Here is a 1018952-nt window from a genome sequence, read left to right as displayed (position 1 = left end):
GAAAAAAATAAAATGATAGTATGAATGATGTTTCTTGTTTGGTAACTTAAAAATAAACCTGAAAATAAATTTAAATTGCAAACTGAAATGATATCATTCAGAATGTAGTCCTGAATACTTAAAGAGAGCACTAGCTGGTTTTATTGCCCTTTGCTTGTTTTTTATTTTAAGAAGTATGATTTTGTATTATATGCTTTCTAGCTAAAACCATTTGTAAATCTAGATTTTGTTTACTAAATACAGTCTTACCTGAGGTAATGTGTATAGCTTTGATGAGGAGGAAATGGTCTGGCTGTAGACATTATAATATCAGAATAAAGGATGTTTTCTTTTTATTTCTTAGCACTCAAGACCTTTGAGTATCTTTACAGAATAAAGCATTCCTAACAAATGCTATGATTTTTATCACCTAACAACTTCATTTTCTGCAACCGTTTTCCATTGATAATACTGGTTTGTTCACAGCACTATTGCTGTGATTTTTTTTTTTTTTTACTATTATTATTTTTGGGGGGAAAATGCCTTGGTATGGAATTTTGGGGGCCCTATTTGTAATAACTTTGGAGTCTGTTAAACTAAAAGTGATTTTATCATAATTTTTTTAAGGGTTGCCTTAGAATGAATGCTGTGTCTGTCTTTGCATTGCCAAATACCGCATTATGTTTGCTAATTTAAATGTAGTAAATATCTTGCAGTAGTTTTGCACTTTAAAAGTATTCTGTGTTTAATGTGCTTTTCACAAAGAACAATGTTAATCACCTTAAGTTCAAGAATTTATGGTGTCTGTCCTATGCACATTTATGTTGTACTGCTCTAAATTGGTTGGCACATGGCTTTTTATTTGTTTATGTTTTTTTACTTTTTATCTAGGTGACAAAGAGGTTCAGGATCCCCAAAGCAGGGATTCTTTCCAGATCTTTAAACACACTGCACGCAGTAAGGTGAAGAGGACTTGGGCACAGCTGCTCAAAATATTTGTCATCATAATAAAATTGAGTTGTTCTGTGAATTTGGATGGGGTTTTTGTTTGTGAGTACTCTGGTGAAGAGGTATTGTAGCAATGTGGCCTTGTCACTTTCATTTCATCTCCAGTCTGTTCACTGGGGCAGAATGGGGGCCTACGTCATGTGCAGCTGTAGCCAGTTCACAGAACGTCTTGGCTGGACACCTGCTTCCTTTCATCTCAGAGAAGCTCCAGCTTTGATCCTAAAGATCACATCATTTCAGCCATGGGAAGTGTGGGTCTTTGTTTGTTTTAGAGAAGAGTGTTTGTTTTAGTGGACTGTTCCCTTCCACAGTAAGAACAAAACAAATCCAAACAAAAGACTGGGAAAAAACTTGTATGGATCTTTGTGTGTGCATTTGGCTATACTTAGCATTTAGCTGAGTTTGCTCTTTCCTTTTGTAGAGTCTGCTTTGTGAAAGGGCCCAGAAGGCAGCAGTGAGGAGAGTGGGTTGAGAAAAACCTGGCCACGATGCCAATGCTAGCAGTAGAAACTGGCATCTTGGAACAACCTTCAGCTTCTAAAATTACCTTGATGATCTTTCAGCATTGAGTGGTTCTGTGTTTTCCTTCTGAGGGGATAGTGCAGTAGAAAAGCTCTACGCTGCCCATACAGTGTGTGTGCCGCCCTGCAGGCAGGAGTGGTGGCTTTATCCTAGGTTTGTTTCTTGCTAGGTGTGCTACTCTTCAGTTAATTTCTGTTTGGCTGGGTAGAGATATTTCATTTCATACAGAAAGTTTTCCTGGATGTAACTGAAGACATCGTTCCAGTTGCACAGCAGTTTGTGTCCCCTAGATGGCAGGAAAGGATCAGTTTTACAGTGCCTTACCTGCTTTAGCTTGTGTTCTGTATCTATCTGAAAGACTTCTGAAATGCCTTGATAAATGAAGAATCTGTGTAGCATTACCTGAACCATGGGGATCATGCTTAGATAAAATGGAGACAGCATAAGGGAGAAGCAGCTTGAATCACGTCTCTGGTGGGAAGAAAGCTTACAGTGAGGTTTTAAAAGATTTGAAACTGTTCTATAGCTTAAAGGCATTTTGTCTTAATTCTTTATGGTTAGAGTTATATTCCAAACCTTCTATTGTTGTTGCAACTGAAAATGTAGACAACAAAAAGAATTAATACAATTCCCAGCATGTTTCATTTTAATAATAACATCTGTCTGTTGCCTGTGACAGGCTTGATTTTTTTTTGAACTTTGGTTGGTGACAGTTGCTCCTGTAATGCTCTGTTGCACTACTACTCCTCAGAAATTGCAAGGATCTGGAACATTTGAGCTGTCATCTTGCGGTGTGTTTAGCTATGATGATGATTTGTAGTCTTTACTATATACTACTGCATATGAAAGCTAAATTCAAGTAAAATAGTAGTTCTGTTGCAAGATTTAGATCATTTTTAGTGTAAGTGGTGGTCAAAATAGCAGCCCTTGCCAAGGGCAGTACCACCAGCAGGTTTTCATTGCCCATGTTTCTTGTGCAGTGATAAAATATATCACATTTCTCATATTTGTGTATTTCTCTTTATGCAGTCTTTTTAAAAGTTATTATAACTACAACTATTCACAAGAATATTGCCTTATAATTCGCACTTCATTTTTATGTCCACATTGAAAGTTACTCCTGGCCAATCTCCATTGCAGGTGGAAATGACTTGTATGGTCTCAAAGGGCTCATCTTCCATACTGAGCAAGAAAAGAAGTGGTGAAAAGTGTTGGGCCATCTCAGGAGGGAGTGAAGTATATAAGATCATAATTTCATGTATTTTCTAAGCATTATTCTGTATTGAAGCAATGAACAAGAACTTCTTGAAACTCACTATCTGTTTTGGCAGCTCAACATTGACAACTTGAAGCAAAAGTTAACCTGTATGTACAAGTTGTACCTAAGAGTTTAGTTGAAAAGTCTTTAGACATCTGGTGGGCCAGGTGGGAGCAGTCATGACCTAGCTTAGCTGTGCTCCAAGTCTGTAGGCTGAGATCCCATTCATGTCTCCAAAGCCACTCAGATGTACTGGCACAGCATTCAGGATTTAAGCATGTTTTCCAAGAAAACTGACCTGCAGATGCCCACACTCTGAATGTGTGGGTACACCTTGTGTGTGGGTTTTTCAGCCCACAGAAGCCATGTCCAGAGCCCTATGCAGAGGCTTCTGTGCTCTGCAGTGCATCCACAAAGAATGAGGTGGATCTGCCTCCAGAGATGAATTCGGTTTCACTTCACTCCTCTCCTGAAATGGCCATGAAGTCTCTGGAAGTTGAAATGAAGTGTACCAAGATGAACTTCAGTGAAAATATTAATTGAAATTTTCAGATATAAATTTCAGATTCACTGACATTTTAGAATTAGATTTATTAAAAAGTACTCTTGGTTGGGAAAATACCTGCTGAATTCTTTCAAAAAATTTCAGAAAGCCTATTTCAAAAATAGGGCTCCTAAGACTGACTTAAAATTTTGGTAATTGGCTAAAATTGGTCATAATCTTTTAGAGTTTTAAGAAAATATAACTCTCTTCTCAACGAAACTGGGGTTTGGCCCCTCATTTTTCAAGACTCCACTTTCAAAGCAGTGTTTTCACTGAATCATTTGAGTGCTTTTCATTTTTCCATTAGCTTCTCCCATATTCCTTTTGAGATTTTGTTCCATTTTGTTGACTAGTTCACTAGCTTAGGCTTGGATCTTTGCTATTCTAATCTCATGTTGGAAAAAGGACTTTTTGGTCAACCTGAAAGTTTGACAAGACATCTTCAACCTCCACTGTCGGGAAAAACTTTAAATGCATTTTTCAAAAGTAGTGTTGCTAGATGCTTGGTGTTGATTTCAGTTGAGTGCACAACAATTAGAATCTGAAGAAGCCAACTGAAAGGTTAATGTTCAAACTTGTGGGAAAATAGGAATGACTTGATTTGTTTTGAAAGATATAGGTATATATATGTGTGTATGTAAATTTCTCATATGTAATGGAAATTGATGCACATAAGTATTGTACTCTGTCCAGTGAGTATTGAACAAGATCCCTGTTGATCCTACAGAGGCCTAAGCTGTCAGTTCTTAGCCTTTTCCATCCAACAGTTGCTTTGGATTCAGCACCTTTCAAAGATAAATACAACCTCTTAAAATATTTTTCCTTCACTCTTTTATCAGTAAGTTGCAAGATAGCAGCTACTTGATAGATTCCATTTTCAATTTAGTAGGAAACGTAATGTACTTCTGTTCTGGAGGAAAATTGGTAAGTAATTACTGTAGAATTAAATCCTATTGCTTCTGTGAAAATAAACAATACAGGAGGTGTCTGGGGACTTGCAGTAGGATGCATAATCACACAGTACTCATTCTTCTTTATAGAACTATCTAATTAGGAGTTAATGAAAAAATATTGGACTGCTTGCAATTCTGTACACTCCTCTGCAAGTGTAAAAAGTTTCTTCTCCTTCTAAATCTCTTTATGCTGTTGCTTCTGTTTTTTAGCTGTGGTGAAAATGGGATCTTGCATTAACGCGAATTGTTTATATTTTGGTAATAAGCAATTAAGTTCAGTACCTTTTTAATTCAGTTGCTGGTTTGATTGTCTCTTCTGTTCAGTCAAGACTTTCTTCTAGCCTAAGTATGAATTTCCCATTTTTTGCCAAATTAAGAAAAAAAGAAAAAAGGAAAGAGAAAGTAAAAAGGGTTAACTACATAGGAGTTGAAATAAAGATTGAGAAAAAGTACGTTATTCTGAAGTCAAACCATGTGAATCTATTTGCCTTGTTCTGTGTTTCTTTTGTAGAAAAAAGAGTTTTGAGCTTTTTAATTGTGCCAAACAAGTGCTAAACAGGCACCATGTGTGAGCCATGGGCTTTATATTCCAAATACTCTCTTCCAGTTCTATTGATGAAGTGTCATCTGGGATCTCTCAGCACTGAATGCAAACTTTCTAAGATTTCTGGGCAGGGACCATATTGGTGACAGTGTTATAAACCACAGCATATTTCTGTGCCCTGTTTGTATTCTGCCAGGAATTTAGATTTAAACCAAAGACTCTCCCCACCAATTATGAAGTGTAAAGACAATTTGTCCAGTACTCTTACAATGCAGGAGGTGAAAAGCAGCTATTGGTCCTATAATGTACATAGCAATGAATTCAGGGTTATGGACAAAAGTACTTGCAAGATTCATAAATATTTGATTGCTCTGAAACACAGATGTCAGTGGCTTTGTTTTCAAAGTCTAGTGCTAGAATTTGATAGAATTTTAGTATTGCTAAAATGCTTTTGGAACTTCAGGCAAAATAGATCTAACTTGGGTAGTAAATCTAGTTCATTTCAAAGGGACAGAGCAATAAAACCCCTGAAGCAGGCAATACCTAAAGGTAATTGACTGCATCCATGAGTTAAATGTTCCAAGGAATACTGCTTTTAGCTGACAAGGTCAATTATCCCCTCACTGTGTCCTCTTACGGTGGTGCTGGCATTCCAAACACATCCAAAGTTTTTTAATAAAAATCTTGAGAGCAAAATAACATCTCTATAAATAAAATATGTTTAAAAACTGAGATATTAAAGATATCAGTGCACTGAAATGGTATTTATCCAATGGATATATGTACTTCACTTTCAAGTGGTAGTTATCCATTGTCACTACTGGTTAGATGGAATCCTGATAATGGAATTTTTGTGGTTTGTTTAAAAAACATAGACTGTAAAATGGCATTGTGTGATAAATGGAGTAGGTAAAAGCTTGTACCATCTTTGTATTTGAGCATGCCTGCCAGCCCTGTTTCATGGTGGATGGAATCCTGATGAAGTAGAGACAAGTCCTGTGGGCTGAAACAGGCAGTGCTGAATCACATGGGGAATTGATAAAAGGTCAGTACAGTTGTTCAGATGGCAGTAGCAATATTTCTTCCTTGGTTTAGTTTCAGATGTCTCAAGTTCAGCTGGCACATCCCACACAATAAAACCTTACGTGCTCTCTGTGCCTGAGGAACATGAAGTAGATGCTCTGTCAGGATGTTCCCTGAGGAACAACCTCAAACTCTTCACATAGCTGTTTTGGGCTCCCCAGTGAAGAAACACAGATCATGACAAATCTTTTACTCTATGTGAGATATTTGTCCTTCTCTTTGGTAATGCTGTATATAAATTGTACCTTTCCCCTTGTTTTAGTTTACTGTTCATTTATTTCATAAATGGCTTTGGTTGGAAACAAAAGCTTTATTATAGCTTTTGAATTTCATCTGTTTTCCTGCAGTTTTTCTCTCAAAAGTAACAATTACCGTGTCCTGATAACACCAGATTGTTCATCTGTGTCCAATTTGAAGTTAACATTCTCCCTTCTTTAAAATTGATAGCCCATTCACTTTCTGGTGCTGTTTTGTTCATTCCTTCCAGTAAGGTAATAATGCTGTTTCCAGTCCTGCTCACACTGTTTATATTCTGCTAATGTTTGCGTTTGCTTGGGAAATTGCAGAGCCTCTTTATTATTTATCTTTTAGTTATGTGCATATTCTTGTTTTGTGAATCTACCATATAATTTAATGTTCTGTGCAGCTTTTTGTCTTGTTTTAACTCCAGTTCTAACCTCTGCAAGCTTCTTTCTTGCTCTGAGATTTTGTCATGTTTGCCATAGTATAGGTTGCTCTATACATCATAAACTTCATCTCTCGTGATACTTAAGTGGGAAATATATTATTTCCATAAAGATTAATTTTGTCCCATACACTCTTTTTTTATCAGATTCTTTCTAGATTAAGTTTAAGCCCCATGTTTATCTTTTCAGTCTTTAGTTGTATGTTCCTTCTACCTTCAATTACTCTTCCTAGTGTCTATTTAAAAGTGTGCTGTAGCTGTTTCAGAACTAGTTGATTGTGATAGCAATGTTCTGTGGCTGTCTTCCTTTCTCCCTTGAACCTACTTCTAGTGGCCAGAAATGGAAGTCATGCTTTAAACCTTCTTTGTTGTCTTTCACATTTTTGGAACATTTCAGCTATTAACAGGTACTCTGAGTAGCTTTTTAGCTTCATGTGCCCTGATTCCTTATTCAGAGATTGTTCAAAAGCAGATGCTGGCTGTCTTACAGCGTGCCTGAGTAGGAGGGTGGAACAAGGCTCCATGTGTGGTGAAATGAGTAAGGGAAAAAGAGAAATGCGGGGTGAAAGGAGAAGGGAAAAGGCATCAGAGGTGGAAATGCCTTGAGTCTGCCCAGGTGAGCAAACATCCAAGTCTGCATGAGTCAGAGGGCACTGCCCTGCCCTGGGAGCTGGAAGATATATTTGGAGCTCACTAACGTCAGTGCTTGACTGGAAGCAGGGCCAACTTTAAATTTAGGCTTTGAGCCTTGTCCCATTGTCTTGGCCTGCACTTACTGGGACACTGAGCTTTCCCACATTGTCCCCTTCATCTGCAATCCCATCTCTGTGCTCAGGGCATTGGTTTGAGCATTCATGTGACCACACTGAGAGTCAGGAACCTTACTTGGCTAAGAATCAACCATTGACTGGCTTCAAAATAAGATAATGTTGGTATTAACAACGTCTCCTGGATTTTCCTGAAGGAAGCAAGGTGATGAGATGTAGGAAAGAAGAAATCCCTTTGCAAACCAAAAATTGTACTTTTATCCTTCCCCCCACAATACACACACATGGGAAGCCTCTTGCACGAGTGAGAAGTTTCATCAATGTAAATTGCGCTTTGGATGAGTGGGCAACAATCAGAAGCTACTGAATACCTTTTACTTCCCAAAACAGCCCCCAAAAATACTTAAGCACCTTTCTTGACAATGTCTCAAATTTAGGCATCAACCAAAAATCTGCTGTAATTTTTGAAAGCTCACTGAAAACTACAGTTCAATTCAAATTCTGGATTTAATGTGAAAAATATAGGCAAAATATAAATCCCGGTGTTTAGTAACAAACAAAAACCTCACAAAACCATTCTGTCACAGATCTTACTCAGCTTTTCCATAGCCTAGTATTAAGCTCAGTGACAGCCAAAGTATTTGCTGAGGTTTATTCTTTGGTATAGAAAACCTTTAATTTACCCTCTGGGATATCTGAACTTGCAATGGAGAGCTGTCACATTCACTCTGATTCTATGTGTCAATCTGCTAACTCTCACTGTTCAGTGCTTTATACTGTTTATAAATAAAGTGATTTCTGCTGCTCTGCATCAGGTTTCTGAAGCACATACCGTGACAATAGGACAATCAAATGTCATTGGGATGAAATTTTACCTATACTACTTTGAATTCAACAACCAGTTGACAGATCCTGTGTTTTTGTTATTTAAATCTTTAGGTTTTTTCATCCCAACAAAAACACTGTAATCAAATGAAATCAGTGTGGGATTGGAGCTGAGCAAGTGTGTGGTGAAAGGGGAAGGTTTAAGTGCAGTCTAGCACTTCATGCAAGATGGTATTTTATAGATAATGTGCAGAAATGGAACTGGACACAGCTCCAATTTTTGTTCTGTTTTTTGTTGCTCCCAGAATGTTTGGCTTTTTCCTGTGCTTTCTTGTTTCTCTTCTTCCCTTCCCAAGCTTCTAAGTGAAGCATCAACTTGGAAGATTTTCAGTTTCTCTTTCAAGATTTGCATATTCCAGTGGTGCAATAGATAAGCTTAATAAATTGGGCTATCTCAATAGCATCAAGTGTTATAACTATAAATGGCATTATGAGATAACCAGTATTGTCTTTTAATTCCATGCATTTTTTATGTGAACAGTTTCCTCAATATAAAATAGTGTTTAGTATCTTGACCCCTGTGCAAATACAGAAAATATGTCTAAAATTCTTCCCACCTGCACCAGTCCTACCTTCTGTTCTTCCCCCATCATATACTGGATGAAGTCTAAAGGAGATAGACTTGTGATGAAAAATGTATTTTTCTGAAGATTTAAACTACTTTTTACACTAGTATTATTAATAATTTTATTTGATCTTGGTTTTTTTCCTCTAGAGAGTTCATTTTTACAATTTTTTTTATCCAGTGTTCCATACTATGTAATGACACCCAGCTTCATTGGGGTTTTAAAATTTAAAGTGTTAAAGATGTTTGGTAAATTTAACAAAATCTTAGTTCAGCTTATTTTTTCAACTCAACTTTCCTATCAAAACTATCAAAATATAGTGTCAACATCAATTATAAAATATTTCCCTGAAAGAAGAGGCCTCTGTACTGTCATAGAACAATTGGCCTCTTGGGCTGATTAGTTCAAACCATATTCTGTACATAAATGTCTGGTTTCAAATTACTGCAGTAAATAGATATTTTCATTTCAGACTTGTGAATTGTTATATTAATGAAAATAATTATATGGTTGAAACCCTGCAATTTCTATTCTCATTCATGATTTTAAGATAAAAAATATCAATGCCTTTGAAGATAACATTAGATGCATGTACTTATGACAGCAAAATGTGCTTTAAAAACAAGACACAACTTTGCTTTTACGAAAGTGTTAAAGAAAGACGCTTCTAATGGAGAGAGATTTAGATGCAATACATGACTTCAACTGCAGATTGGAAGCTCGCAAGGTTTGGGATTGAGTATTGAGAAGAACAACATATTACAAACCAAGAAAATTACAGGTGTCAAGCATCACAAGTGTGAAACACTTCTGAAACTTTCACACCGTCGTAGAGCAAGGATTGCAGGCGAGATTGGCACGCTGAGTCAGGTGCTCCTTCGGTTGCAAATAAATTCATCATTCAGCAGATACCTTGATAGATCTGCACTCATGTAATGAGATTTCTGACAAAGTTTGCAGTTTATTCTGTGTGCATGTAACGTTTCAAATAATAATCTAATATTCTTCAATTCTGACAACCCTTCCACTGAAGTTGTAGATTCTTACCTGTCTTACTGATCAGTAATCTTCCACGATAATTGGTGAATTACTGTGGCTGCTGATCATGTTCTGTGCTCTATACTGGATTATTCAAACTGCAGAAGTCTCACATAAGATGATCTGCGTATCACCATCAATTTAAAGCAATGAGAATGAACAGGAAACAATAAAATGCAATCAGATTCATTAAGTGCAATGTAGTTTTCTATGACTTGCCGAAAAACTTAGATCATGTTGGTGATATAAATAACTTGTGAAAATTTAATGTGCTGCAGTGCTTCCAGTATCTTAAATATGCTTTGCTGTGCTAGAGATTAAGTTTATCAGCAGCTATCCACTCTATTAAAGCTCTCAAGGTTCTGCTAAACACAGACAACTGCCGAACAACATTTCTTTTGGTTTGACTTTGAGAGTCACCAAAAGTACTGCATGTGACTTAGTGCGTGAAGGCTGAGTGCCATTTAAACTGTCCAAACATAAAGCATGCATTTTTAAACACTAAGTAGATGTTAAATAATAAAACCTGTTTTATTTTCCTTGTATACACCACCTAATGTATAATTAATAGATTGAAGGGCTGTTCTCCAGTGAGTTTGCCTAATGGGGCTGCATTCTGTATAGAGAGCTTCATCTGAAATGTGTCCTGGCTTGAGCTATGTGCAGCTGTGCTGAGCTTCTTGGGATTGCAGTATTTGCTATCTGTTGGGAAAATATCTTCTTAAAAATACATAATGCATAGTATTTAAATTGTGTTTAAATATGAACAAAATTATGAGCAGACACAGCTGTGTTTGAATATGCATTCTTTGTCACTATCTCACCCTGTAGGTTTATGTCTGTCTTCACTCCCATAAGAAAAGAGGAGTAGGATACATTTGCAAAGATAAAATTTTGGTTGCTTATTTAAAACACATTAACAGTTCTGCTAATTTCTGTGAGCAAATTAAAACTTTCTGTCTTTTTCAACCCCAGCAAAAAACCTGTGACCTAGCCCAAAAAGTTTAAAATAAGACAAAAGAAAGATAGTAGGTCTGGTGATGATGAAACTATTGCACTGAAATGCACTGCTTGGATAGTTCCTTGTATGTTTACATTGGAGCCAACTATTAGTACAGTTATTGCTAATTATATCTTTAGTCTGCACAGGGATATTGGAGGTATATTTCATTAAGACATTAACAGATAATTGCTACTCTGAGGAGAGAGCCACCTTAATGTAACTGGTACCTGCCAAGTGACAGCTAACACAGGTGTAGTAGACTAGACTAGTAATGTCATTCTCCCTAAGTGACTGTCGATGGCTCAGTTCATTTCTCTTTTCCCACTTTGGCTGCTTACTCTCCCACTCATTTCACAGTGAAATGTTTATTCAACCATTTCCTTATACTGGGGAATCTTACATGAAAGGATGTGAAGAAAATGTCATGTGAAAGGTCTGGAGATATCTTACACAGCAGAAAGCTTTAGAGCAGTTAGGAGTTATTGCAGGCACAGCTGAGGCTTAGAAGACAAGACCTCACTGATCCGGCTGAAATTAGCTGCTCTGAGGAGATTGGGGTGGAATGAGGAGCTCTCCCAGCTCAGCTCAGCTCAGGTTCCAGCTTGAATTCAAATCTGGTGTGGGGTCACAAGTTAAAATGAATTTGCACCCTTGTCCCCAGGGGACATTTATCTATACACTGAGGCCATCTTGCAGTTTGGCACATTAGTACTGTTAAAAAGCTTTCTTAGAGACTGCCTGCCCTGTGTGTCCTTCTCCTGTTATGAAATCAGTTCTGAGTAAATCAGTCTCATTCATCAGGATGAAAAATTAAAAACAAACAGAAAACCCCAGCTAAAACCAAGCAGCCAAACAAAGAAAACTAACAAACAAAAAAGGAAATAAATAAAAGATAAGTGTTGCCAAACAAGAACTGTAGTTTTTTTTGTACACAGTGATTCAGTGATTTCAATACATAAGTAATGTTATTTTTTTCTTCTTGTCTTCATTAAGCACATCAGTCAAGAAGGAACATTTAAATAAAAAATTTTTATCTATTCATTGTATCTTATCTTATTTTTGTCTTTAAATCACCTTTAAAATGTCCTGCAAGCTTAGGAAGTAACAATCAAATTCCTCCCAAGAGTAAACTTTTTTTTCAGATACAATCCAAAAACAACTGGTTAATGGATTTCCTTCCATACCTACTACAGGTATAATTTAAAATGTCTCTTTAACTATCTATACAGTTTGTAGATTCTTCAAATATGATTTAGATTGTTATCTTTGCCAAATAGATGATTTCAGGAGCAAAATACCATGATAGAAAATAGCAGCAGCTGGAGCTGTATTACATAGGAGGAGCTGCTGTGGCTGGGATATGTCCCATGTCCAATGCTCAGGTGAGGGACGGATCCTTACATTTCTTCTGAGTGATGTATCTGCATCCTGTCACAATGCAGTTCTTCCTTCACTGAACCAAGTGGGGTTAGAGATCAGGGATATCTCTCCCTGAGAGATTCAGGCATGCTGGCATGTCCACAACATGCTCATGAAAACTGTGTAATTCAGTACTTCACTCCCAATCTTTCATCGCAACTCTGCTGCCGGCTCCAGACTCCTCTCTGAGGTGCTCAGGTCTCCCTTGCTCATGGAACAGCCACCACCTCTCTGTGCAGGAGGGCCAGGAAGCAGCAAATGCAGCCAGGGGTGAAGATAGGGTGCCAAGGTCATCACCTGAGCACTGGTCAGCCAAGGGAGAGACGAGGCAATTACAGGTGCAGCAGAGCAGAACACTTGTAGTGAAGTTTCAACAAAACAAATTTTGATTATCCTCAATCCTCCCACAGCTGAAACATGCACATTTGTCTCCTAGAGTGCAAGTGTAGCAGGCCTTTTCCCCAGATTATCCAGTTTTTCTTGATTCCCCACAACTTCAAACTGTTTTTTTTTCAGTGTTCCCACGCTGTCTCATTCCAAAAATTATAACAACTCCTAGCCCAGAGTCCAGCTGTTTCCATGTTAATGAGGGTTGTGTGATTTTGGGGGAGGTTTTATATATATATATATATGTATGTATTTGATTTTTTTTTTACATTTACCATGAGTGATGGATTTCACCAAGATTTTTTAATTTGCCTTTATTACTACTTCAGATTCATTATCTGAGAATGCTTTCTTACTCTATTTTCATTTCTTTCCTAAATGTTACTTGCTATACAGGTAATCCTTATGTGTCAGGGGATATCCCACTATTTTTTAACTATTACTTGGCTTAGGGTACAGAGTTGCCACAAAAAAAAAGTATGTAACCAAGAGCAGACTAATTTACCTCTCAGAAGACTGAGATTTCTGAAAATAAGGTGTATGAGATTGGTAAAAGAAAATATAAGTATATGGAGAACTGAGAATGGGGAAAAAAAGGAAAAATTAATTATTGAAGTCTTTTTAAAAAGAAAAGTAGAAAAGTACAACAGTTTAAAGGGGAAAAAGACCAGTTAATTGGATTTGACAAAATTTAAAATGGAATTATTAAATAATACAGCCTTTCTGATACTTACATTTCCCTGAAACTGTATGATGAAAACTTTAAGGGAAAAAAGTTACTGCATTCATATATCTTGTCTTCCCCAAGCTACAATTTCTTCTTTTCTTCTCAGAATCAATTGCTCAAACCCCTACATTGCTGCTGCTGTTAACAAAAATTAGTCACCTGTACAGGAATTCCTCATTGATCAGGGGCATAGGTAGCTCCTAGAGGGCTGGGACAGCCCAGCCTTAACCTAACAAGGGACTGATGTCCTTGGGGTCACCTTGAAGGCCCAGGAAGAGGCCAGGTTGTGATGTTGCAAGAACCAAGCTGGATGTTAGAGTGGATGCTTTAACCACAAAAAGGGCTATGCCCGATCGTGTGGTGCCATGACACTCACCAATGAAAGAGAGCAGCAGACGCGTGATCGAGGTGTGCTACCTACGGTAGATAGCTGGCTGCCACGTGCACAAGGGAAATGTGTACAGAAAGAGCCTTATTCAGGCAATAAAGGGAGAATGACATGTAACCACATCTGTGGCGGTACCAATTGTGGGTTTCTCTGGGTCTGGACTGAAGGCACTTGAGACAGTAGTTCATGTTTGGACTCAAGTGTTTATTATTTTTTATTAGTGAAACAGTCTCACTACTGTGAGTTCAGCAGCTTTTCATTAGAAGGCACATAATGGCTAACTATCTCTTGTTACAAGGTCTTTTAAGACTAAACTATCCAATTAAGCACTGGCTCCTAGATTATTTTCCCTTTTAACCCAATAACTGATCCCAAAGAGCCTACAATGGGGACTTTTCTGCTCAATTACAAAATGCCACCCAAACCCAGGAAGAAGAAGCACGAAGAAGAAACCCAGGACAACACTCTGTGCTCTCCATCTTGCTTCCATCCACAACATACTAAAAATCCCAAAACCTAACCTTCTCACCAAGTGATACACCTACACTACTCTCTATAATCTATTTCACACTTTTGTGGATTCTAGTCTATCTTGAAGTCTAGGAAACTTCCTCCATGAATGAGAATCGAAGTCAGTGCTCCCCTGGGGGTCAGGGCACCCCAGAGCAAATAGAGAAATATTCCTGATGCCGTGGGTTTTCACATGTATTGATGTGATTGTTGTTACTTGGCTGGTTCTCCACAGGACCTTCTTCAGTCATCATTTAAGTGGCAGTGAAGAGGCTTTTGATTTCCATTATGTTTAATTTTATAAATAAATTTATAAACAAATTAATTGTAAATTCTGCTCTTTGCAGTTAAAAATGCAATACTGGCCAAATCTCAAACAGTTTATGTATGTACTTGTCCCCCTATCTAATGCAGGGAGTCCTCCATGCAGGGAATGATTGGTATCTGACTCCATGATTCAGAAGGCTGAACAATTGCTTTATTAACACTATACTATATTATAACTATACTATATTAAAAAGATACTATACCAAAGAGATACTAAAGAATACTAAAGAAAAACCCGTGACTGTCTCCAGACAGTCAGGCACAGCTTTGAGTGATTGGTTCATTAATATAAGCAACCATCACCAGAATCTAATTACCAAATCCCTTCAGGTAAACAGTCTTCCTAACACATTCCACACGTGCAGAAACAACAGGAGTAGCAAGTAGAGATATAAGAGTTGTTTTCTCTTCTTCTCTGCGGTTTCTCACTGTGTTTCCCAGGAGAAGTCATTGGGAAGTCATGCCTGCTTCTCTATGTGAAGAGAGATGTGGCCACATTCCCTCCAAAAGAGGTCCCCAAAGTTTAGAGTGGGAGCTTCTACAGTCTTAGGAGGAAGCTTGTCCCCAGACTTTCCTGGACATTTCAGAGAAGAAAGAAAAAATCCTTTGAAGCACTTTATTTCTTTCCCCCCTCTGCCTTGATATGGACAGTACAGGTTTGTTTTATTGCAGAGTGAGCCTCTTGATCAGCAATAAAATTATAAACTCTATTCTCTGCCTTCCCTCTCATGCCAGCTGTCATGCCAGCTTAGCCCTCCACCTTCCCACCTGAACCTGCCTGGGAAGCAGTGAGAGGTCTGACCTGTTCCCTTCAGCATCCAAATCCTGCCTGTGTTTAGGCAGCAGCAACCCAAAGGAGCCAGACAAAAGCACTGAGTGTGCATCCTTCTCCCTGCAGAGCCAGAAGTGACACAACAGGAACGTCCCTCATCTTTGCAGGCCAGATGCTATCGTGGTCCTCAAGTGTTCAGAGCAACCGGGAAAATAATTCAGTAGCACAACATTTCTCTCTCTTCAGTCTTCAGATCATGACACAAAGTCAATGTGTGGATTGATCACAAGGCTGCTGCTGTTAAAAGTTACTTTTGTTTATTTATTTTCCTCATGCAGAGAGGTGTCCATGAGTGTTCTTATTGGCTCAATGAACTGCAGAAAATTTTCAAGCATCATGGCATGAAAACTACTTTTTCTTTGCCACAGGAGTTAAAATTTTTAATACCATGCCTTGTTATAATTGCTTGTATCTTGAGCTTACACTGTCTGGATTTTTCCAAAAATAGCATCAGCCATGTAGGAGTAAAAGAGAAACCCAAGGTGGCTTAATGAATCAAGTTTCCTGTACTCATCAAGTTTCAGCTTTCTTGTCTATTTTTAATAATCACTGTTGCATTAGATTAGTCACAGGCACCCCAGGAAGGCACAAAGAACTGTAACATTTCACCATCTAAGGAGGATCTTTGTGGTAGCTGAATTTTCATGTATTGATATTAGACAATGATACAGGTTTTATACGCTCAACTCTGTAACAAGGAAAGAGAAAGATGAAAGCTTTATACCCTTCTGAAAACACAGGAGGAAGAAAGACATAAAGGCTATTTTTTAAATATATTAACAGCAAATATTAATGTATGTTGCATAAATTACAAGGAATGTCAACAAAAATTAATTAGAGTGGATATTTTCTTCCATTATGTGGATTCAGTTGAATTGATAATTTTTGTTTCATCACTTAGTAAAACAGTTACTGTGAACAAAATATTAATTGAAATAATATTACTCAGGAAATGAAGGTTAGCCACTGCTCTTTGACTAAGAGTTACTGTGTTATTTCTTACAGTAATAGATTACAGAAAAAGAAATGTTTGCTTCATGTCTTACAGACCAACTCACCTCTCTTATTTGAATCAAAATGTCTCTTTCAGAAACAATGAAATTGGGACATACACTATGTAAAGAAATACAATTTTATGTATTTCTCCAGAGGTCTGCTTAGATCACACGTGCCTTCAGCTAGAGAGTTTTAGCCTTACCCTATTTGTATTACACAGTAGGGAGTGTCAGGCAATTTTTTTTTGCTGTGAGAATCAATTTGCAGATCTTATCTTGATGAACCTTAATCTATCAGAACATTCTGAAAAATTCTTTTTTGCTGGTTCAAATAGAAAGTATTTTATCTTTCCTTGGAATGAACACATTTCTTATGCATGTGACTGCATTGCCTCATTGGGCTGGAACAATCCTTTGAGTGGGAGCAGCCCTGTTTGGAAGAGGAGGTTGGAGTGAGTTTAGAGGGGCTCAATCCCCTTTCTGAGAAAACAACTTCAGTTTTGGTAGTCATGAACTATATAACTACCAAAACTAATTTAATTCATAAATTTGAACTTTTTTTTTTTTTCTCAAAGAACTACCCCAAACCTCTTGCACAGTTCTAGTAGTGGCAGCACTATCTGCAGCATGCTGATGAGCCACCACTGGAAAACTGGTGCTCACACAATGGCTGGGCATTCATTGTCCCTGAGAGTGTTTAAAAAAACTGAAAACCCACACAATTAAATTTGTTACTTCACCCAGAAGCTTGAAAAATGAGAAAGAATACAGTATTTTTGCATAAGTTTTTGCTATTGTTTGTTTCAGCCTGGTTTTAGTAGATTTAGGAACATGATTAAGACAACTGTTTCATCAGACTAACAATTATCTCACACACGCAAATCAAAGTATCATCATTATTGAAAATTTGACAGCTAAAAAAGCAATTGGACAGTTTCTGTTGATACAACTGTGTCCTTTCTGGTAACTGATTTTTTTCTCTGTATTTTTCCTATTTGAAGTTTTTCCTTGATTGGTAATGGTAATATAAACTGAAGTTTCATTGAAAGCAATTAAATTGATCTCATAGGAAGGACTAATACTTATGGAAATACCTAAGATTACTTTTGTCCTTTTATGGTTTTGTTCACTGCTTTCTAATAGATATAACTTGAAGCAAATCCCAGTTCTAAAAAGATCTCCAGAGTGCTATGATTCAAAAAATAGTTTAAACATCTATTTCAGCAAAACACAAAGTTCTTGCTGCAGGTAATGCTTATGTGCTCTCTGAAATCCAGAGGGCAACATCTCTGCAGTTTTATCTGTCTTTCAGCTCACATTTTTAACTTACAGACCTAGGCATGAGGGGGTAGCAAACTTCCACAGAAATGGGAACTGTCAAGCACTGATGATCTATGGCAAGCACAAGATTTAGAACAGCTGGAATTTTTACACTCATTCCATCAGTTTTACAGCCAGACTCTTTGGGCATTAGCAATTCTGCAACAGAAAGTGGTAAAACTAATCCAAACAAACAGAAAATTACATGGTAGACACTTTGGATGAGAGACATCAATCCTTAAATTAAGACAGTTAAATATTTTTGTTGTAAATGGTTAAGATATTTACACTATGCTCCTTCTGCACTAAAAGCACATGGTTCCCTTGTTCTGTGTTAGATGTCAGCATCAGGATGACAGAACTCTTGCCCTGCCCTCCTCTAACTACATCCACGAGTTGTTGCTTGAAGGTGATTGTGTGTAGATTTGTAGCTACTGTAGCTCCAGTGTAGATTTGATACTAAATCAGATTAATCCCATACTATGCCATCATTTTATTTAAAAATCAATAGCCTGTTGAAAGGAGTGCATTTTTTATTCTGTTTTAGTTTATCAGTAAATAAGCTTAAAACCACTGAGGATTTGTGTACAATTTATAAGTATTTGAAAAAAAAAGCCAAAATAATGATGTTTTAATATGGAATGATACTTCCCTAAAGTAGGTGAGGGTTTCTTGGGCATTTTGAAGTGCTTGTACCACACTAATGCATGTTACAGAATACTGGACAAAGAAAACAATTATACTAAAAGTTCATTATTTTAAATGGAAATCATACAGTCTGATGGCTTGCTTGAATATTACACCAAAGGGCTTGTAAATCCAGTCTAGCAAATCTTCAATGATAAGAATAAAAAAGTGAAAAGATGAGTAAAAGGTTTGAACCAGGGGTGGTGTAAATCATCATCAGTATGGTGTAAGTATCATACTGCTTGCTGCACTGGGCTGGCTTTGTCTTCAGTGTGTGACTGGGAATGAAGTTATAAACATTCATGGATGCATGTCTAAAGCTGAATTAAGCCCTTGATATTGCCTCCACCTGTCAGTGTGCGGTCACTAGCTATCTCAAAAGCCACAGTGCCATGGAAATCTGGTGGTGCTCATCAGTGCAGGAGGGACCCTGTCATTTGTCCTCTGAGGACTGATGTGAGGCTCTGAAGAGAGACAATTTGCTGCTCACTACATCATCCATAAAGGCAAATGAAGGGCCTGTGAAGACACTTGAATAAAATAATACCTGCTGCAACTTCTGATAAGATGATCAGCAATAAATGATCAACTCCTGAAAATAATATAAAAAAAATTAATATCTGGTATATTGTTGGCTAAAAGACTTCCTCCAGTTCTAGATTGCTAATTGCAATGTTGAGGTTTGCCTGGTATAATTATCTTTTAGTTTTGTAATTTTCTTCTGCAGCAATTTGCTTACTATTCTTTTTCACTCTTATTCTCACTGTTTCTTACTCATAAGTGATTTTCCTGCATTTTGCTGTAGATGAGAAAAGTTCGTAATTTTTTTTTCTTACATTAAGCAGTAGCATAATACCTCTGATTCTTTTTACTCATGGAGGCTTCCTTTGCAGGAAATTTTAATAATCCGTTTGAAGCCACTGAACTTCCATGTTCTATAAAGTCTAGTTAATTTTTTATTTCACACCATCATGCTTAATCTTTTTACTGCTAAAAATTGTTCCACTTTGGTAATGGGCATGTCAGTCTTCATCACACCAATACATATTAGCTCTCATCTCCTGTGCTCATGATTGACTTATCATAGTTCCTTCTTTTTATCTTATAAGCAGTCTGCCTTTTCCACTTTCTATCAAATATAAAGCCATTTGGCTACTTTTATCTTGAAGTACATCAGTGGATAGCTGGCAGATAATGATAGCTGAGTTTTTCATTTGATAATGTTGCATTTTAGAGCACAGAAGAACAAAAAACAGCAGTTGTTGTCCTCCACAGAATTGTACCCATCTAAAAAAGAGAAAGTGAGCTGAAATTTAGATACAGAAGTGTTTGGTATCTGGAAATGCATCCAGAAATGTAAAACGATTTTGTAATAATATAAAATATAGATTGTCATGTTATTTTTTCAATATAAAAAAATTTGAAATTTGATAGACCATACAAGAAAAAAGCCACCATTTTCCACACCTAAAGTATTGAACATTCCCATTTGGCTTCAAGCTGCAACTGCAGCAGGGAATGGAGTCCAATAGGGTCTGGGTCAAGTTTGGTGTGGGTATTGTGGGTGTTCAAGGGGTAACTATGGCACTCAACACTAGTATTTAAAGAGGTGAGTCCCTTGCCTTTTCTTGTGTCATTCTTGCCTGACAACTTCAGAGTCTGGTTTTTTTCCCACAATTTGGCAGAGTGATGAAAATCCAACAGGTACCACCTTTTGTATAATTTTAGTGAAAATTGTCATCCCTGTAGAGCAGAGACCCCTTGGCAAAGGCAAAGCAAACCTTGAGGGGCAGCTTTGGTCAGCAGGGAGGGATGGCATGGCCTGAGAGCACCCAGCTGCTCACTGGCTCGAGCCCATGGGTGGTGGGGACATGGGCAGGACTTGGAGGGCACTTGCAAGGCTTCGCATCAAATCCTTCCTCTGGAGTCAGTGGGAGATCAGTGCAGCTCAGAAAATCCTCCTGAATTCAAGGACTTTGTCTGAGGATGAATAAGGTTGCTCTTAAAGAACTCTTCGCTGAGCTACATGGTTAGAATTGATTTACCACATTTAAATCTCTTTCTTCCACTTCAAACATTGTATGAAAGGGTAACTGCAGCAGACAAAACATGTCCAAATATCAACTTAAATTGTAGTCTGATCACGCTATATGCATCCACATTTTCCTTTTCATACATTGTCTTTGTAGATTTGTACTTCTTATTTGCTTTTATTGGAATTTCTTTTAATGATTTTTCTCTAGTACATTTTCTGTAGTGTGAGCATCAGCTTTTTATTTTTCTTTCTAAATGGAATGCCTAAATCTGCTTGCTGTAATTTACACAATACTCCAAGGCACCAAAGCATTATTTGGTCAGCTTTGCTTTGTGTTTTTCCTGCACTCTCTTCTGGTACTGCTATCAGTTTCTATTAAGGGTCTTATTGTGACATACTCTACCACCTAGGGTTCAGGTAGCACACAAGAAAATTTTTTCCCCCTTCTTGACAATTTCAGTGTTTTCAGACTTACACTCAATGTTATACTGATGATAATATGGAAAACTTGCAATTAATCTCTATATGAAAAATATTTCTTGTGTAACAATTTGCGATCATTTCGGGTTACTGTACCTTTATTATGCATTCCACAGCTTGAGGTTTTGAAGGATCTTAACATTTTTTATGAAAAAAAAATAAATCAACAGATAAATTTGCATCTTTGATCCCACTGGTCAGTATGCTGTCAATATTTATCTGAACAGCTTGTTGTCTTTACAGAACAGTGGAAAATTCATCAGTGAGACCACCTGTTTTGTCTTCCACTTTACTTGTCTATGAATTGTGTTTCATTGGCTGCTAACAAACCTGAAGCTTGGTTTTGGGCACTTGCAAGATTTTATAGATTTAAAATTCTTGAATATAGGTTTTAAAATTTTGTAACAGAATCTTGAAATATTTTCATTGAATTTAAGGGTAATTTGGCAATATTTCAATTGCACCCATTTAGTAATTTCTTAAGTAATTTCACTCTAACAATAAATATACCCTATGTCTAAAAAAATATGGGAACTAATGCACAAACAAAACACCTTTCTGTATGATAGTTTTTCTACTGATACTAAATATGTACAAGGGCAATATAGAGAGACCAGTCTGATCAGCCAGCTAAGACTTCTTGCATTCTTTCCTAGAAGTCAAAGTGTTATGGGACAATGACTGGGTGGATTAATTTGGCCTGCACTTCTTGGATTATTTGTAAATTTACTGCAGACTTTTGTCCTTTACAAAAAATGAGGTACTGGTAGATATTTAGGTTATGAGCAAAATTCTTATAAAGAAGGATGCAACAAAACCCCACAGATTTATATTTTCAGCTTTTGGCAGACTTTTATGTTTCAGTTCTGAAGTTATTGGATGTAAAGCTTTTTCCTAACTAGAAAATGAGGCAATAAATTATTTGTTTGTGCATTTTTTTGGAGAATAATGGTAGCATTCTGCCACTAATCCTTTTTGCATATTGCTCTGCCTGTCTGCATTTGGACCAAGGTCTTTCAACAGTCTCAGGATACGATCTTCAGCAGAAGAGATAAAGCAGAAAGTTCAAAGGGGTCTAAAGGCATTTTATGGGTTTCTATGCCAGAGTTTATACTTTGAAATAAAAATAGAGTTTTGTTCTAATAAAATTCCTTGCTTTCTTGCTAAAAATATTTTTTGCTTAAAAGAAAGTTTATCATGCAGAGAAAATTAATAAATGTCTGTTGTTTGACAAGTGGCTTGCAGCCAGTTAGGCCTTAGGGAAATACTTGGGCGCAGAATGACAATCAAGTGGCTTTATTCCTGCCATAAAATTTTTTTACAAAAATAAAATATTTTCTACCAGTTTTTATGTCTCTAGTATCTTCATTTATTGCAATCTGGACTATCATACAGTACTACAGGGTCTTGCCTGTAGCTCCTTACACAAATTTTTGCACAGCCCTCATATATGCTTTGTTTCTGTATTTGATGCCAAAAGTACACTTGCTTTTAAAGAAAGAAAAGGAGAGTAGACTTCAAGTACTTTAGCTAAAGAGGATATTTCTTTTGCTGTGCAGCTGTATCTCCTGATGTGGTGGATGGAGTTTCTGATAATCATTTATACCAATGCTTTCAATTTAAAAACATCCTATCCATATGACAAGCAGGTTGGAATGCAGTTTCTGACTTTGAAGCCGCTTATTACAGCAGGGTCTGAATTCAGTGTTGACACTGCTCAAAAGAGTAGGCTGCATTAGATGAGAAGCCTATTGTCTCACCCTGTAAGAGGATCTACTGCTCATTTATGCTCTCCTTTCCCTCAGACTTTGGTAGTGATGGGGTAATTTTCTTGTATGAAGCTGTCAGCCCTGCTAACTTCACTTTGCATTTTATAAGTCAATCTTTAGCATATTATTTCTTTGTCTTCATTCACTGTACTTTAGTAGAAACATTTTTTTTCAACTTCTGTTATTATAGGAGATCTTTCTTTAGAAATGAAGGAGTAAGGAATTTCCTCCTAGCACTGCCATGATGTGCCTACTTTGCAAATAGCTAAATTCCTCTCATGGGCATTACATCAAATTAGTGAGAACATTTTTAGTACATCCTTGCTAGAATACTGTCGGTCATAGCATTGTCCACCCACTAATTAAAAGGATGTGTGATAATGACCAGACAAATCTCAAAGGTAATTTTCAAACTAGGAGAGGTTAAGACCCCAAAATGTGTTCTTTTTAATTAAAGCCAAAGTCTTTATGAATATTTAACAAGATATTTAATGGAGACCTTGTTAAGACTCTATCTTTTCTTAAAGGGAGGAGAGGAGCAGTCTGCCTCAAAAGAATGGAGGCTGCTCTTGAGTTTTTCAAATTCTTCTAAGACATTTTAAAAATACCATCTACAACACAAAAGTGGTAAAGGTCAGTAAAGAGAAAATGAAGCTGGAAATGGAACAAAAATATCCTGGTTTTGTGATCAACAATTTTGTTTAAGTTCATTAGTGCAAGAATTCAAAGAGTCATTTTTTAAAAATATATTTTTCCCAAATTAGCTAAATCATCTTCAGACAGGTGGATTTTATTTTCCACACTCTTGCTTAGTGGGTATTCTATTTATACCATTAACCTATGCCCTGATTTTCAAATTGTGTTCCCAACCTGAGCATGAGCACCTACAAGTCAGCATGAGTGGCTTGAGGTTTAAAAGAAAAAGATGCACTTAATAAAGGATATAATTGTGTTTGCCAACAAAGTTTTGATCCTTTTCAACTGATTCAATTTTGTCACCTTTAATATAGGAACAGAAATTTATTCTTTTTCTTTTCAAAATAAATTCAGTGCAATTCATGCTTGTGTCATGGTTTGACCAGGAAGAAGTGGGAATTCTGGGAAGCTGTGGTCAAACCAATGAAGGTTTTGGGTTTCATACTGACACCTGGTGTAGCCAGTGGGGTTTGGACACACCTCCGAGAATACACAGGGGTTAAAAGCAAGGCACTGCCCTGGCACTTCCTCTTTGGACCTCGTCGGGCGAGGAGTTCAGATCTCCCTCCCCCGCCCGGCCCGCTGCTGCTGGGCGGGGGAGGGGCCAGCCATGCGGTAAGGCCTGGGGCCTGGACAGAGGGGGCTTCGGGGGGGGCTCCAAGGATTGGAAGGGTGGAGGAGCCCAGGAGCCCCAAGAGACATCGAGCCCTCAGGCAGCCCCCCCCCCCCCCCCCCCCCCCCCCCCCCCCCCCAGGAGAGCAGCCAGCGAGAAGGGGGAGGAAGACTGCCCGGCCGGAGCGGCAGCGTGTGGGCAGCATGCGTGGGAGTCGCTCCGGGACCGACAGACAGAGACTGAAAACTTTTAACCCTTTCTTGCATGATTGGGGCCTTGCAAAAATGCTAATCCTCCTCGAAGCTGAATAAGAAGGGAGATGAGAGATGAGATGAGATAAAGACCTTGGCCCGGAGATTGTGGAGATGATTGGATGGGGAGAGATGATTTGGAGTGGCCTTTTGGCTGGACTTTTTCTTGTAGCCATGGACTCAGTTGTTCCTGTGACACAGACTGCATTTAGGGGGAGGCAGTGCCTCAAAACCAGGAGGGTTCATTTGTGAGGACCCCCGGCCCCAGGGGGTTGGAAAAATATGGGGGGGACAGTTGTCCCAAAAGCAGAGACTGTGCCTTTTTGGAGTGAGACAAGGCATCCTTGAAAGACCACCCTAAAAGCAGCTCTGATCCATGTCTCGGTGGTGAGAGCACTGAGCATGGAAAGAACATGTCACAAGCAGCAAATGGACTTTCCGGGCGGTGCCGAAGTGACAAAGAAGCATCCGAGATTTCAGTGTGTTTCCAGAAGCCTATGGAACAAGAAAGACTCCTTTTCCTCTTCATGAACTGCAGTTTGAGTATACTAAAGTGTCGTGCCGGGCTGGGCAGTTGGTATTTTTGAGAGAATGTATTAGATTGAGAAAGTCAGAGAGTGGGGAGGAAGAAAAGTGGTTTTGTAAAGTTTTCAATTTTTTTTTTTTTTCCTTTCTTTTCTTTATAGTCTCTCCCTATTTTCCTGTAGTTTAAGTAATAAAGTAGTCTTTATGTTTAAGTTAGAACCTGTTTTGCTTATTCCTAGTCACATCTCACAGCAGACACCAAAGTGAGGCATTTTCATGAGAGCACTAACTCTGTGCCAGGCTCAAACCATGACAGCTTGATTCCCTAACTCTTTAAGGGTTGCCATAGTTATGACAAAATTTGGAAGTGGATGGGGTAAAAATATTTTGTTTTGTTTTGTTTGGGTTTTTTGTCTATTTGTTTGTTTTTCATTCCAAGAAGCCTTAAGGAAAAAGAAAATCTTTCAGGAGTCAATTCCTGGACCATTGATATCCTCTTAAGTTTGACAAGGGTATGGGATAATGGTTTCTGAAACCACTGTGCTTTTGAACAAAAAGTTTTAGAAAATAAATGATGAAAACCTTTTTAAGGACTCTTTCTATAAGAACATATAAGCTTATGATTCTTTCATTGCTTATATGTAAAATTATCTTTATGAAATAGCATTGTAGCATCAAATTAATCCTAAATGTTGAGTCAGGAAGTGTCTTGAGAAAGAAGAATTTTGTATAGTGTTGAGCACAGCACCTGCTAGGATGTTACTTCTGAGAACCGACTTTTCCACCATGACTTTTACATATTCCACTCATTCAAGTATGAAGTTTGGAAGTGCATAAAAGCATGCTTTTCTAATTGGGAACAGATGAGGAACTGATTAAGAGCAACTTGTATTTTCTCCTTTGTATTGCTGCAGAACTGTAGGAGTACAAAAATACTCCTTTGCCTCATGACAACTGGTGCTGCTGATTCTCAACGGTGTGCTATCATTTTGCATGGACTTGTCTTGATCATTAATGAGAACTGAAAGGGAAAAGAACGAATCCAACAGAAAGAAAATATGGCCAACCAGTGGAACACAGGTACTGAACCTCTGTTCCCTTTATTTCCAAGTGAAAACAAGGGATGTGGCAGGGTCCAGGCTCAGCACAGCTGCTGTAGCTTGGCCTGCATTGGTTCCTTCTGAATACAGCAATAGCTGGTTCACTCCTGCCATTCAGGGCTGCACAGTTCTCTGAGTGCTCATGAAAGCATTCAGAAATCAAAAAACGAATAGATTAGCTGGTATGGGACTCATTTAGCATCAGATACAAGAGAAGAGATAGCCAAGGAAACTGATAAGAAACGTGTAAGTTGGGCCCATTGCAGAAGTATCTGTGCATTTCATTTTAATCTCTCTCCCTTTCTTAATTTTGTATTTTCCTTCATCCTACCTAAATTTGGCTGAATGGAATTTGACCAAAAATTGCTCCCAAGTATCCTCTTTATCATTAGAAAATGTAGTAGATACCAGGGAAGGAGACAGAGGCCTGAACAAATATTAAGTGGCTTTTCCTTCCTATACTCCTCCAGCTTCCACAGCCTTCAGGTCTTATAAAGTTATCCCGCTTTCCAGAGTGTTTCCACCAAGTTTATTAAAGTGTCCATGAAATAACCTATGAAGAGCAGATGATGACCACCAATGTTTGACTCTCTGGATTTCACTCTTAAAACTCTTGAAGACAGTGCCTACTCCCCTCCTTTTCTACGGTCCTGAGTGTCTTTGATGCTTCTTCGTTACAGCTCTCCCCAGCAGCAGAGCTGGGACGAGCTTCAGGCCCCACACTGGGCTGAAGAAACCCAGAAGGCACATAAAGTACAGACAGTTCTTGGATACACAGGAGAGAGAAAAGCTTGCTGGAAGAAGAAGCTGCAGGAAGGTCACAGAGATGGTGGGATAAAAATTCCCATGTCCTGTGTTATGTGGTGTATCTTGTACAACCATTTAAAATAAAGTAGGTCAGATTAGAGATTTAAGTGAAGTTTGAGAAAGGATAAAGACTTATGGGTACTGGAGATAATAAAAAAAATTGTTCTGTCTTGGGTCAAATACTACAATTATTATAATAAGATAAGCAGTTTAGTATCAAATTCATAGTTATTAATCATTCTATATTAGCATATGAAAACCAATAATCCATCTCTCATCTATCCATTTCTACTCAAACTCACACTGCATTCTCTTCCTTACCTCTTTACTAATTTTAATAATCTTAGTTCACAAAAATGACTCAGGAAATGCTGACATGCTTCACTTCTCGGATGATTTTTTTGGGTGGAAAGATAGAATTCTGACTAGCACAGAGAGCTTTCTGCTGTCAAACATCATATTAAATAGCTTAGTCTTGATTTTAAACTTCTTTAAATCACATTAAATTGACTTTTTAGAAAGGTCTTAATCTAAAATTGTTTTCCCAAACAAAGACTAGTTTTCTGATTGTTCTCCCATTTGTCAAAGTCTATGCTAAAACACCAGCAGAAACTGATGGGATCACCATTCAATAATGGTTCAGATAATAAGCTAAACTTCCTCCTCCTTCTGTTGTTTCAATATTAAATACTCTATAAAATCAGAAATTCAATATTTTTAATCAAAATGGTTTGTACAACTAGACAGCAAAATATATCAGCAAAATATATAGTCAATTAGTGTACTAGAACTAATTTTTTGGGTAATGGACAGCTTTCAGTGAAGCAATACCTTGGAATCCCTTTTCTCTCTGGATTTTTGAGAAATCCCAGAATGTTTTAAAGAGGAATGTCCAATAGAAATGTAGCTTATATTACCTCTACAAAGGTGATACAACACTTATGTAGCCAGATTAGCATTTTTCATTAATACATCCACCAGCCAGCTGTCCTGAGTACCTCAATTTCACATCTGTCTTAGCTGATCCTTCAAATGGAAAGATCAAGAAAACAATTTGTTTTTTTATTTCCTTCTAGGAGTTACTTTATTCCACGATGTAAAAGAAAATTATTTCCCTCTGACTCCTCTCTGTATTCATATTTTATGCTATTTTTCATTGTTCTCTGCTGTATAAATCGTTACATGTATTGTCTCCAATGGGAAGTCTCCAGATAACGCCCCAGAGGGTGACGTGTCTGTCACACTTTGAGCAGAGCAATGTCTCTGGGATGTGGGTGTTGGTGGGGAGGTTTCGGCATATGTAGAGAACTTTGTGAAGTCCAGAGACAGTAACTTATCCAAATTAAAAATATCCATAGTAATTTGATGTTTATGGCACCTATGGCATTGCAGATTATGAACAGAGAATAAATTGCTGCACCTACACTGACACATGATGTGCTTCAGGGCTGTAAACATCAGCTGTTGAGTAAGGGAGCATGAAGTGAAAAACACCATATCTAATTAACACAGGAAGGGGCATTCAGTTAGTCAGAATGTAATTTGAAGCTGTTTTAATTTTGTTTCTGTTAAGTTAAAAAATGTGCTGTCTGTAGAAGCAAGATCATAGCAGATAAAATAGTGATGATGGATTGCTTACATTACTGAAAATATTTCTGTGGTTATCTTTAAACAGATTTTATCAGAAAGAGTCATATTTAATTCTCTGTTTAATAATATTTGCCTGTATGGTCTGATCCTGATGATTTTAAAACCTAATAAGGTAAACATTCTTCCTTGAGGTCTAGAAATGTTCTTTTTTTCTAATTCTAAATTAGTTTCTCCCACCCCACTCCATCTCAGGAATCTTTTACATAAGCAGAGCCCTGATTTTCTGGGAGACAACTGATTTTAAGGCTCTTTCAGTTATTTGTCTTCTTGGGTTTTGTTTTCTTCATAGGCTTTTGTAAGTCTGACAGCTGAGGCTAAGGCATTTACTAATGACTTGGAGATAAATGATTGGTTATTAACCAATTTTTTTTTTTTTTACTCATTGTCTCCTAGAATAGTATTAAATGGCAAAAATATATTGATTATTAAAATTCACTAAAATTGCTTACCACAAGGGCAATAATGTGTTAAGGTGATCATACTGGCTGCAATGTTTTGACTAAATAGTGATTTGTATATTACTTTATAGTTTTATCCAAGTATTTGATGACTGAGAGTCTTTAATCACAAACAAGTAATAGAGCATTCTCCTTGTCTCTGTTATAAATGTCCTTGTGTTTCCTGGCATAAATATAGTGTTAAAAATGAAACTGGCTCTTGGTGGACATTCTAACAATTTTTAATCAATGTTTCAGGGCCCATTCTGGGGATCAAGCAAGTTCTAAAACCACTGAAGACTGTGCATATCAGAAAACAGCTCTTGAATCTCACTGTTTTTCTGGGACTCAGAGAGCACAGAGAGGTGTAAATCTGGAGTATTCATGGTCCCCTCTGACACTTAGTAAACAACTACAGTATTTAGGACTGGCTGCTATTTTTGGACTTTCTCAGCTATGATGTTTGTAGCTGAAGAACATGAGTGGCTGAAAGGCAACTGTATGTCCCTAAAAAACCCAGCTTTCTACCCAGGGGCAGATGACCACAGCTATAGTGGGAATACAAGGTAGTAAAGATTTACGAGGACTCCTAAGTTTGAAGTTGCCCCTTGAGTGATATTGGAGAAAAAAAGAAAAAATGTTTTTCTTTCTGCCTGTTAGTTTTGATCCTTCTTCTTTTATCAAAAGTTAAGCAGCAATGCTTGGGGTGGGAATGGTCTGGGATATGCTGTCCCTCAAATTTAAAGCAGCAAGACATTTGGATGACTTCCATGTGCTTTTCTGTTGACTTACCTTTCCTTAAGGAAGATCTTGAAAGTCTAAGTAGTGAAGCTTTGGTTCAGTTTGCAATGACCATTCACCAATTCCTTTTACCTCTAAATCATTTAACCAATTGTCTGCTACAAGCAGCAGTGGTGAATTCTGGCTGTGTTCCACCACGGGTAAGGGAGAGGTGATGTGTGAGTACAGCCCCTGTGCCTCTCATGTGATCTGAGTCTGGCAGCATTGTTCAGGAAAATGGATGTCCAGATCATGTAGCAGACTTTTTATAAATTCCTCAATTTGGTATTATTCTGAAGATCTGTGTTGTAAGAAGTTAACTAGTGGCATCAATATTGTGGTGGCTTCTTTAGCATTGTTTGCCAGCACATGGGTATTTAATAATAGTAAATATCCCTTTGAAACATGGATGTTTTCTCTGATAAAGCTCCTAACTGTGCTTAGAGGCAGAGGCCGAAGGCTTACAAGCATGCAGGCTACCTTTAAGCTCCCTTTTTCCACTTTGCTCAGGATTGAACAGGGATGTTGGAGCAGATAACCTACTGTGATCCCTTCCAACCTGATCAATTCTGTGATTCCATCTAATCTGAAAAATTATAGTTCCTTTCCATGGAAAGGAGTGTTTGGAGGAGGGGCCAGTGTTTGTTAATTTTACCCTGATATGGAGTCAGTATGGCACTGGAGCACTCTACAGAGAACCTAAAATATGCTCCAGGCTGATGAAGCAGGGGAGGCCCCAATACCATAGAAGTGTTCTTATGTGTTCCCACAATAAATACCGTGGACATAAATTATTTTTGTTGTTACTACCTGTGGTATCTCCTAAAGCTCTTTGTGGAGTTGCAACAAAAGTTCTGGAAGGAAATTTATGATTCCTTAGGCAACTAAGAGATTATAGCAACCTGGACCTACAAACAACATTATCTCTTTTAGCCTTTAAGAGTATAACCTCCATATATGAAATAGTTTCACGATAGTAGTTTTCTACTGTTGATTTTTCTCAGGACTTTTCAGAACTGTCACTGTCTGCTCATATGGTTGTCAGGAAAAGAATAATTTGGTGCCATGTTCCCAATATTAAACTGAACTGCTGTTAGTTGACTTTGACTTTCTGTTTACTTGACTTGATTCAGTATTATAATTTTATATTGATATGATCCAACTAATTTCAAGGGCTTCTAGCTACTTGACAGTGCTGGTTTTGCAAATGAACCAGAGAATGGTTTGGTGATTGATTTTACTTATGTGTGGATCAGAGGTTAGATAAATAAGTGTATTTCTGGAGAATTAAGGTGGCAACACACGTTCTTTTCTTGGAACGTAGATTTTACTTTGGAAGGCTACAATATTTTGTGTATATATTAGAATATTTGATCAATGCTTACAGATCTGTAACACACAAGAATTCAAATTAACTCATGCTGTTATTCTATTTTGCTGTACTTTCTATGAAATCTGTGAAGAAATTATACCACAAAACAATGTACTGAGTTTTTATATTCCAGGAATTCTATTTTATTGCTAATTTGATTGTGTTTTTGCTTGTTACGGAATTTGGTGTTTTGGGGTTTTTTTTGTTTGTTTGTTTTTTTGTTTTTGTTTCTGGGTGGTGGTGGTGGTGGTTTGGGGATTGGGTTTTATTCAGTAGGGGGAAGTTTTACTGCAAATTAAGGATTTCAAACTGCAATTGCTTTCTACCACCACACATATATGTGCAGATATTTCTACTCCAATTCTAGGGAAAGGTGTCTATTTTTATATTTTTAACTTTAACAGAATTATATAACAGTCTTAATGATTATATACAGTCGTGGTTTTGTGAGTGTATTTTTGTCTGCAGGGAACATAATGATCAGCCACAAGATGGAGTATTAACTCTGGATTTTACATATTCTTATTTACCCTTCAGTAACTGGAGACACAGCACACATATCTGAAAGGTGAAAGTGACAAGGCACAATCCAAACTATTTACTTCTATGCTTAACTAGTTAGTGCTTAACCAGTGCTTAACTAGTTAGGCAACATGGGAGACTAGGGAGTGAAGTTAACCAGAGGTGATATTGCTTTATATTGGAACCATTTATTTATTTGTTCTATTCATTTTATGGTTAGTTTTAAGCAAAAATGTGTAGCTGAAAATGTCTTTATTCATTCCTTATGGACTCCAATGCAGAAAAGAACATTTAGGAACAGCAATTACAGAGTTGAGGCTCTAGTGCAGCTCATGTTTTCAGCTGTGTTGACTTCACAGGCTTCATAGGAAAATCAGCAGGAACAGTGGCTCCTCAAACTGGTTCTTCTCAGCAAAAGCCTGCTGAACCCCTCAGTCTCCCAGATCTGCATGTTGTACCATTGCTGCAGATGATTCCATGGCTTTTGATCTGTTTCTCCTTTGCAAAGTGAATGTGTTGGCTTTGCAAGGCATCTTCCTAGAGTCTGCCACGTCCCAGCCCCCTCACTGGGGCTCACATTGAGCTGCCTCCCACAGTGCTGCCCTGGCTGCCCACCTCTGCAGCAGCAAAGAGGAACTGTAATGGTCAGGGTGCACCAAGGCAGACTTCAGCTAGGAATGGAAGCAATGGAAGCAGCCATGGGAACAAACAGAGCTGTCTGGGGCTGCACAGGCAGCAGCTGAAGCTCCCCACATCTGTAGATCCTTGGCTCTTTGAAGCTTTCTCTTTGCTGCTCCCAGCCTCTGATGTCAAAAGAGTGGATCAGAAACCACACAAGAGAAACTAAAACAAATTTACAAATTTCTCTTCTGATGGTCATTTCTATATGAGAAGAAAGGGCACAGGCCACAAACTGTGCATGGCATGATTGGCATTCAATGACAAACCTAGTCTTCATAAATGGATTATAAGGTCCATAATGCCAAACATTCAACACCTCCCTTTCTCACCATCTCACCAGCAGTGATGTGCTGGAGTTTTGAGAGCAATGGTTGGAGGCTTTGCCTTTTACTCTGCATTGGTCTTGATGGGAAAAGGGCCCTTAGAGAGACCTGCTTGTCCCCATGGCCCTCCAGCACCACTGACTGAGTGCTGGTCTTCCTAAGAGTCACTCATGTTCACAGGGCTTCTTCTGCCACAAATTAGTAGTAGCTCCTCCTGGGTGAAGTTCAGCCCTGTAGGATGGATCTGGTGAGATTTGTATAATCCCAACAAAAGGGCAAATGCTTAAGCTACATTTTAAAAGTCTAATTTTATAAGAGAGCATTGACTGAAGTGGAGGTAAAGGGAACAACAGAGAAAAAAAACTCCCTGGTATGGTGTCCTAGTAGCCCCATTTAAACAGCTTCAGTATGCAAATAGAGTTTTCATTCACTTCTGTTATTTTACATGAATTTAAGACTTTTTTTCCTGTAATATGTACAGGGTTTTTTTGCTTTTTTTAAAATGCATGTTTACCTTTGCTGCCACTGTTTTGTTTATGTTGCTGGCAAACAACTATTCAAGACTGGAGTAGTTTGGTCTCTTTGATGATTAATATATTACAGAATCTTTCATGACTTTTGATATGGAAAACATAGAAATTCCTTACATTTATCATTCAGCTTTGTTTGAGGTGTTCTGCTTAGTAAATCATCAACATCCCTGAGATGTCTCACAGGTATGTGAGGTATATCTGCCATTTCATAAAACTCAGGTGTGACTTTTATGTAGCTCATCCGTAAAACATAAACAATTCAACATGATAATGTAAAGATGGAAGCATCTGATGTGTTTATTTTGTTTTCTTGTTTATCCTAGTAGCACAGATGCAAATCTTGTAAAGTGTCAGAAGAGTTGTTAGATGAACACTATATTACTCAGAGCTTTCCACTCCATGTAATTTCAATTTTAAAAGTGCTGAGTGAGATGTAGTGCAATAATTAAAAACACATAATTTGTAATTATGGAGAAGCTGATAAATCTAGCACAATAGCATTAGCATCATAAAACTTGTCTGTTCTGTTCATGCATTTTTTTTTCCTGTGACATCACACCTTCACGTTTTCCATGTTCCAGTGTTTTCTGGAATCTAAAAAGGAGCAAGTCAGATAATTCAACCTCTGAGGCACAGACATAATTGTTTATTCCAAATTGGTTAAAAGCTTGTTGCAGAAGTTAGCAGTTTCCTTTGGCTGGGGTTGTGCTTGACATAATTTTTATGTCTATTTTTCATCTCAGCAGTCACAGCTTGAGACCTGAGTCTCTTTTTTAACTTTTTTTTTGTATAGAAAAAAAAATAATGGAAGATGATAGAAAATGGTTTCAACTTTTTGCTACAGTATAAAATTGTGTTAGGATTTAATGCCTCAAGTTACACAACAACTTTTTCAAAGAACTGGACACAATTTGGATAGCTTTCAAAGCTTTAGGGCACCCAGGATGCATATTAGTTTCAATTAAAACTCCAGGTACTCATCGCTTTGTTTGATTGTACTTTTGAAAGCTGTATTCAGGCTTTCAAAAATCTCACAGTCCAGTTCTGTCTTCTTTTGTTGTCCGAGGGGGAAGGTTCCCTACAAATGGCCTGTGGAATTTACAAAGCAGTAGGGAGCAAAATTCCACTTCTGGTCTTTTTTTGGGGGGTAGTGTGTTTGTTTGGCTTTTCTTTTTCTTTTTCTTTTTCTTTTTCTTTTTCTTTTTCTTTTTCTTTTTCTTTTTCTTTTTCTTTTTCTTTTTCTTTTTCTTTTTCTTTTTCTTTTTCTTTTTCTTTCTTTTTCTTTTTTTTTTCTTTTTCATGGTTTTGTTTTAGGTTTTTTTTTGCCCTGCAAATTGCTAATTTAATCTGAGTTATAGCACCAGTAGGAAAAATGAAAATGCAATAGAGCAATCCATCTAGGGCAGAAGAACATCTGCATCTCTTAGTTCCAGAAGTGGCATACATCATTTCTTTCTGCTGTGCATGTGATTGCTTCTGATACCATGAGGAATGGTAACATTGATAAAAAATACAAAAGAGCATTAATTTTTAATATTTTTTGTTTATAATATATAAGGTGTTTATATAGAATAGTCCCTTACTAAAAAGGAGACACTGTATTATTATGTTTTGTGATTAGACTGAGATAAGTGAGGAATGTATTCTCTTCCTTCGTACGATTTGTGTGTCAGCTAGCAGGACTAAAAGGTCTAGTTTACGGGGAGAGCTGAATGCAGAATTTCTGTTTCCCTCTAGTATATTGAAGGATAATGTATAAGTCATGAGAACTGAAAACTCTAATTACATTCAGGGTATTTTATAAAAACAAAATTAACTTCAGTGAATGCAGTGATAGTGTGTAAAAACTAGAAACTCCTCCCCTTTTTTTTTTTAAGATCCAATATTAAGCCACAATGATAATATGATATTCTAACTAACATATTCTTTTTACTATCTATTTAATGGGCTTCCTTTAAAGTTGTACATGAACAACTGCTAATGTGCAGTACAGACTGGTGAACTTTAAAAGGTTTAAGCTTTTAATGAAGAGCCACAGAGTTTGATTCTGTTCTGAAGCTTCTGCAGCATCCCTGCCTGTGTAAACCAGCAAAAGCAAATTTAATGAAGAGAAGCTTGATGTATGACTTGGAAGAGGAACAAAAGTATTCCCATCTAGAACTAATTAGTTATGGCTCCTGCAATACCTGCTCTGCCCACAGTCCTCAGGGGAAAGAATGATCATAAAATGCACATACAGAGAGGCAGTGTGCATGTGCACATGATGTGCCAGCAATCTTCTCTAGCCTCTGTTGAAAATTCCATGTATTATAAAAATCCATACATTAACTGCCAGGCTACAAAACAAAGCAATCAATGATCAAAAGGAGCACGTTGTAGCAATGTGCACAGTTGCTCCTGTCTGTAAATACAGCTCAAAAAATTAGGCAAAAGATTCAGCTCTAGTAAATTTGTTTGCTATAGTAAATTTTTGGAACATCATTTAGCACCAGTTATAGTTTGAACCCAACAAGTCGAGACATTTCTGCAGTGAAAGGAATTTTCAGCAAAGAATTAAAAACAATGCACTAAGTCAAGTGGAAATTTTATATTATAACTTTTGCATGCTTCCAATGCTGAAATCTCCTTATTCAAAGGATTAGTATTCCCAAATCTTTTATTTGTGTCAGAGTGATAGAGGGTTATTTGATTGATTGCTTACAGACTAATCTTAGGAACTGTAAATAACAGCTTTTTAAAAACAGAACAAAACTATCCTAGAGGCTTGAAAAGCAGTTTAGGAAAATGCTCATTCTCATATCAGTGTCTCTTTCAGTTTTATACATTGAATTTTTTTATTCTTTTACATGTCTCAAACAAAGTTTTTATTTAGATAAGCAATATATACCTGTCCAAAACAGATCAAGAGTATTTTCCATTTTATTCAGTCTGTTCTTCTATGTGTATGGAACAAAAATCTATACTCCACTATCTATGTTGTTCTGCTGAGAAATTTGCAGGAAGTTCAGTAGCTTTGATATTTTTCTGCCTGTAAAGCCAATCCCTCTTTCCTGCACTCTATCTCTGACAGTCCTGACAGTTGTTGTAAACTTCAGAATTTTGCTGCCTTGACAGAAGTGTACCATACTTTGGTGAAAAACTTTGGTTTCCAGTGTCTGTGTGGGTATTACTCTGATATGCTGATAAGCATTTAGTGGTATTTGATATAAACACTTTTAAAATTTTGCTAGTGAAAACATCACTTGCCATACAAAATAAAAACTCAGAAAAGAGTTTCTTCAAATAAACATCTCAGAAACAAATTGCTTATTGCTATGCTGTAAAGAAGATGGATTGTCTGTTCATGGAGCTGGAAGCCCTACTGGAAGGGATGTTCTGGAGAAACACCAGCCTGAAGGTAATCAGACTTCCATGCCTGTTTAACTTAGTATGGCTGCATGCTATGAAAAATGGAAGGGTCACCATTCTCCTAAAAAAGTTTTACTTCAATTTCTGTTCACTTTTCATGCAAACAGAAAGCTGTTCATGGAAGTGCTGCTGTGAGTAATGGTGAACAGGTGTAGTGTACAGCCTTTAATAGTGGGGCTGATGTGGAGAAAACTGGCTCAGAATGTTTAAATTTTTGACAAAAAAATCCTCAAACATACAAAGATTGAGCAAATGAGTAAATAAGTGAAAGGATATTGAATAGATTAAATTAATCTGAATTCTGCCCTCCTGTCTCCCCTTTCCCTCCTCCCACTTTTATTAGCCAGATACAAAGTGCACCAATGACTTTTCCATGGCAATTTTAATTGGCACAACATATTTTGCCATGCCCGGGACATCCACACTAAGGAAATTTTGCAGTAGAAGTGTATTTAGTTTGAACATTGTAGCTTTCAAGAGACATTTGACGAACCTTCCATTCCAATATCAACATAAGTGAGTTTGAACCTTTCTTACTCTGAAAGAAATTATGTAAAAATTTCAGAATTTTTCGGCTTCTTGGCATGAAGATATAAAGCACTGAAAGTTTGCTCTAAGATAAGCTCAGCATAATTTACTGGGAATTAATTAAGCTGTATCTGCAAGAAATATCCGCCTGACAGCTGCAGAGTAAAAAATCAGTACAATGTCTACAGAAAGCAGTGAAGATTTTTCTAAAACTGGATATTCAGGTCATTGTTGCCAAATGAAAGTTGCATTGCATAACAAGATAATTTGTCAAAGGACATCAAACTTGTCTAGGTGTGCATCTTGATTTGATAGAAGGATAATTGGACTCACCAGTACTTGAATAAAGAACTTAATAGACTTAATTCAGAAAGATTATAATTAGTACTATACAAATCTCAGGGTATTCATTAGTTGTTATGATAGACTGATCAAAGTACAGGCACCTACTGCTGAAATCACCTCCATGAACCTCATAGAAGAACTGGAAAACTTTCAATGAATAAATGTAGAAGGATTTTATGCAATTTTAACCTGTTATGACAATCATGCACAGAGCAAAAGCACTCCTGTCTGAGCTCTTCCTGTGGAAGAAACCTTAATTTGTGTTTTCTGCAGTATTAATAGAAGATGTTCTGAGACCTTCACCATAAATGATGCAGAGAAGGTGTCAAAGGTAACCTGAACAGCTTCTTTGAATTTTCCCAGTTTTGTTCTCTGTTTGTTTGGCTTTCAGTTTGAGAAACTTTGGCTCCTGTTCTCCTGAAGAAAATGGGAATTGATACTATTCCCTAATTATTTCTGCTGAATGCTTTAGGGGAAAATCATACCTTTAGCCTCAAAAATTTACTATGTGACCTAATATTCCAACCTTCCCTGGCCTTTCATCAGCCATTTTTTGCCTTGTTCTGCTTTTCTATCTTTTATGGACTCTCCTAGATTCACTGACTTTTTGGTTGTATGGCTCCAGACTCACAGCTGAGGCTGAATTTTGTCATCTATCTGAAACTATCAATTCACAATGCTCCATCCTTCAAACGAGTACAATAATTCTCATCATTAATTTTGTGGTTCAATCAATTATGTTTCAAGGTGGTTCAATCAATTATGTTTCAAAGATGTGCAGATTTCTCTTCTGGGCTGTTAAGTCATATTACTGAGCTTGTAGTTTCAATTTTACTGCATCATTTTGTACAGCATTGCTTTTTTATTTTTCCACTTTTAGCCGATAGTTTCCTATGTTCAGTTTTGAATACTTTTTTTGATGGGGAAGGTGGAATCATTGAACTGCAGGTATCTGCATTCAGTGGCTCTTTTGCAGCTCTGCTCTTTGTCATGTGTATAAGATTAGTGCTAATGAAGAAAAGAAACCCAAAAACCTCCTTGGCGCACCTGCTGCCTCTAAAATAGCATTTGGTCTCAGCTAACTTCCATGCTAGCATTGTTTGATGCCATCCAAAAACAGAAGTCCACTGGGGCTGCAAAAATTGCTATTGAGATGGGTCCAAGAACTGAATACAAGCTAGAAAAGTGTAAGGTTCATTTTGTACAGGTTGCTATAGATCACACAGATTACATTGCCCCACACTGAAGGAGGATGAAAGAATGTTGAGTGATTACATTTTACAAGGAAAAATAATCTGGTATTTCTCATTAAAAAGTCACTCCTTGAAACTGCATCATAAAGTCTGGCTGCACTTCTCAACATTACTGCGTGTGCAATTGTGAGTAAGCAAATAAAATCAGTGTGAATGTACATTTTATGTCTCTGAGGCTATAGATTGATTTGTATGAGATTCTACTGTTTTAGTCACATCCTCATGGGACTAAAAGTAGTCAGTTTCTGACTTGTTTGAAATATCCTTTCTTATCAGCTTTCCCATCTGTACAAAAAGCATTATTTCCATGGTTAAAAATGTAATGTGTAGTATTTCTATTTATTAAATATAATTCTGCTTTTATCAGTAGCCTTTCTCATAGGGTTTTTTTTTTTTTTTCAGCATGCTGTAACTGATGGTAACACACACTCTATTACCCAGCCCTGGCCTTTTTCTAATTCAGGTCATGTTTTCCTTAACTGCATTTTCTCTCATTAATAGTCTGGACTTTTAAGACCTGTAGCAGCAGGAATAAGTCACTCCACTAATACCAGTATGTCAGAATTTATAAGAGCTTTGTTCAAACTATTCATAAATGTCAATAATGACATAAAGTCTCCTTGAATGTAGGAGTGCTTAGATGGAGTTAATATATTTTCTGAAATCCCCCATTCACTTGTGAAACCTCCTTTGCAATCATATTTAATCTTTTGTTAAACAAAGAAGCCTGTGATGTCCTCCCCATCCCAATGCCCTCAAAAAGCCAAAGTCACACTGGCACACATGCATGAAACACCAGATTACCTGAAACTCATTAAAGTGAACAGCTCAAACTCAATGTGAACCTCCCACCACCCACTTGTTCCACCAGCTGGCACTTTTAGTCAATGTACTTTAAAGTTTTCGGCTTTCTTTTATTTTCTTTCCTTTTTAACAATATATTAATTTCATTGAATAAAAGTACACATACACTTGCAGATAAACTGCATCTGTTACTTACTCTGGGACATAGACCGAAATGAAGTTTTACTGCATCAGAATCTTCCTGACTTAATCAAGGGCTACCCATTCAAATAGGTCTTTGATGCTAATTTAGCAACAAAAATCTTTGTTAATATTTGGGTAACTATAAGTGTTTAAGCATAATTGATTCATCTCTAATAATCATTATAATTTAGATTCAATATTTAACCCCGAAGCACACCAACACGTTATAAAACTACATATAGGCAAGAGCTCTTTCATACTTGCATTGGAAGAGCAGTGTAGTCACCTTATGAAGATGATTGATGTGAAGGTGTATTTTGGTTCAGTCATCCTTTCAAGTTACTAAGAAGCCCTGACTCCTTCAGAAACAGGCCTGAATATTCTGAGCCTGGAATAAACTGCTGACCTGGAGAAAAGTCACTTGGCACATGATGTTCTGGCTTTCATGGTTTCTGATGTTATAATTTCACAACAGTAGCTTGAAGTCTTTCTAATAACCCCACTGCATATATAATTTTTAATGGGCTGCATTGGTATAAACTACTTTGCTTCCTGGATTAGCACAGAAGCTCTAGACTTGCTTAAGACAGAATTTGGGAATAGCTGCTGAGATGCAAAGAAAATTGTTTGAGAGAAATTAAGTTAATGAAGGTAAATACATTAATTCACTTGGAATTTTTTTTCTTTTTAAAGTTTTACATTTGTCTTCACTGCTGTATTGACTTCTTTTTGTGTGTGTGTAGGACTGGTTTCATTTTCAGTGTTACTCTGTTATAATTAAATGTTTGAAAAGCTTTTATCTCTGGTATGAATTATTTTTCAATTATAAAAATAATTATTTCTAAATACTAGGAAGAAAAGAGGAAATTGGCTGATAGGAAGTGGCAAGAACCTAAAAATCTCTATAAAAGTGATGGAATTTCTTAGCTTTTTATCAGTTGTAAGTAGTACTTTTCTCAGAATCCACAGAGCCTTGCCAAATACCCAACCACAAATTCAGCACATCAGAAGGCCAAAATTAAATAGCTATTTAATGAAAACATAAATTATTTGGTAGCATCTTGTTCCAAAGACAGATTTTATTGCTGAAGGAAGAACAGCTTGTTTATTTGAAACTGTTACATTGCAAAGAAAAGCAATATTTTTCTCTGTGTAATAGCCACATTCTCCTCTCTTCATTTAACTTTTTTTCCCTCCCTGAAAAAGCACTGCTATGGAAACACAAAGGAAGTATTTTTCTTAACAGAGTAATTTAAAAATCAATTTAATTAAAGCAATCCAAAAGGATGATTGCATATTAATTTGAGGAGTAAGCATACAAGTTAGCCCAACACGCATCTGTTGGACCATGATAATTACTCATTCATGCAGTCAGGACAAGTCACAAGTTAAATCTGCTTAAGTCTCAGCTAAACAAAATTAAAGTGCCATTGCTTCATTTTGCTACAGGTTTGGGGTAGACAGGGTGCCACAGCCTAGTTTTGAACTTGTGGCCTCTTGAACAATGTCAGTTTGACCAGGTGTCTGAGTCAAATTTAAACTAAACCTAAATGCCCTTTGTATACACTTGGACCTAAAATAGAGTCCTTAATGGCACTTGTACTGCTTTAAGCTAATGGGGGCTTAACCAAATTAAAATGAAAGCTTTGTAAGAAGACCTAGATAAGCCATGTAGAATGAGGGTAAGCTCAGTCCTCTGGTGTGTGCAGTTTACAGTTCTAGTGATACACAATTTCAAGGGGAAATGCTGCACACACTTCAGGTTTCAGAAGAGTGGAGTAGACCTCCATGACCTTAACATAGCCTGAAGTTGATTTAGTGAGACAGTTCTTTAACTTGAGACTTGATGGTCCCTTTGAAGAACACCACTTTGTTATAATAGCAGGATTTATAGACACCAGGTCTTACATTAAAAATTATTTTATTTGTCAAGATGCAAATGTATTCCAAGTGTTCTGAGTATTCCTGCAATGACATTTCTTTAATATATATTTTAATACCTTTTTGTAAAGTGATATATTGGGAAAAAACCCAACTTGTATCTTTTGCTTTTTTAGCAGCTACACGTTAGTGTTGTAGGAAATGAGTATCCTGATTCAATGAAATGAAGAGGAAGTTTCCTTTCAAAGGCTCAGAGTGATAAATACTTTTTACTAGTTGAGATAACAACAAACTTTGAGTCATAAAATTGGGGAAGTTAACTAAATAAAATAATAACTAAAATGGAAAGTTAATAATCATCAATTTAATCAGAGGCAGTCATTTCATGAATGAGCAACCATCGCTGCTTATAGCTTGAAAATGTTGCTGTGGGTTTATTTGGCAAGGTTTTGGTGTCAGCAGCGCTGCAGAGGCAGCTTCTGTGAGATGACACCAGGAGCTTCCCCCATGTCAGCCAGAGGCAATGCCAATGTCTGCAGGAGGGATCACAGCTGGCCACAGCAGAGCCCACTGGTGATATTGGTGTGACAGCATCTTTCAGAAGGGGTTTAGAAGTGCTGCACAAGAGCACTTGAGGAAGAGGAGTGAAAAATGAGAACAAGAGCAGACACCAAGCTCAGTGATGTGTGAGGGGCAGGAGGTGCTCCAGGTGTCAGAGCAGAGATTCCCCTGCAATCTGTGGCTAAGGCACGGTAAGACAGGCTGTCCCCCTGCAGTCCATGGAAGGCCATTTTGGAGCAGAGGTCCAGGTGCAGCCCTTGGAGGATCCCATCCTGGATAAGCTGGATGCCTGAAGGCTGCTCCTCCATGGAGAGCTCACCCCAGGGCAGGACCTGTGTCCCTGTGGAGAGAGGAGTCCTTGCTGGAGATGGTTTGCTGGTACAACTTCTGACCCTGAGGGGAATTCATGCTGGAGCAGCCTGGTTCTGAGGGACGGGACCTTGTGAAGGGGCCGGCACTGGAGCAGTTTGTGGAGAACTGCAGCCTGTGGGAATGACCCATGTTGGGGAAGTTCATGAAGGACTTTGTTCAATGGGAGGGACTCCATCCTGGAGCAGGATGAAGTGCAGAGACCACAGTACACCCACCCATGAGACTTTTGTCATATTTTCCTCCTCCTGGCCTGTTGAGAAGCAGGAGTGATAGAGCAGATTGGTGTGCACCTGGCATCTAGGCAAGATCAACCCATTACAAATATAATTGTCAATTTGCAATGCACAAAGGAGTTAGAGCACAGTTGTAATAGGATAAATGTTCACACCAACCTTTATTAAAAAGGGTCTCCAATGGTCTTTAAGTGGTTAAAGTGAATTTGTTGTGCAGCCTCAGAATTTACTAAGGCAAATTAATTCTCAGTTGCAAAGGCTATAACTAGAAAGTGTTTGCACAAGCAGTAAGAGAGGTATTCAGGAGGGCCATGCCCAGGGGTGATGGGTCAGATGTGCCTTTTTGCCTCACTGAACACTCTAAAGACACAGACATGCTTAAGAAGATTTGTCTGAAACTAGTTAATTTACCTCATTCTAATTTTCTCATTGACCAAGTCCATTTTTCATTCTGTTTAATCAAATCAACAAGAACCTGCTAATTTATTTCTTAATTAATATAGCCTTTTTTAAAATATTGATGAACATTCTATTTAGGAAATTCAATCATTGATGCTAAAAGAAACCTGAAGTGACTGCAGAAAATAGCATTTTTTTCCCCATCCAGTAAATGCCTTGTAACATTTATAGCTTCTGTTATGCAAATTTTTATACTAAATAATCCTTACAACCCATTTTGTACAAAAAACCTATGGAATAATAAATATTCTTGTCTGAACCTGGCAAATAAGCTTTTAATACAACCTCATACATTCTTTTCATCAATCTTAGCAGTATTTTTATCTTTTAAAACATGTTCTTGTTTGTATCATCCAACTATTGCTTCATACACAGTCACTACAATTCTTATTTATATTCCTGCACACATGTGTAGAGGGGGTTGTGTGTGTGTTTATTGATTAAAAAGGTAATATATTAAAAAAAAAAGAGAAGTGGAAAAGGAAATATCTGAGCACAAAGACACTCCTCAGAGGTTTTCCTTGGGCAGTAAACTCTGAGTCCATGGCCTTGAGCATTGTTTGGTGGACTTTCAGCATCCATCTCAGGTCACATGGAAACAGGGAAATGTCTGTGATTGGCCCAGCAGCTCCACACTTGGAAATATCACTTAGATTTCAGGGGGTGGTATCTTGGAGAAAAGCATGCAAATTTACTTCCAACAGTTTTAATAATGTACCAGTAATATTACTGTAGTTGAATAGATATTAGCAATGAGTCATTTCCAGATTTTTCTTCAAAAAGAGGAATCTACATTTGCAGTGATTCATTCTGAATTCACCCTTTGTGCTTACAGTTGGTCTAAACAATAAATTACCCTCCCTTTCCTATGCTGTGCTTCTCCTGCTGTCATCTCCAGCTTTTGAATGGAAACTGATGTCCCTGCATGACTGAGCAAACTGGTGTAAGAAGTTCTTTAAGCTTAAACTTTGTTGTGGATGCGGCTGCATTTTCACTGCCTGGGGTCCCCAGACATGAAGATCAGTATCAGCTGCTGCCTCCAGGGCAACCACTGCCTCATGCTTCTCCTTTTTTTTTTTTCCCCCCATGGCAATATAACAGGCATTAATAATTTATTCCAAAAGAAATACCTCAGAAAAGTACTTCCCAGTGGTAAGAGACAGATCCCTCAACTACTAATTCAGTGCTGTATTTATTATAACATACTCAAAATTTCTTACTATATAACGGCATGGTGTATCACCATCATGACAGAGGATGGAGGAGTTCCCATTCTGCCTCAGCCTGCAGGTCTGAAACAGGTCTCATTTTTGCCTTTAGCAACTTCAAACCTTCAGTTTTTTCCAGCCACAGCTCATTATTGTCCACTGTGCTGATGCAGTTACTGAGTACCAACTATATTTAGTTTTCTAACCTTCAAACAAAATGGGGCAGAAACATTAATCAAAGCTCCAGAGTAATCAGCAGGTAAGTTTCCAGTCAAAGAAAAAAAATCTATCCTTTTACATCATTGTAAGTGGCTCATAATTTATGTCAAGGGAGAAGTAATAGGAGCACCAGGCAGCAATTTCCTTCTAGTGGCCCATGCAAAGGGAAGACACATTATTTGTTTAGTGCTCTAGTGACAGGTGCTGGTGCCTCTCTTCCCATCCCTACAAACAGCAACAAACCAAAAAGGGATTGTGAAGAGCTAAAAACCATGAAACAGTGTTTTTAGGTCTTCAGTATTGTTTTATGCTTTGTAATTTCTGGAATCAACTCTATTAGATTATTCATTTATATTCTGGTTCACTATGCAAAGAAAACATTTTCAATCCTTTTTTTTTGTTTTCTTTATCCTTCACTTTTTAGCTATACCGCTGAAGCAGTCTGCCTAGGCAACTTATAACATTTTTTAATTTACCTGTAAAGGCCAGGCTTGCAAGCACAAAAGTAAAATATTTTCTCCATATCAGCTCTCTACATCATTCTTGCAGATGCATGTATTGTTTTAGACTGTTCTTTCAAATCATATTCTGTAGATATTTTAATTTAATTCCATAGACCTTGTTGGTAATATTCAGTGATACCATTTTTTTTCAGCATCCCTGTTACTTAAAGAATGAATCCAGGAAGGGCTTTGCAAACTCTTGCTTTATTTTAAGCTCTTGGTTGTCAAAGAAATGGAACTAAAGGAAAAAAAAAAAAAAAGCATGTTTAAATGTTTAAATGCATGGAGATCTGTGTTAGGTAAACAAAGCAGGTTATTTTAAAACAGTATTCATTTTGCTTCCAGCATCCAGAACAGACTTGTTAAAATATTTGTGAAAGTTTAAAATTTGCATTCTTCTGAAGCAAATCAGATCCCCAGGAATCTTGAGTTCTGAATCTAACTCTTGGAAAAAAAAAAAAAGGCATCTTTAAATCCCTACTCAGACAGACAGTGATGTGAAGGAATATAGGTTTTTTCCTTGCTCATTTTGATCAGACATTTCTCCCTATTGACTGAAGTGCCACTTCCAGTGAAAAGTTGTGTGCCTGACCAATCAAATTTTTACAAAGGAAAAATGTTCTCATAGTAAATTGTTCCTTAGTCATTGTTCTTGCTTGTCATTTGGATTGAGGGACAGATTCTCTGCTGTTTTTTACTTTCAGCCTTGGTGTCAGGAAGACAAAAGTCTTCAGCTGTGATACACCTGCTTGTACGACCTCTGAGCAGCAGAATTTCTGTGACAGCTGCACTTAGCCTTGGTGAAAGACCTAAGCCTGGAGAAGTGACATGTCTAGTGAGAGGCAGACCTCATTCCTCTCACGCAGTACCTGCTCCAATGAATGCACAGTTAGAGAGGTAACTTTCCTGACTTCTTCCCTAGTTCCCTCTTTGTTCCTCTTCATGCCAGAGTTATGCTGAAATAGGAACCTTAGCCCTTGGGTATAATAGCATTGATTTGTCTGTTTGAACTTGAGAGAGAGGGTCACTTCTCTACCTCATGCACAGCAAAATTTTCTGTAGGAGATGTCTGTGCCTGTTTGTTTTAGCATGGTATCAGCAATGCTGGAACGACAGTACTGGAGTTCTGCATGACTTTTGCATTCTGTAGCCTTTGTCAATAGATCAGCATTTCATTGCCTGACCTTTTTGTTTGTCTCTTGTTTAGCCTCATTAACCTTTGAGGAATGAGGTGCACTGGACAGTAGGCAATCAAAACACAGAACACCTGAGAAGGTCAGTGTGATGTGGAGTGCAGCAGGGCTTCACATAACAAAAAAGGTCCATATTTCCTTTTCCTGCTGTCACACTGCAATATTTCTTAAGGGAAGTATCACAACAGGTGAGTTAGGTCTGTGCTGGTCCCCCAGAAGCATTGCTCATCTCCTGAGTATGTGGAGATCTTCCCTGTGATATTTATTACACTATATCTTCTTTTCTAGAATGATTTTTAAAGTGTAGCATTTGTGAAAAACATCAGTTTGGTAGTAAGAAAAGGAGCTTCTCCAAAGCAAGAATAAGTTAAACTGGAGCATTCAGTTCTGTCTCATGGGAACTTTGGTTTTAAAAGTGAAAAAAACCCCAATTTCCGTGCCAATTTAACTGTTTTATTATAAGAACATTAAATATATTGGCACAAGTTTCTTACTGGGGTGGGGAGAGAACTTTGCAATCATCTTTGCTGGTGGAAGATGGGTGCCCTCTGTTCCTTGCACATTGCTGGGGATACTGCTCACCTGACAGAAGGGCCTGTATGGACAATTGTCCCCACAAATCCCCAGGCAAAGGCAGGCTTCAGCAGGTTACTGGGGGGCCACTGCACTTGCACTCCCCTCCACATGCAAGAGAAATGTCAGTGACAGCTGGCTGAGAATAGCAAATTCTTCACTGCATATGCAGATCTGAAAAGGATACCTGTCCCATGTTTAGGCAACAAGCAAATGAGTGTAAATAAAAGCCCTGATAATGTAGACATTTGCAGCTGCTTGGCCTAATGGATAGTCTAAGTGATCACATTTAATTGGCAATATTGAGCCATCTAAAATTGTCCCTTTCAACTTCTTCCTGGGCATGATTAGTGAGCATCTACACTATATCTAATTTTAATTATACATAGGGCAGATGTAGTTCAGTGTTATTTAAGAAGTCTAGAAGCTAATTTATCATACTCTACAGACAAGGAGCTACTAGAGTCAACCAAAGGGCTCCAAAATGATGGAGGGACTGGAGCCTTTTAAGGTTTTTTTTTTGTAATGAAGATCAAAAAAGTCTCAGCAAAAACAAGGGTTGATTTTTATTGTGATATTTATATCATGTAAAGAGGAAACCGATTGATATTAATGTTACTTACACAGTGTTTGTATAAACTGTGAGGATGCATAAAGCTGTACTATTTATACAGCAAATATATATGCCAGTTTGGAAAGATAATCCATGAAAGGGCTGCTCAGCTCTCTGAATTGCACATTTTCACTGACATGAGTGACATTGCTTCCACGTACAGCATTAGCAGGATTTGGTTCTCTGAAGCAATGCTCTATTATACTGTAGATTGCAGCACCTCAGGTTTGCTGCTAAGAGAAGTGTGTAGCAGGGTAAAATGTACCACAGTGATGTCAGTCAGAGCCTGAGAACTAAGTGGCATTACCCTTGTGCTTTGAGTTAAGCAAATGCTTTATGGGATTCAGAGTGGAAATTGTGAGTCTCATGGTGAGACAAAATCATTCTAACTGAAAGTCCTCTTTTCTTTCTTTCTTAAAAAACAAAAAAACAGCAACAACAAAAAAATACAACTCTACACCTTTAATCAATAAATGAAAAAAAAACCCTGAGAAACACCAAGAGCAAAGCCAAGCATGGCGGAGCTTTATAGAGCCAGAATTTGGATTTTTATGGAGTATGTGATTTATTACCACTGAGATTGAAACAGGCAAAAGATGAAGCAAGCCTGGGCTCCTGATTCCTGTTCCTGCAGCAGCTCTGTCATAACCAATGGCAGCATCTGTTCTATCAGCACTAAAATAAAGATGTAAATAAGGAAGTGACCTAAGCAAATTTAGACATTTCTGCCCCAGGAAAGATACAGTAGTATAAGTGATGGTAACAAAGCAAAGAAAATAGTGGGGTTTTTCATTCCTTCATTTTCTAGTTTCCTTTTTTTTTCTTTTAATAGGTATATATATATAGCATGTCTGATAGAGCTCTAAGCTTTAGGAAGGATCACAACAGATTTCTCCACATAAGAAAGAACAGGAGGTGAGAGAGGAAGCAGAAAAGCCTGCTCTAACTACACTTAGACTTTACTGAATGGTTAAGATTTGAGTACTAAAGAGAGTACTTGTGTTTCACTTTATAGCTCCTCCCTTCTATTGTAATTTTTGTCCAGTCATGGTACCCTGTGGCTTCTCTCAAAAGACTTTTGTGCTCCTTGTGTCCATCCTGGAGATGAATAATTTCCCAGTTTGAATCTCTCACAATGTAAATCATCTCTGACCACGAGCTGCTGTGCCTGTGCAGCCCCCACCAGTGGCAGGACTGTGACCATCCCTGTGAGTGCCCCTGCTGCACAGAGAATGGGGTCCAGTCCCCCTAGGTCTCCTGGTAAGGTTATGCCTTGAACATTTAATGACACTCCGGTTTTCACACTTGCACAGAGACCACACTATCCTGGAATATCAGCATTCCTCCAAGCATTGCAATGATGGCACTTTAAAACTTGAAAGCTAACACTGGGGGAAGGAGATAGTCAGTGGCCAATTCTTTCAGCCTCAGACAGGAAGACAAATTCTTTGTTTTCTCAGTAAAAAAGGCAGCAATAATAAAATCACCCTATTGAGGAGATGATTTCCTTTTTAGGAGCTCAGAGCAAGGTGGAAATTCAACCAGCTGAACCTATGCCTTTCATTGCAAAGGTCTGTTCATTTCATCTGGCTTGAGGCCTCTAATTAAAGAAATAAAATTTTTTTTGACTCCTAAAAATCACTTAATATAAGAGGATAAAAAGCTCCCTCGGAAGGAGCCAATCTCTACTGTAACTCCCTGTTACGTAAAGGGAATTTCCCTGATGTCAATTAAATCAGATTTTGTGTAAATAAGGTAGTAAATGATGCAAAATGAGAGGATTGTGGATATGGAGGTATTTAAAGTTACAAAATATTGTGTATTTTGCTAGGCTAGTCCAAAGAAAATAAATATGGCAACAGGCTTATTTTGTGCTATTTTCTACAAAATATAAATACTTTACCTTAAAAATTTACAGAAACATTTTTCAGATCTACAGATAGTCTATGACTCAGCGAGGAACATTATTCAAATGCATGGAACATTTATGTACAGTTGTCTGTTCCTGAGGGTACCATAACTCTAGAGCAATGTCTGATTATAGTGCTTTCTGAACAGACAGGGCAAACACGATTTTGTACAGCTTTGTGAAAGTTTAAGATATGAGGGGGGCAAAAAAAGGGGTAGGTCTAAAAATTCTTTTTGCTTTCATCTTTAGATATTATTAATGCATATTTAGTTCCCTTTAATTATCAGGTCAGACAAATTTGAGACTTTAATTTATAAAAATAATTTTCCATTCCATGCTTTTCGGGGGTAATCTCTTTCAACACAGGATGTTTTTAACTGAAGCACAATGGCTCATAGCACACAGCCAAGAGGAAATATCAGAACATGGTTAGGAACAAGGCACATAGCTCCCAAATGTAATGTCCCAGCTTCCAACAACCTATGGCTCAGAGATTAATTTTGATCTCATTACTTTGTGTTTAGTAGTCCTTGTTGCATTTCTGCTCAATTAAGGTGTCTGGTTACTTCTGAAACCAAGTAAACTTTCAGCATTCTCAGCACCTTGGGACAATGAATTGCCCAATTTACCTCTAATTTCTGTGGAAAAAGCATTCTGCTTTTTAAATTTGCCACTTGCATTTGATAACTTCTGATTTTTGTATCATGAGAAATGATGAATTGCTGTTCCTTATTTCCCTTTACTCATGTTCTTACAAAGTTTTATTAGATTTCCTTGCAGGCAATTATTTTCCAGGCCTCAGAGCCTAAATCTATTGAGTTATATTTTCAGTGTGCACTATTTTATACTTGTCTTGTCTTTCTTTGCAGCTATTCCAGTTCTACTTAGGTGTTTCAGTGACAGAAGTAAATGGAACACCCATTTACATGTCATATGGATTTATTCCATAGTGTAAGGGCAATTTTTGCTATAGTCAATGTTCCTTTTCTAGAAAATATTAATATCATAGTTGCTTTTCTGAAAGCATCCTATTTTACATATTATAAGGAATATTAGCTAGTTAAGAATGCATCAGTGGATATACATCTAGTCAGTGTTAGTTTTCCCAGGTGCATTACCTTATCTTTATCAGTAATTTACTTCCCAGTGCACTGTTCAATGACTTACCTCCAGCATGTTCTTTCTCAGCCATTTTCTTCAGGCTGTTGTACTTACTGATCTAAATTCATAATAATGATAAGATATTGCTATCTTCCTTTTTTTTTACCTTCTCCAAATTTGTGTATGCTTGCCATAGTTAACCATTTGTACATATTTTGAAAAATACCAGATTTAACTAAGCTTTCTCTAACATGCAAATGATTCTCTCACCTTTTGAGCTTATTCTGCTTCCTATTTTGCAGCTAAGAGTCCACATGACAACTTTCTTTCTTTCTTATCTTATGACACCAATATTCTATACCCTTTAATTGACAAGGATTTATTTAGTTAAAAAACAACAACAACAGAAAAAAAGAAAACAAACAAAAAACCCCACAGAAACCCACAAGTAAATGATGTATTAACTGAATAACTCTGGTCTATAAACTTATTTTGGTTAATTCCGGGTTATTACTTATTTTGGTTAACTCTACTAATATGTAGTCATGACCCCCTTCTACAGAAACTGCATTGGTTGCTCCTCAAAATTCCCATTTTCTTAATGTACCTACTCATCCATTTTCTTCTTTGGTTGCAAACATCAGGCAGACCAATATAGGATACTGTGGTGGACATCTGCTACACACTGCCTGAGCGAGAGGGAAGAAATAGATGTGGCCTTTCCAGACAGCTAGAAGAAACCTTTTATATTTGTAGAATTTGATCCTCATGGGAGGCTTTAAAATCTGCCTTTTAGGATCACTGCAGATGTGAAGGTCATAGCTTATATGGGATAGCTTTGGTTGTAGTGATGGTGGAGTTCAGGGTCCTGAGAGCAGAGTACAAGGCAAAAAGCAGGATCACCTTAACCTTTGGAGAGCTGTTTTTTGCCTGTGCAGGGATTCTCTTGGAAGTATCTTTAGGATATGTTCCTGGAGGGGAGTGCAGGAGAGCTGCCTGATTTTCAAGAATCAGCCTCTTCCAGGCCCAACATTAACCCACAGCAATGTGCTATGAATGAAAGTCAGAAAAAGGCAGCAGAATGTCTAAAAGGATGAACAAAGACTGAAATTCTGACTAAAATCAGAGGGGAGAAGGAAGGCACAGGTGTCCTGGGAAGAGTACAGAGATGCTGTCTGAGCAGGGAGGAATCGGGTCAGGGAGGGCATGAAGGACAAGAAAAACTCCTGCAGGTATTTTATCTGCGAGAGAGAGACCAGGAAAATGTTGTCTTGCTGTTGAATGTTTCAGCGGAGCTGATGACAAAGGACACAGAGAAGGCTCACCTCCTTCACCTCTGTCTTTAATAATAAGGCTTTCAGGCATCCCAGGCCCCTACAATTATTGTGAAAGTTCAGAGAAAGAAAGTTTTTTCCTTGCTAGAGAATGATTGGTTAGAAACTTTTTAAATGAACTGAACAGGCTACAGCCCATGGGAAGATGTTGGGATGCACCTCCAAGTTCTGAGGGAATTGGTTGATGGCGTCTTGAGAATGCTATTGAAAATTTTTGAAAGGTCATATTGACTGGAGAAGTTTTCTGAGAACTGGAAAAAAACACTCTCAGAAGGCTTGTTGATGATTGAAAATTGGAAGGGGACATTGGTACACCAGAATGTTGCAGCAGTATTTAAAGGGACCTTTAGAGGCTGGAGAAACAGGAAAAACAAACAGGAAAACCATCAAGAAAAGAAGAAACTTGTGAAGCTCATCAAATGGAAATGCCTCTTCCTTGCACCTGGAGAGGAATAAGCCCATGCATCAGTACAGGCTGGGCCCAACCATCTGGAAAACAACTCTGTAGGTAAGTCCCTAGGGATGCTGGTGGACAAGGGGTAAAGCGTGAGTCAGCAAGGTACCCTCACAGCAAAGAAGGCCCCTGGTTTGCTGGGCTGTGCTAGGCTGTGTTAGAGCATTGCTGACAGCTCAAAGGAGGAGATCCTTCTCTTCTCCTCAGCCCTGGTCAGGCACAGCTGGAGTGCTCTGTCTGCTCCTGGGCTCCCCCGGCTAACAAGTCTTGGGCACGTGGGAATTCACATACAAAATGTAAAACTGTTTTACTGTGAGGGTGTTTGAACAAGGAACAGGTTGCCCAGAGGGTTTTGGAGTCTCATCCTTGGAGACATTCAAAGTTTGCCTGGGTATGTCTGTAAGCAGCTGACTTCTCTTTTCTGGCTTTGATCAGGGATTCGATTACCTCAGACAATCTCCAGAGATTTCCTCCAACCTCACTGATTCTGCATTTCCATGTTTTTGTGATTGTTACAGCTTCTACCAGTTTTCCCAGTGCAGATGTCAGAAACAGTTGTCAATATTTTACCTTCAGAGCTTTCAAAGATTTTTTGCGCTAGGTTCTATTCCCCTGGCATAGTAAAACTTTAAGGAATTTAGTTTAGCAGCACAGTTTATAATCTTGAGATTTTATTTTCCTTTTTTTCTCAGAATTTTTCTGATATTAACATCTGTCATTTCATTTTATATATTTTTCTAAAGCCTCTTCTTCTAACACTTTTATCAGAGTCAGATTCTTCAGTCTATTTCAAGTAAAGAAATTTCAGTCATCACAACTTTTCTAATATCTCTATAGTGAGTATAGGTATAAAGGATTTGGAAACTTCTCTTCTTTAAGAACTTTTTTTACACTTTCATTTTATGGCCCCACAGTCTAGCCATCTCTGATTCTGGAATACTTCCTGAACAGTTACTATTGTTCCTTATGTAATAAGGTCTGAAGTGTTCAGTTAGGTAGTACAGTCCAGAGATTCCCCAGTGTTTCAAAGGATACACCAGATGTGCATTTATTGGTACCTGGGACAAAATACTCTTTATCCAAAACTGTGTTTTAGATATATCAAAAAAGTTGTACTATTTTTTTCCTTCTCTCTGGTGTTCAGAATTTACAGATAATGACTTTGACCTCAACAGGACCTTTTCAGGTAATAGATAACCAGAAGGATGTGTATGACTGGAGAAGACTGTGTGGGGTCAAGAAGTTCAATTTCCAAAAGATCTTTAGGGGATAAAGCTAAAGATTTTAAAGGACATTGCTAGACACAAGTGCAGTGATATTGAATTTTAATGAATACAGCTGCATCTGTAGAATAGTCCCTGTCCTAGCTTACAGCTATGAATTATGGTCTAAATATTTGCTTTGTCTTCTTTAGGTCATAACAACTTCTTTGTGCACATTGCTATTTTTTGTAGCTCTTCAATGTCACTTTTTCAGATTGTCATTCTCCAAAAAGTGCTCTCTCATTTTGTATTCATGTGCATATGTTTGTGGATACATTTGTTTGCATTGTTGGATGCATTTATAGTTCTATATTAATAGACATTATTTATTGTAACCATCATGATATCCATACATCAAAATTGAGAACCCTTACTCAATATTTCATCAAATATGAAATTATTTTGAATAGAATGTTGAGATTTTAAAGAATGTATTTTCCCTTCAATACAGTGACCAATAAAGGAATAGAAAAACATGAGATACTAAAAATATAGCACATTTTGAGTCAGTATTGAACCAAATTATAAAAACAACTGTGCCAAAAATTTCCTAAAAGGAAAATGTTTTAATACTTCATATTAATTTCTGTGAGACCAAAATGAAGAAGCATTTTATTAAGGTCTATAAGAAGCATAGTTGCAGATGAGACATACTATCAACATCATTTCTTGGATAGGGTTTGCCAGAAATTCACCTGTTCATAAACACTGGTGTATTTTTTTTCCCATCATTTCAAAGATGGGATGTAAATTGCAGTTAGATATTATCTGATTTAAATGACCAAATTTTACCTTGCCTAGTTTTGTGTGGAATGTAGATAATGCACTGTGTGAATTCAGACTGATTGTTTATATTAATGTCCATAAGATAAATCTGCCACTGTGAAAGTGTTTTTATCTTCAAGACACAGATTTTTTTCTCCACACTGCTGCCAATTTTGCCACAGAAGAGTTTATGGATCAATACTCAGATGTAGCTCCACCTTTTCATCAGACAGCAAGAAATTTGTAGTTGGGTAAAGCAGCATATTGTCTGAGGGAAATAGGCCAATTTCACACTATGCTACATTGTTGATAGGGCATTTTGACCAAAATAATGTTTTATGGTAAAATCTCAAATCCCAATATTTCATTCCTAGGAATTAATATGAGCCTTTAAATAAGAAGCTGTTCAGAGGATGGCTAATTTTCCCCCCAACCTTAATATATGGGAAATTACTTCCATGAAACATGGCTCTTAAATGGACAGACCTTTACAGGTTACAACCACTACACTGAATCCTAAAGGAAAGATACCAGAAGTAACTGCAGAGGTGAAGAACAGCTGAAATATGTTCACAGCAATGTATCACACACTCTGGAGTGTGTATTATGAAGGTTTTCCTTCTCATTGCTTTGGGACTATGGACCCCTCCATAAAACAGGCTTGAGATCACCACTTGAGATCACACACTGCAACTCAAATCTGGGTTAATTTCAATAGGTATATGGACAGCAGTCTTGTTTATAAACCAGTAGAAGCTGTTAGAGTTAAATAATCCAATAAAAAGAGAAGTACTCCAACTGAGCAGAACTGAAAAGGGCTATACAAATTTTCTGATATACATGAAATTCTGGGATTATAGAAAACAAAAAAATTAGTAGAGATAATTTGTCCCTTTACCATTGACTGGAAATGACTGATGCATATTTTTTGAGGATGTAGAGAGTATTTTGTGCTTGTCAAGCAGGCTGTTCTCAGAACAGAATTTAATCCGTAATAAACCAGCTTTTTATTTCCCCCCACTTCAATCAAATTTGTGTTTGTCTTTACACAGAAACTGCTGATTAAATTAATTATGAATGCTTTAAAAAATCCAGACTGAATTTCACCAATGCTTAGTTAGTTCTATGTGTAAAAATTTAATCTTTCTAATGAGGTCAGGTTTGGTCACAGTGATTTGTTAGAAGCAACAGACTATATTCCAGTTTGTCAAAACTTCATTATATTCCAGTTCCTAAAAGTGCCAAGAAAAAATAATATTGTAATCTAAGGTGTCAAGGAAATAATGTATCCAAACAGTTTATGTGCTTAAAGCCCTAGTGAGGTGGTGCTGTGCTGTGCTGCATCTTCTTTTTTATTACATCTGGCAATACATTAGATCAAAGTTCTGCAGCAGGAATAATCCACAGTTAAAACATGGTCATGTTATTCTTATCAGAGGTACTGAAAGTTATCTTATAATTGAGAGCTTCCTTAGGTTCTTGGGGCTGTGTGGAGGCCTCTGCCTCCTTCATGGCAGATGTTGAGGAAGGATGAAGAGCCCTTGACAAGAGTTTGCAAGGTTGCAGTGTGATCTGCTGCCAGGTCTACACAATACAAGTGGGTGATGTGCACTGCACTGTTGCCCTGATTTTTTAAGATTCTCTAAGCCTTCTGGTGTTTACATTCTTGTAATGAAATTTCTCACACACTTTCTGTAAATAACTTACTGTTTTGCATTCTTTTATGGAGGAGGAGAAATTTGACAGACTGTTGGTTTGCCCAGCGTCATTGGAGAGGTGGCACTGTCACTTTCTGATCCACTGTCACTTTTGGAAATCTATTAATGTTGGAGTCAGAAAACAAACTTCCCTTTTTCTCACCTTGAGAACAACAGTGTGTGTGCATGATGTTGTTTCGTGTCCTACAGTGACACTGCCCAGCTCGTGCCCCCTGGGTGTGCCCAGGACCCTGCGGGGTTTTGGCTCTTTGCTGAGATCAGCCATGAGCATTTCAGCCTTGCACTCTCAGCTTTGTTTCATGGCTAAACTCTGCCTGTGCCCCCTTGGCATGTCAGGGCTCTTTTAGGTCTGTTGCTCAGATATTGTAATGATGATCACTGGGAGGGTGGGAATGCCTCAAAAGTGGCACACTGGGTTTCTGTGTGCAAATAGGAGAGGCAGGAACACTGAAATCTCTCTGTGCCCTACACCCTGGATTCTGCGAGTGCATTTTTATACCTGAGTCCTGCTTTTCCACTTCAAAGCAGGCTCTAAAGTGATCATTAACGTTCCCTTGGGATAACCTTATCATTCTGATGAAATTCCACCTCAGATAATTGCGTTCTGCCTTCCCAAATTCCCTGTGCCATTTCAGCTGGATATGAGATTCTTTTCTCACTATCTGTTCCTAGCTGTTGTGAGCAATTGCTGTCTAGAGGCAATGCTGCAGTGGGTGAGCATTCTGCTTACATTGTCTCTCCTTTATTTATTTCCTGAGGGAATGTTGAGTCTTAATTTAATATTTTTGAAATACTTCAGGAAAAATTGTAGTAAGTATTGGCAAAACATTGCTTTCTTTGCTGTTTCAATGGGTCTGATACTTTGATAAAATGTGCATAAAATAGCACCAAATTTTAAATAATACGTCTACTATGTATGGTAATTTTATGAAGCTTGTAACTCAGATGTAAATCAGTCCTATTTCTTCTGTTTCCTGGTGGTAGAAGACTTGCCATGCTCCATGAGGCAGAAATAGGGGATGATGAAGTGAATGTACATGATAGCAGGAAGGAAGAGGAAATGAGGGTTGTACATAATGCAAGAAAACTAAACTAAATACCATGTCCTTTCCTTTCTTAGATGTGCTGGGAAAAACAGTTACATGACAGAATGACAACTTTGCTGCTATTATGCCTCATGACTGTATTTATTAACTTGTACAATCAAAATAAAGCTGTTTTCTTTGGATTCCATATAGAATTTGGTTCATTGAAACGCTAATCAAATAGAACATCAAGGGAATGATTTATTTCTGGCTTAGTTATGAACTACCCTGGGGTTTGACAAAGGACAGTAAAAATCTTTGGACATGTCCCTCATAATAGCATAACTTCTTTATTGAGAGCAACTTCATTAATAATACCATTAACTATAAGAAGGGGAATTTGGCTCTGAGTGTTGGACTAGTACACATAATTCCTTGCTACAGTTCTGTGCAGAATGATCTTTGCTATAATTATCCTCACTGAGGGTAAAGGGAGAAGTCTGTTGAATTCAAATCTTAACACATAATGCTCTCTATTCATATTGTGCTTGTTTCTGCAGCTATTGAAATAACCTTGGCAGTTTCAGGGTAATGGGAAGCTTAATTAATGCCCTGTGTGCTGTCACCTACAACTGGAAAGCACTGTTAGTGGCAGGAAGGGCAACTCTTGTCACACCCCTGAAAATTTATGCTAAAATGGATTACTACACCATAGTGGACCACCCAGTCAGACCTCCTACGTATTACATATGAAATTGCATTTTCTCCAGAAATTAAATTAGAAAGAATCAAAAACTGACCTGCAGTCTGTTATTGTCTTGAAGAAATCCCATCCAGTGGTTAATCACTCTAAATATGAAATGAAATCATTATTGTTTCTCTTGTTTTGGCTGCAGTTGCCAACTTCTTTCTATAACTTAAGTGTCCCCTTATTATATTCCTTTCATCTTAGGTGCTATGTGCTTGAATAATTTCATAGAGCTTTATTTTTATTATGTGAAAAATTTACAAGTAAAAAAATATTCTAAACCACCAGATATAGTTGAAACATTTAAATAGTAAAATGCTAATTTTTGCAAAATGGAAACTTTCTAAAAATCCATTTCTGAATCTAATGTATCAAATCTTGCAGAAAAATCAATATGATGGCTGATAGACTTCTGACTTGAGCTTCAGATACCGTCTGTTGTGTGCATACCAGCTGAGAAGTTGTTTTGCCATATTTTTATTTTGTTTTCTCTTTGTGTGAGATTGGTGTTGAAATGTCATTTTTTGAAGTAGTTATTTTCATCTAATTCAATTTAAAAATATTGATATTTTAGCTGAGAAAGAGTTTTTCTTCCTGGGTAGGTTATTTTCAGAATATTCCAGTCTTGATCTTATTAAACAGAAGTAAAATCATCTTAGTTCCCTTTTTCCTAGTCTCTGTTTTTGCAACAATTGTATTAATGTGTTATTTTTACTTCATGGTGGCTCCTTGGGACCTGACTCTTTATAGCTCTCACAAAATTTCTGTAGTTTTTTTCCCCAAGAGAGGCTTGCATTCCTTGTTTCTTCCTGCAAATGTTTACATTTAGTTGCATTGAATCAAGATTTTGAAAAGTAATCTTTAACCAAGAAATCTATTTTATTTTCTATGTCATTTTATGAGCAAGGCCTTTATATTCTGATCTAAGCACTGATTGTTGAATACTATTAAATCTAGATGTTATTAGAAAAAATTATGAGTCTCAAAGACACTCCTTTCAAGCTTGGATAATGAGCCAAATTGCAATCTTCTCATTATGCACTAGAAGTGCTAATTCAAATGCCATTATTAGTCCTTTAGTCATATACTTCTACAGTAAGAACACTGAAACAAATTTGCCATTTCATCCAATGATTAAGTTCCTTTTGCTTGACAAGATCAATTTCCTGTAAGACAATTACAAAATAAATTGTTTAATTTTATAACAGGTTTTCCAAGAGTTTTTCTTGCTTTATATAAGTGGTTATTCTTGTCATCCTCTTTGCCTTTTGTGACTCTGGCAGAACACTCTAGCAATATTTTAGCATTGGGGTTCCAGATTTATTTGAAGGAATATGGAAACTCCAGAGACTGTCCACTAGTTTTAAAATTTACTATCGCTACTAAGTGTTGATTAACAGCTTATTTAGCTATTATTGTGAAGTTTTCCACATTTGTCAACTTGTGCATTATCCTGCATGTCCTCAAAATTAAAACAGAAATATTTATTAAACACCTCAGTCTGCATATTGGTTGTTTCTGTTATTATTATAATTATCATTATCTTTTCCACCTGATAGTAATAAAAGATTTATCTTTTCAATATGCTTAAAACACTTGAGGTTTTGTGGTTTTGTTATGCCAATAATTCGTTTTTCCTAATGGACTTATTATCTTTCCCCACTTTTTATACCTCATAATTTCTAATTTGCTTTGACTTCTATTATCTCTTTTCCTCACTATTTTATTATTGACATGTCTTGTTACTTGAAGAAGACATCCAGGATAAATTTCTGAGACTTTCCCTATTTCCTGAAGAAATGGCATCAGAAATGGTTGGTGAAGAGGTACAGGGAGATAATTTGGGAAGCATTGTTATTACACTTTATTTTATTGCAAAAATTATGGACACATTTTTGCCTTGATCTCAGTTTATTAAGATTTTTTTCGAATTTGTCCCATGATGGAAATGGTGCATTTCTGCATACAGCTGGGAGAGAAGCAATCAAATTCCCTTCTGCCATCTCACTCCCAGGGGAGCGGTCTGTAAACACTGCCTTTCCTCCACCAAAAAATAGTCCGTGCCCTTGAAAGAAAGGAAAAAGAACTGGTGAAAATGGCCAGCCCTGGCTGACAATTTCTGTAGGCAGTGATGCAAAATGCCTCATGTGATTAATCTTGTTTCAGCCACCTCTACCTGCTCAGGTTCCCTATTTGGAGTGAGATACAGATAAGGTTTAATTCCTGTAGCTGTAGTGGGGTGCTTTTTCATCACTGTGTCCTGCCTGATAAAGAAGACAGCATGTGAATATGCAAGGGAATGACTTTAAAGTTGATTTCCATAATAAGGTATTTAAATAAAATTTTGCCTGGAGAATATCTGCACTAATCTAATCAAAACAGTTGAAAGAAGTTTATTCTCTAATGTGACTGCTGTGATTGTTATTTTCCCTAACCTACCAGTTTCAATTAACTAGTTTGTTCCATTTAGTGTAAGACAAATAACAGAAGTAAGTTATTCCTATATAAGACTTATGTTGTACAGATTAAAACAATGAAATTTAGTAATGTTGCTGCCATCTACATTATTGAGCTAGTTCCCACCAGACCTGTACAAACCCTGCTGAGCATTTGAAGCTCGCAGCAGTGGGAGGCAGAAATGCCTATCATTCCATCATTCTATCATTCCATCATTCCATCATTCCATCATTCCATCATTCCATCATTCCATCATTCCATTGCTTGGGCATCCACCTTTAGTGAACCAGCACTACTTAAGTTACACCTTTGTCTTCAGCATGGGACAACAGCCAAACTTCATACAGACATAAACACAAGCCTTTTTTTCACTGGCAGATTTTTTCTGTGGTTTGATTTAAAAATTTTTTTTTCTCCAGAAATATGATGCATTATAACAAGTTGCAAACACTTTTTGGTTTAGTCTATAGGCTTTGATAAAGACTTCCATAACCTCTTGTGATATTATTTTTAAAAGATAAACCACCCAAGCAGTTGCTAAATATCTTACATCAAATACTGCCAATAGAATATATAGCTCAGGATTAAAGTTTTTTTCTTATCCTTTGCATCTGGAATATTTTGTAACATCTTGGATTGATTTCTAGCTCCAGAGTGCAGCATATTTCAAATGAGACCTTTCCTAAAATTGTTTTGAAAAATATTTGTTAATCATAATAACATAAATAATGCTATCTAATAGTGCACCTTGGTATTAAAAATTGAAGACAAGGAATGTCAATTCAAAGAGCATGTGCATTATTGCTCTCATGTCAAGTAATTGGATCTACTGAAAAAATTGGTATGCTGCTCTAAAGTGTAATCAAGAATGTGCAATTCAGTCAGGCAATGCTCTCCTCAGGCTGATTCCATCTATAGTATCCTACCACTCATCAAAAAGAAATTTTTCCAAAGTGGTACTAATTGCTGTACACTTTGAGCTCTTTTGGAAGCTATGTAAGAGTGTGTCAGGCTAAAATTACTTAGTCTTCATTTGTCATGATAATTAAGTGGTGGAACATTGCTTTAAATTTGCCTCATCTTAGATGCACATTGTATAATGATAATATATCCTGATAGGCACTATTCCTCATACAATCAAGTTGCTATTTCAATGATTATTTGATTGAAAAATATGAAGACATATCTTCATAATGATATTATGTGATGAAGCCAAATGTCATTAGTTTTAGGTGAAGCAGGTGAAGGAAGGAAAATCAAGTTGTAATTTGTTTTTGTAAAAACAAAATAAATGGGTTTAGTTCATGAGAAATATTTTACAGAAAATGTCTGTGTCTTGATGAACATGGACTTGAAAGTGATCTGAGGATATTTAAGTTTTAGAATTATTCCATGTGATGAAAATAAATCTGCACCTTCACTCTCACTATTTCATTGTGAGTAGGGAGGGCAAAAATATTTAGACTCCATGCTGCAATTAATTGTGGAAGAAGCTCTTGCTGGGCAAAAATTTATTATTCTTAGTCTACCATTTTTTATAGAGACAAATCTTTTTACTGTTGTCTGATGTCTTATGTTAACTAGTGTTTGGATTTGTCTTAGTGTTGGTTGAAACTTGAATTTTTCATAAGAAACCATGTCAATGGATTAATTAACAGCTTTTACAAGCATTTAAAAAGCCCCAAACTCCTCTACCTTCTACCTACTTCAAATGCACTTGTGTCTTACACCAGAAAACTCTCTGATGTTAGTATTTTCCTGATTTACTTGGTCTCAGATATAAAGAAAAGGAAAAGAGTATGGATCTCAGCTTCTTTATTTCCCAGACAGCATATAGTTTTATTTTTGATATCTAAAAAATTTAAAGTCTAAGTTATGACTGGACAGTCATTTTTTGCGTGCTTCCTGCATGTGCTTGTTGCATGTCCTGCATACATAACACACAAAGATGTGATTATTTTATGAATATTCACCAAGAATAGTTTATATGCAGGTGCATATATGGAAATAGCCAAGCACAGACACATATACAAATATTTATATATTTGTATACAAATATTTATATGTACAGAGGTACAGACACACACACCTTTGCCTTGTAGGCCACGGCTGCTCACTCTGACTTTCATTAGGAGGTCAGGCAAACACCTTGGCCTTTCACTGAGTGGGACACAACAAATGCTAGCAAGTGAAAACCAGGCAATTCAAAACCAATTCATGCTTTAACCCCACATTCAATTATGCTATTTTATTTAATCTGCTCCAGTGATACTATCATCCCTATAAAAATCAGTCTTTATACCATGGAATATGAGGAAGAGTACTGTCCTGAATAGCACCAAGATGATTCTACCACCAGCCTAAAGGAAGCAATTATTTCTAAACAAAAAGCTGTTCTGTCATTCCTTGGCTGACCATACACCCTTTGAAATACGTATTGAAAAGAATATATTGCTGGAGGGAAAGTGAACCATTAAATAATTTAAATATATATTAGCAAAGTGCCTCTGTGTTTTATGTTCATATAAAGTGTGAGGGTCCGACTGAAGAGTGTTTAGATTTTGAAAAAGTGACAGCACTGCAGACACTTGGACACTCCTGGGTTTTCACTTATACTGTAATAAATCACCTTCCCCATTAAAAAGAAGTCTTTAGAACTGCCACACCTGTAAATTAATTGTAGGCAGTAAAATCAAATCATTTCTCTTCCCACAGAGATAAAAAATCCAATTAAGACCAATCAGACTGTGTTGCCACATTAAAAATGCTGCAATTTTACCCTGGATCATCACAAATGAGTATGTATTTAAGATGCCAGGAAGCAACAAGGAGACATTAAACAGCAACCATTGGAAGTACACCACCTACACTAAAATTACAAGGTATATTTTGACTTTATGTTTATTTCCTCCTCTCATTATCACTGTGGCCTGCCCTTATTTAATATGATTATTTTTCCTGTTTCTCTTTTCTTGGGAAGATAAATAAGTCTATTAAAAAGTAGTACAGAGGATTCTTAAGGTGGTCTTTGCTTGTCCTCTGAAGTACCAGCTTGTTTTCCCCCTAGGAAAGAAACATCTCTGAAAGAAATATGAAATTACTTTTATCTAGCTCTTTTGCCTTTTCCACATGCATAACTGGATTAATTTCTAACCTGAAATTTGAAAATTAACCATAAAATGCACTTTTTTTTTTTTTTTAAATTGGAAGTACATTATGCAATACAAGCATGTAAGTATGAATAGTGGAAAATCATTATCTATTCACTAGTTTTCATATATTTGTAGACTTTAGGAATGTTAGACATTTCTTTGGACTGTTTTCTTTTTCTGTACATTCAGTATTTGGATTTGTGCTATATATGTAAGCATCACAATATGCAATACTGTATTTTTTAGTTTTATCTTTCACTAATGTGATTTTTAACCAAGTAACTTTCCCTCATTACGTGGCTAGAAACCTTGGAAACTCTTCACTTTCAAATTCTCCACTTGCACCCTGCAAAATGGAATGCAAAGTGACCCTTTGGCCTGCTGACATCCAGTCCCCTGTGATTTCAGACAACCGTGCACCACAACATCTTTCTTTAGTGGATTAAAAGTGAAATTTTGGCCCCAGTTTGTTTTCTAAAACTACACTGCTTGTTAGAGACTTAAGCATAGATACTTTCTGTCTGATTATTTTTCTCCCAACACCCTTTTATTTCAAGTAAGTCCTTTTGATGTGCTTACCCTCCTGTCTGCTTGCCTTGGTTTGCTTCTTCAGATTATTTTAGTCTCTTTTTGTATAGTGATCTCTTAAGGTCTTTGAGTCTAGGCAGCTTATATTTATTGCCATAATGAAACTTTTCTTGTAAATGAAGGACTAATGCTCTGCAGAATATTTGTTGTGCATTGTCACTACAACTTTGGGTGATGGGGTTATGGTTCCTTTGCTCTGCTCATTACACAGCTTCTTGTGTGGCTACATGACAGTGTCAGCTGTAATCTGGTGAGACTATCTCGTCTTCTGTCAGCTCCACTAAACTTGTATTTTAGACATCAGTGAGACTCCTGTGACCCTGTGCTTTGCACAGTCATTTTACCATATCCTAATGCAGCTTTTTCAGAGTCTCTTGTGCTTGTTATTTTCTGGAATGGGAAGTTAAAAATGGGTTTTGCTAGGACATTAGCCTAGGTGTTAACACAGGTCAGTCCTTCTGGCAGAGTGTTTATGTATTTTAGCTGTATCTTCCTCTATCCTTTTGAAACATGTGACATCTGTTGTTAAATTCTGCAGAGAGCCATATGAGAAGACATTCCCATTGCATTTCAGTAGGTAAGACGTGTCAGAGACCATGATTAGGGTTATGGACTATAATCAACTAATCAGGCTGTTTCACACTGCCAGCTCTAGGGTACTTCTGAGGGAGTACTGTGTCTTTGGAACAGGAAACATTAATATTTGTGAATAAAGCACACAGTGCTTTTAGGGGTCTCCAGAAACAGGCAGTGAATGATCTCTGTTTGAAGGGTTTCAGATTTTGAACTATGTGCCTCTATTCTGCTTAATTTTCACTGTAGATATTTTGATATAGTCTGTTTTGCATTTCTGCCTTACAATTCTGTGTCTCAGTTCTTGATTCTTAAGAGACTGACAACTCTCCTGTACATAAAAAAGTGGTTATGGAGATAAATTAATTCCTGGCTATGTGATACTTAAAATTATAAAAGATGTAGAAAACCCTTCATAGCCAAAAGAAAACAGGAAGCATGTGATTGTTCTTCTCCCCGTTGTTTCTGAACTTTAAGTCTGTCAGGCATTTTCCCAGCAGCGTGTTTGGATCTCCATTTCCCACGTACTTCAGGCAAGGCCAGGATAATTTTGATTTGTGTTTAATGGCTCATTGCTTACTAATCTAAATTCTTATCTGACATTTCATTTTTTATGGTAACTTGACACAGCTACAAAGAAGTTAGGGAAGAGAAAAGGGTGTATTTGGGCCCCACTCCTAGTACAAGTAGGAGGTAGATGCCTCACATGCTTTTCAGTATGCCTGGAAACACACCACCAGGTTTATTCTCAACAACTGGTGAGATTCTTTTCTCATGACAAGTTAAGAAATGGCCTTGTAATGCAGTAAGAATATTGCTTCTTGATACTCAATCTCAAACATCAGCACAGACCCCTCTTCAATGAAAATTATGTAAGCATGAAATAAAGTCAGCATTTTAATGCTGTACTGATACACAGCCCTTCCCAGAATCTGCACCATACTGAGATCTGTTGCTATATGTAGTGCTTTACAAACTTCAAATTCAAGCCAATCACAGTCATGTTGGTGTTGTTTGTTATATTTCTAAGAATATCATTTAGCTACCATTTAGCATGTGATATTAATTTTATTAAATATGCAGGTATATTAATATTTCATGGCATCATTTAGTTGAATATTTTAAAAAAGATTTTATGAATCTATTATTTAAATGAGATAAAGGATTATGTGGTTCTTTATGCAGAAAATATATCTCATCTCTCTTACTTTATTATCTCATTTGGTTTTAGATGAAGTATGTCAGATTGCATAATGAGGGAACGAGATCTCATTTTCACCAAGGCTGCTCAAACTTAATGCAAGAGTTTCAAGCTCCACTGTTCTTCTAAGTAATAAGACTCTATATGTCATACTTTTTTGCTTGTGAAATGTGGAGAAGCACATTGTGAAGCTTCTATTTCCAAGGTGCTCAACTGCCTGTGACATTATTAATTGAAAATACTACAGTAAATAATGGCTTCCTGGGTTATAGTTTCTTCTTCTTTTTAATATGCACAGGATTGTTTCTTCAGGGCTTTTGGAAGAGAGAAAACTGTGGTCCAATGTCTAGCAATGGTGCATCAGTGATATTCTCCTTCATACAAGATGTACTGTTTTATTGCTTTCTAAAAACCTAACTTCAAATTAGGATGGACTCCAGAGGTAAAACAGAGTCCAAACAATTTTTAACATATTATTTGATTTAAATCTTCTGCATACCATCTGTCTCTGGTGATCACCTTACATTAGAATTGCCATCCTTGGTTTTTCAGGATTTTTCTTGGAGCACCTATTTTGTTGGCAAGCATATGTGGCTTGCTTTGAAATGCTCCCACTGTGTCTGATGGTTCATAAACCAGCCGTGGCTGGGTTCATTTGGGTGTCTAAGTCTAATGAAATTATATGAAATTATTTAAGCCTAATGAAGCATAGGCCATCAGCCCAAATCTGGAATAGAGCCAAGACAGAGGTTCTGATTTTCTTGCTTTACTTGCTGGGTCAGGGCTGACAAGGTCAAACCTCATATGCACAGCTAAGTGAAAATTAAAACAGTGCTGTTTACGATAATTTCTGGTGACATGTTTAAGAATTTTAAGTTGCCCTAGGAACATGATGCCAGATATTTAAAGACTATTCAGCCACAATTTATGGAATTTTAATTGGTATAATAGTCACAGTTGGTCATAGACATAGAAAAATAATTTCTGAAATGCAAGATCAGTTGAACAGCACATATGTAATACTTATAGGAAAGTCAGTCTTTCATTTTTATTCCTTCCCCCAACCTGAGGGTGAAGAAAAGCCAGTAAGGGCTTCCACAGGCATTATGGAATTTTGGGACCCTCAGGAAGTAGATAATATTCAGAACTCTGGTGCTGTTCAGGATTAATGTGAGAGCAGAAATGCTGGGAGGTTGAGCTCACAGGATAAACAGAGGTATATCAAGAAATTACAATTTGTTGCTTAACAGACAAATTGGCTGTGTTTGGCCCAAGAAATCAGCAGAAAATATTCCTTAATTTTTCACTGTAAGGTAAGGTGTTCTTGATATTCAGGTGACTGACCATACACAATTAAGCATGGAATTTCTGAGTTACTTTATTTTGCTGATTGCAGATAAAATTTCATTTATCTTTTAGAAGGTTTGAGAGTTCTTCTTATTCTCTCAATTCATCATTTTGACTATTGCACTGCCATTTTTACATGTTTTAATGTGAAGATACCAAGCAACAACAACTTGTCCTGACTAGGGCACTGCTCACTTTGTAAACGAACTCGAGTCACTGACCTCCTATTCAGAAAAGTCCAGGACCTAGAGTCAGATCTCCAGCAAAAATTGTAATAAAATAAAATTATATGTAAAAACTAGTAGCAGGCTTTAAATCTGAATTTACTGAAATTAGGTAACAAATTATATTAGTTCTGATGGCAATCAAACAGAAGATATAAATAATCTAAAGCCTTATCACCATTGCATATCATATTTGTTGGGCTATTCTGCCTACAACAGATTCTCAGATGGTTCCCATACTTACATTTAATAGCTAACTTAAATGTCTGATAGAAACTTCAAAATAACCTGGTGGAATTACTCAAGCAAAAATCTGGCTAATTGATGCATACAGCATTTGCCATTCAAATATAGGCCTTTATTGCTACTGATGTATTACTTTCAAATATTGGATTTTTAATGGCATGTAAATAAACTTCAGTAAACACTACTCAATGATTGAAGACTAATTATTTCATCAGTGGTTTCTGTGAAGAGGGGATTATTTTCTTAGTGATTCTAGGATTGAAATATGAGTGATTTTACTCTCATGAAAGTAATGTGATGCATACTCCAGAATTATATGATCCAAGCTTTCTGCAAGTGTCTGTTCAATGCCTTTGTGCACATTCCTGAGATAGAACAAAACTACATCTGGAGATATTATCCCAACATTTTGGTATACATACATAAATAAAATGATCTTTGGAAAACAAAATTAATAACTGGAGAATAGGATTTTGATTTACTACTAACAGTTTAATTGTCATTAATACTGCTAATGAAATACCAGAATTCTTTATTGAACCCTTAGCTAATAGCTGTCTTTGAACCCAGAGATCTGATGTTCTATATGGTCTATTATTTCATTAGCAGAGGATGACCCTGGGTACCCTTTGTGTTCCTGGCCGCAAGGAGCAGCTCATGGACGCCTTATTTTCTACCAGAATCCCCAGGTCCTCCTCTTCAGAGCTGTTTTTAGGCAGCTCAGCCCCCAGCCCGTGCTGGTGCATGGGGTTTTTCTGCCTTTGCTGAATTTCAGACGGTTCCTCTCTGCCCACCCCTCGAGGTCCCCCTGAGGGGCTGCAGAGCCCCCTGGGCCATTGGCCACTTCTCCCAGCCTGGCTTCCTCAGGAACCTGCTGAGGAGGCACCTGCTCCTTCATCCAAGCACCTGATGAGCAAATCCAACAATTCTGAGCCCAGGATGGGACCTTGGGGGCACCACCACTGAGAGGCCTCCAACTGTATCTTCATGCAAAAGACCCTCAGGCAGATTTTTTATTATTCTTAGTTTTAGATTCTGGTGATCTGTATAAAACTCATATAAACAAGATTGATACAGAGGATTGAGTTAAAACTTGATTAGTATTAGGTGAATAAATTTTATTTATGCTGTTGATCTCAACAAGTCTACTCGTTATGTAAGCAGCATATGCACAAGACTAGCTTCCAATAGTGTTTAGATTTCTGGGATGAAATACTGTGCCCCTGCAGCATGATAATATCCAGATTTTTCTCCTTAAGCTTGCCTGAATTATACTTGTGCATTCATTGATAGAGGACATAGGGGATACAAGGCAGCTGTGAAAATGACTGAATTGAAATGGCTTTGACCACTACCAAAATCTAAGAAAATAGAAAATTGGAATAGAGCACATGCAGTGTAAAGAGTCGTAAGTCTGTAGTAAGTCTCTACTGAAATAATATGGTACAAGAATCTTTTTGAGATCCTCTTATTTTCCTTAAAATTATCTGTTTATATTTTATATTCTTAATCCTCTTTCTATTTGGTCTACATTCTAAGCATTATCAACACTGCTTAGAATTTCATGCCATTTATTGCAGTAGGAATTTGACATCTATTTTCATAGGATAAAGATAGGCATTCAAATGTCTTTTAAAATTCAAGCTGATCAGCTGGGCTGGATAAAATTAAGTCCAGATAGGTTTGGATTATTTCCTGCTGCCATTTCTTGATATGATTTGACCAGAACACATGAAAAAAATCTGTCACAGAAAGAGAACAAACCCATCTTTTGAGTGCTTACATATAAACTTTGTGTTCAACTTTCAGCCATAAAACAAAACTATATTTTGTATAAGTAGCATTATTCTTTCCTTGTTTCAAGCTTTTATGTCCACATAATTTTAAAATTTTCTGTATGAACTTCCTACTTACTTTTCCACCATCAAATTGACCAAGATGTTTTTCTGTCTACTCAACCCTCCTAAAATAGAAAAGTTCTTTCAAGAAATTTAAGGCAATTTACTTTCTCTAACTCTCTCTTTCTTGCTCTGTCTTTCCTACCTTTAGTAAATGAATAATGTAATACCAGCATATCAGTATTCATGCACATCCTCATCATTTAGTGATGACAGTAAATCAAAGCTGAAAACACATCTGTTTACAGAGAAATTTCCATATTTCATATACTGTATGCAAATGCTATGCAACTTTTGTTATTTCCTTGAAGGCAAAATGCTCATTCTTCTGACACAGCTAATTACTTCTGTATCCAAGTTTGACTTGCTGATGAGATATATTTATGGCTTTCAATACTGCATTTGTAGTCCTCTCCAAACCATGCAGTTCATGAACTTAACATACTGAATTCAAGCTCCTGTTGATGGCATCATCTTTAAAGACCCCCGCACTTTGAGCACAGTAAGTTAGCACAAAAGAAAAAGAGCACTACTGTAAGAAGAATGACAATGGTAAAAAGTTAAACAAAAATATCTGATCTATATCTCATTGTAACTTGGTTAAATTATTTCAAGTTCTTTGGCTTGTGCTTTTAAATTAATTATTTTTACACGCATGCAAAAAGAAAATGTTCTTTCATTGAACATTCAAATGAAAACCTACTTTCTAGGGCTGAACAATAAAATGTAATGCCAGTAGTATTTTCTTTGCTAATGAAAGAATTTTCATTTCTTCATAGCTTAATTGAATAGACTTCCACCATATTTAAAAAAAAAGTATATCTGTAACATGTGATGACTATTTGAAATTTGTTCTGTGCCTTATAGTTTATGTACTTTTGAAGAGTGGCTGCTTACACCAACCTACAACCTAAGAAACATGCTGTTTTACCTGGGCACTTCTGTGTTAAGAAGTTTTCTCTTTCACAGATTTTGCCGATATTCTGATATCACATAAAGAAATCATAACTGAGCGCCTGACAAAGATACATTGGTTGAAAGATACACATTTCCAACAATATTGGCTATCTACCAAAATATAGCAATAAAAGCAGCAATAAGCTCCCCAGAAGAACTTTAATGGTTTTAATGTCTTATAATATTTGCATGCTGTGGACTATTGGGAAATGCTTCCATAATTGACTGTTTTAGAGACCAAGGCTGCAAATACAGTTTTAATTAGAAAAGTGAGTCAGTTCAAAAAAGAGTTCCAACAAACCTCCTAATAATATCTGGCTGCTTCTTGATTTAAACAATGCTATCAAGGCCATCTGCAGAGTTGCTGATGATGATAATTATGTTAATAGTTTAGCAAGTGCATGACTTGATATTAATGGTTCCTTCCTTCAGTGCCGCAAATTCTGCAAATCTACTTACTTATTGGGGTGAAAGTAGAACACAATTTTTGCTCCCGATAAAGAAGTGGAAAAATGCATTCTTCTCCACTATATTTCCTAAATAAATATCCATATTTTTTTAAGGTCAGTTCCAAGTTTGTCACATAATATAACAAATTAGTAAATCTAATTTACTAATTAATGAATTTTCAAGAAAGTGATGAGCAGCAGAGTTATGGTCATTCCTTCAAAATCGTGATGGCATCATATTTGTCTTGCTATACTGTCTGCCTTTCCTTAGCTTCATTGTAAATCAGGCTGTTTGATCTCCTCCCTTTTATACATATTGGAATTCCTGGAGGAACATTCATAGCTGGAGCAGGTACATCTATTAGAGAAGCTTCTCTTTAGAAGCTGATGTTTTTGAGGACATGGTATTGTTTTGACTGTAGGTTTAATGCTTATTCTTTAATGTTTATGGTCTAATGTTTATGGTTATGGAAGGTCTAAATTATGATTTGTCAGCATAATTAGATATCCATCCATTAAAATAATTACCTCATTCAATTGTTGTTGTTCTTTTTTAAAACCAGCTCCCTTGCCCATAATTTTCTCATTGCTATTATGAAGCGTAAGGCTGCAACCATGCATCAGAAAAAAATTCCCTTTGGGCACATGTGCTCCTGCACTTCTGGAAATGAAGACATCAAGTGAACGTGAGGAAACTTGGTATGCTCTTGATAGCAGTAAAATCACTAACCAAAAAGTATGAACATTGTGAATTGCTAAGTGAATTATTCTTCTTCATGTCTTTTAGAAAATTTAAGCATTTTCAGAAACAAAATCCAGATCCATTCCTGCACCTTAGCTTTTCCTCAGTAATCTTCTGGCATGGAACAAAGCCATTCATTGAAACAGAGCACCAAGAAGCTAACAGCCACTTTTTCTTGCTATGTTCATCCTGAATCAAGCACATATTTATTCTTGGTAAAAAAAATCATATGCCGATGCTATAAAAATATCCATACAACTGACAGTCTATCTCATCTCATACCCCTCTCCCACAACTGTTTCCACCATTGTTATGTTTCATTAAAGAAAACAATATATGAAGTAAAAAACCTTTGAAAAAATAAAGAAAATAATATCATACATACAACATATTTGACAAAAGGAAGTTATAAAAATTAAGATATAATAAAGGATCTTTTTTGACAGAAACAGATGTCGAGGTAAAATGTCAGTTTGAATAACTAAGAGATAAAAGCTTTTCTGCAATTCAAAGTATAGCACTATGTTATTCAAAGTTTAAGGAGATGAATGAAGACTTTATTTTATTTTGAAAATAATTATATTTGTGCCAAAATCCAAATAATAGTCAGTGTACTCAGGAACTCCTTAAAAATCCTAAATCACCTGCATTGTATCTACAATCACCTAGTTATGTGTATCATGCCTGAAAAGGAGACAATTACATAAGCCATACTTAAGGCAATTAAGCTCTATCACCATCACTGCTAGTCAAAGCAGGTGAGCAGAGCTATTTAAAACCAGTTGGGCCTTCTACTTGGATGAATATTGAGTTTTAAGTGTTGAGTTAAAACTTGTTCACACTGTTAATGAAACAGCTCTTCATTACAGTAAATTAAACATTAGCTATTTTGTGTTACCAGCTAAACCAAAAAACCATCATCTAAAGTGCTGGTACTTGGCACTCACTACCCAAAGCTCAGACAAAATAAATTACATTTACCCCAACAAGGCTGTCCCCTGCTTGATGGATGACTCCATGTGGAGTACTGCATCCAGCCCCGGGGTCCCCAGGATGGGCAGGGTGTGGATGTGTTCCAGCAGGTCCAGAAGAGCAGCACAGGGATAATCAGAGGTGGGACACCTCTCCAGTGGAGAGAGGCTGGGACAGCTCGGATTCAGCTGGAGGGAGACCCTAGAGCAGCCTTTCTCTACCTGAAGGGGGCCTGGAAGAAAGCTGGAGAGGGAGTTTGTATGAAAGCCTGTAGTGATAGGACAAAAGGGAATGTCTCAATGGAAGAAAGCAGGTTTAGATTAGGTATTATGAAGAAATGTTTGGTGTAAGGGATGCCCCATTTCTGTAAGAGTAGGATGAAGCTTTGAGCAATCTGGAATGTTTTCCTGCCCATAGAAGGGATATTGGAATTAGAAGATCTTTAAGGCCCTTTGCAAAGCAAACCATTATATAACTCTATGAGTGTTTGTGTATCTGGTTGAAAAACTGGAGATATGACAGTGAAAATCAAAACTGCAGGAAAAAATACTTTGGGAACCAAGTGGGAACACAGACCCAGAAACTGGTAGAAAGGTTTTAAATGAAGTCCTGGATTAAGGAGTATTACATCGGCTGCTAACAAACCTTTCTTTCTGTACTTGACTTGTGGTGCAACCAGAGAATAAAGGTTTCTTGTTTTTTTTAGAAATATTAAGGAATGGATCAAAAATTATGGTTATCAATACCATCTTAGTGGTATGTTTTGGGCCCCATAAAGCAACCCATCAGACATTAATTATCTTTTAAATTTTATTTGAAAAGTCTGGAATTAAGAAACAGAACCAAGATAAACTAAAAAAAACCAAACCAAAACAAAACAAAAAAAAAATCAAGCACCAAAAAACCCTAGACACATGAAGTTGGGCTACCCAATCCATACTGATTTCATAATATTTCAGGAAACATTGTTCTCTGACATAATTTTCATTTTTGCCTTTGAATCTTTATCTGTCTTCCAGGTTCATCTGGTATTTCCATGAATAGAAAATCTGAGGATGGTGGTAACGGAATAGTAATTTTTAGCATGATAAAAGTGAGTTTTGCACAAACTTAAGGAGTATTAACTATCTTCATTGATCTAATAAAAATATCGTTTATCTTAAGCATGTCAATCTGAAAACATTATCAGTTGTTGCAGCAAAAATTTTTGCAGACTGGTGGGAGAAATTTCAGACTAATGTTCCTGCCATAGTTAGACAGTTATATTTACATATAAGAAGAAAACAACTGTGACAGATACTCAGTGGAAAAGGAATGGTTTCATTTATATAAACTTAGATGAAAATATTGGAATTTCATACCTGAAAGAAAAAGATGAACAAATACAAAAAAATGGAAAAATACAATGTTTGTTAGCCCAGTTAATTATTTTACTAAGAAAGTATGGGTTGATGCTCCCCATGGCAAAAGCAGGTTTAGGCTTTGCAGCCAGGATCAGAATTATACCCTAGCTTAACAAGACAGTCAAGCATTGGAATACACAGTAACACTATACTTTTGAATAGTCCTGGTGACTTCTGAAGGTCTGAATTCAAAGTTTTTTTTTGAAATGGTTGATAAAATTTCCTTTGGCTACATGAGATTTAACTCTTAAGTATTGACTGAGATAGAGGATGCCACCTGCATTCTGCCACAAGTATTTACTCTGCCTTTTCTGTTCCTCTTAAAAAAACTTTTAAATTTTATAGAAAGATAAAATTGAGCATGTTCTTATCATCAGATCAACCAGGGTTTAATTTCTTTTTTCTTGTTTATACTTTCACTTCATTTATCAGTAAAATACACGAAGTTATTTGACACTTAAAACAAATCTTCTGTATATGGAAATTAATCATCCTGGGAGAAATGATTATTATACTGTTGGATAGATTATTTTGGCAATGAAATACGTAATTTTTAGTACTTCTGGCAAGGAAATGGATTTCATATTTTTAAATGCTTAGAAAGTTTAAGAAATGAAATGCAAATGTGTTTCTCTATTAAGCCAGTACATTTTCATCTAAACTGAAGTAAAAAACCCTCAGTATAGTGGGGTCTCTTCAGATTCCCACAAGACATAATATGAAAAACAGCATTCCCAGCACATTTGTTCTTTCTTTCTTTTCCAGCTCATTTACTTTTCATCTATAAGCCTATTTGGAGCTTCTATTACACAGTGAATGATTTTCCAATTTATGCCACATTCACTCATATTATATTTACTGTCAGTAATTAAAAGAACACTTCTTTTGTCTTTGAGGTTAATTTTTATTGTCATAATTAAGGTTATGTCTTAATCCTGCTTAATTTTATAGGAATCTTATTTCTGTGAATGGGATGGGAGTTTGTTCAGCCTTCTTGGCAATCTTCTTGGGACAGTGAAATGGAAGACCTTCATTTACTAAAAGACTGATAGAAAGATTATTTAACTGTGTGTACGCCATCAACATATTCTCTTTTGGTGTGAAAGCCTGTCCATATGGTACACCTTGTTCCACTAGCTGCCTTAACTTTGAATAAAATTTGCATTCAGGAGCAAATCTGGTAATCCAAGAGATCCCAATGTTACTCTGTGTGAGTGTGCATAGACACAATTGCTGGTAAACACCTGCTCCATCCTCCATGAGCCTCATGTTGGCCAAAGCTTCTATCCTGAGCATAAATTTATGTACTTACATATATGTGGTATTCCTGTTGATAGCCCTGTGTGTATTTAAAGTGGCATAGCAGCTGTTGCTGTGAGTTACGTAGTTAGTTTTTCATGTTTTCCATTGCATTCTCTTTTTTTTTGTTGTTCTAGGACCAGACCTGGACAAAAACATGGAGTTAATATAGGCTTTAAAGTGGCTGATTGCCTGTGCAAAGCTGAAATCCTAGAGGCTCTCTTCATTTCCAATGGATGAAAAAGGAATATTGCACTTCCTCTGCCACCGTTTTTCATACAAATTTAAGGTACCAAGAATAAAGGATTGGTTTTTTTCCAGAAGAGGTAACTGTGCCACAGTCTGCTGGCCCTGTTTTTCTACCTCCCATCCCCAATGGGATTTAAGTTTAGGATAGTCCAGCTCAAGAAAAATCCCAGTTACAGAAATGAGCCAAATCAAAGATCAACTAGTGTTGTGGGGCTAGAAAACTCTTTGGATAAGGGCCTATTTCTCTTGTTTTGGAGATGTGTATACTTCTGTGAGGATGACAGATTTATTTTCATTTTGCTGCACAGTGCTTTCATTTTGTAAGCACTTTTAGCTGTGAGTGACTGTGGGAGGCATGTAACAGTATTATTTAAAATTTCAGAAAGCAATTCTGCTAACAAATTAAATTAACTGCAGATTGTTGCACTGAGAATTCTGACATTGTGCCCTTTATTTGTGGAACTGCTAGCAGGGATGTGTTGCCTAAGTAACCAGTTTTAATTTACTTGTTTGGACACTTGTATGGAACTTAGATGTAGCAACCCTGACACAATCCATCTCGTACATTCTGGCACATTTATGATCTGTTCTTTTTTTTTTTCTTTTTTCTTTTTTCTTTTTTTTTTTGTTTTTGTTTTTGTCTAATGAGATTTTTTTTTGTTGTTCTGAGGCTGATTTTCCAGTCTTAGCACTTTTTTTCTGTGACTTTTCAGTTTCAGCTTTATTTTCTGTTGCACTTTGATTTTTAAAATCCCTTTTCCCTTTGTTTTTAAAAAAATTTATTTTTCTAAATAATTTCCACTCTTTTATCATTGAGTCTCCCGGAAATACGGCCACTTGTCATGAGAAATACACAGTCATTTGTTCTTTGTTAAATAAAAAAGTCATAGCTCAAATGGGCATTAATAATATCTTTCCAAGACTTTAAAATATGCATCTAAACTTTAATAAATCCCATCTTTCTGATAGCATTAGCAGGCCAGAATTTAAGAGAAAAGCAAATTGTTCTCATCATCAGGTTTGACTGTCCACAACAATTTAAACTGGAAGTTGTTCATCCTTTTGCATATAGGAGTAACAAAGATTGCAGTTTCTTAAAAGACACAAGTTAGAAGTCAGAAATGGTTTCCAGCCTCCTTATCTTAACCAACAGAGTGTATTTTCTCTCAAAAATCCTTGTGTCTATTAAGCCCTGGGAAACGAGTTCCATCGTACAAAACTAACTACAAAATTGAACTCTAAATTGGGGCCTGGTTGATGTTACCAGCAGGTTTTGACCTTGTTTTATTCTCAAGAATTCCAGAGAAAATTTATTTCTCCAGCTGTTGATTATACTTTCAGAAGGTAATTTATCACCAGAAGAAAAAGGAAAGTTTTCATTTAAATTCCCATCTTCAAAATCTCCTAAGAGTTCATATGCTGGAATAGAAGCTATCATACTGCATTTGATGCAAACCACCACAGATTTTACCTTCCTTCAAAATGAATAGGTTTTTTGTTAATTGTTTTCTATTGTGTTAGAACCTTTAATTTCAAAATAAAGTTTGAGCCATTAACTGAACACCCAATGTCTTTTTCACCTAGGCTTTTGCTCCATGTTCCTGTCTTTTCCCTGAACATCTCTGGATAAACATCAACCATTATCATGATGTCTCTGAGCTTTCTTTAGAAAAAACTTACTTTGCCACCATGTCACATGCAAAAAGACAATGAGAAAAAAAAATTACTGCTTGCCATAACTGCCCTTTTCCAGTCTAATAATGTTTAGAGCACACGTTTTGCACACTATGCTGGATGAAAGGAGATGTCAGAACAGAGGACCTGTGGGTACAGTGTTCTGGGCAGAGGGTGTTTCTTTGTCTGCCTCCAAGCTGTCTATCTGTCTTGGCTTTGGTAGGTATTACTGCCTCAGCCTGGCCTGGTTTTCCTCTGGAGAAGGGTTTTATCACAGACAGTGTAGTTGTCTTGTCAGTAATCCATTTGCTAGAAGTTTTGAGTGCAAGGAGCAAGGTAACAAATCTCTGTCAATGCTTCCTGCACCTGCATCCAGCCAGCTGCAGGACCTGCCTGCAGTTAGACTTCATTCTCTTTTCCTGCTGATCATTCTGCATTAGGTGTTGAGTTGACCTCTGATTTGGAGCTATTTATTCAAAACTTCTTGGTGTTTCAATTAGAAAGGAAGTCCCTAATTTTTCCTAAGTTGTTGGTTGATGTAATCACATATTTTCCATCCAGGCATGCTGCAGATATGCACTGGTAGATTTGTACCACAAACTTGTACGCTGCCTGCTTTCTTGGTACACTTCTTCAGCCATTGCAGTGAACATTTCTTTTGTGCCACCAGGGCTGAAACTCATTAGTATCTGTCAGGTGCTGTTTGCTTGTCTCCCATGGAAAGAGCCAGCTCTGTCAAAGCTGTCCATGGTTTATGTCACAGAAGTTACTAAGTGAGGACTGGCACCTTGCAGGCAGCAGCCTCAGCAGAAGAACAAAGGGGCTGAGGAGAGATAAAGTCTGAAGAGCATTGAAATAAATCTAAAGGAGCTCTGACATTTTAAATCTCTTGAGGATCTGTTTCAGGGATATTGCTAACTTCTGGTTCACAGGTGTGAAATGGCAATAGGTAAGGTGAATGCTCACCATCATATTTGGTATATTCCATTTAATTGGACAGGAGATGATACTTTTTCTAACTTTGTTAGCAGAAAACTTCTGCGTTTAAAACTTAATTTTAAGGTAAGTTTTCTAGGTACATATGTACAGAGAAATCTGAATTTATTAGTAATTTCATCTCAAATTTTGGGTTTCTCTTTCTATGATCTAGTCAAAATGTTTTTTTAAAATGAATTGCCACCCCCCCTAATATTACTAGAATATTGAATATGGACTCCAGTGTATGGTTTCTATTTACCAGATATAAAAAAAACATTAACTGCTTCTTATAAAGTAATTTTATCTGCTTGTGAAATATTACACTGGGTTTCTACCTCTTACACAACTGTAAATCTACCTGATATTAAGTTATGAAACTGTTCTTTGATAAGTTACTCCATTTCTACATAATTCATGCTAAAATTTTAATTTTCTTGCAGTAATGTATGTCCAGTCATTTATTTATTGTCTTGAGAATTTTCTTTCCAAAATAGAACACTAATAGGCAGTAAATCAATTAATATCCATTTACCAGTCTTTGAAGATTAACTGTTTAGAGTAGAGCTCTGGCTACCTTTGATTATTATTTGATTTCTGTGTTTTTATCCTATGAAGGTTATGCTCAAATTGCTTCAGTATGTTCTGAAATCTTCAGATATCCTTGGTTGCAGTCAGTGAGGCTTTTGACCTTATAAAGACAAGCAGAAGGCCCATTAATCAGTAGGTCTTTATTGGGAATAGGAACATGCTGGGTCTCAGTGATAGGAATTGCACCTTGAAGGTTTTGAAACAGTAGAGTTGAAATTATGTGCCACTGGTGGAGAGCGCCACTCACTTTTTACTGAAAGGGCTCAGATGACATATATGGAAGAAATAGGTCCAGATGGCATATATGGAAATGGCCAAAGATAAAAAAGTTAAAATATTAAATAGTTTTCCATCCTTTTTCATAATCCAGTATATAAGATAATTGATATATAGTAACGGGCTGTAGACTTCATGTCAGTTTGAAAGCATAGATCTCAGAGCTGTCAGGGCTTGTCTTGCCCTGTTAGAGCTTGTTTAAACAATTTTATACTGGCCAATTCATTGCAGCCTCATTCAGCATAAGCAGTGTGATAATTGCTCTGCAGCAAATGTCTGAAAAATGTATGCATTCCCTGAACAAAGAACAGCCATTTATTTCAGCTGAGGATGAAGGAGGCTGAAGGATAACTCTCATACTTCACTTGGGAACCAAGGAGAAGGAAGAAAGTGTGCTAAATTGGACCCAAATGAATCCTAGACCAAAGACGAAGACTTTCCAAATTATGCCCCTAAAAGAGAACAGTTGTCCTGCTGGTGAAGACTTCAGGTTATTGATGGCTTGACTCAATACTCCCCCATTCTCCTTGAGGGAGATTGAAGTTGCTGATGGTAGAACCAGAGGACCATTGTAGAGATGAAGACAACAGGAAGAAAAGAGTTAGACACTTGGAATATCATGTTCATCAACTGGATTAATGAGGATTTTCTTAGATAACTTGGACTATTAAAACAGAAATTGTGCTGTTTAAAATTCCTAGGTCTATTTCTGTGTGTTACCCTATTACTCATAGAAAAATTTGAGCGTAACAGTTTTATATATTTCAGATTAAACTAGTTTTATCCTGAAATGTGGCCACTGGAGTTGGTGAAACAATTCTGCTGCTTTTTAGTGGGGTGGACATCTAAGCATTTATCCTTGGGGGCAATCTTTTTGGCCTAACTTAGAAATTCTCAAAACTCAAATTTTTCTTGAATGTTTTGATAACATTTAGTTACAATCTTCATTGAAATTGTTTATTTGAACTGCTGCTTATATATTTGAAAAAAGTGCAGATAGTAATTTGTTAACTCAGGTGAGCTGCCTTTTTGATGTGGTAAATACCTAGCTCACAGCAGCTGTCGAGAATTTTAAATTGGAAAGGAAAAGCAATAAAAGTTTATTGCCATACTTGAAATAACCTGTCATTATCTATAAAAACCACATTCATTTTAGACTTTGTAATTCAACAAAAACATTCAATAAGTATGATAAGGAATGAAAACTATTGCTGTTGATGCTAGATGATACCTAGCTGTGAAAAAACAGCAACCATGTAAACTTTGAAAATAAACAGTGGGTATTTGAAAATAAACATTGGAGATTTTGAATAGAAGATCTCAAAAACAACTTTGCCAGCTGAATATGTGTGGTGCATTTCACTGAGCAGGGGATGAGATGAGAAAATATGTCTCTTTATCTCAAACTTTAATATGCTCAACTGCACTCAAAGCAACTCTGGAAGTAGTTTTGCTTGCTGCAGAAGGACATGCCCTGTGGTGGTGGACCCATGGCATGGCAGCTTCTCTGGCATTGGTACTCCAAGACCACAAATGTTTTCAAGAAAATAAATTTATCAAGTTCCTAGGAAGTTTATAGATAAAACCATACTGGGTTTTTTTCTAAGAGAGCAGCTGAAAGATCTTCACTTCAATGCAGGTGTAGAGGATCACTACCTGGTGAATCATGTAGGGATAAGCAGCAGTCTGGGTAGAACTGTAGAGGAAAAATAGGAAACTGGGAAGATTTTGAGTCTGCATGGTAGACTAAGGTATTTAGGAGTTTGGGGTTGTGAAAGGGAATTACCAATTTTATTTGTTTCTTAAAATTTTTTTTCCCCCGTGACTGGGGAGAATAATGTTCTTACTTCAATCACCTGGGACTTGTCTTGCCTGCCAGCTACACCCCCTTTCCCAGATGAGGTTGGGAGGTCTAGGGTTATTTTGTGTGACTGGGAGGTGGAAATAGTGGTATGGGGTGTTTCTGACTCATTTCCTATCTGTGGTGGTTCTAGAAATATCATTTGGAGCAGCTTCAGTGTCCCTCTGGGCTATATTTACAGCTGCTGCTTTATGAGAGTTTTTACAGTACTGAAAAATGTCCATGTCTTAGTGGCTGCCAGCTTAGGAAGGTCATTAGAAGGTTTGTTTGTTTGTATGTTCTATTTGTTCATTTCTTTGCTTATCTCATTGATCTCTCACTGTAAACAAAGTCACTCAAAGTACAAAGAACGTTAACAAGTTGTTAAAACCTGCAAGGAAAGTTCTAACATTCTGGAGATCTATGAGAATATAGTACATTTCACATTAACATGACAATGCATCTAGACTGACCTTCATATTCATTTATGTTAGATGCAAGGATTAAATTAATCTCTAGATCTAAACAATTTTTTTATAATGATAGAAGGAAAAATAGTCAAGAAATTAATAAGTGATAGAATATTTCCTACAGTTCATTGAAGTGTGAAACTGCTCTAAGTAACACAAAACTCCGATTGAAAACTGATTAACTAAAATTTTTTAATATATCTGGGTTAATTTAAAAAATATTACCAGGCACTTTACACTTAGGCTAGAGCTGTTTTATTGAGGCAGCACACAGTTATCCCATGGTTTTGGTTTTTTTCCCAAGTAAAGCATGTACTCTGAAGTTTTACACAACTTCATTATAAGTGCTAAGCTTCTACCATAAGCTCCTGAGTGCTTTAATTCCAAGGACTTTTCCCAATGTCTGTGCCTTAATTGCATAAAGTTGAACTGCATAATAATTGCACTGAAAGTATGTTTCAAATGAGCTATTGTCTGTTCAGAATGTCATCCTTTCACCTAACAACTCTGAAAATCAGGGCTGAAAAGTATCCCTCTCTTATCTGAGTGGAATTTTATTTCTTTTTATATCAAGATATTGCCCTTATATTTAAGGCTGACTTAAAATTGGTGGAGAAATTAGTTACTCAGCATTATTAGTTTTATGGTCTAGGGGTATCAGGAGGTGTCAGAGAAAGTCAGAAATTTTCAGACCTCTTATTTGTTTATGGATGAGGAAATTAGGATAAAGGGGAGTTTTGACCAAGAAAGATTTTTAATACATAGCTCCTGTATCTTTTTCAGGAATAATTTCTAGAAATACGTAGAGTGAGCATGACTGCTTGGAAATCCTCAGGAGCAGTATCATTGCAGAGATGTCCTAAGGATAAAATCAATAATATGGGAAAACTCAGTGGATAAGTTTTTTTTTTATTTTTAGCCTGGTTACTAAGCCATATATTTTGGTGAGACTCCCTCTAGATCTTAGGAGCCTATTTTTCAGCTCTTGGGTGTGTGGTCATGTTTCAGGACTAAAGATTAATATTGCTGGAGACACAAACCTGGGCTGTGCTGATTTAGCTGCAGTTGTGGGACGTGAGCCCAGGGATATTGCTTTTTTCTAGATTTGTCCCTTATCTTTTTCTAACTAATGTTATGTATGACAGAAGCAGACAGACCATTGGAAGGATTTATTTGCCCTCACTTGCATACTTAGAAGAGATACTGAAGGGTGAATTTTTTTTTTTCTGTTAAAAACCACCTCTAAAGGACTTGTTTCACTCAGAGATAAGAGTTTTTTGGGTGGTTTGCCCGGCGAGGGTGTTTGTCTGCCTCTGCTACCTGTAATGCCTTTGGTTGCTATACAGTCTCTGGCAACAAAGGTCAGGATAGAGGAGTTGAGATGGACAGAAGAACTGTTTCATTTGGTTCAGGTTTAATTTTTACAATACCCATTTTTTCTCCAAATTTGAAAGAAAGCTAGTTCTATTTATGTGGTAGCAGCTCTCTGGCCACAGAGAATGATAGGTACAACTTTCCCAGGCATTGTCCTGGAGAAGGCTGTGAGAAGATCAGAGAAAAGAATGATGAACAATTTTTATCTTCACTTACTGTACTTGATGTTGTGAACATGTAGAATGCATTATAGAGATTTGTTTACTAAAGGGTGATTTCTTAATTAGTTAATGGTGATGGTGTTTTAATTATTTGACTAAGCTGGTCTGGCTGTATCAGACTGTCTGTAAGGGTGCTGAGTTTCTTAATAACTATAGTGTAATAAAGTGATTGATCAGCCTTCTAGAATCATAGACTCAATGCCAATTATTTACCCAGCAGGGATGCATGCTGCAACATATTTATGTTCCTTGAGGATGAAGGGAAGGCCAGCTTTTGTTCCAAGTGTTGCTAAGCATGCTTAATATGTTTAAATTTTGGTTCCAATGAGGGCTGCACTATTGAAGGAAATGTTCCAACAACGCCTGCACACTGTGTGACCTGGAGCAGGGCAGAGGATGAGCTCTGGGAGCACACCCTGACCTTGGCCACTGGTGGGTGTTTCTTCCATGGGACCAGTCTGGAGCTATTTTGAGTTAAACACAAAACACATCGAGCCATGGGATGTAACAGCTCACACCAATAATGCATCAGGCCTCTGCCTCGTGGGTTTCACTCTCCTGTGAGATGATGCCACTTGCTCTTCCCTTGCAGGGACCAGGGAGCTGCTCATAGGAGAGGACAGAACAAAAGTGCTTGGTAGAATGATGTGATAGAAGAAAAGGAGCAGGATGTGCTGAAACCTGTTGGAAGTCTTCAGTCTGCTGAGACCAAAGCAAAGGCTGAGAAAATCTTTATTCCATTCTTATTTCTCTGAAGAAGTACATAGCAGGCAGGAGGTAGAAATGCTTCTAGCTGATCAGAGTTTATGCCAATTAATAATTTTGCTTTCTAATAGGAAAATTATAGGACTAAGAGCCACTTTTGGAAATTTTTTCCCCCTTTCTTACATTGCAGTGTAGAGAAAGAAGCTCTCAACAGCTCTTGACAGTTCAGAATTGAAATACATTTTTTTTTCCAAACTCTAGTGCAGAGATAATCTGCAGTATGTGGTACACATAGGGATTATTTTATCTTCTACTGAATATTTTCTCTCCTTTCTCTTTATCACCACCTGTGATTTTCTCTTGAATTTTATCCATTAAAAAGATAGAAAAGATGCTCCCAAATTGTTTCCCAAAATGTAGTATTTTTTCAGTCTGTAACAATCTAGGACTTCAACCTGATAATATCCAGTTCACACCTTAATAAAATATTCAATATCACACCTTTTCCTAACACTGGATTTTTTTACTTTATTAGTTGTAACTATGGTGCTCATAATGCACACTGATCAATGCATTAAGTTTGATTTTGACCTCTCAATTGCTTTCACTGATTTCTTTTAGCAAATGGACGTGAGTGGTAAGAACACTTGCCCAGAATATTTTTATTCAAATATATGAATATCTTAGTCCTCAATAGTTATTCTATCAGATAACTATTGAATTAGTGCCACTTAACTGAAAACAGATGCTGTGCAATTATCGCCTTTCACATCAAAGTAAAGAATTCTGTCAATTCTTGTTAAAAATGGATCAGTTTGGGGTAATAGTGATTGCTTGATTTTCTGCTTCTGTACAGAAGTCTTTCAGTTACAATTTCACAATTTTAAATTTCACAATTTAAAATTAGAATTGTGATATGATAATATGAGTAGTGTATTTTTAGTAAGAGTCTCTCAAAACGAAGGCTTGTCTGAATTTTTGGGAATTATTTAAAAAATACAGCTTTGGTGATTTTATTAAAAGTCAGCTAAAATTGCTTTTGCATAAAAGATTTTGGAGGATTTTGCTAAAATTAACAATTTTTACTAAAACTTTGAATTAGTAGAAAAGGAGAGATATGTTAAAGATTCATACACTGGCACAGTACTGCTCCCCAGTCTGATCAAATTAAAGAAAAAAAAAAAAGCAGAAGATCATAAGTTTGCCATTTTAAAGTTATAGTAAACCTAATGAAATTTGGATTACTCTGAAAGGGTGACTTTATTCTACTCTAGAAGACTTTTCCCTGAAAGAATGTTAGTATTTGAGGCAAAATTTGAACATGTTTTCAGATGGTGAAGCTCATATCCCAGCTTTTTAGTTCTTTCCTCTGTTTCATTGCTGATAATAACCAGCTCTACAAAAACCTAAAGGAGAACTGCTAACTGCAATCCATTTTATGCTTGAGCAAATAACTTTCTGTTCACACGAAAAATGGTCTCAAAAACGCAAAATCTTTCTGGTCCTGTTTCAGAGCGTGTTTGGGCTTCTTTTTAGGACTTACCTTTTCCAACCTAGATTTCGTATCTGAAACTTTTTAAATGGATTTACTTGAGTTGAAGGCTGAGCAGGCAATCTTTTTCACTTAAGTGAAATGTGTTTTGTCTTGCCTTAAATTAATTGAATTAGGGTAAGCCAGAAAAATCCAGCTTTGATATAAATTCAAGCAGTTTTCTATTTTAACTTTCCTTTCAAAAAAATACATAAAATAATTTACTAAAATAATTTTGTCTGGCTTTGCTTGCTTTCCTTTCAGTCTTCATTTTCTCTGCAATATTTCTCTAGTGCTTTAAAAAATACCCTTTGATTAGTGCCCGTCTTCTTCTTTTCTTGACATCCTGCCTATTTTTTGCTAGTTTATACTTTTCCCTCTCTGCCTCCTTTATGTTTTTCAGGGTGCTTCCAGTTCAGTACTTAAAGTATTTGTCCTTTTGCAGTTCCTGAAAGTCCTTTGCTTCTAAGTCATCTTTTTGTTCATTTCTATATGATGCTCAGAAATATAAAAACCTTTGTTGTTCTTATTCTTAGTTGACAAGAGGGCTGAACTGTTGCACTCATCAAGAAACTCTCCCTATATGTACAAACACTTCCCAAAAAAGTAAAAGAGACACCTTTTCTTTGGTTTTGTACTTTCTGTTAGACCTTCACTGAAATATTTGTCCCTTATTCACTAAAGATCCATGGATTACACCCCAAATATTTCTGAAATTTGATATATTTTTCATTTATTTCCACTTATAACAGATTTTATTGTGGTTTTGACTTGTTTGGGCTATGCAAATTTGCTTGTTGTGAATGTTCTAGAGCATATTAAGCTGGAAATGGAAACCAGTTCCTGTAAAAATTACCCTTTGACTCAGAATACTTGTATACAGATTTATACCACAGGCATAGCAGTACAAGTGTTAGGAAAAATGCAGTAGGAGTTTTTATAAAATGAAAGAAAGCTGAAAGACAGGGAAATCCTGGTATTGTGATGCTTATCAGTGTGAGGGGAGTTTAGGAAGATATAAAGGAAAAAAGAAATAAGATAAAATATTGTATGTTGGCTAAAATTAGTTGAAAGCAGCTGAATAGCAGAAAAATTTAAGCTTTTACAAAGTTAGTAATGTGAAAATATATGGCATAGGGTGTTCTGGTTTCTGATGTTTGTTTTTTTTTTTAGTATAAGCTTCTAGTCTAATCTGGACTTACAGACTGGAAAAAAACAATTCAATGATATGCATTCTTGAGGAATATATATATATATATATATATAAATGAATTCTTAATTAATTTAATCACAGCTCTGCTTTTTATCAGGAAGTTTTCCAAACAGCTCTATGGCCTGAGGACAAAGCATTAAAATAAAACAGCTAAAACAATGTGCACAGAAATAATGATGAAAAGGGTGGAGTTGAACCAAATGAGCTGGAAAATGCTTTCTAGGCAGAACAGGAACCTTTGTCACAATAAATATGTGCCTGCCTCTGGTGTTGGAGATAATAGGAAGTTGCATCAGACTTTGCACTTCTTGCCTTCAGGTGATGTCGGAGCAGTAGTCTTTGTTTCCTGACAAGAGATTTCTTACATTAGGAAAATACAGTTCGGCAGAACATACAAATGATTTGTTCCCCTGCAGGCAGAGTTTGCATATTTCTCTTTACAGATACTGTGGCACTTGTGCATTCCAATCAGCATACTTTAGTTACAGAGATATATCTTGTCTTATTTCTGCTCACCAGGGCTAACAGGCAGATCAGAGTTATGCCTGGTGGGATGTGCAGTCCCCTGACTTGATTTTGTGAATTTGTAGGTGACAGAATCTCCAGACCTGCTGGCATCAGTTACTTGTTACAAGCTGCCACTTGGGAATTCTTTTTCATCCCACTATTCCTATTAAAGGAGTGCCATACTTACCTGAGTGCCAGATTTATTTTGTCTAGTTCTCACCATAATTTGCCTTGCAAATTTTGCAATTTTCCTACTGGCACTCCATCCCTGGGTTTGGGGCATCTAAAGTGTTTTAGCTACTTCACTAAAAAATTTCCCTGATTTCATGTGATGCTAGGCTGAATGAAAAAGTTTGATTCAATATTCTCTCACAAGGCTGGCTCTTTTGATTGTTTGGATCTCTATGTCCACTTCTGCATTTGAAGGTTCTTGAGTCATTGGTCTAAAGGTGTGGCCAGCACCACTGTGATTTGGTGAACCATTGAAACACTGTGAAAGCTGACACTAAAACATCCTCCTACAAGAGACAGAAATCAGTGCACTAATTTGCAATCTCTTTAATGCAAAATCAATTGAAATTTGAATTTCTCAACTGTTTTTACATTTGATGTACAAACTTTTCATACATTTTGTAAACATTTGTCAACTCCTTCTGAGCAAATAGAGATCTTTGTAGATGTCGGTCACTTAGTAATTCTACCCTGTTTTCCTGTTGTTTTCTTATCTAATATATTTTCAAACCACTGAGCAATAAATCCAATCAGTAAGTTAATGATACACAGTTGACTTCCATAGCATGTGCCAATATTTTTTAGTCATAAGATGATATATCCAGTTAAATATTATCCTAAGACACACCAGGTTGAAAGTCGCTTCTTTGCAGAACCAGTGACTTCCTGTAAGCTGCAGATTAAGAAAAAGGTTCTAAAAGCATCTTCCAGAGAGATGTGTGTAAACACAGCTTGGGAAAAGGCACTTCATGACCAGTACTAGGCAGTTTCAGTGATTATTTTCCAAGTGAAGGCTCGGATGGTAGCACAGCCCATGAACAGACTCCTATCTGTCTGTGTGCTGTGTTGCTTTGCTCCAGTGGACACTCAGCCATCCGCAGCAGGTGGGTGCCAGCGTGGGGATGGCTCTTCTGCTGCACCTGGAGAAGTGTGCATCTCCACCAGCTGCTGTGGGGACAGCAGGGATGACAAACAAGGTGAGTCTGGTGGGCTTAGCAGAAGTGTGATAGTTTGGTAACCGAATGTGACAGAAGAGAGAACTAGGGGGCATGTTTTTATGTTGAAAAATGTTTAGTAATTTTTTTTGTTTGTTTGTTTGTTTTTTTACCCTCTTCATTTTTTAAAGAAAAGTTTATTCTAGCTTCAGTTTGGTTTTTCATGCTTTTCTTCTTTTTCAACATTTGTGAAATGCAAGACTCTCATGAGTCTTCATATGGATGCTACATTACAAAACAAGTGTTTCCTCATCCAAATTCAATGAAGATTCAGCAAGTAATACTTTTTTCCTTAATTTGTGGGAAACTTGTTTGATAGAATTCAGATTTAATATAAAATACCTACACCAAGGTATAAGCTGCAACTTTTTTTTTTTTTTTTGTCTAGACAATGGTGGCAATTTCCTTGAATTCATGAACTGATTAGCAACTGATTATCCTAGCTTAATCTTTGTCACATGCTTTGGTTACAAATATAATTGGTGCTATTTCCTGTAAGGCATTGACCTAAGTGGTGAGAGTGAATTTAACTGCTATTCTCTGAGTAAATTTGCATCAGAATTCTAGTATTCTGGAATACTGTACTATAAAATGCTGTTGCAAATAATTTCACGTTGTTTTAAGAATAATCTTTTCATATAAACTATAGTAGCTTGGAGATTTTTCTACAAAAAGGTAACTACACACATATTTGTAATGAAAAGAACATACAGTAAAAAAATATAAATGGATGAGTTTGGATTTCATTCGATGAAGGAAGGACTTGTTTGTTTGAGGCTTTTTTCCCAGTGTTCGCTCTCAGTTGTCTCTCTTCCACTGCACTGTTTCTCTTTGTCCATGATTTAAACATTCTGGTGTTTCTCAATTTTTCCCCAGAAACACTGTTCAGAGTGTTTCTGTATGTCAACTAAACAGCAAGTGATGGTGAAAAAAAAAATCCCTTTGCTTCTGTTTTTAAGCTTTCAAATTTTTGTTTGTTTGCTTCAATCCAGGTTCCTCCTGGAACAAGTGTGATTTTGAAGCCAATCTATGCAAATTTCTTCCTGAATTCAACTTACAGCCTGGCTGGATAAGAAGAAATGGTCGATCTGGGATGGGACCCCCATACTCTGACCACAATGGGAATGAGAGTGGTAGGATTTCTCATGGTCTTTGGGGAAACCATGGCTTCTTACACATTATGTAGTTTTCTACTTAATTTGCTAAATTTTGTTAATTTCTTGATTGGTCAATTATATTCTGTCACGTTTCCTGAGCACTTGTTTCTTTTGAGGTGTCTTTAAGGTGATTGCAATTAAAATAACCCAGAATTCCAGGGGGAAAAGGGAGGAGAAAGACAGTATTTCAGTAAGCAATTCTTGTTATTATAGAGGAGCAAGTAATCAGTTTTAAAAGATGTGTTTACCTACCAGAGTGATCTTTACTTGTTTTGGAGATATTAGGTGATTAATTCAGTCTTGATGATTGCAAAGTTTATAAAATTTGAGACATATTTTCAGGTTTTCTTGGACTGGAAAATGCCTGAAGTGTGTGTATCTATCACCTGTGGCTAATATTACTACTCCAAATATTTTGAAAGAGGACTTTGTATTTGGAGACAGGATAAGCTTTGATAGCCTGTTTTTTGAGGCAGCTTCTTCCTAAATCTTCTTACAATTCTACTTTACCTTGAAGAGTGTCTCTCAATTAAGTAATTCATTCAATTTCTCTGTCTTCAGACAAAATAAACCCTTTATATTTGTCCTATGGCCAAATTACCCTGCTTTTTCTTCTGTGATATATACTGTAATACAGTATCTGTTTATTTCTCTTATTTTCGGTTAATCTCTTTCCCTTCATTTCCACCCACACCCTCTCATCCCTGCTGGGCACAAGCGGTGCTTTGGAAGCCCTCATGGTGAGCACATGAATGCAGGCATGCCTTGGAGGACATACAAGAGAATCCTACGTGGGATGCAGGTGTTGCTGTGATTAGCCCAGGTGCTTTGCACCCCATTCCCAAACTATGTTGATCTGGGAGTGTGGAAATCTGCACTGTTCTAAAGCAGCATCTCCTACACATTGCATGAGCCACCAAACAGGTAGAAGTTCCCAATAAGAATGAGTATTAATTGGTGGTTTCTAGGGGAATGTATGGAAAACTTGCTTCAAAATCAGCAGATGCAAATGAAACCCAAATTTAAATTTTTTTATTGAAGAAAACCGAAACCAAAACCCCATTCTAGGTTTTACTGCAATTTCTCATTTCACGGTGGACAATTCTCATGGTACTCTGCAATTAGGAAATTTTTTGTATGTGATGTGCTTTTAGTAACTTCAGTTTTTGCTTGTGTGTATCTCAGAGGCACATCCTGCTGTGTGTATTCCTCTTCCAAAAATAAGGTTCCTGTTAAATAAATGTTGATTTAAACCAATGTTGGCACAAAAATGTGAGCAGCTACCAAACCTTTTTCATAAACACAAGCTTTTTCTCGAGTATGCAAGTTTTGAAATAGCTTAAAATAATAAAGCTTTTCTCATTGCAAAACACATTAAAAAAACCCCATAAGTACCATGGAATACAAATACGGTAAACTCTTGGCTAGAATCAAGATAGGTTAGCCAGGCAACAGTCTTGCCATAAAGTTTCTAGAATTTGTGGATGATTGGTAGTACACACCACATCAGGATGTAGCAAACACCAGAAAGATACACTAATAATCAATAAAAACTTGTGGGGAAGGGAAAATGTAACTTGTACAGACAGCCAAAGCCAGCAAAACATTGAAAATCCTGACCTGAAGTGTTTGCTTGTTGCAGCAAACTGTTCAGTCACCCTTATTGTTCACATTTACTTGTTTTGGCCCTTCAGTCACTGTTGTATCTGCCAGGTCTGAATTGTGCAGTGGTCATGTTAATCTAAATTATTTTATTCGGGTAGCAGGAAGCTCAAATGCTTGTAGCTATTCAGCTTTCTGAGAGGCTACATTCTCACACTGGTGAACTGAATAGCTAAGGAGATTTAAATGCATTGTATTAATTTGCTTCTATTTTTCTACCTGGAGAATGGCTAAACTGCACTTTCATTTTCTAAATGCTGATTCTAATTGCCTAGGAAATATTTATCTTTTTATGGCAGTGAGTTGAGTTTTCCCACTGCTGGTGACTCAACAGACTATGTAATCAGCTTTATGTTGGTTCCTGCTTAAAACTCAGAAATTATTCTTTATCATGACAACTGAGCAGAGTATGCCCTATGGTAGAGTGTTAAAAGGAAGACTTCCTGCCATCAGGATAAAACACACACATTATCAGGAAAGCAAAGTAAATTTAACTCCTTTGAAGATTTATGCAACCATTTACTAGAACACAAAATATTTCTTTAGGTCTGTCTCTCATAGATCCTTTTTCTTTCACTGAAAAAGTAATTGAACAAAACAGTGACAACCACTTTAAAAGAACACCCCAAAACCCCACAACCTGATTTTACTAGATGAAACTATTTATGCAGAGGTGTAATGTGAAATGTCTGTTCAAAGGATTTCTTAAAATTAGTATTTCTTCCCTATCTGTGTAAAACTTTAAATTCCAGTGGCAGGTGAAAAATAAATTTTTTACTCTTAGACACATCCATCTTTAGAGAACTAAAAGAAAAAATTTCAAATTTTCATGGAAGCTAGCATCCAGTGGAACAGATTGGAGTCAGGGACAGGGCTCTGCAGAGACACCAAGCCATCTGCTGTGGGCAGGAGCAATGCCCTTGCAGCTGGCAACTCTGAAAGCGCTGCCTGAGCAGTCAGGAAAGGTCCAAAACCTGGGGGCAGCAAGGCCATTGCCCTGTAGCAGGCTGCAAAATGCTCCTCTGTGGGGGATTGCTCAGCTGGCTCCAGCCCTGAGCTGGGCTGGTGCAGCTTCATCAGGGGCTCTCCAGTTCCACACAAGGAAGAAAGGTCAAGGTGGGTGGTTTAATAAATTCAGGAGTTAGATGTTTTGGTCTATCCTCTGGTATTTGGTGAATGTATTAATCTTTATTCTTAGGACTTTTTTTTTTCCTTTAGTCCTGCTTGGCCTTTTTCTCCTTCATCTTCCTCCTTTCGTGTAAATGTCAGAGGACAAGTTACTTGGCATTGTTTGGAGTTTGGAAAGGGGAAGAGAAGAGAAAGGAACAAAAAGGATTAAAAATAGTTCCAGTCTTTTTCTATGCTTTATTTTTCATCTTGCATCCTTAGCATCTAACATCTATGGAATCTTTGTGTTCAGGAAGGGCAAAATTTTGACTTACAGTATTTGATATCCTGAAATAGAGTGGTTGCCTTCCATCTGTCATGGTATCTGAAACAATATTGTCAGGAAGAGACACAATCAGTCAAAGGGCATGGCAACAACCATAGTTCACTGGCTTCTATTGAGCTGTTACGCTTTCAAGGACTTGTTTTGTAAATGGATAATAATGGCATCTCTAATGGTAGCTTTGAAATTACTTAGATAGCTTTTTTTATTGGGAATATACAGGGATGCCTCATCTTTCTCTCACGGCAATTTTCTGAGCAGCCAGAACCCAGACACCACCAGTTTTCAACTTATAAAACACCACAGTTTTCTCTCCCATGTTCCACCACCTCCTCAAAGACCTGAAATGCTATGATAAATGTATCTTGTTGTTTACATTTGGGCATTAAATATATTATGACTAGGTACTCAATCATTGGAGCTTAAAGTCTTTGGATCAGCTTTCTGAGTTAGTCTCACTTTGTCCCAAAATGCTGACTATTCAAGATATCGCCGCATGAAATGTTTTGGAATCCCGCTTAAAATTTTAGCTGGAACATGGCGTAACACCGTGACAATATTGAATACCGAAAAAAGCTTGTATCACAATGGCTACAAGTGCTATTAATCTTTTCTGGGGAAACAATTCCAGTTGGCTTTTTGGTTAGTAATTTATACCTGTGCATATTGCTCTCCTTGTTTTATTGTTGTTTTTTTTCCATGCTTCTAAGTTTTCTATTTTTATTCCTTTTAATAGCTTATTTCCTCTCATTGTCCTCTGAAATGCAGTCCTCTTCTGCAGCTTTAAGGACAAGTGTTTTCCTTCCAACTGATGAAGAACACCTTTGCCAGGTATTTTGATGCACATTCTTTGTATTACACTATTTGCCATAGTATTTCCCTGGAATAATCAGACCTTCTTCTTTTTCCTAGATTAGATTCCATTATTGGGTCGGTCAAATGAGCAGAACATTAATGGTGGGGCTTCAAAAGCTCTCTGAAGATACTGTTACAAACATTTGGCAAGTTTCAGGAGAGCTACGAAACCAGTGGAACGTAAATACCATTACAGTCAATAGCACTGAAAAGTTTGAGGTTAGTAAATTGAGGTTACTCTGAAGGACACTTCTTAAATGGTTTATAAATGGTGGGGTTTTTTAATAGGTCAGCATTAAATATTTTGTAATTGAAAAGAAGGCACTATCATGAGGTAAATAGAAAAAAGCCATTTTGGAGATCACAGTTTGCATTAACAAATACAGCTTGTTCTTAACTCTTAATGATGTTGACACTGACACCAAAATTTGCATAAACTGTGCATGTGTCTTAAATAAAACAGTCTCACTGAGCCATAAATTATCTACTAGCCCATAGAAGTGAGATACTTCTGATCTTAACTTTCAGTACAGTATTCTCTTAGCCTCAGTCTAACTGGACTGACAAGCTCAAGGTTTCATTTATATAGGAACCTGCATTTTATACTATGAGATACTGTTTTATAGTGGTATTGCAGATGACAAACTCTGTACTTAACTATTAATTGCAGCTTTGAGCCTTTGTCACAGAACACATGCAAATGGTTTAATTTTGCTCAAAGCTAGTGAAAAGCAATGCAAATGTCATAGGCTATTTAAATGTTTTTGCATGTGCATTTACAAGAAACATTAGCACAGTAAATGTAACTTAGGGCTATAATATTGTGGGTGATGTACACTCACTGCTATGCTACACTCACTGCTATGCCCAATACTGGAGAGAAAGTGGGGAACAGAGAAGAAAATGAGAGGCCTTTCCTGCTACAGCAGTTACTGTGAAGTTGCTTAGCATGCAAACCTGAAGGCATTGCAGCTCAACCTCGTTTCCATAAACCAAATGAGTACCATAATTACTTGGCTTCCATATTGTGCTAAAGCATCCAACAGGATCTTGATTTTTGAAGTAATACTGGCCTGCTCAACTCTTCTGAGAATGTATATTGCAAAATACCTGTACCCAACTCACACAAATATATACATTGTTATTGATCAGTAACTTGCCTCTACCTGATAAGAGTGTATGCACAGCAATCTGAGGTTGTATTGGAAGGGCTTCCTTCTAGATTTATTTTTTCATCATTTGCATTACTTGGAAAGCTGAATTAGTCTGGGAATGGCTAATATAATATGGCATCTACTTCCTCTGAATTGCTAGGTCCAATCCTAATTAGATTACTGCTTGCAAACCTGGTTATCCTTTGGCCTCTATCAAGCGAACTGATGGGCAGAGTACAGAAGCTGGTGTCAAACTTACTGCAGTAATCATTACTATTGACTTAAGAAACACAGCTCAGAACCTCTCAAAACCTACAGTCTGAAGCTGAGCAAATTTTCTTCTGTTTGCACATTTTGCTCCAGTGACAACTTGCAAGATATCACTGTCATACAAGTGAATGCAATTCACTTGCCCTTTTGCACTTGTTTTATATGAGAAGCTTACAGGGATAGCTGTGGCATTTTTCAAGATAAAGTTTTGATTATTAATGTTTCTATGGGGCAAAAAATGATGGGAGAAGAATAATTTTTATTTGGATGTACAAATCACTTTGAAATACGGTGCTTTAGCAATTTTTTCAATTTTAAAAATACATTTGAAGTGAGATTTTAGTTAAAATCTACCTCTTAATCTCCACTGCTTATTTTCTTCACTCATTTTGATGTCGACTGTTTAACACTTATGTCTCTTCCTACTAAGAGTCTAGATTATATTTATGGAAGACAGAACTTAGTTTGGCATTTAAAAATCTCCATTTTATGGAGTTCTGAGATGCAGAGATTGCCAGTGGTTTAACTACTGAACAAGCAGAAAGCTCAGTATGCCTGTTTTGGCTGAGTTTTGGAGAACTCTATAATGGTATTCTCTCCAAGCTACTTTTGCTCTGATTTACTGAGGACAAATATCTGTCTCCGAGACTTCATTAAGGCAAAGGGTTCTAGGTTTGGGGTTAATTTCTGTCTTTATGCTTGATTCCTGTTTCACCTCATGCTTTGAGCTGTGCTGCAATCTGCTCCTGTGGCTGCGCTGTGGGGCCAGCCCAGCTCGTGTTTGATCCCATGCAGTCCCACGGCACCTTCCATGCCACCAGTGGAGCTGCAATGTTCATTTGATCTGGTGCTCACAGATATTGCATAGATAAATATCATTGCAGCTATGAGCAAATAGTGCCACAAAGGCTTTTTTTTTGTTACCAAATTGTGAGCTTAAAGAGCTCTAGACTTTGTGTGAGAAGGAAAACGGAATGGCTCCTTTCTGGAGTTAATTTGGGTGTGAGTCACTTTGGTTATTATTGGAATGAACTTAGGGAAGGTTAGCTGGGTGTCTGCGCCAGACAATGCCTGGATAATCTTTTTTAAACACAAGAGCATCTGGAGGCATCCAGTAATATTATCTTCTGGAAGTGGGGAAGTTGAGAGACTGTTAATGAGTTTTGAGGAAACAGGTTCACAGAGATTTGTGTGCTCTGATGGAATATGAACTTGAAGCAGCCTCTGATTTTGCTCCAGCAAAGTAAACTAGTCCCTCTTTAGTGATTGTCTAAACCACTTTTTCTCACTATATAATAAAATCTGACTATGAAACCCCAAATGCAAGCTATAAGTAGATATATATTTTAAATGAAGTTAATTATAAATAAAATTTGAATTCAAAATGAAGCATCACTGTGCAAAGGTAAAATATCTGTCAAATCCTTGATGTCAAATAATATTTCTGGTGTTACTAATTATAAAATAGTGCATTATATTGTTTTAGGAACTTATTTTTCCTTGTGGTGATGTCATGAAAGTACACCTAACCTGCCTATATTGCAGCAGAATTCAAGAATTCAAAATACTGTTTTCTGAAACAAATCAAATGAGCAAATTTCAAAGAAGCTGCATTTCCTTCACATTAACATATTTTTGAATGTGGTATGGCTACCATTCTTGTGCAAGCCAACTGCAGATTCAGTAAAAGAAACAAAAGACAAAAGATTACACCTCTCAAAAAAAATCCAATTTATGACATAAAGGTCATATCATTGGATAAGCTGTGTCATCTTGTACAGTGGAAAACTCAGTTCTTGGTAATTTATGTGTTTTCTGCATCAATCTGTTAAAATAGGCACAATATTGTTGCTGAACTCTCAAGGTAATGCTTGAAAAATTATTGCTAACACTGTGAATTCCTTAATGAGAGCTAGAATGTACCTCTAGGTAGATTCTGCCTCTAGGACTCTGGAAAATCCTGGAACTGCTTCATCCCAAGATGTGGCTAGGGAATATTTTAAGGAACATAATTCATAAGATTGATTTTGTTGGGTTGTTTTGATTGGTATGTTTTTGTTGTGCTTTCCCAAGGACTGCTATTGATCAGTCAGTTCCCTTGTACACCACTGCAGAAAATGTGTAATAGTCTGTGCATTTACAAATGTGGATTGAAATCTGCCCTTAAGATGGAAAAGTAAAATATTTGTAACTTTTTGTGTACAGAAAACTTTGATGGGGGTAAAAAAACCCCCATTGTTGTAATATTAGAGCAGAATAGCTGTCAACCAAGTACTTCTCAAGATTTCTTTTACTAAAATGTGATGAAAGGCTTCTGAATAATGGGGTTTATAGCTCTGACTTTTTTCCAGGTTTTTGAGAAACGCTGAAATCATCAAGAAAATATTCATATTTTCAGTCTCTGGTGGAATAATGGCTTGACAAAACAAAAAATCCTTTGTGCTCTATTCTTTAGCTGTCATGATCCTTGCTTAGATTTTAAGGCATTTTATTGTGATTTTCAGATCCTTCCTGTTAAATTCTACCTTAATCTTGAGTTAAATGATTGGACTACTTACTTGTGCTCAGGTGAAAAAGCCACAGATATGTCAAAAAGCCAGGATGATAACCCTCCAAAATTGTTAAATGTGTGATTAGATTTGTCGTATTTCCAATAGATACTCCATGGACTTGACTGGCATATATTGTGTGGTTTTTCTGTTTTGTCTGTGACACTGATAAACTCTGTCTCTTGTTGATCTGCTGTTAATCCCTTTAGGTTATCTTTTCGGCGATGGTGGAGACCCAGAGACAAGGCGAAAGTGTTGCCATTGATGATATCACCTTCAGTGAAGGATGTTCTATAGCACATGGTAAGAATACCTGTTTTTAAGGAGCCAGGTCATTTTACATTTAATCTTTTCCTTGGATTAGAAGAGATATGACAATGGAATTGTTTTGCTATTCAAAGGCTTTTTAACTCTGTAAGTGGTTTCATTTGGCTCATTTTCATTTCCCTAAACAATCATCTGCCTTTTCACATGTAAACACAATTGCAAAAAAAGACAATACTTTAATAAATCTGATACATTATAAATGTAGGGCTCAGTGGGTAAAAAAGATCTTCTGGCTTTGGCTGAAGAATTGATGTGTTCAGCCAGCTCAGGCAAAGCTTTGGAGCTGACTAGGAAGATTCCCAAGGTACTCGTGTATTTCTAAATGCAAGGAGGTCCTGATCCTCAGCTCTGCAGTGGGGTTATGCTGTTCTGCTCTGCTACATCCAAGAGCTGTAATGTCAGGCTGGTCACCTCTGCAGTCAGACCATCCCTGCGTGTCAGGATTCTGCAGCAAAACATTTCCTATTTCCCTTTTCAACCCAATGTATTTTCATGGAAAAGAAGTGCTACCCATCCTAGCATAAATTAAGTTGCTTGCTGCCCTGTGTTACACTAGAGTATTGCCCTCTGGCACCTCTGCCACATCCTCAGGTGAGTGCAGCTCTGATTCAAAGCACCTCCTTCGTTTTTCTTTCTTTTACTCTTGGCCTGGGCACAGAGTGTTAAGACTTTAAACTTAACTTGAGATATTAAAAGCAGTGTTTGACACAAACTAAGCTAGGTTACATGGTTGGTTTTGTGTGTACCATAATCCTAAATAATGCTCTCTAGATTTCCCTGTAGGAAAATACTATTGAAAAGAGATGCACGTGGGTATCAATCTGTAAGAGTGCTAAGCAATTTCAAGCAGATCACATTAAGAGCAAGATACAGACCCTAATTTAATGATGCCAGCAGGCATATTTAGATTTCTATAATTCTACATAGGTACTTGTTTAACCAGTTGCTGTGGGAGTTCTGTTTGTAAAAATACATTGAGTTTTTAACAAAGTTCTTCTAAAAAAAAAATCCAACCAAATTAACTCAGCCATGAGATGAAACACTGTCTCAAAGAGATGGAAGAGGAAAAAAAGGAAACTGATATATGTTTTCACCATATCTTATAAATCCAGGTGTTAAACTTACCTTACATGGCAGCTGTTGAACTCCATGCTGTGCCTCACAGATTGAGCTGCTGCGCTGTTCAATGCCTCAGGTATATTCTAATAAGAGCCAGTTCTTATCCTGTGTTTCCTCATTAGGAGAAGTCAACTTCATTAGGTGACATCTAAATGGCTCACAGCAGCCAAAAAACAGGGTCAAAGAATCTTAATTTTCTCCCTGAAAGAGAAATGTTACTACTGAACATTTTCCAATAATTAAAACAAAAGGTCAGACTAATGGTTGGTCGAATTTGAAATAATTTTTTCTCTAGTCCTTATGGAACGTCTGGAAAAGTAGACTTTTAATGAAGACCACTTTAATTTCATGAAACCCCTAGTTAAAACTTGAATTTTAAATGTATTCCTCATGATTTTTATTCCCAGTACAAATACACAAAAGAGATTACCTAGGCATTTGTATTCATTAGCATGGCTATGATTTTAGAGTTGTGAGTAAAATATCTTAAATTTTTGTGCTTTCAGGAGTTTCTTGATGCAAACTGTGCTGCTTAAATATAAAAGTAATCTCATTATGCATTAGGTTCTTTCTTCACTTCTATCTCTCCCCTGTCTCCCAAACTGCCCCACTTCAGTCTGTTGTCCGGTTCTGCTACAGACTAAACTTCATGCATTGAAAAAAAATGTAACTAAAACCCTATCATCAGTATAGCAATTTAAGATACTCTACAGTTTGTAGTTTCCCCAACAGCTGCCATATAGTTTGTTATCACTCAAAACACCCACAGCTCTTTATCATACGCTTGAGTATGAGCTAAAGAAAAAAAACTTTGGCTGTGAAATAGAAAATATGAAGTTATTTTCTGAAACACACATAATGCAAAATCTCCTTTAATTATGCCTTTAGTAGACCTTCTGTTCAAAGGCTTCATATTCTTATCCAAGCGTCTGCTCTGCAGAATTCTCTCTCAATGTCCAAAAAATTATGTATGTGAAGAACTCCACTATGTGTCCTTCTGATCTCTATATAGAGATGAAAGCAAAGAGCTCCAAGGCATGAAAGTGGAATTCTGTAAGGGAGAATGAGGCTTTTGTCCTCCTTAAGTCACTTGTAATGCAGAAGTGACAAAGCCTCACTGCAAATATATGGGTTTTTTTTCAGGAAAACTGAAGTAATCATTTATGTATTACTTATAATGTATAAATTTTGACAAAAATACAATATGAATACTTCAACTGACAAAATCTTAAACTTAATTCCTTAGTTAATTCTAATCCTGCAGAGATGTAGCCTTTAATATTGCAGAAGCAGGTATTTGAGATGAACTGCTACAGGGATGGGAGTCAGAAAATCCAAAATACTAATCTTACTATTGTCTGACATGCTGTGGCATTAAGAGCTAGAAAATGAGTATTTTGATGAAACAAAAACCCCCTCAAAATATATAAACTAAATTAAAGAAAAAACCCACAGACTGACTCAAAATGTTTTGTGTCAATACTTCAAAAGTGTTAAATGAAGATCTTGATTCCTTTTGAAAGAATTTGCAAATGTTGAAATTTGACAAGATCCATCCTTTTCCAGACCCTTGTGGAGTTTTGCATTTTCTGTGGGATACAAGGTTTTGACAAGCTCTTTCTCACACAATACATGTGGTCTGAAAACAGCACACATTTATTCAGCACTAGAACGAGGAAGAAATGAAAGGTTTGCAGCACTGCCTGGACAGCCCATTTCACTGAAGTGTCAGTAATGAAAATAATACAATGCCTCTCAGATGAAGGAGACAGTAACATCTATGTGAACTAACCTGAAACTGTTTTTTCCATACATTTAGGAATCTCTGTGTTTTCTCTGAGATATCCTGACTGCTATTTAATAATATGACTTAACCAGGAGATTACCTTTCCCCTGCAATAACATTAAGAAGTGGAACTTCCATTGTCACAGTGCAATCCTGCTTAAAATCCTGAGGCAGATAGATTAGTCAGGCATACTGTTAAAAGCCCTCTAAAATATGTGGTGATGCATTCAGAACCTTTCTGTCTCTAAAAAGAAGTATTCTCTTACAAGTATTGTGGAGATGCTGCTGAGTTTAACCTGTTAAAAGTGATTTTTCTGTATCTATCACCTAGAAAAGTAAATAGGTATTTCTTATTATTACATGGCAGTTTTTATGTTACCTGGCAACTCTCTCTGCAGAATTGAATTCATGAAGGTTGTGATGACTGGCTAACATAAATAGCACTCCATTGCTTTCAAAGAAGCATCTGTCTTGAGGGAATGATTTCTTAGAATATTTGAAGGTGGCAGGCTGAAGTGAAGGGCAGCAATCAGAGATACACAGGGCTTTTGAAGCAACCTTTTGAAGAAGCAGAAATGTTGCTAAGGAGTTTAATAAGCATAGATTTCTAATTGGGAATAGTCTCATAAAGAATGACTTCTTAAGAAGTGATTGTTTGTCTTTTAGTACCGCAGATTTCCATTTTTGAGCTTGGCTTGTGTGAGTGGCACTCAGACCAGGCAGCTGAGCCTGCTCAGGGGGCACGGCTTCAAGCTGGGCACACGATTGTCTCCTGTTCCTTCCTGGAGGATTCCAGCAACAATACTGAAGGTGGGCATTTAATCTGACTCAAAATTACTAGCTCTCATGAAGAATATAGCACTTTTTATGGCAAGATGGTGCCTCAATGCCAAAACAGAAGGAAACTACGAAAAGTACTTGTATATATTTTGTATGTAAATTAGGTTTTGTTCTGGCTGTTTAATAAGGACATCATGAACACTCCTTCTGGGTAAGACATAAATATTTTATTTTAAGAATTAATGATTTTTTTTCAGGTATTCATGAAATATATTAACACAAGAATTCTATTACAAACTACTAGCTAATTTATTTTCCAGTTTATTGTTTTTTATGAGATCTGTGCAAGAATTTGGTGAAATTAAATTAAATCAAATAAAATTCATCTATGCCCCAGCCCTTTTGTGTGTGTTTTTCTGTTTTGTTTTGATTTTGATGCTTGGCAATTTGACTTGTGCAGCACTATTCTGCTTGAGCATACAGACTGGAACTTCATTTTAAACCTTTTATTAGGGCAAATGTAAATAAACAATTATTCTGGAAAATTGTGTCCTACCTTTAAAATGAATAAGTTAGTCCAGATGCAATTTTAAGAAGCAAAGAGCATCACTTGTTTTTGAAGTCACTATGTATTATGTCTCTATGGGTGTATGGGAAAGGTTTTTGAAAGCTTAATGATGTAAATCTCTGAGTGTTCAATTGTGAGATGGAATTGTCTTGCCTGCTAAGTGTTTGCCTTGTGTACTGAGGCTGCCTTCAGAGGGGTCAAGTGCTGCTAGTTGTAATAGTACAGTTTGTGGTGCAGCTTTGAAGAACTGATATTGTGGGGATTACTGCTTGAACTTTGAACCCACAGAAATGGAGCACATCTCACTGGTAGAAGCTGAATGAATATTAGATATTGTTTTATTAAAAAAATTAGTATGCATTTCAATAAATTCTAGTAGCCATAAGTCAAATTATTATTGAATAGCAAGGAAAAGTACCTGAGTGTATACACTCTGTTGAAACTAATTTTTGCAGGTATGCATAATGAAAAGCACAGAGTAAAGCAGATTTTTTTTCCCCCTTAAATGTGAAGAGAAGACTCATATAATCTTCCAGTTTCCCCTCTTTTTTCCACAAAAAAAGAGACTTTTAATTTGATTTTATTTGAAAAACCTCCCTGAAAGTCATTGTATCTGTGCCACACCTTAACATGACACCTTAAGGGCTGGTAATTGGTATGGATTTTCCTTTTAGGGCAATCTTGAGAACACAAAAGATATTGAAATTCTGTAAGGGCTTTTACAGGAATGTATTACTGCACTGTCTATGGAAAGAGAATATATTTGGAAATATTTCCTGCAGAGGTGCTTGGGCATTTTTGTATGGATATGCACAGGCAGCTGAGTAGGCTGAACTTCGCCCACTGCTTAGGAGAACTCCCTGTGCTTCTAAGTCATAGAGAAAAACAACTACAGAATTCAATTCATCATTAGCATTGAAAGGTATTGAAAAGGTATTGAAAAATCTGAACTGTGATTGCTGACTTCTCAATACATTCAGTATTTTCTATTCATGCAGATGTGTTGAGACATAAATGAAGAGGTTGAATATAAAAAAAGTTCTATAAACTAAAGACATGGTATGCAAACTGCAAAAATACCATGCTTGAGGGCTCAAACTTGCAATGCAAATAGAGCTTGACTTAGTTTTATATTATGATTTTGATCAAAGCTTTTACTTCTATAAATAGAAGAGAGTTAAGAAATAAAATTATAAAGACTATAACTACTATAGGAAGACTATGACTATAAACAATTCTATTTATAAAGAAAATATTTCTTACAGCCTTTGAATAATCCTCCCTTGCTGGTATCCCTAAATTAAATAAAATACTTTCTGTCCTTGGAAGACCTTTTTTCTTTGTTTCTTTATTGCTTTGCTCCTCTAGTTTTGTATTGTAGGCAATTTATCTATAATTTTTCCTCTTAATTTCTCTGGTCTCAAAAGTTCTTACAGAGGTTTCATATTCCCCTGTAGTAGTGTTCAGAAAGTACTTTTTTGTTGCTTTTATTTTTTCATGTATGCTTCATATAGGCCATCATATTTTCCAGAGTTTATGTTTTTTACATTGGATTAAGCAGAAGCAATCACAATACTTTCACAAAATGCATTCCTAAAGTAGAGTAAGCCTGTTATTTTGGATACAGGCTCATTCTGGATGCTCCATAGGACTTTGGTCTATCTAGAGCACAGCACTTGCTTTTTTGTCAAAACATCATGTCAACTCCTCTTTACCCTGCTTTTAAAGATTCAAGTTCTTGAAAGGAAAGAGAGGAAATAATGTTAATTATCACTGGGCTCAGATAATAATATTGGTTGGTTTTATAATGGCATCAGAGAACTCTGAAGTTAGATAAACAACTGGTAGAATACCTTCAAGTGTTGCATATTTCTCTTCAGCACAAGATAGCAGTCATAAAATTGTAGATGCCTTGTTCATGTCTGTGAAAGAGAAATCTGGGTTTAATCTACAATATTTTCCTATATAAAAGTTAGTTGCTGTGGCATGAAGTTGTAAGCTCAACTCCAAGGAAATTTCAAGAATATATGACAGTGTAAATATTGCCTAACACAAGAGTAAACAAGCAACAAAAGGAAAAGAATGTTTATAGAAGTTTTTTATTAAAATGAGCTTTTTTTTTGGTGAAATGACACTTTCTTCCTTCACCCTGAGATTGTGTAACATTTGCATTTGAGTTAAGTTTTATTTAAAGAAATAAACATAGAAACTGCAGACTTAAAACCTTTAATCAGACCTTGTTTATTATTTTAATAGTTGCTGCAGAAGGCAGCAAAATATTCAGTGACTCAGGAAGCAGGAGAAAGAGCTGATATATTTAGTAAAAAATATTTAGCCTTTTTATTTCTGAAAACTAATAGATGCTGTTGAGGGGATGGAGAACTCCTTTGATCTCTGTAGGAATGCTTTTATAAGGGCCAGTAGGTCAAGCAGAGCATAAATTGCTTTTCTGCTTCACATGGAAAGACAATATGCTTCCAATGTTTTGTTGCAGAAGTTCTGTCTGAGGAGTAAAGACCTTGATTACATGGTGGAGATGTGACTGCTTCTTGCAGCAGTGGTGCAGATGACCTTTATTTCTTTGGCTGTTTTTTAAGCATTGCTGTGAAAAGCATATTTCCTGAAAACCACAGTGGGAAGAAAGCCCAGTTTGCACATATATTTGTCATTACATATTGAATGGTTGTAAATGTAAGGAGGCTGAGCTGGGACTTCTTGCAGGTTTAAGCATGCCAATTAAAACTTGAGATACTATCAACTGATGTAATTCATGGTTGCTGGGGCTATCTGTGAATAAAATGAATATATATATATTTATCTATTTAATAGGAAATAGATGATATCCATGTCACATCATCAGCATGATGATCAGATTTAATTCTTGCTGGAATGGGTCTTTGGTGGAATTACATGAGACTAGTCCTTATTTTTAACAACTGGGGAAAAAAAGCTTTGTGAAGAAGTGACCTTTATGTCCTTTTCTTTTTATTTCAGGCCATTTTGAGTGGTTAGAAGCTAATGACAAGGCATTATATGAAAGGGCCCATCTAAACAGCTCCATGTGTCATTGCTCCAGCAAGAATTGCCATTTTCACTTTCATTACTCCATGGCAGATAGCAGTGTTCTCAAGGCAGTACTGATTATGAACCAGGTAAGCAGAAAAGTGTTCATTTCCAAAAGGTAAAGGTGTGGCAGTCCAGGTGTCACCAGACAAAATGCAGGACACACCTGCTGCTGCATGCCTGTCCCCGAGTCTGTTTGTGCACTAACTCACTTGGTTACTGGTTTTCCAGTAATTCCACTGGTCTGTGCAATTGCAAAGCCTGAGTGTTCACCATCTCAGCAATGAACTGATTTGATGGGTGAATGTTCTGCAATAAGACTTCAAGGACAAACCCAGCTATTACAGAATTAAATCAATTGCAGATTTCAGGGGGGAAATCTATAGTTACAGCTTTTCAAGCCTTCTTCCTGTTATGGAATTAAGAAAATAGGTGCTTTTGTCTATGGAGAAATATTAAAAAACAGGATAGCTGTAAAGTTCTTAATTAAACACCTGCTTTGCTTAGCCCAAGTGTTAGATCAGTATTTTTCCTATTCTTCTACCTATTAGTCAATAAAAGAGCCCTGCCAGAATGAAGCACACATGTCAGTTGAGCATTGGTAGCTATTTCCATCTTTATTACCTCCCCTACCTTGTGAGACTTGCTACTACTAGGATGTTCTCTTTTGGAAGTCTGGTTTGATAGGTTAGTATTGATGCTTTGCACTGGTACTTCATGAAAGCAAGATCAGTAGAGCTGCTCTCACTCAGTTAATGGCTCTCATATCTTGGTGCTGGAGGTGAATTCTTATCACCCAACAATATACATATTTAAATACTGGATCCATTTCATTCACAAAGATTAAAAGCAAAAAACCCCTAAGTATAACATAATCAAAAGGTCTTAAAATTAGGACAGGTAATGGAAACAATTTATTTCTTTCTGGTTATGTCTTTGAATATTCATGAAAACAACTCCAGGCTTTTGCTCATGTTTCATTTATAAAAGCCAATAGTTGTATTTTTCTATGACTGTGTCAGGGAATTGTAACATAATCAGTGTCCTGGTCAGAATGCATGGATTTTTGTGCCTTAGAACTTGCCAAAAAATCCCCAGGTATGACACTCTCAGCAACCTTGAGACAGAATAGGAATATTGATTTCAGTAGTTCACCTAAGTAGCATCAATGGACCCAATCCAAGAGTTGTTTTTCCCTGAAAACAGAGCAAATTATGTAAGTGAAAACCATAAGAGAACTGACATATGAGTTCCCATAGAACTGAGAACCTAAATTGAATTAATTGATAAAGTGGTCCTTACATGCTCATTAGAAGAACATTTTCCAGCATTTATTACATCAGTCCCCTCTGTTTCCACAGATTCTCTTTGCCCTTCTATGTTTTAGTCATTGAATTTCTCCTTCAGAAATCAGAAATTCAGAAATCAGAGGTGTATTTATTGCACACAGACTTATTTAAAGATGGTGTGAGTCACTCATACTGAAAACTTTGCCAGAAAAATCTTCAGGAACATAAGCTTCTGCTGGTAGTTTCAGGAAAAATAAAACAACATACAGACTCATGTTTAAGACTTCTTTAACTGAAATGAAGGGAGAGTTGGCTTTTTCACATTTTGCTACTGAATAATTAGGTTGTTTATGAAAGACAAATGAATTGTCAAAACTAGCCAATATTAAGAACCAGAAGTGAGGGCTGAGTGCTTATTCTGACCCTGGAAGAAAACAGAGCCACTGTCCTGGAAGCTGCCATTCAAAACAGCCTCTCAACTGTGTGCACCTCGCAGTTTCCTGCACATCCTATCACTATATTTATTGATCAAAACCTCTTGTCTTTGAATAACTCTTTTAAATCCCAGCACTGACAGGCCCAACGCTCTGGGACTGGATTATACCCAATGTACAGTTTCAGAACTGTTCTTAGAGGCAAGTGATGAAGATGTTGTAAATTTATCCCTGGCCTTCCTCACTCTTTCAAGAGAGAGAGCAAAGATGAGTGAACATATTTTCTGATATAGATATTGTGGTATCAAGTGTAAGACAGGGAATTTAAATTGCTCTAGGGTATGAAGAAGGATAAGGAAAACAGACTATTTTGTCAACAGTAACCTGTTGTTTACTCACATTTACTTTGCAGTCCATGATAATCTGCAGCTTTTCCTCTTTTCTTGCTGGCTTGCCAAACTGTTCTTCATTAAAAACTACTGCATTTAACTATTTGATTTTTCTTTCATTATTGTGACTCCTATATATTTGAACTTTGCCTTATTGGTTTGGAAACTGGTTTCTGTATGCTGAGATGATTTTAAATGCAAATGTTGTCCTTCACAGTGCTTGCAATTCCTCCCAGTACAGTATTTTCTATGTTATTTTAAAATTTACTTTTCATCTGACTCTCCAATCAGTTAGTCAGCACTATAATTATATCAGGTTCTGGAACAGACCTATGCAGAACTTTATTATAATTTTCTTTTAGTTTAATAGAAAACTATTGATATCTCCTCTTTGAAATAAGCTCACATTTCTATTTGCACACACATTTTACAGTAATTTCATTACACCTAATCACCACATTTTTTTAAGCATGTGGTTTATCAGATTGTTTAAAAACCTTAATAAAGTGAAGTAACTAAATTTTCAAGTCTATTTATGATGAAAAAAAATATTACACTGCAAAACACAACTTGCTCCTCATCAGAAGCAGCACATATGGGTTTCTCAGTTTCTAATTCTCTAGGTGCTTACAAGGTTGCTAGCAATTTGTTCCAAAGTCTTAAGAGTTGTTCTGCATCTTGGCTATAATTGCATACTCTACTTATCCCTTAGCTGCCATAGATGTCCTTTGTTCTCCCAGTTGTCTGGTTTCCCACACATTCTTCTCAGGTTCTCAGAGCTTGCTGTTGATAATAAAATATTCCTTCCAGTATGCAACCTTTAGTTAAAAGCTTGTGATTCCATTCATTTTAGGGCTTATATGTATTTTTAACATTATTTGTCTATTCTGGTCTATATTTCAATTCCCATTTAGCAGTATTAACTGTTCAACTAACATAAAATGTTCACAGAATCACAGAATGTCCTAAGTTGGAAGGTACACACTATCATCATTGAAGTCCAGCTCCTGGCCCTGCACAAGACACCCCAAGTGTCACACCTGTACCTGAGAGCATTATCTAAATTCTTCTTGAGCTCTGTCAGGTTTGGAGCTGTGACCACTTCCCTGGGGAGCTGTTCCAGTGCCCAACCCCACTCAGGGTGAAGAACATTTATCTAATATGCAACCTAAACCTCCCCTGACACAACCTCAGGCCATTCCCTCAGGTCCTGTCACTGGTCACCACAAAGAGACCAGTGTCTGATCCTTCTCCTCCCCTCATGAGGAAGTTGTAGACTCCAATGATGTTTTCCCTTAGTCTCCCCCAAGGTGAACAACCCAAGAGACCTCTGCTGCTCCTCACACGGCTTCCCCTCAATGTCCTTCACCATCCTCATGGCCCTCCTTTGGACACTCTGACAGTTTAATGTCTTTTTTGTATTGTGGCATCCAAAACTGCCCCCAGCACTTGAGATGAGGCTGCCCCAGAGCAGAGCAGAGCAGAGCAGGACAATCCCTCCCTTGCCCTGCTGGCCATGCTGTGCCTGATGCCCCCCAGAACAGGGCTGGCCCTCCTGGCTCAGGTTCAACTTGCCATGGACCAGGACCCCCAGGTCCATTTCCATGGCTCTGCTCTCCAGCAACTCATTCCTCAGTCTGTACATTCAATTAGCAAAATTAACTGTCTATTAGCTGACAGATAAATTTTAATATTTTCAGTAGAAATGGAAACCAAATAATATCATGTGGAGTCTATCACTTGCTGTTCATTACTTGTTTGTTGCTCCCTTTAAGTAATGGGCTTATTTATCTTCCTTTTATTGCCTTAATCTTTTCATCTTTTATGGCTTTGAAAAATCCAGAAATTAAGCAAGAAAAGATAATTTCAACTAATGCTAATACATGCAAGTATACCTATATCCTAATGCACTAAAATTTTTCTGTGTGTTCAACATGACTTGCAAAAGTCATGTGAGTACACTCCTCTGCAGAAGGTAAAGTTGATTAATCATTGTGGGGGTAAAAATAAGCTTTTGTTGCAAATTACTCTCTGAGAAGAGAAGTAGGGACAAAATAACGGATGCAGTTGCACAGCACTGCAGGTATTGATAGAGAAATGTCAAAAAAAAAAGATAAAAATATTTTATAGATGGAGACCTTTATAAAAAGTTGGAATTTCTCTTCCATCCTTCAAATCTGAGCAGCATTATGTCAGAAAAAAAAAACATTGTGGGGAAAAGTAGCAATTCTTGCCCATTTTAGCTTTACAAAAGGTTGTTTATTGATAGTAATAAATCACAGTAAGGGGGAATAGAGAAAAGTTGTCTTGAGCAACCGCTTCCCTGCATCACCAAAATAAATCTTGAAGGAAAGTACTGGAAAAGAAACACCTTCCATATTTTGAAAGAAGACTAGTGACACAAGGAATGTGCTCAAGGAGTTAACCCATTTGTAGCAAAGAGGTGAAAGAATAGAACGAGCAGGGCGAATACTACAAGTACTTGTAGTATTTGTACTACAAATACTACAAGTGCGGAAGGGAAAAGATATTGTTGACATTTTAGAGCTGTATAAAATCACAGGGTAAAATCTGCTTAAAATACTCTTTCATCTGAGGAGATTTACAGCTTTCAGTGTAAATAAAATCTCAGAAGGTCTGGCTACTGAACAGAAAACTCAAGTTTACTGCTACAAGCTATTTACTCCTGCTGTAGTAAAATTAGCTTGGGAGAAAAATGGTCATGGGGCTGGGTTTCCAAGCTGTTACCTGAATGTGAGCAAAATTGTAGTATCAAGGTGCATCCAGTCAAATACTCAGCAAATACAGTGCTTCCCAAAAGATATACAAATGTGTTTGAAGGGTTTGTACATGCAGGTGGGGAGGGAGCATGTTAAATAAAAGCAGAAATTTAACCACAGGCTATGGTTTTAACCTTCCATGCAGTATGGTTCTTAGTATATCCTTTTCTGTATCTCATATGTGCCTAAGATATGATTAGGCTGAAAGATTTCCTTTAGAAGCTGAATTATTTAGTAAAATGAAGCAAGTTTTACACAGAATGATGTGTCCTCAATATTGAAAGACTTTTACTGAATATGTCATGTAAAGAACTGAACAAATACATCCTATAGTAATGTAGAAACTCACAGCTGACTTTTATTTCTAAAATCAAGTATGCCATGTGTGTTATCCAATTTGATCTCTTCTGTCATTGAGTGTTTGAAATTAGTGTGTTGCCTTGGCCTTGGCTTGCAGTTATCCAAAATTCCTTTTCTTTTTTTTTTTTTTTTGTGATCTTTGAACACATGTTCAATGGGGATTTAATCTTCCAGCTTTGCTAATATATCAGAATGGCCTTGGTAAGAAAAGAGCACTAATTGTCTGTACATCACAAATAATTCCAATGTCCTTCTGCTGGCTCACAGCCTATCAAGCAGTAGGCAGCACATTTCTCCTCTCTTTATATTATAAAACAGGAAAAAAGATAACTGTCCTTGTCTATAGTACTGATAACATTTCACATGCCTATCATAACTCCTTTTATTAATCTCCTGTAAGATAAATTGTTTTTATACTTTCAATTTCTCGTCATACAAGAGACTCTCCATTTCTCTTATCCTGCTTTGCATCTTTTTCTGAACTGCCACTAATTCTGTAATATCCTTGGTGGAAAAGGTATGACCCATACTTTGCAGCTTCCTAAAAGGAGTCTCAATATTTGATATTTTAAATACTGAGTGTGTTTGTATGTATAGTCTAAACTTTTCCTGCAGGTTTTTTCTGTCTTTTTGGTTTTGCTCTATTTTGAAACTGCTTCTTGAAAAGATTTTGTGTGGGTATATAAAGTTCAAATTTCTGCCTTCTCTCCCTTATGCATCAGTATGTTGCAAGCAGGACAATGACCAGAAGCAAAATGAGTGTGAGATACTTTTACCAGATTATTGAATCAAAAAGGCTGCATAAAGGGAGCCTTACCAAATGTAGCACTCTTCCTGTTACCCTTAAGAGGTGGAATTAAAATGGGAGGATTAAGGTAATTCAGTTCATGAGTAAAAGTTGTTAGGTGTTACTCTGTGTGCTTGCTTTACAGATTTTTTTAAAAAAAATTAGCTTAATTGATTGGGTAATTCTGGCAGACCCAAACTTCAGTTCCAAGAGAACGAAATATAATTAATTACACAACATAATATAAGCAGTTATTTATGAAAAGGAAGCTTATGTAGAGAACACCATGGAAACATATTGTTAAATTCAGCAATAACATGGCTTAATTTACATATTAATTAATGTTAATTCCACCAACTCAACTCCTGATAATTATATTATTAGTCTGTTTAGTCACAAAAAACATGTGTTATTTCCCCTCTCTTCATTTGACCTCAGTGCAAAGATTGCAAATGAGTATGAGAAACTATTTTTTCACACAGAGCAACTTTGTATATGGTGGTTGTTTGGCTGGGAGATGAAAAGATGGAGGACGAAAAATGGCCTCAATAACTTCTGGAGGAACAAAAATTATCTTTATAACATTGTTTTCTACATTTTACAGGAGGAGCATGTCTTGTGGGAAAGCAACACCATGACTAAGAAGGAATGGGTCAAAGTGAATATACAGCTACCAACAGGGCTACAAAATATAAAGGTATGAATGAAAAAGGCATGTGCTCAATTTTTGAAGATGGTTTACTTTGCTGTTTGTAAATCATCTAGAAAGCCTAAAAAATTGTTTAAATGGTGTGTATATTGAATGTCTTGCTATTTTTCCATTGCTTCAATATGAGTAAATCTCTGGCTGTATCTCAATAAAATATCTACACAAACATGACATACAGAAGCTGCTGCATTTGAATAACATGCAAGAAAATCAATAAAAATCTCATCTGATTCTAATTAGTCATCTGAGGCCAACTCAGGAATTACCAACTCATTTAAATGTATTTATACTGTTAAGTGAGATGATGTAAATGATCTTTGTGGAACTTCAGTGAAATTATGTAAACCACTATTTGGGAAGATAGCTTTTCCTTGAAAATTCAGACAAAAAAGATAAATGCTAAATTGCAGCTACTTAATTTTTATGTTAATTTACGCGTTTCCATTTTAAGTAACTTTCCATTTACAATTTTTTGTACTTCTGTAAGTAACCATCATATTGTACTGCTTCAGCAGTCAGCTGAAAATATAATCTCTATGAAAGGACAAAAACTAAACCCACTGCAGGAATTGATGTTTTGACAGATGTTAGAATGAATGCATTTCATTAAGCTAGTAGGTTCTAAGGGTGTGTTGTTGCCTGTCTCTCCTTTTCCCACGAGGATAATTTTGAATAAACAAGCAGATGTGTAATTAACTTATCTGTAGTATCTAAAAATAAACATCTGCTTAGGTTGTATGTATATAAGTAGGAAGCCAAAACTGTGTATTTTTGTACAAAAACTGCAAGGATCCCTTGCACTTAGGGAAGGAAACATACTATTTTAATATTTGTGCTTATTTTATATTTTCAGCACAGCATTCTGTTTTTTGAACTGATAGAGAGAGCATGGAAGCATTAGATGACTTTTGTCATTTTGAAGAAATTTTCTCTAGTGGAAGACAATGACATACATAACTCATGTTTTAGAAAGAAAAATCCCTCTTGAGATTTCACTCCAACCTAATTGCCAGGCTTTGGGGAGTGTGCTAGACCCTTCTGCTTATGCCCCAAATCAGATCTGTTCCAGTTTCTTTCTGTTTAGTCAGATACTTCAACACAGTGCTTTCTGACCCTTGCACAAAACTACTTTCTGACTCACACTTTGGTCATGTCCCAGTCTGAGAAAACCCACAAATCCATTTTTATTTATTCTTCCAACTCCTGCTCTTTTTTTCTCAGTGTTTTCTTTTATTGCTCTCCTAATCTTTGGTTAATCCAAGCTTTCTTCCTCCTGCTCACTGCCCTAACTCAGGTAAAAGAAACCTTGAGAGCACAAATGGGATAATTTCATTGCTCTGAGAGCCAGCAGAGCTGGGCTGCACCGTGCCCAGGAGCAACAGATGCTCTTCTGGAATTTCATTGCTATAAATCAGCTTGTGCTAAATCTGCTCAGAGCAAGGGAAGAGAGAAATGCTCCTTGAATCTCTGTGTCCATGTCAATAGCAGTAAAATAAGCAGGGTGAAGGCACAGGCTCAGGATTGGCATGTGATTGTCCAAATAATTAAAACATTGGCATGGTTCCTAGAAAGGTTTGACCTAAGCAAATCAGCCACCTCCAATCCTGTGCGCAGAACAGTTCCAGGATTGCAAGCAGGCAGGGACCAATCCCCCAGCAGAGGCTGAGTGCATCCATTTTGTTTTATGTGATGAAACAGTTATCAATTGTTAAACTCTGCTATGCCAACTGGTGTCTGAGGAGAGTCCCCAGCCCAATTTACACACCTAAAAACGGAAATGTTCTCTTGGGGATCTGCAAAATGAGCTTTCGAAGACACTTCAGGAAGGGAGATGGAGTCTTTAGGATATTAAATGTCAGGACACGTTTCTAAAATACAGGGGCATTATTAATTTTTAGCTAAAGGTTTATGAGAGTAGAAGTTTTTCTTTAAAATAGACTTTTTTTCTTTTAAACTTAATTCTTGCATATTATTCAAATTCTTTCTTCAAAGTTCAACTTAAAATTTTCCATAATTTCAACCTGAGATAGCCATACAAAACTTCCAATTCTGGTTTGAAATTTATGACAGTTTTGCAATGGAAATGATGAAGCACTTTTTACACCTAGAACTTTTTTTTGTGTAAATAAAAATCAGTTTCACTCCATTCTCTGTTAACACAAATATTTTGTTGACAGCTTGTGTTTAAAGGAGCACTGCAGAGCAGGGCAGGTTTCATCTGCCTGAGTGGCATCCAGCTCCTGGATGCTGCACCCTCAGAGCCAGCAGGTTTGTGCTCCCGGGAGGAACGCCCCTGCAGGGATGGGCAGCCTGTGGCCCCTGGAGCAGCCTGTGACTCCCACCAGAACTGCCCTGGTGGCAGCGATGAGGACCCAGCCAGCTGCTGTGAGTGAACCCCATTGCTTTAGGGGGGCAGCCTGCTGAGCAGTGCTGTGGAAGCTAAACATTCCCTTCAACAAATCCCTCGAAAAATATTTTAAATTTCTACGGCTTCTTTTCCCCAGAATATTTAATGGCATACAGGTTAAAAAAAAGCATTTTCTTCTTTCCATTGCTATGTGTTCCTCTGTCTCGCCTCATCATTTTAGATACAGCTGGTAATTTATTTAATAACCGGCTAAAATACAACATTTACTGTGTTTTTGCTTAAATATATTCCCTGTATACCACTTTTATAACCCTTATTTGCAAGGGAATGAAATCTGCCTTGGGATTTGTTTTCTGAACAGTTTTCTAATTTAGACTCTTTGTGAATTACTGTCAGAAAATGCATTAAGTGACATTATATTTGCACTATGATACAAATCACCACAGAAATGTAGTTCAGAAGCTGCATCTCCATTATATTTGCAGCTGAATGTAAGTTTGTTTAGAAGCCACAGTTTCTACTGTACAATCAAGAGTAAAAAGAAAATAATTAAAATTACTGAAAAATGTCTATAATAATTCTAAGTAATTTTAGATGTCCAAGTGAAAATATCTTTAGGGACCCTATCGCTTCTAAAATTTATACTATAGGGCATGCATAAGTATGTATGTTTGCCTGTGGTAGTAACACTTAAATATGTGTTTAACCTAAAACATGTGCACATATTTAAGATACCAGTGATGAAATATATTGCTGCTGGGAGGTGCCAATTAAAATTTTGTGTACAGCTCAAGGTAGCAGGATTAAAAACACTGATAATATTTTATTTTCTAATTCCTCGATGAGACTTCAGAAAATAATTGTGACTGCATGTCATTTTTTTAACTCACAATCAGAATCCTTAATTTTTTTCAATTACTTAAATAACCATATGGGAACTATCTCTGAAACAAGTAATATGTGCAAATGCTGAAATAACATTTTAAATAGGAAGGTATATTCTGTTTTATGTGTGGGTAGAATCTAAGCAAACATTAAAGTCTGTAAGGGCTCCCTCTCTGAGAGCTCTTTTTGATTTTTACAAGGCTTGACCCCTATGCTGTGTCTATGTCTCTGTGTCTGTCCTACCTCCACAGGTAGGAGTGTGGAGAGTCCTTGTAAGTTCTTTGGGAGGAATGGAATGGAAGTGAATTGTATTTTCAAAGCTGGACTTTATTTCTCAGCAATTTAGCGATCCCACTTCATAACAATGAAAAAGAATTTTCTTCATTGCGGTGAAGAGCAACTGGAAATAAAAAAAAAAAAAAAGATTTCAAAGGATCATGAAAAATAATTGTTGCAGTTGAAGGGAGCTTCTAATCATAGTACACAAGATGAAAATTAAGATAACTCCAAACACTTACAGGCCTGTGCCTCAGACACTGGACATTTAAGTTAGGTAAACAAAAGATTAAAAATTACCTAGATCTGGTCAATCTTTTAAAGATCACAGTAGAATCTTTGGGACTATTTCCTCTGTCGTGGTGATGTTGGTGGGTCAGAAAAACGGAGATTTGGCAAAGAAGAAAAAGTCAGAATGACCCGATGGTCTCAACACAGTCCTTTGTGGAATCTCCAGAGTTATGGTGCTGGAACAGGGAATGATGAGAGCCACAATCAGTGCAAAATGTTCTTCAAAATCTCTGCCTAGTGCTCCATTCTCTGCTGCTGCTTCTGCAATTAACTTTGGTTTTTCTACTGGCACTGGTTCTCCACTAACTCTCTTCAAATTAAAGAAAATATGACACTCAGTTGAAACTGAGGAATGGGTGTTTCTTGCTTAACTATGTGTTGAGATATTCACAGTTTGAAGAGGTATCATTTCATTGAAGCAGTGCACAAAAGTATATTCATCCCCCAAAAAGAGGGTGGAAACAGGTTATTTTCTGGAGTATAAGTGCCAATAGTAGTTGCTTATTTCTCTGACTACTGGCTGAGAAAGAGGACACAAAAATGTGCCATCTTTAAAATAACAATAGCTATTGTTAAAGTTTGCCCATTTTAATGGATAATATGGTCTTGCATGCTTCCCACACTACTTTTCAGGAAAGATGGCCCTAATGGAATATAGCTACTCGGGAGTTTAGTCAGCTTAGAGGATTCATCTTTTAGACACTTTCCACAGTATTGAGAAAAAAAGGTGTAAAGAAAAAAGTTCTTATTTATTTTTGTCTTTTGTTCTTTTATTCCCATTATATCAATTTTCCACAAGACCTTGATATTGTCCTCCATGATGTTTAGAGTTCACTATATTCATTCATATTGATTTTCAGTAAAATTTCCTATCTGGTACAGAGATGCATGTTTTAGCCTTTATTAGGCCTTTTAGCATCTATCCTTGGGCACATCCTCAGTAGTTTCCTTTGTTGAAGTGTTCTCAGGTACTGAAAGAGCTGACAGATCTCCTATTGAGCAAAAACAATGGCAGAGAGCTGATACTTAATGTGAAGGATTCCCCTCCTTTAAGAATTTCTTTTTTTCTTAATAATAAGGAATTTAAAAATAATGTTTCTTTTTGATCATGTTGACTTGACATGGGTAGTGTTATAATAACACAATTTACTACAAGAACAAACACATAAATATTTTGTAACTCTTCCTAATCTTTCTGTTTAATCTCTGCTCATTAATATAAAGATATATTTAAGTCTAGGAGACTTAAAAGTCTCAAAAATCAGGAAATTGTCTAGGAAACATATGCATATGAGTAACCATCTTTATGTGAGTTGTTAAAATCTATGAATCTAATGGAGTGATAAGTTATGAAAGTACAGATTTTATTATTAAATTCTGCATTTTCATTATGTCTTTTCTGACAGCTCTTGTTTGTGATCACTTCTAAATTTTTTATTTCAGTGAGTGATAAAAAATTATGAAAACCTAGTTAATATATTTGAACAGAAAGTGAGAAGCAGGACTTGGATAATTTAAAGGACTATAAAGATCTCTTTCATGGTGGTGCCTTTTCTTTATTTCCCACCCAATATAAACGAAGTAAATACTGTGTCAAAAAACTAATATTTCAAACACTATACTTATTATTATTTTACATTATTTATACATAACCTTCACAATACTTATAAACCCATAAATACAAATGAATGAGTTGCTAGCAGTCCTAGCAGCTTGGAAACAACTCTAGGGAGCACTTGCTATTTTCAGGTAATATCACACTTTGATGCAGTAGTGTTTCTGGAAATTACCTGCTCATCAGCATCCCTGTAAATTCAAAATCATTGTGGGATGGGGTCATCCTACAGGTATTTCTGAAAGAGGATCACTTCCATTTAGCTTAATTAGAAGCTTTCCTAAAACAGCCATCTTTACTGCTTCTGCTTTTAATTTAACACCTCTGATATTACCTTAAATATTCTCAGCTTTTCATAGAATTTGTGTGATTTATGAATATGGAATATGTAGAATAAAGAAAACCTGTATAATTTTAAACACATGTAGCTTTTACAGCATTTCATTTACAGTATAGCAATTTACAATTGCAAATTCTTGCAACCTTCCACAGCAGGTGAGCACAGACGCAAATATTTTTATTACCATTCGACACTGAAGTGGAAAGACAACTTTTTCGTCTGAAACATTAGTTTTACTAAACATTTGTGCATTTCCTGTGACACTGAATTTGCCTGAAATTGTGAGTCTCTGCTCATTGATCCCGTATGCGCATGTGGAGAACAGGAAGCTACACCCATGCTATTTTCACAGATTTTGCTGCTGACCAGCACTCTCCAGCCCTTTGTGTTTCACCAGAGCAGCTCCAAGCAAACCTGACCTCTGCATAGCAAGGGTGGACATGAGATTCTCTTAAACCCTCTCAACCCTAAGCCAGGGAACTGAGTCATTTCAGAAGGATGTGAGGCCTCCTCACCTATGAGAGTTATGAGTCATCTGTCTAATGACTTATGACATGAGGAAGTTCAGGCTGGATGATCTGTGGCCATCTGGGATATTTCTGTATGAATCCTTTAAAAAATTCTAGGGAAATAAAATTAATCACAAAATGGTAGGGAAAGTGCACAGGCACTCAAAAAAAGGTATATGTGTAACCCTTCACTTTCACAAAATGACGTTAAATGTTAGCCAGAAATGACAAAATATTAATGGTAAAGAGATTCTTTGGTTTTTGTTCATAATAATAGTTATTACCCCAAATTCCAAACACACTTAGGTGCTGCCATACTGAATGAGAGGAGCAGCCCTCCTCATTCTCTACTGTTGTTCAAGGAAACACCAACCTGATGGATATACCAGCTGAGCGTTCCCATTTGTGTTCATTTACTTGAGCTCTCAGAGCAGGATTGAAAACTTTCATGCTCTTGCAGCCTAGCAAAGCTGAAGCAATATGACTTGGCTGATAACCCAGCCTAGTTAACAGAACTGCTTTGTTATTGCCCTGGGAGGAGCATGAGAAGATGGGATAGATAAAGCTAGTCAAAGAAAAAGTATTTCCATTTCAACTCCTAGTACTCTTGAAATATGTGCTTTGTTGGTTTTGGTTTTGTTGTTGGGTTTTTTTTCTTTTGAATAGGTTGAAAACTGATTGTATTCATTGAAAAATCTTTTCAGTGTATTTTATGGCTTTAGTAACCAACGCTTATTATTGAAACTCAAAACGTTTTTGGGGAACAAGTTTTTTTTTCCTGGCTGCATCATTGGATTTTGTAGAAATGGTGTAATAATTTACTCCTTCACTAATTAAGTCATACTGATATATTCACATGAATTAAAAAAAAACCAAATTTGACTTAGTGTTGTTTCCTTTCTATTTCCATTTCTGTTTTGCTGAATTATAAAGGTCTAAAATAGAGAACTGACTCATTTTCCACTGAAAATGTCGAAAACCTATCTGCAGTTAGAATCCATTGAAATCTTCCTAGTGATATATAAAACATAAGCTCTGGTGTTGAGAATTCCAGTAGGAAGGGACAAAATATATCAGAAAAGAGTTTTATCTCAAACTTAACTGCAGCATGACTGCTCAAAAACTATAGGCTGTGCAGTCACTCATTTTTGTACTATGGATAGTGAAAGATTATCTATAATCCCTTGAAGGTTCAGATAAAAATGCTGAATGTTTGATAGGAAAGGCACATTTCTCAAGGTTTATTAATGTTTGAGGAATGAAAAAACACACTGAAAAACTCTCTTACTTGGATTTGGGTTTTAGCCAAAGTGCTGAACTTTTCTTTCAAGCTTGATTAAATATTTACAAGTACCCTTTAATTTTTTAGAATTAAATAGGGATAAAGTTTAAGTTTGACTGTTTATTTGGACAAGTGCATTTCACTCAAGTTGAAGGGTAGCTGTTCTACAACATATTTACACTTTTAAATTGCAGTATTGCTTCCAGATACTATATAGGGGCAACACTTGGGTTTGGTTATTGGCTCTGGTCAGTGTTTCTTCGTTACTGGGTGCTTGTTTAGAGCTTTAAATTTCAAGTGAAAGGTGCATTAAAAAAAACCATTTAGCCTATAAAGTGTGGTGAGCATTGCCATATTCTATTTCCTCTCCACTACCCAAAAGAAAAAAACCCAAACCAACAAGCATCATCAACAAAAACCAAACCCAACCATGAACATCAACCAAAAAAACACCCCAAAGTGCACCATCATGAATTGTCTTGCTACCTTTATAATTGTGTTCAGACTTGAATAAAGTTTGTAAAAATGACTGGACAAAACCAATTTCATTTGGGATCATGTTTTGATATGTACACATGTCTTGTTTTCCCCCACTGCTTATATATTCAGCCTAAAAAGACTGAATACATTTATACATTTCTTTCTATATCTATAGGGTTAGAAGGAATTGTACTACAGGCTACCAATGTGAGAAATGCTGATTTCACCACACCTCTCTTCCTGTTGAACAGCAAGGGCAGTGATGGGCTTCGATCGTGCAAAAGCTGGTCCCAAATGCCTCCAGTTAAAAGACAACATTAATTTAAAAAATGTTTCCATGCTAAATAACTTTTAGAGCTGTAATATAATAGTTATTAGTACTCTCTTGATCTTAGTTTCATATTTAAACAATTATTTTAACTCATTTTCTTTGGTGCCTACAGGGTCATATATGGATGTCTTTTTGGATATTCCTGTGCAGGCACTGCAGTCAGCTGTTTATGCAGAAGACCTTTTGTGGGGTTTAGGGAGGCCAGGAGACAGAGACATTTAAGCAAAGAATGTTTGTCTTTTTGTGTCACATTGGTTCTCTCAAGACTGCTTAGCTAAGGAAAGCAAAATGTCTAGATATAGTATTAATCACCAAAACAGCTTAGTCTTGGATATCAATTTGCATGTTCAACCTTAATGTACTAGCAATTGAAGTCTAATTAAAAAGATACCTTGTGAAAAGCATGAATATTTAATCAAATAAGTTTGCCAAGTTTCATTTTAAACTAAATGTGCTGCACTAAACAGAAAACTATGCACCATCAAATTTTAATGTATATGGTGAAGCCAGATAAGAGACACTCATATTTGTGGTTTATTTTCTACCTTAAGATTTAGCTGCTTAAATAACCTCTATATTTCTGGGAAACTTTTACTATTTAGCTTTGCTACAATGATGCTTAAGGAAAGATGCATTTCATTTTGGTTTTGTACAATCTGAAAATTGGAGTAATATGTATGATCTTTTCTGAGGCTGATATGACCAGATAAATGTGCTGTGGGAGCAGAAAGTGACAAATACAGTTCTAAAATAATGGTTGCAATTGCAATAAGTGACCCCAGGAGTTAAGTGTAGCACCTTGGGAAGCTGTTCTGGACCAGGAAAGAAAACTCTGGGTATAAAACTTTTCTATCAAAATAATTATTTGTACTCAATCAATGTAGGAGTGTGTGAAATTTTTATACAATTTAAATTGGTCTAATCCATACCAACTGAGAAAGTCGTCTTTCACTTTGCAATAAAAATTTCCAGGCAACCTGAATAATTGATAAATTTAAATCTCATTTTCAAAAATAAATTAAATGAAAGCTTGATTCATCTTTGCTTTCCATATATTTTAAGCCCTAAATGCATTTGATTTTTCTCACATGTTCATAACTAAATTACTGGTGCAATTCTTCTTTAAAAATATTTAATATTATTTTATAATACATCAGCAATCTATGCACTGGTCTTTACTATGTGTATTCTCTTATAGGCAGTTTGTTTCATGGTTCTGAGTTTGATTAAGAAAGGAAGGGCCTGCCCAACCTCTTACCTGTACTCCAGAACTAATTATCCCTCTGAATAACCTGCACCATATTTTTGCTTCTTCAACACTCTAAATACATCTAAGTACAAAACAGTCAGAGTTGTGGCATTAAACTGTTGCATCCAGTTTAACTTATTGATCCTCTGCTGTTGTTCTTACCACAGATAATTACACCTTATGTGATTTTGAGACTGACCTCTGTGGATGGAAGCCACTGAGCAAAAGTGATGCTGACTGGAGCAGAATGAAAGGACAGGCTCCCTGGGACAGAGCACTCCCTGGCAGAGGTCATGCAACCAATATGGGCCATGGTGAGAGTTATCATGATTTTTCTCCTTCTGCCATGAAAATTCCTACTTGTAAATGGTCACAGAGTGGAAATAAAAGCTGGTTTGAAATGGATGCCATACTGTATGTAAATAACACAGGTAATGTGCTACAGAAAGCCAGTCTGTTGGAGATAATATTTTTTAGCTGTGATCTAGTTACTCTGTCTTTGTAACCTTTATATTTGGCTGGCACAATCAGTGAGGTATGAGACTCAATGCAGTTTTTTTGAGATACTGACCTTTGAACTGACAGCTGACTTTGTTTGTGCATATCATAACCATTGTTTACCCAATATTCACATAGGGGCCACTCTTGGAAGCATTATTTGGACAAATAGCTTTTTGTAGAGTGCAGTTAAATTAATCCATATTGTCTGAGAAAAATAGAGGGAGTATAATTTCCTTTAAAGAGTTGTCCTTCCTTCAGCCTATATTTGCCATACAATGTATTCAGCTGGAAAACCATTTCAGAAGAGGGCTGTTAATTTTTCAAAGTGAAAATGTTATTATAGCACACTCCATAAAAATAAAACTACCAAGCATGTTTTTCATTGTCAAATAATATTGACAAGTATCCTGTGACTTTAATTTTATTAAAATGTATCTATTGCGCTGCTTCCAGTGGAGAGAAGATTAAGATCTGGGTCCAGAGCCCCTTTAATTTAGATTTAATTAATTATGTATATTATCTGCAGCCAGATCTCCATGCTTCTCTTCCATGCTCATGTTAAAGAAATGTGGCATTTAAGTATTCCTCCTTAGGTATAGGACCCTCAGGATTAAAAGTCTCCTGAGCGACAGTAGTGGGTAAAGTAGGTGTGTGCCTGCTATAAAATGATTCTAAATGAACACTCATATTTTATCCACTGCTCCTCATGTGATGAAGTGCACCAAAGTTGCTACTCACTTTTCCCAGCCCCTGTTTGATATTTCATTTTATTTTCTCTGTAGAGTGGGACTGGGTCTGCATTAGTGCACTTTAAGTTAACACTGCTGTGTTGGAGGTTTCCAGCTCAAAGCTCCAGAAGGGTGCACTGATCTGCCTGTGTCCTTCTCTGCTCTAGGTGCTGATGAGGTCTGAGGGGTAATGTGGTGAGAAGGAAGGCTGCTGGCAGCCTCAGGATCACATTAACATCACCCATGTGGAGCTATGTGCTGCTTCACTTCACTTGCTTTGACACCTGAATTTTTACAAGCTTGTTTCAGTGTTGCTGCAGGTTGAAGCCTCAAGCAGATTTGGAGGTTACTCTGCCCCACCTCTCAAGCCCAGTAATATTGCATTCTCTGTATAAATTAGCTGAAAAGGTATTTCTAAGGTGGTTTTGTACCAATCTATCATTGTGCCTGCTACAGCCACGACTTCAGAATTAGGATTCCAGAATCTGAGCAAGTTTTTGCCAACATTAAATCACCATCATTCAGGTTGCAACTGCTCCTTTAGTACCGCAGAGTGGTCATCTCCCTTCTCTCCTGGGGAGGGCAGTAGCAAATTTTGATTAATGAAGATCTTAACAAGGCTACAGCAGAGGCTCAGCTGCAAATTAAAGAGGGTCCTTTGAAGTACCCTTGCATTCCAATGAGGGGAGCTTCCCTCATTCTGTGGAATGCAGCATTCCTGTTTGTACAGGGAGCTGGAATGGTCCCCTCTTTGTGCCAACCTTGCTAAAGCAATGCCATTATTCACGTGGGGCTGGACCTAACCCTCGGCTTCATTTCAGATCCATGGGAAATAAGTGGCTAAGGAGTATGACTGTGGCAGCACAATAGCTGATTTTCCAAGATGTAAGGCAATATGTGTAATATAAATGCTCAAAAAAGACTGAGCCTTTAGTGTTGTTTTGCATAGACTTTCATGAAAAAGTCTCAGTATTCAGCAAAGGCAGCACTGACGGCATTCAAAATATGCTGCTTTAGGGCCCCTTGAAAATGTTTATCCTTCCCTACCTTTGTCTGAAGCACATCTGCTGTAGTTCAAATCCAAATGCAGTGCATTTGCCAGAGTTCAGATTAGATCTTTAATTAAGCTTTCATCCCCACTAGCACAGACAACAATGTCAAGTCTGTGGACCCCATGAGAAAATACAGCTTATTCCATTGGCTCCTGTGGTCTGCAACATTGTTAGCATGCTTAAAAGTGGCTGGGCTGTGCTGAGAGTGAATACTGTACCCTAAAGGAAATAATTTCTGGTTTAAATTCTGTTTGAAACAATATTTAAGCCAATTAAAATGTGTCCTTTAGGGATCTTGGCTGAGGTCTCTGTTGCTTGATCTCCAGGCTGCTCAGTGTCTCAGTTCCCCTGCTCTCCCCAGTCTGTGCAGAGAGTTGATGGGCAATGTGTGAAGGTGATGGGTAATACTTGTAGTGTTTTCAGGTTGGAGATCCTAAAGCTTTTGCTTGAAGAAAGCACATAAAAAATACATCCAGTGGATCTGCACAGTAATGCTCTCAGCACCTGAACTGCCTTCAAGGGGCTCTGCAGCCACTTCCTTGGATTTATGTGTTCGCAGGCACCATGACACAGTAGTCTCAGCAATGGCTGCCCAAAAAGTTTTATTTCCTTCTCCCTCTCTCCTCGTCTTTGGAATCAGTCATGACAATTTTACAAGAGGGAAGAGCCAGGACCATTTGGCAATTCTGTTTTGTCTTTACTCACATAGACATTGCTCATCACAGCCTGTTATGACACTCTCCTCATTATCCACAGAGACTGAACTGATGGCAAAGCAGTCTAGATTGTTTTAATCTATGAATAAGCTTTATGTGTCTCATGAAGCATGTAGTTACCTCTCTGAGGTAGCTATTTGCCATTGGAGCATGACATATTTCTCCTACTTTAAAATAAAATTTGTTTACAGGATCGTTTATTTACTTCAGTGGATCACACCAGAGGAGCACAAAGACAGCCACGTCTCACCTGGGAAGCCCTTTCCTTGTCAGGCTTACCCCTGGGCTCTCCTGCTGCCAGGTAACAGTTTGATATGAACTGTCCCTGTTTTTGTGACCTATCCATCAGCTGGTGCAGGTCAGGTATTTCTCATGCTCTAAGTGCAGCTGCTGAGGGCTCTATTTCAATACCAGTGGAAGCAGTTACAGACTAATGCTTTGAGAGGACAGAGAAGGCAACTTTTACTGTTTTGCTGCCAAATTTTTATATCTGATTATTACTATTTTTTCTTAAAGCACCCGGCAGGTGACTCAGATTTCAGGACATGCTCCAGGTTTTTGTGTACTTTGGCAAAGGTATCTGGACAATGATAACAGGGCTCTATCAAACAGCCATTCTGTTCTCTGCAGGCAGAAAAGTCACATAACCAGGGGTCCATAATGGGCCATCTATGGCTTGAAGGCACTGTGTACATAGGCTGTGTTGGTGTGACCAACACCATATCCCATATATAGCTTCCGTACCCCAGACATGCACTAAAGTTTAATTCAAGGTTTGAGGAGGATGCTTTTTAAGCTGATCAGTGCAGTACTTGGGAGCTACTCTGAAATAAGTGTTTTTGTCAGATGTCTTGTGGCTCTACAGATGATCTCAAAAGAAACCAGCCAGGATAGTGGTTGAGCTGAAAAACTAGAAAGGTACCAGGAAAAAATGAATCAGGAGGGACAAAAAAATAGAAAAGTATTAGATGAAAAATGAAAATACAGTTTTATAACTAGACAGTTTTAATTTTCAACAATATTCTGTATTTTTAAAACAAAACTTGAAGAAATATATTAAATATGAACAGCAACTATTCATTACATTCACAGCTGTATTTTTATTCGTGCTTTTGGCCACTGAATAAAATTAATGGACACTGTTCAGTTTTATAACTTTTTTCTTTATTTTCTTCTTTCATGAGGCTTTTTTATTTTCTATTCTGTAACTTTTCAATGCTTATGCTGTATTTGGGAGAAGTTAAGTTGTGTAGTTATGATGTGGTTTTCTTCTGATACTGTATAATCCCTTCTCATTTAAAAAGTCAGAGAGAAGAAAAGGAAAAGACAGAGAAAGCTTGCCAAAATAATTTTATTATGTTCTGTGAAAAAAAAGAGGCTCTAAAGAAACAAAATGAAGTTTAGACTGGTTGCTTAACTTTTAAGGCTCAATGTAGAACAGAAACTGCTAATTCCACTTGAGAAAACTTTTTTCAAAAAAAAGAGAAAAAGTCAGAAAAGAAGGAGATGCACTTAGAAGCCCCAACAAGTAGCAGAATTTTATTCCAGCAGGATCTAGGCTTCTTAGGTTTTATCTCATCGAAGGGACCAGAGACAAGTGCTAGCTTAGCTGAATCTGTTTTACTTGAAACTGCAGCTCACTTGGACTACACACATCAGTGAGTTACCAGATCTCAGCTGAATGGCTGCCACTTGCAGCTGAGGAGCAGAAACCTCTGAAACAATTCAAGAACGGTTCCTTGCAATCCCTTAAGGCAATCTCACAGTTCTTAATCTTCACGTGATTTCTTAGTGTTGTAGAAGGTCAGAAATAAAATAGATGCAGGATAAACTCAAGCAGAATGCTGCTGCAGGGAACTCAGAAGCCCTGAACCATCCCACAGAAGCCCTGTGTGTGTGCACAACTCCTGGGACACCCAACAGCCTTTGTACTCACAGCACATTTGTTTAGACAGCTCCATCTCACTTTTGTTGACTTTGATGCTGAGGAGATAAGCACCTTTCAGATTCAGATTAATTTATCGTAGAAACCCTTAAGGCAAACTGGGCACCACTGATATTGAATCAATGAATTATTCTAGTAAGATCTATTGCAGAGTTTGGTCTGCATTCAAAATAAACACAGATGCAGTGGGGATGCACATATTTTTCTCGACTTCAAAGTCAGAAAAGAAGAAAGTTTTGTTATAAGTATGCATGTATTGAATGAATTTAAAAGTCTTAGATCCAACAAAAGCTACAGCAAGTTCTTACCTAACGGTACATGCCTGTCAGAGAGTGTTTTTGAGGACTGGAAATTTGGCTTTCTGCCACATTATCCCTGCAGACTTTTATTTCTGGGAAAGAGCAACGAGCAGGGGTTGCTCACTAGGATGTGTTATGCTCTCTGCCTATTAATGTGAGATGATGCCCTCTGTTGGATATCCCACTGAGAGGATAAAAGGATCTGCACAAAGAGATCTATGTTTATTGCTAGCTTTACAAGTTCTTTAGCTCTGGTTGATAAAAAAAAAATATTTGAGTTGAAGGGTAACAGATTTATATTGTTCCTTTCTGGTTAATTGAAGCTTAGAAGTAACTCCTTTCTGCAGCTTCTTTTTGTAGATGTATGCTAAGAAACATCTTCATTTAGCTCAAGGTTTTGCACTTGTAGAAGCAAATTTCTAGTTCCAGCTCTGTGTTTATGGCTCATTAAAGGGCACAATAGTCATTGTATAGTAGGACATGTAGACATAAAGAAGGAAGGCAACATTTAATGAAAACATAGATTTGTTTGAAAAGCTGTTTGAAGGACAAAAGCCATCTAAGTTGTTTAGAGTGTAATTCTTCAAACACCTCACTTTGGAAAGTGCTTGCATACCTGCTACTTTCTATTTCTTAAGCTTTTTTTGCTGGGGGAATGAGTTACATGAAAGTATTTCGATTTATTAATAAGGATAAACACTCTTTTATATAAGACATGATTTTCATGAGAGGTGGTAAAATTAAATGTTGAGAGGCTGAGTCTGCCAGACCTGATGCTAGATGATATTAAAAAGTAGCAGTGTGTTTTAACAGGAATATTTCTGCATGACTGATCCAGCTCTTGTTTTACTTTCATGAAGAGACAAGTATTATCAATATCAAGGCTTTTGCAGGGAAATAAGGACACTGCAGTTGAAGAAATTTTGATCTTTGTGTAGAGAAGCAGGAAGGACTCAGGGGGAAAGAAAAAAATTAGACTTTGAAAATCTTATTTCTTTCCCTCAGTTCTCAGCTGAATTTTTGCCTGGGTATTATTAAAAAAATAATGTATCAGTACGAAAAATAAATTAAATTTATTAAATTACTCTGTATTGCAAGGGAGTGAACTGTGATTCTCACTGTTTTCTTATCTTTTCTGCCTCACAAGCAGTCTCACCCACATACAGTTTTTGTATTTTCCTCCCATATATTGGTCAATCTGCTTGTTCCAGGAGATTAATAGATTTTAAAAATCTGTCTTCTGTATTCATTTATGTTGATTTTGGAAATAACAGATCATAAGGTTTCCTTCATACAAGAATCTCAGTGATGGCTCTTCTGAGATTAACATGCCTACGAAACGGTCATATATTCAGCATTTGTAAAGAAAAATAATCTTTGAGAAGTCTCTAAGTGCTTACTATGATAAAGAGGTTAAGGGAAGTAATATCACTCAGTGTGCATCAGTTGATACATAGAAGTTAAAAGTAAATTGTAAAAATGAGCTTTAGTTTTAAATATAGTTTTGTCTTATAACATGGTACTGCTCCTCAACATTCTGTGATTTCAAACATCCCCATCTTTTGTGCCAAGTCAGTGCTTAAAACCATCATGTCTTCCTTTGTTGTGATGTACATATATTACTTGTTACTGAATTTATTGCAGATTGATTATATATATTTTTTAAAGCTTTTAATTAAAAAATCTTTTAACAGGTAAGATTTTGGTACTGGTTATCTCAAGATTCCCAGCTTTCTGTCTTTAAGAGGACTGCATTAAATGGAAGTTTGGAAAAGTTACATGACATTTCAGGATTGCCTGAGATGAACTGGAAAAAAATTTATATACCTTTAGGAAGTGTGGCTGAGAAATTACCTTTTCAGGTAACTATATATCACATTTACTTTGCTTTCAAAAAGATATTTTACTTTGGCCTTTAGGATTAACTTACTTTTAATGATGAAATATAAAAAGAAACTTTCTATTCTTTAATGGTCATATGAAAAAAATTTAATTCCACTTTTTCCACAGATCCATGTATTAAAAAGCATAGCCATTGTTTCAGTATTCTAAGCATTAGAATAACTTTTAGTAACAAACATCAAGGGACCCTAAAGATTATTTAGTTCCAACCCCCATTGGCAAGGACATCTTTCTTTTGACCAAGTTGGTCAAAGTTCCATCCAGCCTGGCCTTGAACACTTCCAGGGATGGGGCATCCACAAATTTCCTGGGCAACTTTCCAGTGCCTCACCACCCTCAAAGTAACAGATTTCTTCCCAATATCCAAACCCATTCTTTTAAAGTTTGAATCCATTCCCCTTGTGCTGTTACTACATGACATTGTAAGTAGTCCCTCTCCATCTTTCTTGTGGGCTCCCTTCATGTGCTGAAGGCTGCAATTAGGTCATTCTGGAGCCTTCTCATTTTGAGGCTGAATAAACCCAATTCTCTTAGCCTTTCCTCACAGGAGAGATGCTGCTTCCCTCTGATCAGCTTGGTGACCTCTTCTACACTCAGTCCAATAGGTGCTGGGGACCCCAGAGCCTGACACAATACTCTGGGCTCTCACAAGGCCAGATTGGAGGGGCAGAATCCCCTCCCTGCCCTGCTGCTGACACTGCTTTTGGGGCAGCCCAGGGCACATTTGGCTCTCTGGGCTGTGAGTGCCCTGGCTGGGTCACGTCCAGCCTCTCACCCAGAGCACCCCCAGGTCCCCCTGGGCAGGGCTGCTCTCCATCCCTTCATCCCCAGCCTGGATGGACACTGGGGGTTACCCCAGCTCAGGGGCAGCCCCTTGCACTTGATCTTGTGGAACACTATGAGATTCCCATGGGCCACTTCTCAAGCTTGTCCAGATCCCTCTGGATGGCATCCTGTCCTTCAGGCATGTCAGCTGCACCACTCAGCTTGCTGCACCACTGCAAACTTGTTGAGGGTGCACTCGATCACATTAATGAAGATATTAAATTACACTGGTCCAAATATGGACCCCTGAGGGGCATCACTTCTCACTGATGTTTGTCAGGACTCTGAGCAGTTGACCACCACCCTCTGGATGTGACCATACAACCAATTCTTCTTCCATCTAACAGTCCGTCCATTAAATCCATCTCTCTCCAATTTAAGAGCAGGATGTTGTAGGGGCCGTGTCAAAGGCTTTACAGAAGTCCAGATATGGGAGCCATAACTCTTCACTGATGCAGTCACTTAATCATAGAAGCCCTCTGTGTTGGTCAGGCAGGACTTGCCCTTGTTGAAGCTGTGCTGGCTGTCTCAAGCAACCTCCCTGTCCTCCATGTGCCTTAGCATAATTTATAGGAGGATCTGTTCCATGATCTGCCCAGACAGAGAGGTGAAGTTGACAGTGCAAGTACTTCCACCAATCCCTACATTTATCCCTACAATCTATCCCCACATTGCTAACTTCATCAGGCACAGTATAGATGAACACAATTAAATATTGGTGTAAATCATCATATTTGAATAACTAATTTAAGATATAATTTTTATGTGTTCCACCAGGAAGACCATTCATTCAATAGTGATGACTTTAAACAGTTTTGATTGAAGCAAGGTTATTTGGGTTGCATAACTTTCCCTAGGCAAAAATAGTTATGGCTTTGACAGTGGAGGAGCAAATTGCTGACCTGACCAAATCTCAGTTGTAGTTTTTCCTGGCTGATGTTCAGAGTTGATTGTAGAAGCTATTTAGTTCCTGTGAAGAGGTCAGAAATTATAAATGAATATATAAATAAATGTGTGTGTATGTTTGTATCTTTTTATCATTTTATGATAAAAAATATATATTTTTGAATATATAATGAATATATATATGATTCATATATTCATTATATATTTTTTGAATATATAGTGAATATATATATATGATTTATATATTTATTATATATTCATATTATCATTCACCTTTAATGAATTAACTTTTTTTCTGTTTTTACAGATTATCTTGCGAGGCACTATTCTAACAACAAATGCTACTGTTGCTATTGATGATATCAGTATAACAAGGGAATGTGTAATTGTGAATAGATCACTCCCAGGAGTCAGCCAGGAAAGTGAAGGCAAGTTTCATGGTTTTCAATACCTCTTCCCCAATGTCTACTATATATAACTGTGATTTACTGACAACTTGAAGTTACTTTTTATAAAGTAGAGGATAATCTGAGAAAAAAGGTATACTGTAATCAGACATCTCCCTGGAAGTGTTCCAGGCTGTGTTGGATGGGTCTTTGCCCATGGCATACTAGATGATCTTTAAGTCCTTCCCAATCCACACCATTCTATAGCTCTATAATGAAGGCTTTCATCCTTGTGTTACACATTAGCAGCTGTGAGAAGTTTGCACTAATTCTGCAAAGTGAGCTCTGGTGGGAATTTCCTGGTACACTTACTATGTAATACCTGGTCACATTCATGTTTGGATGCAGAGGCAGAAGCATGGCATCCTAAATTTTGCACTAAAGAGCAAATTCTGCTGCTTTACCTTTAGGGCAAAAGGTTTCTCCCATCATTACTGCTAAATATCTGGCATATAATAAATGTCCACCAAAGTCTTTTTTGTACCCACACTCTGTAGTCTTGAAGAGCCAATGGATGGAAATATAAAACAACATAACCTGTCAGACTGCTGCTTGTGGTCCTCTTGATGCTTTTCAAAAATGGCATGGGCACATATGCAGTCAGGGGTGATGTTGATGAGTTAGAGCCATTAGGTATCTGAATTTAATATCCAAAAATTTAAAGGCATAATAGAGAACTTCAGTGTTGTGTTTTTAAGGCTTCTCTGATCCCTATATACAGTGGGGTTGTGGTATTTAGAGAAACATTTTTTTGCTTCAATTATTTTCCTTACAACTCCTTCGTTTATCCATTAATCACAAAGATATTGTCTTTAGAAAGGAGGTTTTTTTTAATCCCTGTCTGGATAGAAATATGAGTATTTAAAAAGTTAAGTTAAAGAATATGAAAAGCTGCTCATCATTCCTCTCACTTACTCACTTTCCAGAAATCTACTAAGAAAAACCAGTAGACCCTGGCTTTTTTCTTCCCCATTCATTGAAATTTGGGGTTTTCTCTAGTGTCTAAATTGAGGTACAGGCTAGTAATGGTGCAGCACCCAATTTTGGCTTCTTGCAGCTTTCATTGTGACCTGAGCACAGAGAGAGCATGGCTACAGCAGAAAGGTTTGGTGCAAAACCTGCACCTGGCTCCCAGGGAAAGAGCAGGGAGCTGTGCCAGCCTCTGCCTCTGAGCAGGAGCCTGGCTCTGTAGCACCAAGGTGTATTTGATAACTTTTCACATGAAAGTATGAATATTGTGGAGAGTAAGATTTAGTTTAAGGCCATCAGACATTGAGATCAGCTGTGCTTCTTATCAGCTGCAATATAATCCAGTACACTGCACAGGGACTGATCTGTTCCTTGTGCTGAGAATGTTGCTATATTAAGAGGAGATAAAAAGCACTTCTTATAATTTATATACTTTTGGGTTTACTTACATGTCTTTTTCTGATTTTTAAAGGGGAAAGAGAATCTGCAGATGCTAATGTTTCATCTTTTTACTGTCCAGAGGGATTTTTTTCATGTGGGAATGGGCAATGTATTTCGCCTGATAAATTTTGTGATTTTAAGCCTGACTGCCCAAATAACCACGATGAAACCAAGTGCCGTAAGTGAAAAGTTTGAAATCTATGTTGTTAAGCTCCTGTGACTATGTTCCTTTGTCCTATTTGCAATGCTTTCATGACCTCATAAATCTTGAAATTTAATTAAAAGTAAAAGCTCTCGAGAAATAGTTACTTCACTTTGATTCTGTTCTGTGATTTTTCCCCTTTTAGTTTCTGTAGCAACTACTTCACTCTTAGCATTAAAATCAGAAGAAAAGGTTTTGATTAATTATTTATTAGAAGACAGTCCTTAAAAAATAGTATTTTATTTTATAATTCTAAAGCACTGGTCACAGATTTGCATTCAAATTGTATGCTTTATATACTTTAGATGGGAAGATGCCACGGTGGTACTACAGCTGTACCACGAGCCTGGTCACAGACACAATTTAAGCAGAGTCAGCGTCTTCAGTTTGGATGAGCTGTGACTCCTGTCAGGGCCACATGCCTGGGCTTTCCCTGCATGGAAACAAACACGTGGGAAAGCAGAGGGAGGTGATGCATCTCAGAATCCCTCTCCACTGTACAGTCAGCAGGGAGCTTGGAAATGTTTCGGGGTCTCTAATATGCAGCTTCAAAAGTCTTTTTGATTCATTCAGTTTCCTGCTTTGCATAAGAAATCACAGTTATACTTTGCACTTTTCAAAATGAGTCTCTTGCTTTGAATCACCAGCTTTTCTGTAGAACTTGTGATGCATTTTCGAAAGAGCTGCCATGAACCTTATTTAATACAAGTTTTCTTTTTAAAAATAGAGCATGATGCTTTCTAGCACAAATGACAGAAATATTGTAGACAAGGTCCTCAAATTATTTTCTATGCCCTGTTATGCATCTAAAAACATAAACTTCTTTAGAGGCACTAATATAATCCAATTTCACTGTTCATATTTTATGATTTTTATTTGGAGATTTGAGAGTTGTTGCTCAGATAAACAAAGATCTATTTGACTATTAGCAGGTAAATGAAATAATTACAGCTTCTATGTAATTTCTCTTCAATTTTAGCATTGAATCTTCTTCAGCTAGAGCACTAATATTGAGGATTTTAAGTGTTTAGAAAGACTACTATCCAAAATATACAGAAGCTTGACATATAGAACTGCATTTTGTTTTAGTAGATAACAGTTTGCCTAGTTAAAATCAGAAATTACTATTGAGTGTTCACTAAGCAGAATATCTTTCCTCTTGTGGGCCAGAGTTAAGAAAATTTGGATGTTATTGTAGCACAGCTGAGGCTGGAAGTCATATTTGAAGATTACTTGGTGGTTAAACACCACCCTGCTTGAAGCAGGACCACCAGAGCTGAATGCCCTGAGCTTGACAGAGTTAGGTTGTGAATACCTATGAGAATGGAGACTACCCAGCCTGCCTGGACACCCTGTCCCAGTGTTTGATCAACCTTGCAGTAAAACAAGTGTCTGTTACTTCTCATTTCACTGGGCACAACTCTGAAGTGTTTTTATTTATTTACTCCTTCTCTGTTCATATTATTAATATTAAAACACTCAGTTTTTAATTCACTTTATGTTTTTTCTACTTTAGTTATGATTACATACCTTATACAGCATTGGGTTATGATAGTCTGGATTTTTCTCACATTACCCTTTTTAAATTCAGGTAAAGGTTATTTGTTCTCTGACAAAATAATAACACTTCCAAATCAATAGTTTAATTAAAAATGTTCTAAATAGATTTAGCTGCATGCAACTTTCGCTGCACTGGGATAGCAGTGAAGTGGTAGCTTATAATCAACAAAATTAAGATCCGGTTTTTGTGGCCATTTATATTTCCTTTTAACTATTCAGCCTTTTTTTCCATTTCAACATTGTACCTTTGGTTGAAGACAAATATCCAGCTAGGTGTTCCTAGACCAGCCTTAATTACAAGTAGCCTATATGGCAACTGATTTTTTTTCTTTTTCCTCTAATTATATGATTGAAGACTCTGTTATTATACCCAAGTCACATTTGTCAAGACAATACATTAACAATGCCATGCTAAAGGTTAAACTTTGGAACCATTATATTTATGGTGATCTTTGCTCTAAGTATATTGCTGACTTATAAATCATTGTTACTGCTGAGCTGGCTCAATGTGTGCTAGCAGTACAGCTTGTAATGTGGGAAGCAGAATGTAGGTACACAAAGGACACAGCAAGCAGTTTGGCAAGTTGACTGTTTCTAAGCAATAAACTTGCCTTTCAGCACATTAATCTGGTAGTCTGCAGCACTAGAATAGCTCTTGTAATTCTTTTCAAATAGTATTTCATCATCTTCCTGCTTATGTAGTGCATCGTTATTTTCTATATTTTCTTTGCATGCTCCTGCTCTTGGATGCAAGCATTTCATATTTCTCCATTTTCCTTGTTTCTGAACTTGGCTATGCACAGGTTTTTGTTCACCTCTTCCAACTACATTGTTGTTTTCACCAAGATTAAGATTTTTTTCCCATGGTGTTCCATCTAATAGTGATTGCATGCACCTTGACCTTGTTAATGTTTCTCTCTTTGTATGAGAAGCAGGCAAGGATATTGCATGGGCTTAAAATGTCTTTCCAATTATGCTCCATTTAAATCTTATAATCTTAAATTCCAGCAAGATGATTTAGTTAGATGCTTGGGTCTACTACACCCACTGAATAAGCCAGATCTCCATACAATTTTTTTAACTCTCATTATCAATCCTTGAGATATCTCTTGATTTTCACTTCCACTCAAATGAGTACCCTTTTTTTCTGTCAGGCCTGCAAGAATTCAGTCGCAGATTACCCCTTCTGGGATTGACAAAGTATTTTCTCTCTTGAGTGCTGCTGACTATTAGATCACAGCTTTTCTTCTACAGATGAAGAATTTACTATGGCCATAAAGCTTTTATACTTTTTATACTTGACTTCCACGCATTAAAGCAGAGGAGAAATGGGACAGCCTTTTTCAAACTGCAGATTTACAGCAGTGACCTAACACACCTATCACATTGTGTGCTTGTGCTCTGGAAGATGGATGTGCAGCATGACTTCTGTGGTCTACATCCTATGCATTTGGTGTAGTCTAAATGCTCACTTTTGCACCCTAAGAATTATATTGATGGAATAAGATCAGATTGAAAAGAAATCTGTTAACATAAATATATTCTTGATATTCTGTCTGCCCTTTGTCTATTTCTCCCTTATGCTCTGTCTTATGTGTTTGCTCCTTTTTTTTTTTTTTCTGTCTAATTATGGTGTGGATCATCAGGAATAATTATGTGGGTTTCTATATAAAATAAATAAGAAATAATTTACATTTATATGAAATATAGCATATTTTTAGAGGTTTATCCATGGTCACATGCTTTGAGGTCCTGACCTCGTTCAGAGTCACTGATGTATTGAGGCATACCTGCTGCAGCACTGACTCACCCACAGCCATAGATCCTTTGAGGTGTACTTTCTCCAGCATGGACTTAGCCTTCAGAGTTACACCTGCTGCCACACAGACATAACCATGGCCACAAGATGTACCTGCTCTGGCATGGGCTGTTCTCAGGCACAGACAGCCCAGGGAGTCCCAGTCCCACGTGGCCTCATCCGCAGGTCACAGTCCCCTTGACTCACGTCCCCACTGGAGTCCCAGAAGCAGCAGTGACCTGGCCATGTGCCAGCAGGCTCATCACCTGTGTTCTTATCAAAATGCTCCAGGCACAGCAGAGTAAGGAGATAAGCAGTCAGCAAGCAGTAAAAGCAAGAAGCAGCCAATGGTGAGCCTCAGGCTCTAATGAACAGTCAGGAAAGCAGGCCCCATGACGAACACAGGAGTGTGCCAATTAATGTCTAAACATCAATACAAGCTATAAATTTGATCCAACACATTCCAATCACACTTTTCATTATCTCAAACCCATCAAGCCACATGTGCCAGAAAAGACTGCCATGGCTGATCCCCCAGCTCAGCCCCACGTAGCTGCTGACTCACTGCCCTGGTGGGATGGGAGAGAGAAGCAGATGAGTAAAGGTGAGAAAACTTATGGGTCAAGATAAAGACAGTTTAATAGGGAAAGCAAAAGCCATGCACACAAGCAAAGCAGAACAAGGATTTCATTCATCCTGTGGGCAGGCAGGTGTTCAGCCATCCCCAGGGGAGCAGGGCCCCATTACACATTGCAGTGACTTGGGAAGATCAACATCATCACTTGGGATATATCCCCTGATCTATTTCTGAGCATGACACCACAGGATGTAGGCTATCCCTTTGTTCAGTTGGGATCAGCCTTCCTGGATGTGTCTCCTCACAGCTTTTTGTGCATTCCCTCCCTTGCTGGTGGGGCAGTGTGAGGAACAGGAGAGGCCTTGGCTCCATATAAACATTGCTCAGCAATAATTAAAATATCCCTGAATAATCCACACTGTTTCCAGCACAAATCCAAAATATAGCCCTTTATCAGCTACTGTGAAGAAAATTAACTACACCTCAGCCCATACCAGCACACATAGACACATGGTATTGTTTTGTGTTTTGTTTCATTTATGTCTAAATGAAAGATGCATTTAATAGTTATTATTCTATGGTGTACAATTTAGGGCAGCACAAGCATGCTAAGGCTAGCCTTAAATGAAGTAATTCATAAACTGGACATAATCTATGTGTTTGTACACAGTTTTATGTACCTTAATTTGAGTTAGAAGGCAAGTAAAGAGAAGGATGCACTTATTGGTTCTTAAAACCTACTTTAGTGGCATAATTGTTTAAAGATAAATATTATTTGGTTTCTAGTGGTTACCTTCATATGAGTAATAAAAATCTCCTCAGTATTATAAGAAACATTCCGTATATTTCCCACTTCTGCTCTAATTATACAGTAACTCTTCCTAAATCTCATTTTTAGAGTCAAAACTTGCATACCAAAATGTCTGTCTCATATGCTTGCTACTCTATTTCTGCCAGGCAAATCAGTAATTCTTAAAGGTGAAAAGGCAGCCAGATCAGAGAGATGGGCTTAAGTTCGAGTGAAAAGATTGCAGGTTGTAAATTAGAGAAGGTACCTAATGCTGGAAGTGCCTAGATTACTGCATAAGAATCAGCTCATGAAAGTTAAATGGGGAAGGAATGGGACTGAAATCCCATCTACAGAGGAAGGAAAATACCTTTGACAGTGGATAAGAAATGGGCTGCAAAGGCTGCATTCCTTGAGCTTGCTGGTGTAGGAGAGAAGATACCAGGGGCTGGAAGAAGCCAGGGCAGGAGGGACCTTGGCTGCTCTGGGGGGAAAACTGGGAGCAGCTGATCAGTGTCAGGAGAGAGAAAAATAATGGAAGACTAAATGTCTGGTAAGAGAGAATAAAACAAGGAGAGAATGAGAAAGAAGAATACAAATGTGGAACAGTGATATTTTGGGAGGGATCAGTATAGTATCTGGCTATTCAGTGTCAGAGAGCTGAGACTACATGAGAGGACCTGGATCAGGGAGCTGCTTGGGGAATTGAGGTAAGAGAATAAGGATTTCCAGATTTTCAGTGATAATTCGACTGAAATAAGGGGTCACATAAGAAAAGTTGTGTAATAGGTAAAATAGGAAATAAGCTATGGAAAAGAAGAGCATTGAGGAAAGAGCAAGAACATTTTTCCAACAGAGACCACACACACTTTCAGAATTTCTATAGAACCCAGAAGTCATGAATCTAACTTGTCTACTTCTTTCAGCAAATATCTACATAGTATTTTGGGGGCAAAATCTGTGTCTCATTTAATAGTTACTCATTTGGTTTCTAGCAAATTATGCACTTTGGTAAAAAATATTGAATGGGCTTTGGTGGCAGAGAAAACAGGGTGAATAACAAGAAGACCTGAATAGTGACCACTGCATCTTATTTTTGCATAGTTCAGTAAAAAGAAGAACTTTCCCTTCAGTTTTATAGAATTTATTTTAGAATTTTTTTCTCTCTGTAAAAATCTCAATCTTTCTAAGTCCTACAGCTAAGTTAGGAGATATTTAGTGCAGTTAGCTGTTAAAAATGTTGGTGCACAGTGATATCACAGGATTTATTTATAACAAAACCTTTTTAATCTGCATGTTTTGCCTTCCTTACAGGCAAAGCTATTTCTCATTTCACAAGTGATGTACACTTTTGTGTTATGTACAAATCATGTCTGTCTAGTACTAAAAAGCCCACATGACTGAAATCACAAAGAAGTCTATTGCAATTTCATGGCTATTGAAATGGATTTCCCAACAGAATTTAGCAAAAGAAAATGTTCTTGAGTACTTGGTTCCTTTAGCCATCTGTAGAGAAAACTACCACATCTATTTGTTTTAAACCTTTATGTTTAAGTGTGAATTTTTTGGTTCTGTTTTTTCAAAATAGTAGCAAATAATATTTGGAGATGGAAATTGAGGGAAGGGGGAGTTTTGCCTTGGATTTTGTAAAGATCAGATATGTTTGATCTTCAAGTAGTGACTTGCTTTTCGTCTTTTGTTTTTTTGTTTGTTTGTTCAGTTAGCAGTTCTTCTTGCTGTTGCTGTTATTTTTTTAACTGTTCTCTATTCAGTTTGTCGCTGTAGAAATTAGGCCACAGCACCAGCAAATTATGGTGTTGCTTGATAGAGTGTATACAATGGAATTAGTAGATAGTAGCTGGGATAGAAAATATAAAAATAGGAAGGCAGGTGTCTTTGTACTATAAAGAGAGTCATAATTGTCTAAGATGACTGTGTCCAGAGTTAAACTGGTTCCGAGAACTGATGATAATTATATTTTTGCCATTTATTGCAAATTTTGTCAATTTGCAATAAATTCCTAAATTTATCTTATAATTACTGTTTGAAAATTTATTTAAAGTTTATTGGGATATTTGACGGTTTAGAAACATTTTTAAATAAAGGAAGATAATATAAACCAGTAATGATGATGTTATCTCTTCACCTGCATTTTTTATTTGCATTCTGTATAAACTTACATGAGCTGAAAGACAAGTAGAGATTTTGGGGGTTGTAGAGATTTAGGAACTTCCATTCTTTAAGAAATGCTGATATCTTAAACAATTGTTTTTAAAATACTGTTTTGAGCAAGACTCTTTATTAAGTTCATGTTAGACATCACTCAGCTAACAGAGAAACTGCACGTCTGATTTGTGAAGGCCTTAGAATAAAACTTCTCAAAACAGGAAGGGGAAAAGTACTCTGCATAAGAGCCCAAAAGAAATCTAGTGTTTTGTGGTAACAAGTCAGCTCAGAGGAAACTGAATGTGTTGAAGGTTTAAAGGCAGCTTGCTCAAAGCATCCACAAAGCAAACCACTCTGAAATGTGATGCTCAAGGATCTCTGATTCCATCTTGACTAGGGAGGAAGAAACGCTAGAAATGCTAGAAACGGTGGTGAAAGGGGCAGCAAAGAAAAATGTATTCATACATTTGGATACCACTAGGGGTTAAACAGCATCAAACAAATGGTTGAAGTATTTTCTAATTTAAAAATATAGAAGAAATGACAAATTTTGCTAGGTTAATTGTAAAAACATAATAAGGATGACAAAACAAGTTTAAGAAACACTAGCAATAAATTCATCAGCATATGAAGAGCAGTCAGCCTGGCAGAGTGCATAGGCTCATGTGAGATTAGAGTATATACACAGTATGTGAGAACAAAAAACAAAAAAGGAAGAAAAGCAAATAGGAGCAAAGAGGAGAAAAGCTAAAGCAAAAGTCTTAAGAGAGAAGGCAGATTAGACTGTGGTGTTCACTGTGAGAGAAAAAACAAAAGTACCCAATCTAGAGATTTTTTGCTGAATAATCTGTCTGAAATTAAACTGCCAGTCAAAGAAGTTACGGGACAAGACAATTAGATAATTGAAGTGTTATCAAGCATCAAGATCCAAGTGCATTTCACCCAGGCTCTACCAGCTTTCTGTATGCTTGTATTTTTCCTAGGTGTTAAATAGCTGGTTTGAGATTTAGTTGAAGGTTTCAGGGTTATTTTATCTCTCTGTACTCATCCATGCTTAAGCTAAATGGTCTAGTGAATCCTTTCTTCTCTGTTTTGTCTGTGTTACAAGTTACAGATGCAAGAAGTCTGGGCTCAGACTTAACAGTTTTATCTTGTTTATTTGCCTCATTTGGTGTAACCATCTGTGTCCAAGGTCTGTCATATACTTTGTGGCTGTTCTCCTGGGAATATGTGATGGTTTCTTCAATTGACTAAAAAGCAAATCAAAAATAGCAGTCCATATTCCCTTCTCATGATATTCTCTCTGGGAATTTTCAGTAATTTCTCTCATGCTTAGGTCCTTGAATATTTGCAGATATATTTTGTCTTCATTTTATTCTATCAAAACTTTCTGTCAAAAAATTCCTTCCTTCTGTTTTTTAGTCACATTTGATTTGTATCATTTTATCATAGGCATTTCTGTCCCACATACACCATATGCAGAGAAAACATATATTTTATTGGATCTCTTAAACATTATTTGTTCTTCCAGATTTGTAGATTGTTTTTTAAGCTAACTGTGGACTTTCAACTGTCAATAATTTACAAACCCTTTTCTTTTTAGAAGATATAGCTATCAATATTACTAATATGCCTCATTAGTAATTTTTCATTATTTCTAAAAAGTATGTATAACCAGTGTAACATAGTTTCTAAAGAGGAAAACAAACAAAATCAAACACAACAAATGGAAAAAACCTCCCATGCTTTCCATAACTAAACACTAATGTAATCTTATTCTTCAGGGGACTTCATATGATTCTGATATGTGTATATTTTACATACCATACTATGCCATAGCATAATATGATGACTGAAAGCTGTGATAAGAATTATAAAATAATTCTGGCAGTCATGCCTGAATATTTGCTTTATTTATTCTATGTATATGATTAATAAATTATTTCTTAAAAGTCTTTAATTCCCTTAATATTTTCCCTTTAAAGCCTGTTGTATTTGCAGGAATAAAAAAATTATAATTTTGTGATTTAATGAAAATTTTTATAAAATACCAGACAGAAAAAACTGATGAAAAGGAATTCCTTACTGAGGGAGTTGTGAGTCACTGGAACAGGTTGCCCAGAAAAGCTGTGAACAGCCCATCCCTGGAGGTGTTCCAGGCCAGGCTGGATGGGGCTCTGGGCAGCCTGGTCTAGGGGTAGCTGTCCCTGTCTATGGCAAGGGGTCTGTAACTAAAAGATCTTTAAGGTCCCTTCCAATCCAGACCATTCCATGATCCTGTGTTTATTTACATTCATTCATAAATTACACTCTTCCACTCTTTTTCCCCCCCTGTATTTGTAATATACACATTATCTAAAATATCACTGCTTTTTAAATTGAAGAATTGAAGAATGCAGCTGTATATGCTTTTTTAGATCTTTTTCACTTCAGTAGTTTGTGTTGCAGAGATTACCAATATCATAGTTTCTCACTCATGCCTGATATTTAACTCCATTCCAGTTATGAACAGAGGGAGGATTTTGTTATTATTAACATAGTTGCTGGCATTTAGGAAAAGAGGGATTTAATTTCTGCCTCCCACAACAAAGCAGATCTTGCAGAAGGTTTGTGGCTGCTTTGTGTGCCCAATGCTCTTGCTCCATACCAGGAGGACTGTGAGGTTTGTTTTCAGCACCTCCTTGCCTGCTCTGAATGCTTTGGCTGGAGCACCCCAAGAGAGAAGGATGTGTTTCACTGAGAACAGAGCACATGGCCATGGCTTGGCTGCTCCTCTGAGGCTGCTCTTTTACTCAGCTGTTACTAAGCAAGTTCCTCATGTCTGGTACAAAGCGACTCTGCCTCTCCACACCCCTTTCCTAGACTTACTCCTAGAATATTCATGACATATTCGAAACATTTTATTTACGTTTCATGCTGCAAAGCTTTTTTGGTGATGTTGTATATAGAAATGAAATGTCTCTTTCCTTACTCCAGCTGCTGTGTGTGACTTTGAAAGAGAGAGCTGTGGCTGGTTTGAAGCTATAGATGCAGATGAATTTGACTGGGTAAGAAGCTCCAGCAGCGCTCTTCCACCTGCATTTCAGAAGCAAGCTCCTCCATGGGATCACACCTATAACAAATCTGAAGGTAAGACAAGCCAGGCCTAGAAACAGAGAAGTGGAATAAATAAACCTGCTTCATAGCCAGATTTTAAGTGATGGCCATGAATGCTGTAAAAACCTTTATAAACCCTTTATTTCTTGAGCTGAAGAGTTGCTTTTTTGTTTTATTTTAACAGGTCATTTTATGTTCATTCTGAAGACCAGCAACAGTATTTCACAAATAGCTCGGCTACAAAGCCCAAAATTCAGGCAAACAGGATCAAATTGCACACTGTCCTTTTGGTATGAAATACTTTACATTTAAAATTCCTGGATTATCTCACATTGCTTCTCTTGGACTGAAATTGAAGTTATAGTTTGAAATAGATACATCTTTCTCTGAAGTATTTATTTCATTTTATTATGTCAGCATATAGTCTTCATTGTGAACAATACAGATGTCAGATGAAACACTTGCAGAAAAGTGAAACAGGACGTGACATTGTCAGGCTCTGAGCAAAGTTATAGTAAAGGATTGTGCCTGTATATACATGGGCAAATACTACAGTCCTTTTGCTAACAATTCTTTGGTTAATTCTTTGTTCTTTGGTAAATAATTTGAAAATGTGATTTTTTTTTGAGAAAAGAAAGGCATTGTGAAAAATCTAATAGGTTCTTGAGTCACCTTGAGTATTCAAAATTAGATTATCCAATTTATTATTATTAAGTAGAAGTTCCAGTGTGAGAATTGGTTCTTTGCTTCCACTTATTTTTTCATATACACAGAAAAAACCAAACCAAACCAACAAAACCCCACAACTAAAATCAACAATCAAACCCAAACAAACATTTTCAGTAATTGTTTTGTCTCAGTCTTTGTGCAAACTTGTCAAAGATAGACAGAAAAAATATAGCTTTGATAATTTACTATAGCTTTGATAGTTTACTAAGGCCAAACTGGTGTCACTGTTTAAATAAAGGTTTGGCCTGACCTTAATAACAATTAAGTGCAGTTTATCTCAGTGATGTCAAATACATCTGCCATAGGACGTGGAACTGTCTTTTTATCCAAGATTCATGTCTTGAAGTTGGATATTACAAGTTGTTGGTTGTATATGTGCTTCTGCTCCGAGTTTTGTTGTACAATTGCCAACCTAAGTATTTGTCAGTTTTAAATGCTGAAGGCTTAGAAGGCAGTATGTTAACAAAAACTAACATAGATAGAGAGCATACTTATGCATTCAGTAGGTGTTCTGTTTTTCCTTCTTGAAACTTTATAATCATGTACTGAATTAAATTTATAAAAAGAAATTATGCATCTGAGTGAGCAGTGTTTGTTGCTGAATATAAAAGCAAATGTGACTCTTCAGTTCTGGGTTTCAATTTAATGAAGTATGCTTCTTCTTTCAAAATATTCAATTCTTGAGACCAGGCCTAGACTGATATAGCAGCCTATCCTACCATCATTCAGAAAATGGATTGGCTTACAGGCCCTGTGGACTTCCTATATATTGCAGAGATACAACAGAAACGATAGAGGTCATTGTAACATTTTCATCATTTGCCCACTTAACATTCTTATTTTTATCATTTTAGGTATTACAATTACGGAGAGTCAGTTGGGGCAGCAGAGCTGCGATTGCTTGTGGATGGGCTGAAAAAGCCTACAGTCCTTTGGAGGACATACTACAGCGAGGGAAATCAGTGGCTGAAGGCAGTCATTCAGCTTGGACGCCTTCCACATCCTTTCCAATTTTCTCTTGATAAAATCAGTCTGGGTGTTTATGAGGGTGTCTCAGCGATTGATGATATTAGATTTGAAAACTGTGCTCTCCCGCCTCCAGCATTAAGTTGTGAAGGTCCAAATCACTTCTGGTGCAGAGACACAAAAGCTTGTATTGACAGTTTGTTGGTCTGCGATCTCATTGATGACTGTGGGGATGGGTCAGATGAAGAGAGCTGTGGTGAGTACTCTCCACTCTTGCTTACTAACACCACACAAAATTTGACCTGCCAATTCACCCCTGGGCTGAAAGAGCACAGGATTGCTACAGCCAGTAATGATTCCATTCAGTATAGTTAGATATAGACCAGAATGATAATTTTAATCTTAAGTGCTTATGATGAGTTAAACTGAGGGTAAATGGAATTCTATCTCCTTTATCCAAAGCCACTCTATTTCTTAATCTTGTGTAAAACATGAACATTGGTCACAAGTTTATTTTAAAAGGGAGGATGTAAAGTCAAGATGCCATCTTTGATTTTACTGACACAAGTACTGATGTACTGACGGACTGAGAGGAGTGTCCTAACTCTTCTTAGGACCTACATTCTTCCTATCAAAAAAAAAGTTAAAACATCTATACTAAAGATATAGGAGCCATGCTGAACCTGTTTGTCCCTTTCAAAGGAAGCACTTGAAAGTACTGAGGGAGGCTGTGAGTTGTTCCCATTTTTGACATTCACCTTGAGTGCTTGAAGGGTGCTGTTGATGGTTTTTTCCCTGAAGCATGCATTCATCAATTTTAAGAACTCAAGAACATTAATATAAAACAAAATTAACTAGCATTTGCTTTATCACTTCCTGAGGTAACTGAATTATGCAAATCACAATCAGTTTGAGAATGGGGGGCACCTTACATGCTCGAGGTGATATCAGTCTGCGGCAATAATTGCTGAATATCAACTTAAAACTGCTGTAAATTTAAAAGAAAGTGAAGGCTTTCCAGCTTATCTTAGTTTTTCTACTTGGCAGAAATGCCTAGCTTATTTATAACCCATTTTGAGGTCTGTGATGAGGTTTGAGTTGCAGTTTTAAACACCATTAAATGAAACAGCTTTATTTTTAAAAAAATGCTGTAATGTCAGTTACTGCTTATTAAAAGCAGATACAAAGTTGGAATGCAAGTTCACCACTTCTGACACATTTTTTTGTTTTATATTAGAAGTAATCAATACATTTTACCTTGGTGTCAAATAAAAAAATGCAGTTGTGTTATAAAGTCTTTGATTTAGCCTTGGTAAAATTATCATGTTAATATTATTGAGGATAATAAAGATCTAAACCCCAATGTGTTTTTAGGACTACATCTGCCAAGCAAAAATACATTAGATCATTTATCACACGTACCTACAATACAGTACAGTGTGGTTTATTTCATTCAATTAACCTCAATTTTAACTCCTTTGATCTGTTCACTTTCAGTTAAAGAAGTTTACAGTCTTTAATTTTAATAATACATAAAATTAATAACACGGATACTTTTACTCACAGTTATGTTTATTCAATAAATTAAGTACAATTTGACAGGTATAAATTGGAAATAAATATTTGCAAGGGTAAGAAAAAAAAATTAAACCCCCATCCCCTTTTGATACTGCTTTTTTATTTTTGACGGTCTGTTCTCTTTACGTTTCAGACCCTGACCTTCAGTGTGACTTTGAAAATGGGCTGTGCAATTGGGAGCAGGATGTGGAGGATGACTTTGACTGGATCAGAATACAGGGTCCAACGCCCACAGTCAACACAGGCCCATTGAAGGACCACACGACAGGCACAGCCAGAGGACACTACCTGTACCTGGAGTCCTCTGAGCCACGCCAGTTCCAGGATAAAGCAGTTCTGCTCAGTCCTCTCTTCAACCCTTCTGCCCATGGAACCTGTGCTTTCCGCTTCCATTATCATATGTTTGGAAAAGAAGTTTATAAGCTGTCAGTCTTCCAAAGAACTGTGAGCAATGCTAAGGGATGGCTCTTGTGGTACAAGTTTGGAAATCAAGAAAACAGATGGATCAGGCAGACACTCTTCATCAGCAGTTCTAAGCCATTTCAGGTATGATCCTTCTAAGTTCTGAAGTGTTTATTTCCTGCGTCATAAAGCACTGAGAGTATATAAATAACTGCACAATCTCAAAGCTATTTGTAACTGTTTGATCACTTTTGCTTCAAAATATGTTTGTAGGGTTTTTTGAGGAAATATGTAAAATATTTTTGTTCTTGTGGTTATATTGACTTTTCCCACTTTATACCACTTAATTTTAATATTTTGAATATGTGTTTTTAAAATGGATACTAGTTTGTTTTTTCAAGGATTTGGTGAAAAAAATCTTATCCAAATCTACTACGAAATAGTTTGATTGTTAATTCTGTTCAAAAAAATATCCTCTGCTTCACCTAACTTTGAAAGGGCTACAATTAACTTTTAATTATATAATACCTGAAATTACATCAATACAAAACGTTTGGCTGCCAGGTTAGACTAAGAGTCAAAAATTTTTTAGAGAAATATACGATTGAAATAAGTTACAGCTATAAATCTTTACTTATATTTTCCTCTTTTAAATATTGTATATATTATTTAACTGTGTGCGGTCTTTTTATTCCAGTTGGGATATTCTGCAGCGTTATTAGAGGAGACATTGGTCCACTCGATTGTCAACTGGTCCTAAAATTACCATTCTCCTTTCCTCCCATGCCATATTATAAAAAAGAAACCTCTTCCACCTTCCTTTTAAATCTGATACCGTGCATTTTTTTCTTTAGATTGTTCATTATTATTTCCCAAACACTAATTTTAAGTAAAGAGAAATTATATCCTCTTTGGAGGAAAAGGCATTAATAATACTGTGGATGCAAAGAGGCACATGGAAGGAGTGTGTTCATTTTCTGCCAAGACCTTTTGTAAAAATATAAAGGCATATAAACATAATGCTATCAAAGCCTCCTTCCCTTCCCTTCCCTTCCCTTCCCTTCCCTTCCCTTCCCTTCCCTTCCCTTCCCTTCCCTTCCCTTCCCCTTCCCTCCCTTCCCTTCCCTTCCCTTCCCTTCCCTTCCCTTCCCTTCCCTTCCCTTCCCTTCCCTTCCCTTCCCTTCCCTTCCCTTCCTTCCTTCCCTTCCCTTCCTTCCCTTCCCTTCCCTTCCCTTCCCTTCCCTTCCCTTCCCTTCCCTTCCCTTCCCTTCCTTCCCTCCCTTCCCTTCCCTTCCCTTCCCTTCCCTTCCCTGTTTAGTGGTTTATCTGAACAGCTGTAAACCTCCCTGTCCTGTATTTGACCTCCTGAGAGTTAGGAAGGTCTATTCAGTAATTGAAATGTTTTTCACATGTTATTGTTATAGGGTTTTCTGTTATACTTTCATAGTTCTGTGCAGGGAATTTCAAAGATATTATTTTGATCTATTTTGATTTCTCATAGTCATTTTTGAGGGGTGTGAGGTATAAGTTTGATTGTTCTGAAGAAAGAGATCAAGATCTGATGTTCATTGCGTATTGTGTATCTTATAATGGAGTTTGCTCAGGAGTATTGAAGAGAGCAAGTTGCGCTCTGTTTCTACTGTGTTGCCAAGTGCTGATTGCTTTCCAATCTGTCTTTCTCTTTCCAAACGTTCTTTTAAGTGTATAGTACTTAAATACACTATATTTGAAGTATTTCTGCTGAGATGTGCACTAGAACTGCCTCTCAGTTGGTTTTAGGCTGTCTCCAGGCTGTGTAAAAGTATTAAAGCTGTACCTTCTACATTTACTATACTGTGTTCCCAATATCCCATAAATTTAGGGTTTCACTGCTTTCACACCACATGCTTAAATCTTGTAGTTCACCTCAATGCTTCAAATGAAGTGTTTAGATTCACTTGAGAATGGATTTTTTTCATTAAAGCCTAAAAACTAACTAGTCTAAATAAAGATAGAACTTTTAAATATTTTTTTGATCAAAATACAAATCTTGGCTTCATAATCTTCTCTGTCTCTAACCAGAGCATCTTGTCAGCTCTTACAGGATTTTCAGAGATTCCTAGTGAATAGAAAATGTTAGACCCTAGGACCAAAGATTGTCCAAGTCTTTGTCAGTCAGACCTTCATTTTGTATTTTCTCTTCTAAATGTGTGAGATAACCACATATCTGAGATGTGTCCTCTTCCTCTTTCTGCCCTATGTAAATAGATCGTTTGTTGACCCCAGTAAGAGAAATAATCACTATAAATAATAAATCCCTCCAACTCACATTTTCAGTTTATTTGCTAAGCATGAGAAGCCAGCTTTGGGAGTATATGAACAATTGTGCCAACTGCTAGGAAAAGGAGGAACTGTCAGCCAAAAATTCAAAGCAGCAAAAAAAGGCATTTGAGGCCCTCTTGAAAGTCAAATTCTTTTTTGAAAGTTTTGAACTCTATAGGTATGAAACTCTAGGCCCTTTAATTGAATGCCCTGGCAGAAACCCAAAGGCAAGAGCAGAGTCCCTTGGCTCATTCCCACTCCCAATAAGCCTCAGAATCTTAATTTTGTCAAGAAAGCTTTGTTGTGGCTGCCATTAAACCATGATGACATTTGTTGCTATTCCATCAGATGTTTTACAACAAAGTGTTAGATGTGACACCATTGAGAACAATGGGAGTAGCTAGAGGAGGAAAAGGTAAATTCAGAGCTAAACTACTTAAACAAAAGGAATGCAGTTTTCTAAGACAAAATTAAGCACCTCTGTCAACTACTACTATTGAGAAGTATAAAAAATAGTCCCAAATACACATGCTTATAAAATTTTTGCAGCTTTATTGATCTAGAGTTTCTCTTCCTCTGCAAATGATATTATCTGCAAGAAGTTATACAAAAATTTTAATTGGAAAAATTCAAGTTAAAATGAATTTCTTATAAACTATTCATTTTAATTCTACAGGATACTTGTTTCAGCATGAAAAAAACCCCACTGTTGAGTGTCCTTGTCTCTTTACTTGTTCTGCATTTATTTTCATCCTGAGAAGTTTACTTACATGTCTTTCCTAGATAAATACTTGAAACGGTAGAAAAACAAAATTCTGTCTATGATAGCCTACTCATATTGATGATGAATAGTGTTTGCTTTTATCTTCTTTGGAATAATCATATCTGAAATAGTTTTTGCTCAGAAAAAGGTGCAAAGGTTCTATTTTAACATTTTTAAAAAATTTACTCTCTTAGCTTGCTCTATTTTTTCATATTTCTGATGATACAGAAAAGGAAATGATGATATGTGAAAAATGGCAAAATTCTATATCTCAATCCTTTTGGGTACTGTAGTCTCCTTTTTGTCATGATAGAAATCACATACCTATCATGCCTGTCTTAAGAGACCTAGGGCAACTTTACAATATTGCAGAACATATTAAAAAAAGAATCATTATCTTTATCCCAGTACAGTTATTCCCTTTTTTTCTCATGCAGATTATACATTTATCTCTGTAAACAAAGATGGTTATACATCTTTGATACTGCCAAGTGTAAGTAGTACATTAGGGAGTCTATCATCATTTTGTGATGATTTTATAAAGGTCAGTTTTGCATTTTTCTTCATAGACTCTTATGAAATTTAAAAATGCAAGTACAATGTTTAAGTCCATGGTTAACTATTACTGCTATATTTGATTTCATTACTAAAAATTTTAGTATTCGAAGTATCATATGTAAAACCTTACTTGTCCCTTCAAATATAAAAGTTTCTCCATTTAAGTGTGAAAAATAAGGACCAAAATCAGAAGAAAATAAATAATGCAAAATAACGTTGCAATTAAGTAGATATAAAATGCATTTGACAATTTCCTATTTTACAAGTGGTTAAGAAAAGTAAACAAAAAATAAACTATAATAATTTTAATCTTTTTATCAATTAAGTATTAACTTAGGAAGTAATGGAATATTGATTGAAAATTAGAATGATGCAGTTTCTATGAATATAGAATAGGACTATGTCCTGTGAACACAAATATAAAACAACATTCTTTCTCCAACTATTCTTTTATATCTGTTGTGCTAATTAATTTTTTTTAATATACGGGTACTTGTATTATGTTTTTGTTATGAGTGACATATCAGTTTCATATCAAATACATATGTAGTGAGCATACATCTTTTACATCCAAGCTCTTGCCATTCGTCTTCTCAAGAGAGATAGGAAGTGCTGAAAGTCGTACTTAGGGTACGGAGCTGGTTGGGATATGTCACATAGGCTGTTCTGCTTTTTCACCCTCTACTCTTCCCTCTCACTCCTCAGTGAGATGAGATTGCAGCTGTTCTTTGGGGCTTCTGATGATCTGCTCTGCAATAAGTGAAATGGCATCACAAAAATCACCCTTCAGTTATTTCTGCCATTCTTGCTGTTTCTTGCAATTACTTTTCTGAGGGAAGGGAGGACTGATCAACACCCTCACCCCACCAGCTATTTCTGTAATGAAAAACTCAGAATTCTAAAGGTAAATAGAAATTTTGGTGTAATTCCAGTTTAAAAACTATTTTTATAGTGGTTTGGGGTTCTGCTTCAAACAAAAAGTGTCTGCTGGGGCAAATTTTGAGGTTTCAGAATGTAGTGTTTTTCTTTCATGCACTTCTAGTGGTGATAATTAATTATATTTCATAAATTATTAGTAGAGGGAAACTTATAGTAAACTAAATACCCCTTTTGCCAATTTAAGACAAGATAATGACTCACTAGTCTTCTTTGTTAGCTATAATATCTTTTATGTAAGAATACAATTTCATTTCCTACATAACAAGCTTTAGAATTATGGAAATTAAAAATTTTAGATTTTGTATTCAATTTTACAGCCCCTCAGAGAGAATATTTTAATAGGGTTTGTAACAATGATAGTTTTGTGGACTTATGTGAATTTTCAGTCTTGTCTAGTTATTAATTGATAAGCATCAGGTTAAAATTCTGGACTTATACGGGTGAATTCCAGAACATGTAGCTAATCAAACTTAACCAAACTTCTTTGCCTGCAACTTCTCAGGAAGAGTGTGCGTTACTCTATATTGTCCCAAGGAGAAGTATTATTTCCTAGTGTGGAAAGAACAGGAAGAAAAAAACCAAATCAAAGTAATTGTGTATTTACCCTTACTTTTGGAACATTAAACTGGGAAAAAAAAATATTGAAAAGTTTAACCCTTTCTAGAGCACTGGATAAACTGTGTTCCTTTCAGAGAGTTGCTTGAGATTTAGCAGAGAAACATCTAATCAACAGTGTTAAAAAAGCTTCATAGAGAAAGATCATTAGTGATTTTTCTGAATGGAGACAAGAGAGGTATTCTATGAAATCGTAATGTAACACAATTCAAGAAAAAGGAAATAGTATTTTAGGATGGCCTGTATCGTATTTGCGTTGCCCCCAGATGAAGGAAGGAATGATGAATCTGACTTCATGTTCTCAGAAGGCCAATTTATTACTTTATGATACTATTTTATATTAAAAATACTATACTAAACTATACTAAAGAATACAGAAAGGATACTTACTCAATGCTAAAAAGATAATAATGAAAACTCATTGCTCTTTCCAGAGTCTCAACACAAAGACCCTGATTGGCCAAGAGTCAAAGCAACTCACACCAGAATCCAATGAAACACTCACCTCTGGGTAAACAATCTCCAAACACATTCCACATGAGCAAAACAGAGGAGAAGCAAATGAGATAAGGATTATTTTCCTTTTCTCTGAGGCTTCTCAGCTTCCCAGGAGAAAAATCCTGTGCGAGGGAACTTTTTCAGAGAATGTGAATGCCACAGGCCTGTTTTATAGTTCATTGGTGATAAATGAGTTTTGTATACATGTTTTGTGCATACACAAGTCTTGTACACATGTTTTGTGTATACACAAGTCTTGTACACATGTTTTGTGTGCAAGAAACTGCAAATGAAGTCAATAAGTAACTTGGAAAATTATCAGAAGCAAAGTCAGTTAAGGCCTAGAAGCACAATAATGAGGCTGCAACCTCGCACCTGCCATACACTGCTAAGAGCCTGGGTGGAAGCACAGTGTGCCAGGATGTGGCATTGCTGGGGTGATGCCACCCGTGGTGACTCACACTGAGCTGTGGACAGCCAACCTTGCCACTGCACATCTGTGCTCACACTGTGAGGCACTCTGCTGCACTGAGCTCTTGGTGCCTTGGGAGGCTCACTCTTTTTGATATTCTAGCTGTGATTTCAGATTTTCTGCAGTCGCTTTCGCCCTTGTTGAACCAGGTTTGTTATTGTCAAGTGTTGTTAGCCTTCTGCCTTGATTTGATTGTCTACCTGCTTCCTTCTTCAGGGCCTCATTTCAGCGTGTTTTGACATACCAGTAGGAGTTTGTTAATGTTTAGTTGGTCAGATACATATTTTTCATTAAAATCTGATGCTGAAGCCGCTCTGAACTTATCAAGGACTTCTCTAAGACATTTATTACGTGTCTAATACCTACTTGTGATCATTTTTATGTTATTGCTTTTGACCTATTCCCTGCTAGTAATTTCCACACAAAGATTTAGAGAGCATGGATTTCCACTCAAAAAAGAGCTTCAGTTTCAATTTTCAATTTATCACTCCTCATCTTCCTTCTCCTACTCTTCTCCTTTGAACTTCCCCAAATAATCTGCTGAGATTAGTATTCAGGAATTCTCCTTTTTTTAAATTTTTTTCCCTGTCCTTTAAATGTTGCCATTTGCTTTTGTTCCACCTTGCTCCTCCAATAGTACTTCAAATAAATGAATATCTAGACACATTTGCTGCATCTCAGTAGGTCTTTTTCTGACTATTCTTCTTTGTTTCTGATCTGTATGTTGCCTTCTTTCATCCCTGATACCTCTTTGCATATTGCACAATACTCTGTGTTTTTTACATTGTGCTGTTGGTTTCTGGTCTGCTTACAGTAATTATTCTCATTTTGTTTTCACTGTGGCATTGTACAGCCTGTAGTTTCAGGCAGACCTACACAAGCAAGTTTTTATTAATTGGCTAATATGGACCTTTAAATATCCAAATGCACTGGAATGGGAAGAGACATCTTGTACCAGATAAAAAGTTGCTTAAATTCTCATCCAACCTGACCAGCACACTTCTCACCATCATTGTAAAAAATGTACTTCTTCATGTCCAATCTAAATCTCTTCTCCTTCAATTTAAAATCATTGCCCCTTGTCCTGTCAGTATAAGTCTTGGAAAAAAGTCTCTCTTCATCTCTCTTATGAGCCAGCTTTAAGTATTGAAATGCTGCCGTAAGGTCTCCACATATCCTTCCTTTCTCTAAATTGAAATCTTTCATAATGTCTTCATAGCAGAAGTGTTCCATTGCTCTGACCAGTTTTTGTGGCCCTCCCCTAGACCTACTCTTACAGGTCCATGGTGTTCTCATGCTGGGGAATCCAGAGCTGGATGTGGTACTCCAGGTGTGGGCTCACCATGGTGGACAGAGTGGCAGAATCACCCCCTTGTCTGGCTGGCCACACTTTTTATATTAAGCCCAGGGCAAAGCCTACACAATCTTTCAAGTTATTTAAAGAAAAAAGGAAAAAGACCAACCAACCAACTGACCAAAAACAATAACCACATACTCAAACCCAAAAAAAGTGTTATCATATCTGTACTTAACACTCATGCCTTTTTAGAATGTGTCCTGGCAGGTATGATGTGCAGAGACAGTTTCAGGGTATCTAAACTGTGCCAGAGATTGCTCTGTCAGGCCGAATTGTGTGGATTAGTCCAAGTCTGTCCTGTTGAAGTGACAATGCCTTTTGGTAGGGCAGCTCTACTTCTCGCACTTGTAGGTCCTAAACTCTCCACCATGCCCCATCCTCAAGGGACTGCCTCAAGGGGCTGTAGAGGGCCAGGAGCAAAAGATGACATATCTCATCTCAACCTCATGTTCATATTTCATGCAGAGCTTGTATAGGCTCTAGCTTGGGGAGTTCATGCTCTGGTTTCCTAACTAGTCCACAGTCTAGGTCAGAAACAATATACACATAAATTGGACAACATGGGAACCAAGGCACTTGTGAGAAGGGGTGGAAAAACAACCTTAAGATTTGATGGTTGGTGGTGAACTTTGCGTTGATAGCGAAGACCATTCAATACCTACAGTGTGAAGTGAAATACAGACAATTTTCATGCTGAAAATGTGTGTGGTACAATGCTGTGTATTTGAAAAATAAGTAGTGTGAGTTTTTTTAAAAGTCCATCCTAAACAATGGTTTTGCCATTTTTGATAAATGGATTTCTCAACATAGAAAACTGTGAAAACAAGATGATCACATGAGGAATCAGGAAAATACATTGGATAAACCTTCAGAGAAAATTTTGTGGGCTTAGTTCAGGTCTTAGGGAAAGATAGTGGCCCTTTGTCCAGTGCTATCAGAATACTAAAGATATAATCCACTCTAAAAATACAAACAATTTATTCTTTGTGCTGTTGTTTTATTGATATGCTGTGGAAAACCTGTCATGATGTCATCAAGTCACAACATGTGCACATAGGGGACCAGGAATGAGAATTTCTAATCTACCTTTAATAATACCTTTTCCAGTGACAATTATATTCTTAATTTCATGTCTGTCATTTCCTTGCAATTTTTCTTGAGAGGGGAGAAAAGAAGGGGGCTGGGGTGAGAACTTTTTACCTTTTTTGTCCATATTTACATGCAGGCTGCTCAATGGAAATCACATAAAGTAAAAATACTCTTTCTATTCTCTACTGAACTGTCAAGTTCTGCTCGTTTTAAATATGGAAAACCTGAAGTAATGAAAAGTTTTCACCATCTTTCAGAACCCACAGCCCACTGAGAGACTGTTGGGCCATTTGCATTCAAGGGGCATCATGTAAGAGAGGAGTTATGTTTCCCTGAAAATTAAGAGTATTGTTTCACATTTCCTATTGATATTACTATATTACTTATCAGCAACTGCTCAACAGGAAAATAAAACTTGGATGACTTTACAAGGAGAAGGAAAATGGTAGTGATGTTTATCTCATGGCTTAATTGGATCTAGAAAATATAACTGGATCTAGGAATATCAATATCTTTGAAAATATAACAGGAAGATCACAGGAAAGCTGTACTTTGTTGAAGATTTAATTAAATTTTCTTCCACAGAGGAAAGAAATTGCCTTATATAAAGCAGAGAGTTTTAAAAATATTTTTTTGCAATCTGTTTTTTCAAAAATTTCTATTTATTAAGTATGCTTATATCAGAATTAAGGAACAATGTAGAAATCTACTCCCACTGAAGTATATGTCAAAACTCTCATTAACTGTAATGAGGACAGGATTTCATGTCAACCCACATGTTCTGGTGATATCTCTATGTTATTGTTTCCTTACTTTGGGAGGTTAAGGCCATATGCATGGATGTAGGAGCAGCAACTCCATATTACTAAGTCAGGAAAAATCATTTGGGTCAGAAAAGGTTCACATCATTAGGCAGAAGGTCTAATAGTGATCCCTTTGCTCATTAGCATTTGCTGCTGAACAGATAATTGACTGTTTATTACCACAAGTGCTTTCACAAGCATTGAGAAGAAACCAGTGAGCGCCTCCTCTTAGGATGCTCCTTATCTCAGCATGGAAGAATTGCCTTTGCAGCAAGCACTGCATGGATCAGATAAAGTCTATTTGTTCAGCCCAGTGCAGACTTCCCTATACAGACATGTGAAGATGTCTTTGTGCAGCCCTTTATATCTTGGTATGCTCGACTGTACAAAAGGGAGGGACAGAAATACTCAGGTCATAACAAGTCATCCTGGTCAATGTGGGACACTTCTTTTAGAACCATAAGTCCCAGGTATTTGATATAGTAACTCAGCCAGAATCCTGGGGTTTGTTTGTTTGCTTGTTTGTTTGTTTTATTTTTTACATATAAAATCTGAGGAAAGCTGTGTTTGGGAGAAAAGAAAGCAGACGTTGTATATCCTTGTAGATTAAGTCAAAATTAACGATGAACTTAAGGTATTTTAAATATAGTTTTATAATTGCAATTGCTATATAGATGTTTCTCAAATGGGCAGGCTAAACATGTTGTTTTAAAAACCTAGAATCTCAGAAATTTTTAGGCACTGACAATATAGTACTTCTGCAATAATTCTTCCAGTGCTAATATTACAGAGTGACAACAGGATCTTTTCTCTTGAATGAAGTTTTGTGACCTTAATACAGGAAAGTAAAGACTCCTAGAATATGAAGTCATTAATTCCTCCAATATTATTGAATAGTCTAAAACAGGATAGAAATGTGATTCATCCCTGCACTTTAGAGAAATGCTGTGAAAAACATCATAAATCAGCAGGAGGGTTCACAAGCTTATAGCAAAGTGTGATAAAGTGCTTTACTGAACTAGAACTAGTGTTTCTCAGTATCTTGTAAAACCAAGCACTGTAAAACATCAAATATTTGACAGAAGATTTTTCATATTTGATGTGTGTAACCTTAAGAATGCTGGTAACAATTCATTTGGACACCTGTGTGAAAGGACTTTATTTCAACTTTTGAAGTCTGGAGGCATTAATTTCCAAATCATTTTCAATGGTCATGAAAAAAAGGGGCTGATGAGCTTTGAAGAAGGGCAGTGTGATCTTGAGCTTTTCAGTGGGTATGATTTAAGTGATGTGCTGACCCACCCAATGTTGATAATCTCTCCAGAAGCTGATGGCAGGTCTCCACTTGTGATTGGGTTCCGTGCAGCACATAATGGCTCTGATTGCCTAAATCATTCCCCCAAGAGAGGGAAAGCTGAAACAGACTGTGACAACCCAGGCATCCTTTATTTTTTCCCTAAGACAAACTGTTTTGCAGAAGGTTCAGTGGAACAGGTCAGTGCCATGTAAACAGAATGCAACTGGTGGACACCTAAATGAGAGATTGAGGGAATAATCTCAAATCCACAGTGCCTACTCCTGTAATGACAACTGAGGAAGCAGAGAAACAGAGCCAAGGAGGAATAAATCAACATGCTGGGACTCAGCAAAGCCGTCAATATCTTATTTGATGTGAATTAAAACCTACTCAAAAATTCAAGATCAATTCTAAGTTTCTCTTTTTTTGAATTAAACCTTTTCTGAAAGAATTGTGTTTTCTTGGAAATAGTTTCGATTTTAATGTACTTCTTGAGAAATTATTATAGGAATATGTTCATGCGTTCTTGAAAAAATTATTCTACAGTGAAGACTTATGACATGACTTTGATCATTGGATGAAAATATTTTAACAAAGAAGATGCTTTGAAGCTTCATTCTCTGGCTTGACCTTTGTCTGTAATTACAAAAGTTCCATCACCTCATAAGGAATTTATTGCTTTTGTGATGCAAAGTTATTATACAATTTTCTTTATTCATCCCTAGCATTAAAAAATAGGGGTAGTTTACATCAGAGATATGCAGTGAAATGTGGAGGACTTTACTTTTAGTAAGTTACAACAAAATTTTTTATGGAAAAATGTTTTGTCAGTTATTTGTGTGGCTTTTTTTTTCCTATTCAAACCAAATAAAATGCTTTCTTGCCAGAAATCATCATAGAAACCTAATCTAAATTACCATGCTCTAACTAGAAATAAAAATCACTAAATACCCTGTTCACATCTCCTGTAACAAAACTGAGTTACTGTTTATCTAAATTACAAGTTGAATACATTGGAAGTAATATCACTATTTTCTAGACATTTGAAAATCTTCAGAATTTTGAATGCACCACAGTATTTGAAATTATTCCATTCTATCTTAAACTATGCTTGTATAGAAATTAAGATTTTACTTTGGTAACCTTCAGTGGGAATTGGCTATTGACAGAAATGAGCATCACTGTAAAAATTGAGCATTTGTACAGAACAATATTATCCATTGTAATTCCTCTATTAAGACTTGTCCTGACATCACTTCACTATTCAAAAGCCTATTTTGTTCAAAATCTTAAGGGAGCATTCTTTTTATGTATACAGAATGTCATTCTAATGCAGTTTGCTTTCATGGAATTGGGTTTTTTCCCCTCTTTTCTTTATGTCAAGTACTTTTGATACCTTTATAGATTTCATTGAGTCCGTTCTTAGGCTTCTAAAAACATGAAATTGGGAACTATTTATTCTTATTCAAGTAACAAATGCGATGTGCACTGAGTTTCACAGCAGATGAATTTCTGAGATTGCTTTATAATATCTTATGAAGTTTGCAGAATTACATCTGTCAAATTAATTAAAGTGGTCAAAGTTTAACCACAGCTGCAGAGAGACTATGCATTGAGGCTCTAAACTCAGAAATTTGTCTTATTTTCAGTTTTAAGTGTATACCTATGCCACTATTACACTTTTTGTGTTGTTAATGAGTTCATGCTATATTTCAAAGTATCAGGCTTCCCTGGTGCATAGATAAATGTAAAAAAAAAAAAAAGTGGGTGGGGAGATTTTAAACAACACAATCATAATGATAATCAGTATAAGGGTATTCTGAATTAAATTCCTCCTAGAGAACTGTGTCCTGTCACTTCTAACTTTGAATATTTTTAATCCTTTTAAAAACATATTCTTGCTTAAGGTGCAAGACTGCAGCTCTCTTAAAGGAAACATGGGTGGATGATGTTGGATAAGGATGTCCTCAGCCCGTGTGTCTGTCAGGACTGGGACATGGGCACAGGTAGATTTGGAGACTGAAGCTCCTTGCACATCCTGCAGTGACATCCAGAAGTGCCCAAACCAATCCTATGGAAAGTTACTGTAGTTGTAAGGGTATTTGGGTTTATCTTAGTAGTAGCAGTGTAATTAAGCTAACTCACTGCCTCTTTTTCTAAATTTGAGTTAATCAATAAGTAAGTAATTAATTGCAGGTAGATAATCGTTCATACTTTGAAAACAAATTGAAAATTATATTTAAACTGCTGTGTGTTTGCCAGTCAACATTACCATGGAAGGAGATTTGTAATTTTGGAAATTTCCTTGCGTGGCTTTTCCAAATAGTAGATGTTTTTGTTTGTCCTGTTTCCCATTCATAACTATTTTATTGCTATTGGTACCAGTACTGTAGCATTGTCCCTTTTAATCTAAAATACCCAAAAGCCTGGGGTAATATTGTAAGGAATATTTGTGGGTATCCTGAGGGGAAAATAAGAATCCCATACTGCTGTAGGAGCAATAAAAAGCAATGCTGTCATTTATTGTTGTCGTTCACATGAAATATATTTTGTGCTAAAATGGCCCATCTGGAGCATATCCATAGTAGGGGACATTTACCTGTCTTCTTTTAGCATACTCATTTATTTTGTTTAATGGACATAATTTATAAATGAAGTGTAATCATTTTTATTTACTCTGGTGATGTCAGCATCAGTAATAAATCCACAATTCACATGCAACTTCAAAACAGCAGAAACAAATTTGTCAGTGTTAACATATTTAGACTGATATTATTCTTTTACTTTTATGGGGTTAAGACCATTCCTTGCATCATTTAAGTATTTTTCCCTCCTGTTACAGGATAATAAATTTCAAGTGTAATGTTTAAAAGGTCTCTGTACATATCATATGAAAAATGGTTTTTGTTCAAAATAACCTTTCTTTATAAATAAATTACAACAAAAATAGTAGAACTAACAGTACTCTGAAGCAGAACCATCATATATTTGCCACTATTTATCCTTCATTAATGTGTAGGAATTTTTTACTTAAGTGAGGAAAAATCTGAAAAAAAAACATTAGAAATTTTATACAGCATTTCTGAAACTGAATGTGTATGTAGCATATAAAATAAGGATTTAAAACAATGGCAAAGAAATAACAGTTTTTGAACTCTGTTGGATCAGCAAAAACATCTTTTTTCAAAAAGTGTGTGATTTGAGAAGGCGTTATTATTTTTATACATTGGGGTTTATTATTTAGTTGAACTAAGAGTACTCTTATCAAATCTCTCACTAATCACCTGCTAGACATTTATCACTCAGCAACAGACAGAAGAGAGGAGGTTTATTTAGTCTTCCAGAGAGTATTTCACAAACACCAACTTCTCCTATTCTCTGGCAGTAAAAAATAATGAAACAAATACAGCATTGACAGGTCTAATGAAGCAGTAGAATATTTTTCTTTAAAAGGTTCCATAGCTCATTTCTTACCTGCCTAATTGTTTTCATCATACTGAAATTTGTATGAGTCTATAATTTTTTTACATGAATGGTACTATATTTAGCATGATTAATGTTATTGCAATAAGTACCAAAGGAGGTAATCATAATATGCCACTTACGATAATGTCTTGCCATCATTTTATATCACAGTGATATTTCAGTGAATTTACACCACTGTGAAGCCAATCATTCTGTTATGGTTCTCTGTGATTAATGTGACCACCAGTGAAACCTGATAATCGCTTTCATAAATTGTCATTGAATAGACTGTATCCCCCAGAATAAATTTAATTTCATTTTAAGTGAGAAACATGGCACATGACTCTTCTATCAATTAATAGGAAATATTTAATGAGAAGTGGAAGTCTACTATACACTGAAAAATGCTTTTGTAATCCTTGTTTTTCTAGATTTTGGTGAAAGGTATCGTAGGAGATGGTTTCACCGGAGACATTGGACTTGATGATGTGTCTTTTCTGGGCTGTACTCTTTACAATGGTAAGAATTGAAATGCACATCTCCAAGCTGTGAGCTGATTCATTGCTGTTGTTTGTTAATATTGTTACTAGAAAAGCAAAAATGAAGTTAAAAAATGTGAGTCAGGAAATCCAGACTTATTTCCCTGCTCCTCAGACTCTCATATCCAGGCATCAGGACAAAATACGTTCTGGTGTGCATTTAAGGTCCAAAAGAGGTCCTTAGGAAGAAAAATGCAGCTTCCATAGTATTTTAGATCTTGACTCCTAGAAGGTAGAAGAAGCTTAGCTGTGTGTGAAGGAACTGAACTTCATTCTGCCAATTCAGTTTGATACAGCTTTCCACCTCCCCATAATAATTCTTAATGTACTTACTGTGCCAATTGCTCTCATGTGACAGCACACAAATAGTTCAGGTGATAGAGAAGCCTACTGTCAAAAGTGATTGTTACCAAGGGTAGAATAATCTCTACAGAATTGTAAAATATTATATCCCAAACGTGTATTCAAGGCACCAGACTCAGGATGTGGAGCTCACCACAGAACAGATTTTAAGTGGGCTACTGTTGGCTGCAGCAGGCAGTGCAGGTTATATATGGTGGGACAGTTGCTCCAAAGTCATGACAGGGCTGTAGAGCAGCAAACAACTTAAAACAATGCCTGAATATTAGTATCCTAGCACTTACTCTAAAACATCCTAGTGCAGATGCATTTTGTTCTGCTGCTCCAAAAATGTCATAGATATAATTAGTTCTATGAGGAATATCAACTGTGTATGGTGTTTCTTTTGCAGATAATTATCTAGTGTTTTACCATATTTATACAGGGTGAAGCAGTTATTATAATATTTTGGATGTGAAGGCTTTTTGTAAATAGTTAATGGATTGTGCCTTATATTCAGGGAATAAAATCTTAAAATAACTAATCAGAAAATCCATAAATAATTTCAAATTAGTTATGAAGAAAACTTTAATACTAAATAAGAAATTGGAAAATATAGAGGGTCAGAATTTCAAAGTTCATAACTAAGAAAAAATCTTCATTGTGTGTGGAAAGATAAATTGAAAATACTGAAGTATAATGGTGGACAAGAATCAGGTTTTGTGTTCTGTATAATTTTAAAATTGAGAGCAATTTTTGAAACAGCCTAGGGTCTTGTTCTTGTTTTATCTCCTCCATGCCATAAAAATATTCCAACAGCAAAAAAAGCAGTTAAAGAGACTGTGGGAATAGCCTGCAAAATAGACAACTATGGCATGTTCCACCAAATTTAACACCGGTAGGATCAGGTTGAAAAAGCAGAGTTCCCCTGTCCCTGCACACTGGAATCAAGCACTGCCCAATTGCTCTAGGTCCACTTTAAGTGACCAAACACTGACAGGGAGAGGTGGGCTTGGCAGCTTGGTGGCAAAGTCTCTAATAAGAAACATGAAAGATGTTGAATCTTTTGAATCATGAATGTACTGCTTCAGCACAGTATTTAAATGCCCTGACCAAAGGCTATTCAGTGACGCTTGCTCTGGACAAAATGGTATTCAATAAAGTATAGAAACTAAATTGTTTCAAAATAGAAGAAGTATCAGATCCTCCTTTCTTTTCAGGTGTTGTGAAGGCTCTGGTTATTCAAAAGTTCTTCCTCCATTTCAGTGTATCAGGCAGAGCCCAAAATGTGCCATTTGTACTTAAAAATTTCTGACCAATAATGTCCTTGCTGTTATTCTGAGTTGTGGATAAATTTATCAATTCATATAATTCTTACTTCAAAACATTCCTTCTCGTAAATTTTTTCCTTGAGTGTTAGGACATTTTGAGAGTATCATTCATTTGACTGGAAAAGAATTTATTTAATTTCATATATTTGCTTTCTACCCTTCAAAATAAAAATGGATAATTTATTATCAGTATTAGTGCTCCAGCTGTCAGGGATTAAAAACAAAAATCCTTGCTATCCCAGACACATTTAATAGGAAAAGTCTTCACACACACTTTTTAATTAACTCAGGTGTATTGCTCAGCTGCATTGTGCGCTACAGCTAATAATTTCATAAATTATTAAATTTTAAAAAGGAGTTTTATAATGGAAATTCCTTTTTTAGACAAGAATAGCAAAGGTTTTCAAGAAAAGAGAGTAGGCTTGAAGAAAGGTGCATAGTAAAGAATAGGAGGACAAAAAAAGACAATTGATTTGCAAGAAGTGGTAATGAGTTTGAATGAAATATAAAGGAGGTGGTGGAACAAGGTGGTGACCTCAGAATCATTTCTCTAATGAGAAAATAATTTTTTTCAGCAATAAATTTACAAGGTAAGAAGGTTACATAGTAATTTCCACAGTCCCTTGTAGTAATCAACATGTTGAAGAACCCATTATCATCTGAATAATCTGTTAGCCTTGGTGCACAGGCAAAATCAGTTTCTGTGATTGCTGTGTGAGTGTTGGCACCTGTTTTTTGAAATTACTCACTGGGTTAATTCAAATTTGAAAGACTGGAAAGAGGTGTAAATCCTGCAAGTGTCAAAGATTGTATGGATAGTGTGACAAAACCAGTGCTTTCCACTGGGGAAAGCTCCAATTCAGCTTCTGCTGAACAGCATTTCAGTCATTCAACTGTCCAGGCACGATTCCAGTAAAGCCATATCCTGGAAAAGGGGGGCAGTGGCAAAGGGAGAAATCATTATGAAGCTGGAATGCCTCAGTCCAGGTGCTCAACATCCCTTTGGCTCCTTTTTCAAAGGAGACTTGCCCACTATTTCTACAACTACATCAGGAACTTCAGTTCCTGCCACGCTCCCCATGAACAACTGCACAGAGAAAGAGTTTGTGTGTCGAGCCTCTGGCCACTGCATCCAGATGATCCAGAAGTGCGATTTCAGACCTGACTGCTCTGATGAGTCTGATGAATCAGCTTGTGGTGAGTGGATCAAATCATGTTCTTTGTTACCTTGCTACTTTGTGGGTCTTAAACACATTGCACGATTTGGTATTAGCACCTAGATTCTATTTTAATGTGTTTTTCCCCAGGAATGTAGCAACATTTTACTCATCATGTGTGATATAATGCACTTTCTGCCTTCTGATTCAGACTCAACATTTCAAGTTACTACTGAAATGTGGTAGGGGAAGGAATCCTCAGTTCCCTAATGATTGGTAACCATACATGACAATTTTAAGTGAGCATATTTTCTTGAAATGCTCACTAGTCCAGACTGGAAGAGAGAAAAACTTTAGAGTTTCATCTTTGTGGTGGACATCTGTGAGAACAGTATCCACTTCTTAACTACTTCAATGAGTATGGGTTTTGTTTGGTTGGGTGGCTGTTGGGATTTTTTATATAAAAATTGTTTCAGCATCAGCAATAATTGTGAAATTCAGCCTACTCCACACAGAAGTGAGTTCCAGCCTGCAAAGCTCTGATAGTCTAAAGGAAAACTGTAAGGGGGGACAATGTACAAGGTCCACACATGACACCCATGAACATCTAAGACAATTGTTGATTGCTTCTGAGTTGCAGCAGTTCACACTGTAGCATTTTAGAAGCTGTTAATTACTTCCTTTTGCGTCAAAGAACAGTGCTCGAAATTGCCAAAGCCAGTTAATGAGGAGGACAGACATCTAGAGACAGTGACCTCTCCAGCCTTTGCAAGCAAAACCATTGTCACTGAAAATAAAACTCTGAATTCATTACACATTGTGAAGGGAAATCAGTCACCTCTCTCAGGGCTGAGGGCTCAGTGAAAATAAGTATCATTCCCTCCCTGTGTCTATTTCCTACGTGGAAATAACTGGAAGAAGTGAATCTGATGTTTAAGTGCCACAGTATTTTCCTATAGTGTGAAAAAACACCAGCCACTGAAATCTTGCCCTGAAACATAAATGCAGAGCCCTCTGAATATTTCTCCCTTCTGAACATTATCTTACAATACATCTTTTTATTCTAAGCAAGATAAATACTGTGGAGGTTACACCTTTACATATTTGCTCGATCTGAGGTCTCCTATCACTTAGATGGGAATTTATCACTTAAATGACAATGCTGAACTAGGACTTAAAAACGTCCAGGCTGAAACAGAAATATGATCACAGGAAGGTGATATCTTTCTCAGAGGCACTTTAAGTATAATGTTTAGAGAGCATGTTAAAAAGAGGAATAAGCATTTAATGCAACTCATCATTCTCAGGAAACATCATAAATCTTCATATGGGCAACCCATGAGATCACACTGGCAGCACTTTGCTTCTTAGTGAGGATATACAGCCTATAAATCAAAACTCACTCTCTCTTTACCATTTTTAGCCTTCAAGGAAGGAAATATCAGGCACATTCTACCAACAAACCATGGTTTCTTGATGCAGCATTTTTATGGGTTTATGGGTTAAAATAAATTCTTGTTTCCCTTGCATACGTCTCATTGCAGTCACTTAAACTTAAGTGTAATAATCTGTTACAAAGTTCTGGAGAGTGACTAGACTCAACTTGGACCATGTGCTGGAGAATAAATATTCACAGCAGAAATGGAAAATAAAAAAGGTTTCTTTACCCTAAGTAGGGTCAGTAGTGAGCTCACTTTGATACTTAGGAAGCAAAAACTCTTTGGAAGGCAACTGCATGGTTTTTTAGTAAGACAACAATAGAGTATATGATACCAATACTAAATATATACATTTTTATGTAACTTTCAAGTTTTGTGAGGACTGCTTGAAATCTGTTTTGGTGGGTTTTTTTGTTTTTTGGTTTTTGGTGGGTTTTTTTGTTTGTTTGTTTGTTTGTTTTGGGGGGGGGTTAAAGTTATAGTCATGGACTTTGTAGACAATTTACAATGATTTCCTTATGTTATCAGTCAACAGGACTGGAGACAGAGCCATACAGCAGTTCACAGATCTTGGCTGATTAATTTTACAGGAAATTCCATGTATTTTACATGACAGATTATTAGAATTACCTGAAAGCTGGTCACAACTCACATGAAGGTAGATACTGAGGTGCAAAGGAATTGGTATATTCCCAGAATTGGAATCTGTCTTATAGAGGAGAAAATATAAAATTCATGTTTTGTCTGAAAGGAAAAAACTTTGCATGTTAGTAATGTGTTAGTATCCACAGATACTATAAATTGAATCTTTTTTATTTCCATGGTGCTTTTTGGGTTGTAACATGAGTCAAAGATTTTCAATTTTTGTATAAACATGAGTAATCACTGTTGATCTCTAAAGTTACGGAAGTCTGTGACTTTGAAGATAAAGAGCTGTGTGGATGGTATCAACCAGCCTTGGAACAGATGTCAGGAAATTATTCCATACTTATCACAAAGACATTCAAGTGGCAACTTGGAAGAGGAGCAAATCTCTACCCAGAGGAAGAGCAGCACTGCCCATTAACCGATCATACTACGTGAGTACAGTTTTTCAGGTGCTTGAGTCTCTTCTACAATGTGTGATCTTAATGTGTAGATTGTTTAGAATGCGTAGGTTGTCAAGGGGAAAAGCTGCTGCATTTACAATACTGAAGCAGTTTACTGATTTATTAATGACATGTAATTGACTGACAATAGGTGAAGTAGGTATGTAGGATCAATACTACAGATTAATCAAAATTAAAGAAACCATTAATAAGCAGGTTAAAATTTCTGAACATCTTTCTATAAGTAACTCCCAAAAGTTTGAGTATCTCCCCATCCAGAGAAACGCACACGAGGATATATGGAGTACAAGCATGTTGCCCCTTATGGGAAAGCAAGTTTGGAATCCATGGCTGGTCCTGCCTTGTCCGCCGTCCAGCACCCCAAAATGCCAGCCCAGCAGTTGGCTGCAGTCTGCTGGCAGCTCCCAGGGGAATTGGTGCCCTCTCTGGTCTCTGCAGTGGTTGTGGCTCCAGCAAGATGATCTCTGGCTTGTCAAAACCTGGTGTTGGCCACTGCTCTTTGCACTGCATTAGCAATTCCTGCTATTACAAATTTTCATCCTACTGTTACACTTCTTTTCAAGCTGAGCTCCCTTTTGAAAGCTGGCTTTGTAATTAATTTGGCACTGCTTAATTTAGTTAATTGTGGTTATCCTCTTCATCAGTTTGAGGTGAATACCTTCTCAGTCTTTGTTCACACAGAAAATTTATAGTCACTTTTCTACCTTACTAGCTATTGCTAGTTGTTAGCTGTTGCTTCCAATTTTGTTATTGCTATTGTTAGCTATTGCTCTTATCCCAGCAGTTTTGCCCAAGGGTGGGCTGTACAAGTTAACACAAAAAGTCCAGTGAATTCTGCCCTCATTTAATATTCAACTAACACAATTCAAAACTACTGTCGTTAGAGCCAACTTCAGTTTAGCTGGTATTTTTTTTACCAACTTTTTTTATTTTACCATTTCTCTGGGTAATAAGTTCATATTAAAATGTAAAGTATTTCTACTCTCTCAGTGAAGATTTGTAAATTAATGTTGCATTCTGGGTAGATTCATTAAGATAGTTACTAGCTCCACTGAAGATACTCCTTTGATTTATCTCAAGGAGCAAAAATAAGTTTCTCTGCATGAACATTTGGTTCTAAATGTTTTGGAGGTTTTTTTGATTTTTTAAAATTAAGTAAGAAGTGTGTTTTAAAAAAATGCATTAATCCAATGTATTCCAGTTAAAAGTAACAGTAAGAATTATTGAAAAAGAAATCCCTACAGGTAACTAGAAAGTATATTGAGTACAATCAATTTTAAATGCTATACAACTTCACTAATAAGAAAATTTTTTTACAGTGTAATTACTCTGAACAGAAAAATACTTGCCTGGTTTTAGTGACATGCATGTTTAGTTTCTGTGACAATAGACCATAGACTGCAAAGATGGTCTCTAAATTAAGGCCACTTCAACAAAATATTTGCTAATTGCTATTAGTTTAAAATGACATTGTTTTGCATTTAATCAGCCTGAATTTCTATTGCTATTAAAAGAGTGAGTTCAATATGTTAGTGTCACTGTGTACTTCATTAAAATTACTGTATTTTTACCAAAATCCCAAAACAGCAATACCAAACTCAAAAAGTCATTCAACAATAGCAAAGAATTACAAGGCTGTCATGCTGTTTCTAGGTCTCTACATTAGATATGAAAGGGAATTTTATCCCATAAAAAAGACTAACTGTTTAGAATAAATTAGCTGTCAAATCTTTCATTGACTGCTCTTTATTTGTTATTTATTAGCCAACACCAACCCTGTATTTGTACTTAGTAAATCCTCCCACAACCTTTCCAGCATAGGTTTACCTTGGCACAGTGATACATGGAATTGTATTACTGGTTTTCAACATATTTTCAAGGTTTAATGCAACTAACAATATATTGAAAAGGACTGATGAAAAGAGAAAGTAAATGATCCATAGAGACTGCAGTTTTCAGGCAATTCTGTAATGTATTGCTCCTGTGATGTTTCACATGAGATGCAGTTTGGTTCTGTGGTTTTCCCCTTCCCTTTGTTTATTGGCCTATAGAGAAGTACAGAAGATAGATGCTTCCAAATTACCACAGGAGAAGCAGAGCAGCACTTTTGTTGAATTAAAACCCTGCAACATTTAGTTTATTTTCTCATCCATTTTCCCCAAATTTCCACTGGTTAGATGAGGCAAGCTGTGTTACTGTAATCCTGTATGCTTGCAAATTAAAATAAAATATGCAGGATTATGTATAGAAATGTTTGGATTCATTCTGATTCAAGAGTAGTTGGCAGTGCAGCTTACAGTGAGTTCTTTCAGCAAAAATACCTGTGAACACTTGTAGTCAAACCATCTGCTTCCCCAGAATAAGTACCTGGGCTAGCCACAGGTAGGCTGCTGAATTGTGAGATGAAGGCGTGAGTCTTTGAAGCTATAATTACATTAATTAAGTGAAAGTAATTACTTTGGAAATGGAGGGAACAGCTTGTATGTGTATATAGAAACCAAAGGCTGTTAGAATGGAAGCCATTATGGGAGTCTGCCATTGGAGCCTGGCTTGAGCAATTCAGTCTCTGGCTTGAGCTAGAAAAAGTCTGTCATGTGTTGTGTAAAGGGCTGGGTGGCATTGGCAGTGTGCACTCAAAAGGCCACTATTCATACTCCAATGTGAGCTCCTGTGATGTGTTTCTATACTTAGCAAATGGAATTCTCTATTGCAGTTGCGTTTCTAAAAGCTGCAACAGTAAAAGTATCAGTTTGTGTAGGGTTAAACAAGTATTAAATTGACAGCAGCAAATGGATGTCTACTAGTTTATTTCCTTTTTAAACATCTGGTTAGTGATGTTGCAAATTCTCTGACATTATTAATGATATTTGGGTACCACTGTTAATTTAGAACTTTGTAGTCACTTAATTGATATGATAATTCAGGCATCAAATCTAATAAATCAAAACAAAAATGGATGCAGAGGAAAAATGAAGCTGACATGATAATTATTGCTGTGTAAATAGTTCCCCTGATAAACATATTTTAATACATCTGTCGTTCTTTTGTGTCTTCTTTTCAGACAATCATTACCAGAATTCAGGAAATTTAGGAAAATTAAAAGTTTTAAGTAATATGTTTAAGCCCAGCAGTCAAGACATGTTTTAAATTTGAGAGTCTATAAACTTCAAGAGGAGAAAAAGTTATAAAGTATTTTGAGGGTGGTTTTTCTTTTTTTCTTGGGTTTTTTGGTTTGTTGGGTTGTTTTTCTTTGTGTGTCCAACATAAATACCAACTACTTTTAAGAATAAGCTAATGGCAGGAAATGATTTGCAAGATAATGTCAAATTATTTCATTGCAAGCAATCGTAATTTAATCAAACTTAATTTTACACTAAGAAAGAGAATATACCCAAAGTGGTTTTCACCTCTTATGTTAGGATGCCAGAGATTAAACTCCTAATGAAAATAAATTAAACTATGAATAATTTAATCATTTTGTGTAGGTAAAACTTTGCCTACATTTGCCTCATTTTCTTCCTGGAATTCATATTTATTATGTAAAACAAAGCATCAAAGTTTTCTGTGATACACTTGAAGCGTGGTCATGCTTCATTTGGACAGAAATCTTCATTTGGAATTTTGACTTTTAGGATCCAATAATAAATATACTGCAGCTTTATTTAATGCAAGAATTCCTTCTCATACTGGAGAAGGAATCACTTCTCTGGTGATTTTCTTTTGAGCGACTTTGTGATGTCACTGTCCAATTACAGCTCCCAGTATGACTTGGGTTTTGGTGTGGTAAACACCATTGGTTCCATTCAGTTTGAAATAAATATTGAACCTCAATCATGTGAAAAAGTTTAGATGCTCAAGGTAGAATTTTTTTTTCTCTAGCACTGTGCAAAGAACTTGGTCAGTTGGCGTCCAGCATTTTACAGGCTGTGAACAGAAGCAGAGGTTGTCTTCTGCAATAGGAAATAGTTCTATGGCATTCTTTCAGAAAGCTGTCTTCAAAAAATTTATGTCTGTTTTATTATGACACGAAAATCATACTACATTTTTTGTTTCTGAATTTATTAAGCTTTAATATTAGGTGTTAATGGATGTGGGAGGTCACTAGGAAAAAAAAGTTTCAAATCATAACAAGAGAATTTAGTCTTTTTTTGGAATAACCAGTTGGAAATTAATATGACACATATGGCTGTAGCTTAAAATCTGCATTCCTAATGACTGTTTGCTCTCAATTCTCTTTTAATTTTTTAATCTATACAGAAATGCTGAAATTTAATTCAAGGAAAGCCTTTCTTTCTTTTTTTTTCTTATAGTTGTTAGATACTGATTTCAGTTACTGACTCTTTAAGATCTACTAGAATTTAAGTTGGAAGGTTGGTTGGAAGTGTTCAGCAGAGAAAATCTTTGTCTGATACACAGAATTAATTAAGTTGAGTTCTTACCTTTCTTTAATAATATTGGAAATTACACATTTTATAACATTTTAATTTTGAATATATTCCTTTTTCTGAAACAATATCCCCACAGATGCAATAATCTTTATTCAGGGAAGAATTTTTTGAAGCCTATGAATATATTATATGCCAAATTGCAAGAGGACTCTGAAGGTTTTGTTCACATGTTATGACCTATAATATCCCATCCAGTGTTATCTACAGAAGGATAGAAGGATAAGTAGTCAAAGAATTTCTAGTGCAGACATTGAATATCTAACAAGTACAGATACAAAAGAAACAAGGTAGTTTTTTCTCGTTCTCCTTCTCTCTCATCATAAATCTTCTCATGCTTCCTGAAGATATCTGCTCCACCACATTTCTTTCACGTTCACAGTCACTGCACACCTTAACCAAAACCTTGGCCCTGCCCATCTCTAGTCCCTCTCCTTCCTACACCACCTGTGGCCTTCTGGCTGAGCTGGCCAGCACAATGGGCAGAGCATTGAGAATCTCTTATCTAGCCCAAAAAAGAGGTGATAAATTTCTTCTTGAATGAGTGCTTGAATATTAAATTGTCTTTCACTTTTGTAGCATTTTTTGTGATTTCTCCAGGCAGATACAATGTTGAGGGAAATATTAGGGTTTGCTTTTTCATTTTTTTAACAGAGGGCCTGTTCTTTATAAATATATATATATCTGTAACACTTTCTGTAATATTTTGTAATATTTCTAAGTTTTTTCAACCCACCTTTCAGCAGTTTCCCACCTTACAGGCACATTTCAAGTAAAAGGTACAATATGTACGTGGCTTCCCCATTTTACACTTAATATTGAGGTTGCCTTGGGCTCTATATCAATATATGAACATTAACTTGTCATCGTGTCTTTGCCTCTTTCCTTTGGAATATTATAATGAATTTTGTATGCTAAATCTTTGTATTGCAACTTTTGTTGCTAGAAAATATAACAAGTTTTCTTTATATACCTTCTTACATTTTACCAGAACTGTCATATCATCTGGTTTTGACACTAAAAAGCAAGAATTAATAGGAATCAACAGAAAATGAAGTTAGCATGATGCAAAGGTTGAAGTATCACAGTTTGCCACCACTTTGTGTCAAGTATATAAGGCACTAAAATATCAATGCTGTATTCTGGAAGTACAAGAAAAAAATGGAAAAAAAAACATTAATATTTTCTCATAAATATGTTTTTTAGGAATTAAAAGTTAGAATATAGAACCTTATTGACTATTTTTTTCTCAGAAATCTGATGAAAGGTTTTTAGCTAGGAAATCGTGGCCAATTTAAAACAAAAAACTGCAAATTCATTAACTTTAGGAAAACTTCTGCCTTCTGGTTACTCATGCTTTGGGGGAAAGAAGCTAGAGAAGGCAGTGATCTCCCACAGCCCCAGTACCCTGATAAAGGATGCAGAGGATGTGGGAAATGCAAACTGAAGCCACTGTCATGACTGATTCAAACCAGCAGCTTGAGCTTTGATGGCCCACATTTTCCTGATGAGTCCAGTATTTCACAATCCATTCCCTTTGGTCCAGAGAGTGCTTCTTTTCAAGGTCATCCAGTGCCCTACTGGCTTTTCTTGACCACTATTTTGTTTTTTTCTCTATACAGAAACCCATCTGCTCTAATAGCAGGTCACTCACCTGGGCAGATCCCAGACAGATGGTGTTGCAAAACTGAAGAATAATACTTTCAGTGCATAATAGGTGCAATAAGTGTAGAGCTCTGGTTTGCTATATAGATAGTGTACAGTGTTTATGGACATATATAATGAGGAAAAATAGAAATTTTTCCTGCGTGTGAAGGCTGCTACTTTCTGAATTTTGAAATAGCTGATCATTGGGATACTTACAACTCTAAGGAACTAAAATATCTCTCTCCAGTTTACGCCTTCTCTTCTTTTTTTTGTTTCTTGTTATTGCTGAAATTTGGAAGGAAATCAGAACTTTTTAGTGAAAGGGAGTTGTTTTTTTTCTAATCAGTTTTAGTTTTCAGTCCTAAAAAAAAGAATGAGTAATGGGTATTTTAAAAGTCCAGTTAAATGATTCTCAAACAATTATTGGAAGATACACAGATGAATTTCCACTTTGAAAACAGACATGTCCAAAAATTCATTAAATAAGAGCTTGAACTTGCTGTACAAGAAAGTAAATCTGAATAAGTTTTGATCCCCTTTCAGACATTGCAACAATAGACAATTAGAACTGTGAAATGTGTAATTCACAGCATGAGACTGATTTGATAACTCTGCCAGATTTAAGATGGGACTAATTTTTTGATAGGTCTTCAACTTTTCTTAGCCCACCTAATCTTTCCCTAGTTATTATATTCAGTTCACTGTGTTCTTTGGATTGCCTTGAAGGGGAAAATAGCAGGAAGATTCTTCTATAAATGTCCATTCTTTGCCAACTATAGTTCAAAAGACATTTGGAATATTAAGCTATTAACTGAGACAAGTATGCCAATATAGGTCAGTTGCTTATGTTGAAAATTTTATATCCATTAAAATGTTGTGAATTTCCCTCTGAAATTAATTAGGATTTTTGGACTGGCACGGGAATGTCTTTGTGTAGGGAATGCTTGTAGTACAGAGGTAAAATTAATTATTTTCAGAGGGTAAATATCAAGATTTTAATGACACTTACTGTAGCTGCCAACTAAGAGGTTTTCCATGGGTTAGTTTTCTAAATTGGCCTGAGTTCTTCCAGCTACTGCCAGGGGAGTCTGCCTGCATTCTGGTGAATTTCAGCACTTACATAAGATCTATGCTGAAAGCTAGATTTATTCACTATTATATATGTTGAAAAATACCATGTTTTAAACTTGTTATCATCAACTTCTTGATGTCTCACTTAAAATAACCAAACCAAAACAAAAAACAACTCAAGGGAGTCTTTATGGAATAGGAAAGAAATTAATTTAAGGATGGGTCTGATTAACTCTCAGAATGAAGAAAGTTGTCTTCTCCAAAGATCACTTAAGAAATAGAGGTTGGGGTGAAGACAAGAATACCATCTGGCAGAGTAAGAGATGCTGTTAATTGACATTTATTTATTATTTTACATTTATGGAAGCTTTGGAATACCTTGTCACTGTATATTTTTTACTAGGTTAAAATAAAAGTGGGCCAGCTAAGAAATCCTTTATTTTCAAAGTCAGAGCTTGACACACCAAGCAGATGTTTGCAAGTACATTAATTGGCTCTGCTAAAAAATTTGCATCCACAGAAGGTATGGACCCTCGAGCTAGTTTGAACTCTGCAAGCAGAATGATTACTTATTTTTTCAAACTCTTCCCCCTGCAGATCATGCACCTCCCTAGTGCATGCAGGCTTCTATACCAGGCAGCTTAAGAACTCGAGACAGAGAAATTACTTTGTTCTGTGAGCAAACATAATGCAGGTTAATTTCCACCGGAATGTAGCTTTCCTTTTAAACATAGATGGGTCACAAGTACATTAGTCTTGTAGTCCTCAGTGTAAAAATGTCCATGATAGGAGTGAAAGTCAACAAGGATGCTCTACACATACTCACCCATTCCCTTCTGATCCCTCCATTTGCCATTACTTGCCCACATAACCTTAATCTTCTTGTAATCACATGCCACCACTGTGTTTAATGGCTAGCACTGTGAAGTGTTTCATACAGGGGACTTTCATCTGGTGTTCTAGTTTTAAATGTGATACTATAGCAAACACTGAAACAAGGTCAAAGAAGTTGCAAGGACACTTGTCTTAGGCTGCACTATGGGAAAATGGTATTTGGGCATAGATGTGATCTTTGGCCTGCCTATGTCTGACAGAACACACTAACAAGAGATAGATGACTGAATTTCATCACAGAACTGATTGTACCCTGCCACTGTTTCAGACTAATCTCACTGAGAGGCATGGATGTAATACTGAATACTCTGGGAACTTTGAGATCTGTAAGTGCTTTTGCTCTTCAGAGCTTTTTGTCATTCTGTTTCTCACAAGTCCTTTTGAATTCTGTTGTAAATACAGTGCCAACACCCTTGGGTCATTGAAGGCAACAGTTCCCAGAAGCAGAGTAAATTCTGAATTTTTCAAAATTTTTTCAAATGTTGAGAGAACTCGACCCTCTTTTACCTCCAAGCGAGACTCTGGTAGAATACTCAGCACCAAGGCAAAAAAAGAAAAATCGCTACCTTGAAATAACAGCTTTCTTTAGCAGAAAAGAGGGAAATAAATGAGTTGTCCAAATGCATATTTCTTGAAAGATCTGTAATTATGAGTTTTCAAAGTTTTCAGCTATTAGTTATAGTAGAGTCAGTTTATTTGGAGAATGTTTTAATACTTAGACTAAAGGATTAAGCAAATGCATGGAGTAATTATAAAAGTGTCTGAGTTGCCAGGACTCAGTGATAAAAGAAAAGCATCAGCAGCAATTCTCTTATCTGCCTTTTCATGAAAAGGAAAAAAAGATTGTGGAGAAGATCCCGATTTCCAAAAATCCTAACTCTTCCTTCCCCCTAGGATTTTGCCCAGATGAACTTTGGTCCCTGCTATGTTTATGAGCAGTTTTCAGTGATCTCACATGTAACGTATCTGATCTATGCAAAATGAAGATCTGTCCCATTAAAATGTTGCCTTTTTGATTATTTAGTTGGTTGGTTGGTTTTTGTTGTTTGTTTGTTTGTTGCTGGTGTGACACATGGGGAGGTAGAAGCAATAGTCTTGCTCAAAAACTCTCTGATTTGTGAAGAGTTTTGAAGGCCTGTTTCTGACCCTGTACCAGCAAATTCTTTATTCTTCTCTTTAGGCAGGACTTTCAGTCTGTGAAGAGTGTGATGTCATGAGGTCTTTGAGCATCTTGTGTTTCTCTTGTCTGTGCTTGCTGGCGAGGGTCATTGTCTTCTCACAGCTGTAGCGATTCAACTTTGCAGAGTGGTTGCTCAGAACTTGTTCAGTCTGGAAAACCAAAAGGAAAGGAAAACCAAATAGCAGCACCTATATAAAAATGTTAGTTCCATTGTCAGGTTTTTAAGCACTTGTTGGGAAAGATCCTTTTGAGAAGTACTGAGCGCGAAGCACTTCTGCTGGAGAGAAGAGAAATTTATCTTTGGTCAACAGCTGCATTTTATTTTGGAAAGTAAGGTTTTTAGGGGCTAAACCTTAAATACCCAAAACACTAAAACTGCACTCCTGGTATCTCTGTACACTCAGAATCTGACGCTTACTTCAAAGAGACCTCATCTTTCCTGGTAGCATAGGAGATAAAATTTCATCCAATATCTTGGGTTTTCCTGACATTAAGCCAGGATCAAACCCTCTAAATTCCCCCAGGAAAGAAGGTAGCAGGAAAAGCCAGAGAACCTCTGGCCCACATCTGCATGATTCAGTGGGTTCACTTCAGATCTTTTTTTTCTTTTTGCCAATCTCTGATGTAAAAATACTATCTGCATTTGCAAGGGTTTTTTTTGAATTCTGGCTACATACTAAGATGCATCCAGATACCCAGACAGCAAATGCTATCTAAGGAAATGATATATTAAATTAATTATGATGAAATGTTTTGTTTTAATAAGTTATAACCCTTTTTCTCTGAGCAGGTGCTCTCAAGAAGGCTGGTATCTCTTTGCAGACAGCTCAAATGGAGAATTTGGTGACACGGCTGACATTGCTACCCCAGTCATCTCTCTTACAGGGCCCAGATGCAAAATCATATTCTGGAACCACATGAATGGTTCAACAATAGGATCTCTGGAGGTATGGAGGTGCTCTTTATTTTGTTTTGTTTTGTTTTTCTGCATGAAATTGCTGTGAGGAAATTTATGAGTTCTCTTTTCGTTTTGTTAAAGCCCAGACTGCTAATAAATGAAAATTAACAATCGCTGGCATTCTACTGCTCTCAATATGTTATGATATGAAGGAAGAATTATTTCAAATACTGGAGAAATTATAAATTAGAAATTCCTACAACAAGAAAAAATTGCGACTGTTATAGACATGCCATGGTTGGAAATTCAGTACAAGAAAAAGTTTTGTATCACACAGTACCATTTGACACTGAAAAGCAGCAATAGATATTTGGTCATCAAGGTCTTTGGCCAATGTGGGAGCATGGGTAAAAGAAGTAATTGCATCAAAATTCAACATAAAATCTTGTAGAAAGCATTTATTCCTTGGAAAGCTGAACATATCACTTTCAGAGATTATTTATATTCATGTAAGCAGCATTGAACTATTTCTGTGGCATATAAGCAACAAATTTGCTTTCCCATACCCTTTTCCCTTATTCTGTAAAGGAAATTTAACTCCTTAGCAGCTTGTAGATCAAATAAGTCACTGCAGACAGAAATGAATAACACAACAACATTGTTCTAAACAATTATTTTTACCACACAGCTGTGTGCTTATAATGGGATTTCCCAGGAATGTTATAGAATACCTACAGCATCAGGAATGGATTGAAAAAAATGCTCATATAAGTTACCCAGTCACCTGTCAGTATCATATTGGATGTGGGCAGTGCATGAGGATTTAAATATTCAAATTATAAAAAAAGCTGACATAATTCAGTGTTTTGAAAACAAAATTAATATTTGTGTTGACATTAGAAATGTGATGTGGGATGTGGTGAACTACACACCATGTGACTGGCTAGATGTTTTGTGGCAGCATGTTCCATGTTTTCTTGAATATTTTTCTAAACAATTTTTTTTGAAGTATTGGTAAATTTCCCCCAACTGGGTAAAGATCTTGCTATGCTGCTTGGAAAGTGGCCAAATATTAATTAATCAGAATCAGTGTGAAATCAGAGGATAAAGATGGTTCATCCTCAGTTTTAAGGCTTGGGACCAATTAATGTACTTTTGGACTTTGCATACTCCAGGGTCCAGGCTCCTTTGCAGTGTAAGAACCCATGTTAGCTGGAATCATGTTCAAAGAATATTTTGTAGAAAATAACAGCAATTCTAAGAAGCCATGCCCAGTATTACCAGCACAAAAGGCAAATGTGTATAGTACAGATTTTTTCTTTTCTCAGTTTCAACCCCCATTACAATTTCCCTCTGTTCTTTAACTGATCCTCCCTCACCTCAAACTAACTTCATTTTAACATGTACCACAGGAAAATCATGAAACCTTTGCACACTGTTAATAATTGCTTATAACTGCTTGATTATTCATTTAATAATGGGTATAAGAATAACAGAATAATCACAGAATCACACAGAAATTCTAGGTTGGAAGAGACCTAATAAAAATCATTTAGGTGATTTCTCATTTTTTATACTAAGAATGCTCTAAGTATTGTAGGAATGGGAATATTTCTGTTCTTAAAAGATCTCTTATCCATATCTTTCCCCAAGACTACCACATTTTTTTCTGCACCCATGCCATCAAATATCATGTAAGATTGCTGAAGATTTTCCTTCCATTTGCATGAATGGTCACCTTCCTGTGTTTCCATTACTTTCTTTCATATTGATTTGCTGTAACTTTCCTGAGCAACCTCAATTTGATTATTTGTTGGAACCTTTCTTGTTCAGTTTCTATACTTTGACTCGACATGGGTAATTCTACCAAAGTGTTAGATGTGCTTTTTTGCAATGAAATTGAAATGCATTAAGGTTCAAAGTGCATTAAGGTACAGAGAAGCATTGAGTTTTAATAGCACACAAATTAATGGCCACGTTTTACTCTAAAGTTTTAACCTGTTTTCATGATATGATTGAAAATATGAATTTATGATGCAAGAATTAGATATATAATAGAGTAGATAATTTACAGTCTGTAAAAACACGTACATGTGTGTCTACAGTCACACACATACCTTCATTTAACTATATTATTTGCATTTGTCTGCAATCCCTTTCCCACTAATTTATTTATTTTCATTTTAAATTCATGTCTTCTAGGGCAGATCTTCCTGTCTATAAAGTCAGAAGTCACTTGTTTTTCTATCCAATTTAATATATTATCTGCTCCTTTTCCCCTCCTAAAATGAAAGCTCTTTAGTGTGAGGATTTCCTGTTTGCTTGGCAGAACTTACCTGTTATGCAATATCATATACACTCGTGGGACTGCATAAATTTAAAACAAAATAAAGGTTTTTTCATCATGATAAGAAATGCCTGGGCTGCCCTAACAAGATTACACAGCATATCAGTAAGTCCTTGAAAGCAGAACTAGTTCAGGCAAGTGGTGAATGGATGGTTAGCTCTGCTAGTACTGGCTGGAGACACAGCCTGACACACTTCATCAAACACCCATCTTGTTATTGCCAGCTCAGTTGAATTTGGATGCCCAAGAGATTGGACCAAAGAATATTTAGGACTCTCTGCTCATGTTGAAGTGTGTCATCCTTCCCCACTTTGCTGTTTACAAGGGTATGGGCTTTTACAAGTCTTTCATTGCTCTAAAGATTAAATTTTGTCTTTATAACAAAAAAAAAAAAATATTTTTAGAAGAAACAAAATGTTTCATAAGAATCAGGATAAGAAAATCCATTCTGGGAGAGCAGTTAATTGTATGCATGAACAAATATATTTTTCAGCAAGTCTTTATAACTCTGTTTCTGTGTTGTACAACTGAGTCACAACCCACTGATGAACAATTTTGATTCACTGGTAGCCACTCTGGATAAATTAATGAGATTCATTAGTCCAGTTAAGGCTGTGGGCTGCATATGTTTATGAGGAGGTCAGAAAATCTTAAAACATTATTTTCTTAGTGTAGTCATTTAATGTGACATATCCATGTGCATCAGGTTGGACATTAGGAAAAGGTTCTGCACCCGGAGGGTGGCTGGGCACTGCAGCAGGATCCCCAGGGCAGGGGGATCCACCAAGGCTGGCACAGTGCAAGGAGCTCCTCAGCAGTCCCAGGTGTGTGATTCAGCTTCGGGTTGTCTGCAAGGGGTAGGGACCTGGATTTAATGGCCCCTTCCAATTCCAGATATTCTATGATTCTGTGAATTTTAGTGGTGGAATAGGGATTAGATGTACAAGATAATATTGTATTCTTGTATACGATTATAGGACTCTTAAGTGAGTTGGCAATGGAAACATTTTTTTGTAATCTAAAGTTATTTTCTTTTTTAGGTACTCTATAAAAGCAGTAACAAGACTTCTAAACTGTGGAGTCAAACTGGCAGCCAAGGTCCCCAGTGGAACAGAGCAGAAGTGTTCTTAGGAATTCGTTCAAATTTTCAGGTGTGTCTTCCAATGTGATGTGCTCCTAGACAGCTGGCTATTTAGTACATCTATATTAAGCATTCTTCACCTTCTCATTTTCCTTTTCACACCATGCATGTACCTCTTCTGCCACACAGAGGAAATCATCTCTTTGGCTGTCTGATTAATTATCTCAGCTGGACTCATGTTTTTGGAGATTTCCCATTCCTCTTTTTTCTCAGACTGATTTCCATTTTTAAGACTGAGAATCCCATCTATCCTTGAATCCTCAACTTAAAATATTCTACTTCTTTCTCTTTAGTGTGCAGTAAGTAAAAATATCTGGATTTTGGGAAAAAAATCTTGAGCATGATGTTTGCTTTGAAATCAGAGCAGATTCCCAAACCTCTTAGAGATACTTGCTGTGTTGCAGACTTATGGAAATAAACTAAAATCCCCAAGGATAGTCAGTAACAGATTTTTTTAAAAAGTTACATTTCCTGATACTTCTGTCTTGGAATTTTAATGAAATTTTAAAATTCTTTTTAATTCATGGGAATTAAATGATGAATGGCAGACTAGTCTTTTTCAGACTTTCTTTGCAGAAGTAGGAAGAACCCTTGCCATTAGTTCAGGATGAGTGAGGACTAGTATCTCTTTGAGTGGCATGATTAATTTCCTTTTGTTTTTGGTATGCTTGGTAATGTTAGCAGATGGTCCTTCAGTAACTACAGAGACAGATCTGTACCAACTCTGGTACAAGATTTTGTAGAATTATGCTTTGACAGTAAGAACTGACCACTTCATATTAAAAAATTTGTGAAGACCATCAGTCTCTGTTCTTTTCATGTTGTGTGTATAAGCTTTTCTCTATCTTATCAGTGGCTTACTGTAATAGCTCTGTAATTTTTATTAGGTTATTTTCAGGGCAAAACGTGGTGTCAGTTACATGGGAGACGTGGCAGTGGATGATATTACCTTTGAAGATTGTTCCCCTCTGCTAATCTCAGACAAACCTTGCACATCAGAGGAATTCATGTGTGCCAACAAATACTGCATCCCAAAGAGTAATCTGTGTGATTTTGTAAATGACTGTGAAGATAACTCAGATGAAAGCCCTAGTATTTGCAGTAAGTATGGTAGTTTTTTAATAAAATTATCATAAATAACTCTGCCTGCTGTGAATTTTTTATACTCAAATATTCCTGACAACTCATCAGCTAAGAAAGCAAACAAGAAGGTAATAATCTAATTCTATTCCTTGGCTTTTAAGGATTTTTAATTATTATTATTTAATTTAAAACCCACGATACAAAATACAAAGAGCTGCTAATGGATGTCTTAAAATAACTCAGAAAGCAGCTGTCTTTAAAAGCAGAATAAAATTATCCTGCTTTCCATATGAAAAGAATGTATTAAAGCTGAAAAAAAATTCAAGCATAATACCTTTGGGAGACGAGCAGCCTACCTCCTTAGATATTTCAAGGGTTGTCAGGTCTCAGAAAATTATTTTAATCTGAATATTGTGCAATTTTGGTTTTACAAGACATATCAAGAAGCAGCATATGTAGTATCTGATTCAAAGAATGATGTTTCATATCAAACGGCTCCTTCTGAATCACAATATATGGCATTAACACTTCCTTCTTTTACACTACAAATGTGGGAAATGCTCGCACAATCAAGTCTCCATTGATTGGTACCGTATTAACAGTTACCTCATTTTTACCGAGAATATTAATTCAGTTTATCAAATTTTCAGTGAATACGATTCTTTGAAGCACAGGTATGCTGATATTCTATGAAAGCTAAGGTACATGGCAAAGAAACCATGTTTTGCAAATTATTTTCACACTATTAAGCTACTCAATGATTTCCAATCCAGGAATAGTACATCACTAACCTACACAGGGAGCAGCTCAGATTTTCTGCAACTAAAAACTAAGAGTATTTCAAGTTGCAAATACTCTGTTAAAAAAATATTCTCAAACTTTGACTTTTGTTTTCTGAATTTTTTTTAAATCTTAATGGGATTTTTTGTTTGTTTATTTGTTTGTTTGGGGTTTTTTGGGGGGGTTCTGCATTGTCTGTGTTTCTCATGAAATATCATCAGACAAATATAAAATGAAGCATTAAGGGCAAAATAGTTCAAATAAACTGATGTGATTTCATTTTGCAACCACTATAATAAAGATTTTATTCCAATTTCCCACTAGAAGAGATTAATTGAAACAGTCCCATACAGTGAATACTTTCCTCTAATATGTTTTTTATTATTACTTTTAAGTAATGAAAAAAAATGCACAAGAATTTTAAAAAGTTTTCCTAACTGCATTTTAATTGTAAGCTTTACAGTGAATCCTTATAGTGCTTTACAAGCACAGGAGTAATTTAATGTGCAAGTGCACAATCATCTGCAGTAACTTGAGCTTCTAAGCAGGCTGCCTGAATTTTCTTTTTCATCAGTGGAGGAACTTGTTTTCAGGCTGAAGTTCATGCAGCTTAAAATCAGTTGTTTGAGTTAGATCAAAGAAGTTGTCCTTTAGATATGAATATTTGTCTTTGTTGACAATGGAGATCCTACAAGGACGTCTAAACTTATATTAGGCAATACCCAATATGTACAGCATTAGTAGGGATATCAGTGCTCATGCCTTAAGGTCTTGATTCTTGAAAACATGTCTTTAAAATGAAAGGGTCAGTTGTAAGCATTCTATTGACTCAAGATGGAATTCTTAAATAATGGAAGGAATTTCTTTAAGAATGGTCTTGAAATATTAAGTAGCTAAATGAGTTGGAAAACAGAATTAGAAAAAATTTTATGGGCAGTTTGCATTCAATTGAGTTAATCTACAGTCTGTGATTTTCATAAGAGATTATCATGTAATTTCACAAATCAAGTCTGGGTTGGTTTTAATTGTTACTTCAGATGGCCCTATATTTGCAGACAGAGGTAAAAAGGGAAGCTAGTTTTGCTAAGCAGCTCATACTTTTGAGAAAATGTTTCTAACATTTTTACTTTATGACATTCAGAGATTAAAATTCAAAGAAAAAATATTTTATCTGATTTCATCCTGAAATTTTTGTGGTAGCTGTCTTTCCTGTTTTGGTCCATGTGTAGATTCCATGAAATTTAGATCCTTAGCCTGGATGCTGATGCTTCTGAGTACCTTTCAGTTAAATAAAACTTCTTCCAAGTGTCTGAACTTTATCAGGCCTCAGAAGAGGCTCAGATTTTGATTACTTGTTGGAAGATATATTTTGTAATTTCTGATATTGTCCTACAAAATAATACATACAGATTCCAAATTTCTCTTCAAGGCACTTTCCTTTTTAGCAATAATAGCAAGAATATTCAGGGCACAGTCAAAAGGTTCTTGAATTCTCTGCTGAAATTCCACCTTATTTCAGCAATTTTACTCTTACTTGGTAATCATTATAATGAACTTATAGATGTATAGAGAGAAAAATATAGACAAATTAAGCTTCTGGAATGATGAAATTGACTTAATTTATGTGGACAGTTTACTCACTATGCTGGCTGTTTTGACATTCAAGATGCAAAAATTTATAAAGAATATGCATGATGTTTCATATAAAAATCAACAAAAATAATGACAGCTTTCTTCTTTTCTAGGCCTTAAGTACAACTCAAGGAGATATGTAGATAATCATAGAATCATTTATGTTGGAAAAGACCTTTAGGACCATTAAATCCCACTATTAGCATTACCAATTTCACCACCAAACCATGTCCCTAAGTGCCACATTTATGTGGCTTCTAAAGACCTCCAGGGATGGTGACTCAACCACTTCCCTGGGCAGCCTGTTCCAATGCTTAACAATCCTTTCCATGAAAATTTTTTCCTAGTATCTAGTCTCAACCTCTGCTGGTGCAACTTGAGGTCCTTTTTGCTTCTCCTATCACTCATTACTTGAGAACAGACACTGAGCCCCACCTTGCTATAACATCCCTTCCAGTAGCTGTCAGGAGCAATACCGTCACCCCAACCCTCCTTTTCTCCAAACACCCCCAGCCCCCTCAGCTGCTCCTCTTCAGACCTGTGCCCCAGGCCCTTACTTTCTTTGGAGACAATCTACCACCAACATAATTTATCTATGCTTCTGTATTGGCTAAGGAAATACAAGTGAATCGAGGGTTTGTGCAAAAGTAGCTTTGGGTGCGATGTGGCTCGAGATTATCACACCCACATTTATGTTTTGTCTGTATCTGTCTATACAGAAGCTGTGTTTTTATGGTGCTCAATACTTTCATTTGGATGTGTCTGTTTGCTAGATAGAGGCATTTCTTCCTGTTCTCACCTGATCTTAACATATTTCTTCAGAAGGAGGCTGGTTTTCTGCACGTCTTGAATGCTCTATGGGGGGCCAGTTAAGATCCTAAGGAGCTAAAATTGTTAATCAAATTTACATTTATACCAAGAATCCTGTTGACTGTAATAAAATGCGCTGGACCCACCTCATATATATGCAAGTAGGTTTATCCTATTATAGTCCAGAGTATTCAAATGCTCTTTTTAATGAGATACATGGATATTATTTTTTATAGTGAATTTTTTTCCCCACAGATTGGAGTACTAGGTTGTACTATATATACTTAATTAACTACTTGAAAATAAATTTCTTTTCATGTGTGGCAAATATATTTCAGGTACATCTATTGGGCATTGCAATTTTGAGTTTGACCTTTGTGGATGGAAGCAAGATGAAAATGATCATTTCAACTGGCACCTCAGAACTAGCAGTACTGCAAAACTGGGCACTGGACCAGCTACTGATCATACACTGCAAGAACCATCTGGTCATTATATTTTTATAAAGAGTTCATTTTTTCAGCTATCAGGACAGAAAGCTAGGATTTCTAGTCCTGTCTTAAGCAGAAAGAATAAAAACTGCAAGGTATGTGAGGCTGTGGTAGTAGCAGGAATGAAGAATTTGATTTCTAGATTGCACCATGAATGTACTCATAAAATGATTAAAGATGATTACTGAAATAATTATTGAGAAAAAAAAAACCCTATCCTTTTGTAGAGATGTCAGGATCAGATCTTATTTCATTTTAACCATAAGAAAAATCTTGCTGCAGGAGAAGAGTTATTCTGGAAGTAAATGAGTACTCCGTGAGATTCAGATGAAGCTGCCAGTAAATGCAGTGTCTGATTTACAATGTCTTATGCAACTCATCCAAAGTAATAAACAACTATTTAATGGTTTCTGATTTTATGGAGGAAGTGTCTATAAGTGCAGTAAGAATTGCTTTTAAAAGAATAAAACTGCAAAAGGAAGGATGTGTAACAGAAGGCTTTGTTACCAGCTCTTCTCTAGAAAATGGAGAAGGGTAAGCCTTGATCTTCCAAAATATTTCAGCACATTCTGGTTACTTCAACTTGAATATTTCTTTGCAAACCTGGTTTTGATACATCTTCCTGGTTTTGATACATCTTTTATAGTCTTTGCTAAAAATATAATGCCCCAGAAACTTTAGCTATGCCTTATTTTGAAACTACAAAATTTACCTTTATACATCTAATAAGTAGGCCTCTCAAGAGGATATTTTTATGAGGCCATTTTTTCTAAAAGCTTTTGAAATTAACTGTTTGTGTGATCACAGACCTATGCTCATCAAATGAAGGTGGTCTTAGACTGAAATAGTTGTAAACAGTTTATTGGCTATGCAGGTGACCTCTCTGGGCAAAATGCCCAGTCATGAGCCTCTAGTTTCATTTACCTCATACTATTCCTGAGGAATATTCCTGAGCAGTTTATCTGTAACTTGGAAAGAGTTCTGCTTATGTTTGAGATTTCTAACCAATTCATTTTACTGAAACACTTCTCTCTGAAAAGTATGTAAATTCTTTATCTTTCCTGACTTAAGATCAGGAAGTATTAAACATAAAGGACTTGATTTATGATTCAAAAGAAAACTTGAATAATTATGATATTAAGTAGCAAAATTTAACCTAACCATTATAAAATTATCTTCAAAATTGGAAACATGTTAATTTTTCTATTGCCTAAAATACATATACTAAAAATATTCTGCTTGCACAAACATGGAGATCTTGACCTTTTGCTTCTAGCATCGTATTTATGAGTATCTCTTTCTCTGCATTACCTGGTTTTATGCTCTAAAAATAGCTTTTCCACTTTTTGACTTTTTTTTATGAAGCATAAAACATACGTAAAGAAATGCAAATAACTGAGAATGACTTGTTGACATCTGTACTGTTACATATCACACATTAAATGCAATTACGTGCTTGAAATATAACTATGGGAAACTGTTGTTTTTATCACATAGAAAATTATTTACAAAAGCAAACATGTTTACACACGTTGCACAGACCAAACTCTTGACATTGATCATATTTATGATATTTTACTTTTTGCAAGTTTTGAGCTGTTCTGAAATGTACTCATAGACAAATACCAAAGGAAGAGAAATAATTGGTATAGGAAATTGTATGAATGGAAAAAAAAAAGTCAAGATCTGAAACCTCATCTCATGAGATCAGAGAGTCCCCTGAAATATTTCACTCCTTCCTATGGGTTATTTGAGAAGAAAATGCTTCATCATATTACAACAGATTTAGTATGGCACCTTAGACCACTTCAAATCATTGAAAAATGAACATTTACATCAACTGGACTCGTTTTATGCATACAAAACAAATAAAGAGCAGTAACTATAAAGGGACATTAATGAATAAAAATATTTTGTCTATATACAAGACTTTCAGAAACAAAGCTGCACCTTCAAAATGAATAGAAATCTAAGACGGAATTGGAAAGAATTGAGAGTGCAGTTAAATGTGATGAATTTTCACAATGATCTTTTTATGTATGTATTTGGTTTTTTTATTTAAAAATTCCTGCATTTTTAATTAAAATAGATAAATAACTGTTTTGTAATCCAAGTACCTCTTATATATTTTAGTTTTCTTTGGTGTTATTTTTGCATATATCCATGTAAAAGTTTTCTTCCACTATAGATTGAATTTTCTAATTGCATATTCTATAGCCTAAATAAACACATTTTTAACCAGAAAATTGTTCAGTAAATGGAAGTTGCTTCCTATATTGTAAATGATGCTACTACATTCCTCTGTTTCCTTAAAAAATATTTTAGTTCTTTCACATTTAAATGCAAGAGTTATTCAAAGGGATGCAAGATCTGCTGCTGAATATTTTAATGCTGGTTTTGAAGTTTGGCTTATGGAATAGTTAAAGAATTGTAAATAGTAAGTTGTTCTGTTGCCTTTTGATTAAATTATTTTTCAATCAGTAAAATTAATGACTACTCTGGATGCTATTAGTAATGCTCAGTTTAAGAATTAGAGTCAATACAATAGCAGAATTTGACTGAAGTCACCTATTGCATACTTTATGCTCTTGTTTTTGCCTACAGATAATTTTCCATTATCATATGTTTGGAGCTCACATTGGATCGTTGATTATCTACCAGAGAACTACATTGAAACATGAAAAAATTCTCCTTAATCTTACTGGAAACCAGGGAAATTTCTGGCAGCGCAAGGCACTGACCCTGTCTGGAGATGGAGATGAAGATTTTCAAGTTGTCTTTGAAGGGGTCGCTGGAGAAGGTCCCAAAGATGGCATAGCACTTGATGACCTCACATTTTCCAGGGAGTGCTTACCATCCCAGGAATTTTTACCAGCAGAACCCACAAAGGTACCTCCAACAGGTATGTTCCAGCTATGGACAGTCTATATGTGTTTGGAAAGAAGGAATAGCAGCATTATTTCCATTTCTTTATCTCTCCTTCAAAAGAGAAATAGTATACATATCTTGCTAAAGAAATTCAGAAATTTTAACACTTTTAGGCAGCCCATGAAATTCTAATAAAATCATTTTATGAAATAGTTGTTTAGGTATTGAGTCAACTGTTGTGAATCTGCAAAGCTTCATGTCCAGCCATGTACACTTAGCCAATATCCTGCTTAATTCAGGAGGATTTGTTTATCAAAAGTTGTAAAATAGAGTTGTTGTAGAATAAAGAACTGAGTGGGACAGTTTGCAATAAGGCCAGCAGGCTTAAATGGTTTTTGGCTAGTAGGAATTGCCACTAATACTGGTTAGGCACCATATCCATCTTCTGCCTGTGTAGTACGGTGTCAACATCAGTGCAATTTTTTGCACCATCCTCACTTACTGCACTAGGGAAATAAAACTCAGGAAGCATTTACCAGAAATTATACAGTTTGGATGGGGATGGATCCAAATAACCCCAAGGTAAGAGCTACTCATGAAAGCACTGCTGCTGTAGGTTAGCAGTATTTGCTTGGACACAAATGATGAAGGAGAGACTCTTTTTGATGGAACAGGACTAATCTTTTTCCTCCTTCCACATTTATCACAGAGCTACTGAAATGTAACCCCCTGAAGTGGAATTTAGGAGATGCATTTTGTTCCTGGGTCTACTACAAATTTCCTGCATGGCTGCAGAAAGTCATTTTATCTCACGTCTCTGTCTTTCTGATCAATAAAACAAAGTTAATATTTCCCAGTGTCAAGGATTACCACGAGAATGGATCATTAATTTATGTGAGCAACTTTGCTTTGTTACTGCTGCTAATGAATAGCCTTCTCCTTTAGGATGTCAATATGCACTGCCCAGGCTTTGGGAAATAACACTGATGAGACTACACCAAACCTAAGAAATTGCACTGAACTTTGAGCACAGCATAAACAGGAAAGATATGGGCAAAATTTTCCAGACATCTCTCTGATAAGGTGCCAGTTCTAGTACTATTGGTTTCCTACTTCTGCCAAGCCAGTCATGGAAATTTATTGCAAATGAGATTTGTATTTTGAAGTTCAGCTTTATATGAACGTTACCCCAGGAGGAACACTAGCCAAGCTTTCTGATTCTTTATTTTTGTTGTATTCAGACTCTATCCTCTTAATGGGAGATGCAAGTCCCTGTGGCAATGTTAGAAGCTTTAAAAGCTTTGGCTTTGATGGTAAAGGATGTTCCAAAACACTTTTATGTTTTATAATAAAAAAGATACTAAAATCTCAGGAAAGAGCCTCCAGAGACTGATTTCTTGTGTAGCTCATATAAGATGTACTTTGTGAACTTCAGAGGTTCACAACACTTTAAGGTAATGGTTTAAATTCATCCTTACAACAAACCATATTTTTTATATTGACAAATTTTATTTGTTCAGGATAAGAATTTACATCACCCACTGAGGGGTTCAACTTACAGCTGCTACTTAGCAGTGGTATCTGTTTGTATCACTACTTGTAAGTGGGTCTGCTTCTGCCTGTAGAAATGTTCTGAACTGTGGCAAAATGCATGCTGGATGTTGTGAAAAGTGCTCTGTAATGCAACTTTTTAAAATAGAACTAGCTAAAATGGCCATGTTGATCAGCTGCAAAAATAGCTGTCCTAGACTTATCTGCTTATATGTAGAAACAACAGAAAGTTTAACCAAAAGTAAAACACTTCTATCCATTGATCAATTTTTTGGAAGTTTCTGAGGATAAAGAAGATCATGCAGCAAAGATCTGTCTCCTTCTTGTCTTCAGCTAGGGAATATATTTGCTAAGAAAATAAAAATACTTTTTCTTTAAGAGATAAACGCATAGTTTTTGAGATCTACTCTAATACAATTCCTTTTCAATTTTTTATTTGTTTTAGATAATATTTGTAATGCCCATATCAAAGGAGATTCTTCTGAGTCTTATTGAGCCATATCACTGTGTGAGACAAGTATACTAAGGAGTCTCTGCTTGTTATTTCTGTGCATGGAGTCATAGGGCAATGAATGCAGCGTAAAGATGAAATTGAACAGAACCACTAAATGTTCCCATCTGTGACACTGACTCACCTTTCAGAAGAATGTTTCCCTAATTCTGTAGAAACACCTTGAAATTCTACACATTAACAAAAAATATATTCTAAGGTGGCTGTTTATTTCAGCCAAACATGCAGTAATGTTTAAAAGCAGGAAGTAAACACTGGACTTCTAGAAAAATAATTTTGAAAGCTTGCATTGTAATTTCCTGTAAACTACAGGATACTGTAGATTTTTCTCAATATGCTGCTTAGCAACAACAATGCTGAACTGCAAAGCCACTGAGAGCCTCTTAAATTGCTGGGCCTGAGAAACAATAAACATCATTTTAGGCTGGCCCTTATCAAATTTTCATTGTATGAACATCAGTTTTTTGCTCTGTGTCACAATGGTATTGTGTGGAGGAAAATGCAAAGACAATTTTGTTTGAGAAATGTTATTTGTGCTTGTTGCTGTGCCTCTGCAGTGTGGTAAGATTTCTGAGTTAGGTTCTGCCTTGTGTAAAAGCCTGCCTGTATACACATCAGCCCAAGAAGAGACCCTGGCCATGCTGAACCTCGTGAAAGTTGCAGTTGTTTCTGTGTTTGGTTTGTCTGGCAAGGTTTTGGTGGCAGGGAGCTACAGGGGTGACTTTGTGAGAAGGTTCCAGAAGTTTCTCTCGTGTCAGACAGAACCAGCTCCAGGATGGATGCGCTGCAGGCCAGGGCTGAGCCCACCAGTGATGGTGGCAGCATTCCTGTGATGACAGATTAAAGAAAGGGAAAAGTTGCTGCACAAAAGCATTTGCAGCCAGAGAGAGGAGTGAGAATATGCAGGAGAAGGTGCCTTTGCTGGCACCAAGGTAAGGGAAGAAGGAGCAGGAGATTCCCCTGCAGCCTGTGGTAAATACCACAGTGAGTTGGGCTGTCTCATTGCAGCCATGGAGGTTAATGGTGGAATAATTATCCATGAATAATATTTTATACTTACTGTTGTTTACAAAAGAGACAGCATGGATTTGACAGTAATTTCCATGATCCCTAAACTTATTTTTCCTATCTTCTTTCTCTCCCTTCCCTCCTGCAGTGTTGTCACTGACTATAAAAATTGCAGATCCCTCCATCAGAGTTTCTGCTCATGTCTCCTTCCATTCACCTGGGAATACAACAGCTGCCAAGGGCTGCCTGATCAGATTAGCAGGCTACAATAAAGAGAAGTCATTCCAGAGACTAGGGAACTGCTATCTGCTGACTTCAGTTTTGTAGAGGAGACAGACAGTTATTTTCAGCAAATTAAAAGCAATTCACCAAAGTGTGGAACATGTTTTTGAGAACTTTGAGAACATAGGAATATTAACTGAGGATCACATCAAGGTCCATTTCACTTGATATCCTCTCTACTGCTGTCAGTGTGAGGATGAACACATATGATACTTCCTCTCAATGTTCCTAATATTTCCTTTTGAGGAGACCTTACGAACCAAATGTGGTTTTGGATATGTAGCATACCTTAATGTATTTGCCTTCTGTATAGAGCCTAGTTTCCCTAGAAGCACATTCACAAGTATAGCCCCCTTCTCATTTTTTGCAGCAACTTGTGCAGTTCTGCCACTTGCAGAGAAAGCAACCCTGTTTTTACCCTCTTTTTACTGAAAATGTGAACAGCCAAACACACCTACTCCATATTGTTCTCTATGCAATCATCCCTAAGCAACATCATACACTGAAGGAGTTTCAACTTATTTCTTACATGGAAACTATTCTTTATGTTTTCCTTTCTCTGACTTTAAAAAAATCCACTATACTCTTTTGGGACTGTAGAATCAGGTCTGTGCAGAGCATTTAGGAAATGAGTGACCAGTGGAATGATACTGTAACAAAATCGTTCCTTTTTCTCTCTTTCCTGATGAATCCTAAAACCTTGATTGTTTTGTCCTTTTTGAACATTAGGCTTTTATATTCCTGGAACTGTTTCTGTACTGTGCTGTGTCACTCTTTTAGAGTGGTAGTGATAGGATTCCAGAACCTGTGAAAGATGGACTATGTTATTCTCTGTATCTCAATAACATGACATTTCATTGCCAGTCACTCAAGGTTCAAATAATTTGGTAAATTGTGACAGTTTATCTCCATTACAGTTATAGAAAATAACTGGTGGACCTGTAGGGGTTGGATGTTCCAGGGATTATAATAATGTCCTGCAAAGGCAGCTGATGTCAGAAAGGTTTTTTAGTTCATATCTAGCACTGGGTACAGTCCCATTAAGCACGTTCATTTTCTCAAAAAACTTGTCCTATTATTCATAGTTTTCCCTAGCTTATATCACCCTGAATACCTTCAAATCACTGGAAAATTTTCTTAACTCATAACTCATGCACTTCCCTTGTCTTTTAAAAGTAAACAATAAAGATTACAGTCTTGCTGTTACTTTGCTCTTTCTTTAGGATTTTTTTTGTTTTAGTTGATGGGGGTTTTTTTGTTAGTTTTGTTTTGGGGTGTTTTTTGTTTTTTGGTTTTTTTGTTCCATACCAATTTTTAAATCATTTTAGTACAAATTTTTCCTTAACAAAAAACATTTAAAATACATAGGTTTTGGTCAGCAACATAATTAAAATAAAGATATACAAAGTAATGCAATGATCAGGAAACCAGATTTGACAAAAATATTTTTATTTGAAATATAGCTCAAAATTCTAGAGTATACTCTAAAGACCAAAGGATATTGCTGATATCACTCTTTCGCTGTTATAATTTTATCTATAAAAGTTTACAGACACATAAATAGAAATAACTTTGGCAGTTTTTGTAACTTATATATAATTACAAGAATAATAAAATTTTATGCTTCAGTGCATAATGTGACTGAAAAGAGGAAAAAAATCTCTTTATGCAGAACTAATCAAATAACAAAGCATTTATTGCTTCATTTAAAACAGCCAGCATTGACAATTGACTGAGAGAACAGGATGTGAAATGAATAAAGTAGTATTTCCAAAGCATTTTAAAACCAGTTCTGGGAAGAGAAAGAAATAAAAACAAACCTGAAATCAAACAAAAATAAACAATTAGCCCCAAAATGGCAACAAAAGCTTAACAAAAGCCAATCAACCAACTAAACAAGGACCCTCAACAAAAAACCCCAAACAAAACCAAACCTGTAAAGAGGAGTCAACATTTCTTTCAGAGATTGAATCTGACTTTGTAGTTGCCTTAATTACATACAGGAGATTGTGAAGTTTCTTTTATTCATTGGTACCTGAACATATTCTCAGATATATCTAGAATGAAGTTCCACACAGGAGGCAATTTTCATTTTCATTATACAATAATACAAAAGGTTTATCATTATGGTATTTTAAAACCAAGAAATCTACATGTTTAATTTCTTCTCTCTCGTTTCTGGTACAGTATACAATTCCTTCCATATTTTTCAGAAAAATGGTGGAAATACTGTAGATTATGTAGATTGGTTTAGGAGCTTGGTATAAAACTACTATATTTGAACATGAAGTAGTCATGACTACAGGTTACTTGAATTCAATTTCTACATTAATTGTCCACCTGTTATTATAAAAATGATCCTTTTTGTTGACTGTGAAGGAGAAAATATATAGCCCAGATTTTGGTAGTGTATTTTCTAATTATTTTGAGCTTTCTCCAACTAAATTCCAAATGTGTGTAACTTTACACAGATTGTACTTTATCACTGTACTTTATCAATTCAACTGGAAATATCTTGCACCAACTTTTTAATTGCACAGTTTCTTCTGCTTCTTTTTCTTGTACCGCGGACTTTATCTCCTTTTATTATGAGCTCTAAACTTACCATATTGTATAAAGGTTTGAAAGCAATGTCCACAATTGCTAAACTAAAAATGAAAATCACATATATTTTTACTGGTCTAATTTGGAAAATAATGACAAAAATTTAGAATGGGTTGCAATTTTAAGGGAAAAATATTTTTTCCACTATTCTATAGGGACTTAGGATACATTTCAGTCCATAACCAACTATGGCATTTGAACTTACAGTAAAGTACAGATAATTTGAAGGCATTTCCCATACTTTATTATAATTTTATGTCAAAAAACCAAAAATTTTTCCCTAGTTATTCTCAGACAGTGACATTAAAGCCCACAAATTCTTTGGATCAGTAGTCAGATGTGAGGACAGCCTGAATTGGGCCCATAACTGATTACAACTCTAGAAACAGGCAGACAGAATGTGATTAATGTCATCTCAGAACATGATTAATATCATCTAAGGTCCTTGGAGGTAGGGCATTGTCAGCCCTTGTTTTTCTGTTTCACAAAACTGTTTAACATCTTCAAAACTTTTTTTAGCTCTTGGGTCTCCACGGACTTGTTTCTGAGAAAGGTGTCCCAGAACAGGCATCCAAATACGTACAAGGTCAGGAGAAAAGAATTTCAGTGCTGGCAGTTTGATGAGAGTCTCTGAGCAGCAGGTGAGGGCAGGTATTTATATCTACATTCATAGTATGAGCTGGTAATTCCTTTTGGCAATGAGTAGCTGGGCTTTGGGAATTGCTTTTATAACCAAATTGCTCAAAAAATTGTAAGAGGAATTTCTGGCACTATATTTATAAAGGAGAACCCTCTTGAAGAGCCCTTCTCCTTCATCTTCTCTCTACTGGGAGAACTAAGTAAAATCTGAGCTTTCTCAGGACCACCAGTGCTACTGTCATTATTAGCTCTCATTATGAGACATTTCTCTATGTGTTACATGTTCCAGATTGAGAGCTGGCCTTCCCTTGGGTGAGCTGAGAGCATGAAAGCTCTTAATTCTGCTCTGCATACCAAGAACTAGATAAAAAGTTGCTCTTGTCTGTAATGACTTTTCTTTTTCTCACATATCTAAAAGTAGAGAAATGATGTAGTAGTGCAGAGGAGCCTTAGAAATACAGGATATTTCTACTATCAAGTCTTGCAGCAGCAAAAGCAATCTGAAAAAAAATTTATATTTCACAGAATCTAGTCCTATTTTATCTTCATGCAGTACACCTTTGCTGGGCATTTGAATTTTCTAGACATCCTGGAACAAAATTTCTATATGTGGTTAAGACTGAGGACAAGTGTGGTTGTTTATTCTCCTTCTCTAACTGTAGAAAACAAGATCTGACTCAAATGTTTTTTAAGTACATGCTTATCAATAGTCACTTTGGACTGCATTTTACATTACTAGCTAGGAATTTGCATTTTCAATATGATGTACTGTAGACAAAGGAAAACATTATTTTGAACAAGATGTTTGTAAACTTTATTTGAAAGTTCAGTTTATTTTTCATTGTTTATGTCATGGTTAAAGCCTGGCACAGAGCCAGTGCCCCCATGAAAATGCCCTCACCCTGGTGTCTGCTGTGAGATGTGACCAGGAATAAGCAAAACAGGCTTTAGCTTAAACATAAAGAACACTTTATTACCTAAACTACAGGAAAATAGGGAAAGACCATAAGGAAAAGAAAAAAAATTGAAAACCTTACAAAAACCACTTTCCTCCTCCCCACTACCTGACTTTCCCAATCCGATACATTCTCCCAAATCACCAACTGCCCAGCCTTGGCACCACACTTTAGTATACTCAAACTGCAGTTCATGAAGAGGAAAGGAGTCCTTCTTGTTCCATAGGCTTCCCCTGGAAACACACTGAAACCTCGTGTGCTTCCCTGTCACTTCGGCACCGCCCGGAAAAAAGTCCTTTTGCCGCTTGTGACATCTTCCTTCCATGCCCAGTGCTCTCACCACTGACGCATGGACCAGAGCTGCTTTTAGGGTTGTCTTTCAAGGATGCCTTGTCTCACTCCAAAAAGGCACAGTCTCTGCTTTGGGACATCTGTCCCCCCCATATTTTTCCAACCCCCTGGGGCCGGGGGGTCCTCACGATGAACCCTCCTGGTTCTGAGCCACTGCTTCCCCCTAAGTGCAGTCTCTGTGTCACAGGAACAACTGAGTCCATGGCCACAAGAAAAGTCCAGCCAAAAGGCCACTCCAAATCATCTCTCCCCATTCAATCATCTCCACGTTCTTCGGGCCAGGTCCTTGTCTCATCTCATCTCTCATCTCCCTTCTTATTCAGCTTCGAGGAGGATTAGCATTTTTTGCAAGGCCCCAATCATGAAAGAAAGGGGTTAAAACTTTCAGTCTCTGTCTGTCCCGGAGCGGCACTCCCACACACGCTGCCGCTCCGGCCGGGCACTCTTCCCCCCCCTTCTCCTCCTGGGCCGGCTGCTATCACATTCGGTGTCGCCGGCTCTCTCTCTCTCCCTCCTGGGGGGGGGGAATGGCTGCCCGAGGGCTGACTCCCTGGGATCTTCCACCCTTCCATCCTCGAAGCCTCCTCACCTCCCATCTCTGTCCAGGCCCAGGGCCTACCACGTGGCTGCCCCTCCCCCGCCCAGCAGCAGCGACTGGACAGGGGAGGGTGATCTGACCTCTTCGCCGCGACGTCCCAAGAGAGCCTGCCAGGGGCAGACCTCTGCTTTTTAACCCCTGTGTATTCTCGGAGGTGTGTCCAAACCCCACTGGCTACACCAGCTGCCAGTCTCAAACTCAAAACCTTCATTGGTTTGACCACAGCTTCCCAGAATTCCCACTTCCCAGAATTCCCACTTCTTCCTGGTCAAACCACCACAGTTTACATCATGAAAGATTTCAGGCAACTCACTGCACAGCTTCATTTTCATTATCTGATTTTTTTTTATTCTCAAATTTTTCAACAGAATATGACTTCCAAGTAAAATGCTATTTTAGCTTTCACAAGGTACCTCACTATCCCAAGATGTGCCTGGATGTTGTTTAGTGTTAGGATACGCAAAGTTAATACACAAATAAGATGTATAAAACTGTTAACTGTCAAAATTTATTAAGCATTCTTGTCTGTGGAAGGACCACAATAATTTTTTGCTTAAAATCAGATCAGCCCCTTGGCCCATCATCCATGTTGAAGACAGAGGCAATGAATGTGTTAAACACCTCTGCCTTGTCCCTGTCCCTGTTTGTGAGGAGCCCATCCTTGTCCTGTAGTGGGTCAATTGTCATTATTATGTTTGAAGAAACTCTTCTTATTTTCCATCCACAGCTCTGCTCAACTGAGCCTTTGCCACATATTTTTTTCCCCTACAGTGGAAAGCAGCATCTCTGTACTTTTCCCACGTCACCTGCCTTTGCTGCTGCTGGCCATACACCTTCTTTTTGCCCTTTTTTCCAAGGGAAGATTCCTGTCCAACCAAGATGGCTTTCTGCTTCACCTGCTTGAGTTCTGACACTTGGGAATTGCCTGCTTCTGTGCCATTATTAGGAGATGATGTTTAGAAAGTGACCAGCACAGATGGACCCCAGGACTTGCAAAAACAGTTTCTCAGGAAACCCTAATAACTAATTCCCTGAGCAGTCTGAGGTCAGCTCTCCTCAGGTCCAGAGTTGAGGCTTTGGCAGTTCTCCTGTCAACAATAATCCACTCTGCTCATGAGATCCACTCTGATGACAAGCAGTAGATCAAGGAATTTGTCAAAGCTTCAAAAGAAGATTGCGTAAGAAATTACTCAGCATCAATTGGACTTAGAGATGAAGGTTTGGGCTAGGTAAATATGAGGGGTTTAGGTAGTGTCATTTTCTGGGTTTCAGGACTGTTGGTACTTTTCTCTGTATTTCCCTTGGCTTCCTTTCCAAGCAGAGGAAAGCTGAATGGCAGAACTTACATGGTAAGCTCTGTGGAAATCCTGTGGAGTGGCATCAAGCAATTTCATCAGGGCTGTGTTTCTAACCATGAGCTGTTCTGTTCTTTTCATGTTCAGTCACTTGCTAAGCACACGTGCTACTCCTTCTCACCTCAAAGTGTGCTGGTAAACGTGAACATGTGCTGAATGACGGTGCAGATAATAAAGTTATTAATGCTTTCAGGAATAAATGACTGTAATGGATTGGATTAATGACTGGAAAAAAGATAAGGAAACAAATTCCTTAATGGCACTAGGAGACAGTGTAACAATATTTTGGCATAACAGTGCCAATAGTAATTCTTTCAGAGTTATTTCAGAACCACACCTCAAAGCACTTTTGCTGACTTTATAGGTAAAATTTTAGTCTTTTTCTTTCAGTGTCTGAGAACAAACATGTGACTCAAAGGAAGGAAAAAGCTAATTATAATTGAAGCTACATTTCTACAAGATACTGTGTGATTAAGGAGTTTGTTGATATCTTTCTCCTCCATCAAGCATAAGGCATTTTTCATTTTCCCGTTGACCTCTTCAGTGGAGGCTTAAATGGGTGCAGAAGGCTGTTCAAGACATCAATGAAATCTTTTAATCATCACATACTCTTCAGAGGAAGGTGGTAAATACAGTAATCCTGAAATTTATTCCTGAGTAATGACAGATGAGGATTCATAGGGGTCATGGCATTTAATTTAATCAGTTTGGGGCAGTTTTCGTTTCTCCTACACCTGACCCTTACTCACATATGTCTGAAAAGTTTTAATATAGCTATGTTTAAATGTAATTTTCCATAGAAACTCTGAGCAGATTATGTTTCTTTCAGCTCTTTCTCTCTTTAATCCCATCTGTATGCAAGTGGGAATTCTCCAGAACAATTTCCTTTGTACTTTACATTTGTATTATTGAATATTACTACTGATTCAAGGGAAGAGGTAGACGTTCATAAATAGTATAGAACCCCAGCTGATAATAGATGTATTTTTTGTTATCTTTCCCTTTGAATATTGAACAGTTATATGCCAAATTAAGGATGTGACTGAACCACCTCATAGTGTCTAACATGTTGATGAAAATGCCATTTTCTGGAGAACATCTGAGGTCTTCTGGATGTATAATAGGAAGACTTTTTACTTCTTATTCTATGTGTTTTACATGCCTTTTTTTTTTTGCCAGAGAAAGGTTTCTCAACATAGTTTTGTTCATACTTTCAGTTCTGGAACCAGTGTTTCTCAGGTTCTGGAACTCCGTGTTAACTATCCTCTCTCACCAAGGTTGAATCTTGCCAGAACAGTGTCCTCTGGTCTCAGAGTCGGGGCTCTGAATCTAAATTAGAGCTCGTTGGTCAGGCTTTGAGCAGGATTTGAGGGAAGTGCTTTCCACCTGTCACATTTACTGAGCAGCTCTGGCAAGTTGTACAAAGGTGATTTATCACTGCACTGCAGCTTCACCTCCCACTGTAGGCTTTGGTCAACAGCTTGGGGTATGGTGGAGAATATGAAACAGTCACATATTCCAGTGCAGCCAGTGAAGATCTCCCCCACTTCAGAATCAGTTATAACATAATAAAATGCTTTTAGTTCACTGTTTAACCAACTTTTCATTGATCTCCTTGTAGAAATTCCTTCTAACATATCTCAGCTATCCAGTTTGTGCAACTCATTTCTCATGCTCAAACTGTTCTCATCTATGCGTTTCTGCTTTACTTCAAGCCGTACTTGAGATTCAATCTCCAGGCTTTTCTCCCATCAGAAATGCAGCCAGTGACACCACTGACCAGCTCTCAGCACCAGGAAATGCAGATACCATGCCTTCTTCCACTGTCCAAACAATCAGATGGCAGTTGGACCATTAAACCAGAGATCACAACTGAATATTTTGGTCTCTAAGGTAGAGATGTTATGCACCAGTCCAGGCTCTCATAAAAGCAGTGTTACGTTGATCTGCTTCAGGCAAAATGTCAGTCAATAGTTGTATAGCATTTCACATGAGCTTCAAGTTGTACTTCTAAAGGGCATGAGGCAAATTTTTGACATATTTTAAAGACTGTGGATCTGATATCTAAGGAATATTTATTTTTCTGTGTCTTTACTAAGGAATTCAGGCAGTAAATAGATTGAGATTTCATTTATTTGAGCCAGAACATGGCAACCCAAAATTTTGTTCAATATAATTTTATTTTGGATTTTCACTAAGATTAAACTCAGGAGTGAGTTAAGCTTTTCACTTTAGCTGGTATTTAGTCTTTCTCACTGTAGTAGATGCTATGAATATAATGAATATTATATGATTAATATGATTGTTTTTGGAAAAGCTTTGCCTAAAAACTAGATGTAAATTATTTTTCTCTTAGCATTTCTAAGTCCATCCTCAAGAAGATAGGTTATAAATTTCAACATGGCTTTGGAAAGGGAAGACTGTATAAAAGAACTGATGTATCACAGTTCTCATTAAGTGTGTGTCCTGTTACAACAATTTTCCTGGTTTGTCCTTTTCTTTATGTTGGAGACATGGAGCAGCTGATTAGCACTGGAATAACAATATTAACATGTACTGCATCTCTTGTTTCACTTTGCTGGCAAGGAGCAAACCAGTCTATGCTATTGCAATGTATCTTTCATGAATCCAGGCCTAGGTCTCTTATTCTCCAGTATGGGGATTTAACACCTGAAGAAAGTAACTAAAAATTTCCTTTTAAGTTGCCCAACTAGCATGTTTTACAGAATATATAGGTGTAGAATTACTCAAGCAACATGGAAAGTATCCACCATTTCTGTTACTGAAGATATTGGTATGCCAGCACTGTAAGAGTGGGGGAGTTAAAAAGACCCTGTGCCTCCTTCTCTAATCAAAATCTGTTCTTTTCATTTCTTGTGAATGCACATTCACACGCGTCTAAGCAGTTGAAACTGAATCTTTTGATCTTTATAATTGTTTCTAGCATTGTCCTGCTTATGGTATATGCAGTAAACTCAGTATGAAGAGGCACTGAGTAGCCCCTCTTGCCTTCAGGTCAAAATTTCTGGTAATCTTAAATAAAGCAAAGCACCAGGTTATGACCCATCGAATGTGTCACAGATTGGGTATGTCTTAAAGAGTATTGAGTGACTGATAAAAATCAATACTTTTCTAATAACAAAGTTCCAACAAACAAAACAAAGAAGTTTCTTCAGTGCTCTGTCATGGACTATTGTATTGAACAGCAATATCCTACCTTGCTGTTTATGTTTTTGTTTCTTTTTGGTAATTACTGCAAAAGATTTCTCTTGTGTTTGTGTGTGGGAATGGTCAAGATAAGAAATTGATTGAGAAAGTTTTGGTTGTTGGAGCTTTCGTCTGCTCTTTGTTGTGGCAGTAACTTTGACAGTTAACAGTTTCTTCTAAAATTCCCTTGTGCAAAGGAACTCAAGCTGTTGTTTTTCTAACTTTCAGTTGTTCGGAATGCAAATCAATATGTCAAAGTACTTGCAATGCTTACAAAACCAAATGTTTGCACTCAATTTGAGAAAATAAAGCCTTTTCCCTTAAAAAAAACACCAAAACACTGATATACTCTAATACTTTTTAAGTCTTTTTTTTCCCTGACACCCCAACCTGAAAGTCTTTCAAAATTATTTTAATTTCTAAAGTTTTGCTTTTGCAATGAGATGCATTTTTCACATTCCTGCATTGACAAGTCAATATTACTATGCATCATCAACAGTGATGAAAGCACTTTTATCTGTGTCCTTGGGCTATAGTAGTGAGATACTAGAGGAAAGATGTTCTTGTTAACAAATTATTTTTTTAAGGACACATAGATTTCAGTCATACAGTAATGTCAACTCAGAGCAAGAAGGATAATGGAGTAATTTTTACAGGGAAAAACTCAGAGATCTAAATTATCCAGGGAGCTCCTCTCCCTGGGATGTCACACTCAGTCTGCTGATTAATTACTCTGGCCTCTGTACCAGACTATGGTTCTACAGGAGCTCTAGCTTTGATTTCTAGCCATGTGAATGTAAATAAAATCTTCTGAAAATATTTTGAAGCAGCTCTAGATTTTCACACCTATTGATGGATTATTCCAATAATTGTAAACTATCTCATTCATTTGATTTGGTTTTGGTTTGGAAAACATCAATGCTGATGCTATTAAATAGATTGAGTTTAAGAAGATTAACAACTTTTTAAATTTAACAACTTTATAATAATCCTAATTAGAACACATTCTGGCCACTTCTAGAAAGGATAACAGAAGTATTTTTATGAATACATTAATAGCAAAAGGAGTGGCAAGGAAAACCTCCATTCTTTATTGGATGCAGGGGGGAATACGAGAAAAATTGAGGAAAAGGCTGAGTATTTGACACCCTCTTTGCCTCAGGTTTCAATAATAAGACAGGTTGTCCTCAAGAAAAATTTATTTTCTCTCTTGATGTTGGCAGGTAAATTTAATTGTTTTTTCAAAATACATTTAAGAAAAACACCCTTTTAAAATAAGGAGATTAATCCTTCTCCTAAAACATGATTAAAAATATAAATGTTTTACTTGTTGATTTTGCTCAGGGTATATGAACAAGGGGATTATTAAGTGGTGCAGCTGTTTTCTTCTGTTGTATAAATCCTCCTCAATTCAAAGATTATTTATCTGAAGGATGCATATAACGATAAGATAAAAGATATTTATCTGAAAGGGGCTCTAACAGCCCCTAAGGCTCTACTGCAGCCTAGTGTGTCTATGCAGCTACCACAAAGGACAAAAATCTACCCACAAATAATCTTCAAGAAATACTGATTGGAGGAAATATTTACTGAACCTTGCTACGGAGAAATTTCTCTCAATTAAATACCTCTCTCATACCCACAGGAATCTATAGAACAGAGTGTTTGAACAACTAACATTAAGAAAAAGTAGGGAAGAAAGAAAGACAGCTCTAAAAAATTCTTTTTCCTGTCGTTTGGTTTTTTTTTGGGGAGGAGGGAAGGTTGTTTGTTTGTTTGGTGAAGTTTTTTTTTCCCGACAGTTTTAAAGCCTTAGAAATGACATTTAAAGAGAAGCTAAACTATGGAAGGACATCCAGAAGCAAGTCACGTTACAGACTCAGGCAGTGTAATATCATTCATTACACATGCTTGGAAAGTTTCATTCATGCCAGGATTCAAGACGGATTTTTTTGTTTTTCCTCAGGAAACAAAGACTTCCACTTTTCAACTCTGCTTTTTTTTTTAAACCTGAAATGGAAAACAATGCTACAAAGGAACCTCAAAATTCTATAGTTATTGAAATTATTGATCATTGAACTGCAAGGGAAAATATTTTAAGGCATGAATTGCATCCTGAAATTTAAATTCCTAGTTTGTTGACAAAATAAATATTTTGCTAAATTCTTACTGCAATCACTTAAAAGAAAGGTGATTATAATAACTAGCTCCTAAAAACAAATGCCATTTAAATTAGGCAGCAATTTTATAATAAATCTCTGTCAGTCACACAACAGAGATGACTGAAATTCTGAAGAAGATTGATAAGAGTTTCTGATGGCCACTGACTGAATCATTGATGGTATTGCACCATTCTTTTGACCAGGACCATTTTCAGAGATTGCGTAATAATAAAATTCTCACCTATGCTTTTGTAAACTTTTAGCTTTGAATTTCAAACAAGTCTTTTTCTTCTGGTCAGAGATCACCCATTTTTCTTGTCTCTAGATCTGGAGATCTTTGCCTGATATTATTACCAACCTGATACATATTTTTATGTTGCTAAGAAATCAGGAATTAAAATTTAATAATTTCCCTGCAAATCTTGCTAGATATTGCTATCATATTCCAGTATGTTTGTATTTTAAATTTCTTTTAATAAGAATTGCATTAGAAGGATTTTAACTTGAAGAGGAGAGGTTAATGCTTGTTTTCTTTAGTTGATATCTAGAAATCAAGTGACTTGTTTTCACTTTACCGAAAACAAGGGTTCTAACAACATTTTTTCAATTTGGAGTATTTGTAATTTAGAGTCTGGCTGAAACAAATGCCGTGGGATGGAGGTTGCCAACATGACAACTGAATACCCCATTTCTTATCCTCTTTCTACTAATAAATCTGTTTTTCAGACCTCTTGATAAAATCCAGCCTTATGTCAATGTCATTTAGATCCTTTAAATTAATACAGTTTTACAATTAATTAATTAAAAACTAAATTAATGCAATTAATACAATTTTAGCACTATGTGATTTTCAGTATCAATTAACTCAGATTCTCCCTGTACTTCTGTAACTTTTAGACACGTACATATTCTAATTTTGTCTGTTGAGCTCATATATTCCTACTCCTATTTTTAAGTAAAATTATTCTTGTTCATTTTTTTCTGGCACAGCAGAATGTACAAAGTAAATGGGAAGGGGTCAGTTTTAGAATGTTGTGTTTCACCTCTTGATTACAGAATCTACTGAAGTTATTCGGAGTCCTGCAGAAACTGATCTAAAATGAAAACATGAAACTTGGAAATAGATCCTGTGTCTGAGTCCTGCAATCTTTAGGCTGTACAATAGTAGAATTATCTCTCAATAATGGCAGGAAGACTGCACAAAAAGGACACCATCAACCTACTGAACTCATAAAAAAAATCCATTAAAAGGCAAACCTCTGTAGTTAAAAGAAAAGTTTCTTCTTCCAAATTAGGGCTCCTAAGTAGGCTCAACTTTGCAGCTAAGATAAAATGATTCAATCCAACACCACATGAAAGGAGAATGCCAGCAATTAAGTCAGACTAGAAAGCTTTGTTAGTGATGGAATGCCTGGCTGGAGCTTGCCCTCTGAGGCTTTACAAGGGAAACAGTCATTTATTTAGGCAATCACTTGACAAAATACAAAAGAAATAAACTGATAATGGATTGGTACTTCAGGGGAACCAAAGGCTTTTAATAAAACTGCTCTGGACCACCCTCCTCCTCCTAAATATTAAGCTCTCTGAAATGTAACCTTCCAGTAACCTTGCTGGGATGCACGGCGCTGTGATTCACCAGGACACCCTCATTCTTCTCTTTTCAGGCTCCTGCTCACATGGCCATAGGCAGTGCCAGAATGGCAAGTGTTACAGAGCAGAACAAAGCTGTGATTTTGAAGACAACTGTGGGGATAATACAGACGAGAGTGAATGTGGAACTTCCTGCACCTTTGAGAACGGCAGATGTGGCTGGCAAAATTCCCTGGCTGACAATTTTCGCTGGGTGCTGGGGGTCAGCTCGCCTCAAAGCCTCAGACCTCCCGGGGACCACACGCTTGGAAACAGAACTGGTATGGTGTTAGCTCACAAGTAAGGGATAATTGTCTTCATGAAATGTCTCATGTCTCCACAGGCAGCAGGGGAGTTCTAAAATCTCTAATCAGGGTGTCATTTTTAATGAACAAGATGTATTACAATAGAAAAATATGAATTACCATTGTACAATAATTTTAATGTAGGAAAATTGAATCTTAGTTGTTTTTTATATGAGTCAGGCAAGATAATTTGATATCTGTCTAGAGAGAGGCATTTGGTCTGGCTGCAATTTGCAAAGGTGAGTTAGCTCAGCTCTGAGATCCACTGGGTCCCACTCCTCCGGAGCCTGAGGTCATTTTCAGGAACATCTACAGTTTCCCATAGTGACTATTCATACTTTAATTTTAGATAATGTTAAATAAGTAAATTTAAGGAAACAAATCTCCTTTGTTAGTGCATGTCCTGGTTTGTTTTGGCCAAAGCACTCAGTTATCTGCTCTTGTTCTTGCTACAAGCTCTGTGTGTTCATACTTTGCTTTTGAAGGTCCTATAGCTCAGACAAAGATGTCACCAAAGCTGAGCTCAGAACTGACTTTGAATTGAAATACTCACAGCAGAGTTGCACAAAGACATGATAGCAGTCAATGAATGTTTACACAAACTGCTGAAGGACAAAACCCAATGAACTTCAAAATACGTAGGAAAAAAAGTCATTTGCATTGTCAGTAATATATATTTTTAAGGTATTATCACAAATACACCACTACACTAGTTAAATACATGCTTGACCTCAGATTTTGGATCCCATAGCACCATGGCAAACATCTATGGTCGTATCTGAGCCAGGGAACTGTCAAAATTAGAATGAACCCATTTGTTTCTGCATTATCTAGTCAACTAAATTTTTTTTTCCTAATTCATATACAAACATTAGTAGATGTGCAATTAAAATTTTTGTGTTATTTATAATGCATTTTGTTTATGTCAAATACACATTTCTTATTTGTACAAAGGAAAAAAATGAATTTGAAAACTTGGGAGAATTTTTTATGCTTCTGATTAAAAATAAAGATGGAAGACTCAAGGAACATATCAGTGTTGAAAAATACTAACTCTAGGCATCTAATTTTGCAATTTCATCTGACTAAATAATTTATATGTTCATTAATATTCCAAGAGAGTAAAAATGACCAAAGGAAATATGAACCATTAGGGATACCTAGTGATTTATACACGCATAATTTTTTTTTTCCTGTTCCACAAGTTTTTATATAGTGTGACTCGCTGTTTTGAAGATTACCTTTCAGGAGACTTTATCCTGAAATTTATCATGATGTGGCTATTTTTTGATGTATTGTCAGAATTGCAGCTACTGCAGTTCAGCAGGGATATGTAATCCAAGTAGCCAGAAAAACATAGAAGTGTTCCCAGTCTTCTACACAGGTCCACCCAAAACTTAAGCTGCTACCACCAGTTTATTCCTTTTATTCCTATTATAAGAAGTGCACAAGGAATGGGAACTGGTCATTTTGTCTCCTGAGTTGGTCATTTTTTCTCCTGAGCTGAGGTTCACTAGTATGAGACTTATGAGGGAAGGATTCTTCATACATCCCTGCCTTTACTTTGCTGAGTTTTGAAATCTAATTTGAAAATGTAAAACATTTTTTCAGTAATACATCATTTAATTTCAGGACATTTCCTATATCTTGAGGCCACTGCAATAAGCCTAATAAATGAAAAAGCCCATGTGAAGAGTTCCATATGGAAAGAATCAAGTGGGAGTTGTGTGATGAGCTTCTGGTACTTCAAGTCATCAAAAGCCATGGGACACCTTCAGGTTCTGATTAAGGTAACAAAAACCCCCTTTTCTTTTGAATATATTATACCTGTAAGGGTGTTTGTGCTCAGCGCTGTGACATTCTCTTGTTTAGCTGACAGACTGGAGAGCTCCCACGCACCTCCTGGTTTTGTGCTGGTTTTTATTACTCCAGTCTCTTAATGCTTTTAGCATTTCTCTTCCAAGAAAAGCCATCTGAAAAGCCAAAGAAAATCTTTTCAAATCCTATTTTTATTTTCCCCTCTTCACATATAGTACCTTTCCCTTTGATTTTTTTCATGTGAGGCTCTTTTCATATTTTGCTGACATCCTTATTGGTATTTATTAGTGTACTGCTCTATTGTTCTTATGGGATGACACACAAAAGAAATTATCAACATGTACAAAGTGAGAATAAAATGCAAAAATATGACTGCAATAAATATTTTTATATAAATGGGTACAGAGTATAATCAATTTTATTTAGAAATATTTTTTCTTCACTCAATGTGAGAAAACAAAAAATTGCTTAAAAATAATGTCTGGTTATTAATTTGCAAGTGAAAACTCAGACATTTGTAAAAAATTGGCTGTTCATTTGCTGTTCATTAAAAAGGATTAACTGCTTGTAAGAACCTTTTTTAAATCATAATATGGTTCAGACTAGAAAGTAATTCTTATGTAGAAATTAATAATCAACGTTCTTCAGACACAGTGACCAAATATGTGTCTGTGCTTACTTGTATCTGTGCATCTCTTCTGGTTATTCAATTATAAATCATGGTGCAATTTATTTGCCACGTGTCTGTTAACTTCCCTTCCTACAATATCTCTAACAATGTCTTGGTGAACTGCATTAAAATTTCTGCTTTATTTCCAATGCATATGTTGGCTGACTTACCTTTAAATGATAAATTATATTTTTTCCCTGAAAACAAATTACTAAAGATTTTTTCTCTGGATTATTCTGGATAATATAAAAATAATTTAAAAGCCTGAAGGATAAAAGACTTCAATAGATTTGGTACCCAGAGATACAACTTAGGACATGACTGCCTGAAATATAAAAACAATAGATTCATTGACAATGGGTTCATTGCCTTTGACAGGCATCAGGAGATTTCTTTCATTAATTAGTCCAAACATCTACAAATAACAACAGACCACTTATCAAGTAACTCTATATTTATTGAGATGTTTTATACAGCTCTTTTCCCCAGAGAGGTTCAAATTTGTAAAGGAGGCAAAATTATTCCATCATTGTACCTGGGATTTTTTGCAGATCAACTTAACTTCACCTGTTATGCTGTTATAAGGACCCATAAGTCCATATTTTAATTGGAGTTTCTATTCAGCAGTGTCTGAAGGAATATAATCTAATTAAACAACACATAGTCATGGGAAGTCATACTGGAGCTTCTCCTGCTGGTTCAAACTGCAAGACCTCGATATTTCCATCCAGATTGAGTATCCCTTGATTTAAAGTAAAGTTAATGCCAGTGAAATCAGATCTCTAGGTAGTGATTACCTGAAAATAAAAAATGTTAAGATGATCTGGGAAGGTAATTACCATCTCAAGTTTAAAAACTTAGCAAACTGTCTCTGGCTGAAGTCATTCCATCCATTCAAAGTTTAACTGAGTGAAGACTGTATAAGCAATGGAAAAGTGATGTACAATATCAAAGTTTCTCTTCTTCCAGAATTATCACAGTGACACAAAAATGGTAAGAAAAGGTAAAAAGCCATTTTTAGAAAAATCATAGTTCATGGTATGCATCAGTGTCATTTCTTAATATATGCATTGCTTGTCCACTTTCAGGAAGTCAAAGTATGTTATCTATCATACTACTAAAGAGATATTTCAGATTATGAGATAAACAACGGCCAGAAATAAAACTAAAAGATCATAAAAGGGTACTATAGCCAAGCATGAACCTCCTTTGTTAAAGTTTGCAGCTGGAGAAAATCAATACATTTTTCTAATGGAATTTCTCTGGTTACTGTTGTTTTGATTTTTTTCTCTTTGTTTTGATTTTTTTTCTCTTGAAATTGTACTACATATTCTTTGAAGAAAACCATCTGTATATGGAATAATAATAATCCAGTCAAAGTGATGGGCTCTTGAACTAGCTGCAAATGTATAGTATTCTTCAAATTGACCCCTTCAACAGTTACGTAAACAAAAGATATTGACAGTGCAGCTATTCAGTGCAGCTGAAATATCAACTCACCACCCATCTGAATTCAAATTACAAGGTTTTTGATAGCAGTGCAAAAGCAAACAGAATATTCCCCAAAGAGATCTAGATATAACTAATCAAAACTTTTTCCAGTGAGATTTTGAGACATTCTAGTTTTGACTGTGCCAGTTATAAGAGAATAGCATCCATTGCAGGAGACATTTCAAAGTTCAGGTGCAGCATTTTCACTGTGTCTGTTTTAGTGTTGGTGGTGGGGCACCTCGTCAGCATTCAGTTTATTTTATGAGTCAGAAGAAACTGTGCATTTTTAAACATGTTTATAGAGAGCCAAGCAAGAACTATTAGGTGAAAGGGATAATGCATTTCATTATTCTGTTGATCTAAAATTAGCTTTCTACCACCACCTAAGCTGTCCCTGCAATTAACAAAAAAAAGAAGCAGAAGGAAATCAGCAGCAAAGGATAAAGCCATTTGTTGAAAATAACTTTTGTGGTATTGATGTCAATTGCTTTTGCATATAGACATTTTAATTTAAGAAGATAATTGAGGATCTAGTACAGTTAGGGGAAGATTCTCTCAAAGACTTGAAATAAGCCTCAAAAAACAAATATGCAGATGAATAAGGAAGGTGAAACCTGTCATTAGTAACTCCCTCTGCTGACAATAACAAGGCTAATACACACAGGATCTCATTAGGAAGTTCCAGCGGACCTTACCCAGGCATTTAATTACCTCCATCCAGTTAAAAATGAGCAAAGACACAAGGACATTCAGGAAAGCAAGAAGTCCTGACCAGGGCATGGCAAGTAAAGCCAGGGCTCATTTATTCTGTGGCAGCAACAGCCTAACCTGGCCAGGGCAGCAGGCAGCTGGAGCCAGCATCCAGCCTCCTGCATCCAGCTGCTCAGGGATGCTGCAGCACAGACCCTTTCCCTGGCTGCTGCAGCACAGATGAAAAATAATAATATATAATAATTATACCTGGCTGCTGCAGCACAGACCCTTTCCCTGGCTGCTGCTCCTCAGCAAATCTGGGAGCCCCCCCAGTTGTTCCCCTGGCATTGTTATTGCTTTTAACCAGCCCAGTGTAGAGAGGAGAGAGTTGTCCTGTAGAAATGTGTGGCTTAGCAGGTGCCACAGCACAGGTAGAGATGAGTCACAGTGGATTTTCTAATTCCCTGGTTAGTTTTAATGGAACTAAATCTTACCATCCCAGGCTGTGGATGTGAAAATCTGCAGCAGAAGTTCTGCAGATGCCAGCTGGTATATTCTGGACATTTGTATTTGTTGGATCAAGTAGCTTAAAATCACATTTTCACAAATCAATATAATTGACCCTACTTCTATGGGAAGTCAGTCAAGAGTAAGGCTTAAGGAAACTGCTTATTCTACCTCACAGCATAAAATAGAATGTGTATTTCTACATTGATTCTTCTCACTGACTGCATGAAAAACAATCAATCCCTCACATTAATGCAGAAGTTAGAGACTGCATTGGGTTCAGGTAACCTCAAAGCAGATTACTTGACCTCCATAAAACTAGAGGAAAAAAATAAGTTTTCAAAGATTTGCTTGTATGCTTTATTTAAGAGTTTGCTAAAAATCATGCTCCAAAAAAATGTAGACTATCTGTAGATTTAATAAACATAGATATAAGGTTTATTTTGCAGACAAAGTTAAGATATTAGCAAAATTCCTTAAAGCAAATAGCAAAGAGTAAATTTTCCTAGTATTTAGTTCCATATAGCTGCATAGTGGTAATGGCCTTTATTTAATTAGTATGTACAACTCGGAAAAGGATGCAGTGTTAAACTATCTACTCCCATTACTGACCTTTGAACTGTTATTAAAACTTGTAGTTGAGTCAATGAAATGTCATCTGACTAATGAGAGAATAACAGAATATTAGTCCCAAGAGTTCTGAAGGAAATCAGTGGAGATACAGTAACATACAGTATTACTTGGCAAGAGTAACTTTTACGGCGTTTTTAATTCCCAGGGCGAGAAAATTTTTTATTTGTATTTTCTGAATCTCAAACAGCACTTTTAATCTTTTTTAGACATTGTTTCAAACAGTGTGGCTTTAGGCCTGATTCTGATTTTGACCAATGACACAAGAATATTTCCAAGCAAATTGAGAATGAGAGACTGATTAAATAGAAATAAATCAGTTTTCATTTAAAGCTTTATTTTTCAAAAAGAGTTTACATAGAAGGTACAAACAATTATGCACAACTGTAGGTGAATGCAGATACCATTCAGTGTGTTTCATTTTCCCAGATGAGCACATTAGGAAGTTATTTCAATCTTATTGTCAGTTACTGGAAGAATATAATTCATTGTATTCCTATTCTGCAACCAGATGGAAGCATTCATTCCAAAGAGTTGATGAGAGAGAATAATATATTTGAACATCCTTTAAAGGAAGAAATTATTTCAAAAAAGAGTTAAAGAATCACCCTTGTATTTTGGCATCTTTAATGTGAAGATGAGAGGTTTATCAGAGCATTTGTAACCTACAATCATTGTTTTCCTAGAAACAGATATAAGTGAAATTGTTTGCATGTGAATTTTTAGGATTTTTTTCCTAAAATCTTTTGAGAACTTGGCTTTTTCCTCACTCAGGAGGTGAGGATGATAAAGGCTACAGGGTTAGTGTGACTAGGGCACGTCCCTGCCATGCAGGGTAGTGCCTGCTTATAAACCAGGCAGTCTGACAGATTTAGGCAGGGTGATGCGCTCAGAGTCATTGGAGCAACTCAGCAATAGCCTGACACATTCCACCTGGAGTCACAAGCCATGTGTCCCAGAGCTAGTGCCACCCTCCTGATTTCTACCCCAGGCTGGCACCAAGTAGCATAATGTGAAATAGATAACAAAAGCACTTTCAGTCTCCTCCAGAGTGCACAGCTCCCCAGTGTTGTTTCACTGAACCCACTCCTCAAGTCAGACATCTCTGGGAGTGATTTACTTTATTGATTTGTCATCTTATAATCTCATAGAGTGCTATCACATTGCTGCTTTTTAGCACATGAGAATTTGAAGTGACTCTGGGATCTTTGCTGGGCAGACATGTTTTGCATTTTTCTAGGACATTTCAGGGCGCGCATTCAGCAGTGAAAGTTGTGATTTAAATGGGTCTCAGGGCAGAGTTCTTTGAAGGATCATAGAGCTGCTGTTTAATGATTTTTACTGCAGCAACAGACATCAAAATCAAATCTTTTTATAATAACTGTGAAACAGGCCTAGGACTTTGTCTGAACAATAGCCTCTGAGGTATAGCCTTGGGCTTTGAGCATTTTCCACACCTTTTCTTCTAAAGAACTCAGAAATTTAATTAACCTTTTTTTGAGATAATAAATAATGCAAGATGTAACCTTGTGCCTGCTGATACCTTTTACAAAGCATAAAATATTGATCAGATGTAAAATTACAAGACAGTATCTAATTTTCCTGATCAACAGTCCCACTTAGAAAAAACTCTCCAAATTTCCTAGAAATGTTCTAAGAAAAAACCTGAATATTTATAAGAGTTCCATTTGACCTCAGCAAAAGTGGAAGATCTTTTTTGTTTTTTTTCTCTTTCCTTTCTCATTGCTTTTTACATCCCAAACCCTCTTTGGTCTTCCACTGAGAAAAGCATCTTTCTTTTTTTTCAAATAAATCCTGAACTGAGCAGATGTTATATTGTGAAATTTCATCAAGATCAGATGTAGCACTAGCACTCATGGTGCAGAACATTAATCTTTTACAGGTTTTGTATTCCTTTAATGCAACTTTTATTTTTTAATTCACAGATAAGTTTTAGTGTCGTGAAGATCAAGATAGTCCTTGATCTTTGGCAGGCTTGCAGTACCAAGTTGTAGTGTGCTTAAAATTACTTTGATTAATCAATAAGGGTCATTAACACAAGAGTCTAATTTTTATCCTTGTAGATTTTTTTTTTGTGACCTTCAGCTTCAAATTCTCATTAGCTTCAGGAAGAAAAATCAAATGAAACCAATGAACCAAAAAAAACTCCACAACAACAACAAAAAGAAAAACAACAACAACAACAACAAAAGCCCTAAAAACCACCCAAAACAAAACAAAAAACCAAAAACAAAAAACCAAAAACAAAACCATAAACAAACAAAAAAAAAAACCCAAAAAGAAACCCAAACAAACAAAAAACCTCAAAACCACCCCAAACCAGTTGTGTTTCTGTATTTGCCATAATTTATTTCACAATTATGGGAGGATCTGATTCTGGTAATTTCCTGTGAGAGTTGGACTAGGAATTTTTAAGTACACATATTTACAATTGCAATAATCTCTAAATGCATTTGTTTTTAGGTTGACCCCATACCATTAGGTAGAATTGTCTTATCATTGCACACACTAACATGCAAGGACATTGTAGAGAGCAGGTATTATTTGCAGCAGAGAATAGCAGTGTCAATGCAGGGGGAGCTTTGAGACACCAGTTTCTTCCCACCATCTTACTATGCAAACAAAACCTTCCACAACTCAGTAACTTCATGGTGCTTGCTGCTGAAAGGGTCGTTGCAGCTCAGAGATTAATTTCCTGCCCACTTGTGGAAATCCCATAGTCCATTCACAGCAGTTTCTCCTTTTTGTAGACTCAAATTCTTCCAATAGGTCTTTCTTTTCAGTTGTACTCCTCAGGTTTCCAGTTTCCCTCAGCACTTCCCCATGTCCTCATTCTTTTGTAACTTGTTTCTGCAAGATTTACCAGGCCCTATCTACAATTAAAAAATATCAGAGAGCTCAAATAAGGAATTTTAAACTGATTTTAAAACTGAAGAAACCACGTTAACTTGATTTTCTGTTTAAATTAATGCAGTTGCAAGAGATGACACAGTAATTCTACTAAAATTGGGAGTTACAGACTATTTGCATTAAGTGTGGAATATGTGGGTGTAACTGTGTGGTCTGCAGGGTATATTTGATTTTGCCTACAGAAGAAGCACCACAAGTAGAAGATGAACACTAAAAATTGCATTTCTTAGCTCCCATATATCAGATTTGTAGAGACCCTTAATCTATCTGTGATCCTTGGTTTTTCCTTGGTTCCAAGTTGTTTAGATGCTGTGGAAAGTTGGTGGGTTTTTTGTTTGTGTGTTTGTTCTTAATAAATAAATCTTAATTAAAAGTACAGATCTTATGGAATTAAAAAATAAGGAGAATTGTTTGACATTTAGCTGCAATGCTGGCCTGTAATGTGAACCAGGAATAAGTGGGTGTCATCACAATATGAGCACTTTCTTAGTAGAATTGGGGTCTTGTTTTCTAAAGAGACTGAGCATACCACAAAACCCCACAACCTACCAAACAAACAAGAAACACGAAGCCTTTAAGACTGTATCTAACCAAACATGATGGGGATGCTTCCCAGATTTTCATACTAAATGAAAACTACGAGCCAAACCTTTTTGCTTAATTTTCAAATTCATACAAGAGAGAAAAAAAAATTGTATAATGGAAAGCATTCTTGTTTGTTGGATAGCAGTCCTTGAATATAAATACAATTACATATTTTAAACTTGTTTTAATTCTAACTTAAGAAAACAATTGAAAGATGGTGAATAAAAAAGTGCAAGTAATATTATTTTTATTTCCTTTCAAAATCATCTCTTTTCTCTAAACCATTATATGTCACCCCACCTTTCTTATCATAATGCTAACATAAGGTTCTATACCATGGGGGCTGTTTTATTATTAATAATTTAAGTTATTATTTGACATCCAATTTTATGAATGTCAGTTTCTCTTTCACTGAAATGAAAGAGGCAGAGGTTGTGGAAAAGTCATATGAAACCACAGTGGAAAATTAGGATAATGCATTTGTATAACTTTATTTTATTTCCTTAACTTCTGAGTTTATTAGAATCTGTGTTTTGTTTGAAATTACAGTGGACCAGGCATTCAATCTATATTTGGCTGAATCAATAAATCAAGGCACAAATGTGAATCATCTTTCAGCTTTTAAATAGTTTGCTTACACTTGTTTTCTGTACATTTATACCATCTCATTTAGGCATCTGAATAAAGTGCTTCTTCTTTTAAGTGACAGGATGATAAAGTTACTCTGCCATTCATGCCTTTAAAACCTTCAGCCTATATTTAGATGTTATTTGGTCTTCCCCTCAGAACCTCACTGCTGCCTTTCATGCTTTCCACTGAATAGCACACCTCTAGTATATTACTGCTTTCCAGTTTAATTTAGTTTGATCTGCATGGAAGAAAAACTTCTTTAAATCACAATTTCCAGTGTGATCCAGAAGAGGTGCTATTTAAATTTTGATACATGAGGCGTCTAATTCATTTCATTGATCAGCGAACACTAGAAGACTCTTCTTATTTATGACATGGAAATATCATTAGACATGAAGGATTCTGCAGTGCACAACATTATTCTGAGCATTTTGACAGTGTGAGTCAGTTCAGAATTGTGTTCAATGGGAGCTTAGAATGAGTATGTTATCAAAGAGTTTATTAGCAGTCAAAAATTATTTAAGTTGATTTTCATCTCTTTAACACTTTATGCGCCAGCTCTATTCTTCAAGAGTTACTAAAAGAGTGAGAATTCTCCTTTTTGTCTTTTCCCAGTCTAGCTGCTTTAGGAGTATGTGGGCTATGGAAAGGAATTAGGAACTCATGAAAATCTTCCTCTGACTCACTAGCTGCACATTAATTAATCTTAGACTTTTCCATAGTTAAAAGTGTAGTTTGTTAAAGTCAGTTTCTCTGGAATTTAATCTCTATAAAATTGCAGTCCTCTCCTTCCAAGTTGTACCAAGATTTGTGACACAGAGAAATGAGGTGTTTATTCAGGTTAGATCTGAGATTTTTTGACAAAAATGGTGCAGTAAGATCCTTTTAAAAACACCACATGTCTAGAAAAGACCAATATTAAAGAGTTTGACAAGAGAATTTTCACTGTATGTAGTTGAAAACATGAGTGGTTTTATAAATATATCCACAAAAGATGTGGTCATATGAGAAAAAAAGGTACAGATTATGATGTGGCAGGACCAAAGTAGGAATATCATGGTAAATGATAACAAAATATCTTATAGCATATCGTTTTTATTTCTGAATATGCCAATTTAACTGCTACAGACTTTATGCAGAAGATGCCATTGCTATAGAAACTTTTTAGACATCATCTTGAAATATCCCTTTCCAAGCTGACATGATGAGATTGAATTTCTACTATAGAAGTCTTAGGGAAAGTACATTCTTCCACAAATCCCTTGAAGTTTTCTTTTTCTTCGGTTGCTTTGTCACTTAGTGGCTATATTTTTCTTGATTTGCCTTTTTAAATGCTGCAATATTTCCTCAGTTCACACTAAAAGGTTTATACTCTTCTGATAATTAGCTCTTTGCTTATTTGCTTCAGGGAATAAATCCATTTAGAAAACACAGACAAAACTTCTGCACTGTCTGCAAGATCTAAGAAAAAAGTGAAGTGGAACCAGAGAATTGAGGTTTCCACAGCTACTGAAACTATAAACCAGAAATGGGTAATGTAATAGTTGCTGTACTGGGAAAAAAATTTGAAGGAGCTCTGAGAGATTTTGATTGAAAACAAAAAAATAAATTAATGGAAGAGAAAGAAGTGCCGGAGAATTTCCTGTTCTACCTTAGTTTTATTTGTATTTGTTTTAAAAGATACTACAAATTCTCTTATATATATTGTAGTGCGGCTGATGTGTTCCCATATTTGTTTTTAGATCAATCATTTTGCCTTTTCTGGAAAATTATGTCTGCTACCACAGGAAAGACTTCTTAGAAAGAGATCTCTGTGCTTTCTACAGCAGGGAGATTTTTTCCTAAGAAATATGTTAAGGTCACAGGACTTGCTTTTAAAATGCAATTTGTCCCACTCTGGGTGAGATTCCCACAGAGCAACCACTGCTGCAATCACTTTGTCTCTCTTCATTTTGCTCCCCATGTCAAAGGGAATTTTAAGTATGATTTGTCTTATGGTAGAGCAAACATCTCTGGGAGGAAAGGTGGCTGTTACTTTCCCTACTGCTTCCTGTAGATTTGTAAGTCTATATAATACTTTTCAGTAAGCACTATTGGGTACTGTCAGGAATGTTGGATAAATATTTGAATTTGGAATATTTCAGTAAATGTTGCCATTTACTTAAATTTTTAGCACTGCTGCTGGCAATGCAAATACCAAGATCTTGTGAATCTGTCTGCAAATTTTGTCTTGTAGTCTTGTACATCCCTACCATGCTATGTATATTTATATATCTCTAACTTCATTTTTCCTTCAACATACCTGGTGGTGGCCATTGGATAGAAAGGTGTTTTATTACTGGACTATCTGTCAGTTATAAGAGCTCTCAATTTTTTAGGGAATGTATTTCCTAACTGCAGATTAAAAAATTAAATCAAATATCTGGTTCCTTGGCATTCTCTGAGATAAATAGTTGTATCCATTAGATGTTATAGAGACAGGACTTAAAAAATTTCTCTTAAAGATGTCTCATTTATCCAGGATCAATACAGTGAAGCTTAAAATACGTAATTGAATTTTGACTATATAAAGGACTTACTATTTTTTTCAGCCTCAGTGTTTTGGGTCCCCTGAGGCTGTCCAGTTAATCTAATATCCCAGAGGATCTGTTCTATATTTCTACAAGCCCAAGAACTACAATTGAATTGAAAACATTGCAATAGAATACAAATAGGCTGTATAGTAGATGACACAAAGAAAGAAATACAGTTATATCCCAGAGAACATCCCACTGCATCAAAGTAGGAATGACACCTGATTGACATTAATCACTCTCTCATAAATCTGAAAAAGCATATGATGCACTTTGATGATTAATAGGGAATATTCATGCCAATCCTTGTCCTGCAGATTTATTGCTTTGAAGAAGTGGCAGATTAAATATTTATTAAAACCTTATAGGTTTTTATGTCAGAGTACAGGAATTAAAAATTAATATTATCAGTCTTAAAATTATTACTAATCTTTTAATTATATTGTCCTATATGAAAGAACCTTACTTTTCCTAACTAAATTTTGTTTACGTCAGAGATATGTACTTCTTTTTCCTTTATTTTATCAAATTTTATTTTCTTTTTCTCTAACCAGAATTTCTGTAAATATATGTTTTCCTCCTTCTTCCACTCAGTGTTGTGAAGAGAATCAAAATTATTAGAGGTGAATTGCCAAATTGAAAAATTGATTAAAACAAACAAAATCTCTGGAACGTTCCAGATACTTTGCTCAGGTGAATTGGGTTTGCCTTGGGGCTTTTATTTTACAAGGCTGCTATAGTGATAATTCTTTAATACTTCATGCACAAATCTTCACATTTTGAAGAGTGGAGAGGACTTTCACACAAGTTGATTCCATAATTCCCACTTTGTGGAGCTGATCATGTAAACACTGGGACTCAGTGAATGGAATGTTTCTGACCTTAGCAAGCACCTGTCAAAGTGTCAGAGCAGAGAAGCTGTCCTGCCAGCCCAGCTTGTGTCCTGCCTGCCCACTGTGTCACTCAAACTGTGCTTTGATCCATGACGTGTGAAAGGAAGGGTCCTCCATCATCCTTTTTCTCCCAAAGGCATCCTGGACAAGCTCTCCCTGGCAGTCTGGTTTGCTCTGCAGAGCTGAGGTGTGAGTTTTACCCAGTCCCAGTTTCACTGTGCCTGGCTGTAAGCACAGTGAAACATCCAGGGGCTGTGCCCTGCCGTCCTCCTCCTGTCAAGGATGTCACCCCTGGTTCTAGAGTTAGTAGGGGTATGCACTTCCTACTCAGACACTTGTATTCCTTCTCTCAGTCCTTATCCAAATTGAGAAAGAAAAAAATGAATGAAAAAAGAAAAAAAATAATTAAAAAAAGGGAAAAAAGAGAAGGTGAGTTGAAGATGCATAAAAAGCACTGAAATTTAGAAAGTGACTTTTGCCTCCCGTCTTTCAGTATGGAATTCAAAGTATTCCCTATAGGAGGAAAAACATGACAGATTTGAGGTTTCCTCATGTCTGCAAAATACTTTTTCATGATCTTGATTCATAAACTGTTCTGTTACATCTGTTACTCTGTATGCTCTGCATTTGTGCTGGTAGTACATAGAAGTAAGGGGGTTATTTTTTTTTTAATCCATGGAATCTATCATTGCACAGCATTTAGCCCCCTGGCCCTGTTTGGCACTATGGAGGGTTGTAATAGCTGTCCAGAATCTTAGAAATTTTGTAACTGTGATTATTTCTCAAGCTTGAAAGCTTTGCTTTTCCACAAAATTTCAGTTGTCTCAACTCTGAGATGTGGACATTGCAAAGAGATCTGTAAAATGTGATTAAAACAAAGGTGTAACAAGGTTTGAGATAAAACAGAACTAAGTTGCTTGAAATGCTAATGGTCTTATGAAGTGGCTTTGATGCTTACTATTACTTAGCCTTAGCAACAGAACTGAGAGAAAAAAATCTAATCCAAGCAATCAAAATTATATCCCTTAAGCTGTCTAAAACCCAAAATGAAACAAAGGTGGGTTATGACAGGAAATTAAGAAGAAATATATGCACTTGAGGAGAAAGAAAGGCTGGCAGGGCTAGGAAATGAGGAGAGGATGAAGTAGAACAAAGTACCTAATGAATCCTCTTTTACAGAGTGTTGTGTTATTTCTCTCTTCTAATTGGTAAGGATAACATATGAAATGAAGATTATTTTTTAAGACCCTAAGCACATAAGAGTATATTTGATGGAAATACTACCATGGGAATGTAAAGGGATGTAAATGTCAGAAAAGTTTCCTTGGCTATAAATGAAAGCTGGCTATAATGTTATCTATTAGATTTAATAGTTGTGACAGGATAAATCAAAGTTATAAGAAAGTGAAATACACAGACTAGTTTAAGGAAAAACAAAAAATTATTCTTGCCTTCCCATTATAGATTTCCAAAATAAGTGGGTTTGAAGTGTAACTTGTCCTGTTTTAATGAGCAATTTAATTGTCATTCCTTGCAATGTGTACCTGCTTGAAACTAACTGCTGTGTCCAGGTGAATTACCAATCACTTTTTATCAAAACATCTTTTAAATTGTTTTCTCTCAACTCAGCACTTTGAGCAATTAAAAAGGAAGAGTCTTACTATTTCAGAATTCTACCTCTAGAAATATTGCAAATCCTGGCACCCATGGCAGGGTGAGGTGTTGATGCCTTTTGATGCTCTGGAGGAATTCACTGAGATTCGAGATTTCCAAACAAAACAGGTGCATTTTTTAAAAAGTAATTTTATCTGTGGTACACTTATTTATCTAGCTATTTCATTGGAATGCATGGGGGTTTTTTGCCGAAATGTGTAGTCCTTTATTATAGTGATGGTAATTTAGGAAATGAAAATTGGGGAAAAGATATTTCAGAGAATGAAAATAATCTTAAAACTTTACACAAAGGAGGAAATTAAAGGGTTGGCTGGATGGGTTTTGTCATTAACTCTTATTATGAAAACCTACTGAGACTAATACACACAGACTCTAATAAAAGGCTTGAAAGCTGAAATATCATGTTTCAGCTTTGAATGCTGTTTTCCTTCTTTCTATAAGGCATTGTGAAAATTCAATTTTTTGTGTGATTTTTGTTAAGTTGTCCTTAAAAGTGGAACCAAATTTTCATGCGTGCTGATGTGCCTAGGTAGCATAGGTATATGTTCCCTGGATAAAATAATTTCTCCAACATGTCATTTGATCAGCTTCATGTTTCGTCTTCAGTTTTTATTGAAGACAGAGACATGCTAAATAGATTGCCTGGTTCCTACTACAATATAACACTGAAAATTTTGGATTTTTAATGAATTCTTTTCATTGCTGAGCATCAAGAATTCTCATTTAAGTCACTGGAGCTTGAGTAAGCTCATCAGTATTATATTCCTAAAGTAAAAATCATCCTGTTACAGACTTGTCCCTAACTTGTCCCTGCCTTTTGGAAACATTACTTTGTAGATTCTTGCCTGCTTTTCTGATGCTATTTCTTCATTTCTGCTGCCTCAATTTGCTGAAAAATTCAGAATCCCGTAGTGAGCATCTTGCAGCATTCTTCAGTTTAGTGATGGAAGATAAATTTTGAGTTTAAAATCTCTTCCTACATTGAAATATTTTGTTTGTCTCAGAGCTATTCTAGGAAGACTCAGTAATTTTGGAATTATGTGTTTAATGCAGAGCTTCAACGTTCAGATAATTAGCAGCAATTTTCTAAATGTAATGGCAATACTAACCACAAGAATTATTTAATAGGAGCGGCACATTTTCAAAACATTAGCTGAGGGCAGAGTAATAAATAACTACTACTGTGCCCAGATTTTCCTATATTATTAAAAACAACATGAACAAATGTTTTGTTTGGTTTGTTTGCATATCAACCTTGCCCATAAAATGCCAAGTATGTGCCTTTCTCCAAAATAAGGTAGCTGTGTTATTTGAACCAGTGCTGTTTAAGGGAGGTGTTTGTATGGAATTGTTATCAGATTGGTGACTGACAGCTGTGCCAGAGGACACCGTGCTCGCTCATAACTCCCATCGTCAGGGCCTTGGTGGCTGCTCTCATTTTTCTTTGTGTCATTGTGAAGGAAAGATAGAAGAGAGAATAGAAGAAAAAAGGAAACAAAGAAAATAAGGAAGAGGATCAGAAGGAAAACATTAGCTTGAATTTTAAGTCTTGGATGAACAAATATCGACTTCAGTGCATTTTTTGACTCATTTAAATAAGTCTGATGATTTGATACTCCTGACCATTTAGCTCATGTAGAATGAGCATTTAGCTCATTGCTTGAATGAAATATAAGATCAAACTCTGTATGGTTAATTTACTGTTTTCAAGTAGAACAGTGTTTTAAAAAATTTTAAGAGAAAATCAGTGAGAAACTAAAAAAAATAGAATCTTTCATACTGTTAGTATGACATCAGATGAAGGAGACACAATAATATTTTCCTTTATTTAAGGAGATTTTGCTATACAGCATCAGTTTTCAATTTTATTGTACTTTAATGCACTTTTTTTCAAGCTACTTATGAGAGAATAAAGCTTAGGAAGTGGGATCTTTACATTAAGCAATGATGCTACCTCTGTGTGCAGAGGTAGCGTCAGCCCAAATCTATAAAGGAAGGTGCTCAGAACCTTCTCCAAATAGGACTCACGCTCAAGCAATGAAACTGAAATAAGTATGTAGATGATTTTAGAAGTGTCAGCAGAGATATTAATTGTCCTGTGACTTGGGGAAATACAAATTCATGGACAAGGTCTTCAAATTATGGACAAATAAGGAGAAGTGTGAGTTTTCTTTCTACCACCACCTGTTCCTTTGATGTGCATGTAGCACTCAGGACTGCTCTCCACTCCTTGCAGACAAAAGGAACAAGCAGGGAAGAAATGCAGCTCATCATGGAGTACTTAATTTTTAAACTATTTGGTCAGCCATGAAAAGACTTTAATAATGTTATCACACCAAGGAAAATAAAACTGCATTAAAACCAGGTTTATTAATTAACTTCATTTGTACACCATGAAAATACATTTTATCCTAAACAAAGGATAAATGCCTGAAATACTCTTGTAAAACAGAGGGATAAGAGTGCATCCAAAACCAGAGAAAATAGCAGTGACAGTTAAAGTCACATTATGCTCATTCTATACCATTTTTCTGTGCTTTGGATAACATATATCATGTTTAAAAGGTTCTGGATAATCAAAGCTTTTCAGTAAGACACTGTTTTCAAAGTAAACTGAAAGCAGAGATGTTTTTCCTAATTTTTTATAGAAGTAGGTAAAAAGTGTTTTACTTCTCTTAAAAGTCTGAAAGGTGATGTAGAAAGGGGAGTCTTTTAATACAGTTAATCTGGAAAGTATTTTTAAGGTATTAATAACAAACATTTATTTTTTTTATGAATCATTTGAAAATATTCTGTCTCTGATTAAAAAGCCCTCAAGTATATTTGGTTTGAAGAGTCCAGGAATATTTAAGAAATGTTTTCATTGCCTCCATCCATTTGGTAAGCTCCGCTTCATTTCCTGTTGCTCTGCTAAAATAAATATCTGATGGGAATGAACCAGGAAAATATTTTGAACCCAGCTTGGAATATGAATAGAAGGAGAGGTGCAGATCAAGAACAAAATCTGTGTTTCATTGCTGTTTCATTGCAGATGCAACTAGGAAGGTTGCCTCATAGAGAAATCTTTATAATTGCATCTGGAATATTTGCTGTATTGCTCAGAAAGAAAGTGTATTCACAGGAAGTTTCTTTGCAACATCTTGTAATGGAAAATCACATACTCCTTGTGCATGCTTTGGAGTCAGTTCCTAATAATGTTCTGACTCGGTTAGAAATGTAGCCTTGAGACTAATGGTGGTCTCTGATGGATAGAAAAAATATTAAACTCAGCTACAAAATAAAAGGAATTCTAAGATAAAAATAAATCCTTCCTCTCCTTTATTTTTACTATCCCCAGGTGAATTAAGGAGGATATTGAGCCAAGTAAGTTGTACCTTCCCCTTGAAATGCTCAAAAGAGAGGCTATAAACACTTTAGATTGTCCTTCAAATGAAGACAAGCATGAGAAAGATTCTGAAATGCACTGGAAGAAATAATTAAAAACTAATTCCCCTCAGACCATCAGAAAGCCAATAAAAATCCTCTGAATATGAATATTAATTTTCCAATAGGGCTGGGCATACAGACCTGCAGATCTAATCAGATTTTGGCCTTCTTAGAAGTAATTCTGCCGTTTTCTGAGTGTTTATTACTCGGCATAATGTGCCATAGTGGAAGTCTAGGACCCACTGCTGCAAATCAATGCCCCTTACTGTCAAGTTTTCCTTAATGATGGCTCCTCACCTGAGCCTGACCCTTCACTATGTTCAACCCACAGAGGGCACTGATGTGCAATTAATAATAACTTTCCAGAGCCTTAAATGAAAACACCATCTGTTTTTAGCAGTCTTAGTGTGTATTTTTGGAAGTCACAATTTTTTTACTTGATCTGGAAATAACATTGAACTCTTTGAATTTCTCAGGTTGAGTTTAGGGAATTAAAAAGTGCAGAATTACAAAATAGGTTGTAAAGATTATGTTCTGGGGAAATTTCTGGAGCTTTTTTGTAGTGGTATTGCCTGGCAATAGTCTGCACTAATAAATAGTAAACCATATACTGGGAAGCAGTAAGTCTGAAGCAGAGATACTCATGCAAATCTAGGATGTGTTCCATTGCATCCTGTGGTCCAGTCATCCTGTAAAACTTACATTATGACCAACAAATAATTCTCTTTAACCATTTCTGTCTGCATGAAGCCGGCATGCAGCTAAACTCTTGAGGAGTAGCAGGAAAATGCAATTCCTGCCCTGACCTACAGCCAGCAGAGCCAGCCACAGATCTGAGCCACTTTTTCTCAGCCAGTTGGAGCACAGAGAGCAGCTGGGCCTTTTGTCACCAACCAGCCCAGGCTAGAGAGAAATCTACACTCAATATGAGTAGGTCTCAGCAAAAGAATAACCTTTTAAAAGCAGAAAAGGGTGACATTGTGACCTCCAGCCTCCTCTACACTAAGTGTATTTCTACTTGTCATATATCTCTTTCATGTATCTCTCCTTTACATTAATATATGTGTACAAGAGGGAAAGAGATCGAAGGATTTCTGGATGCAATGGGCAGGTCAAAGCACAGGATAATTTTTCTATCCACCAGAGGCCATATTTGTGTTTGTTTTAGAAGCGAACACATTCCAAAGATATGAAAGAAAAAGCCAAAGCACAGGACAGATTAAAAGGTTGGAGAATGCAGAAAACAAGACAATAATTCATGAAATGGAATCTGCAAAGCTGCAAAGCGATGATCCTGTCATGCCAAGCGTGTATCCAGAAATGTATAGCTCACAGCCCTGAGCCAAGCCAGCTTCACTCCCTGGGCCTGGGGAGAGGAGGAAAGCCAAGTTTTCTGCTTCTCTCTTCCTTTCCCACCTTCCCTCAGATGTTTGATGCAGAAAATGTGCAGGGCTTATGACTTTGAAGGGACTTTGCACTCTGCAATAAAACAGCCTTCATACAGTTATTCAGGGGGTGAGGATGCTTTTCATTTTGGTATGTAGAGCTGTAGCTAAGCAAGTGAAAAATCAGCCTGTCATGCTTTATGAAGTTCTACTGTGATGTAGGAACTCCTTTTGTCTGTGGAACCCAGACAAGAAGAGAGATGTCTCTTCTGCATTTTATTTGTGTACTCCTATTCAATAGCTTGTGAAGTGCAAAAAGAAGCTGCCATAAAGTTTCCATCCAGAAAAATTCTTCTTAACAAAAAATATTTCAGTGTCTCACTGTATAAAAAATGCCCCAGTGCCTATAACTGCGTAAAGATTCAATGTGTGATGGCTATGATACCATATACAGATTGATTGCTACAACATTTTTATGCAGTTATTTCTAAAGAAATATGTGATCCCCATCACTTGTTGCTTGTAGCATCCTTTACTAAAAATCAATGTGATAAACACAATGTTAGTCTGAACAGAATGTCATGTAATTAAATATAATGTGAAATCAATAAAAATCTAGCTAGTAGCAGATATGAGGCTCATACTCTGGATAACTGTGTAACGTTTCGTTTATATAAATTCTCATGTCTGTGTATCTTAAAAAGATTCTGCTATCTCCATACATTCAATCTTAGATACATCTAATTTTGTAATAGATTTGGGGTTTAATATTCAGAGAGAAAAAAGTTTTGAATTTTTCTATCATGCTCAAATGCATGAATGTAAGGCAAGTCCCTTATCATTCAGCATTATTTTAATCTACTTCATTTTAAGTTTCCTAAATTCACCACTAATACTGAGCTAATTTTTTTAAATTAATCAGTGATTTATTATGAAAAATATTAATGAAAATTATTTGTATTCCAAACAGTTGTAAAGTGCAGACAGAAGAGAGTCCATATACAACAAATGGATAAAATGTTTAAAACTGCATCTTTTCTAAGGTTTGGGGCTGTATTCTATGTTGGACAATACAACAGGCCAAATGTAACTCATCATAACCATCCATTTTATTCATGTCATGAATAGGTGAAAGGTGTTAGCAGACTGAACAAACTACCCCATAATAAGAAATACTCTCCTGGAGGCTGTTCAAAAATATCAGAATCAATGGAATAGATAGAGCTGAGCTATTGGAATAAGTTAAGATATTTATGAACAGAAATAATAAGTTTAAAATAGACAAGAAGTTGGATTTGAAAATCATCATGGGTCCCCCTCAACCTGAGATGATCTGTGGTGCTCTGCCTGTTAAAAGAACGGACTGCTGATGTGATGGCACATAGAGTTAGGAGTCTCACTGGGAGGAATTCATTAAGAACATCATTAAAAATTGTCGTCAACTCTGGAATTAGTGGTGCAAAGCACTCCTAAGGTCTTGTTATATTATTTTCACTTTAATGGACTGTGTCATTGGCTTTAAACAAATGAGACATAACTGATGAAGCAATGCCTAAACTTGCATCTGTATGTGCTTGTGTGCTCAGATATCATGACTTAGAAAGGGCTGCTATCACCATGGGTCAAACATCATTAGTTATGTGCAGAAATAGAGTTATTCAGCTGGATATCTATGGCTTTACATGAAGTTATGGAAATTCATCCCTCTTTTTTTCTTTCCTGTTTAACGTTTTAAAGTAAAGTTGCCATTGTTTTCAAAAGTTCCTCTACTGTTCATTATGATTTTCAAGAACAGCCTTGCCAAGCAGCACTTCAAGTGTCTCTATGCTTTGTTAGGTCTAAGGACCTCCTTCTAAAAGAAATCAACAATTCTGTGAGTTTCCTGATTCACAAACGAATGTAATATTTGTGTGCATGCTTGTCTGCACTTTCTTATTCAGAAGACAATATCTACAGCACCAAGATTCATTTTCTCATCATAAATATGCATAAGACATTAACATAAATCTGATCTAACAGGTTCACCATGGATAAAGAAATGTAATTAATTTTCTTCCCTGTCTATTTTACTGCTGTCTCTATTTTCCTTAGATTTTGCTTGTTCATGTACAACAGTCTTAGAACCTTTGTTATGCATTATATTTAGCTGCTTGACGCATCTCACAGTGTTTTTCTTAACCCCAGCTGGAGTGCTAATGGCTTTTGCTAGGAAAAGAGTAGAAAAAAAATTCTTATTTACAGTTTGGATGGTTATTCAGACAGTCACAAAGAAAAATAGATTTAGATGTATACAAAACTTATGCAAATATTTCCTTTTGATGTCATCGTATATATGCATCAATCCTTTATGGCAAGGAAAATTGGTGCATCTGCATTCTAACACTACTATTATAAAATTAAGCATGTTTGCTGCTGACTTGCCAGATAGGTAGTATGATAAGAGGTCTAAAGAAAAGCTTTAAAATACATTTGTGTACTTGTGAGTCAGAGTATTCTTATTTACCTTCAAATAAGCTATTCTAAATCTATGGTTATCACATATTTGTTTGGTTTTACTCCCCTTTATCACCGTTGTCACAACTTTTGAAAGATAGATGGATACAATTTATAATGGTACAGTAACCTTGCATCCAGTAATATATTCTAAAAACAAAAACCAGCTCTGTATAAAGTTAAATACAACTGTAACAAAACAGATTGTTTTGCAGTTCAATCACACAAAAAGTAATTTCTCTACTGAGATTTTACTTGCTGCTGATGGTCGTTATTTGCACAGTACTCATCTAATTTCATTACCTTTCCTATTATCCTAGCAAAGAATCTGTTTGCTGATTCTCAACACAACTGCATGGGTGTCTTCAAGTCTTCTTCTTGTTTCATTTGGTTTGAGTTTTTTCCCCAAAACTTTTGATAATCCATATGTACGTGTATCTTACTATATATAATTTATTCAAATTTCAGACTGTTGATGGTATTGTGAAAATATGGAGTGAATCAGGAACTCATGGTGATGAGTGGAAGAAAATCAGGTTACACTTGGGGAAGCTGAGGAATTTTGAAATTATCTTTGAAGGCGTTCGTACCGGAGACCTGGGAGGAGGAGCAGCAATAGATGACATAGAGTTCCACAACTGCACCACAAGTAAGTTCAAGAGGAAAATTCTTTGAGGGATGCTACATGAGATGTAGGAACTTCTTGTTAATTTTTAAATACATCATAATTTTACTGTTATCATCATAATTTTATTGCTCATAAAATCAGTTATGAGTAAATTGTTTCTGCGCTTCTAACTTTAATACTCTTTTCTGCACATACATTCGTGCAGTGTTCTCACACTGAATTATGGCAGATAAATCCAAGAAATTACTAAGATTTTGTTTCCTTTATTTATTTTGTTTTGAGTAATTTTCACTTTCCTTCTTTAATCTCATGGTAAATTATTGAGTCTGTGATGTTATATATAACAATTTTGTATAAATTGTGTCAGATTATAGTATATGAAACCTGTGGCCTCTGTGTTTTATAATAAAGTCTCTTGCCATAAGAATAAGTGAAGATTACAAATGAACCTTTATCCATATTATTTTTCCCAGTTCAGTTTTGTGTTAAGGTCAACAAAATAAAACCTTTGACTCCTTCACTAAACATTCTATTTAATTTGTATCTCTGTGGACATAGGCTAAAATAAGAACAGTTTGCCCTTATTAAAAACAACAAAAGAAACAGCAACAACTGCAACAACAACAACTACCAAAAAAAAGACAACCCACCTACCAAAAAATCCCCAACAGACCCCCAAACAAAAAGTAACAAAAGAAACCCCTAAAACCAAGATAAATACTGAGTATATAGATCATGGGTTCTGTTAGGAAAGTATGTGGTTTTTATCTTGTAGGAAACAGTGTGACACAACATAAGTGATTTTGTTAAACGAGGTGCTGATGCCACATATCAACACTGTATGAGTTTTGTGGTAGTTGTTTGGGCAAGCTTTAATCTCCTGCCATAGACTAGATACCCATCATAAACTGAAGTATGAAAAATGAACTTCTTGTTCTAGTTTCATCTAAAAAATGAAAGGTTTGCATCCAGAAATTGTTGTATAATTCAAAGGATGGAAATGTGATACAGTCTGGAGCATTCTTCAGGAATGCACTTTAATAAAACTCTAAGGCAGATGTACTCTTAAAAGCTCTACAAAGCACACTAGCATTACTGAGCCCCTTGTCTTTTTTCCAAGTGTTTAATTGTCCTCATTGCTGTGCGTGTGATTGTTCTCCAAAAAACAAAGGTAGATAGCTAAGCATGCCCTGGTTGGAGATGGTAAGTCAATATCTATCATCTTGAATGACAAAGTGAATGTTGGTCTCTCTTGCAATTTGTTGTCAGTTGTGTTCACATGTATTAATTCATACCAGTGGGGTCTAGTTAAACCACATTTCTGGGATTCTGTTCTGTTTTGGAGCTACAACAAATTAGACACTTCATTTCACAGTCAGATTCATGAAGATATTCAGCAAATGAAAATAGTTAAGTTTGTTTTCTTAAGGAAGAAGTAATATCTCTGTTAAATTCATAAAGATGGCATCAAAATCTCTTAATATAGTGTAAAAATATTTTTTCTTACTCTTATGTCCACATATTATATAACAACCTGAAAAATGACATTATATAAGCATAACTGGAAATATTCCAGAGTTGTCATTGCAAGGAAGGAAATTGTTTCAATAAGGATTTGGAAAGCTGTCAGGTGAAGGATCCTTAATCTCTTAAAATGTTAAGATTGCTGAAATTTACATTGGTTTTAGTCTATGACCCCACAAATCTGAATGTTAACAATGTTTTATAACAAGTCTTGCATTAAAATACCTTTGCAGTGAAACAGTTCAGGAAGTAACTTGGTTTATTACTTTATAGCAACTATTTGTTTTACAGCACTGCTTCAGGAAGAAGCTCTGTTGGGAAAGCAGTTGCACCAAGTGCTCCAACTGCTTTCCCTTACAGCTTCAGCACAGTCATATTCCTGCGTATTTTGCAGAAAATTATGGTTTATGAAGACAGATGATTCAGAGGAGGCTTTTCTCATAGAAGTTTGATATGTACAATTGAAGCATAGTTTGCAATAAAAAATTTTTAAAGATTGATTTAGGAAAGCTGGAGACCCAAGATGCTGATCCTTTATAGAATTATAACTTGCATGGTCATAGCTTTTGCACTCTAATAGGGTACAGTCTCTACACTCAGGAATCATTTCCTTACAGCATCTCTGGTAGTGTATGCTAGGTACAGCAGGGTTATCAGTAAAGTTTAGGATTATGTATCCTATGGGAATGTGTTTAGGCTTATGACTTTGCTTCCCAGCAGGATCAGAGGGCTATCATTTGTTCTCTTTTCAGCTGCATCTGTGTGCATCTGTGAACATGCATGCCTGTAAAATAAGCACAACAAACAAAACCTAAAAGAATCAACCAACACCCCACCACATCTCACTCCACCTCTACCCCCTGGTTTTCTTAGCTGTATGAGGACAATGAGCCTCAAACCAGCATTAAAAGGGAATCATTTAGTGCCTTTCACATCAGCTCTGCACTCTGCTTATGATGTTTTGCCAACTCCACAAGCTGATACCTGCTTGCTTAATTTTCTCAAGGCTTTCGGTATGCTGACCTTCCTGTTGGCATGATGACATGAAGGAGCCTGGTCTGACCTTTCTCATTCTTGTGGTTATTGATTCTTTACCTGTGTAGAACAAACAAGCAAAATACATTTTGCCAGTTTCTCAAAAATAACATTTCCCACCTCTGACCCAAGCCTGGGGCATCCTGGATAGAGAAAGCATGTCATGTACAGATTGTACTTTTTGCAGCACAGAGTTCACAGTTTTATTGTGTCTGTTGTAAAAAAGCTAAAAGTCAGCAAACACAATCTTACTGTGGCCAAACTCAAAAAGAAGAGCAGCATACAAAGCAAATAGGGAACAGGGGTTTCTGATCAACAAAATGACTTGATTTACAGCACTTACCCATGCTCTGTGTTTGGAGCTGTAGAATTGCTGGGCTAGACATATGACAAGGGTCCTCTAGGGCAGCTGAAGCCTCATTTGTATTTTCTACTTGGTCTTATTTTGTTAAACTAAAATCTTACATATTATAGGTATTCTGGATGTGTTAATTACATAAACTATGGAATATACCATGCACAGAAAAAACTAGGAGATTGAAAATAATTAAATCTTAAAAAACAGGTTTAAAATAGAATAGAGTTGAAATGAGAATGCCTTAAATTGCATGGGGGAAAAATTCTAATATTTAGCTGCTTCTCAGCAGACAGCATTTAGTGGTGAAAACCGGAGTAAAGGCAATTCTGGAGTTTTCTAATATTTTGGGATAGCTTCCTCCTCACAGACTGTCCTTTTGGAAGCTGCTGAATGATATTCCTGGAACATGGTTTGCAGTCAACACAACAAAATAATTGCTTCTTTGCCAAAATTATGTACTCAAATTGAGACAGTGAAAAAGGAAGAGAGAGGCAGCCCATGTGATATTTTACATGTGAATATTAGGTCTGTTTTCCGCAGTATGGTAATATTCAACAGTTATACCATTGTTTAATATATCTAAATACTTATTTTATTTTACGTGTATTTTCCTTCAGCTTGCTTTCATACAGTATGTTATAAGCTGTATACATCATAAGGGTATCTGCACTGAGGTGCATTCTTTGCTCTTCACTTACATAGCTGTGATTTACATAGCTCATTTTACATGAGGATTTTCAACTGATTGCAGAGAATCTTTTCACTATTTTCTTTTAAAAATTAATTTGTCAACAGCTTTTTTATCAGTAGAATACTACAAATGACTTTATTATGATCTGAGCTTCTGAAGCTCTTTCCTTCAAGGTTCATTTTCATCAGGTTTCACTAATTTCTATGGAAGTGAAGGACAAGAAGAAGCTGTGGGTTTATTGGAAATATGAGCTCTAGGATATATTGTCAAGAACAGAATGAAAAAAAGATATAAAAGAGTTGGTTTTGAGAGGGTAAGAATGTTCTGGTAACAAAAATAGGTTAAATTCCAAATCTGATACATTTTGCCTTACAGATTAAATTTAAAAATATCGAAAATTGTGAAATTTCATTACAGATAGAAAGAAGTTATTCTTAAGTTAGCTGATGTACTGTTTTGTTTTGGTTTTTTTTCACTTGTACAATAATTCTTTATACAACTTTATTGAGACTGTGTGACCTGAATGGACTTTACTGTCATCATTTCTTGTGCTTTTTAATAATTGACTTTGACCATGCATGAGGTTATTTACAGGCTGGAAAAAAGTCTCTCCATTTTTGCATCAATAAAAGATAAAATATCTATGAGGGTCATGCAGAATAATCCCTAATGATAAATTTATTTTTTACACTTATGACATTTAACTTCATGATAATGCAGTCTGCTATCATTAAGGAGCACTTCAAACACTATTGATCTGCTTTGCCAGCTGATGGCTCACTGTCAAATAACAGTGAATCAAGAGCACAATTTCTCAGCCATGCTGTTACCAGAAGTCTGATTTTTGTGCATCTGTAATGTAAAGAAAAGGAATTTTGTAGTGTCAGAAACACAAGAGCAAATATAAGCATGGACATACACATGACTCAGCCACATCATACAGACTGATTTTGGTGTTCCAGGGCACCACTTGAAAAACTAACAAGGGAAGACAAATGAAAATAAGAGAATCATAATCTGAATTAAAATTTGAAAGAATTTTCTAGAACATTTTGGTATTCAGTTGATTTATATATTTTTCCATAGTCTGGGAATTCAGTGTTATAGAAATCCAGGAACAAGACAGAACCATTACAGGTACAGTAATCTTTGTCAGTTGACTGTTTGGAATCAGATTCCACAACCTTTTGTTCTAATGTTACAATTATATTCCCTTTTTAGAAGGCAGAAAAGTAAAAATTCTGCTATCTATTAATAGGGAATTGCTCCACCAAATTGAGCTGAACAGAAATTTTCATTAAAATATAATAAAGCTGGTTTACCTAGTGGCAAACTTTTTCTTTCCTTTTCTCCTCATATATTTGTATTCCTCCTCACATATTTGTATTCCTTCTCACCTACTGTTTATGGCAAAGACCATAGGTGAAGGCACTGAAATCCTTTGAACAACTTTACTTCCATGCTCTTATAAACAAGAAGCTTTGAAAGTCTCGGTAGAAAAATACTTTCTTATTAGAATTCCATCCTAGCTTTGCAGATCAGAGAGACAATAACTAAAACATCCTAGTGTTTGTGTATGTAGGCCAGCTTTTTTTGTTTTTAAAACAAGCCAGTGTTTCCTTTGAATCCTCAGCTATGTATCATGCAAAGCTTTATGTTTAGTGGAGAATTTAGTTCCTTCTTCTCAAATACTTGAGAGAAGTTCAAATTCTGATAATAGAAGTATTCAGTACAAATCTGGCCCTGAAGTGAGAGGGAAAGGAATTCAGACAGAGAAAGCTGCCAGACCTAAATTAGTCACTAAGGATATTCACTGATGTTCAGAGAGAATTTATGCCCAGTTTTTTTAATTTTCTTCTTTTCCCCCCTTCAAATATTTTAATGATTCATTATGACTTTCTCCTGTTTTTATAAATAGGTCAGTGTCAGGTTATTTGAAGTGGGGCACTGGAATCACATGACCTGGCTAAAACTTCTCTGTAAATGTGCTGAAATCAATGATGAATTTTTTTGTAAGCCTAATATTTGGATTTTGCCTTTACGAGGAAATTATTCTCTGATTTCATTGTGAGCTATCAATTTAAAATTTTTTGCAAGATACTGAATCTTCTTCATTAGAGAGAAAGCAAGCTCATTTTGAGAAGTCTAGAAATTTTGGTATCATTAACTTAAGCACTTGGCTTAGTGCAACGTACATTAACATGAGTGTACTTTATCACTTGAGGGAAAATTTACTGAACTCAGACCTCATTACACTCAGCAGAGGGTACAGGTATGCACAATTTGGTTCTAGAGAAGGAAAAATCTCCCTTTTGGCAATGTGAAGGTCAGCCACAGATGCCTTTCAGAGGATTCCCTTGTAGGGAAGGACTCAGTGAGGAAGGCAGCATGCTAAGGAGAGATGTGGAGGAAATTCCCCCAGCCCAGCTTACCAGGGCTGCCAGTTACACTGGGGAAAGATGGGAATTCCTGCATGAATTCCTGCACAAGTCCTGTTATGCAAAAATGCTTAAACTGCATTGAATATTAAGACTTTCTAAAAATGTTTGAAAAATATAAATTAATTTTTACAAAGTTAGTTTTTAGAAAAATTAATTTTTACAGTCTGGGTTTGGGGAAAGATTTACATTTGACAACCTTCTTTGAAAAAAAAAATTAAAATGGAATAAAGGGAAATATGGCACCAGCTTGAAAACCACAGAATTGTCTTGGTTTTATTACACTGTTCAGAAGTCATCGGCATATCTGTAAACTAGGATTTCTGTTTGTGCTTATGTAAAAGAAAACATGAGATTAACCAAAAGGTTTGTTCACCACCTTTTTGCAGCTCTCAGAGATTTATAAGTAATGACACAGATTTTGAATATGAGAAACAAGAAATAACTTTTACCTCATTTTTCACGAAGAGACCTCAGTGGCATTTTAGTTTTTTTGTTTATCTCATGGGAAACTTTTGAAGAAGAGTTGCTGACTCCAAAGATAATTTGGTTTGCTAGCACATGGCTGTAAACTAGGACTTTCAGCCTAAAATTAAAATCCCATCATTTTGACATTTACTTCACATATTGCTTATTCTTCATATCTGGAGGCAGATTTTTTTGACTCCACCTATTTCAAACAGGTCAAAAGAGAAGGATTTTTTTGGCTACTAAAATATCTAAGGTTGAGGTGAATGGGCTTTCTATCTTTTTTTTTTAATATACAATCTTTTTCTGTAAAGGTGGTACTAGGAGAATGACCCTTGTTCCAGACTGAGCTCATTTTCATGTAAAATGTCTCTAGAATGTAGGCACCCTTCCAGTACAGCCAAACTGCATATAACCTATCTTACACCTCCGTGCAAGGTGACACCTAAGATGAATTTCACATCTCAGGGCAATGCTGCAGAGACAGAGAGAGCACTCAGCTGAGGAAGAGTCTCCTATTTGCAGATAATTGCAGCTTGCTATGTGCTCTACTCCATTGGTCTGTCACAACAGCCCCTGTGGACAACATTAGGACAAGTCCATGATAAAAAAATAAAATATTTGTATCAAATGCTTTTAGGATATCTGTGATAACTGGAGAGCGCTGTGATTGAGTTGTTTTGATTGATTCTATATTGCAGTGGAAAAAATAGTTTGACAATCACTTTCAGTGTAGATATTATGGAAGAGCTCTAAAAATAATTTATTAATCTCAACTTTCTGAGGTGCAGTGTAACTCTACACTGGAATTAGGATATGGGACAGACAGGGAGGGGGGAAAGGACCAAGAAGTAGACATCTCATGTCAGATTGTTTCAGGAGATACTTTTATCTGGTTGAACATGTTAATAATTTCTGGGAAACGGGGTTTTCTGCTGAAGCATCTCATGATTTTTTGCCTTATTTCCACTTCTCCCTTTCTTTTACCACTTACAGATTCCAAAGAGATAAAGCCTAGAACAGCCAGACCCTCATTGCTCAGTCCTCAGTGCTTCTCCCTTGTGTGTCCTTTGGTATTAAGCAAAGTATGGTAGATCCCTATATAAGAGTACCATGAGTCTGAGATCCTTATCCTGCTCACACAGTGTATGCCAAAGCTGGTCTTTCAGTCTTTATCCAATATAAAAGCGTCTGTCCTTGTCTCCTGTGGATTTATATACTCCATGATATCAGCACTAGAAGTTAAAGAGAATTTTCTTATCTTTTGTATTGCTTGAGCCAGAGGCAGCTCTGAATTTCCAGTACTGTGAATAAATTTTTTATTCTTCCAGGTTATCAGGGGCCTTAGGCACACCACTGCTTGCTTTGAACAGCTTTGGGAAGTCCTTTGGCTGAATTTTGTGTCTACAGGTCAGAGTCTTTCCTAAGAGTCGATATAATTTGTTAGATCTGCTGTTTATGTTGGAGTCAAAACATATCTTTGAATTAAATCTGACCTTTTGTGTGATCTGTTCCATGAGAACACTTCTCTGTGGTTTTAAAATGATAAAAGGACCTTATTTGAAATTACATGTAGCTTGCTTGAGCAGAAGCATCTGCATCTAGTTTTCCTTGCAATGGATTTACAAGGTCATCCATGGAAAGAAACATTATTGATGAGTTTGCCAATACAATTCTAATATTCTGTAAAAAATCAGGCATGAAGAGTACTGAGCAATTGAGGCAGCAAATGAAAAAACTTGATGAAAATTGCATTTCATAATTTCTGAATCTCAGACTACAGTTGAGTAATGAAACCTTCTGGGACTGTGTATTTCATAAATTCCACTTTAAACAAAGGGTGAAACTTGTAAATTAAATTTCCTTTAATTGAATAATATTTTCAACAAGATGTTTGATTATTCCTACATCTCAAGTGTTGTGAAAGAGGGGCGAGAAGTGGTTTAAGTACTCCCACTAAACAATACAATTTAAACAACAAAAATAGAAGGAGGTGAATTTTCAACTTAAATCTGAAAGCATTTCTACTCAGGAAGGACCATAACTTCTAAAAAGACAAATAGTGGGAGAAAAGACTAATTTCAATTGAATATACATTGTATGTTATGTTTCATTTCATACTGCTGACATGGTGGTGTTGTAGTGTTGAGTGAGTGCATGTGTTTCTCTTGGAGAGCAGAATGAGACTCTTGTTAAACAGCAGCTTGGTGCACTTGAACTTGAGGCACACCCTGCTTTCCAAAACAGCTTGAGGTCATATTCACTGCTGCCTTTAGGAACCATAATAATTTGGAATTCACCCAATGCCTTTCAAAAGCACAAAGCATTGGCCAAACACAACTTCCTATAACCTATGTCTTTAGTGTTGTTATACTAGAGCATCTCTTCCTGTGTGATGAATCACTTCTTTCATGTTAAGTCTTTTAAAAATTTACTCTGTGTTTACAAATCTATGATATTAAGTGCTATCTACTAAGCTTAAATATTTTTGGCCTTATCCATTTTGTTTCAAACAATAAAGATCTGTACCCTATTTGACTGATAATCGACCTGTCTGGCTCTTTCTGTGATTTTAGATGAAATGGATATCATAGGAATGTTTACATCTTACAAAACATTGGTACAAGCAAGCTCTTGCGCTCAGAGAGTCAGAGAAATATCACTGACCCGTTGCTGTCTTCTAGTTGCAAACTTAAAGGAAAAAATGGTTTTGTGAGTTCTTTCCTAGCCAGGCCTTTCCTGGTAATTGGGGGAGAAAAGTCTCAGTTAATAATACTTTATTTATCAGCTATCTCCAAATGAATCTTGTCATGTCTATAAATTCTGTGTCCATTAGATGGGTTAGTCTTCCATAGATACCATATACTGAAAATGGTATAAATAAGATAAAGATAGCTGCCAGCTTATGACAATTTATTTGTGGTATGCATGATGTGCACTTGTGTGCTTTCTAGGTGTATACAAACACACACAGGCATCTTACCACGGAAGATCTCTGCTGGTATTCTGAGAATTGCACTGTCCAGAAGAAAAAATGCAGAAAGGGAAGCAAGTGTATGTAAATGCAAGTACTGTGGTAACCATCATTAATATGCTTATTTTGTAGGGTTTAGTGATCCAGAAGCCAAGCTAGCTCTATTGGCCTCTTAAAAACTACTTAGAAGATTATGTGGCTCTTTGCTGCATCAATAGAAAATTGTATTTAACTGGAAAGTGATATCCTGTATATGCTTTTTCCTTTTCAAGTACTGCCATTTCATTTGGTGAAGGATTTGCATAACATGCAGTCATTAGCTACATCTAAAATATGTCTTGTGTTAGCTTCTTGTGGTGTCCTGGCTTTTTGGAAAGGCTGAAATTCTGAGGGGATGTCCGGTTTATCTCAGCTGTTTGGGGGCCTGGAGAGGCCCGGAGGTGGCCTTGGGGCAGCCCGCGTATCGAAAGACGAGAAGAGGCTTCAGTTCTTCCTTCTGGTTTTATGTTTATTAATTGTTTATCTAAAAGATGTTCTTTCAGCCACCAGAGATCCGCACAGCAGTCAGCCATGGGCACACTCCGTCCTGCCCTCCGGGCAGCCACGTATCTTTATACCCTTTGCTACGTGTACAATATTTATCATTTTTCCCCAATACCATCTATTGTTATAACTCGGTGTACTCTTAGTAATAACCAATAGAAAGGTGCCACCGTGGCCAAAGAAGATGGAGGAGAAGAGGAAGAAGAAGAAGGACAGGACACACCCCAATTCCTCCATCTTACTCCTCTAAACCCCCCTGTACATAAATCCTAAACCTTGTGTCTCACTCTCTAATTAACTAATCCCTTCACCATTCACCCGGTGAAGCCCTCATCCTTGTCGTCTCCTGTGTAGGGTTAAAGTCCAGCTACCAGACACTTCTGGCAACATTCCAGGAGTCCCGAGCCCCCCAGGGTCTCGGAGGCTCAGCATCTCAGGACTGAGATCTTGAGATCCGACAAGGGGAAAGCCAAATAAATGGGCACAATAAAACTTTTTAATTTTTCCATACCATAGCAATAGATTGGTTTTGTTGTTATTTGGTTTTGGGGTTTGGTTTTTGTTTTTTGGGTTTTTTTTAAATTAATAAAAATCTAATCAGTAAGTATTTAATGTAAGGGAAAAAAAGTTATTTATAAGGGTATATATGCTACTCCCCAATAACTTTGAGCTATGAGAAAATAACTGGTTTAATTACTCCACTGATTCTTGTTAATATAGTTATTTCTATGCTTCTCTAAAGATTGATTGTTACCACAAGCTATTCAATTCTTATCTGTGCTTGTGTTTTATAGTCTATATTATTTTATTTTGGTTGGGGGTGATTTTTTGCTGCCTATAATGTTTTAAGTTTTTTTTTTCTGGGACAGGGATGGATTGTGGTCTATACACTTGCAACATATCTTATACAGTATTCAGACAGATTTTTGGACAGAGCAACTGGAGAAGACCAAAACATAATGCAAAACAAAAGTAATTATTCCAAGAAATGTCCAAGAGTGCTGGAAATCAGTAAATTTAGTTGGAGCTTCTGTTCTCATTAAAAAGCCAAAACCAAAACCAGCTTAAAAATAAAGCTGTTCATTAGGAGACATTGTTTTGCTTTATACTAAATCTCTCTGGAGTGATGTTAGGTTACTGCTCTCCAAATTCAGTACTGATAGATACAAACTCAGATTTTGGCAACCTTCTAATTTTGAGGGCAAAAATGGGCCAGATAATATTTTAGATGTCTCTCATTTTCTTTGTTCACAATAGTTTCTAACATATTTTCCCATATGCTCTTCAGTGTATTTTTTCTCATAAAATTGACTTTTCTTATATTCCATATGAAAAATATCTTGTAAAAATGAAAATTCTGAGCTATGGCTTCTGTGTGAACTTGTCTTTGGCTGTGGGTTTGCTGACACTGAAGTTGCATTTTATGGTCAAGTTGCACTGTATTTCTTGTTTTGATTTAATTCTTAGCTGGTGTAGGAGTTTTGGCCAGAATGAGTGTACTATGGAAAGTTGATTTTTCATGCCATAATTCCAAGTGGAGTTTAAAATATTTGGTTACACTGTGCAATGCTAATGCCAATATGTTGATTTAAAGAGGGATTTTATTTCTCTCTGCCAATTAATGTAGCAGAAAAACCATCATTATCATAAATGTAACCTGATAACCCTAGAAATATAACAATGTCTTACTCCAAAAGGATAAAATTCATAGATGTGTAGATTTGTGTTCATGACATTCACACCTATTGAGAAAAAAATTTTCATTATGTCTCTGTTGGCATCACACATTTTATTTTAGAATAACATTATTAAATGCTGGTTTATGGTATGTTTGAAGTACTATACAGTTGCTTGTTTAAAAAAAAAAGAACTGTAATTTAGTGCTAAATATAAATGATGGAGTAATATAACATAACATCACATAAGGTAATGCTGTGGAATATGATCAGTCACAATATGATGGTGGTAATGTAACCCTTTCATATGCAGTGAAAATCACTGTATGCTAATGGGCCTGCAATTACCTAATTTCTGTCATTATTTAAGCCATTGAATGACTTAAGGAATTAGTTTAATTTTTCAGTGCATCATTTCCAGTGCAGAGGCAGGGAGTGGAGATAAGGGTTTTAGAATCTTCTCCGAAGTGCCAACTGACAGAAGGCAATGAGCACAAATTCAAAAACCAGGAAATTTCATGTGAACACAATAAACCACTTTATTGTGAGGATCACCCAGCACAAGTAATTGTCCACAGAGGTTGTAGAGGCTCCATCTATTGCTATTATCCAAAACCCAACTGCACATGGTCCCTCCCAACCTGCTGTACTAGAGGTGGCTGAAGCAGTGGGTTGGACTAGAGAGGTCTTGTGAGATCTCTGCCTACCTCAACTATTATGAGTCTTTCCAGAATTTAGGATGAGCCATACTAATGAATTCTTGGTGGTACCTTCAATCAGGTTTTATCACATCATTTTGGAGAGGTGTGAAAACTGCCTTAACCATCACAAATGCCTCAGTCAGTTTTTTTTCTCGGGAGTCTGCTCCTCTGCTAATGTCTCTCTGCAATGTGGACTGTCTGTAAAAAGCAGCAATAGATTTTCATGTATTTAAGGCATTCATGACAATTTGTTTGTGGTAACTAATCAGATCAAACTGACAGTGAAAAATTAAAAGACAAAATAAGGAGACAGATATCAATTTGGAAAGATTTTTTCTTTTTTTTTTTTCGTGTGTCATTGCACATGGGCTTCTGTATTTCTAAACTGAAAATGTAACTATTGAGGTTCTGCAAGTAACCAACATTAGCGGTGATTTTTTTCTTCTTTTTTCTACTATCCATTTAAAATGTATGGATTGCATTTTATTGCTGTATTGTCACTCTGTTTAATATTACTTTGAGTACATGTTGAAACTAAACCAAAAGTTTAGTTCTCTTTTCCTATTCTGCTTCAATGAGAATGCAGTTCCTCAGTCTGTAAAATTCAGTAAGCACCACTATTTGAGGGGATTAATACCCTGACAACAACAACTGCTCCTCTGGAAATATGGGCTTGCATAAAGACAAATATCATGGTGTTCTGATCAGACTGTGTTTAACAATATGTCACATTTTAGTCACGTTTGAAGGAAAAAATGAAACACATTACAATGAATACCATCAAAACAAATTCTCCTAAATGTCTTTTTGCAGAACTTGAAGCTATACACTAAAAGGCAATCTAAGGTTATCAGAGTGTTTTTGAAGTGTTGCATTTAGGATGATCAGAAATGTTTCAATTACTGTTGGCTGAAATTATGCATATTGTGCAGTGAACTAAAAAATAACTTAGGTAAGTTCCTTTTTAGGCTTAGAGTCTAGGGATGGCTGATTCTCAGTACTCTGGATTTGAACCCAATGTTTTTTGTGCGAGCTACTAAGTTACACTCTTTTTATGAGATGATTTTTACTCACCTTCAGAGATGAGCATGAATTTTTGTAAAAGGGATTTGCATATTACATACCCTAAGAGAAATGTCTCAGCAGTTCACACAATCATAGCAGCAGTTTGTCGAAACTCTACAGAAAAAAGGGGTAAATGTCTTATAAAGGCTCTAAAAGTTTTTTTTATTATGCAAATGTGTATAACAGTGATTTTTCTCATTTAAAATGTCATTTTCAAAAAAAATAATTATGAGAAGAATAAAGCCTTTTGCCTGTCTACTTTTCAACAGCTCACGGAAACGTTTTTTTATAGAATGTCCACAACAAATATACCAGGGAAACAGTTATGTTGATGCTGAATTGAATTTTCTTCCAGCCAAAACATCCTATTTTTTAAGCTTTGGGCAAGGCAAATGCAGTAGTCTAGAAATATATAATGCAACATTAAAAGAGTGAGACCAAATAACATCTGTTGGAAGCAGTAAAACCCTGAAGCCATGATGTATAATAGTTAAAAAATTAAAAAGAACATCCTTTGATCTAATTGCAATATTGATTTAAATGTCCTGTTGGTTTCAGTTGGAGAGAATCCCAGGGAATGCCCTGCTCACACTGATTTTGTGTGTGGGAATAAGAAGTGCATAGAGTCTCAGTACATCTGTGACTATAAACCAGACTGTGAAGACCGATCAGATGAAGCTGACTGCAGTAAGTATCTCTGTGTGTTAATCTAATCTTCAATTAAAATTATACATTTAAATTCTGTAGCATAGTTAAGGTGAGTTTATAAAGATGATTCACTTAGAAGACGATCACAAGCAGGTTGCCTTTGTCCCCAGGTCAAAAGGGCTGATGCCTTTTCACATCCTTAGAGATTTTTGCTGCAAAAGTATTCAAGAAGGGTTTAGTTGCAAAAGTATAACTAACTAGAACCAAAGGTTAAATACTCAAAAAAAACACCCCTGATACCAAGGCCAAAACCAGCTTAGAGATTAAAAACATACTTGAGGAATTAAATCAATGAGTTACAATAAAAATTGACTCTGAGGAAAAAAAGTAAGCTTGTTTATTAATGTAAAAAGGTGTTGAAAGGAAATATCAATGTTGAATGGAAAAGCTAAGCAAGCAAAACTTATATATAATAACATTTAGGCATGATTCTGCCATAAAAAGGTGAATACTTCAAAATAAACTTGACTTTCCTGTCAAATGAATTTTGCCTTTGTCATCTGAGTAGTGTGAGTACAGTTTCATTGTTTGATCTTGCTTCTACCTCAGAGCTATGAAAATATTTTACTGTCATTTCTCTATTACAGAACAGTTGGAAAAAAATTGAGTCTGTTTATCTTTGCCTAAGTCCTAACGAATACTGAGACACAATTTGTCTGAAGGCATTCTTTGCTGAGGCTGATTGAGATGGAAAGACACAGCTCCATTTGAAAATCTGAATCAAGTTAATGGGCTTTCCAATTCAGGCCTGAAACTCAGAAGCAGTAAAGCATTGTGCCTTTGTTCCTGCTCCATATCTTTGTTTATTTACAATTACAGTCTGGACTGGATATTTGGAGCAGGAAGATTAAGTAGTCCATATATGCAGCTCAGTAATCAGTCTAAATGTTAATCTTTGAGCTGGAGGGTCAAATTCTGCCATAATGCAGGTATGCTCAAAAGTAAACTTGCTAGATAGAGTAAATGAATCCACACATCAATTCAATGTTCATCCTTTTTGGAAGTAAAAGTATTTCACTGAAATAAGTCAATATTTTGTGATCCTTTGAAAATCAAGGGCCTTTTTTCTTGCATGGGGTTGCTACATGCTCGAGTGAACAGGATTACAAAAGTAATGACCCTTTATTGGACAATGCACATTATAATGTTTTTACCAGGCTACAGACTTACAGAAAAAGATGCTAAAAAGTCTACATCTCACTATAGGAGATTCTAGGAGTCTGAATCTCACTATAGCAGATTTAACTTAGAGTTTCTCCCTTTCATAAAATTAAATAGCAGTTCTGAAGTATAACAGCTGAAGATAGTGTCACTATTTCTGATCCCAACCTCTTGTAGTACTTTGTGTTGCAGTGAACTTTGTGAATCATATTCATGGAAATGAATTTACATTGAAGGATAATTTAAAATTACTAGGTTTTTATAGATTCCAAGATAGATTTTAAACAGCTAATCTGTATTTTTTGTATAAAGCTTTAGTACTTTTTCAGGAGTTAGGCAAAGTAAGTACAGCAACACTGTAAACTCACCCTTGTAACATTTTCCAGATCTAACAGATACACACAAAATTGAATTACTATCCAAAGTGAACTGTTCAGTAAAGATATTCAGAAAACTATGGAGACACTTGATTTATTCTCTAAATATTTTTAGAAAATATAGTAGCTTCCTTGGAGGAGGGTGTTGTTCTGTGTTTTCTGGAAGGACTCTTTTCTTAGTCAGATAATAGATTGGAACATTTCAGGCCATAAATTATCTTGAATCGCAGTAAAGCAACTCAGTCTTTGCTATACTGAAGAAAAGCTTTTCCAAGAGAAGAAAAAAATAATTGTTGATATTCACTTCAAAAAAATAGACTGAAATATCTTTTTGTTGTTGATGGAAAGGCTGTAGATACATCAAAATGTTTTCATCAGTCTTTAGTCTTGCTGTCTCTACTGAAGTGTAATGCAGAGATACAGTAATCTGGCATTCAGAAAACTCAGATAAGCCCCAGGTATATTTCCCTGTCTGCTCTTCTTTAGTCCCAACAAATGATGCCTTTTATTTAGATAAGCATACTTTTTCCCTGAGCATATATCTTATGGATGGGAATACACAACATTAAAGGGCACATAATGCCTGCTAGATACGGAAACCTGATGTTTTAAATGAAAAGACAACAGGAGCTGCTTAATCAGAAAAAAAAGTATAACAGGCACAGAGAAATGTCTTCATAGCCTAACCTGTCCCATCACAGGTGGTTATGGCCACATTTGTCTGCAGTTTTCTCCTTTGCACTGAGCTCAAGGTCTGAGCTTATTTCACATTCTACTATAGTTTTATACAAGTGTAATTCCAAAGAAGTAAATGGACCATAATCTACTCAGCAGCAATTCCTGTATGCAGGATTTACAACAGAACCTGTACGAAATGAACTGCATCCACGTAGGCTGGTGGACTTTTTTTTTAATAAACTCATGGTAATTACTTACTCTATGTTTCATTCAGTCCAGTCAGGCAATATTGCAAAATTCTGATTCTCTTTCAGTATGCTGCTGGAAGTACCGAGGTGAAAAAAAACACACATGAAAGCAGTTTCAATTTTCATGAATTGCAGCCAACTATACAGACAGATTTGATTAATAGCAAACCTCAGTGTTGATGAACCAACTAGAGGAGTGCTTGAATTATTGAAATAAAAGCAATTTTTCCAATAAATGGAGCAATTTTCTTTTACTGGCTTCTAAATAGGGTGTATGCTTACCCATAAAAAAAGCAGCCAACAGGTGCAGATGGGTCATGTGACTTTGTCAACCCAGTGAGTACTGTTCATAAATATTTATTGATAATTGCCTTCTGAATGCGCTGCTAATATATTAGGGTAAAAAAATGGTCAGGTATTCTATTGTGACCAGTGTAAATCCTAAATGGATTTGGACTTTGATTTTGTTAGAGATATACAAGAAAATGTACTTTCTTTTTTTAAATAATGGGTTCCCTTTGTTCTTCCTGTGTGTGAGGTTGTTGTTGGAGTTAGGACTTTATTAGGCTTACATGATGTTTGTAATGCACTGCCAATGCAGATCTGTGCTTAGGAGAGACACTTCAGTCCTTGCAGGACAGTAACTACATTTTAGTGCAAATTCTCCCCCTAGCATGCAGGATTTTGATCCAGTGAATAACCTATATTGGTTCAAAATTATACATCTCTTAAGATAATTGCTTTATGCATTTAACTAAGGTGACACTTTTTTTATAGAGAAAAAAAGTCCACAGGGTTACAGGGTGTGTGCAGACCTTGGTCATAAGCAGTTTTATGATAATGATATTTTCATAAAGAATTGCCTCAGTTTTTCTTTTAGCATCAAAATAGAAAATAGGAAAAAACAAAACAGATTAAAAGGAGGAAATAAAATATATAATTTTTATCTATATCCTTTATACACAAACAATGATATATAAATAGTTGTATTTGAATATTGCAGAATATTTCTGGATAAAGGAACATAGTCTAGATCCTCAAACCCATTCTGATCAGTCACAGTCAGACCTGTATCTAAAATGCAAGGCTGATTGTGATGTTTAATAGTTTGTAACACTTTTCTGAAGTCTCCTGAGAGGTGTTGTCCACAGTCACACTCAGCAACTGTGTAGCTGCCTCTGCTTTATAACTAAGGAAAAGATGTTTTGGAGCCAACAGAAGAGATTGTGCTGCTATTTGATTCATCTGTACCACAGCATTTATATCATTTTGTTGATTAATTACTTTTCCAAAGTAACCTGTAGCAGCAGAGTTAGAATTGAGCAGTTTAATTCAGACCTCCTGAATTTAGTCAGTGTCCTAATCACTAGAACATATCCCTCATCAGAAAGCTGCCATCAGACATAATGTTCACAAGGCCAACACGTTCTTATGAAAAATGCCACTGTGGAAGGGCGTCCAGTTTTTCTAGCTCATTGTCTGGAAATAATTCTTTCCATTTACCTTGGATAAGAAATAAATATGGTGAAGTCATTGGTTTGCCATGGGCATTCATCTGTAATAAAGTGAAGAATGATTTTTTCCTTTCCTCATTAACTATCACATATTATTTATGTCCATGCATGAAATTCAGGGAATCACAATGTTAGCCATACAGAGTCCTTTTCATTTTTAGTGTGCACACTATAGCAACTTTATGTAGAGCTGGGATGATAATTGACTTTGCTGTATTTTCAGGTTACTACACAAGTATTCCTGGAAGCTGTAACTTTGAAACACAAGATCAAGAGTGGACAACTGTATGTGGATTAACACAAGACACTACTGATGATTTTGACTGGAATATTAGCAACAATGCTGTCACAGAGCAAACACATCCTCATACTGACCACACACCAGGTATTGCCATATGTATTACATCACTTCTGGGAAAATGAAATATTCACAGAATTTTAAATAAAACCTACAAAAATGTACATCAGTGCCAAGATAGTAGCATATCTCAGTGTGATCAGCTGATTCATGGGAATGGTTCGAAGCTGTGCCAGGAAAGGCTCAGACTGGACATAAGGAAGCATTTCTTTACCAGTAGGGAGGCCAAACACCAGAACAGGCTTCCTAGAGGAGTTGAGTGCCCCCAGACTTTCAGTGTTTAGAAGGGATTTGGACAATGCCCTTAACAAAATGCTTTATCTTGGGCAGCCCTGAACTGATAAGCCAATTGGACTAGATGGTCATTTTAGGTGTCATCCAACTGAAATGATACTATTCCTTTCTGTTCAACTCCAATAACAAATTTCAGATACATAATGTCAGCTTCTGACGTTAAAAGATGAATTTTCTCATGAAATTTAACTGGCTATAGTAATACTCTTCTCCTTGTCAATATTTTAAATATTCAACTTTTCCTGAAGTGTGCTCCCATCCTAATGAATTTTATAAAAAGATTCAACCATATGCAGGATGAGTAGCAAAGTGTGGGGCTGTGTGTGAAATGCCTGAGGCTCCTGCCTTGATTTAACTTACCCCCCAGACACTGGCTTGCCAGAAATGTTATTTTAGAAGTTCTTCTCAAGATATTTCTGACAAACTGCTACCACGATGCCTGCTGATTTTCAGGAGAATGAAATATATTGATAGGCAATTACAGTAATCTGTGTTATATAGTAAACATAATTATATATTATATTACATAAATATTAAATAATATAATCTTTATATTATACCATATATATGGGTGGGATATTAATTTCTATCACAAATGTACCAATCTCTATTTAAGAAGTCATTGACTTTCTTTTCAGAAGCCTTAATGGCTGGAATTCCTATCTTAATTTCCATCTAATCAGCAAAGTATAGTTAATATCCAATCTAGAAGTATCAATATTTTTACTGTTTTTCTCTTGGGTTTGTGAGCAACACCATCTCCAGGTTTTGACTATTTTTTTTTGTTTTATGTTTTCAAAATCAATGGAGACACCTTATGGCTGTAGCCACTTCTGTCCAACTTGTTTATCCTCTCCTTTTCCTTTATTCTGCACCTGCTGCAGGAACTGCTCACCTGATCATGAGGGAAATGCTTATCTACCACAAATCACAGTTTCTGCAGACATTCCTACCACTTTATGTCGCAGGCTGTAAATCTGGAATTTACATTCCTCCTGGAAAGGGACAGAACAGACAAGGTAGAGGTAGAAACTACTGCAGCTGTTCCAGGCCAGCTGTTTCTTGCAAATAAGTAGTTTGACTTGCTTCCTTGCTGTTACTTTGATGCAATGAGATAAGAAAACAACTACTAGCCCCTGGCTTTTTAAGGAGATTTTGTGTGTTTTTCTATTTCAGCTTCTCTCATTTAATTAGTTCTTTGTTTCTGTGAAATTACCCAGCAATTGTAAGAAAAACACAGTTAATAAGCAAAAGGAAAACAAAATTAGAGCAAAGTGTTTTCAAAATTATCCAGATTTGTAATTTGCTTTTAAATTACCCAGGCAAGATATATTCACATTAGCTACAGAGGAACTGCTTGACAGAATTTCCAACAGCCTGTAATACTTAGAAATATCCATCAGTCCATCAGGTTTAGGTTGGATATTAGGAAAAGCTTCTTTGCCCAGAGGGTGGTTGGGCACTGGAACAGTTCCCCAGGGAAGTGGTCACAGCACCAGCCTGACAGAGCTCAAGATGCATTGGGACACATTGGGGTGACACTTGGGATGTCCTCTGCAGGGCCAGGAGTTGGGCTTTGATGATCCTTGTGCATCTCCTCCAAGTCAGGGTATTCTATGATTCTGGTTAGCGCAAGGGACATCTAGGACAAGTAACATCTTTTTATACTGAAAGAGGAGAGACTTAGATTAGAAATTAGGAAATTAGAAAGAAATTCTTTACTCAGAAGGAAGTGAGACACTGGAAAAAATATGTGCAGAAGCTGTGGATGCCCCATCCTTGGAAGTGTTCAAGGCCAGCCTGGATGTGTTCTGAGAAGCCTGATGCAGGGGTGGCATCCCTGCCCATGGCATGGGGTTGGAACTAGATAACTTTTAAGGGTCCTTCCAACCCAAGCTATTCTGAAATTCTGCCAAAGCATTAGCAAGGAAGATCGCCATGCAGGTGTGGTATAGTATACATGTATGTATAGTATACATGTATACATGTATGTGACAAAAAGAAAAAAATAGTAGCATCTGTGTTTATAAAAACACTTATAAACTAAAGCAAAGCATAAAATATTATTGAAAAACCCTAAATGGTTTTTTTTTCGGTTTTTTTTTTTTTTTTTAAGGTAAAGGACAGAGATTTTTGTATGTCAACTCATCCGCCCAGAAGGAAGGAAACAGAGCAAGGGTAACCACCACAAAATTCTTCCCACCTAGTCTTGGGGTCTGCAGAGTTCGCTTCTGGTTCTGGATGTTTCCCTCTAGACAAACAGGAGTCTTAAAGGTAAAAGTCCTCCTACTACATTATGGCATAATAATACTTGCTTTAGCACTATTTGCATTTTCGTGTCCAGGATTAGCAAAATCTCAGGAATTTATATTAACAAAACTTCATCACAAGTTACTGCCATTACACAAATCTTCTCCTCACAAGATCAAGTCACAGTTCTGCTTAAGTTTTCATTCCACTTGAAGTCCTTTTACTACATGTGTCAGAATAAACACTCCATTTTTGACTAGCATACTAAAACCTACCCAGTACCAGCACTGTTCTCTGCAGAATTCACTCTAACATAAAATGGAGATAATTTCTAATGTTTAGTGGTTAAAATTATATGGCTTTAAAATATTAATGCAACTGTGTGTGAAACGTGTTCTATTAAAGCAATTGGAAATAAGGTATTTAACTGTATTAACAATTGGAAATAAGGTACATAACTGTATTCACAATTATAGCCCAAGTTTCCATGAAACTGTCATCTTGCTGTTTCCCAAGCATCCTTAACAAGTACACTTTTGCTTGTTAAGTAATCCAGTAACAGTCCAAGCAGGGATGTGACCCCTTGGCAAACAGCTCACTTCATGTGACTCACTTTATAAATATGCTGCACAGTTCCTTTTTAAGTGACCTGAGGAAGACTCCTGTCTGTGGGGTTTGTTAAATTTTGAAAATACAGGTAATTTTAATTTTTTTAGTCAGTACAGAGTGTAAGTTAGTCTATGTTAAAAGTGAACAAGAATATTTTTGTATGCTTGGACATTGAATTAAGTCAGAAAGTTTTTACCACTGTTTTCTCCATTGGAAAAGATAACCATAGCACTGTTCCATGGGATTGTAGTGCAATTAGGCTGGAAGGGCCTCAGGTGGTCTCTAGTCCAACCCCTTGCTCCAAGCAGAGTCAGCTACAAGATGATGCTGGATGGCTCAGGAATTTAGCCAGTCTTGAAAATGTCCATAAATGGAGACTACTCAGCCTCTAGGGGCAACTTGTGCCACGGGTAAACTTTCCACTATCTTCTCCTTACATCCAGCCCAAGGATATTGTTATCCTTCATTCCACCATTTTTTAGTAATTTTTTTCAGGATGGGATTTGCATATCAATTTTATCTCTAGCACCTAGTTTATTACTCTAAGTATTGCTGTAAATTTACTTATTGATAAAAAAAAGCTGTATTTCATGAAGGTTGTATAAGCAGGAGCAAAAAGCAAACATACATTCTTTTTTTGACTTGTTGATAGCTGAAATACTGTGAGATTATCTATGATTAACTATCTGTTTAAATTCAAGTATCCTGGACCATACAGCATGCAAGATTGATGATGAGATCCTTTGAAGGAGCTTTTGAATGTTTTCAAGCATCACAGAACACTTAGCATTTGTGAATAAGTAGATGTGTGTGGCCTATGTGTGAGTTAGCAGGCAGACAGCCAGAGCCTGCTTTTTAATTGGACTTTTTCTTTTTTAAGAAGACTAGTTTAATTTCCTCTAATTGCCTCAATTTCATAAAGAATTGTCTTACTCCCACACACAAATAAAGTTCCCTGTTTATGGGTTTGCTACATGTACTCTTACATAGAAATGTACTCACAACAGACTGAGGCACTCAGCAAGGAATATCACCTCATCACAGAATCAATTTACCTCTGTGGACATTTTGCACTATTCTATCCAACTAATAAGCTATTCAGTATCAACTGTTGCTGTTATTAAATCAAGAATATAAATTACCTGTACCCATTCAAATGAAAAAGGAAAAAAACTAAAAAGAACAAAAAAGAAAAGCAATAAAATCAACAGCCCAAAACTTCAGAAACAACAGCTCTGTGAAGATTTTTTTTTCATTTTTCACTGGAGGTGAAAGAAGTCAAACTGTAATAGGAAGTTTGAATAATGTGCCAGAATATTATAGCACCAGTACAAAAGCTGATATAATTCTTATCTGAAAGACAGCTATCTGGTTGAGTCTGAATTTAAAAAAAAAATACAAGGACTGCAAATATAGGACATACTAAGATGTGTGATTAAAATAGCATACAAGGAATCAGTAAAAGAAAGATTAAAATGAACATTGTAATGCTATAGGAAATAGACGTGGTAGAACTACACAAAATAGTGGGAAGTTACAGGAACAATCCTATTCTTACTCAGAAAAGGAACCAGTCACTGAGAAAAGGGGAAAAGGAACTTGAAATGCTTCTATTCTGTGTTCACATGGCACATTTCAGTTGCACAATTCCATTGTCATAAACTCTGTAATTTTTTCATAGGGAAACCAAAAGCCTGGGCTATTATTATTATTTTTAGAAAGATACAATGTTTACACAAACTCTTGCATTAACATAGAATGGATGCTATTTAAAAGAAATCTGAATACTCCTGCTTCAGGACTTCAATCTATCATTAATCAACAGGAGAAGAAAATTACTTTGTAATGACTAAGAACAAACCCACTAGCTTTCCTTAGAAGCATTTGGTAAGAGTCTTTGAAAAGGGAGTTATCCAGCACTAAATACAAGCCTGGTCTAATATATCAATCAATATCTTCTGGACAAAAATGCCTCTTAATACAAACAAATGTGTCTGCATTATGCTGCAAATGTAAATTTAAAAAACCTCGCATTTCTCTTTGCATTCTTATGACTACTTTGTTGAATTTAATGGTGTAGGAGAGCAGTTTCAGCAAAAAATGAATGTGGTTTTCACATCTGTTTCTTCCCAATGGAAATTCTATTGATCATCTGTCAGTTAGACTGAAAACACTCAGTGTTTATTATGCTTCTCTGCCCATTTACCTTAGGAGACTGCCATACTCATACAGTGGAGAATTAAAACTGAAATTAATTCCTGGTGTGATAGCATAGCTAATATATCAGTTTTCTGCCTTTGTATTTGTTCATACTAAAAGAACTGATTTATAATAAATTTTGGTATAAGGCAGGTCACTTTTACTTAAAAACCTAAATATTGTATTACTTTAAACTAATGTTTCGGCAAAACTTTTATTACTTCAAACAGAGGTTATGAGGAGTAAAGAGAAAAGAGGTAAGTAATTTTTTAAGTGCTTCTCTATTGGGACAATGAAATATGATACAACTTTGTAATCTGATTTGTGGACTTAAAAACAATTTCATTCTGTCTCTGGTGAGATGTTGGTCCAAGGAAGAGATGTGATGATGTCTGCTGAGAAACATGAAGAGTTCAAAAGCATGATCTTAAAGATGTAAAGCAGAAAACCTAGCATCATTATTCACTGGAGTCAATGGAAATTTTCCTCAGCTGACACAAGTCTCTGGTGCCTAATGAAGTGAAAATACAGGTTATCTTTTACAGGATTTTCCTGTTTCCTCGGCTGGCAATTAAAGACTCTAAGTTGTCAGTGGTGGGAGAGAATATATCTCTTATTATGCACCCTTCAGACCTGCATTGGTTTCTTATTTATTAGGCAATTCAGGTGGAATGTACCACCTTTCAGCATTCCAACTGCTAGATTCAGGCAAGATAATAAATCATATTGAAAAGTCAGGATGATGGTACAGGATAGCCATAAGTTGTAACTGCTGATTAACAAATAGAAAATAGTTTATATTTTATGACCTTAAAAAGTACTTTCCATATTCTTAAAATGAAACAGAAGCTGAGAAATAATTCAGAAGCTTCTAACACAAAGGATATTCTGTGGAGAAGTCATGACTTTAAGGCAGTAAATAGGATTTTCTAAAGAATGTTGTTGTCTGTGGATCAGCTAGATCAGTATTAGGCTGCAGAACAATCTTATCAGACTTATAAATACAGAGTTGTTCAATGGGGTTTTGTGGCAACTTGTTGTTTGGCTGTTTTGAGGGTTTTGTGGTTTTGGTTTTTTTTTTTTAAACTTGGTTGGTTTTTGTTTGGGGGTTGCTTTTCTTCCCTTACATACCATATAGTGGGATTCATCTTGCCAGCTTTTTTTTCCTGCACATCTTAAGTTGTTTTCACTACCAGGCTAGCTTGTACACTTTAGATAGGATGCTGTGCAGAAAGATGGTGCTGGAGGTATTAAGCACCACAGAGTTGTGCCCTTCCAGGGCTCTAGGGAAATCTTATCCATGAAAATTTGCTCAACATTTCATGTGCTGTGTGTGTTTACACAGGCCAGCAAAAGTGTTGTATACACTTGATTTACTTCCTGATCCAGAAGATGCTCAAACACTGAGTGACATGGGTCATTCCAGGAGAGAAGATATATTATTATTTTTTCACTTTCATCAGGCACAACCTCAGAGAAATTTATCCCCTGCTAAAGGAAAAGAATCCTTGTGCTTCCCATTTTTCTGCACTCTCCTTTAATCTCATTTGACTTAGCATGCATTTTCAGTTATGTGTTATTCTTTTAGAAATTTCATCTAACTTCTTTTAGAAGACATTTAAGAAAACACACCCTTTCCTGGCATAGTTGTGGATAGAAAAAGGTTTGGAGAACTCAGGTATTCAGGAGTACTTTGGCAAGTAGCGAGATTGCAGCATCATCCCAGGAAGGTACATGACAAATGAAACAGAACTGTTCTCAGCTCAACCGAGATTTCCAATGTACCAGTTTGGAGATTTACACTAAATGATGTCTGTTTCCTCAATTACCTATCTGATTGTTATACACCAGGTTTAAACTTTAGTCTAACTGAGGACAGAGTCACATAAATTGCCATAACATGTTAATTAATACATTAGTAATTACATATCTGCATGCCCTTGCTCTATGGTAAATGTAGTTAAATTTCAAAGAAAAGAAAGACAAGGCATGTAAGATGACTTTGCATCCATGTGAACAGGAGCTGATGTCATCAAAATGTCACACTTAGGACCCAGTTTGACCCGCTGCCATTCCAGACCCACTGGCCAGTGAGCACACAGCAGGATTCCTGACTGGTTCATTGTTGGTACTGAGCTTGAGCTGCAGGGTTGATCTGAATGTGCGCAGAATGGGTCCTTGCTGCACCTGAGACCAGACTTTGTATGGACACAATGAGATTTCTCTGTACAAAGACAGACCTGTTCAAACAGATATTGTGCCTTGAAACATTTAGTATGAGAAAATTTGCCTATGAATCTGACTAAAACTGGAAAAAAAAAGGCTTTAAACAATGTGACCATCTTTAAGTATCCTGTAAGAAAGATGCTAGCATTGTCTTTAAATGTTTTGGAATCTTCCCACTTCCCCAATAGCTATTTGTGCAGCTGTGAGACTCAACAATGAGATATACTGAAAGGGATATTACCTCAATATTTACCTTCCAAAAGGTAAATATCACTGCTTATAGCTAAAGCCATGCTAACATTGTTATAGACTATAAAATTTCAGATTATCAAGGTTGTCATATTTTCCAGATCATCAAAATTGTCAGGAATTCTGCTGTGTTGGTGAAATAGTAAATGGTTCCAGAGAAACACACAGGTGTTTACCACTGTCCTAACCTCACATGAAGGGTTTCTGTAATCAAGAGTTTCAACTTATTAAGACCTCAGAGCCCTATAATGTGAAAAACTCTTGCACACAGTTTTAAATTTTATTTATGGGTTGAACCATCTATTTCTTCTCAACACTTGTCCTTTTAGCCCTGCAAGAGGTGTGCTTTTAGGAGCTCAGTGAAAAGATATTGCTGTTACACAGTCCTGTAACCAAAGATCAGGCTTGACAAAATTTGGTCCTGATTTGAGTTACTCTATGTCAGTATCAGTATATCTTGCTCCCTTACTCCAAAATTAAAATAACTTGCAAGAGTTTTCAGGCATCATAGATATTTTAATCAATACACCAAGTTCTACAAATTATGTGGGATTTAGGGTTCCATTTGGGTTTTTAGCTTATTTGTCCCACCAGGTGGACTGGGAGAATCAAACTTACTGAATTATACAGATAATTAGCATGGGTTCAAGTTCATAACTTTCTTGGGCCTTAGGGTTTCTGTTCCCTTATTAAACTGGGCCATTCAGTTTAATAAGGGAACAGAACCTAAAGGTCACTGGAAAATTAGTTTAAGACAACTATATTTCTGAAAATGGTGAGAAGAGGATGGATATTGATTATAATATTCAGTCCCTTAAAGAAATAGTTATCATCTGGAATGGTCAGAATATGCTAACGTTCTTTTCTCCAGTTCTTTTTCATTTTTTTTTAACCTGGTCAGATTGTATAAGGATTTTACAACACCTGAGTGGGAAAACAAATACCTCTGTATTTTCCAGCTTCATGTTCCTGGCATAAATTCACTAGCTGTTGGTTAATTGGGACTTCATTCATTGCTATACTTATTGCTTTCAGTATTTAAATATTTATGTACTTTTATTAATATCTTTGCTAAATATGTTTAAAATAACTTTCTGTGACTGTCTCAAACTCCATACTATAAATTGCTAGTACCAGATGACAGACTCAAATCCCTAGTTGCCAAGTGTTTTATTCATACCTCTAAAATCTTCACTCGGTCTAACCATAAGGAGGTCACCATTTAGAGATGAAAGAATAGCTCAAGATCCTACTCAGTCTTTCTTCAATTTCTAAATGAATTTGGGGTTAAGTCTTTACTCATTATTTTCTCTGTGTCAGGTTGAGATTATTTGTATATTTTGCAATTACTGATTGGGTTAGCTGGTCTTTTTTGGTTTTGGTTTTTTTTTCTTTCCACAGTAGCTTTATATTTGAAGCTGAACTAGCGTTAGCAAAAGTATTCAGTAACATTTGGTCATCACCAATATGAAGTGGATCTGAACCATATCAAGGAGGGTCAGTGCTGGCCAAACAGGGAGGTGCACTGCTGCACTTGGGCTGTGTTACTCCCCCAAGCTGCCCTCCTGTTCCTTAATGCTGATTGATTTCTGTCATCAACAGGTCTACACAGTTGAAGAACATGGCATGGAAATCCTTATGTGGTCTTCTAGCAGAAATGAAGAAAACAAATGGATGTATGGAAGTGTAGTTCTCTCCAGTAACAGCCTTTTCAGAGTTGCCTTTGAAGCTGAAGTGGGGTGGAGCCAACCCACAGAATTTGCTCTTGATGATATTTCTTTCACCCCAGAGTGCATTGATGGAGGTATGCTATTACACAACTATATATCATGCATGTTCTCTTTTCAGAGGGCAAGGAAAATTGTGGCATTTCATATTTCAATGTATATCACAGTCACAAAATCTGACATATTTTCTTTTTTCTCATAGTTTATAGACAACACTTCTGTGTTTTAGCTAGAAGTTGAACGTATAAATAATTATAGCAACTCAGAATATTACTGGCATTGAGGAGCTGAACCACTGTTGAGAGGAATTCTACTGCCATTCCACTATATTGGTTTTCTCCTGTATGAAAAATTCAAAGAAGACATTAGTTTGGGACCAAAGATTTTATGAGTATCAAAGTAGTTCACAATCATTTTCAAAGAAAGTCGTTATTTTTTTTATCTTTGAGCTCTTCATAAAACACAAATGTGTATCATATTTCCCTCACTAATATTTTCTTTGAGTACTTACAAACTCACTTCTGCTACACAAGTATTTGATCTATGTAGGAAAAGAATTTTAATGTCTTAAAATGCCCTGTATTTTTTTCTGTGAGAAAAGCAGTTTTTTCTGTAAGAAAAGCATTACTCTGAAAATTAAATGTACCATATGATACCATATTGGAAGAAAAGGAACAGTATGCATGCAAATATAGATTCTGATAGAAATTTCAGCAGAACTTAATGACTAAGGGACAACTAGGAATTATTATTGTTAAATAAATGCCAATATGAAGGTTAGAAAAATCTTCTTTGATAACTTTTTTTTTTATTAATACAGCTCTTGTTGTTCAGATAGGACAGCCTGTGTATGACCTGGTTGTCATGCTGTTCAAGAAACTATTTCTATTATTATTTTCATTGTGATAAGCACCTTCTGGAGGAATTAAACACATGCTGATTAAAGCTTCAAGTGAAATAATATGTTCACATGGGTGACATTTGTTCAGTCTTGAGCTGAATGAGAGTTTTGTTTATTTTCTCTAAATAGGCTCAGGCAAATAATATTTTGGAATGTAATTCAATGAGCTGCAGACTATGTGCATAAACAGGCATTTGTTCTACCCGTATTACGTTAATCACCTTTTTTAGCCTTGTCTTAAGGATTACATAGGCAGTTCATGCATAGTATAGCATAATAGGAAAATTTTCAAATTATATATTTGAAGTATCTGTACTTCTGAAATAATCATAACTATAGAAATAAATTAATTTTAATAGAACTATCTTTTCTAATTACATTATTTTTCTCCAGAGATTTTCCAGTTGTAGAATACTTTGAAGTATCTAACTTGTATCACAATGTGTTGCTCTTACAAATGTGACATATCAGAAATTTGGCCTAAGGAAAATTTGTTGGATTTATATTGGTTACGTACAGTTTGTTGAATAAGTAAAAAATTCATGCCTTATCTACATGCATAAATTGCAACTTGATAGATAATCTTCTCTTCAGACAAAAAACTATATCTAGATGCTATTGCTTAAGATTGGCTTCATACTGTCCTTGGAAGAATTCTATCTTAATAATCCTTGCTTGCCTAGAGCTTGTGAAGAGGCAAGAGAATTACATAAAATCCGTGTAATACAATAAACCACAGCAATTTAGGGAAAAAAAAAGAACCTACCACTGAATTTTTGTACTGTTCCTGACAAAGAGCTACTTAGGAGGAGGTGCTGCTTTTTACTAACTGTTGTTGCTAGAGAGATGCTTAAATATTCAGATGGTAAAATTTGAAGATATTGCCTTCCAATAGTATAAAAGCACTGTCCTGTAGATATTTGAGCAAGAACATTTTTCTGTAACAGAATCAGTGGGAAAGTTTACCTAATCCACTGTCAGTCCTGCTTTGATTGTTGCTCATTATGTTTTTTCAAAGACCTAACTCAAAGAAAAGTGTATTACCTGCAGTACAGGTTTTGTGCAGTGTTCTTCCTTTCAGAAGATACTTGTACTACTGCAGATCTTTTTTCCTCTCTCTATATTACTATATTTCACCTTGCCTTTAATTACTTTGAGTTTCCAGAGGCAACATGTTCTAAATGGAGGCAATGACAATTCAGCAGGTTGGGAGCTCTAAGTAATAAAGCATTGCCAGCAGCTCTAATTCAGTTGTGGTTTTTATGTTTTTAAGTAGTCAGTCCATATTAGCCATGACAGTTCCTAGATACCCAGGAATATTTCTGAACACTTAAGCAAGGTGTTGTCAAGGTGGTGCTAGGTCAAGCTAGGACCACTGCAGAAGTAGCTTCCAACTGATGCTAATGCAGGGGAAGCTGCCAGTGGCACTGGATGTAATTCAGAATTAGCTGCTAAATGAGATATATTCATACCACTTTTCAAGGTTCATAACTTTCTGCTGATAAAGTTGTGTGAAGATCTTATTTTACATCCTAGGGACCAAAGAATTTAATTGTTAATTAGTTGTAACTATCTTCTTCAAATTTGTAAATAACAGCTTGATTAAAAAAAAAAAAACCCACAAAACTTTATTTCTATTACGTCTTAATTTTTTCAAAATATAAGTTACAAAACATTTCTATTTCTAGTTTCAGATGGAAAAAAACTTTCGAAGTATTGAGTCAGATTTTATGCTCATTAATGTCTTTCTCATAGTATTTTCTAGTTGAGCTGAAATAGGAGGCATTACAGAAATTCTAAAAATTATTGCTACACCTAATTTAAATTGTAGCATTAACCCAAAGATGCCTAATAACCAAAATTTATTCTGCTTATAAAAATCAGAATACTATATTTTCCCACTCATTCAGTACTAGGGAAATAAACCAGATGGACAAATTTGGTGTAATTCAGTTAAATAGCACTTCTACATATTGGAGCAGGATTCTCAAGAAACAAATAAATAGTAAATATATTTTGTTATGTCTTCAAGAGATCACCCAAGTGAAATATTTGTGCTTGTGGAGATCTAGTGGAAGAAGGTAAATCTCAGTACAAAGTCAGCACTGAATGATGCTCCAGCTCTTTTATGCAGTCAAGTTACCTGCTAGGCCATATTTAGCTGCAACTCTTTGGGAATTTATACCTCTAAATTATACTGCTTTAACTAATTGCTAAAGTCATTTTGGTTTATTCAAAAAGAATAGTGTTGACACTTTGAAATGAATATTTGGGATGAATTTTGGGTATAAAGACAAGTGCAAATATCATGTGGTGCTTGAGGCTCCAGTGTATTTGAGAAAATAGTATTTGCTTTTTCACCATCAGTCATGCTTATCACCAGTTCAGTATTAATATTGCTTACTGAAATTATTAATTTGAATAAAATTAATTCTGTGTCTATTCTCCTACTTCACCTTTCCTTATCATTCTCTCTTTTTTAATTACTGTTTTTAGTCTATGTTTGCTGCATAGCTTAATTCCCATAGCTGGTCACAGTGTCTGAAGTATTTTCTTTCTTTTCTTCTGTTTTGTGAACCACTTCCTATCAACTTTGATAATTTTATTTTGAAGTCTTTTATACTTCTGATTTTTTTTTCATTTATTCCTTTTTTTATAAAATATTTTTCAAAAAATGTCTCTTTAGCCCATAAACTCAGCATATGAGAAAGGACTTTCATTGTTAACAAATTTCCCGCCACATCCCCCTGCAGCTTTCCTTTCATCTGAAAGATTTGTCTCCAGCAGAACATATTATTATGTAAGGATACACTGGAGATAAAAGGGAAATTCAAATAGTGCAAAACATTCAGCACAGACAGGACATGGCATCTCTAGCACTGTGTCATCTGACCGTGGTGGAATTGCGAATTTAGGAAGTGCAATTTCCCAGATGCGATGGGTCGGGGCTTTTTTCTGATATTGTCATAATTCTTGACTTCACCACACAGGTTACCAACAAAAGGGTCAGATTTACCTCTTAGGACCTGAAGTACAGTAAAATTTTCAGTGATTTTGGCAGCTTTCACTTAGGTGAAACATTTGCTTTGAAATATCATAATTCTTCCAAGTCTCCCCATTGCTGTGTAGCAAAGCACAAACTAAACCTTCTGTAAAGGTTGTGCATAATCCTTATACTGAGCAAGATTTCACTTGCTGTGAAAAAACAAATAGAAGAAACAAATCAGAATCTGTGCATTATAGAACTGGTTTTAGCTTTACATTCAAGCCCAAGGGTATTTTTAAAATGTATACAAAGTTATCCCAGTACCCTAAAACCTAACCTCCAAGAACTGTATTTTCAATTTATTTGAACCATCATAAGAAAATCATGAGATATAACAACATCCATCCATTTAGATCATCTTTCCTTAGTTTTCTAGAAGAAATGATATTCCAAAAACTGTGTGACAAAGGAAATTATATTCAATCAAATTTAAGATAGATATACTCAGAATTTCTGGTCAGCCACAGTAAGTAAGAAAAAAGTTCATCTAGAAATATAAACTGTCTCCAACAGTTCTGGATGTCAGGGAAAGAGTATAAGAAATTGGGAACTATACATACTGTTTTACCCCCAATACATTTCCCATTGGCAGCCATTTGTAATTCAGTCTTCCTGAGCCATATGTAGTCTTGGAATAATGAGCCTCAAATTTTTTTATTTCCCTCTGAACTTATCTGTTCTCGTTTTAACATCAGGGAATTTTTAATATTCAGAAATTAAATTACATGCTGCTGCTGCTTATATGAATTTAGGTTTATATTCATGAATAGAAAAGCTTTAGTGCTTTCTCATTTAGGCCTTGAAATGTATGAAATCTTTATTTCAACCTTGATGATTCACCCTTTTGTGTGGTGGGCAGGATTTTCTTAAGATATCTCCATAAAACAGTTTCAAATCTCACAGTAGATGCATGCTATAGACCAAATCCCAAAGTTCCTTCAGAATGAAATAATTTGCATTGACTTCCAAACAATAGCAGAATTTATGTGATATCATACCAAAAGTTTGTGATAGGTGCAGGTTCAACCATCAAGATGAGAAGGAAGGTGTCCCAAAGGAGCTATAGTCCATTCTCTTTGTTAAAGGTGGAAGGAAATGAACATTATAGCTGGCATCTAATTTAAGCTCTGTTTATGACTGTTTATAATTTGCAGAGTTTATAACAGCAGAGTGAAGATAGAATCTAATACTTTTTCATTTAATAACTTAGTAAAAGAATTTGAACATTGCAGAATGAAGATATAATCTAATACTTTTTCATTTAATAAAAGTAGTAAGGAATAGCAACTTTGAAAACAATTTCTGAATATCTAGAGAGTGGAAAGAAAGAAAGAAAGTGGTAAAGTAAAAAGCTATGTAGATAATCACCTGATAAGCAGTCATGGTTTTCAAAATCAGTATTAGTCTAAAATACTACCATTTTAGATGATATGTGGTATCTTGAAGGTATCTAATTTTCAGAAAAATAAATGGGAACAGCATTTCTTTAGAAGTGAATCCCCTTGTGATTTTAGATAAGAAACCATAGAGCAAAAGTATATATGTGTGGAAATACTCATGTCATAATGTCTTGCCTAGTTATAATTTGTTTCTCACAACATATATTCATGGAATGACAGAATATCCTGAGTAGGAAGGGACCCAAAAGGATTATTGAGTTCAATTCCTTGTTCTGCACAGAACCATCCCCAAGAGTCACATCATGTGCCCGACAGCACTGTCCAAATGTTCCTTGGGCTCTGTCAGGCTGGTGCGGTCACCACTGCCCCAGGGAGCTGTTCCACTGCTCAACCACATATTGAGACTTTTTCCTCCCTATTTTATCCCTGCTTCATGAAACACACTCTTAAAATCCTGATTGTTTATAAACCTCTGCTGCTTTTCCTGCCACAGATTTCCATTTGCTTCAAATCAGGGTCTGTGTGTTTATATGTAAAGACATAATCTTTAACCACATTATTGAATACTATTTTTCTCAGTTATCTTTTCTTTTTCCAACACAGAGATGAGAAATAATTGAATATTTTTGGTTCTCTGTGTACATTTTTCAGATATATCTTTGACTGCAGAATTTCTTATCTTGATGAAGAGTTTTTCTAAACAACATATAGCTATGGTGTCCAAATATTTGAAAAGTATTTGATAACAACCTTCATAACTACTTCTTATTGCATAATCTATCTATTTCATTATCTACCTGACAAGTAAAAAGATGGGATAAAGAAAAAAAATCTTCTGCAGTTTTGAGTAGTAGTTTGGAAATGTCCAAACCATTATTGTTTTCAGACTCATAAAAGTAAAACATCCCGAATTGACCAAAAATGCAAAATATGAATCGGCCAAAATTCTTCTCCTGTGCAGACCCTAAAATGACAGACTAGCGATAAACTGTCTTGAATTAGGAGAATTTAAATAGGAGACTCTAAAATGAGTTATATCTCCTTGATCTTAACCAATCCCTTTCCACCAATAAGGAATGAACACTAGTAGATATACATGAAAAAATACCATTTACCTACAAGTGGAACATCAAAAAGTAAAAAAAAAAAAACCAAAATAAACCAATAAACAACCACTAGATACAAAATTGCTAAATCTCAGGAACACCACAGGAGCAAAGAGAGACTCAAAATTCCAGAAATACCCTTCTCAAGGTGGTTCCCATGTATCTTGAAAGACAGAGGGAAAATGGTGCAAGCTCACTCCCCAAGATGGTGCTCTCCAGGTGGCCCGTGGTCTGGGAGGCCAAGGGAGAAATGATGGGTGCCCAAAAAGAGCCCTCCTGGGAAGGTGGCAGCTCATGGATCTGCCCTAGTGGCAGATAAAGAACTGCCAGCATGTGTGGGGTCAGCTCCGCGGCCCCTGCTGCTTCTTCCTGCTGCCCACTGCACTCTGCTGGTGCTGGCGCTCGTGTCCTGACCCACTGCTGTGTCCACTCTGTCAGTGCTGACACGGGGTGAGCCAGCCCCATGGGACCAGCTCAAGATTCACTACCCATGGAATTTGCAAGATTCACTCTAACGATGGTTTCTAATTGCAAAATGCTGCTCTTCCAAGTTGCTGCAGTGGCAAGCCCAGAAACCAAAGCAGCCCTTTCAAAAGGGCAACATCCACCTTTAGCAAACTCCACCAGGCAAAGGGAGTCAGGTTGGGTGCCCTGGCTTTCTGAAGGGACCAGCATGTCCCAACTGCCCCACAATTCTGGTTCTGGATGTGCTGGGATTTAAAGAGACAATAAGAGATCAATATGAAGTACAATGACAGTCTGGGTTACCCATGACAGAAGGGAGACAGTCAAATTAAACAGCTCAGAAGCCAGCCATTTGCAGTTAATTTTATATGCTCTCCAGAAGTATTAGTAGATCCCATTTCACAATAAGAAAAGCATAAATTACATTTTTATCTAATTTTATCTAAATTAGAGTGGGTGTTTTTTTGAGCTTTGTGCAAAAAAATAGCTGCGTAGTGCAGAGAGAATCTTGTTGAGGGGCGAGCAGGTGTATGTGTCCATGTGTCCATCTGTATGTCCAGGTGTGTGAGTCTGTGTGTCCCCGTGTGTGCAAGTGTGTCCATGTGTGCCCATGCATGAAGCAACACAGAAAATTCTGCAGAGGAACAGGACTCATCTGACAAAACCTTGGACAGTTTGTGATCCTTCTCTGAAACTCCCAGAGCCCAAGTGCTGGAAATGCTGGAAGGGTTAGCGGCCTGAACTGCTAACATTACAGTGTTAGATCATGGGGAAAAACACTGTAGAGGAGGTAACTTCTGATTTCTTCAAGTTGCAGAGCCAGGGGAATCACTGTTAACTTGTCTGCTCATGCTTGCAGTGAAGCAGAAATCTCTCTCACATGGAGTTTCTTTCACAGGGAAAGAGAAAGAAAAAACTCATGGAGTTTCTTTCCTCAAGGGCAGGAGATGATTCATGAGAGTTGTAGGGGGAGACTGCTCACAGAAACAAAGGAGGGGAAGAGGGAAGCAGAATGAGTAGTAATAGAGGACTGGAGATATCAGGGAAATTTGTGAATAGATTCTTTAGTCAATTAGCATTTCCCTGAAACCAATCAATATATGCTTTAGATCCGTGTTTCTTGGCAGAGATAAGGCATTTATGCATTTTTAAAGACTAAAAATTGTGATCCAAACATAGTACCTTAGAGAGCTCCTTCAGCCTGTTCTTGTACCTTCCAGTGCACAGACCCAGCCAGTGTCAAAAGCCAAAACTTTTTGTGGATTTCACAGAAAAGGAACTGGGAATAATTTTAGGATAAGATAATTGCACTGTATAACTAGGATAATTATTGGCAATCCCTAAATGCAATTATGTTGTGTGTTTAAATTAACAATTATACTATCTTTGTCCAAAACTTTCAGTTACTATCTGCTTTCTTATAACTTGTCCAGAATACTGAAATCTTCTGAAGCAAGCTCATGCCTTTTGGGAAATTAAAATTCCTCAGATTTATTAATAGTGTATTAAAATACTTTCATTAATATTGAACCTCCAAACCCCATCTGTTTACAGCAGAAAACTTTCAAATCACACAGATTATACTTTTCCTTGCTAACTTCATTCATATAAATCAACATATTTCCTTGGAGGGAAGGAGAGAAATAATATTTGGAATGAAATGGTTTCATGATGCTATCTTAAAAAGCAGAAAATTCTCAGACTCTTCCTTGTGTAAAACCTACTCATCTCCTCAATAGCAATTCTTCAGCTCACATTTATCTCAGAAATTATATCCATTTCATTTTGTCAAAGACTAAAGTTTCACAGCTTCTCCAGTTTGTCATTGCTCCTAATAAATAAACAAACCAACAAATCCATGACATTAGCAGGCATAGCTAACAGTCCTCAGAATATTGTTAGCAGAAATATAGCAAATATTGCCATATTCCTGTCACAGGTAGTGTGTTCCTGCCAGAATCAGTAGTTCTCTGAGTGAAGACTAAATCTTAGCTTGACTTTACTGGCAGTAAACCTGTCTGTTTTCCATTATGTTTGTATGTTAGCAAACTATGATAATCTAAAATAAATTCTGCAGAGTCATATAGAAATCATTGGACCATATTATGGTTTTTTTAATTCTGGCTTTGTCATGGGGTCTCTGAGACCCTTTCCAGCACCCTGTCCCAAAACTCTGTCTTCTCATGAAGGGAAGAGGACTTGAAGACTTGAAGATTCAATTGGCCAGACTAATTTCCCCCTTATTTTGTTTTTTTTTTAATTTTAATCTTTTTACAAGCTTGGAAATGAACAGCAGGAGCTTTATTGTAATGGATAAAAACGCATGGAAAGGTTGTTTAAGTATCTGTATAGTTTTAGTCCTATTAATTTTTGTAACAAGTTTGTTTCCTTGCAGCCACCTTGAATGGGTTGGTTTCATGCCCTGATCCAATATTTACTGAACTGAAATTGAGGACTGACATCTATTTCAAATTAATTAATGGACTGGATTGGGCCCGTAATTAATTTATACTCTTGTCTAATGAAATCTATGGGAGGGAGTTATTTTTGACCTCTTTTAGCTGCAGTTAATAGGTCCACTGTTTTTATTACATTCACTAGGCAAATTACTTATGCAAATATATCAGACAGGTTGTTGGTTTTCAGGGGTCTGATGCAAGGCCCATTAAAATCAATATGAGTTATCCCATTTACTTAAATGGACTATAGAGCAAGCTCTGATACACCTGAGGTGGTGCTGCCTAACAGCATTTGTGGTCACTTTATTTCATGCTCCCTGGGGTTGACTCTAATGGCAATGTCCACTAGGCTTAACTAAAACTCACTGTTACAGGTGATATATAAATATAAATGGGGACCTACTCTGCACCAGAGATCTTTGTATTTGAAGAGGAAAGGCAGAAAAAAGGAGGATAGCCTGGAGCTGTTGCTTCATTCAAATTAAGCATGTTTGTGTGCTGCTTGCTGTGGTAATGACTGTGTAATACAAACATTTATTTTATATTAGCATTTGGGTAATAGCAGTTCTGTGGTTTTCTCTGACTGAATGCCTGTGATTCATGAGCAAAATATTTGCAGTGCCAACCTGTGAAGCTTGCTTTACAGTCAGGAAACAGGATCATATGCTCCATAGATGTCAAAGACAATAACAGCAAATCATAAGTGTACAGAAAATGTTCATCAATGAGCAGTAAGCCTTTAACAAATCCCTATCCCACAAATATATAATTGTGTCCTTGACAATGAGCACTTATTGACTTAACACTTCATATTGTAAAGGCTCTTTTTTCCAAAATCATCAGCTCATGATCTCTATTTACTGTAAACATGGTTTGATGGTAGCACATTGCAATGAAAATGTATTTAAAAGTGCCTATTTGATCTGACAACAATGAAATACAGATATATCCAGCTGTAGTTATTGCAGTTCACAGAACAGTATGTAACAAATTTTATTTGCTTTAAACACTGGTCTGATTTTTATGATTTTTTTTATATCTACCTCAGCTACTTAACTTCTCATAAAAGTGTGAAGGTGCATGTGAGGTAGCACTTCTGGTCCATAGATTATGACTCATCCAGCACAGCTGTGTAAGTTTCAAAAGACAGAGGACCAAATTAAAATGTCAGTTTTTAGGACCTAATTAAAATGTCTTTTTTATGATACACAAGTAGATGTTAAACCCTTTCTTTAATTTTGGTTACTTGCCATATGCAAGGTAAAAATAAGTGCAAAATAAAACACTGAGTGCAAAGTAAAGTAAATAAGGACATGTACTCAGCTTTCTACTTGGAAAGTCATGATTTCTTAGGTATAATGGAACATCAACAATTTACTGCTGCTTTTCATGTGAATCCAAATTCAGACTCAGTGCTTTGCAGTGCAGAGGTTATTTTTGCTGAATTTTTTTGTTTAGTTTGCTTTTCATCTGTGCGCAAATACTGAATTCTTGAGGATTTTTAGTCGTGCTTTTCAGTAAGCATGCAGGCTGGATACAAAAAGCTAAAGCTTTTATACTGTCTTCCTTAGAACTCATCATTTTCAGTAGATTTATCTCCAAATCCTTAAACAGTTTCAAACAGATAATGCTTTTGAAAAAAGTAACCTGTACAATGTCTCCTGCACTCCTGAATGTGGTCTGAAAACGAGAGTCACACGGCGCTCAGGAGATGAGTGCTGCCTTGGGAACATCTTTTCTGCATTTGAGAAAAGGTGAGGGAAACATTTTCTTGGCATGCCAGTGTTAGGCAATTGTTGAATCAAAAAATATTAAGTGACAGAAGGGATGTGTGGGCCACAAATGGTCCAATTTGCATTGAAAAGGCTTCACTTCAGATTATGCTGTTTACATGACTTTCATATATTCGTACAAGAGGAAAATATTAGGTTCACAGATATGCTAAGTTTAAAGTTAGTTTTCATTGCTAAATTGTGTGAGTGTACTACTGTGTGAGTCAGGTGTTTCTGACAATCTCTCATTAGTGCCAGCTTGTTTTTCACTGCAAACCACATTGTAGTGTTAACACCTTAGTTAAATTCTTCACAGTGGCAAGAAAACAGAATGAATATTCCCAGTTTTTAGAAGGAAATGTGTCAGTAGCAGATACTGCAATGATCAGCTTAAAATGAATAATTACATAGACAGTAGTTTTGAATACAAGTAATTAGTTTTGCATTAATGTTGCTGGAGATTTCAGTTGGAACTAGTTAATTATTTTCTACATTTGCATATTCTTAATTAGCTTTTTTTAGTTGTTAGCTTTGTACAAATTATTGTTTTGATAAATCTCCAAAATTTTTACCAGGCACATTTAAATTATAAATGGGAAAAAATTTGTAACCTACTTTATGTAAAGAAAATAGATTGAATTTTGGGGTAGAGTTTTGGCAGACCATGGCAATAACAACCTCTTATAGAATGGCAACCAGAGCACAATTTTTCTATTGTATCTGAAACCAAACACATGTGAACTAATTAACATATCACGTGAGTTAATAAGCAAGAGATACTCCTATGAGCTTTGATGTACATTCCCATCTCATGCACTGTTCTGATCTGAAAGGATTTTGCTTATTTCAGGATATGACTTTAGTTTTTTTTTAATGTAGTGCAAATATAAAACAGACCTCAATAAGACCCCTGGTTAACCTTACACCTAACTCAACCTGGACATATCTTTGCTGCCCTTGGTGAATATTGCACACTCTAACATATTTGCTATGCAAGTCAGGAAGAACTTCATCCTAAAAATTATTTTCTGACAATCAGAGGGAATAATGATATAAAATAGTAATAGAAAATAATAATAGAAAATAATATTAATAATAATAATAGAAAAATAATCAATCATCCCCATTCAAAAAGAGAATTCAAGCATTTCTCTGAATACTGCATTTGGCACAGGATTATTTACATGCATAAGCTCATTATATGATTGGGCTCATAAGGCTAAACTGATCAGGGTTACAAAAGTCTGAAAATAATTTTAAACTCAAGGCCAGATTCATAACAAGCAACACATTCAAGAAATGTTGAGTTTAAGAGGGGATTTTAGTTTACAGAACAAATTTGAGTAGAAGCATGTGAATAAACATATCAAGAACAGGAAATGAAACTGGGTCAGAAATGCTCACAAATGTATTATAAATGCAATCTCTCCTGCAACATAAACAGGCAACCACAGCAAAGTCAAATATATTGTATCTGTGAGAGGTTAATTTCCAGAGCATCAGAACAAATACAGAAAAGCTAACACAGGACTATGCAAGGACAAAAGAATGTGTATAAGCAGAACTGACTGCAGCTTAAGTCATTTTCGCTGGTTAAAAGCCCCCTAGGCACTGTGAGGAAAGGATCAGAAATAGCAGAAATAAAAAAAGTACTTTCAAATATAATCATACTTTTTTTATTTTTTCCCAAAGCAAATGTAAACTAAAAATAAAAAATATATCTTTTTTTATTCCACTGTGCATGATTTGACAGCACTAGTTCTGTATCAATGGAGAGAGAATTATGTTCTCCCAATGACATTTCTTCAGTATCTTGGCAGGATCATGGCCTTATATAGAGTTTCTATATGACAAACAAAATTCAGCATTTTCATGGGTTACTATTATTATCTGGTAAAGTATAGGACCAAAGTAGAAAAAAAGGCAGAATCTAGAATACTTTTAATCTACCAAATCAATCCACTATGTGATCTGAATGTCTATTATCAAGTACCTAAAACAAACTTCCATAAGCCTTTTAAAGTAGATTATTCTTAGACTAACACATTTATAAAACACATATGAAATCACAATCTTTTCAATCCCATGTAAAAGTTCACATCTTTGAGATATGCATGGCATAATTCTGAATATAAACAGTACAGAAGATCACCAGGTTATTATTTTCACTGAGTCAATAATAATTTTTGTTATTTTATGTTTACACTATATCCAGTGAATCAAATTAATTTCTCTAGTAGAAAGATTTAATTTAATTAGGGGTGTGAAATATTGTTAGGCATCTTCTATTGTATGAAGCTTTTCAATTATGATTTTCTGATATAAAGTCAACTTGAAAATCAAAAATTTCTAACCTATAGAGGGTCTGTATTAAATAGAACTTTGAGCTCTTTCTCCTTACAGCTGCTTCACAAGCAACTGGATGGTGAAATAATGCTGGTATTCTGTTCACCTGAATGCATTAACAGTTCATTTATTTGTACAAAAAGCTATTGTTATTTATGATGGTGGTATCCTTGAAACTGAGCATGTTTTAACAAAGCCCTCACGCTGTAAAACCCCAGCCTGGTATTGTAGAATACACAAACATACTGATATGACCAGAGGATTAAAAGTCATAAAATCACGCCAAAATCCATGTGCTCCCTTACAGAGTGTCATGCCTTAATGCAGCAGTAACATTGGACATCTCATTGGACTCACCCATGACTTTTTGTGCTTGTCTACTTTGCCTCAGCCCAAGTCAACAGCAAAATTCCTCCTGTCTTTTATGGAGGAAGTGCCATTAATTTGTCTTACCTTGTCTCTAATGATTATATTATATTTTTTACTCAGCTGCTGCAAATTGACCTTAAAAGAAAGATTAAAAGTATGGAGCTGAATTCTGGGGATTTTTCTCTTTTCTCTGCACATAAAAAATACAGGATTCCATCACATTGCTTCCCTGGGAGATACTGATGCCATAAAGAACAAAACATTAGCACAGCCAGCTCCTTAGAAATTAGTTTCCACAAATAGATCTTATGCTTCTGCTGATAAAATTCACTTGCAATGGTTTTCATAGGAAAAAAGAAAGACTTAGATGTCTGGGACAATTTATTTATATACATGATGCCAAAAAGCTTTCCCCAGTATCTTCTTCTTTCAACAATGCTAGTAAGCATGGAATATTTTATTTATTTATTTATATTTTTTTATTTTATTCATTTCCTTTTTGCCAGCTGTCTGAATTTGTTAAAGTTCAAAAACAAAACAAAACAAAAAAAAAACCCACATTTTTCTTTACTTGCATCCTGGAAGCCTATCTAGTATTTTTTTTATTTAATTCCCTATCATCAAGCTACACTAAAGAGTCAGAGTAATAAAAAACTAGATCAGTAAAAGTTTTTATTGTTACTTTATGAAAATATTTTTCTTAATTTAACTTAAAATTTTGACTTGAGGGCTATTTTAAGGCTTTCCAGACAAGATTTATCAATGTTTTGGTATTAACCCTTCTATGTGTACGTGCCAAAAGATGTAATAGGATCAAAATAAATGGTGAACTTGAGATTTAGAAGCAAAATGCTGCAACAACAACAATTCAGTTAATATTAGACAAAACGTTTTTAATACTGTGTTTTGCACTTAGGAGCTGTTTTTTCATAAAAGTTGGGTTCCTTTTTTCTAAAGTGTTTAGTGATCAAAACCAGCTGCATTCCCAGCAGTTCCTGAGTTCCTGTCCATCTCAAAGGCAGTGTGAATGACTACTGAAAGAACAGAACCCCTAACCATTCCTTTGCAAATGACTACTGAAAGAACAGAGCCCCTAACCATTCCTTTGTGAATGACTACTGAAAGAACAGAATCCATAACCATTCCTTTCCCTCCCGTAGGGTCAGCTGGTCCCCACCCTCCCACCTGCAGCGGTGATGGGTTCCCGTGCGCGTACATGCCGCAGTGTTTGCCCCTCACTGCGCGGTGCGATGGGGTCGAAGATTGCACCGATGGAAGTGATGAGATGAGCTGCCCCGTGGAGATGCCCACCAGCACAGCCCCGGGCTCCTGCAAGGCAGCAGAGTTCCTGTGTCCTTCCCAGGGCTGTGTCCCGTCCCTCCTGCTCTGTGATGGGGTGCGCGACTGCCCCCTCAGCGAGGATGAAGCTGGCTGCCGTAAGTTACATCCACGGTTCTCAGGTTTTGGCTGTTAATTGCTGCCCCGAGATGTGTGGAATGTCTCTGTTTCGGCCCACGCATCTGAAGAACGAGTCAGAGCTCTTCAGTTCTTGGTCTTGAAGTTGTTTATTAATTCTTATCTATAAAATTTTCTTTCTGCCCAGCTGAGTTCTGCTCAGCAAGGCAGCCAAAGGCACTCTGACCACCCCCGAGGCGGTGTTGTCTTTTTATACTACAAACTACATATAACATATTTACAATTACTTTCCAATACCTATCACCTATCTTAGACAGTGCACTTCTATTCTAAACCAGTCCCCAAGTGCCAACATCACAGCAGAAGATGGAGACCAAGAAGAAGAAGAAGAAGAAAGGCTAGACACGCCCAAGTCCCTCCATCCTGTACCCATAACCCCCATACCAAAAATCCTAAAACCTACATTTTCACCCTGTGATAATTTTATTATTATACTATTTAAATGTCTGTGACTTTCAGGTCCTCATACAAAGCTGGTAACTTGCTCCAGGGGTCATAATCAAATCCACAGGTGTTCTGGGCTGTGTGCCAGGGTCTCCAAGCCCCCCGGTGGGGTCCTCGGCAACTCTGGACACCCGGAGGGATTTGCTGAGTTCCAACACATGGTGGTGGTTACGGCTATGGTAACTTACCCGCCCAAACTTTCTTTCCTGAGTTTTAGAAAAGAAAAGTTCAACACAGTGAAGTTCAGTGTAAAATTCATCATTCCCTTGTCAAATAAACCCCTATTTGTGTCATATATAATGCATTAATTGCAGAGATGCTTTACATTTCTAAATAATTTTGCTCATGCTTATTAATTTTCTTGCTATAATTTAGTAAGTGTTTTAAAAAACTGCAAGCGTGTTTCTGTTAATATTTACAAGCATTTCCACATTTTTTCCTTAAATCAGTCAGCTGTATTTGCATTGCCTCTGTAACCTCTGATCGTGATATGACAGAAAGATAGGCTTCTGCAGTTCTGTTATTCAGTAACATTTAAGGCAGTCCTGACCTTTCAAGGATTTTGAAATCAAGTCTGTTCATGAAATAGCAGCAATCTCCGCCCCAAGCAAGGAAAAGGGCTCACAAACAAAACACAAGGTCAATAGGCTTTGAAATGTAACCGCAATGAGATGCCACGGAGAAGCATCTGAAACAAACAGACAAAAAAGTGAGTGTCTGCCATTTAAAAATATTTCATTATTAGCAGGTGAACTGAGACCAAATGTTTCATTCCAAGAATTTCAAAATAATTAGCTACACAGAAAAAAAAAAGAAAAAAAGACTTTTTACATATAAATTCTTTTCTTCCTAAACCGGTCATGCTCGAAAACTTTAACATTTTTCTCATCCTTATCAGAATGAAAAAAAAATTGGTAAAAAATATCAGTTTCCAGTGGATTAGAAATTAATGTTCTTTAATATTTTCTATCCAATCTACAAAATATAAATGCAGGCTATTGTGCATGCCATTTAATTTAGCAAAGTGGTTAACCAAACTGGGATGGATTTGACAGACTATCTGTGTCTTGTTTTGAAGTGAACTCTGTGGTTTTGTTGGGAGTAGACATAGTTTTGAAGATAAAGTTGATGTTAAATTCTATGTACCCTGAAGACATGTAGAAATTTTGCATGTTCCTTTCTTCAAATAAACCCTCATGGGTAATCTTCATTTGACCTTGTTTCCTCCTCAATCTGTCCTCTGCTAGACATCCATGCTGTGTTCTATTATAGGTGCATCCCAACACCACACCACAGAAGCTGATGTGGAACCTCAAAATCTGAAAGTCAAAAGATCTCCATGATTTTGTGTATTACCTAAACAACTGAGATACTCCTTTGCTTTGTTTATTTTACTGCTTTGACTTCAAAACAAAACCCAGGGGTTAAGAAGAAATTAAATCTTGGTCTATTCAACGAACAAATATTCTCCATAGATATTTCAGAACTTTGGGTATCTCAGTCTGAAGGAAAATTAGTCAAGTCTGTACTTGTTACTCCAAAATTTGGTTCATAGTAAATAAACATGCAAGTCTTGATTGTATAAGATAGAAATACAGAAGCAGTAATTCTTGTTTCTTCACTGAAGAAGATAATTCAGAGAAGCAAAGCAAAGCAGAGAAGAATGCAAAGCAAAAAGAAAATGATTTGTGCTAGTTTGGAATTAAATCAGTGGAAAGCTGATTAGTGTCACAGCTGGTGCTGAGTTCCAGCTGTGTGTGCCATGAGAGCACAGTGTTTAATCTTTAGCTTCCTACTTTTAACTGGTGAAAACCCATAGAAGTTTGTTAACTGGGGAAGGTCAGAGAGAAAAAGTAAAAATCTCAGAAATTTCATTCTTTTAATGAAATTTATGCATGATCTATAAAATTGATTGTTGTGCTAGTAACTCCAACCGATCTGTACTATAATAATAGTACAGATTGAAAGTGGGGATTTATTCTTTTAGATTTTAGATGTATATTTTTTTTCTTTGGTGCAGATCAAATCTACCTCCTCATTTTAGAAAACTTCAGTTTAGGAAGTACTGACACTTTCCATTTTGTGTCCCATAGCAATTTTATTCATTTAAGTGCAAAACAAAACACTTAACACTATTTAAGCATAGAACAAAAGTGTTCTGGGTTCTGAATTCAGGAATTCATATGGGAAAGTTTTCTTTTGTGATAAAGATTATTTGTCAAAATGTATCTTGCAGAGATTAAGGATAAAGCCCTAAAGGAGGCCAGGACAAAAAAAAACCAACTAAACAAAAAAACATTGGTCAAGTCCCTACTAAAAACACAGTTTCTACCATAGAAATGCTTTTCTTCATGACTTAAGAATTCATGCAGACAGAATGTCCTGTAGAGTTCACATAGCAGATAGGTTGTACAACATTATGATAATACTGTTTTATACGTACTAATGAAGTGGATTTTGTTACTTGCTGCATTTAACAAAAATTCTGGAGCTGTTTTCCAGTTAAAAATGTTCTACTTGGCTGGCTCTCTTCTTGCTGACAGTTTTAGTGGAGGGTATATTACCTCACCTATTTAGTCTTTTATTTCCCTGACTACAATACTAAGGTTGTAAACCAAACATATTAACACCAGTGGGATGTATACATTAGTTTTTGACAGACCAACATCCTTTTCATCTGATTGAAATGCTAATAGCAATGAATAAAAAAAAAATTTTCAGTTTTCTGTAGTGTACCAAAATGTACATCTTGTAGTTTTGGTAAGTGTTAAATACCTATGAAATATCAAAAATTTTATACTTTCGAAGTGGCTGTGATATCATTATACCTTCTATTGGTTTAGTTTGCACCTGGAAAATTAAATATAGATGAAAATTGGATATTTTTATGTTCATATCTTTACTGTTTTTAGTGCCTTCATGTGGTCTTTATATTCTTTACCTCAGCACCAATAACTTGGTGTTATTGTCCTTAACTGCAAAATTTTCAGCCATTAGGTCTGTTGCTACGACTGTTCCCTCTATAATGTGTTAAAATAATGTGTAAAGAAATTGATTCCATAATTTTGAAACTAGTTTCTGAATGAGAGTTAATTATGTTTGCTGATACCTTTTTTATGGGTTTTCTTTGGGATTTTGCAGTATACACTCTCAACATTGTGAGTGAATATGCACTCCTTCACAAATATTGCATGGGAAAAATTAGTTTCTGTACCATCTGTGCTCTGTATTTGTTTACTTATTTAGCATCTCAGTAGTAAAGTTGCATGTCTTTGAAGATGAAAGCTTGGAGAGGTCACACAGATGCAAGTTTGTATCCTACAGTATGAATCAATTTTTCTGCTAGTTTTTGAACAGAGAGAAAAAAAATACAGCTGATTATAGCAACTATGTTACTTGTCATTTCAGCCATTAAAGATTGTTCCAATGGTTCCTTGTTATGTGCTTCAACTAATCAATGCGTACCACTCTCCCAGCGTTGTGATGGAATTGTAGACTGCATTGATTCCAGCCTCGATGAGTCTGGCTGCTCAGGTATTTAGTTTTGCATTAAAATATCATTTGAAACAAAGAAAGTATAGTTATTTCCTACTGAATGCTTTGGCAGTCCTCAAACTTGACTGAGGTTCCTCTGCTAAAACTGTGTCAAATTATATTAGGCATGAATTTTCCTGATGAAAGTATGACAGATATGAAAGTGAGAAAAATATTTACAATATGCTTAAAATCTTAACATCTTCATAAGAGGTGTTTCTTACCATATAAACACATTGCTCAAAAAAACCCAACCCTTTGTAGGATACTTTTAAGACTTCCCTTGATTTAGCCAGTTGAGTTAACCCATATTGTTGAGTAAAAGGCTTGCTTATTTGTGGGTTTTTTGTTTTTTTTTTTTTTTTTGAGTGTATTACAAATCCAGGTTGGAAAATAAACTAAATAGCATTTGTTTTAACACAGTGCATTTGAAAAAATATTCAGGATTGATTTTTAGTAGTTAAATGGTGGAGAAAAATAAGTAGAGGACAATAATACACATTCAAGGTGAATTAGATTTTTATTAACAAAATCTAATAAGTACATAGATGATGGTGATATAAATAATTTATTCTAGATTCAAAATGTCCCCTTCAATTACAGAAAGGTACTGCAGCTCTTCCCCAAGACAGATATAAACTCTTGACCAGTTCTGTGCAGACAGCACTCTGCCAGCTTTGTTCAAGTTGCATTAGCTGAGAATTTAACTCTCTTTTTTAATAATTTTTATGATTTTTGTGATAAAATTCACAACACATATGCATATGATATAATTCATTATAAAATATTAAATGTCTATTTAAAAACGAGAGTTTTTACAAATACTTATTGGTAGGAGGCATCCACAAGTTTCTTTAGGAGTGAAATTTGACCACAAGTATTGTGTTCACTATCTCTCATAGTATCATGAAATGGTTTGGGTTGGAAGGGACCTTAAAGATCACAAATTTGCATTCCCCTGACTTGGGCAGGGACACCTTCACAAGCCCAGGTTGCTCATGTGAGAGAAGGAATCATACTTCAACATTAAAAACTTCAACATAAAAAATCAAACTTTAAAATCTTCCACTATTTTTTCCAGAAAGCAGACCTTTTAAGTAAGTAATGCACTTTTCAAAATTTAATCCTGACACTGGAGGTGTCTACACTGAATAGCACTGTTATATGGTGCAATAAAAATTTCATTTTGCATATATTCAAAATTCTTTAGGTCTAATTTGGATATTACGTGTTCTTTTCATACTGAAGAAGATTTTTCTTGTTTTGATTTTGAGTTTTTTCTTGCTAAAGCAATGTAAAACTAACCTTCAGTAAAACTAAATGTGATGATATGGAAATCCAAGTTAAGGGACATCAAGAGGTTTTAAAAGAATATCACTAAGTACTTAAACACCTTTTGTCTTTTAAAGCCTGATTTCCCTCGTTCTTATGAGAATGTGATTCTAAGTGTTAAAATTCTGAATACCTTTAATAAAAGGGTTGGTCATAAAGGAGTGTCTGTTCACCAGCCCTATATAAAACCCATTACTAATAATGTAGACAGGTACTAATTAAATATTAGATCAATTCTTTTGGGTCTTACTTTATATATTCCCGTTGTTTGAAAATCAAGTAAGTGGCAAAAATTCTATTTCTGGAGTCAGATGAAAATCTCATTTGAGAAAAATTTGAAGCTTGTTCAAGTGCAGCTCAGCATTTCAGTAAGCTCAAGACCACTCCATTGCTTGTAATATTCTTATGACTTCACATTTGTATTACCAAGTCCATATCTAAAAAAAAAAGAAGTTTTGGAAGTGCTAAGCTCTCAAAAGGACAGGTCTGAATATTTTGACATTTTGAAAATCAGATAATGACAAATGTAATAAAAAAGAGGGGGAAATCACAATTTTTACCTTTATGTTTGCAGCTTGTCCTGAGGAATACTGCAAAAATGGAGGAAAATGCATCCTCAAAGATGACATTCCATTATGCCAGTAAGTTTCATTGGCAATTGACTTGTGCTTGAGTTTGGAGAAAGCTGCTGTTGAAACAGGTGGTTTGCTCCCCAGGGATTGAAATTGTATTTGGTAGAAGTGTATTTTTAAAAATCTCTGTGTGTCTACACTATTTTTATTTACACTCAGTGAGTTAAACCACATTTTGAGAAGAATGTTATTTATCAGATAGAATTTTCTGTAACTTTTATCTTTCATTTCATGAGATAACCTTTTGGCCTGACTCCCTAAGTTTTCTGTCTCATGTTTCACTGCAACATCTCAAAACATATATTTCTGTGCCTTATTTGCAGCAGGGTGTTGTATACCTTGGATGAGATTTTACAGCAGGCCACATACTCATCTTCATCTTCCTGTTAGGCATTTGGAAAAAAAAGGTTTTTTCCACTTATTCTCCCCCCAAAAAAGGGGTTTAAAATATGCTTTCTTTTTTCTGGAAATACTCTCTGATAAAAAAAATAATGTATGCAATTCTGGTGTAGAATGTACAAGCCATTAGAAAGAGTCTCAGGATATCTGAAGCAACTCATTTACACAAGATATCACTGTTTCCCTTTGGGAAATTAGAGGAGACTTTCTAAGTGCAAAGAAAGTGATGGTATGTGTTATCGTGCTTTTGTCCTTCACATGCTTCAGCGGAGCTTGCCAGAGTTTGCCAAATTACTAAAGAAGTAACTGTTTTATCACAGTAGCTACCTTAGTCAAGATTAGATACTAAGCTTTGTCTCCTGGTTGCCAGGAGATGCGCATTAATAAGCCTGCTTTGTCTTTCAACACATGTTTATTCTTGATTGGATGAAGAAATGTAATATATAACATAGAAAATATGGGGACATTCATATAGGGTATTCAGATTTTGGTTTTAGAAAAAACTGTTAACTACCTGCAGATTTCCCCCAAAAATGTCCACTATAATAGAACAGAGAATAGTCTCTTGCCAGAGAATCCAAGAATCTTGGAATTTCAAGGTGGTGCTTCAAATCTTGGAATTATCAAGGTGGTGCTTCAAAAATTTTTTGAACACATAGAGAGAAAGGGAACAAAAAATCATAGGTTAAGATTGCAGAATGAAAAGTCAGCAGAAAATAAAGGCATTTGCAATAGGAGGTTTGTAATTTGTAGATTAAATCATTGATCAAAAATAAAATTGCTTGTAGGGACAAAGGGCCGGGGGAGTAATTGAGATTTTAAGTCTACAACAGAATTATGAGAATTGAATTTCTGTTCAGACTTGCAAGAGAAAGTAACCCAAACTAGCAAATATTTTTTACCCACAGAAAGAAAAGACAGTTGGAATAAAAGCAGTAAATAAAACTAGTAAGTAGGGTAGTTTACCTCAGCATTCAGTAAGAAACATATTTAATTCTGATGTAATGCACAGGCAACCAGAGCAAAGGCATGGGAAAAAAAATTCCTTAACTGGGAGGTTGACATAACTTCAAAAGCTGTACTTGCTTGTGTTGGGGAAATTGGTCATCTGTACACAAGAATGCCAGAACACCAGGGCATGTTGCAATAAGCTTTCTGAAAACTGCCTGTAGGGGAAGTGGCTGGAGAACTACAAATGACAAGAGTCTGATATCAATACCTTTCAAGGCTTTATAATATTTTTAAGGAATTATATATATATAAGGGGAGTTAATCATTACTAAAATAAACTTCTGCTTGACTTTTTGAAATTCCACATCAAGACCATAAAAATACCAAAAAGCACCCCAAAAATACACCAAAAATAATTAAAAATGTAAAGGTATATCAGTTTTCAATACCCAGGGGAAAACAATGAAACACCAAAAACAAAAACAAACAAACAACCCCCTAAGACTCCAAAACAACTGAACAAAAATAGAAATTATTATAATGAAAAAAAAAGCTATTTTTTTACCTTTTAGCTCTCAGTTCTTACTGTAAGTTTCCTGAAAAATAAATTATAAATTTAGCTAGAAATATCTTCCTCCCTTGACAGCAACTGTTTTTCTAGACTGCAGGATAGGTCAGAAGAAAAAGCAGAGTGTGTAAGAGTGCAGAAAGCCTGTTCCACAGCAAAGAGACTCTTGAAAAGAACAGAGTCCAGATACTGCCCTGCCACAGAAGTGACAGAGTCTTCCTCAACACCCAGAGGCAATTGTGTGGGGATCAAAGTGCTCTTAGAAGTCCCTGGGTTTGACTAATACTATTCAGTGACACAGCGGAAAAGGAGAAAATTTGTTGCATACTCTTTCCTCACTATTTTATCCAGCAAAATGGATTCTGATCTTCCCCCAAGTGAGATGATTGTGCTGTATTTTGTATAAAACAAAACCCTAGTCTGGAGTTTAAAAGTAATTCTCAGGCCTCCCTGAGAATGTTGGTTTAACAAAAAATTGGAGTGCACAGCTCTCAAAGCTTCATTTGTTCCGTCAAGTTCCTATAAGAATTGAAATTGCTGCTCATTTTAGGTTAGTTTGAGGTACACTGATAGAAAGGAATAGACTTTCTGGAAAACATTTTTTCTGGTGATAACAGCTGAGTTTTTCTGTGGATTTAATGCAGTGGGGTTGAAGTAGTTGTCTGTACATCCTTCTTCCAGTAGTTTAACCTGCAGGAATGGGAACAGTGGATTTGCAGTAGCTACTTAGGCAAAAGAAAGCCCTAGCATCTGAACTATTTGAAGAGACTGAAAGCAGACAGTAGATTTTTTACATTTAGTGCTTCTCCAGTTCCTTTGATGCTGTATGTTTTTACATGTGTGAGCTTGTGTAGCTCAGATATATATATAAAGTTAATATTTAGGGCACTACCCTGTCTTTCAAGAAGATGTAACTAAGAGGGATCAGTAGCAGTGGAAGGCGAGCTCTGACATCCCTTTGTGAATAGATGTCTGTAGGCCTGGTGAAGACAAAAGCAGTGGTTACAAGTCTAGATAAAATTTCAGTATATATTGGAGTGGGTAAGAAAGCTGATGTATCAGATTGCTGTAATTTTTGTTCATGATACTGAAAACAGCTTCTCTAGGCTGGTGCATAATGACTGCAATAACATCAGTGGGATGCCCAGTGTTTGAGAATGTGACTGCTTAGTTCTGGTGGATGCTCTCGGTGAGAGCATGTGGGTAAATGCAGGGCACTGGTGCTTGGGTGATGGTTCTCTTCCTACTTGAACCAAACACAGCTTGATGGTTGTCCTGCTCCTGCTTGGTATCTGTGTTTTGAGTTAGCTTTGAAAGTCACTTGCACTTGTTTCTGCTATTTGCTCAGGAGAGTAATTGGGGTGCATATTGAACACATTTGTCTTGTACTTTCCATTTCATGGGTATTTTCTTTGTCTGCCAAACTAGATGGAGCTTTAATCTGAAATTCTATGGCCACTCTCATTTGACAAAATGTGACTTTCATTTGACAAAATGTGACTCCTATTTGTCCTGACTGAAGTCTCTTCTGCAGTCTATGTGTAGCCAAGTGGCTGGTGCTGGCAATCAGCTACTATGATTGCACCAGCAAATCACGATAATTTGAGCAATAATGACTGGATGGATTTTTGCAATTTCCATCCTCCGATTTCAAAATCATTCCTTTGATTATATGTATGCTTTCCCCGACTGCTTGTCCAATGTTTCTTTGTGTTTGTTTTATTTTTGCTTTAAAGTGAGACCACAGGCTCCTGGAAACGTGGTAGAGGAATATAGAGGAGAGCAAGCAAGCTGGGAAAAGTGTGTTTCTAACACACTAAAGTGGAAGGGTGAGGCATCAGAGATTGTACTAGTATTGAAAGAGAAATAAAACCACTGAGAACAGAAAAAAAACCCACAAAAAACCACCAAACCAGACTCTTCATACATGCTTTTCATTCTTATCCAAGTAGACAAGAGCGATATTAAACATGCACATTCAATGTGCTAAACTTCACATATAATAAATATTAAATCATCATCAAATCATCAAATGGTTTGAGTTGGAAGGAACCTGTAAAGTTCACCTAATCCAACCCCTCTGCAATGAGTAGTTTCATCTTCAATTAGATCAGGTTGCTCAGAACCCCATCCAACTTGACTGTGAATCTACCACATCTCTGGGCAATATATTTCAGCATTTCACAAAGTTAGTTTCAAAAATTTCTTTCTTATATCTAGTCTGAATCTCCTCTTCTTCACTTTAAAACCAGTATTCCTGGTCCTGTTCTTGCAGGCCCAACTAAAAATAGAATTGTTTAAGTTGGAAAGGACATAATACAATGCTTGACTTTCCCTTTATTTTACACAAATATTTTCAGCATAATATACCAAATTTCAGAGTAGTTACACTGAGTAGTACTAAAGAGCATATGAGAGCACTTTTATTCTTGTCTGAACTGTAAGAAGGTTCTATCCTTTAGCAAAAAGAAAAAGTAATTGCATTCACTTAATTAAACAATCATATTACAGATTAGAACTAAATCTTCATTAAACAGTTTTTAAATTCACTGAAAATGTAACATCTATCTAACTGGGCTGTGGAGATTGAAATTGCAAGGAGTCATTATAAATAGAAAATTAAATATTATTGTCTTTGTAGTTGTGTATCTAAAATGCTGATATGGCCCAAAATACAGAAACAGAATTATTTTGTTTTTTCTTTTATGTGATAAAAGTAAAGAAGATTGCTTTCTCTTTTGTTTCTTTTAGAAAAAGAATTGGTTTCACAGGGTAACCATTCATTCAGAGAAGTGGAATTCTTGTCTATTCTTTTTAGAAGAGCTACAGGTTAATTGGTCCTCTATTTTTTACTTCTTTCCTTCTCATTTTTAAAACAAGCTTATTATTGTAACACTAATTGTTTGTTTTACATTGCAAACAATTTAATCTTGAGTAGTACAGTAGCAAATAGTATTTCACAAAATTCAAAAAAAAAAGGAGTGTTTTTGGTAGTTGAAACATAGTTAAACCATTCTAGTAAGCATGATAAATTTTTGAGGAGCTCTGCAAGTGGCATGCAGCATCACATAATGTCTTAGTAGACGTTTGATACCTTTCCCAGTTAAGTATCATATAAGGCAAAGGAGGTGAATCCTACATCCTCACTGGACAATATTTTTCAGTGACTAACATAAGGTTCTTCTTGGTTTTTCCTAAATATGTTTGACCTTGGATCTACTCTTGCTTGTTCTGCGTTGGATTTTGAGGACTGAGGGTGGTAGTTATCTTTAAAAACTAAAAGTGGGAGGATTGTTTTTATATCACACTGGGTGTCAGGAAAATGGAGTGATAATAGTATTCCAGCCTAAGAAAATAAAATGTTTGGAACCATCTGGAATGTGATTTGATGGAAATATGAAGTTTAACACTGATGATATAGAAACACCAATTCATGAGTAAAGAGAGTTTACAGAAAGAGAAGAGAGCCATTTCCATTTCAGCTACATTTTCTCCCGCTCCTCTCAGAAATTCCCACCTCAGAGGGAGGATTGCTGGCATAGCAGCTACTGATTCACTGCAGATTGTTAATGGCCCAAACAAAGCAAATTGGTACTGATTTCACTTCTTCCCTAAGAATTTTCTTTTAGGTTTACTGAACAAGTGGGACATGGGTAAATTGTTAATGCTAAATTGAGCATATACACATAGTCAGGGAAGTTGTAGTCATGAAAACCAATTGTACTTAGAGGAGCAATGAAATAAGGATGTAGCCATAGATAAAAACAAAAGCCTTAATGAGTACTCAAAAATATAAGAACTGAAAATAAATGTCATGTTAACATTTGGATTTTGGGAAGCAAAGACACATCTACAAACATATATAGCTGGTAAAGAGAAGGGTTTTTTTAATATCTTTCCTTTACCCAAGTCTCATTTGAAAAGTGATGCTGGTGCAAATTAAGTAACAAATTCAGGTTACCTGAGTTGGGTATAATTTGGAATAGGAAGACAAGTTAATATATCTATTCCTCAGAAAAAATTTGACACAGTTTTTCATGAAAGAAAATATACAATATGATGATGGAAATGCATTTTAAATGTTTGCTTACAGAAAACTGTTTCCTAAAGATTTTGCTCAGTCTTGATCCTTTCTTATTTGGAAACTTTTCATGAAATCAAGATGCTTGATACAACAATACCCTTGCCTTTTAGTTTTTCACGTTTCTAACTTCATGGCCTTTTCCAAAGGAAAATCCTAGGGGGATTATGGTGCTGTGCGACAGAAACTCAGCTGCAAAAATCTTAGCATTTGATCTCTTTTGCAATAGTTGGGATGAAACAGCTTTTGCTTCTCATGCTGATTGCCTGCTCACAGGATGTTCAGTGATCATTTCTCAACACAAAAAAAAAGTAAAATCTTTTGAATCCTTCATATATCAGAATTTATAAAATACTATTCCTTCATTTGGAAAAATATATGACAAATTTGTTTAATGAGTTGGGATTTTTTTCATTTAGTTGTACGAAGTGACTTCAAAGTAAATACATTTGGCGAAATATTTTTTATCTAGTGAGAAACTTGCCATTGAGCAGTAATCAATGGCATACACTGGCTATCTTTTGTATTTAGAAGGAGTTTACTTCAAGTGTTGCTCTTCTTCTTCCTCTACAGATAATAGTATGCTCCTGAGGTCAGCTCTTTATCACACTGAAGCCAGCTGCTTCATGCTTTTGCAACTTCTAGAATCGAGGAAAAAAACCCCTGATATTTATCTTAGTTAAACCTAATTGAGTACACAAGGCTGTTTGCCATCTTCTGCAATGAGGCAGGGATATGCCATGAAGTTCTCTTGTGAGTGGTCTGAATCAGGTGATTGCTTAATCCAATGATTTCAGAAAGAATCTTTTTTTGGTTTTCTTATTATAGAACTAAACCAAGGTTGTCCCTGTGTAACTGCTAAAGTTTGACTGCACATAATTGAAAATGAGATGTTAGAGTCAAATAAATAAATACAACAGAATAGACACAAAGGATGGTCTCACAACAGATTTCTGATCATATCTTTTAGAAATCTCTAACATTTGATTCAAATGTAAGTCAGACTTCCTCATTTAACTCTTCAGTTTTGGTCTTTTTTTTACAGAAAAACAAATTTCAAGATATCTTTAAAACTGGAAACAAACTAAGTAGCTTGTAGTCTTTCTGTATTTTCCTGAGGTGAAATATGACTGTGACAAATGAAAAAAGTTTTACTTGAATGACCCATTGATAGAATCAGAAGAGCATTCATAGTGGAAGTGCTTATTTTAAATATGGCCCACAGGCCAGTTTGGAAAACAAACTGTGAACTATGTATTTTCAAATTGCCTCTTCATGATATGTTTGCTGAGTGGGAAGATTTTTACTTGTAAAGAAAATCAGCAAGGAATTTCTGGGACAATTTTAAGTTAAAGAACTTGATGAACACTTTGTACAACCTTTTCTTGCAAAACTTTGGAGTTGAAAGGTGCTAACACAGCTTCGGGAATAAAAGTAACTGCATGTTTTATTAAAAGGTGATTTTCCTACATTATCAATGTCATTGCAACTCTCAAGATCAGAGAGAGAATTATATTTAGTAGCTGAACAAAATAATTGATGTTTTAATTTGAAGATACTATAATCTAATTGAGAAGGGTGTAATTTAGTAGCTACAGTGAAAATTACTTGGACATAATAATGATTAAGCGAAAAAATTTCTCCTCAGAAATCAGCAGTGGTTGGATCAGCAAAGCTAATGTTGCTGAAAGGATTCAACTTTTCTGATAAATATCCCACATTTCTCATTTGATTTTAAATTTGTTCTTTTAAGAGGTTCAAAGCAAAATGAGAAAATTGCAAGGTGTAGGAAACCACAGCTGGATTTTTATTATTACTAAGTGCAATGAATCTTTACCTCAGAATGACTTGTACACAAAACTCTAGACTTTATTACATTTAAAATTCAGGAGATAGGTTTGTCTTCAGTAAGGAAAAGCTTAGGATGTGGGAAGTGTATGTGTAGGAGAGGATGTATTTTGAGTAATGAGAGATTTTTATATGGGAGAATGTTAATTAATGTTGGATATTGGATGTTTGCCAATGTATGGAGGGTCCCCTGAAGGGTTACTCCTACTAATACCAGATGCTCAAGAATAGAAAACATGGATAGAAAACTTTAAATCAAAACAATTTTTGTTCTATTTTGTTCAAAACAGGAAAGAATAGCAGTAGAATAATAAATACTTTTCTAAAGAGAGTAAAAAGGGAACAATTGAGGAAGTATAAACAAGGATTGCAAAGATTCTTGTTCTCCAGCCACTCCTACTTCACATTCATGTAGCTGTCTTTTGTTGACAGAAATTTAAAAACATCTGGGTATATCTATTTGTAGGGACATAAATGGCTCTAAATTTTTGGATTGTATTAAGTCAAACAATAATTTAGAAGTCTGGGTTCAGATAGTCTTAGACTGAGTTACGATCTTTTTTCAAATTCAGTCTTCCTGGATTTAAGTGCAAGTAAGAAGCAATACTTGGAATGAAAACCAGTATTTTCACTCCCTAAGATTACACCTGCATGTGTGCATATCAGACTTTGTTGTCCAGAATGACAATCAGCTCAGTGTTAGAGGCCTCTCTGTAGGAGGCACCTGGAGGCTGCCAGTTGGATACACCCAATCCAATAGAGAATGTGCCATAAAAGCTGTAAGGGACACTTCTGGAAAACAGGTATATCATGAAGCATGTTGACAAGAATTTTAATTGTGACTAAAATGAGCACTCTGATACAGATGGGTCTGGGCTGAGGATGCCAGGAAAGATGGCAATGGTGGAGGTCTGTATTTGAGGATCTGTGCTATTGTGTAAATCGTGTAGAAAAGACATTCATCTTGTATTCTGTACCAGCCACAGCCTGACATTTGGCCTACTCAGTCTGACCCACTGGACACACTGGTGTCACAATGTCATCAAGCTATCTTGCACGTTTGCAATTTTCCCTCTTGTTCAGTCAGTGAGAATTGATGTCTCAGTATTATACCCTTTGTGCGGTTGCTAGGTGGCCAAGGGATTTCCAAAAAGCAGAAAATTCTTCTAAATTAAGAACTTTTGAACTTTTCTTGCCAGCGTTGACTGATCTGGAAAGCTCCATGCACTTTAATTTTCAACACATACAAACACTGAGGATTTTTCCCAATGCTTGGAAGGAGCTTTTCGTGTTTGCTATGGCTCTAATCAGCTACTAGGCTACATCTCTAAGCAGGAAGCAGTAACTATGTGCTGTTCCCACACAGAGACTTGTGTGTCCTTTGGATAAAAAAGTACACACACCTTTAAGCTAAAATAATTTTGTCTGCATCCAGTGCAAAAGTCATATTTTCAATGTACAGAAACATTTTTCATTAAAAGTATGTATTGGATTGTAAGACATAAATGAACTTTGAAATGTCCTCTGGAGTATATCAAGATGATGTAGCTCATGCAAGAATTACACTGTGGATCTCTACACCAGAGTTGCTGCAGGAATAAACGTCTGTGGTGGGCTGACCCTGGCTGGGTGCCAGATGCCCACCCAAGCCACTCTGTCACTCCCTTCCTCAGCTGGACAGGGGAGAAAAAATATAATGAGAAGTTTGTGCATTGAGATAAGGACCAGGAGAGGTCACTGAGCAATTACCATAACAGGCAAACCAGAATTGACTTAGGGAAATTATTTTAATTTATTGCCAATCAAATCTGAGTAGGGCAATGAGAAATAAAAACTAGATTTTAAAATGCCTACTCCCCGCCCCTCCCCTATTCCCAGACTGGACTCCATGATAACTAGGTTAACTCTGCAATAGGACAAGAGACCACAGTCTTATGCTGTTCTAGGGGAGATTTAGGCTGGACATTAGAAAGAAATTCTTCACAGAAGGAGTGATTTGATATTGGGATGGCCTGCCCAGGGAGGTGGTGGAGCCAGAGCCCCTCTAGATGTTTAAGGAATTACTGCATTTAGCACTTAGTGCCATGGTCTAGTCGAAATGGTGGTGTTGGCTTATAGGTCAAACAATGATCTCAGAGGTCTTTTCCAATCTAATTGATTTTGTGATTCCTCATTTTCCCTTCCTCCTCCCCTCTGTCAGAGCAGGAGGATGAGGAATGAGGGTTGCAGTACGTTCATCCCAGGGGCAGCCACCATTGTTTATGTGCTCAGCCTTGGTCAGTGCCAGGTCCATCTTGCAGCCAGCTGGCATTGGCTCTGTTGAACATGGGGGAAGCTTCTGGCAGCTTTTTACAGAAGCCACCCCTGTAGCCCCATTCAGCAGATACCAAAACCTTGCCATGAAAACCCACTAAAACATCAATCATCAAACTAGGTTTCAGAATTCAGTAAACTGCAGGAGGCTGAGCTTTTGTTTGTTAGATTTTAAACGATGGAGGTGAGAAAGGTTTCTTTGTAAATTGTGTTAAATTGAGTTTGTGCAACCAGATTTTGGTAGCTGGGAGGGACACTACAGGTGGGGCTTCAGTGAAAAGCTGCTGGAAGATTCCCCCATGTCTGACAGAGCTGATGCCAGCCAGCTCCAACACAAATCCACCATTGGCCAAAGCTGAGCCAATCAGAGAAGATGGTAACACCTCTGTGATAACATATCTAAAAGGAATAAAAATTGTTACACAGATGTAATTGCATGAAGAGAAGAGAGGAATGAGAATATGTGAGAGCAACAATTCTACAGACACCCAGGTCAGTGGAGAAGGAAGGGCAACTCTCCAGACCAGAGCTGAGATTGCCCTGCAGCCCATGGTGAAGACCATGGTGAGGCAGCTGCGCTCCTGCAGCCCAGGGAGATCCATGGGGATGCAGAGATCCATCTGCAGCCTATGTAGGAAACCCACACCAGAGCAGATGAAAGCCTGAAAGAAGACTGTGACCCCATGGTCACATCTACACTGGAGCAGGCTCCTGCCAGGGACCTGCAGACCCATGGAAAGAGGAGCCCATTCTGGAGCAGATTTTTTTTTGTCAGTACTTGTGATCCCATGGGGGAGCCACTCTGGAGCAGTCTGTTCTTGAAGGACTTCATCCCATAGAAAGGGACCCATGTTGGAGCAGTTCCTGAAGAGCTGTAGCCCATGGGAACCCTGGCTGGAGAAGGTCATGGAGAATTGTCTCCAATGGGAAGGACCCTTCAGTGGAGCAGAGGAAGGGCTTCTCTCCCTGAGCAATGTCAGAAACAACCTGTGATGAGCTGATAATATGGTCATTCCTCATCTCCCTGCACCGCTATAAGGAGAGGAGAAAGAGCCTGGCAAGAAGGGCGGAGTTTGGGAAGGATATTTTTAAGATTTCTTTTACGTCCTACTGTCTTGCTCTGATTTTGATTGGTAATAAACTCAACTAATTCCCCCAAGATAAGTCTGTTTTGCCCTTGATTGTAACCGGTGAGTAGTCTCTTCCTGCTCTTACCTCAGCTTGTGAACCTTTTTGTTCTATTTTCTCTCCCTGTCCAGTTGTGGAGGGGAGTGATAGAGTGGCTTTGGTGTGTACCTGCACATGCATTGCACCTAGGCTAACCTCAACAAGTGCCTTTGTTGGAAGAGAAAACAGTATTGGAGCCAACAATATGTGACAATGGCTTCTTTAATGTAAGTGCTAGGTGAGATTATACAGTAAGGATTGTCTAAATTCTAAGATTAAGTGTGTTTGAGTTCTGGGTCATTAACTTACTATATTAGAAAATTAATTTTATTGCTTCATGAGTTTCTTGCTTCCACTTAGAACTTTCCAATTTCTTACTTTAATCTTATTGCCATTCATCCTTATTAACTATTGCATTTTCCACGGATGAAATGTCTGCTCAACTGAATTTGGTAGCAAAAGTTGTGCACATTGAAGAAAATTCCTTAGGGTTGCAAAATGGAGCTAACAAGATGACTGCCTAGAAAATGGAGCCTGTGTTATGCAGTCCTTGCATGCTTGGGTTTCCTATGCAAGCAACTGATAGTGTAGCTTTGTGTGACTAGGAGCTGAACAAAACATTTTTTAAGCAGTGATACATAGAGCCAAATATCCCAATGTTCGCTTTTCACAGAGCAGAATTCCAGTCTAAAAATAGTTATTTCTTCTCTGGTTGCTTCATTTTCAGATTTTAAGTACTCTTTTGCAATCAACCATTTTTAATTGATTTTCAGGTAAATTAAAGTGCGTGGTTTGATTTATATTGTAGTCTATAAAAAAAAATTTAAAATTTAAAAGTCAGGAGTTACTAAGAAACTTCAACAGATGAGGGAAAAAAGCTTTTATTTGCCTTGTTTTTGTTTATCCTTTATTCTTTATCTTTTGCAAATCAATATTTCATTAATGTGAACTTTTTGGGGAACTTAGTAAAATGGAAGAAAGGTCTACTAAAACTCGTTAATATTTCAGTGTGTAGAAAATAGAGTATGTTTACATAGTCATAAAAATTCACAAATATTTTCTCCCTGCCTCTCTGGATTTTAGAATTTAAAGTGAGATGATTTGGCAGAATGCATTTTAAGAGGCTACACAGCAGCTACTCGTTGTTATAGTTCTGGTGTTGTAATAGGTGTCATCAAAATTTTCTTCATTTATAAACTTCCCTTATGGTATCAGTAAAGCTACATTCTTTGCTACTAATAAGATCAGCACCTTATCAAAACCTTACATACTGAGAGTGTTGTACTTAATGGAAGTAGCTGAGAACTTTTTTTCTGAGATCATAGGATAGTAGAAGAAAGATAAAAATGAAAATACAGCTTTGTAGCCAATACCACAAACTAGATTATACCAGTATAGCAAGTATAGCAAGTATTCTTCATTTAGCTTTTAAATATATACACACACATATATAATGCTTCTACAGCTACCTTTCTAAAACTTACTGCCCTTAAAATTCTTTTCAGTATGCTGGGGCTACAGACAGCAGGATACAAGTATCTGTAAGCCCAGGAGTTGGTGCTATACCTATTGCTTTGTTCTGATCTACAAAAATCAAACTGCCACAGAAGTACGACACCTCATTTCAAGATGGGACCATACAACACAATCGTGCATTTAAATATAATATAGAAGTTGGAATATTATCAAATTACTCTTTGTTAACTTTTTTAAATTGTATATTTATTTGTATTTTCATTGAAACCTATCAGAGAATAAGGTCAAAGTAAGATTTTAATAAGTGTGAGAATGCAACCAAGACAATGGAACTTATCATATTTTATTTCTGTCTGCTCAACATTTTATATGGTAAAACCATTATGTATTTGAACAAAAGATGGTGAAACACTATCAGCTTTCTCTGTGCAGTCTTATATCTACTAGTAGGTCAATGTCACTTGAATTTTAGTCTTGTAAAAAATCTTCCAGAAACCCTTTTCTTTAATCATTCAGAACTCTCTGCAGTTCTACACTCTGAATTTCTAATGGTACAAATTGCATTTGTACTTTGCACATTCTTTCCAGTTTTTTCATTTTAAGATGCATTCTTACCCGAAATATCTCACTAAATTTTTTGCCCAAATTGTCATCATCATGCATCTCAGTTAATGCAGCATTGACCCTTCTCACTTGGATGACTACAAAGCTTTTAGGCCAATGGTCTTCAAAAGCAGCTCCAGAGAGGATCCTTTTTTTTTTGTCTCTGCTCCCTTTTCTGTACTGCATCAAATGTTAAATATTGACCCTGCTTTCCTAGCCTTCATAATTTATTCCAGCTCCATCTGTAATTTCTTGTTTAGCAAGTACAGTTGGAATATGTTTGGATACTGCTTGCTCAAACAGTGTATAACCTGTCCCCTACCCAGTGCAGAACAATAGCAATAGATTGTTTGAACAGGTCTGCACTCTTCACAGAGTGTAGAGTACAATTAAAAAATACTGTTTGTACTAACTGAACAGAAGTCAGGTTTCTCTTCCAAAATAACTTCATTACAAATGTTCATGAAACAAGGACTGAGCTCAGGAAGGAATTAGGCATATGCTTTCCTCATAAATCCAGAGAATCAAAGCGTACGACAAAAATCCTTCCTTTGACATTTGATCTTCTTTTACTTTTTTTTTTCTTCAGTCTCTAGCCTTATTTTTTAATTACTTACTTTGTTCCAGTAGTATGAAGTCCTCACAGCTGATATTGGCATGCAAAAGATGGAACAAATTATTTGGCAAATGTTCAAGATTATCTTTATTTGAACATATCTTCTTACACCTATGAGGAATTGCACAAGTAGTCACAAAAAATGCACAGCAGTGAACTGTACAATTCACTTCTTAAGGCAGCCTAGACTGCAAGATTCAAAGTTATGTTGATGTTTCAGAAGTACACATGTGCTGCAATATTAATCAAAATTGAGCTTTCCTCCTTTTAGCAGGCTCAAGAAAGTACTTTATAATTCACAAACTCTTTGGGAAAGAAGAAAACAAACAAACAAAACTGCAAACAAAACTACAAACAAACAAACAAACAAACCCCACCACCACCCCAACCAAAAGCTTAGTGAATACCATGGGATCGTCTCATTCACTTATAGTTTCTTCTTTTTCCTTGGAAGTAGGAGAAGAAAAATTTGCATTCACTTTAAATTATATTAATTATATTTCTTAAAAAGACAGGCAGATTTTGCCCATGTTCTACAAATTCAAATTTGCTTAGACTTTGCTAAATATTATGTGATGGAATTAAAGTTTAGTTAGAAGGTTGATCACTTTTTCTCCTTTCATCCTTTCCTCTCAAGGACATATTAATGAAAATGAGAGTAGAATCACAGAATCAAAGAAATGTTAAGATTACAAAAGACCTCCAGTGCCACCATGTTTCTACACAACCATATCCCTAAATGCCCCATCCATAGGATTTTTTTGAACATTTCTAGAAGTAGTGACTTCACCACTTTCCTGAGCAACCTATTGCAATGTCTGACCGCTCTTTCAGTGAAAAATGTTTTCCTAATATGCAACCTAAGCCTCCCCTGGTGCAACTTGAGGCCATTTCTTCTTGTTCTATCACATTTTACTTGGGAGAAGAGCCTGACCCTCACCTGGCTACAATCTCCCTTCAGGCAGTTGTAGAGAGTGATAAGGACTCTCCTGAGCCTCCTTTTCTCCAGGCTGAACACACTCAGCTCCTTCCATCTCTCCTCATCAGACTTGTGCTCTTTCAACAGCTTCATTGCCCCTCTCTGGATGTGCTCCAATACTCCACTGTCTTTATTAGTGTTACTGTGGTATTATTCTTGCTCATAGTGTTATTCTTGCTTAAATTGTCAAGGTAAAGAATCCTTTTTTAACTAGAATAAAACCATTTTAAAGTTTTCTGGTGAATAGTAGAAATTTTATAAAATATTCAAGAAAATGCTATCTCGTCAGAGAGGTGTTTACATTGTTATTTCTGACAAAAATTATCTGAACTGACCAAGCTAAAACGACTGGAATATTTAGAAAATAAGAATATTTGTCTTGGCTCTTTACCTGTTTCTTTCCATACAAGCCTGGGCTGTCACTGTACAGATACATCAGGGACACCTATCTGTTACATGATGGAAGGGAGAGGTTCAAAATATGAATCAACAACTTTTCTTCTTGTGAATTTAGTGTGTCCTCAATGCAAAGTATTTCCATCCAATATCCCATAACAGTGTCCTCCCTGATGTTACCAAAACACAAAAGGTGCCAGAAGACTCTTATCTGTGGCTCATATCATGGTGTAGCGCAGTGAGCTGACCCTGGCTGGGTGCCAGATGCCCACCAAAGCCTCTCTATCACTCTCCTTCTCAGCTGGACAGGGGAGAGAAAAAGCAATGAAAGGCTCATGGGTTGAGATGAGGACAGGGAGACATCACTCACCAGCCACCATCACAGGCAAAACAGACCTTGACTTTGGGAAAATCGCTGATGGGCTCAGCTTTGCCAGCAGCCGGTCCGTCTTGGAGCCAGCTGGCATTTTCTGTCACACACAGGGGAAGCTTCTGGCAGCTCCTCACAGAAGCCACCCCTGTAGCCCCCCCACACGTCCAAAATATTGCTGCACAAAACCAAAACATCTAGCATTAGTGAGACTGGAAGCAAGAGAAACTGTAAACCACTTTTTCTTTTTTTCTTTTTTAGTTTAAAAAATTATTGAAGCTAAGTATTCAAAGCAGTGCCAAGTGCGTGCATTCCTTATGACCAATTTCACTCTTCTTCAACAAAGAACCCACATGGAAATATTTTTTTGCTGTTGTTATTTTTAGGACAGTTCAAGCAGCAATTTCAGACACAGATTTATGAAGCCTGGCAGTCCTGAGAATAATTGTGCAAGTCTGGAATTGAGGATTTCTGAGCTTAAGATGTGCAGCTTCCCTAACATAAAGTCTTCCAAAACATACAAGCAATTTTAAAACCCATATCCCAACTACTTTCAAGAGGCTTTTTGATGAAATATCATTTAAATATTAATAAAGTTCACCCTTTTCATCTATGACTTCATCAGCAACAGGCTTATAACAGTGCTAGCACTCCTCCAGTACTGTTAGTGCTTGTTTCAAGCTCTTCATAAGAGGCACTCTTTGGATTTTTGTTTGCCTTGATGAAATCAGACCCAGATATAATAACAAACACAGGAACTGCAGTAGTAAATTTAAAGTACCTAAATAGATGTTAAATTTCTATATACTTAGAGATTTCTGATTCTCAAACAGTTTTTGCTAAAAAACCCCTTTTGTATAACTATGAAAACATAATACATTCTTTGCAGAACACTTGGATTTTCCTGCGTACTTAGATTAAAAAATTGAAAACCAAATTAATTATCAGTACACTTTTTTGCTTTTTATTTTTTAATGTTACTGAAGCTCCTGGAAGTCTAGTGTCAGAATAAAGCAATGATAAATGTACATAATAGTTTGATGAATAGATTCTGCAGGACTTTATTTGTGAATCACTCTAGTTTGTGAGTAGACTCTAGTTAAGAATATTCAGCCAATATTATTTTTAGTCACGTATTAAAGCAAAACTGGAATGATTTATTCTGCCTGGAAACAGTGCTCAACTTTCAATAAGGCTTTTACTGTTTTGCTCATAATGTCTCGTATTATATGCAGGAATAAATTAGATATCCTAAACAGAAATCAATATCTTTCTGTCTTTAATTTCTACTCACTTTTATGTAAATGCTGGTTTATGTGTTCATTTCTGCTTCCTTAGACATGACTGTAAACTAAATTCCTTGTAGGAAAATATCAATGATATTAATAGAAATGCCACATCTTGATCTAGGATAGATTTTACATATCTGTTATCAATGAATGTGTCGAAATTCATCTGTATTTTCCAAAGAAAGTAAGGGTAAGTTAGGAATTGATGCAGATAGGTTAGCTCTCTAAACTCCAGTCTTTCCAAATACTCTGAGCTTTCAGCCAGTTCAGGCAAACCACAATTATATGCAGATCATAAGGAATGGAAGGATTATTTGCCTTTCCATCCACATTCACTTTGAAACCCTATGTTTATAAAATGTCATGAGAAAAACACTGCATTTACTGACCTTCCTTATGATTAGCTAAGCTGGAGTTTAGGGGCCAGAGAACGACTTTCTTCCACTGCATGGTTACCACAAAATAAGTACATTTGCTGTAACTTTAAAAGTGTGGATCCAGTAATGCCTTCCTGACCACCACAGATATGGCACACAGGACATTTCTCCAATTCCTGGCTCTGGGTTCCCAGTGAAGTCACCACCCACAAAGTATTGTCTGTGCAAGTCAGACTTTGGCAGCAGGCTCAGGAGCAAAGGCTCAGACCCAAACCATAAGAGATATGTCAGCAAACAGTTTAACTTCCTTTTTGCTGTGTGGGTGACCAGAGCAACAGGAAGGCTGCTTTTATTGAATCCTCATGGAAAGTAAGTTCTCAAAGTCTCTTTCTTGAGGAAGAAATAAAAGAAGAGTTGGAACGGAACTGCTTAGGGACAAGCTCAGGAAAAAATAATTAACCTCAAAAATAAATAAAATCACATAAAGGTTTATTCACAAGACCGCCAAGTGCATGAACACCAAGTGTAGGTCTCAAGTTAACCCTTAACCTTCAAGAAAAGAATGATAGTCTGAGGTACTAGCAAAGTTCCAGTGGTGAAATTTAAAAAAATACTCCCAATATTCAGTTCTCAGTTTATAAAACTGAGAGGATCCTTCAGTTTGCACTGATGTTCATACAGGTTCTACTCTATATATCTGCCTGCAACAAATCCTGTTTTCACTCTTGCCAATATGTTGGCCCCACAGGATTTTTATTTTTCTATTCATTCTTAAACATTAAAAAAAGTTTGTAGTATTAAGTAATGTGAAAACAATAAAAGAACCAATTCTTCAGCTGATGTAAATATTCTTCTCCCCATCTGTAAATGTAAAGTGAAAAAGCCAGTTGGCCTTACAGCAGTGTTGACTTCATAAATTAGGCAGCTTTTTGCTCATGTCTTACCAAAAGCAAATATTTTGAAATAGAACGCTTTTCAATTGGTTTGCGTTAGGCTTGAAGAGTTTTTAATAATACCCTGAATCTAATTTTTCCTTTTACTTTTGAATTTGTTTCTAAACAGTCCTTCACAGAGTTAGACATTTATTGACCTGTATAAACTACAACACTTGACCTTGACTTTTTTTGAGCTCTGCTTCAAATTTGTGACAACTCCCCCAGTCCTTCAAGTACATGTTCTGTGTTTGAATGGCAGTTGCCATTTTTGAGTGTTCAAAGAATCATTGCTATAATCTTCATGAAAGGATTTGACATATTTAAAATTGTTGGATTTTTCTTGTGACACTTAACATAGCTGATTCAGTTTTATTCTTTGTTACAATCTTGTTTTGCTGTAGTTTTAATATTTTGATATTTAGGTTGTGTGAAACCAGTGATATGGGTGTTCTTTTTCATGTGTATTTAGAGCAACTCAGTATTTTGGCATTTGGTTGATAAATTGGCCTTTCTTCCTCACTTACTTTTTTTCATAAGATCTTCTGTAAAAATATCCTACAAAGTAGTCATGTGGTATTTATCTTCTGTCCTAAATATAAAATATTAAGGAAAATACTTTTTTATTGGAATTCCAATTGAAATCAAATGAAGAGGCTCAGAAAATATTGTAATCTGTAAACTCTTATGGATGAACAGCACTTTTACTCCTCCATCTTCAGAAATTCTAACTGCTCCAGTGTTTGGGATTATATACCCATCTAACTGTTGGCCTTCAAAGTAATCTTGGAACATAAAATAGGATTATAAATTTTTCTTTTGCTCCTAGATATTTGAGAAAAAGAACACAAATTGAATTCCTTATAATGTAAGTCTGCCATAACTAACTGCTTAAAGCAGAAAATCTATATATCCATAAATTGTTAAAAATATATATATATGTAAATCAATATTTGAGAATTGCTGTACAGTATCCCAAAAGGTACTTTATGTACTGCCGCTTAGAAACCTCACTTGTTATAAGCAGCTGAAAACCAAATAATTATATTTTATTTAATTAATTGTTTGTTTGTTTATTTTAATGCATTTAAGATTAGAGTTCAGTTTTTGGCTTTCTATTCTGCCAAAGCATTTCAGAGTTTATTAAAAAGCCAGGGGAGATGGGGTGGCAGGGGCATGTGTATGCTTGAGACCTGAGCCAACATTTGTTCTCTGAACCATTTCAAATAGCTTTTACTCTCAAATGGAAATTATTCACTGTCCTTCAAGTCAATTAATTTAACTTTTCATGAGGTCAGCCTGAGCAAAGAGCTGAGTTTTCTGTACTTATTTGGCTTAGTTAAGCTCAGGAGAAGGGCATGCAAGGATCAGGCAGTGTAGCAGAGAAATCTCTCTGGTGGTGAACTGTAGGTGCGTTTCTAAACTGGTGGAACTCAGGATTTTAAAACTTTCCTAAGACCTTGTGCCAAAGTAATAGAGAAAATACTCTCAGTCAGGCACAAGAAATATGATCCTGATTATGTGAATGATTATGGTTACATTTATTGCTAATACAGACTCTAAACACTGCCTATGCAGTGTGTAACACAAGCAAGTCTGAAGGGTCATGCTGGAAGCAGGTCCATGTGGGAACAGACAGGTTTGGCTCTGGCTGTAAAGCAAGCACAGCTAAAAGGCAACAGAGCACCTACGTTGTTTCTTTAGAATTTTATCTCTGCATTTGACTGGATCTTAGTGCTTTTACTCTGTTCAAAAGTGAGTCCCTGCCACCATGGGATCCACCTGGAGATGCCTGGGGGCTCCTCAGCCCAGCTGGCCCAGTCTCCAGCAGCATTTTGCACACTGGCAGGCTGATGTGCCCCAAAGTCAGCCACAACCATCACAGCCTGACCATGCTGGAATCATTCATTGTGGGAGCACCTGACAGATCCCCCTGCAACACTCACCTGGTGTCCTTATCTTGGGGCAAATCACATTGTCCATCAGAGATGTGAGGGAGGAAGGGCACAAACACCTGACTATAGACCTGACTATCTCTCATGGCTTCCACAGACCTTTGAAATAACCAAGGGATGTGTATAGTTAATAATGGAAATAAAGCCATTGTATGAATGGGTGGGGGCACATTAAAAACTAGACATTATTAAATCCAGTGTTGGCAAAATATAGTTTTATTACATTTGCTAAGAATCACAATATCTACTCAAATAATTAAAAATATTAAATTCTTAAATCTAGATATAATTTAGAAAATAATGAAAATGCAGGTTTTTTAACTCTTGTGCTGTATATTAAAAATATATTTTAAAAATTCAGTCCCAAACATTGGCTCACAACCAAAGTCCATCATGCAGGATGTTTTCCTCTGCTTTCCACCTTTTTAGACAAGCAGAGGCAGACTCAGACTCCTGCTGCTTCATAGCAGCTGCATGTCTCCTCTTGTACTTGTGCTTGGCAAAACACCTGCAGACACAGCTGCTACCATAGCCAATCATTTTTACTGGATGTTTTACCTGTGAAAAAATTCTTCTAGTAAAAAAATAAACCATAGCAAATCAACTTAAAAAGATCAATGACTAATTTCACTCAAAATATAGTAAACTATCATATGCAAATAAGTTCAGTCTCCTTTTACACATTAGAGGGTTGATTACCTCAGGTCATATTTGAGAACATATATGTAACAATATAATATATTATTAATTTATTTACTCCAAAAGAAAAAAGGAACTGATGTGAATCAATATGATACATTTCTTATTCTCATTCTTTGAAGGTATTTGTGAAAGTAAGTTATCTTGTCATGGTTTTCAGCTATTTCATGTTGAAGGATAAAGTTAGGGCATTGTACCACCTTTGTAACAGACTGTTTCAAGAGCAGTAAAAAAATATTATCTGCCAGGAACTCTGTAAAAAAAATACACACTTATTATTCTGAATAGATGAAAAATTGCAATGTCCTTAGATGACAAGAAGTGGGTTAATGAAATCTCTTTTTCAGCTATATAAAAGCTGACTTCAGCTTATATAAACACCTCAGTCCTGTGGCTTTACAAAATGTAAATCTGCCCCTTATTGACACAGAATGTTTGTTATGGCTCCCTGCCACCTTGTCCCAACTGCTAACATAAAATCATCAGTAGAAAAACAGAACATAGCAAGGATTCTTTGATCTCAAAGGTTTTTGGATACTGCCTCTGTCTGTTAGGGATGTTGACCAGCAATGCAGGCTAACTAGGCTTTTGTTCTGCCTGGCAGTGCATGCTAAAGGAGCATAAAGGCTGCTCTGAATTGTTTTATGTACAGTGATTCGTTGCACAGTAGTGCGAACATCAGGGGAATAGTTCTCATTTCTTCATCTGTACTGCATATTCCATGGCTGTCACCAAGAAGAGACTTTGTTGAATGGATGCTGGAATGCTGTTAGAAATTTTTCTATTATTGGCTGTAGCTCAACATATGTTATTACAAATATGTGACACGTGAATCACAGGGAAGATTTTGCTTCATCAAAGTTCCAGGTTGAAATTAACAATTAACAGTTGAAATTAACTCTTCTATTAAATTAGTTGAAATGAGCCACATTTAGACCTATCTGTTCTCCTCAATAATTGTTTCAAGAATGCACTTGGAGTTCAAATTTCTCTTCATAGCAACAAATAGAATAGTATTAAGTGCTGAAGTTTGAATGTTTAAATACTAAGAACAGAAGTGATGATTTAGCTACTTGAAGTTTGTAATACTTTGTGTACTTGTAATAACAATTCCTGTTTTGTTTGATTTTTTTAAATTGGGTATTGTGAATCACCTCTGCAGTATCCCCTGATTATAATCATGTTGCAATACTAAACACTGAAAATCAGAATTAAAGCTTTAAATCTGGGAGGGAGGTGCATGACAAGTTTGTGGTCTTCCAATTAAATATGTGCTTGAACAGGCATACCTGAGGGTTTGCATTGAAATTGCAAGGGAATCCTCAGTTCCAGCTTCTCCTAAATTCTCAAGTCTTGACTCTGTAACCATAACAACGCTAAGAGAATGTGGAGCTGGAAGGAAGGTTGTGATGAAATTATTTTTATTGCATCTAAAGTGTCTTAGGTTCTCATAAATTGTTTAAAGGTCATTCCTCTGAAGATTTCATGAATTTAACTTGATAACAAGAAACTAGAGAGAGAATTCCCTAAGCATCTGTGAAATTCATCTCTAATACCTGCAAATTATGCAGACACAACAGCCCTGCATTATTTTCTGTGAGCCACCCTGGCATGTGCAGAACTCATTGCAGAAGTTTTTTCTGAGTTGTATGCAATTCAGAGAGTAAATCACTGTCTTTCTGGTACATGGATGATAAGAAAAAGAGAAGTTTTGTGTCTTTTGTTTTGTTTTGTTTTGCTTTTTTGTATAAGCATATATTTAAAATAGAAGCAAAACATTTTAAAGAATGTATTCTTGTTGATGTAATTTTAGCCTGTTCTTGTGCACCTCCTTTGTACAGCAGTGAGAAGCAGAATTAGATGTTATTGTACAGTGTTGTCCCCCGTGCAAGCAGATACATTTATGACTGTCTCAGAATGACAAAATGATTTATAATCTCCAATATATACAACAATCCACCTGCCAGGAGCAATGCCTGGTGTTGGCAGGCTCTGGTAAAAGCCAACCATTTCAGCTGATAAAATGACTGAACCAGTGCTGAAAAGGGGCAGCAGAAAAAGAAAGAAAATAACTTTTAAACTTTTTTTATCTTATTTGTGCCAAGCGTGTATTTTAATATTGACAAAACACTTCCATGGCATAAGCTTTTAAAATAACTATTTAATTTCACCTGGACATTGCAGATTCATTCACATGAAAACCATTCAGAGGGTAAACTGCAGTGAAAAGCAGACACATGAGCTGACTCAAATAAATATCTATTATTTCTTACTTAGCTATAAATCAGATAATAATGTAGTTACTGTTATTTAGTATTATTGATTAAAAGCAATAAGACCAAACATTAAAAAACAAAGCAAACAGAAAAAAACAAACACCCCCAAAAAACCTCAAAAGAAACAAACAACAAAAAATTAACTAACAAAACAAAATCAATAATAATAACAATAACCTAACAAAAAAACCCAACCAAACAGAAAGTTTTAAAAAACCCAAAACACCCCAAAAATCCCAACCCATAATCTAGCAAAAATCAGGTAATAAAAGGATGGTCTCTGTGCTAAACTTCAGCCACTGTAAATATATTCAGATCTTTTATCACATTTTCTACTTATAGGGAACCCTATCTGTTCTAGCACAGCATTTTAATTTAAGCAAAAAACTTTTTTCTGTGAAATGAAAAGGTCTCTTCTATAATTTATTGCATTATTTCCTTATCTTGCTTAAATGTGAAATCAGTGCTGATTTTGAAAGAAACATAATTTTGCTACCAGCTGTCAACACAGCTGCACAGCCAGACTTTCTGTCAGGTCATTCCTTAATCTCCATTCAGCCCTCTAAAAGTTGCAGCTAAGGTCTATATTTGAGACACAGACACGTAGAACGTGTTTCCTAGAAGTTTTGTTTCTCTACCTCTTTATCTTCTTGCCCTCTTTCTTTCTATATTCTTCCCTTACTTGAAGTGTTCTTCAAGAGCAAATCAAAGGTCAGCTCCAAATGTATGTTCCACAAAGAGCAAAAGGGAAGGAGGGAAAGAATAGAAGAGAAACATTAGAGGGTCAAAGAAAGAAAAGCATGGAAGATTGGACAAGAAGAAAAAAAGGAGGAAGAAAAAACTGGAAACAAGATGGATAGACAGGCTGGCATGAAGGACTGCTTCTTTTCTGTCTGCTAATTTAAGCTAAGGTGTATCTCTGGAGTGAACTTTTTCACTTTTCATGTGCTGCTGCACTGATACAGACACCTTGGGCAGCTCCTCTTCATATGGCAATGGTAATGTGCAATGTTTCAGTCTCCAAGGTTCCTTAGAGCAAGAGAAGGTGCAGATTAGTCCCTTTTCTCATTGGCGATGTGCTCCACATGCTAAGCACATCGCTTGCAGTGCTTGCACCCAACTTCCCTCAGCAGACAAGGTGCCAGCCCCGTGCCCACAGTGTGCCACAATTTGATTCTAATTCACAACACGACTAAGCCTGGTTCATCCAGGCTTAAAATGATAAGACTATTTTGTGGACAAAGTGATTCTGAGGGTCACTTTTTGCAAAGCACAGCTCTGGAAGCAGTGGGCTGAAACTCAGGACTCAGCTGTGGTTTGGGCTCTTACCTCCAGCCATTAGTGATCAGTGCTTCTACTACACTGTTTCAGGTTGCTTTTTTCTCTGTTGTGTGGATGCCCCATATCAGCATCAGTCAGAATTAAACCACACGATTGCTGGTGGTTTGAACTTTAAGTAGGTTGAAATACTGGTTTTGTCCTAGAGAAAATTTAATTTCAAAAAGCACTTTTTTTTCTATTTTAAGAAATCTTAAAACTTTTATTTTGTTTATTATCTAGCTAAGTGAATAGTCATTTGCCTGCTGAATTTAGCACCAATTTATTTCTTCAGTGCCAGGAGTAGCTTCACAATTTTTCCCATGGGAGCTTTTAACTCAGTGATATAGTAATGAAAAATCTGTTATCAGAAAGCTATTATTTGAGAAGGTGAGAAAAGCTAGCATGAAAAGGAGTGTAATTGTTTAAATGGTGGATTTCAGGTCTGACCATCTGCTCTGAACATGTACTTCTGCTTCTTTGGTGTGGCTGAATAAATCTGTGCCATAAACCACAGTGCATGTCACATACCAACCTTCAGTGAATTCTGCTGGGGCCTATTTCATCAAACACTAAAGGCACAAAAGCAAATGACACAGCAAATAATTTCCATATAAGCCTGCATTTACTTATGATAGGATTAAACACCCTGAAAAAAACTCTGTCATGCAAGATTATCAGGAGCTGGTCTGAAACAGAAAGAATTTATGGAAACAATAAAGTAATTTGTTTCTCAGATTGGTGTAATTCTCATCAGAATAACTTCAAAATTTTACTTTGTTCTGAAGTGTTTACATTAAGAGCCAGAAAGAAATCAGGCAGATCAGGCAAGTTTCAAGTTCTGACAGAATTTGTTTAATATTTAGATTCAAATTCTCCATTAAATATAAGCCTTTTCATGTATTAACTAATTTCAGTAAAGAATGTTTGCTTTGAAATTTTCCAGCCTCTCTGTTCAAAATGACAGGCATTAGAGGAAGAATTTATCCTTCCCCATGTAATAAAGGGTTTGCCTGCACCTAACAGGAAGTCATCCACAAGCTGTCCACGATAAAAATCTCACCTTCATGCTCTCATTCTAAAACCAGAAGTTGCTTATTTTCTGTTTCAACATTTCACAGTAAACATTAAGATTTTGTTCCTCTTGCCTGGCTGTGAAAAAGCTAGGCAAGAGGAACAAAACCCATTTAGTCAGAATTATAAAATGTACCCATTTAGTCAGAATTATTCATTGTGACACAGTTACAGACACAGGTAAAGGACCCAGTGAGAACTGGTCTCTTTATTTCACCTAGTCTAAGTTTGTCCAAACTGTCTCTAGGTCCCTTCCTTTTCAGGTGCTTAATACTTGAAGAATTAAGTGCCACTCTAAACCTTTAAACTGGTTACCATAGTTTCATTGTGTATCTCTATGAAAAACGATTAGATACAGTGACCTCCTCCTTCCTTACAACAATTCTACTATTCAACTCAGGCTGTAATTAAAACCTCTCATTGTGGCTATAAGAGCAATGAGTAATCAGTGTGTCATGCTAGGAACCTGAGAGAGCTCCCAGCAAACACTGAAGAAAAGATACATATAAAAGATAATGATGCCAAGATATGAATTTTCTTCCAAATTGCCATCAGTTATCACACTGGACTCTGTAATCTCTAAAGAGTTTCATTCTCTGATTAAAGGAGCTCTCTCTACTACAGATCATTAAGTTCTTGGCTTTTAAGACTTGCTGTGGGACAAGGACTCCCTCAGGTCAGCTAACAACTGTGTGACAAATAGATCCCTTATTATTAGTTTAAGATGTATTTCCTTTCAGTTTGATTGAATGTTCTAGAAGATAGACAGCAACACATGATTTTTCTTCCATTTACCATATATCATTTTGTTTACCTTCAGCATATCTGCTCCCACTCATCTTCTGTGTAAATTAAATCTGATCTTTTCAGACTCTGCCATATGACTTTAATCACTGTAATCTCGAAAGTCTTCTATCTTACTCATTATGCATACTGCAGATTTTATGATACAAAGTGAGCCATTACTTTCCTTGAAAATCTATGAGGATGCATAGATCTTTTCACAGAGTACTTGCAGTTCTTTTAGAATCTGTTTATACCTTATATTGCTCTCCTTCATGTTGATTCATTTATATTTGCCACTTATGAATTTTAACAGTGTTCAGAATAGAAGCCATATCTATATCCTCAAATTCCAGACCTCTGTTAGCATACAGATCCACGCCACTTAATTCTGTTCAGAAGTTTAGTCAGCTTTCTTTTATGGCCATTTGTGGGGAGCTCCTGTTCCTCACTTGTTACTTGATGTGCTAGTGGGAGTTTACAGCATTTGAGGATCTTTCATGTGTGTGTGCAAAAGGATAACTACTTTGCTGCAGTAGAGTTTGCTTCTTCCTTCATAATGGAATGAAGAGTTGCTGTTTTCATCCAGAATCTAATGAAGCTTCATTTGCACTATATTAGTTGCAAAGCCTAGTGAACAGAGAAACTTCTACACTGCTATAGCAGAAAGATGTAAATTCTGTTCCCACAAGAAGCTAGAGTTGTGGTTTGGGTGGGTTTTTCCCCCTGTATCATCCAACACCACTCCTGGAGCAGCCTGCACTGCTACACAGCAGCTGTCCAGCATGCAGGCATACATGGCACAGCTCCCAGACAATGTGAGTTTATAATATATTACATGTTCCCCATGTAATGTATTATAAACATGGCCAATCTGAGCTCACACAGAAGGTACTGTCTTGGAGTACTCACTGCATTGGAGCAGATTCATAAGAACATTCTCTAAAGGACATTGCAAAGTGTACAGTCATGTTCAGGGGAATATATAGCTACAATCATCCACACATTACTTCCCTAATCTACATACTATTAATACCAACACTGAATAGTTGGCTGAATAACTTTTGGTCATTCTGAACATGCACAAGGCATAACAGATTAGATTTTCTGTATAACCATTTTTTCAGATAAATATAGGGAAAGAAGGTGTGCTTTGGTATTCTGAAATGAAGCAGTGTATTAGCCAGACATGTTCTTGTAAATTAAAAATGCCCTGACTGAACATGGAAAACAACAGACACCTTGTCTGGTTTTTATTTTTCATTCTGAGTGAGATGAGCCCCAGCTGCAGGCACAGGATGGAGCAACCCAGGCAATGCTAAGTTCTTTCCTCTGCATTACCAGTATGTATATGGGGAATAATGAGGGGAAATCCTGGAAGCAAATCTTAAGGGTTAACATTCTGCCTTCCAGGGTGACTTTTCTATAAGAACTCACTAATAGGAGAAGACGTTTTGTCAGGCAGGATAGATTAGGATGTGCACTGGGATGGAAGTATTCAAGTGCTATTTCATCTGTCTTTCTCTGTTGCTCCTCCTGTTTCAACTAGGAGGAGTTTCCTGTCTAAAAGGATTGCAATAGCTATATCTGTATTTCAGATAAGCTTAAGACTTGTATAAAATGTGGTGCTGCTAATTAGTCAAGATGTCATTAGTCCACGGAAATTAATCGTACATAAATAATGTGGAATTTTGGCTTCATGGCTCAAGAGATAAATTCAGTCTTTTCAGAATTGTCTGTCTTTAAAATAAAATAGCAGAAGAGGATTATTAAGGAAGCTCTTCAAAATTCCCATTACCCTGCTAATGAAGATTTAACACATAGTCCAGAAGACATGGTTGATCTGTAATCCTTAAGGTCCTTACACCACAATAGCATTGGCGTATCCCTAGCTGTTCTCATCAGAGAGAAGAGTAATTGTGACTTTGAAGAAGCAACTTATCAGCCTCCCAGAAGTACAGTCCATGCTCAGCAGTGGATGGGTAGCTAAGAGTGTTCTCCTTCATTATCTGGACTTAAGGGAGTCATCTCTTGGGTGCATGCAAAGGCTGCTCTGACCTGGTGCTGTTGACCAAAGTTCACTTCAGGACTGATTGTCCCAAGGGTTGCACAGTACTAAGGTGAAGTTCGACTTGGTTTCCTATAAAGATGTCTGCTATTATTACTGTTATTCACTGATACAGTTTTTCAGTAACAGTCAAAAGAAGTCTGAGGGCTGAGACTATTATTTTGTGATTGCAAAAGCACAGGATTGTGTATTCTGTACCCCCAGTACAAACACCTAGGGAAACCTCATCCATCTCCTCAAAATCACTGCAAACTTATACCATGATTGTCCTTGCCACCTTTTTTCCCCAATATTTTTATTTTATTCCTCAATGAAAAGAGGAACTCCTCCAGTTTTTTATCAACTGCCTAGCACTTCATGCTTTGGACAGAGTGTGAGGCCTACAGGAAATGTCACTAGATGAGATCTTTTCAACACCCACACAACAACACAGCTGCAAAGGACTGCACAGGCAGGAGGCCATGGAGAGTCAGAATCAGAGAATGGGGTACATGTATCTCATTTCTTAAGGATTATAAGTTCTGTGTTTTGTCATGTAAGTTTTTCATAGCTTCTAACCAACTAGTCTGATTGGTTGTTTTTTTGTCTGCAATAGTTTCTGGATTTTGTTAAATATAAAATAATATATAGGGGTATAGCATTTTTAAACCTGTAAAAGATTTTCATTCTGCATTTCTTAGCAAAACTTCCAGCTGTCCTAAAGAAGACCATGCCTTAAAAATTTGTTTTGTTTGAAAGTGCATCTCAGGTTTCTAATACAGAGAAATCACTGGAGTAGTTTGATTAAAACTATTTATATTTTATTTTCTTTCATGGTCTAGAACTGTTCTCTTCTTCTCTGATCTAAGTTATTGGCAGATATTGGTGACAGAAATCTCATTCTATCCTTTCCTCTCAAGTTACAGAGTGAGTTCTCCATCAGCTATCACTGTAGTCAGCTGGAGTTTCTAGAGATGACAGATATAGAAGGAACAAAATCTTGCAAGACATTTATGAAACGAGATTGTTTTGAATATTTAAGAGAAGTTTCCCTCTATTCTGGGAACAGAAAAGCTTGGCTTCATTAAAAGCCAGAGGCAATGTTTGTATCAGCTGAGAGCTATTAATGAGCAATTTTCCCAAGTTTTTCTTGGCGACTCACTGAAAGTTGCAGGCATCTAAACTAGCTGTAACTCTTACTTTCCCTTGTCTTTTTTTTTTTTTTTTACTTGGAAAGATGGAATTTTGTTAGTGATGAAAAAAAAATCTGATAAATGGTTGAATGAATTTCCAAATTATAAATTTATAAATGAGATTTTTCTGACAGTCAAATGTTTTACCTCACTGGCAGAGATGATGGCTAAGATTCCCTATCACCGTTAAAAAATAACAAATAAATTAATGTGTGAACATACATGTGGGAGCACTTAACCAATTTATTTACTCTTTTTGTTGTTGTTGTTTAGCACTCCTTTTCCATCCTGGCCTTTAAGGATTAGCTATGATGTTTTTACTATCCTCATCTTTTTTTGCCTTCACTCTTCCCTCTCCCTATAAAATAGTCCCCATGCTTCATGCTTTATAACAATTTTCCCATCAATTTGCTTTTTGAATTTTTCCTTATAAATTACCAAGTTCCAGAGATACTATCTTTGCTCTACCTTTATCCATTTTTACACTTTTCTTTATTCCCCAGCCAATGTCAGTGATACTTGCAGTAACAACCTAGATGGACACAGTGGAAAATCATTTCACTGGCTAAAATTACACCTTGATAGTCTGACATCAGATTCCTAAGTGGTATGTGTCATGTAGCATTCAGAGATTTGAAGAGGAATGAATGGCCAAGCCAAGGGAGTTAATAGTTGATCACAAAACCTGTGTTTATAGGAAGATAAACTAAAAGATGCTTAACTTTTTTACCCACAATTCAAACATAGCATGAATACGTGGAAATACTCCATCAATGAATGGAAGCACAGCATATGAAGGAATATTTAGATATTTCTGTATAGTAGAACTTTCCTACAGTCCTACCAGTACCACACCAGCTCTATGAACTGCCTCTTTGCAGCTCTGAGGTGAGTTATGGCCTGGTGCCTCCAAACCAGCAAATGGCACCTCTCCTTGCCACTCTGAGCAGTGCTTGGGCACAGCTGCAAATCTGTGTTCTTATTCTTTCTTTTACAGCCAAGTAAGTCCTGCAGTGACAAGAAAGAGGCCAATTTTGGTTAAAAGCATATCTAGTTCAACAGAATATCTGGCAAACAGGGAGAAAGGAAATTATACAATTGAGAGCAATCAGAAAATTCTTTTGATGGGTGATTACCAGCAGATTGCAATGTTTCTACATGGATCCATAGAGCTTGGTGTCAGCCCAGCTGCAATTTGACATTTTTATAAGATCATCAGTCTGCATAAAAGAGCAGCTCATGAATAACACGATTTTTTGTAGTATGCTGAAGAAGGAGGATTGAAGAGACCAGGTATTTTCAGTCACTGAATACAATGGGGCTCCAGCTCAGCCAGAGCTGTCAGCTGAAATACCATTTTTTCTTTAGACTTAGCATGTAAGAATATACCACTGACTCTAATTTCTAAAGCTAGGATTCATTAGTTTAGCAATTAGTAACCTTGAATAAGGTAACCCTTTAACCACAGAAAATCCATCTGTGTTGTAAATGGGTTAAATAAAATCTCCCTCTGCCCACTATATTTGAGTAGAGCTGGTACTTCCCTTCTGGCATAGTCTCTGCCCAGAATTTTTTAACCATAGACTGAATTGCAATAAATTGTGCATCAGTCTCTTTTGGTCTTTGGTGAAGTCACCTTCCTGTCATGTCTGAAACTGGGATATCAATCTGGTTTCTGACATGCCTTGATCCTTTAAGGATTCTAGTTATCATTGCACCTACAGATTCTTGCTGCTCCTGTCACCTCACCCTTCCTCTTCCTACATCCAGCACTCCTAAGTCATTTTCTGGGAAAATGAAGCACTCCTGTCCCTCTGAAATGCCTTCCTGTCCCTCTGAAATGCCTCAGTGTGCCGCTGCTAGGGTAAGGCATGTGGGCAGTACCTTGTGCTAAACTATGGCAAATAGCATGAAGTCCTCTCTCACATGTTCAAATTACAGAAGCTTAATAAAAAGATTTAATTGTGTATATGTAAGGTTTCATGCTATATATTTAAGGAGAGGCAACTAAAATTTCAAAATTACATTTTAAAAAGTGGTGACTATGGAAAAAAAAGTGATGTTAGAGTTAGCAAGCATCTCAATGTGCATTCCAGCCCACATTAATAGTTTATGAAACTGTAAAGAAAGAATAATAGGTGAAAGGAATTTTCCATGCATTTGACATTAGTAGGACTGAAAGTGGACTACTACCATCACTTCTTCCTGATACACATTTCTAAAAAATGTTTAAAATTTATGAAGCTCATAAATCAACAGCCATGCATATAATTGGAAAGCTGGTAGAAGTCATTCCATCAATACACTCAGGATGGGGTTCAAACACAATGTGGGGTGCCTGAAATTAGGATGTCAGAGTGTGGCCATCCCCCTAACAACCCTTTATGCTGCAGCTATTTTGAAATTCCCCAAACTGCATATTTCTCAGCAAAGGCAGCTGACCCTCACCTAGGTGTGCAGGGTCCCTTCATTCTCATGGAGACAGAAGGCCACAATAAAAGCAAGTAGACAAAAGCTTAATTGAGGCAAATTAAAGTGACAAATGATATAGGCCTTTTTATTGAATTTGATTAACCATTAAGCAGCAAGTGTAAATCAAAACAGCAAATCTTGTGTCAGATATTTTATATTTTGGTCACTTCAAATCAAGAAACAGAAACATTGGAATAATTTTACATGGCTGCATTCAAATGAAGCTTTGGTTTTGATAAGGCATTTGTTGGAGAGGTACCATTTTTACAAAAAAAAATAGAAAAACAAGAGAAAAAATTAGATGACAGGAGAAAAAGATTTTTCTCATATTCTAATTGTGTATCTTTCTCCATATTAGGGTCCCAGTGTCTCAACTTAGATATGTATTTAACCCTCACATGGGGGATACATGGAAACTAGTCACATTTCTTTTGCTGTGAGAGAACAATATCATGGCATTATGGAAAAGGAAGCCAATTCTAATCTTTGAACTTAATTTTATTTTTTTCTCTCTTAGTTTTCTTTGTGTATTTCTCACTTAGATTCCATTATATTAACTTTGATGCTGCTCTTTGTGATTCCTGGATAAGCTTTAGTCACTGGAAAAAGTGCTGAAAACTTTGGCCTTTCCTGCGTGCTCATCACTGTTTATGATCCTTTCTCCTCCTTTCTTCAAAATTCTTGTTTTATTACAGATGTGGAAAAGGATGGAAAGGAAATCGTTGCCACATAAGTGCTAAGCCTCTTCAGCCTCCAACTTCAAGTCCCCTCCAAAATGGTAGGTCTGTAAAGAGAAAGTAATGTCTTTCAATTCATCCTTTGAGTCTTTCATTTTAGTTATTTCTGTCTTTGATTGCTCTGATTTTGCAGATATTTGGATTGGATTTGGTATCGGTTTCTTACTGATTAAAATTACAGCTGCTGCCTTGTATTTTCTTTCGAAGAAGAAAGCACCAGAAATGTAAGTAAAACTTTTATTTTGCATATAGCAGATACAAATGTGGTACAGAGCAATGGCCAGCTGCCCAGGCTCATTGGTTTCAGTTTTGAATCTCCCCACAGTCTGTCTTCATATGAAACACTAAGCAGAGAACATAACTTTGCAGTAAAAGCTGACCTTAGTGGGCCCCAGTCTGGAAACAATGAGCAATGGTTTGATTGCCTAGAATGTTTTGATTGTGGCATTGTATGAGTATTCTTAAATTATAAAATTCAGAGGTTTTTAGGATATGCCTTCAACTAACAATTCATTATTTCACAGATATATTTACAAGCCCTTCCTGTCATCCCTCTGATAATCTCTGCTTTTTTCTCTCCTTCAATAATCTCTGCTTTTTCTCTCCTCCTTGTTTATTTTACTCAAACCTCTGTATTGCTTCTCTGCCTATCTCTCAACTTATTCTGCTAGATCCTTCTCTGTCAGCAAGTACCCAGCATTGTCCCTTCCTCCCTTTCAGCAATTCCTGTTGCACATTTCCTTGTCCATTTTTGTGCTGTTAGATTTTCCTCACCCTTCATTTTCTTCTCCAGAATTCATCTTCAAAGCTGTCTCTTTTCCTTTAAACTTGTTCTCTGCTATAGACTTCCCTCTCTTTGGGGATGTTGTTATCTCCCAAAGTATCTACTAAACTGTGCAGACTGCTGTCCTGACATTATTGCTGCTGACACGTCTCCTATCTGCATGCTCCCCTGACAGGTAGAGCTGTCTGTGGACACAGAACAAAATGTTGAAGCAGAAACCTTTATTGGTTGTGCTTCTGTTAATTGAGTGCATAGCTTCACCTGATTTCCTTACATCTTCCTCTTCTTGAAAGCAGGAATAACATTTCCTTATCTGATTTCACAGGGCTTTAAGATTTAATTCATTCACATTAATACAACCTGCCAAGGCACACATATGGAAAAGCACTTCAGAAGTGCAAGATTACTTCTATTGTAAGAGCTGCTGCATTTTTATTTTTGTCATTTCAATATTTATCTTTGAAAAAAGAGTTTAATTTCTCAAAACATGTTTGATAGTGTTTTAGTTCAAAAAATATTCTTGTTTCCTCCACTACTTCTTCTGTGCTCTCATTCAACACTCCCTCTATGTTTTTCTTTCATAAATGTCTACTCAAAGGTTACTGCACTGCCATTCACATCTCTTTTACCCATCAGTCTATATTTAAGGAATAATTTTTTCTTTTCTTATAATTACTTATTCTACCAAAAAAATTAGTCTTTTTTCTACCCTGTTGCAATATGATGCTAAGCAATATGGTCCTATTAGGTATAAAACAGGGATGAATGAGCATCTTCTTAGTATGGCTCTAAGAATATCCCACAGCCCTGATATGTAGAGAACCAGAGCTGTGAAAGAGAGGATTAGACAAGCTTACAAAACAAAGCTTATTCTGGTCTTGATTGTTTTCATGAAAGCTTCCAGAAAGGTAAGTTATGATGATGGAAATTTTTCTGACTACCAATTTTATCTATTATAAACTGAGATTGTCAAATAATTTTGCCCACATTAATAATTATTAAAAAAATATTTTTTATTTTCCTTGTTTTCAGTCACAGTCTACTTAACATGTAAGTCAAAATGCTTTTTTAGGCATCTTCCTAAGGAAAAATTTAGCTAATAAATGGCAATTTGTTTAAAATTGTGAAAACAATGAAATCTGAAATTTTGAATTCGAGAAGATAAGTTCATCCAGGTTCTTCCTCTTCAACTACCTAGTGCCTACCATGATTTGGTATACAAAAATCACAGCTGGAAACATAGAAGTAACTTAAGGCAAGTTATTCCTGAACTGCTTAATCAGTAATCAGAAGTGACAAGTCAAAATGCAGCCAATGTTAATGTACTGAAGTTTGGATCTTTAGGATAAGGCTTTATAATAAGAAGTGACTTGTGTTTGTATAAGTCTGTAAAATGTACAATGTGACAGCACCACACAGAGGCATGAGATTTTACTCCTGATTTTTTTCAAGGGATTTGATGAATGAGAGGATTTTACTGGCACATAAATTATAGTTACCTACAGTTAGTTTTCACTTCTGTCTGCTTTTAGCCCTCCTGAGCCATGTTGTTTTCATAAAGTCATTAGGCACTGACTTTATGAAAACATAGGAGTGACTTCCCTAGGAGTCACTCTAGGGAAGCTTTCACAGGCTTGAGGCCACATTTACTACCTTTTGATAAATTCTTTTGCTTGCTATTTTTATGTAATTTCTGTTAGTGTCGCGTTGCTTTACTGCATAGACCCACCCATTCAGGCACTGGCAGATGGTTCTCCAAAGGAGATCATTAGGAGTTGTAGGTGTTAGCTCCCATGACATCTTAAAATGTTGTGTAGGTCCATCTAAGTCTCAGGGAATATAGTACAGGAATGTGCACAAGAGCTGGAGAAGCTTAAGAGTCCAATACAATTCATTTTTTTTCATCAGAAAACCAGGTAGGAGGCAGTAGGGATAGGCTGAGTACCCCTCAGGTGATTGCCAGCTAAAAATTTGTCACTAACAGCAGTGAGATCCTAAGTCACATTTGTCCCTCTTCTTCTCTGGAAACAATAATAGTGCTTTTACCCTTTCCTTCAAACCAGAATGGATACTCTGCTTCCCCTTTTCTATCTCCTTTTCCTTTGCAGAATTTAGTTTCTGATCTGCAGGCTTTAATCACTCCTGTTACTGAGTGGGATTTACTGGAAGTCATCATGTAAGTTTACTTCCTAATGGACAAAAGCAGCTTTCCATGGCTTGGCAGCAGCATACTTCATTACCATGACAGCATTCAGATATGTCAGATACTTCCCAGCCCCAGCTGGGGATATGTGAAACCTTTGTATAGAAGCTCCAAATCAGAGAAGCTTGTGAGTTTCTCTCATTCCTGTTTGCACTACAGACATGATGTTCCCTAATCCAGAAGGGAAGGCTGCCAGTTGCTCCACTCCATCAGTGACATCTGTCCTTGTTGACCAAATAGACGCAAAGCTTCGTTTTAGCTTCCATTTTTTTGCAGCTGCCTTCTAATGCTTCATTGTAATTTGAAATGTGAGAATATGAAAAGTAAGTGACTTTCTGTCCAGCCAAGTTATGCCTCTTTACTACTGCCTCCAAATCAGTCAACATCCCTGGATCATTTCAGTTTGTTTCTTTCCTGTTCCTGAACTGTGCCATCCGCTGCAAGGCCAATGCACCACAGCTATTATCACTTCTGTCAATCTTAATGCACACAGAACATTAAATTTTCCAAAGCATATAACAGTGTATCTTGCCACACAAGGAAAAGAGTGAAAAACTGGGATCTTATGAGAAAGCATTTTAAAATTATAGAAAATCATGGAAAGAAAGGGCCCGCAGAGGCCATTTTTCATCCTGCCACATCACAGACTCAAATGTATCACTCCTGAGTTCACATTTAAAAACCTCTAGCAACATGAATTTGATGGCATCCTCGGGCTATATTGGTACCTTGGGTAGAAAGAAGTTTGCTGTTAGAAAGTTATATTCCAACTGCTGATATGTCTGTTTATCATTTAAGTTCATTTCTATTCACCATGGGCAATAACAGATCATTCCCTTCCTCCTTGCAGGAAGCTTTTTCTGTTCTTGAAGGCAGTTGTCATGCCTCCTTACAGGCTGCTTTCTTCAGGGTAAACAAGCTCAGTGCTTTAGTCTTTCTCCATAGTTAAGGCTTACTTACAATTATGATGATTCCCAGTTTCTGTTGCCAGACTTTCTGCAGTCAGACCATACCCTCCTGGAGGTCTGGTGTGAAGGAATGGGTGGTATATTCCAGGGAATCTCTCCAAACAGATCTGAGGGGCTGCCAGAGGTCATTGCTGCCTGTGCCTCTGTTCCTATATCCCAAAGAGATAAACAGAATGACAGCATAATGACATTTAGTGAATGGTTTTCAGCTTGTGAACTGGAACAGAGACAGATACAGTTCATGTATAATGGGAGAAAAATGCGCAGTTTTATGGGAAAAAGTAAACCAAAATTTGGAAGCATTAGCCATAAATGTTGGTTGGGAATTGTTGTACTAGTCCAATGCTGCTATCCAAATCCATTGACTCCTCTGTAGGGTAAACTTCTGTTCTCAGAAGTTTTCAGCTTTTCTGAAATGTTACATCTGATGATCACCACGCACAGGAAGGACTGCACAGAAACAGGAGGAAACACACTGAGGTGCAGCTAGACTCTGTAGTCTGCAGCCTTCAGGATCACTGCAAAAGAGTGATTTAATTAAAAAAACATTACTCAAAAGATACAAAGTACAGACTTAGGAAACCTATACAGCATATTAACAGTCAAATCAAACATCCAAGAGGCCTGTACATTATTTTAGATGCAGACTTCTGGAAAGTCTTCTCTCCTTGCATTATGCCTATTTTTATGGGATGTGCAAAATACAGCTTACTTCAGCAAACCTAAATTTACTGAAAAGATTTTAAACATGCTTTGGAAATTAAGATCTTGAGTTTTAGTTTCTCTTAAGAACTGCAGCTTTAGCACACCTATAAAAATTCTTTTAAGGGATTATTTTAATTAGTAGCTTAATTGTAATTAAATCTTTGGTCAACTAGGACTTTGTCATTGTTGTTATGGATCAGATGATAAGCATTCCTCCAGCACTGTATTTCCTAAGAATATGTGTTCGGTATGAAAGATTTGGTCTTTTACTTTAGTTTTTTTTTTTTAATTTTGGTTTTTTGTACTTTCAAAGGAATATTGAAAAGTACAAAATTATGAGCTCTTGCATCCAAAAAATGAAATCTAGGTACTTTAATTTTCCATTAGCAAGGATGATGTTACTCAGCAGACTATTTATACGCTGGTGGGTATTTGGTGGAGCATAAAACTTCCTTCCTTTGTGAAATTGCAGTGGAGAAACCTCTGACAAATCAGTAGTTTTTGCTACTAAAGAATGCAGATGAGCTTAGCAAAGCTATGCCTAATGTTACCTCAACCTAAGATGATTAATTCTCTCCGTTCCTATTGTGGTATTTCTGGTTATGTTAGAAAACCCAGTTCTCTCTAAACTACTTTACACACACATTTGAGTACTTTTTACTTTTTTTTAACTTTTTTTTTTACTTTCTTACTGCAGTTGCTACCTCATCCAATTGATAGATTACAGCACTTGTGTAAACATGTCATTAAATTTTCTCTTACAAATTCTCTAAGGCTTTTTAAGTCATTTGAAAATATTTTAGAAATTTTAAGGCCATCTATTGATATCCTTTAGAAAGTATTGCTTGCTACATTCACAAACAGGGATAACCATATATATAAGTTTGTATGAATGAACACATATCTATGTATGAATCTATATGTATCTACATATATCATATGTATGAATCTGTGTTTATATATGGTGTATATATCTGTAGCATAAGTTACATAAGGTAGTATATTCAAGGTGACTTTTGCGTTCTGACAAAAATGTTTGTAAGAACAGGAGTGAAATTTAGAAAGTTCATTTTCCACCTAAGTTTCTGGTGCATAAATTCAAGCAGTGCTCATATTTTAGGCCATAAAATTCCCATTATCCCTAAGATTCAATGACCAATACATATGCTTTTCACGATTCAGATCTAGGGTGGGAGGACACCTGAAATCTGCTGGACTCAATTTTATTGTTTGAGACATAGAGAGGACCGATTTCAGCACAGTAACCAACACTGTGTTGTTGAAGAACTTGGCCAGCACTCTGCTAGGTGCCCACAGTTTGGCACAGTGTCCTGCTGGTTAGTTCTCCTCCTGGCAGAGGAAGCTGTAGATCTGTGTTCAGCACCCTCCTGCCCTCAGGACAGACCCAAGTACTCAGCATGCTCTTGCCCCAGTAAGCTGTGTATGTGTCCTGCACAAACTGCTCGAGTTTAAAGGAGTGACAAAAGAGAATCAGACCAATCCCTGTCCTTACCATTTGCTACTGGCACAGTAAGGGTGGTTCACACTGAGAACTGTGTGACCTGTGTTGCCCTCTGGAAGTGTCTCAACTGACTCTAAAGAGAAGTGATTTCTTTAATTCCATATCATGCTTTTAGGCCATAGAGATGGTTTGTGATGTCTCAATGAGGAACTAAAATTAAGGCATGCAAGTCTGGCCCTTTGGGCACTAGTTAGAAGCAGAGCCAAACTCCTTAAAAACTCATCTAATTTTGTTCTGGCCTTAGATTTTGTGAGCCATCCTCTCATATTAGAGTAAAAAATAAATTTTGTACACATTTTCTGGACTTCATTCAGGAAGACTGGGACGCAAATATACACTTAGTAGGCATATAAATAATTTTTCACTGCTTCACTAAGCAAACTAAATGAGTCAGAATATCATTATTTATTACAGTTAAGATTAGATCAAATGAAAAAATTAACAGGTTCAAATATTCAGCTCTCCCCATTGTTGTGTCAGGTAATCAAAATAAATTATGAGACTGGCATTAGAAGCAATTATTTTCTGACAGTATTGTTATGAAAAATTTTAGGGAGACACGTCTGGTTTAGTATAAAATTCAAACTTAGTTTCTTGCACTGATTTAATTCTATAAGGTAGAATATGTCTCTGCCTTAACTTGTGTCTTCCTCCCAAGCAGCCATTCTGGTTTATCTATTTGCAACAGAAATAATTCAATGTGTCTCCCCTGTGGTTCCCACTGAGGAACAGCTTCCCTTCCCAACATCTCTGTAGGCTGTGCTCCTGTGGCTGCTCTTGTCCCCTCAGTCCTGCCTACCCCAGTAACACAGAGCCTGTCTATCAGATTCTAGGGAGACATGGCTTCAACCACCTGCAGGAGCAGCTTTGGAACAAAAACACACAGAGAAACACACAACAAAATTTATTTCTCCATCATCAACACTGATGGGAAGCTTTAGGGAAAATTTTTGTCTTAGAATACTGTCCATGCAGATTTTTATGTACACAAGGCATAAAGACCGTGGATAAAACCCAAAAAGAAATACATGCATCACTTCAGAAGCAAAGATAAGTTTCTACTTCATTCTTCAGTAATTTTAACTAATACATCTGTTGCTTTTTATGTGGTATTGGAACAGCTTTGATGATTCTGGGCATCTCACTATAACAAAGACATTGAGGTGCTGGAGAGAGTCCAGAGCAACAAAGCTGGTGAAGGGTGTAGAAATCAATTCCTATGAGGAGCAACTGAGGGAGCAGGAAGTGTTTTGCCTGAAAAAAGTAAAGGGTTGGGGGAGACCTTAATGCTCTCTATAACTGCCTGAGGCAGGAGATTGTGGCCAGGTAGGGGTGAGTCACTTCTCATAGGAATGAGTGTGAGGACAAGAGGACATGGCCTCAAGCTGTGCTAGGGAACTTCAGGCTGGACATCAGGAAGAATTTCTTCACCAAAAGGGTTGTTAAGCATTGGAACAGAGTGTCAATGGAGGTGGAAGGGTCTGGACATGCCAGCCATAGTCCAGCTGAAGAGGTGCTGATCAGTCAAACTTTGGACTCAGTGATCTTACAGTTCTCTTCCAACATTAATGAGTCCATGATTCTGTGATTTCAAGCAATGTGGAATATTAACAACTAGTCATCTACTAGGGAAAAAAATGTAGATCTAGGTAGCATGTTCCATGCCCATTCTGCTTTTGCAGAATAAATGTGATTAACTGCACAGGTCATAAGTGCTTCCAGAAAGAAATGGGGCATGTGAACTATCAACTATCTATCTATCAACTTTAAATCTCCAGATGAGGTAATGGACATGAGATTCATAAAGAGCAAAATTTGTCCTAATAATCTATTATAAATTAAGGCATTGTGTTAATTAATGAAAAATTTTCATTTCAATACCTCAAGTGATTATTTATTCCTGCCTTTATAGAAAAAGATATGGATAGAAAAATCTTGTATAGCTTTAAAACGGATGCTGATGATTTTGACCCAAAATGCATGTTCTTTCCCAATTCATTGGAAAAGTGGAGTACTTATAATAATGAAATAACTAAGGTGCTCTTGAACTTGGAGCCTAAGACCATGTTAATTACTGAATTGTCAGTGTGATAGCAAAACACAGGAAGAACATGATCTCATTCCATGCAAAGAAATTACAGGAATGCAACTTTTAAGGTAATCTCATGTTATATTTAATGTATAGCAGTAAACCTGCATTTTATAAATACTAAATAGTTCTATGCACATCCAGAAGCATATATATTTTTTGAAGCAACATATGAAAAATTATTATTTTAACCTAGACATTATTTATCCAGAATATTGGTAAATTTCACTAATTTCAGTAGAGTTCAGTTGTAAATATATATAGCCTCCTATTTTTTTGGACTCAAGTCTTTTGAACTTTAATCTGTTTGGTTCTTTGATGACCTGTGTGATATGGTGTCTTTTGTTCCTTTTTTTTCTTGTTTGACTTCCCAAGGAAAGCGCAGAAAAGTGCTATTTCTTCATTTGCCAATCCATTGTACAAAAACCTTAGATCATCTGGGAAAGTAAAGGTAAGCTGTTCATAAAAATGTATTTGAGGAAGTCCTCAAATAGTATTGCATTAAAAGAATGTAATCCCTGAGAGAATGCTATTTAATAAGTGGCAATTAGAAATTAACTCAATACTCAGATCAGTTCCAGTGCATTTTCAAAACACAGTAATAGTTGAAATCAGCTCAGTTTTGACAGCCTCTCAGTGTTTATATTTATCACGACTATAGGCTGAAGATTTGGAGGAAAAAAAAGTATTTTGGATTAAATATTTAACCACACATAGATAAGAATCAACTCGCTGGGACTCGTCTCCTTTTGTACCTGGAAAATAAACAAACAAACAAAACCAAGAAAAACCATCCAACAAAGCAAACACACAACTAAAGAAACACATCAGAAACAATAAAAACACAAAATGCATGATTTGGCAACCAAGTTGCCTTTGCACACTCACTTAACTTTAATAAAGGAGTTTTTAGTCCTCCCCAGTACCTTAAACATACATCACAATTTCTGTCACTGTAGAATTCACCTTGACACTAAAGAAGCAATTGGCCACACATTGCCCTAGTACCCTTTGCTGATCCGAATTAAGAAACTGATAGAGTAACAAAGAAATTTTTGCATAAAATATGTATTTTAAAGTGAACATATTTAGCAAAAGAATTAAAGGCAAGATCTAATTCTCAAATTAGAATGATAAGTAAAAATCATGTTTTAAATTTAACAAGAAATAAATTATTGAATTAAATGAAGGTATCTCTGATATTTTGTTTATAATTTAAATTAAAAAAGACTAAGAACCTTGGGAAAAAAAAATTTAGATATCCTTCCTGCCCTCATTTTGATACTACCCTTATTAGCATTGAAAGAGCTAGGCTTGATTTGAAATAGAAAATAAGGATTGTCCTTTGCACAGTCAATAATATAAGATTCCACTGCAGCTTTGAATAGGATTAACTCTGACATGCCATTTACTTTCTGTAAAAAGGTCCTTACACCTGATTTTAGAGACATTAGATCAAATGAATTCACTTATAGGTTGGAGTTTGTGAGAGCTCCAAGTTGGAAATATTCCCATCACAATCATGTCCAATTCATCAGGACATTTTTATTTTAGTTAAAATAGATTCCTGACAGGCTTCATTTAAGAGCAAGTTGAAAAACAGAAGCACAGAGTCAGGAGAGACATTTTCATGGAAGACAGCCCCAGGCATCGTGATTGAAGTCCAGCCATGTACCAGAACTTCCTCTATTTTCTCTAAAACTGGGAAAATACATGTTTACGTTAATTCCTCTTTTTAAAAGAAAACAGGCATTATGAGTTTTCTCCAACTCTGATGAGACTTAAATCTGAATGGTGTATCATCAATCAAGAGAGATGACAGAATGTGAGCAAAAGCTGTTGTCTCCAGCTGAATACTCACAAGTTATGCCCTTGTGGGAGTCTCTGAGCTTCATAAAGAACAGTTCTCCTGAACCTTCCTGAACACTGAAATCATGTGGGCTTAGCATAGCTCCACTCTTGCTCATAATTCTGCTTCATAATTTTGGATCCATAGAGTGTGTTACACAGGCACCACATGGCAGAATATATTCTTTTCAGCTCACTAAAAATATTCTGAAGCAGTTTTTTTCTTTTTATAGTCACCTAGGTATGCCATCTCATCTGCTGTTCAAATCAGTGTTTCTCCATGGCATGAGGTATGTAATAATATATTTCTAGGATGTGGGTTGGACTAGAAAAGGAAATTCATTTGCAGAGGAAAGGGGAAAATGTCACTTAAAGTCAATGGCTTACTCCTACTTGTACTGTTAGCACCTCTGGAAATCTGAGAAAGATGACTGGGGCTGAATTGGTTGGCAAGGACCTCATTATAACAATTCTAGAAGTGTTGCTCTTCATAGCTACTTGGTATACCATACATTAAAGCAGTGAGGTTCAGTCTGGGCAGATGTTGAAGAAAATGTTTAGAATTACTGAAATCCTTTCCTGAAGGAAAGGTTAATATTATCTATTTTTTCATAATTTTTCAATCAAGGAAATTATAACCATTTCTTTGAAATAAAGGAAATTACAATGTTGTGTACAAAAAGTAGTGACCCATTGCAACTACACTATTGTACACAGATTGCCTAAAATAATGCTAAATGTATACTGGAGCAAGGGTTCTGGAGACAAGGGAAAAAATGTGGAAACAGATGCAGAAGTAGGTTAAACTACTTGATCAGGGGTATGTGGTAGGTAATTGTTTTGGTGGATCTATGCTAACTTTATTCAGCTGAAAGTCTGGTCTAAAAATATTTCAAGATTTTATAGTTTTCTTTAATATGTTACTTCTATAATGAATCTATAGCCATTTGTTTGTGTGTTTAAAAAAATAATTGAATCACTTGGATTTAAAATTTGATTCTATCTTTTTTTTTTTAGTATCCATTTAATGAAAATGTGAATGCCACTTCTTTTCCAAATCCTCTCTATGGTGCAGCAGCAGAAGACATGGAAAAATTATGTAGCTCCTTGAAAACTTAAACACAACGCAGGATCAATAGTGATTGTAACTCTTTGCCTAAAGATTTGCTATAAAATCTGGAAGTGTGTCATGATACTGTAGTATTTGCAATATGAATTAACAACTCATCACAGAATAACTCTTATTAAAACAATTACATTTAGAAAGTAAATTTACTTTGAAACTGCAATCCATACATAAGTAAACCATATATAAATATTGTCTTCTGTCATTTCTGTTGGTGTAGAAAGAGAACTATGAATTCATTTTACATTTATACAGTTTAAATTCTAGTATGCTAATAAAATGTTTAATCCAATCCAGATTCTTTATGTTTGGGAATCATAATTTTATGTCCATTATTTGAGAAACGATGACTTCAATATTTCTGTAATTTTGCATTAGAAAGGGATTTTAACTGACTCTATTAGTGTTCCAAGATGCAGAAGCAAAATAAAAGTCATTATAAAATTGGAAACATATCAAACTAAATCAAGAGTGGTCATGAATCATAGATTTGAATATTGGCTCAGCATGTGATTCATCTATGTGATGCACCAGTATATGCATTTACTTTTAAAACATATTTTTAATATTAACTGTTATAGTTATATCTGACCAAATTTCGCTCCGGTCAGCTCCACAGTTCTATAGTTCTGACCACAGTGCTCCTGATAAATTTAGCTTAGTGGTTGTCAGAGGGTGGAAACTGGCATGTTCAGGAAACCATATTTCTGCTGAATAGGTTGGCCTCCCACACAGCTAAAACTTATGTCAGCCCATGCCTCCATGAGAAAGATATTGGGGAAGAATTCTGGAGTGCCTTGTGATTTCGATTGTCATCCTCTGTGGTACCAGGCATAGCTCGTAACAGTGTTTACACTTTAAATAACCTGACAAAATGTCATCTTCCATAATACCCACTTGCATTACATGATCATCATTTTTAGCTTGAAGGCTTAAGTGTTCCTGCTGTGCTTGTGTTTTCTCCCTTACTGTATTTCTACAGCCTGCTTAATTTTAAACCCATTGGCAAGTCTGAAAGTTACTAAACTCCTACAAATTGCATAAAAACAGACATCTGCGCTGTAGATGGTGTCTCTGTTAATACCTTTACTCAAGGAAATCAGAATTGCTTGACATTTATTAGTCTTTTGGGACTCCAGACAGAAAAGCATACTGATGCCTGCCTTCATTCCATCATACACAGGGTTTCTTGGTTTGGGTTTTCTTTGTAGAATAACCATAACCTATATATCTTTCTATATATGTATATATCTTTCTACATATCTACGTATTTTTTTACCTGGGGACACAGAACTATTTTTTTACTTTTTTTTTGTCTGACTGGCATGTTGTTTCATGGGTAGTAGGAATAGCAAGGTATGATGTTTGACCATCATTCTGCCCATACCTTTCCAGCAATATGCTCATAAGTGCCTCTCTGCTGCATTCATACACACACTTGACTTAATGTCATCCAGATGAAAGTTACCAAACATTACTCATTAAGGTTTTAAATAAGAAAATGTGCTCACACATGCTGTTTTCTTTCTGAAACAAGTTTAGTGTGACTGAAGCATATAATTTGTTTATTAAACTTGTACCTGTTAGGTTGAGACACAGAGAACACCTTTGATCCTGGAAAGTGCCAAGTGTCTCTAGCTCCAGAACTCTGATATTTTGATAAATCTGTGTGAGATGATTGATCTCCGTGTTACAAACAGGCATTGAACATCCTTACATGTCAAGCTCGTGTACTCAAATTCTCTGTTTATTCTGCAATGGACTAGCTCTCCTTGCAGAATTCCACTAAACACTAAAATTCTGGTTATGCTATAGTTCTTAAATCTCCATTCATTGTGTCATGCTGTGTGTATCTGTAAAAGATTTCAGTAATGAAAAGAATAAAATTAACAATGGTTAATTTGATCACATTCTTCCTTATGAAAAGAAAACCATTTATTTTACTGTTTATGGTATTCATCTTTTAATGTCCCAAATAAAAGTAGATGATTATAAAGAATTGTTGTAAAATAACTCAGGGAACAACATATTACTCTTCAGTAATGATGAGTTATCTTCTGAGAGAACTGTGACTCTTCTGGATAATCTCTGAAACAAGCTAGGCCTTTTATCAAAATAATTTTCAATTTTTATTAATGACAGAATGTTTAAAAAAAAAGTGCTGAAATTCAGACTTTTAATCTTCCTGAACTTCAATAATTTTTTTCTCTTCTTATTTAATGAAAAATAAGAGATTTAATTATAGTCAATATAAGGTTATTTTTTTCAGCCTCAGACTGAAATATTTAAGACAAAAAACTAACTTTTTATTTAATTTTCTATAATTTTTCAATACTGTTAACCAAATTAATAGAATTTGTATTTTCAGTCATCCTTTCCACAGTTTTAATTCCAAAATCTAAAGAACAAATCTAAAGACAATATACCCGATATAAATATACAGGAAAAGATATTGTTAAATTTTTTACAGAGATTTCTTCTTCCTATTTATAATATCCCCTGACAAAATACCCTCTGTAAGGCTATGCTGACATTGTCATAAACTTTATGAAATGAAAATTATTTGTTTCCAAGTGACCTGTTTTCTGGGAATAAATTAGAAGATGGCAATGATAAAACTGATCAACCACATGATCTAATTTTGAAGGTATTATGGTTTTTTATCTAGAAGATGGGTTAGGTGGCATCCAGAAGTCCTTTTTGACCTAAATCTACTTGTAGTCTTACTTTTCCAAAGTGTTGGTGTCATCCAACTCCTCTTGACATCTTTACCCTCTTTAAGTTGTCTCCAGCCTGTGCCATGCATAAGTCTGCTTGAGATCATTCTGAAACCAAAGGTGTCCTCAGCTCCCCCTTACTGTTCCTGCATTATTTGCTCAGCTGTGGCTGAGGTCTCAGGCACAGCTTTTGACTTTTCATTACCTGTTTCTGCATCTCACACAGCTGGAGATAGGCTCTTGGATTTCTTAGAGCTTTGATCTGATCCCCTTCATTTTGATCAGACAAGCTGCCATGTATAAACACTGAAGCTACAGAAACATCCACTTTTTGTAGCTGTCAAGTTGGCAGGGGTTAAATTAATCTTGTTCTCAGGTAGATGCCTACCCTACAATGCAGTACATTGAATTCTAGCAGCTCATAATTTAATTCTTTCTGTTGTCTGTAAAGACATCTAGACATTAAGCCTGCAATGGAGATGTCCAGACTTAATAATATGAATCCCACTGTTTTAATTAACACCAAATTTCATTAATGTATGTATGTAATAGGAAGATTTTCATTGGATAATCTTCCTTACAAGTGTGCCCAGAAATGCTATCTAATACACAATCATTTTCCAGACCTCTCTGTTTGTATAAATTAGACATAAAGAGCTTAATAAATACATATAACTTGCAGTAAAGCATCTGTCAAAACCCGACATCTTCTGTTTTTCATTTTCAGTTTGTGTGTGGGAAGTGAGGGAGAAGGGGTGGGAAGAATTCGTATGAGAACAAAAATGGAAATTCCTAAGCATCTAAGCAGAAAAATCTACTGTGGGCTGTATTGCTTCACGTAGATTAGAGCATGTGAGAACTCTGGCACCTGACAAGGAACAGTATTCCTCCTCTGCTGGGAGCTTAAAGACGGAAATTTATTCTTCGAGGTACCAGTCAGTTACTAAGACAGCTGAACAGGAAATTGCTCTCCACTTGTGTGAGGATGAAGTACAAAGCACAGCAAAGGAAGGAAACACAATACTAAGAACGTAGTAACATCATTCTAAACTGTTCCTTGAGTGTTGCCACTTCATCAGCTGCAGCTCTTATATTGTAGCCCCTTTTTATTTGAAAGCAGGGATGCAGCTGACCAGAAGGGTGGTCCTAATGTGCATGCTCCTGCAGCAGGCATCCATAGACCTTCACAAACGTCAGGCAAGGTAATATTCATATCTGGATTTTAATTTACCATCTGCAGCTAAAATCATTCTTAGGGATATATTTCATGCTTTAAAAAAAAGGCTCAAAAAGAAGAGGTGCACTTTTCTACAGGATAATTGTACGTGACTTGTAAGATAGGATAAACTGTAGAGTGTTAGTCTTGGTGGGCTTGCATTTTATTTTTATTAAAATGCACAAGGTGCATCTCAAAGAGGGACAGGGGAATAGATCAGAACATAACCTTAAACACACCAGGAATTTACAATGTATTTACTGCTTTATTTAAAATCACTGTTTTGCCCTCATCTTAATGCAGCCAAAAAGTAATATAGTGTTCAGCCTAGATACAGGAACATAAAACTTAGTGTTCAGGTGGTGAAAATTGGGGGTAGAAGGTAAACTAGAGTAACTTGTGATGTGACAATGAATTTCTTTCAGTCCTCTGGGACTTTTCCACCACAAGCTAAAATCCATCTCCCAGCACTGATTCCAACTGGAAGGAATTTTCCATTCTGATAACTCAATGAATTTTTAAAGATTTACCTTTTCTTTCACCATGCCATCATAAAAGGAGTTAATTTTTACTTTTATAATTTATTTATGAACAGTGCCAAATTGTTCATGGAAATGTTTAGGCAACAAGATAAGCTAGAAAAAGTTATCAGCTGCAGGGGAGGGTGAATATTCTACTTTTCCAATGAAAATGTGAGTCTCTGAAGCAAGTCAGCAAGGCACGCTCAACTGGGTTAAATGGGTTTAACAGGGAGAAATGAGCACAAATTATTCATGGGAATTCTTTAATCTTCTGTGTAATTATGTGATCATTCTCAGAACAAAGACTTTGGTTGCTCATAGCAGGAGGAAAAAGTCAGTTCACACTCAGCCCAATGATTAGCATAGAGCTGTGGAGAACAAAAAACCCCTGATAATCTAGTGCTTTAATTTTTTCTGCATATTTTGAAAGTTTGGGATGTTAAGCCTAAATAATTCAGAAGTAATAATAAGTAACTTTTTTTCTTAAAATAAAGCTGTTTTCATTTTGTTCTTTATCTTAGTCTTTAGAGTCCTACTTCTTCAAGTGACTAACTTTTATTTTTCTCAACCACTTTATTCAGATAATAAAACAGTATCACTGTGTGACAAGTATTTTAAAATACATATGGTATGTGAATTTGTAAAAGTTTAGGTGATGTTATTATGTTTTTGATATCCAAAGCTTAGAATACAACTGAGCACCAACATACAGCTATGTCAGAAACATGCTATGTCTAGAGCTTTAGCATTAGTAATCTATTTGGTATTCACTTGGACATGTTGGCCAGAAATGGACATTATATGACTATATTACACTTTACATTATATTACGATATTACAATTGGTCTCCAACACAACTGTGCATTACAGCTACTTTAGAAGTTGAAGTATTCAATGTGATTCATGTGAAGTGTTGTCATGGAATTAATAATGATTTACATCTTTTTGTAAAAAGGGTCTGTATTCATTGTAACAATGTGATTACTCAAGTAACAAATTGAAGAGGCAAGTAAGACTCTCAGGACTCTTATGCGCTGCCTTGAGCTTATATGCAAAATTCCTACTGACACAAAGCCAAACAAAAGGATAAAAGAATGTACTCCTAGGTGTATTCTCCTAGATATATACTCCTATACCAATTTAGAATATCCAGAAGATGAGGATTAAATTACTTTGCAGTTCCTGTTTATCTGTCTTAGCCTGCAGGAGGTTTCTCTGGACATCTTGAGAAAATGCAGTGGCCAAAGGATGGACGCTCAGGCTGAAATTACTGGGAACACATGTAACTTCCTTTTCATATGTTAACCAATCAAGGCAATCCTAAGAAGTGTTGTTTCCGCAGTTTAGCAACCCATTAAATGCTACTTTAAATTACTCTAAAATCTGCCTAATTTACTAGCTGTGTGAACTTTCTCTTGAAGATCGGTTTCTCATAGTCAAAAGATTTGAAAGGAAGCATTGAAAAGAACATTTGGATTCAGTCTCAGTTTATTTTCCTGTTTGTATGACTATGTTTAACTTTTCTACTAAGAAGTAGATACAAAAAATCCTATCCTGTTCAACTTCAACAAAATGTTTTCAATCATGTATGGGGTAGAATTATGAGAATCAAGAGAGATAATTAACATCAGTAAATATTCAACATATTAGGAATCTAGGATATTTTCATATTTCTATTCTATTAATGACCCTTTTCCTACTTACAGATACAAGTCAAAGAGTAAGCTAACATACTCCTCTAAGTTCACTTCAAATAACCCTAAGAAAATTCTTCAGGCATTTACCTGAAAAAAAAAAAATATTGACCAAAACTTTTGTTTTGCAATACCAGTGGGAATTCTAGAAAAAAATCACCAAGAGGAAGTAATTTCACAAAATATTGCCTATAAGTAGACATGTGGGCTCACTCCTTATATTTAGCTTGTCATCCTCCTATACACAACAATTAAACTCACTACCTCATACACTCCTGCAAAGCTCTCTGGAAATGAAAGTAAAATGTCAGGGCATGCCCAGTGCATACCATTCATGGATCTCAGGTCGTTGTGCAGTTTTTTATCTCAAAGTAAAAAAGATAAAATCATAGAATCACAGAATGGTTTGATTTTACAGGGACCTTTAAAGATCATCTATTCCAATCCCACTGTAAAGAGCAGGGACAACTAAATCACATTGCTCAGAGCTCCATCCAACCTGGCCTTGAATGTTTCCAGGATTGGGGTATTGCCCGTCCCCCTGGACAACCAAAAAACTTTCTTCTTTTCCTTCTTTCTAACAAAAAAATTCTTCCTTATGTCCAATCTAACTCTATCCTCTTTTCATTTAAAACCATTATCCCTTGTCCTATTGCTACAGAGGTCGCTGAAAGGTTTGTCCTCATCTTTTCATAAGTTCCTTTACGTACTGAACAGCTCAAAAGGTCTCCACACAGCCTGCTCTTCTCTAGGTTGAACAACCCCAACTCTTTCAGCTTTTCTCATAGGAGAGGCATAACATCACTCTGTTCATTTTTGTGGCACTCCTCTGGACTGTCTCCAGCAAGTCCACGTCTTTCCTCTGCTGAGCACTCTACAAATATGGTTATTTAGAGTCTTACAAGAGAAAATATAAAATCTCTCACAGAAAAGGTTGCATGGATAGCTTTGATTTCTTTTAGCATAGAACTGATTAGTCAAGTTGCACATATTTGTTATTTAAAACTAAGTTAAGCTTGCATTATATATTTTAACCGGACACAAATTAATCATACATCCATATACAAACACACAAAATAGCTGCCAAGAGGAAAGGCAAGCAAAACCTCTGAACCCCTGCACCTTCAGACAATAGTCTTTGCTTTTGGCTGAACTTTTCTATTCTTGTGCCAGTGGGCTCCTTATTTCAGCTTTCAATCTTGCCATCTTTTTCAGTTTTTCAATACTTATATATGCTTTTTTATCTTCTGTCTTATACTCTCTCATTCATGGTCATTCAATCCTTCACTTATTCACTTTTCTACACGAAAGGGAAAGGCAGTTTTGATCAAATAACAAACTTGTTTCAATCATGCTGCTTAAATTACACTTACCTTCTATACTGTCATTGTCTTATATATTGCATTGCAAATTCCTCAAGGCTTTCTTGGTCCTTAGGTACTACTACAACGATTATCATGAATAATGTCACCAGATTTTCAAGAGTTTCGATTGCCTATAAATCTTATTGAGGTCAATGGGAATTGCAGTTTTGGGACCTCAAGAAATTACAGGCACACTCAGAAACTCTTATTTAACAGCCAAAATATCTATTGAAACTCTTAACTTTGGGGATATTAATTTCAGTGTTTTAAGTAATTAGCTTTATCTTTGTTTCATTGTCATTTCTCATGGAACTTTCTTGCATCATAAGATCAAATAATTTTCAGATAGTTCCAAACTGTGGTGAAAGATCTGTACCTAAATCAAACTGTCACAGACATTTGAAGGTTTGCTGTTTTCCTCCATCACCCTATGCCACCTGCTGTAGTAAGTGCTGTGCCCCGCCTGTTGCTTGAGTAAATACTCCCCTGGGAAGCAACACAACGCACATGGTGGAAAGGGGCAGTTCATTGCAGACAATTAATGCTCCTCCATTTGATACACAACAAAGTAACCATATAACAATAAGAGAGACAAGTTTGGTGTTGAATTTTTGCTGTTTCAGTATGAATTTGCAATAAGAGCTATATACTTCTTTTCTGATTTAAGTGGCATGGTTCAGGAGCTCATCTATCGCTTTGATTGTCAACTGGTTACCCTAAAATTTTATAACAGCACAGAGACTGCTCCAGTTGCCAGTAAAACAGCCATGCTTAGATAACAGGATTAGACATTACTTTTAATTCTTCTAGTCAGAAAATCTTAGGCTTCAAAGTCACTGTTGTGGTTTGACACTGGCCAAACACCAGGCACCCATGAAAGCCACTCGCTTACCCTCCCCTGCCACAGCTGGGCAGAGACGGGAGAAAAATGTAATGAAGACTTCATGAACTGAGCTAAGAACTGGGAGAAAACACTGCAAGGGCAAAACAGGCTCATCTTAAAGGTACGAAGTGAATTTATTACTAACAGAATTAGAGGAGGATAATGAGAAGTAAAATAAGCCCTTAAAACACCTTTTCTTCTCCCAACCCTTCCCTCCTTCCCACCAACAGTGTAGGGAGACTGGGCATGGGGGTTTTGGTTAGTTCATCACCTAGGGTTTTCCTCTGCTACTCAGGGAGAAGAATGCTTCCCCTGTGAGGCCATGGGCTCCCTCCCATGGGAGACAGTTCCCTGTGAACTTCTCCAGCATGGTTCCAATCTCATGAGCAGCAGTGCTCCCAAAACTGCTGCAGTGTGAGTTCCTCCCATGGGCACACAGCCCTCCCAAAACTGCTGTGGTATGGGTCACTCTTTCCACAGGGTGCAGTCCTCCAAGGACAGGGTGCTCCAACCTGGAAGCAAGGGCCTTCTCTCTCCACCAGGTCTTCCACTGGATCACATCCTCCTCCAGGTTTCCACCTGCTCCAGCATGGGCACCTCCCCTATGGGTGTATCCTCATGGATCCCCAGGGGCTGCAGGGGCACAGCTGCTTCACCATGGTCACACCAGGGCCTGCAGAGGAATCCTGGCTCCAGCACCTGAAGCTCCTCCTCCACTGACCTTGGTGTCTCCATGTTGTTTCCCTCACATGTTCTCACTTCCTCCTCCTCTTCTCTGGCTAGGAAAAAATTGTACCTCCTTTGTTTTAATTTTCTTCTTAAATATGTTATCACAGAGGCATTTTCAACATCTCTAATTGACCCAGCCTTGGCCAGCAGCCTTCAGAGCCATCAGGGATTGGCTCTGCTAGGCATGGTGGAAGCTTCCAGTAACTTTTCACTGAAGCCACCTCTGTGGCCCCCTGCTAGCAAAAACCAGGCAGTGCAAAACCAGCACAGTCACCTCAATGAAGCTTAAAGACTTTGAGTCCCACTGAAAGACCCTTGGTAGCACCAGCAGTGTAGGCTGTTCACTTAGGAGTTGGACTCAATGAACCTTGTGAGTCTCTTTCAACTCCAAACATCCTCTGTGGTCTGTGAATCTGTGTGGGAATCTGGAGAATGGGGGGAAAAAAACCCAGTTTTGGAAGCTGGATGCATACTTGGTGTGCAGGTACCAGAATTATTGAATATAGAACTTCTGTTTCTCCAACGGCAAGAACCTAACAGAATGAAATATTTATAATTCTGAATAATTTTCACAGACATGTTAATAGTATGTCAATATGGCTTATGAAAGGGGTAGCTTCTTCAGAATCACAAAATATGTGGAATTTTGTTTGTCTGTTTGCTTGGGTTTTTTTTTAACTGGGTACACTCAAATTCCCTGTAAGTTTTAATTTAGAAAGACAAGTTGTACACTGTCTGAAATGGAATTCTTGTTAGCAGATTCTTCTTTCCTGAATAAAAAGGCCATAGTTCACATGAAGGAAAATTACTCTGTATTTTGTGGATTACTCATCATAAATGCCCCAATTCCCTCTTTTTTGGGTGTACACCTCAAATGGGGTTGTCATTAGAAAGGCCCAGGTGACTTGGTGGACAAATGCAGGCAGTAAAATAAAAGATTGATTGGTTGCTTCTTACTTTTGGGAGAAACATGGTTTGTAGACACAGGAATGGGGACAGATGGTTCTGGTTTTGGCTTCAATCTATTAAAATGGCCTAATCTGTTTGAAACTATGCCCAAAGGACCACCAGTGTTCCAGAGACTGACAATACCATGCAATGTAAAAATTTGCTTAATGAGTGCTTTAAGTAGTGAATTAAAATTCCTCCAGAAACATTTGAGGGAAGAAAAGGAATAGCCCACTAAGGAGAAATTCTTTTTCATTTAACCATTTTTTTTACACAGCTTCAAGTTTCAGACACATCCTGTTCTTAATAATATGTGAATAGTGAGTACATATTGCTATGACTTTTTTATTTTAGGAAATTATTAACTACAGATTTAAAGTGCACTGCAAAAGTACTTCACACCATGTTTCCATTTATATTATGCTAAAAAAGTAAATACGTTAAGGAGGACCCAAGAACAGACTTACAGGAGGAGCCTGTTAAACAGAAGCTATTTTGTACTTCTCTGACACCCACATGACACATTTAATACACTGCCAGCAATATAAATCACACAGACAGCCTTTTCAAGATAACAGAGAAGTATTACTATTCTCTTAAAGCTGTACTTTTTTGGGGGGATAGCACTTGCCGCTTTATGCAGCAGTCAACAGAACCCTGGATCAAAATAGATTATTGTGTAAGCAGAAAACAAACATGCAAGTTTTCAATTGCAAAATTGCTTCAGCTGCAGTACAGATACAACAATACTTGCTTTCAATAGCTAAGGGGAAAAAAAAAAGATTAAAAGACATACCAGTCAAATTGCTGTAACTTCCAATCCAATAGAACAATGGCAAACTGCCCAAAGGAAATGCCCAAAATATTTGATCTGAGCCATGTTGAAGGACAGTGTGTTGCACATTGGGAACTCTTGACCTTAACAATCATGAATAAGTTTAAAAAGAATTAGAAAGCCATAGCTACTGCTAAAGATATCTAGAAGAAAAACTTAGGCACTAATTTTTTTAGGATATATTTTATCTCTATAAATTTAACAACTCCCTGTGAATTCATTGCTTTAACAATATCCTCACAATCTAAATTGTAAATAAATTTTGATTGTTATACATGCATAATATATTACTATCTTCTATTCTTGTTTATATATTAAATGCACTATATATAAATGTTATATAAAATATTATATTGCTATATAATATTTATATTGTATCTTGGGGTGCATGTTAAAGTGAATTCTAAGCGTAGTCTAGTTTAAAAAAATCAGTTTGACTAGTAGTTCTTTAAAGTAATTAAAGTAATCTTTAAATAAATTTAAATAAAATTACTCTTTTTTTATTATATAATTTTTTTACATTATTTTTCAATGGAAAATAAAGTTGTGCATTGTTGCTGTTAAACATTAATAGCAATCCTTAAAAAACAGTAAACATAGACCTTGAAGTTATGTAAGACATATAATTACACATTCAGTAGTCCAGTTTCTAGTGTACTTTTGTACAACATGATTGTGATTGATCAAAAAAAAGCAGGTATACTGGTTCTAAAGCTAACACAAAGACGCCAGTAAAATGCCTTAGCAGGTCTTCCTCTGATCACATTATAGCAAAATATATAAATTTTGCTTCATTTTAGTCATGTCTGTCATTCCAGGGTAGTGCCACCAAAATCAAGATAATACAAACTATGTAAGACAAGCCATAGCCACAGTTGTTTGGTTATTTTTTGTGTGATTAGTGACACCATAAATTATCAGAAAATGCATCATGTACTAATTGGTGATTAAAGAATGTGAATGAGCATAGATACTCTTAGATGGGATTAATTTTGCATCAAAAGACATTATATAATCAGATTACTAAAATATTATATCCATTCTCAAAAACACAAAATTCTGTTCTTATATGTAACTAGTTTTTCCTAAGCAGTAATAGATGTTAGTTGGTCTTACTAAATCCCCTAAAAGCTGGAGTGCCTATCAGCTTCTCTTTAATTGCCATGAAATGGTGAGAAGCACAAGTTAAGTTTTACATGTGAAGCCAGAAATGGAACTACAGTAAATGACACATTTCAGACTGTGTGTTCAAGAGGAAAATTCAGTGATGTTTTTAAGCACACATATAACTTTTAAGCATCTGCTGAAGGTATTTGCTTGAGCTTTACCGGAATACATCCTTAAATTTCATTGCTGTGATTTACTTCTTAACTGCCTTAAGCACTGAAGGTCTGAGTGGGTAAAGCAGCTGTTCTTAACTGTTTAATGACTGAACAGTTTTTTTCCTTTGTCACAGCAGTTTCCCTCACCTTCATCCAGCTCACACCCCTAAACCTCTTCATTTCATCCAGCAGCCCCCATCACTTGTTGTGCACCTTGTGTGCACCCTGCATGTTGGAATGGACTACCTGGGTCCTTGTGTCCTTGCATGCCTTGTGGAACCCAACAACACAAATGCTGCTCTCCAGCTTCTCCAAAGGACTCCTCTTGCCCAGTCACTGGTCTCAAAAACACCCTTCCTTCCTCTCCTTCCTTTCCTTGCCCTCCAGCCCCTGTGCACACAAATCTCTTGCCTTAACACAGCTCCAAAGCTGCACCTGCAAACCCCTGAGTCTCTGCTCCCACCAGAGGAAGAAGCAAGGTGCTTACCAGGGGCTGCTGTTCACAGCAAGACCAGCATAGAGGGAACAGAGCAAGGGAAATGAGAACAGCTACAGCCCCAGCATGATCCATTATTTCCTCCTTTTCCCCTCCCTAAAAGAAAATGTGATACTATTCAACCAGCAAAAAAGAGAAACACCCAGCTACAAAAGAAGTTAAATCTTCTTCATTTGTGAAAACAATACTACTTTTGTGCTAAGCCTTTTTTTATTTTTATAGGTGGAAATAAGACTTAATAATTACTGGAACTGACAGATATCCATATAGATATTCTCCCTGGATAACATACTGTGATCTCTGCACTCTGTCAGGTAGTTTGGTGAAAAAATTAGATATTTGATCCTAATTTTTAGGTTTATCATAATGATTTAAAGAACGTAAAGGCTTCTAACATTAGGATATCCTTACTAGATGGTTGATCCATAATGAAACTATTGGGTGGGCAGTCAGTAGTTGAGGTTCCGTTTAAATGTGGGCTGAGGCAGAGTACAAGTCAGGATCTCCCTCCCTTCTCCAGCTGTAAGGATTTAGTTTTATGCAGTGCAACATAATAATTTAGACCACTTCATCCAAGCATGTAAAGCCAAATATTCTGCCTGAGAACTGTGAAAACTTCAGTCTCCCTGCACCCATCTGGTGACCAGCTCATGCTGAACTTCCCTTCATAGAAGGATGAAACATTGCCAACATGTGTGTTCACAAATAGGGGCAGGAAAATTACCTGCTGGTTCATGCATTTGTCTCAGAATGGTGAGATGTGGATTCCTAGACTACTTCCTATTCCTTCTGGTGGGAAGGAGTGAGAGGTAAAACAAAACAGCTGTTAACCCCATATCTACACATTTTCCAGAAAAGTGCATAGGCAAAGGCAAGCTATATACACTCTCCACAAATTCTCTTGAAAACACATTTTTAGAGTAAATGTGAGGTTCCCTGCCAGACAAGAGGCAAGAAATTGCTGCATAGGAATGTCAATTTCTGGGTCTTATCCATCATGTAAATTTCATGACTAACCCCTTGAAAGAAAATACCTTCTTCATCATCTGAAAAAATGTCTTTTAGGAGCAAGAATCAGACATCAAGACACAGTCCCCATCAGAGATTTCACGGAAGTTATTTTATTATCCAAAATCAGCTGTAGGAAGGGACTTCCATGCTATGAACTCAAATTGAACAATTTGGCTAGGGCTAGAAGGCTCTGGGAAGGCAGATGCTCCTTTTCCCTCAGGACTTCTCACCACAAGGCTTGCTTGCTTCTCCTGAGTGTGCTGCCTGGTGGAATGAATCTTCCTGGAACTAGTTTACTTTATTTACTTTTATAGGGAGACTTGGTTGGTGAATTCCCCCACACCTCCCCAGAGCAGTGCTTCACTCATTGCATGTCCTGCTCCCCTGGGACACTGCCTGTGAGTCCACAGGGATTTGCTCCAGCCCACTGCTTCCAGGTTTGGGATTGACAAGCTTTGCCTCCCATTTTCAAGTGGTTGCAGGTCCTGATGGAGCTGACCATGTGTGGGGACCAAACGTGCCACTGGGTGAGCAGTGAACACTTTGATTTGCTTTGGCTCCTTTGAGTCCAGTGCCTGCTGAAGACCACAAACCAGTAAGAGAGCACTTCCCTGGGTTCTCATGGTTAATCAAACTGATGTCCTCAGTTAACGCCATCATCAGGAGGTGCAGCTGAATAAAGATTTAGCTTAGTAGCAATAAATGACAAAGAATTTACTTTTCCTCTCAAAGCCTTGAAACTTAAAGATGCAAGTGTTGCTTGAAAAAATAACAAGGAGCCTGTGAGAACATGCTGCCATCTGGAAATAAGAGCCCAGACAATGCAAAGTATACTTATCTGTGCCTTTCCCATTGTCAGAGACTGGATATGCAGAGTGCCACACAATGCAGGATTAATGGAATATATTGTAGAAAATCCACCATATTCTGGAGTTTTTATTTGTGTCTGAAGAGATTCAAGATCTGTCTATCCTCACAGCAGACAAAACTGTATTTGGCATCTAGATATTAAAAATTCAATTTAAGGTAAATTTTCAGGAGTATTTCTAATAAATTATTTTATTGCAGTATCTAAAAGTTGACTTTATTTACTTTCAGTCCTAAGTATTCAGACTTTTATTTTTATAATTATTGTGCTGCACATTATTTAATAAAGGGAAAGGAGAGAATTGGAATATAGTTTCATGTTATTGTATGAGGAACAATGCTCAGCACAGGTTTTCTACTGCATAGGTCCCCTCAAATGTTATATTTTGGGTCCTACATGTACCCAGAATAAAGATGGTTTGTTAATTGAAACGTATTTTCTTCTCGTTCTATTTCTAAACTTGGAATACAGACACATAAGAACTAATGCAGATAATCACAAATTTGCACATGCTTTATACGTCTTAAAATACAATTACTTCCCTGACAGCTATTTTAATACATGATCAATGCACAGCCAAGATCTGAGGAAATTGTTTGGTTTTTCATAACCACAGCAATCAATCAAAAAGTAGAATGAGATCTTTTAGCACTGATATTTCTGAGCAATGGTAAAAAAAATATATACTTCAGGTTTTCTTAGATATTTTTACCACACCATTCTCTCCAAACCTCAAACACACTTCTTTCTGAGCTGCAAATGTAGGAAGATTTGATTTCAAGAAATGACTGCTGAGACCAGTACCAATGCAGATGAGCCACATCATGCCACTTTAAACTCTCTGTTCCTGCTAACTTAACAGTTTTGGGCACAGGCTGATCTTTATGCAGAATATGGAGGAGCTGATAAAACTTTTCAGACAGCTTCTATCTGACAATTAGCAACTTCTTCCCCCAGGTCACACCAGCTGGAACTACCAAAGACTGATGAAGCATGTACATTTCACAGTGCAGCAGTGAACACGTTAATAACACCTGCCCACTCCTGCTTTTCCTCTACCAAGCAGCTAATGAGGGGCAGATGCTATAAAAACCAAAAACCAGCTTTTGCAAAGGTGATGGATGTTGATATCTCAGCTGCCTCTAAAGATGCTGGAGCAGCTAGGTGTGGAGACTGCTCAGGGCAAGAGGCATTGGCAGAGTAACACAGCTTACAGCCTGCAAGAGAGGCTGAACTGGTGTCTGGATTTCCCTGCAAAAGGAGGAATAGTGGCTCTGAGATTAAGGGATTGATAAAACAGGACTAATCTATGCCTGGTTTTAAATTACTTGGAGGTGGGTGATACATGCAGTGTGTAGAAGAAGTGAGAAGTTTCTGTGCAGACACTATAGGACATGACTTAGGCATAGAGGTTGGCTTTTGGTACTCTGTCCTGAGATTTTAAGAACATTTGTGATTAGATTGAAATGGGGCTTAAAATTATATTAATTTAATAATAAATTTTTCAATTAATTTCTTCTTCTATTTCATCTCAGAACTCTCCCCTCCACTTCTCCTTTTCCAAGAGAAAGCTTGTTCTGTATTGTCACACTGCATTGGTCCCCAGGCCCAGGCCAAGTCCTGCCATCAGTGGCAGCAATAAAGCAATTAGGGAATCACAGCCCTAGGGAGGAATCATCTGAAATAAAAGGAAGTGAATCTTGCCTGCTGTGTCTGTGGTGATATTTGGTTTTACTTGACTAGCTTTTATGGCAGGGTTTTTTTTTTTTTTTTGGCTGATGTATAATACACTTTTACTGTGGTGGGTTTAATTTTCAAAGCTTTAAAAAAATCAATTTTTTCCTTTGCACTCAGTATATTGGAGCTGATAACCATAATGTGCTATTACTTTGGGGTCACTGCTTAACTTCTGTTGACCCTCTTGCCCATGAATATTTCCTGGAGTTTATTGCTACAATCTATTTCTTAGACTATTTATATATAAACTTACTTTCCTTGTTCTTTTCTTCCAAGTCTTTAAGAGCAATGACTAATTTTAGGGCAAAAGCAATTAGCTAAATGCAGAAACACAAAATCCATGAAAAAAACTGTTATGAATTTCTGGGTTCTTCACTTTGTACTAAAGAGATATTGAGAGGGTTGTGAGTGATGTGGATGTTTCAGACTCCACAATGTTCAACAGGGAAAGAAAAAAAAATCATAGAGTATAGAGTGCATAGACCTATTAGGATGAATTGACTAATGTTATTCTGTCCTTTGGGCCAATTGAGTTAAACACTTTCTACTGTATTTCACAGTTTCTTTAACCAGGAGAAGGAAGACAAAGATGGTACCAAAATCCTTTTTAAGCTTTTGGCAAAGTCTTTGAAAAATTACTAGGTTGTTTTTTTGTTTGATTGATTGTTTGTTTGTTTATTTTAATGGGGATGTTTTTACAAGATACTTAAAGTACTGTGAGTCCATTTGTGTTGTAACTGTTGTAACTGTCCAGGAAATGGCTGACCAGTGGAATCACACCTTTACAGCCAGGAATCAGCAGAGCTGAGGTCAGCCCATTACCCTGAGTACCTCTGTTGTTAAATGCTGGTATCTACATTCTTTGACAGAGGTACATATTATTATAGTGTCTGCAAGACAACCAAGTAATAAGGTTTCTGTTTCAGTATGTCTATATTAATCAAATTAATCTCATGCTAAAAACATCTAACTCCTCATGGACAAGAAGCTGTTTTGTATAAAGACTTCTATTACCCCACTCCAGCTAGAAAAATCAATTTTTTGTATCAATGCAATATATGTAATGGATTAGATGCCAGTGTTTCCTTCACTGTTGATAACCACTTTGGATGCTCTGTAGCAGTATTTCTTATGATCCTGGTATCTCTGTGTTTTACAGGTTATAGCAATATAATGGTGCAACATTAGTCACACCAACAACTCTCACTCTACTTATCAAAGCAGCCTTTAGATAACTTCAGATGAGACACGACAGTGGGTAATCCATTATCCTCTTTGCTGGTTCTTTTGTCTCCTGAACAAAGGATTTGATACAAATAGTTAAGCTGATTCTGACACGTAGCAGTTAGGACTAGCATTTTGAAAATGTATTTTCCATACTTGAATGGAATGAATGAGTTTCTAATGCTTTAGGGAGAGAGGGCAATGTGTGGAAACAGATGAATAATGACCTGATTTAGTAGAGGAGAACTGCTGTAGGGAGAGATAATAGTAGGTAACAAATAAAAACCCCAAAGCAAGGAAGTTGAATACTACTAGGAAAATGGGGGGAAATGTTTTAATAATCTTGGTTTTTTGTGAGAATATCATAGAAGGAAACAAAAAATAAAGTCAAGACTTTCTCAGCACATGACTTGTAGATGAAAGACCACGGACACCCTTATTGTGAAGTGTGGGAATAGCACCATCTATTGCAGGGCTGTCCTTGCCTTCTATCAGACCTCATAGCTGCCACTGCCCGGCACTCACAACAGCTTGGTAAGGAAAGGACAGGGTATTTTCCTGAATTAGGAGGGAGCAATCTGCTTTCCTAGTGACTTGGGAAAAACCAATGATAAGGCAGGAACTGAGCCCAGTTCTCCTGAATGACAAGCTCATGCAATACCTGCTGGCTCTGTTTCCTCCCCTACTATGAAGTGTCAGCAGCTTGAGAACCTTGATAAATCAGGCTAATGAGACCACCTATAACTACGTCTCTTTTTTTTTAATCCTAGGCAATGTATTTACCCTTGCCTTCCCAGTTTTTGAGCTATGCTCTCTTTCAACTACAATTGCATCACATTTTGCAGGCATTAGAAAAACTGTGAACGTTTGTATTAGGAAAACATGTCTTCTAGAGTTGCATGTAGAAAGCAAGACAAAAGAAATTTATGTGGAGTAGTGGAAAGTAAGGGAAGGTATACAGACTAAAATTTAATGAAATCCAACTGTAAAGCTTGAAAAATAGCTGCCATTCTAGAAGGGAATATAAAATGTCAACAATTTTTTTTCTTATTTTGTCATAACATGATAAATTCAAGCACTTCTCATGTTTTGAAAATGCAGTTCAGCAGACGAGAAAAGCAGGAAAAGGCAGCATGTTAGAACATCTTCCTCTTTGAAAATCAGTATCTGTCCACAAACCACAACTGTCAAAAAGTAGGCAAGGGACTTAGAAACATCACATCCATGCATTCGTGTGTCATTTATATGGGCTGCTTTTCATTTTCTTGCCTTTTCTTATGTGACCGCCAAAATAAAAGTGGGATTTCAGTGGGTGTGTCCAGATAGACACTACACACAACCCAAGAGGGTGCTAATTAAAACTTGGACCAAGTTCAAACGAGAAAAACTTAGCTCACAACTCTTTTGTTACCAGAGAAACCTGGTCTCACATTTTCCAGCAGGCAGAGGTGTATGTACATGACACACACACCTTGTAAGCCCCTACCCTCCCTTTCCCCTCACAAATCAGTTTTGTAAAACCCTCCAAGTAACACCAGCTGATTTAATTATTTTTATTTGATTGTTTTCAACAAAAGCAAGGGTAGTGTAACATGTTAGACTGTGCTCACTTTCATGAAAATATGAATGACAGGTTTTTAAATGTTGGGTATTATTAAGAAAACAGCTATTATTATTATTATTAAAACAGCTATTATATTATTATTATTATTATTATTAACTGCTATTATTCCCTGCATAATCATTTCACCTGCTGAAAGACTCCAGGCAACTCTCACAGGGGTGTTCTGGAGAAGGGCTTGAAATCCAGCCCTATGCTGCCACTGTATTCCAGATCCTCAAATGTTTTGAACAGACACAACACTCCTGGACATCCCAGTACTTCAATTCACAAAATCCAAAGACTGTGCTCAGATATCTTAACTAGATAAAACTGCTTTGCCTGGTATCAGGGTGGACTTCTAAAATTGATTTCCGGGAGGAATTTTTTCTTCAATCATACAAGCTAAAATATTCTACAATTGTTGTATTGAATCAGTATAGACAATTAAAAAATCAGGAGGCCCAAGTCAGTTGCATATGTTTGGGGTTTTTTTCTCCCTAGACTGCAACTTGCCCTTATTTTATACACCCTGGCTTAGTTTTCTAATTTTGTGGCAAAATTTCTTAGAAGTGCTGAACCCAGAGTATAATGTGACCGACTAGCCAAGGACCTCTCCCTGTAGTCCTGCATATTTAACTCCCATTCAGACCAATTTACCTGAACTTACAAGGAATGTAGACAAAAGGGGAAGGTAAGACTTTCTATTAGTGTTTCAATGACTGAAAGAAACAGTATTAATCTACATAAATTGGAACGAGTCACAGTTAGTGTTGGACAAAATTCTGAATTTAGAAAAATATGCTGTTCTGTTGTTATCTTTCCAAAGGAAAAAAAAAAAGAAAAAAAAGGAGATGTATCAAAAATCTCAAATTATAATTAAGAAACAAAAAAAAAAAAAGCAGAAAGTCTTCTTTTAATCCTGGTTTTGGCTGGGACAGGGTTAATTTTCTTCTTAGTAGCTGGTACAAGGCAGTGCATTTTTGAATTTTGTATAAGAATAATGTAGATCACAAACTAATATTTTAGCTGTTGTTAAGTATTGCTTACCCTTAATCAAGAACTTTTCAGTGTCTCATTGATGGTAGCTGGGAGGGGCACAAAAAGCTGTGAGGGAGCACAGCCATGACAGCTGCCCTGGACTCACCAAAGGGATGTTCCACACTACAAATATCATGCCCAGTATATAAACTGGGGGAGTTGTCTGGGAGGAGCTGGTCACTGTTCAGGGATGAGCTGGGTATAGATGAGCAATTGTATTGTGCTTCACTTGTTTCTCCTGGATTCTATTATTCTATTATTCTCGCTTCCTCTCCTTATCATTATTATTGTTATTGTTTTTGTTGAGGTTATTATTATTGCCACTGTTGTTACTATTATCTTCACATTATCATTATTGTTTCAATTATTAAAGTGTGCTTATATCAACCCACGAGGTTTACCTTTTCTTTCTGATTCTTCTCCCCTTCAGGAATGTGTTAGGGGCAGTCAGTAAGTGGCTGTGTGGCACTTAATTCCCAACTGGGATTAAAACACAACACCTTGAAAAACATTTGGAAAAAACAATTACTGTCAAACCTCAAAAAACAATTCACTTGAATGATAAAGAGAGAGTAAGCCTCTGAAGTATATTTGACATAAACTTATTTACACAGCCTACAGTTTATAACTTTCTTGCTTCAAAGCACCATTCTTCATGAGCACAAAGAAAAAGAAACAAGGGAAATGCAAAAAAAAAAAAGGCAGGAAGAAATGGATGATGGATTATAAAAAATAAGTTTATTTTTCAACACATATTTAGACTTGTGACACTGATTGACCTGCATCTTTTAGATACATTCTACTACATGTGGAAATTTATAGCTGCAAAAATACCTAATAAGATTACCATAAAACCCTGAGACTGTGTGCAAAGGTATTAGCTTTATAGACTGCTTATTTTATTACTGAAAGGAACATAAGGGAATTGTTTCTTTTGCATCATCTGCTTATTTGATATTGCTAAAGAGCTGCTTGTTGCCAGCACAGCAGCACGGTTTGAGGAGAAACTGAGTTATGACTTCATGAGTTAAACAGATTTCAGTTAACATTATCAAGTGTCATCTGTCCTTAAAAGTTCACTGAGTTCTTCCAAATTTAAAATTTATCCTCTTTATTTCCTTTTGTTTCCTAGGAGTCAAACATTGCCAGCTTTAGATGCTCTTTTCATTTTCATTTTCATTCCAATCTTCATATACACAGTATGACTTCTGTATGTAGGATTCATTTTGCACTGGAAATAAAGTAAAATATATTATTGGTGTTAGCAAAGCAACTTTGACAGCTGCAGTTGGGAAACTCAGATCAGGCTTAATGGTGAAGCATAAAACTGAAATCTCACAAAAAATCTTATATTTACTGAGTAGATAGATAGATCTAACTTGTATGGTTTTACTACCTACTTATTTTTGAAATCCAGTCTGAACTGGTGACACGACCATGCTGGAAATATCTTTGCAGACTTATTTCTTCATTATTATGTAAATGAAATAGATGCAACGAACTGAAATTGTAACCAAGCCTTAAAATACATACAGAAAATTACCCTCAAAAATAAGAACTCCTGTTGATTTGGTGACATTTCACTTAGTGGCATCTTAGAAACACTACTGGGAAACTGATTTTTCAGATCACAGGAAATAAGACTGTTCAAAATGAATGTTAGAAGACAGAGAATTTGACAAAGTAGTACACAAAACTTTCCTGAATCAAGCTTAAAATCACAATTTGACAATATTAACCTCAACTTTCCACATAAGCAGGTATTCTGGCCTGGACAATTGACTACAAAAACAAAGAAGAATACCATGGTATGGGCTTTTCTGAAGGTATCAAAAGCTTGCCATTGACAAAGGTTTAATATATTTACAATTTATATTTACTTTAACCTTTGTCAAAAATTTTGTATTGAACTAGATAAATTTTCTGAGATTCATTAACTTTTCTGAGTTCTTTAGCATCCAAAGAGTTTGTTCTGGGATTCTGTGTTGGCAATTGCATCTTGTTAGGCTTCCCAGAGAGAAAAAGTACTTCTGATTTATCAGAAGCACCTGAGATAACTTTAAACTCCACAACAGATTAACAAGAAAATCAGAAGTTTTGCTCAACCAAAATGAAAAGTTTTAGGCTCCTAATTACAAAACTGGAAAGCACCTAATACAGTCCTGAATCACATTACCAGAAATTTTTTCCATACCTGCTTCAGTGACATGGTTGATGAGAGGCAGACTTGGCACATTAAAATCTCCAGTTTCCATGGCTGGCTTTGAGGATGCTGACTAAGGTGAAATCTCCTTCCCTTCTCTTTTCAGATCTCTTCTAAGTCTATTGTCTTGTAAGACTAAGATAGCTCTTCATCCATTATGATTATGGTAACTCAGTTTTCTCATCCCCTGTTCAATACATGGCATGAAGTAAATCAGCAATGTTGGACATTTCTCAGCCTTGTTTCTGGGATTTAAAGTGTTCTTCAGGGAGCATTAATTAAATAGGCTTTCTCTAAGTGTTAACATTTTCAAGACTCTTAAATGATAAGTATTAGCTGCAAATGCATGTTATCAAACTCCTTAATCTCTAAGTCAATGCTAAAGTCTGTATAAGGACCATATGTGACCTAGTACATCTGTTAGATTTATTACTCTTTAGGAAAGCAGGTTTTTATCCTGACCACCTTATCATCCTGCATCTTTCAAAAGTATTAGATACTTGCAGTGTCATGAAACAAAGCAGTGTAAATAGGTTCATCCTGAAGTAAACATGGTAAGCGTGTTGAATTGTTGCAGTTGAGTTTAAGAGAGGATGTAATCATCTCTTTCCACTGTCTAGACATTTGAAAGGGTTGTCAGGACTACAGCTACAGCTTACCAAGCATCTGCTTTTGCTCTGCAGGGAGAGCTAAATCTTTGAGATCAAAGTCTCACAATAAACACTTATCTGGGGTGGATTTCTGACATGAAAAATCATCAAATAAGTGCTACCCTTCACTGGACAGTTGCTTACTATTTCTCATTAGGCACACAGCCAAGCTCCATGGTGCATGTGGAACCCAGGAAAAATCATATCTTAATGTTTATATAGAGGTTAAGGTGTTCAAGGGTAGTTTGGAGCAACATACAGGGGCAAATTACAGGGAAGTCTTACTGGAGAGAAGGGTGGCAGCTCTCAGAGAGCAGAACTTCCTGACTGGGGGAAGCCTGTTGGCTGGCAGATGGGTATGCCTGTCTTTGACTAAATAATTCTTGTGTTTCTTGCAGACAGGAATCACTACAGAAACCTTTTCAACCTGTGATAACCAAGAAAGGACCACTTCAAAACCAAATCACGGACCAAATCAAAAGATAAAAGGAGACATTTATCTGCTTTAGCAGCCAACTGCTCCTGGAGAGTTCTTCCCTTCTTAAAGATTTCCCTGGCAAAGGAAGTATTGCCACAGTGGCTGAATTGAAGTAAACTTGCTAGGTCATGCTTTTCTTTGAAGATATATCCATTCCTTAAGCCTGCATTCAGTACAAGTAACAGTGGCATTTTGCACATCAGTTGTGCATTCCTACACACTTAATGTTGACAGTAACTTTTAAGATCCATCACAACACACAGGAAATATGCTAAGGTGAACCTAAGACAACACAGTAATTGAATTTCTTATTTCTTCATATCCAGATCAGCTCTGTACTGAATGTGATTCAGCTCAGGTCAATGGAACCACTGTTAAAAAGAATGTTTCTGACACACTCCATTCCCTGCCTGCACAGGCTGTGGCCTCTGTGGCCAGTTTTACTGGCCAGTTCCCTGCTTGCCCCCCTCAGTGTGGTGAATCTCTGGAATCTCTGTGCTGGGGATGCCGGCACTCTTCTGAAGCAGGTCTCAGGGTTTGATCATTAAATACGACAGCTGTGCCTAGAGATATCAGCCCCTATAGCAGGGAGGAAGCCAAAGTTCTGTGCTCATTAGTCCTCACATTTAAGGGAGACATTTCTTTCAAGCACTGAATTGAAGAAAAAGAATCATCTCTGAGCTCCATTTTAGACATATTGCACAGTCTTGATGCCCATAATGTACCCAGCTGTGGCAATCCTAGCAACAGGGTCTTCCTGAGCACAAACTGCTAGAGAAATCTGTGTCGTGGTTTCATGTGCAATCAAGTCTGGAAAGACAAACGGGCAACAAGCTGCTGGATGTGCAGCAGATTGTACTGCTGCTGGGGCCACTGCACAAAACTGGGGTAGATGTTTTCGATACTTAACTCCCAAACTTTGGCTACTTGTTGCAGCTGTCCCTCTCCCCCACCCCCACAACCATCATTAACACCAGGCATTGACCCTCTACAGGTCAGTGTCACAGCTACTCCTGGGTCAGTTGTCTCAGCTAAGCACTTGTTAAGATCATTCTAGCTTTAAAGTTTGCCTAGGCTTCCTGACCTAAAACCTAATCCCAAGCCAATTACTTTTCTAACACCAGTCCTAAACCCAGTCTGCCTTCCCCTGCTGTGCTCAGCAGCAGATTTCTTTCTTTGGTCTCAAATGATTAAAAACGTTAACTCTACTCACAGCTGTATGGGCCATAGTAATTGCTCAGGCCCTCCTACCAGCTCCAGATCATGAGTAAGAAAGGGCTTAGTGAAGAATAGCTTGGCATGCTTCTGCAGATTCTAGTAAAGATTGCTTTCTTGGAAAATGTGGCCACTGAAAAGCTATGTTTGAGGTTGATTTGGTTTTAATTGTAGCTGAAAATCTTTGTTCTTAGTTTTATTGACTGCTTCAGTGACTGCTGGTACCAGCATGCCCACAAAGAATGTGTCCATTCTGAATATTATCCCGTGCTGAGCCCCAGTACCTTGGCTAAATGAGAACTAATTATTTGCTCTGCCACCATCCCCACTTTCCCTGTAGCCATCCATGAAAAAAGGATTGGGTCCTGCGCACGTAAGGTTCATCACACAAAAGTCTGCATCCATATATAAATAAGGTTCTCATCACAGCAAAAGAGAAATGTCACTGACAAAATTGTTTTTTTCTTCTCTCACTTTGATTTCCATGCTTGCTTTCTCTTCTGTGTCACCCTTTAGCCTCTTTCAGTTCTCCTGTGGGTTTACTTTGGCCTGCTGACCAGTGCTATACTGAAATATTAACTTCTCTGTTAAACTTGGCCCTGCCAGAAGTGTTCAGGAAACCTTCTAGTTCCTCCAGTCCTGGGTCCATAGCTTGGAACTGGAACTGTACTGGGCATAAGTAGAGTAAGGGCCACAAGCACAGCCTTTTCCAGGGTTGCAGGGATGGGGTGTGTGACTGGGAACTCCTAGGCCCTGTTTTGGGGCTTGCTGCCTTGTGCCTTTCAAAGTTGAGTAACATCCTCACATCTCTCGATCACAAGCAGGCAAAGGCATTGCTTGGTGCAGCATTTCCCTGAGTCAGTGTTGCTGCAAAGGCAGACTCATTGAAAGAATAACTTTGAAGCATTTTGACTTCAAACAATTGATCTTTAACTGGAACTTTTTGGTTTCTCATTCTGGAAGTATGTTCCATTTAAAAACCGATTCCATTCTTTTAAAATTGTTTCAGAGCTCAAATAAATATCAAAACTGTTTTGGATTAAACTTTTTGTTTAACCTCAAACTATTATTTTTTTCATGCTGCCTTGCTCACTGAACTGTTCCTCTTTAATTTTTCCCCTCCTCATATTTCCAGTGAACCAGTTTATCAGTGTGAGATAATGAGACTGAGTTCTGCTTTCCACATCACAAAGTATCTACCACTCCATGAATCTGAACTCTCTTTACCCCAAAAGAAACTCTCCCTAACCATGCATCGTGGCACAGGCCAAAGGCAGTGCATGTGGGAGGTTTGCAGTCCTGCTGTCCTAGAGATAAGCAGAAAGCTCTGCTGAACAAAGCTGAACTGGCATCAACCACACAGCTCTTAGAGCCCCTCTATGGACAGATTCTAATTAGGCACAATTATGCAAACTCATCTATTTGCCTATAGCACCTCGCAGAGAGTTACAGGGGATCTAGCAGAAGCCTACTGGATGTGATTTAACCAGAAAGGGAACCTCTGGGTTTTTCCTAGAAAATAAGGCTGAGTGATGAGACTCGAGGCTCCCCCAGCCAGAGGAAAAGGGAAAGAAGCAAAGGTTTGTTTAAAAGTGAAGCTTCTCTGGAAAGTTGCTGTATTTCTCTGTTTAACAAGGAAGCTGCCTCTCTGCCTCATGCTTAACATCTGAGTTTTGCAGTGCCCTTTAGTGATTCAACTAAAATGTTGTGCTCCTCCTTTGAACTGGCAAAATCAAAGGCGGCTGCCAGCTGGGCAGCACTCGAAGTTCACAGCTCTAACACCTCCTTTTGACAATACTAAACCTAATGCCTCAGCCAAATTCCCAATAGCTACACAAATCACCTCCTTGAGCCCTGACCAGCACAGAGCTCCAAAGGGAGGGAGGTGAATCTCAGTGGCAAACTCACCCCCAGGGATTAAAGGCCATGTGCAGCTTCAATGTGTGATACTCATAACATCAAGCTGTGGACTATCTGCTCCATAAGGGTCCCATAATCCGTTTTGTCCCTGTGGGGACTACTATGGCAGATCAAGTATTATTTATGGCTCCAAAATTAATTACCTAGATCTTTTTCTCTCTGCAGTTGGGAAAGTAGGTTATTTGATAGACATCACTCAGTTACAGCAGAAAATACTGGTGGTTGTAGTCTGTCTATTAATATGCCGACACAATCTTTGCAGAATAACAGCAAGTGCAAGTTCACCAAACAGGAAAACTCTGTTTTTTCTTCTTGGGAGAGAACACAGATATATTCTCCTCTCTCTCAGGAATGCTGCACCTATTTCTACCAGGTTCTTTTTTCCCGAATTAAGCAGACATATCCTCCCCTGACTCCTCAAATGCAAAAGCAGTTATTGATCCAGGCTAGCACTGGAGTGCAGTTGAGAAGCGCCTCTCTTATATCTATCAAAGCAGAATAGCTAGGAACATGTCAAAAAAGACAAAGAAATGTTAAAAACTCTTGTTTTTTTCAGATTCAGTAATGCAATAAGGATGTGAGAGCAGGCATTTGCAAGCAGTATGACAGTAGAACACCATGAACAGAGAGAATGTTCCCACCCTTTTTTCCTGCGTGATTTATGTTATAAACAGGGATGGATTACACGGGAAGAGAAATTATAATGCCATATTCTTGTCTGGTGAAAGTGGAAGTGTTCTCATTGATTTCTATGGAACGACTGCTGTTTATGCCACTGTAAGATATATACCATTGAGAGGTGAGATAATGTGCAACCATGGTGATGGTAAAAGCACATAAGAGAAATGAAAACTTATCACAGGCACTGTGTTCCAAGTAAAAACAGCTCATCACTTCAGATAGCCTTCAAGAAGTTGTTCTTTCAGTTTTACTCATGCTTTATAAGTAACAACAAATGCATAAACTTTTGTGTTATGAATGCCTTTCTAGCAATGACATGTTGTCATTAATCACTATAAGACTGATTATTAACTTTTATCTCAGGCTTTTTCTCAGTGCAATAAAAAGTCTTGCCTGTACTCTTACACAAATTATACCAAGATAAGCTATGTTCTACTTCTGATTTGTAGCACAAGAAGCACAATGGATACAGTCTTCTTTGGAGGATGCAGTTTGTTTTTTTTCTTTGGAGAAAAAGACATATTGAATGCTGTGACTGTGCTAACCTTGCAGCAGGCACAATGCAAAACTGTCCCACAACTACACAGAACACAGAAAATTAGGACTGTGGGACCTAGTATATTGCTAACACTTTTATCTGCATCTGCACTCTTCAGCTGTCTCTTGCTAATCCTTCCCTTTCTTCAGCATGCAGTTTTTGTAGTGTATCTATGAAGAATTTAAATCTGAAACTATAGGACTGAGAAGGAAAGAACAAAGAAAAAAAATATTTGTCCTCATTTAGGCTTTTCTATGCTATACCACAAGGGCCTTGACAAATTGTTACTTATTTAGCAACATGTAAACTTTTTTCTCAAATCATTTAAATCTTTTGCATTTTAAGATTTACTATAACTTTACAATAATCTCATCTTTATTATTATTTTAAAAAAAGGATAAAAGAAGATGAGAACAGACCTTATTGTTCTTATTCTCAGCTAATAGTTTTGCTGGAGAACAGCAGAAAGAGTGGTCAGCCCTTCTTTAAGACTATCTCCTTACCCCTTCCAGTAAAGGCCAAAAGCTCAACAATCCTCTCAGCAATTTCAGCAATACTTTGGATAAACTGAGCAACCTGACCAACTGTCAAGGAAAAATGTATTCCGGTAGCATGAAGAAACCTCTGTCTTACATTTTAAGAAGCAGCAATAGCTTTAATACTAACTTGACCAAATCTGCACAAAAATCCGTGGCATAATCCAGATCACCTGGTATACAAGGTAGTAATAGTAACACCCCCTGAATCCCCACGGATTTCAGCAAGGCCAAGCTTTCATTCCTGATGCATAAAATCTCCAGTATTATTTTCTCTTATACAGAGAATATAGAATATATTTTCTGCAGTTATTTTTAGCAATACTTGGATGGCTTTTGTTTTATTTAAGGGTATGTGCAAGAAACTTGAAACTAGAAAGGCTCACTATAAACTCAAATATAAACCTTATTGATAATACCCTCCAGTATCATATTTTAATAAACATTGAAAAGACTTAGAAAATTTCTGCTTATACTTCAAAATACTTCTTAAACCCACGGGTGTTATGTTTTGATTTACACATAAACACATCAATGATTAAAGAGCAAGACACTTACAATGGACCTGATGAATTCTTAATCTCAGGAGCAGCAGTAAATTAAAGAAAAACACGGTCTTGTTACTGGTTGTTCTTTTGTGATTAAGTATTAGTTATCTGCTATGTTTGACATTCCTTAGACCTATTTATTTGATTAATTTAATTGTCGCCCTAATTAATTTAATTATTTGGTAGCAAGTGCTGAGAGGCTGGTGCATTCATGGTTCTCTACATGTTGCTCAGCTGATTACCAGCTCCACAGTTTGCTGAACTGGTAAAAAGCCGCCGCCCGGTCCCGGGTGCCCCTTTCGCTTGTCTGGGTTTGATTGATGCGCCCTCTGCTCGCTTCTGTCTCCGTGCCGGCGTTCACAGATTAATGGAGGGGATGGGATTATTCACGGTGCGTTTAATCAAGCATGAAGATAATTTTTTGGAAGGGGAGAACCCTCCCAGTCATTGCACTTTTGAAGTGATGAGTGTACATAAACAACTCCTTGGTTTGCGGAAAAAACCAGAAAATAAAAGGGAGGGGGTGGAGGGGCGTCTGTGTGTGTGTGTGTGAGTGTGAGTGAGTAAAGAGGCTGCTTTACCCGAAAACACAGGGAAAGTGGGGGGGAGAGGGGCAGTGGGGAACGGGATTCAGGGGGATTGGGCGCTATTGCAGTTGTCGTCCGCGACACTGACGCACGTTTACACGGCAACTTTCGAACAAGCGGGCGGCGCTGGGCCGGGCTCGCCCCGTCCCACGGAGCGCGGGGCTCCGGCCGGGCCCGGGGGTCTCCGCGCCGCCCGCCGTCCTCCCCCCGCCCTCGCCGTGCAGCGCAGGCTGTCTCAGTCCGGGCAGCGACCCGCCCCGCTCGGAGCCGTGCTGGGGCCAGGTGCCCGGCCCGGCAGCGCCTCCCGGGATCGCCGTGCGGAGCGCGGCCCCGCCGGCAGCGGCGGGAGAGCCGGGGAAGCCCCGGCGCCTGCGCCCCACCGCGCTCCGCGGAGGGGGCGGGGGGCAGAGCGAGGCGGCGGCCGGGACCGGCCTCAGGCGAGCCCCCTGCCCGCACTTGCGCGGCGGGGCGGCAGCAGCGCTGCGGGCCGGGGGAGCGCCCGCCCCACGCCGCTGCCCTCGGCCCCGCACCAGCGCCGCCGGCCGCGGAAACCGCCCCGAAAGAGAGAGAGAGAGAGAGAGAGAAAGAACTTGTTCGTCCGTCCCCGCCTGCCTCCCCGCCGCCCGCGCATCCTCTCCCGCGGCGGATCCGCCCGCCCTCCGGGTCCTGCTCCCCCCGTACTCGGGGCCGGTCCGCTGGCTCCGGCTGCAACGTTTCCCCGCTGGTTTCCCTCGGAGCGGTTTAGTCGGTAGCGGTACACCGAGGAGAGGCTCCGTCCCTCAGGCATCCTGTCTCACCCTGCGGGGGAAGGGAGCTGGGTGGGAGCAAGCCAGGAAGGGAGGATCTCAGTGGCTCTCCTAAAATCTATCAGCAGGCTGCGAGGAGGGAAGAGTTTGGCACTTCGCAGCGAGGCTGGGCTTGTTTTCCCTAGCGGTGATGCCGCTGGACTGAGAGCGGCGCGGCCGCGCGAGTTCGGGGGACGGAGCCCCCCCCCGCCTCCTTCCAGCGCTCCCCAGACCCGGTGCAGCGCCCTCAGCCCCGCGGCTCGTCCCTGCCGCCCCCCTGTATGAGCGCTGCTCCGAGCGCAGGGCGGCTCGGCGCCTGCTAGGGCTGCTCTCCGCCGCCCCCCGGACTTCCCCAGCACCGACGAGGAGCGGCGCGCACCCCGCACCCGGAGAGTTGTCTCGGCAGGCTCCGTGCTATGGCGAAGCTGCGGAGGAGCAAACTAGCCGCCGGATTTCTATTACTTTTCCAGTGCCTGAGCGAGCGCTGCCAGCTCGCCGGCGGGGAGACGCCGAGGCAGAGCCGCGGTAAGCGAGGCCGGTACCTGCCGGGCGGGGCCGGCCCGGGTTCTCCGCCGAGCCCGGGGCAGTCCGGCCGGGGCGGGGTCGGGCCGGGGCTGGGGTCGGGGGCCGGGCCGGCTCCGCAGCCCCCCGGTGTGGGCTCTGCCGGCCGCTCCACGGGCCCGTACCCGGGGAGAGCAAACGCCGTTCGGGGCTGGCTCCCCCTCCACCCGCGAGAGGCCCGGGGTCCCGGTCTCATCCTTTCCTACCCTGGCTTCTCCGGAAAGAGCTCTCTGTGACTTCATTCCTTATTTTAACGAGAATTCGGGACTTTCCTCCTTTAATGAATCTGCCCCGCGATCACTGGGAGCCGGTGCTGTTCCCCAGCCCCTCCGCGGGGTCCCCGAGCCTCCTTCCCAGCCGGGTACGAGACGTGGGGGGCTCACCTCGAGAAGCGGGAAGGGAGGGACGGAGCCCCCCGAGTCCCCGACAGCCTCCCTCCCTCCGCCCGCCCTCCCTGCCGCGCCGGGGGCCCCCAGCTCTGCCGGCAGCGAGCCGTGGAGGGATGGCAAAGTTTCCCTGCAGATCCTGCCTGGGAGAGCTAGCGGGCACTCTCCTCCCCCGCGGAAGTCGGTAGCTTGCAGCCTTCCCTGGAAACTGGGCGCTGGGAGAAGGAGAAAGATAAAGGAAGAAGCCCCAGGCGCTGTGGGACCTGTTCCTTAGGAGCGAGAGGCTCTGTTGACTAACTCTGCTGTGAAGTGTCAGGGTGCTCCTACCAGTCCTTCTCGGAGACACCTGTTAATGCGTGACACACAGCACCTGTAGTGCTTGCTCTTGGGCCACTGTTTGCCACAGCACGGGGTTCCCTTTGGATCACTAAAGCCTCCTGTATCCTGCATTCCTGTGCTGTGGAGGGGAAAGCTGTTAAAGGAAACCTTGGCACATTTGCGGATAGTGGAAAAGGTCGTGGGGTTTGTGTGTCAGGGGACCTTCCTGCAGCAGATTCTGGCTTACAGGTATTTTCAAAAGCTGTGCCTGTGTAGCTGTGGCTGTAGAAATACCAGCTAGATTATTAATAGATGGAACACGCCTATTGGCTTCCCTGGTGCAACAGAACTGCCCCTTTCTCCTTTCCTTAAAGGTTTGATACAAGTGTGAAAAGTTTTGTGGTCACTGTGTAACTGACCCAAACAAGAGAGACTGGGTAGGTTTTTTAATGTCCAGAGAGATTATGCACTAGACAGAGCGGGAGTTTCCCGGGCAGGGGCCCACCACTGAGCTTTGGAATTGCTGAACGACGGGGTAGCTCAGCAGGTTGCTGGGGCTCACATGTCACTTGGGGCCGAAGGGAAAAGCCGGGAGGGAGTTTTCATGTACTGCTGCAAAGCCCATGCTGCTACACTCGGGGCTGTAGGCAACAAATGTTGGTGTTAATGTTAGTTATAAGGGGAGGGGGGAAGTGTAGTGTTGATATTAGAAAAGGAGACTTGCAATCTTCTGTGGTAGTGGACTGAACTCACGAAGTTTATCATCTTTCAGCCAATGTATGAAGCCAATAAGACTGACTAAATGAAGTATAATATATCAGTGGGCAAATAAACACCACACAACCCTGATTTAGGCTATTAAGTTGTAGTAGTCATCAATTTCTGTACCAGGAGGTGCTAAATAGAAGGTTTACCAGTGGATTGCTTATTCATAAATCATTTAATAATGTCTTGTGTCTTCCTGAATGTGTTATGATGTAGGAAGGAGTTTATAATCAGGCAAATATAATTTTGATATTTAATACATTCTAAAGAAAATATAGTAGTTGTTTTCTTTAAGTAGCAAGATGTGCAATCTGAAGTCAGTTTTGACATCTAGATGTTTATAACTTTGGCATCTTTTCCATACTTCTTGATTTAAAAAAAAAATCTATGTCATTACAATAATAATGAAATGTTGTTTTCAAAATCTGAGTTTTATTTCCTTTTTGCTATTTGGGGAAAGAAAAAAAAAAAGGTGTGTTCAATCACACTCACTGTGTTCAATCAGTGAGAAGAGAAAAAAAATCTGTAAAGCCAGAAATTCAACTTCAGGTTTTGTGAGTCAAAATGAAAAAAGGTGCTGTTTCAAGGTTTTACTTTATTTAGCACCTACTGTATCCCTTTGGATCAGCTCAGATAAAGCCTTTAAAGAATTAAATAATAAATATTTGAGGTAGCTGCAAATTCTTAAGGGGATGCTGTTTTTACCTTTTTGTCAAATAGTCACTAACAAACCCCCTTATTGAAAATGAATGGAATACCAGTATCAAGAAATGGAGACATATAGTAAGCCCCGGCAGAGCTGGAGCCGGGGAGGGTTTCTGAGGATGCTCCCAAAGGGATACGCGCTCATTTCAGCAGACGTGGGAAAAAAAAATGCAAAGGCGTTTTTTGCCAGCTCATTAGAATTATCTTACCGCAGAAAATCAAGTCGGACCAATCCAAGTGCAATAATTTTCTAGGCATGCCGGAACTTACCTGGCTGCCCCGGGGGGTTTGCGAGCCCGGGATCGTGCCCGGCTGAGGCTGCGCCGGCCGGAGCGGGGCTGTGCCCGCCAGGGGGCGCAGCGGCGGCCGCGCACCGCCCGGCTCCCTTCCAGCACCGACCGGCCATCCGTCCATCCGTCCATCCATCCATCCATCCATCCATCCATCCATCCATCCATCCATCCATCCATCCATCCATCCATCCATCCATCCATCCGCCCGCCCGCCCGCCCGCCCCCGGGCCCGCACAGAAAGTCCCATTTGATGACAAAAATGCTAAAAATCCAGGATGGATGTTCTTAAACATGAAGTTTGTGTGTATGTGTGTTTTACAGTGGCCAATCAGAATATGACATTAAGTGAAGTGAAGCAGACAGTCTCTTGAAAGCTCACAAAACAATTAAGGCATCCAGTTGTGTGAGTGAGGGCTCGCTGTTGAAGTGCTGCCACAAAGTCTTGAAAGTGTTACATTCTTTTGCAAATGTCATCAGTCAGAATTGGGAGGCTGTTATTGTAATTTTTATTACAATATGTCAAAGTATGTTCCAGAATCCTGATATAATTTATAATCATTGGACTTCTGCTGTCTCCAGACATCAGCATTCACAGGAGGGGTAAAATTATTTTTATAGGATAAATTGCTATTAAGGAGTACCTATCTATCATTTATCTACTGCTGAAATAGTAACATTTCGATATTGCCTGAATTTTACTCTGTTAAAAAAAAATCTGTAATTGAGACTAAACTTCCATCATTGTACTTTAGGACCTTTGGCTTTTATCTTAGAAGTAGCAAAAGAAATACAAGATGAGAAGATGAGATAACATGCATATCAGGTATATTTTCTCTGCATTTAGGTTGTTTTTTTTTTTTTAATACTTGATATGTAAACAAGGACTACTGGGGTAGAGAATCCTAGTGACATTTGAGAGCAAATCCTATTTGCATATCATATGTATTTCACTAAGATTTCTCCCTAAAGTTGTAATCTCTTTTTCTCAACTTTCATACTGCTTCTTCCCCTTTTTTTTGGTCATTTTTGTCTTTGTCATTTCCTCTGAAAAAGTGGTTTGAAATACTGCTCGTAAATAGTGGATAAATTAAGACTATAGTGAGGTTGACTTAGGTCTTAAATTCAGCTTTACAGAAACTCATTTTCACAGTAAGATCAATACTCATAGTTCATTGACAGTTTAAAAATCCCTTGGGAAAAAGTGTTTTTGTTTGGCTCTGAATATTCCTGTTCAGAGTTTATATCCTCATACAGGCACCTAAACTCCAGCAAATACTTGACTCAGATGTTAGGTTTTGTCTGACATGTAACTTGGAGCTGATGATAAATAACAGGGGTACTATCTCTCTACACTGTAAACAAATGTAGTTGAATGAAGAGAAAGTCTTTATAATTTGGAATAGTTTTTTGTCTGGTGAAAAATTTATTAGCAGCACATACAGGCCATTTAAAGCAAAATCTTGTGACATCTACTGCCTTACTGAATACCAGATTCCTCTAAAAATGCAGTTTAGGAGGGCTGTTTCCTTTCAAGGAAGAGACTCCTGAGACCATGAAGGAGGTAGATGAAGAAATGCATAATGTCAGGTGATGAGAGACTTCCTGAGGAGAAGTCACAGACCTTAGTATTTTTCATTAAGGACTTTCTGGCAGATTTTGGTGGAGCAGTGCTGCAGGTCCCCAAACCTGCACAGACCTCAGGAGATGGAGCTTTGGACCTGAAAGTTGTGTTTCCTGCAGGACTGCTATGCAGTGGTGCCTGGACAGTTGGTTTGCTTTGAAGTACACCGAATACAGCTGTCACATGCTCTGTTGAATGCTACTGGTTTTTCTCCATAAAGGAGATAAAAATTTCATATTAAGATAAATAAAAGTATCATTTGACGCTGCTTTTTATAAAAGTCACCGTGGTTTCATTGGACTCTGTGAATTACTGCACAGTTCTGCTGCTTGTAACTCTAAAAGCCCTGGAAAAAAGAAATCTCTGTAACATCCCCAGTTTCAAAACTTACCAAGGCTGCAGTCAGTCTGAGAACACAGCTGGGGTCACTGGCATTTTGCATTCCCAGTGTGGTTCATGCTTCCTAAGGAAAGTGAATACCAATGGAATTTAAGGCAGCTTTGGTTAAGGCAATCTCTCCTGAGGACTCTCTGCAGAGGGAACAAAGGTAATTTGATGGGAGCATTTAGGATCCAGTACAAGGAAATACTGCAAGCCTGCCAGCAGTGTGGAATTATATCCAACTTTTAGGTTTGATGAGGGCTGAGCTGGGAGTGTTAATGCGGTGCAATTGGCAGATGCTGTATTTACTAAACTGGAGAATTGCATAATCACAGCAGGAACAAGAAGAACCTATGAGTTTGCTTTCTATGGAGAAGTATGCAGAGAGGCCATGCTAAGTACACATGAGGATTGTTTTTGGTTGTGGCTTCTCACAAATGAGCACAGAACATTGCCCTAAAGTAACATCTGTGAGTGCTGGGTGCTGTGTCTCATCATGGAACACTTCCTCCGCTTTCTCCTCTTCTTTTTTTTTCATCCAACCAATAAACTTAACTTCAGTTAGCACTCCTTGCAGTCAACATTGAGCAATCAGTTGTGCTAAATGTTTGGGTTTGAAAGAGCTTGTGTGACCTGTTCCTGTCCCTCAACCGAGGGGCAGTGTGTTAGAGTGTGTTTCTGGGCTGGATTTGACCCAACCTTCTGAAACAGACAAATGGAGCAGGTTCTGAGGCCAGATCCAGGGTCAGGCATGGTGCTTGAGCTGAACACACAGATTCAAAAGTAGCATCTAGATGGGATGATCCATCAAAAGAAATGTAAGGATTGATATGATGGCATCAACCATGATAAGATCCCAAGAGTTATATTTTCTTCAGTTTCAAGCACTGCACTTTAAGAAATGTATGGACTAATTGAGGGCTGTCATGTGAAGAAAAAAGGAAAGAACACTGCTATAGAGAAAAAAAGTAAGAGGTGACATGGTAACAATCTTAACTTGTGTAAAAGGCTTCCACAGAGAAGGAACTTGTCTTCAGCAGCAGCTAATGACTGAAATTGCAGTAAAGCAGATTCCTGTATGATAAGGCTAGAGGAACAGCTTATCTATGAGTATTCTTCATCACCGAAACAGGTTAGATAAACATATGTCCAAAATGTCATTCCATCAAAAAAGGCAGCTGTTCCTGCCTTGGAGCAAATAGCTGGACAGTGTGACCTTTCTAGATGTCACCCAGCTATCTGGAATCATTCTGTGTGGATAGCTTTAAGTACACAGGGGCTCGCCTTGAACTCTGCAGCTAGATAAAATACAAGCATGATTCCAGTGCTCCCTTAGCTTGAGGCCTGTGTCTCTCATTTCCTATGATATACATGGCTTTAATATGATTTTAACATACACTTTCTGTGGCTGTAGACGAGTTAAGGACATTTAAAATTCTGCTGTAGTTAGTGTTCTTATGTCATGAAATAAAGCTTTTAAAATCAGATTTTGTTCTTACTTTTTTAGAACTTTTACTTTTTAATATGAAACATTGTCTAGGTTCCATTCTCAGCAGATAATTTTTTTTTTAAGATATTCTCATGGTGACTTTTTTGGTCTTTAGGCAGAATCACTTATCTCATGCCATTTTGTTCAGTGAACAATCCTTGACATGAATAGGAAGAGTTCCACAAAGGGAATATATAAACCTTTCCATTTAACCTTTCTCTGGCAGTGTTTCAAATATATGTTGTGTCAGAGTTGATGCTAGCATCTCCATTCCCTTGCTTTACAGATGTAATTGAACTGTGTCAAAGGGCTGCTTATGTTTCAGGGATGCAATGCCATTTATAGTATTTACTGCAGCTTTCCTTAACTGCTGTCATAGGGCACATTCTCTTGGAAGTTTCAGCTGCATTTAGTAGCAGAATAGGATGCAGTGGTTACCCAGTAATAAGCACTTGAGTTGTATTTAATTTTTTCTTCTATTCATGCATTACCCTTTTTTTCCCCCTTTAGTTGTAATTTACAAACTGCATCTCTGCTGAATAATTGCATCTTCTCACAGGAGTTGCTGCTAGGCTGGTTGTAAAAGGCGAGTATCATCCACTGTAAATTCAGTGTTTTCTTAAGGGTTAAGGTTTGTTCATCACTATGCAGATTCTTCTTTTATGAGTCAGCAGCTGAACCAAAAATCCATTGGAAAATGTAGTTGGCCTCCATAGAGAACTGGAGCTGGCATGAGTCTTTCTTGTGGTAGTTGCTCCATGATATTCTCCAGCTGCATGTTTCTGCTTTCCTGTGTGGGTTAAAAGGGCTCTCCATATGAATTTGCAAGCAAAACAGTGTGCATGTGCAATTCATCCTCAGTCCCCTGGGACAGAAACCCAAGGCCCTCTGTAAGGAACCTCTTTGTGGCAAAACAGGTTTCAGAGTTCCTGGCTCCATCCTCTTTTGTCCCATCCTGCATCTCCTCCTTGCCCTTTCTTGTTTCAGAGATTGTTTCAGAGATTGTTTCCTCCTCACTTGCACTGTTTCAGCAGCTGATGTGGCCAGCCTCTAGGTCAGATGGATCTGATCTGCTCTTGTTAGTCAAGAGGGATTTAAAAGAGAGAGAAACAGAAAAGACTACATTTCAGAAGAGGTAGTGGAGCTGAAAATAAAATTATAAGGAGGATGAGTGTAGTATTTTGAAACCTGTGAGCATTATAAATCCTCTTAGAACAAAATAATAACTCTGGAAAAGTAGAATAGCTGAATTCTGTTCAATACTACCAGGTGTTATGTAGGTTTAGTCAAAAAATGCTCAAAGAAAAAACTAGTTGAAATTGGAAAATTATGTTAAAGCTGGCGTTCTCTTGTCAAGTATTTCACTTGTAAGTGACAAAACAAGTAGTTGTGAGATTGTTGTTTTGATGATGATAAAATATTTCATTTCACATTTTGCATTTGGACCTTTAACTTAGAATTTTTGTATTATATATAAACACAATTAAAAAGCACTTTAATTCAAAGTTTATGTGTTTGTGTACTTACATGTTTTAATTTAATTTCCTACAGCAAGCATTGACTATTCACTTTTAATCTGAATAAGATTAAAATTTGGATGAGGGTGGAAAATTAACTTTCTAGTCATCTCTAATTGAGACTTATTGCTGTTGAGAATTTGTCTATGTAAGCCCTGTAAGAGCAGGCCATTTTATCTTGTAAAAAACTTTCTTTTATTTGATGGCAGGAAAGGTGAGAGTGGCTGAAAAGGACAGTTGTCTTGATCATCCAGTTAGGGTTTGAGGGTTTTGTTTTTTATCATATATTTCTCATTGAGGTTGCTTCTAGGTTAATAAGATATACATGAGGCAACAAAATTAAAAGAGCATATTTTTCAGATTGCAGCTGCTGTAAAGATAATAGATTTATGTTTTACTTGCAGTGAAGATATTTATGGACTAGAAGTTTAGCATTTGGTGTATTGCAGAAACCTGACCTCAATATCAACAAAATTTATCAGTGATTCCTATTTAAACTTATATATACACTGATCTAAATTGTAGTCTCAAACATGAATCACCATTATAGATTGTCATCAATTCTGGTTTCCATTTACTTTTTATTACGTCTGTTATTCATGTTCTTTTTTAAAAAGTATTTATGGATTAAGAATGTGTAATACAATGCTTTTTTAGTTTATTATGCAAACTCTACAAGACTTAATAACTGAAATGTACTGTTGTACACTGTAGGAGTACACAGCTTTTCATGTTTACATTCAGCCACAGAAACCTAAAGAGTTCTTTCCCTATCAAATATCATGCTAAGCAATAGCATAATTGCTTTCAGTTTTCCTAATGTTGATGAATTTTATCCTTCTCAAACCTTTCCTGTAAGCTGTTGAAGACATTTCTATCCTTCCAATGCACAAATGATACAATAACACTAGTAAGTTGTCCTAACAATTTCTTACCTAGGACAGCATAGGTAAGAAGGGATGACAGGTCAGCAAGTATTTCCTTGAAAGGAGCAGCAGTTGTGTCATGGAAGTCTGTTCCACATGCCCCCATGCACCACAGGCCATCAGTAATGTGCTCCACTTTAACAAGCTTTGGCCACATGGTACAATTGCAGCAGACCCAAGTAAAATGTGCCACAGCACGTAACAAGGTCATTGAGTTTGAGTTACTACAGTAGCAAAAATAAAATTCAAGCATGCTTTGTTTGAAGGCTTGTTGGTCTTTATCTGGTTTTGCTTAGCCTGGTTTTTTTTCCATTTATTTTTTGACTTAATATACTTGGCTCTTTCAGTCCCTGGTTTTTTCAGGCAGAATTACATGGACAATGATTGCAGAGTTGGTAACACTGGTTTTGATTCAATTCAGAGCCGTTTTCTAGAATAACATTAATGACCTGCAAAATTATTCTTCTTAGAGAAAACTCGTCAATTTGAATGGAGGAAAGAAACTACCACTGTATTTTGTCAGCCTCTTGAGCTCACCCCACACACCCCAAAGTACCCTGAAAAAGTGCTCAAAAGGAGGAGGCATTATGCTCCACCTCAGCTGAGATGCCTGAGGATTGGCAGTTCTGCCTTTTCATATTGTGTTGTAATTCAAGCTTGGATCCAGTTTGTGTTCTTGATTTTGTTTAATCAAGAACACTGGTGTTGAACCCCTGAGTTTTGATTCCCATCACTTGTCAGCAAGCAGTTTGTATGTTCTACTTCTCCACTGCTGGTTTCAGACCTTACTTGTCTTACAGCTTGCATGCTTGTTCCCAGTATTATAGATATTTATTTTATATTCATAGTTTTCTTATTCTTGGAAATATATTACCTTGTAAAAGTCAGGTAATATCCTAGTTTTATGAGTAAGAAGGTGGTTTTAAAAAGTGACAGCTTTGCCAGAATTAAAGATTCCTTGTTTGTGTATCAAAGTATGAGTTGAATTTTTATGCAACAGCAGATCTTTTGAGTTTCCCCTTGTTTCTTCAAATTCAGGGGTGTAGTTTCTCTCTGCATTCTTATCCTTCAATTCCCTAATCTCAGATTTTAAATCCCAGTCAGACCTCTGATCAAGTAACCTGTCTGTCTGAAAAAAATCCAGATTAGAGTTGACTGAAGGTTCTGATTAGTGCAGAGACCACGAGGCTTAGTCTTGGACCGCTGCAGATTTTGCCCTTTCTGATACTCGCTCTTCAGGGTTTGCATCAGGGTAGGGTTTTTCTCTCAGCTCTTTATACAACACATCCCAAACTGCAGCATTTTATAAACTAGTGTGATAAGTTCTTTTCCTAAACACAAGCATGCCTGAAGGATGGACAAATACTGGGTCAAATTTCTGCCTGTTGGCACTTTGACAACTTGAAAAGACTGTCCAAATCTTTTTGGTTTTGTCATTGAGTTCTTGGAGAGAAGAGAATGATGGTGCTCTACAAACTGTAAAATTATTTTTCCTGTAATTAAACTTTAAAAATAAGAATCCAGATTCAGAAATTGCTAGTTAGAAGAAAGAATTCCAAAGCACTTGGGTTAAAACCCTGCTGACCAAAATACTTTGATTGCTCCAAGAGTTTATCATCCTAAAAAAACAATCGTTGTAAGATGTAAATTATTATTTTGCTTGATAAATATGATAGCAGCCTTTACTGGGACTGTATCTTCATGACCTTTTAAGGAAAAAGATTATTGGCAAAAGATCTATAAGACATGTGTGTATACACCATCCATGTATAATGCTGTGCCTCTGATGCTATAAATCATGCTGAAGTTTCCTGTAGAGTGAGTATCTTGCTGAAAACAGAACTGATAGATCAGCAGACTGGTGCTTTTCAGCATGTGCTGTTTTATCACTGATGTGGGTTTTGTTTGTTCTGCAGAAATAGTGATAAGTTTAAAAAAGCTGTATTTTAAAAAGCTGTTATTCTTATTTTACAAAGTATATGTGTTTCCCTCCTCCCACCTAAGTTTGGAAAGAAATTTACATCATTTAGGTAATAGATCTAGTAGAGCCATCAGTTGGGGGTAAAACCCCAACCAACCAAAAAAAAGCAACAAGAATAATAAAACCAAAGGCGGGGGGGGGGGGGCAGCAGGAATGAGGGGAGGAAGGGGGAGGAGGAGCAAACCACCTGAAAAATAACAAACCAAACCTCAAACAGATTGCACACTTTGGAGCATTTGGAGTTGCATATCTAGGCTTTAGCTATGGAAAACTTCCCTTATTTAGAACTGTGCTTATATGCTTGCTCAACAGTATCATTCTATACAAATGGTGTCCTACAGATGAGTGAACTGAAAAAGATGTAGATGTTTAAGGTTTTCATCTGATCTTGGACTTTGGAATGTAGCTGACCCAGAAGTCCCAGTACATTAGCAACAGAGGCAATAATTTTTGCAGCCTTGTTGCAGATCCTGAAATGTTTTGAGGGGAAAAGGGTCTTTCAGCAGGCAGAAGAGACTGACCTCCCTGTGTAGTTGTAGTGGATAACAGCAGTGAGTAATCTCTTCTAATGCATGTTGCATTGTTCTTTAAGAGCTGGACACTGGGATTTATTTTTTTTTTCCTAATGTGATGTGGAAGACACATTTAGGAGATGCACAAACTAAATATTCACTTAGATTTTATGATTTCTCTCCAAGGGACTGAAATGTGGCCTGAGCTTGAGAAGCAATAGGCACACATGGCTCACATCAAATTTAAGTGTAAACACTTATTCCATGCTGCTTCTTGAATGCAAATTTATGGTTTATTGTCCTGCTTTTTTACACAAAGACATTGCTGTTAGCTTAAAGTCATGACCCAGAGATGTTAGTGAATCACATTTTTATCCCTAAGCTTATATAGATAATAAACTGAAGGTGAAGACTTCAGGATAGGAAGTTATATCCAGCTTTATCTTCAGAAGTTTTCTCTAGTTAGAGCACGTTGTAAAATAAAATTAGTCCTTTCAGGTTTAGCTTTGACCCTCCCATGCCTGTATTTGAATTTTATTATTTTATCCTATTTTGCTGTTTTATGGCACGGCCTAGTGGGGGTGCATACCAAGCCAGCATTCCTTGTGAAACTTAAAAACTCTGTGGCCAGAGAGATTGTCCAGTGTTTGGTTATATTTTCTGCTATCATAATTATTTTTATTGATCATCATAAATCCACTGTAGTTTTAACTTCATCTCTCCCCCTGAGAGTCTGAGACAATTGCTAGTACAGTTGTAGAGCCAGCCAGTTGTCCCTCTCTTTCCAATAATCTTTTTTTGGAGATGTAAGGAAATTTTTAGGTAGAATTCAAATTTGTTTTGAGGTTGGCCATAAAGCAGGAGAAGGCAAAGAGAAAAAAGGTTTAAAATATTTAAATTCAATACAAAAAGAAAAGTAGTTGCTACCCTTGCAAGCCTCAATTTGGCACAGAACCTGAAAATGTGACTGAAGCATGTGCTTGAAGAGAAGTGCATATGTAAAGCCTTCACCAAACAACTTGTGCTAGAACATGCTGGTAGGTGTTGCTAAAATGTTTATAGGGCCTTTTATATGTAGAATTTAATTTAGGGAAAAAGAGGTTATATTCTACCCTTACATGCTTCAACACAGCCACAGTTTACTCCTAAAAGAGCAGCTTGAGCCAATTTGAAATGAGTCTTCAGCCCACAAAGCCTTGCCTCTAATTCTGTAGAGTGCTCAGCAGTGCTCAGTGCATGTCAAGTGTTGCAGTGTGGGATTTTGGTCACAGGACAGCTTGATGCCACTTTCCCACAGGCAGCAAGCATGGCTTGTGTGCTCCCAGGAAGAGAATGAATGAATGGGGGGATTTTTTACCTCATTACTGAAAAGCTACTCTATACCTCAAAGTTGTTCATTATACTCTTTGAAGGCATTTGCGATTTGGAGGCTGAAGGGTTCTGGATGCTTGTTTCTTCATTGATGCTTTTATTTGTATTACTTATTTATAATACATGATAATTTGGTTTGCTTATATCTAAGGGTAAAGCGCATTTGGTTTTAGATATAAAATTGTGATATAAAATTAATGCTTGTGATATAAAATTAATGCTTGAGACTATTGAAATGGTAAAAAAGAGAAGCAAGAAGAGGAGTCCATGAGTTGACTGTGAGAGCTATAAGACTATTTGCTGGGCAGGAATGAAAGACCTGATTCAATTCTCTCTATACATTTTAGCAGCTGTATTAATTCTGTGGGGCTATTCAGCCTGGAAGTCTAGGGAGAGAGATCAAAACATCCACGTGAATTAAAAAAATAGGTTACTTTGAGGACAAATATTCTGCTTCTGTAATTTAAATCTGTAGGGAGCCAGAGAGTGAAGATAGGAAAAGATATATTCAGAAGCTCTGTAGAACTCTATAGAGAAGCTGTGTCCATTTAGATGAAAACGCTGCATTTGCTATTCTAATTTGGTTTCTTTTTCAGTATGAAAAAGTAATTATTAAAAAAATAAAATTTAAATAAAAAGGTACCTTCTCTGATTCTGTTCTCCTGAAAATCACAGAAAGGAAGAAGGAAGTGTCTGTTGCACAGTTTTAGGAATGTTACAAACTTCTAAATTATATAGGACAGGTAAACTAGGAAGGAAAGCTTCCCAACTTTTATCTCCCTGCTATCATCAATGGCTGCCTTGTAAAAAAAATATATGAGGAATGAAAAGACTTTTTGTCTGGGTTTGCTGGGCTATGCTTCTGGGCATTCAGGAGCTTCCTTTTTCATCACAGAACACCTGTTTCAGCCAGGCATCACAGGATGGGGGGAGCAAAGGCCAGGAAGGCAGAGTGGGACCCTTCTGGTCTGTGCCATTTCTTCAAAGGTCCAGTTGTTTCCATGTTTGGTGAACATGTTTTCTGATGGGAAATGAGGGAAAAAAAATGAATAATAGTGATAAAGAAAACTACAGGCTGTTTGCTTGGCCCTGTGGTAATTTCCTGTATCCTTCCAGCTGTACTGTGGCAATAGTGGTTTTAGCTTGTAACTTGGCAGAGTAGCCTCTGACCATCCTTGAAGCAGTCAATCACAGCAGAAAGCACTAAGTTATAACACAAAATATTGCTTCATTGAACATGGCATGGTGAACTTAAAACATGATCTGCTCTCCTTGCACATCCCTCTGCAGCTGTGGGTTGTATTTCCTTTACTTGTTAGCTGACATGGTAGATCACTTACCTGTGTTTGCTGAGTCAAATTGCTCCAGTCTTCAACATTCCCAGGAATCCTAAAACATGTTTCTGATCAGAGGTGCCCATCTTCCTCAAGTTGCTCTTTTTATCAGTACCAAGGCATCTCTGCTGTTACTCACTTTGGGATTTTGATACCCACCTTCCAAGGGAAGTTCATTGACCTATACCCATTCCTGCTGTTTATATTCATCCAGCCAGCTGGCATCTGATGGCCATCCATTCTACATGCTCAATGAAAGCTTCCATGTACATTTCATAATTTAAAATCCTGTCATGTGCTTTTTCTCCCTCATCTCTCTTGGTATTTATGCTGTAATATATTTTACTTACCATTTATGGATTTAAAGTGGATGGATTTGAATTTTGAAATAACTATTTATAATGTTTTCCATAGGTTTCATCACCACCTTTTTTTTTAAAGACTGATGAATTTAGCAATAAAACTGCCACATCTAATATCTATTATTATTTCTTTTCATTTTACCAAAGGAGCACCTGAGTATTGAATGACTTGCCAAGATCACACACAACAAATTTAGTGTAGAAACAAAAAAAAAAATCCCACAGTTTTAGTTTGTGTTTTCATGTTTAACCTTCAAAGCAGACACCATATGCTTTTTAGTGATGGAACTATGAACTTAAAATTGAGTATACAAGAGCTACTCACTAAAACACAAGCCAGTAGCATCTTTACAATTTCTGTCAGAACTCCACCATCCGCCAAGAGCTCTTGAACTTCCATTTAAATATTTGGCAGTCCAAGACTGGTTTTTTACTCTCCCTGTTGCTGCAAGATGGCATTCAAGCTTACTGCAGAGTAGAGCTGCAGTCTCTTAAATTAGGGAATCTGTTTTGCTTCCATGAGAATTCTAACATATGCTTTAAAGGAAAAAAAAAAAACCCCAAACAAATCAACTACAAAATCAAAAACAACACCAAAAAATCCACAAAAAGAATTTCACCAAAATAAAAAGCCTTCCACTCTGGCTGAAGTTATTAATTTAGTTATGGATTGTATTTGCTTGCCATTGTAGATTTTTAAACACTTTTCTGCAATTCTCTTCTCCTTTTTCTCTTCCTTTGACTTTTTAATTTTTCCTTCAGTACTGTGAGCAAGAAGTAGAAATGGAAGTTATATGAGGCCAAAGGAGCAGGCAGAGACCCCCACTGTCCTGGAGTAAAGGTTTGGCAGGGAAGTGGAGGCCTGGAAGGGTCTAGGTTTTCATTCAGCATCTCTTACATCGTTGTGAAGAATATAATGAGGGTTCTAAAAATCTTAGAAGAAAAGAAATCTGGAGAAATGCCATAGCCCTGGGATAGTTACATATACCAAGACCTTTTTACAAATGCTGCCTTCAGATGTTGCTGTTCAGTAAGAGGTCCTTTGCCTCAGTGTGCAAAGGGAAAAGAAAAATTATGTGACTCCCTAATATTTCTTCTGGCCTACATATAAAACATACCTGGTCTTTCTCTAAATTGCACTACATAGTCACAGGCAGCAAAAATTATTAATATTGTAACTGAGCTTGCATTTGGGACCTACCAGCAGCAGAAGTACTCAAAAATTTAAGCTCTGGTATTAGAAGAGTCCTGTATTCTTTAAGATGTGGAATCCAGCACAACAATCTTTGAGATTCTTTCCTTGATGGAAAGATTTTAGAGAGAGTAGTTTATAAATAGAATCACAGAATCCTTCATCACCTCATTTTACCTTGAAAAAGATATGCCAAGTCACCAAAGAGCTGTTCCCAAATAAATAATGGCTAAGAAAAGGCAGCCAAATGTGACCTGTTAATTTTCTTCTGCAATAAATTTATCTGAGCATTTAATCTAATATGAAGACCTCTTGTGATATAAAATTAATGACCTGCATGATTTATTTTTTAAGGTCTGCTATAAATTAGATGCATCAGTTGGATGTTTTGGATTTTTTTTTCTAAAGAACCATTATCTGGTTTGGGAGTTTGATCAAGCCATTGAGTTTAATTATTGTCTCATTTCTGAAAGATATACAATTGCACTAATATTTAGAGCAGATTTCTAGGAAAAAATATGTTAAAAATTTACTAATCCTTTACTTAATAACTTCCATGAGACATATGCTCCATTTAGCTTGGAATGTCTGGTTTTACAACAACCACAATACATTTGGAATGCTCTCCACAAAACTGAGAATATGAAACTTTAATGAATAAGATGAATATAGCTTACAGTTATGCCATGCAATTCTGCAACTGTTATTGTACAGTTCCCTAAGTGCTTAATCTTGGGCATTTACCACTGACGTCAGTGGGAACTAAGTGCCCAAAATCCCCTTAAGCACTTCTAGATGTGTGGTATGTGAGGTTATATTTTGCATTTAGTTTATTTTTGCATGCATTTATTTTCTATTCAGTTTCAAAATAATGCCAGGTAATGTGGGAGTTTTTGCAGCTTAGCAAGCAATCCACTTGGGAGCAAATTGAATTTCTGCCATTTAGTCTTTGAAATCAAAATAGTAAAGATAATAGTCAGTCTTGGGACCGATAGTTTCTGATCAGCAGTCTGTTGTACTCAACAGGACTTCTCAATATGTGTTTCTTGAAGAGCATTTCCCATTGGTTCCTGAAGAGCTCAGCTCTGCTGGTCTGGGAAGCACAGAGCTCTATGTACAAGAGGTTGCCAGGTCTTATGATCCCCTTCAGCTGCTAAATAATTTTTAAAGAAATGTAAACTGTCCCAGCTGTGTAGGAAGGATGCAAAATAAATTAGAAATATTTAGAAGGAGCTGTGGGACATTGTGAATTTACATATTGAAAATACTTGTGAACCCATTTTGACATTCAGTATGTAACCTCTTATAAAAATAGAAAGATAGGAGGGTGTTTGTAGGTACTTGTATCACAGAATCACAGAATATTCTGAGTTGCAAGGGGCCCACAGAGATCACCAAGTCCAGCTCTTAAGTGAACAGCCCATACAGGGGTTGAATCCACAGCCTTGGCATTCTTAGCACCAGGCTCTGACCAACTGAGCTATATATGCATATGTGTAAATGTTGTCATATTTAAAGATACGGCTGCACATCAGTTATACAGTAAATTTTGTTTTCATTCCTTATTTGGGTATCCCTACATTGATAATCACAGTCTTTATAATAAGGATATTACTTTGAATATTTGCTGTGCTTACTTCCCAGAGGTACCATTCCTTTTACTATTCTCAAAGCATATTCCACTCCCAAGTTTTGCTTTCATTTAGTGATGGAATGTCATGTATTAAGGCAATGCAATCTTCTTTATCCTAGTTTAATTACCGTTTTCAGTATTTTGTCATCTTTTTAATACTCAGTACTAATCAAAATCAAAATTCAATAAACTGCAAAGAGCATCTAGTTATTATCTTTTCTCAATATTTACTGTTACCTTTCCACTTTTGACTTCCATTAACAGCTCATACAGTTTCTATTAGTACCTCATAGTGCACTCAAATATAGTGACTATCTAGAGATATCAGGGTTCTTCTGACTGTTTTTTGCTAGTCTTTATACAAGAAACTTCACATGTTGATGATCATTGTGCACAGCTATATCTATGGATGTTAGTCTAAATTTGCTTTCTTTGCTCTGGCAAAAATCCTAGTGGCTTGCGTGGTAATTTGCCTGTTAAGGTTTCACCTGTCCCTGATGGAGAAGCCTGGAGTCCCAGGGGAAGAAGGCAGGTGAAGCTCACAGAGCTCTCCAGGCTGCGAGGATGATGAGCCTGCTCACACAGTGAGTGACCCAGCTCTCGGAGGGGGGGTGACATCTTCTCCCCAAGTCTGTGGCACAATGAAGTAGGGCCTTCCAAGGCTGTTAAACCTGGGGGCTAAAACTCATGTTGAAACAACAGCCAAATCATGTGGTATCAATACTGTAGTAGGTATTTACTGCTTCAAAACTCTCCACAGGCTGCAGGATCAAGTTTCAAGGGGGAAAATCCCCTACTTGCTTATACGTCTAATTAGTTTCTCTGTAGCAGGTGGATACTTTTTGTGTTTGGCATGAGTTATATGCTTATCATATAAAAGAAAATTGAGGAATAAGCTTAAATTGAAACAAGATGATTGGGGTTTACTACTCTTAAAATACTGTTCTTTTATTTGGGGAAGCAGGAACTGAAGAGATTGGGAAAGCCTAATGACTTTTCATGTATAGACCTCATTGGCAGATATGCCTATGTAATTTCCTGCTCTTGAGAGTTTTATGACCTCTTCAGCCCTGAGTTGCTGTCTTTTACTGCAGCCCTCCATCTGCTGAAGAGAATGAATCTTGCAAGAAATAGTTGTAAGAAGAGAAGGAGCTTTGTTGCTCCCCCTTAGCAAACTATTACCAGCTTCTTCAGGATTCTTCATTAGGACACCTGAAGTGATACGTTTTTTAAGAGGGTTTAATTATAGGTCTAGTGAAATGTGAATAAAGAAAGAACTCAGCAGGCCAACAGATGTTGAAGCAAATTATACAAAGTGTTGTTGAAAGAGGAGCCTTTGAAAGCATACATACTCAAAGATCTATTATAATTTATCCAACAGTTAGAGCAAAGACATTCCCTATTGTTTTTACCTCATAATGATAATAGAAATCAAAAACATTCTCAACTGAATATGAGTCCAGGCTGAAACTGTATTTTAATAGGTGGGTTGCTTGTTTTGCAGATGGTTTTGTAAGAAACATGTTTTATTGGTTTTTGTTTTGTTTTTAAAGATGACTGAATCATGAAAATATATTCCTTCTAGGGAAGAAAAAGAAGCTTTTACCTTTTTATCCTTTGATTTTCAGTGTTTCTTCCTAGCAAAAAAAACAAAAAAACAAAAAAACTGTTTTTTTAGATTTGATAGTACGTGACATTTTGCCATGTATTTAATTTGTCAAAATGAGAAAAACAGTGATGCAGGCAATTATACCCATGCTTTAAGGATTTTAAAACAATTATTTTAAAATTTCAGTTACATACTGACTGTGATTTTTCCTTTTTTTTAAATATCTAGGTGACTTTAAAAAGAGAAGGTTATTTCTTTACTGTTTAGTGAAAAGGATTTGTGGTAGATCTTCTTTTACTTTTCTTCCCAAAGTCATTTGTTATGTATCCCATAGAAATTGTCAGTTCAAATAGGGAAAATAGTTACTAACTGAAGAACTGTAATGGACATGGCAAGGCTCTGTGAAGAAGAAAGGAGAAGCAACTTCTCTCCAAGCAAACACAGATTCTCCTAAATTGGCTTTGGGAACTGGTCTTCTTTAGTATTTGGATAATAAAATTGGCATTAAAATGGGAGTATGCTAGTAAATTCTGCTCTTGTGCTGATGATTCTTTTTAGTCTGTGTCAGAGGAGGACTAGTAATTCCTGTAAAAATATAATAAGGAGATGGCAAAGTATGAAAAAGACATGAAATATAGTCAAAATTCTCACATTTGTTAATTGAAACTGAAACCAAAAAACCCTTAACATCTGCCTCCTTAATGGAGAAAACACTGGACCATAAAAATGTGTGATAGATGTGGGAAAAGTGTCTGTGCTACTAAAAGACATGAGAACCATCTTTTTCAGCAATGGGAAACACTTATATAACTGAGCATAAAATATTTCATATAGTTCTGATCATTCATTTGCTACAAAAATTTATTCGAATTGCAAAAGGTGCAGAGGAAGCCCATTTGGGATGAATAGGACAAACAATTCTCTGTGTGGTAGGATAAATTTCTTTAGTCTCTCAAAATAAATCTGGAAGAAGTTGTAATACCTTTCTGTAAATATATTTCAGGAATAAAAAACAGAGAAGAGAAGAGATTTGAGGTAAAGATCAAATAGATATATATTGACCATTAATAAATTTATGCAAATACCAAGATCTATAACCAGTAGAGAATGTGTGTTCTGAATGTGGTTCCCTTTCAAAGTCAAAGAGATTTCTAGTGAGTGCACACCTAAATTTTATGGAATATTAACCTAAATTTTATGAAATATTATATAGGGGATACACATCTGCAGTGTACTAGTGTCATTTATCTGGTGTTACTGCTGCCTAACTTCACCTGCTCCTTTTGAGTCCTGTGCAGTACTGCAGAGGAAAGTGTTTTGTCCCTCTTGGGAGGTAACAAATGAGTCCTTCGACACTGCTCAGTCAGTCTTCCACAGATAACCACCCTTGGGAGCAGTACAAGGGAAGAGTGTTGCCCAAAGTCTGTGGTTGGAGATGTAAGAGAAGTAGACATGTTCCCAGGCAATCCACTTTTCTTGCATGTTCTGGCCTTGCAATTTCCTTTTTGCTGTAACCTGAAAAGACACTTAAATTGTGTGTGCTAGACTCTAAAGCAAGTGCCACAGTTCTGCTGCCTGGAGAGCATCCCAGTGGGCCTTTGTCCAGGAGACTTGGCTTGCAGTTTCACCGACAGTGCTGTCTGTGATCATGGGTTATATCATAACTTTGCTGTTTCTGCTCCAGATCTCCCAGAGAGAGTGGTTTCTTAGCATCACAGTTGTGTGTCTAACCTGCTGGCTTCTGCTCAGCCTTTGTGGCACGATTGTTTTTCTACAGATTTCACTCAAGGTTTTCCCATAATGTTATTATTATAGGTGCTTACATAACCCTGCTGTACTGCCTTGCAGTCTGTCCAAACCTTGCAGCATGAATATCAAGAGGGTGACTGGTCATTGGGTTTTAAAACCACTGTGGCCCCTGTGTAGTGGAGGATTGAAAATGAAGCATCATAGTGCTGTGTTTGAGTCTTTCAAGCATTCCTCTGAAGGGATACAGGTATGCCACACACATCAGAAAACCTGTTCCCTAATCCTGTAATTAATTTGTGCTCAAGCACCATGTTTAGATTATGTTGGCTCCTGGAGATGATGTAATTTCAGTTATGAGACTAATGCAAAGTGTCATGGCAAAGTTGGTGTGATAACAAATAGTAAAATTTTATCATTATTTATTAGTCTTTTAACAAGGAAAACAGCTAAAAGCTAATCCAGTGGGGGACGGGACAGGGACATCACATCTGTGTGTCCCAGCACTCACTGACAGGAGAAGAAGAACCACCTTTGAAAGGACAAATGAGCAGTGCTCTGACATTTGAACTTGAGAAACATAGTGAGAGGTTTCCAGCTCCTTACTCTGTGCCATTCCTCCCTTTTCTGAAATGTCATTTAAGCAAAAGAAAGCAGAAAGACTCCAAATGAGGTTCAGTAGCAAAAAGAATCTTGACAAAGTGGTGGAATTGGTGGCCCAAGTTGCTGCTTCAGAGAGACCAAGAAAGCAAGCTGGTCAGTCTGACAAAGTAGCTGTAACTGGAGATGCTGGGAGGGTACTTTCTTGCTTTTGTCTTCTTGGAGCTTATTTCAGTTTTATGAAATCTGTTTACAGGGGACAAAGAGCACTAAACACCTCTTCCAGAGTCCAGTGTCTCAATGTATTTTTAGTATCCAAGGGATAATACAGCTATACAGGCTAATTAAAAAACTGGAAGACAGATTTAGGAATGTATATATAGCATCATCAAACTAACTCAAGTGTCTGTGGTGGGCAGCTAAGTAAAAGAGTGTCCACTCCTAGGGTTCACTGGGAGTTTGTAACTTCAGTTTTCTGTTGTTAAAACATGAGTATACCTGTATCTTACAAAAAATATGGCTTAAAGACTTCAAGTAATGAAAACTACAACATATAATTTCATCCTACAGTTTTAGGATAGTGGCCAAACCAGTTTTCAGGACTTTAACTTTCAATCCTATTTCTTTCTAGTAGTGTCTTTGTCAAAGAACCTAACAAAAAAAAATGAAATTGTGTGCTTAGTCTCCAACAGATTTTAGAACAGTGTTTCTTTCTTTATGGCTCTTGTCTTCGAGGGTTGTAACAATTTTTAATACATTTGCATGATTTCTATAGCAAGGAAACTTCCAGCCTGCTTTGAATCACAGGGGGAGTGAAATCACAGTTGTGTTGTTTGAGCTCCAGGATTCAGAGAAACTGTTATTTATGTTGCCTGTGTTTCTCCTCACACAAATAAAGACATATGTCCAAAGAGTTTAACAAGAAAGAGAAGGATGGCTAAGGGAGCTTTTTACCCTGACTCATCAGTACCAATTGTACACATTTCTGCATCATGCAAAGAGAAACTGTAAGAGCTCCTCTGCCCTAAGCGCTCCCAGAAAAGGCAAGGTTGCAGCAGTTGTTTTAAATACAATTGTGGTTTAGGAATTGATTTTTGGTAGTCTCTCATTATTATAAATACAATTTCTTTACTGCATATCAAAAAATGTCAGGTCATGGGAACACCTGAGAGAAAACCAAAATTGCCATTCTGTGTGAGTTTGCTATTGAATTCTTTCTTTTGCTTCTGACTTGGTTTTTTTCATTGGTTCACTGAAGCACTGATTAGATGTACAGTATCATATCCCATGCAGCTATTAGCATCCAAGCACTGATTATAGGGCAGCAGATGTCACAAAAAACCATTATGGTAATAAGGACATGCATTTAGCAGCCAAATTTTACTATGGCTGGAAACTTCCTCTTTGTGAGGAGCAAGTGCTGCACTGGCATTAGTTTAATGTACTCTTCAAAGTGATTTTTATCAGTAATTGGAGAAAATAGGAGTGTAAACTTTTAGATTTTCTTTGGTGATGTTGGAATATATATCTCTTGCTCCAGTGTAAAGATTGAGTAAGCAATAAATTCACTCTGGTACAATGTTCAGGCTTTTTCAATGTAGCTGATAACAGCCTTGTATCCCTGCCTTCATGAACCAAGCTTTACCATGCAACTGACTCCAAAATTAAATGCCACAAGGCTCAAGAAATCATGGGATTTGTTAAGAAATAATAATACTGGCTCTCTTTATTTGCTTATATAATTTCCAAGTTGTCCAGGCTAATTTCTTTTCTCCCTGAGAAACCACAGTAAAAGCCACAATCTTTATTCAGTGGCAGGAGTTCTGTAATTGGTCTTTTAAAAAATGAAGTATGTGGGAACTAATGGCACTTATCTGTGAGTGCCCAGTAGTATATTAAACCTATTTAATTTCTTGCCATTGTTTGGCCTCCTTTGCTCTCTAGGTCTTGGAATGGTTTGTATTGCTTCCTTCCTTTAAGGTCTCCCCACAGACTTGTTAGCTCATAAATTAGACTGTGCCAGTTTATGTGCTATACCCTAGGCTGATAATCCTTTCTCCAACCCTTCCTTGCTGGTGCTTCACCTTACTGCAGAGGGAGCTGGTTTTTTCCTGTATGGTGTATGGTGTGCATTCTGTATAGCTTGGAACTGAAGAATGGCTGAAATTTCTTTCCCTGAGGAAAAAAATTGCATCAGCTCCTCTGGCTGCAGGACTTAGGATGATGGAATTTTCACTGAGTATTCATCCAGCTTTGGTAGGTGCAGTGGTTATGTGTAGCACTAACAAGTGCTGGAAACACAGCTCTGTCTCTGCTGTCCTCTGACCACAACTTCAGAGCAGTGGTGACTGAGTTCTTTGGTGGTGAGGGAACTTCAAAGGCAAATAATAAGGTTAGCACACATTATTTGGTGCCATGTGGGAGAGAAGCACAGAGTGGGATCTGGTCCTCATATAAGGAGTATGAGACTCTTCTAATAATTTGATTTGTCACTGGATGTCCTTGAGAAATGGTTGTAGGGCTGAGAAGACTACAGATTTAATTTCAGTACTGACCTAGGAAGAAAACAGTTGTTATATTTTCTTCTCTCTCCAGTTCTGTGGTATCACAGGATTTATGAAATGATTTTTTAAATCAATAAGATCTAGTTTTTCCCCTCTATAACTTCCATAAAAATATTTCTTGATTTTAGAGAGACCATTGCAATGTGTGCTTATTCAGAGTGGCTTCCATTTAAATCTTCATCATTTTAGACCAGAGACTGGGGCTCTTCACACAGCATTGCTGTGACATCTGTGGCCTTCCTACATGTCAAGTCCATCTTTTTCAGTGTTCCTTTTAGCAAATCTGCTTGAGTGTGATCTTGAAAACTGTGCTTGAGTTCTGAAAACTGTGGCTATTGAAAGGCTCTTAAAACACTGCTAAGGTGTGTGAAATTTCTGGACAGTACTTTCAAAAGGGAACTAGGACTTTTTAAAATGTTATTTTTTTCAGGCATATGGTTTATATAGCAAAGTTCAATTTGTGTGTATACATATGCAAATGCTCACCCATAATTTTCTCCAAAGATTTTTTTAGGCATTTTATTTTCTTTTTCTTTATTTACATCTCACTGACTATAACCTTTATGTTTCTGCATTGGATGTTCTTGTCTGATGGATTCTTTTAAGGTAACCTGGGGATGAGTGTTTAAGAAAATCACTTCTATGATTCTAGGGCTTCAATTATCTCCTGGGGCTCTGCTTTAGGAAGCATACTTTCACAGTTTCTGCCTTCATGAGAATCTTCTGATTGAATAATAGCCTTGAATTCCATTAGGAACTGTGTGGTTTTTTTCTGAGCAAAATAAGGAGAAGGTGGTTATTTTCCCATAAGCAACATGTTTAATTTTCTTGTAGTCTATCTGCACATTACACATGTGCTGCTCCTGTTGTCATTCATTAATTTTCCTTTTGAGATCCTTGTTCAGTCATTATTTTCTGCCAAGTCCTGAAGAATGTATTTATATAGGGTTTTTTTCAACTCCTCCTTCTTTCTCTGAATTAATTATAAATTGAATCGTTTACTATCTGCTTGTCTGGGTTCCAAGCAAATGATAGTTGTGTGTGCATTTGATTGCCTTGGTTATTATTTTATGTATTTCAATTTCTGAAGTAATCATAGTTTGACAAGTGCTGTCCATTCTTCTGCATGTCAAAGACTCCATGCTGAAAGGGAAATTACAGAGAAAACATGTTCCACAGATGGAAGTGCTACGTGATTATCCATTTAAGGAGCCAGTATAGCTTCTTCCCTTGGCATGCAGCTATAACAGAGTTTTAGTTAAACTAAAACAAGTCTCTATAAATAAAGTAGATATTTCCCTGATACAGATTAGGCAAAGTGATGAATATGACTTAATGTAATGTATTGGTTGTTTTGCACCTGTGATTAAACTATAACTAATTTTGCAGGGCATTTGTAGTATAGGAAGCATTTTCTTTTATGTTACAAAGAGTCTTTAATACTTATGGTTGACAGCCAAATCAGAGAATCATAAATTCAGATGGTTACAAAAGAGTCTGAGCTATGGTACAGTAAACTGTGGTGTTTTTCTCTAGTCTGCCAGGTTGCCATGTGGGATTTGCCTTCTGCACCTTTGTTCTGTCATTGGCCTCTTCACTAAGGCTCACAGCAAACAGAGTAGTTAAGAGCATAGAGGGTGGTTTTGACTCATATCTTTGAAGATATTTAAGGATTACAGCATCCATGGGATTTTGGTATTTAATAATTTTGGTATCTAAGCACCATTCAGGATCTAGGTCTTCCTCTTTTTTCTTTTTTTCCCTCAATACATGTTTATACAGAGAAGTTCATCAAGAGAGATTTAGTGCTGATCACTTTGGTCCCAGTCCAACATAACCTTCAAACTTGTAGTCAATTGTCAAGCTCTCGGGTAATCCCATTGAAATACCTGTGTGAGTCCTTGGCTGGAACAGAATAGACTTGGCATCCTCTGGCCTGCCACAGTAGAGAACCACTTGTCTAGCCAGAAATGGCTCATCACAAGCACAAAAAAAAGCACTGTGATTGCCAACTCTTCTTGTGTCCTCTGAGTCACTGAATAGTTACTGAACAGTAATGATATTTTATATCTGATGACCCAGAATCCAGGGGTTATGTCACCATTACTAAACAATTTCTCTAGTGGGGGAGCATTGAGTGCTCACCACTGCGTGCTGATTTTCTTTTTGGGTCAATGATTCTGGGTAAGTTCTTTCAGATTCATTGAAATGTTGGCAGTTCAGTCTCTTTTATGTAAAACAGTTTTGTGCCTCTCCTACAAATGAACCATTGGGAGGTCATTGATTTCACAGCCTGTTCATTTTAGTGAACCTGATGGTGGATGAACAGAAGGAATGCTCTAGGTAAACTTTTTTATCCAAGGTCTCAGTAAGCATTTCACATAGCTTTGTGAACAGCAGACAGTGTGCTCTGCCCAGTCTGGACATGTTGCCTGTTTGGGCATTGTAGGTGTCAGAGCTTTGGCATCTTGTCACTCTTGAACAGATTACTTTAGTTGTAAAGCTGTGTTATATTTTATTGTGTTTTAATTATCTTGTGCCACACTGCGGGGATTTTTCTCTTCTCAATCTTGAGCCACAGAATAGAAGTGGAGACAGAACTCTATTTTCTGGTATGCTTGGTGGGGCCTGGAAAAGGACGTTTATTGGTGCACATAAATAAATAAGGGAGGGAATGTTTTAACTCCCTACATTATCATGAATATAAAATGAAAATGCTGTGTTCTGTAGCAAGTATTTTTGGGTTGAGTGCGCTCATACTCACAGGACTGTGTTAATTATTTCATGTTTTGAATTCCCCCATTTATGGAAAAAAAGCAGTAGGTTTGCCTTCTGATGATAATGGGCTTTTTGCATGGCACCCAGAGGAAGCACTGCTTCAGTTTTCATGTCTGGTTTTGTAGATGTCTTCCATGCTGTTGGGGAAAAGAAGGGACAGATAGGAGAAAATGCCAGCAGATGTCTGCCAATTGCGACCCAAATTCTGTGATTATGAAGGCCAAGCCAGGTGTGGCAGTGCGAGACAAGAGATGCTTTGTGGCAAAAAGTTTAAGAAAGCAATGGACACTGTTTACCTGAGACCCAGTTAGAAAAATTACGTGTAATTCCAAATAACCATAGTTGGGTTGCGCTTGCTTCTTGCTGTTTTTCCCTTTTAAATGGGTTCAATTAATGGTTTTATTATTCACTTTCAGATTGTGGCCATGCACCATGAAAGTAAGTGGGCTTTTTTTCCAGTGACTTAAATGTGACCTGCTCTACAATTAGCTTTAAATTAGCAGCTCAAATAAGGCAATGAAACCAGCACTGGTGACTGAAGTTATGCTGCCTTCAAGAGAGATCTAAAGGTTTTTGTTAAGGGATGATTTGTACCTCACAAACCAGCCACCCAACTCTTCCATCTTTCCAGGTGCATATGGATGCTGAAATGCATCCAAATAAACCAGATAACAATTTACAGATTCATCTCTATTCAGCCTTCTGTTCTTACCATCACATATGCATTTGGTCCAGTTTGTATGAGAGCATTTTTAAGGAAAGGACTCTGTAAACTCTACAACAGTCTCTCTTTATATCTATAGGTGATACTTCATACACAGTAATTGCTTTGACACTACTAAATTAGTATTACCCAAGACTAGAAATGTTCATCAGGCCTCTTAGAGCCTTAGCTGCAGTAGTTATAAGGAAAAAGAAAAGACTACTGGAGGTGAAGGCAAGTTGAATATTTGATTTCTTTCTTCTGTGTTGCTCCAAGTCATCCTGATTATTAGAGAAGGATAACGTGATTTGATTGTGTGCTATGTATTGAAGTGGTAGGGGACAGGATAATGACTTTTTTTGCAATAATGTTTAATTGGGCAATTATCAGGCTTGTTCTGTCTCTGGATGATGTAGTGCCACGTTCATGCTCTATTCTGGATCCTTTTCCCCCTCTAAATCTGTACAGAATTCCTGTATGCTTTTCATTTATAGAATTTAATTTGCCACTCAGATAGTCAATGGAGAAAAGAAATTCAAATCAGACTTTGCATTTGAGGGTTTGAGGGGCGCAAAGCAATGAATAAGTTGATTTTTCTGTAATTAGTGTGACTTGAAATCAGTCATAGATTTTAAAAGTTTGGACAAGAAAACATGTTCATGTAAATATTCTGATTAGTTATTGATATTTTTGTGTTTACCATGAGGATGATCAAAGACTGGAATAGGATTTATGGAGAAGTTGTGGTACCTCTGTCCTTGGAGGGACTCAGCATTCACTTGGACATGGGCTTGCGCAGCCTGTTCTAAACAGACCTGTTTTGTGCCAGGGTTTGGACCAATTGTTCCTGAAATCCTAAATGACTTCAGTTGCTGCAGTTCTGTGATTCCATTCACAATTTTGAAGAAACTCACTGGTAACCATGCTTTCCATGAGAAGGAGTTCTTTCCCTCTTCCCTCACCATGTGGTGAGATTACAGAGGTTTCTAGTAGAAGCTGTGTTAGCGCACGTTTATGAAGAGCTACTGTCTCATAAGACCTGAGAAATTATGTCCTTCTTACTGAATAATTAAAAAGGTTACTCAGGAATTTATCTAAAACAGTAAAAGAAGAAGAAAAACATTGCAACCCTAGTGATTGTTACTGAACAACTATTATATCATGAATCAAATTGATCCAATGCTTCAGAATTTTGTTTGCAAAATGTGTTTTCCTGGGCTGTCAGTTAACATGGAAAGAAGGAATAAAAAAGACACTTTTTCTTCTTTTTTTTTTTTTGGTGGAAAAAAGGACAACAGAAATAACAGCTGCAGTTACAGCTGGTGAATGCAGTAGGTAGCCATAACATTCTCCAAAATGAGTGAGCAATTCAGGACAGAATGGGGCAGGTGCCAATCAGGCTAGAATGAAATCAAGTCAGAGGAGACCCTTCAGCTTCATAAATTTGGTGATTATTTCTGTGATGCATCCTGTTCAAGGATACCATTCCTCCAGATCTAGTCATATGTTCACAGATTAATGGCTGGGTTATGATAGTGCACTTTAACTCTATCTGGGAGCAAGACCAAGGATCAATGGAATCACCTTTGCAGTCACTCTTTGGTCTGTTTTTGGCCATATGCATGCCTAAATAATCTCTGTAACATTGCTGATCAAATACAATGAAGCAATTACAGGGTGCAGTCCCAGGTACAAATTACTTTCTATAGACCACTTGTGTTAAGTTCCTCTGAAAATGGTCCAATTGCTTGGTCCTGCTCCAGCTGGCCTGGCTCAGGACTATTCAGTATTCTGGTTTTCACTTGTATCTCACTTGCAGCATCCTTTGGAAATGAGGAGCAGATGCCCATTTTGATGGTGCAGGTCCTCTGATCATTGAGCACATATGCTCCTTTGTCATTCTGTCTCAATAATTGAAAGTACTGTCAGATGAGGAAGCAAAACAAAACCCTGCTAGGATCCTAAGGAAAAATTGTTTCTGCCTAATCTGCTGGATGATTTTTCAGTTTACAAACAGTTCCTCTGCACATTTATCATCTTCTGTCTAGGGGAAGTCTGTCAGTACTGGTAGCTCTTAGAATTGCTCCCTCAACCCACTCACCATTTCTTCCTTTTCTCTTGTATTATATTTTATGTAGAGGATTTTTCAGTTAGTAATCTAACTTCTTGGTAATGAAGAATGTTTTCCTCACCTGCTTGATGATTTAGTTCTGTGCTATTGATTGAGGAAAATGGTGTTAGTGGAATAAGAAAGGTGTTTTGGAGCTCTCTTTACCAAAATTTATGGTTGGCATCTTTGTCAATTGCTGACCATATATTTCCACTTGGATGCACTGAAATGGAAACTCAAGTTCTATAATGATGTATATTTACATATGTTTTACCTCAGTATAAAGATCTATTTAATTTAAGATTATTTCAGCTTTATCTTTCAAAAGCACCAGAATGAAGTCCTCAACCCATTTGGATGTGTGCAATCAAGAAAAAAAGCAAGACATGGTGCAAGTTATTAAAAGGTTGCTTATATCTGCTTTCATCATACAACATGAAAAATTCCTTGCAGCTTCTATCAAAAAATATTTCACAGCTGGTTTTCCATGGCATGTCATACCATGTTGTTAGTGGAATATCTTGTGTCACTATAAGGCAGCACAGGATGCAAAGGAGTGGTTTTTACAGAGAAAGCAGAAACTTTCTAAAATCATTTAACATTTTAGGAACTGAGCAGTTTCTGTTCCTGATTCAGTGGCAGATAATGCAGAGCACAGTGAAACATGGATTAATAAATGTTAATTTTCAAAGTTTTGACTTGGGGGATTTAACTCTTCTATCAAAGATATTTGGAGAAGTTACTAGTTAATGAGAAGTGATGGGACTTGAAGTGGTGTTTGAAAGAGCTGTGGGAACAAAGAGACACAAACTCCAGTTGCAGAGTTCATAGCAGTTTGGGGAGATGAGTTATGGGAATACGAAAGGATTGATGTTTGAGGATATGAGATGAATATTTTTCTGGTAAAGTTAATTGACTCTGAAAGATTAGATAAATGAGATCTATTAGAGCTTTCTTAAATCTGAAGAGAGCTGTTATCTACATGGAAAAATGTATGGTGATGATGGCTATTAGAAATGCTATTTTTACAGTTAATTTTTAAAAACAGTTTAACAAAAAGAAGCAAACTGTGTGCTCATAACTTTTTTGTCATGAACTATACATCCTTTTGTGATATATAAATGTAATGGATAGGCTTGAAAGCATCCCTGTTCCTTTTTTTAAGCACATTCTGATCAATTCTGGGTTGGATGTAGGAAGACACTTATTTTCAACTTCAAAAATAGATGTAGAGAGAAGGCAAGGACCGTATCAGCTGGGATCTGTTCTTATTTTACGTCTACTGATTCAACTGTCCTCAGGCTTTTAAGAGATTTATAACTAGACACTTGAGAAATGCTATCAAAATATGCAGTGAAACAAGAATAATAATTACCATGAGAGCAACAGTGAAAAGGCTTGTTGCCAGTTCCATAGACATCAACTAATCAGAGTAATTTAAGTCTTGGACACATTTCAAAAAGGTCATTTATATAATGACTCCAAGTGAACTGTCTAGCTTAGGAGCTCTTCCCTCTGTTGCTAATTTATCAGCTTTCATTCTGAGAAAAACAGAAGATGCTGCTAATAGTTTTAAAGAATTCTGTAGTAAAGGCTACAAATGAAATGTAGAGCTTTTGTTAGCCAGAGCTGTGATTTTCTAAGTAATGGAGGAATAGTTTTGGTGGTTTTTTTCACCTGCGTGTCATACTTGACAGTAATAATAGCTGTGTTCCACATTCCTCTTGTTCAGAAAGTCCTTTCTGCAAAGTTCAGTGAATGGGCTCAAACAGAGGAGATGATGTTGATGAAAAACACCCTTTCAATCACTCTGAGACATTCCCTAATTACATGCCTTATTTCACAGAACCTCCCATCTGAAATGTCTTTAGGCCCTCTCCAGACTTCAATTAAGAACATTCACACCAGAGTAGGATATGTTAATGAAATTACTGACCCATCCTTCAGGCCTTTGCTACAAGAAAGATCATTTGAAGCAATCAGTTTTGTTTGCATTAAGGTTGGGTCCCACAAACACGGTGATACCAGGCAGTGCAGCCCAACAGACCAGGGACTTTGAGCAAGAAACATGCATAGCTTTGCCCCAAAAATATGTCATGACTAGTTTTGTGCTATGCCTGTGTTAACTTCATGACCAAACAAATATTAGGTTTTTTTGAAATCTGTTGTGTAACTCCTAAAAACAGCTGCATTGATATCAAGCGGATTAACCGCAACAAGGAACAGCTACAATGCTGCGCTTATACAACATTAGAAACATTTTAGGCTTTTAGAGGCAAATATTACCTTCAGTTACACAATAACAAAGGTAGTAGAGGCAAACTGTCATAACATTCCTTCTGCAATGAGAGGTTTCATGCTTATTGTGTAACACAGTTATAAAAACCAGGAACATTACTTGGGTGACAGTATGTCTGGTGGGAGGGGGAGTGTTCAGGGTAAGATGGAAGGGAAATAGGTATATTTTGTTCCAGAGCTATGGATTCTATAACACTGAAAAGAAACTAGTAGAAAAGAGCAATTCCATGATATCAGCTGAGAAATACTGAATTTAGAGATGAAGCAAAGGTGAGAGGCTTAAAAGTACAATGGAGTGTTGTATTTGGGATGATCATGACAAATGAGAGCAGCATTCTGAAAGAAATAGAAGCCAATTCTATGTGAAACTTTGTGAGAGTATCTTTCTCAGAATAGTGACTGAAGCATTACAGGATTGAGAAAGATGGGTGAGGAAGAGGATTCATATTTGAAATTGTAAAGGCTAAAATGGATGTTAAAAAGAGAAAAAAAAAAAAAAAGAAGATAAGGCTGTCTATTCTCTTCTGAGCTCACACATTCTCAACGGGAATCATGCATCCAGGCTTGCACACTGTATCCTTCAGGAAGGACATAAGCCATCTAACCAGACCAAAGGAGAAAGCAAATATGTAGCAAATGGGATCTTACATGTCTGGAAAGTGGTGAGAAATGTGAAAGGGGCTTGGTTACTAAAATGGTATCAGACTGGAGTTATTTTTCAGGTGCTTAAAATGCATTTGCAAAGGGAAAAGCAGTAGTTTTCTCTTCCTGTCCATTGTAGATTGGATAAGCATTGCAGGAGTTAGTTGGCAGTGAGGTAAATCAGACTAGAGGGTTAGGGAAACCCTTGTGGCTGAGTGAGCAGTTTAAGCTCTACAGCAAATTACTTAATGACATGGAAAGTCTCCACTGGTAGAGATACTTGAGAATGTATTAAACAAATATCTGGCAAGAATATCTGAGGTTTAATTGAATCTTCTTTCATGCAGAAGGATGTCATATATCTCTGCTTCTTCAATTTTCTAAACATTCTGTGAGATACATGCAAAGATAATCACTTTTAGGTTTCTCGAATCCTTTTAGTTTGATGCATTTTGGTTGACTTTAGTGCTGAATAAATACTGTTGACCAAATCTTGACTGTTGCTGCTTAAATGGACCTTGTGACCGAGGCAGAGGAATCCATGACATCATCTCAGTAGACCCAGAGCAAAGATTAGTTGGAACAGTTGCATCTGAGTTGATATCCCAACAGCTGGGCAACATTTTTTATGTGTTTGTCTTTCCACTTTAAAATGTCAGCTATGACAGGCTGAGTCCATTGGGGCCTTAGGGTGAAGTTAGGGTTCCTCCGAGTCAAGAAACCTTGCTAAGATCTCGCAGGAGGTCAAGGCTTTGTACTCCACTCTTTATCTCCTTGTATAATAGGGGACCTTTCTTCCTTTGTATTCTTGCCTTCAGTGCTGTAGATGGAAATCCTGGGACTTTATAAAACCTAAGACTCATGGGAATTTTTCTTAAAAATAAAAGCATATCAATCAGAACTGGAGCACTGTTGTATGAATGGGCCCCTGAGAGCTTATTTGTGATACAATCTGGCTCTGGAACTCAGATGTTCAAAGGTGCCAGACCTGTTCATGCCTTTTCCTCAGAATAGTAAATAATGGGTATGTTTGTGAGTGTCCTTCAGATGTTCTGAATTCCAGGTTGTGTAACCACCCTGAGTTTCAAATTTGAGAATTAGAGCACATATTGCAATTACTCCTCTGGGATAACTGTTGTTTTGTTGAACAAGAATTTTGTTGCTTTTGTTGCTCAGCCAATCCTGAAGTACTAATTCTTTAAATAACAAATAAAATAATTGAATTCATATTTTATTTAGCAAGTGTGGTACCTTGTATAACCCAAAATAGTTTTGGTTGGACTCACATTCTGTGCTGTATTATTCAGTACCACTCTGGCTCTGACTTCAGACAGCTGCCTTGGTTCTCAACTTTTATCTGGCAAACATCCTCCCTCAGAAAGCCAGTGGAGGCTGGAAAGAGTACCTGCAGATTATTGCATAATATATATTCTAGACCAGTTTTGTTTGATTACACGAGAATTTAAGAAAAGCCTAGTCTCCCATGAATTCGTAGAAAATAAACAAATTTGTAAAATTTGTTTATTGTTGAGAGTCTGACTGATTCAGCATTTGATAGGTCTGTCCCAAAGCTGAGAGAGATGGAGCAAACATCTTTCTTTACAGATGTATTTAACTTATTTTCTTAATTACTATTTCTTCTACAAATAGTGCAGGGGTTTTTTTTGTTTGCACTTCAATGGTACTAAAAAACTTCAGTTAAATCTTTTCCAAGTCCTTTCTAAATGAATTATTTTATTTTCTCATCTTTAATCATCCCTTGAACTTCTTCTGTCTCTATGATTTATTGAGGCCTTCTCAAGACAAAGGAAACCAAATCAAACAAAAAACCAAAACAAACCCATTTTTCCTCCCTCAGACACTGGTGGTTGATTATGTAAGTATGTTCATCTCTCAAAAATGAATCTGAATTTGAAACCTTTTCAAGAAAAACGATAAGATTTTTTTTTTCCTCTATACTATTCAAGCCATCAGGAGCCATGCACAGAGTATGCACTGTGGTTATATCTGGCAATGTTGTGTAAAGCATCCAGGGAGTGTCTTGTATAGTAGTTAATGGGACAATAATGAAGATATTAAGATATTATTTGCCTTTGGAAGAGAACTTGGAATAAACTCTTTTTTGAAGGAGCTTGAATGAGACATAGATTCTGAAAGCCTGATCTGGTAAACCTACCCCCCCATGCCTAGCTGCACTTCATCTTCACTCTTCAATGTCTTCTCTTGTGGATCTCAGCACCTCAGGACTGAGGTGCCGAGCCACCGAGACCACCCTTGGGGGCTCGGGAGTCCTGGAATGTTGCCAGAAGTGTCTGGTGGCTGGACTTTGATCCTACACGGGAGACGACACCTGTATGAGGATAGGAGGACTTCACCGGGGTGAATGGTGAAGGGATTAGTTAATTAGAGGGTGAGACACAGGGTTTAGGATTTATGTACAGGGGGGTTTAGAGAAGTAAGATGGAGGAATTGGGGCGTGTCCTGTCCTTCTTCTTCTTCTCCTCCATCTTCTGTGATGATGGTGGCACTTTGGGATTGGTCATTACTAAAAGTGCACCCGGGCAATAAGAATAAATGGTATTGGGGAAAAATGATAAATATTGTACACGTAACAATGGGTATAAAGATAGGTGACTGTCCGGAGGGCAGCTCAGTGTGCTCATGGCTGGCTGCTGAGCAGACCTCTGTCGGGCCGAAGAAAATCTTTTAGATAAACATTTAATAAACATAAAAACTGAAAGAAGAACTGAAGCCTCTTCTCGTCCTTTGATACGCGGGCTGCCCCAAGGCCACTCCGGGCCTTTCCAGGCCCTTCAAACAGCCGAAAATCGGACATTCTCCTTTCCATTATGCTATTCATTAAAATAATTTCTGCAGACCAGACAGGGAGCATGTACTGAAGTGTATTGCACTAATAGAGGTATTTTGGGTTTTTTTTTAGTTACTAACCAGTATTAATGGTTTGATATATTAAAAACCTGCCTGTATCTTCTTAGGCCATTCCAGCTCAGGGGTGATTTCAGCCAAAAGCATACGATTATTTTACCTTTTTTTGTTATTTTCTAATGGTGGTATGAAGTTTTTTCAAAATTTTTGAAAGGCATTTTGTGGTTTTAGGAGTAGTCTTGACAATAATGTCTATCTAAACCAATCAGATGTAAAAGAAGCCTATTTACATCCCCTATAGTGTATGGCAGTTTAATGAAAAATCTATATAAAACTGTGCTGTAATTTGTCAGGCCAAATTGCTCCATTGCTTTCAGGCAGGAAAGGTGGCAATCTGGGAGCATCCTTTCAGATTTCAGTTTTGCCAGGTATATGATTATGAGGAGGCATGATGCTTCTGGGTGGAGAAAAATCAGTTTTCCACCAGAACTGTATTTAAATATAGTATTTAGGTATCAAATCATTCAGTCCTCTCAGAATCACCTTTGAAAGGAAGATGCCTCCTAGTAATAGAAACCAAGCTTTGCATACATACACAATTTATCTACTTTGTCCATGAAAAGGGAAGTCTGTCTGTATAAAAGCTGAAGTCTGAAATTCCCCTCTGTTTGTATCTTGCTCTTCCTAGAATATCTAATATATACTCAGAAATTATATGGCATAAATTGGGAAAAAACCATACTCTTTTGCATACAGAAAATAAAAAGTCTTTCACAAATTTTCATTTACTGAAAAATCTTTTTAAGGTTTGGAGAAGAAGGAAGAGTTATTTTATTTTACTCTTTCATCACCATTTCTGTGCAATTGATAAATGACGGTCATTCTTTGCTACTTCCCATGAATTATTACTTCTGCCCACAAGAGTGGATATAACATAAAAAAAAAGAAAAAATAATTTTCTTACCTGTAATTTTGCTTTTTCTCAGTATTGATTTAGTACTTAGCAAAGGCTTTTTTTTAGTAAAATGGTAATCTGTCTTTCACTTCATTTGGCATAGAATTCCATGGAGTTTTTGTATTTGTCTGAGTGAGAACAAGAGTGAGGATCCCATAAGGTTAAACTTTCTCATATTGGCAGCCTGTTGTGTTTCTTTTGTTTGGTTCAAAGCTGCTATTTGTGCCTAAGCTTTGTTGTGTCTTCTGCTGTGGAATTCTGCTTCTAGGCAAGATCCAATTGTCAATCAGAGTATTGAAACTCAAATAACAGGTTTTGAAAAAGAGATAGGAGAATTGCACAACCCACCCTCTCATCTAGGTCATTATTATAATGCTGGAATATGCAAGCAGCAAAACCATCACAAGAGAAAACAAAAGATCAAAAAAAGAGAGAACCAATTTAGATTTTTCCAATATGAATATGCTATGAAGAAAATTATGCATCTCAACATTAGACATCTGAAGGATTTAGCTAGTATTAATGCCAACCTCATTACATGCCAAACTTGATACTATTTCAATTTCATTGTTTGAAAGCAATCTTCATAGGGAGAATAAAATTACAGCTCATAGCAGTGAGATTGTAGACAGTAAAATAAAAGAATGCAGTCAAATAATCTTATTTTTTAACTGAAAAATCTTTCTGCCATTCTATTTGGATTTCATTTAATCAATGCTTTTTCACATGTGGGCTTTGGATACTAATGAAGTTTTGAACCATGTTGAATAACTGATGCCTGTACCAGCTGCTAAGGCTTCCTGTTTAACCTGTATTGCTGTTTGGTTTCGTTTATTTGAACCTATGAAAGCTTCTAATCTGCTCCCTCTTTCAGGCATAGAGAACATTTTAGATGTGGAAGATTCTCCCTGGTTACCCATAAAGTCTGGCAGGAAAAGCTCTAGCTAAAATTGTTTAAGCTGATGAGTAGCTCCAGCCATATAAATGTTAAATTTTGATTTTGAATAGCTTCTGAGGAAAAAAAATGGGCGAAAAAAAGGGAATTTTTGGGTTTTGGGCTTTTTTTCCTTGTCTTTCCATTCATTGTCTCAGGGGAAAACTTAAATTATTTATTTTGAAGGCTCTTGCTTCATCCCCCATTAGATGTTTGTTCTAAAGTTGTATTGACACAAACATTTGCATGAATCCTTGTTCAAAAGAATACTTAATTGGAGGAGTTAGAGAAACAGCTGCCAGGTGACATCCTGTCTCTGCAAGGCTGGAGAGGCTGGCACACACCACCTCACATTTTTCCTTTCTGCCTGTTTTGTACAGACAGCAGATTTGGCCAGGAATTGCACTTTGTGTAGTAGAGAATGAAAGACTGGGCCAGATATTCTAGTCAGCATGTGTGTTACTGACTCCTCATTAATTTAGCATGATTTTGCTCACTCACTGTGATCATTCTTCATCCAAAAAAATCAGGAAGCTGTACAAATCTTGCTGATGCATAGAAGCACCATAACATCCCTTTGCATATAAGCAAGGAGAGGGGGAAAATAAAGTTAATACAGTAACTTTCCAATGTTAGTGCAGGTTCTGTCTTATCAAAGTCTATTACGAAGCATAGTCAGAAGTATACTGATCACTGATATGTTGTTTCATCTCCAATTAAAAGAATTAAATTAAAGTTGCTTTGTATTTTTTTTAAGGAACAGCATTTCATTTCAATTTTTTCTTCATGTCTCCTTACTCTTAATTTCAAAAAGCATGTGAGGGGATACCAGAGGAGCTATAGGTTTTGGGGGGGGGTAAAGAAATAGGGATTTCTCCTCTCTTCTCAATTGAAAAAGATTAAGAAGCAGTATGTTTGGATTTTGTGCATGTCTTCTAGGGCCAGGAGAACATTCTGTTTCCACTGATGTAATAGTGGGACCTGTCAGGGATAGACATCAGGCATTTCTTCTCTATACAGTGGTTAAATCCAGGAATATGATGGAACAAAAAACACTGCACTTCTTTCATTAGGTTTCACATTTTATAATATATTATTGTTGTGTTCTGCAGACAATGCCGTCTTTGCCTAATACATGAAGCAATGGGAAAGAATTTAGTATAGACCAAGATGATAATTGCCCAATAAAAATTTCATTTACAACTAAGGCAATCATTAATGCTTGACAGATGAAACAGTGGAAACAAAAGAAAGAGAGTGTGTCCATCAATGCCTTTTAAAGGATAACAAGCCAATATGTTTGTTTTTTCAGTTTTCAACGCTCAGGATGATGGGAGGAGATACACAGCTGCTAAGTAGTAATGTATTTGTGGGTTATGTATGTCTTTGTCATGAATTACATTGTAAAAGCCATATATTAAATCTTTGGATGTACTTTTGATGAAAAAATGATAAATCATGTATCATTCTGTCAAGATTATTTATACTTGCCCATTTATTCAAGGTAGGGTAAAAGATCTGGTTCTTAAACGCATAGTTAAGCATCTAAATTCATGCCTCACTTTTGGTTTGCTTTTTTTAGCTTTTGCGAATCATGTTATGTATCTGAATTTGACAATGTATGGACAATGTGAGAGATATCTATAGGATATATATGTCTTACAGGCAATGTGCTTGAAAACTAAAAAATTATCTTTTAAAAATGTAGCTAAAGTAGGGAATAATTATTATGATAATGTTTGATAATGAAATGTTGTAATATCTCTACATCAAAGCCTTCACAGTGGTCTTAGCTCACTGAATTAGTTGCTGGCTTCTTGGTTATTTTAAAGCAAAGTAATGACCAGCAAAATGCTGAGCATTGCTATCTTTTGACACAGTAAGAGCACTTGCTGACAAAATCATCCAGGTTCCATTTGGGATTACACTTTAGTCACTCCAGAGCTTTCTCACAGCTGTCCCCTCTAGATATCAGTGCTCCAACAGCTGTACTTCCGCATGGGTGGCATGATGCAGAGCTTGGAAGGAACCTTGTCAGTAAAATGACAGCAGTGTTCAGAGGCAAGGGAAAGAGTCATTATCTAGAGAAAAAACACTGTGATGTTAATTACTCTCTGTGAAGCAGGCTTTCTCCAAATGCAAGCTCAGCAGACTCTTGCTGTTCTTAACAACCCTTAGGCCAGTAGGAGCCATGAGTCAAGGTTTTGATTCCCACCTTCCATCTCTCAGAATGAATGTAACAGCCCTGATGTGCATTGCTGGCCACCATTCACTTCCCAGGGGTAGGCAGTTTAGGACTTTTTCAGTCTCCTATTATTTTATTTGTTTATTTATTTAGCATATTATTTACACTAGAACGGTGCCAGTTGGAAGGGACTGTCAATGATTACCTAGTCCAACTGCCTGACAAATTCAGGGCTGGACAAGTATGTTATTAAGGGCAATATTCAAATGCCTCTTAAATGTTGACAGGCATGGGACATTGGCCACCTCTCTAAGAATTCTGTTTCAGTGTTCAACCACTCTCAGTAAAGAAATGCTTCCTAATATCTAGTTTCACTCAAAGAAAAAATAAAAGCTTTATGCCAGCCATCTAAACCAAGCAATATTCTAGTAGTAACAGTTGCCAGAAAAGAAATCTCTTTGTCTCAGTTACAAGAAGGTATTTAACAACTGAAGCAACATTAAGTTGTGCTACCACTTACCTTAGAAATTGATCTAGATTTTGGCACTACTTAAAAAAGATAAGAATATATAGCAATAGATAAAAAGTAAAATAGAATAACTTTTATAAAAAAGTTTTGAATGGGTAAGAAAACTATTGTGAGGGCCGTAAAGACTTCATTTCTCAGAAATTTCATCTAGGAGCTCTGAGATATTTGTGCTGAGAGGATTGTTTGGAGCAGCAGGCATTAGCAAGAGCTAATGAAAGGGAAAGGCAAAAGGAGCTGACAAGGAAAGGAAATTATTCTTCTTGAAGTGTCCCTTGATTTTCATTAGAAGAAAATAATTAGAAATGAGGCTAGTAGAAATGATGGGAGTGAGCAGGCCAGATAATTGCGTGTTCAGGTAAGGATTTTTGAGGCTCATTGACTAGAGTACCTTCTTTAGTGAATACTGCCTTGGTGAAATCTAGGGAATATAAATTCACCAACTCTTAGTGTTTATGCACAACTCCAAAAGAGAAGGTGTGGGTATTATTTTTGCTCTTAAAGACCTGGACACTTTGCCTTAATTTAGCAAATCCTAGCTAGCATCCCTTCTATTTTATGAACCATCTATTAGTTTTCCTTAATTTGAGTACTCCACCACACAGAGTTTTTTATTGTCTTATTTCTTAGTGGTAGGTGTTTGGTGTTGCCCTTACCTGACCTGTGGTATGACTGGGACAAAAACAGGGGGTTCTGAGTTATTTGGAGTGTCCATAATAATCAGTTGCACATCTGTGCAAAACTCATAACCCTTTTATCTGGAATATGATACCTCTGTAGGTCCAGCTCATGGAGAGATTTGTCTGCTTAAAAAAATAGTCATTCAAAATGCCAATCTCTTTGGCATTAACATCTTGAATTCTCTGAAGCTATGAGCAGGTTTGTCCAGGAAAAAAGGCAGAATCAAACTGGAGAGTCACCTTCTGTCCTTGACTTTTGTTGTTGAGTATCTTTTCATATTAATGATGGTGTCAACTGGGGCCATCGCAGAGAGTCCCAAGCTGTGAAAAGTACCCTACTCAACTAAAATTTAATTATGTTTTCCTATTGAAGTAGGTAAGGAGATGATCAATATGCATTGGAGAGTATATAACACAGTACAATATTACTTTCTGAAAGGTCAATGTTTTACATTTTTGCCATATTTTCAAGTTCTTCACAAATCAACATAACTGTTGACAGTCAGACCTGATCATCAAAAAAATTCTAGTGCAGAGGAAAAAAAATTAGGTGATCTCATTTAGAGGCATGTGAATTTTTTTCTGAAAATAAGGAAACTAATGAGAAAATATCTTTTTGTCCTCCTTTTTTATGTATGCACTGGGTAATTATTACCTTACTAAAAGCTTTTTTCTTTCAACTAGAAAGGTTTTAGAAATCACATTTCACATAAGAAATGGCAGCTGCTCTGGCATATCTTGGAATGCCCTTTGGGTATTTTCTAGTTCAGGCATTGTGCCTTAAGCTTACAGTTAAGCTTATTTTTCAGAAGGATTGATGGTTGGGAACTGATGGGAAATTGCTTCTTCTTTATCAGTATAAGGTACAGAATCACCTGCTGTTTAGAATAATTTCTCATAAAGTACCTTTGGAAATCTAGATGAATAATGGGCAGGGAAGAGAAGTGAGGATTTTACATTGTGCATATATCAATGTTTTTTCTGTCTTAATAAAATCATAAATATATTGGGTCATTTCCATAGCATGTGAACTTGAGGCCTGACTGCTAGGTCTATTTGTACATCTCAGTCAAAGACTTTGTACTCTTCAGGATCTTTATTTTATTATGTGTCACTTACAGTAATAAATACCATTAATAAAACCCATTCAGATTATAAAGAAAGGATTTTTTGAAACTTCAGAAGGAGGTGTAATTGTTCCTGTTAGTGTATTCTGAGGAGCCAGCCACAGAGCAGCAGTAAAATGGCATTCTGTAGCTTTTCAGCCTAAGCTATAAAGCTCCTCTCTTGTACCTGGGGAGCCTGAACACTGTGCTACAAATCTAATTAGGTTTTTGGTTCTTTATATTTTTAAGTAACATAATGCCTTCTGGGAGGTCCAGGTATTATTTAAATCTTGGCCCAGTTTCCACAAAGTTCTGTGCAGGGAACTTTCTCCCCCCTTTTGTGGGATTCTCTTCACACGGGTGCCAGCATCAGCGAGTACCCCGAGGCTTCCGTCTCTCCCTGAGCTCTTGGAGCAGGGCAAACCTGTCTGTAGTTCATGTCTGTGCTTTTTAGAAAATGGGATGTAAGCCATTTAGAAAATGGTGTTCTCTACTCTTCTGTTTTTAGATATTTTGGTAGAGAAAGCAAAAAGCAAAACTGAAGCTAGGCTGCTTAGAAGCCTTTGCTATAGGGAGCGTTGTTGGTTAGTGCAGTGAAAGTGAGGTTTGGTGGATACTATTATTTAACTCAGATATGTGTTTAACTGAGAAAGTAAGCATAAGCAGTTTATTATTATTTGGCTAATAAGGCAAATACATTCCTGTGCTAAACTGATGGGTAGGAGTATATTTAAACTGAATAGTAAGGCTATTTTGATAATGTGAGAAACTCATGAGGTTAGTCTGTTCTGACACCAGTGATTTTGATTGATATTTCTGTAGCTACTGTGGTATGATTTATGTGGAAGTAATGTAGAGGACATTCTACTTCTCTTTGACAATAGAGTCGCAAGTACATTGTAGAGAAGGCAAAGACTTCTAGAGTATGTGAAAATAAGTATAAAGAAATTGTTTAGGAATGTCCTTCAACATGCTATCTGTTAGCTCAATTTGCCAAGCCAAAGAACTCTTCCGGATATGAAGAGGATAAATAAGGACTTCTAGCAATTATTTTATTTTATAATAAGGTAAAAAGATGATCTTTTTTAATATTTGCTGGGAAAACAAAAACCACGTTGTTTCATAAACATGTTAGTGACACTGGTCAGAGACAGAATTGTCATCTGCACCTTGATTAAAGAAAAATTTGGCCATCAGTAGTAGATAAACAACTGAGTTGTAGAAGGTAGTGTTTATTCCAACTGGTAAATTACAAGCTTTGGTAGACCTGTGGTACAGCATTATAGAAAAAAGCATATACACTGAGAAAGGCATAAATGCATAGTTCATGTGTTTCCAAGGCAACAAATAATTCTTTTTGCTGCATTTGGACTTACAGCTAGTTAAAAAGGTAGGAATTGTGAACACAAGCTAAATAAGTCAGCATTTCTGCCAAGTTTAGTTATTCAGTAGGCTGACAAATCTACCAAGGGAAAGATGAAACAAAAGATAATTTCTTTTAGAGTTTTTATATATGCATTTTCCACTTCTATATGTGGTATGGAAAGTGTTAGAAAAGGTAGAATTTGTTGCTGTCATTGATTTCTTGATCAACGGCTGCCAGCATGTGGTAGCTAAGAAAGAATGAAATTTGAAGGACAGAAATATCTTACCCACAGGTTTCTTTCCAGCGGTGAGGTAGAGTTCTCAAAACAAGATTAAAAGTAGAAATATCAAGATGCTGTGGAAAATAATAGAAATGTCAACTGTTGCATCAGATAGATTTTGAATACCTTTGTTTTTTAAAATTTCATTTTCACTGAACTCACCTCACCTATAGTTACAAAAAACCCTCTAAAAACCTAACCACTGAAAAAAATGAATTCTACCAATAACACTTCAAACAATATATCCTGTCACATTTATGGGACTGTTGGGATGTTTAGAAGAAAAAAATCACAGTCTTCTGTTGCAGAGATTTGAGAAAGGAGAGGTGCTATATTGTGCTTTTCTTTTGAAGAGTAATTTTGACTAGAATCTGATTCCTAGTTTATTTGGTTTAGGTGAAGTCCTGACAAGTTTGGAGAGAGATGGTGAAGAAGGATAAATACCTGTAAATTTTTTTTCTCAGACCAACAGGTTGAACAAGTTGTGAGTGTGGAAGAGTCCGGAAGGATGTGCTGTCTGAACAGACTGCCCCGATTCATGGAAAGCCAAACTGGTTCCCTCAGGCATTCTTGGTTGCACAGTGCAGCAGTAAGCAAAAGTTCTTCTGAAATAATAGCAGGGCATCATTAAAGCAGTTTTTAAGTCTGGCTAACTTCTGCCTCCAGTGCTTTCCACTGAGAGCAGTGGCAGGAACCACCAGGTCAGAGATTGCCCTTCTTGGGTGAGTTCTGACATCACCCTGAGCAGTAACACTGCTTGCATGTGCATCCATGTGCCAGCCAGGGAGCTTCCAGGTCTCTCTGACATCTGCTCTGCTGCACAGGGGTCACAGGCTCTCTCAGAACCTTGCAGAAGTTTTAAGAGAAAGAACATGGAGCAGAGTTAACAACAAGAATAGGAAACTGCAGGGAGCAAGTGTGAACCTTCTAAATAACAAAATGGTTGCTAGCCTTTCTTTTTCTCTGAATAAACTTGCTCACAAACATGTATATGCCTTTTGGGAATGCAGCTAACTCCATCACTGCAAAATTAATATCTGAAAATTTCAACACGAAGATACTTGCTTTCTTTGTTCTACAATTTGTGAGGAAAAATCTGGGACTGTAGTACAAGACACCACAAAATTGGCCCTTTTTATAAGAAGTGGACTGGAAGAATACAGGCTTTCTAAAGTTGATGACTAAATATTGAAGACAGAGCATATTTAGGGCCACAGAAACTTGTCTTGAATCTGTTGTCATCCTGGAGTATGTGTTTTTCTCTTCCATCCTCAGTGGATCTTGAAAGAAGATGAAAAAATGCAGCCACATTGTTGTGTGGAATATAGTAGAAGGCTTTAAGTCTGTAAAACCCTGAAATAATTGTAGATGAACTGTGCAAGCAATGCTGCAGATGGAATTCAGATAGATGGTGAGAGGTCTCAAGAAAGTGCACTTTTTGATGCTTTTGGAAGGAACGTGGAAAATGCACAAGAACAGTGTCTGTTTGGGTTTTTGCAGCTGTGATTTGCAATTTAAAGTGTTTGGCCACTTCTTGGCCAAACTAAATAGTGGAAATGAAATTAAATGAACACAGTAGAAACAATCAATAAACTCAGTAACTGCAGAGAGGGAAACACATAATTAGTGTATATCCACCATGTGAACTTGACTCTGCATGGACAGCTGAAGCTGACACAAGAGATTTTGGGGAGCACTCTGGTGTCAGGCATCCTGTTAATTCCCTTAGATTAATTTTTTCACCTTCTGTACCTTCATTGACCATATCATTTGCTCCATCTGGCAAAGCCTTCACTGCTGATTGTAGAGACTCTGAACATGCTTTTGTTTTGCTTTTTCCTTTGTACTTCACAGTTTAATGGCTTACTGCCAAATACTACACCTAGAGGCAGAAAAATATGGATATTAATATGGCATAGACTATGAAAATGAAAATCCATGACTGCTGTGTGGAATCTACATTAACATATTCAGAAGAATATAATAAATATTCTATGATTTTGTGAAATGATTTTTTTTTTCAATTTACGCTTCTATATGTACTTTGTTCTCATTGACATCAATTGTAATTGTTCCTGTGGATTGGAATAGGTATCCCAATATAACCAGTTAGATGGGGCCTAGGCCAGTTCTGACCTTCGCTGCTTGGCCACAGGCAGCACTGTGGTGTTTAACCCCAGAGATACCTTGGCTGGCGGCAGAGTGCAGCGGGGCACAAGACAGGACTCCGTTCTCCTCAGGAGAGAGCTTCTGGCGATGGCGGAGAGAAAGGGAATGGATTCTGCTAGAAGGTAGCCAGATGTTTATTCCATGAGTACAGATACGTCTGCACTGGGCCACTGCTGGTAACAGAATAAAAGCCGCATGGTCTCATTCACATTTTAAGCTCAGGACAGGGGAAGGGGAGGGACAGGTGAGTCACCAACCAGGTGAAGGGGCAGGGTCTCCAGGTACTAGGGTCACCTATCACACGACGCCTTGCTGGTATGTTAGCCTGATTGACAGGGCACACTCAGCGAGGGGCGAGGGGGAAGGGAGAAGGTAAAACAGGATATTGCAACACACCACAACACCTGTGGATCTGGCAAAGACTATACCAGAACTTTACTGGCTAAATTATGCTACTGATCATCTTGTTGAAGGCATCTTGTTTCAAACTTAACACTCATCACCCATCCTGAGTAGTAGACCAAGACATATGTGTCCATGAGTGAAAGTTTAATGTTAAAAGAGCTTTACAGAAATGTCATTTCTCGATCCCAGTGTTAGGTATATTTCAGATTGCTTCTGGCCCTACAATACCCAAGGAAACCTTTATGTGGCCACAAGTTGCACAGCATTTGGTTCAGAAAGCAAGAGGAGGATAAAGCCTGTGTGTAGCCCAAAGGCATCAAGCATTTTCGTGGCTGATGCTGCATCATGGTGTGCTGGGGACTGAGCTGGTTTGGGGGAGCTGCTGTGCTTTGTGTAACCCTGCAAACCCGGTCTCAGCAGCTCCCCCTTGGTATTCTCAGTTGGTTTTGTGACTGATTGTTTATGTTAACAACCATACACCAGGAAGGTACCTGCTTTGTAATCAGCACAAGAGAACTCTGGTTTGGAAGCCACAAGTCTTTGCTGAGTGCTCTGTTAAAGCACTTGTTGAAATAGCAGTGAGTAATAGGATTGAAGCATTGCAGTATTAATTCTTATTTCCAGTACTGCAAAATGCAAAAGGACATAGTTGTTATAATGCCATGGCATATCTTGGTTTTGTGACTCATTTCTTGTTATTGTGTATTATAAAATGAAAAAAAGTTATTTTAAAATATATTGTCACATTTTGCAATCAGATCATTTCAATGTGAAAAGGACATAAAATTTTGTGTTATTATTGTGTAATTTACTACAGTGTTTGGTAGAAATTCCTAAATTTTTCAGGGAGTGTTGTCCACCTACTTCTTAGCTAGGTCATGAATATTTCTTGCACAACGCAGCCCAAAATATCATCAAGGAAACACCTGACCTAACACTAAAACTTAACTTTCCTGCTTCAGGCCTATGTCACTATTTTTGAAAGCAGAGAATAGGCCAGACTTCTTTTGATTTTTTTTAGCTTCTCATTTGAAGCAGAATCTTTCTCTGTCATTAGTTGTGAGCATCTTAGTAGACCCGTTGTTCTCATTAGGCTTTCTTATCTGAATAGCAATTATTTCTGTGAATAAGCATTTGTGGTAGTGAGCTCTTAATCAGTTGGGCATTTGCAAAATGTTAATAATGCACAGAATGTTCTGCATGCAGGAGCACTGACATTTGCCCTCAGTGTCACTGTGAAACTCCTCCACCACAAGTAGGAGAGACAAAGTCCTGGCTTCTGTAATTTCATTTACCCATTTTATATTTCAGAGATTTCTAAAGTGATTTGCAATCAAAGCAAACATTTGTTGAAGCCCTCCCTATATTGAAAGGATTGCTTTGAGATATTAATCAATGAAAAAAGAAAAACTGGCCTTTGGGTTTCTCCAGCATCATGTAGGAGTCATGTCACTGCATCCTTTTTTTTTTTATCAATTCTCTGATTGCCTTGGCTGTATAGAAGCTTTGAATGGGTGGTAATCCATGGAAAATAACAAGTCTAGATGCAAATTGAAAGTTTCTGGTTTGCACTCATGTCTGGCCTGCTGTCTGCTCAGCTTCTTCTTTCAATATTGCTCTCTGTGGAATTGTGTTGCTCACAGTTCATTGGTAAATATATGGGATGATCAATGGTCTTGTTGCTGTTATAATTACATGACAATTCATTTAGGAGTACAGATAGTTCAGACCTCTCAAACTGATGTATTTGAGCTATGAGAATACTACCAGTCAGTTATAAGTTAAAGGCATTAGGAGAATATTTAATTAAAGAATCAAGTACCTCTGAATTTTCAGATTATAATTAAGAATATCCAATGTGTGATTGTTCACAGTATGAAATTTTATTTGCTCCAGTTGTGATAAGTGCAGGGAAATCTGACCTATTAATAAAAGAAGATTATGTTTCTGTCTACTCTAGAAGACAGGAGTGCTTGTTTCCTCCATTCTAACTCCAGGACTCTCTGTGTACTTACATTGCCAGCAGACTGACATGGCTCTGGTTTACCCCAAAAAGAAATTGCTAGAATTTAATAATTTTCCTTTGATTTTACCCCGTCTGTATTTGTAATAGTGCTAATTTTTATGGTTTTTATTTGAAGAAGAGTCAAGTTCTCAGAAGGTGGTGAGAGGAAAGGTGAGCAAAAATGCTGCTGTGTGGATGTCCTCAAGTTCTTGCATGAGATCCTCTTCTGCATTGTGGCAAATACCAAAAGTTGGTCACAGTGAGGCAGTGAGGGGGATATCAGGATGTCTTCGAAAGCAATGCTGTAAAGAGGTGAATTGCATTTCTCTCCTTGGATTTTTTTTTTTTTTTAATAATTCTACTCATCTACCTGATGCACTGGACAATGAAGGCCCAGTAATTAACACCATAAATTTATGGGCTACTATGTTTTTTCTAATGACTGCTGACTGATTGTGCAACTAATCTTATTTTACTAGTTTTCTTTTTTAATTACCTATTGAGAGCGACTTGGATGGAGTTCATAGAGCTTCAACCCACAAACCACAAATTGCAAACTAAATTCAGTTAATTAGCTGAGCCAGAACTACCATAAAGTATCTACATGGAGCTGGATTCTCAATACTTTTTTATGAGAAATAGAAAAAAAACCTGGTGTAAATTCATAACATAATAGTAAATCTTATATTTTCTCTAGAATATTTTAAGAACACCTAAGAGTGTGTTTTTGTATCCAGTCTACCTCTATTTGTGTAGTTATCTTAGCAGACTAATCAGCATTCTCGTGTTCTCAGAGAGTCATCCTTTATTACAAGGTGAAATTACACAAATCTCAAATATTCTATTGCAGTGATTTGGGTCTAAAGACAAACATTTGATTTGTGGAGAAGTCAATATCTGGCATAAAGATGTCATATTTCTCTTAACACACTGGTAATCTCTCGGGTTTTCAAAAATGCAAGGTTTATATTTTCATTCTGAGCTTCCATTGTCTTACAGTTAGGAGAAAACTCCTTTTGCTGCTAACATTTAGTGTGGCAGGAGGAGCTCAGCTGTGCTTTTCATCTGGGATTGTTGAGTTAGTTGCCTTATACGTAACTTAAAGATTAAAATCTCACCCTAATGTCTGTCCAGTTCTGCCTTTTAAATAAAAAGGAGGCATTTAATAAATGCTATTAAAAAGAAATTGCTAAAAAATTGCTAAAGTAATCAATGCAGGTAAGGATGAGCACTTCTGTAATAGACTTGATGGTAGAATTCCTATGCTCTTTGTGTATGTCAGTGCAACTTGGTTCATAGCAGGTATCACTACTTGTTTACTGAGAAGCACATGCTTTTTTTTGTCTTCTGCCTAAGATAAGCAATGAGTTTATGCAAAAGCATTTAAAGTTTGGAGCAGGACCCTTCTCTGTTTTATACTGTTTATAGGCTTCTCAGAATGAGAGTACATTTCAGGGACTGTCATAGAGCAGCACAAATGGATCCTATCACTTTCACCAAAACATATAATGTGTGATAAAATGTGTATGAAATACCATTTAGTACTAAGAAAGAAGTGTTTAAGAGAGATAAAATGGTGAAGGTCATTGTATCTTTCATACTAAAGAAAGAAAACCTAAGCAGTTTGTTACACCAGGGCCTGCTTTGGTCACAGACTGCACCAGGGCAGCTAAATGGCAGCAGCGCCTAAAAAGCATGGCTGTGCTCTCTTCTTGGCCATCCCACAGGCAAGGAGGACCTGGAGATCTGCTGCACCACACAACAGGCAGTGGGGGGACAAAGCCCAGCTCCCTCTGGTTGTTGCCCTTTCTCCCAGTCATCCAAGCTGAGCACTTAGACTCCAGCAAGAGGGTTTTTATTGCTGATATGGCAAAACTGAGTTTTGGTTACTTGAACACCTCTTAAAATAATGTATGACTTTATGACATTTTACTTTTCCCTTGCTTCTACAAATTACATGCTGAGTTTTAAGGTAGGGAAGAATGGGTGGCTTTGAGCATACCTGGGAGTCTGATCACCTCTGGAGATGTGCTTTGTCATGTGTGCAGGCAAACGGGTACCACCTGGGGGGAAGGGAGAGGTTTCTCCTTCTCTAGCCAAGGTTGTGGCTGTGGCAGTTCGTGCTCTCACACATTCTTGTCCTTCATTCTCTGCCTAAAGCATAGGCTGTACAGGATTCTGGCAAACAGAATGCACTTCTTGTGCACCCTTTTACTAGAGATCCATAGTAGACAGGATTATATATGGTCTGCTAATTTTATATGCAAGACAATCTCTCCAGTCAAAACAGGAATTGGGGGTTTCTTCTTGGGAGGAATTTTTTATTTTTTTGAGGTTTTTTGGTGTTTTGTTGGGATTTTTTTAATGTGCAGAGAGCAGTAATGACATTCTGTATGTCCAGTGTATCAGACTGTGCTTTTGAGAAATTCTGATGTCTAGATTTTTTACATGATGTTAAAATCTTGCAGTGATAGGTTCTGAGGCTGAAGTTAGTCAACAAAAGTGACCAGAAGGAAGAGAGAGAGGAGGGGCCCTGGTGACAGTGACCTGAAAATTCTGTTCAGTGGTCTTGTCAGGTCAGGCTCTGGGCCATTGAAATATCTGCTTCCTGAGCTCTGCCTGTCACCTACCTCTGGAAACTGCATCAGAGAGGTCCTGCATTAAATAATGTATGAGCTCTGTGCACTAATTTCGATGAGTTGTCTCTCATAAGTAGTTTAACTATGTATTCAGAAATGAAGCATACTCAGGAATTAGGTAAGTTTGCATTGGCTTTTCCTACTTTCAAGAGCCATTCTTTGTGAAGGTTTATTCATAAAGAGCTTATTTTGGAAGAAAAAAAAGGAAAAGGTGAAAGGAGGATGATGGGAGTGGGATTGTTGAATTCTGAGAAAAAAGGATGAGGAAGGACCTCACATCTGTCTGCAGATAAAAATGAAAGGTGATAGGACAAGTAGAAATGGACTCAAGTCACAACCAAAGAAATCTAGTTAGACTTTAGGGAAAAGAGGAATCACAAGATCAGTCGTGGTCTGACCTATGGATTCGACCACAAGACCCTCAGAGGTAACAAATCTCTGAATAACAATTCTAGGGGTTTTTAATATGTTATGTCATGTACTGATGACCTGTTATATCTCTGTGAAAAATCACACTGGCACCCATTTTTTTTGCTTATAAGACATAATTCTTTTTAGTCTCTTATTCTTTCTGCTGCTTCTGGGACTAATATTTGTCTTTTTAAAATAAAGGGAAAAAAATAAAGTTTGCTTTATCCTGCTGTACTGATCCCACAATTGTGTCTTCTCACACTATAAACAAATCATGATTAGGCACAGATAAATTCTTCAGTACAGCAAGTCCACCAACTTCAATGTTACATAATATTCATCTGCCAGGATTATTAGATTGCACACATGTGGCTGACTGAGTTATGGTTGTTGATGGAGTTTGTCTGACAAATGTCCTGGCCACTATCCACATTCCTCCTGTTCTGAAAAACAGAGGACATGAGTCTGCAAGTCTGGTGAGCCAAGTGCTTTCGTAACCTTTACATTTATTTTCATGTCTTTATTTTGGAAAGATATCTTCAAACTGAACTTTGTGGTTTTGCTGACAGACTTATTTATGCTGAAATCCAAATATAAAATATTTAATACTTCCTTCCCATCCCCCAAAATTACTTGGAAGAAACATGACAAAAATTTTGGAGGAAATAAACAAAATTGAATTTGAGAGCTCAAATGGGTACATTACTATTCTCAATACCAGCCTGAAAACTCAGCTGTGTTAAATCTTCATCTCAAATGTGATTTTAATTTTAAAAGGAAGAACAGAAAACATGGAGAGAGGAAAACAAATTTTTGGCAGGAACATGACATGACTGGGGTAGAAAAAAATGGGAGTTCACTGTCTCTAAAGTATGTCATGATCTCACAAATGTCTAATACTGATACTAATTTCCTCACTGTGGAGTTTACTCTGCACAGAGGTTAGAGCTGCTCTGGAAGACTCCCCACAGAATAATGAATAACCTGTTTGAAGAAGTTTGTGTGTGTGTGTGGGCTACAAAAAAGGGTAAAAAGGTTCAGGTTCATGTGCTTTTCCTGACAGTTGCTTTGTTGGGAACTAAGTTCTGTCTTGGAGCCTGCACAGACATTTTTCCTGCTGTGCAGAGAGGAGAGACGGTTTTGATACCTCACAAGCCCTGTTTGCTTTTGCTGTCACGAGCTCCCTGTGTTGTCTGAGTGTGGAGGAAGGTCTCGTACTGCCTCTGTCATAAGTAAATGCTGAAAACCAGGAGACAGCCTCATACAGTAAAATCTGTGGCATTGAATCAGGCCAGTGTTCAGTTTTTCTAGATTTTCACTCTTTTGGTGTTTTGAAGAAGCTGCTTCAGATGTGAAGCCTCTTACGATGCACCTTACAGACCTGTGTTTTTCTAATTTTAAAATCTGTTGAGGTTGATTGGTTTGGAATTTTTTCCCTATATCACATCTCATTCATTACTTTTTAAGTCTTAAGTGTCTGTTTTAATATGTTGTTTTAATTCCAGAAATACCCACTCTCTGCTTGAAAAAAGGGAGAATAAAAAAAAAAAACAAAACATCTGCAGATCTATATTTTGTTTTGTATATATTATGTATATGTTTTGTTCTGTTGGATAATAAAAGTGGAAGTGTACCATGCTGATTAGTAGTTGTTCTGAAATAATATTTTTTACAATATATACCTGCCTGTTTCTGCCAAAAAAAATTTGATTTAGGATACAACATAGGATCCTAAAAATAAGTTAATACACAAATTAAAATGTGAAAGCTAATGTTTCAAGATCCCACTGTGGCAGGTTGTTCTAAACTCTGTAGGATTTTTGGGCGTTTGTTTTCAAATTCTCAGCTGTGAAGTCCTGTGCTGTAAGACTCCTGTATTGATCTGTCCTTTCTTTTACTAAAATGTATTCCCCTGTTCACTTTGCTGCTGCCTACAGGTTAGACTTCATCACTGACTCTTTGTGAGACCTGGATTTTTTTATAGCAGGAAATTATTGGAAAAACTGTAAAAATGAGATATAATCATAACTACTCCTTATAGTTTAGTTTACCTTATCATGTCTTTGTTTATGTCCTTTATCAAAGTTCCATATTTATCCATTTTGCATGCTGATCTGAGAGGTGCAGAGAATCTGTCTCTTCCAATGAGGTTTTACAATTACCTGCAGTCCTAATTAAAATAATTTTTCATGTTGGCACCCTTTTTAGGCTATACTAAAACTATTCTGGGGGCTAAATTATTATTTATTTTCATGCTAAATAAAGCTTCCTATCTTTGCCCTTTATTTCCTGCCTCTTAGCCATCATCACACTTTTTGGAAGGCAGCTTCCATGAGCAGCAAATGTGTTAACAGGAATTGAAAGGATTTATACAAGGGTGCAAGAACAAAATGCTTTGAATTGCCTTTTGGTAGGAAAGAAAAAGAGGTGGCTTTTTATAACCACAGTTAGACAGCTCTGACAGGGCATATGTCATTTTGAAATAGAGTTAAAGCTGAAACTGCTATAGGCATAAAACAAACAAGGCATTTGGGGGTCTAACATTATTTCAGCTCAGCCTATGCTCTTTTATGTCTAATTGCTTAATTAAAGTTTACTGTACATTTTAATGACATAGACTCTGAATCACTCAAGCTAAAGCAATGTATGATGCTGTGGTGCTCCCTGCATTCTTCCAGTCTAAGTGGAATTCATTAATGTGCCTAGTCAAGCAAATGAAATGATCTTTTGTGCCATTTGCTCTTATTCCTTCCTGGTTTTCTCAACTCACTAGCATCTTTGTGGGGGTTAACAGCTTTGCAAGGGAAGGGATAACAAGTGAATAATGAGTTACTTTTTTTCTGTGGTATTGAAAACAAGAATAATATTGATTCACAATACAGATTATTTCAGCATTTAGCAGAAAACAGCAGATTTCCATTTTTCAAATACAGATCCCTGATTTGTTGATTTATCTTGGTCACTGAAGCGTGTTATAGCCTTAAATCACTATTGAACATCCAGATAGTCCTTCAGGGCAGCATTAAAACCTTGTTGATGTTCAACAAATTATTTCACCATTCATTAAACTGTAAATTGGTAAGTCAGTTCCTACCATCTTTCACTTTATTTCATTTTCCTTTTTTTTCTTTTTCCTTTTCATTTTTCCTCTTTCCTCTCTTTACTTTTTCCCCTCTTTCATGAAAGAGAACTCAAAAGCTACACAGCTGTTTTGAAATTTGCATGCTTTTGTTTGTAGTGAACCCATGATTTCAATATAGATTATTTATTACTACAACCAAGTAGCTCCATGAGTGGTGAGGAAGTATTTCTACAGCCTGCCAATGAACTCACCAGTTTTTGGTATACTGTGATACATTATGATGCCTCCATGGCAAATTAAAAATGAGAGTTACAATCAGATTTCTCTTTTTCTGAGTTCTAGTGATTTTTTAAGTGCTTTGTTTGAAGTCATCATAGACAGAGTTCAAATTAAAGCTTGGCTGTAGTCAGAGTGATAAATATTTTGTTGACATTCATTAAAAGTATCAGCAGCTGTTTTGGATGATACACTTCAAAGAGAAACAGTAGCAGATTCTTTCTTCTTCATTAGTCCATCAGATGTACCCTAACCAAGGGAGGAAGGGAGCATAAAAAACAACAACCTCATTGAAATCAGGCATGGAAGTAAAATGTTTCTAACAAATCAGTAGTAAAACTATATTTGACATCTACAGGACCCATCTGATACCTGTAAAAGCAAAATTCCCTTCCTGAGTTTTCTTGAGAGACGATGGATTGTTTGTTGCAGTGGAGCCAGTTCCAGAGAAGATGATGTTCCTTGCTCTTCCCTGGGAATTGCCCAAGACTCGTGTGCAACAGCTGTCTCCATTGGCTGCTTCTTCCTCCAAACCAGTAGCTGGAGGGCTGGGACTCTGCTCCAGTCCCAGAGCAAAGTAGAAGGGTGGAGCCTGAAGAACAGAGCAGTGAGTGTGGCAAGGCTGGCACATGAACCTGGGCCTAGTCATGGAGCAATGTGCCACCACAGCACTTCTGGTAATGGTAGTGGTTAGGTTAGTTTTGTGCACATTACTTTGTGCACTTGTGTATGGCTTTTCTGTGCTCCACAGTCTCTTACCCATTGCTATCAGGCCATGGGAAACAGAATATGGGTTTGCACAGTGCAAAACTCATCTATCATTATCCCCTCACCTTCCTCCAAGGGGTGGTGAGGGAAGGTACCCACGTGACTGCAGTGCCCTGCCTTGTTTTCACAGGGATATTTGCCATGGAGATTTCATGGTGATAATGTCCTGCCTCACTACACAGATTATACAGCCCTGTGAGGAGAAGGGGGAAAGCAGCAGAGAAATGGCCTGTGCATGGAGAGGTAAGGCTGGAGGTGGTGGTCATTGTCATGACCATTCATGCTGCTTTGGACCAGGCTTGCAGAGAGTTTCTCACCTGGAGACCACATTTACAGCAGAGATGTGAGATCTGCAGTCTTGTGACACCGAGCCTGCTTCTTGCCTGTTTATTTTATTTCCTTAGGAGCAGGACATAGGTTATAAAAAGAGAGACAGAAAACAGAGACTTAAGTTGGTGCCACAGGTGCATATGAGAATCTTTGCCTGTTGCCAACCTTAAATTGTTGGGAGAAATCAGTTGCTGTTAGACAAATTTGTAAAAAGATATTTTCTGCCTTACCTAGACAAATCTTTATTTTTGCAGCTTCATCACCACAAGACTAATTTTTTAGTGCTGTCCCCATTTTTCTCCAGTCCAATTTTCAAGTACCAAAATGAACAATTTTTCACTTTGAAAAGTATGCAAACTTTTGGAACTGGAGAGGAAAATGAGTGCCTCTGATCCCTGGCACCTCCTTGCATCCCCCTGTCACTGGCTTTGCCAGAGGAGCCCAGGTTTGTGCTTTCCTTTGCTTGTGATGTGCTCCCAGCTCCAGCCTAGGGCGTGCCTATCCAGGCCTCTCCGTTTCTTATAAACAGAAATAACTCTGATATAACATGATAAGTCAGGACTTTTCATTTCTATTTAAACTTCTAGACACTCACACAAACAAAAGTGAATCAGGATAATCATTCTCAATTTCCATTTTTAGGTATAATGGTCATGTACTTTGTATATCAGTGAAAGAGAGTAGGATTTCCAGCATGCAGTACAAATGAAATTTAAAAGCCTAAGTCCCATTAGTGCAATTGGTGTAGCTGGCTTTCTCCACACTGAAAATAGATCTATTGCATGCATCTCAGATCCACTTAATTGCTGCTTACAATTGAATTTTTCTCATGGGTCAAACTCAGTTTTGCCCACCACAGTGCAATGCTGGCTGTTACTAGACATCAGCAAGAGCAAGATTCCTTCAAAATGAAGGTTAATTTACAGGAAATCCAAGCTTGTACTTAGGTATATTGAAGCATTTTTACTGGCAGCTGTAAGATACTCTGGTTTTAAATCCCAGTATGAAATTCTCTGCTGTTAAAATCATTCAATAAGTGAATGTGAAGTCTTTTTATATGTTCTTTGTGTAGTTTTGAATTTACACGTGCTCAGTTTTTTTTCAATCATGAAAGACACCTCCCAGCAGCTAAGAGGAAGTTATGATATTGCAAATTTCTATTTCTGAATGCCAGTGTGGCCAAAGGGCCCCTTGGCTTTGTCTGTGTCTCGTGTCAGGATTGTTCTGTGTAGTTGTTTTGAAGTTGCTCCTCTGGTTTATCTTCTGCCCTAAGGAACTGGTCTTTAATGTCTTCTCTATGGAAAATCCTGTTTTTGGTGTGACTGACAAATGCAATCATATCTTGCTAGTGACACTGATACAGGCTTTCAAGGGGTTTGGCAGGGAGGATTGATTTAGCACAGTGTTTGTGGAAGTGTTTTTTGCTACAAGTATAGATTTTTGCAGGAGCCCAGGTGTTCCTGTAGCTTAAAATTAGGGCTGAATTCATGCTCGTCCTTATCCTTACACTGTTCCATCTAGAGGAGGATTATGTGCTCCTTCAAGGGCGGGCACGCATTAAAAGAAAGTGTTTGATCTTGAATAGACCTTCTGCAATGGAAACCAAAATAATCATCATGGCTCTGCTGCCAAAGCCCAGCTAAACTTTCCAAGGCATTATGGTAGCAGTGTCCTGGAACCCCTTTCTTAGGGAAAGCTTGTTTTGGCCAAAGAGAGCGTGCATGGCAGCAAGTAAAATAGCAGCCTGTGTCATTTAATTCTCCTGTATGACTTTGTTTTGGATTTCACTATGTCTTTATTGACTCATCTGGATAGCAATTATGTCATGTGCCAAATTGGTATTGTGTACATAAGAATCATTCTCAAATACAATTCCGAGCCCACAGACTTGTTCCAAAGATCTGAGCATGTTACTGAATACATTAATGCAATCAAATTGCAGAATGCATTAACAAATCTATAGTTTCTTTTAACTTTAAGCCCTCTAGGACTGTGAAAATCTGTAACAGTGAAATAGTTGTGGCAGCATTCCCATCCACATGTTAGCAAAGTCTCACTAACAGCAAAAACCTAAAGAAGCAGTGCTTACACTAATGTACCATAACTATTAAAAAGAGAAAGGGAAAACTAGCAATAATTGAGAGGCCAGAGAGAGAAAATTCATTAGTCAGAGCAGAATAAATGTTCAGTTAATATCAGTCTGCCAGGATAGGAAAAGCTCTAAACCTAAATCCACATAATTCTCTTGGATCTCATCTACAAATTCACATTAGTCATGAATACCAAATACACTGATTTAAAAAGTACATATCTAAGCTAAGTAGGCTAAAATATTAAAAACAACAGTAGAAAGACCATCTACTGGTATTTGTGATTACATGGTTTCTGTACCAAGCAACGGAAGTAAAACAGGTGAAAGAAGTGAAAACTGCAGAAATTGTGTCTTGTGTACAGCCTCTTAATTGCCAGCAGGCATTTTTTACATGGCTCTTTAGAGAACAGATGGCATCCCTGTTATTTGTAAATTGGTTGCAGTACTGCAGAAATTAATATAACTCTGCAAGTTATTACCTTTTAAGCTGCACTCTTCCTTAGCATCAGATTTGTGCATTGTAACATCCATAGCCAGATATTTTCTGTTTTATTTATTTTTAATGGATTATTTGTTTTCCTTAGTTTTTTGGGTTTTTTAATGGTTTGGCTTTTGGGTTTTGGTTTTTTTTTTCCCTAAGGTAGGGAATGCTTAGAACTTCCAGAACTGGTGATATATAATGAAAGTAAGTTCCAGATTAATCTTCATTCTTCTGGATTTTTTTTTCCAGCAATATTTAGAAATTCCACTTCAAACTTATACTGGAAACAAAAAGGGAATATTTTTAGAAGCATTTTAAAAAAATTACATGGCCAGAGTTGCAGACTACATTATGTTATTTTAAAATAGGGATAATGGTCTAATACACACCAGTACATAAGGGAAACTATAATGGCACTTCCTGGAAATTCAGAAAGTATTTCTGCCTATAAGTCTTTCCCTTTTTTTTTTTTTTTTTAATAAGGTCGACAATATTGACAAGGTGATGCTTCTTGCAGTGAGAAATTTGATCTGCTTCCCTTATTAATGAAAAAGCAAAAGGGTGACATTTGTATTTCAAGGAAATCCGGGTGAAAGTATTTATTCTAGAAGAGAGACACCTAATTTAGCAGAAAGACATAAAGGGTCCTAATGACCCTTTATGACTGAAGGCTTCAATCTTATATATTTAGACTTGAAATGAGACTTGATTTTAAAATCATTAGAACAGAAGAGAAAAAGATAGTATCTTGCTCAGGTATTTGGCAGATTCTCCTTCATGCAGAATATCTAGAGTGGTTAGCCTGTCTTTCTGATTGCTATAGGCATTCAGCTGACTGGAGGTTGTAGGCTTGATCCAGAGATGGAGTTGTGTGTCTGCACACTGAGCTAACCCTGGTCCTCTGCCAGTTCTCCCAGCATCCAGAACATCCATTCCTGGACCTGCACAACTTTTGTAGTTTGAAATCTTATGGAGAATTTAGGGTCAGGTCAAGTCAAAGGCTCAAGTTAAAGTTCTCTGTTTTAAGGACAGCATGAAGGCAAACCATGCTGAAATTTGGTGACAGCAGGAAACTACCCACTGAAAAGCAGTCCAGAGCAGCTTTTTAACTTGTGTGGCCGGTTCTGGATGTATGTAAGTGTGAATCTGAGCAGGTTATATTCAGCCAAAAAAAACTGAGAGACTGCACCTGCATGGTGAGTGATCCCTCATGAGGATCCCTATGAGGGGTGATATATGGATCCTCACCTCTCATTGCTGTCTTCCAGTCCCTGGCTGGCTGTGGGGATCTCTGAGGGCTTTAGCTCCATGTGGAAACCGTGGTCCTGTTTTGTGCACTCTCCTGCAGGGCTGTGCAGTGTCCTGTCCCAGGGCTGGGCAGGGGATGCCATTGCAGGTGAGGGGTGGCTGAGGCTGCCCTGCCATCCTGCCACCAGTCTGGCTCTCCCAGACTGCTGAATGCGGCAGGAGGACCCAGCTCACACAGCACCTGAGCAGGTGTTTGTTTGTGTAACCCCCTCCTTTGCTTTTTTGTTCTTTTCATCCATCCACACCAAAGCTGCACTTTGCCTGAGAAGGTGATTTGTGGCACTTTTTATTCTCTTTTGCCTCATCAAATACTGTGAAGGAATACATATCCTAATTGTTTGAGAATATCAGTGAATGAATGAATGAAAGACAGTGCTGTTATCATTTTAATTGCATTTTGTTCAAGGCATCAAATGATGTTTTGTTCCTCACTCACCCATAAGGGGTATTTTGCTGTTGTCTGTGTGCAGGGCACTCGATTGTAAATGCTGCTGTAGAAACTTGCATGAAACATGGAGGGAGGGAGGGATGGCTGGCTGTGGAGAGAGAGAAGCTTGGAAATGTGTGCACTTGTCTTGAAAGCACATTGTAAATGTAACTCTTAAGGTGAATTTCTGCCTTAACAAGGCAGAAATGGTTGGGGTTTCTTTCTTCAGTAGAGTTTTTCCTTGTACCTTTCCAGCATTTACTGCAGGAAACTTAATTCCCCCTCCTGGAATCATGAGAAGTGACGTCAAAAATCACTCTGGTCTGTAACTCTTTTGAAGTAATAGCATGTAATTTTGAGTTATTTAGTTGTTTCCTTTGTTAATAAAAGGAGTGGTGGGATAACTGCACCTAGATATTACCAAGCAGTGAACATGCCAAGAAGTTCTGAGAATGAATGAAATGTGACAGTAACCCAAACCAGTCTGATCTTGTACTTCACTCAAGTACATGGCAACTGCCAGCTGCAATGATCCTGGATGGTTGCCATCATAAACCAAAGTACTGTACCTGTTACTTGAATGTGTAAATCTGCATATTCACTGGCTGTCACAGCAACATGCAGCTTAATTCACCTTAAAATTATCATCTTCATACATGGTCTGGGAGGATCTCTATAAAGCATTTTATACTGTCCATTCTCTTCCCGTGCAGTGATCTGGGAGGAAATGCCATTCTCTGAGGCTGCTAATTCTACACCAGACATGAATGCAGAGATGTTTTTGGGTTAAAAGGTAGTGTCAACATCAAAATATTTATTCTGGAGTCAGAGTGGAAGCAATAGGGAGGAGAGTCTCAAAGAAATCAGTAATTGAATTATTAAAACTATAATAAGAGGAAAGAAGTATGTATCTTGGTTCTGATTGATTTTCACCACATCCCTTTCAGTCACAGAAAATATAATGTTCCAGTTCTGCAAATATTGTCAAGATCATTAATTTCCTGCTTTTAACTTACTACAAGGCTATCATGCAGTGGATTTTTAATTAAAAAATAAAAGGCCAGACAGCTTTTTTTCAATTGGACCACTCAGTTTGCATTTCAATCTGTTTTATGGATTCCTTGTTGAGCCCTTAGTTGTATGTCTCTTACACCCTCTGCATCTGCCCTTTGGTGTGGTTTGAAATGAGAGAGCAGAACTGTCTCATTCAAATTCAGCAGACTTTTCTATCTAAAAATTCCCACACACCTTGTTTTGCAATCCAGTTATACAGGAGCGGAGAAACAAAGCTTGCAACAACAGAGGGAGCATTCATGAAAAAATGAAACTAGGCACCGATTGCCGGAGATAGAGCCTCCTACAAGCCACTTTAAGTTATATGGTTCTCACTGATTTAGCTCCCAAAGGAGGAAAGAACTCACAATTAAACTGCATGAAAATTGGAGGTTCTGTGTCGTATGCGGTCTCAGAGTTATGTAGCAACATTTACCTCCCTGCTGAGTTTTCACTTTCAAGCAGTTTAGCTGTACGTGTGTGTCTAGTTTATTGCTTATTTTATTCTTTTTCTTGCCTGTTTTTCTTTCCCCAACCCTATTCCCCAGGATGTTATTTCTGGTAGCGGGATGCAGGGTTTGTATGAATGACTCCACAGGGGTTCTCCTGCTCTGTATTCTGCAGGGGTTCTCCTTGAAACCCCTTAAAGCCTGCTGGCAGCAAGCAGACACAGCTGACATGTGACCTCACAACAGCTTTCCTCCGGCGCTGCACAACACCCTCTGGAATATTGTTACTAATTCTTGTTTGTTAAACCCTGACACTGTGCCAGACAGAAATACCAAGCCAGTTCTGGTTTCAGAGATCTGCAGTCCGGAGAGACATAGGAGGGTAAATGCATGGGGAGGCTGAAGCAAAGAAATTCATATGTAAGTGTGATGTGTCTGGTGACTACATAAAACACTGTCAGAGTCCCCTGACCACAAAAGCAAACTTCCAAACAGATTTATAGCATGTGACTTGCAGTAGGTTTAGCAGCAGTGCATTTGTACCTGAATAAGAATGTTAATAATCCAGAGGAAGGTGCTGGATGAGAAGGAGCTTAACAGCAATAAGACCACACTTTGATGAGCTGGCAAGTGCTCTCCTAGTAAGTTCAAATCAACTGACTACAACAGGACAGTTTTCATCTTGTTTAAATGGGGGTGACCTACCTGTGTCTGCTGGGGCTAATTTGATTTACACCAAAAGCTGACGTCTTGGGATTTTTCAAATCTTTCTTTTTGAATTTTAATAAGCCAGCATTACCTTATTTCCTTTCAGAAATGACTGTTTATAAGCCTGAAATATATATTTATTACTTTCCATGCAAACTATTTACAGGTACCAATGTAATGAGCACTATTAATCCTTTAGAAAAATAGAAATGTTTGCCACATTTTCTTGTAAATAATTTATCCTGTCCAGTTGTCTACTCACTCTACATCTCCTTTGCTTATATGCTTCCCACTCCCATTATCAGGGAATTTCTCACTGCCTTGCAGAAATGTGGTAAGTAGCTTGACAAATGTTTGTCATATGCAGCTCATTCTTTCTCTCCCTTCTCCAGGTGGGAGATTGTTTATCCAACAGTGTTGTACTTTTAAGATGGTTTTGTAAATTATGTGTGCACCACATATATGCTATAAAATACTGTGTTAACAAAATCAACTAGTGTCTACAGCACTTAGAAAAAAACAAGACAGGGAGGCTTTTTAGCTCCCACCTGAAAATTTTCTTCTGCACAGCTGAGCTTCATTCAGTTGTGATAAACTCTGTCTGTAGCTACAGCAGCCTTGTTATAGAAGGAGGTCATTAGATTTCTTGGCTGAAAGAAATAGCACAGGGAAGCTGAGATGGCATTTTAAAGTTTGTCACTGTAGAAGCAAAGATCACTATCACTCTTGGCTTAGAGTTCCTTGCCAGTTGATTGCTTCAATTGCTCCTTCATAGGCCAGCTGGCAAGAAACAAAGTCGGGTCATCATTTGGGAAGGAAAGAAGACATCAATACATGTGACTTTTTTATCTATCCCTAATAATGGTAAATACCTAAACATGATTCATTCATTGTTCATTACTTTGTAGTTCTGTATGCTCTTAGGAGATTATTATTTGTGTATCACTTCTATTTTCCTAATACTGAGAATATTTGTTTGATGTATATAAGATTTGTAGTTTTATGTCCTGTTCCTCATGGGACATAAAAAACAGCTTTAGGAAAGCTGCAAAATTTCAATTCTATAGTATAAAAATTTCTGTCATTCTTCTCATGCTCTTGTAAACTATATGTGATTTTCTTTTCCTGTGCTACAAGAAGTACTGATTTTAATCATTATACCATTTTTCCCCATGTTTGTTCATTATGAATGCATTCAAGACCCTGTGAAGTATAAGAAGAAAAGTCAGTTTACATTAACAAGCAGAAGAGAATTTATGTTAACTCGTTTCTACATTATAATTTTTTCAGTAATTTTTACATTTGTTTGAGATTACCTTTTAATCTGTAGGGCAGGGACCACAGTAAGTCTGTTACACTTGATGCCAGTAGTTCATGCAGAATGAATAGACTGTGATAGATTGCTTCCTTTAAACAAGTCAAGTAAACAGATGGAAAATTTTACCTTGAGACCTAATAAGAGATAATGAATGAGAACTTCTGTGGAAATGGAAGTAAGGTGTACTTTCCTAGGGCATAGCAAAGTGCTGAGAGATCCCTGGGAATATGATGAAAAGCAGGTAAGCAGCTCGATGGAAATTCATGTTTTTCCAAGTAGAGAAAGTGGGGCACTCAGTGAAGCATGACTTCATGGAATCCTAAAATATCCTTGGTTGAATGGGACCCACAAGGATCATTGAGTGCGTTGGTCTACAAAGTGACGACAACTGGGCTAAAAGAAATTTCTCTTTAATCCGAGTTTTTCTCTTTTACTCTCTTTATAAGATTAAAAAGAAAGCAGCTCTTTCAAATTTCAAAATTAATTTATATAGAAAGATGTGGTGGCATTCTTAGGCTTTAAGACACTTTCTCTTCTGTGAGGAAATTATAATCTAAAATGCAGTTTCAGTCATTGAATTTCTTCTAGTTCCAAGCTGGGACTCCATGACATTTTAATTTTAGGCTCTGATAACCAATATGTTCCAGTTCTCATATCCGTTGAATTATTTGTTCGATTTGGGGTCTGGCCTAGGTTTGACAAATTGTTCCCAATTACTATGTCACAACCACAAAACAAGATGACCAGCATGGTCAAGCCGTCTCCTTGCTAAGGGCACCTGACCATCTTTTGCTGCTTATTAGAACTGAGTCTTCTATCCCTGTGCTGGAAGCCTGTTAATGGAGGTTACAAGAATTTGCACACATTCAATACTCCCACTACAGATGCTATTAAATTAACTTAAATAAACACTTGTTAATGACAGCTAAAGATGAAACACAGAGAAATTCACCAAATTTCTTGGAGTGATATAAAAGGCTTAGTGCATTCCTGAAATGTCCCAGTATAGATGGAATTTACTCAGTTAAATCAATAGCCTGCAGTCTATGTTTACAAAAATGGCAATCTCCATTTAATGAATCAAATTGTCTTTGTTTTACTCAGCAACAGTCAGACACACTGTGCGCAATTAAATTACTTCTTTAGAGTTGTCTCTGTCTTTTTTCCTTCCTTCTACTCCTGCCCCTTTTTCTTATTTTCCTATAAACTCAATGAAAGGAATTCTGACTCCTTGCAGCATATGCTCAGTAAGAATGGTGATGCTCTCAGTCCCTCTTGGAATGCACTGCAAAAACTGTAGAAGAGAACTTTCACTTCTCCCCTTGGTTATGTTTGATTGCCTGTGCTTTACCCCAAAACACAGTAAAAAACACTGCTGATGGATAGACTGCATTCATTTGCACATATGACATTTGTAACAGCATTTTAAGCAGATGTATTCAGCATGAAGCTCCCTCAATTAATGTGTCTGAAACCACCAGTTTTACTGCAGCATTCAGAACATGTATTTATTTAAAAATGTAATAACTTGATGATATAGGTCTAACTGCATGAGTGGTTTAGGCATGTACACATGCCTGCCTCCAGAAGGTCAAACCTGGGACCCTTTCAGGTGTTCATAGTGATCTGTCCTGCATCTTTTTTCTCTATTGTTGAATCCAAGGGTGCTGGATTTTTTAAATCAGTGTTTTTACAACCAGTTTTAAGCCATAGAGTTAATGAAAATGGGATTTGTCTGAACTGTTTTGCTGAATAATGAGAGGTAGATGGGAGAGATGGGTAGGAAGAAGGCTTTCTATTTAAAATCATCTGTGCTCCATCTCAGGATGCACAGCTGACTGTCTTGCTGCTATGGTGGATCTCTAGCAAGGTAGTTTTTGTACAGGTTTAACCAAAGTCAAAAATCAAAATAGACTATTATGATGGACCAGGAGCACAGATGGTGATTTCCTCAATCCTTCCAGTAACAAGGAATAATATTGATAGTAACAGCCAGCCAGATCAATGCACGCTCTAAGGTTGGTGTAATCAAAGAAAATTTAGGGTTTTCACCATGGGATGATCTACTCAACACCTGGTCTACTGACACCTGACAGGATGCACCAATATCAGAGGGGAAAAAGAGCTCTAGCACAGGAGCTGGCTACTGACAGAGGTTTAAACCAGCCTGCAAGGGGGAAAGGGACAAAGCCAGGTTGCCCAGTGATGAGTGATGGGATGGGGTGTCAGTACTTGGGGAAAGGAACACCAACAGGATCCCTCAATCTGCCTCAGGAGGTGTTGGTACAATGCACCACACCTGAAATGTGTCCACACTAAAGCACCCAGCAAGAGGGACAAACAAGGGAATCCAGGCTTTGGCTCAGTCCCAGAGATTTGACATCTCTGGCAGAAGTGAAACCTGGTGGGACCGATCCTGTGCCTGGAGTGCCCTGTTGGATGGTTCCAGGCTCTCCAGGAGGGACAGGCAGGGCAGGAGAGCTGCAGGGGTGGCACTCTATGGAATAGAAGGGGCAGAATGTATGGAGCTCTGAGCTGCCAATGGCACAGCTGAGAGCCTCTGGATAAGAATCAAGGGACAAACAAATAATGCAGATGCCATTGTGGGAGTCCACTACAGACCTCCTGCACAGGACAATGATGAATTATTCCTTGAGGAATTAAGGGACTCTTCAAAGTCAACTGCCCTTGTCCTTATGGGAGACTTCAACTTGCCAGAAATTAACTGGGAACATCACACAGCTGGTACAACCCAGGCCAGAAGATTCCTAAAAACCTGAATGACAACTTTATGGAACGGGCTTGGAAAGATGTTCTCCTTGATCTCCTGATTGTCAGCAGAGTGGATCTTGTGAGCAAGTGGAGATTGGAAGCCATTTTGGCACAGTGACCACAAAGAGATCAAGTTTAAAGTCTCTGTTAACAGAAGGAAAAATGCAAAAACCTCGACTCTGGACCTGAGGAGATCAGACCTCAGACTACTCAGGGAATTAGTGAGTAAGATCCCTTGGGAAAATGTTTTGTGCAGTTGCTGGTGTCTGTCAGTGTTGGTCACTTTTTAATCACCTCCTGAGGGCACAAGAGCAGGCAATTCCCAAATGGTGGAAGTCAAGCAGGTGGTAAGGCATCTTGGCAGAACAGGAATATTCTCTTAAGGAGGAAAAGGAAGATGTATGCCCAGTGGAAGCAAGGTCAGGTGACATGGGAAAAACACAGAGCCACTGTTGGCCACTGTAGGGAGAAAATTCATGTGGCCAAAACTCAGCAGAGCAGAGCTGTGGGGGACAATAAAAAGAGTTTTTTCAAATATATTGATATTAGGCAACATTGTCCCATTACAGGATGAAGATGGTCTCCTCACAAATAGGGACAGAGACAAGGCAGAGGTGTTTAACACATTCTTTGCCTCTGTCTTCAACAAGGATGATGGACCAAGGGTGCGCTGAGCTGGAGAGGCATGACTGGGAGAATAATTAATTCCCACCTGATCCTGAAATTATTTGGGATCTGCTGCTCCTTCTGGATCCCTATGGGATCTAATGAGATTCATACAGGAATCATCAAAGAGTTGGAAAATGTTATTGCAAAACCTCAATGATTTTTTAGCAGCCTTGGGAATCCAGAGAGGTCCCAACTGACTGGAAGCTGACAAATATTATTGAAATTTTCCAAAAAGGCAAGAAGGAGGACCTCATAAACTACAGGCCTGTCAGTCTCACTTCTGTGCCTGGTAAAGGTATGGAGAAGATTAGTCTGGGAGGTATGGAAAAACACTTTAAAGCCAACACACTCACTAGTCACAGCCAGCACAGCTTCATGAGAGGAAAGTCCTGCTTATCCAACCTGATTTCCTTTTGTGACAAGGTAACCCATGGGGCTGATCAAGGGGAACCAGTTGTAACCAGTTGATTTTTGGATTTCAGAAAAGCTTTCAGTGCTGTCTCTCACAGAGCCCTTCTGCACAAGATGTCCAGCTCACAGCTGGATAAACTGTGATGGGTGAGCAGCTGGCTCATGGCTCAGGCACAAAGGGTTACAGAGCATGGAGTGGCATCAGACTGGTGACCTGTCACTAGTGGGGTTCCACAGGGCTCCATCCTCGGCCCTGTGCTCTTCAACAGCTTCATCAGTGACTTGGACCAGGACTGGAAGGGACACTAAGCAAGTTCACAAATGATACAAAACGGGCAGGAGCGGTTCACTCCCTCGAAGGCAGAAGGGCCCTGCAGAGACCTCAGCAAATCAGAGGGCTGGGCAATCACCAACCATTGAAGCTCAGCAAGGGAAAGTGCTGGATTCTGCACCTGGGATGGGGCAGCCCTGGGTGTACAGACAGACTGGGGAATGAGAGGCTGGAGAGCAGAGCTGTGGGAAGGGACCTGGGGGTTCTGGTCCATGGCAAGGTGAACCTGAGCCAGCAGTGCCCTGGGGCCAGGAGGGCCAACCCTGTCCTGGGGGACATCAGGCACAGCATGGCCAGCAGAGCAAGGGAGGGATTGTCCTGCTCTGCTCTGGGGCTGCCTTGCTTGGAGTGCTGGGTGCCACAATGTAAGAAAAATATTAAACTGTTATAAAGTGTCCAAAGGAGGGTCACAAGGATGGTGAAGGGCCTTGAGGGGAAGCTGTGTGAGGAGTGGGTGAGGTCACTTGGTCTGTTCAGCCTGGGGGAGATTGAGGGGAGCCCTCATGGCAATCTACAACTTCCTTTTGAGGGGAAGAGGAGGGTCAGGCACTGATCTCTTCTCTGTAGTGACCAGTGACAGGACCCAAGGGAATGGCCTGAGGTTCTGTCAGGGGAGGTTTAGGTTGGATATTAGGAAAAGGTTCTTCACCCTGAGGGTGATTGAGCACTGGAACAGCTCCCCAGGGAAGTGGTCACAGCATCAAGCATAATCGCATTCCATAAGCATTGGGACAATGCTGTCAGACACATGATGTGATTGATTCTAGAGGCTGTCACCTGTGCAGGACTAAGAGCTGGACTCTTTGAACAGTGGTTCACTTCCAACTCAGCATATTCTGTGAAAGTAATACTTGATCTTGTGCTAAATGAGATTACAGAACCTTGATTTATGTGACATGCAGGTGAAGATGGTTGATAGTAATAACATAATCTTGTTTCCTGAACATCTCTGCATATCTTCAAAGCATGTTATTATCCTGTTTTTACTTTTATTCTGGCTATAGACATATGCCACGTTTTTACTACATAAAGAAAGAAGAACCCAATTTCAGGTGTCAAAATTGCTTTCATTAATAATAAAGAAAAAAGAAAGGAGAAAAAGGTGGAGTTAACCTTCCTGAGCAGAGCCAATTTGTTATTTCACTACTTTCCACTTTGATGGAAAGTCAGGTAAGCAGCTGTACTTCTACTGAATAAACACCTTGTAGTCCTGTGAAAATAAGGAGGTTTAAAATTAAAATTATTTAAAAATGTGTGCAACTCCAAGGGCGAGGATGATCCATTGAGTGAAATACTAGACGAGGGCTTGGCTTAACTGTGTCATTTGCTCTGTTCCTTTTTCACTGTCTGATGTTTTCCAGATTATTGTAGTCAAAATCAGAACATCTATATAACTTGGGCGCATAAATTTATTGCTAGGTATTAGTCTGACTTACTTTTTGGGAATCATGAACTGTAGCTGCCTATGGAGCTGAGTTAGCCTAATTGGTTAATTACTTAGGATGCCCTTGTAACCAGTGGAGAAAGATTTGAGTCAGCCCAGTCTAAAGAAGGTGCGTGAAATGCTGGAACAAATGAACTTCTGGATCTGGTGGGGTGTTGTCTTTCAATGTTGTAGGAACCAAAGCATCTAATTTGGACTATGTATAACTACTAACTTTGAGTTACAGAAGTGAAGTGAGGTAAATCCATCTGATTTCATTTTTCTCTGTGATCAGGACAGTAGATGGATACTGTCCTGGCCACGGAGAAGAAATACCTGGATACTGCGAAAATAAAAGCACTAGGAACTGTTCAGTGCTTATATCAGTGACTGAGACGTAATACTGGTTTTGTCATTCACACCGCTGTGAAGTATGAACACCTGTATGTCTTTTTAACCTAATGTAATGCATGCAATTCAGTAAGCTTGATTTTCAAGAACATATTTTAAAAACATTTTTATTTTGGTGTGGGTTTTTTTGTTTTGTTTTGTCATTTTGGTTTTGTGGTTTTAGGGGGTTTTTGTGTGTCCGTATTTGGGTTTGGTTTGGGGTTTTTTTTGTATTAGGTAATTCTAAGTAGGATATCCTATAGGGAAATGCTAGATAACTGCCTCAGGCTGTATGTCATTATCTGAAACCAGGGAATGTTTTGGAAGGCTCAATCAAAGAAAATTCAGTTATTATATTTCTCTTCAAATTTTACTTTTTTTTTTTTGTAGTCATACCTTCTAATTAATTTAATTTGCTTTCAGAGGAGTATTATAGCTTACAGGATTTTCCTTCATGGTTGTCTGTCACTGTTAAGACATTTATCCTAAGTTCTGGGTTCTTTCTTGTCTTCAGATTTTTGTTTTGTGCAGGAGGCTGGCAGAGTAGATTAACTGTACAAGAGTGAGGTCTTTAGTACGTACACTATTTATTATTGGATGCTTCATTTAAAATTACATTGGTAATTCTGGCTTTGGGAAGTATAAAATATTCCCATCACAGTTACGTTACATTACTTAGATCTAAATTGCAATGTCTTCCATTGCTCTTAGAATCCTAGAATGTCTTGGTTGGAAGGGACCTTAAATCTAATTCTACCCTCCTGTCATGGGCAGAGATGCCTTCCACTGGACCAGGTTGCTCAGAGCCCCATCCAATCTGGCTTGAACACTTCCAGGGATATCCACAACTTGCCTGGACAATCTGTTCCAGAGCCTCACCATCCTCACAGTAAAGAATTTCTTCCTAGTATCCAGTCTAAACCTACTCTCTTTCAGGTCAAAGCCATTACCCTCATCCTGTCACTACATGCCCTTGTAAACTCGTATTTAAGCCATGGCTTGATTTTTGTTTTTACTTTTATTTCTATCTTCTTTGAAAGGGTAGGATCCAGTGAAACACTGCCACTTTTAAGGGCAGTGTTGCTGGTTGTGATTGTTGATGCTCAGAGCGTGACTGATGATGCTTCGCACCACGCAGAATCAGCTCCCCTGCAGGTGCTAAATCTCCTCATGGACTATTTAATCTGCAAACAGAGCTGTTATCTTTCAGTGGGAGTTTTTTCTAGGTTCCATTTCTAAAAGCAACTGCAAGAACAGATAAGAAATGATATCAGAGTGAAATAAGAAATGGAAAAAGAAAAAAATGAGAATAGAAAATGGGATATGCTATAGAAGAGGCGATAAATATTTCAAAGAGAACAGTCATAAAATATTTAAAATTACATTCTTATTCTTCTAAGTGTTACAATCACAAGAAATCTTTTACATTTCTGTTATTTTAATACATCAGTTAATACATGCAGGGGCTTCAAATGAGCTGACAATCTTGCTTCTGCAGTAAGTGTGCAAGCATGTGAGATGTGGTATTTTTGTTGAAGAGCATGCAAGCTAGACAATAATCTGTCAGAGAAAGTAGTATTTCAAAAATCAGTTTGTTCTGGTGTATTTTATTTTGTTTTACTTTAAAATGGAATGACAATTACTATTTCCATCTGTGGGTTTCCTTTTTTTTTGTCAGTATCCCTGATGTTATACCTTTGTGGTTTTTTGAGTTGGAAAGATCAGAAATAAGAGGTTTAATACTAGATAATGTCCGATATAAGATCAGCATAGGTCTTTCATGTCCTTGGTTGGTGCTTTCATTCTTATCTTCCTATCTGTCTTGACCAAGAGCCAAGAATCTGTGACCTTGAATCTAAATGCAGATTGCCTGCAGCTTCATTTCATTGGCCTGTGGTACTAAGGTGTGAATTAACATGACACTCATCAAACCAGTTTCTGTTTTGTTTTGCTTTATTTACATTTTTAACTGTTTTACACTGAAAAATTTCTTTTTCTGCACAAGGAAAAGTTACCCATGTGAGGCTCTTAGGAATGATGACATAGCTCCTCTGTTTCACAGAATATTCTGAGTAGAAGGAAAGTACAAGGATTATCAAGTCCAACTCTTACGTGCCCATGCTTTCCTGATTTCCCACCTGATGTTGTGATTCCTCCCTTTAGTATGCAAGGACAGGGTGAATTGGTACACTAATTTGTTGTGATGTCATAAAATTTGGTCATGATCATTCCCAAGGATCTTTACTAAAGTCAATGTGGAAGGAAACCTCACACTGATTTTGCCTTTTAATTTTACAGAAAAATATTAACTCCTAGGAGTATAAACAGTATTTCTGGAATCAGGGAATTAAAATGCTGCCATATTTGCACGTCTTATGGCGTAGGTCAGTTTGGCACTACAAAATTACTGAAGAGTTGTATTAATTTCAGTGGAACAAGACTGAAGTGCTAAAGAGCAGATATTCCTACTGGCAAATTGCTACCAAGAGAGGCATTTTTGAACACTGAAATGACACTGAACTGAGTTACTGATTTATTGATTTACATGTCTTTAGCTCTGAACTCTCCTTACTTCCAAGACAAGATACGTGATTTAGAAAGTACTCTACTATACTTAATCTTCTCTTGATCCTGGATTGGAAGGAATCATGCAAGCCACTAAAAATAAATTTGGTAAGGTATAGCCCTACTTCAGCATCAGATCTGCTCCGTGTCATAATGGGTGAATAATGGGAAAGATCAAGGCAGCATTTAAAATATTTATGCAGACAGCAAAGACATTTGGCAAAATTAATCTGCAGGGGAAAAAATGGAAAGTACATGAGAAGACTCTGGAAGAGGAAATTAGTATTATATTATAAGTACAAAAATGTGCAATATTTCTGCACTTTAAAGAACTATGTAAATGTTTATATGGTTCTTGTACGTGAATGTCAATTTTATAGAAATGTGTCTCTGTGTTCCCTTCATAACACAGAATAAAATTCAAAATTTCCAAAATTTTACCTGATTTAAAGCATTTTTACTTAAGTAAAATGTTCTTATGAGAGCCAAGGTCTCATGCTTTAGCTTTTGTAGAATGGTTGATTGTGAACACAAATCTGCTGCTTTCTCTTTTGCCAAGTTCAGTGCTGGAGGCACAGGGATATCTAGTGGTAGATGCTGCTGTTCTTATGTCAGTCCTGTCCATTGCATAAATTAAAACAATATCTCATTGTGAGCAGATGCTTGTTGGAGGGAATGAGAACTCCTGAATCAAGTTGCCATTGCTCAGACTGATGAGGAGCCTATTGCAAAAGGGACAATGCCCAAATTAAGGAATTGAACAATTTGCTCAGAAAAAGTTTCCTGACACTTTCCAGTCTTGGGGAAAAAATGATGTCTTATTTTATTGCCAGCCTTGTATATCTGCAGTGCCATCCTGAGGTGGAGACATAATAGGAGAATTGTTTACTTTCTGGATGAAAGCTTCATGCTTCAGATCATGAAGTACAGATGCAAGCTTTGTATTGTTTTACTAGAAAAAATAGTTTTTGATTGGTTCTACGCCTTGTTATTTCTTTATTTTTATATGTAATTTGTGGCTTTTTGTGAAGTGTTGGAGAACACAAAGTAGCTGTGTTTTTAAGTCTTTTGTGTAGTGTTTCTTGTTTGCAATCTGCCATAGTTTTTGCTACCACTTACTTTGCATTGTAAGCAAAAATCTATTCTTCATAAAACTGCAGCCTAGTTAGATATTTTGATAGATGATGGTTTGCATCATGGCAGAAGACGCAAAGCGGCTGACCCGCTGGGCATTGTTCTCAGCACTTTGTCAACACAGTCCCTCATGATGTCCGTGTTCTGCTCAGAATCTGTTTTCTGATTTAATAATAGAAGAATTTTGTTAATATGTACTCTGTTCCCTGAGGAAGTGAACTATACAATGATTAATAGCCTCAAACATCTATAAATGTTTCCTCTGAGTATTTTGCATTGCTTTGCAAATCGTAAGTTGCACAATTTTCTTCTAACATACTTTAAGTATTTTCTACTTATCTTTTGTATTTGAATACTTGCTGCTATGTTTACATGTGGCTAAAATGAATCACCTAACATTATGTGCCACTGAAACCCCCTGAAATAGGCTTTGAATATGTCCTCAGAAAAGAAGATGGTGACAGCCTTTGCATGGGCGTGCACAATTTCAGTTTAATCTCATTAGCTCCCATGCCCGCAGAAGTGCAAGTGCAGCAAATGCTCTGTGATCCAAGAATGCATTGATCCCAAGCACACCTCTGGAGCTTGTCTTTGGCAACCTGTCTGGCTTAGATTAAATCTATCACATTGCACAACTGTGGAAAAAAAAATTTATGCTCAGAATATTTTTTTTGGGTGGACATTTTGCCTACCATGTCAGTCCACATGAACCATGAACCCATACAAAGGAAAAGTCCTTCAGACATTAATATTTTCCTAACTTTACTATTACTGTTACTAGTTTTTTTTACAAAAAACTCCAACCAACCTTGTGGTGGTTTTAATACACCTGGCTCACAAGCCTTTTTGAACATCAAATAGGTTTTCATCCTTAATGCCATTTATATAACAGTGTGAAAATATTCGAATCAGTGCCAGAAACACAGATTTTAGTCTTTTGGAGGATAGACCTAAAAATGAAGGCTATTGCCCAGAATCTTGAACAAAATACTTTTGAACAGATGTGTAAGTGAAACCAGAGGTTATCCACCAGCAACAAAAATGTGATTCTAGATTTTAAATTCAAGTTTAGTGAAATTTGAACCATAAAAATATGTCTGGGGTTTTTTTTTAAACACCTTGGACCATGCTATTACCTGACATATCTCAAAGTAATATTCCTGATAATAGATTTTTTTGTAGTACACAATCTGAAAAAAACATAGCTTGCAAGAAAAAGGAGCAAGGGTGCCACATCTATATAAACATTACCTTTGTATCATAAAACTCTATGCTGAGATGTGTGTGGCAGATAATCCATTTGTATGTTACCTTTGGCAGTGCCCAGGAATGCCTAACAAGTATATTAACAGTTAAGAAACTTTCTCTTGCCTTACACTATGATTTTTTTGTTTGTTTGTTGATTTGTTAGTGTCAAACACAGAAGTATTATTTTTGTGTTTGTGTTTCAAACTGGGAAGAAGTGTGACTCCAAGACAGGGAAATAGATATTCTAGATGTTTAATGCTTGTGTCCTGTATATGCCGTGGAGATCAGACCTTTAGATGTTCATAGTGCTGGATCAGAGCACCTGTAAATCTTTAAAAAAGGAAAAGGCCTGGCAATGTTCATTATCTTAGCTAATCTTAGGTAGTTAGAAATTCAGTACAATTAATTGTAAAGTAGTGCTTATGGGGAAAAACAAAAAACTAACTACACAAATGGCCCTTGGCATGCTGACCATTACTGCTGAAAGTTTACAGTGGGTAGTCCTGTGAAAAATTCAGTTAAATCTAAGAAGTAGTCCTGTCAAATAAGAAATTTAAGCTTCTTAGGAAAGTAATAGAAAACTAAACACAACAGCATGAGTCTGTGATTGCAACATTCCACAAGGCCCTTTTACACTGAGTACTGTGTGCTGCCCTGCTCTCCTTCTCCCAGGAACTCTGTAGTAGAACTACAGAGAAAGGCACCAGGGGGTAATCCAAGGATGTTAAGCCTGTTAATTTATTTTAATTATCTAATGTTACCATAGTGTCTACAATAGGATAATAGATCAAAAATGGACTACCTCAGACCTAGGAAGAAGGTTATTTTCTAACTGGTGTTGTGACACATAAATTTTATTATAGGAATCCCTTTTCATGTGTTGCCTAGATGGAGCCAATAAATGTGTTCTGCAGTAGTTCCTCAACTGAAGTATTTGCAATTTCAGGTACTGTGCATCAACTGCTTTATCATAAGCATGTTATCACAGCCCTATCCTGATCACACAGCATGCTTCTTTTCATCTTTTTCAGAAAGAAAGATACATTCCTCCTTTAAGATGTTTGTGTATGAGTAGAAGACGTCTAAGAATATTGCATATTTCACCAATAAAGCTTCATTTTATTAACTGGGCTTACAGAAAAGGTTTCCTATGAGATTGTGAGTTTTTAAATGTCTTTGCACAATTCAGAGGCAGAGTGGTCTCAGCTGAGTAGTGGTGGTGGTGTGTGCTTTTAATAAGTCTGGTTTTACTTTTAGCTGTAAATTGCTGTGAAAAGAAAAAGCATCCAAAAAGCACATTGTTAGCAGAATGCCTCAGGGGCAGGGAAGATGTAATTTTCTACTTAATAGGAGAACCAGCAGGCCAAATTCTCCATCTCTTTTGTTTTGGGCTTTTTTTCTGTTGTTTGTATATTTGTTTTTTCTGTTCCTGTATTTTCATTAGACATAAGAAATATAATAAGCAATAACTAAAAAACCCTACTAAAATTTTCTACTATAATGTTTTGAAATAGAAGTGAAAGATATGCTTTACATTTTTTCTTTCTTTCTTTGAGAAGACTACAAGAAATCTACATAATTTTTGTAATTTTTATTTGTCTTTCCTGCTTTTGTCCACAAGAAATGTACAAATTTAAATAAATATGTGTTATAGTGAAGGTTGCAAAATGCTTATTTTAACTCTGACTTATATTCTCATAATGACAAACCATAAAATTATAATGATCTGATATGGTCCTGAGCACAAGCACTTTCTGAATATTCATTTTGCTGAGAGCCAAGTCCTAGCAGAAAAGGAAAAAAAACCAAAACCAGCACCAAAGCCATATTAAGGTATACTGTGTTTGAAGTTGATGTTTTTTAGAAAGGTGTGTGGGTGAACCACTGGAAATTTTTGGCCAGTTGAAACCTGACCACCTGAAACATAGGTTTGCTGAAGTGTAAAATCAGTTTCTGACAGAAATATCCGAATCTTCACAGGATGCAATTTTTTCAGTTTATTCATTATGTTCTATTCTGTGATTTGTTCCCTAAAAGTTAAGAAATGGTCTGAAATTATAAAAGCCTGAAAGTTGGTCATATTTTTCATTTTCATTCTTTGGCTAAAACACAGGAGAAATACTACTTATTAGTTTTAAAATTTTAAGGACTGGGCTGACCAAAATCAATGTATTTAAATTGCAAAATGGACCCAATTGCATTTGCAATATTTTTTTTTATCTAATACTGTACATTTAGGTAGATTTTTAAAAATATCTCTAATGCACTCAGGTCTTTAGATTAAATAATATGAGTAAGAATCTACCTAGCATTAGTTGTTGAATTGTAAGCAAAAAGTTTGTCTTCCCTTTTCAGTCAGAGGGACAAGATAGCCATTACAGATGGCAAATAATTTCAGCATTAGAATAAGGAATCACATGCTGAAGTTGCCTCTTACCCCTGCTGAGTGCAAACCAAGCCTAGGTTACCTGCTGGGATGAGGTGCTTAGCTTTTAGATCGGTGAAGTCAAGTGAGATTGCTCCCTGATTAAATTGGTTTAATACTTCCTTTTTCTGTGTAGCTTTAACTGAGATAAAATTTTCCATCTGTATGTATAGATTACCATTAAGATTACCATTATCTCATTAGTAAGAAATACTCCATTCACTATTTTCACACTTAATCCAAAGTAGAAATTAGGGATTTGAATAACTTTTATAAAGTAACAAGGCTTTGTTAGTCATTATTTGTGGGTATCTTTGGCATAATGTTCCCTAATAATTGCAGGAAAAGAGAAAAAATTATACTACCTATAAAGACTCAACTTTTCACTAGAGAAAAAAACCCCTAAAAATTGAAAACAAGATTAAATTTGAAGATCTAAGTCATGCTGACTCATTTAACTCCTGATTAAATTTGGTAATTCCAATCATTTTGATTTAGGTCTGTGCACTCTTACATACAATGAATTGTGCCATTAATTTTAATGAGTCTGTTTTATGTGCTAAACAAAGCACCTGCTTATGTCTTTGCAGAAGGTAAACCTTGGAGCATAAGGTTTCCATTTTAATTGTTAGCTAGTCTTGGTTTTGCTATTAATTTATAGTTTTGTATTTTCTTTAAAAAGATAGCACATGTATTAACCACTTCATCTACAAGTTTTATGTCACCAGTGGGTTTGTTGAAGACTTTATTCTCTAAGTGACTGAAGTGAGTCACAGGAATATTTTGCCATGTTCCTTCAACAGATGGTCTGTGAAACAGGCAGAACTTACAGAAAGACAAGAGTAAAGTAGAGTATCTGTGGTTTTATAAAACCACTTTTTTGACTTTCGAAGCCTGTTAAGAGGGAGAGATTTTTTTTTTTTTTTTAACTTTTGTTCAGTACAGAAGGTGCCAGTACAAATTGGCTGTGGAAATTTAAGTTTATGCTAGGACTGGAAGCCAGATTAATTGACAGTTTATTTGTATTGTATTTCTGATTCAAATAAATTCAGTAATGTAGTGCATTTTGCAAGATTTTCCAGCAGGAAAGGTCAAAGGACCAAATGGATGACAGCTGACAGAATTACTCATATTGTCAATGTACTTGCTAGTACTCCTAGCAAACCTGCTAAACTTGGCAGTTAAAATTAATCTGCTGATAATGTCAACCTTTTAAAGATGCCTTCAACAAATGCATTCACTTGTGGCATTGTCCTGAAATATTTAAAGTTAGCCTTTTCATGCTGGCAGTGAATAGTCTATCACACTAATTTAATGTTCCTCTGAAAATAGCAGCTATGCAGGAGTAGCAGAGAGATGACTTTAGCAGAGGTCCAGACATCCGGTAGGCAAATGTGTAATAGTATTCCCAAAACCTCATGTTCAAAAAGTAGGTCAGGAAAGGAGAAATAAGAATTCAGAAGAAAAGCCATCAGTGGTTTACTGCACATGAAAAAAGTAAATGAAAAGCATCAGCTAAGGCTTGATAGGCTTCCATGATTAGACTCAGAAAAACTGCAGGATGTGTGCATTCAGTACATCAGCATGACTTTATCTTGAAAAAGCAAAAGCACCTTTATCTCTTAAACTGATACAAAAGGAATGTTTTATACTAAAGACAAACAGGACTCTACAAACTTGCTGATATCTTGGTGTGGCACCTGGCATTCTAAAACTTAGAAAAAGTAGCTTGAACTGTCAGGACTTTGAAGAGAATTCTTTTTTTAATGTAGTGGAGATTTGATTTGATCTGTTTTATGAAACTGCCATTTTTTTCTGATGCATCATGAGCAGCCATTCTGAAAACAGCTTTAAGAGAAGTACATAATGTTTCATTTTCAGCCCACGCATGTGAATGAATAGGTCTTACTCAGCTCTTGGTTCCAAAGGCAGCAGCAGCAGCAGCTGAGGCAAGGAGCTATATTTTTGACATCCAGCTCTGGTTTGTGTTTGCTGCAGGAAGCAGTTATTCCCCTGCCTTGCCATGCCTTGCAGAGTTCCGGTCCTGCAGCAGTGTTCTGCCCTTCTTATCTTCTCTTAGTGACAGCACTTCAAGTGATTGAAAGAAAGAGGGGAGGAAAATGGTCCTCTTATTTATTTTCATATAAATACCTGTCAGTAAAAAGTGTGATGTTTAGATGACATGTGCTGTTGAAGTGTGGGAGGAACTTTAATTACTAATGCTGTGGAGTAAAACAAAATGCATCCTGCAAAAGCACTCCTGCACAGGAGCAACATCCCTGCTCCTGTGTGTTAATAATGGTTGTGATTTCATGAGACAGTTCTGTTCATCTTTATGCCTATTTTGCAACCTTCTAAGCCTTGTTAAAGAACATAAGAATTTCATGCTAGTTAATCTCCAGCAGTTACAATCTGAGTGTATGTTATGTATTTGTGTACGTGCCTTTGAATTGCAAATCTATTCCGTGGTTTTTAGAGTCATGGGGTTACTTTATGTGACCAGCATTTAATCACTGTCATGCTTGAGCCTCACTGAAGTTGGCAGCGTTACAGATGTTATTTTATGTGACCTGCATTTAATCACAGATGATCTGTGAGTCTTGTTAAACCTGGTAGGATCACAGAGATCCTATTTTAACATTCTCTAATGTAGTTACAAGAAAGCTTTTTGCTGGTGGGATGTGTACTTATGTTTCCTCATTTCCTTCATCTAACTAATTAGTATCCTGGAAATTTTGAGGAAATTTCAAGGATTCCCTGTCAAAGTCCTCCTATTTCAAAAATAATAAAAAATTTTTCATTCTTATTTTTGAAGTGAACTTTCAGAATTGATCTAGATGTAAACATTTTCTCCTTGCCTTTCTACATCTCCCTTTCATCTCCCCTTTTCCCTATATCTTCTTTCTCCACTTATATATGGCTGATACCTAAAAATATTCTGTCACAGAAAATGTTTCTACATCTGACATTTCTAAAAAAAACTCACTTTTTTTGAGCCCTTCAGAAAATGTGTATTTTATTTTAGTTAATGATAGCAGAAAAAACAGCATTTCCTCTTAAAACAAGCCATATTACCACCCTGTTCTTAAGTGATCTGAGGGTGGCAATTGAATTTCATTATATTTATGTATTACACTGTACTGCTGAAGCAGTTGACACATCACTTTTATTTTTTTTTTGTGATTCTCTGTCGCAAGTCGAGTTCACTATTATCTCTGTAATTATCATTCTCCAAAGGTTTACACCAAGGCTACACTCCATGGACAAAGTCATTGAGTCATTTACTAAGTTCAGCAGATCCTGGGGCCATGCTTACACTTGAGGAGAAGCCTGAATTCTTGGTGGCAGTCACATTTGGGTGTGTGGAGCAGGACCTTTCACAGGGTGGGCTCCTAAGTACCTCATTTAGCAGTGGTGAGCATGTGTCAGCAACAAGTTTTGGTGAAGTTAACCCATCTTTCTCAGCTCAATAATAAGTTGCCTTGTTGCTTGCTCCTCAAGCCAAATGTTTTTAGAGTTATTACATGATGTGGATCAACAACACCATAATGCAAAATCAGAAAGTGTTGCTTATCTGTACTTGCTATCTGCATAGTACTTAATCAGGTCTGTGCCATGGTTTATACATGGCTTTATACTTGTGAAACAAGATTGGAACACTTAATATTTCTGTTCCAAGTATGCAGTGTATAAATATTTTATTGACCATATACTGCAAAGGTTTTAACATCAGTGCTCTGCATTTTTAGCACAAAGAAAGCACACTAGAATTTCTGAATGTATTTCACGTTCCTTCACTTTACACATTTTTAAATCTGATAAGAAAAAAGAAGGATTGTTTTTTAAGGGCATAATGATGACCACAGCTTTAATCTCTGGTCATGGAGTGGTCTCTGCAGACAGTAAATGGCTTCTTTTTCCCCACAGACATTTTTTTCACTCTTGGGGGACACCAGGGGAGGGAATTAGATCAAGGTTTCCTGTTTCCAGAACGTGTTGTAATAATTAATTGCATTTATTCTTTTCAGTGTTTTTCTCCATGTTCATTATTTGACTTTACACACTTTACAGCAAATAAAATCTTGTTAATAAAAGCTTCACCCAAGGTGTGTGCAGGGTACATTCTCACATGGTGTTGTTGAGAGTGGGAGTGTTCATCACCTCTCCTCAGCCTGAGGTTCTCTGCAGTGTCTGTGCAGGGGAATGTGTCTGCTGCATACCCAATATCTGACAATCATATGGACCCTCCTAAAGTGAGCACAAGTGTTTAAATTAGGAAAGGTCTTTTCTTTCAAGAATTCTCTTGTCTCTGTTAAGATATAAACTCCTTCAGAGTGGATAAGAGCCTGGAGATAAAGTTGCTTAGTTCCTATGTAGTCCTGTTTCACATTGCTCCATTGCCTCTTTTTGTCTTATTAGCATTATTGTCAGAACTTACACCTGTGCTCTCCTTTAGTAGTGACTTTTTATTCCAGCTGGACACAAAAAACATTCTTGGTTTTGTGGAAAATATAGAGAAGAAACAAGGCCAGCACTTCTTTCTTTGAGCTTCTTGGCTATTTTTCCATGAGGAACATTCAGGTTTAAGTTCCAAAAATGTTTTCAAGGATCCTGGAAGCATTTTTGCTACTTAGTGAATAATATGAAGCAGAGGAATACAAACACTACAAAAAATAATTGTGAGAAGGAGTGACAAGGAGTAAAGGAGAAGAAACAGAAAATAAAGATTAGGCTGCAAAAGAGGGAGGAAGGTGGATGAAAGGAAAACATGGCTGGAGTTGTAAGTAAATGGTGAGGATTGGCATCTGTCTATCCATCTGCCATGGTCAGAGGCTTCACTGGAGCATGAGACTAGCTTAGGTGTTTACATCTGAGGATGAATGAATTCAAATTATACTGAAACCAACTTCCTCATCGAGAGGAAAGGCTGACTATCTTTGTCCTTTGTGCACATCTGTGTTTCCACAATTCAGTCAGATGGATGTACATATATCCTGGATCTACAGTTTGATGTAATAACACAGAATGGTTATTTTTAATGATGATTTTTATTAACTTAAATTTATCCAAAAGAAGCATTCAAAAATCGGTTATACTTCTGTGTAGCAATTCAGCAATGGAATAATCAGCATAGACATGTTGACTCTCAGTAAATGAAGTGGCAGAAGGACAGTGACATCAATCCTGCCAAGAATAAAAAGTAATTGTTTCTATCTTAATTTTATATCAAAATGGGGACTCTACTTTTAATATATTCTTCTGTTTTTATATTTGGTACACTGCCATCTTTCTCAGCTCTACCCTCACGGAAGACAGTGTTCACCTTTGCTTTTTGCTTTAAGCTTTACTTTATTGTGAATTAAATAAAACATATACTTTCTTTTCTGTTGTAGTATCAGTGCTAGTTAGTGTTACTTTATCTGCTTGATATTATTCAGCAGGAAAAGTTGGAGCTGCAGAAAAAGCTGTTAGGAAGAAAACAGGAAAGACATAGAACAGTTTCAAAGATGAAATGTCTCCAAGAGAAATGTGAGGCCCTGTGAGAGTAGAGAGAATGCTAATAATGGGGAAATGTCAGCCTCAGTCCAGGTGGGCTAACAAGATCATAAGGTTTAGGACTAAAAGACAGAGAAGCTTTAAAGTGTTTAAAAAGTAGCCCAGGAGAAAAGAGCATCAGCCAAAACTTCTGGAAATGTTTTTCTGATTAATTGCTAAGAGCTGTTGCAGCAGGGTTATAATTCTTTGACTCTGACTTTACATCAGCTTCAATTGCAATGAAAGGACAATATTTAAATAAGAATTTACAGCCTGAATTATTAAATGCATTCTTTGTTTCAGTGGGAGTTAGTGATGCTAAGTACTGAATATTCTAAATATTTCTGAAGTTCTGGATCAAGCTGTATAGGCCAATTACTATTTTAATCCTCATTAACTAATACATTATTTTTTTGGAACACTTTCAGTATCATTAAAAATATTTGTGTTCTGGAGAGAAGGGGATTTTTTTTCAAATAGAGTAGCTGAGGGATTTTCTTTTCAGTACAGGAATTTCAGTATTCAGAAATTCAGTGTTCAGAAATTCAGTACAGGAACTGTACAGGAATTTTTCCCAACCCAAGCCAAGAAGGACTAGATCATAATGGATCTTTCCTCAGGTTGAGGTGGAAGAGTCCAAGCCTGTCAGGTGGTAGGGAGAGAGTGAAGGGACCTAAATTAAAATAGTCACATATTGAACAAGGGGTGTTTTGATTTACAGTGAGTAAACTGTGGAAGGGCCCTGCTGATCATATCTTGAGAGACATGGGCAGCATTTATAGAGAGAGGTCATGTCTTGAGACAGAGGTGACAAAAATGGCAAGATTTACTAGAACTCATCCCCTGAGTACTCTTTGACTTCAGTTGTTCAATGTGTAGCCAACCCCTTCATGAATATTGAAAATCTTCTGTGTCCCAAATGGTTTTTAGTTTAATAGCTTAAGCATGGTGTTCAGCAGCCATCACAAAAACAGAGCCCTGCACTTTGTTCAGGAAATATTTGGTAAGACAAACCTGTCAGCTTGGTCAGTCCTGCTTGTCTAATTGTGCTTTTGAACACTGGAAGCACAATTTGTGTTTGCTTTGCTTTGGCTTAGTTCCAGTCATCTGAGAAATGTAGTGCTGTGCTCTTTTAAGTGTATTAAACTATCCTTGTAGAGTGAATTATGCTGATAGCTTGTTTTCTTGGAGGAGAAGACAGCAATAAAAATGATTTGTGACATTTTTAAAAAAAGATGGACTTCAGACATCCAAGAAATCAAGATTTGTCCAACATGAGGCCCTTTCACTTGCTCAAGTAGACTATTAGCTCTTACCACTGGGGTTTTTTTGTTTGTTTTGACATACATTGTCCCCTTTTTACAGCCATTCTGAAGGTGGTCTTTTAAAAAAAAAAGCCTTAAAATATCATAGAGACTGAATCACTTCACATTCTTATAAACTGATCTTTGGGACTGGTGAGAAGGAGAGAAAAGCTGATAATATATGTAGAATTAATTCAGATGAATTATTTAACATGCAGGAATTTAGTGTATAATCCCTTTGAATAATCCTCCCATCTTAAAGTCTTCAGTTCTTTTGGGATTTAACAATGCTGGCTGATAGTACTAAGGGTTGTAATACATTCTGATATGTCCTGTCTCATTTCAGTACAGGTAAATTAAAAGCAAATTTAATTCTAATTAGCCAGATGGATTGCTCAAAGGACTAGGTCTGTGAGGTAATGTTCAAGCTTTTAATTTCTTGTGATCTGAAATTGAGGTTATATATGATTGATTATTTGAATATCTGAGAAATAGGGAAAGTTTTAAGCAAATGAAAAGGACAGTCTGAGAAGTAGTGGTAGCTTCCATCCAGAGATTTTTTAAGGCAGTTCTTCACTGTCTTACAGTATATCATGGCAATGAAACAAAGATGTGGTATTTCTTATCCCTTCTGAGCAAAAAGTCAGTAAGTAGCAGAGCTTTTCAAGCCTGATGTATGGGTTTCTTGGAAAAATCTATGATGTATTTTACCTCAGTTGTTTGACTTTTTTTTTTTTTATTTCACTTGACTTGCAAACCTGGCAATGCCATCTCAGTAGGATGCAAAGTCCAGTTTCTTTCTGAATAATCCAGAAAGTTCAGAACAGAAACATAATAGGATATGTTAGGCTTTGGCTTCACTTAATCTGTCACCATTCTTGAAGAAAATTTCAGCAGGGTCACAGCAATAAATATGCTCCAATGGTGCTGTGACCATAAAGTGCATTATTGAAACACTTCTGGTCAATGAAAACTCATTATGTTGTGCAGAGAACAACAGGTAAGGCTTTATTTTTTTGCCCTACAGGCTGCATTTGGTCTTCTGTCTTCTGGAGGGATTAACTAAAACTGGAATAGGCACTGAAGGAGGAGAAAAATTAAGATATATAGCAAAACCACTAAGAGGCCTTGGCTTGTTTAGCTTTTTAAAATGGAGGCTGAGTTGGCTGATTTGCATGCATGATTAGGTGGGTAAATAACAGAAGAGAAGATCTATTTAAGGTATAGAATTATACTGGCTCAAGAACAAATACATGTATATAACTTATGAATACAGGTAAGTCAGAGTTTAGAAGAAATATATAAAACATTCTTGGATAGCTTTCTGCTAGGTTAGTAATACCAAACTACTGTTTGACTACCAATATTCTCAATTTTTGAAGGATCTTGTGAATTATGGAGATATTAAGTTTTCTACATGAGTGAACAAGATAAAGAGACAGAATTATACCTTTGGATTATCTAAACTTTTTATTCTGCATTCAACTGGATATATGAGGCTTGAGGTGTTTTCTGTAGGAGTTCCCTGGTCTATCAAAATTACCACAGGTTTACTTTACTTGAGCACTGAATCCTTACTTTCATGCTGTGAGTGTGTTGAACACTTTGAAGCCACCGTTCCTATTCCATGCTTCTTTTTATGGTATCCAAGTGCCTTTCAGAAACCTGTTGATTAGTATAACTATAATGCATCATAAAAATTTTTTCATTCACTCTTTCTCATCATCTTCAGTGGAAAGTGTGTCACTCATACACATATAGAGAGGCACATGAAAATATTTGGGAAGGCATGCTGGAAGAAATAGATTTCATCATAGCCTGTGTGGGTGAGGTGCTGGGATTAAACAGATTTTCATACAGTGTTCTTTTATAGAGATCCACATTCTGTCAAGTTAAAGGAGAAAGGAATATAGAATGTCCTGCCTGCATTCCTTAAACCAATGTCTGAACAAACGTTTCAGATACTCCAGAAATCGTTAAGGATCATGTTTTCAAAGGAGGTGAGAGGAGGTGAAAGCAGGCATACTGGGACTTTCAGAAGCATTTTTGTAAGCCTGTCATTTTGATCAGTTGGAATTGAGCACTGAAAATGGAGTCAGTGATATGCCTCATTCAACCTAACTAGGCAATTTTGTTACTGAGATAAAGACAAACAATAAAATCAGTTGGACATGATATTTTAAAAAGAATCAGCATCATGAAAGGATTAATCTTCATAAACTTCTGAATGGTTGGGTGTTTTTAAATTATATGTTTACATATAGTTTAGCTTGATATTGCCTGCTGATGTAACTGTGGTCTAAAGGAAGATGTTTGCAGGAACCCATATAGTGGAGAAAATGCAATGTTTACATTGACAATGACTGTGATCTCTCATGAGTGCGTAGTTCCATATTTCTGCAGGCTTCTGTTCTATAAAGATGGAGTAATAAATGCATGTGTTGCTAAGTCCAAAGGATTGTTTATCAAGATGGAGAACAGTGTCCTAGACAGCACTAGTGCTAGGACATGGGGCTTCCAGAAGGTGGTAAAGAAAACCATGGTACATTAAGAGTCAAGTGTTTGTTTAAATTCTACTCCAACTTAACTGTTTGGATAAGTATGGATAATACTAATGGATATGAATAACATAGTAATGGATAGTAACAGCACCAAAAAACAAATGTCAGAAGAGAAAACTGATTGTGAGCCCCCTGTTTCAGATTATCACAACTGGAAATGTCAATCCTGCTTTCTGTAAATTTTGGGCATGCATTCCACAGTCATGTGTAGTTAGGAGAACATCCTTAGAATTAATTTTCTAAAAGGCAGGTTGAAACAAGCTGATGTAGTCACAGGTAAAATCAAGGTACTAGTCTACTACAATAAAGGCATTCTGACAAAGATTTAATAATCTACAGGGCTTGATGGAGGATGCTAACTCTCCTGTAATGTTCCAAGTAACTACTACAGCTGGCAGCAACTTCACCATGAGCTCAAAAACATCTGCTTGCCTAACTGCAGTGGCATCTGCATATCTTCTGGGAGCCTGCAAGGTTAGGCTTAGAGAGAGAGAGAGGAAGTGCTGGTACTTAAAGCAGAAATTTGGATAGCACAAGGGAGATATAATACTCATTGAATGAAAGCAGCTGAGGGGCAGTGTGTCAAAAAATGCAAGCTCTTTCTAAAATATGGATATTTCTGTCTAAATCTGCCCAGTGACAGCATAAATTGTAGATATGGTGTTTCATTAATTGTATATTAATTGGTTTTATATCTGATGTATGATCTTTATAAATGCAATTGTTTTGACTGGGCTTGGCAAAACTCAGACAACTACCAATACTCGTTGTCACCCCTCTTTAGGTCACTCTGTTAGGATGCCAAAAATCAAATGGATGTAACTTGAATTATATTCCACTTCTAAATCTATTGTTCTACAAATAGTGTTTAAATATCATTACGAGCCTGAATCAAGACATGAAATAAGTGAAAGAATTCTTTTTTTAAATTAAAAAATAAAGAAAAAAATGTAACAAAGCCAACGAATCAAAACAAAAAACCCCAAAACTTATGCTATTCAACTCAGCTTAACATCTTTGAAACAAGAGCAATTACATGATTTTCCCAAAGTGATACATAGTATTCACAAATTAGTTCCAAAAATGTCTGTCCATCCTCATCTTCCAAAGACATTTAATAGGTAATGCCTTGGGACTGTCAGGTAGTTAATGTATTTTCTTCATTAGGTTAGAGCAACACATGGAAGACAAAATCAGCCTTCATTAAATTAATTGAAAATTCTCATTAACAAAATCAGTGTATGGCACTTCAGAGTAAATTGTCAATAGAGCACCAGCTGTAGATTCAAATTTGTCCCTGTAGATTGCACACAGATTTCAATCTATTTCTAAATTTAAAGAATCCCTGTAAAACCCAAGGGGATGGATATATTCAGTATAGCAGCCTCTATTCTGGTTAATCTGAAGATGCAGCAAAGCCTCCTACACTCTAATCTTGAAAGGCAGCATCATGTAGCTAAAATACTTCACACTAAACTAAATCATCTGTGTATGTAATAATTTGGTAATGCTGTTATCTTATTCCCTTTATGCCTGTTATACACTAACTAGTCAATCATCCCAAGAAAAAATGCCCCACCAGTGCAATAAATATGTCTTCAAATAATTTATCTTCCACTTTGGTCAGCAGCTATTTTGAGGCTTAAAATGAGCTTTTGTCCTCAGTTTTGTGTCCACTAGCATCAATAACAAAATTATTGCTGACCTCATAGAAAGTAAAACATAGTCCTTAATACTTCCTAAAACCTAGATTTTTTGTTCCAGCAGATGTTATTTTATCTCTATTTTATTATGTTACATAATTGACAACAGATAAGTGCTAAGACAGATGTCACTGCATGGTGCAGTTACACATGTGCTTCCAAATTCTTTCCAGTATGTGCTGGGAAGTACCTGCTGCAGCATTTGCCATCTGTTTCATTAAACTTGGCAGAAATAATGGTATTTGGAGAGAAATTTGTATGACCAGTGCTAGAGCCAGCTTTTGGCATTGGTCTTTCATCAGAGCCTGATTTAGAAGGAGAATTTCTCCTGAAGAATGATCTACTTCTGTTGAGATGAAAGACAAAATCATACTGTGTCCCTTTGGTTTCAGTCAGATGCACTTAGAATATTTTTAAGGAGTAGCAGCTGTTCACAGCAGAGTTAATCTGGCAAATTAGTGCCTGGGTTAGACCAGTCTAGGTATGAAATTCCTGTATAAAAAGCTGTTTAAGAGGTGTTTTGTTCAAATGGGCATTGTATTCTCTCCTGTGCACCAGTGAGGTGTCTAAGGGAATATGTCACATGATTCTCAGAGCTGCATTTGATTGCACCCCTTTGGTTTAATTACTTCCTAATATAAAGTGAGAGAAATATTCCATTCTTTCTATACCCTAGCAGATGTGAGTTTAACACATGAGTGCAGGCATGCCATTTCCTTCACTGTGCAATGCTCTAGATTTCTGTCTTGCAGCCTGTCTTCCCACCATTAAAGTGAATATCTATATTGACTGCTATTTTGGGTAACACTGCCTATTATCTTCTGCTTCCTACAAATACTGTGACTTGCTCTCTGAAAAGTTGTAATCATATGTGTACAACTTACAGTTTGATGGCAGAATCATAAGCTTGGTGTGTGGAAGCCAAAAAGCCTGTATGACACCAGCAGTTACTGTCATTTCTGGGGTCACAGCCTGCTGAGATGATAAAAGAAAATAAAATACAAAAATAACCAGAAAGTGCAACTTTGTTTACTCAGGCACATCCAGAAGATTTGGAAATAAGCTGCGTTCCTGTATCTTTAGTGTGAAAAAACCTGGTCTGAGCATGTAGTTGTGACCATGGATATGGAGCACAGCCCTGGTGTGCTGGATGGGTTTTCATTTGAGAAAAGCAGTTTTATATGTTCTTTTTTTGACACTTTATTAAACCCTTCACATTTGTTTTTTTTTAATTCTCTTTCAAACAGAGACACTGAGTAGAAAAAATCTGTATTAGTAGCCAAAGTTATAGACAGCTCAGAGAATACACAGCCTGTAGTGTGACAGTAAGTGACCTGGTGCTGGCTTATGTACTGGTGCTGTGCACTCAATACAGACCACAGCAGAACAGGGCTGGGTGTTGTCCCAGCTGTCTGTGCCTGAGCCACAATGATCCTGGGGCTGCAAGGATGGTTGGTAGCAAAGGCAGCCATCCTGGTATTGACCAGGAGAAGCATCAGGAGTGCTGTGTTCCACTCCTGGCTGACAAATGCCAACAGCTCCCTGCAGGCTTTCCAATGGCAGTGAGGCTCCTCTCACCCACTCCAGCTCAGGGAGTCTGTTAAGACCTTTCCTTTCTGTTCTAATTATGATTTGTGTTGTAGCCTCTGGTGGTTTTCATTTGCAAAGTCCTTCAACTCCTCAAACCACCTTTATTTCTGTATAAACAGAAGAAATATTTGCCCTGTTCTTATATGTTATTTTTCTGCATGATAAGAGAGGAGAGGAAGCAAGAGAGAAATGTCTCCTCTCTGACTTGCTCAAAAGGAAACTTTTTACCCATCACTCATCAATTCCATCACTTTCTCCAGCTCTGCTCCTCTTTCTGCTCAGATTTTTAGTCAGTAAAAGTATACTATATGATTTATACTAAAGAAAAAAATAAAACTTAAAGATGCGATATTAGGTATTTTGATATATAGCCTGAAGAAGTCAAGGTCTTCTATAATTTGTGGTTGTGTTGGCAAGAGAAAATAGGAACTTGTTGGAAAATCCTGGAGTAAAGACTGCACTAGTAAGTCATCTGCCAATGCCATGTTCTTCATCTGGTGTACACAATTACCAGGATTGAGCAGAAGGGGCTCTTGAGCTGAAAGGAGAAAATGGAAAACCTGATTTGCCTGGAAATTTGGCTTCACGTTCCAAGTTCCTGCTTCATCAGATAATCTCTTGCATCATTACCCAGCAATGAGCTAAAATTAAGGCCAGGATAAACAGGATGTTAAAATAAAATGCTGCAGCATACCAGCATTACAGATGTCTGCACAGCCCACACCCCTCATGTCTTCCAGCAGCTGGACACAGGATCTTTAGGGCCAAGAGTATTCTGAACATCAAACTGCCTCAGTGGCCGTAGTGCCTGATGTCTGCAATGCTTCTGGTGGTGACCAGCAGCTGATAGCAGAGGACAGGGGAGGCTGCTGCCCCTTGTGTGTGTCCCAGCAGTCCTGCACAGCACCAGCCCCTGCCAGCCTGCACGCAGGAGTGAGTGCTGAAAGGAGGCTCTGCTTGCACTTGTACCCCTGTACCTCTGGATCAGAGCTGGGTGCAGGATTGGGAGCAGGAGAAATGCAGGGACAAAGGCGGCAAAAGGTCTTCTAATCTCCAGTGAAGTGGAACATTACAAATTTCTGGATTACACGGTTGAAATCATTCTTAGAGATGGTTTTAGTGAATGTGCAAAATTTCTGTGTCCACACTAGATTATATTTCTGCCTGATCCAGAAATTGCTCTAAGACAAGTTTCTATTTAATGAGCCAATATTACTGGTTCATGCCGTTGGTAATAGACTATATTTTTTCCAAAGGGCTCCATTACTTCTGAATTAGTATAATTATTTTCTTTTAATTTCTTGAATGACTTGCTATACTTCATGCATTTCCTTTTAAAGTAAAAAGCTAAAATAGATTGCCTCAAAGTTTATTTGTTAGAAGATGCCCTCAGGTTGAGCAATAATACAATCTCCTCTCAAGAAGAAAAAATTGTTATGGTCAAGTTAGACTCTTTTGTGGGTAGACGATAGGAAAAATTGCTTTCTAAGGTACAGAAATGCAAGCAAGACAATCATGTGAAAAATAAAATATTAACAATAGGGCTTTAAGATTGTGTTATTTTGATAATATTTTCTAGGTGAATCTAGAAAAATACTGCTTCTCTTTAAAAATGTATTACAATTAATCATTTGGCAAGCAGGATAACAGGATACTTTCCTGATCTTATAAATACCAAGAGACATTTGTATCATTTCCATTTCAAATTTTAGAATGATTTTCATCCTGATAAAACTTCTTACAGGGCATTAATAATGTGAAGATCTCCAGATATTTGCAACTAGAAGTGTTTATATCACTGGTCAGTGTCCACAGGGAGTGTGATGCACTGACTGGGGTGATGTATAAGGCAGTGTGAAAGTTCCCCCTTCTATTCCAGCTGGTATAAAACCACTGATATTTTTTGAGAACTTTTCCTGACAAGAAATTTTCTGTGAATCACTCACTCCATTGGTCCCTAGTTTCTTTGATATTTCTTCATGAAAAGGCAATTTATGCTGCCAGTGCAGCTGAGCTGAGCCTTCCCATGTTCTTAACATATCCTTTGGGCATGAATAAAAGAGGCAGCAATCTACTTGCAAGGCTGGATTCTTGTTTTGAGAACATAGCACAGTCTCTTTCAGGGTGAAAAATTTACCTAATTTGTCCTTCTAGAGGTATTTTGAAGATATAGGGAAATGTCTGTAAAATGTTGCCTCACATCCAAATCACACCAGGGATTTTCTTGATTCAGAATCTAGGGCATAAAGACACCATTATTTCTGCAATCAGAGGAACTAAGAGGCATTAGAAAATACTGGTGCTATTAAACCATCAGTGATAAGTAGTTTATTAACACCAACTCACTGTGTTGGATGTCACAGTGTATATTCAGCCTTTGGTGAGTTGCATTTAGAAATTAAGGTTTGCAGTGCTTTGCAGAGCTCTGTGAATCACCCTTGACAGCGCTGCCAGCCTACCTGTAGAACTGAACTTCACAGAGGGACTTGGTTTGGTAACACTCCACAAAATGCTGTGTCGAGGTAAAACTGGGAAGAAAAATTCAGCACTTACATTTTGGAAAAAACACCAAAATCCAGGTTATAAATCCTGGAGAATATATTATGTGACCACTGAAGTGCTAAGGAAGCTGCAATGTATTTGTGAGAACTTTGTATTCAGGTTGTATTTGCTTTTGCAGAAGTGCTGATTGTTTTGGAGGGGATTTATCCAATCAGTTGATTGCTACTTGCTACCCTTGGGCAAGTTGGCCCAGTTTTTTGACACCTTTTGTGTTCTTGTTGTAGCTGTGTGAAATGCAGCACATGTGAGCACGTGTAGAGCTGATGAATTTTCAGAGATCAGAGATTTGCTATGTGTTTTTTTTATTATTCAGACTTGTGGATGTGTCATGGGAAGGTAAAAGTCAGGCCCTTAATGCTTTGCCTATCTGCATTTTCTAATGCTGAAGTACAAACTTATTATGAAAGCTAGAAAATGACAGGATGTAGATAAAACACTTCCCTTATATTACCTAAAGTAATTTTTCTTTTTTTTTCCCCAACTAATGTGAGGATTAATTACTGTTCATTGTAGATGCCATTAGTCTCAGTGCATGTCTAAGAATCCTCACCCTCATTACAGTGCACTCATACATAGGCTGCTGCTGGCTCAAATTCATGTTTTGTGAAACAAGGTGGAAATATCTTAGTGGAGATACTTTTACTGTCCTTCATTCTTCATATTCACACCCTTATTCTTCAGGTCCATAAATGCCTTCTAAAATGTACACCAGGCCAAGAAGCAATTGCCCATACCAGGAGACTTTTTTCCACACAAATTCTAGACAAGGAAAATAGATAGTAACTTGTCTGTCTCTGCAGAGTAAATGACTGAGAACAGATAGAAAATCGGTTGAGAATAATTGTAGGATTATATACAACTGTCTGTTAGAACAACAATTTCCTTGAGAATGGGTAATGGCAGCAAAGTGCTTGCTGGATTTCATGGAGTTTCGCTGACTCTGCTTTTAAGATTAAAAAAATCTCCATATTAATTTGCCCATTTTTTGGTCTGTTACTCCTAATGGACTGACTGAATGTTGAATACAATTGAGCTTCAATACTGTGATAGCAGTTGTCATGTTAAATCCCCTCTTCTACCTCTGGAAATCCAGAGAGTAAATAATATGTTGAAACCCTGCATGGACTGAGTTTCCCTTCAGCTGAACAAGATCTGTGTTTCTACATCAGTATTTTACAACATTAAAGAGACTAATATTTAATGTATGATTATACTTTTTGACACTTGTAGAAATCACAAAATCACTGAAATCACACTGAAGATTAAGAACATAATTACTGGTAAAACTTGCTTAGCTTGCTGAAGAGGTTTTGCACCCTAAAGAATATTGTTTGCAACATTTTCCAGAAAACAGATGAGCAACTAGATATTAACCTGAAGGATTTTCCCATGCATTCTTGAGTTAATTTAAGAGGCAGTCAATTTACACTAATCTAGATTAATTGCTTTACCAAAATAGGGAGAAAATGTTTTAAAATAGGTAAAATGTTACTTGATAAAATTTCAGCTAACAGACATGAATGATGATGAGAGTCCTTATTCTCAATATTTGTTTAAAAGGCATGCAAACTCCTGCCTTTGAAAAGGAAGAAAATATACATGAAGAACAGTTAAATATAATTTAGAGATTTACCAAAATCTGTGTTTATGTTGCCCTAATATATCACTCCAACATGTTTGTAGCTTCCTTATATTGAATAAAACCTTACACTTAAGTTCTTTATTTGTTTTTCTTTCCAGTCACAAGCTTTCCATTTAGAACTTACATGTACATCATGTACATATATCCTGGTCTCCTGAAGAGGCTGAAGTTGGATACTTGTTATTTTTTTCAAGTGATTTATTTGTTGAAATCTATGTTTAAAGGAATAATATGAGGTTAATACATTATATAAATTTTGTATGAAAGGTAGGTATATGAAAGGAATTAGCCTTCCAGCTGTTTGTACCTTTCCTTTCTTTTGAAGCAGAGCAAGTACACAGCTGTGCTGTGAAAGCCTCTGTCAGAGTCATTGGCCTTGTCCTGCAGGCGTCTGCAGTGCAAATAAATAAATAAATCTCCCTCTGAATTAGGGAAGGCCAACTGAAGTTAGTGACTGTATTCATTAATTTAATCTTTCATGGTAGACTGAACTATACTCTTTTCTGTGTGGTCACCTTTTCACATTCTGAGAGCAAGCATTAGAGCTCACACATAATTCATGCTTTTAAACGATGTCTGTAACTGTCCAGCTGTGTTTTAAATCTTAATTGTTTTTTAAAACCCTTTTTATTTTTTTCATGTGATACTACTCAGCCAATGAAAATAAGCAAGTTATCCATGTATCTGCTTCATCCCTTTTCACTTATCTGTGTTTTTCTAACCCAGAGCTTCAAGGTGGAAGTGCATAACTGTGTAAATCCTAACAAAAAAATCCCCAACATTTCTGACACCTGATTAAAAAGTAGGGCTTTCTGAACTCTATTTGACAAAACTTATCCAAGCAGTAGAAAACAGGGAGAACTATAGATAAAACCACCTTAAAGACTTAGACAACATCAGGAGTCAACCTTTGGAGAAGTCAGTAATGCAGAACTCTGCAAGCAGTTTTATAACTTAGAACTGATTTAAAATTCAGATATAGAGCTGGTGATGAGACATTTACCTGAGCTCTTTCTCCCCCCCCCCAGAGGGTGCTAGCTGATGCTCTGACAAAAATTTAATCTTTCATCCTGCTGTCTGACATTGTCCAAATCACTTTTTAAATTTGGTTGTTCAGTCCGGCTCCTGAGTTTTCTAATCTTGACTCTGTTAAACTGTTATCAACATTTGTATTCACCTTCAGGGACAGAGGAAGATCCCTCAGTTTATCAGAAACACATGTGCACCTTTATAGACTAGAGAAGCAAAGGAATGAAATTATTTTCATCAAAACAGAAGAGTATGTTCGTGATTTAAAATAAATAAATAAATAGGCAGAATCTATGTTCAAAGAAGAGAATAAACCAGTACAATTCTAGATGATGCACTCACTACATGCAGGTTCTTCCTGAGCTGGTCCAAATTTTTGCTTTTTAATAGAGTCAGCAAACTAGTTTTGTTCACCCCAAGTTAACCCAGGCTGGTACATGCAAAACTGCAGGTCAAAAAAGGGATTTGGGCACATTGGAATGGATTAGGAGTTCTTTGCTGGCTCTGAGTGGGATGCTTAGCTTGCTTGCTTCTGCAGTAGCTTCACTACTTAGCATGGAAGTCCTAACTTGGGAAAGGGAGTTCTGAGGAAGAGTAGACAGAGCTTTGGTTTTAAAATTTTGAACTATAATGTATGTGTCCTTTTTTTTAAGCCAAGGAAAAGGAAGGGGGAGGGAGACAGGTCTGCAAAACTTCAGTTATGATAGCAAAATTGTGCATGTATGTCTGCACTTCCACTGCAATTTTTAGCCTTTTTCTCTCCTAGAGAAAAAAGAAAGAGTGGGTGATGCTTTTGGTTTTACATGTTGAATAAAATGAAAAATCAAACTAAAATAATTGGCATGTAGGATAATACAAGAGGGAATAGTTAGACTGGTCTGATGAGAATGTTGCTCCCACATTTAAGCATGTTTGTGTATTTTTGTAGTTTAGAACACGTGTGAGAAGATAATGCAGTGAATACATGAGTCTCTCTTCTTGGGTATTATGCTTGGCTCTGTTTCCATTTCTAACCCTCCAGCATACCCAGCATCCCAGGTGGAGAGTCCTGAAATGGATGGGTGTGGGATCTGGAGCACGGCAGAGGTGGGTGCAGGCAGCCCCTGTGAGCTGCAGCCTCTCCTCAGCCCAGTTTGGTGCTCCAGAGTCGCTGCTCAGGCTCCTGCTGATGGCGCAGGAGAGGCCCTGTGGCTTCCCTCTGAAGGGTCAGAGAACTTGCAGGGGATGCAGATAAGCAGGAACCCTGGTGAAAGTGATGCTTTATTTGCTTTATTGAGCACTGGCCCAGAGCCCACCAAAGTCAGCAGAAGTGCAAATATTGGATCTGTTTTTGAATCTGTGTGGGTGTCTCCTTAGCTGAAAGCTTGGCTATCATATCAATGTACTTTATTTAGCCAAATTCCAGAAACAAAAGTAAATGCAAAGATTTCTCTTGTTCTGGCAGGGATTTTCTTTTTTCCTTTTTCCCTTTTTTCCTTTTTTCCTTTTTTCCCTTTTTTTTTTTTTTGGTGTATGTGGAGGAGGTTTTTTTGTTTCTAATTAACATGTTTAGTCTTCAGAAAGTCCCTTATTTGCATTCTACAATTATACTGCTGAGTAGGAAGCAGGGGGTCTTTGCAAAGAACGAAGTGAATTAGTTTTAGCTAACTGCATCTAAAAAGGAGAGCACGTGGTCCTTTGGCCTTGCTCTGAGAGTAACTCAGCTAGTGTTTTGGACAGCAAACTCTCTGAACATTAGACCCAGGAAAAATGTCACAGATTATTAGAAATTGGATGGATGGGAGCAGGCTTTATTGGAAACATTGGCTAAGCTTACGTCGTAATTGGTGTGCTGAAGCAGTAAACAGCTGCTGATCCTGTGATCTTTCTAGTGAAAAACAAGCATTTGTTGCAGTTATTTTTTAGATGTATGTTGTTGTTTGCACAGTATTTCAAGTATCCTACTTGGTATTTATATTATTAGCTCAGTGTTCTACATTACAATAAATGTGTTTACTTATTACAGAAGTACTGACCCTTAAAACATCTGCTTCTCAGCTGAACATCCACAGCTCAGTGGGTGTGGGTAGCTTCTGTTAGCCATTCTTTCATAATATTTTGCAGTCTTTGGCAAGCAGATTGAGTCAGATTCTGACCTCAGATGCACTCCTGTACAATGGCAATAGCTGTGCTCCAGTCAACAGCATTCTTCTAGTTTTATGTCAGTGTTAACTGAGGTCAGAGGACATTGCAGCGAGTGGGCCACAATCCTGCCTAATTTTTGCCTGGCAGAGTTCTTTAAGCAAAATACATAAAAACTCTAGTGGCTCCAAAGTGATGCCAAAGTCTCCTTCACTCTTCTAGAGACTGAGCAATAGCAAACAGTATGGCAGAAGGTGAACCAAATGGTTATGAGGAGTAAAGGGTTCTGTGTCTCTCACCATCAGCACAAGGGCTGGAACTGCAGTCTGACAGGCTTGGAAGAGCTGTGGCTGTCTGGAAAGTGCTTTTGGATCTTGTGCTGTCTCTTGTCTCACCAATACTCGACCCCAGGGGAATGCTCAGAAACTTCTTTTGGAGACAATGGTTTCAATTGCCTCATGAACAAGGGAAAGGACTGGGGAACCTGTCATTTCCTGCAGTGGGGAGAAGATTGAGAGAACCTCTGTGGTTGGTGTTGAAGTAGGGAAATAATTGTTTTCATTTTAGTGTCTTAGCAAAAAGTGATCCTTCCCTCCACCCTAGCATGCCCACAGTCTGTGACCCAGGCCCACTCTGCTGTTCATGTCTGAGTTCTGCCTTTCCACCTCTGACAGCCCACGCCACTGCTGTGGAAACAATACCCATCCCAGAGCCCCTCCTCCTCCTCCTCTCCCAAAGCCCTGCAGCTTCCTCTGGTCCTGGGCTACCAGGAGCTCACACCTCATAGCACAGCCTAATTTAGCACATGCTTAACTCTTTGTGCAGAAGTGGAAAGGATTTTATCCTGCAGTTTTTATTCTGCATTCGCAGTGCATCTTCCACCCTGGACCTTGTCAACAGCAAAGGAACTTACCCACTGTGGTCATACAAGCAAGAAATAATATCACCCAACCTCAAGCCATCTGGGCTAGTATCAGTTGGGACTTCTATACTGGGAAGAATTCTAAAGTTAAAATGTAGTGTAAATTTAATATACACAGCATCCCCTAGAGGTTCATGCCACAAGTTACAGATAGGATAACTGCTCCTTTTCCATAACTGGTTTCTCTTAAAAGTACCATCTAGTAATCATTATAATGAGAATGCATTTTGGAATCAGCTTATAGATGACTCATGGCTAAAACAGTGTTGGTAGTACATCTTGTAGAATAAATCTCATCTAAAATAGAAAGAAAAGTTTTGCAAAACTACTTAGCAATATAACCTTAGCAGACTAGTGAAAAAAAGGCAATTTTGTATTTCTGATCATTGCTTATCACCAAGAATCCCAGTTTAGTTCCCAAACGTTTATTACTGCACCTTTTAACTAAATAAAGTATTGTATTTTCTAGTACATAGATTTAATGTTGACAGCAATGTTTCCATAAATAAAATGGGCTCTCTTAAAGAACTTCAGGCTATACAAAATGTTTATGCTTGATAATTAATATCCAAATAAAAATACAGTGAAGCTTGGCATGAACAATTAATGGAACCGTCTTGATATAGTTAATTTGACATGCAAATAAACCATATTCACACCTTGAATTAAACAACTTATTAATGAAAAGTAGTCATTGCTTCATCTACAGCTTCTTTTTAATGTGAAAGACAGTTTTGATTCTTCCATGTTACAATATTTTAGATGCCTCCTTGTAATAAAGGAGAAAACTTCCTGATAGAACTATTTTGATGTTGTTGATGTCTTGTGGAAACTGAGCCTGGAGAATACAACAGCAGATGGTATAGACCCACACCAGGTCAGTAAGCTGTGGAAATACAAAACTGCCAATCCCGAAATTGAAAACAGGTGGCAAAACTTTCACTTGGAGATTTGACATCTGTAAGTAATCAGTTAGTGCAAGAGCTTTGGTCTGACACAAATTAACTTCATTGCTGATTGCATTTTCAATAAGTAAAGGAGAGAAAGCAGCTGCAGTTGGTTAGAATCACAATAAACAAAATACATAGAAAGTGTTTAGAAGAACTTCATATTTGTTTGTTTGTTTTGGGTTTTTTTGTTAGCTTGGGTAGTTAGTTATGCACTTCATAGCATTTAGGTTTAGAAAACAAAATGTTTTACAACAGTTCTAACAGTGCTTTTCTCTGAGATCAAAGCTTCTTCTCAGAGCTTCAAACTGTTTCTCACCATTCCTACACCACTTTCTGCTTCTAAAAAATGTAAATAAATAAATAAACACAGAACATCTGGATTTGATTGGGGGAAGGGATTAATTTCAAATAAAGACATTAGAAAGTTATTTTGACTAGAACTGAACTATGCTAATGGGGGATGTTGTGTTCTTGAACTTTGTGCTTTCTGGCAAGCCTTGCTTCTCCCCACAAGTAGTAGTTACTGATCTGAAAATGCAGATGTCTAGCACTGACCCAGTGCTGACTTTCCTAGCAATGACAGGGAATTTCAGAGCAGGCAATGTGTTAGTGGGTGCTATTTGAAGAAAAAATAAGGTTATTTGTATGCCAAATTGAATATTTTAAAAACATCTAAATAGAAGTCATTATTGTCAGGCAGCCAGACTGCTTGAATAGCTTCAATAGATAATGGTATTGATCACCCAGAATATTTCAGGTTTAAAAGATTTCAAGTTAGTCAGGGCAGAAAAGGTTTTTCCCATGGAATAAAACTAACCCTGTAACACCAGAGCCAGAGCAACCCTCACTGTTGCAGTAAATAGCTGGGGAGATGACCTCCTCCACCTTGTGTTGTATGAGGCACAAAGATTTATGAGAATGCAGTACTACCAGTTTCCAGAAATTCATGATCTGTTGCAGTTTATTTCAATTCAGTTTTCCACAGTTGGGTGTTTCAGAAGGGTCACCAGTCAGACCTCCAGTCAGACACCACCAGAGCAGCTTGACATCAAAGGTGCTCTGAGCATCCACAGCTGCACTGGGTCATGAGATCTTCAGGAGGTTGCACACTTGCATTTACACATCCCAAAGTGATTAGAATTCTGAATCTTGAACTATGTGAGGACAGTGTAATGTGAGGAAGTAACTGAGCTTACTAAAGAGAAGAACCAGAAGGTCAAGGGCTGGAGAATGTCTGTGGGGATATGTTCTAGATAGAATGATGTTCAGAAAGGGTCAAAAGATCACCCTGCAAAAATTATGCCTCTTTAAGATGCTGCAGTCAGGCATCTGCAAAATGTGAAATTCTCAGTCATGTTGAGCAATCCTGGCCAAAGGGTTCACAAATTCATATTTCAACTCAGATGTTGCCTCATGGGCTTACTTCCCAATCTATTTGCCATTGCATCCTCTTTCTGGCAACAGCACAGTATTCCTGTGACATTTGCAGCAATTACTTACGTGGAACAAGAAATATCAGATAAATATTTAATATGAGTTTAACTTTTTAAGTGTTGTTTAATAGCTGAAAACCAGAGGAAACTGTGTGCTGTGACTAATCAGCTCTCTGCAGAGCACCAGCAAGTGCTCCTATTAACTATAATGTCAAATGGCTTCTAGATCACTTTGTGAGACTTAAAGATGCCAGTTTATTGGCTATATGACATATCTTGCAGTAGAATAATATTAGAATTCTTTTTCTGAATTTTCTAATGTCTGATTTTTCTAAGAGAAGCAAGAGGAGCCCATGCCTAGCAGTTTTAGGGTGCTGCTGTATATTAAATATCAGTAAATTACCTTTTCCTTTTTTCTTGGGATTTAAAAATCCCACTGGACTCAACATGCACAGTCATTTCATTCCTTCCCTATATGCATGTAAACCACTTTGCTATTTTGTCACTGCCTTGACTAAGTGATTTTCTTTATGATTTGTGTCCCATATATTCATGGAACAGTAAGTAACAGATCATAGGATGTTTATAGACTGTTCTGTAAATTAAAACATGCAAGTTCTATGTCCACAGCCTTGAATAGTGTGAAGTAAGCCCAGTGTTGTTTCTATGCACTTATAATGTGACAAATTTCTGATATTAATTTCAGATAAGAAACGTCTCAATTTTAAAACATTTAAACAAGAAAAACATTCCTTCTTGTGACACGGAGAAAATATATGATAGCAAAATAGAGTTCAGGCTTGTCACATTGCTTTTCAGAGAAGTGATTTTCTGACTGCAGAACTCCATGCAATTTACTCTCCCCTCTGCTGTTTTATCTTCCTCTGACAGGTCACTGGAGAGGATAACATCTGATTTCAGACAATGAGGTTGGGAAGAGGTAGCAGGCAAGTGAGGCCAAATTCTATGGCCAAGGCTGTGAGACAGTCTCTGCATGCAACATCACCTTTTCCTCCCTGCTCTGCTCCTCCTTCCTGAAACAGGGCTAAACAAAAGTGGTGCAACACAGGGAGAGCACAGGCTGATCTGGAGAGACCAGGCAGCTGTGGAAAAGGAGATGATCAGAATAAGGCTGGAAGGTGATGAATAATTGGACTGGTGGCAGAATAAAACCCAAGTTATAAAAGGAGGAATTCCCAGTCTAGACTGATTCCTGGTGGGATTGACCTGTCAGGGCACTGGATGGTAAACACTCTATTAAAGCCTGTCATTCAAGCTATGGGAACCACAACTTTGGTTGTATGGGGAGAGACTTGATTTGGAGTCAGAGGACATAAGAAGGAATGTCAGTCTGGGGTTTGTACCCTGCAGGGAGGAGAGAGGAAGGCACACAGTGAGGAATGGGGTCACATGCACATGTAGGGGAAAAAAAAAAAAAATTTTTTTTTTTAAAGCAAGATTCAGTTTGCCCCTGGTTGAGTGCATTACAGATCTAAAAGAAATTAGATTCTATGAGCTGGTATATGTGAAATCACTCATATTTAAAGCTGAAGGTGAAAAACAATATATTGATGAGCCTGTGTCTATATAATGACACAGAAAGTTTTCTCCCACAGCTTTCAGTCTCCTTACTTCAGCAAAACTGATGGGAGTAATAAAGTAAGTTGTTGCTTTTCCCTTCTTACTGCATTTATATGAGAGGAGGAGGCTGAATGTGCTGTCTTTTATTACTTTTCTCCTCCAGGAGCAGGTAAAAAGTGATATATGCTTCATACTTTTTTACAAACAGATTATACTGGACAGATGCTTGGAAACAGCTTAACTAAATCATGTGAAGGGATGCCTACATTATGCAGTGTGGAAAATCTGCTGCATTTGGTATAACCAGGCAGAAATGGAGATTCATTTGGGGCACAAGAAGTTGTGAGATTATGGTTTACCATTAAGAGAAAAGAGGAAAAATGTCCACTGTGAGTTATGCAGTAAAGTTCAGTTAAATAACAAATCTTTGGAAGTCCCTGGTTCATGGAAGTGTCAGTGGGTTTGTGGGCTCATTTAGAGCCAAACAATGTGCCCAAATGCACCAAAGTATGAGAAAATTCCACGTGATTGGCAAGCATGTGATTCAGGGGCTGAAAAACTGGTTTTAGTCTTTGAAGCAAGTGGGCATTTGCTGTCAACACTGGTTAGTGTTTAACAAACCCTTCCTCCCAAATTTGTTTAAGGTTGTGAATGTGATGAAGGACTTCAGCACTTACAAACTGTGTTTTCATGGCCAATCTGTAGTTTTGTAATTCTAAAGTGGAATTACAGCCTTGTGTGAGCTGCTTGCTGTTATCACTTAGTTTGCAATCCCAAACACTCAGCTGTGGATCTGGGAGTGGCCTGAAAATTAAAACAAAAATCAGCAATGCCCATTGTGTGTCTGAAATCCTGCTTCTAGGGATCCACTTAACTGCTCTCAAGGTTTGCAAAAAGAGACCTGCCTGACTTGGGCTCCAGCATGTGCAATGCACTTGTGAGAGTGCAGCTGGTCTCTGTCAGTGAGAGAAGCTCTCAACTTGTTTTCTGAGCCCAAGTGCTGGTGTCTTGTGTTTTCATGGTATGCTGGTGGTTATGCCCTCTCCAGGGAAGTGAGGCAGAGAGCTCAAGGTTACCTTTACCCTCAGGGAGGTTTTCCATCTCCTAGCAAGGTGTCCTGCTTTTGGAGTTATTCTGGGCAATAGTGAAGACTCATTCAAACAAAGGAGAGAGAGCAGGACAGACAGTTTATAAAATCTATGAGGAATGTAACTAGGCCCGATTTAAGAAAAGCCTACTGTGAATTTCAAGAGACAATTCTGTCACAGTGGGAATATGCTTTCCAAAACTGGAAAGTGGGATCAAGTGAGCAGCTCAGGCAGGTAAGAAAGGTGACCCAGCCAGCTTTTTGGTAGTTGGGGATGCCAGTCCTTACTGACTGAGCCTGACTGCATCCTTTAGCACTAGATAGCCTCGTCCTTACAGTTATCTGAAGAGAAAATACTGTAAGCCAGGCCTGTTAATGGTAGTGGGTTGGAAATGCTGGGTCTGTAGGATGTACTGCAAAAGGACAGCCAGCCTGTGCAAGCTCAGCAGCTGGTTGGCCAAGACACCTAGATATCCAGGAACTGATAATTTATGCCTCTATAATTCAGACATGGAATGATACATCTTTAGTGACTGAGCTGTTTCTCTGTTTGAATAAATGAGATGTATGTGTTGTGGAAGGCAGTCATCACTCAGCAAGACAGATTAATTTAAAATTAACTCCTCATTGGAGTGGAACTGACAGGCCTGTAGAAGACGGGTAGTTTTAGGGGTTGTTAAAGTCCCATTAAACTTCAACAACTTGGGACTTGCATGAGTTGCAAGTGCTTTGACAGTGTAAATACATGTACTACAGAGTGAAAGTTTGTGCCCTAAATTAGCATTGAGCTAACTGGAAACAAAACCAATTTTTTCTTGAGAAATTTCAGTTCTTCTAGGGTTATATTAATTACTGAAGTATGATTTCTAGGGTTATATTTATTTCCAGGAACCAGGCAAATCTTTTACTCTTCCAACACTGAATGTAGTTGAGCTGGTTTTGAATCTGTTCCCTGCTGCAAGATGTGAAGAGCTGGTTTGCAAACCTTACTGTGGCTGCTCTGGCTCTGGATGGGCTGTCAGCCAGGATGTGGGTTAAAACCTTGGCAGCAAGATGATGTGACAAAGAAATATAAGACTGCTCTAAAAGATGCCTTTTTGTGCATCTGGCTAGTGCTTTTCTGTCATTGAATTTCAAGGGCAGGGCATGGGGAATCATAGCTGACTGTTGGCACTATTCTTCCTTTGGAAAGACAAAAGAAATAGCACATTGAGACAGCATTATTATGTGCTTCTTAGGAATAAGATCTGTGGTGAATAGAATAAGAAAAAAACACAGGTGATTTTTCAAACATATTTTACAGATATGTCAATCTGTGTCTAATAAAATAGGCCAAATTTTGACTTTTTTACCATCTCATTCTGTACATGGATATTCTTGTCTTTGTTTAGTAATTAAACACTAAAATGTCTTTTTATCTAAAAAAACTTCTAAAACACTCTGTTTTCTCTCTTAAAGATATTTTTCTCTTTTCTCCTTTGAATCTGCCTTCTAGTGAAAATAAAGAACCTGAGCAACATTTTGAGTGGGTGGCTGCATAAAGTATAAATGCTTGGGTGATTACCAGGGCAGAAAACCAACCATTTTGTGAAGAAGGTCTTTTCTTCATAGAGAGTCATTCCTTCAGCTCTCTCGGGGCACTAGGCAGTGTTTACATGCATCCTATCACTGAGTCTATCAGGTCTGAGTTCTTATAAGCTCAGCTTCATTTTGAAAATAAGCTCTTCCTAAACATTTAAGTACATTTGTATTTTTAAGGAATATAGTGAACTCTCTTGTTCCATGTGTCATGTCTATTTTCTTACCCTCTGCAAAGTAAAATAACATATTCTTTATATGATGATGAATGTGTAATGATCTTCACACATTACATAATGTCCCATCTTCCACTGGCACAGCAGAGAGTTGCAAATCTGTCCCTTCATAAAGTGGAGACTGATGTCATTTAAGCTGGCTCATCCCTGCACAGCTTCCAAAACACCATGTGCTTTGCAACAGTAATGGCAGTATCCATTTCTTTCTCCTTTTAAAAAAATAAAAGCACAGATGAAATGTATGTTCACAGCATGCTAACAAACCCAACCCAGCAGGAGTGCTGCAAAACTGATAATATTTTTTTTTCCTGGAAATGCTGTGGTTGGATTGGAAGGTGTTTAATATAGAAGGAAAAAAACACATTTATTCAATCTTCTCCCAGAATATGTCCATCCAAATGCCTTAGTTCCTCATAACTACTGTATATTAAAATGGATGCCAGCAATGCAGTTCCCTAATTTTACTTTGGTATGGTGGGAATGCATGTAAACAGTGTCAAATGTTACATACATTAAAAAAAAAAACCAAAAACAAAAAAACAGGTTTTATCTGTAAATTCTAAAATGCCTTTATAGGAGTAGAGTCGTTCCAGTCCTGTTCATCAGCTAAAAACTGTGAAAACTTGTCCTTCCTGCTCTTCACTTCCCAGAGCTGCACAACCCACAGCACCAGCTCGGCTGCCTTTTGGGAGAAGACAAAGGCCACATTCAATGCTCCATGTATCAGGCAGTCCAAGTCAACATTTTCTGGATAATTTCATTGCTTTGACAAGTTTCAAGATCGATGCAGTATTTTATCTTCTGTTTCTCCAGTATCTCTGCCAGTTTTCAAAGGGTTTATTTCTTTTCTCCCAAACAAAGAATGTCTTTCTATCATTCATATCTCAAACGGACTTAATTTGTATTTTTCTGCCTCCAATTTCTGATGGTTTTAATACAGCTGTTCTTTGACTCTAAATGCATTTCTATAACAATTCCTCCTTAATCTATGATTTTTTTTTTGGTCTCACATCACGTCTAGCAAGACACATTTTGTGCCAGAGTTTAAAAACAATCTCTGCTCTAATTTCCTCCCATTAGCGTGCTAGAAACATGATGTTTTTCTTCAGCAGATATCCTGAAATAGGATTTTAGCTGATTTTAGCTGAAGCTAAAATGATAATTTCTCCTGAAAATAAACTAAAAAAAAAAAAAAAGCTGAAGACATTTAGACCCATTGTGATTTCAGTGACAAATTTAATCTTCATTAGACAAGACAGAAAATACTTTGCCAAGAAAGACTGGAAGAAATAAGCAATGGCCTTTTAGTAATAAAATAGTACATAGCTATTATTTAGTGCTTGTCATTAGTAACACAGACCATGTTTAAGAGAGAAAGTTTCTTTCATTATCTGCATCTTACAGATGCAAAAGAGAGGCATTCATTGAGCTATTATGAAAAAATACTAAAAAATATAAGAAACTGCTCCTTTAGAGCATATATTTAGTTTTAGAGAATCCATCTCTACACTATATATACTACTATAATTACTTAGGTTTCTCTTATGCTTCTTCAAAAATTGAAAAGTTCTGACTTCTTTAGTGACTGCTCTTACAGAGGTCCATATCTATGGTACTGCAAGGGGCCAGATTGGACCCCTTGTTATTTAGAATCCCTACTATGTTGTCAGAAGTCCTTAGAACACTTACTTCATGCATGTGAGTGAAAATAGAAGAGAATAGATCTTCTTTTTTAAAGTTTTTTCAATATTTTTGGAAGAAAATATGCAGAAAGGAAGGAACTGGGTAAATATAGAGAGAAATGTAAGCTGAACAGCAATTTCAAGCTGAGGGTGAAGAGACCTTGAAATAAGATTCTATGTCTTTTTTAAAAAAAAATACTATTTTAATTTCTTGACCATCCCATCTCCACAAAAAAAAAAAAAAAGGCATCACAGATAGAACCTCATAAGCATAATTCAGTGTATCTATAAAGGCATGAAAATCAGGTAAAGATATCTTAAAAATTCTAAAGTACTAGCATTTAATGTATTTTTCAGTCATTGCTAACCTAAACATGTAACCATACCATATAAACCCAGTGAGACCACCTTTAATTCTCCTGACCCTTGGAGCAACTCTGTGGTTGAACATGACAATTTGCTTCTTTTCCTTTTTGCAGAAAATTTCATGAAAAACATCTTGACACCACAGTGTAGTAAGTTCTGGCGCTAAGCCTTTACTGTTTATTAAATTAATTCATTAATTCTACAAATGATCAATCTGCTTACTTGTAGCTGGATTAATCTTTCTTAATCCTGAATCATTGTTTGTCTAGGAAGATTTTGTGAGCAGAAAATGAAAGAAGATATTTAGTTTCCTTGTTTGATCCATAATGAAAGTGAAGGGGTTTGAATTTATGGCTCTGATGGAAATCAATTTGTGATCTTGAGCTGAAAAGAAGTCCAAGTTATGTCTCCATAAACTGCTGTAAATTTTAATTTTCCCATCTTCAAAAAATTCTCTTTTGCCACTCTACTGAAAGAAAAATAATGGAGTTTTTTTCTTCAGCTTTTATAACATCAGATTATTATTATATTCTCTGCTGCACATTTCTGGCTTGTTCATTTTCCAGTTTTCCAAATCCTGACCTCTGTGAAACATCTACTACTGCAAACCACTTCCTTTCCCCTCCTGTGATGGGGGCAGAGGGGATTGAGGATGCAGAGGGAGAAATGTGCCATATTTAAGTCATGCTGGGGTTACATTGCATGATCTGCATTTCTTTGAAGTGTCCAGGACATGTTGAGCTCTCAGAAGTGTCACTCTGTGTTTTGGCACACTGCCACAAACTCATTAATAAGTCTGTTTGGAGATAGTAAGAGGCTTAGGAGTTTGCCCTTGTTTGAGACAAACTTACCAAGGGTGGTTTCAGTCTGTTGGGCACCACTGACTGGGGAGGAGAGGAAATCCATCATCGGTGTGCCATCAGTGCTTGTTGTACCTGATGAGGCATTATGTCATTGTGCCAACTTTCTTCTTTTTTTCCCTGTGTGCCAGGTTGCTCAGACTGTAGCCTGTGCCCCTGAGGTGACATTGCCTGTGCCTGTATGTGTGGGCAGCTCCATGTGCTGGTGTGTGAGCCCTGTTGTCCATCTGTCTGTCTTTGCTTGATCCCCCCAATCCTGCATGGCTGCCTTTGGGGTGAATGACTGACCCTTGTGCCTGGTTCAGTCAGCCTGACAGGGCTGCCCAGGGAGCCAGTTACCCTCTGGTGCTGCTCCAGCCCCAGGGAGTGACAGCCCGTGGCGTCTTGGCCTGTCCCCGCAGTGTCCCTGCAGTCGCTGCTCTTTTCCTCTGCACGCTGCTGTGCGAGACACCGTGTGTGCTGTCTGTGCTAACCCATTTTTGGAGCAATGGGCTTCCCTCTGCCTTAGCCTTTGGCTTCTCCTCAGGATAAAACTGAAGATAACCTTTCTACCAAAGCTGCATTTGGCACTGTCTGCTCAGAAGGGCATAATTAGCCAAGCTAGCACAGGTTCTTACATCCCAGTTATTTACGGTCTTCTTTCTCAACAAGTCATGCAAAATGAGTTCCAGACATATGCTGCAGCTCAACGTATGAATACCTAGTTCACTTTTTGTATGCTTTTCTCTCATATCCTCAGGTTTTTCTAGTGCCTAGGTTTACTAGAGCCTTCAGGAAAAAGAAAGATGCCTTCAAGTTGAAACAGTGAAGTGAAGTGAATGCATAAGAGACAGCTCTAATGCTACTGTCCAATACCAGCAATCATACTGTAACCCAGTTACTGACCAGAAAAAAAAGCAAAAAAACTTCTTCACAATGTGTTTAAATAAGGTACAGTTGGTATTAGTATTCTCTGGCAAACCTTTGAATTGAGTTTGGAAAAGCAAGAATTTGCATATAAATAGAATATTATAGAGAGATCTCCATTTCTCTTGGCAGGGCATTTTTTTGTTGAATTCTTTACTTTTTACTGCTTTTTAAATAAATAATTCTGTAGTTTAGCAAGGGTTTGTGTTATAGGGAGATTTGTACAGAAAGTACATAAATTACACCTGAATTAACATTTTGACATTATTGCTACAAATTAATCAGAAAACATCAAATTATTTTAAATTTGTTAACTACTTCCTTTTCTATGCTGTCGATGATAATGCACAGGAACATAAAATTATTAAAAGTGTGAGTTCTGCTCCAGGTACATAAGAATATTATAGATATACTTTGTTTTAGAAGCTCAGTATGGGGTAATATTCATCTATATCCAGCTGGGGGTCTGCATTACTGATAATTATTGCAAATGCTACTGGAGAGGTGAATAGAGAACATATTAGTATAGGGTGCAAAGATTAAGTGAATAGTACTCAAATTGAATTTGCCATGGCTGGACATCCAAGTCTATTAGACTTTCTTTTCTTTTTTTTTTTTTTCTTTTATTTTGTAAGGAAAGACTAAACCAGAATCAATTCCAACTTCATTATCTTTCTTTTCAAAGTGATTTTGTCTTCCTGTCTCCAAAAGGGGAGAGCTGAAATAAAGGATTGCACTCCACATTGTTAGCTTAATCATAATTGTGTTTTTATCGTTCCAAAAATAATACAAAAAAGGTCTGCCAGGGTGGGATGCAGATGTGCATAAGATTTGTAAGCACCTAGTAGGTGTTAAATGTTTTATGCCTTCCACTTGTTACAATCAGCCTTCTCTAGACTCTTGTTCTAACCTCAGATGTGAAAGTAACTTAAATCCTTCTAGAATATGTGTGCAAAAAATGAACGACATTTTTTCCTTTTTAAATCTTCTTTATACTAAAGTAGCTTCAAAATCTTGATACTGGCTAGGTTTTTAGTGATGACTGATATCACTGTGTACTGACCAAAATTCTCTCCCTTGTCTTACTATCCAGCATCTTCAAGACTGCAAGCCTTCCTTGAGACATAAGTTGTATTTTTTTGGTTCTGTATATATCCAGTTAGCAATAAATTTAAATCTTGGTCCCCAGTTGGAACTGACAAAAAGAACAGAAAAACAAATCTATAAGAAGTTATAAAGCCATAATCAGATTGCTTGTAAATTTAATGTGCAAATTATTGTGTTTATGTAGCTGGAGAGTATGAGTGAAGCTGGAATTCAACAATATTTCCTCAGTGTTGATTTAGGTTAATCAAAGTAACAGTATTGTTACCAGTGGACTCAGATCTTGACTTTACTTATAACATTTTAATTTATCTGTGTGATTACATAAATATTTACAAAGTGAAAGTAAATCAGGCAATTAAAACAAGCAAACAAAAATTTTAAATAAAAACAAAACCAAAACACACCACTACATTACAAAAACTCTGCCTGCAGTAATTCTAGTTGTGACAAAGATAAAGTTCTAGAAGTGTGGTAATATGCTCTTTGGGGCCACTTGTAGTGGTGAAAAATAATTATTGAATAGAAAGGAGTTGCAAAGGGGAAGGTCTGAGTTCATATTGTTGATAAAATGGATGTGGAGGGAAATTGCCAGTTATGTTATTTCCCCACCATAATACCTATTATTATTGATACTGATTCTGTATTTGACATGAGTCTTAGTTGCTACTTATTATGTAATTGCAAGGAAAATGTACTTGGAGCTAGTGTTATTATTTTGGACATTATTTTTTTGTTCTGAGCAAACAATTCAACAGCAGCACAGTGATCATCATCTTCCATCATTCAGAGTTTTATCATCATTCACCTCTGATTCCCTGTGCAGGCCTCATAAATTCTCATCCCTAGTTGGGAAAAATAGGATCATGCTATGTATTATTTCCCCACATATTGTTAGAATTCTGTTAGCAGTTTCACACAAGCTTTAAAAAGAAACTGTGAGGATCTGGGCTTTTGTTGGTTTACCCAAATCATGACCCAAACTGACACAGCTATTTGTGTGCTAATTATCAATGTGGGATACATTTTACAAATAGTGTTATTTTTTAATTTATTAAGAAATGTATTTTATCATTATCAAAGACATATTGTAAGTCAAGCTTATCTATCTTTCCTAAATTAAGGTCAGAAAGGTGGAATTGGTCCTAGGCCCATGAATCAGGTACAGATGAAGAAAAAAGTCTCTATTTTGTTGAGATGTTCATAGGAAGAGTTCATTTAAAGCAGAAATTTTCCTTTCTTTGAGGCATATGACTGATATCTACTGTGAAAATCATCATTTAATATATAAGTCCTGTACCTGGAGAATCCTTTAAAGGCATGTTTCTGTTTGGAAAGAACCTATAACTTCATGGGACTAGTATTCATATCTTTCATCAACATTTTTTTTGCTCTCTCACCCTTACTGAAAGGGTCATAATAGAAATAAAAACTCATAAGACAGGCTATAGAAAGTTACTTAAGCAAAAGTAGTAACATGACATTTTCTGTCCCTTGATGAAAAAATTTGTGTATTTGATAGTTGATTTTGCTGGCATTTGGGCTGTGGCATATTTAGAAAATTGATCATGTATCTCACAAGCAATCTTCTGAATACAGGTTTCAATGTGTGAGTATTTCTAGTCTTTCAAAAAAAATCTTGCTGATTATGATGCATTTATGAAATTAGTCAAATTGCAGAGTTGGTTTAAATATGTGCAATCATGAAATAACGCACACATTTCAGAAATGCAAATCCAAAATTCTGATGTGCTGAAACACTCCACAAAATTTTGTTTCAACTTTTAGAAAAGGGAGGGGAAGCCCAAAACTAGTTGAATGAATGGAAGAAGATTTATGTATTTGCCTTTTTTTTTCCCAAAGAAGGTTTCTTTCTCCTTTGTTTGCATTGCCACCCATTAAAAAGAAAAAGTTTCTTCTTTGTTGTTTCTTCCTTATAAATAAAGCTTTATGTACCCCCCACTTCCTTGCAAAATCAGAGCTGTCTTACTTGTCAGGTTCAGCTGTTGCATTTTGGGCCTATTTGGTTAGAATTTCTCTCTTTTTCTTTGAGGGCAGGCTTAGTAAAACAGAGAACCCATGTCCCCACCACATTTAGGTGTCTTCTTCCCTTTCAGCAAATCTTTCTTGTATATCCCAGCATTTCTGATCTGTTAGAGCCCAGTTTTGCATCTCTGTTCATACAATTCAAACAAGTTGCTACCCATCTGTGCTTGCCAATATTGTGATTTTATTCTGAATCAGACATTACAGCATTTGGCTTCTTTTCAATTGATTTGAATGACTTGTTCTCCTTCAGCGTTAATTAAAGCAAGAGCTCCAAGATCTAAAAGATAAGACCATAATACTATAATACATTTCCTCTAAAATGCCTTTTATGTGATTTTTTTTTTTAATCTACACAGAGATTTCAACCAGAAACATCAAACAGTTCTAAATTGCAGTGTTGGAATTTTAGGTCTCTGAATGTCCTTTCTTATGGGATGCCCCCTTTTAGAACTTAAAGATAGTTTATCTATCAATTACCTGAAAATTTATATAAGTTTTATTTACATAAAAGTAAAATATTCTGTTCAGCTTATTTCAAAAATGTTTGTCATTTTCTCAGCATTAGAGATCTGCTGGGATGAACAGAGAGAGCACTCTGGAGGAGAGCTGGTCCATCCAAGCTCATCACTCCTCTCTATCCCCTGTAGTTTAAGGAAAAGGTTTAATGAAGGAGGACTCTCACAGTATGTTTCTTTATTTATTCCTTGAAATCACATCCAGATTTTATCTCACATTGTAGCTCAGTATCCTCACATTGCCAGCCCAGGACAGTTAACTAGTCTATTGATAGCTGTGTTTTACAGATTTTACAGTGAAAGAAACTCCAAAGATTAGTTTTAAATTCAATAGTTATAACTTCCTGAATTTAATTCTTGCTACTATTCAGTTTAGAAGGATATCATGCAGCCTGAATACACTTAGATTATTCTAAACCTTCCTTATGTCAGTATAGCTTGTACCTGTAAAAAAATGTTTTATCAGTGTAATGGTAGAAAGAGTCTTTTTTAGAACATTTTCTATGTTTCAGTGAGAAAAATCGTGTACTTTTCTAATTGAAAAAGTTCAAAAGGGGGTCAAAATTGTGCACTAATGGCATCGAAAATCTCTGTAATGGGGAATGGGTAAGCCAAATTTTGCAGATGCCATGATGCAATTATACCATAAAATATGGAGAAAATTGTGTAGAATTTCCAAGCCAGTGGAAATACCCCAGCACATTTGTTTCCTTCTCATCATCATTATATTATTATAAGTTTAAAAAACAGTTTATGTTGTGAACACCTTAAAGGTTAGAAACTTCCTTAGATTAATTTCTATTCAGGATGTGGGAGAACAAGGTGTAATTGATTTTCTTTACAAATGGGTCTCAACTTGAGGTGAATGGGATTTTAAACCCTCCCCTAACTTTCACTTATTCTATTTGCCAATTTAGGTGATTGCCTCAACACGTCAAGCATGTATGATAGCCATGAAAAGAGTAGGCTGAAGTGGGGCTGCAAAATGGGGGTGAAATGCTTTTTTTGGGTCGCTCTGAGAGTGGGTTTTGAGCCCCCAAGGCCAGGCAGGACAGGTGTTTCAGGGGAAGGGGAAAGGGGTGGTGCAGAGGCAGCTGAGGTGCTGTGCCCTGTGTGCCCTGTCTGTAGGTGTGTGGGGCTCCCCAGGGCTTGCAGAAGGTGCCGCGGTGTCGCTGTGCCCCAGCCTCGGTGGCAGAGGGGACAAACTCTGCCTCCCTGAGCCAGCCCCGGCACAGGCTGGGAGCCCTGCCTGCCCACGGCCCTGAGCAGTTTGCCATGTCCCACAGCTTCCCGATCCCCAGCACAGGGAAGGCTGCAAGCCGAAGCAGGGAGGGCTGCTTTGAATAAATTCTGATAAGGAATGTGGAGGAATAAGTTAGTTCACCCGCTGAGCTGTCCCTCTGCATCGGGCTGCTGACTGTCTGATAAAATAGGGAGCACGGTAGCAATTTGTTGAAGTCAATGTTCTAAGGCTTTTAAGAAATGCAAGGAAACAGGCTTCAAAAAGCCATCTATTAAAAGAAAAGAAGTCTGATTCCTTGGGGTCTGAGGAAAGATATGGCCTGAGATTTCTTGTTTTGCATGTCAATTAAATTCTCATTTATCTAGCTGACCAAACACCTTCATCAGACATAATTTCAGCTTGGCTGAAACTGATCAAATAACTTAGGAAATGAGTTTAGTAGATTTGGGAGAGTTTGATAGAAAAATGGAACCACATAGAGCCTAAAGTTTATTAGATATTGTTTCTGTATAGTAAGACTTTCTGGTCTGCCAAGAACAATGTCAGACAGATTTTTCTATATCCATGGCTTCTACACCTGTACTTGCTGTGATGCAGAAAACCTTACATTTTTGAACCTTTAATAGCTAATTTTTCATTTGTCCATCTCTTCTGTACTTTGACAATATGTGTTGCTCATTAAGGACCTCAGAAGTTGTACCATCTTTTGGTCAGAAGATTCTGTTTAAAAAAGCAATGGAAGTATTTCTGCAGATAATTGTTTACTGGTCTATCCTTTCAGCATTTTCCTTTACCACTCCTTTTGAGAGGTCTGTTTTTTTCCGGATTTTGGACCAAATCACCTTCTTCCTGGCCCATCAAAAGCACAGAGCACCCCTTTACTTGTCCTTTTAGACACTAAGACAATGTGAAAAGCATATCTGACTTTTAGTGCAAAATATGCAAACTTACTTCCTTCTCTCTTGATGGTGGTAACCAAAACAAATTACCAGAAAAATACTTTGATAGGGTTTTGGATTGGGCAAAATGAAAACTTCTGAAGAATTAATGGTTTTGTATGTTTGTTTTGCTGATAGTTCTACTAGTATGAAAAAGTTGCAAATGAGCATGAAAATGTCCAAAAGTAATATGTTAAACACACCACCCAACTGCTCATCCCTTGCAGAAGATATAGTGGGTGTCTGCAGACTTCACACATCATTCATGTTTATCACGTATACAGCAGGACAGATTTATTTATGAACTGGAACAGCTGTTTATGAGAATTTCACATCTTTCATAATGTTTATTTGCCTTTCACCATGGCTTCCAAGCTCTTTCAACATAAAATCAGGAAGAAAACCTAAGTCTGTACAAGAGTTTCTCTGTCTCTTCTACATTTGTTTTCTTAGGTGATGAAAATATTTTTTTTAGACTTATTCTATTTTGAAAAGTGTCAGCTATGGGTAAACATGTATTAAAGTTAAAAATGTTACAGGAAAAGCTTTTCCCAGACAGAAAACAAGCAGAAAAATAAAACAGTTAGGATGTTTAGATGAGTCTACAAAACTTAGTCCAAAATTCCTGAATTTTGTGAAAGTATAATAGTTCTTTTAAACACTTACATTGCCATAAAATCTTTATAACGGATACAAATGGCTAATTTATGGAGTGTTCAAAACCTTTATAAAAATTATTTTAATTTCAATTAAAATTTATTTTCGTGTATAATTTACTTTCAATTGTGATTAGCAAACCAGTGTTCTGTTCACTTACTACATTTCTTTGTTTTGCCTTTCTTTTCTTGTCAAACAGGTGTGTTTTATGAAGTTGTTCAGAGCTTCCCTCGAGTGGAGGAGAATGTGGAGGTGGATTCATTTGTGAGCAGCCACAGGTGGAGAAGGCACTCAGAGTCCCTCAAATCCGTGGACACCAACAGAGCCAGCATGGGGCAGGATTCCTTGGAGCCAGGGGGTTTCACAGACCTGCTGCTTGAGGAGGGACATGACAACACTACACAGATTGAGGTAGACACTCATTTCATCTATTTCATTTTATTGCCTTTGACTGGGGCTAAGTAAAAATTATGACATTTCCTTCAGGGTATTCAAACACTTTTGGGGAGCAGTAGCTCTGGTCTTTGCCCTTGTGAACCTATCAGCACATGGAAGCTGGAGTTTTCTCTTGTCCTGAGGCTGGAGCCTGTCCTTTATGACTTTTGAAGACAGTCTCTCGAGGATATTTGCTATTTTGATGGAAAACAGTTAAGGGAAGTCCCATGTTTTAGCAGTTATTGCTGAAAAACTGGAAAAGGAAGTAGTATTAAAACAGAATAAAATTGAATTATTTTTTGAAGTTGATGTAAACACCTCAATTTGCAAGACTTTGGATATCTTTGGATACCTGGATATCTTTCTGGAGAGTAATATCCAGGCACAAAGGGGAAAACACCCTAGAGAAATGAAAACTTGTAAAAAAATTCAGGTTGGTGATTGAAAAAAATGGCTTCCTTTGGATATTTGGTCTTCCAAAGAATAAGATGGATTGAGTCCATCTTTGTGAAGCACTGGGACATTCTCCCTCTCCTTTGTAGTGTCATTCAACCTCTAATTTCTTATTTAGCTGCCAGATAGCTCTCTGTCTTGTTTTCTTTGGTTCTTTTGTTGTTGTGGTGGTGGTGTTTTTTAAGTATTGAACTTGAAGGTTTCCTGTTAATAAAATCTGCATCCTGTTTTTCAATAAAATACAATTTGGAATAAACTACACTTAACATCTTCAGTCATTATAATCTGCTTCCAAAACAACAGTGTTAGGGTTTTTTTCAGTTCCAAGAAGCTCACTCTCAGAGAAAAAAAATGCAGTTTTCAGATTTTGGGTTGTTACTCGCACAATAAAAAAACACAATGCAATATAAAATCCGTCTGTAGAGACAATGTAGAGCAAAAAACCAGTGCTTTCAGAGAGGTGTGTTTTGTGCTTGTCGTTTTAAGGTTTCCAGTTTGCACAGGACTAATTACACTTCCTCTTGTTCCAACATGGAAGTCACTGGTTGGTAAATTATAGTTTTGAATTTCATGTTGATTTTTTAACTTCCTTTTTGCTTTGTGTAATCCCCATCTGCCCATACTTGTGGCAATTATTTTGGGCTACAACACAGATCAGTCTTGCTTCTAGTTATTTTAGCAGGAAAAGAGCAAGCTGTCTCACGTACAGGGAAGTTTTAGTAGCTGATCTTTCCATGGCTTACCCCATAGATCCCTATGCAGTGTTTCCATTCAGATGGGTTCCAAGCTCCTATGAAGCAAAATGGTCAGAAGTCCCCCTCTAACACTTATGTATAGCAAGACTTGGGGAACAGAAATGAATGCTTGCAAATGGATATACATAGATTGGTATTTTTCCAGGAACATCTTTCCTGACAGATTAATGTCTTTAGAGTGTCTTAACCTGAAAAGTTTATTGAATTCAGGTTTTGTGTTCTGTTGCAAACCTCTTTTTTCTAAGGTCTTTTCAGCACAGTAAGATAACGGAGTTGTGGTTTTACACATTATCGGATTCCATTGAAAATCCCCACTACAACGCAGAGGCATCTCACAAAAACCCCTTGATGCCTGGCCTTTTGGAGGAGGTAGAGTATACAAGAAATCCACGGAGGAAGAATCCATATGTTGCAGTCTTCTGCAGCTTGGCAGCTTATCAGCAGGGCTGGAGAGCTTATTGATTATTTTAAATCCTTGTTCTGTGCACATTGCAGTGCTTGCTAAAGAAAATCCAGAGAATAAGTATTAGCTGCCACTTACATTTAGTGATGCTACAGGATGACGACATCCCTCCTTTACAGATACTGTTTTTCACAGATACAGTTTTCTCTAAGTGTTTTTTAGGCTTACCATGCAAATGCGGACTTCTTTAATATGAAGACTGACAGTAATGAGCATGTTTTCAATTGATAGTATTTGCTGTCCTTCTTTATAATGAGTTTTTCTCTCCAGCTTTATAAACCCAAATCCTTTCTCTCTCACCTCTATCCATCTTTTCTTTTTTTTGGCAAAAAAACCAAACCAAAACCCCAAACCAACAACAAAACCAAAACGAAAATAAATAATTCAAACAAACAAACAAAACTCACAACAAAAACCAAAACGACCAAGGAAAAAGGGGAAGGCAGTAGGCAGAAATTTCTAGACACTGTTTAAAATTAAATATTACTTGAGTTATCAGTCCATAGTCATAAAGTAAAAAGTGATAAAAATCAAACCTGTGTGAAGCACATCTTAGTTCCACTGCATTGCTGTTTATTTTAAGATAATGACACTTTTAATTAATTTTTTCCCATTGGAGTTACTGGAATTGTTCACTGGTTCAGCCATCAGCCCTGATCTGGAGGTAATTTTAACATCAGCTTGAGTGAGAGCATGAAGTGCAAATCTTCTAAAGCTCTTCATGCAAGTGCATTGTAGATTGGTTCATCAACACAACTTTCCAGTAGTCAGGGTGGGCCTCCTTCTGTGCATGGGAAATATAATGGTGAGATTCTCTTTAGAGTGCAGCCTCTCTGGTCCAAAAAATGGGGCAGTGTAGGCACCAGGGAGCCCTGGTGTATCTCTTTACATCTCTGTTTTGTCTCCTGCATTTGCTTGGCACTGTGATTCAGGAAAGAACTCATACAAAATGATATACACATTCATGTGCCTTTTTTAAGGTAAGCTGTTCTCTTGAACTGGTCTTTAATTAAACTACAGAGCCTAGAAGAAGCAGTGATTATAACCATTTGATGTGCTGGGCCTTCAGAAAAAAACAGGGTCTGGGGAAGAAGAAGAAAAGACCTCCAAGTCCCATTGTGTTGCTGGAGAATAGCAATGTTGTGGTGCCACAAACCCACAAAGATGGATGTTGCCAAAAGAAAAGCAAAGAACATCAACAAGTTTTTGCTGCATGCCAGAAGGAACCCTGATAGCTAACTATAAATTATAGGATAAAATTAATATATAACACTCTTAAAGCAATACTACTATCTTGAAAGTACTCCTCGTACTTTAGAAGGATTATTGTGTGTGCCAATTAGGAGTTATAATGCTGCAAATCCAAAAAGCCTCCCAAGGATGGAGGTTAGTCCCATTTGCTCTATTTGGAATTGGTACTCTAGAGCTCAAAGGCAGAGTAGGGTCATATTCTATAAGAGACTTATTATGTTTTCATTCTCATTATATCAAATGGCTAAAAAAGAGAGTGAGAGAAAGCTCTTAGGCATAAAATAGTGACATAAAAAGAGTGAAATCTTATACAGATGGGTACAAATGTTACAGTCTGAGAGAAATTCCCAAAGCAGATAGCCTTGGACAGGTAAAGCAATGTGCTGTCAGACATCTAACCCAACTGTAAGGGACAGCCCCAAAATACAGTGTTCTGGTGATGCACTGCACCAGTTTGTCTACTTGGCTTCATGGCAAATGAGAGTTTCAGGTCTCCGCTGAAGATAGGAGCATCCATGGCTAAGCCATATATCTTCCAAGGGTTACAAAGCCAAAAATTAAAGCCCTCTGCCTGGAATATAAAGAATTCTTCTTTCTAGAAATTTTGCTTCTCAAATTCCTGGGGTTTCACAATATCATGATTTCAAGACTAGCTTTCCTTTTTTTTTTCCTCCCATCTATCTTAAGAGTCTTCTCTCCTGTTTTAAGGGTCAGGGTTGTTTTGGGTTTTTGCTTGTTGTGTCATCTACTGCTTTTGTTTATTGGGCTCAGGGCATTTAGAAGTGCCTTTTACTTATGATAAATAGAGCTTAGGAAATGCAATGTGTCGGGTGGAATTTGTTGCTGCAAACACTGTAAGCCCTTGTAAAAGCAGTGAGTGTGAAAATACATCTTCCTGAATATGTGTAGTTTGGCATGTTTTCTTTCAAGTGGGGAGAAAAATAAGATAAATATACTACATTTCTTCATATATTCTTGTAAAATAAAATTATGCTCCATAGTCACTCACTTTTACTAAGTAGATTAGTATTAATATTGTTAAAATGAACTCAGCTTCATGGTGATGATGTGACCAGTTGTTCTGTTAATCCCCAGAGGCCTGTGGCCATTCAAATAATGAAGGTGGATATCAGAGGTTCTTTCTGCCTGTTTGTTTTTTGCATTACTGAAAAAGAAGTTGATCCCTGAAATGAATCTCCTATGGATCCTGGTTGCCCAGTATTCACCACTAAAGGATCCCCAAATGCATTCCTGTTTTGTCATAGTACTTGCTAATGTAGGTCTGGCTACTGAGAACTGGAAAAGGCTTAATAATTCCGTTATATACAACTAATGCATTTGTGCATTGCACAAATGTTGCATGATAATTTTTCCATAGATTAAAATGTGCATAATTTTTCAAGTGATTTCTGATGATTTCTGGCTATGTGTAGCTCCATTCAGAACAGAATCTCTCTCTGTATGTATAGCTTTGGTCTCTTTATCACAGATCTTCCTTGTGACTGCAGTCATACCAGTACAGGGTAAAACACTGGCAAGAAAAATACAGAGAAATTGAATGGAGAAGTGTCTGATATATAGCTTGCATTCTCATGAGCAGAAGGTGAAAAACTTTGCAGAATAACTTTAGATCATGTGAATTACTTTCAAATTTGTTGCCTCTGTATAGAGATACTACATCAAAACAATAGTCTTTCACAAACTTCAAATACCAAAAATAAATCCAGCAATAAAATAATAGATTAAATCATAGTCAAGCTTGAGCTGAGTGCAGTAAAGTTATATTGCTTTGCACCAGCAAAAATGTGAGGAAAAACATAATTTTTCATATAAAGTCTTAGAACAGAAAGAATGATTGCTGCTGTATGACAGAAGATTCAGTTCTGAGCAAGGACTAGCATGCTAAATCAAACCAAATTCAACTGTATTTTATTTTGTCCGCCCCATGTAACATACTACTTGCAAGCATAGAAAATTGAGGTTGTTTCAGTGCAATTTTTTTTCTATTAAAGTAATTAATTTATTCCTTTGGAAGTCACTGATATTTCCTGCTGTGTATTGCTTTTAACTAAAATAGAGTTGTTGCCAACTGAAGTCACCCTTTGTTTTTTTTGTCCTTTCTTTACCTTCTCTAGATGTTGTTTGAAATGTAGATTTTAGCAGCACCTGTAGTTTATACCTAAAAAGCATCTTGCCCCTATTGAAACAATGCTTGTGGATTTCCTACTGATAAAAAACCAGTCTTTTGCTGGATTTTGCATTTTGATCCAGAGTTTCTGCCCAAAAGAACACTTCTCCCTTATCAGTCCCAGTCACTCATGGAAGTGAAGATGTCTGATTCTGACTGGCAAAAACAACAGAAGGGATTGAGTTTTACAGCCCCTGGGATTTGAGAGCAATTACTCTCAGCTACTGACAGCAGTGTCAGCATGCCCATTGCTGTGTCCCCACTGCAAGTCTGAGCAAGGAAGAAAATAAATGGTTGAGATTAAATTTCCCTCAGCTGGACAAATGATAAGGCAATTCTGCGATTACTACGCTAATGCACTGTATTAAAAGTAGAAAAACTTGTCCATATGAGAGAACCTTAAAACTAAAGAGTATTATAGTCTCATAGTGAGCTGTCAGTTTGGCCAAGCATGCCTCTGTTTTGTTCCTGCTACTTTTTTTTTCTTTTCTTCATATCCCCATGCTTTAATGCCAGTTGCATTTGAAGGACTTAGAAAGAGCAGTGTTAATAACACTGTATTCTGAAACCATGATCCTTCCAAGTTAATGGAAACCATATTCTGTATTTAAAAAAAAAATCCTTATTCTCACAATCTATTGAGTACTTCTGTTCTTTTTCCTCATCCCAAGCTAAGAGTGTCCCCCTTTACTTCAAAAACCTGTTTTCTGACTTGGTATTTTTAGAGCCTTTAATTGCCTGTGTAAAGTTGCCTCCTTACTTACCTTTTAAACTTATAGCTCAAATATTTATATTAAATAGTATTTGTATCTTCTTTCCCCTGTCAGGGATCCTCAACAAGTTAATATTCCATGGACAACATTTCTTGTACAGCCATTTAGTTTAATAATATCAGGGATGCTATTGATCCCTCCACCACTAGGACAGAATTCTTTTCTCAGTGCATAGTCACATGTTAATAGAGATTATGAAATATCAAAGTAATGCATGTCCAGTACAAAGGTTTAACCAGATTTTTAAAGTTTCAGTTGAAGCATTTAACTTATAAGTGAGGAGGAATGAAGCTTTGCACAACAGGAATTGGCTGTTTCTTTAGACAGCAAAAGAACAATACTTTGTTATGAAATTTGTATTTAAAAAGTTGTGGGGAAAAAACTAGCTAAAAACCTAAAGCAACAATCAGTTTTATTTTTCATACCTATTTTCTGATTTGGCTTCATTTTAGGAACAGATTCTAGACTATATTATCAATCTCAAATAATATTTAGCTCTTGACTGAAATAAGAGAAACATTTGATTTTTGTTAAGGTTAATTTAAAGTTCTAAGTCAAGAAATACACTTTAATTGATTTAATTACATGGCTGAAGCTTTTCAGGTCTACTTGCAAAGTCATTATCATCACAAAAGTTATATTCACTCTTATTTTCACTTTTAGGCATGTATAATTATTTCGTGATCAAGGTTAATAATTACTACATCACTTGATTTTTGGTGTATGTGTGATTTCTGGTGTATGACTCATTCAAGAGAAGGAGGAAAAATTTGGGCTTTTCCAGTAGGCCTGCAAATATTTTTCACAATTTTTGTTCTAACTTCAGTTACCTAGTGTAGCCCTGGAACTTCCAGGGCTAAAACAACTGTGACTAAAATACATGGTTTTACAGTTGAAGGTGGCAGTGGATCAGATTTTCAGCCATTCCAGGCCCTAACTTGTGTTGCCTTGGGCTGTGTCAGTTGTACCTCTAACAGAGATGTCTTGCAGCCTTTAAGCCAATGTAACTTATGTCCAGAGGTCTCTGTTGGAACATGTGATGTTCACATCTCTGGTGTTTCCATAATGTTCTAGAGGGTTAAACAAATTGTCCTGGGTTGACTATATGATGCTTTTATCCCCAATCGTCTCATTCTGTTTATGTTGAATAATAATAAGTTTTGTACCTTTAAGAGTGTTACAGAGAGTGAAGGGGGAGAGAGAAGAAGCGCGCAGTTTTGTTTTTCAGACACTGCACTCCTCCACATTCCTGCTCCTGACTGTGTTGTCTGCGGACAGACAGCGGGACAGAGAGCTCTTCTTTTGCTTTTTAGTTAGTGTTAGCTAGCTGAGGCAAAGAAGTTCCCTGGACTGTTTTTTCCCTTTTTCTTTGGACCTCTTGGAACTGCTCTGGACTGAACACCCAGGAGAGCACCGGCAGCTCCACCTGAGGCCCACCAGGCCGGGCCTGGCCTGCGACAATTCCAGCACTGAGAGACTGATCAGAGACTGAGTGAGCTGCTGCTTGAACCCGGGGTTTTTCTCAGTTTGTCATCTCTTTTAGAGTGGCAAGGGGTCTCATTGTTTTGATACTGTTTTGGTCTTATTGTTTAATAAACAGGGGGTTTTTTTCCACCTTTCTCCAAGGAGGTATTTTTCTTTCCTCCCGGACCAGTTGGGGGGAGGGGCCGATTGGATCTGCTTTTCCCACCGGAGCTCCTTTGGGGGAATTCTTCCCCAAATTTGCTCTAAACCTGGACAAATACATGAATTGGCGCCCAACGTGGGGCTCGAACCCACGACCCTGAGATTAAGAGTCTCATGCTCTACCGACTGAGCTAGGGGTGGAAGCACAGCCCACCATCTGCCATGGACTGATCCAGGCTGCACTGGAAAAGGGTGAGGCTCCAGAACATCTGCAATATATTGATGACATCATTGTGTGGGGGAAGACAGCAGCAGAGGTGTTCGAGAAAGGGGAAAAATTATCCAGATTCTCCTAAAAGCTGGCTTAGCCATCAAGAAGAACAAAGTCAAGGGACCTGCTCAAGAGATCCAGTTTCTGGGAGTGAAGTGGCAAGACGGACGGCGTCAGATTCCCACCGATGTCATCAACAAGATCACAGCAATGTCTCCACCCACCAATAAGAAAGAGACACAAGCTTTCCTAGGCGCCATAGGTTTTTGGAGGATGCATATTCCCGAATACAGTCAGATCGTGAGCCCTCTCTACCTGGTCACCCGTAAGAAGAACACTTTCCACTGGGGCCCAGAGCAGCAACAAGCCTTTGCACAGATCAAGCAGGAGATTGCTCATGCAGTAGCCCTTGGCCCAGTCAGGACAGGACCAGAGGTGAAGAATGTGCTCTACTCTGCAGCCGGGAACCATGGCTTGTCCTGGAGCCTTTGGCAGAAGGTGCCTGAGGAGACTCGGGGTCGACCACTGGGATTTTGGAGTCGAAGCTACAGAGGGTCTGAAGCCAACTATACTCCAACAGAGAAAGAAATCCTGGCTGCCTATGAAGGAGTCCAGGCTGCTTCGGAGGTAATAGGCACTGAAGCACAACTCCTCCTGGCACCCCGACTACCCGTGCTGGGGTGGATGTTCAAAGGCAAGGTTCCTTCCACTCACCATGCCACCAGTGCTACATGGAGCAAGTGGATTGCTCTCATCACTCAGCGCGCCCATATAGGTAAACTGAATCGCCCTGGGATTTTGGAGGTCATTACAAATTGGCCCGAAGGTGAAAACTTTGGTCTCTCTGATGAAGGGGAACAAGAAGAGACACGAGCTGAAGAAGCTCCACCATACAACCAACTGCCAGCAGAAGATACACAATACGCTCTCTTTACTGATGGGTCGTGCCGCATTGTGGGAATGAACCGGAAGTGGAAAGCAGCTGTATGGAGCCCCACACGGCAGGTGGCAGAGGCCACTGAAGGAGAAGGTGGATCAAGCCAACTTGCTGAACTCAAAGCTGTTCAACTGGCCCTGGACATTGCTGAGAGAGAGAAGTGGCCAAAGCTCTACCTTTATACTGATTCATGGATGGTAGCCAATGCTCTGTGGGGATGGCTGGAGAGATGGAAAAAGGCTAACTGGCAACGTAGAGGAAAGCCAATTTGGGCTGCTGAAGAGTGGAAAGACATTGCTACCAGGGTAGGGAAGCTGCCTGTGAAGGTACGCCATGTAGATGCCCATGTACCCAAGAGTAGAGCTAATGAGGAGCACCAAAACAATGATCAGGTAGACCAAGCCGCAAAGATAGGGGTGTCCAAAATAGACCTAGATTGGGAACATAAAGGAGAGTTATTCTTAGCTCGGTGGGCCCATGATGCCTCAGGCCACCAGGGCAGAGATGCCACCTATAAGTGGGCACGAGACCGAGGGGTGGATCTAACCATGGACAGTATCTCTCAGGTTATCCATGACTGTGAGACGTGTGCCGCCATCAAGCAGGCCAAGCGACTGAAGCCCCTCTGGTACGGTGGGCGGTGGTCCAAGTACAAGTATGGGGAGGCCTGGCAGATTGACTACATCACACTGCCCCAGACACGCCAGGGCAAGCGCTACGTGCTGACCATGGTGGAGGCCACCACTGGATGGCTGGAAACCTACCCTGTGCCTCATGCTACAGCCCGGAACACCATCCTGGGCCTGGAAAAGCAAGTTCTGTGGAGACATGGCACCCCTGAGAGGATTGAGTCAGACAATGGGACTCATTTCAAGAACAGCCTTGTCAACACCTGGGCTAGGGAACATGGCATTGAGTGGGTGTACCATATCCCCTACCATGCACCAGCTGCAGGCAAAGTGGAGAGGTACAATGGACTGTTAAAAACCACATTGAAAGCATTAGGTGGGGGATCTTTCAAGAACTGGGATCAGCATCTGGCAAAGGCCACCTGGTTAGTTAACACCCGAGGCTCTACTAACCGAGTCGGCCCTGCCCAATCTGAGCCTTTGCAGAGAGTAGATGGAGACAAAGTCCCAGTGGTACATGTCAGAGGTTTGTTAGGGAAGACTGTGTGGATCAATTCTGCCTCGAGTACAGACAAACCCATTCGTGGGGTTGTCTTTGCTCAGGGACCAGGTTGCACGTGGTGGATAATGCAAAAAGATGGAAGGACACGATGTGTACCTCAGGGAGACCTGATTGTTGGATAAAACCTGTATAAATATCACTGTTTCCTGAATGTTATTACCATTGTCTGTGTATAGTTGTATAATGGATGTATCATGTATGTACTTGTAGAGTTAGAATTTATATTAGTTTTAGTAGTAAGCAGACGATATGGGGATAAGGGGTGGAATGTCCTGGGTTGACTATATGATGCTTTTATCCCCAATCGTCTCATTCTGTTTATGTTGAATAATAATAAGTTTTGTACCTTTAAGAGTGTTACAGAGAGTGAAGGGGGAGAGAGAAGAAGCGCGCAGTTTTGTTTTTCAGACACTGCACTCCTCCACATTCCTGCTCCTGACTGTGTTGTCTGCGGACAGACAGCGGGACAGAGAGCTCTTCTTTTGCTTTTTAGTTAGTGTTAGCTAGCTGAGGCAAAGAAGTTCCCTGGACTGTTTTTTCCCTTTTTCTTTGGACCTCTTGGAACTGCTCTGGACTGAACACCCAGGAGAGCACCGGCAGCTCCACCTGAGGCCCACCAGGCCGGGCCTGGCCTGCGACAATTCCAGCACTGAGAGACTGATCAGAGACTGAGTGAGCTGCTGCTTGAACCCGGGGTTTTTCTCAGTTTGTCATCTCTTTTAGAGTGGCAAGGGGTCTCATTGTTTTGATACTGTTTTGGTCTTATTGTTTAATAAACAGGGGGTTTTTTTCCACCTTTCTCCAAGGAGGTATTTTTCTTTCCTCCCGGACCAGTTGGGGGAGGGGCCGATTGGATCTGCTTTTCCCACCGGAGCTCCTTTGGGGAATTCTTCCCCAAATTTGCTCTAAACCTGGAAACAAATGTCCCATATGATTCCTTTCTACTGCACATCACGAAACTGCAAAAGCTCTGAAGGTCCTTGGCACTCAATGTTGTGGATGTCAAAATTTACAGAATGAAGCAAATTCTTGAAATACAAATTTGTCATGGGTTATTAAACACAAAGGGAGTTTCTGAAGAGTAGATTACTAGACCCTAGGGAAAATGGGGAATTGCCATTGTTTGCTCTGGGTCCCCTGTGCTTACTGGGCATCATCACACACAGAATCATAGAATATCCTGGGTTGGGGGGGACCCACAAGTATCATTGAGTCCAGTTCTCTTTCCCAGTCAGTTCTGAGGACATCTGAAGATGTTTGACTTAAGAGACTCCAGCTGTTCTTGTGCTTTATTTGGTATTCATTTACTAGAGTAAGTTAAATATCATGTTATTATTTTCATATTTGGGAGATTAAGGATGTATTGGAGGAAGGATCTTGGGATGTGCTGAAACAGTGCTGCTGCACTGAAATCATTGTGGATATATCTTTTGTTTTCCATTTAGGAGAATGTTTAGTTGTCTTTTTTGTTGTTGTTGCAGGAGAGATAAAATTTTGTTTTAAATTATGTAGCTGATATAGTAATTGAAAGCTAAATTGTATAGAATTTTCTTGCTTTTTTTTTTTTTTGCAAAGGTTGCTACTGTTATTTTGAAATGTTTTTATTCACAGTTATCAAGAATTTCTTTTAGAAAGTTAGCTAGTTAATTTGGAGATGGAGAATGTAATTTATTTTCACAAAAATGCATTTTTCAAACTGAGTCAAGGGAAAATTATGTTTCCTTTTCATGTGATCTTAGGGGAATTTTTTGAACTTTCTCTTCATGTGACATCATAAGACAAACTAAAATGTTTGGAAATTACTGCTAAAATTTTTATTTAGCTGATAATTTTTTATACATTATAAAGAAGAGCCAGAAAGTGAATTAGTCCAGAAAGCAGCACAGATCATACATGAAATGTCCTAATTCTATGATATTGCTAAATTACACCAAAAAGTATGTCACCTGCAATTAGAAACAGAATCCGGAATAATCATGAATTTACTCACTGTTTTCTGCTGAGTTTTTTACCATGATGTCACTCTTTCTAGCCAGCCAGCAGACTGAAATATCACTGTCTTGTTTTTTCCAGCCTTTCGTTTCAAAATGGTAAAGAAGGCAAACGCCTAATATATCTTTTTCTTTTGGATATACTGATTGCTTATTTATATCAGGGTCATCTTAACACTTTTACTGGGTCTTGCTGCAATGTTCAGCTGCACTGAATGCATTGCCAACTCTGTAAGAAGTGTTGTAGCAATAAGCCTGTCAACGTTTCCAATATTCTCAATCTAAACTCAGGTGATGGTTTTGCTAATAACTCTGGTATAGCTGGAAAGGGAAAAGGCTGGAGAAAAGATGCATTCTCTATTTCCTTTAAGCTTGGGAGAAGAGGAGGGAAGGAAAGAAATTAAAAACTAGCTTCCTCATTCCTAAATAAGATAACTTCATTGTAATCCTGAGATCATTTCCCCATGCTTAGCTACATAGGCACAAAAGGCATTTAATATAACACATTGAGGAGAATGAATCTTTATAGCAAGGAAGGAGACAGGAAATTCAGAGTTTAACAGCATCTGCCTTTGAATTTTCTTAATGATAATAAGATAATGATAGTAAGAAAATGTGAATGTCACATCAATATTTTACTTTTCCATATCCTTCATCTCCAGCTTCCATATTCCAGAATGGTAGAACTCATGACTGAAAAGAGCTATGAGCAGAATCAACAGACCTTGTACTTTCTGAATTAATTATTTCAGTCATGCATGCCTCAGCACTTGCTTGCAGGGGTATGCTGAAAATAGATTCAACTTGTGAAGCTGAATATTGGTGTGGCTGTGAAGACTGGGAAGGTCTTTCCTTTCCCTTCTTCTGACCCTTTTCACCATGTTCTTTCTGGCTTCTTTCTGACCCTTTTCACCATGTTCACCTGGGGTGTTCTCAAGAGAGGAGACTTGCATCAATTTGGTCATGCAAAATGCAGAAGATTATGTTCATTTCTACCCCTGCAAAGCAGACACCCTTAGCTAATTTAACAGCACTCAGCAAATTGTGCATAGTTGGAGCAGGGAGTGAGGGTGAATACATTATCAAGTTGTTTGTGCAGAGGAATTTAAGTAAAAAGTTGTCACACTGAGCCACACAATTCTAGTTTGGATAGTACCAGTCCTTAGGGATAGATTTTCAAAGCTGTAGGAATTCTGCTGACATTGATGGATTACTCAGTGTCTCTCCAAATCTTTCACATTTCTTTAATATGGGAAAGTCAATTATCTGTTATCCCAAAACAGTAACAACATAACATGTAAACAGATGGGTCCATTGTTTCAGATTTGGTCAGACACTTCCTATGACTCTCTGTAAATTTAGTATTTATGCCAGAGTCAATGATCTATCCTCATTGTGACTGTATGAGTTATACAGATTTTGCAAAGAGAATAATAAATGGGGCCAATGCTCAAATTCATATCAAGACAGGGATCAGAGTCAAGAAAGTTCCATTTGTAAAATGTACATTTGTTCTTCCAAAAATGCCAGTTAAATGTTTTCAACTGCTGAAGAAAATGCTGATCAAACACTTCTAGGAGCTGTAATATTTCATACACGGAAAATACCAGGGATTTATTTGGTTTTTTTCTTTCTTCTGTAACACTGGCATGCATTCATGTGCAGCATTTCTAAGTGTTCACAGACCATCAGTAAAGAAACAGTATACTTATTTCTGGAAAAATTGGCAATAGGAGATCTTGGAGAGTGTGCATCAAATTGCAGTGTGAGTAATGAGGGGGAAAAGACAAAAAAAAAATAGCAAGCATGGCACAAGAGTTAACAAAAGTTAGAGAGATGTGACATGGCTGCTGGAGGTTTGCTTCATGCATTTCTAGTAAGCTGCATAATTCTTCACAATTTCCTACTACAATTTTTAAATAAAACATCATTTTCTAAGCATTCTTTCCATAACCTTAGCAACACAAGTAGGAAGAGGGAGAAATTGCAGATGGAAATCCTGTCTGTCTGATCTCATCTAGGTGGAGCAGTAAATGTCTTGAGGGATAAAGTGCCAAGATCTCTCAGAGGTTTTCTGCTCCAGTACAGATAACGAAGCAAGCTGCTTCTCAGGTTCTTCCTGCTCCAGGCAAAGTATGGATGCATCTCTTCTGGTGTATGAAAAGTGTCTTGCAGTGCTAGAACAGACATAATCTGGCTCCAAAGTGCTACTGCTTAGATCTGGCTTACATAGGTCAACAACCTGGTGAGTGCTCATTTTGAGGGTATAACTTTGGGAATATTATATTGGCTGGCACAGTGGATTATAGCAAGTTGGGTGAGGATGTTTGGAACATCTTCATTCCATAGTCATAAGCTAATGCCCCCAATGTCCCTATTTGCCTAGAAAAAAAAAAAAAACAAACCCAACTCTTTGTTGAGTCAAAATTACTGACTATGAAGTTGAGAGAAACAGCAATTCATTCCTGAGAATTTTTTTTCCAATAAACCTGGAAATTGAATTTTTATTCAATCATTTAGTCTCTAGCAGTTTATAAAGTTGATTTTTCTTATATCAGGCATATTATTCCACCACCTTGTAAATCAAGGTAATTTAAATACACTGCAGAGCTTTTGTTTCTAATATAAACATTCAGTAAAGGGTAGTACACATCTGTATACTGCTCCAATAATGAACATAAATTTATATGAAATATTAGGTGACTGTGATTGCTAAAAAGACACTGGAGTCTGTACAGGTAGTGATTTTCTTTTTTAGTTGTAGCTAATATTGAAATTGGAAGTGAAATTCAACTCTTCAGTTTGGTAACGTAAGTATAGATGCATGTGACATAGACAAGGAATGTGCAAGTTTTACCAGGGCATGTAGTGGTAGGAGAATGGGAAATGGCTTCAAGAAGATAGGTTTAGATGAGATATTAGCAAAAAGTTCTTTGCCATGAGGATGGTAGGGCACTTGAACAGGTTGTCCAGAACAATTTGAATGACTCACCCCAGGAAGATTTCAAGGCCAGGTTGGATGGGCTCTGAGCAACCTGGTCTAGTGGAAAGTGTCCCTGCCCGTGGCTGGGGAATTGGAACAAGATGATCTGTAAGGTCTCTTCCAATACAAACTATTCTTTGATCAAAGTTGGTGGAAATTTAAGGTGAAAAGTGCCTAGCTATGGTTGTCTGATATAATTTTAGGCTGTGGTTATACTGAATGGCCCACTGCTCCTCCTGTAGGATAAAGGTCAGCTGCAGGTCCTGAATCATATCTGCAATTTTCAGATGGCCCTGGGTTCCTCCAGTGCTTAGTAATTAGATCTCATCCATGGTCAGTACAGGCAGTGCAGTTAAAATGTGTATTTGGATTGTTCTAAAGTGGAGCTGAAGGAGCTGGCAAATCTTCGCTGACAGCATTAATAGATCTGTGGTTCTGATAATGAGTGCTTACAAACCCAGCTCCCAGGTAGACAGCTGCACTGAAGTATCCAACCTGCACACCAAATAACATGCTGCTTATCTACCTATTTTTTTATCTGAGTCTGAAGGGAAAAAATATAGGATTTTTGCTTTGTTTTTTCTGTTTGTTTGGTTGGTTTTTTGTGATTATTTTTTTTTTGTTGTTGTTGTTTGTTTTGGTTTTTTGTTTTTTTTTTTTTTTTTTTTACAGATATAGCAATAAATGGTATCAAGGTCAAAATATTGAGATTCCTCCTTTCTTTTCCCCTCTCCCCTAATCTTACTTGCCATGCCACCAACCCCATACCAGTAAAAAATATTGATTTGAAACACAAGTAAAATCTTTTGTCTTTCACTGGTTTTCAGTGCTTAGATGTTTGCATCCCTTCTGTTGCTTGAATTTGTCAAAAGACACCTTTCAAGTCAAAAGTAATTCTGTAGTGCCTTGTGATTTATCATCTTAGTGTCCTGTATTTAGATGAAAGATGAAAAAGAAAATACAAGTTTATGCAACATTCCACTTTGGATCAATCTATTCTGGAAGAGCAATGTAGATTTAGACACAAGAAAAAATAACATCAAAATCAAAACAATGTGTTAGTATAATTTTGAAATATTTGAGTATATTGGTTCAGCAGCACTCTGGGTTAATTTGAAGGGAGTACTTTTCAGAGACAACAGAGGGAAGATATTATTTAGCATCCTGATCTTGTCTGGGTAATTGTGAAGTATTCCTCTTAAAAAAACCCAGTGCATATTCTGCAGAAATCTTGTTTGGAGCCTGATGTCAGGCAAAGGCAGCAACTTGGACATGCCTGTCTAGACAACATGTAACTCATCAAGCATCTCAATTAAATATGATGTCTTAGACTTGTGGCACAAGAGCTCTCAAGGGATTTATTTATTTTATTGAGCGTGACTGCAAGATCTGATAAATAAGCATGTCTGTGACAAGTCCTTGAGAAATGTGGCTGGTGATAACAGTTTGGTAAAACTGTATATAGCATTTTTTTAATATTCCTGTGTATCCAATCCAGACTGAAATGCTCTTACAGATGTATACAGAAAAAGACATGTGAATAAAGAAAAATGCATGCTTTTTTCCAAACAAAAGAGGAGTAGAAATTTCTAACCACTTTCATAATCACTGTCTTTGTAAGCCATGAATGGTGATTTTGAAATTTTGCGTATTGATTGCTAATTTCAGCCAGTCCCAGGTTTTAGTAACTAAAGATTCATGTGTGTTGTACATGAGAGCTAAACTAGAAAGTTCTGTGGCTAAATAAATTACCAGTTTGTTTGCAAACTGTTTAAAACCAGTGTTCCCCGGGAAAGCCATGGTGATGCAGTTTGTCCTGTGTTGCTCAGGTTCTCTGATGGGCATGGTCTGTCTATATGCCCACCAGCATGCAGCTGGACTGAACAGCATGACTCTGGCAAAGGCTGGTGCTGAGTGAGGTCTATGTGGGACACCTTTAAAAGCTTCAGAATAAGGTTTATCCCTACAGGTAAAATGCTACTGCTTTAATTAACCCATGCTCCTGCCTGTATCAGCTTTGTATTGGTCATACATGTTCCTACAACTGATTGCTCTGCAATTTTGGCTCCAGACTCTGATGGATCCCTGAAACACAATATGTACAGCTCAGGAACTGCAATTCATACCAGTGAGCATAGAGGCAGCATCCTGCACTGTCCTATGGAAAGCCCTGATCAACTACAAACTATACCTGCTAATAGCAACTTAATGCTTCAAATCTGTAACATTTTCCATACCAATTTATATTTGCCATTTTCCCTCCTGATGTGGTCTCAGGGCTCTTGGTTGGGTCTTGATTGCTGTTTTCCTCGCATGTCTTCCAACAGAGAATTGCCAAAGAACAGGAAATAAGGATGACTTGCATCTCCTGGCATTTGAATATACAGTGGAGGAATACAAAGGCTACAGAGAGTTTAAAGTTACTCTAATACTTGGATAAAAAAAAACAAGAAGAGGGTGTGTAATACTAAATTGAACACATTTAAGGGATGGAAAAACCCAAGTGTGGCTGTAAGTAGGTCAAAGTACATATGCTCAGAAACACAGTTTGTCATGCTCCACACAGGAAGTGGATCTTTAAAAGACTAAATCTTTAAAATCTAACTTGGCAAAAATGTAGTTAGTTATGGTATTATCTGGAGCCATAAGCCCCCAAGAATGGAGCTGGTAACAGATGTGGTGTCATAACCACTAAGGCTCTCTAGTCTAGTCCTGGCAGATTGGTTTTCATGTTTACAAAAAGTCATTTTTAGAGTTTCAGTTTCACAAACCTTTCAGTCATTTATACATATCTGAAAATGAGAATATAAACTCTAAAACCTGTGTCATAATTGCCTCAAAATAAAAGTTCTGCTAGACATTTTTTGGGTATTGTATTGAAATAGTTATTTTTATTTTCTTTTAGTGGAGAGGATGCTACACAGAGCAGTTAATAAAGATGCATTTTCAGAATGTCATTTCTCAGACTTCTGCTCCAGCAAATCAGGAACAAAACTGCATAATAAATATTTCCCTACTGTAATTGGGTTTTGAGTGACTGGTGATTTGGCTTTTTTTCCTTTCTTAAGTAAGGCATTGCAGAGATTTTTGCTCTTTTGAAGCTTGTCTCATATGACAAGACAGTCCAAAGGGTTTTATAAGCCTGCTGTAATGACCCCTAAATAGGCTGACAGTTTTATAGCAGTCCCCAAGAGGGAAGCTTCCTTTCAAAAGCAGCTGAATATCATGGAAAAGGCAGTGACTCCACATTGACTTTTCACTAAGCTGCAAAGACTAAATGGCTTTCTGGATTAATAACAGTTTTATGGCATCCTTCTCTTACAGAATGTCTGTCAGCATGTGTGACTCTCCATTATAGGTGCTATAAGGAGCTCAGAAAAGTGCAGTTTAAAACCTGTGAACTTAAATTGTTACAGAGCTGCATAAAGCCTTGTGTCTGCATGGTGGGGGAGAGATGTGAGATAAATCTTTTATTTCATCCCAGCTGATGACAGCGTTTAATGTTTACTATAACAGCCTCTGGGTGTAAATCTGTGAGATGCTGGGCAAAGTGACTTCTGTACTGCTCCTGTTGAAAACCTGAGTGTGAGGACTATTGCACACACAGACAATAGGCTTTCAGCACTCTGCAGAGTACTCATGTAGCCTCTTCTTGGAGAATATAGTGTGAGAGGACATTTTTAATACCAAAGCATTCAGATACAGAATCTCCTCTTCCATTAGTTTGGCTTCCTCTCATTCATTAGTAATTAAATTAGCTGTTCAAAATGGATTTTGCTAGGGTTTTTGTCATCAACAGTGATATTCACAAGTCGGTGGCTGATGTCAACTATGCCCATATTGCTATATATATATGTATATTCCCTTAGTTTGTCCCATATCAGACATTAAAAGAAAAGAAAAAGAAAACCCAGCAGATTGCAGCTCTGTCACTGTGAAAGCAGCAAGTCACTGAAAAAGCACCTCTCTAAATTGCATGTTTCCTCGGTAGATTAGTACAGAACAAAGACTTTTTTAAAGAAATTGAACAGCAGAGAGTTCATCCTTGATGCAAAGTGCTTATGAAATTGGTAATTCTGAGCACCTCAGAGCAATCAAGGTTCCTAAGCAGCAGCCCCAATATATATCCTCTGTAAGACTATGCTGCAATCCACATGTACCTTACCACTGAAATTAGAGCTCTCATGTTTTGAGAGGCCAGTTCAAGTTAAGTATTCCTCAGGGTTCTTTGATTATCAGATTCTATAAACCTGCAAATCATAGCATTGCTATGTTATGATTGTATTTACAGTATTCTATTAGAATGAGCTATGTGGCAGCAGCATGCATAGTGTCTCTAACCCCATTTCCCCTGGCCTTAATCTTCCCTCTAGGACCCCATCTCAGGATAGGTGATCCTCTCTTGTACTGTCTCATCTCCTGTGCTAATGGCTATTATAATAGGAATATTCTCCATGTGTCCTTGCCACCTGCCCCTGTCTCAGTCAGTGTCTGCCTAAAGAAAATGTGAATAAATGAGGAAAATCAGTTGCAGCACCATACACACATGCTTCTCCTGCTCAGGTAATGCAGAGTGTGACCATGCATCTCTCTTGCCCTTTCTCAGGGCCCAGAAGCGTGCTGTCAAGAAGAGGCTTTCCATCACTCTGCAATGCAGAGCTAGCTCAAGTCCTATCCAAGCTGTCACCTCTGTTCTCCCTCTTGGGCTGCTTTTAGCTGGTGGGGATTAATAGTGCTCAGAAATCTAAAAGCAATTTTCTAGCAAAAGTCTGAAACAATTCAGAAGTCACTTTTGGCTGTATTTTACTGATGTGATAAGCAGAGATACCATAAGAGAGTAGCCAGCATTACATGTGATTGGGTAAAAGTACAAATAGTTTTGAGGAAGCTGTTTTGGATGTATGTGTACAGGGGCCCATTGTTGTTGTGTCATTTAAACAGAAAGGGTTTTTTGGTTCTGCAAAATGGATTGCCAGAACGGCTTTATTCCTTAGGAACTAATTGTAATTGCTAGCTTATTTCCTTTATCTAAGTATCCAAAGAAGTATTGATACCTTTGGGTTTTTTCTGAAAAGTAGTCTGTTTTAAAATATAGAATTGCATATTTTCTTCTTTCAGTGTTTTCATTTCAGTCTACAAATGCACCTTATGGAAAACACAATTCTCTGATTAATTTCATAGGCTATTAATGTAGAAATGTTTGTATTTAGAAGTAATGACAATGAAATTAGTAATTAGTGATAAATTTTCTTGGAACTAATTTTTTGGGGCCAATATTAGCAGAAATTTCATTTAATTTAAAAATAAACCTAATATGTGAGTTGAGCAATATTTGAGCAATTTGTTAATGTATTTTGTTAGAAATCACATACCAGACCTTCCATTCACAGTGATAAAAATTAAGTATCTATAAAGTCTACCACCATATCCTTGAGGGCTTCAGACTTTTTACATTATGTTGTCTTCTCAGTTGAAGACGGAAATGCACTTTCAATAAAGTAGCATATTTAAAGGGACAAGAGTTATCAAATTAAATGTAGTTTTCCTGTCTTCTATTGCATCTGGCAATAACTCATGGCACTTGATAAGGAAGATCTGATGATGAGGATCCTTGGATGGGATGATTGATTGATCAATCAATTGATTTTTCATTGATAATGTCACAAAGAATGCTCCAGTACTGGGGCAAGGCAGCCAGAACTATCTGCTGGAATGTAATGACCATCTGCTTAGCTGATCCATGACAATTTGCCTTGTGGATGTCTTCCTTTCCTTTCTCAGGAAAGCAGGACATTTTCTACAACATACTATTGTGCAACAGCAGAGCTCATTCCTGATTGCTTTTCCTCTGGTTGAAGTTATTAGTTTTCTTCAATTACAATCTTACACAGAGAGAGCTTGAGAGATGGCAGAACTTCTTGTTCAGTAATGTCTGTGGTTTGGGTCAAATTGAATCCAGTATTTAAAAACAAAATATTCATGCAGTTGGATTCAACAGCAACTCTTACTCCTAAATCTTGTTTGATAATATCCTGTGTCTCCTAGAGTTTTATATTACTTTTCAATATCTGTTAAAGAAAAATGTGGCAGGAAAAGAATTAAATCTAAAAAGTCACATGTTTACTTATGTGATTCTATCATGGAATCATGGTGTCCTCATAGTGTCTTGGTTTGAAAAGACAGCTGTCTGGTAAGGAAGGCAGGAGCCTCTCTTGAAATGGAAAATATAAACCCCCTCACTACAAATTATTAGAATTTTGAAATTAAGCAGCTCTCAGGCAAAGATATGGGAGTAGGAACAACAGTTCTTTATTAGGGAAGAAAAAAAAGAAATAAAGTAAACAATGCAGTAATACAAAACAACAGAGTCAAAATACGACCTGACATTCTGTGGGTCAGGGTGTTGGTAGCAGTCTAATCAAAATGGTGGCTGCAGTCCTCCTGGAGTGACAGGTGTGGTTCTGTTGGAGCAGTGATCCTGTAGAAGGATGTAGCTTTCCTCTGAAGGTTCAATGGTGGTATAAATGGCCTGGTCTTCCTCTGGGAATCCAGTGGGAAAAGGCTACTGGGGCATTCCAAACCTCTCAGATTATATCCAGGTAGGAATGCTTGGCTCCTCCCACTGGGTGGAGCATTTCACAATGGATGATGTAATTTTTGTCAGTCGTGCACTGAGACTCAGTGGCCCATTAACAGAAGATATTTCCCAGAGGGAGGATGTGTCATGAAAGAGATAAAGAAAACTGCCCAATTAACACAAGATAACGGCCCCACCTCTAACAGATGGGAATAGAATACACACCCCTACCCACATTTTGCAACTCAGGAACATTGAGAAGAAGCTTTATTGTTTCATGTTAGTTTTGGTACTATTTTCATGCCTATTTTTGGCCAGAATCCCAGATAATAATTTGAACAAATGTCAGAGGCATAATGTAGTTGTTAGTTTTAAATATCACATATAGTTACTTTATGTTATCTTGATTGTGAAAGATCACATCACACATTGGAAGCCTTAATCTGTTAAGCGACAGCAGTTACTGATGAAATGAATATGTGACATTTAGACTGTATTTGGGATTATCTGAATATCTAATGTATGGAATGGATGTTAAGTCTTTGAATTTTACACACCAAGTATTTAAAGAAGGCTTAATCTTCAGTTGTGCTGAGCTTTTGTGAGTAGTGCATATATTCAGCTTTCCTGAAAAATTCAGTTGTATTTGGAAAAGTATGGGAATATATTCAAAGTGTCATCACTTGTGAAAGTGTCATCACTTAGCTTGTGAAAGCTAAGAAATTAATTTCTACAATCAACAAATAAGATGGCAACTCAGCATCAAGGATTGCCTGAGGTTAAAAATAACTTATCTCCCCAAAAGAAAAGTGTTATGAGAGATATTCTAATAAATATTCCCTTTATAGTCACAAGGGTTGCCAACAGTAATCCTCATAGCTGGTGCAAAGAATATCTGGGAAAATCCATTGCTTTAATGCTGTACTGTTCAATAGAAGAAAGCTGCTATGTACTTCATATATAAACAGAATTCGGACAGAATTACACATTTAGAGATCCAGTGGGAGATAATGCTCATATCCCCCAAATACCTAAAAAAGAAAAAAGAAAGCTTTCTTGAAGTAGTAAAGGGTATGTTCTCTGCTTTTTTTGCTTTCCTTTCAGTAACGTGTTTCTATGTCACTAATAGATACTTAAGAAGTTTGTCCCTCATCATAATTGTATCTTTATAGAATTCTAATTATCAGTAAAACTCTAAATCTGTCTCATATAACTATTAAAATTATTTTCTTCATTGAGTAGTTTACATCCAAATTCAGTAACATTTCTTAAACATTTTTCCATCTTCTTGTATGTATCTACCTGTAGGGAATGGAATGTATTATGAAGCAGGTGCAATCAGTCAAAGAATATAAACAGGTCTGACAGAATGAAGAGTTGTAGGTATCTAATGATACCAATGAAATAATATTTATTAAAGATTCCAAGAATTTCATTTCCATGGTAATGCAAATTAGGAACTATGAAAGCAGTGACTTGGAACAGAAGCTTGGATCCTAACCTTATTTGGAGCTCCCAAGCTGCTCACATCAACTTTAGTTGTTAGCTGCCTGTGCCCTTTTGTTTCAGATTGTAAATTTACAGATGGGATTAAGAAAATTTAGGATGTGGAGAGAAAGAATTAATAATATATTCATAAAATACATCTGCATGAAGGCTATGAAGAGGAATTCTGCCTTCCTTCTATCGTTTAAGTAGAAGCAAAGAATCTAAGATTATTTAACTTGGATTAAAATACTAAATGCGACCTTTTATATACAAAATTTGTTAGACATAAACAATTCCTCACACAGTGCCAAAATCTTGAGATGAAGGCTGTAATTTAAGTGTTTGATTTACAATCTGTATGGTGAATCTGCTTTAGGCATGAGTCAAGATACCATTTAAAACATTCTTATAGAGTTACCAACTAGGCTCAGTGCTAGAGCCTTCTAGTTGTGGAAGTGGGGGTTTAGGTACTAGAAATTAACTGGGGTAGCTTTATTAGCTATAAAAAAAATTGAAATGCAAAAAACTTTGCACAGTTTTGACTATAGTTTAAATATTGCATGTTTATCTGAAACAAACTGTAATTACTTGTTATTTGTCTCTGGATCTCTTTCTTTGAGATTTTGTATGCCTTAAATGTGGCCAATATTTACTAAGGAATTTTTATTCAGAGTGGTAAATTGGACTGGGAATATACATATTTGTTTTCAAAACCTTTGAATTTACAGTACCTCTATTGTATACATGACAGCAATAACTGTTTCTGTTGACTATTAAAGGAGGAAAGAATTTGGTTAGATGTCTGGCTTTTGTCATCTTCCTGACAGTATAGTTTTAATTATGTTTACTTGTGTGACTAACCTAGAGTTAGTGAATCTGTTGGAAGTTGCTTCAGAATTGTTACTGAGATTTACTGGAAATATAAAGTACATCCTGGCATGCAAAATACAGCAGAAGACACAGAAATTGTCAAGGAGAAAATAACCTGACTATATCTGCAACAGCTAAAGTAAGATGCATCAGTAATGATGTTAATGTAGGGTCAAATCCAGCTGAAACAGGATTTATGGTCAATATATTTACTCTGGACATGAATGATGTCATTAGAATATAAGTCCTTGCCACGTGTGTCTCCAGCTCAGGATCATGTCAGTAGGAATGGGTTGGGTACGATCTGGGGTTGTGGGGAGGGGATGTCAGCTCTGCAGGGCAGCACAGCCTGATTTGAGGGTACTCCCGTGTGGCTGACTGGATACAGGAGGCACAGCAAGAGGGGAACGTCTTCATCACCAGGGTGATTCCAAATTCTGCGTCCTCCTCTTTAGTTTTCTATTGTACTTTTTATTTTCTGAGTTTATTTTCAAACTCTATCATCAAGGCTTTTGGGGGCTTTTTACTTTGTCTTAGAAGGGGAGGAACTGAGGAAGGAACTAAGAAATACTACCATGTGCTACTTTTATAGGATTACTTGTAGCTATTCAGCAGAGAGCTGGCAATGATGTTGATTTAAATATTTTGTGGTTGTAAAAGCTTGGTTTGAGTAAAGGAAGATTGGGAATCTGAGATGAGTTTCATTTCTTGCCTCAGACCACACACTTTTTTCTTTTTTTTTCTTCTGTCTTAGATAGGAAGGCAGAGACCTTCACAGTAATTAGCAAAAATTTGCCGTGATGGGAGCATTACAGCAACTACTTTATTTTTTAAAACCATGAGAATTAGGAAAATTTCTTCCACAAATATGTATATGTTTGTCTGTCTTGGAAGGGCAAATCTACAGTAAACCAGACTTTTGGAGATTTAAAATAACATAGTATTGTTAGCCTACAGCTATTAGGAATGTTTTGGATGTTCTTAAATAGAATAGTCTAGTGACCTATGTTCAGAAATGTTAAAAACTACAATTTTTTTAAGGTGCTATCCATTAATAGTTCTCATGGCTTCATTAGAGTGTGTCCATTGTTACAAGAATTGTCCATTTTGCCTCAAAAGACATCAAACATTTTGCCATAGATTTCAGTGATGTGGTTAGTACACAACATGTATGATTGGTACTTGGGATAGTGAACATTATAATCATAATATGAGTGCATGAGGTAACTGCCTTGTCAACTGCTAGTGGTTAGGAGCAGAGCTATCTCTGCAACATATTTACAATTCTTACTCTCATTGCTGAGGTTCTTCAAGGAGCAACAGGACTCAGTATTTCAAAGGTGAGTTTTATATAAAACTAAGATGCATCTTCCATTATAATCTTGGGTTTTTTCTGTGTTTTTTCTCTATTTCAGGAGGATACAGATCATAATTATTATACATCAAGGACGTATGGCCCCTATGATTCTACCAGCCGGGATTTGTGGGTCAATATAGACCAAATGGAGAAGGACAAAGTAAAGATTCATGGGATCCTTTCCAATACCCATCGTCAAGCAGCAGTAAGTTATTTTATCCTTTTCTTTTTCACCAACCTGGATATTTTTCCCCAGAGATCCACATAGTAGTATTACTAGGAACCATGACTACTGTTCATAGAACTATGTCTTTGAACTCTAGTTAAGCTGTGAAAGTCTTTACACTATTGCTATCAAAGGATTCCTTGAACTTTTGAACCTTCTGTAACAGTCCTTCAGAGATGCCTTTAAACATACGTTTAAAATTTTCCTCTGTCCCTAAGAATCACAAACTATCAAAAGGTAAACCACTTGCGTTGCTGAAATCAGAGGGAATTTTACTGTTGAGTTGAATAGTAAAAGATCTCTGTTGAAGATGAAGTTGATGAAGTTTTAAGTTTCTCATGGAATGTTTGTGGTATGTTTGCACTTCTATTTTATATGAGGGTTCATTCTTATATTTCCGTTTGGAACAACTGATAAAGCTCATGAGAATGTAATTTAGTAACAGAAATTATGTTTTTAGGTTATCAGCAAATAAATTTTTGGTTGTCAGCAAATATATAAATTGGAGTGTAAATAGCACTCATATTCAACTTATTGTAGTCATGCTCCTGGTAAGGTGGGTATAAAAATAATGGGCTTACACACCTAGAAATGGAATTAAATACTGTATGATTTAGTGATTGTATTCTTGGTTCTCACCTGTGGCTAGAATCTGCATACATAGAAGAGCCAATATTAGCAAAAATTGAATACAGAAAATTACAGCTCAGAACTAGGTTTGAAGACACTCTCGTTTCATCCATTCAGCAACTTAGCTCCAAAATAAAGTCCTTGGGTTTTGCCAGTTTAAAACAAAATCTAGTGAATGCCCTACTTAAAAGTTGTACAGTTTTTAAAGATGCAGATGTCTTTAACAGTTTTAAAGCTGAGAGAAAGCACAAGTTTAATTCATCTTTACTTAATCTGTTTTCCCTGGCACAAGCCAGGTGACTGCTCAGACGAATGCAAGAGGCAGCAGAAAGAAATACTGTGGTATTTAAATCAGAATATAGAAAGCAGAGTGAGGTGATAAATCCAGCACATGTAACTGACACAGAGTCCAATTCAAAAAATATATCCTTCAAAGATAAAAGAGTGTAGGCAGTCAGGGATAATGCAAATGCAGAGCATTCACACAGTTATAGATCCTTGGGGTAGATTTAATAAAACAGTATATCAGCTATTTTCTTAAGACAATTTGATTCTAATGAGGAAAAAAAGACCCTCAAGGGTACCTTGAGGTAGTGAGGACCTCTGTTGTCTGTCTTGTCTACTTTATGTGGGATCCTGCATTGAGGGAAAGAATGGAAATATGCCGAAAGAAAAGCTAATAAATAAATTTTAAATTTTAACCCATGTTTAATGATCAGTAAAGGTGACACCCTTCCATGTCTTTGTTTCACCTTTGTTTCCAATTGGATCCCTGAGATTATGCAGCTAAAAGGGGAACATTTTGCGAAGTTATTAAACTAGAGGCTAGAACAAGGCTATATTTTTGGTCTGGTGTGGGGTCAGTGTAGAGGACCATTCAGCATGGCAAATGGAAACTTGAGGGCTTCAACTGTTTCTCCCCAAAGCAAGTGGTTTAAGACCTTTCTTCTGAATGGCAGGTGTCCCCTCTGCCTTTCTTCCAGCTCCAGCAGACAAAGCTCTGGTCCCTGTTTAGCACACTGATATGGATCTCTTTTCATGCTTACCCAAATGTCTTGGACTATGAACTTGAGTGGCTGCAGCCATTTCTACATAGAGTTTTAAAGACCCCTTTTTCAGGTCTGTTTTATGTCCCCCCCAAAGGATTAAAAAGTATCAGAGAGTCATCCTCTAAGGTTTTATTCCTTATTTATGCATCTATAATTGATTTTTTGTATGTTTGTGTCCAAGTAAACAACATCCACATGCACTACACAACAAAGGTGTTTAACAGGGAGATGTGATTTTTATAGCTGTACAACTGCAGAGTTGTATATTTTGAGCTCATACCTACCTCAGCAGCAATCTCTTACCTTCTCTCCCATAAACTTTGCCATTACTCTTTTTAAAAGGCCATTTTGCACATCTTGCACTCAATGATTTACATGATATTTTCTAAACATTATTCTCCAATTTGACAATAGAACCAGGAGTTAAATTATCACATGCTAAATATTAAGGAATTAATTTACAATGTCAGGGATTCTTTGAATGCTGACAATTTTACACTCAATTTGTGTGTTTTCCTTCATTTGGAAGTAAATAATCCTGAGAGTTCCCAGAAGCTGTCAGTTTGTTTTGCTTCTACAAGAAAAGTCTTAAGGACTGGAGAGAATCCTGGAGAGGATCCATTTGATAGTTTGATTTTATAAACAGCATATAGTAATTTTTTGTGGAAAGTAGCAAACATATATTAATGGAACAATTAAAATGTCTAACACTACAGGATTTATAACACTAGTAGTAAAAGTGTTTTCTCAATATATTGCCACCATCTTCTTAACCATATAATACAATTTTAGAGGTGACTTTGATATTCAGTGGGTTTAAATTAGATATCTAAGAGTTGATTAGTCAAACACTGAACTAGAATACAGGATATGTCATACTTGGGAACTCAGCTCCCTTTGCTCCCAGTCCATTCTATCACTTATGCATGGAGAGAACATTTTTATTTCAGTGAATTGAAAATTCTGATATTCTTTCTTAAAAATGAAGTATGCTTTCTAGCATGGAAGTAAAAGCAAAATTTTAGTGGTTGTTAGAATATTGTGTTTCAAAATGATACTTAAATCATGTTCGTTATTACAGTATTATGCTAAAAAACAGGCTATGTTAAGCATTTTTACATTGTCAGAATTTAGGGTATCACATTTTGACTTAAGTCAGTGAGAGATCTTTATTGGGCTTGAGTGTAAATGGGATCAAGTTTTTGTTGCAAATATATTTATACTAATGTTTATATTATAGCCACCTAGAAGACAGATTGGGGAGCAGAGTTTTCATTTGAAGTAGTTCAATGGCTACTATGATTCAAAGTGAATAGGTAAAATGGAGGATGGCATATAAAGGAAAGAGAGAAACTTTTGGTCAGACTATTGGTAGTTTCAACAGAGTTCTTCAAATTATGTTTGCTAGAGCAAGAACATAATTTAAATGGAGTGCATTCATAGATGTAGCATACACTTCAGCAGTAAAAGCTGTAGAGCATGGTAAGAGAATATTTGTGTGAGTTAATTCATGTCCTGTCTTTTGCATATGCCATTTTTGATTAGAAATTTTCAGTTGTACATCCATATTTATGTATATACAGAAAAGGTCATTAGAACCTACTCAGTCCAATTAACACATTGCAAATGGATTTTGCATTCTAATTAAAAACAAACAAAAAATGTGCTAATAAATCCTGTCATAATTCTGTCTTCCATTTAAATGGAAAGCAAATCTTTCCATCCCTTTCCAAACACTTAAAGTTACTGTAAGTCTTCAACTGCTAATTTCATGCTAAATAATTCTTTAAACATTTCTGGTTGATGTAAATATAATTCTTCCTGAGAGAAGAAGTACTCAGATACAATCTGAAAATAACAAATACAAGACAGAAATAATGGGAGGAAAAACAAAGACATGAGTACTTTTCTTTTTCCTTCCCCTCCACTTTTTTAAAATGTGTCGGCTGTTGCCCTTTCTTCAGTGGAGTCATCAAAAATTATGGTTGAGGGACAGTCACCAACAACTCATCTTCACACCAGCTTTTACTGTAGTAAATCCTCCAAAAGAAGGAATAATGGACTGCATGCTTATTTCATATTTACTATTTGGACCACTGTGGAAGAGAGATGTGTTTTTCACAGGATATTATATTTAAACAGTGAAAAGACCATGCTGAGATTTCAGCACTCCTTTCTCCCATGACCACTAATTTATTCAGGGTTTTACCAGGTAGCACACAAGGTGATAATTATGAGTGGCCACAATAATCACTGAGCTTTGGGAATGGAATGGGAATGGAATAGATGGAAAAAGATAAAGCCATAGGCAGAGAGGCAAAGTGAGTTTTGAATGTTGCTTTATGGTGAGCTTAGTTGAGGAGAAGAGTTCATTCCCCAAATTACAATTCTGTGCTATGAATTCAGCTGATAGAGGATAGTCACCCGTAGGTAGATGAAGAAAAAAAAGGTTCTTTTCAAAATTTTATTTATTTCCTTTATTTTTCAATACGTAGCTTAAGTAGAGTTTGTTATTGCTTCTGTTGAATACTTCTTTTTACACCATTCCATCTACTAGCTGGCAGTGTAGAGAATTTTAGGGAATGGCGTCATATGGGTTTGATGGAGGAATTGCCTTCCAGTGACCAGCCTTCCTCAGACAAGCTCCCAGGCAGCAGCAGGATGTCAGGGACAGCACATGAAAGTTCATGTGGCAGAGCAGCAGAAAGCCAGCAGCCAAAGCAGCAGATGTCCTGTAAAGCATAGGTATTGCTAAGGATTTTGATATTGATGGGTCCTTTTATGAAAGCAGTTAAAGTGACAGTTTTTTAAGGGGAAACTCTACAAATCTTTAATTAATTTTATTTTTCTGATTGAGTTACAATATCTATTCATGTCTTTTCTTTTATGAAGTTTTCTGTTATAATGTTCCACTGCTTTAAGTGTTTAAGTGCTTCTCAGAGTTCTTTCCTGTTAGCTACTGGCAATTCCAAATTAAGAATAACAAGGCTCCAGTGAGAAAAAAAGGCAATGAAAGAGATATTTGAAGTGGATGACTGTTCATCTTTTTTTCTCTTAATGTTCTGCTCAATATTGATTTTATTTTCTGCTGTTATTCCTTTCAGAGAGTAAATCTGTCCTTTGATTTTCCATTTTACGGACATTTTCTACGTGAAATTACTGTGGCAACTGGAGGTAAGTGGCTTTCTAACCATTTACTTTGAGTAAGATGAGAAGAGTTTCTTGCAGCTATTTAAAATATTTTTCCCCTGCCTGTATATGTCAAGAGATAAACTGCAGCTTTCATTTAGGAAATTTTCCTGCCCACAAAAAGAAAATCACAAAATATCAATATGATGAAAAACCTCCAGCATTTAAGTTGAACTGTTATAAACCCATCTCATTGTAAGACTTTACAGCATTAATCCTTTTCTGTTTAGATATTTCCCCCAGAACTCAGGTGTGTGTGTGTTTAGCAGTTGCCCTGGAGGTGAGTGCTGGAGCCAGAGCCAGGAGGGAGACAGGCTTTGCCTGCACGAGGATTTCCTGCCCAAAGATGAGCAGTGCTGCTAGAAGTGGGGCATGTGTCACCTGTAAGGCAAACCCATCACAGTGCATTGCCATGGTGTGGTACAGCCTCAGAAAATGTACCATGGCCTTCCTCTTCTCTTTCCATGAGAGGAGTGGGGTGAGAAGGAAGGTAGGGCAGCTCAAGCTCCCAGCCCGGCAGCTCTGGGCAGCACTGATGGCTTATGGCTGGGGTTCTCCCTCTCACTGCTGCTGCCTGCTGCCTGCACCAATCTCCTGTGCTGGGAGCTGCCATCAGCTCCTTCTGCTCCCTTCCCAACTCCAGCTCCTTGAAAGACAATTTCATTTTAATGAGACAAGGAAAAGGAGATTACGTGGAAGACAACAAATGAGAAAAAGAAGGAAGAGTAATAGTAAAAAAATAAAAACAAGGAGGCAAAAGGCAGCATCATGGAGGGCAGACCCAGAGGATCCTCTGGTCCTTGAACATATCCAGCAAGTTCATGGACCCTGGCTGGTGGTGCTCAGCCTAGAGATGGGTCAGGACAAGCAGGCAGAAATAGGAGCCGCCATCATTAGGAGCAATTCTACCCTGTCCCTGATCAAAGTTTCTCCTTCTCTTGCTCTGGGGTCCAGATGGACATGATCAGGGGATATCCATGTCCCACTGAACTCCTAAATGGGGAGGTTATGACTAAAAGATAGGGGTAGAATTGCAGACAGTGTCTCAACAAGAGTGTGAACCGTAACAGATTTCTGTCATGTTCCACATCAGGATCTACATTTTGCTACCAAAGCAGAATACAAGTGTTGGACAAAGGTGAATAAAGGCTGATATTAAAGTGATTTGCAGTAGAATGATAAAAAAAAAGGATGCAGAATCATGAAGTGACTTCTTGAGTATCAGTTTTCCCTTCTTGATCAGCAATAACATTTTGATGCTGATTTGGATAAGATGAGTCAAGAACCACTGATTTTGAGATTTGTCTGATTTCCATTCTGCTATGCTGTTAGTTTCATTTTGGTGCTTGATCTTTCATTTTGGTGCTTGATCATCAATGCCCAGTTTTGTATTCCTTTTTAGAGGAGTTGCTTTTGACGGGTTGCCAAAATCAGCATGTGATTTGTGTAGCACAAAAGGATGGGATAGATCCTGCAAAGCTAAAACAGCAGTGGTGGGGACAGGGTTCATCCTCTAAATGTCCCTTTATTCTTACTGCTGCCCTTGGTTCCTTAAAATTTCACAAAGTTTACTCTCTTCAAGTAATTTTTTGGTGTGGTCATTCTGCTGAGCCTTCTCATTTAATGGAATTTAAAATATCTGAATTTTTACTAATTTTACCCCTTTCACTAATATACTGCTCTGACAAGTTTCTCCATCAGACCCAAAAGTCTTAGAAGGGAAATTAATCTCATGAGGTGAACTGTGTAGGAGCAATTTGTGAGGTACATATTTTCTTCCGTTTGATACCAAGTAAACGAGGAATTTAAGTGGTTTTGTCATTTGTTTTCTTAAAAAAAAAAAAAAAAAAATCAGAATATAGAAATTACCGTGGCTCTGCAGGATTCTTTTCTCTTGCTATGTATGGAACACTGGCTCATAATTATGCTTTTCTTTTTGCTCCATTTGGACTAAATGAAATATTATTGCTGTAAATAGATTTTTGGATTGTTGTCAAGCTAAGTATGACTTTAAAATCAGTCATTTTAATGTACAGCATTGACATTATCACAGAGATATTTCTGTCTTTCATTGACATTTTCATGATTTTTCCACCTCAAAATTAAGCATGAAAAAAAATCTATTTATTAATAGATTTTAAAATGTTATCTTGATAAAGCTCAGTAACTGTAAGTCATTCTGTCAGTCCAGGATCCAACCTTCACTACAACTATAAGGCTTCTAAACTCATCTAGCAGGAAAAGAAAGGTTTATTTCTGTACTAACTCTCTAAAAGTGTTTTAATTCAGATATATTTGCAAATTTTGTTGCTAGGCTAAGCATCACACTTCACCACCACTGATTTATGATAACAGAATATAAATATATGTTCCATGTGCCTCATTTACTCTATGGTCTGCTATTCCTTAGTAACCAAGATTTTACAATGGCATTACTATTATTAGAGACCTGGAATACCTCCAGAGGTTATTCTGACATCAAAAGAATGACAAACTTTGTGTGTACAGAACTCCCACATGACAGATGTCCACTTCCTGGAGAGCGGGATATTATTAATTATGCCAAGGGCAACACTAAAAACTGGGTTTTGCATACAAATCATAAATTAAATAGCCTTCTTAAAAGGGAAGTCGAGAACAATGGCACAACAAATCCTTGTCACAATAAAAGCATCAACGCCAATGGTTTCTACCATTCTTCATGGAGTGTGCACTGTGGCATAGTAGGGCTCCCAAATTGCTTAGGATGATTTTGGAATCACTGTGGTTTAAAACTAACCTTTTTTTTCTCTTTAGCTAATATTTATTTCCTCTTCTGAATAGTTTTGATGACCTCGTGTTCAACTAAGAAAAGGAAGAATGGGTAGTGAAAAAAATAGTTTGAGGGTTTTATTCACTGTTGTCTTAGCTGGTATTTGAAAAGGCTATATATTATTATATAAATTATATATTAGAATTGAAATAATTATTGACAAAATTACTAATTGGTTCTTGGCTATACAGACATGTCTCAGCCCACATTCCTATGGATAGTCCTCAACCAAACTGAATTTTGGTTTTTGTGAAGCTTTCTAAAGTTTGTAGCCTACAGGCCAAAAATGGGTTATTTTTGTAAAAAGAAAAAACTTGTGAGATAGTGAGTCAGGTTGTGCATGCCAGGAGCTGAGTGTATGAAGTCTGCTTGTTGCCAGTCGCTGACATCCCTCACAGAGCTCAGTGGAGCTGGGAAAACCCTCCCTTGTGATCTCTCCATGCGGTACCGTAATCCTGCTCAAGGGCATCCTTGGAGCTCTGTGCCCCACATCCTACTCAACATGCTGCAAACTTCATCGCTGGCTGTATTCATTTTCCATGTTCATTGTAGTAAGCCCCTCTTGCTTATTTTCTCTGAGGGTTTTTTTTTTGTTTGTTTCGTTTATCAGTCTCTATTTTTAGTGCAATTTTATATCAGATACTGTAAGTTATTTTGGCAGGGTTTTTTATGGCATTTTTTGTTGACATTCAATTTCTCTGAGGCATTGCAGGGAGAAGGAAAGGCCTTGCTGTGCAAGCACTGCCCAGCATTAAGGAAACATAACAATAACAGTAGAAATTGAAGTGACTAGGTGGTTACATTTTTAGATTTATAATGCTGAATATTGAGACATTTTGCCAGCTAGCATGAAGAAGGCTCCAGAAATGTCCACTTACCCTGTATAATAGCAAACTGCTGAAGTTGAAGCAAGCAGCTGAATTTTTAAATACTGTATTAAATTTTTGTGAGATATCTTTCACTAGAGGAATATTCCATATGGAGGAATTGTCTGAAATAATTCTGAGGATGCTGCCTGAGCATTTCTACCACTGTCAATCAAAGGAGTACCAAGCAAAGAAGTAAAAAGCCATCCTAGCAGTAAATTCCAGTGTAATCAAATCAGAGTTGATAATTTTCCAAAACAGAAATCAAAAACTCTTTGTATGATTATTACTTCCTAAGACCAGATCACATGCTTAAAAATACTTGTATTTATGGAAGAAAGATTTTTGTGCATTCAGTATTCACACAGCTTTTCATCAAAACTACAGCAGTCCTGTGCTCTATTGACACAAGATAAGAACACAAGAATTGAAAATACTGAACTAATTTTTCTGCTGAAACCTGATGTTATTGGATCTTGCTCTGAGGAACAGCTGTGAGGTACATGAGCATGGTTCCTAAATCCTGACTAGTCGGGACAACTGATTCAAAGTAATCTTTCATTCTCATGAGGAGTCACATTTCAGTATCAAATTCTTTTTAAATGTACATATGGCTTGTGGGAAAGTACCAAAGGCAAAATATCTCTGGTTAGCAAGCTAGTTGATTAGCTACTTAAAAGCTGAAGCTCTCTACAGAGATAACACTTTAAGATTTCTTTTGGACATTGAATCTGTATATATCGTTATTTTACTGTTTTCAACGTAGCAAGGAGGGATATGAAAAATAAGTGCCAAAGTGTGGAGAATTCTAATACAATTTCCATCACATTTTGCAGTACTTTCAAGGAAAAGGGATCAATGATAGAGAGAGAGTATGCCGTGGGGAGGGAATAAAGCCTGTTGCTGCCCTGTCTCAGCCCTATCTTTCTGTGTTGGCAATACCTCTGGGCAATACCTCTGAGCAGGAGGGAAATTTATCCATCTAGGTGGTGGTGCTACAGAAAGAGAAGGGACCACGGGGTCAGGACCTGAGCTTGTTCAGGGTGAGGATGGCTGTGCATGTGCAGCCTGCAGAAATTCTATGCTAATTAATATTTTCCCCTGCATCTCGTGTATTTATTTTCTTAAATTTCCAAACCAGTGGGTAGGTAGAGTGAAATTTACCTGCCTCTTTGAATGATCAGTGTCCTGAGTGGAATGTTTTATTGTAGTCTGTCAGAAATTTCAGCAAGGTTTTTCTGGCTGTTCCTGCTTCTCTGAACCTTTCAGCGCAGGAGCCAGCAGGAGATGTGTTCATCACTTAATGAAGAGCTCTTTGACAACACAAATTGCCCTGTGGGCAACATCTGTTGAATGGCAAAGGTGATACAAAGCAGAGTGAAACACAGTGTTTCTAGCCAAAATCAGTGCCTCAGATTAGTTTGTGTCTGTTGCAGGGGATTACACTTGTCATCACCAGTGGGCAGGTCACTCTGAAGGGACTGTGGGGGTCTGGCTGTTGACTAGCTCACAAAATTGCCTTCATTTACCACATCTTTTTCTGATGTCTTATATTGCCAACCAGTTGTACCAAAAAAAATACCTCCCTGTAAAACTTCCTGTGTCAAATGTCTTGGGAATATCCCTCCTGTCTTTGTAAGGGACTATCCCCTCCCTGGAAACTCTGCTTTTCCTAACTTTTCTTGGTGAACCCTTATGACCCTTTTCATTCCCACACTTATGCCTTATCTTTACAAATTGGATCAGAAGCATTTAGGGCAAAAAGAATGATAAGCTTTAGAGGGAAAAAAGCATTCCATATGCCTTGACATTTCTCTGATCATCACATATTAAGGCATTTGCCAGTTTTGTGATGATTATGGGCAGTAGTGGTAGTGAAGTAGTAAAGGCTTAAAATGACCATATTTGTGGTTTTTTAAGATTCTCTTTTATAGAATAACAGATAACTAGCCAAAGCATTTGTCCACATGTAATACCAAATAAGCATTAAATAAAACTGAATAATTTTACAGAAAATAATAATAAATCAAATGACTTTATGTTAAGGCAAAGAGCCTTCAGGGTAGCCAAAAACCATTCCACTGACCATTGGGAAGTTGTTAGGTATAGGCTATGTCCAAAATGGATCCATAACTTTTTATAGTATAATTTTTTATTAAGCTTTTACAGTAGCATTCAATGTCTCAATAAATTATGCTATTACATCATAGTAAAGATTTCTAATGTTTGACAAATCTTTATTTTCTCCAGGTACTAAAAAATATAATGTTTCTTTGGTTTGGTGCATGCTTGTAAGTTAAAAATAAAAAAGCTTCAATACATTTCTGCCTATATCTTCTAATTAAAAGAAGAAATTCCTGATGAAAAGTGGGAAACACCCCTTTTGATGCTGTAAGGCAGCAGTGCATAAAAATTATGTCTAACTATGGAATTCCTACACCAAAAGAAATGTGATCAGTTTATAAATCTTCTAAGATTTGTAAAACAGTACTTGGATATGTCTGTTTCCTAAAGCCAGAATTAAGATCATGATAACATTTGTTTACAAAATTTTTCAAAATCTAAATATTTCCAAGCATAGAGTATTTACAAACTGTTTAGGTTTGCAATTGCATTAAAAATTCAGCTCAGAGTTAATACTAATTATTAAACATAAGGACTCCTATAGGTTACAATATTTCTAATAAGAAGTGTGTCTTAGTTTAAATTCTGTCCAAATATTAGGAAAAGTTTTCCTTTCTGAAAAAGTTTATTTCTGACTTTGGCAAAAGTTCTTTTTCCTGGTTTTCTCAGTGTTTGGGTTTAGGGTTTTTTAATGTGTTGAATTCCTACTAATAACAATATTATTGCCAAGGGGTAGTAAAATCTTTTCAGTCACTTGGTCCCATGTGCATCTTAATGAAGGCTCTTCTCCTTGAACTTTGAAGGGAAACCTATTTTACATCTCAAATCAGGCAGCTGTAAATGCAGTTTTATAACTTTGAATTATAAAAATTTAAATCCCTTGTATTGTGTGATGCTATTGCTACCTAGCACCCCATAGCACCAGGTACCATTGATGATTATTTGCAATAGCCAGGGAAACTCTGGCTTCATTCTCCTTAGTGTGTTATCGTCCATATCTGTAAATGCCATACATTTGTGTTCTTGTTCATATAATACTTACAAAATTCATATTGTTCCTCATATTTCTGCTGAAATCTAGGCACCTACACTGACTGATAATTTGACATCCTTAAGAAATGACTGTTGAGTGTTCCCAGAAATTATATCACAATCCTATTGCTGTCAAAATGAGCTGTAAAATAAAGCACCTTAGATTGCCACAGGGTGCTTCCCTAATTGGCTGTACCTCATATCATGGCAGCTCTGTTTCCATGAGCAGCGGGTGATTAAAAGAGCGCTGAGCAGGTTGGTTCCTCATTCTCATTAGCCACGCAGGATGGGGCTTTCCTCTGGCAGGCAGCAGGTGATTAAAAGAGGGCTCTGGGGAGCAGGGCAAGCAGGAGTGGGCAAAGAGGGGCGTGGCACATCTCTGAGGGCGTGGCACATCTCTGAGGGTGTGGCACATCTCTGAGGACATGGCACATCTCTGCAGGCGTGGCAGGGCTGTTTGCGTGGCAGTTCGCCCAGGCAGGGTTGAAGGTTTCCTCCTGCTAGAGGGGTTTTTAGTTTGTTGTGTTTCTGTTGGTTGGTTTGGGGGATTTTTGTTAGTAATGGTTTTTACATGATCAAAAGCTGCAGTTAGTAAAAGTGTATTTAGCCAAATAGAACCCTCCATAAAAGGATCCAGGATCTGTCCAGACCCCTTTCTGCGCAGAGTGTTTGAGCTTATGAGTGGTTCTAGGGGCATTGCAGAAGAAGCTTGCCTGTGGTGTGAACAGGTGAATGATCTGCCTTTGCTGGTGGCCAAGCTTAGGGAGGAAGTGGAAAGACTAAGGAATATTAGGGAAAGTGAAAGGGAAATAGATTGGTGGGGTTCTGCCCTTCTGTCCTCAAAGGGCAGCCCACCAGGAGTCAGAGGACTCCCACACTTCCCATTGTCAGGCAATAGGAGGACGCCTGGTGGATGAAGGGGAATTGAAATGGGTCCCTACTGAGGGAGGTATTAAAAATTCCTCCTGGCCCCCTTCACCTACCCAGGTGCCACTTCAGAATAGTTATGAGCCCCTGAATCCAGAGGTCAGCCAGAGGATGTAGAAGAAAATCATGTGCCCGGTGAGCCTCCCAGTTACGCTTCTTCTGTCAGAGGGATCTCCACCTCTGACATTAAAAAGAAAAGAAGGGTAGTCATAGTGGGTGACTCCCTTCTGAGGGAACAGAGGGTCTCACATGTGGACTGGACCCACCCCATAGTCTGCTGCCTCCCTGGGGCCCAGGTATGGGATATCACTGAGAGACTCCCTGGGCTGATTCAGCCATCAGATTACTACCCACTGCTGATACTCCAGGTTGGCAGTGATGAGATTGAAAAGAGAAACATCAGGGCAATTAAAAGGGACTTGAGGGCACTGGGTAAAGTGGTTTATAGGGCAGGAGCTCAGGTAGTGTTCTGCTTAGTGTCTTTGGTGGCAGAGAAAAATGATGACATGAATAGGAGAGCTCACATCATCAACAAGTGGCTCAAGGGTTGGCATCATCGGCAGAATTTTGGACTCTGATCATGGGGCAAATTTTACAGCATCTGGCCTGCTGGAACCGGATGGGCTCCATCTCTCTGCTAAGGGCAGAAGGATTTTAGCTCATGAGCTGGCAGTACTCATTGACAGGGCTTTAAAATAGGTTTTAAGAAGTAAAGGATGCAGCTGAACTGTTAGGAAGCAGGCCCAAAGGTAGTAAACCAGAGTTAGGGGTGAAATCAGCAGCCCAGCTGAGGTGCATGTATGCCAATGCACGCAGCATGGGTAACAAACAAGAAGAGCTGGAAGTTGTGGTACAGCAGCAAAGCTATGATGTGGTCACCATCATGGAAATGTGGTGGGATGAGTCACATAGCTGGAGTGCTGCACTGGATGGCTAGATGTTCAGAAGAGACAGGAAATGGAGAAGAGTGGAGGGGTGGCCCTTTATATTAGGAAGGCATTTGATGCCATGAGTATTGAAACTAATGACGATGAAGTTGAATGCCTGTGGATAAGAATTAAAGGGAAGGCCAACTTACCTGACATCCTACTGGGAGTCTATTATCCTTCACCCAGCCAGGAAGGAGAGGTGGACAGCTCATTTTATTAGCAGCTGGAGAGTGTTTCAGGATCAGCAGCTCTTGTTCTTCTAGATTCTTGTTCTTCTCAGACATCTGCTGGGAAATTAATACAGCAGAAAAGAGGCAGTACAGGAAGTTCTTAGCATGGAGGACAACTTTTTCTCACAGCTGGTGGCTGAGCCCACCAGGGGCTGGTGGGAGATGTTAGACCTGTTTGCAAATAGAGATGGGCTGGTGGGTGATGTGGTTGTTGGAGGCTGCTTGGGGCATAGTGATCATGAAGTTATAGAATTCTCGATATTTTAGGAAATTAGGAGGAACATCAGTAAGATTTTTTCATTGGACTTCCAAAGGGCAGACTTTGGCCTATTTAGGAGACTTATTCAAAGAGTTCCTTGGAAAGAAGCACTTATAAAAAATGGAGTCCAGAAAAGCCCTTATAAACAAGAGTCCAGGAAAGGTGGGCGTGCTCCAAAACAGAGATCTCGAGGGCAACTTTTCTGAAGGATAATAAAAAATGTTTTTACAATTATATTAATGGCAAAAGGAAGAGTAAGACCAACCTTCACTCTCTACTGAATGCAGGACGGAACTTAGTAACTGCAGGTGAGGAGAAGGTAGAAATGGTTAATGTCTTTTTTCCTTCAGCCTCTAGTCTCTAGAAGACAGCTCCTTCTCAGTATAGCTGTCCTCCTAGGTTGACAGATGGTGTCAGGGAACAGAATAGTCCCCCTGTTTTCCAGGAGGAGGCAGTCAGAGAACTGCTGAGCCATTTGAATGTTCATAAATCTATGGTCCCAGATGGGATCCATCCTGTAAAGTTGTTCTCCATCATTTACCAACAGTTCTGGCTCACTGGTGAGGTTCCAGAGGACTGGAAGCTGGCCAATGTGATGCCCATTCACAAAATTGGTGGGAAGGAGGGTCCTGGTAATTATAGGGCAGTTAGCCAGACTTCAGTACCCAGTAAGGTAATGGAGCAGTTTATATTAAGTGTCATCAAGCAGCACTTACAGGATGGCCAGGGTATCAGACCCAGCCAGCAGGGGTTTAGGATGAGTAGGTCGTGTTTGACCAACCTGATCTCCTTTTATGACCAGGTGACCTGCCTGGTGGATGCAGGAAAGACTGTGGATATTGTGTACCTGGATTTCAGCAAGGCCTTGGCACTGTCTCTCACAGCACACTCCTGGAAAAGCTGGCAGCCCATGGCTTGGACAGGAGCACTCTGTGCTGGGCTGGGAACTGGCTGGATGGCCGGGCTCAGAGAGTGGTGGTAAACAGAGCTGCATCCAGCTGGCAGCCAGGCACCAGTGCTGTCCTCAGGGGTCTCTGCTGGGGCCAGTCCTGTTTGATATTTTTACTGATGACATGGATTGAGGATTGAGTCTCTCATTGTAAATTTGTGAATGACACTAATCTGGAAGCATGTGTCAATCTGTCAGAAGGTAGGAGGGCTCTGCAGAAAGACCTGGAATGGTTGGGTGGATGGGCAGAGTCCAATAAGATGAAGTTTAATAAATCCAAATGCCAGGTCCTGCATTTTGGCCACAATAACCCCCTGTAACGTTATAGGCTGGGGACGGTGTGGCTGGACAGTGCCCAGGCAGAAAAGGACCTGGGGGTGCTGGTGACTGAACATGAGCCAGCAGTGTGCCCTGGTGGCCGTACAAGCCAGTGGCATCCTGGCCTGTGTCAGGAACAGTGTGGCCAGCAAGAGCAGGGAGGTCGTCCTTCCCCTGTGCTTGGCACTGGTGAGGCCACACCGTGAGTGCTGTGTCCAGTTCTGGGCCCTCAGTTTGGGGAGGATGTTGAGATGCACGAGCGTGTCCAGAGGAGGTAATGAGGCTGGGGAGAGGCTTGGAACACAAGCCCTGTGAGGAACGACTGAGGGAACTGAGGGTGTTAAGCCTGGAGAAAAGGAGACACAGCAGTGACCTTATCACTCTGTACACCTTCCTGAAAGGTGGTTGTGGTCAGGTGGGGTTGGTCTCTTTCTCCAGGCAGCAACTGACAGAACAAAAGGACACAGTCTTAAGCTGTACCAAGGGAAATATAGGTTGGATATTAGGAAAAAGATTTTTACAGAAAGGGTGATAAAGTTCTGGAATGGTGTGCCTGGGGAGGTGGTGGAGTCACCATCCCTGGATGTGCTTTAAAAAAGACTGGATGTGGCACTTGGTGCTATGGTTTAGTTGAGGTGTTAAGGCATGGGTTGGACTCAATGATTTTGAGGGTCTCTTCCAACCTAGTGATTCTGTGCTCTGTTAAAGCATGCTCTGCAATAGCAGGAATCAGCAACACTCACCACTGCTCCTCTCTGAAGCAGTGGAGAATGTTTATGAGTTGTAGCAGAGCAGCACTCAAAGGGAAAGGTGTCAAAGTCTGTTTAGTTGGGTTTTTCCCCTCTGCATTGGTAGCATTAGGTGCAAGAAGAGAGTGATACAGGCAAGGGTTTTGCCTAAGTACCTTTAATTCTGTCAGGAAAATATATTAGAAATATTATATTTGGAAGTACTTATCAGCTAAAATATCAGTTCACCTAAGTGATGGTTTTAAAGCTATAGGTAAGAGTCCCATTCAGTCAATAATTTTTTGTTCTATCAGTGAAGGGATCTCACTCCATTTTTATGCTGTGCATTTTATTACCTTAAACATTATTCCAGCAGTTCACAGGATGATATATATTAAGGTGCTTAGTGCAATGTTAGTACACCAGTCAGGCATTTATTCTCTATTACCTTTGTTATTTAATCTGTGTTGCATTAGCTCTAGTATCTTTAATGTAATGTATCAATATGTGGTATAGTGTCATCATCCAAAAAATTAATTGATTACAAAAACAAGTTGCAAGAAAAATAGAAATCTAAAGTCTCAAAACAATGTTCTAATTTGCAACTTGTCATATTTTGGAAAACAAGATTTCTTGCCCCTCTATTTTGCTTCAGACTTACCCATTTTTTTGGCCGCTTCCAGCATGTCCAAAGCAATTATAGCAAGTGACAGAACATTTGATTTCCAGCTGCATTAGTAAGTGTGGAATTTCTGGTTGTTGTGCTATAAGCAGCTTGTTGTTATCTAAAAGAAAAGTTTGGAAGCTTACACAGGATTAATTAAAATCAATGAAGGATTTAAAAGTGAACACTGAAATTATTGCTGGAGAAATATAATTAACAAAGTAAATTGCATCCTAAAATGGCCCCAGATCATCCCACAGAGACCCAGTGCAAGCCCTCACTGATGAGGAAGCCAGAAATGTTTTGTGGGAGCTAAAAAAAGGCAGCAACAGAGAATCGTTGTACTGGAACCATCCTACTGATGACACAGGCTCACATTAAGAGGCTATTTTTTCACTTAGTTTTACATGTCACCAGCAGCATTGTTTAAAAAGTAAATATTTTAAAAGTAAACATTTAAAAGTAAATATATTCTTGCTATTGAGTTTCTGCATTATTGTATCCAATCACCCATAATTGCCATTTCCTGTAACTGTTGAAGAATGAAAAGCACGTGAATAAATCTATGTAAGGCTTTTTGTATTCATTACTTCAGATAAAGTATTCTAATTTCACTACTTGGGATCTGTCATGTAAAATCTGCACATGGAATTTCTTTTGCATCTCTGACAGTACAGGGAGCACAGATTTTCCTATATCTTTACTGTACTGCAATTTCATATGATGACTGTCCATGTCTATCCATCCCTGACTCCTGAAGAGTCTTTAGAAAAGCAAATGCTGCTACGTGTTTTGCATGGTCAACAGTTGGAAAATAGAATGCATGCAAGTGTTGTCTGAGCCACATTATGAAAAATCAGTTGCCCGTTGCCAGCCTCTTCATTATGTCATCATTCCTTCCTTGGCAACCTCCCTGTCTCAAGCCAGTCCTTGCTAAATTCATTACCCTTGCAAATTGCTCAGATTCATATCTGTCTGTTTTCTGCAACCAAAGCCATTGAAATAAATAGATTCCCATGGATCTTTGTCAGTTTTCAATTGAGACTTTAATTTTTTCACTTGCTTCTTGCTCCTCCTTACAGTCTTGGCCTTGGCTGCATTCACACCCTTTCCCCTTCCTTCTGTCAATGTTCTCACTGGGCTGTGACATCCCCAGTCTTCAAGCTTTTTCATGCATATGCCTGTTGCTGAGGAGATGGTTCCAGGTGAGAGCAGCAGAAAGAAGCATTTATGCCTAAATTTCTTCTAAAATCATAGGAAAGAGTTCGCCAGAGGTTTATGGAGGTTTTCTTTGCCATGGCTTAAAGTGATAATTTTGTTCACAAAAAAGTGATAACTTTTGTTCACATAAATTTAATGACAAGACATGTCAGGAAAAACTATAAAAATGAAAAAGAGGTTTTTGTTGCTTTTATGGAAAGCAAAACTACATTTGTTTTCATGTGTTTTAGTTCCATTTACTTTTAGGAGCTTCTTCGTGCTCCAATCCCTTGCAGTAACTATTCTAGACAGGACTTTTATTTTAGAACTACTAGCACTAGGCCACAATATTGTAACAATTTCACGTGTTATTTGTGTCATTTTGTCTGTGATGCTACATCCACCTGAAAAAGCAGCTTGTTGATGTGTCTCTCTAGTGTGTTTCCAGGAAATTATAAGGTAGCCAGAATCACTAGCATGGGATTCTTACCCTGCCTCACTCACCAGTGCAGGTCTCAAGTCTTAAGAAGGGGATAAACAGGGCATAGACATCTCTATAAAGGGCCATCGGAGCAAATCCTGCCTCTCCTTCAAGTGTTTGTGGGTTCAACGTGGCCTTGTCTTGCCAGAGACAACACTGATATAACTCTCAGTCAGGGACTGCCCTGCAATTCGTGTTAGAAGTGTTTTATCTTCACCCATTACTGTACTGCAAAACCTGTGCATGAAGAAGTGTAGCCTGTAACTCTGCTTTTAAACATCCTGAAAAAAGGAAAGCCAGACTCCATAACCTACATCGTGACCCCTGATGCCTGGGGCTGCTTACCTAGAAAAACTTTTTGTAGCTATTTGCTCAAGTAGAAATGGTGACTTTTTGATTTCGAGCTGCCACACGTGGCAGTCTGGTACGTGCCTGCACATCTGAGAGCAGAGAGAGTCTGAAGGCTGTTGAAGAAAGTGCGACTGGTGACTGTTTTAAGATTCCAAGGGCTTAACAGGCTTGCTAAAAATTACCATTTGTCAAAGAAATAAATGCTTATTAATTTAATAACTTGTTAATTGAAGGATGCTAGCTGCAATATTGTTAAACCCTGAGCTGAATGACAGCAGATGTGTGATTTCATATATCTCACTTGTTAGATGCAAGTGACGCCAAATAAAATAAGGGGTTATTTGGCAATGACTTAATAGGGCAATAAAAGTCTTTTTTACTGCAGTTTATGTTCTGCTTTGATTTTCTACTTAATGTGGAGGAGACATGAAATATAATGGAATAAAAAGATCTATGGAGCATTGAGTAAGAGTTTTAAGCTCCATCTCTCTCAATCCTATACACTAAAATAAATGTTTTCCTTCTTTCAAGTAGATTTCTATGTAGTGTCATTGGATGGCCATACAGATATGAGTGAATTTTACTTTAGGATCCCTACCCCCTGATTTCTACCTCTCTTACAATTGCACCAGAACCAATATTTTAGGGGAAAATTCTGTTTCTTAGTTGGCAACCTGAATTTATCTCTTAAGAAGGACACTGTAAGCCATTAGACCCAGAGCCTTTTGAGCCTCCTTCATGATCAACTCAGAGCAATTGCTGTGTGAATTTTATACCATTTCCTATCTGAATAATGCTCACCTACCTGTGCCTACTGCTGCCTTCTGTCCACCTTAACAGCTCTGAGCTGGACCTGTTTTCAAATGTCTGAGCAAGGTGTCACAGCAATGGTATTGCTTACCTCAACGATAAAAATAATGTCCACATTTTCAGAAAAAAAAAAAAAACTTCAGGCCTGTTTTGAAGCAAGTCAAAACAAAAAGCTTAGTCATCATGCTAATTTATTGGTTTCTTTTAAATAGTGATGTTAAAGATTAACTATTTTTTGCTTTGGAAGACACATGCCTGCACTGCCCATAAGCATCCAGCCAGCAGATTGATTCAGTACGTGAACATTTCTCTTTAAGAAGAGTTTCTGAATTTTTACAAATACTTTCTCTTTTTTTTTGTGCTTCTTCAGCTGTAGCATTTATAACGATTTTATTCGTTAATTCCAACTCCTAGTATGAACATGGACTTCTGATAACACAGAGACGGGAAAGTTGTGCATTCAGCTGTGAAAATGTCCGAGGAATAATATTTTACATTACTTCATATGTATTCACTCAAAAAATAGTGAAAAAAATTTGATGGGCCAGCTTGCATCCTCTGGTACTTCTCAGAATTCATGGCACTTTAAAATCTAGCTCTAGATTGCCAATTGCAAAATACATTTATTCCAGTTTTTATAAGTACAATTTTTTATCTATTTCATTGTGGGGGGAGGGAACAGAACAGATTTTTATGAGGCATTTAGCTGGTTTTACACTACATGAAGAGGAACTCAACCAATTCTAAGCAAATGTGCTCTGGGCATTTTGGCATTTGGAAGGCATTGTTGGGGTCATTTAAATGCTGTTTTCACTGCTAGCTGTGTTTGGTTTATTCTGTCATCACTGGCATTTATTGAGAAAACACAATTTTGCTTAAAACACAAATGGAGCACAAATAATATTGATCCATAATACACATCTTAAAAGAGTGAGACTGATGCTGCAATTTTCAATTATTCCACTAGGTTTAATTACATTATATGCAGACCAGAAAAGAATGGTAAAATGTACATTATCTCTAAATTTTATGTATTTGTAAATTTTATGTATGTGCTTTACTGTGAAATAATAATAATTTTTAAAAGTATTCAAATATTAGTTTAGTGTCCTTTATCCACAAAAGAAAATATATCTTTTAAAATCCATGCAAGAGGAGTCTGTGGTTTGGAGACTTTCCTGTATATATTCAGAAACTTAACCTATTTCTATTATATATGCTTGTTAAGACTAGGGAGAGAGGAAGAATATGAACTATCAAAAATCTCATATGATGTTTTCACAGGTATTGAAAATCCTTATCATCCAAGCAAAAATTAAGTACTTGCTAGGACGTCAAGAATATTCTTAAATATTTCTGAGGTTGAAATATAATTGTTTTGAAGTATAGCACTGTTGACATTTTGTTTTCTTTTAAATGTAGTCATTTTGGCAGTCACTATTATAGATATTAAAGGTCAGTTCCACTCACAAAAGCACTTTAAACTTATCAAATATTTGAAAATTAATCAGGCATGTTTTTTACTCAGTGGTTCATATTTAGATGTCTGGGGTTTTTTCTGGTATATTTACAGTTTTGTATTTTTACCTTGTAGTCAAATTATCATGCCACAGTCATGTAGGTTTTTCCTAGTTCTGTTTCTGGATGTTTCCTTGTGAAATGAAATCTAAGCACCATTATGAACTTGCAGTTCTTCTTGGATCACTCAGATTCTGCGGTTTGCCTCTTCTAGAAAACTGTTCCATGAGAAAGGCTGTTTCAGCCTTTCTCCTTTAGATGAAGACCACTGAAATTGGGGATGAGTCGTAGCTTCTGTCCCTTTCATAGAGGCTTGGGAAATGTGGTCTTGTTAACATGGTCACATGAATTAGTCTTCTAATAGAGACACTTCTTGGTCTTTCACAGCTAATAACCATAGATGACTGTCAGCTGTATTAAAACCATTCTTCATCTTTTTCGCAGTCCAAAAAGAGGTTTGTTTTCTATTTGTTTTCTTTCTTTTTTTTTTTTTCAGAAAAGCTAGTGCAGTGGTTTAGATACAGGAGGAAGGACTGAGGGCTCCAGCTTTAAAATGCAGAGCTACTGTCTTTTGCTACCAAAGGCCTAGAATTATCAAGGCTTTGTCCAACTTTGAGAAATTAGTAGAATGAGTTCTGTCCTATTGATGATGCCATCTGTGTGACAGATAGTTGGATGGTCAGGAGGCTCTGTAGGCTCCATAGGTGTATTTTTGCTGGTGCATACTGACTTCTCTGTGTTCCTCAGCCCTGCTGTATCTTTACCCTCAGCAGGAGTTGACTCTCCTGGACAAGTCAGCAGCTCTGCTCACTGCAGAGCAAGCACAGCACAGTGTTGGTGGACAGCTCATTGGAGCACTTTAATGCATTACTGTCTGATTAATGTGCCCGTTAATTGCACCGCTCCAGAGCGGCCGCTGTGAAGGAGAGCAGTGGTCGTGTCACAACAATTAACCTGTGCATTCTGGTGTTATGGCAAAAAAATTTGTCATCTCAATGCATTAATGTAAAACTGGGACAGCGTGGAAAGACACTGTTCAGCAGGCAGTCGGCTTGTTCTGTAAGCCAGCAGGCACTGAAAATGTATTTATTGGACAGCAGTGTGAAGCAGGTGGGCTCACAAGATAACGATGTACTAGAAGAAGCTGCTATGTAAGGAGCAGCAGAAAGGAGAGTGCATTTTGAACAGGTATACAGAGATCTTGTCATCTCATCACTATTTTCTGTGGCAAACTAGCACTGCTATTAACATTTTGACTTTAAATAATCTAATGTCATTCCTTCATTATGCTTCGGAATTTTTCTTTTCTTTTCTTTTCTTTTCTTTTCTTTTCTTTTCTTTTCTTTTCTTTTCTTTTCTTTTCTTTTCTTTTCTTTTCTTTTCTTTTCTTTTCTTTTCTTTTCTTTTCTTTTCTTTTCTTTTCTTTTCTTTTCTATTTTTCTGTTATTTTTATTTCTTTTGGGCTTGTTTTTTTCTTTCATTTTGGATTTGTATTTGTTTTGGGGTTGTTTTTGAGGCAGGGAGACTATCTTTAAACTAATGTCTGTAGCTTCCAAATGACTGCAACTGTGCACTTAAAAATATGACTTTTAGTTATGACTCAAGAGGTCAATCAAAAGACAAATGTTTTGGCCTCACATTTTTCTATGCATAGGGTCCTTCTTTGGTCTCATGTTTTGGAGTAGTGAGATAAATCCTGGCATGACAGAAATTTGCCTAACTTTTTAACTTGGTGCAACCCCATTCTCATGGGCAAGCCAGTATGAAACCCTCAGCCAGTTCAGCTAGGATCTCCTGTGGGTTGGTACAAAAAAAAAAAAAAAAAGTTTCATTTTCTTCCTAAAAGTGATGACCTGTGTGGGTTCAGTGTGTCCTGAGAAGTCTGTCCAGCCTTAACACTGAATGACCATCCTGTGTGGAAAAAGGCAATAACTGATTCAAACAGATAGCCTGTGTCCGGACATAGCTTACAGGAATTCCTATGTTCAGCACAGTATTGAAGTGCTGTAGTGTGACCTGTGGCCATGATAAAATTCAAAAATCATTTTATTGATCTGGTTAATTTTTACCAGAGGGAAAGAAAAAGGAAAAAATAAATCATAAAATGTAACAATTTCTGGGAATATGGGGAAATGTGTCTAATCATGCATATCCTTGTATGTATCTGTTTATGTGACATCAGGATAATGAAAAATGCAAATTACTTGTTTAAAGTGCTCCAAAGTCACGGTAATCTGATGTATAAATCCATTTTTAAGAGATTTATAATGGTTCTTTTATGACTAGACAGAAAATCATGTTACAGGATTGCTACAAGTCATAAAACTTGTGATGGAAATTTTCTGAGTTTTATATTGAAATATTATTTTGTCTTCTATGGCATTTCCAATAATAATTTTGAATTTAAGTTGCATCTTTTAGTCTGTTTGTGTTCTTTGAGGAAATTTCTTGTAGATTTTCTTCTGTGTGATCATGAGTGTCTAGTTGGTTTTGCTGTCTGGAAGTAGGAGCAAAGGCGGTGATCAATTCAACAGCTTTTCAAAAACTGTTGTTTTCTCTTTTGAATTTAAACATGGGTATCTCTGGCTTCTACTTGCTTTTTATACTTTAATTTTTTACATTAAATTTTAATTTTATACAGATGAATCAATGAATACATTCTTGATCTTATTCCATTAATCTCTAACATCTTGTCCCGTTGATAGTCTCAGAGCTTCAACCTGATTTGCCTCTTCCTGTCTCTGTTCAGTTTGTTGTCTTCTTGCCGTTACTTTGGCTTCTTCTGTATATCGCTTCTATGAAGAATGCTCCCACTCAGGAGCCACTTTCTGCCTATATTTCAGCATATTCTCAAACTTTAAGACAGAGGTTGAAACAACCTTTTAGCTGAAACTCAACATCGTGCCCTCAAAATCTTTAGGAGAGTCACTATTGACTTTGGCAAGAGGGGGGAATCAATGTGTGGTGCAGTTTAGCCTTATCCTCTTGCGTATCTCATCACTAATTGACCCTGAAAGCTGCTGGATGGTGCAGTAATTCTGTTTATGGTATGCTTCAGGGAAAAAAAAAAAAAAACTGGACTGCTGATTGTGAACTCTGCGCAGGACAACCATATAAATAAGCACAGAGGTTTTGAACATATCAGATAGACAAGGACCTTCAGAGATCACTGCATCCAACCATATGCTTCAAGCAGGGAACTAATAAATTAGTCTTGCCTAAAATAATTATTCCTTTGGTGTATTTGAAATATATAATCTAGGTGGACAGCTATTGAGACCAATATGAGTTGCAATAAAATTTGCAATTAGGTACTTAAGCTTTCAGTAATTCCAGTAATATTAGGGAGGTAGTACACAGAATTTACTTAAAATAGGGACCAAGGAAAATTCATTAGTATGTTTCAATGGTATGTGATAAAGAATTTTGTAATGTGAATTCAGCAAACTGTGGGCTGCCTGTAGGCACCCCTGCTTCATAAATATTCATCTGACCTTCCGGTTCAGCTGTAGTCAGAGGGTAGAAGCCCTTGTAGATTCAGTGAAGCAAGTCAGATCTTGGTCATGGGAGACATGGACCTATTACATTCCTCTTTCCCTTTGTTCCACCTAATTTCTATAGGGAGGAACTCCTTTAACCACTAAAATCATCTTCATGTTATCAGCCTAATCCTTGTTTTTTAATCATATCTTATGCGATAATTGGAAAAAATATCAGAACTGAGGACAGCTGAATGAAACTGTCTTCATAAACACAGGAGTTTTCAGGTGATTTGTTTTAACTTATCTAAAATATACCAGACTTCTTTCATTCATTACAGTTATTCTAGGCGTATGTTGACTGGTCCTTACCATAAAGATCTAAAGCCTGACTGCTTCCCTGACTGACTTCATGAAAGCCAACATGCATGAAGTGTTTTTCCTTTCACCTCATCAAGAAATTATTTAAAAGCACCAGCCTATAAAACCATTTTGTATCACAACCCTTAAGTAGGTTATAGCCCAGTGGTTTTGCAGCAATAAATCTGAAGAAGAAACAAATAAAAGGCTGCCTCTGTAATGAGTGAGTGGAAGAAACTTTAGGAGACATTGAGTAGAAGAATCTCATTTATAGGAGTTGATTGATATCCATGGAAAACTTCTCAACCTTGCAAGAAGGTTGAGAAAAAAATAGCCATAAGAAAAATTACTGACTAGGACTCAGTACACTGATATCAGTTAACTAGATGATTAAAATGAAGGAGCATTTAGATTTGGCTCCTCCTTTAACCCATCAACAAATTGAAAACACTGTATAAATTTGTAATGCAATGTGCATTTTTTGTGGGAAAAGTTTCCATGGTAACACAGCAGAAAATCAATAAAAGCATTGTGGTGTGATCTAAACACTGCCTCACCTCCAGGTAAAGTTTGAAGCAGAACAAAAACAGTATAGTTATCAGCAAACTGCAGATATTTTGTCTAATTCAGCCAGTCGCTTAATGTTTTTCAAGGATGACTCTAACTTCATTCTGTAACACTGGCCTATTCTAGAACTATAGTTTCTCCAACAGTTAATTAAAGAATTAAATTGTTTTGCCCCACAGGGCAGGTGATAGCAACTTAAGTAGCCAGGCAATAAACACAAAGGACCATGACTGGACCAGTTTAGCAGGTCTCCTAGTGTTTTAATAACTTTGATCCTCATTAAATATTCTGTTTCCTAGTATATCAATTTGGTCTCATTACACTGCTGAGGTTGGAAAGGAAATTTATAAAATCCTCATTTATGCTTTTTGAGGCAGAAAAAGCTTTTTTCTTATTAGTCTGGAAATTAATGGGTATGTCACAAAATATACATGTAACCGTCTTTAAAGCATTTGCCTTCAGTCAGTCATAGAAAAGGTTATTTTTACGCCTATTAGGTATCACAATATACAGAGAAATGGAGGTTGGAAGGGACCTCTAGGGGTTATTGAGTCCAGCCCCTTTCCCAGGCAGGGCCGCATGCAGCCAATTGCCTACAGCAGTGGCCACAGAGCTTTTGAATGTCTCCACGGATGAACAGTCCACAAAGTCTCTGGAAAACCCCAAGCCCTGTGTTCTGTAGGCTAAACAGCCCCCTAATCATCTTTGGAATGTCCTCACTGGAGCATCCTTCACTGAACTCTCACCAGTAATTCCATATCTCTGTGGTGCTGGGGAATCCTTTTTGTCAGTTTTTAATGATACTGCCAAAAATTCTGTGAAGTATGCAGGCTGCATAACACAGATTGTTGTTTAGATCAAGAGTTATTCTGTTAGGTACTGAATCCCTTGCCCTAATATTTTCACCAAAAATCTCTCCGTTAGAAATACTTAAAGCTCAGCAATGAAATTCAGAAGAACCATTAAAATTCCTGCAGAGAGTCAGTTGCAGAAGGGTATTCCAACCTGGCCAACAGAAGTCCTGGTTAATGGGTAAAGACACAAAGTATTGGAAACACGCAGCCCTGAGAAAGCAGGGAGGACTTGATTGCAAAGACCAGTGCAAGTGCCTCAGGAAAGAACTGCTCAGATTAAGGATGGGGGAAAAAAGGCTTTGAATTGTGATGTGCTGAGAACTGATGGTAAAGGGAAAATGTATCTCTGAGCAGAAGCAGATCAGTAGCAGTAAAAAGTCAAGATGAAATATTCAATATATGCAACTGAGTAGTGAGCAGTACCAAAGGACATAATCTGCAACATTGGTATCCTAAATTCCTTGCTTCATCAGCAGTAAGAGGAAGAGAAAGCAGGAAGAACTTTGGTAAATCCTGCCAACTTTTATTAAGGTATCAAAAATCAGCTGAATACTTTTCCTCTGGCATCTCATTCAGAAAACATTTGACTGACTATGCGTAAGATTAAAGGGCCTAGATCCAGTAGAGGGTTGTGCCCAAGAATTAGATAAGCCAAATATTTTGTGCCATGATCTTTCTGTGTAGTCAATTTTTCTTAATTTTACTGTCTACAACGAATGTGGAGATTTTGCCAAGGACTCCCTATGAACACAATATGAACAATTCAGCTTTCCATATAAAATTTATACATAATTGTGTCTTATGAAAATAAAGCACTAGTTTAGACCAAAATATGTCATTTACCGGTGGTAACAGCTAGCAAAATTTGAGCTCTCTTTTTTTCTTGGGGGTGGGGGCATGGTTAGGGGTTTTGTTTGTTTGTTTGTTTTTGTTGCTTTGTTTTTGTTTTGTTTTCATTGGTTGATATTTTTTGAACGAAGGGTTGGGTTTGTTGGAGTTTTTTGGGGTTTCTTTGGGGGCAGGGGTGAGGGGAGGTGGGTTTTCCTGTTTCATGCTTAATTACTGTTAGGAGACCTGGAAAAACTGTGCTTGAGTTATACCCAAATGTTTCACCAATTAAAATAGATTTCTTTAGAACTTTCTCCCTAACATGTTGTCATGGTTTGACCAGGAAGGAGTGGGAATTCTGGGAAGCTGTGGTCAAACCAATGAAGGTTTTGGGTTTCATACTGACACCTGGTGTAGCCAGTGGGGTTTGGACACACCTCCGAGAATACACAGGGGTTAAAAGCAAGGCACTGCCCTGGCACTTGCTCTTTTGGACATCGTCGGGCGAAGAGTTCAGATCTCTCTCCCCCGCCCAGCCTGTTGCTGCTGGGCGGGGGAGGGGCCAGCCATGCGGTAGGCCTGGGGCCTGGACAGAGGTGGGGGTTGAGGGGGCTTTCAAGGATGGAAGGGTGGGGGAGCCCCAAGAGACATCGAGACATCGGGCAGCCCGCCCCCCCCCCCCCCCCCCCCCCCCTCCCCCCAGGAGAGCAGCCAGCCAGGAGGAGAAGGAGGGAGACTGCCCGGCCGGAGCGGCAGCGTGTGGGCAGCGTGCGTGGGAGTCGCTCCGGGACCGACAGCAGAGACTGAAAACTTTTAACCCTTTCTTGCATGATTGGGGCCTTGCAAAAATGCTAATCCTCCTCGAAGCTGAATAAGAAGGGAGATGAGAGATGAGATGAGATAAGGACTTTGGCCCGGAGATTGTGGAGATGATTGGATGGGGAGAGATGATTTGGAGTGGCCTTTTGGCTGGACTTTTTCTTGTAGCCATGGACTCAGTTGTTCCTGTGACACAGACTGCATTTAGGGGGAGGCAGTGCCTCAAAACCAGGAGGGTTCATTCGTGAGGACCCCCCGGCCCCAGGGGGTTGGAAAAATATGGGGGGGACAGTTGTCCCAAAAGCAGAGACTGTGCCTTTTTGGAGTGAGACAAGGCATCCTTGAAAGACCACCCTAAAAGCAGCTCTGGCCATGTCTCGGTGGTGAGAGCACTGGGCATGGAAGGAACATGTCACAAGCGGCAAAAGGACTTTTTTTTTTCCCCCCGGGCGGTGCCGAAGTGACAAAGAAGCACACGAGGTTTTCAGTGTGTTTCCAGGAGAAGCCTATGGAACGAGAAGGACTCCTTTCCTCTTCATGAACTGCAGTTTGAGTATACTAAAGTGTCGTGCCGGGCTGGGCAGTTGGTGTTTTTGAGAGAATGTATTGGATTGGGAAAGTCAGGTGGTGGGGAGGAGGAAAAGTGGTTTTTGTAAGGTTTTCAATTTTTTTTCCTTTTCCTTATAGTCTTTCCCTATTTTTTCCTGTAGTTTTAGGTAATAAAGTGTTCTTTATGTTTAAGTTGGAGCCTGTTTTGCTTATTCCTGGTCACATCTCACAGCAGACACCAGGGTGAGGCATTTTCATGGGGGCACTGGCTCTGTGCCAGGCTCAAACCATGACACATGTGCAAGGACAATTTGTGAATTATGTTTCACATTACTAACTCAATGGAAGCTCAGCAATATCAGAGTGGGATTTGTGTGTACTCTGTCAAGAGAGATGCTGTTCTAAAGATCACATCCATCATGTCTAAAGCTGTTCCTGAGTTTGGATGATTCACGTTATGTGGTAGTTACATTTTGTCCTCTGCACTTATAAAAATAAAATTGTCACACAGCAGTTCAATTTGGACTTCACCCAAGAGCTCCTACTACCTGATGCTGGTACTTATTCTACAGTGTATGAGTTTTCTCCGTTTACTAATTTGCAGGTTAAGTGAAATGGTACAACGTGCACATCTTATAAAAAAATTAAATGTGCAAAACCATGCCAATGACACATTCCCAAATAAAGACTTAAGTGTAGCTGAAATTAAATTGTCACTACAGAAATGTGTTTGACTGCACATCTCTACTTTGGAAGTGAGAAGTATCGTACTGCAGAGAAAATGTGTAAACAAATAATGTTTTAGTAGAAATGGTATGCCACTGTTTACTCTCTGTGTGAAGTTCCAGCATCCCAATCTACCCAAAAATCACCCATGTTTTAATACAATTAATAAAGGGAACCAGAAGAAGAAAGTAAAGCAATGGTAGTAGATGTAAATGGACAAACCTGTAAGACCTACATAGGGAGTGATTAATGCCATCTGTACAAAAAAACCTAAAAATAGACAACTTGAGAAAGTGAGATGAAGTAAGGAAAAAAATTGTCATCTTTGTTCTAGAAAGAGAGGTAGCACCATCCCGCTGCCCAAAATAGCCTGCCACCTTTTACCAGATTTTCTGTACTGATTCTTTTAAATATATTCTCTGCTTGCTTATTTCAATAAATACTAAGAAATAAAAAACATATCAGTGGCATTATAGAGTTGTTTTCCCGCTAGCAGTAATATATACATGACAGAAAAGAGATTTTTACAATACATATTTTCTACCAAAAATGTAGCTGCATGATCTGAGCATTATAAATAATTAAATGTACCAGACAAAATATTATTATTGTTATTGTGATTTTTAAAGAAGCAATAGCCTTTGTGCAATGAAATCTTTCCTCTTTCTAAATGTAGAAGGGAAGATGGAACAGGAAACAGGGCAAGAGAAATGGAACTCACTTTCAATTAAGGCATATATTTACTTATGTAGTCAATGAAATGAAAAAGGTAATTCAGAGTGCCTAATTTAGCCTTCTTGGATGAAAGCCTGTTAGCCTCTGCAATAGGATTCCCTCCTCAGAGCTGGCCTCTTCCACCTCTGCAATCTGGAAACATGCTAAGAGCAGCCAGTGCCAAGCATGCCAAGATTTCCTCTCTGTGCCTAAGTGAATGTATGATTTCCATTTGCCAGAGGTGTAAATACAATTTTCTCTTGAGGTTGGATGGAAGGTCTGGAAGCAGCCTGAGGCAGAGAGGTCCCTAGGCCTGGCTGGGTTCTGTTTTTCTATGAGTCTGTTCAGCAAAATGGGAAACACTGTCCGTGGCATTCGGCCACTTGTGCTGCAAGGCATACTTGACTGCCAAGGGGACTGTGTGTGAATGTCTCATTAGGGCTGAAGATCCTGACTTGGTGTTCCCAGATATTTACACCATCTTTTAAGGTAATAAATGTGTAGAAGTTTGAACTTGGATTCCATGTATGACCGAATGGTAGCTGAGATTCTACTTCAGTGCTATGATAATATTTGTAGGAGATAGAGATGGGCATTCCCTTTGTTAGAAAAAATTCCTAAGTGGAAAACAGAACTTGTTTGTCAAAACCACCAGCCCTTTTGTCCACTGTGAGCACTCTAAATATTGACTGAACTGAACAGGTACTGAGGGACCTTGAGCCTTTGCAGACACAGGCCCTTAGATACTTTTATAATTTGCTAAATGAGAAAACCCATCTCTGCAACTGGTAGAGTATTCAGCCCTTTAGGGCTTTTCATTTGTTTATGTTTCCAGCTTTTGCAGAATAACTGAGGCATTACATACTGTCATGAAATGACTGGATTTTGTATAGCTTTGACTCTAAATAACTTGCATGTATTTTATGAGAAATGTTTTTCCTAAGTGTTTTAAAAACTACATTAAAATTTAGGTTTTATATTTAACATAAATTGAATAGTTGAGTTCTCTCTTTGTGATTCCATCTTGTGAATTCATCACTCTTATTTCAATTGTATTTTTAATGGCATTTGGTCCTTCTACTCTTTCTATAGTTTATGTTAAGTGATAAGAATTAGAGACATGTCTGCTTTTTTTTCTATTGAGAAATGGCTTGGCATTCATTTAAATCAAATTTATAAGCCATTGTGTTCAACCTAGTAAGGCTTAAGGAGTTTTCAGAAGCTGAAAGAAAGTGTCAGGTTATGGTTTCTTAAGAACCAATGTTTTCTGCAATAGAGAAGCTTTTCTGGTTGAGTGGTTTTAAGTATCTTGTTATAATAATATTTTAATTTCTTTTTACTGGCTTAGTTTGAAGCTGAACACGAATGTTGAACATGTTGATCTTGAATGACCTTGAATGTTAGACATTGAAGCTCAGAATTTTTATGCCATGTGATTTCCTTCTCATGCCTCATCACAGAATCTGTGTATTTGCAAATGAGAAAGGCTGTGTCTCTCCTGTTTTCAGAAGCATTTTCAGTCATTGTTGAAAAGGCTTTTCAGCTGTCTTAGACGTGTAGGCATGTGATTTCACTTCAGGAGGAGGAGAATAGGTCATCTTCCTAGAACTGACGAAGAGGAAGTGAAATCTATCAGATTTGCTCTTACTTTCCACTTTCAGCAATTAAAAAGTTTGCTAGATGTAGCTTAGGCCAAAAATTTTAGAAGGTTGGGAGGGAGTAGGCTGGCCCAATGAGAGTCTTAAGTGGAAATTGAAAGCTTGAGAGATATTCAAAGTCACATGGATCACAACAAGTTGTGGGAATTCATGAAGACTTTGAATTCATAACAAGGCTGGGAATTCATGAAGACTTTGAATTGACATAAGCCTTCACAGTAAAGAAAAGAAACAGTTTCCCTCCTGCTGAGCTTGCCTGCTATCTATCCTGGGATAGCAGAAGGGCTTACACTGCAGTTCAGTAAAGTGGGGTGATGAAGCATTTTTTGGTATTATTGCTGGCTTAATCTTCTGTTCCTTGATAGGAGGTATGTGAAAGCAGGTAAAGTGGTTGGGGACCACTTTGGTTGGATGTGACATTGTATGAGGATGTGAGTTTACATCACCTTGATGGGTTTATTAAACAAGGTAAAGAACTGGAAGTTGAATTTCCATTGGAAAGTGTGAGTCTAGCTTGGAGACAAGACTGGCATGAAGATCATTAGTGGCAGATTGGTGACAACCACTTTCAAGGTTATAAACTCATGCTGGGTTTTTATTTTGGTGCCAGCCCTCTGTACTGTACACAAAGGGAAGGCAGTCCTGTTCTGTGATGGAGATTTCAAGGCAGTTTCCCCAAAAAGGTAGGAAGGGGAAAGTTTTCACTTCTGATACCAGCCATCATTTTAACAGATTCAGAGAAAGCAGCTAGACATGGCTCTTTGGTGACTGCTTCTTGAGTTTGGGCAGTACCAGAGCAGTCCTCTTTTCATCTTTTGCCTGCTGCAGAAGGAAAAGCAGCAGTGCCTACATGGATCTGTATGTTATTACATTCATCCTGTGGTAGGTACACCTGTACCAAGTTTTCTTGTGCTAGGAGCTTTGCTGGTCTTAGTTGACATAATACATTATTTATTTGAGCACACACAGATAAAATCAATGTTAGTTACATCAGTCACATTGGCAGAAATCCTCAGCCATGATACTTTTGAGATGTTGTCTATTCTGCATGACTGAGTTTGTGCAGAGAGTAAGAAGTTCTAGTTTAGGTTTATCTCCAAATAAAAGAGGATGAGTAGTGAATAGAGAAATTAGGGACAGAAATGTGTTCTTTAAATTCCATGTTGAACTTGCATCTTATGCAGTGCTTTAGAAAAGAGCTGACAGAAGAAAAGAGCTGATGTGACCAATTGGAAACTGACCTCTGCTCCAGACAGCTTAGTGCAAAAGAGGCAACAAGCACCAGTACAGTTCAGGGGAGGATACCCCTCGGCTTTCTAGTCCAGTATTGTCAGTGAGTAATAGATGTGAGGGTGATCACAGTGGCTTTGATTTGATGGCTTTCTCAATGTATCAGTCCTGTTGATCAGATATGTCCCAATCTTTACTTCCTCCATCAATTACGCATATTATTCTATCACATTGTATGCCAGTGGATCTCACATTCAGTCTTCCTTCTGTCATTTTGCTTGATGTAGGAAGTTGTAAGATATTCTATTTTTCAAAACCCCTCTCTGTCAGATACCATACAAAGAAATCAGGATACACATGATAGTAGGTCTGTTAATGCAACAAAGTCACTCTGCTGCTCTTGGTCATTTGTGGTCTTGCCTTCCTCACCAGCAGTCACTGAGCTCAAGAAGCTGTGCTCTAACTGTGTCAGGAATCACTACAACTTCTCTACTCACTGTTGTAGTGATTGACCCCTTACCAAGTTCCTGGTTTTCTGAAATGTCTCATAAAATGCTTGTGTGACTAAAAGGGTTGCACTTCCCTTTGTACTAGCTATCCCTTCTTTAAATTTCCAGATTGATTCCAGATGAATCAAACTTTCAGGAGGCCTTTAGTTGGACTCAGTAACAAAATCTTGGTTACTGCTAGCCATGACTTGCTGTCCATGTACTCAGAACAATTGGTAATAGAGGGTAAAAAGCTGGTTCTTCCTTGCTTACAAAATAAATCTCTGTGTTTTGTAACAAATTATGATTGCTTTTATGTGTTTTCCTGTCTATAGTGAATTTTAAAATATTTTAATCATCACTGAGGACTGGCCATTGCAACTGTGTCCCCAAATCAGAGGACAGATCTGCAGTTTTGTGAGAAGACTGTCAAAGCATAAATAATACTGATGTTAACCTTTGAAAATTTTCTTTGTTGTCTTAGTGCCTCAAAGTGTATACTCAGGGTGGACATTTGAAATCTTTTCTTCCTGCCTTTGTTGTAGTTTCTTGACAAAGGTCATCAAATCCTGTAGCGAAAAAATATTTTTTCCCCTCTATTAAGACGTGCACCTTACCTAATGAGATCATATACTCTGAACAAGTAATTATGTTCCTCAAAAATGGGATGTGAGTTGCCATACTGATGGCAACTTGTGAAAGTAGCAGCTTCTGGGGTATAAAGTTTGTGCAAGAGTGAAAGTAATAATTATTTCCCTAATGGAGTCATGACAGCAGAGAGAAGGATGACAAGCCATATGTCTACACTCTCCCAGGGGAAATAAGTAGAACTTGCATTATTTTGTTCAAACTGAGTGAAGTAAAAAAATTCATAGGTTCTCCATTTTCCCTCTGCTGCCATTCATGACCTGCAACAATGAAAACAACTCTGGGTGCAGGTGGTAGCTGAAAGCAGTTTTGTTTCTGCACCTGCCTGTGCATGCTTCCTGAATTTAATCTTTCAGGAACTTTATTTCTTAAAACAATAACAGAATGTGATTCCTTAAAACAATAACAAATAACATCACTATTTTTTTTTCCTGGGATTTCATGGGAGGCAAAATTTTCTTCTTGCATCTTGGTGGTTTAATCCATACTCTCCATTTTGTTATTCATTCAAAAGGAAGTGGTTAAAATGCTCATGGAAAGAACTGTCACCACTTTTCTGTAGCTGTCATCTGATGTGAAGAGCAGCCTATTGTGTCTTATGCCAGAGACAGATGTTTCCCACCAAAGCATGATGAAACAGCCTTATCCTCATTACAGCTAAAGTCTGTCTAAGGCTTTCTGCCTTAGATTAAGACTAGACTTCTAGCTTTCCTGATACAACTTTTATCTTTTGGGTGGGTGATGAGACATGGGGCTACAGTCATGCTTTACCAGCTTGCAATTTTGAAAGGAATGAACATGTTTTCTCTGGGCAGACCCTAAATAGCTGTTCCTTGGCAAATACAATCCAGCCACATCTGATGATTACTTTTACTAAGTCTAAACATAATTATGTTGTAAGCTGCACTTTGGCTTGGGAGGCAGGGATCACTGTTTATGTACCCTGCGATTATATGGCATTTACCACAGATATCCTATTGCTGCTTGTAACTTACCATGTGATTAAATGACCAACATTTATCATCAGAGTGAAGTGTGCATTGTATCATATATCTTCCATAATGTAGAACAACATTGTAACTTAAGTCCTCTACTTTTTAGAAATTAATTTTTGGTCTAGTTTAGTCTAAAGACCTTTTCTGTTTAGTTCTTATGCCTCTTCTTCCCATAGTCATATTTTAGCTCATCATGTGATGGTCAAAACAGTTACACAAAACATTTTCAACCTCAGTCATTTAGAATTTCTTTCAGATCAGATACCAATGCATACTGAATTTATAAAAGATTACCCTTCCTGCCTTTTGCAAATGTCTAAAAGACATGAACCATGTGTTTTCATATGTATTTTTACTGAGGCACAGAAACATAAACCCAGTTTGATGTTTCTGTTAGTACATGCTGCCCAGTGCTGTAAGGCAGCCCCCTGGTAGGGCTGATGTTGTACAATAAAGTGCCCAGACAATCCATCACAACATGTGCAGTATTCTGCTGATAAATACACTTCAACCTGTTAGAACCAGCCATGAGACTCGGCAGAACTATATTTACTAGACGGCTTTGCAGAGATTTTACACAAATCAGCTTCCTCCTGATGGCTTTCTAGGCCTATGAGAAGCTGAACTATGAGCAGCACAGCTACATGCCACCCAAGCCTAGCCATGGCTCATTTCTCACTCTGACTACATGGAAAAGATGGTTTATCACAGACCTGAGATCTTCAGATGGAAGGATCAATTCCTTTGTGCTCATAAACCTCTGCATGCACGACTCCAAAACAGGCTCACCATTGCTTCTTCTTAAAGGAGCACCGCCACATTTTGAGAACTTCTGGAAATAGTACCAAAGACTTTTCTTTATTTTTTTATGTCCATAAGTGAAATCATTTCACTCACCCCTTTAGAGTGCTTATTCATTCAAAAAAACCCCACAATTTTAAAATAAAAACCATAAAGATGTTAATTTTATTTAAGTCTTTTTGTTCAAAATTGAAGCTAGTACACTTCCCATGACAGACTTGTAATGGTTTAGTTCAAACTGGTATTGAATTTTTTTTTGTCCTTTATTCTTTTTGGTCAGATAATTAAAACCTTGGACTTGGAACTGTGATACAGACAAGGTCCTGTTCTAATAGGAAGATAAGGGAAAGCTTTTTCTTTAATTAAAAGAATTAATTTGAAATGAGAGTATAATTACCAAATTTGACAGTGCAGATTTTCCTGACATCATTATGGGACTTTTGTTAAGTTACTTGCTTAGAGAGAATGCTTCATCTTTTTGGATCTGGGTAAATATCTTCCTTTATTAACTGCACTGAGGAAGACATTTTGGTCTTCCCATTTCCATCATGTACTACAAAGTTGTGCATGACCATGAAGGTAGAAACCATGAAGGTCTTTAGTACTGAAATTTTATAAAATTGAAATATACACAAACATTTTATACAGGCGGTATTTCTCTTTATGGGAGGGAAATTTGTCTATTTCCCTACCTGTTTGAAGAAGTTTTTGTGTGTACTTTCATGTAAGGTAATTTGCTTTAATGTAAACTGATGTAGCAAAAGAGAGGAACCACTAGCTGTTTGATGATACCAAAGCTAATGTGATTTAATTCTCAAATTCTAGTCACTGAGGCTAATATATTCTAGTTTTCTCCCACTTTGATTTTTGCCTTTTCTTTGTTTAGTTCTGCTCATGTTGCTCTAGGCCAGATGTTTTCATAGATTAGCTGCACAACTGAAGACAGTAGCCCAAAATGTTTGTAAGGTAATGAGTGGACAAAGGAGGCAAAGAATGTACAAAGCCAAAATTGTCTCAGCTTCAGGATACAGTGTGTCTGCTACAAATCTGGTTGAATATTGCTGTTCTTTCTTGCTGTCTGCTCCTCACCACACCAGCCTGCCACCTTCACTGCCTACACAACATTTGTCCCCTGCACAGAGAGCTAGACCAGCAAACTGATCTTAATCAAAAAGGTTTGGTGTGGGGTTTGTTTAATTTTGACACAGGGTTGGAGTTCTTCATTCAAATTATTGTTTGCCGTTAATTCCACTAAGATGAGAAATAAATTGTTGGTGAAATTTGATGAGTGGTGTATCCAGTCCTGTGGATCAGGCTGAAGTGACAGAAAGGGGCAGAGCTAGCTGCTTTTTCCTTACAATGGCTGCATTGAGTCCCCTTGGGAGGGATGCAGAGTTCAACAAGAGAAAAGGATAATATGCTTATATGGACATAACCTTTAATTGAGCAACACATATGAGCAAAAACCTCTTTCAGAACACAAAACCACAGCTTGCCTCCCCTGAAGCCCAAGTTGTACATGGACATTTACCTGCTTCTATCTCACTGTTCTGAGCTGCACCTTCACTGCTGGATAGTTCTGCTTGAAGCAAACCCACACTGCCTCGCCTCTCGGAACTCTGTGTGCAACACCAAAAAATGTGGTGGGAGAGCAAGGCATCAGACAGCCCGTACTTGTGGGGGAATGTTGACGGTAGAGCAAGACAGAGCTAAATTCCCCTCTGAAAAATTCCCAGTAGAATAAAAACCAAGTTCACTATATGCTATTTCAGTATTATTTTTTATGTATACATGTGAAATGTAATTTAGTGGTGCCTGAAACTTCTCTAATGTTGCATGTTAGCCCCTGCAGTCTTCCCTGACATGCTGTGTGCTCTTGTTTTACATGAATGTGAATATTATATACATGGGATTTGTTTAAGTAGTTTATGAAGGATTAACAGAGGCAATGAAATAGTATTATACAATGGGTGTGGAATTGATGCCTACATAAAACCCCCAAAGTTATGTTTCAAATAACATTGATTTCCTGCAGTAAAACCCCAGATATTCACCAAACTGTCTTTCTGTTATGCGTAAATTTAAAGCAGGTTTTTTAAAGTCTGAAAAATTTTATTTTTGTCTTCTGCAACCTTGTTGCTTCAAACTTCTATAGAATGAATGACAACCCAGTTTGATGGCATTCAGCATTTTTCTAAACTCTAATATTCTTTTCCTTACTGAAATTTTTGAAACATTGGAGAATAATGATTTCATCATAACCTGAAAGCTTTTATTCTTTTAATTCCTGTGTATCATGTGATTCAAGTTGTCTGTGGTTTATCATGTAAGAAATAACTGTGAAAGCTAGCTGGAACAAAGAGGAGAATAAACAGAGCAAGGGCAAAAGCTTATGACAGTTCTTTTTATTAGACTCTGTGGCAGTATAAGAGACAGACAGCAACAAAAGTAAAAAAAATCTGTATTGATATTACAACAGTTTGATTCAAATATGAACCCACCCCCCACGATTATATTAAATGTCTCCAAACATTAAAATACTATCCAAAAATCATCCAGTACCATCCAAATTTTTTTATTGGTGACAAGATCTGTTCAGGCATGAAGATGTTTTACCCAACCAGTAAACAGCAGAAATAGACTGCAAAAAGAGACTGCAAAATTAGATTTTCCTCTAACAGCTCTATTCAAGCTTCTTCCAAGGATTCAGCAGCGCCAAAGTTACTACAATGCCACAGCTGCTAAGATATTCATCCCAAGTGAGATAATCCTCCTGTCAAGCTCTTTTCTCTGGTTCCAGTCTGTCTAGGAGCTGTGATGGCCTTTGTTTGGCTGAAGCTGAGAGGCTCTTGGGAGCTATCACACGGTGGTGTCTCACCAAGTAGATAAAGTGTTTTATGCCTCTTTCCAAGAATTTTCTCTAAGGAAGTATGATCAGAGAGGAATAGATGCAGGCCATTAAACTCTAAATAACATTGTGGTTTCTTTCCCCTGAAGTTGAGAGCATTGCAAGTTACAGTCATTAAAAGTATATGAAGAGATACTTCAGTTACAATTATATTTGCAAGTTCCTTGCATTCCATCATTGTCCTTTCTTAAAAGTTCTCTTGCTCCTGTGTTCTACCTAGTGGTATCTAACATTCTCCTGACAAGGTATGTCTTGTGGCATTGTTTTTCAGAAGAAAAACATCTTCTGGAAGAGTTTCATGATACATTATCCTCTAAATTCCTTGATTGAGCTGAATAGGATATTAATCAGAGTGGATTATATTCCACTGGATCACATACTTTGCAAAAAAAGAGTGAATAGCAGGGAAACTACAATAAACTGGAAAACTTACTGGCATTTACTCAATATCATACATTGCACGTTCCCAAATATTCCAGATAATGCTTGCTTTAAGTATTAACAAAGCAGCAGGAAAAATAATGGTGAAAAACTAATTTTCTGGCCTTTAAATATCTACATAAGATAACACAGAAGTACAGAGAAGAATACGAGAATTGTGGGTAGCTTTTCTTTTTACCTTCATGCATGGACTCACAAGAAAGCCTTGCAAAGTTATGCAATTAAGAAAAACAGTTATGCTCGTGCCTTCTGGGGTTTAGCTTTCAGATAGCCCACTTTTTCAGGCCAGAAGAAATGGGTTAGACATTCAATCTATTCAAGCAAAAGCAAAGCAAAAAAAATATGTATAATCTCTCTCTAATTCATTTTTCCCAGAAGGCTAGAAAAAAAAATTGTAAAATAGTATGAGAGATTGGTTCATTTTACACTGATCTTGAAAGCTCATTAAGGTATTTAACTTTCATGGATTGTCTGAGGGATCTGGAGTTTCTGTTATCCTTTTGTTTAATTACACTGTAATCTTCATGCAATTACAGTGATGATAAAATTTTTCTACTGATATAACAATAAATTAGCCATCTGGGGATAAATGACATTACTTAAAGCTTACTTCACTGAAATATCAAAGAGAAATTAATATGGCTATATAGGACAAGGCGTGAAAGTAAATTGCATTATCTGTTTCTAGAATTCAGCATTCCAATGTATTTTAGGGGCTCAATAGTATAACATATCCTTGAATTTGCTTCATAAAGAAATAACTGGTGGAGAAATATAGGAAAAGCACAAGCAAAGCACAGGCAAAGCATAGTTGAAAAAGATATGGTGCAAAATTTTGTGAGCTGTGCTTTATACACCTATGCAATACTTTTCAGCTTCACCAAATAAATACATGAGGAACACTACTTCTGATGTTTTATTTCCCCATATCTTGCCGTCTTTCCATGTAAATGTCTCTTGTGTAATTTATTTCCAGAAACAAAAATAGGTTCATCAGATTTTTACTATTACTGCTGAAGAGAAGAAAGGATCTAAGATAAAAATGTGGTATGTCAGAAACAGTGATATGAAAAATAAGGAACATCCTGAAAATTAATGCAAGTCAAAATTCTCAGCAACATTAATCAAAACAATTGCAAAAAAACAGTCCTACATCCCCCTGGACTTAAAACAAAAGAGAAGACTTGCAACTCTGGATCAATCAATCAATCATAAATTTTTGTGCTCTTTATGATAGCAATGATATGGCTTTTTGAAGTTATAATTTCACATCAACTTATTTCACTGCTGTTTTTTAGCACCAGCAGACACAATGGTTCTTTTTCTCTCTCATTTCTTTTTACCAGAACATTTTTTCCTTTTTAGAAGACAAAAGATTTTATATAGTGTGAGTAACCTGACCTGGGCAAGAGCTAACAATTACTGGGGGTAAGACTGGTACATTAAGTGCTGTTTCAGCTGCAACTTTCCACCTATCTTCTACTAGAAAATAACTAAACTGAAAATAAAGAAATTTTAAAAACTCTTAACAAGAAACAAGAAATTCCAGTAATTCAGGTAAATAATGTTGGTTTTGCATATTAGGTAAAATAGTTCATATACAAAATAAAATATGATGTATATTAAAAAAATCAAAATACTAAGTTAAATTGTATTCAGGATTGTGGTAATGTTTAGGTAGCAGAGTGACTGTCTCTATGGAAGGAGGTGGGGGACTGGCCATTACCAGATAGAGACACATCTATTGCAGGGGACAGCTGAGCCCTGGTGAAGCCTCTAGGGGAGCTCATTTTAAAAATTGTAAAGTATGTTGCACTTCAGTGTCAGGAGTGAGGCAAAAAGCATGAGAAAAAACGCTGTGAACACCAAAGAGAGAAAAGGAGAGGGAGGCACCAAAGCATCTGTAAAGGAAGCCAGGCTGGAGCAGGTATTTCCTCACAGACCATGGGAGGGCCACGCTGAAGCAGATATCCACTGCAGCCTGGGGAGGGGCCCACACTGGAGAGCTCCTGCAGGAACCATGGGTTATGGAGTTCTCACAGTGGAGCAGGTTTATCCTAAAGGACTGCAAGACCATGGGAAAGATCTGTGATGGAATAGGAAAAAAATGAGAGGAACAAGGACTAACACAGATGAAGTGTTTTGAACTGACCACAAGTCACATTCCCCATCCCGCTGCACTGCTCAGTGGGGAGGAGGAGGTAGAGGAGTTGGGAATAAAGGAGTGACACTAACTAAGCCTGGGAAAAAGGGAGGGGTGGAGGGAAGGTGTTTTAATCTGTCTTTCTCACTATGCAAACCTATTTTATCTGGCAGCAAATTAAATTAACTTTCCCCAAGTCAGTTCTTTCTTGTCCATGACAGTAATTGGCAAGTATTCTCTCTGTTTGTGTCTAGACACACACATTTTTTTCCTTCTATTTAGTCCCCTTATCCTGTTGAGGAAGGGCTGTGAGAGAGCAGCTGGGTGGACAGGGGGCAGATGGCAAAAGTCAACCCACCACAGAGAGAGACAAGGGTTTATCTTACAAGTCAGTTGTTAGGCAGCTTAGAAGATGGTTATCTACCAAGATAATTCTTTTGTTGTTGTTGTTGTCTGTATATCCCATATCCTACCATCTCTTTAGACACACTTCAGAGAGCTCATTGCCTGTGCTACCCTATATTTTGTCATTCTGTTGGCAAGCATTGTCAAAAAACTTTCTAAGAGATACTGAATTTGTGCACAGCTAAGAATATAAAAAAGGAAATCACAGAAATCTGATGTGCAGTGTTTTAACCTTGTACATTAAATTTTCTTTGTAAACTTGATATGTTAGCATGCAACAGATAAGCATATTTTGGAATGGGTAAATTCAGGCATAAAATGCATTTTTAAATCAAGTCAGGGTTCTACATCAAGTGAGACTGTGCTTTCATGCTTAAGAGGTAATTTTTTTTTTCTTGTTTGTGTGAGTGTAAATTTGTACACTGTGAGAACTAGAAGTATACTCTTCTTGATTTACAAGTGGTTTTAGTATTAGTTCAGCCTTAGTTTTAGTTAAATTTATATGTACATATTAGACTTAAAAAATGCTGAGCACTTTTCCCTATTTGTCTTCATTTCAGTATTTAGGAGCATATTATACTTCTAGGTAAAGTGCTTGTGGAGAGTCTTGGAAAAGAGCTCTACCAGTGCCTCCCACAAAGGAGAGATTAAGTGGTTCAGGAAATTGCAGGTCTGAAAAATTCTTCCTTGACTAAATGAGTCAACCACAAGCATTAAGCATTGTCAGAAAATTAGGTCATGGATAGCATAAGCCAATTTTCTGTGGAATTGCATTCCAGAATAAGGTAATTATACTTTTGCTGCTCTTTTTAAGTCATAGTTGCAATGGTAAAATGTCCATGGTCAATGGTGGCTTCATCTTGTGAATCTCTGGGATGATTTGAAATGACTTTGTGTTCCTTTTCAAGTTGTTCTGATGCATGACTGGAGTTCTCATTAGAATGATCTTCATGCAAGGCCTGCCTGCTTCCCAGCTATCATCCACCTCCTGCTTTCCATTTCATCTATAGTAGAGCTGCATCCGGCAAATACTTGGAAATACGCTTTGTGGTTACTAATTACTTGGGCTGATTTACTTAGTTAAGTGTTCCAGCACAACTGAGTCCTTTATTTTCCTATTGTATCTGCCTCATTATTAGTTATAAGGGTGTCATTTATACTGTAAATGGGATGAAAGCATGAAAGGGAAACTGTGTAAGTGTAGGATGAGTGTGTAAGGGATGAATGAGTACTGAACTCTTCAGGCTAATTCTAATGTACAAATATGGATTCAAAGGTTTTGTTTGTATTGTATTCAAAATATTTTAGAGGAATGGTTTCAAGGTTATGGACTTACCCACAACTGTGTTAAAATATGTGTGCAGATGTCCACAGGGATAATAAGCAGCACATAGTATGAAATAGAATTCTATGTAATAATACTTTCTGAAAATGTCTAAATAAGCATAAGAGATTATTAATCAAGAAAATGACATTTTAGAAGCAAACACTAATAAGCAGGAAATAGTGAAAATGCCTTTCAGGGACTATACTTTGGCAAGGTAGTTGGCTATCCTAAAATAAGTAATAGCATAAAATCAGCCACACTTGTGTATTCTGAAAGCTCGCATTTATAAATGACTTGTAAATATGTGTGGGCAGATTCTTTTTCTAAACTGGCATTTCTCTCTCCCTAGTACCAAAAGAGAAAAGTGGTATTTAGACCTTCAATGGGAAGAATCTGCCCCCCAGTCTTCCCCTCTGCCTGCTACAAAAAAAAAAAAAAAAAAAAAAAAAAAAAAAAAGTTTTAGTTTAATCCTAAGAATAAATTTAGTAGTTAGGGGGTGCCCAGATATTAAAATACTTTGAGTACACAGATATGTTTTAAATGAAAAAAAATCTCAGTTCCTAGGTCACCCCTTTGCCAGATACCAAATCTTTGCAACTGAAACTTTTGTTGTATTTTCCTGTGGTGGTTTGACCAGGAAGAAGTGGGAATTCTGGGATGCTGTGGTCAAACCAATGGATGTTCTGAGTTTGAGACTGGCACCTGGTGTAGCCAGTGGGGTTTGGACACACCTCCGAGAATACACAGGGGTTAAAAAAGGGGCTCTGGGCCTGCGAGGCTCTCTTGGGACGTCGAGGAGAAGAGGTCAGATCTCCCTCCCCTGTCCAGCCGCTGCTGCTGGGCGGGGGAGGGGCAGCCACGTGGTAGGCCCTGGGCCTGGACAGAGATGGGAGGTGAGGAGGCCCTCGAGGATGGAAGGGTGGAAGATCCCAGGGAGTCAGCCCTCGGGCAGCCATCGCCCCCCCCACCCAGGAGGGAGAGAGAGAGAGCCGGCGACACCGAATGTGATAGCAGCTGGCCCAGGAGGAGAAGGGGGGGGGAAGAGTGCCTGGCCGGAGCGGCAGCGTGTGTGGGAGTGCCGCAGCTCCGGGACAGACAGAGACTGAAAGTTTTAACCCCTTTCTTTCATGATTGGGGCCTTGCAAAAATGCTAATCCTCCTCGAAGCTGAATAAGAAGGGAGATAGGAGATGAGATGAGATGAGACAAGGACCTGGCCTGAAGGACGTAGAGAAGACTGGCTGAGTGAAGAGAGAGATGCTTGGAGTGGCCTTGTGGCTGGACTTTTCTTGTGGCCATGGACTCAGTTTGTTCCTGTGACACAGAGACTGCACTTAGGGGGAGGCAGTGCCTCAGAACCAGGAGGGTTCATCGTGGGGACCCCCCGGCCCCAGGGGGTTGGAAAAATATGGGGGGGACAGATGTCCCAAAGCAGAGACTGTGCCTTTTTGGAGTGAGACAAGGCATCCTTAAAGGACAACCCTAAAAGCAGCTCTGATCCATGCACGGTGGTGAGAGCACCGGGCATGGAAGGAAGATGTCACAAGCGGCAAAAGGACTTTTTTCCGGGCGGTGCTGAGTGACATGGAAGCACACGAGGTTTCAGCGTGTTTCCAGGGGAAGCCTATGGAACAAGAAGGACTCCTCTCCTCTTCATGAACTGAAGTTTGAGTATACTAAAGTGTGGTGCCAGGCTGGGCAGTTGGTGATTTGGGAGAATGTATCGGATTGGGAAATTCAGGTAGTGGGGAGGAGGAAAGTGGTTTTTTTGTAAGGTTTTCAATTTCGTTTTTCCTTTTCCTTATAGTTTTTCCCTATTTTCCTGTAGTTTAGGTAATAAAGTGTTCTTTATGTTTAAGCTGGAGCCTGTTTTGCTTATTCCTGGTCACATGTCACAGCAGACACCAGGGTGAGGGCATTTTCATGGGGGCACTGGCTCTGTGCCAGGCTCAAACCATGACATTTTTCCCCACACTTGACTTTTTCTTAGGGCCCCTATCACCACCACAAGAGCTGACTTCACAGAACAAGATATTACCTATAAGTAGCCATGCAGGAGAATTACTCCAGAGAACCACCTTGTTTGTTTATAGCATCTTATGACTTCTAGAACAAGTTCCATAAGCAGTTGGCAAGCATTTAACTTGTGTATTTCAGAAGAGTACAGGAGTAGAAGGATGCCTAAAGCACTCCAGAAACTTATTTTTTCATGCACTCAGATATTTTCTATATCATATTGAACAAATCTGTTAAGGAACCCTCCCGTCTTACACTGGTTAGGATGGAGATATTGTTAAGAAAGTGAGGTTGCACACTAAGAATTTTTAGTAGTATACATTAATAGCAGTTTTGATCAGGTTCATATTTGGTTCTGGAATTTCACAATTGTGTTTTAGAGTTAGATTTATAGGCTACTTCATCACATGTTGTATTGCCATGGTACTAAAGGTAAGAAGAAAGGAACTCTTGGTCTTGGCAGTGGAGGCTTTTGTAGAGGAGGAGAGATTCTCAATATGGTTGAAAATAGGAAAGGAAACATAACCAGCCTAATTAGTGTTGAAAATAATGCTGTAATTTTCCAGTAAAGAATTATATTTCTTCTACATATTTTTCTAATAATATTTTTCATATTAGAAAATTTTCAGCTCTTTATATTGTTTTGTTGAGATGTTTGCTGTTGTAATATACTTCATTAAATCAATAGAAGTAGAAAAAGCAAAAACATCAAAAGACAGCCTCTGCTAAACACTAGGAGGAGAGGTAATATGCAAACATCACTTTTGAAGATCTGTCTACAGCTCAAATCAACTTAAAGGCAAGGGGTAACAAAATGACTCATTCTGGGGCAATGGGAGTTTTTAAATCAAGCTTTCATCTGGGCACTTAAAATAATTAGTTCCATTAGCCAGTTGAAGTGGATTTGGCAAACCTAAACAACACAAGTTTATTTGTAGACCTTTTATTGTTTAAAATAGAAGGAGGTTCTTGCCATTAAAATACATTGATGTTTGCTTTGAAGAAAACTGCAGATTTACTGTATTCACCACAGATGACTGGTCTTCTTTCAAAGGAAGGGCTCCAATTCCAATCCAGTAAGAGGTTTTGGATGAGCACTTCAGATGAAAGAAGCCCACTATTGATCTGAGGAGTACTGTCAATTCAGGGATGAATAGGACAGACTAGTGAGACCTGACACAGCAGAGAATGTCGTAGAAATGCTGCTTGCCTTATAAACCTGAAAAAGTCCTATCTGTTCCACTTTTCATCTGACTCTTCTTTTTAAAGGTTGTCGCTTCTAGTCTGAAATAGTCCCTTACTCTGTGTCTCTAGAAATATGAAAAAGGGTTAGACTAACTTTAAAAGAGGTCACAAATTGCATGAGCAAAACAAACTGCAGATTTTTGGAAAGTATGGAAGAAAGCACTATGGAATATGCCTGGTGGTAAATGGCTTATTTTCATAGTGCCATATCCTTGCATTTGGCTCTTAACTGGAGTTATTCTTCCTTGAGTTTTCATTGTTTCTTATTTCTGTAAAAACCTTCTTGAACTATTTGTTCCATTAATAATTTTGGATCTTGTTTTCTGGTAGCTATCAGAGATGTTTTTCTGAAATTTTAACTCTTATTTAATTCAGAAGAAAATTTGTGGTGGAATTAATTTCTCTCGGATGACCCTTTAATGCTCTGGCAATGCCTAATTCAACCTGCCATTCTATTAAAATATTCTCAGAATTTACTGAAATGGTCTCAATTTTTTTTTTATTGTAGGTTTCATATATACTGGAGAAGTTGTGCATCGAATGTTAACAGCTACCCAATATATTGCACCATTAATGGCAAATTTTGACCCCAGTGTGTCAAGAAATTCAACAGTCAGATACTTTGATAATGGTATGTAGCAGTCCTTGTCTGTATCCCTTGGCTCTTCTTATTTTCCTAAATAATTATTTCAGAAGGAAGCATTGAGGATTTAAAAATATTTTTTTGCTTTTTGTTTTTAGAGGCTATGTAGAGCATGTGACTTGAGATCTATAAGCAATTATTAATTTAGAACACAATAAAGAATCATGAATGCCTTTTCTTAATTGAGCCGATATCATCTGGGTGTTGAAGTGCATAAACTCAAACTAGCTGCATTTTATCAGTTTTAGAAGGGAAAATCTGTCTTATATAACATTGCAAATTCAAAGTGTTACTTCAAAGTATTTATAGTGGACACCATCTGTCCACTACCTAAAATGAAAATAGCGTTTGTGGAGTGCAGTAGCAAAAATACACAGAAGCAGGGCAGGGATAAGGTTAATAAACCTGTCAATGACTAAGTGTTCATGGAGTCCCAGAATTGGAATCCAATACACTCATCTACACCAGGAGTTCTCAACAGTTCCTTGTAAAAAAGATTGAAAGAGGAAAAGGCAAGCTGCAGTGTTGTACTTGAAACTCTGTGAGAACTTTCAAAGCCCTTGAATGTGTGGGTATTTTTCTCTTGAAGTCAGTTGTAATCAGTATTTTAGAAACATTCCCTATGTTGTTAAAAGGCACCTGGTGCTTTACCTCAGGCCTTTAGTGATCAGCTACAGTAACAGATAAAACTTGGAGAGTTTAGTATTGTGAATTAATATCTTGTAAATTATCCTGGATACATCTATGCTATTTTTAATATGCTTATTTATAGTGAGTTTAAACAAAAATTGCCAGCAGGTTCAAAAATGTTTCATATTTCCAATATTTTTTTAATTATTACCAAAATGTATTCTGTATTCTCTTAGTCATAAGCTTTCCTTACAATCTAGTCATTGCAATGTTTGTTTGTTAAAAATCCAATAAAATGCTTACATGAGAAAGTCCTACTCCTTCCATGAAGAATTTTGAAAGAGAAAAATATACGATTTTCACATTCTAAATTATCTAACATTTTGGCCAGATATTTGTCCTCTTTACTTAAAGAACCTGAGGATTCTGGAGAAGATGTGGCTAATTCTCATTATAGTCCTGACTTCCAGTCTTCCCACCAGGTGTACCAGGCTGTATCACATAGCTTTCATTATGAGGTTGAACAGTTCTTTGAGATTTTGGATTCTTCTTCATGTGTAATGCATCATCTTTTTAGCTCCATGGTTTTTAGGACAAAGAATTTTTTATCTTAACACAAGTAAAAAGGAACTGAGCAGATTGTGTCTTCAGCACCTTATTTCTTACTCATCTGTGCTTTGTCCCCGTGAATGAGTGCTCTGCCATAAAGCAGCATCTGTAGTGGGAAAGCACAGAGTGTGGGGATTCATCAAAGTCTCACTGGTGGAGCTAACTCCAGGGAACTTAGGTACACACAAATCTACATAAAAGCCTCTGGAATGAAAGGACAGTTTGGGTGGCAGATGATTTCCATTTTAGCTTGGGGTTCTGACATGCACATAGAGCTGAAGTGCTCAGTGACTGACTAGAAGAAATTTTGACTAATTGTGCTCTAATAACTTTACAAGTTATAAATTTACATTTAAAATAAATGTAATAACTTTTCATTTAAAATTAAATGTAATGCAATAAAATAAATATTCAAAAAGTAGTTAATTAATGTGGTCACAAAGGAAAAAAATGCCCTGTATGCACAATTAATGCCTACTATACAGAAAAACACAAGGAACAATAAAGTGTTGGACTTGGTGCAGTGTGGACCCAAAATTTGCACACTCATAGTTTCATGACAGCCCCTGTCAAGATGTGATTATGACAGTTGCAGCACAGATCTGTAGCAAAAGATTTTTCAAGCACATATCGAAAATATATTGAGCTGAATATGTACTGACCCATCATGAACATTCTAGAAAGAAAGGAAATTAAAGTCTGAATCAAAGCACATAACTCCCATTACTGCCAAAAAAGAGAAGTTTTTGAGGAAGGCATGTAAAGATGAAAATGTTGTTTTCAGTAAACATAGTTTTGGTGATAAGTGTCTCAACATCTGTAAAACATGCTCACAGGGATGCAAGTTGCTTGAGAAATATTTATAGTGTGGTAAGTGCATCTTCAGCCAGTGAACTCCTGTGAATATTAACAAGGCTCTTGCAACTGAATCTCTGCATACCAGACTCAATATTTACCTTGTCTATGACTTCTCAGTGAGTTTGATTTAAACTACATTTATTTATTGCCAACGCCTAACATTTCTCAATTTGCACAACCTCAGCAAGGGCCTGTACCATGCAGAAAAAATATTTAATTAATGCATAGTTAATGGAAGAATCTGAATTCTTGAAATAATAACTTTTACTAAGCAGGGAATTCTATTAGCCGTTCACATTTCAAAGCCATCAGGATTTATGTATAGAGTGTAAAGAATGCCACTGCAGAGAAGTGGTAATGGCAGCACGCCTGAACCACTGGATCCTACCTTTAGCTGATTTCTTGTGCAATTTCAAACAAGTTTTTTGTCTCGCTTTAGCAGTAGTTGTGCTGCTTTTGTAGCACTGTGGTGTCTACATTTCAGAGAACTTCAGTTTCAACTTGTGTTTGTAATATCTTTGGCATTTCAAGGTGTGGAGCTGGAAGTTGCTAGAAAGAGACAAATCACTGTTCTTGTTTCAAGTAACTGCAGTGAAGTGCTTTTCCTACAATCAGTTAATATATTTCTCACATTTTTTCTTCCTTTTGCCTCTCTACCCCCACTCTGGGGTTCACAGGCACAGCACTAGTTGTCCAGTGGGATCATGTACATCTGCAGGATAATTACAACCTGGGGAGTTTCACTTTTCAGGCCACCCTTCTCAATGATGGGCGTATCATTTTCGGCTACAAAGAAGTAAGTTTGGTCTGAGAATTGTCATTTAAGTGGACAAATTACTTTATACATGTCAGGAATTTCCCTACATTTTTGTGGGGGAGGGAAAATTTTTGAAAGATCTGTTATATAAGATCATTTCATTATACTGCTTATAAGATCACTATGTTGATGAAAATGGTATATTATTATTAAAGTGATGTTCAGAAAATTGATTTTAAAAGCATCAACATGACACAAATGTACTAATCCTGCATTTCAACCAGGCTTTTTTGGATGTTTCTGTTAAATTCCTGGGGTTTTAGTAAATTCTCCATGGGTTTTGAAAGATAGGATCTTATTTTTTTAATTAGTTTACCCAATCTTGCCCATTTCAAAATACTCTAGAATCAATAGTTATTGCTGAAAGATCACCTATTTCCTGCAGCTGTAGTTTTTTGGCAACTCCCATATTACAAAGTTCATATATTTGAAACAAGAAATAACTGGTTTGTATTGCTAGCTCTGAGGTTTTCCATCTGTTTGGTGATAAAATTGCTTAGATTGAGGCCATTTGGTTTGCCTTCATAGCACCAATATGTTGTCTTAAATGGGCTCTTTTGCATTGTCCAAGTGTTTCAGAATTCCGTTGTTGCTTTGAGTGATTTTTTTTTTTTTCTAGAGTTGCTGGAGCTCTGGAAACTATAACTTATTTGAATTTTAGTGCTTTTGCTAAGAAGGGTTGGAGCAGGTCATCCTTGAGTTCCCCTTTCAGTCTGGTATTCTATGATTCTCTGATTCATGCAAATAAGAATCAAAAGTAGACAAGCTTAAATCTCTAGTAGTAAAATGATGTCTTCTTTTTTGTTCATTTTTTGATTTTGCTTGGTTTGGGTTTTTTGTTCTGCTTTTAATCTGTTTGGCATGTACACTGTGACTTTCTTGTGAAAATGCAACTCTCAGTTATGCTCCTTATAGTAAGAAACTAATGAGTGATACAACCAATTGTCCAGACTTGGATAAATCTCTTTTCTCTTCTGTTCTCTCTCTGCTATAAAACACTTGTGAGCCTTCAGGCTCATTTTTTGTGCCTGCTATAGTTATGCACCTTTAATGAAGCAGAAATAATAACATTCCTCTGCCATTCACTAGCAAGCTAGACAGGATCTGGGTTTTTCTGCTAGCAGCAATCATACCTTCACCTAAGACAGATGTCTTGGAAAAGGATTGCTGCAAGATTTCTTACTGGATCAGTATTGTAGAAACAAGAAACTTCTGGTATGCCCATGTACATGGCTTTCCTTTTCTTATAAAAGACGTGCTGATGCAAGGTCTGCTCGGGGTTTTTTCTGAATGTTAGGTGCAGGTTGCAGTCTTCATTTATGAAAATGCAGTTTATTTGCATTTTGAATCCAAGTTCATGTAAGGTTTTCAACTCCCTTTTTTTGGAATTCCACTCTGCTTAGGACAATGGAGCTCAATTGTACTTGATCAAAACAGTGTGCACTATAAGCTTTGGTTATCTCCTGTAGTTGAAAACTTTTTAAAGAAAAGGAAATACTTCTCATGACTGTACAAAATTTTCTGCCTTCAAGACCTAGAGTGGTGGAGATGGATACTAGTTATATATGCATTCTGGCATTAAAATGGTGACATTTTCAGGAGACTTCTATTCCTGCTTATGAGATGCACTGCACACCCTGTTATTATCTAGCCCTGTGCGAATTTGATCTAATGTGGGTCATAGAAGTTACTGCTCTAATTTGAAAGTATCTGGCATGCATTCTGCACAAAAGAAAATGGTGATGCAGAGTGTCAGGTAGTTGAAAACATTATTCATTTATGAAAAGGGGAGTAAATGGGCCACTCCTTTACAAGTGGTTCCTAGAATTGCAGGAAAGTATGACATCTAATCCATGGATAAACAATTTCTGAGCTACAATGCAAAGGCTGCTTTCTCTCATTACACTACTGAAAGCTTCCCCCAAAACCACACTGCTTTTGTGGTAGGAGTTATTAATGTTCTGTTCATTTATCTTGAGACAGAAAACTGGAATTGGAAATGGAATAATGTGCTTTTTTCTACTGGTGAATCTTCGAACTCATCCCCTCTCATGAGTTATTCCTGTCCTGAATGGAATTTCCAAACATTACTTTAAAGCTATTGCACATGACTAAGGAAAGAGATTTTTTTTAAGTGGTAATAGTAATGTATTAATGATCTGTAAATCTTTTGACAAAAGATTTTTCTAAACATTTTAGAAAGTTGCAACTAATATATTCCGTCAGAATTACTTGGGGAATGAGTTTTGAGATTGAGATTTCGAGACAACTACACTCTTTATTTGCAGCCTTTACTCCATTATCACTATCTTAGCTTTTCATCTAAATGAGCAAAATTAAATAAAATTGCCAATCACTGATCAGACACAAGTTGTCTGAAAAGAGCAAACATGTCATTTATCATTTTAGACTTGGTCCTAGTTCTTATAAGGCCTGCTAGGAATTTATTTTCTTTGCAGTGCTGAATCCACTGCTTTCTGAGGAAGTCCTTCTATCTGGAGCCATTTCTCTTGCTGCTGAGCCACGTTGTCAGGTGCCCCATTAACTCCAGTAAGATTACTTGTGGAAGTGCTCACTAGCATGACTAAAAGTTGCACAAGATTTCTACTGTCTTTTTGGTGCCATTTTATTTTAGCATCACAGTTCATCAAAAATGACAGTGATGTATGGCAAATCCAAGGGGTCTTCATGGCATTGCCGTTGGAAGTCCCCAAGGTGGAGCACCATGTAAGAAATACAGCAAACAGGTTGCTGCCAGTAGCTTCATCAAGCATCCCACGGGGGCTCTGTCTTGGCTTTTGTCTTTATCTAGAAGGCTCTTGTCTTTATCTATCTTTATTTAAAATAACTGTGATTATACATTTAATCACAAACTAGGGACTTTTATGTCTAATGCACTTAAGGTAAATTTTACCTTTTATTTCTTATTCATTCAAACAGTTTGAGAGTCCCTTTTTCCCATTCTTCCTGCTCCCAGATTAGGTTTGCTACCTCATAAACCTGGTGTTGACCACCAAGACAGGATGTGAGGGAGATTTGCTCAATACCAAAGAAGCTGCTCTGCCCAATCTTCTGCATTTTGTTGTTTTCCCCAATAGAAAGCAACCTGAAATTTAAAAGTTTTATCAAAAAAAAAAAAAAAAAAAAGATAAGGAGCAGAACCATCAGAAAAGACAAATATGTCAGAATATCTTTCAGAAGAGTTAATTGTTAGAAGGAGCTGTATGGTCAAGTTTTCAAAATGTGAAAACAATTTGAAATATAACAAGGTCCTATAGCAAGTAAATTATTTACTTATTCAGCAATTTACTTCTTTTACAGTGCATGCATCTTCCATTTTAAATGTCGCTTTGCTTACACCAACACTATTCTAGCAAATGGCCAATATGTCAGGAAACATCAGCTGGCATGAAAATTTTACTGGTGTACCTTGATTACATATGAAATTCATTACAGTGCAAACAAGCCAGCAGAAAAAGGAATAAAGAAGAATTTGGGGAAAGGCATTATGTATTAGTAGTGAATTTCTTGTGTTCTAAATTTCACTGAAGTTCAATTCTCATGAGTTTTACTTCTTATTAAACAAAATAACTATTCTATAAAGTCTTTTCCCATTAATGTTTAGAGCTAATGTTCCTTAGTGTAATATTTGGTTTCTTTTTTTATCCATGATTAATACAGAACAAATTAGGCAATGGTTCCATAGGTCTTGTTAATTGTTTAGGATATTTTTCTTAATATCATTGGAGAAGGCTCACTTTGTTCATTTAAATCGTAATGACTCTCTATTTATGTAGCCATCCAGAAACCATTATTAAAGTTATAATATTTGCTCAAAATTGCCCAACATGTGAGGTTGGAAAATAATTGTAAAAGAGGCTTGTAGTAGAATGAATTTCTATTCTAAGAAGGAGACAGAATTAAATTAAAATGATTAAGTGCTAGCACTTAAATAAAACTGATGCCCCTGCTAGGCATGAAAGAAAATACTCTGTTTTCAGTAACAAGAATTCAAACCTTGCTGTTGTTTCCTGAAAACTAAAAAAAATTTAAATGAAATAAATAAAAGCCAAAAAATCACCCAAAGAAACAATTACAAAAAACCCCCACAAAAACACAAAACCACAAAAAACTAAATTAAAAAAAATCCCATAATGCTATTCTTGCCTTTTTATTGTTATCAAAAAAATGGACGTGGAAATGATTTTTGATTTTTGAGGTGCTCAATTTACACAAATTAAAACTCCTGATTTTCATGCAGTTTATCCTGTGGGCTAATTAATTACTACTTAGGAAACTGGAAATGAAAACCCTATATAAGCACCATTATTGTGTTCCTAATTATTATTTTGCAACATACTTTGGTTCTTATCTTTGACTTGATTTTGAAGTGGGGCAATAATTGCAACTTGCTTACCGCCTCCTTCAGAATAAGTTTAGAGACTGTGATTTTATCATTTTATGAAGAATAGGATTCTCATGTGACCTTACAGTTGAAAAGGATAAAATTTGAGAAGTCCCATGAAAAATGCTGTCTAGATTACAGATCCCAATGATACATAGAACTCAGCATAAATTGTAAATTCCCTTCTCCTTACTTTTGAAGTATATAATCCAAAATATAGACATTAATGGCCTCAGTGCTAGTGTGGGAAGTTTATTCATAAACTGCTGATTTGTACAACACAAAAGATAACATTTCTGTGGTAGAGCTAACAGATGGCTTAGAATTATCCTAGCTGAAAGCCATTCTAAGAAGGTAATGCTGTAAAATCCTTGCCAACCATTAGCAATCACTTGCAGGTTCCTAGCTCTCTGCTCAGCCATTTAACATGTCAGCCTGTTATGACTTATCTTGCCATTCAGGTGAGAAATCCAGAACAGCATCTCTCTGCTTGCTGTCTATGTTTTGCTGTAATATTCCATAAGTTACTTTAATATTTACTACAAGCTTTCTGTCAAAAGGGAATGTTTCCTAATCAAGTAGCATATGGTAAAAGCTCATTTTATCTTGACATCTCATGCAAAAGATTTCACCTGTAATATGGCACTCAGTACACACATTACCAATTTCTTTTTCCGCCCTTTAAAAATTAATATATGTTTTTGTGAACACAGGTATAATGGCACTCTAGTTTTTCAAGAGAATAAGAGTGTTCCTGGGTTGTGGATTGCCTTCTACTTTGGCTGCATTTCTGACTGCAAGATTGTTTCACACAGGCTGGCCTTCAGTTTGAAGATCTGACTATACTAATTTAATTTTTCTTTTTTGATCTTACAGAAGCTTTTGCTTCTAAGCCTTGTTTCTAAAACATGTATCCAAACTGTTTGCTGCTGCTTCTGTTAGACTGGACCCTACTACTTTCTTATTTGTTTTAGAAATTATTTTGAAAGTTCCTTGCTCTCAGAAGAATGCTCAACACTGGAGTATTGACACCTGCAGGGATTTTGACAAAATCCATTGTTATTTCTGCTTCAATTTTTTCTAATTTCTCTTGAAGTTTTTCTATATATTTTCTGTTCAACTTGGCTACTGCATCCTGCTTTAATGTCACATATCACTGAGTCATTCATAATTTTATTAACTTTCAAGTCTGAACCAGGCTGTAATAAAATAAAATAAAATAAAATAAAATAAAATAAAATAAAATAAAATAAAATAAAATAAAATAAAATAAAATACCCAAAATCCTGACTTGTGGCGTAAGTACTGCAAGAACTCACCACTTCTTCCCAGAAGCAAAAAAAAAAAACCAAACCAAAAAAAACCCCAATAAATGTAATAGCTTGCTTTCTTCATAATTTTTGAGGGAAAGATGCAAATTGTTCAGTAATTCAAAAATTCACAATAAACATGTAAAAAGGCACTAGACTAAAAAGAAAGGAGTCTCATTCGAGAAGGCCAGAGTGAAACTTCTCCTGATTTACATTCACCCGTTACAAATGAGTACAATCCTTTTCATGTGTCAGACACAATTTATGCATTAAGATAACAATTTTGCCACCATCTTTTGTCACAAACCTACTAATTCCAATTCCAAATACACTCTGTGTCCTTTCTTCAACTGCTGTGTTGCCTCTCTAACTTTGAAGAGAAAGTCATTGCATCCTCTTCATCAGTGCTTTTCCTAACTTACCTTTCAATAGGTTGCCTTCAGTATCCTCCTCAAAATCCTTCAGGACAGTTTCTTTGATAGTTAATGTAAGCTTTTCTTTCCAGTGTTCTGAGACTATGAATAATTCCCTTATTTGTGTAAGCTTTCATGCTGCAGAAAATTTATAGACTTAGTTCTGAACTTAGTGAGTCTTTTATTTTGAAGAATTTGAAAATATGGCTTTTGGCATTCTTCTGTCATATTATCCAATAACTGCATCTGAGCCCAGCTGATATAAGCCAAATTTAAGCTGATGTATTTCTAGCAGTATTTTCAAGCCAGTTTTCTTTTTCCTGTCATTTTGACAACATGCCACAAGCCTTTTTTATACCACACCAGATCATGTGTGCAAGAACCCCAAAAAAACAGTCACTAAATTAAGTAAAAGGAATGGAAATTCATGACAATGCTTAATTCACCAGAACTTACCAGTGTAATTGGGAAAAGCAAAACCAAAAGGTATTTTGGGTACAAGGAGAACTACTGATGCTTAACTCAAATGCTAGAAATCATGCTATTAATTATCATGTAGACAGAACTGAATCCTCAGTCACTTTATGAATAACCAGGTTTTTACTTCAGCATTTTTCTGCTATGTGAAAAATACTGGCCAACTATATAATTTTTGTGGTTTCACACAATTAAAGCCATAGCAAGCTATTGGGTTATCTAAACTAATACCTTGTATCTCAGTTTTTTACACTTGATCCAGTTCTACCAGTCTTCAACCTAGAAATTTCTGGTTAACTGAAGGGCAGTTTTGAAAAGTAAGATATCCAAATATAAGATATCTGAAAGCAGCAACTGGCAGAAAGTCATAGTTGCTCATAGAAAGCTGTGGCTTATTCTACTCCTAAGGTACCTGCCTGAAGTTTCCAACTGTTGGTTTTATCTTTCTGTGCTAGAATAAAAGACTCTTTAGTCCCTGAGTAATTTCTGCCTTTTGTAGTACTTGTTTATGGTAATCTAACCAGCTTTTCAGTATTTCATCCAGAAGTCAAATGGATAAAACATCTATAACACTTCTGTTGATAGCATTTGAGAACTGGAGAAATACACAAAATATTTTTATGACACTTTTAAGCTTCCTTCTCTTAATTTTTGGCATCTCTTTAAAGAAATATATCCTTTCAAAATCTGTGTGGTATATCAGCAATGACCTAATTTTCAGGTGCAAGTAAAATGGTCACCCCCACATCTAGGCTATATTTCACTGTTTGTGTAACCAAATATCATATCAATTACGTTTTTTTGCTCAGATGTCCCCTCTGACAGCAGGAGTTGCTCATCCACTACAGGACTGAGATTCCTTCTAGAGCTGCTGCTTCCTACACCATGGTCCCCAAACTCTACCCTGCACGCTTTTTTGTCTGTATTATATCTTTGCATTTTTTGCAATGTCTAACCTTGCTAATTGATCCAGGCATTTCATTACTTTTACTCTGCTACTGCCATCTGGAGAACTGCTAGGCAGTCTTGGGTAGAACTTTTGAATGCTGTAAAGGCACACTGTCAGTTTGAGCTGCTCCTTTAGTGATGGCTGCTTTTTGTGACCAGTCAATCTATTTAACTATATTAATATTGAAAAAATGCTGCATGTCACTAAATCAAACATCTCAAAATATTTCAGTCCTATTATATCTATATAGAAGTATCAGCCAAAGCTGCAATCTTGTTCCAAGAATGGAATCAAACCTGCCCTTTGTTTTCATGCAGCCTTGCTACCTGTAAATCTGTAACATAAAGCTGGAATGGTCTTTGACTATCTACATATTTTTATTTCTTCCTCTAGGTATTGGCAGTTGAGCATCTGGAATTTTCCATGTTTACCACAACACTGTTTTCCTGATATGCGAGAACATAATAAATATTATTATTATTCTGTCAGAACTCTTTACAGATAAAAATTCACAGAATTTTCAGTGCAAGTTAACTAAGCCATAAGTTTTAAAATGTTCATCCCAAGCTGAATTTTCACAGTTTTTGTGTTCAACAGTAAACAGGAGACATTGCCTCCTCATCCTTGAGTGTACTGGCACATCATCTCACTTTTTCTTCAGTTGAGGGAAATAAATTACTGGAAATTACTATGCTTTTCTGCTTTGTCACTGACAATTTTTCTACCTCTAAGGGTTCATGTGAAAACAATGCAAAGAAAATTGAGATAAAATACAAAGGAAAACCAGTAATTTCTATCTTCAAATACTTCTTGGTTCTACTGTGCTATGTTGTATAAAATATTTATTTCGGACTTTTAAGTTACACTGGTTAAATGTTCATTTTGGCAGTGCTTTTTATTTTTAATCTTTTTTTCTAGTTCAATATTTCAATAATATCTTCCTGTTTTGTCTTTTAGATTCCTGTTGCTGTGACACAGATAAGTTCAACCAACCACCCAGTGAAAGTGGGACTTTCAGATGCATTTGTGGTTGTGCACAGGATCCAGCAAATTCCCAGTATGTAGAATTGTAGTGGTGCTAATGGTTTGGAGGCTGAGAAATTAGTATAAGCTGATCCCATCAAGCTTGTGATTAGCTGCACAACAAATCACTTAGCTAATTTCAGCTTGTTAATTCAAGTGTAATTTTATTTGCTTGATAATTCCCAATATGGCTTTTCCTGTCATTGTTTCTTTTGAGCTGATAAATTAAGTAAATAAAATTAAATGGCCAGTCAAATAATGTCAAGTTCAACTCTCAACTGGCTCAATTTGGTTTTCCATGAGATTCTTTATCTGGAACATGCTTTCATATCCATAGTAAAGAAGAAGCAATCTGTTCAGAAAAAAAGTCTGTATCCAAAAATATCCAAGCTAGAAGCTCTTGACACCTTATTCTGTATTTCAAATTCATGTACACATTTTAGTGACAGGAAAAAAGAGGAGATGTAGTTATTAAATAACATCTTGAGCTCACATATTCGTGGCAGCCGTATTGCAGGTGGAATTTAGTTTTGTCTGGCTTGAGTTGTACTTTGCATGGCTTCACTGAAAACAAATAGTAGGAAATAAGTGTGACTTTCTTGATGCTCTAATGTACTGTGTACAGAACCCTTTGAGGCTGTTTAGCCATTAGAGAATATGCTCACTTTTCGAGTCTACTAGGTTTACTTCTATATTTAGAGAAAATTTACTAAGATCAGTTTTTGATGAAGCCCTGATTGCAGGGCACAGATGGAAGGAGCTGTGCTTGAACCAGGCTCCTAGGGCTGACTCCAGGCATACTCTCCCAGAGTGAGCTCTGGCAGACCTGTGGTGCTCACAAGGACTGACCTGATCCAGCCCAGCTTTCAGACAGACAGCAACACTGAAAAATCCAGCGCTATTGACCCCTCTCAGCTCATCCCATCTCCTCATCACATATAAACAGTCTTTAGCACCAGGGAGCATCAATCCCATGTCTTGCATGTCCTGTCCTGGGGAATATGGAAAATTTCAGTGCTGTTTGTGACTTGTGAGCTCAGAGTAGTGTGAAGCACGTAGCATGCCACAATTTCACTTAAGAGACAAGAAATTTCTTTCTGAAGTATGATAGGTAGCTGTGCCTATGTTTGCATGAACATAGGTTTTGAGTGTTTAAGAGCAAATGAAACTAGGCAACAAATTTCAGTAATTTGAGTGATATTTGCAAGTAAATCATCTGAATATTTCTGAATCTTCCATTTCTAAATATGGATTCAGGAGGAAATTAGGTTAATTGACTATGCAAACAGTTTATGAGACTAGTCACAAAGAAATTCTATACAAGAGATGCAACAGGATGATATTTTTTGACAACATGCCTCTATAACAAAGCAACACTAAAGCACTTTTATTAGATTTATGTATTTTGTATGGAAAATATATAGTAGATGTGAGTCTTTATTCAAGTCTGAATGTTTCTTTTTGCAGAAATATTTCAGACAAGCACTTGTTTTACTACCAGTAAATACTATTGGTTTTGCTGAATGCAGAGTGTCTTACTAGGCTTCTGGTTTCAGTATATCTATATTTTTTTTTCCACATGACACTTTCTGCTAACAGAAGTGAGACTATAGTGTGGATAAGGAGTATAAAATGTGCCACTGCTAAAGTAGTTTTGAGAGCATTATTAATGTATTGCTGTTTACAATGCATCACTCTTGCCCCTAACTACCACTTCTGTGGACGGTGGTAATTCATGATTATTTTTGCTAGATTGCAGCTTACACTAGAGCTAATATTAATCAAGGGAACCGTCATTTCACTGTAGATTTTCCTGAAGCTGAATTGTGTGCTCAATGAAATAGGTTTATATTGATGTGTCCAGGCAATATAATAGCACCTTGACAGAGCTGGTGAATAATGTTGGCCCATAGAAAGCCAGTATCAGATGCTCCTAAAATATGCATGTTCTTGAATTCTTGTTTTTCAGAGGTATTAAATCAACTATGGCTCTAGTCAGTTACTGAAAAAATGATATGGTAGGATTGTTATTTTACTGTATTTGTTGGCTTCTTAAGACAATGGAAGAATATAAATTGTTGCTTGTCCCAAGAGAAGGCAAAGTATAACTACTAGTTCTACCTTGCCACTTTATCAAAGATTTTTCCATCAAAAGAACCCAGTCTCCTTTCATGTCCATGGCTAGTTATTAAAAAGAGAAAAAAAGCCAAAAATCTTCCCCCTCAAATAATGCAAATAAACCACCCCAAACTCTACTGGTCCTTGTTTGAGCTCTGTCAGTTGTTTTTGTATATATTGTGATTTGAAAAGGAAAGAGACACTAAGAGCAACGCAAGCCTGTTTGAGCAAATATATCCCCTCAATTTTTAAAAATGCTGAAAATCTTTGGTGCCTTCTGTATGCTCAGTATTCTAAAATGTCAGTATAATGGACCTAGTTTATTAAAATAATTCCAGAAGATTTAAAGCTATCTATTTATCAGATTTTTTTTTCAGATATACTGTCCAAAATGTTGGTAATAACTTTTTTAATACTTCTGAAAGATGAGTTCAAAAGCCAGGCAAACCTATTTCATTCTGGGAAGAGAAAACATGCTTTTTGATCAGCCATTTCATTTCAAAAGTGCATTTTAATCAGTTCTGTAAAGTCTTGAAGAGCCAAGGGCTAAAAGGAAAGATTTTTCTGAACTTTTTTTAGAAGGAGGAACTTGAAAATATTATACCTATTTTTGTTAATATACTTCTTCATAGAAAGTCTTTGCAGTAATACCCCTTTTATCTGCCCCTAAAAGCACACAGGCACATACACTTGTTCACCTTATCTTTTAAGAGTTAAAACATGGAGATAGGAGATTTTTGGCAAGTGGCTTTATATCTGTTTGGTTTTTTGTTGTGTTTTTTTTTTTTTTAATAAATATTTCCTTGATCTGCTACTACCTCTTGCTTATAGACCATGTCTTTATATTCCACCTATAATTATATTATTGCAGATTAGCAACTATTTTATATCTAGATATAGATATGCCTGTATATACTCTAGAGGTGTTTAGTTAAGGGAAGTAAATTTCTGTTTGACACCAAGGTTAACCTGATGATTCTGAGATTTTTATGACAAAATGGCAAACTAGGTCCTTTGATTAATTTCAGAGGAAAAGTTTTAGCTCTTTCCAGGTAATTCAAATGAAGTTCCAGGCTCTGGAACTCTGGTTCTGATGTGTAAGTAAGAGTGACCATCCTGATTTCTTCTTCTTCAGATGTGTTGAACACTTGCACACCAACTATTTTTCCTCTTGTAACAAACACAGTGAGAGTTTCATGGATGTCTTCCAGCTAGAAACATGACTGGTGATGACAAAGCTGGGAGCTTTACATTTTCCTCCAGCAAGACTTTTTTAAACATCTTCACTACTTCAGGACCTTTGTTCCTTGCCCACCTTCTCCAAACAGCTCCCCTTCATTTCTTGTTTATTTCTCTGCCATCCTTGTTATTCTGTTCTTGGTCCTTCTTTCGCTTGCCTGTGGTGTCCTTTGCTCTCCCTTCTGCAGACTCCGAAGAGATCCCTTTACCTTGATGACCGTCTTTCTTTCCCTCTGTTTTTTCTCTCATTCAGGGTTAGTGTGTTTCTCTCCCTTGTTTCAGAGCTCTTCCCTATTGTCTTTCAATTAGCTTTTTGTTGTGCAAGAAGAAGAAATGAAAAAGCATTTCCTGCAACCCACTTTTGTATTTTAGTAATGAAAACCCCACCAGAGAGCCTTCCCATATTGTGTTTGTTTTCCACAAAATCATGAAATACACTGGGAAATGAGAGAGTGCCAGATTCAGGGGATCTACACAAGTGAATTACAGTCTTGCACAAAGAGAAAATGGGTTGTAGGTCTGTCTCCACAATGAGACATACTTCTCTGTGATTTTGGCATCTACTGTATTAGATGCAGCTCTTTTAGGAAATCCATGCCTTGACAACTTAACATTTAATCACATTGAAATTATTCAACAACACTGTGTACAGAAATGAAATTGTAGCTGAGCTGTGTGTTAGTAATATTCCAGTTTCAGTGCAATTAGTGTCACTCAATATGTAGTGTAACTCAAGCATATAATTGAGTGACAACTCTGCATGTTGTAAATGTTTGCTCAGGATGTCTCACCACTTTGTTTACAGCAGTGAAGCCCCTGAAAGAACATGAAGGGTAAAAGACCACTAGCCATTTATGCTCTGATATCTATTATATAAAAGTGCAGCACCACTTGGGAAATCAAGTCTGATTTCCTGCTGCCTTACTGGCAGTGTTATCATTTACCTCTGTGCAAAATGGGCCCCAAAGTTATCACTCTAAAATCATAGTATTTATTCTCCTTTTCACTAGTGTAACTAATCCCACAGAGCCAGCTGCTCCAGCCATGAATGTTTGTCTGCTGGTCCAGAAAGGTTTATCCAGGTAGCTGGGTTCCTTGCACTAGATATCTGATTCAGGAGCATGCTGTTGATCTTTTGTAGCATGACAATACTGCCAGGACTGGTACAAGTTGGTCAAAATTTAAAATATTCTCATAACGGCCACTGACAGATCTCAGAGTGAGGCGGTTTGATGCGGGGTGGGATTAGGAAATAAAGCAAGTTTTTCACACCTAGATCCTGTACTAAGGGTTTTTAGCTGGCAACAGGTATTGGGGCAAACCTGGAAGGACATGGAGAGTTTCAAAGTAAATCATCTGTGGTAGGTGCAGAGCATTGCGGCAGAACATCTCTTAGTACATTGTTCATAAAGATGTTTTCAGAGCCTACTTCAATGGTTTGCTTGTTCACAGATTTGAGGTGCAGCTCCCAGGTTTAAAAGGATATTTTTAGTAATTTTTGTGAGAATGATAAAATTAATACAATTAGAGAATCTGAATTGTTATCTAGATTTAGATGTGTGTTATATTCAGAGGAGCAATTGCAGAGGGGTTTGGATTACAGGCATTAGTTTTTAGTCCCAGTGTCAGTGCCTCAAAAATTAATTAGTAAATATTGATAAGTTTAGCAATATAAAGCTGTTAAAGAACAGACACTTTGACATCCTAATTCCTTTACCTTTTGTGGTGACAGCAATCAGATATACCAGGCTGACAGGTTTTATTCAGCTAGTAATGTCAAACAACGTCTCTGTCAAGCAAAGTCAGTAGCTGTATAATACAGCAGCTGTGCCCCTCCCTTCTCTATGCCTTATATTTTCCACAGATTGCTTGCAGCTTGTTGGATATGTGTCATAAATTGTTTACTTCAAATTGACTTCTGCATAATCAAATGAACCCTCTTACCATTTGTGTTTTCTCTATCAGCAAGACTTAAAAGTGAAAGTACAGCTGCATGAATACATATGGTCTTGTTTAGCAGTTATTTCTGGGTATATGGCCAATCCAAATTCCCTTGAAATCTTCCACTGGAAAAAGTCTTTATTTGTGTGAACATATAATTTCCAAACTCAGAATGACTTCTCCAGTATTTTCACCTTTCACTGTATTGCAGTTTTTAACTGAGGAATGGTGTATGAGGAAAAGCAGTGATTATGTAATGGAAAAGATACAGAGAGATTATGCATTTGTCAGCCACATATTTTGAATAGTTTGTTATGAACTACTGACCCTTCAGACATGTTAAGAAATCATTGGTGCTCTCCTGGTACTGCTCCCTCCCCAGAGTACTCTCCCTATTGAGTACCTTTAGTCAACTCTTCCAGTTCTGTTTCAAAGAATACTTATATATAGAATTATTAAATTTAATACTACTGTGATAAAACTATATAGAATTATTTTGTCACAGCAGAGTCTTGCACATCTATAATTTACCAATTTGTTGCTTAATCCCCTGAAAGAATTCTTTCAAATGGCCTTCTGACCCCCATGTTATCTTTCTCAGTCAATGAGGAATGTGTTCTCACCTCAGGTAGCTGGTGTTTTCTTCAGGTTTTTCTGCTGGGACTGTACCTTTGGCCTGTGTTCAAAGATAGCACAAGTACATGCCATGAAAACAAACCAAAAAACAATCTGAATCATACTGTGAATTAAACTAAGTGTAAAAAAATATAGTCAGTTATTAAAGAATATATTAAACTTTATAGCATTTCGTAAAAAGTGTTTTTGAGAAACCCAGACTTGTGGAAATGTAAAATATTTTCATGACTAGGAAAAGAACATACACATATTTACTGAAATTCAGAACCAGAAATGGTATTTCAAAAGCATAGAAAAGTCCTTTTCCTTTCTTCTTTTTCCTGCTAGACCTGATGTAACATTTCTTTGTAGCAAAATACCTGCACATGATGCTTGAATATTGATCTGTTACTGCATCAAATTATTTAACTAGTTCTTGTCATGTTAAGGTCTGCACTGAGGCATACATGAGCTCATAAGCTCTTTGTGATTGTGCACTAGTTCTTTTTTGTTAAAGAGATAAATAGACAGCATAAGACAAAGAACAAATTCCACCTGAGGGAAATTGCAATGTCTGTGCTGGGTTGAAGCAGGAGTGTGTGAAGAGGTCAGGGGGAAAGCATGAGGGAAGAGTATTCATTTTCCTGTTCATCCTGTTGAGTTTAGGGTTTTTTAGCCAACTTTGTTAAGAGAAACCAGCTCACAATTCAAAATAGGGAGAGAAAAGTGCATTTTGAAGATCTAAGCATGGTAAGTTTCTGTCATACTTTCAAAATAATCAAGCCCTGCATGTTTTTCTAGCCTGGTCAGGCAGATAAATTTGAATGCTCACGATTCCAGCCACCTGTCTGCAAGAATATACAAAGATGTTAGAAGGTGACTATGCAAATACCTCTCTGTGCTTAGTTTCTTACATTAGATAGATGCCTCATATGCAAACTTACCACCTGTGGTTGACACAGTTATCTTTGTGAAGAAAAAGATCAAATTTGAGTCTCTCAGGCAATGGGATTTAATGGAATAAACAGTCATGCTGAAATATGCATGATTAGATTTTTTTTTAATACAACATGCTTAATTCTCTTAAAAGTAGTGTTTTTCAGAAATTTCATGCACTGGGTGAGGTAAAAGTATCTATGCCCTGAATCTCTGATTCTTACTGAGTCTTTGGAAAGCCAGAAGCTCCTTATTTCTTGTAAGCCCTGTGAGGAATCTGTAAGGAGAGATTCAGCATTAACAGGATTATAGTGTACTAGTCTGTACCAGTACAAATGAGATGCAGTTCAAATAAAGTGTTGACACCCAGAATTTTAATTTATGTATTCACATTCACCTGGTTTTTTTTGGTTTTTTTTTTTTTTTTGACAGAATGTTAAAGATTTCTGTGGAAACAAATTAAATTACAGCCTTCAGCATTGGCAGGAGCTCATTTTAAAGGCATTTTACAATCTCTTTGATTGGGCTTTTAGGAGACTGACCATCCTGTGAGCATAAACCTCTTGCAGCTGGCAAGAGATTGTCCCCATCCCCACAGATAATTAGCTTGGTCTTGAAAACATTTTCTCTCCAGTAGATCTGAAGGACAGAGTTAAGGCATTTATTGGGGTAAACTTTGGCACGTGCCCATATCTGTCTTTTAGCTAGTCAGAATGACTTTGTAGGTAGCACATAAAACTAGCTCAATATAGGTTCATTTCATACTGAAAGAGAATTCTGCTACCAGGAGGGGTGAACTCATAGCAAAACTTCAAATAAATTGCAAGAAGTGGTTGGAAATGGTGCTGATTTGGAGCTAAACAGAAATATTACTATCTGAAAGTGAGATACTGCCTACTTGTCCCTGAGATGAGGTAAGAGAAGGCAGAGAAGCTGCTTCCTCAAGCAACAAGGTGTGCTCTAATCCATACGGGGCTGGCAGCATAGAAGACATCCAAAGTCTGAGTTTGTGACTGTCAACAAGTCCCTTTTCTTCTGTTACATGTAGACTAAGACTGGTCCTTGGCATGGATAATCTGTTAGTCCTTTGTATGTAACCTTTAATTCCTCTCTGGAATGACTGCAGAGGGTCAGTGATTGTGTTTAGCTCTGATTTCAGTTAGTTTAACAGACCTTCAAAAAGAACATAAATATTAAACCAGCGCCCCAGAAAGCTGTCATTTTTATGTCAGATTGGAATATAGGTTGTTCTTTTGATTTTCAAATATACAAGCTTGCCAGTCTATATTTCAACTGTATATATAGAATCTGGAATTTTCAGAGCACATTACAGGATATTGTTCTGGCAAGTAGTGTGTGATTTTTTAATGTTTATCTTGTGCTTGGGTCTTACAGTTGCTTGTGAGTTCAAAGCCCTTCAGAACAGTACATTGACTATATTGAATTTCTGCTTTGAGAAACAGGTGCAGTCAGCCTGTGTAAAGATTATGCACTATGGCTGTTTAGGAAGATTGTCTTCTCTAATATGCTACAATATCAAAATATACTCTAGTACCACTTAGATGTGAGCCATCTTGTAGCTAACAAATTTGATTAAGCAATTAAGTTTTGTTTGCCCATTTTGGCAAGAACTGACAAAGTGAGCATATAAAGCATTTCTCTCAAATCTATAAGGTGAGAAAAATGTCTTAGGAAAGCAAGGGTGTATTTGAAATTCACCTTAAAATGTCTGACAGTATACTCTCTAGAATTTCTGCCCAGATCATTGACTAAGATGCTTGAGAGCACACTCAGGATTTTCATCATTCTTTTCCAGGAGAAGTTCCTTTTCTGTCAGTTCTGAGGGTTTCTCCACTGAAAAATTCTCCATCTATCTTTACTTGTTATTTTGTGATATTCAAAGTTAAAAATATATTCTTGAGAAAAATAGTTGCCATATGTGTATCTAAGGAACAGTGTGCATTTAGTACATCCACTATTTTTCACAATCTGAAGACTGCAAAATAAGAAAATATTTTTCTTATTTTTTTCTTTCCTGTCAGATGTCCGCAGAAGAACAATTTATGAATACCACAGGGTGGAGCTACAGATGTCAAAGATTACCAATCTCTCAGCTGTTGAAATGATACCACTTCCAAGTAAGTAAAACATTACATAAGCAGGAGCCAGATCTTGAAATCATCTATCTCCCTCTCCCTCCCAGCAACACATATACAATTTCAAATATTTTGTTTTATCTGTGGACTTGGAATCACAAACAGATTCATTTATCCTCTCCTAGATTCCCGAATGGATGATGCATTATCCAGTCCATTCTCGTGTGTCTCAAGTTAGTTTATAGATACATAGCTCCCAGTAGGTTTTGAATGAAATTTGTACCAAATAATTTTTTCAGAAGAATGATTATATTGCCTTTAAATACATTTCCTCAAGAAAAAAAGAAAGAACAGTTTTCATGCTTGCAATGCAAACATGAATTCTTCTGTGTACTGTGCATCACATCACGAAGGCATATCCCCAAACAAATGGCTTCAAATATTTTGCAGTTCATCAGGCTCTTTTTTCAAAGGTAAAACTACATTGCTTAGAAATCTTGGGGTTTAAAATGCCAGCTGTACTATTGTAAAAATAGTAGAAACATCTATTTTTCCTTTTCTTAAATTCAGGTTTAGTTCTTGCACGTTTATATGTCAGTCTCATTATCTGCTTATGTCTGAGTGTTAGCAGCACCAAAGAACAGCCAGAGAAGAAAGAGATTTAAGGAAATACTTAATATTGAGCAAAAAGATAAAAATTTAGGAACAAAGCTGAATGAACAGGTGTGGAAGTAGGAATGCATTTACAAATGGAATACAAATGGAATACCACAGATCAAATGTACTTTTGTGTACACAATTGTGCAAAGCATTATAACAGGCTGGGTTCAGGGTCTTATTTTAGATATGGTTGAACCTGTTGACTTCCTAAATATGTATTATCAGAAAATATATTCTTCTTTTGTGTTTTTTATGTGAAACATATATGAGACTAAAGAAATAATTTATGTTTATCTACATCCCAGCTTGTCTCCAGTTTACCAGCTGTGGTCCCTGTGTCACTGCCCAGATTGGTTTCAACTGCAGCTGGTGCAGTAAACTCCAAAGGTAGAGAAAATAATTTCTTTCCTTTTTATGTGTGTGGATATGGAGCTGTGCTCAAAGGCTATCCAAAACCATTGCCTGCAGGTTATTCAGCATTAAAAGTTGTTACATTTGTGTTTATATATATGCATTCACATGAACATAAATCTCAAGTGTGATCACTGGCAGCTCATCATTGTCTCATTTCACTTCAACAATTAGGCAAGAATAGTCAAAATAGTTGACTCAGGAGTTAAGCCCTTGTTCTTTTTTCTTCAGTCATACTTTAAAATCCTTTTGAAGTAGAAAAAGAAGGAGATGTCATAATAAAAATCATATTTTCTCCCTACATCATTGGCTTCATCAAAAATAATTTAACCCCATGCAGATGCAAGGTGTTAATATAGCTGTAAAAACTTCCTTGTTAGCAGCAGGGAGACCAACACCTCCAAAAAGTCAAGAGTCCTTTCCTTTTTAACCTGTCATTGCACTTGGTGGGTGCATTGGGTCTCCTCAGGCTCTCAGTGACACAAGGGACCAGGACAGCCAAGTCCATGGCAGGAGTGATTCAGACTGTGGAGCAGCTGAAGCACAGCCAGCAAAATGGAAACTCTGCAACTGCAGCTTCTCAAAAAGTTTTTCACTCACTGACCTTCACTGACCATAATGATGAATTTCATGCCACTTCTCTGAAACAAAATGCAGTATCATAATGGACATTCATTGTTGCTGTGCTCTCCAGCTCTAGTGACTGGGTTTAGAAATACTTTGTATGAAACTGATGTACACTGAAACAAGAAAAAGTAATTAACATTCTAAAATAGTGCAATATTTTGACACCATGTTGAAGAACTGGTAAATAGCTGAAGAACAAAGCACAGAATTAGAAATTTTGGGTCATTTTTTATAATGTTTTCTTAAGCTGCAACTCCTGTAGTAAGTCACTTAAACATAGAAAACATATTGAAGAGTAGCATTACTTCTAGAAAACTGTTCCAAGCAAGCATGAACAGTTCTTGGTTGCTTTAGCCAAATCCTTTCTTTCAGCATTGCTTCATTCTCCTTCCATCAATAGATGCTGTAGCACTGAATTTCTGTTGGCTTTGGTTTGAGCTGGGTCTGTTGCTTTGTGGCCAGTGTTCTCCTTTTTGTTTGGATAAACTCCCTTACATTGTAAAATCCAGACTTCGTGTAAAGAGCAGGTGCAGAAACTTTCAGATCCTTTTTGTTTTCCTCTAGTTTGCAAACACCTGAGTTTCCTGAGTTCTGACATTGCTGAGAAATATATTTTGCTCACTGAGGAACAAATTCACTGTGGAGAACTGTTTTATCCTTCTGCAGAAGCAGAACCAGTCATGTAGCCACACTGTGTTTCCTTCTGCTCATTTGGGAGCATTTGTGGCTGTTCCCTCACAGCTGGCAAGGTGTAATTTACTGCTGAAAAACAAACAGTCTGAACACATTTATTTCTATTCAATTAAAGTTTGAATGAAGAAAAAGTTGATTTTTTTTTGCATGTGGAGATCAAAGATGAGCCTGCTGTGAAGTAGTCCTGTACTGTTTCCCAAAAACAGCTGTCTCCACTCTGCAGCATGGCTGTGCTTTTGAGAAGATGCAGCAGGTACATTGAGTAGCTTTATTGCTATTAATTAGGCCATTACTGACAGTAGTGAGACTGTCACTTCATACAGGTTGTCTTTGGGCATTGTTTGACCACCAGCAAAAGCAGGAACTGGAGAAGATTCAATAGAAAAAGAATGGATACTGAAAAGGGAACTAAGAATACACTTCTACTTAGGAATTTCAGTAGTATTAAAAAAGTCATACCATACAATTTTTATATGTCAGAATGAACAGTATTCATTCAGGTTTTAGAAAATGGAGAATTTTGTATAGAGTCATAAAATAGCTCAAAATGGAAAATCCAGACTTACCTCCCACTCAAAGCAAGGCCAGCTGTTAGATCAGGCTGGTTTTTTTCAGGACTCTCTTCATCTAGGACTTGACCACAGAGGCTGTGGTCCAGTCCCCCAGAACACCTTTTACAGGATTTTACACCTAATCTGCTAGTTTCCTGTTTCCTCTGGAAACATGGCTTTGGTGGGTGTCTTCTTCAGGCCTCTTTGTCTTTCTTGGCCACTCATCTCTAGTTTCTGAAATGAGCAGCTTCAACTATTTCATCTCTGTGGAGAAAGAGATCTGAAATAATAAATGGTTAAATATTTTGTGAAAAGAGGCAACTTGCTTTCCAAAATGTGAAAACTGAATATTTATTTGCTTACACTGCAGATTATTGGGATGAGGAATCATTCTGTCTCAGCTTTGAAAATTTTCTGCCAGTTTTGCATACACTCTCAGGACTTGTAGTCTAGTGCCTCTCTTCCTTTACCCTTCACTTTCTCAGCATGACTAATCATTTTCAAGAAATAAAAAATTAAAAAATCTTATTCCATTCTCAGTGGCAATGTCTAGTTCAAAGAAGAGTGCTCAGAATCATTTGCTTCAGTACCCCACTATGGGTTTTTTCCCCTCAGAAATAAATTTGCTCTGTTAAAATGTTCTTTTTGCATGTGATTAGGAAGCATTTCCTCAACAAGAAAATCTAATAGCCTGGCTAAAAATCATAAAGGATGGAAAGTTGTTGATTCCTACCTCACAGTCCTTCAGCTTTTTCTGTATGTCACTGCTCTTCACTCACCAGTCTTGTAAATCAGTGGAGACTTTTATCTCCTGTTATGATATACATTGCTCTGCTTCCCTAGGATAAAATCAGACTAAAAAACCAAGGGCAAAGAATTCCATGAAGTATTAACTTAGACATTTCAGAAGTGCCTAAAGGATAAAGAAATTAATATTTACAGTCCACTTTCAAATGTGTGCTCATAGGGTTTTTTGAAGTAGGAGGAATGCTTAGGAACAATGCCTGAGTAATGCTTCTCAGTTGCAAATCTGACTGGACACACTGGTCCAAGAAATGAAGAGCCAAGACTGCCTCTCCTGTCTGTTGGCAAATCCCAGAGTGGGGAAGCCAATTAGCCTTTGTTGCAAAAGCCTGAAGAAGGCTTGAACTGGCAGTGGTGGATTTTCAATGTACCAATAATCTCCCAACAAACCTAGCGCTCAGATTTGTGCAGAGGGAGGATTTTTGTTTGCTTCTGAGGGCACTGGTGGGTAGTGAGGCTCAGATATGCCTGGAACACACAGAGATGTTTTTCTGTGGTGCCACAGTAGTACTGTGGTGCTCTAAAGTGAGATATTCTCAAGCAGACAGATTTCCATGTGGTTAACAAGCCTATACATATCCATTGGAAAACACAACTTTTTTTCTCAGGTACTTATTACCCCATTTAGCCAGAGAAATGTTACTACCAGGAGCACCATCTTGCATCTAATTTCTTTCCTTGCATTAGATTTAATCCATATATTGAATCATTCACACAGCAAAGTGCAGTTTTGGGGGAAAACCTCCAAAACTTTATGTAAAACCTTTAACTGCACAAAGAAAACTGACCAGTGTGACCATTGCAGAAAACTTTACTCCCCCCTGTGGGCAATCTCTGTTGGAATGAAAATTGCTTTATCCTACAGCAGTAGGTTGTTTCCTACCTGTAACCTCAACCCAGCTGCTGTGGAAGCTGTGCAATGGTTGGAGAGGCAGGTTCATTTTGGATGTGACTGAGGGCCAAATCTTCCATTCCTGCACTCTCTACAAGCTTAAATCACCATTAGCTCCTTCATAGGGGGTCATAAAACCATCCTGTCTGAAATCCAATATGATGTGTGTCACACTACTTTACCATGACTGAAGCATCATTTTCCTTTGACTTCAGCAGATGGAGGATCCCCCTAGGAGCTAATTTCTGTTGGAACTATGTATATTTCATAACTGTTTCATGAGTAAAACTCTTCAAAGGAGATTAACTATAAATATGTAAGCTGAGATGGTATTCTAACTTTCTCCAGCACAAGTATCCATGCCTATAGAATGCCTAAAACACTTTAGCATCTGTCCCATGGAGGTCTCCAGTGGCTGAAACGTGGATCATTTGCCTTTCATTATCTCTAACTTCCTGACATGTAAAAACTGGGAGAATTCATTAGTGTTAGATTTGTTTACATCATCTTCTTATGCATCTGAAAATGTTTATATACTCTAGGCACTTGGTATAGCCTGCACATTAGAGATGTCATTTTCTAGAAAAGTTTTTGACAGTTTTAAGACCACCTTGCTGTTATTCTATAGCTTCAGTTTGTAAAACCTGCTTGCATATACTGAAATAGTGGGTTCCCTTGAAAATATTTGAAGTTGATTGTCCAATAATTAAAGATTCCTTAGATACTGATGCTTTTATTTTTATTAACTTCAGGAAAATCTCACATTTGGGCAGTGAAATGAAACTGATATTTCAGAGCACATTCTTTCAGTCTGTGCATCCTGAGACTTGGGCTATCAATGTCTCGTGCTTCACTTCATCAATACAGGACAAAAGCAGCTCCCAGTACCTGCAACATCAGTCAGGCTTGGTGTGGTACCATCACTCCTACATTGAAGATAAGGGAACTGGAGGGCTGCAGTACTAAGGGCAGGAGCTGTAAACAGTTTAGATTATAGCTTTACTCGGCTGTCACTGTTGGAACATATATTCCAATTTTTAATCCTCAAAACTGTCTGCCTTATGCCAAGGGTACCCAAAAGGCTAACAGCTGGATCCACAAGGATGCTTTGCTGGCAGACTCACTTGGGTTTTCAAGGGAAGTTACGCAGAATAGGAGAGAAGTACTAAAAGTAGCTTTTTACCAAATTCTCTACATAAGTGTCCAGAACCACAAAATTTTTAAGACTCCCAACACTTTGTATGAGAAAAAAATCTTCAGATGAGTCTAAACAGGGCTGAGCAGTGAAATGCCCCATGGGAGCCCCACGAAGCTTCTCTACTCAGTAAGGGTGACACTGCCCTGACAGAGAACCCCCAGAGGCGCAGGACATAAGTGAACATTGATCCTCTGAAAACATGTCAAGAAGAATGGCCCATTAGTTGTGGAGGTGTGTGAGCCTGGGCACTTTCTTGCATGTCTCCAGCTCAGACCAGCTCCATTCCCCTCAGCCACTGGCTGCCTGGAGACCCAGGATTAGCTCCTGGCACTGCTCTCCAGACAGCCCTGCTGGGGACTTCCCTTGGTCTGAAAAAATAAGTGACATTTTGCACTCTTATCCTTAAAAGTCTCTGTTTTCCAGAGTATGTTTTGAGTAATGTGGTTTGAAATCATACCAGTTTATGAGTGCCGTGATGAGGCAGGGCACTCCATGGGCTTTAGGGAGTCATACTGCCCTTGTGTGTATGCACAGCTCCCAAAGCGTCTTATACTCTTAAAGCAATTCTGAGGTAAAAAAAATTGAAATAATCCCATTTGTGGTGTATTTCACTTCAATGCATAGTCCTGTGTGCCAGCAATAGCTCTAGTTATAGCTGGGGTTTATGGAATGTGTTCTGCGCAAAGTGAAAAATCAGAAATGTGTCTGGGAATAGCAGCAATAATGTGATTTAAGGCTTGATACTTCTAATCTTTTATTATGATAATCACTATTCCCATCTAAGCTCGTAATAAAGAAACAATTTGTTTTGCATTCCATGCTGATTAGCTGGAAAGCAGGGAAGGAAGACTCTTTAGGCACCTGCATTTTTTAAGAAAACATGTTATATTTGAAATATGAAGTGACAGTTTTCCATGGTGCCCTTATAGTAACTGAGAAAAAAGAATTCCTATTACTTGTGGTCTGAACTTCTGGAAAAGTTTGAAATGTCTTGTTCATTCTTCTTCCTTTAGAAGGAAATTGGTTAATTTTCGTTTGGTTAATTTTCAAATGTGAGTTCATGTCTGGAAATTTTTAGAATCAGGTAGAAGAAAAGGATAATGTTTTTTGTTTGTTGATGTTTATATCCCAATTGGCAAGACCTGATCTCATTTTAAAAAGTGTTTACTCAAACATTATAGTATTTATAAGTAACATTTTTATGTAACCTAAAATATTTATCAGCTGAGCAAAACTCCTTCCCTACAGAATTTATAAAACCATAAACATAATTACTATGCTATCTGACTAGAGAAGCCTCTGGATTTATGAAAGCAAATAATTAAATCCAAATAAGAAACACATAGCTTATTGTTTGATATCTACATTTTCCTCAGCTTTTACACCACAACAAGGGTTGTAGATTCCACTAAAGAGCAGGGAAAGGCAAACCACACTATCCCTCAGCTTGGTGTCATCTGCAAACCTGCTGAGGGTGCCCTCAGTCCCATTATCTGTGCCATTGATGAAGACATTGAGCAGCGCTGGTCCCAGCACAGTCCCTTGAGGAATCTCTTGTCACCAATCTCTGCTGTGACATTGATCCTTTGGCCACTACTTTATGGATGCAAACATCTCACCAGTTCCTCATCCACCACACCATCCAACCACCAAATCTGAATGTCTCCAGTTTAGAGAGGGGTGTTGTGAGCAACTGTGCCAGAGGCCTTACAGAATTCCAGATAGGCGACATCCACTGAGCTTGCCTTCTCCACTGATGTTAGCACTCCATCATAAAGGTTGGTTCAAAGTGCTCACTTTTAAATACTTCCTTATTTTAACTACTTGAAGTTTTAAGGATTGTGGGTTTAGTTTTGGTTTTGGATTTTTTGGTTGCTTTAGGAATATTTCATAGTTCAGTCACAAATTAAAAGATGGGAGGAGGACTGGCTGGTTTATACTCAGGCTTTTTTTATCCAAACACTATTTAACTGACAGTAGTGTGCTGTTATTATTAAATTGGTTGCAGTACCTTAGCTATTGAAATACAAACACAAAAAAAAGGCATTTCTATGCATTAAGTAAACCACCAGAGGGAGCATATATAATCCAATCAATGTAATAGTTTCATATACAAATTACAAGGAAAATCTCCTTTTAGGTGCTTTTGAAGGGCTAGAGGTTTAATACATAGTGTGTTCTGTTAAATATATTTCATTCTACCAATGTGTCTGACTTCATGAATTTTCTGATCATACCCCTGCTTCAGACAAAGCAAAAGAAATGTGCCCAGATTCTGGATGTTTGTGTGATGCCACTACAGCTGGAGGGGTTTTCTGTGAAAATATAGCTGAGTCCTAACACACAGGTCTTAACAATCAGATTGTTCAATTAGGTCACATTTATTCTAAGATAACTGAAAAGTAATGGAAGTAATGGTTTTCTAACTTTCATACAGTTTCTTTTCCAATTATGAAGCAGCATATAGCAGAGAATCAGAAAGTATGGCCCTTTGTCAGAGTTTGTTCTAAAATGCAGCATATTTTTCTTTTATTTCAAAAGCTGTATTGAGAGAGCAATTGATCTTTCTATTCAAGTGCAACAAATGTATCAGGAATGAATGTGTAAATTTGTCAGCCCTGATGCATTACTGATACGAGCAATACAATAAGTAGATCTGTACTTTCTTGAGCAGAAAATTGCTCCACACCCAACTTCTTCAAATATTTTCCAAGGTCTTGCTTTTAATTTGACAAGCTAATTTGCCCTCATGCACTGCAAGAAACTGTTAGGAAATTAGCATTCAATAATTAAGAATTTTGTATGCATGGTAAGCCTGATGGGACTAAAGCAAGAAAAGACAGTGGCACAAAAGTGTTTAATGAACAAAGCATTTTCTCAAATCAGAATGAGCTCAGTGAGGGTATTGTTTGATGAAAAAAGCCTCACAAGATTGTAGTAATAGATATTCTCAAGTGGGATGACAGTTCTGTAAGAAGAGAGCATTAACCTCAGTGATGCTGTAGGTACACTTAAAAGTAATGGTAAATAGTAATGGTACACTTTAAAAATTGTAATAATGGTACATACCACTAAAATGTACATAACAGTACATTGGAAAGTACTGTTAAGGAATGTAGGTGATCCTGAGCTCACAAAATGTTTTTGTTGAAGGTTAGCCTGCAGCCAGAGGAATTTGCAATTCACTGAGAATCTCACATGGATAAATAGCAGATTACTAGCCTTTCTACATTTTTTTGTAAATTGGTGGAATTTGATAGTAGCTGGAGTCAGTCAAATTGTTGTGGAATTTCTGTAATTCCCTCCAGCACAAATTGTCTTGAATAATTCCTATGATAATCCTAATAAACCTAAAAAGCTCAGTCTCTGAGCAGAAACCCAGTGAACATGCACCAGCCTTCAGGGGCTTCATACAAGTCAGTGCAAGACCAGCCCATTCATTCCCCAAGCTTCTTTTCTCCCCACATTGTTCTGCAGCAGCTCCATAAAATTCTCAGCAGCTCCATAAAATTACCCTGATCCTAACATTAATAGATTTGATATCTAACTAAGGGAATTTGAATCTTGCTTTCACACAAGAAATAGCCAGTCTTCTTGCAGTCCCATCATTAGTCACATACATGCATACCTTGCTTTGTTTTTCTGCATAACTCAGAACAGCATGAGGACAGCAGTTATGCTTATAATTGATGCAAATTTTTAAGTTCAAGACTGGGTCATAGAACTTTAAATTATTTCTAGAAAAGGAGCAGAAGATTGCTACAATTCTCATTAATATGAAATTCTAGTATTTGTTACAATATGTTCTATTATATCCTGAACCTGAAGATGGGGAAACATTTTGAAGATTTTTAATCTAGGTGTAAACACAGTGATCAATTTAAGACACCTCACTCACACTGTTAATATTCTAGATAAGTGTTTCTTACCATATCATTTGCTTTTCCAAATTTGAGATTGTTTTCACTAACTAGATGTTCACAATAACATCCTTTGCCAGAGTTGTTGCTGTGTCTTCTGGAGCTGAGAAACTCTGTTCATTAATCACTGTGCAGGTTTCTGTGATATCCAATTTTGCAACACAGCTTGGACAAGACATCACAGTTAATATGGAAAGGATCACTGCCTGGACTGTTCTAAGACCTTCCTGTGAAGTCTCTCTCTTGTACTGTTTATTACCAGATATATGAAATTCCTAAGGTGTTTTCTGTAAATTCAGGATGTAGCTACCAAAGATACAGAGGACAATTAAACACTTAAATCTCATTGAGGGGAGGGATAGAAGACATACATCTGTTATATATACCTTAGGTAATACTTAATTTTGCTGAATAATTTGGAAAGAAGATGACAACATCTGTATTTCATTTCCATGTTTAAATTCACAGATGCACCTAAGACACCAAAATGACAGTAGGTGTAATATAATAGCTTGAAAAATAGGTATAATATCTTGAAAATTAGTTTCTTTTCTTTAGAAACTTTTGCCACAATTCTTTTAAATACTAGTAATATTTTATTCTTCATTTATTGCATTAGAACAATAAGAAAAAGCCCACCTCAGTCTTTAATGAACCATTTATATCTAGAACTGCACTTTCTGTGCCAGTCATAAGTCTTTCAAATCACAAGAGAGCTTAGTACAGATTTAATTCCTCATTGTTTGTTTATCCTGAGGGTGATAGCCATTCCAGTGGGTAGAGAGGTATTTACTCTGGGATTAAACTTCAGGTTTTTTCTGACAGAAGTATGGCACATTCAGTCCCATTGCAGCCCAAAATTCTTTTCAGTTTGGTTTCCTTTTCATCTGTTCATAGCCACGTTTGAATTCAGAAAAATTCCTATTTGATTGCAGACAGGTGACACTCACCCTTGAAAGGGTTCCACAGATGCTTTATGATGTTATTTATACATACACTAGACATTTCAAGAAACTTGACTCAGGCTTGTAGTCATCATTTTGTGTGTGATAGGCTGTCTCTCTCTCTTGTGGGTTCCTACACAAGACATTATAGACTTTCTGATTCCCAAATAAATGCCTCAAATGGTCATCTTCCATAATTATTGGAATTTAATTGTATAATACAAAGAATGCAAGGAACATTCAAATTCAAATTTCAAATAAAACAGACTTTTCTGATAACAAATTAAAATGCATAGCAACACTGTATTAAATAAATTCTAATACAAAGTGGTTAGTAAGATAACTTTCATAATACATGATGTGAAATGTGAAATACAGGTAGATTATGAATAGATGAATACATAACACAAATGAGAAAAATTAGAAAAACTTTGGTTTGTTACTTGGACACAAGACTGCTTAAAAAAAGCTGAGAGGGAGGTTACCACATAAGGCAAAAACTTTACCTGCTTTACCTGCATTCAGAGAAAGAGCTTCAAGAAGGTTTTGACATCTTCAGATAGGAACATTGCTGTATGAACCCATGTTCAAAGACAGAGGAATGCAGTCAGGGTCACAAACTTCTCATTGGTTGCCTCACTATAATGTGTTGTACCAAAAAACAATGAGATAATTTAACATCATGTCTACAGCATCATTTCTGCTCTACTTAGGTTATCTTCTTGATGCTCAGGCTGTTTCTTCCATTTCCTGTTGTGTGTAAAGTCCCAAATTATATCTTTTCCACACCTCTGAAATTTGCCACCTTTTCCTTAACTAGCATTAATTTGCAAGTGTTATCTTTATTTGCTAAACTACTGATATTTTTATCCAGTTCTTTCTTTGTTGACTATTATGTATAGTTCTTTATACTATTTCGTGCTAACTACTATTCCTGTGCTACTGAAAGAGTCCTAAGTGAGCTGACCATCTTCCACTAATGGAAACAGTGGATTCTAAATTAGCTCAGGGTCGCTTCTCTAACCATGTATGGCAGGATATATATTTTGACTTTGGACATATTAGAACTTCAAAGTTCTAATATGAAAGTTAAAGGGAATAAAACCCAAACATAATTTGGTTCTTAGTTTCTCAAGAGCTCTTAGGCCCCACAACAGCAGTTTCTGAGCCAAATATGTAAGTGAACTTCCCCTGATGAAACTAACTAGTTTTTCTAGTTAGATTTCTGAATGAATTTGTAATCAAAAAAGGAGAGGATAGTACTATAACAGGATAGTTCCATTATCCAGCATTGCTCATTTGGTAATGCTTTTATGCATTGCTACACATGGAACAGTGATGCTGCTATTTTGCACTGTATCTTATCTTCTCTTTCAATGGCCTGAAATAAATCAACTGTACTGCTTACAACAGATGAACAAATTGGACATTTTTTTCTGTCCCAAAAATGGTGTATTAGAAGTTGCACAAATTTGGCCAACCCCAGTTTTATGAGTTTAGGATAATTTTTTTTTATAGAAAAGATCTATAAACGGATTAGTAAAAATAATGATTGTGTAGTAGGTTCATTCTGTCTCATAGACCCTCTCAGTAGAATAATTTAGTGAGGAACAAGGTACTAGATTTCTTTACTTTCATGTCTGAGATAAACTTAATTTATAGTTCCAAACTACAAATTACCAGAGAATGGTAAGAAATTACTTGCTGGGTGACTTTTATCAAATATTTGAATGTTCATGAATCTATATTTCAGAAGCCATATACCACCTACCCATTGTAGCCTAAATTGTTGACCTAGATAAAATTTTCTTAACCGATCTCCTTCTTTCCTTATTTCAAGTATTAAAAAAAAAAATGTGAAATAACAGAAACTGAGACCAAAGCATTTCAGGAATGTCAAAACTCAGGACACATCTGTGGAAACAGGCAGCCCAGATTATCACACCTGACTCTAGGATAATTTTTAGGATGAACATTAATCTCCTATTTTGGAAGTATTAGATTTTTTCCTTTCATATAAGCTTCCAACCCACTGCATTACCATGGAGGAATCTATCTTCCACCATTTTTTTATGATCACTCTTAATTTCCTTTGTTCTCATTACAAGGGAAATAAATAAAACAAGGAATAAATAAATAAAATAAGTCAAGTGTTTTTTAATGGAATCAACCAAGATTTTTAAATGAAGGTGTTTTTCACTTTATCAAATTTTCTTTTTCTCATTTTTTGTTGAAATATAATGCAGAATGGTAGCCCCAGTCACTTTTACAAGCATAGTTCATCTTCTCATACAAAGTATCTTTTTACGTAGTATCACAAATTAAACGCATCCTGGGAAGCTTCCTGGGCATTGTAAAACAATTGTGTGTGTCCCTAAAACAGTTGTGATGTTTCCTGGTGTGATTTCAGTCCATGCCCAGGAGCACTGTCCAGAACAGTTCCCAGGCATGATGCAGGAATTGGACTGTTCCAAGAGTTATTCCCAGCTGGCTATTAATGCACAGCCTCCTCCTTTTCAACGTTGAGAGAGTTTGCTCCTTCAGGCCCAGGCCATTGTGTGCCAGCAGTCTTCAGTGCCAAAGAACATTTCTGGGCATGGTTATTGTACTAGTGTGGACAGAATGGTCACAATTGCCTTAATTGCTTTCAAGAAGTGCTAACCTCTTATGGGGTTACTCCTCAGTATAAACTGAGCATCACTGAGATCATATTTGCCTCACAGCCTCCTAGATACCATTCTATAATGAAGTACTATGAATGAAAAGTCTCCTTTTTTAGCATATTTTAAATTTTACATATTCTAAACACAAAACACTTGTCAAAAGTTTTTATTTAAAGAAATCTGAAATTCATATGTCTATTAAGAAATTTTGGATTAGGTGAGATTAGGATGACCTCAAGGAAACTGCTCCATTTCCCATCATAGTCTTCAGATTTTTTATAGTATATACATTTCTTAGTCTTTCCAGTCCTGTAAACTCAGGAATTCTCTAACATGTTCTTGTAGAGGATATTCTTAGCTTAGGGAAATAAATGAAATTTTATGAATACACTTCCTTAAATGTCATCTTTAGTTCCCTCTCTATTCAAATCTATTAACTCTTCCAATATCTGCATTATCATAATGCATTAATGAAATCACTGGATATCACAACAAATATCAATATGTACCATTAATTAGGAAACTGAGGAGCTCCTTCTGTTCTGCAATTCTTTTGTGATCTCTTTTGATGACAGGTCCTGCTCAATGCTGACTTCAGAATTGGGCTCGCTTTTAGAATAAAAAATGAGACACAATTAAGATACTATTTTGGGAAACAAATAGCTTTCTAAACTTTAAGTTGCTTTGAACATAACCAGTAATAGGATGATTCATGTCCTTCCTTGTTTTGCCCTCTCTCTGAAGAGTTCACTGACTTTTAACAGAGGATGTTTTTCTTAGCCCTAATTCACATACTTTTATAAGCATATAAGCATTGGATTATGCAGAGTGAGTTTAGCACTCTGTGCCTCCTTTGCCTGTCATAGCTCCTGCTTCCTTTCAGTTCTTGCTCTTTTTAGAGCTGTGAATGAGACACAGCAGGGGCAGTAACCCAGCACTAACCACACCATTGCTGCAATTCTCCTTCTTGCAGCTCAGATGCTGCTGCCCACTAGTACTGAGCCAGCCATGGTGCACACTGTATGATTACTGGGGTTCCTGTGTGATAACAGGAACAGTCCTTTTCATACAGTCCTTTTCATACAGTCTCCAGGCACCAGGTCATTTTTATCCTGTCACAAGGACTCTACTAGTTGTTATCTACTGTTATCAGTGTGAGTTTTTTAAGAGGAGGAATATCCCAGTAATAAACCAGAATAAAAAAGAGCATGGCAGTGTGTGAATGAGATCTGTGCCTTGATACACATCACCTGAGACTTGATGTTTTTCAATTTAATTCCCAATTCTACCATTCATATGTCTGTGAGTACTATGGGAAACACAGAAGCTGTGAAATAGTGCATGCTCATCTGGTTTTCAGAAAATCTGGGCTTAATTCTAGGTTCTGTTACAAATTATGTGTTATCTCAGCTGATCATTCCATGTCTCCTATGTTCTGTTTCCTTATCTCTAAAGTGGAAAAAAGAAACATTTTCTCCAAAGACAGCTTTCATGTTTTTATTTTTAAAATGAGACTAAATCAATGGATATGCAACAATAACTGTAATTCTGAGACAGTGTCAGCTGCATGTCCAAAGATAGAAAATAGTTCAGACAATCATGTTAGAAAGAAGAGCTAAATTGTGGTTTTTAGGATCACTAAACAGAATGTAAAGTACATCCAGTAGTACTTCAGAGCTGTTTGCATCAAACCCTGAGAAATTACTTGTGTGGCAAACATGCAGCAATGCCAACGGATCAGAATTCTCAGCTAACTTCTGTTACTATTAGCTCTTTATACTCACTTTGTGCAGGTACAAATGCACAAAGTCAAAGCAGTGGCAACTGTAATCTAGTATGAGGGACTAATCTCAGAGTGGTTCCTTCCCAGACAACACATTTGATGTAAATTTCTGCTGATTCTGTTGGAAATGCCAGTACCATAATCTCATAAATTTGACTCTAGGGTCCTCCTCTTACACTATCTTTTTCTTTCTAACTGTTCAAAACAGAGCCTTTAGCAAAAGCATATTTTTTATTCTTTATCTGCTTTTCAGCATGTTTCCTTTATTGTTGTAACTGACGTTAAATTTATAGAAAATATCCTCCTATTCTTCTTTAATCAGAAGTCTGCCAAGTCTCACTTTAACCACAATTTGATCTTTTTCTTTCTAGTGAAATTGAAAATAAAACTTACTTCTTTTATCCCACTTTTATTCTTAACCTCTTTCAGCAGAAGGAATTCCCTGTGGGAGTCTTTATTTTCTACTGCCTATTCAAATGTTGTGTCAGAGTTACAAAAATTGAGGCTTATGCATGTTCAGTTGTTTTCTGAAAAATAACAGCTTGGATTTTTACATCTTTTCCTCCTATGTTTATTTGATATTTCAGGAGTATTTTACACAACAGGTAGCTATATTTTTCCAAGCTTTCCATCCCATAAAGTTGTGGAACCATTGTCAGGCTGAAGACTGACTGCTGAACTTTGTTCCACTCTGATCATCCTTATCGTTAACTGAATGTTTTAAATTTTGAGCAGAGAATGATGTTTAAACAATGGTGGAATTCAGTGTTGCATCAACTATTAGTTAGACCTTTGTAACATCCAAATTTTTCCTAAACATTAGAGTAGTACAGGCTGATTTTAGTTTCAAATTCTTGTATTCAGCTAGTCAGATATTTTTATTTTACAAGAGCAAGATGGGAGCAAGTCCTCTTCCAACTAATCAAATTGTCCTCCTACTCTGAAGTGCAGTTTAATTAAGCAATATTTAAGTAAAATATAAGTACAGGGAACATATTTATGCTAGAATTCAGATATATGATTAGGAGTACTGAGCTAAGTGATAAGCACCAATGCTACTCAAATACCTCAAAAATGCATACCATAGTCACTTACAGTGACACTTCACATGAACTCCATAAGCATTTTGAGATGTGATTAAGTTCTGCATTTCAAAGTGGAAAATAACAAAGGAAGGAAAATTCAGTCTTTCCCCAAACAGCACAGTGTGGCAAGAAAGTGATATTTGAAGGGTGAAGGAACCAAATTGGAGCCTGCTCTGTGGTAAAGGGAGGCAAAACCAGACCAAGCACAAAGATAAACATTTTTTCCTCCAAAAATCACTCTATGATTAGAGTTATTTTTCAGTTGGACAAACACAAAGTTCCAGTATTTTTTTATTATTATATTTATATTTATTTTTTACTTTCTATCTCACCTTGGAAAGAAATTTCACTTTAAAATGTTCTAATTCTTCTTTTAATAATTCAAACATCCTAGCGACTGTCTTAATCCTTTCATAATGTGATGGTCCTTCCTTAATAGTTGAATTCAGGAAAGAGTTCTGCCTCTTCAATTTTCTATCTAATTTTCCAGATTAACCTTTTATTTAGCTGAGTTAATAAACCTTTTAAATGAACTAAATCATTACATGGTATTTACAAAATCATTTCAGATTTCTGGAATGCCTTTCATTTCCAAAAATCTGCTCTTTACATACTCTTACAGAGCAAAAAAATACTAGGAAATTATTGGTTTAAATTATATGAGCTATGCATTTCAATGCTTTTGATTGTCATACTCCAGCTCAACCTAATGAAAAGGTTTTCCATCCAGACTTTGCCCCTTTTCTTCCTAATAATTTTCCATTAAGTTTCTATATTTAACACATTAAACCTTGATTAATTTTCTGCATTCAGGTTATCTTATTTATTATTAGTGTTATTATCATCATCATCAACATCATCATCTTTAATCCTCATTGAACTCTTTTTAAGAAAAGTAGCAGAGCATTTCATGTCCTGCACTGAGTGGAAACTTCAAGTCTTCTCTGCCAAATAAAGGTAAAGGACCTTTGGTAAATAGGATGGCATCTTCAGCTCCTTTCTGGCTACATACAGTTCCCTGAATGGATTCTGACAGCTTTCTTCTTACTCAGACTGAGCTGCATTAGTTGTGCCATTAGTCGAGTTGCATTAGTAGCTATATGTGTAGAGACATTCATTTTCCATTTCCTCCATGAACCAGTACTCCAGAGTTCCACACAAACCCTGAAATTCCTTGCATTTCATAAATGTCCCTATTTTCATTTCCTAGAACATCTTTATTATTGCTTTCCTAGGAGCTGAATTTGGGCATCACTTGAAAATGAAGTTGCTATGAAATAGCCGTGTTGACAGATGGCATAAACAGCGCAGCAAATCAAATCTGCTCCAGTGTTTTAATGGCAACAGGGAATTATCACCATGCCACTAAATTAAGGTCTTAAAAATGCAGTCAGTAACGCGGGTGCTGCACTGAAATGACAGTTTCCAGAGCTCTAACTCAACGAGGCAGCAACAACAGTAGCTTCTACTGCTGACATGCAGTGATTTATGCCTCAAAGGAAGTTCACAAACAGGCTTGCCAGGAGACTATCTCATTCCTGATAAAGCTGCTTTCTGATAATATTGTTTGGACTCACTATGCATCAGTGGAAAACGTTAAATAAGCAGTGCCCAGGGTTTAATGTATTTTTTTCAAGGCAGAGTCTTCTCAAGACTACCTCACATGTTTGAAAGAGCCATTCCAAGTCCTTGAGTGTTACATGCAATTTTTGGTGGTTGGTTAATTTCTGGTGAAAAAACATTAACCCCAAAAATGTTACTCACCCCTGTAATTCATTAGTTTGTAACAAAAGACTTAAGAACTGTAAATGAGTGCACCTGGGATACATTTTTATTCATTTAATCTTTGGAGTCTTAAATTTCACACCATTTAGATACAAGATAAAATCTAGGTTTGTTTAATCCCTACTAGCTCTAAGTACACTGGGTTGAATTAGCATAGATATGCAACAGCAGTAACTGCCTCAAGTGGAGGAATTGATGGAGTGGCTTGATTTCATGTCTAAATATTTGATTTGGTTTTCTCAGGTACTGAATATCCTCAAAACCATTTGAGCCAGAGCAGTATGAATAAAATGTGATGGATTTATGTTTTCAGTACATGTGAAAAATCAGTCTAGTCCTGTTTATAGGCAGAGAAGTTGCTGATGAAGATCTTCAGATTTTAAAGAAATGTAGGGGAGACTGAAAAAAAAAGTTCTATTCATACCTGGAATACCATGTTATCATTTCCTTCTGCTTAGTAAAGTTCTTCTGGTTCATTCAAACATTCACAGAGACAGAACCCCACAGAGATGGAGAAGCAGCACTGAGCTCCCAACATAGCACTGATTCACTCACAGATCAGCAAGAAAACACTTTTCAAGTGGTCTTTATTCATAGAATTGTTTGGGTTTGAAGGGACCTTTAAAGATTATTCTGAGCAGCCCCACTGGCATGGGCAGGAACATCTTGCAGTAGATGCAAGGATGCACAAAGCCCCATCCAAGCAGACCTTGAACACTTCCAATGATGGGACATTCACAGTTTCTCTTGACAGTCTATTCTAGTGACTCACCAGCATCACTGTGAAAATCTTCTTCCTTATATCCAATATTAATCTATTCTCTTTCATTTAAAACTATTACTCATGTTCTGTCACTACTTTGATAAAAGGTCTCCCTCCATCTTTCTTATAAGCTCCCTTTAAGTGTGGAAAGCCTGTAGAGGGTTTTCCTGAAGCCTTTCCTCTTCAGGCTGAGCAGCCCCAATTCCCTCAGCCTGTCTTTATAAGAGAGGTGCTCCAGCCCTGTGACCAACTTTGTGGCTCTCTGGACTGCTCCAGCACGCCAATGTCCTTCCTATGTTAGAGTCCTCATGCATTGGGAAGTAGATATAATAAACTTATTTCTCTGAAATACATTTCTGGTTTGAACATTTCTCTCTTAACAGCAATGGGTTTTTGGAGAAGCCAGTTGCTATAGAGTGTGTGAAAATTGGCACCAGTTAGTGTTGGGGTATTTCTTTTAGTAATATTGCAATCGATGGAATGTGGTATGCAATGCAGGTGTAACAAGAAAGTGAACATTTTTCTCAAAATCTTTTCTCAAAGACATTGTAGATTCTGCTCAGAATAATTATATGGAGATTTTTCTTACCCAAGTGTGTTGTTAACGTTGTTTACATCTTCTTGTAACATCCTCTCCTCCTGCTCCCTTGCTTGAAGTAGGTAGTACTTGACATGTCTTGTCATCTTTCAATTCTTTGTAAACAAAAAAAAGGACCCTGAAATACAGCTAACCATAACCATGGCCTTATTTGTTTGCCTAGTCTTATTAAAAGACAGCAAAAAGCTGGTTTTTATACATTCAGGTAAGTTATGACCATGACTGCCAAATGACATCTGCCTGTCTCATAACAAAAAACTGCAGGAAATGAATGCAGAAACCAAAAACAAACTCTCCAAAATAAAAAACATCCTAGCTGGCAAGAATCTCCTTCAAAGCTGGACACTATGTTTTAGTTAATTGCTTGCCATTTTAAAAATGCTTTCTGTTTGTGATGCTACCTGTTGTCTAGGAAACACAAACTTACTCTACAGTCACTGATAATACTCTTGAGAGATGGAGATTTCCAGGGGAATCATTACATTAAAGTGTTACAAGTTTTTAAAAATTTGTTTGTTACATACAGCAAAAGACAAGGGATATTGCAAACAGGTTATTAAACTCACCTAATTTGATAAGAAATATGCATGCAATTTAAGTTTTCTCAATCTAGAGGGGAGGGAGAAGCAGCTGTACAGTGTTATCTATTTGTCACAGTGACTGTTCAGAGGAGCTGTGAACATTGATCAAATAGCTGTATGTGTATCTTGATGTCTGTGAGCACTTTGCCTGATAAACCCAGTGACTGGTTCACTACATCCTTTGTGGGATTAAATTTTCCTGACTAAGAATTCTGCACAATAATAACTAAACTAATTTACATCAATATGTAAATTAAACATCAAACTTAAAAATCCTATGCATCAGTGACATCTTAAGAATAATTATCCAGTGGAAGGTAGATATTCCTATCTAAAAATGATAAATAGATTTTAAAAACTAAAAGTCTCACTCATTGAAACACCTTTCACTAAAGTGGATTAATGGAGTTTCTCATATTGTAAGCAAAAGCATCTTGAATAAAAATGATACCATATAAAACATATGGATTTTAAATCACATCATTTACTTATTCTTTCTGTCACTCTATTCTGTTCCTCTCCCTTCCTTTATTCTTTTTGTTTTCCTCCTATTTCCATCTGGACAACTTCTATCTATTTCATCATTTAAAGATGCTCCAGTGGATTTGATCGTCACCGGCAAGATTGGGTAGACAGTGGCTGCCCAGAAGAGGTATGTGAGTAGTTTACATCCTCAGCCCATCAGAGACAATTCATGTAGTTGTGGTGTTTTTGTTTAAATTATTCAGATCATAAAGCATGGTTTCAAGGCCAAAGAAATACTATATTTATCTTTCAGGGGAAATCCCATAAGGCATAACAAAGAAGAACAATCTGAGCAGTTTCACTCCCCATTTGAGGGAATATAATGGACAAAAATTAAAATTTTATCTTTGGGAAAATACTTTAATTAAACAATACCCAAAAAAACCCAGAAAGCCTCCTCCAAAACAATGTCCCTGTGCCAATTTTCTTTTAGATCTCTGACTTTTGCCAGAAATAGGGAAGATATAGAGATTTTCCTTATTTCAGAAAACCCTTTGCAAGAGTAGCCTCAAGTGAAAAACAGACATTTCATTTTGGTTTTGAAATCTGGCCAAATAATTTAATAAAGAAGAAATTACACAGATGAATTCAAAGACATAAAATAAAAGTAGTAATTGAAATAAAAATTTTAAAGTCCTCATACAACCAGCCTACATGGCATTTTGATTTCTTCTCATGGAGATGCAGTGAGAGGATGGAAAAGATATCAGACAGTGCTGGGCTGTCAAACAGGGACTATAACCCTCCTCTGAAAGATAGCTGGGGTACTCCTAGACCAAAGAAGTTGCTTTCCAATAAACATTTATAAATATCATGATGATTGTTGATAATGATGGTGATGATTATTGATGATGATAATGATGATGATGACTTTACAGTTTAAAAGCCCCTTTACAAATGTTTTTGGTTTGAGGTTTGGGGGGTTTTTTAATTTTCCTTTTTTATTTTTTTCTATGTTGGGACTGTGGTAATAGGAACAAATTAATTTATGGCACTTTTAACCTTCATTAAAAAAGAAGGTTGCCATTAAAAAAGCAGTTCTTTTTCCATTTTGCTGAACAGGCTAAATATCCTGATGCTGAATGAGTTTCAACAACATAGGCCTTCTGAAATATCAGGTGAAGCCCAGGGCAAAACATAGCCCCAGGTGTCTAGTAAGAAAAGCACATTCTGTTTTATTTTCAGTAGAAGCAAAGAGAAGTAATGCTATAAATCCATATTAGTGGAAGAAATTTTTTCTTTTTAGAACTGTAATTGCAAAATAACTGCAATCTGCCTTATTACATGGCCTTGAAGCTTCAGCTTTGCAGTTTGTCACCAGCTGATTTGAAAGCAACATTTTTGAGATGTTTATTATCTGTGGAGGGCAACATTTTCAAGAACACAGGATAAAAGTTACTGGGAGCATGTGTTATTATAGGGCACAACCCCTGTATTGCTTTAATCCTGATTATAATTAGCTAGGATTCAATTGTGCTTGCAAACTAAGATATCAAAAAACTTCTCTCTGCAGGGCATTAACATTCCCTTCTGCTTCTCCTTTATTGTTCCAGTCCAGCATGTGCTCCAAGATTTAGTACATGATCTGAGAGGAAATTATCAATATACTAAGTGTATCTGAGAAATTAATAGTTTAATTTGCACAGTTTTGGGCTACTTGGTTGCAATTGACTGTCCAGCTTTTAGGCTCTGTGGAGTAGAAGCAACAGCTTGCTTGGCATACTCCAGAATTATGCCTGAGCCTGACTGCTAGAGTTCCAGGAAGGATCAAAATTTAGCACACAATGGTTAATTTTAGATGCTTCACTCAAAAGGATAAATAATGATGATTCTCATCGTAAGGTTTCTTTATTTTTAATATTAATTTTGAGCTAAATTTTGACATAATTACATCAGTGAAATTAACAGTATTTTTAAAGAAAAATACGAAGAAATGTAAAGAATAACTATCCTGCATGTACTGATACAATTCTGTAATGTAATATATAGTTTAAAGTAAAAAAAACTAATTATAAAATGTCTGTGAATATTAAAAGAAAAACAGTGTCCACTGGGTTTTGACAGCCAGATCTCAATAAAATGAAATAAAGGTTTGCATGACTCCACTTCTCATTAAAATGAATGGGGACAGCAGGAGTAAAATGCTGAAAGATAATTGGATGTATTTTCCTGTAAAACTGTGTGAACCATAAAAGAAATTATTCATTGCATCTTCAGACTTTTAAAAATGTCCAGAACTTGGGAGAAAAAAAAAGCAAGCGGACTCTGTATCAAAATATTTGCCCATGCAAATAAATATTTATCATTTGATAGTGAATTTTATTTATAGTTTGCAAATCTAGTATAAAAATTTTATTATTTTTGATGTTTATATTTTACAATAATAGGTTTTTCTATTTATATATTATGTTTTTATTTATACAAAAATACATTACACTTTAATATTATTTGAATTAATAGGCATATAGTGAATGGATTGATTTATTGTAGTGAATAAATATTCTATAGGCTGAATACATGCACACATTTCAGGCATCTGTGATAATTCCATGTAAAGCCTAATTAATTGCTCCAGTAAACTACACATTGGGCACTTCGAAGAGCTACTATTTAATTCCCACATATCTTTTTTAACATGTTTTATGTCACCTGGATTGATGGCAGTTTTACTCTTTTACAGATTAGTAAAAGTCTGAATTATAAACTTAGATGTTAAACCTTGATTGAGGGAAATAAGTGTGACAATCTGGGCTGACTTTGTAATTAACAATGAAGAGCTGTAAATTTTGCAGATAAATGAAAAAATATATGTTGCTGAAGTCTTCATAGATACTTGAAAGTGGAAAAGGAAAAAAAAAATTAAAAGACAAAGCTCTTGAATTTTCTTTATCTAGTGTCTGTTTTCACTCTTTTTATCACAGCAACTTGTCCATGATTAAATTCTTCATTCTTGACGGTTTCCACTGAGAATTAATTTGCTCTTCCTTGTTTCTGTTGTTTCCCAACAGTCAAAGGATAAGATTTGTGAGAGGAATATAGACACAACTGAAACACCTCTGTACTCCACCACCACCCTTCTGCCAACCACCACAAGGTTCAGAGTTTTAACAACCACCAGAGGATCCACCACTTCCCACCTTCCAACCAGCCTGCCCACAGAAGGTGACACGTATACACGGCATTTTTACACTTGAAAAAAAGCAATTTACAACTCAGAAAGAAATTTATTTCCTTTAAATATGTGTTGATGACAGCCTTTTCCCTCTGGGACAGCAGAAGGAGTTGGGAATTGCCTTCAAGGCTCTTGCTTTTAAATTGCTCACTCTTGCACCAGTAAGGTGAGAAGGGAATGAAGGCTCAAGGAGAGAATGCTGATGGAGAAGTAAGGACAAGTTAGGAAGACTTCAGGTTACAATGAAAACTTAGGTTACAATGACTTTTTTCCCGCTCCTTTACATTCAGGCAGTAGTCCAAAACCTGCTGATATAGTATTAGTAAAGGTCCCTGCTAAATCTAGAAGAAATTCCCGTCACAGACTTAATGTATTTGTAATTCTTTTATGGATTCTGTTTAGCCAAGTGAAAATTATAGATAATCCAAAATAAAAACCTCTTTGAAATATGCCTGTTTACCTTTTTTCAGTCAATTGGCATTGTTCTTTTCATGTAGTGCTTACTGTTGTGAAGTAATTTCTCTAGGCTTCTGAACTGAATTAACTGGGTAAGCAATGGTGGGTCAGTTATAATCCTCGTCCCAATGGCTGCTTAAATCTTACCTTTTTGAACTTGGGACATTCTGCTCTCCTGCCTTTGGAGGAAATTCATCTGGGCAAGAAAGCTAATTCAGATTAATCAAAGATCATCTATAAAATGTGTGTGTGTGTGTGTGTGTGTATGTGTGTGTTTGTTGAAATTGTATGTTAACACAAGAAAAAGAACAAAGTAGAGATTTTCCAAGTAGCCTGTGACAGGAAAATCTGAGCTGAAGGCATTTCAAGGTGGGAATCTACTGATAAGAAAGACCGGTTCATTTTACGCAATAGTTTAGAAACTGTCAGTGCAGCATTTGGGCTGCATTAAAAGGAATATTTTCTGGAATTCTGTTCATTAAAATTCACAAGAAAAAGAGGAATAAGCAAATAGGGTTTAATAAAAGGAAGTAAATAGGGTTTGGTATTAGTAGACTTTTCCAAGATTCTTCAAAAAGAAATGAAGTCATTGTCTTACTTTGTTGACATATGTTGGTTCATATAGTCCTTCATATGATAGAATGCTCAAGCTATGTGTGAATATGTAATATATACGAATTCTTGAAAAACATTATGACACAAGCTCTCATACCCTTATTTGCTAGTGTTTTGAATGCTCCTGAATGCTTTAACACTCTTGTAGGTAGGGGGTTTTTTTAATGGTAAGAAAGTGTCGTGTTCAGTGTAAGGAAAACCACAATCTAGCTCTCATCAAGTTGAGGACTAAATAATTTTCTTGTTGTGGAATGTATTTATCATTAGAAACCTATTGCTAAAGTGAATCATGACCTAAAAAAATGCTTTTTCCTTCAACTAACTTTGAATTTCCTTTATAGACGACACCAAGATAGCACTGCACCTAAAAGATAATGGAGGTAAGATTTTTTTTTTGTCTATAAATAGTGTCAGTATTTTGTCAAATTATACTTCACTGAACTTTATTAATCAAAATCCGATTGTAGAAATAATTTTTACTAGACTCTCAAGGGACTCCAGCATCCCACATCTGTGTGGAAGATAAGTAGGGCAAATAAACTTAGGAACTGCTTAGGAAACTAAATATTTACAATTCTCTTTAGCATTCTGTAATTAAAGAGCTTGTTCAATTATGGACATATTAAACAAACTTTAATTGTATTAATATAATTATTGACTAGTAATGCAGTATTAATACAGTTATTAACTATAATAATGCAGTTTTATTTAACTGTCTTAAGAGTATATGGTGCTAGTTCTAAATAATAATATTGTGCTATAAAGTCATTCACAGTAGTGAATCATGACATGACATTTTGTTAATAAGCATACCCATTTTATATCTATGTCTGTACTAGCAGAGATCCTGCACATTCTCCAAGCACATTCCCTGTGCAAGTTAATAAGATCACCTTTGCCATAAAGGCCCCTGTTAAATTAGGCTCTGCAGGGGACTACTTTTGTAATCTTCTTTGTGAGTTCAAGGACTGAGACCTGAGATTTTTCCTTCTGCCTTTGAAGTGGATGAGCATTTCCCTAATAGAATAGGACTGAGTTGTCAGACGTCACCCGCACCTGTGCTCATTGCCAAAGGAGGGCTAGCTGAAGTGAAAAGGAAGATTTGGGTTAATTTCTGAAGGCTTCAGAATGGTCTATCAAAGCAGAGGAAGATTTGCTGAGCAAATTTAAATAAATCACATTTCCACTGATATTAAGGGGAATATTATTGGCTCTGATTGCCTTTCCAAGCAGGGAACATGAAGTTTCTCTCATGGGTCAAGGGAACAGGCATCCAAGTGTGGCAGCAGACACAGGCAAGGCACAGGGCAATCCCAGCAGCTCAGGGAAGCTACAGGGGTCAACCCTGGTCTAGTGACCATCAGCTGAGTCTGCAGCAATGAGGCAGACCCACGGACAAGGCAGGAAACCAGGCTGGCAAAGAAGGGAGCAAAGGGGCACAGATGCCAACAGACAGTTCAGGATAGGACCAGAGAGAGCATCTCCCATCAGTGGTCCTAGAGAAGGGGAGATTATAAACCACGTCTACACAGGAATTCTGCAAGAGCAAAGGAATAAACAGCTCCAAGGCCAATCCAAGGCAGCACAGTCCATGGACAGGACTGGAGAGAAGCTATCTTTAGTGCTGGTCCAGGCCACAAGATCAGAGATGGGATTGAATATAGGTTCATCTGCAACATAGCTTGGGTTTGGACCTGAGCTTGCATGGGGACCCCAACATCATGGGCAGAGAGATTGCATACAGCACTTCAGAACAGCTGAGATATAGCAGTTTCTCAGGACCCTCACAGAGAATTATTCAAGTTTTGAAAAAACATAGAGTGCAGATGCCACTTAGCTTGTTGGTCTCTTTCCCTGCCATTTGTTTTTTAGTCATAGTCAGCCATTATTTTCTCCTTCACTCAAACTAGAGATCTCTTCACTCCACGGGGGCAGTTCTCATCGTCTTCCTTGCCAGTCTCCCCTCTGTTATTTTGCTGTCACCAACCCCAGCAGGGCTGGTCACATGCTGTATTGGGCACTGAATTTTCCAGTTTTTGGCAGTGGTGTTTTTTGACATTGCTTTGAGGCATAAGTGAACCCTTGGAATAAAGTGATCTGTAAACTCAGTGTGGTACTTTTAAGCATTTTGTCCATGGAAATGTCCCTGAAACTTTCTCTCTCTCTCTTGAAACCAAATTGCTTCTTATTTTATTGTGAAAAGTGCTTCAGTGCTCTTAGAGGTCAATAGTCAGCACTTCATTCTCTCTCCTGTTCCACGTGTGCTCTGTACTGGAGGTGTGATCCTGGCTGAAAAGTGCCCACACTGCCCTGTGAGCCAACGCTCTGTGGCAGGTGGCTGACCCAGGAACAGGCAGCTCTTCATCATGAGCATCTCATACAAAGCTAAAACTATGCTGTTATATAAAAAATTATTCCAAAAGTGGGGTTTAGAAAACACATTCATATTTCTTTCAGTTTGGGAATTGCAGCGGGATTGTTTTCTCACTTGTTTGTTTTGTGCCCAAGATCTGAAAAGAAAAACTATGTAAAAGTGTTGAATCCTGGAGCAAATTGTAGATGGCTGTGGCCTACTTGGTAGGTGAGGTGTAGGGTTTGAAGCATTGGCTATATATAGAAAGTTCATTTCCACAGAGAAAGCTGCTGCATTTTAGGAGGACAAACCAACACCTGATGAGATTATTCATTTTACTTGAGCTTTCCTTTTATTCTTGAAATTAAAAAAAAAATAAAATTACTTCAAACAACACAAAAGCAAAGCAACACTCCAGGATTTCTCATTCACACAGTAAATGTATCTTTGAATCTAAGAAGCTCTTTTTGATGAATCTTCAATTATACATTGAATTTTCTAGTGTCCCCTAGATTAGACTCAGATAAAACCTCTGTAGCCGCAGGCACATTCTTTGATTCTCTGTGGTTTGTCAGCCTTTCATAAAGAGTAGATTATTCCAGGTCATGAATACAGGGTCTTTACTTTCTCACACTAAATCTTTTAAAACTCTAATGAAAGGGAGCCCTTTATAATGGAAAACCAAAGCCATATTGGATCAATGATTGCCTATAGTTTGATGTGTCCTTGGGTGATAGCAGTCGATATCTGGTTAGGTAGAACAAAAGGATTGCATAGAAATTCTACATCTCACCTCTGTCTAGAACTTTTGAAACCAAATATTATAAATTTATAAATTGTTATAAATTTAATTTTTTGTTCTGTTCATACTGCTTTGACCTTTTAATTGTATGAGAAAATCTTTTGCAACTTTACAGTAATCCAGCCACTGTTTTGTGGCATATCTTAATGTACATTTCAAATTTGCTTGGTTTTGTTTCTTCTGCCTTTCTCTTTCTTTACAGACATGACAAATGCATGCCTAGACTGTTTTAAAATACAAGTGGCATGCCATCACAATTTTTGTTATATCTTGGTTGTCCTTAAGATGATAAGCATTTTATACGTTCTAAGAGAGGTCCAGCACTAAAAATGTACCATTTTTTGTTATTAATTTCAGATTCAGTTGCTTTTTCATTTTCTTAAAATTTAACACAACTGACTGAACATTTTAAAAGCCTAATTTTTCATAAAAACTGTGAACAATTGGCCATGGCTATCCTGTAATGCAATATTTTCTTGTTGAGAACTCTCTGGTGGATGATTTAGATGACTGACCAGCACATCTAGAGATTTTATTTGACATTTTTAGACACTTTGTTTTGATGATTAGATTGCCATGAGTCCTTTACAGTCCTTCAGCTTTAAAACTCAAAAGAAAAGCCTATATCTTTTGGACAGCAGGTATCAGGCAAATGCCACACTTTTCATTCCTCAAGGTGAATCAATTTCATACAGAAAATTCTGTTTCAAAAAAAGGAAAGCTGTGAAAAAAAGGAAAACTAAAAAAACAAACTATTGAAGGAAAAAAAGCTGTTTAATTTATTTGTTAACAAGCTCATCCCAGCATATGTAGTTCTAGGAAATGTCAGTATCATGTTATTTTCACTTTCGTCTGGACATTTTCAAAGATGATCTAGATACACCTAACAGGAATGTACTAACAGATTTAATGTTCATGCTACAGAGAGCTTAATTTGATTTTGAGAGATTAGGAAACTCAGTTAGAAATTACCAAAATGTAGACAAAGTTTTGGAAAAAGAGTACTTTTATATACTTTATATAGTGATAAACTTACTCAAGACTATTTTGTCCATTTGTGTCCTATGTCTGAAAACTAGCTTCCATAAGTCATCCGCCTTCCTAATTTCAATTATAGAGAAAATGTAGTCCTTTTTTTTTCTTCTGTACCCTGAACTCCAGCTGCAAGACATAAAACACCATCTAATACCTGATACGAGTCATATAACTTTTTTCTTCCTAATATGTTAAGTTGCTAAATTATTTAGAAAATTAGATATATTTCACCAAAGAAATAAGCCAGCTTTTCAGGCAAAACAAATATTTTTTTCATAGAGGAAGTTATTGTGACCACACAATCCAAAACCAAGTGACTCAGCTTAATAAGTCACTATGAATTAGCTGAGTCTTCCCCAATTTTAAAGTAAAACACAATAAATCAAAAAATTATAAACATAACCTTTTGTGGGAGCTTAAAACTGTTTTAAAGTGGACTTTGTATAAGATAAGATTGACAAGATATGGCTTGTTTTTTACTGCAAGAACTTAGCCTAGCCACAGGAAATGACCTTCCAGATGCTTCATCTCATCTGGTGTTAGCCAGGAATCCACAAGCTGTTCTTTTAGACCTTTCTCCTAGCCAATGGCAAGAGAAAGTAATTAAATGTCATGCTAAAAGAAGCACCCAGGCTGGCATATGTTACTATATGGGGTGCCTAACTCTACAAGATGCAGAGTAAAATCTAAATTACAGACTAAGAGTGGCATCTTGTAGGTACCTAAGGTTTCCTTCAATTATCTTCAGGTTGTCCTAGCTCATGTGTTTTTTTCCATTCCTGTTCAGAAACCTGCAGGCCAAGAGTTAGAACTTTTTTCCCAGTCTTTTGTCATGAAAGGAAAGAGGATTTAAGGTTTATATCATTATTGCAAAAATCTTGTGAGATTAGTTAGTGGATTATGTAATTATATGTTTACTTCTGTGTGTTCCACTGACTCAAAAATGCTGGTGTTCCCCTAAATTTGCAGGGTTCACACAATTACCGAAGCAAGGATTTCCGTGAAGAAAACTGGTCATAAAGTTTACTTTATCTGTGCTATGCCATGTGCTGTATTTGTATAAATAAAATCTTACCAAAGAGAAGTTTTGAAATGGTTTCTATGAAGTCTTGCAAATAGAAGAAAAAAAAAGTGTCAGACCAGAGTGAAGTGGAATAGGTGGTGATGGATAGAAATGTACTCAGAGGATAAAAATATGAAGATATATGGATTCAAGAAAAATTAATCACCTTCATTATCAGATAAACCAGAAAGAGCCCTGTAAACAGAGGTTATCTGATTTTTTTTACCTTTTTTCTTTTATTAATGTAGGAAAGATAGTCCAGAAGGAACAAATAAAATATAACTCAAATAAGTCAGGGATTGTTCCTGTATTTGATTTCACACTTCAGATTATAGGTTAAGAAATGCTGATACATTTCCTCATTTTATTCTCTATTTCTCTCTGAACTCTTTCCAAGCTGTTTCTCCTCTCTCATTTCTCAGCAGCCTCTTCTCAGCTCACATTAGTGACAGGTTTTGATAAAAATTAGAACTCTCTTGTCTTTGGTATGATCAAAGTTGAAATTTAGACCCAACTAATTTCCCTAAATGCTGGCCTATGTTTCCTGCAAATTCAGCTGTAACACTCAGAATAGGAAGCAGTGCTTTTAGCAAAAAGTGTGGGATCTACCATAGGATGTTACTGTATGAAACACGAAATGATGGGCAAGTGTAATTCAAGTTCTTTCTTCCCAGTAAAACCTGGGATTTAAGGAAAGCCTATACAGCCTTGCTGGGGTTCAGTATGGTATAATTGGGCCAAAGCCAAGAACACAAGCTTGGAAAAGCAACAGCCTCTTTTATAAATATTCCCAACTTCCAACTTCCTCATGCATCAGACACAGGAAGAAATATATCTTACATATTACTTGCAGTGGCCAGTAGGCTACAAGCATGTTTTTTAAAGCAAGTACAGATGAAAAGTGCTGAATTCATCCATTCTGGTTGAAAAAAATAGAATATTACATCAATAATATTTATTCTTATTAGTTGCATAAATAAGCTATTATTTTCCACTTGCTTCATGTTACTTTGAATTGTACTTAAAGGTTTCTTATAAAAAGAGAGTTGTGCCCTCTCCAGAATTTTTGCATCTCCACTACATCCCAGTTTTGTTGCCAAATAACCCCTAGAAAGAAACTATCACTTTCTCCTTGAGCAAAAGAGGGCATTTTTTATCATATTAAGTGTTATATATCACATTGAAGAAGCATGATGTCAAAAAAACAGAGGAGCTGTGTGTAGACACTTCAACATATATTGAAATCTAGCATACTAATTTTGTTTCTCTTTAGTTTTTTAAGACAGATATAAAATGGTGTATGGTATTCTACTCTTACAGTTGTCATGACTTTGTTGTAAAGGGACACAGCTGACTTTGTTGGTCACAAATTTACATTTTGCTGACTTTGTACCAGATCAAAGGGTTAATGGGAAAACATCACATAGCTCCAAGTGCAGATCTTAAGGAGGACTTCATGGAAAAAACTGGATATACTTTTAAGAAAAGGCTGCTTTCTTTAGTTTTATCATTTGCTCCTGTTGCTGTCACAGTGCTATGGCAATGTGACAGCTGGGGCACACAAAGGTCCTGTGATTTTCTGTCTCTAACTTCCTATTCTACATGGAGTTAAGCCAGTTCTGCAGTTAGTAGCCTTCTCCAATCTTCTCTACACTGCTCACTCATCTTTGACATCTGTGTGCATGGTCACTGTAAAGAATGGCAAAAATTATGGTCAGGTGAAGGAAAGCTCATATAGTTGTGCATTTTGAATTGAAGTTGAAATATCTGAAGTTGTTCTGTGTCCCAAAGATGTGGTGGGCACTGTGGTGAGTAACTCTACAAGCATTAGACGCAGCATTAGAGAGGAACAGCCTGCTTTACCTTATTGTCTTGTGTTTGCTTTCAGTAGGGTTGAGTCAATGGGGTGACAGAATTGGAATTCTTATAAATAGCTAACTTTTTTTTTCATCTGAACTTGAATCAGCTGCTTTTACAGAAAAATGGAGTGGTCCTTCGTGGCACTTATTGAGCTTCATGACGACAACTGTTTGATGCTACCTTAGTATTGTAATGGCTTACATGGTCTCAACCAGCTCAAACTAAAATTGATACTAAAATTAATACAGATGACAAATGTTGTAGCATTAGCTGATATTTTAGAGCAGATGAATGAAAGCCCTTAGCTAACATATTTAGAGTACTGTCATCCTGTAAACAGAGGGATTTGATTGTAATGGACTCTCATCACTTTACTACATTAAGCAGTTGAACAGTCTTGGAGAGACTTACTGAGTTGCCCTGGCTCCTACAGAAAATAGATAGTGAAGCCAGATACTGAATTCTGATTTTGTGTGTTATAGTTCATAATATTCTCACTCAGAGACCACCTTTCATTCCTTACATGCAATTGAAAATCAATTTTTAAAGCATTAGCTGAGCTATAACTTAATAAATCATCCTGAAACCAGTAAAGCTATGGCTTAACCTCAAAATGTTAACAAATGCTAAGGGATTGAACCCACAAATCAAGAAAATCACACTCCATTACTGTGGATAAGTTAAGAACTCCAGAGCATGCTGTTCCTAAAAGAGGTAGAGAGAAAATTTTTATGGGAATTCCCTTGAGTCTCTGGAGAATCCTTCCAACTGCACATTCCCTTATTCTCTCCCACGCACCATTAATCATCTTTTCAGGAATCTGTGTTATGTACAGGGAAAAAACTTGTGTGTGAAGAACCATATACCTGCCCCATAAAGCAAGAAGTCTCCTGGTAGATTCATATTCCAGATGTAAATGGAGGCCCAGAAGAAGGGGAAAATCTGGTGGCTCTGTTGAGCTCACAGTACCTGTAAGATTGTGCTCAGCTGTCCTAAACATTATGTTCTCCCTCTTGGCAGGAGCCTGTTAACTCAAACCCACAGTCATGCAAACAGGAGTGACACAGTTTCCAGGCTAGAAAATATATATGTAATAGGGTGGAGGGCTGGTGAGTGAACTTGATCTATAGTTGCCCCAGAACATGAAGCAAGAGAAGGTTTCTGCTCTTTTGCTAACCAAAAAGGAGAAAATGCATTCTTCTGCCAAAAAGAGGGGAGAAAAGAACCAATTTTGGGACTGAGTTATCATATTCAGGCTGATTGTTGCTGTTTAAATCATCTACATCCCTGGCTTTATGTGTCAGTCAGGAGGGTCAAATAAGGTATTGTGTTTTATCCCTTAATGATTCATGTGCATAAAAGTGAGTTTGAACTGGAGGTTCAAATCCAATGGGTTTTTTTCCAGATGGTCTTTTACCAGCTGATCAAAATGCAAGAGCAAAAAGGAATGCCTTTTTTGGAGGGAAAAGCAAAATATTATTTTCCAAGTCTGCAATGAAATTCTACATTTCTGTCTGTCATTCACCTTTTGTTCCACATCACTCTATATAAAGGAAATTTTCTAGCCAGGAAGTACCAGAAGTTCATCTATTTTTCCTCATTTTTCCTGTAAAATATTTTGTATATCTGTTCTCACAGACAGAGACCGTAATCTCTGGAAATTGAACTCTTTTGTATCTCATATCATAAGAGGTGTAATTGTATGTCTCACAATTTCATTTTCTCATGTATAAAACTATCACAGTAGAAACTTTTTGTAAACTTTAAAATTAGATAGTAAAAAACAATGCATTTCATTATTTTACAGACCTCAAGAGTTAATATGCAGTTATAAGAAAAGTCATGTTGCCTATGTACCCCGAATGTGTTTACAAAGAGCAAGCAGCAGTTTGTAAACACAAAAGCAGTTTCAGTTTGTGTCTTTGTTCTGTTAAAGTCAGCATCACAGTCCTGTGTGCCAAAATAAGATTTTCAGTGTTCATTCCTTGAGAGTTTTTTTTTGTTTTCCTACACCAAAAGAAGCTAGCCCAAGCGAGAGACATAATAGTTATTTTAAATCAAAGATTTTATAGTCTTTATGTGTTTCTAATGGAAGCAATAGGGACATTTTTATTGTGTTTTCACTTTTATTTTTTTAAACATTACAGTATCACTACAGCTATTTCTTGTTCTGATTCTGTGCCTTTATATTAGGGAAAAAAGGCTACTTGCTCTTTCTATCCAGTCATTCAGCACCTAATGAGAAGCAGACTGACCTTGGAGATATTAACAGACTCCTTCAGCTTAAAAGTCTAATACATTTAAGATTTTGAGAAGACATTAAAAATATAGAGTATATTATATGTAACAATTGCTTCTTGAGCATAAGAAAATGAAAGTCTGGGGAAAGTTCCATAGAGAAAACTGCTTTTGGGAAAGGACTGGTCATAAAACAAATAGCCTTCCATGGATATAGCCTTGCCTGGAACAATAGACATGCTATGATAATCTTAGTAAGACTTCTACACCTGAAAAAGTTTCCAAGTCCTTTTTTTTTATCTATTTCCCTTGGTGGCTTTTTAAAAGAACTGACTGTTGATTTTGCAGCAAAGAGTATTTTCAGTGTTGACAAAGTTGTTTATTGTCTCTGTGCAAAGAGAGTGAAATCAATTTCTCATGAGTATTTGAGCCCTGGGGTCAATGGACTGAATTTCTATTATGGAAATTACAAGTTACTTAAACTTGATGTAATTTAAGGAAAGCATTTCTTCTGTTTCCTTTATTTTTTCTTTTTTGCATTTGGCATTCTGCACTGATGTCCACAGAGCTCCACCCCTGACTAGCAGAAATCTGGGCAGGCAGTTGACACCTGTGCTGTTTCAAAGAGACTGCTCTAGTTTGCAAAGCTGGATGCTGAAAGCTGAGAAAATATCAGATCAAAAGGGATTAAAGGGATGACCTTTATAGAGTTCTTGGACCTTTGCTGAAGTCCCGAACTTTTTTAAATGGAGAATATGATGTTATGCCTTCAACCATAACATAGTAACAATACAAATTGCTCATTTAGTGCAAATCAGCCTGAAAATGGGTACATGACAAAGTATTTTTTGATGCACAAATATGACATTAAAGAGTATGAAACTGTCAAAAAGATAATTATGAGACAAAGAAGCTATGAATTCTCTGCTCCTTTGCAGGAACAGTTCCTTCTCAGTAGGGTGACTCAGAACCAACTGTTCATCCATGGGAATTAACAGTCCAACCAAGAGGATGTACAATCAAGCAGGCCTTTTCTGATGGCCTTTCAGTTGCTTAATTTCCTTTTGTATGGAAATTTGAAAAATATGTACAAGTACTAAATATTGTTACAGTGCATGACCAGAAACTAAGACTGGTTTTTCTATACATTCATCTGTTCTCAAATGAAGTGAATATTGATGGCTATGCCAAGCAAAAGATTCTGCTGTCTGAAAAGAAGAGGAATCTTTTTTTGGATCACTTTTCTTTACTGTCTTCTTCATGAATCTTGCATCCTTTTTTATATAGTTCTCTAACTAGTAGAAAGTATTTTAATGACCCTTTTGAAGAAAATTTTGAAAATTTGAAAAATAGAAATTCCACACTCTAGGTAATATCTCCTTTCCTCTACTTCAGTATAAAGAATTGCCTGGAAATGTTCACACTATGTATTGTGAAAATCAAATCAAATCAAATCAAACCAAATCAAATCAAATCATAGGCTGGCACCTACTTTTCCATTTCAAAACTCCTATACATTTGTATGAACTAAGCTCTATGAAAGCAAAGTAAATCCCTTTGTAGGATTTAAGCAGGGAGAGACCTGGTTTTTGGATCCTGTTCAAACATAAACTCAAAATTCATGTCCAAAATCAGTACAATTAAAACTGAAGTTCCTGTGTGAACAGATACTCATGAACTTTTAAAAAGAATGATACCTGCAGTATTCAGCTGTACCAGAGTGGGTATCATGCTTGCAATTTTTTATTGAAATCATTAATGTTTCCTACATGCTAGTTTGTCTTCCCAATCTATTGGGATCTTTTGCTTTATCTTCTGATTCTGTTAATCAGTTCCTTACTCCACAAAGTGGAGCATACTATTGAGACCAAGATCAAAATATTGCAGGATATTTGCATCCATCTGTTGCACTTTTGGCTGTCTGATTCAGTCGCAAGGATCAGTTCCAAACTCATCTACAAGCTAATGAATAAGGCTTTCAGAATGTGTTTAATACCTAGACCTCACAAGGGTTTGTGGCATGTCTCAACTGGAATATTTAAAGAAAAATAAAATGTTCAAAATGTATTCAATTAGTACTTTTTTCTCTGTGGGATAATTGAAATAATTTTAAAGGAAAATCAAAGCAAACTGTATTATAAAGACAATTAGGAACTTCAGACTGTCCATTTTAAGTTCAAAAGAAAAGATATTATTATCATTTATTTTATTAGAATCAGTAAAACATGTGAAAGTCTCTTCATTAAGATTATGAGAGTACCCAGTGGTAGAAAAGAGACATCTAATATCTTTTTCCAACTTGGGCTGTAGAAAATGAGGTACATGTAACACACAAAAAGCAAATGCTCAGTTGCCATCTATGCCATAATAGAATGGATCAGGCATAAGTTACAGTTCTAAGAAGTGTGCTCTTTGTGCAGCTTCAACAGACGACAGCGCGGCAGAGAAGAAAGGCGGAACGCTCCACACTGGGTTAATTGTCGGCATCCTGGTGCTGGTGCTCGTTGTGGCTGCAGCCATCCTCGTGACTGTCTACATGTACCATCATCCAACATCAGCAGCTAGTCTCTTCTTTATAGAGGTAAGACAAGAGCAACACTCTGTGTCACTAGTCCTGTCTCTTGGCTGGGGTATTTGGAGACTCCAGAATAGATCTTTCTTAACTGAATCAAAAAGTGTCTTCTTGGTCAGAGTGTAATCCTTGAAGAAAAGGAGCTCTCCTAGCAGGGGATGTTGTTTTGTTCTTAGCATGCTTGTCACTCTGCTCCTTTAGCTTACCACTGCTATTACTTCTTTTGCTTGTAGACAGGACATATATCTAAGAGATATATGTCAGATACCACACCACTTCTCTTTCCTGTCCTTCATTTTCCTCACAACATTTTCCTCCTTTTTCCATTACCTTTCCTGTGCACTGTCACTTTATTTCAGGACATATAATTTTTCTATAATTTTCCTGTGGAGGGAGGAAAAAAGTATTCATTCTTAATTCTACAGAAGAGCTGACTTCTAGTTCATTTTTGGCTGGAAATTTGTATTAGCTGTTCTTTACACCATTTAAAGGAAACTTTTTACACTTTGTCTTGAGTGTGGAAAATATTTTCACCTAATTTTTAACATCTATCATTTCTTCTGCTCTTTGTATTAGTGTAGAAACAGACTCTTTTAGACCGCGATTCATCTTACCTTTTGGAGACATCCCCTTTAGGATTAGATAAATTGACATTTTTCTCCCTCAAATACAGATAGCTACCTTAGGTGCAGATACCTACATTGCAGATGCTGACATTTAGTCAATTCACTTCTGCTATAGACAAAAATATGAGAAAGGAGAATCTCCATAGGCTTTTGTGTCCACAAAAACCCATGAATTCCTACACCTCCTCGTGGTTTCTTTTCTTTAACTCCTCAACATCCCTCTGCCTTGTGATAAGTACAGATTTGCTGAACATGAAAGAAAGGGATGACTGTTCAGAACCCCCCACTTGTGGTATTCCCTTCATATGAAGAGCCCAGAGACTTACTATTGGTTGGACAACAGTGAAGATGCAAAACCACTGGAAGTGTCACTAGGGACATACCTCAGGGATTGCTTAGGTAACAGCCTGGACCAGGAAGATGTAGACATTTATTGTTAGTGACAGCAATGAGAATTGAAGTGAGACATGAACCTGAACAGAATGATTCATCTTTGACATCATATTATAATAAATATTCTTCTTAGATGGAATTGTAGTGACAGAAATCAGAATGAATTGTTTATCAGTATTCCTGTTCTAGTAATGTAACTGTGCTAACCATCAGGGAACAGAATCCATATAATAACGCATAGTTTTCGCTCATGTTTACGCAGCATTTCAAGCCAGTTCACTGTTGATATAGACAAACAAAATTCCACTGAAGTCCTTGTATGAAAGGGAAGGTTTTGTCCCTTTCTTTTTTTCACATACAGATTAAATTTATATGGATTGAATTTCTATTCTTTCACTCTACTAAAAGCAAGCTTCTTATCTGTCATGGTGTGATCGAAAAGGCTAAGTAAATGGCAACGCTACTTTTCAACAAGAGAAGAATTCCAAATTACAATACACGTTTTTTGTTTGTTTGTCTGTTTTAAACATAGGGCATGTTAATTTATTTCTTTCATTGATAGCATACTCATCATGCAAACAGAGATGCCTTAATCAGTGTTGTTAAACTCATTCCACTGAATCTAATCCTTAGGTGCCATTAATCAATCTATTAATCTATTATTAGTCACAGCTAACATGTCTTTCAGCAAGCAGTGTAGTCATTCAGAATGAATAGAAAAACATAAACTTTCTGTATAAAATAAAGAAGAAATCAGTTCAAAATAAAATTTATTCAAACAAGGTATAACCTTCATTCTCTGTTGGTTACTAGGATAAATGTGGTACTTGTGAAGGACCAGCATTAGCAAGAATTGTAAAAAGTACTAGTCGTGAAGAGGTGGCCTTCTTCTGTGAGTGGTGCAAACACTGATGTAGTGGGGAAAATCGCAAGGGATGAAATAGGGGATGACAACCTCAGGATGCTTACACAAATTTCAAAACTTTAAAACTATTTTTGGTATCATAAGTATAGAACAGAGCAGTTTAATCCATTCCAGAAATCAAATTGCTTTTAATAAGTTTAATAATTTAATTTTCAAATAAAAAAGTCGTTTGATCAATTAAAAGAATAATAAGCAGACTGTATTATTATTACATTCATCTGATCTATAGGATTTACATGTTAGCAATGCAAAGAAGAAAATATCTTCTCATACCTGCCTTTTGAAAATGAAGTTCAAAAATTAATCAGGCAAAACTGGTATAAATAGGCCAGTCTTACAAGAAATCATTCTTTATTGCATTTGTGCATTTGAAAAATATTTGAGTAAACTGTTAGAGATAACATGATACTCCATGCAGCACAGAAGACAAGCTGCATTATTTATGGGAAACAAATGAAATATGGATCTAATATTACCATTCTAGGAAAAGAGCTCAAGAGGATTGCCATGGACTTGGTCATGAAATAAGAGCAAGCACATAAATATTTAAGAAAATAATAATGTTTCCTATGAGTCTCTTGATTAATAAGCACATTGTGCAGTTAAAACAAGATGTGAAAGATGGACAGGCATCACCCTCCTGCAGATGTCTAAAAAATTACAAATACATTTTAGTCTGCCATCAAGTCTTCAAGTCAAATCAAGATCCACATCAGTTTATCTATCATTAGTAATTAATATAACTCTAAGGCTGACCAAAAGATGGAACAGGAACCTGGCAAATTTGTGTTTACTTTTAAAGAAGTTATTTTATGGAGGCATCATATAGACATTAACCATAGCACTCATTCAAAACTCTATATAATGAATAGAAAAAAAACTTCTTTTCATATCTAAGATACTATCACTAGTTGGTAGGTAAAATGTCAGTTTCAATCGGATTTTGTTGGGCTTTTTAGATTAAGGGCTATGTAAGGAATTTTTAGTAGATTTGTTTTATAGTCATGAGTGGTTACTGAATAAAGAACAGTGTAATAAACTGATCCTGTATCTGAGGATTTAAATCTCTTTCTTCCTTGTGTTCTCTGCAGATATCACCCAATATTCACTTGCCTCCTCTCCCAGGTTCTCACAAAGCTCATCTCAAATCCAACTCATGTTTGTCATGAAGTGAGCTCTCCAGATAAGAATAAATACGCCCAGACTTTGACTGTGCTGCTTACTCTTGCACTGATAAAGGCAATCTCTTGTGGCACCTCTGAACACCATTAAATGATATCCTGAGTTCAGGATAGTTGGTTTAAATAAACAATACAGAAAAGCCAAGAAAAATACCATTTACTACAAAAGCTATTGTCTTAGAACATAGTGATATTATTCTATTAATTTTTTTACCTTTTAAAAGGTAAAAGTCTGACGAAAATGCTTCTCTAGGGGTTTTTGTTCATGCCTGTTGAGCAAAACACACATGTGCAGCTCCATCAGGAATAAAGATAGATAGCTATTTTGAACAAAGAGTGTGAGAAGTCTTAAATGCCAGTGATATTCAATTTGCCTATGCTAGTGCGCAATTTTAAAATACCATCTAAACAATTCAATGCATTTTCAAAAATTTTCCACATTTTGTTAACTGTGTAGAAGATTCAAATCAAAATGCTCTGTTTTCCTGTTTCTTCCAGCCTCTACACTGTTCAATATGTGTTTCATTGTTTAGGTTGGACACTTCTCTAGCGGCCCAAAGACAGAACGAATTATCAGCTTTTAAAGTCAAGGGAGCTTCAGTCAAAGTTCCAATGAATGCAGGCTCTTCCTAAGAGCTAAGAGTAAATATTGACAAAAGATTAGCTTGCAGAGTGACAGAAGAGATGTTGCAGCCTTGATTTTTTATTTACTTATCATTAACCTTGCAGTATTTCCTCTCCATTGAATTTTACTTAGTTGCCAATGGTTTCCTCTCTTTAATCACTTTACATACTCTTAACTTGAGGAATCCTGTACCTCTTGACTGTACTCTGAGCTGATTTGGACTGATTTTTGTAAAGTAGTATACATGTCAAATAATGCTTTTCATTACTTTCTCAACGAAGTTTATGTCAGAAATCTAGCTATAACATATATCACTACACACTAGCTATAGCACAATGAAAAAGTGAATGATTGATTTACTAATTTGTGTAGAATACTTGTATTCAGGATGTGAGGTTTGTTGGCCAAGAAGCCAATCATGATGTCCTGAATGTCATGGATTGCATGTCTGTGATACAATCACAGCGTATGTGATCTAGAGGCCCAGTGCTCAGTGTAAAGAGGAGTAAAGAAATTCCCAGCTCAGCCAGATGGATTTGCTCAGATTTCAATGAGCTGTGGGCTAAATTGAAGCTTTAGTTTTATATGTTAATTCTTCCCTTTTTTTTTCCCCTCATGTTCTTTCTTTTTTCTGTATTTTTAATCTCTAATTATTTACATGACTGCTTTAACTTGGGTGTTGACAGCAATTAATGTCCAGGGAACATTTAGCAAATTAAAAAATTAGGTATAAGTCTGATTACTTTTTATTCAGTTGTCTTTTGCATGCTTGTACTCAACTATCAGTGGACAGAGGGTTTGCAGGACACAAGTTTACACTTGCATACTTTGTGGTTTTCTTCCCTTCCTTCCTTATATTGTGATCCAAAGTCCTTTTGAGGCTTGAAATTTACCTCAGTTGTCATCACAGTGCTCTGCCATTGGGAATCAAAGGCAATATGATCTGGCCACAGCTGAGGAATGAAACCTGGTGGGACGGATCCTGTGCCTGGAGTGCCCTGTTGGATGGTTCCAGGCTCTTCAGGAGGGACAGGCAGGGCAGGAGAGCTGCAGGGGTGGCACTCTATGGAATAGAAGGGGCAGAATGTATGGAGCTCAGAGCTGCCAATGGCACAGCTGAGAGCCTCTGGGTAAGAATCAAGGGACAAACAAATAACGCAGATGCCATTGTGGGAGTCCACTGCAGACCTCCTGCACAGGACAATGATGAATTATTCTTTGAGGAATTAAGGGACTCTTCCAAGTCAACTGCCCTTGTCCTTACGGGAGACTTCAACTTGCCAGAAATTAACTGGGAACATCACACAGCTGGTACAACCCGGGCCAGAAGATTCCTAAAAACCTGAATGAAAACTTTATGGAACAGGCTTGGAAAGATGCCCTCCTTGATCTACTCCTTGTCAACAGGGTGGATCTTGTGGACAAGTGGAGATTGGAAGCCATTTTGGCCACAGTGACCAGGAAGAGATCAAGTTTAAAGTCTCTGTTAACAGAAAGAAAAATGCAAAAACCTCGACTCTGGGCCTTCAGAAGAGCAGACTACAGACTACTCAGGGAGTTAGTGAGTAAGATCCCTTGGGAAAAAGCTTTTGCAGGTGCTGCAGTCTATCAGTGCTGGTCACTTTTTAAACCTCACCTCCTAAGGGCACAGGAGCAGGCAATTCCCAAATGTCAGAAGTCAAGCATTCATGGCAGAAGGCCATCTTGGTTGACAGGACTCTTCTCTTGAAAATAAGGATGATAAGGAAGATGTATGTACAGTGGAATCAAGGCTACATGACATGGGAAACACCCAGAGCCACTGCTGGCCACTGTAGGGAGAAAATTCATATGGCCAGAGCTCAGTAGAGCAGAGCTGTGGGGGACAATAAAAGGAGTTTTTTCAAGTATGTTAATATTAAAACCAACATTGTTCCATTACGGGATGAGGATGGTCTCCTCACAAATAGGGACAGAGACAAGGCAGAGGTGTTTAACACATTCTTTGCCTCTATCTTCAACAAGGATGATGGACCAAGGGTGCACTGAGCTGGAGGACCATGACTGCAAGAATGATCAACTCCCAGTCAACCCTGAAATGTGCAGGAGCTGCTGCTCTGGGTGGATCCCTAGAAATCTACGGGGCCTGGTGGGATTCATTCAGGAATCCACAAAGAGCTGGATGATGTCATCACAGAAACTCTCTCAATGATTTTTGAGCAGTCTTGGGAATATGGAGAAGTCCCAGCTGACTGCAAGCTGGTGTAAGCTGTCTGAACTTTCAAGAAAGGCAAGAAGGAAGACCCCATGAGCTAAAGACCTGTGAGTCTCACTTCCATGCCTGGTAAAGTTACGGAGAAGTTTATTCTGGGAGGTATGGAAAAACACTTTAAAGCCAACACACTCACTGGTCACAGCCAGCACAGCTTCATGAGAGGAAAGTCCTGCTTATCCAACCTGATTTCCTTTTGTGACAAGGTAACCCATGGGGCTGATCAAGGGGAACCAGTTGATGTAATGAGATTTTTGCATTTCAGAAAAGCTTTCAGTGCTGTCTCTCACAGAGCCCTTCTGCACAAGATGTCCAGCTCACAGCTGGATAAACACATCCTGTGATGGGTGAGCAGCTGGCTCATGGCTCAGGCACAAAGGGTTACAGAGCATGGAGTGGCATCAGACTGGTGACCTGTCACTAGCGGGGTTCCACAGGGCTCCATCCTCGGCCCTGTGCTCTTCAACAGCTTCATCAGTGACTTGGACCAGGACTGGAAGGGACATTAAGCAAGTTCACAGATGATACAAAAGGGGCAGGAGCGGTTCACTCCCTCGAAGGCAGAAGGGCCCTGCAGAGACCTCAGCAAATCACCAACCATTGAATCTCAGCACGGGAAAGTGCTGGATTCTGCACCTGGGATGGGGCAGCCCTGGGTGTACAGACAGACTGGGGAATGAGAGGCTGGAGAGCAGATCTGTGGAAAGGAACCTGGGGGTTCTGGTCCATGGCAAGCTGAACCTGAGCCAGCAGTGCCCTGGCAGCCAGGAGGGCCAACCCTGTCCTGGGGGGCATCAGGCACAGCATGGCCAGCAGGGCAAGGGAGGGATTGTCCTGCTCTGCTCTGCTCTGCTCTGCTCTGCTCTGCTCTGCATTGGGGCAGCCTCACCTCAAGTGCTGGGCGTGATTCTGGGTGCTACAATATAAGAAAAATATTTATTAGAGAGAGTCCAAAGGAGGGTAACAAAGGTGGTGGCTGAGGTGACTTGGTCTGTTCAGCCTGGAGGAGATTGAGGGGAGACCTCATGGCAATCTACAACTTCCTTTTGAGGGGAAGAGGTGGGTCAGGCACTGATCTCTTCTTTGTCATGACCAGTGACAGGACCTGATGGAATGGCCTGAGGTTGTGCCAGGTGAGATTTAGGTTGGAAAAGGTTCTTCCCCCAGAGGGTGGCTGAGCACTGGAACAGCTTGCCAGCACAGTGGTCACAGCACCAGCCTGACAGCCCAAGGAGCATTTGGCAATACTCACAGGCACAGGGTGGGACTCTTGGGGATGGTGCTGTGCAGCTCTGGGAGTCGGACTCGAGGGCCCTCGTGGGTCCCTTCCAACTCAGCAGATTCTGTGATTCTGTGATATGAAGGTAAGGAATGAAACACTGGGATGACTCTTCCCAGATGGACACAATGATACATTGTCGAGCATGACTACAGGAGGCTTGACAAGAGATGAATAAAATTTTACTTTGGTGATTCTCTGGGGGCAAAGGATTTTAAGAAGTCTAAAATGACATTTCAAATTAGGCCTTCTTAACCTCAGGCAAAAGAGCCTTTCTCCTGTATTCACCTTATAGTTAAAAAACTTGCTAACATATGTGGACTCTGAAGCTCGAAGAATGTTAATAAATTCAGAGCTTATGCATTAGTGGCTGTGTATGTATTAATAGTAGTTAATATGTCACACACTGAAGAGCAGTATGGGTGTATGTGGTTAAAAATTAACATTCTTTCGAGTTAAGATCCTATTTTGAAGGTCATATCTTTTGCCTTCATGTTCTCAGCCTCCTTGGAGGTATGTCAGAGCTTTATTTTGCTGGTTCAGCTGCTTAGAAACATACATGTACACTTACATCACACACATGCACATACCTATGTCATTTTTTGTTGTTTGTTTTACTTCATCTTGGGTGTTTAAGATGGATAATTTCACAAATCTGTTTCAATGGTCACACAGAGAGTTGAGCTGGTGCTATCAAGCCAAGGAATGACCTTCAGGAAAAACACGAGGGAGGAAGAAACAGCTGCAGATCTTCAGCAAACACATAATAGTATGTGATCAGAGCATGGAAAATGCACCTTGACTCCTCTTGATTCAACTTAAATTATGTCCTTGATTTAACTAAAATTATGTATTTGCTAGTAAATTAAATAAGGTTGTGACTGATTTTTAGCATAAAGACCTACCAGCATGAAAAGATCTGCATTCCTGTCATTTAACTCTGCCTCACTTCAAGCTGACAGTATGTAGACTCTTAGCATGAACTGAGGATGATTTCTAAATACTGAGCCCTAGCTGGGGTGGTCTGAGAAAACACTAATTATTGGTGAGGTTTTTAAAATGATGGGCTGTATTAGGGATTTTATCTGAAAGCATTCACTGGCACACACATCTGGCAGCAGATTTCCTTCAGATTTTGATCTTCTGCTCATCCCCCTATCTGCTTAGCAGAAGGAAATAATATGAGAAAATAGTTAAAATGTTGAAGTTCTTGGTATTTCAGAGCTCAGGAAATAAATGGACATTCCTGGGTCACCATTTTACTTCTCTGCTTGTAACAGCACGCCACAAATAAGAGCCAGATTTAACATCCAGCCATGTTTTCCATGTACCATTTCTAGGTTTCTGTATTCACGTCACAAATGCAGTGTATGTCTTCGAACAAACAAGAAGTAAATAGGAGACAGGTTAGGAAAAAAAAGGGTTTTTGTAAAAAGAATGAGATCATCAGCTAAGTCAGCTAATGGAGCTCACACAGATTTGCTGTTTTCTTCTGGGATATAGCCCATTGTTTTTACAGGGGATTATGCTTTTAGTTTGAAATAGGCTTAACATGGTCATCAAGTAGTTTTTGTCCAGATGTTTAGGCTGAATTGCGTTTCATGAAGATGATGATTAAAAGAAGAGAACAGGTATCATTTTTCTCCTCTTCTTTTGAAGTCCTGGCGTTTGGAGTATTGTCATTGATCTCACTGTCATTGCCTAGTACTGATAGTAAAGTTATTTTTCCAAAGCTTATCCTGCTCAGCAGGAACCAGCAGTTCAGCAAGGGAAACCTAAATCGACCACAAGGGAGAAGCACTAAAATAAATAATCAACACTGACAATAAAAGTCAAAGGTGTAGAGGAAGGAGGCATTCTGGTTTTTGTCCTTCAGCAGCCAGCTCCTCAGATGAACATAAGACTGCAAAAAACGTTATAGAAAGATGGTTTAAATCACAAAAAGATACATTAAACAAGTACTTCTATCAAAAGGAAAAATAAATGAAGCCTGTAAATGACTCTGCTAAATCTTAAGTCTGAAGCAGTTCTTATTTGAAAACAGTTACTTCAAAATATGAATTTAACATGGTGTCAGACAATTGTTCTTTTCTTATTCCTGGGAATATATATCAGAAGTACAGTTTCAGATATTCATAGCTTCATCCACTTCTGACTGTGATTTGTCAAATGAATTGGGTGTTTCTATAAGACATTAAAGACTCATGCACAAATTTCAGGTAACTTCAAGCACAAAAGTACATGTTATGGTCAAGGTAATTGGTAACAGAAAGATCTTTACTTCTCTCAAGAAACCAAAGCCCTGAATACTGAGGCAGATTAACACTGGACAGGTACTTGGACTGAGTCTTGAATAATATCAGATTAACATATAATCATTTAGTGATTTAGTAAGACCTTACTATAGTTTTGTTCCCTTTTTCTTAATCTATTTTTGTAAGTCATAACAGTTTTTCTGAAGTTTTGATCATAAATCCAGAATTTTGATTAGTCCATATTTGCATATTTCCATATAGTCAGAATTAAATTGACTTTCTTGACAAAGTGTGATTAAAAAGTACAGCTTTTAAATAGATTTAAATGTGCCTATACTCCTGAATTAGACAAAGAATTTGACATTAGTGGAAATGTAAGATGCAGCCCTTCAGTAGACACAGTGAACCAGCCCTGTGAAAGTTTGAAAGATTAAAATATAGAAAAAATCAATACATAGAGGAGACAAAGTTGTACCAGAGCATTCAGTCTAAAAGGTACTCAATAATTTCAGCTTTTGTGTAGTTTAGTGGTAAATCAAGTTTACTAGGGAGCTCTGGAGAGTCAAGACTTTGAAAGATTGACCTTCTCATGTTATGTCAAGTATTTGTACTCAGTATACTCAGTATTTATACTCAGTAAATTCAGTTTTAGAAAGAGTGTGCATGTCTTGATGAAATCCACAGTTCAAGTTTACTGCTGAATAGGAATGAAGAGCTGATGCATGCAGAAGCACTCCGGGCTTTTATGCTGGTTGAAAGATACAAAGAAACTTTTGATAGTGTTTTAGAAATATTTTGGAACAAAATGTGTATGACAGGGTTGAGGACATGACAGAGGGACAAATATGTCATTACTGTTTTCCTTCACTGTCTTCTGTACAGAATTGTTCTCATTCCATTTTTGTGTATTCAGGGAAATATAGACTAAGGATGATAATAGAGGATAGGATGTAAAAATATCAAATATGTAATACCTGTTGCCAAGTTCCTTTGGTCCATTACTGGTAGAAACTCGTCTTTACACAGATGTATGAAAGGAAATGTAAAAGCTTAAAATTGCTGCAGCTAACAAAATATACATTATTGCAATTGCTTTTGATAAATTAACATCTCAGAAGAAAAGTGTTAAATTATATAAATTTTAGATATAATATTAGCACCAAAAACTCCCAGAAGCGGGGCATCAATCTTCAGATACCAGTATTTCAACACAACTTTACACAACTGTCCATCCTCCTGTAACTGATCTTGTAGGGTTGGTTACTGTTCACAGGAAATAAGATGGTCTACACCTAGCAACTTAAAAAATTCATCAACTGTAACACTAGAAACCATGTTCATATCATAACAACTGAGTTTTATTTAGACTATATTCAATTAACTGCTCTCATATATGTATGAAACCCTTTTATTAAACATCTAAGTGAAATCATATGATTTTCATGGATAAGCAAGGACCTATAAGACTCAAAAATCCCTGATATTGAAAGATGTCAAAAGAGGAAAGTGATCAAAAAGAAGAATACACTTGGAGATCTTTCCTTGCAACGAGAGTGAGAAGCTTCTTCAGCTTCTACCCTTTAGTTTTAATAGGCAGAATCTTCTCTGGTTTTCCCTCAGAAGTAAGTAAAATGGTATAAATTCTGTCTCTTCTGCAAGACGGATATAAATATACTTATTTTAGTCTTTGTATTGCTGCAGGAAGTCAAATATCCTGCACAGCCACCAGCAATGGTGTAGACAGACATAATGTAGGAAAATGAAAGGTAGACCTCACTTTCCATGGATTGTCCAACTGCTGGATTTTTTTCCTTTTATCTTACTGATCTTCAATAGGAACTAACTTTTTAAATATATCTCATAAGTTATTTTCCTGCATCTCAACATATTTCTTCTTCATCCTGGTCATGTAGGGTCACAAGTGCTTTTCTCTCAACTACATTGCTTAAAATAGTGAACTCAAGGAAGCTTCAAGAAATTAAAAAAAAATATTAGTCCTGTTTTCCCTGCTTTGTAATACCCAGAAAGGAAGAAGGAGTTACAACTCTCCAGCCACAGCTCAGAGGATTTCCTTTAAGTATTCTGATTCCAGATGAAGAAACATAATTTTTCCTGCTAAAGTTGGGAATTAGTTAGTTAAGTACCCAGCTTGCTTTCTCCGTGTTTGATTTGGGTTTGGTGGGGTTTTTTGGTGCGTTTTGTTTGGTTGGTTTGTTTGGGGGTAGGGTTGTTTTCTGTTTTTTTAATAGTCATCACAGAGAAAAAAGAATGTATTATTTCCTGAGCTGCTTCAGCAAATGAAGGAACTGTGTATCTCCCAACATGTATCAAGTTACTTTTGGTTTTTTTCAGTTAAAGCTGAAATATTTTTACAGCTTTTAAGGGGTTACATAAGGCAATGAGTTAATAGTTTTTCAATGCTCTCTTTTAAAACTGTCAACATGCACATAATGAAGCTGAAATTAAACAATCACTATAAAGGGAAAATCTCACCTCAGACGTGACAAGAAACTGCAGAAAACTGTAACTGCAATATTAGAAGATGACCTTCAAGTCTTTGGGTTTATTTCTGGAAAAACAAGTCATATTTATGTCTGATGGCTTGTATCATTAAAACTGATACACATCTGTTCCATAACTAATCATCTGGAAAGGCCAATTAAAAAGAGTAGTATAAAATGGTAAATTTAGTATCTATCATCAATGTAGCAATGAAGTACTAACTAATCATAGGTAAACCTTAAAATCAAATTAGGAAGCAGGTTAATATATTAAAATCCAGCTCATCCGTACGTGTCACCATTTGATACCATTTCTAGTTATTCTTTCCTGCTAGTTTTCCAGTGGTTTTTCCTTTTCCCTTTTCATTAGAGACCTCTCCATCAAATTCCTTTCTCATTTGTACCAGTGTAAATCTGAAATAAACCCTTTATATTTAATTGCATTATTCCTGATTTACTTTAGTGAGCCTGAGAACAGAATATGACCCTTTTTCTTTAGCTGTAACCAAACTGTCCTTCTTAATTTTTAAAACACACAGAATCAAGCTTGGGTAGAAAAAACTCTCCAAAGTTTGAATAGACCAAGTTTTCTTGTTAGGAAGAGACATCCATTAAAGAAGACAGTGTTCTGCCTTCCTATTTTGTAGGAAGGTGCTGCACTGAAAAGTCTGGTATTTTAAATTACCTGCCAAACAGAATTTAGCTCTGAATACCTCAAAAGTAACCTGATCCTGCAATGGAGGAAAAGGAAGCAGTTGCTTTTATGAGGTATCTTCCTGAAAATGGTCACTGAGGAAGACTTTGTTCTGAACCTGCAGTCAGCTGTGTGGCTTGTTGGGAACAAGATCCAGTGACACCTCAGGATTTCTTTAGTGAGTCCTGCCCAACAGCACCATGAGTCCCAGCAAAACATGGCTGTGGCTGTGCTGTCCCACCAAAACACCCCTCAGCAGCATGAAGTCCCCTTTGTGATTGAAAGGAAATAAAAATGGGGTATTATAGGAACAGAAAATCAAATGCAGTGTTTATATTCAGAATAAAAATCATAAAGTAAAATTATTTTGCTTTTGAGCTGTCAATGAAAATACAGACTGTAATTTGTTTTCATTGATTCTCCTCTCATTTTCCTGCAATGTTTCTATATAAATTTCTGTATTTGTAGCCCTCCTTCCAAGCAGATTGTAATTCTTGTCAGTAAAAAGAAATAAATCAGTATATTTGGCAGATAAAATTTTCAATAGGGAAAAAACTTTTTAGGAAAGATTTTTCTTCTCACTGACTCTATGAAGGAGTTTCCCTATTTTCCTGAAAGCTATTCCCTTTGACATATTCTCAGAGTGGTCACCCAAAATCTGAGCCTTACATGACATTAATTCATGCGAAAATACAGATTGTTTAAAGCACTTTTCCTCCCTAAAGATATCATAACAATACAGGAATTTTTTTTATCTACCCTAGAAAATAAGTGTTTCTTTTCTCTGCTTATTAGCTGTTTTTAAAACAGGCACCCAAGATCCTAGTGGAAACTGGTTAGGACTTCTTAAAGCTCTTGTACCCAAAGTTCTTAAGAGTTTAAATAAAAATGTTGCTTCTATTTGAACCATTAAAGTAAACTACTCAAGTAGAAATTATGGCACTTGAAATAGGAAGTCATTATTTTGTGAGTCCTGCATAAGCGTGCCAGAATTTTATCCTAAATAATTTTTAAATTAAAGTTCCTGTCAACTCTGCCACATATTTTCCCACAGCATAGAGTATATTGGAAAATCTCTCTGCAGAACTAGGAAGGAAGGGCATTGAACAGATCCTCTAGAGGTTAGTGGAGCAACAGTTCTTTATGTGACAAATCCAATAATCAACCATTTTAGACAGGAGCTATTTCATCCTCTTCATTGCTAAGAGTAGTGGTAATTGTTTATGTGTTTGAGAACAGTCATCCCCCATAAATTTAGAAAGAGGTATTAATTCCTCTGACTTTTGCTGCTGCTGAACTGTGCCTTTCTATTCCTGCAACAACTACAGGGAGTGTGGTTTAGTATGAGAGGTCAAAATTGCAGGATATTTTTAGATCTTTTTATTAACAATTTACTGTAGTACCCCTCATAAAAGTTTCTTTTTTTATTGCTGTTGCAGCGACGTCCAAGCAGATGGCCAGCAATGAAATTCAGAAGAGGATCTGGACATCCTGCCTATGCTGAGGTGGAACCAGTGGGAGAAAAAGAAGGGTTCATCGTATCAGAGCAGTGCTAAAATTTCTGGGACAGAACACCAGTACTGGCCTACAGGTGTAAGACATTTATTTTGCCTCTCTTTAAAGAAAAGGAGCCCTAAGCTGCTGTAGCCTGATAGAAAGAAGATTCTGGATAAACTTTGTCCAAGAAGAAAAACTATCTAAGATACCAGGTTACTACTGCACAGTAGTTTTTGTTAGTGGACTGAGACACAATGGTTCATGCAGAACACTTGTCAGTGGACACCTACAGTATCAGAACCATGGCACAAGTGCCGTGTTATTTGCTTTAGGTGTGGGGATGCACAGTAATCAGAAATATAATAAAGCTTTGGTGCGCAAGGGTGTTGCCCTTTGGTTCAAGTCTTCTTCTCTGTTATCTCCAAGACTGAGGAAAAAATCTGTACCATTTCAGTGCAAAGGGCATTGATCACAGTGTGATTGAGAAAAGTATCTTAAGACAGGTAAAGAAGAAGAAAAGGATTTTTCCAACATTTATATAAGCAGATGTGAAACACAATTTTCAATTCTAAATTGACCTGCCAACCTGAGTGAGTCACAATGTAAATGCTTTCCAGGAATAATACCATGTTTCTTGTACATTGCTGATTACTAGGCTGCTAAACAACTCATGATACACAGATTGGTAAGAACTGAAGACAGCAGAGAATTTTCATGATGGTGAAATTATTTCATGGGAGTTCACAATGATGTTTGGCTGATTTTCAATTTCAGCATTCCCTAAAAAGTGAATTATCAGGTTTGTATTAAGGTGTATTTTTCATTTCTCAGCAGTAGGTTGAAGTAAAGGCAACAGATCCTTTTAGCTGCCAGAGAGCTTATGGACCATTTCTTAGGCAATGGGGTAAGAAAAATAAGATTTAAAATAAATGGGTTTCTATTCTTTGCCATTTCATTGTGAGTCCTTACTGAGAAGCACCATAGACTTCAATGCACCCCTTCCAGAGATTCAGATACAAGTGTTATTGAACCCTGCTGATTCATACAGTGGTTTTGTTTAATGCACATAGTAGTTGCATAAATATATATATAAATATATTTTTTTTTATAGCTAACACAAGGCGGGTTCTTGTGACTGTTAAGACTGCATTTTTGTCATCCAGACAAAGGAAATGAATTGCATTACTGCATATTTCCACTGAGTTGTAAAATAATCCTTAATGTTAGAATATTTTTATGTTGTGTAGGGAAGGTGGTTCATGTAGTTGCAGTCCATAAACTTTCTGCCTATTGGAACCATTCTTTCTGTAAAATTGACCCTTTCCCTCCCTGCACAGGGAAAGCCAACACTATAAATTCACACCATCAAAAACAGTTACTCCTTTCAGGGAAGGGGTTAATATACATAGAGACCCGGAGCTTCCCTGAGGAGTGGAAATCTAAATGCTTTGATGATCTGGGCCTGAGGTATTGAAATATAAATTTCAGGTACGGCATGTACGTTTCATAGCAGTCATTTACTATCAATTTTTTACATACTGTACAAGGCACTTGAATGATTTTTAAGTGAGGTAGACAACATTTGTGGTTTTGGATTTTGAGCCATTTAAAAAAGTTGTAGATACCACCTTAATAGTACAGTTACTTACATTTCTTGATGCTTGTATGGCCTAAATTTGATTACTTAATGCTGTTAAAAAAAAAAAAAAAGCAAACATGATTTTTGTTATTTTGTTCAGTAAATACTACAATACTGTATTTTCTGTATTCTTTTGTTTTGGGTAACACATTTTTATTTTCATCTGGTTTGAATCATCTAGCATGAGATTGAAACTGTTCAAAAACTAACTGATATTAATCTGAAGGTACTAACAAACACATTGTTTCAAAGCCTGGTTAAAAACCTGTGGCAAGTAGTCATTTCCATTTGTGTGGGTCTGCTGAGCCCTTTTTCTAATAGGCTGGGTTTAAATTGCAGGCTTTTAAATCTGATAGCAATAACCAAATGTATGCACATATATATGGTGACACATTTTTATTGAATAAAAAGGTATCAGTGCACATCATGTAGGAACGTATTTGGTGTGCAGTAATTATCATCAGTTTTTCTGGGAATCTTGGAAGTCATCAGCTGGGGTTCTTTCCAAAAGAAGCAATTGTAGAGCTTCTGGAATCCTGTTTGAAATAATTTTTATTTCAGAGAACATCTTTGCAAATTATACTAAGAATTTGCAAAAATCTACATAGTACTGCAATAAGTTCAAAGGATATTTCATATAAGTAAAGAAGATTTATATTATTATGGGTTTACAGGTCTTCTCTTCATCTGATTCACTCCTATTTTTACCCAGGTATGTAATACATAACATGCAATGGAGCTGACAGAGTATTTGTGATATGCTTAGACAAATATATTAACAATTTTAAAATCTGATGTTTTGATTACTTTTTGTTTAAGGCCCCTTCACAGGTGAAGGATGTTTGTTAGTATTTGCAGACTAACTTACATGTTATACTGCTTCATAAAATGATAGCAATCATTTTTTTCATTTTTTTCCCCCTCATGTACTTAGTGGGAGATTTCAATGGTCTGCAGGGAGCATCATAGAGTACTTCTTCAGGTTTTTGCCATGATGTTATATGCTGTGGATTATAACATGAGGAGTTGCTGGGTTTATTTAATAAGATGGATAGGCATATGCTTATGTCTGATAAGAACTGCTGTCTGAAGAGAAAACCTCCTGCATACTAATGGATGTATAGTGTCTCATTGGTGTCTGCTTTGATATATTCTGTGGTATGTTCTATTTATCCCAATAGGCAAAAGTTAATTAAGTAATCTGTTGCTGTTTTGTAATTCCATCTGGTTTTCTAATTTTTTAATAATTAAAATTGCCACATTAAAAATTATACAAACATTAATCTAGAGGTCTGATAAAATATTGAGATTAACTGAGAATCCTATTCTTATATTTTTATAAAGCAGCAGGTTTAATTGCCCCAGACCAAAAAAATGTCATATAGCCCTCTAAGAAATCCAGCTGAAATGTTTTTCAACAATTCATAAATTTTCATCCAAGTGTCTGAAACAGTGGTTTCACTAGCGTTCCCCATGGTCCTTCATTTGAATCTTACTCAGAAAAAATGTTTGTTTACAGACATTTATCCCAACAGTTATTTTAACTCTTAAACTTCCATATAATTTTATTTGTCTAATGCTGTTTAATTATTGCAAGATCTGTCACATTTTTTTCTTATTATTTTCCATTTTAGTGTCAATTGTTTCATAATGCCTAACACTCTCAATGCTGTGCTTCAGCTCATCCTCCTCCACAGAGATATAGGAAAATTTTAATTCTGAGAACTCAAGGCACATTACTAAGTAGCTTTCATATGTCATTAAGATGAAACATTAAATCAGATATACATATATATATATTTTTATGTGTGAGATATACAGAAATTGCTGGAAAAAAAAAGACCCTAGCATTTGTAAAGTTGTATTCATATATTAAGAAATTGTGGAACTTCTGAAGAAGTGGAATTGTAATTTCATTCATATGCGCATACTTATAAAGGTGGGATTATTGAATTGCTTTCTGTGTTCCTCAGTGCACCATCCCATGACGTATTGGAATAAGAGAACACAGATTTTCACAAGAAAAAGCTATTCCATATTTTTCTCCTCTGTGCTCAAATTTTGTTGCACTTTGTTGCATACCATCAAAAGCATTTCCAGAAGACCTTTTTTTCATGGACTTTTCTTCCATACCCATCTGCATTGGACCTGAGGGATGTATACACCCTGATTTTTTTCTGCTCTGAGCATTCTTGTGAAGGGAGCCAATTTTCCAGAGAACACTATATTAAAGGGGTTTTTTTCTTATAATTGCCCTTCTCATTCTCTACAGTCTCTGCTGCAAATGATATAGATGTCTTGTAAGTAACAACCTACTTCAATGCAACATTATAATTTAGCTTCAGATCAAGCTCATTTTACAACTAATGTGTGTGCTGGAATTCTGGGAGAAAAGATAATACATCACTGTATTTGGAGAAACTGTGGAAACCAAATTAAATTTGCACAAGCTGAACAGAATATTTGGCTTTGCAAAATTCATCATATTTCTTGTTCAATAGAGTTCAAACCATAAAAAACTCACTACACGAGTACCTGAGACAGCTGAGTAGTCACGCCATTAGTTTGCCATTCAAATGTGGAAGCAATGGAAAAGGAAGCTGGTTTGCCAGTGAGTGTGGAAGAGATATTCTTTTCTGTAAAGTGAAAAGAGTTCCAACGAAAACAAGAGAATATTTCTATATTCTATTAGAGAACTTCTTGGGTAAGCAAAAGAAACTGTAAATTGTAACACACGTCATTTCATTTGTATAGGATCTCTAAACAAGGTTTTGCAAGCAGTTGTCAAGAGCTGGCAGATTTTCACAAAGTAGGTGGGTGACTAGAGCATTCAGAGTAGCCCATGTTGGATCATGGTTCAGTTCACAGATCATGAAAGGGAATTTTTGCCTTGAGTCCATACAGTGGAGAAAGCAATGGCTGTGTTAGCGGTTTATGATGCTAAGCAATGAAGCTTTGTATAAAGACAACATTTGACATTCACACAGAAGATATCTCAGCTGCATAAAGTCCACGATATTAGCCATGAGGAACAGAACTGGAATAGATCACAAATTTGGCTCAGATCAACAGTTTTGATCTTGGGGAATTTGTTACCGCCAGTGAAGGTAAAAACCAGCAGCATGCACTGTTTTTCAGAGTAAGACCAATGGAATCCTTACATATGTGCCTCTGCCTTCTTGCAGAGAACTGCTTGAAGCCTAAAAAGCTGCAGAAATAAATGCTACTGGCCAACAGGGTAGCCTTAACCCTAATTCTCATGTTTTAGACAGAGATTTCAAGAACTGATGATACCTGCTATGAATTTCTTTGTGGATATAATGGTACATTGGGTTTGAGTCTTGGTTTTTTTGGAGTAGGAGAATGAGAAGGGAAAAATGCAGAAGGGGAGGAATTTCAGTATTCCCAGATGCTCTAAAGGTACAGCAAGAAACCTTATGTACAGTCTTGAGAGCATTGATACTGTGAGCCAGTGTCGCTGACTGGAAACACGAGGTCTTCCTTCATGCCAGCTCTGTAATTTTAAACTAAAAAAAAAGTCATTGGAACAACTGGCTTCTGTCTAAATCTGCATGAGTCTATATTTCATCTCATGGATGGTTTATGTCACTCCTTAGGGAAAAAAGGCCTGAGCCACAGGCAGCATTTTGAGGTGGAACAGTGTGCCAGTAGTGTTTTATCAGAAGCCAAATGTGACAAAGCAGGATGTAGCTTGTGTGGAACTGAGAGAAACAAATCAATTTAATTTTATCAGAGCAGCCAGCATCCCTACGGCTGGAGCATAGATAAAATATTCAAGTCTGTGAGCTGATTTGACTTGATTGAAACAATATCATAAATCTAAAGCTGTCCTTAAACTATCAGTGTATTGTCAAATCTTAAGTGATTTTCTTGACTTTTTAATTTTTTATGGGGAAGAAAACACTTGAGCATGCCAAGTAGAATAAAGTATCTTTCTGACAGGAACAGAGTCTCATCTCCTGATGCAGTTCTTTCCCAACCAGAATAGTTGCTCTCCTATTAACAACTCATTTTAGTGGGTCTCATGATGACTCCAGAGGACATTCCACACTTTTTGACACAATTCTCTTTCTCTTCCAAGGTTTTTCAATACCTATGTCCTGCCTTACATTTTATCCTTTGGTTCTTCACCTCTGACTTAAATCTGCATTCTCACTACTTCACTCTCTTTTACTCCTTTAAGCTCTGACTTATGTGTCATCATGACCACTTTTAGTATCACTCAAAATAGGCCTCTATCTGAAAAAACAACTCCACTTGATTTTTCCTCTGTATGTGGGTTCTGGGTTAATAGAACTATTTGAAAGTAGATTTTCCTGTTATTGACTAGATTCTGTCCACATGAATTAGCAAGCTAAATGCTGAATCTCTCAGAAACTTTTTGCTTAGAAATTTTGGTCAAACAAAATTCTGGTCTCTTCAATGAAAAATTTGTCCCAGGTATTTTTTAAAGCAGTGAAAAGACTTTAAAAGATAGACATCAAGACATTACTCTTAATTACATCCATTTAACTAAGCAGATAGTTTTACCCAATTATTTAATATATATGCCTGTTGTTTCTGTGGTCTTCAAGATTATGGTGTTTAGGGATATTAATTAAACTCTTCCCATGCATTTTGCATTATTTCCTTTGGTGTAGCTCTAACTCAAAAAACAAAAAGACTGTTTTGTTAATTGCTAATGTTAGATCAAAAGAAATTTTGTTTATTGTCTGCTTGAGTGGCACAGTATTTCCTCAGACATCTGGAAGCTGCTAGTAAGAAATATTACTAACCTTTTTTGGACTGCTGGTTTTATTACTAGACTTTTTTTTTTCAGTTTCAATAAAAGTTGTTAAATTTTTTTTGAGAAGTAGCAAAACATACTGTAATCTGAGGGTCAGATTTGACTAAATATCATCAATGTGGTCTTTTATTAAAGTTTTTCACCTTAAAAATTTTCAGCTCTGACTTGACTCTGAGTACGTCAGGATTTCACCACTGTTTTAGTGGCAAGGTGGAGCTTTCCAAAAGAAAATGGCATGCCTTTCTTGGATATGTGGGCATTTTCATAATGACCTGTTTCCAGAAGGAATCCTCTTCCTGGAGAGATGAGTCTGGGGCAGTCTAGGTTTACAAACAGATTGTGATTGAAAAAAACTAACTCTGCAAAACACAGACTCTGTGTAGCTGTGCTATCAATAGATGGAATTACTTCCAGCTGGGACCTGACCCCTCCACAGCCCCTCTCCAACATGGGCTGTGGGCAGGATGAGGGCAGGGCAGGAGATGCTTGAAGGACTGCAGGTGCCACTCATCCTTGGAAAGCAGAGGCAGTGGCACCTTGCTAAGACTTGCACTCTCCATTAAAAGCCTGACCTTGTGCCAGCCCCTGCCTTGTCAGTGCTGAGTGTGAGCCAAGGATCTCCTCAGCAGCCCCCAAGGTCATCCCTGTCGGATGAGCACAGCCTTTGTCTCCTGCAGCCACACACACAGCTTGCATGCCCTCACCCTCACCCACTCCTTCCAGTTGCTGTCAACCATGTGTTTTGAGTTTTGAGTGCTTTCTCAGAGCAAGAGCACTCTGTTACCATAAAAGATTTCACAAGTGGTCTCACTGTGTATCTCTGCAGCATGCTTTGCATCCTGAGGTGAGGACCTGACAGATCTCCTCCCAGAATGCTGTCCTCCCCACCTGCAGTCCAGGTGAGCGTGTCAGTGAAAGGTGACAAGTGCTCAGAGGTTATCTTGGCCTGCAGATTTCTGCATAGAGGGAACCAGACATGACAAGAAACCTGGGGAGTTTGCAATTGAGTGATTGCAATTTTTTATATAAGATCAGATACCAAAAAATTTTCCTAAGGATATAAATTTTCCAGTCTAGAGGTGTCATTGGAAATTGTATAAGTAGCAAGCAGTTTCAGGTTGTGTCTGTCTCAAATTACAGTTAAATCAGAGATGCTAGATTCCCACAATCAGCAAGATGTGGATTTTTAGACATATGCTGCTATTTTATGAGTAACAGACAGGGCATAGGACACCCTTGCCCATTTATGTTATGTCATTTTTCATCAGCATCATCCTCAGGAATCCAGTTCACCAATGTATACATTTAGGTATACATTTCCCTGGAAACACTTTCTTGCCTGGAGCTGATGTGAAAAAGCTCTGGATCACACAGTAAGCTGTTCCTTAACTTGCTAGGTGCCTTAGGAGTGAGGAGAGGCAAAGCATTCCTGCAGGATGCTGGGGTACCTGTGATGAGCATCGAGAGCAATAAAGAATGTGCAAACACATATTCACACAGCAAAGCCAAACTTTTTTCCCTTTCCTGGAGAACAGGAAATCGTGAGCAAGAAAGTAATGGAATCAGATGAACCCTTCACTGCAGAAGCAATGAAGTGCTGTGTGGAGGGTAGTCTCGCTGTCATCTGTTCTAATGGTTTAGAACAGTCACCTTGTACTTTGGGAACTAAATGATGTATGGGGCTTGTATTTGCCTAGTCCTTGTCTTCTCTGCAACCACTGCCTGTTGCAGACTGGAAATCTGTCAGCTTTCCACTTCTAAGATAATGTATAAACAACCCAAGGTTTATAGACACAGTTGTTTTAGTAAAAGTTCTGTCACCTCTCTCTACATTGAATAATGATGCATTGGCTTAGAGAAACTCTGAGCTCTGTGGTTTTGTTCCTTCTTTCTCCCTGCAGTGGATATTAATAGTTGAACAGCATGCACAGAGCTCAGCTGAAGTACTGCAAATGAATGTCAATTGTTACATGTGATAATGGGAAAAGAATGAGTAAAACCATGCTTGGAAAAGAAATATTCCTCATCTTATCTACTAACATTCAAATATTTTCACAAAAATTGTTATGGAATGACCCTGAGTATTAATTAGAGGGCAGTACATTTCATTTGAATAAAGGAGAAGTTGCCTTTCATTTTTCATGAAGATATAATCGTAGTCAGCAGCCCAAAATATGAATAAAAGGCAAAACTTTTTCATTAGGTTTCAATATATGAATGCCTACCTGGATTGATAGTATTAGTGTTCCCCTTGTTGATTGTATTTAGCATGCCACTCTATTGTGCTGTAGATTTTTAGCATAATAATTTAAAATATTTTTAAATTAATTTTCCATCTTTAATTAATTTAATCTTTGACATTAGCACAAAATCCACTGCTAAAGTTTCAAATATTTCAAGCAAACATTTAGGAATTATATGTAAATACTAAAAAATCTATAGGTAAAAATCCCATATATAAGCATTTTTTTACAGTTATTACTAAGAAAATGTTCAAAGGGAGGAGAGGAAAAAAATTGAGTGATATTTAAATATACTAGCAAGCATCTTCCTTCATTAATCATCCCACTGACTGCAATGGCTGAATGAAGGCAAAGGTTTAGCTCTCTTCTACTGAAATTAAATTGGGATATGCAAGCCATAAAGAGTCATCAGTTACTGAAGTGCCCAAAACCAGAGTGCTTCAGCTGAACAGCACCTCCTAGGGAGGCAAAGGGATGCACACCTGGAGAGAAAGAGGAGAGATTAATACACAATCACCTTATTGAAACTTGTGCATACCCAGATCATCTCAGACTCTGCTGTTTGCTGCTTTCTTCCTTTAGAACGGATAGCAGTGGTAACCTGCAAGATGCCCTCTCCTCTGCCTCTGCACAGCAGCCAGTCTTGTTGAAGTCAACCATTGCCAAAAAAAACTCCAATCTAACAGAAAAAAAAAAAAAAAAGACAAAAAGGAAAAAGAAATCCCCAAGGCTCAGCTAATTCTGCGCAGCATCTGAAAGATTTCTGAAAAAATATTTACCACAGTGATTAGCCAAAGGGCTGGGTAGATTTGAAATGAGAATTATTGGATGACATTTGCATGGCTTTCTTGAAAATAAAGAACAGATTAAGCATCTGTATCAGAGAAGCATTACAGCCTAAGTGGAGCAAATACCATGCAAAACTGCTCATAAATATAAGTGCTGCTATAATAGCTGCTCTTTTCTTTTTCTTTTAAGAGGTTATGTAATGAAATACACAACTTTATTCAGGATGAAAATTTTTGTCATGCTCATATATGACTCAAACAGAGACACAATCTCTTTCAGGAAAACCTTGCCAGCAACTAGTGAAGTTCCCTGCATTGAAGCACATATTGCATTAAAAGGGAAAGCAGAGATCCAGCTCACAAAGAGCATTTCTGATCTGATGACTGTCCAAGGAGAAGGTGATGAGGCAGAATGTTGCTCTGGAAATGAGCACATCCTCACAATGAGTGCCAGTTGGTGAATTGCTCACAGGAGGCTCTAACATGGGAGCAGCTGACAGCTGATCATCAGGGTGGGCAAAGGCAGGAGGCTGGGCTTCAGGAGGAGGGAGCTCATGCCACCAGGTCACCTCAAGGGTACAGCATAGCAGAGGCCATTAGCCACCTCTGCTCTTATCAAAACAGAGACAGAAACCCAGCAGGTATATGCTGTATTTGCAGGGTGCCCCTTGGCCGGAAGGAATGGTGCATCTTACTCCGTGTTCTTAGAAGGCTAATTTATTTTTTTTTAACCTATATTATATTAAAGAATACTATACTAAACTATACTAAAGAATAGAGAAAGGATACAGACAGAAGGCTAAAAGATAACAATGAAAACTTGTGACTCTTTCCAGAGCCTCATCACAGCTTGGCCATGATTGGCCATTAAGTTAAAACAATTCACATGAAACCAATGAAACAATCACCCATTGGTAAACAATGTCCAAACACATTCCAAAGCAGCAAAACACAGGAGAAGCAAATCAGATAGCTATTGTTTTCATTTTCTCTTTTAGGCCTCTCAGCTTCCCAGGAGAAGAATCCTGGGCAAAGAGATTTTTCAGAAAATATGACAGTGATAGGTATAAAATGTGATCTTCTCATGCTCCACCATCTCTAGTTGTGGTGATGGTGGTAGTGGTGGTGGTGGTTTGACTGCTGGCAATGCAACACTCCTCACTTCATTTTTGGCCTCAGAAACCCATGACAAATGGCTTTGCAAAATACAGCTCCCATTCATATCAGTCAGGATTTACCTTGGCAAGATTTGGATGCCTGCTACATTTTCAATATCAACCTTATTGGCACAGCAGTGGAAAAAGAGCAGAGGAAGCAGAGTAACCATACACAAAGCAAGAACAACAAAATACACTTGAAAGAGGTTGAGATGAATTTCCCACCTATTTGCAGTTTCTGTTATCTTTTTTTCAGTGGTAACTGAAATGTTCAGTTTGATAAAATCTCCAACATGAAAGGGTTCCTACACCCTTAGAACTCTTAATAGGGATGAATAACAAATGTAAAGAAAAAAATGTAAGTTGTTCTTGTACCTGAAGTGCTTTAAAACCTCAGGACAATAATTTAAAATGCACACATACAAGAAACCACAGCAAGTAATTTTAAAATCCATATTCTTAAATGAAGAATAGAATCAAGTCAGCACAACCTCACCCTGGAACATCACAGATACGCTGCATCATGCACCCAGCTAGAGCATGTCCATCTAATTTGGAGCATGGGCAAAGGAAGCTTCTTTCTCCTCACCTGTTACCATGGAGTTGCTGTAACCAAATCCTTTTCAGCTCTAAGTTTTCTACTGCAAAGCCGGAGATTTCCAGTACTCAAATTTTTCTTCTATGCTTTTATGGGGAAAATACTATAAACTGCAAAACACAACTTTATATCTGGAGTGCTAGCAAGAGCTCCCAGGATTCAGGAGAGTGAGCAAGCTTAGCTAGGTGAGCAAGTCAAAGAGGAGTATGGGCAGGTAAATGAACACAAGAGAAATATGGGTGGAAACACCAGGAAAGAGCAGTGTCTGATTCCCTAAGAGGCTCAAAATCCAAGTGCAATTTGAACAGCAAAACCAGACATTCTACATATTCATACTTGCAGCATTCTTCATATTCATACTTGCAGATGTGCCAGAAGGTAATGAGGTGTCTGTACAGGAGGAATCCTGAAGTACTGGCTACAGACCCAGCCAGACTTTCAGACCCATTGGCAATACATTCAGTTGTTAGCAAGCCAAGCAGTGCTGTTTCCCAGCATTGTAGTCAAAGGGCTAGTCTCTTATCTCGGCATTAAAAATTTCAAAAAAGAGAGAGCTGATCTTTCATTATAAGATTTCCCTAGTTTTGAGCAGCAAAAAGTCACTTTATTTCTACTGTTCTTAAATAAAACTCAAACTCAACATTGCCAATTTAATTTTGTTAAAATGGTAAATGAGCCCAAAATAGGCTAGTTAATACTTGAATGAAGATCCATATTGCAGCACTGGGTATTGCAGAAGTTGTTTCCAAACTGTGGCCAGTAATCAGAGTACTAAAAATAAATGGAGAGATGGACTTCTAATTCTCTGGGACTGCTGCAGTAATGGCAAATGGGAATTAAAAAAAGTAATCCTCTTTTTCTTTTCAATGGAACTGGAAGTGAGATAATGCATCTGGCCTGTAGATTAATAAGAAATAAGGCAAAAAAAAAGGTTGGATTCATTTTGGGACTTACAGACAGCTAAATAAATTTCTAAATTAGTTAGTTTACCATAAAATGGATTCTCTCACTTTAATGAAATGGAACACAGGGGAAGAAATTTATCTGGGAGGAATTCAGTGTAAGCTCTTGAACTCAGTAAAAGCTTCTGCAAAAAAAACCCAGTTGAAGCTAACTTCTAAATCTACTAATTTAAAATATATTTTAAAAAAAATATATATATATACTTTGTTTCCCAAAAAGTGGAGAGCACACAGGCCAAACTCATATTTTAACTGGCCCACATCATGGATTAATATGGTTATGTTAAATTGATAATATTGCCAATTTAAATGAGATGATCCACACAGCAAAGGCCCTGAACCAGTAGCTCAACAAAAAAAGAGAAAAAATTCTCTTAAAAATCATTTACCCTGAACTAATATAGAGTCAAAATACACATATTTCTGGTAAGAGTGTTAGTACCCATTTATTTTGTATGGTAATTAAAAAAAAATATGATACATCAACCTAATTGTATTTTTGATGAAGTATCACCCCAGAACAATCACTGCTGGACCTTGAAGGTCTGTGTGGTGGTTTTGCTCCCAGTCCATCAGCTCCAGTAATGCAGGTCACATAAGGCTGAATGCTGATGTCAGAGGTCTGGGCAGGAGTGTTGTTTTCCTTTTCAGCCTTGAGTAATACCTGTGCATTTTGATTGCCCTCGATGGATTTGCTCACATCTAGCACTCCTCCAGGAGCTGGGCTGCAGGAAACAATCTGCTGATGAGGTGTGAGCAGGGCTGCATTCCAGCCTGCTCACTTTTATTGCCTTGACAAATTGTGCTGCCTGGAGCAAAGCGATAATTACAAACCCATCCTACCTAACCATATCTGTTATTACATAGATGAGCTAAACATGGAACCAAAGCCACTGAATAAGAAGAGGTCATTTTTATACAAGACCTTATTATGACCTAGCCCTACTTAAAACAATAAAAGAGACAGGAAAAGCATTACACACTATAAATAAGATTTTCAGACAAGCAGAAGTAACTGGTATATGCTGATGATCTGATTCATGAGATGGACCACTAGAGTCTATAAAGTCTAATAAATGTGTGGAACTATAACTTGTCCTCTTTTATCTGTTCACTTTTATTATAAGTGAGCATTTCAGGCTGAGCATTTCAGGCTGAGCATTTCAGGGTGATTCTCAGGTGCTAAAGTCTAAAAATCTTTAGACATATTGTTTAGGTACATTATATATAAAGTTAGAGCACGCAAAAAAAAGGCTGATTGTTACAGTAATGGAATGCAGGAAAGTACTAATTTAAGTTGGGGATTTTTTCCAGTTCACTAAATCTCAATAAAGAAACAATATTCTGTATAACAGAACAGCGGTTTCCCTGTTATTTTACAAGGTTTTTAACATGTCTGCTTTATTTTTCTGCTTTCCTTTGTGCTGTTTTCAGAGTTCTATATAAACATCAGGGAAATGTAAAATAGTGTATCATTCTTAACCTTCAATTTCACAGGAAGATGGAGATTTCATGTCATGGCCACTATAAAATGATGATTCATTGAAATTCAATCATATGTATGTTGTAATACTGATTTCTTTTATAGCTTTCTTCAGGCATCTACTGGAAGATTTATAGCGTGTGCTATACTATTTTCCAGTCCTTCAATGTTCTAATGCTAAAAACTTTCTGACCTTTAAAAAGCCAAATTTGAGGGGCTTATCGACACTTTGTCATTTCAGCTCATCATGTTCCCATACTCATCACTATTCTTCTTCTGGAAATACCTACATGAGTGTGAAAATCATAGCCAAGGTTACTTTGCTTCTGAATGTCCTTCACACACACATTTATAACTCTTCCAGAATGTCAGGGAATTTTCTTCTCACTATGGTATTGTTCCTTTCTTCTCCCTCAGGTGTTTCACACGTTCATATATCTTGATGTAGGCTGAGAAGTCTGGAGGTGCAGTCAGTCCCTTATTGTACAGAAAGCAGAACCAGAAAGTGCAGATAACAATCTGAAATGTGCACACACCTCTCTCATGGAACCTTGCTTATAGCCTGCCCTGATTAAACACTGCTACTGCACTCCAATTAATGTGATTGCTGATAGCACAGGTACAGCTTGGAAAAAAATCTCTGTTGCAGCCAAATGCTTGGTGATTTAACATGAAGTTAAGAAGTGTGCACATCTCAGAAGAAGAAAACAGCACAAATCATATCAGTGTGATGTGCAGGCTAGCCATTCCTCATCTTTAGTATCCCCTGAGCAGCAATCTACAGTAGACAGACAGATGTAGGCAACACCATATCATATTCTCCCTAACAAAATGTTCCATAATAAGGGCAGCTCCCTACAGCTGAATCACAGGGGCAGATCTCATTGAACTATAGATTACATATTACCTGAGATGTCTGATTGAGGCCAGTGATTTAGACATAAATAAACCACATTTTTTCAGCTTTAGTTACACTTAAGGGCAGCTGCTTTCCTCAGGCTATTTCACTTGATAAGCAGGCCCATTAAAATCAAACATATATATGCACACACACAAGACCTCCTTTCTAGTTATTCTCTGATCTGCCTGACGATATTTGTTTAGTCAATTGATTTCTTTAAAATTGCTATGCTGTAAGTATCACTCATGTTAACTTATATGACTGTTTTAATGTCCATTTATAGTTTATTATTTACAAACTAAGATATAACAAAGCTGGCATCTTTAGTAAGGCTGCATGGTATTTAAGCAGCTGTCCTGCAGTCACTTGAAACTTGATAAACATAAGAACATTTTGGCTTTTGTAGGTTTGAAGATGTGTTTTGGGGGCAGCAGGGAAGCTCCCATACCTCCTGGCAGGATGGAGCTCCCTAGCTCCATAAGCTGCTGTGTGAGTGGTTTTGCAGCAGCCTTATGGGCATTTTATTACCACAGCAGTTTTTTCACTTCACTCAACCTGCTGACTGCAGCATCCTGGCAGAAACAGTCCCAGGTAGCTCAAGGCATCCAAGTCATTCAAGAGCAGTAACACTTCTGTGTGCTATGGAGCATTGCAGCTCTTGTCCTCATCCTCTGAGACAGAACAAAGCTACAGCCAATTACAAAGACTCTCTCTACCTTTTCCCACTTATCTGTGGCATCTCCAGTGGCCAGAGAGGGGATGAGAAGGACTGCAGGTCAGACATGGTGGGGAAAGCCCAGCACTGCACTGCAGCTAAAACCCTCTATCACCCAGGAATCCTTGGAGCACAGAGTCACACAGGATACATCACACAGAGTATAGTGCAGCCTCAGAGGCCCAGAGTTTGGGACTCACCAGTGCCTTTTGCTGAAAACGTTGTGGCTAAAGTGGCAACTTGCTAGAAGCATAGAGTTCACTACAGGGCACAGATTTTGGTTTCTCACTTGCTGTTCTTTTCCTTCTAATTCAGTATTTCACATCACCTTACTGCATTAGTACCCAGCTACTTCTCTTAATGTTATATAAGCTTGTAAGGCAAATTCTCAGATCATAAGTCATCTGCAACTGTGTTGAATTGTTTCTGTCATCCATTAGCTTTTAAATAATTCATGTCTTTCTCTATTTAGCTACATCCTTTCTCCACTTCATACAGCATCGTTTTCACCTTTTTTGTCTGACTTAGAATACTATAATGCAGGATATTTAAAATAATTTACATTGATTTATTTTCTTCAGCAATATATTCTTTCTGCTTCAACAGGCAGCAGAAGTGCTCCTTTTGTTATTAAAGCAGAACTTGCCATTGGCACTGTTATGAGCCACTGAAGAAAAAGCTTTTTTTGTCCTTGTTCTTTTTTACTCCTTGCCCTCAACAGTTATATTAAACACTGCAGATAAATATCAGTTCAGTGCCTACATGTTTCTGAATAAGCAGAGTGAAAGAGGACAAAAAGACATATTTATCAGCTTCTTTTTGCAGAAGGCAAAAAGGGAATTGTCTTTGTTTTAGGAAGAATAAGGATTGTCTCGAAGGTTATCTTTTCCTTTTGTCACAGCTGATAGCATGATGAACATGGTGGTTTCTACCCTGGAGAGTCACTGATAAACATAGTCAGATGACAAGAAAAAGTACATTTAGTGGCCATTACAGATCTAGGAGTTTTCCATGTGATTCCCTGATTACCCACTTGTTTCCTCATCTGTGATCCTGGAAAAATCACCATGTCCTGACCCCCAAAGGGGTTCTAGGACAAAGAAACACTGTCCTTGCCATCCTGTGGGTGTGGCAGCAACTTAACTCCAGGGGCTTGCTTTAGGAAGGGGGTTAAACAGCCCCTGTTAAACCCCCCAACTTGTCCATAGCTCCTTCCTGCACAGATGGGGGCTCAGCACCTTGATCCATAAGAGTTGTGAAAGAAAGGCTCAAACCTCCCACTCAGGAAGGTGAGAAGAGAAGCCTGTCTGAAAGGCTCCATTTTGGCAGCACTCCTAATACAGTTCTGGGCAGTCATCACAGAGCAAAAAGAAACTTAGAGAGTTAAAGCCTCTCATCTTCCTGATGTACACAAAAACCTTTGACCTTTATATTCTTACCCCACCACATAACTTTGCTAAATACTGTTTCTTCTTGCCAGCTCTGTCCAGTAACAAATTGGCCAATGCATTCAAACTGATATCAAAGTGAAAAATTCTTTTGTCTGAAAACAAGCCATTAAAATGCAGTAGATCTGTAATTTCTTAAGGCAAAATTTCCTTTAATGGCTAGAAGTCTTAAAGGTGACTTACAAAGCAAAAGTTCTATTCTCCATCTCTTTAATGGTCTGTATAAAGACCATTCAAGATTTTATTTTCCAAAGTAACACGACTATTTTTTAATGCAGTCTCCCTTTTGGATCAGAAATGCTAGACAGTCACTTTGTTCTCCGAGCTGCAGTAAACCTTGGCATCTTTGAAGTAAGCCTGAAGAAAGCCTTCTCAACTCCACTGTTTACTTGCTGGCTGGCTCACCTGGGGACATGCCTGTATATCAATGTGTCAGTTCTTTAGTTACTAATATCAATTACAATTCCCTTCAGGCAGAATTTGGATAAGAACCCAGACCCACCACATGGGTAAAAGAGATTCAAATTGTTAAAGTTGTAGAGGAGGTGTTGTACCCCCATTAAAGTCAAGCTCATAAAAGCTCCAGCTGACTGAATGAAGCTTTACTGAAATGAGCCCAGGAGCTGCTTTTAAGAGTCACTGTTGTCAACTCTGCCCAAATTCTTCAATTTTCAAAAAGGTGGTATTTTTTGGTTGTGCCTTGGGTACAGTAATCAAATACAAATAATGATTAGCTACTATTTTCTTATGTTAGTGGAATTCAGTCTATCTTCTGCTGATTTCAAAACATGTACCACTGTTAAATATATTAAATAATATATTAAAATAAATATTTATAAATAGATTGAAAATTATGAATATGTTTATGATCTCAGTGTTCTTAGTAAATAAGAATATTCAAATATGAGACTTAGCATCAAAGAAATACAGTCAACTTAACTAGCAAGGGTTTTTTTTATCTTAGTGATTTGTGTTATATTGGGAATATAGAAATCACAACCATATAGACAAAGAGGGAGCAGTTTATGAAGATAAATCTCCCTAAACTGGGTGCTTCATAATAGCACTAAATACAACTAAAATTGTGAGCTGCATTTTTTCTCCAACACATCTGAATTCTCTTTGTACATGACAAATTTGAAGTGGACATTTAGATAACCTAAAGTTTTGACAGCAAGGAAAAGGAAATGTTCCTCCCAGGATTTTTACAGACAGTATAAGACACAGATCTCAGTGGGAAGCTCACAGGTGAAGGACGTCCTCAAGATCATATGCTTCAGTGAGATAAAGCACTGCTCCTTCTGGTGCTGCAAATGTAATTGCATAAAAGGTCGTACTAAATGTTTCATCCTTCTCATGATTTTTCAAATTACTAAAGACTGAACTTTAGTATATTACAATATTGCAAAAACATGAGGTGCTTTAAATTAATTTATTTTCCCTGATAATGAAGAAAGGTTGGGACCTGTACACATTAAAGTACTACATCAGATTATTTTAAAACAGAAGAAAAAGTTCATTTGTGAGTGAATACCCAGCTGCCTGCCCAGGAATTAAAAGATTCCACTACCTTAAGCTGATATTTAATGCTGGAGCTGTCAAAAGTTCATCATGTTCTTTGAAGCCAGTTTCAGCATCCAAATCAATCCAACCACTTAAACTACAAACTCCTGTGTCCTCTTGAGATAAAGAAATCAGAGAAGTGCCTATGCTACTTGAGAGACAGAAGACACCCTTTGCAGAGGTGCTAACACAAATCCAACTCTCTCCTAGGAGGACAGTGTTCTTATATTTCTTAATCTCAGCCTGTAAATTTCCCAAGCCTAGTAACAAGTTGCAATTCAAAGGCTGAGCCGCAAAACTTATATGATTTTCACTATAACATTTATGGTGCATGGAGAGTTTTATTGTTCTTGGGAGAGCTACTTTTCTTAACAAAAACTGATATTTTTATGAAGAGAGAAAATTGACAAACACTGCCAGCAATATATAGATATGTTATATCCTTTGGTGTATTTCCTTCAGAAGCACATATGTCCAGATTAATGCAGTATTGAGAAACAATTCACTGAGGAAATGGAAACACATCTGTTCCTTTGCATGGAATAACAGTCAGCTTCCTGTGTTGATTGTGTAGCATTAGATTATATTAATTGCAAAAACTGCCTAATTTCATATATGTTCCTAATAATTTAAGAATTTATTCCTGTAGATTTTCAAAACCTTTCACATAAAATAAATCCTTAAGTTTATCATTCCCAATGAGTATGTATTTTCCTTTCCTTCACTGTGCTTATATAACTAGTATTTTATTAATCTAAATGCATTTTCTCATTTTATTCTAAGAAGAAAAACATCAGATTTAAACACTTTTCTCTAAATGAAATTCTTCAGGATTTTAGCTCTGTTATGGTCATTTCTTATCAGGATGTTTACACATCTGATAATTTTTATACTCTCAAATAAAACCAGTGATAGCTGGAAGGTCAACACTGGAAGTTTACTGGAAGTTCTCCTTTTGTTTTTATTATTTAGCAATACATTAAAGCAATGGATCTGAAAATTTACTGACACTACATTAATCAAATAATTTAATTCCAACATTTTTTAATTCTTTCATTTTTTACAATAACAAACTCAAAGAGAGAACAAACTACATGTTCTGTACCAGTATCTCTCCATATATTCTAAAGAATATTGGTAAATAGTGCAAAATTTAAAAAAAATATTTGTAATAATTCAGCAAACAGATTTAGCACATTGATATCCTACTCAACAATATCCATCATTCCAAATATAAAAAATGGTAAATAGAATATTTGGAAAAAAAGAAAATAAAAAGAAAAAAAAAAAAGGAAAGAAGTAGCTGTCAAACCCAAGCTGCTATGAAACCATGAGACTGGCAGTGTGTTTTTAGGTTCTAGACAATTGCAGTTCCCTGGATTGTATAAGGCATAAGGGCTGCAAGCCAAGGAGCTTCAACCACCTGTGAAAAGCAGTAATCTCTCTGGAAGCTCAGTCTTTAATTTCTTGCCATTATAACAGAAGTTTATATGTCCTGTTTTCTGCTTGTCTCACCTGAGGTTCTGTGCATTGGTTGTACAACAGAATCAGCTAAGAATCCAAGGTAAGGGTGGAGGAATGGAAGTCTCCCCCTCTCAGTACATTTACCCGCTTTGTAAAGTGGGAAAAAACTATTCCTTCCTCAGCATTTATCAACACTAAGGTTTGTTTATTTGGCTGTCATTTGAATTAGTTCAAACTATTTAGAAAGCACTTGTTGTCAGTAAGTATATTTATTTTGCTTTTAAGCTGGTGAATTGATTTTTCTCTGTTTCATCAGCTCAACATTTTCTTCCTGTCCTTCTCCTGTCCCTGAGCATTTCACACAACTTTGGTGTGCCAAATTCCTGCATTCTGATCGGGCTCATAGGCTGCCCAAGAAAGTCAGTAGGATCCAAGAAAGCATCAACACAGCAATTAAGTTGTTGTTTTATGGTCTTCAGCACAGGCTGTGTTTCAGTAACAAGCAAAAAAAAAGTGCCACACAGAAGGGGACATAAAAAGAACAAGAACAGTAGCAGCAGATGTTTTTGTTTTAGATCACTGTCAATAAAAGGAATCTTTTACTAACTTGTGATATTACTTTTTTATTTTCAGTATTTACCCAACTTAATGCAATAAAAATAATTTTAAAATACCCTAAAATAACAAAAAATAACTTAAACCATTAAATCAATTGAACAATTTGTTTACAGACAACTACATTTATCATTGCTACACTATATTTCTCAGATTAAATTATTAATACCTACTGCAAAATCCTTTATTCCCATAACTGCTTCTCCAGAAGATGTGGCTGTTCCCAGTTGATATGGTCTGCTTTACAAGTGTGGATGGCTGGGGTGTTGTAACTGAGGATGAGAGCAATTGGGTGGTGCTTGCTGGCTCCTTTCTATGTACAGGTGTCACAAGGCAAAGGCAACACAACAGGCAGCAGCCATCCATGGCTGTCAGCCTTGGCAGAGGCTGTGCCCTGGCAGCTTGGTTTGCATCTCTCCCTGATGGAGCAGGACAGAATTGCTCAGGACAAAGTGGAGCGCAGCTGATGCATTATGAAGGTACACGAAAAGCAGATCTGTTGCTTTTTTGGGCAAATAAACTACACAGACATTCCTGGAGAGAAGCAGTGATTTTCCAGTCCTAGCCCAGCCCTGGAGAGGCCAGATTTCCAGGAACATGGGGGTGCACAAGACAGCAGCCCCACGCCAGCACAGGATAAACCGCCAAGGTAAGGTGTAAACTGTTGCTTTCCATAAGCAAAGCAGTGTTTTCTTCAAGAGAGGGAGGGAGTACAGAAAGATGCCAGTCAAGGCTGCATAACCAAAGCTTTTAGGAGATCCACAGTCCATGAGGCACTTTTGGCTCTAATCATTCATTTGACCAATTACTGGAGAGATGCACAAGAACATTTTGCATCTTTTGTCCCTTGCACTGTTGCTATTTCCTGATCCAATGTTAGGGTCCATTATGCTTAAGGATGACCTCAACTTTATGGATGATAATCCTGCATGAACACAACAATCATTTAAAATTATAGATTTAATATAAACCAGTGTCACAAACCAAAATGTGTTTCAATAAAATCTGTTATAAATAAGATGCAATTGAGCTCATATGTCTGTAAAAGATACTATAAGAGAAAAAAAATCAGTTAATTTGCAAGAATAACAATATGGAATATGATAGCAATAAGCTGAAAGACAGATATTAGCTTTCAGAAAAAGGTAGCCTTCTCATCAGTATGCTGTCCTGTGTCAGTGAAACAGCATGAGATTTCTCTCTGAGCTGTGTTAATTCACTGCGAACAAAAGTTTAGCCTCAACTAATATGCACATACTTCAAACAGCTAGGTCAGTAGCAAGGCCAGACTTTCCAACAGGTTTTAAAAATCCAGAGTTTGTGCTATCAAGCTGCAGGGCAGATTCCCAGCAGGACACTTCTCAGACTATAACACCATGAAAAAGAAAATTTCTAGCTTTTTTCTGTTAAATTAAAGGTGAAGGCAGAAAAGGTTTCTAGTCATTTTTCTCTAGTTCTCTGAGTGTCGATGAGTTCAATAAACTTTGAGAAAGACAAGACAGGAAATACATTACAGATTAGATTTTCAGTTGGAGAAGGCAGTATTATCCTTTTCAACTAAGTGATTTTTGTTGGTTTATACCAAGATCACATCTGAGTTTGAGCAAAGGTAAAATCCCTTAAGATTCTCAATTAGAATAACCCATGAGGCTCTTTTATCACCACCTAGTTTCATCTGGTTTTCTTTATTTCACTGCAAAGCTAAATTTTAGAGTTTAAGTCAACCATGACTTCAAATCAGTCACTGAGGTAATGCTCCACCCCAAGGCATTACTCTGCTCTCTCTTTGCAGGTAGAGCTCTCTGCACAGTGGAAGAGGAAGGGTTATTCAGAGTTTTTCACTTCTGTTTGCTGAGGAGAGATGTGACATGTTCTTCAATCAAGGCAGTAGAGAATATTAGGAGGAACATGGTTGTTTGTTTGAAATAAATGGGTTTAAGTCAGCCTTAAGCCCTGGGGACAGTTCCATGTCCTGAATCAACTGAGCACATAGTTACATGTCCAAATTGAAGATTATTTCTCTCATCAAGGACAAATGTATAATTCCATTATATAGCTTATCGTTTGAGAAGATGATGCAAACATGCTGGAGCTTTCATTTAGACACAGAGATTTATGTACCAATAGCTTATAAATTATAAATTGAACAAAAAATTTGCATCATTTTAAATTCTAAAAAGCTGTGTTCTTTCTGCTACATGGTTCTGTGATCTGAAATAAACATAAAAGCTGCTACATAACATTCTAAGTTTGAGAACATATTTCAGATTTTCAATTTCTTTTATTCATGATCAACTAGGCTTTGGTGTATAAAGTTTCACTTTCAGAGAAAGGAAATTTGATTCATTAAATAGCAGGCAAAGCTTTTCAATTTCCCTCTTGAGATTTGTGATAATCACAGGTAAAATATCAAAGTAACTTCTGATAACCATATTTCTTCTTATAGTGGATGAACTAGATTTTTGAGATTTCTATATCTTTCAGTTCAGATATCATCTTTACCAGAATGTGAGATATATATATATGTGTGTGTGTGAATATATACTTTAATAAGAAAAAGAATTGAGTAAATAAACTCTCTCCAGCAGTCCAGGTGCTTGTGGTAAAAATCTTCTCCAGTCTGTTTAAAGGAGTTGCGGTTTTACATGGAAAATAAGCATAAATGACCATTTCCTTGAGAAAAGAATGATATTTTCAAGAGGTTTGTGCAGTTATAAATAAATTATTAACTTTGGCATGGCACATATTTAGATGGCTATGACATACCCATGGATTTCTACAGCATGTTTATCATTTATCAGGGATCACTGCTGAGCTTGGATGTGAGACCCTAGCAGCTACTGAACAACAGACAGGAGCTAAAATTCATCTTCACATGTAGAGCTCTCTGGGAAATGCAATCAGGCATTGTGTAGCCAACATGTGACTTCTTAAATAATTTAGTTAATTTATTGTATTTATTATTGCTGTCATGTTTCTGTTGACACAAAAGACACAAACAGCTATTTTGCATAAAAGTTACACATCATTCTGTCTCTTAGACTGAGTTGTGGTACTATGAATGAGGATTCCAAAACTGAATCCTATTCATTCAACTCAATCAAGTGCTTTCAAAGTTTGCTAAGGATGTGCTTCTGAGACAGTATGGGATGTGGCAAAGAAGAAAATAACTAAAGTGAAGGAATGGGAATAATTTGCCTCTTGCTTCACAACCAAAGTTTTTCAAAACAATTCCTACTTTTTTGGTGAAAACCAAATGTCAACATAAAATAACATGTATCTTCTTCTGAAGTCATTAAGTACTGAGGGTTTCTTGCAAATATTGGCAGAAGCTATATTTTTTCATCTGTTCTGTGGGATTGAAAATAGCATTATTTGGAAGACATAAAGCGCTCTCTAAAACCCATGATGAAAGTAAATGATGATAAACTCATTGCTGCAAAATTGACCCTTACTCCATAAGCAGCCTCAATCTTTCAAGTGCTTGTTTGCAAAGTGAGGTACAACTGAGCGAGAGTGATGATTTCAGAACCTGTGCTGTTCAGATTGCTCATCAGTACCAATTTGGAGAGTCACTCTCAATTTGAAAATTTAAGTGATTCACTGTCTACCTATGAAGTGTTCATTTTCATAGCAGTCAACAGCTGAAACTTCTGAACCAAAAGAATTTAAATGAGTAGATTTATGGAATGACCAAAAAAAAAACACAGAGAGGGAAAGGTCAATGTCACTTACTTACATTTCTTTCATTCATTTTTTTCTCAATTATCTTGAAAGAAATATCAGATCAGAAATATCAGAATTTCTCTCCAACCTACTGAATACTAGAAAGATAAGCAAAAAAAAATGTACAAACACAAATGCACTGGAAATCTTTAATTTTGATCTTATCAGATCTCTGCATATATAGTGATTAGATGATTAGATGATGCATTAAATTTTATCAGCATCATAAATGATAAAATTTAATGTATCTTGTATGCTTTAAAACACTGGAGAAGAAACATTCACTTTATTATCAGAGGCATGCTCTGACTTGGCAGAAGGAGAGATAAAGTGACTGTGAATGCCATGAAGGTATTGTCCAAGAAAAAATGACAACTGTAAATTATAAATGTATGAAATGAACAGAACACATTCCAATCTACAATCTCGACAGTCACACCTTGTGTGAGCAGCAATATGGCAGTCTTCTGCTTTGGGAAGCAGGCAAGTGGATAGTTAGAAAAAACATAGCCTCTGATCAATAAAATCGTCTTAATAGAATTATAGTTGAAATTTTTGGTTCATTTTGCAGATTCAATTTGCATGATAACTACATAGATTTTAGTCACATTATTGGCCTTTCAACCACCAGTTAGCACATGGCAACATAACAGAAGAAACTACTGAGATAAGAGATTGGATGCCCATAAAAAGAAATGGCAGGACAAATGTCTGGGTTATTTTTTTTAATTATCATAAGATTTACTTCATATTTTAATTATCATAAGATTTTACTTCATATAAACAATAATGCAAATCTTAAAGCTTGAATGTCAAAAATCACCATAGCAGATCTTCCTAGACCAAGCTATACTACAAAACCCAAAAGGACTCCTAAATAGTTCTCTAACTAATATTATTAATTATAAGTGTTGTCAGAGAGCCCAAGTACCAAGATCTGTTCCTGGGTCTGAGATCTGACAGCCAGCACTGAATTCCCCTTGCTTTCGGAGTAGGCACAATCATGGACCTGTGGTAAACTCGAAGAGCAAATCCTGGGGAAAAAGACAAGATGCAGACAAAATACCAGAGAAGCAGTCGCAGAGTGTATTTCCTGGTTTGTGTGTTCCTGAATTGTGGTTTTGTGGTTCCTGGAGGCACTGCTGTGAGGAATATTATTCCAGTAGCATAGTCAGAAAGTCTGTGTGGAAAAAGTGTTGAAGGGGAGGATGACAAAGGAGGAGGTTGACCTTGAAAGTTACAGCTGGAAGGGAATCTGAGGGAAAGTTATAGCTGGAAGGGAATCCATCTGAGGCCACAGATGGAATGGTTGTACTGAAAAGAGACAAGAGATTAAGAGAGACTTTAAAGCAGCTGATTAGCTAAAATTCTGATATGTTCAACTTTCTTCAATCTTCCCTTGCTGAAGTTCACTGTGTCAAGATAAATGACTTAGATTTTATTTATTGTCTTTCTCAACATCATCATTTTATGGTTTGGACTTGCTTCTCCCTTCATCCTACTACCAGAGATGGAAACTTTTTCCAGTGTTGGTTGTTGTCTGTGTCCATTGTTATTCAAAAAGAGCAACTGGCAGTTTCAGTCATTCTTAAAAATGCCTGTTGCAAAACCACATTCTTCCTTCCAGATTATATTTTACTTTATGTGCCAGAAATTGAATGGGAGAGGGCACACAGAGATCAGGGAAAAGTGTTTAGCTCACTGTTAATATTTTTAGGGCATTTTCCCCTTCTGTCTCAGAGTACATGTACCTCTTAACCTCCCTAAAGTTACATAAGATGCTGTCAATGAAAATCCAGGCTTTGAAATGAGAATATTAATAAAAATGCAGCAGACTTCTAAGACCTCAGATATATTGTCTGAATACTTGCACAGGGAAATTATCTTGCTCTTTGAACTCTACTATACAAACTTAAGTGTAACTCTTTGAGCTTTCCCTCTTTTCTCTTCGCAGCCTTTCTGATGCAGACTAGAGTTCACATATTGCAGAAATACATTGATTATTAATGCTAAACATAGCTTATTTAACAACAAATGCAGATTACATTTTACAACTAAAATAGGCAAAAAAATTGCAGTCAAATGTTGTAGGTACTTAGTTTAATTCCAACCTTCTTCCCAATGCAATGACAATTTAAAACATACATACTGTTATAATAGTGACCCGTCTTAAGGACAAATCCAGACAAAGGATTAAGAAAACTATTCCAAATGCAACACAAAGAATTTACAGCATTGAATTTTGTTCTATTTTTCACAATGTCCATAGTGACTATGCTTTACTGCAGAAAACAGGGGATGCATCATCCTTTTCCTGTAAAAAAAATTAGGCACAATGCTGAGTTAATGGGAAGAACCATTATTTGGGTCTGTTACCAGAAGGCATTACAAGATTATGCTGCTAAGTTCCTATCTGAAGTCACAGACCTGAAATTAATTAGGAAGAAATCAGAAAACTCACCATTCTCAGTATTTCCTATTCACTTGCACTGGATGCATCACTCAGTTGGTCATTTTCAGTCCCATTCTGGTGTCTTTGTCTTTTCTGCTTAACTGTAGGAGACGTCTTCCTACCTAACTCACAGTTCTGGATTCTTCCCCAGGAACTGAATTGAAGAAATGCTCTCTGATGTAGACAGGCAGAAGATTTAAGAGAAGAGATAGAGGCATGGAGAGGAGCAGAAATATTTGGATGCTGCTGACCCTTGATATTTGTTTTAGTACAAAATGAAGCCTGAGGAGACAAAGATTAGAGTAATGTTCATACTTTAGCAAACAGAACAGTAATACATGTTTAAATGGTAGGTAACCAAACCAAAGAGAGGAATTATGAGAAAGGCATACCACTAACTATAAAATAGAGGAAAATAGGCTTTTTTCACCTATTCCAATTTCCTACCTGAAATGGCCAAGATTTTAACTTCACATCTTGAGAGAGAAAGGATATATAGTGGCATAAAAGTGCTTGTTGAAAGTCAAAGTTACTTAGAGGTCAAATTCCCAAGCAAAGAGTAAATCAACAGAGTTAAAGAAGAAATGGCAACATTTCCATAGAGAGAAAGAGGAAAAACAAATTAAATGGCTTTACCAGCTTGATAGACAAAGCAAGTGTGTTGGAAATAGCAAGAAATTCTACTGCAGGGCTTTTTAGTGACTTCTATGAATACCTTCCTGGGGCTTCAGGGACAGAAAAGGGTCAAGATGTATTGATTTCTGTTATGCCGAAAGAGCAACTTTAAGTATTTCTTTTTCCTTTAGTTTAATAGTAGATGTGACCATATCCCAGAAGGAAGAAAGGAAACTTTTTCTTAAAGTGAAGTCTGAACTGTGCTACAATGATTATCATTAAAACTCAGAATATGAATAAATTCTGTGCTCAAAACAATATTTGATGACTAAAATTCTGATTAAATAGTCAAGGATTTTATTTGAAACATTCTTCAGACAGTAGGGGTTCAAGGCATTGCTGAGCAAAGAATAATATTGCTCTCCTCTTATAAACCTCCCAATATTAACATTCACAATTAATGACAACAATAAGATACATATGTGATCAGATGAACCTTTGCTGTGACTTCTCTTTCACTAGTAGCTCGTTTTGTAAAATTACTGATCTTTTTATTGTTTGTCAAGATTAAGTACAAGTTTCCAAAGAACAACACTTGAAAAAAAATTTATTAGAGGTGCCACTTATAAAGATTCTTGTCAGGATATAATGCCTAGTCTCTGCTCCTCAGATTCTTATAGAAACTTAGAGAAACACAGGAACAGACATCAGGAATGCTGCTTGCTTTTTTTCTTTTTTTTTTCTTTTTAATTCATAGCTGACTTAGAGACTATTACCTCGTGTTTGTGTAAGGAGTTCACATTTTTCCCTTCCTCCCTATGTTACTTGAACTAGTGGTAACAATGAAGAAACTTTATTTTTTAAAGATGTTAAGAGGATTCTAATCAATGAATCCTTCTGTTCAAGCTTCTTTTTCTGGCATATTTCAGTGTCAGCCATATTTGAAATCCACCAGAGGACGCGTTTATGGAAGATGTACCAGGAGGGAGAGGTTTTGGCTGGGAGTATCAGGGTTCTTGGTACATAGTCACTTGGCCAGAGCTGTGGAAAAGCAAAGGCACTACAAAGACATTCCTGGACCCCTTTCAAGACAAGTTGCCATTAGTCATGTGGGACAAGCAGCTGAGGACGCACAGGGTAGGGTTTTGGTCAGACAGTTTGGGGTTTTTCAATAACAAACAAGCAGTCAGCAAATTCTGGGCCAGTTGCTACATTACTAAGAGGTTTTATGTTGTATTATGTGACCTTCACCACATGCTTTGGTGCCAAGCACCATGAACTCTCGCTCAGTTGCCAAAATCCCAATTCCTTTCTGTGTCCCCAGTGGTCTCGCTCTGCACACTGGCACAGAGAGCCCAAGCGTGGAGCTGTCCAGGGCTGATTTCTCTATCGAGACGTGGCTGGGGGGGTGGGAGCCTGGCGGAGAAAATGCAGAGGCCCAGCAGATGGTGAATTATCCAGGGCTCCTCGCCAGCCTTTCTGCAGCAAGCACAGGCAGTCAGGCATGTCAGCAGGTCATGTAGGCTTTTTGTGTACCAACACAGTGGGATGCCAACACACCCTTCCCTTTGGCAGTTGTGAGACCAGCAGAGAAGCAAATTTTTCCAACACTCAGAGCCTGAAAGATTCTCAATATCTTTACTTAGAGAAAGAAATCCTTGAATTTTAAGCAGCAACAGTAAGAAAGATCACCTTTGATGTGGATTTGCTGTATTCACAAAAAACATGACAGAAGACATGTTCCATATAAACCTGAGCATTTTAACCAATCTGAGGCATCACTATCATCCCCAATTAAAAATCAATATATGGTTTTCTTGGCACAGAATTTCCATGTAAAAATTAAATTTAAAGCATGGAATTTATTTTGGAGAAGGACACATAAAGTCAATAATATTATTTTTATTGCTGCTAAATGTGGGACAACTTTCTGGATCGCTATTATCTTTGTCTATACTCACAAGGCTTCTACTAAAATAAAAATGCTTTCAAATGAAAAGAGGAAATTGGACAGGTGACTGAAACAAAGGTAAGAAGAATACAATTACTGAAGAAAAACAATGCTTGGTTTCTTGACTGAAAGAAAACAGACTTCTTTGAGAAGTGGATATTAAACACAACGTAAATAACATGGTGTGGCTAATCAAAAAGAAGTGCAAACCACAGATGAGGATGAAGAGAAAATTGCCTAACTGGAAAGCAAATGGGAATGAAGAGAATCTGGAATCATCAGTTAAGAGTTTTGCAAACATAAATGTGCTTAGAAAATGTATCCAAAAATCAGCAAAAGTATTCACTCACCTGAAGGGTATCAAGAAGGATTTGTTTAATGAAAAACACTGTTACATAGTAAAATGCTCTAGCTAAAATTGCAAGTGTATTTTCTCTTTTCCCATGATTTGGGTATAACTGAGCTTCATTAATAGGAAAAAGAATTCAAACATGATTAAAGTATTGACAGGATTCCTCAAGAACAAGAAGGATGCCAAAGTTTCAAGTTGTAAAGAGCCATCAGATAGCAGACAATCACAACATGGAAAGGAAAGCTTTGCCAAGCAACCTGCAGTTTAGTCAGGTAAATCACAATGCAGAACACAACAGTATCCCCCTGACAGAAATGTGTAATATGTTTGAATTTTTAAGGGCATCTGTTATTAGAAATTGAAATAGGCTGCATGGAGAGAAGAATGGATTGATACAACAGAAAGGCAAGAGTTTAAGAAAGGCTTATTTTGCTCTTACTTTTCTCATTTGTTTTTTCTATTTTCAGTTGTAAATATTGAAATGTTTTGGAAAAGTTATTGGAAAATTAAAAGAAAAAATTCCACATGTTTTATAGGCATTGAAAATATGCAGTTTTTCCTTGATATTAACTCCTCAGTGAAATTTTTTCTGAAGTTTGAGTTAGTATTTAGATTTAACAGTGCCTTGTGATACCAAAAGGAATTGCACTAATGCCATAGGAAATGGCATGGGCTGTTCAAGAGTGCACATGTAGGCAGCTTTATACAGAAGCTTAAGAGAGGGGAATTATGAAAAGCGAACAAAGAAAACAAGGAATATTTTCAAGCAAATTTCAGTACTGTTTAGGGATATTTAAGGCTCTGTAACATACCACCCAATTAGATCATATGCCTGGGATTAGTGTCTTGATGAAAAGTAGATTTAAGGGAATCTGACAGGAGCAACAGGAGGAAGTTAGCACTGCATGAACTCTGACCTGAAGTGACTTTATGTCGGCATGAAATGTACAGAAGAAAGGATGAGATCAGTGAAGGATGTCAGTGAGTACAATGAGTAATGACAGGAAACTATGAGAGAAGGACTTACTGGACCAAATCCAAAACTATCTGAAGAATATACTACTTCTGTCAATAGGCCATTTGAAAACAGGAAGCGATACCCAAGCAGAAAGAGATGGAAAAAGCCCACATGGAGTACCTTTTGTGAAATCTCATTGAATACACTGGAAAATTACAAGTGACCTGACAAAGGAGGAAGGACAGAACAGCCTGAAGTTTTGCTATGGCTGCTCTAAGTAGGTGATTTGCATAAGATATGACAGTGCTAAGACAGAAGATAGATGACAGGGAAAATGTGAATTTAGACAATAAAATGTGTGGCCTGGCCTCATTAACTGTAAATCACATTTCAGTTGATGCATCTAACTGTCTGGAGAGAACTATAAATTACTACATTAGAAAGTTGGCAGTAATGTGCAGCAAGAGAGGAGCGTTATCTTCACAAGACACAAAGATAGAGAAAATAAAAAATGAAAAAGCATTACCAAATTTTTCAAATATTACTACTAATGGAATTGGAATATATGTGAGAAGGCCAGATGTGGTAATAGGAAAGAAAGGCAGAGATCTTTATCACACTGAAAGTATGAAAAATATTGAATAGTGTCAATCAGCACTGATAAGAATTGCAGAAAACTGGATTGCAGAGGAATGGAAAGCAGAAATGAGACACCAGTCATTTCTGGTGCACTGGGATTTTATCATAAGGAAAACACATTAGTACTGTGTAAATTGGAAGTCAGCTATACTGTAGAAACACTTTTTGCAGTTGAGGCCAAAAAAAGTGCCAAATTTATCGTCAAGTCACAGTGTGTGTTAAAGCTCACCCAACTGGCAAATGATATCTAGTATTAAGGGCACAATCCATGTCTTGTCTGCTTCATAAATGCCTATGCTGCCCTGCAGGCAGGTTTTTGTTGTTTATTAAAAGAGAGCACGTACATATAAACATGCACACCTATACATATCTGTTAGGTTCTGGGTTTTAATGGAAGAAAGAAAAGGGTCTGTATTATTTTACAAAAGAAACCTCTAAAATACATTGGAAAAAACTAATAGAAATTATATGAAATAGAGTATTTTTGCAAGGATTAACTCTCGCTAACTCTGACATTCCTTCTCTCTAGGGGAGGGAAAAGGAATTCTTTGTGTAAGCACTTAAATCTCTGTCTATTATTCTCTTATGAACATAAAAAGTCTTGGAGATTCTTTTGGCAAAAGCTGAGCTACTTTTAATGTATGTGATGCTCTGTGAAACAGCAACTTATGACTGAGAGCAGACCCAGTTTTTCAGAGGCACTGAGCTCAGGTTTTAAGAGTACTAGAAATTTTGATTTAGAGAGACCTAAGGAGCTACAGGCTTTTGAAGGAATCTGGGACTAGGCTATCTGGGACTGATCCTATAATGAGTCCTACAGAAGTCAGCTCTGGTAAGGACACTAACAACATATAAAACATGTTATCTAAGGTATATTCACACTAGCAATTTTATTCCTTCAAATATATCAAACCCTCACCCTTGCATACATCAGGGGTCTGGTTCTGTATTTTGTCTTTTAGAGCTGGGACTGTTCTACTGGATGAGTCAGAATAACTGCATTAGTGCAGGAGGTCATAGATTTCTTCACTAAGCCAAGGAAATTTAGCCTGTTACACATTTTCCTCTATAATGCTGTTAAATGAAATCACACATGACATCAGAGCTCATGCAGGGCACTCCAGACTCTGACTCATTATTTCTTTCAGCAATTACAGCCAGATGTAGATTAACACCAACAGCTCTTTTAAAATTTTGGTTATGGTTATTTATAGATTTATTTTTTTTTTAAGTGGAAGAAAGCTGAAAAGTGGGAAAAGAAACAAGACTTAGAAATAGGAAAATATGCCAAGTGAAGTAAAATAAGAGAAAGGTAGAGAAAGCAAAGATTAACTGGGCTGCAGGCAGGTGCCAGGGCTCCTGGACTGAATTCCAGTGAGGCTAAGCTGAGCAGAGCATAAAAACCCACTGGATGAACCCAACCTGAGAAATCCTTGGATGTGACACACAGCAGTGTGAGATGCTATGAAAAGCTACAGAGAGCTGTAGAACAGGTCTGAATTTCACAGGTGGTTAAGGAGCAGGCATGTGCCAAACTTCACAGAAAAATAGAGAGGAGCACTGGGGACCTCTGTGGGCAGTCAAGTCTTGCAAGGTCAACAGGGTCTGCATGACCAGAGCAGAAAGAACATGTAAGATTAAGATTACCTAAGGAATGGTAACAGAAATACAACTGTGGGTATCAATATCCCAAAACTGGCACAAATTGGGAGAAAGTAGTTAGAGAGTGATTGTTTGTCAAGGAAAAGATTGGGGCAGAGAATGTAGGTGCTGGAATGGAAAAAGGAAGGGAGAAACAAAAAATGTGGCAATAATGTGTACAAATTACACAGCCAGTCCTGTCCAAGACTATCTGCCAAGCAGCCCTTTGCTACATCACTACAGACAAAGCAGAAAAATAATTCAAACTCATTATTCTGAGCAACTTGCAGGGTGCAAACATGTCTCTGCAGTCAGGAGGACAGGCTGGGAAGGAAAATGTGTTCCCTGGGCAAAAGGAGAGTACCAGTGTGATGGTGCAAGCACCTGGCATCACCCTGTGGGAGCCCTTCCCAAGCCTGGCAGCATCAGCCCCTGCCCCACACTTTCTAGGAATGAGCTTCTGAGAGGCTGCATCTTACACCTGGCTGTTTGCAGCACGCTGCAAATGTTTAATTGTGTGGTAAAAGTTTGTAATCCTGAGCTGGTAGGTAAAGCAAGGCAAGTGCACACCAGCCCTGGTGAAGGTGTGCATATTCCAGAATGGTCTTGAATTGTATTCTCTCCATTGTTTCCTCTGGGGCACAGTTCTCAGAAAAACAAAGAGAAGAAGAGGTGCCTCAACACAGTAGGACTTTTTGCCTACTTCTTTTTCTTGGCTTTTCTGGTGTCTTTTGCATTATACATGCATCAAGAGATAATGTGTTTTTAAAAAGTTAAAGATTTTGATTATTGTTGCAATTTAAAATAAATAAACCTGATCAAATTTAGGTCTGTTCTTTCTCAGTCTAAAACTGCTTTTATGCATTTGCTTACATCTTTCCATTTCCCTACTATAGTCCCAAGAGAAAGGGATTTACTTCTTTTCAGAGAGTTCATCAAAATTGCCAGTCAGGTTTTTCTCTCAAAATTGAGAAAATTTTTTCTTGTTACTTTGATTGCATTTCTTCTTATTTTATTAAAGCAAATTTCTAGCAGCCAGGTAAAAAATACAAATAAAACCTAGGAAAACAATACACTGACAGTGGTTACTGCAATAGACCTAATATACCATCTCTTACATTTTCCCATTCCAAAAGATTTACACTTTACTTTCATTATCCTGAAATGTTCTGTCACTTCTGTGTTAATACCCATTAAATATCCTAAGACCTCTGTCAGTCCCACCTCTGTCAGTAGCCATTAATCACTTGTCCAAGCTACTGTATGCCCAGGTGGCTCTTCAGCTTCTCTAGGAAGCCAGTCTCTCTGGCTCTCATCATGGTAATGGCTTTTCTCAGATCTCCCCCCCAATTACATGTACAGAAGCATGGTGATCAGAAATATATGCAGTGTTGCAGAACACAGAATATTCCCATACTGTTCTCTCATACAATGCCTTTTCTTATGATAAATAGATCCTCAAATCCTGCTATTTATCCAGGGCAGGCAGCAGTGAATGACCTTTAAGTGAGCAAACACCCAAAGAGAATACGTTTCATCACATGTGGACAGAGTATTTTTCAACTCTTTGATTGCAAAGATTTTAGAAAACACAGGACTGAATCAACTGGTTATAAATCCATTTTTAAGTGAAGTGACAAAACTATCATTATTTAAACTGGCAAATAGTGCCAGAATTGCAGACATAGCTTGGAATCACTTCAGTTAGTCACAGTCTTTCTTTCTTATTATGTATTGTTTATGCATTTTATTCAAATGTCCAAGTATGTTCAGAGCCTGTGCTGAACACCAGCACAAGATTTTGGGAACAAAAGGAAGTTTTTTCTTGCACAGCTTGGTCAAAATATGCTAATCATTATTCTAATAGCTCCTCATTCTCCAGAGTGACGTGTAAAGAATTTGAAATCTGGTACTTGCTCAGCAATGCTTAGATCTGTTCTAATCTCTGCGGCCTACATGCCACACTTGGCTTGCAAAATTTTAACCACAGTTTTGTTGAATAAGAGAATACTTGAAGATTCAAGTGGTAATCCAATGGGGAGCCAGCCACAGCTCCTCCACATTCTATGTGGCAGAGAGGTGATATAATGTGACAGACTCATTTTACACCCACAGCTGATCACTGATGGCTGCTTCAGCCTCAGAGTGCCCCAACCAGGATTTCCTACTGATTCTGTGGAAAGATGGAAATTAAACACAAGGCAGAGCAAAGCTAAAGTCTCAGGTAGTAAAGAGAAGGCAACACCCAGTCAGGACAGGAGTTTCTTTTATGCTTAGAGCTCCTCTATGTGAGCATTTCCCACCACCCAGATATCACCAGCAGCTGCTGAACAGAGCTGCTCCAGACCCTTGGGAATTTTTGAGACTGGAAACCCTGTAAGAGACACAGATTTTATTGAGGAAAGATGGTAAAATGGTGTGATGAACAGACTTGCCTCCTCTTCTAGATTTGACAGGATATTTAGGGATTTCATCACAATGAATTTAAATGTTATTAAAAATAAAATATTTAGCAAGATTTTTCTGGCATGCTATCACACCTTTGAAAGCATCAAAACAGAAAGACCAAGAACAGAAGAAAAAATGAACTTCACTGGGTTCATTTCTTTCCTTTAAATACAGTTTGCAAAGGTATTTTTTTCTTTCAGTGTTTATAAAATCCATGCATTTAGAAATTACTTATAGGGCTGTATCCTGCTATAGCATCACCTCTGATGATGCCACATTCATGCAAAAGTAAAAATAAGCACTTTCTGCTCACAGCCATGATAGAGATTTCCATTTAAAATGTGAAATGAATAAAGCATAGCCTCTAAAAGTAGGAATTATAGTTTAGTCTGGAAACCTCTGTCATCCCTGGGGAGCCATGCGCACCTTAAAGAAGTTCATTTCATCTGCTGACAAGTGTCCAGGGCAGGCAAGACTCAGACTTCCACTCCCTCTTAATTCTTGGGAGATCCTAGATTCCTGATGATTTGGAAGACAATCACTGAGTGACATGAGTGTTATGTTTATTCATGAGTGTTAAACACTTAAGAGTTATACTGTCCTCTTTAAAACATTTCTGACCCTGATTAACCTTGTGTATATTTGTGTGCTTGCAGATAGAAAGATAGATAGATAGATAGATAGATAGATAGATAGATAGATAGATAGATAGATAGATAGACAGACAGATAGATATGTAAACACATGATCAGAAAGCACTAGACATTTCATTTTACACTGGATCAACTGAGACAGGAAGAGTTTAGGGCATTTCGTAGAAGCTTTAACAACTGATTTCATAGCCAAGGCTACTTCTAATAACTCAGCTTGATATTTTGGGAACTATTCATTCCAGGGCTTTGAAACCAGTGGGTGCATACAGGGGCCATAAAAGATTTAGCTAATTTCTATTACTTTATCTACATAGGAATCAGCAGGATGATGATTAAAAATCCTGAGAATTTATTAAGGGGAATAACAAGGGTACTGCCAAAGCTTTCTTCATTGCTAGCAGCTGTGTAGTATTAAATCTAGCCTAGACATCACTAACAAAACTGCATTTATGCAGCAAATATCCCTAGCAAGGGCTTTTAGAAAGCACACAAGAAAAAGATGTTTAGGCATTCCATAGCTGTAATGGACAAGAATTCACAGGAGAAGCTTGTACTGACCCTTCAAGATAAAAAATTACTGTGATGGGGATGTGCTTCTTTCTTGTGCTGTGCTTCTTGCATAAAGCAGATTCTAAACACCCTGCTTGCCATGACTTTTGTGTACCTCCATTTACAGAGCTAATGCAGAGAGCAAGGAAGCAGTGCAGAAGAATGGAAAATAAGTGCACTAACAGGGTTTTCTTCCAAAGTATCAGCACTTTGTAGAAATACTACTTTGTAGTATGACTCCTAACTAATTATGTGTTTCATAATATAAGCTTTCAGAAGAGCTGGCTAAGGTCTGCAGAAAGAAGAAGGAAAGCAAAACAAATGGCAAGGAACAAATCAAATCCTAAAGCAAGAATAAAATATTTCCCACCAAGTCAGTTTCAATATTCAAAAGTTTAAACAGAAGTGATGAGGATAAGTGCAAGGATACCAACAACACAGAGATAAAATAATGGTTGATGTAGTTTTGATTCAGACTTCACTTGCCCTTTATCTGCAAAAGAACAGATGCTCTAGCTAGTTCCAAATTATGAAACTGTAGCTTCAAAACACATTCTTCTCTTCACTAAGCAGATTTAAAATTTAAATTAGTATCCCTACATTGTATGCAAGTCAGCTATTTTATTTTCACAGAAATAACAGGTTTTTTATCAAGACATAGGTCTCAGAAAATATATTTTCCTTCAAATTAGTTTTTAGTGACCACTAAAAGTAAAATAGGTCCTTTGCCATCATACTAATAGGGATAATACTTACAAAAAAGCATAGAAACTCAGTGTTAAAAGAACACACACAGATCACTCTCTAGCTAATTTACCAGAACTTAATACATTTAGTAACTGGTTCCCTGACATATGTTGACAATCCTGACCTAAATCACATAGTCAGTCACTTGCTCTAACAGGTTCTAAATTATATTACCTGATTCAGAAACAATAACAATGAAAATATTGATTTTTTTTAAATTAAAAAAAAAACCAAAAACCTGATATCCAGAAGAGGGGAAACCCAAGAACTACTTTATTTATTCTTCAAATTTGAAAGCTTTCTTCTGACAGGATTACAATGTTCACTCTGAAAAACCTCATTTTCCAGGTGACACCAAAGTTTTGAAAAGAAAGCCACAGGAATTTTGCTGTGTTTCTTTCCTGTCTCATCCATTTGAACAGCAGGAGAGAGAAAAACAGAACCTACTGTAAAATTTTGTCTCTTAATTGCTCACTTTAGTGTGCAACATAGCATTCTATATGCATTTATGCAATAAGCATTTCACCTGGTTAGGGAATGACAATTCCTGAGGGAAGTGCTAAAGAATAATGAAGAATACCTACTGTACAGGGTTACTTTAACAGATGTAACCATAAGAAGAAGCAGATCTAAAAAGGCATGATACTGCCTAGGTTACATTTGCACAACTTCTCAGTGTATTACACTGAAATTACACATCTTACGTCTGGCTGCATTTCATATCCACCTTGCACTTGTCCCACGATGTCTGCGGGGACATTGTAGTGACAGCAGCTTTACTTGGGGTGACATGAATAAGGGGAAATTGAAAAGTAGATCAATACTAATGCAATCACAGGGGAAAAAAAAGAAAACCTTAATCTCACATCAAAACATTGCAGCAGTTGAAGGAGAACTTATTGATACAGACAAGAGAACTAAAGAAATACACTTACTAATTACACCATTACCTGTGAATGGGAGAGGACCAGAAGAAATCTTTCAAGCTGTCAGGCAGAAAGATGAGAAGAGTAGGTGACAAATGGACTAAGCATGATGACTTCTGGAAAGAAAAATGGGAAGGGAGGGTATGATGTAACCCTCTGCCAAAGGAGGTTAAAAAAACTGATGTGAATGGAATGATGTCCTTAATCAAACTGAAGTGTAGATCATGGAAGAGGAAATTCAAAGACTGAGAAAATTACTTAATTAGAAAGCACCAGGAAAAGAATCACCAAACATCAGCTTAAGAAAATAGTACTCTCAATTCAAAATACATATATGAGAAGCTAGGACAATTATTACACAATGGCAGAAGGTTCAATTAATTAGAAAGATTAAATATTTGTTAAACTAGAACAGGCTCCCATGAGGTTCTGATGTTCTTAGAGAGCATACAAAATACAGGGATGTTACAGCATATTGCCTTTCTCATGGGAATGGACTTGCATTAGCTCATGGAGAAAAAGGAGGTCAGACTATCCTAGTCATTGCAGAAACTAGATAATTTCTAACAAACAAGTTCTTGTATCAGAGAAATAAAGTCCAAGGAAATAAGGCAGGCCTGCCAGCAGGGTAGAATAGCATTTTCCAGACAAAAAAAAAAAAGACACACATGATTCAATACCTCACCAGAGGGTATTTCTTCACATGATTTGAAGGAGTCTTTAGATTAAATTTATCTGAGGCCAGAAAAATAGAAATAGCATGATGAATCAGTTTGAACAGGAGAAAGCTGGGGGAAAAGATATATTTTTTAAACTTTTAAGATCAGTCAAAGCTGAGCTCATAACCCATCTATGTCACAGTCAACTGTTACTCTATTATTTCATTCCTCCATTCTCCTTTTTGGCTCAGCTTTCCCTTTTTCTGTGTATTTCAGCTCATTTTCCTTTTCTGCTAAAAATGACTGTCACCATGTGATTCAGAAAGAATGTTTTACTGGTAGAGATTCAATAAACATCTATAAATTTGGATATTTGTGTCAGATATTTTATTGATAGGACAATATGGATTTTTTATGAAGCTCTAAAAGTACTGCCAGCAGAATAAAAATTCTGTGGGAACAAAACATTTTGATGAAATGTAGAGATATAAGTTTTCTAAACCTCATGTACTTTTTAAAGTCTTTCAGTTTATCCTTTGGATGTGCCTGCTCAGTTTGTTCCTCAACATTATCAAAAACATCTGGGATGTTCTAGTTATTTACAGCCAGGATACACAGGGTAGGTATGTCTGAAATGCAGCTATGTCTGAAAGTTGTGGATTTTGTTTTGAATTTGAAAATTTTGACCCAGCATTACTTTGTATAGCTATAGTAGAATCAAGCTGAATAGACTTCTGAAACCATCTACAAAAGAAAATATGTCAGATGATTAATGGTAGTGCTGAAAGAACAGGGGGAAAATGATATGATTATTCGTGTTGTTTTGAGGAAATAATTTATCTTTTATTTGCAGCTGAACAAACTGGATCTGCTTGGTGATTTGGGCTCTGTAGAAGACCCCAGGAGAGTCTCAAGTGCCAGGAGGACGTAAGTGTTAAGCATTTTTTTAATATTATTCCTACCAGTTTACATAAGGAATTTGGCCATAAGTGAGAGTTGCATTGTTGTTCAATTCCAATATAAAAATCTGACCGATTGATCAACTGTCTAAAAAGTTGTTCTCTTTGCATATAATCTAGTGACAGAAGAGGAAAAAGGGGTAACAGTTCAGACAATTCCTAATAAGTAGGAATTCATTCAGTCAATAAGGTGTTCTGTAGATGAATGTATGCAAGGCCTGGACAGAGAATATTCTAAGCACATGTTCCTCACTACTTGCAAATCCGCAGAGCAGATGTGAATAAATTTAAGCCTTCAAAACAGCTCTGCTTTTTTTCTGACTAGTGAAGGATTAGCAAAAACAAAGCAAAGGATAATGAAAATAGCTTCCAGTACTTTTTGGTTAATACAGATTAGCAGTAGGCATAACTCTAATGCCTCTCCACTTCTCCTCTGCTCTGGAGCCAAGTACCACTGAAGTGGAGCAGCTTTGCTCTGCACATGGATTTTGATATCTTCATCCCTCTCTGGGGACACAGCAATGTGGAGGCACTGCCTCTCATGTTCACACACCAAAGGAAGGATGTGCATTAGCTTAGAAGATGTGTTGAATCAGAATTTTCCAATGCCTCCTCTTAACTCAGAACTGCTCAGTACTAAAGCAGACCTTGCAGATCTCTCAGTAATGAGCTAGTTCTAGGCACCTGCAGCTTTACACTGCCAGTCCTTATGAATTAGGCAACAGGAGCACTAATCCACATTTGAAGGGTGTTTGAGCACTCACACTCCACTTTCATCCCCAAAGCTCTACAAATCCTTGATACATATCTTTGCACAGACTTATTTTACATCAAGGTAACATCTGACACATTTGGCACCCAACTACTGCTCTTTTTCTGTGCCACTGGTGTTTTACCAGCTGTGTTTGGTGCATTCAAATGAGGAGACACTCCAGAGTGTTCCTCCAAGCCAGAATGTTTAAATCCTTCAAGACTCACATGTATAGATGCTCGTGAGGAAACTTCTGTCAAGGCTAAAACATGGTTCTTAAAATGACAGATTCTGTCAGCTCTACACCTGTGCCTGGAGAAAGACCAGATATAGTTCAGTACTCCTGCCCTGATCACAGGGAAAAAACTGCCATTATTCTGGCACCTTGGGAGCAAAGGTTGAGGGAGGTATTGTCTTTCTTTTCTTTCCTATTTAGGTAGAACAATACCACCTTCTTGTCCATCTCATTTTAGTTACCCTTAGTCTCCCCTTCTCCAGCTGCCAGCTACCAGTATTTATAATCAGGTCCCCATTAAAGAGCAGCAACAAAATTTATTGCTATGGGAAATCAAGAAAAAAGGCTCACCTGGGACTGCATCTTCAAATGGAGTCTGGAGCATCAGCTACACCATCCTCTCAGATGAGGCCAGGATATTTTTCTTCTAATGGGACGCAACACAGCTAAAAAAATTGACCAAAGTCTTCCAGCCAGATCTGAGCAGAGACCTAGGAGATATTGGCACAAACTGATTTCAGAACATGTCCAAAAGAATGTTCATTCCCTTTTCTGGCCTCTTCAGGTTTAAGATTTGCTAATCAAAACATTTGCCACCATTTAAGTATGTCAATATTTATTGGAACTCACAAATTTAGAAAACATTTTTCCTTTCCACAAAATCTCTGGACTTCTTAAACTTCTATCTGAAATGATATGCTGGTTCTAGCAATCTGAAAGCAGTCCTTTGATTTTCCTGTCTTCTGGGACTATTGAAAATAAAGTTTCTTTTCACAATGAATGTTCTGTAGATTTCAAAGCTACAATAGATTTACATCTGTGCAACTGAAAGCCAAATTTAGCTTTACATTTGTCATTACTCACTGAGTTCATGAGTGGCCCAGCTAATGTGATCCATGATTTATGACACAAAATACTGTTGTACCTAGCCAAATATTCAGAATGCTTTGAAATTATTGCTGGGCTGAACAAAGGGCAGGAACATTTCATCCAAACCCAGATAACGAAATCAATCTAATTCTCTGCCAAAGGGAAGAAAATAAATGCATTTTTTCCCTCTTTCCTAACAATGGATGCTTTTCCATCACCTTCAAGCCTGCAAGTTAGCTGTGGCTGTGTGAATGAGCTCCTCTATGAAACACACTTACTTTTGCATTATTTACCACCCTCCACAATTCCCCTCCTGAAAGAGCCATGCTTGTGGATCAAATCAAAGATTGTTCTCACAATCTGCTCTGTTCAGCTACATTCCTCCATGGCCAGGGTAACTCCTCAGCTGGCTTCTCCCTGCCCTGGGTGCCCTGGCACTTTGTAGCAGTGGGAAGTCGTGGAATAAGACATAAATGATCCCAGCAATTTTCAGTGAAACATTGTCATCCCCCCAGGTACAGCACCCTGGAGCAGACTCCATCATCCAAAGTCATGGAAATGGTCCTCTGGGAAATGCTTTAAAAAAATCTGTGTGGTCTCTCATTCTGCACTTTTGATTCTCTGGAGGGGCAAATATATTATTAATTATTAATAATGAGGAAGATACACTATTACTGAGGCTCTCTGCCTTAATTTGAGTCTTCTTTCTGGTGTGAGTTCATCCCTATTTGTCTCACTCCAGTCACAGAAATTTAAGGAGAATATATACAAAAGAGGTCAATAATTCTTTGTTCTCTGTTCAGTTCTGCGCTGCACTTCCCTCTTGAAAAACAAAGTCTTTACAAACCTGATTCCATTCCCTGTTCCCAGTTTGTGCTTTTAGGTGTCAGTGATATGACACTACTGGTACAAACTGATACAGATGTTTCAGCAGAAATGTATGACAATCCCTTCATTCCCATTCTGCTGGATCCTTCTCTGTGCTCCTTTGCATTAGGCAGTGGTTTTTCCTGCCAGTCTGACTGTTTGCCATGCAGAGCAGGACTACATCTGCAGATTTAGCTTTGAAGTTGTTGTTCTGGGCAGCTAGAAACAACCAGGTTCTCTTGAGGTCCTGATGGCTTATATGTTATTTCAAGAAGTTTTGTGTCATCTTTGCTCCTAAAAAGGATTAGGTTTAAAAAAAATGTGTTTGTAGGATGAAGTGACTATTCTTTTTTTTTATTACAAAGTAGAAAACAAGCCAAGCAACATTTTAAATTAAAAAAAAAAATCATTCTCATATTTTTTAAATTTTTTTTCAATTTATAAGACATAAATTCTGTCAGTTTTCAAAGCTCAAAAAATAATCTTTCATATAAATATTATAAGGGAGCATAAATTACATTTTGTTTTTGCTGAGTACTTAGTATAAAGTACAGATGTTGTAAATCTATTTATTAGGGTGAACTAAACATGGCATAAACTGAAAGACTGTATTCATATTATTAAAGTCCAACAAACAAGAATTCTTTCCTACCTCCATTTATGCTGTTTTCTAGGAAGCAGAAAGAAAATCCCTTTTCATACAGTTCTCATTCTTCACTCTCCCAATCTCTTCTTTAAAAGCTTATCAGTGTTTCAGAGAAATTGTTGAAAAAAGGAGTCCTTGGAAATCTAAGAGGAGATTTATTCCAGGAAAAGATAAGTTGTCCCCAGGTCTAGGCACCACATTTCCACAGGTTTTAAGAAAACCCACAGTTTACTGACCATATCAGTAAACTTCCACATCCCTTAGACACAACCATCCTTTTAAAGAAGTTTACAATGTTGTCAACTTCTCAAAGGTGGGGAGGTTTCTGCTTTTTGATTTAGTGTGGTATTTTTTAAATCCCCTTCTATTTCTCTACCTTATGAACAATTTCAGGAGGGATGTCTGGTGTGAAGCTGAGGATCTACACATACAGAGGACTTGCATAGTTTTTACAGATGACCTTTCATGTGCTCCTCAGTCTGTAGGATTTTGTAGGTGCATTGTTCTGTGCACCTGCAGCTGTCACCCCCTCCCCACGTAGTATTCAAGTGAATGAGCCAAAAATAGTCCCATTATTTTCAGAGACACTCTGGTCTCAGGCCTCCATTGTAGTGGAGAAGCAGGTGGACTCAGGGCCCTGCAGGGTAATCACTCAAACAACTGTAGGCCAAGGGTGCACTAAAGATGAAGGCTGGAAGCAGGACCAAAAGGTTCCTCCTCTTTCTCAGAATTTGACCAGTAGGACTGGAACCTTCTAGAAGGGGTGTGGGGTGCTGGAACAGCTCAGTGGTGTGAGGTTTGAGGTGTGAGGTGCTGGCACTAGAAGATCAGACAACAGATGAGGTGGGCAAAGATCCTTCTGAGATAGGGGGGCCTCCTAAAACAGCACCACCTGTTCTGTTCACCATGACCTCCCTGTTAAAAGGAACAGAAGGGTAGTTGTGACAGCAAACTCCCTTGTGAATTGGGTCTGGCCTGCATATCAGGCCCTACATTCCCTACATCAGGAATGTAGGGCCTGATATGCAGACCAGACCAAACTCACAAGAGAGTCTGCTGTCTCTAGGGGCTCAGATAAGGGGCAATTACTGAAAAACTCTCAATTTAGTAAGGCCCTCTAAAAACTGTCCTCTATTGCTTGTTTAAACTGAGGCAGTAATTAAATAAAAAAGAAAAGTCAGAGGACTGTCAAAAGAGAATTCAGCCCTGGGACAATTGGGAAGGGAATCTGGAGCAAAGGTAGCGATTTCCTTGCTTCAGGTAAGAAGGAATAATATTGATAGAAATAGGCAGATCCATCAGGTCAGTGCATGGCTCCAAGGTTGGTGTTGGCAGAAAAATTTTGCGTTTGTTGATCATAGGATGATCTACTCAACACCTGGTCTGCTGACACCTGACAGGGTGCACCAATATCAGAGGGGAAAAAGAGCTCTAGCACAGGAGCTGGCTACTGACAGAGGTTTAAACCAGCCTGGAAGGGGGAAAGGGATAAAGCCAGGTTGCCCAGTGATGAGTGATGGGATGGGGTGTCAGTACTTGGGGAAAGGAACACCAGCAGGATCCCTCAATCTGCCTCAGGAGGTGTTGGCTACAATGCACCACACCTGAAATGTGTCCACACTAAAGCACCCAGCAAGAGGGACAAACAAGGGAATCCAGGCTTTGGCCCAGTCCCAGAGATTTGACATCTCTGGCAGAAGTGAAACCTGGTGGGACGGATCCTGTGCCTGGAGTGCCCTGTTGGATGGTTCCAGGCTCTTCAGGAGGGACAGGCAGGGCAGGAGAGCTGCAGGGGTGGCACTCTATGGAATAGAAGGGGCAGAATGTATGGAGCTCAGAGCTGCCAATGGCACAGCTGAGAGCCTCTGGGTAAGAATCAAGGGACAAACAAATAATGCAGATGCCATTGTGGGAGTCCACTTCAGACCTCCTGCACAGGACAGTGATGAATTATTCCTTGAGGAACTGAGAGACTCTTCCAAGTCAACTGCCCTTGTCCCTGTGGGAGACTTCAACTTGCCAGAAATTAACTGGGAACATCACACAGCTGGTACAACCCAGGCCAGAAGATTCTTAAAAATCTGAGTGACAACTTTATGGAACAGGTCCTAAGGGAGCCAGCTCAGACAGATGCTCTCCTTGATCTCCTGATTGTCAAAAGTTTGGATCTCATCGGTGGAGATTGGCAGCTGTCTTGGCCACGGCGACCACAAAGAAATTGAGTTTAAATTGAGTTTAAAATCTCATTAAGAGGAGGAGAAGTGCCAAAACCTGAACTTTGCATATGAGGAGAGCAGACTTCAGGCTGCTCAAGGAACCAGTAAGCAAGGTCTCCTGGGAAAAATTTCTTGCAGATGCTGGGGTGCATCAGTGCTATCCACTTTTTAAACATCATCTACTGAGGGCACAGGGGCAGCCAATTGTTAGAGACACTCACCTCTTCTCTGTGGTGACAAGTGACAGAAACTGAGGGAATGGTCTGAAGCTGAGTCTGGGGAGGTTTGGGTTGGTTATAAGGAAAAGGTTCTTCACCCAGAGGGTGACTGGGAAATGGAACAGCTCCCCAGGGAAGTGGTAACAACACAAAGCCTGATAGAGCTCAAGAAGTTTTTGAGCAATGCTGTCAGTCACATGGTATGACTCCTGGGCATGGCCCTGTGCAGGAGTTGGACTCAATAATCCTTGTGGGTCCCTTCCAACTCAGCATATTCTGTGTGTGAAGGTTTCTGAAGGATTCACTGTGAATCAGCACAGATTAGCTGTTGGAGCCATTCACCTTTACAAACTATTTACTGCCTGAGAAAATTCTCTTGCCTCCCACCGAAGTGGTTCAGAAGTGTACTTTTCACATGTTTGCAATCTCTCAAAGACACCTTTTGGAGCTTTAAGACATGAAATACCCACTCCTATCCTACCCCACATTCCTTGTTCTCTAACAGGTCCTTGAAAACCATTGCAAGGATCTAGCAGGTCAACTTCCTTCTCATCCTGAGCTGAAATAACCTCTCCTTATCCTCTGGAGAAATAGGAAATATACACCTCTTTAGAAGACTTCATTTAGTATTTTCACTTGTTAAAACTTTTAGAATAACTTTCTATGTGGACCTGCAACAGCCACCTGGTCTTTTAGAGAGAGAAGTTTTAGACACTTTAATTGAATTCATGTACCTTGGGAATTATTCCTCTTTCCTGGTCAAAATAAGTAATTTTTCAGAGACCTCCCCATTTCAGCTCTACTTATAGACATTCCAGAATTCAGAGAAATCAACACTTGCCTTTAGACCCAGTCCAACCTGGAAATAAAAAAAAAAAATATTTTACTCTGATGCAGAAGCAAGGGAGAACTCTGACATTGCAACCTAAGTATATATACTGCTTTCTTTTTCAAGGAATAAAGTCTTTGGTACAAAAGTCCATGAGGCCAAAAGATTTCAGAGGGAGGAGAAGGCTATAGCTTATTATATATTCTACATTATATCTACTATGTACTCCTGCTTGGCATAGCCCTGACAAAATAAATTCCACTGAAAGATTACTACACCTAAGAGAATTCACCTAGGCTTGGAAACACAGCAAACTGCTCCAGGGATGCACTTTAAATGTATTAGATTTCTCTTTGCAAAAAGATTATTTTCTTCTATTTTCTTCTTTTATTATTAATTGCAGCATTATGTCCTCTCCCAAAGTGATATTTTTGCCACATGCTGTCCCTCTTTTATATCAATTTTGCTACCTCCTGTGACAGCAGTCAATGTGTCTTGCAGCAAATGTTAAATTTGTTATGCCAGAAGGCATGACAAATATGACACAATGAGTACTTACATACTACCGGATAACAAAATTATTTTATTTAAAACATTATTTTACACTGTAACTCTTCTTTGCAAAATGATTTTTTCATAAAATTTGCCAATGTTTTCTACCACAAGGAACTTTCCTAAATTTTAACCACTCTGTCTTCAAATGAAGCAGGACTGATTGGAGCAGACCATGAGCTAACCTTTCGTTTTCCTGCACACCACTAGAGCAGCACAAGCTCATTTCTTGTTCTGGCCATCCCCTTCTGCCTCCCTGCTGTTCACTCCCAGAGTGTCCCTGGCATGGCAGGGCCCTCGTACAGGAATGACAGGGGCTGCAGAGCTGTGGAGAGCGTGGGCAGTGGGGCTTCTCCTCTGGGTCCCAGCTCAGCCATTGCATTATTCAGCTTTAAAGGAAAACAAAAACCTTCCTCGCCCTTCTGAGAAATAAGGCATACTAGATCTGAAGGAGGTATTGTGTTGAGACCTGAAGCCTCAGACAGCTGTGGGTGTCAGGGAGGAGCTTGGCACTTCCCAGGACAGCAAAGGAGAGCAGGGCACGGATCCAGCCTAGAGCTTCAGTCACTGACACAGATGTGGAGCTCTGGTGGACACTTGGGCTTTGGGGGGTCACTCAGAGAACTGCAGCTGTTTCAGACCAAAGCACCTCCTGGTGCCAGCACCCGGCAAATCGTACCAAGATTATTGTGGAATCAGTAACAGGGAGAAAGGAAATAAATTAGAAGCATGGAAGATTATTTAAGTGTTAGAGATAATGAACTCAGCAGGGCCTGACAAAATGCCCCCCTGTGAGTACTCACAGCAGTAGCCAGAGTGGTCTCAGAAATTTTAGCACTGATTTCTGAATGTGTTTAGAAGACAATGAGATCCCAAAGGATGGTGAGAAGACAAAAAAAAATCCTTTTCAAAGAGGAAAAAGGTCTATCTAAGAAATTAAATATTATTCAACCTAACTTCTGTACCTCAAAGAATACTGGAATAAATTATCAAGTGATCTATCCATTTGTTAACACAAGAGGGTAATAAGAATAATTTAATTTTCAAAAAAAAATGAGCTCAACACAATTTCTTTCTTTGATAAAATTATTGGCTAAGTGGATGAGTAAGAAGCATGAAAATATCTTGTCTTTATTATGGCTTTTGACAGTGACCAACAAGATACCCCCATAATCAAACAGGAGAAATATGTTCTAGATAAAATTGCTGTACAGAAGGTTGAATAAAAAATAGTTCAAAGTCTGTTTTCAACCAAAAGGAGATTAACAGATTCTTAGGGAGATATGTCCTATATCTTAAAGTCTTCAATATTTCCATTAAAGTGAAATATTATACAGAGAATATATGAAGGGAAAAAAAAGATAACACCAAATAGAAAGCTCTCTGGATAAGAGACATAAAATAAAAAATTATCTTAACAGCTTCAATAAATCATCTGAGAGAAAGAAGCTGATATCTGCTGTGTTACTTATGATGTAAATCACATGAGAAGGAAAAACACTGAATTCATAAACACAAAATATGGAGTAAAATTTAAAAGATACATCAGGAAAGGATTATAAATATACTGCAAATCACACTGACACTTCAAAAGAACACATGTTTCTAGCCTAAACAAAAGGTGTTTATAGTTTAATCATTTTAGTATGTCTGGGACTATCTGTCTATTACATATATTGAGCAATGCCTCTCTTGCTCAATATATTTGCCCATTAACTTGCCATGAAAATTCATAGGCAAGTTAAAAATGTAAAATATTTCAGGCATTCTAAAAAAAACTGAAGTAGAGGAGGTGGTTCATCAACAAGCAAAGAAATTCACTGTGGATTCATATCACAAAAATGTTGATATGAAACCCACTGGGATACATTATTTGCTATGGGCCTGGAAAGAAGAAATTACTACAGATTAAGAAACATCAGTGTTTGGGTATATTTGAAGTTTATAGAATCCTTGAAATTATTTTAATCAGAGATTTTGGATCGAGGAGCGTGGCTACCCTCATGTTGGAGATTACTTTGTAACCAAACCTCACTAAAAATTCATGTATGGTGAATTGAAAAGGTGACATTAGCCACCACTGAGTTGTGTGGAAATCACATCATCACTGAAACTGCTCCACAAACTGATCTTCTCTAGCTCTGTGGTTCTCCACCCTTCTGTTCCTCATACTGAGATCTTTCTAGTAAAATTCAAAATAATCCAAGAGTAAAATACTTCTTTTCATTCCTTCTAGAGATAAAGTGTCATGGAAGTTAACACTATTATTCCCAACAGTTCTTCTAGTGGAAAACTCAAATGATTGTTCTGAAAAAAAGAGAGAATTTAAAAAGAGAGGATTTCAATTTTCTCACTTGATTTTAAAGTAATAAGTGTATTTAAAAAAAAATTGAAGACACTAAAAATGTCTTTTTTTATATTTGGAAAATCAGGGACAGTAGTTAAGAAGGAGCAAAATTAAAGATTCATATGTTCATAGGCACCTTGTTGCAGTTAAATAGTTTAAACAACTCTTTGGGATAATCTCCTGAGAGGGAAGATATGTCAAGACAATTTAACAGCACTCCATTGCAATTTGACACATTCCTTATTTTAAAAGCTAGTGTAGATTTAAGGATATATTTCATGTTCCCTAGCTCCAGTGGAAGCAGAAATCTTCCCCTGTTGACTTCCTAAATGCATTAAATTCTCTTCTAAACTGAAGGCTCTGCACATCTCTGCAGCCCTCTATGACCCAAAGGTTTTCATCAGGTGCACATACCAAAACACTGAAACAGCTGCAACATTTAGATATGTTAAAAGAAACTTAATTTTAAAAGAAGATTCAGGTACAATTAAATTTGTAGTCCTTTAGGACTAGCACCACAAGCACAGAACTCCAAGAAGAGTATTTGGCTTTATATCCCTTCTTGTCACAAAGAATGCTGCAAAACAAGGTGGGAGGGGAGTTACAGGAGGGGAGAGAAAGAAAAAAAATAGCTTTCATTTTCATTTGTCTGTCTCATAGAGAGAGACTATGAGACAGATGTGTGGCATTCACAGTCAGCTTTCCTATCAGCTCAGAAGATCTGGATGGAATCTTGTCCAGACAGAGACAAAACATTTTCATGTATATGGAGATCAATGTTCTGGTTTCCTCAAACCAGCAGGAAGTTCCTCTGATGAGAGGGACCCTGATGAGATGTAGCCATTGGCATTTACAGGCTGATGTTGCAAGGGAGAAATGATGGTTCTCTAGTAAAATATTAAATACCTTTTTGGGTCCTGACACATGAGGACACGTAGGCAAAGGTGGGGAGGTACCTGTTGTGGCACTGGGCAGCTGCACAGGGAGCCTCTGAGCCCAGCTTTGTGCTGTGGCACTCATCTTGCACAGAGGAAATGTCCCTGCAGCCATCCTGGGCTTCACTCTGGAAGCAGCTGGCTGGTTGACTCCAGAATGGGCCCCAGGAGAGACATCATGTTTATACAGATAATCAAGAAATCGGCTTCTAGGTCCACTATCCTGTCTGGCAATGCTTAATGTCACACCCAGGATGTCAATTAGTGATTTCTGAACAACCCTAAGCAGAAGAAAATTGGGTTATATACAGAGCAAATAGGAGCAAAACTCAAGACTCAAGACTTACCTGCAACTTTTAATATGTTGCTTCAATGCTCTTTTAAATAATTAAATGTCACTACCAAAGGCCTTCTTCACAAAAAGGTTCAATCAAAACAGTATTGAAGGATGTGCTGATGCAGTGTTTTTTTTCCCAAGTGGAATCTAGATGTGCCCAATATATGGAATTCCAGGATATCTTAGATTTTACAGTATTTCTTAAGGTCTGAATGATTCTGCTCCTATGAATCAAGAATATTTAACAGTATTTAAATTAAATCCATTTGTGAATATTTTCTTACAACAAACAGCTTAATATATGTGTCTGTACTCTTCAAACTGCAAGGAAATAAAGCAGGAGCAGTAATTATCAAGGAGAAACTTTGTATTATTAAGGGAAAGATGCTTAAGTACCAAGGTGTGTTAGACACCAAGGTGTGTGTTCTCATTAACTCACAGGCCACCTCCAGCCAAGTGGCAGTGCATTGGCTTCTCATGAAGGAAAGGGAATAGTACTGACACTGAATTTCAAAATAATTCTATTACATCAGCATTAAATACCCATGCAAAGTATGACAACCACTCAGCATATGGGTGAATTCATGGTCCCAGGAAGCTTAGATCAGGAGGAGCCTCCAGTTCCCAGACACTGATGTTCCCTTAAAAAACAACACAATGGAGACTTTGCAAATACCACTGTGCTAAAAAACAGAAAAAACTTCAGCTATAACCATGTTAGTTTGGCATGTTGGTCACAGCAATATCTATAAATGGAGACATTTCCCAAAGCTGTATTAAATTTTGTATTGGATTGATAAAACAAAACCCCTTTCCATTTAGGAAACAGGTTACTTTGAATTTATTTTTTTTAGTGCAACTCTACCAATAATACTGTCCAGCTCCCTCTTATAGACTTACTCCTGCTCCTTGCCAGCCCCCGGGGAAGAAAGCTTGCACTTATTTAAAGGATCTTCACCAGCCTTCTTTTTAAAAGGCATCTTTGATCAGAAGTCACCCTCGGGTATATATAGAAATTAAGTCTCGGGAGAGCTACAAACCTTTCCGGTATGCTTTCTTGCAGGAAATTGAAAGAAAGAATTCAAAGACCTCTTTGTAGACATTCATCTTTATGCTGTGCAGTATAGATATGAGTGAGCAATGAAATAAATCTCCCATAGATTTCCTGTGCTTAAGCTTGTAGAACAAGTATGAAATCAAATGACGAACACTATCTATTTTATTAGTTCCTTTCCTTGCATAACAATTACAGGTGACAGCTTTGAAACTATGTCCTTGGGAAAGGACACAACTTTGACTTTCAGATGATTGTTATGTAAGGCTGAAAGAGTTATTCAGTAAAAAGTGTCATTCCCTTAGAACTTTGCAGCAGTTTAAATCCATTTTAGTTCCAGTAAGCTTACATTTACCAAGTGAAATATCTCACACAGCAAAGGGAGAGATTCAGGCCCAAAGAAAGAATAATGTACAAACCTTATGGTGCAAGAAAATGTGCAGCGTCATGAGTGGAAGGATATGTAAAAATGACACCTGGTTCACTTTTTCCATATCCTGATTTCTTCTGCCTTGAATTTGGAACCTAGAGGCATTGAAAGGAGGAGTGCTTTTACAGAGCCAAGATCTGTGATGCAGCCCAACTCCATACATTTTGCTGACATCCTGCAATTTCACCAATACTTACAGAAGTTTGTTCCCTCATAAGGCAAAAAGTGCTTGCTCTCTCTGGTTTTGAAGACATTCTGTTTTTGAAGACATTCAAGTTTTGAAGACATTCAAGCTACATCTTGCCAAATCAGACTTCCCAGAATGAAACATTAAAGGTAATTTCAAACTTTTTCTTTGAAAATAGAAAGGCCCATTCTACTCTCATTTCTCTCTGTGGAGAAGACAAAAACTGTGTCTCCTATTGCAATTATCAACAAAAACTTTGCAGAATCAGTTAACAGGTAAGTCTTATTTGGTGTCTGTAGAAATGCAAATCCCATTTCTAGCACACTATAATCCCTAGTCATCCCACAGAAATGTTTAGAGCAATGCAGTGTACTGAAAGTGATAACACACACTCAAGAAATAGCTCTTTAAGGATGGCCAGCTCCAGCCAAATCAAATGTGGCACATCACATGTATTATATAATCAGAAGGCCTGCATAGAACACTTCTGATCTTTAAATTTCAGATGATCTGAGAAAAAATGCGAGTTACTCATTCAAGCTGCTTTTCTTTCCAAAATAGATTTATAAGATATAATAATTACCTGGTTTTAGACAAAATCCATTACATAACTGATTCCCAGTGCTAGATAAATTTTAGGTCCTTTTAAAGATCTGTCCCATTATTTTGTTTTGTATTCTTTGTCAATCTCACATTTTCCTGGGTTACTTAAATGCTAAGCCCATTGCTGCAATACTCAAGAGATGGCTCCTTTCCAGCAACTTGCCAGGTAAATTTTTGCATATATAATTTTATCTGTGGCTTTTACACAGCAGTATTTCCCTGCTTCATTTGAGCATGTTTTTGTGCTCAGTTCAGCTTGCAGACTTCATGCATCATCATCTGGCATCCATATGCAAATGCAGATCAGAAACACTTTCAAAAACATTAATATGGAAAAGTGAAAGCTTATGCAGATGTATTAAGAGGCCTACACAGAGTCACTGACCCTGTAAGCCTCAGGACACAACCGTGTGATTTCTTCCCATCTGTGGAGCATCCCCCTGCTACCAGCAAGTTTCTAGGCAGCCTGTAAACCCACAGACCCACCTACTTCCACCCTTCCTTTTCTTCAAGTGTCAAACTCCCTGACAAGATGTTCCCACAAGAGGTTATTGACTGCAAAGTGTCTTCTGAGTAGAAATAAGTGATTTGCAACACTTGGCTGAGAAAGGAAAAAAATAATTTGAAAATTTTAGTGAAATAGAGGTGCCTTATCAAACAAATTTGCATTAGTCATATTCTTTCAAGTTTATCCCTACCTCATACAGACTGTTGTCACCATTATCTCTTCTTGCACTGAATATAAATCAGGCAAAGGCATTGCTTTCTTTTTAGTATTGCTATATTTTATCATAATGCCACTTCAACAATGTACAGTAGTACAACTGCATGTTCTTTTTATAGAAATCAGAGGATTTTTGACCAACTGTAGGGAATTACTCTAATAAATGTGGGCATACAGGTATGTATGTACCAACTTGTGACTTACCCCACTTTGAGTGCCACAAATCAGGAACAACAAAACATAAAACAGACAACAAAATTTAGATATACAGAAATTCTCCCCTTTGGCATCACTGTGACTTTCTTGTTTGTAATTTATCTGGAATCTGAGAACAGTAGCAAGAGCTTATCACTGTGGCAACTGCAGGGGCACAATGTTAGTGTTTATTAGCCCTGTGTTCAGTCACTCACGTCTCACCTGCCATGGGAGTTAGAAGTTTGTTCTTCAAAGGTTCAGGCCTCCAAACACAGTCAAGGCTCCGTGGCAGTCCATAGACAATGTCTGAATGAACAGTGTGCCTGTAACCCTATCACTGGATATTCTCTGTCCAGTACTATCATGACTAAAAGTGTTTGCAGTATTTCAGAGTTCTCTGTGTCTCTCTGCTGTTCATTGTCAGCACTCTCCTTCCAGTGTCTTTCAGCAAGACCATGCCCCAGTCTTCATTTTATATGATCCTCTGAACAATAAAATGAGGATATTTTTCCTTTGGATTTATAGTCCTTAAGAAGTAATATAAAAATTTAATTGTAATTTTGAACATGGCATGCTCACTTTCAGCCCATCTGTTCTTTCGCCTCCCAGACACAACTGTGGCTCTAGAGCCACACATTGCCTGAGAACAGAAAAACCCCAATGAGCTTCACTGCTTGCACATGAAGGGCAAGTCTAAGCAGCATAAAGCTGTGTCAGGGAGAGATACCAAAGCAAACTTGTAATGGATTAACATGAGTATTGAAAACAGCATTGCCTGCATATCCCCTGCTGTATTATTTATAGCCAACACTGCTGTACTGCTTTCAAGACTCAAGCCAGCATCTGAGAGCTCCTATCTGCACATGCAACTGTGCTGAATTACCATGCCCAGCTCAGCTGCCTCAGTGGAGGCTAAAACTAATCCCACAGAGACAACAACTTGAATGCCAGATAATTATATGCAAAGATGGAGTTTCTCTGCATCACCCATTTTCACTGATTAATAGTCTGGTCATGAAGCCCTGAGCACTTTCAACTCTCTCTACTTCCACAGTAGCTGCAGAACAGGCAGGCTGCCCAGCATCCTGGTGAGTGGCTCAGCACATCCCCAGTTCTCTGCAGAGACAGTTTGTTTGAGCTGTGGTTTCCCAGATTTCATCAGCACAGCCACAATTTTCTCCATTTTATCCCAATATCAGCATTATCTCATCCTTCAAGAAATTACTGTCCAGCCTGTGTGCAGTGGTTTTCAGGCTGCAGAATTAAATAGCAGGGGTTTTGAGATCAGCCATAAGAACTTCAAAGACTTTCTACATCAAGGCAATCTGAATTTTTTTCCAAAACAGAGACAGTCATCTCTTGTAGTATTTTTCCTATAATTGTGTTTGCAACAGGAAAAGGCACTGTGCATAATGGTAGTAAACTGCTTTATTGTCAAAAAAGACCCTACAGAATTAATTCTTTATAAATTTGCTGTCAAGGCAGTGCCGGAGACCTCAAAACTAGATCACCAGTAACCAAATGAGATTTTCCCCTGAAGCACAGAAAATCTGCTCAGTTCCTTGGTAGATCTGGACACCTGTAAAAAGCAGCCCAGGATGTGTAATCACTCCAATCTGCTGTTGTCAATATACTATGTAGATCTAATATCTGTAGAGTATATTGCTGTGTGTTCACCCAGAAAACACTCTGCCTTTCTGCTTCGTGGCATATTATAAACACAAACTTGTTTATCATCCTCTTTTCTGTTATCTTTTGGGGCATTTTTTTACTAAGTAGTACCTTCATTAGTGCAGTACATGCTGGAAAAAGCCAGTAAATTAGATGTAAACTTACCAGAACTGAGTTAGGCAATGCTTGTGACAGTCTTAAGATTATTTTCTCAGTTCACAATCTTGTTTTGATTAGCAAGTTTTCATTGTGCCTGTGGAATACTCTTTCTGGAAGAGCAAGAACAAAAGGTGACTGTGGCTTATTTCAAATGCACTATTTAAAGCTTATAACAATCTGTTAAGGAGAAAAACAAAATTAAAAGGGAAAATAGAATCTTTATATTGCAATAAAATTGGTCACAGCATTACATTTCCTGCTGTATCAACATCTTTACTGTAAATGACTAAGGGTTTATAATTCAGCTGCCACATTTCTCTCTGCCCTGAGACAGCATCCTAGGAAAATGGCTTTTTGATTTATCTGAACATCTAAACAAAAAACCACATTTCATATATGTTTTTCATTCAGCTCACTGTGAAAGACATGGTAAAATAAAGACAACATTAAAAATGTATATACTTAAATTCTACTCAACAGTTTAATCCCACCCGCTTTAGTCATTTGTACAAAAATAAAGGAAGTCCATTTTTTATGTCACTTTGAAAAGTAAGGTTTGCAGAAAAAATAGAATTGGTCAGTGATTTTGGTCTGGCATTGTCACTGCAATATAAGAAAATATTAAGCTATTAGAGAGTGTCCAAAGAGGGCCATGAGGATGGTGAAGGGCCAAGAGGGGAGGCCATGTGAGGAGTGGCTGAGGCCACTTGGTCTGTTCAGCCTGGGGGAGATTGAGGGGAGACCTCATGGCAATCTACAACTTCCTCATGAGGGGCAGAGGAGGGTCAGGCACTGATCTCTTCTCTGTGGTCACCAGTGACAGAAACTGAGGGAATGGCCTGAGGTTGTGTCAGGGGAGGTTTAGGTTGGATATTAGGAAAAGGTTTTTCCCCCAGAGGGTAGCTGAGCACTGGAACAGGTTCCCCAGGGAAATGGTCACAGCACCAAGCCTGATGAAGCCCCCAGAATTCAGGCACATGGTGTGATTCCTGGGGTGTCCTGTGCAGGGCCAAGTTAGACTCAGTGATCTTTGTGGGTCCCTTCTAACTCAGCATATTCTGTGATTCTCTGATTTGTCAGAACCATTTCACCATAGCTGGGAAAATTATTAATTGTGAAAGTTAACAGCCAGGTTAGCTGTGGGTTAGCAATGAGCACATGGCAGTTGTGTCAGCAGGTGCTTCACCCGAGCCAGGAGTGGTGCCTCTTGCAGCAGAGCCCATCACTGCCAGGCTGTGTTAAACCCACTTGTAATGTGGCTAGAGACAGTCTGGGTTGTGGTGTTCTGAAATGAATTTTTTCATAGTTGCACTGGTTTCTAAAAATAAGGAAAATTCCAACTGTTGAATTCAAAGACTACATTTATACTCCTTACACTTTGTTATTTCAGTTAGGGACTAAAATAGAAATTAAAATTTGCCCTTTGATTCAGAGAACAGCTGATTTTTTTACTTTTAGAAGCCAATCACTTTCAGACTGGTTGTTTCAAAATGCATATCCACCCTGTGCTAGACAGCGTTAAGCAGTCTTCCTAAGGTTATTTGCAACCTCTTCATCTTGTCATAATGTACCAAATAAATATAAAAAAATGCATAATTAAAGTATTACACTTCATAGAGAGAATAAATTTAGAAGGAACTAATTGAGTTGCATATTTAAATCTTTCTTCCACTGTCACTAAGACCTTCCTTATTCTAAGTCTTCATTTGGATACTAAGACCCAAGGCTAGAGTCAAAACGTTTTATAAAAGCTTAATGTGACTTTTACACACATTGATACGCACTCCAGGCAAATATCTCTCTGGTCATGGCCAGGGCCAGCCAAACACAAGGCAAACACTCTGAGCAGTGCTGCTCAGCTGAGTGCCAAAGCCCCAGCCCAGCAGCACCCCTGGCCCTGGCCTTTCCCCTGGCCCAGGTCCCACGGACACCCTGCACGTGGAGCCCAGGGAGCTGTGCCTCTGGAATGGCAGCTGCTTCCCACCCCTGCCCGTGTTTGGCTGAATATTCCATCTGCTGTGGAATGGTAAATTCAGGGTGGCAGGGAGATGCATGCATGTGTTAAAGGTATTTTTGCTGTGCTTTTAAGTTATTGTGCTTTGGCTCCGATTGGATCTGGCTGACTTCTCAGAGAAGCTCACCAGGAGAATTTGTTCAGCTCCCCCTGCCTGCCCTGCTGCAGGGACAATAGCTTCCAGGCAGCCACACAAAGCTTTCAAAATAACACAACAATTTTTGCTTTGGCCATCTGTCCATGGATTCAGATTAAAGTGCTTTTAGAGAAAATAATTCTTTGCCCCTTTTTATTTTATTATTATTCATTCCACATTGCCTCTCCTGAGCCAGAGACAACATGATAGGTCAGATTTCTCGTACATCTCCTACAGTTTCAAAACCAAAAACACACTCTCTGTAAGCCATCAAAAAAAAAGCTTTAATCCTTAAACTAACAGTGTAATTATAAATCCATATCCCACAAAAAATGTTCCCTACTAGCTATCAGTGTCAAAAGTAAATAATTTTCATGGAGAGGCTCTAATGGTAAACATTTCACTTAAAAACCCTTCACAGCAGACAGCAGGATAACAGTGTTATTCAAACCAAGAAGTGAGAAATGTTTGACTCTCGTGCAATTTCCCCACCAACAAACTGCAAACAAAATTCCACAGGTCTTCCTGCAGGCGGAAATGTGCTCAGTGGAGTAGAGGTGTAAGGTTGCAGGCAAGATGTTTGAGTGCAAATATATTACAGGCTGCTGAAATGAGCTCTGTCTGGTGCTGTACTATATAATGCTTCCTGGAACAAAGCTGGGAAAAGTTTCATGAATGAGAAGACCCTTTCTCTCACATTAGGGATGACACACAGGTTTCTGGCATGGTTTTTCTGGGGAGAAGTGCTGCAAGGAATTCATCCTCATTTCAGCCTCCAACTCCCACAGAGCAAAGGGGGAGCCTGTGCTGTGCCTGATGAATACCTGGCAGGCACCAGCCCTGCATGTCTGACTGAACTTTGCCTCATTCTGCAGGGTACACCATTACAAGGAACAGGAGGAGGACTGAAAAAGCAATGGGAATTGGCTGGAAAGACTTGGATTTAAGGCGCAACAGAAAAAATAAATAAATTCAAAGGTAAAGTTGTTTGCAAATGTCTTAAATTTAGTGATGGTCAGTTGTCCAGTCTTGTCACAATGATGCCACTCTCCAGTTATGTAATTTCCAATGCTTATAAGTCAAACTGTCTTTCCAGTCCACCAGGTTAGGAAGATAAAGCACAAAATTGTAATTTCCCTGTGGCAGAGGAAAAATTACCTGTGATTCCTATACCCTGAAACAAGCAGGAACCATTTGGTATTCAGTGCTGGAAAAAGTGAGGACCTGTCTGCCTTGGATTGAAACTTTGTTCCTAAACTCTCATTTATTGTAAGCTTTGGCATCTTTACTACATTCTCTTTGAAAGAACTCCTATTATAGGAGACACATGAGAAAAGTAAGTCAAATGTAAATAGAGCACATTGAACAAGCTTAAGGCAATAACAAACAAAAAATATTCTTTAAAAGGCAAAAAATGTCACCTATAAAGTAATTTGTTACATTGCCTGAGTCTCACCAGACATATGTATCACATTGCTCCTTCATTAATGTTCTTCAGATGAAGTTGTACAATCAGCAGAAATCCATTAAGGAGACAAACTATTCCTATGCTGAATAGCTTGCTTGCTTTTCTTGCTTGTCTGTAAACTATAGCTTTTTATCTTTCTTTTCTCTCTTCCTAAACAAAAATCGAACATGATCAAATTTCATATCAGTAAAACATATTAAAATCGAAGGACATTTTCAATTTTCTAATTTCTTACTTCTACAAAAAATGTCATCTGTGCACTAGAGAAATTGAGCTGTATATATTATTTCCTTGATACCTGGAGTCGTGAAATACAGATTATTTCCTGGTTTTAGTCCTTCCTGCCCAAACCTAATGTTATTAAACTCACAGTTATGCTGAGGTATGTGTAAGGAACATTTTAAAAAATGCTTAACTGCTTTAATGTGTCTTATGAGTACATAATAAACCTACTCTGACAGAAAGAATATTTTAAAATTTACTAATTTCAAGCCGAGAAAAAAAAATAAAGAAGAGGATGAGTGGAGCAGAGTCATCTGTGCATGCACAATTAATGCACTAATGGAAAATTATATATGTAAAATGAGGTGGGAAATTGGCAGTGTCAGTTACGCTGTATTTTCCAGAGGAATTCAACATACACCCCAACATCCTGAGTATTGATCTTCATTGGTTTTTTTCCCCACATTGCTTCTATGTGAAATAAAACTTCTAGTGAAATTTCACTAATGGTTCTTTCCTTTGGTCTCGGTATGAGCTATTTCTTTGAGAAGCATGAAAGATAAGATTTATTACAGCATATATATTGATGACATTCTTGGAAGTAAACCTATAGTTTTTTATTCTGTTCTGAGACTTCCGAATAATAAACAAAAAATATTTCCTTAAAATTAAAAATACACAGACACAAGGGAAAAAAAGAAAGATTATGTTTAGGAAAACAAGTTGTTGGCAGTACAGCAGTTTCACAGCAAACAAAGCAGACCAACGTGAGCCACTTTCACCCATCTTTAGTCAGTATAAGATTGCACTGAGCATGCTGAGTAAAGGTAAAGTGCTCTGAGATAGAAAGGAGTTGTTGGCTTCTTCTTTTCTGCCGTCTGAAAGGCGCTGCATTTGGAATCATGCCAATATGAAGATGGATATTTTTATGCCTGAGAAAACTTAATCAAGAAGATTTGTGATTTGGAGATGAAACAAAAAGATGTGTCCTGATTTACCAAACCAAAATGAGATAGGAAAAGGATTGCCTACCTTGAAATACTAGTAGTTCAACATTTAAGATGAACTCCATGCTAAGATATGGCAAATGGTTTCAAGAAACAAAAAAATATTTACAAATATAAAAATCCATTATCTGTTCAGCTCTTTTGCTCATGCCTTTTCCACACCTGAAAGCTCCACAATCTGAAGACATTATAGATTTGTTTAAAACCATAGCTCAAATATCTCCATTGTTCTTGTACAGGCTTGAAGCCAACCTGAGATTCATCAGCCTGAGGATTCAATGAGAAAATGGTGATTTACATCCCTGGGGGCTCATATTTCTGTCTGGGATTTCTGAGACTGAAATATATGCATAAGAGCTGTACAGTGGCTAGACAGTGAGTTCATCATTGTGCAATGTCTCAGACTTACCATGCACATGCTGAAGCAAAGGTCATCATCACCCTCTGCAGAGTGTATGAAACAGGGCTGGTGGGAGCCAGGCACCTAAACCCATTGTCCATGCATGAAAAGGTGGGTGTGGATGGCTATGAGTTTGTTTCACTCCTTCCCACCTTAATCCTCAAGGCAGATGGGGTTGAGTTCAGCATCACAAATTACCTGGCCTATTCTGACTGATGGGTTTTGACAAAAGGAGTTGTCAGCATATGTAGTGTCAGTTAATTTTCTTGATCTGCCACAATTGTTGACCTTTCAAAATTAAATCTGGATATATTTTCCCTTGTGAAAATGTCTTTGTTACCATTTGAACTTCAGACAGACAACGATCAGCCTTAGGTATTCCCTAAACCAGGTGAAAAGCATGTTAACCGAGTTGAGACACTCCAATCCTGCACCCTCCATCACCTGCTTGAAACTGGAACAGGTCCCTTTTGCTGGATGAAAGGTAATGTGGGAATACAAATGAGAAAATTCATTAAAACAGCTTCCGATAGCAGTCTCTCAGCACCTTGCACACTGGGATGACGTTACGCATCTCTGTGTAAAATAATCTTTCATGCCCATATTCAACTTATTTCAGTGAGGAACACTTCATTCTGGAGCTATCAACAATAGAAGAAAATAATTCCTTTTATTGATCAATTCCAGTTTAAAAAGAGAATTTCTATATCATCAGAACTCTTTTAGTTTTTAACTTACAGAAATTTACCCAAATATAAGGTTATTTTCATAATGTATTCCCTTTGTTAGGAAACCTGGCTTAAGGAACCTCTAAGGGATTTTTACTTTCCCACTTTTCCTCACTTACTTTGCTTCTCTGTTGACATTTTTCACATTCTCACAGATGGACAAACAGAATGATTTTAGAAGACACACAGTAAAGAGGTTCTCCAAAAGACCTTGCTTAAAAATAAACCAGAGGAAAATAAAAAAGGCATCACTTACAAGTTCTCATTTCCAGCTTTCCAGACTTGAAAAGGCACGTAAAAACACAATCCTTGGCAAAAGAACAATTTTCTCATCAGATATATTTTCAATGTATACAATGTGATTTCTCCCATCTCCAGGCTGTGTGTCCCAGATCCTTTTATTTTCATCTAGAGCGTTTACTCAAAAGGTTGCACACATGTGCATTGCTTTCTTAGGTGCCAGTGAGGACATCCCAGTCTGGAGCACCACCTCTGTCCATACTTCACATGCTTAGGATCCTGCACAGCCAACCATGGACATCTATTTCTCACATGAACAGGGCACCCACAGTCATGACAGGCTCTTACCTTCTCATAACTGGGCATTCCTGTAATTTACACCACTCCTTATCTGCACCAAACTCAACCTGTAATATCACAGAATTGGCAAGAACAGAATTCCTATGCCCTCATGGTAAATGCAGACCTATACTAACAAGGATTGCACCAGCTGGAATGACCACCACAATTCCTGATCTGTGAGAAAATAAAATGTGTAGGAAAAAAGTAAGGGAAAAATACATATGTGTGTATTTACATAAAAGCTTTCCTCAATCTAGCAGGATTGTTATAACACATAAAGGGCAGTCATTCTTACAGCATTACAGATATAATGACAATGATCTCCCGTATCACAGATTTTTAAATAATCCACAAAATCAACACACCCTCTGTAACGTATTTGACAGGCTGCTCTGCTATAAGCAGGCTCAGTGAAGATATCCCTTTCCCTCACTGCAAACTCATAACTAACCATGATATGAAATATATGATTATTATAGCCATCATTTTTATCCTTTCACTTCTAAAACGATCATTGCTAAATGCAGCAGACTTTTATGTATAGCAGAGAGGACTATGACAGGGAAGGTTGAAGAATTAACTTTCAATCACAAAGTGTTCTTGTTAACCTTTTTCTAGGATGAAGTGGCATCTTTTTGTGAACAAGTAGATTCAGCAGTGTCATAACTCACACGAGCCATTGGGGACAATTAGCATTATTGAAGCTTCATCAGATTCTGATAGACTTAATTATGGACTATAGACAGTTTGGACTTGATATGGATCTCAAGATGGACATTCACAAATCAACATAAGCTGTCAAGAAATTCCTTTTCTTTCCTCAGAGGAATTTTTAGTTGAGACACATTGTGAATTAACATAAAAGTATTTTTAATTCTAGTGAAGAGAAGCTGCATGAAATTCTCAGGCTTATTTATTTTAGTGAAACAACAGTTTAATACAGAAAATAAACACTTGCTATTAGAGGCGCACCAAGATTTAATACACCCAATTAGATCTCAAATCATCAAAAATATTAATTTCTAAAAAATATTTGATTTTGAGTTGTCCCTTCTCAAGCTGATTCTATGGTGTTTCTGTGAGTTTCCATATCAGTGCAGAATAAAACCACAGAAATCTTCTTTTTGGGGCAAGTACACAGAAATTTTTGTAACACTGAGTTGAAACGTCTTGTACTTACTATATATAAAAAAGCAGGAAAATAAAAAATAAGAAAAATAAAATAGAATTCATTTCTTCCTCTTTCATACAGATTTATATACTTTCTTTACCTATAAATATAGTAAATAAACACGTCAGACAATGTAAACTGTGAGCTGCAAAAACATAGCTCTTCCCAGGTCTGAGAAGAGATAGCCACTTTTCCAAGTAGATCAGTTGGAATCAATTTACCCATTAATTGCTTCATTTTCTCTTCCCAATCCTCAGATTGATTTTCTATTCCAGACAGTAGGAGTTGGCAAAGTCTGCTGGTAGCAAATGCTGTCAATCTCGATTTCCTTATTTATCTCAGTCAGTGAGTCTTGGTAAAAGATAGCAGGGTACATAATGAAGGGCTTTTTCTGCAAGAGTTTTCTCCAAATAGATCTCAAGACATGGAAATACTCAGTACCTCAAACTCCCATTGTTGCCAGCATATTGGCAGTAGCCATTTGTGAACTACATTTCCAAAATGAAAAAATTCCTGCATGAAGAGAACTGCAACTTACTGGGCAGAAACCCATCATCAGTTCAGGGAACGAGGTGCAACTGTCATATTGTTTTTTCTCAATTTCTTTGTGCTTCAGGGCTTTTTTCTGCCTACTCTTTACATATTAGAGACCTTCTTTTGCAATGAGTTAACAAATGAGAAGGTTGTTTTTCTACTGTACATAGCCCAACAGGAGCCTGGCAGGCTGCTAATTGGTTCTGTAGCAAGGAACAGAATATGCACAAATGTGCAGAAGATCTTAATTCCATTAAACAAGAAGTAAAAATACATCCGTCCCTCCACCAACCACTCCACCCCATCCCCCAAGGAGAAGATACATAGAAAATTGCAGTTTTACCATGGCTTGAAGTATATTGTGGTTTTCTGTCCAATCATACTGAAGTTTTGAGTGACTTTGCCTTTCATTCTCCTGGAGACACAACAACTTCACATTCTTTGTTTCCTACTAAAAATCTCACTCTTCTTACATATTTGGTGGTGATGGTTTATGAAGAAAATAGGAGTTTCTAATGAAACTTTGTTAAAATCCAGGCCATTTGACAGCCAGTAAAAGCTTTGCCATTGACTTTCAGAAAACTAGCACTTTATCCTGAGTATTTCTAGACTGAGATACAGCTTTTACCATATGAGACTTCATGAAAATTTCCTACAGCACAAACCTGTTTAAAGAACTGGGATCCAGGGAACATCAGGCAAGCTCATGGGCTTAAGGTTGCATGTCTCAATCTACCCAAAAAATGCAAAGTTTTCCCAGAAAATGTCTTTTTCTTTGAATGATTGAAGGCCTGCTCTTTACCAAGCATACCGTTCATCATTAGTTTGCAAAGAAACTTTTATATCTGGCTGCTTTGAGACTCATAATTAACAAAAATCCACAGAGGAAACTTATTTTGTACAAATGTATATTCCATTTGTTTTAAAAATTCATTTCCATAAAACTATATTCCTTCATTTTAATGATGAAAAAATACATCTAGGTCAGGCTAAGAATTAGTTTGAAAATAATCTGGGCAACTTATTTTTGAAATATTTTCTTAAATGTATAAAACATTATCTTTTCCACTATGACTAATGCTTTGCAAGTCTTTCTTCTAACAGATTCCATGCTTTCATTTGAACGTTAACATAAAGCATTTTATTTCATCTTCTAAACTGCATTTAACAGGCTTGATAACTAATAAAACTAATTAAAAGTTTTTCTTAATTTCTTCTCAGTTAAAGCATTTTGTCCTCTAGTACTATTCTTTAGCTAAGTTTTTTATTCAACCATAAGTGGAGGTTTGAAACCCACCTATTCTATCTCCAGGTATATCTCTTAAGAGGGATGGAAAGTCAGAATAAAACCCAATTCAACATACCTCAGTCTTTCTAAAATCAAGATCTTCTATTTATTGTAGAAGACAATTCAGCACTCACAGCTAAAAATTGTCATCAGAGACATAACTATTTCTTGTAATTATCTATAGCAAGATTTTAAAATGGGTTCTCTCTATGTCAAAAATGTGCTAAAATTAACCAGGACGCAGTTCACTGAATCCTGAGAGAAACCCTGCCATGTTAGACAAGGTTTATCTTTCTCAGGTGCCAGGAGAATGGAAGCAGAGGAGCAGGGAGGAAAGCACACCCTGACCCAAGCAACACCAGGCAATGTCCAGCCCTGATGAAGTGAAGGGAGTCGACCCATCCTAATTGATCAGCATTGAACTCCGACTTATTGATTCAGTCACTTTTTATAACAGTGTTAATTAAGCTCATACATATTGCAAAATCCGAGCTCATCACAGGTCACAGATTTAAACATTAATCCCTCCTTTTGTTTTCAATACCTGTGGTTTGTTATTGAAACCAAGATTTGTGTTCTCACCCTGATATGAGTGGTTCTCAAAACTTACTTTTACTTTCCCAAAACAGCCAAAGATAGTCACCTGTTATGAGAAAACTGCCTGAGGACCCTGCTGTTTAAAAAAATGTGCCTGAGAACCTTATTATTTACAGAAACAGGCTTGGGAACTGCTGCTTACAGCTGCCTTTTACTTTTCCATCAGCTGTATATTTTCATGGCCTTTTTTCCTTCAAGCCATGTCTGAGCAAAATTCTCCAACACAGCCCCCCCAGTTCCCTGTGCTGGGGTAGCACAGCTCACACCTGGGGGTGCATGGGGAACATGGCTGGCTAAAAGAGAGTGTGCTGCCCCTGGGCTGGCTAAACTGTAAGGCACTTTAATAGTATTTAACTACTGATTTACCATAATCTGTATCAATTTATCTTCTGCTATTGATTGGAAGTTCTGTGGTGCATGAGTGATTCAATAATTTTTTTTTTTTTTTTTTTTCAATTTGGATGGCACTTATCAAAATTGATACAACTTAATGATGCCTTGTCCTGTCATTTTTAAAACTGAGATCTGAAAGATAATAATTTCTTGTATTTAATAATAGCTAATTTCCATATAGCAAGGAAATAATCATCATTCTACTTATTTTAAAATGCCACAGAAGTTCACAACTAATAATTACATCTATTTCAAGAAAATGTTATGATTTGATGACTAGAAGATATCTGTAAGTGACACTTTTCCACTATGTTTTCTATTTAGTATTAATTCTGGCTAATTGTAAGGCTCCAGGGTTTTTTCAGACTAGGGCTAAAATTGTTACCAACTTGAGAAGTATTCCTAGGCTGAGCAGCTGCAGAAAAAGGCTGTTTTTGATAAAGCTGTTTCCCTGTCTCCAGCTCCTGAAGAAGTCAAATGAATTCTAAAATGTCCTTCTGATATAATATGCACATAAATGCCAGAAAAGAGGTTATTGCAGTCGCTCACAGGCAGAATAGCCTGGTAGTAAATGCATGAATGTTGATATTAATGATTGAATTCCTACTACATTTCATTATGTCCAGAAACAAAAATTTCTTTCCTTCCACTAAATTGGGTTATCTGCCTTTGCCTTAAAAAATTATTAACAAAGATCTCCAAGAAGGAGATTTTTTTATTTGCCACAACAAAAAAGAACCCCCAAGCATCTGTTGAAGTGTTCACTAAACACATTACCATGGTCTTTAACAAGTCTACTTTTTAGCTGTTAATGAAAATATTTGTCCATATGAACATTCTTTCCCCACTATGAATAAATAATCCTAATGTTACATGTTAATATTACATGTAACATGTTAATTAACTATGGAAGAAAAATCAAATCACTTTCTTGAGAACTACCCCTGAAAAACTGTCTATGCACTAAGAAAACTTTCTTAGAATAAAAGTAAGCACCTGATTTCATTGCTTAGAACAACTTAAAAATATGCCATGAAATTCCTTAAGAATATTATTATTAAGAGAACAAAAGTAGGGACTCTAGTTTATCACCACTTGGCTAGTTTGTGTGTATACCTTGAACTCTGAGCTGTTCAGAACAGAAATTTCCACAATAGTGAATCTTTAGGGATACCAAGGGGAAGCATCAGCAGTACTAAAAATGATGTCATTTGTTGTTGAAGTTTTACATCTTACATCATTTGGTCGTTTTGGAGGGGACAAGCTGATCTCCACGACCTCCAATGTTGCTGTTAGGTGTTTAATGTGGTTTTCCCCATTTATTTTTTCATGTGCCAGATATGTGATATAGGGTGAGCTAGGGGTGGTTTAAAAATCATCTCTTCCCTTTGTAGGTTTGCCTAGCAGAGCAAACAATACCTAGATTCAGTAAGGTCATGTTCAGGATTGAGAAAACCCTGCCTAAGGGTCTTACAGATCTATTAGAGAAGGGTCAAGTGTTGCATCCTGCTCCTGGTACACTGTAATGCCACAGAGGAGCATTCCAGGGCCTGGGAGCATCACCTGTCCAGCAGGACACAGGCAGATTGGCTGGATCCCATCACCAGAAGGGCTTCCAGTTTCACATAAGAGAATTAGGTATTCTCTTCTATTGCCCCACCATATGCAAATCCAGACAGTTCTGTCATCTTAACTCCTATCTGGTTTTAATGGCCTTGGCTGTTTTAGTCTCTCTAAAAATGCTGGTCTGGAATTATCATATTACATAGTCTATACGTCACATTGAAGTCATATCCTTGTTGGTTTTCCTTTGTAATCAGGAAGAATTTACTCCTTGAGAAGCACTTGCAGATAATCATCTGTATTCCTTTATATTTGTTTCCCTTCTTACATTCTTTAATTATAGGACATTGTGACTTGAATAATTATCTTTGTAGCTTAATGCATCCAACAAAGAGAATAAGTAAAAGAACAATTTATAAATAAAATGAATGCAACACTTTCAAGAAATATTAAGCCATTTGTATCAGACCACCGATGAATATGCCAAGCACAAATATTATTTTTTTGAATAAGTCTAAAATTTCAGTGAAGTAGAATTTTTCTCACTTTCTACCTTCCTTTGTCAGCATAATGTAACAACCTCCATTTCTGCTTTGAAAAGCAGCCACCTTCAATCAAATAAAAGTCTCATTGAATTTTTCACATTCTTCTTCAGGAAAATGCATTTATATGGTTTTTCCCATTGTCAGTCTTTAGTGTTGTTTAGCAGAGCCATTGAAGTGATACTAAAACAGCAGCACAGGGTGGATGCAGAATGTATTAATAACAGAATAATTGGAATGTCAAAGCTCATGAATTAGCCCTTCTCAAATCCAACTGCAATCAGCAGATTATGGGGTTTGTGCCTTGTACAAACTATAAACACTGCAATTCATTATATGCATATCCAATATTTTTTTCTCTAGACTTCTTTGCCTCTGAGTGCTAAATTAAGAAATTAATCCTACAGAGGTCGATGAAAAAGGCTTTATTGCTATTCACAAAATCAAATACTTGGAACAACAAACAGTCTGGGCAGCTCCCCCAGCCCAGTGTATCACCAGTCCATCTGTGCTTAGCATGCCATTGCTAGGGAGTTATTCAGCTGAGCTAAAAATTCAGACAGTTTTCAGCTATTGCTTCTTTCTCCTGAAAACTCTAGCTTCAATACATCAGACAAAAATATTAGCTCTGTAGAAGGAGAATGTGGACATGATTAAGGCTTAAATCCTTCCTTCCTGAGCCAGTCCCTCAGGAATAATCCTTTCTTCCTTTAAACACACAGATTTCTGCTGAACCCCTTTCCATGCCCACATGAAATAACACCTCCACCCTTTTCTTGCATACATGTAAAATAACAAACAGTGTTGTGGTAGTACAATAGACAATGATAGATACACACAAGCCAACATTTCCTTAATTTGTAAATGGGGAAAATAAACTGGGGAAGGAATGGGCAACAAAACTCTCTTTTACTGTCAACACAAATGCTAATACACAAAATCAAAATTAACCCCCATCTAGTCATTGTACCTTTTTGACCTAGCATTCTGAGCTACATTTCTTTACCTCCTGACACAAAGAACAGTTCAAGAGTTCAGTTCAGGTGAAAATTCTTCTGGGTGGAAACAGAGACCACTTTTAAATTTAATACTTATAGGACTATTATTTTTCTCACATACAAAATCTGATGGTCATTGATGAGTTACCCAGAGGGAAAAAAAATCTTTTCTAGAGTCCCTAACTCCTTTAGACATTATCCACACTTTGCAAAACTTCTCTTCAGTGACTCTAGGGAAAGCTAAATTCTATCTGGCATGCATCCCATGCACAGCTTTTTAATAAAATTGATGGACAAATATTTTTTTAACCTGGTGATCCTCTGTATCATTGATTTCCCTAGGCTGTAGAAATACCTGTGCCAGAAGACCATAGCCTCTGGGAGTACATAACATGACATGTGCTTAGTTTGTTTCCTTGATTATATCAAAGATGAGAGCTTTTTCTGATTTTTAAAAATGCCTCTTTTACTATATACACATTGCATATATTGTTGCAATATATGAAAAGGGTAGCTGTATTACAGTGCAATTGTACCTTATGGAAGCTCAAATTTGTACCTGCCCTGAACATTAAAAATCAAAACACAAAAATTTCTGCTTTTTTTTTTTTTTTCAGTCTGTGATTTACCTTACCCCTTCCACCTTTAAACTTCTGACTAATCAAACTTATCATAAAAAAAATTTATTCTTCTTACCCTCTCAGCTCCACCTGGGCTCTTCCTTTGTTGTGATATTCCCTTGGAACATCTTACTCTATTGATACTAATCAGCTTTTGTCTCAGTCTCTAGTTAAGTTCTGAGCAGTTATTCTTCACTAGTGCAGAGTTTTGAAAGTTGATGACTCATATTTCAAAGGCTGAAAGGCTTTCATGTATTAAAATTGTCTATTTTTTCTAATTATATCAGTAAAAGGTTTTACATCTCCCCCATGAACCTTGTTTAACCCAGATTGCAAAGAACCACATTCATTTTTTCAGATTTTTAATGGATATTTTACTAAGACCTTTATGTTTGCAAATATCAAATACCTCGCTGAATGTTACAAAATGGATCTCCTACAGCTGTCAGTTAATTTATTTAAATACCAAAAGTAATGCATTTTATATTAAACAACTACTGAGGGAACAAAAGAGAAAGCAGTTTTTTTGCTTTATTTCCCTAGCAGCAAACAAGCCTTGCCTCTGGTCCACTCAATTTAGGGACTCCATAGTCTCTCTGTCAATTCCACAAGTGAGTGCTGCCTGGTTATTGTCACCACACAATGTCCAGAAAGAGGAAGCAAAGCTTGCAGGGGGATAACAGAGTATTCACATAGCTTTGCATAAATATTGTATAATGGCTTCCCTCTGAGAGATTTGTAATGCTCACATTAAAAATAACTGTAGTGCATATCAGATTAGCCTCTCCACACTTCAGAATTATGTGGCTTGGAAGAGTGGCAGTGTAACTCCCATTTCATACATTCAGTACCTCACATGAAACAGATTCTTTCAAAAAAAAAAATGTACCAAACCATGTATTAACAATGAAATTGTTCATCTCTTTATGAATGTAATATCAAGTATTTGCTTATAAATAAAACTAAGAAGTTTCATAGTAAGTCTGTATGAGCAATTTGTGGATCGTTGGATTTTTCAGTCAAGACACAAGTTCATACTACTCTGGGAATTTTTCTTTTATGCAAACAGTTGGATCAGGCCAAAGAACTTTGCCAAGTTTTATTTATGTACTTTCCTTTTTATACAGGTTTCATACACTAGTGTCTCTGTCATGTCAGTTTCCCAGCAAACAATATTTAATTCCTGGGAGGAATGGAAAAAGGTAAGAAAAATTTGCTTTGTGGCAGGATTTTTGCTGTCAGGAAGGTCTTGCCCAGCCTTGTGCAAAATGGTTCAGCAATGGGACTGACTTTCTTCTGTAAATACACAGTTATCCTAGGAGTGCTCAGTGTTGCTGAAATTTCCCTGACAAACAGGATACACTTTACTTGGTTCCCTTCTAACCCATTTACAGAATTAAATTAAAATTAAAATACTAATACTAATAAAATTAAAATACTAATACTAATAAAATTAAAATTAAAATAAAATTTAATTAAAATTAAAATACTGATCCTGCAAGATATTCAGTGCATCCAGTTCCCACTAAAATGGAATTCAGTCTTACCACAGAACAACTAACACTGCCATTATTTCCCTCTTTCCACCTCAGAAGTAAATTTTGTGATAAATTAATGCACCTTAAGGTACAGCCAACTTTGAAAGAGAAAATTATTGTGTGGAAGTACTCCCTCTTGGAGTGACAGAACTCCTCTGCTAAAATGCAATCAGGACAAAGCCAGACAACTTCAGAAAGAGGAAAGTCCTTGAACTGGAAAGAAAAGATTCTCCATTCTCATATTTTCATGATCAACCTGCAGTTTTCTGAACAACACTGGCCTCTGTCTCTACCACACTTGCCTCAGCTTGGCGACCTCTGAACTTGGTGACCTCTGCAGAGAAAAGTTCTTCAGACGCTGTTTTTCTGAATCTTGACTCTCTAGCCAGTGCTAAAGCTGGTCTTAATCATAACAAAAATATCATTATCTGAAGTTAAACAGAATATTTCTGCTCATGTATTTCTGTAAGCATTGCATTTTACTTATGTAGGATTTTCCAATCTCATCAGTACAATGAGATCTTAAGTTTCTGGCAGCAACAGCCCTTTTCCTGATGTCATCAGAGTCAAAGAATTTAGGAATTAATAAAATTCTACAGCCCTTCTCATCAAAACCTCTCTCTGCCTCTCATCCTTTCACAGCTATCCTGACTGATCAGCAGTCTACCTAGATTAAACAAGCATTAAAGAGACCCCAGCAAGTGTATGATATTTTCTTTTCCCCACATTGCAAGATTAAGGTAACCCTAAATTTGAGCATTATACCATCACTGTGACCTCAGCCTAACTTAATATATGAATTTCACATCTGACATAACATGCTCCTTGAATCTGGACAGAAATCTCTTTATACTTCTTCAGACAGCAAGGTCTACAGGGCTTCGTAACAAGCTCTCAAACAGATTGATTAACTAAATTGGACTGGGAAATTTACACAACAGTAAGAATACTAATCAGAGAAAAGATACGGCCAGGATTAGGGTAATGCTATGGACAGAATTAGCTGTGGATTTCAGTATATTGCTAAATTCTGCAAGATACAGTGAGTTAATAGGACTGTGTGTGCAGCTGTAAAGGCTGGAGGATAAGACTGGAAATGGTCAAGGGTAGATAGAGCATTTGAGTGAGGGTGAAAATGTAGAGCTCCAGGTATTAAAGAACAGTTATTTTAGGAATTCAGCATTTAGGGCACACTCCTCCAAACCATTACATGCCAAACAAATACACTGACACAGGATTTGCTCAACTACAAGATAGCTCACTGCACAAGCTGCTTAGAAACTTTCTTACTGAGCAGAAAGGGACTGGTTAAAAATTATACTAATCAGCCTGATCCACAAATTCTGTCTACATACTATTCTGTTGTAGGAATATATCATGGATCAGATTAGAATTTAGAAGAGTAAAGAAACTTGACCATGAGGTAGCGTTCAACTGAAGCTTTGGGTTTCTCTTCAATACCTTTAGGTTCTAAAGTAAAAAAATAACTGTGTCAAAGGAATTTTGTCGCTACTATCTTATCATCCTCACCATAGTCCCCGCTGTACTCTCAACTCCTACAAATTAGCACTGTCTCAAATAAGCTCCTAGACACAAACTTACAATAGCAAAAATAGGGGGTAAAATAATTTAGTTCTATAGATTTGGGCTCCACCAATCAGTTAGCCTTTGGGATCAAATGGTCTCTGTACTGTCCAAATGTCATTTGATCCACAAAAAATCACCCATGAAATTTCCCTGATTCATGAACAAGCTACTGCTCAACTAAAAAAATAGAATGGACAGAAGAAGTCCTGAAAAATAATTTCTCACCTCTCTGCTGGATGCCTCAAGTTGAAGAAACACTTGAATTGCTTCTGGCACATGATGTCTTTGAGAAAGTTTTTCATGTCCCCTGCAAAAGGCAGGACTGTTTCTTTTCTGGTTCAGCTGAGGTCTTTGCTAATTGGCACTGCACATTTAGATCAGCAACTTCAAAAACTGAGCAATCAATGCACATAGGAAAATTAGGGAAAAAGGGCTCTCTCACAGAATCACAGAATATCTTGAGCTGGAAGAAATCTACAAAGTTCATCAAAGTCCAATTCCTGGCCCAGCATAGGACAGCCCAAAGCATTACATCATGTACCTGCAAGCATTTTACAAACCCTTCTTGTATTTTGGAAGTCTTGGGGTGTGAGCATCTCATGGGGAGCCCATTCCCCTGCCCAGCCACCCTCTGAGTGAAGAATATTTTCCTAATATCCTATGATATCCCCTGACACAATTTCATACTGTCCTTTCAAGTCCAGGGAAGTTTTGCTCTAAAGTCTGACCTGTTTCATGCAGACACCTTAATATGATACTATTTGGTTACCAAAAATTATATTGTTTAACTTTTTTCTAGGATTTTTCCTGACTTTTTTTTTCCAAAGTTTCTGCTGTACCACTTGAAGGACTTGAAGCACAAGATTCTCAGTTCATAAGCAGGAAAACAAAAGCAGAATATAGTAAAGCCATCGTTATAATTTACAATACTATAAGACTAGAAAACCAGAGAATATAAAATAGTAGAACATTCCAGACCACATAAAATATTCAGCTAAAAATTACACAGATAAATGCCACAACACCCATGAAAGAGAGACTTGTTTTGCAGCTTCACTGTTGTGTTGTACCAGGTCTCTTGTGTGTGAATTAATAATCATCAATATTATCAAGTGACCAAAAGCAATTATATAGAGCACTGATTTTGCACTTATTCCTATCTGTGCTTAATTTTCTGTGCATAAGCTGTTTTATTCATGGCAATGGGACAACACATTCATGTGAAGGTAATTCTGAGGAAAATTATTTGGAGCATTAGGAACATTGTAATACAAAGAAGCAGAGATCAAAACTGCAGTGTTGTTTGTAGCAGATTTGAAAGACACTTTAATGCAGTTTCTTCTTATTTTTCATAACATTTCATATTGTCAGTCCAGAAACTTGAAGAAGACTATATGTAGAAGACAGTGAATTAAGTGGGCTGGCTTGTGTGTTCATACAGATTTTTGTAGGAACAAATTGATAATTTGTGAAGACATAATAAAAATGCTATACATGTCCATTTTACAGCTTAATCTAGTCCTTTTTTTATAATCACATTTTGTATAATAACATTTAATTAATTAAGTTGCTATAGTGTTATCTAATATTTGTATCAGAATCACCATGATTCAATCCCAAAGTTTACCAATCTCCCTGTAATGGAAAAAAAGCATGAAAAGTAGGCTTTAACATTTTTAGGCTCAAAATGTTATTTTCTGAACTTAAACTAGCTATGCTAGCCATGTCTGCTATTCCATTGGAGGTGGTTCCCTACAGCTTGTAACTTGTTAGTCTGTGCAGCTAATATATAATAAATTAATCATTATGGCACTCATAGAGGAACTGGATGGTTCCTCGGTTTGCCTATGAAGATTCTCTCCTGCAAATACCCTCCCACCTGACAGCACCCACACCCAGACATTTACAAGGAGGGATTCATGTCAGAAAACAGCCTTAAAACCTCTACATTATTGCCTGAGATGAGAATCGTATGCATTAGACAACAGGTCTGAAGCTATTTTCTCCTTCTGTCTTTCCATCTCCTAATGAATGTTGAAGAGTCCTTACCTGCCACAGGAGAGAAGTGAGTTTGAATCTCCTCACTTGCCTGGGAGAGGAGAAGTGAGTTTGAATCTCCGTAGCCTGAAGCACCAATGGATCAGCTGCTCTAAGGTGCATAGCTAGAAGAAATCTGCAGCTGTAGAAATAACCAATCTTCCCTCCTCCAAGGAGAACTTAAACTTTTGGAAGAAAGATTATAGATACCTGTCTTCAAGTGGACATCAGGCTTTTGGATTCGAAGGGGCCAGAGGCACCCCTGCTGGGGAAGAAGAAGGCACTGCAGAACCATGCCTGAGAGCAGTGCTGCCATTTCCTATGGAATGAAGCATAGGAATTCTTCTGCACAGATTTCAGCAGCTTCCCATCCAAACAGAATGATGGGTTTGCATCTTCTTCTGAGGTACCTGCATTCTCCTAAGTGTTGTAACAGGGAGCCTTGGAACAGCGTGCAGTTTTCATTTACTGAGCTCTTTCCTAAAGAGTGGGTTAAGAGGCCTCAGTCCCCTCACACCCCAGTCTCTGAAGATCCAGTTCATCAGATTTACTGGATCTGATCCCTATTTCTTTCAGAAACCCAGCACTGTGCTCAGCATATTTAAATGTCTATTTTCTTTAGCATGGAAACAGGCAGACTGCCATGTGCTTGATGAAGCCTGTTAATTTATATAAGTTTAAATAAAAATAATTATACTTACAGAACAATTCATTGCTATTCATTTTCATACTGAAGACAGCCATCACTACTTTTTCATGAGAAATGAAAGCATCTAATTTTTTAATATGAGTCTCCAAATACTTAAAAAATCATTTTCACACTTAGTTTTCATCTTTGCTTCATGGAAAATTAAAAATGCAATCCATGTAGATCTTCCATGGTAGCAGATTTACGCAGTAGAATTACTGAGGCAGCGTACTCAGATTTCTCCCCTTCTTTTAAGCACAAGAAATACTCTTGTATTTCCTCCCTTCTGTATGAAAGTAATTAAGACCTGAATGTAAAACCTATGAAATTAATTAAAATATACATGAAACGGGATATAGATCAGAGTTTGCATCTCAGTAAGGATGGTTACTAAGGTGTAACAAAACAGAAATCTTCTGTAAAGTGAAAGGAAGAAATATTGTGATACAAATAGAAAGAGAAATTTTGTCACACGGTCTATTCTACTGAGATAGAACATCATTTTGCATACAGTATCAAAATTAAATTAAAATGGCTATTCTTTTCTATTGCTTATTAGCATTTCAAATTTTCAAAGCCTTCACTTTTTGGGTTTCAGCATTGTTACTTAAGAATAACGTGGCTGCTTATTTCAGCCTTACTTTAATTTTCTCCTGATAGATTTTCAATGCAGCTGTGTTTTCCGCAAGTGAAAGCAAATTACTCCATACATTTCTCATCCTTTCTTCGTGCCACAACATCGATCATACTGAAGGCAATACATTTTCTTAATATTAATTTTGTGAAAACCATTCAGCAAAAATGGCACCAATTCATTCATTTTTTGTGGCTCTAAAGGGTCTGAACCAGTAGATAACTTTCTGGCCAGTGCTAAGTAGGTTCTGCACACCAGAAGAGCATCCAAAGCATCTTAAATAATTTTCAATATTCAAGGTTAATTCTATCCTCTAAAAAATAAATTGGGACTCCTCATGATTGCATCATCTTGAATCCAACCTTCATACTGTAATTTCATATTCCAGAGCTAGTTCAATGAAAAAATTTAAAGAAAAACATTTTCCTTTAGAATTTGCTTTTTTGATGTAAACAGAGTACCTACTGAGCCAAAGCCCCTGAGCTATGGAAATGGTGTTACTGACATCCTGTCCCTTCTTTCTAATTGTCACCCCCAGAAATAAAACCTCACCAAGATAACTTGGTGACAAGATCAGTTACAATTATTGGACAAAAAAATATCCACCTCTCAAATGCAGGATCCCTGCAATAAGTGGTCCATTTAGCATTTTCCTAAAGATTCTGCAGTAATTTTTATAGGCCCAGAAAGGATTTTCATTATTGTGGTTTTTTTAAATTTCTTTACATTTAAGAAATTATAGATTATTGATGAGGAAAAAAGGTTTAGGCAAGAAAAATATTTTTCCTGCCCTAAAGGAATTCATATTTCTGTGAGGTGCAGGACTATATTATCAGGACCATTATTACCACTAAATCTAGTGTTTATAGCAATAAAATCAAAATCAACATACTCTGTGTTAGATTGGGGCTGTGGAGGAAAAGTGGACAATTGGTAGCAGAAATTTAGTTCTCTTCTTACTTCCATTCTGACAGTATGGAAGTAATGACAAAGAATATATTTAAACTCCTGTTCATTTTTTACTATCCAGCTAGAGCCCTTCACTGACTATGTGGAAAACAATGTACTTTCTCAGCCCTGCTGCTTGACACAGAGTTGTTTTCGCTCACACAGGTATCTGACATGAATATATCCACCTAATTGCATAACGCTTTGGCAAAATTTCTAACCACTTGTTAACTGTCTCATAAAAGGGAATTGGAAAATGTCAGTTAAAACAGAGCTCCCATCCCTGCCATAAACACAGCTGAGGGCAAGGAATGCTTCATCCCCAAGGCCAGAACCAAGGAAGGAACATGGAAAGAATTTCTATTGAAAGTAAAATTTTTGTTCCTTACTGCCACTTTTGATTATAAAAATTTCCTATCCTGAACTTTTTTCAAAAAAATTTAGGCAATTTGTATGCAGGGAGTGTTGTACGGCCTTGCTGCTTCTCCCATTTCTGTTCATGAAAATGTTCCCATTAAATGTGCTGGGATGAAACTCTTGTAAAAGACAGCATCCTTTCTTATTCAAATCAACAAATAGATGCTTAGACTGAAGAAATAGTGATCAGAAATATCAAGTGTTTTATTTTCTGAATTTCTTTATGGAATAATTCCACTTTGTAACTTCAATTTCAATTGCACATTCTAATTGCAATTTCTAACTGTAGAACCATGGTGGGGAAGTGTGAAAAAAAACCCCACTGACTGTGTCAAGAATCCAAGTTGACTGCATTGCACTGTCATCCAAAAATAATGTTATTTGCATTTATTAATAGAATGAGCTTGCTATGGACATCACAATACAGCCAGAGGGTCGTTGTTGCGGTGTGTTGCAATGTCCTGTTTTAAACTTCCGGGTCCCTTCCCAGGTGTGCCTATGCCTTCTCCCTTCCCCCTCGCCCCTCGCTGAGTGTGCCCTGTCAATCAGGCTAACATACCAGCAAGGCGTCGTGTGATTGGTCCCTCAGGCCTGGGGGACATTGGCCCGTATAGGTGTCCCTAGTCCCTTGAGACCCTGCCCCTTCACCTGGTTGGTGGCTCACCTGTCCCCTCCCCTTCCCCTGCCCTGAGCTTAAAAGGTTAATGAGACCATGCGGCCTCGATTCTGTTAGCAGCAGTTGCCCGGTGCAGACATCTCTGTAACCATGGAATAAACATCTGGCAACCCTCCAGCAGAATCCTCCCTTTCTTATCTTCACCATCGCCAGAAGCTCTCTCTCCTGAGGTAAACGGAGTCCTGACAAGCCTGGACTTGCGCCTGTGCCCCGCTGCACTCTCCAGCAGCCAAGGTATCTCTGGGGTAAAACACCACAGTGCTGCCTTTGGCCCAGCAGCGAGGGTCACACTGACCCAGGCACCATCTAACTGGTTATATTGGGATCTTATTCCAATAGGTCGTGATTGGTCAGACTGGGAAGTTCCCTTAACATGTGCATTTCAAATAAAAGCTTTCAAGTTTTATAATTCAAAATACATAGTGGAGATGAACCAATGGGGGGAAAAATCAGAGAAAGATGTCAGAGTAGATACTTGAACAATAAATGTCTTCTTTTAATTCAAATAAATTTAACAGGTAGAAACATATATACCACTTGTTTGAACAATATATTAATTAGGGATAGGGAATTCCATATCTATGCAGAGATAACCATTATCAGCGCTAATTGAACAAGAAAAATTGGAAGCATGAAAAGGAAATTATATTTCTGTGCTGTCAGATGAAGTGACAAATGGAGAAATATTTACAGCAATAAAATATACACTTGCTCACTTGCTCTTGTGGCAATGCTGAAAATTGGTTTACAGAAAAAAGGTTATCAGGATGTTGTTTTGTTGGGGTTTTATTCAGGTAATCTGGGCAAGGGAACCAGATACAGACATTCAAAATATACCAGGTGAAAGCACTTAACAGATCATCTATGTTCATCAGTCACCCAGAAGACCTCAGACATAAAGGAAGAAAAAATGACCAACCACCATTTGAACCTGCTGAATCCAAGGATGCTTCTGAAGTATTAACCTCAAATGCATTTCTCCCTACCAGGGAGACATGCTATATTTTTCCACTCTCTCTTAGAAGCCCTGTAGGCCTGTGAACTGAAAGCTCATCACAATCACTGATCAAGAATTACAACTATGCAGAGAAAAGCAGATGGAGGGGTTTTTACTAGACTAGAGATCCACTAGACCGTATACTCAGCTTTATAAAAATTCACCAAACGTACGTTTTCTCTCTTGTTCCATTATTTAATCAGCTTTTTGTCAAAACAGATTAAACAGTTAGCATAACCTTCAGACACTGCAATCTCCAAAGAAAAAAGTCTCTGTTTCTCCAAGCAGTGATTAACCAAGCAAAGGCTGTCTCTTTCTCCTGTACCTAGTCCTCCATGTAATGCTCCCAACAGCTGCTGGGATATGATCCATTTTGGCTGACATCTGTTTGGCAGAATAGAGCATTTGATGGTTCCCTCATGCCTTTGCCTGAAGAGATAGCTTTTACTGATAACATTATGTTATACACACCCTTAACGCTGCCAGTGAGACATAATTGAGCCCATCACAAAACCACTAAGCAGCGATAAGTTTTTCTAAGGTGACTTGCAAGGAAAACGTTGTGTATGGCCAGTTTCATTGAAAATGCACAGTCTTGCATAAACATTCAGGAAACTGATTACAGAAACATATCAGAAATGTGAATCCAAAAAGACAAAGGTCAGGTACTCTCAGATGACATAATACTCTGAATGTTACTGAAAATGAAGCTTTTCTTCAGCCAGCACTTTTCATATTCTTGCAGGATAATTCAAATCTTTGTGATATGTTTCTCTAAACAAAAGGTCGGAAACCACAGACCATTTTTTTTAGTATGCAACAGAAAACCAGGGAAATCAGTTCAAATGTATACACCCAAACACAAAAAAAACCCCAAAAAACCACAACACTATAAAGAGAACTTAATAACAAATGCATATTACATCCCCATGAGACAATAAATTGCTAGTATGTGTCAAGAACTGATTTTACCTATCTTGTGGGCAATTTTTTCATTGAAAAATGTATGCTGAGAAAATAAAGTTGAAGATTAAAATGTGAGGTGATACTTCTTTAAGTTCTTTATAGTTTTATGGTGTAGCTCATGTGTTTTGGAAACTGGGTGCAAATCACTTTGTTGTTCTCTCTCTCTTACTAATACATGGAAGGCAGATTTATTCTCTACACCTATTTTGAACTCTCACAATTCCTTCAACAGTATTTTTTCATATCTTCCTTTCCTTCCACAAAGTCATTAGTCTTATAGAAAGATATATATGCACATTTTTTTTAAGTTTCAGAAGAATCTTCAGTAAATATTCCTAGGACACTAAAATAATTTATTTGAATTATTGCTCAATTCAGGGATATCACTGCATAAACAAACACTGCAACTAAAATTTTTGCATTTCCCCCAAAGAAAAATAAGTCTTCATAAGTCTTCTGCTATATTCATCAAGGGTATAGAAACTGTTTTAAATAAGTGTTCCTACAACTGAAAAATAATAAAAACAAAAAGGTCAAAAACTCCAATTTGCAGAATGGGCTCTATAGGAATAATATGTATTTACATTTATTTAGTACTTTCTTTTCCTTAAACAGGAATCAAAGTTGTTTAGAGTTGAAATTTTCCCTTAAAATCAATGTTACATTGAAGTCATCAGCTCCTGGGGAATTCCAGTCAAAGAAAAAAATCACAAGGATCATGTAATTTTTTGAACCAAAGTCTGCTTCATGTTGCATGTACATTGGGGACCCAACAAATAGAAAGGGCCATCAGTGTCATCTAGAATCTGAGCGTTGTATCCTGAAAGGCAAGTTTCCTTTAAAATATTACTAGGGAGGTTTTCTACTGGGACAATTTCTTTCTTTCACTTGTACTGGAAAAAAAAAAATACCAAAGCCTACATAAAGTGGCAGCAGATAATAAGAAAACTCCCAGATTCCTTTCATGCTCTTGATAGAACTTCTATCTGCCAAACATGAACATTTTCAAGGAGACAGAGGAAATAGAACACAATTCTGTTCAGTAGTGCAATATAGACAATAGTAAAATATAATAATATAAAAGCTCACTGTAAAGATGGCATTTTTTTTCTATTCATTAAAGTTTTAACAAAAAAAAAAATCAATTATAAGATACTTTCATCTCTAGAAAAAAAAATAGTGTCTTAACAGTCACATGATGACTTTTCCTGAATCTGCCTGAAAGATTATTTACATGAAAATGTACTTGATCCTGTTCTCATAAGATCATCAGACAGTTCAAGCTGGAAGGGACCTCTGAAGGTCTCAAGTCTAACCTCCTCCTCAAAACGGGATGAGCTGCAAGGTCAGACCAGGTTGTTCAGCAACTCCTTCCACAAACTGTGACTTCCTCCTGTGTCTCTCTCCCCAGCAGATCATTGAAGTCTTAAGGTAAATTCATTTTGAACACTTTCCATTTGGGAAAAAGGACAAGAAACTCCTGTGGCAATCCAGCTATGGGGTTCTATCCAAATCATAGGATTTTGGACACAACAAGGGGTTCTGAGTCGCTGGAATTCAGGAATCCTCTCCATTGTATATGGGAACATGCAAAACAAGATTAAGGAAGAATACAGAGCTCACCAAGGTCAGCCTCATTTGCCCACGAGGCAGCAGAGAATCTTGAATAGAGAAAGCTTTTCTCCATTCAAGGGTCCTCATTCTTTCTCTCTGTCCTGTTATACGGAGGCTCCTTCCTGGCTCCTTAATTTTTCATGCATGCTCCAATGACAGGGATGGACAGATACTCCTTTTGTTTATCATTCCCTGTAGGCTACCTGCAGGCAAAAGTGTGCTTCCTATAGATAAATTTTCCAAGATGTCTAATTCTTCCTCTATTGTGCAACAAATTCTGATGTCCCTCTTAAGTTTCTATCACAGGAATCAAAATATTACCACCAGTCTCAAGCCTTCTGGAGCTTTGCAGTCAGAATATCAAGTTAGGACACCGTTCCTGATGAAAAAAAAATCTGCCTCTGGTATATCCATGAAAAGTACCTAATCATCATTTGGCCCATTAAATCAGTTTATTATTTTACAGGAGCCATTTAATCCTAATAGTAATACCTCATCACTGCTACTATTATCTGCTTCAGGAACACAGTATGGCTTGTTTTTTTAGACTTGATTGCTCAATGTGGCTTGAAGGAAAATCTCTCCACATTTTTAATTTGATTGAACTGCTCTTTATCTTTCAGAAGATGTCTGAAAATGAAATACGCTAGGTCTGCTCACAGCTGCTTGTGCTATTATCTTGTACTTACATTATCTACTTGGTTGTTTTTTCTTCTTTCAGATTGAAGTTTTAATTTTTATAGACTGGGATCTGAACTTCAGTAGCTTAATAAATCAATAAGAAAGGAAGTCATGAAAGAAAGCTAAGGACTGCTCAGAGAATCAAAGGAAACGCAAGAATAACTTTCCTTACAGATGGCCTTTGAAGTGAACGAGCAGTTGAGATTGTCCCTGCTCAGAGGTGCCATAACACAAAAATATAGTGAGTGAAAACAAGCAGGAAGGGTCATACTGTGCCCTCAGATGCATACAGAGGACCCCCATTGACTCCAATCATAGCCAGATGCCAAAATCATATGGCAGAACTTAACCCCAAGTAACCTTTCCAAGCAGCAGACCAAGCTGTGGTTTCACATACACACACGCCATTCCCAAGAGTGAGAGGTTGCAAATGCTCTGTGTTTTTCACTTCCTTTCCAGCCGTGCTTTTCTTCATCAGGGAGCTCTGGCTGGCTCCCTTACAGGCTGCATTAACAGGCTGTTTATCACTGCTCAACCCTCTACCATACACACCACCACCCCCACAGAAATTGCATAAAAATATGTTTTATTATATAAGAAAAAAATACTCCCGTACTTCTGAAATACCTGTCATGCCTTTCATAGCTGTGTCAAAATTAAGCAGGATCAACATAAAAAGAAACAACAAAAGCCCTGCTCAGGTGTCACATACTACATGAAAGTGTTTGAAGGTGGTGAAATTCTTCTTGCAACTAATTGTGACTGGTTTGGATTGTGTGATTTGGACTTGAACAGAAATTCCTACAAATACAGACAGTCAATTTTTTCTAAAGAGAGCTCAGATTCTTATTTTTTAAGTGAAATTATTTTCCGGTAAAATGTTTCCCATTTTTAGCCATAGTACACATGCCTGAAAAACAAAAATCTTTCCACTCAGGACATTTATTTTGCAAACATATTTCCCTAAATTTCTTGAACATCCTCCCTGAAACTTTCAAGGGGATTAAACCGGACAGTCTGTCCTGTGCCAAAACAATGCAGAAAAAAGGTACAGACTGCTAAGTGAATAAAACTGTTGGCTATGCAGGGTGCATGTTAAAGTATGCAGCCAGTTCATCTTGGTGCATACAACTTACATTTCTAAAACCAAATTTATGTAGTTATCAATATTCCTTAAGAATACTGTGTACCATCGTAGCAGTGTGGCTACAATATGGGTGAAATATTTAAGCTCAGCCCATGCGTGTTTGGCAGGGGGTTGTGGATGGGCTCTTTCTGTGCATGCCAAGCCACAGCAGGATTACAGGCATCCCATGAAAGCAGGGAATGGCAGTCTCTGGTCACACCAGGCACATGCCTGGGACAGTCTCAGTGGCTGTGGGACAGTTAAACAAGATCTGCAGTGACAGCTGTAAGAGTCAAGCCAGACCCATGACAGGGAAAGCTTTAATAGGTTTTGGATTCCTATAAACAGAATAATTTCAAGATAACCAGCAGCAGGTGCAAGTGTGAGCCAATTAGTATTCTCCAGGTGCATTGATCACCTTACTGATGAGTTTCTCAAAAGAGTTAATAAATGTATTCATTTTCCCCCAAACTGTTACACTCACACCAAATTATGCATGTTTTTTACAGCACTTTATGTGCAGCTTTCCCATCTGTCTCAGTTGCTACTGACAGTGCACATGTTTCTCTTTGTGCCTCATCTCACACTGAAACTAAGTTTAGGAGCTGGAAATCACTAAATATGCAGATGGTGTGCAATCCATGGCACCAGCAAACAGATGTGCGAGCTAAGAACTCAGGATTTTGTCATAATTCATTATCTGAAGATAGACTGATATTGCCCCGCTTTATTGCTTTTATTGCAATATTTAAAGTAGTTAGCACCTCCCTATATTTTCTTTATTTAATAGCTAGCAAAAATAATTGTTGTATCGTAAAACTTTTTGTGCCCATAACAGAAATGATCCACTTCAAAATATCATTAAATATTTCACTTCTAAATTCACCATTTGTTCATAGGAATAAATTCAGATGAGCCCCATAATCTTCTACATTTAGCTAATGAATTTTTACTTAATATTTTTTAACATAAAACCAAACCCAGATAAACCAAGTAATCCAATAGAAAGCTTTTGTCTTGTAAAGGTATAAAAAAAATTCCTGTTGTCATGCTTTCTATATGTTTTGCTGTTTAATAAGGTCTCTTTAAGCAGGGAGTAACAAGTAAAGAATGAGAATTCACCTTACTCGCAGAAGATAAATTTGATAAAAAAGGTAATTTGTCAGTAATTCCTATTGAATTGTGCACAGACTTACACACTGTTTAAGATGTTGTATGCATGGCAAAAAAATGTTCTTTCCCAAATCTCATATTACATGACTGCATCTTAATTTTATTCTCATCTTGCCCGGAACAGAAATTACTTACTGTGAATCCTCCTTTTATCTAATTTTTTGAAAGAAACTAATACCGTGTATTTTTAATCTTCTAGCTGGCATTTCATAAAACTCTAGAACTAAAAAAATTTGTCTTATTTCTGTAATTGTACATTCAAGTAATATTTATTCCTATTAATCAGGCTGTCTTGATAGACTTCTATAGTGCTGATATAGCAGGGATTCTCCTCCCTCCACAAAAAAATAAAATTAAATCAGCAGCTCTTTGCAAAATTTTGTTTTATCCCTTTCATCAATTCCTTTTAAATAAATGGATGCTGTCATTGTGATTTACACACATTGTAGCTCACAGTAATATTATATTTGCTGTGTAACCACCTAAGGGTTTCATTATGCCATGCTAACAGTACGGCAGTTTGAGTCAAGACATTCTGGACATTTCCAGGAGTTTGTAGAGCCCACGGTCTGTCCTCTTGACAGTGGGTTTGTTTTCTTTTTTGTTGGGGTGGGTTTGTTGTTTTTTTTTTTTGTTGTTGTTTTGTTTGTTTTTTGTTATGTTTTTTGGTGGTGGTGGTGGTTTTGGCGTGTTCTTTTGTTTCTTGTTTTTGTGGGGTTTTTGGTTGATTTTGGTTGGGTTTTTTTTTTTTGGTGGGGGGAGGGGGGTGTTGGTTTTTTAATATACTTGTGGTTTGAGGTGAGAAGCCAAAACCAAAAGCCAGGAACCGATGTTTCTATAGATTTCCAGAACAAAATCTGGGACAAGGGATACTCCAAACCCTCTTCTATCCAGCAGGATAGGGCAGAGCTCTGACTCCTCTTGGGAGCTCAGAAACCCAGCCCAGGGCTGGCTCAGGAGTCACCATTACTTCTACTAGAATACCACTTACACGTTTCCCCTCCCCAAAGCACTGAGGTGGGACAGCTGTGGGACAAGCAAATTGTAACACTGATAAAAAGCTTTGATACAAGGCCCATGGCTCAGGCTGCAGACCAGATCTCCTGCCCTTGCCCCTGGCACCGTGTCTGCAGGATGCCTGGCTTGCCATGGTCCTCTTCTCCACCCCAGCTCACAGCTCAGTGTCCAGGCTGCTCCCACAAAAGCCCAGTTGCGGTTATTACATAAAAGGTTAAGGAGCTGATGTTGCCAGGTGCAACATGATCAGAGATATTTTTTGCAGAGTTTGGTAGACAGAAGATTACCTAAACAATGGAGACAGCTTTTTGGTCATTCCACCTTGAGCCAAGCACTGATCTTGGCCTGTGCTTTTCCTAACAGGACAGGGGACAAACAGAAGGAAAGTCCAAAAGGGACATCAAGGATTCCCAGCTGTAGCCCCTACATAAACACCCATGAGACCCCAGCACCCTGCAGACTGCACTCCAGGACCTTGGGTGCATGGGGCACATGAAACTCAAAACCAACTGATAACTGTGGTGGTCAAAAGTTATTTTTTCTGACCATAAGAGCCTTTGAAACAGAGACATATTTTCAGGTAAAAAGAAACAAAACATGCAAAGAAAAATCTTTTTTAATTTATTCCTGCTCCTATCTCTTCTGTCCTGATCTGCCTTTTGCTTCCTTGCTGAACAGTTGAGGTTCACTTATCATGAGCACTTCTGCAATTCTGGTGCTTAGAACTCACTTCAATCCCTTCAGTTTAAATTGCAGACTTAAAATAGCACTACAAAGAGCATGGGAAGGTTTTTAACTCCTACAGTTTTTAAGCACATGTAATTCAAAGGAGCATTGGATGCTCTTTCAACTCTACTTTTAAAAATAATCACAAAATTAAGTGGTTTATCTTTTTGGAGGCTTTCAAATATTTTTAAAATTTTCTGGAAAACTATAGCCCTAGAAAACAAAAGGTTTTCAAGTTATAAAAATAATTTCTAAATATTCAAATGTAATTTTCATGTAAATATTTTTCTTATTTTTAGAACAACAGGTAACTTTGGTTTACCTGATGACATAGAAGTTTCATGTCCTGTCTTCCTTGATTTTAGGTTCCCACTCAGATCCAGGAATGACTTTTCCAAACCATTTCAAGGTGCTCCCTTCTCTTAAGACTTTTCAATCTACATCACCTAATTGATATGAATACAGGTGTTTTATTCCTGGTGATTGCTGCTGGCTGACACTAAACGTTAAATGCTTTTCAAAAGAGGAGAGATACTTGGAGCAGGAACTAAGGCTGAATTTACCCATTTAAATGTGGCCATTTTGAAAGAATTTATTTTTTCAGTGTCCAGTGACTACTAAAATAGGTCTAAAACCATAATGTAGACACATGCATTTAGAATCTGAATGGAAAATGGCAATTTTCCCTACAGAAATATGCACCAATTTCTTTAAGTCCAACTACATTATACTATAATTGAAAAAAAATACCAAGCATTTTTACTTCTTTAGAGTGTATTCTCACCAAATTCTCTTTAAAAATCTGGCTGCCAGTAGTAATAAAGGAGAAAGAATCCAGATTAAATTCCATATATTTATTTTTCAATTTTCAGATAAGAAAAATATCTCCAGCTTGCTTCAATTTAAGAGAAAGTTATTTTGTGAAATGTATCATTTTAGCAAATGGAAGTCACTTTCTTACTTCCATATCTTCTCAGGATATGAGAAGCTGAAAACAGACAATGTTCTCCCACTCTCACTACAGGCACTTGCATAAATACAAAAATGTGTCCAGATTTTTCTGAATTCATTAACTTTTAAAATATTTAGAAGAGGTGAGTTTTTAAAGAACACAGGATCATACTCCCTTTCTTCTACTGAGAGAACTTTATTCATAGGAGGAAAAAAACTCTGATCAGAACAGAGATTTCTGGCTGTGTTCAAGAGCTCTTGTCCAGTTTTTATTCACAGAATGGAGTCTGAAGGGGACAATATTTTTTCTGTTTGACACCACATATTCTGCAATTCAGATCTACATTACAGCAGTATTTTTAGACTCTGGAGTCATATAGGCCTTATGAGTAAATCATTCCTGTTGAAAGGTCAGGGAGAACAGACTTTAAATTAAAGAAAACAGTAATCTCTACTCACACCTTACACATGCACAGAGCCTGCTTCATTTACATTTTATCAGGGATAGATTCAATCCCTTCATGAAGAGGAGGTACACACAAAAGGAAAAAATCCAAAACCAAAAAATGCCTAGAAAATATTTTTGTTGTCACTGAACATTTAATTTCTTACAAATACATTTGCAGAAAACTTTTTCAGTAACAAGTAGAAGTCATTTCAATCCTTAACTCTTCTGGATGCAATACGTATATCTGGGCAGTCTGAGCAATTTGTCACACTGTACTGCTAACAACATCCCCAGCTGAGCAATTGTTTGGAAATGGGGCTGCATTCAACCATTTCTCAGTCCCCACGGTTTAGTAGGGGTGAAGGTATAATGAGTTTAATAAGAGACTGTGCATTAGAAAATCAATAATTCCATGGCAATCTAAAATAAAAGGCATTGATTCGTTTGGAGATGCAAAAGAAAGGCACCGTTTTCTGTGAAAGATGGAAAAAATTGTCTCCAAAGCCCATCGACCTATGCGACAAAATATTCATGTACTTGACTGAGAAACTCTATTGTAGGGCTAGAAAAAACAGTTAAATTCACATTTACAGATTGTGCAATTGTATTTTCTGGCATTAACTGGAATAAGAAGCAAAATTACTGGAATACAGGAAATTAGTTGAAGAGAAAAAAAGCACTGCTGACCTCAGGCTCTGTTTAGAATCAGATGTTATGATCTTAGAAATGTCTGGAAAGAAATCAACATTGGTTTTAAAATTCTTGAGGGTTGCTTTTTTTTTTGTCTCCTGCATAATCCTGAGTACTCTAAAGAAGTCAAGCAAGGCAACATTTCAGCCTCATTTCTTTTCTGTTCTGTCACTGTTTGTTCTCTTGGTAAAAATCAGAAGCATTGGTGCACAGAGAATGAAAAGGAAAGAGGAGTTTTTTCATATATGGTCCCAGGAGAAATCACAATACCAGACTCACTTGGTGGGGATTTTCAGGGGGATTTGCTATGCTATTCTAATCTGTATTTATTAAATTATGCCAAAGAATAACCCACATTTATACCCTGTGCCTTGAGAGATTGGAATTGCCCCAGCCTGAAAAGGCAAGATTCAATTTTCTGTGTCTGTGTTTCTCCACCTGGTAAATTGGCTGGTTTGCTCCAGATATTAGTTGGAGTATAAATCAATAAGCAAGCAGTGTGGACAATCAGACATGTGGATGAAAGTGCAAACTGGAACCCTAATTTAACATGACAGTACAGACTGAAATATAATCTGTTCTGGAGTGGAGTTTCTTAACAACAACCTTAGTCCCATGATTAACCCAATGGATTCCTACAATGAGTCTATCAATAAAGTGGCACTATGAATTGTTTTTATCAGTGAAGCTTTAAGCTTGCTGATACAATTTTTTAATCTAGAATTTCTCTACTTTCCCATTAAATTTTCTGGTTTTGTTGCAAATAAAGTGCTGTCACCCTTTGCTCATATTACCTATGGAAACAGCCAGATGAAACAATGTCCAACTTCAGTTTTTTACTTTATGGCATTGACTTGAACTCCCAGCTATAAAAATGGAACATAAAATAGTGTGATCAGCAAAAAAATGTAGTTGAAGAAATTTTTTATCCTTAGAGGATAAAAAATCCTTAGGATCAGATGAACCTTTATAAAGCCTTGAAATGTACAAATACACAGAAATTTTGAGTTATTCAAGTTTCTTACATGAGACAATACCTGGTGCTGACAGTAAATTATCACCTCCAGGGGGAGCATGGGTCATTACTGAGTGGCAGTGGCTGGTGAGGAATGGCCGAGATGGGGCTGTGAGAAGATCAGAAGCACAGTTAGGGCTGTGGAGCTCTCCATTTGCCCACTATAAATGACCAGCTTCAGGCTACAGTCAGCATCCATGATCCCACAGCAGATTTCCAGAACACCTTGCATACCACTCTAACAATAACTTCCAAACTTTGAGGGGAAATCTCATATCCAGGACTTCAGCTTATTTCCCTAATTCAAGGTAATTCTACAATATTTCCCTTTCAGTACTAGCAATCAGCAATTTTGATAATTCAGACCCTGATTTAATACATTGATTGACCCAAATGGAAACATTTATAATGTGTGTTAATACCACAATAATACATATTCCCATATATAGGAAAAAAAGCTGCCTCTTTGCTTACCATCAGTCTTATCACCACCACATGAGACCTCTCCTGTGCCAGGTTGTGCCTCTTGTGTGAAAGGCCAAACAAGAGATTGGACACATGAAAATTCTGTTAAAGCACACTCCTCCAAGAGCCTTTCAAGACACAGTGCTCTCCATAGTAGCCATTAGGGAAATGCTGTCTTGAAAATACCAAATCTGGGATCTGTCACAGAGAGGAAAGTTGCAGGCAGGAATCCAGTTCCACACCACTGATTTTTATGATACTACAAAAACAAAATCCTCTCAGGCTGTACTTACCCTTGTTAAGGATGAAGTACTTATAGAAATATTTTTTTATCTTTTTTTTTTACTTACTTTCTGATCCAATTTTGATGTTGTCATATAAGAGATAAAGCATTTCTTTCTACTTCCAAGTTCCAGTGGTTAGTGTGAAAGTTTTCTCTGCTTCTGAGAGTTGTGACAATTAAAGCCTGCCAGTGCAGGTATCACAGAGCTCATCTGTAAGAAAAGTCCCTGCAAAGGCATCAGATGCTCCTGTTCTTGTGCTAGGGAGGATCTGTCCTGTGCACTCAGCAAGCAAGCAGATACCCACAAAAGTGACAACCACCTACAAAAACTATTCCACTGAAGTAGCAAGTAAAAATATTTTCATCACAAAACTATTTCTTATTTCCAGATATCTCATAAATATTCATATTTACTTCTTCAAATTTTAATTTGATCACACTGCTTATTTCTTTCATATGGGTTCATCAAATGATTACCAAATCATATCTCTGTTACAAAGGGTTTCATATCCAGCAATCTGGAGTACAAAGCTATAGTTTTCTTTATTCCTAACTCTCATAATTTTAAAACCCTTTTCCCTTGGATTAGCAAATCTTACAAGTCACTCAATATAATATATTTTATCTAATGTAAGACATGACCATGTTTTAGAATAAATTAATACAGAGCTTCAAAATGCTTCTTAGATTCTTGTGCTTGTTGTGTACCAGATTTCAATGCTTGTTTAGCAAAATTGTTAAATGTCATTTGTTTCCCTCACTTAATATTCAAGCAAGCATCACAAAAAACAGAATTAAAAAAATCATATCCAGTAGTACACAGATCAATCTTGGGGATAGATAAAAATATGTTACAGAAATTGACAGGTGCCCTTAACACCAACTTCATGCTACCTCTAACATGCTACCACAATCTTTTGCCTGCTGCAAGCTTGGGTTAGTCTTTGGAAGATATGATTCCTACCACATTAGGACAAAAAACAAAATAATTACTTTTAACCATTCCAGTTTACGATTTGCCTTTCTTTTCTTTTTAAATGTCAAATATTGTCTGCTCAGCACTTTTTAAAATTGGAGATGGCATACTGATGCCTCTGGTTTCCTTTGTGACTGGTCCTGAACAAAAAATGAAACCCAGCTATTTCCAAAGCAAAGTCATTTTATAGGTTCTGGAAGTTCCCAAAAGCAAAGTGATGACAGGTTCGCTTGTAAGATTGCCAATGGGATGGGCTACAGCTCATCTACAGAGGGAATGCCATAATTCATTATAATACTCATTCTAGATGAGGTGGAGCAGCCAGGAAAGGAAGAACAAATGTCAGGTCCTTGGAGGCAGCAGGCAGATTCTCCTCTGGTGTTCTTTGTAACAGGGTGTCCTCACAGAGTGGCTCCTTCTGCAACAGGGAGGATATGCATGAAAATTCAAACCACTGAGGATGTATGTTTCATGTCTACTGTATTTACCCTCTGTGTAGATATGAGCTACACATACTTTGTATGATTCCATTAGAAAGCACTGAAGTAGCTATGTACAACTAAGTTTTCCAAGTATTTGTATAACTGGAGTTGTAAAGCACTATACAGAATAATGACCATCAGTCCAGAAGTATCTTTACTGTGCTCCTGGTCAAAATATGAATATTTGCCCCATGTTTCTACAGCAATTTATGTACTCATTTTTCCCTTTCTAAAAGCTTCCTCAGTACTGGCAAATCTGTTCCCTTTCTGGAAGTTTCTGTGTTGAAGTACACAGTCTTCCCACATCTTCCCTACCTGTCCTTGTAATCCTGCCACAGAAAATACAGACTGTAACACTCTCCTACAAAATATCCTTCCCTGAACTGACTCTTGGTCAAGGCATGTGCACTCAGGCCTTGAAAATACATCTACTCTACTGTTTTCTTATATGTTTCGCTAAGACACAATCCAATAAATCAAACCTAATTAATATCTGACATTTGAGAAATTACTTTGATGAAATTTTCTGTATGGCAGACTTTTGACTTTTTTTCCCTACAGCAATTTGAAAGTGTCTGCAAAAGCATTCTGATAACCTGTCTGATAATGTTAGCTCATAAGCAATAGCTGGAGTGTGCTTTGCTTAATTTCTCCTTAGGAGAATTTGGAACTCTTCAGGAACAGAATGAGAACCTTTATCTGAAATAATCTGTTCAGGAAACTCATAAACAGCAAAAGGCTATGTCTCAGCTCACCTCAGCAGCTGAAGTAGTTAAGCAGATTGTGCTTGACCACCCCAAACTCAATTAGGCAATCTCAGGTGAGAAGAAACAGGTTTTAATCTACTTGGTGTCTCCTAAATAATTCATTCAGGTATGGTGTTCAAGTATGGTCAAGATATCTGTAAATACAGGCAATGCACTGTGGTCAATATACTGGAAAAAAATTAAGTGGATATTATTGTTTGTTTGCAAAGTACAAAGTATTCTAACTCAACCAGCATCCCAATGTATTAAAATTCATATAACTACAGTGAAGAATATCTTTTGCCACTTAATATGATAATGAGTATAAAGTATAATGGGCTGTTTTAAGACACTATTTAAATCTAAGGTACAATCTGTACAGCTGTCATATCTGCCTGGGATGGAGAAAGGCTCCCTTAAAGTGCAGTAAATAGTCCAATCTCCACGTCTGAAGCAGTGTTTTTTTCTCAGCATTACTGCATTTAACAGACCACTTTGTTATCACATTCAGACTGACACTCATTAAGGAGCATAAAAAGGTAAAGTTCTTAAATAAACATTTAACTTTCACAATTTGTAAATTATTATCTCTTCTATACTGACAGATAGTCTTTCTTCTTGTATAATGAAAGGTAAATAAAACTTTTTCAAAATGTGAGAAGTGGCCTTTTATTTCAAATCAAATAGTGCAGCTTGTTCCTTAGTTGACCAGCTGTCTGTTCTCAGGCTCTCACGATGATTAAGCACAACATTTTCTCACTTTTTCCACATAAACCAACTCAACAGGGAAAGGAGCTCTTGGGATTTATTAAAGATGGCTAGTGTGTCTCACTTTTCTGTCAGTACTCTTATTAAGTAAAATCAAACTTTTACATATGAGGTTTTTGCTAAATCTGCATAGTGAAATTCACCCAGTATCTAAAGAAAATTTAAATTCCTTCATGGCATAAATGTCACTTTTTCAACTAGAATTCTGGGAAGGATTTTCACTTGCTACTGTCATTGAAAACATATGTATAAAATACTTCTGCACATCCTGAACTTGTGCTTCGTATTCTTACCATTCTCATTAAATTGAAAATCTTCCAGGCTTTTATATGTCCTTTCCACTGTTGCTATTTTTGTTCTTTTTTAATAAGAAGAAACCTTTCACTACTTTTTCATTTTCCCAGGCCATTTGTTTTTGCATGTCCTTGTCACCAAGTGTCTGAACACTTTCTAACTTACAAAAAATAGGCTCACACTTTTTCAAGTTACTTGTACTTTAGCTGCTACAAAACCCCCACAACTCTCTAGGCTAAGTTTTACTCACTGGTTTTGCTGTAATGGAAGGGGTAAGGACAGTACATGAGGACAGTATTGTTCAGAGTTACCCTTTCACTCCTCTGGTTGCCCTCTGGTTCCTGGTTTATCTGGGAAACAAGCTGCTCACCTCTCCTCTGCCAGGGTAGCACAGGCTTGGGAGCTCTATACCTTCATCCAGGAATCAGCATTCCCAGGGAGTGAGGAAAATTGCACTCCCACATGTTCCAGGAGCTTGGTGGAGGTGGAATGTTCACTCCTTTGGTGTTTGGTTGATAAGAAACAGATGGAATTTATTTCTAGAGCCATGTTTAGGGTTTTAGGCACACTGGACATAGTTTTTGCCTAACACATCAGTCCAATATGTAAGACTTGCTCACCAAAACAAAATTATTTTACAGTGTAAAATCAAGAAAACAGGATACAGTATGCTAGATGTACCCCTTTAAGTAACATAAAGTGGATAGGGAGGGAAATCCAGACAGCTGGCAGTGCATCCTTGTGCACACACAGCCTAATGCACTCCAGAAGGCCTGCTCTAGCTGAAACACCAGGATCTGAGCTCTGTGGCACCAAGCCTTACAACTGAACTGGTGTCCCCAGTGCCAATAGACCCATTTCTCTGGATTATTTTTTCATTCCCTCATGGGAAACTATTTCCACCCACATCATAGAGTCTTCTCCAGCTGTGAACATAGGCAACTTGACACTCTTGGATAACAAAAAAAATCTACAGCAGAAGAAACAGAAACCTGTACAGTAATTGCTCTTTAGCAGAGGGAATACCACAGGAGTTTATAAAACATATGGGTTGTGGCTGAGCTGTGACATAATGGCATTCTTGTCCTGCCTTATCAAAGATTTTTGCTGCTTGTCCATTTACATTTAGCAGGTAGGCCAATACTTTCCCCGGTTAAAGTTTTTATTAAAGTCCCCCACTGATTATTTGAGGGTTTTTTTTTAAAGAGAAATGGTGTTCCACAGAAGACTGAGCCTTTAAAACACCAGGTCTCCACACCCATGATTTGATCAGAGGAAACAAAGCTAAGGGGAATACTGGCAGTAACAGGCAGGCATGCTCAGCTGAGGGGAAATGCACCAAGAAAGTTCTTATCACCAGGCGTGTCACTCCAAAGTGATAATGAGGCAAGGTATAAATCATTCTATATTTTGTAATGCAGGTGATGCTAAACACAAGCTTGTTACCTGGATTTGATGACTAAGAAGGGCAACCATGCCCATCATACACATCTCTATACTTGTTGCTAGATACTGCCAATCAAATTTTCCTTCACTCACCCTTAGAGACAGAGAGTTAAGCTACTTGTAGCATGTCTGCAAACTTGGCACTGCCACAGGTTAGTAATAAAGTGGGTTTATAATGTGCCTTCTGCTTATAACTTTCCTACTATTTAGAATTCACAAGAATGATCTCTGCCCGATGATAGTACAACCTTTTACATTCTGAGGCCTAATACAAAAAAGTGCTCTATTTCTGAGTATGTCATAAACATTAGATCACAACACTCTCTTTGGCAATAGAAACACAATTTTTTGATACCACAAAGTGCTCTTCTTGAGTGGTCACTCATCTCCTACCGTTGTAGAGACCTGTATTTGAGGTAGCATGCAGGGAGAAAATATTCAGGAAGAGGTGGCAGGATTCTGGCTGAGGGCATGTACACTGCCTGGGGCTCACTAACTGTGCATCCCACACCCACAATTCCACAGGTGCTGGAAGATATGATGTAACAAGGGCTGCCAAGACATGGTATTATTGTAAGCAAACACAACTTTCAAATATGCTCCTAAAGGCTGGACTTTATACTTACACCTTTCCCGTTCTTCACAATAATGTTCCAGGTGTTTTTATAAATGACAGTTAATCATTGGTTTTGCCACTATTCCAAGTCAAAATTGAGCCCATGCCAAAATTTTCCCTGAAATTGTCTCCCCAATCTGAGCACAGTTTCAGGCAATCCCTCATGTCTGTCACATTCTGAGATGCTTGTGTGAGGTGGTTACCACAATCATTTCTGCTCCTTTATAAAATCTCAAGCAGAAATTCATCAGCCTGGGACACAGTTTGCATATCATGACCACAGTAAATCATTCACTACTCTGACACAACAAGAAAGCAGCACCAGAGGAATCTAGGAAATTCTGCTGGAATAAAATCAGAGAGCTTTAATAATAACATGTATGCATAAGCTTGATACTGATATGGTAAGATTTTTTCAGCATACCCATTACAAAGTATATATAAATTCTTGTAGACACTAACAAAAATCTTCCTCACATTCGTCACACATGCAGTGAAGGTCACCACACACCTCAACAGACTCTGATACCAGGGCTAAAGCCAACAGAAATTTTCAGTAGCATGTGGTTCTAGTATTGCAACATTTTACCATGGCTGCAAATTAAGCCACTTTAATTTTTTTCCCTCTAAACCTAATATAACTGACTTAACAAATATTTCCCTGGTTCTGATTTTAAAAATTAAATGTGACTACTTAGTTTTGCTGGAAGCAATTATCCTTGAATTTTAAAAGCAGACATTTCTATATTTTCATCTTATACCAGTAGTGAGATGTAAAGACTTTGTGTAATAGAAATTAACCAGGTAATGACTATTCATAATTATACTGCTGATTTCAAAGAGGAGAGTTGTGGCACTCATATAAAGATTAATTTTAATGGTTTTGTTGAAATTGATAAAGGAAGGACTGGATTTTAAAAAATTAATGGCCTAATGAACCATAAGCTGTTAATGAATAGAGGGAAACATAATTTAGCATTCATATGAAGTGTTTCTCTTTATTAATTAACTTGGTTTCCCGATTATATGAGACATAATGTGATAAAATCAGAGTATCTTTTTACTAACTGGAAAGAAAAATTATTTTGTTAATTATAAATTATGTTTCATGACACAAACTATTTTAACTAAGCAAAATGTGCATATGTGTGCATGTGTGTACACAAGATTAAGCATAGATGATGCTGTAATTTAATGTACAATGTAATATTTTGCAAATGGAGACAAGCCAATGAAATATTACATCCCAAATGCATTGTTGGGTCAGCAATATTATAGGTATTTGGTGAACCATATTGATTACTCTATAATTAATTGGATTTGAAATGAAAATTATATTAAAAACAACATTTAGAGCTTTTCTATGGGATGGTACCACAGGACCTGTCATTCATTTTATTTTCACTCATGTCCAAGACTGCTGAAAAAGATTGAAATTTTTTTGCAACTGAGGTTTATATTAAAAATAAACATGATCTCTGTTCTTGTTTTTCTCCATATTGAAAATGCAACTACAAAACCAGCCTTGTTTAAAAATTGGGCATTTAACAAAGCTTCAGACTTAAATCTACTAGATTATCTTCCTGAAGGGAAGGGAAGTAGTTGTTGATGTTTCTAAGGTTGCAGGCTTTATTAAATTCTGTAAAGAATTTTACCACTAAACTTGGCATCATCTTTTTTGTCAAATAGATAATATCAAGAAAATGGTCTGGAAATTGGTAGTTATGACATCTCTTAGGCTATGCCTGTGTTAGGAAATTATACACAGCCAGAATTTTATCTCTGGCACCAAGACCAGCCAAAGCAGAATAGATTTGGAGATCTGGGTTTCCAAGTTTCCATCCTACAGATGACTGTCCTCATCCAAACCATCTTTCAGGACCACAACAACCGTACATGAGAGCACACTAACAGCTCATCAGTACAGACAACAGAATCCAGAGTATTTCCTGCTGCTGTTAAATTTATCAGTACATAACATTACATCCTGGAATCAGAACTGTGAAGGTTCTTATTATATGTCATTTTCTGTTATTTATTCTCTCTTCCCTCCTCAAATAAAGAAAAAGCCAGAAAGAATGCTATATGCTACTGAGACAATGTACAATCAGCTCAGGAAATACTGTTGGAAATAATGAACAACAGATCCTAATAGCAGAATACTGCACATCCTGTTTTTATACAGTGCCCAGCTGTCATTGCTTTATGCTGTACCATATTCAACAAAAAATTGTATTACTACCAGGCTAAAATTACTATAAACTAACTAATTAAATTCCCATTTCAAATTGTCTGTGGAATGATAATCCAACATCTTAAATAAAGATGCTAAAATGGAATAGCATAGATAAACATTATACATCTGTTCTTTTTCCTTTTTCAAGTCTTTAATTCATATTTCATAGGATAATGCTGTGGCAGATTGGATTACTTCCTTTTCAATACATTAAGAAATCTGCTTAGCTATTATTTACGCTGCAATATTTCCTATATGACTTAACATTGTTTATTTGTGACAGCTTTAGGAAGAGCAAAGAAGAAAAAAATGCAACATTTTCTGACATATAAATAATCAGCATACAACCTGAATTATGATAGCTAAAACTCTTCTCTATAAGCATCCTATCCCATTCCAGATTTTTAGAGACAATCTTACAAAGTGAGAGACACTAAAAACACTCAAAATATTGTTCAAAATAGATGGATGGTGGGAAAAAAACACAAAACAACAGACCAAGAACTGCCAAGAGTGAAGAATGGGGAGAAACAGAGACTTTCTCTGAACTAAAACAATTTGAGACTTGGAAGGAGACAGAAATCATATAGATAGATTAGTAGGTTATCATATGATTTCTCAGTCAGTCTTTGGTTCTAATCAAGCAATATTTTGCTTTTAAGAGGCTATGTGTCACTGGCAGCATTTGAAGAGCAGGAGCAAGAATGATATTTACCTTTTCATTTTGTTGGTCTGTTTGCTCACTTGTTTGTCTTAAGACATATATCAGCTTTTGAGGGATAAACACCCCCTTGTTTTCTGGAGCCCAGAGTGAATCCTTCTCTGACAATTCTGAGTTTACAGATGCCACGATGTCCAGAAGGGGACAAAACCCCACCTTCATTCATCAAATCATCATTCAGCCTTCATCCATCTCAGAACAAATGGGGCCAATGTGCTCCCAGCTGCATCATCTCATAGACTCAGGAAGGAAAGTCTCAGAGGGACCCTTTGAGGGCTTAGTGGAAGGCAAATTACAGAAGTTCATTCTTTATCAAAACTGAAACACTGACATAGACACACTTCCTGGTTCTGGGCATTGCAATTGAGCTGGAGTACCTTCCAAAGACCAATGAGTTCAGGTATAGGACAGCTTCAGAGTCCAGATCCTGCTGGGCTGGAATATTTACTTTTTGTTTCACCTCATGCTGACTGGTAGGTTTCTGGTTGCTGCTGTGCCTGCTGCAAGGGTCAAAACACACAAGGAGCTAAGGCTTGTTGAAACAATCATGGGGGAGGAACTGCATCTTGGACAGATCTGTGAGAGGGAGAAGTCTACATAACAAAAAAAACAAAGCATAGTGGATTTTTTTTCAATTAAAAATTCATAATATATGGACTGTGATACATTGGAAATATTAGCAGAAAACAACATGGCAATAGTTCGTAATATTCACAGAACACAGAATAAGCTGAGTTGGAAGGGACCCCACAATAACCAACAAGTCCAACTTGGAGCCCTGCACAGAACCATCCCCAAGAGTCACACCATGCGCCTGACAGCACTGTCCAAACACTTCTTGAACACTCTCAGGCTGGTGCTGTGACTCCTTCCCTGGGGAGCTGCTCCAGTGCTCAACCACCCTCTGGGAAGAACTTTTTCCAGATACCCAACCTAAACCTCCCCTGACACAACTTACTGCTCTCTGAAAGTTCCCTCCAGTAGAGGAACTGGAGTACACTTGTATTTCGTACATAGAAACATCTGCTCTGGACTATAATTTTTGAAACTGAAATTATAATGCAAATTGTTGATAACTTACCTATAGCTCGTGAAGAGCCATTAGAGGCTACATTCAGAATTATATCATGCCACCTTTATTTTAAGAGTCCTTTTTCCCCCTGCTCTTCTAGAGTCAATTTAGAGATATGGAAATATGTGCACCAGTAGATCAATTTTCCAGAAAAAACAGAACAGGAAACTCTTTGAAGTCATGCAGTAATTGTACTGCACACTATGTCTTCTAGTATTTCATGGTTGTGCACAGTATTTTGTCATCTTTGCTCAGAGACTAGGTTGCACGTGGTGGATAATGCCAAGAGATGGAACACCACGATGTGTACCTCAGGGAGATCTGATTATGGGGTAAGAATGATATGGGGATAAGGGGTGGAATGTCCTGGGGTGACGTTATGATGCTTTTATACCCCATTCATCTGTTCTGTGCCTTTAAGACCGGCTCTGAAGAGTGGAAGTTTTGTTTGGGTTTCTCTTATCAGGAACACAGAGAAAAGTGGTTCATAGGGCTGTTTTTTCACTTCCAGCTTCAGCTTGCTGCTTTTGCTTGCTCTCTTTTTCTGCTCTTACTTCTGCTCTGCTTTCTGCCTCTGCTTATTAGCTAGTTCTAGCTAAAGAGTCCACATTGCTTCCTGGAAAGTTTCTCCTCTCCTGTTACTGTGACCACCTCGAACCTGCTCTGGACTGGGACCCGGGAACACCGAAGGTTCGGCTGCGGCAGCTGGCCCAGCGCCAGAGAGACTGAGAACAGAGAAACCAGTCCCCGAAAGAGACTTTCTGATTTTGCCATCTTTCTCAGAGTGGTGTCATCGGGTATTGTTCATTTTGTGTGCTGGAGGGTGCAGGGCAAACGAACAGGTTCTTTCCACCTCTCTCTGAGGAATTTTTTCCTGAACTGGTTGGGGGAAGGGGCCGTGTGGGTTTCGCTTGCTGGAGAGGCCCTCCATTGCAGATTCTTTAACAAATTTGCCCTAAACCAGGACATCAGCTCACAGATGTTGCAAAACCAGGGGAAAAAGTCAGGGAGGAAGACAAAACAGGGAGGGGAAGATATGAGGGACATGGCATGGATACTTAAAAAAAGAAAAAAATCTTTCTCAAAGTCAAAGCCATGAAAATGCAGGCAGGCCATACGCCATCAAGTATAGGCCCATGCAGCAAAGCTTGCCAAAATGGATCCCCACTGAAGGCCAAAACAAATTAGAAGGACGAACAAACATGCTTGAAAGAACCTGTTTATTTGACTGGCCCCGCAGCCCCCAGCCCACAAAATGAACAATACCCGATTAGACCGCTCTGGGAAAGATGGCAAAATCGGAAAGTGTCTTTCGGGCGGTGGTTGTTCTGTTCTCAGTCCCTCCGGCGCTTGCCCAGCTGCTGCAGCCGAACCTTCGGTGTTCCCGGGTCCCAATCCATTGCATGTTCAAGGTGGTCACAGTAACAGTAGAGGTGAAACAGTCCAGGAAGCAATGTGGACTCTTTAGCTAGAACTAGCTAATAAGCAGAGGCAGAAAGCAGAGCAGAAGTAAGAGCAGAAAAAGAGAGCAAGCAAAAGCAGCAAGCTGAAGCTGGAAGTGAAAAAACAGCCCTATGTACCGCTTGTCTCTGTGTTTCTGATAAGAGAAACCCAAACAAAACTTCCACTCTTCAGAGCCGGTCTTAAAGGCACAGAACAGATGAATGGGGATATAAAAGCATCATAACGTCACCCCAGGACAGCACCAGTAGTTCAATTTTCCAGAAAAAACAGAGCTGGAAACTCTTTGCAGTCATGCAGTAATTGTACTGCACACTATGTCTTCTAGTATTTCATGGTTGTGCACAGTATTTTGTAGAATATTATAATACTTCCCCTGATGAAAATTAATGAGTTTAGCATTGATGTCCTTAAACACAGATACAATGTTCAACACTTGTTCTCTTGACACACAATAAAATTAATAGAGCACCTACACTGAGGCAAATAGTGTACAGACATTTCTCAAAATCTGCAAGAAAGGAATAAATAAAAGTTATGCACCATTTATGGAGAACAGTTTTAATGAGTAAAGCATTTAATTTTGGTAAAATACATTTTATATAAATTGTGTAGTACTGGACATTTGGTAATTTTGGTACATTATCAGTCTCCATCAGTATTATTTTGTGTTCTTTTTGTAAGTCAGAGCTCCAAGCTTGAGGCTTGGAGTCTGCCATACTGGCACAAGAGGGATGCAAAATCATTCTAATGTTGAAGGCTATTTTCTAAGTGAAGATAAATATAAGGATTCAATCATCTTTACATTATTTTGAAATATCATGGGGGATCCTAATCCAAAATAAATTCTTCCTTGCTGAGGAGTAAAATGGGGATGTGAGTGCACAAGAAGAAACGTTCAATAAAGCCTCTGTGGTGATCTGAACCCCACCTCTGGGCCTTGTGAAAACAACTATTGGCAGAAAGTACACATCTGGGTCCAGCTGTTAAATGGGACATAAATTGCAGTAAGCCAGTAACCATACATTCGGCACATATCTCAAAAACCAAAAAAGATCCTTCGCTTCTTTGGCCAAAACAATTTTCAATCATTATTCTAACTGCTGTTAAGCAGTACTGTAGCAAGCACTTTGAGAAGCCATTAACACTTCCTAGTAACATTTAAAACCAAAGTAAACATCATTAACACTTTTCTTGAAGGGCAAAAATTAACTAGCACGGGAAAGAATAATTAGTTGAAAGATGTTCCACTGACTTATGTTGTTCTTTTCTATTTCATTGCAGTAAAGTATTCTCCACTCTCCTCTATTTATACACTGTAGCAAAGTTTGCTACAACTTTCCAGGTAGTCAGATGTATTCAGTGTTAGAGATTACATTACATTAACCACGCAGTAGAGCAGCTATTACAGTCACTATTGCTGCAGCCCACAGAGTCAGGCACTCTGGCTGTCTTGCTCTGGCAGAGCTGCCAATAGATGATGACTTTTTTGATGACAACCACTGCAGGAAGGACCCATTACCCCTGTATATATTCCAGATCTCATGCAGACCAATTGTTGCTTCTGCAGTGGAAACCAGCTGCCATTGAGAATACCACGTCTATTTCAAAAATGTTGCCATAGTAGTGCTCTGTAATTTATAATTATATCATTATGATTATAATAATATATTGATATAATTATAAGGATAAGTAAACTCCTCTCACCAACTTTTGCTGTGCAGCAATAGAGGGACACTTATCCACCCAGGACACACAGAGTTACTGCCCTGTGAGAAACAGCATAGTGTGAGCACACCTTGCAGGGTGCTGGATTTGCTGGGAAACCCACACACAGCCAAGTTCTGAAATACCCACACAGCTTTTAGCGCCCCAAATAGCAAGTTCAGAGTTAACTCGAGTATCTCAGCGCTGTTCCCTGCTACATTTTTCAATCTGGTTTCACAAAACATCCATCAATGTATGAGTGGTGACACAGGAATAATTATTTCACTAGTAATGAAAAGGCTTGCAAATCTTGTGGTTGTGCTAAATATAGATAAATATGCTCAATGTCTTCTTTTTCTGAAAACAATTGTGTTTGTTGTTAGGCTGGCAGACACACAAGTCAGAAACCATCACCCCAGGGACTGAGATTGAAAATAAAACAGCGCTGATTGCTCAGACAGACTCATAACTTCACAAGTATGCAAAAAAGGCCTCACCTTCATTCTGGACTCACTAATCAGAAATAGAAATAATGATATAAATTGCTTGGTGCTTGTGAAGTTGTTTCTTTTTGTATGACATCTAGAAGAATAAAGTTAAGGAATCTTCCTAAATCTTTATGCAAATTTGTGCAAAATCAGTTTAGTTTAGATTTGCATGGAAATTCAAGCAAGTTACAAATGTAAATTTGGCTTCCACTGAATCACTTACTTCTCAGGTGTCAATTTCAGGCTATGAGAGAATGACAGTTCTGGTCTACCAGCAAGAGGACACTCTCTCAAATTACTTTCTCTCAGAAAGTCTACTGGAAAAAAAAAAAAAAAAAAAAAAAGAAACATAAGTGTTTGGTTTTAAATAAAATATGAGGATTTTAATTCATTTTTTGCTGAGAATCTCAGTAAGTGTCTTCGGTCTTTAGGAAAAGGCATCTCTCTTTTCTTCCAAGGTGCATCTGCTCTTTCTGTTTAGTTATCAGTTTCATTATGACTTGCAAAAAAGCATCCTTAATCTTGTTTCAGTGTTGGTCTCTGTGTTAAGGTTTACCAGACCTGAGGACAATCACAGTGAATTTCTTTGACTGAATCTGAAATATTTGTGGCTTCACTGCTTTATGTTATCATTCACCCTTTGTAGAGATTATCTGTTTAAGCTTGCTTCACTGCTTCAGAGATCATTAAATTTAGAAGCTCAGATTACCTTTGATTCAGCTGGTATTTGATTGACACAGGGAATACACATTTACTTTTCCAGGTCTTTTCCTGATTGGTGCTTCCATGTTCTTTGTTCTGCCTCCATATACTGTCTCTATCTTGCACTTGCTCTTTTTAAGAATGTCAATAGAGTGACAAGATGAATGTCAATATCTAGCAGGTGTGGAGCACACACATCTGTTTACGGTTTAGTGAAGGATGATGTTAGTTCAGGATGTGATATCGCCACTAATCAAGTCATGAGTAATAAACTTTGGAGAACATAAAACCACATAAATTATTAAAGCAGCAAAGATGTCTGCAGATGACACTTTCAGAGCATCAGCTCGAGTAGTGCAGCTTATTTCAAAACTATAGAAGCGTTTGTGTCTCTGTTAGTGTAGAAAGAGGCAATGGAAGTGTTTCTTTATAATGTGTGATGTTTGGGCAAGGGCATTTCTCTGTTTACTTTCTCCTTAAACAGAATTCAAACAGGTGTACAGATTGTGGAAAGTGGTGCAGATTTCCTGCCTGGGTAGTACCATTAAATAACATCAAACTTTAGTAATCCTGCATCATATACTGCCACAGTGACTTAGCTTTGCTCTTGCAGCACTGCACCACACGACTGTGATACTTTGCTCTGCACCTTTACTTTCATTTATTAGTTGAAGTGGTGGATGTTTAGGCTCTTATTTATGCACAAAGCTGCATAAGTGATTCTGGGCAAAATAATGAATGAAACTTCTCCCTCCCCACATATACTGCATTCCTGGGAGAATTCTTCAATATGTAGAGCCCTTCAAACTCTCAGGAGGATCAGAATCTATTTATCTTAAGAGAGAGCAGTCTCCGAGGGCAAATTGTAAACTGTGAAGATTAACAAGGAGTTTTTCAAAGGCATAAAGGGAAGTCAGATGCCTAACTTACATTAGGAGTCAACAGGAGTTGATCATTTAATCCCATTAGTGTCTTGGAAAAGCTGCTTCTGAAAAGAAACTTCTGCGGTCTCACTCAATTTCCAACGAGTAGCCTGAAAATTCCTGAGTAGACTTGAGTTTCAAGTTCCCTGCATAACTGAAAAACGGTCAAAGGGAGGGGGGCATTCAAGCTTTACAGCAGCTGAGATAAAATGTTGGATATCTTGAAGTATTTTCACTTGCCAGCTATCCTGCCCTAATATACTAAACACCCCTGTGTTGTTAACCTCTCTTTTGTACATCAGTTGATCACCAGTGATACTGCCCTCTGACTTACCAGCTGTTTTCCTTCTTTGATCATAGCCTTTTAATGAGAAAAATATTTTTCTTTCAACTCTCTGGTCTTCTTTCACTAGTTTACCTTCAGTAGAATGCCTGAAAATTATCTTTCCCTATCACTTAGGTGCACTCATTTTTTGAATCTGTATTGCCCCACAGCCCTCCATAACAAGGCTATCATGCACACCACAAAGGGCTGCCATTCATTTTGTACATACACCCAGAAAAGCTCTTCCCATTATTCACAAAGCTTTCACAGTATTTGTTGTGATATTTACTTACTATGGTTTAATCCACATGAGCTCATAGACTTCTCATTTTTACATAGTCATTGTTACTTAGAGTTCTAAACATAGAGGATACCATTTTTCTGTCTTCTGCCTCGTGTCCCTCAGGGTAAAGAATATAAGTACGACTTTCTCTGACAGCATCTGCTTGGAAGCTCAAGCTGGAAATAGATTGCATAGAGATTAATCATCTAAATTTTTCATTTCAAGGAGAGGGAAAGAGTACATACCTTCATGACCTACTTTTTTGTGTGACTACAATTGATTTTCTCTAGTGTAATAAAGAAAAAGGCTTTGGGATTCTGAGCTTTGGTTGAATCCTGCACTTTGGTGGAGAGAGGCACACTTTGGTGGAGAGAGCCAAGGGTAGTGCTCGGCTGAAGCATGCTGCTGCAGCTGCTGGAAGGTCCAGGAGCAGTCTCTGGGCAGCAGAGCATTCCCTTTAAGGCAAATCAGTCTATCAGGCTTTATGCACTCACCACCAGAGACATTTGTCAACAAATAGCAGCAGGGAGAAAATTACAGATCCTGGAGCTGGAAACCTCCCCATAGACTCAGCAAATGGAACAATTCAAGACTAAGGTGTGTGGCTGCAAAAGCAACGTCCCAGAACTTGTCACCATATTTTCCACTCCACTGCCTCTCTGCTGTGTGTTTCATTGATGGAACACCCGTGGCTGCTGCACGGCTTGCAGGCTGACACACGGCGCTCGACCTCCCTGTGCAAGCAGGTACAGAACCTCTCCTTTGTGATAACTATGTCACTGAAGGATTACAGGCATCAACAGTCACAGGAAAAGAGGGTGGGGAGTAGAAAAGAGTCTGAGAAAGGGCCAACCCAGACACACAGATACACTTTACACAGACCTTAAGCACTGTTTGACCCCTGGGAGCTACTGAAAATTCATCAGTGTTTTCCATACTGTCCTCAAAATATCATCAGTAACTATCATCATTTTAAGTCCTCGTATTTTAATAAGAAAAATCAGAAGCATATTTTAAAAAAGTAGAAAATTTACTGTTCTTATTTTCTCCTCATTTTCCTCACTTCTTTATGATGAGAAGAAGAAATAATAAAACGGGTATGTTTTCCAAATACTCTGCCTTTTTCCTGTTTTTCTATCTCTCCTGAATAAGAAAACACAAACTGATGACAGACTGTTTCCTCCACCACTCACCATTTAATGGTTTGCCCCACTCTTCCTTCTTCTCCTGTAAAAAAAAACAAACACAAAAACCAAAACAAACAAAAAAAAAATAGAACATAAGAGTTTTTGTATAATTTTAGAAAAGTTCTTGGTTACATTTAATGTAAGTTTGCATTCTATGTTTTCCTACAGTAAGTACTGTGTCTGTCCAAGGCCTACCTAGATGAAAATCAGCCACTTGAATACAAAAACCTACTGTAATCTAAAATTTCTGCAGCAAAAAATGCAAACCAGTGATAAAAACAAGAGCTCACAACCAGGTGAAGTTTTTTTTATGGACCATGTAGAATAGAAAAAGAAACTTAAGGAAATGTAAAGGTTAAGACACAGTATTATATAGAAATTTAAAGTGTAAATATGATATAGATTTCAAATACATAGAAAAGCAATGTATAATATAAAATTTCCATACAGTAACTTGGAAAGTGCATCAGAAACTGGTTGGGGTGAGGAAATAACACAGAACAGATCTGGAAATCATAGAAATACACTTAAAAATTCCCATGAGTAGATACATTAAAATAAATACATGCTCTTGTATAGCTGTTGAGAGGACCTTAATCTTATACATGAAATAATGCCAGTGAGAAATGTGGGAAGGCTCAATGCTACATCAGAAATCTGAGTGACAGTGTTGTTTGTAAGACCTATTTGCAAGGAAGATGAAACTACAGAAAATACTCAAGGAGTTTGAGAGTGCCTAAGTGAAGGCATCACATTGCAATACAGCAGCAGGCATGCACGAGATGGGAGCAAACCCATAGTTAATGTCAATTGTGGTGGCTCCATTGCCTTTTCCTCTGGCAGCTGGCACAACTGCAGGACAAGTGTTCAATCCCCCAGGGGCACTTGGGGAGAGCTCAGAAAGCAGGAACAGGAATGAATGCCCAGGGCACAGTGGGGCTGAATTAAACGGAAATTAAACTAACTGAGTGTGTGTATCTTGGCTAAGCACGGGATTAAAGGACAAGGAAAGGGGCTCTTGCTATGGGTTGTGAGTCATCCTTTAGTACAATACATGAAAATACACATATCATTCATGACATGAATGCAAAAATGGGAAATTCAGACAGAATATCAGACAAATATCCTTCCTGAAATTATGTTCTATAAGACTAAAATGGTTTCCAAGTAAATTTGGAAGACTCTTCAAATTCGGCTGGACAAATCACTCAGAAAATACAGAGAAATAAGCTGTTTTACCAGGAATATAGACCGGACTTTTTAAAAAGATCTTCTGTCACTTTTCAGTAAGACTTCTACAGAAAAAATTATAATGTGAATAATAGAAATTGGTCTAAAAATAACTATTAGGCCAGCTATCCTGGCCTAATATACTAAACACCCCAGTATGTGATGGTTAACCTCTCTTTTGTATATCAATTGATCACCAGTCATACTGCCCTCTGACTTACCAGCTGTTTTCCTTCTTTGATCATTGCCTTTTAATGAGAAAAATTATTGAAGTTAAAAATAAATATTTCCTTTTGAATGAGATTAATCCAAATAACCCAAAAGAATTTTAAAATAAAAATAATTTTTTTAAAATGTGAAAATATACATGGAATTTAAGTCTCAAGTCAAAACCAGTTGTGAGTGCAGTCTGGCTACATTCTCCCTTCAATGCCATCTATGATTCTGGCCCACACAGCTTCATGGGCCTGCCTAATGTTTGTAATGTTTGTAAAGTTCAGAAGAAGAGCAGCTCTATTGATATGAGGACAAAAAGGCATGAGAAGAGACCATAAAATTTGAATTTATAGGCTATAAAAAAGCAGTCTGAGGAGATTTAATTTTGGTGTATAAAATCTTAAACAGTATTGTTAATGTCAAACACACTTATTCCTTTTTTTCTGGGAGACAGATAAGAGGACAAGGGGCATAATTGCAAAGTAAAGAAAAACAAATTTGAAACAGATGTCATGTGTCCCATTTTTCTTTCAGGGCCACAAGTGTATGCAGAATAGCTTATGAGTCAGAGGCTGAAGCTTAAACACTGGAGGATCATTCAAGAAACAATTAGGGCAAATAGTATCCTGAGGGGATTAGAGTATTAAAAGAAAATGAGCCTTAATAGACTGAATAGACTCCACTTAGTCCCTGAAATTTGTTATGTTCATAAACCCCAAAACAAATATAGTAACAGAAAGATAAAAGCTAAAAGTAGCCTATTCACTTAATAATATATTCTTCTTTCTCTGTATTAGGCTATGTTTCTGGTCTTCACATTTGCTGTTGAATATTAACCGCACAATTAGATTAGGGATATTTCAAGACATTCAGAATCCGCTTCAGGCAAAATTAACAAGAGCATTGCCTCTGAAATTTGGTACAGCTGTTACTAATAAAAGAACTAGTACTGCAGGCTGAAACAGCTGGAGATGATAAGTGAAAATAGAATTAAGGCTCAGTAATGCAGTTTTGTACTCTGGAGGGAATTCTGGACAAAATCTGCGTGTGGCCTCAGATCTGATGGCCTTATTCTGTACAGGACCCCGGTGACATGGCATCAGCACCCCAGCACTCCGCAGATGGCCACACAAGTTCTGGCAGCTGGGAGGTTCATGTGTTTGGCTGAAACACCATACACATGTTCAGAGAGAGGCAAAGATGAAAGCCTGAATATTAAACTTGTTGCAGAAGCACAGTCTGCTCTTGCTGCCCACCCTTTCCCTTTCCACCTGGGACACCATTATATCTGTCCTCTTCCTATTACAACAGCATTCCCCCTTCCTCACATGTTCTGTCTGACTGGTTTTGTGTGTGGTCACTCTTCCCTGCACTTTGCAATGCACAAGTATTGAGAAGCATAATGTCACACAGCTTTAAAGTCTCTGTTCAGGTGGACACTTTGCACTACAAACTCTTACAGCACTTTTCACTAAAGAATTCAGGACTAATGTGCCACAGAAATAAGGAACCTGCAGTGAAAAGCAATATTCTATGTGCTACAGACATTTCCTGGGCTCTCAGAGAGATTGGAAAGCAGGTACTGCACCTCCAGCTGCCTCAGAGGCAGAAAGGAGAACAAAGGAGCACACATTGCCCTGGGCTGTCTAATCTGACATCCTGCTCTAACAATGCTTCACCACCTGCTTTAGAGGAAAACACAAGACAAACAGAATTACATAGCCTTGACAGGAAAATTCTCTCTGACCCCAGGCTAGTAATGGCTGCCTGTTCCTTGCTATTCTGAGAGAATTTTAGAATACTCTGCTATGCAAATGTAGCTCATGACTAATGAAGGGAGTGTGCCTTGTCCCAGAGCTCAGATTAGAGCTTTGCTCAGGAGCAAGGTACCAGGGAGCTTCCTTAGAGAGTTCAAAATCTGCATGAGAAACAAAAAGGGGTTGAGAAGTGTCTGTAACAGAGTACTAGGCTGCGCTTGGATTTGAAAAAAATACAGTCATTGTCTCTGGGCCCTTTTAGTGCTCAGAATTTAGGCTTAGGTGACTGAGAAAATACTAAGGACCGAAGACCTAATCCGCTAGAAATAAAACTAAATACTAATTTTTTACTTTTTTTTTTTTTTAATGTACAAGATCTAGCCTTTTATCTGCTTTGGGCAGCTGAGGTAAATTTGGTCATTTAATAGATAGACTGCATTATACATACTCCCAGGCCTGGCCCTGTCACAGAGAATACAAGAAGACATTTTAGAAAAAGGGTTCTTTTGGAATTTGAAAAAATATTTTAATTCTGCAACAGCAAACTAACTGAAGTCTTATGAGCTGTTTATGAATGGGTGCTGGACCAATCTTTGATATTTTTCTTTTCCTGACAAATTAAATAACCAAGCCTAAGATCCTAACATTTTTAGCAGGACTATGATTGCATCTAGCAAGCCTACCTGCTAACAGTGAGAGAAGTAGGTAAGAAGGTGATCCCCACATCAGTTACCTTCCTGTTATCATCCTACTCTCTCCAAGAACTGTTCTGCTATCAAGCTTCAGTGAACTTGGGCAAGATCGGGGCACTTCACAGCTGCATCTGAGATGACAGTATGTCTGCTCCTGCCTAGGTATATCCCTGAGGTCTCCACTATAGGATTTCTTTGTTTTCATAATTGCTATCTTTCTCTGGGTTGGAAGAAGAGAGGGAGTTTAAGTACTTTCCCCCAGAAAACCCACAATACCAGGTACAGCTGTGGCAGCAGGAGATGCCAGCCACCACAGTGGCAGTGATCAAGTGCCTAAAGTGAGAAGTCTTTGAGGCAAAAAAAAAGGAAAAAAGGCTTCAGTGAGAGGATGTTCAGGGGCAATAGGAGCACCATGAAAGACCAGGAAGGATGAGGAGGAGATAAGATGCTCTGAAATAAATTAATGAGGAAAAGTCCATAGTTCTGGAGAGAAAAGAGTAGCAAAAGTTCAAAAGCAACATATAGAAGAATGTGGTGGTGAAACAGTAGAGTAAATTAGACTTAATTTTTTGAAGAAATGATGATATCTTGGGGCTCTGTGCATTAGGAAGTGCTGAAGGTTTTATAATCTAAAGAGTGTTCTATACCATAGAACATCTTCCTCCTTAGGCACTTTTTCCCAGAAACCTATTCAAGAGTAGGGCAATAGCTCCTCTAGGAACCTGTCTGGTATTATATAGGGCTTCTCCTCCTTAGAACCCCTGCCCAGTACTCCCTTGGTCTCCATCTCAGTTTCTTCCTGCTTTGCTATTTAATATATATATTTTTTTTTTTTTTCTTCTCACAGCAAGTGCAGGTGTTAATAATGCAGTGGAATGTGCTATTCTCTTCATTCCATGACTACATGTCATGTTCTTACAGAGTATACCAATTGTTGGACAAGGATTGCATATCTATTGTGAGTGGGAGATTTATTGCAAGTACATTCAAATCATAAAGAAGTCAATTGACAAGAGGTACTTGAGTTAAGAAAACCAAAGGTTCCTTCTATAGCAACCATGGAGGGAGACAAGAATGATGCATCTAAAAATTTCCTATTCAATAGCAGATTCCCACTGAGCAGTACCTGGCTCTGTGCAGTCAAAAGTCTTGACTCCAGCCCACAGCTCTACACCCAGATCTGATCCAAAGATCCAGCAGCAAGTGTCTTATACACACAGGGCAGGGGAAAGAAGGGATTTCATCATCTTAACTGCTTTTCTTTGGTTCTGTCCCTTCTTTCCACATCCACACCCTCAGTGAATGCAGCATCCTCCCTGCCCCACAATTCTGAGTGTATGCTGCCCAACCAGGCACCTTCCTGCCTCAATTTGTTCTTTCAGTATTTATTCATTGATTCACACAGGGCTGTGTAGACTTACACCATTATGGATCTGTTTTCTCCTCCTTTTACACACAGCAATCAATTTGCAGTATTTCCCCTTTGTTTTCATGTATGATGGAGTCCTGATATTTTTCATTTTTCTATTTAACTGGTTTCTTTCTTGGGACACTACTCCATTTGCATAGCAGAACAAAGGTTCTGAAGGAAAAAGAGTGTCATAACCACTCCCTCTCTGCCTTTCTTACACCTTTTCTTTATCCTCAACCATGCCCACTATTTTCACTGCCCTACTCCCAGGTTTGATAAAAAGCATCTTTCTTCAGACTTACACTTTATAGCAAACACCTCAAAATGACAGAACAGAGCCCAAGAGTTAGTGCTAGCTAAAGCACAGCAATTCCACATTTCCAGACTGGCAGCACTGCTCCTGCTTAGAGGAAAACATTTGTCAATACTTCATTTCATAACCACACACACAGGTCACATAGCTTATAATAAACTACAGATATTGCATAGCTTTTCTATATGCAACAGAATCAAGATGTCAGGAATAATTTATACTCTTCTCTTTTTGTACCTCTGACTAGACATAAATAAATATCAGACATCCTGTACAGCCTTCTTCCTATTAAATACTGTTTATTAACATCTGTTAAAATTAATAGTTTTTTTTAATCCACTCACCATTAATCATTTTTAAATGTGCTGTGTTTGTTGTTAGTGCAGTATGGCAGGTAGTACAGACCCTTCCCCTCTTGCTTTAATCTTTCGCAAATTACATTACAGTGGCATCCTTTGGGACTGCAGAGTTTTCAATACATCAGCATTTCCTTTTACCAATATCCGTTTTCATCCTTAAAATAACACTCTGCAATGTCTTGACACTCTGCATGAAATGTTAGGTCATGCATTTGATTCTGAAAACTTTAAATGTGTCCATTCTTGACTTACAGAGCAGGCATTAAAAAAGAAAAAGAAGGAAAAAAAAGAAAAAAAAGAAAAAAAAAGAAAAAAACACAGCCTATTGCAGTGTAAGTTTTAAGCCCTGCAGAATTCTACGTAAGTACATCTGTGCAAGCATGATGTACTTGCATGATGTGCAAGCATGTGGAAGAATTAAGGCCTGTGTTTCAAACAATATCACTGAAATCAACAGACACTTCATAATAGAGACTTCAATCATTAGGAATTCCAAAGGAAGTCAGGCGAACGTTTGCAGTTTTTCAGCATAAACCCACAATGATGTGCACATTCATCACAATTGAAAGTCATATTCCCATGCATGACTGCTCCCCAGAATCTTTCTCAGGTCACAGCTCCAGCTGTAGATTGAGGGGTCAGTGAGGATCTGTCCTCCAAGGCCAGCCCTGACCAAAGCTGTGCTCAGGGTGTGGGTGCACTGCAAAGAGCAGCCTCGCAAAGACTGAGCCTTTCCAAAGCTAAAAATTAACGCTGTCTACAGGCAGCATTAAAACATGTAAATATTTTATAACATATTACTGTGCAATTCCGCGTACTTCTCACACAAGGGGCCCATGCAGAGCAGCAGTGATCTGAGGTTACAGAGCAATATGGATACAATTCCATATTACTTGAGGAACAGTTTACAACTGAGTAATTAAAGGCCATATTGCGATGCATATGCTCCCCCGAGTGAAGCAAATGCTGTTGACAGTGTTCATGTCTACAAACAGAAGGAGATTGAGGAGAGGCAGAAGGGGTTTTTTTTCAGTCTTGGAACATGCCCAGAAGCTATCATATTTATTCTTGTGCTTGCAGAAACTTTTGGGGACATGCTATTGCCCACAGCTCCAAACATGCAGCCACATTGGATGATTTCTTCACTGCCCTTGGATGAGGGAAAAAGGAAACACAGGATATAAACACATGGTGCAATTGCTGGCCTGGAGAGCCCTTCAGTTCCCGTTCAGATTCTACAGAAACTGAGGATACTCTATACATCACAGTCACAGGGGTTCAGGAAGAAAAACCTCAGATTCTTCGGCATAGAATAAGGACCAATAAAGTTGACTTCGACAAAAGGATAAAAACACCAAAAAACCCTGAACAAACATTCTCATTACAATCCCAAATTACTTCTTTCTACAAGCCATCCAACTACCAGGAGCTAGGGGATCACAGAGGTGCCTTGGCCAGCACAGTGACAAGCAAAGCTTTTACTGTGACTACAGTGCCACTTAAAGTTTTTTCTTTTACTGATTCTGACTTTTTTCACATCTCATTCCCACTTTACACTTGACTCTGTTTTGACTGCAAACTAATATTTCTTTTAAAACCAACTATGCTGTTGTAATCTTCGCTGCAGTGTTGTTCTTGCCTCTCTGCTGGGGCTCTTTTCCATTCTCTGCAGCACAGTCCTTCCTGTCTTCTCAGGGGCTCCTCTTGGGCTCTCGACTCACCCTTATTATTTCAGTTACCTTCAGTAGCTACAGCTGCTGCCCAACTAAGGACCCTGCAGCTGCAGCTCATTTAGAGCAACTCGGACCCACACAGATCCCGCAATACAACATATATTCAGGCCCCCACATTTCCCCCCTTTTCTTTTAACAATTATACAATTACAATATGCATACAGTCCCAGGTCTCACGCTGCCACAGCTCTCAGCTGTCTTAGATACATACATAGAATATATACATATCCCTATACAGTCCCAGCTCTCAGGCTGCCACAGCTCTCGGCTGTCCTTAGATGTTCCAAGGCTCTTTTCCTTAAAGGCCATATTCTTAGAGCTTTCTGCCACTACAGCTCCTTAATTCAAAGGCCATATTATATTCTACAGTCCCAGCTCTCAGGCTGCCACAGCTCTCAGCTGTACGCGGGATTCCATACCCTCTTTCAATGTTTGGCTGCATGTTCTTCCTCACGCGGGGCCACCAGTTGTTGTAACCTTCGCTGCAGTGTTGTTCTTGCCTCTCTGCTGGGGCTCTCTTCCATTCTCTGCAGCACAGTCCTCCCTCTCCTCTCAGGGGCTCCTCTTGGGCTCTCGACCCACCCCTATTTATTTCAGTTACCTTCACGAGCTACAGCTGCTGCCCAACTAAGGACCCTGCAGCTGCAGCTCGTTTGGAGCAACTCGGACCCACACAGATCCCACAATACAACATATATTCAGGCCCCCACATTGACACACACAGATCTTACAGTACAACATATATTCAGGCCCCCACGCTATGTAACACAAGTAAGGCCAGAGACAGAATGAATGGGCTTTGGATCAGTGACTAAGGTTCATCATTCCCCACTAGATTATAAAAAAGTGAAACCTGAAAAATAAAAGGTGATTATATTTTCTATACCTTATAAATCTATAGTAACCCAATTAACTTTACTGCAATGTTGCCTTCTGATACAAGGCAGGCGGCCTGGTTTCAGGAAACAGCACGGCGACCCCCTTCCCCGGGGTCGCTCGGGCCTAAGAAACACGCGGACACCAATATGGTGGAGGATCAAAGGCCTTTATTCTCTCTTCCCGTGGGGTTTTATAGTCTAGGGGGCTTCTACGTCAGGTGAGGGTCTGTCCTTACCATCTATGGTTAGTAGGGATGGAAAGTTACCTGGGCAAGTGGAAAGTTACCGGAATCTGGTTCAGGGGGCTACATTCCTATGTTAATTTTCTTATCTAAGGGGGCAGGGGCCCTGTCTTCCCGTAACATCACGAGATCTTCCGAACGCCAGGCCCTATCTGCTACACTGCAATTATTTTTTCATTGATGTTGAGCAGATACTTCAGAGATGAGAAACAGTGTGAAAATCCATCTCTGAGAGGTTTGAGAAGACTTTTGCTGAGAAGCCAGGGTTTGTCAGCCAAGATCCAGAGACAAACAGAAGAAATACATTAATAAAAGAGGCATTTATAGCACCAGTAATTAGTTTTAAGGAAACCCACAAGGAGGGGGAAAAATTGTGTCAGAACTTGTTATGGCTTTGTAGAGTTTAACATTTAATACCCAGTTTCCCTCAGGGCTAAAAGCACTTTGTGTCAACTGCTGGAGAGGCAGGAGGTGCCATAGGGTCTCTCTAACCCTGCCAAGTGCCTCTTCCTTCATCCCCAGCTGGTGAGGGAAGATGCTCATGCTGCTTTCAGGTGAAAAGCAACCACGGGGTCTGTGTGTGGTCACTGGTCAGTCACTCTGCCCATCTGTCAGACCCCACCTGCTTCATCTCCCACCCACAGCTTTTGAAATGTTGGGCAATTCCAGCTGCTTTTGACAGAAGGTTTTAGGTCCTAGCCGTTTGGGAAAAGGGAATTACGTCTCCCAAGTAGTGTGACATCAGCTTTCCAAGGCACAGAAAGGGCAGTTTCAAACACCAACATCTTGGTGCCTCTGGTCCCCTCCATCTGACACAAGAGCCACCAGGCAGGAACTGGCAGGTTCAATAAGTCTGAGGACACACTGCCTTCCCACCAACATTTCATCTGGGATTGTGATTCATACAGCCCTACAAGGCAGATGCTAGTTTCATACTTAATGGAAAAATCCCAGCATTAATCAGAAAAAATGGGACACACACTCATCTAATTACAACAGGAAAAAAAAGACTTTTCATGCCATTCTAAAGGAATCTGTAAATCACTGCCAACACACCTGTGACAAAAATTCATTCTATTTTAAGAGTATGCTTTCTATTCCATTATCATGGAACATCTAGAAAGGTTCATAATTTCACTAAGTTGAATTCAGCTTAAAAAATTTAGGTCTGGATAGAGTAACTTTGCTGCAGATTTTATTATCTTACAAATTTACCTTTGAGAGCAGAATACATAAATTAGAGGTGCAAGTGTAGAATATTGCTGCCCATGTCCAGAAATCTCTATCATCTGGCAAGCAATGAAGTAAATAAATACAAAAGCAATTTTAAAAAATAAATTTATATTAACTGCGGCAAATAAGATTTGAAGGATACATTTTCAGTCTCATAGAACACATCTATTTAGGGAAATTGATTGACACGGCAGCATAGTTTAACAGAATAATGTCTTTTCCTTCTTTGCCTCAACTATTCAAGTTTACCTACTTCATGTGGATATGATTCCAGATTAAACTGACTTTATTAAACAGTAGCTTTATTATAAGTAAAACACTATTGATCTATCGGTCATTTCATCAAATGTGAGATCACTAGCTTAAATAAAATGAAACAAACTGCTTCTTCAGCTTGAAGCACAGAGGATTTGTCCCACATAATGCCATACCTACCACTGCTGCATGTGCAACCTCCTGAGACAGGCAGAGATGGGTTCTGAGTTACACAGTGCATAACCACTGACGATACAGCAAATGTCTAAAGTCTACATTTCCTTTTAATACAAATCAGTTTCTAGAAATTTGCCTTTTGTAGCAATCCTTGAAAGTCTAACACGAAAGAAAAGAATCACTGGGGATTCAAGGAACAGATAGCTGGCATCAGTTGTAGCAAGATGAGCGTAATAGAAGTCAAAGTTTTACATACTCTAAGGGAACTCTGTGCCATTTACCTTCTGTGTCAAATATTTATCCAATATCTGTGTCTTTTAGTGCTCTGGGAAGGTGGTCCATAGTAAGCAGGAGCTAGTTACAGGGGAATGTTAGCAAAACTGTTAGCAAACCTACGCAGAAATGCTGGGGCTGGACCTTACTGTGAAGAGGGCCTGCACATAATCCATGCTGGTTTAGGCATTTACCTGCAGGGGCTCTGTCAGAGATCCAGCACATCTGGACACCACAGGAACATGGAGATGATTCAGCTCATGTAAAAGTTAAATTACTGTCATGGTTTGAGCCTGGCACAGAGCCAGTGCCCCCATGAAAAATGCCCTCACCCTGGTGTCTGCTGTGAGATGTGACCAGGAATAAGCAAAACAGGCTCCAACTTAAACATAAAGAACACTTTATTACCTAAACTACAGGAAAATAGGGAAAAACTATAAGGAAAAGAAAAAAAATTGAAAACCTTACAAAAAACCACTTTCCTCCTCCCCACTACCTGACTTTCCCAATCCGATACATTCTCCCAAATCACCAACTGCCCAGCCTGACACCACACTTTAGTATACTCAAACTTCAGTTCATGAAGAGGAAAGGAGTCCTTCTTGTTCCATAGGCTTCCCCTGGAAACACACTGAAACCTCGTGTGCTTCCCTGTCACTTCGGCACCGCCCGGAAAAAAGTCCTTTTGCCGCTTGTGACATCTTCCTTCCATGCCCAGTGCTCTCACCACTGTGCATGGCCAGAGCTGCTTTTAGGGTTGTCTTTCAAGGATGCCTTGTCTCACTCCAAAAAGGCACAGTCTCTGCTTTGGGACATCTGTCCCCCCCATATTTTTCCAACCCCCTGGGGCCGGGGGGTCCTCACGATGAACCCTCCTGGTTCTGAGCCACTGCTTCCCCCTAAGTGCAGTCTCTGTGTCACAGGAACAACTGAGTCCATGGCTACAAGAAAAGTCCAGCCAAAAGGCCACTCCAAATCATCTCTCCCCATTCAATCATCTCCACGTTCTTCGGGCCAGGTCCTTGTCTCATCTCATCTCTTATCTCCCTTCTTATTCAGCTTCGAGGAGGATTAGCATTTTTGCAAGGCCCCAATCATGAAAGAAAGGGGTTAAAACTTTCAGTCTCTGTCCCGGAGCTGCGGCACTCCCACACACGCTGCCGCTCCAGCCGGGCACTCTTCGCCCCCCTTCTCCTCCTGGGTCAGCTGCTATCACAGTCGGTGTCGCCGGCTCTCTCTCTCCCTCCTGGGGGGGGAGATGGCTGCCCGAGGGTTGACTCCCTGGGATCTTCCACCCTTCCATCCTCGAGGGCCTCCTCACCTCCCATCTCTGTCCAGGCCCAGGGCCTACCACGTGGCTGCCCCTCCCCCGCCCAGCAGCAGCGGCTGGACAGGGGAGGGAGATCTGACTTCTTCGCCTCGACGTCCCAAGAGAGCCTGCCAGGGGCAGAGCCCTGCTTTTTAACCCCTGTGTATTCTCGGAGGTGTGTCCAAACCCCACTGGCTACACCAGGTGTCAGTATCAAACTCCGAACATCCATTGGTTTGACCACAGCATCCCAGAATTCCCACTCCTTCCTGGTCAAACCACCACAATTACTTTTCAAATTAAGGTGTCACAATTAGACTTTTTGACTGTGCTCCAGTTCATCCATTGAAAGTAGACTGCATTAAAACTTTATTTTCCTTTACATCACCAAATTACATGAGCAATCCCTACACCTCTCAGAAATGCAACTATGCTCATATGACAGTGGCTACACTCCTACCTCCCCAAGGATGAAAGTGTCTCCCTAATAAATTTTACACACTTAATGATGCAAATCAAAAATCTTACAAATCTGCATGTAATTTGCATTTCCTAAGTGTAAATTACATCTAAGCCACTTCAGGAAGTAGGTCACAGATTTCCATCTTGTTTCATGCATTAAAAATGTTTATGACATAACTTTAAAAGCAATTATTCAAAAGGCACTTATTCTGAACATTATGTTAACACTGCTCTCTAAAGCATTCTGAAAAATGAAAGCTGTCTGCTGCTCTATTGCAGTTTTCCCCTCCCAAGAGCAGCAGTTTCCTGCCATGAATTTTTCTGTTCCAAACCTGACTATTAGACTGGACAGGAGTTTAATAATAACTAATTACTCATGTTATGCTTAGTATTTCCATGCAGCAAAGCCCAAATACTGTATGAAGTACATCCTCCATCTGTTTTGCTGCCTTCTGGATCCCACCATGAGCACAAATTTGAAATAGCTATCCTTTCACAGAGATATTCTCTACAATATTGGGGGGAAATAAATCAGCTCTGTGTATACTGCATGTTATGACTACACATGCATACATATATGTATCTTTGTAGTCCACACATTTTTATATAATTTTACTATAATTTATGTGTTCAGAAAGCAGGTAACTGGTAGAGTATAATGGTCAAAAGGTCTTGCTAAGAAACTGCAGCACAGGTGTAAGACCTGGTCTGAATTCCTGCTAAGAGCTGTCTTCAAGGAAGCAAGTGTGCGCTGGCTTGCTGAGCTAAGGAATCAAAGTGGCCAGACACCATGCCAGCTATTTCTTTACACATTATGAGAAATAAGCACACCTTAAGCCCATTAACTTGATAGGTCCTGGTCTGATGTTGTCACTAAGGAATTTTATAAAAGGCTTGAAAGATGGTACAAGACAAAAACATTCAGTAAGTATTTTGCGTAATTCCTAAAGGTCTCTATTACGTTTCTGGAAAGTACAGAAAGTTGGCACATTTATATTCAATGCCATACAAATTTGCTAAAGGACATGTCTCCACAGAATTATTTTCTTCACTTTTAGTACATATGCTCACCCAGCATTTCTGGGTTTTCAACTTCCCTCTTTCCCCAGTATCGTTTCCTATGCTCTTAGAAACTTATGATGCTCAATTCCTTCCTTGGAGCAAGGCATGTCTGATTCAAAGCCAGGATGAGGAATTTGGCATTTGATGCCAGGCACCTTCCTTCTGCATTCAGCTGAAATTATTTGTCTCTTCCTCTAGTCACAGGATCTAAAATTAACTCCACTGGGGAAATCAAGAGACATGCATGATAGCCTAAAAGTAATTTTATTTGCTTATGAGTATTTTATAGAAGGCAACCTCAAATTTTATAGAACCATTCAATTTTCATGTCTCTCTCATGGCAGAAATAGGGAATTCAGCAATATTATTCTTCACTCCAGTGTGTTTCCTATTTAATAAGTCTCTACTCATTTCCCAATACTTTTTTAAAAATCAGAAAGTCTGAAGTAGCTAGTGAGGTAGAAAACATAATGGCTTTCTGCATGGAGGATATCCTGCCTGCTCACTAACTCTACAGAAAAGTAACTCAAAAAATGCTCTACCACAGCTGCACTACAGTTTCAGTTAGGTTGGACATCAGGAAAAAATTCTTCATGGAAAGGGCTGTCAATCAGTGAAACAGGGTGCCAGGGAAGTGGTTGAGTCACCACCCCTGTGTTTAGGAACAAGGTTTAGTGATGGACTTGGCAGTCCTGGTTTACCAGTTGGACTGTATAATCTAAGAGGCCTCTTCCAACTTAACCTGTGATTCTAAGTATACCTTATTATGCAGTCTTGAGATTTGTATTAAAAGCAAAGGACTTAATCTGAGTCATTACACAATTGCTTCCCTGCCCAAGAGACAAATTGGTATTGGTTTCTGTTTGTTTGTAAAGCAATACAGCGATAGCTGCCAAGTCATTAAAATGCTACGGGCCTCAATCATCATTTTTAAGATAATTTCTTTGTTTACATTTTGTTGTCCCAAAGGTGATTAGCAATTTTACTAGAAGGCTACTTAGTTATTCTACTGCAAGGCACTGGATGAACTTCAGGTGTGATTAAAAATTCCTTTGTACCCAACAGCAGCACTTGGAAGCATTGCTTTTATGCAGGTTTATGGCAGCATCCAAGCTTTGGCACTAATCCTGACTGTGCCTCTGCACCCTCTTGCCTTGTACTCCTATTTGCAAAGTTTCATCAGGTTTCATTCACTGACCATAAAACAAAATGCTGAGCCATTCACTGCCACCTCAGCTCAAAAACTGATTCCTGGGGAGTAAATTCAAAAGATCTGCAGCTTCGCATAGTGCTTTGAAGACAGCATTAACATATAAAATGTAACTAAACAGCATACAGAAAATTAAAAATTAATATAGAATTGTTTCTTTGTGCTTTATTGCTAAATCAGAGCTGAGAGATTAAAAACCTAGTCTAAATCCACTGGTGTGCCTAGAATCACTGATTCCTGAAGCTTTTGTACAATCACCACTTTATATTCTGTCCATACTCCAGATGAATAAATGTGTTTAGTGTCCTAAACTAAGCTAAAATTTGGTTTGTATAGGCACACAAGAACATTTTTTCTCATTTAAACTATTATTCATCTTAAAAATCAAGTCAGAGCCCTGTTACACTCTGAAGTGAGAAAACTTGGACTGAAAATCTCAGGAGAGAAGGAATTGCATTTTATACTTCTAGCTGGTTGGAAATAGTCCAAAAGCAGATATATAGAAAGGCAAATATAATGATGAGAAGTCAGCCAAGTTCTTGCATAAGGTAAAAAAGAAGTGAACTTACTTTTGAGATGAAAGCCTTTTTTCCATGTTCAGTATAGGTATGTTTGAGATATTTTAACCTGAAATTCAGTATGCAAAGGTGCTTAACATACACTTAAAGCACTATCACACAGACATATTTGTGATCCTTTGAACTAATACTTATGGGTTTTTCTTCTCATATCTGTACAAAAATAAAAAATTGGAATGTATCTCAGATGCAATGTTGGGCATAAAAGTGTGTATGACTCTTGTACTGAAAGTTGCTTCTTTAATAATCCTAAAATGTTAATTAGAAATTGAGCAAGCAAGAATAAAAAATGATTCATGAGTTATAAGGTTCTAAATAACTTTAGAATGCTTTCGTCTCACCATGGATACATAAAATCTTATTACATACACACCCCTAATTTCTCCTACAAACAGCAGATACCTAGCCTGACCCACATTTTCATAGACAAATTCAAGAAAAACTGTCAATTCAACTTAAAAAAGTGTTTTTTGAAAAGTGGTTTAAATGGAAGCAAACCAATTAGGACAATATTTACTTGAGATAAAATTTTGTGACCAATATTGCGCCAAGGCAAATTACAATATTATTTTAAAAATAAACTTATTTAACTTACAATATTATTTTAAAATCTATAAACTTACAATATTATTTTTAAAATATTAATAAAATATTATTTAAAAATAAAGATTTCTTTTAAAATAAATCTTCTATTTTCTAATTTAACAAGACCTCTTATTATCTTCAGCCTTACATGCTCAATAGAATCTAGATTTTATTATTCTGCTGCAAAACATTTTGCCTAAAGTGCCCCCCTATACCTTTTATTTCTTTCATAACCAACAAATCCAGGTTTAGATTTCCTATGATGTGCATTCCCCTGGTTCCTGATGAACTAGGTTAGACTGGGGAGGGTTTCTGTCACAGCAATGACAATGTATTTACATGAAACCTTCCAGGCAGAAAAATGCCATTCCTGACAAAGAATCTAGGAGTTGCCTCAATTATTATTGCACTGTAGTCATATCAGCAGAAAGCAATCTTTCCATCTTTTTCTGAGAGAAGTGTTTTATTTTGAAGGGGATAATAAAAACATTTACTCTGAGATAAATCCATCCAATATATTAGATTGAACCACTTAATGAAATTTTACTGAAGAGCAGAAAGGAACCATATCTTGAAGCAATTTCATTTAAAAGGACTTATATTAAATTTTAAAAAGCCCAGATCTAGAGGTCCCCCTGTAGTTCTCAATACAAAAATGTTTAAAATTGCAGTGGAGATAAGCCTGTTTAAACACAGGTAAACAAAAATCCCAGCCAGAATGGTTTGAGCCAAAAATGAAATAAAACAGACAAGATCATCATCTGGTGGAAAACTTCATTGCTTTTAGCTCATTTTTTTATTTATTTATGCCAAGCAATCTCCTCTCTGTTTTGTCTGTCCTTTTTCTACAGGAAAAGCATGAATTGAATTTTAATCTACATGGATTTTGCCTCAGAAAAGACCAAAGATCATTTCAATGTCAACCCTCACAGAAAAGGTAGGCATAGGTCTGCCACGGAGTTGAGAACTGCAAATTTGAGCAGCATATTGCCCAGCAGTAACTTAACGCTAAAATTCACAGTCCTATGTACAATCAATGAGTAGAGGAAGAAAAGCACCTCAATTGAATCTTTTTAAAAGTGTGAAATAGTCCAAGTTAGCTAACAGAGAAACACTTTACTAAGGCCCAGGTCCTCATGCTATCCATCTATGAGGCATCATCTCTGTAAAATGAGCTTTAGTGAGGCACCTGAACCAGCTTCAGATTTTCATGGCAACTTCTCCTGTGAATGGTGGTTCTATAACTCTCCTCTCCTCTCCTCTCCTCTCCTCTCCTCTCCTCTCCTCTCCTCTCCTCTCCTCTCCTCTCCTCTCCTCTCCTCTCCTCTCCTCTCCTCTCCTCTCCTCTCCTCTCCTCTCCTCTCCTCTCCTCTCCTCTCCTCTCCTCTCCTCTCCCGTCCCCTCCCCTCCCCTCCCTTCTTCCAGTTCTGACAATTATACAGTTCCCCAGTGATCAGCTGAAATCAGGAAAATACTCATTTTATTAGCATAGGTTAGTAATCTACCAAATTCTGGTAAATGAATCAATGCTTTGACAAACTCCAGAAGCAGTGCAAGGCGCAGTTTGGAGGGTGGGCAGCAGAGAGGGCAGGTGAGGGAAGGAGAAGCAGAATGATCCCTTTTATTTCACCAAATTATTAGATCAGCTCTGCCTGGCTCACCAGTTTTTAAAATTCTGGAGGAAACCTTCCTTTGATCAAGATTCTCAAGTACAGAGAGCAGGTGAAAATGGTTGTTCAACTAGTTGTGTTACATGTTTTTACTAGTGATTTTGTGTATGTTATTCAGTCAGCTCTAGAATTAGGCAGCTGATTGGTGAGATCCAGAGGACTGCAATTTTTGGGCTTCAATTCTTTAATCTTAAGAACAAAACTTGATCTCATAGTCTGTACAACCTGCAACTTTATTTCCATAATGAAAATATCAGACATTGTATTTAATCTAATTGTGCTTCTGAAGCCTTTAGCCAGCCACCTCTCTAAACCCACAGTGTCTCAGTGATCTGGGATGCTGGGTCCCTCCAGACAGTCCCCTGTAAGCAGAGCACCTTGGCCCCAGCTCTGCTAGACTGATCCTTCAGACGGCACAGCACTAGTGACTCTTCCACAAAATCCAAGAAAGGGTAATAAAACAGACAATACCAGTGTAATGAGAAAGAGATGGGGATCTAGAGAGAGAACAATTGCAGATCTTCTGACAGATTTCTAAATGTGAAAGAGGGCCCTGCAGAGAAGGCAAGAAACAAGTTAGGGTATTGATACAGAAAGTATCAGGACAAAATTCTCCTAATATCCACCATTTATATTGAGTAATTTACTGGCTGAGAATAGAAGAGAATTGACAACAAGTCAAGTGTGATCCTGTGTTTCTTAGGACATGTTTGATTTAGTCTGTTGCTTTACAAAGGGAAAAAAACTACCCTGAAGCATCACATAGTCTTGGTATGAACACTTAGCACATATAAACGTTCTAAATAACTTTTATCTGATTCCAATAACTCCCACTGGCCACCTGCTCTATTGGGAGTCCTTCCTCACCATTATCTTCTCTAGGGAAATAAATCTAGTGCTGTTCCCTGTGTGGTGGTGAGCGGGTACAGGAATCTCAGCACCCATGTACAGGATATATATTAAGCAAATGCTGAAATAACCATTGAGAAAAGTGCTCTGAGGATCCCCATTTCAGCTCCAGAGCCTGACACCAGGACATAATGCAAGTTAGCACCAATGAGGATACTGTCTATTCCCAACATTCTTAACCCGAGACTTTTTTTATTTTTGCTGCATTCTCATAAACTTCCTCATTAAAAACTGGAGCACAGCTTTGAAAGAAAATATGATAAAACTGCAGAGAAACACCCACCTGGATTGTAGGCCTGAGCAGCTGCATGAACCATCTGTGCATACCATATGTTTAGTGTTTGACTTCGGGTGAATTAACAGAGCTTGGAGGTAGACTGAATAACTACAGTACAGTTAAGAAACTGCTTTTCTTCATACTTTCTTTAAATCTCCTTTTTATTTTCCTGTGATGTGATTTTTGTGTTGTCTACTGGTAGCAATCAGTGCAGATGAACAAAAGATTTATCCAGTTCTAAAGCTGAGTAGATCAAACACTGACTCTTCAACTCCTGTTTCAGACAATTGATGAGTTAGTTTATTTTTGAGACAACCCATTTAGTCCAATGTTTTAGTGCTCTCCCTTACACATTAAAATTTTTAAAAATATTAAGCTCAGAAGAATTTGTGGATAAAATCAACTGCAGTCCATCTTGGCCTCAAGCCATGCTTAACTTTACCTGTTGTGAAAGAGTCTCAAGCAAGTTTTCATGGTGCTGCAGCTCTGCTTTCAGGTTCCAGAATGTAAGCTCATGTTCACCCAAGGGTTTGGAAGCCACATGTCCAAGTTGGCTCCAATTTCACATGAATTCAGATCAAAAGCTTCAAGGACTTGAAAACACATTTTAAAAACAACTTTATGGATCCAATGGAATTTTAGTTTGCATGTGGAGATTTGTGTAAATCCCAAGTGATTCAGAAATGCCAGAGTAGGAACTTATGTGAACAGAAGCCAATAAATTAGCTGTTAGCTTTGGATTCTCTCTCACACCAAATATCAAAGATGCTTTTTTATTTCCACCAGACAGAACTGCAGCTTGTTAGCAACATCCTGAGACCAAGAGATTTTAAAGGGCTATAGCAGAAACTGCTGCATTTCTTATTCTGCCTGCAAACTAACAGCATATTACGAGCACCTCCAGAAAATATATAGTAAAAATTATGTTATTGGTACTAATAATCCAGCTAAACAGTAACTAAAATCTAGTACCTAAAGTAAGTGCAGAATCTAAAATAGCTATTTGAATTCATAGAACATCCATAAAATGCACAAAAATTTAAATCATTTGAATTCTTGCTTTATTCCTTAATATAAACCCAAAGCAATTAAATTCAACACTATGAGAATAGACTAGACAGACCAAGTAGTGTTTAGCAACCATGTCTTTCTAAGGTGTTGTTAACAAGCTACAGCTGTGGCTTTTGGACACAAAAGAAAAGAAGATCTGAAAAGACCAGAAAAGAAATAGAAGATCTGAAAAATAAATCTATGAGGTGCACAATAAAGAGACTAAAAGGAGGTGTGTACGGGCATCTCGTGAGAAAGCATTATGAAAATTTTAGAGTCTCAATGCCAAAATTCTTGTACTAGAAATTTTATCAGAAGTAGGCTTCAGCCACATAGGAGTGTGTTCAGAGATAAGTGTGTGTTAATTCTACTCATGTATGCAATTTTCTGTGGATGAGAGTGAATCCAGTCTATAATATCTATGTTCAAAACCTCTTCACTACATCTTATAAGATTTCTTCCTCTTTGTGGCATGATCTTTGGAAATCTCACAACAAACAGTTTCAAAGATTTCACCATCCTGAAAACCAGAAATAGTGAAGTACCAGCTAGTTATGCTTGACTTCAATAACATAAAAAATAAAACTTTGAAAATTACTATAGTTTCCAGTTCCTTTTAAAGTAGACAAACAGGGTTAACACATGTATTTGTATATGAAGATTTGATGCTACACATTAATTATTCTATAACAAATAAGAGCTTTCTGCCCAGAAGTATCTTTTTTATTGTTATCACCCCGCATTGCCAGAATTTACTTAAATTATTTTATTAATTCAAAAAGAAAATTTAACTTCACAGCAGTGTGACTTCAAGAAATACAAATTTTTTTTAAATGTTCTGCTGGTAAAAAAACCCCTAAATTTGCATCAATATTATCCTGTCATTCCATCGTAGTTGATTGGATGGTGGTTTAAATCCAAAGTTCTCAAACAGATACCATCACACTTCACATAGTCTCCTAGGGGGAGAGTGCTAGATCTGGATTACAAAAACATCTGTTTCAACAGCACAACTTGGCCTGCATGTCAAAGAGTGATACCTTTTGACACTCTTATGAAGCCACATCTCTCTTTCAAATGAAAATATTCATTTTCTTAGCCTGTTCAGCTCAGTAATACCAAATAGACTCATTATCATCTGTTACCTTGTCCTCTCCTTATATTTCACTGAAGTTTGCCAAGAGGACAAAGAACACACTCTTCCATCCCTCATCTCTGTTTTTTGATCCTAAAACTCCTTAAACATCCTCTCTCTGGATGTCTGCAGACATATTTAATGTCAAGACCAATGCATTTCTCACTATCACATTAGATTCAAGTAGTCAACAAGCAGCTGCAGTTGATGGCTGCTACTGAGCTGACCTGTTTCACAGCTCAGGACTTGGCACTGCTTTTGTCACATGGGCTCTCAGCAACTGGTAATGGCTGATTGCCATGTTTAGAAGGCTCAGATTGTTCTTTCACATGTATTTGGGACTCCAGCCAAGACCTTGAAAAGTAAAATCCTAAAAAGAGTTAGGCAACCATTTCCATTTGCAAGGGCCTAAAAAAATCCTTTAAAATCAAATACATTTTGTTGGTTATTAGATACAGATGTAGATATAGCCACCTTACCTTTTAAGAACCTTAAGTTCCAAGTCCCGGCTAGCTCCATGGCTTACAGAACTGCCATACAGTCTTCCAGCCACAGGATTAGACATTGTAACTGTGTCCTGCACAAACCAGACACGTACACTACACCATCCTGAACACAGCAGGTACTCGTGTCCTTTCTTTGGTAGGAGTGGGCTGGGGAAATACTTAAGAACAGAGAACCAGAGATACGCCTGTCTAAGTGTCTGTGCCCAAACAGACAACAAATTTACATTCAACTGACACCTACCCATCTGCTGAACTCGCAACTTTGTGCTGAGCAGCAGGTAACTCCATTATCTACACCTGGTTTGGTGCAGATAATGTTCAGATAACATCTCCCTATTTAAGTCCCTTTGAGAAGTGATCTAGCTGGTATTTCCAGCACACCTCCTCCATCAAGTGGAGTTTCCTCTGCTTTTCTTTAAAATGCCACAGAGAAGGACACTGGATTTGTTGCTTTCATAAAAACTCCCACTTGCTCCTGTGCTCATCTTGACGGTGGGGAAGCAAGTGTTCAATAAGCTTCTCTGCCTGAAGAGATAAGGCAGAGGGTTTTCCTTACCAGGAAAACACTCAAACTGTCAATTCTAAGCATTTATGAATGGGAACATAGATACCATATTGTGGATTAACTAAAACTTTACAGAATTGGAGACAGAAGAAGCAATGGCAATGGCAAATGTTTGACTTTGTAACCGAGTTTATGGCATTTAACCCAGACTAGCCACCTGTGTGAGTGGTCATAGCTTCTACTGCTACAGTTTAACAGCCAGCCATTTCATGTAAAATGTAGGAACCACTCAGGAGAGAGAGTGACAAGAATCCAGGAGAATGCTAACAGCGAGCCCTAGGAGTGAAAATTGCTTCTCATGCACTCCATCTTTCTCCAAGACAGCATGTCAGCAAACTAGATGTGTTCATGGCTATTGCTCAGCCCTGAGGTCTTGTGGAACAGAACAACACATTTATGTCTCTAAACATTCCTAACTTCCAAAATGAGATGGCCACATGCAAACTGACAGCTGGAAAAGGTTCCTGGCCTGCACTTGTTGCCAAATTAAGTAGGAGAACTGTTTGGGAAAACAGGAGGTCAAAGCCACAGAGTTACCCATGTAGGGCATTTAAGAGTAAATACTGACTTTCCAACACCTGGCAGCATTTCCTGGAGCTGTTTAATCCACTTGTACATAGTATTTAGCTTGATTTCTTTTTGACACTAGCATAGTTTCCCACAAGAGGGTGACCCTATGTCTCTGTCCCCCTACAGTGTACCTGTCTGCAGGGAGATTTGTGGATCAAAGCCACCCTGGATGCAAGAACTGGACTCTCCTCAGTGCTCTAGCCCCAAAGTTCTTGGGCAAGTCCAACTTGCCTTCATCAAGCCTGGCTTTAATAGGATGGTGTGGCCTGTGTTATGCCAGGAACTGAACTGGATGGCTCCAGTCCTTTCTAGGACCTTTCTAGGTCCTTTCCAACCTAGATTACTACTCCATGATGCAATGATACAGCTGCATTTTCACGGAGTTAATACGCTATAAGGGAATGTTATGTGTGCTTAAACAGGTGTCCTTTAGCAGCCTCTCCAATTAAAGACACTGCATCTCTCTGACACACAACATCAGAAATCCTCCTTCACAAGAGCATTTGGTGAAAGACCTAAAATGAATTCCTGGAATTAAGAAACCTGGCACAACTTGTGTAATTGCACAGGGGTGGGGTCAAAAGAGGACGTCCACTGCATGTCCATTCCCATGAACTCAGATGATCACTGCAGAGATTTTTGTGAGACTACTCCATATAAAACTGAATTCCATATACTTTCCTGTAGATCAAAAATTTTTGAACACTTCATAAAATCAGGTTTTGTTAAGCCTGGAGAAGAGAAGGGTGAAATACAAATCTAGTTGCAGTCATTTACAACATGAAAGTGTGTTACAGAGAAGACACATAGAATTCCACTGTGCTGCACAGCTAAAGGACAAGAGGCAATGGTCAGAAGATGCAACAAGTGAAATGCTGATTATACATTGGAAAATATTCATTTCCATGGGAATGGCTAAGCCTCTGGAATAGGATGATCAGACAGGCCATGGAACTGCCATCCCTGGAGATTTTCAAACCACCACTGGATTGGTCCTGAGCATCCTGATCTGGATTTAAAATTAGCCCCACTTTGACTGAACTTCAAGTCCATGAGGGGATTCTTACAATAAAAATCATACTGTTATTCTATGGTATTTTTTAAACAGGCACTGAAAAAAAGGTCAGTACGATTTGGTTACATTTGGACAACATAATTTTGTTGCAATAAGTTCATTCCTTTATCATCCATATGTTGCATTTTCTGAACTTTTTTACATTAATCCAAACCCTTCTAGCAATTAAATCTTACCACTGAATTAAAATCAAGAGGATAATTTGGCTTCTCCTTACAAGAACATTTATTATTTATTGACCAATAAAAAAGCAGTACTTCTGTTTCAAAACCAGAATTCATTAGTGACAGAAAATACAGACACTCAGGTTTAAGAAAAACATACACAATCAGATTTATTCTTGTCAGCTCAGGCTATCATTTTATAAATTGTTACTTAATAGCCTTTTTTCTGTTATTATCTGCAATTTAATCACGTAAATTACTATTCTGGGGAAATCTGTATATTCAAGTCCAATGATGGAAGCATTATCAGAGCAACATCTCAGTTAATGAAACAACTTGGAATAATTTAACATGAAATTGGGCATTAGTTTCACATTCAAGAATCTGAACAAGAAATCTGTTGATTGGTTAGTGTTGTAAACCTGTGCTTCAGCCACTTATGAACTTGTTTCTCATGGCATCTCAGACTTTTTTAGCTTGGTCAATAAATTTTTATGTCATGTCATTTTTCACTTAATTTTTTTCCAGCTTGCTCACATTTGTTACTTGTTTCTCATATTTGACTACTTTTTTTTTTTTTTGTCTCGTCATTTTCTAGATGGATTGTTTCATATTTTGATTTTTGCCTTTCTGGTTTTTATTCCAGATGCACTTCATTTCTCACACTTAGCTTGCACATCCCTCTTTTTTTCTGCTGAGGAAACTATCTACTACAATAGGAAAGTATAAAAAATGAAACTGCTCTTTCAATTAGTGGGACAGAAATTTTCTTATTTTCCTGAGAAAGCAAAACTTTGAGGATTACTTCTCCAAGAATAATATATTTCTTCTTGAAAAGAGACAGTTTGATGCTTTTACATACCAGACACGTTACAACAATGTGAGAATAGTTTCCATAGGATTCAGTATTATCAAAATCTGATAACATTCAGTGAGGCATCTACACAACGTTTTTCCTGAACATTTCATTTTGAAATGTGGCAGAGAGATTAAAAGAATGTGCTGTTTATGAGAGATGGAATGCATAAAAAATTTTACTTTCAGACCCATTTAAAATGTAGTCAGTTTTCACTATATTTTCCTTTACCAAAGTTTTGGCACTAGTCTTTAATATTCTGCTTATCACAGATATTCTCTATTGCACTGATTCAGATATTGTATATGGCCATTAATTTTTGTGGACTTCATCACACATGCTTTGACAGTAGACCACAATTAAATTCTCGTTGGCTCATTAAATTGTTGCAGTCAGCAGTGTCTGCCAAGCTTAATGAAGCTAATATGAATATCTCAAACGATGCCTCAGTTAAGGGAACATTCTGAACCCTAAAAATGCTCACATCTACTGCTCTTCAGAAGTCAGTTATTTTATTGCAGTCTACAGGCTGAGTTTGTTTTGCAGACCCTGTGAGAAATCAGTGTTATTGATTCTAAGTTTAATGGCCCATGGGTATAAACAACCAAAGCCTTACTTTTTGCTTCCCAGATGTTTAAATTCCAATTTTACAAACATAGCTATATTTCTGGAAAAATCTCTTTGAGAAAATATCATTAGAATGGCAGTATTTTTAAAGGGCTGTACACCACTCTGGACAACCAACCCTGGTATTTTAGCTACCTGTTCAGCCTCACCTAAAACATGAGAAGTGTTTCCACTACCTGGCTTGATTGAAGCCATAGTTTTGCAATATGACTCAAAAGCATGTAACAGGATGGGAATTCAAAATGGAAGTAAAATGTGTGAGGTAGAACAAGACTTCTGCCCCCAAATGTAAATGTATTCAACGCAACTGTCTGGCATTCATTCACTTCTAACCTGGAGTGAGTCAGACTCCATTTCAACCTGAAACAACATTTTGATTGAAATTCATTTCAAGGGAAGACCCTACGAAATCTAAACCAGATCAGCTATAACATACCCCAGAAATATTCATTACTCTCTGCTGACCACTTGGAAGAAACATTTCTATTTGGACATCTATACTTAGGCAAGACTGATTCCACTTGGGATATTCAAACACTTACTATAGCTCAAGTTTGACAATTTTTTCCCTAATGTTGCTTTAAACACTCCTCTTTTTTATTGGCAGAATTTTGGCTAAAAGTGACCAAATTAGTCAGCGAGAAGAATATTTCTGATATTTCTTATCCATAGATGAATTTACAGCTTTAGAAGCAGAGAACAAAAGTAAGAGAAAGGTTTCTGTCTTCAGTAAGGCAAGATGAACTATAAATTAAAACCTGCAGATTCTTTTAAATTCTACAGCACAAAATGAAGATATTGGAATACAAATGTATTCCAAGAAGCAGGGAAAAAAAACTTGCTGTGATTTTGAAAATATACAGCCACATCTTCTCAATCTGCAGTTTGACAGACGATTTTCCTTTTCGTTAATTTTTTTACAAGGTAAGAACAGTTGCTCAATTTTCATTTATGTATGTTTCAATCACCATATCTACTCTAACCAGCTAAGATATTCCAGTTGTAATATAAACTGTAAAAATTATACCTGTGCTAGAGATACATTATTCAAAATAATATTCCACAACTGCATTACTTCAGGTACGACTAGGGCTTTGTTTGTATGAAATATTACTTCTGCCTACACTGGAAAATATGTTTACCATAATTTCAGACAGAATTTTCATAAAAATACATGCATATATATCCTTACCTGTTTAAATATCAAGTGGTTTAAGTCCTTAGAGATACTTTACAGAGAAATGAACCAAAAAGGCTGATTAAAGCACAAAACTTGATATGAATCACTTCAAAGACTGCTCCCGTTCACTCACTTTGTGACACTTGTAAAGTAAATTGTGATGCCAGCACAATTTGGTGCTAGGAATAATAGGAAAAAGAATTCTTGAATGCTTTAAAAAGAAAGACAGGAACAAAATTACAAGACTATTAATATTTTCATTAATTGAGAGAGATGCATTGAACTAATTATACAAATTATGTGCATTTTACACAAATTTTTTATCTAAACAATTGTGACTCTCCAGGGTGGTGCCTGACTCACTGTAAACAAAGAATTAAGATCAGAGAGACTCTTTTCTACTCTTTGATGGCACAAATCACATATATATGGGGAAAAAAAATTAAACAAATAAAATGTGAAAAAATTTTAGTTCATGGTTCGGATAATAAATCTGTGAAACATAATCCAGATAATCTGTTTTCCACAGAAGCATTTTGGAAAAAAATATGAATTTCAGATGAAGGTTGCAATGTTTTTAGGGTTCCCTGTATATGTCAGCAACACACTGTTCAATAATACAGGGTTATTTGATAAAAATCATCTGTTACGCATAGCAAGTGCCAATGTATTCATTTTGTTTTTTGAGTACATGAAAAATGACACTTCAGCTATTTTATACTTAGAGTCAGATTGGCTGTACATATTTCTTGGAATACAGAGTCCAGCAGAGAGCAACACATGAAACAAAACTAGAAACACAGAGCATGGCATTTTATGACGGGAATCTGGATTGCATCATTGGCCATCACTATCCCCTGTAAAACTCATAAGCCTTTCAAGCCATGGATGTGAAATGTTATCACACTGAGTCAATGACCCCTGCTCAGAGGCTCCCTTCTGACTACTTACCATCCATCCTTCCACTCTCCATTGTGTCTAATCGCTAAAAAAAAAAGATAAATTCCCCAAATATGCAAGGACAATAACAAGAAAGCACAAAGAACCAGGCAGGCCATTCATTTTCAGGTAAAGTTAGAACTGAACAGGACACTCTGCCCTACAAACCTTACTATGTGTCCGGTAATTGTGTCCCTACAAGAAAACCTGAAACAGAGAAGAAAACTGCTTTGCCTTATCCATCTTTTGCATGTAAATAGGATGTAGAAATATTCTCATTCTCATTACAGTCTCTCAGGATTAGTGGTCTCTACAGAGAATACTCAAAGACTGAATCATTTATGGACAAGGAAAATAAAGAGAAACCTTTTGTTTTGGAAAAATCTCTTAAGAATCAGACTGGTGCCAGCTTTATTCAGGTAGGATCCTTCATCTGAAATATTCATTTTGCATTTTGGATTTTTAGAAAAAATATATAGTAACCAAAATCATTTGCATTGCAACCTGTTCCAGAAAGCACTGCACTGCAGAAGACAAAACTCTTCTGAAATTAATTCAGACAAACTGTCCAAGATTAAACTGTGTTCCAAAACCTGATATAGTGAACCAAGAAGGTCAAAAAGCCTGTTAGGCAGCAATCCAACCCTTTCCTCATAAATCTGCCTTGTCCCACCCATTTGGGCTGGGGTGGCAGGAGAAAACTTTGCTTACAGCTAATGTGTACATGCCGACTCACGGGAAACGTGCGTGGCTTTAATCAGCTTTGCTCTCCTCTGATACCAGGCCATCTGGGTACCAGCTGTCCTCTGGTGAAAAATGGAGCACACTGAATGTTTGCTGCAGGGCTTTTCACACATTTCTGTGCCTTGTCAGCAAACTTGTTCTAATGTGAGAAATTTGGCCACTCACTTTACTCTGTTCGCTTTCTTTCTTACCCATGTATGTACCCACACAAAGATCCCAACAGTCAGGAGACACCATTGCAGGGAGGTTATAAAAGAGGTACCTGAATTTTTCACCTATTGCACTGTGTGCTACCCCTCATCACTGTGTCTAATTATCTTGCACTCTGTATCTATCTAAGGTATCCAGGTGATTCAACATTTTTGCTGTTTCCATGATCAAAATGTTATTAAGAGTATCCTTGTATGTGGGTTTTTTGTGTTGTTTTTTTTTTTCTTGCCATATTTTCTGTTCTTTTGTTTCAGTGGATTTCTGATAAAAAGAACTGCCAGTGCTTACAGATTGAGAGTATCAATCTCATGATGTTAAAGAGAAGACCATTATGTGGCCACATAATGAGAACAGTAGGATGCTTAATTCACCTATTCTGTTCTAAAATTTGTTTTAATAGTTTTCTTTTTTTTTCTTATTTTTTCTTTTTTTTCCAGCAGAGAAGAATTTGATTCAGGTACTTGCAGACCTTGTCGTTATTTCTTGGTTAAGACAGTAAGGACAGTTAAAGACCCTTTAAAATAACCAAGGTTTGTTGCAGCGATAGCTCAGAGGAGTGAACCAGGACACTAAAGAGCCACCAGGAGTCCAGCAATCACCATGGGAACTGGAGTATGGGGTAGCCTAAGCCATATTGTGTACCAGCAGGAAGAGCATTATACAGTAATCCCAACTGGAGTTGACAAATGGCTCCCTGTGACGAATGGGCTCATTCAGTACTTGCTGTGGATAGCTCTTTGCTTGAAAAGAAGGGCTGTTTCTTGAGAAGCTGGAGGTGAGAAAAGGCAATTTTAAACACTGTCATTTCCTGGTAGTCCCAGCTTAGCAAGGAGGCCAGCAAGATGCTGTGCACGTTGATGAATGGGAGCTTCAGAGGACAAGAAACAAGGTCACAGGTAGATTTCCAGTGCCTTCTCTCTCCATTTTAGTTCAGTTGAGTTGAAGCAGTCACTGCTCAGCCAAAACATGATTTCTTAGAGCTTGGACACTTACTTTCTTTTCAAAGTAACTTTTTAGCTGCCTCACTACTGAGCATGCAAATAGGCAAAAGTTGACAGCATTTGTGGATGTTAAATTCATTGTAATTCATCCATTTGTAAACAAATCAATGCACTTTCTGGGATAGGATGTCCCTGCAAAAGATTTTCAAAAGTATTACCAGCCTCCAGGCTGGGGCACAGCCTCCAACTGCCAGCACCCTCCACCCAGGGGAAGCCCATTGAAACTTTTAACAATGAGAACTTTAACAAAGCAGTTTTAAAAACACAAAAGAGAAGTTCAGCATCACAAACTTAAAGGTTTTGTCTCCAACCCTGCCTGTAAGGAGGACACACGCACTGCAGAAAAATTCAAAAACACGGATTCCATAGGTTTACATTAGGAAGCAAATATTTTCAGTAAAAAAATCTCCAGGGAAGGCATACAAGGTGACCCATCCTTGTCACAAGTCAAATCCACAGGTTTGCCCACACGTCACGCACAGCTGTGGCATGCCTGTGATTTCAGGTCAGGAAAATGCCACAGAAGAAAAAAGCAGCACTTTAATATGATGCTCACAGTGGTGCTGTGTCAGCCACTTTAAACCAGTGAAGCCATGAAAAGAAGGCAGAGGCACTAGAGATGGAGACTTTCTCCTTTTATTGAAAAACACTCCATCTCAAAAGAATGTTTTTCCAAAGGGATTCCTAGAAAAGGGCTCTGTGAAGCAGAGAAACACTGGACATAAGAAACATTAGGAGAAAAAATTACTTGAAGTTTCAGTGTAAGTCAGTTTACCTCTAGTACTAGAAAAGGTTTTCTCTGCCTTTTGATACCTTCTGGCTTTCAGATCAGCAGCCCAACCCTACCACTACCACACATCACTCACACAGTTCATGCTGGGGTCATTCACAGCCCTCTTGCTGCTACCAGCACTGGCAGCAGACTGCGAAGCACGTAGAGCCAGAGCCACCAGGGGATGCTGGCTGCTCTGTACCACTCCAGTGATGCCAAGCAGCTGTAAAGCAGGTTTAACAGGCCTGTTAAAAAAGCTTTGTTATTGCTTTGTGTTGCTGATACAGTGCAAAGCTGCCACAGCAGCCCAAGAAATCTTATTCTCTGCTTTCTTTTTGCAAAAAGTGGAAGTATTAATCCTGACTTTGAATCCTGTGGAAATATTTAATAAAGTCCACTGGGAGGATCTTATACATTGACAGTTTTAAGCTTGAGTTCACTAACTCTCCTCTAGATAAACCATTCTTGTCAGTCTTCCTCAAAAGACTGGATTGTTCTTTTTTAGTGGCATTGAACTTTTTGCCATAATATACATTCATATATATCAACAACTTAAAAATTAAAATCTGTCCTCATTGATCACAATAATTTTTAATTTTATGATGACATAGAAAACACAAAACCTTCCAGGCTTCCTACATCATGACACATGGTCTTTTCAAGCAAGACCATGATACATAAAATTATTAATTGCTACATCAAGAATATTGAATGCCCAGAATACATGTACAGTTACACACTAACTCCAAAACAAGAATATATTGTGACAATGAAATTTAACTGTTTTTATTACAGACTAAGAAGCAAGAGTTCAGACCTCTTATTAGACTCATAGTGAAGTAAACTCCTGTTCTATGAATGTATAAATAGTACAAAGATAATAGACCTGAGGCATCACAGGTAGCTGGATGTGGCAATGGCCGTACTGGTTTTGGTTTGCTGTCAGCCCCAGAGAACTGTAGCTCAGTGGGACACCTTGGCTCAATCACATGTTCTGAACTCTGAACCAAGGTCTGAAAAGAGTCCTCTATCCAAAGAGTCCTGTTAAGATGGATGAGGTGCAGATTTAAATACTGAAGGCTGTGAATCATCATCATTTATCTATACAGTCTCACAAACCTCTGCTACATAAACCCCTGTCAGATCCCACTAGAGAGCAAAATCTCCTTTCATTGCAAAGTTGTATTTGCATAATTATGAACATTCTCCTTCACCCCTTTCAAGTGTTAGCCATTCATTTTCAGCTTGGCAGAAAAACTACTAGATAAAGCTATAAGGCATATTTTGTGGAAGAATGAATAGTCTACAATACACCTGTTAAATATGCTGTTATCAAAAGAAAAAGAAGACTTTGTCCTTCTGAAATTAAAATTCCATAATTATTCAATGTCACTCAGAACAATAATGGCAAAACTGTCCTAGAAAGCCCCAATCTGGGTATCAATTAAAAATATATACCTTTATTAATTACCTATAACATCTGCATATAGAACATTAGATCCTCCCATTTCAAGATTAAAACCCAGACACTCCTGAACCCCTAGGAACCTGACACTAAGATTTAAATTATGAGAGGCACAGCTCTTCCTGTACTGCCTCTCCCATCTATGACTGGAATAACAGAATTTGCACAAGCCTCTTAAAATTAGATTTTCTTATGGAGAGACTGAAACGCCTCAAAATACATTTCAAAATAACCTGGAAAACATCCAAGAAAATAAGTTCATGTTGCAAAACCCCCCCCTTACTATTCCTTTCCATTTTCTGTTCTCCTCAACTTGGTCTTTTCAGAATAAGAAGATCCACATTCATAAAATGTACTTGAGAATCTAATTTCTGTGTGTCCAGCTTGCACTGAAATCAATTGGAAATCCATGGGAATTAGGTATTTTGTCTCATTTCTGACTGTGGACTCATGTTTGAGAAATAACAGAACATTTGGGCACAGAACTTTGGGAAAGAACAGAACAGTGAACAAGGATGGAAAAGCTGGTGAGGAACAACATTAGGTGGCACAACTAAGGGTGAATAGGGTGAATGCAGCTGGTGCTGAGCACACCAAACAGCACAGCTGTCCAGCACAGTGAGGAAAAAGAGCAAAGATTCTGGTCATCTTACCTGTCATCAGCCATTCAGATTCCCATAATTATAGTTGATTTTTTTTTCTTCTTCCTTCTCCAGTAAATTTCTGTTGTTTAGAGACAGTTATTCAGTACCTCACCCATTGTGCTTTAAAAGGATTCTGAATAGAACTTGAGTCAGTATGTTTTAAAAGTTTTCTGTGAGTGAGTTTGGCCTTTGCTGCTGCCAAAAGAAGGGTTGCACTGGGCATAAGAGTTATGGGAAATTCTGAAGGGAACTATACAAATAATTTTGTAGTTTTGCTTAATTTTTTAGTTCTGTTTAAAGCCAGTAACTTCTTAAATATAAGTTTAATATTTTTGCTTAGCTGTTCAAGTACTACTCTGCCACAGAAACTGCTCGAGGACAAAGACAACAAGGGGCTGGGAAGCTGAGGGAACACAACATAACCAGGATCCAGTTATAAAACTCCATATCCTACAGAACACCAAATCAAGGAAGACCAGGAGGAACTGCTTAGATAAGAGGGAGATGGGACAGTGCCTACCTGAAGAGGAATGCCAGGGCCCCATACCAATAAAAGACCCCTTAAGTCAGCAGATGGGAACAGCACACACATTAAGAGCCACAACACAGAAACAGGCTCCAAAAGGAGCTGTGGTTGCAGACAATGGACAGTACTGAGTAGACAGGATTGGAGGGGAAATTCACAGTGTCATAATGTAAAGGATATATAAAGTAATGAGAAAACTCTTGAGATGGACACACCATGGAGGTACACTCCTCCATGGCCCCAGCATCGTAATAAAGGAATGCTTTCTTAACAAAAATGCTGAATGCTGTTAAATTGATTCTTTTGACTCAACAGTCAGGCAAGATACTTTGGGTAACTCCCAGAAGCACATGAAATAAAGCAATTTAGGGGAAGCATCTTGGACTTCTCAGCTTTGGGAAAACGGCATAAAGGATGCATATAATCCCAGGAGGCACTGACCAAGTTCAGGACTAACAGGGTTCAACTGAGACACTCAAGCACAAGCATTTAGAGCCATGTGATATGCTCTAGAATATATAAGATACCCCTGGCAGATATGAAAATGCCTGGGCCATACCTGTGTCCTTGCAATTTGACTGTTGAGGGCATCAGTTTCCTAGAAACTCTCATGAGATTCTTATTAAAAATCCTTCTTATCCCAAATATAAAGCTAGTCATTATTTGTATATTTGCTGATTGTAAAGGAACTCCATGGGAATATTTCAGGTGTAGCTGTCCATGTTGTAGATATTTAGCATTATCATATTTGAAGTCCATCTCTGATATCTAACAAAGCGTGAGCAACAAATGATGTATTTTCCAAAAACAGGATAGCCACTGCTTTTTCTGTTTCATATGGATTACCTGGTATCTGAATTGTCTCTGCAGGTTTTTTTCATTTAGGATATTGAAAAGCCTTTCTTTTCAGCATGGCTTTATTAAAAATTATGTTTCTTTAGAGCACTTTCCCTTTTGATTCATTGGATGGGTATTTATCAACAAACTTATCCAGAAGATTTGGAAAGCTATACACACACGTGCTGTGTGTTATTACAACTTCCCCTTCTTCCCCTAGAAGACCACACTAAAGGTCTTTTAAATTAAAAGTCTGAAAAAATAACAAATATTAGAAAACCAGTAAAATAGAAGTCACCCTTTTATGGCAGCCTCCAAACATACAAATAATGGCTTCTCTTTAATAAGCTAGCTTTTATTTAATTTATTTTAAAGGAAATGAAGAATTAAGCAGAGAACTGAAGTAGACCCTATTCTTCTCCACACTCCAGAAGAATTGACAATACCAATAATTCATGTAAAATGTGCTGTACTACACTGACATCTGCAAGGAGTTCATGATTCTTTTATGTTGTTTTTCTTTCATGAAGCATCTTTCTTTTCCTTGGACTAACTACCCCCCCTCCATTGTTAAATGAAAATCAGGCAGCACAGAGTACCCTGAAGCATTCTACCCGGAAACTAAAGGCAAGCTGGAAGATGCAAAGACTAGAGAACCTGAATTTTTCTCCTCAGCTGGCAGCTGCTGTTTGCTCCTTTAGGCTCATCTTTGTAAAATATTACCAAGACATAGCACTAATGTCAATCTTTCACTGACCAGTACATGAATATAATTCTCCTCAGTAACTCAGGAGTAATATCTGGATCCCATAGAGCAGACACAGAGGAAATCTGTGCCAGGCAGATGTTTAATTATCAGGCAGGATATTAAAATCCTGATATCAATGCTGTCAACATTTCAATAACAAGAATGGTTCCAAGAATCATTGCTGCTTGGAATGTATCTTTAATCACTTTTAATGTAATAATATCTCTTCAGCAAGGCCTGTTAATATTGGTTAAGTCAGCAGCCATATTAATCAGCAGTACAGATGGATAATTTCTGCCTGAAAACAGCAGCTGAACTGATTATAAGTTCTTGCCAAGTTTATGCAGGAAAACTACCTGCATTCTGAATTTTATGCTTAAATTGCTTCTGATTCTAAAACCAAAATAAGGATTAAAATATCTTTCAAAACTGCTGAATATGCTACACCCAGGGATCTTGTGGCAAGCCTCCACCTTGCAGCCTGGCTTGCACACAGAAGGGCTTCTGCAGTTTAATTCAACTTAAGGCAAAGTAGCATCCCAAGAAACCAAAGACAAAGTGATGGATCAGCTGCCCCAAACTGCCTCAGGCTGCTCTGTGCTCAGTCACACTCAATAAGATTATTATCACACATCTCTGGTGCAAACACCCCAAAGCCAGCCCTCCTGGCCCACTTCAGTTGATGGAGAACAAGTTAATGCTCATTACACTCCAGGCTCGCATTTTTCTCATCCTAAGGAAGACTTTCAAAACAGGTCAGAAAAACCTCATCTCACAACTCTGCTCTCTGCATCAACAATAAATAGACCCTTCTAGTGATCAACTCAGCTGATGATACTCGCATGGCCAATTCTTAGGACTGAGTTTATCTATTTGCAGCTATAGATAAAACAGAGGATTTAAGAGAGATTTGTGCCCCACTGTACTGGCAGCTGGAGGTCAGGTGGGAAATCCCAGTGTATGTGAGCTGTGTATAAGCATCTGAATCAAGTACTAAACTGAAGTAGAATGAATTTTATTTCTTCTTTCTTTTTGGGAAAGGACAGAGACCAAAGTCTCCATGTCCCCTAACCACTCTGTTTTGCAGCAATTCATGGAATGGAATCATAGAATCATAAAATCATTTAGGTTGGAAACAACCTTTAAGGTCTTCAAGTACAATCATTAACCCAGTGCTGCCAAGCTCATTGCTAAACCTGTCACATCTACATGTCTTCTAAATAGCCCTAGGGATGGTGATTCAACCATTTCCCTGGGCAGCTTGTTCCAATGCCGAATAACCCTTTTGGTGAAGAAATCTTTACTAATATTCAATCTGTCAACTGGCAGACAGTTTGTCCAGGAGATGCTGCAGGAAACGGTGCCAAAGGCTTTACTAAAGTCCAGTTAGACACATCCACAGCATTTCCCTCATCCACCAAGCAGAGTCATCTTGTCATAGACGACCTTGTCAGGTCAGTCAAGCAGGACCTACTTTTCAGAGACCCATGCTGTCTGGACCTGATCCCCCCATTGTCCTGCCATGTGATGGCACTTAAGATGATTTGCTCCAGGAGCCTCCCTAGCACCAAGCCCAGACTGACAAACCTGTAGTTCCCTAAAACATCCTTCCAGCCCTTGTAGCTGGGCATCACATTTTTTTTTGCGTCAATTGGAACGTTCCTGCTTAGCCAAGGCTGCTGGTAGATGATAGGAAGGGGCTCAGTGAGCACTTCCACCGGCTCCCTTAGATCCCTTGGGGGTTCCCATCCAGCTCCATGAAGTTACACAGGTAACAGCAGCAGAGTAGTGGCAACACTCATTCCCTAAATCTCAGGGAGTGGCCCACACAAATTTTGCATGCAAGACCTGGGTGTTTATCTCCCTTGTCTCTGCCCTCACAAAGACTGATGGGATGATGGTGCAAGACATCCCAATGGCTGTGCCCAACAGTTTTATAACTGCTGCTGTTTGTATTTTGTAAAGCATAGGTGCCATGCCATGTGCAGTAAAGCAGTTTAAGTGACATCTTCAGCATTATCTAACTGAAATATTTTCAGTGAGGGAAGAAAATAAAGTACATTTTCTGTATGTTTTCACTACAGATCATAACAGTGTACAGCAGGATTGGGCAAGACAAACAGGAAAACCAGCACTGTTAGGAGAGACATCTATACCTAGCAGGCTTGTAAAGTGCTTTGAATTCAACAGATGCTTGAGGCTATTGCCTGGGATACAGACAAGCTGCTTTTCTATCAGGAGCCCCTTAGAAAAACACTACCTTCGCTTTCCAGCTGGCATATTTAATTTCCCATGTAAGAATCTGACCCAAAAGGTCAAGGTGTCTCATGTCCAAGAGAGATTCCCGAAATAGCTGGTAAAGAGTTAATTCAGATCCTAGAAACATTTTAGACACAACACATTATGTGGGGGTAATCTGAAAAAAAATATTCATTTAATAAAATTATTATATTAAGACACCAAATGGATGCATTTACTCACATGACTTTTGTCTTTCCATTAATTCATAGAATTCTCTATTAGTCAGATATCCTTATTCCAACAAGATAAGAATGTAGAGATACACAGCACCTTACAAGTGAAGATTAGCTGGTTAATCAAAAAGTTACTACCTGTGTCACTGATTGTCCATCAAGTACTCTGCTTTGTTATCAGCTCCATCTCCTTTTTACCAAAAGGCAGAGGATGAAAAAGTCACTATGCCTATCAATTATTTCAGAAGTATGTTCAGTAAGTTTCAGCTTTGATCTTGTCAATAAAAATACATATTAAATATCATCTCAAAGACACATCATATAAGGTAGCAAACAAAAATTCATTCAGGTACTTAAAGGTCCTGGGTGAATTTTTACTAACATGTTTCCTTTGGATCGTGATCTAGATAAAATTCATTATACATCTGTTTTATTTTACATTGAGCTGGCAAAGTTAACTGTTCAGACAGGAGCTTTTAAGAAACATTTTAAAAAAACACTTCCACTGAAGATAGTCTGTTATTAAAAAAAAAAATCTAAATCTCTTCATCTCTCTATTAACAGGGAACTTTGCATCCCTCCTAGTTTATTGGCCATATATGCAGAAAAAATATCATCAGTGAAGAAAATGTTCTATTTCTCCTAGCTTTAATCCAAATTCTGCAACTTTCTTATTGCATGGCCTTGGGCAATCATTTGCATTTAGTCTTATTTTGTTCATTTTAAGAGAAGTCCATTGCCATCTACCTCAGAAGAGCATACCCATGTACCTCATAAAGATGTTGTATTGACTGACTGATAGCTACAAAGCACAAAGAACATATTAAAATGCTAAGCATTGTTATTATACCTGACCATCACACAGTACTCCATAAATTATCCAATTGCCTGAAAACAAATTCATTATTATTATTATTTTATCATGTTAAGCTAGTGTGGCAGCTATGACACTTTCAAAAGCCATCTTCATTTACTATCAAACAAAGACACAATGAGGCAGGAGCTATGGAAACAGCTGACAAGAAAAGGTCTATTCTGTTCTTGGAATATTAATAGTTTAGCCATAAGCTGAAAATGCTGGTTAGCAGAATAAATGAATCAGCACAGAATTTGGAGTTTATTCTTTCTTAATGCTCTCTACATTAGATTATGCCTATTTCTGAAGTTCTTGTAACTTAGGTAAATTCTGTTTCCCTGGAGTGAGTGGCAGCATGAAATCTCAAACGTTGTGCTATCACCTATCCTTGTTTACCCTACAGACTCTATTACCTACTGCTGTCTCTAAAAATGCATTTCTATTATAATAGTTCCAAGATCTTACTAAGGTATGCTGCCCTTCCAGAGCTACTGGAAATTACTTTGACATCACACAATTTATATTCAGGACAGTATTTCCCCCCTGCTTCCCACAACCCCTCCCAAAAGCCACATTCTGCTGCAGAAGGGTTCAGAGGTTTTTGTGATTCATATACTCTGCCTCATGTCAGCCTTCCACACTGCACAGGGTTCAAGGCTGTACTTTTAGAGCAGTCTGTAAATTTTTCACTGCCCCTTATAATTGTTCAAACATCCAGCTGCTGTCTGAGCTCCAAAGCCAGCAAAAAGTTATGTTGTACAAACTTCATCAGATCCGACTAAAACTACTTCTACTGATAGCCAGATTCCCCTCCTTTACATAAAGTGAATATCAAAGTGATGAATTGAACAAAAATGACTTGTTTTGAGTTTGCAAAAACTGCTCAGTCTTTTTTCTCCGTTTGAAAAATCCTGGCTGACAGAATTAAGTCTTCAAAACTCATTCAGTTTCTATTTATTTTGTTTTTACTGCCTGCTTCTCACCAAAGCTGTAAAATAAAAGAATGAATCAGCAGTGTGTGTCCAATTAAATCATGTTTACAAATAATTTCTCATTATTTGCTTAGAAATAATGATGATTTATGGTCATTCTGGGATGTACTTAAAGTTTGGAATTTCATATTTCAGACATAAAATCTTCTATGGAGTCCTGGTGCTTTTATTAAATTGTAGTCTCTCTCAGAGAGAGATCCTCACTCAGACCTCTCAAGGGATTTTGTATATGTCAATTTAATTTTAAAATCCTTTAAATATATTTAAATGTATGCATTTCCAAGCTTTTGTGGCCATAGTATATCTAAACTGGAAAAAAAAATCATACATTAATGATTCATGAGGCACTTACTAGCTGGGATGACAGAGAGAAGACAGAGAACCACCCAAAGCTTTAAAAATCTCCTGCATCTCAGGACACAAGATAGACAAAGCCTGAATTACACCATACACTGGGTATGTCAGGTTTAAAATTAAGACAGCGAGCCTTCATCATCACCAAAGCCATTTTAGGTATGTGCCATTTGCTGAGCAGAGGGGGAGGGAAGCACCGCCCAGCACTGCTGTGATGGGAAAGTTGGGACTTCTCCCACAGAGTGCCCAAGCACGTTACAATGGGCCAGGGACCCAGGAATTCATACAGCTAATTCACAGCTCAACAACTGCTCAGTGGGTTGCTCTGATATACCACGACTGTATGAAATTAGGAAATGTTGTTACTTCATGCAGTCTTGAATAGAAAGAAGCTTCCTGACACAGAAAAGACATAAGCAAACGTTGTAATAGGACTAATAGTGGATTTACAGGAGTGAAAAGACCTATTGAATGTACACACACAAAAGCATAATTTAATGTGTAAAGTGTCTGTCTCTTGATGAATAGGTTGGAAATTCAATAGTAAAAAACATGCAAATGGCCATAAGATTTTTAAAGGGATAAAGTCTGAAAATAGTCTGGTTTTCATTCTAACAGTTACCATGATAGTTTTCCCATAAAGTCAAAGCTCCTTTATTGCTAATTGGGTTTGCCCACAGAAAGCTTAGGCATTCAAACACTGCTTCCTTTCCTTTTATAATGTCTTGTTTCATAAAGTAGTCATTCTCATTCATGATCTCTTCTTTGATGAAGAAAATATATTTAGATTCCCGTGGGGGAAAAATAAAATACTGAAGGTAACAACTCTATTATTGTAATCAGTTTATGCCCATAGGTTAGGAACAAGGAAGGGAGAGAATTGTCATCAGAGAGAGAGGAAATTCCCTACATGTTTTTCAATGCCTATAGCCAAAGCTGGCTCTATAATTTGCATTTTCATATCTGCATGGGAAATCACAACACATGCAACCCAACATTTGTAATTTTCTTGTGTTCTCATGAGTGCTGGCCCAAGCAGAAGAGGCGTAAGAGCTTGTTTCTAAATATAGACACTGAAAGCAACAACCACTAACATGAAATGATAACATTAGATACATATATTTTAAAAAAATTAATGTATCCCATTAAAATTGTAGGGTTACATAAAACAAGATACAGATATTTACTGATGGTAGAGAATGTTTTTCTGCTGCATGGCTAGTTAGATTAAAATACCTTATGTACATTTACCCAGCAAAACATTCCTTTTTTATCTTAAGGATCTTAGGCAAGTTTCTTCAAACAGCCAGCTGCTTGGCTTATAGAGTAGAAACAAGTTGAAAACATTGCCAGAAGAATTTAAATTCTAATGGTTATGTTTCTACTTTCACACAAAATTTGACTTTTAAAATTTCTTGTGATATCATAGGATGTGAATCAGCACATATGCTTTGTTTCAAACCTCATCTACATTGGACAAATGTACCTTGATAGCAACATGACATCTGCAGTGAAACGCCACACCAGAGCTTCTTGTATGCTTATATTTGATGGAATTAAACTAAGATTAGCAAGATAGGACATTTAGCTTTTACTACTGTTTCTATTACAGTTCTTTACCAAGACTAAAACTTCATTGCTCTAAATTGTAAATACTCTTAGAGATAGGGAAAATCCTTTTACACAACAAACAAACAAACAAACACACACAACCCACGCCAATATTTTAATTTTTTTTAAACTGTGCTACATTCTGGAAACAGCAGTGAAAACAATGCTACAGCCTCATTGAAGGAAGATTCCCTACCCAGAAATTTATCTTCTACTAGTATGTTCTGACAGGGCTTTTTCTCTTTCCTGGCAAACCTCTGCTACTGAGTATCAGCTTGCATTCATCAGCTGTGCAAAGACCTGGGAGGGAGAATTGATGAAGGTAAAAATTAACTCATTTTGTTTGGGGGTTACCTGTGGTTATGCTATGGATTTGCTGGATTTGTTTCTCTGTATGGCTGTGCAGACACTTCTGCCAGCGTAAGGAGGGTATGGGGCAGAACAAATGAGCTGATTTCTTTTCAGGTAAAACAGCGGTTCCATTCTAGGTAAACAACCCACACAACTGCAGTTATCTCTGCTTTCCACTTTGTCCTACAAATCCAAAATTAAATTCCAAACAGCAGAGTGCCAGTTAGCTTTTAATTTATCTGTTATATTTTATCTGTTATAATGGTGAGTGGTAGATGCACATACACACACACACACACATACACACATATAAAGCTGAGAGCTTCTAAATAGCAACTAAAGCAACATCTTTACCTAAGACCTATTTAAAAGTGAAAATGTCAAGTCCCAACCTCTGCTAGTTTATACAGAAGAAGGTTCTCTGACTTGTACACAAACTCTCAGTAGGAACAAGAACCTAAGGGAAGTAAAAAGATGAAAACTTAATCCCATAATGTTCCTCCAGGAGACAATCATGTAATAACCACTTAATACTTTTAAAAGGGAGCTAGAAGATATTATTAACTGAGGAATTTGTTTTGCATCCATGACATGTACTGCCAAGAGAAGCTACTCAGTCAACAGTAAACTATTCCTAAACTTCCCATTGTCAGTATTTCTTCAAGGAGGGACCTGACATAAAACACTTCTAAGATATAATAAGACACTCCTGAATTAAGGTATCCAAGCATATTCTGGCATTGCCTTTTACTTTCTGGCATTACTTTAGGTTTCATTTTGGACAGCTTCTTTATTATATGTAGAGCAGAAATTATGGATTCATGAACCTCAATGTATAAGAGAGGGGTTTTTTTAATGTCAGTTGTAGACACTGTATTTGACATCTGATGCATAGTGCTACTGTTAAGGTCTTGATCAGAATGTAGAGATGCAAATGTATCATTCATTTCAGCAAAATGAAGCACTGAATATTTGGAATCAATAACTGGAAGAAATATCTACAGGGCATAATATGCTTTTTAGTTCTGGGCTTGAAAATCAGTCACCACCTCCGACACTTGTTTGGCAGTGTTCTGGTTTGCAGCCAGGACAGAATTAATGTTTTGGCAGCAGCTGTGGGGGGTGAGCCTGGAGCCTCTGGGGCATGTCTGGGCTGTTTGTCCATACCACCAGGGGCAGCAGAAAATCTGCTTCACTTCAGAGAAGGTGGGAGTGGTTTGCGGTCAGGAAAAAGCAATTGGCTGGGGGGGGTCCATTCACCATTGCTCAATGTCTCAGCATGCACCAGGTCAGGTCAGTCAGTGAGCATTTTTTGCATGTAAATCATCCTCTTTTTGTATACTTCTGTTATTGCTGCTGTTACTGTCTGGGTTTGTGTCTCGCTGCTGTTTCCAGTAAATAGTTTTTATATCAATCCATCTTTTTAAACCTTTTATTTTTGTCTCCAATTCTCAATCCCATCCTGAGGTGGGAGAGGGGAGAGGCAAGGCATATCTGGTTTGGGAGAGTCTAAGGAAAAGGGGTGTGGACTGGGGGAACTAAATTGCAGATTGCTGTTCCTAAAGCACGACAGGCAGCGATGATATTTTCAGTCAGGAAAGCAAGAGGTGAACTACGAGCTTTGTGGTGAAACCTCAAAACACCTGTCACATCCTCACTGAATTCTGCCTCACAGAGCTACAGAATGAATTCCCTTAAATTATTTGACAGGCCATGTTTGAAGATCTGGCAAAAGAAGGAAAAAACATCACTAGCATTTCTCATCTGTACAAGACAGATACATGTTCTGTTGTCCTGTTTTTCTCCTTCTGCCTGTCACTTCTCTCAGAGCTTTAAGCTGGGGCTGACTGAGCAGATCACTTGTCTGCTCAGGAAGAGCTTTTCAAAGCACAGATGTAAAAAAAAAAAAAAAAAAAAATAAAAAAAAACAGGAGAAATAATCACTAAAATCTTCGGAAAATAAATGTGCAAGTTTTCACAGGAGAACCCAATATTGTTTCATCCAGACTTATTTCTTAGTCATTGTGCATACAAACTTCTCATAGCATAACTTGTAACACTATCAGAGATAACTATTTAAGCAAAACTCAGAAAAATCTCTGAGAATTATTTGTAGCTTGAGAAAATATGCCAAGTTCTCTTGAGAAGCAGCAGCAATTCCAGTGTAAGAAGGACCTCAACAGCCCAACTCTATACCAGAAAGAGGTGGTCTGTGCTACAATCTGGACCCTACCTAGCATTTCATAATTGTATATCAACAAAATAAGTGTCCTCTCCATTGAAAGTAATAAATTATTATGGAAATAGAAAATAATTTGAATTCTTAAAAAAAAAAAGAATGACACCAACACAAACTCAGTCAGGACACAAGGAACAATACTCCTCCTGTTCTAAAATGTACTTTAAGAGCATGTGCAAAATTTCAATGACTGGTTTTATGCATGGCAGAGTATTGCTCTGTGTAGGGGCCTTTGAACAAACCAGCCACAGAAGGTGGCTCTTTACTGAGTCACCATTCATAGTTCCTCGAGCATGGACAGCAGTGGAGGAATAGTCTTAATTTGAGGAATGACAACATGTCTGTAAAACTGTCTGGCTTAAAAGCTTCACCCAGGCTTTCTGGGATAAAACTTGGGATTTTTTTCTTGAGAGGATAAACAGCTATTATATATAGACCATCTTGTGTTCATTAGCTAATGCCCAGCTGTGAGATGTGCTGAACTTCAGCATTAAACAGTCATTAGTGGAACATAATTTGATGCTTTACAAACATTCAGTAAATACAGTAATGTTTATCAGAAATCTGTCACTAAAATTTAGGAAATAGCATTCTTCCATGTTCTTTGAGGTCTGAGGTCAGAAATAACTTGTACAATATGCCAAGACAGAGATGATCAATCTGGCTGAAACTAGCTGTCTTGTCAAATGTAGGTTAACAAACAGCAACAAAAAAAATCAGAAATAAAACCAACTGGAGGTAAAAGATGAAGGAGGGAAATTGGTTCAATGACAGACACTTCCTCTTCACAGACGATAAATCAAGTCTTCATCAAAGTACTTGGCTGTGGTCTCAATCATAATGTGTAAATACTGTACAAAGTTTAAGATTATTTTTCTAATGTTAACACATTTCCTGTGGGATTGGATCCTGCAGCAAAACACTTTTATTCCAGGCTTACACAGCAGGTAACTGGCATTTAAAAGATTATGGCATGCTAAATAGCTTTATTTAGGTGCCCAGTCTTCAAGCTTTCAGTAATACATTTTTGTATTTTAATCATAGTGTCTCTATAACATCTTGTCAATGACCTAGCTATAAACAAAACTAAAAATCTGGAATTAAGCTCTCATACCTTCTGCTCTCTTGTTTATTACATTCACAAAACACAGTAGAAGAATCCAGCAGTTCTATAGTCAGAATTCATTAGGTAAACTCTTGTCTGCGGAGGGAAACAAGTATAAAAGCAGCTTTGGAACACTTACTAGTAAAATATATATAAATAAATAATTATTATGGCTGTAAAAAAGAATGCAGAGAAAAAATGTTTAAAAGTGCATTCCAGTATTATTTAGGTTAAGGAACTAAGGAATTTAATGAACAACAAGCAATTATTTTTGAAAATTCAAGGCTGTGGCAATTCCTTGTAAGTATTGGAGTATCTACATTCAAAGTTTGGAAAAGGGCATTCATGGCCACCAACCACCCAGTGACCACTCTAAAACAAAGGAGAGGAGCCTGCATGGTGCTGCACAGAAAGTGGGGAGGAAGAGGCCTATTCCCAAGGTCTGGAGCCAGTCTTTGTTCTACTGAGAGAGGTGACACCACACGGCCACAGCTAGACTCCCACACTGGCCTGGGTTTGAGTACACTGTCATCCCAAATGCTCTGATCATCATCAGGGAGCTATGAGCAGCAGGTTTCCAAAAAAAGGCCCAGGAGGAGCAAAAGTTAAGTCCTTGGTAGTGCCTGATGAAGGAGATGCTGCCCTGGTTCTTATTTCCATGGCAGTCATGGACCTCAGCTAGCCCTGCAGAAGTGGATTGTCCCCCTTTCACTGCCTCTGCTGAAGCTTTCTTAATCCTTGCACACAATTTAGAGAATGAGAGAAACAAAGAAAAAATAGAGTAAAATCAAAGAACTAAATAATTTGCAACTGGTATATGAATGAATAAATTTTTAAGAAAATAATGCATTTGGCAACTGTGGAAGAGATTCAACCTATGCTCATGCAGAAAGTGCCTATATAAAGGCAAAGGAACTGCTTTACCATGTCCATAATACAGGTAGGTAAAATGAAGAAATCAAATATTTAGGGAACATAAGGCAGGGATGCTTCTGACAGTCAGATGTCAACAGTTTGGAAAGAAGCATGCTCATTTTTGACCTGGAGCAATCCAACTGAGGTGAGAAATGTGCCTGGATATATGAAAGGCAGCAGGGAAGCATCAGCTACTCAACCTTGCATTGTCTGCAGCTGAACTGAGCCCCCACTGCTTTGAGGCAAGTATTAATCATCTACTGACACAATAGTATTACAACAATAAAACAGTCAGATTTTTAGCAGTATTGAGTGTCTTTTTCTTCCACAGAAAAATAAAGTCCCAAAGATGACACAAAATTGAAAATTCCTACTCTATACATGTATATGTTTTAATAGCTTATTTTCTTATATTAATTCCATTCATTTCAGCTCAGCCACAGTGAAGGTCTCCTGAAACACCTATTCTTGCAAAGCTTCATCCTCCTGTCTTGTGTATTGAAAAGTTTCAGATGTCTCTAAGTAGAAGACAGTTATGAAGTTGGCACTGCTGGAGTAACAAAGGCTATGTTAGTCCAAGTCCAGACAGCAATAGAAAGTAATTTTAATGGTATCACATTAAATAAATTTACTGCCTTTATCTCTAGCACTTGAGTTTTGTTTTTAATATAAAAAAGTATAAAAAATATTGCTTCACTGTGGATGAAATGTGGAACAGATCAAGTAATAAAGATGCAGAATATGCCACTGCAAGGGGAGGCTTGGGGAGGAAAATGCTGCCACTGCATGAGTAGTTGTCTCTACAGCAAACTAATTTGTCTTAAGAGCATAATGAAACTTCTGCTGCTATAGCATCTCTTTCTGCAGCTCTTCTTTGACTGTGCCTCCTGCACTGGCTTTCTTTGTGCAGTTGTATATAGCATTCTGTACACATTTTTAACTCTATGAACTCCTAAGACTCTACCATATGTACCACCACTGTAATTATCACTGTTCGGGGAGCACATCTGAAAATTTGAGTGCGAGGACACCTTTAAGCATGGCAACAATATGGTCCCAATATGTGTAAATTTCAAGTCTTGAATTATGATAATTGAATGGCTCATCTCATCTGATCCAGTAAAAAGAATTAGTGAAACATATCTGTGTTCCCTAGTTGTCTCTGCTATTGATCCATACTGGAAATCAAATTTTGCAAACCATTTATTTTGTTAAGCCCTTTTGATTTTATGTAGAAATGTGTGGTTTCATTCTAATTAAATATACAGCACATTTCTTCTTACAACACAATTAAAATAGCCCTTTATGCCCATAACAAGACAGCTACCATTCTGTGTCCTGCAGCTAATTGCTATCATTCAGAAATACAAACTATGAAGAATCTTCAGTGGTGCACACCTGCCCCCTTGTGCCAGTTTTACTTGACTGCTTTTTCTCTTGCCAATAAACTACAGTTCACCCAGCCCTGAAGGGCTGCATTAAAACCTCACAAGCAGGTATTTTGCTCCTCATCTTCTTTTTCAGTGTACGACAGAACAAAAAGAGATATTGCCTTATATCTCCATCTCAGCTATTGGACATTTTTCTTCTAAAAATGTAGAGATTTAGAAAAATGGGAATAGATTCATAGCTATCAATCATATGTATCTCAGTAGGATTGCAGCAAATTACAGTGGCCAGTGGTAGTTCCTGAATGTCTTCACTGCACCACGCAAAGAGGCCTTCGCTTTCATCACAGCAGAAAATTGCCCAGATAAAAAAAGAAACATGAGAAGCTTGTTCTGCACTGCAACAAGAAAGAAAATAAACTATGAAGTCTGGTTTTCATGACAAAAACCTGGAAAATGGTTGGTCAAGGGAGGCATTAAATGCTTTTGAGCATAATTTGATTTGAAGAAAAACCCTGAATTCAGGAATGTTTCTTCTGTTCCTCCAGGCTTTGTAGTTGGACTGGAGAATGTGAAAAATATTAATCACAAGCACTCATATATCCACCTATGAGAAATAGTGCTTGAATATCAACGGCCCCTTCCTACGGGCTGTGTGCAGGAGTGAGTGGCTCAGGTGCCAGCTAATGCAATCCATCACAGCCCTGGCACCGCTGGGGTACCTCTGGCTCAGCTGCTCCTCCTGCCTCCCCTGGGTCTGTATTCCCTCCTGGCACACTGGCCACACAGCCTCCACTGCTGCACTCCCACCTCCAAGGTAGCGTGTCCCTGTGTCCCTCCTGCCACAGCTATGGTTGAGACAAAATATGCATTAAAGTAGAAAGAACAACTCACATTAAAAAATAAATAAATAATAAAAAAAAAAGCCTCAGAAATCTGTGGGCACTGAGTCCATGCTAAATGGCAGGGCTGAGCTGCACATTTTGCAGAAGGTGCTCTCACCAGAGTGAGTTGCCCTGAGAAGGTTTGGACTCGAGACCTGCTTATGCAGTAGAGGTGAGGTAACACCAGCACATCAGTGGCAAAATGTTACTCCCTCAGTGCTTTGTGAGGAGAACCAAGCCCTTAACAAAGATGGAACAAAATTAGGATTTTGCCCTCACTTTTTCCAGGCATCCCATTTCTGCTTGAGGATTTCCTATCTGTTCAAGGCCAACATGAGCATTCCCATTCCACACAACATCATGTAAATATGTCCCATGATGTGTTTAGCCACGCAGGATGTATTGAGTCAAAGCTATGTGCTATATATCATCCCTTCAAATTTTCTTGACAGCAGGTAGAAAATGCTGAAGCCAAAACAAGGTCTTAAATATCTCCAAGCTGAATGCCCTCACTGAGGATGGCACAGGCACTCATCAATGCCCACTCATGTTAACAGCCCTGAACTCTTTGCTGAGAGGGTGTATCTCAGATACTATCATAAAAAAATCAAAAAGATATGATCTTTCAGAGCATGACTGATTTAGTCATCCAGCAACTCAAGTCCTCATCCAGAATTTGTTTGTTTTGACCAGCAAAGCAATTTTGAATAAGTATCTTGCCCAAGAACTCAGAACTGATATCCATTTCACAGATGATGTCCCATTTCACATAACTTAATTAAATAGTCCTTAAACTAAAGAGATGGATTAAAAGTCAGCATAGCTCTAGCCTAGTTGTTTGATACTTGGTTTAAGTGCAAACAAGATCTTATAATCCCAAATTCAGTAAGCATTTCACTATTTACATTAAATTCATTAAAGAATGATGACTGATTTCATAGAGCACACTGGAGTGTTAAAATGTTCAGTGAAATTTCCAACATCACTCTTTAATCAGACTCAGATTTCAGCTGTAATTTGAAAAACCCACTTGTATCTCATTTTCCTGGTTCTGAATCTAAATATATTATGAAATCTGCCTCTTCAACCTTGTTTTTGCCCCAGCTGAACACATGGCATGATACAGACAAGAAATAGAGCAGATAAAAATACCTGGAAAAGTCTGTAAGGCCTTGGAAGCAAGTCTGGACTAAGAAACAAGGTCCATTTATTCTGATATGATCCATGGTTTCACACCATTGCTTTCTGAAGCTATATAAAGCTGTTTCATCCTGCACAGAACCCTTCACTGCATATTTGTACAGAATTTAAATGAAAAAAAGCTTTTTAAATACACTAAAGCACAGACTAAGTAATCTTGTTCCACCTACCTTATTCAGCTGTGAAGTTCTGATCCAGTTGTAAAGTCCCTATGATGGTGATCATTGCATGTTGCAATAATATGCAAAAAACCTCTTCTTCTTTAATTCCCTCAAAAAGTGATTCAATAAACTCTAAAATCTATGGTCACTAGATCAGCAGTACTTAGAGAAGGAAAAACTGGGGGGGCACAAGAGTGTGTGTGCTTCATGGATCAACTTGTAGGAGAAATAATTTGATTGTGGCCAGCACCCGTGTCCTTGTTTGGACTCATTTTGCAGTAGTTCAGATTACATGGCCTTCTTGTAGGAGGCTGAGTAAGTCCTGTTCATATTCTTGATCTCTGAGAAAGTGCTGGGAAAAAGAAGGCCTAAAATAAGAAAGCATGCATCTGTAGAATGGCAGAAAGCCCTCAAATTAGAGGACCTAACGTGTCCTTCTGGCTTAATCATACCATAAGCTGAAATAAAAACAATACCAACAAAAACACAAGCAGCAACAAGTCAGATCAGCATTTAAAACCAACCTGTCCAAACAGCTGCACCTGTGTTGACTTTATAGCATTTCCAATAAACCAAGTTGCAAAGTTATAGTTACTAATCTCACAGAGCACTGGTACTCTAGTGATGGCTACTATTTTCAAAGGAGTGACAAGTTGAGAAAGATCTCAGAGGAGTCTTTGCTAGATGCTTGCGCTGATATCAAGATTTTCGCTGTTGCCATTGTAGCACAACTCCTCCCTCTCATAATAACCACAGATGTGCAACAGAGCATCATGACCAGTGGCATTTGAACACGGAGTGTGTCATTTGTGCAATGTGTTTCTTTAGGGTGAAATAAAGAGCCTTGGAATGAAGGATATTTTGCAGATGTTACTTAGCATAGCAATGAAAAAATCATAGGAGGAGAAAGTTACTTGAAGCACTGCAATGTTTGTGGTCTTTTTCCCATCTCACAAAGGTAACTGCTGCAGGGGATGCAATGCTGAGCATAGAGCAGAGCAAAACCATTTTTATGGGATTTAAGGGGTGAAAAAACGCAAGAGAGCACAGTTAATATTTTGGTAACTTTAAGATTTGAAAGCATAAGTGCAAAAAATTGTCTTCCAAGGCATTACAACACCCTTGAATCTATTCTTCAATTGATGATTAATTTCTCTAACAGCATGCTAGTCATGCTGTAAGGGGCAGATCTTTCTCACTATTTTTAATAAATTTAGAAAAAGAGAAAATAGTGGTTAGAAATGTAAGCATGCTGAATGTCATGCTTCACCAAACAAATGCCTAGCTCCACCTTGCATGTGGTTTGCCAAAACTTTCTGATCAACTTTATTTCCGTATTGATCAAGGAATTGTTTAAGCTGCACAGCTAACTAATTAACCATGAATAATTGTCATCTAATTCTTGTGTTTGTTTTGAACTGCTGGAGTAGAAATGAAAACGACAGTCTCTTGAATATCTAGGTCACTCATATAAACACATAAACTTGTTTCTCATTTAAACCACTTGCCAGCAAGACCTGATCTGCCACTTATCCCATTTAACTTGAGATATCCACAACTGTATAATAGCTGCAGTCATCAAGGGCTGCCCAAACAGTCCCTTAGAGCATAATTCATCTAACGCATTTTAGATGCATATTTCCTAATGTCGGTACAAGCAACAAAATTGGAGGATGTCAATGTCATCTTGAGTCAGAGGAGCTGCAAGTCAGAAAAAGTGTTTATTTTATAATGACATATTTATTTATAGAAAGGCTGGGGCTTGGTACAGATAGTCACATCTCACAGAGATCCCATCTGATGAATACAAAACAAGCAGCGCTAGGAACAGAAAGGTTCTGGTGAGGAGGATAGTGCCTATCCAACACAGCTTCCACAGTGAGCAACAGACTGCATTGACAGGGTATGAGCCATTCACTCTAACACTGAGGGACACAGAATGACTTCTGAATCAAGAGTTCAACCCAAAATCAGGGATAACATAAAAAACACGCTAATCCTTTGAAGAAGAGAATGAAGAAGAACTGATTTAGGTATTGATAAGACAGCAAAAAATGCAATCTCCCTCTTTTCTGAAATCAGCAGCCTATTAAAGAAGCAGCCACAGGTGCCCACAGGCAAGGAAAGCTGGGGAAAACACAGTCAAGATGAATCTTCAGAGAGAACTGCTCATCGCTGAGCCTGCAGAAATGTAACACTGCTTGGGTTAATGGCACAGGTTAATATTCTTTGAGCTCTACTCAAAGGTCTTGACAGGAGAACAGGTAGGTGAGCCACACTGAAGTTCCAAATCTGAATGCAGAAACTGCAGAGGCTAGAGAGTGGTCTGAAGGCCTGCCTGGAGTGGCCCCAAGCCCATCTGGTTCAATGACAGAGACCTCAGAGCTTGACTGAAGGAAGAGGAGGCAAAACGCAAAGGACAGCAAAGCCAGTATACAACTGCTTCGAAGGAAGAATTTAATGGGGAGATAACACCAGCATTTTCCAAGCAATTTAAAGTCTTCTCAGTGCCTTAAGAATCTTCTTAAAAATATCTTCCTTGGGTCCTGGAAATGCTGCTGTATAAACAACACAGGCTATAAGCATATCAAGAGAAGAAAGATGGAGGAGGAGGAAAACCATAGAAAAATTACAGTTTGAATCAAAGAACAATCACAAAACCTGACAGTTGTTTGTGAAAACATTGAAACTGAATATTTATGCATCAAGCAATATTTTAAGATACAGATGTTAATACCTGCAGATCTGCCTTTGTAGACACAAGTGGCCTAAGCCACAAGCCAGCATGAGAATAGGCCTCTCTACATGTAGACTTTATCAACAGCAGGCAAGTGAGAAAGAAACCAAAGCTAAAGTATGTAAAATCAAGGACTTCTTAGGATCTTTTCAGGATGTAGTGCATAAATATGAATCTCCAGTTTCTGCTGTCATTGTTAAGCACAATGCCCAGCACGTAGCATCTCGTGCAGTATCAAATCTGTGGAACAGGTGAGCTCTGTGGCACATCATCTCCTTCTGGTACTAAACACAGTTCAGAGTTTGGAGCTTGCAGCAGTGCTATGGGGCTTACTCTTCTGAGTGCACACAAAGGATTTCCTTACTGGTGAGCACAAAAATACATAGGTCAAACCCATTGACATTGTTTCCTCTGTACTGTGGTCTCATTTTCTCAAAGGATAAATTTGTCTTTATAAATGCCATATGCCAGTTGGTGCACTGCACTTGGGATTCCAACTAATTGCTCAAAAACTGGAGGATGCATCTGCACACTACCGTAGAGTATTTCTGATGTTACAGCACAAACACACACACACAGACAGGCCAAGCACATCCACAGACCACTGCTCAGCTTGCAGGTTAGTTGTTCAGATGGTGCCCTCAGTCATATGGTTGACTTGTATTAACCTCTGCAGCAAAATCTAAGAAATCTGTGACTTCAGCCATGTCTTCCACCCTTTTCATACTACTTCTTTCCTTATGCCAACATTACTGTTTTCACGTTTGTGCAATAAACAGAATTACCGAAAAAATGATGATAAATCATTTGGAAGAAAAAAAAGTCTGGCTCATTTGGTGATATCAATTTAATGTGTCCCACAGGTAGCTTCATGGAAAGATGAGAGGTAGTCACAGCAAAACAGTATTGGAAACATGGTTGGACTTGGTGGTGAGTGAGAGAAGGGAGAGAAGGTGGTGGTCATGCACTGGGCAGCTAATCCCTCAATACAGAGAATTCCATGGCACATTATCTTATCCTTGCTAATTAACATACCAAAGAAAATCGAGAGCCCAATTCTGAGACAGAGGCAACCTAAAAGCATTGATAGCTAGAAACTCTTGAGTTTTCCAATCCACACTATGGAGGGTTTCCATGAGAATTTCATGCACCAGTACACAGATACTTTTGATAATTATATTCTATGGGACCACTAAGACAGGAAAGTACTTCAGTACCTCCAGCAAATTATGGAGGGTTTTTCAAATAAAATACATTCCAAGTGCTTAAGGTCCATTTTGGCAGCTCTTAAATCTTGATCTTATTGAAAAACTGCTGTTTGCTACAGTATACATAGAGATTGGATATTTGTACACTGGCAGCATTTCAACATATAAAAGCACTACAGAAAGTGGAATCACAACTCTGTAAGCAATTAAATTTCATATGAAAAGCTAACACATTTCTTAAGTAGGAATTAGAGTGGTAGCAACTGCATGCCACTTACCTAGGAGGAACTAATCAGCTCCATTTGTGGCTGCCATTTGTCCTCATACATTGTTAACAACCTTCTTCAAACCAACACTTGACAAGAATATAAAAATTCTAATGCAGTCCACTGTAGCATACATTTAACACTCAAATAAATAAAACATGTCCCTAGGCATAATAATCTTCTTCAACTACAGGCAGAGCAGTTCCAAAATACTTCTAGAATTTATTTTAACTTAAACTTTCTTACAATGTTTTAAAAATAATTTAGTTGTGTCAATGAATAAAGATGACATTTGTATATAAAATTGTCTTAAAGAAGCCAGCAATGCAATCTTTTTTATTAGCGTTGCACTGAGAGCACACCTAACCAAATTCCCATTCAAAGACAAGCAAACCAGTATCAATTAAAACAGTGGACCTCCTTCACTTACTCTATTTGCTTCTTTAAACAAACCAAGGGTCATGGAATGTAACTTGGTGTTCTGTTGAAGGGTTACAAATGCAAACTGAAAAAGGCAAACCTTTTAAGGAGGGGGCATGTCTGAAATAAAACAGTGGTTTAAGAAACTGTTTTCTGGGTTCAAGTTTGATGAATAATGCTAAATATTCTACTAAAGACTGAAAATTCAAAGCTTCCTTAGATAAAGAAATATCCCTCTTTGAGAGCTTATACTAATGAGTGTGGTAGCTTTACAGAGTGTTGTTTATTAATATAATACATACATGGTGCTGGGTTTAATATTTTATTTGAATGAAGTTTAACGTTATGCAAAATAAATTGTTATGTTACATCCACTGTGACATCAACTAAAATGTGAACTAGGTTGCATAGGTTAGTACTTTGGGCAGCATGATGTTGCTCTAGTCCACCAAAGCTTAAATATTCACAGTGTAGAGGAAGAAACAGGAATTAAAGCATTTCTACTAAAATATATTTTAATAGCTGGTGTTAACTTTCTGCATAACAAAAGCCAAATTAAGATGATACATCATATGATCCAAGAGTAAGTTTATCTGTCCTTTGAAAAAACAATTGTTACCTTCATAACTGTATACCCTCAAATACAGTACAGTTTTGCAAAATAACTAAAACTTTACACACTTTAAAGCAAACATAAGCCAAACTGCACAGCGGTTCATTTTTGCTTTTTATATCACACTGCAAAAACCAACAGCTGAGAGATTTTCCACATCATGCTAATCAATGTCAATACAGTCATTGCTGTCTTCCAATGGTCTAGCAATTTCTAATAGTAATATTAAATACACAATTGAAATGCTACAGTATAGCTTATTTTCCCCCCTAAAATAATAATAATTAAACAAATGTCAACAACAACTGGATTACAACTGAAGTACAATATGCAAATTCTATTTATCAGACACAAGAAGCATATGAAATTCCTTTGAATATACTGTTGTAGTGCAGGCAGTTTAGGAAATAGAGCTTTCAGGTTTTCTTTCCAAAGGAGAGATGGGGTTCCTATGGCATAAAGCTGGAGAAAATCACTAAAGCATTGCAAAATGGTTTAATCTTCTACAGCTCACTAGTACTTTGCATTTGCCAGCACATCCGTTTGGAGGACTTCTTTCAACAGCATCTTCTGTCTGTTTCAGTATATTATTTAAACAATTACTAACTAAAGCATATTCTATATTTTAAGTGGAGTGTTAATTAACTTAATAAAAATCTATGATTTTATACCCTGTACCATCTTCTGCCAAAGACCTCTGTATTTGTAATTTTTTTTCATCGTACAAGATGACATGCAGTCACTGTACAATAAAAACTAGAATTATTACCTTTCCCAGGTATTGGAGACCTTCCACGTCCCCAAGAAACACTTGGCAGGGACACATTTGTCAAAAACATAATCCATGGGAGGTGATTCTCTGTCAAATCCCAGTCGGCTGAAGTAGTTTATTGTATGTCAAATGTAATCAAGAAAACCCTGTTTCATCAAGACTAAATGCTAATGTTCCATAATGAAAAATTACAACTGCAGTACCTGTACGTAGCTTTGTTTAAAAAATGAAGCTAGCCAAGCAAGAAAGAGTAATGAAAAGCAAGGCACCCATTTGTTCTTGTATGTATGCATGAATATGCTCTATGTTGTTTTCTACATTTATACTCGTGTTAGCAAGAATTACAGCATTCTCAATAGAATTTTTATTTCTAAAATGGGAACATGTGGACTTCCAACCTGAACTTTGGAACAGCTTGAGAAATTCAAGTCCTTAAAAGCCCTTTCCTTTCCCCAGAAAAATGTTGACTACAGGAAGAAAGAACAGCGAGGGGATCATGCTGTGCTAAAAATGAATATAAACTTTAAAGGTGACAAGACAGCATGTAGCATCTTTTCACCCCTATATCACACTGCATGTAACAGTCTCCAACATATGCTTTGAAAAACGTGTGCTGGCACAATTTAGTTCATGACTTACTCTCTTTGCCTTACAAATTTTAGTTCTTATAAGAAAAAAGTATATATATAATTGCATTCTGATAATTTTGGGCCTTTGATTGCATTGCTTAGAACAAAGCTGCAAAATCACACTAAAGTTTGTTTTATATCAAAAAGCAGGAACCATTCCATAGAAATATGATTTTCTAAGCATAGATGATAAAAAAGTTGACTACAAGAATAAGTAACTTAAACCAGATCTTAATAATTCTGCTGACATACCATTTCAAGAGAAATACAATTCACATACTGTTTTGTTTTCTTGACCTTTTATTTTTTGCAAATTGCTTTAGCTGCTCTGCCAGGCTAATGAATATTCAAAATTCATAAAGGAAATTTAATCTCTATTGTTCAGCATAACATAGCTCTCTAATGTCACCAAATGCTCATTTCCTGATTTACTTCTATACATAAAGTATTCAACACTGTAAGCTGCTCCCCATTTAGGAAGAATGACTGTGTATTTATAGGTGGAGACTCTGTTTCATAAGTCACTAAGAATTGCAACTTGATGCCATATAGAAATTCTCTATATTTGTTTTTTATTCATATTTGGTTAGCAAACTGACACCCTGTTTTTATTGTTGTCAGCATTGCACAGCTAATAGAGCAGCACAGCAGCAAGTGACAGCCAGCTGTGCCTCAGGCATCATCTGAAAAATTTGCCAGCCAGCAGAAGATGGAATTCCTCTCCTCGCTGTTGATGGTCAGTGATGAAAACCAGCACAGAAACCAACTGCTCGTTTCAGAGCTTCTAGCTCAGCATACCACATCAGCTTTAAAAAAATCATTTGACTTGATGCTCTCATGTGGGTGTCACGTGGGTGTCACCAGTAATGCACAAGGGTCTGCTGCAAGAGCAGCTCCTTATGCAAAACTTGTAAGAATTTTAAATCACAGCAGTCAACTATATGAATTACATATTTACAGTCAAGGAATTCTACTTTCAAAACACATTTATTGAAGTTGGATACTCCTGGGCCGCTTTAGCCTTGAAATTACGCTGCTGACAAGAAAGCACAGGTAATTACACAGTCATGGACATTTTTAAATTTCTTTTTTAATGCAGTCATTTCATTCTGCTTGGCAGCTGGTATCATCTCTGTGTTAGCAAGAACCAAAATAAAATTGCATAAGCTTACCAATTCTTTGGAAATTGTATGCAAAAACAGTATGCAAAAATAGAATTTACAGGGATTTGCACTGACAACTTTCAGTTGACATAATAAATCCATACTGCCTTCCTTATTTAATTTTTAAATAGTTATTGCAGGGTTTCCTGCTATGTGAGATGAGAAGTACAAAATTGTCTAAAAGTTCTATATATAATTCTAATTTAAAAATTTTAGAAATGAAAGAAGCCAGTGCAGACTCAATATTCTGAGGGCTACTCCAAAGTTAACTTCCTCAGCACATGGCTGAACTCCACAAATTATTTTATCAGAAAAACATTTTTTTCCTTACATATTTCTGCATCCACATAAATAATTTCTCACATGAATCTTTAACTCTTTTGTCCTTCCTTCCACGATTTCTCCCTGTGAGGGAATGCAGCACCCAGTCAAAGCAAAAACAAGTTGCCTGTGACCCAAGCCTGCTGACAAAATCCCTCATCCTGATCCACTGTGTCACCAGCTGTTAGATCCTCTCCCAGCTTCACAGGCTGAGACCTGGATCTCTCAGTTCTGGCTGTAAGTTAAGAGACATCAAATAGCACATGGGAAGGTTTGTCAGCAGAATATTCTTACTGTTTTCCACAGATGGCTAAACTGAAACATAATGGCATAGGGCATGTTGGATTTTGCTTAGTTAGCTTTCCTTTCGATGTCAGTTATGAGAAAGATTAAGTCACTAAAAGAGAACATAATTCTTCTCCATCATTAATCATTTGGCAAGCGTACAACCCACTGTTGGATCACCAGGAATTTGGGAGCAAACCGAAGCAACAGGCCATTGATCTGAAATGCACTACAAGAACCAGAGCTCTCCTCCACTGCTCGATGGAGGCACAAATGTTTCTGCAGCAGGGGAGGGACATCAGCTCATCAGCAAAGCAGCCATAAAGCAAGTTACCTGTGGTGAGAGGGGGATGTGACTGCAGGCTCTGGGGGCTGCACAGGGAATTTATTTACAGCACTACAGGTGAAGGTCAAGGAGCTAACATGGAGCACTGGTTGTACGTTGCCCTAATGAGAGTTTCTATTTAAATGTTAAGTATTGTTACAAGGAAACAGAAGAGCTGTCAGGTTTTCTATTTTAGATAGTCTTTGCAAGGGAACTCCTGCAGAAAAGATACTGAAGAACCAGGAATCTAGACCTGGATTTAATTGATGGATTATGATGAAAGCAAAGCTAATAGATCACTTGGAAATAAGAAAAAATGGGTAATCCAAGAATAAATGTGGATATGCAAGAGTCAGGAAATTTTTGTTGTCAGAATGGACATATTGACTGTAAGGCTGCTGGGCAGTAGGGAGTTTTATTGGATTTTTTTTACTAGCATGTTACTAGTCTTTATTTCAAATGACTGAATTATCTACTCAACATATTAATTTTTATTAGGAAGCTAACGGCTTCAACATTAAACGTTTCTCTAATAATTTGAAGATGTGTTCAAACTCAGTGTGTTAACCTCCTGTGACTTCAGAGTGCCATAAGAAGTGAATCAGTTTTATGGTTATAACATCTTTGAGGTGTAAGGAAAAGGCATTACCTCTTTATAGTTAATTGACCAAAGTTTTTATAGGACTGGCAGCACCAGGCTTCCATATTTGTTTTGTCACTTTGAGAGAGCACTATTATAAGCAATGCTGTTTTCAAAGCTCTGAGCTTCTTGTGGATTTTTTATCATTTCTTTAAAGGACTCTAAAATGGATTCTGAGTGAGAATGCAAACTGTTATAGCAGTGATAAAGTAATGATCATGAACTCTTAAAAGATTCTTCTGAATTTTTTTTTTCTAAAAGGTTAGATTTTAAGTAAATCATAATAAAGCTCAAAGGACAAGAGACAAAAATTAGTTAACAAACTCAATATAATTTGCTGGAAGCATTCCTGTTTTCCCAGTTCTCTGAACAGTACCATACATCCAGCCATCATCAATTGGTTGCACATTGATGATATAATCACCATCCCTGAAGGAAACTTCATCTTCATCTTGAGCGCTGTAGTCATACATAGCTCTGTATGTTCTCTGTTGAAGGAAAGAAAACAAGACTGTAAACCCTCAAGTATAAACCTGAGATTCCTTGATTCCTTCTCTTTGCACAAAGAAAAGAGAAGGAAAAAAAAAATAGAGGGAGCAAAGCAGAGAGAGAAATCACCTGTCAAAAATGAAACAGTATCCCCTTCTACACCCTGTCACATATACAGTGAATACAGGCCCTTGTTCTGAGCAGCAAGATAATTATTTTGTTAACTCACATTGTCCTATGGCTTCAAACAAACAGATTTCAAGCCATCCACTGCATACTGAAATATTCTAACTGTTGTTTCATTAATTCACTAGTAACAGTTCATTACATCTAGCCAGGCTAGCTCTGCTTCTGCTCCCTATTTGCATGATTCACAAATAGCTTCTCCTGTGCCTTCACTACAAGAAGGAACACAGTCTTCATCCAGGCCATTAACTTTTCCATCTCACTGAATGTCTTTCATTTCATTAGGATTTTACCCAAATTAAGAATTATGAATGCATTATTACCTAAAGGAAAGACAAGATTTTTTAAATTCTGTAAAAATAATGTTTATGAATACATATATTTTCATATTCAGAGAAAATTTTGCACAAAAAGTCCCATCATTAGCTAAGAGAAATTTCTCCACAACCCTGCCCACTATGAGACAAGCTTTCAGCCTTTTCCTCTATTTTTCTAAATAGAGCATTTGTTTTCACTCACAACCAATAAAATGCCATCATTTACTGGAATTCAAAGTCAATTTTCAAACTCAGGAAGAACAGTGTCCCCTTGTATCTGAACAGCAGAATAAAACTACCTCATTTTAAAATTCCCAATTCCCAAGAGTACTTTCTTTCCTTACCCTGCCTCTTAACACAAGTCAAAAGCAGTTCAAGCATCACTGATAATATCCGATTTCCCTTCTGGTAATTTTTGCTAGGTTACCATATGTAGCTGAATTTTTCTGGTACAATAACTTAAAACGAAAAAAGGCAAAACAGTCAATGTGTGAGTTCATGCCTAGAACTGTTGTCTGAGCCTCTTAAAAGACAGTAAACTTCTTTGCTCAAAAAACAGCTCTGAATTAGTTTTAGTTCATATCATATATATGGGGGTTTGAGTGTTTTTAATAAAACTATTTTGTAAAAAGGTGGAGATTCTTCCACATGGAGTGAGCAAACCATTTGTCACATGTTGGAAATGTGGAATTATTTAATCCAGACTCTATAGGGTAACTGATCATTACTATTCCCATGCTAAAAATCTACTTTTAGTCTTGGCTCTTTCATTGGTAGTCCAAATTAAACAGGGCAGAGAAATCAGCTCCTGTTTAAACACTGGAGACCATTGGAGACCACCTTTCCTGACAAGTCTACCCTGAACTGTATCTGAGCCCTGTGCTATATTCTTGATCCCTGCCATGCCTTGTAGTTTTGCTGACCTACAGGCTGTGACCAAGGGCAGTTTTCAACCAGAGGTATGTGCTCTCCTAGTGGTCCCTTAATGTCTTCCAAGTGCACATGGAACTCAATTTAAAAAAGGATCATTTTTAATGCACTACATGACAGTGAATAGTTTCTTGGCTCCTATCACTGCCAAAAATCCTTAAATATCCATAAAGTAGACAACTAGCCATCAAAAGGCTCTCTGCCTTTCAGAATCTTATTTTTTCCAACTATTTCAACTGATCTCTCTGCTGAGCCTTGAAACCAACTCTAAAAAGCAGTGAAAAATATGCTATTACAACAAATTCAGCAGCAGTTAGCCCTTTAAACAATTTATTTCAGAAGAGGGTCAATTTAAGAAAAATGGTAGCAAGTCTATATCTGGTATAAAGCAGTAAATGAATTTTGCTTAGAGCCATCTTATAGATCTCCCTTAAATGGGAAAAGACTGGTGAAGAGATTAAATGTTTTATTAAACTAACAAAAAAATTGGAAAAATAGAGAGGTTTTTGCTCAAAAATAGAGAGGTTTTGCTCACTCAGAAGAATGCTCACTCTTCCTTGGAGCACCATGGCAAAGGACATACTGCTGCTGTCTCCTGAAAGGCAGCTTGACTACATCACCAGTGATGCACAGTTGTGAAGATAAGGCCACAATTCCAAACTTTAAAAGAATTTATTAGGGCCCTAAATGCTGCTGAGAAACCTAAATTTATGGCCTTAACACCTAATTAGGTGCTAAATGGCTGTCAGGAGAAATCTCCATAATAATCCTGTTAGCATTTAATGCCTAATTATCACTGCAGAGTGTAGTCTGGGCTATATAATCGAGAATTACAATGCCAAAAGGACTCAAAGCAGGGATTTTAAAACGCATTTCAGTGAACTATTCCTCAGTATTCCTCAGTCAGTAGTGAGTTGAGCGGGTACTAAGTTACAAGAGGGTGTAAGTTTGGAGTTCCTGAAGTGTCAAAACTCACTTATCTTCCACTTCCTCAAAGGTCTCTATCAAAGTGCTAACACAGACCAATATGTCTTGTCCATATAAAGAACTGAAATCAAAATAATATATCCTCAGCTCCCCAGCCTGTTCTGGGCTGACAGGTGTGTATTTCCACTTCACCCCAATTCATACTTGTTCTATGGATGGCTCCATGCAAGGAGCAGTAACTGCTGCAGCATCCTTCACACACAGCAGCCATCAAGGAAAGCCAACTTGAAGCATAGTTTTTGTTTTCCTACCACTCTTGGATATCAAACAGTGGGCGAACACCCCATTATTTTCCAAATAGGAAGATAAATCTTCAGAGCTTTCTGTTATAAAACACTTTGTACCCTGAGCAACAATTTAATTCACCCCATTATGCAGAACTGCTCACAGAAAGCAAGGACAAGTTAAGAATCCAAAAATAATGCCACTTATTTGGACAAAAAAATTAACTATCCAAAGATTATGTCAGGATCACATCTAATACAAAACAGAGCTCAAAATTAAATAAACCAGATTTTTAAAATTTAGAAATTAGAAAAATTCTGTTTCTTAATATAGGAGACTAGTGAACACGATTATAAAATGAACTTATGCATTTTCAGGACAGATTTGATAATACAACAACTCAGCTGAAAGGTGCAAATGTTCTAGAGCAGCTAACTCTGCAGTCTTCTCCATCCTGATATAACCCATGGGATCTTAATCACTTCTGCCCTAGAGATGTCTCGGCAAAACTCAGGCACTGATGATTGACTTGATCAACTTCACTGCTTTTAGCTAAGCCTCAAAAGCTGCTCAGGATTTGAGGTCACTATTCAAGGATTCCTTTCCTCCAGTCTCCTTCCCCTGGCACTTTCTTCTGGTCTCTCCTCCCTCTGTCATAATCCAGACAACACTGCACCTCTGGCAGTACTGCTCCAAGCCCAGAACTGAACAGGCAGCTGAAAGCAACATACCTAAACATCCTGTAGGCTTGTCAGATCTCCCACAGCATGCCCACACCTCATTTTGAAAGCACTCCAAGACAGTCATCAACCTTCAGTCTGCTACATTTAAATACATCCCCAGACAGGGGCTTCCCCCAGGCACACTCTGAGACCACTCTGTGTTGTCCCAATAGCTGAGTGCAACATTTGCAATGCACCTGGATAAGCTGCACAGGCTAATAAAAATATCCTGGTCCTAAGATGGGAAGACAAGGGAGCCTGGCAGATTTCTAACTGCATCTGAGATGCCTCTTTTAGAGCAGAATCATCACCCCAGGATGGCAAGATCACATTCTGTCTTCCTCACTAGACTGGCAAGTTAGCAGTCAGCGCCAGGCCAGCAGTCCTTGATTTCCTTTCTCTGGAAATGCTTGGGATTTATTTTCTAAAGGGAAATCCACTCAGTCTTTAACAACAGCAAAATGAGTTTAAATCATGGTGTTTGCTGTTTTCATTTTTTTCCCATGACAAAATATTATCACTTACATGGATGTCAAGTGAAAACAGTTTCACAACAGGGAAAATAAATCTGTTGAAATAAGTCAATCTTACTTTTAAAATCCTTTAACATCACTTCCTTCCTTTCCCTATTGCCTTCACGTTCCTAATTCTGGAAGAAGAGGCAAATGACGATTTCAAGATGACTGAAATGACACTGTTTTGACAGCCTGTCAGGTAAGTCACAGGGACACAGAGGTATTAGGAAATAGTGTTCATCTCTCTGCCCATAAAGCTGCAGAGGCTGGTAAGTGCATTCTGAGATTTGCAGGCATCTCCATTTTCTGTCTGCTGGATTTGAGGGCTGTTTGCTTTGCTCCCCAATGACAGCAAATCTGCTGGCAAAGCCCAGGCTTCCGGGTTGCCCACTTTTTGGATTTTGTCTCTTTTGGAAATCAACCAGCTCCCAAAGTGCCTTGTAATATCCTTGGAAATTAATGGCTGATTCCACTATCAGCTGTCTCACAGCTGTCATGCAGGTGTCCAAAGAGTTTCTCAGGTCATTGACTCACTCAATGATGGAGGTATCTGGATCCCAGACTTTCCAGCAAGTTAGCCCCCTCAGCCCCAGACAGCTGAGAATCTGATGGACTTGAAACTACTCACACCACACAGAAAGGCATGACCTTTACAATATAAAATGTCATGGAGTTTAAGTTTTACAAAAAACCACAAGTTTAATCTCATCTTGAAAACAGGTTTTTTCCAGCTCAGCAAGCTCTAAGTTTGGTTCATAATTAAACATTTATTCATGTTTAAAAAGGTGACAGAGGTATTCAAAATAGTTTAAAATTCAAAAAGTCAATATTTTAAGGTAAAAGGTAGCTGGATCTCTAGGCAGCTAGGAAATCTCTAGGCAGTGATATGATTTAAAAAATACGATAACCATTAAAACTGAAATTTTTATATAGGAAGTTTTAAAAAAGGAAGCTTCATTTCCTAAAAATCCCAGCTGAATACCATTCAGCTCTGCCTCCATGACCAGTTACTTTGTAAAATGAAATATTCTCTCCAGCTCTACGTTCCCATCCACCACATTTGAGAACTTCATGAAACAGCCACGGTTTCACGATAAAGCTTTTTCTCGGTTGCCGACCAGCATAACTCAATTTGGATCTTACACGAGTCACTGCACGACTGCTGTGTGCAATTAGAAAGGGCACAGCAACCTGGAGTCTGAGCTAGCTCTACACAAGCAGAAGTAATACAGGTAGGCACAAAGCCTGCTAGCACAAAATCAGCAAGTCAAAAAAAGTGAAACTGATTTAAACCAACAGGGTGATCTTAAGAGATCACTGCGTTTCATCCAGTGCTAGGAGCAAGAATTCATCGCAGAGCATAACATCAAAATTCAGCCTGTGAAACACTGTCCAAGCATCTACTATTTGTTTTAAGTAGGCATGTAGGTAAAAAATTCTGTTCTTTCTCTTCTCTCCAAATATCATACCTTTTTTTAAATGTATTCTGATATAGCTCTTACCACTGCCCATAGTCACTTGAATCCTTTTTATACATGAGGACTACCAGTTACATTTATGATGAAGACAGTCAAATTAGGTCAACTATAGAACTCTGGGGGTTCAATTCTGTCATATTTAAGAGATCTCACAATAGCTGATGATGGTGCTTATCAAACAAAATTCTCCTTTAAATTCAATACTCACCAGACTTGCTGAATGAGGCTGTGAATGCATGGATCTCATGGATGACATACTGGTCTGGTGCATGTATCCATATCCTTGAGTCTGGCTTTGTTGATACGCCCCAGGGAGAACAGGGGCTGCATTGAAAAAATACACACACATTAATTAATATTTAAAACAGCCCTTAGCTAACATTTTGTAGAAATGGTAGACTATTTTCACTGTTAACAGCATTCCTCCATACAAAACAGTTCAGAATTATTTCCATAAAGAACATAAGGCGTTTTAAAGGTTGATTTACACAGAAATGTAGCCAAAGCTATAGCAATATATCCACAAACACCACCATGGTTAGTTGGAAGGAAAAGTTTAAAATACTATTAGAAGTTTAATCATTGAAAGGTTTACAAAAGTTTAAGACACCACTAACTCAATTTTGGTACTGACATAAATGAGGCACTAAATATATGTCCCATAAGCTGCCATCTTTAGGGAATGAATGATGAAAAAGCTAATACAGTTTTGAAATGGTTCACTAGAAATTCACTGTAATTAATTCTTAACTCATTGCAAACTCACTCTTATTTATTAGGCTATGAACAAAGAATGATTGTGATTCACAGGAAGAGGCAGAAATTTTAAGAAGTGAGCCCACAGTTTTGAGTTTTTTAGTTTATTCTGATTCCATCAACATTCTTAGTCCAATACAGAGAGATCAATGCTACTTATATATTTCAAAGTCCACCTTATTCAGTATTTTCCTCTTATCACATAATTGTTCAATTTCTTTAATACATATTTTATTCAAATTTTACTAATTCTGTATGTTAATCCATAATATATTAATTTCTATTGTACCAAGAATTGCTGAAATAGTGAATACAACCAACAGGGATCCTTACCTCTACTGCTTACTAGAAAAGCATTCATAAACTTCCTACATGGGCCCAAATATCTTACTATGGAAACCCACTGAAATAAAATGTGTCAAAAACGTGGTTGATCAAAAAACTGTGAGAAATAAGCCCAGCATAAGTGACTATTTTCCTAGCAAGGCCAAAAAGTATTTTAAAAGCAAAATTAAAAATACTGAAATGGTTTTCAAAATAGAAAGATTCAAGTTTAGTTACCACATAATTTATAAGATTTGGGCACATTTTACAAGACTTGGGCTCTCAGAGAATAAAGATTTCTGGCTTGAATGGAGGTTATTAGCCCATCTCCACTGTTATTTGCCAGAATTTTTCTAGCTCAATGGGGAATTCATTTAGCTACACTGAAAAACAAATGCATTTATGCTGATACTTTTCAAGTGGCCTGTTTAGCTGATAGTCTATCTGTCTCCTCTTCCAAAAGCTGTCTTTTGGTTAAAGGAGAGAGAGCTTACGCAGCACATGGTTAAAATCTTCAAACATGGAGTCATTCAGCTGTCCAGCACTTCCTGGGACAGATGTCTTGAGCTTGTTGGAAAGAACCATCTGCAGCAGCCACCACACATAGATTCAAAAAGCAGCAAATTTTACATAAGATTTAATGGGGTTCACAACGTGTAAAAGGATAAAGAACTTGCAAAATGAAAAAATACATGGGAAAAGCAGGAAAACCCAATAAAATTATATATTTATGATAAGTATTCATATTTGCACTAGTATTACTCCATAATTCTCTTCTTCTTGAGTTGTAAGGACAAGAAATGCATATGAAAAGGGGATTACTGAAAAAATTTTTGCTGAACTGTTTCAGAATGAAAAGTCAACCTTGTGCTTTCATTAAGTTGTTTTACCAATCCTGCTTCTCCAGCTAACAAAATTATTGATTTCAACAAAGGTTCTTCTTAAAACTTCCATTTTGTTTCAGTTAGCACATTCAAATGCACTAAGTGTGTAATTACAATTTGGGATGCTACACTTTGCTCTACTGTACTTGTAAAGATAACTAACACTATATACGTTAACTAGGGTTTTTCTGATTTAGAAAACATGCTTCTAACTATTGTAATGAATAGATTGTTTTGTTAAATGAGGGGAATTAAAGTGATATGCAGTCAGATGCAACACTGGAACACGATGAATAATGGATGTTTTAGAAGGGCCAAGTTCATTCTAATGACATATAAGTAGGAAGACATTTTCAAGCAGTTCAATCATCAGAGAATTACCGCTCATTAACATGTTCACAGAATTATCATGCATTAAGTGAATAGCCCTAAGTAGTTCATCAAATAATTTATGTTCAATGTTGTTACAATCTATTTCCACATGAGCAGATGTGGCCCTTCGTGAGAAAATAGAGAAAAACATAATTTAATCAAAGGTTCTGCGATCGAGCTGGAATGAATACATTTTGTCTAATTCACCACCAGCATGAACTGTAGGCCAGTTTGTCAAAGCCAATGGAGTCTCATCACCTCACACCAGCAGCAAATTACTTTTATTGCTTGAACTTTTTAACTTAGCAACAGGAGTACCTTCAGCCAACACTGGCCAGTGATCAGCCAGCAGCAAGCCTGCCCTGCAAAAACAAAGGGCTGGTAGCTCTTCCCTGGTCCCTGGCAGGGTCAGACACCCCTCTCCCAAGAGAAGCAGAGGCTGGTAGGAACCTTTTGTTCTTGATTCTTTCCCCCCAAAAGAGATCTTTCTTGTTTCCTATCAATCATCCCTTGTCAGCTTTAAGGCAGCAAGCATACTGATGGTCAGCTTCATTGTAACCTCCAAGCCAAGGGGCTTATTTTGGGGAGGATAACCCACAGCTCCTGCCTCTGTGACCAGTGACAGCTGCAGGTCTGAAATGTGCTTTCCTCTTTAGCAATCAGTCTCTCACAAGCTGAGAGAATTCTGGCAAACTGACTCAACAAAGCTGTTTGATACTTTACCTGCAATGATGGAAAACATAAATCCACAAAAATAAAGCATTTCTTCCAAAGCATGAGAAATTTTGGGAAGCGATATGAATTGCAGTATTATAAAAAGATGTTATACAAACAAAAAGAAGGATTAGCTTTGCTAATTACCTTTTAGTCATTTATTTAGGTATCATATATGTGAGCATAAATATCAGCCCATACTAGAGTTGAAGACGCTTGAATGATTCCATGTGGACTGGGGTTTTTTCCATTAAAAGAATACTATAGTATTCTGCAAAAAACTTTGAAAACAATTGTTATTTTCTAACAACTTTTAACAAAAAATACTGAAGAAACTTTCAGAGGATGGTCTATTTGGAAGACTATTTGGGAATCATATAAATAAGCCGAATAGTGAAGAGATAATGTCTGAGCTGGTGACATACAGATAATTCAAGGTGAGATTAAATGACGCAGAAAAAGAGTTTGATTTTTTTCATCATCATCACACATAGTTAACTGCAATCTTCTGGCTCAGTCTGAAGTATAAAGTTCTACAACATCACTGATTGCAGCAGCAGCAAAAGCAATGGTTTTAGCTAACCTAAGGGAACAATAAAATACAGTGGTGGAACATGAAATTCATTTAACTGAAGTCAGATTTATTGGTGATGGAGCTGAGGGCTGACCATTGCTCCCAGAAGTACAGGTGAATTTTTTTGTTGTTGCATTAAGACTTTACCAGATGCATTCTGGTTTATCAAAACTTACTTTTTTTTTTCTTGTCCCACTTACCAAGCAAGCCAGATCTTCACTTTAAATTATCTACTTAAATAAATTTATCATGTATCTCTTACTATATTTTTACAGTCTTCCCCAGAGAAAAGAGCAAGAAAAATTTATGAACATTATATAAGATAGAGAGGAAGCCTCCAAGAAAAAGAAGCAGCTGAAAGAATGATAGCAAGTATCAACTCACTGCTGCAGACAACGGGTCTGCAGAGTGTGTACTGATCAGGAAATGCTCTGAAAGAACTGGGAAAGAAAATGGTCCAGCTGTAGAAATGGGAAAGGAATCCTTAAGAGAGCCTTGTATAACTATGAGCTTAAAAAGAAATGCTATGCTAAAAAGAAAACTCAGTTAAAAGTTAGGGTCTGAGATACATTTTATCAATACTATAATTAAAATCTCTTCCATTCTTTTGTACAGCAGAACCTTGATGATCCATGGTAAAACAAAATATCCTTATATCCTTAGTGGTAACTACTGCACTTTTGCCATTTACTGCAACACATGCCAGTTACTGAACCACGTGTAAAATAATCACTCCATTTACTCTCACACACATTATACACTTTTAAGGATTTAATGGAATCCTTCCTATTCTGATTATTATGAGAATTCTCAGTTTCACTCCTAAGACTTCAGACAACTCACAAAGAATACTGCAACATTCTGTAATCGTAACATGAGAGAACACAAAGTAAAGATTTGAATTACTATGTGCTTAATTCTAGTGACTGCAATACATCAGGTAAAAAGCTGTAGGCTTTCTGAGCACCACGAAAGAGCCAGAATACAGCATCATCATACATCTCTGGGTTACTGCCATTACAATGAGCTCTCCCAAGACAGATCAAACTGCTTATGGGAATCATGCTCATCCACATATATGGAAATCCTTCCCTTTTTTTATTTGCCTTGCTACTGCTGTATTTCCCACAGGTTGCTACATTTGGCACAGGCTTCACAGACTTTAGAAAGCCTTCCCCATAGCTTTCAGTTCCTTCTTTCTTTTGCTCTTCCCTTAGAAATCCTCAGCTGTGTCCCAGGCAACAGAAGATATATCAGAGTGATGCAATCGCACATGGGGAGATGCAGGCCTACAGGACATTTCTGGGGATTCAGGTCACCCCATGTGCTGTCCATGTGCACAGGTCACTGTGCCTGAACTGCACAGCCCCTTTGATACTTCCCAGTGTAATACCTGACCAAGGAAATACAATCTTAGGAAATACAGGAAACGGAACTGTTACTGCTCTCTTAAAGCTGGTGGATAGTAACAACTGACACCTTTTAAAGCCTTCTCCAGGAAGTGTTAAAGAGGTTTCTTTGATTACAAATTCTGGCTAGATAATTTTTTTGTTTTCTATCAATTTCCCCAGATATTGGCTGCTGTACACCATCACTGAAATATTTAAAGTGAATGTTTTTCTCAAAGAGGCCTCTAGAAATAATATCATCTGTCCCCATTTAAAAACAGGGCCAAGTTTTCAGATAGGTTAAGTTTCTTCAGGCCTTGTCCTGTCAATTTTTATTTTGGGATGCAGATTTTAATACATCTCTTTGAGCAACCACAAACCCTCTAACTTCTCCTCTTTATTTCCCATGCTCTTGAGATGAGTTCAGCCCAGCACTACATTAGTCATATAAGCAACTTGAGAAACAGTTTTAAAAGAGATTTGAAGGAAGTTAACACATTAATTCTGCAGAAGTTCACATCCTGCCCAAGCATAAACAGCAGCATAAATGGAACATAATTGCCTTCAGCCAAGAAGTTAGTAAGAGATTTAAAGAAGGCCCATATCACAGGCCAATCAGAAACAAGAATCTTGACACTTGGGCAACAAGTAAGGAAGGTTACATGTGATGAGGGTACCATGTTAAAGAGGCACAAAGGGCAGAAAAGTAACTTGACTGTCATGACAGCTGAGCTTTTAGCAGACTTTTAAAGATGATGTGCTGAACAGCATTCTCTGCTGAAGTTAAGAGTTTTGGATGAATTTGGCAGGAGTCATTAGGGGACTCATGACTCTCAAGGAGGTTACAGGCAGTCCACCCCCGGTGCCCACTGCATATCTGAGGCTGGTTCCCCATGGGCTGAGTGAGACAGCCTAACACTTCTACTGCCCCTTCCTTCCTCTCAGCTACCTTGTTCTTCTGCTGGCTTGGTAAGCTCAGCCAGGATCAGATCAAATGTAGAGCAAGGACAGAGGCAGGACCAAGTACCCAAGGGCAGGGAGAGCAGAAAGCAATGAACAGCTAGATCAGCTCAGCTGTTGCAAGGCATGTCCCCCTAAGCACCTCTCTTTTGTGCAAGCTGCCTCTGAATTAAAGCCACAAAGGAGCTGAGCCTCTCACAGATGCTCCCCTCCAGATGTCCCAGCACTCAGCTCCAAACAAAGCACCCCAAATAATGCAGGTGCTCCTATGTGCTCACATGTGGCAGACACTGCTCAGCTACTTGCAAACTACTTGCATCCTAGGTCTCCATAATACCTTTAAAAAGTCATAGCAGAAGTTTAGAAAATATTAAACCTAAAGCAGCCAGCAAGAGCTGTTTACTTGACAGTAAAAACATGTGTCAGAGAACTTAAAATACTTCAATGAGTGTGCAAGGATTGCCCAGGGAGGTTGATATGAGGTACAGAACTCTGCAGCAGCCCCATAGTACTGAGCAAGGAGATGGTCTCTAAAGAAAACAGTAATAAAGCAGAAGTGGAGAAAACAAACAGAAGAGTACAGGAATGTTAGACAGATACAACATAAGGAAAACCTCAGTGATAATTTTACAGTGCAGATTTTATTGCCAAGAATGCTCCTGTCCCCAAATAGGAGGAAAACTTGAAAATAATCACAGAGGTTCATGTAAAAAGAAATGTTAAAAATTGGGTAAAGAAACTTTTTTTTTGCCAATCATATCAAAATATCTATAATTTTCAATCATTACAGTTAATGTGGCTCTTCAAAATTAAATATATTTTACCACAAAGCTGGATTCCTTGTTTTAAAAATGTCAAGCTTCAACCATAAAAATCTCAAATTGAAAAATGTGGTTCTTTTGGCATTGAGACATTAGTCACATGTAACCCTTCCTATATAAAAGTCTGCCTTTTAAACTACTATCTTCTGATGAGCATTGAAAAATTCCCAGCTTATCTATTACAGAGGGTTTTTTTTTTTTTCTAATCAGAAAGAATAGCACAGCACAGTCAGATTTACTGGGAATAGTTCAGACTGTGTAAGCAATATAAAAAGCACTAACCTGAAGACTGAAGATGATGAGACCTGATACAGAAAAATGCTGTTTTTAGAACAGTAGAAAACACCATGGTAAGGCATCTTGGCATTTTTTCTTGTAAAAGTAACTTTCTCTTCATTTCTTTTGTTTTTTTTTCTCCTCTTTTCCTTGCCCTTTACTGGTCAGTTAGCTTGTTTTCATGGATGTCTGAGCTACCAGGCTGGTTGCTCTCAGTGGTTCTGTCAGGAGCAGCAGTTTGTCTGCCTGCTATCCATTACAGGAGTCAGTAATAGTTAGTAAATTGGAATATCAAAGCCAGATATAATTAGGTTGTTGAAATAACAACCTCAAAGTATGGCCTAATTCAGAGAGGGTGTTAATAAATATCTGCCATGCTCACTGACCTCATTAGAATTGAAGGTCTGAACTACTTGGATTCAGTGGCAAATTCAGAATGTTACAGCTTAGGAAGTTTCCATAACCTAAATTCTAAAGATATAAGAAATAAACTGTGCAATCTTCAAATACTTTAAAAAAAGATGGAGAGAAGGCCAACAAAATTACTGATCTTGTGTTTAAAATATCATTAATTATTCATCATTCAAAAATCAAAATGTCTCTGCTCTCATGACTACTTACTGACATACTAGAGTTTATAAAATAATGTATTTTAAACTAAACTTCATTAGTGTCATGATTAGACAAAGATTGTTTAAAGAATCATTATTCCAGAACACCATTTCATCAGCTAGCAATAATTAAGACTAACTATACTGTATGCACCATGTAAGCTGAAGTAGATTATCATGGGAAATGCAGAATCATGCAATTATAACTCTGGAGAACAATTTCAATATAAGAAATTAAAATTTGATTTAGAATGAAACTGAAATGGAAGATCTCACATAGCTGTTGAACATATGTCAGAGAAAACTAAGACGTTTTGAAAGGAACAACAAAAAATGTTTAGTGTGCTCATGTGACACTGGAATCCTGTGTTTTATTTGAGGTTTCCTTTTAGGCAGGGACTATCTCATATTTCAGTCCAAAGTTCTTGATTTGTATGAACGGGCAATATCACTAATAATAGTTACACTGGTCTTTGTTTTATAAGTCCATCATAAACCCAACAGGAGATGAAGAGGGAAAAGGACATTGGAAGAACAGACAGAAACTGTCTCTCTAGTACATCATGGTCTATGTGTCTGGTGATTCAGACCTTCCTAATTCTTCACATTTTGAGGAATGATGGATCCATCAATTCCATTATATTCTTTTTCATGGTAAATTACTTTCAAAGTTCCATTCTGGCCTCTCTGAGGTGTCTAAATCTCTGTATTTCAAAAGTCAGTCTCTCATGGACTATTTTTTCCTTTAAAAAAAAAAGGAGTATGGCTTTCATTCCTCTTCACAGTAACTGCAAAATAACAATATATTTTTTAAAAGCCCAGGCTAGCATAGTCTCCAGAAGGCCTTGTCTGCAAGCAATTACCAAATATCAAAGTCTAGAGAAAAATGAAAGGAACCCAGGATGTCCTATTTTCTACAGTCAACATTAAAAGAAAGAGGACAGTCAACAGAACATCCATCCTCATCATAAAAAGACAATAACACAGGGAATATTTTTGCCAGAAAGAGACTGTGGATACTGCTTAGAGCACCATTTTTATTGAGGTACAGTAATTGGAGGATACTGAGTAATAGCTCAAAAGCTTTTGTGATCATTAACACATTACTGTCATAGTAAAGCATCACAGAGTTGTAAAGTATCAACTACACATAATTTAGTGCTCTGGCAGCAGGGGAGGAGAAGAAGCCAAATCTCAAACAAGCCATAGAGTCCCTGCCTGTGTCTGACTCTGGATCAGTGAGGTGGTAAGGGGCCTGCAAAGAGCAAAAGCCAGCCCTGCTCTGGCAGAGCAGAAAATTTTGATGTTCCGAAAACGGCATCAGCTTCCTCAGACTGCTTTTGGAATAGCCATTAAGGACTGCAAGACCATAAAAACTCAAAAGAATTAATTGATAAATGTAATTACATAGTAGCCCCTTCAAACAATTTTTTTTCAAATGAAAGTAAAGGTGTTTATTATAAAATAGGGTGTCAAATGATCTCCCAGAAAATTCAGTAAAAAATTTCTAAGCATTATCAGCCTTTTAAAATAGAGGAAAAGGCTGTTTGTAGTGTTTATTCATATTCATGTTTTTATCAGTTTTGCTAAAAAAAAATAGCACAAAATGAAAGTGAACACAATATAAAATTACCATTTAGAATTAATTATATTAATTATTATCTTCATCCAACCTCTTTGAACAGTTGCTTTGGGGATTTTAAAAGTTGTATGAATTCTATATCTGACTACTTGGAACTTTATGGCCAGCTACAACCATCTACTTCACTTAAAATTAATTTCACCTAAAATACAAACCATTTATCCCTCTTCCAGATTCCATTGACAAATTTTTACTACAGTACAGTAGTAAAAGAGAAAAATTACTTAATTTCTCTACAGTAAAAGAGAAAATTACTTAAACTATTTGGCTTCTAACCCTAAAACTAAAGTGCTATGTGTTCCTAGTTTTGAATCTAAAAATGTAATTTTAGGGTTATTGTGATGAACACAGAATATTCTAAACCAGTTAAATGTACTGACAAAAAAAATTGGTTTGATATTCAACCGCAAAATCTTTTCTAGATGTTTAATTCACTCATTTTCCTCAAAAAAACAATTAAATACATTAAATACTCTATTGTAACCTGAGAAAAAAACAATTGCTAATAGGGTATAGATTTTATAGATTACATTTTGTCATAGGAATTTTTCTAGCAGTTCAAATATAAAAGACCATTTTTTTTCAGACACCACTACAAATATTAGTTTGGCATTTTTTTCAGTGGTGGCTGTGCAGTCCAAAGAGTTCAGCCTGTGTGTCTATTAGCAGCTGCCATGCCACAGCCCTGGTACACAGCCTCCATTTGGCCACTGGTTCTGTGCTGGGGCACAACCAAATCACAGGGCATCCTGCTTGGAATGTGAACAGCAGCCAGGATTCGGTGTCACAAACAAACCTTGGTGCTCAACATTCAACCTGAGCTGCAGCATGTCTCAGCTGAGACAACAATCTGCCTCTTTTCTCTCTTCACACACCAAACCACACTATTTTATTTATGAAGGCACAAAATGTCTTACAGCCAGCCCAAGGCACCCTCAGTCCTAGTGGGGCCATGGTGTACCACAGGAAGCTGCAATTCCTACTTAAATTGTGAATAGGCACAGATTTGCTCTAGGCTTCCTCACAAAAGGAAAGATTTAGTAAAATGAAGGTTACATCACATGCCTTCAACTATAATTCAAACTCTCTTACATTTACTGAACATCTACTGTTGCCCTTGTGCATTAGAAAGAGAAGCCTGTAAGTTCTTCTCACAGAAGCTGTGCCTTGATTTCTATGCATAGATTTATTTGCATAGTGGGTATAACCAATCTGAACAACGGAAGCATAGCATTAACCAGGATATGTATGTCACTGGACACAATTTTACTAATTATATTTATTGTCTACTGGATATAGCATTCTCTGAAGTGTATCAAAAGCTGCTCTAGGGAGCCACACTGAACAACTGAAACCACTCCTTGCCAAGGGAGCCATTAACACTTCCAACTGCTGAGTCACTTGGAAACTTCCTTTCCACTTTCTGCTCACCAACTGTTTAATGGAAAAGGGAACATCAAACTCAGACAGCTGGCAGAACAAACAAAAGGATCCCCTCAACTGCTGCTACACTACAGAAATTGAAAATGGGATTTCTTCTGGATTCTCCTCCACCTGGATGTGTGGGGATTGTCTTTTGATGCTGCCAGATGCCAAGAGTGTGGGAGAGAAGCATGGGGATTAAAGATAAGCATAAGGAACCTAAGCAAAAATATTTTGGAAATATAAAATATAAAGCTCTCTCTGGAACATTAACTCATCCTCAGTGAACACATACTGAATGAAAATGTGCTTTCAGATGAATCAATGACTTCTATCTTAATGTATTACAACCAGCATAAAATACTTAGTTTTATTCCCAGCACTCTAAACCAGACATTAATCAAAATTTAATTAAGCAATCACTTGAATTACTATAAGAATTTTCAAGCTTTATGTTAAAAAAAAAAATCAGGTTTTACAGATACCTAATACCTCTTTGTGGTGGAAAAGAATGAAATATAATTTTCTAGACTAATTCCTCTCATGTTCTGCATTAACAAAGCACTCAGCAGAGGACACTAAAAGTCCAATAGTCCAGACTAGGACAGAAAACTGATAATGCACAAGATAGTACATAAATGCAGTCCCAATGTCTTTCTGGATTCCTATACTTACATGGCTTAAAAGGCTTAAATGGATTATCCAGAGACAAAATTACATATTAAGCAGAAATCCCTTTATCATCTAAACACAGAGAAATTAGCACATTTGTAGGGGACATACCCAACCTGTTTCTAAATGAAATCTAAATTCTTACAGCTAATTTTGTCTTTACGTTACCTCAAATCTAGAGGTGAGAAGGTTTTTAACACAAATAAGCCTCCCACTGTTTTCAAGAACTCCTCTTACTGTAATGACATTATTTTAAATCAGGAAAAAAATGCCCTTTGAACATTAGGAGTCACCACAAAACAGGAGGCAGAAGCTGAAACAGCAAAACACACCTTCTTCAAAATAAAGATGCAATTTTCAGAAGGGAGAGAGTTCTGCCTTGCTGCCTGAAAAACCATGTCCTTTTGGGGTACAATGTGGTTACAGCAAACCTTTAAAGGGAAAAAATATCATTTCTGTAAAAATGTATTTGAGCATGGAAGACCAGGGTTCACTGGTTCTGGAGAGAAAGCTCTCTAACAAAGAAAACTCTTCATGCTAAAAAAAAATTGTGGCACCAGAGAGATTACAAATATATACATGCACTTGTGTCTGTAACACACAGAGTAGACCTATTTGGTTAAGTTCAAAAATATCACAGAAGTTTGTGGGTAAGTTATTTATTATTTGACTGCAAGCATTTGTAGTACATTACACACTGAATAACAGAAAACCACCTGATTACCAAGATGGAGAAACAATTTTACCAAAATGCTGTTGACTGGAAGACTTTTTTTCTCACATGTTGGCTTTCAGGTTGGGAAACCTGCTGTGGGCTGATTAAAGAAGGAAAACCAAAGTACATCTAGTGTGAAATACAAAAAAGTCAGAAACAGATGTAAGAGTCTGGTGGCTAAGAGAAGTGTCAGTGTGACCCTCACTAAGAGGTACCAAGAGTAGACAGAGAGCATCATTTTGATGTTTTCAGCCTTCTGTGGCAGGGCAGCCTGCTGACACACTTGAAAGGTGACAAGAAACCCACAAATGCCTACAGTTCTTCCCATGAACTGTACGATTCCTCTCCCTCTGAATGCCATGTTTGATTACTGGACTCTGGGGAATACTATGGAAACAGAGTTCAGCTACCTAGCAAAAAAGAACAATTCTGCCCTGACAGAGAAGAAAAAAGAACTGCTGTGTCATTCTGCTTGACCTCCCCAGAATGGCAGAGCTTTGCAACTGAATATGAAGAGTGAAGGGTTCCTGCCCTGCACTCCTGACACCTGGACATGGAAGACAGATCTCTCTATCCCAACACAAAGAGCAGTCAGGTATTATTCCTTCTTTTTTTCTTCAACTTGCCCTTTACTAATGTTGATTTTTCCCAACTTCAAAACCCGAGGGTTTTTTGTAAAAATTCACAGGAAGGACAGATCAAGGAAGGGAGCAAAATCTGGTTTTCTTTTCTCTTCTTCATTCAGCTCTTGGCACAGGAGAAGAGTTATGAACACCATCCCAATGCAAGGAGACTCCTTGGCTTCATACTGGGAAATATCTGCAATTCCAATGTGTGAAATAAGGAGGGATTTTCTCTAATTTATCTGAGTATTTTGTAGTCTTCTGACCAGGCTAACCAGGAGCAGAAGCAGCAGCAAAGTTCCTTGTTCTAGGATTTTCTGTGGTATATAAGTGTGGGTGTCAAAGCCTCAGGCAAATCCTATGAAGAATCATTTTACATATAGAGTTACAGATATTGGTGTGTGCTAGGGGAAGAGAAGGAGACATCCTTGAAATTAATGTTTAACCTGTCAGTGTTGGGCTGAGGAATGCAAGGCCTCTCCTTGAGCTGGTACACAGAACAAGGCTGCTGCCAGTGACACACAACAAAGGTCTGTGTTTGCTCTTTGCAGGGCTGTGCTCACACTGCAGCTCAAACAGCAATTCTTCTACAACGAGCTCCTGCCCCAGTGAGGGAAGGTGGAAGATAACCCCTGGAGTCTGACGGAAGGGAGGGGAGCAGACTCAGCTGCTCTGGAGCATTTCTTCTTCAGAAGGTTCAGATCACACAATGAGGACATGCCACTGGGGAGAGAGATTAAAGGACTCACTGTTTCTCATTGATTAAACTTCCACTCCAAGCTAGATAAAGACTTCAAAACTTAAGGAAACAGACGGCAGCATCATGTTTTCTTCAGTCTTCATAGACTTGGGAATCATATTGACAGCAATGCCCATTTGCTGTATTTATTCCTCAGAGGTTATTTGCACCAATCGCTTCTGGGTTGCTTTTTCGTTATATAATCTCAATCAAGTATCTAAGAAAAAAAATCAGTTTTCTCATGGCAATCTACCAGTTACTTTTAAGGCTGATAACAAAATAAGTGGAATTTCATTGAAATCTCTGTATTTGAATTGCCACCGTGAGTAAAAGAAGATAACTAACCAGGCAAAGACAGAGTCTTGAGAGTTGCTGGCAGTCTGTTTTCATTAAAATAAAGACAGGAAGACCTTTAAACTCATATCAAGGGTCCTTTATGCTAATTCTCACCACTACTGTGGTGGCAGCAGGTGAACTGAGTCTGAAGAACTTGGGCTGAAGGAGTGAAAATAGCACACATGCTGACTCCAGCCAAATATATGACATTTCAGCAATCATATTTAAAACACAACAAAAGGCCCTTGAAAATTTTGTTCTAATATCCACTGAGTACTGTAAAACTGATTTCCTACAGACTGATTTTGATGTATCTTGTAAGATAATATGGTGATGATGCAGAAAATAACTAAGAAACCATTTTTCTTCCCCACCAGAGTAACAATATATCCATAACTGAAAATGAACTGATAATCATCTCTTATTTTTCTCCATCTACAGACTACACAGAATTTAAAATAAAAATAAACTGTTACTTATACTGAAAAAGTCCAAACCTATGGTTTGGAAAAAAATTATGTATTATGTCAATATGCTGATACACACTTAGACAAAGGTGTGCACACAAACTAGATGTTAAGACGAAATCAAAGAAAAATAAATAAAAAGGAAAGGCCAAATGCAAAAGAGGAGGAAACCAGCCCTGAAGGTTTCAACTAGAAACCTTCCAAAATAGTGCCAGATTGGCAGAGGTGTTAAGCCATATTATTGAACTAAATCATTCTTTCCTGGAGCCTGAATGCAAACCAACAGGGCAAAACTTTACCCGAAGTGAAGGAAGGGGAACAAGAGAGTGTGTGTGGAAAGAAATGGGAGAAAACCACTGTAAAAGGCTTGAAGGAAAAGCAGGGCAGAGAGGAAAGTCTTTATAAAAAATCTAAATAAAAGCCAAAACACAACAGCTGAGATATTTTTCAGACAGAATGCTGTCAAGAGAGACCTAAACTTCAGAACTTTGCTGCTTTTTCCCAGTGTTCTGTAGAGAAAAAACTGCCTGGTCTGGCTTTATAAGCAAAAATAAATCTGACATCCATATATCTCAACCACTCTTTCTGAAGGAAAAAAATCTGAAAAACCCTTCCAAAAGTAAGGATTCCATGCCTGAGAAGCAACATCACTGTTAAAAGCAGAACTAAAGGAGAGAAATCATCACTTTCTATTCCTTTTTAGCCAAGTTGAAAATAATTACTCATTGCTGGTGAGAATTTAGGAAAAATGTGGCACCCAGTGTTTAAGTGAAGTCCTACAGAATGGCTTGCAGGTACAAAGATAATCTTTGTTAGGCAATAACTAATTACAAAGTATTTAGGCAGACTGGGAAGCTCTAGTGCTTCTAGAGCACACTCTGCTTTGCCCTCTGTTCAGTGCGGCAAAAATCCTCAAAGATACCATGAAGTAATAAAGTCCACCCTGAAAAGCAATCACAGAAAGAAGCTGTAAAAAAAGACACACAAAGTTGAAAATTAATTTCAAAAAGATTATTAAAATGAAAGCCCATGAACTGCATCACCTTGCTGAAAAGTGTTAACAATTGTTTCCCATTTTACCTGCAATACTCTAAAATAACAGGGAATTTTCTGAACTTACATAATGCAAAAAATCTACTGATTTTGTAGAGAAGGACCCATGGTTCAGCTCACCATCATAATCTAAAATTACAGTCAGGGAACAAAATAGAAAGAAGTAATTCTAATGAACAATGTTAGTAGATTCACTGTGATGTTATGACTGAAATTCCCCAAGAGAAGAGAGAGCTATTTAGATCTGAATACGCCTTTAACATCTGGTATCAAGTCAGAGAGCCAGCTAAGGGCTGGGAAGAGGTAGTTAAGGAACAATTCCATCAGCTGTGGCCAGCAAAGATTTGAATTATGCATCGAATATCAGTAAAGGTACCTAAACTAAAGTAGCAATTGAACAATGCAGGAATATGTGAAATATGATGAGACAAGGTCAAAGACGCTCAGAGATTGTAAAATTGGTTACATGTCTCCAACTGTCTTTCATGTTGGCATGCCATCAGATAGAACAATGGCCAATGAGAAACTCTGCTAATCTAAGAGTACAAACTCCACCAGGAACAGCCATGGAATCTCACCAAAATAGATTTGCTTCTCATTTATGTTATAAGAAACATTATATAAAGGTCATGGGCAGACTTGTCTTGTGGCTATGTGCAAAATGACCTTTTGAATGGGATTAAAAGATTGGCATTTTTGGCCAAAGATGCTATCTTCTGCTAGCTCTCTCTAAGTGTGTCCACAGAAATGGCATTTTCTTGTAAATCATTAGGATTATGTTCAGTTACTTAGCTGTGGCACTTATTTCTTCCCTGATATGGGAGCTGTCTACAGGTGCTCAAATGCTGGCTGGTCAGCTGGGTTAAAACAGAAAAACAACCTCTTGCTAAAATACGTTGATCTTGGGAATGATCTGTTCAAGACATCACCACAACAATAGATTCAAATAGAGCCACAAAAAGCAAGCTTACTAGTGCCAGAACTACCACAAAAAGAAAGCCCATTTCCCATTCTCAAGTAGTAAAAAATATCTGTTGAAAATCAAATCGAATCAAGCTGACAAAGCAATGTTGAAATGGTTTTGAATACTTCCAAAGAAAAGATCAGAACAGCTATAGACAAACAATGTGCACTGGACTGTGAAAGCCACTTTGCACCATCACAGGAAGAGAAAAAAACAACATAAATGTGCATTATTGTTATCATCTATTAAAAGAGTTGAGAATATAGTTAAAATATCAAACATGATAGTCAGATATGATAAAAGGCAGTACATTTCTGTCAAAGATATGTATTTCTTTCTTTGTTCAGAGTTAGCACAGCAGTCTGAACACCTTCTCCCTCACCCACTCCTAATCAGAGCTGCTTGTATGTATTTACACAGCACTCATAAAAAGCTAGACTCCATAAGCACCAGTCAACACAGTAACATATTACTCCAGTGAATGGGAGAACATAAACAAGCCCAGTCTACAATTAGGATGCCTTAAAATCTTCTAAAAGCCTGGGTAATTTAATGTTGTGTAAGCAATGAATTGGTTTCGTACAAGAAAAAGAAAAAAAGGAACCCTTTGAATAACCTTTCCAAAGCCTCATTTTTTCACAACTGAGAAGCAGAAATCACTACTTTTGAAAAACATCTACTTAGAATGCAATGATTCAGAATATTTTCACTTCATCAGTCAAGTCCAGTACATACTGTAACACCACTAGGATGACTAGACCCTTATGCATAATTTTCCTAAATTTTCTTCTAATCAACAGCATCAAACAAGTACGCAATGTGGGTTTGTACCTGAGAATGCAGGTTTGTCAAAGTATTCTAATATTAATCCTTGTTAAACCATAAGAGACTACATAAACTTCCCAGCTGAATGAAAAAAACTAGAGAGCCACAACATCCTGCATAATTGAATACAGGAAAAAGTACTTTAGTCACTAAGATACTATGATATACTCGATTTACCCACTGAAAAGCCCAAGGAAAATATGTGGATTTTCAGGTTAAAGGTGTATTTCATCAGTTACACTGTGTCATTCAAGAGAAAAAATAAAAACAGATTCATGTACATTTTGCAAAAACACAACACAATTTCTTTAAAGCACTGTAAATAGGAGTTAGCAGGGCTTTGGAGCCAACAGCATCACCAAAACTGTGAAAGAGAATCTACAATAGAATGATATGGCACACAGAAACTGCGCAGTCTTGCTTTGCTTTCTCTGTCAATCAGGCAATAGTTTACAAAACTTCTACTTGTGACTACACAAGGATAAGGAGTTAATACAGGCCTGTGAAGTCTCAACACACTGCAACGGTGCTGTTAGTGAAAAAAGGTGGGAACAAAGGGTACCTCCTTCATCAGATGGCCTTGTTATCTCACTGCAGTAAGAAAAGGTAGGGTTCGTGTCAGAGCCATCTGACTTATAATCTCCCAGACTGGTAGAATGTAAATACTGCTTACTGTAACGGCTTGCTCTTTCTACAAAGGTAGAAAGAAATAAAGAATATCACAGTAAATAGATGATGGAAGTGCAAAGACAAGCAACAAGATAAACCCCACCACTGCTAACATTGCTATTCATACCCTGATGGCATTTCAATTAGAGAAAAGTAAATTCTTTGCAATTTTGTTTCCATTTTGAGCATCATTAGTTCCAAAGCTTGCTTCAAAATCTAATGCAACTAAGCTTGTTCCTTGCAGTAAAAGAATAACCGAAATGGAAGGTGGTATTGAGATACCAGAAAGGGAAGGGATAAAGATAAAGAATACAAAAATTTTCAGTGGAAAATCAAATGATTCCTTTATCCCAGCATACATTCAAGTGCATGTGGAAATACAGCTGTGTTGCTCCAAAGAATATTTAAAGAACCAAAGTAGCAAAGGAAATGCATGTGAAAAATTACACATTCAAAATGAACACTCCTATGCAGGAAAAGAATCAATAAAGTTGTAAAACCAAAACCCACTCCCTGTTTATTACATTACTTTCTCTCCTTTTCCATGTATCCTAAAATTATTAACATCTTGGACTTCAAAAAATAGAACAAAGCATAATGTTATGTGCCATATAGGCAAAATGTGCATGGAAAATAAATCAATTTTGTAAATAGGTCACTTTCTAGAACTCTGAAATTTTATAAGGTCCAACTATTTGAAAATTCTACTTATAGCAAGGACAAAGTAGGTCAATTCTTTTTAAATGGCTACTTGTAAGTGGCATGAATACCTTGTTAAGAGAAGATTTATTTCACTATTTCTTTTCTGCACATACAATTACTGCTGAAGTTCCTATAAAATACTGCTTTTAAACTACAACGGTTATAAATATATATACAAGTATGCTTATAAAACATGTGGCTGGCATATTGACCTGAAAATTTACAGTATCAACTTAGTTTCACAAACATGAAAAGCTGAACTGGGGAAAAGTCAGGATAAAAGCAATACCAGAAAGCATATGCAGACTCCTAGACTGAATATTGTCCTCCAGAGGATCAATGTCGAAGATGGAGCCAGGATCTGTGCGCCAAACTTTAAGATCTTTTTCCAAAGCACAGAAAGTATAAGACAAACAAACAACAAAGGAAGTAAAAGCATGAAAGGAATGAGATTTAACAATCAATAATCAATTTCCTTCATCTAGAAATTAACTAAAATACCTAGATATTCACCTGAAGAGATCAGAAAGCCTAATTTCCTGCTTAAAAGAACTTAGTGCATTAATTTTAAGCACTGACATTACTTTAAGGAGACTTTTGCTCCCAATTTTTTTACATTTTCTAAACATGACCATAGTTCTTAAGTCTAAAAAAATGGGAATCAGTTAATTATCACATATTAGAGCTCTCTTCCAGTAGCAGAACCAAAATCATGAGAGCTATAAGATTATTTCCCCAGTTCACCAGCAGCACCCTTATGTGTGGAGATGTTGCAGTGTACATCCCTATTGCTGACAGCTGGCAGTACACAGCTCCACAGCTGACAGAGACACTACAGAGTCTCCTTTGTTTATAGCAGAGATCATGTCAGCATAAGAAGAATAAGGGCCATAGCTCATCCAAAATAAAATTCTACTGATTGCTTAATTCATGTAAACTCAAAAGTATCTATCTTTCTTAATTAATATAAAAAAAATGAACTAAGACGACAAATTCAGCTGTAAAATTTTGCATTGTACACATCTACCATAGGATATAATTACGTCCACTCTTGAACTTAACAAGTAATTCCCTGTGCCAGTGTGTGCCCAGGTGGCCAAGAGGCCAATGGCATCCTGGCCTGGATCAGCACCAGAGGGGCCAGCAGGACCAGGGCAGAGATCATCCCCCTGTTCTCAGCACTGGTGAGGCCACATCCCAAATCCTGGGTTCAGTTTTGGGTGCCTCAATTCAGGAAGGGCATTGATAGGGTGGGGAGAGTCCAGGGAAGGGCAATGGAGCTGGGGAAGGGTCTGGAGCACAAATCTGATGAGGGGAGGCAGAGATAGCTGGGGGTGTTTAGCCTGGAGAAAAGGAGGCTCAGGGTGACCTTGTCATTTTCTACAACTGCCTGAAAGAGGTTGCAGTGATGTGGGAATAGGTCTGTCCTCCCACGTAACAAGTGATAGGATGTGAGAAAATGGCCCCAAGTGTGCCAGGGGAGGCTTATATATTGGATATTACGAAAAGGTCCCTCACTGAAAGGGTTGTCAAGCACTGGAACAGGTTGCCCAGGGAAGTGGCTGAGTTACCATCCCTGGAGATGTTTAAAAGGTGTGTTGACATGATGCTTGAGGACATGGTTTTGTGGTGGGCTTGACAGTCCTGGGTTAATGGTTGCATTTGATGGTCCTAATGGTCTTGGCTAATCTAAATGATTCTATGATATCTGATATGTCTAAAATTAATAAATCTTTTAATTTCTTCAAACCAGTTTCAACTAAAACCTTGATGTAAAATATAATCAGTCAAAGCACAAATCTACCAGATCACACATTTTTGCTATAGCTTCTTCTTGGGCAGATCTGGCTTCAAGATTTACTCCATATACTGGAAGCAGGAAAAAAACTGTCCTCCCAGATTTGTTCTTTTGCTGGTTTGAGAGATACCAAGCTAAGTAATGGATTGTAGGTAAAGTAGGACTGTGAGGACCCCAAATATTACATGTTTCAAATGATTAATAGCCTAGATGCAATGGAAAGAACAGAGAGAGCTAGCAAAATAAATCCCATGGCTTTAGAATACATTCAATGTATTCACATTGCAGATTATCAACCACAACTCCCATAAGGTGAGGCGTAGTGCTAACTCCTTCCTGCCAAGATAAATTATAGCTAACTCAAAGACTTTTGATAAACAATGTGTGATTTCTAATAGAGATAAATTATGCACCTACATAAAGCACTGACAGGCATGAGAAGGGGTAGGGGAATTGGTGAACACCCAACTTGTCCTATTTGATTATGCCTTGGCAAGTGAAAATATAAGTATGGCTTCATGGCAGCACCAGTGCAAGAGTCATTGATTTGTATTGATTTTATCCATCTCTGTAGTCTGAAATAACATACATACAATCAGAATCCTGGCAATATATAACACAAAACAGTTTTTATTCCCTGGTAGCTTTTGCCAAGGTAAAATATCCTTATATTCATGTGAGAATTGTGGTTTCTCTTTAGTAACAGATCCAAAACTCACCAACAACAATTTATCTTGATGGGTTTAGAATGGCTTAGTAGGGTTAAAACTAGTGTCTATTTGCCAGGGCAATGTCATTAATTTTCGTAACCAGGCATTTGAAAGAGTAGCTCTAGTTTCACCAATAATACATTAAAAATCAACCAGAGGGATTCTGACACAGTTTTCCTAACTGGCTGAACAATTTACTGCTACAAATAAAACTCACGAGAGTCCTAAGCACATTTTTTCAGTTTGCAAATTTTTTTTTGAGTTGCCAAGGACATTTCATGATCAGGGAGCTCACTGCTTCTTTCTAAACAAGTAGATATTATAATTGCAATTTTATTCCAAAAAAGCTCTAGCTGAAATAGTCATGGCCTTTTTCCTTTACATAGTTGTACAATTTTTGCTGTTTGGCAGGCATGGGAAATTAAGAATGTCTTTGTGTTTTGATACTGGAGTATTTTCAGATGATAAATAATTATATATATTTCAGTCCTTGCAGCTCACAAATCTGTCTCAGGGATGTCCTTCATTCCAATCTGCTTGTCCTAGCTTCATCTGCTGAACATGGGATTGCACACATGGCTCTTACACAGGGCTACAGCACGCATGCAGTGCAGCAGAGAGCAGGAGGCTTGTAGCATACACTAAAGAGCAAATTGCAAACTGAATGTCACAGTGCAATTTCACAGAAGCCTTTTTGTTTTTCTTTGGCTGCACCACAACTATGAAAGTGAGTAGTGATGGAAGATCAACAGCACCTGCCCCAGGCAGAGCTCTCTTAACACACACTTTTGGGAAACCCCTTCTCATATACTGTAGCTACGGACACATAAAGAATGGCAACAAAAAAGGAAAGAAATAAACTTCCTTATGTGGGGGAGACTTATTTGGAGACTTTAAGGAACAGACTGAGAAAGCATCTGCCAGGAATAATGTAGTTAACCTTGCTGTAGGCAGGAGGATGGCCTATGTGACCAACAAGTTAGTCCATTTCACCTGCATATTCTCTGAGTTTTGAGATGCAAACTTAAAATCAGCCTCCCTGTTATCAACTATATATGAAGAATTTTAGAGTGCTATCTCAGTATGGCTTTTTTGTATGCAGATCCTCTGGGGATCATGGCTGCAAAGCACAGAAAAACAGAAATGGGACACACAAAAAACGAAGTGGAAATGAGAAGAAAAAAGGAAATGAGAAGAAAAAAAAAATATTACCGCTTCCTTTGCTGTAGCAGACTTGCTGAGTTTTCAGCAATTTCAAATATCCACTTTGATTTTTAAACAGAGCTCATTATGGTTATGCCAAATAATAACTTTATGCTATACCTTGTCTTTACATATGAATCTAATCTGCATTCTACCCCTTGAACACCCATCCTTGGGTCATCTTTCAGAACACCATGTCTCAACACTGGTATTTGGCTTACCAGAGATCTAATGAGTTAATGATGAATTATAGCTTGAGATATTTTGAAAGCTGTGTGAAATTGTGAAACACAAGGTAAACAGATGTATGCAGTTCTGAAGAAATTACTGACTGACAGAAAGGGAAATTTCAAACTGGCCTGCAAAATTTAAACATTGACAACTTGCAGAATCAGTTTTAATAATTTTTCTTTTGTGTAAAATTGTAAAACTTTGACCTACCTTTTAGAGTCAAAATTCAAATTTAAAGTAATAGTAATAACTATCCATGTATTTTTTTAAAGTTACAGATCAAATAACAATATATCTCCCATTCATTCCCGTTATGACTTCTCTAGAAGCTGACACAGAACCTGCAGATCAACCATAAGTTTCATGGCGAGAAAAGAGAGAAAATGGAATCTGGAGAGCACAAACAGGGGCCTTCATCTTCCCCACCATACCTTCAATAACAACAGTATTTAACAGCTTACCAACAATTATTCCAGGTCTTCTATCCATTTCAACAATATGTGGATGCACACCCTTGTATGCAGCATCACTCACAATTTGGGTGTTTTTTCGTACACGCTCTGTTATAGGATCATCTACCACGGGGGTGAAACCTCTGCCCTTTGTCTTCTCAAAATCTTCATGATATTTTACCTAGAAAAACAAGGAGAATTACATTTTTCCCCAGGTTACAATTGACAGCAAATGGTTATTCTGTGCAGGAACACATATATGTCTGGTTTATGAGGCACTCATATACTTTGACTTTGCACCATAACAGAATTGTTATGCACATGAGATAGGCTGGATGGCCAGCCAAGTATTTGCTATCACCTTAACTAGTTTTTATTATATTTTATTATCAATTTCTCATTTCCATTGATACTGAATTGGACATTAGCTTAAGCAGCAAAGCATCATCCTACTATCTCACAGGACACAAAACAGCCCTGCCCTCAGGAGGTCATCTGGTGCATTCCCTTCTTCTCTACAACAGGATAGCTGTCTACTGATGCAGACAAATATATCTGCCAGTAAAAATATTCCAGCAGTAGTAGTTCTAAAGAACTCAAGCATTTTCATTCACTGATAATTTTGACTAGAGGCACAGTATCACACAACATGTATATTTCACCCTTTTGTTTTATCATACGTCAGCTGCCTTTAAAAATAGGTTTTTAGAAAGAACAAGAGTTATTCTGAACTGCTTACTTCAACAGAAAATATTATAAAAAAGGACATTAGAGTAGAAAGTGTTACAGCACCAAGTGTTGGAACAAAACCTCAGTATTAGTAAGAGTTATAAAGGTAGTACTGCTGATTATGCATATTTACATTATAAATAACTTAATCATCAATTCATTAAATTGACAAACATTCTCACACAAGCTGATGCACACAAAACAACTCATTCCAAGAACCAAAGTCACGCAGAAACCAGGAACATGCACAGGCACAAGGTGAAGTGTGTCACCTAATCCAGTGAAATTGTGATGCTCAAATGATGTGTGTACATTTTTAAAGGAAAAAAAAAACCAAAAGAACGGACATTTAACTGTTAGAAAACTGTTTATTAGTATTTCGAAAATGTTCATTACACTCCTATGCAGTTAGCAAACACTCCCTCTACAGGTGTAAGAAGAAAATATTCCTTCCATACCTGAGGAGAGAGTTTCATTAGTTACCTATATTAATGGAAGGCAAAATCCAGTGGAAGTCAAGTGCCATTCCTTAGAAGGCTCTAGTCACAGGAAGAAAGTACCCTACCATTGAGATGTTGTTTTGTGTTTCTTTGACATGCCTTAGCTCAGGTGTGTCTAGAAGCACACTACGTCTACCTTTCATCTGCCTCTGATCACTGCTGTACTTGACCTGCAAAACAGCAACAACAGCACAGGTGAATTTTCTTTGCTTACAGTAGGAAGGATGGTGAGAATCACACCATGCAACTGTACCTTTCCAAACCACAATGCCCAACAGTTCTCTTCTTTAACTCATGTGCCAATAAATTATTTCACAGTGAGGATACAGATGAACTTGTACACTGGTAAGGCCAAAAGGCACATTTACCCCATCAATCACTTACTCAAAATAACATATTTATTTGAAAGCTGAAATTTGTGACTGTTTGAATGGCATAAGGGAAAAAATTCATTTATCAACTGAAAAATAAGATAAATACTAAGGAAACACCACTGTGACTTAGAACGTCCTTAATCCATGTTTGTGTGGTGATGATAAGCTAGCTACCTTCTTATTACCAAGACAGACACAGAGTCTGTGAGACTGGAATTACCTGAGAAATCCAGGGAATTCAATCCTTACAAGAGGATTAATTCTTTGGAAGGCTTATAACTCCCATTCAATAGCTAGTCTTTACTAGCAGCACAAAGCAACATGTCTGGGAGGAATCTGAATATTTTGTTTCCTAAATAAATGTTTGGGCTCTGGGTTTTGTGCATCAGTAAGTACTGAATCACTTACACCACATTTCTCCTGATTAGCTTATTTTGTGGCATTTTACAGACTAGTAAAGATAAGATGGCTAATTACCTGTTAAAGAAATGGTTAATTACCTGTTAAAGAAAAAAAATCCACCCAAAATCCTAAAACAGGGAAAGTAACCGATCCTACTTATTGGTTTGGGAGTGAGTACTCTTACAGTTTTTTCTGTCTTGTTGAATTCTTCTACCAATGGCCTCTCTTAGCTCTACATTGCACCATGACCTGTGCACTGTGTTAGTTAATATTCTAGATTTACCTATATATTCACACTCGAAGTATTACTTGTTAAATGAGTCATGCAAACCTATTTCAACATGTGTTTGTGATGAGAAAAATCATGTATTGAAACTGTCTAACCCTCCTTAAGATTATATATTGGCTAAGAAAGCAAACCCATGAAAATATATATCTTGGTATCTGTGTTTCACAGGTAAGTTTCAAGTAATGCAGGAGAAACAAAAATATATGGTATTGCATAATCTTCAAAGCCTTCTTAATTAAGCAGTAAATTCTCTTAGAAAATATATTCAGCTACATATGCTTTTGAATATAAGGCATTTTCTGGACAGAATAATTACAGTCAACATAGGCTGATTTTTATCTTTCTCATTAACACAGAGGAGTTTTTATCCCTGTAAATCTTGAGAAACAAAGTGAATGAGTCACTTGGAGAAACACATTTAATTTTCACAAATTAAAAAAATTACTCAAAGATTAGAACTGTTGTGAGATTTTCCTCTTATTTTCAACTACACACCTCAAAAATAATTGACTTTGGTAAATATTCATGAGCATTTTTAGAACATGATTAAGACATATGCGGTAACAATGTCAGATTCCGTACCTTTGTCCTTAGACATATTCCCTGATAAATTCAACCTACTTTTCACTCCTACACTCAGTTCTCAAGCGTTCATTACTTGTAATTCTCTTCTGCCACAGTGATTCTGCATGAAACTTCTTCTATTTACCATCTGCAGTGACTTTGCCATGGATTTTGTTTCAGTGTCGAGGACAGACTGCAACATAACTGGTCTTATCCTTTACTCCATCAGGCTTTTTGCACTTTTTCCTTGTTCCTTAATAGAATTGTCTCATGCTTCTTACACTGCTTTAGTAGCAATTACATTTTATTACCATAAAAGCCAAGAAATAGTTTTTATCTTACTCTTTAGTATTTAGCCACGGGACCTATTTAGAACCACTCAGCTCTAACACACGTGGTATGTCACAGAATGGAATGGACACTTCCATGTTTTGAATCACAAAAAAAAGACATTTGCACTGAGGTTAAATTCTCATTTCCTTTTTTTTCTTTACTGCAAAGAATTACTGACCTCTAGTGACTCTCTCCTTGAAAAATACTGACACCAACACAACCACTTACTTTTTTTTGCAAAAATAACCAGACAGCCCTGAATATGTTTGTTGCACATATATGCAAGTCCATGTCCTCAAAGAATAAAACCAATATCTCATCAGTGAATGATGTAGTTGGCTTTCTTTGACATAGCAAATGTAAAAGGAAAAGCATATCCATGTTTATATTTCTACAGCAACTGAAAAATCTGAATGACAAAAAGATTCAAACAACTTGCCGAGCTGATATTATCTTGATTCTTCTTGACTCTCTCCATCTCAGGAGTGACACTCACAGCAGTAGCTTTGCCAGGCTGCTCTCTGTAGTGAATCTATTATTTAACAGAATAAAATATATATTCATACTATTTCAGGTATAGCAACATATCCTTGTTTTATATAAAAATGCATGACTTCAAAGGTCATCCAGGAAACAACAGAAAAGCTAAAATGCATCTGAAGTTTATTACAATATATAAAACTTGATTTTTGAAAGACAACCTTGAATTTTTTTTAATGTGCAAGCTGTTCATTAATGCATTTCTGTGGATATATACCCACAATGTGCACAAAATATCTGGCATTTACCAGACTGGTTATTGGCTCTACAGAGAAATAACTCATATTTGGAATGGGATTAAGCCACATATAATGCAGTAAAGGCAAGCAGAGCATATGAAAAACTGAATTTAATAAAGGTCCACTGTAAATACATATTTGTCAAGACAGAGAAATTCCATAAGTTCTCCACCTATATTCTAAATTCTATATATTACATATTCAAAGGTGATTAAACACAGAGGGTGCAGTACATCAGACAACTGCCAATTGAATCCAGCCTAATTTCACCATGTATTTATTTAAATGTACTGTAGGAATACCCCCTTCATCATTCTGTAATCAAAAACATTGCATTAACTGCATTAAATGCACACCCAAGGCTGGATCAGGATCTAAAGCAGATCAGGACAGGATGTGGCACTGACAGACCAAGCAATCTAAAGTTAACTCCAGCCCCACATGCTGGGAAGTCAGATATGGTAAATATTTAGTAACAGATTCTGGCAACAAATTCATATCAAATCATATATTTTTATGCAAAATAAATGCTTCCATACAAAAGCAAGAGCTTGGGTTTAATTGATAAGGTTAACTGTGCAGATACATTATGCTCATAATTCTGCAGTGCACTGTGGCAGTAAGGCAGCTATTGCTTTTAAGCAATTTTCTTCCAGCACAACACAATTTTGGTCCTTCCACACCAATGTATTCCAATTGAAAAATTAATGTCTTACTAAAACTATAGTAAACTTTTAAATTGATTATACTTGCAAATTAACATTTATAAAGGTAAAATGAATATTCAAGAATTGATGCTTCTAGAAATGGCTGAAGTTAACAAATACTCACTCAAAGCTATTCAGGTGACTTGAAAAGAATTTAAACTTCCCAGTGAAATTTTCACAACACAAAAATTGGTGAAGAGTAAACAGTGTGAGTAGAAGTAGTATACAGGCTGGTTTGGAAAAAGGAAAGCCGTTTTTGAACAGAATACATTCTAGGAAATCTAGATATATCAACAGGAATCCAGAAGTTGAGTTAGAGGGACAGAATTCTTGAAAATTGTGACTTAAAATTATTTTGGTGAATGCAGTAGAAAGCACCCAGGGAGACACTGCAGCTGTTTGTGCACCCATGTCCCACAGCTGCTGATGGCAGCTCTCAGTGAGGAGAGTGCCTGGTCTCCCATGGACTCATCAAGAGGGTGCAACTTCATCAGTGCAGGAAGTCAGTAGCATGCTCCAGTCCTTGCCTCCTTCTCTGTACCCCTGCAAATGGTTATCTCAGCCATTAAATACTGAATTCTGATTGGGAGGTTACTGAGGAACCAGAAGGAGACAGGTAAGAGAGCAGAAGTTTGAGCACAGCTGTAGCTAATTTCTCACAAAGCAAAGAAAAATAAAACTGGAAACAGATATTTTGTTTAAAAAAAAAAGAAATGTCAAGATTTTCTGCAAATATCCAAGGAAGAGAATAACATCTCAAAGCATTGCAGCCATTTCTTTAACAAAATATGCGATGGTTCACCTGCCACTTCCCAAACCAAGAAAAGCCTTCTCACAAATGCTTCCTAAGAGAAGATTTTCAAATAATTCCATTACTTGAATTTGAACACATTACAATACATTAGTTTCCACCCAGACTAAGGAAAAGGCATCATTTCAGAATGCAGAACTTCATGTTCATCTTCTGCACCCAAAAATTACACAAAGTATTAAAGGATAGCAACTTCCCATGCTGACATTCTCTTGATTCCTCTTGACTCTTTCCATCTCAGGGGTGACACTCATGGGTGTAGCTTTGCAGAGCTGTTCTTTGTACTGAACCTAGCAAACATGTCAGAAGGTATTAGAACAGAGATTTCCAAGTAACAGAAATACGTAAGTGTGCTAGACATCACTACAGAGCACATTGCATTTGGATGGAAAGTACCATTCCTTAATAATCAATCCCATCTTCCCACACAATACTTAGTTCTCCCCCTCTGGCAGTCCTTCTATTTCAAACACACACAATTGTTATTTCAACAGGAATACTTCACTCTCATTCTTTTGAATCGAAGTGCAAGACTGAGGAATTATCATTATTATGATTATTATGATAATAAATTATTACCATTAATTGATTAAATTGGTCTTTTTGGACGAACAGAAAGTAGCACAAACACCACAGACATATTCACCAAGACACAAGCACATTTAATACAGCAGAGAGAATTGTGCAAGAAATGAAAACATGGCACACATTACTGATATTCTTCTGGTTTTCCTTAACTCTCCTTAGTTCAGGTGGATCAGAAATAGTTGTTGCACGCCGAATTTCCTCCTTGTATTTAATCTGCACAATAGATATTACAAAAATATTACCAATTTAAAGAAGAGAGAGATTGGTACTAAAACACATCTATCACTTTATACCCTTACACATATTGCATTACTAGACCACATCTACTGACACCATTGGCCTGAAAAGCAACAGTTGTACTTAATTTCTAAAACAGTCTGCTAGGGTCTCTGATGTATCTTGTTTGATGCAATGCAGCAGAGAGTGCTTAAAACAATTCTAGTGTACTAAAACTCTTACAGTGGGAATATACATCACATGGGATTGTGGCTATTTTCACCATAACTGGGGTGCTGCATAGACTACTTGGAGATCAACACCACTTTGAAAATTACTTGGTCTTACTATTTACTTGCTGGAGTCTACCAGTCCATTTCAGAAGCCAACCTTCTAGGTGTTCCTAAAAGGGTAAATGGCTTCAAAGTCTCATTGAATTTCTTTAAAAACACAAGAGACACACAGGTAAGAACGTAGTTGTCTGGAGTGTTGAAACCTTTGCAGGTGCTGTCAGATATTTACTGGTTTTTTCCTAACATTTAATTTTCATCTCTCTTCTCAAGACATGTTACTTCTGGAGAATGCCCAATTTCATAGCACAGACAAAACAACTTGTTTTCCTCTAAGCTCATACTTGGAAGCTGCTTTGACTGAAATTTATAAATAAATAAAACCAAACCAGCCCAAAGTACAGACCAGGAATGGAAAATCACAGTCCAGACAGTTTAGGACTGGCAAAAACACTATAGCACTAGAAAAAGGGTCTTTTAATAGAGACTATTAGGTAAGTTTAAGAATTGGCAGTGGTACTCATCCTTAAAATGCTGCAAAATATCTGTTACTTGAATTTTAATAAGACTCCAGCTTTGTGGTATTGACTGACATACCACAGGGGTTTCCTCACAGATTTCACACTAACAAAAACACAAATAGATTCTCCCAAAACACTTCTTCTTCCCAGTGCTGTGTCCAATCCTGCCTGCCTCACAATATAAACAAGTTTTTTAAAAATCCTTAGTTATTTGTAGCTTCTCCTCTGAATTCAGCTACAGCCCATGGGTCTGTGGCTTGCTTTGAAAGTTCTGAGAGATCTTGGCTTCTTCCAAACCAATCATCACAACAGGTGAGATAAGCTCAACATCCTTGGCTGTCACCACCTTGGTATTTTAGGCTTTGAAAACGCAATTCTTATGTTTTCCTCCTACATATGTAGTCTGGAAGAATGTGATCACTTTCAGAACATGATTCAATGGGCTTTTTTGTGTGGTTGGTTGTATTATTTTGGTGCCCTGGTGTTTCTTTCAGTGCAAATTTGCTTCACATTCCACATACTAGTTTTGTTTAGCCCAGAAAATAGTTTTAAGGCTGTCCCAAGTTCTTCTGGCTAAATTCAAAAATGCGTGTAAAACATTTAAATCTAATGGATTCAGAATTGGTGTAATTTACCCTTCCTTTGGGACTCCTGTAAATTACACAATACAATTTCCCTCTCACTGACATGTAATTTGAAACATTCTTGTACATTGCCTTTAAATTTGGCATGCTACACCTCTAATAAATATTATACAAGACTAAAGTAATTTCAAGTACACTACATGTAATAAAATACCTTTTGTAAAACATTAACTCTACACAAAGACTAGCAAGGTAAAGGCCATGCTATTTACATAGTACGACTACACCACTAATGCATTTTGTACTTCCCTTGGTAGGTTTTTCCTCAAACGTGTTTACTAGCATACCGATCAACCTTTCATTTTTCCCTCCTCACCACTATTTAGGATTTCTAAAACAGCAAGAACAGTGTACACTATTTTTCTATTTCACTTTGAAATGTATTGTGAAAAACCATTAAAGTAAGACTTCTCCTTTCTGTGTGAAATAAATGTCTGTGGTAACTGGAAATTTAAAAGCAAAATAACAACAAAAAAACTAAACAAAGGAACAAAAAAAAAACACCTCACCCTCAAATCAAGAAAATCAACAGCTTCCCAACCAGCAGGTTTCAATTGTTCAATATCCAACTATTTCAGGATTTAGGACACATGATAGCTTGTGACACTGTGACTCAAAATGACTAGATGAATAGCGATGGATAGAGTAGGAAAAAAATTTAAGGAAAATAAGAGCTTTTCAAAATTTTTTGGAAATTCTCTACTGACTTTACTTTGGTGGGAAATTAGGTGTTTAACATTATACAATAAACAATGAAATTCTATGAGAATAAGTGTCCAGAGATCCTAATTCATATTTTAACTAATACTTAAACACAACATAGTGTCATGTCTCTACATTATTTTTGGACTTTACTTTAAATAAAAAAATCTAATAATTATAAAATCATGTCACAAACATAAAAACTGCCCCAGAGGAGTCCCCACCAAATATAAAAAGGAAATGAACAACACATTTACAAGGGTTTTCTGCTTGGCAGTCACTTTCCAGGTTTTTTCCAAGTTTTGCCGCATATTTAGCAGAAGATGATGTATTATTTGAAGAAAACTTTCATTTTGATATTTTATTTTAATCTCCCTATTAAAGTGTCAAAGACATTGGGCATCCTTAGATAAACAAAATCAATTCAGAACTAATCTCATCAGTTCCACAGATCAACTTGTGCCCAGCACGTAAAGACCCAACTCTCCACCTTTTCACATAGGTGAAATCTGGACACAGTTTTTCTCATCTTGAAGTACAAACTGTATCAAGTCTTATGCAATACATAAGTCTCTAACAGAACATGACAGACTTTCTTTTTTGTCACATGGTATTTTTCTAAACTGTAAATACTGCTGCTGTTCAGTCTGTCATATGGGAAATGCATCTCATATTTCTCACTCCTGAGAGTGAGAAGTTTTCCTATCAACAAACCTTGAACAAAACACTTTCCTCAAACGTTTAGTTAAATTTTTTTTTTTTTTCTTAATGTTTCAATTTGAATCTCTATCTTTGGACACAGAAGTAGTACAGTAGAGGGGAGTTCTAGCTGTGCTAAAGTAGAGCTCTGTATACAAAATCCAGTGGACAACTATTTTAATGAGATGTGTGATAAGAAAATGAAGAACTTTTAAGTAAAAAAAAAGGTAAAAAAAATTTGCTCCACCTTTTACTCACATAAGAATATTTTATGATAATAGCACTTACCGAACTAATATTCTGTTGATTTTTCTTTACTCTTTCAATCTCTGGAGTATCTTTTACAGCTGTGCCAGCTCCTACTTCCTTCTTATAAAACACCTTCATTTCCCCAAAAGAAAAGATAATTATGAGACTGTTAGCAATGCAAATGCTAGTTCTCATAAAAGGGCTGGGCAATTTTCCAAGTTCCAAATTGGTCTGGCTATAAATCTTGCTAAGAAAGCAAATACTTTAATTTTTCATAAACAAGACTAATTGTCAATAACTATGATAACATTGTTTTCAGCTGTAACCCAGATAATATATTCTCATTCTTTAAACTGATCTCAGTATTTTTAAGTATTTGGCATATTTAAATTTGGAAAAAAATATTAGAATTTATATAATAATGTATAAAGTTTTACAAATGTAACTTTATGCTCGAGTAATTTCATTCATTTCAATGTTATTGAAGGTACATGCAGGAGTTGATTTGGTTTCTGCAGTCTTCAGATCTTAAAATACAGTGAGAAGTGAACAGACATTACTATTATTTCTAAGTTAACAAACTAGAAAATTGAAATATTCATGGAAAAATAACCATAACAAACCAGACCTACAATCCAAGTCATGCAATTTTTGACTCCTAGATTCAAGCCAGAAAGCTGAGGACTATCTAAAACCAAAAGTCACTTCCTAAAAGATACACATGCTGTTTATAAAATTCTATTTCAATTGTTTCAGTAAAGGATAAACACAAAGCACATCAGTAGAATCAATCATTTGAAGTTACTGAAAGAGATAGTAAATAACTGCTCCACAAGTTCCAAGAATGGTTACAATTTAAATAACCATGGAGCACCAGTTCATGCTGCAAAACTCCCAAAGAAGTTTTACTGGATTTTCAGTATTTGGTGTCACAGCTGTTGGCACTCCAGTATTTCCAGGTCATTAGTGTAAAAAACAAGTCTGATCCTGGAGTTAATAAAATTAATCTTTATCATTTAGTATTTCTGCCTTTCTTATATCAGGATTTATTTAAGTTTTCCTATCAACAAACTCTGAACAATAAAAACATCATTCTTGATTAATTCCTCTGACTTCCTTGAGGTCCTCCATAGCCTGGGGTGAATACTACTGCCAAATATTCTAGAGAAGAGTCAATGTCTGCAACTAATATTTTAAATATTCAGAAAACCTTTAACAATCTAGAATTTTGTTTTACCATGTAATAACAGAGACAGGTTACATGTAAGAACTTGAAAATTCTTCTGCATCATGTCAGTTAGAAAGATTTATATTGTGGACTGGACTGGATAATATACTTTTCTCGTCTACCAAGGAAGGATTGGTAAAATATGTTTGAGACAGGAATTTTTCTATGAAAGAGATGACTGTGAAGTAAATATCCTTTTATAAATCATCTGCCAAATGAGCTAGTGAGCTAAAAGCAGCGACGATCTTATCTGCAGAGCTAGTTGTTACTTTTTGTCCCTTAAGGCAGAAAAATACTTGAGACAAAATCCAAATATCATAAGATTATTAGGGGTCATTGTATTTTTTATCTATTTGGGCTGCTTCCAGCTGTATCTTCACTCAGTAATAATTTGCCTTTATCATCTAAACTGCACAGAACGATGAAAGATTAAAACAGAGAAAGAAGAATAAGGTAGTTCATTCACTGCTGTAAACTGCTTTCCTACAGTTGGAAGACCCAGTTCACAAAGAGGAACAGGAAAATCACAGAAGAAAGCAAATACAAATCACCTCGAAGACAAAACATTTTATTTCTTGTTATCTAGAACACCAACAAAGAGGATCATTGTCAGCCTTGGCACTGAAAGCTCATTCTGGCCTCCAGGGCTGCAAAGGGTTCAGATGCATCAGAGACTTAGCAAGGCTGAACTAAGTGGTGATACCTATCTTTAATTAACCAAGCCTGGTACCTCAATGTTAGTGAGTCCACACTGCCAGAGCCACTGCCCTACTTGGGGACTTCATCAAAAGCTATCAAAGGCTAGAGCAGGGAGGAAAATAGATCACTGGGGCTGACTTGGATGCCTCTGTTCCAGGGAGTTTCAGCCTGACAGCACAGCAGTGACATGAGAAATGGGGATAACCACATCACACTAGGCTGCAGGGCACCATTCCAGGAGCCAAGAGGTGACAGGAAGCAAAACTGGGCCAGTGGGCCTGTCAAGAGCTCCTTCTAGAAAGATGCAGCTTTCAGCTGCCCTCATTCAAAGAAAGAAAAAGGGCAGGTGGTGGCTGGAGATGATCACAGCCTGGAGCAGGCTCAGAGAGGAATCTCCTCTGCTCTCCCCACAGGCTCTTACTCCTCTGCAGAACCCTCAGCTGCTCATGGGAGCTGCAGGCAAACACCTCTGGGAGAAACTGAGTTTACTCAGTTACTTCTGAGAGCTGGGGAAGCTGAGGATATCTCTAAGTTAAGGAACACATCTGTCAGATAATGCTTAAATATGCAAAAATATTTAAGTATCTTATATGCCTTTCTCTCAAATCATTGGCTTTATTAGTACTACTTAGTCTGCCATAAAAACCAGCCACTGACTGGCCTTTTGTTCTGGAGGCCAGATTTACTCCTCTTCTCTGTTATATTACAAGTAAAGGCAGAATTACAAACAGCAGCATTAATGGGCCCAAAAGGGAAGTGAAATTTAATACCTCCCAAAATGGGCAATTTCACAAATCTAAGCTCATAATTTATATTTAGGGATAAACTGAAACTTAAATCTAACATAAAATTTAAAAAATATACCCAGTGTAATATAAAATCTTTTTTTTTTTTTTGAAATTTGATCTGTTCTAATTTTATACCCCAGTCTTGATGCTCAGTACATGTGATAGGAAACAGATGAAAAGTCTTATATGTGTAGTAAGAGGCCTAAGATTTTTTTTCCCTTTTTAAATAAAGTACTTCCTAGGGCTTGATGGAAAAAGAAAAAAAGATTTTCATTTAAAAATAACTGTGGCTTGGCAAGGTGGTATAAGTGGTTTAGAAATTCAAAATAACAGTGTTGCACCTAGAAAAGCTGGATATTATTTTTACTGAAAGAAACGAGTGATACACTCTTGCCAGGAAAATTATGGAAATGGTTCAAAGGACACCTACTCATAAGTTCCCTATTTTGCTCTGTGGCACAAGAGAGCCTATTGAAACTAAAAAATATCTGGAAAGTTACAAGCAAAGAGAAAAGCACTATTACTCACTGAACTGATATTTTTCTGAGTACTTCTTATCCTCTCCATCTCAGGAGTGTCTGGGACAGCAGAATAGTTACAGAGCATCTTCTCTGCTTCATCTTTGTACATTTTCTGGAAAAATAATTTTTACATTGTCTATGGTTTTTGGGCTCAAGATATCCAAACTGCACAAAATATGCTTATTGCTGATAAGCCTCCTCATCTCTGTCCAGTATTTACTTAAACCTGTCTTCTCCATGATACTGTTACCACTGTCTGCCCCCACACTAAAATATATATAATGTACCCATATATAATAGATCCTCATCTATAACATACCTTCATACATAATGTATCCTCATACATATCTTCCCCTCACTGTCAGGATATATGTAATGTAATATTAGGTAATTTGGTAATGTGAAAAGAACTACAGGCAGATGTAAATAATTAAATTCTATTTGCATGGTATAACAGGCCTAAATACAAATAAGAATCAGGCGGTTAAGACATTTCACTTCATGTAAATTAATTTAGTATGGCTATGAAAACCTCTACAGAGCTAGAGAAGAAGTATTTTGAGCAGAGTTTTTGAAGCAGTCATTGTTACACAGAATTAAAACATTTGGCTTTTGACTATGTCAACCTGGCTTGCTACTTCTGAAGCTTTTTTGAGCCACTGTTCTTCTGAAATATATGGACCAACTTGCATCCCTTTTCCTATAATTCCTAACCCCAGACCCTTTTTAAAGGATAAAAAAATTATCCTATCCTTTCTGAAGAAAAAATAAAGGGGAAAAACCTCATAACTAATGCTACAACTGTCTGTACATGCTGTCTTCAAAGCTATTCTCATAGTACTGGTCACACTATAAAAATTAATTCTTCAATTTATTCAATTTAATATTTTTATTTTGCATTGCTTGCTTTTTTTAGCTTAAGAATGTTCAAGAGGATTTTATGGTTTTAACATCTCATTGTGTTTTGCTTTCAAAGTAATTTTAAAGCAATTAATTCTGTACTCACCTGGCTGAAAATTTCAGAAGCTTTTTTGGCTCGTTGAATATCAAGGGTATCAGTACCCACTTCCATTCCCTTTCCTTTAATTTCATTCTCCAAGTCTTTCTTGTATTCTTTCTGAAAAGAATAGCATTGGAAACATTCACAGCTGACAGACAAATTCTTAAATTTTTTCCCAGTTTTAATCTGTGCAATTTCACTGACCAGCATTCATAAACCACCAAATAAGTGATGATTCAACAGTACTAGTTTTGTAGAACCTATCCTGCACTGCAGCTGCTGATGGGTTAAAAAACTCTTTAAACAGTCTGCTCACTTCAAATACAACGTAGTCTGCCACATCTACCTGTCTCTGCAGTTTTGGCAGCCACAGTCAGACTCATGTGAGGATTTCTCCATCTGCTGGGCCTTGCAAGACTGAGGTCATAACACTCTAGCCTCCCTCTAAGTCTGTTTATCATTTGGCCCCAGCTAAATAAGCAGCTTTTAGACCTAAAAGCAGCAGGGCCCACAGTGACCAAGCACACCCAGGCCAGGCACGGCTCATGAGGAACAAGCACAACCTGCAAAAGGTGATAGGATGGTCTAAGTTCTTGGAAGTCTTAACTTTCCCTCCTTACACTGATTATGCAACTGTTAACTCTTTGCAGCTCAGTGGATTAGCTAGTTAGAGAAATCTGTGTTTTCAGGACTGCCTAGATGGGCCACCACCTGGAATTCTCAGCCTCAATAATTTGTTGCACTCTGTCAAAGGAAAGCTCGCCCCAGGAGCGGTACTGACCATGCTTGCAATTTCAGAAGCTTTCTTGGCTCGTCTTATCTCAGGTGTATCTGGACCAACATCCATGCCTTTCCCTTTAATTTCAGTTTCCAAGTCTTTCTTGTATTGCCTCTGTGAAGATAGAATTTATATATGATAGCCACGAAATTCAGAGAGTTACAAGTAGATTTTTTTTCCACAAGATACTCAAATTTAGGATTTAGAGTCAATCAAAACTTGCAAGAGTCACAGTTCTCAAGACTCTTGGTGAGCTGTTGTCAGAAAAAACACATAACAAACTACAGGAGGAAAACTTTTAGAAGATTTTTCAATGAATGTACAAATCTCTATCAATGAATTTTTAATGTGGCAGAAGGTGGGAGGAAATCAGCCCATGCATCTTGCTACAGTTTTCCTCTAAAATAAAGGGGAAGTTTAGCTCTGCAGAACATGGTGTAATAAATCTGTCCTTGGTGCCAGTCTAATTGAAACACATTTTACTTTTAAGAAAATATTTTATTTATGAAAAGACTACATGTTAGAAATTTAATATCATACAGAACTGCTTCCAGTGGACTTCCAGATCAGGAAGTTGTAATTTATTAATTTAATAGGTCCTTCCTGAACCATAGCCATTAGGCAAGTGGCAGTCCTCATCCGTGATTGCTGCTTTTTCCTCACGACATAAATTATAAATAACCAATAACCTGAAAACAAAATTAATATTTCATCTTCAGCTTATCCAAGCAATGATATGCTCCTTGTTCATCAGCAAATTATATTAAAAAGTAATAAGGAAATATTGTATACAATACTTGTAGATTTTTTTTATAAAAAATTTCTCAGCCAGTGCTATTTCTACTTTCAGTGATGTAGTAATAATATTTTTTTTCTATTCTAGGTCATATCTGCCTGTGGAAAATTCTTCTTTTTCAAAGTAAATTCATATAATACATATAATTTTTAAATGCCTCTTACTTTTCTGTTTATTAGTTTTGGCTTGTACATTAGTTAGAAAAAAAGAAATATGTACTCAACACAGTGGTTTGATCACTTACAAGAACATGAGCAAAAAGACTTTCAGTCTTCTATCTCTGTCCCACTGATGTGGAAATAAATGTGATAAAACAGCCCTCTACTTCACAAACCACGTTTTTTGCAAGAATTGTAAATTAACCTGTAAGAATACATCATCCCTCAATTCCTCTCTGCTAAAGGTGGGATGGCAGATGTTTCCTCTAAGCTTCATATTGCATATAAAACCAAGGAAAAGATAATCCCAGGAGTTACAGCTATATATTCCTGCACTTCTTCACAGCAGTCAAATTGGCCCTATCCATGGCATTCCCTCTGTTTTTTATGGATATGTGTGTGTGCATGTGTATGTATACATATATATATATTAATATAAAAATATCTCTGTGTGTACATGTGTGTGTGAATAAACATATAATACCATAAACAAATAATAAATAAAAAATAAAAATAAAAATAAATAAAAAATAAATAAAATTATATATATATAATTCTGAAAGTATTCCCCCCAGGCATAACATGAAGCTTTTGTCTTCCCTCTTCCCTCCCTACACCCTCCCCTTGGATGTCTGGAAGGCCACCCAAACTCATGCACTGGGAAAGCCTCAGCAGAGCCCAGCTCTAAATGCTGGATCTACTGACCCCACTAACAATCTCCAATCACCTTTTACTTGCTTGAAAATCTGAATTATCTGTTCTGCATTGTTTTTTATCCAGAGCTTTACTATATTTTTCAAGCAAAACAGTAATAACCTTAGTTTCAATACTTACATATTTCATTGTAGATTATGTTAAAAAAAAAAAGTAATCCTTTCAGTTTTACACAAAGTGAACCTTCTGTGATATTAATAACCTTGACTAGGATAACATACCTCATTTAGTATCTGAGCTGCATTTTTCACTCTAATCAAATCTGGTGTATCTTCAAACACTGTCATTCCTTTCCCTTTCATCCCTTCTTCCAAATCTTTTCGATATTCTTTCTGAGGATTAAAAAGAGAGAGAGAGAGAGAGATTTCACCACTTCTTATTTTGTGTGAGATCTTGAAAAGAAATGCCACTTATTAAACATCTGAAGAGTCTCTTTGAAATTTCTATGAAATATGAATCAGCTGAAGTAAAGATTTCAGACTTAAAATAGAATTGGAAATTGTGAAATGAAAAGGAACAATGTTAAAAAAGTAAAAAGATTTCAATGTCGTCATCTATTTTTTTTGTGCTCCTGAAAACCAGCTGTGTCCTATACAGCACTAGCACGCTGTTTAGGGGCCCTGTCTGTCTCTGGACAGATATTTTCACTGCAGCAGCATTTTCTTTCTGCAGACCAGCAGTGCTGCAGTTTTTACCTCAGTTCCATTAATGGCATCCCAATCAGGATGGATTCCCTAAACACCACACTAGGACCTGGTAAAACAACCTCTTGATAAATTAAAATGTAGAAGCAATATTCCTACCATATCACTCCTGTGCCTCCTGGACCCTGCACTGGTATGATCCATCAACATTCAGCAGCTGCAGCCTCCAGAGTACTCAAATATTCAGTATGAAATTCAAAGCACACTAGAACCTGCCCAGACATTTGGTTCTTTTTGCTCTTTCCAGCTCCTAGAGAGCTGATGTAAGCCTATTGAAGTTCAAGATCTTTACGTTTTGTAAGGAACTTTAATTGCTTTTCACATCTCCAGATAAGGGTTAGGCTTTCTTGGGCAAAGAAAGTAGAAGAACATTGCACAAAATATTTATCAGAATGATTGACATAGGCATGAATTAATATTTCTAATTACATATTAAGTTTCATAAGCAGCAGTGAGCACCTTCATCTCCCTATAAGCTCTTTATTTAAATAAAAGGAAACCAGATATTTTTAAAGATGCTTCTCTTGATCATAAGAACCATGTCCCGCAACAAGCAGGAAAAAATTTCTTCTAATTTAGAACTATTTAACTCTGAACTATTTAATTCAGTTATCTCTTCTGGAGAGATACAACTCTGAAGGAGTTGTAAATGTGGTCTCAGAGAAGAAAGTTTGTATTGTTATAAAATGTGAAATATTTGCAGAATTCTCTACAGTGGGAAGTCAACAGAATAAGCTGGAACACAGCTGACATTTGGGTAAAAAAAAAAAAGTGATGGAACAATTAATTCATTTTTAACTCCAGGTTTTTCTTGTTTCATGCAGTATCTATTCAAAGTTGATTATGAACCATTATGGAAAAACACTGACCTACATCCTTGACTATGAAGAAATACATAATTTTTCTGAATCATGAAAGACAATAATTAATTTTACCTAGGTAATCTTTGGGTTTGGAATACATTCCTTGGATGTGGATATAAAATCATCAGAAATGCATACAGTTATGCATTAATGGAAATACCATTTTCATTTTCTCATTTCCTTCCCCTTTGACTTACAGGCATGGTTTACTCCCTGAATAAGAAGGCATAAAACTTGAGGAGGCCAGAATTAGAGAACATCTTAATGCATTTAGCACTAAGGAGAGGAGCTACATCAAAATGTCAGAGATGAACATGTAGAGCACAAGATAAAAGTGTGCATACAGTACCCACTTCTTTGGGCATTTGGTGAGCAGCAAGATGAACTGAATGAGATGACAGCATGATTTGCATTTTTCCCTAGTGAGAAGGCAGGTACGAGATGTACCACAGAATGACACTGCACTAAACAGACCAAACTTGAGACTTGCCTACCTGACAGTCAGACTTCTCAGAATAAATTATTTATTAGAGGATGAATTATAAAGGAATATCTTAAAAGAATTTTTTTTCTTTAACCATATGAAATCTAGCATGGACTGGAATTAGTTGAATAAGACTGGAATAAGTTGAATAAAGAACAAGGAAAGGAACAAAGTTTAAGGGTTTTTAATTCTAACATGCTTTATTTGTTTTGGCAAAGAAATAAAAGCTATTCTTAATACCATAAATACAAAGTATTGTTGGCTTTCAGATTCAAAGGTAGAACATCTAGTAGCACTGCTCTTCTCTTCTAGCATTTCCAGCTCTTCTAAATTTGGTCAAACAATACTCAAAACCTAACATGAAATCAGTTTTAAATAATAATATAAAAATACTAAAGGTAGAAGGATTCTCAGTTATGGAAAAAAAAATTCATTTTTAGTGACATATACAACTGAAGAACATTTCACAAATCTGAAGGAAACAGTAGGCATACAGAAAACCTGTACCTTCTAACAAAATGGACTAAAGCAGTTATGTAATACCACATCTCTATTATGGAATTTTGGTCTTCTTCATTTTTTATCCTTAACATGTATGATAGACAATCGTTCTAATAAAGTTAGTTATAATTGACTCTATGCAGTTCAAGGCATCTGTATAACCACAATAGTCTACCATTAATGTGAAATAATTACTCAAAGGGAAAAACTGCCATCTGGACACCAGTGGAAATCCTTCCTTCCACTCCTGTATCTATCTGAAAAGAGAAGTGGTAGTCTGGAAGAGGTGTGCTGGACTTTATAATTTCCTTACTACATGACTATTCAGAATACAAAATGATGTGAAGGAATTTTTACTTGGGAAGTGACTTGTATGTAGCTGCCAAGAAAATTTTAAATTATTCAGCACTCAGCAGCTTGTACTGATTCTTCTTATTGCTCATTTACAACTTAACAACTGAAAAAAAAATCCTTTACCTCTTTCAAAAGATTAGTGACTTGTTTTATATGCAGGAACTCTGGGGTCTTGTCTAAATCCAGTGAAGGTCTTCCCTTGATCCCTTCTTCAAAATCTCTGCGGTACGTTTTCTATCATAGCAAAACCAACAATTAGTGGCACATACATATGCAATTCCAAGCACATTTTAGGAGAGATATTGTAAACAGACCCAGAAATGAGCCCTGCCATAAATTATATTTCACACTAATAAGCAACTCATTATGCATTTCATTATCTAGTTTATTTATACAAACAGATACAATCTAGACAAAAATACGTGTACAGTATGTCCAAAGAGAATGTTGAACCTGATCTATGAAAGAACCCATTTTCTTGGTAGGGAAAAGGGAAGACAAATGGCACACGAGGTAATGGTTTAAAACTCATTAAAGTTTCTACCAAATGGCTGAGATCATCTGTTTTCCATGACACAGCAAAACTAATGGAATCAAACTGCAGCATGGGGACACAGGTGCATCCATCTCACTCAGGATGGATGGTAATGCACTGGACTAGATTGTCTGGAAAGTCAAGTTAGAAAAACATGACCTGATATAAGACAGCCAGTGCTGTTTTGGAGCCTGGGAACAGTCCCTCCTCCGTGATGAGTTTCCCAGGCTGGAAAGGCAGGAGGATGTTTCAGCTAAATCATGGGGTTGGACTGGATTTTGTGGCTTCACTTGCTCCCACATAAGAACTATCCCTCCCCTAAAGATGGAATTCAAGTGAAAATTTCAAAAGTTATTAATTTCTGATCTAGATGACCTATTGAGCTTCTTCTCAATTAAATGATGTGTGTGTGTTGTTAGTACCGATGGCCTTTTGAGAAAAAAGCAAATGCACAAGAAGAACAGAACTACAGAACAGCAGAGATAACTACTAAGTATAACTGCCATATCCACAATTTACTCTCTGCTTCGTACATTTTCTTAACCTGAGTACAAGATGTCTGCTGACTTCTCTGTTGATCTAAATTTTACTTGTTCAAAAAGTACATTTTTACTTACCTCACTTTGCATCTTTTGAGCCTCCTTTGAAACTTGATACATTGGAGTATCCACAAACTCCAGCATTGATCTGCCTTTAGATTTTTCATAATTTTCTTTGTATTTGACCTAGTAAAATTAAAATAAAGTCTGTTAACAGCTGAGAGAATATGAGATGTGATTGCTTGCCTTGGCAAGAAACACATCCTGTCTTAGCCATACTCCCTTAGATGTTTTGACTTGGAAGACTTCTCTCAAACCTAACCTGTTGGTCAGTTAGATAAGGTCATATGTTTTGGAGTCATTTACTCCTTTTCTACACCATTCAGACCTAGAAATTGTGAACTTTGAAGACAACAGGAATAAGGAGCATCAAATACAATCCTTAAACCAATTGCATGGGTTTGGTCAAATGACCTATGTCTGAACACTTGTCAGCTTTTTAATGGGATCCCCTGCTGTTTCCATAAAACAACACATTTACTGTAACAACAACAAAATCTGTTTCACAGCCAGGCCCCACAGGTCTTAGTTCCAGGCTCAGAAGTACCACTCTCAAATGCACTTCTGTTTGTACCTGTGGGAAGGAGAAGGGAAGGAAAACTACTGCTTTGGTAGGGCCCTGCCCTGCACCAACACTCCCCTCACATCTACCAGAGACCATGACCTTAGAGCTGGCAGCAAAATCACAGTGAAGGACACAGGGTTAAGACATCAACTTATTCCTTTATGCTAACTTACAAAGGAAATACACTTTGTTTGGAAACCTGGAGAACCCTTCTGAACTCATTCATTCACGCTCTTGATTAAGACTGGCAAACACATTACTTATCTCCATCAGTCACTGTGGGGCATGATGGAATAGTTACACAAGCCTTAAAGGAAAGCAAACAGCTGCAAATCAAAATATTACATTTTTAGTGACTAATGTAATTTTAATTTCTATGTCTCTTCAAAAATAGCAATGTCTGAATATCTCTTTCCTTGTCAGGCTTCTGTATTAGGCTTGGGTCCTGCAAAAATACTCTCCTCTCTCCTCATGGGGTGCTTCTGATTGAATATGCACTGTACATCACTAAAATCTGTTATGTGGCTTTGTGCATGATTCAATCACCGTTAAACCCTGCATTTCTCTCTTTTCAAGATATGTTTATTTATGGTTGTGTACACCTGGCTTTGAAATACTGCATTTTCTTTGAAATTGATTGGTTCTGCAGTGTCTGGGCTGAAATTAGAGAAACAATTGCTTTGCTTAAATGATTTATTCTATTCATATTGAAATTAAAAAATTCCGAAAATATTTTCATAGGCAAAATCCAGAAGGTTTTGAAATTTAAATACTACTTAAAATACTGTGAAAGAAAAATCATAGAAGAAAGAAACTATACCTACAAACTGGGGAGTTTTATCAAATGTGAATTTAAAATGTTGTGATGAAATTAAAAAAAAAGGATATGATAAAAAATAGCTTTTGTACATTCCTAGGAAAAATATTTTTTCTGCTAATCTAAAAGTCAGATGTCTTTATGTTTCATAGAAAATAAACATTGTTATTTACATCTGAAGTGCAAAGGAACACATATGATGGTCTGGGTTTGCCTCCTAGTGGAAAGAACTTTAAATGTCACACAATAAAATCACTTCAGTAGTGGAAACAAAATTGCCTCCATCTACAAACACTTATCTCATACTTTTACTCCATTCCTCAGCTAAGGGAAGAAAATTTTTAAGGCATTCTATAAAATCAACTTAGTTAAGCTCGTAACTTTTTGCTACATTAAGCTAAACTACAAGCACCAGATTCAGTCTCTGAAGTTCTGTTTATTCACCCTGTTTATTAAAATGAAATACATCTAAGTTCCCCCTTTTTTACCCTGAATTTCATCAGTATCTGAAAGTCTCCACAATAGGAACAGATTTAAAATGTGAAAAATGTTAAACTAGCTGTTCTACATATATCAAATTGTCAAATTTTGTGTTTCTATAGTTCATAACAGAATTACATATATATCTGTCATGGTTTAACCACAGCCAGCCACACAACTGCTCACACACTTTACCCGAGTAGGATGGGTAGAGAATCAGAAGGGTAAAAGTGAGAAAATCTGTGGTTTGAGACAAGACGAGTTAAATCATTTAAATAAAATAAGCTATCATAATAAGAAACAGTAATAAAAGGAAAATAACAAAAAAGAGGGAGAAATAAAGCTCAAGGAGAAAAAAAAAAAAAAAGCCAAAAAAAAAAAAGGAGATGTAAATGAAAAAAAGTCACTCATCACCAACCTATCAATGCTCAGCCTGTCCCTGAGAATGCAGGGAAGAAGCCCCTAGCCAACTTTCCCCCAGTTTACATACTGAGAATGACACTATATGGTGTGGAACATCCCTGTGGCCAGTTTGGGTCAGCTCTCCTGGCTGACCCTGTGTCCTCTCCCAGCTTCTCATGCACCACCAGCTACCCCAATGGCAGGGCTGCATAAGAAGCTGAAAAGTTCTTGACTTAGTGCAAGCACTGCTCAGCAACAGCTGAACCACCAGTGTGTTATCAACATTGATTCCATCCTAAATCCAGAACACAGCACTGCACCAGCTACTAGGAAGAAAATTAACTCCATCCCAAGTGAAACCAGGAAATACAGTATGAAGGGAGAAGTCTACCTTGTAATTTTCTTCCTCAACACAATAATAAAACCAAGATGAGTTTGACCTCTTCAAATCAGTTTATTTATGTCCAAAGATGCCCATCAAGCTTTCCTCCTAACTGTTGGCATTTATTCCCATGGAAGTTGACTTGTATAACACCCTTGCATTGAAATTACAGTGTAAGTGCTTTATAAAGTGCACACACTTCTACACTTCAGGTCAATAAGCAAAACCACTCATTCAATCAACAATATCAGTTTATGAGTTTAATTTACCATATAGGTTTCAATGGAGAAAGGTATACTGCAGGGAAACAGAAAAATCAGGCAATTAGCAACCAGCTCTGTTTCAGAAGGGGAAAGAAAAAAAACCAAACAAAAATTAAAAAAAAAAAAAAAAGAAAAATAAAAGAAGAAAGAAAAAGAAAACAGTCTTTGGAAATCAGTTAACACAGGGAATAAGTCAGTTAGACTGTTTTTTACAATGGTGGCAGATTACAAAACAGATTTGGTATGAGCTGTGGAGAGCTAAGGAGAACACAAGCAATGTACTGGAGAAAGGCAGAAGAATAAACTGTGTTTAAATAGAAGTGATGACATGGGGAGGTCAAACCTGAGAAGGACTGTAAAAATGGGATTTCTTTAAAAGACAACTATTTAGTGGAGAGCTTAGGGATTGACAAAGCATTTCTCTTCTTGTACAAAATAAAAATACCCTCCAGGATCTGGACAATGTAAAAATCATAGGTTTAGTATTTACAGAGTTGCCAGACAAGCGCATGGACATTATGAACCAACCCCTCCAGGACAAAAGAAAGAAATACATTTTGCAAGATGTGATCTGCCTCAAGGGAAAGTCCAGGTTTCTAAATCCTTAGAGCTAAGATTATAAACTGATGAAGTCCATTGACTGAGATGGACTCATTTAATCAGCAAAAAAGACTGTCAATCTTACCATACGCTAGAAGGAAACTAGATTTGGGCCAAAAAGTGCATGAAGAATGCAGGCAGAAAAAGACTACAACTCATTCATTACTCATACAAAAGGGGATAGTCAGTGTTACCTTCACAGAGGGAGTAAGACAGACAAAAAGAAAAAAAAAAGCTTCAATTCTCAATAAAAAACCACACAAAAATCAAATATAGATGGACTATTTTGATTATTTTAGACATAAGCAGGCACTGACTCAAAAGATGACCCAGTGTGCTCCTACTCATGAGAGTTAATTGTCTAGGAAACACTCAACTCCTGCCAACCATAGAGCAAGTCTCCTTCCTTCCCAACACCACCCACTCGTGCCTCTCTGCAGTAGTTCTGCAGGACTGCTGTGTTTTCTGGAGTAAAAATAGCAAATGCAGCTACCCAGCTAGCAGACATGCAGCATAGGTGCTCTTGGAGTGGGAAAGAACCTTCATCATAGCACAGGAGCCAAGAGTTTCCTAGCTCTTCCTTCCTACTTCAACCCCCACCAGGATCATGTATCAGACCACCAGCCCCATCAAGGGCCATGTCTTGCTACATGGCAGAATGGAGCATGTGCCTATTTATCTGACACAGTGCAGGAAGAGTCAGAAAGAGTCAGACAGTCCGGAGGAGAAAAAGTTTAGCCAGAGAAGCCCAGAAGTAAGCTAAGACTCCAGAGGCCATTCATGAAAAAAGTCCAAATATGAAACTAGCACAATGGCCACTTCTGTACAGACACTTGCAGATGACAGCAAGATCTTATGCAAAATGAGATTTGCAAGGAAAGAAGTATTTTAGGTCTTAGAACAAAGAGAAAAACAGTCAATGTTTCAGACATATGAAAAGAAGCACTCAACATCAGAAGTCTGTGTGATTTTTCCACAGGATATATTATCTGTTCTAATAACTGAAATATGTCTTCATAAAAACCTGTTTTTCTTCACTACTCCTCTCATCTACTACAGTTACAACACTATTTCTCACTACATTTGAGAGCAAAAATGTGTTTCCTACCATGACTATACATAGCACATTCCTTACTAGATTTATTTTTCAGGTCGTTCTTAAAAAGGCAACTTACATCACTCTGTGTTTTGCTGATATATAAAGCATGGTTTAAATGCAGCAGGTTTGGTAGATCAGATGCTGGATCATGTAGGCTTTCCAAATCTTTCTTGTAGTTCACCTGGAAAGAAAATTCATGTTATGCAAACTAAAGATTAATAAAATAATTCACAGTTCTGTATTACAGTGTGACCATTCAGAAAGAGAAAACATGAAGTGCTTGCCTGAACAATCTCTCCCAGCCACTAGATGGTGGTCATCTACTACTATTTCAAAGAAAAGGAAAGACCAATGTAGGACTCATTCTGCTGAGTAAGTACTTAGGAACTACTCAAACTTTTCCTCCAAGCAAGGACATTTTCAACAAAATCACACTTTCTATCACTTTTCAGGCTAGAATTAATTTTCTTCTATTTTCCTCTCCTCTCCCCTCCCTTCCCACCCTCTACTTAAATCAAGAATGTCTTCCTCAACACTTTGGGTCTATTCATTCTGAACACCTTTAATTCTTATTAGAATTAAAGAATTAGAATTCTTATCAGGAATCACACCATCCAATTTAGAAGTTTGATATATTGCAGTTAAAGGGAAGGGTTCCTGGACACTTTATCCAATATAGGTTGCTTGCAGCAAATATAAGTCATATGGGGGCCTAAGGCAAAAGATAATTACTTAATGAAGTAGCAGAAAGTAACATCCCATCAACCTACAGTAGGATTTTCCATTCTTCTGAGAATGGAAAACCTGTAGAGCTGAAGATCTGTATGCGCAACTTTACAGGAAGAAAACTAGCTACCTTACCTATCTTGGATGAGAAATCTTTTCAACTAATACCTTTAGTCATTTCCACACATGTATCATGTTCCTCACTTCAATTTGCCCGTTTCTTATAATGAGAACTGCTTCAAGTGATTTTTTACTACACATTTAGATTTTGGAAATAATTACATAATCTTCTGTACGCTTCCCAGAGCCAGTCTTTCCTGTTCCAATTGCATGGTACCTCACACTTCAGAAATGCTGGACTACAGAAAGAAGGCTTGTCTTTTGGCTCTCTGGGATCACAGCCTCAAAAAGGAGATGGCATTTTTAGCATTAAACATACTTTTAAATATATCATCCCAAGAGCACTATCACTCAATATAGATGTTTTCTCCAGTCTGCCTCCAGCAGCAGCCACCCATTGCTGAACCTAGTGACTGCTGTGTTTGGTAGTGCCATTGAGAAGATCAACCAGAAGAATGAAGTCTAAAACACAGACATCCAAATCTGAACTGCTCATGTAACCTCCTTCTATAACCATTGGAGAGATGACAATACTTTGCTCCTCTAAAGACAGGCACCTCTAACAGGTGAGAAGAATTGACCTCTAGACCTGTTTATTTCTTTCTGAATAAAAAGGACCAAGTACAAGGCAATTAGCTCAGAGTAAGAGGTCACACCTTTTGACAAACAAAATTAGGCGAGACGAATCTTATCTAAAATGGTTATGAAAAACTCTTCAGGCCCTCAGTCAGAAGCAGAGGAAGAAATTAGTAACATGCTGTACCTGCTACACACTGTATAGCAGACACTGTAGCTCAGAGGAATTCATAAGATGAAAAAAATAAATTCTACCTGTGAAGAAACGTTAGATTATTCAGCATGTAAATGCACATAAAATACAAAGCAAATTAACTTACATCACTTGCCAAGGAGGATGCAATCTGTGCTTGCTTGAAGGAAGCACAGTCAAGAGGATTGTACTGGTGACTCTTCATTTCCTTACTGAACTTCTCTTTGTATTTTACCTTTCAACAGAACAAACATGTCTGATATTAACATGTAGCACTTAAAACAGGCAGAGAATTCAGACTACAAAGAAGCTTATTAAATGCAATTACTTTATTCATAAACCTTTAAACAAAATTTAAAGAAACTCAATTTACCCATACCTGTGACAGTCTTGTGTTGGTTTCAAATTAAGTTTTATGTATCTGATGTTTACTAAAATTTAATTTAATTTAAGATTGTGATATGTGATTACTGGTGTGGAGGGACTTATAAAAAGAAAACAGAAACAAGACCATATGACTCACATGAGTAATCAAATAGAACTCTCTGACCAGCAATAATAATTAGCCACTAAGATTCATTCAATTCACAATTAACATCAAAATTGTGGTTTTAACAAAAAAAAAAAAAAAAGTCTAAGGTGAATAAATCGTAACATTTGTAAGACAAATCACTTGTACATTTTTCAACCACCTGAAAGTAGGAAGTCAGAATCAAATTTCCCACCACCAGGTCATGTCACTCTCACTATGCTAGAGTGCCACCAGTACTGCCAGGTCTTTTTTTAATTTTGCCAGAAATTTCCCAGAGGACACTGAGGAATCCCTCTGTAGTACAGTCCTTTCTTGGGGATAATGTCCACCTCATTACAGTGCTGGAAAGCATAATTAAATTACTGCCTGCCTTCACCTTCACCATCTTTTTCTTCTCGTTCAAAAGAAAAAGGGGGAATGACAATACTTGTAAGAGGAAACAGCCATACATAAATATGGAGACAATGGCACTAAAAGTAAATAAGTCACAAAAAATCCATAAAACATGCTGAAAAACTGAATTCAGAATTTGAAAATATGAAATTGAACAAACAGAATATCTCCCTCCTTTTCTCCCTTTGTGAGAGATCATCCAACATCTGGAGACTCTGAACACATGTCTGCTTCTTTCCAACAGCTGGGCATAATGGAGGAGAATAAAGTTCAGTCTGAATTATGCTGCTTTCATGAATTTTAGGCAGACACCTGATATCTGAGCCTATGCAACATCCATTATAATTTACCACGCTCTGCACTAAATAAATACATGGATTCTTCCCCACTCCTTTTTTCTCTATTCCCACATGAATGTCTGATAAAGTGGTTAAGCCACCTCAAACAATCTTCAGTTTTTTTCCCCAGCCTTAGTTGTGGGAAGAGGCTTTTTTTTTTTTCCTTTCCAGTTCTTCCTTGCCTCAAAAGACCCTCAACATGATTCAGCTTATGCAACTTCATTATCTTTACCCACAATGTCCACTATTTCATTAATCAGGATAACAAGAAACCAAAACTAAGCTACACAAACAGGAACCAGCCATATATGTTCAAGCACTATATTATTATTCCAGCACTTAGTTAATTTTTAGAAGTAAGGGAATTCTAAAACATTGTTACTTTTAAAGAGAAACTTTATCTGAACACATGATGAACTTCATAATTTTTCACACTAACAGCAGAAGAGAGTACCTATTGCCTTTTGGTATATTCATCTGGTTTATATTGTTTGATATTTGCCTTGGCATTGGATCAAGTGCAAAAGCATTTATCTGAATACAAAAGAAAATCCATGCTCTGTATAACCAGTGAAGGAATAAATCAGAGTGCTTTTCTCTCTTAAAAGGTGTATCCAAAATTTGCCTTCTAATGAAAATCAGGCAGTGCTATAATATGCCATTCAAAAAGCCAGAGATCAAGACAGCTGGGTGAGCAAAACTGTCTTTTACTCCTTTATTCACATGACAACAACACCAAGCATAAGACTAAAAAACCCAACTACTGCAGGCTGCCTTCTCCTGGCCAATAAATGCCACAAACAGTGCACACAGACCAAATGCACAACATGGTATGGAAATTCTTGTTAAGTGGGAAAGCATTGGTGCCAAAGGGACCTCTGCTCACAACTGGCTTACCATCTTCCAGCTGCAGTCATTTCATGCCATCAGTAAAAAATTTTTAGCAGTACATTTCAATCCACAGGTTCTTGTAATAGACCCTCTTTAGAGTCACTTCTGATCACACTGCTGCCACTGAAGGACAGAGGAGGGACCAGTGAACCCACTCTTCACAGGGCCCCATGTCCTAATGTGCAGGAGGGTTTCAAAACTAAAGGAATCCCCTAATCAAGGTGAGTGTAAATGTTCTGGTTGCAGCAGGGCTGTCTCACAGCCCCAGGCCCTGCTGCCTGCCCTGGCTGCTCAGCTCATTGCCTTTGCTCCCCTCTCCATCACACAGGTCACTCTGAGCAAAGCGGAGCACAGCAGCAATATCAGACAACCCTGGCAGTGTCTCCAGAGCACTTCCAGCAGCCATTTAACTGACCTGCCATAGGGGATTTGTTGCATTGACAGCTATGTAGATGTATACTTTCTCTTTTAACAACATTTTTCTGGTTCTTTCTCCCTTTTGAAAGGAAGCGTGGGGTGGGAGAGAGTGAAGAAAGAAGAGCAAGCCCATGGATGAGTCATGGTTGAGGAAACCACGCAGAATTCATCATCCTTTTGAACAGGGTAAATGCAGTTTAAAGAGAGGAAACATGCCTGAGAGAAAGGGTTCTGAATAAAAACAAGGAAGAGAAATACCTCATATAATTTCTAAACCATCTGAAGGGGAGAGGTCTTAGCAAGGCTGTAATATGGTGAAGGAGCAAACAAGTGGGAGTAGAATTGACAGTTGTTAGTGGACACTTATCTACAAATTTCATCATTAACCAAGAGCTTTACTTTCATGAGGACATAAAAGGACAGTTACTTGTTTACCATCTTCATTAAAGTCTTAAGTTTGTTTATTTTTTTAGAGATTATATGGTGGGGGTTAATTTAAAAGAAATGCGTGGAGGTTGCTCTCTAAAGACTGCTTAAGAAAGAGCAGACTCTGCAGCCTTTTATCACAACAAAATCCCTGAAAAACCAAACTGGAATTAAATAAGGCCTGGATAAACAAACTTCTCATCGGCCTTGCACAAAACCTATAAAAGTCAGAATTGCAGCTGGACAGAGCAGTGTCTTTTGAAGCTTAGCAGCAACATTCCTAAATCAAATCTGTAGTTCAAAGCTGTTCACACAGGGAGTGTTCAGTTTCAGAAGTGGATGACATCACCCACTGTTCAGATTTACAAAGAAACTACAAAAATTGAATCATTCAACCACTGGGATCCCATGATGAAGCAGACACTTGCAGCTAAAGCATTTCCTCATGACCATATGAAACCATCTTTAAAAAGGGAAAAAACCTGTCAGAGCACATATATATTGAAGGAAATGTAGCATAAACAAAGAGCAAAATTGAAACATTCATTGCTAAAAGCACTAGCAGAGTTTAAGGCAAAGAAAGACTGAGAAAATTCTAGGCTCTTTGGGTTGTTACTGAAAATCTCAAAGAAGGTGCATTTTGAAAAACATTCTACCTCTAACAATTTTATCCTTAAAACAATAAGCACCAGATTCAGCAACAAATATGAATATCCAAAATTATTTATCTTAAAACCAGTTACTGAACACCATAAGAGGAATACTTCATATCAGTAGCTCTTTGAAAAAGCTAATAAAATGCATTAAAAACATAAAGAAGGCATGAACAAGAGCTTGTTTTAATTAAAAAATGGAAAAAAAATAGCCCAAATTATACAATGCACACTCGGCAAATTGACAAGCTCCATGTTTTCACAAGGGCTAACACAGTTTCTGTTTTAAATTTCATTTAAAATCAACAGAAAAGGGTTACCACATGCTGTGGGTAAATATACTAGTTCTGGGAGCTATTATTTTTGCTGCTGTTGTTGTCAAAAGCTTTGTTAAATAAAAAATTAAAAGGAAAGAAAGGAGAGAGAGAGAAAACAGTGATTTCTGTAGAGCCTTGAGTGCCAGTCAAACATTAACACTATTTTCTTCGCTTTGTTTGCTTTCCTGCTTGCCTTGATTGCTTTCTCCCTTCGTTACACCCACACTGCCTGACCTCTTCTTGCTCCTGTTCTCTATACTCCCTAAATTACCTACCCATATGCACCACATTAAAACATGTTATCATCTTCTCTTCCCATTACATCCATCAGAATTGTCAACTTTGCAAATTTACTGTGAGGGTCAAATAACTAATATTTCTCTGCATGTCGCAGCTTATAGATTCATGCAATTAAGGGAAACTATCAACTTTCAACACAAAAAGTTTATGATCTTCCCATTTTCTGAGAAACAAATGGAAACTCTAAAAGCCAGAAAGTCTGGAGACAATAAAGAGATCATTAACTTTACTCTTTTTATATTTTGTGTTACAAACCTGTTTCATGATCCTTGCATGAAGAGGACTGAAATGACTGACCTGTATTGAGGTCTCTTTCTCTCCTCTAGCACAGGTGCATTCTTCATCCTGCCCCCACCACCCTGCCCTTTGGACACAGGGGTCATCCTCATTTTTCTGTGCTCTTGATTTATGATTAGTGTGTCCAAGTGTTATAATGATTCAAAAAATATATAAGAACATTAGAAAACTCATGGCCACTGCCTTCCCTTCAGAGGACATGGGGGAATTGCTGAGTGCACCTCCCTGCTGCTGAGAACTGCCCAGCATTTGCACCCTCCACCCTCCAGTGTCAGGCTGAGGTGCTGCCCCCCTTCTGAAAGCACAGTCCCCATCACACACACTGCAAAGCAGCAACAGCAGCTTAGACTGAGGAGAGAAAAATGCAGGAAAGGATCCCAAAACTTGGATCCAGGGCCAGTGACTGCAGAATTCGGACCACCAAGGTTTAATAAGAATCTTCTTTACAAATAAACCAAACATAAGATAGATTTTTTCACCTTCTCCCTTCCCGTCACACCTTCTGCACTATTTGGACTCTCTAAAGAAGTTAAAATTGCACAGTGAATGCTGCCTTCCACAGAAGATCTAAACTAGAACTGCTGCCATCCCAGTTCCTGGCAGTGAAGAGGCCCTATTATAAAGCATTTGCAGATGCAGCTTGCATTGTCCAAGATAAAAAGCACATCTAATAAAACTGAGACAAAATGTGCATTGATGAAGCCTTCCACGTAGCTGGCTCAGCAGCCTGCAGGACCCCATGATCCAACTGATATTTTTCACTTGTGATTGTTGGCCACAATCTCATGGGTACCAGGCTTGGGAAGATGGAGAGGGCTATTGGAAAAGGTTACAGCTTGGTCTCATTGGCAAAAACAGGCAGCTGCAAGCTCAAAGGAGTGAGCTGCAAGGACAGGAGGGTGTAGGCAGCCATTGAGTAGATATAAAGGACATTACACACTAAATTTGGATATGGACCCGTTTAAAAACCATTGAACATGTTTGCTAAATGACAGTCCCATTTCCTGTAAGTGACACTCAGGTCTGAGCAGCATCACAGTGGCTCTTGCTGGAAAGTACAGGCTGACTTCCAAGCCTGCACAATGCTAAACACAAAATAATCTCTTAGCACACTTTCCCATCAGCAGAGAAATGAGAATATGATCCACTACAAAATAGAAGACAGAAATCTATTTGAAAAACACAAACTCATTTTGATTCTGGGCACATCACCAACAAAGCAATAAAAAATATTTATTTCCTTCTTTTTCTCCTTGTGTAATACTTCAAAGTTTACAATGGTGTGAATGCAGCAGGTATCTAAGGATAACAGCAAAAGGAGCTCTACCTCCTGCAGACACTGCACTGTTTTTCAGCTTGTTCTCTATGACACATTATTCTCATTTTATGCTAGTTCTAGGGAAGACATTTAGTATCTGGCCAAATCACAGGTATTTTTTACATATCACTGATATTGAGACTGTCCTGGAATATACACTATTTACACTTGAGAGGTTTTTTGGCTCTGAGAAGGCTGACACAGCCTTCTTCAATCAAAGGGCACTATCCTCCTCTTACAGGAGGGCAGTTCCTGGGTTTTCAAAAGCTCCAAGGGTAGCTGGACAGGATTACTAGCAAGGATTATGCAAGGCACTGTTAAAGAACTACTTGAGACAAAAAAGGGAGGGGTAAAGGAAAAAAACCCCCAAAAAACAGATCAGCAGTGAAAAATCTGTTCTCACAATGTCAAGATGATCTGTAGTAGAGATCTTACGTGTACATCTTATGAGTAGAAAATTACTAAGACGAAGAAGGAATATTTCTATTTCAGATTTCTTTTTAGTTAAGGCCTTTTTTTTTTTTTAGGTTAATATATAACAGTAGTACATAAAAGGTTCAGTTTCAGGGGGAAGGAAGGCGGATGGTTTACATGTCAGGCCAAATTCAGATCCCATTACTCACATTAGCAAGCAGCTACACAAAAGACCTCAGTTACTTCAGTGGGATTAATCAAAGGGTAAGGTTCCACTCAAACTAAATGAGGAGCAAAATTTGCCTCTAAATTACATACAGCTAATATTTTAGAAATCCTAGAAAATCTGTATAAATATACACCATCTCCACAAGAGAAAAGTTGTAGTCAAAGTTCATCGTATTTTTGCTTCAAAATGTGCATTTGGTTTCCTAAGAATCCAAAATTTACCAGTCATTGCAATGTTAAATGAAAAGTTTGAGAACATAATCTTCAAGGCCATTAGAGATAATTATCTAAAAATCTAAGTATTTCTTTGCATTACTAGGAATGAGATATTTGGATTAAATCATTGTAAAATGATGGAGAATCTTACTTGGCTTAAAAGTTTTGAAACTCCTTTAGCATGTTCAAAATCAGGTCTTCCAAGCACAGCAGACTCCTTATTCAGCTCTCCCCTTCCTTTCTTGTACTTTGCCTTAAAAATTAAAAAAAAAAAAAAATGGGGGGGGGATAAGAATCACTAATAATTTGTTTGGGTTTCTTTTATCAAGAGAAATGTAAACATTAAAGCTAGAAGAAAAAGTCTCACATAATGGTCTGCATTGACACTACTGTTCTAATCAGCTCTGAGTAAAGCCCTTCTCAGGGTTCAGCTCCTTAACAATACAATATTTATTAATTGTAAAACACAATGTGCAGCATTCACAAAACTCAAATTTAACCAAATGCACAGCTTCAGCCAGAGAAATACTGTCCTCCCGATCAAGGCAGAATGAGTCACAGTGGCTCAGCATTTCTTATGACAGGGTCTACAGTTAACCCAAGATGATTTGCAGCAGCTGAAAGTAGTCTTGAAATAAAACTAGTCTGAGGGGCAACTTTTTTGAACTGTGAGGTCAAATTCTGCTCTCGCTTTTAGCACTGCGGTCTCGCTGGATGTCAGTGAGACTGCGCTGGTGTCACAGAGCTGAATTAGTCCCGCAAGGTTAATGTTACCTGATCTCTGCAGCTGAACTGCCTGCCATGCAAACTGCTGCAATTTTTCCCCACAATGCATCAGAAAAAACACAGATGAATCAACAATAGGTGCTTTGCAATGCCACAACCCAAATTACCTATTGCCTAGAACAGACTTCTTGCATTACTCAAGCACTGTGAATCAGCAAGGACACATCATAAGAATAGACTGGAAGAAATAAAAGTCCCAAAGCCACTCTAATTCTAAGAGCACTTGAACAGCAATTAGTAAATTTGAATGCTGTAGAACACTTAGTAGAAGTTCTTGGTTTTCAAAAAATCTTGAATATTGAAAGGTGAATTTCAATCTCTTAAATCTGTCTCTCCAAATGTGCCCAGTCAGTCTCACATTTAATTAACTACTTAAAAACTTGACTCAGTGCTTTACGTATATATATTGTTTGCCTTGTCTACAATACAATACTGAACTGCATCACACACTGCTGCTTCCTAAAGTGCTCCTTCACCTGTCTGTTAGCCAAAGCCACAGTGGAAGGGCAAAGAATTTGAGAGGGAGTTCAGGGAGGAGAGCCCCCATGAAAGAAGCAGCATCTGAACAGCTCTTGGAAGGACAGAAGGGAATTACATTTTCCTGTCACTCATGGATGAGATGGGAAAAGGAAGGGGTATACTGGGATGCCAGTTTCTCTTATACCAAGGTAAAAAAAGGATTGGGATGTCTTCTGAACTGCAGTATAGCATACAAGCACATGACTTATCTTGAGAATGGTTATCACAAATAAAGCTGAAACAAAACCAACTTTAACAATTTTCATGTTGTCCTTACATCAATTACCAATGATTTCAAAGATCATACTGCCAACACCTAAAAAGGAGAAAACCATAGCTTTCTAGCCTGCCGGGCAAGACTGGTTTGTTTTGGTTATGTTCGGATTTCATTTAATCAAATCTCCCTAGCAGATTTGGGGGTGCACATTTTCTGTTCAAAACATCTGAGAATTCCAGTAGCATTCTAAAAAAAATCTGATCAAAATTGGGGGAAAAAAATACATATCTAAAAAATAGAAAGAGAATAAAAGGAGAACATACATCACTTATTATCTTTGTTATCTCAGTTGCCTTCTTTATGTCTGGTCTGTTCAGCACTTCAGTGTACCTATGAGTATCTTGCACATCCTTCTTATAAGATACCTGTCAAAGAAAACATAGTTTTGTTTAAAATAAACAATAAAGTTTGAAGTCTACATATAAGCTTTGAATGACTGGTCAAATCAGACATCAAACTAAAGAGAACTACACCTAATTTATTCCAACAGAGTTCTGCTTGACAGGGACTGTAAGGTAAGACCCACACACAAGGCAACATGATAAGGAAAAAATTCAGAAGCATAAAATACAATTTGAAAAAGAAAACTGGTTTTGCTTAGAAGCACAGTGGAAAATTAAAAACATTGCAAAGACACAAATATTAGGTTTTACCATAAAATTTCACAGGACTTTTAAGAGTATAGGGGTTTTTTTTACTATGTTGTACCCATTTTTAATATAAATTAGCTCCTCCTCTGATACTGAGTACTGCAGCTCAGCAGATTGCAGCTACACTGAAGAGAAACTGTAATTCTGTCATAATGAGTTTCTTTGTCAGTACTAGACAGATATGTAGCTCATATGGAATTCAATGATACAACTCCACCCCAGCATCCCCACAACGCCGCTTACTTGCTCCTTTGCACAGTTATGGGAACAAGAAGGCTGAGTGTTCCAGCATTCTGAGTACACAACTGACTCTTTCTGTTTGTGCAAAGTCACAACCCAAATGAATGGGCTCAGAAACCTTTGGCCAGAAGGCTCAACCACAGATAGGAGAGTCCAAATATCCTCCATTTAGCAAAGCAATCACAGGAGCAGCACAGACCTCAGGGACATCATAGAGCTCCATAAGTTATACTGGTTTTCCCTCTTCAAGGTTTGTCCACTTCTTCCTGCCCTAGCACATGTGCCAATCTAAGCCAATTTCCAAGGGCTGTCTTATTGAATTATTCTTAATGACATTCTGTCCCTGGCATTCAAAAGTGTCTGACAAATGGAAGTTTCAGGCAGAAGTTGGAGAACACAAAGTTTAGAGGAAATAGAAAGTAAAAAAATATTTCATCCTTTACTGGGAAATCTTTGCTTCACAAAGTTAATCAACCTCTCAAGATAGTATTTCATCAGCAAGAAAGTTCTCAGCTTGAAGTTTCTTATTGTAACCTCTGCTCCTACTTCCAATGTAAAGTTTCACTCTGGGTACAATGCAACAAACTCATAAACTGCAGTAGTCAGTGACAAATATACTTCATAGAAATGGTATTGCAAAAAGAAAAGGAAAAAAATTCACTTTTTGGCAAATATCTTACATGCAACAGGAAAGTAATTTTGTGTCCATATGGCTTCAGCTAAGCAGACAAGCTAAACAGGCTTCACTGTTGGCTGCCTGCCCACAAATAGATCTTATAATTTTTAATCTGCCGTGACACACTAGTGTAATCACTAATAAAAAAAACAAATAAATAGGTTTGATGCATTCAGCCCAAATTATCACATACATTCAAAACAAAAGTTGATTCTTCCAGCTGGTGTAAACCACTGGAACTTTTGTTTTAGTTATGTTTAGATTTTCTCTAATTTTTAAGAAACTAGAGGTATAGAGAAGCATTTGCAATTCAGGACTTTACATGAATTTAGCTAATTATATGCTGTTCATCCTAATGACCACATGAGGTGAGGTGAAAACCACAAAGGCAGCAGAAACAGGTTTCTGAATAGCACCCTATGATCCATGTAAATTGCAAATTAAGGGCCAGCATATGTGCTCAAAATAGAAATTAGGAATGTAGTGAATTTAACATCAGAGAATCAAGAACAGTGGTGATAAAGTTGAGGAAATGTGGTCACTTATTGCTCCCAAATGACATGATCATATAGTACATGAAATAATGGATTGTGGTTAATTTCGGGGAAAGGAAGGGGGGGAGAAATAAGACAGTGACAGTCCTTTATATTTCACCATTTCCAATTATATTAGATGCAAGGCCAATTGCTATATCTTTCCCTGAGTGAATTATTGTTCTTCCTGCACCTAAACCAGTATACCTATTACTTATGTCTGAGGGAAAGTCATCTAGCATTTTACAAATGTCTGCAATATATATTTGCTCCATTCTGCAGCTTGTCATACTCCAGTGAGAATAAAAATGTTATGCAGCAGAACAGTAGTTTGTCAGAGGTAGGCCAAAGAAAGAAAAAATATGTTTCCCATTTCCTGAATAACCTCAATCCCTGGATGCTGACCCTCTCCCATTGGGACACTCTGCTGGCCTCTATTACACAGCTGCTATTCTGTTCCATCTAGTGATTTTTTTTTTTAATAGTGCTATGTTAGAACAGTAAAACCAGAGCTATTCTGTGAGAGAAGGGGAACAGATGTAGACAGGGAAAGGCAACCAGCTTGGTGTGTGCACCCATGGGCATCAGAAGATGGAAACTGAAGAAGCCCATGAGGGAGGAAAAGCAACAAAAGAAAGGAAACAGCAGAAGCACCCAGAGAAGGAGCCATCTTTTTCCTGAGCTAGTTCAGCCAAAAGGCTCATACCCTGACTGGAATTTCCAGGCATTACACAATTTCCTTACTCAATCTTCACTTCAAAGGGTTGCTCAGGCTCTACCAAAAAAACAATCAGCAAAGGCTCAAGAATTGCTCCACTTCACGAGGACCACAGTATACAAAAATATTGTTCCAGCTGAATCTTGCATAGGAAAAGTAATTGAGATAACAATTTTAGAGCAGCAGTGAAAGACCTAGATGGAGAGTTATGGCCAACCAGTGGGAAATGCAAGCAAGGAAGAAGGAGCAACTAAAAAGGAAAAAAAAATGTACCATCTTGAGTTTTGAAGCTGAAAACAGTAAATTACAGATACTAACTAAATTTAAAACTGGTTTCTACCCAGTTTGAAATTACAATAAAAAGTGGTTACATTGTTGAATATTATTGTGAAGCTCTAACTGGAACAAAATAATTTCTCATCTTTAATCCCAAATGTGATTACATACTCACATACTCAAATGTGAATTGCAACTGGTTTTTGCAAAGCATGGAGAATATTCAGGGCCTGCTCATAATTACCAAACTGATTTTAATAGGCTAAACCTCGAGCACTTATAAAATGCATAAGGTCCACTGAGGATAAACTTGCTGATCTAGTTACTCCAGCAGGGTCTGCAAGATGCTTCACCTTACATGAATACCAGTGGAATGCACTTCAGTGCCATAAAGTTAACAGATTTCTAATAATGCTGCAAAACATCTCAGACTGTCAATCAACAAACTCTACATGGTGAGCCAAGCGAACCTGGGTTTAAGAGATTCAGGCTTTTCTTGAAATCTTTTATCTTCTCATTTATTCCAACACCAAACTAGCCCAAAAATACATAATAAATTACTCAAATATGCACAAGCATCTATGGACACATTTTGCCCTCTTAAGGATTCAGTGAGAAATTGGGCACACCTGTCTGCACAAGAATTTGTCTCTTACTGTTTGTCCCTGATTAGCATTTTCTAAGAGCTGTTAAGGCCACTAACTAATGGCCTGTCAGCTGTGTCTCTGCCCTCTTTCCTCTCATCTACACTTTGGGGTCCATCAACACTAAGAAAATGGCTAGCTGGTGACAATCATCATTGGCAACAGCTTTTCTAATTCCTGCTCAAATGATGTTGAAAACTGTTTTCCGGCTTGTGTAAAAGAGACAAACACATTTCTGGCCCATTACAGATTGATGCAGTCATCCTTTCCAGTAATGGGCCTTAAAATTGATTGGTCCCAATTACACCAGGAGTAAACATCATTTTCAGCACCAGTTGGAAGTGGTCCAGGGGGACCTGCTGTTGACAACCACTGTCAGCAGAAAGTTTGTCAGTGAATGGTGATTTTTCTAACACAGATGTTGAACAGAGAGACAGAAGAAGCCTGAATTTACCATGATCTGCCCCAAAACAAGCATTAACATTTGGGTATGTTACTGATGATGTTTAAGCACATTCACTTTAGGATCTGCTAATTTGGTCTTATCAGAAAGAATGTAGTTTTGTGTGTGTGTGACTGTGACTGCCTTATACCCTGAAAATGAAAAACAACTTACTCCTAAGACAATATAGACATCTTAAATATTCAAATTTAGATGGTGAGTGAAACATAAAAATTATCATTACTGACCTCATGCGGAGTGGAAAGTGTATATATACAACATCAGAAGTTTGCTCAGCTGTCAACTAATATTTTTAAAAAAGCACTCTTTGTAGATAAGTATAAGAGAAAAGATACCAGGGCCTTAAAATCAGATGTGCAAACTGCCTTTTAAATGTCCATAGATGAGTGTATTGCAGCTTTCTTATTTGTAAAATCAGAAGATCACATCCTTATTTCATATGATGTAATGTTGTGAGGAGAATCAGTCCTTTTAACAAAGCAGAACATTTAAACTGCTGTACAAATATTAACATTGTTTTCCTATTCAAAATGCCCAGTGATGGGCCAGGTCATGGAACAGACAAAATCATGATGCACAGCTTTGAGTACCTTCATCAAATGCTGTGTGCAGCTTCCACATGGACCCAACACAGCAAATGTTTTCTTTGCTTTAGAAATGTAGCTGTCATGTCATTTCACCATTGAACTACATCCTTCCATTCACATGGTGCTCAGACACACATAAAGCAAAAACGTGACATGACACTGTTTTAAGACCACCGCTTAGTTTTGGTCCCAGGTTTGGAAACTTCCAGATGAGTTAACTGATCAGCTCAGCACAGAAAAAGTAGGTTGATGGTCCCTGCTTCACTTTTCTGAAAATGACTTTGTGTGCCAAAGTCACATCATTAACATTCACTTCACAAAACACAAACAGAATTTATAGAGAAAAGTACTCTGGTTTGGATAAACATGCTTGCCTTCAAGCACTATGCAGTATTTAAATTCTTTTTAAACTATATTTCCTGTCATTAGAAAAGTTACTTGTGTTCATTTGAGAGCAATTTTCTTCAGACTAAGTATGAAAAAGAGAAAAATTATTTTATTAGATATGATCACATTGTTCAGGAGTTTTTACAGTATTTTCCTGTTACCCAGTTTCTGCCCAAACATATTAATGATGTGTATAAACATGCCCAGAATGTTAATGATATTCAAAGTGGTGTGAAGGCCTACAGCACTTGACAGTTTCAAAATGTCAGCACAAATGTATGGTGAGCTGAATACAGTTTTAATTTTTAAAGGAAATTGGACATTTCACAGAGTTGAGTATAAATGTCAGCTTTATTTAAAGGCTGAGTAAATAGTCTTAAACACATCCTAATCCTCTTAGATGCAAACCCTCCATGTAAAGGTTGAATTGAGTTGGCAGAGCATTGTAGGTAAACATGCATTCTGCTCCCACAGGTAAACTGTGCTGAATGGTGGATAAAAGAGCTTTGTCCTTCTACCTGCCCAGTAGTTTCCCTTCCTTTTCTCTGCACTTTCAAAGCTGTGATTACACAGATACCCTGAAATAGTGTGGAAAGACAAATACTCCATATTTGGGATGCTCGCTGTTCCATGTTCTGACTCTGAGATGAAAATTCACATGGTTCTTAATTAAACCTGTACTTACAAAAGAAGAAATCCTCAGCTATGCACCATGATGCCCAAATATTACCCACAAGAGATGCATGCTTCTGCTGAGCAATAACCAGATTTACATAACTTGCTCCCTTATGTGTGATAGGTATTTGTCCATTGCACTGCAGCTACTCATAAGCAACCAGAAAGAATCTGTTCTTAAACACATTAAACTAACTGGTTAGAGTTTTGTGTTGCATTTGGATGACTTATTTGATTTTTTGAAGTTTGCTCAGGCTGAAAATAATTTCCCCCATATTTTTTCATTATTTCTAACATGCTGTTAAAAGTTCTCATTTATCAAAACATCCTTCCCTCCCATGCTTTCCTTCATTTCCTTTTCTTTTTTTTTTTTTTGCTTGTTTTAAGGGTGAAAGATGAAACAACTGTATTTCATTTATCCTCACATCTGTAACCTGCTCTCCTTAATTCTATTAGCAGGTGATATACAGCTGTAGAAGGGGAATAGGTTTTGCACTAGCATACTAACGCTCCGAGTATGATGAATTTGCTACAGGAACTTGTCTCATATTCCTCCTAGTGCCTCCTAGTCCCTTCTCTGAGAGGGATTCACATTTTTCCAGCATTATTTCCTTTTCTAGCAGTTCACCATCATTCCTACTGCTAGGTAAATAAAAAACCTCTTGCTTCTGGGGAAAGGCATTCACATTCCCAGCTCTAGGCTCTGTCAGCATGACACCCTGATGCTTCCAACAGCAGAAATGGACAGTGTTTGACAGGAAGAGGGAATTCTGTAATCAAGGCAGGTTGCAAATTACTGCTGGGAATTCCATTGCAGGTATTTCCCAGCAGCAGAAAAAATTATTCTTCAAACATAATGCTTCCCTGAAGTTTTCCAGCAGCCTTTTAATCAGCAGCCAGCTGTCAAGATTCTGCACACAGACATACATCTAGCACTGACATTTAGTTTTCAGCCCTCATAACCTTAGAGTGTTTGTTGCACTGTTAGTAGGAGAAGATGGGGTAAACTTAAGATAATTTGAAATTAACATCCAAGCTATGTTTTCTACATTGTTAGCAGCAAATAAATGTCCCATTTATCTAATAAAAAAGTGTCGTAAAATGACATGCCTGCCTCAATTGATTTGGTTACCTAAAAAGAATGGAACTGGATCACAACTTTTAAGGTTACACATCAGCTATTCTTAAAAAGCTTTGTGTACCCCTTAAAATGGTATCACTATTTTAACCAATCTTCTCATAAAATTTGTTTTTCTGACAAGTAAGTTTTTACAAAACCTAAAACTAACATAAATTTTTCTTCAAGGTTGTGTCTGTATCTGGGCAGCATTTCTGCCCCAAGCAATGATGCATTGAGCTAGTATTTGCTAGCTTGACCATGAAATCAAACATGACCTGATTCTAATAAGAAATATAAAGACCATTATTAGGTTTTGATATTGTGAAAACCTTCAGAACTTCAGGAAGCTAACAAGCAGCTGAAAAAAAAAGCAATCAACTTTCAAAATACTGTTAAGTACTCCTATTTATTTGTAAGTTATCTAAATAAAACTACAAGAATAAGTACTTTGATCAAATGGTATAAACCAGTGCAGGCATCAAACTGAACACTACAGCTCAAATTCTTTAAAATAAATCATTTATTAGTCTATTAAATTCTTTGGAAAATTCACTTGATACATATTCAGGAGATAAGAACAAACTTATTCATATGCATAAAAGAGTGCAAGAGCAGGGCAGAAACAGCTCACTTGTCTCCTCTACACAGCACCCCTGAAGAACTGCCCAAGTACTGGCAGATGAGGACACTGAAACAACACTGGTGCTCATTTAAACAAAGAACTTTATGCACTTCAAAAGTAGCTACAAGTGAATTCAGAAAAACTGTGCCTGCAATTTTATTTCAAAGTGATAGCACTTAGTTACTATTGATAAACAGTAAATATCCTTTTCCACTGCATTCAGAATAAAATTCATATACTGTTACTCATAGCACATTTTATACACATACCATGTCCTAAATTACTTCACAGCAAATAATTTATAAAAAATAGCAACTAAGGAAATATGGAAATATTCCATGTCCAATTCATTTCAGTAAGCTGTAGCAGATGTATCTACCCAAAACAAGCACACTCATTTCAGATGGGAGAGTACTTACATCACTCTGGTGTTTACTGACTTCCATGGCATGTTTAACATCTGGAGGTTCCCTCATACGTGCATAGTCTGAAAATCCTTTCTCAGCATCATGTTTTTGTTTATAGAGAACCTGAAAAGAGCAACATTATACTTTTGTGACCTGAGAAGAGCAGGTATAATAACATGAGCTAGGTCAAACCTAGTGGTGTAGTCTACCTGTATTCAGGAAGAAACTTAATAAATAATTTAACTCCTTCATGGGTCCAGAACACTGAAATTAGAGCAGCTTCCACCCAAAACAGAGACATATGAGGCATAGTCAGCGGTGAAATTTCTCTGCCTATGTTATTGCAACAGATGCATGAGTAGACAGGGGAAAGAAACAGTAATACACAAAGAGAAAATTAAGCTTAACAAGGTGAGAAGACAGCCCAGGGAAAACATAATCAAAAGCCAGCTTTTTTTTTTAAACACACTTGAAGCAATCAGCTATATAATTATTCTCCATTTTCAGAGAAAAAAATATTTTATGCATTTGTCATAAACAAACAGTTTCACTGTTTATTATAAACCCATTGCCCACAGTTCTATTTCTTCCACTGTTGGGAAGCAACCAGCACAATATGCATTTTTACTTAGCCCCAGGTTCACAAAGAAAAATAATATTTACATTCAATTGTCATCATAGTAAATGAAAATGGAATTGAATTGTGAATTTATAAACACCTTTACTTTTATAATAGAAATGGAACTCTGTTGGGCATTCATCCATCTTTCACTGTACTGTGTTATACTTACACGCACACTCACACACTACAACTGCCTAAAAAGCTCATCTTACACTTATCCTTGTCAGAAGCTCTTAGGCTTATATTAAGGAAAATTCACCAGGTTTTGATGCCTAAAAAGTAGTAACCATCAAGAAAATTCATTCTCTAATAGCTTTCATGAGCAAGCATTAAAATAATCCATAAGAAAACAGCAAGTATTAAATAAGATAGAAAGCTGATTAGGACAAGAAGGATTGACACAAAAACCCATGGTAGCAATAAAAGAATACTGTGAAAGTTTTGAGACGGAAACTCTCAACTACAGAGATTCAGACTCTTTTAGGACAGGATACTAGAATTGTGAGAAAATGCTGTATCTGGTTTTGCTTAAAGCAAGATTTCATCTGAGTTACAGAGTAGTGTGCCCAAAGCAATATGTTAGTATCTGCCCTGACTATCTCAGATTACAAAATGATACACAGGCTGAGACATTAAGACAAGAAGGGAGGAAGGGTATTTTTTCACCACTACTATGTGAACAAAAGTATCAAATCAGGAACCTTAAAATGTGCCACCTCCTTATCCAGTCTAGCACAATCAGCCTTCTGCAGGAACAAACACAACTGACAGTGAAACAGGGTCCATAACTTGCCTACACTGTTTACATCTTGCAAATGGAAAAGCACACAATCCTTAACACAACTGAAGCTCCACTAACAAATCATTTCCCACAAAAGTGGAATTACTATACAAACATATGCCACAAAATCTCTTTTGCTAATTCTCCTTGCTTATACTTTTAAGATGTTCCTCTCTTAATGCCATTATAAACAGAAGACCCATACGGTTACTTCCAAAATCTACTAATTTACAGATATTTTATTACATTGCCATTTTGCTGGTTCAACAGCTCTATTTTTCCCTTGGTGAACAGGCTATGTATCCAAGATATGAAAACACAATAACACATCAACTCTCAGCATGAGAAATTTAGCAGAAATTATGAGTATCCGCTGTCTTGGGAAAGGATGACCATTTCTTTAGCTTAATGTAGCAATATTTCACTTGCTTTGGCATCTGTTCTTCCTATCTTTTCCCATTATTTTCATTAACTCACTGAAGCAGTCTTGCTGCAATCCTAGGCTAGGAGGGGTTCAATAGCTGTCTAGTTTAGCTTGGGACAGTTTAGTGCAGAACTATTCCCAGATTTGTAAATCGCTTCCAAGTAAGCATGAAAAAATATTTATCATTATTTCATCAATATCCTTAGTAACATTATTTTTACAGGTTAGTATGCATACATTTATTTCTCAAATCATGCTCATTTTCAAGTTTTAGCTAAACTGAATTTCCTTAATCAAATCTACATATGAAACTACTCTACACAGAGATCAAGCATTATAGGTCACTGACATAACCTTTACCCTGTGGTGGTGCCATTTATTAACTTGAGAAATACAAGGCAATTATTTAAGTAGGTATGACTTCAGATTGAACCAATTTGTAAGTACTCATTTTTTATTTTTCTTCTCTCTTTTACACCAGTGTGTCAATAGGAAGCTGCATTAAGGAAGGTTTTGTGTTCCTTTAACCCAGCTCTGACTGGCCCCCTGTTTTGGCACACATTAAGCACTATTACATTTTTATTTTCATTTCCATTTATAGTCAAGATATATAGTCAAGTCCATTATAGTTAAGATGTGCTCTGAACTTAAAATCCATAAAGTAGGATTTCGTAGAAGGAAACATTCAAGAACACCAAAAACATCACTTTAGTCTCCATATAGAGAATTAGGTTATCCAATGTAATTGTATAAAACAGAACTATGGCAGTCCAGAAGACTAATACCTACCACCATAACAGAGAGAAAATATTGAATATTACATTTCCTACCATAAAAAATCCTGAAAAATTACATAAAAAAAATTTGATAATGTGTAATATGATTGGAAATGATGCAATAAACAACAAAATTTTTATTGTAGTACAAAAAAATCCTCTGAAACTTCTTCTGGAAGTTGAAAACATTGCTTAAGATTCTCTTGGCTCATCACCTTTATAAAGAAATAGGAAATACTGTTCAACATTGACTCTTTGAGATATTGCCCCGTGCAAAGTAGAAAATTAAACTGCCTTCAGTTTGCTTTAGATTATCCCTTTTAGATAAGAAGAAAAACAGTGCAATCACTTCTTATGGCAAAAAACGAAGTGATGAAAAAGTGATGAAGTGTTTATTTTTTTTCAACATTTTTCCCCCAAGCAATTTTAAATATCTTTATCATTGTTTGTGACACCTTATTAAAAAAAATATTGTTTTACATAAGGAAGTATTCAGTATACTGATCCTCAGACAAGAACAAGATTTGGCACAGAGCTAGCAATGATCAGAAATTTTCCTTCAGCAATATTTTCCACAGGAATATTGCAATTTCTCCAAAAATTTCCATTTCCTTTCAGAAAAATCAAAATGAAGGCTCCCTACCTAGACTGCTCTCATCAAATTTATTTTATCACTGTGAAAAGAAGGGAAATTGATGAGAACTTTGTAGGCTGGTAAGGAAAGTGAAGTTATTCAGTGATGACAGGGGCTTCTCTTTTTAGCTTTCCCTGGGGACAGCTATGATAAAAGTGAGAGAAGGGGGAAGTCTGGTTGCTCACTCTCAAGAAAGGCATTTAGAAGGCCACAGTCAAATTTTCTGCAAGGAAGAAAAAAAATTAAATTATAAAAGCCACCCAAGTATGTGGGACTGTGAAATTTTTTTTTCATTTTCCTGAAACATTTTTTCCCATAAACAACATTGGGATTTTTTGGGTTGTTCTCTTTTTTTTTTGGTTTTGTGGGTTTGGGGTTTTTTTTGGTTTGGGCTTTTTTTTCCAGTTTTGGATAGATGTCATTCTCTATGGGTATTTATTTCCTTCTTCATTCCAGTTCTACAAAAAACAAAAAAGAGTAAACACGGGTTTCATGCAAAAGCCAGCAGGAAGTCTTGTTTCAGGCTTTCCTGAGTATCTTGAAGACAGAATTGAGCATGACTCAATACAGCCAGTATGGGGAAGAGGCTGCACAGGAAGAGAACCATATGTGTCAGAGTGCTGTAATCTCCACTACAGCAAGATCCTTATGTCAGTGCTGACACTGCATGGCAGGACCCCTGAAGGAGGAGATCCTGGCTCAGCTGAAATCTGTCAGTACAATTGCCACAAGAGTTAAAAGAATGCCACTGTGGTCAAGGGTGCTGTGGCAACCTGTTGGCTCTGGAGAGGACAGTGGAGGGCAGCTGTAGGGGGGGGGCGGTATAACTCCTTGAGTAAAACAAGATATTTCTCCTAGTTTCCTCCAAGTTCCTAAATCATGTGTGTGATTTGAAATTGTGTATCAAATTACTAAACTGGGCTGGATATAGGTAGGCTGAAGAGAGGGCTGCTGGGCAGCAGCAGCAGCACCATTTCAGGAGCAAACTTTGCATCAGGGGAGAGCCCATTTGTGGGGGACACACCTGTGTAAGGAGATCCTCTGTCAGCAGCCAGCCTGGGGAAAGTCAGGGGCTCTCTTTCACCCCATCATGATCCTCTACCCCCAATGCACCCGCTTGGCATGTGAGGCTGTGGATCCTGCCAAGAACACGGCACCACAGAGCAAGGAGAGTCCTGCTTGATCTGCCCACAAAAGCATTCCAGCCCAGCATTGCATCCAAGAAGCATGAAAAGGGAGTCAAAGGTGTAAATTTGTTCTAGTGTGGGTAGGGAGGACAAGGACACACACTCGTATTTTCTGCCTCTTGGGAAATCAGAACTATTTTAAAATCAGGTTACTGCAACTCAGAAACAGACTGCAATTCTGTGTTTGCAGCAGCCTTTTTGGAGCAGAGCTGGAGCCATGGGCAGCTGGTGCTGTTCTCTCTCCTTCCTATGGAATATCTGTAGCCTCCTCCTGAAGTGATGACCTGTAAATTCACAGTCCCAGCTAGACAGATGCAACAGAAGCCCCCTCTGCCATATCCTGACCCAGATGAAATCTGAAATCCTTGTATTAGCTACTTAGGTACTGCAGTGATAGGCACAATATGGATTAGATTTGAATACTGTGGAGAAGATTTTTCACTAGAAAATCCCCTGAGAGCTCTCTCAAAGTAGCATTAAATTCAGGTCCATTGCAGCAGTAAACCACAAGTTGGAAAAATGTGTCAGCGTATCTTTAAGTTTTATGGTATATTATGATTTATAACGCATCTACTCCTAAGGGGATAGTATGAATTTTGTGGGAAAAAATTCTGCTTAAATATAACTCAGCCTATATGCATATTTTTTCTCTAGAACTGTTGGGTGATTGAAGAAAGCCTTCAAAAACTACCAAATAAAAATGTCAGTCTTTTCCTTAAAAGGGTTTTTTTATGAACCAATGGTTTCATTTTTAGTTTCAGTTATTTATCTTTTCTGCCACATCACCAAAGTTAATTAACCTCATTTGGGTAAACAAATGTAGAATGCAATAATTTGGAATGAATTTGGGAGCAAATCTGTGGCAGAATAGTTAATTAATGTTTTATAAATCAAGCTAATGGCTTAAAAATGTTACACAAATTTAATTCCCAATTTATTTTTACTATAATTCCTCTAATCACTCACTTTACAATGAAATGTCACATTAATGTCATTTCAGCTACTGTGGTGCTTTAACTTGTGTATATATGTTCCTTTTCAAATTCTGAAAACTAAAATATGTGTTATTGTATTTGCTTAATATAGCCTTGATTAACATAATATTTTATATCAAAACATTTTTCCACAAGCTGTCCTGAAATTTTTGTCCATTCTTTTTTTATTAATATTTTCCTTTGTCTGAAAAGGTGTCACTGCATTACAAGAATGCATATTGAGATACAATCAATATTATGGATTTAGAAGGGTGTTCCCTTCATGCACTGGCTGTTTTAAACCATATGTAGTTATCTTTAAGGGAGGAGAAAGCAAAAACAAGAAAACCATGGAAGTGCTTGGTGAACAGAAAGCCATGACCATCTATTTGATGTAATTCTCATGAGTAACAATGAAAATCTGGAGCCTCATTCATTTTACACATGCTTAACATTCATAATTCCACTGAGGTCACTGGAAGTGAAGGGTCACCTGCCTACTCTTAGGGTATTATATTTTTAAGTCCTTGAAGGCAACTGAACCAGAAATTACTATTTTTCTGGTTGTTTACAAGCTTTATAGTATATTCAATATACTTGATTTCATATTTTAATTGTATAAAATTTGTTGTAAGTAGTAGTATGCAGATCATCAGAAATACATTTGCTGCTACCACTAAGTGCCTTTAGAAGTCATTAAAGCAGTTTTCTTTTCTCTTGCCTTCAGCATCAAATATTTTATATTACATTTAATATATGTTAATACAACACCCAACTGGAAAGGTTACATAAGAGTCACCCATTCTATAAGGACCATGCAATGTCACTAAATTCAATAATTCCTTATTGTATTCACAGGTTTCACTGGATCAATGAATGCACTACCAACTTTTAAATGCATATTTAATAAACATAAGTAAAATTGTCAACATTTTAAAAATGTGCAGTTTTTGAATTTAAGAAGTTATGATGATAAACTCTGGATGATAAGCTCACCCAAATAAATCAAGCAGACAATCAAGTGTCCTTTCAAGTATTTTGTTTAAAGTGTACTTATTCTGACACACAGTTAATCCAAAAATCATTTTTGCAATTCTAAAATTGTACCTTGCTCTGAAGGTGCATTAATTCCTTCGCAAATACACTGTCAATTGTGGCTGGCATCTGCTGATAGAGAGGGTTGGAAAGGTCTTTCTTAGCAGCTCCTTTATATTTCACCTGGAGGGCAGAAAAAGGTGATATAAAATGCAAAAATGAAGATACATTAAACATACTACTTATTTTTTCTAGTAAGTGAAATGACAGAGAACAGAACTGGAAAAATTTCATTAACTGTCACTAAATTGCTAGCAAAAACATCTTTAATAATACTTTATGGGGATGTGCCTAATTCACAAAGCAATGCAAAATATCTCCGAATTAAATTCAATAATTTGAATGTAAATACAAAATAAAATAGCAAGGTAGTTTCTTCTATCCTTTCTCAGATCATTTTCAAATCTAAAAATTAATTTTCTTCTTTCTCTTTTACAGAGTCCTGAACAATGGGAGCAAATGGGAGGTGAACCATAAATATTTTACCAACTAATAAGTAGCAGCAACTAAATGTAGCTAGAAAGGGGAGGAACACTGCAGTTTGCCTGTCTGTCATCATTTCTGTTTCATTTGTTCATATTACAGTCTCATTTTGAAATTACATTTTATTTATCCTGTGTTTGCTTCAGTATTCAGTATTGGCAGCTCATCACAAAGGGGTTTTACAAGAGATACCAGAACAATAGCTGAAAATGTGTGAGGCTTTTGCTTCAGTTCTAAGTCTTCCAAGTTCATAAAACAGTAATGGCAACACTGCTGTAAAAGTAATCATAAATACCAAAAATATTTTCAATTACACTAATGTCACTTATTTACTGTGAAATATACAGTCCTTCACTAAAGGCTAATTCCCCAAATGCATTATATGCATACATATCAATAATTTGCTGTAATATTTGTTGCCGTTTCCCAAAACAGAGGGCTCTTTTTCACTGCTGTTAAGAATTTGTGTCCAAGATTTGCAAATACAGGTGATGGGACACTAGAGGTCAGTAATTTACAAGATAAACCATCCATCACATCGCTAGCTTCAGGTAACGCTGGAATAAACAGGCAGCGTGCTCAAAAGTGTGGTAATATCAAACCTACAGGGTTTAATATTTTAGAATATTTTTATTTCTCTAAATCTTTGCTTAATAATTAGCAGCAGATTTGCTGGAATCTGACAGTTTAGATAAATACTCTCTATATACTGCATTTCTGTAGACTACAATAGTCTGTCGCTTATAAAGTGCAATTACATCAGATTTACTTCCCTTGGGACATGCCACTCCTTCTCAGACAACAGGAAGATAAATACAAGAAAAGTATTTAATTGGTGCATTCATATTGAAAGCCACATAGCAAATTATTGTATATCAGAAATTGAATTTATGTAACCTCACACAGTGATACTTGGACTTTTTTATTACAATCATAAAGTGGCACAAAAATGAGGCACCAAAATTTTAATTTTTTGAAGGGCGATAGGGACAGAAAAATCACTCAGAACCCGTGATTCCTAAATAAAGCTGCTGTCTCTCAGGTGGAACTTCTGCTACTGTTCTTACCTGTGGAAAATAATCAGAGATGGAATCCTACAGCACCTCGTACCTGGGACATGAAGAGCTGGCAGTAAATGCTGCTCTGACACTTTGGAAGCTATTGATCTTTCTTTTCTTTCTTTCAAGCTGTGTATGTGCGCACATGTCACAGGTATGCAGAGATAGGTAGATAGATAGATAGATAGGTAGGTAGGTAGATTAGATAGATAGATAGATAGATAGATAGATAGATAGATAGATAGATAGATAGATAGATAGATAGATAGATAGATATAGATAGATATGCAAGGGCTCAGGCAACCCACCGATGACCTGATGTCTGCCCCAGCCCACTTGCTGAAGGAGGACAGGGATGATAACATGGAAACATTTTCCTTGTCTCCTGTTTGATATCAGGCTGTGAAATCACCACAGCAGGGAATTTTTGCACAGGTGTAATTTGCAAACCTCATCACTGCAGAAAGTGCAACATTCTTTTCCTATTCCTCAGTTTATCCACACATAAAATGGGATAGCTAGGACTTGCTCAGAACCATTAATAAAGTGTCTTCAAATCCCAAAATAAAAGTGTCATGTAATTCCAAATTATTATTATTATTCACATTGCAGTATACACTAATTACAGCCTTTGAATTCACTTCAGCTTTAAACAGAATTATTATTTGAAATAAGCCATCCTTCCCCAACTAAAAATCACAGTACTCAACTGAAAGAGTTTTTAGGAAGGATAAGACGCCAAGAAAATTTTTCAGTCTTTTAGATCTTACCTCAGAAATAAAAGCACCAAGGCTTTTCACATGTTTTAGCTGCGGGGTGTCAGGTACAAATATGCACTTGCCTTTAGATTTTTTAAACTCTTCTTTATAGTGTACCTACAAAGAGAAGAAAAAGAAGTTTAATTGCTCTTAAAAACACACATACAGAAAAGCAAACATTGGTTATTTTAATTTTTTTATTATTAGTAGTATTTTTATTTTATTTTATTCATGGATACTGCGCTGGGCAGCTTGCAAATACCTCCGGCTGGATCAAATTAAACCATAAAGGGAAGCTACGAGTTCTCACGCACATTACCAGGGCTATGTAAAAGTCACAGAACTCTTTAATAATACAGATGAAAAAGACAGGACTTTTCTCTACATCTAGAGCACATTTTCACGACAGTTGTAGATGTTTTAGTATCTCTAAAGAAAGAAGAATCGAATAATTGATCTTCTTGATCCTTGATCTCAAAGATAAAAATTGTTTAACTTCTAACACAGACCTAGCAAGCACAGAATCTGTATAATATCATCAAATGCCCCTTTATGAATCCAAGACTCACATGAATAAATTCAAGAGGCCACTGCTAAACTATTGCCTACAAAGTACCCAACACTTACGACGTTCAAGAAATTACAGAATTTCTCTAAGACCAAACAAATTTTAAATTGAGGCATTTTTTTAAAATGTGTATGCACATAGGAAACCATGAAAAAAAAAACCATCAGAACACTATGACGGATTTGATAACAAAAAAAAGAAAGAAAAAAAATAAAAATAAAAAACCCAAACTTTTTTTTAAGCAACCAATCTTTTTCTTACAATGGGGCAAACAGTATGAGCAGGTATAACAACCATATGAGCATTGCTAGAGTCAGAGTTATTGTTTGCATTATTGAGACTGCAAGAAGGATAAAATCTATGGACGTGGTTAACATGTAGGAACACTCTTTATATACAAACTGCATGAAGAAAGATGGTGAATTATGATGAGATGGACTAAGTAAGTTTTAATGACAGACACTTTACAAGGATAGCCTTAGATGTTTTCAGTGACATTTCTTTCTTTGTACAGAGAATTGTTTAGATCAATGCAAATTGAATTATTTAGTACTAAGCTTTCATGGTTATTATCTGCTACCATTTCTCTAACCTCATTTTCACATTCTGCCTAACAGCAGCTCGAATTTATGCACTCTAGACTTGCTGACAAGCACTGACAGAAGCAATATGATCTGCATCTGAGCATTACAGAAATATGCAGCCTTAATATCCTCTTTCTCTTAATCCTTAATGGATATCACAAGTTCTAGTGTATGCTCCTCTACAGAGACTTGGAAAACTTATGAGAAGGATGGCAGCTTACACAGATTCAATTCCTGTGCTATCTAAAGCAAAGTTTGTGTTTACTGAAAAATGGATTAGATAATGCCAAATTTATCTCAAATTCATGACTACTTTATCCTCACACAAGAAAAAAATTTTGCTTGATATTGAGCTCATTCAGATTTGAACTACTGAAAGAATCTACTCGTCACTTCCACATCACATTGTCTGCTTTTATGGATTACAATCTATTCTCAAAGAAAACCTTTTGGTGAACAATGGGTAACATTACTGTGTCATGACTTTACTCACAAAGCCAATGGTTCATGTAACCTGTGTGTGACATCATAGACACAGGTAATCACAGAGCAACACACAAAAAGACATTTTTATGGTAAGTATGAGCAGGCACTTACTGTCCAACCTGCACACACGCATTGGAATTTTACAGAGCTGACAGTCTACTGGGTGAATCTGATAGCATTCCCAGTAGAAATTCCTGTAAAGCTGTGATTCTGACAGAGGAGACAGAGTCTTGTTGCTCACAACTTAGATAAATCATCCACAGACATCTGAAAGCTGACTGTAATTATATCCATTTTAATTGCAGAGCAATAATTACATTCAAGAATCAAACACAAAAGCTTCCTAAGGTATCGCTTAATTGGGGGGAATGACAGAACATGACTAGAAGAAACAAAACTGTTCTGCTATAGAAGTCATGCTTTCAAAAAAATTGAAAGCAGTAAATGACTAATGCCACCTCCTTAATCCTTTATTATTCACATTTTTTGTGACAGTAACCCATGCAAGCCACAAAATGCATACAGACTCAAATACACAATTTAGAGAGAACATATAATAAAATGTTTGGTCAAATTCTGATCCAACAAACTCCACTCTGCTACAGTATTGTCCACATTGCTTGGAATCAGAAAGATGGAAGATGAAATGGGACAAGTATAATGAAGTCATGACACTTGCAGTTATAAAACATATTTAGTGTAAACGATGCAATGAAGATGTTCAAGAGCTTGCCTATGATCGAACATAACCAATGAATGGAATGAACAGGCAGAGAAGCTAATATTCCTCTTCAAAGCTGGTAATTAAGAATACCGATGTCTTAAATATTGAATAGGAAATTTTGCCTGCAAGTGGCTTACCCCTCACCACAAAATACACTGTTTGCATTGAGCAGACCTGGTAAGCCTTGTGAAAAAAATAAATAGGAAGAAATTGCAAATGGTGGCCTGGAGCCACAGCTCTTTCAATATACTTCTGAAGTTCAATAGCTCACTAAAGGCCCAATTTTTCATAGTTCTCTCCATATCCTTTTCTTATCCCTGACTCATCATAAAACCAACTCTGACCACACACAACTATCCAGTAAAGAGGATTAAAATTCCTAGACAACCACCAAAACATTAAGTCTCAAGCTGCATTTTTTTCTTAATGGATATTATATGGGAAGATCAACTTTATAAAACAAGGGCATCCAAATTTTAAGCCGAAGCTTCCTGGTTCACCAAGAAAATTCATCTCACCCATGGCCTGTTCCACCAGCCTTTTTCAGGGGGAAAAACAGAAGGGAGACTGTGGGCTAAAGGAAAGAACTCCAATGGTAACAGCATAATCCAAGCAGCCACCATTTCTTTTATTCAGGGACACATGCTCATCTAACTTTATTAAAAATAGCTTTTGAGTATATTCATATTAATCTTAACATCAATGGTGTAACCATGTCAACAGTCATCCTGCCAAGATCCACTACAGAACTGTCATATCCAAAATACCCATTCTTGTTTAGAAAAACAACAAAAATGTCTGAACCTTCTTATCTAGATTTTATGTTAGAACAAAAGGAAACTTCTTCCCACTAAGTATTCACCTTTTCAAACTTACATTTCTGAATTTATAATCTCTTATAAGACTAAGGACTGTGTCACACCACAGATTCATCTAATACAGAATCCTTTCTCTGTGGCCATAGGAATCTAGTGTAAAGCAAGAGAAAATGGCAGGCATACAGTATTGCTATTAAAATATATAGTATTTTAGTAATCTCCAGAAATTTCAAACTCAAGGTCCTCTTGAGTTAGAGGCTGTGACTAGTATTGGTGAGTCCAGGTGAACAGCTGCACCCAGAATTAGGCGGCCAAAATCCTGCTACTTTGGCACAGTGTTTCCACTATTGGCTCTAGGTCTTTTGGGACTTAGCTGTGTAACAGAGACATCCTAAAGCTAAGTTGGACTCTGTGCAAGGACAGATAAATAGCAAGCAGTCCTATTTGTTTGCTTTAGAGGAAAGGAAGTGCTGGTACCACTCATTACCGCAATTCAGCAGAATCTTCAGAAGGCGGTGTCTGCCATTCTACCAAAAAGGATTATAATACTTTGGTCAATTACCTTCTATAATTGTTCCCATCTCTGCTTATAACAGTACTGACAACATCCCACCACATAATCAAAACAAAAAAAGAGATGAAAATACACTACAAGCAAATGGACGAGCTCAATTTCAATGTGGAAGAGAAAAGGCCTGGAGAGGAAGGCAATTCATATAAATCAAACACACATGACAGTTTTGAAAACATCTGTGGAGTAAAATTTCATAATAGAGGGAGATTAAATGGAACGACTGTCGAGAGAAAAAATCCAGGGGGTATCACAGCCACAGAACAAACATCTGCCAACCTCAAATGAAACTGGGGATTTTCTCAAGAACGGGAGCACATAAACACTTCACAGCTTCCCCTACGTACAGCTCAAGGCTGGCAATTACAGATTCACCAAGGACTGCCAGTGTAACACTTTTTCAAAACCATACTGCCAAATTAAAATCAGCCTGCAAAGAATGCAGGGCAAGCATAACACAGCCCCAGTATCTCAGGCATGTGCACTCCTGGCTCTGCATTCTGATGGAGATGTGCTGACAGCTCCACCATCAGAAAAGGACAATCACCCAGTCTCGTGGCCAGCAAGGACACAGGCTGCTCCCCCAAGGTCATCTAAAGGGCCAAACAGAAAGCGCCATAAAGCCACTGCACAAATAAAATGTACCAATGTACACCAATCATAAGTCCACACAAATAATAGTACGCTGAAAGGTTCATGCTAAAAAGGATAAGGAATATATTAAAAGTTTTGAATGTCAGTAAGTCAAAAAATGGAAGGTAAGAATGCAAACTCCTTGCAATTCATTGGTCTCCACAATGAAATGTGCAGGGTGAGGAATTTATACCCAGGTACAAAAGACTTCACTGGTCATAAGAAATTCCATTATAGCAAAAAATTCTGGGAAACAAAATTCATATTCTATGCATATTCCATTCAAGCCAATGAAGAAAAACCTACTGATTTCATCAGAGGCTGAATAAAGTCCCAAAGCTGGATGTTATTTTTAAACAAAGAGTCTCTTTTTTGAAATTAGATTGGTCTGGACCATTATATATTGTTCTTGCTTTGAAAGCATTAATAACACTTTGCCATTATGCCTGACATATCTCAAGGAAAATCTAACACACTTGCAAGCTAAATGCATCACAAGTTTTCAGCAAAAGCCCACATCCCTGAACCATTATAAGCAGGAGAAGCCTGGCTTGACTTAGCTATTCACCTTAGCTCTCAAGTCCCTGCAGAAAATCCAAGAAAATACAGCCACTCCATTTATTCATTAATTAAAAGCTACAGCCAACATTACTCCTAATGGCTACACAGCAGAGTAATAATTCCTTTTCAGTTAAAGAAAGATTTCTTCAGCATTTTTCAAGGAGTTTTTTTCTTTAAGAACAGTGACCATGTTTAGAAAGAAGCTGCATGGATGCAAATGTATATTGGGTCATATAAGTGCTTCAGGTCCATTTTCATTTTTGCCTTTACAAGAGTTGACAGGCACTTAATGCACCATATGCCCTTTTTTCCTAAAGAAAGCATGTATATATCTATCAGTAAAAATATTATTAATCTCTACTGCTTCCTAAAGCAGGGTGAGTTTACAAAGGGCTCATCTTGGTAGTCTCTCTTAAGGATCTATCCAATTTTCAGCACTCTTTCTGTGAAAAGTGAAGTAGGAGGTATATGGACAAGAGGAAAGAGGAAACTTTGACCTTGTCAAATCACACTTTTCACGTCCCAGATACTCGTCTTCTGAGTTGACTACTCTTTTCTGATACACAATCCCTAAAAATTTATACCTGAAATGTAGATTCTGTATGTTCTATTCCCATTAAATCAACACCTAAATATTGTATTACAACATGAGCCAGACACCAGTTTTTTGTTTCTTTAGAACATTTGTTTAGGCAAGTCACTCTCTCCTCAGAAAGGTCTCCTCTCCTGCCACAGCTTTCTCACAGGGGAAATATCATTCTTTACATCCATGCGCCCATGAAGGGACAAAGTTTTTTTTTTGACACACTCTCACAGAGAGAAACAAAAATAAATCTCCATCACGGTAAATCTGATCCTGTTACATTGAAGCAATCAGATCTACTCCAATTTAAAATGTCTGGGACCTGGTTTATGGTGTTTATATAACTGATCCACAGTTTTAAAATCTATAGTAACTATATCAAGAATTAGCAAGCTAAATATTTTTAAAAGATATTCTAGCATTTGAGTGGATTTGTCCTATAAGCATAGTCAATAACAATATGCTGAGCAGTTTTGGACATCTATCAGACCAAACAAAAGATAACATTAAAAATTTATCTTTTATTTTTAACTTCCCTCCTTTCATCTATGTATACTGGAACCCAGTTTTGTTCAAACCAATTCAACTGCATAAAATTAGGCTACAACCACAAAAAATACCACATTTTCCTGATGAAAGCAGCCAAGGCGTTCTCCTGGCAAACACCCTCTGCCTGAGACCCACATTTTGAAACACTCCTTTCTAGGGCCTGTGCTTCATATCATCCCAGTGCTCTGGAAAGCTTATTCATTCTTTTGTGGCCAATAATTTACACTACTAGAGTAATCTGTGCTTTTCTATTATTTTGTGGGCTTTTGTTATTTGAGCCTTGGATGGACACACACTGCACTGTACATATTTGAGAAAATATGTATCATAAATATAAATGCATTTGAAAGAAGAAATGCAAATATGAGAGTGCAAATAGTCACCATCACTTACATCACTTATTAATTCACTGCATTTTCGGGCCAGTTCCATATTTCTGTCCTCAATAACAGGCTTGAGGAAGATCTGAAAGAGAAAGGTAATCATTACACGTTTATTGTCCTAAAGAGGAAAAATAGAAGGAAATAAGTACTTTGCAAAACTATTGGAGTTGAACTCACCTTTTCTTCTTCCTCCCAATCCTCATTTTCATCCTCCCTGAGATCCTGAATGGCAGACACTCGCATTTTAATACTTTGTGGGAAACAATGAAAACTCTTAAAAGGTTCAGTGCTGCAGGAAACAGCTCAGACCCTCCAGCATGCCTGGAATCAATGCTCCATTTGTGTCCTCCACTGCACTTAACCCTACCACGGCTCCTTCCTTATTTAGGCAGCACTTGACAGTCTTTATCTGAACAATTCAGAGTGAGTGAACTGAAAGGCATTGCAGATGGCCTTGCTGGCTATCACTCACAGCAGAGCTAATGCTTTCTTACTGATAAAATATAATTAAATGACCTATCGCCAGAGCAACTATTTTTAAAATTACTACAAACACAATTAAAATACTGTGATGCACGTAATTTGTAACATAAGTAATTCAGTAAAACTAACAGGATTGAAAGGGGAACATTGACTCTAACTTTGTGGGAAAACTGCCCAATTGTTAGATTCAAGGCATCAGTGACTCTAAAATCAGTTATGACAAAACTTTATTTTACTGACCCAATAATAAGGCTTCTTGTTTAAAAAAGCACACTATTCTCATCTTCAAGTAGATGTAACTGCTAGTCTATTTTTTCAGAATTACTTCTTTTCCACAAAGCTTATAGAAGTCTTAAATGCTTTCCATAATCATGTCAGCTGCAGGTTAAACCTGTGCACACATAGATACAGACAAGTCTGTATTACAAGTATACGCAGCTATGTATTCACACAAACATGTATTTTCCTTCACTGTTACAAACTGTCATGGTCTGTAGTCTAAAAACCAACCTTTTCCTGTATGAAGTCACTGACTCCAGCTGCAATGAAACTGAAAGATATCCAGATGTTCATGGGTGCACTGTCAGTGTTTACTTCTGTAAAACAAGCAAGAAGGTATCAAAAGACCAGTTGGAGAAACTAGCATTTTAGTATCATTTTTCTTTTTAAACTGAAGCTTGTATATTTCTCATTTTGTAGAGGTCAGGATTTTGAAGTTCATCAAGCAAAGTCATCACCACTACATGGCTTTGCAATCAGGCAAGGATACAAGGAATGTGTGCTCCTAAAAACAACTCTTTAAAGAATTTTAAGTACGTGTGCCCACACACCATGCCCAGAGTTTGTTTTTATTTAAAAACACACATTTCCTTAGAAAAATAAACATTTCAAAGATGAGAAATAAATACAGCATTTGATTTAGTTAAGGTCTAAAAATCTGCAAATTTAAGAGCAAAGGCAGGAACTGCTTTCAGCCGAAACCAAGAGAGAGAACTCTTTATACATTAATAGTACAGAAGGCTTCAAGACTTTCCATTCCATTCTCAAATATAAGTTCCTAAATTTCAGGTTTGAACTTTCAGCATTGTAAATTTCCAATTAAAACCTAGAAGTCTAATTTCCATAGGTGAAAATTACCTGGGATATATGCTGACTGCTTTTGGAGTCCAGGAGGCTTCATCCTGGTGGAAACAAATGGTTTTTAGTCTTATGAGTATTCACAGTAAGAGATCTTTTTTGAAGATTATGGCTACAGCAAATATACTGCTAAACAACAGACTCATGTATGATTTTAAGGACCACATGGTAAAGAGACAAAGTACCTACAAAAGTGTCAGACAGAAATGCAGCACTAGAGCTTCACTTAGGGATTTTTGTGATAGTATTGCCAATACTACATGCTTTCAGTGCAGTTAACTTCCTTTTCCTTACTACAATTACCTTTTTTTTTTTAAGTGGAGACATTGAAAAATATTTAAGAGCATACAGAAAATTACTAGTAGCTGCAAAGCTTGTTGAACATAGGGAAATCTTTTGCTATTTTTTGCACTGGAAAGCAAATATAGTCAAAGTTACAATAAAGATGTTAGTGTTTTGGGGCAAAAGGGAAGTGTTTGGCTTTTTGACATGCTTTTAGCACTATATCTGGTGGGTTTTCAGCAGCTGGACAGGAAAACATATATTAATTCTGGTTCTCCTGCAATAGCTTCTGCATAATCAAAATCTGCAAGATAACTTTTGGTCAGTCATTAAGTGATCAGACAACTGGACTACACAGTCACTGGAATTCCCTTCCAACAGAACTACTCTATTCCATTCCATTCTTTTTTATCCTATCTGTAACAGCTTTGATACAATTCTTTTTCTCTCATTTTCGCATGATCAGGGTCAGGCAGAACCAAGCATTCAAATACCCTGTGCACCATGTAACTTCCATAATACAAGCATTAGACAGCTGCTATAGCTCATCAACTTATATTAAAGAAAAACATAACACGATGCACAAAGAGAGTAAGGGAAAAAATCACAACTAACCCAAGTTATCACCAATAACTTGTGTAATCGCAACAAACCCAAGTTATTTAAAATTCAACTTTTCACATAACCGATGCAACAAGATACTATATGACACAGAAATCTGTCCCACTTTTTTTCACTCTCCTCAAAACACTGAATACCATCAGAAAACATTTGCTATGCAATAAAGCAAGCCTGCAAACTTAATTCATCCAGATATAATTCAGGGAAGAATTTGTTAGGATCATTTAAGAGTGGCATAGTTTAGAAGTGCACTGTGATTCAATTAGCAGCCTGCTAGTCATGAAGAATTACAGAAAGGCTTGAGAAGGAAGGGACTTTAAAGATAACCCAGTTCCAACCCCGCTGCCATGGGCAAAGGTGCCACCCACTACATCAGACTGCTCAGGGCCCTGGCCAACCTGGCCTTGTTGAAGTGGCCAGGCATGGGAAAGAAGTCTTAGAAACTTCTATAGGTAGCAAGAAGTAATCTAGAATCAGCAGGAATGTTTGGCATTGCAAATGTGCATGTACATTTCCAATATTTCTAAAATTACTATAAAAATACTAACTATGTTGCAGTAAAGATTACTTTTCACCTACAAAATCTGCAATTTTACCAAAACCATCAAATTGACACTTCTGAATCTTTTTCTGCTGTATATAATGTAATGATGCACAATCTTTTGTTCTGGCATGAAACAGCACAGATTAAGCAAAATCCAATTGCACAGAATTTTAAGAAAACACTGTAATGGAGTGCTGTGTATCCACAATATTTATATGCACACAAGGCATGGCAAAATTAGAATTTCTTTTTGCTTTACAGCTACTTTGAAATGTGTACAAATGGGTTCTTCAGGGAAGCACCCAACATGGATTGATTCAAATTTTGTAAGAAAATGCTGCATAGTTCCACATTTCTACTTCCACACTCCTGCAAGGACCTTTCACATCTTAGTTCAAATTTAGCTTATACTGTTTACAGAAGCCTTGTACTTGCAATACACAACCTTTGCTTATGCTATGAAAGGAGACATTTTGGTCTCCCAGTACTTAGAGACATCATTCCATGCGTCAGTGTGCCGCTGGCAGATTATATACAGAAATCCTCTAATTTTATGGATTCCAACATCAGTGTACTATTTCCTGTCACAGAACATCGCTCAAGTACCTGATGTAAACACATATCTACTGAGGAGGCAGAAGAGGAAGAAACACAGGGTGTAAATGAGCCCGAATCCCCTTGAGTGTGAGTTGGGCCAGAGTGGGAATAGCTCAGGTGCACAGCTGGGCAGATTTCCCACTTTGATCACACATAGCTGAGTCCACATCTAACCAGAGCCCCACCATCTCCCTGTCCCTTTATCAGTCTTTCAAGAAATATATTTGGGAATTGTTAGCCTGGAAAGTTGAAAGGCTCATCTTGTTTTGGCCCTGATACACATAATAACTGAGCAGCGATTCTCAGTTGTGTCCCTGAACAAACAATACATCTGGATTTCTTTGGCATAACCCCTAAAAGACTTCTGATATACTCAATATCTATATGTACTGCTGGGCTGAAAGGACTAGTCTACCACTCCACAGAACAGCAGAACCCATGTTTGCCCTGGTAAAGATACCAGAAACCTCACAAAGTATAACTTATTTAATGCAGAGTTCCTCATGGGGTACTTGAACATAGGCTGCAAACTAAGGACCAAGGTGTTTCAGTTGAAAATCTGCACAGCACTACACTGAGATGTATGTACATTGTGAATATACTCCTTTCAACTCTGGACCGAAAACATAAAAAAAACAGAGGTAAAGGTAGTGCTTCAGCGACCCTATTTCCAGTCAGTTAAAAATCAACCCACAGACATCCCTGAAATTAAAACGTTATTTTCTGTTCTTACTGGACACACACAGACATCACCAAAATAACTACAATCAATTCAACACAACACAGATGGTGGTGTCTTTTCAAAAAGCACACAAGGCATTTTTAAGTGCTGAGACTCAATCACTTCTCTTTTCTAGAAATACTCAGACTGGAAGTTCCTAACAGCCTTGCATAAGGAAGTTCATAGTTAGGCTATCAGCACCAAAATCAAAAACAGAAAAATGCAAGGAATCCCAGCCTGCCAGTTTTAACCTCCCTGAACATGAAATACCAATTCACATTAACTAGAGAAATTCAAGAGATGACTATTTAGAGAAAAAACTTACGAATTTGTATCTTAGCACAGATCATTAGCACTGCACTCATCATCAGCACTTCAGAACCTGTAAATACCTCACAGCTCTAAGTTAGGATTTTCATTCAATAAAAGTTATTTTATTCAATGTTTTGGTAAAGCAGAGAGTGGCAATGATATTTTTAAGGACAAATACAAATGAGATGTTAGAATTCTGATTTCTGAATTCCAGAAAACCTAATGAATTTTCAATATCTAATAGATGCAGAAACAGACATTTTTTGTAAACTCACACTCTCAGACATTGTCTAGCCTAACTGGATTTTGATGGCTGAGAACTTCAGATGTCTGTATGGTACACAACTGTAATAATACCCAATCTAATCTAGATACTAGAAGCCATGTAACCTGAATTAATAAACTCTTTCCCACACAACTCATTATCCTGAGAAATTAACTGATTCAGAAGGGAGAGTAATTATCAGGGCACAGGCTTATGACTTATAGGTGTAGCCTTACCTGTGATGAGGAACAATACATTAAAATAAACCAAAATAAGCCATTAAAATTACCCCAAAGCCTGCACTTCATTTTTCTACCAATATTTGTAATTGCTCACTATGTTTACACAATACATTTTAAGCCTCAAAACAGTATTTTCTGGGTGGGATACACAGTTCTATCTATATTTTCCTAGTTTTTCATTTTTCAAGAAATTACATCCTCAACAATGAAGGAATCTGATATTTCCACTCCCTCATTATTTTCAGTTTAACGAGAAGCCTGAAAATCTATCCCTCCTACAGCTCCTTTTGCAAGCTAATGGAGCAGATGAGCTGAGATGCCACATTTGACTGCACTGCAACTGTTCAATCCCTCCACCCGACTGCTGTGGCTTTTCCCTTTCTTGTCCTAAAGCCCCTGTCCCCTTACTCAAGCGCTCACCAAGGGGAGGTTGTTCACCTGAATGCACCCACAGCCGGTGCCCTGGAACCAGTGGGAGACAATACACATCCCAGCTCTCTTCCCTCTGCTCTGCAGCTTGTGACTCAGAATTCATAAGGCTGTTCTACAGGAGATGGATAAATAACAAACTCATCAGCTGACTGGGTTACTGTGTGAGGTGTCCATAAAAGTAAAATCACATTCAGCAGAAGAGGGACTTACAGCTTTTCTCTTAATGCAGAAAAGTTTGGATGAAAGAACAAGTTTTCCATTCACAAAAATTTCCATGTTATCCAAAACTAAATCCTTTGAAAGAAAGATACAGGGGTATGTAAAGTTTGGAAATTCTGTTTTTCTATAAATCCCAGATAAAATCATTCATGACTGTAGATGAAAAGTATGAAGCCAGTAATAAACAAGTTCGATTTTGCCTCAATAAATCCTAAAAAGCTAAGTATATCTCCTCCTATGACTATACATTCACATACAGCTTACTGTAATCTGAAATAATAGAAAATATGCATTTATCTTATGTACAGGTTCTTAGTTATACAGATTGGACATGTTTGCTTGCCAGAATTTTTTCTTGTGGCATTACATTGAATTCAACTGCCTGAACTGACAGAATCTCCTGGAGTAGGAAGTGAAAAGTACACATTTTCTATAAATTTAATTTGTAACCTATAACCCTCACTTACTGAAGGTTATGAATGCATTTTTCTAGAAACTAAAGCTGCAGTGGTACTTGTAATTGAGCTTTTTCTTCTTCATATTTCTGTACTTGTATTTTACTAGTCCTGATGCTGTAAGTTTATGAACAGAATACCAACATAGCAAGATACATCTTTAAAAAATCATTTACAACTTTACCATTCTTGAATACTTCATGTTACTGTGATTCTCAGATAAGTTAAATATGCATCAAATTGCTACAGACAGCTTACTCTAGCACAAAACTTACATTCTTCATTGACAGTTATTTAAAATAATAGCCTTAATATTTTAGAAGAGTGTTCAGAAAACTCTGCAAAAGATGAAACCCGACAGGTCAGGATGAGAAAAGAAATTCCATTAATACTTTTGAGGTAATGGAAGTCACTTGTTCAATGAGGAAAAATGTATTTCAGTAACTTCATTTTTTTAAAGAGAAGTAATTTCAAGTCATAAATAATTGATGCAGAAGCCATATTTTGAAGTAACTCCAGACACTAAAAGACAAAATAAACTTATACTTATGCAAAAGATACGACACTTTTATTGTGCTTAGAATTACCAATTCCTAAATCTCATTTTGGGTGGGGGGGGGAATTACCTTTTTTTTCCTATTTTGTGAATTGTGCTCATCATAAGATTTTAACAAGAACACAAGTTACACATACTTTGTGTCCAGGAGCACTTACATCTGAATTTTCCAGTCAAGCCTCTCTTTCAGCCTACTGTTCCATGCATGATAGGTTAGGACAATGATACACAAGAGGTGTACTATGAATTTAGCACTGTATTCAAAAACAAAGTACATTATATATAAAATCCAGATGCAGAAAAGATCCAAAGTTTTCAAGACAGAGTTTATAATGACTGATGGATAGCTCAGTTTTCCCAAAGAAGCTGCTGTCAAAACAGTCAATTCCCAAAATAGAGGGAATATTAATTTTTAAGTGCTTATAGTAGGCTACAATGGATTAGGAAATAAAACTATTAATAACCTTGTATTGAAAAAAACCTTTTAACAGAGAACCCTGTGTTATGGTGTCTCTGGACAGCCCAATTCTGTAATTGTGTTCGTGGCTGTAATTGAGGAGAGTAACTTACAAGTTCCTAAGCATTGACTACAATGTTGGAGAAAATACACTAAAAATACAATAGCTGGCAATTGTTAAGTCATAGGAATGTTAGATCCTTATGTACAGTCTGTTTAACAATGATACACATAAGTTTCCATGACAACAGTGACAAGATGATAAAAACACCTTCCATCATTCCCTGAGAAATACTTTTCTGCTTGTATCACTTATGAAGTGGCAAGTACCTAATTTAGAAATGTCAACTTGCGTTTAGTAACGTATTTTTATATTCAAAGAAATGCAGATAATTTTAAAGGATTTAATTAAATATCTGAACCACATTAAAATTATCTATTATCTGATTTTTTTAGTCTTTTAAAACAAGTTACATCAAACTTATCTTTTACTTTAGTTATGGTCTATAGTTTAACTGCAAAATTTCAGCTTAAAAATTTTTTAGCCCCGGGGAAATCCCTTTTGTTTGAATCAAATAAAAACCAATCTAGCACTTTCCAAAGTGCTAGATTAAGTAGAAGCATGTCTTATTTTTAAATTGGCTTAATTTTGCTCCCCCATTCACAAAAAAAACCCAAAAAAACAAAACAAAAAAAACCCAAGAAAAATTACATAAAGCAGTTACTTAATTTGCTAATTTGCTTTCACATTAGAACATTAACTTACTTCTAGTCTGAATTGTTTTCTTCAAACCAGTAGTGGACATAAAAATGGAATTTCTTGCCTCAGCTACTTTTTAGTCATTCCTGTGACCTGGCTACTCTTGAACCAAGCAATTCCAATGACAACAGTGGAATCTAAACTTGGGAGTTATCTCAACACAGGTACTTCTAGGTGAACATACTTCTTAATCTATTAAGAACATTCCTAACACTTGTTAAAACATCAGTTCTCATGTTTTACTGTAGGAAAAATAGTTCCTACTTATAAATAATGAAAATATAACCCTAAGACGCTCTTCATATAACACAGTACATCTAAGTTACCACTTTAAAAAGCACACTGAACTACAATTCTTCAAATCAATGAAAGCTAATGCCTGCACTATGTGAAACTCCTCAGTAAGCACCTCCTGAGAGGAGAAAAGCAAAATAAATTATATAGCAATGTTTTGTACACTACAAATTATCCAGAAATACCATCTTTGGATTTGATCGCTTGTTGCTGTAAATAACATTAAAGAGCGATAAATACTTTTAACTGATACAGCTTCCTGTGGATAAGATTTAAAGAATTTTATAAATAGAGGGACAAAGCTTTTGATTGAATATACAGACACAGAGCAAGCCAAGTTCTCTCCTTACCCTCAGGCATTTGAAGACTAGGCTGGAGTCAGGCCTAAGTGAGAACAGCCATGGATAAGTAAGCCTGACCAAAAAACCTGCTCCTGATCATGCTGCTGATTCATGGCCAATTGACAATCATGGTATGAACAGAGAAATGAGAGGTGCAGCAGACTTGATCTGGGGAGCAAACTTCTCAAGTCTCCTCTGAACATCTGGAACTTTGTGAAGAGGATAAATAACTAATGGAACGGGCTGCTCCCTGCTACACACCTGAAGATGCATGATGATTCCATCATTCTGTTTTACAAGGTGGAGAACAGGGAGCCATGAAGCAAAGCAGGATCTCCACAGTAAGAAGGGAAGCCTGCAATCAATCAAGATTTCTTGACTCCCAGCCCTACAGTTTTAATGCTGATACCAAAGAGCTTCTCAACAGGATTTTTCCTGGCTCTTTTTCAGTGACATTTCTGTTAAGTCGTTTCCAGCGTAAATTAACTCTTAACTTAAAATACTCACAGTGTTGAAGACTGGGGGATTTTTCTAGAACATTTTGCTATTTGTTAAATAAAATCTAGTGCTAATACAGCCTAAAAAATAAGAAAGGAAAAAGTGGGAGGAGATCACAACACAGAGCTGCTCTTTAATTTAGGAACTTAAACCCAATTACAATTAGTAAGCGATTGGGTTAATGTGCAGAATAGAGTTAGAATAACAGTGCAGTTACTTGTTATGCAAATTAATTTCAATGTATGTTCAATTATCAGGAGTAAATATTCTGCACTAAATAAGCAAGATAACCTTGCTGAAATTTTTTATATAGAAAGAGAGAGAGAAAATATCATGTCCTTTCCTGGTCATCTGATGTCTAAATTAAAGTTATATGAAGACTTTTTTCTGTTGAATTCAAAAGAATAGGTGATATTAAAAAGTTATTTTCAGGTCTAGCTGGGTACATTTCCATTTAAATTTTTGTAAATATTTATTCATTTTTTTACATACAAAAACCATCGCCAGAGAATTAAATTATGTCAGGGCCTAAGGCCTGGCTTTGAAGAGCTTTTAGTCTTTTTATCTCTTTGAGGATCTCATGGGAAGTCTAAGCCTGCTTTCAGCACAAAAACCTCCAAAGCCTGAGGCTGCCTCTGGAAGAATTGTATTTGCCTTAAGGTCTGTGGTAAATGTATTTTGGCAGCTTTACTCTACAGCTAAAGAAATTTCTCAATCTCATCAGAAAAGTGTAGGCAATAATGATAATCTGTAATACAAAACTGCAAACCCCGGGGGCGGCGAGTGCCTAATCTTACATCCACGGACGCTATTCTACAGCCCCAAAAGTAACAACACATTTCACTCCCTTCCAACAATTTTAAACCTTCTCTTTGCTAGAGGAAGATGCAGCTGTAATATGCTCCATGTAGACATTCAAAATATGTCAGACTCAGCTTCTGCAAGCTTATATTTAAATCCTAGGACATTAACATCCAGTAGTGCACAGTACTTGACTAATGCTACCCACAGGGATTTTTTAAGATGTCATAAATTTCTACAGCTAAAAATCAAGCTGAGGTAAAAAATGAGTATCAGGGCACAAGTCATGCTAATTTTGTGTTGGTTGTAAAGCTAATAATAAGTTTAATCTCATTGTTTCACCGTCATTAAACATTCCAACAGCCTTTGGAGCAGCAGACAGAACTGAGACAGCCAGCCCTTAGTGTGTGACACACACAGGAGACCCTTCTCTGGCCCATGAACACTCTGTCCTCATCTACACCAGGGTACAGCTTCAGCAAAATACTCTTCAGTGTCAGGACTTTTACAAGAATGACTGGTGGGCCAGACCCAGCAGCTTTTCTCAACATTATTTGGTAATATCATCATGATATCAAGGTAGATGGAGATAAGATATATCAGACAAGCAGCATTTAAAGTCTAACGATGAGATTAAGATCTGAAAAGTGTATGCTAAATGCTCATGAACTTTGATAGATAATTTTTTAAAATGTCAAGTTTATTTTTGAAATATAAGTTTTAAATTGTTGTTAAGTCACTTTCAAAAAGGCCAATAAATTGTCAGACATGAAATTGTTAAAGATCTTAAAAAGAGAATAAATAATTACCATTTCGTCCAGACCAAGCCTAGAGAAGTGACACTCCACTTCAAGGAAAGAATTCCTTTATCTTAGAAAGTTTTTAAAAATCCTTAAACAAGAAAACATATATATGAAAACCAAAGAAAACGCCTAAGTATTTTAAGTCTTTACTTATGTATAATGATCCTGAATGATACATTCTCTGTTTAATCTTGAGACAAACAAAATATTAAGTTTAAACTTTATAAACTTCACTTAGATTTTTTTCTGTGGCCCTGCTTCTATCTGCATCTTAATTGCAAAATCATTATCTTTATCCCTGCTTAAAAGATGCACAGATACAAGTTAGGCAAGCAGATAGATTTTCTTCACATGTAGAAACCTAAGTGAACTTGTGTACTGTCCAACTTAATCACTTTTGTTACATAAAAATCTATCCGTCTTTGCTACTTTGCTTTCAGTGGAAAAGTATCGAACTTCTGTTGTTACATCTGGTGTAAAATTATTTTCAAACAATGTAGGAGTATGGACATTCCTCATGGATTTTCTGTCTATTAAATTATAATTCATTCTGCTGGAGAGTCAAATTAATGATACGTTTATTCACTAGTCATTCCTTGTATTCTAGCCACAAAAGAAAAGTGTGTTTAAAAATAAACATGTTCTATGTTCTATAAAAAACCAACAACAACAATTTTCTTCCAGTGTAGACAGTCATTATCTTTCCATCAATAAGGACAACACAACTAATCCCTAAGGGTCCAGTTCTACCAAACCAGAATTACATTTAACAGCAAATACATGAGAAATTCTCTGCCATACACAATTCTCATGTGGGAAAATGGCAGAATCCATAAATAGTAGAAAATATTACAAGGTCTCAGCACTCACTGGATAACTATTCCCAAGCAATGTAAAACAGCATAACTGGCATCTCTTTTTCCAGACCTGTATTTTAGTCAAAAGTATGAATATTTACTTGTACAATCCAAAAACATTGCTAAAATTACAGTTTAGCACATATTTTTTACTCAGTTTAACACCACCTTATTTCTTTTATAAGCTACGCTGAATTGAAGTTTACTACTTTCAATAATTCATTACAAAATAACTTTATGCATGAAAAAGAGATCTCTTTATTAACATGTCCATTTCATGCAAGCCCTGACACAGCTCACTAACAGATACAATAGCGTATACATATTGATTACCAATGCAATCATTATAGGTGTTCTAGAGTTAAAAATGGGTTTTCTTGGAGCTGGGAAGAGCTTGGAAAATAGGCTAAAGTTAGCAGAACTTTAAAATCAATTTGGTATAAATAGAGTATCAGATCATTAAGCGAATTCTGGTCTAGAACTAAAATCCAGGTTTCCTTATTGTACAAGATGTGCTATCCACAGTATAGTTTAGTTTATTGCACTCTGAGCTGCAGATTGTACTCTGCCAAAAAAACTAATTTACTCATTGGTGTGGAAAAAATATATTCATATATTCTCTATCCATGGGAACAAATAATTTGGAATAGAACAATTTTCCTCTATAAGCTACTATATACTGAAATATGCATTATTTGTCTTGATTCAAATCTAAACTGAAGATGACAAACGCTTTTCACACATTTGCTCATTATGAAAGAAAAAGTACTATGTTTGAGTCAAATCATGCCAAATATTGTCTGCCAGTATTTAAGATTCATAAAGATGCAGAAATCTCTTCTACGTCACCCACTGGAAAACCAAAGACAATGAATATCCTGGTTTTAATTAGACATCTCTGTGATTTTTAAAACAGTTCCTTTGTTTCCCATCAGCTCATTTCAGGACACCTAGACATCCTGATCTTTCATTTAATAAATAGAAAACAAAGTATTTTGTACTTTTAAATACATAAGAAGGCTTTGTTCAAAACATATCAGCCACAGAGACTTTTGTTCTGCATTTTGCTAGCCAGTCCAGTGCAGAATCTGTTCAGAATGATGGACTGTGTTTGGAATCAATAGAAAAATTCAGTGAGAATTGACATTGGTAAAGTTCTTTTGTTCTGAGTGAATATTAATGACTTCTGCTTAGTCTTTCATTAAAAATTAATTCAGAATCCTATTCTATTGGAAAAAATGCTCCACTTGGAGAGATAAATTCTTTGTTATTGATGAATTTGACACTGGCAACAGCTACAACAATGCACATTTTTGAAGCACATCCTTTATCTTCTGGATAAGTCTTTCAAATGGTAAGATTAAATGTCATGTCTTCCATGCCTCGGCTTGTGATTTTGAAAGTCTCATTGCATCTTTACTCCTAAACTCAATTAGAAAAATACAAAATAAACACATTTTAAGAAAATAATGATAGAGAATGGCAAAAAAACAGTGCATTAAAAGAAAGAATTTGCATATACAAAAACTTAGAAAACAAAATATTTCGTAACCAGGGGAAGTCCTCAGCTCAGCCATACAAATTTTTGTAATTTCAGACACAGTACTGCAGAAATTTAACTTAAATTTAATTTTTTACCATATTGTTATATCTCTTCTCACTGTTTTTTTTTTTATTCCCAAATTCAAATGCAATGACAGACGTTTCCCTCTCAGGTGAAATAACTTGTTAAATAATGTGTTCACATAAGGCAATGCATTTTCCTTATAGACTTTAATTCCTTTCAGTACTCTATCTGCCTTAGCTCCATATTTTTTCCAGATACAAAAACATTTTTGTGGGGAAGTGGGAAAAAGGATGTTTATTTTTCCTACAGATAGCTGTAGCCACATGATTTCCTCCATACCACTGTGGCTTCTCATTCTTTTTTCCAACATCTATTCACCAGCGGCGCTTGGCTGCACAAAGTCCCCACTATCATCTCAAATTTATGGAAGAAACAAACAGAAGAAAAAGCTGGCAGCACAGAACATCCATTCTTCTTCCAAAATCTAAAGCTGAACACATTTGTGAAAATAAAGCACTGTTGGATACTTTCAATAGCATGTTCTTGTATTTGTATGGTGCAGTTAAAAATGTTTTTCACTTAAACCCTACAGCCAGATTTCATTTACTGAGGACTGCTGCTTTGCACAGGACATGGTACAGAAGCAGTTCAAGATGTCATAGTGACTGCTATGCTTGCTCTGCCTCTGCCCTCCCATCCCACTCCAATCTCTGGATACACTGAACTACTCTCAGTTCCTCCTGGCTGGAACAAATGAAGGTCAAGCTTCACATTTCCCTTCCCCAGGTCAGCTTAGTGTGACCATAGCTGATGGTTCTGCTGTACCAGCCCACTCTTGGACATTACTGCAGCTCCACACAACCATTCCGAGACAGTTTTGATAGACCACCCACACAGAAAACACAGTGTATCCCATGACACTGCAAATCAGAGCTGGCCTGACACATCTCAACAGGGGCATCAGCAGCACGCTGCCTGCACTAGTGGGGGCTTCTATGGCAAGGAGATGAAGAGGGTGAAGGGGAAGAATGGTCAGCTCTCACAAAACTACCAAGATGAGGACAGCCACAGTGAAAATTGTAAAATACTGTTCCAGGGCTTCCACAGTCTAACCTTGTGTCAGTTCCTGCATTATCCTTATTCCTCTTCTACTGCTATCCTCCTTCCAGAGGTGCCACATGTGCAAGTTGCCTTAAAGTTCTGCTGCAGCACACTCCCTGTGGGCACGTGAGAGTTTACACTTCAAGCTTTTATTATTTATTTTTATTTATATACCATTTCTTTATATATACCAAATATTCTCCAGTGCAAAGCCAACCAGGATAGTTTAATTCTACTGTTTTCTGGTCAATGGCCGTTTTCAGATTGGCCCTACCAAGCAGATGCTGGCACACAGTAAGACAACTTCTCCTATAATGAATGTGTATGGCCATGACCAGAGCAGGCTGCTCTACAAGAAAACATACTGTGCACAGCTCAACTGAATTCACACTTTTCTATATCATAAGAGCCAACACTACTAAGATAGATACGAAGCAGTGAACATTCATTTTCAAATTAAATCTGCAAATAATTTTCAAATCATTCATTTTCAAATTAAATCTGCAAAAAACAGATGTTTTCAACCTTGAAATCACAGCTTGCTACTCCTCAGATAAGAGCTCTACTTTCAGAACCAAACAAAAACCTTTCACAAAAGCAGTGTAAAAAGAAAATACACTTCCCTAGAAAATTTACACATTGTGTAGAATTTGAGAAGGTCTAGGTCGACTTTCAAAAACAGTTCATATAAAATAATAAAATAATAAGAATTTAGACAATGCAGTCATCCAGTAATGAGTCAGAGGAACAATTATGGGCCCAAGCAGGAAGTTTATGGCGGATCCTTTGATGAACCAAGATGAGCCACAATTCGGTGGAAGCTGGAATGAACTTTACATTTCAGATTTACAACTGAAGATCAGTCCTGGATACACAACCATGAGGTGGAAAGACAAGAGCTGGACAATGGCAATACAGCAAATACAGTAGTTAGCTTATTAAAAATATTAAAATATTTTACATTAAAACATCTGCATGTGATTTAGAACCATAAAGACATATGGTCTTTACTGAGGATGCCAAGACAAACTGAAATTTGGCATTTCCTACCTAACCTTACAAATATATGTCATATGTCAGTGTATTCATAGTAACATTTTCTCTACTATTTTGTATGTAATTTTCTAGTTTATTTTCCCAAAAGCTTAGAAAGCAGGAATTCCTGTACTGATACTCACATGGCTTCCACCCAGGTTGCAAGTACTGTGACTTCATTCAAGATCTTTTAGTAAATCACACGAAATCTTGGAGAGAATAAAAGTAAACCCTTTTATCACTGGGTAGAACAAGAAAGACTGACACTGAGATTTAGAGGTATTTCATTTATCACACTGTATTTATAAACAGAAAGAACCCCAAAAGGTACCTTCTCTTGTTAACAACATGGTTGTTCTCAGTTTAAATCAAGAGAATAATATTGTATTTCTGGACACATTTGATGGTTCCTGGGTACATCGTACTATAACGCACAAATGCAGCATTAGAACAGAAACAGACCAGAATAAATTTGATCTAATTCTAACCCAAGAGCTCTTTTATTTCTTGCTCCAGCTCTCTTTCTCTACTTCCTCTCTGAATCTTCCATTAAATCAAGTATAAAAGTTATGAATCAAGGACGTCACCAGACCACCACAGTGTCTGTGGATATGGTTAATCTTCATACTTTGACACTCCTGTTTCTCTAATGATGTTTACATTCTTAACTGATATCATGTATCTGGCTGAATTGTAAACTGTGCTTCTAGATTTTACTGAAGCACAGAGGAGTGGTCCTGATCTGTGATTAGGTCTCCACCGTGCTGGGTTCTATGAGCTGCCAAAACTTCCTTCCCCCAAAAAGCTTCTATTCTAAACACAAGCTGATGTCAGTTTATCAAATCCTGAACTCCACCACTTTTCTATTCTCAGCTCCTTAATTGTTTTGCACAATTTCAATTCTTCTAAGAATAAACATGAAAGTGTAATAATTCATTAACATGTTTATAGTTTTCCTTGTCATAAGTTGCCAACTCCTCTTAGATGTGAACAGCAGTTTTGGTTTCATACAGGATTTTTCCCTTATCTAGGAAGATTATGAGTTGTCTAAGATCACAGAAAAGTCCATGGGACATGCAAAAATATCTGAGTCTTTGAACATGGGACTGCACATCCGCTTCCCCAGTTGTATCTTCTCTGACCAACATTATATTAAATTCAGTTACAGCTCTATTCAGAATATCCCAGAGAATGAAGTCCACCTGTATGTCTTCCATTACCTACCTTTTTGAGATCCTTTTTTTGTCCTTACTCTGCTATGAATTTGAAACAAATTTTTCCCACTTATCCCACTTATCCTTTTACACTTCTAAATTTTTGTAAAGTCTATGAAAAGGGGAAATAAAACAGATAGAAAAAATCTCAGTGGAACAAGTATCTGACTGTGGGCTGACTACCTTTTCAGCATTTCAGTGGTGTCCTCAAAAAAAAGCACAAGGCAAAAAAAGGTTACTCTTGACCTACCAACATCAGAATAAATCTCATGTCTCTGCTGACATTTTTTTAAACATTTTTCCATACAAGCAGGGGCATATGAAACCAATTCCAATTCCTTTCTTCCTAATTTTACACTACATTTTTTCCCCCATGAAGTATATATAAAACTCATTCTCCCAACTCAAACAGAGGAATGTCACAAAAGTTAAAATTTAAAATTAACATCTGTAAACTGCAGGTCTCAAAAGCACTGTTTAATTTCAGAAAGAATCATATCAGCAGTTCTGGAACACGCACAAGCAGGAGGTGCAGTTTATTAATATCCCACAGAACTGACTATACATAAATAGCACACATTGCCCAAAAAGCAACCTTCCCCTTCATAATGGAACCTGCTTTAAGCTTTCTCTGAGAAAAACAAATCAGGACCGTGTACAATATTCACTACTGCACGCTAATACCAGAACTCTTTATTGATCACTGTAATTTCTTTAAGTTATTATGCAAGCTTACATTCCCCTCTAGGCATCTCTCTAAGGGAGCAGAGCCATTGGTAATGACATTTTCCACAGAAATGCCAACTGATGCCAAAATGACACTGAGTAAGTCACTGCCCAACACAGCTGAAAGGTCAATACTGCAAAAAATGCTCCATTTCATTCATAGCTCAAAAGACTAGGAAAACATGGTCAACACAAACACTGTTGAAAAAGCAAATAAAAAATATATTTTGAGGGCTTCATGTTTGAATTGGTATAGATGCACCCCAAAGTAATTGTTTTTTCTGCACCATGCTGTTAAAGTTTTGAAAAACTCTAAAAGAGCAACAGGAACTGCTTTAAATGTAAGCTCAGGTAACAGACACGATAGCATTGTAAAGATGCTCTAATAAAACTAAAGAAATGCTAATGTGGGGGCTGCTCTACTAAGTACTGAAACTTCAGCTGGAAATGTAATGTATATCACTGCATTTTCTCAGTCTTCTGTCAATGTAACTAACTGGAGAGAAAAATACTATGGCTCCTTAAAACTGCAGAAACAGAGCACCAGAAGCCTCAGGGCCCCAGACAAAGCCATGCAAAACTGGAGTTATGACTGAAAGTTTGCATCAATAACTTAGGAGTTAACAGAAAAGACAAGGTTTGATTTCCCACTGTCTTTTGTTGCTGAGACATACAATCCCTGCCAGCTGTGACATTAGTTCTCCTAAGGTCTGTACACCATCCCCACACCTTTGGATCTACCCCCTTTCCTATATCCCATCCACAACATAAGCAACTACACACAGGGCTGTGCCAGATACACTTTTCTCAGGCTGATCAGACAAAAAAAAATATTCTACTTATCCTAAAATAAATTATGAAAACAAAATATTCAGAGATGCAGTTAAAATTAAAAAGAAAGCAGTCCTAAAATCATGAATTTTCAGCCAAGAAACCACTGTGATATTTACTTTTAGCCTATGAAAATTCATAAATTTCATACAGTAACTCCTACATCACAGTATATAGCACAAACATATAAATATATTTTTCTGTAATTACATCTGAAATTAAAAAGTCTTAATCTTCCTTTATTTTGTTATCATTTAATAAATTTTGACCTGGCAATGACACAGGCCACAGCATTGCTAGACAGAATACTAGGGCTGAAGAATTTATATTCATTCTGTCTATTTCAATTACTACAGAGTTTTTCCTTGGGGGAAGAACAAGAGAAATTTACTTCTTGTGGCATGGTTCTCATATTTTCCAGCAACCTCAATCTATTTCCATTCATTTTCCAGTACTTACTTTGCAAAAAAAAAAAAAAAATCATAAAGAGGAAACTGAACTTATGGCTCTAATTCTGCTTGGAATTCTGTGTAACAAGTTTTCACATCCCTAGGGATTTCCATCACTGTCAGTATAGAAGCCTACATATATATTTTTATATAGAAGTGTATGCATCAGTAGAGATGAAATTACCTTTAATTACCACTTAACTGCAATCATATCAACACATATGGAGCAAGAGTACAGCCCAAGCATCTTTAGAGTAACTTAAGACATGTAACTAATTAGCTCTGTCTTTAGAAACTGGCAAAATATAATTTTCTCATAAGAATCATCAGATTTTTGTTTTCATATTTTCCAGGTCTTTTTAATGCAGTCTCTACAGCTACAGTCCTGCAATCAGCTCAGTGCAGGTCAGGATCTGCCTTTATTCAAAGTACTAACAACTTCACAACACAGGCATTAAAATCATGCACCCCTATGAACTTCCTCACAGGAGCAATGCTTAATACTGTGATCAAAATTGTACACAATAGGAGATGATAAATACAAAATACCTATCTCATTTGAAGGGAAAAATACGTCTCTCTAAGTGGTATTCACTAGAAATTGTCTTTATCATTTTGAACAACCCAGAGATTGCCCCATGTAGAAGAAAAGGACCTGATTTAAACCTCACATGAGACTCATATTCTATGTATTTAAATAACTAACAGGTTATACGTGATTCACAAAATAATGACTTGCATTTTACAACAGCTATGCACAAAACAGCCTGAGTGCCAACCAGCAGGGACTTCAGAATCATCCTCTGACTGTGCAGAAAATAAAAGCCCAGTGTCCATTTCTGATCCCAGCTCACAAGAAACAAATTACCCCACTCACTACCATGTGGAATTTAACCAATTTTTAATTATCTTTATGAGAGAATGTTTTACATTATGGACAAAATGCAATGGATGTCTCAATGTTCACCACCGATTCTATAAAAACATTGTCTTTATAGCTTTCAAAGGGAAAATTTATATCCCTATGAGCAATTAAATTAGTAACAGAGGGTCAACACTGGCATCTATTGTCATTGCAACAGTCATAAACACAATAAACATCTCAGCAGACTCTTAAACCACTTCCTCTCTCTACTTGGAGTACATTTTAATTGCACAAATTCAATACTTATGCATCAATTTATTTTGAATGGTAATCTTTTGAAAATCAGAGCTAGTACTACAAAAACTGCATTTGATGAAAAAGTAATTTGCATGAAAAATGCCAAAAGGCATATATGAAATGGTATTTCATATACCAAAACAAAATTACAAAGCCTCTTCAAATGAATTGCATCCATTATCGATATAAAACCAGACTATAATAGAACAATTTTTCTCTGTAGCAAAAGGCACTTAAATTGCAGCATAACTTTCATTTAAGAAGTTTAATACAGTTTCAGTATTATCTCATATATTGGCTTTGAACTGACCAATTAAGCACTAAAATTTTTCTCATGTTTTTTATTATAACTGGCACCAAAACCAAGTGCAAAAAGGAACTATATTAATATAGTCTTTGGCAAATATTTTTTTACATTTTCACTTTTACCAATTAAAATATGGAAAAACATTTCGCCTTTATGTCTGGTGTCTTATATCTCCTTTATTTTCACCATTCACGAACAGGGGGGAAAAAAGAGGGATACTTTTGCCTAAATTTCACCTTTTCCTTATAACTCAAGTTTTAAAAACTGAGGTAGAAAAATGGAAATGGCTTCCGCAAGTAGAATGGAGAATCCATGTCCACTCCAATACAAGTGAATAAAGGCTGATGTGACTGATGTGACACAAGGTAACATTTTAACATCCTTCTTAACTTTTCTAGCAATTTTTAGTCAATAGGCAATCCACAAAAATTTTCCTTTTTTTTTTTCTTAACTTAACAAACTTAGAATTGTTTTGAAAATGCACTTACACCTTTAAAGGCCTTTGAAATCCTTAATGACTTCGCTACAGAGAATTTTCTCTTGAGTGCCCTAGCTCTGCTCTCCCATATCTGTCTCTATTGTCCAAAGATGGAAATCAGACACCTGTATAGCTCTATAGACCCTGCAGCCATGAGAAGCAGTTTCACTGATGTGCTGATCATCTCCCCTACAAAGCAGGGGCTTGGATGCCATAAAGCCTTTTGATGTTGCAGAAATGTCCAAAACTGAAAGTCTGCTACTTCAAAGTTCTCCTGGTGTACTGGAAAACTCCAGTTTCATGCTGGAGGCAGATTTTTACCTACATGAAAAGGCAGAAGACAGGCCACTAGAAAATTCTAATGGATTCATAGCCCTTACAAGCAGCATCCACTTTTAGCCTATATACAGACCAATGAGAAAAGGACCACACCATATTTCAGGAGAATTTGATGAATACCCCACATTAAGAGACACATTTCTTTCTTTCAGCATTAACTATGTGCACAGTGATGCATCAAACCATTGGAACACTTTCAATCAAAATTATCAAGCACTAACTTAGAACAATTTTATAAGACAGAGGAATCAAGGATGAACATTAAGGGTGAAGGAGTAGTAAACTCTCTGATTTGCCTCTTGGGCAGCATCTTACAGGAAGCCACTAGATCACCTTCTTCAACCTCACCTTTCATCAAATTGTCTCCAGATACACAGAAATTTTATTAGTTTAAACCAAAGTAAAACTCAATTTAATTATATCAGCTAAACATTTTGCAGGGGGATCAGATCTTAAATAACTTCCAGCACTATAAGAAGTACTTTTACTATCCATCTCCATTGACTTCCTACCTCCTCATAGACATTAAATATATGAGTCAAGATTCATAATTCTCTTGAATCAATTCAGAACTTCATTGTCACTTAAAAGAGAATCCTGTCCTCTCCCAGTCTTCCCACACAACTCACAGGTGTTAACTTCCTGCACAGACGGGCAGGATCATCCCTGGCACTGTCACAGCAGACAGCAGTAGCATCTCTTTAAACAGAAACATAATGTTACATCAGCTCAAGACAAATGTCACACCACAGCCTGAAATGCATCCTCATGGTCAGCCATCAATCCTGTACACATAATCAACACTGAAGAACAGCAGGTGTTCCACTCCTATAAATTTTGTTCTTTGCCACCCATAACTCCTGGAACATGTAAGTAAGTCTGTCTTGGATCTACCTGTTCTGCAACATGTTGACCAGGATTTTTTACCATGAATCCACAAATTGATGTAAAATATGAAATTTTGCCAATAGAAATATAACCATTACTTAGCCTTATAAGTTCATACATATATGAACATTTTCTGACAATCCTCATGAATAATCATCCATGGTTAACCATGGCTAATTATCTTTGCTCTTGAAAACATTCCCTTTAATTCAAACTTAAGTTCCTATTCCAGACAGTAGATCTTAGTTTTGCTTTCTTCAACACATACAGTATCTTTCTCCAAACAAACATCCTCTCTCTTCACAAGATCTTTCAAAACCATGAAATCCTTTCAATACCATGAAATCCTTTCAATATTTTATTCAAGGACAAAAAAAAACCAATTAGCTTAAGGATAAAAATATTGCCTAAGATTAATCCTTTACCGTTTCTGCAAACCTTCACTACTTTGTTGAGCTTTTCAAATGTATCCATCAGAACTGAAACTGCTGCTTCTACAGAGGAATATTGTACAGAGGACAAACAATGACATCTATAGGCTCATACCTGCAAGGACTATGAACTCTTCTGGTCCCTGCATAAGCAGCTGATACCAACCCTGTGTATCATTTGATTATTTTCTCTACTGAACTAATTATATCCAAACTCACATTCAAACATCATATTGCTAGATTTCCCATTTGTTTGTTGAGGGAAATTGATAGATCTTCTAACTTAAATGCTGAAATACTAAAAAGTGTATTAAAAAGTAGAGGTAACAGTAAATGGGAAAACAAAGACTTATTTCACAGTAATCTGCCTGCTTTGCTTATGGACGAAAGATAAAATAATAAAACAACTATATAAGAATATATCATAGAAATATAAAGATTATTTAAATCTGTTTATTTACAATTTCATTTCTTTGTTTATTATTTATCTTAGAGAAGATGTACAGGAAAGCAATATTCATTTATCTGTGGAGTCATGTCTGTAATAAGGGAACAATTTCAGGACAAAAGAAGATTATCCAGGACCTAAAGAAACAATAATGAATTTCAGGTATTTATATATTCTCAAAGTAGTTCTGCAATGTTTAGCACTCCTTATTGGAGAATATAAATTATAAGCAGCATATTATAATCAAATGCATTCATTATATGAATGATGCTTAATAAAAAAATAGAATTTTCTAATTTGTAATACAATTACAAAAAACAATCAAATTCCAGCTCAGCTGCTCAATGGTCAGAACACAATGTCTATGAACATGTTACAAGTCAATCACAAAGTCAAAAGGGACACTAAGGGCAAAAATATAGATTTACCAGTGACAGTAAGAATACAGTGATTATTCTGAACATTAGTTTCACTTTTTATCAGATTCTGCAGCTGCCTCATTTCTCCTGGGTTATTTTAGAATGTCCAAAGAAACAGTACTTGGACATCACAGACACTCTTGCTCTCCTGTGCAAGCCCTTCATATGTCGCTTAACTTCTACACTGACAATTCTTTATGTGTTGAAAGACCCAACAGCAGTGGATGTAGGCAGACCTTATAAACAGCATATATTTCTCCTGTTCTCTCTGATCCTGCAGCCAGCAGACATTACAAACCAATGAAGTAAAGCACAGGCAAAGGCAAGAGTAAATTGGACAGTTTAAAGACAAGACGCTCTAAGAAAACAATTACAATCCTTCCTATTTACATAAAGATCAAGTCCTGGTTTCCATGGGGTTACCTTTCCTCTTAGTAGCTGGTACATAAAGTGCTGTGTTTTGGATTCAGTGTGAGAAAAAAGTTGCTAACACACTGATGTTTTGGCTCTTGCTAAGTAGTGCCACCCTAAGTTATTTGTCAGTGTCTCTCTCATGCCCGGGCAGGAAGGAGGAGACAAAAACCTGGCAGGGAGTGCAACTGAGACAGCTGCCCCAAACTGGCCAAAAAGATATTCTACACCACAGAACATCTTTTTTGGTGTATAAACTGAGAGAAAAGGGCTGGGAGGGAGTGATTGCTGGTCAGCTGGGTATCAGTCAGTAGGTGGTAAGCAATCATATCGCGCATAACTCATTTTTTCTTAGCATTTATTTCTCTCTTTTTTTAATTTCATTTTTATTATTATTGCTGTTGTTGTGTTGCTGTAATTCTGTTGTTGTTGCTGCTGCTACTATTATTAGTATCTTTGTTGGGTTTATTGTCATTATTTACTCTGTTTTAAGTACTAAACTGTTCTTATCTCAACCCTTAAGTTTTACTTTTCTCCTCATTCCAATTTTCCTTCCCATCCCACTGGTGAGAGCTGCAGGGAGTGAGTGGCTACCCGGTAGAGAGTCACGAACTGGTGTTAAAAAGAGCAATAACAAAGAGAGAGGAGTAAGCTTGACTTCCTACATGCAAGCCACCATGAACACACACAGAGAAGACATACATAAAAACTTTGAAAGATGTCAAGAAAACCCAATAAAAACACTGTAGAAATGAGACTGAATACCATGATGATTGTATTCAGCCTTGATGATGGTATTTTAGCCTTCAGCAGTTGTAAGCCTCTCTTTCTCATACAGATGTTCGCTTTGTCCGCAGCTTCCTTGCACCTCTCTGCATAGCACAAGATGGCATTTTGTATCCAAAGCCCTTCATTGAATTCAAGTACATTAAAAAAATTCAGTCTCAGGATGGTAAGAAGTTTGGCACAGAATAAGATACAGTCACACTGCAAAAAAGGTGAAAAGATCTCAAGTCCTTTCAAGTATCTGTGGGAAAGAACTTCTCTAGGTCCCACACCCAATTAGGCAGATGCTGAAAGGAGCAGGACATTTTATAAGTGTTCTCTTAGCAGCTAACAGCACTGATCTAGGCCACATGTCTTCTCTAAATAAAAATATCAACTGCACACTGTTTATTTAAATCCACAGACAGGAGACCTTGTCATATCTCTGTCAGGACTGCTGTCAAGTCCCAGCTTTATTGATATGTCTTCCTTTTGCAAATATCTTTATGTGGTACTAAAACCATTTCTTTCTCACAGATGAATGAACAGTTGTGGCTCCAACAGCTCAACATTATTTTACAATCCCCAGGATCATTTCTGTTGTCCTCCCTTGAACTCTACTCATCTTTTTCAAATCCACCTTGCCATGGGGACAAGGACTACCACACTCAGGTATCAGCCCCGATTCTGTACAGCCTCTGCTGAGAGTATTGTGCTCCTTCTACCCAGTGGTGTCCTCACAGAACCTCCAAGGATTTCACCTTATCTGCCCCTGTGCTACAGTGACAGAAACAACTAGAATGACTCCTACATTTCTCTGGCCTTCAAATCCAGCTCTCATCCTGTGGTAAGTATCATTTGACTTTCAGGTTCACAAACTGATTCTTTTACATCTGACTATTAAAAATAAGTATTTTTGGAGTTTGACCATTTAACCCAGAATCTGAAATCACTCCATAAGGTTACTTGTTGAAAGATCACCAAGTTTCCTTTTACCTCTGGGATTATTTAACTTTGCAGCTATCATTAATTTCCCAGCAATCTTGTCCACTAGAGCACCTACAAAATCAAGTCTTTAATCAAGGACTAGCCACTGAGAAAACTATTAAAAGCATCCCCCTTTGAGATTCCCCTTTGATAACACTACACCTTGAAATCTGACAGTCAGCCATCTGCCACATGTCTCGCTAACAACAAACCCTCCTTAAACAGTATTGTGGTCCAGCTTCAGATCTCTCACAGAAGTGGGATGGACTCCTCTTTCTGCTTCGTTCCAAAAATACTGTAGCTTTTTATATGTTGTTGTAACTTTAGAAAGCCTAAATCCCAAATGTGAAATAAGAGTTTACTTATTTTAAATACAAATTCAACATGTAAAAACACTTCAAAAAATTGGAAAGGATTGGATTAGAAATCACATTCCTTTGACTTGAAATAAAAATGTTGGCAGAAGTTATCTTGGTTATAGCTAAAAACTACATTTTAAAATGATCCTTTATTTTTAAAGGCTTTATTATTTTTAACTCTGTCAGCCATTTATAATGGACTTTTCCACCTTTTTGTATTCTTTGTATTTAGCTAGGAACTTATATTCAGCATTAATTTCTTTCCATCTATTATATAAATGTTTTTAATTTTATATTTTTATTAAAATATTTTATAATAATGTTTCATCACTTCTTCTATAAAAAGACAGAATTTAAGAGCCTCTAGTACTGGCTTAGACCAAAGGTCCATCTGGCCTAGTGTTCTTTATCCAAGAATGGCCACAAGCACTAGCTGGAAGCAGTAGGGACAGGGAAAATATATGTGATATTTCCCCTACATACACATTCCTTGACTCCAGTTGTTTTCAGTCTGGTGTATTTCCTCAACCTGGTATGGGTTTTTCTCATTCTGAAGCACAGTTTTTTCTCAGGGCTTGCCTTACTCTTGAACTAATCTAGGTTTTTTGCACTCATATAAGACTTCTAGCACAAAAATATGTCATTTAATACTTTCTACAAGGAAGCACCTCTTTCTTTTTGGTTTGCTTGCCTTCTGATGAGCTCCACTTGTTACTTCCTAGTTCTTGCATGAGAAGACAGAGAAAGCAGTCACTCCCTGACTATACTCTCTATGATAATTGTGTAGAGCTTTCCACAACACTTTTCTGGATTCTTAAACCCCTTTTGTCCAGGCTGAAGACTCCTGTAACAGAACTCATTCATTCTTCCAATTGGATTAAATCATCCTTGGTGATTTTCCAGAATTTTTGTTTTCTTTTGAACATACCAGGACCAAAACCATTATTCAAAGTCTTCATGAAAAAGGAACTGCCACGGATGTATAATCAAGGTTTCTTTTCTTTCATTTTCCCTTTTTTTTTCCTATTTATTCCTAATACATAATGGTTTTTGCCTGTTACCAAACACTGAGATTTTGTCTTCAGAGAAGTAGTTTATGAAAGGTAAAGGTCAGTGCAGAGGCCATTATTTTATAGATATAAGTTATACATACATATTTTTCTGAACTTACAATCACATTTTCACTTATAATTTTTTTTGTTGTTACTCTATTCTTGCCCTACCCTGAATAACTTGCCACAAAATAGTGTCATTCTTTGCTTATCTCCTCTATCAGACCCTTCATGACTATCACTTCTGAACCAAGACTGATTCTGTTTTGTGTCATGTTGCATTTCATTGCAATGTGCTTACAGTTGTGCTACATTTAAGTTAATTGCTTTAAGGTTAGCAAATAGGGCCTTTTAACAGTCCAAATAAACACACTACTGCCAGGAGCCATGGTCTGCTCAAACATACCTACTTAAATCAGATCATAGCCATAATAACTGCCAGTTTTTACATTGCCAGTTAATTCTTCTCCTCTATCAGAGTAAAAATTGATATCAAGTCTCCCATATTGATTAAGGGACTGGTTTAATAAGTTGCCATCTGTTAAATTTATAAATTCTCCTCAGAGAGGTTGAAGTTGGCAATTAAAATCTGCTTCCCAACAGTTATATAGCTTTCAAGTATCCAAAAATTTTCTTAATACACATTTATTTAATTCTTTAGACTATTTCTTAGTATTCAATTTTTAGTATTGGCCATCAAAAATTTAGTAGCAAAAAGCAATTCTGCCAAGCTCTTAAACAATAACATTTTTGAAAATATAAGATAGTTTACACCTCTTTCACCAAGGACAAGCCTACCTTGAATGATCTCATTTCCTTTAAGAAGGAAACAGAGTGAAAGTGCCAGAAGGAATCTGGCAGATAGTTACTGTACAATACTGATGAATGAATCTTTGTTCATGCATTCTCTCTGCACAGCCTTACACCCAGTTTAATGACCTGAACAGCTTAATAACAGATATTGCTGTGTGCAGATGTTGATGTGAGGGTCTAAAATAGAATAAAATGGACAACAGCACTGCTTTTTTAAAACACACCACAGATTTGTTTCACTGCTCAGAGAGATTTCACACTATCAATGTTTCTATTCTTAAACACATTTTCAAAGAAAAGTTTACTTGCAGACATCTCCTCTCAGTTCTGCAAAGTGATTTTTTTTCCATGTTCTGTTGCTCTTAACATACATAACCCCTGTTTGTAGATTTCAGTATTAAAAAGCCTTGAGAAAATGATATTATGATTTAGGGGTTTTAAATTGCTTTTTCAAGACAGCACAGCTTGTCACCACATTGACTTTAGCACTTTTATCAATAGAATTAATTTCTTTTTATTAAGACTACTTTTTAATGTTGTCAAGCAGGTTCCCACAAAGCAGTAGAGCTGGGAAACATCATCACTATTATCATAATTTCCATAAGAGAATAACAGCAAAATATACTGAATTAAGATATACTGGATTGAGCCAAAAAGTCCAGGAAAGGATAAAAACTAAATATTAATAAAAATAATAATAAAAATTTAATTTTTTTAAAAAGAGTCTTCACAGTGCCTTGATTTCCTTTATTCTAATTTAAGAGTGTTTCTAACCAACTTGTCAAAACTAAAGATGCATGAAGGGGAAGTGTGAAAAGTATCTGTGAAGGAAAGCACAGACAAAGCAGAGATGTTAGCAAAACCCTGTACAAGAACAAGACTCAGGATACCAAAAAGAAATTTAGTTTGAAAGACAAAGGAGTCTTTATAGACCACCATTTCAATGAGCAATGACTCTTTCCACTTCTAGATAGAAAATCAAATGTAATCAAGGACACACACAACAAAAAAGGAAAAGGAAAAGCAAAAATACAGATTATTGCTAGCCATGTGACAGCAGGCTTCTTTTAAAAGAACTATCATTAAACAAAAGGGAAAAGGGCAAATTTTTTTTAATGAGCTACTCACTTAAGAAGAGAGCACAGTAAACAAATTAGAATTTAAAAAATGCTGACTGCCTATGGGGACAAGGGTTATCAAAGTTAACTGTTGATAAGAAAGACTAAATAGCTTTTAGTACTTTAGTATTTTAGTAAACAGTGTTGTTATCAAACAATGCAAAAAGCATACTTGAAAATTCCTCTTAATACACAGCAAAGCATTACTTTATTCACCTCCAGAGTTCAGGGTCCACTGTTTTCATTCAGAAAGCTATTAGCAACAGGGGACTGCAAATTGCCAAGGTCATTTGGAGCAATAATTCTAACACAAACAAACTTTGCTTGGCAATTAATTATATGTCTGCTTCTAGAGAAGTCAGGGTTGCATGACTGCATTTGAGTAAATAAGCCATGCTTTCTATCGTCGGGTTTGATACTGCTCTAATAGCACATAAATGCAATAGTCCTTATGTATCTATGCAAAAATCCTCCTGAAAAATCTAAAAATGTTAAAAATATTCTAGAGTTCTTAGGGAAATTGTAACAGTTCCTACCTAGAGCACCAAGCCCATGCACACAGGCTTATACTGCTACTAGTCTGCTGAAGCAGAATCCTAACATGGCCCTAAAAATGGTTTGTAAAATAAACACAGAAAAGGAAACAATGCAGATCCAGTGTTGCAGTGAAGAAGATGAAACAAAATAAAACCAAAAAGAGTAGCAGGACATCCCCTCGCTTTCAGGCTTACACACAAGTTAAAGGATTTCCCTTTATTTAACAATCCACTCGCAAGGCATTTGATGCTGGCCACACAGATCTACCAAGGCATTTGGTCTCCTGTACCCTGATAACAAAATGTCTTTGGAACAAGTACACAGATTAATTGTTCCAGTACACCAACATGAGAATGTACTTGTGCCTCTACATTTCCTGGCACTTTCATAATCAAAATACCAAGCTAATATGAGATTAATCCCATCCCAAGAAACACATTCCACCCCCATGAGATGCTACCAGAGAGTCTCAGGAGAATGCCACCAACCACTGAGCTGGCAGAGGACAGTCCCAGGTTAAAAAGGAAGGCAGGGCAGCACGAGGCACACCAGAAAACCTCACTGGCAAAACTGGCCAAAGATTACTAACTCAGATCTCTCCTGGAAGTTACACCTCTTGCCTCCAGGGAAGAAATCCCTCCACAACCCATTCGTGATTTGGATAGAGTTGAGTTGGCAAAAAGGAACTTTGCTGTGAGGTCAAACTAATTGTGACTGTTTAGATTTCTTTTCTTATGCTGGGCATCAGGAGAATGAGAGCTTCAGTTTTCTTGGTGGAGTTGGAGACAAAGGGAAGGAGGGAGAAGACTCCAGTCTGTAAACTATACAAATACTTGATCTCAGCAGTAAAAGATACACAAGACTTTGAGCTATGGTCCTTCACACATTAAACCTGTGGACCCCCTTTGGTTTTCATGTACAAACACAGCATTTAAAGTTACAGTTAGTATTTCAAATTCAAGTTCCACCTATCCATTCTCTTTCTGAATGCACATCAATTTAACTGTGCATCCAGTAAGACTGAAGGTGATCAGCACATCACTTTCCTCTAAACTTATGAACTTTCATGCAATTTCCAAAATTCTGTACAAAATTGGCATAAGATATTATGAACACAGATGCGTGACCCATGTTCAAGTTTTCCAAACAGGGACTCAGAACTGAGTTCTGCTTTAGCTCTATGAAACTTTGTATTAATTATCCTGATTTCTCTCTCTTTCCCTCTCTCTTCTTTCTACTTATGAAAAATAGGCATGCAAAGTGAGACTCTTCCAATGGCAGAGACACATAGGCAACACAGAGAGACAGCAACCTACTGTGAAACAGCAACAATGTGAAACAAGTGCCTCACAAAATCATCTATCACAAACTCTGAGCCCAGAAACAGGGTTCTCATTTCTGACAAATAATTTTGAAAGGTTCCACACTGCAGCAAAAGAATTTGCAAAATTTCAGCATCTTTCAAATAAAAAGTATCCAGGAACTCTTACTACAATAGGTCAAACCCAAGAGCTACATCCACATCTATAGTGAATAATAAGAAGACTTTTAACAAGGTCTTTAAATTTTACACTGCTTCATATACTCATATCAAGAAAGGAAATACAATTACCTGAGCTTTATAAAAAGCTGTATGAAACCAGCAGGCAAGGAATATCTCAAGGCTATCACCATATATGATATGTCACCATATGATCCTTTTATCTCAAAAACATTTTAATAATATTTTATCAAGCAGTACACTGCAAATCCTTGTGATAAATTTTTTTCATTGTTATTTTATATATTCACTAAAATTTCTAACATATCTGCTATTATGCAGATTTCTGTGTCCAAACTGAAAGAACCTAAGAATAACTATGCACTCTGAAATCATAAATATCATTATATGGACTGTCAATAATCTATCAAATTGGGCATAGCAGCTACAGAGAAGTAGTACAAAAAATAAGGTTTATGTATTAAGTTAGAAAATATGACTGATCCAAAAATTGCAAATTCAGACAGGTAGATCAGCTAATTGCACAAATAATTTAACAAGCTGTGTTAACAGAATGGTGCTGAAAGGTACCAAGAGGAAATACCTTAAGGGTCTGAATATGATTAATTTTATTAAGTAATTTTATTAATGAGGTATGGCTGTAAAAAATATTCTCTATGTAAAACTAATCAGGTTTGAGGTCTGGAGCAATCAGAGGGAATTAAATATTACTTAATGAAAAAATATGCTCTTCAGAGAATTTCTACTGCAAGTTACAGGTTTGATAGTTGGAAAGAGACATTCTTGCATATCCAAATGAATCACACAGTAATTGCAGGCCACCAAAACAGCCATGAAGAAAACCAAATATAATCCTGAAATTAATCAGGAATGGTATATTTTAAATCTCACAGTAGCAGGAAAAACATTCTCAGCCTCTATACTAAAAAAATGAGTTCTCAGCAGAACAGGCAGAGTCAAGGCTTTGTGGAACAGTGAAACTTTGGCAAGGGCACATGAAAAACTACTCACTTGTTCAGCTTCACATAACAAAAGTCTGAGAATGACACCTCTCTCAACACATAACAGAGGAAGAAGTGCCATGCAAACAAAAAGACAATGGTCGCCCTGCCATAAAGAACTATTTTGTGAAAATTGAACGAAGCTTCTTACCTGTAGCAGGTGAAATTAAGGAATTGTCTTCAAAAAGAGTAGGCTAAAGCTACTCTGTAATTAGATTAATACAGAGTTTGACATGGGTTTTGAGAACTCTCTATGATATGCCTTTCCTAAAGACAAGACTAGAGCTGATGACTCAAGACACTCCTTCTTGTACTCTTTCCTGTGCTCCCAAGTTACCACTTGGAAAATTTACACACACAAGTAACAACCACCAGCAGCCACACCATTCAGCTGTTCTACCATTTTCTTTATAACTTGAAAGAGTTTTCTAAAGGCCCTTAGCATAATTATTCCCATTTTATTGGAAAGGAAACAGAACTGAAGTAGCTTGACATAGGCAACAAAGCATGCCATCAGAAAGATCAGGAATAAAGAGCAGACTTCCCAAACCCAGTTGTGGTAAGATGTATTGCCCTGTCTTCATACAAATCAGTGATGGCTGATCCATATATTCAATCATGTCTAAGAGAACTTGTCTGGCAAAAAAGAAACACCTCAGGTAATACCTAGATAAACACTTAGAGTAAAAAAATCTGAAGGCTTTCAAGATCAGGCTCAAAACATGCATTACAAGATTTCTGAGAGCAAATACTAAGGAGCTGCCTCAGTGGCCCTTACAATGCAATGTTCTTAAGTGCAGCGAGTAAAAGTGCTCATACAGTAGGAAATACTTCCTGAGACCCCTCTCCTCTGTCCAGGCATTTCTTGAAAACCAGTAAGAAACAGCCTGAGAAAATGGCTCCATTTCTGTGCAGTACATATCTGAGAACAGAAACCAAACACTGAGCAGGTGAACAAAAGCCAGATCCATGGCATACATCCTAACAGCCAGCTTTATTAGTTTAACAGAGAAAGACTGTGTGCCTCACCTCTCAACCCTCACATTTTATTTAGAGTTATGTCAGAAAAGGTCATGTTGCAAAATATAAACAAATTGCCCACATGGAGCAGATTTCCTAGGATTCCTCAAGTTCCTCATGTTGTTCTGAACCACAGGAATATCTTTTCTGACAGACACAGGCCTACCAGATAACTCCTAAGTCTCGTTTATACCTGTGGGATATACTCAATTCCCAAGTCTCATTTATACATCTGGCATATATTTATATACTGCCCCAAAAGCAACAGAAACCAGCTAAATTTCTGGCTACCCTCTCCTCCCTCCTGTATCTCTCTCACACACACAGAGTATGCTTATTTTCTGCAGACCCAGACACAAAAAACATGGCAAAATTCAGTTCCAACATCAGACAGATGCAGTATGGCATCCCCAAAACTTCAGAGCCAGCATACCAGACGTGATAGCTCTCACAGATATCTCAGTTATCTACTACCAACATTTTGAGGCTTTATCAATTGCAGCCTGGCTCACTGCTTATATGCACCAAGCTTCCCTGTCAGGGGTCTCTGACCAGGCTAATTTTGCAGATGGCAATAACCACCTAATCAATCCATGTCTTTCTAAGTCCTAATGGAGCACCTGCACATCCAGGCATGAATCTTCCTCTTGACATCCTCCACAAACATAAATTACAAGTTTAGTGCATGCACCAGACAAGTCTCAGTGACCCCTTGACAGGGCAAACAGAGGTCATGCAACAATCTGATTTTCAGCGCCCACTATTTCCAGCCTTCCTCTTTCTGAATTTTAAAGCTTGGAGTTAGAATCACACTCAGGTCTCAAGGGAACACAACTTCCAAGTGATGTCTCATTTCTAAGCCTGATAACAGAAGCAAAGTTTTTCCATTAGAAAGTTCTGCAGTGTAACAGGAGCAGATCTCTAGGGTGAAATGGTTCTAAGGACATAAAATATTTTACAAGAGGGGGAAGCAGCTATGGCCTAGCTCTACTCTGGTCCAATGGACGGGTACACTTTGGTGGTTGGAGCACATCATGCAGTTTATGAATCCACTTTGTATGCTTCAAGAGGGTCCTGCATTGCCAAGACAAATGTGGAAACATGATAAGGAGATTCACTTGAAAACCAGTAAAAAATGCTAGTGGGGTCAAAGCCATGTTACTCATGACTAATACCTTGTCTGCCAACTGCCACACCATGCAAAAACACTTGCATGTATGTAAGGAATACCCATCACATCCCAGTTACCTTTGCATCTCAGCCACCTCTTCAAAAATTCACCATTCAAGGCTCAGAAATGCTCTCTGGATTGTAACAGAAAGCCTGTGAAGACAATCAGAAGTCATGAATGAAGCCCATTGATATCCAAGGGGGTCTAGGGTCAGGTGCGTAATTATTAATCCTTTTTAACTTTGTACATTCAAGCCAGTTATGGCTAACCAAGGACACAATGGGCTGGATACAACTCAGTAGGACAGAGCCACAGCTGTGAGTAGAAACTGCACAAGGTACTAAGCTCACTAAACCCATTGGCTTCACTGATGACACCATCACTGCTCTGTCACTGCTCAGTAATGCATGCCAAGGCAAGTACTTGTGGAACCGCCTCCCCTTACTAAGATCATTCAGTTTCCTGCTATCAGCACACCAGAGCCTTACCAACCCTGTCACTGCATTTGGAAAACAGCAGTTAATATTTCCTGATTAATTTCAGTTTCACAAGTTGTCTAATCTTTATTTCAATGTCTTTTATATTTCTAGTCTTTCCTGGTTCCTATATTAATGAGTTTCGCGTTTTTATTATATGCCACATACTTGCTTTTCTATTAAGTACATGCCTGAGTGCCACATTTCCTGCTCCTAGTTCTTGCCTTATAAGAAACTGTACAGAATCACATGCACTTCTGCAGTTACATTCTACCTGTAACTTAATAGACTTTTTCTGCATAATGGGGTATTTTTAATAACAAAAGCTCAACCCTTTTGTGTCTTCTGAGCATTTTTTCCACTAATTTTCAATATAGGCTGATCATCTAATCTCCAATCCCACAATAAAGTCAGCTTTCTATAACTTTTGCCATAACTTCATTGATAATTCTGCTTAATTTTCCATCACCACCAAGCTTCTTTGAGCCTTTCATCCACTCCATTTCTGTTGAAAAGGACCCTGACTCCTAACTCAATTCAAGACAGCATGTCAGCTATCATCTGAGCCAGAAACACACACTGTGCAGAAAGGAACACTAAACAAAAGGCAATGCCAAACAAGTGACCTCATTCCATGCCTGCTACCCTTGCCCTGGTCACATCTACAGCTTGCTGGCACAGGCAAATAAAACCCTTGGCCCTTCCTCCTGTTCTCACAGCACTGCAGCCAAGGGCAGCCCAGCCCACACCAAGTATCGTTGCTGAGCAGGCAAGAAACCACGAGAGATGAGATTGAGGCACCTCCACAGATCATTTGAATGCTTCACTTTCCATCAGTGGTACCTGAGGGAACAGCACAACTGTTCAGCTCTGCAACAAAATGGTAGCCAATCTCACTTAAGACAAAAGGTGACCAAGTACCTTTTTCCCACTTAATGATAAGAGGAGGGAGGAGGACCCTGCTCAGTATTGGCACTCCGAGGTACAGCCTGGAGACACCCAGACCTTGCCCCAGTACAGACTCTGGGTCTTGCCACGGGTTCCTCATAAGACAATCCTCCAGTCCTCCCTCAAAGACCATCTCTGCTGTGCCAATACCCACACCAGCCACACTATCCTTCTCAGCTACTCAGCCACTCACTATTGTGGAAGCTGGGAACAGCTCTCCTGTTATGCCAAACCCTATAAAAAACAGTTAACCTTGGTGACAGAAGTCACACACTCTGGAGTATATCTTTCCTCACAAGGCTAGAAAAATACTAGACTGGCCAAAGTGGGTATGGGTTCACTTTACACCACTATTCCCCAGTAAGAAAAAAGGAAGGCAAGACCCAGCAGGGAGAAGTTCAGAAAAGACTTGAAGTTCAAAAAAGCCACCCCTGAAATTATATTGTCTTCAGAGTATTTTCCCAAAGTCCACTAGGGACTGACATTCAGACCCCCTCTTTTCTGCTTGTGGTTGGCTTACTTAGTGACATATTCAGCATCTCCACCTTTATACACTGTCCTTTGTGGGGACTCAACCAGGTCACCACTCACCAACTCAGGGAAGACAGGAGAGACAGAAACTCAAGGCAGATCTGGGGAGGGGTGGTGGGGGAGAAACATCCTTCAGTTTTCCATTAAAATAATGTGGTTTCTAACAGTGAGACTGTGTTGGTGTGAGACAAAGAGCCTTCCAAAAAAAGTACACAAATATCTCTTTAACTGAATCATTATTTAAATAATTACAAGAGCAGAAAGGGTTAGAACGCAATCGTGTGTCACTCTAATTTACTGCTTGGAGAAATAAACTTTTCTTGTGTTAGGATGGTTGGATGGTTAAAAAGTTCAGTCATTGGTTATACATATTACAGCGCTGCCTTTGTCACAACAAATATATCTACTGACAGCCTAGAGGAAATCACAAAATCACTTAAATTTGTCTTAACATGCAAAAAACAAAACAACAACAACCAAAAAAAAAAAAGTGCCACAGAGGACCAGACACTCCTGTTGTCAAGGTCAATGAAGCCTGTGAGCATCATAGGGGTGAGACATTAAAATCTCCAGGGATCAAGATTAAAGATGGTATTAGAAGAAGCAGAATGTTTTGTTCTTCAGCAGGAGGTTTAATGGTGCCCTAGCAACTGATGCAAAGCACAGAAGCATTAGGTAAGATGGAACTGAAAGGTAAAATGATAAGCAGGCAATGGACAATGAAATAAAACAGGGAAATAAGATATTATATTTACCTTGCAAGCATTTAACTACTCAAAGATCTCTGGAGGTGCCAATTCCTACTTCTCAACTTTTTGGCTAATTAATTTTTCCCATTTAAAAGCCTCATTTTAATTAGCTCCCAAGTTGAGCTGCCATGAAGAGGTTTTATTTTCATTCTCTTTTTTCTATATGTAAAAAAGACTGACTTCAAAAGTACGTACTCATTAAAAATAATTAGTGATTTAGATACCACTTAAATATATTCAAGGATACTGGAAAAATAAGTTGGGATTTTGTCATAATTCAGTTGCTTAGTATCACAACAGGGAAAAAAAAGAGCCATATACTTAAACATAAAAAACCTTCCAAGCAGGTTCAATCTTGAAGTCACTAGTGTTTAAAGACAGACTCACATCCTTTAGTCAGACAATGGACAGGTGCTTACACTTAAGACAAAACACAAAACACTTCATAGTTTTTTTCATTACAGCTTGGAATTTTTCCTTCCATAAAATACTCCTCAAAGAGGCATATGCAATACAGTCAATACCACAGCAAAATGTGGAAATGGCATACCTGACAATGTATTCCTCACATTTACATAGCTGTTTTAACCTTCAATCTGAATTTTCAGAGTTATAAGTGAGTACAGACGTAAACCTTTAGATCAATATGTATCTGCAACACACTAATCTGTCAACAAGCTGGTAATTAGTGGTGACTAAAAATTAAGTCCATGAAATGTTATGCTAGATATTTGAAGATTATGTAGTTTTTTAAATTACTGATGCCCTTCATATAAGCCTCACCTTGCAATATGAATGTTATCACAAATAGAAAATTAAATCAGCGAGACAGAAATTTCTACTTCTTTCTTTTGTATTCCCTATCTAGATTATTCTATTTTATTATTATTTTAAGGCAGGAAAAACCCAAGAAGTATTTTTCTAGGCTGGATTGAACATTTTGCTCATCAAGGAATAGAGCAGTCTTATTGAATTGAAGTGTGTATCACATAAAGCAACTCATCAAAGCAAATACATGTTTAAACAAATACAGGTTCAACTTAAAATTTACCAATGCCAGGAACATAAATGAATGCAATGCCTTTGATTCTGGAGTGCAATGACACTGTTCTAGTTTACACAGATACATGATTTAACTATTTCTCTGTAATGCTGAGCTGTCTTGCTGTTTTCGAAAGAGAGGCATGATAGGACATTTCTATCAAAATATTTAGGTTATCACTTGATTCAATTCTACTTAAAGTCTACAGTTTTGCAACCAATTTACATTTAGCATTCATTTCTCATGCATGAGTTGACCCACTTACATATGCAGTAAATCCATGCCTTTGGGGATTTTTCTGGACGGCTTGCTTTATTTCCACCACACAACTCATTTTATTTTGTCAATACAGTGAGCAAGGTTACAGTCATCCTGTCAAATTTATTTATTTAAATTAGAATCAGAAAGACTATACTACTCCCTGTGGAACTTCATGGAAAACTTTTTGAAACTTTGAGGCTACATACTTCTGCTACCAACTGATTTCATATGAAAGCACTAATACAAAAAAAAAGGCAATAGTTAAAATAATTTCTTCTGTAAACTTAAAAAATAGACTTCTGAAACTCTAGAAGAATATAAGAAACCACAACAATAAGCATCACATTATACTTGCCTAAGAAAAAGAGAGAAAAAAGATTTTTTCTAAGCAACCCTATAGAATAAAGCCAGATGGAATAAGATCATTAAGAAGCAGCTATGTAGGCGTCACATCTGCTTGCTTTGACTATCAGAGATCCACTTAACCTAAAATATTTCCCCCTGCATCTCTGAGGATTCACATTTGAGAAGCTTCATTTGAGGTTGCTTACCATCCCCACAGTGGGGCTGCTGAAAGGGAACCTTCCCCAGGCAGAAATTGTCCCAAGGTCACATGCCATTCAAGTCCAAATAGACTTGTGTGCAACAGAAAGGAATTTCCATTTTACACAACTTGCTAATGTGTTTCTTTCGCGCATCAGGAGCTTACCAGAACCTCAGTACAGATTTGCAGAGAGTGTTTCAGTGGACTTACCCAAAGGCCTCTCTGAATTGACACACCTAACACTCTTGTGGGCAGTGTGACATACAATAAACAGCACACTAACAGCATTATAAATCCTTATTGCTAATGCTAACCATTTTTCCAAATGCAGTTATGCCTTGGGCAGGGGTTTGTTTTCCAGCTTCTCAAAGACAAAATACTTCTGCTGTTTCCAGAGAAGAGTTATGCACCTTTCCACCTGTGTTTCAGAAGAAGCAGCTTTATAACAACATCACTGATAGACTCTAATGCTTCTCCTGCTCTGGATCAGGAAGTTGACCTTTAGCAGGTGAGGAATGTCTCCTCATTAGAGATATCTGTTTTACTACCCCCATGGAATATGGTCTATAACTGAATTATACATTGCTGAAAACTGAACATCTGCCCGCTCAGCAGAAATTTAACCATAGTTTAAGTCATCTAAATTATTCAGTTCCACCTGTACTGACAGTTTCATACAGAATTACTGCAATGACTATCTGACATTCCAAAAAGTATCCTTCAAGTTGGCATTCTGGAGTCTAAAAATACTGTTTCCTCCTACATGTTGGGAGCTATTGTTATGTAAATCACAAGCATTGAGAAAGAGATACCAGAAAAGAGAATGTGAAAAAGTTATAGGAATAGAAAGAGAAGCTGATGAATCATGAACACACTGCTCTGGATTCTCAGCAATCTTTTCCTCCCCAACAAGCCACTGTAAAATTCCCTAGCAAAGGCTGTGCCTCCCTCTACATCTAATAGGAGCCTACACAGAAGATAATGGTTTACTCTAGGTGCTACTTACAGTATTAGCATGAATAATGTCTGTGCTGTAGTTCTTCATTTAAATAAGGACCACATATCCATATCTTCCATACTGGAGAATTCCAATATCTCCTTATTTCTTGGACAACTCTGAAAACAATGTAAATGAATACAGTTAAAGAAGTGAGAAAGAAGCTTTAATGAAAACTCCACAAAGAAGTTAAAGGTTGTTTTTACAACATTTTATGGTGTGTAGAGTATCAAAACATACAATAAATAAACAGTAAATGAAAAAATATTAGAAAGCTGAATACTTGGTGACTACTGTCCTACACAGGGATCACAGCAAAAAGAAGTAACGAAGCCCAACAAAGCAGCATGCCACTAAATATCTTCAGAATTTTTCCTGAAAGTGGAGGTAAAGAATTCATTTGCATAGGAACTAATTTAACGCTGTCTCTAATTTTGCATATTTTGATAATGATCAGTAAAGAAAGATTTTTCATTTTAAGTAGAATACACCTTGAGATTTCAAAACAATTCTCAAAGCTTTCTGTTTTCTCATTTAGCACAAGTTCTATCTAAAATATTACTTACATTTACTTAGGTTCATCATTTCTTAAGAACATGCTCAGTCATTTTTAAAATTTCTGAAAGCTTACAAAGTATAAAACCTATGTAAAAATCTGCAAAAAAATACTCATGGTAATTGAAAATTAAGGTAATTCTTTTGCTAAGAAATTTCTAAAGCATTTATTAGGACTTTACACTTAGGCAGAATGATTTCTGAAAATCAGAAATCAAACTCCAACACAGAACTATTAGAAAGTCAAAGGACCCGAGGCTTTTCAGAATTTCCATTTCTATGAATCTACACAAAACAAGCTTAGAAGATCAATCCACAGAAAGAACAAAGTTGGACTTCATGCATGTATGTTCACTGCACAGGAGCACAGCAGGAACTCCACCTTCTTGCAGATACACCCATCTTAGCAATAGGAATGACACATTCAACCTTCTTGTTTCCAGACAGAAAAATGCTGTTCAACTCAAATGATGCTTAATAACATGAGTTACATGCAGATATTTGAAGTGCAGCTGTGTGGAATTAAGTCTAGAACATACCAAATAATAAATACCTCTTGGAGCTGCAGTTCATGTTAAACTGTCAGAGGTACCAAGGGCAGCAGAAGTAGCAGTAGCAGGATGCATCTGGCTGAGCACACCTGCCACAGACATGCAGCACCAGGGCACTGCTCAACAAGTGCTACTCCATCCATATTAGTCAACACAATTGTCACACATAAATAAATACTTATTTTCCCATTGAAAAAACAGCAAGATAAAAATCATGCTTAGGAATACAAGGACTCAGGAATAACACATTAATTACTTCAGAAGCAGTAAAACCCCCTAGAACAGCATAAGGTCTTTTGCATACAATTTAAAATGCTTACCCAGTCTCTCCATTGATGTGCCAGGGCTGGTTTTGTGAAGTGCAGACATTGATGCTGCTGTTAATTTCTCTTGTTCCCTATTCTTCTCCTTCACTTGAATTCAATGGAGGGAAAAAACCGCTTAGAGACAAGTATCTGCAGGCTTTGTGCTGTGAATCCTACAAGTGGAGCTCTGGGCCATGTTGTTAACATCTTCTCCTGCCAATTTTCTCTACAATCTGTTTTGGCAATTTAAGAGATCATTTTGTGTTTGAGCAAGTAAACAGATTGAACAACTCTGCCAATAGCTTCCAAATAGGGAGCCATGGCTCAGTGTCTGTCAGGGACAGTTTCTAATTGGAAATCTGCAGATGTGCACAAGCAGTAGCAATGTGGGTTGTGTCCTCCTTTAGTTGCTTCTGAAGATGTATTTTTATCACATCAGAGGTAGTGCCCAATTTCCTTATAATTTCTGTCTTTGTCCAGACAACAGGTGTTCATTTGATTCAAATTATGAGGGAATTCCTGTCCTCCTCTGCATCCCCTGAAGCTGTATAAATTTAACTGGAGATAGAATGCAACCCTTGATAATTAAAAGCCCCACACCATGCACCATATCTCATTAAAGACATTTAAAGAAAATTAATACACAGCTTTTCTCACTAGAACCCACATACAACACTTTCAAGAATGCTACAACATCTTCATACACTTTTTGCATCCAATAAAGATTTCACTAACTTCAATGAGGAGTTCAACTTGGGAAGCCACTCCTTTACCCCACAGAGGGATGATTCAGTGACCTTCTCTTGATTAACTCTACTGTCCTTCACCAAAATAGGATGCCTTGGAAATGTGTTTTTAAAAGCAGATTTAATCTGTTTTCTTATTTTCATACTGTTTTCACTTCAGATACAACCCAAACCTACTGGAAAATGAGTCACATGCAAATAAATGAACTGCATGACTTCATTTTGTTGTGTCTCCAGGAGAAGAAGGGCACAAATGTGTGGTGCTTCTTGCTCTTATGTGATTCAAGTTCATAGCAGCATTAATGCCAAAGTGAGGAATGCTTTTACATGGGCTCTTAATGCAATGAGCACAAGCACTGTGAAAGCTTCCATGCATCCTTCCAGCCATACAACCAAGCCAGCAACCTCTACTATCCAAGCACTGGCCTTTATCTTAATGAAAGCTTCTCACTCCATCAATTTGTATGGACACCTGTTTTCTTTTATACTTTGCAGACATTTACCAGAAACACATTTAAGAAAGAGCAACTTATTTCACATAGGATAAAACACACTTCAAGTCATACATTGAGACATAAAAGTGCAGTGGCAGTAAGCTGCAGCTCATTGCTGCAGACTGCTGAAAGTGTTCCATTTCCCCAAAGAAAATAGTACTAGATTGAGTTTCTACTCCCTCATTTAGCCCCTTGTCATGATAGACTCACATTTTTTGCCATCATCTTTATTTATTCTGTTCCTTTTGCCACCTTAATATCTTCCTTGCAAAACCAGTTTGTAGCTAGCTTAACTGCAAAATCACCTACAAAAATACATGGGGCAGGGGCTTTTTTCATTTTAAGAGTATTTGCATTCATTCTGAAAACCTTCTCAAAGTTCAAAATGGACAAAAAACACTACAAGGTCCTTTGACAAAATGTATACATTTCTCTGTGAGAAAAACATGCTTTTTTATGTATTGACTACATATTTAGTGCCAAAATATGTGGCATATCTACAGAATTTGGCTCTTCATGCTAAAAAAGTCATGAGATTAAATTTCAATCTTGTCTAAGAAGCATCACTCTGGTCCCGATTCCTCCATAAGAGTTATAAAATAAAGTCCACAAGTTTGGTCTAAATCTTCAGAGGAAGGATTGCTGGTGGCAAAATAACAACCAAAATTCAACCCCCTTTATCTACCCACACTCCTTCCACTACCCCCATGATTTTTTTTCCTCACAAGGTTTATATTCATAGCACAAGAGATTCTTTAAAAAGTCAGAGTAATGCGCTGACATCCATATGCTGCCAAACTTCATATCAGGACAAAAAATATACTCTTTTAAAAATATTTATGCCACTTAACATTTATTATAATAAAATTTATTTTGTTATTTATTCTCATCAAGGATATCTACACAATTAACTGTTCTCACTTACCCCTTCAACGAAGTAGTTACAATTTTGGTTCAAATAGGCTCTTTGAGGAGTTTCTAGTACTTCAAGGTGAAATCAAAACTAAATTGAAAATTAAATAGATATATTAATTGATATATTCTTCCATTTTTCTTTAACAAAAAAATTTAAATTATTTTAGAATTATTAAAGTGCTTACCTTTCAGTGTCTTGAAATCTTGATTAGATCCTTAGTCCATGATGTATACTGCTTATCTGACAAATACAGAAACTACTCTCTGTGGAAGGCATTTCTATAATACAGGAGCTTTCTACTTAAATTGAAGTTGTTGCCTATGCAGAATTATCTTTCTAGGATATAATGCTATAAATTAATTATTTCAGTGTAAACAGAAATTAAATGCAACTTCTTTTATCATGCACCTTTTAAAATTTCATTTTACCCTTCAAGACTAATTATTTCTAATAGGGTCCCTGACTTGGAATCTCTATCAGCTACATGCATAAAGTAAACAACTCTGTACTGGATAAATCAAACCTATATTGTAACGAATAGCATGTTTAGAAATGAAGAGAAAGTAGTCATACAGGCAATGACCAAGGGTAAAAACCTGAAATAAAACCACTTTTCCCATTTTAAAAAGCTATTTCTGGGTCTGAAAAAGCAGGTAAGTATCTTTGGTTCAGGAACCAGATAGTATCATAAATCCTGGAACAAGATATTCCATTAGAACAGAAACTCCCTTGATCCACTCAAAAGCAGAGATGGGAAGAAAGCTCTTTCCCATGCCACAAAACTACTTGTTTTCATTATCTCCTTTTCCCACCACAGAAAACACAACGTGCTTTGAACAAGAGAGAGATAAGAGCATGCAAGTGAGCTGTGTCCTACTATCCTGTAGTCTGATGTTGAGGGTACTGGGCTCGGGAGGCCTGAATGGAATTCTTGGCAGGCCAATATCCCGAACTGAGCACCACAGGCCTGCTGTAGGGCGCTCTCTCAGCCTCTCCTTGGGGAGCAGACCCGTGCGAGGGACTGAGAGAGTGCCCTGCAGTAGGCCTGTATTCACCAGAACCTCGCTCGTTTCATCTCCTTGATGCCTTCCAGAGCTACCCCACAGAAAGGAATCACTCTTGCTTGAGGAAGTTATGTAGGTCAGGAGAGGACCTAATTTAACTTCCCGGTCTGAATAAAAAATGCAGCTGATTAAAACCAGGGAGTCGCTGAAGTTTCCCAGATCCCAAATGGAAGTCTTAATGGCCATGCTTTTTGCCACTCCAAGGAATACATTTTTCTCTCTTAAAAGCCAGTAATTTCAGTTAGCCCCAGTATGAACATGAGATGAGCTTTTGTTCTCATCTTGTCTACACACAGGAGCAGTTGCACAGCTCTTAAATTAACTGTCGTCTCCACTGGCCAAGGCTCCAGGAAATGAGCCCAAATTTTTCATCTTAAAGACTGGCTCTGGACATCAAAATCTTAAATAGTGAATGCTTTGGCAAGAATGGTAAACCTCCACTGCTGTGAAAAATAATAATTTTTCAATTACTTTTTTCTTCAATAACAACCCAACCTGAAAAAAAATTTTTCTTTCAAGTAAATAAATCCCACTATTTTTTTCTGATCATACTTACACTGTGTGTCTCTGATGCCTTGCTGTTATTTTATTACTACAGAGAATGATTGAAAAATATTTTCACAAAATAAAATAATCTATAGGGACAAGTTCTTGCAACAGAAGAATGATCAGAAGGCAAGTCAAGAAAAGTGAATAGTATTGATTCTGCATCTTTTCTAGCTCATACTAGCTCTTACCTATTTCATACATATCAGAACTTGCACTATGTATCACTCAATATTCCATCATGCAATAAGTTAAACATGCTACAAGAGAATGAAGTACAAATAAACAACTTTCTTAGCAAAAATACACTTCCGGAAAAGTCCCACTTTTTCAAACCCCACTCCTGTAAGCTAATGAAATACATTGTTTTGCTATTTGCCATTTCTTTGTCATCTTGCAGAGCATTGTCTTCCACATCTTTTCTTTTAAAACTCAGCATCAAAATTTTATCTGCTGCTAGAAAATTCCCTCTTGTTTGTTTTGCTAATTTTGACAGCCCCTGCTAAAAAAGAGACAAAACTTTTTAACTTACATAATCTATATTCTTTATATAAATAAAAAGTAAATTTAAAAGTTCCAAAAGTATTCTTACTCAATAAAAAATATATTAAAAGAGCAAAAAGTGTCAAATCATTTTAATAAAGAAAACACTTTGAGCATACTAGCTGAAAGTTGGAGAGGTGACCACACATTGCCAATGTGCTGTACAAGTCCATGGTATACAGTTACACACATTTCAGAATCTGACATACACAAATCAATCACCAAAATCAGACTGTCCACTCACGCAGACTTCATCGAAACCACCAACAGACACACCTTTTCTTAGACACACTATTTCTCCATCTACAATCACTTTAGGTTGCAGTCACATACATTACTGATTTGTTCCTGAGTCCTTTTCAGTCTTTGTAACTCGGGCGTATCGGTCACAATACTGAACCCTCTTCCTTTGCTTTCTTCAAAGTCTCTTTTGTATTTTACCTACAGAATAGAAAATACAGAAGAAAGGGTTGTTTTCATTTTCCACAATGCGCCCCTAGCAATTTAGCATTTATTTTCAGTGCAAATAAAGCACTTGTGAAAGGCTTTCAGCCTTTAAAGGAGAAGCCTGCCTTTATCCACTTACAGAGATAGACAGCAACTGGACAAAATTTCCCAGTGCCCAAGCTAATGCCTCCTGCAGGGGTGCCATGGGCTCACATCTAAGAATACTGCAACTGTGGAAATATTCTCTATGGTCACTTCATTCTCAAACCAGTTACCACAACACTATAGCACTTACTCTTACACAAAGAAAAATAACTATAACTAAATCTGGAGGTCTTCTAATTCTTCTAAACTTCATATTTCATCCCCCAGTTATGATTATTCTACCAGTCTCTTTCCCAGCTGAAACATAAATTACACATTAAAAAAATACTGCATGAAAAGAGTATTTAGAATATCATAAAGTCAAACCTTTATAAGTTATGGAATGGCTGCTTATACAAGCTTAATTGGTCCCTCTTGCATATATGAATTTGGATATTGTCTTTAATAAGGTATTCATATATTATCCTTTGACAAGGCCCCCTGCTTTACTGTGTACACAGCAGAAATGGTTCTATAAGTGGTTGTGTCCTTTTTTAGGACCAGACTACTCAAATCCTACCATCAAGGTAGGAATATTCGTTTACTCAGAAGTTTTCATATAGCTCTCATCACAGCCATTAATCAATCTTCATATTGCACCCTGGAAAGTGGGAATGGCAATATCCATACTACTAGGACAACCTGCAAACTGAGGTAAAATAAACTTAATTTCCAAAAACATACAGGGGTCTCAGGGTGTTTGCTCTCTGATTCCTAACAGTTGAATATGTTTAAATTATAGGCTTGGGTTACCTCTACAGATAACCAGTAATTCTCCAAATCAGTCTGGGTGTACCCAATTTCAACATAAAGAAACAAGACGAATTCTTCAAAATCTTAAGCCACTGTTGAGCAACAGACAAAACTCAGCATCAATGACAGAGTCAGGACCCATGTCTCCACGGATGGATTCAGCTACCTTATCCATAACAACTTTCTTTTACTTCCCATACCCCTTGCTTTACTCACTACACATATCCAGATTTTGCAAAACCAGTAGCACAGCAAAAGCAGCACTATCCTTGACACAGCTGATAACTAGAAATGCACCAAATTCAAGGTTAGGCTTATTTCACAAGCAAGCACTTCATGTTACAACAGTGATGCACAGGAAGAAATAATACGTCTAAATCACAAAAGTTAAGTTTGACAAGGCTATAGAATATAACTTGTCCTTCCCATCCTAAACCTCAATCAGTATGTTAATGACTTTTACTTTTTCTTTAATATAGCTCACATATAAGCCCATCCAACAAATCCTTGAGACATGGCAGCAAATTACCCCATCAACAAGTTTTTCCTGTGTTCCAGATGTAGAGCTGGCTGTAGATTTCACATAAGTATAATATTTTCATGCAACCCTGAGACAAAGGAAACAGACCCTTCCACTCGGGCTTTTGAGCAAACCATGGGCTGATTGGCCCATGCCTTTCTGTTCATCTCCCCCAGGCTGAACCCGTCTGCAACTTTCCCTCCATTTGACCACAATATTCCAGGTATCACTCTGTCTCATTTTGATTTTCTAAACTAGTCTGGTCCATCACTTCACAGCTTCTTGTTTAATCCCTGTACCCAAGGCACTCCAATATTCATTGCTAACTACCTCCCTTCCACCAAATGGCTCCATCTTCACACTGACTCTCAGGCCTCTTTAAACATACTGGGTGGACATGCTATTCCAGGAAAGAAGGTTTTCAGAGTATCTCTGAACTTTCTATATCTGTAGTCACACAAAACTTTATCCACATTGGACAGACTTCCATGGCCAAGGACATATGACTAGCACAAAAGACTCTTCCATCTGAGCAAGCTTCAACTCCTTAGCCTTAAATGCTAAGACAACTGAGCTGTACAACCACTCAGTTGAACCAACTGTTCAAAACAAACCAACAAAACAACCTGTCAATAATTCCAAGTAAGGGAATGGGTCTCAGCCTTGGAAACTGCTGAAGATTTTGCACAAAAAAAAAAATCAAATTTGGCCTGAAGCAGGCAGCGGTCATGGAAATGTTCAGCCTTGCCTGCTTCAAGTTTACCAGAATTTTGAGTCAGTGAACACATCTTAGAAATGGGTTCAGCCCTGCCAAAAAGAGAGATTACCTATTGTTAGAAAGAGCATTTCCTGTTATTACTTCCAAATGTACAAGCCATTAACTTCAAATGACCTTTATTCATCTTACAAAGGAACAGAAGAAGAGAGGGAGGAAACTAGATAGTTTCAACTTAATATTATTTTAATCCCTCAGTTTGATAAAAAGGGCTCCTACTGTCTATTAATAAATCACTTCACAGGAATAAGGTTAACTACAGTTCCCAGAGCAACTACTTTGAAACCATTTAAAAAGTAAATTATTTAAAATATTAGCAGAGTTAATATATGCATCATTGGATTTTGCTACCTAACTTCAAAATGTAAGTTTGAATAATAAAAATCACAAAGTCATGTAATGTTTCATGAAGAACAAAGCTCCATGAAATGTGGTCCACTAAAACTCATAGTCAATGTAAGTTCAAAAGGAAAAATACCTCAGTTTCTAGAAAATGTTAAATAATAAAGATGTCATGAGTTATTTAGAACTGAGAAGAATATTCTGTATGGGAGCTGCAAACATCTACAACAAATAATTTAACTGCACACCATGGCTGTCTGGGATGGAGTTAACTTTCTTCATAACACCATATAATGCTGTGCTTTATATTTGTACCCAGAACAGTGCTGGTAACATACCAGTGTTATATCATAATATCAGTGTTATATAATAATCAGTGTTATATAATAATCAGTGTTATATAATAATCAGTGTTCTGATTATTGCTGAGCAGTGCTTGCACAGCATCACCCCCAACATCACCTCTGTGAGCTGAGGGTGCATGAGGGGCTGGGAGGTGACACAGCCAGGACAGATGACCCAAACTGACCAGTGAGATTCTCCATATTTTAAAACATCATGTGGAACAAAAGGAAAAGGGGAGAGGGGACATGGGTGCTTAAGGCAACCACTATGTGTACTACTTCCAGGAACTGGATGGATAATGCCTGCTGATGGCAAGGAGAGAATAAGTTTTTCTTTTTCTTTTTTTCTGAGTGCAGTGCTTGCATTTTCCTCCAAAACCTTGACACATAAGGGGTTTGGGGTCTTTTTGTATTTTCTCCCTCTGTCCGCTGAGGAGAGGGGGTGAGAAAGTGGCTTGGTGGGCACCTGGCAGCCAGCCAAGGTCAACCCATCACAAACTGAAACCCTCAAAATTTAGTTTTTAAATGGAAATGTGTCATCCCTAGTGACTGAATCATAAATGCAGTCATTTCCTATAAAGATGATTTTTAGTAACTCCTCACCAAAATCCCAGCCAGTGGCTCATAATGCTTCTCACTGGCTCCAAAATGCAGCCTCACAGATGCAGAGCACTCTCAGTGGTGTCTGCCCTGAAAAATTGATCTTCTGAGAGGCAATGTGTGGCATAAACATTAGAAATTATACTGTAATAAATCACCATAAAAAGTTTCAAGTGAAAATACTTCATGAGAAGTAATTCTGCACAGTGAAAGGACTAAGTGATCCAACAGATCTTTCTCAAATCAAACTTCTCAGATTTGTGACATTAGCAAGAGATCTTTGAGACACCCAAAGAAAGGAATGTATAAATCTGCTCATGAGGTCAGCATGCAGCAGGACCTGAAGCATGACCAGAGGGTCCATCTTACTGTGAAGGACAGAGGGTCTATCTTACTCTCTACATAAAATATTACGCTGGAGAAAATGCTGCTCATGGTTTTTTGCTGGTACACTTGGCAGCAAAGCCACCTATTAGGGTAACAAGATTCATTTTGCCTGGGAAAAATACTCTGAAAATATAAATGGAGCATAAAAGATTAATTGTACTCTTGGGGCTTTTGGCACCTACCCGTAGTCCAGCCTCATTTACAATACCAAAAGCATATATCAGTTGAACAAACAACATAGAAGTACAAAAACACCAAAGAAAAAATATCAGAGAAAGAATTCAACATGTTGGATTACCATGCTTTTCTCATCACTGGAGAGCTGTGAATAATGCTGACCTAGAAACACCATTAATTTCATCTCCACCTCAAAAAGATCCTCAGCCACTACAGAACACACATTAATTCCCCAAAAGCTATGGCAATATTAAAGCTAGTTTCCTGTACAGTTCCTTCTTCACTTTCCTGTACAGACCAGGTCACTGTGAAATTCAGTCTCCTTCCTTATCTGATACACAGCACGTCCCCACAGATTGTAGCATCATCATGTCTCATGTCCAGCAAGGAAGGAATAAGCAGGTCAAGAGAGGATGGGACCCCTCACACCCACGTTTGCCCTGAGAGGAACGTTCATAGACCTACAGTCTTTACTACACCCTGAATATTTATGAATTCCAGTATGCTGTGTTTGAGGCTTGCCCAGAGCCATCTGCTCCTCCTGTGCCCAGCACACACAACTACTTCCCAAAGGTCACCATCTGCTAATACACTGGTTTTTACAGACTGGCAAGAAATCCTTCCCACAGTACAGGTCCTAGAGGCACATCTTGGCAAAGATGCCTTTGTTTGGCTCTGCTTCTTCCATAGACCACATAGACTTTTGGTTTTGCCTCAATTTATCTTACTTCTTACAAAATTAATGGCAAGACAGAGACAAAATTTACTCTGTAAATCAGGTTTTTTATGAACATGACTAGAACAAATGCTCACAGATTAATCAAATGTAAAGAATAATTCTAGACTAAATTCAGTAAGACTTCCTTTTATTTGACTAATCCTTTTTAGGGAGGATCCCAGACACTGTCCTATCTGACAAAGCCAGGCTTCAGTGTTCATGGTGTAATTTGTCTTCTAACACTGTCCACAACTCTACATCTCAATAATCTTTTGCTCATATTAGAGGTACATTACATCCCATCTAATACCCAACAATGGTACCCAATGAGCTGAAGCATTGCTTCTCCTAATGGCAGTAAAACATGATCTTACCACTATCACTCAATTAGAACTATTATCCACAGTAAATCTAAACAGGAATACAGGAATTGAGAAGGGCATATAAGGCAGACCAAACTGTCCTGAAAATTTCTATATGAACTGGAAGCTGTAGGTTGGGCATTCCTTAGGGAAATCAAGGAGTCATGGACTCCTTAGAGGCCACTGATGAATGTAACTGAGGACTGCAGGGTTACAGATTTCATCACTTTTGTCAGATAAAGCAAAATAAAAATTCCCCAAGCCTGAAGTTTGCAATTTTTTCAAATGGTCCTTCGAATGCACAAAGTCATATTTTAGAAATTTTTTCCCTTTTATTGTGAAGAAAAAAGCCATTTTCACAATTCATAGCTGAAGTATTCATCATAATAGTTGAAACTGAGGGAAGTTTCTCATTCAAAGGTAATGTAAAACTGAAAGCATCAGTACTCCAATAAAAAGCCTTTGCAGTTACATGGAGTAAAAATTTCAAGTGCCATAGTTATCATTAAATATTCTGTCTTTCTACATACCTCATTCAAACATTGGGCAAGTCTGTCTGTGCCACCCTGTGAAGTACAGCCTCAGCAAGTCTCCGACGATCTGCAAATCTTTGCACTGTAATTTCCTGAAGGTCTCAGCAGTTTTAGCAGGGAGCTACTGCTAAATAACAAAAATCTTGGAATCCACCTCAGAACAGTTAAAATGTTGGACGGGGGCAAATTAAAGTAAATAAATAGTAGCTCTGGAGACAATGTCTCTACAATGTGGTCTTTTGGTACTGAGGATGATGCAAGTGGCTCAGAGAAAACGCATGGGCAAAAGCGTTCCATACCCCAGGATGTGCAGTGACAGGAAATTGGAGGCAGTGAGAGATCAGAAATTTCAGAATGAGAAAAAGATGGGAGTCCTCCATTTGGATGTATGACAACAGCATGTGAATAGTAGCTGGGATCCAAGTAAAATTATGACAGAAGAGAGTGCAATCTGAAACTGTTTCAACAGGCTTACATCCAAACAAGTCAACTAGGTTCCACTCCATCAAAAATCACTGAAACTGCATAGGTGTTTCTGCCCAAAAAAAAATTTTTATGCTACTAAGTATGCTATAAAGTACTTTGCACCTTGTTTTGCTGTTGGAAAACTGAAAGTCAGTGAGATTCTACTCTTTTCTATTAAAAAGTTACATTAATGTTTCCCAAAGGCTGCAAGCTGCACATGCAGAGAAGATGACGCAAAGAATGGGCCAGTCTCAAAACAAGCTGATTTTCCTCCATGTCCACGAGTGATTATCATCTGTCTAACTTGTGCAACAAACTTTACATCTGCATTTTAGAAGCAATAAACAAATTCTGTGCAGAACTGCAGCTGAGGAGATATGAGGTTGCAACCTTCATGACAGAGACATAGTGTCAGATCTTCTGTCCGCTCCCTATCACTTGGTAAATGCTGTGTTTGAACTACTTTATCTCCAAGGAACAGAAGTTTGGGGAGGTGAAGGATTTCTTACTCTACCACAAGAAAGAGATCTGACTTTACCATATCTCATCTCCAGGCAGAAAATGAATGATATATATAATCCAAATGTATCTTGATAAATTACCACAAATTTTAATAATACCCTCAAAAGTGTAACCACTGATAGCAAACTCTTCCAAACAGAATGATAATTATCCAACATAGCAGGAGGGTGGGAAAGAAACACATTTAAATGTCTCATGTATAGATTTGCTAAATCCTGGAATATTGCTTTTATCTCCAGGGTCTGAACTAAACATGCTGTTTTTATCACTGGGAAAGAGAATGGCCAGGGAACCATGAGGACAACTATAAAGTCATGAGCTGTGTACTCTAAAGGAAGCATGCAGTAAATCACAAGCATGTGAGCTGCTATATGCCTACACTCCACAGAAGAGAGAAAATACGTAGCTTGGTTGGCTAAGGCACCAAGACTGAGCTAGCAAGTCCTGCTGAGAGGCAGGATGTGCTACCTCGGGCTCAGTGCCATGCAAACCACGGTCATGCAGCCTTTAGTTGGCTCACAATACTAGCAGAGCTCAGAGGCATCTGGCCACCGGGTACCAGAAAGATATTAACACACAAATGCACATCCACACAAAAGACAGACAGCTATTCTGGGGGGGGATTAAAAAAAAAGAAGCAGCAAACACATCCTTCCCTGAAAAGCCCCGCCAAATAAAATCTTACAAAACCTACTTAAAAAGTATTCCAAATAATGCAATGGTCATATTCACCCAAGGGAGAATATTCACACAAAGCATAAAGCCAAAAACTGAACTATAAAATACAGCACGGCATGTAAAGAAGATTAACCACAGAAGGGGATCTAAACAAGACTGACCTCAGAAAATTGTAATGCAGACCAAGGGCACAAGTTGAAGTCATATTCTACAAAGGATAATCAAAACAAACACTAATGGGCAACAGAAACTAGCACATGACATGAGAAAAAAAGAACCTGTAAAACTTTAGCAAAGAACTGCCAAAAAAATCAGGGACTGTTCACTGCTGTAGCAGAAGAAAGAAGTTGAAATGAGTCCAACTGAGAGACATCACAATGCAGCCCAGAACAAAGTGTAGAGGAAAGGGAACTGAAAAATCTACATTTGAGCAATGCAGATGAGCAGGCGCACAGGAGTCACAGGAAATAATGAGACACAGTGCAATTACACACTTTAGCCTCTGGTAACAGCAAGCTTAGATCTCTCTGTCACTCAGACACCATGTAGCTGGCACCTTGTACACCACTTACATTAGTAAATATCCTCTTGTCTCATTCAGCTACAGTTCCTCATTTATTTGGTAAAGAGATGGTAAGGACACACCATCTCTTATTCCACAGACTTAACAGATCATTAATAGATCATTTGACTTTAGGTGCTCTTATGGAACCTCCTTACAACTGTTTGTTGTGCCACTTATGGCTTATTTCTTGAAAACTGACATATCAAGTGGGCACCTGCAGTGCAACCCTAGAGACAAAATCAATGCACATTGCACACAACTTGGGGTCCCTTGGCCATATTAGTTATGTATGTCTCATGCAGTCAGTTCCTCTGTCCCTGTACAACCAAGGCCAAAGGAGAGGGACTACCTATCACTTCCTCTTAACTGTAAGCAAATTCTGAAATCCTTATATTTTGTCTGCCTTCCAAGTTATCTTTTTTCCACTCAGTAATGAAGATAAAGCCAAAGTTATTGAAGGCACCATGAAAAAAGGAAAAAAAAAAAAAAAGAAAACAAAAAGAAAGTCCATAAAATTGGCTTCCAGTTAATACATACTGCTTGGCACCCAAAGATTAGTCTTAGTTAAAAATCTAGGCAGAATTTGTCGGTAAACCCCATTTTTTTCAAGACTAAATTCTCTCTTTTGTTCTTCATTTTAAAGCAAGAAGAAAAGGAAGGTGAGCGCAAAATAATACATGTAAGAAAGGTAATTTCATGCCAGAAAATACATCATGGGCAGTTCAGCCTTTTATGTTTAGATTTTCATTCTTTTTCAACTCTGAATGACACATATGTCTGAATGTCTTAATAAATTTCAGCTGCAGAAGGAACAGACACAGAAAATACTTCATCCCAACTAAAATTCCAAAACTATCATAGGATAAATGCTTGTACAGATGACTGAATCCCTAAAAATGTTAATCTTTTAAGAAGTCCATTAGCTGAATCTCTTTAAGGGAATAATTTCTTACACAATTCAGTATGTAGGTAACCACCTATAAATGCAAATCGAATATTTATATCAGCAGCCTCTCAAATAACATAACAACAAGTAGAGTGAAACTGTCAGACAGACAGGAAACCCATACAATATCAAAATTATGGCCACATGAACTGATATCAGAAGATGCCAAAGCTCACCAGTAAAATCAGAGTCACAACCTGGTTCTTTCATTTTTTACCAAATGCCAATGCTCAAATCACCTGAATACACAATTTCCAATACCTCCAAATCATTTGCCTCCACTCCTAGAAAATGCTTGCACTGGTAAATCTCATTTAAACCTCATTTGCAAAGATGATACTGGTGCATGACTCCAGAGTCCCTGGCTCAAGTTCATACTTCCCCATGCTCATTGGGAACTGGACCCCAGTCCTGCCAGAAGTGACTGGAACAGAGACACAGGTTATCCTCAGCTCCTAACACTAAAGGACCCAAGGGATACACCTGAAAAAACTTCAGCCACATACTCAAGGTGAAAGCCCCCCAGGGAGAACAAGTTTTGAGACATTGACAGTAACGGGGAAATTGGGCACTCCATTTGCCAGTTATCTAAGTAAAATGGGCGATAGAAATGCATTCACTTCCCTCATTCCCCAACCCCTCCAATCAAAATAATTTGCTGCTCAGACTTTCACTTTAACGTCCTTAAACTAAGATCAAACAGTTAACTCATCCTCCAAGCCTGGCCTTCAATTTTAGGATCTTCTTTTGGTGCCTCAGCTGAAGCTTTTTACAGGTAGTAGGAAAATTCTAACTACATGAAGTTTATGCTTTAATACCATTACCCCAGGGAATTCTTCAGATGGTGATACCTGGCCAGAAACAGTGAGCTTGTTGGACAAAAGGCAGATGTCACTACACACAATATCATCAACCAAGTCACTTTTACAGTAAGAGAACAGAAAAGACCTTTCTAGAGAACTCGGTTCATCCTGAAGATACTTTAAAATTTTTTATAAACCCTATATTTAAAACATCTTAAAATAACTTAAAATGTAAAAATACAAGTTAAAACTATCTAAAATACCTTTAGGTATCTTGAGACCATATCTAAAGATCCCTTAAAGCTGATACATAAAGCCAGGTGAAATGAACCCTACCCAGAGCTCCAACACTCCCCATTATATTGTCTGTACATTTCCTGATGCTGTGTTCTCATGAGCTACTTCAAAATAAATTCATGACCAGTTTCCTAAATGTTCAGAATTCTAGAGCTGCACACAGATGCCAACACTGAGTTTGGTGTGGGATCAGTTTTCAGACACAGAAACTATCGGCTGCATACAGCAGTGGTTTTTAAATTGGGAGCTGAATCACCAGATTTTTTCAAACTGTGCCTGTAGAGCAATATGTAAAACTCAACTAAAAGAGTGGTTATTTATGATGTGCAAAGGAACGAGAAGGGCAAGTTACCCTTTAAATACATCCATTATTCATTCCTACTGAATACACATGACTTCTGCTTCAAACAGCGAGGGATATGTTGTGAGAGATGCCCTTCTAATAAAAACAAGGCAGGAATGTTAGTACCAGAAGGTTCCCTGCAGGCTAAAAAGTGACAGTTGGCTGGGCTTGGATCAGAGCAAAAAGTGGGGTGTAGCAGCAGGGCCTGCTTATATAGAAAAAAAAAAAAGTGTAAAGAAAAAAAACAATCCACGAATTCAAGGAATTACTCCAGAAATTAACTGGAAAGTGTTGAGGGGGGGAGGGGAAAAAAAGAGAAACGCAATTGGCTTCAGAAAAGGAAGACCAGGCATCCCAAAGGAGCAGATAGGGGCTGTACTTTCCATTTCTTAGCAGAAACGTTAGCTAGTAATAATGAGCAAGCAGTAGGGGAGGGAGGGAAGAGGAGAACAGTTGCAAATCACCCCAGCTGTAAAAACTGCTCCCTTTGTTAAATGGCCCTTAGTGAGTGGAGAGAAGGTGAGAATTTAAAGAAGGGTCTTTGTTATTTAAATGCTATCCCGTGCTTCTTTTTCAAAACTTCCTTAGAAATGTGTAATGAAAGCAACTATTTTTCAGTTCCAAGATATAGGCTTGGGATTGGGTTTTTTTTATTTACTGACCAGGGAAAACTAGGAAAGAGGTCATTCTCCTTATAAAAGAGACAAATTACAGTCCTATATCTGATACATCCTACCTTCTGATTGCTTTTAAAGTTTTGAAAACATTACACAGATGAGCTCTATCACTGCTGTGAAGTCCTCTACTTGTGAAACAGAGACTGATTCTGTAAACTTTTTCATAACTTTCAACGCTGTTTATTTTTCTTTTTTGCCTCCAGTAAGAAGGAACTTATCCCCCCCCCATAAAATAAAAATAATATTTTTATTTCAGGGGAGGGAGACTAATGACAGAGACTGACTGACTGACATCAGTGATACAAACTCTATGTGACATTTGTATGCACGGAAATAGACTAGCACATTACATCAAAAAAAACCTCCAAAACATCCTAATTTTGTTGGATATTACATGGTTTGCATATTTTTTAGACATTTCTTTATCTAGAATGAAAAAGTGTCAGCCTACATTCAGCCAGCATGCTGTATCCCCTTTTAATATCTCTGGAAACATCATATCCAATAGGTAAGATGCAACAGGAATTTTGTTCTGCCCTGTCCAATTCACCTGTGCAGGGAGGTATTTTCTACAGAAACAAATATAGCTTCGGAGAGTAGCAGTAGAGCCAGCCTGCACAAATCAAACAAGCTGAATAAAAGATGTATTTAAATTTAATGCTCACTAATTGCAGAGAATTTCATCCAATGCCTACAGTACCCTGATGTACTGGCATAATAAGAAAGAAACACAACTTGTAGCAATTGCACTATGTGCTTTCCAACACAATTATTTGAATTACAGAGATTAGAAAAAAGCTTCCCAGATTTCAAACAGTGATGGTCTTTTTCCTTGAAAACATTTAGTATTTTCTGCTGTGGGGAAAAGCAGCAGTAAGCTTGATCTTTAGGCTTCCTGTCAACTACAGTTCACAGACTTTGAGAAATGGTAAATATTGCAAAATTAGTTCTATTATAATACCGAAAAGAAGCTCAAAGAAAAACACTGTCTCTTCACAGTGGAAAAAGCAGAAGAAGCTACGTCCTTGTCACTCCATGCATCTACCTCTGTAAAGCACTTTCAAATCATTGTGTCTTGTTGCTTGAACAGACCATATAGGAGTAATTCTGGACAGGCACTTTAAGGGCCTTATTTCCACCATAATATTGGTTTTACATTATTTTACTGTCACAAAGCTTAAATATACATTATAATTCCTGCCTGATGGAAAGATATGAAGGCGTACTTTCCAATTTCCAAAACATGAGAAATTTTGAAGGGAGGCCACTCTGATGCATTTTCCATGAAAGGACTACTGCTGAACTGGTCTGTGTGTGCAGTAATGGGACTGTGTCCAACCCATTGTAGCCAGCAGGAACATGGACTTCTGAAAACCCAGTTTCAGCTGCAGTTGTCATTTGGAGGGGTGTGCTCTGCATGATGGCTTGCAGCCATCTAGGATCACCATGTTAGCAGCCACTGGTGGAGCAACCGAGGCGATCAAAACCTGCCAAAGGAAGGATGTCTGTCTTTTCTGACACCTGTAGAACATCCTGGAAACAGGCACATAATACAAAAGGAAAGTGAGCAAAGAAATAGAGAAGTCACATACTCAGCACAAGACAGAGGGCGCTGAAAAGAAAGTTCAGTGCTGCCACAACCACGATGAGGTAACAGCAAGAAGAAAGGAATTATAAGACATTTGTAGATGCAGGTACATTGTACACACAGCATTAGAGTCAGCTGTTTGTTACACTGCTGAATACCAAACCTATTATTGCTTTCATTTCCTCATCTGTTTACAGCCTTCTCCTGAGTCTTACAGATGGAGTACAAGTTCTTCTCAGGCAGATACAGTTTTTTGTGTTGAATTTGTACAGCTCCTAGCAAAACACTCTAGGAGCTATTAAATACTGCAGCAATTTGGGTATTTCTGAGAGCTGACATAGTGGCAGCTGCTCTCTCTGCCAGAATTCAACCAGGGTGTTCAGATGGACACATCTAGACTTACTGAGCCACAGCACCCAGGAGTTAGTGTCAGCATTATTCAAGGTGCTTGGGGCCTACAGACCAGCAGGGTCCAGAAAATCAGCTACAAAGGAAAGAAGAACACGCAGAGGACAGGCAGCAGTTAAGTGAGGAGTTACACTCCACTCCCTGTCCCAGACCTGTGTCAATATGCTGCATTAAATGCAGAGATGCATCACTGCTGACACAGATACTACCTAGACCAGACTTTTGAAGAGCTTGAGAAGCACACATTGCAGCAGCTCGTCTGCCACCACGCACACGGCTCACACCGGCATACGGCACTGGCACGGGGAGCAGAGCCTGGATGAGACCTCCTACCAGAAAAACAGCATTTTTGGTTAGCTTAGTCTAACTTCTGCCACTCTGAGCAAACTGTGCACTGTGTGTGCACTGCTGTATCCTCATGTCAGTCCCAGCTCACACTGTCATGCCCCTGATAGCAGCATCAGTTCAGATTTGGTGCTCAGATCAACAAGGCATCAGATGGCAATCAGATGGCTGCACATCCAAAATGCCAGCTCTTCAAGGTGGGTCTTCCCTTGTTTGCTACACATTAATAATAACCCAAGAAGTGGGGAGAAGCACTCCTGGCAGATTCACCCTATTGGATTCTGCTTGCAAGGAGAACTCCTTGTCCCACCCTGGCAGCGCTAGTGATGGAGCAAGCAGTGACCAGGGGCAGCCCTGCAGCTTCACCCCAGTGGAGCAAGGTCTGCAAACCACGTGTGAGAGCCAGCAGCGTGGAGCTCCAGGGGGAGACCCAAGAGCTGCCATGGGAATAGAGCATGAGATGGAATCACCGGTGAAAGAGAAGAACAGAAGGGAAGAGAATTTCAAGGATAAATTTAAGAGTATTTGAGATCTTTTTCTGGCTGCATGAAAGAATTCTTGGGACCCTCAAAAAATCCTGGATCTGTCTCAGTAATTTTTGAAAGAAAAATGGAGGGGAAAATATATTTGGCATTGCAAGAATACCAGGTGGCTTCACTGTTTGGCAACCATCTGGTCTCAGTTTTCTCTTTGTTAGTAGCACCAGCATCAAATGAGACAGAAATAGAAAATATTAACTTTTAAAATGTACACAATTAGACAAATAATAGTTACCATCAAGCAATGGGAACCCAGCAAATGGATAGCAGGGTGAAACACATGGCAAACCATTTAAAAGAAAAAAAATTAAGGCACAGCCACCCTGAATTAGAACTAAATTGCAGTTAATTTAATGTTTGCAATATTGCACAAGAATTATGATATTTTTGCTAAGAGTTCCCCATCATCCTCCTCTCCACTTCTACCACACACCATATAGTAGAAGAGCCGCAGAAGCAGCCAGAAATGTTCAGATTACAAAGGTCAACTCAGCATAGAAGAAAAAAAAGGAGAGGAAGGAGGGAAACAGCAGCAGTGACAGAGCTGTAGGTGACTACAAAGGAGCAATTCAAAGGCCCACATTTCTTGATTTGTCAATTAACATTAAACTTAAAAGAAACTATAGCTGAATTTCACATGGAACTTTTTTGTCAAAGATAGTGGTAAGCGCTCAAAGAATTTAAAACTTCTCTGAAGTGTCATTTCTTTAAGACGGTGGTTATTGACCCAAATGAAGATCAGTTATTTAAGCTATGACGCATAGGCAAGGCTAATTTTTCAGCTGAAAGGAGAGGAAAATCTATCTTCAGGTTGATTTGCCTCCATATAAAACCTCTTGTTTGCTCACATGCAGTAGGAAATTAAATGGCACTGCTTTTGCACATTACTAATATACTACATTTGCAGGAAGACTTTTGGACAAAGTTTTTGCTTTGTTATTTTAGAACTGAAAAAAAAACCCATCAAGTAGAAACAGAAAAATAACAACTATAGCAAACAAATCTAATCTGAAAATTAAAGAAGAAAGGCAGTTTGGTAACCAAGACCTCCTGGCCTCTGCCACTTGACTTCATGGTCTTATTCCAGCTGTCAGAGAAAACAATAGATGAAAACACAGTGAGAAGATTGAATATTCTAAAAAAATGCAACAAGGTCCTATAAATGCCAACACATACAATGTAATCATTCCCATCAAAGAACAGCATCCATTTATCATGGTATATGTGCAGAAACTTATCACAATCATATTGTGCACTAAGATTAAACACAACTCTGCCACGACAAAACTCTTGACAAGTATCTTCATTTTTTAAGTTTTTTTTTTTCATTAACTTCTCCTAATTTTTAACAGCACTGTATTGGGAAACTTGCTTTGCCCATTTCCACCTGCCAGCCAAATTTCTGACAAATACTTTATCCTCTGAAATTTTTAATCATGGGTAGATGCCAAATGAAGCTTTTACTGGGGAGTCCCGCTGAACACAGAGCAGGCACAGAGTGAGAAAGAACCCCCAAATAAAGATCAGGAACCCTGGAAATACAGAGATGTAGCCACTGGGCTGAATCCCCACAGCATCCATGGGGATTCCAGTTCAAACCTGGTACTGAGGACTCTGCACTGGCACCTTTTACCAAAAGCACTAAAGTGTTAATTAGAGCACCATAGCCTCAATACCCTATATAATCTATTCAAATTATGACAAAAATAACTACACTGTGGAAACCTGGGTTAACAGAGGTTCAATGACCCTGTATCTTCTCAGCTGCCCATCACTCTGCTAAATGAGTAAAAAATTCAAAATTACACCACAGAAAATATGTGACTAAGTGATGATGTAGACAGCACAGAAAAAGAACTGAGAATTTCCTGAGAAAATATAATCTCTTTTTCTATTACTCTTTAACAGTCAATATAAGAGAAATTCCAGTTTTAAGGGAAAAAATTAGACACATATTTCTGTTGCCATAACTGTTACTAAATACTTCAAGACTTTAAACTAAAGGCCCTATCTAAATTGTATTTTGGCAAGGATTTATACACTGTCATTTTGATAACATGGAAATAATTGATGCATATCAAAGGTGGATTATTTTTTAAAACCTCACTATTATGAACACTTAATATCTTAGAGTTTCTTGCTTCTGTTCTCTTTGATGTGATAACTATTAAAAGACTATATGTACAAAAATCCTTTACAAAGTGTTCTGAAGCAACAGGCATGTCATTCTCTCAAAACTATCCAAGCTTGACATTACTTTAAATGCTGAGAGTAGTACATAAAGAAATTAGGCTGAATTTCAGAAACAAAAATGTTTGAGTTACCACAAACATATTTGTTATCAAGATGCAGAGTGTTACTACTGTGTTTTGGCTTGGGAAAGCCATTCTCAACTAGCTGAGTATTGCTTTTTTTAAATGTTATTGAGTATTTATATCACAGTTCATCATACTCATCTACAACAGTCTCTGTCTCTTTAAGAGTAAAAAGCATTAATTTAGTTTTTTTAGATTTATCTATAAATCAACATAAAGCTGGCAATTTTTACTAGGAAGGCAGGAAATCAGCTCAGCAAATATGGTAAACTGTTCATAATTTCTGTCATTAAGTGTAATATATAGTAGTGACTGTCCACATAAACTATTGCAGATGTCATAAACCAGGCTGAGCAACCAGCCTGGTAGTACAAGAGTTTTCTGTAACATTTCCCACATTTAAATCTTACATTAAGACACAAACAGATTCAAGAAACTGTACCAGCTGGTGGAAGGAAAACACAAACAGATCATGTTCTGTTTTTATTTGAAAAGGGAAGGTGGGGATCAAGCATCTTGTACTTTAGAGTTCTCCAAGTCCTTGCCCACTAATTAAATTCAGACACTGACCAGTGACACATTTCAGTTTGACCTCAGCCACCTAATGCTCTGAAAAGAATGTACAGGCAAAAAGGTCAAACAAATTCCAACTTACTTTTAACTATAGCCTCAAATCCTCTGTGAACTCCACACCACATCTTGCTTCTTTAAAAGTCATAAAAAGCTTCAGCAGAGCCCAGAGAAACACCATCTTTCCCATGAATCTTTTTATGATTCCTTCAGCTCAACCAAAGCAATTCCGTGACTCCAGTAATTACATACACATCTTACAACCGAGAAAGACTCAGTAAGCAAAACAGGACACTATTCTTTCCCCTCAAAAAAAAAGGCAAAAATTACCCAAGCACAGTATATATTATCAACTCCAAAGTGATATACAGCCCTTACAGTTAGCACTGATTTTATTGAGAGTTCCATAACTAAATACACATAAATCTGGCTTTTAGGTCAACCCGTTTCTTTTACCATAGTGCGATGGAAGTGCCAGGTGCAATTCTAGCTGATTCAGCTGGAATTTCTGCCAGGAATTCAAGGGAGTATACACAGCTACAGATGCTCAACCACATTTTGAATGAATGCAGTGTATGCTTTTCACGTGCTTAAGCTGCTCTGCCAGCCAGCGCAATGGAGACGGTGCCACGATCCCAAACTCACGCTTCCTGCTTCAAAGCAAATACTGCCAGATGTGCTACCTCCATCCATACTGGGATGCACAGGAACTCTAGATGAGGCTGAGAAAGGCTTCTCAGACCCCTGCTGAGCCATCAGTCACATTATTAGCTGACTCTCAATGTGGAGAAAGCAGAAGGCAAGAGCAGAGTTTGTTCCTGGATACCTTTTAGCAACATCTTCAGAAATAACATCTATTTATTATTTTTAATTTGATGAAAACAATGTAGACACATGGTAAAAGCCATGCTTAAGAATGATAACAATTCTTGTGATTCACTTACCCAATTCTATGTCCAAAATGTACAGGTTACAAATGCACATGCAACACTTGATCTGCCCTTATCAGGTGGCAGAAAGCACTCCTCACAGCATTAACTAATTACAACTATAAATTATATTCACCACCCAAAACCTAACTGCAAAGAGTTCAAATAAGCCAGAAATACTATGACTATTTTTAATACACATTAAGCCACAGACCCTTGAGAAAAACTGAGTGAATAACACAAGGTGGATTTAGCTCCATTGTAGCTATTTCTCCAGTTCCTATCACATTAGCACACAATTATCACAAAATAATTAGCAACAATAGAAAATATCTTCTAAAAAAGTCTGTTTGCCATAATTTTTCAAGGCACATTTTCACAAAGTCTAAAAGCTTAAAGTTTTTTCTTCTAAACCTCTTCTTTTTCTTGTGCTCTCTTACTTTTTTCTTCTTTTTCATCTCCCCTCCCCCTCTAAACCATCACCAGAGATGGAAGCTTTTTCTTTACGCTCATAATCAATCCTTCCAAGCTGGATTCCGCTGCATCTTGACATAACAATCAATTACTTTCCACAACCAAGGGTTTCCAGAGAAAAAAAGAGTCCAACATAAAGCTTTCCTTATTTGTTTTACAAAAGCAAACATGAACCTTTGAACAAAATTTTAGGGATGAAATGGCTATGGGTTTGATAGATAACTATGTCATTTGAGTACATGCAAAATTCTTTTTAGAAGAGATCAGAGAAAAAGTTAAAAGACTGAAAAGGGTGATAAGGGGGAAACATAAAATGAAGGGCAGATCATTAATAGAAGACTATAGAAATAAAAGGAAACTAAGTGAAAGAGAAATGAACAAAGGGCAAGACAAAAAATTTAATATAAAATAAACAACAGATACACTATGTTCAGAACCTTCTCAGTATCATTCTCATTTATGAGTACAGTTTCCCTCATCTAATTCACAACCCAGGCTTTTATACAGTGAGTCAACTCCCCCCAAGACTGTAGAATAAAGAAAATGGGATAATAATAGGGGTAATATTGTGATAGTAAATGTTTAAAAGAAGAAAGGAAGATCCAAACCCCATGGATTCACCCATTCTTAGGAAAATTCAAGCACTAATATGAAGATTCCTAGCAAAATTACTATCTGTATACTGCCTGATACCAGCAAGCTAAATCTGAAATCCCAAATGAGTGTATTTATAATGCTGAACAAGAAGACAGTGTTCTCTTTTCTTCCTACTTGTCAGCAAAAAGCCATCAATACGTTACTTCAGAACTGCAAAACATTTTCTCACACGCTTATTTTGTTATATCCTGAAACACAGGAGGTCAGTACTGCACTATCGTAACAGTTTTCCAACATCAGCTGCCATAGAATTGAAGAAAAAGTTTTCTTATTTTCAAACATATGGTCTGATATATTTCCCAGGAGGGAAGAAGGCAACAGTTAACCCTCTTCCTTGTTCTTTATTTCTATTTTGCTACTAAAACAAATTTTTTTAACAGTTGCTTTAATCTGAGGGAATTTTTTTCCTTTTATTTCTTTCTGAAAGACTTAATCTTGACCCTCACAGTTTTTAAGTGTCCCTGTACAATTATTGTGCTCTATCTGCATAATTCAGACGTTTTAATCCAGTATTCTTTTGATGAAGGACATCTGATCTATTTTTCTGCTTCAGTTTGTATTTTAAAATAAGACAAATGTTTACAGCAGATATTGTTTGTGGAAACATATGATTGTCATGTAATTACTTTGCCACAGCTTTTGCTTTTAGTTTCTCCTATTAATCCATGTAAAGCTACACTTTAACAAATGGGCTACAATAAATGCTCATCATATTTTGAAGGAAAAAAACAACACCAGGGAATTTTTCCTCATGACACTCTCTGTGAACTCCAGTGAACTCCTCCTCCCACTCCTGACAGTATTTGTATGATGGTTTTTGTTGCATTCTCAATCTGTGCCCTTTGAACAGCGTTATCTTGAGCTGCAATCCAAAAATCAATATGTATCTATCAATATCAGGAATATAATTTTATTTCTCAGTTTTATTGACTCTTTCAAAAATTAAAAAATAAATCTTTTTAAAGCATCATTTGAGCAATTTCCCTTCAAAGAAATAAAAAACAGCTAAAAAAATTTACATAAGCAGTAACAGAAAAATATACACCTACAACATAAACCCTAGGAGAGCTTGCATCCTATTTAAGTTTCAAAATCAGACTATTTTACGAGGCAGAAAAAAACCTAGAAATTTCACTGCTGTTTAAACACCAATATATTCCAACCCAAAATGTCCTTGTCCCTGAGAAATATCTGCTAAATACAGGGATCACTTGGCTAAAGGAATTAGCCAACCACAAACAGCACTTTCATTGCTAGATGCTTATTGAATATTATTATTAAGGTGCATAAAAATAAGAAAATTTTTCTCATTTTAGAGATCACAGAAATAGGAAAAGGGAAGAAACTAAACACCCCAGTTACCAGAGCAGATTTGATTTATATCACTGCTTACTGAATTGTATTTCTTTTTCGGTTTTAGGAACTCCACTAGTTTTAAAATCCCATGAAATCTGAACAATGGTATTTTATGCATTTATAACACTTCAGCTGTGTTCAGAAAACTATTTTTTAAAACTATCACTAAACCAACAGTCTGCATTTCATGAAAATCATTGCAAAGCAGGCTGGAGATCATCTCATCCAATCTTCTGTTGAAAGCCTGGATTTAGATCAGGTTATTGGGGCCCTGTCAAGCCAAATCTTGAGGTTTTCCAGCAAGGGAGATTTCACTACTTCTCTGGGCAAGTTATATCAAGGGTTAGTTGTTTGCATGGTGATGTTGATTTTTTCTTACCCCCAAAACAAAATTTCTCCCGAAGCAGCTATTTCCATTGCCTCTTCTCCTACCACCATGCAACCTTGGAAAGAGAAAACCTCCACTTTGTCTGCGCCCATCTTTGGACATGGGAAGATTGTGATTAATTTTCCCCTTAGTCTTCTCTTCCTGAGGCTGAGGAAGCCAGTTGTGTCAGCCATAGCTCAGACATCAAGTTCTCCCTCCCTTTTAACAACTTCATGGCTCTACTGTGGCTGGCTGGGATGTAATTCATTTTCTTCATTGCAGCTTGTATTGTCCTGTGTTTTAGATATGTGACCAAAATAATGCTCAGAACACATTAATGTCCTGCTGTTGTTCAACAGCAGTTTCATAGCTTGAATATTTCTCAATCTGCACCCTCAATGAATAGGCTAAGGGTGTGAAACACTTTTGGAAAGGGACAGAAACAAGGAGCCATGCCCAAATATTACTTTTAAGATGTCACCTTTCCCCTCCAACACCCAAACATATAATTCCCAATTTTATGAAGACATTTACACTGACTTTTATATTCTAGTTATCTTAGTGCTGTTTCTTACTGTTTCTTTCTAATTACTCAAATGCAGGGGCCAATTTGTATCAAAACTACAGAATAAGACAATTAAAAGGGAGTTCTTTGTGGAACTCATTTGGATTTTTTTTGGTTTTTTTAATTTTTGAATTACAACTTGGGGCAGAACACGGTTTTCAAAAACCTATTACATGACTTAGAAGAATTAGTCTCAAAAGGCAATTTAATATTTTGAATCCCTAGGAATGATTTAAATATTAAGGTCTTCAATTTGTGATGAAAATAAATTTGGCTTAGGCACTTGGGGGAACTAACTCTTGGTTTGGAAGTCAGAATGTAAAGGCGCTGGAAGAAAAGAAAACCTTATCTTTTGTTTCATTCCTCATAACTTCCAAGGTTACCAAGCACAGTTTTTATTTCTGTAGAAGTTCTTTCACCACCAAAAAGGGCAGCTGGTAGAACGCAATCAAAGAAACACAATCTCTATTCATTTCCCACTTTCTATTTTCCTAAATTTGCATCACATAAAATTAAAAGCTTGAAGCATTTGGCTCCTGCAGCTCACAGGCAGTTCCCTATAACTAGAGAAGTAAAAGGCAGTCTAGGCTAAAAAGCAGGTCATCTCAATAGATTGTCATAATCTTGCCATTAGGTCATAAACAGCAGATCTGGCTGCTCTACATACAGTGTTTCACCTTCCTATCCATAGCTGGAGCTCTGGAAAGTTACAGGCATCCAAGCTTTCATCAGTTTGCGTTACTGTGACTGGAGAGATTCCAGTAAAAGAAATTCAGGTACCACCTCAGACCAGATGGAAAGAGGCCCTGAAAAGATGCAGAGCTATTACAAAGGATGATTGCAAAGATAAAGTTCCAAAGGAAACATTTTGGCTTTGTAAACAAATTTTACTAATTTCAGAAGTGGAAGCTTCCCAAAGACAGGTGAGAACACAGATAGGAAGAAGTGCTCCTGTTTCTGATTTGCTGCTGTTATCTTCAAAAGTAACAGAGCACAATGAAAAGATGGTTCCTGAAACTAGAGAACAGAAGTATAACAAATTTTGTTGCAAGGTGTTCTCAATTTTTTCCCACCAAATCTCAGATCAGGCACATAAACACAACAAAAATTACAGCTGAATGTGAGATTGACATTATTTGGAGTTTAGATGAGGAAGACTGAGATGGCAGAGGAATCTCAAAATGTGCCAAAACAGCCCTTTGCATCACACTGATCAGGTTTTTAAATGGCACCTAACTATCTGGCAACAGCCACAAGTTATTAAGCACATGGTCACCAGGAGTTTTAGGATTTTATTGGGATCTGGACAGTGATCCTGCCAAAAGCAATGGCTGTTTTAGTATAAAGGATATGGGCTAGAAGTCAGCCTGCTTTCTAGGTGTTACCCAACCAAGTCTAAGAAAAAACTGGATATCCAGGAAACATGGGGTTAACCCCAACACTATAAATGGGATTAGAAAAAGAGCCTTCTGAAAGAAAGATTAGGACAGGGATTGCAATGCAGCCACACAAGGGAATCATCAGCAAAACTACTTTAGTAGAGGAAAAAAAAAAAAAACGGGCATTTTGAAAACACAGCAGTTAGATCTTTCACTTGCACTGGATTTTCAGAAAGGCTGATTTTTCCAGCTCTTTGGCCCCTTGCAAGAGCTCAAAAGGATCAAAGCAAGATGTTGTGCTGACTCTGGCAGCCATGGTGACAATTGCAGCTGCTTTGAAAGAGGAGAAACTTAAGTTGTGTTAGTAAGGAGATCTGCAAAGGTCTCCTTGAACTCTATTAGAAAGCAGGGGAATGGTGTTCATGACACATCAGGGGACTTCAGGCCTCAGTGTAGTAATCTATACACAGTTAACAAAGGGCAAACTTCAGCGTAAGAATGATTCTCTTCTCAGTTTAACTCCCCTGTGCTCACATTAACTTCCCCTGCATGTACAGGTGAGTTCTTGGCAGTGTAATATTAATGTGGCACTACTGCATTGGGTTCAGCACGTGTTACTCTACAGTTTGTAAAAAGTGCTTGTTTTCATTTGCACTAATTCACAAAATTCAGTAATTGGCAATAGGTTGTTTCCAACAGTAGTGCAAATTAGCAAGGTTCCACTTAATTTTCTCTAATTACTGGACTGAAAAGGATGATCGGGTACATTGAGAGATAATTAGCTAAGTGGGTATTAACCAGGGGTTTTGTGTGTGAAAATCTCCAATCACTCAACTAGACACTGACTAAGGCATTTCCTTTTGAGATAGATGTTCCAAATGAACCCCATTAGCTCCCCAAAGCTGCATGGTAACAGCTGGAAATCAGCACAGGCAACACTCAAAGAAAAATGGGTTTGAACAGGAGCAGCTATTCCCTTCTGAATTGGACTGCCTCAGACTAATTGAGAACAACTTCACTGGGCTGACAGAGCCTGTAGTTCCAACATGATAAAAATGATGTTTACACTCCCCAGGGGTACTGTGAGTAGAAGTCTGCCTTCTTGCATAGGAAACATTAGCAATTGCATCAGTTGTGAAAAACAGCTGCCTGCGCACCCCCTCCCAGCCCAAAAAGACTCAGAGAGGCTGTTAGCTCTGAACAGTAAGAGCAGCCACACACTCAAATAGAAAACATGCACAAATGACCAGCACTGGACTAAGCAGCATACGAGCAGGCAATGCTATGGTAACAGAAATCAGATTTAATTGAAAGCGAGCTAAGAAAGAACTAGGGCAATAACCTCTGCCTTTCAATAGCATACATTCCTACTGTAATTGAAATATACACAAAGCAAACACCCCTAAGACATAATATGCTTCAGTAATTTATTTCCAAATCAGGGTCAGGACAATAGCTAATATTTGTTTCATTTCTGCTGCAAGAACATGTGCCTCAAAGAAAAAAAACTGGTAAGAGAAGATAGGATATAAAGCAATTGTAAGTCACGTGTTTGCTCAGATCTGCTCTTTCAAATAAAATATCAAGCAGGAAATACATTTCCCCAGTCCTTCCTTTCCTCTCCTAGGTGAAATATCTTTCTATTCCCTTAGACAGACAACATCTCATCATTGCTGTTGTAGCTCATTACCGAGGCAGTAACAACAGGCAGCTACTCTACCATTTCCACAGCAAACATGAATCAGCCTGGTGAGCACAATGAGCCTCGGCCATCAATTCAGTACAGAAAAAGAGTTTGCAGATGAATAATTTACTGCTGTCATCTCAAAGATTACAAAAAGGAAACGGTCTATTTATTTGTAAGGCAACATTATTGATAAATGTCCAGTTTAACCCTGGGATTATATTTGCTAACTTTTTTCCCCTCATAGTGAGGAAATTCCAGTATAAAGCTGCATTTAATTAGGTTTTCCTTACAATATTAGTATTTATAATTTAATAGCAAACTGCCAAAAAAAAGGCTATTTACTTGACCTCTTTGGCACTGCATTTCTGAGAGACTTGTAATAGCATAAGCATACAACTGAAAAAAATAATCTCTAGAAAACCAAATATCCAAAAAATGAAGAAGTTCCTGGCTGATATTTTGACTTTAGCCACTTAACTATGATTCCAAGAGAAGGTTTTTGCAGTCAATTTATTGACAGACCCAATGTCTGCATTGCTCCATCCATCCTCAAACAGAGGCATCCAAGACACTGAAGTGCTGTTAAGTCACTCTGCAAAACAAAATACTCAGCTGAATAAATTCATTTAGCTGAGGACTCACAGCAGCAACTACACTGCATCTAGCTCCCAAGCAGCTACAGATGACTACAGCAGACAGAGCAAGTTCCTGGCTGTGACTTTATACTGTCAGCTTATTTCAACAAAATTATACTGTCCTGTGATTTCAGTAAAATTCCAAGCTGTTCCCATCATCAGTTTGATTCCATCAAATCCAAAGTTTTGGAGCAAAGAGAAATGAATGAAAAATTAAAACCATATTATTTTAAAACTAAATATGAGCTTCCTTCAGCATATATTAGAAACAAAGCTATTATTGAAACACACCATTCTAGCCAAAAATCTTCTCTGTTTTAATTGCATTAAAGGCAACATTTATAGATAGTAAAAATAACTCAGTGAACTAACATCTTTCAAGCTTACAAGATTTACAGAGTCAACAAAACATTTTCTAGGAATGAGCTACTCAGTTTTATTTATTTTATATTGAAAGGATTAAAAGTTAATTTTCTTAACTTTCAGTTTATAAGGTTGATTATTTGCCAGTGAAGAAGTCCCCAAAGTACATGAACTCTTAACTAGTAAAACACAGTTTTCTTGAAAGTAGACAGAAATAATGAATCAGAAATACCTAAACAGTGCTAAATTTATGCTTGTGATAAAGCACTAAGCAAGTAAAATTAAATAGAAATGCCTATTAAAACCATTTTAAAACATCCACTCCTCAATTCATTTGTAGCAGGCTAGGACTTCCTTCAGAAAAGCATTCATGTCTCTGCTCATCCTATGCTGCAATTTAAAATAAATCCTTCAATACCTATGGTCCACCAGGAAGTTTCTTTCCATTATTTCTGAACAAAAAAAAAGCAGCAGAGGTAAAACATTAAACAAAAGAGTTTTTTGCTGAGCCCTGTCACCATGCTTCTCAGAACAAGAAGGTTCTATATGGTGCTATAAAATAAGATGATCAGCATAGTTTTCCACAGCTTGCTGGTTCAGGACAGCAGATGAGCTTTTCACTAGACTTCTAATATGTCCCATCTCTTTCCAGCCTTTTTTTTTTCCTTACATTTGACTCCAGTCTCCTAAAAAGTTAAATTTAGTCTAGTTATCATTCAGTACTGAAACACTTCCCTCTATGTAACCAGGCATCAGATTCTACTCCACTTTACAAGTCTTTATTTGAGACAGCCATGACATTTTATCCAGCACTAAACACCAGGCAAAAACAGGCACTTCTAGGGGCACTGTTCATACAACCTTTTAGATATTCTGATCCAGATCATTATACACCCCAGGTGGCAGAATAATACTACCCTATGGCCTTGGCATCTACGAAAACAGAGGGGATTTTAAAGGTTTTCACCCACTAAGCTCTACCATCAAAACACATATTTGTAACTGTAAGTCGTCTGGAGCACAGGGGTGACGGCTCCCTGGAGTCCTGCCCTCCACATCCCCATCTCTCGGCTGCTCACACACTGAGCCCTGCCACCTCTGCTGCTGTGCACTGCTGACAGCCTTCCAGGGCAGCAGCTCCATTTTCCATTGGTATCACTCATTTCAAAATATTCCAGCTCCTGCATGCTCCATTCACATCTCGTCACAAGAATTTGTCAGGTTAGATCGCAAAGCAGAACTAACGCCAGCAAAGGCCAAAAGCAAGAGCTGGGCTTTAGGCTGCAAAATAGGACAAGAGATTGGAAAAGGGTGGAACTAAACTGAAGGAGCTAAATTTAAAAGGATGGAAAAGTAAGAGTAGCTTCTGTTGCAGAAGATGATGGAGAAAACAGCAGTATCAGAAGACTCCAGTGTTCAGTTTAGTCCAAGAGGAGTGGGCACGGGCTCAGGCTGGTGGCAAAGGCCACCCTGTTCACAAGCCATAGTACTGACAATGTAGGGATACACATGCCCATGATGCACCAGAAAGCCACAACTGAGTCGAATACAGCATTATTTGATTTTTTTTAATTTTCCTCTTATACAGATAAAAGCATTTTCCTTTGATCAGAACGAGCAACATAACCTATTTCCCATTTATCTCAAATGGTGCTGCACTGCGTGCCCACCCCGGCTCTGTGCTGGGTGTTTGCATTCCAGCCGTATCACCCATGCATTGGAGCATCCTGTCCTCAACACAGATCCCTCTTACTCCCTTCTTAACAGGAGTGAGCAACCTGGACCTTTCTTCTGACCATGTTTACACATTTAAGTTCACATCAACAATTATATGACTGATAAATATGTTAGACTATGAAAAATGTATCCTACACTGGAAAAATATATCTGGTAGCTTCATTCACATTTACATTTCCCAAAGCTTTAAAGCAATTCAACTATATTTCCTGAAAAAAATTTAAAACAAGAAATTCATGTTTCATTTTACTCAGTAAAATGTTTTTCTTTCACGTAGAATTCAATATTTTTAATTCACCAGATAATAGAAAGTTACATCTTAAATGTAGATATATTTATATAGAAGTGTTTACATTTTAAACTAACCCGAACTGTAAGTACAAAATGAAATTCTGTCATTGCTAGCAGTAAGTGACAAATCTTTTTTGCCTCTTTTCCCTTCTTTTATTTTTTTATTAAAACATCTTATGTATTTCGTCCTTCAAAATTTTGAGTAAAGCAAACGACAGGAAAAAAATAAACCTCTGCTCAAAGGAGTTTCTAACATCAAATCCTTGCCCCCTCCCCCCAAAATGTTTCCACCAAATACCTTCAAAGTTCTAACATTTGGTGCAATTAAAGCATTTAGTATTTTCTTCCACTCGCCTTATTTTGAGCTAGGTTAAACATTATACTAATCCTGCTCTTTTTCCTTTCTCCTTTTTTTCCTGACCCTTTCACTTGAAAGCCCATCAACATAATCTCCTGCAAGCATAGCACTACCTGACAAACTATCACCCCGAATAGACCTCAATCCATCCTGCAAGGCAGCAGTTACAAGAAATCATTGAACTCTGAATGGTCCCTGCACCATCTGAGAATAAATCAGGAGGACAATATATTTCTTGGATCTAAAACAGCCCCATCAATAAGTAACCCAAGCATCAGGAAAATGACCAACTAAAATGCTGACGAACGCTCATGGCCTTTTATTGGGGTCAAGGGGTAGGACTGCCCAGGATCCCTCCTGCCTTTCTTCTTCATCCAAATACTCTGAAAGGCCTAATACTATACAATTTTGGATTCATGTGTTGTTTTAGCATTGCACCATCAGGCAAGCCAAGGCAAATTTCTCCTTTCTCCTTCTCACAGTCACACTCAGTATATTACAAATCCACCAATGCCAGAGAGCTCAGGCTACAGAGAGGTCAGAAATTATCAAGAACTGAAAAACAGAGAGAGACAGGCAGAGAGAAATATCCTCAAAGCCTCAAAGTGCAAAGAGTATCTTTTGCTGGAGCAGACAAAGGCCCTCTACAGCTATTCAAATATCCCAGAATATTACATTTTTACATTTTGTTGGGAAATACAGGGAATGACAAAGATTTTGTTTACTCAGTTTTTAATTTCTCTGCTAAGGCTAAAGCTCTTTTCATAGCTTCATTTGCTTAAAGCTTCTGCTTTGTAAGACTTCTAATTAGGAGAATGTGACACTCTCACCAGGCTTGGATTTCTCCTGTTAAGAAGCTTTGCTGGTCATTTTGTAAAGGCCACCTCCAGAACAAATGCTGACCGAAAACAGAATTAATAATGGATTTAAAGGATGCTACTCAGTAGCCAATGCACACAATGGAGAACAGCTGTTTTACACAAAGTAAAAATAAGCATCTGGATTGACTTCTTCATTACACTCAAAAAAAAGGTAAAGAAATCCAGCCATTCTCAACTTTAGCAGATACAAATAAGAGCTAAGCAAAGTGCATACTTATAAAAGGTCTGCAAAAGCAGACTTAAATCACAGCTAATCACGCAGAAGCATATAGGTAAATCAGTATTCTCTTTTTTTCTCAATATAGATCTAAAGACTGGATGCATTCTAATGAAAAAAATAACTGCATCAAATAAGAACAAATATAATTATGGTCATGGAAATTCTCTAATTCTACACTCCCATCATATACAAATATGTAACAAGTTTATTGGAAAAATATTCAGCTAGCAGACAAACTAACAATGTATTTGAGGCAATTTCCAGAGGTATGCTAGTAAAGGATTTACTCTCTCAACCTACTAGTAAACTTAATATATGTTAAAACTTTCAATTTGCTTTCTCCTTTGAAAGGGAATTAACGATATCTGCCAAACCACGCAACACTGCGAGCAATGATAACTCTCAAGAATCTCTTGAACCACAAAAACTGACACAGAATCATGGAATCATTAAGGCTGATAAAAATCACCAAGATTATCGAGTGTCTTAGGTTGCAAACACAAGATATGGCCAGGGGTGTGTATTCTATTTCCATCTGTTGGACGTGGGGCAGTTATCTTCTATTAATTGAGCCACCTGTTAAAACCAGGTGGGGCAGTTTTCTTTATCTCGTCCATGATCCATCCTCCCTCCAAGGAGATACCTTCTGTTAATGGGCCATTAAGTCTCACTGCATGACTGATAAATTTACATCATCCCATTGTGAGATGCTCTGCCCAGGGGGAGGAGAAGCATTCCTACCTGGATATAATCTGAGGTTTGGGACACCACAGACAGCCTTTTCCCACTGGATTCCCAGAGGAAGACCAGGCCCATCTACACCACCACTGGATCTTCAGAGAACTACACTCTTTTACAGGATCACTGCTTCAACAGAACCACATCTGCCACTCCAGGAGAACTGCAGCCACCATTTAATGGGACTGCTACCAACACCCTGACCCACAGGGTGTCAGGTCATATTCTGACTCTGTCAGTGTTGTTTTGTATTACTGCATTTTTATTTTTATTTTTCCCAATAAAGACCTCCTACTCCTACTTTGCCTGAGAGCCTCTTAATTTCAAAATGATAATAACTTGAAGGGATGGTTTTTTCATTTTCCATTTCAAGAGAGGCTCCTGCCTTCCTTAGCAGACACCTGTCTTTTCAAACCAAGACATCAAGTCCAACCTTTGATAAAACACCACCAAGCCAACTAGACCAAAGCACAAAGTGCCACATCCAGTTATTTCTTCAACACTTCCAGGGATGGTGATTCCACCACTTCCCTTGGCAGCCCGTTCCAATGCTTAACCACCCTTTCAGCAAAGAAATTCTTCATGACATGTTGAGCTTGTAGCATCAACACACAAAAAAAAAAAAAAAAACTCTGATCTCTAAAGAGTAAAAGTGGCCCAACCTTGTGGGAAAAAAACTCTAACAAGAGATAAGGACAAAATTTAAGACATTTTCAGAGAACTAATAAAATTAGGAAAAATGCAGTTGTTTATCATACTCTTTCAGCATTTAAGACCATAAGACTAATAACAAGAAAAAATTAGGGGCAAAATTAACATTGCCTCTATAAATTCTCTGTACAGAACCTCTGAAGTTTCTTAAGATATTTCCACAGATTAATACAAAAATTGGTTTCATTACAACAAGATGGTCAACTAGCTTCATTCCTTGGTAAGAAACAGGGCAGTACTTCTGAAAAGATCTGAGCTTAAAATAAAGAACTAAGTGGAAATCATTCCATTGGATTGGAAACCCAATGCTTTAATGCACAATTCACTCCTATAATCTCACATTGGAAAAAAGTCGGGCTGTTACTCTGGATAAAAGTGTATCAACAAAAATAAATACTCATATGCCACTTTCAAATTATTAAATATGTCAGCAACTACAATTTGATGAGGGGGTGGAGGAAGAGTTAATACATCCCAGCCATTACACAAATGGAAATCTAAGGCAAAGACTAAAAACTTTCTGGAGGAAGACATTAGCAACATCAAGAAAGTAAAACAAGTTCTCCCAATACAGTACATTGACTAAAACCATATTCCCAAATATTTCATTTTTGATATCCCAGAGTGTGTAAGTAAAGACATGCTCCTTAGCTGTCCTTCCTTTTATTGATGAAATGAACAATACTCCACACTGGATCAAACCAGTCACCTACTGAAATAAGTTTCCTCTTGCTGATCACAAGTACTGATAGCTTTTGTGAAAAAACAGCAGTGTCAGCAATAGGAAGCAGGACTACACGGACCACCTTTGACTCAGTGTGGCAGCCTGAAATATCCAGATCTGAAGCCCAGAAAGGAAAGAGTGGTGTGATCTCATTTTCTGGCTTTGGCAGACTTTCTCAGTACAAATACTCTGCTAAACAGGACAGGGGGCAATGGGACAAACACAGTACTGACAGCCTTGATACCGACACTGCTGGGTGTGTTCCCCAGCTATTCCCAAGGCACAACCTGGCACAGCTCAGTGTCTGCTTCAGAGAAGGGAGCACTCCTGAAGGGCAGCAAGGACATACCTGCACCAGTTTTACTGCTCTTGACCTGACCAGTCACTGCACACAACCCAGAGGACACTGACCCCACAAACTCCCGATTGCAATCACATTTCACGCACGCTCAGTTTCATGCTTCTCAAATGCCACTCTGATGGGCTTCTTAGGCACCATCTTAAAGACTATGAAATGGAAAAAAATATTTATTATAGGGGAAGAAGCCATGTGCAGTGTGGACATAAAACAGTACACTCTATTTGTCTTTGGGTTTAGGAACTCCTTCCTGACCCTCTTGTACTCTACAGTACAGGTGTGAGCATCTAATTGCAATCCCTGGATGCCTCATTTATTATGACAATTGTTCTGTTCTCAGTCTTTATTTTAAATTCTCTAAAACTGAATGCATTTTTCCTTCATGTGGGTTGAAATTCTGTGCAGTAATCCAACAAAAACATAACTAAAAAGAATCACAGCATCCAGTTACCTGCAACACCACTGCAAGAAACAAAGTGACCACTTAAAAATCTAGTTCCAAAAATAAAAACTAGAAAGAAGCTCAAGAGAATCTGGAGGGAAAATTGACATGGAAAAGAACATATACATTCTCCATTGCTCCTCATCGAGAACAAAAAGGACAGGTTTTTTGAGATTTTAATTTTTTAAGAATATTTAAATAGTAGAAATTCTGATATCTCAATTTTGAAGTTATTATTTTTATTAATTCCTCCTCTAAAAGTTATACTAGTGCTGATGCAGTTAAGAATTTCACAACTCAATTCACAAATAACAGCTATGAATCCTGTGGCTCTCTTTCGTTTCCTTTCAATGACTTCTGATTGGACAAGTAAAAGTAGTGGGAATCAGTAAAATTTTGATTTTACTGAACCTAAGATTTTCTGTTAAGGATGTCCTACTTGGCCATTGATTCAATAACAGCAAGTCTATAAAAATGACTTTGTCCACAATTATTAATAATAAATCATGACCGCTCTGCCCTCATCCTACCACAAAAATTACCTCTATTTCATGGGCATGGATTACCCCTTCACTTTTTACAGTTAAACATTATGTACATCTGAAATGCTCATGTCAAAGAAAATGTACTATGGTCTTTTCTTTTTTGCATTAACATATATTAGAAAAATTAATCGAATTATATTAATATATTTTGCAGCTTACTTCTGAGTCTTAGCACTGGAAGATGCAATTTTTCTCCTGTGACTGTGCACTTTATAGACTTCCTAAATTTTTCGCTAGCAGGAAGTTTGCGCTGCTTGCTTCCAAGACTCTGCAGATACTATTGTGATTCCTTAAATGCAGCTCTGTTCTGGTTTTCTCTTATCAAATTACATAAGGTTTTCACAACACTGTGTTTAATAACAACAGGGCAAGGACTAATGCCAAAAAAAAGGTCACACTTTTACTTTTGTATCATCAAATCAACAGTGAAAAGCTGATAGGTTACCATTTTCTATAGATGCTCATGTGCAAGTCTGTCTAAAGTTTCTTCTGAATGTTGGGCAGGTATTCATCTTTGCTTTGTAATGTGCTCCTTTCATTGTTATCTTTGCAGATCTTTTTTCAGAGAAATGAGTAAGTACAAAGAGAGTAGTCTGAAGCAGTTCTTTTGCTAAGGTACACATAATAACAGATAGACAAATACACATGACAATATGGGTTCAGAAAAAAGAAAAATAATTTACTGCTTTTCTCTACACAGCTTAACTTAGTGATTATCAAGGTGTGATGTGACCCAAAAAGAAAACAGAAGAAAGAATAGTCAATATCATAAGAAAAACTGTTATTTTATAAACAAGTAAAACAAAATAAAACAAAAAACCTATTATTCAAACTCCTTTACACAATTAATACTTCCTACACTGATCAGTACATTACCACTGGAAGTCAGTATAAAATTCTGTATAATAATATAGGCTAATTATATTAGATTAATTTTTTTAAATGATGATATGCAGTCAGTACCAGGAATCAGATTTAATACTTCAGTCTTAACAACTTAAAGCTAAGGCAAACAACTCTTCTGCTTCAGAAAGTAGCCCATACCCATATCTTATGTCCCAGTAGAAGATTTTTATTTTCAGACATGAAATCAAAGAATTTCAGGGTGTTACAAATGTGTCAATAACACAAAAGTGTATTCCTCAGAGAAACTCCCTCTCTGCTGTACAATCTGTTTATCTATCACTACTACACCCTGTTTGGTGTCTCTGCCTTGTGTTCTGGTGTCTCCCAGCCACAGGGTTACAACACGCTCATCTCCCCATGCTGGTTCAGCATCTGTGACAGCAAAGAGCATCAGACAGGAGAGGTGAGGAGTGGAAGCTGTACTGCCATATTCTGAATCTTACAGCCTAAGTAATTGCAAGGGGGAAAAAACCAAACAAACAATAAAAACAATGAAACTGAAACAATGTAGATACATGGTGTCGCAGGAACAGGAGCCAGTCCAGTGCAGACAGGATGCAGACAAAATCCCTCACACTCTTGGCAAGAAAAAAATCAGAAGAGGTGACAACCATTTTCCCAGAAAACTGAAATTCATTCTGCCTCCTGCTCTCCGCTGGAGCTTTGTATTATTCACATAAAGAATTATTTCCATGTCTTTGATTCACAAGATAAAAAAATCCATTTAAACAGTCTTAAGAGGGAAAGAAGGAACAAACCAGTATTAGTAGGTAAGCATGATTTATAAAATACTTCAGTGAAGGGAGCACGGGAGCAGGGCAGAGCTTTCTGCAGGCAGTCTGGGTTGATTTTAATGCATCAACCCAATCAACATCTCCAGGACTTGTCACTCACAAATAACAGCAAGAAGAACAGCAGCCTGAGAAGCCTGCACTCTCCTGGCTCTGTCACCCCTCTCTTCATACACATTTGGTGGACTGGGTTCAGTTCTGCAGATATCCAGAGAGAGAAATATATAAATAATCAGCTCCTGATGGCTATCTGGAAAAGTCCCATCTTTAAAATATGTTCCAGGATCTTCTTACAAAATCACCCATAAAGGTATAAGAAAGTCTCTCTGCTTGCCATATCATACTGCTTCCTCCTTTTCTGAGAAAAAGCATATTCCTTCCTCCTTTTCTGAAAGAGCATATTTTTATCTCTGTCTCTAGCTCCAAAATCTGCTTTCTCCATGACTTCTCCAATGAGCTCACTCAGGGTACCCCAGGAAATTCATCCAATGCCTGCTTTAGTAATCCATACAGCAGTTCATTCTCCTATAGCATTCCCTGCGGCAGCTCATTCCAAAGACTTCATAAAAGAGGCGCATATAAACTGAAAAGACTTTTTTAACATATCAAGCTAATAAAAATAATCTGCCTGCAAGTTTGCTAACATGTGTTTTTGAAACAGAGAAACAAAGAGAAAAAGGCAAGAAGATTAAATAAATCGTTGAGAGGAACCTGAGGAAGGACAGGACAGAGACAAATAACTGAATATGAAGAGAAAAACTGCAAGTATGTTTCTTCCTAAAGAAACACAGATACACTTTCAATTATCAAAGTTCCTATAAGGGAAATAAAGAAATCGAAGCACTTGAAGTTTCCAAGGACAGCAGCCTCAGGGTGCATCACCACAAGCCAGGACAAGAAGAAAGTAGGACAAGACCCATGATTTTGTATCAAGTTCCCTATGAGTTACTGGAAAGTACATTTCCTCAGAAAATGCTGGAGTAGAACACACCTTAAACATCAGTCTCTCTTTGATCTGACACTTTGATATTCTTCCTGCCAAGAACTGCTGCAGATCATCTCTGTTTCTTTTTGCAAGTTCAATGGGAGTGGCAGCTTTTGATGTACACAGCATTGCCACAGATGAGGACTAAAGGCCATGGAGCAATTTACACTGTTATAAAGTTAGAGAGATCAGTACTAAGGTGCATGAAGGAAATTCCCAAGTAAACAAAGCTGAGATGACCATATCAGTAACTTCTGTAGTTGAGTTTATTTAAGAGAGGCATGTGGAAAGTATCCATTGCATACTATGAAGCAAGAGAATGCACTAATTCACCAAAAAGACAGGGATTTTTCATCAGAGAAGCATAAAGAAAAATTTTGTTTGAGACACTGGATCTCTGTCTCTACTCTACTTAGAGGATGAAAGACCTCCAAAGTCATTTTTCTCCTGTCAGAAGGCATGCTGGAGTTCTCCAGAATGGAAAACAAACACAGCCTCTCCAAAATGCATTTTTATCTCCTTTCAACTACAGAGCTGAATGAAAGCCCATGGAAGCAAAATCTTAAAGGGGGAGAAAGCTCTGATATTATATAAAATAGAGGAACAGTGTTCTCTGGAAAGTTTTAAATGCTGTCCTTTGACTTCTTAACAACATAATTTTTCAAGTGTTCCAAAGAGCTATCCATTTTCTATTGACTCCACCAGAAAACAGTATTTTGTTTTGTTAGTTTTGTTCTTGTCGTGTTACATCAACATGACACCCTGGCACCTAATGCTGACCTTAATGGATTCTTGACCAAGGACCCAGCACTGCAACTTAAAACACTGTCAATTGCTACTTAAATGGAAAAAAAAAAAAAAAACAGATTTACAAAAACGTGTATTTTAGCTTACACAATATTTAATGGTGTTTCCTTTACCAATTCATCATGTTTTGCTGAGCAAAATAGAGAGTAGTTCTAAAGTTACAGATTTTGAAAAAATACTTGGGAGTCCTGCAGTTAAATACATGGGTTTGCCTCTTCAGAACTAAAAGCATTAAAGAAGTTCACTTAGAAACAGCTATTACTTTAGAAAAACAATTCTCCTTATTCAGTAGTCAACATAAGTTTTACATTGTCTAACACGGAATTTGCTCAATCCCAAGTTGTCAAATGCACTGGCAGGAGGCTCAAGCAGCTCTGATGAATACTGGAAGGGAGTAATAATGTGGTTCTATCCAGCCAAGTTTGGTTCACATGAAAGGCTTTTCTTGAACCATGCACACACTTTTTTCTACTGCACAGAACTGAAATGGAATTAGACCTGAACAATGCCAAATTGTATCCCATGTATTTTTTTTGGTTGGGAGTCTTTTAACTTTTCCTGAAAAGACAGGACAAGGTATGAGATGGCCAATAGGGCTGATTGAGGACAGCAGTTCCTCTCAAGGCAAGTCCTCATACTCTTCGAAGTATTACAGAAAGTAATCAGAATTTACAGTCATATTTTAGGACAAGATGCAAATTGGATAAGGAAAATCTGGAATCTTTATGTCAGCACTGAAATTATTCACAGGTTAGGCTACTTAACACAGTCTAGATGTAAATCAACAACCAGGAAGCAAATGATGATCAAAAACATTATGGCTTTCTTCCAAGTAGTCAGTTTTCTGCTTATAATTCAGATCTGCAAGTCTTTTGCTGACTAGTAATATTGGAAAAAAGGCACATTGAAAAAATTAAGGGTTTCTGTCCATTTCTAAGTTTTGAGTAGATTCTTATCTAACATTTTATTACAGTCCATTGTGAACAGTTGCAGCAATTTTATTCATGGGCAAATTCCAAGTCTCTTGCTAATATTGCTTACCCAGTATCCTAGAATGCTAAGTTCTCAGTTTCAAAACAGAGAATAACACCCAAAAAAAAAGTTTCTTTATGCTTCCATAGTACCACAGAGGCATGTTTTAAACAAGTTAGGGAAAGCCACTTACTTCTCCTATATCCTCTGTGAAGAGCAGTAACGTTTTATTATTCTACTAAATCCCAACATTTTTTGTCAAACCCCTAAAACACAGTGGGCCGAGAACTTGTATTCTCCTTTGAAAGACCTGTAAAAAGTACTGGATTTCAGTTCCTCTTAGTGATACAACAGTAACTCTGGTACATAGAACCACTGAATTACAATAAAATTAACCAGACTCTAATCTGAAATCCACTCAAGTCAAGAAAAGACAGAGTGCACAAATTGTCTCTTTCTAGATGGCAGAATTTCACAGAATCACAGAATTTCTAGGTTGGAAGAGACCTTTAAGATCATCGAGTCCAACCCATGTTCTAACACCTCAACTAGACCATGGCACCAAGTGCCACATCCAGTCTTTTTTAAACACATCGAGGGATGGTGACTCCACCACCTCCCTGGGTAGATGATTCTAGGATTTGACCACTCTTTCTGTGAAAAACTTCCTCCTTAATTCTAGCCTGTACCTCCCTTGGCGCAGCTTGAGACTGTGTCCTCTTGTTCTGTCTGTTGTTGCCAATTTCAGCATGACATTATTTCTCTATGTTTTATAATCAACAACCATAATGGCAAAAGGTAAAGTATTTTTAAGACTGTACACAATGCTAAATATGTCCTACTTTTCTATTCAGCACTCCTTCAATTTTACTCACCAACCTATAGAGATCTTCCAAAAATGAAAGGTCTTGTTGTCTACTATCTGGTTTTTGCTACAGTTTTTTATGACAATGATAGCTATGAATTTATAACAAGAGATCAAAACTAAAATACAGTAGATTTGGAAAAAAAAAAAAAAAAAACCCAGAATTTCCATAAAAATAAAATGCAATCAAATATTATCAATTGTCTTACACAGGACAGCTACCAGCATTGCATAATTTAAAATAGTATAAAGTGATACTGGAGAGTGGGGGAGACGAGGGCTTTTCAGATAAACATTTATTAATATCAATCATAACTTTATATTATGGTAGATAGCCAGCATGGTATTTGAGTCACCTCAGTCGTCTTTGCCATTTTCTTCTCTTGTTTTCCCCTTTTCATTTTACATTTTACTTTAAATATATTTTTTATTAATCTACCTAAGTTTTGATTGATAATGTGTTTATCACAACTAGCTTACAGACTGCCTCATAAATTAGTTGACAAAGGCCGTAAGAGATCTGTAAAGTGATTATTCAGTCACTTCATTTTTTATAAATATTAAAGGCGTCTAAATATCTGCTAATGACAAATTCATTGTTTGTTAATCTCACGTTATTTTATTATTATGTTTAATGCAAGCTAACAATGGTAATTTGTCAAAGGAAAATGAACCCTTTGAGTTAAGCTGTATCACTTCTAACATTAAAAACTATTTAGATGCTTCATGTACTGATGAAAATGAAGGATTCCAGTGATGTCAATGGACTTACAATTGTATGGTAATTAGTATAAGTGAGAACAAAAATTAAACCTTGAGTTTTGCAGTATTATACCAACTGACAATTTTTTTATAATTACACTGCAGTGCTACTATGTATGTACACAGAAATACTACTACTACTTTGAAAAACTATAAAGAAGAAGACTGACCATCTAATATTAACAAGACAAAAGAACTTTTTATTTACCTGACTTTGCAATTCACTTTGCTGCTTCAGGCGAAGATTTTCTGGTGTATCAGCCACTGTAGTGAAGGACTGCTTTGGGTAATGTCTAGAAGAAAAAGAAGTACAAAGCCAAACAATAAATATTTGCACATGCTAGAAAGTCAAATGCATTCCAGCACTCTTCCTACAGTGTACATAATTCTTTCATAGTTTGCTGTGAATTAAAAGTATTTTAAAATACTGTGTCAGACATGCCTTACAGAAACAACATAAAGGAGTTCCTGCAATGAGTCTAAATCCCACCCATTCATCCTACCCAGAGACTTCAGAGATCAATCAGCAAAAATTTGCTTTCAATGGAGTGATCAAAACCATGTTTAACTGCATTGTCTTGGTATAGCCATGTGCTGGACAAAGACAAAACTAAAAGCCCTTAAAATGAAATTGTTTTACAGAAACCAATGCTACATAAAAGAGCACAGCTGGAGTACCACAGGGTCTTTAATCCTTTAGTGTAGGAGCCCAGAGGATGAAGGCAGGTACTTTCTGGGGAGGGGAAAGTCAAGTGCTTTAACAGTAAATACATCAATACAGTACTTTAATATCCAGTACCAAAGGCTGTGGTGTCTCAGAACTGCAATGCATCAGGCATCTCTCTTTCCATTTGAAATTTTACACCTTTACAATATGTTCCTACTATCTGCTTTGGCATTTTATGGTAACATGCTCTATGGGAATCTGCTTCAGCAGGGAGGTTGGACTAGAGGACCTTTGGTGATCTCTTCCAATCCTAATCATTTTGTGATTCTGTGAACTCTAGCAGTCAAACCCTCCTCATTTACAGAACCACTATTTACTAATTTTCATTGATTTATCCTGTAACTTTGCAGTCAAATAAGAAGTACCTTAATAGAAAAGGCTGCAAAAAGAAGCAAATAACAAAATGAAACAGCACATCCCAAAATATTCATAATATTATGAGCCAGAAACACTGTGACGAAACCGATTCTTACTAAATACTTTCCATCATCTTCAGTCTGAAACCAAAATGTTCACCCTACTATCATGTGAGGCACTCACGTCTTCAGTCACCGTTCGCAGCTTCCCATGTCTGCCAGCTCCCCCATTTGTGCCTCCAACATTTCAGAGTACAAGACAACAGGCAGAGTGTTACAAACACAATAACAACTGCAGTACAAGTTCCACAGAGTAAGCAGTAAGTGTCTGAAGACAGAGGATATGCAGTATTAAACATTTCCATGTTCAAACTCCAGGCCATCTCTAGAGTGTGCTTTCAGCAGCTAGCTGTATGCTGTTGCTATGATTTCATCATAAAATTTCTGTTCTGTCTAAACATGATACATATTTTCTTTCCAAATTGTATTTTGTAATTAAGTTTTCTCTATACAAGCTCTATTTCCATGAAGTGTATGATTTCAGTAAAAAAATATATATATCTGAAAAAATGAAACAAGCATAAAAATTAAGAAGGATTTCTGGTTTTATCCAAAAGCTGAATGTTTCCCCCTCAGAAATGCAAAATTGATAATTGATGAGAAATGCTGCCTGAACTTCATACAGTTGTCTGCTCCAGGCCTGATTCCCCCATCAGATGACATCCTGCATTGCCAGACTTCTGCACCACAGCACAATTGAGTAGACCCCTGCACCAAGAGGCTGTGGAACATCACCTCGTTTATGGTGTCATTACACAGGGAAAGCAGGGGAGAAATACAGGACAACCTAGGGATTTCAGGTTCTCAAGGGCTAATAACTGTGTAGAAAGAGCAAAAAAATTAAACACCTTGATGAAAGAAAGCTTTTCCTCACAGAAATGTAAGAGCTATCCAAGACTGGGTACTAGCAGATGGACAAACATGCTGCTCCAACTTTGTCAGCCACTTGTCTCAGAGAGCTCATGTCACTGAAAACTAGAAAGCAGAATTTCTAGGCATGACACCCTTCAGGATATTCATTTGGAGTAACAGTCAAGTCCTCCCAAAGCCCCACCCAAGATGGTGCTCTGGCCAGAGAGAGCACTGAGAGTTCTGCATTTGCTGCTGCCCCTTTTCTCCTTTTCAAAACAGGGGCTCCCCCACCACCCCTCAGAGCCAGCCTGGGCCAGCCAGCAGAACAGCTCAGCCCCAGCTCCAGCAACACACAGGGAGCAGAACCAGGCTTGTACCAGGCAGATGGTGCCAGCATTGTGTAATACCTTGGGACAAGGAAGATACTTCCAGAAGGGCTTCTTTTTTTTTTTTTTTCCTTTATTTCATTTTTTCTATCTCACACTTCATTCTTCTGTATAGAGGCAAAAAACAAATGCCAGACTGGCCACAAGGAGGGTCGTAAGCCCTTTTTGGAAAGCAGCAATGAGCAGATGGGGAAGGCAACAAGCCACCTCACAGCCAGGGCTTGCTGATGCCGAAGCAAGATTGTAGCAATGGTGCACAATTCACACCTCAAAGCATAACAGCCTTCCACGTAGCAGCCATGAGACAATCATGGATAGCTCCTGAAGATGACAAAATCCCTATCCCTAAAAAAATATAATCTGCCATACATGCAATTAAATATTGCACATGTTGAATGCTGAAAGCATAAACTTTCATTGCACTGCTTTACACCATGGTTACATATCATGACTCTGGTAGCATAACCACAGTAATCACATGTATTCATCCTTTTTAGCATGGAGAACACAGAGTGCAGCCAGCTCAGACAGGGTTTTTGGCCTGGTCCCCTCGGGAATTGTGTGGACAACACTGAGTTAAGTGTCTGAGCCACAGCCCCCAGGGACCCTGTTAGCAACAGCAGCAGAGAACTGCAAACCCAGGCTCCCAAATTAAATCTCTCTATTCTGGAGATAAAAACATACACCCTGTCCCTACCATTCACCAGCTCTTACTTCTGGTCATTTGCAAAAAAATGCTTTCTTCCACAACTAGTATTCAGAAGCTCAAGGGTATTTCAACATTCCAAGCAAACCATTTCAGAACCAATCTGATCACTATTTATTTCAGAAGCACTAGCTCCATACTTCAAGCAAAAAAGGGATGTTCAGTCTTGAAGAAGCAGTGCTTGAAAATGCTTGAAATTACTATGTAAACTGATTTTATCAATGAAAAGCATTTACACTTGACCATGGAAGAAAACAATACATACGACAAGTGAACAAAACTGCTGAAATTTAAATTGTTCTTTAAACTGATCATCTAAACCCTTTATCAAAATGTAAACCATTGATCAAAATGTATTACAGTTATTAAAATGAGAATCATTTAGCAAAATTAAATTAGCAGTGCATTCTACTATGGGTTGTCATTTTAACCACAGCTGATTTATGAAACCTATCACACGGTATTTCAAACCAGAAAGACACGGGTTTAGATACATCCCTTCTAATTTATGGAAATTCTTGTCTCAAATGCATTAAAAAGACTAGTGTTAAATTTAAATCCTATCTTCAGCTTTCCACATTTGTTTTAAGCTTACTGATACCATGTCTTCAGGATAATTACCAGTATTTAAAATATTAAATTATGTGAAAACTATTGAAGATACATTGCACCACTGGATATTTTCGTCTGAAATAGAAGGCTGAAACACAAGTGTAAAAATTCAATAATCTGCTTCTTTAACTACCAGTTTAAGGCTATACCACATTTCATCAAAATGTTCTGAATAAGGATAAGTAACTGGATGGCAACAGCCTTTAATTCCAAAGGCTGACAGTGGTCCCTGGTAATCTGTTGCTCAGCTTCCCTTTTGTCCAAGATGATGTCTGAGAAAGAGCCAGGAATTGGTTAAGGAGGTTGATCTCATGTCAGCTATTTAATAGCAATGTCCAAAGGATTTTTTTTGTTTGTTTTAAGTCTTTGTTAGTTGTCTAAGTCTACTTAGCAATATGTCTTACCACACTAATGCTATTAGGATTAATCCTGTATAAAGATCTATACAAGAAGTTCCAGAACAAATCAGGATACACAGCAGAGTGTCTCTGTTGTGGGTTACTGTACTGCCTGCCTCAGCTGCACAGCTTGATTAATAAAGCAAACCACAACTCAATCTCTTGCTGCTTATGAGGAAACTCCTTCACTTTTGATATTTGAAAACAGGATCAGTAAATCCTCTGAGAGCTCAGGAAAGCACCTGAAAGTTACCTAGCTTTTCCAGTGCCTAAACGCAGAAATTTTCTTTAATACTTTTTTAGCTGTAAAGTTTTCATCACCTTTTCCATTCTCTCAATCCAACAAAAAGAAAGAAAAATATTCTGAGAGAATGGGATGAAGATTCAGCTTTGTCTCTTCTGTAAAAGGTCAGATTCAAAGATTGAGATAAATTCAAGCATCTACTGGAATTACCTTCCTCATACCTCACACTGACTTAATCAACATTTACAAATGATTAAGATTTAAGAGATTTGTGTGTGTGTTTTCTAACTGCAAATTAACTGTTATTGTTCAGTTACAGAATTCTAACCATGTCAGAATTACTAGATTTCTATGGAGTTATATCTCCCCTAAAATATCTATTCTGTATTTGCTTACACATTAAATTTGTGATATTTCTTAACCAGAGAACAGGTAGAAAATATACAAACCAAAATTAATCTCCTAAGCAGAAGGTCAGCTGCATCATATCTTTTTATAATACCAGTTGCCATCACAGGCTATCACATTAGGCTATCTGTTCTCTCCTAAGTTTTGCCTGAAATAACTGTTCTTCTAATTTAAGCAAACTCTAAAAGAGAAGGAGGTTTTAAAAAAAAATATTTTCACTTGCAGTAATGCAGATTTGAACAAAATAAACCTGTAAGACAACATAACAAAATTAAACCAATCTTAAAAGAATTGTAGAAAGCTATAAAAATTAGCTATGCTTTAAAAACTAGCACTTCAGTACAGCGTATGCAAAAATTGAAAACTGAAATTAAACAGTGAATAATAATCTAGCAGCCTGGATGTAAACCCAAGCTCACAAACGATGAACAGGTAGGGAAGCTCCATCTCAGACCTGCAAGGGCCCAATCTGGTAAATGTGATCCAAGCCCATGTCAACAAATCATGCCAAAAACAGAGAGGAGAAACACAGGTCTCCAATTAAGTCTCACACAGAAGACACATGACAAAATAATTTTTCCAGGATAAAGGTGACAAGGTATTAAGTTGTGCTTGGCTAGGGAGTGTTTAAACTGGCAGATTGAAGAGACATAAGAGTGCTTTAACCTCCTTACCTTGAAACTGTGTCATTCACAGAAGGACATGTAAGATGCAAAGCAGCAGAGAAAGAACCAGCAGGAGGGAGATCTTGCCCACAGCTGACTACTTGATTTGAAATTCGTGCTCAGTTGCACTTGCAGCTCAGAAGCTCCAGGAGGGATTTCTCTGGGTTTTCTCTTTTGTTTTGAGCTTTCTGTGCACGATCGCTTATTTGCATGCAATTATAAAGGCTTTTGTAGTAGGAATAATGTAGCCTGTGGATAATGCAGCTTTGGTATGGCAGCACTTGGGCAATGACGTGAACAAGAGATACATCACAATTCCCCAGAAATTATCCAAAGATTACATTCTCTTTGGCTACCTGAATCTAACCCTCTGTATTAAGAACTCTGGCTGCAATTAGTTTGCTTTGGAAAACATTTTTCAATCTTTGCCTTCTGTTCTGCAAGAAACTTTTCAAATATTTAATTTCTGTATCTGTACTTCTTCCTTGAAGTAAAGGAGAAAGTTCCTCCCATATGCTAGCAAAATGCAAGTTCCTTTTTTATGAGAAAAATCCTCTAGAGGAATGAGCTTCTATTGATTTGCAGGAGAGTTAGCAAGCAATAAGGTCCATTAAAAAAAGTAAGGATATTCCACTTGCTTGTTGGGGTAAGCTATAACACCTTTGCTCCTGGAGTGAGTGAAAGTCCACACATCCCATAAAACCAGGTACATGTTGCACACCATGCACTGTGCTACCAGACTGGCACTTCATACACAACTACAGAGACCCATATCTGGAGCTGCCTTCAAAATCTAAAGCTAGGGACCACGTTAAATATTTTGACTCTATCTGGCCCCAAGACTCAGGTTAGTACCTTACTGTTCTCTGTTAGAGGCTGAAAAAATTAACTACTTACTGAAAACAACAAGGCAGAAAATGTTAACATTTTAGATAAAACAGTTGAAGAAATGGGTAGCCAACTCTAATTTCAAATTTCATGATTCTCACCATTTGAAATTTCACTCATAAATTCTACTGTACCAAACTAGTGCAAATGTAAGTCATACATTGAGGAACCTCAAAGAACAGAGAACTGGCCTGCACAGTCATCTTTTAATCACTGAAGAAGGGACAGCAATGGAAAACAGATCTAGACAGAAGATCTGGAACCTTCAGTGGCTTATTTTAGAATTTAAAATCCCAGTTAATTTTTGAAAACAGTAAAATCTTGTCAACTTCAAACTTTCTTACAGCATGTATCCAAAAGCATTGCCGTTACTCATGTGGCCAGTATTGGCTAAGATCTACAGAAAAAGCATAGAGGTCACAACATTAAATTACCTTGTACTTACAATACCAAAATCACCAGGAAACCTATTTCAAATACATTTTCAGACACATGGGTTGTCTGACTTTGCAATGTTCCCATATTGATATTTTGATTTCAAGTAGCTCCCCTGAAAACTGCCTAGAGCCAGCTTGGTGAAGAAGGCCAAGTGCCTCTAGGCCAACACCAGCAGTGTCACACAAGCAGCTGTGCCCATGCTCCAACCACCAAGGAGTGCTGTCTTCCTGCTTCCTCCCAACAACTCTCTCAGAATTAAAAAATACCCCAGGTCTCAGGTGATCTTCTCTTTTCCCCCATTTCTTACATTTTTCTTTTCTCTCTTTTGCAATTTGGTATTTATTATACATAGAAAGATACATTTTTAAGGAGGCAGGCAAGTCTTGCTTCTTGAGAAATTTAGGTCAAAACATTTAAATTTTAAAGATTTGAAAAAATACAGCAGGAGGAGGACACAGTTCATGTCTTATCATATAATACTAAGAATTGTTATAAAACAGATCTCAGCCTAGTAGCATCCAGATTCAGCAAAAAGATCAAAAAGAGTAAAATCCAATCATCATGTACTTCAAAAGTAGAACTGCTAGAATTTTCAGTGGAGCCAGGCATTCACCCTTTCAATAATTTACCTATTGCTCAGCTATGGGATTCCAGTGCCTGGGGAAAGAAAATTAGCCAGTAGCAGACCAAGAACTACAGCATAGCCTGGAGCTGTGCAGAAATCTATCAGCAGCACAGTAGCAGGCATTGACAACAGATCAAAAAGTGAGAACCACTGCTGGAGAAGGATACACAAAAGATGCACAGAAAGTTCACAGAAGCTTGAAAGGAGGAAGCAACTGTGGAAAAACAAAACAATTAACAAAAATCTGACTGCAACAGCAAATTCTGCCAAAGACACACACACATATTAACATTTCTCACTGCTAGACTGCTGCCAGGGTATCACCCAGTGAGCTCACCCAGAGCTCACCCAGGCTTATACATCACCTAGACACAGAAAACTTCACAGAACTTTAAGAAAACGTCATAATCACCAGTAGCACAAAAAAAGGCTGATTATTCAATATTTCCGTCATATTTTCCAGATACTGTGCCTATTATTTCTTTCAAAATATCCAGATGAACAAAAGAACATAAATATGAGCAGGAAAAACAAAGACTGAAGCTGAGTTTCTCACCAATTTCACCTGTCAATTCACAGCAGCTGATCTAGCAGGGTAAAGAAACCCACAGTATGACCCATACCCCATCAACATCTTCCTGTCCTCTTTTAAGGATGCCTGAAAGAGGTATAATTCATGTGTACAGCAATGGCAAATTTTCTTATAGACTTCCTAAATTTTCTTGTTATTTACTCTGTGTTCAACATATCAATATCTCAAGCAGCATAACACTAAATTGTACAAGTGTAATTGCTCCTAGGCAATTGGTAGCACTCAGTATGGGAATTTAAATATGACATCTAAATGGATATCTAAATGTATGGTTTTCAGATGCAAGGACCAGCCACAAACAAAAAAGAAGTAAAACTTGCATCTATCCTAATAATGCTTTCTTCTCTGCCAGCTTTTCAAGTGCAAGAACTACAGCATAAGAGAGAAGTTTCTAAAAACTTTAATGCCAAAAATCCATGACAATAACATCAGAAATCAAGAACAAGTGATTATCTCTTGCCCACTGCTTGTATTAAGCCTCCCTCTTCCAAGGGAATATTGACTGAAACAATGAATATTTGCTACTAAAAACTGAAATTCTTATTCATGTGGTGCCTAGTGAGGCTACCTGGAACAGAGGCTAGACAGAGTTAAAGGAATAAAGCAGGTATTTATTAAAAAGGCCTTCAAAGGATACACCTTGGGCAGTACAGGAGCCTGGCTGTGGCTCCGCCCAAGACAGACCCCGAGTCACAAGTTTTCTCACTTTTATAAGCTTTGGTCCATTTACATATTGGGGTTAATTGTCCAATTACAGCTTTAGGTCATGAAGTCCTCCCAGATTGCTCTCCTCAGTTGTACTCAACAGTACAATTGTTTGTACTTTTTGGCCCTGAAGCTGCAGCAGTGTCCTTGGTTCTCCAGCTGGAAAAGGATTGTTTTGTTCACCTAAACTGTGGAGAGAACTTGCTAACACTTCAAATGAAGTTCAGAATTATATCCTAATGCAGTAGAGAATCTCAAAAAATGAAAGCTAAAACTTAAGGTGTCATATGCATTCATTCAAAACGTGTTAGGCCATACAGCGCTGGATTACAGCTGTAATGAAACTGGAGTCCAGCTGTTGTGCTCTCCTAAAACTGAAGGTATAAGCCAAAACCTGGGAAACTAAATATGGACCAGTTCCTAGCTTCCATGTTTTCTACTTCTTAACTCTTCTGTTTAAGTTTTCTAGCTTTTAATCCCTATGCTTTTCTTCATTTCTTTAGCAAACCTACAGAGCCAAGCTTCATTGGACAATTCATTGGTGACTCTGAATTCCAAAGTTATCATTCAAGACACAGCAAATACAGTTAAAAATGTCTCTTCAACTGTAAAGTGTATTTAAGCATTTGTCCTCTAAAATGGTGCCATCATCAGCAACTCCAAGCTAGAGTAAAAAAAAGTAACAGAGTTATGTTTACATGTGTGCTAGAGAAAAAGAAAAGGAAAAGCTGCTTTTTTGTCAAGTGAAAATTTTACTAGCTGCTTATTTTATTTTAAATTCTAAGTAGGTATGTTAATTGCGCAGCTTTATAAAATGTCTCTCCTTTAATGTATCCATTTCTATAGAATTAGTATTAATAGAAAAAGTTTATTTAGTTTATAAAAGATATTTAATGCTAGTACATTGTAAAATAATTTGATATTACAGCACATTTGCCTATACAAAATTAATAAATTATACAGGTTTGCTCACAAATAAAGAACACTCTCAGTAGAGCCTGCTTTGGCTTGTTCTGCTGAAAGGATACAAGGATGCAAAAGCAAACACTGCAATTTTTAATGTAAATCCTTGGCAAAAGCCAATATATTACCAATTTAATTTAACACTGTTCTATACAACACATCACAAACTGTTCTGTACACCTCACAATGCAGCATAGGATGTCATATTTCACAGAAGATCTGGTCTGTAAACTTCAAATTCTAAAGCCTGTGTAACTCAATCAAATCACTATTCTTTTTTATGTGTTTATAATGAAAAAGCAACAACCATGTCACATTTCCATTAATACCCTGCAAACACCTACAGAATTTCTGCATATATGATGCTCTCAGCTCCTCATGGACCGTTAATTATTTTAACTAGAACCAGGTGAAGCTGTGATTGCTAATTAAATGCTCCATCAGGGGACAAATACTGTCCCCTCTCCTCTTTGCTTTCTCTCATTTCTCCCTGCTTGAAACAATACTCCCATGTATCTTCCTGTTAAAGTACAGGGGTTTCTGTCATGGCCCTTAGTATTTTCAATTAAAGACTTAGGCAAATGAATGAGTTTTATGTAATTCATAGAGTACAGGCTTTCCCATCACTTTCTTGGACACAGACCCTAAATTCCACCCAAACACTGTTCCAGAGACTGAAGCAACCGCACTGCATGTCATCCAAATGGTTTCCACAAGTTTCCACAGAGAAAGTTATTCAAACCATAGACTCATAAAATCAAGGGAAGGCCTGGGCTGAAAGAGACCATAAAGACCATGTAGTCCAACCCCACTAACACGGCCAGGGATGCCACTCATTAGATCAGGTTACCCAAGGCCACAGCCTGGCCTTGAACACCTCCAGGGACAGGGCATCCATTTTGCTTCTTTGCAAACAAGCAGAACCTGATAACATCTCCTGAGCTTTTCATTCTTTTAGGCTGAAGGTCTGCCTCCCAACAACTTCAGGTCAAAAGGCAAAGAAATGTTTTCCATCTCCCCACTTGAACAGAAGAGAGCAGCTGATGAATGGCTGCTGATAGCCTAACAAATTAATCCTTTAGGATGTAAAACAGGCACAAACAAAATCACATATAAGAGGAATGCAAGCAATTCCTAAGCCACTTTACAGAAATGACCTGCCCAAAGCATAAACCAAGTACTTTAACTACAGCAAAATGCAGAGGAAAAGCTATTTCCATGAGGTATGTAAAAACTCAGCATGTCAGAGCAGATACATTATCACACTGGCAGATCAAATGCAAAAAGGTGAATTATGGGATAGATGGAGAAGAAAGGAAGTCACTGAACTAATAGTGAAAAGACGTGTGATATGTGTAACATGAAAGGACAAGCTCATGCTTCAGATCACACAGCTTAGTCATTAAAAAGCATTTACACCACAGGAACACAGAGGACCTGGGAAGGTATTTGTAACCATAAAAAAAATAAAAGAAAGTGAAATATCTTCTCCTTTTCCTTTTTATTCCTAAATGCTGCAGGCCACAGATCTGTCAGATGTCGCTGTCTGAGCCCCTTCTACAGCTATTACTACATTTCTGCAAACCCATCAGCCAGATCCTCCATGGCCAGAGCCCTCAGAGGGCAACTGAATCCCTTCAGAATAAAACTGAATACGTGCCTTTGAGTAACAGATAAAGAAAGATGACAGGAAATGCAAAGCAAACTATCTGTAGCTGCTATGTTGAAGTTCACAATTGCAGGAAATGTGTTCACAACTGAAGCTTGCACATGAATACCTAAAACTGGTCATATGGTACAAAAACTATTATTTATCCTGTCAGTGCATGATCAGTACCACATCTTTGCTAGCATAACAGACAGTAAAATCATTAAACTATCATCTTAAAAAGTTAATATATCAAGGTTTCAAGACCACAGAGATTCCTTTAAACTCATGGACTATATTTCAGCTGGTAAATTACATTATGACAAAAAAACCCTTTTTGTCAAAAAAATCCTATTTCACTACAGTGGTAGTGACCTTGTCACCAAATTTTGTTACAAGTACACACAGATTATTACTAATGAAGTCTTTCACAAATCCAAAAATAAAATAATTATTTTATAAAAATGAATGAAGAAGACATCAATTAGTTATTTCATTATTTATAAGTAACAATTCAATTTCCACAGAATCATGAAGATTTCCACTGGGAGTTAGATCATTTTTGTTTCCTACAGAATTCCTAATAATCTATGCATGCAATGATCCAGTCAACCCTGACTGTTCATAGAAATGAAAAGTATATTTCCAATAATTTCTTGCAACTCAGTGAGGAAGAAGCCTGGGTGCTCTTTAAGTAGTTCAGTGACCAACATTCCCTGAGTGCCAGGCAAGTCACATGAAATCACTGATAAAGCACATTGCTTCCTCTACAGGCCTGTTGAAATTCACACTAAAAAGATATTTTAATTTACAAAAACTAAATTTTCTGAATAGTTCAGAAAAAAACCCAGTATTTTAAAGCTGAACAAGCCATAAGCCTTTTGTCAAAACTGAACTGTGCTGCAAATGTCTCTTGGATATGTAATTATATTTCCTTGCCTGTACTGAGATTCCTCCTGGGAGCTTCGTATGGATATTTACACTGTGGTGGAAGTATACTACCAGACAGGAGCATAGATTTCCTACCATAAATAGCTTTCAACACAAGAACAAATGCACAAAATATCAACACTTTCAATATTCAAACTAGAGCCTTCCCAAATGCTTAAAGCAACTCTTAAGCATCTGCTTAAAACTGCAAAAACTCAGAACAGATTTAAATCTTAAAACACATTGCTCAAATCTGCAAAAGAGCTCAGTTTTGCCAGGCTCCTTCATTTGTCTGATCTCCTGTACCAGCACATGTGAGTCTCTGACTGACAGAGCTCTGTCTGCCTTTTCACAAATATCCAAGGTGTTAAGCATCGTCACTTCTGCTCTACTCGGGAGTAGGAGACCTCCCTTGAGAAAGCCAAGGCACCTGTGGGGCACTGCAGTGGTCAACAAAAGCAAAGAAAGAAAGACCACAGCCAAAGGTTGCTACGCATGTTATTCAAGCGAAAAGTAAAATATCTGAAGGATAGTTGCCCACACTGAAGACTCAATGAACATCCCCAATTTCACTAAAATCCAAATGGTGAAAGGCTATGGTGGAGTCCAAAATAAGTACGTGAAAAAAATTTCACAAGACAGAAATTCCATGGAGTAAAAAGATATCTGGGGGGAGGGGGGAGGAAGTTTGAGGGCATACTGAATTAATCTGGTTTTGTCAAAGTTGTTAAAAATGCACAAGTTGTGCATTGCTCACTAGTGAAAACCTAAATGCTCCATTTTGATGAGAAGTTGGATATATTACAAAGAATAGGTATTGGGATTACTGTCAACAGAGCTGTTTAATTTCTGCTGTAATAAGAAATAAAATGAAACAACAAAGCATAGCTAATTTCCCGTTCAGAATTTAAAATATGTACCTTTCCCATGCAAATTTTAAAAAAGCTTATGTCTTTTAAGCTCCTTTTTTTTTCTCCAAGTCTTTTAACATGCCTGTTAATGTCTTCTTGCGTCTTTTAAGGTTCTTGAATTTTTAATAAATTAGGCTGATACTTGGAGCTCAATCTCTGTGAGTTTCTGGCTCAGACAGTCTCTAGTCTCATGGCTCCCTATCAGTTATAAAAAATTGATGAGGTCCTGCCCTGAAAATCCACTTGATCCAGAAGTCTAAAAGCACAGGAGCTAGAGCTGGGGCAAAAGACATTTCTTCAGGTTGCCAACAATAGTTCCAGGCACTTAAACTTTTATATCTGTATGAGCACATTATAAACATCTAGCAATACTCGATGTAGTGAGGCTGGCTGCCATAGAGCAGCCCACATACCACTGCTCAACTCTCCCTTGTCCAAAGCAAGGCTACCACATCCAAACTGCCTGAGCCGAGCAGAAGCTGGGCTGTGTGTGAACAGAGCCATGCCTAGGAACTGGCTAGGAGAAAGGACAAGCACAGGCTAAAGTTATTGTGCCTGTCAGCATTTCAGCAATTCAACCATGAGTTTTATACATATCTCTAATTTGCTAATACAGATGAAACAAAGGAGTCTGAGTTGGAGTTCCTATACCACTGAGCTCCCATCCCCTGTGCTCTCCAGGAAGGAACTTCAGCAACTTCTGCTCCACCATTTTAACAATATGTGTTTTGCTGTGTGGTTTTTTCAAATGTTCTTGCATCTTTGCTTCTAATCACAGAATCACAGAAGAGTTGAGGCTAGAAGTGACCTCTAAAAATTTCCAAAGCACAGACAACTAGAGCAGGTTGCTTGCGACCATGCCCAGTCCTCTTCTGACTATCTCCAAGGACAGACCCACTCTGGGCAGCCTGTGTCAAGTGTTCAATCACTTTCACACTGGAAAGTCAGCCTCAAGTTCATCTGTGTGGCCCTCTGCTTCACTCCAGTATGCCTCAGTACTTCAGATCCTCACCAGGGCTGAACAGAGGTAAACAATCATCTCCCTTAACTTGCCCTATTTGACCATATTTTCTAGTAAAACAGAGAAAGAAAAAGACAAATATTTAATAACACTCAAATTCTGTTATGGTCATTAGTTTCTTGTCACTACTATTATTTACCTTAATGGTAAATTGCCTGCTACTGAGAACTCTCATACACAGATCAGGCAGCTTTTTTCTCCCCAAAGCCAACAATTGCTAAGTAAGGTAAATAAGGAAAGGACATCAGCAAATGTTCATAATCAAAGTAAAACCAGCAGTGGGATGAAGGCAAAGCACTGCCTGTGGTCAGGGAAACAAGACTCACTGTCTCAGTGCATTTCACTTCTTGCCCCTTTCTTTTGTTACTGACCTTGTCTCAAATCTCTACCCCTAAACCTGCCTATCAGTTCTTAGCTGAAAGTGTTGGGAAGGAAGCACCAAATGAACAAGGAATCTCACATGCCAGAATGGGGCTCTGTTTCCAACAATAATTCTTGCACAAAGGGCCATCAGTGTACAGCTCTCTCTATGTGGTGCCAAATACAATGATAGCCTTGCATATGTCCCACCAGAGGTGACTCCGCCACCAGCCTGACAACAGTTGGAGCCTGAAAGAGACACACCGCGGTGACATACTGACTGCTACTAGAGAAGGCTCCACCATCTGCCTCCTGCTACTTGCATGACAATGCAAGCTGCAGTTTAAAACACCCTTGTTATGTTAGATAGCCTTAAGCCTCTCTCTGCTCATGCCCTGCGTGGGCAACGTAGCTTCCCTTTACACAGGATGCCTGCCATCAACAGGAACACAGCTAGCAGAACAAGAGAAGCACTCATCCCCTTCTGTCTAGCGCTCATCAGACCATATCTACAATCCTGCATCCAGCACTGAGCTGGAAATACCAGAAAGATCAATAAAACAGAGTCAGATCAGTGAGGGCTACCAAGTTGGTCAGCTGGCTGAAGACTTGCCCCATGAGTACAGGCTAAGCAATCATGGCTTGCTCAGCCTGGGGAAGGGGCATTGAAGCAACCTTCCAACACTTGCCAGGAGTTGGAAAAGAAAGACAGAGAGAAATTCTGCAAGGAGTATCAAATATAGGGAGTCAGGCTTTTTACAGTGATGTCTTGTGAGAACACAATAGACTATGAGCATAAATTGAAAAAAGAGGGGTTCAGGCTTGATATAAGAAGAAACCCTTCTACCATAAGGACAGTCAACTAGTGGAAAGGATTACTTAAAGAAGTTATACAGTCTCCACTGCTAGATGTTTTCAAGATTTGAATGGTCACAGCTGACTCTTTTCTGAGCAGGACCTCCTCAGGTTCCTTCAGTCTGAACTATCCTAATATGATCCTAAGATAGGAGCCCCTCACATTTCTAGGGCTCTGTAGAGACATCTTTGAACTGGTGGGCTCTCAAATTGAGAAAAGTGGTGTCCATGCCCAGCAGAACTTTAGATAGCTGGTAAAATCTGAGTCTTAGTTCCTTCTTGAACTATATGAAGATTGTGCACCTGCTTGCACTGTACCTCAGCACACTAGAAAAGGAAATAGACATCAGAATAGGAAATGTACTGCAACAGTGCAGCAGCCCTTGGATGGGTTTTCCCTGAGTTTCATTAAAGTCAAAGACAGACATGCAACAACCAGGCTGAGCTGGGTGCAGAAGTAAGGAGATGCCAACACCTCAGCTGTCTTGACATGAGGTAAGCAGTGATAACTTATCTAGCTATGTATCTATACATGAGTATAAGCATATGCTTCAAACCTCATGCATGAAGTAAAGTTAAACAGAATAGATTTGTTATAAGGAAAAAAAAGTTCTGTAAATATGCTACAGAGTACTCCTGCATCATGCTCTAGTTCAGTAGCCCTCAGCAAGAATCTTGTCAGTGCACAGAAATGGGCCACTAAAAACCAGGACGGAGCACAAAACATGACATATAGGAAAAATTTACAACGTCCTTTATAAGGTAATGGCCATTTTTTCTGTTTTCCCAGGCTATAGTAACTAAATGTTATTACAACATGAGTTATAGTAACTATGAGTTACAGTATAGTGTGGTCACTATACTGTAACTCACATGTCACTGCTACCCTTATACTGAATAACCTACCTCATCCTTGTTTATAACACATTCCTCCAACTGCTGTGTTAAACACACGCACACACATCTACTACAAAATACTCCACTGAGACCCCTATCAGTCCAAAAGCACTCCAGCCACAACTGCCTTTGAAGGAAGCAAAGGTTACCCAGGCTAAGCAGCAGCTGCTCTTGATGCACACAAGCAGCAGGGGCTGTCACTGGAACAGAAAGACAGCGAACATTTGGGTCAGCAGATGAAAGTGGACTGTGCTGGATGTGACAACAACACAGCTCCAAGCAGCTCTGAGAAACACTTCAATGGGAATGTAGCATAGCTTCCCATCCACAGCTTTCTGTCCTGCTAACAGGACTTGGCTTTAGGTTGGGAAGGCCTCTTAAGGATTTTCACTGCTGTCCCACTTGTAGATTACAGCCTAAGAAAAAACCTCATTATTCCAAAGTCTAACAGCCTAAAACATCAGATATTTGTACAGCACCTTAATTATTCTCTGTAAGAGACCCAAGGTGCAAGCAAAAGGCAAAGTACTAGAAATATGCAATAATTCAAAGACTAAGAGGGTGCCCAGATAAAACAATTAGTCCTTCAATTGAAAAACTTCTTCAGTTATACTCTCCTTTGAATGTGGATCACAGGCCTCTTAAGATTAAGAGGTAATTTTTGTAACTTTCTATTTCTTGATTTCTAAAACAAATTGATAAAACAAAAACAAATTGATGCAGCAGAAATTTTTAACACCCAACCAATTTCAAATGTTACACATCTATATGCAGTCAGAACAGCAAATGCAACATTATCTCCTGTCTTTGGTCAATTCTGTAACTTTGGGTTCTACCAATTACTTTTCTATTTCTTTTTCCAGCGAGTCTGAGAACATGAACCCAGTTAATAGAAGCAACCCAGAGATACACACTCTTGCCAAATGTGACCTAATCCATATTAGCCTTAGGTACAGGGTTTGAGTTAAAGCAGATTTGTGCTTTCCATTTTCTTTCATTTGAGTTGATCAGCTCAATTTGATCTTCTTCTGTTTTTAAAGACAGGTTCCACTGAGATTAGAAAACTAACCTTTCCCTCTGAGAGGCAGAATCATCTGAATTGAGGGCACACAAGGAAATATTGATGGGGAAAAGGCAGCAGTGTGACAAAGTACTCAGTTGTATCTCAGGAAAAAAAGAGGGAGAGGCTGAGGGAGAGGCTGAAGGAGAGCCTCAAAAATGTTTCATAACAGGTGAAGGAAGTGAAGAATAGGCATAAACTATTATATACCTGCATTATGTTTCCATTATGACTAGAAGCAGAGAGGAAAATAGGGCAAAAATCACCAGCTAACAAACAAAAAAACTCCACATTGCTATCTCTGTCCCAAAGAAAAGAGGACAGGATGGTCTTTTAGAAACATAGCATGAAATGCACTCAAACTACAAGCAGGTCTCTTATGCTTTGTATCATACATTGAGCCCTGAAATGTCAGGAGATCTGAACATGACTATCTATCTCTGTCATTAGGAAAGAGAATACAATTACAGATCAATGGGAGCCACTCCCTGATTTATGAATCTCATATCCCTCCTAATTCTTCTCATAAACATCATGAATCCATATGGTGTCCAAGTGTTACATTCTGTATTTGATTTAGGTTAAAGATATTTAAAACAAACAGAACCAGACCCAAGATGTTTCTATGCAATTAAAGAGTTACCCACTGACTCCTTCTTAGCCAAGCCTCAGCAATGCAGAGTGTCCTTTATAATTCAAGTGCATTAAATCAGATTTAAAGAACTTCCCATTTAGAAGATAACATAGAAACAACGGGCTTTTTATTAAAAGATGCTCAAAAAAATCACGTGTGGAATTGCAAACCTGCTCCATCTGCACTTTTTAAGTGATGTAGACCCTAAGCAAGGTCTCTGGTCCCTGCTCTGTAAAGGCTACAATTTAAAATTGTCTTTTTTTTTAACTACAGCTCAGAGTTCTGGGTAAAGAGCCTGATGTCTGCAAGTAGACAACAGTAAACCTGCAAAAGCCAGCAGCAGGGAAAGGCAACTTTACCAATAGCACAGAGTGTCACTATAGAAATCTGTAACAAAAAAGTGGGGGGAAAAAACAGCAGGGAAGGGCAGCCAGGCCAAGAAATTAAAATACAGACACACACACACACAGAGTTTCATATATATGAAGTGACTGAGGCAAAAAGATAGAAAAGAGAAAATTAGTGAGGGAAAAAGGCAGATGAAATTGAAAGTAATGGTTTATTGCAGTTTGGGGAAAATGACTCAGCATTATACAATCTACAATCTACTCTGGCCTACAATCCAAAGCCTGCAATCTTTTTCAATCTCTAGATATTGATTAGGTTAAAAATCACAAATACAGGAACTGCATAGGAGGGTAAATTGCTCCCTCACAACTGCATCAGTCAGATTTGCACAGAAGGAAACACGGAGGAGGGCACAATCATCCCCAACAAACAGCAGTGCCGAAGCAGTCGCTAGAAGAGAGTGTCATTGTCAGCACAACTGTTGGCTGAGCACAAAAAGAAAGAGGAAAGTGTAATAAGAAAAATTGTCACAAGCTGACCTTCAGACAATAACACAATATGAGTCAGAATATGGACTATGGCTATTGATAGTTATTTACTGGACAGGAAATTAATATGCAGTGGGGGTTTTGTTTGGCTGGGGGGGCAGGGTGGGCGGTGGTTGTTTTTTCACTTTCAGACTGTTACTCTGAAGATAAACTATTATCCTCTCTAAGAGGTGTGAAGCCAATTGCAAATACAGTGATGTTCTGCCCCCACAGTAAATAGTAGCTGTCAGTTTGTTGCTGAGCTGAAGCTGGGGCTCTCTGCTTCCAGAGAATGCACCACATGATGGGTTTGCTGCCCATAATGGGTACAGTCTACTGCCCAGACATCACTATATGCAAAAAATCACTAACACTTTTTAAGGTCAATGAAAAGAAACAACTCACATGGTTATAGCCAAAGCCAACAACTATGCAAAATTTGCTGACAAATCCCCAATGCTGATAGCTAAACCAATCACCAATAGCTGTGTTTGAATTAGGACCATCTTAAAGCATATGCACTGCTTATGCTTTCTTCAGTAAAAGCTTAATAGGCTCTGCTGATGGGATCTGTGATAAATCGATCCACTCAAGGGACCATCTGCAGCCTCCAGTCACAAAGAGAGTCCTGGCCAGCCTGAAGCTGGCATGCTGCCTACTGCTATGTGAACCATGGCAAAATTACAGATGGGGCATAAGCTAAAATGAACAAACCTGAACACATTACACAAACACCTCAGTAAAAATGTACAGCTCTGTCTGGGTTAGTAAAATGCTGCCAGTGCATATTTTTGGGTTTTGGAGACAGTCTCCATCTGTAATACAGCCTCAAGAATGTATGCTCCACCCAAAAACATCTCACAGATATCAAAAACTTCTCACTGATTTCACTGTCAAATTTGGCAAAGGCATAACAACATACAAGTGTTGAGAAAATTGTGAAATCTCTGTGATCTCTAACGAAAAATCTGACACTGGGTCAAGTTTCAGCTGAACAATTCTCTAGCAACAGTTTTACTTGGGCTATATAACCCTTCTTCTCAGACTTTTCAAGGCCCAAGTGCATCTCCTGACCAGCAGGTCATTACTGGTACAGTAAGTTGTGTCAGTGTACCAAAACAGGAGTAGATAGGTGAGTGGTAAGGCAACAAAGATCAGACTTTCCTCCAAAAAAGGAACTGACTGTAATCAGTTTGTCACAATCAGCCTGGAATTTAAATTAGCAATCTCACTGCAGTAACCTACAAGGCTACCTCTACACATCAAGGGAGAAAGCCAGGCGCCTCTAAATGGTGACCCATTGCAGTCTCAAAGAGCTAAGTTACTTCTCTGTATAAAAGGTAGATCCAGAAGGGAAAAAAAGCCAGAACCCATCACCACTCCCTCCATGGAACCTTCTGGAAGACAGTGGCTCACACCAGTCAATGGATAGCACTCAGCTTTTTGAGAGCTTCCCAGCAGATAGCACTATTTATTGAGAATCCTATTTAATGCCAAAACACTGCAAAGTACTATTCAGTTTCTTTTTCCACTGTCATCAGGCCGCCATTTGTCCTATCCAGTCTCTCTGCACATACCTTTTCCCTCTTTGAAACCTTGAGAGCAGACATTTAGTTAATGAGATAATCTTCATAACCATTGAGAGCAGAGTAAATAACTATACTGCAGAAATAAACTTGAAATTATTCTCACCTTGAGTTTCACTAAATGGCTGGAGACAATGAAAAGAATAGTTGAGAAAGAACAGACCAGCATTTCCACATGCATATAAATTATTGAAGTGCAGCAGATAGAAGAGCTTCCCCCAGCCTCAGCCTACTCAAGATTCCTCTATTCTAGGCACTGATTATATTTATATTTCACTTGTGAAAAGTATACTAAATACTAAAAAATATTTATGCCTCCAGTTCACTCAGTAATTTTTGTTCAAGTGTGATAGTGAACTTTAGAGCATTGCTGTTAAATGGAAATTTAAAAAATACATTAAGAAGTGAGAATTTTCTTTTTATAGCTGTTGACAGTCTAGCTGCAGAGTAATAACACACAGAGTAAGAGGAAATATTACTGTTATTAGGAGCCATGATATTTTAAAATTGACTAATCTTGATTACATAAAATGCTAATGCATTCTATAAACTTTTCACAACAAAGATGCCTCAAATCAAGAAGGCCCAAAAAGGCATTAAATGGAGCACACCTTCCCAGAAAGAACTATTAGACAACTACAAAAAGGCACTGGATTTCGATTAATGGAGTTTAGTGCAACAATTACCTCAGAGTTCATGTATTATTCATATAAATACTTGCAAGGTGGTACAAAACTGAGTTTGTTAGCTCAGATTTCTACATCAGGGAGAAAACACAAACAAGGTTCTTGCTGCAACAAACTATTCTGACCTTCAGCAAAAACAGGGGAAGGAGTTCAGGTCGATAGCAATCGGTACGAGCAGACCTGGGAACCTGAATGAGATATTAATGAGTCCTGACACTCCTTCCTGAGAAATAATCACTGGATCTTATCAGCTATGCTTGCTTTTTAGCAAAGAATGCTGCTGCACAGTATTATTTTGGCTTCAAATTGAACACAATACAGCACATGTTGCCTGATTTGGAAAAATCTATACCACTTTCTACACTTGGGAAAATTACAGTCTTTATCACAAGAAAGCAAAAGCGTAGGTGACATGTAACATATTTTTTTTCCTCTCTTGTATGAAAGAACTCTGGTTAAAGAAAATAAAAATTTTAGAAGCCTCTATTTATCCAGATGCTTTTTTATAAATCAAAATACTAATCAATGTTTTATCTTTTATCACATTTCTGGGAAAAGTTTTCTAAATATTTATTTTTATACCAAATCTAAGTGACCATAAAGCTATTCTTAAAAAACTGAGAACTGCAAAGAAACTTTTCAGGGCAATGATTGCTTCCTTTACAGAAAAGTAGGGAGGCCTTATCTACATTTCATGCAGTATCATACAGTTTTTTTGAACCACTTCAGTTAATTTCCATGTGTTTTTCTCTGATAAACTCTTTTTCTGCTGATGGCAAATTTGACAACATAGAAACAGGGACAGAATAATTTCTCTTACATTCCTAGAGCCAGATTACAGAGAAATTAACCAATTTTTCTTAACAATATTTTACTCTTATTCCAATATGCAGAATAGCCATGCAGTCTCAGCTGCTGAGGTGTTGAAAAGTCCTACTGGTAACATGCTTGAAATTTAAAACTAACTGAAATTCACCTATTTGTAGGTGCATGGTACCTGCACAAACACCACACACTTTATTATAAATCTTTCACACTGACAAAATTTCTGGTTTAGCATCAGATTGTTCAACGGTCACTACAATTTCAATTTCATTTTTATGGCTTAAGTTTTGAATTTCTTAAATTGGTTTCTCCAGTTGAAAATGCATTACTATTTGCAAAGAATTTCTCTAGTTCTTTCTATTTTTCACACCCTCTGTGAAGTTGTCCATCATGTTCTACTGTGGAAGAGCTCTTGGGAGTATTTTTCTACTCCGTTTTTGAGATCTTATGAGACTGCCATCTAGAAGGCAGAACGTTTTCCTAAAGATTTTGAATCACAATCATCAACAAGCAATAAAATCATCCTTGATGCTGCCAACTTCTGGTCACCTAGAGTTTGTGACATGTGATTTTTGCTTTTTTTTTTCACCACCTAAGCTGTGGGGATTTTTTCCTTACCCTCTAAGCACACTACTGAAGTTCCATCCAGGATTTTCTCCCCAGGCAGTAGCCATTTCCCTGTGGCAAATTCAATCTCATGGCAATCCCCAACTTGGGCCCTTTTTCCTCCTTTTCTCTACAAAATTTACACCAAAAAAATTTCCATTCTGCCCAAAGCTTCCAGTTGTGACTTTGTTGCCACGACCTAATCTGTCAGGGAGTGGTCAGAGGGCCCTAAACCAAAGATGTCTTTTGAAGGACAAGGGGGAAACAACACTATTCTGCTACTAACAGCACAGTAAGAAGACAATATTTAAAAAGAAGAAAATAGAAATCTTCTGCTCAATAAATTACAGCATATGACCTTTCATGCTCTTAATACCAGGCTATCTCAATGCTTTGGAAGGGGAAGAAGCTGACAGCAGAAAAAGAAGAGCTTGCATAAAATCTGTACCTGCAAGTCGTTATTTGGACCTAAGGTAATGAAAAGGGGTGGGGGGGGGGGGGGAAGGAAGGAAGAAAGAAGAAAAGAAAGAAAGAGGAAGAAAGGAGGAAGGAAAGGAGAAGGAAGGAGGAAGGAAAAGGAAGAAGAAAAGGAGGAAGGAAAAGGAGAAAGGAAAAGGAGAAAGGAAAAGGAGAAAGGAAAAGGAGAAAGGAAAAGGAGGAAGGAAAAGGAGGAAGAAAAGGAGGAAGGAAAAGGAGGAAGGAAAAGGAGGAAGGAAAAGGAGGAAGGAAAAGGAGGAAGGAAAAGGAGGAAGGAAAAGGAGGAAGGAAGAGGAGGAAGGAAGAGGAGGAAAAGAAGGAGGAAGATTTCTCCTTTCATGTCAGATTATCTGCAATGCAGTAAAATATAAAATAGATGTTTGAAAATTTAAAAGCTGCAAAGGAGAGAGATCATTAAAAATACTGTCTAGACAGTCTTTTTAATTCTTAGAAAAGCACAGTTTCTTTTCAAAAGGATTATAGTGTAAATCTGACTTTGATATGAACAATAACTTATGATGCCCCAAATCATTATGCCTCTAAACTCAAAAACTGCAGGAGTAAAAGCTGGCCATGAGAATCATCATTACAAACACTCATTGCCTCAAACAGCAAGGACAAACTTCACTACATTTATCTATTGCTCTATAATGCAATAGATAATAAATATGGCATTAAATCCTGGTATCAGTTTAACTCTTCCAAGCACTTCATGAAAATGTTCAATTTTTTTTTTCCTGCTCTGCTATTCAAAGTGCTGGACAAGTATTACATTAGTGTGTGTGGAGAAGATCATCTACTAAATACAACTATGGAAGGAACTAGAAAGTATTTAGTGTTTCTTTTCAGAACTGCCATAACAGTCCCTTAGAAGAGCAAAAGGTAGAACCTGTACAGTTCCAGAATATTATACCTTTGGAATGGGTCACCAGCTTACTTGCTCCCTGAGTTTCTTCCCAAGTTCCATTAAAGCACAACAGTACTTTCCCTGATAGAAACTCTTTTGTTCTGTGTCCATATTACAATGTCATGCCATGAAAATGTCATTTTCCCATTTTTGCTATCATTAGTTTAAAACCAAAAAGCTTGCATTACAATTTTAAACTTTCCATAGGCTCAAACTACTCTGAGAATTTAATACAGTATCTAGACATATGCAAAATGTCAAAAATTTTAATTAAAAAAAACCAGTATTCTGGTTTGATCTATCTGTCCACTCTCAGTAATATTTAATAAATTTCATCAGTCTTCCCAGTTAACAAAAGACAAAACTGCATTTTGCCATCAAAAGCAAGTATTATGCATAACTTCTTTAGGATTTTTTTTTTTTAAAGAAAAATTTAGGTAGGCTTTTATTTAAATCTTATTAGCTGCTATTATTTTGTGTAGGAAACAACAGTGCCTGGCAGCTGAGAGGATCCTGGCCTTAGGAATGCAGTTCTTGAAACTCACTGTAGTGCACTGTATTAAAGGCAAATTCTGATACCAGAGACTAGGGCAGAAAACCAAATTATGCTTTCAAGATTTGAAGACTGAAGCTTTCTACATCCTGAACATATGCACTCTGAGAACTTCTGTTAAAGAAAATCATCTCCAAGATTACTGCAGTTCCAAAAGATCTGAGCACTTCTGGGGTTTCTCATACCAATGGTGTGACTCCATGTCACATTTCTAGGAGTCTTCTGCCCTTGCAGGAAGAATTTTGGTTTCACTGTGTCTAAAATCTGCAGCACAAGGGTACCCCCCTTACTCCACAAAAATATTTCATTATTATGAAATGTACCACCCAAGTGGATTTCATTGGTCCTGTTCTTTTAAAATACACATCAATCTCCCAGGCAGCCTTGTAAATAGCTTCCAAGTAAAAGTACTTTGACATTGGTCTGACAGGCAGCTTCCACCTTAAGAAACTGAAAAAACTCCATGTTGCACCTGCAATGCACTTTTACCAACGCTTTTCACAAATACTTCAAAAGCTCTGTGCAGAGAGGAAGAGATTTGAAATTCATTTCCAGAAAATATTAAATCAGTTCTGGTCCTTTCTTAAATTTAACTGCCAATGCTAACTCTGTACCCTTTTTGTAAAGCACTAAAAATTAACTTTCTTAACTCACAAAAACCTGAGATATTTATCAAAACAACAATCTTTATCCTATTTTGCTACTGTTTTAAGTTATGCATTATCAGTATTATTCTATCATATCTGCAGTAACCAAGTCTCTTTATAATACAAATTAACCTCACTTTTTCTTAAGCTTGATTCACCAAATTAGATAAATGAATGCAGCACATTCAAGAATAATCAATTTTAATTCAAAATTTTGTTCTAGCTTAACTAAATCATAACAAAACTTAATAAAAGTAACTCAATATTGGAACAACAGAGGAGGGTACTGTAGTTCAGAGATATCTACCAATTCCATCACCACTATTCTTTCTTACAATACATAAAAAAATAATAGAAAAAATATTTAGTAATCCCTCTAAACTTGAATTACACATTATGCAATAGCTGAAGCTTCAAACTTCCAAGAAAAGACAACAGGTTGTATGATTTAATATTTCATCCAACAGAAGATCATCCCATATTTAGATAGGAAATGTGCCACTTCTTCCAAGTTTCCTCCCCTCATTCTGCAGTTAAAATGAGTTTCCCGTAAGCATCCATCAGATATATTATCACAGATTTCAATCACAATTTATATTTCTCATGCAAAAATTATTTGCATTACCTGCACACAAGAATATTATGTCAAAGGGCAAACAAACATCCTCCATTCCATCATACCCTTCTCTGCAAAGTGCTACTCTGTAGGAGGATCAGCACTAAGATACCCAGAAGAGTGCTGCAGCAATGGCTAAAACAAATATTTATTTGTACTATATGCCTTGTATTCCCATACAAACTTTTTCAGTATAATTTTTTTTCAACTATTTATCAATCCTCTGGTAGCCTCAATGCAACTATCCTTGCTAGATTATCTCTTTAGTCACATATCCATTTATCTTGCACTTACTGGCCATAACAGCTGCCCATAATAACCTTAAGTGTACAGAGGGATCCTGCTGCTGTAGAAGCAACAGAAATTTGTGGGCACTGCAATGAAAATGCACTACCAGACCTAAATTTAGAGAAGACAGGCAAAGTTTCACCATCTCAGCCCTTTGCAACAGACCATACTGTTACTGAACCAAACCTGCTCAGTAATTAAGCCTCTCTGATTCAGCCACCTCACATTAACTGTTCTTTGGTGAACAGCCTTTTCTAAGTTCAAAACTTAAAAGCCAAAACCAAAGCTAATGATTAACATGCTGATTAAATGCTTAACACCACCAAGTTACAGTGTGCTGCAATGTTTCTTCTTTTCTTTCAACAACTGTATCAAGAATATTTATTCTTCCGTTGAATAACATTCACTAAGCACTTCATCAAACAAAGCCAACATTACAGCCCATTAATTTTTCACTTTGGTCTAACGCCAAAACCAGTTAAAATACCTCACTATCTTTCATCCTGCAAATAATCACGTTAATATGCATCTCCCTTCCCCCAGCCCAAACAGTACCACATACATACTGTGCACTGCTCCTTGGTAAAATCTGTTACAAAAAACACACCACCACTCTCCCCAAAAAGAGAACAGATTTGCCAAAGCAACTCCCTTGAAATCTCAGAAATGAGGTCACAGCATCTCCTATTATAGTCTGAATTTTATCAAGGCCTTCATCAGCAACTAAGGAAAAGAACACACAGATATTTCAGAAGACAGTTTTGAGATGAAGTTTTTTAATGTAAAAGTCAAAACCAAAGGAAAATTTTCAATTAAAAAAGTTTAATAGAAAAGCAGCATTGAAATGTGACCAAAAACAAGTACAGGACAGCTGACATTTGGGGTTCTGAAGATAAAACTTTGGAAGTTAATAATGAATGCAGATATCCTGATGAGAGGTCGTGAATTCAGGACTTTGCTTTATTATAAGCTTTTATCCAGGCAAGTTTTTACCTATTCTCTCCCTCTTCTCCTTATGTGCCTTTCTGGGAAACTCACACAAATCATTAGTTTGACTCAACTCTTGCAACAAATCTGGTTGAAACCAAAAAAAATCTTGAAAGCTGCTGAGGAATGAGCAGACATGCAGTATGTGCTCAGCATAAGGAGGAAAGCAGACTGGCATCACATTTGCCTGAACAAAGGGAAAGCAACAGTACAACTAAAAAATTCAAAAAAACATCAGTCATCATACCAAAAACAGCATTCTCACGTCACAACATTCTATTTATTTGCAGTCCAGACTAATCTCAAAGTCAGTCCTTTAAATTAGCTAACCTATTTCCTAGCGCCCCCCAAAATGTTTTGCAAAAAAAAGGAATCTCCTCAATGCCCAACACCAAAGTCTTTACTTCATGATTTAAAGTTTTGCTAAAGACTTCTGTGAATGAAGTTTAAAGGTTTATTTTCAGATTCTCTTTAATCCCTTAAAATCAGGAGCTGTTTTCACATGAAACAAAAAGCTTTTTTATGATTCACAATGAAACATGGAACAATATAACATAACAGCGGAGTGCTACAGGAAGGACTCAGACCCTCAGCATTTATTACAGGCCAAAAAAATGCTGTTTTCCTAAAATCCTGCCTGCAGAAGTCCTTGCAATTTACAGAAAAGTCCTTCACCGTAACTGTAAGTATTCTGCTTTCAGCACAAACACATCTGATGAGGAGTTCTCCTAAGAAGGTCTTGTTGCTGGTTTCGGAGGACAGCTCAAGGAGGAAATTAAAATCACTACATTTACTATTATGCCTATGGAAAATAAATAGAGCTATATCTTCCTATTTTAGAGGTCTTTCAGCACCTACAAAGAAAACTAGATTTTAAAATATCTTCTACTATAAATAGAAATATTTTATACACACTTACGTATATTTATGACACTTTTAGCATAAATCAAACAGATCAAAGAAAATACTGGAAGGACTTGCCAAACAGTCAAGAATGTCTTTTATATTCAAATGGTGGTTTCATCTATACATCTTGCTGGTGAGATATGCTTCATTATGTAACAGGCTTAAATGGAAATTATGGTAAACTGTCCACTTTGGTGCTCAAAAAAACAGACTCAACAAACTATACCTTTCAGTGTTCATTTTTCTTATAATCCAAACACTCTCCTCTTTCATAGCTGGATATTAATTTTTTCCCAGACAGCTAATATACTAACTATTCTTTCCCTAAGAGTTGCTCTGGAGGGGAAAAAAATTATTTTTGTAGCTTTTTGACAAGATAGTTGATTGTTGTGGCATGTTTACTCCCAACATGAACTCCAAAATGTCATATTGTGCCTCATTCAGCCTTGCTTGTTTAAAACTGTGCCAACATAACAACTTGCATGCTTTCAGCAAACAGTTGTATTTCTCATGGCATCACTGCATGTGCACAGACAACAATATTTTGCTTTTAAAATGTTAACATGATTTAATTCTGCTTTGATTAATACGTGCTTGATTGCATGTCAAGAAGTTAAATTAAGGTGACAGGACTTGGAGATTTAGAGACACATTGTTCTGTTTATGTATTTTTACACTTTAAAATAAAATTTCTCAACCCTATTGCAAGATATACTCTAAGTAACAAAAAAAGTTTCAAGCCATTTCTGAAAATACACAAATTTATATATCTAAATTTCAATCGATGGGGGAGGGGGAAACTGTAAATCTCACTTCTGCGGTAATGTCCCCAAGTGTTTTTTGTTCTGTAAGATGCAAAAAACATCCTTGAGCATACATGGAAGGCAGTCTTGCTCAGCACAGATGCAGAGGCAACTAAGAACAGGGAGAAAAAAAGCACTCCCCCTGTCTACTTCCTATGGTCTAAACACAAATTACACTTTTTCATCACATTCTTTCTGAATATCATTGATTAAAGCACAAAACCAAAGAATGTTAAATTAGCCACTATGGAAATTAGTCAGACGTGACTGATTTTCCATTAGCTAGGTTTGGAGGTCTGTCAAGGATCACAGCAAACTCACCACAGGTATTTTCAGTACTTTTAGAACAAATTCTCAAAGCAAAAAAAAAAAAATCCTGAATTATTTCACTGTTGTTGTAAATATAAGGAATTATGTTTCCTCTCTGAACCCACCATGTAAAATATGTAAATAATTCAATATTTAACATTTTTTGGGTTTGCATAGCTGAGATAAGCAGCTGTGACTTTTTCTCAAGGGAAGGGTGGTTCCTTCCCAGCAAAACAATCCAGGTCATCTGTCACTATAATGGCATCAACTCTGTGAAGCAGTAATTTATTTTTAAAGACTTACTTATTTAAATTCACTGTACTTGAACACTCTAGAAAAAAAAATCAGGATTTATTTTTGTGAAAGGCAGGTTATACAACTCTCTCACATCTCTAGTTCTGGCTCTGACCCTTCCAGCTAGACTTATATTTCAGTGACATGCCAGCAGTTGATAGCAATATCAAAGAACTCAGCAATTTTGGGATCCTGAAATAATTCAGCGATGAATCAGACTTTTTCTTTCATTCTGCTATTCCTTTTTTTCCTATTAGAGCCTTTCCCTTCTGCCTTTTCCCTGCAGCTTTCATTCCCAGCACAAAGAGCTGTGCCCCAGCAGCCCAGCAGCGATGTGGCTCAGCCCACGGCAGTCTGTCCTCCTGCCCAGCCACCTCTGGCTCCAGCCCTCCCTGCTGCAGCATCTCTGCCACTTGGGAGACAGTGATCCTTTTTCATGCTGCAAAAGACATGAAATGCAGCTCTGAGGATCAGCTTCAGGGCAGCACTGAATTGCAAGCAGAGTACCACTGATTTCAAATGGTTTTGCTGCTGCTGCTGCTTCCCATACATCAACACCTGGACCGTGCAATTCTGTTTGCATCTCTGAAAGGAGGAGCCAGAAACACCAATTGTCAATTACTGCAATCACACACCACTGGTTTTATGTGAATATGGTTTGGCCACTAGCATATACAGACTCAAAACTTTTCCTGCATTTATTTAGCTCTTATCTGACAGCAGAGTTAAGAGATAGGGTAGGTGTTAAGTCACTGGTTATCAGCCATGAGTCACTCTGCTAGCACACAGAGCAAATATGCCTTAATGTAAGCAGTTAAGAGACTGTTCAGCTCTAGTTACAGCTCATGTAAAAAAGAGAGAAGAAAGGGACAGAAGGTCCTGCTTAGGAAGAGACCTGCTTAGGAGAACTAATTATGTCATCCAGCTTGAATCATACACAGCATGGTGCAATGCTCAGGGAAGGGCTAAAATTGCTTTTCCTCTGTTCATGACCAAAACCATGCCTGGTGCATCTAGATTAAAAATGGGTGGCTTATGGGCTTTGACCAGATATTGCCTCTGACTTTATTTCATAAAATTCCTAGCAACATGATTTTCTTTTTGCATTATTACTGCATAATTCTATGGCATATATATATTTAATTCTACAAAAATGATCTAATAGCCTATTCTTTTCCACTAACCCTGTTCCAGTGTAACTATGTGCTGTCTACCACATTTATTTTACCTAGTTCCACTGCAGGGTTAATTACCTTGGGCAGCTCTTTGTGCTAACACAGCAGTATTGCTTTTAGTACTTGAACAAGCTTGTTTAGGGCCTCTTGTGTGCCTCTCTGCACTGTGCCTCAGGGACATATTCTGAGAACTGTATTCTTACAAGCGTCTTGAAGTTGTGCACCAGCTCCCCAGATGAGAACTGGATGCCTATATTCATCTTCTAGGCACTTTTATAACACTTGCTCTCAGCTTTGTTTTACACAAAATAATAATGATGATAGTTCTTACTTCAGTAGGATGCAAAATCCTTAAAGAGCTGATGAGGAATCAGAGTGAGAAAACCTCTGAAGATCAGGCACCACTACTGAATCCCAGAAGCAACTATAAACTGGGACCAAGTTCTCAAAAATTTCATACACACCTCTAATTCCATATGAGTAATATAGGGTTGTTGCTGGAAAAGAATATGAAGGAAGCCAGATGTTGGATTTAACAAGTTATTAAACAATAACAGTGGATTGTTCTAAAAACAATCCATTCAAAACAGTTTAACATAAAAACAGAACTTTAACTGAGGAAGTACCATATCACAGAGTGCTGGAAACTAGGAATATATGACAAACATCTCCAGAGTCCTTGTCATATTCAGGCATTCTTTCCTCTGTCTTTCCTAGGGCTACTGTTGCAAATAGGATATGCACTACATGGAGTCTGCTTGACCCAAACAGCTGTTTCTGTGATCTTTACTCAACTTTTTAGTATAGGCTACCAGGGAAAGAGGAATCCCAGGTAACAGCACTGCCCCTCTTTACTCCCTGCAAGACTGTAATGCTCAACTTTTAAAGCAGTGCTTGGTGAAATACAGGAGCTGACAAACAGGGTTTGGAGGCATTCTTCCCATTTATAACTATATCCATGTGGAAAGAATACACAATATGAATAGTCTTTATAAGGTAACAGATAAACAGAAGAAAATACAGCTGGGACCTACATGCAGTCTCTGTTTTATTAACAGACAGCTAAGAGAACTGGTGGTGTAGAATACCTCAGCCCTGGATACAGGTTGCTGTTTCAATATCATATTTAGTTTCTATAATTTTTATGTAAATAAAAGAGATATTTTCTCTTTTATTTCTCATAGACATCCTTAATTTTGAGTTTAGCTCACTTAACTAACTCCTTTGGCACACAGCAATCTGAATCCTGTTCAGGTTCCTTTCCAGAAAAAGCACAATAGGTAATCTTCCATCAGGCAGAAAGAAGCATTAATCTTTCACTGTTATGCAAAGCCAAATAGGGAAACAATTGTTTTCCCTAGTATGAGACAAAGTAATAGTGCACACAATGCATATGGGGTAGAGTCCCAGCTGGTTTGAGTTTGCTTGTTTACAATAACAGCAGCAGAACAGTGTCAATTGAGACACACACAACATGCCACCAAGAGTTTCCAGCAGAGGCTGCATGAAGAAACACCAGCAGTGCTTTTCTCTCCCCCGCCTTACAATTTTAAATCAACAAATCAAAGCAATTATTTGCAACTCTAAAGCTAGCTACAATTTGCACCTTTTGCAAAATGATGTCTTCTCTTGAGTTGTGCAATTTCCTTCTAACTCCCACTACCACTACAATTTTGCCTTCTGAAGCTTGTGAATGGAGCTCTTAAAGAAATGACAACTTCAATCAGTGGTTCAGCTTCTTTTAACCATCAAAATTCAACATTTCCTTTTTATTAACTGATGAAATTAGAAATGTGGCTGCTCAAAGCAAACAGAATAGTCTCCAAAATCATGGGTTTTTGGAATGGGAATGTATCTAATTCCTAAAAGCAGAAAATAAGTCTGTGAACAAAATATTATTATTATTGCTGAACAAAATCTCTCAGCAGCTATTTCAGGGCTCACTCCTTGAAGATGCCAAGTACAATGAAGAGCCAAATGTTGGGGTATAATTCCAGCCCCCTTATCAGCAATATGTGAGAGAGAGGAAATGGATCAAAAAGACTCTGATCCGGACAGCAGCTTAGAAAAGAGGGCTGAAAAACTTAAAACAGCCACAAACAAAACACAGCTCTAGTTCTAATAAAGTCAATTCCAAAAGCCCTGTGCCATGACAAAAGAAAAGCAAGCACAGAAGAGGTGATAGAGAGGCTAATTTCCACGTTTAGACAGTCATTTTGGTTGTCATTACAAACATGTAGAAGGATCATAAGGATCCATTACTCACAGAAGAACTACATACCAGGGTCCAAGCATCAATATTAATGGCATAGCTGTTCAATAAATAATATTTCTCCTTTGGAAATTTAACTACATTTAACCACCCTACCCAAATATATTTTGTGTAATGTTTCCACAGCCTCCAACTAATAGCATGCTAGGGCACATGCCAGAGATTTACACCTGCCTATGAAAGTCACTAACAACAATGCAGTGTAAGATACTGACAACAGAAACCAAAGATATAGAAGCAGACACTGACCTGTAGTGAAACAGAATTGACACAATAGACTGAAAATCATCCCCACCTTAATTTAGACTAATGCTTTTCTATTTTCACTTGACAGCAAAACAAATGAAAATTTCTGATAACTACCTGGTATATATATTTAGTACAATCAATTGTACTATTACAAGTGTTAATGTCTCATCTTTATAAACAAAATTATTTATTGCTTGCTTTGTATTACAAAGAATATACTAACTAGATATATTTTAAAATCACATGTTACAAGTCAATTTTAATTACTAACATAGTTTAATTATTTCACAAAAGTGTTCACTTTCTAATGCATACTGCTGCTGTCCCAAGCTTGTCATAAATAAGCAGCAACATTTATTCCATCAACTACACATTAAATAGGCTGTAGGGAGCGAATACCAATCCAGTGTTCTGCCTTCTCATATTTTTGTAAGGCAATATTTGTATCTTATGCACTTTACAATCAGCAACAGCAAGAGAGGTTTCACCTCTCTCAAAACTTTGATTTTAATTGCTTTCCAGGCAAAGCAGTGATCTGAAGTCTAACAACTGCAGTTGCTGCTGGTCTGGTTACTTAGCAGTAAAAATTAAGCATCCCATATTAATGTCCTACTGCAAGAAAAATAAAGCCCTGCTTACAGCAATTAAGGACACTCATTAGCATTCCAAATAAATCATCAAATTCTTTAAACAAGTCAGAGAAAGAGAGTTACACAGTGCTCCACTATTCGTTAGTGACATTGTTTGATGATACTAATGATACAAATGCCACAATACTGGCTTCAGTTTGATAGATCTAAGAGAGTCAGTGACTGATTTGTCCATCATCTTGTCCATCAAGGAAAGATTTGCTAGTCAGCTTGAAACCAATCTGGTTTGACATTTGTCTGAGTCACTAGCTACAGACAAATCTGCACTCCTTACACCCAGGAAAGGCTTCATAACCATTCCCATGAGCCTCTTTCAGAACAGCCAACATCTCTGGCTGATCAGGGCAGTTAACTTCAAGGCAGACTTCCAGCTCCACTTCCAGCTTAGGAAGCTTAAAACAATGCTGTCTGGCTCCTCCTAACTATCCTAACAGACCTTCATGATGTTACTATTTAAAAGTCCAGGATATAGAAAATGTCGTGGCCAGCCTGGTAGCTGGGAATTACTTGGAAGCTACAAAATCCCATCTTTCGTCCATCTGGGTATAGCCCTGCCACCCATGCCCAGAAGAGACAACGCAAACAACTCCATCCTCCATTGCTCAGGAGCTCCACAGCAGCAAATCCCACCAGGCACCAGTTCAGCCAGACTGAGACCTCTTTGCTCCAGAGAAGCAATAGACAATCAACCAAGTCAGAATCGAACCACTGGATCACTGAATGTGTTTCAGTGTTTGAATCTGCTTTTGTCACTCCTCTGACAAAATACATGGTACAGATGCTGAGCATCAGTATTTTGTCATTAAGCTTAAGAGGTGTCCTGTCAAAAAATTATTTGCACAGCTGTCAAACTAGCACAATGGCAGAGAAGAATTAGAAAGTGGACTGAATTCTAAACACTCCAGTTAAAGGAAGTACTTACTGTTCTTTAGCCTAAATTCCAAATTTGCACATGGAGGTTTTTTCATGCCAAATGCCAACAAAATTCTCAATGCTGAAAAGATAAAAGCAGTTCTGTCTTAAAAAGTCTTCTTGTGTGAAGAAAGATAATGAACTAGCATCTCTTTCTCTCACAGAGAAGGACACAAAAGAGTAATTTTGATTTGTTGTCTTTCCAGTTCTCTAAATAGTCATCTGCCTCTTAAACAGGGAGAAGACTCTTTTTCTTTGGTAGGATGTTAATCGCAGTGGAATTATTTAGAAGATCTCATGGCAGACAGCAAAGGTCTGATCTGTTACTAATATCAAGGGTAGCTGAACACATATGGACAATATAGGAAATTATGAAGGACCATCCCTACAAGACCAAAGTAACAGCAGAGCAAAAGATTTAAGAGCAAACAAGAGCCAAGCTGCAGATATTTCCTCCAGTGTCATACAGAACTTGCACAGAGTACTAAACATTTACACTAATGAAAAGCAGAGATACACAAAGAGAAAAGCAGCACAGTCTGATTAATGAGAAAAGACACTAATCATCATCAGACTACCACTTAAACACTACCTTTCCAAAATGGATGTAAATTCATGCATGACAAATACACTTGAATGTTTAGAAAGCTGATAAGAGAAATGTCTTCAATTAAACAAACAGGAAAGACACAAGAATTTATAGTATGCAACAAATTCAGGACAGTGAAAACACAGTTCATGAATACTGTTCCAATAGTAGGCCTTACATTTTACAAGTAATTGTCAACACTTAAACACAAAAGCAAACCAACAGAAAACACCAACCTCATTGATTTTCTTGCAAAACTATCTATAGTTACTCTAAATCATTCCTATGCCCCCAACAACAAATACTGCAATCCATCAAAACTATAATAAGACTGTTAGAAGGACAGTAACACAGCATTTTTTTAAAATCAGAAACCAAGAGAAGTTGTGAGTATGGAAAAAACCCCACACCTCTCTCATTACTGTATAAACAATTTTCTGACTATGTTACATCTTGGTAGCAGCCCTGAGAGATGCATCCAATACAGAATTGTAATCAAAAAGGACGAGTGAATGTGTGGAGCTGCATTAATCCTTCTTTTTGTTACATACTGATGCTATTAATTTACAATTAGTCTTAGATTAGAAATTTAGGATTTTATTTCAGAAAAACCACTGGGAATTAGAAGAAACTGCAGATGGAATTAATTGGATTTGGAGAAGGAAAAAGAAGGATTCTGTCTATCTTGACAGCTCAAAGCAGTGCCATCATCTCAGTGTTTGCCACTATAAATGCTGTTAAGGTATGTGTGTCTGATGAAGCCATGCCACAGTAAGAAAAGGCAGGGTAATCAGAGCTCATGATCTGCCTAAATGTTAGTCCTCTATAGTCACTGTACTTCACCACAGCTGCTCTTGAGGTTGTTTGGAAAATTCTGTCCACCTGCTCACTCCACACAGAATCTCCTAACGTGGACACAATTCAGAAAGAACCAGAAGCAATATGGTAGTTCAAAAACCTGGTCAGCAGGTGGTGGGGTGTCCAACACATGCATATAAAAAAGATATCCCTGCTAACACAGCACATGCTTTCTGCAAGTAGGAATAATTGAGAGGCACATGGAAATGAATAGCAGGAAGGCCAAAAGGATCTCAGCAAGATCAGATAACTTTCATTTGCAACTGCTTTGACTAAAGCACCTTCACATGTACTGCTCTGGTCCACTTGAAATCGGGGCAGTAACTACAAGCCACATACTCAGCTGAAATTAAAAATAATTTGAATAGGCCAAAAGGCTGGTTTCTTAATCAGCTTAGATCAATGCACAAACACCATGTTACCATTCAAACCACCACCATCCTTCTGTTGTGCCCCACTACCCTGCTGTGCAATCCCCACGTCCCACTCATTTCAGCACTGACAATCATGTTGCCTACAAGCAGCACTACTAATCCCAAAAAAAGGTGAAAATTACAGAAACAGAAGAAGGGAGGACAGAACTAAGGCTTGCAATGGCAATGCAGTCTGGGATCAACTTAAACTCATCACAAGGCAACACCCAAACTAATGTCAGGATTACAAATAATCTGCTCAACCATTCCAGAACAATATACAGCTGAAAATTCCAACTTCCTACAGCAAAAACTCTTAAAATATGTGTAAACATAGGAATTTTTATAAACTTAATAAGATTTATGAAAAACAAGACAGCTAATGTCTAAATAGGCTAAAGATACAGATACTGTTGGGGAACTGATGTGAACAGATGCTTGTGGTCTGTGGTGTTTTGACATTCACAAATGCTAACGTTGTCTGGATAGCCCATTATTAAAGCTCAATTTCCTCACAATTACATGAGGAGAAACAGATTCTACTTAGTTAAACAATAAAAGGTTTTGTCATTTACTTTTTAAACAAGAGTAAGGCAAATCAGAAGGTACAAATATGTACAAGAGTGTACAAATATGAGTTTCCCTCACTCAAATATAAATTATGAGAAAATCAGTCCCCAGAAAATGTTTGCTGTCTCAGAACAGAGAAATAAAAGAGGGCCCAACAAAGACAGCAGAATGGGAATTTCAAATTTTCTGGCATTGTGAAACAGACAAAAATGGCTACTTGTGACTACAAACAAAGTGTAATTTGATAACTACAAAAAGAATGTTTTAAAAAATGGTATTAAAAGGCTTCACACAATTTAGCCATCTTTTATGTTCTTTTTAGAATAATTCTAATGGCATTTACCACAAAAAATAATATAAAATTGTTTTACTAGCTATATCTATGAAACAAGAAACCAGTAATGGTAATGGAAAACAGGTATCCAAGATCCAATGTCAATCTCATTTCAATATGGTATAAAAATGCAACAATTATTCCATATTTCTGTGCTTACAAGTAAAAAATAAATAGTAAATAAACTGCTTTTAAAACAGAAAAAGTAAATCGTTAGGTTTACAGCTTGTGTGTCTTATGAGTAAAGTTACTTTCATTCCAAATCTAATAACTTTCTTTACTAAAACTGATGTCTGCAAAAATTGGTTTTTCATTTCAGTAAGAGTCAATTTTAAAAATATAACTTCTGAGCAAACTGAATGTAAATATTTTTATTTTAAGAAACACTACGTTACCTTCTCAAGCTGTAATTTTCTTTGACACAAAGCATTATTAGACAGAGTCTTGCCTTAACTGCTGCATCAGTAAGTACTCTGGAGAGGTTTCATTTAATCTTTCTCTCTTCAGAGACACCTGACTTTTCATGAAGTATTTCAACAGTCATTGAGTCAGAGATCAACACAATCAGAAGGAGTCTATGTTTTAGACCTTTATTTGGGAGGTAGGAAAAAACAAGAAATTAAAAAACACACATTGTTTAAAGTATGGCATCCCAGATGTTCCCTTACTGGTACCTAGACTGTACAAACAGTGAAATATGGTAGCTCAGCTTGCTTTGAAAAACAGATACCTGGGTTCCACAATCCTTGTCAGGATTGGAAATTGACAGGAGCAGAAGGAACACCACACCAACTCTGTCCAGCATCTACCTTTCATGATTATTTTCATTCTCTGACAGATAAAACGTGCAGATCTAATTCCTGGGAGTGAAGTACAGGTGGACCTTTATTAGAAATTGCATCTAATCTTTTTCTTATTTAAAATTCTATGGGCATGTCTGCATAGGGAAAATTGCGAATGCTGAGCCAAATTGAATTCAAGTGTGAGTTCAAAATGCATTAGTTAAAACATATTAAAACCCCATGTGGACACTTTAGTTCATAATAAAGTGGCCTAGATTAATCTGATTTAATTAATATGTTACAAATTTACACCCTTGTTAATTAACCTTCACTTTTCTGAGCAGGCCCGTACAGTCACTCTGCAAAGGGCTGTGAAGCACAGGCCTTGTGAGCTCCCCTGAGTTAGGCACTGGGTTTGTGCCAGCCAGAACCAGTCTGAGGGGACACAACTGCCTGCACTCGGAGCACATAGCTGACAACAAGGGAGCTGGAAGGAGGAGGGAATCGTGAGTTTTCAGCTCAATGTGCAAGTCTTAACAAGCCAGGACAAGACTCACAGGAAGAAATCTGCAGTAGAATAACCGGTGTGATATGGTGCTAGACACAGGAACAATTGTTAAGAACATGGAAAGCTATATTACCTGAATGTTCAAGGAAACTAATGTAAACAAGTATTGCTTTTATCTTACTCATGCTTCATACAAGATTCGAGTTTATCATGCTCTTTTCTGCAACATTTCTTTTCTTATTTATATTCGAATGTGCACAGGACCAAGGAATTCAATTCAGGAACCACAACCAAACCAGGAATAACACTGCAATTAAAACTGGAATGTACATGCTAGTTCTAAGCCACAATAATCCTATTGTCTATTCCTAGGTTTTTAAAAGCACTGGTACTCCTCATACCAAGCTCATAGTGAGCAGGTAAAAGGACACTGAGACAACATGCACACAAAGCTTATTTCATTTCTTATTTACTTATTACTCACAGCAGCGTCTGTAGTACGGCAACATTAGTATCTTAAAAATTATTGCACAGTGTAAAGACAAGTGAGCTAAAGTGGAGCTAAGTTAAGATATTTGGTGGTAAGACTGGGATCTTTCTGTCCTCGCTCTGCTCAGCTGCAAGCAGCTCCGATCTGCAGTGACACTAATTCACTGCTCTGGCGGCTGTCCTATGGCCTGTGTGAAAGGGTTGGTAGTTTCTGTTCCTACTGGGCAGGTATCCAAGCTGTAAAGCTACTGTTCACTTGTCACTAATTGATACCCTTGGTAGTCCATTAAGGAAACTATGGAATGAATAAGCACCTCTCACTGGTAAAAATATGCTCAGGATATGGTAAAAAGATTGTGGTGCACTGGCAAAAGAGCATGAGAAAGGCTTCGCTGCTCCTCGTGCTCCATCCATTCAGAAGATAAATAGAGGGCTTCATTCTTCAGATCTGTCACTTTGGCATCTTTCATCGCAATAAATTAGCATTTAGGGAAAAGCTACAGGAAAATGAATTCTTCTTGCTGGTGACAAAACCCAATTCTCACACATAAACATAACAAAGGACAATCACTTCATAAAATATTCTCTGGAAAATAATGTATTATTCATACACTGAATCATACAAAATTTCTCTGACCTTTTGTGCTTGTCTTTTTTTGGATGTCATCAACTGTTTTATGACTTTCTCGGATTTTTCATTCTTTCAAACTAATCCAAATTAAGAAGTGATTTGATCTTGTGTTTTAAATCATCATTAAAATGTTCTACTAGAAATCTGAGAAAGAAGCAACACTTATCTTTCTCCAGTCTCTCCCAGTGTCTATTAATGCAAGACTTACTGATTGTTAAACAATCCTCTAGTTTCACTTTTGGCTTCTTTTGCATAATGCGTTGTTAAATTACATTAACTTAATGAATAAGCGTTTCAGTAGAGATACTTCATTTCCTTTGTAACCGTTTCAAACAAGACAGCATTCTAATTTACAGCATCTAACAGTCTCAAAAATTAATGCTCAATGCTAAACAGCTGGAAGCAGTACTACTAAAGCTGTGCCAAACATACAGAGACAACTCAAGCATTTAAACTGCAGCCATTACAGTTTACTCCATGGTGGCACATTCCTAACAGAAAATCATGCCATCTGACCACCATTATCACTGAATACTCGCACAGACCAACACTTGCCCTAAAAGGAACATGCATGCTTTCCATCAGTTTTGTGCATATTTTTTGTTAATTGTGTAATGATAGAATTTTGCATCTTTTTCCATGGGAAAATGCAGCAGCCAGTCTGGCCCATGTGTCTAGTCACCATGCCAAGGCTGTAACTTTATCTCATGCCTGAGAAACCTTGTACTCCTCTAACATCAGCTGAAAATTAGAGTAGCTAGAAAATGGTGAAATGCAGCTCAGTGAAATAATACAGCTGCAATTTTTCATTGATATCCACAGCCAGTATCAAGCCATGAATTGTTGCAGTCACCATAAATCACAGCCATGCAGCAAGCAACATTTAGCCTAAGTTTTCCAACAATACAGCTGACTACAATTACACAGAATAATTTCTAAAGATTGACAGAAATAAGTTCTGAGTCTAGCAGACAAAAAGTTGTGAGATTTCAAAGTCATAAGCATTCAAAGTGAATTAAAGAAAAGACGTCATCTATTTTTACAAGGGAAAAAATGAAACAAAAGGAACTCAGTTTTTGTTGCAATAAGGGTGGCTTAGAAACTTTTGCAAATGCTCTGCCCCTACTGAAATAATACACCCTATTGTCCCAGCTGCTGAGCACCCAGCAGTAAAGCAACACCCAGCAGGAGGAACAGCCTTTCAGCTTTTCTCATAGCAGGGCAGCTATAGACAGACCCACATTTTCTAAACCTTTACCATTCAAGGCAGCTCAGCAATTGCCAAGACTTTGCAAGAACTTCCACTGCACATACACAGTGTCTAACCTTACAATGCAAACATCACATTCAAAAATGGAGTTAACTGTACTCTAGTCTGCATCTCTTTGCTTTGTCTTCTCCCCATGGTGTAGTAGCTTTAATCTAGGACTAAGAAGAAATAATAAAACACTATTGCATGTTTAAAGTCAACTCAAAATCACTGTCAGAATGAGAACACTAAAAACCAAACAGAGTTTTCCAACACTGCAGATAGTCATCTGTAGTTGATATGGAAAAAATTAGTTTCTAACATCTTTAAAAGAGCTGATGTTACCTTGGAGTACAATACAACACTGCAAATCACAAGACTTATAATGTCTTAGCTTATTTGAGTCACTGCTGGAAAATCCTGACTACCTAGTGGCTATTTCCTTCCGGGTGTGTACTTTTTTTCCATGTATTACAAAGATAAATAAGTAGGCCCTACATTTTACAGAGTCTCACACAAAGAATTAATTCTTCAGGACTTTATCTTAATAAATCTGTTTAGTTCTAATAGTTCTGAAATACTGGCACAGTATTTCAATTCTTTCACGATGGACAGCTCAGCAAGCCACAGAAACAATGCCAATCTACATCTACAGAGACATCTGAAACAAATCTATGTACAGTGACATCTGAAGCTCCAGCTCAGCCCTTGCCTGAGCATGACATGGTGAAGGAACAGATCAGGCATACCCTGTGTAGGACTGTGAATATAATACTACTACAGAGTGTGGGAGGCAAGCTATTTCACTGTGAGGAGAATCTGACAGTGGAAAATTCCATTGGATCTTACACATGAAAAGCATTCAAAGCTGGAAAACAAATTCAGCTTGTATACCTGTACCAATAGAAACTAAAGTTAAATCATAACCTTTATGTTGCCTTAGGAATTAGTAAACCTCTCCATAATTCTCCAATGTACACATTTTACAGCCACAGCACACACACAGAACACTGGCTAGGTAAAAATACATGTGTTTAATGTGTGTTTGACAAAAAAGTGTATGTCAACACAGCTTACTGCAGATCAAAACAACTATTCTCACACATGTTGCAGCCTGACTCCACTTCTGCCTGATTTCCCCCTGTTTTTCCCCTTGCCACTCTTTCAAATCCACCTCTAGTTTCACCTGTCTTGACCTCTGATACACACATCCTGCACGTTTTGATGCCTACAGAGGACGTGTGGATGACCCTTCCCATTTTCATTAGTTCCATTAACTTCAAGCTTGATAAACCAGTTGAATTTTGTGATCTTCCTTAGGCTTTATTCTAATCATTCTTGATGGTCTCAGTCTAGAAGTAGCCTTCCCCCATAATCTCTGCTCTAGTCTCCCCAAACTCTGAGCAGATACTCTACTTTTCAGTAGAAATTACTGTTTGAAACAAACACAAGTATTCAACCATCCTAAACTTCTTATAATCTCATGCCCACATCTAGTGACAGCCTTTCAAACAGATGTTATTGTGAAGCTGGTCCTTTCTTGATACAGTCTGGAAGTCAAATACTGTTTCATATATCACACAAAGACATCTCAGAGCTCAACAGTAACATTACTGGACTTTATGTGATTCAGGAAAATTCAAAGCTCGAGGAAGGGGATTGGATGAGAACTTAATGTTTGCTGCTATTAGCAGCAAGTTGGACCGAAAATTCTATTTATTAAAAAAAATCTAAACAACAAAATGAACTTAAAATCCATGGAATTTATATGCAAGGTGCGTACTGGAGTAGTCATTCTATTAGATTAAGAAAATGCTAATGAAATACTTTAAAAAAAGGGTCTGTCAAACACTAAAATAAAATCTCAAAATTTATTAAACTGGCTAAATCCTTGTCACTATCTTCTCTTTATAGAACACCCACAGTGTGCCAGTACAATGCAAAAAAACCTCAATCCCCAATACAGTTGTTTATAATCTATATAGACAACACAAGAAAAAGCAGTAATGAAGGTCAAAGCAGTTGGAAGAGAGACTAAAGCAGGAATGTTGTAGTCAAGGTTAGGAGTTAGCTTTTGCTTACTTTCAATATTTTCTGACTTGTTTTACTTCTTAAAGTAAACCTTAATGGAGATGCAACAGAAAAAACAGGGTTTAAAAGTCCTTTTGAAAGCGTGTTCATAAAGGAAGGATTTGTATGAGAATGGAATCAAGACTATAAAGACAAGAGTGGAATTGGAGGGAATGTAAAAGGAATTAATAGTTATATACAATCCAGTAGGCAAAGTCAAAACCAGAAACAAAATAGGGCAGCTCCTGGTCACATTTAGAGAGGCTGGAGAGAGGAAAGAATTGGGGAAATGAACATGCAAGTAAACAAAAGGTGCCAAACAAACCACCAAAGCCGAGACAACAGCTGCAAAAGAAATAGAGACAAGGGGGAGAGACTACTGGAGATGCAATGAGTGAAATGCAGTAGGAAACTCTATCAAACTGGGGGAGAAAGAAGAGATATGGAAGTTACACACCACTGTTTGCTTAAATGGGACAGAGATGAAGACAGTGGCCCTCAAGGAAATGCAGAAGTACAAGAGCCTGGGGAAAAGAGCAGACAAGTTGTCCATGTTTATATTTTGGTAACAGAATGCCATTGGAGAAGTCTAAGATAAGGAGGGAAGGTCATCTTTTAAACCCTCATCCACACCCATCACATACAGTCCCAAAAGAAAATGAGGTTACCCAGGGATGTTACAAAGTCAGACAAGAAGAGGCCTGATGGAATTCTCTTTCCCCACATCAGAAATAAAACAGCATGTAAGGCACTAGAGGATGCCACAAAAGCTGACAAAGCCCTTGCCCAAACCTGGGGCGGGGGAAAACAAAAAATAAAAAGGCGAGGGGTGAGGGAGGAGAAGAAAAGAGCAAACTTTGCAAAGACTGAAGAAAAAAATTTCCATAAGTAATGACTAATGATTCTCATGTCATCAAAAATACCCAGATATCAAATGTAAAAGGTCTTCTATGATGTGCCCAGATAAAGACTCTTGTTACCAAGTCTAAAGTACAGTTTCCAGGGAGTAAAGGAGACCCAAGAAGAGACTGTCAGAGAATTGGCAATAAGGTCAAGGATAACAGAATAGACAGAATTTTCAAGGAGCACAGAAGCATAAGGGAGAAGGAAAGGGCAGTTGCAGCTGCTAAGGAAACTAGAAAGAGAAAGGCAATGTTGCCAACTCTCCATTTCATCAAATAAAAAAAATTTTTGATAAATGAAAATTTTAACTTGTCTGTGTCTATACAGAAAAGAGGAGAAAGCACATCTAGTGATACAAACTAATTCACTGCTATTTTAATTTAAGAGAAATAACTCTCTGTAAAGTTAAGAGCATAATAACGTGAATAGAAGTATATGTATTTAGCTGTTTCTGAATTCATTCTGAAAAGAAGTGAATGAAAGAAAAACAATACAGAAATTCAATCATCACTGTTGTATCATCTTATTTCAATATCATTTCACTTTGGTAATATTTTACTGCCAAATATCCATCCTGAAGATGAAGACCTTCCTCTTCTAGCAGCTTCAGTTCTGAATATCTGCTGTATACTTTAATCACATCCCCTCCCTCCTGCATCCTGTAGTTTTCCTTCTCCAATTTTACTCTCTTATTTTTCCTTGGATCCTTGCTCACTCAGAGCCTTGTCACCCTTCCTTTATTTCTCATTCCTCCTCCGCAGTTTCTTTGCTTTCATTCTGCCTGCTGCCCTCTTTTCCAGCTATCTGTACACTGTAAGAAATATTTAAATAGAAGATCTCACTTTGAAAACTCGTCTCCCCTGGCAGCCTCCCCGGGCTGGGGCGTTGCTAAGCAGCTCTTTAGCACCCAGTGCCAGGGAAGGGGCCGGGGCTCAGCAGCTCCGCTCCAGCTGCTCCCGCAGCGCCCTGGTTGGCAGGGAAGGAGGGGCCCGAATCCATCCTCACAGGAACATCAAAGTCCTGCTCCTTCCTGGAGGTGCGTGGGAGGACAGACGCAAGAGTGCGTTGTATTTTTTAAAATAAAAAAGTAAATAGGCTCTCCCAACCACGCCCCTTCTACAGTATTCCCATCACCAGAAGATAAGTGATATTTTTCAGCTTGAGAACTTCAAGAAATTTCTTTTTACTATCAGAGAGAAATACCTTTAAAAGCAAAACTAACAACTACTCACAACCAGCTCACCAAACCAGGCAGCCTCTCTGCTGATGTCCAGCACCGTCTGACCTTCTCCCAGGTCTGTTTAAACCCAAGCACGAGGAGGGCCTGTGTAATTTGGACACTTGGTGCACCGTTGATACTGTGCCTGCTGGGTAAAGCAACATCACCACAACCAGCCTAAGTATGCTCAGAATTGCTGGAAGTGCACAGGTAAACAGCAGGGCACAGTCCTGCTACAAGATCTCCACTGTGGTAGCAACAAGCGATGTTACTACCACTATACCATCCAGACACAGTCTCTAGGTCCTCTCTGAGTTCTTCTCAAATCTCAAGTGTAACTGGTTACCTGGCACTCATATGGTATAAGAGCCATACCCCAGATCCCATACTTCTTCTGAAACTGACTTGATGGCTTCTTGTACTAATAACAACAAATACCAGGTACCAACCTGGTACCAACCCCAGAACAGCAAATATCCGTTTTAGAAAAGAGATGGGAGGATGAACATTGATACGGCAGTGCCTTATCCCTGAGTGGCCTACTCCATCACTTCATCTCCCTGACCCAGATCATACTCAGTGCCTCAGGTGTCATTATTGTCCTTTGGATTCAGGTGGGTGAGATGGGAATGCTCAAGTCCTGAGGCAGACAAGCAGAAACTACTGGTCTGGGAAGTCACCACGGCAGGATGCACACCTCTGGATTTCAAGCAGCTCAATCCCTCAGACAGCTATGGATGGAGCTCGCACCTTCATCCTGGCAGCCTCTGCACACCAAGCCACTAGAATATACACCACAGAGAATTACTGAACTTATCCTCTAACATAAAAAAAGAGACAGGCAAAGTACCTAATTCCAAGGTTTCTTCCAAGTACCAACCTACAGTAAAAGACGAGAGGTGAAGCCAGAAACAAAGGCCTGATATCTCTGTTTCTGTTTTGCTCCAAGACTAGCTAACCTGTCAGCTGATGGTGGACCACACACATGGAGAAAACTTGACAGCATCTCTTACTTTGTCACTAAACTAATTGGAAAGAGATGCGGTGCTTAACATTTTAAATTACACCTAAGATACTTTCAGTGGAGAAAATTCAAAGAGAATTAAGAAGACGAGAAAGTTTTCATGAGAGTTGCAGGAGTTTATTTGGTTTAGTGAAGATTTGCTAAGGGAAGTCTTGTTGACAATGAATAATCTTTTCTTGACTTTTGCATCGTTATCAGCAAGTTATAGGATTGATCAATCTAACACATAAGGAAGGGCATGAGAGAGTATGTGCACATTTGTCCTGTCTATTTGGCTAAAGAGAGTAAAGACGAAAATATGTGAAATACACTGGCATTATATGTTATCACATTAATACTTAATACTCATATATGCATGTAAACTGATCTACAAAGTAAATCCAGAAGTTGCTGGAATGACATCAAAATACTCTTGTACACTTTGCTGATCAACCTATGCTCCTTGTCACAAAACAGAGACATGCTGGGCAAGTTACAAGACTGGAAGAGGTGGAAAAGAACACTGAAGGTATTATAATGGCTGTTATATTTGCAGTCATGAAAGCTGAAAGAATTAAAAAATATTTTCTCACTTCATTTCCCAATTTTTCATGCATACTTTGCTGAAAGTGGATATCCAGGAATACAGGCAGAGTTCCTCAGAAACAGGAGCTCTGCTAAAAGTATCTTGACATTTCATCTTATACAGACAGTCTGATCCCTAATTACTCAGTATATGAAATGAATTGTAATTCTCATCAGAAGGCTGCTGAAACATTTAATCCTGCCAGCTTTTTAGGCTGTTTCTCTCAGGGAATTTTGGGGGATGTCTGGAGGGATTTAACCTTTTTCAATACTAAACAGGAAGGTGATACAGGGCCAAATACATCCTTTAATTTCAGGTGCTTTCACTGCATCTTTTACAAATCATGCAACTGTGCAATAAAGCTGCCCTCACAATGTTCCAATAATTCTTCAATGAATGTACATTTTAAACAGAAAATACAGGTGCCTAATAAGTGAAGCAATATTTCACAGTACCTTGAAATAAACATATACACATTCAAGATTAGAACCTTTATTTTTTTTTATATGGAATAGTATCCTACCATATAATTTCAAAACATGTTTGTGAAAACAAATAGAACACAAAGTAGTTCTTATCTAGAGCTTCTCATGAACATAGCAAATCAGTCTCCTCATTTCACAGAAAAGAAGAGTACTCAGGTGCAAAGAAATAAATTGTTCTGTGATCCAGCAGAACCAAGAAGACCTGCACAGAAATTAGGTCTGCTCAGATCCCAGAAATTCTCTAGCTGGACAGGATCACCACCTTGGGCAGCCATGGCTCTTCTTAATGCACTCTGACTCTACCATGACCACAGCCTGCTGTCCTACTGGCACCACCCCCTAGAGAGGATTCCAACGTGTGGCATCAGCTGCACTATGAAATCAAATTAATATGACAGAAGCATTCACATAATCAGCTCCCTACAGACAGTAAACAACTTGTTCTTTGGAGATGTCTGAGCCACCTGACGCGTATTCCTCCTTTTAGATCCCTTCCCAGAAGTTTTCAGTATTATTTTTTCCATTAGCTCATTTTAGTCTATACAACAGTTGGGAAGAGAATCTCTGGAACTGACGAGAGAAGACAGGCTAAATGCAAGTCATCAGTATAATATATAATCCTGTTGTTAAAATGTAAATGTCACTATGAAAAAAGAAACTAGGAAGAATCTGTGGAGAGCAGCAGCAATTATAAGAGTTTCTTAAAGTGGTAAAAAGGACTAGAGGAATTTAGGGGGTTTTCAGTTTGAAAACAAAGTCTGACGTGAGTTATGGGAATAGCATTAGAATCTATATAAAACATTACAAAAAAGCAGAGCTAGCAATTGCTCTCAACACCCACTAGGAAAGAAGAAAAATATTCAAGATAAAGCTACAGAAAATAAGATGAATTTCAGAAAAAATAAGAATTATAGGGACATAACGCAGCAAGGACTCTAAGCAAACTAAATTTTAGGAACAGATTAGAAAAACATATAGTCAGCATCATTTGGGTAAACACAGTCCTACTGCAGTGCAAGATAGGCTAAAATGAGGCAAAGTTGGTTTCCAGTCTTTAGCTCTTCCATGCACTACACTAAGACAAATGCATGCATTAGCTATTTCTTTATAAAAAGACACACAGAACTATGGGAATAATTACATTGATTTATCATTTACTTTTTGCTAGTGCCTTCATTAATATTAATTTATTTCCACTTAGGGTAAAAAAAATGACACTTCTCTACCACTAGGTATTATCACCTTATTTCCTTACTAGTGTGTGCCTAGTTCAGCTTCTTAGCCCAGACCTGCATTGGGTACACACCTGGTCACTGGTGCCAGAGAGCTGAAATAGCCCCAGGAACTTTGCTAGGTGCACCACTTCCCTGTGTGCCACATACTGAAATAATTGGTGTCCTACCCAGCCTACTCCTATAAGCCAGCTGTAGCAAGGACAAGTCTTCGGTGTCTTTTCACTCATAAGAAATGACATGAAGATGCTTGTAAAAGCAGTCAGTTCCATTTCCACAGAATTTCCCTTACCCAGCTCACCCATAACTTTCCAGCTCTCACAGCCTGGGCTTTCCCCCCACTACCATTTGGAGTCACTCCAGCAGTGCATTAGAAAAGGACTCCACACCACAGGTATGGGGCTTGCTCTCTCTCATCATTACCTAAGGGAACACCCAAACATGAAGGGCACCTTATACTTTTAAGCAGTTAGGATTTTATCAACAACAAAGAAACCTGGGATTAGGGAGGCACTTTCTTCTAGTTTTATACATTACTATATTAACTGAAAAAATAAAAATTAACACTAAATGCTAGTCATACCAATATGACATGCACTATCTAACCAGATTCACTATTTTTCTATGTATTTACAAAGAATATTAATATGGAGCTGATATATTTCCACCAAAAATCTAATCAATATTCAAAGTAAACTAACAAATGTCCACAAATTCTAATTTTTCATTACACTGGAAATGCTCTATGACAAAAGAAAATGCTAATTTATGTATAGTCTGAAGTACATATCTTACATAAGGTATTGTAAAGACAGAACAAGAAGCGTATTCATAACTTCCCTTTCACTTCACAGATAATGTCAGAATAATATTTATGAGATTATGGGTACATTAATAACTAGGCCAGAAATTTAATATTAAATGTCTATCTTATGCAAAATTTCACTCCACAACTAAATTAGAAGGGAAAGAATCCCTCAAAAAGAACAAGTAACAATAAATCAAATGGAATATTTTCCCATTAATTAAAATATATGACTATGTAACAGTTTAAGTATGAAATGCTTAAAGAACAATCTTTTAAAATAAGGAATTTTATCTTCTTTCAAAGAAAACATTTCTGTGGGTTCTCTCACTGTGACATTATAGATTACTGTGCTCACCAGCCTCAAGGTTTTTTCAGAAGTTTGTTAATCAACAACTTCAACAGAGTTGTTAATCAAACTTTGGTTGACAACAAAAATAGCCAGACAACAGCCATCCATGGGCCCACTGTGGACTTCTTTTTCTCTGTGAAATACAGTTCTATGTTATTAGTTAGTAATAAACCCATAACATCAACCACCAAACCAAACATAATTGTGATAGTGTTTCTTTCTTAGTAAAAATACTTTATTCAGATCTAAGACAATTTGTACTGATGTAGAAGGAAATCTAAAGGTAATGCAGAAGGACCTGCATTTCTAAAATATTAGTAAAGGTTTTTTCCTACCTCAAAATATTTATTTTCCAATTTTGTTAATCAAACAGGGAAAAAAAACATCATAAGGATAACAGCTCTTTGAATCTCGCTTTTCAAACGTTCTAAGTGCACATCATCCAGCAGGCCCAGGCAAACACCTAAAAGCAGCAGCAGAAAGCAGCCTCTATGTCTCAACACAACTGGGAAGTAAACACTTGAAAGAGTGAACAAGGTGGGCACTCGCTTGGTGCAAACTTCATTACCAAGGGAGTGATTATATGGCCAGAAAGGCAGCATGTGGTGGGCAAAAATTCACTTGGAGAAAAAGGAGAATTCTGGTCCTTGTACAGGCAGAGTGTCACAATATGATTCCTTTTCCACCTACAGTAGGTTGAGCCCCTGCCAGGCCACGGCTTTGTGCTATGAGAGGGGCGGGCAGCGGAACTGGCTGGTGCTGCAGCCTGACCAACGAGCACCCTTATGCCAAATACCCCCTCCAAGAGCCTGCTAAATCAAAAAGGCTCATCACTCACCAGCAGAGCATTCTGAAAGAACTGCTTGCATTGCCTACAGAATGATCACCAACAGCAGCAAAATTTTTCCTTGAGCTTAGAAGCTAACAGAAAAAGACAGATTTTTATTGAATTCATTATTGAATAGAATTCATAGTATTTGTATATGTGAAAAAGGACAGATCAATATTCTATAAATTTAAGAATTACTAGGCATAGAGTAATTCTAACATATACACATAGGTTAGAATTCCTAACATAGATCTCCTGTCCAAGAATTTATATGTTTTCCTTTTTAATAAAAGACCGACAAAGCACACAGGAGACTATAAAACAAATAGAGAGCCTGGAGAGAAGAGATAAATTGCTGACTTGGACTGAGGAAATTAATTTTTTTGTTTAATGAAAGACTATAGAAAGGGTTTCCAAACACTGAACACCAATTAATCAAATCACTCTGAAAGAAGAAAAATAAACTCGGTGAAAAAAGGAAAAATAAACCAGCTCTCCATCACATCCTAAATAGAAGAGTATAGCTCTTCTTTGCTGTCTGGCTGCAGGGGTGCCCCAAGTGACTGAGATCCTATGTCTTGGAAGAAAAAGGTCACTGCTCACTGGACAGCCTACCATACAGTGTCATCATGTACTTCTGGATGTCGTAACAGCTTTTACCTCACTCTCCTCTGCATGTAGTCTCAGAGACCAATCCAATTCCATCTAACTTTTTTTAAGAAATGCATTTAGAAATATATTTTCTAAATAGCAGAGATTCTTAATGCTGAGTTACTCTATATTTCTCATTAAGATTTAAAGAGGCATATGACTAAATTCAGACATTTTGCAATATTTTTAATTGTCGGTGAAACCTTTTTTCCTCAGGCTATATGACATATTTTTTTTAAATGTCAGTCTAACATGAAGCTCAAAATTCATAAATCTGAGTTGAATAAGCCCTGCACTGTCAGTTTTAAGAGTGCTTATAACAAATCAAATCTCCATAAATTCATCAATACAAAATAAATTGTTTGAATTCGCCTATTTTTCCTCATAACCATGCCTGAGGAATTCACAGCTGTCCTTGGTTATTAGACCAAGACAATACTGACATAAATTTCATAAATCACTGACCAGTCCAGGTTGGAAGGGACCTCAAAAGACCATCCAGATCAGCCTAAAATGGGACAAATCACCCCAGGTGAGATTACCCAGCCTCCTGTCCAACTGCATTTTGAAAACTTCCAGTGATGAAGACTCTGCTGCATTCCTGAAGAGGATGTTCTTACTGTAATAATTCTTCCTTGTGTCAGGATAAACGTTCTCCCAATGCAACCTGTACCCTTGTCTTCTTCATGTGGTTCCTTGCAAAGAGAGAGCCTCCTGCCTCCTTGTAGCTGTCCTGTGAGTACTGAACACTGCAGTGAGGCCCTCATTGAGTCTTCTCCAGGAAGAAAATACCTAATGCCCTCAATCTGTCCTCAAAGGGAGCTTCTGCTGCCCTTTGATCAACTTTGTGGCCCACTTTTGGACCTTCTCCTGTCCTTGTCTTTATTGAATTATGGGGACCAGCTGTGAACACATTCTTCAAGTGCAACCTGGAGATGCAGAAAACCATCACCAAAACCAGAACAATGAGTATTTTCTTTCTAAAACCATGAGATAAATATTTTGAGATGCAAAATGTTGCATCTTTCTGTAGTTGGCTTTTTTTGGTTTTACATTTATGGTGCAGGTTCAAATAACACAAGAATGTGAAGGCAATGGTGCAGAGATGCAGTGTGCACTGAACTGACAGGCAGAGCTCAAAAATAGGCTTAAAAATGGAATGGAACAACTGAAATCTTTCCTCTCACGCAAACTTGCTCAAATCATATGAAACACCAAAGGACTGGAAACCTGAGTTGGTATGAGCCCCAGAAAATTAAGATACTTGGTTCTGACAGCTGTCCAGGGACAGCCATTGTGAACTGGTTCTCTCACAGAAAATTCACTTCATGAGAGATAAGCCTCTGTATCCGAGCCAACTCATGCAGATTAAGTTAACCTAATTAATGATGAATAAAGCCTGTTTCATCTATCATAAAATGAGTCAGATGAACTGAAATCTTAAAGCATTTATTTCTCCCCCAAATACAAAAACAGGACTATTACAATGATTTTGGCTTACGTACATCGGTGTGGGATATGTCAAAGGTAGGCAAGATGAATGCCACCCACAGTTTTCTAGTCAAGGGATAGGATAATAGCAAAACAACCATAAAAGGTTGCAAGCATTTGAAAGCAGGAAGTGAAACATTTAACTGAGCTGAGGCCTGTGAATGGCACTTTCAAAATAATAATAATTATCTCTGCATTCCTGCATTACATAGAGAAGAAACCTGAAGAAATTATACCTATTTTGCCTTTGTGAATTTTCTCAGCCTCACAGGAACCTGAATAACTTCATTTCACAAGGAAACACGCAAATGCAGTAGGCAGAAAGGCAAAACTATTATTATTTCATTATATAACACCAATATGTTTTGCCCTACACAAAACCTCCTGTTATCTGGCCTCACAGTTTTTTAAATACTTTTTGAGTTTTATATTCTAAAGCACAAGAGACTAAATTCAGGTCTCATCATACAAGACTTTCAGTTTGGTTTATATATAAATTCTTTAAATTAATTTGCATTTTTTCATGAGGTTGGGTCTGTGATTAAATTGGGCTCTAGGATTTTAATAACACTCCATCAGTCCCAGAGGTCTTTGTTTAATTTTTGCTTTCACAGGCATTTTAAACAATTAGCTAGTGTTAGAAACCTCTCAGTTTCTAAATTCTTCTGTAATATATTGCAGAGGAGGTAAACAGAAATCTTGAGCCCTGTTTGCAAAGCAACAAGAGACCTTAAACGTTTCAGGAAACCTTAAAATACAGTAATTTTAAGTACTTGAAGACATGCAACACTCAACAGCCAACACTTCTCTAGATACTTCCTTCAGCTGTCAAGAAAGATGTTTTACAAGTCTCATGGTGCATAATCTCTAACACACTTCTGTCTCCCAGGAATGTGAGTGTAACACCATGCTCATGAGCCTCTCTCACACACACACAGTTATTGATTTATTCCTGGTATCAATGCAAGTCTGAGAAAATATCTGCCATGGTGGAACTGCAGTCCAGTGGAGTTATCTGCTAAATCTCAGGATTTCAGATTCACCTAAAAATGCTGTAAAACAGCATTATCCAAAGCTACCATGAAACCTGGCACAAAGGTGTGAGTGAGGTGAGCTACATAAAACATCAGGCCCTACAAAGACACTTATTGTAAGATGCACAGTGAAAACAGGAGCTATTAGAAACGTACACACAGCTGGAATACACACCCATATTGTGCACTTGCTTTCCTTTCAACATCTTTAATTATAAGGATATTGTAGATATCACAAATCAACAAATCCATTTTCCACAGCATGTTACTAAGCAACTGTAACCAAGACCTTGAGTAAATAAGATTAAAATTCCAAGGTAACAGTACCCAAATACAACCTCACATTGCCCAGCCAAAGAGAGTAGAATGTGTTCATATTAAAGGAAGAATGACTGCTTAGTTTTATGTTTGCTCAAACAGTTTAGATACAGAAAATGTAAATCTATTTTATATCAGTTGTAGGCATTTCTACCATACAATGAACCCTGCAAAGATCTAACAATCATGGTGTATTTTTCAGACAAAATAACAAAATTTTTTTCAAAATAATTTCATTATTCATCATATGCAATTCATTCTGCCATTTAACAGTATCCAAACTATACAAAAATACACTACTTTAAATAATCTGTTAATAGTCATTACTACAACTTCTAAGAGAAGGTATCATACTCACATACACAGTATGAAAGAAGAATACTGTAATACAATGATTAATTTTTTTGTTGCACTTCCAATATGGAAAAAAAATACTTTTTTCCAGTCAGAAATACAGAAGTATAAAGCACCTTTCTAATAACTGGCCACACTTGGCAGGCATGTCTCCATCACTCCAGCACTAAGACCTTCTGTGGGCTTATCAAGGAACATGAGGAAACTTCAGTTCCAACAGAGTGGACCAGAATACTCTCTAAGCAAAAGAGATTGTCATAAGCATGTAAAATTTTCCTGCCACTGTCAGTCCTGCCTTCCCGTACAGTTTCAAAGTTCAAGTTACATGACCTCATAACAAATGTGACTAAATGTTTTAAAACACAACTAAAACTTAAACATAGAATCACAGAATGTTTTGGGTTGGAAGGAACCTTAAAGATCATCTAGTTGCAACCCCCATCCACCACAGACAGGAGGGCCACCCACCAGATCAGGCTGCTGACCCAGTGGGCCCATCCAACCTGGACTTGAACACTTCTAAGGAGGGGGAATCCACATCTTCTCTGGACAACTTGGTCCAGTGCTTCACCACCATAAGTAAAGAATCTCACCCTAACACCTGATCTAAATATCTCTTTTAAAACCACTCCCTTGTTCTATCTCCATGTATCCATTTAAAAGTAATTTTCACTTTTATTTGTTAATCCCCTTGAAGTACTGGACAGCCCCAGTGAGGTCACCCCAGAGCCTTCTCTTCTCCTAGCTGAAAGTCTAAGCCTGACATCATAGGAGAAGTGCTCCACCCCTCTGATCATCTTCATGCTCTGCTCTGGACTAGTTCCAACAGATCCACATCTTTCTTGTGCTGGGGACCCCAGAGCTGGATGCAGCACTCCAGGTGGGGTGGAGAGAGGGACAATCAACTCTCTTGACCTGCTGGTCACTCCAGTTCTGATGCAGCCCAGGATGCAGTTGGACTGGAGGCTCAGAGACTTGAGTGATATGGGAGGCCTGGTTGCCAGCAAAGACTGAGGCAAAGTCATTGGCTACCTCAGCCTTCTCCATATCCATTTTCAGTTCTCCCTTCTCATTTTTCAGGAGGGTTATACTTTATATATTTTATATATAAAGGGTTATATATTATATATTTTCAGGAGTGTCCTTGCCCTTTCTTTTCTGTCTTACAGAATCCCCTCTTGTTATTCTTCACATCCCTTGCTAAGCCCTGTTCCTTCTGTGCCTTGGCTTTCCAGACCCCATCCCCACACAGTCAGACCATACCTCTATACTCTCCACCTGACCTTCTTTCATGAGCTTTGTATTCCCTTCTTACTCCTCAGTGAGAGGAGCAGATCCTTGCTCAGCCGTGCCAGTTTCCAGCCTGTTTTGCCTGATTTCCTGCACACTGAGATGGAGAGCTTGTGCTCTAAGGAAAGCGGCCTTAAAGAGTTGCCAGCTCTGGTCAGTTCCTTTGTCCCTAAGGACAACTTCCCAGGGGATCTCATTCACCAACTCCTTCAACTGGATGTTCACTCTTCCAAAATTCAGGATCATGACTTTGCTCCTTGAGATCCCAGACTCATCAGGGTATGGTCGCTACAGTCCAGGCTGTGTTAGGTCAATCTTGAGACAAACACTGTTATTTTAGTACTGCCTCACAAGCCATCCCTAGAACAAGAGCAGAAATCAGCTGCAATGGAGACACAATCTTCCTGCAGATACTTTGTTCCTTGTTCAGCCCTGTTTTCAGGACCTCAGGAATACCACAAGCCCTTTTGGCTCCAAACATATGTTCTACTTAATTAACATAACTCATTTTACACATAGATGCATCTTCGCAAAGAGTTTTTTCTTTAAACCTAAAAAAAAAGTGCACTGCATATACACACCACCTGCTGGGGAGAAGATGAGAGAACAAACATGTGACAGATATTAATCACGATGCTTAATGCACTCCTGGCAGGCTCTCTGCTACCAGAGCAAGAAGAATCATTTAACAAACTGTGTGGATGGAGCAGAAAGGAAAACTTGCCTGCTTTATTCACTGGTGGCTTTTAAGTTCTTCTGCATCTTTAAACATTTAAAGAACATATAATATGTGTAGAGCCCTTTCTCTTGTAAATTCTCCTGCAATGACAGCTTTGTCCATACCCCAGCCTTGCTGGAATGGCACATTTCTCTACTTCCCCATTCATCTTTCACAAAAGCGCACTTTAATTTACCACTGCTCTGTGCCAGTGGCACCACACAGTAAGTACTTCTCTCTCCATTGCTCTACACATTTCTTGTCCTAGAGAAATGGTTGTGAGTCTTAATATTTTATGTCAGCCAAAATATAAATTATCGACATCATCCACTAATGTGCACATCTTCTTGTAAAGTCAACAAAAGCTGCTCTGCTTACAACACAATTGAAATCAAACCACAAGATACTCCATTGAGCACATCTCTCCTGCTGGGAAAAGAGTGACAAATTGAACATTCAAAAATGTAGAAAAGGCTGTATTTCTTAATTCCTCCCATTGAGGAAAGAGAATGTAGAGTAGTTAGTGGCCTGCTTCAACTAATTTTTTCAATTACTTTTCAGAGACTTTGTCTACACTTCTGTTTTCCAGAAATATTTAAGAGTTACAATGTTTAGGAGATACAAGCAACAGTTCTAAGATGACTAGTTGCACCCACATCCAAAAATCACCTTTAACATTTAAAAAGTCCCCTTCAATACAGTGTCTGAAAAAACTACCATCATATGGTAAAAACTACCATTCACATGGTATTTTTGAATATTTAATTCTTTCAAACTTCCTTCAATAGTCTACACTTATAGCAAGGCTGTTTCAGTTACTTGTCTTCACTTTTACTAGTCAGTCCTCAAAACAATGTTCCAGGACATGAAGAATTCCAGCTCCCCCTCAGAGACATGTATTGTTTCACAACACACGGGCCCATCAGCTTTACATAACTAACATCCCCTGGGTAAAAAAGTATTCAACTACTACAATAACAGGCACTCCACAAACAAACTATATAATGGATGAGCGTACTCTTCAAGTATTTCACTTTTAAAATGACAGCAGAAATTACATTCTGATTCTGCAGGATTTTTTCCTTTCAAGTGTTCAGTGCATTCCTATTTTAAGGTGTGACTTTCTGAGGACAACTACAAATAACCATTCTCCCAAGTTACTTTGGGACAGAAAAAAAATCTGTTACTGTTAAATTGTCTCATTGACCAAAACTGCCCAAAATAAAAATTGCAAGCAATATATACTCTGAAATGACCAATGTAGTTCTTTCCAGAATAAACACATTTCAACTAATAGGCAATAAAGATGGGGGAACAACACAATTTATTGATTTTTGCTTTGCCCTTTGTACCTTTTCAAATCCAGATTTTTTTTTAATTGGTTCATGTGAAGGCAGGGAGGAAAAGTAAAAGAATCATTTTAACGTTGACTTTCACAGTTCCTATGCAATTATGTTGCATAGGAATATGTAAAACCAGTAAAGACATTACTGGTCATGTTATTGTGATAACAACAAAGCACCAAGAACATAAATGTAAAACAACCACAACTGTAACAGTCTACACTAAAACTACTAATAAACTAGACAAAGCAGTATCCTTTGTTGTTGTTCTTGTTGTATATAAGGAATATAGATGTTTCTGGTAACATAATAAAATTTTTAATTAATCTCTATCTTGGGTAATAAAAATAACTGCGTAAATAAAAATGTTCCACTTTTCTTAAAGGTTTCTCTCAAAATAAGTGTCATTCACAGAACAAAATAATGTTTTCCTTAAATTTTATATTACCTTTTTTAAAGTCTCCATTCTAGCAATATATTCATCATACATGTGACTACAGAAGACATTGTGTTCCAAATGTCACTTGGTTTATAAGACTAAGTTTGATTTTGCGCCTTCAGAGCAAGTCTAAAAACTTTGGCAGATAAAACATCAGTTTTACAGCTTGAGACAAAACCTTCTAGAACAATCTTACAGGGAACACAAACCACAGAAGGTAAGGAATTGAAGTCAAAGTAACTCAGATCTACATTGAAAGATTTTGTAAGCATCTTGGGATTGTTTGGATGACTCATTACTACTTTAAGGCAATATTCAACATACTTGTTCTGGACAGCCTTTCTAACACACTGCTTGGTATGCTAAAGTAATGGGGGCAGAACCCAAAATAATAATTCAAGTCTATATAAAAAAGAAACAACACATTTATTAATAAAGCCCAAATAAAATTTTAAAAACACATGCCTAAGAAGAAGAAGATTAAAAATGGAGACTACAGCAGCTGTAAAGTCTGTGTCTTACAATGTTCCACAAGGCCATCACTACTACAAACTTCTTTTTAACTTTCTCCCCCACCTCAGGAAGCAGCAGTTTCTCACCCAGTTGCATGAATACACACACCATTCTTAATATCAGGTCTGACTGAGAAACTACTTGTTTTTTGAGAAGAATTGGAATCAAACTTCTCCCCAAAAGGAACATTTTCTCTTAAAATTACTATTCTTCACAAGCTATAGGGAAGAATCTCAACTATATTACAACTCCATGCTCTTGAAAACAATGTATTTTATCTGCTTCAACATTCATAGGTTCTTATTTGTAAGCTGTCTTCATAACACTATATGTAAAATACAACTATAATAAAATTAATGTATGAAAATACTGAAATATTGTCTGTATTAATTACATAGTACTTGTTTTGGCAAAATACACATAGGCAAAATAAGCTTAACTGACAAAACTAAATACTTTGTCCCTGAAAGCCTTCTACTACTACAAAACCAACAAAGATAACATATAGATTCTTACAGGAGAAAAAAAATTGTTCAAACTGGCAAATTCCTGCAAAACATCTCCTAGTAAGAAATTGTTCCAGTGGAAAAAAAAATTAACAGGCATAAAATTAATATGCTTAGTAATGCTTAGAAATAATTATAACTCTGAAACAATTATCTACTAAACTGTCAGCTTTAAAGATCTGTTCCTGAATATCCAGTTCCAATTTCTTTGGTATAAGCTGTTATAGTTACTATCAACTGTATGTGCTAGTTATCTGTTATCCCAGTTGTGTAGTTATCTGTTCTCCCTACACCTTGGCAGCAGTCTCTCTGAGGACACACATCAAAGAGACCCTTAAACATTTACACAGCACACCCAAATTGTGTGCAAGCAGTGCAGCAAGGGAGGCACACCTGCCCCACACCAGGGGAGTGCTCACAGCACATCAGATGCTGAATTACTGGCACACCTGAGGCTGGCGGTGGAGGTGAGAAACCTGCTGGAGAGATCTGACACCAATCAGCCAGATGGCTTTGCCAATGCACAAAGAAAAATGGCAGAAGAAAACAGAAGTGGCCTGCTTTTGCTCACCAAACTAATTCTGTCAGAGCCTATGTCCCCTCAGAACAAAAGTGACAGGATGGAGGCTACGAAAAATGGGGAGCTGTCATTTTCCTCAGGGTGAAATAAGTAATTAGAGAAAAGTAATCATTTTTACCCTGTTTCCTTCAACTTCTAAAAGCCCATTACAATCTCCTTCTCATCCACACCCAGGCTAACAAGCTTAAATTTTCCTTTTAATATATTATATATGCAGTATTATTCTGCAAAAGAGACATAATATGTCATTGCCTTTTGGGCAATAAGAGACTGCTGCTGCTGACCCAAATGAGGCTTGAAACAGCAGCAGTAGTATGGTCATGAAAGGTAAGCACTTAATCAGTATAAAAAATTGAATGCTGCTCTTTCAAGTCACAGCTCCACAAAGATAGGAGTCATCCTGAAAGTTCTTTAACACAAGAGTAAGTACACAGCTTGACTAGATTGTATTCAAACTTTAGAATGTCTATCCAAACTTCCTGAAACAAATAGTGCAGAAAATAATTGTTTATAAACAGGGCTACATTTTTCAAGTTTTACAAAAATATCCATAGGTACTGAAGTAGCTTGGTAGCCTATAGAATCAAATGTCTTTGTAGATCTCTTACATTTCAAGACAGATTCCAAAAATAAATCTTTGTTAATGTTAAATTGCTCATAATTAATAAATGCAAAACATCAACAGAATCAATCTAAATTATCACTGCTCAGAATATCCATCTTCATCTCAATGGAAAAAAGAAAAGAGTATTTACAATCTACCCTTGCTGAATTAGACTACCAAAAAAACTAAGCACATACTGTTTTCATTTTCACATGACTATCACTGTACTTCATAGCTTCCCCTCAAGATTTTCATCTTTCTAGGAGCACTATTTGGTAGCCTAGCTCAGTGTACAGAAATAGTTTTCAGAGGTATAAAACTGAGAAACTATTTTTTTCCCAATTATCATGATATTTCTCATTAATTCCTACTTCATAACAATCACTTCACTACATGTTCCTCAAAGCTGGATGAAGTAATCAGTGCCTGCAGTGGCAATAAACCTAATCACATTTCATATAACAGTATCTCCTCTTCTGAATATCAATTTATTATTAAAATAATGGTAGAATTAAAGGAACCCAGACTGATCAAATATTCTGCAAGAACTGAGACCTGACTGTGTGATGAAGCATGGCATGGAGTAGACTGACCATTAACTCAATCCAAGCTCATCTACTTGGTCTTCCTATTTATCCTTCCAGCTTCTTCCATTCTTGTTAATATGGATTTCCAGCATTTCTGACACAACTATAACAGGAGCAACAAAGCAGTATAAATAGTGAGGTAGCTGGAAATGTCTGTTTTATCTCTATTTTTATCTTCAGATCAAAATAATCCAAAAGCTCATGACAGGATTCATGATGATAGCAGCCCATTCCTAATCAGACACTCAAAAGTGAAAATATCTCAGAAAGTTTGCTACTGCTAAACTTAAAAGTTCAGCCAACATTTTTATAAATTATTTCTCTTTCCCATCTATCCTTGTTTCCTCTGGATGCACCCTCTTCTTTTCCCCTAGTGCAAGCAGACATCACCATTAAATGAGCTAAGTTCTGGGGAAATTACTAGAGGTGTCACATTTCAGACAATATTATTCTTCTAAATATATATTTTGATACGTTGTTATTTCCAGACTTTCTCCATTGCTCCTAACACTTTCATGCTAATGAGACAGTGTTTGAACAATATGCTAATAACTGTTCTAACAAGCTTCATCTCTTTTTTAATCACCTGACAATTTCCTACCAACTACTTCAAAATATACCACTACTTCAGACCTTCCTCTGTTACAGCATAATTGTAACTCCAAGCCCTCTAAGAAGCTTTGCTTTTCAGCACATGTATTTCCAGGCAGGTTCTTTAAAACGTGTATTGGCACCTCCCTTACAGCAGCAACACACCAAGCATGCTGCCAGTTCTAACAGTGCTGATCATCTCCTGATCAAACACTTATTGAGCACTTCTGCTGCTAGAAATCCTCACACTGGTCCTTTTTCTTCTTGCATGACTGAGCAAATCCAGTCAGAAATGTCTCTTCCCTTCTGCATCTGCAGATACACACAACCAATACTATGCAACATAACACTCTACTGTGTTGAATGTGTGCCACTCTACACTGTTCAGCAGAAATAGTCCATGCTTTTTTATTCAGTCAATTTATTTCCTCTTGCCACTTTTCCCCTCTACAGACTTAGCCATTTGCATTTTAATTAAGTCTGAAATCAGCATCTTTTTTTTGCTTTAAATTTTTTTCTGAAGTATTTCTATATACAGTTTTCACATGTCAAAAGGAATTGCATTACAAGTATTTAATTCTTCCAGAGTAAAACTGGAACAGAACAAAACAAAAACAGCTATGATCACTTAGTTTGCCAGGTTTAAAAAAAAACACCTGAGGTATAACTAAATTAAAATGCAGCACAACTTTATTTTTAAATCTGTGAAATTGGCATTACACCAACACACCTGCATGAAAAAACCTACTATTTAAAGAGGAAGAACATGATGGACTACCTCCACACATTTTCTCTCCTAAGAGGGAAAAAAACATAGTGTGAATTTTTGAAACTGTGAAGCATGAAAGGAAATTTGTCCAATATCCATACAGTTCTACATTTTTAGAAATCCTCTTTAAAGAGTAACTATGCACTTCCCAGAAAAGCCTTTGCAATATATGCTTAAATGACAACTGGTCAAATTACAATTAGTTTTTAATTTTTAAGCTGCTGTGGTCGCCTCTCAATTGTGACACTGATGGCACATTTTTGTGCCCTCCTCATACTAAGATGTGATGGGATCAGTTACCACCACACAATTGCTGCACAACCAAGAACAGAAGTTTTTGGAGAAGGAAAACAGGAGACATGGGGAGGAGAAAATACAAGAGACTCAAAATTCTGCACTACTTATCAGCCAGACTTTTGCCCCTAATACAAATGAAAATTAGAGAAGCAACATGGAGAGAAAGCAAGGGAAAACAGCTTGGCCAACTCTGATGTAACATCTACTCCAACATCAGAAGACAGAGGGAGGCAGGGAGAGAAGAAATTGATTGATCTGCAAATTAAGCAGAATTAATTGCAGGGTTTTTGTTCTCCAAAAAGCTGCAATATGAGATGGCATAACTGAAGGCAGCATGAACTGGCTGGTGTCATTTATAATGAGAGGCCAGTTATTCAATAAATACTTCACCCACCTCCTTTTAGGGCAAACTTTTCCCATGTGAGTCCTGCCTACTGTCTGCTTTTCAAGGGACTTCACACAGCCAAACATTGCCCTCACTGTAACTTCTACAATCCCTAAATTTAGCAAGTTTCTATAAGCACACCACAATATTCAAAATTATTAAAATAAAAGTACTTGACTGCTCACCCAAGATAGTTTATTGTCTGGATAATTACAGTAAGCTTTCACTGACACTGTATGTAAACAGCAACACATGCTGCTTGACACTGAGCTGACTGACATGATGCTGTCTTTCTCAATTGGCAATCACCACCTCTAAAAAATTCAAAATTGTATGAAAGACTGCAACATACTTATTTTTCTTCAAGCTTTATAAAATAGAGAGAGCATTTCAGGACAGCAGGTTTATTTGCTACCAACAGCAACATTAGCAGAGCGGCACAGAACTTCAAATTCAGCCAAGTGAAAACACTTAAGTTCTTTGGCAAATATGATGGGAATGTCTATGGTTTAGAACACTGAAAACTCCAAACAGTTAAACCACAAAGTTGTTATCAAACCACACCATCAAGACTTCACAGGCTTGTTACAACTGGTTCCAAAACTCAAGCCATGCAATGAAAAGAAGCAAATTATGTAGAATCACAAAATTTAACCTATGGTTCTTGTTCTGTTGCCTTAGTATTTTAATAAATATAATGGAATTAACTTCATCAACCTTTAGGACTGAGTACAGAAAGCAACAGCAAGAAAACTGAAGATTATCTTAAGCACCCACAGAGTTGCTAAAAGACTAGCAAGCAAAGAAAACCCTCTCACCAAAACTGTCTCAATAATCACAATCCCCTGAGAATAAATTTAGTATATTTTATGACTAAAAGTGCTGAGGATATGCATATGTTCTTCCTTGGAGAAATTATCTGCTATCTACAATGACCAATAATTATAGATATTAAAAACGCACATGTACTTGAGTCAAGACATCAAAGGCAACAGGTCAGGATTCCACGCAGCAAAGTTCTCTATGCTTAGTGCAGTCTTCAGTAAAATAAATTTCAATAAAATTAAATGTATTATATTCATCTGTGTATTTTCTATTTACTTGTCCTATCAATACTGTAAGTAATACTAAATTGTGATTGTGCTTTGAAGCAACAACAGGGGCCACAACAATATTTTACCTACAGGTAAAATATTAAAACATGAATTCCAAACACAGATCCTATACTCACATTACGAACTAGACATGACAGAACCGGCTCAATGAAATCTGAGAATTCACCTGCTTTGAGAGAAAAGGTAACAATTCATCTCCCTTGGGGTTGTTTTTCTACTCCACTAGGACCAGCAGGGAAGCAGGTTTGGCTGCACTAAGCTCTAGGTCACCATGGTGCTCTCCACAGTTTTCCATGATGAAACCCAAGGGACCTGCTGGAGCTGACAGTCCTCTCCCTGCACGCCCACCATGCAATTAATAGATGCAGATCTTGACCAAACGTGACATCAGGACATGGCCAATTAAACATGTTGAAACAGAACCCAAGAAATGGGTTTGTATCCCACTAATCAGATGCAGTCATAGCAATAAAAAACAGCCCAACCCTTCCCAAGATCTGAGTGTCAGCGATGATTATTCTTTAGTAATTACTTTGCAACTAACCACCATCTGCCTTATGCACATTATTCAGCAACTCTGACAAAGTGTTCTTATGTTCCTTCTTGGAACAGTTTAAATATATGCATCAAACACCTTTAAGAGACTTAAATATATTTTGCCTAAGAAGCTCCTTCAACTGCTCTAGCAAATAGACTCAGCTTTACTTTACATTATTGGATACCACCAATAGTAATTTGGACTGAATGCTGAATTACAAAGAACTGAGCAGCAGGAATGTATGTTTCTTCTAACTATAGTTGTCCCTTATATTTAAGCAGAATCTACATAAATATCCATGATTATGCTATCTCACAACTTTACTTTTTCTCCCACAGAACTCAATGCTTGATCTAGCAGCCCATGAATAGGTAGAGAAGATAAAGTAATTCTCTTATTGATCACTGCTCTGTACAGAAGGGAAGGCTGCATCAGACCACAGTGGTACATACTGCTCCCAGTACCCTTGCAGGCCTTCAGGTAGCAATCTGGGTGATGAAATAAAGATTATACTTATTAAATTTGTGATCTGCTTCCAGGCTTTCTGGTGGGAGGGTTGACAGGTTGATAGGAGGGGGCTGTAAGCACATTAGAGAACAAAATTAGAATATAAAATGAACTTGACAAATTGGAGAAGCAGCCTAGGGAAAAAAGAGGAGATTTAGCTCAATGAGAACCAAGTGGAAGATGCTGTGTTTAGCCAAGAACAATTAGCTGCTCAGATAATGGATAATAACCACTGCTGAGGTTGCAATTCTGCATAAAAACATAGCCCACAAGAATCCAAATATAATTTAACAATAGTTCAGGTTTTACAACAGAAAAAATTAAAAGGCAAACACTGTACTGGGATTTAGGAGAAAAATTATGTACAAGTACCCTTATTGTTGTACCAGCTCTGGTAATGTCCCATTGGGCACTGAAATGAGATATATACGCTTTGGAAATAATTGAAGGTAAAGAAACAAGAATTAATATAAAATACAATCCATCAGGATGAGGATAAAGTTAGAGCTGTTTTGTTTAAAGAAAAGATTTCTGAGGAGGGACAAATGTTTTTAAATACTGGATCATACTCATACAATGCTGAACAAGAAGTAATGGACTTTAAAAATATAAGTGTAATTGGTTCTGAGCTGAGACCCTTACCAGCTGTCTTTCTAGCAATTCTGTTTTTCCATTACCCATTTAATAATTCATTTTAACGGGAAAGTCTTCAATTCACAAAGCTAACAAAGTTATGAAGTGCAATCCTTGCTTTCTAGGAAGGTTTGCAAGAGAGTTTATGGGTAGTTCCTTTTCCAGATAAGATGAAGAATTTAAAAAGCCTGTTTATTCTGTGCATTCTCTTTACTGCAATTCTTAGAAGTTGCCCCATCAGATTTCAGGCTTATTCTCTCTGCTTCTTACATAAATTTCTTTCTTCCTGACATATTTAAATTGAGAAATAACCACCTGCTGAAATCAGTACTGAAAACTAAGATAATGCTACTTATTTTTAGTAAGAATAATATCATCACACTCCTGGTCATCATCTTGAAATTTTCTCACTGGTAGAGGAAAAAGAAATAAAAAACATTCATGTTTCACAGCTAAAATCAAAGTTCTATACATAAGTTTGCCTTTCAAGACAATGGATTCCACTTAATGACCACATTCATCCACTGAGTAAAAGCAACTGCCTCTATTTTCCAGACTATGTGACTCTCCAGAAAGTTGTGCCATGTTCTTACCATTTCCAAGCTGATATAAAATCACTTTTACATTTTTTTTACCCCTCCCCAAGAGTATCCTAAAATGTAGGGTTTGACTGCACTTGCACATTGAAGCTGTAGTACTTCTAACAACATCACATTATTTCAAATGTACTTGACTATTTCTTACTGGCACCAGTGACAAAGAAATTAAAAATCTAGGAGGAAAAAATAAAAGTGATCATGAGTTTTTCTTCATGTCAACAATCCACACTAAGACTGATGACAGTTGATTTAAATTTTAAGTTATGTAACCATTCCATATGGTGGCTGTCATATGTAAAAACTTGAATGAAACTATCCTATGTGTAGGCAATTAGCAAAATTTTAGATACTAAGTATTTCAGAAGAATTTATTGCAATAGTGAGGTTGTTTTGGCAAGAGGGTATATCAGATTTATGGAACTTGAAGCTACTATGTTTGCAGAAATTAAAAATTACATCTCTGTTGGATGTGTTCACACACACAGGAAAGTCTGTCTGCATCAGCAGGTAAAGCTAATGCAGAGAGAATATTCCAAAAATATGCATTTTAGCTTCTACATTTTGCATAAAAAGCAGTCTTGTGTTTTGGTCTAGTGAATCTGTCAAAAGGAGAATTTATATGAACATCCGTAAGAATAAGTTACCATAAAATCATCCTACATGATTCAATCATTTAACAAGCTTGAGAACACAAATGGTAAGTTGCCAAAATGCCATTCCTTTCCTTGCATCATCTTGGTTATCTGCCGCTGGAAAGGGTCAGCTCTGAGTTTTCAAAAGACAGAAATATCAACTTTTCTTCTTGACATTTCCATGTATATTAAACAAGTATTTAATAAAATCTATCTGCAGATATTAAGGTGGAATAGGGATTGAGATCTGCATCAAAGAATGGCTCATTCACCTGCTTCAGTCAATGCACAGCACCTGGATGAACTACAAAATTGTCTGAGCCCTTTGTTTCATCAACATTATTTCACAAATCAGGCAGCAATCCACAATCATGGCATATCTAAATCAGACTGCAAATAAAAGGCAAGAGTAAAGTCGTTAAGGCAAACCCCACAGTGTCCATGTGCATCTACAAGCCTCAAGATGTTGTACATGAGGCCTTTCAGATGAAATGTTAACGCAAGTGAAGTGAGAAACACAATACTGTAAGTTATTATACAGCACTGTACCACTCAGAGGTCCCAGCTGAGACAAAAGCACCATAACATAAGCACTACACAAACAAGCAGAAGTAACTATCTTGACTCAAACAGCTCACAAATCCATAGAGAAGGAAAAGTGAACAAAGTTGTTCAAGCTTTTCTCTACAAGTAAGAGAGCTGAAAGGTTTAAAGGACACAGATAGTGAAAATTCCATGATCCAAAGATGACTCTTTTCAAAGCCATACTGCACACATACACACAGTTTTCCCTTTAACCTTGCTGTAAAATCTTAGATAGATCTACAGCTTACAGAAGCTATGTCAGTAGCCCAGTCATTACTTTTGGTATCTCTTTATCACAAGGAAGGTATACAATCATTTAGATGGAAATGAGGCAAAATGTCCAACAAAAAACTTGCCTTGAAAAAAAGCAGAATCCTGTATTCACAAAATTTATGCCCTTTTCTAATGGTCACCAAATTAAAGTACTTTGCAATATATTCCTTCGTGGTTTGCTAGTTCTTGTTATTATGTCTGACCTGACTCTCTCTACCAAAAATATAGTTTGAACAACCACAGATGAGCACTCTGTTATATTAACACAAAACCAATTATGTTTTACAATTGAATATTTTCTGATCTTTACCAGTAAAGTAACAAAATTCATTCATTTCAGTTACTGCATACACAAAAGAATGGACAATTTTAAGACCGAAGGTCAAAACATATTCAATAAACTTATCTGACCTGTGAATTATCAAAGCACATATAGATATTATAGAAGACACATGCTTTCCAACTTGTCCTTATGAAAAACTAACTATGGTTTCCAAACCTGTTGAACAACTTCATGGCATTCCTCTCCCATTCAGATTAGTGCATACTTGTTCACTTTTATCTACAAATAGCACTCTTATCAATGGATGGCCTCAATAAACAGTTCAGTAGTAATTACTGTTTGTCAAGTGTCAGTAGGTGTTTGTATGAGTAAATTTACATTATTTTCTTTGCAGATTTTATGATCAAGCAGCATTTAACATAAAAATGGGTTTGCTTCTTACTAATAAAAACAGAATAAGACACATCATAATTTGTAATACTGTAATGGTGTCTGCCTTGTAAATTAGTTACCTAGAGATGCAAAGATTCTCTCAAAATTTAAACCAACTGTATTTTCAAAATACAGTTTTTCAAAAACATCCTAGCTGTCCTCTGAAGAACATTAAGGTTTGTTGAAACCACAAAGCAGACCTTAGTCTTCCCTTCATGGTTTCACAGAATACTTGAAACTATTTACATTATATGATTAAAGTTTCTCATTAAAAAATGGTAGGGGGGGGCATAAAACCCCACCAAACATTAGTTTACTAAAAGTTAAGACCAAAATGCACATTGTTGACATTATACGTTAGATTTTCTCTCTTTCAATGGAAAAAAAAAATCTCCCATTCTTTAAATAGTTTTATATTGCTGCTTGCTATTTCATACATCAGGTTTGAGAGACATTTCAAAAGTAGAGATTATTTTTTCAAGGCTCACTCTCGCAAAGCTCATTAAAGCAACTGCCAGGAAGAATAGCACCTGAATGGTACATAACAGATCCATCCGTCATCCTTACTCCCCCTCATCCATCAACAGAGGGACACACACAAGCCATAACTGCATATATGAAAAACTCTCCTGCAACAGAAGTTAAATGTGCACAGCTTGGAAACCCCCATGTATCAGCATGGAGGAGATTTTATAAACAAACAGTCTTATTAAGTACAAGTAAGTATCTGATTAGATGAGAAAGAACCAGCAACCAAAGTATCATCACTGAAATTCAACCACCAAAATGTAGGTAAAAGGCACCCACCTATCAGTTATAATTACTGTAAAGGATGTGAGCCTGTACTTGAGCTCAGACAGTACCACGTGCAGGGTTCCATGCAGGGCCAACACTCGGGGTTAGTCCCAGCTTGCAGCATCCCACCTCTGCAGCAGGACTCCCTTCCTGCACAGCTCTCCCTGCACTGGCAGCGCACCCCACTGTGTTAGCAGAGCTCTAATGCCACCCCTTACACTGTGTGCAGCACTGGAGGAAAGCTAGGAAGTTACATATGTAACTCCATATGCTCCCAAAGCAATCCAAGTACAACTGTGCACACTGAAACAGGTGTTTCAAGTTTTGGCAGCGCAGCAGATTTATAGCATAATTTGTATTTTAGACCCTGACTGGATTCAATTTTAGCCTGAAAGAAATGACTGTATGCTGTTAAACTTTTCTGTTATGGCCAGCCATAGGCTGTCTACCTCAACATCAAACAAATATTTTAAGTTAACTGTAGGAGAATATTTCTAAAGAAAAATAAAACATGTCCATAGCTTCAAAACTCTGTCTCTTAAAACATGTTTTAAGTACATAAAGGCGAAAACAACAACAACATACAAGTTATATATAGGATCACATTTGAGTCCAAAATCTTAAGACCTATCCTTCTAAAACAGCATATTATTTATAAACCATTAGGTTTCTAAAGATTAAAACACACTGAAACGCAGTTAGCAAATTTTAGAAGCATGGTTCAAATAACAATAAGCAACTCTTTTTTCCTCAGTGTATCAAATGCTCTTCTGCAGTATTTGCAAACCAAATATCAAAGCACACTTCAAAATCCACACAACAATAAAATCTAAAAGTTGAATGCAACGCAAGTATACTATAGTATAATCAAACCAAAATTAATCCATTTTCTTAATCAAAATTTAAGAGAATAGCAAAATAGCATGAAGCAGCAGAAGCATGAATTTTGTAAATTCCTAGCTTAGAAATATGAGATATGTGGAAAAACTAACAGTTTTAAAAACAGGCTGTCATGATTTCTAACAGGGTATTGTCTCTGGTAAACTACACAACCGAGAAGCACTTTGTTTTCTTATTACAAAATGCTGATCAGGTCCATAACCCTGAATAGAGAGCTGCATAATGGACAACTGTAATCCAGCACTGCCAACAATGAATGTAGCAGGAGTCAGTACTAGATCCAACACTTTCTGGGAGAAAAAAACCCTGTATCCTCAGATCTGATATGAAAACACTGCCTAAACACATCATAATCAAATAGTTCATCTTCTATCACACCAATGCATGTAGAATACCCTATCTGAAAAGATACTGAACTGCTCTAGACTACACTGCTCTCTCTAGATTAAGTTTTTACAGCACGACAATACCTATTTGACAATATCCACAGCCAGGTTTTCTTTTCATGTGCATTTCTGCAAGACTTGACATTTACAATACTTACGCATTGCAATAAGGTTTCTTTTCATATCCTTTGTAGTTATTCATGTTCAGGGCCATTTTGCAAACTTCACAGTGGAAACATCCTTTATGCCAGTACTGTAAATAAATGTAAAGTAGAATTACTTATGGTACTGATATTTTGAAAGCAGCGGTAGGGTATTGTAAATATATAAACACAATTACTTGTCAATATTTTGGCCATGCACTTTAGGTCTCTTAACTAAATCAAAATAATTACTTTCACATGAAACTAAAGGTACTTCTGAAACACTCTCAGAAATGTAAATTCTATACTAAGGTGAATGCCAAGACCCCCACATGCTGACCTTGCCAGGATAATTTTTAAGATAACTGAAGCAGGACTTTGACATTTTCCCTGTTTAAAAACAAACAAACAAACAAACAAACCTACGCCGCTTGCTAAGAATGCAATACTACGCGAATGCAATCACTAACTAATGTGACGGCTGGCTTTTAGGTACGCCGCACAGACACTAAATTTAGCACAAAATACGGCATTTTCCTCCTGTGGCTTCCACTGCCTCGCCGTGCCTTTCCGGGCACGGTAATTTGGCGCATCGCTCACAGCCTCACTGTTGTTATTCACGGACCGGCCGCGCTGGGCTGGAGCCGGTGCCACCGGGGCCGCCCCCGCGGGACGGGGCTGTCGCTGCCGCCGCCCGCACCGAGCCACGGCGCCAGGGGCACCCGAACCGCCCCGGCTCGGGGAGGCACCGGCAACTACAGCCGGGAAAGGGCCGCCTACAACTTCACCTCTCGGGGAGCCGGGCACCGTCATTGCCGGGCGGGCACCGCAGGGCGCTGCGGGCCCCGCTGGCCCCGCGGCGGCGGTGACACGGCGGCGGTGACACGGCGGCTGCCCCCGCCGGCGGTGACAGCGCGGGGGCCGGCGCAGCGGCGGCCCTGGAAACGCTGCATTTGCCACCTGCCGGCTCGCCCCGGTGCCCCGCCGGCCCTGCCCTGCCCTGCCCGAGCCGCGGGGAGCGGGACGGGCACACCCGGGAGGCGCCGTCCCCGCCCTCCCCCGCGCCCCAGCACCTTGTCCAGGCAGTTGACTTTCTCGGTGGGATAGACCACTTTGCCACAGCGGGCGCACTGGGGGTTCATTTTGCGGCTCCTCTGGGGCGGCGGCTCCGGCGGGCGGCGGCGGCCGAGGTTGCGGCGCGGCGGGCTGCGCTGGACGGGGCTGCGGGAGGCCGATCTATCATCCCCTGCCCTGGCGGGGACGCCGGGGGTCCTCAGCGGCTGCGGGCGGGCGAGGAGGTCATCGGCGGCGGCTGTGGAGGAAGCGGCGCTCCAGCTGACTGCGGCTCGGCAGCATGTGCGAGTGGGCGGGCGGGGAGCCGGCGCTGCTGCCGCCCCCGCCGCTCGCCGCCCGCCCCCGCCGCCTCCCCCGTGTGCCTGCGCGCTCGGCTCGCCGCGCCGCGGGCTCCGTGACTCACGGCGAGACCGCGCTGCAGCCGCAAGCCAAGCCAAGCCCACCGGCGCGGCCCGCAGCGAGGGGAGGGCAGAACGGGAGGGCGAGCCCCGCGCCGCAGCCGCCCCGAGAGGAGAGAGACGGCTGTAATGGGGGGGGACCCGCTGCGCCTCTGGGCGCACCTGCCCGGGACTCGCCGGGGCGGGGCCGGCCCCTGCGAGAGGGAGGGAGAGGGAGATGGACATGAGCATGGAGATGGAGATGGAGAGAGAGATGGAGAGATGGAGAGATGGAGAGCGAGAGCGCGGGGCAGCGACGGCGCTGCCGGGGCCGCGGGGAGCTCCCCGAAGTGAGGCCCCAGGCCTGGCCGTGCGCCCGTGGGCACCTGCCGGCCGCGGCCTCCCTCCCTCAGCCCCGCAGCCTCCGCGGGTGCGGAACGCCCGAGCGCTGCCCCAGCCCTGCGGCCCGATGGGCTCTCGGGAGCCGCGCTGCAGCCTGGCCCGGGCTGGGTCTCGCCGGGTCTCACCAGCGGTCCCGAGGGGCAACCGAATGGCAGCGGAATGGCAAATGACGCTCCTCGGAGCAGGCTTTGGGCAGTCATTGCTGACTGCTCTGCAGCGCTGTGGAGCGGTACAGATAGAACTCATGCGGTTTTTCTTCGCTGAGGACTTTTTCAACTACCTGGAATATAAACCACGCTGTGGAAAGCACTTAAACGAATGCAGCGCAGCCTTTTCTGAGGGTTTTTTTCAGTAGTGCAACACTCTGTGTGGCTCACAGCAAGGACAAATTCTGCACATACTTGGGTGTTATTAAGTAATCAGAATGCAGTCAGCTAAACTGGAATAGTTGGCTATAATTCTGCCTTAGCAACCCAACTTTTATTCACTGGCTGTTTAAAGGCACAGGGAGAAACAGTAATTTCGTTGAAATTAATAATATATGTGATTAAATGAGAAACACCTAATCAGGCCTTAAATATTACATGATGGAAGTTGTAAAGCTGCCTCTGCCTCATCTAGCCTGAAACATCTGGCACCCGATGAAACTCAATGTTGAGATGCTGGCTGTGCTGCAAGCAACAGGAAAGCAGATTTGCAGGTAGCCCTGTAAATGTTTGTTGCCTCCTGTGGCTATCTCCTGCAGTAGCAAATAGACGATGTGCTGACCAGCCCCGTT

At 37.4% G+C, this 1018952-nt stretch overlaps 4 protein-coding genes and 1 non-coding gene across 12 annotated transcripts; 2 read left to right on the top strand and 3 right to left on the bottom strand.

Moving 5' to 3' along the window:
* Positions 1 to 87817: 87817 nt before the first annotated feature.
* Positions 87818 to 320770, top strand: MALRD1 (MAM and LDL receptor class A domain containing 1). The gene is made up of 40 exons (XM_064703173.1): positions 87818 to 87995; positions 89006 to 89146; positions 93019 to 93113; positions 93195 to 93356; positions 97320 to 97413; positions 101009 to 101152; positions 104685 to 104842; positions 111397 to 111489; positions 113679 to 113886; positions 121295 to 121441; positions 124316 to 124425; positions 128063 to 128230; positions 130309 to 130429; positions 141924 to 142076; positions 142228 to 142333; positions 143627 to 143994; positions 145450 to 145862; positions 160307 to 160394; positions 163105 to 163281; positions 165582 to 165759; positions 175817 to 175973; positions 179312 to 179422; positions 180300 to 180513; positions 184056 to 184303; positions 186813 to 187110; positions 203965 to 204210; positions 205867 to 206024; positions 227102 to 227282; positions 241293 to 241421; positions 245644 to 245805; positions 248189 to 248346; positions 255208 to 255409; positions 270357 to 270632; positions 274525 to 274650; positions 276557 to 276623; positions 309491 to 309573; positions 309666 to 309756; positions 318179 to 318254; positions 319885 to 319941; positions 320669 to 320770. The coding sequence occupies exons 1-40, from the start codon at positions 87818 to 87820 to the stop codon at positions 320768 to 320770; spliced, it is 6444 nt and encodes a 2147-aa protein (XP_064559243.1).
* Positions 320771 to 351271: 30501 nt separating this feature from the next.
* PLXDC2 (plexin domain containing 2) lies at positions 351272 to 610320 on the top strand. The gene is made up of 14 exons (XM_064704157.1): positions 351272 to 351649; positions 466082 to 466293; positions 491550 to 491696; positions 496501 to 496570; positions 538493 to 538615; positions 541402 to 541520; positions 550053 to 550152; positions 559010 to 559105; positions 560029 to 560110; positions 579613 to 579673; positions 582555 to 582708; positions 584131 to 584169; positions 595561 to 595721; positions 609882 to 610320. Exons 1-14 carry the CDS (start codon positions 351541 to 351543, stop codon positions 609996 to 609998), a joined length of 1590 nt encoding a protein of 529 aa, XP_064560227.1. The 5' UTR covers positions 351272 to 351540; the 3' UTR covers positions 609999 to 610320.
* TRNAK-CUU (transfer RNA lysine (anticodon CUU)) lies at positions 473955 to 474025 on the bottom strand. The gene has a single exon. It is a non-coding gene; the product is annotated as a tRNA-Lys (tRNA).
* A 160391-nt stretch (positions 610321 to 770711) lies between the features above and the next one.
* Positions 770712 to 1018361, bottom strand: LOC135443674 (LIM zinc-binding domain-containing Nebulette). 2 transcript variants are annotated; one of them, XM_064704156.1, is made up of 8 exons: positions 1018300 to 1018361; positions 1017395 to 1017633; positions 1016337 to 1016431; positions 945768 to 945852; positions 907225 to 907332; positions 803912 to 804083; positions 781208 to 781323; positions 770712 to 775638 (listed from the first exon to the last, which is right to left on the bottom strand). In XM_064704156.1, the coding sequence occupies exons 2-8, from the start codon at positions 1017461 to 1017463 to the stop codon at positions 775462 to 775464; spliced, it is 822 nt and encodes a 273-aa protein (XP_064560226.1). In that variant the 5' UTR covers positions 1017464 to 1017633; positions 1018300 to 1018361; the 3' UTR covers positions 770712 to 775461. The 2 variants fall into 2 exon arrangements, with proteins under 2 accessions (XP_064560226.1, XP_064560225.1); XM_064704155.1 differs by lacking the exon at positions 1018300 to 1018361 and having other exon boundaries at positions 1017395 to 1017871.
* Positions 807823 to 906860, bottom strand: LOC135443672 (nebulette-like). 7 transcript variants are annotated; one of them, XM_064704150.1, is made up of 24 exons: positions 904748 to 906860; positions 902598 to 902690; positions 901181 to 901290; positions 895701 to 895775; positions 863437 to 863480; positions 862810 to 862895; positions 861994 to 862038; positions 861827 to 861898; positions 855369 to 855473; positions 853070 to 853180; positions 846577 to 846687; positions 838830 to 838931; positions 837136 to 837237; positions 830372 to 830479; positions 828706 to 828810; positions 824040 to 824147; positions 823011 to 823121; positions 820203 to 820313; positions 818317 to 818427; positions 817542 to 817652; positions 816543 to 816647; positions 813339 to 813431; positions 810099 to 810191; positions 807823 to 809680 (listed from the first exon to the last, which is right to left on the bottom strand). In XM_064704150.1, exons 4-24 carry the CDS (start codon positions 895706 to 895708, stop codon positions 809537 to 809539), a joined length of 1986 nt encoding a protein of 661 aa, XP_064560220.1. In that variant the 5' UTR covers positions 895709 to 895775; positions 901181 to 901290; positions 902598 to 902690; positions 904748 to 906860; the 3' UTR covers positions 807823 to 809536. The 7 variants fall into 7 exon arrangements, with proteins under 7 accessions (XP_064560220.1, XP_064560219.1, XP_064560218.1 ...); XM_064704149.1 differs by lacking the exon at positions 895701 to 895775 and having other exon boundaries at positions 904748 to 904825; positions 904923 to 906860; XM_064704148.1 differs by lacking the exon at positions 895701 to 895775.
* Positions 1018362 to 1018952: the final 591 nt, after the last annotated feature.

The sequence above is a fragment of the Zonotrichia leucophrys genome, chromosome 2 (genome assembly GCF_028769735.1).
Source record: "Zonotrichia leucophrys gambelii isolate GWCS_2022_RI chromosome 2, RI_Zleu_2.0, whole genome shotgun sequence".
Taxonomy (NCBI): Eukaryota; Metazoa; Chordata; class Aves; order Passeriformes; family Passerellidae; genus Zonotrichia; species Zonotrichia leucophrys.
This window is presented reverse-complemented; position numbering and strand designations above follow the sequence as displayed.

Coding starts and splice junctions, on each gene's coding strand:
- MALRD1 (XM_064703173.1), top strand. CDS start 87,818: ATGGTAGCACAGCCCATGAACAGACTCCTATCTGTCTGTGTGCTGTGT. Junction 87,996..89,005: donor CAGCAGGGATGACAAACAAG/GTGAGTCTGGTG, acceptor GCTTCAATCCAG/GTTCCTCCTGGAACAAGTGT. Junction 97,414..101,008: donor AGGATGTTCTATAGCACATG/GTAAGAATACCT, acceptor TTTGTCTTTTAG/TACCGCAGATTTCCATTTTT.
- PLXDC2 (XM_064704157.1), top strand. CDS start 351,541: ATGGCGAAGCTGCGGAGGAGCAAACTAGCCGCCGGATTTCTATTACTT. Junction 466,294..491,549: donor ACAACACTACACAGATTGAG/GTAGACACTCAT, acceptor TCTCTATTTCAG/GAGGATACAGATCATAATTA. Junction 491,697..496,500: donor ATACCCATCGTCAAGCAGCA/GTAAGTTATTTT, acceptor TATTCCTTTCAG/AGAGTAAATCTGTCCTTTGA.
- LOC135443672 (XM_064704148.1), bottom strand. Junction 855,474..861,826: donor GCAGTGAATTAATAAGTGAT/GTAAGTGATGGT, acceptor TTCTCTTTGTAG/GTACACTATAAAGAAGAGTT. Junction 830,480..837,135: donor TTTCAAAACTTTTAAGCCAA/GTAAGATTCTCC, acceptor TTCTGTTGAAAG/GTAAAATACAAAGAGAAGTT.
- LOC135443674 (XM_064704156.1), bottom strand. CDS start 1,017,463: ATGAACCCCCAGTGCGCCCGCTGTGGCAAAGTGGTCTATCCCACCGAG. Junction 907,333..945,767: donor AAAGTGAATTGCAAAGTCAG/GTAAATAAAAAG, acceptor TCTATTCTGTAG/GTAAAATACAAAAGAGACTT. Junction 775,639..781,207: donor AGCCTCATTCAGCAAGTCTG/GTGAGTATTGAA, acceptor TTCCTTCAACAG/AGAACATACAGAGCTATGTA.